Here is a 1015574-nt window from a genome sequence, read left to right on the forward strand (position 1 = left end):
CATTATGAATATAATTTTTTCTGTTATAATATATGCTTTTTTAAAAATGGAAATTATGTTATATATTTTTAATCCTCCCTGATGTTCTGCTTAACATATGACAACAATTTATTTTGATTTTTAAAAATTTTATTTTTCTCTTTTTTCTATTATTCTTTTCATATTTTGTATTTTATTCAATAATTTTTTTAAAGTTCATTTCTTATTCCTTCTAAGTATCAAAATGTTCAATTATAACAAAAGCAATATATTATCTCCTTTGACAGTTGCTAGAATCTTTTCTTTTGCCTCCCCAAAACTTTTCCTGCCTTTTCCATCTCTAAAATGTTCCAAATGAAAAGATCTTTAAAAGAATAGGAAACCTTTCCCCTCCCCCCCCAATGGGTGAAACATTATGAAACTATCAGTTACTGACTTAATTTCTCATAGGAATTATTATGGAGAATCAAATATTTATAGATTGCCCTTTGACAAAATTACAGCATGATATGTGTCTGGAGTCAGAGGACTTGGTTTCAAATATTTACTTTTTGCATGATCTTTGGTCTCAATTTTATCTTCCTCTTATGGATAAAATGAAGGGATTAGACTAGATGGTCTCTAAGGTTCTTCTGTACTCTAAATCTATGAAGCTATGAAGCTATGATCCTATGACTATGTGATGATGTGGATGGGAGAATTATAAGCATAAATTAATATTTATAGGCCAATTTTTTTAGTAGAAATATGTCTTTAGTATTATAAACAGATGGGAAAATATGATCCACAAATATTTGCTTTACAATACAATTGTAAAAAATGTATCATTTGTTTTTATTATGATTGCAATGGAATATTATTGTGCTGTAAGAAATAACAAGCAAAATAATTTCAAAAAAACTTAAAAGACTTGTATGAACTGAGACAAAGTGAAATGAGCAGAACCAGGAGAATACTGCACACAATAACAACAATATTGTATAGTGAAGAATTGTGAATGACTTAGTCTCAAAAATAAAATGATCCAAGACAAAACCAAAGGACTCATGATGAAAAATGTTATTTGCTTCCAGAGAAAGAACTAGTGTTGTCTAAATACAGACCAAAGGATACTATTTTTCACTTTATGTATTTATTTATTTTGCTGTTTGAGTTTTCTCACACAAAATCACTAACATAGAAATGTTTTATATGATTGCATGTTTATAACTTATATTGGATTACTTACTCTCAGGGAACAGGGGAGGGAAGAGTAGAACTTGGAATTCAAAACTTTTCTAAAAAATGAATGTCAATGAATGAATAAAATATTTAAAACTAAAAAAATTAGTTTTATTTCCTGTTCTTAATCTTTCAAATTCTTTTTAATATCTTCGTTATATCTAGCATTTTTAGTACACTATTGAATACTAATGGTAATGATGAATATACTTGCTTCACTTTTTTTAATACATATGTCCTCCCCCTCCCCACATACACACGTCTTTCCTATCCCTGCTGACTCTTTCATTAAATTCTGCTCCATCATTTGACTTAACTGTTACTTAACCTTCCCCCACCCATGATTCTTCCCTTGTCTTCTTCCCTCATCCTTTGCTTCCCTATCTGTTCATCCCTCCCCCCTTATTTCCTTATAGATTTTGGAGGGTGCTGTACCTCATTTGTATAACATGATTACTATTTTTACCTTTACTCTGCCAATCTTTCTTTTGAATTTACTCTATTATTGATATAAATCTTAAACATAAACTATACATTTCACATGTAGAAAAAACATAAACAATTAGTCCATGTTTAAATGGTTTGTCCATGTTAAGTTCTTTAAAATCTGTTTGATATTGGCTCTTATATGTTAAATCTGTTAAGTTTGGGTTTGGTTGATAGAAAGTCCTGAAAAGCTGCAGGTCCATTGAAAATCCATTTTTTCTCATTGAAAATTATAATTTTGCTGGATGTGATATTTTTAGCTATAGCCCTAGTTCTTTTGCTTGTCTATAGCTATGATTCCAAGATCTGCAATCTTTTATTGTAGCTGTTTTGTCTTGTACAATTCTAATTGCAGCTTCAGTGTATTTGAATTGTTTTTTTTCTTTTTTCTTGAAAAATTTTCTTTTTGATCTGGAGGTTTCAAAATTTGGCAAATATATTACTACGTATTTTCCACAAAGGATCTCTTTGAAGTGATAATTGGTAGACTTTTTTCTATTTCTACTTTTCCCTCGTGTTCTATCACTCCAGACAATTTTCCAGGATTATTTCCTGCATTATTATATCAAGTTCTCTTTTTGGTCACAACTTTCTGGCAGTCCAATTATTCTTATATTTTCTCTTCTTGATCTGTTCTCTAGATCTGTTATTTTTCTTATAAAATGATTCACATTCTGTTCTATTTTCTCATTCTTTATAATCTGTTTTGTTATTTCTTAGTCTCTTCACAGCTTTACTGGCTCCCCTTTGCCTGATTCTAATTTTCAAAGAATTATCTTCATCTTTGAGACTCTGTACCTCCTTTTCTAATTGGTTAACTTTTTTTCATAATCTTGTTTTTCTTGGATTGTTTAAATTTTTTTTCTTTAGTTTTTCTTCAATGTCTCTCATTTGATTTTTGAATTATTTATTTATTTATTTTTACTAAAGTATCCTCTTCTGAAGGTGAATCCCAGTCTTCCCTGTTCCCATTATATGTTTCAATAGTGGAGTTCTTTCTTCTTTGCCAGTTCATTATTTTTTTAAAATAAGAACTATTAATGTAAGCACCTCTGATTGCAGGGTGGGGGGAGGATGTTGCCTCTAGCTTCCCTTCAGCTCTCCCCTCTGACCAGGAATCCCAAACCAAGAGCTCTGTCTCCTGCCAGTGCCCACAGCCAGAAGTGTCCCAATCCAGCTGCTTCTGCACTCACCAGGTGATGGCTCCTTCTTGCCCAGGGCTACATCTCAGCAGCCCAGCTGGGGCCTGGCATTCACCATCAGCTGAGGCTCCCCCTGTCTTCCTGGACTTAAACCCCTACTGGACAAATAGGAAAAACAGTTTGGGAGATGCAAGTGTCTATGATTCCTGCTGAGGCTCCAGCCACATCCAAGCAACTTGAGGAATCCCCAATTGATATTTTTGTGGAGTTAGCCTGGAGGGGTTTGCACTTCAAACAGATTAATTCTGGCCTAGGGTCTTTCTTCAGATCTTGTTAAATTGTATCAGGAGGACCTTTCCTCTGCCCCAAGTCTTCTTGATTTTTTACCAGTCTATGTTCACCCCAGGTGCAATTTTGTTCTATTTGTGGGAGAAATTTGGAGAGCTTGAAATTTACCAACCTGGCATCTTCCCAGAATCCTCCTCCCTTCTTGTTTCACTCTTGACCTTACTGGAAAGACTTCTAGTTCATTCTCATCACAGATGAGACTTGCTCTTCATTTTAGATAGATACTATTTTTTTTTTTTAAGTTCCATTTATTTCTATGCTTTCTTGTGTTTTTAAGGAATGGGTTTTCTACATTTGTTGATATAATCGTACTACTTTCTTTTGATTATTGATATTTTCAATAATGCTTATAGTTTTCTTAATATTGAATTAGCCCTGCATTCCTAGCATAAATAGAGGCTGGTCATATTGTTGAGGTGTGGGAATAAAGGAGATTCCCTCTGCTCAGAGACATGGGTCCAAATGTGAAAGAATTCTTGAACCCCAAAATCTGTGGCAAAAGGGAGGTTTCATTGTTCACTAAGAAGCTCTCTTAGAGGGCAAATTCTTAATGAGGAATTTTGCAAAGAGTTTGTTAATAGACCCCTATTTTATAGGCAAATCTTGGCCTGGCGGCTGGGAGGCAGTTTGAACTGATTATCAGACCAAGATCACCAATTGAATGAAATCTTTTTGAAGGCTTTTTTCCCCAGAGTCTGGAAATTTCCTGAAGGGTATCCAGGCCACCCCTAAAAGATCAATAGAGGGTGATTTGACCAAAATCTCCAATTGAATGACACCGCTTAACTTGGGAAGGGTTTGTCTGGGAAAATATGCTTTTTTCCAGAATTTTCAGAGTCTGAGACCCTGAATTGTGTTTCAGGGTTTACCCTCATCAATATTGTATAATATTTGTGATATGTTAACAGTAATCTCTTTGCAAGTATTCCATCTAAATGCTTTGCATCAATATTTATTAGGAAAAGTGATCTATAGTTTTCTTTGCCTGTTTTTTTTTTTCCTGGTTTAAGTGTCAAAGCCATATATGTGCCATAAAAGGAACTTGGAAGATTGCCTTTACCAATTATTTCAAATAATTTTTAGAACATTGGAATTGATTGTTCTTTAAATGTTTAGGTAGAATCTGTTTCTAAACCTCTAACCCTGGGTTTCTTTTTTTAGGGAGCTAATTAAAGACTTATATTTTTTTTTTCCTAAAAGAGGTATATTTAAATATTCTATTTCTTTTTCTGTTAATCTGGGCAATTTGTATTTTTGTAAATATTCATCTAATTCATTTAAATTGTGGGGTTTGTTGGCATAAAGTTAAGGAAAAAAGCTCGTAACTGTTTTAATTTCATCTTCATTGGTTGTATATGCACCCTTTTCATTTTTGATATCGGTATTTAGACTTTCTTTTCTTAAATTAACCAGTAATTTATTTTGTTTGTTTTCATAAAATCTGTTCCCAGTTTCATATATTACTTCAATATTTAACTTATAAATTTATTAATTTCTCCTTTGATTTTTAAGTTTTTTAGTTTGGTGTTTACTTGGAGATTTAAATTTTATTGTTTTTCTAGGTTTTTAATTGCTCCAATTATTTAGAATCTCAATTTTTGGTCTGTTTTTTCTCTTTTTTATGTAAATTTTTAGAGATAAATTTTCCAATAAATACTACTTTGGATGCACATCACAAATTTGCTATATTGTCTCATTATTGGGATTATCTCTAATGAAATAGTTGATTGTTTCTAAAATTTGTTCTTTGATCCACTCATTCTTTACAATTAGTTTCTAATTAATTTTTCATCTATGTTTCAAAGTCAGTTTGTTGAAGATAATTTCTTATTGAATTATAGTCCAAAAAAGGTGCACTTAATATTTCTGATTTTCTGCATTTGTGAGGGTTTTATGCCCTAATACAGTCAGTTTTTATGAATGTGCCGTGTACAACATATAAATAGGTATGTTCTTTTCTATTCCTACTCAATATTCTCCAAGTCCTATCATATCGAGCTTTTCTGAAATTCTGTTAATTTTCTTCACTTCGTTCTTTTCTGTTTTATGGTTAGATTTATCAAGGTCTGAGGGAGAGGAAAATAGAAAACGCTACTAATATAGTTTTGTTATCTAATACTTCCTGTAATTCATTTAATATTTGCTTTAAAATTTGGATACTAAGACTTTTGGTGCATATATGTATTGGACACTAATGTTAATTTACTATTTATGGTATATTTAAGCCAAATATAGTTTCCTTGAGCATCACTTTTAATTAGATCTATTTTTGCTTTTGCTTTGTCTGACATCATGACTGTTATCCTGCCTTTTAAAATTTCAGGCAACGCATAAAAATTCTGCTTCAACCTCTTAATTTTGTGTTTCTGCTTCAAATGTTTCAAACAAAATAATTATTGGATTCTGGTTCCTAATTCATTCTGTTATCCTCTTCTGTTTTATGGCTGAGTTCACCTCATTCATTCAATTACGATTACTAATTGTGTATTTCCCTCTATCTCATTTTCTTATATTTACTCTTCTGTTTTTCATCCTATCTGCTTCTCAAAGTCTGTTTTCCTTCTGATCATTACCGTCTTTAATCAATGTTCCTGCTTATTACCTCTCTCTGCTTTCTCCTGGCCCCTTTTCTTCCTACTTCCCTGCTGGGTAAGATAAATTTCTATACCCAGCTGTGTCAGTATATATACTTTTCCCTCCTCGAATCAGTTCAGATGAGAGGTTCAAGTATTACCTGCTCCCCTCACCATTATCCTCTTCACTGTAAAAATTCTTCCTTGCTTCCCTTTTATGTGAGATAATTTTCTTCATTTATGTTCTCCCTTTCCTCTTCTCCAACTGAATCCATCTTTTCACCCCTTCATTTCTCTTAACATAATGAACTCAGACCCATTCTTTTTGTCAAAGTAGATTCCTTTTAATTGTCTTAATGCTGGTAATGTTGTTAAAGATTACATGTATCGTCTTCCCATATGGGAATATAAATAGTTTTACCTTATTAGATCCCTTAAGATTTCTCTCATGTTTATCTTTTAATGTTTCTCTCAAGTATTGTTTGAAAGTCAAATTTTCTATTTTTTTCATTAGAAATGCTTGAAGGTCCTTTATTTTATTAAATATCCCCCTTTCTCCTGTATGGAGCCGCATAGGTTATTCTTAAAGAAAAAAAAGTTTTGTTGCATAAAGAATATCATATTCTAAGCCCTCTACCACTTTATAGTGTTAGCTGCTGAATCTTGGATGATCCTAACTGCCTGCATGGCATTTTTATGTTTTCAGGGTTTTTTCCCTGGCTATTTGCAATATTTTCTCCTTGGCCTGAAAGCTCTGAAATTTGGCTATAGCTTTCTTGAGAGTTTTTGTTCTGGGATGTATTTCGGGAGGTCACTGGTGGGCTCTTTCAATTTCTACTTTGCCCTTTGGTTCTAAGATATCTGCACAATTTTCTTTTATAATTTCATGAAATGTGTTATCTGAACTTTTCTGATCAAGTCTTTCAAGTAGTCCAATAATTATTAAATTATTTTTTCTTAAATCGGTTGTCGTCAGTTGTTTTTTTTCCAATGAGATATTTAACACTTTCTTTTATTTGTTGTAATTTTCTTGTATAACATGCTACTTCCATAATCTGCTGTGCACCATTCTCCCAGTCACCCTCACTCTAAGGTTCAGATTTCTCTGTATTCTTGAGTTGTCCTGGGCTGTCCCAGATGGTCTTTCTCCTTGCCAAGTCAAACTCCCTTATATGCCAGTCCATTATCTTCAGCAGATTGTCTCCTCCATCATCCCAGCTCTCACTGATCTTCAACCTTTCCCTGTCCACTGGATGCCCCCACACATGCCTTGTCTTTCCTATCCTCTTCTCACTTAATCCATCTCTGCTGCCTATCATCTCACATTTGCAGCTACACTTCTTGAGAAGACCATCCAAAACAAGCATCTCCACTACTCCTCTCATTGTTCTTAACTTTACAGAAGTTGAATTCTGACTCATTATTTAACTTTAAAGTTAGCAATGATTTTTTAAATAGCCAAATCCTATGATTTTTCAACCTTCATCCTTTTTGACATTTCTGCACCCTATACTGTTGATCACCACCTTCTTGATATTCTTTTCCCTCTGCTCTCTCAGGATTCTTCTTTGTGATGGGTTTTTAGTCTCCTTTGGTAGGTCTTCATCTAGGTCCTGCCCATTGACCACGAGTGCCCCTTTTCTTTTCCCTCTAAACTAAATAGTTTGACTTGGTAATCTCATCAGCTCCCATGGAATTAATTATCATCTCTTTGCTAATGCTTTTCAAAACTACCTATTCAGCCCTACCCTCTCTACTGTCCTCTAGATTCCCATCTACACTGGTTTCAGGATATCTCAAACTGGATGTCCAACAGACATGTTAAACTCAACATGTCCAAAACTGAACTCATCATTCCTCCCAAACACTCCCCTTCCCAAACTCTCTCTCACCACCCTTAATCCAGACCTGTCAATAACACCTTTTTAACATCTCTCAAATATGTCCCTTTTCTCTTCTGATTCAGTGACCATCTTGGTTCAGAAGGTCTCATCTCTTCAGACCAGAGCTATTGCAATAGCCTGCTAGTAGGTCTGCCTGCCACAATTTTCTCCCCTTTCCAGTTCATCCTCCACTCAGCTACCAATGTGATTTTGCTAAAGTGCAGGTCTAATCGCGCCACTTACCCAATTCAACAAACTCCAAGCTTCTTCTCACATCTGGAATCAAATATAAAATCCTCTATTTGGCCTTCAAAATTGGTCTTACACCTTAGTCTCTTTCTCCTACTAGTAATACTGGTCTTACTGTTCTCTGGAAGATGCTTGGCCCCCCAATTCTAAGCATTCTCATCACCTATGCCTTATGCACAGGATGCTTTCCCTTTTCAGCTCTGCTTTCTGGATACACTGGCTTCCTTCAAGTCCCACCACTTAAAATTTTAGCTTCTATAGGCTTTCACAATCCCTCTCAGTACTATTGCCCGAGTTCATTATTTCCTAATCATTATGTATATAGTTCATCTGTAAATAATCATTTGCATATTGTCTCCTCTATTAGATAATGAGTTCCTCTATAGCAAGAACAGTCTTTTATCTTTCTTTCTATCCCTAATGCTTAGAACAGTAAATGGCACACAATAGGCACAATAAAAGTCTGCTGACTAATACCAACCTGGTACAATTTAATATTAACTTAAGATATTTATTATGAGAGAACAGAGCAAATTTCAATAGATTCTAAAATAGGAGCCAAAAAACACACATATACTTACATTACAAAAAAATATGTGCACATGTACACATATATCTCTTCCACTAAAAGAATAAAATGTCAAGATGTGTTTAGTTATTGCCTAGTTGATCCACTACTAGGGTTCTGCAAGGTTGAGATAAACTAAATTACATTTGCTAAATAATAAATTATAATTTTTATATCCAAGATTAATGAAGTAAATTTTTGTTTTACAGAACTTTGTAGAAATTGGGTTTTTTTGTTTTTTTATTTGTTTTGCTAAGACAATTGGAGTTAAGTGACTTGACTAGGATCACACAGCTAGGAAGTGTTAAGTGTCTGAGGTCATATTTGAATTCAGGTCCTCCTGACTTCAGGGCTGGTGCTCTATCCACACTACACCACCTAGCTGCCCCTCAGAAATTGTTTTCTTAAGAATTTTTTAAATAGTCAACTTAATTAGGGGAAAAGAAATTTTTTTCTTCACACTTTATTAATAACTACTTTTCAGCATACTTTTAATAACACCTGTATTTTAGGAAATATCTGAAGTTTCTGACATTGAACATGATAGAAACAAAAAATATTCTTTTTGTCCAAACTTAGCAATCTTTTTTTGTGATTCATACCATCCAATTTATCATCCAAACCTGATCCTGCTAGTTGTTATCATTATTTCCTATGACACTCTTCTTTCCTTGCCTTCCTATCACCTGTTCTCATGATAGAATTAACATACATATTGATGGTCTTTCACCTAACCTTCCAGTTTTTCAACCTACTTAATTTCCATAACTTACTTCTTCACTTTACCTCATAGATACATGCTAAAATAACTTGTTTACAAACTCTAAAATTCCTTTGTCTTATAATTTTATCACTTTTATCTTTTTTTATGCCTTCTGACCCCTTCCAACTCTGTTCTTTGTCCTCACCACAGAGAGGTCCTCCCATGCCCACAACCCTATGTTCTTTCTCAGATTATCACTCTATATTTGTTATATTCTCCTCTCTTATATCTTGATTTTTTTGATGAAACAACTCTACTCTATTTTTCATTCTTGAATCTCTTTCCTCATTGTCCTATCACCAATTATTCCTTGTTAAATACCATTATTCACTTTGCTCCTATTCACACAGTATTGAACAAAGATGGCAGAAACCACAGAATTTTTTTTAATTGGTTACAAATGTAATACAGCAAATATTTTATTTCTCCCTAATTGATTTTGGTACTCCAATCCTGGTAATGACTGTTCCAAATCTTGACACTCAAGCCTCCTATAGAACCACTGTTTATGAGGACTTGGTCTATTACTTCAACGGGGGGGAAAAAACGAGGCCATTTGCTAAGAACTGTATTCTTCTTGTTCTTATTTCACTTCATTCAGTCATTTTATTTTTTGCCATTTTTTCTGTCATTCAAGTCTTGGATGGAACGGTGGTCCTCTTGACAAAAGACAATCCCTCTGCATATACCACTGGTCCCATCTCCTAATTTCTTCAGCAAATTGCCTGTACTTTGTAATGACCGCACTAGTACCCAGGACACCCCAGAATCAGCAGGAGTCAGGATAAGCAAAAGTCCTGTCTTTATTCTTGGTCTTAGATGCAGGATTGAACAGGATGGGAGCAGATTCTCCACAACCGCTTTCTCCCTCATCCACCTCCCCACTCCCCAGAGTGTGTGTGGCTAGTCTTACTCCACCCCCTAGTCTCTCCTACAATCCTCTATACACCAATCATTGAGCCAGTACGGATAGTGGAAAGGACCATTTTCCAAGTATATGCCCATAGAGTACTGTTCATTCAGTAGTTAGCCTCAAGTGCTCAGCAGTTCCAACCTCAGTGCATCAACCCAATAGTTTCAGCCCTCTACAGTACTTAGCCCAATTCTCTGTCTTCAATCTTTCCTGTTTAGTGACTCCTTCCAACTTCCCTACAATCATGTCTGTCTCCCCTATCATTAAAAAAATAAAACAAAATCTTCATTTGATTTTATTATCCCTGATAACTCTTCTCAAACTTTTGAAACCTTGTGTTTTCCATGTCACCTGGTTTCCAATTTTTTCATTTAACTCAATTGCCCTATTCAAAGGTACCAGTAATCTCTTTACCAAATCTCAAGGAACACAAGTAGAGCAGCTTTGCTTGATCAGAGAGTGTGAAGAGACTGGAAGCACGAAAAGGGGCTAGATTATGGAGTTAAATAACATAGAACTTGATATATTTTCTCGATCATGCTTCCTGATCCCTTTAGAGAACTTGAGACTGTTGATCACACTCTCCTTTCTCTACCACATATTCTCTTGGTCATTCTGGTCTGACCACTCTTCAATCTGCAGGCTGTTCCTTTAGGACACAGCCATAATGGATGTACTCCACAGCTCTACCTTGATTCTATTTTCTTTTTTTCTATATTATCTCCTTTAATTTCACCAGTTCCCTTCGGTTCAATTATCATCTCTATGCAGGTGATTCTAAGATCTGTATGTCTAGTCTTAGTTTCTTTCCCAAGCTGCAGTCCTGTATCATCATTTGACTTTTAGACATTTCAAGTATCTTCTTACTTCAAGATAGCTTCCATTTGTTGCTATTAATTTTTCCTAAATGTGGCTCTAACCATGCTATCTTCTTTTTCAGTGAGCTCCAGGATCATTATCAAGATTAAACAAAAAGTTCTATGGCACTGAAAGCTACTCATAACCTAGTTCTCTTTCTATTCTCTTTATACTTGATCTCACTCCTCCTAGTCCATGATCCAGCAAAGTTGATCTATTCAAATAGGACATTATATCTCCTGTATTTGGTGTATCTTTGCATTGGTTATTCTCATTTGCTTATAATGTTCCTCCTTCTAATCTCTGTCTCATATTTTCCTTGACTTTCTTCACAAGATTCAGTTCAAATCCCACCCTTTTTCAGGAGGCTTTTTCTAGCTCTTGTTTCTCTCTGACCTTAGGTACTTTCTTTTCTCAGATTACCTTCCATTTATTCAGTACCTTGTATGGTGCAATACAACTTACCCTGAAAGTACTTGGCTATTTACTTATAGTCTCCTCCATTAGAATGTATGCTCAATGAGGTCAGGAATTATGTTTTTGCTTTTTTGTGTGTCTCCAGGGCTTAGCATACTACCTGCAACTTTATGGAGTTTGTTCTTTTCTTTTCTTTTGGTTGAGCCAAAAAGGCTTATACCAAAGGCAACATACTAATTTGCCATCAACTAGCATTAATACCAGTTGTTAGTTTAAACATTTAATAAATGCTTATTCACTGGTTCACTGACACCAGGGTGGGATTACAAATGGCTTCATGAAGAAAGAACCTAAAACTAGATTTTAAAGAATTGTTAAAAATTCAACAGGTCCAGAGAAGTGGTGAAAACATTCTAATATAGCGAGTAGTGAGAGCATAAGATTCAAAGTAAGAAAATGAGAGCATAATCAGAGCTGAAGCATAAGACAGGTGAGAGAAAAGATGTTTTAAAGCTACAAAGATAAGATGGTGCCAGATTCTAGAGGATTCTGAATGCCAGGCAACAGAATATAGATTTTAATCAGCAGATAATAAAGTATCAACTAAAATTTTTGAACACAAAAGTGATATGATCAAATCTATGTATAAAGAAGATGTCAAGCACAAGTATGAAAAATGAATTAGGAGGAAAAGAATACACATAGGTGATAAGAACCTGAACTATGATGGTAGCAAAAGGAATCAAAATTCCTTTTTGAGGATATTATATGGCTCCTACAAAAAAGCTGCTGTTTTATACCAACAAAATTATGTTCAGTTCAAAAGAATTATGATGTATCATGCTAGAAATGTATAGATCACTGTACATTTAAAATCTGGTCCATGTACCTCTTGTATTCAGAAAATCAGAATTTTAGGAAGAAGATGATTCTAATTTGAATTGTAATTTTGCTGGCATTAGAACACGACAAAAATTGTGCTAAATCAAATAAGTCAATAAACACTTATCAATCATCTTGTATATGTCAGGCATTGTGCTAACTGCTGGGGATACAAAAAGAGACAGAAGAGAAGTCTCTATCCTTGAGGAACTCACAATATGCAACTATAATAAACAAAATAAGCTATGAATATAATAAATTATTTTGAAGTAATCAACAGGGGAAGGCAGTAGAACTAAGAGGGATTGGAAAAGTTTCCTACAGAAGGTGGGAATTTAGTTGGAACTTCAGGAAACCCAGAAGGTGGAGATGAAGAGGGGAGCATTTCAGGGAAAAAGGACTGATAGTGAACACACCTGAAATTTCTTACTGGAATTACAGCAAGGAAGCCAATGTTACTGAATCACAGTGTGTATGTGTGTGTGTGTGGGGGGGGGATATAAGAAAACTAAGGAAGAGTAGATATCTAGGTTATAAAGGGCTTTCAATGCCAAAAAGGATTTGGCAGCCCAATGACTAGACTGAAGTGGAAAGACTCAAGGCAGCAGACCCACCAGCAGGCTATTGTAGAAATCCATGGGTGAACAGTTGAAAGCCTAAACCAGGGTGGTGTGAGTATCAGAGGAGTGAAGAGGGCATAACTGAGAGATATCGCAAAGGTGAAATCAATAGGCTTTGGCAAGAGATTAGATATGTGAGGGTGAGAGAAGTGGAAGCTGACACATAGACTGTGAGCCTACGGAACTTGAGGAAGGGTGGTGCCCTTGACAATAAAAAGGAAGTTTGGAAGGGAAAGGAAAATTTTGGAGGGAAGGATAACAAAATCAACTTGGGATAATTATTACACTATATTTAGAAATAATTTACTTAAATATAAAAAAAGGAAGACAAGTAACATCATTTTCAGATTTATGAAAAATAAATTTATTACATAACACCTTGTTTTTAACAATGTTCAATTTTTTCCTCAGAATACTTGCGTCATTCATGTAAAATAGTTTGATACAGTACGTTGTATGTTATAGTTTTTTTTTTTTTCCTCATAAATTCTAAGGCTCTCCTACTCCTTTCTCCTTTGCTGAAGTAAGGGCACCCTAAGTAACGTGCGAACAAGAAAGAAAAGTAAATGAACAAAATTTTAATTCCATTACACCAAGTCAGCTCTGAAAATCAGGACAAAATATCTGAATGGATGCCGCACCTTTTAAAAGGAAGTTATCACCTCATGCTTTTTCATCTCAAAGCATGCTCACAATCAGCAACACCAACAGAAAAAATAAAACACTGTCTATGACAATCTTTTTAGTTTGTTTGCTAAACCAAACAGATTTATATCAATGACAACATACTTATTTACTATCGAATAGCAGCTTTAATACCAGTCAAGTCATCGATTTAAAAAACAAAAAACAAATTCATAGGTTGGAAATTAATCTTTGGGAGTTCTGAAATCTGCTGGAAAAATTGCGTGGCTTTATGTACTTTGAAAAAAATGTACTAATTTTGTTGGTCAAAAACACTGATCATGTGGAAAATGAATCAACCCATTGAAAAGACTAAAAAGAAATATATATCAAAATAATCTCAATCTGAATCTTGATTATTTTGTTGGTTTTTGTTGTTGTTAACATATACTGTTTGTTTCAAGTACCAGTTAAAGGATTTTGCGTACTATTGGTCAGATAATGTTACATCGAGAGAATTCACCACATACAACAAGGAATGCCTGCCCCTAGCACATTTCACAGCTTCAACTGCTACAGACTGTCACTGAAAAAATGCATTGGTCAGTCTGAACCATGTCAAGTAAACTATGGAAGTAGCATATCCACAACACAAACTGTGCTAGCACTTTCTTTTCAAGTCTAACTCCAAAACAGGTAACATTTGCAAGCCACTACTCCAATCTGTGAAAAGTGGTAGAACTTGGCTATTGGACATTTTGAAGGTGTGGTTGTACAGTACATTCGCATGGCCCATACCAGGTTCCAGGCAGAGAGCTGCATGGTCAGTCCTGCAGCATTAGCAACAGTGCATTGACATTATTCAGATGCAGCTCAGTACCGGTGTGTCTGATGTGAGTACTGTGGAGGCTGCTGGGAGGTAGTTGAATATCCCATGCTGCTCTGTGGCTGTGATGTGCTTGGTCCAGGGTTGGGATAGGCAGCATGTGGATTGGAACGCTAGGAAAGAAGGCAAAAGGCAAAAGGAATGAGTAAAGTGGGTAAGCAATATGCAGTTGTCATACTCTAAAATGAGACTGCTCACAGATTTTCAATGAAATGGGTCACAAATCTCTGCTGAATCAAGGGTTTAGAAGTGACTTTTAATACTAGTATTAATATTTTGCAACTTATGCTTTAGATCTCCCTTTTGAATTCATTAAACACAGTTTGTCAGAGAGATTAAAAAAAGCCTCCATTACAAGGTAATGCATTAATGAACAATGACAATGGTCAAAGACAGGGCATCCCTGGTTACCCCGTCAACTCCTGGATGCTCCTTCTTTGGTGTGTTCCCAAAGCACTGGACCCCAAAAAGAAGTTTACTTATCATTACTCATAATTATCCTACCTCCATGGTCCAGAACTTTTAAGTTCCTCTTGCTGAATTCAATCTCACTCTCTGCTTCAGTACTTCTATACCTATTCTTTGTACATACATATTACTGTACCAGCCTGTCTCCCACTCTTCCATATTTTCCTAGTTCATCAATCTGTTCTGTCTCTTGTTCCTTTCCTTCAGAATCCTGACCTGATGGTCAGTACAAACACTATGCTCTGCCTACCCCTAATCCTGGGTTTCTATCAGCCCTACCATTATTTGCTCCTACTTACATGCTGCTAAACATTTGCTAAAAAAAAGTTACACCACACTGATGACTAACTTCACAAAATAATTATTACCTGTTTACCTTTAGAACTTATTATTGCATACTGGCCTGCCACATCTCCTTTATTTTTGCCCTCATGGACTTCAAGCTTCCTTCCAAGCACAGAACAATTGCTGCTTCCTACAAGAGGCTTGTCCTGGATCCCCAGCTGAAAATAATCTCTACATATTAAAATTATCTTGTATTTATATTTTATGTATTTCACTTTAATTTCTTTGTATATACACTGCTACTTCCTATACGATATAAGGGCTGGGACTATTTAGCTTGTACCTTATTTATTCTCTTAATACTCAAATGAATTATCATCTTGGTGACATAGATCAAAAACCATAAGGGGTTTAATAAATGTCTGTTGAATTGATTGGAACTAAATTCTTAATTTTTTATTTTAACTTAATACTTTGCAGATCAACCCAAGGTAATAAACAAAAGGAGAAAAATAAATCTGACACTAGGATGGAAGATACAATGATGAACAAAATCTCTCATTGTGGACAGGAACTATTTCATATTTGTCTTAGTATTGCCAAATCTAGCAAAGTTCATGACACACAAAAGATACTTAATGAACACTTGTTGAAACAATGATATATGCAGAATCAATTTATTTTGCTTTGATATACTTTTTTCATTTATGAATTTTATTTTCTTAAATTATTTATAAATGATATTTTCGAAAGATAAGGGGGGATGATAAGGCAGAATATGTTAGATTTAGTAACTACAAATAGAAAAACAGAAACAACAAAATTAGTATTTTTGACAGTGCACCTGAGTGATGGGATTTTATTTTCCTATTCTACTATAAAAAAAAGCTTAGCCATAAAATATTCTGCTTTAAAGAATATTTTACAATATCATTTTAAATTTTGTCAATAGTTCCCTAGATTTATAAAAAATTCAGATAATTTTTTCTCCCTCAAAATTAACTAACAGAGAAAAACACTGAAAGGTAAGATTGATAAAAGCTTTCTCTTCTAAACAATACTTTTTAGAGGTTGTAGCATTGCTTTGACTTCATTCCAAGATAATTAATTTAGTAAGGTATAAAGACATTTTTGAGCCAAATAAAGGTAAAAAATGTATCCATCTAGGCAGGGTGAAGGAGAAGAAGAATTAAGCTGTCTTTTGTTGTTAGACCATGTATAATCAAATTATTACCCTGAAGTATAATGGGAGTAGAGTTATACTTTCTGTCTTAACCCAGATAGTAGTTTTTTTCCAACAGCTCTCCTTTATTGCAGTTCTGATACCTCCAAGATCAACATCCTAATTCCTTAATAAAACAGTAGACATTTTCTTCCACAAGAAGATTGAGTTTCCAAGGACTAACAGATAGTGAACCCAATTTGCTAATTAGAATGAACAGGAAAGAAACTGATTCTGAAAACAAATCTTAAGAGAAAATAATATACAAGTTACCTGAATAGGAAACATGTCAATACCTAGGCAGGTAGGAGGTACAGGGGATAGAGTGTTAGGTTTAGAATTTGATATGTTCAAATTATGATCTTTCCCAGCTGTTTGACCTCGAGATAGGTCACTTAAATTCTGTCTGCCTCAAGGATAAAATAGTGATAATAATAGCATCTACCTAATAGTTTCTGTGAAGATCAAATGAAATAATATTTGTAAAGTGCTTATTAGTCCAGTGCCTGTCACACAGTAAGAACTTTAAAAATGTTTGTTCTCTGTCCCATATGGATAAGGAAAATGTTTAAATGACATGAATATATAGTATGGAAAATTTATAATGATTTAGTTGCTTCTGACTATCTCAAACAAAACAACCTTATTATTAACCTTGTAATTTTAATTTGAAATACCTGATAGTCTGAGGTCATGATCAGTCCACCTGAGGTAGTGGTAGGAGGAACAACTCTCACTTTTTTCAATGGGGGTCCCTGTGCATGACTGCTGTCTTGATTCCCTGGATGACCAGTTCCATTAGTATGGTTATTGCCCTGCTGCTGCTGCTGGTTCTTCTCAATTGGTTAAAAAAAAAAAAAAAAAATTTCAACTCAGAAGGAGAACAAAACTCAAGAAGTAAAAGGTTAGGGGGAAAAATACAATAAAATAAGGTATAAATTGTACTTCAATATTTACTTTGTCTCCCTTGTCATCAGGTTCTTCTTCTGTTAAAAATTCACGTTTAGGATAAGGGATCTGGCAACCTGCAAAAACACTAGCCATAAGAAAACAAACAGTTACTGTCTTTTTGTAGATGGGATCAAAAGTTCCTGTGCCCTATATAGGGAAAACTGGACTAAGCAGTTACTTTTGGATGCCTCATTTAATTATTTTCTTCCTTAACTATTTTTATAGAAAAGATTGTAACAGATATTCTCAATGAAACAGTGGCTAACAGTTTTTTCTTGTATTGGTATTGTTATCACCATAGCAGCTATGGCATCTGAGCAAGGAAAGACTGCTATTGAACTAGCCAAAAATATTTTATTGGCTCTTCTAATATTAAATTTCAATCATTTTGTATTTAAAAAAAACACTTTTTATTACTTAAGGAATAAAAGGAAAAAAAGTTTTATTTCACACTTTCAAGAAACTTTCAGGTAACTAAGAAACAATTTGAATCTTTATTTCCAAATAAAATTACTCTAAGTAGTTTGGAGAATCTAATAAAAATAAACCAGCAGTCTCAACAAAATTGGAAAATTTGAACCAATTTTCTCCCTGTCTTCATTAACTTCCTCTTCTCTAGATGATATTAGATTGCCACCCAAATATGGTTCAGGTGTATCATTATATAGATAAGATTATCTTTAAAATGTTTGTTGAACTGAATTGAACTCCACACTTTTTGGCCACTTTTAAAACAAAAGATGAGATAAGGGAAATGTGAACTAATTAGTAAATGGCACTTGGCATTCCAGAACAGAGAGCTATGACTTCAGGCCTTCAGCAGAAGTCTGGGAAGATCTATAGCATGAATAATCAATCTGTCAGTGAATAACAGGATTAGTGCTATGACTAATGGGATCAAAGTTTCATAAAGAAAGAGATTAACAAAAATGCCATTTAACTTTAAACCCTTCAAATGGCATCTTGGTCATTAGTGCTCATTTTTAACTTGTCAGAAATCAAGTCTTTACTTTCTAGCCATCCTGGGAGTGGCTACTGGAGAGGGGTGACTAGGAGAACACACAAGAAAACCTTTACTTATCATGCTGACAGGATAATAAGTAAATCACTTACTCTGATGTAGGAAGTGGATCTTCTAAGAAATAAGGATCCTGCATAGCCTGTTCTGAGGTAATTCGCTTTATTGGGTCCATAGTAAGCAACTTCTGAAGCTGAAACCAAAAGTCACAAAATAATTGAATATATTGCTCTGAACTTTATGAAGACTTATGTCTAGACAACCTGACTGTCTTTCAGTAAACAAAATCTGAATGAAAAAGGTGCCTATTCATTCAAAGTTAATATACCAAAATTCACAAGCTATCAATCCAGTACAATTTCAGATAATGACAAGTACACTCAACTGGGAGTCTGGAGACAAGAATCTAACATGAATTCTTCATACACACTAGCTGCTGCTGTGATTGTTCAGTCAAATCTGACTCTTCATGATCCCATGGACCATAGTATGTCAGGCTCTTCTATCTTCCACTCTCTTTCCAAATTCATTTTCATTGTTTTCATGACACTGTCCATTTCATCATCTGCTGTCTTCTTTTGTCTTCAATCTTTACCACATCATCATTTTCAATGAATCCTGTTTTATCATTATATGGCCAAAGCATTGAAGCTTCAAATTCAATATTTGATCCTTCATTGAATAGCCTGACATAATTTCTTGAGGTACTGATTGATTTGGTATCCATACCTGTCAAGGGACTCTCAAAAATCTTCTCTAGGACCACAATCCTAGAGCATCAGTGCTGTGGAGCTCAACATTCCTTAGAGTCCTACTGTAATTGCTATACATTACTACTGGAAAAACCACAATTTGGAGTGTATCACCTTATCAGCAAAGTGATATCTCTGCTTTTTATTATGCTGTACAAATTTGCCATAGCTTTCCTTCTAAAAAGCAAATGTCTTTTAATTTTATGGCTGCAGTCACCATCTACAGTGATCTGTGAGCCCAAGAATATAAAATCTGACACTGTTTCCATTTTTTCCTACTTATATTTGTCAGGAAATGATGAGACCAGTTGTCCAGATCTTAGTTTTTTTGATGTTAAGCTTCAAGCCAGCTTTTATTTACACTCTTTCCTCTTTCACTCTCATCTAAAAGGTTCTCAATTCTACTTCACTCTGCCCTCAGAGTGGTTTTGTCTATATATCCGAGATTGTTGATATTTTTCCTGGCAACCTTATTCTGACTTTTGAGTTATCAACTTCACATGTCACACATGTATGCATATATATGCACATAAGCTGATTAAATAAAATGAGAATAATAGTCTTGTTAAACTCCTTTTCCAATCTTAAATCAATTAGTTGTTCCATGTTTGGTTCTAACTACAGCTTCTTAACTCACATATAGTTTGCTCAGAAGAAAACTAGGATGGTCTAGTACTTCCATCTCTTTGAGGACTTGACACATTTTATTGTGATCTACACAAAGACTTAAGTCAGTAAAACAGAAGTAGATTTTTGTTTGTTTGTTTTTTGAATTCCTTTTCTTCCTTCATAATCCAGGGAGTAATGGCAATTTGATCTCTAGTTTGTCTGACTCTTGAAAAACTAGCAAGCACTTCTGGTAATTCTCAGTTCACATAGTACTGAAGCCAAGTTTGTAGAATCTTAACATAACCTTAATGGCTACATAAGCACAATTGTTCAATAATTTGAACATTTTTTGAAGTAGCCCTTCTTTAGAATTTCTCATCTGCAAAATGAATGGATTAGATTAGATGTTCTCTGTGCTCCCTAAAAGTTAGAAAATTCTTTGAAAATACATATACTCACATGACTACCATTTTCTCAAACATCCTAAAATTTTTTTAACTTCTGTATCCTTTTTTGGAAAGGAAAAATGATTAGATTTTGAAATAAATTTAGTGTAAATCACTGACATCTGAAGGTACAAACATACTGAAAGGTCACACATATATTAAATATTTAATAAACTTAAGTAAAAACTAAGTCCATTAGGAAATATGTAAATAGAATATTCCTTGTATACTCAGTGATCTGTTCTATTATAATTCTGACCAAATAAATCTCACTGGTCTTGAGGTTTAATATGAGAAGATAAAAACAACAACTTAGATTTATGTCGTACCTTGTAGTCACAAAGTAGTTCTAAAACACTATTATATTTCTTCTGTCATTTGATTTATGAGGTAGGTAATATTACCTTTGCAGATTAAGAAATGGAGGGCCAGAGAGAAGTGACTGACCCTAAGGTTATTGTCTAAGTAAGTAGCTCTGCACTAAGAATAAACCTAAATCTTTGGACTCCAGGGCCAATATTCTTTTATACAATGTTGCCCAGTGGATGGACCTAAAAGATATCTGGATAGAGAGTTCTGATGCTAAATGCTTGCTAAACTGCTACCATTTGACTGAATTTTTAAAAAGTTGCTATTTTAATGAATTTTATCTTCATCCTTAAGGCTGAAGAAGAAAGAAAGGTACAATAGATACAATATAACCTCTAGAGCTATTAACACAAACAGATATTAAATGCATATTTATCAAGTAATTATTAAGTGTAAGACACTGTGTTAGGCTTAAGGGACATGAAAAAAAAGTGTTGTCAAGCAACTACTTAAAAGATGCAATACACTAAATTAGGGTATCTTTCTTTTTTTCTTTCATTTGGGGGGGGGGAAGGAAGGGAGAAGGTGGGGTTTGGTTTAGATAGTCAGTTTCATTGAGTATCTGGGGCTCTAAGGCAATCTTTCTTTCACTTTCACATCTGCTTTACAACCAACAGTCTTAAGAGTTACTTGGGGCACTGAGGAATTGAATGACTTGTCAAGGATCACAAAGATATTATGAGTCAGAAGCAGAACTTGAACCCAGATTTTCTTGACCCTGAAGCTGGTATCCTTACAGCGTGCCACAATACAGAAGAGAGCACTAGCCACTTAGGTAAATCAGTTAAGGGCTTCTCATAGGAGGTGATCCAATAGCTGAGCCTTAAAAGAGGTAAAGGAATCTAAGAGTCAAAAATGCATTGGGGGCAGCAAAGTTGGAGATGAAATGACAGGAAACAGTAAGAAGGTCAATTTGGTTAAGAATGTTGACACATGAAGGAAGGAGAAAGGAAGGAGCAAAGGAAGGAAAGGAGGGGAAAGTGGGTCAAGGATGAAGCCTTGGAAGACATTTACACAAACTGGGTAGAAAGATTATCCAGCAAAGGAGCTTGAGGATTAAACAGGTATAAAGAGAACCAGTATTACTTAGCTAACTAAAACAGTTTAAGAACCCACAAAAATGTTTATAAAAGAACTACAAATTGGTATTATTTAGGATAAATGGAGTGAAAGGATCAGTTCAGGTTATCACTTAATACAAACATCTCATTTCTCTCCAAGTAAGTCTCAAAGAGGCACATTTTTAGGATTCTCCTAAATCACCTTTTCAAACTAACAAGTTTCTCTGAAAATTCATAAGCCTACCAAATACTTAAAGAACATATTCATGACCTTGCTAATTTTCTATTTTGTATAAATTCATTTAACATTTTGAATCTAACTCTAAACATGTCACAATAATCTATTGTTGAAATCAAAATATACTGGTCCTATGGAAAGTAAGAAAAGCAGCTGGAAATGTTGACAAGATATAATCATTATATTATTACTGTTGTTGTTAGAAATATTTACTAAATAAGCATGAAAAATGAAGCCACATTTAAAATTTTCAAGGAATTGCATGTAATACTTATTGAACTGTAAGGACCATGTGTTAGTAGAGCGTATAAAAATAAATTAGAAAATGAAAAAAAAAAAAAAAACCAAGCTGTCTTCTAAAGATTTCTTTTTGCATTTCAAAAAGCATACTTTTCAAATCCAGTTGTGCAACATTTCTGTATCAATGTGACAAAATTTCTATTGGTAACAAAATGCATTGTCAAATATGGAATCAGCAGAAAAAGTACATTATAACTTCATCATGAATAACTATTCTATTTCATAGATGTACTTTTGTTATAAGTCAAATTCTACATACAGAGTGAAACAATGTATCTTTCATTACAATACTGAAATTTCATAACACTGTCATTCTTATTTTCATATAGAATAATTATACTAGGGTTCAACTGCACTTTTAACATGCTTTAAACAATTCTTCAAAGTGTTTAACTGGAAAACAAAGAAAACAACAAAAACATTTGAGTTATTATTAATTGGAAATTTATATAAAATAGTCAATCTCTGATTTGTTAAACAGTCTGATAAGCCAGGAGTAAGTGCACTGAACGCGTGCTGCACTACAGTATACCTGTGTAGTACATACAGGTGAGCTCCTCTTCTTACAGACTAGCCCTAAACTGAACCAATCATTTATTGTGCACTAAATAAGTTTCATTATGATTGCCATTAATCAGGGCTTACCAAGTGGAATGCTTTACTGTCTGGTTTAACTTTATGTTTTTCCATATACTTGATAAGGCTGCAGTTGGTATATCTGAAAGAGAAACACTATAAGATGTAGAATCATATCAGACTTAAGTTGAGATTCATTTTACATAAAAACCCTAATTTATCCTTGATTACTGATTATGATATATATGTAAAAATAGTTACATACATGTAAAGATTAACATCATCCTCTCACAAGAGGAGATCCTTTTGGGTTGGATCTCCAACAGCCACTGTCAGGTGGCTCCCATGTAATCCAACAGCTTCCTATGTATTCCAACAAAATTCAAATTTAGATTTCGTCCAATATCTCTTTCAATCATCTTTTAATGAATGTGGCTGATTAGATATATTATTCTTTAATTGAGGTGAAAATATATTATATTGAATCACTATTTGAATACTTTATTTTAAACTAAAACCCTCAGGATTTTCAAACCTATTTTTAAAATTGTATCTGTTTGGTAACTAAGTTAAAAGGTAGTAGTATGCCACATAACATCACCCCTAATCAACATTATTAATATTTAATAGCTAGCATTTACATTTTGAAAGTTTGAAAATACTTTGCAAATACCATCTAATTTTATTTTCACAACATTTCAAAATAAATGCAGATGGGGAAACAGCCAGACAGAGATTAAGTAACTTGCCCAGGATCATACTAGTAAATGTCTGAGACCAGATTTGAATTTGAATCTTCCTGATTTCACATCTAACTCGTTATCCATTGAACCATCCATTTGCCAATAAAAAATATCAGAAACAAACTCTAATAAAAACTTAGCACTCTAACACTTTTGGACCAAGCAACCTTTTGTAACCCTGTTCTATGGCACAAATTGTCCTTTATAATATTGTCTTTATTTGTAATTATATTTGTATTTTACTGACTAATTATGTCAGTTAGAATATATATATATATAAATTATTAGAACACAATATTTTCCTTATATGAATAGTAAATGGGCAAGAACTATGCTGTTCATTATTCACTGAGCACAAATTATTATTTGTATGTGAATGAGTAGTTAATAAGTTTAGCTTTTTTTAGTTTAAAAAATTTTACATCCACCAAAGTAGCAGCTATATATATATATATATGTATGAGAGAAATCTTTTCCATCCTCATATATCAAGATTTTCTCATTGTAAAAGCCGTCATTAGAGAAACAAAGACAATAATCATTTGTCAAAAATCAAAAGGAAATTAATCTTGTGTTGGGTGATGTCAGGCCTCACACAGAAATTATAAAATGAATAGGATTTCATACAAAACAAAAAGCATGCAACAAAATGCATTTTCTTTGACTTACGTATTTCTTCGGAAATCTTTCATTAAGGTTGAATGTTCAGGCATCTTTTTTATATCTTCCCAATCTTTATCTGTGAAGTACATTCATTAATTTTATATTGCCCAACTTCCTATTATTAGTGCACAAAATATTGGTCAACCTATTTTAACATGTCACTCCAATATTGATTATGGCATAATTAGTCTAATTTAACTTTTTGAACTAAACTTTGCTGGTCCCATCTGTAATTTTCTCAAAGATAACTGAAAGTTACTCCTTCCTTTATATAGCTTTTAAAACTGATAACAGGCTTTTTCCATAATGCTCATGCTCAAAAATCTAGAGCTGGAAGGGACCCCATTTTACACATCAGGAAAGTGAGGCTAGAAAATTAGGTTATATGTATAATAAGTGACAGAGCCAGATCTTGAAACCAGAGTTTCTAATGATCTGTCCTTATTTCTTTTTTTAATTTTTTTATCACATATTTCTTCACAGCATTATAAGTAATTATTAAGAAGTGAATGTAATATAACTTACTCATATGAATTTTACTTTTAGAATCAATTAAAATTACTGAAAATTTCTTGGGTGAAGAAAATTTTATTACCTAGAATATGACTAATTATGTAGAGCAGAATTCCCAAGTAAGAAAGCATGCTTTTCTTCTAAGGTTTAAGTTACCTGTGACTATTCAAATTCTAGTTTTACTTCAAGGCCTAATTCATATTTTATCTGTAACTAATCCTGGACTATAGCATTTTCTGCCCTCTAAAAAATTATAATCTGTGCCACAAAACAATTTTGCACTTAACTATATAAATTACCTTGTGTTCATCATGCTGAAAGACTAAATGGTACCCATATTAAGTGACAAAAAGCCAGCCTCAAGAAGTGAATCCAAGTCTAGCCTGTGATATAGACTGGATGTATGATCCTGGACAATTTGTTCAATGTCTCAGTACTCCCAGGCCTCTCTAAGTCTACATGTTATGAAGCCTTTGTTGATCTGAATTGATAGAAGTTTCATTATTGGGAAGGTTTTAATACCAATTAAATAACCATAATGATCCCTTATATCAAAAAATAAACCCATTCCTTTGGGAGAAAAACTTTATAAATATTCTCTAGTTACTCCATATATAGGTCTTATTTTTTCAAATGGACCCTTTAAGGACCCTCATTTTTTTTTTTTAAATAAAAGCACCTTGGCAAATTTCTGAGCATTTATCATAGTTGTTTATATTTATTACTGCTCCCTTTCCCTCTGAAAAACTAGATAGGATAAACTTATAGCTACAGTAAAGAATTTAGAGACAGGAAACCTTAATCCTAGTCCCAACTCTGCTTAGGACTTTCTAAAGAATTCAAGAGTAAGTGCAAGTTCTCCTCTGAAAAGAAAAAATCATATGTCCATTATGTCTTATGTGAAGTGGGGAAAAAGACTACAGAAAATGGCATATTTCAAAGAAAGACAATATATAAATAGTTCCATGTTAGAAAATATGAAAGTACAACTCAATATCTCTCTTTGAGGTCATCTTGAAATACAATGAGTTTAATATATCCTTTTCCTAATGCAACCCCAAATTGCAACGATTCCCTTGTTACTTCATTAACAACAGGATCTTTAAACAAATAAAGATCTTAAAAGTATTTTGCTATTTTTCAAACATAAAACAATACCCTATTCTTTCTACAAATTCAGGAATTTGTAATGTAACCATTTATATGTAAAATAAATCACATTAATATGTAAAATAAATTCATATAATGGGTGTATTATCTGTGCAACCTTTTGAACAAAAGATTCTATACAAACAACTTTTGTGCTTTACTTAGTCTATCCTTTATTTTAAAAAATACGTCTTTTCAAATGCTGATATGTAAAATTAAATTAGAGTGATAAAAAGCAATATGTACCTGCAGGAAATCCCATTACATTGAATATTCTGTCCAGCTGGTCATGGTGATAAGGATTACTAGTTTTGATGTCCTCTTGTCGACAGTGAAATATTGGTTCTGAAGTTAGTAGCTCTGCAAATATACACCCTATAGCCCAAATATCTTTAAGGGAAAAAAAAAAAAAAGAAAGAGAAAAAGGAAAAAGAAAAAGAAAAGGAAAGGAGGAAAATAAAGTGGATCTTTCCAAAAGAAAATGCATTGTTGGGGGAGGGGGAGGGTTTGGAGGGGTGAATGGAGAAAGGGGGAGGATTTTTTTTTTTTTTTAAAGGAAAGCATATTCACTACTAAACAATCAGTTTATGGACCAAAAAATACCATGAAATTACATTAATTTTAAATTCCTCATTTTAAATACTGTTGCCCCACTTCCTTCCCACCTACTAGCTTTAGTCTAAGTTTCAGTCTAAATTTAGAATAGTTGAGTGAAGTTATTCATGCTCAAAACAAAATCATATGCATAAAACTGGATTCAAGGTCCCTTATATCAGAAGTGATAACTGAAAATAAAACAAAATTAAAATTAAGCAATACTTTTTTGAAACAGAGAGGTAAGGAATATGAATGAGTATGATGAAATAATCATGCTATTTTTGTCTCCTTGCTAATTTTAAAAATTCAGTAATTGCTCAGCCATTAATCCTAATTAGTAAACTTCTACTGCCAGTAAAAAAAAAAAAAAAAAAAAAAAAAAGAAAACTTCCAACTTCAAAAACTTATTGAAACAGCATTCCTGTTCTCAAAGAACAAGTAGCACTTCAAAGTGTTCCTTTCAAGTTACAGTTATATCTCAACCTGTAAGCTGCTTTTTAGTATCAGTGAAAATGGCAACATAATCACTATTTGAAAAGGTTGATCAAGGTAACTCATCTCTTTTTATACTGTAAACTCATTTTGCAAAATTCAAATTATATATTTATTTTCTTATTGCCTCATGTTTAAAATCTACTTACCAGAATTATTCATCATTGAAAAAATTTCTGAAACCCAAATAGGAAAAAAAGATGGACTGACTTAATCCTTTTAAAAAAATAATGAAAAGTGGCAGGTAATATATGATCCACTCTACACACAACAGATACACAACACATTCGGGAAAATTTTATTATTTTGGCCAACATATATGCAAAATTAAATATATATATATATATTCAGATGCAAATCAAAGAAGGGAGAAAAAATTTTTAAGTTTATTTTCAAGTAAATTAACTATATTAATTGTAGTTCAGTATAAAATTTGTAAAGACATTCAAAAGCAACTCTAAAATCATCAGAACCAAAAATTAATTGTATTGCCATCCTCAACAAGGCTGAATTTGGAAGGGAATGAATTATCATCTACCTGTTCTTGAAAGAAAACTATCACTGATGCAAATATGTTATATTTGATATGAACCCAGATTTATATTTCCCAGTGATAAATGAATTTTTTAGTTCTTGCATTTCACACCCCAAAACCACCAAGCTCAGTCAACATTTTAAAATAAAAACATCCTTGGTAAAGTTAAGTACTATGTTTTGGACATATATCTATGAAGAATTTTTTTCTAATAACATAAATTCAAAGATACTCTAAATTTTCCAATTATTTTTTTTACTAAGAAATTGTCAGATAACAGTTTATACGGCAATTCTACACCAAGACGACATGATAGTCTTAAAGAGTCAATTAAGAAATACAATATTGCCATAAAGTAAAGTTGCATAAAATAAAAGTAGATGGGACTCTTTTTTTTTTTTAACACAACACATTAGAATCTTGTTCCAAATTCTAGGAGACATAGAAGAGTCATCAGAATAAGTAGGATTACTTAAGTTAAGAATGTGGCTTGACAGATAAAAGCAAATATATAGGGGGATAATGGCAAATGGAAAGGGGAGAGGAGACTGATTTGTTCCAAGCTCCAGATCACCTATGTAGCTTTCTTCTCAACATATACCCCATTTTCAGTATCTTCTATCTTGTATACTAATATGAGATCATTTTTTTATCCACATTATTTTTCCCATTTCATTTTCCACTCAACATTTTTCAGGAATTTCCTATCAACATGCAAATCAAATTCAAAAGCTTCAACCATGGACTTAAAAATAATTTACTTAGTAGCTTACTGTACCCTACTTCCTCTCATCCCACAGACTCTTTGGTCTATGTTGTAAAACATGTATGGACAGTTCCTATTTATGACTTTCTATATGTTTTTCCTTGCATCAATGTGCCTTTTGTTAAGTCATACAATATTAATGGAACATCTTCTCTAATCTCATCTATCAAATCTCATCTATCACATCATGTCTACTTAGCCCTTCTAAAATGACATAGTTAAATAATTGAAAGATTAAACTTGTTCTGCTGTTTGGGTCTAGAAACTAGAACTAGGACCTATAAGTAAAAATTATAAGGAAGAACAATTTGGTTCAATGTAAGGAAAATTTTCCAAACAATCAACTGTCCAAAACGTGAAATGAAATGAATTCTCTATCAATGGTGGTCTTCAAATTGAGGCTAGCTTTAATGATCACTTGTTGGTAATGTTGTGGTCAGGATTCAAGCTTTGGATGAGATTAGACTATATGAACTCTGAGGTCCCTTCCAACTCTTAGATTTTAAAGATTATTTCACAAGAGTAACTGTTAAGAAGCAATTTAAAATTAGCTCTACTCACCAATAGCTTTGGTATAATGTCTTGCTCCAAGAAGGAGCTCTGGAGCTCGGTACCAGAATGTTACAACTACTGGATCCAAATCTGCTAAAGGCTTCAAAGGTGAATTAAATAATCGTGCAAAGCCCATGTCAGCTGTGAAATTCAAAGCAAAACAAAATACACTTTAATATTAAGAAAATAAAACTTTTACAAGTCTTATTGATTATATTCTAGTTCATTAATATTCTATAGTACTCATAAAAGAATAACAATTTGAAGTAATAAAACTTTTATTTCTTAATAAGATTCTTTATACAACCAACTTAGATTATCTCACCCAGATCTTTGATTAGATTAAGTCCATGGTCCTGCTCCCCTTGGTAAATATGATCCTATTCTCAGAAGTAGGTTTCCATCTGCTGTGCCAAAATAGGGGCAAAGAGCCATGAGCCTAAGTTGTCTGTGACAACCACGAGGAAATGGAATATAGTTCTGACAAAGATAGATGAATTATCTGCCACTTTAAATTATCTGGCCTATTTAACTGGCAAGAATTTTTTAATGTTATCACTGATGCTTTTTCAAAGACAGTATTAGATTTAAATGACTAAATCATAGAATTTTAAAGGTTGAAGGGATCATAACCCCATAATTTTACAGATGAAACTGAAGACTAGAGTTGTCACATGACTTCCAAAACTCATTAGTCATTTATGATAGATTTAAAATTCAGATCATGCATAACACTGAATAAATATATTTACGCACATACTTATTATATCTATATCTATTTAAACATATATACACATCTATCTAAAATAACATTTCTTTATAATCTATTCACTAGTTTCAAGCTTAACCCATTATTTCTTCTTTAAAATTGAAGATTAAGTAAGGTTAGCTTTTCTCCTAATGGAGCTTTTCAACAAAATAAGCATTGTTCTACTGTACTTAAATAATTTGAATAAAAGAATATAGTAATCACTAATCTGGCAAAGGATTATAATTCTATATAATCATATTTTTAAGATGATTACAATTAAAAGTAATAAGTTCTCTCAAATGTATCAATCTGCACACATTAGCTTCTCTACCCCAATTATGCCCCCTGAAGAATTTTTACCTTAATAAGAAGTTAATAACATACCACATTAGAAAATTTAAATATTTTATGTAAAATCTCCCCAAATCTCATGGAATACATGTACAAGTATTACTTGAAAGACTCTCTCCTATTTCTTAAGTTTTGCTAGAAAAACTACTGCTTGACAGTTTCTCTACTATTTTTTAAGCTTTGCTAGAAGCTTACATTCAAATTTTACCAAATTTAATAGCCTCTTCTCCTTTGATGCTTGGTTACCTATAAGGTCTAAAGAAAGTTACTATGAAGGATATTTAGTCAGAAATTTGCACAGTCTGATTCATAAAAATTTAGATTTATACTCCAGGGTTTATGTAGATGACATAAAACTACCACCTGAAAAGAAATGCCAAGGATTTATACAGGGGAAAGAGAAGGTAAAGAAAGATGAAAGGCATGAGAAGCTCACACTTTGACTGGTAAAGCAGAACCTGCCAGTTGATTACTTGATATATAACTCTGCAAACTAAAATAAATATTAAACTTGGTACACAGCTCTACTAGTCTTCCAATTTTAAATTAAAATGTAATTTTGTGAAAGGATTTCATCATTTCCTAGTACAAAAACACAAAATAGCTTAAAATATATATGTCTAACATGACTGGGGAAATGAAAGTGAAAAATGAGAGAAATGACACACTTGTTCTTTCCGTAGAAGCTCAGCTCATCAAGAAATATGTGGAATCATCATTTAATTTTTTAATTAAATAATGCTATTAAAGAACAGAGACCCCAAGGTATAGGGTGCTTGTATTATTTATTTGTTTTCAAAAAGACAAACACTCACAACCAGTGTGTGTTTGTTTGTTTTTTTTTTTTTTTTTGAATATATATTGTTTTAGAAGTGTATCAGGCATAAATGGCTGGTTACTAGACTTTTATCAAGAAACTGTAGGATTTAATTCAGCCTTAAATGTATTTATAATTCTATTGACCTAGATGAATAGAATAGGTCTTGGTACATATGTTTTGTTTCATCACAGAATAAGAGCTAACACCAACTAGTCATATGTGTAAAAGTGAATCTACTTTCTACATTTAATAATCTTTATAGGTTATATATAGTAAAGGTATAGATTTTGGGGGAATCATCTGTTGTCTGCTTCATGAAAAGAATGCTTCAAGTACTAAATGAAAAAATTCTTTAAAAAATAAACATTCTTTTAAAGTTATTTCCATTAAATGAACACATACATATAATTACAAAAAAAATTAAATTCATATAACTTTCTTTGAAAGCTCTAAAAATGTTCATCACTTAACAAAGATAGGACATACCAATTTTTACTCTTCCTCGCTCAGGACCTTCACCCATAACTAAAATATTAGCAGGTTTCTGTGGAAACAAAATATTTGTATGTTTTTAAGCAGACTATGCCAGTACAAATAAAAATCCATCTGAAATTTTTAAAAAATAGTGATATACAAAGTTGTCAAATAAAACGACTACCAAAGAATTGCATGTATATATGTATTGAGCAGATTATGATTATCCAAAAAGTCTTTCCTTTCCCGTAAGTAGAGCTAAGACATTTCTGAATTTCTTAAATAGCCATTACTTTCAGTATTCTCTGTGAACTATTTAATAGGAAGCTGATAATTAAATTCAGGAAGCATTTATTAAATGGCTTCCATATGACAAAGCCCTATGCTAGACAGCTGGAGATAACAAGGACAAAACCAAAATGGTCTCTGCCCTCAGGGGACTTATATATAAATGCATTTTTTCCTAAGCCCTTTAGTCAAATATCCTGTATGATTTACAGAAATTTTTCAATATGATTCACTATGAAAGAACAAATAAGTTTCATGCAAATCTCTCCTAAGTAAATGGCAGAAAATTTTGTGAAAATAATTTTTGTTTCTTTTTTAAAAAATTAAACTGGAATCTAAAAATACAAATTAAGAAAACCACTCAATTTTAAAATCCCACAATTCTGAGTGGTTTTAAAAATGCCAATAATTCTCCAAACCATAAGAAAGTAGACATGACATTAAAATATTTAATTTTCTCCCTACTCTACACTGATAAACTTATTTATTCAGTATGGCCATAATTTGCTAAATAGTACAACTGTACTAGAAAACAAAAAGGGGAGCAATCAATCCCAAAAATCACAATGAATATTTTTATTTTAATTGTGCTTACTGTAGATATTAGGATCTCCTCCTTATCCTCTACTGTAGTAGGAATGCCTCTATTTCACTGCAAAAGATTCAATACCATACAAGACAACTAAATGCCATTCCAACTACCAGTTAGCTACAGAAAATAAAGACCTGTTTTTGATATCAAAAAGAAAGTATATTTTCTAGTTATTATGTTTGCCATAAAACTCCATCAGCTAGAAATTCATAGAACCTTTAGTAATGGAAAGGACAAGAGAAAATTTATTCTGAATACCTAATTATATAAATGAACTAAGACCAAAGTGACTGCCCCCCAAAAAACAACAAATTAAAAACCTGATTCTGAGTCCAATGCCTTTTCTATGACATGCGTGAAAAAAAAAAAAAAAAAAAAAACACTGAGTGATAAAGATTTTTCCATTAGTGAATACTGATGTGCTCATTTCTAATTTGTTTTTCTGGAAAAAGATACCAGAACTTGAGTCAATTTCTCAAATACATTAAATTCATACAATTCTGTGATTGGGTTCAATAGCCACATCCTTTTAATTTTTAACAGACTTACCAAAATTCCTCCTAAGGTTCATTCCTTTCTGATCATAAACATCCTAAACTGGTTATATATACAATTTAGTTTGTCATAGACAGCTGGTTCCCGATGGAGCCAGCATCGTAGAAGGAGATAAGATCATGAAGTCATTGATGAAGAGGTAGAAGGTACCTCCCCTAAAAATATCTAAGTTTGTCTGATCACAGAAGCTAAGTAGATTTAAGCCCACAGGCCACCTGGATGATAGCTCACTTGGGAGTAGTGGTTAGTATAAACTTTGAGAAGAAGTGTAGCTTAATGGATAGAGTGTGCTAAATTGGGAGACACCATGATCTAAGTTCAAAACCAGCCTTTGACTTTTATTAATTGGGTCTCTCCATGAAAAGCATTTAAACTGAGCCTGAATTTCTTCATGTGGTTGGACTAAGTGGCTAAAATACCCTTTCAAAATCTTTGATCTGATGATCCTATAAATGACATACTACACATTACTACAGAGTAAAACCAATACCAGATAGTTTTGATGATTAATGCTTTATCATATCACATGGAATCTGGGCTTTCTAGGCTATCTTTCTTTGTATTTTTTCCCCCACTAATTCCTTTAATACTCAACCTATTATTCTTCCAGATGAATTTTATTTTTTTCTAGCTATCAAATAATTTTTTGGTAGTATGATTGGTATGGTAATGAATAAATAAATTATGCAAAAATGACATTTTTTATTATATTGGCTACTCATACGCAATTGATATTTTTCCAATTGTTTAGATCAGATCTTGCTTGTACAAAGTATTTTGTAATTGCATTCATACAGTTCCTGGACTTGTTTTGGTAGGTAGACTCCTAAGGATTTCACATTGTTTACAGTCATTTTAAATAGAATTTTTCTATTTCTTACTGCTGGGCTTCATTGGTCATAGCCATAACTATTCCTAATTTAGGTATCAGCATCATGTTTGTGTCACAAAAGGAGCTTGATAGAACTCCTTTGCTTATTTTTTCAGTTTATACAGTATTGGAATTAACTATTATTTAAATGTTTGGTAGAATTCATTTGTGAATCTACCTGGATCTAGGAAAATTTTCCTATGGAGTTCATTAATGGCTTGTTCAGTTTTTGTTTTTAAGATGGGGTTATTTAAACATTCTATTTCTTATTCTGTTAATCTGGGAAGGAACGAAGGGAGGGAGGGAGGGAATGAAGGGAAACCAAAAATTTTGGTATATTCTCTTTAATGAAACCTTGAATGAATAAACCATTTTTCCCCTTATGCTTAATTTTGCCAAGTGAATGATTCTTGGTTAAAGTCCTAGCTCCTTTGCCTTCTGGATAATGAAGTTCTTAGACTTTCCAATCCTTTCATGCTTTGATGTCAAGACCTGTGAAATACTGATTGTGACTCCCCAATATTTCAATTGTTTCTTTGTGGCCATTTGTATTTTTATCTTGACCTGATAATTCTGAAATTTGGCTAAAAAGTTCCTTGGAGTTTTTATTTTGAATTCTCTTTCCTGGTGTGATAGGAAGATTCTTTCAATGCCCAGTTTGCTCTCTGGTTCTAATATATCAAAAGAGTTTTCTTTGAAAGTTTCTTGAGGCTGTCCAGGTCCTTCTTCTGATTATGATTTTCAGGTAGTCCAATGATTCTGATATTGTCTTTCTTAGATCTTTTTTCCCAGGAGGTTTTATATATATATATTTCCCCATTCTTTTGAATTTGTTTGATTCCTGATGTATTATAAAGTCATTAACTTCCTCTTACCCAATTCTAACTTACAAGGTTTTGTTTTCCTCAATTGGCTTTTCTACTTTTCTTTTCCATTTGGCCAATTGCCAAAGAAATTGTTTTCCTCAGTGGATTTTTGTATCGCTTTTTCCATTTGGCCAATTCTACTTTTTAAGCAATTTTTGAAGTGGTTGACTTTTTTTTTTCATAATTCTATTGTGTCACTCTCATTTCTTTTCCCAATTTCTATTCTACTGCTCTCATTTGATTTTTTAAAAGCTCCTTTCTTGAGTTCTCCTCCCATGAATTTTCTGGGCTTGAGACCACTTCAAGTTTTTCTTTGGGGTTTTGTCCATAGGTGTTTTGATATATTGTTGCCCTCTTCTGAGTTTGTGTCTTGGTACTCCCTGCCATCATAATAACTTTCTATACTCAGATTTTCTTTTTAATGTTTTATTTTGCCTGTTTTTCCCCTTTCTTTAAATTTGAGCTCTATTCCTAGGGTGCCAGTGTCAGTGGCTACAGGCCCTGAGGAGTGACTGATACTGCTTGAGGATATAAGGGTCTGGCAGCTTACCTAGTACTGAGCTGGAGTCATAGTGGTGGTGTCAGACATTTGCAGAGAATTTTTAGAGGGTTTCTGCATTTCCTTGGGACTAAATGATGATCTGGCCTCTGGAGGCTGTCTGGGGCTATGCTGAAGGCTGGCAGGTTCATGTTGGCGGTTGCCTGATTTCTTAGGCAACTGTAGAATTGATTCCAATCTGTTTGCCCCAGACTGTGCAGAAGCGCAGGATGATCAGAAGCCATGATGACCCTTGTTTGTCCAAAGCTACATCAAAGCACATGCTGGTTCCTGGAACTGGAGTCCACTGGCTCCCTTGACTATGTTAAGGCACATGGAGAGTAGAGGTGGTCCTGGTATTGGCGTTCACCCATTCCATCACCCTGGGGCTCAAGATCTCAGCTGATTTGCTGAATAACCTGCTGCCAGGTCACTGGGAAGTTCTTATCTATTGTATCCCCCTTTATCCAAGTAGAAGGACCCTTCCTGCTGATCTTCCAAGTTTTTGGTTCTGTTGTTTCAGGACCTGTCTTAGGGTGCAACTTATTCATGTTGCCCAGAGGTGAACATGGAAAAGTTACAATGATTCACTGATTACTCTGCCATCTTGGCTCCTGGAAATAGTGTTTTTGTCCCTGTAGTTCCAGTGTCTAGCCTAGTTTGTACCTTGCACAAAGTAGAAAATTAATGTGTTTATTGAATTAAATATAGGAATCCATCCGGGGTTCCTATCCAGGGGATAGGGAACTCTATCCAGAAAATATATTAAGGTCTAAACTTAGTACCCCCAGAATCAATAGGAAGCATTTATTAGGCTGCTTGTCCCCTTCTCAGAATTATCACATACCTGTTTTTGTTTTGTATATACCTATATATGCATAAATTATTTCCCCTGAGTATAGCTTTCTGGAGTGCTGGGATTCTTTTCATTTGTCTTTATACTTCACCATATTAAATGTCTGTAACTAAGGCACAATGTTAGCTAGGTACTGGGAATACCTGCCCTCCCCCTTTCATCTTTTAGGAGCCAGGAAGTATAATCAGGAATTTGGCAGTCAACAGAGCTGATCTTTCCCTCCAATCTATTCATTAAATTGTTTAGTTTTGTTCAAACTTTCTAACTTGCTTTCTATAATATAACAAGCATATTTGTTGACTCTGAACTTGGTTATTCATTTTCATTATTGAAAATTAGAGGGACTATTGAGCCTAACATTCTATATTTTGGGTATAGGACAAAACTAAACACAAATTATTTCACTGATTTATAGGGTTTCAAAATTGAAACAGATTATCAATGATCATTTTGTCTTACCTATCCCTGAAAAACCCCACCATAACATAACTGACAAGTACTCATTCAGCCTCTGCACAAAGGTCTCCAATGAAAAGGAAAACATTTCTCTTGAGGCATTCCATTATACCTTTAATTATTAAGCTGTCTCATATATCAATAATAAATTTGTATCTTTGCAACTTCCACCTGAGTGGGCCAAAGTCTTTTCCCAAATTTTCTGAGTGATCTTCATAGGGCTTTTTTCTGGATATCATCTAGCTCACCAATATTATTTCTAATACGTAGTGCCCAGAAATGGACACACTATTTGAGATGTGATCTTACTAAAAAAATAACCTGACACCAGCATTATCATCACTTATTCATTGACTTTCAGTGTAATGCAGGATAGCATTAACTTATCTGGCTGTCACATGATGATTTAATATTGAACTTGTAATCCATTAATAATCTATCTCAATATATTTTACAAAGTATTGTCACATCAAGCCATGCTGGCCACATCTTGACTTTTGAAGTTGCTTTTCTGAAGTCAAATATAAGACTTTACCTTTAACATATTTCATCTCTTTCTCTCCCCCCTTCCCCCTTTCCAAGGTAATTAGGGATTTGCCCAAGATCACATAGCTAGGAAGTATTAACTATCAGAGACCAAGATTTGAACTCGGGTCCTTCTAACCTCAGGGTGGTGCTCTATCCACTATACCACTTAGCTGCCCCAACATACTTCATCTCTTAAAATTACTTGCAAAGTTTTAAATAAGGTCTTTTTAAATCCTGTTTCTCTAAATCAGTGTTAGTTATGTCACCCAATTTTGTGCTATCTACACATCTGATAAAGATCCAACATTTGCTTTTAACCAAGTCACTGATAAAAATATTAAATAGCATAGGGTCAAACACAGATTTCCAGAATATTCCCTTGGAGATGACCTTCTATGACTTTGGAGACCTTTGATGTCCATTAACAACTACTTTCAGTCAGACCATGCAACTAATTCCAAATCTTAGTTGTCAAAGCTAATGGCCTTTTCTCAATCCTTATTTTTCTTGAATTCTCTGAAACCTCTGAAATTGTTGATCATGTTCTTGATATTCTCTTCTCCCTAAGCTTTCAGCACACAACCCTCTCCTGGGTTTTCCTTCTACCTAACTGAGTTCTCTAAGTCTCTTTGCTAGATCTTCATCTAGGGCTTATCAGCGAATCAGTACGTGTCTCCCACAGAAGTGTCCCAGGCCATCTTCTTGTTTCCCTCCATATTATAATGCTTCATGATTCCATCAACTCCCAATGACTCAATTATCATTTCTATGCTAACGATTCTCAGTCTTCCTTATCCAGCCCTATCCTCTCTCTTGACTTCCAGTATCATATTTCCAAATGCCTATTAAACATCTCAAACTGGAAATCCCATAAATATTTTAAACAGCATTTCTAAAATTGAATTCTCTTTCTTTGCAAAATCTCTCTATTTTTTAACTTCCCTATTAATTTTGAGGGTATCACCCAGCCTCACAACCTGGATGTCATCCTTAACTCCTCACTCTCTCACCCCCACACTATCCAATCTATTGCCAAGGTCTGTAGATTTTATCTTTGCAACATCTCTCAAATACACCCCCTTATTCGACACTGAAAAAGACCAAGGTTTCATACTGCATCCAGAGCCATCTATAGCCATCTGATCTATATCTTGCCACTAGACCCAGATGGCTTTGAAGGAAAAAGTAAGGCTGGTGATTTTGCATAACTCTTCTTTACTTAAATTCAATTCATCTGCATGTCATGGCATCACCTCCCAGATGTCATGGTCATTTTTGAGAATGGAAGACAAATAACAACTGCCAATAGCCTGCTGACTGTTTACCCCATCATAAGTATGTCCCTATTATAATCATTCTCCAATTAGCTATTTAAAATGGTCTTTTTAAAAGGCAGGTCTGATCATGTCAACTCCTCCTTCCCAACTTCAATAAACTTCAGTGTTTTACTATCACCTCCAGGATCAAATATAAACACCTGTTTGACCTTCAAAGACCTTTATAAACCTACACCATCAACTATTCTGAACTTTTAACATTGTATCCACCCCATTTTATAAAAAAAACAAAAATATATAAAATAAATACAAGGTCTATTTTTTTTGGGGGGGGAAGGGGAAGGAGGAACATTAACTGCTTTGGGTTGGATCATAAAAAGCTTCATGTAGGAAGTTATACTTGCACTGATTTTTGAAAGAAGTTAATAATTATAAGATGGTGAAGACAGAAGTATATTCCAAGCCAAAGAGATAGTCCTTAGAAAAGCGTGGAGACAATAACATTATATATGAGGAACAGCCAATAGGACAGAGTGACTGGCTGTGGAGTATGTGAAAGAAAATGTTGTGTAATGACAACTACTTGTAAATGTCAACCAGAACAAATTTGAATTTGTTCCTAGAATAAGGAGCCAATGGTGCTTTTTGAGCAATGTAGTTATATTCAGGGTTATGTTTTTGGAGGATGGACTTTAGAAAGGAGAATTTTGAGACTGAAAGATCCATTACAAGGATATTCCAACAATCTAGATAAACGGTTCTCAAAGTGTGGCCTAGGGACTCTTTTATATAGCTTATTATCTTTTTAGGGATCCACATGGCTAAAATTACTTTAAGACCTTTAATTTCTAATATACTAAAAATTCTTTAGAGGATCTTAATAATTATCTAAATAAATCATCTAAAGGACATTTAGATCAAAAAGTTTGAGAACCACTGATCTAAGTGAAAACTGAATAAAAACAGGCATACGTTGGTGATACTGAAAGTTTGGTTCCAGACTACCATAATAAAGTGAATATTGAAATAAAGTGAGTCCTGCAATTTTTTTTGTTTTCCAATGCCTTTAAAAGTTTACACCATACTGTAGTTTATTAAATGTACAATAGTATTTGGAGGGAAATGTACAAATATTAATTAAAATACTTTACTGCTTAAAAATGCTAATCATCTGAGCCTTCAACAAATCATAAACTTTTTTGTTGGTGGAGGATATTGTCTCAATGTTGATAACTGGTGACTGATTAGAGCGGTGGTTACTAAAGGTTGGGATGGCTGTTCCAATTTCTTAAAATAAGCCAACAATGAAATTTGCCACACTCATTTTATAAAGTTATTAATTGGCCTAATTTCAATATTGTTGTGTCTCAGAAATAGGGAAGCCCAAGAAGAGAGAGAAAGAAATGAACAGTCAGTTAGTGGAGCAGTCAGAACACATATTACATTTATTGATTAAATTCGTCATCTTTTATGGGAGTGATTCATGGTACTCCAAAACAATTTAACATTAAAGATCACTACAAAAGATAAAATAATAATTAAAAAGTTTGAAGCTTTGTGAGAATTACCAAAATATGACAGTCACAATGTGAGCACATGTTGTTGGAAAAATGGCCCCAGTAGACTATTTATGGCACAGTGTTGCCATAAATCTTCCAAAAAACAATTATCTGAAAAGCGCAATAAACTGATACACAATACAATGTGGTAAGTTGGTATAAGGTGTGATGACCATGTATTTTAAAATCAGCCCCGAGTCAGGAATTCAGGTTAAAGAAAATCTTCAATCTTTATTCTTTGTGGAGATGAAGGGGGATGGCAATAGCAATGTGAGCAGCTGTGACACAAACCCAGCCAGCAGTCTCTCTCCGCCTCTTTTCCTACCCCTCTGCCTCCACCCACCAAAAACGTCCCTACGTCATTTCCTATACAACATGTCAGAACTTTCACAAAGAGTGGGCGGTGCCATTCTTTCTCCAAGCATATATATATTAATCGAGTATGGTCCAATTACTATTTAGCCTCACGTGCTTGGGACCTCAGTGCATCAACTCGAGCTTCAGCCCATTACAATAAGGGAAAACAAGGAGATAGATGACCTTAGAAATAGTGTCCTTCCAGTCATCAAAGTTTGTATTATTGGAGACATACTTAATTTTTATTTCTCCCTTGTCCCCTATATTTAATCATTTGCTAAGACTCTTCAATTCTGTAGAATCTCCTAAAATTATTATGAAATCTATAAAATTTATAACATAAATCATCAAAAATGAATTGAGAGTGAAAAAAAATGAAAGATTCTTTTAAATTCTTCCTAAATTAAAATAAGGCAATAATAAAGATCCTGTTTTCTCTAATAATATGTGTACTAGAATGAACTGCTTTCTTAGGTACTCTTATTTACTCTGTCTCTGGATTGTGTTTTGAAATCTAAAAACTTATAAGACTAAAGCAGTGAAGTATCTCTACTTTTAATGAATTTTCAGTATTGTCATTTCATATGTAGGACACAGGGCACAGGATCATATGATACATAGAAAAATGGTGATGAGAGAACAGAAGCAATGCTTCTGTCATTAATTCATCTCTAGTTCAAGGTTCATTTGAAGACCTACAAATATACAAATGGCAATTCAATTCTTAAGAACTGAGAAAGAACCATAGCAAGAAGAAAACACTGGTTATAAATTCAGATCACTTTTTCTATCATGAAGAATAAGGGGAAAGAAGCAGGTAAAGGTGATTAAAAATGCTTACTTAAATAACTATCTCTTATTATGATTCTATACCAACTTGGGAAAAGAATCCACAACACATAAGTTCTTAGGTATATAGATTTAGAACTGAAAAGGACTTTTTGAGGCCATCAAATTCAACACCCTTATTTTATAGAAAAGGAAAATGACAAAGAGGATAACTAATTTGACAAGCTCGTACAGCTAGAAATTGTCTGAGGTAGTATTTGAACAACAACAACAATAAAATAGTAGTGTCTCTTCATAACTGGATGATAAAACATTTTTAAAAATCATCATTACATAGTAATCAATGATTAAGCAATCTGCTGTTTGAAAAGCCCAAAGTCTCCAACTTTTGGAATAAGAACTCACTATTTGACAAAAACTACTAGGAAAATAGTATGGCAGAAACTAAGCACAGACCAACACCTCACACCATATATATACCAACATAAGGTCAAAATGAGTACATGATTTAGACATAAGGATAATACCAATAAACAAATTAGGAAAGCAAGAAATAGTTTATCTGTCAGATCTATGGAGAAGACTTTATGAGCAAATAGAAGATAAAGAACATTATGAAATGCCAAATGGATAATTTTGATTACATTAAATTAAAAAGGTTTTACACAAACAAAGCCAGTACAACTAAGATTAGAAGGAAAACAGAAAGCTGGAAAACAATTTTTACAGCTTGATGAAGGCACAATTTCTAAAATACATAGAGAGATGAATCAAATTTATAAAAACTGATAAATGCTCAAAGAATATGAACAGGCACTTAATTAAAACTATCTAGAATCATAGGGAAAATGCTCTAAATCACTATTGATTAGAGAAATACAAATTAAAACAATTCTGAGGTATCATCTCTCACCTATCAGATTGGCTAATATGACAGATCAATATGATAGACCATGACTTCAGAGGACCAATAATTATACATATGCTAAAAGAGTTCTAGAGAGAGAGAAAAAAAATAAATGCTTGTTAATTGAAAAAAATACAAAAAAATTTTTTTTTTAAAATTCAGAGGAAAAGGGGCAGCTAGATAGTGTAGTAGATATAGCACCAGCCCTGAAATCAGGAGGACCTGAGTTCAAATGTGACCTAACACTTCCTGTTGCATGACTCTGGGCAAGTCACTTCATCCCAATTGCCTCAGGGGGAAAAAAAATTTCAGAAGAAAAAAGAAAAAGCCTAACATTTCTCTCAGCTAGTAGTACCATGAGCTATAGAGATTTCTAATTCCTGAGCAAAATTAATGGTTCATTTTTTTTTTGCCTCATCAAACATGAAAAATTAAAAGACTAATGTAATTAAGTATGTTTTTCCAAAATAAGAATTTTCTTATCATTAGATCCATTTAACAAGTGACTCTGTGAACTTATCAGCTCTCCATCACAGATGTTGGATAAAGAGGGAAGCTGGGATAGATGACCCTTAAGGATCCCAACTCCAAGATTCAATAATTGTCTTGGTAAATTGTCTTTTTCTTGATCATAAGCATTGTCATTTATATGTTTTTTTAAAAAATTACTCAAGACTAAAACCTTTTGTGATAAGTTGCCTGTAAAAGATGACAGGCAAAAGCTTTCTAAAAGAAACAATTTCACCCTCTCATTTAATCACTTCTCATTTGCACACATCAGGAAGACAAATAAGGTTATCAAAATGACAAAGCCCAATGCAAAATTTATGCAGCTCTGACCACCAAAGACTTATAATTGGTTTATTTCAGAATTTTAGCTGTGATGAGTCCCTAATCTAATGTATTCCACCTTTAAAAATTAAATTACTTTTTACAAATCTTCTTAAGACTGGAAAATAAAATACTAGAAGGCTAGACTGCATGTCTTGAGAACAAGACCAAAATATAAATTTTTCATATACCTTATCATAGTATTAAAATCAGTTTCTAAATTTGGTACAAACAGGACATATGGGATCCTAAAAATCACCGGGCTGTGCAAAATGACACATTGTAAGTCATATGACTTATGAGGAAAGTGGGGTTAGGGACAAAATATATAAAACATTAATTATCAGTGACAAATTTTAAAAAATAGATAGGAATCTAATAAAAAGAGGCACAGTTTTGTGAATGTTGAAGGATTAAGAAATGCAAAAATACTACAATAAAGAATGGTGGCATCAAGATATATCCTAGTTCCCACTAGGCACAAATGGGCAAAGTTGAGGGCTACAGATAGTTGCTGAAACTCCAGGTAATGAAGGACCATGGAGACAACAGAAATTGGCATAGAGGGGGTTGAGGGTGTACTGCCTGTGTGTATATCAGACTTCCTCCATCCATATCTTTCCTATAGCAATAGATATATAATAAAATTGATATACTATCTTAAAAAAGAACTGAACTTTGTATGTTTTTAGCAGCTCTCTTTGTGGTGGCAAAGAACAAGAAATTGCAGGAAAGTTCTTCGACTGGGGAAGGGCTGAAGTTCTGATATGTGATTGTGATGAGTTAAGAAATGATGAGCCCAATGATTTTAGACAAACATTTCATTGCACGAAATAATGAGCAGGACCAAGAGAACATTATATATATATATTTGTAGACACATATTTGAGTCCCGTGTCATCTCTACAGCAAGGAGAAAGAAAAGAAAAAAAAAAAAGAAAAAAGAAATCTACAAAACTTTATTATATATTTCAAAAGAATTAGTAAGTGGTACATAATAGATTGGCAGTTTCATGTGCAATCATCTTTTGGTTAAAAATTTATGCTATATTAGGGAAATGCTTGTCTTATTCCACAAATTAAAAATGAAATAAAAACAAATTAGAACTCAACCTGATTTTATTTCTTTTCTAATCAATTGCTAGGTCTATTAACCTGTATCTTCAAGGCATATTATGGCTGGATGATGCTTTTTGGAGAGATCTTTTATTAATTCATCACTGTGTGACTTTTAGCAAGTTACTTCACCTCTAGATTTTTACTTTCCCAATTCTTTAAAGTACAGTAATAATACTCACAATAACTATTTGTGAGAATCAAATTAGATGACATAAAGAACTTTGTAATTCATAAAACAATATAAATATAAACTAATATTTCTGTTCTATTATCATAGTATACTGTAAAGGACATAATAGTATTTAGAATTAAAAGGTCTGGTTTGAATAGCAATACCACAAACCTATGTATTAATAATCAAATAATTTACCTTCTTTCTTCTTCATTTTTCTGTAACAATAAAGCAAGAAAGTCAGAAATCAAGTTTTTCAATGCCAAAACCCTTTCATTCTAATGAAATTATTATAGTCTCAAATTTTTCCATTTTTCTTAATCAGCTCCTTCATGATATTTTCCATTCTCCTTGCTCACATTCTAAGATACATAGAAACAATCCTCTTTTCCTCTTTTGAATATGCAATTCAAGAAGCCAGGAAATATGCTCCTGATAGGAAAATCTTCCTTATTAGCAAGATAATTTTTCAATTAAAAAAAAAAAAAAACAATTAGACTTGACGATTTAAGAAGCATTTTACTCTCATCAAATTCTTAATTTTTTGGAAATAAGTGGATAAGGTTATGTCAAATCACTGCAAATGAAGCACAGAGAAGGTAGTGAATAATAAGAAACACATAACTAGAACAAAACTAAGATTAGAAAGTAAATTTCTTAACTCCTGGATTTTTCTAATTATTGCTGTAGGTAATGCCTTCAATTCTATAAAAAGTTATCTTGGGATCCCTTTTGTTTGTTTTTTGGTTGAATAATTATGAATTAACTACTGATTTTCTTTGAACTTTAAGGAAAAGATTTTTAGAGACATATAGAGGAACACAGTATTTCCAATATAAGTCCAAAAACTGTCTTGATTAAGATGTTTCAAGTAAAATGAATATGAAATACATTTATGAAATTTTGGTTATATGTTTTCCTTTGTTATTATTCAATTCTGAAATTTCCTTAAGACTAACTCTGCTTGAAATTATTTCACTACTGTCAAGAAGCATATATATTTAACTTATTATAGTGTTAAGCTAGGACATCATAAAGAAAATTTCTATATGAAACAGCTTAAACTCCAAGATGCTTTAAAGATTTTTTTCTCTTGAAACTTCAATTATGTGCTCTTAATCATGCAAGAGTTACCAGATAGACATGTTCTTCATTCACCACTTTAATCTGCCATAACATTACATGATGTGAATAGTCAGTAAATCCCAGGATTGACAATCCTGTTATTTCTATTCCTTTTCACACAGCTAGACCCTCAGCTAATTCCAACAAATCTTCTGAACAACCACCTATATAGTCTTACACATAGTTATCTATCAGAGTTGTAAAAGGTTATTCCACATAATGGGAATATTACTAGTCTGGGAGTCAAGAAACAAAATTGAAATGTGGTTCCAGTTTCTGTCAAGAACTCCAAATGTAAAATTAGAAAAGTTACACAAATTCTCACTATTTCAGTTTTCTTATCTGTAAAATGAGGATGAAGCAAATTTTAATTTATAAGCTGTTGCTAAGATGAAACGAGACAAAAAAAATTTTTTGAAGCATATGTCAGACATTAACACTATTTACATTAAAATGTAGAACTTATTCTATTCCGACAAATTTTAGAACCAAGATGACACTAAAGTTGATTATACAGGCAATGACATGACACAAAATAGCTTTAAAATATCCTTGGAAAATCTCTGCTTAGTCATAAGGCCCCCCCCAGAGCCTAGATTCAATTCAGGGGCTCCTTTAACATTCACACCCACTCCCAGCACCCAATTAATTAGGGCAATGATTAGACCAAGATTCCTGATGACTCCCCCACAATACCATCATTAGTCTGGGAAATCAAGTATGTGTGTCAGGAAAAAAACACAAATTTGGGTATTTTATTAAGTTCAGGCAACTGACAAGTTTTAGATTAAGTACACACATAAAGATCCATCTATCCAAATCTCCCTGCTGGGGCCTTACCAATTACCCCTGAAGGTTCTTTCACGATAAGCACCTTGTTGGACTTCCTGGAAAGACCATTTTCTACTAAAAAGAACTGCACTGGATAAGACACCCACTCAACAGAACCATGGGAAGTTCCTTACTGAGAGATGAAGGGGCTGAATGGGGGAAGGAGGGATAGTGGAGGGGAAGTACCTCAGGACAATGACATTAATATTCTGGGTTCCAGATGAATGGTTAAGCACAATAATAAACAATAAATCATATTCTATAGCACTTGTTTCCCTGATTCAGGAAAGTATCAGCCTATTTCAGAAAACAAATAAGTATTCAAACACATATTTTGGAACTCAATTAATTTTTGATGTCTGATGATCTGCCTTGGCAATCTAAGTAGAGAACTGGGTTTTTGTTTCTTTTTTTAATGCTTGACCATACCTCTTATTTTAACTAGATCCCCAAATAAAGTTCTTTCTCCCAACAAAATCAAAAATTATGTCAACTAAAAGAAAAAGCAAAGTAGTTACTTCGAAAAGTAACAAGAAAATAAACTATTAAATTGGTTAGAAAAGAAATCTATCTTCAAAGAAAGTTGTTTTCTTCCTAGCTCTGTTCAAGTTTCACTTAGTGCCAGTACTAGTGAAAAGTACTAACTAAATGGACAGTTATGGAACCTAAACTTCTCTGGGTATTTCCAAATCAGCTTATTTCTCAACAATGTGCTGTGTGCTAAGGACCCTATGCTAAAGAACCGGCTTTCAAGGTGAGAGAGGAATTTAGAAAATGATGCAAATATAATCGTCACTTGCTTTTTTCAAAGTACCCACAAATACAAAATAGTTATTTCCATGAGAAGAGATTCTCATATTTGGAACAAAATTGACAAAAATCCTACCAAATGTATTTCTTCTACAACACTGAATTCCACACTCTTTATTGTAAGCTTCCTCACCAAATTTGAGACCACAATCACTGTTCCTTCCCCAGTTTCTATTTCTCCTCTCTCTTCAGGATGCTTTTCCACCAAAAAGGGTGGAGGTTCAGGGAAAAAAAAAAAAAAAAAAAAAAAAGGAAAATCCAAGATGGGAGGCAGGAATACCCCTTCTCATTAAGGATGTCTTCCCCCAAAAAAATTAGAATTAAAATTAACAAATTCATTTTTTATTCGAAAGTTTTGTTTTCCCATTCATTCTTTCACATCTCTAAATATAGCAAATATCATAATTGGATAATGCAGTTTTCTATTTTGAAACGAAGTAACTAGATCCTTCATTTTTCGGCATCTCCCATCCAAATCACTGCTTAAAATATTTCTACAAAGTTTAAATCTTTATTTCCCAGCATCCTATTTCTCTTCAAGAAGACACCATCACAAAGCAGGGTAAGAAATTTTTATCTCAGTTAAAAACTTGGCAACAGATAACAATGGTAACTTTGTTAGAAAAAGTATGATTACATTTGTAACTAAAAGTAAAAAGTTACAAGTCCTTCATAAATGTCAAATCAGTATAACTCCTAAATCTTCTATTTTCATACCAGTGTTTTCTTTTTAGTTCTTAAAAAAAATTAGTGTCCACACAAGTTGCTTCTTTTATCACAAGTTAACACTATAATGAAGCTTCACTGTAACATCATTTTTAGAGATCAGTGAGACCACCTTATAAGCCATTCCTTTTGACAAGTAAATAATCAAATTTCACTGATTAGAAACAAAGCTTTAATATGTTAAACCCCATATAACTAAACTATGTCCAACTTGCACAATGTATATTAAATTAATTAAAACAAAAGCACAGTGTTAAACTATGATGTTCATTTTTAATTTCTTGACAGAAATCATATGTTTCATGCGTATTATTTGCAAAGCAGAACAGTCAGGAATTGGGATAGATAGTGGATGAGTGAGCCAGAGCAAGGCAAGATGTTGTCTGTGCTGGTCCTAAAGTAGTAGAGTCTTGAAAGAATCATTGTTATGCATGCAATTACTATCTATAACTACACTTAAATATCCACATAAAATTTAAAGTGCAGGATTGGTGATTTGTATGTGCATAATAAAAAGTATTTCATACTAGACCTAGAGGTCCCATCTTTAAGAAAATATTAGTAGTACTTGCTTCCAAGGGCAAGGGGCAAAAATTGGCACATATTAAACATCCTAAGACAAAACAAAACAAACAAACAAACAAAAAAAAAAAAAACAAACAGTTCAATGGGTATTAGGTGTTTGTCTTTTTTAAATAGCTTTTTAGTAGAATCTCTGGGGTTCTCGAAGTATACCATCATATCATCTGCAAATAATAATTTAGTTTCCTCATTACCTAATTTCTTTAATCTCTTTTTCATCTCTTATTACAGAAGTTAGCATTTCTAATACAATATTGAATAGTAATGGTGATGGTGATAGTGGGCCTTGTTTCACTCCTAATTTGACTGGGAATGGTTCTAGTTTATCATCATTACGTATGATGCTTGCTGATAGTTTTAAATAGATGCTACTGACTTTTTAAGGAAAAGTCCATTTATTCCTATATTCTCTAGTGTTTTTAATAGGAATGGGTGTTGGATTTTATCAAATGCTTTTTCTGCATCTATTGAGATGATCATATGGTTTTCGTTAATTTGGTTATTGATATAATCAATTATGTTAATAGTTTTCCTAATATTGAACCAGTCTTGCATTCCTGGTATAAATCCTTGGTCATAGTGTACTATCCTGGGGATGATTTTCTGTAATCTTTTTGCTAATATTTTATTTAAGATTTTGGCATCAATGTTCATTAGGGAGATTGGTCTATAATTTTCTTTTTCTATTTTTAACCTACCTGGTTTAGGTATCAGTACCATGTCTGTGTCATAAAAGGAATTTGGTAGGACTCCTTCATTCCCTATTTTTTCAAATAGTTGGCATAGCATTGGAGTTAATTATTCTTTAAATGTTTGGTAGAATTCATATATAAATACACCTGGTCCTGGGTATTTTTTCTTATGGAGTTGGTTAATAGCTTGTTCTATTTCTTTTTCTAAAATGGAACTATTTACCCAATTTACTTCTTCCTCTGTTAATCTGGGCAACCTATATTTTTGAAGGTATTCATCCATTTCATTTAAGTTATCAAATGTATTGGCATAAAGTTGGGCAAAGTAACTCCTAATTATTGCTCTAATCTCTTCATTAGTGGAAAGTTCTCCCTTTCCATTTCTAAGACTCACAATTTGATTTTCCTCTTTCCTTTTTCTAATCAAATTTACCAAGGATTTATCTATTTTGTTGGTTTTTTCATAAAACCAACTCCTAGTTTTATTAATTCAATAGATTTTTTACTTTCAATTTTATTAATCTCTCCTTTTATTTTTAGAATTTCAAGTTTAGTGTTTGGGGGTTTTTAATTTGCTCGTTTTCCAGCTTTTTTTAGTTTCAAGCCTAATTCATTGATTTTCTCTTTCTCTATTTTAGCAAGTAGGCCTCTAGTGATATAAAATTTCTCCTTATTACCGCTTTGGCTGCATCCCTTACATTTTGGTATGTCATCTCATTATTGTCATTCTCTTGGGTGAAATTATTAATTGTGTCTATGATTTGCTGTATCACCCATTCATTCTTTAGGATGAGATTATTTTAGTTTTCAATTACTTTTTACTCTATTTTCCCCAGGTATTTATGTCTAAGACAGACAAGGAGGACATAAGAGCAACAATCGAGGTAAGACACATGGGATTTCATATGAAACAAATGAAATATATGATAGAGGCAATACTAGCCAAACTGTATATAATATCTAGTAAAGGAAAAATCTCTATTAAATATGTTGATAAATAAATGAGAAATGGGATAGTACACATTCTATAGTGTTTCTACTTCGTATTAGTGAAGATGCCTACCAAAAAATGAATAGCTTTGACATAAGAAATTGATTTTATTATCATAATTTAAATGGAATTATTCTACCTGTGCTGAATTCACTCTGTAGACAAATAGCATTTAGACTTAAGATTATGTATACTTTTATACATTAATCAAAATAACAAGGAGAAAAATTAGGTCCATGGTATACACTTGTTAAACAACTAAACACACACAAATAGAAAAAAAAAAGTTAAATATGAAAATGATCACAATGAAATGAAATATAATATAATGCCTTTGCATTTGTTTAAAATGTATTTGGACAGTGGGGTGGGGGTTGGAAGTGTTGGCAAGAAAGCATGTCTTCAGTATATATTTTTATATTTTGTTCTTTTGATGTCACAGAAATGAACAGGAATACAAAATTAATCATATCTTCTAATATATCACTCCTTCCTTAATTACTCACTGTCTTTCAACCTTTTACATTTTAAAATAAATTTAAAATTTAAATCTGTAATAAATTGTACAGTATAATTCTTTACTACCACAAAATCTTTCTAATCTGTAAAAAAAAATACTTTAAATATAGGATAAAGCACTTTCATTTTTCATAATCTATTTTATACATTTGCTGGGGAACAAGAACAGGAGGTAAAATAACCATCATTAAACATACTTTAAGGGGATTATTGAAGCAAGATAAAAGAGCTATAAGATAAGAAACTGAAATAGCTAATTTGAAGGCCAGAGTCTTAATGCAGTAAATATAGAGAAGTTTGGAATCAGATTCTATATGGGTTTTTCTAGCACATCTCTAAAATATCTATGATTAGGAAACCACAATTATAATTTACAGTACTATACTCAGAATTGTTTGAAACAAATGAATTATTAAAAACCTCACTTGCTTTTAAAGTAAGAATAAAAAAGCTCCACATAATTCTGAACAATGTTCAATAAGAAAGGATAACTTGGATTTAGATAATTTAACTCTACTAAGATTCAGGATGAAATAATATGGTAGGCAGAAAATAACAGGTGGAGATATATATATACATATACATACACATACACATACAACACACACACACATATAGTATTCCTATAGAAAAAAACTTAAAGAACTTATAGAAGACAATTTGTCAAATTTTTAAAAATACTTATTTTTGAAAATCAGGATATTTTGAAAAATCACTAAAAAAAAAAAAAAAAAAAAAGACAGAATTCTTTACAAATAATGAAAGTTTTCTAATCAAAAGACTTCTATATAACTTGGTAGGACAACAAAATGAAGAGCTACTTTTTTTTTCCTGAGGCAATTGGAGCTAAGTGACTTGCTCAGGGTCACATAGCAAAGAAGTGTTAAGTGTCTGAGGCCACATTTGAACTCAGGTCCTCCTGACTTCGGGGCTGGTGCTCTATCCACTACATTAACTAGCTGCCCCCAAAATGGTATACTCTTTTTCTATTTTTTATTATATCACAGTTGTTTTCCAGATTTGTGTAAAATTATTCATAAATCTATTTACTTTCCAGTGTTACTGGTATATAACAGGCATTTAATAAATGTTATTTGACTGACCTAACTAAAACAAACCAATGCTTTATTTCTGGACTTAAGAAGAAACACATATGCATGTGCATGCCCGCGCACGCATATGTATGTGTGTGTGTGTGTGTGTATGTGTGTGTGTGTGTGTGTGCATCAATCAAAGAGTAGGAAGCTCTATATAAATTTGGACAATGTTTTTTTAAGTTCCTACACATTCTTTATCCCTAAAAGTTAGCTAGCCTAGAGTCTTAGCTCATGAAAGTTTTTAAGCTCTAAAGGCAACTAAACTAGTAAAAGCAACCTATAAATGTGCTCCTTACCAGGTTCAAACTCCACTGAAGATCAACTTACCAAATCCCTGTGCAACACCCAGTTAGCATGCAGGTAGTGAATACCATCTAGGATCTGATATAATAGTGACTTGACCATTCCCCGAGGTAACTGAACTGGCTTCTTGTTTGCTTTAGAAGCTCTGTGAAACTTGATTATGTGCTAAAAGAAAGAAAAAAATATCAATAGATTCAGAAAAAGGAAAAAAAAGAACTTTGATGTGTAACAATTTACTGACAGAAAACCTTCCGATTCCTCATGATATCTGCCAATATCATCCCATATTCTTCTAAATAATTCAAATAACTTCAAAATTTCCAAACAACTGTGTTAAGGGTCCAAATAGTTTCCTATACACAATAAAACAATATAAATGATGGTCAGAAAATAAATGGAAATTTAGAGGAATTGTAGATTTTGTGATTTCATTTAAAAATATGACTAATATATAATCATTTTTTAGAGAACATTCCATTCTGATTTGTCTAATGAAATGCCAGAAAAATTTTACAAATAAAATTTACAAGGTACTCTGATAAACTACAATTATTTTTGGCTATTATAATAGTACTATATATGTATAACACATTGGTAACATTGAAGATAATTTAAGCCAGGAAAGACTCTTCTATTTTTGTAACAAACAAGTAAATACGAGCAACAAATGATCAGCAATAATGACTATGCTCACAAATAAATTTACAGAAAACAGTTGAAGAGTTGGGTTAATAATTCAAGGAAAAACAAAAAGGTTGTTTTTTTTTCTACACCTGATGGGAATTTTGAAGAGTGTCATATTCTTCTTGGGTCCTACTAAAAATTCAATTTCACAATAAAATCTTTTTTTTTTTTTTTTTTTAATTAAAGCTTTTCATTTACAAAACATATACATGGGCAATTTTTCAACACTGACCATTTCAAAGCTTTCTGTTCCAAATTATCCTCTCCTTCCTCCCACCCCCACCCCAGATGCCAGGCAGTCCAATACATACTAAATATGTTAAAATGTTAAATCCAATATATGTATACATATTTATACAGTTATCTTGCTACACTAGAAAAATTGGATGAAGAAGGGGGAAAAAGAAACTGGGAAAGAAAACACAATTCAAGTAAACAACAACAAAAAGAGTGAGAATGCTACGTTGTGGGCCACATTTAGTTCCCACAGTTCTCTCTCTGAATATAGCTGGCAATCTTTATCACTGAACAATTGGAACTGGTCTGAATCATCTCATTGTTGAAGAGAGCCAAGTCCATCAGAATTGATCATCATATAGTCTTGTTGTTGAAGTATATAATGATCTCCTGGTTCTGCTCATTTCACTCAGCATCAATTCATGTAAATCTCGCCAGGTCTCTCTGAAATCATCCTTCTGGTCATTTCTTATAGAACAATAATATTCCATAATATTCATATACCACAATTTATTCAGCCATTCTCCAACTGATGGGCATCCACTCAGTTTCCAGTTTCTGGCCACTACAAAGAGGGCTGCCACAAACATTCTTGCACATACAGATCCCTTTCCCTTCTTTATGATCTCTTTGGGGTATAAGCCCAGTAGAAACACTGCTGGGTCACAGGGTATGCACAGTTTGATAACTTTTTGAGCACAGTTCCAAATCACTCTCCAGAATAGCTGGATGTATTCACAATTCCACCAACAATTTATCAATGTTCCAGTTTTCCCACATCCCCTCCAACATTCCGTATTATCTTTCCCTGTCATTCTAACCAATCTGACAGGTGTGTAGTGGTATCTCAGAGTTGTCTTGATTTGCATTTCTCTGATCAATAGTGATTTGGAGCATCTTTTCATATGACTACAAATAGTTTGAATTTCTTCATCTGAAAATTGTCTCTTCATATCCTTTGACCATTTATCAACTGGAGAATGGCTTGAATTCTTATAAATTTGAGTCAATTCTCTATATATTTTAGAAATGAGGCCTTTATCAGAACCTTTGAGTGCAAAAATATTTTTTAGTTTATTGTTTCCCTTTTCTTGTCCTCATTACTTTTGTTTGTACAAAAACTTTTAAACTTAATATGATCAAAATTATCTATTTTATGATATTAATAATGTTCTCTAGTTCTTCTTTGTTCACAAATTCCTTCCTTCTCCACAGATTTGAGATAAACTATCCTATGTTCTTCTAATTTATTTATAATATCATTTTTTATGTCTAGATCATGAATCCATTTTGATCTTATCTTGGTATACGGTATTATGTGTAGGTCAATGACTAGTTTCTGCCATACTAGTTTCCAGTTTTCCCAGCAGTTTTTGTCAAATAGTGAATTCTTATCCGAAAAGCTGGGGTCTTTCGATTTGTCAAATACTAGTCAAATCTTATTTTAAAAACTATTATTTAAAAAGTTAACATAAAAATATGGACAGTAGATAAATAATGCTGTTGTCTTCTCTTCCTATCACCAGAAGACAATGAACTAGTGGAAGATAGACAGGGACTGCTTGATATTTATTAGGTGCTTGAAAAGAAGCTTGATATACAAACTGAACAGAAATGAATCGATATGCCTCAGACAAGTAGAAGTCAATAACTTAAATTTTAGAATTGGAAAGGCTTATATACTTAAGGCAACAAAAACAACATACATAATAAAGAAAGATATACAATAAAAGATGGTAGAAATGATCATGCAAGCTAACTGATTAAAATTGACATTATTCAAAGAAAAAGAAGAATCACTAAGTTGAGAACATACAAGTTTGGAATTTAAAGTTTAAAATGAGAATGACACAAATACTTGTAATTACAACACGAAATATTCCACAAAAGCATGAAAGAGGTGCAGAATAAACTGCTCACAAAGAAATAACATATGAGCTAATTCTCAAAAATGGCAAAGAGTTCAGTGGATTGAGGTGGGGTTGAGTTAGGGAGAAAAGACTGAAAAAGCAGGCATGCTGAAGGTTCAGAGAGAAGTCCAATTTGGATGGAACACAGATGGACAAAAGTAGAATGTTACCAGAATTTGTAAGGTCTCAATTATTAGGCAAAAATATCTAAGCTTGACTCAGTATTCATTCTATAGTGACTGCCTCAATTTGAAACTTCTTCCTAAAGGAAAAATGAATCTTCCCTTTTCCTAATCTTTCCTTTCTCTTTTACTGACCACTTCTATATGTTGGTCATATTCTAACTTCCATTTAGAATTATTTAAATATATCTTTTCTTACTAAAATGTGCCAAGGATTATATCATTTTCACAACCTTCTAGCTGAATGCCTTGAAAATAATAAGTACCAGTGAATTAAATTAAGCTCAAAATTCTAAGCTCTCTTAGTAGTTTACTGCTGCTTTGTCTTTAGAAAAATCTACATCAGGCATATATATGGGAGTTAGATTGAATAGGCTCTTATAGCTGGTAGGGGGAAAAAAAGAACATGAGAAAGAAATGTGCTATAAAAAATTAAAATCCTGGCATCTTACTCTTCTCAATCAGGTACTGAAAATTTATTGGGACCATGAGAATGAAATAAGGAATAGTGAAAAGACATGTCTACCAGAAGAAGCAATTTGGTCATAAAAGGTCTAACTATTTGTATAAAGTATGATTTTATTAATAAGGAAAATGGAAAAGGTAAGAATATCTAAGTGATGTGATTAGCTTATATGACAACATATTATTCCATTTTCCTCATTTTCTTTTTCTTCCCCCAAATTTATTTTATTTAAAGAAACAGAATAAGAAAAAAAAAAAAAAACAAACAAACAAAAAGGAAATACAAAACAAAATGAAGCATTGTCATGTGCCCAGGAGAACATCAGGGAGGATTCAAAATATATAACAACAAATACCAGTTCAAGAAAGTATATGTAGAGATATATAAAAGTTAGTAGAAGAAATTATATTCATGTGTATGCATCTTTTCTTTACTTCTTTTTTGTTCTCCATTGCATACCTTTTTTACTTTATTCTTTTTTTCCCCTTTCATTCCCCACTCCCCACCTCCAAGAAGGCTATAATTAAGAAAGGATACATTTATATATACATTTGTAGATATATACATACACATATATACTCACATATCTTTCCTATTCTTGCTAACTTTTTGCTTTAATTCTGCTCCTAATTTGCCCTGCTATTACTTAACTTTCCCCTGCCCAAGGATCCCTCTCTTGTCTTCTTCCCTCACCCTTTGCTGCCCTGTACACTCATTTCTCCCTTCTTATTTCTTTACAGATTTTGGAAAGTGCTATATCCTTCGTAGTATACATGTAGTATAGCCTATTGAAGCCATTCCCAATGCAAGTTTTTCAGAACTATGAGCCCTCATCCCTCTTCTAATATCTCTGTATCTATTCTTCTGCATCTCATTTGTATGAAAAAATTACTATTTTATCTTGACTCTACCCCAATCTTTCTCTTGAGCTACTGTATTGTTGATGTCAATCTTAAATATGGTTTTTCCAACATAAATTTCCAATTAAAAATAAATAAATAAACATTTTGTCCATGTTAAGTACTTTGAAACTGATTTTTGATAGCTCTTATATGTAAATTTTTCTATTAAGTTCTGGTTTGATTAATAGAAAGTTCTGAAAATCTGCAAGTTCACTGAATGACCATTTTTTCTCATTCAACATTATAGATAATTTTGCTGGATATTTTTGGCCACAGGCCTAGTTCTTTTGATTGTCTGTAGATATGAGTTCAGAACTGTGGTCTTTTTCCATAGCTGCTGATAAATCCTATACAATTCTAATGGTGGCTCCAGCATATTTGAACTGTTTTCTTCTTGTTTCTTAGAAATTTTTCTCTTTGGTTTGACAATTGTCAATGCTATAAAGTTACCCATACATATAACCTGTAAATAAAAGGCTATTAAAAATTTAAAAAAAAAAAAAAAAAGAAAGAAAGAAATTTTTCTCTTTTGTTCCTATGTATTTTCTACAAAGAATCTCCTTGAGGTGATGATCAGTGGATTTTTTCTATCTGTACTTTCCCCTAATGTTCTATCATTCCAGGTTAATCTTCTTGGATTATTTCTATTGTGTCATGATCCTTCTTCTTGGTCACAACTTTTTGGCAGTCCAATTATTCTTCTATTTTCTTTTCTTGATCTGTTCTCTAAATCTATTGTTTTTCTTATAAGATATTTCACATTCTGTTCTATTTTTTTCATTCTTTATAATCTGTTTTGTTATTTCTTGGTCCCTCATAGCTTCACTGGCTTTCTCTTGTCTATTCTAATTTTTGAAGAGTTATTTTCATCTTTGAAACTCTGTATCTCCTTTTCTAGGTGATTAACATTTTTTTCATAATCTTTTTGTTTTTCTTGGATGATTATTTTTATTGTTATTTTACTACTATTTTTAGTTTTTCCTCAGTGTCACTCATTTGATTTTTAAGTTCTTCTATAAATTCTCTCTGGGTAGGGAGCTATTTCACATTACTCTTTGGAGTATAAACTGTTTTCACTTCAGTATCTCCTCTGAAGATGAACCCTGGGACCCCAGTCTTCCATGTTTCTATGGTGGGATTTTTGTGGTTCATTTTTTTTTTTTTTTTTAAATAAGAGGTATTAGTGTACCTCTAATTTCACCTCTAATCCTCAGGTAGGGAAATAGTGTCTCTGGCTTCTCTTCAGCACTTCACTCTGACCCAGGCACTCTAAACCAAGAACTCCACCCTCCTTCAAGTAGCAGCAGCCAGCAACATCCCAGCCCCACTGCTTCTGCACAAATCAGATGCTGGTTCCTTCTCGCCCACGGCCACATGAAGCAGAATGTGTACATGCATATGCATCTGAGTCTGGCATTATAGTCAGTGGAGTCCCCCTCAGTCTTCCTGGCCTCAGACCTGGTTTCCACAAACAGCTCCCAAATTCATCTCTGTATTCCCTGCTGAGGCTCCAGACACATACAGCAGCTCATTCCAGGACTTCCCATTTGATGTTTCTGTGGAGTTATCCTGGAGATGTTTGCACTTCATATGAGTTAATCCCAAACCTATGTCTTTCTTCAGATCTTCTTGGGTTGTTAACAGGAAAATCCCTGTTCTACCCAACTTCCCCAAGTCATCTTGATTTTTCACAAGTCTATGTCTTTGTTTGCCTTGAGCCACAAATCTGTTCTATTTGTGGGAGAAATTGGGAGAGCTTGAAATTTACCAACCTAATCTGGGATTCCTCCCCCTCTCTCATTCTCCAAAGCATATAATAATGCAAAAAGTATATTAAACCTCATTAAGCTAGAATGCTTTGTTATTTACTCTAATGAACAATAATGCCATGGAGCTGGGTTTGAAATTTCAAACACATACACACACACACACACTCACACTCACACAAATACTTCTTAATTCATTCTATAACTATGCTATTTAGCTTTAATAAACTTTATAAAATTTGGATTTTTTTGTTTGTTTTTAAAGATGACAGAATGAAAAAAAACAAACAGAATGAAAGAAGTATTCAGGCAGAAAGGAATCAAATGAATCCTTCTAGCTTTTTCTTAATATCTACAAAATAAATTTATTTTTCTAGGATATCTAGAATATGTAGACATATAACTACATAATAAGCACAAAAGTTTGTAAAAGTAGTAACAAAAATAAAACTAAATCGGGGCAGCTAGATGGCATAGTGGATAGAGCACCAGCCCTGAAGTCAGGAGGACCTGAGTTTAAATTTGGCCTCAGATACTCGACACTTCCTAGCTGTGTGACCCTGGGCAAATTACTTAACCTCAACTGCCTGAGCTAAATAAAGAAAGCTAAATCAAAGATGAATTATGGAAAAGTTATCCCCTTTCTTTATATGGTCCACAGAAATATATTATTCACTTATTCCAGACATATCAATTGTTTTTGATCTCATATATATCTTTGACTCACAAATTTATTGATAAATTAGGGAGCTAATATCAAAGTAATGAATCATGAAATTAGAATTATAAAAATGTGGATATACTATTAATGTTTCCTTTATGTAAGCCACTTAAGGCTTCTCTAACTGCTATACTAGCCATGGCTGATTGGACAAAGGATTTGGGGGGGGGGTTCTCTTAAATTTTATCATCGTCTAAATGCTACTTGAAAAAGTTCTTCGGCTGCTTAGTTAAGAAGTCAACTATTTCTTAGATGTTAAATGATTCAAAGTTGGTTTTGTGAGCTAGTTAAATTAATTCAAAAACTTCGGTTGTACTATAATTGTTTGAAGGACTACTCCTTTTCTATTCTTCGTACATCCAGAATTCTCACTTTTTATTTTCATTTTACATTATTGACATTTACTGCATTTGTTCAACTGAAAATGCTAGTATGTCTCTTAAAACAAATCTGAAATATGAAGAATATTAGCTCTAAGACAAAAATAAAACTTGTAAAAACAATATAAAAAGGCATGCATTTACAGACGTAAACTTCTAATATTGTTCATTGATCAGAAAGTTGTATATCTATCTATATATTTTCAAAGAGATCTCATTTTGCAAAATAGAACTTTCTACAAGGATTTTTCCATGCAAAATATATGCATCATAATTCCAGAAAATATGTTAGATAACATTTTTTGATGAATGATATAATTACATAAGGAAAGTGAATTTCATTTATGTATAATTAATAACTAAATTACATAGTCAACCGAGGCATGATCATATGAACAAGATTTTAAAGTTTTTATGAAATGACCCTAATATAACCTTTCTTTTTCTCCAAATTGGATTAAAAAAATCACTTTGACTAGTTTTTCCCACTCTGCCTTTTGTATTAGGAGGCCAGGATTGAAAGAGGAATCTGGCATTGTCACCTATTATTTTGTTTTATACTTCCTCTGCCCAAATTAGAGTCCAAATCCACCTGAGTTGCTTGCTTATACAGCAGCACTGGACAAGGTATGAAATTTTTCCCCTCCTAATCTAACTCTCAAAATAAGTGTTTATGTGTGTGTCTGTTTATTCTAGAACACAATTTTATCATAAGCATATAGGATAATGAATATCCATAAAATAATTTATATATGCACAATTGGAAACATATTTGAATCCTTTTTCTAAAATATGCTATTCTAGTTCTCTTTATACAAAAGACAAAGATAGTGACACAGAGGAACTATGCAAAGCAAAAACACTATGAAAGAGAATATGCACATCCATACTCTATTTATTTAGATTTAATGAATGGACATCAATGCCTATATATGATTTGCAACTCCCTTACAGTTATTAAGTAAAATCTATTGCCAAATCAATATAAATGTAATATGCCTTACCCAGAGATCATGCTCAGCATAGTCAAACAGAAGCCACACTTTCCTATCAGCATGAGACAAAAACACCTTTTGAAGAGAGATGACATTTGGATGCTTAAGTTCTCGAAGTAGCTGCAAAGCAAAGGAAAATCATTAAAGAAGTTTTCACACATACACAAATGAATAGTAAAAATATATCCTTTTTGCTTTTAAATTAGAACAGGTCTTCTGTTTTCTATATTAAATATCTAATCCAATAAATAAAACCTTAAACTATTCATTTGAGTTTCAAAGTATGAGACAAAAGAATGATGATAAATAACCAATTTTTTTTACTTAAAATTTTGCATGTTTCTCAAGATTATAAAATATAAACATTTCCATATATAGATGAAGATGTATTTCACATTGTCAGAGATTATCTTACTTATGGCTTTTCATGTTTTTATTTTATCCCTATTTAATTTAAATCTGAGCCAGAACATTATTCCTCCTCCCCCAGCATACACCAATGTTAACAGTAAGCATCTTAAAACAGATTAAAGCAGACTAATATATTTTGTTTTTATATTACCTACATTCTCCAATCATATGTATCCCTTAATTCTGTCCTCAAAAAAGCAGTGGGGAAGATGTTTTCTTGTATCTCTATAATTTTACAAAATTGAATTATTATTATTTTGTGGCAATTCTATACATTGTTTTAGCCACTCTATATATTGTTTTTTGGCTGTTCCTTTACAATGGATCAGTTCTCTGTTTCTCTACATTTGATATATATATATATATCACTTTTTTTTTTTTTTAACAGTGTACTACATTCATGTACTATAATCTGTTTAGCCATTCACTAAGAGATGAGTATCTACATTTTTTTCCTGGTTCTTTACTATCACCAAAAAAAAAAAAAAAAAAAAAAAAAAAGCTACTATCACTATTTTGATGGTTTCAGTCAGTGACCTCCTTGGAGTGTAGTGAAATCTCTAAATCAAAGAGAGTATGGGCACAAAATTACCAATTTTGGTTAAATAAAAAGTTGTTTTGTTTTTTTTTTCTCACTAATGAAACCAATGCAGCTAAAATTAAAAGGAAAGTGAAGATTGGGAAATAGAAGCAAATCTTTGCAGCAAGTTTCTCCGATAAAATATATATTAAGTCAAAATTATAAGAAGAAGGGCTCCTTCCCAATTGATAAATGGTCAAAGATTAAGAACAGATGCTTTTCAAAGGAAGAAATCCAAGCAATCAAGTTGTATGAGGGGAAAAATATTCTGAATCGCAAATAAGAGAAATACAAATCAAAACAATTATGAGGTATTATGTCACACCCATCAGAGTGGCTAAGAAGACAGAAAAGGAAAATGATAAATTTGGGAGGAGATAGGAGAAAAATAGGTATTCTAATGCACTGTAAGTGAAAATGATTTCATCCAACTATTATGGATTATATTTTGGAACTATGTTGAAAGTGCTATACTATTGCACATATTATTTGACCCAGCAGTATTGTTACTAAGTCTATATCCCAATGAGAACAAAGAAAAAGACCCATTATGTAAAGAAATATTTACAGCAGGATTTTATTTTATGTTGACAAAAAAAAAAAAAAAAAAAAAAAAACCTGGAAATAGGGAATGTCTATTAATTGGGGAATGACTGAAAAAGTTGTAGTATATGATTATGATGGAATACTATTGTACTATAAAAAATTATAAAGGGGGGTGTTTTGAGAAAAACCTGGGAAGACTTATAAGACCTGATACAATGTAATGAACAGCACAAGTTATACAATAACAACATCGTAAAGATAAACTCTGAAACACTCAGAAATACTGATCAACAAAAAAACAAACACAATTCCAAAGAACTCATTATGACATATACCATCAACCTCCAGATGCAGAGTAAAAGAGAGTCCTTCCTCTTTCCTTTCCTTTTTTTTTTCTTTTCTTTCCCTTTTCCTTTCCCTTCCCTTTCCTTCTTCCTTCCCCATCCTTCCTTCTTTCATTTTTGGACATAGCTAATGCAGAATTTGTCTTGACACACACATACACACACATAATGTTTATAATAGATTGTTTTTCTTGTCTTCTCAATAGGTTTGAGAAAATTAAAAGGTAATTTGGTCTCAGGCCAAAAAAGAATTTCTGGAAGATCTTGAAAAGTATTTTTTAAAAGTAAATTATAGAAACGGAAGAAAAATTGGGGAAAGAAATGAGTAATGCAAGAGAATCATGAAAAAAAAAAAAAAGAATCAAGAGTATGGGGGAAAATACACAAAAATAATTCCCTAAAAAATAGAATTAGACAAATGAAAATGGAAAAGCTTATTGAAGAAAACAATTCCTTAAAAATTAGAATTGAAGGGGCAGCTAGATGGCACAGCGCATATAGCACCAACCCTGACATCAGGAAGACCCGAATCCAAATCCAGCCTCAGACACTTAATACTTCCTAGCTGTGTGACCCTAGGCAAGTCACTTAATCCCAAATGCCTCATCTCCCCCCCCAAAAAAAATTGAGCAAGTGGAAATTAATGGTTATTAGACATCAAGATAAAATAAAATCTACAAAATAGTAAAAAAAAAAAAAAAAAAAAAAAAAAAAAAGTTGAAGAAAATGTGAAAGTTCTCATTGGAAGAACAACTGACCTAGAAAATAGATCCAAGAAAAACCATGTAAAAATTATGGACTCCCTGAAAGTCATGATTCAAGTAAATTAAACAAAATTTTTTTTTAAAAAAGCTTAGACATCTTTCAAGAAATTATTAAAGAAAACTGTCCTGATATATGAGAACCAAAGGGCAAAATAGGAAGTGAAATAATTTACTGATCCATTAGCTGAAAAAGATCTCAAAATGAAAACTCCTAGGAATATCATAGTCAAACTCTAGAACCCACAGATCAAGGAGAAAATACTGCAAGCAGTCAAAAAGAAACAATTCAAATATTACAGAGCTACAGTCAAGATTATACAGGATTTGGCAGCTTCCACAAAACTTGGAATATGATATAAGAGAAGGCATAGGAGTTGGTATTATAACCAAAAATTACCAAGAATTTTTTCAGGGACAAAAAAACAGACATTTAATGAAATAGAATACTTTCAAGCATTCCTAATCAAAAGAGCAGACCTGAATTAAAAATCTGACTTCAAATATAAGATGCAAGGTAGACATAAAAAGGTAAAAAAAGAAACAAGAGAAAACAAGACATTCAAGGTTAAACTGTTTATATTTCTATATGGCAAGAAAATATTTGTAACTCTTTAGAATTCTACTCTATAAGAATAATTAGAAGGAGTATACATAGTCAGAGGGTATGATATATAAGGTAACTTTGAGGGGATGATACTTTAAAAAAATTTTTTTAAAGGGCTAAGAAAGAAAACTGCACTAGAGGAAAGAGGGCAGAGACTGAATGGGGGATATTATCCTACATAAAAGAGGCACAAAAGAGCTATTATAATGGATGGGAAAATGGAGGGTGGAATGGGGAAAGCTTAAACCTTATTCTCATCAAAACTGGTTGAAACACCTGTCAGATTGGCTAAGATGACAGGAAAAAATAATGATGATTGTTGGAGGGGATGCGGGAAAACTGGGACATTGATGTTTTGTTGGTGGAGTTGTGAACGAATCCAACCATTCTGGAGAGTAGTTTGGAACTATGCTCAAAAAGTTATCAGACTGTGCATACCCTTTGATCCAGCAGTGTTACTATTGGGCTTATATCCCAAAGAGATCATAAAGAAGGGAAAGGGACCTGTATGTGCACGAATGTTTGTGGCAGCCCTCTTTGTAGTGGCTAGAAACTGGAAACTGAGTGGATGCCCATCAGTTGAAGAATGGCTGAATAAATTGTGGTATATGAATATTATTGTTCTGTAAGAAATGACCAACAGGAGGATTTCAGAAAGGCCTGGAGAGACTTACACGAACTGATGCTGAGTGAAATGAGCAGGACCAGGAGATCATTATATACTTCAACAACAATACTACATGATGACCAGTTCTGATGGACCTGGCCATCCTCAGCAATGAGATCAACCAAATCATTTCCAATGGAGCAGTAATGAACTGAACCAGCTACCCCCAGAGAAAGAACTCTGGGAGATGACTAAAAACCATTACATTGAATTTCTAATCCCTATATTTATGCCCACCTGCATTTTTGATTTCCTTCACAAGCTAATTGTACAATATTTCAAAGTCTGATTCTTTTTGTACAGCAAAATAACGGTTTGGTCATGTATACTTATTGTGTATCTAATTTATATTTTAATATATTTAACATCTACTGGTCATCCTGCCATCTGGGGGAAGGGGTGGGGGGTAAGAGGTGAAAAATTGGAACAAGAGGTTTGGCAATTGTTAATGCTATAAAGTTACCCATGAATATAACCTGTAAATAAAAGGCTATTAAATTAAAAAAAAAAAAAAAAGAAAGAAATACATTTAGATGTTTCTTATAAGAAGATTAAAGACTTTTGCAAACTCTACAGGAACATTATTACGTTTCATAAAGGCAGATGCTCTTAATAAATGTCCACAATTTTTTTTGTAATGTCTAATGTTATTTTTGGCAGAAAACCTTGACTATTACCTGTAATAATGCTGAATTACCATGACTAAGGGTCTTTTCAGGGCTTTTATTCCCCTTTTTTTTTATTATTCTGAATTGACAAATATCATCTTACAAAAATATTTCCATAAATAAAAGAGGTATTGAATAGAATGCTTCAAATTTATATTATATGCAAACCTGTTTTTCATTTTATCATCTTAATTCCAAAGTAATTTCATATATCTGTATTGGTTTGTGAATCTCTTTCTTATTTCTTGTAGTAAGTATTGGATTTTCTGGCAAAGGCTGAATCAATATGAAAAATCAAAATAAACCAAAAGAACATTTCATTGACTGGATGTTTTTTGTTTTTTTTTAAGATCCTCTACTTTGAAGAAAATCAGTCAGTCAAACTAATAACTGAAAGGGGGCTGTTTCTTTGGAAAGTTAGATACTGCTGAAGAGAATGACAGATAAAAGATGGTCTGGTTAGGGTAAATTTTCCAAGTTGAGACTATTAGCATGAGTTTCCTCAAAATCTGTCTTTATACCCTCAATATAAAGTATAGAGGAATCCCACAAAAAAAAAAAACAAAACCAAAAAAAAAAAAACCAAAAAAAAAAAAAACCTGGTTGAAAAAGAAAATAACACACTCAGTTGGATAAAAAAGGAAAGTAACAGGATAACAGAAGAGGGAAGGGGAACTGATAAAAGGGAGGGTATATTCCAGAAGGTAGTAATTAGAAGTAAAATACTTGTGAAGAGAAAAAGGGTAGCAGGTAAGAAGGAGATATAAAGAAGGAAAAAAGCAGCATATGGAGGGAAATAATAGTTGATTATTATAACTATAAATGTGAATTGAATGGATTCACCCATTAAATGGAAGGGGATAGCAGAATGGATTAAAAAGAAGATTCCTAAAATATGTTGTTTACAAGAAACATACTTAAAGCAGAGAACTATGCACAACATAAATGTAAAGGGCTAGAGCAGAATTTATTATGCTCCAGCTGAAGTAAAGAAAGCAAGGGTAGCAATCATGATCTCAAAGCAGGAACAAAAAGAGATCTAATTAAGAAATAAGAAAGGAAACTATTTTGCTGAAAAGTAACATAGTTGATGAAGTTAAATTAATATTTTACATATATATATATATGTATGTATATATATGCCAAATGATATAGCATTTGAATTTCTGAAGAAGTTGAATGAAATACAGGAGGAAATAGATATTAAAACTATATACTAGTACAAGGACCTCAACTTTCCCCTCTCAGAACTAGATAAATGAAGAAAGACATTAAGGAGATGAATAAAATTCTGAAAAAGTTAGATATGACAGATCTCTAGAGAAAACTGTTAGGAAGAGAAAGGAATATACCTTTTTCCTTCTTAGCAGTATATGGCAATTAAATAAAAACTATGGATTAGGACATTAAAAATCTCAAAACCAAATTCAGAAAAGCAAAAATAATACATGCATCCTTTTCAGATCATAATGCAATAAAAGTTACATTCAACAATGGACAATGGAAAGAGATTAAAAATTAATTGGAAAAAAATTTAATCTTTTAAAAATGGTTCAAACAACAAATCAGAGAAACAATTGATAATTTCATTAAAGAAAATGACAATAATGACACATACCTAAAATTTTTGGGATGTTGTCAAAGCACTATTTAGAGGGAGATTTATATTTCTAATTGCTTACATCAATAAAACAGAGGAAAAACAGATATATAAGCTGGATGTATAACTACAAAAAACAAACAAACAAAAAACAACCCCTTGAAAAAGAACAAATTAAAAATCCCCAATTAAACACCAAATTGGAAATCCTGAAAATCAAAGGAGAAATTAATCAAACTGAATGTAAGGAAAGTCACTTAACTAATAAATAAATAAATCTAGAAGTTGCTTTTATGGAAAAACCAACAAAATAGATAAGTCATTATTAAATTTGATTTTAAAAGGGAAAGAAGAAAAACAAATTAACAATATCAAAAGTGAAAAGAATGAATTCAAGACCAATAAAGAGGAAATTAAGACAACTGTTAAGAGCTATTTTGGAATATAAATGAAATGGATGAATATCTACAAAAATATAAACCACTGAGATTAACAGAGGAAATTAGGTACTAAAATAACCCAGTATCAGTAAAAGAAATTGAACAGGCCATCAGTGAACTTCCTATGAAAAATTTCCAGGCCCAGGTACATTCACAAATGATTTCTACCAAACATTTAAAGAACAATTAATCTGAATACTATATAAACTATTTGGAAAAAATATCCAAAGGAATCATACCAAATTCCTTTCATGATACAAATATGATGCTGATATCTAAAATCAGGGAGAGCCAAAACAGTGAAAGAAAATTATGGATCAATTTCCCTAAAGAATATTAATGAAAAATTTTAAATAAAACACTAGATAAAAGATTAAAACAATATACCAAGAGGATCATATAATGAGGCCAGATGAAATTTATAACCAGAATACAGGGCTGGTTTAATATCAGGAAAAATATTAGGAATGATATCAGAAATCATATGATGATCTCAATTCATGCAATAAAGTCTTTGAAAAAATACAATACCCATTCCTATTAAAAATGCTAGAGAGCAATGGAGCTCACCTTACAATAAATAATAGTTATCTAAAACCATCAGCAAGCCTTATAGGGATAAACTAGAAACATTCCCAATACAATCAGGGGTGAAGTAAAGATGTCCATTATCCCTTCTATTGTTTAATATTGTACTACAAATATTAGTTATACCAATAAGAGAAGATAAAGAAATGAAAAGAGAACAGGCAACAAGGAAATAAAACTATCATTTCTCTGCAGATGATATGAGAAACTTAGAAAATCTTACAGATCAACTAAAAAACTATGTGGAATTATTAACAATTTTAGCAAAGTTGCAGATACAAAATAAAGTCACATAAATTAGCATTTTAAAATATTACCAGCAAAGTTGGGCAGCAAGAGAATGAAAGAGAAATTTCATTTAAAATAACTGTAGACAATACAAAATACTGGGAGTACCTGCCAAAACAAACCCAGGACCTATATGAACACAACTATAAAATACTTTTCAAAAAAAAAAAAAAGTCAGATCAAAATAATTGGAGAAATACTCATCTTTGCCAAGAAAACTCTATGGACAGTATGGTCCACAAGGTCACAAAGAATTGGACAAGACTGAATGAATGAACAACAACATGTACTGTGTTTCACAAAGAAAGGCTAAAGATAAAATTTCTGCCCTTGAGTTCACAATCAATGAGAAGTCAAAGGAGAAGTAAATGTGTACAGACTAGCTATAAACAGGATAAATAGGAAATAATAGGGGAAAGGATTAAACATTCTGGAATTAAAATTAAGTTAGAATTTAAAAATTAATTAAATTAGAATTAATCAAGAATTTTAAAAGTAGTCAACAGATCTCTAGATCCAGTGTGCTTAACTTTCTATTGACTACAATTGCATAAATTAAATTACAAAATGCTACTGAAAAAAAGAACAAAACAAAACAAAAAAACAATTTTAAATAGCTAGAGAAATACTCAGTGCTTATGACTAGGCCATGTTGCCCCTTCATCAGAAAAGTCTTCCTAAGCCCCAATTGTCTTCATATTAGACCCATGACAAAGTCTTATTGCCCAATATAATCACATACCTCTGTGTGATATTTTCCTAGCTATTTACACAATCCTATCAGGTCAGCTATAGCTTGTTCTTAATCTTGTGGCTGCCTAAATTTGCCACACAAAGCAAGTAGCAGGGATGGATCCCCATTTTTTTTTTTTTAAAGAAAAAACTTAATAAATACTATCCTACCTAAGTTATTGCTATCTAAACTGAATGAATCCCTATATATTACCTGCAGGGCCACAAAGCAATTCTACAATGTTCCTTACTCCATTAGATCTCCTCCTTTATTTAGAATTGCAACTTCCTTTGAAGTCACAATTAACCCTAATCTAGATCCAATGGGGCCAATTTTACTATCATAAAACTAACTGATAAACTGACATCAGGTAGGGGGTTAATTATTCTAAACTTACTTTTTCCACTGATATAAGAGTACCAGTCATTCCATTAAGATACCTTGGCCTCATTTTTCGCATCTTGCCTGAAGATGACCAATTTATGTATCTTCTTTATGTTTTGTTTGACTTTAAGATTCAAGTTCAAAGCTTGCATTATCTATTTCTTCTTGACACACATGAAAGAATTTTATACCTACTAAATCTAAAGGACATTCAGATACTATTGGAGAAAATTTCCATGTTACAAAATAGCTGTTTAGGAGGCTTTTACGTGACTCATTTTACTTTATATATGTAATAATCCATGCACACCAAATGTCTAATAGGATGTTTTGGTACTACTCCCTCTCTGACTTGGAAGTAAAAATGAGGGTGTAGGACTTGGAAAACTAATAAGGGAGTTAAATTAAACTTACTTCCTTGAAGATGCTATGCTTTATATTAAATACTCTTAACATTTTTGAGTTGGTAGGAGGCATTAAATAGTAAACAATTCTCCATGTGAATATCAAAACTTTAGATCTGTTTCATATATTTATAGCATATGAATAAGTATGAGTATGGAACAGTACCTTGTGAAAAAGACTTTGTGATAATCAACAGAAGACAATACTGTGTTTTCAAGCAATTTGTTAAATAATAAATTGACAATTGTTTGGAACAACCTTTTTGATCCATAAGTTTTTATAGATAGATTTTGTAATACAAGCTTATTAGTGCCTTATACAGTATAAAAACATGTCAATTAGCCTATGATTGGAGGGGTCACCAGTCATCTCATCTTTTGGTGTTTTTTTCCCCTCTAATAAATAGCTTTTTATTTTCAAAATATATGCGAAGATAGTTTTCAACATCTAACCTTGCAAAACTGTATGTGCCAAATTTTTCATCCTCCCTTTTCCCTCCCCTAGAAAGCAACTAATCCAATATGTTAAACATGTGCAATTCTTCTAACTATATTTCCACATTCATCATGATGTACAAGAAAAATCAGATCAAAAAAGGAAAAAAAAAATGAGGGAAAAAAAAGCAAGCAAATAAAAAGATAGAAATATTATGTTGCTATCCAGATTTGGTTCCCATAGTCCTCTTTCTGGATGCAGATGGCTCCCTCCATCACAAGTCTATTGAAATTGGCTTGAATGCGATGTCTTTTGCTTGTAGTATTCTGTTTGGTTTTCTGGAGATCTCTGGATCAGCCTTCATTTTAGCAGAGTAATCACCACAAGAATATCCAGGGATAAAGTCTAAATTCTTTATTGTCTCCTTGCCTGAGGTCCAGGCTAGTTTGGTTTCAGTGGAGGAAATGCAGGAGGACAGGCCAGTCACCACAGTGGTGTGAGATGGAGTGAATCTGTCTGGCTAAGTTTGTCCCCAGCTCCGAGTTTGTCTCCGAGTCCGAGGGCTCATCTTCCAGCTTCCAGCCACCACAAAAGTGGGAAATGGAACGAATGTGTCTCCGAGTGCCACCCTGGCTGAATTTGTCCCAGTTTATATGCTCTATTTTACAGTATACTGAGTATAAACCAATCATTATATCACTAGGAAACCATTATTTCTTGTAAGATTAAATCAATCATACTGAATTAGAGAACTATTAATCACCATGATAACTAGATAACCATTGTATTATCAATTCCACTTAGCACCTTGTAGGAATCCTTGTTTCAAGTACAGAGTTCTGACCCATAACATTTGCTAAGAAAGGTAGGGTGAGTTTTTAAAACTCAGAAAAAGCTAATAAAAATCTTAGTAATTTACATAGCAATATAAAACATCTGAACTAATAATTATGGATTTTACCTGGCCCCAGTGAATTCCAGTTTTGTTTTGTTTTTGCTGAGGTAGGTGGGGTCAAGTGACTAGCCCAGGGTCACACAGCTAGGAAGTGTTAAGTGTCTGAGACCACATTTGAACTCAAGCCCTTCTGACTACAGGGTTGTTGTTCTATCCACTACGCCACCTAGCTGCCTCTGGTTTTTCAGAGAAATTTGAGTTTCAGTCAGTTACCTTTATTGACTTAATTATGCTAATTGTTTATTATATCAATGTTATACAAATTTTCTGTTTCTTATTTCATCCCACATAAGTTTTTGTTGTGCTGGACTTCTTGAGATCAAATATCAGCATCCCCTACACCATATTTCACTCTTTTCATTTTTGACAAAGAGATTAAGATAGAAATGGTACTAAGAAAAGTTACTATCTTGCTACTATTCTATATTTTAGGGATTACAGACTATTGTACAAAAAAAATAAAAGAGCTGAGCATTTTTTTAATAGTTGAATAAAATCATTAGGATAGAATATCATGCTGTTTAAGTTCAATGAAAGGATCCTTAATATATTTATATAGTTATAGAGGTTACCAAGGATGATATTGCACTTCATCCTTTTCCTAAAGTATTTTGGCCTCTTCTACTACAGCATTATATTTTAATTTTTTTTTTTTTTTGTTCCACATAACTTGGACAGTATGAGGAGACAACATCTAATAAGGAAAATAAGTCATTCTTCTTAGAATTTTATGGATCAATGTAATAATGCCAGGTGCTTGCAAGATTATGATAATAGTCCAGTTAAAGTACAATTTCTTGTACAGATTCTCCAGAATATTTTAAAGTTGTTGATTCTAAGTACATAAAAGATAGTGACTTTCTCATGTATAAATTCTAACTTTCAGCTGCTGATTAAGAGAATATGGAATTTCTAATGTGCCACTGTTTCTGGATTCCTTTTCATTTTGTTGTTGTAGTGGTGGGTATTATGGGTAATATAGCATTCGAGTTTTCTATTGCATATACTAGCTAAAGACTTATGTAATCTTACATCTCTCAAATTATAATGATATTTGAATCCTTGGGGGTATTTATTGCTACATCTCTCTTCTTACAGTTCTTACTTTTGACAAGACCTAACATATAGTATTGTGTACAGATTCTGAAATATTTTTGACTTTCTGTCAAATTCAGGGGAATGGGTCTATTTTTTAAATTTCTTTGTTTTGATACAATTCTTCTCCTAGTTAAGTTCACAATTTCAGACTCAAAAAGACCTTTTTAGAATTCCAGTCTAAGTATTGTCTCTTTTTCAAAATAATTTCAGGCATCAGTATAGTTTTTCTCATGTGTTTCATAAAATCTAAATGATCAGTGCAGGATTTCTTCCAGGCCTTCACAGCTACAACAGCAATTTAAGGGCACATAGTCTGAACATCACTGGCTGCCATTTCTTTATTGTGCCATTGTCCCTTCCCTGATGGCATGGATGATGAATCATGCTTTGATTTACTATGAGTGTGATTATGATTTATAATAGGAGTAGTAGTTTTTGTTATTGTTGTAGTAGCAATAATAATTGTACTATTAGAAGTAATTGTCTCTACTTACTAGAAACTTCCCGTTACTGATAAATATACCTAATTTCTCTCATTTTCAAAAAGTCTGGATATTAGCCTGACATTTCTTTAAATTATTGTCCTATAGTTCTCATCCCTCCCTTTCACTGAAAAATTCCTGGTCAGTCATATTTATTATCTCCAGTTCCTCATCACTGATTCACTTCTAAACGCCTAATTGTTTCTGATCCTGACATGACAAACTTTTCTTCAATTTTACCATCTCTTTACTAAATTTCTTTCTTTCTTTCTTTGGTTGAGGCAATTAGGGCTAAGTGATTTGACCAGGGTCACACAGTTAGGAAATCTGGTCTGAGACCAGATTTGAACTCAGGTTCTCCTGACTTTAGGGCTGATGCTCTATCCACTGTGCCACCTAGCTGCCCCTTTAACTACTAAATTTCATGTATTTTTCTCCCTTCTCTTTTTCTTCCTTCTTCCTCACTAGTCTATTTCCTTTAGTCTTCATATGCAAAATTAATCAATACCAGCTTTGTAGAATTTGATTCCATATTTTAATTCATAAAAATAGAATCTACTTTCCTTCCACTACCTCATGTAATCCTCTTCCTTCACTCAAAAAACTCAATCCCTCCATAAATTTTTCACAGTAGGAAAAATTGATATTATAGTGTAAAAATGAAATTATAAATCTCTGCTGACCTTATTTCCTGTATGGATATACCACAAAATATTTACCATTTTTCTTGAATATAATTTTTAGATATTTATTCAATGAGTCCCACTCAATATCTCATAATAGCATGGTAATAAGCCTGGAGTTTGAAAGTTATATCAGTAGAACATACTGTCTCATCTCCCAGTGAAGTCTTTAAATACTGTTCCAAAACAAGAATATGGGATTGTGGATCCTCCCCCCACTGATGTAGAACGATGGTGTCAAAGTCAAAAATAAGCAAATACCTGAAATCACATTATCAACTTAGAAAACAGCAAAAGAATTTCATCTACATTGTACTGTATTTTTTATTCATTGTATTAAATATTTCTAAATTGCATCTTAATCTGGTTTGGGATTGTTCTTTCCTTGCCTTCAGCAACTCTTTCATGGCTGATGGCAAATGATTTCTTTCCACAATTGTCAGTGTTATGATGATGCTTCTACTTAAATCAAGGTTCTTCATACTGGGTTACAATGGTCCTCTCCTTGTAAAGATTTTAGGATTCCATGAACATGGATAAAAAAAAAAATTACATCTTCATTTTCATTAACTTATAACTGAAAAACTTAATATTTTCTTCAATTATGAATTGCAAAAAAAAAAAAAAAAAATTGAGGGATCTATAAGCTTCAATAGACTGCCAAACAAATCCATCATCCATACAGAGACAAAGCAAACACACATGCATGCACACACACATACACTAAACTAAAGACAAATGTCCTTCATTGGGAATTTTTTGGCCTTTGCATTTAGGAAGGACCTAATAATCTCTAATAAACAGAGGATTCAGAATCCCAGGATGGCCTCCATCCCACAATGAAGTATTAAATTATGGTTCTTAAACAACATTACTCCAAAATAGTCACTTTCTTAAATATTGCCTTTAGTTAATGTTATCAATTGAAAGTAGATTACATATATCTTCAATGAAATAGTCATAAATTATTTGTGTTGTTTTGGATATTAAATAAAACTGTTTTGTAGAAACTTCTCCACATCTAGGGTTTCAGTTAATTTGTCAACATAATGAATAACCTCTAGGGATGCATCATTTGATAGTATTTCCTTTGTGTTTTGAAGATTAAAATATTCTCTTTTCAGACAATCTTTATCTGATACTGATCTGATAATTTATTCATTATTTGTGGAAGGAACTTGTCTGGCTATTTGACACTATCATTTAATACAATTCAATAAGTAGTTATTGTTAGTCACATAGTAAGCATCTCTTCTATGCCAGACCCTGTGCTAAGAGCTGGATAGATCAAAAGAGGCAAAAAACCGTTCCTGCCCTAAAGGGGCTCACAATCTAATGAGGGAGAAATAAGCAAACAAATATGTACAAATAAACTATAGACAAGATAAATGGAAATAATCAACAGTAAGAAGGCAACAAGGAAGCCAGGTAAACTGGGAGGGAGATATGAGGAAGTAGAGTATTTCAACTCTACTTCTCTCTACAAAGCATGCAGAGGGCTGGAACTCTGAAAAGGTATATTTGAATCTAAAGAGAGCAGAGTGCTTAAGGCTAAGTACCTACTCAATGTGAGATAATGATTCTATATACATACACTTAGATGATATGGTGATGTGATGGCTGTCCCCACAGCTGGCACAGGCTCAATGTGGTATAACAAACATGAATTATACATGCAAGTAGTGATATAACAAAACAATATGAATCAACATGGTATTGTAAAAGATTTGCATAAATCCTAGAAGAAAGGTATGTAAACAACAATCACACATATGCCTCCTTCAGCAGCCAAAAGATAGTCCAAAACCAATCTGTTGTCCATTACTTCATGTGTCAGGGAATCCAATGATTCCTGAGGGTTTTGAAGTTCTGTAACAATCTTATCAACAATTTTTTGATGTTCACGAGTCAACTGCCATACACATTGTTAACAATCATGCTTTTTCAGTGGCACATGTAGTCAGAGATGGAAATACCCGATGTTTCTTGAGTTTTCTCCTTTGTTTCGAGGTTATTTCTCTTTTTCTGTCTCTCTCCAGGTACTCGTTGGCACCCATCTGATTCTTTCTCCATCTGTAGAGATACAAGCAAACCCTGTCCCACAAGCAATTAACCTATCTGATATCTTCCATTCACCACTTTCAGGATCTCTCCTCATCACCTGGCAATTATATTGGAGCTGCTCACACTGGACACTGCCCTTCTGTCCCATTATAAAACCTTTATTCTCCCAATTATAATCCCTTTTTTCCCATCTGACTGCTTCTTGGCTGATAGATCATGTAATCCCTTTCTCCCAACAGATTGCTACTCAGTTGATTGATCATATCAGAGTACTGAACTTCTAAAGACTCCCTGGGTGTTACTTCGGCTGTCATCATGCTCCAAGTGTTTTTTGCCTGGGGTCCAGGAGTTGGGCCCCATCTCTTGTTTCCTTGAGTCAGTACATTCTGATGCCCAGTGGAAGCCTCTGTTGCATTTTGGACATAGGATTTTGGGTCTTGTTCTCTCACCCTGTCTTCTCACTCTATCCCCTATGCCAAGATTGAGCTTTCAAATGCCCTACTTTACCACACTGAAAGCATTGACGAGTCTCTCTGTTAGTCCCTTGCCAAAAGGGACCCAGTCTTCCCATGTTCTGCATCATAGCCTGGGTATAAAAGGCATTTGTGCCCACTGTGGCACAGCATCTTATGATCTTCTATAGAGAAGCATCCTTGTATAATCTTAGTATAATTCTTCTACAAACTTCATTAGCATTTTCTCTAGAAAGTCGTTTTATCATAATTTCTGTTGCTGCATTTTCACCATTAGTTTGTATGACAACTGTCTGAAAACGTTCCATGAAACAGCAAAGGGTTCATTTGGACCTTGTGCTATTTTCATGAAGACTTCCCCTCTATCTTGTTTTCCTGGGAGGGAGCCCCACACTTTGATAACAGCAGCAGCAGCAATCTGCTCATATGCTGCTTTAATTTAAGCTAAAGTCTCTGCATAATGACCTATACATGCTAGTTGATCAAAGGTGACTAGTATATTAACTCTAGGTTGCCTATTTCATTGGGCTTGTATTCTACAGAGCTAACTATATTCAAAGTCACAAGTTTTGTCCAGGTTCTAAACATGTCCTTGCTATAGATTTCCAATCACTAGGTGTTAAAATTTCAAAAGCCAAATTCTCTAATAGTATCTTAACATAAGATAATGTAGCCCCATAAATAGTACAATCCTTTTTCAGATCTTTGATAATTTCCAGATCAAAAGGAGTGTTATCTTCTCCTGGCTTTACCTAAAGAATCAAATTCTTCAATTACACGGTATGCTTTTATTTTTAAATCAAATATATCCTGTCCTTTTTTAGCTTCAAATAGTGCCTTTTCTAATCATATCATAAGGAGTGGAACAAAGCTGCTTCATGGGTGGTGCTGATTGTGTCACTACCCCTCTCCCTCCCCTCCCCCCCTCCATCCAAGAAGGGGAAGTTGAGGACAAAGGGTGATGAGATGGGGAATGCCCTAATGGCTCCTATAGTAAAGCACTACACTCCTTAATTTCATCAACACTAATACTTAACTCATTTCTTGTCTAATTCTTCATGCTTTTCAGCTATTTTGTCAGTACCATCCCCTCCCTCCTATTTCTTCTTTTTCCTTATTCTAATACTTATGTAATCCCTTAAAGCTAATTGTATTGTGTTGTATGTACAGAATGTTTCTTCACGAATTTAGTCAAGACCATTATCATTGTAATATTCAATTAGTTACTCTCCCCACTAGTTTCCACTTATCTGCTCTAATATTTCTTTCTTACAGAACCAAGCAGACATGTACTATAATGTTTTGAAGAGTTCAATGATCTGCTTCCAAGTTACAATCAAACCTTGGTTTTTTATTAGCTTAACTATGCATTCTAAACACTTCCCTTGAGGTGGGGAAGGTTCTTTTCTAAGCATTTGTCCCAGTTCAGCTGAAACACTAGCCCTTACCAAAGTTTCCTGTTTGTCTATTTTTGTACTCACCCTATTATCCAGGTCACAAGGACCTCTCCACTGAACTCATGATCGTGTCAGTTGGACTGCTAAGTATAAATCCTTACATCCAGGTTTGGGCACCAAAGGAGGCAGGCAAGCCTCTGGGCTCTGGAGTCTGGAGCCTAAAGTCTCCTCTCCTGAGCATGCTGTGGCAGAGAGACTCTGACCCTCTCCTTCAGCCCTCCAATCCTTGCCTAAGATTACCTCACCACAACACATTCAGCAAGCTCCAATCGTGAGGAGAGTCATCACATCACTATATCATCTAAGTATATATTTATAGAATCATTATCTTACATTAAGTAGGTGATTAGCTTTAAGTGCTCTGCTGTCTTAAGATTCACATATTTTCAGAGTTCCAGCCCTCTGCACAGGCAGAAGAAAATGATCAGATATAAGAAATGGGGTGTCTTTTTCATAGAACACTGGACGACCAAAAGTACATACCAGATAGCAAAGTGTAAGAAGACTGAAAAGGTAGAAGGGGCTAGTTTATGAGGGCTTTGAATCCAGAGTATTTTGTGTTTGACTCTGGAGCAAATATGACTTAGTCACTGGAGTAATTAAGAAATGGGGGGAGGAACAGGGAAGAGAGCAAAGGCTAACATTGTTAGATCTGACTTTAGGAAAATCACTTTGGTGGTTTAAGGAAGGATGGACTGCAATGGATACAGACTTATGAAAGATCGACCCACCAGAAGGCTATTGCAATAATACTGGCATGAGTTAACACCAGAGTAGTATCAGTGTCAGAAGAGAGAAGGAAGAATATTCAAGAGATATTGCAAAGATGAAATGAGTAGACTTTGGCAACAGATTGATTCAGCAAAAGAGACAAAAGAGGAGTGGTCAGATAAGTAGGAAAAGAACAAGGGGAAGAGTTAGAAAAACATGGAGAAAAGAATGTATCAAGGAGAAGAGGGTGATCAACAGTGTCAAAAACTACAGAGAAGTCAAGGAGAGTCAGGATTGAGAAAAGGCATTTGGTTTAGCAAGTACAAAACGGGAAACTTTAGAGAGTAGTTTCGGTAGAATGGGTCAGAAACTAGATTATACGGTGTTAAAAAGAGAATGAGAAAAGAAAAAGTATAATAAAAGTGAGAAAGACCATTGGATTTGCCAGTTAAAAATCACTGTTATCTTTGGAGAGAAAAGTTTTATTTGAATGATGAGTTTTGGGTGAATAATGAGATAGATTGTAAAGTTTAGAAAAGAGTGAGAGGAAAGGAAGTAGAAGCACCTATTGCAAATGGTCTTTTCTATTTTATCTATAAAAAGCAGAAGAAATACAGAATGATAGCCAGGAAAGGAGGATCAACTATGTATAGCCACTGTGCTAGACCCAAGATGACATACAAAAAAGCTGACAATGTGATAAAGGATTTTACAACAAGTTGCAATTAGACAAAATATGAGAAACTGGCGTCAGAAATTGCTTGGTCAATCAGTTTTGATTTAAGTTTATTGAGTTTACATACTATTCCATTTAAAATCACATCTATTTGACTAAAGGATCTCTCAATACAATATTCAAGAAGCAAAAAGTAAATTAGGATGTAATTTGCTAATAGATCTCAACTTAAGGAACATGAAAAAAGTTGTCTAATAATTCCTATAACAAATACAAATTTAAAGCTGTCAACATCATAAGTACTATATAAATATGAGAAGGATCTGTGAGTTCTTCAGTATATGGAATTCCTTTCTTTAATTTATCAATGTACTCTCTTATGATTTAATAGGTAAGTTTTAAGGAGTTGCCTAAGGCACATAAAGGGTAAAAAACGTGTCCAATATCACACAGCTAGTATATAGTTTATGCAGGAATCAAACCTAAGTCTTCCTGACACTAAGCTCAATATCCTATTCATTATTTCATACCACCTCTTTAAATTTAGTTCTTAAAATTATGAATGTTATGTACACAGTACACTATGGTATATACCTGAGAAGGAACAGTTTTCCAGGCTTCTTTGAATTTAATACATAAAAAATTTTCAAACTCAAAATAATATCAAGTGACATCATTTGTTGGTGATTTCTGTATAAAAGTTCCTTGTACAGCAACACAAATTATAAAATATTTGAAGTCCCTTTTTAAACTGAGATTTTTTTCAACTGAATGACATAGATTGTTTATTAAGAAGTCTGTAAGAAGAGTATATAATTCCTAAAACTCATGCTATTTTTAACATAATTTTTTAAAAAAGATGTCAGTAGATAGGATAAAACAGTATAGATTCTAATTCAAATCCTTGAATCCTTCAATAATATAAATTAATAAATTTGGAAGAATATCTTTAAAATATGAACAAAAATAAAAACTGGCAATAAATGGATGAACAAGTTGCTATATAAAGTATTTATAAATATTCCATTACAAACAAAAATGCCATTCAAAACTGTGATCCAAAAAATATGTATTTTGCTTTGCACAAATGATTAAATAAGTAGCAGCTATGAAAACCAGCTATTGAAATATTTATTTTTAAGCTCATCTAATTTTAATAATCCATGAATCCTACCATCAAAAGGATTTTTCTATTACTTAAATAAATATTCTGGGGGCAGCTAAGAGGTGCAGTGGACAGAGTACCACCCCTGAATTCAGGAGGACCTGGGTTCAAATCTGGTCTCAGACACTTAACACTTCCTAGCTGTGTGACTCTGGAGCAAGTCACTTATTCCTAATTCCCTCAGCAAAAAAAATAAAAATAAATTAAAATTTAAAATTAAAAAAAATAAATAAACAAGTTCTGCTACTAATTCTGCTACTAATAGAAATGGCTGACAGAGTAAGCTCCAGGAATGCAAGGAGTGTTTTGTATCCCTAGCACTTAATACAATCTTGTACATAGTAAAGTGCTTAATAAATTCTTGTTAACTTGACATCACTTTTAATATTTTCAAGGCAATTTATAGATATATTACATTTATTGATCTTTGCAACATGACTATGAGATAGACACTACAAATATTCTTTTAATGCTATTTTACATATTAGGAAAATGAAGTTCAGAGAAGTCTGGTGAATGTGGGTCCACAGTCATACAACTATTCAGGACAGAAGATAGGAAACCCTTATTTTTCTCCTAACATCAAGTCTGATATTCTTTCCACTACCTTCAGCAATCTCATTTTCTTGTGCAATTAAATACATAGTTTAATTAAAATACAAGTATTTATGTAAGAAAATGCTGTTCCTAAATAAATGAAAAGTCAAAACCACATTTATATATGTGGTGAAAAATGCTTTAAGTTCAATTTTTAGTTTTAATAATTACAATATTCGCTACAAAAAATTTTAGTGCCAAGAAAATTGAATTGCAATACAAGTGACAGCAAATAATAGTCATTCAAAGTCATTGATGATAATAGTAATAAGAACAATAACAAGAATGAAAAGAGCTTTACTTACTGCTATTTCTCTGCATGCTGACATAGAAATCCCAGTTCCTTCTATTTGTTTTAAAGCATAATCTTTATCATCTTTCCTACAAAAACATAAAAAAAAAATTAAATGAACATTGAATCCAGAATTAGATTCACTATACAGAAAACAAATATATAAATAAATAGTATCTCCACATCATAAAAATCATTAGGCAAATACATTCTATTAGAAATGAAACTAGATGGTTTTGGAAGCTTCCAGATTTTTGTACAGATTGGCAAAACAATTCATCTGAAAACTATATGTTTACTGAGTTAAACAGAAAAAATTCACAAATGAACACATTCTTATTTATTAGATCTCATACTTATCCTCTAAGCATCTCAAACTCAAGTGCAAAGCAAAATTCATTACCTTTCCTCAAAAACTCATTCCTCTTCTGAACTTACATATCACTGTCAATTACTACCCCTTTGAAGCACCCAAGTACACATCTCAGATGGAATCAACTGTTCAATCTCACTCATGCCACATTATCCAATCAATTGCCAAATTTAGTTATTTCTATCTCCACAACCTCTTTTGTATATTTTTTTTCTCCTTTCTCACAACCACCCCCATAATCCAAATCTTCACTACCTCTCTCACTTGAAACTAGTATGACAACTTCTTCCAGATTCAATCCTAACAAAGTCCAAAGAGAAGAAATATTCTGGAAAAATGAGCAAACAACAACAAAAAAGAACCTGGTGGAGATGTTCAAGACACAAACCCAGAAGAAAACAATTTAAAAACATCCACAAGCAAAATCTCCAAGGAAAAATATGCAGGTACAATATGTTGGATCCAAGCACAAGAATTCCTAGAAAAACTAAAGAGGTTTGTTTTCTTTTTTTTTTTTTTTTAAAGAAAGCAAGAAAAATGGAATCAAATAAAAGCAATAGAGGGAAAGACATGAGAACAATGCAAAAAAATTATGAAAACAGATTTAACAGCTTTATTAAAGAGGCACAAAATATTGAAGAAAAAAAATTCCTTAAAAAGTAAAATTAAGCAAGTGAAAGCTAATGAATTCCATGAGACAATAAAGAGACAATAAAACAAAATCCAAAAACTGGAAAGAAAAAATTTTAAAAATGTGAAATATCTCATAGGAAAAACAACTGACCTAAAAAATAGATGAATGAGAGATCATTTAAGAATTATTGGTCTACCTGAAAACCATGAATAAAAAATGAACCTAGACATCACATTTCAAGAAATTACAAAGGAAAATTGCCCAGATATTTTAAAACCAGAGGACCAACTAGAAACTTAAAAAGAATTTATCACTCACCTCTTGAAAGAAATTCCAAAATGAAAACTCCCAGGAATATCCTAGCCTAATTCCAGATCTCCAAGTCAAGGAAAAATATACTACAAAAAGCAGCCAGAAATAATTCAAATATCCTAGAAATACTGCCACATCACATGCAATTTAGCAGCTACCACTATAAAGGAGTAGAAGGTTTGGTGATATTCCAGAAGGCAAAGGAGCTAGGATTACAATCAAGAACCTAAGTATAATCTTCCAAGGGGGAAAAAATGGACATTGAATTAAACAGAATTTTCAAACACTCTTGATGAAAAGATCAGAGCTGAATGGAAATTTTGATATTCAAACAAAAGAATTGAGGAGTACTAAAAAGTAAAGATGAATGTGAAATCATAAGGGATTAAACAAGGTTCAACTGTTTACATTCCTAAATACAAAAATTATATATGTAACCCCCTAAGAACAAGATTATCATTATCAGTAGTTAAAAAGGAAATCTACTTAGAAAGTATAAATCTATAATGTTGAAATGATCTCAAAAGAAGCTTGAAAAAGGGAGTAAAAAAAATGCAAAGAAAAAAGGAAAGGAGAGGAAGAGAGGGGGGAAAATATCTCCTACACAAAACATTTGTGTACAAAGAGAGCTTCCATGATGGAGAAGGAAATGAGAAAGAAAGAAGGTGACACCTGAACCTCACCCTCACCTGACATGTGTAAAGGAGAAAAGCATACAAACACACAATTGGGCAGAGAAATGCATCTTACTCAACAGGGAAATAGAAGAAAGGGCTAAGGGAAAATGGAGATAGGTTGATTAGGAGAAGGGTAAATTAAGAGAGGCAGAAGTTACAAGCAAAACAAACTCTTGAGGAGGGAACACAGAAAACAAGAAAGATAAATAAAAGAGAATAGAGGGGAGAAATCCACACTTAGAAATTACAATTGTGAATGAACTCATCCATAAAACAGAAGAGTGTAACAGAATGGCCTAGAAACCAGAATCTAAGAAACATGTTGTTTACAAGACTCACATCTGAAACAGAAAGATATAGAGAACAAAATAGAGGTTAGAGCACAAATAATTATGCTTCATATGAAGTTAAAAAAAAAAAAGTAGGAATAGCAATCATAAACTTAGATAACTAGACCTGATTAAAAGAGATAATCAGGACAACAACATTTTGCTACAAGATATAATAATGATATCAATACCAGATATATATGCACCAAATGGCATAGCATTCAAATTCTTGAAGGAAAATTTAAACAAGTTACAGGATAAAACTATAATTAGTAAGAGTATCTTCAACTTATCTCTCTCTTAGACCTACCTACATCTAACTATAAAATAAATAAGAAGGAAATTAGAAATGAATAGAATGTTAGAAAAGATAGCTATAATAGACTGATATTCCTAATGAATATTAGGAAAAATTTTAAATAAAATGTGGGAAAATAAGTGCACTAATATATTGCTGGTGGAGATGTGAACTAGTACAACCATTCTGGGAGACAAGAACTATATCCAAAGAGCAATAAAACTGTGCATACCCTCTGAATCAGGAGCACTGATACTTAAGTCTATCCCCAAAAGAGATTAAATAAAAAGGAAAAGGATTTTTTCTCCTCTATTTGCACAAAAATATTTATGGCAGCTCTTTTTTTGGTAGTATAGAAACTAAAGGGATGTCCATCAACTGGGGAATGGCTGAATAACTTTTAGTATATGATTATGATGGATTATCATTACACTATGAGAAATGATGGGAATGATTTCAGAAAACCTGGAAAGTTTTATATGAACTGATGCCAAGTAAAGTGAGTAGAACCAGGACAACAATGTATACAGTAATATTAATATTGTGAAGATAATCAATTGTGAAAGACAGCTAATCTCATCAACCAAAAGATCTGCAACAATTCTAGGGGATTCAAGATATCTAGATGAGAACTAAAGGACTCAAAATATAGAATGAAACATTTTTTCCCTTTATTTTCCTTGCTTTTTTCCTGCCTTCATCTTGGAATATAGCTAATGCTGAAATATGTTTTGCATGACTTTATTTCTAAAATTGGTATCACATTTCTCACCTTCTCTATTGGGTGGGGTGGGAGGTAAAGGGAGAGAGAAAATTTGAAACTGAATTTTTTTTTTAAAAAGAAAAAATAAAGCTCAAAGTGATGTGCAAAAAATAAAGAGACCAACTTACCAAAAAACAAAACAAAACAAAAACTACCTAGCAAAGAAAGAACAGCAATAAAATCAGAAACTAATTAACTATAACAAAAATAGATTCATACCAAAGATGTTAAGATGATTCAACATTGGAGAAACAATTAGCACATATAATATGAAAGACAATGGAATGTGGGCTGAACTTAAAAAGTTCCAGGATATGAAAATGAATCCTGTTTCTGCAACATACTACTTGTATAACCTCTTCCAAGTCACTTAATCTTTCAGAACTTCATTTGCAAAATTGGGGAGTCAGGCTATGTAACCTGAATGACCTTCCTACTTCAAATCTATGAGCATAAAAATAACAAAAGGGATATTATATCAATGGAAGTATAACCGTCTTAGACAAAATGAAGTATTCTCATGTTAAAAAACAAATATCTAAAAATAAGATCTAGCTTTATTTTCAATGGAATAACACGATAAGCTTCTCAGGACAAGTAGTTTTTAAACTACCTATCTGTCTATTAATATCTGACAATTCTTAAAATACTAGCTATACCCAAAAGCATGAAATTAAAGGAATAAACATAGGGAAAGAGGAAACAAAACTATCACTTTTTCAAGTGGCTTGCAGAAAACATGATTTACTTAGAAAAATCCCAAAGACTGATGAAGAAACTAAATGAAACAATAGGTTAGTGGAGATGGATGGGTCCCTCACTGATGACCCATATCAAAACTTTGTTTTACAACTGAAGAAAATGAAACTCAAAATGTGAAGTGACCTGCTCAAAGTTATTTTTTTTTAATTTCCAAAAATAAATAGTAATTCTGTACACTGCTAACTGAAAACTACATGGAAATAAGAGAAATTTCATTTTTAACAAAAAAAAGTTTTAATAGTTGGGACTGAAGAGAAACCAGGGCACTATGTATAGATTTAATACTCTATTAAATCTGGATACTTTATAGTACCCAGAATAAAAAAAATATATTTAGGAAAATAAAAGTGTATAAGTTCTCAGGGAAAATAATAGGGGAAGAAAAGTCCAAAGGCAAGGGTCATATAGCATAATCAGAAGTCAAACTAGCCATATAGAAGTTATAAACAAAACTATTTGGTATCAATTTTAAAACAACAGAAAGGTAAACTAGTGGGTAAGACTTGGTAAGCACAAATCAGAAGCAAGTATAAAGAATAGCTCAATGTTTGATTATCTCAAAAATTTAAGCTACAGGAAGAACTTTCTACTTTACTCAAACTGTTTGAAAAACTAGAAAGTGGTTTGGAAAAAATTAAGTTTAAACAAATAAGCTCCAAATAGATACATGTAAAAAAGGTCAAATCATAAGAAAATTAGAGAGCTTAAAGAGATCTAGAAAAGACACTGAGGAATGAATAAATAAAACAAGAACTCTAAGAAAAAACAAAACAAAACACTAAAACCTAAAGAAAGAGCATCCAGGATAATCAAACATATCAAATACAATAGAAAGATTAAGAAGGATGGAGATTGTTAAAATGTCATTATTTGGTGATTAAGATATCATTATCGATTATGAAAGGAACAGTTTCAGTTAAGTGGATGAGGTTGCCAAAGCAAACTACAAAGAATTTATCAGGGTGAAAGAAAATTAAATGGAGCCACAATTTTTTTTTAAAGTTTAGCTGAGAAGGGGAGAGTCATAGAATGACAGGATCTAGTGAGGATTTTTAAAAGTCTGGGCAGAGTTAGCATGTTTATATACTTCAGGAAAGAAGAGACTTAAGATCAGAGAGAAGGGAAATAATGATGGAGGAAATAAGCTGCAGAAAATCGCAAGGTGTAGAATCAAAAATTAGCCTTGGCAAAAAAGTCACATCTTCACCAGAGATTAGAGTAAAGGAGAAAATAATGAAGGATAATATCAAAGGAGGAAAAAAAAATCACAGTGAATATCTTCAAACTTTTTCACTGAAGAATGAGATAGCTAAATGTGGAAGGATGATTGTTGTGAAAGGTTTGAGGAAAGAAAAGAATATTTTTAAAAGTTGCTGTGGTAAATGACAAAGAATCCAACAGGAAAGCGCATAAGTATTGCCTCTCTGGAGTGATAACACAGTTGACAAAAGATAATAAATTTTAAATGGAGCTAGTCAGAATGGTTTCTTGACTTCTTCCACCTTAATGAGCAGGAACAAAGGAAGCCAATTATCTGTTTGGAATTTGGCAAAATTTGCCTTTAAAAAAAAAAATTTGAGCAAGGGTTTCAGGAAAAGAGGCTTTTACATAGATAGAGGTCAACATTGGGAGGGAAGAGATATATGGAGTCAGTAGAGAGATGATTCCCTGGTCATAGAAGGAGAGTCCAATATGCTCTCCTCTTATATCCAGACCCTCTTTACTAAGCAGGGTCCATTTGATGTCCAGGTTATCTAAACATATCATTCAATTCAGCTCCTGCTGACTATACAATGGTCCCTGAGACATTCTTCTTCATTCTACAATGATTCAGTGCCTGGCTCAGTCTTTCTCATTTTCTAAATCTTAAACTCATAGTAAGGGATTTCGATCTAATATTGATATCACCTAAAATATCCTATCCCCCAATCCCACAAAACTCACATTCTAATATCTATTTTTTTCAATTCTACCCTAGCTATACTCAGAGATGATCAAATCCCCCATATTGCCTTCACTACCTTCTACATTCACAGGTTCTTATATTTCTTTATCTGATCATAATTTTTTATCATTACACCTTCCTGGTCCCCCCCTACAACTCCTAATTCCCTCATTGGGACCTCCATCTATTCCATTCTCTATCACCTTCACCCAGGTTCCCCTCCCTAAGTGAACTCTCAGCTCTCTCCCACTATAATCATCTTGTTTCCTTGTCTCCTTGCACTGTTGTAGAGCACACTATTCAGCCAACTTGAAACGATTTCCACCTTCTAGCTCATTCACTCTCACTGACTACTGCTAAATATGAAACAATGCTAAAAACACCTACCACCAAGTCAGAAGCAGCTGGTGGCCCTGGGCCTGAGTCAAGAAGACCTGAGCTCAGACCTTCCTAGCTTGGTGAAGCTCTATGCTCAGTTTCTTCAACTCCCAGGACTGTTGGGAGAACTAAATGCCTGGCACATAGTAGGAGCTCTATAAACACTTATTCCATTGTATGTTATCTCATCTGAATTGTGCCAAAGCAAACATTCTACTTCCCAATAAAGGTTTCATATTCATAAAGCAGATTAGACTATTGGAGGGAACATCAAATGAAGAAGTAATGAGGCAGCTTCAATATATATGGAGGAGGGAGACAGGACAAGAAGGGAGCAAGCGGACCTAGACAAAGAGCATTCTATAACACGCTATATCTTCCTAGCTACATAACTGACTAAAAAGGACCCAGAATAAAAGATAATATTGCAAGCTCTGTGAGAATAGAAACCTTATTAGTTTTTGTAATATTATCCTCAGCATCTAGCACAGAGCCCGACATTTACAGAATCAGATTACCATTTGTTAACAATTTAAAAAGCACTTCATTCTGTAGAATAAAATTCATTTTTAAAGGCTTTCTTCCAACAAGCTATTTCTCAAGCATGTTAAATCATAGAAACTAATACTCTGAAAGATGCAACACAATTAACCTTGTTCAAAGAATGAAGCATTTATTAAGCTTACCATTCACAAGGTATGAAATTAATTGTACTAAATGCTGAGTATGCAAAAAAAAGTCAGACAGCTCCTGCTCTCCAGGAGCTTACATTCTATTGGAAAAGCAGATATAGCAGGCTTTAGCTGCAAGTCAAATGGAAAAGTCCCATGATCCTTAGGGTACAGCAAATGGTAATGCCTCTTTTTTATATTTTCATTGCTAAAAAAAAAAACACACCCGTTTTTTGGTGTTGGTGTTTGGTCTGACAGTTCCAAAGATTTTCATGACAAAAGAACTTTCCTGGAACTTGCAGGAACAGTTGCCAGGCTGCATCTCCAGAGATTGCTTCCCAAGATGATGACTACAGACACTAGATTCAAACATGTTATTACTAATTGTCTTGTGTTCTGGGTCCTGGGCTGTCTCCATCAGGGTCTGAGGGGAAATGGTAGCCAAGGGATATTGTTGATTTGACTTGCCTGGCACATGCTGCTCATCTCTCTCAGGATGCCTTGCTTCTTCAGCTAGGTTGGCTTACCTGTCCTGTTTGTATTGATGTGGATAACTAGACCTTCTCCAGATATCTCCCAGGGCTATACTGGAAGCAGGACTGGAAGTGGTTTGTCTGGTACATACCTTGTAGATGGTAGACATTTCTCTTTGTCCCTGTGGAAACTTTATTATCATGATGTACTGATGGCTTATATTCAGTAAATGTACCTATGATAAAGAAGCATTATGTTGTAGTGGAAAGAGCATGGCATTTCCTGTCACTTAATATCCTTTGTTTCAGTTTCCTTATCATTAAAGGAGGAAGCTGAACTAAAAGCTCTCCTAAATCTCTTTCAGCTCTGTAGCAGCCACTCAATAATCTATTAACTACATCTATAATCCTCTATATTGGAACATGATTAGTACAGAATCCAAATGGAAGTCCAGAAACTGAAATGTTCCTGTTTGCACATGATATGTACTGATTTCAGTTAGTTAATACATCTATTATGTATCAGGCATCCTTTTAAGCAATGGGGATAAAGTAAGGCAAAAACAAAACAAAACAAACTAAGCTCACAGTCCAACAAGGAAGACAACATACAAACAACTACATACCAAATAAAAAAAAAAAATAAAAAAGATAAATGGGAATAGTCTCATAGAGAAAGCATTGAGATTAAGGAGGACTGTAAAAATGTTGCAGAAGGTAGAACTTTAATCAAGATCTGGAAGGAAGACAGGTAAGTCAGGAGGAAGACATGAGGAGGGAGAAAATCCCAACATAGGGGAGACAGCTGGTAAAAATGCAAAGTAGGGAGATAAGAGTGTCTTATGCTAGAAATAGCAAGGCTGCCAATATCACTGAATTACAAATCATTTGTACCACTGGAAAGGCAGGAAGAAGTGGCTAAATTATGAAAGGTTTTAAAAGACAAAATGAGTTCATATTTGAACCTAGAGATAACCAATATGGAACCTGTGGAGTTTACTGAATAGGACCAGGGAGTAGACATGATATGATGTATGCTTTAGAAAGATCACTTTGAAAAGTGGAATATGAACCAGATGAAAAAGTGACAAAGCCAAGGAGACCAAACAACAAGTTATTGCAATAGTTTGGGCATGACTTGCAACAGAGTGGAGGAACTATCAAAGGAAAAAAGAGGACAGACATCAGAGAAAGCTGTTGAGAGGTAGAAAGAGAAGGATTTAAGAACTGATTGGATATGAGGATAGAGGAGGCTAACTGGGTGAGATGTCAAGAAAAACACCCAGATTTCAAGTATGAGTGACTGGGAGGATGATAGTGATACTCTAGTAAGTAATAGGAAATTAGGAGACAGAAAATTAGTGGAAAAAGATAAAGAGTTTGGTCTGAAGTATAACAAATTTAAGATGAAATTATATATATATATATGACATTGAGTGCAAGATATTCAAGAGGATGTTAGACTGGATGTCAAGAAAAAGGTTAGGGCTGAACATGTCATCTGCATGGAGATCAAATCCATGGAAGCAGAGGAGATCACCAAATATAACAATAGGGTTACTTAATGGAAAATTAGTGAGTAAAAACTCACTCGGATTAAAGGCATTATGTTGTTATATAATACATATTGTACAGCAATATGCATTATTATATAAACCTGAACAAGTCATTTAACTTTTCAGTGGCATTAGACAACTTTAACTCTTGTGATGACAATTCACTAGAATATCTTCATGAGAATTCCCTCCAGCAATAAAACCAGAGGCACGTATGAAGAAATGAGAAGTTAAAATTCAAACAGCTTACACTATGAAAATCAGGAGTTTGAAAACTGCCTATTGTACTATGATATGCAACTAGGTGGCCCAGTAGATAGATGATTGAGCCTTGAGTTAAGAAACGAGTTCAAATTCAGCTCAACATACTAGTTCTGTGAGACCCTAAGCAAGTTGCTTCTTGTCAAGTTGTCTCAAATTCCCCTGTAAGATGGGAAAATAGCAGTATTATCTCAAAAGATTATTGTGAGGCTCAAATAAGATAATAATTGTAAAGTGCTTAGCATAGTGCCTGGCACACAGTTCCCTAATAAATTCTTGTGATAGGCAGTTGGATTTATAACCCATAGAGCTTGTCCATTTGTTTCTGTGTGTGGTATATGTAAATGCATATATGTATGTGTATTCCACATATAAAATTGATAACACACACACACGACAAATAATGAACTGAGCCTAGAATTGAATAGAGGAGGGGAAACAAGCTGGATTACACGTAGAAATAGTACTAATATTCATAATAATTCAAATACTTCCAAATACAAAAACCCATCTTTTTAACACTATTATTCTCTTGGCAATTCCAAACAGCTGCAAAACAAAGATTACCAATCTCAAAAGAATTAATGTTGTCAGCCATTCAAAGGGCAATGGAAAAATGAATGGTATTGAGATTATCAACTAAGAGATATGTAGCAAAACTAACATGAAAGATATCATCAGGGAGATATGTGACTTGAAAAGGAGATGGCCAGTTATACAGTAAAAGCAAGGGATGAAAGATGGACAGCTTGTCTTCACAAGAACATATTTAATGTTAAGAAATAAAAAGAAAAGGGCAGCTAGGTGACACAGTGGATAGAGTACCAGCCCCAAATTCAGGAGGACTCAAGTTCAAATCTGACAGACACTTAACACTACCTAGTGTGTGACTCTGGGTAAGTCACTTAACCCCAATTGCCTCAGCAAGGGAGGAAGGGAGGGAGGAAGGAAGGGTAAAAATAAAAAAGAAATCCCTTGCTCTGTACTCATTAGGTAGACCTCTGGCAGAGCCTATATGAGAAGACAAAACTAAAGTTGCAAAGGATGAGAAGGCATGGATGGGCTTTGATTTGTAGTGCTAGAAACAGTACCCGCTTTAAAGAAATCAGAGATCTATTTAAGTAAAAATAAATCTTTTTTTCTCCTTTTTGGGCGGGGGTCAAGAGGCAATTGGGGTTAAGTGACCTGTCCAGGGTCACATAGCTAGGAAATGTTAAGTGTCTGAGGCCACATTTGAACCCAGGTTCTCCTGAGTCCAAGGCTCGTGTGCTCAATCCACTGTGCCAACTGGCTAGCCCTTAGAATAAATCCTAATGAATTTTTTCATTTTTAGTTTATATTGTACTTTTTCTTAAAATTTAACGTGTCCCTGGCAACCTTCACAACTATAATAATGGACATAGAGCTCTTTAAATTGTTTAAAATATTCAAGCCTATTCCTGAAAAAAGATAGAAGCCAATTCTTAGCAAATATATTTCTATGCAAGTTTTCTTAGAAAAATTAAAAAGTTTATAATTCTAGTTTTTGAGTGATTTCTTTTTCTAACTATCAAATAAAATACAAATTCTAAAATCATGTGGAATATAGTTTTTTTTTAAAAAGCAACCATGAAGTTGCATATAATTAACATTTTTCTTTCTAGTAGTTAAAATACTAAGGCATGCCTTCAGGTTCCTATTATTCCTTGATTCTCATCACAGGTATGCAAAAAATCTTACAAAGGAATTTTAGGCCATATCATCTTTGACAATATGAGTACAATGATCAGTAGTATTTCTCTCCTTACTTGTTGAAAGGTATGAAAGATTTAAAACCACAAGCAATCTCAGAAAATATTTTAAAGGAATTTATGTGACAAAACAGAGAAAGTCTGTTGTGAATGGTCTAAGGATGAGAAATCTTGGGAGGTTCTTTGTAACTAAAATTTTCCAATGCAATACAGTCCTAGGAATGAAGACCTCATCAAAAATCTCACTTGGAATTCAAACCTAATTCATGAATGGTTTTGCCAGATGGACAGCTTTATGGCTGAGCCTGTTAGCTTTTGTATTTCTGATTCATTTTTACCTTGCTATACAGAGAGCTGCAAGGCTGAAAAGACCATCAGCCTCGGAGGCCAGAAAATAGCTCTTGTTCTTTTCCTTTTTTGGCAGGGTTGCTAAACGGGCAGATCTGGGGAATGCCTGGATTCTAGCAAAGCACTTGAGAAAATCTCTTAAGATGTTCTTATGGAAAAGATGGAGACATGTGGGTAGTACAGTTAAATACAGCTGAAGAAAGCCAAAGATTAGTGATAAATGAATAAAGGTCTTCTAGGGGAGTTTGGATAAAACAGTGATAATACTAATGTTTACACAGCACAGATTTGCAAAGCAGAAACAGCATTGTGTTTTTATCAAATTTGCAGATTACAAAAATTACTTGGGGAAAACGACTAGATTTTCATAGGAGGATAATAGGCTGAACCTAACAATATTACAGTTTAGCTAAAAAAAAAAAAAATCCACAATAAAAGTATAGTATGAGGGAGGAATGACTAGAAAACAATTCATGTGATAAAGAACTGTGGACTTTAGCGAAATACATATTCAATGAGAGTATTGGCATGGCAAACAAAAGAGCCATGTCATCTCAGGATGCATTAACGGAGGCATAATATTCAAAATAAGAAAAGCTTGGAAATAATCTGTCCTAGTCAGAAATTATCTAGAACATAATGATCAGTTCTGTGCATGACATCTCCTATGGGACACAGGAAATGGAGTCAAGTAAACTTAGATTCACATCTGGTACGAGATACAGCTCTGTGACCCTGGACAGGTCATTTCTTTACCTCTAAAATAAGAGAGCTGAATTAAATGGTTTTTAAAGTTCTTTCCAGCTCTTAAGTTTCTAAATTTATGATTCTATGTTTAGAGGAGAACAAATCAGATTTAAGATGACTTGAAACTCTAAGTTACTATTGAAAGAACTAGGGGAGTTTAGCTCAGGACAAGAAAAAATTAAGAGTGATCTGATAGTTTTCTTCAAGAAATAAAACTGAAGAACTGTCATAGAGAAGAGTAATAAGACTAAAACTGGTCCAGCTTGGACCAAATTTCTTGATCAAAAAAATTTGAGAGCTTTCCTCCCAATTAAAATTTCAAAACACATCTGTTAAGTCCTAAATGGACTTGGTCTCTCCAACTCCAATTATTTACCCCAATGCCCATTTGATCATATCTCCTCACTTTCAAAAAGCCTAAAATACCTTCTAGTTACTGACTCATTGCTAATTGAGGGGCTTGTTCTCAATTATTTTAATACATCATCCATTTTTGGTGTCTACCTGTCCCCAATTCTTATCAGCAGCTCTGAGTAGTTCTAACATGCACAAGGGCCACACCCCAATAAAACTACCTAAACAGACCAGTTAACCCAGACTGAGGGTAAATGATAGACCTCCCATCTATCAATGAGTTAGGAGGATGTCTATCTCAGTCTTGTGAAGACTCTCCCAGTGGAAGGGACAGATGAAAACTTCCCCCTCCCCCAGCAATGGCCAAGCAGGCATTGTGGAGTGCTTAGAGCTTGGTCAGACATTGAAAAGACCAAAGTCATCCCCTGCATCCCAAGCCATTGCCATAATCCCTCTAAATCACAGTAAATAATTTTATTAATTTGTTATTGACAAATCAATTCTCAAGTGACCAACCTTTTGGTGGTATTCCTGCTTGATAAAACTTCCTACTGATCCACTATTATTGACACCATATTTAAAGCCTTCCCACCTTGGTAAAATCTGCTTGTGCTACTGCACTGACAAGTCTAGTGGGGAAGAAGGTGGAGCTTTAAATAAAAATTAATATGCATTAATAATTTTACTCAAATAAGTCTTTTATCCTAGAATGAAATCAGGAATTATTAAACTGCTTTCATATATAACTAATTTATCTTCTTTGATTGCAGACATTTTATTAAATTATACTATACTACATAAGTAATCACAGCTTATTAATTAAGCACATTCTTTACAAAATCCTCATTTCCCTCTCTCCCATTATTCCACATTTCTTTTTATTCTACCAATTTTTTAAAAAGCCATCAGCTTAAATTTATTTCTCATCCTATCAATATTATTAGTATTGGCTCTACTGTAAGTGGTTAAAAAAAAAAAACGAGTATTTACTGATGAAAGAAGAAAAAAAAATTGTTTTTCATAATTATTTAGCATTTCATGTGAAAATAAAGTTTTAGTATGCCACTAGCCTTACATTTTTAAAAATATTTTTTCCACAGGTTTCTAGTATATCTGAACTATAAATATGCAATAATACAGTTTCAAATTTTCCTGCTTAAAATAAGGTATATATAAAAAAATTAATAAGTCATATATCTCCTTCTTTAGTTTTTACATTCTATTGTTATCATTTCCAATGTCCTTTAAAACAAGTCAACCATACTCTATAATCCTTATGTATTTTATATTAAAAGTAAGACAATTCTAATATCTGACACATGGAAGATACCACAGAATCTGATCCAATCCTTCATTTCACTGAAAGCTGAATTAAATTAAGTATAATTACAAAACCCCCAATTCCCCACTGCACATACCCTACACAAAGAATCAGGATGTAGGAGCAAAAGGGAATTATTTTGAAAGAATGTTTTGCATAAAGAAAAAAAAATTTGATAAAAAAAAAAACCTCCAAGTGGATACAATAAATATTGGTGACAGTACAATCCTTTCCAAATGGTGCTCAAACAATATTTGTTGAGTTTGTTGACCAGGAAGGTGGCTTAGAAACCTACCCGGCTTCTGTGACGAGGTCAGAGAGTCTATTAAAGCAGCTCATTGAATTTTTAGAGTTCACAGGAACTTTAAAAAATAAGCAAACCTTCATTTTATAGATAAATTGAAGTCCAGAGGGGTGTCAAATGATTTGTCTAAATTCATGATATATTAAGGGGCAATTCTAAAACACTGGTCCTGGAGTCATGAAGAACTGAATTTTAATCCTGTCTCAGAAATTAACTGTGTGAGCTAGGAAATTTACATTTAATCTCAGTCTCAGTTTTCTCAATTGTAAAATGGGGATAATAAAAGTATCTATCTCTCAGGGTTGATATGAGAAACAAATGAGATGATATTTACAGTGTTTAACATAATACTGGACACAAAGTAGCTCCCGTTCTCTTCCTTTTCTCTCTTCATACTATTGGCAGCATTTGCTGAGGTATATTTTGTATTATTACTAAGAATAAGAACAAGAGATGAAAGTTTTATTTTTTTTCCAATAATACAATTCTATTCAAATTGCCCACTACTAACAAACTGGCTACAAGCCATAAGGAAATGTATGAGGAAAATGTATTCCCTGGAGAAAATATCACTTAATATCAGAACCAAAATAACCACAAAATGTAGCATTCAGTGGATGCAGTGTGGAGTTTATATCACAATTTTCTAATCCCTAAACAAAAATAAGGTACAGAAACAAAATAAGTTAGGTCTTTATTTGGTACTAACATTCTCCGATGTGTTTTAAAAATCAAATTTTAACTGACCTCAATCAGCTTTTTTAAATTAATCTCTTTCATCATTAAAAATCCCATCATCTCTAGCTAGCTGATCTCCCTTTTACTGTTATTACTACATTAGCCTTACAAAACTGTATTGTCATACAAGAAAAAAAATAGGAAATGTCTTACCATTGAAGTTGTGAATGTGATCTATATTGTCTATTATAGATCATGTAAATTCATGTAAATTGTTTCACCTTTAAAACAGTTCTTCTAGACTTAGGAATAAATTACAGTAAATGGGCAATGAGTAGCTTAACTAAAAACTTCAAAGACTGAGCTTGGATTCTAGTGCTGTCAAGTTTTCCCCCAAAGTGTAGCTCTACCTTGACTAGACAGTACTAGCTAGTACTACTAATCCTTATTCAATGCCTCAGAAGTAATCCAAAAGTTAACAACTCCACTACCACCAACAACCTGGTTTATAAGAACGAGGCAGCTTTTATAATGCTAACTATGGAAATTCATCTTTTCTGAATTTAAGCAGTGATCTAGGGGAAAAGACTCTGAAAAAACCATGTTCTATATTACAATTCATCTAGTTTTTCAAAATCTGCTCTTAGTCATTCCTGCAAAGCTAAACTATATTTTAAGTGTCCGATTCTTTTAGAATGTACAAATCCAACAAGAAAATGTTCAAAATGATAATTATTTATAAGAAATTTAATCTCTCTAGGATATTCCTTTTAAAGTAAAGGTATCCCTCATTTTACAGAATATACACATTCTATGTAAAGTTAATTACAGAGTGATTTTGTTACAATTAAACGGCTCCCTTTTAGATTTTTAGCTCAGGATGCAACAACAATGCTAGGAGGAGCCTTATTTTTGCCAGAACTCTCAGTCTCAGAATACTGTTTGGGTGAACTCATCTGGCCTGAAGAGTTCAACTATAATCTCTAGTAGAAGAAGACTATAGGGATCCAACTTTGGTCATTCAACTTCCAGTCCAGCATTACCAATTCCTTCTTAGATATCTTTATCAAGATATCCAACAGCAGCTCAAATTCAACCTGTTCAAAAGAGACCTTATTAATTTTTCCCTAATCACATCCTTTTCCTAACTTCCTTTTTTTCTGCCAGGTATACCATCCTTCCACCAGGCTAACAACCTATAGTCATCTTCAATTCTCCATTCTGCTTCATCCCTGAAATACAATCAGTTGACAAGTCTCATCAATTCTACCTCCAAAACATCTCAAATTCCACTCTCTTACCCCTATACTCACATGAGAGGATCAGAAGAGGTGATCATGTCCTTATTACCTCTTCCTTAGACAACTGTAATAGATCTTTAATTTTCAAGGCCTCACAATGCTTCCAATCTCCTCCCTCTAATCTGTTCTCCAAGTACCTATGAATGATTTTTCAAAAGCATAGGTATCAAGGCACTCCCCTGATGAATAAAACCCAAGAGTTCTTTTTTGGCTTTATGATTAAATAGAAACTTCTCTGCTTAGCATTTAAAGTCCTTCAAAAACTTACCCATTCTACCTTTTCAGACTTAATGCACATTACTCCAACACCTTAGTCAACTACACCATGCAAGTCAAATTGACCTATTCACTCTTCCTGACACCATATATTCCATCTTTTACCTTTTGTATAAGCTGTCTTCCAAGCCTATAATGCAGTAGAAGCCTTTCTTCAAAACTCAGATCAAATGTTACCTCCTATATGAGTCTTCTGACCCCCACAGATGTTAGTGCCTCCAACTCCACTACTCAGTATGAAGTATTTATTTTTCTATATACATGTTATTTCCCCTGTTAATATAAATTGATTTATATTTGTTAAACCATAGGGATACCAACTGGGGCTAAGATGAAAGAAAATATGGTTTCCTGACTTTGCTGAGATGAAAAATGATTCTTCTCTCCCAATTTCCTTTCCATTTTCCTTCCTTCCCCCTCGCCTCCATAGTGTTATTTCCTGTTCCAATGTTTTATGAGCTTTAAGATTATGTTTACAACTTCTGTTTTAATTAGTACAATTGGCATTCTTTAAATAAAGATAAGAATGATCTTAATTATATGTTAGGTGTGTGTATTCATAAATATATACACACACACATATGCATGTATATATTTAACGACATGCTAAGAGAGGAAATGAAAAGATAGCTGTTGCATATTTGAATACACAGAATTTAAATAGGCCAGAGACTAACCCTGTGAGAAGTCAGAATGATTCTAATCTGAGAGCTCTGAGCAGGGCACCATTCACTTAGAATACAAAAAAACAAAAACTGCCCTTTGACAGTTTGCATTTTACTGAGATGACATGCATATACACAGATAAGCAAATACAAAGCAATTTCAAAAGAGAAAAGAGCATTATTTTGGGTAGGGGAAAGGAAGAAAAGCCTTTTATAAGAAGTGTCCCCTGACCTGCACATTAAGGAAGCCAAGGATTCTATGAGGTAGTTCAGACAAAGGCAAAGAGACAGAAGGGCTATGTATGGGGATACAGCTAAAAATGAATGAAATGGAACAGAGAGTATATGATAGGGAGTACTATGAAATAAGATTAAAAAGATAAAGAGAACAAATGCTATTCTCTAACAAACAATATTCTATATAAAGGATATGAACAAACAGTTCTCAAAAGAAAAATGCAAATATCAATAACCATTTGAAAAAAAAAAATGCTCCAGGTCACTAATAATGAGTGGGGGAAAAGCTCATTACCTCCAAAGACTACAGCAGCATTACACTCACACCTCAATTTCCTGAGTAGCCTCTGTTCTTCTAATTGGAGAGCTGGGGGGCTTCTTTAAAAAGAATACTCAAAGGCCAGCAATTGCAAAAGACTGGGTATCTCCCTCTCTCTCTGTGCCAGATACCTTGCCTCACCCTTCCACCCTTCCTCTTCAATGCTCTCTCTATTAGACAGGAATTTTTTTTTTTCTTATTTATATCGTCAGCACTTAGCACGGTACTGGCACAAAGTAGGTATTTAATAACTTTATTTTTTTGGAAGGAAGGAAAGAAGAAAGGGAGGAAAGAAGGAAAGGAAGAAGGGAGGAAAGGTCAAAGTTTTACCTTATATCCAAGCAAATTGGCAAAGATGACAAGGGATCTTTAATAGTCAAGGTTAGTGATAAGAAGCTACACAAATATACTATTGGTATTGTTGGGAATTAGTCCAACCATTTTGGAAAATTACTTGGAATTATGCAAATAGCTAAAATACTTATGACCATTAATGCAAAGATACCACTACTATGCATATGAATAGTTACAGATAAAAAAGATGTATTCTATACACTAAAATATTTATAGTAGCACTTTTTGTCCTGATACTGATAGCAAAGAATTGTAAACAAAATGGAAGCCCATCAAATGGAAAATGGCTAAATAAGTTGTGGTGTATAAAAGTAATGAAATATTATGATGTTGTTAGAAATACCAAACATGATGAATATGTTTCTCTTTCTCTTTCTTCCTTTCTCTCTCTCTTTCTTTCTCTACGTTGAATATAAAGAAATATGAAGACTTATATAGAGTGATACAAAGTGAAATAAAGAGAGCCAGGAAAACAATATACACAATGACTACAACAACGCAAATAGAAAGCAACTAACCTCATTTTGAGGGATTTTGACAGACCATGACATCATATCTTGGCTGCCTCTTCATATCATTGATTTTTAAATCCTTCCCAGAGACTCAAATTTAAGAAAGGATTAAATCCGGATATTCTTCATTCTATGGATTCTACCACTATACCCTATCACAGATATAGCTATTCCCTCTAACACCTTTTCCAGCTAAGTATTGTCTTCCTTCATTAGAATGCAAGAGCTTTGAGGTGCAGTCTTTATTGTTGCTTACATTTGTATTTCTAGCATATGGCACATAGTAAGTGCTTAATAAATGTCTGTTGACTGCAAAACAACCAAAAAACAAATGTTGCAAAATTATTAATAGCTTGACTCCAAAGAAGAAATCATAAGACACTTGTCTCTACTCTTTTGCAGAGGAAAGGGATCGGGAAGTATGGAATACTTCATAGATTTTTTTTTTCTATGTATTAGGATAAGTCTTACTGAATTTTTTTTCTTCCTCTTTAAAGAAAAATGTTTTAAGTGACAGCTTTCTGAAAAGGAGCCAGAACAAGGAAATAAAGGTAAGTGACATGAAAAAAAAAATGTAACTAAAAAAATTAATTAAACATTCTATTTTTTTATAGGTTTGTGCGGGCCAAACTGCATGGGGAGAATTTTATATTTTATTCTTCAGGGAATAGAAAGCCATTTAAGATTAAAAGAAGTGATCATGACCTCCTAAGTTAAGATTTGGTTAGCTGTATTCTCCTGGTAATTTTCAATTCAACCTAGTTTATAGCACCATACAATAAAAGCAGAATTTTCCCCAAGAAAACCTTCATAGCAGTAATCAGTAACAAGTGACAGAAATGGAGAACATGTGCACATATATACATGCACACAAATATACTGTAGAAGCAATGCTGAATCATTCATGTGTACAAAGCACCAGCATGTATCGTTATATCACAGCACAGTACAATCAACAGCTTATCTTACAAAATATTGATCAAAAGTAATTAATAAAAGTTAATAAAAGTTTAGTTTGTGTTTTGTCTGCTCTCTTTACTAAGGCAAGTATATGTTCAGGGCTTTTTATAAAGATTCCTGTTCAAATGGGGGGGGGGGGAAGGGAAGAGAAACACTCACAATTATTTCTACAAACATTTCATTGAGAATCTACTAAAAAAGTATATTATAGGGGGAGAGATTAGGTTCTATTGGTCAGTTACAATTTTACTGTGAAAACATTATCAGAAAATAGCCAAAAAAATAAAAAAAATAAAAAATAAATCCATAATAGAATCAACTCACCATGAACTCAAGTATAAACTTACAATACAGATATCATTTAAACTTTCAATTTTAGCTACCAGAAAAGAAACAATTGTATTAAATTTTCCATCAGACAATAAAGACTGGGAAGAATTTGATGAAAGTATATATAGAGATCTATATAGATCAGGCAAACCCCTATCAACTGAAGAATGGTTGATCAAACAATGACATATAAATTTAAGTATTACTGCACCATAAAAACTATCTACAGATCTTCAGAGACACATGGGAAGACATATATGAAATGAAACAGAGTGAGGTTAACTAAGAAAACAATTAATGCAGTATTATTTTATTGTATTTTGTAAAGAAAATGAGTGAAACAGGAAACTGAGAACTTCTCAGAATAATAACTTTGAGTAATTCAAGACTTAGCACCAAGGATCTGTTCCTTGTGCTCTTGCTCTTCCAGCAGAAAACATGTAAGAGATAATTTGACTTTTACTCAACTGCTTAGAGAAGAACCTGACAAATAACTAATAATTTAATGGCCTAGACATATTCGAGAAGTCTCTAAACTTGCTATCTCTATTTGGTGAATGAGAAAGGTAAAACCTGAGGTAAAACCAAGTCTCCTTAGTTATTTTAGAAACCTTTAACCCCTCTAACTTAATCAATTACTTACCTCTAAATAAATCTCATTGTGAGGGATTATGTGGTTTCTCATAAAATCATTAATTAAGATAGACTGAACCTATAACCTAAATTTTAGTTTATGAACATCTGATGAGTTTGGGAAAAATGAAATTCTTTGTACAAACATTATAATAGAGTGCTCATATCAGCTCAAGCAAGCATTTGCAAACATTGTAACAAGCTGACCATAATAAACTTAGGCAAACACACTTGCAATAAGTCAAATAAATTGGCTTGACTAGTTAGCAAACCTGAGCAAGCAGTGAAAATCTACCAGATTTGGGGGAGGGGGGAGTGGTCATGGGTTCCTATGACTATTTAATTGCTTCTAACTCTGTAATCGGTGGCCTTCTTTCTCTGAGAACTAGTGAGCGGACTGTCCACTTCTCACGAGATTCTAATAAAACTTCTGATCTTCACTTTGAGAAATCTCTGAATAATCATTTTGAGTAAGGAATCGAGGTGCTGGTCCACACAGCTCAAGCAAGCATTTGCAAACATTGTAACAAGCTGACCATAATAAACTTAGGCAAACACACTTGCAATAAGTCAAATAAATTGGCTTGACTAGTTAGCAAACCTGAGCAAGCAGTGAAAATCTACCAGATTTGGGGGAGGGGGGAGTGGTCATGGGTTCCTATGACTATTTAATTGCTTCTAACTCTGTAATCGGTGGCCTTCTTTCTCTGAGAACTAGTGAGCGGACTGTCCACTTCTCACGAGATTCTAATAAAACTTCTGATCTTCACTTTGAGAAATCTCTGAATAATCATTTTGAGTAAGGAATCGAGGTGCTGGTCCACACAGTTTGGGGGCTCATCTGGGATGAATACTTGGTAAGGGAACAATTGTCCCTTGGTTTTGGAGACCAAAAAGGCATCTAGGGACTTTTTGTCCCCAAGTCTCCTGGATTTGACAGCCTTCTCCTCCCTGCTAGGCAGAGGCCTGAGGCAGAGACACTCAGTGAAGACAAAAGGAGAGTGAAACCTGGTGTTTTGTAGGTGTGTGCTCTCACAGTCTGGAAGACTTACACGTGTAATCCAAGGTAAGCCTTCAGGAGATTGGGGATTGACTGGCTGGGTCAAGGGAGACTCAAGAGATTAGCTCCCACTAAACTGAGATGTGTGTGTGTGTGTATGTGTGTGTGTGTGTGTTGTCAGGCTGCAAAGATCCCAAGAGAAAGGACTCACACCAAACCAGCTCTTGTTTGACCAATGGTAAAGAGTGATTTTTGCCAAAAGGATTGGGGGGCAGGAATTTTCTCCAATCATGGGGAAAGTGCAGTTGAAGTCCCCAAGCCAGGAACCAGGTCAGGGAGTACCAGAATGAATCACCAAAGTACAAAAAGAAAAAGAAAATGATAAAGTATTGCTGTTTTGTTTGGGGTGGACAAGATTTGGGCAGAAGAATAATTTGGCCAAAATATGGTTCCTCCAATAATTGGACAAATACCAAATTTGTATGTTAATGGGAAAAGTCCCTTCAATCCAGAAGAATCAGTATATGCAAGCCTCTGGCTTCCAGGGACAAAAGACAAACTGTGTATAACCCAGGCAAAAAAGGTGGAGAAAAAGGTGGAAAAAGAGCCTGAAACTGAGAAAATCCCATCTCACCTCTGGGATCCTTTAATTGCAGTCCCTCCACCTTATGTGCCCACACCCCAAGCTAAGGAGGAGGAACCAATAGGGCAGGCTCCCTTGATTGAATTGGAAAACTAAGGGGCAGCAGGAGTCCACAAGGAACTAGTATAGAGACATTTAGAAAGAGAATTAGAACTGAGGAGAGAATGAATGTATAGCTTAGTCACTCTCTTCACTCCAGAAGAAAAATCAGCTATTAGAAAGGCAGCTGTGGAAGTGTGGAAGAAACATCTCCTTGCAAAAGGAGAGAGGACTACAGAACAAAAATATCCGCTAGTAAATCCAGGATGGGATAATAATAATCAAGCATATAGGCAGAATATGCAAAATTTAAGGAACCTAATTATTATGGAAATAAAAAATTCCTTTCCCAAAAAACAGAATATTAATAAGGCTTTCGAGGTTAGACAGGAAAAGGATGAATCACCTTTCAGATTGCTAGAATATTCAAAAGAGGGGATTCAAAAATATTTGGGAATAAACTTAGAAATTCCAGCAATAGAAAGTATGCTAAAGCTGTATTTTGTCTCCAATTCATGGCCAGACATAAATAAAAAATTGTAAGGATGGAGTATTAAGTCGGTTGGAGAATTATTGAAAGAAGCAACAAAGATATATGTGAGGAGAGATGGGGAAAAAAAAGAAAGAAAATCAATGAATCAAAATACTAGTTCAGACTTTACAAGCCATCCAAGGATGGAAAAGAGTGGAATAAGAAATCTCAGAATAAAAAGGAGTGACAGGACCTTCAAGGAATAGAGGTGGGCAAGTAGGTGGCCAGTCATGGGACCCTCTGACCTGTTGGACTGCGGGAAGACTGGACCCATCTCTAGAAATTGTCCCCAAGGAAGGGAAGATTAGCAAGTTTGCTCTTTCATGGAATTAGAGGATTAGGATAGTCAGGGGTTCCTCAAAAAAAAAAAACCCACCACCCAGAGCCCTTTATAAATTTGAAGGTGGGACCACAATAGGAAATGATATTTCTGATAGAATCGGGAGCAGCTCACACCTCTGTGACTCACTTGCTAGGAGGAATGGGCCTCTCAAAGAATTTGACTTGCTGGGGTAAAAGGGGAGAATTTTAATGTTCCAGTAATTGAAGGTGTAGAATTAGAATACTTGGTTCAGTTTAAAAATAGTTTGTTAAAGCAACCTCTGATAACTTGTGTGAATTAGAGGTCACACGCCTCTAATTAGATAAAGTATGTATCTTCTGAAACATTTTTGGGTAATTTGTAAACATTATAAGTTATGCTTTAAATTCTGTCAACTCTGCTGAACATGTGTGTGAGTTTTATGGAATTATTTATTCACTGTATTGTGTATCTTAAAAGTTTTCAAAGGAAAGGAGGAAAGAAAGTGATTTTAAAGAACTGAGATAAGAAAGATTGATTTGCAGGAGCAACTGAAGGTTTAAATGATTTCAGGAAGGAGAGAGAGACAGGAAGAAAAAGAACAGGTGGAAAGAAGGAAAGAGAAAATTGGGGGCGGGATTTGGAAGTTGGGAGAAATGCCATGTGGAGTGGGGAGGAAGGGCGGCCATGGAAAGGATCTTGTCAATTCCCTTTTCCTAGTAACTGTGTTGCAGCCACTTGGCCCTCTGCTGTAGAAAGCAAACTATGATTTAAAGGGACAGCCTGCTCTTACAAGGAGTTAATTGACTGAATGTTTGTTTCTTTAGGTGCATAATGGTCTCCTTGTTTAAGGAATATAGTCATAAATATGATCTATAATTTGATAGGGTTATTTCCAAACGGTTAATTGATATATTTTCTTAAAAAAAACCTTTCAGATTCTTTTATGTGGAAATAGGATATTCTGTGGGAGTTTTAATTGATTGTATGGCATCATCTTAAAGTTATACCATTATTTAAAGGGACACTGAGAAAAATAGTTTTTGTTTTTGTTCCTTTGAGAATGTTTCTGTTATGGATAATATGCAGTTCAGAATTTTTCTATGTATTGGGTATTTTAAAAGCAAAATAATCTATGTAATGTTGGATTTAGAGCCATCTACTTAGATATGAAAGAAAAGCTGTATAAGCTGTGAACTTTCTAGGATGAATCTCTTACTGTGATCCTTGAAAGCTAGATTCATTTGAAGCTTTGATTAATGATAATTGCTGTGGGAGATAAATTTTTTGGAGTTTTAAATTCAGGTATGACTGACTGTATAGATCATAAAACCAGTGCTCCCATCATCTGAAAGGAATTTGCCATAAGCTACTCAGAAGAAGTTGTTACAGGTGAAGTTAGTATCTGGGATGAATTAGAAGGACGATCTTGGTTTCTGCTGAAGGGAGTATCCTTCAGATTCAATTTCCCAGTGGTGTTCTTTTGAATGAGAACCCACGTGATTATTCCTAAGTCTGGCTTAAGGTGGAATTTTTTTTTTATTATTATTATAGTAACTTTTTATTGACAGAATCCATGCCAGGGTAATTATTTTTTACAACATTATCCCTTGCACTCACTTCTGTTCCGATTTTCCCCTCCCACCCTCCACTCCCTCCCCTAGATGGCAAGCAGTCCTATATATGTTGAATATGTCCTAGTATATCCTAGATACAATGTATGTGTGCAGATCCAAACAGTTTTCTTGTTGCACAGGGAGAATTGGATTCAGAAGGTAAAAATAACCTGGGAAGAAAAACAAAAATGCAAACAGTTTACATTCATTTCCCAGTGTTTTTTCTTTGGGTGTAGCTGCTTCTGTCCATCATTGATCAATTGAAACTGAATTAGGTCTCTTTGTCAAAGAAATCCACTTCCATCAGATTACATCTTCATACAGTATCGTTGTTGACGTATATAATGATCTCTTGGTTTTGCTCATTTCACTTAGCATCAGTTCATGTAATTCTCTCCAAGCCTCTCTGTGTTCATCGTGTTGGTCATTTCTTACAGAACAATAATATTCCATAACATTCATATACCACAATTTACCCAACCATTCTCCAATTGATGGGCATCCACTCAGTTTCCAGCTTCTAGCCACTACAAACAGGGCTGCCACAAACATTTTGGCACATACTGGTCCCTTTCCCTTCTTTAGTATCTCCTTGGGGTATAAGCCCAGTAGAAACACTGCTGGATCAAAGGGTATGCACAGTTTGATAATTCTGGGGGCATAATTCCAGATTGCTCTCCAGAATGGTTGGATTCGTTCACAGCTCCACCAACAATGAATCAGTGTACCAGTTTTCCCGCATCCCCTTCAACAATCATCATTATTTTTTCCTGTCATCTTAGCCAATCTGACAGGTGTGTAGTGGTATCTCAGAGTTGCCTTAATTTACATTTCTCTGATTAATAATGATTTGGAACACTTTCATACGAGTGGTAATAATTTCAATTTCATCATCTGAAAATTGTCTGTTCATATCCTTTGACCATTTATCAATTGGAGAATGGCTTGGTTTCTTATAAATTAAGAGTCAGTTCTCTATATATTTTGGAAATGAGGCCTTTATCAGAACCTTTAACTGTGAAGATGTTTTTCTAGTTTGTTGCTTCCCTTCTAATCTTGTTTACATTAGTTTTGTTTGTACAGAAGCTTTTTAATTTGATGTAATCAAAATTTTCTATTTTGTGATCAATAATGGTCTCTAGTTCATCTTTAGTCACAAATTTCTTCCTCCTCCACAAGTCTGAGAGATAAACTATCCTATGTTCCTCCAATTTGTTTATAATCTCGTTCTTTATGTCTAAATCATAGACCCATTTTGATCTTATCTTGATTTTGATCTTATCTTGGTATACGGTGTTAAGTATGGGTCCATGCCTAATTTCTGCCATACTAATTTCCAGTTATCCCAGCAGTTTTTGTCAAATAATGAATTCTTATTCCAAAAGTTAGGATCTTTGGGTTTGTCAAACACTAAATTGCTATAGTTGACTATTCTGTCTTGTGAACCTAACCTGTTCCACTGATCAACTAATCTATTTCTTAGCCAATCAAATGGTTTTGGTGACTGATGCTTTATGATACAGTTTTAGATCAGGTACAGCTAGGCCACTTAAGGTGGAATTTTTAAAAAAATTGTACAGTTATCTGAAGTAAAACTGCTTTAAGTAAATCATGTCCCTGATTTTTCCTCTTATAGCAAATGTCTGTTGTAGAGAGCCAGAACTCTGGAGAAATTATGTTTGAACTTAGAGAACCATTACATCACCATGCTAAGTACTAAGTATATGTAAACTACATAACCATTGTTTCATCAATTCCTCTGGAGAAATATACCTGAAGCAAGGTGTTAACTCAGAGGAATTGATGAAACAATGGTTATGTAGTTTACATATACTTAGTACTTAGCATGGTGATGTAATGGTTCTCTAAGTTCACACATAATCAGTATGCTGTAATCATGTAATTACAAAAAAGGTATATAAGAGCTAACAATGACTGGAAGAAAGACATTCCATCTCCCACCATCCTGGTGGTTCTCCTGCCTCTTGCATTCCTCCACTAAGACCAAGGCCCATATGAAGGTCCCACAGAAAGCTAACCCAGCCCCAAGTGAAGGAGATAGGCTGTGAAGGAGACAATAAAGACTTTGGACTTTATTCCTGACTATTCTTGTGGTGATTATTGTCCTGAAACCAAGTTCCATTCGGAGGGCCTCCAGAAAGTTAGCCCAGTAATCAGTACAGGTGATCAGAAGAAGATATAAAAGAGATACAAACATATAAGTATTTTAATTTGCAGCCCAGCCCTGGATGACTTTCTGATTGCTGCAATAACATCTTTCATTTATTTATTTGTTTAGCTTTCTGGGGCTAGAGTTTCTTTATCTAAAGACCTACTTCATTGTCTTATTGTATACAGAACAAAAATTTGAGACCACTCCCATTTTCCCTTTGTTCATTGAAAGAGAAATAAATGGAAAGCAAGGGTAGAGCCTTGGGGTCTCTGGAACCCCAACCTTGGACCTCTTGCTTACTTATGAAGGAGCTATACTGACTTCAAAATGCGTTTCTTATATTTTGCATGATCATGGGGGGTTATATGGAAAAGAAAGGAATTTTTGACAAACAATTCCCCTTAAGTATGCAGAGAAACATTCTTTGTTATCTATCCTAGGGAAGCTTTTTGGACAAGAAGCATTTATAATAGCCTCACTTCCCCTCCCTCCCATCCCACCCAGCCTTCTTCTGGGAGGGGGGGGGGAGGGTGTTTCCTGGTTACTGTCCCTAGTAACCTCTATATTAACTTTACTTTTATTTATGCTTTCTCTTTTGCTCATATTTAATCCTTGTATTTTAAAATACTTGTGGAGTTGCTTCTTCCAGACTCTGAGCCATGAAGTTCCAACAACTTGGCCAACCTGAAATCACCTGAGACCTGATTCTGAAACTCGGCACCATATGTTGCTGCCCCTGCCTACAACTCACTCATCTCCCCTCTTCAGTCTGGACTCCACCGGATAAGGCCAACTACACGCCCCTTGTCAGCCTGAAGCAGCTCCAGAAAATGATGAAACTTTCGCCCCTTTTCCCCAAATGAGTCTGGGTCTGGACTGCTTGAGATGGGAGATGATGTGACAATGGACATGGGGCCCCAGGCCTCCACAGTGCTATAGTTCTATTGCTGCCAGATGATTCTGTTCTGTTCTGTGATGACTCTGTTTCCAAGACAGGTAGTGGAAGTTGGTGAAAACAGGGTTTGTTTTAAACTTCTGAGATTACGTTATAGGAATTCGAACAAAGATGAGAAGTTCTCATATGTTAATAAAAAGAGGAGGTATTTGAATGAAATGGGGAAACTGAGGACTTCTCAGAATAATAACTTTGAGTAATTCAAGACTCAGCACCAAGGATCTGTTAATTATTAAGGCTCTTGCTCTTCCAGCAGAAAATATCTAAGAGATAACCCTTGACCTTTACTCAACTGTTTAGAGAAAACCTGACTAATAATTTAATGGCCTATACATATTCCAGAAGTCTCTAAACTTGCTATCTCTATTTGTTGATTGAGAAAGCCTGAGGTAAAACCAAGTCTCCTTAGTTATTTTAGAAACCTTTAATCCCACTAACTTAATCAATTACTTACCTCTAAATAAATCTCTTTATTGTGAGGGATCATGTGGTTTCTACAAAATCATTAACTAAGGTAGATTGAACCCTATAACTTAAAGTTTGGGAAAAATGAAATTCTTTGTATAAACATTACAATAGAGTACTCATATCAGCTCAAGCAAGCATTTGCAAACATTGTAACAAGCTGACCACAACAAACTTAGGCAAACACACTTGCAATAAGTAACTAAATGGGCTTGACTAGAATTTGCTAAATTTAGCAAACCTGATCAAGCAGTGAAAATTAACCAGATTAAGAGGGGGTGAGGGTGGAGGGGGGGGGGAGGGTGTCATGGGCTCCTATGACTATTTAATGGCTTCTAAATTTGTAATCTATGGCCACTCTCTGAGAATTCATTGAGAGGACTGCCCATTTCTCATGAGATTCTAATAAAACTTCTGATCTTCACTTTGAGAAATCTCTGAATAATCATTTTGAGTAAGGAATTGCATTGCTGTTCCACACAAAAATAACTTTGAAAGATTAAATAACTCGATCATTTGCACTGAGTACAAAACTCTTCCAAAGACCAATGAAAAAGAATACTTTCCACTTCTTGACAGAGAGATGAGAGACTCAAGATGACTCTGTGAAAAGTGAAAGACACACATATTTAGGATGTGAATAGTTTTATTTTGTTAACTTGTTACAAGGATGAAAGGGACAAGGATGGAATAACTGAACTAGTGATAATGGTAAAAAAGAAAATAATATCAATGTAGCATTTTAAAAAAATGTATGTAAGAGATCTGAAGAAGGTTCACATATCAACACAAACAAGAGAACTTTGGAATTAAAGTATTGAACTATGTTCAGAAAAAGCAGAGATATATTTAACGAGAACTCAATAGAAAATTCAGAATAAAAGATCCAGAAGAAATATAAGGAAAACAATATAAATTAATTATAAGGTACTCATTACAGTCAATCTGTTTACTTATTTTATACATATATACATACATATATGTATATACATATACATATATATACACATATTTATATATATATAAAGAATATATGAAAAGTTAGGACTAAGTTGTATATGATGGGGTAATTCCAAAAAACAAGATTGAGTAGGTAAAAAGGAGCAATTCTGTCAGAAAAAGTGGGATGTGAAAGGAAGAATTAATACAGAAGAGTAGGGGGTGAAAGGCTGCTAATGTTGGAACTTTGCTTTCATCTGGGTTGAAGAATAAACAATTTCTACATCTGAAAAGATGCAGAATTATTCTGAATTTTTAGAGAGGTGAGAAAACTGGATGGCAGGGTTGAGGAAGGACTTTTAGAAGGATGTATGAAGATTTAGGAGAGTGGGGAAAAAATGAGGGACCCTTGAAAAGGTGTGTATATATGTGCAATCCTCTTTATAATACTGTTATGGAAATGATTTTTTTATTCCATAAATTAGAAAAAAAAAAGTTTATAAAACTATTCTAAGCTTGAAAATACCCTCTTTTTTTATATATATATATATATATATATATATATATATATATATATATATTCCTTCCCCACTTTTTTTAAACCATTGAATATGGAAATGTTCACATTTCAGCAACTGTTTGGCAACCACTTTAATACTTTATATTAACAGGGAACCATACACAAATCATCACAAAGTTCATTGAAACCATTTTCTGAGAAAGTTCTGTTGCTACAAGCTTTTCTATATCCTCCTTCTGCGTGTTTACCTGGAATTGCCTCCCTCCTCATCTCCATCTCTTAGAAAATCTCAGTTCAAGTGCCACTTCCCACAAAAAGATAATTATGATCCAATGCCTTTTCTCAATTCTTACTCCCTTATTTTCTCTGCAACCTCTAAAACTGTTGATCACTGTCTCCTCTGATATTTTCTTTAGGTAAAAGAGGCCATTCTTTGCCTCATTTCTTACCTAGCCTTAATTACTTTATAAGCATTACCTCAGACAAACTTGAGACCTGGAGAAGACCTTAAACTGAAAAGGCCAAGGTCTTTGACTGCATCTGGAGCCAACTCCAGTAGTCCTAATCTATAATCTTGTCATTGTACTCATTTGGCTCCAGAGGAGAGAGTGAGATTGTTGATTTTGCATAGTCTTCCCTCACTTAAATCCAAATAACTTGCAAGTCATGACATCACAGTCCTCTTCAAAAACAAAAGAACAAGGAACAAAGGAAATCGGCAAGACAAACCAGATCAGATGCCTATGAAAAGCCCTGCTTTCCTTTTCTCAAATAGGACATTTCTTTTTATCAACAATTTATGGAGAGATATGTGAACAACTAACAACTAGCACAATGTCTATCCTTATGGACAAAATAAACAAAAGCTGGAAATTTATTTGCCTTTTTTCTTTCAAGAGGCAACTGAGGTTAAGTGACTTGTCCAAGGTTACACAGCTTGTACATGTTAAATGTCTAAAGCCAGATTTGAACCTAGGTCCTTCTGACTCCTGGGCTGGTGCTCTATACACTGTGCCATCTAGCTGCCCCTGTATTTGGAAACCACAATATGGAACAGAAAACATCCATAAGGTCCTGTAATTCCAGTTACTTGGGAGGCTGTAGTTCTGAGCTACAGAAAGCTCAATTGATTGGGTCAAAATTCCTTCCACCATTAGAATGGGATCTCTCTGTTTCAGTCAATCAAAATAGGGAGACTCAGTCTTTTGAATTTTTGTTTTAAGTGTATAGAGGAATAACAAGGTATAGTCTGTGCTGGAAAGAGAACCAGAGAGGATTTATCATGTAAGGAAGCAAGGTCTTAGTGACAGTCAGAAGACAGAAGGAGTGGAAAGGAAAAAAAATTAAAGCAAGTTTCACTAATCTAATTTTCATGTGATTCCATCACAAAGCATATTTTAAAGAGCCCTGCTTTGTGCCAGGCTCTAGGGATACAAAAAAAAAAAAGCAAAAAAAAAAATACCATCTATGCCCTCAAGAAATTCACATTCTAGTTTGAGAGCTCAGATGCAAAAATATTATGGGCATACACGGCCTCCTTGATTACCCTTTCCAGAATTGGTAACAGTTTCATTCACTCCCATTGACTTCACTTATTAAAGTGGAGAAACTAGAAGACTCCTTGGGTCCCCACTGCCACTTCCAAGTTCTCCAAGTAAAAGTCACTCAGTAAACCCTTCTCCTTTGAAGTTCACTTAGTTTATATTTACCATGCAATCAAATTCTGGTAACTTACCTACCAATCTCCAGGACACTCTCTTTTCCTCAGGGCTTTGCGCACAATCTTTCCTTCCCAACTCCTAGCCTCATCCAAGGAGACTTCAACATAGATACAAACACTCTAATCTCACAATTCTTCAATTTATTCATTTCCCATAATCTATTCCTTCATATCACTTCTGTTAGATACAAAGATAGTCTTACCTTTATCTTGCCAGCAACTATAAATGTACCACACTTCCATGTTCATGAACTCTGAAATTTCCTTATTCAATCATGATCTCTCTTTCTCTGCCTTATAACCCCAAACTTTTTTCTTCACCTACACAATAACCCTTTCCACCCTTAAGATTTTTTGGTTAGGCTATCATCCCAATATTAGTTACACTTAATTTCTAACCCCAAGCATGACAATATTGAAAAAGCAATTGAAGTTAACACTGTCCTGTTGAGTTTTTTGCCTTTAAAGATTTTGCCCTGATAATAAGTCTTGGAGCACACACTTCCATCATCAACTGCCTTTACCCATGCACATGTATTTCTAAACAAAGGGTAGAGAAAATCATGAAACTATGGTAACAGGGTCCAATATAAATTTATGTTATATCAATTTGGTCCTCACTGCTAAAGGTAATCCTTTTATACTCCATAATTTACTTATTATCATACTCAGTAACAGGAGCTCTTCCAAATCTATACATGTGTATATGTATATTTATGATTAAATATATACAAATGTTTAAATTGAAGTTATTTAGCAAGAGCTTCCTCTTCTTCCTTCTTCCTCATCTCCCATTACCCAGATACTTTGTGCCAACTGCCTATTTCATACATGTCTCACATAAGGAATTTTGCCTAAATAAAACAAATCATTCTATGTACACAAGGGATCCCATTCCACCATAACTTCGCTTGCAAACTGCTCTCTCTGTTATACCCATGTTCTCACTTATCTCCAATGTATTCATGTCTATTCTCCATTGCCTACAAACATGCTCTTCTCCAACCTTAAAAAAAAAAAAAATCCTCATGTGACTTATTTATCCCTGCTGGCTATTACATTGTATTTTTTCTCACTTTTGCAGCTTACCTCTTCAAGATCATCTATAATGGATGCCTCCACTGCCTCTTCTCCCAATCTCTTTTTAAAACCTTTACATCTAGACTCCCATTTCCCACTGTTAGATCAAAATTGCTCTATCCAAAGTTATATATGATCTTTTTAATTGCCATATCTAACAACCTTTTTAAAATCTTATCCTTCTTGATTTCTCTGCAAGTCTTTGACACTGTCTATGACCCTCTTCTCTCTAGGTTTTCATGACACTTTACTATCCTAGCTCTATTCCCACCAGTCTAACTCCTTTGTTAGACCTTAGCCCAAGTCCCACCCACTAAAGGCCTTGGCCCTTTTCTCTTATCTAAAGATAATATTTATTTCATCAGCTCCCAAGGTTTCAATAGTTTATGCTCTATCTCAGATCTACTTATCTAGCCCTAACCACTTACTTCTAGACTACTATCTCTCATTACATGTCTCAACCTGAATATCTCTCAGACATGTTAATCACAGCATGTCCAAAACCAAAATTCTTTATATCTTTCTAAAACAAACAAACAAAAAAACCAAACCAAACCAAACCAAACCAAAACAAAAAAACACCTTCCCGCTTCCAATCTTCTCTTTTATTATCAAGGGTACCATCATACTCTCAGTCACCAGGTTCACAACTTAGCTTTCATCCTTGACTCTTCACTCTCTCTTCCCCAATATCCAAAATCTAAAGGCTTTCAATTTTACCTTCATAACATCTCTCAAATGTGTCCCTTTGGCACTATTACCATCCTGGTGTAGACTCTCATCACTTGCAATTTGCCATTGCAATAACCTGCAGATTAATCTCTCTGCTTCAAGTCTCTTCCCTATTCTAGTCCACCCTTCACTTAGCTGTCAAATTATCTTCCTAAAGGACAGATCTGATATGTTACCTCCAGCTCTACTGAATAAATCTCATTGTTCTCTTATTACCTCCAGGATCAAATATAAAATCCTGTTTTGCACTCAAAAACCTTCACAAACTGTCCACCTACTATCCTTCCCTTCCAGTTTTTTCATAATTTATTCCCCCACCCCCACATATTCTATATCCAAGTGCCATTGGCCACCTTGTTCTTGCTATTATTTCATAACCAAGACACTTCATCCCCTGACTCCATTTTCACTTGGCTGTCCCTCAATACCTGGAATATTTCCTTCATCTCCACTTCCTGGCTTCCTTGAGTTCTTTTATATTCCAACTAAATTCTTCCTAACCCTCCTGAATGCTAGTATCTTCCTTTTATTATCTCCAATCCTACACATATCTCATTTGTGCAAGAATGCTCTCACTTTTGTTTCCACTATTAAATGGTGAACTGTCTATTGTTTCCCCAGCATTTATCCCTGGAACATAATAAGGTACTTAATAAAAGCTTACTGACTCAAACAAGGATTCATTCAGAAACTGAAATTTTCTAAATGTAAGCAGTCATTCTCAATAAAAGGTTGCCATTGCATTTATTTAATTCCTCACTTACTTGCATTGTGGACAGTCCATACCTTGCCCCAAATTACTTACTTGTATTGCTTACAATCCAGACATTGCCCCAAATTCAACATAATCTCTTTGCTTAAAATTCTGCCAAAGTACCTGACTCAAAGATTGGCTTTAATCACATTGAGTCTTTTTTGTTTTTAAGAATAAAGACATTCAACAAATGGTCAAATTTTGTTTTGACTAGCATTCAATTCTCTTTCTAGTTCTTTATATGCATCATTCTATTTTGAGATTTAGAATACACAAATAATTCTCTAAGAAGTCAAAATTTCAAGGGTTTTTCTGAACACATATTGTTTATTCTACCCAATAATCAGTACACACAGACATCATAAAATAGATTTAGAAGTCTACATCTACACTTCAATGGGAAAAAAAAATAAACAAAACTATTAAGATTGGTCAAAATGTTATTATCGTGGGCATGGCTCCTAAGAGTCAATAAAAATCATTCATGCAAAACAGTATTATTTGTGCATAATACATAGAAAAATGAAACTTGAGTTTTTTTCCCTATTTCTGTGCCAAATGAGGTACTTTAAAAAACAGATGAAGAGAAAGAACATTCCATTTAAAAAAAGTACACAAAGTTAAGTGAACTTTGAAATAAAAAGAGTTCAATGAATAAAGCTTAATAAGAAATTATGTTGTATGTGAGGAACAGCAAGTAAGCTAGCCTGACTATAGGATAGACTGGCTTACAGGGTCAGTGAAAGTGAATGAGGGAGAATAATATGTGATCAACTTGAAAAGATAAGCCAGGACTGGTGTAGAGGGCCACAGACAGCAGGTTTCCTCTGAGCTGAAGGGTCTTACCTTACCCAGAATTCCCCACTATCTGTGGCCCTCTACAGACTAGACTACAAATGGTTTCTTTAAATGTTAAACAGAAGATTTCATGGTTTTCCAAGTGAAATGGGAAGTAGAGGGAAGGTAGGAAAAGGGATATTTTTTGAGAAGAATGGCAGCTTTGGACCTATGCTTTGGGAACATCAGCTTGGCAGCTATTATCTCCATTTGACAGCTGAGGAGACTGAGGCAGCAGAGGTTAAGTGATTTGCCCAATGTCATACAACTGGAAAGTATCTGAAGATTTGAACATGGTCTAGTGCATTTAATAAATGTGTGTTTAAGGGATATTTTCTCTCTCAGATCTGTGGAGAAGGGAGAAATATATGGCCAAAGAAGAATTAGAGAATATTATGAAATACAAAATGGATAATTTTTATTACATTAAATTAAAAAGCTTTTGCACAAACAAAACCAATGCAGCCAAGATTAAAAGGGAAGCAGAAAGCTCAGAAAAAATTTTTACAGCCAGTGTTTCTAATAAAGGCCTCATTTCTAAACTATATAGAGAAATCACTCAAATTTATGATACTACATGTTGTTCCCCAATTAATAAATGGTCAAAGGATATGAACAAAAAGTTTTCAGATGAAAAAATTAAAGGCATTTCTAGTCATATAAAAAAAAGCTCTAAATCATTATTGATGATTGAAATGAAAATTAAGAGAACTGAGTACCACTTTATCCTTCTAAGATTGGTTAAGATGATAGGAAAAGATAATGATAAATGTTGGAAGGGATGTGTGAAAACTGGGGCACTCATGCATTGTTGGTAGAGTTGTAAAATGATCCAATTATTCTGGAAAGTAACTTAGAACTATCCAAAGAACTATAAATTGTGCATTCCCTTTGATCCAGCAGTGTCTCTATTGGTGCTATAACCCAAAGAGATCATAAAATGTTTGTAGCAGCCCTTTTTGTAATGGCAAGGAACCAGAAACTGAGTGGATGTCCATCAATTGGAGAATGGCTGAATAAGTTATGGTATGTGAATGTCATGGAATATTATTGTTCTATAAGAAATGATCAGCAGGATGATTTCAAAAAGGCTGGAGAGACTTACATAAACTGATGTTGAGTGAAGTAAGCAGAACCAAAAGAACAATCTACACAATAACAAAAAGATTATGTGATGATCGACTCTGATGAACTTCTCTTTTCAACAATGAAGTGATACAAAGCAATTACAATAGACTTGTGATAGAAAGAGCCATCTTTAGCCAGAGAGAGAACTATGGAAACTGAATGTGGATCAAAAGATAGCATTTTCACTTTTGTTTGCTTGTGTTTTTTTTTCCTTTCTTGGTTTTTCCCCCTTTTTGATCTAATTATTATTTTTTTTTTGCACCACATGATGAATATAGATATGTTTATTTTTTATTTTTTTTATTGTTAAGGCTTTTTTATTTTTCAAAACATACGTATGGACAATTCTTCAACATTAGCCCTTACAAAACCTTATGTTCCAATATCTCCCCCTTTCTTCCACACCTTCCCCTGGTCCAAGATGTGTAGTAGTCTAATATGACAAGTACTCCAATATGTGCTAAATGTGGTAAAAATATACATTAAATCCAATATGTGCATAAATATTTATACAATTATCCTGCTGCACAAAAAAAATCAAATCAAACCAGTAAAAAAAAAAAAAGAGAGAGAGAGAGAGAGAGAGAGAAGCAAAATAAAATGCAGGCAAACAACAACAAAGAGTGAGAATGCTATGTTGTGAACCACATTCAGTTCCCACAGTCCTCTTTCTGGGTATAGATGGCTCTCTCTTCATCATAAAATCATTGTAACTGGTTTGAATCACCTCATTGTTGAAGAGAGCCAATTCCATCAAAAATGATCATCATATAATTTTATTGTTGCTGTGTATAATGATTTCCTGGTTATACTCATTTCACTTAGCATCAATTCATGTAAATTTCCCCAAACCTCTCTGAAATCATCCTGCTGATCATTTCTTTATTATTATTATTATTATTATAGTTTTTTTAATTTACAAACATGCATAGGTAATTTTTCAACATTGACCCTTGCAAAACGTTCTGTTTCAAACTTTTCCCTCCTTCCCCCAATACCCTCTCATAGATGTCAGGTAGTCCAAAACATGCTAAATATGTTAAAATACATGTTAAATCTAACATATGTATACATATTTATAGTTATCTTGCTGCACAAGAAAAATCGGATCTAGAAAGAAAAAAAACCTGAGAAGGAAAACAAAAATGCAAGCAAACAATAACAGAAAGAGTGAAAATGTTATGTTGTGGTCCACACTCATTTCCCATAGTTTTGTCTCTGGGTGTACATGGCTTTCTTCATCACTGAACAATTGGAACTGGTTTGAATCATTTCATTGTTGAAGAGACCCATGTCCATCAGAATTGATCATCGAATGGTCTTCTTGTTGCTGTGTATAATGATCTCCTGGTTCTGTTCATTTCACTTAGTATCAATTCATGTAAGTCTCTCCAGGTCTCTCTGAAATCATCCTGCTGGTTGTTTCTTACAGAACAATAATATTCCATAACATTCATATGCCATAATTTATTCAGCCATTCTCCAAATGATGAGCATCCATTCAGTTTCCAGTTTCTAGTCATTACAAAAAGGGTTGCCACAAACATTTTTGCACATGTGGGTCCCTTTCCCTCCTTTAATATCTCTTTGGGATATAAGCCCAGTAGTAATACTGCTGGGTCAAAGGTATGCACAGTTTGATAACTTTTTGAGCATAGTTCCAAATTGCTCTCCAGAATGGTTAGGTTCATTCACAGTTCCACCAACCACGTATCAGTGTCCCAGTTTTCCCACATCCCCTCCCACATTCGTCATTTAGATATATGTTTAGAAGAGTTGCACATATTTAATCTATAATATATGGTTTGCTATCTTGGGGAAGAGGGAAAGGGAGAAGAGGGAGAAAAATTTGGAACATAAGGTTTCACAAAAGTGAATGCTGAAAACTATCTGCAAAAAAAAAAAAAATTCAAAACAATCTGCATGTATTTGGAAAGATAAAATACTATCAAAATATACAAGATAATCTTTTTTGAAATAGTTTTTTTCCAATTTAAGTCATATTTTTTAAAATCTTGAAATTAAAAATCAAATACATGCTTGTTGATTATTAGCAAATGATGTAGTATTTTAAAATCCCCATTTGAGCATCATCTCATAAACAACATCCTTTACTAGTATTCATCAGGCTTCCACTTAAAGACCACCAGTAACAAGAAAATAACCATCACATAAGGCTGTCACTTCAGTTTCTGACTCTTCTTATATTAGGAAATTATTCCTTATGTTCAATCAATCAAACATTTACTAAATACTTACTATTTGCCAGGTACTATGCTAAATGCCGATTATACAAAATGAGGCAAAAATAAAACAAATTATATACAGAATAAATAGGAAATAATTAACAGAGAGAAGGCACTAAGAGGGGCTGGGTAAAGCTTCATATAAAAAGAGACTTTCATCTGGAACTTTAAGGAAGCCAGGGATGTCAATAGTTGGAGCAGAGAAGGAAATGTTCCAGGCTTGAACAATAACCAGACTGGCCTGAGCTGAGAGATGCTGAGCTCAAATAGTCTTTACTATAACTTTCATTCATAGTTCTTCCCTCTGACATCAAGCACAAGACAATTCATGACAATACTTCAAATAAGACAGAACTCATGTCCTACCCTAAACCCTAGAACGGTTTCTACAACTCTCAGTATCCAGGGGACAGAATAATCTTTGGATGACAGTATTATACCTTTATAAGTGTTATAGTGGACCTCTGAGATTCAATCTCCTCATTTTACAGATAAAGTCATGATTCGATTCACCTAAGGAATACAGGTCATTTGACTCGGTGTATTTTCTACTGCACCACACTGTCTTAATAACTAGGGGTGTGTGTGTGTGTGTGTGTGTGTGTGTGTGTGTATGTATGTGTGTGTTTGCATGTAATTTTAGGTGGGAATAATAGTAGTAGATGGCTTATTTGATTTGAAGTCTGAAAAACCTAGCTTTAAATTCTACCTCAAACATTTACTAGTTGTGTGTATAAACAATTTTAACTAATCTCTTTTGTCCTCAGGCTCATCAGCAATAAAAATGAAAATAACAAGGAATGTAATATATACTCTATACAGTTGTTATAATGATCAAATGAGAAATGTACCTTAAGCACTTTGCAAGTTTTAAAGTACTGTATAGATATCCATTGTTGTTACTTATATATCCCTAAAGAAAGGCAATTTATTAGACTATTGGAGCTTGATGGAAATATTCCTTCAACATTATCTCATTCCTTTTGCTTTATTATTTATTCAAAAAACTCCACTCTATTCTGGTCTCCTGACTCAACCAATGAAATGGACAAATTATCTTGTACAAATAAGCAATACCAATTACCTACCAAAAAAACTCCCACTATAAATTAACACATTACTTTGAATATAGTTAAAGTGACAATGCCCAAAAGGCACAAATCCCTAATTAAAGAAAGAAAATCAAATTTCTCAAATGTCTAAGATAAGAACCAAATCCTGGATCCAAGGTGACCTAATCAAGGTGTAGACACCTATAGAATTTCAGAGGTTAGGTAGTGTAATCCATGCCTAAATGTAATCCTTGACATTCCTAGATATTCAGTTTTCACATCAGGACCACTAGGGAAAAAAAAGTTACTACATGTTTTGAGACAACACATTCTACTTTTGGAGATAGCTAACTAACAGGAACAACCTTTATTGTTCCTGGATGTGCCTCTAGGATTGATCAGAAAGTTTAATTTCCATTCCATATTATAGAGCTTCAAATACCAGTCTACTGAAATCTTTAAAATTCTACTGTCCAATGTATTAGCTATTATTCCCAATTTTGTGTCATCATCAAATCTGAACATCTATAACTTTATCCAGGTCACTGATCAAGAGGCTTTCTATAAGTAGTTAGTCCTCTAGGCTGCAACAATTATTATTTTCATCTATTAGTAGACCACAAATAATAAAATTTTATAAAAATGTCACTGCCAAAAATGTATGAACAATGAAAAAGAGAAAAACAGAGACAGAGAGAGAACATATGTTAAATACTTAATATATGAAAAACTAATGCTTAAGGGGAGCTGGAAAGTACAGGGAGAAAAAAGCTGATGGAGGCATAATACAGAGATAGCTAAGAAGTGTCACAAAGACCTAGTTTCTGGTAAGATGAAGTAAAGGCTTCCTTTTTTGGAGCCCAGGATCCCAGAGGCAGAATCCAAGGTTTCTTATATAAATGTTTACTGACTGACTAAAGGAGAGTTATAAGCATGATGACAAAGACAGAAAGCTTGGGGTGAAATAGGCCAGGAAATAGCATGGAGACATAATTAAGGCAAGATAAGGAGACAAGTGACATAAAGACATTCAGGAATGTAAAGAGTAGACTACTAGTTTCTGTTGGGAAGGTGTAGTAGTCAAACCAATCCCCTAGACCTTAAAGTCCAAATATAATGAAATGAAAAAGTCTTTGGTTATTTAACATTTAACAAAAGGAAGTTTACTCAGCATGCTGAAAGGATCCTCAACAAAGATAAAACATCTGTGAGCCCCTTTCATCTCCTTATGAAAAAGAGTCCAGTTAGCAGGACAGGGTGCGGTGACTTATACAGACTAGCAAAGCCTTTCCAAGTCTAAAAGGCCCAGATTTGCAGTGAATGGGCCTTTTTATGACGTTGGGGAACCAGGAAGGATATTAAAGTGACTTAGGTAGAGCCTTATCCCCTTGAGCTAATCAAGGCGTAGGGAAAGCTTCCTTACCCTTTAGGGAAAGAACTAGCCTAACCTACAAGGTAAAGTTAGAAATAGGACTCCACTCAATATTAATCCTATTATACCCTATCTCTTCAAGGCAAAGTCCAAAAAGTCTTCCTGAAGATTTTACTGCATTTAAATAGCTTTAGGGTTGTTACTAGGCTACCCTTATCTCAGAAATGGGAAGCAATACTGGAAAAACAAAAAGGGAGTAGGAAGTGACAGGGAGGACTGGTCCTGGTCACTGGTCCTTCTGTGAGTTAAGAGAAGAACAAGTTCAGAAGCAAATAAGGAACTATGTGGCTCTAAACCAAGGAGCTGAGCAGGGATTCAGTTTTAACTTATAGCCCAGGATGAAATTTATAGTAGAATAAATAGGGAAGGAGTGCTAGACCAAAGGAAGACCTGCAATTCAATCACTCTGAGCTTGCCAAACTTCCCATCCTATTAATAGTGATTGAGTACAGTTGCTGACAGAAGTTCCAATCAGGGACAAGCCGACAGACCCAAATCTTGAGTCAGGAACTTACAGAGGTCAGAGTGAAGCAGTGAGCAGAGTCTGACCCAGATTGTGTCACTCTAATAGCATTGAAAACTTGTAAGTCCCCAGGATAAGTTATCCCTGAAAGTTTGGAAGAACACAACAGCCAATACCCCAAAATAAAGCAAAAGGACTAAAGAGGAAAAAATTCAACTATTTCATTTCCTTCCAAAAATGTATAGAACCTGACCCTACCATAAAATGTGCTGACAGAATAAATAAAAAATAAAAAAGAATCATTATAAAGAGCTAGTAGGAAGACAGAAAAACTCAAGACACAAAGCCAAAAGACAAGAACAATCCAATAAACCGCAAAGATATTCCTGGGAGGGGGAGGAGTAGAGGGAATAAAAGCAGGATATTTGGAGGGGAAAAGTTAACAATAATTTTATAAAAATTAAATGAAAGTGGGAAAGGGAAAAATAGGAAAAGAAACAAGAGCTAAGGGGGAAAAAATAGAAACAGAATGGCTTGGCACAAGAAGTACAAAACCTTTCTCAAGTAACAAATTCCCTGAAAATTAAGAATGGAACAAACAAAAGCTAATGATTCCATGAGCCATCACAAAACATTAAAATTAAGTCAAAATACTGAAGAAAAACAAAGAAAAAAAGAAAATTTAAGGTATCTCAAAGCAAAAGCAATTAACCTGGAAAAGATGATTTAAGAATAACTAGACTGCCTAAAAGTCATGAAAAAAAAAAAAAAAATCCCAGACATATTTCAAGAAATCATAAAAAAAAAAAAAAAACTGCCCATATCTTTCTGAACCATAGGGAAAAGTGGAAACAGAATCTATCAACTCTGAAAAGAAACTTTAAAATATCAACTCCCAGGAACACTGTAGTTAAAACTCAGAGCTCCCAGGTCAAAGAGAAAATACTGTGAGGAACTGCCAAGAAAGAATTCAAGTATCAAGAAACAACAATCAGTATTATACATGATTTAGCAATCAAATAAAGGAGAAGAGAGCTTAAAATATGACATTCCAGAAGACAAAACTTAACCACTATGAAAAACTGACCTAGCAAAAAATCCTACAGGGGACAAAAAAGTGGACTTTTAATCAAATAGGGGAATTCTCGGCATTTATTATGAAAATTCCAGAGCCTCATATAGTGCATTATAGTATATCAACAGTGACATATCAATGGAAAGAATTAAAAGAAGCAAAAAAAGTAAAAATGAACAAATGCTTACATTTTAACATGAGGAGAGATACACATTTCTCCTCTAAATTCAATCATTATTGGGACTCATTGAAGGAGTCTAATTAGTCAGAAGGCCTGGAGGGGAGGAATACACAAGAAAGAAAGGGGAAAGAACAGAAAAAGTTATTTCATATAATCAGGATATACATGTAGAAATCTATACAAAGAAGGAAGAAAGGGTTGGGGAAAGTAATGAAACCCTTGACCTCCACTTTCATCTGAACTGGTCAAAGATTAGAGGAAGAAACATACAGAAATATACACACAATTGTATACACAATAAGATAGAAATTGTAAAAAGGTATTATTTACCAGGCTACAGTGTTCATATTTTATCCTTTAGATGATGAGATGCCGCTGAAGGTTCTTGAGCAGAGACTCAAGCAGTCAAAAATGGACAGGAGAAAGATAACTTGGAGAATGATGGTAAGGATGACTAAGAGAATCAGGTCAATAAGTACAACTACTAAATTATTAACTATATAAGAGCTAATGTGGGCCTGAATAAGGATGGTTATAATACTGAATAATAAGAAAAGACAGATACAAAAAACAAAAGGGAAAGGAGATGCAGACTGACCTGGCAACTGACCAAAAATGAGGAATGAGGCAAATAAAGAAGTCAGATGATACTAAAATTTCAACCCTGGGTTTGCTAAAAAGATAGTACCATGAAAAGTAACAAGAAAGTTGAGAGTATGAAAGAAAACAGTAAAGATGAATTAAATATTAGAAATTTAAGTTTTGGAGAGAAGCAGGTTATCAAGGTAAAAATATCTTACAAGCAGTTGAAAATATATTTCATAAGAGAAAAATATAATATATAAGATCTTCATTTGAATACCACCATTACTTGTTTAAATGTGGATAAACCAAAGGGACATAGACTTTCCTAATTTTAACTAAGTTTTAAACAGAAAACAAAACTACAGAATCATTGAAGACAAGTAATCATTTGGATAATTAACCCTCAAAATAACTTTGTTGGATAAGAGAAGTGATATCAGTCCAGGAAGGATAGGTTGACTTGAAGAATGAAATTCTGAAGATACAAAGATAAACTATGTCAGTAAAAGAAAAGAATTTCTGAAGAAACCATTATAGATATGTAGAGGATTTACCATCTAATATAATTTTTTAAAGATTTGCATAAATTCAATTAATACACACTCTGACTAGATGTCTTGAATGTATAGGAAAGTAAAGGTCAAAGAAAATGAGAAAGAACAAAAACGTACAGATTATACAGAAGTCTCACTTTTATATCATGATCAATATCTTTGAGAAAAGAATTAGTAGAATTGGAAATAGTATGCCCCAAATAATAATGAAAAAAAAAAAGAAACATGTTTTAAAAGATTAAAAAACTTTGTTATTTATATTAGAGTTATCCTTGTTGTTACAGAGATATTGGATATCCCTGCAGAGGATAACAAAATTTATTGAGACAAAGATCAAAATTAGTTTTAAAAAATGTAAGAAAGAAAAAACTATGGCATGCAATGGAAAAAACTTAATCCTGAATTATTTAAACAATTAGCTAGCAATAAAAAATGGAAAATGGATATCAGATATTTTGTCAATATAAATATAGGCATAAGAAAACCCAAAGATCCCACAAAGTATCAACAAACATGCAATTTACTTGTCACCAAATATCTTCCATTACCTAAATGCTTAAATAAAACTTCATGTTTACACCCTGACAGCAAACTATATCATTTTAAGAAGAGACAGTTTGGCTATGAGAGTGACAAAGGTGACTATGGTGCAGAGTGCTCATGCATGGATTTACCCTCTACAAATCAACAAATGTGCCCCAAAACCAGATAACAGCCAGGAGATTTAATGTCAACAACTTACAGCACTTCTCCTCATGCCAACAGTTTGTTGTTAATAGCAAAGCTGATAGGGACAGCAATAGCAGAGCACAAAAAGAATAGACAGCTTTCAGGGATTTGTTGTATAGCACCACTTTTATTCATGTAGGCCAGAACATTTACAAACATCAAGATTAATATGATGAAAATGAAGAGGAAACACAGAAGCCAAAAAACAAAAAACAACTCCACAAGATTTACCCACAGAATAATGTGTTTCAAAAGGCACCATCCAAAGAAAAGTACAAGCAAAGCTTAGAGAGATGCAAGATTTTTTGGCTCAGTAAGAAGGCAGACAAAAACCAGTTTTATGCTGGCCTTAACAATCCAAAGTGCTTTTGTAATACCCTGGAGGCTATTTAAGGACTGATGGTGCATCTCAAGAACTCAATGCTGATCTAGCCATATTGATTAGTGGTGATAAAGACATAATCCTAGAGCAATGGGTTAAATAAACACTTCCATGGGGCAGAGCGCTTTCATAGTGTTCTCAAGAGACTATCATCAACTAATGATGAAGCCATTGACCACATAACTCAGGTTGAGTCAATTCCACTCTAACCAAACTTCCAATTAAAGAGGTTTTGAATGTCATTAGATTCTTCTCGTCCAGCACAGCACCTAGTGCTAATTCTTTTCCAGCTATGATTTACAAGGTGAAGAGTCGGGAACTTCTCATATAAAAGCTGACTGAAATTTTCCTGGTTATATTGCAAGAGGACTTATTCCCCAGGAGTTCAAGGACATCTCCACTGTCCATCTCTATTAAGGAAAAGATAATAAGTTGTCCTGTTACAATCACAAGAAGGTCTCAATGCTAGCAGGATTCTTGCCAGAGTCCTTGTTAATAAGCTTATCCCTCATCTGGAAGATGATCCTATGAGCTAGCATAGCTTCAGAAAGAGTGAGGGAATGGTTGATATTTGCTGCCTGCCACTCAAAGAGAACAGAGACCTTTATATAACATTCGTCATCAATTTGACCAAGGCCTTTGATACTGTCAGTCATAAGAACTTATGAGGAGAGGTCATGGCAAAATTTGGATGCTCAGAGAAGTTCATCAATACTAATCCCACAACATGCTTGCATGCTTCCAGATAACAGATGATGCTTTTGTGCTTCCCCAGTCACCAATGGAATGAAGTGGAGCTGTATTTTCAAAGTACATGCAAAGATAACTTTCAACATTCATCCTTGCAAAATCTTTTGTTCCAAATTTTTCTTGCTCCCTTCCTCACACTCCCCTCCCTTAGACACCAAATAATTCAATATAGGCGCAATTCTTATAAACATATTTCCACACTTATGCTGCACAAGAAAAATCAGATCAAAAAGGAAAAAAATGAGAAAAAAATCAGAAAGATGAAATTAATATGCTTTGATCTATATTCAGTCGACATAGGTTTTGCAAGGATGAATGTTGAAAATTATCTTTGCATGTACTTTGAAAAAAAAGCTATTATTTAAAAAAGTTTAAATAAAGTAAAAAATTAAATTAAAAGAAAAAACTGAAGCAATTGAAAACTATCTTTACATGTATTTGGAAAAATAAAATACCATTTTTAAAAAAGACTATAAACTGCAGAAGAGGTACCAATCTATATAGATGAGAAAGCTTCTTTAAGAGTTCCTCATACCATTGATTTCAAAGGACTGGTTTTTTAAAAATCTTAATTCACTTTTCAACTTGGATTCAAAATCAATTTCAAAAATATAAGATAGGAAGACATAGTCAGACAACAGTTTGTCCAAAAAAGATCTGGGAGACTGAGTGGCCTAGAAATTCAATATATAACCAGACAGACAACAACGTTAATAATGTCTTGTCCTACAATGAGAAAAGCATAAAATCCAGAAATAAAGAATAGGACAATATGATTATAATCTGACCTAATCAACCACATCACTGTTTAGAGAATTACATTATGTCACCTGCAAACAGAGATGGTTTTATTTTTGTCTATAATTTTCTCTTTATCTTTTTTTTGGTCTTATTTTGATAGCCAAAATTTCTAATGCACAGTAGAGACCATGAATAAATAGTCAAAGGATATTAACAAACAATTCTCAAAATAAGAAATTAAAACTATTAACAACGATATGAAAGATAAAGCCTTTCCTTACATCAAGCCTAAATTTGTCTGTTTCCAAGTCCCAACCAATGCCCTTAGTTCTTTCCTGTAGGGTCAAACAGAACAAATCTAATCCTTCTCCATAACATTTCCTTTTCATTGCCAGGCCAAACACCTCAAGTTTTAAGATCTCAGGCCCTTCCCCATTTTTGTAAAATGATCTTCACTTTGTCAGTAATTTTTCCTAGCTGTAAAATTTGATGAACATAGAGAAGCATGGAAAGATCTATAATAACTGATTCAAAACAAAGTAAAAAACAATACATTGCACACGACTACAACAGAAATGGAAAGAATTATACCAATGACCAAAAATAAGTAAATAAAGTGTGGATGTTGCAATATTACAAAGAAGCTTAACTCCAAAGAGAAATAAATATGAGAAGACATTCCATATTACTTCTTTGCAGAGGTAGGAGGTCCAAAAGTTAGTACACTGCACATACTTCCAGATTTTTTTCAATATATTGATCAATTACACTGATTTTTCCTCTCTTCTTTTTTCTTTTGATCTTTTTAAAAATATTGTTTGCTCTAAATCACTCAATCAGAGAAATGCAAATTAAGACAACTCTGAGATAACACTTCACATCTCTCAGATTGGCTAAAATAACAGGAAAAGATAATGATGAATGTTGAAGAGGATGTGGGAAAACTAGGATACTAATGCATTGTTGGTAGAGTTGTGAAATGATCCAACCATTCAGGAGAGCAATTTGAAACTATGCCCAAAGACCAAACTGTGCATATCCTTTGATTCAGCAGTGTTGCTACTGGGTCTGTATCCCAAAGAGATCATAAAAAAGGGGAAAGGACCTATATGTGCAAAAACGTTTGTAGCAGCCTTTTTGTAATAGTAAGGAATTGAAAACTGGGTAGAGATGTCCATCAGTTGGGGAATGGCTGAATAATTCATATATATTTATTGTAATATTCAGGTATATCAATGTAATGGAATATTATTGTTCTATAAGAAATTATGAACAAGCTGATTTCAGAAAAGTCTAGATTTACATGAATTGATTGATACAGATTAAAGTGAGCATGACCAAGAAAACATTGAACACAGTACCATGAAGATTATGTGATGATCAACTACGATAGACTCAGCTGTTCTCAGCAATCCGGTGATCCAAACAATTATAATAGACTTGTGATAAAAAATGTCAGAGAGAGAACTATAAAAACTGAATGTCTATAGTATTTCCACTTTTTTGTTTGTTTGCTTTTTCTTTCTTGTAGTTTTTTTTTTTCTCTTCTGGTCTGATTTTTCTTGAACAACATGACAAATATGGAAATCTGTTTAAAAGGATTGCATATGTTTAACCTATATCAAATTATTTGCTGTCTTGGGGAATAGGGAGGAAAAAGAAGGAAGGAGAAAAAATTTAGAATACAAAGTCTTGCACAGGAACAGAGCCCAACTTTAAAATAAAAGTAACAAGCAGCCTGGAAAAAAATAAGCAAAAAAACAAAAAAGAATTTGACCTGGTGACAGGGAAAATCAAAACAAAACCTCAGAAGAAGTCAATAATGTCAAAATGCCTTCAAAGGAATTTCAGGCTGAAAAAGAACTCCTGGAAGAGGTTTGTTTGTTGCTGTCTTTTAAAAAGGTCTTAAAAATCAACTAAGTAGGGGGAAAAAGTACGAAAGAAGAAATAAGAATAGTAAGAGATTTGTGAATTAACAGCTTGGCAAACGACACACCAAAAAATGGAAAAAAAAGATGTATAAAAACTTTACTGAAGAAAGCAATTCTTTAAAAAGTAGAATTGGCCAAATAGAAAAGAGTTATGAAATTCAATGAAGAAAAGAATTTTTAAAAACTAGAATTCACCAACAGAAAAAGCAGATACAAAAGTTTACTGAAGAAAAATAATACCTTAAAAATTAGACTTGGGAAAGTGTCAGCTAATGACTCCATAAAATATCAAGAAGTTATAAAACAAAATCAAAAGAATGAAAAAACAGAAGAAAATATGAAATGTCTCATTGGAAAAAGAACTGACCTGGAAAATAAATTAAAGGAAGATAATTTAAGGATGATTTAACTACCTTAAAACTAAAACAAAAAACAAAAACAAACAAAAAAGCCTAGACATCATTATTTCAAGAAATTACCAAGGAAAATTGTCCTTATATCCTAGAACTCAAGGGTGAAATAGATATTGTAAAGAATCTACTGATCACCTCCTGAATGAGAAAGCAAAATGTAAATTACAGAAATATCATATATAGCCAAATTCCAGAGCTCCCAGGTCAAGGAAAAAAAATACTGCAAGTAACCAGAAAGGAACAATTCAACTATGTTGGAACTACTAAATTGTAATTTAGTGCTTTTACATTAAAGGACTGGAGGGTTTGTAACAGAATATTCTAGAAGGCAAATAAGCTAGGATTACGTTCAAGAATCACCTACCCAGGGAAACTGATTATAATCTTACAAAGCAAAAAATGGACCTGCAATGAAATAGAGGTTTTTCAAGCATTCTTAATGAAAAGACCAAAGCTTAACAGAAAAATCTGATTTTCAAATACAAGACTCAAAAGAAACACAAAAAAGCAAACAGGAAAGAAAAAATATAAGGGATTCAAAAAGGTCAAATTATTTACATTTGTTTAATCTTTTACACCAGGCAAAAATTGGTCATGTATTAATTAGCATATAAAGGTAGAAAAGTAGAAATATTAAATACATCCTTTTCAGATCAAAATGCAAAAAAATAATAATAATAATAATAAATAACATTAAATAAAGAGCCATGGAAAGATAAGTTAAAAATTAGTTGGAAACTAAACTAATCTGAAAGAATGGATGGGTCAAAGAACAAATCATAGAAACAATCAATAATTTCATTAAGGAGAACAATAAATGAGATAATATACCAAAATTATGGGATGCAGTGGGAAGCAGTACTTAAGGGAAAATTTATCTCACTTAGGGGCACCTAGGTGGTGCAGTGGATAGAGTACCAGCCTTGAAGTCAGGAGGACCCAAGTTCAAGTCTGGTTTCAGACACTAAACAATTCCTGGCTGTGTAGCGCTAGGCAAGTCATTTAATCCTAACTGCCTCAGCCAAAAAAAAAAAAAAAAAATTAAATTATCTCTCTTCTACACTTATATCAAATAAAACTGATAATGAACAGATCAATAAATTGAGTGTACAACTAAAAAAAAAAGAAAATCAAAAAATCCCAATAAACACAAAATTGAAAATCATGAAAAATCAAAGCAAACATTTTAAAAATTGAACTAATAAATAAAACTAAGAGCTTTTTTTTTTTTGGAGAAAAACATCAATAAGTTAAATTATTGGTTAATTTGATTTAAAAAAAGAAAGGAAAATTAAATTACCAACAACAAAAATGAAAACATTAGATTCACCAATGAAGGAGTTAAAACAATTGTTAAGAGTATTTTGCCTAATTACATGCCTATAAATCCAACAATCTAAGTATTTGGATAAATAGAAAAATGCAAATTGTCTAAATTAGTGGAGGAGGAAATGGAATATTTTAATAATCCCATCTTGAACAAGTTATCAATGAACTTCCTAAGAAAAAATTCCCAGGACCAGATAGATTCACAATTCTATGAAACATTTAAGGAACAATTAATTCTAATAATATATATAAACTATTTGAAAAAATAGACAAAGGAATCTTATTCCTTTTATGATGCAAATATGGTGCTGATATCTAAACCAAGAAGAGCCAAAATAGAGAAAGAAAACTCTAAACCAATTTCCTTAATGAATATTGATGCAAATATACAAATACACTCCCCCCCCAACCACCACACACACACACACACACACACACACACACACACACACACTAGAGCAAGGAGATTATAGTAATATATCATAAGGCTCAAATACTATGATCAAATGGGATTTATAGCAGGAATGCAGAACTGGTTCAATAATAGAAAAAATATCACTAACTTAATATATCAATAACAAAAGCCACAGAAATCCTATAATTCTTTCAATAAATGCAGAAAAGGCTTTTAACAAAATACAACACCATTCCTATTTTAAAATACTAGAACATAGGAATACATACAGCTTTACTTAAAATAGTTAAGTATTATCTATGCAAAACCATCAGCAAGCATTATCTATAATGGAGATAAACTAGAAGACTTCCTAATGAGATCAGAGGTAAAGCAAAAATGACCATTATCACCACTATATTATTGTTGTAAATTGTTAGCTATAGCAATAAGAGCAGAGAATGAAATTGAAGGGATCAGAACAAACAATGAGGAAACAAAACTATCATTCTTTGCAGATGATAATGATGGTATACTTAGAGAATTCCAGAAAATGAACTGAAAAAACTAACTGAAATAATTAACAACTTTAGCAAAGTTGCAGCATATAAAATAAACGCACATGTCATCAGTGCTTCTGTATATATTCAATAAAATCCAGTAGCAAGAGATAGAAGGAGAAATTCCTATTAAAATAATTTCAGACCATATAAAATACTTGAGAATCTACTTGCCAAAACAAACCCAGGAACTACAGAACACAATTACAAAACATTTACCACACGAAATAAAGTCTGATTTAAACAACTGGAGAAATATCATTCCATTGGCAGTGTCAATATAATAACGGCAATTCTACCTACATTACTTATTTAAACTATCAAAAAATTATTTTATATAACAAGAAAAATAACTAAATTCATCTGGAAAAAGAAAAGATCAAGAATGTCAAGAGCATTAATGGAAAAAAAATGTACAGGAAAGTGGTTTGGTTTTACTACCTGTTCTATGGGATTAAAATTTTACAGGCACTATTTGGTTTCCTTAAAACAAAACATTTTAACACATAAGTTCATAAACATTATAATATCCTAATTTTGAATAGTAATATCAAAAACAATTTACAAGAGCAACAACAAAATCCAACTCTTCTTAATTCCATAAACAATGACTTCAGAGAAGATAAATGTATTTAAAAGCCTAAGCCAGAAAACAATTCTTACCTTAGATTATTCCTTTGTTAGAATTCAGACTCAAAGTCTGTGGCCTTAGATTCTGAGTTTAAAAGCCTTAAATGAATAGAAGATGAATAATTACAGATTGTTTTACAATCCCACACAGGAAAGTGAACTTCAAATTGTAATCAATTGTTGCTTTTCTATCCAATATTAAAAAGGAACTTGAATCAAATTAAATGTCATTTTGAGTCAAATTTGATTCAGAAATCATTTTGATTGTTATCAGTATTGTTTCTGCATGGGCAGGTAGGTGACACAGTGGATAAAGTACCCAATCCTGGACTCAGGAAGACGCCAGTTCAAATGTGATCTCAGATATTTATTTATGCAAAAGGAAAATTGTAGCTTAACAATTATAATATATATATACATATATACATATATATGTGTATAGTACATATATGTGTATATACATGGATTTATATTGATCTCAATTTAAATCATTTTCCAGGCACTAAGAAAATAAATTACTGATTTGTAAGTAATTCAACTACCTGGCATCAATGCAGCATATCAAACATTTTTCCTCTAGAAAGTATCAAAGTATTTAATCTTTTTTATTATCTTAGAGTACTTTCCTAGATTTTAATGAAGAAACTAAGGCCCAGAGCTAAGTGAGAAACCTAAGGTCACAAAGAGATTAAGTATGGGAATTAAACTCAGATGTGCACTATCAAAATTCATATACTCTTTCCACTACATTATGACAACTCCCAACTCACATAAAGTAGTTTTATAAGGTAATCATTGAAAAGGAAATGAAAATAGTTTTACTGGGGAGAAAGGGAGGCAAAGGCCTCTCTAAAATTTTTTCCCAAAGAGATAGAGAAGGCTTTGAAAAATTAATAAAATCACAATCTATTAGAATGATCCAGTTCATCAAACTTAAAGGTATTCTCCAAATAAGGTGTAGCCTAAAATACAGCTCAAAGAAAAAGATATAATAATCTGTCAAAGAAATTAATAAATTTGACAGACAAAACAAAATAAAACAAAAAAGGCCTCATGTATAGAGGACCCAAGAACAGGGCCATCAGATAAATCAACTTCAAACAGAGTAAAAAAATCTTGGCAAAAAGATATTCCAAAGACTGACATGGCATAAGTTCAAAACAACAGGGAACAAACTTCTCTAAAAAAGGTAGGAATTGAGAGAAGGAAAAAGTGGAATTTCAATATCGTAATATCAACAAAAAGCGGGGAGGGGAAGAAATCAAGAGAATCAATCAACAAGCATTTATTAAGCACCTACCAGGTGCTAGGTACCAGGTTAAGTTTTAAGGATACAAAGACAAAAATCTCATCAATGCCTTAACAGATGTCTCAGTGGAAACATTAGACCCACCTAAGTAATATAAAATATAGCCAAAGTAAAGTCAAAAGTTCCAAAGGGCTGGATTTGACAATAACACTAAATCTTAAAAAGGGAGGAGGGAAGAAGCAAAGATAGAAAGGGAAAAAAAAAAAAAAAAAAAAGAAAACAAGTAATCAAAAGTGCTTTAATGCAGGCACAATCCCCAATCTTAGAAATGTTACAAAAGTTTATTTGTAATTACTCCTTTGGAACTTATAGAAACAATGTTAATAAACACTGATCCAGTTCTCAGCCTTCAGTCTCTTATTTAACTCAGTTCAAGAACTCCAATAATGCAGTTTTTATTATTTCTAAGCAGAAAAATTTTAAGATTTTAATTTCAATTCCCAAAAGACACTGTTACAGCCCTACTCTCTAAAATGATGTCCTACCACAATTACTCAAATTCCATGGAAGAAAAGATTTCTCTTCCCCATCCCAGTATAGTCTCAATTCACCCTTCTTCTACTCCGGGAATATCAAAAAGAACTGCCTTGTATCTAAATTACTATTCTTAAATGGGATGCTTATAACTTGGAGACAGTGACCCTGTGATAGAAAACTATTAAACATCAGAGAGACCTTAATTGAATGTAAACAAAAAAGGGCTTGGCAGAAAATTAAGGCAAGAGGGCCTTACTTTTAATCTAAGGGACAAACTCCTGAGGATAAGAGGCAGGAATCAAGAACAGAGAATACCTTGCATGAACTAAACTTTTAGAGTTTATTCAAATGACTTTGAAACTTGTTGAATAAAATACCACAGTAAGAAATCACAAAAATGAAGCATACAAAGAGGCATGGGAAGACTGACACAAAGTAAAGAAAAAATAACTGGGAATATAAATATATCTCATGATTATGACAAAGTGAATGGAAACAAAATCAAAATGAATTTTGGGTAGTTTCCTCTAAAAGACGAGAATGTACCTCCTATCCATCCCTGTTTACCAAAACAGCAGAGAACATAACATACTGTTGTATATGCCTGATGGGTTTGTTTTGCTAAGCTGTTTGTTTTTATTACTCTCTTAGTTCTAATTATAATAGTTAATATTAATACCTATTTGTGCTAGGCACTGTTCTAAAAGCTTTAGAAATATTTTATTTTATTCTCACAACAATATTAGGTGGTAAATTCTTTATTATCCCCATTTCACAGTTGAGGAAACTGAGACAAATAAAGGATAATTAATTTGCTCAAGATGACACAACTAATACTTGTTTGAGGCCTGATTTGAACCTATGACTTCCATTCTCTATGCCCAGTAATCTATCCATTGTACCACCCATAGCACTCTTTCTTCTTTATGGTGATACTTAACCCTCTGGGTAGAGAAGTGAGAAATATACTGAAACACAATGATAAACAAAAGACATCAGTAAAAAAAAATTTTTTTAAAGCCAACTTTATGAAAAGCTAGTCTGCAATAATATATATAAAAAAAACATTATCTACCAGATAGCAATGCAAAAATCGCTCTGGGAAAAAAAAAATGACCCACATATCTAAAGGTTACTTTATTGTAATTTAGTTTGCTATTCTCCTCTGCTCCAAAAAAATAAATAAATAAAACAATAGCTACAAGATAGCACAAAAAGGTGCACAAAAAATATATCTTAACATAATTAACATAATAGGGAAGATAAATATTCTCAATTGTAAAAAGGTATAATGTGTTGAGGAAATCTTGGAATTAAAGAATCTCACTCTCAGAAATCTAGCATGAATTTATTCTAAAACATTCCCTACTGTTGGCAATTTTAACTTGTATATTTTTCTAGAGGTATTCATTACCTTCTGACCCAGCCTGTTGCATTTTTTTTTTTGATACCTCCAGTTGTTAAAAAGTTTTTCTTCATATTTTCTTCAACTTTCCCTGAAGCTTCCATCTATTATACTTAGTTCTACCCCCTAAAGCAAAGCAGAATAAATATAATCACATTTCTACTATATGATACTTCATATACTTGAAATAATAATTTTCATATATTCCTGATTCTTCTCTAGGTTAAACACCCCCAACTTCTCCAATCAATTTTTATAGCCCTGCTTCAATTCCTCTCACAATTCAGATTCACCAACAATGGATGAGGTCCAGTTTATTAATACAGCTGTCTTATAATACAATGTAATTGTAAGGATGACTTGATGACCTGGATGAGTTGACAACCTGGGTGATTAGAAGCATAGAGATTCACTTAACAGAAATAAAGTTAAAAAGAAGAGTGAGTTTAAGGGGAAAGATAATGGGCTCTGTTTTGATCTTGTTTAATTTGAGATGCCTATATACCAGTTAAGTGGAGATACTTAAAGGAATGGGGTTAAAAGTTAAAAAGTTTAGGGATGAATATATAGGTCTGGAGGCCATCTGCTTAGTGATTATTGATAAAAATGAAACCTAATTAAGATCACAGAGAGATAGGAGAAAAAAAATGAAATGAAAAAAAAAAGAGAGAGAGAAAGCAGAATGGGAGGAGAAAGAGAGCAAGAGTTTAGGACATGGAGATCAGGACGAGCATAAAAATACAAAAAAGAATTCTGGAAAAGTGTGGTCAGACTGGAAAGAACAGAATCAGGAGAAAGCAGGAAATCCAGGAAAAAGAGGCTATCTAAAAAGAGGAAATGCTCAACAGGATCCAAACACAGTAGGGAAGTAAAAACAAAACAAAACAAAAACACAAGAACTGAAAGAGAAAAGACCACTGGATTTAGCAATTAGGATTGTTGGTAATCTTAAGGAGAATTGTTTCAATCAAGTGGGAAAGTCAGAAACCAGAATTGAGTAGAAAATTAGTATGTATAGGATACAAATATCAAATGAATGAAGATTTTGTTGTTCAACTATTTTTCAGTCGAGTCCAATTTTTTATGATCCCATTTGGAAATTTCTTGGCAAAGATGTTGGAGTGATTTGTCATTTCCTTCTCCAGCTCATTTAACAGATGAGGAGAACTGAGGCAAATTGGGGGGTGGAGGGTGGGGGAGAAAGGTTGTTAAATGACTTACCCAGAATCACAAAGCTAAGTATCTGAGACCAAATTTGAATTGAAGAAGATAATAGCCTTTTCTATTAGATGGAAAAGGAAAAAGATAGAGGACAAAATCTGAAGAAGATATCAAGATAAAGTAAAGGTTCACTACAAATAGTTAAGGAACTATTTGGAACTAATCAAATAGTTAAGGAATGCATTGGTCACAGGAGAACAAAACTTTAAACAGAGATCACCTATTGATGATCAACAAGAAGTAGAATGGAAAGAGAATTCGAATGGGAATACTTCTGCTTCTGTCACTCGTTTTCTCTACATAATCCTAAACAAGCCACTTTCCCACATTTATAAAACGAGAGGGGCTAACAATGATATAATGACATGTAAGATCTTCAACTCCAACTCTACAAGATGCTTAAAGGTAACTTTTTAAGGTCCCCTCCAGCTCTTATGAATTATAAGTTTACTTCAATACTTCAAGAACCTATAATTTAATCATTTTAGGTGCTTCCTCCACTAATAAAAATCACAATCCTTCTGTACCTCCTCTCTGAATTCTGTGCCAGGTAATTCACCACTTTGTAGCCAATCCTTAAACAGATATAAAGTATGTCAATAGGTTCCTATCCAAAGCTCTTCCAGAATGGTACATCCTCTAAGAGACTGTATACTACTGTCAAAGCCTTGGTGAGCCATGGTTACATTTATAACATAGCAAATTTTTTTTAAAAATCCAACATATAAGGAAAAGTTGAAAATTAGGGGGAGGGATAATCTAAAAGACAGACTCCCTGAGAAGACAGGAAGAGAAAAGACCACAGAAACGTTGCCAAAAAATTCCCCAAAACTAGAGCAAAAGAGGAGAGGAAGCTCAGAACAAATGGCCTCGATTTTTTTCAGGAAAACAAAAAAATCATCTGATGAAAGGGAGGGGCTGTAGTAGCATAGAAGGCTTAAGAAAAGATGATATGGAATAGACACTGTGGCAAATGTGACAGAGTAAATCAAGAAGAGTAAAAATATTACAATGCAGCAGTTAGGGCACAGTTAAGATTGAAAAACATAAATATGTAATAGAGCCAATCTATTAAAGTTTTGATTTCCTCTAGTTACACTGAATAGGAAAAGAGATAGCTTGCAATCTAGTAATGAGTGAGTAGCAGTGCAATGGAAAATGCAATGACTCTGGAGTCATAAGCTGTGAGTTCAAATCCTATGTTGATACTTAGATAGCTTGTTCCACTTCTCTGAAGCAAGTATGTAAAACAAGGTTACTCGGAAGTGGCCAGGCCCTTGAGGTCCCTTCCAACTCTAGATCTATCAATCATTCAATTAGTAAACATTCGATTAAGTGCCTGCTATGTGCCAGAAACTGTGCTAAATGTTAGGAAAACAAAAAGAAACAAAAGATAGTCACAGTCCTCAAGAAATTCATAAGATCTGTGACCTATGACCTTACATTAAATTAATGGGGCAAGGGACTTAAGCGTCCAATGTAAAATCAAACTGCTTAACAATGGGGTAGAGATATGCAGACTTCTTAAAAAGGATATTTCTAAGTGCTGCCATGCTTCCATTTGATTGTCTCATGAAGCAAGAGTTAAGCAAATGAATCACTAAGTAACACATCAAAAAGCATTTAGTTACCAAGTCCTAAATTTAAAGGATCCCAGGGCAGCCTCTAAAAAACTCAATGGCAGCACCAAGCATGCATTTTTTTTTTTTCCGCCACCAGTGCCAAGAAATATCAATTCCAGATTTCAGAAATGCTATGAAACAGATTGCTAATAATTAGTAAACAGGTATCCACTTCTCTCTGGGAGTTAGCAATAATAGCCAATGTCCCAATATGAAACTAAAGTTATAATGGACATAAAATAGAAGATAGTTATGCAAGGCAATCTATAGTATGCCTCATAAAATCCCAAATTTAACAGCTGTTGAATTTTATGTCACCTTGCAAAAAAGTTTTACCTTGTATGCACTGAATTTTATACTTTTAAAAAAATCTTAAGTTTTCTTTTTCCACTAGAATTTAAAATTTTCCATCTTAAGCTAATTACTTTCATCAAAATGGTTTTTGATTTTAAAGAAATAAGTAATTAGCATAATGGTTCTAAGCATAAAAATTCCAAGAAGAGTTGAAGAGCACATAAGAATATATACCAGTTTACTAAATCTAATTACATAGGCTAAGAGAAAGCATATAATTAATTGTTTTAGGCAATATATATGTTTATGTACACATCCATACACATATATATATATACACACATGCACACATATTTTCCGTCAACACAAAGAATATTAAATCATCCAAGAACAATTTTAACTCTGAATATTTATATTAATGCTATTATATTAATTTATAAGTAGCTTTACTAATCTTCAAAAATACCATGAAGGAATTTTTTTTAACATATGCTCAACTTAAAAAAAAAAAAAAAAGGAAAAAGAAACAACACTGTGAATTATGTGATAGTTACTTTCTCAAGAAGTTTATGAGTTCATAAAAAATAAGACAATCTACTAAAAGAAATATGTTGGGAGATGAATCATAAAATTATTTTAAATCCTATAAAGGATTTAGTTCAGCCTTTTAAACTCACAAACTGTTCATGTCTTCCAAAGCACATATTCCCACGTTTTTCAAACAAAACGGATTTAGTTGCCTAAACTTTCTTCAAAGTGCATGCAACTGACTTCAGAAGAAGCCACTCCCAGAGTTGGTACCCAGACAGAAAGAACACTTTCTATCTTATTTATATTGACAATGGTCATTAATTTCAAGGTTTACTGTGCACTTGTATAACACAAACACTTGAACTCTTTTGGAGATTATCTAAATCTAAATTATCTCAATCATAAGTATTTCTTTACTCTAAACTATATATTAACACATTAAGGAATTTTTCATTTGCTTCACTATTAGTCCCCAAAATCCAAACTTAACAGATTATGTTTAATTTAAACAACTTGGTCACATGACAGAATGATGACACAAATTTAGAATATATTTCATTCCAAAAAAAATATGATTACTGGAAGAAATTCTTGCAGATTTGCTTTAGAGAAGATAGGCACACAATTATCTGTATTTCAAAGTTTACTTGGTCATAAGAATAATCTTATATAGTAGTTATTAGATTTAATTCTAATTACATTAACAGGTGTTAAAATATCTAAACAAAATTAGTTTCATTTTATTGTACCCAATAAAGATAAAATTTCACAACAAAATCCACTTTCTCAAATTTACTCCTATCATTAGCTGAATTCCAGGATCAGGATGAAATTTAAATTTTAAAATATACAAACGTGAATCAATATAAAAAAACAAAAATTACTTAATCATCTTTATTTTATTAGAAAATTTCATAACTGTAGAATCTGCATCTCCAAGATCAAAACGAAATTATATGCATTACATTAAACAAACATAAAATAAAAAAGATAATTTCAGAGACACAATATTATACTTTACCAGAAGCCAAAGAGGAAAAAAAAGACTTTTGGAAAACTGAAACAAGCAAAAACCTGAAATTCAATACATTTTTAAATGCTCATCATATACACAAAAGGAAGCTCAAAGAATTTCAAATAAAGATTTCCTTTAGAAAATACAAAATTCCTTTTGTTACAATAATTTAAAATAAAAAACAATTTAAGCATTCTTTTAAAACTTTTAAAAATGTGACAATGTTTCTATTTTTTAAACAATTTAAATTAAAACATGACAATGTGACAAAAACAAGTCGAAAAGTATCTTCTCCAAACAGAGTAATACATTTGATTTAATAAGATGTGTAATCATAATTAAAGCCACAAATTTGCATATATGAGTATACATAGGCAATGTCTGAAAATGTAACTGGTTCCCAGTTAATTTATACTCACTAAAATTTTATAAAATGAGCGACAATTTGATCAAAACAACCTCATTTTCTAATTTCCTGGAGTTCAAAATTTTATGAATTTCTGGAGAGAGGAGCTTTTGGAAAAATGTCTTTGAAAATGAATCAAGCATGATTTGTAAAATGAATATACTGTTTAATGAAAAATCTAATTAGACAATAGAGCAAACAACATTTCCAGAAACTGATTCCTCAAATGTCATTGGACTGACCATTCTTTTTTAAAAGGGTTGAGGGGGAATGGAAGAGAAAATATTAAATATATTCAATAAATAGCATCAAATTTTTAAATTCCTCCAGATTGATTGCAAATGGATAAAAAGCTTTACTGTTACAAAAAGCTGCTGAAGCAAATATATAAATCAGTAACTATGCCACTTTTTCTCACGGGCTTTCTATTTCACCTTTTTTTTTTTTTGAAAGAAATCTCAATAAAGGTAAGAAAAATGTTGAATTAGGAATTTTCTCTTCAATATCCAGAATACTCAAATTGTTTTGAATTGTTAAAAATACTCAAAGAGGACTTATTTAGCTTTGTTAAATGCTTCATATTTCTGTGCTGACATTTCTGATTGATCCATCACATCTTGCTTTCCAATTAAAAAAAAAAAGTTGGCTTAATTTTAATGTTAAGTAGTAAATAGCCAAAATGGTGGGAATATGCAAGTATTCCTATGTTGATTTTTAATAAAATTCTAAAGGTTATATAACAGGACTTGAATAGTCTCTTTCCAACAATTCTAAGTGGAACGCAGGCTAGGAGCATATTTATTTATGTAAAGAAAACAAGAAGCTTATCAAATATATTTTTCTTCCCAAATGACAATTGTTTTCTCTTTTGTCAATGTTATAAAATATTCTATCTACTGACAAAGGGTAAGGAGAGTATTTCACTTGTCACTATATTCAGAGGATTACCAGTCATAGATTTAATTAAGTTATGAAGAGGAAAGATTTTTTTCTCTCTCAAGTAAATGGACTATTTAAAGTTCACTTCTAGCTCTTAAATTTGGGAAGAGGGGAATAGCTAAGCATACAAGATAGTCCCTATCTGTCACTAGTCTTTTCCCCACCACCCACCCTGCACCAAACCCCCATTGTTCTACGTAAAAACTCACCGCTTCTCTATGGGCTAATGAAATCTAAATGGCAAGTGCCACATACACATAGGAGAGGATCATAGTAATCAACTCACGCTATCAACATTTATTTGCCACCTTCCTTCCAAAAAAATAATAAAATCCTTCTTTAAAGGTAAAAACCATTACAAACTGCTTAAAGGGAAGGCGAGAGGATCAGAGAGAAAGGATCCCAGCTGCCCTTAAACTGCACCACTCTCCAGACTGATGGATGTCACTCGGAGGGGGATGGTAAAGTCCCCAGAATGGTAACTACCAGCATAATGCAACTTATAAAATCCATTTCGCCGTCCTTAGACTAGAAGCTCTCGTGCTGCTGAAACCCTTTTTCAAAAAGCAAAGCATCCTAAGAGTAGCGTCCCTTCTCCCGGATTTGCCACCCCCACACCCCCACCCCCAGTGGAAATCCACACAAGCAGCACCTGGGATTTCTGGCTATTTCAGAATCCTCACTCAGCCCTTTTTCTCACAGAGCCGGCTAATCGGAACAAGGAAGGATGAGAAGAGAGGGAGAGAAGGGGAAGCCTGGAGAGGCCGGCGGGATGTCACTACCCCCCAACCCCCACCCCCGAGCCCCTGCCCCTGCCCGTCCCTCCCTCAGGCCTGCGGGAGCGCACCCGGGCGGGCACGCACCAGGGCACACGCACGGCCCACTCACCCATCTTTCCTCTTGGCTTTGTAGACGTGACCGTAAGTGCCTCGGCCAACTTTGCAGCCCTCGTATTCAAACAGGTCCTCGACCCGCTCCCGCTCGCTGCTGAGCTTCACTTTGAAGTCATAGTCCATTGTCACAGCCTCCAGGCGGGCGGGCGGGGGGGCGAGGCTCCGGGGCCGGGGTCAGGGCCGGGGCCGGGGTCCGGGGGGGGAGCAGAGGCAGCCGCGGCCCCCGGGATCCCGCCCGCTTCACGCCCGCCGGCGGCGGCACCACCCCGGCTGATGCAGGAAAAGGAGGAGGAGGCCCCACGCCGGAGCCGGGGACATCCAGCGGAGAGGAGAGAGACGGGGCGGGAGACCGAGCCGGGGACGCTCTCACCCGGGAAGTGGAGCGAAAGGGAAGGGGCCGGGGCCGGGGCCCGGAGCCGGAGCCGCTCTCGGTCCGCGTCCCGGGTTGGCTGGGGCGGCGGCGGCTGCAGCTGCTGCCGCTCTCTTCTCCCTCGCCTTCTTCCTCCTCCTCCTCTCCCTCACCCACTCACTCCCTCTCTCACCCACTCACACACACACACACTCACCCACTCACACACGCAAGCACACTCCCCCAGAGAGGCAGCGGCACCAACACAACAGCCGGCGTCTCCGCACACCCATACACACATACACACTCACACACACGCACACACACACACGCATACACACAAACACACACAGAGGGAGAGAGAGGGCGAGCGAGACCCGAGGGGAGGGGGAAATCACTGAACGCGGCCGCAGCTGTCGCAAAAAACGTCGCAAACCCTCAGGTTCCCTTCTCCTCCTCCTCCTCCTCCTTCTCCTCCTCCTCCTCCTCCTCCTCCCCCGCCTCGACAGCTCTAGACCTCAGAGCTCGCTGCCCCTCGCGGCGACACCCGAGCCTCACAGAGCCGGTGGGGTGAGGGGGTGAGGCAGCCGGCAAACCCCAGCTGCGGCCGGGCCGACCACGTGGACTACTTCCAGCCGCGGGGACTACGACTCCCAGGAAGCAGCAGGTTCCTCCCTCCTGTCCGGCTTCCACCCCCTTGCATGACTCCGCCTCAGAAAGGAAGTTTTTGTTGTATCCTGGGATTTGTAGTCTTCGAAAGCATTATGTGTCTGGACAGAGCTGGAAGAAACCCTAAAAGGAAGGAAGTCGGCATTTATTTAGTATTATGTGCCAATGCGCTTTGCAAATAAGTAGTATATTATTTAATTCTCACAACAAAATGGGGATCATAACAGCACCTACTTCTCAGATTCGTTGTGAGGAACAATTGAGATGATATTTGTAAAGGTTACATGGTGCTTTTGAGATATTCCCAAATCTTCCACAGAGTGTCTGGCACATAGGAAGCCATATAAATTACTGTTATTATTATCCCCACTTAACAATTGATGGAAACTGAGGCAGACCGAAGTTAAGGGATTTGCCCAGTCACAGAGCTAATAAAAGTCTGCAGCTGAATTTGCACTCAGGTCTTCCTGCCTCTAGACCAAGTGCTTTATCGACTGAACTAGTTTGCTGTCAGGACATCAGAGATCGCCTAGTTTAACCATCTCATTTCACAGATGATGAAAGTAAGGTCCACCGTAGAGTCAAACCCCTTCTCAGATATTTCCTAGCTATATGTGACCCTGGGTAAGTCACACTTTCTCTGTGCCTGTTTTCCGTTTAAAAAAAAAAAAAAAGGCTGAATTCAGTAGCTTCTGTGTTTTCTTTCAGCTCTAAATCTATATTCCTATGAATCAAAATAAAATGAAAGTTCATAGTCTGTTATTATCGTTATTATAGCTTACCAAGCTATTATCGTTATTATAGTTTACCAAAAGCATTCCTAAAAACCAGCCTGGCAAGGTTGATAGTGCAAATATTGTTTGCTTTTTTATACTTAAAGAATCTGAAGCTCCCTGGTGTCATTCTTGTGCCTTACTAATGTGATGTAATCCTGTCTTCATAAAGTCTGTGCCAGTGGAGCACAATATCTGGAAGTTTCCACCAGTAGGGAAAGGCTTCCGATATCGCGAGGACAACAGATTATTATTTCTCCTTTTTAGAAGACCATCATAGCTATTTATAGGGAGACTCAGTACCAATAAAAGGACTTGTTGATGAATTTTTCAGCCACAGCAACCCATCAACAATCCTTAGTCCTGTGCTGCCCCCTTCTGCTTTTACTGTGAAGGTGACAGAGTTGTGGGGAAAAGAATAAATGGTTTTATGAATCGCAAAACTATAAGTATTAGTACTTTTAATACACTGAATGTTAGATCCTTACCTGGTGGCCAATTACTAAAGGAGCTGAATCAGCAATTTTGACTTTTCCCTATTGAAAGAATCAGAAAACAAAGTTGTAGATTATAAATTCTTCAAGCAAAGGCACCTTAAAGTAGCTGGTCTAACTGGACTAGATTTTATTCTGCATCAAAAGGCAACAAGAAATATCATAGGACATTTGGTTATCTCATATGGAAGTGTTCAAGATAAATTTATGTGAAAATATCACCCTGAAATTATTGTAGTTTGGAGCATATTATTGGAGCAAATTGAGAAGTAAAGAAATTTTGCAAATTTGCAAGATCTTCCAAATTAAAAATTCATATATTTTGATACACAGTAATATAAACACAAACATGAACATGAAATAACTATGCAAAGACAGATAAAATATATTTCAAGAGTAAGGAATGAAGAAAGACAAAGAAGTCCCACTCCTATATACATCATGAATACTTTCTTAGAGAAAAGATTTGGAAAGCATTGGACATGGTGAGCATCAGATAATATCACCACAAAATTTAAATGATTATATTTTAACAAATAAGAAACAATTTGTAATTGAATGGGAGTCATTACTAAATCAGCACTCTGAGAACAGTCAACCACTAACTACTTAGATCAAAGATTAAAATTAATATGAAACTAGATGAAAGAATAAAAATTAGAAAAAAAAGTTCAATTTTAAAAGTGAGCTCCAAACTTATTTAAATAAGTTTTTGACACATAAAAATAGAAAATAGATACAAGAAAAGAAATAAAATGATCACAATTTCATACCAAAGCATAACTCAGTCAATTGTCAATTAAAACAAAGAAACTGAAAAATCACCTTATGTGTCAAATACTTAGACCTGTTTAACAAGCAAAGATGTCAGCCAATGGCAGAGCCAAACTAGTATATAAACTTCTTTATATGACTTTATAGAAAAGAACAGAGGGAGATTATGAATAGTATCACCTCATAAAATAGAAAGAATAAAAAAAATTAGTTTAAGTAAAAATGGGTGGAAAACCAAACTAAAATAAAGTCATTCCAAGTCTATTTAGCAATGAAACTAAAAGATGAACATCAAGTTGATGAAAGATGTCTAATGGGATGCTAGGCACATGTACCGATAACATCAATTTGCTAAGATAGCATCTCTCAGCATGGAGAGAGTCTAGGTTATGTTTCATGCAGATTGGGGTATGTCTATAGACATTCTGCACCAGACTAGCTGTAGTTTGGAAAAGCATTTTTTTCATTGACTGTATAATAAGAACTATTGGTGTTTTTTAAATGGCCAGAGTCAGCATCAACAGAGGATTCCAGCATTCATATCTGAGAGATCAAGGTGACTCCACTCATGGCTCCTTATGAGAGAACTCTTCTGTAAAGGGGAAGGGTCATAAGGGCCTTCCCTCATTTCTCCATATCCCAGGCCAATTAAAGATTCTGTTTTCTGTACCCAGAAAAGAAATGAACAAAAAGATAAAATTCTAGGCTGTTTCCTAGGATAATATAATAGATATTTATAGCTCTTTTTACATTCAGATGCAAACGTTACATGGATATGCTATTCCAGAAGTAGAAAAGATATAGAAAACAACAAACATGAGCAAGTATATACAGAGAGGACTATGCTAGAAGTAGGGCATTTTTAGTTCACTGAAATCAAAGGAAGGGAAAATGCCAAAGGAATAGAGAAAAAAAAAATCACAATGCCAAAAAAAAAAAAAAAACTAAGTGAACATAGAATCAAAAATATAGATTTAGAGATAAAAGAGATCTTCAATAACTATTCACCAATATGCCTAATTTCACATCTATATAAAATTTTTATGAAAATAATGCATTTACAAATGCTTAAGGGCCCTTTTGGTGAGGTTAGAAGGAAACCAGCAAATTCACAAGAAATATTTATAGTGGATTATAACTTTGCTATTATGTAATTTGCTGAGGGGGGTCTACAAAATCTTATTTATCGTAAATTTTAAAAAACATTTTTAAATAATGTAAGATACTTTCCTCCTCCTTAAGTGAATGTTTTAGTTGCTGAAAGGTTTTGTTGTTTTTTTTTAAGGAAATTGTCCAAGAAAGGTAGCTTAAGATAGTTATGAGGATTTGAAAACAAACAATCTTTCAGTTAAATGAACTATTTGAAATTAAAAAGATAATCTGAAGTCTGGTGGTGGTGGTTTTCAGTCCACCCTCCAAGAACCCCTTTGGGGTTTTCTTGGCAAAGTACTAGAGTGATTATTTCCTTCTCCTCATTTTTACAAATGAGGAAACTGAGGCAAAAGGGCTAAGTTTCTTGCCTAGGGTCACAAAGAGGGTTAAGTTATCTCAGGTTTGAATTCAGAAAGAAGAATTTTCCAGGCTTGGCACTCTATTCATTATAGCACCTAGCTTCCCTGATCTGAAGGTAGAGGTGCCTATATGGTATTGCTGTTCATTAATTTATTTACATATGATTTTTCAGAGGTTGTTTGTTTGGTTTGGTTTGGGTTTTTTGTTTTGGTGTGTGTGTGTGTGTGTGTGTGTGTGTGTGTGTGTGTGTGTGTGTGTGTGTGTGTGTTTGCTGAGGCAATTGGGGTTAAGTGACTTGCCTAGAATCATACAGCTAGGACTTTTCAAAGTTTTTAAGAATATATATGAGCAATCATAAATCAAAGAACTATTTGGGAAAACTACAAGGGAAATTTTTTATATTGTATGGTTGTGTCACTTGGAAAAGTTGTAAATTTGGGTTTTTCAACCTGAGATAGAAATAGGATAGACAGAGGTTAAATGCTTATTGAGGAAGCCCAGATTTGAGACATTAGATGTCATAAGTTGAATGTAGAATCAGAAGAAGATGGAAAATCAAAAACACAGAAGATAAGCTCAAAAAATAGCTACTTAGAGATGAGACAGCTAACAGGAGAAAGACATGATCTTCAGACATTTTTCTGGGAACTATGTTGATAGAATACAAAACTCAGCTTTTGAGAGCTGATTAGCAGGCAAACAATTGTTCTGTCCTTTATCACCATCTATAGCTCATCAAGGGGGAAATTTCTCAAAGATGCCTATACTGCCTTTTACTGTCCCCTACAATCTAAGAAGGACATAAATAAGCAGCTGAGTGGGACAGGAGATAGAGCTCCAGGCCTGGAATTTGGGAGACTCATCATCTTCCCAAGTTCAAATCTGGCCTCAGACACTTGCTAACTGTGTGACCCTGGGCAAGTCACTTAATCCTATTTCAATTCCTCATTCAATCCTAATTCAATTTCCTCATCTATAAAATAAGCTGGAGAAGGAAAGAGCAAATCAATCAGTACTTTGCCAAAAAACTCTGAAATGGGGTCACGGAAAGTAGGATAGGATTGAAAAATGACTGAGCAACAACAACAAACTGGGAGAAAACAGAAGAAAAAAAGAAGAAAGCAATCTTTACAGCTATTTTGCTAGGAGTTATGCTCCTTATAGGGGAGACGCTGTTGCTTGGAGCTGATTGAAAAAAGCAAATCCTGTTTCATGAAGAGCTGACAAGACTGGTTTATAAGTCATGCCCATCAATTTGGAAATGCTGAATAAGGTATATGAATGCAATATTATTGTTCTATAATGAGTATTATTGTTCTATAAGAAATGATGAACAGACTGATTTCAGAAAAAAACCTGGAAAGACTTACATGAACTGGTGTTAAGTGAAGTGAACAGAATCAGGAGAACATTATACACAGTAATAGCAAAATTCTGTGATCAACTATGATTAGCTCTTACCAGCATATGGTCATCCAAGACAATTTCAGTAGACTTGGAATGGAAAATGCCACCTGCATGCAGAAAGAATTATGAAAACTGAATGCTGATTGAAGGATACCACTTTCACCTTTTTTTGTTTCCTTTTTCTTTCTCATAGGTTTTCCCCTTTTGTTCTAATTTTTATTTCACAATATAACAAATATAGAAATATGTTTAAAATGATCATAGATGTATATCAGGTTGCTTGATGTCTTTGGGAGGGGAAAAGAGGGAGGATGGGAGAAAACATTTTGAAACACAAAGTCTTACAAAAATGAATGTTGAAAACTGTCTTTACGTGTAATTGGAAAAATAAAACATTATTGAGGGGAAAAAAATAAAAAAACAAACTATAAATAGCTAGTTCTTGGAGGGAAGCATTAAGTTAGGATGGGGGAAAAGGTGAGTGAGAACTCATTCCATTTCCTTTTTTTCCCATCTCTCTTAAGCCCTATATATTAAGGTTAATATTCAATAAAGAGCAGAATATTAGCCAAATGGTCTAAGATATAGTGAGAAATTCTGATCTTTAGAAAGCCAAAACAACATAAGCCACCCTTTGAATGATGCTTGATTAGCCACAGATGATCTTGCAAAGTAAAAAAAAATAATAATAACACTAGAACCAGAAAGATTCAGAAGTAAATTCTATCAGGCATTTGAAGGAAAATTGATTCAAATATTACATGAATTATTTGCAAAAATAACAAAAGGAGAAATTCTACCAAATACCTTTTATGGTACAGATGTGGACCTTTTACATAAACTAGGCAAAATCAAAAAAGAAAAAAACTATAGACTAATATTCATGATAAACAGATGCAAAAACCTTAAAATATTAGAAAGAGGCTAAAATAACATTATATACATTATACACTATGATTAGGTTGGATTTAAGACAAGAATTGCAGGATTGGTATAATATTAGAAAAACTTTCAACTCAAATAACCACATTAAGTCAATAAAATCATATTACTGAAGAAAAAAATTTTTGGCAAAATACAGCAGCCTCTTCTATTTTTTAATTAAAAAATAATAAAATGGACCTTTAAAATGATTATAAACAGAATATATCTAAAATTAAGTGATACTATTTTTATAACAGATAAACTAGGTTCCTTTCCAAAAAATTTAGAGGTGAAAAAAGGATGTACATTGTCGTCAATTCTATTTGACATAGTACTAGTATAATCTATGGCTCAAAATCCATTTATATAGGATTTTCTTCATTGGTAAAGATTGATTACTTAATGCTCCATATCTGCATCAGAGACAGTTGTCAAGTGCTTGAGAGAAAAGAAATCCTGGTTTTTGGGCTCCTATCTTCAAGAAACATGAATAATCAATTAAAACAAATTTCTAAGTTGTCCATATTTTTAAAATTGTCTCATTCTGCACTCTGAATCCCTCCTCCCTATGAGGAGGTGGGTAGCATGTTTTATCATTAGTCCTCAGAATTATGGTTAAGTCATATTGATCAGAATTCCTAAGTCTTTCAAAGTTCTTTTCCTTTACCATATTGTTTCCATTCTACAAATTGTTGTTCTAATTCTGTTCACTTCACTCTGCATCAGTTCATACAAGTCTTCCCAAATTTCTCTGATTTTTTTTTCACCATTTCTCACAGCATAATAATTGATCACATTTCCATACCATGGCTTACTCAACCATTCTTCATTTATGGGAAGCTTCTCAGTTTCTAGTTTTATATAGATAAGCTGTTAATTATATACACATATTTATATAGTATATATTATATATGTATAGGGGTATATATTATATATAAACTGTAAGTTTAAATATAATATGTAAGCTATTATTTCTCTTATAAGGAAAAGAAATTGAATCTGCTTGATCCAAGAATAAAGAAAGAACTAGGACCAATATGTGATGGTTACAGGAAGACAGATTTCAGATTTATACAATGAAAAACATCTTAAGAAAACTTTTTCTTTGACTTGAATCTTTGAATTTTGACTATGATACTCCTTGGGATTTTCATTTTTGGATTCTTTTAGGAGGTGAAAAGTGAAGATTCTTCTATTTGGTTCTAAGAGGAGTGAACAACTGTGGGTTTGTTTGTTTTTTTTAAGAATTCTTGAAAGAGGATGTAGTAAGCTCTTGTTTTGGTCATAGATTTCAAGTACTTTAATGAATCTTAAAAAAAAAATTTCTCTCTTTCTTTCCTAGGTAAACTGCTTTTTACCTTAAGAAATCTTACATTTTCTTCTACCTTTTTCAGTCTTTTAACTTTATTTTAATATTTCTTATTGTCTCACAAAGGTGGTGACATCTGTTTGGTCCATTCTAATTTCCTGAGTAAGGTTTTACATCTTATGTGCCAAGTTAATTCTCTCCAAGTCTTTCTTCCATAGATTTCCAGGTTTTTCTCAAATGTTCTTGTTTTGGGGCAGGTAGGTGGTGTAGTGGATTGAGCACCAGCCCTGAAGTCAGGAGGATCTGAGTTCAAATGTGATCTCAGACACTTAACATTTCCTAGTTGTGTGACCCTGGGCAAGTCACTTAACCCCAATAGCCTCCACAAAAAAAAAAAAAAATGCTCTTGTTTCATTTACAAAAATATTTTTAATCCTTGCTCAATCTCTTCCAGAAATTCTAGCTGAATTTTTATCCCATCTACATTTTTCTTTCAGACTTAGCTTTACAGATGGATGTTTCAGAGTCATTCTCTTCTGCTTTTGTGTCTTGAATATTCCTGTCACCATACTAATTTTTTATGGTGAGATTCTCCCCTCCTCCCTATTCTTCCAGCCTACTTTCTGACTTCAGACTTAATGTTGGGGCTGGGTTCTGGCATACTTCTACAGGTCTGGGCTGGACCTGTTGCTGCTTTCTTGGGGGTATTGAATGATATGTTATTTCAGGGTCTCAGAGACAGACTGGGTACTTGGAAACTTTCAATGCTCCTCATGTGTTCTGATCTATGAGTCTGATTACTGCACTCCTGGTCCGTAGAGAAATCTACTTTAAAACTTAAACGAGTAAAGCTCAAAAGATGAAAATTGATATGTTTATTTGGAGATTAATTTTTAAATGTCTATTAATTTCTCAGAAAATTTATTATTACCTTTTAATCGCAAACTGTCATTGAGTGCCAGGAAGCTCTATTTTAAACCACTGGAAAATATAGCATAGAGGAGGACTAGGTTGAAATTGAAACTACAAGGACTTTGCAAGTGAAGACTGAAGAAACAGTAGCAAGTTAAAAGAGTAGCGCTGTAAGAACTATGTGTAGAGAAATGGCAACTATGTATAAAGAAGGTGATAGAAGCCTTCAGATTCATGATTTCTGATTGCTTAGAAACTCAGCCTCACAAGGACTTCACTATATACTAAAGTTTAAGAGACATGAAGACTCTCAGTAGCATGTGCTACCCTTTTCTGCCACCTCTAATATGAGAGGGGAAACAAAGGTGAAAGACAATTCCTGATGCTGTTTTCCTGTATAACAAGACCTGGTACTCATAGGAGCTAAATGAATAATTATGATTATCATAAAATTTTCAAAGTTTTTATACAAACAGAACCAATGCAGCTAAAATTTGAAGAAATGCAGCAATGGGGGGGAAAATCTTTGCAGCAAGTTTCTCTCATAAAGAGCTCATTTCTCAAATGTTTAGGAAGCTAAAATTATAAAGCAAATTTATTAGAGTAAGAGCTGTTTCCCAATTCACAAATGGTGAAGGGATACGAACAAGTAGTTTTCAGAGGAAAAAAATCAAAGGTCTCAATAGTAAGAAAATATACTCTAAATCACTAATAATTTAAGAAATGCAAATAAAACCACTCAGTTTAATTAAAACACCCATCAGATTGACTAAATTAACAGAAAAGGAAAATGGCAAATGCTGGAAGGAATGGAAGAAACTATGCACTATTGGTAGATTTGTTAACTAGTCCAACCACTCTAGACAGCAGTTTAGCACTATGGCCAAAAAGTTGTTTGTATACATACGTTCTCTTTAACTCAGCAATACCACTACTAGATCTATACTCAAAAGGCACAAAAGTAAAAGGACCCATGTGTACCAAAATGTTTATAGCATCTTTTTGGTGGCAAAAAAATTAAAAACTGATGCCCATAACATAAGGGATGGCTAAGTAATTTATGGTATATAAATGTGATGAAATATTACTGTGCTATAAAAAATTTTGAAGGGGATGATTTCAGAAAAATTTAAGAAGATTTATATGACCTGACACAAAGAAAAGTAAAGGACCAGTAGAACAATTTATACAGTAATAGCACTATTATAAAGACAATCAAGTCTGAACAGTACATTTTGTCATTATGGCTCAGCTGACTCTTCATGACCACATTTGAGATTTTCTTGGCAAAGACATTGAAGTGTAAAATGCTCCAATGCATTTTACAGATGAGGAAATTAAGGCAGAGGGTTAAATGTCTTTCCCAAGCTCACACAACTAATATCTGAGGTTAGATTTTCAAGAAGATAAGTGTTCTTGACTCCAGACCTAGCACTCTATGCACTGCAACACCCACTAACTGAAGATATCAACCCATTGATCCACTGGAATTCCAAAGAACTTAAGTTTAAAAATTGGTATCTCCCATTAGGGTAGGAGGCAGGGGAGAGGGGAGAGAGATAGACAGACACACACAGAGACAAAGACAGAGAAATAGAGACAGGTAGAAAGACAGAGACAGAGGGGGTTGGGAGAGAGAAGAAAGAATTGATAGACTAAGAATAATATATATTAAAGCATATTTCTTTCTTTTTCTTTAAACATGACTAATATGGATATTTGTTTATATATAAATTTGCATTTGTAATAGATTTATATTTCTTGCCTTCTAGATAGATGGGGGAGAGAAAAGGAGAAAGAATTTGGTACTGAAAATAAAATGGAAGAGAAGAAGAAAAAGCTGGCTAGAATGATTTGCTCCACCAGAAGAGTCAGCCTGGATTGTTTTTTGGTAAGCAGTAACTTTATTAGGTGATAAAACATTCTGATAAGCAAACAGCTAGTTGTATTGATTTATTATGCCTAGACATAGCCAAACTGACAAATTTATTTTCTTTGACTTAAAGAGAGACTACCTAGAAGGTAATTCGATAGTGTTACACTTTTGTAAAGTACTTTAAGGATAATTGTAATTCTAAAGAATTATTAATTGCCATATTGGTTTAAAAAGAGGAGAGGATTTGCCCACTTGGAAAGTGGGAAGGATAAGTAAACAAATTAGCAGAAAGTCAATTTCTCATGTAGTACAAAGTAGATCAATTATATTATGTAAACCTTGCAGTCCAGTGTTGGAAGATACCACAAGCATATGGGTTTTCCTCTCATATATTTCTCTGACAAGTTTCTCTCTATACCCACTTTTTACTACAGTGACTGGGTGCATTGATGGGAGAGTATTATCCAAGTTTATGGATGGATTACAAAATATTTTATTATTGATATACATGCTTTAATATTTGAGTGCCTGTGATATTATTTTTGGCCTTATTACTAAATGGTTATATTTAATATCTACCCGTGAAATTACTGTGTTGGCTTTTTATGTAAAAAGAAATATATAATTAGGGACTTAGGAGCTAAAATGATGAGTAATGTGAGTGTATTCCCCTACAACAGACCTACCTCTAGGGTCCTGAAAAAAATTTAAGAGTAACTACATGATAATTGTCTTTCTCTGTCAGAGTAAGAGCAACTTGTACCAAGCAAGCCAGAGCATGGGCCACTAAGTGTTCATATATCTATATGAAAGTTGTGAAGCAGTACAGAGAAGATGGAGACATCCACCCCCATCTTCACTCCCCACCATATATCCATTACACTTGAATGTGACTGCTAGTTTAGCATTTTCTATGTATTTATTAACTTGTTATATTTGGGTTGGGTATCAGGTTGTTATATCTATTTGGGGAACCTTTTAAGAATCTGTGATTCTACAACTTATCATTTTTAAATTTCAGTTAATGGTGCCATTATTCTCCTTGTTTTATGGCTAGACAACTTGGAGTTATCTTTGAATTCATTATCTTTTTTGATTTTATTTACCAATACAGAGTAAAAAAGACTCAGTTTCCATTATATATAAAATTGAGGAAATTGAATTAGATGATCTTTAAGATTCCTTCCAGTCTTATCTATCCATGAATCCATTATTTCTTCATTTATAGATCCTCTTATTGATCTCTTTCCAATCTTACTTCTTTTAATTTAATTTAATTCTTTTTCACCTTACACATGAACTATCACAATAATCTTCCCAACTAGTATTTTTGGAACCTTTTTTTAAACATTATGGTTATTTCCAAATATACCCTCACTCTCTACCTTTCACTGAACCCTAATTTTTCAGAAAGAGTTTGTTTTGATTGGGCTTGTTTTTTCTTCTGTATAGGTATCTCTTAATGAAAAAATGGCAGCTACTGATACATGATGGTACTTGCTTTGCAATTTATAATCTTAGAAAGCTGCCTAGGGCACTGAGGGGTTAAGGTATTTGTCCAGAATTATACAGTATGTATCAGAAGTAATACTAAAATCTAAGAAAAAAAAAGAAAGAGAGGGGGAGGGAGGGAGGAAAAGAAAAAAGGAAGGAAGAAAAGAAGGGGAAGGAGGGAAGGAGGGAGGGAGAGAGGGAGAGAGAGAAAAAGAAAAGAAGGAAGAGAGAGAGGGAAAGAGGGAAAAGGAGAGAGAGAAAGGGAGAGGAAGGAAAGAAGGGTAAGGAGGAACAGAGGAAGCAAGGAGGAAGAGAGGAAGGAAGGAGAGAGGGATAAAGAAATAAAAAATAATTAAATAAAGTCTGTTTCAAAACAGAAACATTCCATGTTCACTCTACAACACAGCAGACAAAGATGTTTCACTTTTCGATAATTGTGACTAAAGTTGATCATTGCAATTAATTTTAACTTAGCTGCCTTTTAGTGTTGTTTCTATTTACATTACTTCAGTTATTGTGCATATAGTTCTGGTTCTTTCATCTTTTTATAATAATTCATATTAATCTTCCTGCGTCTGTTAGTTTCTCATATTCATTGTTTTATTCATCACAATAGTATTTCATCACTTTCACTTCCATTTCAAAAATAATAGTTACCTAGTTTGTTTCCAATATTGTATTTTCATAAAATGGTTGTTATTTTGTATATTCACTTTATATATATTTTGGTACCTTTCTTTTTACCTTTATCCTCTTTGGGTTATATGCCCAGTGGTGGGATTATTACAGCAAAGCATATGAATAGTTTAGTGACTTGTCTTGTGTCATTCTATTAAAAACTGCTTTTCAGAATGATTAAACTAATTCACAGATACAATAACAGTATATTGTTGTACCTAACTTCCTAAAATACCTCTAACATGGACTTTTATTACCTTTTGTCATCTAGAGATAGCTAGGAGTTATGGTAGATAGAGTGCTAAACATTGAGTCAGGAAGATTAACTCAGACATGTATTTGCTCTATAACATTAGATAAGTCATTTAAACTTAGTTTCTTCATTTGTCAATCAATTTGCATTTATTAAGCACCTATTATGTATCTGCCAATATTCTAAGCACTAGAGACACAAAGAAAAGCAAAAGACAGTCTCTCTCCTCAAGAAACTCACTAATCTAACTAGGGAAACTACATGCAAACAACTCTAGACAAACAAGCTGTACACAGAATAAATAGAAATAAGCAATATAGGAAAAGTGCTAGAAATTTTTAATTTTTTTTTAATTTAAAACTATAATAGAAAGTGGAGAAAAAGTAGAAAAAAGTAAACATTGTCTTGTGAACAGCAGAACATAAAAGAGGATTCAAAATATGTAACAATAAATTTCTACTTCAAGAAAGCATATATCATAATAGACCATGCTGTATTCAGAATTGTCCATCTTTTCTTTGCTTATAGGTTTCTTTTATTTTCTGCTATGTACTTTTTACTTTATTCTTTTTTCCCCTTTCTTCCTTCCTACCTCCACCTCTCCCAAGCAGGCTACAGTTAAATATGAATGAATATATTTATGTTTACATATATATACATATGTATGTATTACACACATACATATATATATATATATATATACACATATACACATTATTTCATTTCCTATCCCTGCTACTTCTACTTTACTTTTGCCCACTAGCTTGACTTGCTATTACATAATTTCCTTTCCCTGCCCCAGGATGCCTCCCCTATCCTTTCTCCTCGTATCCCTCCTTCTTTATCCCTTTCCCATTAATGTACATACCTTATGCCATTCTTATTAATATACATACCCTTCTATACCTGCCTTATCCTATTCCTTCCCCTTCTTATTTCTTTATAGATTTATATATATATATGTGTGTGTGTGTGTGTGTGTGTGTGTGTGTGTGTGTGTATAGTTACCTCTTTAACCCATTCCTAATGTGAATAGGATTTCAGAACTACTTAAGAACAAGAACTTCTTTCCTGTAGCATAATTACCATTTTTATCTTTTCCTACACAGTTTTGCTTTTTAGAATAGCACTATATTTCTACCTAATTATGGATGACAATCTTCAATATATGGTTTACATTTCCACATATAAAATATAAACAGTTTTCCTTATTGAGTTCCTTGAAATTAGTTTTTGATGTTGGCTCTTATATGTCAAATTTTCTATTGAGTTCAGATTTGTTTGCAACAAAATCCAGAAAATCTGACAGATGACTGAATGTCCTTTTTTTTCATTCAGTATTATACTTAATTTTTCTGGATATAATATTTTCAGCTACAACCCTAGTTATTTTATTGTCAATGGCATTCCAGGACCTGTAGTCACTAAGTCTTGTGTGATTCTTATTGTATCTTGAATTGCTTTTTTGTTGTGGTTTTGTTGTTGTTTAGTTTTTTGTTGCTTGAAATTTTTTCTCTTTGATCTGGGGAATTTGAAATTTAGCAATGATGTTCCTATATGTTTTCCTTATAGGATCTCTTTCAGGTCGTGATTGGAGGATTTTTTCTATTTCTTCTTTTTTCCTCTTGTTCTATCATTTCAGGACAATTTTCTTAAATTAATAATACAAAATACAAAACTGAGATCTTTTGGGGGGAAGCCTTGAATAGGCCCTGTTGTGAAGTGTGTCTCCTTTGGGGGGGAAGGGTGCTCCTGACTCTGAAAACCCTCCCTGGCATACCTTCCCAGACAACCTCTAAAATAAATAATCTCATTTAATTTTGAATTGAATTGAACTGAAAATCAGTCTCTCAGATTCATCCAGAGATTGGCCTCTAGCTCGGGGCCAAAGATCAAAAAAGCCCCAGACCTTAGAAGGCTAATAAAAGATGACTCTGAAACCCTGAAGCTTCTGGACTTAGCTCACTGATGAAGATCTTAATGTAAACCCATCTTTGCTAAATTCCTAATGAGGAGTTTGCTGCTAATAAAGCTATGTTTTTAGTGTTCTTTTTCCTCAGCATAAATAAACCCATTCTTTGCCACAAATCTCTTGCCTGTATTTTATTAATTTATTTTTTTTATTAATTTTATTATTTTATTAATTCTTTCACAAAACATGCCACCAGCCAAAGGGGATCCCATTGCTGTTAGGGGATCTCTTACCCTCAATTCTCACACCTTATCATCTAGTGACCCTGTACAGGAATCCCCAAGAGTCTGGCCAAGGTAAGCCTTTTTCTTGTTGGTTGTCTATTCTATAGCTAGGACACTCAAATTTCCGGGGAAAAAAATTGGTTTATTGGGAGCTTCACACTGGAGCAGAATTCCCTCAGGAATGCCTGAACTGGGAACTCCTGTGTTTTCTGACAAAAAGCCCCCTTATTCAGGGAATGTTTTGTCATATCTCCCTCTCTGGAGACGCCTAAGAGAAGGATGAGGCGCAGTAGAATCGGGAAAATCTAAGGCTTGTGGCAAAATGAGACAACCTACCTCTGTCTTTATCCTTAAGGAGTCTTCCTTAGGCAGTCTCTTAAAAAACAGAGATAAATTTGGCTTAAACGGTCTCAAAACTAAAAGCTTAAATTAAAACAGCACTTGCGGATGCTGCTTAAATTTGTTGGAGAGAAATAAAACTCCCTTTTTCCTGCTCCTCTAGGGACACAGGATCCCTCCTCTGCACCCCTATGCAGTCCTTATCAGGAGGTTTCTGAATCCCTTCCAGAACAGGACCTTATGTGCAACAATATTTCTTTAACTCTATCCCCCTCACCTGAACTAGATCCTGAGGATTCCCAGCACTTCTCAATTCCTCTGATACAAGGAGTGAGGCCCCTTTTTCTCCTCCTCAGGATACTCAGAATTCAGCCACTCCTTCTAACCTCTGCCCTCTCAGAGAAACAGCAAGCTCTCAGGGAGAGATACTCAGAGCAGAGATGCCTCTTTCAACATCAAATCTCTGCCAGACTAGGGAAAAACCTGGCCATTACTCTGAGGACCCCACCCAGTTTTGGGAGGGGTCTAAGGCCAAAGTCCTCCTTGATCTTTCCTGGGGAGATGTTAATATTAAACAATCTGCCCCAGAAATATGGAGGAAGCTGCAGAAGCCAACTTTGGGTCCTCAAATTTCTCTCACTCCGCTGTTAGAAACAGCTGTTGGAGTCTTTAATAATAGGGATCAAACAGCAGCAAAGGAAAAAGATCAGAGTTAAAGTGAGATTTGGAGAACAGTCCCTACTTTTGACTGCTGACATTTCTGGGAACCACAGAGGTTTATGCTTTAGGTGTCATGGAAACTGTCCAAGAAAACTCCCCAGTCCTTGCCCTGAGGAGCACAGGAGGAGAGACTGCCTACAGGGCACAAGCTGCCCCACCAATGTCCTGCCCTCTGGCAGGAGTTTAAGGCTTGGTCAAGATCCCCCTCACTCCACCATGACAGCCCAACACCCGGATATAGCCAGTAAGACCACTGAATTTCTTTTTACTATGGGGACTTCTTCTTTCTTGATCTGGCACTCTGGTCTCACTTGCCCCTCCCCTCATAGAATGAGGATGGCATGGGAGCTTAACAATTGTTTGGAGACTTTTCCAGTGCCTTGCCAGTTTGGTGATCTGTTATTTAAACACTCATTTCTTATTATCCCTTCCTATCCTGCTCCCTTATTGGGGAGTGATTTAATGGGGAAATTGGGGACCCAATTTTTTCTTCTCAGACCTCCAGATGGTCTTTTTTGTGATGCTCTCAAAGCCTTCCCACATTCTCTCTAAAATCTGGGAGAAAATAAATTCCTCTGTTTGGGTCATTCCAGCCTTAATCAGGATTGAGAAATTTCTTAAGCATAAACTTTTAGCCAAAGAGTTCTGAGATTTGGAGCCACTTAACTGCAGTCTTATCTTAATCTGCAGTCCCCAAAGGCAGGGCAAGGCCCTGAGACCTGACCACAGTCTGGTCACCTACTTCTGAAGGAAAGTGGACTCAGTTTCCCCAGGATGGCCCTCTCTTATAGCGGTGACTGCCACGATCCTTTTAATTGAAGAAGCCTCAAAATTAACTTTAGGACACCAGAGCATTTTAGAAGACAAAGGGCATCAGTGGCTTACTAGTGGGAAGTTTATCCTCAATATCACCCTGGAGGCTAAACCACTGGCCCCTAGGACTTCTGCTCAGAAAGCCAAACTCATTGCCCTAACCAGAGCTTTGGAACTGGGGAATGGAATGAGAGTGAACATCTATACAGACTCCAAATATGCTTTTTATATTTTGCATGTTCATGGGGCTATATGGAAAGAAAGGGGACTTTTCCCAGCAAAGTATTCTCCTATTAAATATGCAAGAGAAATTCTACAACTACTACAAGTTATAGAGAAGTTTCAGTTATTTTGAAAAGGACACCAGAAGGGAGATTCACTTCAAGTAAAGGAGAAAGGGTTTGCAACTAAAACTGCTGCTCATTCACCCCTGACTATGGCACCTTTAATCTCCCAGGTCCCTGATTCTTACACACCTTCTTATAGCCCACAGGAGCAAGCTCTTGCAGAAAAAAAGGGGATACACCCTTTCTCCTTCTGGCTGGTTTTAAACACCCTTAAACCAACTCTTAATTCCAGAGGCAAGGAAATTGAAACTTATCTTTGGTCTTCATCAGGCTATCCACCTGGAAAGAAATGCTCCCCAATCCCTTGTGAAATGCATTTTTACTGGTCACAAGCTGGGAGAAACAATCAGACAGGTCTGCTAGGCCTGTCCAATTTGTGCACAAGTAAATCCTGAAGGAGCTGTTAAACCTCCCCCTCTCCTGAAACCTGTTCAGAAAAAGGGCACATACCCAGAGAAGGTTGGTTTCAAGTTGCTTCTAGTTTTTTGTTGACACCTTTACTAACTGGGTAGAAGCAGAACTGAGAAGGCTCAGGAGGTATCAAGGAGCTTGCTAAAAGAGATCATACCCCGCCTAAGCCTGCCTAGTTCCTTGCACAGCAACAAATAGTCCTGCTTTTACTTCTCAGGTATTCCATAGTACTCCTGTGAGTACTCTGGAGAAAGAAGGGTGAAATTGTCCATCTCTCACTATAATCTCCTTCCTTCCTCTCACCATGAGAACTTTGTCCCTAGCATTTTTTCTCTGGCTTTTCTTGATGTCATTCTGTGGTCTCTGCCAGTAGGGTGTTAATTCCTTCTTAGCCTTTCAGTCTGGGGAATTCCATGGGTATAGTGGGGGCATTCAGAATTGTTGGGTGGGCCATCAGCATCCTCAAGGCAGCCCACAGATGGGACCCCATGCATTTTTTGCAAAGACCCCATTCCCAAACATCTCCATCTCTACCCTGGATGCCACCCCACTTTTAATATGCTCCTGAGATTTGTTTCCTCCAGGCTCCAAGTGAACTTCTAACTACTCCTTCAGCCTGAAGATCATGGGACACTCCACATCCCCTAGATGCCACTGGTATCTTCAGATCTCACATTTCCCCTCATGGCCTGAACCCCCATTGAACATAGGGACAACTCTATGACCCTTGTAGCAGCTCTAGAAAATGAGACCTTTGTCCCTTTGCCCCAAATGAATTTGGGGGACTGCTTGAGGAGAGAATGATATAAACTGAGATCTTGAGGGGGAGAGGTGGAAAGGCCCTGATGTGAAGTGTGTTCCCTTTGGGGGAAAGGGTGCTCCTGATTCTCAAACCCTCTCTTGCATATCCTTCCCAAGATAAGTAATCTCATGCAATTTTGAATTGAATTGAATTGAAAATTGGCCCCAGTTTGGGGCCAACGATCAAAAAACCCCCAGACCTCAGAAAGCTAATAAAAGATGACTCTAAAACCTGAAGCTTTGCTAATTACCCTTCTGGACTTAGCCCACTGATGTAGATATTTTCTTCTCAGTATAAACCCATCTTAGCTAAATTCCTAATCAGGAGTTTGCTGCTAAGAAAGCTGTCTTCTTGGTACAAATAAATCCCCTTTTGCCACAAACTGGGTTTGCAAATTTTTTCGCAAAGAATCTGTGACATTGAGGGGATTTCTTACCCTCAATTTTTGTACTTCATCAGTATTGTGGGGGATGAAAAGACCCTTCCCCAAAATGATTATTCAGAGATCACTCAAAATAGAAAGGAGAAGAATCCCTTGTAGAACAGGGATCCTCAAACTACGACCCGCGGGCCAGATGCGGTGGCCCACCAAGTTATGGCAAAATCAGACCAGAAGTGCTGTTAGACCTAAACTCGCGTTAGCAACTCACACTTCCGGCACTGGGCTGAGGCAATGGAGACAGAGTGTGAGGCAATACCAAGGTGAGGTGAGTTCCCAGGCTGGGCTGTGTGGTGTAGAGAAGGGAGAGGGATGCAAAAGACAGAGAACTGACAGCCCGCGGCCTTGTACAGTAACGGCAGCCACCACAACAGACAGGCGCGGGGGATGTACAGTGCATGCTGTGCATGTCACAGCCACTGCAGGGGGAATTCACTGCAGCAGTGAAGGTCGGAAGTGGGAGCGTGAAGAGCGGGAGAGAGTGTGGGAAATGGAGGCATCACAGTGCAGAGACAGCTTAGAGGACATTGGGCATTGCAGTCTGTATGTCTCTGTATGGGCAAAGTTATTGCTGGTATATTGTTTTTGTTGTGCTGTGTATATATATTGGTATTTTACTAATAGCAATTTGGAATCCCTAGGAAATAATGATGTCAAGAAAAAGAAAAATTGACTCGGAGTGTAGGATATTCAAAGAACAGTGGACTTATGATTACTTTTTCATGTAGTATAAGGAAAGAGCTGTATGTCTGATATGCCAGAATATAGTGTCTGTGTTCAAAGAATATAATTTGTGTCAACACTATGAAACTCAACATAAAGATAAATATGATTGTTTGGTTGGAGAAGTGAGAAAAAATAAAATATTAAAACTGAAAAATACATTGACAACTCAGCAAAATACTTTTGTGAAGCAGAAGCAGCTAAATATTTCATCACTGCGAGCAAGTTTTCAAGTTGCCAAGCTAATAGCACACACTGGCAGACCATTCATGGGGAGAATTTGTTAAAGAATGCCTTCTTTCTGTTGCCAAAGAGATGTGTCCAGAGAAGGCTGATTTATTTAGTACAGTGAGTCTTTCAGGACCTACAATTGCACAGAGGATTGAAGAAATAGGAGACAATCTGCATCAGCATTTGCAAAACTCCATAAAAAAATTACATATTTTTCCTTGGCACTCGACAAAAGCAATGATGTTTGTGATTCTGCACAACTTCTAATTTTTATTCATTGGATGAATGATTATTTTGAAGTCATAGAAGAGCTTGCTGCACTGCAAAGCATCAAAGGAACAATTACAGGAGAGGATATCTATGAAAAGGTTTGCAAACTATGAATAGTTTGGAGCTGGACTGGGCTAAACTAGCCAGCGTGACAACTGATGGTGTTCCTAGCATGGTGGGGTGTAAGAAAGGAGTAATTGCTCGCATTAACCAAGAGATGGACAAACATAACCATTCTCATCCAATAGCCATACACTGCCTCATCCACCAATAAGGGCTGTATAGTAAATCACTGAAGTGGGACTCTGTTATGAAAATTGTGGTATCTTGTGTTAACTTCATTAGAGCTAATGCACTAAATCACAGACAATTTCAGGAATTTTTATCTGAGCTAAATGTTGAATATGAAGACGTTCTATATCACACAGAAGTCTATTGGCTGAGTCAAGGGAGAGTTTTGAAACGTTTCTATGACTTACTTCCACAGATTACAACTTTTCTGCTTTCAAAAAACAAAGAAGTACCAGAGCTCAATGATGCAGAATGGAAATGGCACCTTGCCTTTCTGACAGATGTAATAGAGCAACTCAACAATTTCAATATGCAACTTCAAGGAAAGGGGAAGCTCACCTATGATATGCAATCACATGTCAAAGCATTTGAAGTAAAATTAGGCCTCCTCATCAAACAAGTGAAGGAGGAAAACTTCTGCCATCTCCCTACAATTCAAAATCTGTTAGTGGAAAAACCACTGATTGCATTCCCAAACAAAACATGTGTGGATTCACTGGAAAAATTGCAAAAGGAGTTTCAATTTAGATTTAAAGAGCGTCATCTCCATGAACAGGACATACAACTTTCCCATAACCCATTTTCTATTGATATTGAAAATGTGGATACAATTTACCAAATGGAACTGGCTGAACTGCAGAATTGTGACTCTCTGAAAGACGCATTCAAGTCAAGCAGCCTTCATAATTTCTATTCATCTCTCCCCTCTGAGACATATCCTCATCTCAGGAACCATGAACTCAAAATGGCAACCATCTTTGGCAGTACTTATGTCTGTGAACAGACTTTTTCTAGAATGAAACATTTGAAATCTCCAACCAGATCAAGACTAACGGATGCACACTTGCATCACTTGTTATGACTAGCAGTGACAAATATGGAACCAGACATTGACCATCTCATTAGCCAAAAGCAGGCCCGTAGTTCCCATTGAAATACTGGTAAGTTTGTTGATTTAACTTTACTTCATTTTAAATATTGTATTTGTTCCCGTTTTGTTTCTTCACTTCAAAATAAAATATATGCAGTGTGCATAGGAATTTGTTCATAGTTTTTGTTTTTACTATAGTCCAGCCCTCCAACAGTCTGAGGGACAGTGAACTGGCCCCCTATTTAAAAAGTTTGAGGACCCCTGTTGTAGAATCTCATGAGAAGCAGGCAGTCCAGCCATGAGTAAAAAAGGTAAGTGAAAGTATTCACAGCAGGAGAGCTGGAGAATGAATCACTGAATACATACAGCTTTTATAGATTTTATTACAAGAGATTACAAGTTAGACAGCATTGAGAAGCGTGGGGCCATTTAATTGGTTGTTGTTACGGAAAAGACTGGAATGGAAGGTTTATGTTTCCCCAAAATCACCTGATTTCTAGGAAACTGAAACTTAGGCCTTCAGACTTCAGATAATCGAGCCAACAGTGGTCAAATTAATAGACTAAATATCAATAAATGTCAAATACTGATGTCACTGACTACAGTTAAGTAAATATGTCTGCATATATTCTACTTATGCAAGACAAAAGGAGGGGAGGGGGGATTTGTACAATACTTATCTTGTAAGTCCTTCATCTTTCCCTCTCACACAATTCCCCCCTATAATTGTAAATGATGTTTATCATATCTCTATGAAGGGCTTACAGACCATTCAAAATCAGCCAACATATCTACACATTGTTTATCAAGCTTACCATCTGGATCATCTCTCTCTATTATATTCCAACCTTCTTTCTGAAGAATCATCACTTTGATAGCATCCTCTGTATGCAGTATCTTTGACAGGGACCGTTGAACTATTCTGGTTACTAATGTAATTATACAAAGCAGACATAGTGGCAAGAGGATAATACTACTGATTGCAATAAAGTTCATACCATAAAAGTTGCTTCTACCAACTGCCATCAAACTAAGACGACCACCAACCATTTTGTGAAGGTAGATTCCCAAACTTGTACAGGCACATGAGCTATCATCCAAATGTCTTTAGTAATTTCCTTCACTGCTTGCCCATTGTCATCAATTCGCATACAACAAATAGACAGGTTTAGTTTTTCACAGACTTCCCCTTCCTCTGCCAACAGATAGTATAAGACCAATCCATGTTGTAAAACAGCTTCCCTTGTCTGAGGGCTAATAGATTGAGAGTCTGAGCAGTCTGGTTGGTGGTTACTTCTAAGAGTGCTTGTAATCGAATAAGTCTATTCAAAATACATATTGGTGTTCTATGTCCCCAGTTACCATCTTGGGCCCATGTTGCTGGCCCATATTCCTTGATGATTCTTTCTGGAGCCCAGTTGTCTCCCCACCCATTAGCATCAACAGTTTGAGTCAAAGAAGTGTCAATAGAAGTATCAATACTAGTTAGGGAATGGTCTAGACTCCATTTTTCTTTTCTAAGATTGTCATAGAGTCGTATTCCTAATTGCCTATCACTATCCTCTAGGAGAAAGAAGAACTTAGGTCTTATTGTTCCTATATAGCAAATCCCAGTCCAATTTCTTGGCAGATTTGTGTATGCTGTTTGGCTACAAATCCAATAATGTCCTCTCAAAGTTGGGTTTTTCTCATACTAAAATATAAAGCCCCTGAGGGTAAAAAATATTTAACATCTTATGGGCCTAGTGAGCCCAATTTCATAGTTTTTGAATTATATTTCCAAAGCTGTTTTTCAGACACCCAAGTACAATTACAATTATTTTCCCCAGTGAAGTCTATACTGCTCCAGAAATTGCTAAACATCTTCCTAACAGTGCCATTTCTATTTTCCCATTTCCATTCCACTGTAGTGCTAATTGTGTCCAATGCTGTACTATTTAGCATTATGTATCTCCATAGATTAAAGGGGTGTAGCAATTGGGCTTCTTTCTCAATTCCTTCAAACATTCCTCTTTACCTTCAAAAGAGTGCATCGATCCATCATCACAAACAATATTTGACTTGTTCCACCTATCCTTATGCTCACTACAATCTATGATATCTACCCTCTCTGGTCAACGAGTAAAGGTCCATTCACACTTACTGTCTCCCATCCACAGCCCTGTACCTGTTTGATTCAGACAATACCCTTCCAGGACAGGGCTAGTTAATGTCCACTGATGCTCTTCCTGGGCTGACCAAAAACCAGTACCATTGTGTACGGTTGATTAATTGCTCAAGATCCAAACTGGAAATAGGGGAATGGGAACCCATGGCCATTGTGTGAGTTGTTCAGGCCCCCACATATCCAGCAATTTTTAAGATAAAATATATCTGCAATAGTTTGAATCAAGCCCTGAAAACTGTTTTCTTTCCTAAGCAAAGGGTTAGGAGTAGTGACATAGGGAAATAGCAGATATAAGAATATAAGGCATAGTCTCCAGTATTGTAAGTTTTATTCTATCCCCATTCTGTCAAATGATAGGTCAAATTTCTGAATTGAAACATTATCCAACAGAAAATCTTATCCAACACTACCAGAAAAAGCCCTAATAAGGTTCCCCAGATCAGGACCCCCATTAAGATTTTACATGCACAGTTCATCAGTTCATTTTAAAAGTCTGTCTCAGTTCGTTCTCTGGGTCCAGTTCTGCAGTCCACTCGCTCAGGGCATCCATTCACCAGTCCTTTGACTCTGGTATGATGAGTCCAACCTCTTTCTGTGGTATATACCACTGTGTCTGATGTTAAGAGGATCTGGAACAGCCCCTCCCAAATCTGGATCAGGTTGTCCTCCTTCCATGTCTGAATCAGGCCCCAGTCTCCAGGCTGGAACTTATGCAGAGAAAGAGTCTAAGCAATAAGCCCTTTTAATTGCAAAGTTTTCAGATGTTGTATTAAAGACATAACATACTTCCTTAAAAACAAGTCCTTGGTTTCCAGTATTGGATCTGAAGAGGAATTCTGAATCCCCTTCGGATATGGATGACCACACAACAACTCATAAGGTGACAATCCCATGTCCCTTGGGAGTTTTGTTGTAATTCGTAATAAGGCAAAGGGAAGGTACTTGGTCCAGGGCAGTTGTGTCTCCAAAGCTAATTTAGTCAATTGCTGTTTAATTTCTTGGTTCATACTCTGGTCTCATCGCCCTGATGAGGGTGGATGCCATGAGGTATATAAATCCCATGATATTTCTAGAGCTTCAGCCACAGACTAGAGGATCTTAGCTGTGAAATGGGTGCTTTGGTTGAACCTATCTGCTCCACCAGCCCATACCTTGGAATGATATGCTCAAAGAGCATTTTTGTGACTGTTGAAGCAGTTGCCTGGGTGAGGGGAAAGGCCTCTCTACCCATGAGGTCAGATGGTCCACTACGACCAACAAGTATTTGAGATGCCCAACAAATGGCAGTTTGGTAAGTCCATCTGTATGCTTTGAAAGGGCCTAATGCTGGAAGGCCTTCCTCCTCTCAGGACTCCTCATTGGGCTGTCCTATGTGTCCTTTGACAACAAGACAACCATCAACAAGTTGTCATGCTAAAATATAAAGGCCCGGTGTTATAAACTTTGTCAACACTGCATCACACAGTTCTGGACACCCCAGTGACTGCCCTGAGGTAAATGCTGGAATACATGTCTCATACCTGCTGTGGTCAGTACCTCTCTGCCATCAGGTAGGAACCAGACCCCTCCTTAGTCTCCTGAGCACCAAGGTCCTGGATTTTCTGCTTCTCTTCTGGGGTAAGGGAAGATGGAGGCATTTGAGGCAGATACTCCGGAATTAGCACCATCATTTCTTCAGTTCTTACAGATTCCTCTTCTCCAGCCTGCTTTGCCTCCTCATCTGTAAGGTGGTTTCCCCTTGTCTCAAACAAATTTCTTTTTTGGTGCCCCCTGTACATGAATCACTACAATGTTCTTAGGCAACATAAGATTAGTTAAAATCTTATGACCAATAAATGACCAATGCCCCATGTGCCAATCCCTTGCCTTTACTGTTTACCATCCCACATTCCTCCCATATTTTTCCAAATACATGGACTACCCTCCATGCATATTTTAAATCCATGTAAATAATCCCATTCTTCCCTCTGAGCAATTTCAATGCTTGATTCAATGCATATAACTCACTAGTTTGAGCTTATCATTCTTTTGGTAGAGACCCAGCTTGAACCAGAGACAAATTATCCCCATTGACTATAGCATATCCATTTTTCCTTTTTCCATTCACCACCCATGAAGATCTATCTACAAACCACAGGGCACCTTTCAACACAGGGATTTCTTGCAAATCTTGCAAAACCTTCATCTGATATCAATTACATTCAGACATTCATATTCAAGAGATACATGTTCCCCAGGGGAAGCAGACAGGAACAGAGCTCGGTTAAGATTATGGTCCTGTGAGAGCACCAGATCATCCTTTTCCAATAACATTGCCTTGTATTTCAAAATCCTGGAATCAGTCAACCACCTCCTGGATCTCTGATTCAGGATCAATTGGACCTGATGTGGAACACTTACTATTAGACTACCACCGAATGTTAATTTCCAGCTTTCTTCCACTAGGAATGCTGTAGCTGCAACTGCCTGAATACAAGTGGGCCATCTTTTTGCCACTAGATCTAAAATTTTTAACAGAATGGCCACTGGATGTCATTGCCCTCCCCTGACTTGTACCAGTCCCAAAAGCTACCCCATTTACAATATTTACATATAGATGAAAAGGCTTAGCCAATGATGGTAATAATAGCACAGAAGCCAACATTGAAGCCTGTCTGAGTTGTTCAAAATCCTTCTCCCCTTCTGGGTCCCACTGCACTTTATCAGATTTTTCCTCTAATAAATAAGTATACAATGGTTTAGTCAAAGGTGCATATTCATCAATCCAAGTTCTACAATACCCCACCAATCCTAAAAACTTCTGGAGGGCATTCTTAGTTCTAGACTTCGCAATCTGGAGAATTCCTTCCATACATACAGGATCTAATTTCTTTTTCCCTTCACTTATAAAGTGGCCTAAATATTTTACCTCACACTCCACAAGTTGCAATTTGTCTTGAGAGATTCTTAGCCCCTGTGCTCCTAAATAATTTAACAAGCTAATAGTGACCTAGGTAAGAGCATTCTTCTTCCATCCGGCTACAAGAAGATCATCCATATACTGTAAAACTCACACCCCTATAATTAGATTCTCAAAATTTTAATATTTGCCCAAATAAGTTGGGGGACTCTGTATACCCTTGGGGTAGCACACACCATCAATATTGTTGTTTCCTCCCTGTATCTGGATCTTTCCATTCAAAGGCAAAAAGATTTCCACTATTCTCTGATAAAGGATAACTTCAAAATACAGCCTTTAAATCTATTACACTAAACCATGTATTGCCTTCAGGAATTCTTCCCAAGATCATGTAAGGATCCAGAACCACTGGATGGAAGAGCAATACTATCTTATTTATTTCCTGCAAATCTTGAAACATTCTATATGTCCCATCCTTCTTTCACACAGGGAGAATGGAAGTATTGAATGGTGAAATACAAGGTTCAATTAGTCCCATCCTCAACAGCCTCTCAATTACCGGTTTCAGCCCCTTCCTTCCTTCACTTAGAATTGAATATTGTCAGACCTGAACTGTAGTATGTGGGTCTTTTAAGGTTATCTGTATCAGGACAATAGACAGCAATCTTGGATTCTCAGGGCTTGCCCAAACCTCAGGATTAATCTGCTGCTTGTCTATTTCCCTCATTACATAAGTTTGAAGTAGAACCAGCAGAGAGCCTCTGGGCACAAAACTAATTGAAAGTTTTGTTGTCAAATCCCTCCTTAGCAAATTCACCCCTGTCTCAGGGACTATTAAAAACTTTCCCAGAACCTCAAGTCCCTCATATTCTATAGGCAATACCTCAGACACGGGTACCAGGAAAGTTTCTTTCTTAACCCCTGAAATCATTATAGATTTTGATGACAATTTTGCTCCCATAAGTACCTGTGTCACTGAAGTTCAAGCTGCACTTGAGTGAATCAAAAAAATCATCTCCTCCTTTGCAGACCCCACCTTTAAACTTATCAAGGGTTCTAAGTGGGGTCCCCCATTGAGCCCCTGACATCCCTAATCTTCTAATTCCACCAGAGACAGCACCTGCTTCGCCTCCTTTTTCTGCAAGCATTCTTTGGAAAAGTGACCCGATTTCCCTCAGATCCAGGAGACCATATCGACCTTCTTCCTCCCCCCTTCTTCACTTTGTTCCTGATGGGGGCCTCCATCTACCTCGAGCCCCTTTCCTTCTACCATTATTCTGAGTTCCTTGAATCATCTGCAATAGCATCTTAGTCTTCTGATACTCCCATTTATCTCTCTGTTTCTCCTTTTCCTCATCTTTCTTCACATATACTTTTTATTGATGTCCGGCCAAGAATTGGACACAAACTGCACCTTCAATATCTGCTTGTTCTCCAGGTTATCAGGATCTGTTCCTGAGTATTTCCTCATCCCTTCCCTAAGTCTTTCTAAATACTGGGCTTTTGTCTCATACTTTTCCTGGGTAATGGCCAATGCTTTATATTTTGTCTCTTTGGGAAGTCATCCCTTATTCCTACAATTACCAATTCTCTCAAATCCTGCATATTTTGCTTGTGTGCCTGATTATTGCCATCCCACTCTGGATCATTCACTGGATACTTTTTAATCAACTGGGACCACACCCTCATTCAGGGGTGGGGTGTCTTTTTTCCCATTCCCTCATAGCTCCTGCCTGAATTGAACACCATTCTTCGGAGTGAACAGTATGGATAATATATGCATCAATTCTGACCAAGTATATAGGTTGAGGTCTAGGAATTGATCTAACTGCTTTGATGCCCCAACCAAATCTTCCATAATGGAAACCTATTCTTTCTTAAATGTCCTAACCTCACTTCCTGATACAGGCACATTTACAAACCCAATTCCTCCTTAAGCCCCACCTAGCGGGACCTTTCTGAGTGGGTACATACCCTCTGAATGACTCATTCACGAGGGCTTTATTCTTTTTCTCTTTGAAGGGGAGGTTTAGAATATCCTGCCATAACTGTTCCAATTCCTTACATAAGTACCCATATGAACTAATCTGAATTCTGTCTATATTCTCTTGGCTTAAATCTATTAAAGGGGCTTCTTCTCCGGGGGAGGAGAAGGATGCTGTGGTGCAGAGAGAGGTGCTGCATAGGGGGGGTGGAAGAGCAGCAAGAGGATCCCAATGGCTAGTTTTGGGGTCTTGAGGCTTACTTGGTTCTTCCCCTAGCCATATCCTGCTCATCACCCCCCCCCCCCCCCCCCCCCCTCAAAAAGATTTTCATGGCTCTAGCAATCCCTGGTAGCCAGAAACTAGTATAGGTTGATTCCTCTGGATTATATGGATCTTTATCATTTACATATATGTTCAATTGCTGACATACCCAATCCTCAGTAGAACCATACTTTGACCAAATTATTCCGCCACCAATATCCTGACCACTCTAAACAAAGAAGCAATATTTAATCATCATCTTTTTATCCTTCCCTTTATACCTGGGAAGTTCATCCCAGTCTTTAAGTCTATTCCCAAGAGGGCTGTCAACTGGAATTCCCTGGCTAAGGTTCTGACATCAATTCTTGGACTGCTTCTGTCCCATTTTTCAACTTGGCCCCAAACCAGATATTGGTAGAAGTCATCCTCACACCAGCAGTCACCTGAGAGCTTCCTTGGGAAAGTCCTTTATCACTGGAGTCGATTACAGTCCCCACCAAAAACAAATTTAGGAGGGTTAATCCCTTGGGTCTCCCTTGACCCATCCAATAGACCCCCAGACTCCCAAGAGCTTACCTCAAGTTACACATGTAAGTCTTTCAGACTAGACTGCTCTGGCCATCAGGACTTTACTTCCTTCCAATCTTCAATTTTACTTTACACTGAGTACCTCTGCCTCAGGTCATTGTCTAAGAGGGGAGGGAAGCTGCACACTCAGAGCCAGAGACCATGAAGAGAACCATGAAGCTGCCCCCAGCCTCTCTGGCTGCCAGAAGCCCTAGACACAGCCAGGTCTCTGGCTGCTTTCTCTCATTCATCAGCAGCCTCCTCTCTGCCTTCCTTGAGGTTGTGTGTGGGATTTTCCTTATTAGGCTTTCCCCTGCTTCCCCAGAGATCCTGCCTCTGGAAACCAGGCTCTGTGGGAGCACCTGTCCTCATTTGGGGTGCACAGCCATCTCCCCAATAAATCCCTGATCCTGGATGAGCCCCCAACTGTGTGGGACATAGATTTTGTTACAAGAGATTACATCACAAATTAGAGAGCATTGAGAAGCGTGGAGCCATCTAACTAGTTGTTGCTACCCAAAAAGATTGGAATGGAAGATTTACATTTCCCCAAAATCACCTGATTTCTAGGAAACTGAAACTTAAGCCTTCAGGCTTCAGATAATCAAGCCAATAGTGGTCAAGCTAATAGACTAAACATCAATAAATGTCAAATACTGATAAATGTCACTTTCTAATATTAAGTAAATATTCTACTTATACAGGACAAAAGGGTGAGTCATACAATACTTATCTTGTAAGTCCTTCATCTTTCCATCTCACACAGTATCAAGGTTCTTCTTTTGAAATATATAAATATTTCTTATCCAATTATTCTTATATTTTCTCTTCTTGATCTGTTCTCCAGAGCTGTTGTTTTTCTTACATGATATCTCATCTTCTTTTCTATTTTTCATTCTTTATATTTTGTTTTATTATCTCTTGGTCTTTTATAGTTTCACTGACTTCTCCTTGCCTAATTCTAATTTTCAAAGTAATTTTCTCCCTTAAGATTTTGAATCTCCTTTTCTAGTTGGTTGACTTTCTTTTCATAATCTTCATTTTTTTATTCTGTTTTTAAAAGTTTTTCCTCAATCTCTCTAATTTGATTTTTAAAGTATTTTAAAATCCTTTTATTAATTCATTTTACACAGGTACCATTTAATTTTACTCTTTGGGGTAGGAGAGGCTTTTCTTTACTTCAGTATCCTCCTCTGAAGATGAACCCTGATCTTTCCTATTCCTATAGTAAATTTCTATGGTTGGTTTCCTTCTCCTTTGCCTGCTTATTTAAACAAACAAACAAAAAGAGTTTGTTAGTATATTCACCTCTAGTCTTGGGGTGTGGGAAATGGTGCCTCTGGCTCCAGATCATTTCTTTAGTTTTCCCCTCTGGTGTGAACCCCAAAACCAAGAATTTCACCTTCCTGTAAGTGCCTGCAGCCATCAGCTTCCCTGTCCCACTGCTTCTGCACTCACTAGGCATGAGCTGGTTGCTTCTTGCCCAGGACTGCATCTCGGCAGCACAGCTAGACCTGGTATTTCTTTTTTTTTTTTTTTTTTTAATAGTCTTTAATTTACAGGATATATACATGGGTAACTTTACAGCATTAACAATTGCCAAACCTCTTGTTCCAATTTTTCACCTCTTACCCCCCCCACCCCCTCCCCTAAATGGCAGGATGACCAGTAGATGTTAAATATATTAAAATATAACTTAGATACACAATAAGTATACATGACCAAAACATTATTTTGCTGTACAAAAAGAATCAGACTCTGAATTATTGTACAATTAGCTTGTGAAGGAAATCAAAGATGCAGGTGTGCATAAATATAGGGACTGGGAATTCAATGTAATGGTTTTAGTCATCTCCCAGAGTTCTTTTCTGGGTATAGCTAGTTCAGTTCATTACTGCTCCATTAGAAATGATTTGGTTGATCTCGTTGCTGAGGGATGGCCTGATCCATCAGGACTGGTCATCATCTAGTATTGTTGTTGAAGTATATAATGATCTCCTGGTCCTGCTCATTTTCACTTAGCATCAGTTCGTGTAAGTCTCTCAGGCCTTTCTGAAATCATCCTGTTGGTCATTTCTTACAGAACAGTAATATTCCATAATTTTCATATACCACAATTTATTCAGCCATTCTCCAACTGATGGACATCCATTCAGTTTCAGTTTCTAGCCACTACAAAAGGGCTGCCACAAACATTCGTGCACATACAGGTCTCTTTCCTTCTTTATAATCTCTTTGGGATATAATCCCAGTAGTAACACTGCTGGATCAAAGGGTATGCACAGTTTGATAACTTTTGAGCATAGTTCCAAACTACTCTCCAAAATGGTTGGATTCGTTCACAACTCCACCAACAATGAATCAATGTCCCAGTTTTCCCATCCCCTCAAAAATCATCATTATTTTTCCTGTCATCTTAGCCAATCTGACAGGTGTGTAGTGAGTATCTTAGAGTTGTCTTAATTTGCATTTCTCTGATTAATAGTGACTTGGAGCATCTTTTCATATGACTAGAAATAGTTTCAATTTCTTCATCTGAGAATTGTCTGTTCATATCCTTTGACCATTTTTCAATTGGAGAATGGCTTGATTTTTTATAAATTTGAGTTAATTCTCTATATATTTTGGAAATGAGGCCTTTATCAGAACCTTTGACTGTAAAAATATTTTCCCAGTTTATTGCTTCCCTTCTAATCTTGTCTGCATTAGTTTTGTTTGTACAAAAGCTTTTCAGTTTGGTATAATCGAAATTTTCTATTTTGTGATCAGTAATGATCTCTAGTTCTGCTTTGGTCATAAAACCTTCCCTTCCACAGGTCTGAGGGTAAACTATCCTATGTTCCTCTAATTTATTAATAATTTCATTCTTTATGCCTAGGTCATGAACCCATTTTGACCTTATCTTGGTTACGGCTTAAGTATGGATCAATGCCTAGTTTCTGCCATATTAGTTTCCAATTTTCCCAGCAATTTTTATCAAACAGTAAGTTCTTATCCCAAAAGCTGGGATCTTTGGGTTTGTCAAAGACTAGGTTGCTATATTTGTTGACTGTTTTATCCCTTGAACCTAATCTATTCCACTGATCAACTAATCTATTCCTTAGCCAATACCAAATAGTTTTGGTAACTGCTGCTCTATAGTATAGTTTTAGATCTGGTACAGCTAAGCCACCATCATTTGATTTTTTTTATTAATTCCTTGAAATTCTTGACCTTTTGTTTTTCCATATGAACTTTGTTGTTATTTTTCTAGGTCATTAAAATAGTTTTTGGGAGTCTGATTGGTATAGCGCTAAATAAATAGATTAGTTTAGGTAATATTGTCATCTTTATTATATTTGCTCGCCCTATCCAAGAGCATTTAATATTTTCCAATTGGTTAGATCAGACTTAATTTGTGTGAAAAGTGGTCTGTAATTTTGCTCATAAAGTTTCTGATTTTCCCTTGGCAGATAGATTCCTAAATATTTTATATTATCAGTAGTTACTTTAAATGGAATTTCTCTTTGTAACTCTGACTGTTGGATTTTGTTAGTGATATATAAGAATGCTGATGACTTATGTGGGTTTATTTATAATCAGCAACTTTGCTAAAGTTGTGGATTATTTCATAACTTTTTAGCAGAATCTCTGGGGTTCTCTAAGTATACCATCATGTCATCGGCAAAGAGTGATAATTTGGCTTCCTCATTGCCTATTCTTATTCCTTTAATCTCTTTCTCAGCTCTTATTGCTATAGCTAGCGTTTCTAATACAATATTAAATAGTAACGTGATAGTGGGCAACCTTGTTTCCTCAGATCTTATTGGGAAGTGTTGCAGTTTGTCTCCATTACATATGATGCTTACTGATGGTTTTAAATAGATGCTGCTGATTATTTTAAGGAAAAGTCCATTTATTCCTATACTCTCAAGTGTTTTTAATAGGAATGGATGTTGGATTTTATCAAATGCTTTTCTGCATCTATTGAGATGATCATATGTTTTTTGTTAATTTGGTTATTGACATGGGCTAATTATATTGATAGTTTTCCTAATATTGAACCAGCCCTGCATTCCTGGTATAAATCCTACTTGATCATAGTGTATTATCTTGGAGATGATTTTCTGTAGTCTTTTGCTAAAATCTTAAATAAGATTTTAGCATCAATATTCATTAGGGAGATTGGTCTATAATTTTCTTTCTCTGTTTTCAGCCTACCTGGTTTAGGTATTAGTACCATGTCTGTGTCATAGAAGGAATTTGGTAGGACTCCTTCATTCCCTATTTTATCAAATAATTTATATAGCATTGGGCCAATTGTTCTTTAAATGTTTGGTAAAATTCACTGTAAATCCATCTGGTCCTGGGGATTTTTTCTTAGGGAGTTGTTTAATTGCCTGTTCTATTTCTTTTTCTGAAATGGGACTATTCAAGCAATTTACTTCTTCCTCTGTTAGTCTGGGAAGTCTGTATTTTTGGAGGTAGTCATCCATTTCACTTAGGTTATCAAATTTATTGGCATAAAGTTGAGCAAAATAACTCCTTATTATTTCTCTAATTTCCTCTTCATTGGTGGAAAGTTCTCCCTTTTCATTTTAAGACTACTAATTTCATTTTCCTCCCTCCTTTTCTAATCAGATTTACCAAAGGCTTATCTATTTTATTGGCTTTTCATAGAACCAACTCTTAGTTTTATTAATTAGTTCAATAGTTTTTTTACTTTCAATATTTTTAATTTCTCCTTTTAATTTTAGAATTTCCAATTTAGTATTTGATTGGGGGTTTTTAATTTGGTCTTTTTTTAGTTTTTTTAGTTGCAAGCCCAATTCATTAATCTTTTCTTTCTCTGTTTTATTCAAGTAAGCCTCTAAGGATATAAAATTCCCTCTTATTACCGCTTTGGCTGCATCCCACAAATTTTGGTATGATGTCTCATCATTGTCATTATCTTGAGTGAAATTATTAATTGTATCTATAATTTGCTGCTTCACCCAATCATTCTTTAAGATGAGATTGTTTAGTTTCCAATTACTTTTGGTCTATTTCCCCCTAACTTTTTGTTGAATGTAGTTTTTATTGCATCATGATCTGAAAAGAAAGCATTTACTATTTCTGCTTTCTTGCATTTAATTTTGAGGTCTTTATGTCCTAATATATGGTCAATTTTTGAATAGGTTCCATGAACTGCTGAGAAGAAAGTATATTCTCTTCTATCTCCATTCAATTTTCTCCAAAGATCCAACATACCTAATTTTTCTAATATTATATTTACTTCTTTAATTTCTTTCTTATTTGTTTTGTGGTTTGATTTTAGACCTGGTATTTCTTATCAGCAGAGCTTCCCTCAATCTTTCCAGATTTCAGACTCTGGATCCCCCACTCTGTCCAGGAAGTTAAAGTTCTGGTAGCTGGGGCTTAGGCTATCTCAGAATCCAGCTAGTTCTAGGATTCCCTATTTGCAGTTTCATTGGAGCTAACCTGAATGTGTTTACATTTCATACTCCTCAACCCTCTATCCTGAGGGTTACCCTAGGAAAACCTCTGTCCAGCCCCATCCTTATTTGTTTTTCACAGGTCTACATTCAGGCAGAGGCACAATTTTGTTTTGTTGATGGGGGAAATCTAGAGAGCTTGAAATTTTATGACTTCTTCCACTATCTTCCCAGAATCCTCTGGAAGGTGCTATAATTAAGATAAGTTTAGAAAAGTATCCTGTAGAAGATGAGATTTTAAGTGGGATTTAAAAGAAGTGAGGACATAAAAGTGAGGATTGAGAGCATTCTAGGCATGGAGGACAACCAGAGAAATGGCCTAAGCAAAGAAATGGCATGTCTTATTTGAGGAGCAGCAAGGAGACCAGTGTTAATGAATTGAAAACTTCATGGGGTGAGGGTGGAGGAACCATGAAAGATAAAAGAAGATTTAAAAAGATGGAGAAAGTAAGAGCTAGGTAACTGATGGTCTTGAATGCCAAACACAGGATTTTATGTTTGAGCCTGGTGGTGATAGGGAAATATTGGAATTCATTGAGTAGCTATGTGATATGGTCAGATCTATGATTTATGAAAATCCCTTTGATATCTGAATGGACTGGACTAAGAAGAGCCTAGTAACAGGCAGATTGACCACTATTTTTTAATAACCCCAAAATAAACAGGTAGCATTTGATCATTCATCTATTGGTTCTCTTCATACCTGACTTATGCTCTTTTCTAGGCTACATGATTTTGGTGATATTTTTCATACCACTTCCCAGGCTCATCATTATTGATGATGTGATGCAACCTACTTATGGATCAGCTTTGGATTACTCTCTATTTTTTAATTATAACTTTATACTTGTTCTCAAATCTGAGTGGCTTAGGGAACTGGGACATAGACCTGGGGAGAAAGGAAAAGCCAAGGGGTAAAAAGAAAAGGAGCCATGGGAAAAGGAAATGTATCAGGAGTCAATTCTTTAAACTGTGTTTTAAGAATAATTTTATAACAATTTAATATAACAGCAAGAATTCGCCATGAATTAGAAATTGGAAAGCACTAATCTGCAGAAACTCCCAACAATTTGGCCTTAACCTTTCTTTCCAAACTTACCTTTCATTATTCTCCCTACAAGAATCCTTTTATATCAAGGGAAGGAATGTCTTTGTGGGCAGCTTAGGTGGAATAAAGGTGCAGATCATGGAAAGTGAGAAGGTTGATGAACTGGGAGGCCAGAGTGTTTGAAAGGATGTCAAAATATATATCAAAATTTCTTCATATAAAAGCAGAGATTGGGGTAGCAAGGAAGGTATGTGTGCTCAATTCTTTTATAAAGGAAGGAGAAATAATTTTGGAGAGGGGACTAATGAATAAACATATTACCTATGTTTTGAGAAAGATGAGAGACTCAAGATGACTAAGAAATTTTCAGACACAGCTATTGTGGAAAGTGATTTTGCATGACTACATATATTTATATACATGGTTATTTTTCTTTCTTTGTAATGGCAGGTGAGAGTGGAAGGGAAAAAGGGACTAGGTAAAGTCTCCTACATTCCCCTCCCCTCCAAAAGAAAAGAAAAGAAAGAAAAGGTATTAAAGGATTGACGCATTTTTTAATGCACAAGAATATAGAAGGAAGGACAAAAACATGCAGAGAAGCAGGAGTCTTTTGAAAGTTTCATGATGAATTTATTATATATATATATATATTTTAAAGCAAGCTACTCATGATTGGAGATTCACAAGTACAATCCTTTTTCTGTTTTATTACATATATGAAAATATTCATCTTGGTGTTTATTAAGTTCAGAATTTTTTTTGTTTTTAATAAGGATCCTGGGGCAGCTATGTGGTGCAATGGATAGAGCACCAGCCCTGAAGTCAGGAGCATCTGAGTTTAAATATGACCTCAGACACTTAACGCTTTCTGGCTGTGGGACCCTGGGCAAATCAGTTAACCCTAATTGCCTCAGCAAATAAAAAAAAAAAAATGAGGATCCTCTGATGTATCCAAATCAGTCTACTCCCTAACCTCTGAACATGACTCATACTTTCCTTTTTCCATTTTTCTGCTTATATTATTTGATGTGTAGATAATATACTTAACTTCCCTCTCCATTGTCATCTATCAAAGTCCTACTCATCCTTCACAGCTGAAATAAAACTTTGCACAATGATCTTTACCTTCCCTGAAGTCCTTTATCATCTGTCATCCATACGATTCACATCTGTACTTGTATTTTAATTATTTCTGTGTACACATATCTCCAATGAGATTATTTACTCAAGCAGAGTAGAGCCCTTTCTCAGATTTCTTTGTAAGTCTCACAATAGTTATATTCTCTGCCATAGACACTCAAGATTAATTGTGGAATAAATACTGTACTTCAATATTTTATTGGATCTCTTATTTTATTGATGTAGGGTCTCCATTTAGGCAATCAAAAATACTTATTAAGCACTTAACATATTCTAAGCACTCTGCTAAGTACTGGGGATACACAGAAAGGTAAAAACCTAGTTTTGGTTCTTAGAGAGCTCACATTCTAATAGGGGAGACCACATGCAAACAACTATGTACATATAAGATAAAATATAAATAGTAGGTAATTTCTACTATTGGAAAGTACTAGCAGTAAGAGCATCTAATAGTCCCCTAGCAGAAGGTGGAAGTTGAGCTGAGTTTTGAAGGAAGTAAGAAAAGCCAGTAGACAAGCATGAGCAGAGACAGAATTTCAATTACTGGGTACAACTAGTAAAAAGGCACAGTCAGGACATTCATGTCCTGTTGCATTTGAATAAAAGAAGGCAGATGTTACAAAACAAAGTATGAGGAGAGGCATAAAAATGAAAGAAAAACTGGGAAAACAGGAAAGAATAAAAATTTTAAAGTCACTAAATATTAAACAGAGCATCTTATATTTGATCCTAGAGATGATAGCAGTCACTGCACTTTATTGAACAGTGTTTAGGGAGTTGACATAGACCTGCACTTAACCAAATAAATCATAATCCATCTATATTTTTTTCATCTTGTGTGGTTCTCATACATTTTCTTTCATAGATCCTAAACAAAATATCTTCCAACATGCTGGCAATTAACCTTTCTTTAAGGATTCTTGTATTTTATGGGCATCAGTGCTGTATTTGATTCTTTTGTCTATTATCCTAATACCAGCTGACTTCTTTTTCTGCTCATTGGTCATACATTTCTTCCTTCTTTTCCCACTTCTTTCTTTCCTTCCTCCCTTTCTTCTTCTTTTCTTTCTTCCTTCCCTCTCTTCTTCACATTTTTTGATTCATTAAACCCCATCCCAATGTGATCTAGCTAAAATTTATTATAAGCTTATATTTTGGCTTGTATCTAGGATCTCCTTACAGAGGAAAGTAGAAGAGTATTCAACGTATAATGTAAATCAGGAATGAAATAGAGTGATATATATAGAGAAATTTCCTATACACATGCAAATAGAGTGATATATAGAGAGACAGATATACATATGCATATTTAATACAAAAATTCTCACTAATTTATATTGATGGAAAAATAAAAATTAATATAAAAAATAATAAAAAAAACAAACAAGGAACATGATAATTAGTGTTATATTCTTCCAGGACTTTGAGATTTAACAGCATAATCCAAACTTAAAGCATTTGCCAGGGATGTTGAATAATAAGGATTTCACATCTTATTTTCCCTCATCACTGTTCTCCCTTGAGGTAGTTATTTTGTAACAAACCTCATGCTGGAGTACTTGCTAGAATCTCCTTTAAAGTGTAACTAGCTCAGGAGTATACTAGAGCCAGCTTGAACTGGTTAATGAAAATAGTCATTGTTAAATTTTTAGTGTGAACATTCTGTTGTTCAGCTATGTCCAACTCATCATGGTCCTATTTGGGGTTTTCTTGGCAGATACTGGAATGGGTTGTCATTTCCTTCTCAGCTCATTTTACTAACCCTGAGGCAAACAGGGTTAAGTGATTTGCCCAGGGTCACACAGCTAAGTGTTTCAGGCCAGGTTTGAATTTAGGAAGGTGAGTCTTCCTTATTCTAAGCCCAGTACTCTATTTTACCACCCAGCTTCCCAGTGGGAACATTTACAATTTTGAAAATCAACAAATGCTGATTGCTTTAAAATAGAAACTGGGGAAGAAAATGGTAATCATGAAGATTAAATTTAAAAGTGGTCCCACTCATCTAGACCTATTGTCAACTTTTACTAGCACTATCACCACTCTCTCCAACCCAGCCTCAATGGAGTACCCAAAATCCAAACAGCAATTCAGAAGGTCACTTTCTGATCTGAACATATTCACTTTAAGACTGATTCAGTCACCTATGATCAAGCAATTAAACATCAAGTAGAAAAGACAGCCAAAGGACCAGGCTCATTATTAGTTAAGTCCTCCTGCTCTTGCAGTTGCATGGGAGCAGCTGATAGGCTCCTGAGACAAAGTCACCCCTCTCACAGACTTTATGGGAAGTTTCTCAGTTACACAATGCTACCTGGTGGATAGAAGGAATAAAGTTCCTCTGGAGTTCTTTCCTTTAGCACTCACTGGAGTTCCAGTAAGTCAGCAGTTCATACTGCCTGGTGGCTAATTAAGGAAGATTCTTAAACCAGAACTGAGTCAAACCTGGCCACTGAGAAGTTATCTGGAAATTCTTCATACCCAAAGCCCCTAAGGCAGCTTTATGAATATCCTTTTACAATAGGAATGTTGCAGTGAGGATCCTTTTTCAGTAAAGCTTGAACCAAATGGCCTCTTAAATCCCTTCCAATTCTGAAATTCTGTCATTCTGTCAATCATTGAGAAGTTCTCATAATGCACCTCTGTCCCCTCAACTATAAAATGAATGGGTTGGAACAGAGGGCCTCTAAATTCTAGCTCTAAGTCTCTGATCTTACCATCCTATTTTTAAAGAAATTGTCCTCTGAAAGCCCAGGGAACCTATTCACAAAACATAAATTGTGATGTGTTAAACTGACTGTAAAAATGCAAGGACATTCAGTAATCCTTTTATGAAAGTGGAACAAGTCTCTTGAGTGGATTAGAAAGGGAGTAAACCCATTAGTCATGAAATGATTTACTCTACCTGGATCACCCTTAAAAGCCAGTTCCCATGAAGATAGGCTGGCCTCAGAATAAAGACTGAACCCTCCTACTGAGACATGGAAAAGACCACAGTGCTGGAGGAAAAGAACCATGGGCCAGAAACAATGAGAACAGGACTCAAAGAAAAAGGCAGAGTGGAATGACTGAACACTAGGAATGTCAGGATGAATGCTGGATTGATGAAATTCTCCAGACTATAGAGGTCAAAGGTGTAATTCTTTTTTCCTTTTTCTCCTTGTACTCCTTTATGTGAGCCTGTAAATCAGTCAACAAATATTTATTAAGTGCTTACTATGTGTCATAAATGCTTTGAATACTTGTTTTCTAGAACTATACCTTTTAATGGGAAAGACAATATATAAATATGTAGCCACATACAAGATATGCACAGAGAATATGAAGTTGATCTGAAAAGAGAGAATATGAAGGTGATCTGAAAAAAGAAGAGATGGGGGTGGGAAAAGACCTGGTGGCCTTTCTCTAACCTGGCAGTGCCAGATACTTCCATGTAGCCTGAAGCTTTTTGCTTTGGTCACTGCAAAGGTCAGTTTATCTTTTTTTTGTCTCAATGTTTTCTTTGTCTTTATAAACAATATTAATTATAGGTGTTTACAAATCTGGGTGTATAATTAGAATTACACTTGAGATAAGGCTGATGGTAATCATTCCAGGTAAAGAGGAAAGATAGAGAAATTTTAAACTGTGTTGTCTTTCTTGAGGGGGAGTCAGCTAGAAAGATTCCTTTTGTTAAAACTTTCCTGAGCAGAGGAAGGATGTTTATACTAGAACCTCCAAGTAGGCCTAAAAGGAGTGGCTGAATAACCGTATTCAACAAACTGGTCCCCCACTGATAGACTCTGTAAAATCTTAACTCATTAGTCTAGTATTCCAGGCCCACAGCACCCTTTCCAGCCTTATGTTCTATTCTTTCACTACAAACACTCTGTGCCCTAGCCAAATGGAAATACAGATACCCATTCTTCCTGGTATTACCAGCCTTTGTGATCTCATTCATGCTATTTTGTCCCATTCTTTTCTAAACACTCCAAACACTTTGTATCCCATTGTCCCTTTTTCCTATTCTATTTTACAGATATGTCTTCACCTCCTAAGAGAGTGTGAGAGACGGGATCTTTGACCACAGCCAAGACCATGCCTTGAGGAGAAAAAATGCCTCAGGTAATATCAAGGAAGAAGTTGAGCCTCAGGCTCAAACTATCAAACTATCCATTTCTCTCTTGACCTTCTAAGTACTGGAGAGACCTGAAGGCATTTCATCAGAGGAAAGGGGAATGCACCCAGAAGGACACACAAGGCCATCCCTGATTACCTCTACTCTTGGGATATAGCAGAAGAACACAAAAACGTGGACTAAAGGAAAGACACAAAGGGAAGAAGATAGATCATTATCCATAATACTCTTACTCTACAATGGCAGAATTATGAGGTCCAAATTTAGAGAAATACCATACAAATAGTATTGTTTGCCATGGGTCTGAGCAGCAGCTGGACATGGAGTGGATGCTATAGCAATTTGGGAAAATATCTTATGTACACAGACTGCAAGAGTGGTTGATATATGTGATCGACTGTGCTGGCATTTCCACAAAATTATTAGAAGTGCCAGTGAGTAGGAAGAGGGACTAGTATGCAAGTGTTGATAGATGCAGAACAAATCTTAATTTGGCAGTGAGGAAGAAGAGGGTGTCAAGATGCTAGATCAGAAGTGGAAGTCAGTGGATGTCACAGTGAAAACCAGAAGAGGATGTACCTTCTCAGGGAGAGACTAGGAGGTACAGAGCAGCAAATGTCCAGGGCAAACTGAAAAACAAATGCAAAATGCCTTCAGTCCCATGCAATCCTTTTTAGTTTCTGCAGTGAGTAACAGAAAAGGGGACAGGGAAAGGTAAGAAACACTTAATTTGAGGATTATTTATAAACAATAACCTAACAGTTTTCAAAATGAGAGATTCTCATCCAGGGAGGGAAGATATACTACCAGAGAAACTAAATCAAATACAACACTGATGTGTACTGCATACACATTTGTCCCATGTGACACGAGGTACTGCAGGAGCATTATTTCAAGCATTTACTATATGTCAGGCACTGTTGTATTGTGATAAATACAAAAAAGGGATGTCCTTGCCTTCAGGAAACTTGCAATTTAACAGGTAAAATACACAAAGAGATCCTAAAGAGGCATGAGGGAGAGGGGGTACTAGAAGTCCAAAGAAAGGTAGTCAGGTGGAAAATAGATAGCATCTTGGAAACCCTCTTTTTTTTTTTTTTTAATAATTATAACTTTTTATTGACAGAACCCATGCCTGGGTAAATTTTTTCAACATTATCCCTTGCTCTCACTTCTGTTCCGACTTTTCCCCTCCCTCCCTCCACCCCTCTCCCAGATGGCAAGAAGTCCTATACATGTTAAATATGGCACAGTAGATCCTAGATACAATATATGTGTGCAGAACCAACAGTTCTCTTGTTGCATAGGAAGAGTTGGATTCAGAAGGTAAAAATAACCCGGGAAGAAAAACAAAAATGCAAATAGTTTACATTCATTTCCCAGTGTTCTTTCTTTGAGTGTAGCTGCTTCTATCCATCATTGATCAATTGAAATTGAGTTAGATCTTCCCTTTGTCAAAGAAATCCACTTCCATCAGAATACATCCTCATACAGTAGCATTGTTGAAGTATATAATGATCTTCTGGTCCTGCTCATTTCACTCAGCATCAGTTCATGTAAGTCTCTCCAGGCCTTTTTGAAATCATTTTGCTGGTCATTTCTTACAGAACAATACTATTCCATAGCATTCATATGCCACAGTTTACCCAACCATTCTCCAATTGATGGGCATCCACTCAGTTTCCAGTTTCTGCCACTACAAAGAGGGCTGCCACAAACATTCTTGCACATACAGGTCTTTGGGAAACCCTCTTTAAATGGAAGATTTGGGAGAAGTTCTTTGCTTCATTCTTCATTCCTAAAATCCTAGGGGCACAGGTACTGAGGGTACTGAGATGTGACTGTTAAAGCTGATACAGCTGATGATCATTAATTTCCTGATGATAAAATTCCTGAGAATATGATTAAACCCAATTTAAAAGAGTAGAGATAGGTGAGAAATTTCAATAGCAGCAGAATTTCACAACAATTTATGTCCTACTACCTTTAATTGCATAGAAAGAAGAAAGATCACTTCACAATTAGAGGAATTGTAATATATAATTAGCCCAGCAGGTGGCTCTATAGTCAATACACCACATCAAAGAAAGATTCCCCTCAAGGTTTCTTTGATAGAAGACATTTTTAATTTGTACATGTATAAGTTACCTATCCCTCCAACATTAGTAGTTTCACAAGGTGTGAATAGTCAAAGAAAAAAAAAAAGAAAAGAGCATTCTGACTGTATTCTGAATTATAACTCTGGGAGTGATGCAAAATTGTTCACAATTATAAAAAATAATATAATATAGAGCTCTAGATCTCCCACTACACTTTTGAGAAATTTTCTAGTTGTTTCATCATTCTCTATATTACCTAGGCAATCAACTTTATATAGCCATATGATTTATTAAATAAAGTAATATTACAAAAAAATTATTAATCACTTGAAGTCAAGGTTTCAGAAGTGCAGTTCTGAATCTTACACTAAACATATCATGGGAAAAATTAAAGAAAAAGATTGCATGTCTAAGATCTGCCTGAGATCAATTTTTCAAATTAGGTAGAAACAGGGAAAAGACAAAGAACCAAACCCAAAGCAAACACAAAAGAAGAAATCTTGAAAACTAAAAGAGAAATAGAAAAATTAAAACCCCCAAAGACTATGGAACTCAAAAAAACTCTAAAAGCTGGCATTTTGAAAAGACTAACAAAATAGATAAACTTTTAGCCCACATAATTAAAAAGAATAGGTCAGGGTTGTTTTAAGTCTCTCCTCTCTTTAATCCATGTTTCCAAAATAATCTTCCTAAATCATAGGTCTTTCATAGAATCATGAACAATTCTCCAATGCCCATAGAATAAAAGCAAACTGCTTAATCAGACAGTAAAAGACCTCCACAATCTGACTTCTGCTTACCTTTACATCTTTATTACCTTCTATTACCTGTCATGAATTACATAGAGTCACGAGATGGAATGTTATGTGGAAGGAATAACAAATAAATCAATGTAGTCAGAAGGTTCATGAAGGTAGGAGGGGTTATGTTGGAAAAGTCTTAAATTACAAATGGATGACCAGATAATAGTGTATCCAAATGGACATTTGTTCTTCCTGTAAGGCAAGCTCCAACTTACAAACATATGTCATAAATTATAGTTCACATTTATAGTCTATATATAGTCACATATATAGTCTTATAGTCTACAAAACACTTTCTCCTCAGTTACTATTATCCTCCTTTAACAGAAGAAGAAAGTGAGACTGAGAAAAGTCAATGGCTTGTGGACAAACTATGAACTCAGTCCTCTAACTCAATGTCAAGTTCAGTTCTCTTTCCATTATTTCAAGATGCCTCCATATCCCCCTTCATCCTCACCCACCTTCCTTTTTTTAATCAATGACTGCTGTCCACCCTACCATCCTACTACAGCTGCTGTAGTAGGCAACTGCTATGGTTAAAAACACACACACAGCATTTTTGCAGAATCTGTGTATTCAGAAGTGGAGAAAGGAAAGAACTGTGAAAAGCAGGAATAGCTTGTGGAGCTAATCCTAGGAGCAGACTCCTCCCCAAGCAGGTGAGGTTACATAGTTCTTTGGCTATAAAACAATTTTCCTCACTCCATCTGGATTTTTTACATTCCAGTTTTGTAGCAGTTCCTGAAATTTTGATTAATTATAGATTTATTTTTTTTTAAAACCCACTAATACTTCTGGAATGGTCAAGGAGTTATTAGTCATTTACACCTTTGTGTATATTAGCTGGTTTCTTAATACTCAACTTAATTTTGCTTTGCTGAACAATGTAGATAGGGAGCAAAGGCTATTTTTTGTGACCATAGAGCACTCTGGAAGGCAGGCGTACATTTGATGCAGAGAAAGCACTGGGTGCCTAGGGAGTGAAGAAAGGGGGAACACAAAAGTAAAAGCATGTCAAAGATAAATTTAAGACTATTTAATAGTGTTCTCCTGGGCCCAGTCTAGTGCTCTGGAGAAGAAACTCTCTGCTTCTTATCCAAACCCTTCTTCACCCTATTGCAGTTAATGGTTCTGAGTCTCTAGAACCCCAGATTTAATCTAAAATAATTAGTATAAGTGTTACATTTTGTGTTCAATAGTGTTTTGCATCATCTTGGCACTTTACCTGCACCATTTACAGTCATTTTTTCTGTAGGTTAATGGGTATTTTTTTCTGAACAAATGACCTATAAATGAATTTATGGAACACAGATTCCTTGCTAAGTTAAAGAGTCTTTATTTTTTAAAAAAATTTAATTTAAAATCACAGATTCCCTACCCAAAGGGGCGGTCTCCAACTTAAAGCAAAGATAATATGTATATAGATATAAAAGGAGAGAAGTCTTTTAAAAATTCAGTTTTTGTATGCATAGGTATGAAAAAAGGGATATGTTGGCATCCATGTCATAGTTAAAGTCCAAATTCCTCTAATGTCAATATCAGCATAATCAAAAAATCTAGCAAATATTTGAACATTCTAAAACCAGAGAGTTAATTTATTAACAGATCTTAAAGAAATATTACCTACATGTTAAGTGGGTATTTGCTTTTCTAAATGATACTAATATTGAGTTAAAATATCACTTTATTTCTCCCAAAAAAATTAACAGTAGGGACACCTAGATGGTACAGTGGATAGATCACCATTGAAGCCCTGAAGTCAGGAGACCTGAGTCCAAATCTGGCCTCAGACACTTAATATTTTCGGTGTGGCTCTGGGCAAGTCATTTAACCCCAATTGCCTTGCCAAATAAATAAGTAAAATAAGAATAACAGTAGTTTGAGCATGTATCATAATCATATAAAATGTTCCCAAGGTCAGAGATTTACAGCTGGAATAATGAGCTCTTAAAAACCATCTAGTCTAACCCTTTGATGTTTATAGAGGTAGCTTTTAGTCCCAAGAAGTTTATCACTTTCCCAAGTAAGAGAACTGGGATTTGAACTGCAGTCCTCTGAATCAAAATCCAGCATTTGTTCCACTGAACCACACACCAGGTACATATATACACGTACACACACACACACACACACACACACACCCCTATGAGTCCAACAATGAATTACATGAGTACTGGTAAGGAAAAACTTAAAAGTTTGGAAAAACATCACCAATTTGCCCAAAGTATGGTACTTTTGCCATAGTAGTTTTTAATTATGTGAATGAATAGAAAGAGGACCCAGACCAATTTTTGAAATATGTATTTTCTGACCACAATACAATAAAAATATATTCAATAAGGGGCCTTTGAAGTATAAACTAGAAATTAATTGCCTTTAAAACAAAACAACACTAAAATAATTAGGCCATTGGCTAATTTAATTAAGAAAAAAGAAAGATAACCAAATTACCAGTATCAAAAGTGAAAAGGGTGCATTCACAACCAATGAAGATGAAATAAAATCAATTATTAGGAGTCATTTCTCCAACTATACGCCAATAAAACTAACAATTCAAATGAAATGGGTAAATATTTATAAAAACATCAAATGCTCATATCAATAGAATAGAACATAGAATAGGCTTATTTTAGAAAAAGAAATATAGAAAATCACAAATGAGTTCCCTAAGAAATATGTCTTGTGTATATCTACAATTGCTTCCTTTAAATCATCCTTTCCAGTTTGGGTCTCCTGGGGAAATAACTGCCTCAGGTTCAAGAGTCTTACTTTGTAGGTCCTCCCTAACTTATAAATCTATAAGTTCTTGAACTTCCTTCAAAAATGTTTTAACTTTTGGTATCAGCTTGGGGACATAGTTCAAAGCAAAGATAGGGAGTACAATGGCAATAAAAAAAACCAGCAACAAAATATCACCCCCATTAACTTGAGGCACTTACAAATATTTGGAGCATAAATGAAAAGAAAGGAAATGCATAGAGAGTACAAATGGAAAATCACATATGAAGGAGAGTATGTGGTTGAATATCTTACACTTTTGGTGCTGCTGGGCTTCCAATATCTTGAGGTCATGACATCTTTGAGTTGTTCCTTATGGGTTAAGGCATTTCTGAAGGATAAGTTGTTTCAATAGAAACCTTGGGCATGCTCCCAAGTGGGACCCATGACTCACTTTTTGGTCAGTTTCTCCACTGTTTCTGCTTCAGGCTTAGCTGAAATCCTGGGCTAACATACTGAAAGGAACTTTTAGAAGGAACAAGAACCCATATGCTAGGACCAGCAGGAGTCTTCACCCCAGCTTCAGGTACTGGACAGACTCTTGATCTCTTCCAACTAGACTTTATAGCTCAATTCTGTTCCACCCAGTGTTGCCATGTGCTCTTAATGGGAGAGAAAAGAAAAGAAAATCCCCTCCACTTGCCTACTATACTCTTTAGGAGGTGGAAGGGAACAAGATAAAGAACAAATTTTCTCTTCAGAGCAGACCCATGCTTTTTAAAGATCCTGGTGGAAGGGGATGTGGCACTGAGCCTTCAAACCAGTCAATTGATAGGTTTCCTGTATTGTCCGTTGCGTTCATCTGATAACCAATGCTCTATAATTCCATCATTTTGTTTGAGGAACTTCTTTGTTGGGTTGTTTAAATAGTTTTGATAGTTAAGTTATTTAGGAAAACTCCTAAATAACACACACACATATACACACACACACGTGTGTGTATCTCTGTCCAGAAAATCCCAGATGAGTCCATGAAGATTCAGACATGATTAAAGTGATAAAAAAAGTTTATATATGTATGCACATTTATATCATGCAAATATATTTATATTCATGTATTATATACATAATACATAGTTATATTATGTATATATTTAAATTTATGTATGTATATAGTATATTTATATTATTACATAATATGCCTTCTTTCTTATCTCTATAAAGTCTTCATGATAACTATATACATCAAAGTACCCTTTGAAAATATGAGAAGGGAATAGGCAATTTTTCCAAAATGATTCTCTATAGCAGAGAACATTTTTATGGTTACATATGACTGACTGAAAGGGACAGAATACAATACCTTACTAACTTTATTGTCTGTTTTATTTATTGTTTGCTGATTACCAAAAAAGCATTAGATTGGGTAGAACAAGATATAGTCTTAAAGGCATATGCATATTAGGATCATATACTAAACATTATTTCTTGACAAATGCAACTTTGTTCAACAATCTTCTGATTATTAATACCAAATGAGGCATAAAATAGGGAGATAAATCCAGAGGTGTTTCCACTTTTAAAGATGTTCATAAGACATTCTGGTAAGGGATTTCCTATAGATGGTGAGCTGTCTTCATCAAAACCTAAAACATTACATGTCTTCCACAATGTGATCTATGGTTGCTCAACCAAACAAGTTGTGCAGGAAAAACTAAATGGATAAAAAAGTGCATTGTCCAGACTATGGAATACAGTTGAATGGCCAGTCTGATGAATTACTATATCAGTACATGTATCTGGGACAAAGTAGACAATAAGTTCAGCTCAGAACTGGACAGGAAGAAGAGTTGTATTACATTTGGGAAACTGTCCTGAGTTTATAACAATCCTCAGCTGTTCTCAACATAAAAACCCATTTTTATAACAAAAATGTCCTCTCCAGTGATGCTATGAGGTTAAAAATCCAGGATTACCATAGTTTCCTAAGAACTGGAATGTAGATGATCTACTGATATATGTGTGCATGGAGCATGGGCCAGAGGTGTCAGCACATTCTGGGAGGAAGATGGACAACTCTTCATGACCCAGTGAACCAGAATATATTGGTGCTGTCTATGGGGTGTTCTTGGCAAGGATACTGTTATTTGCCATTTCCTTCTCCAGTAGATTAAGGTAAAGAGATTAAGTGACTTGCCCAGAGTCACATAGGTATTGTCTGAATTTGGATTTAAACTCAAGTCTTCCTGACTTCTGACCCAGTGCCATTTTTACTGTACTATGAAGTGCTTCTAACATGCTGTTTTACCATAAGCCCCTTGCAACTCTTTTTTTTTTTTTTTTTTTTTTTTTTTTTGTCAAGGACTGCTTTGGCAATTTGGTGACAATTACATACTCCTTCTCAGGATATGAATTGCTTTGTTGCTTTGATTCCTAACTGAATTTCTTTTGGAGGTTGGTGAGAATTAAAATATAATTTTTTTTCTCCTATGTAAGTTCATGGAATCAAGTAAAGAGTCTTGCTTAGCTGAAACTTTAAAGATGGGTGTTTGTATTGGAAGTAACATTGTGTGAAGGCAAACAGACTCTTAGGAGAATCCTATCCTGTTATTCCAAAGGATCATAGATTAGAAGGAATTTTTAGGGTATTCTTGTTCAATGCTTTTATTTGAATAATGAAACCTATAGAGGCCCAGAGAATTGACTTAATCTTAAGGTGGCAGATCCAGAATTGAACCCAGAATCTAGTCAGGATTCTATTTCACATACTGCCTTCCTCATGGTTTGGGTGCAATAATATGTGACTTCAGAGGGTTTTCAGAATTTAAAAATACTGGGACCTATTTGTTATTAAATGTATTCTATTGATTTTCACTTTTTATTTGATATACTATTTCTTTGCTATATTATGGCCAGTCTACTTGTGAGGCCAAGTACTTCTTGCACCATAGGTCAGACCAGTGTTCCCAAAATCAGTTCTAGTAGAGACAATTTCTCTAAGCCAGAATCATAGAATTTCAAAGTTGGAAGAGACCAAAAGACTTCATTTCAATTCAACCAACATTCATTACATAGCCCCAATGTTCTAGGCAATGTGCTAAAACAAAACAGGCAATGCTGTCAAGAAACTTCCTGGGGCTAAGATGAACTTGAGTGAAATACTAGGTAAGTGCTACAATTGCCAGCTGGTAGATATTTGATCTTCCTGGGCAATGGTTTATTATAGAAGGAAGCTTAGAGGTACTCTTACTGATTTTATGTCTTTAAAAATAAAATTTGTGTCCAGTTGGAAGTTAGTCTGAGGACTGATTTCATTGTAATAGTCAGGAGACTTGGGTTCTAGACTTAATTTAACCTTGGGCCTCACTTATACTATAATAGAGTTTCTTACTAACTCTGAAAGTTTGGACAAGATATTTTTTAAGGTATGTTTTAATTATAAAAGTCTATGATGCTATAATTTTAGTGAGGTTAAGCAGTTCATGAGCACAATAACATGGGTAGGGACTTTAGAGACTTCAAATAAAGAACTTTAACTGGACCTTAGCCCTTCAGAAAAGAAAGGCATGGTCAGGAATTAAATTTTATTCTGGAAGAACTAGCATGGGCTAGAAAGAACAGTATAAATAAGTACTAATAATTTAAAATGGAGTCTTAAAATATCTTTTAGAGACAGAGTCCCCACTTCACACAAAACCCCCACAAAACACACACATTTTTCTCCTGCCCCCATTCCCCCACCCCCCCACCAAACCAATACCAACGGCTAACCAACTGTCACTAATGGAGGTAAGCCTATGAGTGTCTGGAAGAGCAAAGTAACACTAGATTTGGAGACTTAAATTCAAATCTATTCTGTACCACCCCATGTGACCTAGGGCAAGCCATCTTTAGTTTCCTTATCCATTGAGTGACTGATAATAAAATCCTTACAACTCTAAATCTGGGATCCTCTGGATCTTGGTACTTAGCTGAAAGTAGGTGATAAATGAGCCTGTTGAGAACCTGTTATCCAAAGACTATGGAGAACTCATAGAACATGAAGCAGACTTCAGACTTTCTCATAGTGGTTCCAAAAGATCCTGATATTTAGGACTCTAATGATTTACATTTGTCTTTTCTCAAATACTATCCCTTGTTCAAGACCAACAAAGGCATTGTCTTCTATGAAATGCTCTTAGATCACTCCATTCCAGTGATCTTATCATATCTGTTTGTACCATTCATTCAACACTGTTAAAGTACTGCTTTCTGATATTTCTTTAAATTATTTTATTTCTTATTTTTTTTCTTCTGTCCCAATTTAACTGTCTATATCTTAATGCTGTGGATCATGTTAATATTTATTATCACTCTGATCAAAAAGATTTCCTTAATTTATTTTATTTAGTTTTATTCTAAGAGATTTGTAGCATGAATCAGGCAAAAAAAAAAAAAAAAGGCTTACAAAAGATCTAGATTTAAGTCTTCCTTTGACCCCAATTGGCTGTAAACCATTTAAGCTGGGACTACTGAGAACAACTCACATCTCCATAAGAATTTAACTTGTAAAAAGGATGGGCGTTGCTTTGATGACCTCAAAGAGAAGCCCATTTCCTCTTAAAAGTAGCCCATTCCATTTTTGGTCACAGAAAGATATCTACTTCTCTGTATCTTCTGTCCCTTGCTTCTAGCTGCTTTCTGGATCAAAGTAAGTCTAACTTGCTTTTGCAAAACAGCAATTTAATAGGCGCTATCAGAGAAGGAAAGGGAACATTATTATATAGTGCTTATGTACCAGATACTAAGCTAGTACAAATATCTCATTTGATCTCTACAAGGTTCCTTAAAACAGCCCTCTGAGATAGCTACTATTATCTCCAATTTACAAAGAGGAAACTGAACCAAACAAACCAAACAAAAACCTGGGTCACACAGCTAGCTAGGTATCTTATACTGAATTTGGACTAATGGGGGTGAACCCTGAAACTGTCCAAACGATCTTCTGGAAGAGGCCCAAAGGGGGATGACATAAAATGAGATCTTTTTTTGGGGGGGGGACAGAAACTGTACCCCCTTCCAGGAGTTCTCAGGACCTGGGAAAAGTCTTCAAATTCCCCTAATTGTGATTTTATTCAATTGGAGATCTCTCTCTGATGGTCCTCTATTGATTAGCCCAGACATCTCCTAGCCCCAGGCCAAGACATATCCCATATAATCCCAAATTGTCAGTTCATCTCTGCCAAATTCCTAATCAGGAGTTTTGCCTGCTAAGAAAACTTCCTTCTTAGCGAAAAATTCCCTTTTTGCCACACAGATTATGGGTTTGCGAATTCTTTTGCAGCAGAGGGGATCTCTCCCCCTTATTCCCACACCTCATCAGAACCAGTTCTTCCTGACTTTAAGTCCAGCCTTCTATCCACTGAGGCACCTCGCTATCTACAATAAGGACCTCTTATTTTTTTCCTAGTTGTCCCTCAATTCCTTCAACCTTGATTATATGGCATGTTCTTTTTCTGAGTCTCATGCTTCTTCATCATTACACTCCCCTTCTTGGGTTTTCCTTCCAGTTTAGTAGTCCTTCCTAAACTGGGGCAGTCGAGCCCAACTCCCTTTGAGCAGAGGGACTAAGTCTCCTGAGACTGGGCAAATCATTCTTCAATACTCTACTTAGGCAATTCTCTAAGACTGTAACTTGTAGAGAAAGTACTACCTTACATTGAGAAAGATAAACAAACTTGTACCTGGGGAGTTCCCTACAGTCATGAAATCCTAGGTTCCCGATTCCTACCCTCATCCCTTGCAGACTTTTTTGACCTGTGGTCCACTAAAACCATTTCTATCTATATCTACATACATACATATATATGTGTGTGTGTGTGTGTGTGTGTGTGTATATATGTGTGTATATACACATTTATTTTTATTAAATTTTACTATTTTAAACACTAATTAAATAATAATAAATATTAATACTACTAAAATAAACATTCATTTTAACCATGCCTATTTATCCCAGGGTGCCAGCATGGCCATTATCTGTTTTCTTATTCTGATACCAGTTCTTTAGAAGGTTTGATTCATTTTTGTCTTTGTATTCCTACAATCTAACTGAAAAGGAAGAGCTTAGTCAAAGTTTGCTAAATTGAACTGAATCACAGTAACAATGTGTTCCATTAGAGTTAATTTTCTTTTAGGTAAATCATGTTAGAGGGAAGGGCCGCCGGAACGGTGCCCAGCCTCAGCCCCACCACACCCTGGATTTTACATAATTAGGAGAGGAAGCCGGGACCCAAGTTCTCCCTCCAGTGCCCCCACACCAGCTGCGAGTGCGGCAGAGAAGGCAGCAGGAGGAGGAGCGCAGTGTCACGCCCAGAGGCGGCCATGTGATAACCAGCTGGGAGGGAGGGAGGGGGTGTGGAGCCTGGGAGTGGCCGAGTGGGCGGAACGCAGGACTCAGGAACCCTGGCTCCCCGCCGGACGGCGATTCCTGCTGCACCCGCGATGCTTTCAGCCCGCAGGAGAGCCGATCCCCGCGTTCGAGCGGCGGCTCGGCCTGGCAGGTGACGGGTGGACGGGCTCCGGGGGAGGGATCGGGGGTGGCAAGAAGCCGCAGCAGCCGTCCTCCGCCCTCTCTCCGCCCCGCGTCTCCCTTCCCCTCCGGCCGGTCGTTCCCTCAGCCGCGGTCTGGCCCGCCTCCAGATCAACGGCTCCGCGACGCAGCAGGCCCATCGGGCCCGGCCGTTCGGCTCCAGGAACCGCTTCGGGGGGAAGCAGCCGCCGCCCCCGCCACTTCCTCCAGGGCCCCGCGAGGAGAGCCGCCGTTTCCGCTGCGGCCGGACTCAGACCCCAGAACGAAGGGTGAGGTGAGCCGGGGGCACGGTGGCAACGGCTGCGGTGGGACCCAGCGACCGCCGCTGCCCTGGGAGGAGGAGGAGGTGGAGGAAGAGGAGGAGGAGGAGAAAAGCAGGCCATCCTCGCCCTCGCCGGCTCCACCCACCTCTCCTCTGATTGGTCGAGGTCCTCGCTAATGAGCGCCTCTCGTTTGGGATTGGCTAGAGAATGCTGTCTATCAAACTTGCCTCGGTGGGAGTTCGGGTTGCTGAGGGACGCTCCGCTGCGGGCTGTATTTGGGGAAGGGCTGGGACCCTGGGGCCGACTGACCCACCCCTGATTTTAGGCGGGTGCCCTTGCCCGGAAGGGGACCAGCAGACCTAGGTGGGCTTGGCAGGAAGTTTAAAAGAGAATCTGGAGCCCACGGGACGACACTACGGCCATAGTAATTGAGTGGGGTTAGTGAATAAGGAAGAAGATTTGGAGGCAAGTCCTATCCCGTGTGGGGAAAAAGCCTAGATTTCTTTTCACAACTTAGTTTGCGGGGGAATTTCATTTTCTAGGCCTGTCTGTCAAAATCCCACGTGGAGAATTGGTAGTCTGTTAGGGGCAGCTGTGTTAGAATACCAGGAAGTCTCAGGGCTTCAAAGAGCCCACCTCATCTGAATATTGTATCCCTTTCTCCTAGCTTTTGAAACCTATGGGGAGGAGGGGAGAGTATTTTCACAGATAATATAAGTTTGCCTTTTTTTTTTAATTGCAAGGAAGTTAAACTGTTTTAAGTTTTATGATTAAATGATAAATCATTCATGAAAATATCTTTGGAGTATTCAGCTTATCACCAATAATGGTAGAACAACATAAACTCAGAAATTATTTTGGTTTTTCCCAATTATTTAGAAGAAAATAATAACAAAGCTCTTAGTTCCTTGACTAATGGTAGTTCATGTCCTGATTTGAAAAGTTAAAAAATGGAAAGGTAGCTTATACATCTGTTTATTTCCATGTTAGTTAATTGTCGTTTGACGCATTTTTATATCTGAGTTCATTTTTATGCTCTTAAAGTTAATCAGAATGAGAATTTAAAGTACTCAGACATATACATATCATTTGAACGTTCCCTATCTGTTCTTTCAGGCACTGCCTTAAAATATGGATCTTCCTTACCTTTACTTAAAACATTACCACTCTATCATGTGGTGAGGAAACAACATTGGATTAGAAATCAGAAGACCTGAGTTCTAATTTGAATTTTGCCAGAAACTGTGGCTATGGCCAAACTATTTGATGTCTGCCCTCAGTTTTCTCTTCTCTAAAATGAGTAGGTGAGAAGTAAGGTTCCTTACAGCTGAACCAAATATTCAATGATGATTGGGAACTCTCAAGTTTAAGCTGGAAACTTAAGTAGTTGAGTTTTATATATGTAGTCCAAGAGTTACCTGTGCCTGAATTTACCAAGGAATGGAAGTTGTTTCATTTACAAAATATCCAGCTCTTGCATTTAAAATAGTTTCTCTGGGTGCAACTGTTAAGATTTGCTACACTGATCAGATATCTAGAACTGAGTGCTCTTTGTGAACCAGTGGAAGGAACTTGGTGCCAAAGGAATAGAGAAGTACAGCTAAGAATGCATATTTGTTACTTTTTGTGGAACTTCATTACCATGTTGGGAACTAGTAATAATATCTAACAGCATCTGGCTATAACGTTCTTAAAATCCAAGCCACATTGACAACTCTTATTTGTGGATGTAAGGGAATATTTAATTTTTTTAAAAAAATTAATATATTTTTTATAGGAGATGTAGATTAAATTACCAGAAATTTTGTATAATACTACATTTGAATCTTCTCTGCCTTCAGTCACTCCCCAGAAGTAAAGGAAATAGATTAATATTTTCAGATTATCCTGGAACTGTTAAAATTAATGCAGTCCTCTTCTCTTTCTCCTTTTTAAATCCATCCTTTACACTGCTGTTTATAGTTTTTCTAATGAATTCATCTGCCCCAACATTCTTAATGGCTCTTTATTGCCTACTAAATAAAATATGGATTTCATATCCTGGCATTCAAGGCCTTCCACTATTGGGAACTAACTTATTTTTCTTATTTTTCTACGCTTGTCTCACCTTCCAGTACTCTTTGTGTTTAATCAAACTGCAGTGCTATATTATTCATTCTTGACCTCTTTTTTTTTTTTTTTTTGGTCTTTTGCCTTTGCCTGCCCCTTTGCTTGGAATGAATCCACTTAAGTTTTCATTCTATTCCTGTTTTTTTCCTGTTGAAATTCTGTACTTCCTTCAAGATCCAACTTGGATGATACTCAGTATAGCCTTCTTTTGATACTCTTATCTCCCAGCTCCTAAGCTGAAAGTGATCTATTCCAAAATTCCTCATAGTATTTTGTTTGTATCTCTCTACACTTATCACATTATACTTTGTATCATAGTTATATTTGTATATACCTTATCACCTACATATGATTACAAACTCCTTGAGGCAAGGACTCTGTTTCATTTTATCTTTATATCACTAGCACGTTGTTTATTGGGTTTAATGAATGTAGCATTAACTGCAACATAATTACAGGTAGTTTCATTTAATGAAACAGATATTTTCCTTAAAATAAGATTTTTTTAAATGTAAAAAAAAAATTTAAAAAATTCCCATTGACTTGAATCATGACTTAAGTGATTGGCTTCAGGGGAGAAATAAATGCGGCAATAAGCCAGAAATTTTTCTTGTTGCCTAATCAAAATATCCTCTCATTGACAGGTTTCATTCAGCAAGACTCGCCACTAGTCAGACAATGTCCACTGGGTAGGGAAGGGTTGAGGTTTAAAATGAAGACCTATCAGATACTCTAATTTAATACCCTAGACTCCAGCCAGCTGTGTGGAAGTAGCAGTTTCCTATGAGATTTCTTATATTGTCCTTGGAAAAGTAACAGATATTTCTTTTTGATTTTGGGGAAATAACCTCTCTAGCAGAGTGGATAGAGTATAGTTGATGGGATTACAGCAAACTCTGGTACAGGGAATATTTTATACTTTTGGATTTTGTGAAATCTACTTGAATATACTGTTTTATTTTTATAATATTCAGGTGTTTCATTGTATAACATGGGAATTACCTGGGTAATTAAATTAAAATTCACTTTAAGTTAAATTATACTGAAAATTGAGTCACAAATTGGATGTTTTGACAGTTACCTAGATAACTCTGAGTTTGTCACTGTGATGAAACTTTGGTATGAGAAATATACAGTGTAAATAAATTGACTGACATTGAAAACAACTGTCTTTTAGCTATTCCTAATTTGGTATATTCATTTTTTTTAATCTCTTAGAGTATATTTTCATTTAAATTGCTTTTTAGTAATAACTCAGCTCTATCTAGTACTTTGAGGTTTACAAAGTACTTTCCTGATAACCCTGTGATGTAAATAATACAAGTATTATTAACTCCACTTACAGATGGGGAAACTAAAGCTGAGATTGTGATTTACTACTAGTAAATACCAGATCTAAGACAAATTCAGATTTGTTTAAACTTTCTTGCAATAGTTTTTGATATGTAAAGTCAGGAAAAACACATCAAAAGATCTACTTTTTGGTTCTTAACCTTTTATAACTTATACATCATTCAGCAAATGTATTAATTATTTTTTGTGGCAAAGACTCTGCTTGGTAAAGTATAAAGTTTACATGAGATGAGTCCCTGCTTTCAGAGAGCTTATAGTCTAATGGGAATAATGCATAATATTGCCATTTATGTAATAATGGTACAGCACCTAACACATCATACTTAATTTGCTCCATTCTTTTTATTTCTCTAACCATTTTGGAGAGTTGCAAAACAAAGCACTATATGAATTCATAGGTGAAAACTATGGGTGTGAATCAAGGAAGGCTTTGTAGAAAAGATGGTGTCTGAGATGGCTTGAAAGAATGAGTAGGTACTCAAAGTCTAGAGAATGAGGGAGAAGAAACTGCAGGTATAGAGAGCAGTCTGAGCAAAGGTATTATGGAAGCTTGAAGGCTCATGGAATAAAGGGCTTGGGAGCAGAAAATATTTTTGTTTGATTAGAGTATAGAGTAAATGAAAAGAAGTAATATGAGATAAGGTTGGGAAGGTTTTGTGGTATAATATTTAACACTTTGTATGTCAGGCAGAAGAGTATAAACTTTGGCTTGCTGTTGTCTACCATGTACTAAAGTTTTTGAGCCAAGGAGCGATATGCCCAAATTCATGTATGTAAAGAAAATTATTTTGTTATCATTATAAAGAATGAACTGAACAGAAAGAGAATAAAGATAGAAAACAGGTTGGAAAGCTAATAACCTAGGCAAGTAGTAATAAGGGCCTGTATTGGGGTCCTTGAATAATATAGAAGAGGGAATGAATAAAGGGCGATATTCTAGAGATAAAATTGACAGGATTAGTAATGAGAAAGAAAAATGAAATATATTATCAAAACAGTGACATGAGATGTATGTATATATGTATGTTATAATGTACCCTATGTCATCGTTTTGATTTTAGATAAATAGAATAGAGCAAAGTCAGAAGGACTTCAGACTTAGGAAAAAGTATAAGCTTAGATTAGATATTAACAAATTTTCCAAGAGTTTTTAGCAATAAAGGATAAGAAAGATGAGGTGATAAGTAATGGTTTCAAGGAGTATAGGGCTTTACATATTTTTTAAGAATTGGGAAGATCCGAGCATGTTTTGTTGTTTGTTTTTTAGGAGATGAGAAGAAGCCAATTTTGAAAGAAAGATTAAAGACTCATGAAGAAAGAGAGGGGGGAAATGGATACAGGAATAAGATCCTGGAGAGGTGGGGAGGGAATAGTATCAAAGGAGTTGGTAGGTTAATTTTAGGAAGGAAGAATAAGGATACCTTGTCTTCTGCTGCCAAAGAGAAGGAGGAAAGGGTACTGATGCCAAGGTATAGGAATGAAATGGGGGGAAGAAGTGAAGAATCTCTAGTCTTTTGACTTTAATCTTCCCAGGGAAGTAGCTGTGTCTTCTGTTACAAGGGGGGAGGCTGGAAGTCTGGTTGGGTACAAAGGAAAAGGAAAACAAGGTTTTCTAGTCCAACTTAAATGAAAAATGAAGCAACCTGTAACTTATGATTAACACATTGACTTTTTTTTGTGTATCGGTTGAACAGGAAGCCAGGATATCACAGCATGGATCAGTCTAGGTCTAGTTCAGGTGGAGGTAGTGAACAGGCCTCTTCTCAAGACCACCGTCACAGTGAAGATGAGCGAAGATGGCAGCAAGAGCGCCTCAGCAGGGAAGAGGCCTATTACCAGTTCATTAATGAACTCAATGATGAAGATTATAGGTTAATGAGAGACCACAATCTCCTAGGCACCCCTGGTAAGAGATGTATAGCAGGAGAGAAATACTTTGGCATTTAAGGAGGCAATTTAGAAGTGTAGCAAGTGAGGAGTTCTTTTCAGAGATTCATAGTACTAGTTTCTGCTTTAAAGTGACAAGGAAAAAAAAAACCTGGAATACTCCTTTATGTTGGTATAGGATAGAAAAGCAAGAAATAATTCTGCTTCACAAGCAACCTAATAACAAAACAGGATGGTGATACATAAGGACATCTGTCCCAAAAGATGTTCTAGAGAGAGGTAGAAACACACATTTAAATATGTGTGTGTGTATATATACATACGCATATACACATTTATTTTAAGCAAAATCTTCATGAATATAATTACAGACATTATTCAGAATAAGAGTTTACATATCTTTAGGTATAACTACTTATACAATCATATGACTTACTACCTCTCATAAAAAGCCAGTGTACTTTGCAGATCTAAAATTGATCATTGGATTATAAATGATAAGAATTATAAATGAACTTCAAGAAGATTTGAGGAATAAATAATAGTTGATTTCTACATCAAGTTGATGAAATCTGCAGAATTGTAGTCCAAAGATTATCAGCCTAATACAGCTTGCCAGGAGATTGAGATAAATTTAATTTGAATAAAAACATTTTTTTAAAAAAAGAAACAACTATTTGGATTTTCTGATGAATACATAGAATGTGTTAACTAGAAGTTAAAAATTCCTACTTATATATTCTTTGGGCCCAACGTTTACACTTTTTCCACTTTCCTTTAGCATCTCCAAAACAATGAATATTTAAATTCATTCTGTTGTAGTATGCTAAAGATTTGTTCTGCATCTCATATGTTCCCCTTATAAAACTGAGCAACTAAAAGTTTACCTTAAAGTTTACGTTTTCTAATTGCTTTCAGGAGAAATAACATCAGAAGAGTTACAACAACGATTGGATGGAGCCAAGGAACATCTGGCATCGCATCCTGACCTGGAGAATAGACAAACTGAGGGAGGAACTTTGGGAGGTACTTTGAGCAGTTTTTCTTTACTTCCACAAGAAACACACTTTATCTGAGCATATACAACTGTGAAATATATTGGTTGGACAGTCTAGTCTTACATATTTAATTTTTGATTTGATACAAAATTAGATTCATTATTAAATTTGGCTTTACCCTACAAATGTGCAACTTGCCTACCAAAAAGATATAACTAACCTTAACTTCGAATTGTTTATCAGTATAGAATGGAATTATTAAATGTCTAGATGCCTGATGACATTTCCATGCATGAACATACACATGGATATATTTTTCATTTCTGCCACTTAATAAGCTTTATTCTTAGACTTCTTGCTTTAATAATGAAATAGTAAAAGTATCCTAAAATTGTCATGAACTGAAAAGATTGGATGTGAAAAGAGGAATAGATATTAACTATATATAGGAAAGTTAATTTTTAAGTTTTAAAGTAAGGAAGCAATTTTAAATCATCAGTATTTGTTTTAAATGTCTTTTTATTGATGAATTTTCCAAAGCTTATTGGCCAAAAAATAAATAACCCATTTGCTTCTTCATACTCATATATATATATATATATATATATATAGTTTAATTATTTTTTTATAAATACAAAGTTTTTGAAAGGCCATGAAACCAGTGATTTGATTATATTTTAATGGAAAAAAGAATTTATTATAAAACAATATGTTTTGGACTCATAGAGATCTTCCTTGAAGGTAATCTAGTTCAAAAACTTTCATTTTAAATATGAAGAGCCTTAAGTTACTGATTATAAGGTATTTTCATTGTTTATCATTAATTCTTTAATTATGAGTAAATATACTAATACTAGGTAGTTATAATGAATATCTATATTCCTATCCATTTAAAATTTTCCCAAATTATCTAATTATCAGTTTTGCTCTGTAAAATAATTTTCTTTAACAAGACAAAACATAGTTATATTGTGAAACTATTGTTATCTCATCTATTTTTAATAGTTATTAGCAAATGGAAGAATTTTGTGGATAGAATGATATTTTGTAACTTAATTTGTTAATGCTATGGTTTTCTGAAAAACCCACTTCATGTGAATTTTTCTGTTAGAATTTGCTAATATAATAATAGTAGAAAACACTAATAACTGTGTACAGACAGGCAGTAGACAGCTCTCATATCATTCACTTATTCAATGAAATAATGTCAGATGATCAGTTCTTTACTGGCAGTTGTCTTCAGAAATCCTTTCTTGAGCTCTAAACTTGAGCAAGTTCCTGAATAATAAGGTATAGTTCTTGAAGCTCTAGATTTAGAGTGGATCTTTATTTGGCTTCATAGATTTATGGTTCTGATTTTTAGCTTTGACCAAAATAATTTTACATACATAATGTGAATTTTCTGTTGCCTTTTTACTTCTCCCTACAATGAGGTAAGATAATTTTAAAAGCCTTCTTTTTAAAATATAAAGAGTTCCTACTTAGAAAGTGCTTTATGGTTACAAAACATTAGTTCATAAGGTTTTAATAGATTGTGAGTACTAGGAGGGATCTCAGAGATTACCTTCCATTCTCCTCATTGAACAAATGAAGTAACTTGAGATTTAGAGATGAAATGACTTGCCTAAAGAGTCACACAAAATAGTAACTTGTGATAAGACTTGAATCCAGATCTTCCTACAGCAAGTCCAGAGTTCTTTCCAATGCATTATGGTGTCTTTTGTTAGTATTTCATACTTGTCTTGATGTTTGTTGTTCAAATGAGGATTCATTTGCTGTGGTCATATAAGTGATTTTAAGTTTTGTGATGTTATGGTAGTCCTGAAACTTTAAAATGTGGTCAGACTTATAAGCTTCCTATGAAAATAGTATGTATGTATAAATTCATTTTCCCCATTTTTCCTAGATGCAGAGATCCCTAGAGACAATTCAAATGGAGACTCCCTGTTAGAATGGCTGAACACTTTCCGTCGGACAGGCAATGCAACTCGAAGTGGGCAGAGTGGGAACCAAACTTGGAGAGCTGTGAGTCGAACGAATCCGAACAGTGGAGAATTTCGGTTTAGTCTGGAAATTAATATAAATCACGAAAACAATGGATTTGAAGCTCCTAGTGATGAATATGCAAGTGTTTCTCATTCTCATGCCACCAGAAATCATCCTGAAAATGGACACCAAAGAGCAGTTAGTCCTGTGGCCAGGAGAACAAGGAGCCAGACCTCAGTGACTCTGAATGGTGACAGTTTCAGTGTTCCAAGGACTAGAATGGCAAGAAGTTCAAGGAGGCGGAATTCAGTTGAAATGTCTTTTTCTATGTTGGGAAGGGTGAGGAGCAGAAATAGGGGGTCAGTAAGCGTTTCTAGAACAAATTCTGTTAATGATAATCTTCTGAGTGGTCATGTAAATCCCCAGGGCACTAGTGAATACAACTTGAGAGAAGGGCTAGGTGCATCTTCACAGCTCCAGGGAAACAGAGGTAGAACTCCTGTTCCCACAAGGAGTGCAAGCCAAAGACAAGAACCAGTAAATTTAGAGTCTGCTGTAAATAGTCGAAGCCGGTCACCAGTTCAAAGACAAGGTGATGCTATGGATTCTGAAGAACATAATTCACATAGGGAAAATAGACCTTTACAACAAACCTTTAGAAGGTCAGTTAGGAGGAGACATGTGGCTCGTGTCTATTTAGAGCCAGCTGGAGAACATAGAGGCACTACTCATACCCCGCTGTCCAATTCAGGACTGCTGTCAAGAATTACAGTGGAAGGGGAAGAATCCATTAGGCCTACAGCTGCTGTGAGGCGACATCCGACTATCACACTAGACCTTCAGGTTCGAAGGATTCGTCCTGGAGAAAATAGAGATCGGGATAGTATTGCAAATAGAACTCGCTCTAGAGTAGGATTGGCTGAAAACACAGTAACCTTTGAGAGCAATAGTGGAGGCTTTCGTCGAACCATTTCTCGTTCAGAACGTGCTGGCATTCGAACTTATGTCAGTACCATAAGGATTCCACTCCGTAGGATTTCAGAGAATGGACTTGGTGAGCCATCATCAGTTGCTTTACGGTCAATTTTAAGGCAGATCATGACTGGATTTGGGGAACTGAGTTCTCTAATGGAAACTGAATCTGAGTCTGAATTTCAGAGGAGTGGGCAACATTTAAGAGAGATGCATTCAGAGGTGAGTAATTCAAATGCAGTTGATGGCAATCAACAAAATGAAGTATCTTTTCAAGACAGGCAGGCCCAAGAAAGCAGCATTGAAATGAATAGTGAAAATGAGAGGACCCAATCTAATAACCGCAACAATGAAAATAGAGAGAACAGGCAATCTCAAGATGCAAACAATTTAGTTGAAAGTGGGACACTACCTATTCTTCGTCTTGCCCATTTCTTTTTATTAAATGAGGATGATGATGATGAGCACTTTAGGGGCTTAACCAAAGAGCAGATTGACAATCTTTCTACACGGAACTTTGGAGATATTGAAAGTGAACTAAGTAAAACCTGTAGTGTTTGTATCAATGAATATGTAACAGGAAACAAGCTCAGGCAGTTACCTTGCATGCATGAGTTTCATATTCATTGTATTGATCGCTGGCTATCTGAGAACTGTACTTGTCCTATTTGTCGGCAGCCTGTTTTAGGATCCAATATAGCAGACAATGGATAAAATAACGGAATTTGCTTTCATAATTATATTTTATCATAGCTTAGTATGTGTTTAAGCATTCATTTTTTTAGCCTATTTGTAATGAGCCAACTGGGATGAATAATAATTTAGATAATGGTTTGGGCTATTTTCTTTAAAAAAAACAAAAAAAAACAAAAAAAACTTGTTTCAAGAGGTAGGAAATTTGCATACATTTTAAAATGCAAATGATAAATTACTACAGTTTAGAACAATTAATATTGCTAGAACCAAATAATCTTTAATATGTTTTTATTTTGTTATGCTAAGCACTTTCATATATGTAGAATACAGTAGGATAAATCAATTTGCTTATTGTTAACAGTGCAACAGACTTTATTTAGAATTCAAATTTTCACAGACTCAGTACTGTGTCAAGAAATTGGTGTCTAAATAGTCACTCATTAGCTTTTTGTTCTAAGAACAATTTCTTTTCATAAAAGAATCTTTTGCTGGATGTTTGCTAAAAGTATTTAAGTTACTTGAAATGTTCAATTTAATATGCAGTATCCTATACTTACATATATATATATATGTCTGTATATATATATATATATATATATATATATATATATATATATATATATATATAAATTTTTTTAAAGATTGAAATGTCCAGTCTGAAAACTACCAGTTTGGTTCTATTTAAACTTTTTGGAAATTTTTGCATGTGGTTTTACACAATGCTTAATGCTGATAAGTTCATCTTGGAAAGTGGGTGGATTAAGGCGACATTTAAAAATATATACAGTTCAGTACAATGTTTCTGACAATCTGACTCTCAGTAGGCAGCAAGCAATCTATTATAGTAAACAAGTATTTCTTTATAGTATGTTTGAACTTGAAATAGATATGAATTCAAAGATGGAACATGAAAATTTTAGGATATCTAGATTCCTTTAACTTTGGTTCAATTTGTTTTTTACTTTATTATTTTGAAAATGCAAAGACTTCTCTTGGATTATAAAATAATGTATACAATATGCACGGTTTCTCAAACTTATATTAGAAAGTTTTTTGGAAAGGATACCATTTCTGTACTGAATAAAATGTATAAATAACATAGTGAGTTCTCTTTGAGACATAATAAAATAAAGAAAATGTAGACTTTATATGAACACCAAAAGTCATGTATTAAAAAAAAAAAAACCTTTCTATTTCTACAATAAACATTAATGCAAAGGCTGTGTGTAATATTTTTGTAATTATATAATCTAAATTGGAAGGAGTCTTGGGAACCCATATAACTCATAACTATACAAGAATTTTTTCTAGGATATCCCTAGAAAGCAGTTGTACAGCTTCTGAGGATCTCTGGTGATACTTATATCACTGTCTGAGGCAGTTCATTTTACTTTTTGAGACCTCTAAGTTTTCCTATAGGCTCAAGTAATTTAGAGCTAAAATGGGAACTTAAAAATCACCGATTCATGCTTTCTCAAAACATGAATTATACTTCCAAATTTCTTAGTAAACTAGTCACCCAGTCTGCAGTTGGTGATTCAGGACTGAAGCACAGGGGATTACTGGGGCTGAATATATAGATCTATGAGTCTTCTTAGATGAAAAATTTTACATGATGGTTATTAAAGCCATGGGAGCTTAAAAGGTCTCTTAAGAAAGACCATAAAGTTATGGGTGTGATGGATTATAATTAAGGTATAAAAAATGACAAGCAGAATGGTTTCAGAAAAAACAGTGAAGACTTACATGAACTGATGAAATGTGAACTAAGCAGAACCAGATCATTATATACAATAATAGCGACATTGTACAATGAGCAACTGTGAATGACTTGGCTATTCTGAGTAATATAATGATCCAAAATAATTCCAAAGATGTATGATGAAAAATGCTATCCACCTCCAGAGAAAAATTTGGATGGAGTCAGAATATAGATTGAAGAATGGTTTTTAAAACTTTCTTTTCTTTTCTTTTTGGTGTGTGCTCTCTTTTGCAACATGTCTAATATGAAATACGTTTTATATAACTGCACCTGTACAATCTATATCAAGTGCTTACCTTCTCAAGGAGGAGAGGGGAAGGAAAGAACTTGATTCAAAAATTATGAAAAAATGTTAAAAAATTGTTTTACATGTAATTGAGAGAAAAAATTTTAAAATTCTTAAAAAAAAAAAAAAAGTACATAGACAAGGACCCAGGACAGACTTCAGAATCATCCACAATTAGGGGATATGATACTATACAATGACCTAAGAAAGGAGACTAAGCAGTGGTCTAAAGGAGGAGAATCAGGAAAGAGCAATGGCGGGAAAAGAACAAAAGACTGAGAAGAGCTATGAGATTTAACAATTAAAAGAAATCACTGATAATTGGAAAGAACAATGTCAATTGAGATAGGAAGTCACACTGTAAAGAATTTAGGAATGAGGGAGGATAGGAAATGAAAACAAGGGTACATTTCTTAAACTTAAAGTGATGCTAGAGACTAATGAAAAGGGATTTCATAGGAAGAGGTTTTTTTTGTTTTTTAGGACATGGAAAATTTGGGCATCTTTTATACACAGTAAGGGGAAAATAATTTTAGTATTCATGAAGGGATTATTGAAGATGCAATCTAATGAAGACAGAAGGGCCTAGGATCAAGGGTACATGTAAGATGATTGGTTTTTGTAAGAAGAGGCTATCTCATCAGAAACTAGTGGAAAGGATTGGAGATGGTAGATGAGTTTTGAGGTTAAAAAAAAGGAGGAGAGCCCTGGGAGCTCACAGTTGAATGACCTCCATTTTTTAAGTAACATTCCTACTGAGGAAAAAATATAGATGCCTTGAGGAGAGAAAATTAGGATTAAAATCTGGGGTAGGGGGTGGGAAAAGTGAGGGAATCGGGGAAGAGTAAATGCTGTAGTAAGAGTCCACTTGAAATTGTATAACAAATGTATAGGGTTATCCAGTTTGCATGGTTATGTGCTTTCCTCCAGCTCTGTTTGGCAGCATGTGTGTAGGACTAGAAGAGGGTGGGTGTTGGGAATAGTCTAGGGTTGGTGTTTAGGTAGGAAATGAGCTCCAATGGATAGCAATGTGAGGGATTTGAGAGTTTACTATAGGACTGAGATTGGAAAGTAGAAGTAATGTCAGCAAATACTAAAGGACAGATGATGTTTCATCAGTGGCAAAGAAAAGGTTTAAGAAGGAGTAAGCCATTGGGAAATATGCAGTGATTGAGAAATGTTCCCATTTTTGACCAGGGAAATAGAATGCTTGTGTACGCTATATGGTTGAAGTAGAGTGCAAAAATAGGTAATGGGATTTAAGGAAATTGTAGAAATAGAAATTTAGGTAATTATAGGAAACATTACCTTAAATGTTGTTGTCTTCTAATAAGGCAGAAGTTTGTTTAAGAGGAAAGTGAAACAGATGCTAAGAAAGCAAGAAGTATCACCTATATGCCAGTATATAATAGCTACTATTATTTGAATAGTGTACAAAAATTTAATAGCATGAGTTCAAAGGTTAGGTTACTTAATGATGATAGCAGAAGTTTGGAAGTGATAGTTGAGAGCAAAGGACATTTCAACTCTCCTACAGTAGGACTAGTGTATTTGGGAGAAGAAGTGTGAGTTACATCCATTGCTGAAGGAGGTACAGTGTTGTCTTGGGAAAACTGGAAGGTCTTAGTAAGATCAGAAAGTTGAGGGATTATGAAAGGAATAGTTGCAGAATAAAGGGAAGTTTGTTCATTATGAAATTGGAATTCCAGAGGATACTGTGGGATTGAGTTAGCAGGATTGGAATGGAATTTGGAGAGAGCTTAGAAAAATGGAGATTAAAAAAAAAAAAGGTGGGGATTTTGTATAGTTTGTTCCTGGGTTTTGGGCAACAAAAAAATATAAGAATAGGGAGAGTAGCAGTTGGTGGGAATATGGTAGTTATAGAAGCAGAAGTAGGCAGCAGATGAATTAAAACAATCTTGAATTGTCATTGCTGGGCAACAGACAGCATACTGCTTCTCCAAACTGGATGGGTAGAGTTGGAACCTAGTGATTCATAATGAGATAAAAATGCTTGACCTTCAAATATATCTCCAATAATTATCTATTGACCCTGGACAAATCAACCTTTTTTGGGCCTAATTTTCTTAATTTGTAAAAAAAAAAAAAAAAAAAAATTGAACTAGATCAGCTCTCAAAGACAATCATGGGGGTCTCTGAAACTCAGAGGGTCTACAAAATCAGTTTTTATTTCTAATATAATAAATATCTATAACCCACATAAGCATAAACCCTTTGGATAGATTCTCAATTTTCAACAGTATAAAGAGAGAGAAAAAGAGAGCAAAAGTTTGAGAATTACCAAACTAGAGCATTTCTAAAGTTCCAACACTTAGTATGTCAGTTATTATTAAATTATAATATTATTATTAGACTCAAATGAGTTGAAGTATAAAGTACTCACCTTAAGGTGTTCCTCATCCTGATAGTATATTAAGAAAATAGAAGAAATAATGATATTAGCTCTGGAAGAGACCTTTAAGATTATTTACTCCTACTTACTCATTGTATAAATGAAGTAAATGAATTCTAGAAATAACTTAACCTAGAATTGCACCATCCAGTTTTCTTGACTTTTAGGTTTCACTGCTAAATACCTACTATGTGCAAGGTAATGTATTTATGTAAGGTAAATACAAAAAAGTAAAAAATGCAGTTCTTTCCTCCAGGTGCCTATTTATATATATAACTGACCTATAAGTGATATGGATATTAAATGCTATTGTTTAGTAGAGTGAGAGAAGAATTTTAGTTATTATTCTGAGAAAGCTTTGTGGAGGAGATAGGATTTAAATTGGGCCTTGACCCCCTTAAAATGGGTGAAATTTTGCTCTGATGAGACAAATTGGTAAAAGAGAACAGTGGAAGTTATGACAGAAGCAAATTTGTGGAGCTAGGAAAATGGAGGTGTGTTCAAAAGCAAGTAAACTACGTTGGCATAGGATTTGTATAGGGGAACATAGGAGATGAGATTGAAGAGATTGCCCCAGAATCTCTATTTGGTCCTATGAACAAGGGGAAGCTCCAACAGATTTTTTTTTGTGCAAATCTTCAAATTTAGCTTTAGTTATTTTAAGCATCATCATCACTATCATTTTTACCATTATAATTACATTTATTAAAGTTTCTATATCTTCTTAAGCCAAATTGCTATCGTTTTCTTTTCATCACTTTTTGCCAGGGAAGTTAATTTTTTGAAACCAGATATAAAACTTTACATCCCTCTGGATTATATTTCCTCTTATAAGATTTGACCCAACAATTTAGACCACTGTAGAACTACCATAAACCTCATCCTTACTTTATTGTTTTTAGCAAGCATTTTTTCTTGCTTGCTAAAGATGTTATATGTCTAAATTCGTTTAGGTACTCCAGCAGGACACACACAATGATTCATGGTAGAAGGGTCAACCTGAGCAAATGCAACTCACACTATTAAATGTAGCCCAAACTAGATTGAAATATAATTGGAAATATTTAACAAGATGAATAAAAATGAAATAAAACATAGTTAACACAACATTTTAAGAGCCAAGGTAATGTGCAGTCTTTCAGGATACTTATGTATGGTTTCGTGGCTCCCATCAGTATTTGAGCTTGACAATAATGAATAAGGGATGTTTGTCTGACATTCATCATTATCATTGCAGCATCCCATGTGCTACAAGAAACTGAAACATTTTCATAAATAGTTTTTTTTAATTAAAGCTTTTTTTTTTATTTACAAAGCATATGCATAGATAATTTTTCCAACACTGACCCTTGCATAATCTTTTGTTGCAAATTTTTTCCTCCTTCCCCCTACCCCTTCCCCTAGCTGGCGGGCAGTCCAATACATGTTAAACATGTTGAAATACATATTAGATCCAATATATGTATACATATTTATACAATTATCTTGTTGCACAAGAAAAATCAGATCAAGAAGGAAGAAAAAGAAAACACTATGCAAGCAAATAACAGAGAGAGTGAGAATGCTATGTTGTGTTCCACACTCTGTTCCCATGATTCTCACTCGGAGTGTAGATGGCTCTCTTCGTCACTGAAAAAGTGGAAGGGTTTGAATCATCTCAACATTGAAGAGAGCCACTTCTATCAGAACTAATTGTTGTATAGTCTTTTGTTGCCATATAAAATGATCTCCTAGTTCTGCTTATTTCACTTAGCATCAGCTCATATAGGTCTCTCCAAGCCTCTCTGAAATCACCTTGTTGGTTGTTTCTTTCAGAACAATAATATTCCATAACACTCATATGCCATAACTTATTCAACCATTCTCCAATTGAAGGATATCCACTCAGTTGTCAGTTTCTTGCCACTATAAAGAGGACTGCCAGAAAAAATTTTTCCACATTTGGGTCTCTATCCCTCTTTTAGGATCTCTTTGGGATACAAACCAGTAGAAACACTGCTGGATCAAAGGGTATGTACAGTTTGATAACTTTTTGAGCATAGTTCCAAACTGCTCTCCAGAACGGTTGGATCACTTCACAACTCCACTAACAATGTATTAATGTCCCAGTTTTCTCACATCCCCTCCAACATTCATCAGCTCCAATAGATTTTTAAATAAAACTGGCATGATAAAAAAAAAAGTATGTTTTAGGAAAATTAATATGCCTTCAATGTCAAAGGCATATTAATGGGAAGAAAAATTAGAGACAACAGTTAGGAAACTCTTGGAATTGTCCAGGCATGAGATAAAAAATGGAACTAAAATAGCAGCAGCAGGAACTAAACAAAGGGACAGGTATAAATGATTAGAAAAAATGAAGATTTGATAACTGGTTAGCAACTGCCTGGATATGGAGATCCAGAGAGATGGAAAATTTAAAAATAACTCCAAAATTTTGACCTGACTGACAAAATGGTGCCACCATTATCAGAAGTAGCTAAGTCTAGAGGAAGAATTGGTTTGGGACAAGAAATAAAATGCCTCCAGTCTTAGATATGCTGTATTTGAGATGCCAATCAGGGATAGATGTTGGGCTAGACTGGAGATAGAGGGAGAAACCAGAGCTGGAGATTTAAATAAGAGATAAGAGGTGATGGAGATTTTTTTTATATAAAGGCTATGTACAGGCAATATGAAGAAGGGTTGAGGACAAAACTTTAGAGGACAGGAGGAATGACCATCCATAAAAGAAGAAATGTATGAAATGAAAAAAAAATCTAAGAATAAAAAGCAATATCAACAGGTACAAAGTAAAAACAACATTCACTTTAACTCCAATTCAGAACTTATCCTAATTCAAAGAAGAAAGTGAAAGTTTTCTTTGCTTAGCAAACTAATTAGTACAAATTAATAGATTTCACATGTAATGTTTAAAATATTAAAGACATTAAACTATTTTCAAATTTTCCTGATGCACCATTTTTATATAACTAATTAATTGAAATGCAATCACAGAAATGTCATTTAAAAACAAATGGGGGCAGCTAGGTGGTGTAGTGGATAGAGCATTGGCCCTGAAGTTAGGAGGACCTGAGTTCAAATATAGCCTCAGACACTTAACACTTCCTGGCTGTGTGATCCTGGGCAAGTCACAACTCCAATTGCCTCAGAAAAAAAAAAAAAGGAACAAATCTTTACTTAAAATGGACTTTTCCAAAGACTTCATCAAGATCCATTGTGAATGAATGAATATTTTATTAACTTAGCATACAGGTTTTTGGGAGGTTTTAACAAATATTTTTTAAATAGGGACTGTGGTCAAAGCAGAAAGTAAAAAGCAATACACTCAAAACAGTGAAAAAAAAAAACGACAAAGATTATTGGAGTGACATTTGGGTGTTGATCCTGGTCTCAAGTGAACAGGGACATGACTGTTAAGGGGTCCCAGAGCCCAGCTGGAGGTATGTATATATGTAAATATGTAACTGCATGTCTGTCCAAGCCTGGGAAGTCTTGAATATCCTTGCAATGCTGAATGCTTCTCAATGACTGCTAACCCTTTGGCTAATGATACTTCATACCTGCATAAAAAGCAGACACTTCAGAAAAAGGGTTTGAGAGAGGCCATTGGGAAAAAAAAAGATGAACTTTTGACTGAAGGTCTGGAGAACTCTGAATTGTGAGTAAACCTCCTACCATGTCTCCTGATTCTCAGCACCTGCTGTAGAGGACTGGAACTTTGGAGAAGTATACTTGAAACAAGGTGTTAACTCTGGAATTGACAAGATGATTCTTCTCTAGTTCACATATATGCTTAGAACTTAGTGTGGTGATATAATGGTTCTTTAGTTCACACATACATAGTGTGCGTAATTGTAGTAAGGTATATAAGGGCTGAGAAGAGCTGGAAATGAGACATTCCATTTTTGACCAGCCTTGTGGTGGCTGTCCTGCCTTCATTACTTCTCTACTGAGACCAAGGGCTGATCCCAAGGACCTCCAGAAAACTAGCCCAAACAACCTACAACTCCAGGGGCTTTTAAAGCAGACTCCCCTCCAGAGAGATTGTCATCTTGTTATGGCCTCTGGAGTCAAAAAAACTCATTCTGGCATAATTACCTTAAATATATAACTTCTCTGATTTCTTTTTACTTTGATAAAGAGGTTTACTAACTATTCATTTCCTGTCATTTGTGTAATCAGAGTTGTTGGGAGGGAGTTCAGTTGGCAAGACAAATTTAATTGTTACTTTCCCCTTGAGAGTCATCAGGGAAAGAGGTTTTTATTCTGAACCTCTTATCTTTCTAGACACTGGATATTTGATGTATGGCAGATAAATTCTAGATGGATAACCCTCATGGAGATAGAGTAGAAGAGAGATCATTCAACCTTGGTAGTCCAAGTTCACATCTACCCTGTCCCCCATCCCTCCATAGCTACTGGAAGCTTGGCCCATTTTCTGTTCTCCACAGAGCAAAATTTTGACCTTCCTTGGAGATGGGAGTGGACTGGACACCCAATCTGAAATTTATCCATACTACTTATGGCCTACTACATAGAGTGTGTGTGTCTCTGTGTGATGTAGGATAGTCCAGAGAAGCTTGACTTATTAAATTATGTACAGGATTCTCTAGTAAGGAAATTCTACCAGTGAAGATTTGCACATTAGCATATTCTTTTCAGCTTTGAGTCTTAGGAGGTTAACTGCCTACAACACAAAGATAATTTATCCAGGTTCACACAACCAGTTTGATTCAGGAGTAGTACTAAAAAACTACATCTTCCTGTTTCTAAGGTCAGCTCCTTATCCACTGATACACTTCTTCTATGTGTGTGTAGGAAAAAAAAACTTATGCATACACACACACACACACACACACACACACATTGTTGAATCATGATATCATCATCTTTGAACTGAAAGGGACCTCAAAGACAAGTGTCCAACCTTTCATTTTATATATGTAAAAACAGACCAGAGAGATCAAGCTATTTCTTCAGGGATGACTAACATCAATAGAAATGCATTAACATTTATGTTTCATTGTTTTCCAACCTTTTTGTTGTTGTTGTTGAACTTTTCCCAATTTTAATCTGGATTAGACAGTTTTCAAGAATATTGGGGCTTGCTTAGTTCTTTTAGGCTATGAATTTGATACCTCTCCTCTAAAACCAGTATTCCCTGACTTCAGATTCAGCCCTCGGATACTTGTTAGTTGTATAAAGTCACTTGAACAAGTTAATTAATCCTGATTGTCTCCAAAAGATGAAGCCAGTGTTCTTTTAAAACAGCAACAAAAAAAAATCTTGTATTACAATGGAGATATGTGGATTTGCATATACCTTTTATATATACAAAACATATATATGTTGTCTATATGATTTTATTTACATACACTTCTATTGCAAGCCATTGCAGGCTTTTCTAAGATGATAAAATGTATATACATATAAAACATTAAAAAAAACTTTTTTACAAATTTTACTAAATTTTCTTTCTGTTTTTATAAATTTTATTTTTGATATCTATCTGTACTTTTATTTAGCTCATCCCTTTTGGACTTTGGGTCTCATAGTCATTTCATTTTCTTCTATTATGAGTAGCTTGTCTTTGGCTTCCTTTCTCACAAAATGTAGCCTCACACACTTCCCTTGCTAAGAAATACTTTCTCCCTCAGAGACCCAGAGGTTAGCCATCCTCAAGTTGAGGAGATTGAGGATCTGACTGTTTCGGGATGAAGACCATTTACAATTATCTTTCTGGTTCCTATGCTTTTAGGCATGGGAAAATCTTTTTTTTTTCCTAGCTGATTTTGTGCTAATAGCTTTATACGCTTTATCAAACAATCTTTTCCCTTTTCTTTCTTATGGTTGTTGTCATCCCAGTTATATCTGATTCTTTTGATCTCTTTTGGAGTTGTCTTGGCAAAGATACTGAAGAGGTTTTCCATTTCCTTCTGCAGCTCATTGTACAGATGAGGAAACTGAGGCATACAGGGTTGAGTGACTTGTCCAGAGTCACACAACTAATAAGTGTCTGGGGCCAGAGTGTAACTCAGAAAGATGCATCCATCTGACTAGTTCTGGTACTCTATCCACCATGCCACCTCCCTTCCCATTCTTATAGCTGGGTAGTCTCAAGGTCTTCTGCCTCTTAAGGAGAGCAAATGAGTCACTGTAATCTCAGAACCAGGCAGGATTCTTTCCCATCCCCACCTGATCCCTGTACCCTCTGTGGTCAGACTATAATGCTTAATCCTATGAAGTTGTTTCTGATGACTGATTGTTTCTGGATGTTGGGGGAATATATTTGAGGGTTTATATTTATAAACTTTAAATACATTCTTTACTATTATTTTTTATGAGGATTTTGCCTCCTTTGCTAACTATAACCCTTTATTATCTTTCACAAGTGGTTTCTGCTTTAATAACTCCATATTTTTTATATATTTCCTTCTGTGAAACTTTTAATTGGAAACCATCTTTCCCAACATTTTGCTGATCACTGATAAGCTAGTACTATTTGGTACTTGGGCAACAACCAATCAAAATGAAGAATAAATATACTAACTTTAATAAGATATACCAACATTGTCCATTGTATTTACCATTAAGTTTGTTGTTGCTTGGTGTTATTTTCAGTAAGTGGAGTCAGTGTATATGTTGCTTTTTTTCCACTCCATGTAACTCTTCCTATGTTCCCTTCAATACACCATTTCCATCTCCTTTTTCTGCCATAATTCTCCATCATTCCTTATAATACATTATTCCATTATATTTATTGTCAAAGTCACATTAGTCAGCCACTTCCCTTATTGGGGAGCACTTGGATTGTTTTCAAAATTGTTGGTAGTTTTTTTGTTGTTGTTTTTGTTTTGTTTTGCTATTACTAATAGTACTGCTATGAATATATATATTTTTTAATACAGATGATCCTTTCTTTCACTAGTATCCTTAGAGTAGAAATCAGAAAGTGGGATTTCTGGGATGAACATTTGAAGATAGAGATAGGATTTCTTCCCCCTTCCCAGGCCCTTTGAAATTTGTCTGGGCACCTCTTCAGGTAAGAACCCCTACTTGATATTGTCCTTCTAACTGGCCAAGAAAGCGCTAAGAACAGGTAGAACTAAGCTTTCAAAGATGCTCTTCCAGCAGAATCAATCAAAAATCAATAAACATTTATTAAGCATCTACTATGTGCCAGGCACTATGCTAAGTGCAGAAAGTTGGAAGAAATAACAAGAACTGAGAACAAGCCTAAAGCTATGTAGTTTTGAAAAGAGGGAAATTTAGATAATACCAAGTCATTAAGGATGATTATTTAAATTTAATTGTAGGAGGGATCTGAACATGTGTCTGGATGTTTAGTTCTCTCAGGCTTGCCATGAATTGTTTGCTCCCTAATCCTTCCTCATTGTGTCTTTCCTAGGTCAGGAATAATTTAGAAGAAACCTGAAATTGTCTAGGTACAGCTTTACTTAGCTGCTGTGGAATGTATATTCCCTGGGCGTGTGAGGTCTGAGTTTCTCCCTTTCCCCTTTTCCCTCAGTAATATAGGAATTAAATTCATGAGGCCATTAAACTCTTTCTTTCACCTCCCATCACATTACTAGACAAAACTATTCCCTTGTGGATTCCCAAATTTCAAACCCTAGTTTCTACTGTTGTTATTTATCCTAATTATCATATCATTGACATATATTGGCATAATCTTTTACATTTTCAGTCCAAACTCTGTAGAGACTATTCCTTTGTTACTTTATCATGTTTCCATATTGATACCTCAGGTTAGCCCAATACCTGTAAGTGCTTAATAAATGTTTATTACTTCAGTAAAACCTCTTGCTATCTTGTCCTAATTTCTATTGTTTCTGTGTTAATGTCTGGCTTATGCCAGGGTCCAGCCTCATCCATCCCATCTTGTCTCCCTTTTATTTTTGTGATAGGAGTGCATACTATTGTCAGGTGGAGCAAGAAGAAGTAGCCTGTGACTTCATTGATAAAAGGATCTCCCAATGAGCAAACTCCCTCTTATCAATTCAGATCATCATCTGTTTTGCCGTGTATACCCTTAGATAATTGCCTGGGGTCACTGAGACGTTGAATGATCTTGTCCAGGGTCACCCAGCCTGAAGGTATCAAATCTGAACCAAGTCCTGCTTTGTTTCAATTTATTTGTTGTTTGATCAACTGTCTGATTGTCCATGATACCATTTTGGTTTTTCTTGGCAGAGTTGCTGCAGTGATTTGCACTTTTCTTTTCCAGCTTTTTTTTACAGATGAAGAAACTGAGGTACACAGTTATTGATGGTCACATAAATAGTATCTGAAGCCAGATTTAAATTTTGGGTTTTCCTGACACTGGGGTTGACATTCTATCCAATGTATCACCTAGCTCCTCTTACATTACAATAGCTTTCTGAAAAGAAAGTTAGCGAGTTTACTTATAAACAGTACTAGAGTCATCCTTAGACCTGAACCACCCCCTGATTCTAACCTATTCAAGTCAATTACATCAAATCAATTTTAGACCCTTTTAATATCCTTTGCCACTGTAACAAATTGTATCTCTTCTTAGGAACTTTAAAGAAAGATAGTAATTACTAATAATGAGGCTGCACGTCCTTACCAGAAGTATCAAAGTCCAGCTAATCAGCGATTGCAACATGTAGCAAGTAGTCTATGTCCATGTGGTTGAAGTTCAAGGCAAAGGCAACAGATGAGAGACAAAAAATATTCTAGTCTCTTGGGCCAGAAGGGGCATCATTACCTGGAAGCAGCCCAGCAAACTACATAGATCCATGGAAGAAGTTACTCTATTACTCAGGATTTTATCCTAAAAGACCTATTTGAGAGGTTCTAGCCTCTCAAGGGAAAAAAAAAAAAACTATTCAATCATTCAATAAACATCTATTAAGAATTTATCATGTAATTGTTCTTAATAAATTATGTAAGAATACTCTACCACACCTGGAGGGTTACCGAGGCAGCTAGGTTGGATATAAGGACAAATTTCCTATTAATTAGAGCTGTCTAAAAGTGGAATGGGTTGCTTCTTGAGGCTCCCTTTCACTAGAGGCTTTCAAGCAAAGGACAGGTACCTGTTTTTGTTGAAATGTTGTTAAAGGAGATTCATGTTTACTTCCAAGTATGAGATTCTGTGAAAGTTGAGATAAGACATCTCATCCTTACCTTCATGCAGCTTACAGTCTAGTAAAGGAAAGACCCAAACACAGATAAACATAATAAACAAGCACCAAATAAGGACTAGATTACAGTGTTACAGAGCAAGGCACAAAGGGTGAGTGGACAGGGAAAGTCATCCTTAGCTGTTTGGGAGCAAGGCTTTTGGGACAAGCTTACAGAATGAGTTTATATCCACAAGTGAAGAGGATAGGTAATGGAGGAGATATTCCAAGCGTAGGAAACAACATGAACAAAAGCATGGAGGGTAAATAGATCAATGGAAGAACAGAGAATAGACCCATTTGGTTGGAGTAGTCAGTGAATTTAAATTGTCACAGAATTGCAAAGGTAAGGGTGCGGCCAGATTGTAGAGATTTTTAATTAGTGGCAGGAAATTTAATTGGAACTAGAGAGCCAATGAAGATTTTTTTTTTTTAATTAGAAGGAAAGTTTGGCCAGATCTATTTTAAGGGAACATCATGCATTCATATCAGATTTTGCCTACATGGGATCAGAATACTTTTCTCATTACTCCATGAGTGTTTTTATTTTCAGACAGCCTATATTGAAGCTAGCACAGTTGGGTAGTCCTGATCATATGGAATCTATGCTATATGCAAAAGATTCATTCAAGGACACAAAACTTAGGACGACCTCAAGAATGACATTGATATCTTAGGTTAGGGTGTGTTAGGAAAACAAAAGCCCAGAATGAGTTGAGGCTTGCAAAATATGCCAAGCATGACAAAGAGGGCATAGTAAGGGCATTTAAAAAAGAACAAGGAAAAGATAGACCTATTTTTGGAGTGGATAGAATAATATTTATAAATGACAGAAAGCATTATTTCTCTTCAATTTCATTGTCAAGAAGAATCACTTTCAGATTGAAGAGGATGGGAGTAGCAGGAAGGTTAAATTTGCCAAGATAAGTAGGAAGTTAGTAGAAATCAATCAACATTTGTTAAGCACTTAATATGTGACAGACATTGTGCTAAGCCCTGAGGATTCAAAGAAAAGCAAAAATACTATTTTTTCTCTCACATTGTAACATACCTACATACATATGTCATGGTGGGTTGGTTGGTTATTGTCCTTAATTCTTAATGAGGAAGGCTCTATCATGGGTCCAACACAAATAGTCCATATGAACATTTGGAGTGGAGATGTCTCTAAATTTGTACACATTTCTTTTGAGCCATTGCAATTCTGCTTTACTCATAGAGCACAATGCCTTCTTTGATGCGGGCATGCCATGCTGGGTAATCCTATGCCAGTGGTTCCCATGTCTCACAATTGAAGATGAGGCAGAATATTTCATTCATGTAAGAGAGATAATGTACTCCATGTTTTGTAAACATTACATGGATGAAGATCCAACAACAACAACAACAACAACAACAACAAATTAGAAGGAATGGTTGAATATGTAGGAAAAACAGGGAAGAAAAGCATCATAACAACTTAGAGAAGAGAAAATATTACAGAGAAAATCATGACCAGTAAAAAATCAAGAATACTGAGGATTGAAAAAAGACCACTAAATTTGGCAATTAATAAATCATTGGTAGCTTTGGTAATTTCAAGAAGAATGATGAGCTTAAAAGTCAGATAATAGAAGGCTTAAAAATTGGAGGAATCCCATGTAGAGGAGTTTAATTGGGGAGGGGAGAAACGAGGTTAGATGTTAGCAGGATTGAGGCAGCTAGATGGATCAATGGATAGAGCACTGAGCCTAGACTCAGGAAGGCCTGAGTTCAAATTTGGCCTCAGATACTTAGTAACTGGACAAATCACTTAACTTCTGTTTGTCTTCATCCACTGGAGAAAGAAATGACAAATCACTCTAGTATCTTTGCCAAGAAAAACTACGAATAGAATGGTCCATGGGGTCATGAAGAATTAGACACAACTGAGCAACAATAACAATGGTTGAATTAAGGAAGAATTTGGCGGGGGGAGGGAGAAAAATTGGGCACATTTGTAGAAATGAACCAGAACTTTAGGGGGAAATTACAGATAAGGTAGTGTAAATGATCATAGGGGTTATTTTCTGGAGAAGGGAGAAAATGGGATTAAGGGTACATTTAGAAGAGTTTGCCTTGGCAAGAAAGGCCACCTCTTCATTAGAGACATACAATGAAAGAGGAGATGTCTGAGTGATATGAGATGAGGAAGAGAGAAAAAAGCTCTTGGTTAATGGCCTCATTTGATGAAACATGAGGCAAAGCACTCACCTGAAAGGCAGGGAAAGGGGATGCTTCAAGAGGTTTAAGGGAAGAGGAAAATGTTTGGAATAGCCCCTTTGGCAAGTAACATATAGCAAATCAAACAGAAATAGTCTTCTTGCTGCAGTGAGGGGGGAGATTATGAATCAAAAATTTATAGTAATTAGTCATCACAATTTCTTGATTTTTCTCCAGATTCATTCAGTAACACAAGCATAGTCATGTGGAATAGTGAAAGGTGAGATAGTAGAAGAAATCAAGGCTAGAGGGCCAGCAATGCATGACAACCAATAGAATAAGGAGGCAAGTAATTCAAGAAGAAAAAATAGTGCAAAGACAGGAAAAGTTAGAAAGCAAACATAGCTAAAATAAGATTGATGATCTGGTTAAGAATTGAGGAATGAAGGAAAATAGGAAGAATCAGGAACAAGGTTGGACGTTATAAGGCATAAGAAAAGATGGAGCATTAAAAGATTTTGACTAGATAAAGGAATTTTGGATTTTGTGAACATAGAAAGTAGGAGGGTTGTGAGTGATGTCTAGAACAAGATAATGCCCATCTCTATGTGTGGCTAAGGAGGAAAAAAGGAGTAGGTCATAGGAATTAAGTACATTGAGACACCAGAAAGTTAGAGTACTTGAGAGAGCATCAATATGCATATTGAAGTTCCCTTGTATTAGAGCAGGAGATGACAGTAGAGATAGAAAATGAGCTGGGCAAAGAATTGGAAATGGAGGGAATACCCATCATAGGAATATAATGGAATATTACTGTGCTACAAGAAATAATGAGCAGAATGGTTTTAGAAGAACCTGGAAAGACTTGAACTGATGTAAAGTGAAGTGAGCAGAATCAGGAGACCACTGTAAACAATAAAGCAATATTGCATGATGCATCATGAATTGTGGATGACTTAGCTCTTCTCAGCAATATAATAATCCAAAACAATTCTTTTTTTTAATTTTTTTTTTCAAAACAATTCTAAAAGACTCAGTGGAAAATGCTATCCACATCCAAAGAAAGAACTGATGGACTCTTGAATACAGATCAAAGCATACTATTTTCATCTTATGTCATTTTTGTAGTTTTTTTTCCTTTTGTTCTATTTTTATTATACAACATGACTATTATGGAAATATGTTTTACATGATTGTACATATATAATTATATCATATTGCTTACCCCTTTTGATAGGAGGGAGATCAAGAAGGAAGAAAATTTGGAACTCAAAATTTTATTTTTAAAAATTGATATTAAAATTGTCTTTACATATAAAGATAATAAATACTATTTAAAATAGAAAAAAAATACTATTTAAAATTAGAGGCGGGGTAAAGAAATGGAGATAGAAATAGAACTCTTTGATAAAGGAGTAACAATTTCCCAGGGATTGATAGGTAATGCCCACCAGAGTGGAATGGATGATAAACTTGTCTCAAAGAAAGAAAGGTTGCTGGATTGATAGTGTTAGAGGTATAATCCAAATATAATAATAGGGAACAAGGAGTATTCCACCTTTTTCACTATGACCAGTGAATTGAAGGGATGAGTGAAAATGGAAAAGGCTGTTCAGCAAAACAATCTAAGGAGAAGAAGAAGGGAATTGCATCTCAGTGATGGCGGGGGGAAGGGGAAAGAGAGAGAGAGAGAGAGAGAGAGAGAGAGAGAGAGAGAGAGAGAGAGAGAGAGAGAGAGAGAGAGAGAAGATTATGAGGGGGGGGGAGGGGGGGAGGAGGAGGAGGAGGAGGAGGAGGAGAAGGAGGAGGAGGAGGAGGAGGAGGGAGGGAGGGAGGGAAGGAGGGAAAAAGAGGGGGAAAAAGACAGAGAGACAGAAACAGATACAGAGAGAATCATTGAGGTAAGATTAGCCTGCTCTAGGTCTTCTCTTAAAGTTCAACCTTATAGCCACTTGAAATGGATCCTTTGAGCTTCCCAAAATTCTGTGTCTCACAAGGTAGAGCAAGAGAAGGTGAGGCTCTGTGAGAGTCCAGTCAGTGGCAGGAGGTGGCATTGTAAACTAGGCTGACTAAAGAAGTCTTTCAGAGTGAAAGCAAGTGGTTGGTTCTGGTCTTAGGGATGCCTAAATGTTCTCAATGAGTTTAAGTCATTTGGCCTATACAAATTACCTTTTAGAATAATTTTCAGGGAGTGGAGCGGAGATGACAGAGACTAGACACATCTGTATCTAACCCTCTGACCTTCTCTCAAACCAACAGCAGATTAAGCCTCTGAACTGGTTTTGGAGTGACAGAATCCACAAATATTTGGAGTATAACACATCTCCAGAAGATACTTTGGAAGAATGTCAGAACAGATCTGTTTCAATCAGGCAGGGTGAGAGTCTGCCGAGTCCAGACTGCAGTATAGGGAACCAGGGGCAAGAAGCTGGGGTGGGGAGCCAGAGCATTGCAGCATCCATGCACCAGGACTATGAGACTCTTGGGCTACTTTGTACTGGTTGCAAGTAGGTAGTTTAGCAAATTTCCTGCAAGACACCCAAAAGCAAATCGTAAGCCACTGAGCTCTGGAACATGATTACTCAGCACAGGAAGTCAGCAGAACTACCCCAGGGCCAAGTAAATTGGCTGTTGCCCCTTTGCCTTAAGAGCAGACCTCAACCCTTTAAAAAGTGAGTTTAAAAAAGCAAAAAGAACTCTGACCATAGACAGCTTTTATGGAGAAAAAGAAGAACAGACCTCAAATCCTGAAGTTCCCAAAGGTAAATCAACTCCAGATGAAGCCCCAAAGGAAGACATAAGCTGGTCCCCATTTCATAAGACTTCCTTGGAAGATTTCAAAAAGGATCTTTAAAAAAAGTTAGAAGAAAAATGGGGAAAGGAAATAAGAACTTTTCAAGAGGGTATGGAAAAGAAAAAACAAATTATCTGACAAAAACTCCTTAAAAATAGATATTATGAAATGGGCAAGTATGTAACTGTCCACAAAATAGATTTGATGAAATGAAAAAAGGATATAACTCCTTACAAAATAGATATGAAAACAAAACCAATTCATTGAAAAACAGAATTTGTGAAATAGAAAAAAATGCAATGAACAAAACAACTCATTCAAAAATTCAATTGGCCAAATACAAAATGAGCTAAAAAAAAAAGGTAACTGGAGAAAATAATATACTAAAAATTAGAATTAAACAAAGGAAGCGAATGACTCAATAAGACTTCAAGAATCAAACAAAACTCAAAAAAAGTGGAAAAATTAGAAGAAAATGTGAACTACCTCTTTGTAAAAACAACTGACCTAGAAAATAGATCTAGGAGAAACAATCTAAGGATTATTGGATTTCCTGAAAACCATGATGAAAAAAAGAGCCTAGACATCATATTTTAGGAAATCATCAAAGAAAATTGACTTGATGTCCTAGAAGCAGAAGGTAAAGTAGCCATTGAAAGAATTCACTAATCACTTCCTGAAAGAGACCACAAAATGAAAACTCCAAAGAATATCGTAGCTAAATTTCAGAATTTTCCGATCAAGGAAAAAATAATGCAAGCAACCAGAAAGAAACAATTCAAATATCGAGGAACCACTATCAGGATTATCCAGGACCTAGTAGCTTCCACATTAAAGGATGGAAGGGCCTAGAATCTGATATTCCAAAAGGCAAAGGAACTTGGATTGTAGCCAAGAGTCAATGAATCAACTGTGAAGACCCAAGTTAGCACCCTGGATGCTAATCAGTGGGAGTCAGGATAAGCAAAAGTCCTTGGTCTTTATTCTTGGTCTTGGGAGGGGGGGAAGGGGAAGTGAAGGGAATGGACACGAGCTCTCCACTTCTCCTCATCCACCTCAAAAGTGACTTTGGCTTGTCTTACTCAACCCTCTAATCCCTCCTACAATTCTCTGTATACACCAAAAGATCGAACCAACACAGAATAGTGGGAAGGGCCATTTTCCAAGCATATGCTAATAGAGTATTTTCCAATAAGTAATTAGCCTTAAGTGCTCAGTTGTCTGATTCCAGTGCACCTACTCAGAGTTTCAGCCCTTTACAATCAATTTTCGAGTTAAATTGAGCATTATCTTTCAGGGTAGAATAATTTTCAGATTATTGCAAGAACTTTCAGTTATTACTGCTGAACTATTAGAAGTGACCTTTGAGGAAATATGGAGAACTTAAATAGGACTTGGGACAAACAAACAGAGTTTTGCAAAGGTATAGGACCTGTAAACTATAGAGTAGTGAGCTAGATGGCACAACAGATAGAGTGTTGGGCTTGGAGTCAGAAAAACTCATCTTTCTGAGTTCAAATCTGGCCCAGATATTTACTAGCTATGTGGCCCTGAGCAAAACACATAACTCTGCCTCAGTTCCCTAATCTATAAAATGAGCTAGAAAAGAAAATGGCAAACCATTCCAGTGCTTTGCCAAGAAACCACCATGAGGTCAAGAAAAGTCATATCTGACTGAAAAACAACTAAATGTGAACATAAAACCTTTTAGGGAACAGAATCTCAGAAGGGAGACATCCAAGTGCTTTTAAAACTTGTTACCATGGTTACTTGTTTCTTCTCTTTGCAGCCAGCCTTAGCAGCCATCATCAAAAAGAGCAATCCTTGTGAAGAAGGTGCCTCACTCACCAGCACCAACTCCAAGCACTAACCAAATGTCACCAATGAGAGGAAAAAGCCCTAGTGTCTCCTACACCATGGGTCTTGATAAGACATTATTTGGCCCACTCACATGATTTTATTTTTAAGCTTCCTTCCAGAGCTAAATATAAAGATCCTATAGCATTCCCTTATATCAGTGAACTTATTTTCAGGGAGTAGAATGTACTTGGTCTTTGTGTGTCATCATTGTGACCCCTCCCAGGGATGCAGGAATCCCAGCGACATGCCCCAAAATACAAAAAGCATTTTGTGCAATGGGAAGAACACTGGATTTGGAGTCAGAGACCCTGAGTTTGAATCCTACAATTATAGGATTTTTATATTTAGCTCTGGAAGGAACCTTTGAGATCCCAAGTAAACAGCTCTTTCAGGAATAAAGTATTCTGACCCAGCTAACAATGACCCTGAGAGATAGGTGGGTTGCATCTCTAAAGAACTGTTTGCTTTAACTCGTTTCATGGATGGAGACTTTGAAAAGAGACTTTGAAAAATGAATTCATTTGCCTATGGTCATATAGCAGGTTAGTGACACAGGACATGAAACTAGATCTTTTAATTCCTAGTTCATGATCTTTCATGATTAAAAAAAAATCATATAGAGTAGGAAGACCCCATGGTTGTCTAATTCATCCATAGAAGGTATGTATAGGATTACTATTGAGATTTCAGTTGAGTCCAATTCTTCATGATTCCATTTGAGATTTTCTTGGCAAAACTACCCATAATGATTTGTCATTTCCTTCTCCAGTTCATTTTATAAATAAGAAACTGAGGCAAGCAGGGTTTGAGATACTAGAATGACATTAACATTATAACTGATGAATCAATAGCCTGGCATATCTTTCATGGAATTTATTCAAGAACATCACAGAATCAAAGTATCTCAAAAATGGTTGGGGCTTCAAAGGCCATCTAAATCATTCTATACTTGAAGAAGGCCCTTTTACTAGATATACTTGAGAAGTAGTTTTTGTTTGACCTCAAGCAAGTGGCTCCCACTCCTGAGGCAGTCCATTCTGCTTTTGGACAACTTAATGTGCTTGGAAATTGTTCTTTACATCAAACCTAAATTTGTTCCATTTATATCACCATACACCTAGTATTGCTAGCTCTTCCTTCTGGGTCCAAGCCAAAAAAAAAAAAAGTCTACTACTTCTTAAGAAAGCATGGCTTTCAAGAATAAGGAAATGATGGCTCATTACACTCTTAGTCAAATTATTGTTGGTGAATTGTATTCAGTTCTGGGCACCATAGTTTAGGAAGCTCAGTAATAAACCAGAACATCCAGAAAATACTAATATAATAATAGTAATAACAATAACAATATTTAGCATTTATATAATATTTTAAGATTTATAAAGCATTTTATAAATATTATTCCATTTAGTTCTCAGAACAACTTGGTTTGTAGGTACTATTACTATCTTCATTTTACAGATGAGGAAATAGAGGCAAAAGTAATGACTTCCTTAAAGTTATACAGAGAGCAAATTTTGGAGACAGCATTTGAAATCAGGTGTTTATGATTACAGTTCAAGGCTCTATCCACTGTACCATCCAGAAGGACATCCAAAATAGTGAAGGTTCTCAAATACAGGAATCTAATTTACTCTTTGTTTTCTTATTCCTAAGCAAAACTATTTATAATCCCATCATTTCTTTTTAGAATTATTTTTATTTACTTTTAACATTCTTCTAAAAAATTTGAGTTCCAAATTCTCTCCTTCTCATTGAGAAGGCAAGCAATATGACATCAATTATACATGTGAAATCATGAAAAACATTTCTATAAAAGCTATGTTGCAAAAAAGGCAAGAAAAATACAGTGAAAAATTTATACTTCACTTGCATTCAGAGTTTATCAGTTCTCTCTGTAGCATTTTTTTTATCACAAGTTCTTTGAAATTGCCTTGGATCATCATATTGATTAGTGATTGATCACTAAGTCTTAGTGATTATTACAATATTGTTGTTACTGTGCACAATTATTTTCTGGTTTCTATTCACTTAATTCTTCATTAATTCATATACATTTTCCCAGGCTGTTTTTCTGAAATCATCCTGCTTGTTATTTCTTAGCAGAATACTATTCTTTCACAATTATATACCCCAACTCATTTAGTCACTCCCCAATTGATGAGGGGGATAAATTCTTATTATTTCTCACCCACAAAAAAGCTGCTATAAATAGTTTTGTGTACATAAGTCCTTTTCCTTTCCCTTTGATCTCTTTTAGCTGTAATAGTGGTTGCTGAGTAAAAAGATATGCAGTTTTCAAGCTCTTTGGCCATAATTCCAAACTGTCCTCCAGAATGGTTGGACCAGTTTAGAACTGCAGCAATGGTGCATCAGCACTCCTGCATTTCCACATCCTCTTTAGCATTTGTCATTTTTTTTCTGTCATGTTAGCTGACATCAATAGCTATACATCAAGGTGTTTTGATTTGTATTTCTCTAATCAATTGTGTTCTAGAGCATTTTTTTCAGTGACTATAGATGATAATGCTATCCTTTCAAGGATTGATCAGTCACTTGTATGACTAAAATCTGTTTCATGTCTATACTGAGATTTAACTCCGATTAGAATATCATATTTCCTTTGATTCTATGGATAATTAATTGTCTCATATAATTTACAACCAATTTTTTCCATGAAGGGATGCTCTTTTCCTAGACTATGCCCTAATGAGTATTTAGATCAGACAGATGCCTTACCAAGGATGATAGAAATCTTGAACCCAAACCATGACCTATATTTTTCCTGTCAAGATAATTCCCCCTTCTCATATTTCCCCTCAGCTCCAATCCCCACCTGCTCACTTCTGAGACTGTAATTAAACTGATATCATCTTCTTATGAGTGTTCAGGAAGCAGAGAAGAGGAAATGTACTTGGGGAATTTAGAGTAGAGGGTCACCCACAGAAGGAGGAAAGACTAAAAAATTGTATATGTGCTGCTTCCAGACCTTTGCTATGGTCATGGTGGTGATATACATTTAAAATTCACATTAAAATTATTTCTACAATGACAACATTCCTTCAGCTTTGCCCTTTATCCTGCTATTGAAGCAGAAATAATGATAGAATTTGAAATAATAATTAATAAATCCATCACTCTCAATAATTGAGAGGGTCACCAATTAACTCAAACAAACATCAGATGACTTTTCAACTTGATCATATTCAATGACAAGGTCTTGAGGAAGAGCTGAATTTCAATTGCGAGCTAGCCAAAGAGTAAACAATAGACCTTTCAAAGCTACCTACTGCAACAGGAAGCATAAATGTAAATCAATTTAGAGAAGCCAGATGAATTCATTGGAGCTTTCCTTAAAATGGCAGAGGCTATTTGCATCATTTCAGATGCCATTGCATTTCTGAAAACAGCTGCCCAGAATGCAAATGGAAGGACTCTTTAGCCTCCACTTTAAATGGAGAGTCTGAAATTAGATTTAAAAAAAATAAAAGAAATACAGATTTTGTGAATTAAAAACAGGAACCAAATAACTGAATGCATTGTAGCCAGATTAACAGGAAACTAAGTTGGAAGCTTATCACATATTATGCCTCTAAAATGGTGCACCAGATTCTTTAGATTTTCCTTACTCTCTGCCACGCAGCCAGTGAGTTTATTCTAAGCCTGGGGCTTTTGTGCAGTCCAAATATATTTATTTAGAGTTGGGGAAATAGAGATCACTTGATCCTATGAGAGATTTCATGAAGTCCTAAATAGATCACATTCCTAAACTAGCCTCACTTTTTAGGGTCTATAGGGAAGGAGACTGCTCATAGGACATTTCAAATTTTGTTCTTTTAGAAGAGTTTAGAAGATATATGTTAAGACTAATGCTTCCTACTACAACAACAGCAATCTTGAATCTAGATTATTGACTTTCTCAGTGTTTAATTTGTCCTCTACTTCTACCTAGTGGTTCCTTTTGGCTTTACAAGAATAGCGAAAATGGGATTTAGAATTCCAGTTAGTTGACAACAATAAGAAGAGCAGTGGTTTGAGAGACAGAGAACTTTTGTTTCATGTGAGCTCTCATTAAAATGAAGGCTTCTTGACTTCAAGGACATTTTTTTTTGTTTGTTTTGCTTTATTTTTGTTGTTGTTGTTGTTGCTGTTTTTGGTTTTTTGTGTTAGGATTCTTATAAGGTGCTAAGTAAGTGGAATTGAGGAGACAGTGGTTAAATCTAGTTTAGCACTGATTTAACCCTACAACAAATAATGGTTTCCTAGTGATATAATGATTGGTATATACTCAGTGTGGGATTTATAAGGAGGAGCTGTCAGGGCCAGAAAGGACAAGCCCATTAGAAGCTCTTGGAGCCCCAGCCATGATTCAGTCAAGGAGATTCACAAGCCAGAGAAGGCAGTTTAAACTCTTGGAACCAAAACTACAGAAGGCCTCTAAGAAAAACTAGCCAAGGCCCAAGTGAAGGAGATAAGACTTTGAATGAGACAATAAAGGATTTGGACTTTAATTCCTGGCTGCATTCAGGATGATTACACTGAACTGAAATGAAGGCTGCCTCCAAAAGTCCCCCCAGGAAACCTGCTTCCAGAGAACATTATATCTTAGAGAAGAATACTACATTTTTGTATTCTCAGTGCTTAACATTATGTCTGGCCCATAAGAAATACTATGTTTGTTAACTAACTGAATTCTGATCACCTGTGTGAACTCCAGCAAGTGACTTAAAATTCCTGGGCCTGGTTTCCTCATGTGTAAAACAAGGGGGTCAGGCTAAATGTCTACTAAGATCACTTTTAACTATAGTGTTATGATTCTGTATATGTAAAGATGACTCCAATTTCTCCTAAATAGAGAGAGGCAAGGTGAGATAATTTAAGGAGTACTCAACAACATTGGATTACTATACTAATATTCTACAGGATTATTCACTTTGCATTGTTACCTCAAACATCTCTAATCTTTACCTCTCTCCATATATATATTTGATACTTTTAAAGATGGTAGACAGGTAAGCCTTGGGTGATTATACATTGACCAATACAACTGTGTGCACTCATTCTGAAAACGGACATTAAATAAAAATTTTTATTTATTTTCTTATTGTCTCATAGAGAACATGAGGATCCAAAAATATCTTGACAGTCTAAAAAAATTGGATCAAATCATTTAAAAAATTACTAAGGATGAGGGGTGGAGCAAAGATGGTGGAGAGGACACACATCTTTTTCTGAGTTCTTCCCATGATCTTCAGGCTAAATAGCAAATCCAAACTCTGAATTAGTTCTGGACTGAAGAAACTGGAACAAAAAAACTTCCAGAAAAGGTTTGTTTCAATCAAGTATCGAGGGAGGTAGCCAAGCGCAAGCAAGCTGAACACTGATGCCAGGGCAAGCAGTGCACAGTCCTGGGGCAGCATGGGCTCCAAGACAGAGAATCTACAGGAAGGAATCTATAGCAATATTGACTACTCTGCCCTGGTTGCAAGCCAGTAGATCAGTAGAGAAGTTATAAAACATCCGACACAAAAGGTAAATAGTAAACCCTGAAAGGTCAGCATTTCATGGGATGTGGCCATACCCATTCAGCACCCAGTCAGCTGCCCCAGCACAGCTGCTACCATTTGTAGAGGAAGCTTGGACAACCTCTTTCTTGCCCTAAAACCAGACCTCAACTTTTAAAAAAATGAGCAAAAAAGCAAAAAGAACTCTGACCATAGACACTTTTTATAATGAAAGAAAAGAACAGATTTCAAACTCTGAGATCACTAAAAGCAGTTATTTTCCAGATGAAGCCCTAAAAGGTGATATAAATCAGTCCCCATATCACAAGGTTCTCTGGGAAGAAATTTAAAAGGATCTTAAAAGAGAGCTAGAAGAAAAATGGGGAAAAGAAATGAGAAGTTTGCAAAAGGGTTTGGGAAAGGAAACAGAAATTATCTGAATTAAACTCCTTACAAAATAGATTTAGTGAAATGGAAAAAAGTATATGATACCTTACAAAATAGATTTGACTATTGGAAAATGGAAATGGAAAAAGAAAAATAACTCCCTGAAAAACAGAATTTGTGAAATGTAAAAAGAAAACAAGTCCCTGAAAAGCAGAATTTGTGAAATGGGGAAAAAAATCATAGAACAAAACAACTCATCTAAAAATTCAATTGGGCAAATACAAAAAGAACTAAAAAAGATATATGAAGAAAATAATTCACTAAAAATCAGAACTGAACAAATGGAAATTAATGACTCAATGAGACATCAGAAATTAGTCAAGAAAAACAAAAAAAATAAATAAATAAATAGGAGAAAATGTAAAATACCTACTTGGGAAAACAACTGACCTGGAAAATAGATCTAGGAGAGACAATCTAAGAATTATTGGATTTCCTGAAAACCATGATTAAAAAAAAGAACCTAGACATTATCTTATAGGAAATCATCAAAGAGAACTGCCCCCAATGTCCTAGAATCAGAAGGTAAAATAGCCATTGAAAGAATTCACTGTTCACTTCCTGAAAGAGACCCCAAAATTAACATTTCAAGGAATATAGTGGCTAAATTTCAAAACTATCACACCGAGGAAAAAATACTATAAGTAGCTAGAAAGAAACAATTCAAATACCAAGGAGCCACACTAAGGATTACCCAGGACCTAGCAGTTTCCACCTTAAAGGATTAAAGGGCCTGGAATCTGATATTACAAAAGGCAAAGGAACTTGGAATGTGGCCAAGAATAAACTACCCCGCTAAACTGAGCATTTTATTTCAGGGAAGAAGATAGACATTCAATGAAACAGATGAATTCCATTTATTTCCAATGAAAAGACAAGAGCTGTACAAAAAATTTGACATCCAAATATAGAACATAAGAGAAGCATTAAAAGGCAAAAAGAAAAGAACTCCTGAGAACTATATCTCTATTATGAGTATACATAGAGTGCACGTATAATTTGATTTTACTGTTATAATATAAAAAAAAACTAGAGGTGGAAAGGGGATTGAACTGGAAAAAGGGGAAAGTGGAGATAAAATGAGGGAAATTACATCTCATGAAGAGGCAAAGAAAACCTATTATAATTGAGGGAAAGAAGGTAGGGGTATGAACATTCTGTGAATCTTACTCTTCTCAGATTTGGTTCAGAGAGAATATTAGATATATTTTGTTTCACAGAGAAACTTCTCTCACCTTATGGAAAGTTGGAGGAGAAAAGGAAAAGGAAAAGGTAAGGTTAATAGAAGGGAAAAGAAAAATAGTAGGGAAAAGGTATAAGAAAGGGGAAGGGGCTATAAATGGGGAGATTTCCTTGAGGCAAATGTAGCTAATAAGCAAAATACTGGAGTGGAGGAAAAGGGGAAAGGAAAGAAAAAAGCATAATTTGGGATAAATAAGATGTGGGAAATACAGAATTAGTCATTTTACTGTGAATATGAATAGGATGAACTCTCCAATAAAACAGAAGCAGATAGCAGACTTGGATTAAAAGCTAGAGTGATACATACAGAGTAAAGGTAAAAGACTGGAGCAGAAACTATAATGCTTTAGGTGAAGTAAAAAAAAGCAGGGTTAGCCATCATGATCTCAGATCAAGTAAAAGCAAAAATTGATCTAATTAAAAGAGATAAGGAAGGAAACTATATCTTGCTAAAGGGTACCATAGATAATAAAGCAGTATCAGTACTAAACATATATGTACCAAGTGCACAAATTCCTAAATGAGAAGTTAAGAGATCTGCAAACAGAAATAGACAGCAAATACTATTTTGGGGATTTCAACTTTTACCATTAGGGGATTTCAACCTTGCTCTCTCAGAACTAGATAAATCGAACAACAAAGTAAATAAGAAAGAAATTAAGGAGGTAAACAAAATGTTAGAAAACTTTGGTATGATAAATCTTTGGAGAAAATTGAAAGGAGACAGAAAGGAGTATATGTTTTTCTTGGCAGTTCATGGAACTTATACAAAAATTGACCATATATTAGAGCATAAAGACCTCAAAATCAAATGCATAAAGGCAGAAATAGTAAATGAATTTTTTTCAGATCATGATGCAATAAAAATCACATTCAATAAAAGGCCAAGGGAAAATAGACCAAAAATCAATTGGAAACTAAATAATATAATCTTAAAGAATGAATGAGTAAAACAGCAAACTATAGACACAATCAATAATTTCATCCAAGAGAATGACAATAATGAGAAAACACACCAGAATTTGTGGGATGCAGCCAAAGTGGTAAGAAGAGGAAATTTTATATCTACAGATGCATACTTGCATAAAATAGAGAAAGAGGAGCTCAATGAAGTGGGCTTGCAACTAAAAAATCTAGGAAAAAAACTAAAAACCCCCAATCAAATACCAAATTGAAATTCTAAAAATAAAAGGGGAGATTAATAAAACTGAAAATAAAAAAATATTGAATTAATAAATAAAACTAAAATAGATAAACCTTTAGTTAATTTGATTAGAAAAAGGAAAGAGGAAAATCAAATTGGTAGTCTCAAAAATGAAAAGGAAGAACTTTCCACAATAAAAGGAAATTAGAGCAATAATTAAGAGTTATTTTGCTCAACTTTATGCCAATAAATTTGATAAACTAAGTGAAATGGAGGGATACCTACAAAAATATAGCTTGCTCAGATTACAGAAGAGGAAATAAATTATTTAAATATTCCCATTTTAGAAAAAGAAATAGAACAAGCTATTAATCAATTCTCTAAGAAAATATCTCCTGGGCCAGATGGATTTACATGTGAATTCTACCAAACATTTAAAGAACAATTAACTCCAATGCTATACAAACTATTTGAAAAAATAGGGAAAGAAGGACTCCTGCCAAATTTTTTTTATGACACAGATATGATACTGATAGCTAAACCAGGTAGGATGAAAACAGAGAAAGAAAATTATAGAGCAATTTCCCTAATAAATATTGATGCAAAAATCTTAATTAAATATTAGCAACAAAATTACAGAAAGTCATCCCCAGGATAATACACTATGACCAATAGGATTTATACCAGGAATGCAGAGCTGATTCAATATTAGGAAAACTATTAACATAATTTACTATATCAATAACCAAACTAACAAAAATCATATGATTATTTCAATAGATGCATAAAAAGCATTTGATAAAATCCAACACCAATTCCTATTAAGAACACTAGGGAGTATAGAAATAAATGATACCCTTTGATCCACAGTGTTTCTACTGGGCCTGTATCCCAAAAAGATCTTAAAGGAGGGAAAGGGACCCACATGCGCAAAAATATTTGTGTCAGCCCTTTTTGTAGAGGCAAGGAACTGGAAACTGAGTGGATGCCCATCATTTGGAGAATGGCTGAATAAGTTATGGTATATGAATGCTATGGAATATTATTGTTCTATAAGAAATGATAAGAAGTATGATTTCCTGGAGAAACTTTCAGGAACTGATGCTAAGTGAAATGAGCAGAACCAGGAGATCATTGTAAATGACAATAGTAATATTATATGATGATCAATTCTGATGGACATGACTCTCTTTAAATGAGATGATTCAGATTATTTCCAATGATCTTGTGATGAAGAGAGCCATCTACACCCAGAGAAAGTGAGTGTGGTTCACAACATAGCATTCTCACTCTTTTTGTTGTTGATTGCTTGCATTTTATTTTCTTCATCATTTTTTTTTCTGGTTTGATTTGATTTTTCTTGTACAGAAAGATAATTGTATAAATATGTATGCATATATTGGATTTAACATATATTTCTACCATATTTAACATATTGTATTACTTGCCATTTAGGGGAGAGGGCTGGGAAGAGTGGGGAAACTGGAACAAAAGATTTTGCAAGGGCTAATGGTGCAAAATTATTCATGCATATATTTTGAAAATTAAAAAGCTTTAATAAAAATAAATAAATACAAAAAAAGATTTTAAAAATTACTAGGGATAAATGTGAAGTCCCACATTTGATTTCTAATATCAGCTTTACCAACTGAGAAGACATGGCTGTATAAATGTTTACTTGAAAAACATGTGTTTTATCAGGACTAGCTCTCTGGAGGATCTCAATATTAGCCTGAGTCCTTGGTCTTAGAAGAGGAGTGAAGAGGGGGGGACTCATGTGGATGGTCAGTCATGAAGTCTTTATTCCAAATTTGTTCCGCCTTATATATCCTAATAACCTTACATAACTATAGCATACTGCGCATGCGCTAACTATGTACTGCGCATGTGGGATCATATAAACAACTTGCTATTGTGTATAGATGACTTGATATCACTCTGCTTTACTTACAACACAGATTGTCACTGCCCCCTGACATCTCAGGAAGGCTGAGACTCTTTAGGGAAGACAGGGAGCTGAACCAGACATTGTTAGCAGATTCCTTCTGGGCTGAAGGGTCTTATACCTCACCCAGAGTTTCCCTACTATCTGTGGCCCTGTACAAAGATGTGAAAATTTTAATGAAATGAAAATTGAATATGAGTAAATCACTTTTTGGAAGAATCCTAGAAAACTGGCAAAGTAACAAAGGACTAGAGGCTGCTATCTTGATTTTCAAAAAAGAGAATGTTATATTTTTGAAACTATAGGCTGATGAGCTTGATTTCTATTTCTGGAAAAATTCCTAGAACCAATTAATAAAGGAATGATTTATGAATGAAGAATTTTTTTCAATAGTATTTTATTTTTCAAATACATATAAAAATAGTTTTAATATTCATCTTTATATCTTGTGTCCAGATTTTTCTCCCTCTCTCTTTTATTTCCCCCTTCCCAAGACACCAAGCAATCTGATTTAAGTTAAATATGTGCAATTCTTTTAAACGTATTTCCATATTTGTCATTTTGTACAAGAAAATCAGACCAAAAAAAGAAAAAGCAAAGAAACAAAAAATGCTGAAAATATTATGCTTAAATCTACATTCAGTATCCATAGTTCTCTCTCTGGATTCCTTCTCAAGTCTATTAGAATTGTCTTGGATCACTGAATTGCTTAGAACAGCTAAGTCTATCAATAGTTGATCATCATATAATCTTATTATTGTGTACAGTGTTCTCTTGTCTCTTCTCACTTCACTCGGCATCAGTTCACGTAACTCTTCCCAAGTTTTTCTGAAATTAGCCTGTTCATCACTTCTTGTAGAACAATAATATTCTATCACATTCATATACCACAACTTATTCAGCCAATCCCCAACTGATGGGTATCCACTAAATTTCCATTTGAAGGAAGAATTTATTAATAATTACTAAGTGCCAGGTACTTTACAAATATTATCACATTTGATTCCCACAACAGCCTTGGGAGATACTATTATCTTCATTTTGAAATTGGGTAATCAGAAATTAAATGACTTTCCCGGGAAAGTTAGTATTTGAAGAAGGATTATGTGTTCCTGACTCTAGTCCCAATGCTGTATCCATTGAGACACCCAGCTCCCTTCTGAATACTTGGAAAAGAAAGTAGTGATAATAAAGTAGTGTGGATTTTCAAAAATAAGTCATGCTAGATGAATATTTTTTATGACATAATAAAGTTACTGGATCAGCAAACTAGGGGACAACTGCGTTTTGGTAGATAATAAAGTATTCTTGTAAATTGGATGTGGATATGTGAGCTTGATAATAGTACACTTAAGTGAATTTGTTATACAGTTTTGCCTACCTACCGAACAGGTATTTTTGGCCTGCAGGAACATGGGTGAATGTGTCCATGGTGAAGACTAAATTCTTTCTGGTAATATACCTTGACAATATCAGGGAACAGGACAAGAAAGTAGGAAGTGGGAAGAGATCAAAAATGGGATGTAGTATCAGAGAAACAGTCTCGATAAGATTGTCAATAAGAACTACTGTGAAAGTTTGCAGAGTAAAAATCCAATTCTGAGTTACAAAAGTAGAGATCAAGTTGTTGTATTCAATAGCCTCATTGGTAACTGCAAGTAATAATCTAATATAATTTATTAGTTTCCACTACAGTTCTATTCTAGTGACTCATCTTGTGGTGGAGATAATACTGTGTTGTTAAAAAATTTCACAAAATCTCAGAATTCTTGGAGGAGATTCTCAACAAGGAGAATCTCAGAATTCTTGGAATCCTTCTCCTTGTTGCTCTATACAATGTTCTTTTGGTTTTGCTCACTTCACTTAGCATCCTTAGCATCAATTCATGTAAGTCTCTCCAATCCTTTCTGAAATCATCCTGCTGATTGTTTCTTATAGAACAATAATATTCTACTGCATTCATATAGCATAACTTATTCAGCCATTCCCCAACTGATGAATATCCACTCAATTTCCAGATCATTGCCCTACAAAAAGGGCTGCCACAAACATTTTTGCACATGTTGGTCCTATTCCCTTTTTAAAATCTCTTTGAGATGGACCCAGTAAAAACACTAATGGATCACTGGGTATGCACAGAGAAACATATTTTTAAAAAATATTCACTCCAGTCATGTTGTATTTGTTGTATTTGTTTTTTTTAATAGCCTTTTATTTACAGGTTATATGCATGGGTAACTTTACAGCATTAACAATTGTCAAACCTCTTGTTCCAATTTTTCACCTCTTACCCCCCCACCCCCTCCCCTAGATGGCAGGATGACCAGTAGATGTTAAATATATTAAAATATAAATTAGATACACAATAAGTATACATGACCAAAACATTATTTTGCTGTACAAAAAGAATCAGACTTTGAAATATTGTACAATTAGCTTGTGAAGGAAATCAAAAATGCAGGTGGGCATAGATATAGGGATTGGGAATTCAATGTAATGGTTTTTAGTCATCTCCCAGAGTTCTTTCTCTGGGTGTAGCTGGTTCAATTCATTACTGCTCCATTGGAAATGATTTGGTTGATCTCGTTGCTGAGGATGGCCTGATCCATCAGAACTGGTCATCATCTAGTATTGTTGTTGAAGTATATAATGATCTCCTGGTCCTGCTCATTTCACTCAGCATCAGTTCGTGTAAGTCTCTCCAGGCCTTTCTGAAATCATCCTGTTGGTCATTTCTTACAGAACAGTAATATTCCATAATATTCATATACCACAATTTATTCAGCCATTCTCCAACTGATGGACATCCATTCAGTTTCCAGTTTCTAGCCACTACAAAAAGGGCTGCCACAAACATTCGTGCACATACAGGTCCCTTTCCCTTCTTTATAATCTCTTTGGGATATAAGCCCAGTAGTAACACTGCTGGATCAAAGGGTATGCACAGTTTGATAACTTTTTGAGCATAGTTCCAAACTACTCTCCAAAATGGTTGGATTCGTTCACAACTCCACCAACGAGTCATGTTGTATTTGTATCAGACATACAAAGAAAGCAAAGCATTAGGAAGAGTAAAAGTATATTTAATTATATTAATTATAAAAAATAAAAGCTACATGATTCTATCAATATATATTCTCTTCCCCCTAAAATTCAACTTTGGAATATAAGCTCTTTGAGGACTAAGACTGCCCCACTATTTGTATTCATAGAGTAACTGCTTAATTGATGTTTGTTGAAATGAATTGAAGCCTAAATTCTTCTCTTTGTAACTTCTATCCATTGTTCCTAATTCTGTCCTCTGAGTCAAGCATAGTCTAATTCCTCTTTTACAAAACATCCTAGGACAGATACTATGTCCTCTCAATCATCTCTTCTCTAGAATAAATGTCTTCAGAAGCATATTTTTCAGTGCTCATGGTATTTTCTGAACATCTTTCACATCCCTCTACCTTGCTTTGGAGATGAGGAAAAGAAGAAAAAAATTTGGGTGGGTGAGAATTGGTTGACAAATGAATTAAGATTAAGAACCCAGCAGCTAATAGAAGACTTGGAAAGGGCAGATGTTGGAACTGATGTCTAAAGCTGAATTGGGATCTAAGCTAGGAAACATAGAGTTTAAAAAGTAAGACTATTAAGAGATAAGATTAAGGGTTCAAGAAGCAAATTCAGTTTAGTTCAACAGATTACACACTCTCTGCACAAGACAATATTGGAAGCATTGGTGACAAAATGACAAAAACAAAACAGTCCCTATTTTATATTCTTGGAGATGCAAAAAAAGGCTTGTATTCTTGGAGATGCAAAGTGCCCACAGAAAAGTGAACACCAAGTTTATAGAAAAAATACATAATAGTACTCTCTTGGAAGTAGTAGGCATTCTATACTACTATATGTCAAAGACCTATGGTATCTTACTTATGGCAACTTCCTGAACTAATATTAAATGATAGCCTAATATTGTTTTTATAGTTCAACTATCATACTTTTTAAAAGGGAGAGATAATTAACAACTGAAAGAATTAGGAAATGCCTTATAGAGAAGGTGGTACTTGAACTCAGTCTTAAAAAAGCTAAGGATTACAAGTACTGAGAATCAGGCATTACAAAGACTTCCCTAAGGTTCTATGGCTCTCCACTTTCTTGAGCCTACCGTTTGTCTGTTTTACCTCCTACTCCCCAAAAGAGTTACCTCTGTCAGTATGGGGAGTGATTTCAGGGAAGAACTAAGGATTAAAGTCATAGTTTAAGAGCATGTTCAGAGTGGAAAAGGAGATCAATTTCTTAGAATTCTTTCATAAACCAAAAGTTAATTTATCCAAAAAATGAAGGTATTGTAGTTTCTTGTTGGTTCTCTTTAATGAGTCATTGGATTGAAGGTGACAGATAAATAGAGAAGTGAAATTTAATCTGGAGAATAGTAAAGACAATAGAACAAAATTGTTAGGTGAAAGGGAGGTCATGCATGTTGAAGGCTTCCTTGAGAAATAACCAAACCAGCTTGGATATTGCAAGGAATATGGAACAGGGGTTCAAGCAATCAATCATTAAGTATTTATTAAATGCATACTATTTGTCAGGCATTGTGTTGATGATAGAAATACAAAGAATGAGTCAATACTTACTTTATGTACTCTCCAAGTACATAAAAATATATAGAGCATAAATATAAGATTAATAAATATGAAATATTTAAATAGATGATTGTCCGGAAAGCTGCTAAAAATTGGGTAAATCAGAAAGGCTTCATGCAGAAGATGATACTTAATCTATGTCAAAAAGAAAGTGAGGAATTCTAGGGCAGAGATGATGAGGAATTCCTCAGATTCATGGCTTGTGGGATTGGTAATGCAAAGGCATGAAGATGGAAGATAGCATATCAAGAGTAAGGAAAAGAGGGAAAAAACAGTCTTGCTAAATTGAAAAATGCAAGAGGGAAAGTAATGACAAATAAGACTAGAAAAATGGGCTGGAACCAGATTGTATAGATGAATTTATTTTCATACTAGAAGGAATAGGAAGTCATAAGAGTCAACTGAGGAGAGTTACATGGTCAAATGAAGGAAGCTTCTTTTTATGAAGTTGTCTACCATTGAAATGAAGCAGGTAGATAGCACAGTGAATAGAATGCAAATACTGAATTTAGATCCAGCCTCAGACACTTCCTAGCTGTGTGACCCTGGGCAAGTCATTTAACCCTATTTGCCCTAATCTACTAAAGAAGTAAATGACAAATCACTCTGGTATCTTTGCCCACAAAACCCCCTGTACAGTAATGGGGTAGTCTTCAATAGTCCATGAAGTCACAAAGGGTTGGATATGACTGAATGAGCAAGTTACTTTAGCATTTCTGAGTCACAAGAAATGCCCTAAGATTAGAAATTATAGTTGGGTTATCCTCTATATTGCTGCAGGGAATTCCCATACTTAAGAATTCATAGATCTGTCGGGGTAAGAAGTTATTGATCAAGTTTATCAGTATTGTTGCCCAGGTTTTCAGGAGAGTTGGAAGTGGTTATAATAGCCTATGTGGCAATTTGGCCATTGGTCCTTGTTTGGGCACATATTACACAGCCCACATGCACTGGCTAATATTACGCTGTAGATGGGACTAACAGAATTCTTGTTTTTTTTTTCCTTGCTGAGACAATTGGGGTTAAGTGACTTGCCCAGGGTTACACAGCTAGGAAGTGTTAAGTATTTGAAGCCAGATTTGAACTCAGGTTCTCCTGACTTCAGTCAGGGCCAGCACTCTATCCATTGAACCACCTAGTTGCCCCTGCATCATCTAGCTACACCGACTGACAGAATTCTTTTGTGACATCATAAAAGGCCTTGAATAGCAGCACTGAGCAGCCTGCCTCCAGTCTCTTATGGCAAAAATTCAGTATTACTCTCTGAGCCTACCCAATGGATAATGTATCCCCTTAATCAGAAATTCTGTTCCTTTTTCTGGAAAGATTTTTTTTTCCTGTTAGAGAGTAGACAGCTGGGCCTGAGAGTAGAAATTCTACACTTTTTCAGTAAACTTGATAAGATCTAGGCAAACTTTTGCTGATGCCAGATTCCCTAGATGTAATATCATATGCAGAGAAGGCTGACTTAAAATGGTTAGGGTCTATTTCTGTGGCAGGATGCCAGATTGCTGATTTGTGAGGCCTGAAACATAGTATGAAAAATAACCAATAAATCAGCAAACATTTATTAAGACCCTGTTGCCAGGCATTGTGCTAAGTGCTGGGGATACAAAAATAGTGCCATAGTCAGTCCCTGCCCTGAAGGTGTTTATAATCTACTGAGAGAGAAATGTGAAAAAAAAATCCATACAAGTTACATGCAACATAAGTAGGAAATAATTAACAGAGGAAAGATACTACAATTAAGAAGGATTGGGAAAAAATTTCCTGAAAAATAGAATTTTAGTTGGGATGTGAAGCCAGGGAAGTCAGTAGGTGGAGCTGAGAAGGAAAAGCATTTAGGCACAGGGAACAGAAGAAGAAAACTGCCCATTTTTATTTGTAAATGGCTGAAACTATTCATTAGGACCCCTGGACCAAAAGAAATATATATGATCGGGGAGACATCTAGAACAAGCTCTCCCTTTGTTTTTCCACAGAGGACCATGTAAACAAGAGGTTTTGAATCATTGATCTTGATTTAAAAGATAAAGGATGCTCTTTTTTGCCCCTGACTATATCTAAGGATGGAACAGCTCACCAAAACCCAGAGCTGGGGTCTATATTTAAGTTCAAAGACTGAAATAAGAAAGGCATTTTTCTGGATAGTTGGCAGGGATGGGATGGGCAGGGTGAGGTAGCAGATTTTATTCTGTCAACAGGCCCGTCATAGTAAAATTATGATATTCTTTGCTCCCTTAGACTCTTGTTGAGGGACATAATGAAAGTAGAAGTACACATAACTGGTCTTCTTTGCAGGTATCATTTTAGAATGCTTTGCAATGCAATGACCCCCTCCTGTATTCCCTACTCAAAACTTTATGGATTTGTGGGGGATAAGAGATAGGGCAGGGTTTGGAAAATAAAGTGAATGGCACCTGTATGAAGTCTGACATTGCCTAGCTCAGATGTAAAGTTGTCTCTCCAAGCATAAAGTTTATCTCGTGAGCCCAAGGTAGGTATCATCTTATTTTTATTTATTTATTTATTTTATTTTTTGCTGAGGTAATTGGGGTTAAGAGATTTGTCTAGGGTCACACAGTCAGGAAGTGTTAAGTGTTTGATGGCAAATTTAAACTAGGTCCTCCTGACTTCAGTTCTGGTGCTCTATCCACTGTGCTACCTAGCTGCCCCATCATTTTATTTCTTGATAACTTATCCCAAATCATGTCTGTCAGGCTCTCCATAAACAAATCCTTCGGTCATCTAGTTCCTCCTCCAGGAGATCCAGAGTCAGCATGCAAAAGCTCCTGATAAACTCCAGTGATTGAACCCTTCCCCTGCTGGAGATGACAGATCTTCAGCTAAATGGATTTGGAGTCATTTGGGTTATTGAAAGTCTCCTGTAGCTTTTGTACGAAGTCTCTGTATTTTGTTAGCTGGGGGGGGGGAATGGGTTGCCTATTAAGAAAGCTATTGAGGTATACTCAAAATACAGTAAAAGAAATAAAAAAAAACTCTGTATGAACTCAAGATAACTGACATACTGCTAATTTTTTTGGAGGTAGAGGAATTCATTAAGCACTTCACTTACATCACTGAAGCATCAGCTTAGCTCACAAACAGGCATCCTCCTCATGTGGGTCAACATTGATCCCAATGATTTTAGATTACAAAGTTAATGTTCTCCCCTCTTAGTTAGCCTTCCATCTATTCTTTATACCTCCCATATACATAGTTATTTACAAGTAGTCTTTCCCATTAGAATGTGAATTCCTTGAAGATGGACTACTTTTGGTCATCTTTGTATCCCCATTGTTTACTTAGCACAATACTTGGAATATAGGAGACATTTAATCAATTCTTGTGGCCGGAATCTTTTTAATAGTCAATTCAAGTCAACAATCATTGATTGAATACCTTCTATGAGCCAGGTACTGCGCTAAGTGCTGGACATACAACCAAAGAGAAAAAAAATTAGTTATTGCTCATAATCTAACGGGGGACCCAACATGCAAACAACTATGTACGAACAAAATATATACAGGATAAATTGGAGACAAGCACAGAGGGAAGGAGCTAGTATTAAGTAAGATTGAGAAAAGCTTCATGGAGAAGATAGGATTTTAGTTGAGACTTGAAGGAGCCGAGAGGCCTAGAGACACACATGGGAAACAGTCAATGAAGATGCAGTGTCTTGTTCAAGGAATAGCAAAGAGGCCACTGTCACTGTCACTGGTTCATAGAGTACAAAGGGGGTGGGAGAAAGGATTATCAGATATAAGAAAACTGGAAAGGTGCATACTAAATAGAGGAAGCTTCTAGAGATTATTGAGTAGCAGAGTAACAATAGACCGGGGAAGCCACTTGACAGAGATGAGGAGGGAGAGAATTCCAGACAAAGGGCATAGATAGTAAAAATGTATGAAGTTGAGAGATGGAATGTTTTGTGGGAGGAACAGCAAGGAAAAGAAAGATACAGAAAATGAAAACAAGATAAAGTAACAAAATGACTATCAAAGCATGGCCTATAAATATTGGGGCAACTAAAATCCAGAATGAACTCATGGAAAGGTTTTTGTTTCGTTTTGTTTTGTTTTTTAGTTATACAAGGAAAAATTGTGGATCAAAGAAAGTATAGGATCTCTGAGGTAGATGGTATGATAATAACTAGCATCAAAAAGAAAGTAAAGCTGCTAAAACTATTATTTTGTTTTTGGTCTCTCTGCAAAAGAGAATGGCTTTTACACTGGAGATTATGGAACAAAAATGATAATCAAGAAGAGTAAAAAGATAGTAGACTTAGCTTTTCTTGATGAATTCAAGTCACTAGGTGTAAATAAACTACACTCTCAGGTCCTGAAAGAATTGGCAAATATAAACACTGAGCCATTGTTAGTGATAGATAAAAAAAATCATAAAAAGTGGGAGAAATGCAATTAAAATTGGAGAACAAATGTTCCAATTTTCAAAATAAAACAAAACATGGGGAGATAGAGATTTATCTCAGTCAGAAAGATCTAGCTTCATCAGATACATAATGTCTCTGTAACTCAGGACAATTTGATTATTCCCAGACAAATCTTTGAAGATGATAAATCATAGATGTTCTAATCTATAGAGTGGTTTTCCTTATGGGGAATTCCCTACACCAATGAACTCAGAATTCTGAACTTTTAAAAATAATTTTCCAATACCATCTTAAGTATTTTTATTCAAAATATCAAATGACAGCTATTTAAATGGTAACATTTTTATTTGTCATAAAAAGTGACTTTTATGAGAATAAATATATACATTTTAATATTATATTACTGTGGATTTTATATGGAACTTTAGAAGTTTGTGTTTAAAATCCTTTTGAGAAATATTTCAGATTTTCAGTGAGTAGGCTCTCATAACAAAAAATACCTTGCTTATATTTGAAAGGTTTGTAAACTTTTGAGCCACATAATCATTTGAAGAAGGCTTGATCCACTCTCATACCAAAAAAAAAATATCATGTTTGTGTTTGAAAGGTTTTCAAAGAACCACATAATCATTTCAGGAAAGCTTGATCCACTATAGGAGACTATTCTTCTAGGACTTACTGTAAAGAAAGATGGGATACATGGCCAATCCCATTCAAAATGACCCAGTCTCTGCTTGTGTTTGACATGCTACTGATTTTTTAAAAGCCAAAAAAGTTACTTTATATGTTGATTAAAATATCTTACTTTTGATTTGGAAAGTAAATACATTTTTCCATTTGTTTTTAAGGCTATTTTCCTCTACCTAGAAAATCCCAAGAGATATGATTGATAAATTCATGTCAATCTGGAGGAAAATCTCTAGTAGCACTCATATAGCTATCTTTATCATCTAGTGGAGCACCCCAAATCTCTGTCTTTATCATTGACCAATGATTTGGATGAAGCCATAGATTATGTGTTTATCAAAATATCAACTGATATGAAATTGGTATGAATAGCTAATATGTTGGATGTCACAATAGGCACCTAAAAATCCTTGATATTGTTAGTGTGATTCCATAGCCAGCACCCTCAAAGCTCAGGTTCCATGTGGGAATGAAATGAGGCATTCATTCACAAGTTACTGAACTTTTAACAAAGGAAGATGTCCTAAAACAGCAAGAATATACAAGGGTACAATCATATTTAACTTTTTGGGAGATGACTCACTTTGTCTCCATCTGAAAATTGTCTCTGTTCAATACATCATCAGACATGGTGTCTTGTGTGGTCTCAGGTACCCACCGAGTCTGGGGGTTCCAGTCTATACCTAGTTAGAACTTTTTAGGTCTCCTCATCAGGAAGTTGTATCAGGGAAGCTGGATTCAATCAGATTGCATGGGGAGAGCATTTGAGGAGTTGGGAGACAGGAAACTGCATTAGGGAAACTGCTGGGAACCTAGGATGCCCAAATTGTGTGTGTGTTATATGTGGCAAGGAAGCTGTTACAGAATCTGGGGTTATAGGGAGAAAAATGCTGGTTTTATCACAATTGAATAGGTTGTTTGATCTTGCTACAATCAAGAAGAAATTTAAGTTATATCCTAATTTTTAGTATCAAAAAATCAACTGCACAAATATAGAATGAGATAGATGTATTTAGGGAGGTTGCAGAAAGAGCTGAGGATTTTAAAGGCCTGCCTTTAAATGGCAGTTGATTTGATTTGATGCTAATTGAAGTTAATTTGATGCTAAACTCCCATTCTGGAAACATTATATCTATAAGGAAGTTGACCTCCTTGTGCTCCTTCTCTTCCATTATTTTTGCAGACATCTTTGACATATACAGTATGAGGGTCTGATCCTCATCAGGTATGATTGCCCTTACCAGCTTCCAGCACTTCCACTCTGTCAACCATACTGTTTGGATTGTGATTCCAACTCATCTCCAGTTTCTGGAAAGGTTGGTAGGAAAAGAAAGTAACTCTCCTCTGAATTTGTTTTGACTGGGGAACTTCTTATTCTTGCCTTTATTGTTTTCAATAGTAATGGTTTTCTCTAAGCAATGGTGGACTAATAGTGTGGCAGTATGGAACAGGAGTCAATTAGCCTTCAATATTTGCCTTTATTTGGTAAATTATACTATCTATCTTAGTTGTATTAATTGTTTTTATGAACAGATTTCCCTATATCAAACCAAAATGGAGATCTCTGATTTTCAAGGTAAGCTTGTGCTAACTTGGATCAATAATTGTAGAGAGCTGAAATTCCAAAAAGGTACACTTGAATCAGACAACCAAGCACTTAAGGCTAATTACCCATTCTATATGAGACAATGACTCTACTAGCATTTATTTGGATAAATGGCTCTTCTCACTGTTGGTACTTGCTGAACTTTGGTGTTAAGATAATCATAGCCAAGGATTGGAGGATGGAGAGAGAGAGGCAGAGGCACTTGGCAGCAGGATGAGGAGAAGAGAGGCTGGTGACTCAGGACTCCAGGATCCAGGGTTTTTGCTTGGCTGCCTCCTTCACTTCTCCCCCTAAATACCATAGACTTTAATTCATCCTGATTCTGTCTGACCCTGAAGCCCTCCAGGGAGCTAGCCCATACTTTACAAAAAATGACTCAGACTCATCATCTCATGTATGGAAATCATTTATATCAGCTTTGGGATGATATGCTGCCCTAAATCTAAAGACAAGATTGTCTTGTGTCTGAGACTCTTAAAGGTGTCCTTATGTGGTTAGAACAGTCTTAGAGAGATGTCCCATCAGAAAAATGCCAACGCTGTTTGGTAAAGCCTTACCATCACAGACTCACCAAGAACAGAAAAGTAAAACCCAGATAATGCGGAGGTAATAAGCATATCCATTAGCACGGGATGTCTAGAAAGAAAGGGGCCCCAAAAGAGGGGAACATAGATACCATATGGGATTTTCTTGCATCCATCTGAAATGTTGACATTCTGTAAGAGACATCCAGGAATTCACTCATATTTAAGGAAGGTTCCCAGACCCTCTTAACAATGTGGCTCTACTCTTTTCAAGTCAGAGAAATGCCATAGGTCTCCAGGATAGAGGACAGCCTATCAATTTCCAGTAATAGTCTTCATCTTTCAGTAAATCTGTGACTAACAATATAGTGACTTGGTTGAATTTTCATTCATTCACATCAGGATAAAAAAATCAGGATACCTCAGCCTCAAAGCAAATCTGCAAAGCTGAATAGTAACTAATAATAACATCTATCTCACAGAGTTGTTGTGAGATTCAAATGAGAGAATATTTGTAAAATACTTAGCACAGTCCTTGGAACATAGGAGGTGTTATATAAATGTTTATTTCCTTTCTGTCCTTCATTTGTTAAAGTTTGTCTTCCTTAGGACTAACCCCTAGGCAAAGGTCCCCATCACAGTCTGAATCTGTGATTTGGAACTGAATAATGAGCGATGGAATTACCAAATAGCATCTACTCCTGTACACTGAACAAGGTTGGATCTTCTCTTTCCTGATTTTGTTCAGACACCTATTCTTGCTCAGGCATACAACCTTCTCAATCTGCTATAAGGCTCTGAGTGGCCATTACTGTCTAGACCCCTGTCTGCAGTGTCCACAGAACTGTCTGTTACCGTCATTATTAATCAGAGAAATGCAAATTAAGACAACTCTAAGATACCACTATACACCTGTCAGATTGGCTAAGATGACAGGAAAAAATAATGATGATTGTTGGAGGGGATGCGGGAAAACTGGGACATTGATGCATTGTTGGTGGAGTTGTGAACGAATCCAACCATTTTGGAGAGTAGTTTGGAACTATGCTCAAAAAGTTATCAAACTGTGCATACCCTTTGATCCAGCAGTGTTACTACTGGGATTATATCCCAAAGAGATTATAAAGAAGGGAAAGGGACCTGTATGTGCACGAATGTTTGTGGCAGCCCTTTTTGTAGTGGCTAGAAACTGGAAACTGAATGGATGTCCATCAGTTGGAGAATGGCTGAATAAATTGTGGTATATGAAAATTATGGAATATTACTGTTCTGTAAGAAATGACCAACAGGATGATTTCAGAAAGGCCTGGAGAGACTTACACGAACTGATGCTGAGTGAAATGAGCAGGACCAGGAGATCATTATATACTTCAACAACAATACTAGATGATGACCAGTTCTGATGGATCAGGCCATCCTCAGCAACGAGATCAACCAAATCATTTCTAATGGAGCAGTAATGAACTGAACTAGCTATGCCCAGAAAAAGAACTCTGGGAGATGACTAAAAACCATTACATTGAATTCCCAATCCCTATATTTATGCACACCTGCATTTTTGATTTCCTTCACAAGCTAATTGTACAATAATTCAGAGTCTGATTCTTTTTGTACAGCAAAATAATGTTTTGGTCATGTATACTTATTGTGTATCTAAGTTATATTTTAATATATTTAACATCTACTGGTCATCCTGCCATCTAGGGGAGGGGGGGGGGGGTAAGAGGTGAAAAATTGGAACAAGAGGTTTGGCAATTGTTAATGCTGTAAAGTTACCCATGTATATATCCTGTAAATAAAAGGCTATTAAAAAAAAAAAAAAAAAAAAAAAAAAGAACTGTCTGTTACCCTGTAGTGCCTTGGGCTATAAGTAAGATTTACTGTGATTTTTTCCTTTGATTTCTTGATCAGGAATAGTAACATTTGAAGGTGTTGTAGGAGGAAGGAGAAGATGCTCAGTGACTTGACTAAAGTTGGAAAGCCAGGAAGTATTAAATATCTGAAACCAGATTTGAACTCGGGTCCTCCTGACTTTAGGGCTGGTGCTCTATCTATTGTGCCACTTAGCTGCCCCTGGTAAATTGTTTTTAAGGACCAACTGAGTATTTATTGAACCATTACAAAGACAAAAAAACTTAAGTCCAAAACAGATCTGTGAAATCATTTAGTCAGAGGTCACTGGTCTGTATTGTGCCTAGCTTTGTAATTTTACTAATCCGAAGTAGATTGTGTTTGCAGGGTTGACCAGGGAGGATACAGAGGGATCTCAGGTGAGGTCATCATCTCAGATTCAAGGACTTTTCTCTCTTACTGTCTTACCTCCACTTCTCCAAAAAATCCAGAAAGCAATCTGATATAGTTTAAATATATGTAATTCTTTTAAACATATTTTTCTTTGTCATGTTGTATAAGAAAAATCAGACCAAAAGAGAAAAAACATGAGAAAGCAAAAAACAAACAGATAAAAAGTGAAAATACTATGTTTTTATCCAAATTCAGTCTTTATATGTGTGTATATATATATATATATATATATATATATATATATATACACACACACACACACACACACACACACACACACACACAAATGGCATTTTCCATGCCAAGTCTTAGAATTGCCTTGAATCACCACATTTTTGAGAAAAGTCAAGCACATCTCAGTTGATCATCATATAATCTTGTTAATGTGTACAATGTTCTCTTTCTTAATTCTATTCACTTCATTCAGCATCAGTTCAGTAAGTCTTTCCAGGCTTTTCTGAAATCAGCCTGCTCAACATTTCTTATAGAACAATAATATTCCATTACCTTTATAGACCATAACTTATTCAGCCATTTCCCAATTTATGGATATCCATTCAATTTCTAAAAAGAGCTGATACAAACATTGTTGCATATATGGATCATTTTCCCCTCTTTTATGATCTCTTTGGGATATAGACCCAGTGACATCACATACATCTTCTTTCCTTCTTTCTTTTTCTTTTCTTTCTTTCTTTTTTCTTTTTCTTTCTTTCTTTCTTTCTTTCTTTCTTTCTTTCTTTCTTTCTTTCTTTCTTTCTTTCTTTCTTTCTTTCTTTCTTTCTTTCTTTCTTTCTTTCTTTCTTTGCTGAGGCAATTGGGGTTAAGTGATTTGCTCAGGGTCACACAGCCAGGAAATGTTAAGTGTCTGAAGTCAGATTTGAATTCTTATCCTCCTGACTTCAGAGCTGGTGCTCTATCCACTACATCATCTAGCTGTCCCCACATAAATTTTAAATGACAAGGAGAGTATTATTACTTTACTAAAGTCTTTTGATCCATCTAATGTTTTTGTCTTTCAGAGGCTAATCCACTTCTTACTTTTGATATTACAAAACTTAAGAATTAATAAGTCAAGACACTGAATGTGCTAAAGTAACCACTATGTTATCTTATTCAGTTCACCTACTCAACCCATTAATATGAACAAGAAGTTATACCTTGTTAAAAGTTCAGTCTTATTATCGAAATCAAGCTGTTCAGTTGTCAGGAAGACCTGTTAGATGTATTTCAAAAACCTCAGTCATTGACAGATTATCTTTGATAATTCTAGTTCCTTCAGCTTTTTCTCATCTTTTGACCCTATGTTTAGACCCTTAGGTCTATTTTTATATTGTTCATATATTCTCATTCAAATTTTAAACTTTTCAAAAGTTTTCCACATGTCTCTTAAATGGTAGAGTGCCAAATTGTAACCATTATTTTAGGACAAGTTCAAGTAATGTTGAATCTGTGTGACAACCACTCCACAAATTATCTCAAATTCATATTAATAGTTTTAAATTATATATATATGCATATATATAAATTTAAATTAAAAATATAAATTATATATGTAAAGCTTCTCTACTTTCCTTCATACCTTCCATCTTCAAAAGGCTTTCCCATATTTCTCTTCTGCCAGTCTCCATGGCAGCCTTACCATATTTGTCTGGCTGCAGGTCCACTAACAACTGACACTTTGTTCCACTTCTGGAGATTTAACTAGAACTACTACTTGGTCCTTCACAAGCAGGGGAGAACATAAGGTAGAGAAGAGAGTAAAGCGGCTAGGGTTGAGAGGCTAAACAGTGGGGCTAGTAGATAAAACTAAGACTGGGAAAACAGAAGAATGAGAAGAAAAGAGACACTGAAGAAAAAGGAAGGGGAAAAAATACAGTTTCCAGCTAGACAGAATAAACAGCAGGGATTGTTTGAATTTTAGAGACCAACAGAGTCTGGAGTGAGTATCTGTGTGCCCTTTGGAAGATTTGAAATTTTTGTTGTCTGTGTGATGCTGAACTAGAGGTTGTAAGCATTCACTATAACATGTACTTGACAATACAAAAATGCCTACATGCTATGAATAGTTATTGTTTCTGGCATTAAAATACATATTAATACAAATTAATATTAAAAAGAACTTTTCATTTTGTTCCTTTAGTCTTCCATCATAAGTGGCTGTATCCTCAGAGCTTTGGCTTTGATGCCCAGGACTTAGATTAAAGTCTGTCTCTCCTCTCCTACATCATAATTACTTATATTTTATGAGACCTTTAAATATTTTTAGGATTACTTCAGTACAAAATTTCTGCATGTGGTGGTAGAAAATTAAGGTAAGAAAGTACTCCGTGTAGGTTTGTCTTTATATGTGAATTTTATACATATATTTGTAAACCTAAGTTATTATGTGAGTATTTCTATATGTGTATTGATATTTGGTGTGTGTCTAATAATAACTAATAATATCTGCATAGCACTTTCAGTTTTGGAAAGTACTTTACATATGTCATCTCATTTGAATCTCAAAAGAACCCTGTGAGTTAGATATTAATTTTATTTTTATTTTAAATATGAGAAAACTGAGGTTCAGAGCATTAATTATCACATAATACTTCTTCTAAGAATATACATGGAAGTTCCTAATGTGAGAAAGTGTGTGTGTGTGTGTGTGTGTGTGTGTGTGTGTGTGTGAAAGAGACACAAAGAGAGATGGAGACAGAGAGAGCACATGTGATTATATACATATATTTGGGTCTTTATTTCTTGGATTTGACAGAAACTGAGGCTTTTAGAACTATAGGAATTCTGGGAAAGAGGTGGCAATTCTACTCTTAGATAATCCTAATTGTTATGAAGTTTTTCTTTACATTAAAACAAAGCCTACTATTTGGCTAATGGTCTGGCATAAAAATAAAGGCTAGTTCACTGCTCTCTTTCCCACTTATTCTACTCTACTCTTTCCCCCTCTCTTAGTTTTCCTTTAGTCCATTTCTAGTCAATCAACAAGTTTCTAATAAATGCCTATGTTCTAGGTGGAGGGGGGGGGGAGGAAGGAGGGAGTTGCAAATACAAAAACATGAAAGGGAAGAGAAAGGCACAGAATATAACTAAATGTATGTATCAAACAAGGTTATTTAAGGGAAAAGTAAATACTAACAATTGGGATGGGGGTGTGAGAGTTGGCATTCTTTATGGAAGAGGTGGTTTCTTAACTGAGAACTATCCATGGTGCTACTTTGATGTTGGCACTGGATGGGTATTGCTATTCTTAGTTCAGGGAATTTAGCCACCCCCATATACTTAATGTTCCTTAACTGATTATGCTTCTACAATTACCACTTAATTGGGATATATAGGATCAAAGTCTTTCACCTATAAATATTATGATCTTCAAAGAATGATAAAGAAAGACAACATAGTAAATATATTAGCTACTCTACAAATTCATTTTAGAATTGAAAATCAATGTTTTGGTATTTAATTAATTCAACAAACATTTATGGTTAGAATTAGGCTGCTTTGATATATTCTGGAGACATATAGTCAAAATTGAAAGCAAGTCCATCCATGCTTACTTGGAACATTCTATATCATTCTAGTATTAGGGGTCCTCAAACTTTTTAAATAGGGGGCCAGTTCACTGTCCCTCAGATTGTTGGAGGGCCAGACTATAGTAAAAACAAAAACTTTGCTTTGTGGGCCTTTAAATAAAAAAACTTCATAGCCCTGGGTGAGAAGAACAATCGTCCTTAGCTGCTGCATCTGGCCCATGGGCCGTAGTTTGAGGACCCCTGTATAGTTGAATGTAAATTTCTTGAAGGCAGGGATACATTTTATTTTTTCATCATTATACACAACATTTAGTATATTATTTATCATATAGTATCACACTTAGCTACTAAGTATATGTTTAATTGTAATGGAAGGTTATTTTCGTCTTTATCAGAATAAAAACTGGGTTAAACTTAAGTAATATATGTATTGAAATCATATAACTAAATCTTCTTTGAAATTTCATTCTTTGAAAATCTGTGCAGAATAATATTGTCCAAAATAAAACTTACTTTAGAAAGAAAAAAAATTGAGATTTTGTGAGGTAGGATAGTTATCAGAATTATATTTTTGAAAACTATTCTTCTTAATATCTAGAATTTTGTAAATAAAATAAGGCATAGGGAAAATTTTCAACCTTTTAGGAGTTCTTTATGATCATGAAATTCAATTTGTCTTGATAGGATTCTTATAATAGAAATCATAACATGCAAATTCATATAATGTTCAAAAGTCACTATTAATATTATCCATGGATCAGAAAATATGACTGAAAAACAAGTGTTAGATCAAGATCTTGCTACCTTTTTCCTATGCAAATATTGCTCTTTGTTTTGTAGCCATTATAACCACTTGTAGGAATTGATTTCCCTTTGCTGTCAGACACCTTTGCTCAAAACAAGCCAGTCTATCTAATGCAATTTGATTTGTCAACTATCAGAATTCTCTTTTGGCAGATATATTTCCCAGAATTTTACAGCTGTGCTACATTTCCTGGAGTTCTTTTTCAGGACATTCTTAGATCATTCCTTTCTACTGTAGTCTGTCCAGCATCAGTTGATTTTTTGTTGCTGTTGTAAGAAACTGGTGTTTGTTTTCCTTCAGCATATTTTAACACTAGTCAAAAGCATATGGAATAAAGCTTACTTCTTACCAACTCAGTGACCTAAGAAGTAAGGAGCTGTAGACCAGCCTTCAGTAGCAGACTGAATGTTCCAGTCATTAGGAATTACTGAATAGGCACAGATGGCAATTCAATTCCTTCAGATTTCAAATGGAATAACAGTGAGTTCTGAAACTGAGGCAGTTCATTCACCTTGAAAGAACTCTTTTGTACTTTTTCTTTTTCAGCTGCTGATGTCTCTCTCTCTCTCTCTTTTTTTTTCATTTTCCTGTGGATTCCTGTAGAAATAGACATTAGGCATGACCTCCCATGACTGCTACCAGGAGATATCTATCACATTAGACCTACTAAGTAATTTTCTTTATTGTTGCAAACAATAGTAATATTCACATATCAAAGTGGGGATTCTGTATTACATAGTGCTTAGAATTGAGAGGCTGGAAGGTAAATATGAGGATTTCATAAAAAAACCAGTGGTAATCAGCTATAGGATCCATAACCACCAAGGGGCAAAGCTCCCAGAAAGCTTCCTGAATCTGATTAATGAAGGTGTCAGGTGATAAATGTCCAATGATAAATGTAATAAATTGTAAAATTATAAAATATAAAAAAATAAATTTGATGTACAATATTCCTGGATTAGGATATACTCATGTTAGTTAAATTTTCAAAAGCAACAACTGTGCAAGCTTCTATTAGAAATTCTCTTCATATTTATAATGTGCATAATTTTTAAATCTATTGCTCCATTTGAAACCAAGTTGGTTTCATCAGAATGTTTCTACTACAGTAAGTAATTCGAGAATATCTTCCTCCTTCATCTTCAAGACATTTTAGGATTAGGACACTGTGAGTTGCTTTTAAAAGTTACAATGGAAATAGAATATAATATTTGTCTAAAAACTTATTCTCTGTAGCACAAAACCCACAAAAAAGTTATTTTAGTAGCTTGTTTTTATTCATCCTTTTCACAAAGTCCCATTGAATTTAATTGCTTTTCAATTTACTTCTGTGCTCATGGACTTGCTGAAATTGCAGGCTTGATTTTAATGATCCTGCTTTGCCATATGGATTATGCCAACAGGTAAAAGATGCACAGAAATAAGTATTATTATTAATGTGCTAGTGTTGCATTTTCCAAAATAGTATTTTTTTATTAAAGTTTCCCCATCCTCTAATATCTCATCATGATGGGGAAGTAATCCTGAGTTCTAGAAGGCCATGACAAATGTTGACTTCTGCTTCAAGGAGGAAAGACTATGATAATATGTTTCTATGACTTGTAATTTCTGTTAGTAAAGGGAAACAGTGATGAGTTGCATGTCTGTTGTCTGAAGATCAGCTTGACTCACTTCAAATTTATCAACTGTCTGGCTATTGGGTGATGAAGTTTTTTTGACCAAAGCAATTTTATACCCTACAGTATAATGTAGTAGAAAGAACCATGGCTTTGGAGTCAAAAAAGTTCTGTACTTATGATGCTTTTTACCTATGTGACTTCAGGAAAATGAGGTCATTGGATGAGGATGAGGTGGATTCTGAGACTCCTTCCAGGTCCAGCTCTATAAGACTATATACTTAGGATTTATACTTTTTATCAGGGAATGAATAAAGTATTTCTTAAGTGTTTATTATGCACTGGGGGTACAGGTAAAAAGTAAGATAGTCTCTGATCTCAAGAAACTCACATTCTATTGGCAGAGATAACATTCATGGAAGGTTTCAGCTGTGAGTCAGATAGAAGAAAGATCCCATGAAGTCCCTGAGGGTGCTGTAGCAGAGCAGATACTAATGCCTATTCTATAATATCATTTATACTGATAAAATTGTATTCATTTCTAATGTTGAGCTATTTGACAGAGCTAAAGACTTTGGTGACATGAACTTTATTTTCTGGGAATACAACAGTTATGACTGTGGTAGCTCCTAAGAGTTTTTCGGACTTTCCAGAATTAATATTACAGATACTGCCATCCAGAGACTTCTAAAAACAACAAAAATTACAATAGCTGTCATTAATATAATGTGCTAGGAACTATGCTACATACTTTGCAAGCATTATCTCATTTGATCCTCACAATCTTGGGAGATAAGTGCTATTATTGTCCCCATTTTATACCTGAGGAAACCTGGGGAATGGAAGTTAAATGATGTATCCAAGATGGCATGATGAAACAATTCAGGACTCTAAACCTGTGTGAACTTGGGCACATCATTTAACTTCCATTTGCTTGTCATTTCAGTCATGTCTAACTCTTTGTGACCTCATTTGGGGTTTTCTTCACAAAGTGACTGGAGTAGTTTGTCATTTTCTTCTCCAACTCATTTGACAGATGAGGAAACTGAGTTAACAATATTAAATGTTTGCCCAAGATCATATACCTAGTAAGTGTCTGAGGCCAGATTTGACCACAAGAAGAGTTTTTCAGATTTCAGACCCTGTTCTCTGTCCACCACACTACCTAGCTTCCCTAAGCTCATAACGTGCCATAGAAATAGTATAGGCAACCTATTTCTTTTTTCAGATGTAAAAGTGGACAATATGCTTCTTTTGAATTACATAGGAATTATTTCCCTGCTAGGTACTGACCTCTGCTGGCAAATTTTTGAACATACATATGAGGCAGATTATTAGCACTAATGATTTCTCAGGTATGTGTGCATACCTTTGAAGATTATAATTACTGTTTACTGTAAATACCCTCCCACCCAACACTGACATAGTTTTGATTTAAACTTATGCATCTTTTTCACATGCAAAAATCCTCTCACCTGAATATCATCTAGATTATAAACTTTCCGCTTCCTTTTAGATTGAGGATGTTGATAACAAATCATTTAGAATTCCATTACAACAAAGAACACAAATCATTTACTTAAAATATAAAGTATTATAATACCAAGGAAAAAATTTCTCAAAATGCTCTTCCAATGCTTATGACACTACGAAAATGATTTTGACTCCTTTCAAATTCCCTGGGATGCAAAGTGGTGAGACTAAATTCTCCCCCTACTCCCTAAGCCTTTTCTGAAAAGGGAAGCAGGTCAACACTTTTTTCTCACAACATAGAAGACAGAAATATCTTGGCTATATAGGAGTGTGCCAGGACTGCTGTCTGTGCTTTTCTACCTGGTCCAGACTGTTGTGGGAATGTTAGTTGTTACACCTCCTAGCTCCCTGACCTGCACAAACTGCTCCATTAGACAGCACAAGAATGACCAACCATCTAGTTGCACCATTCACTACCTCACAAGAATGGGAGTACTACTTACCCAGCTAATCAGATCTCATTATGGATACAATCATGTTAGTCTATTGCTCCTATCCTTTTCCTTCCTGGAATTCCTTTTCAAAACCCCTACTACTATGTCTGTTGATTCAGACTGTTATTATTAGCCACAATTGGTGTCTGCTCTAAGTAGGATGGGTGAAACTGCATTGGAATTTCATGACCTTGGGGACGGAACCAATAAATGGTCTTTCCTACATAGATTTTGCATTGGAAGTTGTCATAAAATGATAAAGCAGAAATGTTCTTATGTGTCCCTTTTTTAAAGATATGTAATGAACTCCATCAAGTCACCTTAAGTTGTGATCCAGAGGAAATGCATCTGGTCCTGAAAGAACACAATTTCTTTGCAGATTTCTATTTGTCTCTGTGTCTGTTTTTTCCTGGAAGAGATTCAGAAACAGTTCTCAAAGTGGTCAGTTTAAAAAGGCCAGCTGATCAGAACTGATCATCTACTTTCTGAATGGATATTCTAAGACCTCCCTAACAGTAAAAGTATTGTCAAGGAAAGACATATTATATTCTGCAAGTCAAATAAATTCTTACTGAATCTAATTTAGTTCATAAAATATTCATTAAGTGTTTATTCTGTGCAAAGTATCTTGTTGGCTATATGAAAGATATAAAATTTAGATAATTTTATATCTAAAATTATCTCCTCTAGTCTATCAGATTGGCAAGGCATAAATATAAATGACTATAATACACATTCATATATAATAAATGCCTTAAAGAGAAGTAAAACAAAACTATAAGGTCTACAGAGGGAAGGTTTTTTTCTAAGGGGTGAGATTAGAAGAGGCTTTGAGGAAAATGTAGTATCTAAATTGCATTGTAAATTACAGATAATAATTCAAAAAACAGAGATGGGGAGAGATGGCATTCCAGATACAGGGAATCAAAAAGGAATAGCAAAGGGAAACATAGGGCATATTCAGGTGGAGGAAAATAATTGTCTAACTTGGCTGAAAGAGAGATTATATGTACTGTCTTTATACAGGATTAAACTAGAATGGAAAAGAAGGAACCAGATTATATATAACCTTGAATGCCAGGTAAAGAAATTTGAAACTTACTTGGCAGGCAAATAAGGAACTACTGAAGATTTTCAAGTAGTAAGAACAATATGATTAGATCTGTGTATAAAAAGATTATTCCGTCAGTGATATAAAGGATTAATTATATATATGATATAATATAATAATAATAAATCTAAACTTAAATACTAGTTGCATGTTCTTGGGCAAGTTACTTTAACCCTGTTAAGTTCTTCATCTATAAAATGAGCTAGAGAAGGAAATGGCATATCATTGTAATATTTTTTTTAACAAAAACTAAACAAAACAAAATCCTCAAATGGGGTCACAAAAAGTCAGGCATGACTGAAATGACTAAGCAACAACAATAACAATAACAACCTTATTAACTATGAATTAATATGCTTCTGTTCCATGGTCGATAACAATGAATTTTCCCATCCTTTTTACAACCATACTAATTCAATGTAAATTAAATGATGCCTTTGAGTTCTTTAATGTTCATTTCACTAATCATTAGTAATATCTATGTTGTTTAGGATTTGTATTTTTTTTTAACTGTGTTTCTATGTTTTAAAAACTTGTTTATTGGAGAATAACTGATTTCTATTTTTGTCAGTACTCTAAATGTTGTGTATCAGACTTTTATCAGAGATGTCAAATGCAAATGTGTTTTTCAGGTCAATATGTTTTCTTTGAATTGTCTCCTGTATTGATTTTATGTGTACAAGAGGTTTACAATTTTACATATGATGAGATATAATGAAGATCAGTTACAAAATGGAGTTGTTTAATATGGGAACCAAAGGAATCATTCAGATTCTATTTTATAAACTTTGTGCTGCAACATGTATTCTCTATCATCTTGTTGTCTTTCTGCTATTCAGCCATGGGAAGCAAGATTTTACAAACTATTTATTGTTTCATAAATGCAAATGAATGAAATTAATCAACATCCTTCTATTTTATGAATAGAGAATTTTGAAAGCTACTAATTCTTCTTACAACTTGACCCAAATTTATTCTTTCCCCCCGTCCAATTTGGAAAATTAATCTTTCTTTCAGTTAGAAATTAGATCACCTAATTTTGTATTCTGATTTGTTTCCTGATTGTTTTTATTATAATTAATTGTTCTTATTTGTGTGTGTGTGTGTATAAGAATTGGCTTCACTCTGTGATCAGGGTCTTTAGACCAACTGGGACATCCACTAGCCCATTTATTATTACTACCTAACTAACAAATTACTTTTGCTCAGATTGTTTCCTCAGTTATTATAAACTAACTGCCATACATAACTAAAAGATATTTATAGTATCTTCCAAATTGCTCTTTTAAGAGCAACAAAATGATGTCTGTATTTTCATTGGCATTTGGGATTTTGGTCTGCTTCAAGGTAACTGGGAGAATGGAGTTCTCATTAACAGAAACAGAAATTTCAGGACAAAGTTCAAGGAAATACTATGATTTATACTTTGGACCTGATGAATTTGAGGTATCTCATAAGTAGGTGGAGATGTCCAGTAGGTAATTAGAAATGCAAGATTTGAATTCATCAGAGAGGTAGGTTGATGTCATTGCTAAGGCATTATAATTGGAGTCAGAAAGATATGGATTCTTAATAGTGCCCCAGACACTTACTAGTTATGGAATCCTGGGCAAGTCACTTAACCTCTTTATTATGACTTAGTTTCCTTATCTGTTCAACAAAAGGTTTAGATTTGTTGGCCTTTCCAGCACTATGATCCTTTTATCCCATGATTGTCTATAGATATGGATGTCATCCACATAAAACTTGAATTGGAGATGTACCAGTGTATTAGATCATAAAGAGAAATAATGTAGAGAGAGAAGCAGGCTGAGGAAAGAGCCATGAGGGAGTGTCTACTTAAGAAAATAGAAGGAAGAAAAGTTAATATGGAAAAGGTCAGAGGAGGAGTGGCTAGAGAAATAAGAAGAGAATCAAAAGATTATAATGGCAAAGATGCCTGGGAAAGAATAAGAGAAAGGGATGGAGGAGTGGTCAATAGTTTTAATGTTGCTGAGAGATGAATATTGAGAGATGAAAATCTTTGGTCTTATCAATTAAGAAGTCATTAGGGACATTTCAGATAGAGATTTCAGTGAGATGATGACTGAGGTCAGATTAAAAGATTTGAGAAATAAATGTTTGAGGGAAAAGCAGAGGCATCAAGGAATTTTTTAAAATGCCTCAGAAGTTACAGATTTAGTCAAATATGTAGCGGAACTAGAATTTTCTTTCCAGAAATCTTGAACAGTTATGCACCCTTCTCTGTTTTAAATTTATTTTTCCCCACATTTACTTATTTTATTTTAATTTATGGAATAAAACAAGCATTTCTATAACACAGTATATTTTTTTTTTAAAAAAGATGGTTGCACATGAAGGCTTTTTAAAAAAGATTTTTAAAACTGATAAAGAATCAACTAATCACCCAATCAACCCATTCCAATTTGGGACAACTCTAATTGTTAGAAACATTTTCCTTATATTAAGAATTTAACTTCAGAAAAAAAAAAAAAAAACTATAACTTCTTTGCAATTTCTACCTAATTCTCCCAGATCTACTGGGATCAAGATGGAAAATCTAATCCACAAGATAACCCTTCAAATACTTTGACAGCTAATATGCCATCCCTAAATTGGTTGTTTTAATCGAGAGCAGAATAGAAGAAAGTTTTTGTTTACTTGCTTATAGGACAGGATAAACTTAAGTTTGTTTTTCCTAAGTGAAGGAAAAGGAGCCAGTGCATAAGGAAAAATTGAAAATGAATGAGTGACCTATATAGTCATTTTCTTTTTTTTGCATCCCTAACACAGTGCCTGGCATATAGTAGGTGATTAATAAATGCTTATTGATTAAGTCCCTTCTAGATGCCATAAGCAATGCAAAGCACTGAAAAAACAAAAAAAGGTAAAAAGCAGACCCTGCTCTTGAGATTAGGGAGACAACAAACAAACAAGTATATACTAGCAAAGTATTAGAAAAAAAATCATCAGAGGGAAGACATTGGAATTAAGAGGGAGTAGAAAAGATTTCCTTCAAAAGGTTGAATTTGACTTAGGACTTCAAGGAAACTAGAGAAACCAGGAGGCAGAAATGAAAAAGAACTTTCCAAATATAGGGTCAGTTAGTGAAAATGCTTTGGGAGAAGAAGGAATAGAGAGAAGGCCTATGTCACTTTATCAAAGAGTACATGGAGGTGAAGGTGTAAAGTGTAAGAAGAGTGGAAAGGTGAGAACGGGGCAGATTTTGAAAGGACTTTAAATGCCAGTTAGGGGCTTTTACAATTGATCCCAGAGGTTATAGGGGAGTTTATTGAGAGTGAGGGAGTGACAGATTTAACAGCTGGGTAGAGGATGGACTGAGAGGAAGGGCAAGATTTGAGGCAGGTACACCAACTAGCAAGCTACTACAATTTTCCAGGCAGGAAATGATAAGGATCTGTACCAGGTGGTTGCAATGTCAGAGGAGAAATGTTGCAAAGGCAAAATCAACAGGTCTTGGCAATGAGGAAGTCCACCTCCTCAAGAGAGAGGGGCGAAGGAGGAAATAGTGGCAAAAGACATCTGGCTGATCAGAAATGAGGAGAGGAAAAGAGGGAGCTCTTTGTGAATGTCCTCAAATATGAAGCAAGTTTCAGAGCTGAGATGGAATTATAGTTGAATGAAGAAAGATACTGGAAAAGGTAGAAAACTATGGGATCAATGGTACTTCCAAGAGATTTGTGCTTCCTAGGCAAAATTTGAACTTTATTTTTTTTCAATAAAAGCAGGAACATAATTTTACTTCTTAAAAGAATAATTTCTTTCTTTTTAGAGATGTTGCATTAGCCATATAAATAGAGACAGAGTTAAAAGTACCATATGGTTGTCACTTTAATAGTAATAATAATGCAATTTTTTGGAAAACTTTCATGGCTACAAAGATATTTATTATGTTATCAGAATTCATAGACCCTTATATCACATTGAATGGAAAAAAATACTTTAGGAAGCAGTGAGGTGTCATATATGGAATACATCATTGGTACCAAACTCAAATAGAAAGAGAGGCCAATAAGGATTCTTGCTGCTTTATGCTGAGAAAAACACATTAACGTTATCCATGTTTGTTGCATTTTACTTTATTTTGTTAAATATTTTCTAAATACATTTTAATCTGGCTCAGACATCTCTGTTTGAAACCTTTGGAATATAGGACCTCAAATCAGACAGTTCAAATGCCACTCCAGGCATTTATTAGATGAACAAATCAGTTAAAATTCTCTTAGCCTGTTTCCTTATCTTTAAGATGGGATATAAACAAAAGTTGTAGTATCACACTCAAAGGGCTGTTCATGTGATCAAATGTGATAGTCACAAATGTGATAGCTTGGCAAAGGAAATACTACTATGTAAATGTTTATTATTATTATCACTATATTTAATTTAAAGTATCTTTTATTGCACTCATCTATCATCTACCATGTTGTGCCTAAATCTTTGAAGGGCATATTATGTGCCAGGCACTGTGCTAAAAGCTGTAACTTTATGAAAGAATAAATGAATGAAACATTTATAAAGCACATACTATGTGAAAAGCACTGTATTTAGGATACAAATAGAAAAATAAGGCAATTCCTGATCTTAAGGAGCTCATATTCTAATGAGGGAGACAACATATATGGACACTTTTAGTTTCAAATCAAGAGTCCAAAAGCCCTGGCTGCTGATCCTTCCTCTCATATTTACTAGGTGTGTGGCCTGAGCAAGTATTTTTATTGCTACATGATTCAGACAATTCTCTAGGACTTATTTACTGAATCTTATGTGAGTTTTGTCTATTGGTGAAGACAGATCTCATTGATGATGAAAATACAGAGCTCTTTCATATTTGTTATTATGGGGATGAAGCTCTGCAGCCCTAAAAGACTGAACAATATTAAATAATAGAAGCAAGGTGGTATTAAGGGAAAATTTACTGCATTGGGAAGCCTAGGGTTCTAATTATGGTTCTGCCAGTGATTACATTCCTAATTGTGTAAGTCACTTCAAATTTTTGGCCTCAGTTTCCTCAAATATCAAAGGGATTGTACAAACAAGATGACCTTTAATTTCTTTCTAAATCCAACAGCTTATGGTTCTACATGCTTTAATTAAAATAGTAAATATTTTCACTGGATATCAAGAAAGAAAAAAAAATTCTTGCAGGGTGAATGATAATACAAAGAACAGTTACCAAACTCTATTGGGATCTATAATACTTAGGTTTTCATCTTTCATAGCAGCACAAGGGACTTCTTGTGGGAGCATAGTTTTGTTTTCTTTTTTCCTGTTTCTTGTTTGTCAGTCTAGATATGGGAAGAGGGGACTGATGAGAAGGCTTATCCTTTTATTTTTTCTTTTGTGCTTTGTTCTGAAGGTCACTGAGGCTTGATGGATGTAAATTAACAATATCATAATAGCATGAAACAATGTGGGTTTTACTTATTGACTTAAGACTTTTACTGGATAAGGTTCTAACACTCAGGCACAAGATATTAATTTGTCTTATTCTGAACATTCCTTTTGAAATTCAGCCTTTTCATTAATGCACGGAGGCCTATCTGTGGAGACAACCAACAATCCTTATACTTTAGACCATAAAGACAAAAAAACAAAACAGCTCCTGCAATAGGAGAAATGGAGTGCAATGAAGCTGAGCTTTCAGTGAGGAAAGCTGGAGAACCATGTGACTTCCAGGTTTACCAAGAACATAGGTATATTAGGAACACATACCAAAACTTCCAGAGTTCACACAAAGATTACTATCAGAAAATCCACCCAAATGACTCAGGCAAATTATACATGTGTATCGAAGAAAGGAATGAATAAAGAGTTGAGGGACATTCTGTCATACTGAATAAAGACAAAAATATACAAACAGGCGGATAACAAGGCAAGCAGGAAGACAACGGGTACGGGAGACAGCCTGACAAAAAGACCATAAATTAGACAGATAGAAAGATGGACAGATAGAAGAGAGACAGACAAGCAGAAAGGCATTGCCAGGTAGGCAGACAAAAGCCGGCAGAAAGATACTAAGACAGACAGGCAGACAATAAGATTGGCTGGCAGACAGGCAGGGAGACAGACAGACAGTATGACATATAGATGCTGGGGACGTGTGTATCTGGGGGTGTGAAACTAAGCTCTCCAAAGCTTTGGCAAAGTCCACACCCAAAGTCCATGTCCCCAGGCCCACCCATCCGGGCCCCCGAGACCGGCACCAAAGGAAACATTTGGCCCCTACAGCTTGCTCCGGCTCAGTTTCCCAGCCTCTTCTCATCGTCCTTCCTGCTTTCCTCCCCTCTTCTTTCCTTCCCCCCAGCTCTGGCGGAAGGTTGGGAGCTAAGCGCCGCCAGAGCCGCTCCCCGCTGCCAGAACCGCTCCCCACCCCCGCCCGCTGCGCAGAGGCCAGCCGAGTCCGCAGTAGCCGCAGCGGGGCGGGCGGCCGCAGGAGCTGCATTGGGAGCTGCAGCAGCCCAGCCAGTCCCGGCGCAAGCCCATGGCCAGGAGTCCGACCCTTCAGTCTCAGCCGCAGCCCCCGCAGCAGCAGCAGCAGCAGGCAGCGCGGCCGTTTTCCTCCTCCAGCCCCTGCATGCCATCCGGGCCGCCGGCCGATCCTGTCCCAGAGCAAGATGCCGAACACTTCGGGCCTGGACAAAGCTTTGAAGATGTCTCTGCGGAGGAAATCGAAGATCCATTCGTCAGCAGGTAGAGTAAGAAAATGATGGAGTCCAGGGTAGGGGACCGGGGGCGGGGGGCGGGGGGCGGGGAGGAGATTGCAGAGCCGGATTGGGAGAGGAGGGGAGGAGAAATGAGAAGGAAGGACCAGCCGGCAGAGCCGAGCCAGGGGAGGGGGCTGCACCGGAGGAGCGCACGCAGCCAGCCAGCCGGGATGGGTGGGCGGGACTGGGCCTCCAATTCCAGGCTGTAATCTGACACACCCTTGCCCCTCCCCTGGACATCTTGGTCCTGGGCGGTTGTTATTTGGTTAAGCAGACCAAAGGTCCGCCGTATGTTTAAAAGATATTCATGCCTTCCTTTACTCCGAAGGCTTAGGATAATCGCAGCTTCCTCATTAATGGTGGTGGAAGGAGGAGGGGGCAGTGACTGGGGGAAATGAGCCTGATTAAAACCAATCTTTTTTGCCTCTACTTCCCAAGCTGGGCAAAGACTGGTGGGGGAAAGAGGGAGCGGGGAATAACGGTGGGGTTCGTTGCCTGTATGTATTTGTACGCGCTCTTTAAAAGTCAGTGCGGTGTTTTGCCCTCAGAGAGCGAAGGATGTCCAGGCTCCTGAGGTCAGGGTGCTTGCAATCGGCAAGCCGAAACCGGTGCTGTCCGCAGGCTGCACGTGGAGCCTTTGGGTTCTCCCAGGGTTTTTGTTTGTTGTTTTTATTTGTACAGTGTCTTGGTGAGGGAGAGGTTAAGAGTTGAAGATGTTTATGGGTAGATCCAGTTCTCTCAGTCCGAAAACACACAAAAAACAGTTCCTCAAATAGAGCACAGATAGTTAACCCCTAAATCTGATAGGACAACTAAAACACACCCCAAACACCACGTCTTCATATTGTACACATTGTAAATACGTGCAACCTCCGGCGATTCAAGCTATTGTGATATTATGGAAAAAACAGTGGTCTTGAAGTGAAAACCTGAGGAGTTTGGGCTCAGATACAGTAGCAATGTGATCTTGGGCAAGTCAATTGATCTTTCCTAGTCTCGGTTTCTTCTCCTCTGATAATATATGTATGACCTACCTTGAAGTGAAATGTTTTGTGTATGATCAAGAACCGAATAAGTGACTTATTCTTATTGTTATGAATATTGTTTACAATCACAATCTAGAGATAAATGTTAGTGCTTTAAATTCATCATTCCTGATATTGTACACCTCTGAAAGCATATACTTTGCTTTTGTTTATTTTATTAGTTATTAAGAAGTTCTTTCTTTGGTGTCCTGTGTGGATAAGCATGATGGGTTACTCTGCTCCTTGTGATCTTGGGTAATCTCAATTTTAATGTGATGAAAATGGAAATGTGACCTTCACTCAGGGACTTAAACATTCATCTATTACTAAGAATTTCCTGAAGCCTAATGAAGAAGGAGGCCCCTTGTTTACATTTGGAAGCTGTTAGTCCTTTTGATTCCAGGCTTTTTATAGAGAAGAGGGACATCTAAATATAATTGACTTTCATACTTCAGATATTGAATATCATGAATGTGAACTGCCCTCTGCTAATACTACTACTAAAGATCTTTGTCTTAGGTATCAAAGCCTTCAAACTTAGAAGTTCCCTTAATATTTAATAAACTATTTGAGATTTAGACTTTTTCAGTGTTCATAATTTATTTTTTTTCCAATATGGTGGGAAAAGTAAAACAAGACTTTTTTATAAGAAAAAAACAGGTACATTTGAAAAGAATGGTGGTACTTGAGTTGTGGACTTCTCTCAAATAATGATAAACTGAGAAAATATTTAAACATTTACAAGGGAATATGGAACCATTAAAGCTGAGTATCTCTGACTCTTTATATTCAGTTTAAATGGGGTTAATTTTTATACTTCCAATAACTGAGGTTGTTATATATTTTTATGCTATTAGTATATCACTCTAGATATAATAAAAAGTCAAAACTCAGTTAACTTGTTTTCAGTTAACTAGCAATTTATTCTTGTTAAAGGCAATTGTAAGATTTTTATTAATAGATATTTAATAGTTATTTCTCTTACCAACAATTCTTTGCATTATAGTGGTGTAGATCAATAGCACAAATTGCTTTTTAAAAAGAGCAGGACTTCTATGATTTGGGAAGTTCATTGCTTGAGCAAATACTCTTATTTGGATTTATTTAGAGAAGCTGATAATACTATGAATTCAATGTATAAACTATTTGTCAGCTAAAACTCTTCTGAAACATGAGCGATGTTTCTATAGTTTAAAAAAAAAAAAGCATTCTTAGACTGGCGCTAGCTGCAAAATTATATACTGGGTTGCTTGATTACTTAGTTCTCTGATACATATGTATACATGTATATGTGTGTGTGTGTGTGGTGTGTGTGTGTGTGTGTGTATATATATATATATATATATATAACCAAAAGGGAATGATGTATTTGGGCCCTCCATCTCTCAATCAAGATCCTGAGGGCATTAATCCACTGCTTCATCCCCTAAATTGTGTCTCCAATGCTGAGTTCTGATGTTCATTTAGGGGTGTGTGTATTTGGGGGGGGAAGGGAGGGAGGGTGACCTCCAGTCAAATCAACTTGTAACTCTTACTTGCTTAGCCTTTCTCCATCACAGACATCCATCTGTGCAAAGAATCATTATTTTAGTACTTAGTTTAATTGGATTAAGTAAAATGGTAATAAAAGATAAATGCATTATTAGCATCAATATAATTCTGACATTCTATTCAATCCCTGGTTCATCCCTGTAAAGAGTTGGTGACTTTCTGTATCCCCAATTCCACCCCAGCCAGAGTCTTCTCAGCCAAGATTCAAGTCACAGGGGTCAACATCTCATCTTCCATTTACAGCCCAGGGTGTAAGAAAACAATAATTCATATTTAAAATAGGCATGGAGATGTGAAATCTGAAAAGTCCTTTACATTCTTTCTGTGGACAGAGTTTAGGCTATTAGCCTGAGAGACCATCCCCCTTCCCCCCATTAGAATATGAGCTTCTTGAGAACAGGGTCAATGGTGCCTTTCTTTGTAACCCCAGTACTTGGTACAATGGCTGGCATGAAGTAAGCATTTACTAAATACTTGTTTACTGACTGGCCAAAGGGCTAGTTACTCTCAGCCCTTCTCAAGTTCCATAAAGAGCTTCTATTGCATTGGATCTCTCCTATGTTTGTCTCTTTCACTTCTTGAAAGTTCATGGGGCTCACCAAGAATTTCAGTCAGGGCTAGAAAACTATGACTAGAATCAGAAAGATCTCAGTTTGAATTTTGCTTCCGACACCTAGGAAATATACGATTCTAGACAGGTATACTAACCTCAGTTTATTTGTAAAATGGGAATAATAATAATAGCACCTACTTCACAGGACTGTTCTGCATAATTCATGTAAAGTGCCTTGCTATGTACTTGTTAGCAAAATCATCATCATCATCATCATCATCATCATCATCATCATCATCATCTGTGAAGCCCCATCTTCACTGAGAAGGGTGAAATGATTAGGTCTTGCTGGCTCCTGAGCTCAATGGCAGAGAGCTTTACATATCTGTTGTCATTTCCCTTCTCTTTCTACATTCAAAGTCTGTGTGGGAGATTTGGAATCCAACAGTATATGCTAAGGACTCCACCAATTGCCTTGTCCTTCTGTGTTGTTTCAATTGTAGAATGTACCCTGCATACTTATTATATATGTGTGTGTGTGTGTGTGTGTGTGTGTGTGTGTGCGCTTCTCAGAAAACATTAAGAAATAAAGTTTAACTTGCAGATAGTTTTCCATCTAATTATAATGGGGAAAAGAGGGAAATAATAGAATCAAGGAGTCACAGAAGAATATTAATGATAGAATTGATAATCAGTGGCAAAAATGTGGGCCACTGTTGAATATTACTTTCAAAAGCCTACTTGTCTTTTATGGATTCCCTTACCCAGGATGACCTCAATTCACATAAAGATTATACTCATAAAGATTTCATATAAATGGGAGAATAGTCATACAAATCAGTAGATGTTTTCTTAGTCACCTTTTTGTGATATTAACAAAGTTCAAGAATTTTTGCACACCTTTTCTATCTTTCTCTCATTCAAATATCTTGTATCTTGGTTGAACAATATCTTCATAGATATTATCATTATAGAATGAAGGTTGGCAGATTTATTATAAAATAAATGCAAAATAGTTAAAAATAAGATAGAGGAAAAGTCTATCAGCATTTAGGGTGAAAAATCGTGCTTGATTTGTGTCTTGAAAGAAGTGGGAGTTTCAATGAAAAGAAAGTGTCTTCCAAAAATTAATGATAGCTGATGAAAAAAGGGAAACTGGGGATAGAATAGTATCTGTTAGGAATACAGAGAAGTTCAGTTTGGCTAGACAATAGACTACAGAGAAGGGGAGTAATGTATAATGAGAATGGAAAGTTTGGATCTCAATTGCTTTAATTGATTTAAATTGCTCTCAATTGCTCAAAATGCTTTAAAGCCAAAGGAGATTATATTCATCTTAGAGGCAAGATAAAACCACTGAAATTTATGGAGAATGGAATGATATTTTCAGGACTGTGCTGAAGAAAATTTATTTTGGTAGCTTTGTGAAGGATAGATTGGAGAGGAAAGTTTTAAAGCTGGGAATACTTTAATTGTCCTTGTAATTGTCCAAATGTGAGGTAGGTAATATGATGGCTATATGAGTAGTAGAGAGGGGTCTGATGCAAGAGATACAGAAATCAACTACTTTTCTACCCTACCTCAGCTACACAAAGAGATAATTGTATCCTTTGATCTTGTCATCAATCACAACTTCCACTTCCATGTTCATAAACTCTGAAATTCTTTTATCTGATTCCAATCTGTTATTCTGTCTTTTCCTTTGTTTTGCAACTCCACACTCTGCTCTTCATCTTCTTCCTGATATCCAATCCCTCTGCTCCTCAGTTCTTTCCCTATTCATCACTCCTGTGCATCTTCTCCCATCTTTTTTTTTTTTTTTGACTGGTTGTTGAATCAATTCAATTCTAAACTGTCTTATTCTCTTGAGGTCCTTGTCCCTTTTCCTATTGAAGATCTTGCCCTAGCAAGCCTCAAGCATAGACTGCCTTTACTTTTACTTAAATGGGGCTGAACAAAGCTGAAGAAAATCTTAAAACCAGTTGACTAGCTCCATTCCAAATGTATGTTATGTAATCTCAGCTGAGTCCTTGCTGCTTATAAGGCAATCCTCTTGCACCTCACTAACTCACTACCTATCACAGCAGCTTTTCAAAATCTTTTCCTCAGGTGAATTTCCAGATCATCCCTCAAGCCTCCTATGGCTATTCCTGTCCCTCTCTTATCAGTAAGAATCTTGCCTCATAATATACCCTAAAGTTAATGCCATTTGCTGAAACCATCCTGTCCTCATCTTTCATCACTCAGATGCCTTCTTTCACTATCAGCTCTTTTCTCCTTGTCGAGATGAAAACCATCCCCAACATATCAAAATGAACCCCTTCCATCTTATTTTTCTGTTGATTTTCCTATCATCCCCATTTTCTCACTTATTTTTCTATTTGTCTCCATCTAGTGGCTGCTTCTTCACTGCCTACAAACATGCCCCCATGTCTTCTCCATCCTTAAAAATCCCTCACTTGATTCATCTATTCCTGATAGTTATGGTTCCACATCTTTTCTTTCTTTTGTTACTAAACTCTTTAAGAAAGCCATTTGCCATAGGTAAATACAAGCAGAAATCAATTACTACCCTACCCCAGCTACACACAGAGATAATTATATCCTTTGATCTTGTCATCAATCACAAGTTCCACTTCCATGTTCGTAAATTCTTTCTTTCATCTTTCTTTTTTTTTTTAATCTCTCTACAGTCTGGCTTCCAAACTCATTCAATTGAAACTCCCCCCACCCCAAAGTTCTCAATGGTCTTTTAGTTGACAAATCTAATATTTTCTCAGTCCTCATTTGTAGTGTCCTTCTGGAGGTCCCTGTTCAGGTGCCAAAATGTAATGACCAGACTAACTATCTTATGTGCCAATTTATCTATCAATCATTTTATTCCATTGAGGAAAGAAAGAGTTGATAGCCTTCCTTACTAAGAAGTAGCAAAGATGGACTTTGGAAAGGAGTAGTTTAGAAGGCAAGTGGACCATACTACTTGTCATTTAGCCATCCTTTGGGGAGAAAGAAATATTTTCTGAGAAGCAACTATGTAAAGAGAATAAAGCATTGACTAACTTTCTGGAGGATCTCGGGACCAGCCTTGATCTTAGTGGAGTGAAATAGGCAGGAGAGCCACAAGGTTGGTCAAGGATGGAGTGTCTGTGTGTGTCATTTCAAGTCCTCTCAGCCTTTAAATACCTCAGTATGATTACATCATTATAGCACACTAAGTATGTGCAAACTAGAAAACCATTATCTCATCAATCACACTGAGTAAGTGCTAACTATGAGGACCCTGATGAAAGTATCCCTTGCTTCAAGTAGAACACAGGTGGTCACGCCCTCCCTGACTTCTCAGAAAGGGAGGTGGTCACTAAAGGGACATGGGGAGCCAAACCAGATATTGTCAGCAGGTTTCCTCTGGGCTGAAGGGTCTTATACCTTACCCAGAATTCCCCCACTATCTACAGCCCTCTGCACTCATTCTTCTTGATCTCTCCACAGCCTTTGACTGTGACAATCACTCCTTCTCCTTGATACTTTCTTTTTAGCATGTGACTATTCTTTCCAGGTTCTCCTCCTACTTCTCTAACTGCTCCATATCAGTTTCCTTTGCTGGATCTTCATCCTGATCATCACTGCTAACTGCTAACTTGGTGTCTCCAAAGCTTTATCCTTATCTTCTCTTCTTCTCATATACTATTTTGCAGGATGATCTTATCAGCTCTCATAGATTCAGTTATCATTCCTAAACAGATAACTGTTAGATTTGCCCAGCCTTAATCTCTGTCCTGATCATCAATATTTCAATTCCAATTACCTACTACACATCTTAAGCTAGATTTCTTATAGCTCTCTTAAGCTTAACATGTTTGAAATGGAATTCATTATCCACACTCTCCTCCTCCAGATTTCTCTATTTAAAGTCAAAGATATCATCATCCTTCTAGTCACTCAGGCATGTAACCTTAGTATCTTCTTGATTCCTCACCTTTTCCTTTTACTTTCTCTATGTCCAATCAGTTGCCAAGTCCTATGGTTTCTACCTTCAAACTTCTTTCTTTTGACCCTAACATAAGTTCAGATCACCTCAGACCTGAACTATTGCAATAGACTGCTGGTTGGTGCCCCTGCCTCATGTCTTTCCACACTATAATCCATTTTCAACTCAGCTGTTAAATCTTCCTAATGTACAAGTATGACCACATTACTGCTCCATTTATCTACTCCAGTGACTCCCTGCTACCTCTTAGATCAACTATAAAATCCAAATTTCTCTGTTCCACTTTTAAAGCTCTTCATAACTTGGATCTTTTCTACCCTTCCAGATTTCTTACACCATACTCTACTCCACTCCCTCCCCCACCATGTATTCAAAGATTGGGCAATATTAGCCACCTGTTACAGAACATATCATCTCCCAACTCTTAATGTTTTTACTGACTGTCCTCATATCTATAACTCTCTCCCTCTCCATCTCTGCCTTCTGGTCCCTGGATTCTTTCAAATAACTAAAGTCCCACCTTTTGTAAAAGGTCTTTTCCTGTATCCTTAGTGCCTTCTCTTTGAAATTATCTGCACTTTACCCTACATATATCTTATTTGTACAAAATCGCTCATATGCTGTCTTCCCCTTTATAATGCAAGCCTTGAGAGCAGGAATTCTTTTTTTAATTTTTATTTACATTTTCAGTAATTAGCACAATGCCTGGCAAATAGTCAGTACATAATAAATGCTTGATGTCTTGACAACTTTAAATGACAAGATTTGGCAACAGCTAAGATATACAGAGGGAAGGAGAGTAAAGAGTCAATAATATTAAGGTTATAAACTTGGAAGACTAGAAGAATGCTGGTACATTTGACAAAAATAGGGAAGCTTGGAAGAGGGGCGGATTTAGTGGGAAAGTTAATAAAGTCTTTCTTAAATATGTTGAGTTTTGAGAAGTCTCTATAATATCAGTTTTGAAATATCAATAGGTGGTTGGTGATATGTCACTGGGTCTCAGGAAAAAACTGACTCTGTAATAAAACCATGAATTATTTGCATCAAAATAAAAATTAACCCCCATTGGTGCTGATGAAGTCATCAAGAAAGTATATCTAGAGAAATGAGAGCCCAGGATAGAGTCTTAGGGAACCCACATTTAGGGAATGCAATAGCAAAGGAAATTAAGGATCAACTAAACAAGTAGTAGAAGAATCAGAGATATAATGAAAACCTAGAGAGGAAATGGTATCTAGGAGAAGAGGGTGATCAAAACATCAAATGTATCAGAAAGATTAAAAAAGATGAAGTCCAACAATCTTGGATATTCTGTCAAATTTGATAATTATATTATTGGCTATTTGAAGAAAGTAGTTTCATTGGAATGATGAGATTGGAAGCTAGATTGCAAAGGAAGAGTGCAAAGGAGATTAGAGGTAATAAGAGTAAAAGCTTTTGTCTGGGAGTTTGACTGAGGAAAGGAGGAGAGATATAGAACAATATGTTGAAGGAAAGATAGGGTCTAGTGAAGATTTTTTTAAGGATAAGAAAGACTTGGGCATAATTGAGAAACAGAAAGAACTAGTAGATGTAGGGGGAAAATACTTTAAAAGAGAGCGAGAAAGGGAAAGATTCTGAAGAAGAGATGAGAGGAAAGGATCAAGAGCACTTATAAAGGAATTCATCTTTGGTAAGGAGAAAAGTTCTTTTTATCAGGGACTAGAAAAAAGGAGGAAGCAGGGGGCAGTGATGATGTCAACGTATTTTGAGATGAGATAAGAAGTAAAGGGATCATAAAGGAAGTCATATTTGGTAGAAGAGTCAGAGCTAGAACCCAAGTTTTTGTTTGGACATTGTGTCTCTTCAAAGTTCACATATATTGACTAATCTATTTAATTTGTATTTATGCCCTTCCCTGGGAAGGGAGAAAGCAGATTTTATTCTTCATTCCTCCAGTTTTTATATCATCTTTCTTGAGGTACTAAGATATTAATTGACTAATTGATGATGACTTCTGTTAAATATTGACACTGAACAAGTTGATTTATGCATCTGTCACAGGCAATGGTGTAGAAGTATTTTCTGCATGGGGGTTAGATGAATAGCCTTAATTTCCTAATTTCCTCAGTGAAGTAAGAAATGAGGTCTTATTTGATAGGGTGAATGAGGTTTTTATTTATTTTGTTTGTTTGTTTATTGAAGAGAGAGAATGTTATGTTGTGATCCACATTCACTTCCCACAGTCCTCTCTCTGAGTGTAGATGGCTCTCTTCATCACAAGATCATTGGAACTGGCCTCAATCATCTCACTATTGGAAAAAGTCACATTCATCAGAATTGATCATTGTGTAATACTGTTACCGTGTACAATTATCTCCTGGTTTTGCTCATTTCACTTAGCTTAGTTACATGTTATTCTTTCCGGGCCTCCCTGAAATCCTCCTGCTGATTGTTTCTTATAGAACAATAATGTTCCATAACACTTATATACCATAACTTATTCAGCCATTCTCCAACTGATGGGCATCCACTCAGTTTCAAGTTTCTTGCCACTACACAGAGACCTGCCACAAATATTTTTGTACATATGGGTCCCTTTCCCTTCTTTAAGATCTTTTTGGGATATAAGCCCAATAGAAACACTCCTGGGTCAAAGGATTCACAGTTCGATAACTTTTTGAGCATAGTTCCAAACTGCTCTCCAGAATGGTTGGATACATATACAATTCCACCAGTAATGTACTAGTGATCTAGATTTCCCACATCCCCTCCAACATTTGTCATTGTCTTTTCCTGTCATCTTAGCCAATCTGAGAGGTGTGTGGTGGTATCTCAGAGTTATCTTAATTTGCATTTCTCTGATCAACAGTGATTTAGAACACCTTCTAATATGATTAGAAATGGTTTTGACTTCTTCATCTGAAAATTGTCTGTTCATATCCTTTGACCATTTATTAATTGGAGAATGGATTGAAGTCTTATAAATTTGAGTCAATTCTTCATATATTTTAGAAATGAGGTCTTTATCAGAACCCTTAAATGTAAAAATGATTTCCCAATTTATTTCTTCCCTTCTGATCTTGTCTGCATTAGTTTTGTTTGTACAAAACCTTTTTAACTTAATATAATCAAAATTCTCTATCTGGTATTCAATCATGATCTCTAGTTCTTTGGACACAAATTCCTTCCTTCTCCACAGATCTGAGAGGTAAACTATCCTATGTTCTTCTAATTTGCTTATAATATCATTTTGTCTAAATCATGAACCTATTTAGATCTTATCTTGGTATGTGATGTTAGGTGTGGATTGAGCCCTGATTTCTTCCACACTAGTTTCCAATTTTCCCAGCAGCTTTTGTCAAATAACTGGGGTCTTTGGGTTTGTCAAACACTAGAGTGCTATAGTTATTGACCATTTTGTCCTGTGATCCTAACCTATTCCACTGATCGACTACTCTGTTTCTTAACCAGTACCAAATGGTTTTGATGACTACTGCTTTATAATATAGTTTTAAGTCTGGCATAGCTAGGCCACCTTTATTAGCATTTTTTTTCATCAATCCCCTTGAATTCTTGACCTTTTGTTCTTTCATATGAACTTTGTTACTAATTTTTTCTAGAGCTGTAAAATAATTTCTTGGGAGTTTGATTAATATGGCACTAAATAAGTAGATTAATTTAGGTAGTATTGTCATTTTTATTATATTTACTTGGCCTACCCATGAACACTTGATATTTTTCCAATTGATTAGATCTGACTATATTTGTGTGGAAAGTGTTTTGTAGTTGTGTTCATATAGTTCCTGACTTTCCCTTAGCAGGCAGATTCCCAAATATTTTATTCTATCAACAGTTATTTTGAATGGAATTTCTTTTGCTGCTTCTTGCTGCTGGACTTTGCTGGTAATATATAAAAATGCTGATGATTTATGTGGATTTATTGTATATCCTGCAACTTTGCTAAAATTGTGAATTGTTTTTAATAGTTTTTTGGCTGATTCTCTAGGGTTATCTAAGTATACCATCATATCATCTGCAAAGAGTGATAATTTGGTTTCCTCATTACCTACTCTAATTCTTTTAATCTCTTTTTCTTCTTTTATTGCCAAAGCTAACATATCTAATATAATATTGGATAGTAATAGTGATAATGGGCAGCTTTGTTTCACTTCTGATCTTATTGAGAATGGTTTTAGTTTGTCCCCATTACATATGATGCTTGCTGATGGTTTTAAATACATGCTACTGATCATTTTAAGGAAAATTCCATTTATTCCTATACTCTCTAGGGTCTTTAATAGGAATGGGTGTTGGATTTTATCAAATGCTTTTTATGCATCTATTGAGATAATCATATTTTTTTTTTTTAGTTTTGGGCATTGATATAGTTGATTATGCTAATAGTTTTCCTAATAATTGTTCCAGCCCTGCATTCCTGATATCAACCCTATTTGGTCATAGTATATTATCCTGGGGATGACTTTCTATAATTTCATTGTTAATATTTCATCAATATTCATTAAGGAAATTGGTCTATAATTTTTTTTCTCTGTTTTCACCCTAACTGGTTTAGCTATCAAGAACATATCTGTATCATAAAAGGAATTTGGTAGGACTTCTTCTTTCCTTATTTTTTCAAATAATTTATATAGTACTGGAATTAATTGTTCTTTGAATGTTTGGTAGAATTCATATGTAAACCCATCTGGCCCTGGAGATTTTTTCTTAGGGAGTTCATTAATAGCTTGTTCTATTTTTTTTTTTAATGGGACTATTTAAATAATTTATTTCCTCTTCTGTTAACCTGGGTAATCTATATTTTGTAGCTATTCCTCCATTTTATTTAGATTATCAAATTTATTGACATATAGTTGGGCAAAATAACTCCTAATTATTGTTCTTATTTCCCTTTCATTGGTGGAAATTTGTCCCTTTTCATTTTGAGACTAACAGTTTGATTTTCTTATTTCCTTTTTCTAATCAAATTAACTAAAGTTTATTTTTTTTTGATATTTTCATAAAACCAACTCTTAGTTTTACTTATTAATTTAGTATTTTTCTTATTTTCAATTTTATTAATCTCCCCTTTTATTTTTAAAATTTCAAATTTGGTATTTAGTTGGGGGGTTTTAATTTGTTCTTTTTTTTAGCTTTTTTTAGTTGTAAGTCCAATTCATTAATCTTCTCTTTCTCTATTTTATGCAAGTAAGCATCTAGAGATTTAAAATTTCCCCTTATTACCACTTTGGCCGCATCCCACAAATTTTGGTATATTGTCTCATTATTGTCATTCTCTTGGATACAATTATTGATTGTGTCTATGATTTGCTGTTTTACCCATTCATTCTTTAGGGTTAGATTATTTAATTTTCAATTAATTTTTGGTCTCTTTCTTCCTGGCCTTATATTACATGTGATTTTTATTGCATCATGATCGGAAAAAAAATGAATTTACTATTTCTGCCTTTCTGCATTTGATTTTGAGAGCTTTATGTCCTAACATATAGTCAATTTTTGTATAAGTCCCATGAACTGCTGAGAAAAAAGTAAGCTCCTTTCTGTCTCCATTCAATTTTCTCCAAAGATCTATCATACCTAACTTTTCTAACATTTGTTTACCTCCTTAACTTTTTTCTTATTTATTTTATGCTTTGATTTATCTAGTTCTGAGAGAGCAAGGTTGAGATCCCCACTACTATAGTTTTGCTGTCTATTTCTTCTTGCATCTCTCTTAAGTCTCCTCTAGGAATTTGGATGCTATACCACTTGGTGCATATATGCTTAGTATTGATATTCTTTATTATCTATGGTACACTTTAGTAAAATATTGTTTCTTCCCTTATCTCTTTTAATTAGATCTCTCTTTGCTTTTACTTGATCTGAGATCAGGATTGCAACCCCTGATTTTTTTTACTTCACCTGAAGCATAGTAGATTCCGCTGCAGCCCTTTACCTTCACTCTGTATGTATCACTATGCTTTAAATGTGTTTCCTTTAAACAACATATTGTATGCTATAAAATTACCCATGCATATAACTTCTAAATAAAAAGGTATTAAAAGATAAAAATAAATAGCATATTGTAGAATACTGGCTTTTAATCCAATCTGCTATTTGCTTCTGTTTTATGGGAGAGTTCTTCCATTTTATGGGAGAGTTCATCCCATTCACATTCCCAGTTAAAAATAACTAATTCTATATTTCCTGGCATCTTATTTACCCTACATTATACTTTTCTCTTTCCTATCCTTCCTTTCCTCCTCCCCAGTATTTTGCTTTTGATGACTAGCTCCCTCAACCAGCCCTTCCCCTTTAGAGCCCCTCCCCCCTTTTTACACCTTTCCCCTAATACTTCTGTTTTCCCTTCTATTAGTCTTTCCCTTTCTTTTTCACTTCCCCCTCCTATATAGGGTGAGACAAGTTTCTTTGTGAAACCAAATATGTCTGATATTCTCTCTTTGAGCCAAATCTGATGAAAGTAAGATTTATACAATGTTTATCCTCCTACCTTCTTTCCCTCATTTATAATAGGTCTTCTTTTCCTCTTTGTGGCAAGGGATTTCCCTTTTAATTTATCTTCTTTTTCCTCTTTTTCCAGTATGATCCCCTTTATACCTCTAGTTTCTTTTTCACATTATCATAATAAAATCAAATTATACCCACACTCTCTAAGTATACCCATAACAGAAATATAGTTCTTGAGTTCTTTCCTTTTTACCTTTTTATCTTTCTTTTGAGCTCTATGTTTGGAGATCAAATTTTTTGTTCATTTCTGGTCTTTTCATTAGAAATAGGTGAAATTCACCTATATCATTGAATTTCCATCTTCTTCCCTGAAAGATAATGCTCATTTTAGCTGGATAGCTTATTCTTGGCCATAATCCAAGTTCCTTTGCCTTTCAAAACATTGAATTCTAGCCCCTTTGAGCCTTTAAGGTGGAAAGTGGGTAATCATAATTGTGGTTCCTTGGTATTTAAATTTTTTTCTTTCTGACTGCTTGCAATATCTTTTCCTTGGTATGATAGTTCTGAAATTTAGCCACAATATTTCTTGGGGATTTAATTTTGGGGTCTCAGGAAGTGGTCTGTGAATTCTTTCAATGGCTATTTTACCCCTGATACTAAGATGTTAGGGTAGTTTTCCTTTATGATTTCCTATAAGATAATGTCTGGGTTCTTTTTTCCCATGATGGCTTTCAGGAAGTCCAATAATCCTTAGATTTTCTCTCTTAGATCTATTTTCCAGGTCAGTTGTTTTTCCTAGGAGATATTTCATATTTTCTTCTATTTTTTCATTTTTTATTTTTGTTTGATTGATTCTTGAAGTCTTATTGAGTCATTTACTTCCATTTGTTCAATTCTAATTTTTAGTATATTATTTTCTTCAATTATCTTTTTTAGCTCCTTTTGTAATTGGCCAATTGAATTGTTTTGTCCATTGCATTTTTTCCATTTTGCAAATTTTGTTTTTCAGTGAATTGGTGTCTTTTTCTTATCTATTTTGGAGGGCATTATATGCTTTTTCCATTCCTTCTTGCAATGATTTCATTTCCTTTACCCATTTTTCTTATAACTCTTTTTTAAGATCCTTTATCCAATCTTCCAAGAAAGCCTTGTGAAATGGGGACCAGCTCATATCTCCCTTTGGGGTTTCATCTGGAGTAGCTTTCCCTTTAGGAATTTATTGCATCATGATTTGAGGTCTGTTCTCTCCAAAAAACTTGTCTATGGTGAGAGTTCTTTTTGGTTTTTTTTTTACTCATTTTTTAAAGGATTGAGATCTGTTCAATGCAAAGGAGTGACATCTGCTTTAATTTGCTCTGTGGCAGTTCTGCTGATTGAATCCCAGTGCTGGATAATTGTGGCTAGGTCTGGCATTCTTCTGGGCCTCAGTGGTTTACAATTTGCCTTTTGTAGCATATGTGCTAAACCACCTGCTTGTAACCAGGACAGAGTAGCCTAAGAGGCTCACAGAAGATTCTCAGGTGTGTGGAAGCTGCAACTCTCTGACTCCCTGCCCCAGGTCCTTGCCAGAGTCTCCCTATATTGCAGTCTGGGCCCAAAAGACAGTCTTGCTACCCAGTTGACCTGTTCCGAAATTCTTCTAAGGCATATTCTTCTGGGAATATCTTGTACTCCAAATATTTGTGAGTTCTTTGACTCCAAAGTCAGTTTAGAGGCTTAATCTGCTGTTGGTTTGAAAGAAGATTAGAGGTCACAGAAAGTCGTGTGTGCTCTTTGCTATCTTGGCTCCATCCCCATGAATGAAGGTTTTTAAAAATGCCAGGTGATATCAGATTAGCTAAAATTACAGGAAAAGATCATGATAAATGCCATACAAGATGTGAGGAAACTGGGACACATGCATTGTTGGTGGAGTTGTGAAATGATCCAACCATTCTGGAGAACAATTTAGAACTATGCCCAAAGGGCTGTAACATTGTATGTATACTTCAATGCAGCAGTGTCACTACTGGTCCTATATCTCAAAAGAGATCATACAAGAGGGGAAAAGACCACAAGTGCAAAAAAAATGTTTGTAGTTGCTCTTTCTATAGTGGCAAGAAATTGGAAATTGAATGCTTATCAATTGGGGAATGGTTGAAATGAAATATTATTGTTCTATAAGAAATGATGAGCAGGTGGATTTAGAAAAGCCAGGAAAGGCTTATATGAAGTGTTGCTGAGTGAAATGAGCAGACCCAGGAGAATATTATACACAGTCATAGTAAAATTATGTAATGATCAACTGTAATTAGCTCTTCTCAGCAGTACAATGATCCAAGACAATTCCAATAGATTTGAGAGGGAAAATGCCATCCACATCCAAAGAGAGAATTATGGAGACTGAATGCCAATCAAAGCATACTGTTTTAACCTTTTGTGGTTGTCATTGTTGTTGTTTGTTTTTTCTTTCTTGTGATTTATCCCTTTTGGTCTAACTCTTCTTGTACAACATAACAAATATGGAAGTTTGTTTAAAAGAACCACACATGTTTAAATCAGATAGTTTGCTGTCTTGAGGAGGGGTAAGGAAGAAAAGGAGAAAGAAAAAATTTGGAATTCAGAATCTTACAAAAATGAATGCTGAAAACTATCTTTACATGTAATTGGAAAAATAAATACTATTGAAAATGAAAAGAAACAAAAACAAATTATCATGTGATTTTTAGCATTATAGTTAGTTGGAAGAGCTTTAAAGACCAACCTTGTCATTATATGGATAAGGAAAATAAAGTCTAGAAAGTTCAATTTATTTGCTCAAGGTTACATTTGGTAGAAGAGTCAGAGCTAGAACCCAGGTTTTTGCTTCCTAGACAGTGTGTCTCTTCATAGTTCACATATATTGACTAACACATTTAATTTGTATTTATGCCCTTCCATGGGAAGGGAGAAAGTAAGTTTTATTCCTCATTTCTCCTATTTTTATGTCATCTTTCTTGAGATAATAAGATATTAACTGACTGACTGATGATGACCTCTGTCAAACATTGATACTGAACAAGTTGATTTATGCATATGTCACAGGCAATGGTTTAGAAGTATTTTCTGCATGAAGGTTAGATGACATGTGAAAGCATTAAATTATTGTTACCATCATTTTCAGAAATTTAAAAAGTCTTATGCTTTTCTACTATCATTCTAATGATTTTATCACTAAAGAAAGCCCTATTTATTTCAAAATTTCCCTTGTCTTGGTCTTTGTATAATGAGACCTTACTAGAGGCATAACTTGATGGAATTTACATTTATTTATTCATTAACAAATATGTATGAAGTACCTTCTACATGCAAGGAAGTATACTATGATAGATACTCTGTAAAGAACAAAGAAACATGTAATTCAGAATATCATTCACTCTCATTAAACAATTTTGGAAAATGACAAATGTAGACTTGTAAGCTCCATAAGGAAATGACTGTCTTATCTAAACTTTGTATCTCAGTAACTGGCATAGCCTTTTGTACACATTACATAGTTGATAAATATTTGTTTAATTGAACAAAAGAGCCAGCCAAAGAACATACTAACTATACATGGAGGTTTCAGAAGTTTATCAACTGATATTTTTTCTTTGCTTTTCCTTCCCTTCCCTTCCCTTTCTTTACCTTCTCCTCCTTCCTCCTTTCCTTCTTACATTCCCTTTCTTCCCTCCCTTCCTTCCTTCCTTCTTTTTTCTCCAATGTTGGAAGTGCAATGATCTCATTGCTATTTAGTATGGAAGCTTTGTGACCTACTCTATTTCTGACTTGATCCAGCTTGTCCCTCCTTAATCAGTTTGATAGTCCCCAAATTCTCAGGGTCTGCTAGACTTAGCTCAGTTACCTGACTGGCTTTAGCTCAATGCAGTTTAGAACTTCCAAGTTCAAACAATCCACCAGCCTCAGCCTCCCCATAGCAGGTATTATAAATGTGAGTCACCACTCCCCAGCTATCACTTTGTATTAAAGTACTTCCAGCCTTAGTGCTTACCACCTTCTATTATGAAGGTGGTTAATAATCATTCTGGCTAATGGCTTTGCTTATTTAATTATTGATTTATTGTGCTTTAGGGACATATCTTTTGTCTTAAACCTTCCCCTCACCAAGGTGCTTGTCCAGACAAATGCATTAGATTAAAATTATTCTTTAAAAAGCTTCCAATCATTTCTGGTAGGATGTGGAATCATCAAAGCTGGGTCTCTACCTTTCCTTCCTGAATCTTTATGTTCACTAAAAATAAACAATGTTCAATACCACACTAGGTACAAATTGTTATTTACATCCATTTAAGCCAGTGGAAGTACATAGAACAAATGTTAACAACCATTAAGATGGGTTAAAAATAAAAATGAGCTCACTGTTCTGCACTGTGGTTTTTCTCCATAAGCATCAGAAGTAACCGCAGAGATAGGGCAAATGGCACAATGTGCAAAAAATACTTCCCTTGTTGGTTTATATAGCAGTGGCAGCAGGATGGACCAAAATAATAGCCATACAGTCATTCTGACATCTAGTCTGGAAAAAGAGTATATCTGTTTTTCAACATTAAGGACTACTAAGCAGGACTGTCCACCCATATCTATCCCTGTCCCTGGTTTATAGTAATTTCTCTGCAAGTGTAGCAGTCTCCTCTTGGTGTTTTCTCTGGGTTTGTGTTTTTCTACATCAGTTTATAAATTTTCCCCTTGTTTCTTATCTCTTACTCCTAATCAGGAGTGACATTATATTGCTTCCTAGAATTTTGGATATTAAATAGAAGAATGAGACTTAGAGTGTTGATCAGAGCTATAGTGGTGGGAGACTTCTGCCAGAATGCCATGGGATCATGTCTTTGATGTTATTCTCTTATCTGACTTAGATAGAAGTAAACAAGACATATTTAGCAAATTGCAAATGATGAAAACTTTGGAGTGATAAATAACATATTGGATGGAAGAACTGGAAGGCTAGAACAATGGGCGAATTTAAGGTGAAATTCAATAGGGATAAGGGACAGCTTGGTAGTGGATTCAGAGCTGGCTTCAGAGTCAGAAAAGGTTGAGAATTTCTGCCTCAGTAGGTGTAACTAGTGCCAGTGATAAATGGTATTGATAATAGATTTCTGATTCCATATAATAAGAGATGAATTTTATATAGTGTTTTAAGAATATGAAACATTTTCAACATGCAATCTTATTTGATCACAAGGAGAAAAAACCTAACAAAACTCCTTACCAATTAGACTTGTCAAAATGCAGTGGCTTGATTGAAAGAGTAAGTAAGGCCAAATGATCTATTCTCAGGAATGTTGTAGACAAAATTCTTCATGATTGGGGTAAGAGATAGACTAGATGGCCTCTTGAGCTCCTTCCAATTTTAAGAGTATGTATCTTGATTACTGAATTTTGAGCCATTTGTCAACATATCTCACTGCCAAATTCTTATCATCTCCACTAATTGTTGTTGAAGAAAGAACATAATTGGTAGGGAAGAGGTACAAGAATTGGGGTAGGGAATCCCCTCTGGAAGGCGCAGGTCCAATAAGAAAGAATTCACAAACCCAAAAAGTCTGTATGGCAAAAGGGAAGTTTATTGTTCACTAAGAAGGAGACTCTCTTAGCAGGCAAAATTCCTAATTAGGAATTTGGCAAAGGTGTATTAACAGACCCCTGGTTATGTGGGTGAATATTGGCCTGGGGCTAGGAGCTGTCTGGGCTAATCAATAATGGATCATCAGGCAGAGATCTCCAATTGAATAAAATCACTCAACTTGGAGTTCCTTTGCTTTTTTCAAAATCTGGGAACCCTCTGAGGGGGATCTGGGCCACCCCCAAAAGATCTCATTTTCAATGAGAGTGATTTGACCAAGATCTCTGATTGAATAAAGCCACTTAACTTAGGAAGGGCTTGTCTGGGAAGGTATACTTTTCGCAGGGTTTGGGAGTATCTGGGGTCCCCCCAAGGTTCTATCATTTTTCCCCAAAAGATCTCAGTTTACATCATTTTCATTTCATAATATGACATATATTTCACATATGATATATTTAGAGGTAGACATTGTCTCCAATGAGATTGTGAAATTCTTAGAGGGAGAAGGAAAAAAGAACAAATATTTCTTAAGCATTTACTATGGGTCATGTAGTAGACTTGACAAATATTATCTCTGCTGGTCCTATACAAATTATCCAAAATACAAGTAATTAACATATTAACTTTTGAGTGAGATCTGACACTTTTTTCTCTCAAGTTCATTCTTTCTTTCTTTCTTTCTTTCTTTCTTTCTGTCTTTCTCTATTTTTCTTTCTCTTTCTCTATATTTCTTTCTCTTTCTATGTTTCTTTCTCTCTATTTCTTTCTTTTTTTTTTTAGATGCTGTCACATCAGTAACTTGTTCTGAGGATCCTAGAACAAAAGCCATAATGAGCCTTTTAAATGTTATTACTGAATCTAATTATATGGACAACTAGGGTGATCAAACCACTGTCCAGGGTGCTTTCTAGTAAGCTGCCTCTTCCTGGTGCTACATGAAATACTGATATTCTAAAAGAGTAAATTTACCTTGAAAGAGAAGAGCAGTGTAAAACTATTTGAGAGTGATCTTTAGCTCACCACAGGATCAACCATCTGCCCAAATCTTTTTAACCACATGATTATCCTCATTTAAAACTCTCCCTTGGTCTTCCTTTGAGTCTTCCTTACTCTTGCTTGTCAATGAATTTCACCTCAAACTTAAGCTAATGCCCTCCTATCAAATGTTAATAGTCCTAATGGCATTGGCATTCAACAATGCCTACTAACAACTTTAAACTTAATCCAGACCTTAGTTTCTTCATAAGTAAAAAGAAGAAGTTCATTCTTCTGGCTTCCCAATAAGCTTCCACACAGCCACTAGTGGTCTGTTAAATTAACCTGATTAAGCTTGAAAGTTTTTATTTCAGCTGCTTCTGTGGTGTCAGTTATCCCACTATTTGACTCCCCAACCTGAGGTCAACTCCAACATCTGTTTTATCTTTCCTCCTGACTCACCTACCACATATTGCTATGATCATTTGCTATGGTCATTTCAACTCAGTGTTTTTGGCCTTTACTGTAACTCACTATTTTTTCTTGATCTATTTACTTCCCATCATATTTTCTACTGACTTTATTTCAAATATTTCCTTTAATCCTCAATCATTAAGCCCCTAATCTAACTCACATATGACTTTGCCTTGCACTTCTGGCACACTGAACTGAGATCTACTTCAGGATCATCTACTTATTCTGTTTATTAACATTTTTCTTATTGTCTCAACACTTTTCTTCACCTTTCCTTCTCTTATGTCTCAAAAGAAAAGATGTCTTCTGTCCTTCTTAAGGCTAATTCTTTCATCTGAGGCAGTAAGGAATGAGATATGGAATCCATTTTTCTCCTTTCTTCTTCAAGACTTTTTCCTCATCAGTTGTCTCCTTTCTCTTATGCAACTCTTTTCCCCAACTGGTTTCTTCCTCTTTCCCTACAAATATGCTCAGGTCTATAATATCCCATGTATTTTTTTCTTATCATGATACACTTCAGGTTACTATTCTTTTTCTTTCAGTTCACTGCCAATTTTTCCAAAGGAATAATTATTCTATATTCAATATCTACTTCCTTACCATACAATTTCCTCCTGTATCTAGCTTCAGTCTGTACTTTTCTACAGAAAATATTGTATCAAACTACTGCTTCTTCTCAATCTTTTTTTCCTTTAGATCATCTTCCATTTCCTATATACTAAAAATGGGTATCCCCTAAAACACTCCTCAGTCCCCTTTTCTCTTTTTCTCCATCTCCTTTTCCTTGCCAACTTCAGCAATAGTTCCCAATTCTCCCCCCCCTTTCTTAATTTTTCATGACCCATTGAAGCTTTGTAATGATAACAATGATAAATGACATTTATATTAGTACATAATATAGGCTGTACTAAACACATTATGTATGGTATCTCTATTTTCTTTGCTATCTCCTTCTAAATTTAACAGTCCTTGAATACAGGTACTAAAATATAATTAATATTATAATAATATTCTGTAGTTGTTATATGAATGGTGAATAAACAATGGTCTTATAATCATAGCATATTAGCATTGAAACAATCAATAGAAAAATCTTTTTCCTTCATTTTACTGATGAGGAAACTAAGTCTGGAAATGAAGTGACTTGTTTAAAGTTGTTTTGTTCAATTGTTTCAGCCTTGTCTGTTTGTGAATCTGAGATTTTCTTAGCAAAGTTACTGAAATGGCTTACCATTTCCTTCTGTAGCACATTTTACAGATGAAGAAGCTGAGGCAAATGGTATTAAATGACTTGCCCAGGGTCATACAGCTACTACATGTCTGAGGCCAAATTAGAATTCAGGAAGATCAGTCCACACTTGGTAGTCTATCCTCTATAGTGCTATGTGTAAGGTCACTAAATGGGTGAATAGTTTAGAATTTAGGTAAATCTAGTAATAAATATTTATTAGAAAGGATGTTTTTGCCTTTCTTATTTCCAGCATTTAGCATAAAGCTTGTCATATAGTAATGATTAAGAAATGCTTGTTAATTGATCTAAGATCTAACATTGACTCTCTCTTACTGAATGTGAAAATTATAGTGAATCTCTAATTCATCTGTAGCACAATTAGCTCTTTAAGTCTTGAGTAAAACAACTGGCATCAATACCATAGAAGTTAAGGGGGTAGGCAGAGACACAGAGAATATCTACAGAATTCATTATACCAGCAAATTTTAAACAACTTAATGAGGGCATTGAGCATGTGAAGCAAAACTTAGGTACAACAGCTGGTAAAAACTGAGTGGCTCATATATTCTCAGCACTAAAAAGTGAATAGGACATTTTAGCAACAGCTTTTTTTCCCCCAGAGGCCAGTCAGTAATTAGCTTTGACCTATTCTTTTAAACAACATATTTCAGAAATTCTTCTAAGTCTATATTTATTCTATAATTTATAACTTTCTCAAATAGGCCTCCCAGTGGAAATAAAGGCAATAAAGAGCATATGTGTATGTAGAAAATGGCCAAATGGAATATTAATCTCTTGCTACTGAATTTTTCCAGCTCATCTTGTTTTTGGACAGGCTGAACTTCATTGCTGTTCTGTCTTTCATCGATTGTTATTTATCTTTTTAAGAACACAGAAGTTGTATAACAATATTCTAGCTTTTTGCTCAAAGATTATAGTGGACACAAGTCATTCTTTGGGCTGAAAAGGGAATGTTTATCCCTCTGAATCATAAATCCTTAGATCTCTTTCAGTTCTCAAACCCATATTACAGGAGGATAGATTGACCATAAAAGCTGCCTTCAATCATTTGAATCATTCAAATAGAAGAGGCATCAGATTTGCTCCACTTGGCTTTCAAGTCAGAGTTGTAGAGAGATACTAGTAAGGAGACAGATTTTTTGCATAACATAAGGAAGAATTTCTAAATGTTTAAAAATGAGGTGGACAGCCTTAAGAATAACCTCCATGTCACTGGAAGTCATCAAAATTGAATTACTAGTGTTCAAAGATGTAGAGGAGATGCTTCAGATAGTGATTACAGCAGATGATTTTTAAGAATTTCTAATTCTGTGACTAACCAAAATGTTTAATGCTCTCCATGTTGACCATTCAGCATGAGTGAATTCTTGATGGCACTAAGTTTTGCATATTAATGGATTACAATGTCCAGTACTTAAGAGCATGTATGTTTGTATCACTGAAACAAGATTTTCATAATTGCATTCAAAATTCAAAATATGAATCTTACTTGTAGCAGCTTTCTTAAAAGCTCAATCTTAGATGTGCTTTTAAAAATATATTGTAATAGTATTTTATTTTCTCCAAAACATGAAAAGATAGTTTTCAACAGTCATCTTTGCAAAATCTTTCCAAATTTTTCTCCCTCTCCTTGACCCCTCTCCCCGTCCAAGACAATAAACAATTTAATATAGGCTAAACATGTATAATTCTTCTAAATATATTTTCATATTTGTTATACAGCACAAAAGTAATCAGAGCAAAAGGAAAAAAACACAAGAAAGAAAAAACAAACAAACAACAACAACTGAAAAAGATGAAAATATTATGCTTTGATCCACATTCAGTCTCCACAGTTTTCCCTCTAGATGTGAACAGGACTTTCCATCACAAGTCTGTTGGACTTGCCTTGAATCACTTCAGTGTTGAAAAGAGCTAAGTTCATCATCACATAATCTTATAACTATTATGCTGTACAATGTTCTCTTGCTTCTGTTCACTTCACTTAATGTTAGTTCATGTTAGTTTTTTCAGGTTTTTTGGAAATCAGCCTGTTCATCATTTCTTAGAGAATAATAATATTTCATTGCATTCATATACCATAACTTATTCAGACATTCCCTAACTAATGGGAATCCACTCAATTTCCAGTTCCTTACACTACAAAAAGGACTACTACAAACATTTTTGCACATGTGGGTCCTTTCTTCTCTTTTATGATTAGATGTGCTTTTAAAATGAATATTTTAATCAATGTAGAGAAGGAAAGGAAGTTCGGTTACTTAGCTTCTTAAACTGTGGTTTGTGACTCCTTATGTAGTCTCATAACTGAATGTGGGGGGGGGTCACAAAATAATGATTTATTATCAGTAAATGTTTCATTTATATACCTACTTAAATAACTATATACCCAGGTCATATAAAAATTTCTTGGGTGAAAAGGGGTGGCAAATGAAAAAGGTTTAAGAAACTCTGGTTTAGAACAAGAGATTTGGAGTCAGAAAACAAATCCTTTCATAAATTACCTGCATAACTTTGGACAACTCACCTTAGCTGTTTCAGCCTTTTCTGCTTTATTTCTAAAATGTAAAGGTTACTAAAGTTAATACAAAATTAGTAATAGGTAATATCACTTCTGGCTTTACAATGCTTGTTTTGTGCCAGAATGAGACACAAATGAGGTAAAGAGGATGATAAATAATGCAATTTGTCAGGAATAGAGGTGGAACACCAAGAGCCGACTATACTTAAGTGGGAAAAGGATAATTGGTTATTTCTTAAAACAGAAAAGAGAACCAAAAGTGCACCACCACCACTATGTATTTATTAGGCATTTACTATATGTCAGACACTCAGAATATAGGCAGAAATGAATTACTACTTTCCCCCAGGGAACTTATAGAAAGAACAAATTCAATTCCTCTTTCACATGAAAGTCTTTCAGAAACATGAAGAAAATGATCGTGTCCCCTGGAAGTCCTTTTGTCTCCTTTATTATGTATAAAGAAAAATAGTAAGATTATGCAAAGAGAATGAGGGAGGAAACATGGCTAAAAGCCATAATGGAAGATAATCACACATTGAAAATACAGGTATATCAAAAAGGGGAAAACAATGAGAAAGGAAAAAAAATACACATATAGACCAAAACGAAAAAATATTAAGAGGACTTTTTTTTTTTTTTTTTTTTTTTTTTTTTTTTTTTTTTTTTTTTTTTTTGCTGAGGCAATTGGGGTTAAGTGACTTGCTCAGGGTCACATAGCTAAGAAGTGTTAAGTGTCTGAGGTCAGATTTGAACTCAGGTCCTCCTGACTTCAGAGCTGGTGCTCTATCCACTGCATTACCTAGCTGCTCTAAAGAGGACATTTTGAGTCTGACAGAAATAAAATATTGACTCAACCCAAAACTTAAGAATACAGATTTCAGGTAATATTTCTAATGAGGAAAAATATTGTAATTCATAGACACTAGGGGAACATGTTCTGGCTCCTATATTAAAGATTAGCCAGTAGTGAGAGGTGGGAAGGATTGATAGAGACATTGGAAGTAGAAAGGCTAAACTGGGAGCTGTTGGTTGTATGTCAGTGCAGACATGAAATAATTAAGACTGTGTTTGGAATATGGCAGATGCCAATGCTTGCTGAGATTGATTGAAGATTAGTACCTGGGACAAAGTAATACTATTGTTATAAAAAGGTAACCATCTAGGGCAGCTAGGTAGTCCATGGACCCAAAGTCAGGAATTCTCATCTTTGTCCTCCAATGCTTACCAGCTGTGTAACCCTGGGCAAGTAATTTAACCCTGTTTGCCTCAGTTTCCCCATCTATAAAATGAATTGGACTAAGAAATGGCAAAGCAGTCCAATATCCTTGCCAAGAAAACCCCAAATGGGGTCATGAAGGGTCAGATATAGTTGTAAAACACCTGAATAGCAACAATAATAGAGGCAGAGGGATCTAAGAAATAATGAGAAAGAAATTGTGAGACTTAGCATTAAATTATATTTGAGTACTAGAGGAGAGAAATAGAAAGTAATCTCAAAGAAATGACTTTGGGAGAATCATGGTGTATCAATACTAAGTGGAAAGTTGGTAATGAGTCAGTAAAGGTTTGTTGAAAAAGACAATGAGCTTTGATTTAGAGATATGATAAAACTTCATTCTTTTAGAAACTACTGATTGAAAATTTGTGATTGTTAGGACAGTAGTTGACCTAAAATTTAATTATGTTCTATGGCAAATGGAGGCATTTTAAGCCAGCAAATGAGAAGTACACTATTACTTTAAGAATATATAAAGCATTTAAAAGATTGTTTCCAAACACTTTGGGAATACAAATTTTTCTATATTCACAAATATACAAATATCCAAATACAGAGGATTCATAGTTATTTATTTATCTCCTCCTTTCTACCCCCAACTCTTTTAGCTTGATCATAGTTATAGCATATATTTGGTGAATAAATTCTACTTTTTGTTCATTCATTCAGATTAGTCTTATCCTAATTGGTTTAAACTTGTGAGACGTGATTCTTTATTCATTGTCTTCTGTTCTTCTATTTTGAAAGTTTAGGCATGTTGCTTATCCTTTTTAAGACTAAATTATCTTTCCCACTTTCATCAGCTCAAATCCCAAACAAGGCCAGAGAAAGGGGGAAGAAGGAGAAACAAACATCCCTTAATTTTGTGTCTTATTAATAAATCTGACAAAATGTTTTTTAGGAAAATCAGTTTAAGTTCCTAGTTTAAAAATGGTTTGGGGGTTATTTTCAAATTTTATTGATCTTCTTTTCACACTCTGCTCTCAATTATCCACATAAATTGTAGTGTCAGAGGCTCTTACTTCCTCTACTAGCTGAAGAGATTTTTCCCTTTGCCTCCTTTATTTCCCTCTAAAAGTTGAACAGATATATATAGTGATTAAATGCTACTTGTTCTAAGCCCTTAAAAGTTCTAAACAACTCTCAACATCAAGGGAAAACAAATGTAATACAAAAAGAATTAATATCCTTGACTTTTGAAATTTAGCCAAAAAGTTGATTGGTAGAGTTGTCTTAAATCATTTTCTGGAAGGCTGACCAAGAAAAGAATTAAAAATAAAAATAGAACTTTTATCATGGCAATAATCAGTCTAAAGATACAAAACCACAGATAAGCAAATTCCCTACAGGACAGCCTTAGAGATTTTTATTTCAGTATCTTTTAAACAAACCATATCTTGGAATTTTTAAAAAGTAATTTGATAATATAAAGCAGTTTACAGAGTATTACCAAAATCAGTAAGACTGAGTATGTGTTCATATAATAGGCATTAAACTAGGAATTCACCATTAGATAGCATTGGGCTAAATATTATTTGAGTACCCTTGCATTGTAGGAGACCCATAGAGGAGCCCATAGAAGGCCTATAGAAGACCAACTCTGAGGGAGTATTTATTTTACATTCATTAAGTATAACGAGCCTATTCAAATGTATTTGGTTAACTTGAGAACTTATAACTAAAATTTATGCCAGTAAGTAGAAATAAAGGAGAAAAGGTATTTTTAGACAAAATTGTAATGTACATTTTGATGATATGGTATAATGTGGATCATTAGCATACATTAAGTACTGTGTGTCAGGCATGGTGCTAATTAATGCCTAGGGGATTAAAAAAAAAAAGGCAAAAACAGGATCCTTGACTTCAAGGAGCTCATATTCTAATAGAATGAAATAATATGTAAATAAATATATTATATACACATTATATGTACACATTTGTATATGCACGTAGTTAGCTAAATGAGAGCTGGATTGATAGAAGGAGAATTTTTTGTTATTCATTTGTTTTAGTCTAACTCTTCATGACTCCATTTGAGATTTTCCTAGCAAAGAAACTGAAGTGTTTTACCATTTCCTTCTCCAGCTCATTTTACAGATAAGGAAACTGAGGCAAACAGGTTTCAGTGACCTGCCCAGGTTTTACCATTTCCTTCTCCAGCTCATTTTTCAGATGAGGAAACTGAGACAAACAGGTTTCAGTAACCTGCCCAGGGTCACACAGCTAGTAAGTGTCTGAAGTCAGATTTGAACTCAGGAAGATGAGTCCTTCCTTGGTTTATTCCCAACACTCTATCCAGTAAACCACCTAGATGTCCCCAGGTGAAAAATGAATGGAAGCTGTTATGGGAGAGAAAAGCACTGATAAGGTGAGGAGACTGGGAAAAGCTTCTTGTGGAAGGCAGGATTTTATATGAGTGATAAGGTAAATGGGAAGCTAAAATGTATAGGCAGGAGAGAGGGCAAAGCATCCCAGAGACAGTAAATGTAAAAGCACAGAGGTAAAATGTTGTGTGAAGGAAACAAGAAAGCCAATAAGCAGAATTGAGTGTGTAGAGTTTGTGGAGGGGGGTTATGTATAAGAAAACTGGAAGGGTAGAAAGGTGTCAAGTTTTGAGGAGCTTTACGACAAAGAGAGGACTTTATGTTTGATTCTGAAGGTAATAAGGAGTCACTGGAGGAGTGTGGAATCAGAGCTATACTTTAGAAAAAATCACTTTGGCAGATAAGTGAAAGATGGATTGGAGTGAAGAGTTGAAGATGGGAGATAATTTAGAAGGCTGTTGTGATCGTTCTGACAAGAGGTGATAAGGGCCTGAACTAGGCTTGTGATTGTGTGAACAAAGAAAAAGGGACATACATGTACAAGTCATGTTGCAGAGGTAGAAATGGCAAGAGTTGAGAATGAGGACTTGAAGCCTTTGCTGAATTTGTGATCCTGATTGCCTGGAAGGATGGTGGTACCTTAGGCAATAATAGGAAAATTTGGAAGAGGGAAGGCTTTGGAGGAAAATAATGACTTCAGTTTTGAACACATTGAGTGTGAGATACCTCTAAGACATCCAACTGGAGATATCCAAAAGACAGTTGATTATAGAAGAAAATAGCTTAGGATAGAAACTAGGGGGATAGATAGATCGATCGATCTGAGAAATCATCTGCATAGATGGTAATTGAACCTGTGGTAGTTAATGATATTTCAAAGTAAAATATCCTATAGAGGGAGATGAGAAGAAAGATAGGACAGAATCTTGGGCTATTTCTCTCTCCACTCCCATAGTTAATGGGGATAGAGTGTTTGAAAATACAGCAAAGGATACTGGGAAGGAGTGCTGAAACAAATAAGATTAGAATCAGGAGAGAACAGTGTCATAAAATCTTAGAGAGGAAAAATATCTTAGGAGGAGCTGGTGATCAAAAGTATCAAAGACTGCATGAGGTCAAGTAGAATGAGAGTTAAGAAAAGGCATTATATTTGGAAATTGGCAGTTCATTTGGTTGTTTTGGAGAGAGAAGTTTCAGTTGTATGGTAAAGTCAGAAACCATGTTTTAAGGGTCCTCAAACTTTTTAAATAGGGGGCCAGTTCACTGTCCCTCAGACTGTTGAAGGGCCGGACTATAGTAAAAACAAAAACTTTGTTTTGTGGGCCTTTAAATAAAGAAACTTCATAGCCCTGAGTGAGGGGGATAAACGTCCTCAGCTGCTGCATCTGGCCCGAGGGCCGTAGTTTGAGGACCCCTGTAAAAGGGTTTAGAAGTGAGTGACAGAAGAGCAAGTGAATGCACTGATTATAGGTGGCTTTCTTAGGGAGACTGGCTTTAAAGGGATTGAGATATGTAGGATGACAGCTAGCAGGGAGGTAGGTTTAGATGAGGATTTTAAAAAATATTTTTTCTTTTCCCCCAGTTACATTAAAACAAAATTTTAGATTTTTAAGTTTTGAATTTCAAATTCTGTTCCTACCTCCTTCCCTATCCTAAGTTGGCATGCAATATAATATGAGTTATGCATGTGCAATCATGCAAAGCATTTCCATATTAATAATTTTGTACAAGAAGACTTGAACAGAAAAATAAAAGAGAAAGAGAAGAGAGACACGCAGAATGCTTCAGTATATATTCAGACAACATTAGTTTTTCTCTGGAGGCAGATAGCATAAGTCCTTTGGGATTGTCATGGATGCTTGTATTGCTAAGAATAGCAAAGTCATTTACAATTCATCATAATTGCTGTTACTGTGTACAATGTTCTGATTCTGCTTATTTCACTTTTCGTTGATTCATTTAAGTTTTTCCAGGTTTTTCTAAAATCACCCTGCTTGTCTTTTCTTACAGCACATAATATTCCATCACAATCATATACCACAATTTGTTTAACCCAACTGGTGGGCATCCCCTCAATTTCCAATTCTTAGCTACCACAAAAAGAACTGCTATAAATATTTTTATACCAGTAGCTCCTTTCCCCTTTTTATGGATATCTTTAGAATACAGACTCAAATGAGGATTTTTAAAGAATAGAAGAGGCATGGACATATTTGTAGACAAGAAGGAAGGAGCTAATGGGGAAACATTGAAGATAAAAGAGAAAGTGGCAATGTTAGCGGCAACAATTTTCTGGAGAAGGAAGGAGAGGATGGGATCGGGGTAAATTTATAGTTTAGCTTTGGGAAGAAAAGGACCACCTTTTTTATAAAAGGAAAAAAAGAAGGAAACAATAGGGGAATTTGTAATGTATGATGAGGAGTGGGAAAGAAGAGGTTTATGATGTATTATTTTAATTGTCAGTGAAATTTGAGGGGAAATCCTCAATAGATGAGAGATGCCATGAGATGCTTAAAGAGAGACAAAAAGGTTTGGAATACTACTATTTAAAGCAGGATAGCAAAACTAATTGAGGAGGGGTATAAAATGATTATTTTGCTGTAAAGATGCAGTTGGAATTAAATCACATCAATTTTTTTGTAGATCCAGTTTGTAGTTTTATGATGATCTCCAGATCCAACATAAATAGGAACCAAGGAGGCGGAATAAAAGTAATCCAGGGCTGATGTTTAGCTAGACATGATCAGTGATATAAAAGGCAGTCAAGGATTTGAGAGTAGAGGAGGTGTAAAGTTGATTTCGTTTATCAAGGAATTAAGATAAAGAAGGCAAGAGAGAAACCAATGCAGTTCTGGAAAAGAACAGAAGGGTGGAAGGAATGGAAGTCATCTTGAATATGAAAAATAGGGTTTGGAATCAAAAAGAATAGAGAAAGATAAAATAATAAAATATTATGGAAGGAATTTTAGAGATTGTGAATATGGAAGTGGAACAGGAGATAAAGAGTTTTCCCCTTCAGACACTTATGTCCCTTTCCTTGCATTTTTTTTTTTGATTCCCTATACTATGACCTCTCCTATATAAGTCCCAATCAGCTTTTTTAGACTGAACAACTATTTTTTTTTATCACAAGAGGATCTTAGGCTATATACTATAAGCAAATTGTAGGTAAGTCATAGATCCTTTCTGGATCTCAAATTGAAATTTTTTTTTTTTGAAGTCACTTGAAACCTGGCTTTCCTGAACTAAGTTTTCTTTTCTTGGCACATAATCTCAAGGTTCTTCCCTACTTCATCACCCATTTTCTTGTTTTAAGCCTTTTTTTTTTCTGTGTACAATTCCTCTATAACCTTCAATTCCCTACAATTCCCACTAAACATAATAATTCTGCCCTTCTTGTTGCTCATACTACCAATTAAGTCATATTTCCCAGACATTCATTTCTGGGCTTATTGTTTCTTCTCAGTATCAATAATTACAGAAAAATTACCCTCTCTAAAAACAAATCACATCTCAATTATTCCAGCCTGAGATTTAGAGCTAGAAGGGATCTTAGTGATTATCTAGTCTAATCCCATCATTTTATTGATTACAGTTTATCTTTACTTCCAGAAGGATTTTATGTTTCATCTTGTTTTGCAGCAGTTGGTACTTACCAGATACCTATGTAATAGATTAGCCAGTCATGCAGTTTTAGTAGTTCAAAGGTAGAGAAAGACAAAAGAATGCCCTCTGAATGCCCTGGATTTGTACAGGGGTAGGGGAAAAGATGTTTCTCTTGGTACGAAAGCAGAATAGTTCTCCATGTGACTTCAGTGTTTCCTCAAACTGGGGAGAAAGGCATATCTAGTTTTGAGGAACAGAAATTTGTCGACCACCTGCCTTTGTGACTTACCTTTAAAGAGAATGTGAGATCACTAAAAGATCACTAAAAGGTAAATTAGGAAGGAGTGGAGCTAGCAGCCACTGAAAGTCCTGCACCCATTTGGCACACATCCTTTAAGCTGTACTGCATTATGCTAAACCTTGTAATGGCTTGGGTGGTAGAGAGATGTAAATGGAGTCAGATTCCCTTTTTTCCCCCCTTTGGGGATCAAAATCAGCAGTTTCCTCCAATCATCAAGATTCATGACCCAACTGAATGTCACTTTTCTGTTTGGAATTTCCCAGAACATTTCCTTCAGACATCCCAGCTGCTGATGTGATTGCTGCAAGCATAGAACTCATCTTTTTGGACTATTAGGTAGAGAGGATATATCCTCTTTCTTAATCCTCTATCCCTGGAAATAAAAGGAAGAAGATCTTTCACAGCTTGAGACTAAGGCAACTGGATATGATCAAACAACCAAAAAAAAAAAAAAAAAAAAAGCTCTTAATTAGCTTTGGTTCCAAAGCTCTTCCATGTCAGGAGTGTGTGACAATATTCCAGATTATTTTTTTGGTAGGGAATAAAATGGCACAGTTGTCTGTAGGTGAAAGTCTCCAAACTTTCCCCAAACTTTTAACCTTTATTTTCATATTTTTGTTTTATACATCTGTCTCTGCTACTGTCATAACCTATCTTGAGGGGAATTTTCCAGACAGATACATCTTGACTGATAGATCACATTTACATTCCACTTTATCTTTAGTGCCTGTCCAGTCACACTAAATAAGACATAAAACATAGAAGGAAGAGAAATGTTTCCCAGGTCATAGATTTACTTCATATAAAATTAGTCTTAACAATGATCTACTTCTTGGATAGGTATATATGAATTTCCAATTTTTTTTTACTCTCTAAAATGAATACAAATAAAAACCTTCATTATCAAATCTTTGTAATTACTCTAGGACAGAGTTAGGGGGACTTATTTTAGGAAAAAAATCAAAGTCCCTTAGAGATGATATTTATTGAAGTTCTACAGGAATGGTATTGGAGCCCTGATAACGATAATTATGGATTAGAAAATTCAATAGCTTTTATTTCATTTTTCTTTGCATTTGTTGTTTTTGTTCTCTAAGTTTTCTATAAATTTATTTTATTGTCCCTTTGGAGTCTCCTATTTTTGGAAATTCCTAATTTCATTATTATGGTAGATATATCATTGTTTTATTACATGTTCTTTTTAATGACATAGTCAGGAAAGGAGATTAGTCCTACACCAATGAACAGGATGCTGACAAGATGAAGAACTGCTATAGAAAACTGCTGGAGGAAGAATTCAAGGACATGACTGTCACAGCCAAGGAAGTCTTTCTTTAGTAGAAGAGAGCCCAGTACTTAGCCATAGATATCTAGACAGAGAAGAAGAGGAAATGGCATGAGGGCTAATGTGTAAAGAAAAAAATATATATAATTATCTATCTCCTAGAAAATTTCACAGAATGAAAGGCAAGAGGAGCCAAAGAGTATGAAAAAAATTATGTATATTTATATGTGTATATATATGTATATATGTATTTATTTATATGTATTTAATTGTATTAAATTAAATGTATTAAATATATATGTATTTAAAGATTAATAACTCTTGTACTAGTTCAATTTCTTCATTTTATAGATGAAGAAAGTAGAAAGAGGTAAACCTCCCCCCCCCAAAGTAGGAAGAATGAAAATGTAGTAGGAAAATAGTATTTGTGTAATATTTCAGAATCATAAAGTGTTAGAATTAAGAAAGACCTTAGAAATCATATAGTCCAAGAATCTCAGATTCTGGAATTAACACATCTTTAGTGAAAATAAGCAAAGAATTTGATAATTAGCATATAAATGAGTTTATAATGGTTCAAACCAAGAGATCTGATAATGAGTTTGAAGCAAAGTCATTCTAATCCAAACACTTTTCTTTTTACAGAGAATGGATTTTGGAGATTAAGTGATTTGTGGTAGGGCTAGAAACAGGAAATCATCCTGACAATTTAAATATTGTTCAGTCATTTCAGTCATGTCTGACTCTTTTGGGGTTTTCTTGGCAAAGATACTAGAATGTTTGCCATTTTCCTCTCCAAATGATTTTACTGATGAGGAAAATGAGGTCCAGAGAGGTAGTGATTTGCCTAAAATCAGACAGGCTATAAAGAGCAGAGAAAGAATTTTAATTGAGATCCCTTGACTCCAAATTTAGCAAGTTTTCTGCTGCACCAACCTGAGTACTGCACTTAACAATTAACTAGTTAGTTAGTTATGTGATTTATGGGCAAGTCCTGATTCCTCTGAGGCTTAAGTTAAGTATTAAGTAGCCCTCTAAATTGGTGAGACAGAAGAAATTATCTGTACTTCAGAAACTAAAGCTTCATTTATTCATACATTGCTGTGGCAATAGGGGAGTCATCAGGACAATTCTTAGGGAGCTGCAAGGTTAAAATATCTGAATTCCTTTGTCTTCCCTCAGCACCCCACTCCCCATGCCAATGAAATGCCCCCATTTTTAGATTTTAATTTTCTTTATTAGAGTAAACTATTACATTATAACTTATCCAATATATTTATATATGCATGTTGCATCTATAATTATCCTTCCACAACAGACACGGGAGTGATTGCTGAGAGAACAGTTCCTGTTTAGCAATACAAGGAAATTGTTCTCAAGGATTTATGGCGGCAATACTAGCTTGAGACTATGAGCACAAAAAAAAAAGTCTAAGAGCACCCTATTTGCCGCCCTAAGTGGAGGCATAAAAAAATACATACATTTCATGACCACTACCTTTATTAATTAACACCATCCTTGTTCATCAACCTTTATCTCAAGGCAGATTTCCTATTAATTTGCTGGAAATGTTCTCCATTTCCTTGACTTAAAGATAAAATCAAATATGAGCCACTAATGAGAATCCATTTGCAGGATCTATATGCACCCCTCCCCCTCCCCCCTTAGTACAGTAACATCAAAAAGCTCTCCATTCATAGAAAAGCTTCCTTCTGGCATTGTTGAAATTTCCCTTTTTATTCAGTAAAATATGTTGAAAAGAAAAAGTCAAAAAGTTATCACAAAATGATGTGGAGGCATGAAAAGTATATTGATTAGCTGAGAGGAGGATGTTATTATCAATTAGTTAAGGCAGTCCTGTCTATAGAGATGGATTTTATGAAGATAATAGATTTTATTGTATATGTATGGATACTTTAGGTCTCTTTTAGTACCAGCTGTGTCAGTCCCAACTACTTCCATACACCTTGGTGATAGCTTCTTTGATTTAATGCCTTCAATATTCTGTCCTGTTCCTGGGTCCCAAGGAAAATGCCCTAATTGGCCATACTCCATTTTTAAGGCCATCACAAAGCTGTTCTGAGGATAATCTATCAAAATGTTTTTGCTTAACATCTAAGGGGATTCAGGAATGGTCTGGGAGGCCGTCACCAATCAGGAAAGCAAGGCTTCATAGCAGAGGTTTCTCCAGGGAAAGAAAAAAAATTAAACCAAATAAAACAAAAATACCCAGTGACCAATAGTAGTAGCCCTTAGGGAAATAGAATACAGAATAGTATGCACATAATAATTTAAAAACAGAGTACTAATAATTGGTCAGGTAGGGATGGACAGGAAAATAGGGTTCTTTTTTCCTTTCCTTTTTTTTGAGCTGAACTTTAATTAAAGTTAGGAATTTTATGAAGTAGATGTACAGAGGAAGTTCATTCTGGGGTATAGGGATGACGCAAATATGAGCTTGCACACAAACACAGGGGACAGCCTTTGATGGTATGAAGACAGCATGGGTTTCTGAGTTGAAAAAATAACAAGTAGGCCATGATATATTTGCAGAATATATCGTGTGTGAAGTGGAGGGGGAAACAAATCTTTTCTCTCTTCCTTCCAACCCTTCTAGCCCTTCCTGGAACAATGGTATACTTGTATTAGAAACTAGAACTGGCCAATGAAAGTTCAGTCCTTATGAATCCATGAAACATGCTCTACTTGACTTAGACTTCATATGGATGTCAGAAAATGTTCACTGGTCTGCTTCTTGTTTCTAGTCTGCTAACTGTGGGAAGGGGAGCCTTTCAATTGTTAAACCAGAATTGAGAAGAGCTTACAAAAAGTTACTTAAAGGGTGAATCAGTCTTTCTGTTTCCTGGATGTGTGAGTAAGCTTTTAAGTCTCCAGAGAGAGGCCTTGGACCTTTATGTCTGCACCTGGACAATTAGTTTTTCCAGTATGTTTCCTTTAATTAAACCAATTCCTTTTGAGTTAAATTTTTGCATAGTTTTTGTTGTTGTTGTTGTTTTTGTTGTTTGGTTGGTTTTTTGGATTTTTTTTTGCATAGTTTTAATATTTCAGTATTGCTTCCTGCTGTGTTATTAATTTTTTATGGGTACTGATATTCTGGCTAATATGAAATGTATGAATTTTTGTTTCATTAAAATCTGTTGGTGTTTCTATTTGTATTCTGCTTTTTTGTATTTTATTTTTAAAATAAAATTTGCTTCCCTTACTTTGAGGGTAAACTTTGTCTGCTTGCCTAGAAACCCCAAATACTCAGAACAAAATGATCAAATTCCCTTTTTGGGGGAACTTCAGGCTTGTTATTCAGAGATGAAGAGTTTTTGTTTTCTTTTACATCTGAAAGATCCTACTTCTATTATTGGATAAGTTTGGAATTTCAATAGGATTTCCCTCGCAGTGAGAGAGAACCATTGGTGCACATTTCAAGTATCCTGGACCTCCAATGGAATTCCCAATGCATAGGATATCCTGGAGGAAAATGCTATATGTAAAAATGGCTATATAGAATTTTTTTCATTTAGCATTACCCTGTACACTGAGAGTATCATAAAAGGAGTTTTTTCCCAGTTCAATTTGCTCATCTGAAGATTTTTAACACCTGAAAAGAGTCCCATTTATTCTCAGAACACTGTAGGGATAAAGCTTCTCTTCCCAGATGGCAAACTTGATTGATCTTTGCTATTTAAAACTAGTGATTAAACCTGACCTGTGAATGTGTATTTCAAATAGGGGAAGGGAGCAGAAAATGGGCCACCTTATGTACGTGAGGAGGTAAGAGATATGAAGTTTCCTATCCCTTCCTAGAACCTAGAGCTAGTTCACTAGTTCTTCAGGTTCATATGACAGGAGACCTCTAAATATTTTCAAAAACATGATGTCTTCAGGATAAGGAAAAGGACTTGAACTAGGAAATAATGTTTGGCAAAGAAAAGAAACTAGGCTTATTCGATCAAGGATAAAAAATCTGGGCACTTGACTACTACTACACACGTATCAGATTGGCTAAGATGATAGGAAAAGATAATGACAAATGTTGGAGGGGATGTGGGAAAACTGGGACACTGATACATTGTTGGTGGAATTGTGAACTGATCCAATCATTCTGGAGAACATTTTGGAACTGTCCTCAAAAGGTTATCAAACTGCATCCAGCAGTGTTTCTACTGGGCTTATACCCCAAAGAGATCTTAAAGGAGGGAAAGGGACCTGTATGTGCATGAATATTTTTGGCAGCCCTTTTTCTAGTGGTCAGAAACTGGAAACTGAATGGATGTCCATCAGTTGGAGAATGGCTGAATAAGTTATAGTATATGAATGTTATGGAATATTATTGTTGTATAAGAAATTACCAGCAGGATGTTTTCAGAAAGACCTGGAGAGACCTATATGAACTGATGCTAAGTGAAGTGAGCAGAACCAGGAGAGCATTATACATGGCAACAAGATCATCATATGATGATCACTTCTGATGGATGTGGCTCTCTTCAACACTGAGATGATTCAAACCAGTTCCAGTTGTTCAGTGATGAAAAGGACCATCTAAATCCAGAGAGAGGACTGTGGGAACTTAGTGTGGACCACAACATAGCATTCTCACTCTTTCTGTTGTTGTTAGTTTGCCTTTTGTTTTCTTTCACAGTTTTTTTTTCTTTCTTAATCTTATTTTTCATGTGCAGGAAGACAACAGTATAAATATGTATATATATATTGAATTTAACATATATTTTAACATATATAATGTATTAGACTATCTGTCATCTAAGGGAGGGGGTGAGGAGAAGGAAGGGAAAATTTAGAACAGAAGGTTTTATAAGGGTCAGTGTTGAAAAGTTACCCATACATTTTTTCCTTCTTAATTTTATTTTTCATGTGCAGGAAGACAACTGTATAAATATATATATATGTACATATATATATATATATATGTTGGATTTAACATATATTTTAACGTATATAATGTATTGGATTATCTGTCATCTAAGGGAGGGGGTGAGGAGAAGGAGGGGAAAATTTGGAACAGAAGGTTTCACAAGAGTCAGTGTTGAAAAGTTACCCGTGCATATTTTTTTAAATAACTTTTTATTGACAGAACCCATGCCAGGGTAATTTTTTTACAACATTATCCTTTGCACTCACTTCTGTTCTGATTTTTCCCCTCCCTCCCTCCACCCCCTCCCCCAGATGGCAAGCAGTCCTATACATGTTAAATATGTCACAGTATATCCTAGATACAATATATGTGTGCAGAACTGAACAGTTCTCTTGTTGCACAGGGAGAATTGGATTCAGAAGCTAAAAATAACCTGGGAAGAAAAACAAAAATGCAAGCAGTTTACATTCATTTCCCAGTGTTCTTTCTTTGTGTGTAGCTGCTTCTGTCCATCCTTGATCAATTGAAACTGAGTTAGATCTCTTTTATACATATCTTTTGTAAATAAAAAGCTTTAATAAAAAAATAAAATTGGAGCACTTGAGAGAAATGTTGTAGTCTTCAGAAGGCTACCTGTATGTACATATTCAACCCCATGCCCGTATTCAGGCTACTGAATGTGACAATGAGCTTCTCTTTAAGTTGAAATTGTTGATATCTCCTGATTTTTGTCAACCTAACAAAGATGGCAAGGAGGAGGGATTCCACTCATGTACTTGAGGCAGAGCTGAATTATGTGATAGCTTTTCTAAGCAGGTAAAAACCTGCAATTTCTATCTAATAAATCTCCTTACAGTTATTCACACTCTGTCAGCCCTGGAAGGGGAATCTAAATAAATTAAATTCTGAATAAGAGGCATTTGGATTAGTAGTCACCTGTAGTAGATACAGAGAGTCAAAGTTATCTTCAGGGGACCCTCTAAAGGATATAGTTAATAAATATAGCCAAATCCGTATGTTTACAACAGTTTCTCAGGGGAATATATGTATACTTAGGAGCCCCCTACCCCCTTGGCAGTGGTCGCTTAGAGGATGATTTGTTTGAAAAAACTAACCTATCTGAAGAGATTTTTGGAATCAAGTAATTGGAAGCAAAAGGATTATTGGTACCTTTAGATTATTCAAGGCTATAAAAGGAAAAGGAGAAGAAATTTGGTAAAGACTTGGATAGAGAAATAAAATAGATAATGCTATCTGGAAAACATGAGAAAAATGGAAGAAAAGGCAAAAGTATTAAAGGAAAGTAATATGTCATCCCTTGTTCCCTCACCTTCTTGGAAGAGTGCTTCTTTATACCCTGTATTACCACTCCCTATTCCTTCCCAAGAAGAACGAGACTTCCTGACAGTTTCCTGGGAGTGGTGATGGGAGGATAACTGGGAACTGATAGATACCCTGAAGGAAAGGAGTTACCAATAATTGGGGAATACTTTATTGGGCAGCCAACTCTACCTTACACCTCTACTGATCTTTTGTCCCCTATATGTCATGTGAAATTCTCAAGGAGTAGGGACTAGGAAGAAAAAAGAATGTTTGAGATGGTTTAGCACTTATGCAAGCTCTTGGACTTGTAAAGGTCCCATCAACTAATAGTGTTAGAGCAATTTGGTAAACTAGGGATCCTAAAAAGAGACAGAAGTTTCATATATATTTTCCTGCTTCTCTCCTCTTATCTTGACTGGGGTCATGCCCTACTGAGGTGTCCAATATGTACATGTACCTTTTACAGAAATTGAAACATAAGAAAGACTTTAGCTTAAAAAGACTAAAGTCTCCCACTGCATCCAGGGTCATCTCTAGTCATCCTGATCTATATCTTGTCATTGCACCCAGATGGCTCTGTAGGAGAGAGTGAGGCTGGTGACTTTGCCACTTAAATTGAAATTACTTACATGTCAAGATATCACCTTCCGATGTCATTACTAATTATAGTAATAATTACTATTAAATTATATTAAGCAAAAAAATTTAAAAAGTTAATAATGAGAACGACTTTTGGCTACAACTGTTTTATCCTACTTTGCTGATGTAAAAAGTATACAATGAGATCATGACTATGAAATCTGGTTCAAGTGCCCATCCAGGCTACTGGTAAAAACCAACCAACTAGAACAGTAGTGTCTGCTTTATCTGCACCTAATAAAACTGAATATAGTGACTAATTACAAACTCTATGAGTCACTGATGGTGTTACTTAGTAATTGGTAAAGATGACTAAGTATTTAGCTGTCTGTCCATGGGGCTTACAAAACTGGCATAAGTAGTATTTTCCTTATATTATTCCAATTGGTCCTTACAACCTAGGGAAATAAGGTGCTTTTATTGCCGTCATTTTACAGATGAGAAAACAAGCACAAAGGAATTAAATGACTGGCCTAGGACCACCTTGCTATTAATATCTCAGGCAAATTCAAACTTGGGTTTTCCTGACTCCATGTTCCAAGATCTACCTTTAAAATTCCCTCGTGTAAATTGTTGTTATTCTATGTTCTTCATTTTCAAAAACACCTCCCATGGTATCAGGGAGGTGATGCCATGATATGCAAATGAATTTGATTTGAGTGAGTGAGGGCTGTGCAAAGTCACCTCTGGAGTCATTTGAGTCCAGTAGTTTTAAATCAGGATGACTGAAGATGGACCCAGATGCAGTGAGAGACTTTGGTCTTTTTAAGCTTGGCCTTTTTAACAGGTCTCAGTGTGTTTAAGTGAGGCAACAATTCATTCGGTGATTAAGGCCTTTTTTACGTAGACAAAAAATTTTTTTATCTTGCCCTGGGAGGGCAAGATCCTTCATGTTTCTGGTCAAAACCAAATAATTGCTATTTATATTCACTCTGAGGTAATCACATAGAAATCAGTGAATAAACAAAGAACACATGTGAGACTAATGATCTTATTATTGTCTCCTTTCCAGTATGTCCAAAGCAGACTCTGATCCCTCTTTTCCTATAGTATTTTTGTCTATTGCTTTAGTTCTGATTTATCTGTCTAACATTTGTAAAAATGGCTTCATCTTTGAGAAAATTATGACATAGCCTAATATGGCAACAAAAAGTAGCAAATCTGGCATCCCCAGAGTAACCCATTAGAAAGACTTTGTATAAGAATTCTTGGAAGTTGGAATTATCTGGATATAGTAAAACCTATTCATAAATGAGGCTCACACATACATATATAAGAGGAACCTTTTGGGATAACAATTTTCACACATGTTTTTTAAAATTCGTTCATCAGAGGTTATGGTATATGAATGTTATAGAATATTATTGTTCCATAAAAGACGATCAAAACAGAATGATTTCAGAGGGGCTTACATGAACTGATGCTATGTGAAGTGAGTAGAACCAAGAGAACATTGTATACAAGAAGAAGAAGATTATGTGATGATCAGTTCTGATGCAAGTGGCTCTTTTCAACAGATGAGGTGATTCAGGCCAATTCCAATGTGATGAAGAGAGCCATATGCATCCCAGAGAGAGGACTTTGGGGACTAAATGTTGATTACAACATATTATTTTTGTCTTTTTCGTTGCTTGCTTTTTATTTTCTTTTTCATTTTTTTTGTTTTTGACCTCATTTTTCTTGTGTAGCATGATAATTGTTGAAGCATGTATAGAATTGCACATATTTAACATATATTGGATTACTTGATCTAAGGGAGGGTTGGGAAAAAGGGAGGAAGAAAAAATTTGGAACACAAGATTTTACAAGGGTGAATACTGAAAAACTACTAATATATTTTGAAAATAAAAAGGAAAAAATGTGTTCATCCTTGCCAGAAGCATGTACTATATAGTAATACTTTATTTCTCTTACATTATCAGAGAATTAGCTGTTTCCCATAAGTTAATTTTATAAACAACTGAAACATACCTATGTGAACCAAACCTTTGTTTCCTTTAACCATTTTGATGAAAATCTTTCTAAAATGTATTATATACTTTGCCTGTTTTAGCAGAGACTAATGAATTTAATTTAAAATTTTATTGATGACTGAAGATTATTGTTATGAATATTCAGTACTATAGCTCATTACAATACATAGTACATCTTCAGGTCTTCCTTTTAGTTTTTCATACCCTCTACAGCTGTCAGACTGTCCCTTGCTAATTATTATGCCTTACTTGTGTCTGTCTCTCTCAGCCCACTGATCTCTTTATAATTGTTACTTCTAGTCTTTCATGAGCTAGGAAACCAGATAATCAAGTCTGTTAAAATTATATATTAAATAAGAGTAAATAGTTCCTTAGTGAAAGCCTGAGAATATATCCTACAGGACAAAATACATATCTTTGTGACATCTTTCTTTTTAGTTTCTTTGAACCCAGACTAACAATTGAAGTCCACAGAGATTATAAGATTTAGAATTGGAAGGGACTTTGGAAATCATATAATCTAAGCCTTTCATTTATGAAATTGAGGCCAAGTGAAGTTAATATTACTTTCTCAAGGAAGCAGAACCAGAATTTGAACTCAACTCTCTGACTACAAATCTCATATTCTTTCTATTACATCATGCTACGAAATCTCCAAATGAGTCAGATGTTACTATAATAGGAGAGATGTTAAGTATTTCCCTTTCTGGCTAATATCTATCAAATTAGATATAAACAAAAACCAAGAAGGTTTTTATATGCCACATTAGAGATTAAACCTGAAAGAGACAACAGCCCCAAAATGGCTAATTCAACATTTTCAATTAATATATTTGAAGTAAAAAAAGTCAGCAGAATAGGCAAGCTCTTTTTTCCTTTAAATATGACTTTTGAGTTTTTCTACCCCAGAACAACAATTTTCAGATTGTTTTTCTCTTGCTTTAAATTCTATTTCTTTGACAGTGAATATATTTTAGACCAGAGTTGGAATGGACAAATGCCAGTTTGTTTCAGAGGGGAAAAAATAAACAAGAAAAATAGATGATATATGCATGTTAGTAAGCAACAGCAAGTTGAATGGTCATTGCATCCCAGTATTTTTGTGTGAATGTGTTTTTCAGCATGAATAGAAATGATAACATTGAATAAGGACCTTTCAACATTTACTTTCTCTTTATCTACCATGTTTGTATGCCATGATATCCTGACTTTTTAGTCAACACTGGAAGACACAGATAACATTTCAGTTATATCCATTTCCTTCTTTGCCAATTCAGCAGTATCTAACTGTGTCCGTCTGGACATCAGCAAAATAGTGATAAGATGATTTTACTTCTCAATAAGAGCCTCTGAATCCTACCTCTTCTAAAACATAAGAAGATAACTCTCTTTCTTGTTTAGTAGGCTAGGATAACCTAGCTGGCATTGTGTTAAGAAATATTGAACCAGGAAGGAGAGAAGTATAAAGAGAGAATTGTTTTTGCGTGGGCAGGAAAGGCTTTATAAGGAAGAAAGAATGCTGGGCTGAGTCTGATGACTGAATTCAAATCCTGATTGCTAGCAGATCAGTGGATAGTCTTGGGCAGATATCCTTTTTTTTTTTTTTTTTTAATTTAATAGCCTTTTATTTACAGGATATATACATGGGTAACTTTACAGCATTAACAATTGCCAAACCTCTTGTTCCAATTTTTCACCTCTTACCCTCCCCACCCCCTCCCCTAAATGGCAGGATGACCAGTAGATGTTAAATATATTAAAATATAACTTAGATACACAATAAGTATACATGACTAAAACATTATTTTGCTGTACAAAAAGAATCAGACTCTGAATTATTGTACAATTAGCTTGTGAAGGAAATCAAAAATGCAGGTGTGCATAAATATAGGGATTGGGAATTCAATGTAATGGTTCTTAGTCATCTTGGGCAGATCTCCTAACATCAACTGTGAAAACAGACATTTAAACTAAATGATCTCTAAGTCCCTTACAAGTCTGAAATCCTAATTCTTAAGCCTAAAGATGGCCTTATGTTTGTTAATGGGATATATGGACACTAAGTATTGCGTTATACCCCCAGATTTGCTGCTAAACCACATAGAACAAGTTATTTAACCTTCCTATACTCCAGATTTCTCATTCAAGGCCAGCATTATGCATAGTCAGAGTGTGCAGTTACCTACTCTGTAGGGGAGGTATCTGAAGGATAATGGGAAGGTTATCCTTCTAAAAATATCTCCTCTGCTGAGAAATGGCAGTCCACTCATTAGAATTCATTCCTTCTTGTGAAACATTACCTTCCATCTACCAGTCATCTTCTCATATTCTATGGAGGGATATCACATAAATTTCCAACTCCAGAGTAGAAATAAATTTATCCACTTTCTACCCTATAGAAAAGTTAGAAGCATAAAATCACTGGAAGCAAGAGGGAAGGTATAGAGGTGGGAGGGTGTGAATGGGAATTGTTGACATCACATACCCCCTCAAGATCTGTACTGTGTGTTCCCCACAACAACCCTTGTGCAAATATAGTTATCTCCTTGAAGATTGGAAAACTGAGGTTTGGAGAAGTAAAATGATTTGCTGATGGTCACAGGGATAACAGATTTTAGAATCAGTATTTGAACCAAGGTCTGACTTGCAACAATCTCACTACTTATACCAATCTGCTCAGAAGAAACATGAGATGTATAACTTCTGAAACGTCTTCTTCCCAAATGTTCATAAGGGCTATTTGGTTCCAAGCTGTAATACAGCCTTCTGAGCTCCTGTGGGTTTGATCGGCCACATTGTACATTGACCCCAACATTATGATGTTATTTTGGTTTTCTTTTATTATGAAGGACAGCACCACAAACACCATACTGCAAAAAATGAACTTTATTTGATTCAGTGTTTTGCCTTGGGGCCAGCCCTGGTTGATTCTTTAAAGTAGAAATTAAAGGCAAAGCAGATTTTATCAACTATATGCTCATCTTTCCTCCATCTCTTTTTTTTTATACCCAGATCTTCATTTGCTCATGTCATCGAATACCCTCAAAAACAAAAAAAACAAACATGATCTTTGTAACTGTATGTATGTATGTATGTAACTGTATGTAACATATCTTTCTGTACCTTAGCAGCCTGTTCAAATGTCTTGGGTTCTTGTTCCCTGAAAGTGATCAATCTGGACTTAATCCAACACTATCATTCGTCCTACTGCCCATTAGCACTCTGTCTTCCCTAGAATATAAACATAGTCTCTGATCTTGCCTGCTAAATTCAGGGAGGGTGTCATAATAGTGCTATACCTTGTCTGATAACAGTTTATGAGAAATGTGAGATGATCACAAGAATAATCTCATAAGTAAATTATAAACAAGAACTAATTAGCCAATTGACTGTTGGGTTAGTTTTTTAATTTTTATTTTTGAACCTGATTCTCCATATATTACCCAATCTGAAAGTCTAGTGACCAGTCATAGAAGAAACCCACTGCTCACAGGCATGAAAACTTGACCTGCTCCATTTCTAAACTGGGACAATTTTCCCCTCTTTAGGCAGACTAATTTCTGCTCCTTAGGCTCACTATGTTGGTGTCAGTCATAGTGGGATACCCAATTAATTTTAATCCTACTGAAAATCAGAACTTCCTAACTCAAGCAATTCACCAGCCACAACCCAGTAGGAGGGAGGATAGGAGTCTACCACATCTAGCTTGCCCTGTAAGGGACCCTTTTTATGCCCTCTGGCACACTCTGTGACACTCCCTTCACTTCCCTGAGGTTTTGATTTTTATCTCTTCTCCATTATCAACTATACCTGTCTTGTGTTCTAACCCTTTGGGGCCTTTTCTTTGTCACAGAGTTGATGAAACTGGTGATGGTAACCATGCTTGCATTTTTAATAATGACATCCTGTAGATCACACTTTAAGGGCAGAGTAAGGAATGACACTTTTAGGCAATCAGGTCTTTTAGCCTTATTTTGTGAGCAACTTCTTTTATGACCTACCTATTCTTAGGGTAAATCCTGGTCCTAGATTCTTTGGCTTTGAGGACTTAATAGCAAGAGAAAATTTTTTGATTCTTACATTGCCTACAAACATGACACCTCTGCCCTTTATTAAACATTGAAAATTAGTGAATCAGTAAGGAAATGATAAGAACAATTTGAAAAAAATTCAGGGCTCCCCATTATATGTATTTTGACAAGTGTAATTTAAATTACTTATAATACTGTGTAAATATTCTGAAGTAGGATCTCATATAATTAACGGTGTAAGGAGGCTAATGAAGGATAAGGAGAGAGTTATCTGACTCCCATTCTTCCTGTGAATTGTAAGGAATTCATTTATTCATTCATTCAACAGACATGCCCTTCCTCTTCCATAGTTCAACACCTTCAAAGCCTTGCTTAGGGAACTGGCAGCGCAAAAATGAACCAATTCATTTTGGAGAGGCAGTCCTCTTGAGGTTCCTCTGAAAAAAGATCCTGTTTTCCCACCTGCCCCTCTACGGCATAGATTCTTTATTTTCTTTAAGATAGCTCAAGAACCACCTTCTATTGCTGGTCCCCTTCCTTTGTTTGTTTTCTTTTTCGGTATGCGTCCGAGTATAGCTCTACATTAGGGTACTCCCAGGGCTGTCCTGTCTGCTTCTGTCCAAGCTCACGCATGGCTCAGCAGTGAAGTACTCTGCAGGCGCTGGGTCCGCAAAGGTTAACAGACCCTGAGCAGGAAGAGCAGACTTCTCTGCAAGGGATTCCACCCCGGCTTTCCCTTTATTTCTCCCTCTAGATGGCGTCATGCATCTCTGGAGCTTGTCCTGGCCCTTTTCCACCCAAACAACCCATTGACAGACGACCTGTTTCTACGGGCTCCGTTAGGCAAGTGTGAGGCAGCCCTCTCAGCGCCTCTTTATCTTATCCCAGGTGAATAGACGTCACTCTAGAGATGGCTATGTGCGGGCTTGGCGGCGGCTTTGTGAGCTTGAGAGGCTCTCACCCGGGGCCGGTCACGCGGTCCAAACAGCTCTCTCTGGGTCCGTGCCTCCTGGAGCTGGGGCTTTGAGCTCCTCCGGCTTGAAAAAATACCAGACATTTCTTTTGGGATGCAAGCTGCACCAGTGAGACGCCCCACATCTCTGGATCTCCCGACCTTTCAGCCAGCTTAAGATGTATTTGGTAGTAGCTAGGATCAGGAAAATAGGCAAAGAAAATCAGAGCATCAGAGACTGCTAGAGGCCCAGGCTCAGTCTTGGCTGTCGTCCCCATGTGGGAGCAGTCCGGAGGCATCTGTGGCGGGGAAGGGCCACCCTCCACCACCCATTATGGGAAGTCCCAAAGCTGCACGATGGCACCTGTAAGAGACCTAAAGAGGGAAGAAAAAGCACTTTTCAAGGGGACATTTCTGAACATTCTTTTCTAAGGGTCCTTTGAAACATCCACTGAGTCATTGGATCTTCCTGCTCAGTGGCCAATAAGGAGATGACTTCATCATCCCCAAAGAACAAGCCTTTCATCATAGACATATGTGATCAGCTGGAAACAGGCAGAGCAACTCTGAGCATGTCTTGTCATTCACAAACATGGACAGGTTGTCTCCTCTATTAAAATGTAATTTCCTTGAGAACAGGAACTTTCACTTTTGTTTTTCTGTCCTAGCTTCATTTAGAATCTGTTTCCAGGAACTAAATAGTGGGCAATAAAGCTACAGTTTGCACCTGTTCCCATCCAAGTGCCCCAGTATGAATCCAAGACCTTCTCTTGTCTTGATACATAGAGCACTTCTTGGAGCATGAAATAGGCCTGATTTCATTCCCATTATCTACAGCTCTGTCTGTTTCTTTATGCTGATTTGGGCTGGAAAAATGACTTCCCTTGAACTTTTCCTGGATTTCCCCGTCAGGATTCAGTCTGATATAGTTTCTAGATGTATTTAAAATAGGTGGGGGGGGTTTTGGGGGGAAGGATGAAGTCATACTTCTTCCAGCTACTCTATCATGTTGGCAGATGCTACTATTTTCTCCATTTTACAGACGAATAAACTAAAATTGAGAGAAGGTAAGTGACTTGCCAGGGTCACATTGCTAGTAAGTGTCTGAAGCAGGATCTTCCTAATGTCACATCCAGTGCTCTGTCCACTGAACCACCTTGCTTCTACTAGATCTTGATTTTGTAGTTCCTCAGATTGGGTAATTCAGATAAAGTCCAGAATTACAATGCCATAATTGTTTAGGAATTCATCAAACAAAATATACACAAGCATATATACACTGAGCCATGGGAGTGTCACTATAACCTTATTTATAAGGTCTAGAATAAAAATAAAAATTTTGATGAGGTTTTATTTTTGATTCCTTCAGTCATATTTCTGAAATCCATATGCTCAATGTTGGTAGTGTTGTTTCTAACTTTACTTAGTATTTGTTTATTCCCTTCCCCTTTCTGTTTATATTCACCTATATTTATTTCCTCTTTCATGTTCCTTCCTGTAAAATCTCCTTCCTCCTTAAATGGCAATTTGTAGAAATCAGCACTTCTGGCTAGACCAGACTAGCAGACAATTCTTACCACTCTTTAGCCACTCAACTTCTCTGTCTGCTCAAATATTGACGTCAAGTCTGAATGATCAGAAATAAGGTCTGTTGTCCTGTCTGTTGCAGAAACTTGCCAAAGCTTTGTTTCCTTTTCATTCCCTTATTGCTTCTTGTTAGTGGCATGTTTCAAAGTGCCCAAAGCCCTGAAGTTGTGATTAATTACCTCATGATAGCATAAAAAAAATAAAACAAAACCAGAAAGACAAAGTTCTTGACATCCAGAGACCCAAAATCTGATTTTTAATTAGATGGAAGATTAGGGACTTTCCAAATTGGGAGTGGAAAAGTGAACAGGGGTACTTCCCTGAAATTAGAAAAAGAAGTATCCCACTTCCCATAAGTATCTGTGAACAATTAAAGCTTATTGATCAATACAGGATTAATTTTCAGGTAAGACATATAGGATTTTTGAAATACATAATTATGAGAAAATTCTTTGCATCAATCTTTAGATCTGACCAGGTTATTGGACAGCATAGCCCAGGCCCCTAGTTAAAGATCTTTAAATGACAGTTTTGGTTCAGTTTCCCAGCCATATATGGTTAAGTTCAAACAATTTAATAAGATTCTCTCCCAATTCCCACAACTGGATTAAGTTTTCTCACAAGACAGTTGTTGGGCTAGACACATAATTGAATAGAAAGGGAACTGAGCTAGCTCCAGAATTGGGTCACAAGATGGAATTAATGTAGTTCACTCAATTCTTGTTCCAGCAATTCCCTGAATTTCCTGAATAGTCTTTTGATTGGACTATTACAATTAACCTCTGTACTTTCAGTCTCTTTCCAATTCATTCTCCAAAGATATCAAATTGATATTCATTTTATTTCAATTTTTTATTTTCAGTTCCAAATTCTGTCCCTGCCACTACCTCTTCCTGTACCCATTGAGAAGGCAAGAAATGATATCCATTATACATATGAAGTAATGCAAAATATATTTACACGTTAGCCATGTTATGAGAAAAAAAGTGAAAAAAAATTACTTCAATCTGTATTCAGAATTCATTAGTTCTCTCTCTGGAAGTATATAGAAGTTTTCATATGAGTTCTTCAGAATTGTCATGTATCTTACAATGACCAGAGTAATTAAGACTTTCACAATTAATTATATTACAGTGTTGTTACTGTGTACAATGTTTTACTTATTCTGCTCACTTCACTTTCTATCAATTCACATAAGTCTTCCTAAGTTTTTCTGAAAGCATCCCCTTCATCATTTTTATAGCACAATAATATTCCATTACAATCATACACTTCAACCTATCCCAGCTTCCCCCCAATTTCGAATTCTTTGCCAGTACAGAAAGAATTGCTATAAATATTTTTGTATATATAGGTCCTTTTCTTTTTTTGATCTCTTTGGGATATAGACCTAGTAGCATTATTGCTGGATCCCCAGAATTTATGCAGTTTGATAGCTTTTTAGGGACAGTTCCTAAATGTTCTCCAAAATGTTTGGACAATTCATAGTTCTACCAACAGTGCATTAGGGCCCTTATTTTTCCACATCTTCTCCAGCATTTATTTTCCTTTTCTTTTGTCTATATAATCTGATTAAGTATGAAGTTTGATTAAGTATGAATTTCAGAATTGTTATAATTTGACATATAATTTGCTAAGTTGAAATTCCTATAACAGAAGTCAGACCATGATTTTCCCTGTCATAATCTGTTTCCTACCTACTACTGGTTGCAGTGCATTCCCCTTTTACATTCTGTGTTTCAGCCAATCTTGTCTTCTTGCTCTTACCTATACATGACATTCTATCTCCTACTTCCAGTTCTTTTCATACACTGCCTTTAATGGCTGGAGTGCACTCCTTCTTCATATTGGCTTTCTAAGATCCCAAGTTTACTTCCAGTTTAGCCCAAGTGTACTCCCTACTCAAAATCTAATCAGGTCCTTTCCTTGGTATACTCCCACCCAGTTATTTGTGTATATTTTGTCTTTCTGTCTTGGTGCACATATTGTTTTCTTCAGTAGAATGTAAAGTTCCTTAAGGTTGGGAATTGTTTTGTTTTTGTCTTTGTTTCCCCAATACCTAAATGATACTAAGCATTTAATAAATGCTTAACAAAGGATAACTGAAGGTGATCTCTCCCCTGAAAGAAATCACAGTTTTGGTTTGGGAGTGGCATAGAGAATAGAAAGAATAATAGATTTAGAGCTAGAAGATGATTTCATCTGACTCCTTAATTTTACAAGTATGAAAATGCAGCCCTAGGAGGGTAAAAGTGGCAGAAACTGGCTTTGAATCCCGTTCTTCTGATGCTAGACTTAGTGTTTTTCTGATGCTAGGCTCAGCTGCGTAAGCAATTAAGTAATATGCCACATTTACTGATTTACCATCAGTGGAGGAACATGGGATTTTTAAAAACTATTTTTCCAATAGTAGTGATGGGTTTGTATTGATTTGTCCAATTCTCACTTAGATACTCTGGTGTTCATTGGAGGTGGTTGGTAAGGATCAGAGGCATAATTTGTGACAACAGTGGAGATGACTCATCCTGCTTGGCCAGCTGACCCTTTAATATGACATAGTAATCAATTGAGTGAAATTCTACACTTAACATACCTTCGGTGTAACACACTACAGAAGATCAGAAGATCTAGGTGTGCTAAAGCTCTGGATAAAATCATGTCTTTCATATGCAGTATTTGCCTTCTTTGATTACTGAAAAGTGTAAAAACTTGATTACCATGCAGAAAGATCAAGTAAAACAATTAAATGTTTTGTTAAAAACTTAAAACTGAACTTAGGGACTATGTACATTGTTTAAAAATAAATTTTTATAGATATCTTCTATTTCTTACATTGCATTGTTATCCCTTGAGAAGAGTTATTCCATATAATAAATAGCATTTTTAGAGAGGGAAAAATAATCAGCACAACTGATCAATATGTTGAATAAGTCTTAAAATGTGTGCAATGTGTAATACCTGTGCATCTCCCACCTACATGAAGGAATGAGTTGAAAGTATCCTTTCATGTCTTTTCAATCAAGTCCTGCTTGATCTTTATAATTTTGTTGCCTTTACTCTTGGTTTGTTTTGTTTTTTGGTATATAATTGTTCTTCACATTTACTTTGTTGCAATTACTGTGTATATTGTTTTCTTGGCTCCTGCTTACTTCACTCTGTATCAGCTCATACAGATTTTTCCATTCTTTTCTCTATTGATCACACACCTTATTTCTTATAGCACAATAATATTTCTATTTTTTATTTCTTTTTGATTTTGCTTTATTGTATCTTGATTTCTCATAAAGTCATTAGTTTCCATTTGCTCAATTCTAATTTTTAAGGAATTCTTTTCTTCAGTGAGTCTTTGTACCTCCTTTCCCATTAGGCCAATTTTGCTTTTTAAGGCATTCATTCTTCTCCTCATTAGCTTTTTGTATTTCCTTTTGTACCACTCTCAATTCTTTTCCTAATTTTTCTTCTCTTTCTCTTACTTGATTTTCAAAATCTCAAAGGCTCTTCCATGACCTAAACCCAATTCTTATTTTTTCTTGGAGGCTTTGGATGTAGGGGCTTTGACTTTCTGAGTGTGTGTTTTGATTTACCTTGTCACCACAGTAACTTTCTATGGTCAGAAATGTTTTTGTTTTTTGCCTCTTTTCATAGTCTATTTGGCTTCTAACTCTTTGTTGAAGTAGGGTGCATTGTCCCAAGCTCCTGGGGTTTTGTGCAGCAGTTTTCAGAGATCTTTCTATGACTTGATCCTAAGCACTCTTTTCTGCCCTGGAGCTGGTTGGAGTGTCCCCGCCTCCACTGTAGCTGTAAGATCTAGTGTGTTAACCCAACAGAGTCCTGCTTTGCTGTGGGTAGGTCCCAGGTCTGGACTGGACCTGGGGCTGGGTCCCAGAATGCTCTCATGTACTTTGCACTCGGTACTACACGCTGGACTCTCCCCACATTGTCACCAAACTTTTCTAATGTTCTTCTAATTTGCCTTTAGCTGGAAAATGTTCTTCTCCATCTTTTTGGGTGCTCTGATGCTCTAAAATTTGTTTAGAGTCATTATTTAAAGGGATTTGGAGTGGTTTGGGGAGAGGATGGACAAGTTCCTACCTTTACTCCACCATCTTGGCTCCGCTGTTTAGCACAGTAATATTTCATTATATTTATGAATCAGAATTTGTTAAATCATCCTCCAACTGATGGACATCTACTTTGCTTGTAATTCTTGCTATCACAAAAGATTTTCTATAAATGTTTTGGTGTAAAGGAAGACTTCACATCAATGGTTTCCTTGGGGTATAAATCCAGTAATGGAGTCTTTGGTTCAAAGGGTAAGGACATTTTAGTCATTTTGCATGATTCCAATTTCCTTTCCAAAACAGTGGTAACATTTCAGACTTCCATAACATTTAATTAGTGTGTCTATCATTCCACAGCCCTCCAATATTGCCTATTGTCATTTTTGTCACTTTTACCAATATTTGTCACCATACTTGTAGCATGTGAAGGATATTTTGATTTACATTTTTTCTTATTATTAATGAATTGGAACATTCATTCTCTATTGTTGATTTTTGTCAAGTTATGATTTTCCCCTCTTATACTATAAACTTCAATTGCTTTACCTTAATCTCCCCCTTCCTCTTCTTTCCTTCAATTATCTTGTTTATTAGTTTTGTAAATTTTATTTTTATACACTTCTCCAAAAAGGATGTTGGTGTTGTGTTGGTGTTGTGTTGGTGTTGGTGTTGGTGTTGGTGTTGGTGTTAAGTGACTTGCCCAGGGTCACACAGCTGGGAAGTGTCTGAGGTCAAATTTGAACACAGGTCCTCCTGACTTCAGGGCTGGTGCTCTATCCACTGTGGCACCTAGCTGCTCCCCAAAATGATTTCTTTTAAATCTTCTCATTATCCATTCTCTTTCTGTCTGCTCTGAATTCTCACCCTCTGATTCGTGACTCCTATAATTAATTTTTTCTTTTCTCTACGTTATTCATGCAGTCAAAATCTCCAAGTTGTCCCTTAGGTTCTCCCTTCTATGTGGTTCCTGTCATTGCCTTGGACAGCTTACCTCGGATTCCTTTTTCACACTATCCTCACTTTCAGAATAAGGCCAATTATTGCAAGTGTCAAAGAAAACACTGCCCCTTTTTGAGGCCCCTCTCCTACTACATCACTGATTATGTAGTCAATATTATAAAGCCCATCGATTTATACTGTCCTTTGGTTGCCTTTTTTCACCATTTGCCTCAATATCTCCTCTCTGGGTTTATGATCTCCCACTTCCCCACTTGGCAATGCACCCCTCCAACCTTGGAAATTCCATCTCTCTACCTCTGGAGATAGTTTGAGTTAAGAATGATTTAAGGCATGAAATCCCCAAGTAAAGCAAAGCCTCCTTCTTTTTTCCTTTCTTCATCCTTCCTCCCCCCTCTCCACCTATTTTCTTGTAGACTGTGATCTGTGTGAGACCATAGGGTTAATATTTCCTTTGTTATTTGTCCTAGATTTGACTCTGGCATAGTACTTGTTCCTCTCCAGCCTCCTGATCCCCTTCACCCTTTTATGTATTCTTACATGTTGTAATGTAGTCCCACCAAAAAATATATTGATTCACCTGTAGATACCCTGTCTACATGTTCTGTCCATAATTCACAGATACTTATTTTCACTGTTTCTTCTGCAGGACTTCTGCCTTTATATCTGTCTCTTTGTGTACATTTAGAAAGAAACTCCTTCCTGGTTTTTCTGTTGTCACTCTTCCTGAATTTTTGTTGAATGGGGTATTTGAGAAACAAACAATCTCTTCAATTTTGGGTTTCTTAATAAAATTATTTCAAAGTCCTCTTTATTATTGAACATCCATTTATTTTTTTCTATGTATTTAAGCTTAGTTGCAGGGTATGTCACTGTGGGCTGTTCCTTGTGCTCGTTTTTTTGTTTTTTTGTTTTTTTCCTGGAACACACCATTTCAATCTCTTCTATATTTTATGGTGGATACAGAACAGTCTTGTTGTATTCAAATTTCATTTTCCATTGTATTTGAAGACTCTTATCCTGATTGTTTATAAAACTTATTTCTTAACTGAATTGTTAAATTAACTATTAAGTGTCTTGGAATTTATAGCCTTGGGTTTTTTTTCCTGTTTTTGAAGGTAATCTGTGAACTCTTTCAACTGCAATTTCATTTTCTAATTTCAGAAGTTCTTTTTCGTATTATTTCTTGCACTATATTGTTAAGGTTTTTTGTCCTGTTGTATTCTTCTGGGATATTTTTGATCACAGTGTCTTTGAGATCAGTATATTTTACTTGCACAGTGGACATATTTTCTTTTAGTTTTTTTTTTTTTTTTTTGGTTTTCCTTCTTTTAGACTGTTCTTCACTTTTGTGTATTTGCATTCCCAATCTATTGCTTTTTGTTTGTTTGTTTTATTGGTGATGCCAGATGCCAGTTTTTCTGCTCTGTCCATTATTTTTTCCTGTGCAGGCAATAAATTTTATTTTCATAATTCTAAATTCTCTTTTGTACCACCCAGGACTGATACAATTACATGTTCTCCTTGTATTCTACAAGGTCCTCTGTCTCATCAAATGTAGGATTATTTTCTTTTGTTTAACAATTTCACTTCATAGATAGCTGAACTCCTTTCTATATCTAGAAGCCACATTTCCTACTGTTGTTAATGTTTTCCTTGTTGATTTATTTGCTTATGTTCAAGTTCTTGTCTTCTTGACATCTTTGGTTTCTTCTTGAGTGACTTTGGATAGGTAGAATTGATTTCACCTGGATGATGTAATATACTGTTTCCCTCAGGTTTCAGAGAATGTCTCTTCCCCTCCCAAACACACATACACACAGTGTCTTATATTGGTATTCTGGTTCTCTGGGAAGGTCAGAGAGCTGTTGTACTGGTACCATAAAGTTATCTATCCTAATAGAACTGCAGCACTGATGCTACAAAGTTGTGCACACTCTGGCACTGGCAGTTTAGAGCTTTGCAGAGACAGGGCTGTGGTGTCCAGAAGAATTTTGTTCCTAAAACGTTGCTACCTGCTATGATGATGTCTGTCTGTCGCTGCTCAAGCAAACTCATGCAGCCTGGAGTTAGGGTCTCCACTGTAATGCAAAGAGGAAGGGGGTCCCCGGTATGGAGTTGGGTTTTATTGTAAGCTCTGATCCATCTGTCTAGTTCTTAGGTCTGCTAGCATGACCTTTCTGCTGGTAGTAAAAGAGGTAGGGAAGGAGAACTAACTGAATGAACTCAGGATCACTGAATCTCACTCCATGATTTTTTGTTTTTTGTTTAACTTTCCTTTGGATTCTGAGTATTCTAGATTATGGGGAAATCTGTGCTTTATCTTTAGCACATAATTTCAGTTTGAAAAGATTTGGGAGTTGAAGGGATCAGAGAAAATGTCTAGTCCTCCGTCTTGTTGTTCATGTGACCCATAAGTCAACATAAATATTTACATTTAAATTAATTTTAGTGAGTAGAGTATTATTACAATTTTTTAGTCAGTCCCTTCAAGTCCCCATCAATATTCCTTGTATATGCATTGCTGCTCAGTTTTTGTTATGTGATCATAGTTCAATATGTAATTCAGTATACTGTTTTTTCTTTTTTTCTTTGCATTATTTCATAAAGATCTTTCCAGATTTGTTTCCCTCATACTTGTCGATCTTAATGGCATTCCATTCCATTAATATACCACAATTTATTTAAATATTTCTCAGTTGTGGGGCATTGAGGTTGTTTTCAGCTTTCTGTAATTATGCAGAATGCTATTTTGAAGATCTCTGAACATATAAAACCTCATCACTTTTTACTTTGTGAGGATAAACAAAGTAAAGGAATTAATCTCTGGGTCACTTTCTTTACTTTCTCCAAACCACATCATGGTCCAAAGTTTATTTCTATCAATCCCCTTTGTCAACAATACATAATACTAGTTCATATTTATAAAGAGCTTTGCAGTTTACCAAGTGTTTGACTCAAAAACCCTTTTAGGTAGAGACACTCAGAGACCTTAAGTGATTTTGTCCTAGGTCTCAGAGCTGATAAAACTGTTCAATTGCATTCAAGATGACATTCAATAAGGTGTTAATGATATCAATTCAAAAAGGAAGCAGCAGTCCCTGCCCTCAAAAGTAATTAGGGATCCTAACTTCTAGGCTAGGTCTCTTTCTGCTATCTCACAATATTAATAAACATTTTTGAAAGCCTATTATGTATGAAGTATGTTGTATTTGAGTTTGCATTTTTTTGTCTGGATTCCAGATTTAGAAGAATATACTCCTCAACTCCAAAAAACTGCTTTCCAGGAAGCTAATAATAATAGCTAGCATTGAAGGTTTGCCAAGTACTTTATATTGTCTCATTTTATCCTCACAAAAACCCTGGCAGAAAGATACTATCATGATCTTCCTTTTAAAGATGAGGAAACTGAAGCACAAGCTAAATGACTTGCGAGTCACAGGATAAGTTTTTGAGGCAAGATCTGAACTCAGCTCTTCTTGACTCCTGGTCTAGAACTCTATCCATGGTAGCCTAATAACCCTAGTAGCCATGCAAGATATTATACACTGGGTTCCCTTTAGAAATTTCCTGAAGCAACTTTTCTTCTCGAGTAATACAACTAGATTGTTCATGTAATGGCCTCTCATCCTGGTGTATTGGGGGGGGGGGGGGGGGGGGGGGGGGGGGGGGGGGGGAGGGTCTCTGCCCTCAGGTCCTCCTTCTGGCCTGGAATCCAAAGCCAAGAACTGCACCCTTCTGTAAGGACTGGTTCTTCAGGAGCTCATTGTGCACGGCAACAACAAGACATTCGATGATCAATTCTGATGGATGTGGCTCTCTTCAACAATAAGATGATTCAAACCAGTTCCACTTGTTGAGTGATGAAAAGAGCCATCTACACCCAGACAGAGGACTGTGGGAACTGAGTGTTAACCACAACACAGCATTTTCACTCTTTCTGTTGTTGTTTGCTCACATTTTATTTTCTTTCTCAGTTATTTTCCCTTCTTGATCTGATTTTTCTTGTGCAGCAAGATAACTGTATAAGTATGTACACATATATTTGAGTTAACGTGTATTTTAACATATTTAACATGTATGGGACTATCTGCCATATAGAGGAAGGGGTGGGGAGAAGGAGGGGAAAATTTGGAACAGAAGGTTTTGCAAAGGTCAATATTGAAAACTTACCGGTGCATATCTTTTGTATATAAAAAGCTATGATAAAATAAAAAATTTTAAAAAGGACTGGTTCTTCTGGGCCAGAGCCACATCTCGGCAGCACAGCTAAACCTGGTGTTCCTTACCAGCCGGAGGTCCACCAAACTTCCCAGACTCAGACACCAGGCTTCCTACACTGTCTTGGAGGTAAAAATTCTTGGTTGGGACTAAGGCTACCTCCCAACACAGCTAGTCCAAAGGCCTGCTGCTTGCTGTTTCAGTATAAATAACCAAGGTGTTTCTAATTCCCAGGTACCAAACCTCTGTCCTGGGATCTTTTTTCAGCTCTCTGGTTGTTCCAGGAGGACCACTGTTCTGCCCCAACTCTTGGTTTCTTTGATTATTCTGCATTCACCCTGAGGTGTTATTTTGTCTTGTTTGTGGGAGAAATTGGGAGAGCCTGGAGTTTTCTGATCTACCCCTCCATCTTCCCAGAATCCTCTCAACTTCATTTTTTAAAAGAAAGATGCATTTATTTGATAGATTGTGTAGAGACCAACTGCATAACAACGTTCTGGGCTTATAAGATATGATTTAATCGTTAGAAGGTCGCCTTAGTAACCATTTAGACCAACACGCCACATTTTACAAATGTAGAAATTAAGGTCCAGATAAATTTATTTCCCTAAGGTCACTCAACTAGTTATTGGTAGATCAAGAGTATGGAATCCAAATCTCCTGACTTTTTAGCCAATCAGTGCTTTTCCTATCTATTTAAGAAAGGTTAGCTGTATTGCCAGGAAATAAGAACCTGGGCAGCCCCTGTAGTGTTTGTGGGACAGTAAAAGAAGGCTCTCCTAAATTAGAATATAAAACATTTGTAGGATTAATGAACTAGAGAAGATTCCTTCCCTTTAAAAATTTTTGTTTGGAGAGTTGTAATTAAAATATATTTCATTGATGGTACTTTTATAGGCGATAAGAGCCTTCCACAAAGAAGTATGACCCCTGAGACTTGTAAATTTAAATTCAGCACTGGCATCCAGTAGTCCATGCGCCCTTCAGAAAGGGAAAAAAAGAAGGTGATGAATAAAGGGGTTGGAAGGTCAAAAGGATAGGCTATTCTGTATTTCATTTCAGAGGTCCTTAAGGTAAGGACAAAATCATTTTTCCATAGAAATTCACAAAGTGGTAAATGCGATGCTCATTAAAATGGGGTCTGCACATAGGTTGTTGCTGAAGATGGTGATCCAGCTAGGAGAAGGCACATGGCCCAGACTTTGGCTGTCCCAATGGCTAAACCCGCAGCCTCCTGCTGCTATGACTAACCGCACCCTGCCATTCTCCTTTTGAGAGACGAGGTCACTCCACTTTTGCAGCTGCCTTAGAATCAGCATACTCCTCACCCTAATTTCCCAGCTCAGTTTTGAAAATTTGCTGATCTCTGATATAGAACTTTTCCTTCTTTTGAGAAGGGAAAATTTTACATTATTATTGTTGTAACACCTCTAGATAATAGGAAGGTTTTTATTATATTACATAAATTATAGATGTGAAACTGGAAACATTAGGAGATTAAACAACATAACCTGAGGTCATGCAGCTAGTCTGGGAGAAAAGATCAATTTAGCATTTACATCATCTGTTATCCAGGTTGGAAAGGCTACCCAACATAATAAGTAGAAGGTTGAACTTGGAGTTAAGAAGACCCAAGGAATCCTGAACAAGTAACTTAAACTTGTTATTACTCCTTTTTATCTGACTCCTCATGACTCCATTTGGAGTTTTCTTGACAAAAATACTAGAGCTATTCCTTCTCCAGCTCATTTAACAAATTAGGAAACAAACAAACAGGATTAAGGGACTTGCTGAGGGTCACATATCTAATAAGGGTCTGAGGCTGGATTTGAATTTATGAAGATCAAGCTTCCTGATTCCAAGCTCAGTGCTCTATCCATTATGCCACCTAGTATATCTTTAAATAGTCCATCAATCTCTTGGGGAAAAATTGATTAAAAAAAAATTACAATACACATTGAAAAGATCATAATGCAGATTCTCCTGAAAGGTAACCCTGCACTGAGACTTCTGCGACACTATATAATTGAACAGGAAACCAAATAATTTTTTTTTGTTTGAATCTAAAATATATGTCTCAATTTCTAGCTCTTCAGTTAATTCCTATGATCCTTTTCCCACTTTATTTGTGGGAGATACAAAAACACAGTATTCTAGGGAAAAGATGTACAGTGGCTATATGAGCTATAAGGCCTATCTGGAAAGTATTAAAAGCAATTTAATACTTTTAGTCTCTCATGAAGGTGACAAAGTGCAGCTATAAAAAATTTGAAAATTTTTTTAAAAAAGTGAATCCTGCACAGTGAATCTGTCAGATCAAATGAAAGAAACAACAACAAAAAAAACCCATCAGGCATATACTATGGACATAACATTATAAAATTTTAGATTTGTGCAAGCGAGAACAGGAGTTAATGAATTTAAAAGTAACATTTTTTTCCCAATATTGACCCTAACAGGATGCATTAGGTATCAGGAGAGATGTTGATGTCAAGAAGTAATTTCAGTAATCAATATTTCTTTAAAAAGATAACGTCCTTAACATGCTGACCTGTCAAGTTGGCTTGACAGGCTGGATGTACTAAGTGGAATAAACAAATAATCAAATTCTGACATGATATAAAGAAAACTTCTCTAATATTTAGAGATGCTCTATCATAAGAGGCAGAATCATAGACCTTGGAGTTACAAGCATCCTCAAGAAATCACTTGGTTAATCTTCTTACCTGTTACAAGTAAAATAATACTTCCCCCACCACCACCACTTTACAGCAAAAACTACTAAGTCATGGAGATATTAAGTAATTTATCCAATGTCTTTCCCTCCACCCCTATCATATGACTTCTAAAATTATATGATTCAGTGACTTCAAATACTTTTAAGTCTGTTACATTATCTATGAGGGACCTGAAATACTTTTTAGGTTGTGATTGTGGCATATTTACTATAATACCTATAGCTACTCATGGCTTTATGAACAGTCCAAGGGTTATTCTTTTAAAAACGTTTGAAAGTCACAGAATGGAAGTCATTTCTGTATCTTCTTAAAGTTCCTTTCATTATAGAACATACACACACTAGTTTTTGCCCTGCTATACAATACCAAAGGGAAAAAAATTCAAGCAGTTATCTGAAAGATTTAGGTCCTAACCTCTCTTTTAATTGAAATCTCTGAAAAAAGTTTTAGTTAAAGGAAAAAAAAACACAACACCTTTTCTAGACCAACTTCATTACATTGTCAGGATTTTTCTGGCTTTTTGCTTAGTGATTCTTTGGTGCATGGAATTCCTACTAGTTGATAAGAAAAAAAATTTATAGTAAAGCCTTAATTATTCAGAATCTAGAGTAAGTTTTTTAAAACTGTTTTATTTACGGATCAAGTAGAAAATTCTTTAGTTTCAGATCTTTTTGAAGTTTTAAATTTTTTTTTTAAAAAGGAGCATCAGTGCTAAGCAAGAACATTATCAGTGCCCAAATGGCATCCTCCCAGTCTTTCATCATATTTTTAATTTGACAATGCATCTATACTAGCATATATTTTCCATACATTTGTCTAAGGACTTGTCTAAGTAAAGAGTTCTTTACACTATACTTTCCACTATACTATGGCTTTTTGAGTAACTTCTTAAAATTAGAATCAGAGAATATAAGAATCTGCCATCTAGGTCACCCTCCTCATTTTTCAGATGAGGAAACTGAGACTCTATAATGGGGGAAGTGACTTGCCCAGTATCACACAGTGAATCGTATATCTAGAACTCAGGAGTCCTGATCTTCATTCCATTCTACTTTTTATTAACCTAGACAGCTCTAATTTACTTATTTGTCTTTTGCTACTGTCTCAAAAAAGTTGAATGCCTTCCAGGTTATTTTCACTATCTGAGTTGGAGTTAGTGGAGATTTTACTATAATTGTTACTGAATACTTGCAAAGCCATCAGGCTCCATAATATGCTGGATTTTTACCACCTTATCAGTCCCCAATCTAACTAGTACATTGTAGCCTGATTCCCTTTATAGCATTAGTTTGGAATTGCTCCCTTAAAGTCACTAAGGAAGTAGTACTATGGCCTAATGGTTAGTGTTTATGAATTATTTCTTCCTTCTTCCTTCTACTTCACACAAATCACTTTGTCTGTTCCTCAATTTTTATACCAGCTCCCAAAGGAGGAGGGTCATGGGAAACATATGTTGTGTAAATAATTTATTTACCAATAGGCCTCCCTTGCTTATTATATATACACAGCATAATAAAGAAAAACAACTTTTGAAGGCCTTTAGGACTCTGACTAATGCAACAATATGCTATAAGTCCAGTGGACTGAAGGTAAGACGCACTATTATCTTTTGCTAAAAAAGTGATGAACTGAAAATGAAAAGGCATACATTTGTGGGAATGGCCAATATGAGATTTTTTTTTTGCTGGACTATGCATGTTTATGTGTTTTATTTTTGTTATTTGATTATTGTTGTTTTAATGGAGAGGGTAGTGGGAAAGACAGATTACAAATTCATCTAAAAGTAAAAAAAATTTAGAGAAATAAAAGGCAAAACAGATTCCTCTGCAGAATAGTCACACCTGATCTCTGAGAAAGCTCAGAATGTACTAATGACAAAACAAAACCATGTCAACTGTGGCTTTTTTCCCCACCTAATCTTGATCCTTCCTTAAGAAAACAGTGTGATCATTTTTTAATTTATTTGTCTGTGTATGTGTTAGACTTGATTGGTATTTTCTGAAACCCATTGCTATAGTCAGTAGGAATTTCAGTGAAACACCAAATATCCATTATTGCATCAGTACCGAGCAAGAATATTGGCAATGCCCAAATGGCACCCTCCCAGTCCCTTGGTTCTGTTTTGCTTTTCAATTTCACCCATCTCATATGTACTAGCATTTACTTTCCATTTATTTGTTAAATCACAGAGAGAGAAAGACTTTTTTTGTGCAAGCCTCTTGGGAGATTCTAGTTTCAGTCTTGGCGCCAGGGTCAGGAAGTGGGTCCTTGCTTTTCTGTAGGATGCATCCATCAGACAGTAAGCATAGACAGTCCATTATTGATTCTGGACAGTCTTTGTTGTCTTAAGTGTTTATATTCTTTACAGAAATTTTAGAATTTACACCAAAAAAAAATCCCCAAACAAACCCAGGTTCTAAGTCAATGGAAACATTAGCTTTGTACTATTTTTGTATTATTTGGCTAGGATGATACATCAGGAGAAGCATAAAAAGCTCTGATGGCTACAGATCTCTTGAAGTAATCCAGCTAGAATGACATTACTGTTATTAATATTTATGACTGTTGCCCAAATGGTTCCTTTTATCATTTCCCCCCTCCCTTTTATCCCCTCAGAAAATAGAGGAAGTTCCTTTGTTATTAGTGATTTTGTGTTTTTGTGGATATTTACCTTTCCTTTTAGGTTGCCATTATTAATATCAGCATAAATTAAGCAACATAATAAACTACAAAAGAAAGAAAAGCATTTGTAATTATACCCTGTGCGCTACAGGCGTGATGGGGGAATCAAAAGACTGTTCGGGTTAGAAACTGGACTCCATGGTAACCCAAAGACTTGAATTTTGAAGTAAAAATTTAGGGTTAGGTGAGAGGAACTCTGTGAAGGGATAGATAACAAGTCTGTCCCATTCTTATCTTCATGAGAGTTCAGACTCACAAGTTATTATCTCATCTCACCACTCTGTGACTGAATGGCAAGACTTGAGAGTTCTTTCTTGGAGCTTCAATTCTAGGAACTCATTTCTCAGTATTATCATCATCATTAGTCTTTAATTCAACAGAAATGGTTTTTACTACCTGAATGAAGATTTACTTATTTTTATAGTATTTTATTTTTTCCAAATATACACAAAGACAGTTCTCAACATTTACCTTTGTAAAACTGTGTTCCAAATTTTTCTCCCTCTCTCCCCCTCCTCCTTCCTAAGATAGCAAGCAATCCAATAACATATTTTCATATTTGTGAAAGAAAAACCAGATCAAAAAGGTGAAAAAAAACACGAGAAAGCAAACAACAACCACACAAAAGGTAAAAATAGTATGCTTGGATCTGCATTCAATCTCTGTAGTTTTCTCTGGATATGAATGGCATTTTCCATCCCAAGTCTATAGGAATTGCTTTGTCTTTCTTGTGAAAACTGCTAATCTATCACAGTGGCTCATCACATAATCGTGTTGTTGCTGTGTACAATGTTCTCTTGGTTCTGCTCCTGAGTGAAGATTTATAAAGGTATTGATCATATGTAGGTATATAACATAAAGAATACTTTTTTTTTAAGATCGGTCCAAAAATCATACAGAGAGATGCAATGGGGTATGTTAAGAGCCCCATGCTTGCCTTCTGAATATCTGAATTTGAGTCCCAGCTTAGACATTTCCAGTCTGTGTGATTTTGAACAATTACTTGAGATCTCTGAGCATCAGTATCCTAATCTGTAAATTGAGAATAATAGCATACATACTATTTGTCTCTTAGGCTTCTTGTGTGACATAAAGCATGCAGAAGGGAAGGTATGGGACATGACTGTGAACAAATTATATCTTCTTCAAGGGTGTTGGTTTCCTTGTTTCTAAAATAATGTTAAGCTAAGTTCATTGGTTCTCAAAGTATAGTCTGGGAACCCTAGGGGATTCCCCTAGACCTTTTTAGGAGCTATATGAAATAAAAACAATTTTCATAATATTATTAAGATATTTTGATTTCTGTTAATTTCAAAATACCAATAAATATACTTATGATAAAAAACACTGGAGGGGGAATGAATTTATGGTAATGAATGGGAGAGGGGAGGGAAGAGACAGTGAGGTCCTCAATTATTTTTTTAAGTGTTGCAGATTCTTGAGTCCAAAAATGTTTGAGAACTACTGGGTTAGGTGATCTGAGATGTGTTCAAGGACGAAGTTTCTGTAATGCTCTGATAACAGTGAAGAACCATAGTGATTCTGTGGCTCCTCTTTTTTTTTGGGTTTTGATAGAAAATTGGACTAGAATTCTTGTGGCAAAATAGTAAATTCCAAAACTGAGGACCTATACATGGCATAATTAAAGCAAAGCAAATTTGAGATGCAATAAAAGTGTGTGGAAGGGAGAAAATGAGTTATCTAGAGAATTGCTGCAATTCTTTTTTATGTTGTATAGAAAAACAAAAGAATCTGTATTTATAGTCTTTATATTCAAAAGTATCTTTGTAGGCATCCATATGGTAGAAAAAATATTTGCCACTTGGTTATAATATAACATAATAAAATAATGTTTATGGCTTTTGGGGTTTTTTGCATCAAAAATATTTTTTTTGTTAACTACACTTTTCTATTATAATTTTCTTCCATTAAATTGATATAAAGTTTTGCTTCTATCTCCTAATGAAATGATGGACTTATTTTTCTTTACTATTTTCTAGGAAATGACAAATATTTAGGTGCTTATAAAATTAATTTTTTTAGTATAGCCTTCATTCAATGCCTTCTTTTGCTACTGAAATCCTTAGCAATAAAAAAATTCATATTTTCCTCTTTTAAGTTACAGTGGTATTATTTTTAAGGTTTTATTATTTTTCAGCTTTTTTACAGCAAATATTGGATTACTGTGACATTTTCACTTTAGGATTACATCTAAGCTTCTATTTTAATACCTGTATAACTTTTGGAAAAATTATTCTCTTAAATCTTTAAATTCCTAACAAGAAGGGGGATTTGGGTTTGGTTATTGAGCTTTTATACAAGACCGAATAAAATAAAACAAAATGAAGAAAATAACAACAAAACCTAACCTCAAATAGCATCTATTATGATGCATTAAGATAAGATGAGATATTGAAAAGTCTACACTTCTCATTGAGAGGAGATCCCTTTGCCAGTTTTGAAAATAAAAAAAAGATTTTAAGTAATTGAATTTTTAATTGAAATTTTAAGTAAGTAACATAAGAAATTGAAAATTGGGTCTGCATATAGTCATGTGTATTCATGACTAGTTTATCCCAAAGATCTATTAAATTAGGCTAGAATTTTTATTAATGACTACTAGTACTCCCATTAGCTGCCAGTTGCTAGTATAATTAGAAGGTAGACGTGAAAGTAGCTATTATGCTTCCTTGGAGGTGGGAGTGAGTTAATAGCATGGGTTTAAACTTATTTTGTGCTTTAAAAAAAATTCTTCTAGTCTCAAAATGAGTATGCTCTCCTGTAACTGTTTATGTAATAAAATGAAAATACAAAATCCAGCCATTTAATCACTGTTTTTCAGTCACTTAGAATTTTAAATTCTAAAAGGGAGGATCCAGGTGGATTACTATATTTTTTACCTTTCAGGCATACCCAATTACAGAATTCATTTTCTGTTGGGAGGGGATATTAGTAGAAAAAAAGTGAAAGGAGATAGAGAAAACAGTAAAACTGAGACCAAATGACAATCAGGTTGCCAAGATAAAGAGGAAAAGCTGTAGTACAAGAAATTGGGGGTAGAGAAGAGTTGGTGATAATGACCAGAGAAAAAGGTGAGCTTTTTGAAGAATTGTATCTTATGCAATTTCTTAATGGGACAAGTAAATGAATGTTTTCCATAGTACTGCAACTCTATAAAGTAGAAAGCTGTCTACATATATATCCACATCCTTTCTCTTCCTTTTAGTCCTTGTTAATACTAAATCCTTACACACTAAGTGGGAAGGTGCCAGTATAGCCCAGATAATGCTAGTATGAAATAAGACTTGCAAGCAATTAAAAGAACCTTTGAATTTTTGACTTGGGAAATTTAAACAGCCAAGTTTTCAATTTCTAAATTCAATTTCTAAATCTTTTGAACCTTTGGAAAAAAGATGGGTCTTTGAAAAACTCTCAAAAAAAGAAATTTATTAAACATTTTTCTACTTTAAAAAACTATATATTTACCTATATGTAATCATTTTTCTACTTTAAAACTATACATTTACTTATATACACGTATAAATATATATTACATATATTTTTCATACAAATATGTATATATAGACATATATACCAATAACTAGTATTTGTTGTGGTTTCTAAGTTTTATTAAAATATGCCATGGTTTTGGGATTGTTATTCAAATGTATTTTCTTTATATAAAATTGATCTATGCATAGCAATCAAGAATAATCAAGCAAAGCAGGGATGGCTTTTAAAAAAGGTTTTATTTCTATTTGGCCTCTGTTGTATATTTAAAGAGATTCAAATTACAGAAACGTTTTCACAATGTTTTATGAACACAGATATTAGAAAGCTATCATATCCCTGTATAGAGATGGCTGTAGTAATAGCCTTGGTTAATAGCCTTAAATCAAAGTGATTTAACATATGTTACTTATATCCAATAGAATGTAAGCTCTTCAAGGACAGGGACTATAATTTGTCTTTCTTTGCATTTTCCTCATGTCTTGTATGCCTTGGGCATAGAAGGCACTTACCAAGTGTGTGTTCATATAACAAAGGTATAAAAAGTATTTTCCTGCTGTTCAGTGTTGTCTGACTCTTTGTGACCCCTTGGGGGGGAGTTTTCTTGGCAAAGATACTGGAGGGTTTTCCATTTTCTTCTCCAACTTGTTTTATAGGTGAGAGAACTCATGCAAAAAGAGATAAGTGATTATACAGGGAACACAACTAGTAAGTATCTGAGGCTAGATTTGAACTCAGGTTTTCCTGACTGAAGACCTAATACTCTAGCCACTATACTACTTAGCTGCCTTATAAAAAAGCATAGCTTCAGCTATATGTTCAACTTACTTTTTATTTATAAATTTTGTTTTGATATTAGTTACTTTGAAACGCACAATCCTTTGTGTACTGCTTTTGCATGAAAAAAAAAGTTAAAAACTAGTTAATAGAGAATAAACCAAATTTAATGTTACTTTGCTAAATCTGATATTCTAACAAATTATTTTTCGATTTGGGGTTGTTTTTTATTTTTATCTAGAGCATTAACTAAATGTTAAGTATGAATGACAGTTGACTATTTTCTGCTTGTATTTCCTTTTGGTATTTGTATTAGAATCTTAAAATAACATTTAAAATCTGATATATTTTTTAATAGTAAATGTTCAGTTTAAAAGCCAGTTTCCTTTCCACAAAATACCAAGAAGCAGTAAACAAACCTTTTCTTAATGTCTCTGTGCCTCAAAATGTTAAGAGAAAACGAATGACTGAATGAAGTCCATGGAATTGGAAGGCAAAGCTTCTTTTCTTTCAGTGCTTTAAGCTCTTATACCAAATGCAAAAAAACCAAATTTGTACTATTTTTGTGATTGTTCTTAGGTATTATTTTACTTGAAACTTATCTATTATTTTGAGCTTTTCCATCATATTTTCCCCACCCCTTCTCTCTAGAGGCTCATATCTTCTGTTTATATCAGTGGAAAAAGTGCTTTCTAGACTCTGTTTTCAGCTATGAAGCGGATTGGTGATATATGAGTCCAAAGATTTGTCTTATAATTTTCCTCTATTCCACTGGTATGTTTCAATGTTCATTGATATTTTGGATTTTTAGTCTTAATCTAGCTGGTAATAATAAGACTGGATAAAAAACACAAAGGAGAGGAGAAAAAAGATTACAGGATTTTGTCATAGGAAGGAGCCATTTAATTTAACTGTATTTAAAGAGGAGTTCTTTCCACAGCCTTCTGGATAAATGAATGTCCAGTCCCTATCAGATCTCCCATGAATTGCATTTTTGATTATCTTTAATTGTTAGGCACCCCTTCCAATAAACCTCACTGCAAATTTCTTCAGTTATTTCTTGATTTTTTTTTCTTCTCTTTGGGGCTAAAAACACTTCTTATATTCCTGTTGAAATATTTGAAAATATAGTTATTGACAATACTATATGATGATCAATTCTGATGGACCTGGACATCTTCAGCAATGAAATGAACCTAATTAGTTCTAATGAAGCAGTAATGAATTGAACCAGCTATACCCAGCGAAAGAACTCTGGGAGAGGACTAAGAACCATTACATAGAATTCCCAATCCCTATATTTTTGCCTGCCTGCATTTTTGATTTCCTTCACAGGCTAACTGTACAATATTTCGGAGTCCGATTCTTTTTGTACAGCAAAATAATGGTTTGGACATGTATACTTATTTTGTATTTAATTTATACTCTTAATATATTTAACATGTATTGGTCATCCTGCCATCTAGGGGAGGGGGTGAGGGGAAGGAGGGGAAAAATTGGAACAAAAGATTTGGCAATTGTTAATGCTGTGAAATTACCCATGCATATAACTTGTAAATAAAAAGCTATTAAAATAAAAAAAATAAAATAAATTAAAAAAAAAAAGAAAATATAGTTGTTGTATTCCATGTCTTTCCCTACTCCTTAATGTGATCTGACCAGTATAGAGTCCAGAGTAGATAGGCACTTCCTCATTCTGGACACTATTAGTCTCTTAAATTTAAGATTGTTAGATTTTTTTTTGTTTGTTTTTATTTTTGTTCATCAAATCACATTGACATGGCTAACAAAGAATGATAAAAGATGAAGGGAAAGAGAAAGGAACTCCCTTTATAAAAGAGCTAATAAATCCCATTATATATTTTTGAAGTGGTTTATAATGTTATTGCTTGACCTTTGTACTTCTCACACTTTGTTCTTGATTCTAACACAAGTAAGCAGAAATAAAAATGTCTAACAGTTTTATTTCATCTACTAAATGAGAAACTTCATGACGGCAAACTGACTTATTGACTTATGCATTCTACATAGTGTTTTGTATCTAATTGTTTAATAAATATCTGTTGAATGAAAAATGAGAATATAAAATATATAATGATTGTGATGGATCTGATTTTATTTGTGAGGGCAGGGTAACTTTGGTACACAGTAGGAAGGCCCAGAATTTGTTAATTAGGTATGTTTTTCATGAACAGAATGCTTGTTTATTAATTATTTCTGAGTGAACTTTATCAAAGATCTAATTTCAGTAAAAAAAAAATTTTATTTCTACTAGGAATAATGTAAGTAGGCACTTAAAAAAACTATTCCAACCCAATTAATTTGTTCTTTGAAATGCAAATAGAAGCATGGATTTATTTTTTAATGTAATTATTCCTTGGTAGAATATGAACTGATTTTTTTTTTTAGTCTTCATTTCAGAATTTTAAACTAATGTAGTTTTTGTGCAAGCAGAACTTTAGTAGGAATCATAAGCTCAGCCCTGAAGTCAGGAGGACCCAAGTTCAAATCTGGCCTCAGACATTAATACTGCTTAGCTGTGTGACCCTGGGCAAGTCACTTAACCCCAATTGCCTCAGGAAAAAAAAAGAAAGAAAGGAAGGAAGGAAGGAAAGAAGGAAGGAAGGAAAGAAGGAAGGATGGAAGGAAGGAAGGAAGGAAGGAAAGAAGGAAGGAAGGAAGGAAGGAAGGAAGGAAGGAAGGAAGGATGGAAGGAAGGAAGGATGGAAGGAAAGAAGGATGGAAGGAAGAATGGATGGAAGGAAGGAAGGATGGAAGGAAAGAAGGATGGAAGGAAGAATGGATGGAAGGAAGGAAGGAAGGAAGGAAAGAAGGATGGAAGGAAGAATGGATGGAAGGAAGGATGGATGGAAGGAAGGAAGGATGGAAGGAAGGAAGGATGGAAGGAAGGAAGGAAGGAAAGAAGGAAGGAAGAAAGGAAAGAAAGAAGGAAGGAAAGAAGGAAGGAAGGAAAGAAGGAAAGAAGGAAGGAAGAAAAGAAGGAAGGAAGGAAAGAAAGAAAGAAGGAAGGAAGGAAAGAAAAGGAATCATAAGGAACGTGGTCTGCATTAGAACTTGGAAATCAGTAAGTAGTAGTAATGATGGATATATGACCATAACCATGCTGTCACTGCAAGGAAGCTAGCCGGTGTTAAAAAAAAAAAAAAAAAGAAAAAAGCAAAATACAAGCCATGTATTCAGAAAATAAATGTAAAATGTGGAGTTGGGAAGAATATTATTGGATATCTAATACAACATTCATTTAACATTTTGGAAAAGAAACTGGGGCTATGAGTGGGTAAATGGCATGCCTGGGATCACATAGATATTGGTATAATAAAGTGTAAGAGGCAGATTTTGAACTCTGATTCTCTGACTGGTTAATTTACCCTCTCTACTACACCATCCTGCCCTTAAAGGATTATTCATTCAGAATCTGAGTTCTGAGGCCTTTTTGCTTTTGGACCCTTGCCTTCTCTCCCCACAATAGTCTAAGAAAGTCTTTTCTGACTTTTAGACTAGACTTTTTAGGCTTTTAGACTTCTCCATAGAGAAGAGGCTATTTCCTGCACCATCTCAGCAACTCAAAAATCTCAAGGGATCTGTCTCTTGACCCTGCCCTGAGGTGTAGACTTAAAAGGGAAATTAGGGGTCGCTGATTGCGGCCTCCTGGGTTCCCAGAGGAAATTTGCTCAAGGTCACAGAGCAAAGGGCAGAACCAGGCCTCGAACTGATTCCGCGATCTGTCCTTCCTTCCCTGTGGCTTTCGGCCACATGGTCTTGGCCCGTGGCCAGGGCTGCCCTTAGGATCTCTGAGACCACTCCTGAATCCTCAGTGCTGCCTTGAGCCCTGAATGGAGCAGCCTGCTACCCAACGTTAACCTCTCTGAGGTCAGACCTGTCATGATGGCTTCTGGCCAGGGAGAGATGCTGCTTCAACCCAGGCTACTGAGGGTGGCCGCGCCGGCTCAATATGGCGGCATAATTCAGTCCGCTTTCTTTTATGAAAGGGAAAAAAAAAGTTACAACGGGTAAGAAGAAATGGCTTTAGCACAAAGGATGTCTAGTCTCTCCAGGAAAACCCCTCTGAAAAGTGTCTTTGTGAAATTGTCACTTGAGTAGGAGGTATGACCTTGTAGAGGAAAGGAAGCAGTGCTGGGGATGTGGCCTCTTGCCCCTCTCCCCACGTGCGGGGCCTGCGATCTGAGAAGCCTCAGCTATCAGAGCTAGCACCAGGAAATGCCATGTGCTCCATGAGGCGGCTCTGCCGGAAGTGCGGAGGTATTGGCCTTCCGACCCCTGACCCCTGACCCGACCCCTGACCCCTTCCCTGAGAGTGTCTTGGACGGGGAGAAGCACATCCTAGGGTCAGGGCATGGAGGCAGAGAAGACAGAGAATTCAGAGCAGCCAAGGGGGTCCCAAGTGGGGCGCGTGTGCAGCCTTTGCATGCAAAGGAGCTCGTTTTGGAAATGGGGCAAACGTAAAAGGTCCCAGAAGTACAAGTGCCACAGCTCCCACCATTCCTTCTGTGCCGGTGAGTATCCTTGGGAACTGCCCTGCAGTAGGGAGTACCCTCACCTGAGCCTCACATTCATGCAGCAGCTCCCTTCCCTCACCCATCTCCCTTTGTGGGTCACCTTCCACCACGCCCCTGGCTCCTGGGCCCCTCCCCCGCCACACCCCTGGCTCCTGTGCCCCTCCCCCACCACGCCCCTGGCTCCTGGGCCCCTCCCCCGCCACATCCCTGGCTCCTGGGTCCCTCCCCCACCACACCCCTGGCTCCTGGGCCCCTCCCCCGCCACACCCCTGGCTCCTGTGCCCCTCCCCCACCACGCCCCTGGCTCCTGGGCCCCTCCCCCGCCACATCCCTGGCTCCTAGGTCCCTCCCCCACCACGCCCCTGGCTCCTGGGCTCTTCTCCTGCCACGCCCTTGGCTCCCGGGCCCCTCTCCCACCACGCCCCTGGATCCTGGCCTCCCCCCCCCCCCCTCCGCCCGCCCATGGATGCTTTTGAGGAGTCTGGAAGCTGGCCTTGGGCCCAGGCCTCAGCCTGTCCCGAATTGCCAGAGGTGATTGTCATTATATGGATGAGAATGGAGTGCCTTGGTACCTCTTGGAATAGACTTGGGGAATATCAGTGTCAAAAAACTATTCTGAAGCGCAGAATCCTTCATCAGGTCTATTAAAACAGGAGATGGAACCTCCTTCTGACTATCAGAGAGTTTCCCCCTCCCCACAAAGTAAATCGAATATAACAAATCTCCTTTAAGAAGCACTTGCCTCATTTAAAGTGCTGTGTTCTGCTCAGGCTGCCTGCCATCTATCTCCCTGAAAAAGGATTACTGCTGGTCTTCGGTGGCTTTTTTCCTCATGGAAATGACTTGATAGAGTGCAGAGTTTTCCATTTGGAAGGGCCCTTGGAGGCTATCACAATGAGAATGTGCGCTGCCGCTTTTCCCGGGAATGGTCGCCTGGTCCTGCTTGTGGACTCTCCCAGCAGGAGGAGGGGCCAAAGGCATCCCATCCCGCTTGTGGGTAGGCCTGTTGCCTAACACTAGCAAAACTTATGTGGTTTTAATCATGTGTCCAGCACTGCTAACTGCTTTACTCTCGTTACCTCATTTGATTCTTATAACAACCTAGGAAGGTATTTTGTATCATTATCCTGTTTTAATATCTAATAGATAACCTTTCTATGGTAACTTACTATGTGCTGGATACTATGTAAAGCATTTTATAATTGTTATTTCATTTGCTCCTCCCAGTAACCCCAGGAGGTAACTATTATCATTCTCCATTTTACAGATAAGGAAATTGAGTCAAGCAGCGGTGAAATAATTCCTCCCAGTGACACAACTAGTAAGTGTCTGAGGCCAGGTTTGAATTGGTTCTAGCTGTAGCTAGTAAGGATCTGAAGCCTGGCACATAGTAAGAGCAATAATATAACAATGCTGTGGTTACTTTAAGTTGAAATAATATTTGTAAAGTGCTTAGCACAATGCCCCCCATGGAATAGTCATTATATAAGTGCTGGTTATTATTATACATTTAGAATTTTTGTAAAATACTTAGCGAAATGCCTGGCACATAGGTGTAATGCAAATACTAATTGTTATTACAAACTAAGATAATAATTGTAAAGTGCATAGCACAGTATCTAGCACATAGGAGGTGTAATATTCATTCATTAATTTCAGCTAGCCCAAAGGGGAAGAACTAGGAGTAGCGGGTAGCAGTTGGGGAAAAGGAGATTTAGGCTTGGTGTATAGAAATAATTTTTCTAACAATTCAGGTTTCAAATGATTATTAGCAGCTTTACAAATATCTCAAATTATAATAATCAGAATTTATATAGTTACCACTATGTGCCAGGCACTGTGCTAAGCATTTTATAACTATCTCAATTTACAATAACAAGTAGAATTTGTATAATAATTACTGTGCCAGACACTGTGCTTTAAATTATTATTTTGTTGGATCATCACACCAATCCTAAGATCATCCTTATTTTAAAGATGAGGAAACTGAGGCAAACAGAAATTAATTGTTTTGCTCAGGGTCACACAGGTACTAAGTATCTGAAGCTCTTTTTGACCCCAGACCCAAGGCTCTATCTACTGTTCCACCTAATTGCCTCAAATGGAACAACTCTGAGCCCTCTTCCTTAAGATAGCCTGACACATACTGAATCCTTAGTATTAAATGCTGATTATTAATTAATTTAATTGAAAAATAATGCTGATTAATCTCTAGGTCTTTCACTATCTTGTTTGCTGTCAATTCATTCTTGCACCTTTCACTGAAATTTATTCCTTAATACTTATGGTCTAAGTGCTTTTCTTCTTCTGTAATATATATATTAGTGCCTCCTTCTTATGTGTCCTGTTGTGTGACCCTTAGTTGAAGGATCTGGAGATGGCTAACTCAGAGGAGAGAAGTCTTAGGGGAGGGGGAAAATGCCTGGAACATGAACATTACCTTCTAATATTTGAAGGACTTATGTGAAGGAAACATTTTATTTGTGCTATACTGATGCGGTTGGTGGCAGTGCAAAGAGTTGAGGTGTGAGAATCCCCTTCTGGTCGGTGCAAGTTCAATGTGAAAGAATTCATGAACCCAAAAAATTTGAATGGACAAAGGGAGTTTTATTGGCACTGCAGAAGTCAGCTTTGCTAGAGGACTGACTTCCTCAGTGGCAAGGTCCTGGCAGGGAAGTAAACAGAGGTGTTAACACTGAGGAGAGAATGTCTTCACAGCAGGCAGGGGTCCTGACAGGCAGCTGTGCCAAGGAGCGGTTCCTTGACAAGGTGTGGTCCAGCTTTGGGCCTCTGCAAAGAAATGAGTTTAAATGCCCTTTAATAGGAAATCCCAGACTGAAGTTTCAATTGAATGAAATTACTGCCCCCAGGCCTAGATTTCCACTAGAATGAGACTATTTAAGTTCAAGCTAAGTAGGAATGGTCCTGGACTAATTTTCAACTCAATAGAGGGTATAGCCAGTCCCACCAAGATAATAGAATGAAGCCACTTTATCTTGATTCCCGAGGCGGGCCTCTCCCAGAGGAGAATTTCTCAAGAGTTCACCCATGGCTTCTCCCCCAAAGCCAGAGGACAGTTCAGGGTTCCCCCCAACAATACCTCTACAGAGAACAGAACTAGAACTAATAGGGAAAAATGAAAGGAAACACATTTAATCTTAACAAAAGGGACAATTTCTGGACACTTAAAGCAGACTGAAAGCAGTTTGAACTATAGTTTCTTGTCACTAGAGGTAAGCCAGACTTTATCAGGGATGGTGTGGAGAGAATTTGCCTTTAGGGCAGATAAGTTGGAGTAGATAATGTTTTTTTTAAATTATATTTTAAAAAATATGAACTTAAACTTCAAAAAAAATTGTGCTCCAATATATAGCAGAGCACAAGAGCTGATTATACATGCAGTTGTGAATCTCCATTTCAACACAGTACTTTCAAAACTACTTGTCTGTTTCCTTTTAACATTTTCTCTATGAAAGCAACTTTACTGAAGAATGGCAGTTAGTTGCATAGGAATAATGTTATAAATGCTGGAAGGCTACTGATTAAAGAAATACATTTGGATAAGACTGGTGGTATTTTATGCAAAGGCTTTTTGATTAAAGATCTGTTAAATTTAAAGCATAAGGAACTTGGTAGTCTTAAACTTGGCTTATAAAAGAACACGTACTTTGCTAACTTTTGTTGTGTGAGATTTTCATTGTGCGTTTTTTTTTTGCCAGTGTATACTGTATCTTTTCATCTCATGTGATTCTTGACCAAGTCTACTCATAAACCCCTCCAAGAGGATCTAACTACCATGTTAGAGACCTTCCTCTTAACATATAGGCACTTTTAACCTGGAGTATATTAATTTTTCTTTCTTTCTTTTAAATAATAACTTTTTGTTTTCAAAATATATGCAAAGATAGTTTTCAACGTTCACCCTTGTAAAACTTTGTGATCCAATTTTTTCTCTTCTTTCCCCTGCCTCCTCCCCTAGACAGCAAGTAATCCAGTATATGTTAAACATGTGCAATGTATTGTTCCAATTTTCCCACATCCCCTCCAACATTTATCATTATCTTTTCCTGTCATTTGAGAGGGTTGTAGCAGTGTCTCAGAGTTGTCTTAATTTGCATTTTTCTGATGAATAATGATTTAGAGAATTTTTTCATGTGACTAGAAATGGTTTTAATTTCATCTTAAAGTTGTCTGTTCATATCTTTTGACCATTTATCAACTGGAGAATAGTTTGTATTCTTATAAATTTGAGTCAGTTCTCTATATATTTTAGAAATGAGATCTTAATCAGAACCCTTGAATGTAAAAATTCTTTCCCAGTTTATTGTTTCCCTTCTAATTTTGTCTGCATTGGTTTTGTTTGTACAAAAACTTTTTAACTTAATATAATCAAAATTATCCATTTTACATTCCATACTGTATTTAGTTCTTTGGCCACACATTCCTTTCTCCTCCACAGATCTGAGAGGTAGATTATCCTTTCTTCTTCTAATTTGCTTATTACTAAAAGTTTATTAAACCATTACTCTTTATGCCTAAATTATGAACCCATTTTGACCTTATCTTGGTATAGGATGTTAAATGTTGGTCAATGCCTAGTTCCTGTCATATTATTTTCTAATTTTCTCAGCAATTTTTGTCAAATAGTGAGTTCTTATCCCAAAAGCTGGGGTCTTTGGGTTTAGTTATTGACAATTTTGTCCTGTGAACTTAATCTATTCCACTGATCGACTATTCTATTTCTTAGCCAGTGCCAAATGGTTTTCATGACCACTGCTTTATAATATAGTTTTAGGTCTGGTACAGCTAGGCCATCTTCATTTGCATTTTTCCCATTAATTCTCTTGAAATTCTTGACCTTTTGTTCTTCCAGTTGAACTTTGCATTTATTTTTTCTAGCTTTATGAAGTAATTTCTTGGCAATTAGATTGGTTTGACAGTTAAAAAGTAGATTAATTTAAGTAGAATTGTCATTTTTGTTATATTACCTTGGCCTATCCATGAGTACTTGATATTCTTCCAATTGTTTATATTATAATATAATAAATATACATATTTATCAATAATATATTAATTAAATAATATTCTATTAATATATCATAAATAAATAGATTTGTTTATTTATCCATATAATATGTGGGTATTAAATTTTTTTTGAAAATTTGGATAATTGTACTTCAATATAATTTTTTTCCTTTTTCATTCAATGTACTTCATTTTACATATTTAAAAAACATTCTCTGAGAAGGAATCTATAAGTTTCATCAGACTGCCAGAGGAATCTATGATGCACATAAAGTTAAAACTCCTTACATTAATGATTTGATTTTGAAATATGTATCCTGTGCATTTATATGCTTAGAAAACTAATATTCAGCTATAGGGTATAGCCTTTGTATCACAAACATTTTCATGTGTCCTAGAACCTGAAGACTCTTGAGTAATTTACACTCATTCCTGACTTTTAGTTCTCACCCAAGAAACAAATATATGGTATAATCTGACAATAGCTCCCTAAGTGTTTATGATGGACCCCCACTTGTAAACATAATTATTAATGAAGAAAGAATGTGAAGGTTTTCTGGAGGCAGCCTTAGTTTCAGTTACAATCAATAATTACTCCAAAATGCAGCCAGCTGGTAAAAATGCAAACATTTATTTCTCCTTCCAAATTAGCCTAGTTAGTTGAGGCCTAACTCTCTCAAGAGCTCTTGCAGCTTTGTCCTTGGCTTCTGCCTCTGCTTTCCACAGCCTCCAGCCAGCACCAAGGTAGAAGATACGATGAATCTCTCTTGCCTCGAAGATAGGGCTTGTAGGCTCCAAGAACTCTCTCTGACTCCAAGTAAAACTCTCTTGAGCTCCCAGAGTTTCAAGTAACTAACTCAAGTAAGTCCCACAAGAAGAACTAAGCTCAAGCTCCAAGAGCTCCCTATATATGTGATCTCCCAAAGGTTAACTCCGCCTTCTCGAGGGAGAGGGATTCTGGGTTATCTCCCAGAGTGCTCTCTGGCCCTAAGGAAGGTATGAATTCGGACTAAGCCATACTAAGCCCTGTATTCTCCCAAACGTGTGAACTCCATTGAGTACTTAGATACTTATGAGTTCTCTAAAGGTGTGAACACAAGCATTGTTCTATCAGTTCCATTTAGTACCTTGTTTCAAGTTCTGGCCCAAAATATCTCTTTCTAAGATCAAATCAATCACACTGAACCATGCTAAACCAGATAACTATTGTCTCTATCAACTCCAATGTCTTAACACTTTGTAAAGATTCCAACAAAAGAAGGAAGAGAAAACAAATCCTTGAATGAGCAATCATCGGCCTCCCAAATTTGTCAGAATCTCTAGTTTTTGGACAGTTTGGTCAGTTCCAACACCTGTCTTTACTGTCTTTTTGACAGAAGGTGTGCATAGGTATGTTGGGCCACTGGGTGATGCAGTGAACAGAGCACTGGGCTTGGAATAAGGAGATTTGTATTTGTGACTTTAAATGTGACATCAGAGAGCTGTGTGACCCTCAGCAAGTCATTTAACCCTTTTAGCCCTGTTTCCTCATCGTAAAATAAGCTAGAGAAGGAAACAATAAACCACTCCAGGATCACTGCTAAAGAAAACTCAAAGGGGTCACAGGGCTTTAGACATGGCTGAATGACAACATGTACTGGTATGGTGGGAAGACTATTTTTTTTTCTAAAATTTTACCTCTCTAAATTTTATCTATTTTTTATGGTTCATGACAGCCTGCTTGTACTCTCAGCCAGTCTACCAGTTTCTCAAGTCAGGTGAGTTCCATCATTCTGCACCAATAGCTTCCGTGCAAGATGAATTTGACACCATTTGGAGTCCTCTTCTCCATGGCGCTCACTTTCTTCTCCCCAAGGACCTTTCTCTTCTTTATTATAATAGTAAACTCTTATTCAGTGGAGCTGCTTGGCTTTGTGCATATTGTGTGGAGAAGATGAGCAGAATTCATCAGGAAGAGCCTTATCTGATGCTTAGCTAATATTTGGGTGAATTAGGGAATAACAGGAAAAATGCTGAGCTGGGAGTCCTTGCGGAGGGTTTGGGACCCTTGTCAGGGAGGCGCTGAAGAAACCTATGCCCTGGAGCTGGGGGCCTTGGGTTCTGGATGACCTTGGGCAGGGCCCTGATACCAGGGCCTCAGTTTTTTCATCCATAAATTGAGGGCCCTTCATTCTCTGGAGCTATGATTTTATGACTATAAGTTTTTTACTATCTATTTCGCAGGGCCATTGTGAGAATAAATGGGAGAATCCATGTTGAGTGCTTTATAATCATAAAATGCTCCATAAATATAGGGTGCTATTATTTATTTTTAGCAGCAGCTGCTATTATTTATTTTTAGCAGCAGCTGCTTTAAAACAAATGAGGCCTTTGTTGCACAATCAAATGTTGTATTTGACATTTTAGGAACATTCTTGAGTGTGGAACTTTATGTTATCAGATAGAATTTGATTATTAACTTTATCCCTTCTTAGATGCTGATTTCTAGCTGGATTGTAAATAAGCCATATTACATGGGAAATCATATTTAAGTCATGGTTACATTATAGGAAAACATTTGAATTCTAGGTAGACAGTAAAACCCAGCTAGTGACTTATTTCTTTCCACTTTGAGAAAGAGAGAAATGAAAAGTAAATAAGTTATTAATTAGGAATTTTAGATCAGAACTGTGATTATGTTGATTGAGGGAACCCTAGTGAGGAAAAGCCTTCTTTCAATTCATTATGTTGGCAACTTATATCTTCAGAAAGTTTTCTAGGGCAGGGCTTCTTAAATTTTTTCCACTCGTGACTTCTATTTGCCAAGAAATTTTTACTGATCCAGCGTATAGGTATATAAAACAAATACCTAGAAATCAAACATTTACTGATAATAGATCATAATTTCTCAAACCTTACATTCAGGTACATGACTCCATATGGGTTGAGACCCACAGTTTAAGAAGCTTAGTTCTAGAGCAGTGATGTCAAACTCAAATAGAAAAGGAAGCCATTAAACTCTACATATGAATCCCTGCAGATACATATTGACTTTACTAACAGATTTAACTTTGATTGTATTTTATTTTGTTTGGTGTTTCCCAACTACGTTTTAATCTGGTTCAGGCTGCTTTCCAGCTCGTAGGCCACTTAGTTAACACATCCAGGCTAAGGGATCACTTAGTATGTGTGAGAGGTGGGCTATGGATCTGGGTGTTTGTGCTTTGAGGGTGCCTCTCTGTTCAGTTCTGTGTCAGTGATATGTTCTACAAAGGCATTCAGCTGAATCATTGGTAGCCTCTTTTTTGTTTCTGCAGCATGACACAGAAGCATATTTGGAATGTTGACACATGCTGGACACTAAGATCCTTAAGTGTTTTCTGCATCATCAGAGAAAGATAAGCCATCCCATGTAGGTAGGGCTGGACCTGAAGCCTTACTCTAATGTCTTTTCATGGTGTGTGAAGGCGATTCTGGGCTCTGGGGGGCTATACCAGTGGAGTGTAATGAGTCCTGGTAGGTTCTGCTTAATTGGGATGGACTAGCTTTGGTCTGAAGGTGAGCCTAAGGGTGTTTAGAAGAAACTATTATGAGAATGTTTTCTACCAAGTAATGTGTACTTTTTTTTTGTCTCCAGTCACTTTTAAGTGCCCAGGTGGAAGAAATCATTGAAAATATTTGGGTTTCTAGAGCTTCTAATTGAAATAAATTGTGTGAATTGAAGTACTGAAAGAAATGTAGTTCCAGTGTTAAAAACATTGTATACTTAATCTTTGAAAACTATGGAGGGGCAGTGTAGTATAGTGACCAGAATGCTGGAATTAGAGTTAAAAGGTCTAGGTTCAAATCTCACCTGAATCTTACTGATTTTGTGACCCTGGGCAAGTCATCTAACCTCTTAGTGCTCAAGACCAGAGGGGTCAAGCATGTGGCATATTGCCAGAATGCAAATGGGATTGGGAATATTTAACAAAATAAATAAAAATCAAATCACTTAACTTATTTGGACCTTGGACCACTAAGTGAACAAGCCCAGTTGATTGGTATTAAGCACCTATTAAGGTATTAAGCCAGGCATTCAGCTAATGGGTACATCTAGGTGTACAAATAAAGGTAAAAACTGTGCCTCCCCTCATGGGATTCCCATTCTAATGGGGGGAAACAACATGCAAACAGTTAAATATAGACAAATTATGTACAGGATAAATTGTATAATCTCAAGGGCTCTAGCATTAAGGGAAATTAAGAAAAGCTTCTTGTAGAAAGTGTGATTTTTTTTTAGCTAGAACTTGAAGGAAGCTAAAGAAATTAGGAGGTAGAAAGAAAGGGGGGCTTTCTTTCATTTTGGGAAATAGTGAAACGCACAGAATTGGGTGATTAAGTGTTTTATGCAAGGAACAGCAAGGAGATCAGTGTTTTTGGGTCATGGAGAAGAGTAAGATGTGGGAATATTGCAAAAGTAAAAGGAGGGGGCTAGGTTATGAAGTGTTTTAAATGTCAAATTGTGTATTTGGTCCTGGAGAAGAGCCTGGGAGTCATGACATGATCAGACCTGTGCTAGAGGAAGATCAGTTTGGGAGCTGAGTGGAGGATGTTGGGAGATACTTGAGGTAGGATGACAGATCAAGGCTATTGGGGTAGTCCAGGGGTGAAGAGATGAGGTTGTGCATCAGAGTGGGGGCAACCAGAGAAAAGAAGGGAGTACATACAAAAAATGTAAGCAAGGCTTGGCAACAGATTATGTGGGGGAGGGGGGAATTTGAGGGTGGTGTCTAGACTATAAACTTGAGTGACTGAGAGGATGGTTGTCCTCTTAACAGCAAATAGAACATTTGAGTAGGGTAGGATTTATGGGAAACATATTCTATGTGATATTTTTGGGATATTCAATTCAAGATGTCCAGTGAACAGTTGGATACTATAATTTATAAATGGATAACTTCCCATACCAACAAAATCATAGATCCTTTGCTTTATAGTAAGGTAACAAATACTTATCAAGAACTTAGATACAAAGGAAGTTTAAAGAAAAACAAAACAATACTCTTTCAAAAAGCTAATATTCTAATTGAGGGGAAGGTGGGTGGAGACTTAGCAAGAAAACAAGTATGTACAAACAACTTAGATGAAGGATGAATTAGAAATCATCATTAGAGACGTATTGAGTGTGAAACTGGTAATACATATCAAGTGCTTCTGAATGAACCCCAATGTCACTTCTTTCATAAATGGTCTCTTTCCATGGTCTCTTCTGCTATTTCAGTGCACAAGGCAGCTTGAAATAAACTCCAGGTTGCTACTCAGTACTCTGTTAAAACAAACCAATAAGCCCACACAACTAGATATATGAATGGCCTCTTTGAGGGCTATTTTTAAGGGATGATTTGACCTACTAACCAAAATGAAAGGAAGTGACCTGAACTGGGGGGAACCCTCAAATTCTAAGTTCCTGAGGTTCAGAATTTGCTAGTCATAAATTCTTCCATTTATGACCAGATTGGAAAGTGGTGATAGAGAGATATTTTCAGCCTAAACTGAAGTTGGAAGCGTCCCATATTTGATGACAAAACTTGTTCTGCTGGGATTAGCTTCATCCAAATTTTGTAGGCAAAAGATTCAGACAGGGATCCAAAGTATAAGGATGTGATAGAAAATCCAAACATAACTACAGGATATGAGAGAAAATCCAGACATAATCCATACAGAGAGGTGGGATTGAGGGCAGAATTTAGAGATGAGATATCTTGGATTCAAATCCTGCCTCTGACTCAAACTGGCTGTATGACCCTGGGAAAGTCACTTAACCTTATATGGTTCCAGGTATCTCTCTGACTATAAATTGCAGAACAGGTGCCAATCTACATTGGTAGAAGGATTCCTCCCTGGGATTTGGTATATCTAATAGGATCTCAGCCCTCAAAAATGAGTCATAGCACTGTTCAAACTTATATAGTTCTCTTATCAAAGGCAGTGGGATGTTCTGGTTGGATTGGGACAGTCCTGGTTTTTGGCCACTTGACCGGCCAGGCAGAAGGCCTAAAAAAAAACTAACTTTGTTTTGCAACTATTTGTTCCATATGTATGAGTGAAATAAAATAGGTTCACTGACTATATTTCTCTCATCAATTAAACAACCATTTATTAAGCGCTTGCTGTGTGCAAAACACTGTGATTAGTATTGTGAAATTAAATTGAAGGTAGAGGAGTTGGCAAAATAATTTACACTGTTAAGCAAATCATCTGAAGACGAATACCAAAAAACCAGTGTCTTCTTAGACTAGTAGCCACTAGAACTATTGCTTTTTAGTTGAGAGGTATTAAATACTGAAAGATATTCCATTGGAGATGTTTATTATTCCTTTCTTATTTAATCAGTCAACAGGTATTTCTCAGTCACCTATTATGTGGTAGATGCTGTGCTGGAAATACAAATACAATGATTGAAACAATCCCTATTCACAAGGTTTCACTCTTCTCCTTAGCAGGGGTCTACAGTCAGAGCAAGGAATAGTTTTTTAGAGCTTTGTCAACAGAGCCACCAAAAATCTTAGGGGCTGTGGAGAAGAGTAAAAATTAGCTCTTCATCTTCCTGTGCCAGTTTGATGAACAGTTTCTGCTTGTTGGTTTGTTTCCACATCTTGAAATGACTTGTTGGAAGCATGGTTTCTGTTCCTATCTGAAAATATTGCTTCCTATGACATGGTGAGCTTTGCATGCCTTATGCACATGTATGTGGAGGACAAAGTAAGTACAAAGATCTTTTTTTCCCAATTGAATTCCATTAGAGATTCTTCTTTGCTCACATCTGTTGTCAATATTATAGGGAACCGAGCAGACTCATTCATAGCTGTGACATGATTTACAAAGTGGTACCAAAAAGAAAGAGCTAGAGGCTAAAAGCAGGGCAGCCTGGGTTCTAGTCCAACTCCTGTCATTCTTACCTTTAATAATCTTTCCTGGATGCTCCTTTTTTTTCCCTCTAGTGCTGGCCCTCTCTCATGCAGGCCCCCACCCCCTCACACTTGGATCATGCAATATCCTGCTGGTGGGTCGGCCAGCCTCAAGTCTCAAGACCTCACTTCAATCTGTCTTCCACTTAGTGGTCAGACTGATCTTCCTCCAGTGCAGGTCTGACCATCTCTTCTCAACCCCTCTTCCTCCCTTTTCACCTCTTATTACTTACCTCCTCTTTATACACTCCAGAAGCTCTTTATTATCCAAGATCAAATGTAAAATCCACTGTCTTGAAATTTTCATAACCTGCCCCCTTCCTATTTTTCCAGTCTTCTTGCATCTTACTCTGTGATTCAGGGACACTGGCTTCCTTTCTGTTCCTCATCTTGACATTCCACCTTCAATCTCTTCCTCCTCAGTTCTGCCTCTTGGCTTTCTTCAAGTTTCAGCTAAAGTCTCACCTTCTGCAAGAAACATCCTCTAGTCCTCCTTAATTTTAATACCTTCCCTCTGAAACTACCCCTGTCTATCCTGTATATATCTTATTTGTAGCTGTAGTTGTTTGCATTTTGTTTCATCCATTAGACTGGGTTCTTTTCTTTTCTTTTTGTCTTTATATCGCCAGCGCTTAGCACAGTGCCTAGAACTTAGAGAGTAGTTTTGTAATAAATGCTAATTGATCAATTAATTAGTGGTATTACCTTAGTCATTTTTGCATGTCTACTCTTCTGTTTTCTTTGGCTGCTACTCAAGCATAATGCATGTTTTCTTCATCTAATTGAGTATGATGAAATTCTAGGACACTCCTTAAACAGAAGACTCCTTGTTTTCTTTCTAGGGATCATCACCACTACCAGCAAAGGTATTTCCAAGGAGTTTTTAATTTTGTTTTGTATTTTGCTTTTTTGTTGTTTTTTTTTCCCTCACTGAGCCATGTCCAAGGGACAAAATTCTTTCTGGGCCCTTTCTTTAGTGGTATTTTGAACACAATTGTTTCAATAGAATTTTTTTTTACCATGTTCCATATTTAAGCCTTTTTTTTTTTTTAACAGATTGCTAACAATTTTGCATGAAGTACAGTTTCCTCTGTAGGATGAGATGAGAAAAGGATGCCATGGCTTAACAGAGGGAATAAAGGGTTGTTTTTATTTTGTTTTGCTTTTCCATCAGCTTAGAATAAAGAATCTGGAAAGAAAATGGAAAAACAAAAATAAACCAAAATGTAGGGAGCAAATCTGGACTTGTGTCAAAAAGTTAGAAGGTAGAAGACGCAGTAGAGAAAATGCTGAAGAAGGATTTGAGTTTTTGCACACACACACACACACACACACACACACACACACACACCCAGGTATAAATCTCTTACTGTAGAAGATGGGTCTAAACCAGGCATGATGGCAGATACCTTTAATTCCAGCTTCCAGGGATACTGAGTATTGTTGGAGTTTGAGAGTTCTGAATATGGTCCTAATAGTGCTATACACACATAACACATGTACACATTTGTGTAGTATATAGGTGTTTATGCTTAGATACATATATATATATATATATCTCTATATCTATATTTAATTTTATGTCCTTTTCAGAAATCAGTTTTTCACATGGTAGAAAGCTAAGGGGGAATCTAAAAATTTCACAAAGTACAAAACATTTGCTGTTAAGCCCAAGAAAAAGTGATTTCTTGGTAGCTGATGACTTTTCTAGCAGTATAGAAGCACTAGAAATGGATCCATTGTGATCAGTTAGGAACTGTACAAGCTTCCTTGGGCCAGGGTTTTATATTGTGAGATCTTTCCCCAGACATAGCACATCTGAAAATAACTATTTACTTCTGATGAGATGTCCCATGTATTTAACAAATATTTATTAGGTATTTACTATGTGCCTGGTGCTGCATTAGGTACTGGTGATACCCCCAAAAATCCTTTTTTCAAGGAACTTAATTTCTACTTGGGGGTTAAACATTACTTGCATAATTGAGGAATTAAGAGGATAAGAATTATACTTCATGTTGGAAGTAGTAATTTATCTGAACCTTGAAGGAAATTCAGGATTTCAAGAGGTAGCGGTGACTGTATTCCAACTATGCTATGATGGACAGTCTGTGGAAGGCACAGAAATGGGAGCTTATTCTTTTATAGGTAGCAGGAAACAAACCAATTTGACTAGAATATAAAGTTTGTGAAGGGGAATAATGTGCATTGTGCCTGAATAGGTAAGCTAGAGTCAAAATGTAAAGATTTTAAACACCAGAGGAGTTTCTATATTATATATTATAATTATTATATATATTATAATTATATATATATTATATTCTATATCAATTTTTTGAATTGGGGTATAATTTCGTTAGATATGAAAATAAATGGAATAAAACTTGGAAAAATAATCCAGAGATTTTAGAAAAATATACAGGAAGCTTAAGACTGAAGGTCAAAGGATTTTGTGGTTGCTGCCAGTTCTTGGTTGGGGCTTGAAAAAAGAAAGTGGTTTATGAAAAATAAGTAGTTGCTGAAGACTATCAAAGAATGATACTAAAATTACTAAATTATAAGAACTTTGGCCAAGCATAAAATGCCTTTAATGAATGATGGGATGAATGCTTGCCTGGATATGGTCTTAACTTGGGAAGAGAATAAAGTACCCAGTTACAGATTTTAAAGCAGATATCCTATAGATGCTCAGTGATTCATAGGAGAAAATAGCCAGGAAGAAGAGCAAAAATGTTGGTCATAGTTTTTGATGTCTGTGCTTCAATGAACTGTATGGAAAGAGTTATAACAGAATAAACTGGAGATTTTAAAGTGAGAAGATAAAGATGACCTCGTGGATGTAACCTAAATTAAGATGAATGTGATCCACTGCTGAAACATAGCAATGAAAAGATACTTCATTCAGAAGGGGAAAATGTATATAAAACAGATAGTAGAATAGCCTTACACATGAAGTAAATATATCTTGTTTGGAAGCTATGAACCTGAAGGGGTAAAACTGAATCAGTAGTATCATAAAAGTTTTAGATTACCAGAGCAGTTAGAGAATGAATGAGTTCTTCACATAAAGGACAGAGCTGACACAGGAACAGCATATACTTGTCCTAAGGGTACTTCATCCCTTTAGGAATCTGCTACAAATTTTTGATAAAGGAGAGCAGCCACTAAGTTCTTTCCTTATTTTCTACCTGATTTCATTCTTCAGGAGGAAGAAGAAATGATAAAGGGAATGGCTAGTCTGAACTGGTTGAAATAGAAATTTTGAGAATCTTGGAAGGCAGTGATCTTAAGGGGGAAGGGTAATGGTTTCAGTAAGTATGATTTACCAGATATCATCGTAATTGCTAAGGACACAAAGAAAAAAACAATTAGTTACCTAGCCTCAAGGAGCGTGCATTCTCTTGGGGGCCTGGTGAGGTATAAAATGTACACTGATAAGTAATATTAACTAATTCATTTTTTAAAATTATAACTTTTTATTGACAACCCATGCCTGGGTAATTTTTTACAACATTATCCCTTGCACTCACTTCTGTTCCGATTTTTCCCCTTCCTCTCTCCACTCCCTCCCCCAGATGGCAAGCAGTCCTATACATGTTAAATATGGCACAGTAGATCCTAGATACAATATATGTGTGCAGAACCAAACCGTTCTCTTGTTGCACAGGAAGAATTGAATTCAGAAGGTAAAAATAACCCGAGAAGAAAAACAAAAAGGCAAATAGTTTACATTCATTTCCCAGTGTTCTTTCTTTGGATGTAGCTGCTTCTTTCCATCATTGATCAATTGAAACTGAGTTAGATCTTCTCTTTGTCGAAGAAATCCACTTCTGTCAGAATACATCTTCATACAGTATCATTGTTGAAGTATATAATGATCTCCTGATTCTGCTCATTTCACTTAGCATCAGTTCATATAAGTCTCTCCAAGCCTCTCTGTATTCATCCTGCTGGTCGTTTCTTACAGAACAATAATATTCCATTACATTCATATACCACAATTTACCCAACCATTCTCCAATTGATAGGCATCCTACAAACAGGGCTGACACAAACATTTTGGCACATACAAGTCCCTTTCCCTTCTTTAGTATCTCTTTGGGGTATAAGCCCAATAGAAACATTCTGGATCAAAAGGTATGCACAGTTTGATAACTTTTTGAGCATAGTTCCAAATTACTCTCCAGAATGGCTGGATGTGTTCACAATTCCACCAACAATGTATCAGTGTCCCTGTTTTCCCACATCCCCTCCAACATTCTGCATGATCTTTCCCTGTCATTCTAGCCAATCTGACAGGTGTGTAGTGGTATCTCAGACTTGTCTTAATTTGCATTTCTCTGATTAATAATGACTTGGAACATCTTTTCACATGGCTAGAAATACTTTCAATTTCTTAATCTGAGAATTGTCTGTTCATGTCCTTTGACCATTTATCAGTTGGAGAATGGCTTAATTTCTTATAAATTAGAGTCAGTTCTCTATATATTTTGGAAATGAGGTCTTTATCAGAACCTTTAACTGTAAAAATGTTTTCCCAGTTTATTGCTTCCCTTCTAATCTTGTCTGCATTAGTTTTGTTTGTACAAAAAATTTTCAATTTGATATAACCAAAATTTTCTATTTTGTAATCAATAATGATCTTTAGTTCTTCTTTGGTCATAAATTCCTTCCTCTTCCACAGGTCTGAGAGGTAAACTATCCTATGCTCTTCCAATTTATTTATAATCTCATTCTTTATGCCTAGGTCATGAACCCATTTTGACCTTTTCTTGGTATATGGTGTTAAGTGTGGGTCAATGCCTAGTTTTTGCCATACTAATTTCCAATTTTCCCAGCAATTTTTGTCAAATAGTGAGTTCTTATCCCCAAAATTAGGGTCTTTGGGTTTGTCAAACACTAGATTATTAAAGTTAGTGGCTGTTTTGTCCTGTGAACCTAACCTATTCCATTGATCAACTAGTCTATTTCTTAGCCAATACCAAATGGTTTTGGTAACCACTGCTTTATAATATAATTTTAGATCTGATACAGCTAGGCTACCTTCATTTGATTTTTTTTTTTCATTAATTCCCTTGAAATTCTTGATCTTTTGTTTTTCCATATGAACTTTGTTGTTATTTTTTTCTAGGTCATTAAAATAGTTTTTTGGGAGTCTGATTGGTATTGCACTAAATAAATAGATTAGTTTAGGTAGTATTGTCATCTTTATTATATTTGCTCACCCAATCCAAGAGCATTTAATATTTTTCCAGTTGGTTAGATCAGACATAATTTGTGTGGAAAGTGTTTTGTATCAACTAATTCATTTTAAAGATTAGAAGGAGCCCTAACCAAGGAGTAAGGGTGAAGGGAGTCTTCCTGTAGAAGGTGGCATCTGAGCTGGGCTTTGAAATTACCTAGGAACTCTATAAGGTAAAGGGGAGGAGGAGAAACTTTTCAGGCCTGGGAACAAGTGAAACCTCTGTAAAGACCTTGAGATTGGAGATAGAATGGCCAGTACAGGAAACAAATAGGGCTGTTTGCCAAGAATATGAAATACATGGGAGGCAATAATCAGGCTAGACAAATATTTTGAAGCCAGATTATGAAATATTTCAAATGTTTAATAAGGAGTTTCTATCCTATCTTTGAGGTAATGGAGCTACAGAAGCTTTATGATCAGGAGAACCTCATGATCAGTTCTGTATTTGAGAAATCAGTATGATAGTTGTTTGGAGAATGATAGAGAAAGGAGAAACTAAATGCAGAGAGATCAGTTAGGATATTGAAATAGTTTAAGTGAGGGGTGATGGGGAGAAGAGAAATTGTATGAAAGAGTTTCTAAAGATAGAATCGGTGAGTGATTGGTTATGGGGGTGATGAGTAGAAGCAAACATTTATGAATCAATGAACAAATAACACAAAGAGAGTCCCAGTTCTGAAGCAACTTACATATGTATCAGATACATATGTATCTACATATATATATATATATATGTATATGAAGTAAAGATAAATACCAGATAGTTAGGAAACAATGTACTTTGTATAGAAGGTCATGCTTGAGCCGAATTTTGAAGGAAGTGCTGCATTCAGTAAATTGGGGGTGAGGATGGAATATAGGTAAGGTAGCTTGAGTAAAGGCACAGACTGAGAAGGAAGATGAAATTTTGAGAGTTAAAAAACAGTGATCTAGTTTGGCTGTACTGTAGTGTATGGGAAGGGGAAATAGTTGCATAACAAGACTGAAAAGATAGTTTGGGGCCATAGTTTGAAGGACTTTAAAAGTCAAAAGAATTTATATTTGACCCTAAAGGTAAGAAAGGGCAAGTCATTGGAGTTGATTGAATTAGGGGAGTCACATAATCAGATGACTCAAAGAAAAATGATCAAGAGTTGTAGGAAGAAACTTGAGGCAGAAAGACCAATTAGGAAGCCATTTCTATGAGCTGAGAGGTGGCAAGGGCTTATACTGAGATGTTGACTATATAAATATAAAGAAAGGGTGGGATGTGAGAGATTTTGTGGAGGTAGAATGGTAAGATTTGGCAATGGTATAGCTATGTAAGGTAGATTGAAATATCAAGGAATATATTCAGGTTATGAACTTAGGATACTGGAAAGAAGGGTGGTATTTTGGATAGAAATAAGGAAGTTTGTATGAGGGATAGGTTATGAATAAAGATAATGATATTTGTTTTGCATCAGTAGTTATTTTCTTAATTTTTAATGCTAGCTTTTTACTTTCAAAATACAAAGATAGTTTTCAACATTTATCCTTGCAAAACCTTGTCTTCCAAATTTTTCTCTTTCCCTTCCCACTATGGATCTCTTCTAGATAGCAGGTAATCGGATATAGGTTAAACATGTACAGTTTTTCTAAACTTATTTCCACATTTACCATGCTGCATAAGAAAAATCAGATCAAAAAGGGGGAAAAAAGAGAAAGAAAGGAAAAAGTGAGCAAACAACAAAAATGTGAAAATAATATGTTGTTATCCATATTCAGTCCCTATACTTCTCTCTTTGGATACAGATGGCTCTCTCCATCACAAGTCTATTGAAATTGGCCTGAATCACCTTATTATTGAAAAGAGCCACATCCATCAGAGTTGATCATCACATAATCTTCTTGTGTACAATGTTCTCTTGGTTCTGCTCCCTTCACTCAGCATCAATTCATGCAAGTCTCTTCAGGCCTCTCTGAAATCATCTTGCTGATTGTTTCTTATAGAATAATAATATTCCATAACATTCATATATCATGGCTTCTTCAGCCATTCTCCAACTGATGAGTGTTCATTCAGTTTCTGGTTCCCTGCCATTACAAGAAGGGCTGCTACATTTTTGCCCATGTGGGTCCTTTTCCCTTTTTATGATCTCTTTGAGATACAGGCCCAGTAGACACTGCTGGATCAAAGAGTATGCATACTTTAAAGCCCTTTGGAATGGTTGGATCAATGGTTGGATCATTTCACAATTCCACCTATATTGTATTGATGTCATAGTTTTCCTATACACCCTCCAACATTTATCATTTTCTTTCTCTGTCATCTTAGCCGATCTGAGAGGTGTGTAGTGGTATCTCAGAGTTGTTTTAATTTGTATTTCTCTAATTAATAGTGATTTAGAGCATTTTTTCATATGACTAAAAATGGTTTTAATTTCTTCATCTGAAAATTGTCTGTTGAAATCCTTTGACCATTTATCATTTGGAGAATTGCTTTAATTCTTATAAATTTGAGCAATTCTCTATATATTTTAGAAATGAGGCCTTTATCAGAATCCTTGGATATAAATTTTCTGCTTCCCTTTCAATCTTGGCTGCATTGATTTTATTTGTGCAATGTAATCAAAACCATCCATTTTGCATTTTATAATGTTCTCCAGTTATTCTTTGGCTATAAATTCCTTCCTTCTCCACAAATCTGAGAGGTAGACCATCCTTGGTTCTCCTAATATGCTTGTATTTTATGTCTAAATCATGAACCCATTTCGACCTCATCTTGGTATAGAGTATTAGATGCTAGTCAATACCTAGTTCCTGCCACATTATTTTCCAATTTTTCCAGCAAGTTTTGTCCAATAGTGAGTTCTTATCCTGGAAGGTAAAGTCCTTAGGTTCATCCACTACTAAATGACTATAGTCATTGACTATTGTGTCTTGTGGATCTAATCTATTCCACTGATCAACTACTCTATTTCTTAGTCAGTAGCTGTAGTTATTTTACATGTCATTTTTCTTTCTTTCTCTTCCTGATGAATTTTGTTGGTAATCTATAGAAATGTTGATGACTAATGTGGGTTTGTTTTGTGACCTGGAATTGCTAACTATTTAAATTAGTTTTTTTAGTTGACTTTGTGGAGTTTTCTAAGTAAACTATGCATTTCTTTACATGATGTAGGTCTTCAAGATGGGCAGTGTGTTGGAGTTAGTCTGTCACATGAGAGACATGAAAGCCATAGGAGCCTGATGGGGAGTGGGGACCGTAGGAGGCCTGGTCATAACTAGTATATTATAGAAGCCATATGTGGAAGAAGTATTCTTCCTAGATATGGGTTCCATGGAGAAAATCCCTAGCTTCTCTACAGCAAAATTAAAAGCATTATGTATGCTTGACTAAGCTTCTATAATTTTTTGATGTTTACTAAAATGATAACTTTTTAGAATGCTTTGGATATAGACTATTTAGATTTCATCAGGACATTGAAAATCTAATGATATACTTGTAAAGTAGATAGCAAAATATGAACTGTTTCATAGGATAAATTTGATTTAGACTCAGGAGTGGTACTTGTAAAACTAGTAGTACCCCAAAGGCTAGGCAGTCCAAACGAGTTTGTGTTACTTGCCTCAAACCTACAGAAAGGCATGTCACAGTTTTAGTTGTCCTGTGAGAGCATAGCATCTGGATTGCTTACTAAGTGGTGCTCTCATTGAGCCAACAGCCGCATTTATTAGGACAGCCTTTCAAACACCTGTAGTATCTTAACTGTCCTCCAGAGGGTACTCTAAAGATACCTGGAAGATTTCACCGTCATACCCCTCCTTCATGCCTCACCAACCTTGTCTTCAAGTGGCCCTGCTGGCTGGGGTTACAATCTATTCTCTAAGGATGCAATCAAATGCTAGTAAGTACATCAAAAAATTTAATCTATAGATTATAAGACGGTATCTGGGTGGCACAGTAGATTGAGCACTAGGCCTGGAGTCAGGAGGATTCATCTTCTTGAGTTCAAATCTGGCTCCAGACAACTTACTAGCTATGTGACTCTGGGCAAGTCACTTGACTCTGTTTGCCTCAGTTTCCTCATCTGTATTCTCCAGTATCTCTGCAAAGGGAAAAAAAACCCAAATGGAGTCACAAAGAGTTAGATAAATCTAAAAACTACTGAGTAACAACAGCAAATAGTCTGAGTAGTCTCGGAGCTAGATCATGCTGGAGTTTTCTTCTCGCTGTTTACAATTCCCCAGTTGAACTGAACATAGCAAAAATAGAAGGAAAAGTTAAGCACTCACAAATGGATCTATATACCTCTAGCCATCTCCCTAAATCTTCTCTTACTTGTCCTCCAAGTTCTTTAGGGGTATTAGGGGAATTGTCAAATCACATACCTACACAGATAATGAAAAAGGAATAAAGGGGAGGTATGTGTCCAGATGTTCCAGTTCTAGATTATGGATTATTTTAGGGGAGAGCATTAAGAGAAGCTGAATTTGATTCCAGCTTACCAGCTCCACGGGAATCAAAGTAAATGCTCTCATGACATGGGGTGGATATGGATTAATTCCTTACCTCAAATGTGGGGCTACTTATGTCTCTGAATGCAGCCATAGCAGTGGTCCTGGCTTTCTAGGTGGCTCGTGGATGCCTAGGAGTCTGTCTTGTGGCATGTTTTTCTCCCAGGGCCTGCAGGGCAGCCTGGAAACTCTGGTCCCACAGCCTACTGCCAGTGCCCTGCGAGTTACTAGCCAGTCCAGAAGTCAAGGTCAGTAGAAGGAAGAGAAAGTTAGCCCCTCCTGGTTGCTGGGGTCCATATCTCTTTCCCTTGATCTTCTCACCTGGCTTTGTTCCTGAGGCTGGCACCACTGCCTGACACCACTAGTGAAGGGATGGGAGTGAGGGACTGAGAGACTATTCATCAGTTGTTCTTATGTTCTCTCTCTCTAAACCCTGGACAGGGGTTATAATAACTAAATAGATGAGGGCACTCTGGACACAATCATCTGCCTTGGCTAGACCAGGTCAGTAGTCTCAGGCCCAGTTACTGTAAGAGTCACTTTTCCAAGAGGGTCTTTGCACTTTGGGGCATGGTTAGAGGGAGTGTGACCAGACTATCAAGGGAACAGGCAGCCATGACATAAAAAACTCAATTCAAGTTACTGGGTTTTTTAGCCTCTTTTGAAAGGATAGGAACACATCCAGGTGTTTGGAAAATCTCTCAAAGGAGAATTAAACTTAGTCTATTTTTCTTTGCACATGCAACTAGGATCAGTTGTTTGGCATTTTCATTCTTGAAATAGGGCGTTTTCCTAACAGTTAGAGGGACCTAAAAATGGAATGGGTTTCCATGGAAAGTGCCAAGTTTTCCATTACTAATGGTCTTCAAATGAAGACTGGATGAAACCTTTCTTGTTTTCTCCCACCTTTTAATTGATAGTGCCTTCCCCAAAATTATATTGCATTCATTTAGTTTTATTTTCTTATATTCAAATATATGTGGCTGTGTGTATCATGATATACATATAGACACATGTTATCTTTATACATACATGGAGACACTCACATGTTGTTTCCCTTAATAGCATGTGAGCTCCTGGAGGGCAGGCAGGGATTGTTTCTTTTTCGTCTTAGTATCCTCTATTTGGAATGGAAATACTTAAATGCTTGTTGAATTGGTTACTTTTAAGGACTTTTGTAGAGACCATTCATTCTTTGAGTCATGATTAATCTGATGACATTGAAGATAGCTCTGAATCCTAGAATTCTACTATAAGTTATTAATGTGTTGAGTTCTCTCCATAGTAAGAGTAAACTTTAGAGCAAAAGCTATGTAACAATAACAATAGCTGACATTTATATTGTTTTAAGGTTTGTAAAGTTCTTAACATTATTTCATTTGATTCTCACACAACCCTATGGATTTGGTAATTTTATTAGCTCTATTTTATAAATGAGGAAACTGAGGATGAAAGCCTACATGACTTACCCAGGGTCACACAGCTAAGTGCCTTTGGCAGAATTCAAATTCCAAGACCAGAACTCCACTTGATTGGACCATCTAGATGCGTACTATGATAGGTAAAGAGAAAGGTTCAGAGTCCCAGGATCCAGTCACAGGTGTTTAGTGAAACCTAAGGTTTCACTAAACAAGATAGCAATTGTTTGAGTAAAAACAAGTGATAGACCTATTTGGTCTGACTATTTAGTTGTCAGTTTACCTCTGTGGGCATTGCTTTCTCCTTTATAGACCAAGGGAATTGGACTAAGTGAGTTCTTAAAATCCTTTCCAACTATAATATTTCCTGATTTTCATTAGGCATAACTCCGTTCTGCCTCCTGAGCAATGTCAAGTCTAATTACAGACTTGTGTTCGTTCCTATAATGCATGCTTGAATTCTTTATCCCCTCTCTTTCATGTGATTCTTAGCAAAATGAGAGAAATTTTCTAGAGTTTTCCTAGTTTCCCATGTGTCATTATCAATGTGTGTATCGTCATAATTTATTTCCATCAATTTTTAATAATACACCCAAATCAAGGTGCTTTCTATTTTTAATTTAACTCTTTTTCAACTTGTGACTCCATTCCTTACCACTTCCTTATAGCAAAGAAAACAGTTAAGTGTAAATTCAGGGACATGACGATAGTGTCTGAAGCTGTATCTAGCATTCTTCACTCCTAGCACTGCAGCTCTACTCCAAAAAGAGAGAAGTGTTCTTTCCTCCCTTTTCTGAGGCCATGAAAAGTCATAGGAGCCTTTGGCTTCATTTGAGTGTTCTTCTTGTGTTCATCATCACACTGATTGTGTATTGTTCTGGTTCTGCTTATTTTTATTTACCAAATTATGTCTTCCCATGTTTCTGTAAATCCCTATTTGTTGTTTCTTATGGCTAAGTCATATACTATCCATCTATACATTTGGTTCAGCCAATTTATGGAAACTCATGTAATTTCAAATGTTTAACAAAGATTATGCCTGAATTATTACAACATAACTCAATTTTTTACTTCTGGTCCTTGTTCCTTCTAGTCTATCCTGATGGCATTACTAGTATACTGTTCTAAAAGCTTTTCACTGTTAACTCTCACCTCAAACTTTTAGTGGCTTCATGTCACTTTAAAAACTGGCCTTTGAGTCTATCTATAATCTAGTCTTAAGCTGCTTCCCTTCCGTTCCTTATCCTCCTGTAGACCAGGTGGCCAGATAGATCTGTTTGCTGTTCCTTAAATAGTCAAATTCAAAGAGCATTTATTAATCATCTAGATGGGGCAGTGTTGTCAAAAAGGCTTAAATTCAGATCCAGCTTCTGATACTTATGAACTGTGTGATCCTGGGCAACTCAACTTAATCATTGCCTGCCTCAGTTTCCTCATCCTTAAAATAGGATTAATAATAGTACCTATTTCACAGAATTCTCTTGAAGATTCAATAAGATATTTGTAAAATGCTTTGCAAACTTCAAAGCACAATTTAAATGCTATCTGTCTTGTAAGATTTAATATTTTACTGGAGATATATATTACCTTATCACAATCGTGCTAAATTTTCACAATGAAGAAGGAAGATTTAAGGAAAAACTTTAAAAGACATATGACTATTTATAGAGACTTCATTAGAGTTTCATTTATTTTCACTTGGGCACATTATAGTATATCCAACCACACATTCACATCTGGATAGTGGTGCATTTTGGGAGAGGATGATGAAAGAGAGGCGCTATCCATGAGTATTTGTGGCTTCAATCTTAGTTCATATGGGTTCTTTGAAAGGTTTTGCAAGGACCCTCCTATAGATTTTTTCTCATTACTATGCAGTAGCTGTTATATAATTAAGTGGTCTCTCTCACAGCTAGAGGGTTTCAGCACATTCAAGAGTGCATCCTGAGACCTGGGGTCATAATAGATGCTCTAATCATTACATGGTTAAAACCAGTCTAATATAACTTTTTTTTCCTTCTCATAATTTTTACCAGTTAACTTTGGTTAAGTTCTTGTACATTATTTTTCTTTTCCTTTTTTTTTTCTCTACAGATTCATAGTGACTCCTCTCTGATTTAAACCAAGACAAGAAATAGATTCTGTATGCAAAACATAGGGAGAAGGCTTATTTGACTTGTGTGTGAAAAGGGAGTAGTTGTGTAATGAGTTTGGAAAGATATATTGGAGTCAGGTTGTAAAAGGCTTTAAAACCAAATTGAGAAGTTTATATTTGATCCTAGAGATAATTAGGAGCTGTTGGATTTTATTGAGTACGTGAATGATGTGGTAAATGAAGTAAAATGACTTTGACAACTTAGTAGGGAGAGATTATAGACCTGGAGCCACAGTTGGAGTAGTACAAATGAGAAGTGATCAAGGTGTGAAACAAGATAGCATTTGTTTAAGTAAAAACAAGAGGTCTCATAGGACAGGTGTCATAGAGGTAGAAAGAGCAGTGCATGAAAATAAAGCAGGTTTGTTTAAGGCAGTAACAAAGACTTAAAGGACTTATAGCCAAGTCTTCAATAAGGCAGAGCACAGCCCTCTCCCTGTAGAGCAATTTTCTTTCCTAGATAGTTCATTCCCACTTACCATAAAGTTATAGACCCATTTGGTGAAGGCCTGGCATGACCAGGGGCCTTTGGGGTCCTGAAGCAAACACAGTTTCAGGGCCATTCTTCTCTCTGGTGGGTTAGCCTAGATCAAATGAGCCACAGAGACTCTCCCCTTCATCACCGTAGTGTTTTGGAAGTCCATAATAGATAATAGTAGGGCCCTTGTGCTATGAAGACAGGATCCATGCCTTACCTCAATTTCCTCTCTCTTGGTTTCTACTCATATGGCTTCTACCACACTAATGATCTGTGCAACTGGCACTTAAATGTTTATGAAATTCTTTCATGTGCCAGTAGAATGGAGTTTGGCAAAAAATCAAACATAATTCATTGTAGCTTCAGATTGAAATGAAGTAGATGGTTTTTCATGCTTTGTTAGTGACTTTTTATAAGGCTGTTATATAGTTTCTTTTTTGAAATAGTAATTTATTTTTTTCAATTACAGGTAAAGATAACCTTCAACATTCATTTTTGTAAGATTTTGAGTTTCCATTTTTTCTCCCTTGCTTCTTTTCCTCCCCTTCCCCAAGACAGCAAGCAATCTGACATAGGTCATATATAAAATCATCCTAAACATATTTCCATATTAGTCATGTGAAGGAAAACTTAGAACAAAAGAGAAAAACCACAAGAAAGAAAAATCAAACAAACAAAAAATGAAAATAATATGCTTTGATTTGTATTCAGTCTCCACTGTTCTCTCTCTGGATGCAGATGATGTTTTCCACCCCAAGTTTAGAATTCTTGGATCACTGTATTACTGAGAAGAGCCAAATCTATCATAGCTGATCATTACATAATCTTGCTATTGTTGTGTACAATGTTCTCCTGGCTCTGCTTACCTCACTCATAATCAGTTTGTGTAAATCTGTCCAGATTTTCTGAAATCAGCCTGCTTGATGTATACTTTCTATAATGCAACGGGGGAAATGTGTTAGATTTGTAGTGTGAAATTTCTGATTCAAATTCTGGCTCTGCTACTTTATGGCTATGAAACCTTGGCACAGTCACCTCATCTCTGAGCCCTAGTTCCCTTCTTAATATAATAATGCTAATATCTTGCATCATTTCTGACTTTAGAGGGTTGCTATGAAGATAATGTGTTAAGTGTCATAATCATAAATTAAATATTTTCTTAGGGAAAAAAACTTGGAGGTTAATACCTGGGGCCTAAACTTAATTTTTTTTTTTTGCTATTTCAGTATAATTGATTTTCTTTGCAATCTGATTTTATTTTATGTGTTTAAAAAACTTTATTTGAAGAAGAGATTCAGAGGATTTGCCAGACTCCCAAAGGGGTCTTTGACATTAAAAAGATTAAGAACTCCTACTTTAAGAGGATTTGGTTACTTAATTTTTTCTTCTATTTTTTTTAAATTGTGGTTTGAGGAACAGTCTATGGAGATTTGAAAAGTTATAGGTTTGTATTAGAGATCTGTTTGAGAATGTGCCTTGGTCTTTTCTTGATAAACTTGCTGCTTTATAAAACCCAAGTGAGAGCACTTGTGGTCTGTGAGGATTAGAAGGCCTATTTGCTTTAGTTTGTGGAATCTTGGACAATTACACTGGATATCTTAGACCCTTTCTTAAGGAGAAACTACATTTTTGTTAGACAACTAACAAATAGGATGCTACTGTCAGCATAGAATATAACTCTCCCAGATTACCATGAGGATCACCAGCCCTAATTATCTTTGTTAATCCTTTTGAGACTCCTGCTGCTCTCCTATGCATAGAGCTGGGTTAAAGCCCTAATACCATGCCTCAGATATCCCATAGATTGGGAAGATGCTGCTCTGTAGGTAAGAATGGGTCATTTTGTTGTCGTGGATATGGGATTTAAGGCTGATGTGAAGAATAAGGGTAGTTACAAGAGTAAGATTTTTTTCCCCAGCCACTGCTAAGTGTGTACCCAATAATTCTAATCCTTTATAATCTTCAATCTGGGACTATGGCTTTCTAAATTTAAAGTGGAGCAAGAATTGTGTGGATATTGGATTATAAATAGAGATTATATGTTGATTGGATATAAAATTGTGTGGATATATACTATTCTTCAAGTAAAAATATTAGTGTGTTGGAAACAATAGTGTCAGTGAGATCCCTTAAATGGTCTTCTACTAGTTGAATACTTAGATGGAGCCATAAAAATAAATTAGACAATATGCACACATATTATAGTTAGAAGACTAGCAGCTTTATGCCCAGAATGATATTAATTTTAAACCGTTGTCAATTTAAGATGATATTGTCAGTCCCAACTGTTCTCAAAAAGAAAAGCTGGAGAGGGTGAGAATAGGGAAACTTTAATTTTAGTTAGAACCATTTTACTAACCTAAAAATCTCAGAATTTCTCAGCTGCTTCTAGGAAATGTTTATTCACAGTACATTTGCAGGTTGCCATTAGTGATAGTGTACCACTGACAGTATAAAAATAGACATTGATTTTTTTTACAGGAGTTTGCATTTTTCATCAAATTGGAATGTCATGCTGAATCATGGATGAACATGTTTCTTTTTTCTTTTTTTTTTTTTTTTTTTTGTCCGCTCGGCTTAAAACTATTGAGAATAATGCCTCAGGTGACAAGGCCTTTATTAGCCCATAATCATTACTTAGAAACAAACTCTAATGATCCAAAAAACATGCATGGTCATGCATTTCTGATCAACTTTGGGGTAATGAGCTGTTGAAACTACAGTTTCTGAAAGATGTAGGGATAGGGGGAAATCTTTAAAGCCAGAAGCTGCCCAACCATATGACTGCTTCAAATTATGATTTTTTTTTATCTGTTCCTGGCATAAAAGCAGGGGTGTCAGATTAGCACCAAATAATCAACAATGATTTATGCCAAATCTAGTTGGGGAATGGTTTTAAGAAGTGTGCTATGAATAGGTTGTCGGATTTTTATAACCTGTTTGGTTGTCTTGGAGATGCTACAGTCACACTAAAGATCCCCATTTTTATTCTTAAAAAGAAATACAAACTCCCCATCTCATCTGTAAATATACATGGTCATTGTTAATACTTGGTGCCTTTTTTCCCCCTTTACTTATACTTGTTGCAGTGCAGGTTGATTGGGGAGCTAACTACTCCTAAGGATGAAATGATAAATACTTTATAGCTATGCAGATTTTCCTAAAAGTCTTTGTGCATTTTTAAGGTACTAAAGTTTAATATATAAAGTTTATACTAAGACTGTAAATATACCTTGTATAGTGGTGCATTTACTCCTTATAGGGCCTTTAAATAGTAAAGCAAATTTAGTGGTACTATCAGTAAGTTAGCCATCTTTCTCTCCTCTGGTACCCCTGCTCCCCAAGCTTACTGTATTACTAAATATATGGAAAGGAGATTAAGATACTTTGATCAGCAAAGATTGGTGTTGTTTAGTTGTTTCAGGATCCCATTTGGAGTTTTCTTGGCAAAGGTGAAGGAGTGATTTGCCATTTCCCTCTCCAGTGCATTTATAAATGAGGAAATTGAGGCAAACAGGGCGAAGGGACTTGCCCAGAGTCACACAGAGGCCAGATTAGAAATCAAAAAGATGAACCTTCCTGATTCCTGACACACTGTCCATTTTACCACCTATCTGCCTCACCAAAGAAATCTTTGGTCACTTGTGAGCATGAGCACAAATTTAAGTCTGCCTTAAGACCTTGACTTTGACCTCTTTTACTTGTATGGTCTGTCTGTCTTTGTGATTTATATAGAATCTTAAAAAGCTAAGGTTTCTTTTGGTGGTAGTGGGGTGGGTGAGAAGCTTGGGAGAATATGGGCTGAGGTACAGCATATGAAGTTAAAAAAATATTTAAATTAGGCCAAAAGAAGGATAAGAAATAGAATACAAGTAGAGATAATGATGAAGACAAATTGGCAGATACTATCTTAGAAGGCATGATTAAAATGTGAATGAAATGATTGTTTATGGGAGGAAATGATCGATATAAAGAACATGACTATTAATTTTTCTATAAAACCTTTTACCTAGCATAACTGGATTTGAAAAGTAAATTTATATGCCATATGCATATTTATTAGGATTAAATCAAACAACTACATATATCTATGAAGTAATCTCTTGATAAGCCAATGAATAATTCCTACTGTGAGGGCTGGTAATTGAGATTCAAGTCATTTAACCTATTTTAATTTTATCTATTTAAAATCTAGCCTGGTGGCAAAGAATAAGAATACTAGATTTAGAATATGGAAGATCTGAGTTCAGAGCCTGTCAGAGACACTTAGTAGTTGTGTGACCATGACCAAGTTACTTAACCTTTCTCAGCCTCAGTTTCCCTCATCTATAAAAGAAGATAATAATAGGACCTACTTCCCAGGGTTGCTCTGGGCTTCAGCTTCTTTATCTGTTAACAAGACAACAATAATCATTTGGACTAGATCTCTAAATTCTTCTCTGGCTTTAAATACCAAATGTTTCTTTAGTTTCTTTGGTTAGGTGCTTTTTTTTTTTTTAACAGAAATTGAACTTTTGGCATCTCTTATGTTTTTGAAATGTTGGTGGCTGGCTGAAAGCAAATTGTGTAGGCCTTTTTTCCAAAATGCTCTTTGGCAGTTCTAACCACACTCTTAGACTTGGGATGGCTGCTGTCTTGTCACTGGGATACTGTCTAAATTTTGTGCTTAAGGTACATTTTTGAAGGACAATTGTTTTTAACATTTAAAGAGATGCTTACCACTCATCTTGAGTGCTTTTATAGACTGTCCAGCATGTTATAAAAGCATCTCTTTATCAATACCATTAAATATTCATTGAATTACTAGTATTATACTCATCACGATAATAATTTAGCTTAGATCAGTAAAGGCCAAATTGAGAACAGAGATCTAGCCTTCAATTTGGTAGTATGTAGCCCTCCCAGCCATGTAACATGTTTTGTTTAGGTGCTCACTAGGCTTCCCCTAAAGTAACATTTCTTCTACTCAATGTATTTTATTTTTAAAAATATTGTATTTGTGTTTTGTCTTTATATCAGTCACTTAGCAAAAATCCTGTTACTTCTATAGACCCTTATAATAAACACACAATTACTGTATCTCACAGGATAGATAGCATTCTACACCTGTAGTCAAACACCTGTCTACTGAAAAGAAAGTGTTTCAACATCTGCAAGATTGGTCATTGTATTTAAAATCTAATTCTGATAGCTGTGTCTTCATTTATATTATCTGTGTAGTTACCTGTGTATTCTTTTGTTCTATAAAGCAACATTCTCATGGATAGCTGAAAGGCTATAGCCACTACCTTCCTACTGAGATATTCTTGTGATCTTCTTGTTTGTCCTTCATTTTTGAAGAAGATCATTGATATCAGGTATTTGTCTGTTGAGCTATATGCTAGGCAAAAACCCTGACATTGTTAAAGTGTTAAGGTGCAGACACATAGATCCTAGATGTGGGGAATCACTGATTTTGAAAGATAAATTAATTGTACCAAAACAACTTGGTTTGATTGATACAGTTAGTTGAAGAATAAAATGTTTTATTTAATTTGATTTTCTAGGAAATGAAAGTTTAACCAATTTCTATAATAAAGGTATTGTTTGGCATTGATGCTCTTTAGAATATTAGCAATTTTCTTTTGGAGAATTCTCCCTGTTTCCATCTTGCCTTTGTTTAAGTCTTCAATGAGAAGCTGCATGATGGTTTTGTGGATATTGTAGAAGGCTTCTTATGGAGACTATATGGTATTTGATGTCTCAATTAAATATTTAGAAATAAAGTAACAAGATTATCGATTATAATTTTGAGATTCCTTTCCAAGTTAATCACCTCTGACTTTATTGCAGCAAAATAAACTAGAGGCTAATGTTTTCCTTAAATCTCATGGAAAATGTAAGCAATGACATTTCAAGAGTGGCTTTGATGAAGGCAAGGGTACTGAAGAAGAGGTTTGGCAGGAATGGGTGAGGTTTCCTTGTTCTCCAAGGCACGAGTTAGCAGTGAAGGAAATTCGCTAGACTCAAAGGCTATGGTAAAAAGCTTTTATTGTTAAAGAGACACCAAGAGAAAGACTTCCTTGGCAGGCAATATCATTCTCAAGAGAGAGGTGATCTGCAAAGAAACATTTTCTGAAGATCCATTTTATACATGAGTCTAAGAATTGACATCCTGTATGCAAGACCATTTGGGTTTGGATATGAAAGGAGACATTTTTCTGAAGACTCATTTTATGCATGAGTCTAAGAGAATCCTGTCTCCAGAAGATGCAAGACCATTTGGGTTTGTATAACTTTTTGTTGGTGATTTTACATAACTTTACAAAACTTTACAGAGTTTTACTCTCATCAGCTTCATTGTTCATTTACAAACCACTCAAGTTCTCCCTGGGTGCAGAATCATGTTGGAAGGGAAACATGCCAGGCACTTTGTGGATATTATCTCTTGGTCCTCACCAACCACCTAGGAAGGAGGTACTGTCATCATCCCCATTTGGTAATTGAGGAAACCGAGGCAGCCAGGTTAAGTGACTCTTGTCTAAGGTCAAGCAGAAGGTATCTGAGACTGATTTGAAATAGGGGCTTTTGGACTCCAGGCTCAGCACACTTTATCCACTGACTGTATCTAGATAGAAAGATAGGGAAAAGCAAAGATAGGGAAAAGCAAACTACAATACGTGATGAGAGTTGCCACAATACTTTGTGAGATGCAAGGATATATAGGAAACTTAAAGGAAGTTCAAATAGCCTCTGAATCACATGGGCATCTGATAGTTGATACATAGCTCCGGAATCAAGGGAAGGATTTTAGTGTGGAATGAATTATTCCTGGTAAAATGATATATAAATGTGTGTGTCATTTTTGTAGACTCCGGTTCCTTGGATTTCAGCAGAGTGTTTGACATTATCACAAGACATCAAGAGATGGGTGCTAGGTGATAATATGTACTTGGATAGATTCAGGAGTGGTTGAATGAATGAAAACAAAGCACAGGCATGGATGATTTGCTGTAAATCTGAAAAGAAAATTCTAATAAAGTGCTCTAGGGCACTGTCCCTCTGTCTTGAGTCAAAATTCATCACTGACTTGTATGAAGTAATAGATGATATATTTAAAGAGTCTTAGGAATAGCAGTGTTTCCCATTCCATCAGTCCTGTTATGAAGCCAGGTCCTCTGCCCTTTATGGAGGGCAAGAATCTTTGTGCAACTGCAGTTTGGCAATTCCCTCTGCAGGTGGTCCAGACCCCAGTTTCCTCAAGAGCCCCAGTTACTTTAAAACTAGAAAATAAATTTCTTACCTCCAAGGTCATTATCATATCAAGTGGTTTAACCACAGAAATCTACTCAGTTTTATGAATAGAAATGACATTTTTTGCCATACCTCTTATAAAGGAGAAAATACACATCAGAATAAGAGCTTCCTTAGAGTCGGGATTACCTTATATTTTTATTTGTATCTTCAGCATTTAGTGCAGTGCTTCACATATAATAATCACTTAATACTTGCTTTTTAATTCATTATTCCTTTTGAGTGGTACACTATATATATATTTACCTTTTAGAATCTTTAAATAAAAAGTCTGCCTTTTAGAACTATAAACCTCATCTAATATAATGGGATTTAATAGGAATAAATGTAAAGACCTCTCAAAAATAAACCTCAAATACAAGGGGACAGAGAGAGACAGTTTTTTTGTACAGCAGAATAAAAGATCTAGGGGGTCTTAGTCTATTACATAGTCCTTAAAAGGCAATAATAGTATGGCCACCCTAGAAGTTAAAGTGAGCTGAAGTTGTATAAAGAGGCACATGTGTCTTCAAAAATGAGAGCTGGTATTTTTGTACTTGGTATTAGTTTAGGGGGTATCTAGTTCTTGGTGTCACATTGAAGAAGGAACTTGATAAAGTTCAGATATGTAGAGGAAGATAACCAAGCTGGCGAAAGGACTGCTGTAGGAGAAGTCAGTTTTCCTTCTGAGAACTAGATAGTTGTAAGATTTTCAGTGAAGCCTTCATGATGCAAGAAATAGTAAAAATAAAAACAAACAAACAAACAAAAAAAAAACACTGGAGCCATTTGGAATCCTTGGTAGGAGAATACCAGTCCAGATACCAAGGTTTTCTATACACCTTAATGTTTAATCTTTTAAGTGGTAAAACTTAAAACATTTTAGCTAGAAATATATTAGAGTAATAAACTGGGTATAATACTTAATGTACCTAATTTATTACAGAAATGATGAACATATTAATTTTATTGTCTCAAGGATACAATACCCATTATTAGATTGAGCTAAAAAAAAAAGTGCTACATCTGGAACCTATTAAGTATATATAACTCTACCTTCATGTTCCATATTACTCTGCTTTTTTTTTGGAGTTATTTTGCATATAATAGTTTTGCTTCCTCTCTTTCTTATAGCTTTAACTTTTTGATAGTGATAATCTTACTTCTATAATAGCCCTTTACTACTGTTTTTCTTTCATTTTTCTATTTCTTTCATTACTCTATTTCAGTAACTGAGTGAGCTTATTAGAATTCTGTTTAGAATAAGAGTGAAATAAGACTGAGTACATGCCAGGGGTTTTTCCTTTTAAAAAAAAAATAGAGCTTGAATTTCAATGTGTTAAATGGGACATTTTTTGATTGTTCAGAAACTTAAAAAAATAACCCCAAACTTAAAAAAAAACCCAAACTTGCTTATCAGTTCATTGCTACAATCTAGATAAGCAATTGAAGTGATTCATAAGCTCCAAAGCAGTTTATAATGGTGAGCTCCTTAGTAGCAGGTTTCAGTGGGGAAAGATGAATTGATGGTATATTGGCATTAATCGATGGTTCTTATTTTTTTGCCAGCAAATTTTTGAGGTTTCAGTTCAGTTGTCTGAAAAAGGACAAAAAAGTGCAATTTGACCAATAGTAGTAAATATAGGATATAATCTACTTAGTATCTTGGTGTGGGTGAGAAACAATTTTATTTTTTTTATGTTAAATGCAATATATTTATACAGTTATCTTGCTGCACAAGAAAAATTGGTTTTAGAAATGATGTAAAAATAACCCGAGAAGGAAAACAAAAATGAAAGCAAACAATAACATAAAGACTTCTCTTCATTACTGTTCTATTGGAACTGATTTGGTTTATCTCATTGTTGAAGACGGCCACGTTCATGAGAATTGATCATCATATACTATTGTTGTTGAAGTATATAATGATATGGTTCTGCTCGTTTCACTTAGCATCAGTTCATGTAAGTATCCCCAGGCCTTTCTGAAATAATCCTGCTGGTCATTTCTTACAGAACAATAATATTCCATAACATTCATATACCATAATTTATCCATTAATTCCCCAAGTGATAGGCATTCATTCAATTTCCAGTCTCTAGCCACTATAGAAAGGGCTGCCACAAACATTTTTGTTTATGTGGGTCCCTTTCCCTTCTTTAAGATCTTTTTTGGTATATAAGCCCAGTAGAATCACTGCTGGGTCAAAGAGTATGCACAGTTTGATAACTTTTTTAGCATAGTTCCAAATTGCTCTCCAGAATGGTTGGATCCATCCACAGTTCCATCAACAATGTATCAGTGTCCTAGTTTTCCCACATCCCCTCCCACATTCGTCATTATCTTTTCCTGTCATCTTAGCCAATCTGACAGGTGTATAGTGGTATCTCAGAGTTGTCTTAATTTGCATTTCTCTGATCAATAATGATTTGGAGCATCTTTTCATGTGGCTGGAAATAGTTTCAATTTCTTCATCTAAAAATCGTTCATATCTTTTGACCATCTATCAAATGGAGAATGGCTTGATTGTGAGAAACAATTTTAAATAGGCTTGATAAGGATAGAATCCAGGCAGGAAGATGCCTGAGAGAAATATTATTCTTCAGAAATCCTAAAACAGGATAGCTGATTAAAAAAAATTCAATGACCATTGAATTAGATCCACAAGCCCTTCTTGTACATTATATTACACATGTTATGCCAAATGTTTTTGTGCTACTTTAAAAAACTTGAAATAAATAATTTTATATTTTTCAGTGAATTTGATTGCTGACTGTTTGTAAAATCCTTCTGTAGTACCATAGAGTTCAGGGTCTGAGGCTGCATTATACAAAATTTATTAGAATACTTGAAATTAGAATTCTGGATTAGAACTGGAGTTCAGTGTATTATGTGATCAGTTAGGCCCTTGGTTTGGACTAAAAGCTAGTGAGATAAGGTTGTGTCTCAGGGTGAATAGTGTCATTTTGTTTTCTGTCCAGAGATTATACCTCCTCACCCTGGGTATTAGTCATCTAGTACAGATAGAAAAATGAGGCAAGTCCCTGCTCACAATGAGCTCACATTCTAAATAGTGGTCACAATACATGCAGAAGGGATCAACTACTGGGCAGATGGCAAGGCCTAAGTGTCCTTAGAGTATATTTGCAGGACAGGTGGTAAGGCCTGGGAGTCTTCTGTATTATAGGAAGGATTTCTAAGTAGTGTGAGCAACCATGTGTATCCAGCAAGAGAAGAGAGGTGTAAGGACCCTGCACCAATCTACCACTATTCAGAAGGGGATAGAGTGGGTTGGATAATTGGGATGGAGGGTTTCTTTCCTTCGGAAAGGGGGAATATATGTGTGCAGAATCAGTGTCTATCTGATCAGAAGGTAGAAGGAAAAGGAGGAATTGGCAGAAAGATTAGGGGTCAAGGTTTTTTTTGTACCTGCTTCTTGCTCATCTCAGATGGTATATAATGCTTTTAAAGTTTATAAAATGCTGGAGACATAGGAAACATCTTTAAATTTTAAAACCACAAGATGTTTTCCCCCCTTACTAAAGGTAATATTCATTTGAACAAAATAAGCATATGTATTTTTTGAATTAAAAATATTACAGAATATGAGCTTTTAAAATTTAAATAAAAAATTTTCCAGACACATGAAGTAATTTATATTACAGTCTTATCTTCTTCCTAGACATAAATTTCTGTAAAAAGTCTAGAATGGATTAATAAACAGTTCTGAGCTCTTTGGGAATCAGTGATCATTGTGAGCCAGCTTGGGTAATCAAGGACAAACAATTATCTTTTTTGATGGTTGATCAAAAGAATGCATGTGATATAGTATATCTGTATTTTAATAAGACATTTGAAAAGGTCTCTCATAATATGACTGTCAATTAGAGACATGTATAATAGGTGGTAGTACAGTTAGATAGATTCAGAATTCAGAACTTGTTTTGCTAGATTTCCAAATAGATTGCCAACTTAATTCATGCTGAAGATCTTTCATCTTTGGACCGTTTCATTTGCCTTGTTAAAAATGCCTTTTTTTTTTCAAATATATGCAAAGATAGTTTTCAGCATTTGCCTTTGCAAAATTTTGTGTTCCAAATTTTTATCCCTTCTTTTCCACTATCCTCTCCCATAGACAGCAAGCAATCCAAAATACATTAAACATGTGCAATTCTTCTAAACATTTCCATATTTGCTATGCAGCCCAAGAAAGCAAAACATGAGAAAAAACAAGCAAACAAACAAAAGTGAAAATACTACACTTTGATCCATGTTCAATTTCTATGATTCTCTTTCTGGATTCAGATGACTTCCCATCACAAGTCAATTGGAATTGCCTTGAATCATCTCATTGTTTAAAAGAGCCACATCCATAAGAATTGATTATTACATAACCTTGTTGGCATGTACAATGATCTTTTGGTTCTACTCAGTCATTTAGCATAAATTCTTGCAAGTCTTTTCAGGTCTTTGTGAAATCAACCTACTTGTCATTTCAAAATTACACTAATATTTTCATTACATTCATATACCATAGCTTGTTCAACCATTCTCTAATGGGCATGCACACGGTTATAAAGTGCTCTCCAGAATGGTTGGATCTCTTCACAACTCTACTAACAATGTATTAGTGAGCCTGTTTTCCCACATTCCAACATTTATCATTATCTTTTACTATCATCTTATATTTGCCTTATTTTCAAAAATCAGTTACTTGGATAAAGATAGACTTCTCAAATTTATAGGTGACACTAACAATGATAACCAATATATAAGGTCACAGAATTGGTGTCCAAAAATGTTGAAACTCTGGGTCATCTAATGAAATCAACTTATTTTATGAAAAAAAAATGAGCTATATAAGTTCAGTTTGAGGGAACTATGTTTAGAACACAAGAAAGTCCTGCAGATTTCAGTGGACTGAAATGAGATGATTCAGTATGGTGTTGTTTTCTTTTCTTTTTCTTTTTCCTTTTTTTAAAGCTAACACAGTTTTGGCTGTTGTATTAAAGAGGTCCAGTAGAATATAGGCAATGGTAGGGAAGGGTAGTTCTGCCTTTATTAGACAAGTAGAATGTTGTACTCAGTTCTTTCCCTTTATTATAGGCTGGAGTATGCTAAAAAGAGGATCCTGAGCAAAATGGAAACCATGTTATTGGAGCATAAGTTGAATGAGCTGAGGATGTTTAGTATGAAGGAAAGAAGACTTTGAAACATATTCACAACCTTCAGAGTGTGAGGTATCTTATAGAAAAAAATTCAAATTGCTCCCAAATACAGTCTGAACTTGAAACAGCCAGTTCCTGATGATGCTCTTTGACTGAATCTCAGAACAACAATAATTTCTGTAGTGTAAAAATTGTAGGTAAAAGGTAATAATGAGAAACACATTGGCTGGAAGGAGGCTGTCATTAATGGTCAGTTCACAATAAAGGTTGGAAAATAAATGGAAATATTTAACTAGAATTATGACTGGGTTGGTTATGTAACAAGAGCCAAGTAATAGATGAATAATTGGAATGGTATACATGTATTATGACAGTGCTATCCTATTAGAAAACTTAAAGAAATGCCTTTGGTCTGAACTGCACAGGATGAGAAAGTATCAAGGAGTGTTACCAGGCCCTATGAATTAGGGCTTTTGCAGTTTGCTTATACCTTCTAGATATGTGGTTGCTATAATGTGGTTTTCATGATATATATAAAGATATGTTTGCTTCTTAGAATTTTGTAACTGCAAGTGTTATCCTAATTTGTGCATGTCGTATTAATTAGCTATTGTCCTATATACTTATGTAATTTTAATTGCTTGTTTTTTTTTGTTTTTCACTCCAAATTAACTGAGGTCTACTGAATTATAACTTCATAATGGATGGGGGTGTGGTGTAGAACAGAATAAGTTGTTAGATCTAAATATATATTGGAGGAATTATCCCATTTGCACAAAAATTTGGAAGATTACATTATCCTGGAACCTCATTTCTCTATATCAAGTATCTTCTGTGTCAAATAAATCTTTTTTGGACACATACCGAGTTCTTTTCATTTCCCTATTTTAGATTATGAATTATCAAATGATTATTCAAATGGAGACCTCCTTGCTAATATATTTAGAAATGGATATATATGGGACAAATTGATAAAATCTTTTTATTTAAGAACTTCTCACTCTAATAGAAAACTCTCATTCACATTGCTACAGTTAGTGGCCCTACCCCAAAAAGATTATCCACACTGAAATCTCCTAATGTGTTTCTAGGTAGCAAGTAAATTAGGTAGATTAAAATCGGTTCTCTTCACCCCCCAAGAACAGAATTAGGATTAGGTGAAAATTATAGGCAAGTAGATTTAATTCATTTTAAGGAAGGACTTCCTCATCATAGAGACTGTCCAAAAAAAAAAAGATTAAATGACTTTGTGAAGTAGATGATTTCCCTATTCCTGGAGATGTTCAGAGATTGGATGACATACTTGCAGGAAATTTTAGAGAAGTAATTCATGTTTCAGGGAAAGGTTAGACTCTTGTTAACTCTATTTGTGATTTTCGTGGCAAAGATGCTGAAATAGTATGCTAGTTCCTCCTCTAGTTTATTTTACATGTGAGAAAACTGAGGCTAATAAGGTTAAGTGATTTGCTCAGGATCACAGCCAGATTTAAACACAGGAAGATGAGTTTTCCTGACTGCAGGTCCATCCACTGCACCACCTACCTTCCCAAGGGATGGATGAGAGAACCTCTAAATTTTCTTCCAATTCTATGAGTTTGATTCTGTAATACAAATCTGACTTGGTAAGACCAGGGATGATTATTTTAAAATAGGCATTATTTCCTTTAAACAACTTACATGGTGCAGTGGATAGAGCCCCAGCCCTGGAATGAGGAGGATCGGAGTTAAAATTTGACCTCAGACATGGACTAGCTGTGTGACCCTGGGCACCCCAACCCTCAATCCCCGCCCTAAAGTAGTAAAATACAAACAACATTGTGTTTTGGAAATGTTCAACATTAAAGTTTAAATGAATTCCCACTTTTTTTGAGCAATTATCATTCATTATTCTGTCTAATGTGAACCATCAAGGTTTTGCTGAAATAGATGGGATCTGAGAAGTTTGCTTGCAGTTCTTGCAGCCATCTTGACTGGATGATGACTGTTACTTCTTAAAGAATTCCCCTCCCTAACCCCTGCTTCTTTTGAAATAGTAGTTTCTACCTTTATATGTACTCATTACTCATTAAAAAATTTATTTTAAAATAAAATATTATTTTATTTTTGCCAACTACATCTAAAAACAATGTAAACATTAATTTTTTAAAAATTTTGATAGCAAATTAATTCTTTCCCTCTGTGCTTCCCCTATCCCTCACTGAGAAGGGATATATAGATAAATAGATATAGATATAGTCATGTAAAATATATTTCTATATATATCATGTTATGGAACTCTTCCTCCTAAAATACTCCTCAAGAAAAATAGTTTTAAAAAGTGTTCCTTGATCTGTATTTAGATTATAGTCTTTTCTCTGGAGATAACATTTTTCTTTATAAGTTCTTTGGAATTATTTTAGATCATCATTTTGCTGAGAAAAGCTAAGTCATTCACAGCTGATCATCATACATCATTATTGTTATAATGTATAATGTCCTCCTGGTTCTGCTTATTTCACTTTGCATCATTATAAGTCTTTCTAGATTTTTCTGAAAATATTCTGCTTGTCATTTCTTATAGTATATCCCCCCAATTTTCAATTCTGTCCCCCCACAAAAAGAATTACTATAAATATTTTTGTACATATGGGTCCTTTTCCTTTTTGTTTTTTAATTGCTTTGGGATACAGAACTAGTAGTGGTATTGCTGGGCCAACAGTATGTATGGTTTTATAGCTCTATGGACATAGTTCCAAATTGCTTTCCAAATGATTGAATCATTTGCAACTCTCAGTCTCTGTTTTTCCAATGCCCTCCGACATTTGGCATTTTTCTTTTCTGTCATATTAGGCAATTTGCTAGGTGTGAGGTGGTATCTCAGAGTTGTTTTAATTTGCGTTTCTCTAACAAGTTGAAAGTTAGAATATTTTTTCCTGTCATTTTATGTAGATTTCATTACATTATTGAAAAAAATGCCTGTTTATATCCTTTGACCATTTATCAGTTGGGATATGGCTCTAATTATTACAAATTTGACTCAGTTTTCTATATATTTGAGAAAAATTGCCTTAGAGAAACTTTCTGTAAAAATATTTTTAGTTATGATTACTAAATGTGTATTCCCCTATCCCCCATCCTATTTCCCTTCTATTTATCCTAGTTATTCTCACCTTTGACTCTGTTATTCTGCAGAAATGTTTTGATTACTGCCTTCCCCATTGGTCCTTCTTCTATCAGCATCACTTCCCTACTTTTATCCCTTTCCCTTCCTACTTTTCTGTAGATACATTTGTTTCCAATTGAGTATATATGTGATTCCCTCTTTGAGCCAGTTCCAATGAGAGTAAAGTTTAAGTGCTCTCCCCTCCCCTTGCCACTTCCCCTAACTTCTCCTTCACTATAAAAACTCTTTTAAACCTCTCTTTTGTGAGATATTTTATCCCACTCTACTTTTTCTTTTCATTTCCTCCCAGCATATTATTCTTTGCTAACCCCTTAATTTTATTTTTTAGATACTATCTTATCATACTCAGTTCACACCTGTCTTCTGTCTAATGCTATTTCTAACTGCCTTAATAATGAGAAAGTGTCATCTCACATAGAAATGTAAATAGTTTTGAATCCCTTATAATTTTCTTTCCTGTTTATCTTTCTTGAGTCTTAAATTTGAAAATCAGATTTCTATTCAGCTTTTGTCTTTCAAAAGTAATGCTTGGACATCCTCTGTTTCAATGAATACTCATTTTTTTCCCCTGAAGGATTATTCTCAATTTTTGTGGGGTAGGTGATTCTTGGTTATAATCTTAGTTCCTTTGCCCTTTGGAATATCATTTCTTTATTGTAAATATTACTAAATCTTATATGATTCTGTCTGTGGCTCCATGATACTTGAGTTATTTCTTTTTGGCTCCTTGTAGTATTTTGTCCTTGACGCTTTTGCGTGGCTCAGAAATGGTGAGCAATCACCACTAAAAAAAAAAAAAAGCTGGAGAGATATCTAGGAGCAAAACAAAAGTTTATTGTACGTTCTTGGGAGAATCGGGCATCCCACCCATAGAGCAGGTATTTGAAGGGAGGAGGCACTTTAGGGAGGGTTTACACTTAAATAGTCCCTAACGCAAACACCCCTCCCACCACAGATCCTCATCCTCATTAGATGAGGGTCTTACATTCTAAAAGCAGGAACTACCCAAGAAGTTGAACTTGACCAATAAGAACATAGTTGCCCATATTTGATTGAAATAGGGAGAAAATGATGTCATGGGACTATAGCAGGAAAGGGACTTAAGTATGCCCTTGAATCAATGTTCAAAGACCTTCAAGCCTACTCAAACTCTGAAATAGATGAAGCCTTACTAGATTTTCACAACTGTCTTGAAAGATCTCACCTCATCTTGTTTACTTTCATTTTGGGATCTTTTTGAGCAGGCAGTTGGTGGATTTCTTCAATTTCTATATTATGTCTGGTTCTAGTACATCAAAACAGTTTTTCTTGATAATTTCTTGAAAGATGATTTCTAGGTTCTTTTTTGTGATTATGGCATTTACATAATCCTGTAATTATTAAATTAAATTATCTCTCCTTAGCCTGTTTTCTAGGTTAGTTATTTTTCTAATGTGATTTCACATTTTATTGCATTTTTTTTTCAGTCTTGATTTTGTTTTACTATTTTGTGATGCGTCATAATGTCATTAGCTTCTGCTTTCCCAATTCTGATTTTTAAGGAATTATTTTCTTCAATGAAAGTTTGTACCATCTCTTTCATTTGGGTAATTCTATTTTTTTTTTAAGTTCATTTTATTCATTGAATTTTTGTGCCTTTTTCCCCAGGTGGCTAAGTCTACTTTTGAAGTTCTTTCATATGCATTTTTGTGTCTGTTATTATTAGATGAATTCTATTTTTAATGTATTATTTTCAGTATTTTTATGTTTACTTTACCAAGTTGTTGATGCTTTCATTATTATCATTTTCCAATTTTTCTTCTACCTCTTTCATTTTGAGTTTTAAAAATTCTTTTTGAGGCCTTCCAGAAATTCTTTACAATCCTGAAACCAACTTTTTTTTTTTTTTTTTTTTTTTTTTTTTTTTTTGAGGCTTTGGCTGTAGCTGTTTTGATTTTGTTGTCTTCTGAATCTTGTGTTTTGATTTTCTCTGTTACCAAAACAACTTTTTATAGTTAGGATTTTTTTTTGTTTGCTTATTTTTCTAGCCTCTTTCTTGACTTTTAATTTGATGTTAAAGTTGGGCTCTACTTTCAGCACGCTAAGGAATCTGTCTTAAAACTTCAGGGTTTTTTTGTGCAACTGTTCTGAGAGCTAGTTCTGAGGATCTGTAAATTTTCAGTTCTTCCAAGATGGTATGATCTGAAATGTTTACTTTTGGCCTGTGTTCTGGTCTGTGAGTGACCACAAGCACTCTTTTCTGCCCTGGAATTATGACCAGGGTCCTCACTCCCCTGTCATCAACAATTCTGGTGTGCTGGTGCTCTTCTTCTTCCTGGGACTGAGACTCAAATCTGTATATGGACAATGCAACAGCATCTTGTGCCTTGTGCCATAAAAGGAATCTCTGTAACCTTCTTCTGATGGGTTATTTTGTAGGCTGAGAGGTACAGATGCTGTGCTACTGATTCAGTTGCCCCAAAGGCCTACTGCTGCCTTGCCAGGGAATTGCCCGTGCAGAATTGTGCTCTACTTTCATCTTGGTACAACAGACTTTTACACCGATCTTTTCAGTTGTTTTAGGCTGGAGATTTTTTTACTCTATTTCTTTGTTGATTCTGCCATTTCAGAATTCATTTTGAGTTACTATTTTAAAATGTTTGAAGGGAAATTTGGGAGAGCAAAGTCCCTGCCTTTTTTCTGCCATCTTGGCTTTATTCCCTGAATCATCCTATTATTTTGACAATACTAGGAATTTTTTTTTTTTTTTAAAGTGAAAGAGCAAGCTGAAATTAGAAGGCTATGTCCAGGTGCATGTTTCTTGGGAGGGAATCTGATAGACAGCTGTAGGGATGAACAACATTTCCTTAGAAGAAAGAGATTTGTAAATTTGAAAACCAAACTAGTTTAGTTTGTGGCCATTTGATGATAATCATGGTAGTATGAGATAATAGTAATAATTGAAATTTACACAGTGCTTTAAGGGTTACAATTACAAAGTGTTTTATATATATTCTTATTTGAACTTTTCAAAAACCCTATCAAGAATTTTTAGAAAATGTTTTAATCCACATTTTACAAATAAAAAGTGTTTTACTGATTTACCGATTTTACCGATTTACTGATTTTACCTGGGATTAAATTAAGTGCTGAATGCAAAATTTATTTTTAGAAAGTTTTTGTGACATTTTCTTTACATTAAAAACACAGATTATTCCCACTTTGCAAGAAGTCTCTTATAACAAAATAAAATGGGAAATTTATAATTCAATGAACACATTTAAAAGTACGTATAACATTCCATGTCTATCTTTCTCCATACCTGATTTTTTTTCCTGAGGCAATTAGGGTTAATGACTTGCCCAGGGTCACACAGATAGGAAATATTAAGTGTCTTAGGCCAGATTTGAATTCAGGTTCTCCTGACTTCAGGGCTGGTACACTCTCCACTGAGCCACCTACCTTGCCCCTAAGTTTATATTTACATAAAATTATTTATTATATTTCTATTGTTCTCATGTGCTTTTTAAAAGATAGAGTTTCTAAGTATTTTATACTTTCTGTAGTACATTTAAGTGTATTTTTCTTTTTCTGTTTGTTTGACTAGTATTTTGTAGAAATGCTACAGATTTGTACTGATTTATTTTTATATCCTTCAAGTTTGAAGAAATTATTTCAATTAATTTTTAGTTGACTATTTGGACTAGTTTTTCTACATGCTCTAGAACTGAATTCAAAATCGAATGGAGGATTCAAACATAGATCTTTCTTGGCTCCAAGTTCAGTCTTTGTTCCACTATGTTACCTTCAAGTCCTCACATTGTCTACTGGAGGAAATCCAAAGGACTATCCTTTTAAATAGAATTGCATCTTGTCAGCATTGGAGAAATTGACCATAAATACTGTCAATTAAAGGCAGAATCTACAGCAAGAGAGGCCTGATAAGCTTCAGTTTTGACATAAGATAACTGATCTAAGATGTCAATATTTGTATTTTCAACTTTTCTTACATAATAAGGACAGTGTAGTTAAGGTGTATTTTTGTTTAGGACGGTAAATTTGTGTTAAGAGCCAGAACTTGAAGCAAGGTGTTAAGTCACTAGAATTGATAGAAACAATGCTTATGTTTACACCTTTGAGAGTTCACACATTAGCTCACACATTAGTTCACAAGTTCGGGAGATTCACAAGTCAGAAACCCACAATCCCACTCTCTCAGAGGAGGAGTCATATATAAGAAGCTCTTAGAGCTTCAATCAGTCAGTCAGTTGAGGGGATTGAGAAGCCAGGAGTCGGAGTTGAGGTAGAGGCAGAAGCTGGCAGAGGCAAAAGACTAGCAACTAGAGCTCTCGGAACCAAAGAAAGCTAACTGGGAAATTTTGGGAGAGACAATAAAAGATTGGATTTTACTCCTGGCTGTATTTGAGGTAATTATTACACTCAACTGAAACTAGGGCTGCCTCCAGAAGCTCCCTGAGAAACCTGCTCCCAGAGAACCATCATATTTTAGAAAAAGAACACTACAGATTTGAAAGCTGCACTGACCTTTATTTTCTCTTTTCTATCAGTATCAGTTGACTCATAGTATTTTGGGTGTATGTGAATGAGGAAGAAGCAACAGGGAGGATTTTCTCAAATGGCAATTAAAGATTTTCAGGGCCTTTTTGTAAAAGCTTCTCCACCTTCCCCACTTTTTTTTAACCATCTCTTTGACTAAAAGTCTATTTAAATAAATTTTTATGGCATAATCAGGATGCAAAATATCATTTAAAATTTTAGAATTATTAAGAGGGACAAGCAAAAGCATGATAGGAGATGGTGGCCGGCTCAGTCAGTGCTAAGTTTGGAGAAAAAGTAGAGGGTCATTATTTGCTTAGAAAATGGCACTCTGTACCTTTGTAGGGGTTAAATTAGCCAGGATATTTGAGGAGGGGAGTTCAAGCTAACTAAGCCTGGTGTCGATAAATGAATGTGACTTGGGAAGGGTACTTCTTCCTTGTCTGAATCTCCTGAGGAGGAATTGCCTGATGGAGGCAGGTCTGTGTTTGTTCCATGATTTATGTTGACCTTCAGAGAAGTGGATCATTAATTATGTTATTGCACCTTTTCCAGGATGTTTTGTGCTCCATGGCAAAGGCTAAGTTTTCTGATAAGGGCTGAAACTATGATGATACAGCCTTTAAGTGACAGCCCTGACTTAGCACTTTTGAGACTTTATCCCATCACCCTATGGACATAATTTGAAAGCCTAGTCATAGCAATAAGCTTGGCAGAAGTTGAGTAGTGATCACTAATGGATTGAGCATTAGCAGTAATACCATTAATAGAATATTTAAATAGATTCATCTTTTTTTTCCCCAAATAAGTATTGTATTTGTGCTTTTATTACTTGCATCTTGCTCTGCCATAGAAGCAACAGAATGATGGTTCTTGTGGAAAAAACACAGTGTAGTTTTTCTATACAATTCTTTCATGTGTAATTTATTTAGCTTTTTACTCTACGATCTGGTGAAAACTTTCAGAATATCTGAGATTATACTATTAAAATTTGGTTTTTGAATTTGAACTGGAAAGAAGTTGCTCCTATGAACGTGGATAGCAATGGGAAATTTAGCCTAGAAAAGAGAAGACTTGACTAGTGGTAGGAGTAGGGAACTGAGTATATGATTGCTGTTTTCAGGTTTTTCAAGGGCTTTTGAAATATGTGAGAATAGAGAATAAAGAGTTCATAGTTTGAAAGAATTTAGAGAGATTCTCTTAAAAGTCACAAAAAAGTTTATTTACACCATTGTTGATTGATGAACTACTCTGTAAAGAGAGTCTAGCAATTTGAAATAAGTTTGGGAAGATCTTTATATACTGAAAATTTGGGACTTAGCTAGCAGGTTAACAGTCTACAAGATTGTAAATTATAAGAGATAAGGAAGAAGCCGGGAAGTTTTTTCATCCAGATAAGGAAACCAAAGTCTTTGCAATGTATTGTGGATCAGACAGGAGTTTTTTCAGTTTGTTTGCTTTGTTTTGTTTGTTGCAGAGGACAAAAAGAAGCAATAGATAAGGGTCTTATTGCTCCACATTTCTTAGCTGGGTATGCAGTTTTGAGTAGACCTTTGGCTCTGACCCATCCCTATCATCTGGAAAAAGGAAGGAGATATGTTCTGCTTGACTAACAATAGCAGAAATTAGAGCAATAGATGGTTATTGAGGTAGTTTTTGACTGGAGATAATGGATAACTTTCTAACCACTAGAGTTCTCTCAAAGTGCAGTGCATTTTCTTGGCTAAGTGGAAGGCTTCTCTATTTTTGAAGGTCTCTGGGCAAATAATCATTTGTCAGGTGTGGGTATAAGGATTCCTTCTAGCTGGGATTAGAATGACTATTGAGTTATGGTTGTCTTTTCAAGTGTGTTTATTTTGTTCTATTACTATGTCATAACTTCCTTGAACATATATTTCCTCTGTCCTTTACTGGGAATATAAGTGGATAGGAAATCAGCCTAACAGTAGGTACTAAATAAGTGTATTCATTTATGCCTATCAGTGTTAAATATAAATATGGTTAAAAAGTTGACTTTATTCAAATGGTTCCCTTTGGACCTGTGTTTCAAGATTGAGCTTGCACTTAGCATAGTTCTTAGCAAGTAGTAAGGGCTATACAAGTGTTAGCTATTTTTATTATTATTATCATTACCTGCCTAACTAGTACCCTAGGAGCTCATAGTAAAAGTTCAGTAAGCAATCCCAGGATAACATACTAGGTTACTATCTTGGGAAATATATACTTGGTGCCTTGATTTACCTCTACATTTCTTTACTCCTTTATTAAATGTCAGAACTGACCTCTGAAGTTTTACCCCTTCCTCTTCCAGATGTAACCACCAAGGTATAGCATATTTATTCCTGTTCTGGTAGCAAAAGTACATATTACCATCTGACTGTTGCTAACTTTTTCTGATTTAATTTCTATCAATTTGAATTTGGAACTTTTTTTTTTTAACCCTGTCTTGCTTTTAATAACTATCTATGAAACTGAGACCTGTTTAGCTGAATTCCTGTCCTTCTGCCTAAACCTGACTTTGAGAAATTACATGTTAATTATTTCTTAGCTACCCATATACCTGACTTCATTTCTGTTCTGGTAACTGAGTGTTTCATGTAATTATTAGGTTCTAGCGATGGTAGACATTAACTGGTAACCCCAACACCACTGACATTCATGGAACCATGGAAACCTGTGAGTTTTGAAGCTTGAATCTGTAAGTATCAGGCTTCAGTGATGAAAATCCATTTTCGAAATTTAATTTTTAAAAAAGTAGGAGCCTGTCAACATATATTTGGATGCTTGCTATATGCAAGAACACAATATTCTGAATGTCCTGTCTCTGTTTCTTGTCTCTCCTTTCTTTCTCTCTCCCCATGGCCCTCAGAAAAGGACAGGAGACCAGCTTTGTCATTTCTGCAACAAAATGAAATCATGTTCCTTCAATAGCAACTTTTTGTTTTGCCAGTCATTATTTCCTTAGAATCCTGGGGTGAAAATGGCACAGTTGCAGTATCTGGAAATATGGAGTTAGGGGAAGTTGAAGTATGTGAGGGTTTTAAAGCTTGCTTTTCATACTAAAGCTAGAATTACTGTGATGTTTTACATTTGCACAACACTCGGCAGTTTAAAGCCTTTGGTAGGTTAAGGAAAAATAATCATCCTTGACACTCTTCTCCAAATGCTCTTTTGAGGCCAGAGGAATATCAGGTTCCATTGGTTGAGGATGTGGGATAAATCAGGATTGTTGTATCAAATGATACTTAACAGTGCTTAGCATATAGTAAACACTATACTAATGCTTGTTCCTTTTTTTCTCTCATCATACTCATTAGTATTTTGTTACGTTTACATGCTAGCTAAGCTTTCTTAATAAACAATCACTGAACTTTGAAAAAAATGTTGAGTTTTAATTTGCTTGTTTGTTTGCTTTTTTGTTTCTGAACTGTATTTTGAGATTTTTAACTGAGTTTTCTTAATCTGCTAAATTAACACTCATGTCAAATCATTTAGGTGTTGGTATATAAATGGGAAGATAGCAAGCCATCCTTTTGAGTCAAGAATTCATGAATTTCAATTTCCCTTGTAATCAAGGATATGCTAGAAAATGTTTGACGTTTGATTCTCCAAAGGGGGAAAAATTGAATGGAGGATATATTTTTAAGATCAGTCTGAATAATTTTTTTATCAGAGACGTTAACAATTTCTTCATTATTTATTAAATCTAGATGATCAATAAAACAATAAATTAAGCTCTGATTGGTAGTATTTTCTTGGTGTAAATTACATAATATGGAAAAATAATACTTCTGAACTGATTAGAACTGGTTCCAACATACTCATGCTTGTGACATATATTATTCATGTGACCCTGGCTATATTGCTTAAATCTCTCAGTCCAGATAACTCTGACTATAAATTTCAGATCAAATACCAATTTGAATTGATTAAAAGAGCTTACTCAAATGGAAATTCCCTTCACCAATGAAATCACAACTAGACCATAAGAATTTAGTAAGTATTCAAATCAAATACATATTTATTAAATACCTACCATGTGAGAGGCAGTTTACCAGCCCCTAGCAGCATAAATGTAAAAATTCAGTCCACTTCTTCAAGAAGCTTACAAGCTTTCCCTTACAAGAAGCTCTGTTGGAGAGGATAGCTCATTCAAAGGTAAATGTCATCCAAGGTAGAGTGTTATGGGGGCAGAAAAAGGACTTAGACATAGGGCTCTAGGAAAATTGGAGAAATAACAGTACTTTAATTTAGGGGAAGGTTTTGTGGAAGGGGAGTATCAATAGAGTATTAAAGAAAAATCTGAAAACCAGAGATCAGGAAGGAATACCTTCTTTATATGAGAAATAGCCTTTATGAATAAACAGAGGCAGGAAATGGAATGTAAGTTGAGGACAATTAGCAATTATCTATTTGGGGTAGAGTGTAGTATATGTAAAAGGGAATAATAGTATATACATTTTAAAAATGAAGTTGCATTCTGATTGTAAAAAGCCTGAAACACTAGTCTATGGAGTTGATTTTTTTTTCTTATTGGCAATAGGGAGAAACAGAAGACTTGGGCTCTGTAAAATAATATGCTAAGGCTTAAAGGTCATGAGGTATAGAAAAAGAATTCCAGATTTAGAGTAAATTTGGTTCTGCTTCCTACGAGTTGTGTGACCTTAGATCAATCTCCCAGTGCTTAAGTTTGATGTAAAATGAAGGCTTTGAAAAAGATGACTTTTTAGGGTTCTAAATCCCATTCTGTATTTGTTAGATTTCTTGAATAATTATGTGAAGGATGCTTGAGGAGAATAGAGACTTAGATGCAGGGAGACAAAACATTTAGGTAGCTATTGCAGTAGTCCAAGGAATGGATAATAAAGGCCCGATCTAGATTTGTGGCAGTATTATTAGTTAAAGAGAAGGGAATAGATGCAAAGGATGTTGTGGGTGTAGAATAGCTAGAACTTGAAGACTGGTTGTTGGAATTATCATGGAGCTATAGTCAGAATCACAGAAGATTTAGCTGCTTCCACATTAAAGGAGCGAAGGGCTTAGAAATATGATATTCCAGAAGGCAAAGGAGCTAGGATAACAACCAAGAATCCCCTATCCATCAAAACTGGGTATAATTCCTCATGAAAATACCAGATAGAAAATTTGATTTTCAAATATGAGAGTAGAGAGAGAAGCATAAAAAAAATAAACAGGAAAGAGAAATTATAAGGGATTCCATAAAGTTAAACTATTTGCATTCCTACATAAGAATATACTTCTAAAGCTTAAGAACTTTATCATTCTTGGGACAGTTAAGACTATATAGAGAGAGGATATGGGTGTGGGTTGAATATGATGGGATGATATCTTTAAAAAAAAAAAAAGAAAAATTAAAGGGTGAGGAAAGAGGAGTACGTGGTGAGAAGATAAAAGGGAGAAGTAGAATAAGGTAAATTATCTCACAGGAAAGAAGTACAGAAGATCTTTTTTTAGTGAAGAGGAAGATGGGGAAAGTAGAAGGGGGAGTATTAGTGAAATGTGCATATATTTTATACTCCTGAATATAATATATACTGGCAGTTCATTTGCTCTCTCATAGTTCTTTTTCTGTGACTATTCTTCTTTCTTCCTTCTTACTATGTTTTTTTTTTAAATTTTCCAGATGCCAATAAATACATTTATCAAGCTCCTACTCTATTGATTTTCCAAATTTTATATAGTAATAATCCTTATCCTCTTCCCTTTTTAACAATAACGACAAATGCCACTCACTTTTCAATTTTTAATATTGTGAGTTATAAAAACTGTAATAAGCTGTCAGTTTCATTCACATATAACCCACCCAAATAATTTTCTTTCATAATATCTAAGTAAAATTAATTATTTATTACAGTTTTCATAACTCACTATCTTAAACATGAAAGAACATAAATTATTACTGTATTCCATTCACTTTCATAAAATCCTAGATTGCTAAAGAACCTTTTGAGGTTATGTAGTACAATCCTTTCATTTTATAATTGAGGAACTTGAGACATAAAAAAATTAAGTGACCCTAGATCCAGCAGTCTTTCTTTGGCACTATACTGGTTCCCAAAGGCAAGGAAGATGATAGACTTTGTACCCCTTCTTAGTCAACCCAAATGGGGATACCTACTTTCCTCCCAAGAGGTCTGGGACATAATGGGTCAGCGCTGCAGAAATCACGGAGCAGTAGCCTGATCACTGACAAATTTCACTCAGGGATGCTAGCCTCATTCACTGTGGGGCATTGTAGGTTAATGGGGTATTAAGCCCCTGTTTCTTCCTCCAGATGATCTTGGATCTTTCTTCTTACAGCTTACTTTGTAAAATCTGATTTGTGCTTTCATGGAGTTTATAATTAAAAGATAAAGTGGGGCAGTTAATTACTAACAGTTTGATGCTGTTTTTAGAAAAACTGGAGTTAAGGACTAAAGTAGTCAGGGAAAGCTTCAGTAGAAATTTCCCAGTCTATTGATTATTTCACCAGTACTTGGAAACATATTCATGTCTTCTCCATATTAAAAAAAACAAAAAACAAAAACAAACAACCAAAACACCTTACTTCATCCATCCATTCCGGATAGGTTTTATCCTGTAGCTTTTCTCTTTTCTAGCTAGACTCCTAAAGAAGGTCTTCTATAATTGGTGCTTCCATTTCATTGTCTCTCACTCTTAACTTATTGTAGTTTAGTTTACAAACTCATGATTCAGTTGAAATTACTATCTCCAAAGTCATTGATGTTGTTTTAATTACCAGTATATGGCCTTTTTTCAATTTTCATCTTCCTGCTTTCTCTCTCCATCCTTTGACACTGTTGATTAGCCTCTTCTCTCTAACTTTTTGTGACACTGCTTTCTCCTAGTTCTCCACATACTTGAGTGACTACTCCTCAGTCTCCATTACCAGATCTTCTTCCAGTTCTCACTAATTATGGGTTATCTTATGGGACCGACTGCTTTGTCATGGGGTAGGGGACCGGAAGAGAGGGAGAGAATGAAGAAAAGTAAATTTAATGTTCATGTGAGAGAAGGGAAAGAATTTATTAACAAATCCAGACTTTGCCCTCCCTCTATATCATTTCGCTAGATGATCCTCAGATCCATTTGTGTGTAGCTCTGAATTTCTAGTCTTGTATCCCCAACTACCTCTTGTAAGCATCTCAAATTGTAGAAGACTTAAACAGAACATGCCCAAAACTAAACTAATTTTCTCTTCCCTCAATCCCTTCCCTTCCTCCAAACTTCCCTCTTACAGTTAAGGATCATACCATCTCAATTATTTATTTTTTTCTTTCTTTTACCCATATCTAATTAGTGGCTGAGAACTGTGGTTTTTGCCTTCAGACCTCTCATACACTTCCCTCTCTACTTTAATGCTGAAGGTACAGTACTTTGGTGCAGGCCCTCATCACCTCACACCCCGACTATTGCATTAGACCCTCCTGCCTCGAATCTTCCTAATCTGGTACATCCTCCATTCACTTGTCAACTTGGTTTTCTGTAATGCCAGTTTGATCATATCACATGTTTCCCCCCTTCATTCAATTTAAGTGACTCCCTCCCAGATCAAATATAAAATACTCTGGCTTTCATGGACTTTCATGGTCTGGACCTTCTTACTTCTTACCCCCTTGTATCCTTTAATCTAAAGATATTGTCTTCCTTGCTGTTTCTTACACATGACACTCCATCTTGCAACATAGGCATTTTCACTGATTGCTTGTCATTTCTAGAACTGTCTAGCTCCTCATCTTCACATCCTGGCTTCCTTGGCTTCCTTGAAATGTCAACTCAGGTTCCATCTTCGGTAAGAATCCTTTCCCGATCTTTTCTCTGATAGTAAATCCAAGTTACCTTATATTTATTTTGTTTTTACATAGTTGTTTCCATATCTTTCCCTTTAGACTGGGAAGTAAGAAGTAAGGAGAAAGGATTATTTTTTTTTCTTCTCTTTGTATTCTAGAATTTAGCATAGTGCCTGTTATATAATAGGGCCTTAAATTCTAGTTGATTGACTAGAAAAGATTGGGGCTTGGAAAATAAAACCTTTCTAAGTAGGAAATAGAGAAGAAAAGGGATTTAGGTGTTGGGATTACAAGCACAGCAGGTAAAATAACAGTGAAATTATGTTAATTGTGAATGAGTATGATGTGTACAGAATATTCAGTCTATCTGAACTTGAGAAGATACAATATATGGAAATAAGAGTGAGATGATAGGGTTGAGTTGTGGAAGGATTCAAAAGCCAGGCAGAATAGTTTAAGTTTAAGGTAGTTTGAGCTGGGTCTGGCAGTGGTGTGCATAATAGTGGAACACTGAACCTGGATGAGCAAGGTCAACCAGGAGGCTTAAGAGTATAATTAAGAGATAATGTGCATCTAGATTAGGATGGTATAGCAGGAGAAATTAATAAAAGTTCAGAGAAAAAATATTCTAGATTTCAGTTAAGCAACAAGCATTTATTAAGTGTCTTACATGAGATAGGCATTATGTTAGGAGCTGGAGATATACAGAAATAATAATTTCTGCTTTCCAATTTATATTCTACAGAGGTAAACAGTCCCTGATGGGAAATTTTTCAGCCCAGAGATCATAAAAACCTTCTGAAGAGTAATTTCCTCCTCCCTTGGTCTATTGACTAGAGGGCAGTAAATCAAGATGGGCAGTTGTGAAGTAGTTATACACACACACACAATTATACACAGTTATAGGGCAAAGTTGAGCCTGTTCCTTTACTTTGCTTTTTCATTGAATTGTGTCAGGTGATTTGGGGGAGGGAAGTGTTTTAATTTTGGATTTGCCTTTTGGTCACCCTAGATGAGGTGACTAAAGTAGAGACTTCCATTTGAAATAGGTCCAGCACAACCTTGCAGGTTCCATTTCTTTGACCTTTAAGATTACTTTCCTTCTTGGAGTGACAGAGAAGATGGTTTCCCTAAACTCACATAGGGTTTTTCCATTTTCTTTACATCCTCATATATGTATGATGTCCCCTCAGAGTTTATGTGACCAGTTCACATTTTTGCTAGCCAGTTGGGCCCCCAGAGGGATAGCTGATACCACTTCAAAGATTTTATGGGCAACTTGGGTGACTATCCTGTTAAACCCTAATTTTTAAGCCCAGGCTGGTATGCTTTCCCTTAACAGTCCTCAGTAGGTTCAGTTTGGTGGCACCCACCCAAATCCTTGTCCCCTCAGAAGTTTTGAACTGCAGTGGGGCTAAGATATTGAGTGTCTACCCTATGAATGAAAGAATATGAATGAGCCTCTGGAGAGGGGCTTTTGCCAGTCTCTCTGAGGGGACATTATACACAGATGAGGATGTAAAGAAAATGGAAAAACCTGTCTAAAGACAGGTGAACAGTCCTTGTTTGGAAACGGAGCTAGACAAAGCTTCTTTGTAGATCTGTAATGGGTTTACTACTCCACCTCATCACTGCCTTTCTGAGACAAGGGTGGCATAAACCTCATTTCTCAGGGGACTACACTATATTAGAACTTATGAACCTTCTCCTTCTCACACACTTCATCTCCTTCCCTCACTTGCTTTTTAGCTTTTGTTTATTGTTTTCTCTCATTCATTTGTAAATTCTTCTAGGGCAGAGATTATCTTTGTTTTTTCAGACTTAGATTCCCAGTGCTTAGCACTGTGCCTATCAGCCACATAATAAGTGCCCTGTAAGGGCAGCAAGGGGGCACAGTAGATAGAGTTCAGGGCCTGGAATCAGTAAGATCTGGGTTCAAAACCAGCCTGAGATACTTAGTAGCTTATGACCCTGGGCAAATCATTTCACACTGTTTGCCTCAGTTTCCTCATCTGTAAAATGAGTTGGAGAAGGAAGTGGCTAACCATTCCAGTATCTTTGGCAGAAAATCCCAAGTGGGATGACGAAGACTCAGACATGACTGAACATTAACAGAATAATTTTTTATTGATTGATTGAACAGATTGTCAGTAGCCACTATACTTCTAGCATGGGTGTGAGAGAATGTCCCAGTCTCTAAATAAATACAAAACAAAAAAGCCAGTAGACTTAGAGCTCTGATAAAGATATTTACTCAAATGGTTAGCAACTAGTCTAATTCCAAATTATTTTCTCCTAATCCCAGGGGCACACTTTCCTACAAATATACCCAGAATACTGAAGAGGGAAGAATGGGCAAGAACTTGGAGTACAACAATTAGGCGCGAGTGTTAAGGGATACAGTCATTTTCTCCAGAAAGTACTTTGTCCAGAAGATTCTCATGAAATTTTCTGTGAGTCACTCCCTGCTGTTCTGATGATTCTGGGCTCCATCCTAGGAGTTGATATCAAGTCTCATCTGGATGGGCTGGTCTGCTAAGCTAGGCCTGGTAGGATCCTTGGTGGTTATATTAACTTCTCGCTATAGCCTCCTGATCGTAAGCCTGGAGAGGAAAGGATGTTTTATTTCTGAGAAGCTACTGGTGAATTGGTGGAGCCATGCAGATAGGTGTCTCTTTAGGATGAGTAGCTCTGCTAATCTCCTGTAATCACCTTATTTATGAAGCTATTATGAAACTATTGAGAAAGAAGAAGTGTTTGCTCTCCCTTTCTCCAAATTCTTCTTTACTTAGAAGCTTCTTCCTTCAGTCAGTCATTCCATGTTTCTTTAGGGATTTCAGGTTTTCATTTTTTTCCTTCCCAAATTTCTCTGAGGATTTTATATAGGTAGGAAAGTGGCTGGGGACTAAGGTATAAATGTAGTCTTTGCCTAAAGAGGTGCCTTCTTTGTCTTGCTGGCCACTTCATGTATAATTATAGCATTTAAACCCACTCCACTTTCTAGGGTAGAAAATGTCTATTTTGGGAAAGATTTTTCTTTTCTGTTCATTATCATTTAGTCTCACCAGATTTTTGATTCTTTCCAAAAGCTCACTAAAGCATCTTACTATAAGGCACCTTTTTTACTAACCATCCTGTCTATGTATCCTTTGTACCATAATAGTTTTGTGTTGTTTTCCCTCTTTGAAAACATGGACTGAATTTTTCTTTTCTTTGTATTTTTAGTTTTTTAGAATATTGTAGCATAATAAATAAATGCCAATTGACTAGAGAACATCAACAAGCCCCATGGTTTAACTGAACCATAAGGAGAGAAAAATATAATAAGCATGGGAAGGAAGATTGGAAATAGGTTGGAGTTAGATTGTGAATGGCTTTACAGAGCAGATTTGATGCCTGATTTTATAGGATGAAAGAAGAATATGACTACAAAGTTGATTGGACAGTTTCCCATTTGTAATTGGGAGAATGTTAATTTTAATCAAGTGTGGGGTGGAAATATGAAAGTAAAGTGTGGCATATTCTATAGAAAGAGATATCTATCTCCCCAAGGACTTGTCAGTTTCCTAAATGAGGTGAGACAGGATAAGGTGAGAAGAATTTGCTTTATATTATCACAAAAATGTTGAATAGACATTCATCTTCCGTCAGCTTTCATGTGTAAATTATCATTTTTAAATGGCAAAGGAAGCTAAAAAGAGAGTTTCTGTGCAAGATGTCTGTAATTCTTTTGGTCTATGGTTTAGTTATCACAAAAATATTTCATTCCAAGTAGATGAGATGAATTCTTAAGGAACTTATTGAAAGACCCTTCTATGTGCTGGGGACTAGGACAAGGGAAAAATGAAAGTAAATTGAAGAATTTTTTGTATCACGTGTCAGAATGTTTAGAGCTTGTGTTTAGAGATTGTATCTGATTAGAGATCAATAAGACCTAATATTGACCTGCTTTCTTACCTAAGTGGGGGTTGAGTTTATTCTCACACAAATGTTCATTCTGAAACAAAAATAATTATGTTATATAGGGATGAAGAAAGAATCATAAAGGGAGGGTCAGATTTGTATTGTATCCAGAGAAGCATATGAAATATCCCGAATCCGATCATGGGCTGGATTGTTTCAGGTAGCCAAGCAAACTCACAAAGAGGCTGTCCTTAGGACCTTGGGATGGGGAATCCTCCCCAGCGTGGGGGATGTGGCAGCCGCAGCACACTTGTCAGAGATCCTCTTTGCTTTAGAACTCCTTCCATCATCCAGTGGAGCTTATTTGCAAGGCTGCTGAAGATTGATTTGTGGCATCCTTCGGTTGCAAGTAAAAATCATTTTGCATCTCTCCATCAAAATCAAACCCCATTCTCCTCCCCTCCCCTGCGTTTGCCTCTCAGAGACAAGCGGCTGCATCCCCCATCCTCCCTAAATCCCGAAGGGTGAGAATCGGTCTTTTTCCTCCTTATTACCAAAGAGGATTCTTTGCTACTGCTGTGACTTGGGGCTGCCAGAGAACAATACCCTCCGTGCTCAGCTGACTTCCCTTCCCTCAGTCCCGGCCTGGCCTTGGACTTGGCACCTTCCCTGCAGCAGACAGACGCTGCCCGAAGCTCCCGCGGGCTGCGGGGCCTGCTGCCTGGCCCGCGGGCTGCGGGGCCTGCTGCCTGGCCCTCGGCTCCTACTCGGTGCGCTCTGCTCCAGCGCCCAAGCGCAGTGCTGCTGGGGATCGGGGGAGGTGGGAGCTGGTGGAGCTAGCGCCTGCGCCAGTCCTAGCTCGGGCGGGAGGCGGGGACGGCCACCTCTGCTACCCTGCTGCTCTGCTGTCAGGCTGGAGTCTCAGCTTGGGGAGGGGGAGGAGGGAGAGACAGAAGGGGAGGAGTTGGGAGCAGCGGCGGCAGCAGCAATCTCCAGGGAGGGGATAGGTACATGGGCGGGACCTGGGCATCGTGCTGAGAGCATCCTTCCCCCAGCTCCGTCCTCAGCAGCTGCCAGTGTTTGCTCGTCTCTTGCCTGGTTCCTGACTTCTTTTGTTTTCTCTTTCCTGCCTTGTCTCCGTGGCTTGCTGCAGGACCTGTTTATACCACCTCGGGCTACAAGAAAGCGGATGATGAGATGTCCGGGACCACGTCCACTGTGGACCCTGAGGAAGCACCAGTTCGCACCATTTACTTCAACCAGCCCCAGCAAACCAAGTTCCACGACAACCGGGTCAGGTAAGAAAATCACGGGAGGAGGAGCAAGGAGAAACCGAAGGTGCATGCAGTTAGAATGCTGGTGCCGTTTTCTTTCTAGTGACTCAACTCGCCCAAACAGCAATAGTTGTAGTCAATGGACCCCTCCGGTTTGAAGTACTTGCCTAAAGCCCTTATGCCTTTTCTCTTTTGCTCAGGGGATCCTTTGCCTCCAGCCCACAGAGTTCCTGGAACCCCGAGCAAAGGCTCCCCCTCCCTTCTAAGAGAAGGCTCTTTTCTCATCCCAAGGCCCGTAGCCAACCACTAGATGACATTTCTTGTTTACAGATCATACAGGCATCCTTTAACAAAAAAGAAAGAAATGACACATAAAACTTTGTTACCCAAGCATTGTATCTGGCAGTTATTTAGTCCAACAGCTGGTGTCATAAGAAACAACTACTCTTCATTTGTTTGAGCTTAGAGTTTGGAGAACTAACTTTGCCCAGATGTTACTCTCAGCTTCTCTGACATTAGAATTTGTAGATTTGCAGAATGTTAGCACTAGGAGGTGCCTTAGAGGTACTTTCCAGTCCTCTCCTTTTACAGATAAGGAAACTGAGACTAGAAGGGAAGAAGTGATTTGTCTGAGCTCATATTACAAGTTAGTAGGGACCTACCAGTCCTAGAACCTTGCTCTCTTTGATTTTTAGTTAAACATTCTCTCTTCAAGGGTATGTTTAAAATATTCTTCATTTTTTATTAAAAGAAGAAAATATTTTGACACTTCTGTTAAAGGAAGATTATGTCAGCAACTATTATAAGTGACTATAATTTAGAATGAACAGTGGTATTAACATATGGAATGACTTCTTTCTTGATGAAGAGCATTATGGGTATCATGGATTTTCTCTTTGAGCCTCTGATCAGTTCAATAGAATGACTAATGCCTTATGCCCAAGGATAGTTTTAATATTATTGTTAGAAAATGCACATGCTTTTCTTACTAGGCTTTCAGACTTGGTCTCTGACCTTTGATAGATTGAGATATTGGAGAGATTTGTTTTATTCATTCAGTAGTTTCCAAGCTATTCATATTCCCAGCTTCCATTTTAGAAGAAAGGCTTTCTTTCTGGGTTATTCTGGGTCCAGCCTGTGCTGATATACCTATGTACCTGTATTAATTCATAGTTTTTATTGTAACTTGTATGTATAAAGTAAAAAAAAAATCATAAAACTATTTTACATTAAGACAGGAATTGAACAGTTAGGATATTTTTCTTTCAAGAGTTTGATATGCTGACAAGTGTTCTTGATATTTGACTTCCATAGTTTAGACTTTATTTGTGTTTATATTTATCTTTGTCTTTAAATTCTACAGAGGAAAATGTGATAGGAGAAAGGCATCTTTTGTCACCTTGACTTTGTGAAAAAAGCTTCTAGTTCTTTTCTTAACTTGTATATAAGGACTGTAATAAAGGAAGGTTAATTCCTGCAATTTATACTGGACAAAATTGATTCTTTTTTGGGAGGAGGGGGAGTCTCATTGCAGTTTAATAGCATAAAATTTGAAGGCAGTGTGTTGCATTGTTTAAAGTCTAATATGATGTACATGTAAACTATAGAGTACTAGCAGCAAGAAAAAAATTATAGAACAGGAATTCCCTCCTTCTCTCTTCTCTTATGCCTCAGGATTAAAACCCAGTATAAGTGATCTAAATTAGAATTGAATTAGCTGAACCTTGTAGTTATTAATTATTAAAATATTGCTTTTAAATTTCATAGCATGTACTGTCAGCATAAAATTGATTCAAAGTTGAATACTTAGATCTTGAACATCTAAATGTAATTTGTTTTATGATCCTGAAGCTCATGCATTCTTGATATACAACATATCTGTCAGTAGGAATGATATGCAGAACAATCATGTAACATTGACTCTAGGAGGCTTATCAAAAATAGCATATAGTTTCATCAAGAATTACTGGCAAAACTTGCTTGAACTCTTAATGGTTATCACAGGGTAAGTTATGGCATCGTTTATTACCATAGTGACTTTGAAGTTTACCTTTATTTAACTATTTCAGTCAATTATTAATAATTGTGAAGGCCCTTCTATTTGGCCACAAAGGTTTGTTAAAAACCTTTCTAAAACAGAAAAAAATTGAACATCATGATTTTAGTACTTTGTTTCCTTCTTCTAAGGCATTAGGAAAATCACATCACTCTGAGGAAGAACAGTTTACTAAAAAAAGAATTCTACAATCTCAGATTCTAGACCTCTGATATTTTTCCCTTTAAATATGAAGAATAAATATTATATTGGTTTTTTCCCTCTAGAGACTAATACCAAATAAATTATATGGGGTGGATCACAGTTATATAAAGAGATCTGCAATTTGTTGGGACCTTCCTTAAGTATGGTTCTTGGTTTCTCACTCCTAACTTTTTACTGACTTGGCACATTATTGCCAGGAAGCTAATCTTTTTTTTCCCCACCAAGGATGGGCAGCCAAAGACTTGACTCAGAAAAGGATCAGAATTGGGAATCTTTACTCTGGTGACTATGAAGTTGGCACCTAAAATATGAGATGGAGAACAGGCTAAGCTTTCAGAAAGCAGAGGTAAGGGAATGAGCGTTAATTCTGAGCTTATCTTAGGTATAAAGAATAATATCTTAACTTTAGGAATCTTAGAAAGCAGGAAGAAGAAGATTGCTCTGAAATTCTTTTTGAACTAGTCATGCTGTATGTGCTGTCTTTAATAGCACTGAAATGTAGTACTTTTCCCTGAGCATTTGTCTTTCTAATAGTCCTCTTATCATTTTAAAATCTGTAGCCAAGTCCCCTAGGGACATTTAGGTGGTTCAGTGAGTAGAGTGCTGGGCCTGGAGTTAGAAAGACATCTTTCTGACTTCAAATTTGACCTCAGAAAATATTTGCTCTGGCTATGTGATCCAGGGTTTGCCTGTTTGCCTCAGTTTACTTATCTGTAAAATGAGCTGGAGAAGCAAATGGCAAACCACTCTAGCATCTTTGCCAAGAAAACCTCAAATGGGTTAATGAATTTTTGGAAACAATTGAACAAGAAAAAAATAAGTCCACAAATATTTAAGCTAGAAATAACGTTGCTGGGACTTTAGGAAGCTATGAAAAACTATGTGATAGATAGTATCTGTAAAAGGAGTTCCTTCCATTGACGATATGACCAAATCATAGAATCACCTTGACCTATGTCACTTGGAAATGGGATTTGAAGTAGTTGAAAAAAAATATGACATCGCTCAACATGTGATAATGTAGCAAGTGCCTTTCTATTAACTCGAATGGAAGTCAGATGTTTGTAGCTTGAATTGTGCTTTCAACCCCCTATGAGAGCTAGCTATTTGAAAAAAAAAGCCAGTGAACATTTTTTGTTATATGAATAATCATTTCCCAATTTGATTTATAAAGCTAGTTTTCTCAGAGGTAGATATATCTGTGTTCAAAATAAAATTTAAACACACATACACACAGGCAAAACTCATACATTGAGAAATCAGTATTCATATACTCAGGAACTGGGCCTTGTGCCTAGATGTGGCCTTTCTATGTGGTTGTAAACATCTAATTCTTGAAATGGGACTTCAAAGCTATAAGTCATTTTCACAGATCTTTTGAGATTGAATTCTTAAAAGCAAGATAGGAATGTAACCATATGCCCAGGTATTTAATGCATCATCCCTTTCAAGTGGGAGTTTTCTCTAGCAAAAATAACTCAAGAGTTCAAGCAACCAGTTACTAGAACAGCAGCCAAATAGCATTGGTAGGATTTTAATTCGAAAGGATACATAAGCTTACTTCCTCAGGTAGTCATATGTGTAGCTGAAGTAAAATTGTGATTGTCAATAAAAGGTTTCCTTGAATTCACCGACTTTAAATTATATAGTTGTCTTCCTTTACAAAGTAATGCCAATTTATTGGCTTTGTTTATACAGGGTTATAGTTTTATTTTAGTGTCCATGTAAGTTGTTTATGTGCTAAAAGCCTGGTTTTTGAGAACCTCTTTTTGATATTGATAAGATGAGGTTTTTGCCCCTAAAGAATGAAAGAGAGCAAAACCCTTCTTGGATAAGAATAACATCAACTTATTTTACACTTGAAGCACCTGTGGCCTTATCCTTGTGGCTGTTCCTTCCAACCATATAGATTACACTCCTTCCATGCCTTAAAGGATGATTTTTGACTTACCATGCACTCCCATCTGCAAATTATCACTTGATAGTTAACTGCTGTCAAGGAATCTCTTTAGATCTAGTTTAGTTGGGTATCAGATGAGATGTACACACAGTTCATTTTCAGTATCTTTACTGAAATCCTTTCCAACTTGATAGGACTGACAGCCTGTATTTCATTGGAAAACTTGTGAAATTCGTGGCTACTTCTATGTCACCCTGATGCACTAGAGACGAGCCCGTGGCGAAGAAAGATTTTAGCAAAAAGGGCTATTGTGATATATGATTTAATGCTTTGACCAGTGCAAGTCAAGCAGTGTTTGGTGATCATTACCTACCCTTGTGACAACAGAATATAAGTATTTTGTAAGCAACCCCAAGGTGTTGGGAAGCAGGTAAGGAGTGGAATTGGAAGAAGAATTATAATGTAATTATGATAAGACAGATATTCTACCATGATCTATATTGCAAGTAAAAGTTTTGGAGACCAAGAAGTATATTGTTTTGGATAAAATGTGGAAGTCTTACATGTCCCTGAGTGTAAAACAGATATTCCCATGATACAAAGCAAGATAAATACAGACTTTACCTTGTGTAAGAATTGCCTCTTTTAAAGGTCTTCATATTCCTAGTGACTATTATTGTGCATATAAGTGCTTAAAGATTTGTGGAATTGATATGTTTTTTAAATTTTAATTTAAAACATTTATATACTATTTTTAAAAATATTATTTATAATAATCTCTAACTGTTTTATGAAACAGCCCACACATTTTTACTCTCTTTCAGACAATTTGGCTTCTGAGGCAATCATGTTCATTATGTCTACAGCTCAAGCACTGAGCACTCTTTGAAAATGAATGCAATAAGATTATTGTCATGATCCTTTTTATATAAACAACAACAAATGCCAGAGAATAAATACAAACCCTCCATGGAATTGTGTTAATAACATTTTTTAACTAATGCAGAGAGATTACAGGGCTATGAAGACACCTGCTGATTTACTAGGCTACTCAGATAAATCAACCTCCAAGATGAAATTTTGTCACATGGATTTTCCACTTCAGTAATCTACTCTGCACTCGTGCTTATTGAGTTTTATTCTTCAAAACTGAAAAGCCAGCCAGCCAATGTTTTATATCAGGCATTAGTCATTTTTGTCGTCTTACTAATTTCAAGGAAAGGATAAATCTCTTAAGAAATTAGAAGGACTGCTTAAATGTCTTATTTGCTTATCTTTAATTGCCCTCAGAGAACATAGTAAATATATATTGAAATTATCCAAACGTAGGACTTATTTTACTTACATTGGGGGAAGGTTTAAATTTTGAAAAAAATTATAAGCATTTATTTCCCCTCCTTCCACTAAACCTCACACCTTTTGCTGCCTTAAATCTAAACAAAAACATATTAAAAATGTGTAGCCAGGCAAAACAAATTTCTACATTGGCCATATCCAAAAATATGTCTCACACTGCATCTTGAATGTATTGCTTATGCCAAGAGGCATCATTCTTCTGGGATCATGGTTGATCATTGCTTTGGTCTGTGTTCTTTTTTCTTTATTGTTATTGTATAATATTGTTTTTCTAGTTGTGTTCACTTCATATAAATTAATAATTTTTTTAAACAATCTCTTTCTCCATTTCTTAAAACACAGTTATCTATTCCATTCCTTAATTTAATTCCTCAAAATAATGGGTACTACTTTGCTTTCCACGTCTTGGCCACCACAAAAAGAGGTGTTATAAATATTTTTTGTGCACATGGATCTTTTTCCTTATTCTTTTGTGTAAGTAATAAATTAGGAGCTAGTTGGCACAGTGGATAGATCACTGGGCCTGCAATCAGGAAAACCTGAGTTCAAATTCTGACACTATTGGCTATATGACTCTGGGCAAGTCACTTAACCCTTCAGCTTCAGTTTCCTTTACTGTAAAATGAAGAAATACTTCCATGGGTTGTGACAATTATGTGAAAACATTTATAAATCACTTAGCATAGTTCCTGGTACACTACTAGGTAATTCATAGGAACTTCGTAAATCTCTTAACCCTTCCCTTAGTTAAAAGACTCAACTAGTTAGACTCCCCTGTTGCTCTGTCTGTCTTGTCTCCTGTCCCGAGACAGCCTCAATCAGCATTTAGAAGGTCCTCTGCAGCAGACCAGGGTAATCCTAGGGCATTTTGGATCTCCCAGAGATGGTGCCTTCAGCAACAGCAGCAGTTGTGTGGGCTGCGACTGCTGTGGATTTTACTCAGTCGTGCTACCTTGCGACTAGAGCAGCAAAGGACAACAGTCCCATAGGATACTTGTTGACCCTTTTCTTAAAAGGGCAGCTTTTTAGCAATGGAAGAATTAAAGAAGGGTATGAGGATTCTAAAGGCGTGGGGTTTTGTTCTGAAGAAGAGAGCCAGAGCTAAGGAAACATTGCAGAAGTTATTTAGGAACATAGGAGTTGCAGTTGCTTGGATGATGGTAGAGTAATAAGATGAGGGTGGAATGTGTACAGTCCGGAGATATCCTAAAAAAGGGTTATATTTTCAGCCCCCAATTGTAGAGTGTACTCTGTGTCTTTGCTTTATTCTGGTCACCTCAAATGGTAGTATTCCCCCCCTAGCAACAGATGCTGCAAGGTACTAGGTAATTCTGATGAGGAATGATGTGTCAACCAATGCTTTCTTTGTGTTCTCAAACTCTGTCAAGAGCAAGTAAGAGGAAAATAGAGCTATCTTCAGAGCCAGTATTATGTAGCCTTGGAAGAGATATGACTTCTTTAGCTCAATCTTTTGCCAAGGTTTTATTTCTAGATGTGGTCTAGAAATTCAAAGAAGTCTCCCATGTGGTCTCTGATGACCAATTCTAATATTAGGAAACATTTGTATAGGACATTGTGGTAGGATAATATTTTTGGACTGAAAAAAGGCCTTTGGTTAGAATCTGGGGTTAAACTAGGAATTTTTAATATATGCTTGATCATTCACAGATCTTCTAGGGGCCATCTACTACAACCTTTCTACTTTGTGCATAGAGAAATTAAGACCTGTGAGGTTCTGTTGATCCTGAAACAATTCTTTGCTGAATAATAATTAACAATAGTGAGCTGGTATAATACTCCTAATACTGTGAAACAGTAAATACAAGGATTATCCCCATTTTACAGATGAAAAAAGTGAAGCTTTGAGAGGTGCAGTGACTTGCTTATACTTACTTGCCTTCTCAATCCTGTTTGCTATTATTCGTGAGATTTTGCTACCTGAATTCTAGGTTTATTTATTCTAGATTGCTCTTTTTTCAGAATACCCTCTGAAATAGTTGCTTCAAGTCAACCTGAGACATTCTAGAAAAGCAAATATCTCATAATCAATGTCTTAAATAAAACACCTTTGACATCTAGGACATCTATACTTTCATCTTCAGTTTTTGTGTTGATATGTTGTACTTCAGGTTCAGAAAAGCAATCAGTGGAAGAGTGAAAACTTCAGTGTTATTACTATCAAAAACACTAGTGATTAGATCTAGTTAGCTTAAAAGCAAAAAAGATTATCTTTCAATTTCCCAACATTTTGGCAAAGACATAACTGACTTACAGACAGCTCTGATGGTGGGGCTGAGGGCAGAGGGAACTGTTCAGCAGTCCTGCATGGTAAAGAAGTGGAAATAGAATGGTACAGTAGCTGCTACATTTGGAGTTAGAGAATCTGGGTTCATATCTCAGCTCTGCTACTTACTACTGTGTGATGCTGGGCAGGTCATTTCCTTTCTTCAGGATCACTTTCCTCACCTGTCCTATCTGACTCTTTCTCTACAGCCATACAACTGTCACCTTAATTCAAGCCCTCAATACCTCTTGCCCTAGTTATTGCAATTGGTTTTCTTTCCTCAAGTTTCTTAACTACTACATCCATCCTACAAATTACTGCCAAAGAAATTTTCTTTAAATGTAGACCTGACCATGTGATGCCTCTACGATGGGTTTCTATTGCTTCTAGGATAAAATATGAACTCCTCTGTTTAGCTTTTAAAGCTTTATACAGTTTGACACCAGCCATTTTCCAACCTCATTGGACATTATCCTTTTGGCCCTCTGTGATCCGGCCCAGTGGGCTTTCTCTCTGTTTTTCCCATACCTCACTTCAGTCCCTGTCTTCATTCCTTTGTATTAGCCATCCTTCTTACTTGTAATGCGCCCCCTCCTTGTCTTTGTCTCATAGACTATCCCTCTTCTTTTAAGATGCAGCCCTCATCTGCTAGCACCATCAACTCAAAATATATTGTTTGACTAATTTATATATTTTTGTATTTAACTTTATTTTTATGCCATATATATATATTTATATGTATATTTCATATGTATACAAGTTTATTGTGAGTATGGAGTTTCTGAATGCCGTTTCTTGTATCTAGGGCCTAGTGCAGTGCTTGACACATAGTAGGTTTTTAAAAATGCTTTCCGACAGATGAATTCTACTTGGCACATTTGGGGAAGTTAAGATTAGGTGGAAAAAAGTGTTAGAATGTGAATCCTAAATGATCTGTTTTCAGAGGAGTTTATAATGATTTTTGGTTTCAATGAGAGGTAAGAAACTTGACGATGAATAACTTCATGTCTGAAAACTTGATTTTGATGGTCACAGGACATTGCTGTCTGTGATTTTTACACAGGAGAGTGAATATAGTTTGTTCATGTTATTCATGGTTACTCTTATTTGTGAACCACTTTAGCCAACAACTAATTCATTATTAAAAACACTAATCAGCAGCCTGTCTCTTTCAAGAGGGATTATGTGAATAAAGAGAACAAAAGAAGCATCAGCTCTTTCATTGTTGGGATGGTAGAATGTATGCAAAGTAATTTCCAGAACATGCAAGGTTAGACCTGGCATTAAATGCTGATTAATCCTTTTCTATTTCCTGTTTTTAAATGATAGCTAATTCTACAAACTACTGTTTTTAAAGCAATACACACTAATTTTTATAAAGGCTCATGGATTTCTTTTTTTATCTGGGCCCACAATTGAGGTTAGATCATAAAAGCTAAGTAATGTAACTGATACCTTGTGATGGTATCACGTGTCATCTCTAATGGCAGCGGTATAATTTCTTGTTTACATGTTCCACATCTCTAAGAGCTATAAGATATAGATTTGACAAATCCTCTCATGCCATTCTTATGAAGAAGATCAGATTTGGAAAAGTTAATAGATCAGTTTGGTGGGTTCAGAACTGGTTAAATGATTAGACCTAAAGAGTAGTCATTAATGATCTCATGTCCTCTTGGACAGAAGTCTATAATGGGATGCCCCTGGGATCTGTGCTTGCTTCTGTGATCTATGAGATAATATTTGTAAAGCACTTTGCAAATCTTAAAACATGACATCAATGTTAGTTATCATTATTATTATAATTATCACTGTCAGTAACTTAGATAGATAACATGCTTATCACACTTGCAGACAACATAAATCTAGGAGGAATAGCTAATACATTAGATGATAGGATTTTTAAAAAAAGATCTTGATAAGATGAAATGCTTCATTAATTCTACTAAAGTGAAATTTAATGAGGATTAATATAAAAATCTTAAATAGGGATAGTCTTGATCTGCCCCAGTATCTTGAACAGTACTTTGTATATGGTGCTTAATAGATTTTTATTTTTTAATTTGGTCAAGCTTGGATATATGTGCATGATAGCTTTAATATGGATTCAGAGAGTTTGGAAGTTCACCATTGATTGACAGTAAACCATAGCTGATATTTTAAATAACTTAATTAAAATTAACACTTTTAGGGTAAAATGTCACTTTTTTTAATACCTGTTTTTTCTTACCTTATTTTCCTAGTCTTTGAAATTCGTAGGGTAAGGAACTGTGCTTTTATAACATAATCTATAATATTTAGCATTGTAGCTGTCTAATATTAAATATGAATACTTAATGACTGGTCCCTGTGTTATAGAGTAGCAGTCAACTTTAAATTACATAATGAAAAATGTTTTTCTTATCTAATAATCCTGATGTGCAATAAAGATATTAAGATAAATATTTTTGTCTGGTCTGTGAAATGAAACTTACTTTGCCTTATTTGACAGTCCTTAAAAATAGAACTCTTTCCTTTGAAAAAAAAACAACTATTGATGAATAATACCATAATTACTTTCATGGTGTTCAGTCTTATTTTGTTTAATGCCACTTTATATTAATATTTAATCTGTTACCTTTACAAAATTAGAGTTCTTTAATCATTCCAGTCTTGATATAGCAGGGTAAATCTAATTACTTTATATGAATGGCTTTGCCAAAAGGGGGTAGAAACATTAACTTTTGTATTGCAGTGGTGCCTGCCAGCTGTCCTGAAGAGTTGGTAAGCACATCTGTCTTACATGAAGTTGATATTTCACTTTATGTTCTCATTAAAAGGGAAAATAATTTCTAAATTCCGGAAAAATCCATTTATTAGATAAAAACAGCAACCAGAGACACTAAACCAGAGGTTTTATATTGGTTTTTAAAATATGAACAGGTGTTAAAGGTAACATTCTTAAGGCCTAGGGATAAATTTTATTGTTTCCAGATTAAGTAAATATTAGATTGGATGATTATTTCTTTCTTGTGCCCTCACCAAATTCTTTTCTATTTCTTAGGGATTGGGAAGAAAATAAAATGAAATTTCTTTCCAACCACCATGAACGTCTACTGTTTTTCATAAAATGACAAACATTTAATTTGTATACTATGTACCAGACAGGTGTTAGGAATATCAAGACAAAAAAAAATCCCTGACCAGATAGAGCTTATATTCGAGTGGGGAAAATAATATGTATACATATAAATAATTAAAAATATATACAAAGCAATTATCAAGTAATTGGGGGGTAAGAGTACTGGGTAAGGGTTGTTGTTAGGTAAGGCTTTGGGTAGAAGGCAGTACTTGAGCTGAGCTTTGAAGGGAATAAGGGAAATACTAAGAGGCATAAGTAAAGAGGTAGAACATTGCAGGTATGGGGAACCCTTTGAAAAAGCATGGAGGCTGGAGAAAGAACATCATCTAACTGGGACCATCAAGTTAACAGTTTGTCTGGAACAAGGTCTCTCTGGGGAAAGCTATGTAACCAGTTGGATCAGGGAAGGGCAAGATCTGAGTTTGTTCCTATGCTTCTGGCTTTGCTTGCTACCCTTCTCTTGGTCGAGGAGCTCCGAGCTCTGCCTTGTCTTTTCCTGTGGTTCCAGGAAGCTTGGCCACAGAACTCTGCTATCGTTGCAGGCCACTAGGTGATGCAAGGGATAGTCTTAGGTCTGGAGTCAGGAAGCCCTGAGTTAAACCTGGTCTCAGACACTAACTGTGTGACCCTGGCCAAGTCACTTACACTCTACTTTTCTTTCCTCAACCTGTACTAAAGTTAATAATAGGCTCTACCTCATAGGGTTGTTGTCAGGATCAGATGAAGTCATCTTTGTAAAAATTGCTTAGCACAAGTGCCTGGCACATAGGAGACACTTAATAAATGCTTATTCCCTTCTCCCTTTTCTACCACTGCCATCTGCTGGTGCAAAAAATAAACAAATGATGATAGAGATAAGAGTGGTTGAAGTTGTAGCCATTGTTTTAAATGAAATAAATAGATAGCACATTAATATAATGGATATAAAGACACATAGATGAATCAGGGTTTTTGATTTGTTTCAGCTTTTTTTTTTCCTTTTTTCTTTTTGGCCTTTAGTTTCTTGAGAAGACTTGTAAGAGAAAGTTCTTATAGGCAGCTTGATATAATTGATAGAGCTCTGGACTTGGAGTCAGGAAGAACTGAGTTTGAATCCTGTGTCAAACATTTACCTGTTGCATGACCACACAGCTAGTCACTCTGGCAAGTCATATGGTATCTGTCTCTGTCTACCTCAATTTCATCTGGAAAATGGGAGTAATAGTAACACCTACCTCACAGGTAAGTGAGGATTAAATGAGATAGTATATGTAAAGCGCTTTGCAGACCATTAAATATGTCTATCTACATAGTAGCTGTTCACTTATTAGACTTCAAAGGTGAGGGTGAGAAGCTATATTTCTTATTCAGTGAAAGTGTTTAAGGAAGGCGGTGCTGTGCTTTTTGTAAACACAGGAGTAAGTGACTTCGTAGTGTTGGTATATCTTGCTTTACTACACCAAGAATTAACAATTTCAATGATGTAAATCCTCTGCAGTGATACACACTGCAGTCCCTCTTTGCCTTACTCAAGGCCCTGGCCCAAATATAACATCTCCCTTCTCCCCTTGTCAGTAGGTCGCCAATGTTTGATGCCCACTTCCAAACCTTTATGGCTGATGCAGGCTGTTGTTGGGCTTGTACCTTCAGCCTTTCTCCCTTAGTGTTTTGTAAAACCTATCCCTTTTTGCACCTTGCTGGCATAGCCTTGTGCCCTGGAAAGAGCTCATCTCTGGAGTCAGAGGGCCTAGGTCTTCCTTTGACATAACCACTTTTTACCTGGGTCATAATTAAACTCTGTGGGCTTCAGTTTTCTAAAATACTAGTGGTGGTAGAAGAAATGTGATTTGGATTAGATAACCCGTAAGGATTCTCTGAATTCTGAATCTTTTATCCTATGATCTTTCAAGAGCCTAGCTGTCTATATGTCATAATAAATGAGGAATGGAAATATTGGAAATTTTTTGCTAAGTTACTTGCAAGATATGGGTTGACAAAGATGACTGAACATTCTAGTTTGGCTCAAGTTATGATATTGCAGGGATCTGTCATTCCTCTTTATACCTGTCCTTTGTACTTCAGATTTGGCAGAGGACCATGAGAATAGATAGGAGAGAATATCACACAGGACTGGAAGTAGTCAAAATAGGAGCTGACTCGTCTTCTCAATACTGGCTGTGCCATTTCAGAAGGCTATCCCAAGGTTTCCCCTCCACAAGTTCTGCATGTTTTTGTTGATATATCCCATGTAGTTTCCTGATTTTCTTTGATAATATCCCTATAGATCGGGTCACATTTAAATCTTCATTTGGTGATATTCAAACCTGTAGTGTTACTGCTCAGGTACTTTGGCATCTTAGACATGTTGATAGCTATTCCCACAATGATCCTATATTCATACTGGCATTTGGAGCTTTGGCATCTGTGATAAAGTTGCTAGATGTCCCATTCTCAGCCTTTGGACTCTTTTTTTTCTGTCCATGTAAACCTAAAATGGGTGTTTTGGACCACGAGCAATATCCGGAGTACACTCCTCCTTCATAAAAATACTGCCTTCCTTTAAAATACAGCTTTTGTGCTTCTGGTAGGATTCCTTTCCTAATCACCTTAGTTGTTCTTTCTTGCTGTTCCTGAAATGAAGTGGAAGTGTGATTTGTAAAAACATTATTTTATTCTCTCTCAAGTGTATAGCTGCTCTCATTGTTTTAGGGGTAGCCAGTCCTTGATAGGATAGAAGTGGTGAGGAGGGCCGTGGCTTCAGTCTTAACTTTAATTATCATAGAGCTAAAGACCCAAAGAGGCTATTTCTTGATCTGCCTAGCAGCAGTCTGTTAATTAGCCAATTCACTTAATGTAATGATCAATTCACTTAAACACTTTTGGTTTTGTATCCTGTAAACTTTTGTAGCTCTCTACAATTTCACAGACATTCACTATTGGTGGAGTTGTGAACTGATCCGACAGTTTTAAAGATTAATTTGGAACTGGGCCCAAAAGGCTAAAAAAAAAACCCAGCAATAGTACATCTAAGTTTGTGTTTCAAAGAGATTAAAAAAAGGAAAATGACCCATATTGACCCATATGTACAAAAAATATTTATAACAGTTCTTTTTTGTGATAGCACAAAATTGGAAATAAAGGGAATGCTCATCAATTGGGGAATGGATGAACAAGTTGTGGTATATGATTGTAGTAAAATACTATTTAGCTATAAGAAATGATGAGAAAGTAGAGTTTGAGAAAAACTTGGAAAGACTTACATGAACTGATGCAAAGTGAAGTGAAAAAGAATCAAGAGAATTGTGCACAGTAACATCATTGTACGACGAACAATTTTGAATGATTTGACTGTTCTCAGCAATGCAATGATCTGACAATTCCAAAGAATTTTTAATAAAAGTGCCTGACAAAGTCTGAACGCAGATCAAAGCATACTATTTTCCACTTCCTTTTTTTCTTGTTTTGTTTCACAACATGATAAAAATGGAAATATGTTTTGCATGATTCTGCATATATAACCTATACCAAATTTCTTGCCTTCTCAAAGAGGGTGAGGGAATGAATGAAAGTTTAAAAAATTACATGTAATTGGGGAAAAAATCAGAAAAAAATTTCAAAGATATGGTCATTTCCTGTGCTTTTAGTCATTTTATCCATTCCCATATTCTTCCAATTTTAACCCTTTAGTAATACTAAGTATCCCATGGTCCATAAAAGGAATTGTGTATGACAGCAGATTATTATAATAATCCCTATTAAAACAGGCAGCAACTTTATAGTACTTCATAGCTCTGAGAACTGAATCCTCAAAATGACCATGTCTCCATGTCTGTGATCAGTAGCTATTAAAAATACAGGAGACCAAGACTGAGCAATGCTGAAGAATTGGAGGAAAAAACAGATATTCTTAAATTCTGTTGTTGAGTCTTTTACATCAGCTCCAGTAAGATGCTTCCAGGTCCAGCCCTTGAGTCTCTTTTTTCCCAGAATAAAGTAATTGCCACCATGCTCCTTTTCAAGCCTTGAAGGACACCACCTCCCTCAGCCTCTTGTTGCCTCTGATTGAGGTTGGAGTACCAGCTCCTCTCATTGCCTTCCTCTGTGGAGGGCAGAAATTGAACTTTTGAACTTTTCCCTCTGAATCTTCTGCTCTGCCTGGGTTCAGAAGAACCCAGGAACCACAGAAGAAGATGCCCTGGTGGGTATCCCTTGGTGTCCCCCTCTCCCCACTGCTTCCTTTTGTTATCCCACTTCTCCCCACTTCCATTAAGTTTAAGTTATTTAAAGGCAGGAATTGTCTTTCTTTTTTATTAATTGTATCCCAAGCATTTAGCATTGTAGCTGGCACTGGCACATGACAGACACTTAATACATTTTGAATGTTTAATTGGATTGGATTGGTTTCTTTTATTGTACAAGTCACTTTGATATCTATTAACAAAGTTGACCTTAGATAGTTGTTTGAGCAAAAACAAGTAAAAACCCCACTAATATACTAACATATTTTGTTACTATTAACTGTATGCCCCACTGAAGATGTTCTGGTACTTTAGAAAATAAGTATTCTTTAAAACAAATTTTAACTGTAATTCATGACTATTCCCTACTAAGGTATTGAAGTGTTGTAATCTTGGTTTATGGAAAGTTAAATAAAACAATATGGTATTTAAAGTATTTATAAATTCAGTGGAGTGGGTCACCAAGAGTTTATTTTGGTTTTTGCCAATTGAATTTTCAAAATGGTTAACCATTTTCCATTTTAACCATGATGCTCATTAAACATTCTGTATCAATATACCTTTCTTTAAAAAAAAAACTTAATAGCAACACATATTTCATGACATTGAGCTCTAAATTACATGATTTTTTACAATGTAAAAATTATCCTTGTCAGGAAACCTCATAGTCTCATAGATTCAAAGTTAGAAGGTATCTCAGAGGGTCTTTAGTTCAAACCTTTCATTTTACACCAGAGGAAAACATGACAGGCAGAGAAGTTAGGGACCTGTCCCAAGTTCACACAGGCAATGAGACAGAGCTGGGATTTTGCAAATTATGTAAATTAATGTAATTTTATGTATTGCTTTTATGTAATCTAAGACAATTCCAAATTTATGTGAATGTAAATTATTTTTACATTATGTGAATGCTTCTTCTAAGGGATAGTATGGAATGTAATTCTATGATATGTACTCTTATAGAAGTAAACAATGTGTGAATTCATATGTGATTTAGAACATTTTTATTATTGAATTTTTTTTGAAGTTTATTAAGGTTGCTATATAATAAATTTCACCCAGAACATTGTTTCTGTAAGAATCCAGAAAAAAGAGCTTTCATTTTCATACCCCCACTGGCTACTTCTAATCCTATGAAATGTTAGGTTTGGAAAGTGTGAAGGAATTCGGTAAGGAAGAGAAATGAACTAAAAGTATGTATATTTACTCTTTAATATTATCACAAATGTCAGTCATTAAGTATTAAGGTCTTTCTGTATGTCAAACTCTTTGCTTGGTGGTAGGAATATAAATCCCCATATAAAACAATCTCTGCTCTTAATTAGGTTATACTTTAATGAGGGGTGAAAAGCATGAATATACATGAATATTTACATATGTATATGCCATAAATACAAGATAATTTGAAAAGAAGAGCACTACTATTTTTGGGGGGGAGGAATGAGGATCAGGGAAAATTTGATGCTGAAGATAGTGTTTGAGTTATGTCTTAAAGAATTTTAGGTTCTATGAGGTTGAGAAAGGAAGGGAGCGCATTCTAGGTTTGGGAATGGTCATTGCAAAGGCATTAGAATGTGTTATATGAAGAACAGAAAGAAGGCCAATTTGAGTTGCAGAGTGTGAGGGGAAAAGTAATAACCAGTGAGTCTGGAAAGATAAATTTGGGGCAGGTTGAATCGGGCTTTAAAAGCTAAACAAAAGAATTTCTGTTGCATCCTAGATTCAGAGAGCCACTGGTGTTGACTGAATTAAGTTGTAAGATTCAATCTGCACTTAATGAAAAGTACTACTGTAACAGTGGGCAGTTTAGACTGGGGTGGGGAGAGACTTGAAACCAACTGAGAAGCTGTTGTTGAGGGTCTGAACTAAGGTGATAGCTGTATGTGGGTGGAAAAGGGGGCCTGTTGTGGGAAATGGCAAGATTTGGCAACTGATTGGATACATTGGCTGAGGGAGAGTAAGGAATCCTAGACAACATGAAGTGGCAGACATGAGGAACTGGAATGATGGCAGTGACCTGACACAAAAGGGAAAAGCTGGCATATGTCAGTGGGAAGTAATATGGCTTAGGACCAGCATTTAAATCACAGTTCTCTTTCATTGCCTGTGTGACCTTGGACAGGTCCCTGTCTCTCATATTTTCGGTGGTATAAAATAAAAGGGTTGAATCAACTAAAGACCTTCTGAGGTTCTAGCTCTAAATCTGGGAGCGTATAACAGATCTCCTGACAAGGATAATAAAAATACTGACTAGAACTGGTTGCAGCAATTAACCCCAAAATGGTTGAGCCATTTGCTTTCCTTGACATTATTTATTTTCTTTTTGTTAACCAATACAGCTATCTTACATTGCATAACACAACTGGGCACAGCAATTAGTTATGGATCTGGGTGAATTGATAAAATATATAGAGATTTATTTTTAATGAAAAACTTTTGGGGTTTCTTCTCTTTGGTTCCTTTTTCCTCTTAGGGAAATTCAAATTGAGCATAGTTAAAATGTAGACAAGCTCCTTTTTGAGTTTGTGATGTTGGATTTTTTTTTTTATGAGACAGGAAAAATTGTTTTTAAAAGTTTATTGTGGGTTTCTTTTCTCTTAGGTTATTTTTAGTAAACTGCAGTAAGAAGTGTTTGTAATTCTTGATTTATCTGATGTTAACATCTTTTCTCCTTTTCTCTAAAGATGAATGATTTGGTATTTACGTTGGAGAAGTTTGTCTCCGAGCCTATAGTATATTTTTAATAGAAATTTCAAAAATAAAGAACAGATTCTATAATTCAGTATAAAATATAAAATATAGTGTGTTTGCTTCAGGTACATACTTGAAGACAACATTGCCAACCCAAAGAATAGATACTTACTTTGAACAGTTTTATTAGAATAGTTAAATCTTGAATGAAGGTAGCAGAAATTTTGATTGCTTTCTTTCTGTACATATTGTTGTATCTAAGTCATTTTTAATTGTGTCCAACTCTGTTACCCCATTTTATTTTTTTTTATTTTTATTTTTTTTAATAATTTAATAGCCTTTTATTTACAGGATATATACATGGGTAACTTTACAGCATTAAAAATTGCCAAACCTCTTGTTCCAATTTTTCACCTCTTACCCCCCCACCCCCTCCCCTAAATGGCAGGATGACCAGTAGATGTTAAATATATTAAAATATAACTTAGATACACAATAAGTATACATGACCAACACATTATTTTGCTGTACAAAAAGAATCAGACTCTGAATTATTGTACAATTAGCTTGTGAAGGAAATCAAAAATGCATGTGTGCATAAATATAGGGATTGGGAATTCAATGTAATGGTTTTTAGTCATCTCCCAGAGTTCTTTTTCTGGGCATAGCTAGTTCCGTTCATTACTGCTCCATTAGAAATGATTTGGTTGATCTCGTTGCTGAGGATGGCCTGATCCATCAGAACTGGTCATCATCTAGTATTGTTGTTGAAGTATATAATGATCTCCTGGTCCTGCTCATTTCACTCAGCATCAGTTCGTGTAAGTCTCTCCAGGCCTTTCTGAAATCATCCTGTTGGTCATTTCTTACAGAACAGTAATATTCCATAATTTTCATATACCACAATTTATTCAGCCATTCTCCAACTGATGGACATCCATTCAGTTTCCAGTTTCTAGCCACTACAAAAAGGGCTGCCACAAACATTCGTGCACATACAGGTCCCTTTCCCTTCTTTATAATCTCTTTGGGATATAATCCCAGTAGTAACACTGCTGGATCAAAGGGTATGCACAGTTTGATAACTTTTTGAGCATAGTTCCAAACTACTCTCCAAAATGGTTGGATTCGTTCACAACTCCACCATCTGTTACCCCGTTTTAGGTTTTCTTGGTGAAGATCCTGGAATAGTTTGCCATTTCCCTCTTCAGCTTATTTTGATGAGGAACTAAAATGACTTGTCTAGGGTCACACAGCTAGGAAGTGTCTGAGGCTGGATTTGAATTTATGAAGATGAATCGTTTTGATTCCAAGTTCAGTGCTATATTTACTATACCACCTAGCTATCACAGAATGCTCAGAAACCTATGAAAATCTAATGTGTATTTGAAAGATGAGAAATGTTGAAGTCCTCCTCTGTATGAAGAAGGATTGTTAGGGTTAAAAGTTTCAACATAGAATCAGTGGCAAGACTCAAACTCTTGGAATAGAGAAGTGGTTAATACTAATATAGGAAATGTCACATTCTAATACGTGCTTCTCTTAGAATTCCCTCATGTTTCAAATTTATATTTTGCTTTTATGATAAATTGAGTTCAGTCCAGCAAAATTCCTTAAATGCCCACTGTGTGGGCACTGTGCTAAGTCCTCCAGGTATCAAGATAAAACAAAAACTGGTTCCTGCCCTTAAGGATCTTACAGTCTACTGAATGTGCTGAAAGAAAGGAGCATTAAGGAAATTATCCATGCCTTGAATGTCCTATAAAAGCTAATATGGCCAAGAAGCTTTTGTAAGTCTTAACTTGTGCTTGGCTTAGGATGCTGTGAAGCTGAAGCCTTCCCCACATGATTGCTAGGTAAATGATAGGATTACAAGCACTAAAAGGGCGAGAGATTGAGCACAGCACTAAGCACAAGGAGGTTTTGATGGGTGTGCCCCTCCATCCTGTTTCAGGGATGATTCTCTAGCTCAGTGTTGTGAGCATAGTTGATGTTGAAATATTAATGATTAAGTTTAAAATCTAGAATTAGGCATATGTTATTGAAGACTTATTGAAGGTTGTGCCTCATAGACAAGTACAGCATACATAGGAATATTTAAGAGTTCAGTTACCTAAGAAATAAACTAGTTGATCAGTAGAATAGATTAGGTTCACAGAACAAAATAGTCAATAACTATAGCAATCTAGTATTTGACAAACCCAAAGACTTTTGGGATAACAATTCACTATTTGACAAAAACTGCTGTGAAAATTGGAAATTAGTATGGCAGAAACTAAGTATGGACCCACACTTAACATCATATATCAAGATAAGATCAAAATGGTTTCATGATGTAGATTTAATGAATGACATTATAAACAAATTAGAAGAACATAGGTTAGTTTACCTTTCAAACCTGTGGAGGAGGAAGGAATTTGTGACCACAGAAGAACTAGAGATCATTATTGATCACAAAATAGAAAATTTTGATCATATTAAGTTAAAAAGTTTTTGTACAAACAAAACTAATGCCGACAAGATTAGAAGGGAAGCAGTAAACTGGGAAAACATTTTTATAGTCAAAGGTTCTGATAAAGGCCTCATTTCCAAAATATATTAGAGAACTGACTCATATTTATAAGAAATCAAAACATTCTCCAATTGATAAATGGTCAAAGGATATGAAGACAATTTTCAGATGAAGAAATTGAAACTATTTTTAGTCATATGAAAAGGTGCTCCAAATCACTATTGATGAGAGAAATGCAAATTAAGACAACTCTGAGATACCACTACACACCTCTCAGATTTGCTAAGGTGACAGGAAAAGATAATGAGGAGTGTTGGAGGGGATGCAGGAAAACTGCATTGTTTGGTGGAATGTGAATGGAGAGCAATTTGGAACTATGCTCAAAAAGTTATCAAACTGTGCATACCCTATGATCCAGTCGTGTTACTACTGGGCTTATATCACAAAAAATTTTTTAAGAAGGGAAAGGGACTTGTATGTGCAAGAATGTTTGTGGTAACCCTTTTTGTAGTGGCTAGAAACTGGAAACTAAATGGATGGTATATGAATATTATGGAATATTATTGTTCTGTAAGAAATGAGCAGCAGGATGATTTACAGAGAGGCTTGGAGAGACTTACATGAACTGATGCTAAGTGAAGTGAGCAGAAGCAGGAGATAGTTGTACACGGCAACAAGAAGACTATATGATGATCAATTCTAATGCACGTTGCTCTCTTCAACAATGAGATTTTTCAAACCAGTTCTACTTGTTTAGTGATGAAGAGAACCATCTACATCCAGAGGGAGGACCGTGGGGACTGAGTGTGGATGACAACATAGCATTTTCATTCTTTCTGTTATTGTTTGCTTGCATTTATGTTTTTCTTCTCAGACTTTTTTTCTTTCTATCTAGATCTGATTTTTCTTGTGCAGCAAGATAACTATATAAATATGTATACATATATTGGATTTAACATATACTTAACATATTTAACATGTATTGAACTACCTGCCATCTAGGAGAGGGGGTAGAGGGAAGGAGGGGGAAAGTTGGAACAGAAGGTTTTTCAAGGATCATTGTTGAAAAAATTATCCATGTATATGTTTTATAAATAAAAAGCTATAATTAAAAAAAAAGAATTCAGCTAGCTTCTGTAGTAACTTTTCATAATTATGAATCAACATATTGTGAGATATTTTTTATGAGTACACACTTATTCTTTCTGCCCTTTGAGATTATTCATTTTGAATTGACAGATACTCAGACTTCATAATTCCTTTTTTCTTTATTCCTTTTTCCAATAAAATCTATAACTCTTGGTTACCTCATTGACTTTTTTCCTTGGAGAATCCTTACATAACCTGAACTGGATAAATAAATATTTTTCAAGGTGTATTTTAAGTAATTCTAAAACTTTTTGGAATGCTATAATGACACTTTCTTGAGGAAACCACCTCCCTTGTTAAAGTAAATAACCTCAAATGCCTTCTTTACTTGCAGTATAGACTGTTACATTCTCTGTAACTTTTCAAAAGCCATATTCCTGTGGGGCTAGGCCAACAAGTAGCTTCTGAAATATTTGACTGTGGCTAGGAATGCTGAACTTGCAGCTAATAATTCGAGCAGATGTTGCTTTTCTCCTCTTTTCCTCAGGCTTTCTTTTTCACCAATTGTTATCAAATCAGTAGGATAAATAACAGTGTAGGAACTGTGAGAGATTACCATAGTTCAGAGCAGGATTCTAAGTAGTCAAGAGTTGTGTCTGTAATCTGAGAGTGATTTTGTGCCTGCAAATAGCCCATTTTTCAGGCACAGCTACCAGTATTTTCTTACATACTATTGCTTTGCTAGAGTTCAAAAGAGGGCAAAATTGTGTATGGGATTTGAGGTTAGAATTAATATTTTTCTTTCTGATAATTGTCAGCTTTTGGTGATCTGCATATGTTAAAGTTTTTTTTTGTTTGTTTTTTTTAAGTACAGAAAAATATTCTAATTCAAGTAGAACAAGGGTTCTTAACTTTATTTTGTGTCATGGACACCTTTGACAGTATGCTGAAGTCCTCAGAATAATGTTTTTAAATGTATAACAAAAATATTTAGAATTACAAGGAAAATAAATCATTAAAAATAGTTATCAAAATATTTTTAAAAATACAGATTCCCTCCTCCAAAATCCATTCCTAGATTCCCTTTGTCCATAAATCCCAGGTTAAGAGCCCCCAAATTAGTTATTCTTAAAGTTTTTTAAGCTGGATTTTAATATGAAATAAAATTCATAAAATCATTGAATTTGAGAGTTAAAAAATTTCTTGCCCATATAGTCCAACCCATATATGAAAGAAATTTCTACTATCACTTAACCAACAAAATGGTTGCCAGCATCTGTTGGAAGCTGCCTAAGGAGGAGATCCCTCCACTTCTTCAGGCAGTCCAGTTCTCTTTGGAACAACTCTTATTGTTGGGAAATTTTTTCTTAATTGTTTTTATTGCAGCTTCTACTTAGTTCTGTCCTCTGAGGCCAAAATGAACAAGTATAAACTATCTTCCACATGATTGACCTTAGGTACTTGAAAATAGGGATCTTGTTCTTCTTCCTCCCTCCCAAAGCTTCTCTTCTCCAGGCTAACCATTGCCTATTTCAATCAGTATTTAAATGATATGGGTCCAAGACTTTACCATCCTAATTTCTCTCATGCTTGGGGAGCATTGAGAAACTAAATGTCTTAGTCATATAGCCTATGTGTGTCATAAATGGGACCTCAGCTTAGGTCTTCCTTATTCTGAAATCTAGTCTCTATCCCCTATGTTGTGTTGCCCTTCATAAAAAATCTTTATATATAACAATGGTTGCTTTCCTCCATTTTAAACAAAGTACCTCTTTTTTGAAAGGACAACAGTAACTGAATGGAAAAGTTTTTCTTTAGTAGCCCAGTTAACCAAACCAGTCTGGTGAAAAGGAAACATCAGCAGTGGAAACTGTGAAGCTAGAACCCAGATACCACCATTCACTTTGTGAGTTTATATTATTTGCAGACCCAGTGCTCCAAAAGAAGTAACTTATAGGATGAATACAGATACTTATTTCTGTTAGTATCCTATTGAGGTTTTCTTTTTTACTATTTGTAATCAAATTTACTTCATAGTATGTGAGTTTCCATTCCATTAAATAAAAGAAAGGATATAAAAGAGCTTATGCAATAGGTGTTCAAATAGCTTTCAGATGTACTGTTAATAAGGGACATAATTTTAATTCATGTTAATGAATTTGAACCTGGGTGCACTCCTGGAAAATGAATTATCTTGGTTTGTTTTTAAAGGGATTTAATTCAGATAATGATCACTTCTTGAGGTCCTTTTTATTTCAGGCCTTCTGTGATATCATGGTATAGCTAACGTGAATTTGTATATATTAACCTCCCCCACTTAGCATAAGGCATAAATAGAGCTGTCATTTTAAGACTCCTTGGACCATTGGGAGTTAAGGATTAATGGTTTGGAAATGCTAATGCAACCAGGAACCCAGAGTTATTTCTCTTTTATAATAGGAAGATAACCTTATGGGACCCAGTGATTAGAATGACTGAAATGATCTTGGCCTAGAACTGCCATATACACTTTCCTGTAGTAACATATTCTCTTAATCTCCATGTGGAATTTGGAGAATCAGGCCTGACCTCTCTACCGCTGTAGAGAACTTTCTGCTAATATTAAAACACTCATAAATATTTATGTAAAGCTTTTCTAAAAGCAAAACCACACTGCAAAGGACTCTGAATATTTGTTCATTTTGTAAGGTTGGGGAAGAACAAAAATAGTGAAAAGCAGAGAGTGATTAGAAACTATGTGTATGCGTGTGTGTGTGTGTGTGTGTGTGTGTGAAAGAGACAGAGACACAGAGAGACAGATACAGAGAGAGACACACAGAGAGACAGAGGGAAGGAAGGGAGAGGAAGAGGGAAGAGGAAGGGGAGAGGGAGGGGGAGAAAAAAGGAGAAGGGAAGTGGGAAGGAGAGGGAGAAAGAGACAGAGAGAGCTCTTTATATTTTCAGGATAATAACCTTGGTTTCCTACCTGTATCAAGGTTTTGTTTGATAAAATATGAAAAGTTCAAGATAAAATCAGATATTGATTTGTATCTTGATATCTCAATAAAATTTAACTCATACACTAGTTTCTTCATTTATTTCTGTCTTAAATATTATTTTGGAGAAGGTTTTATTTTATCCCTTAATTGTTATGGTCACATTGATATTTTTTTAATGGCAAATGTAATTGTCTTTCCTTCCTTCATTCCCCATTTACTCCTCCTTCCCCCCCAAAAAACCCAACCTTGAGTTATTAGGGGCTGACCTTCAAAAGGGTAGAACCAAAAGAATGAAAAGTCTATGCTCCAGGTGTCTTGAATTTAGTTATGGAATATGAACGCTTTAAAACAGTTATATCTAGCTCCATTTTAAAAATTATATATATTGTTGAATAGAATAGCTAGCTTCCAGGGAACGTTTATGTAAGACTTAATCCCTGCCCTAAAGAAGTTTTCAGTGTTGTTGGGAGATAGGATACCAAGCTGGTAGTAATACCATTTTTTATGTTCTCAATATATTCCATAAGTAGAAATCTAAATGTTCCATGAGGGAGAAAGTCAGTACCAATGCTGGGGGGGCAGAGGGGTAAGGAGCAGGAGGAGGGAAGAAGGAGAGTTTTCACAGAGGAAGTAGTATAAAAGCACTTGATAGAGAGGAGCATGTTCCAAGCATAAGGAACAATGTACGAAAATGTGAACTGTTGGGAAAGAAAAGGTGTCAGAGTAGTATTGGAGTATGGAGTATATGGTAGGAAATACTATGAAAAATCTGGGAAGGTAAATTAAGTTCAGATTGTAGTACAGAATGATGGACTAGTGTGGTAAAAATGGGAATAGAGGTGGAAGAGAATTCTAGAGATGTTAGAGGGGAAGTTGATAAGTCATGGTGAGTGCTTAGGTATAAGAAGAGGAGAAAGAAAAATTGGGCACCCTCAACATTCTGTTCTTAGTTGTACAAATATTAATACTACAAGGAGATTTAGGGGTAAAATAATTTGGTGGAGAGAGGGCTAAAGATAATCCTGGGAACCCATGATCAGCTAACTGATGAAGAACCAAAGGCATGAGAGCCTGCTGCTTCTAAAGCAGGTAGACCAAAAGAAATCTAGTAGGAATAGTATTCAATAGTGTCAAACTACAGAGAACCTCTATGGATAATGAAAAAAACAGTCAAATTTTGGATAAGGGTGTTATTGCTAACTTTAGAACATTTTCTGTATGTAGGTGAGTGGGCAGAAAGCTTAGAAGGAAAGATGACAAAGTGTTCAGGAAAGGATTAAAAGAAAGTGCTCCTTAAAAAAAAAAAAAAAGGGATTAGGGGAACATTCTTGTAGGTAACTAAACAGTCTTTGGAGAAGTAGAGACTGAATATGTTTCTGGTGAAATAATGACCAAAAGATTTAGGACTTTGGAAAGAGTGAAAAAATATATATTGAAGTATGTAAGTAGAGGATTAGCTTTTGTGAGTTGTGTGGTTATATCTCCTGTAAACAAGGAGAAAATGGAAGGGAAAAGTAGAGAGAAAATGAATGATTTTGAGATTGTGAAGAATATAGGTAGAAAATTAAGATAATTAATGTTAAATTTTTTCAATCTTTTTAGTTGAGTAGGAGAACGTGTCATCTGTAAGGGATAGGGATGCTTTTGGAGTGGGTGAAGAGGAGAGAATCGAAGACTCTGAAATGGATCTGTACTGAATGCCAACCCCAAAATATGACTATTCAGAAAGGAAAACTCTGATTTGTCTGAATTAGCAAGACTCACAAGAAGTTAAAAGATTGCATTGCTGAAGGAAAATCAGAGCTGGACACTGATTGAAATTGGTTGAATGGTTTTGATATAAATGAGTCACAAAATTAAGTTGGGTTAAGTATTGAAAATAATGCTTGATTTGATTCTGAATTCTGATACCCTTTATTATTTATATTAAACACATTTGGATAAAGTCAGTCTTATAAAAGTAAACCTGACCAAAACAATAACTACACATATTTTGAAATATGAAAGAATTTAAACTGGGGCTGCAATTCTCATCCTTTTCCACACATTTTATTTTTCTATGAAATAAGCATAGAGTATTAAAGAACAAATGAATATTCAAAAGGCAGGAATGAACACTATTATAAAAGAGAGGTTTAGGGAACAAAGAAAAAAGAATAAATTTAGACACTATCAATCATATCTCTTCTTGGATACTCTTTTCTCTTTAGGTTTTTGAAACATTGATCCTGCCTGGTTTTCCTTCTGCCTATTTAATTGTTCCATCTTGGTAGTTTTTTTGATTGTTGATCCCTGTTACTTATGCTTGTTGATTCTAAATATGCCCCAAGGCCTCCATCATTGGTATTTCTTTTCTTTTTCTTCTATATAGTCTCATTTGGTGATCTCATCAGTTATCATAGATTCCAGTTTCATCTCTTTGCAAATAATTTGAAATCTATATATCCAGTTCTAACCTCTCTCCTAGGCAACATTTCTCCATGATAAACCTCCTTTTAGACATCTTTCCCTCGTTCTTCCACAGTTTAAACTCAGCTTGTCCAGAATTGTAACCATCTTTCTCGCCAATCTTTGGCCTCTTTCTCAGAGCTCCTACTCCTGTCAGGGGTAGCAGCATTCGTGCAGCCGCTCAGGTCTGTAGCTTTGACACCAGCCTCGACTGCTCACCACACTCGCCTGACTATCCAACCTATTGTTCCTCCTGTCTCCTGGGTGCTCCCTTCTCTCCATCTGTTTAACCAGGGCCCTAACATCTGAGCACTTCTGCCCCTCTCCACCGGGTAGCCACGGGAACTTGGCTTAAGTGCAGGTTTGACTGTTACTTGTAAAACTCCAGAGGCTGCTTAATGATCAGATAGAAAATACCCTGTTTTTCGCTGAAGGCATTCACTAGCTAGTACCTTTCTGCTGTCCCAGTCTTCTTCCATTTTCAGCCCTTCCTCCTACTCCATGATCTAGTTACACTGCCCTGCTCACTGTTTATGACAGAGGACACGCTCCTTCCTGCATCTCTTGTCACTGGCCAGATTTGGGATGGTCAACTTCCTTCTTATCTGTACTTCTTAGCTTCCCTGATTGCTTTCAAGACTCAAATCGAATAGCTTTTCTTGCTTTCCCTTTGAGATTGTTGTTTATATTTTACATATAAAGTGTAACCTCCAAGAGGGAGGGTCTCTGTTTTTGTCTGTTTCTCAAGTGCTCAGCACAATGAAGGCACTTAATAAATGCTTCTTGTCCTGACTCACCTGGAACACCATCTAATCCTACCCATACTTTAAGAAAAATCCTTTCTTGGTATCTCCAACAAAAATTCAGCAAGCCTTTTCTACTTTTGAACAGCTCTAATTGTTAGAAAGCTTTTTCTTAAATTATGCTCAAATTTGATTCTCCATAATTAATAGTTTTTAGTCTTGGTTCTTTCTTCCAGCTCTTCCTTTTGGAGGAGTATAATCTAGGAGTTAAAAATAACTACTTGTGGCAATTAATTAGCAATACAAAGTTTGTAAATGATTAAATGTCAAAGTAAATGAGAATTTATATAGTAAATATTCTAAGAAGTAACTTCATCCCTCTGCTTCTCCGTTTTTTCTTCTGTAAAATGAAAAGTTTGATTCAGATTGTCTAGATAGTCCTCTTAAGAGGTCAGATAATATTGTGGGTGAAAAATGTGGCCTTTGAACTGAACTTTTAAGGTTGGGTAAGAATTAGGCAAAGTGAAAGGGTGGGGAAATTTCATTTCAGGGTTCAAAAAGAACATGAATAGATGAAGGTGACTTTGGAGCACAGTGAAGCTAGGAGATTCAGGATGGGGCCCAGAACATGTTATGCTTTAAATGTTAGTTTAGAGATTGGGGGAGGGGGAGAGAGGATTGAGGTGGTCAGAGATGAAGGTATCCAGAAAAGAGACATGATTAGGTCTGGAAGCCAGGAACAGAGCTGGGAGGGAGAATGAAGGCTGATCTGGGATCCTCTTCAAAATGAAAGCCCCAGAAGGAATTCAATCAAAAGAAGGAGGGCAGTTCTTATGGAGAGATATTCCCAAGTTGAGAAAGGCCCAAAGGTGATTAGATATTCCAGAATTAAGAGGCCCCAGGTTCTGAGGTAAATTCTAGGATGAGACAATGGTAAAGGCATGATTTTGAAATCTGGAAGCAAGGAATAAGGTTGGGAGGGGAATGAAAACTGCTCTGGGCCTCTCCATAAAATGAAGGCTTTAGGAGGAATTTGAAAATGGGAGAAAGGGGCTCCTCTGCCTAAAAGTCTCCATCTTTAGACAAAGAGTATTGGTTTAATAAGGTAGTTAAGAAAAGGTTCAGTTCCATCATAGAAAACAAAATAAATTACTTTCTGTTGTAGAAAAGAGGACAAATTTAAAAAAAAAAAAAAAGCTGAGAAAAGAAGAAAATATACCCAAGTTGTTTTGTTTTGTTTTTCTGGGCCTTTAAAAATCTGAATAGTTGCCACCCACCACATAATGTTGAAAAGGATGGTACTTTTGTAATTTCTAAAGACTGTGAACATTTTGGGGCAAAACATACTTCAGGAATATAAAAGGATGAACAATTACTGTACAACTCAGGATTTCATGCATCTCTGAGCATACTGCCAGCATTTTGTAAAGATTGTATTTAGGAATAAAGATATTCAGAGCACACATGTAAGGCATGTTCTAACATATGTTGGTTTGTGAGTGAAAGGAAAGTTTTTCAGATGCCTTAAAAAAGACAGATGAAAACTATTGAGACTATCTGATTGTTGTTATTCAGTCATTTCAGTCATGTCCAAGGCTTCATGACCGCTTTTGGGGTTTTCTTGGCAGAAATATAGGAGTGGTTCACCATTTCCTTCTCTAGCTCATTTTACACATAAAGAAACTGAGGCAAACAGAGTTAAGTGACTTGCCCAAGGTCACACAGCTAGTAAGTGTCTGAGGTCAAACTTGAACTCAGGTCTTGCTGACTTCAGGGCTGGTGCTCCATTCATTGCACAAGCTAACTGCCCCTTTATCATTTCATATAGAACAACAGTATTCCATTACATTCATACCACAACTTATTTAGTCATTCCCCAGTTTATTGGCATTTCTTCCATTTCTAATCCTTTGCCACCAGAAAAGAGCTGATATATATATATATATATATATATATATATATATATATATATATATATATTTTTTGGTACATGTTGGTCCTTTCCCCTTTCTCTTTGGGATACAAGCCCAGTGGAAACACTACTGAATCAAAGGGTATGCACAGTTCTGTAGACCTTTGAATATAGTTCCAAATTGTTCTCTTAGAACTATTGTGATTGGTTCACAACTCTATCAGCAATGCATTTAGTGTTCCAGTTTTCCCACATAAGTTCAGCATATATTTCTTTTCTGTCATATTAACCAATCTGATAGGTGTGAGAAATAGTACCTCAGAGTTATATAATATATTTTAATGTTGTTCAGCTTTTTTAAGGAGTGTTGCCAGACTATATTTGATTCTTCTGCTTGCCATCATTTATTTGTAAATATAAAATATATTTATAATAATAGAAATATATTTTTATTTAATTTCTAAATTTCCCTTTGTAACTTCATATCCTCACTCCCAAAAGCCACCATTTCTCAAAACAATTTTTTAAATAAGCAAAATTGATTAGCATACAAAAAATTTGGCAACAGATTGTTAGATTGAGATATTCCTGTTCTCAATAGAGCAATGACTGTCTTCTCATAGCTTTTCTTTGATAAGCAAAAGCTTGTTGCTTGTAATTTTATATAAGTCATTTTTGATAATATATTGCTGCCATATTTTATCTACCTCATGCGCTGCTGTTGGATTTTGGATAGTCTGTACTCTTAATTCTTCCAAGATCATGGTATTTGCGACTCTCAGCCTTATAGCATCACTGTGTAAATATTGCTGTTAAAAAAGCTTCTGCAACAGGAAGAAATGTGGATCACTGAAAACACTGTATTTGCCTAAATTTCATGTTTCAGTACTAAATTTAAGGCTCAACTCATTGTCCATCTGCATTTAGTTTTAAATAATGGTATATTAACTCATTGTGGAGGATTTAATCCTATCCTCTATATTGGTGTGCATTGCCATCCTCAAAAAAAAGCATCTTAGAAACTTGATAGAAAAGCCACTTTTTATTTGGAATTTATGTATTTTCTCTTCTGGGACATTAGAAATCTTAGGTGAAGATCTTTGCCTTTTCAATGCGTGGCTTGATATTGATACTTAGTCATTATGCCACAAGTTTGTCTATATATGAAAGAAACTATGTAGAGAGCATCTAATACTACAATTCAGTCTACTTAGTCAAATGGATTTTTTTTTGCAATCAACCAAAATTATTAATGGTAATAACTTATTTTTTACACTCGGTCATTTATGGAACTGAGAAGATGTAGCTTGTTATAGGAAAAAGTTCTGCAAAAGCCATCCTTTTATGTTTTCATTTTTTAAAAATCAAGAATACCTTCAATTCATGTAAAGACTCTTCAAGATTTTTAAAAAGGAAAAAAAATAGCTATGTGAGGTTGGTCGTTGCTAATGTCTTCTTGATTATCTTTGAAAAGTAATAGTGATCATCCATGATATTTCCCATTCTCTTGGAATCTGTACTTCTTTGAGGTATTTCATACTGATTATTAATATTTTAACTCTTTCATGTACAAGTTGAATTTCTTCTGTCTTTGATCAGATCTAACTTTATTTACCAATTTCATAAGTGTCACTACTGCTTTCTCATATAGTATTTTGGCTTCTCACAAATCAATAAATGTTAAATGTCTACTATGTGCTGAGAATCATTTATAAATATAGATAAATATCCATGTGTGTGTGTGTGTGTGTATAAAGTAAAAGAAGATAGCACACCAAAGGGAAGATTGAAAGTGAGGAGGGGCATATTCGGGTGGGAAGTGAAAAGATGTCCGAGGTTTGGAGCTCATGGCCCCTCCCTTTAGAGAGGCAGAGGTTGGTGACTGGTGGAATCCCCCAGCTAATGAAATCTTACACAATGAGGAGAATGTCCCAGTAAGGAGTTTGCTGTGGCCATAGTGTTGGAAACTCAGTGCAGCCAGGTGAAAGGTGAGGATAGATAATGGAATCTAAATGCAGTGGTTCTACTGTCAGTGTTGATAAGAGCAGCACAGAAACTTTGACAGTTCTATTTCACATCACTTCTCTTTGTTGCCCTTTTCTAGTTGCAGCTGAAAATGGTTCCAGTGTGATCTGGTATAATTGTATCACGGGTCAATCTCTCTGCAGGCTCATTTTAGCTTTTGCAGGGTTTGTGAAGTGATTGCTTACAGTCTTCAGCCTTCTTTGTTGTTACTTGGGTAAACTTAGAATTTTAAATCAGTGTGGTCATTTGTTACTTGTTTTTCTATTTGTCAAGAAAATAAAGTTTGTCAAAAGCAGTTCCTGGGTTCCTTATGTCTCCTCTTTGTAGAGACTGTTTGGTGTATGGACAGCCAGCCTTGGATTCACTAAGGCCTGATTTCAGGTTGTACTTGTGACACAGATTGGCTCTGTGACTTGAACAGGTCACCTAACTTTAAGAATGTAAGCTTCAGAATAATTGCTAGTTTATATTAATTGAGAGAATTCTCTCACCAGGAGTCATCTGCATAAGTGAGAGTAGGAGCATGGAACAGTGGAAAGAGCCTTGGTCCTGGATTCAGAGCATGTTCTAGATCTGATGCTGTTTGTTTAAATTGGGCATTAATGCTTCTGGATCTCAGTTTCCTGTGAAGTGATTCAGTTGGATTAGATGGCTTTTGAGATCCTTGGCGATGCTAGTGCTATGATCCTATGATATCCCATGTCTGGGAGAAAATGATAAAAATTAAAACTGTGAGCTATTTTTGAGAGTGGAAGTAGAGGATATCACCAAATGACAGAAACAGCGGTAATAGCTACCATTTACATATCATGTAAGGTTTGAATTCTTTACATATTGGTGTTTCATTTATGATCCTCACAGCAACTCTTTGAAGTAGGTGTTGTTATTATCTCCATTCCATAGCTGGGGAAACTGAGGTAGAAAAAAAAGTGTAATTAGTCCATGGCTGTACAGTACCTAAGGGTAGCATTTACATGCCATGCCAGTCTTGTTGATTCCATGTTTAACACTCAACACATAATGCCACCTAGTGGCCATTAGCAAAATATCAAATTAGCAAAATGACTGGATTTAGGGACAATAGCACCAAAATAGATTAATTTTAATGTACGTTACTTCTTTCAGACTAATATGGTGACTTTAAGTGTTATATGAAAAGTAATTTTCTGCATTTAAACAGGTATGATTGCTTAAAGTATGTCCATAAAGTAAGCAATTGAGTCCTTGCCATAGAGTCAGAGCTGTTCTGAAACTCTTAGGCAGCATCATTTAAACAAATGATTATTTTTTTTCTCTTCCTCTTTTTTAATCTAGAAAAGACTTTCTCACATACGGACACAAACCAGCATGATTTGACAAAAAACAACTACATATGGTACAAATAATATCTCTGTACCTTAGTAGCTACATGATGCCCCAGGACCCTTCTTTTCTTCAGCCATAAAATGAAGCAATGGGACAAGATATTTCAGGGTCTCTTCCTGTCCTAATACCCATGATAAATGAAATAACAGTCTTGTGTTCTAAAGCATCTGTTTTCTTTTTTATAGTCATACAACCTCTACTGAGGTGCTTTTCATCTCTGACGTTGAATATCACAATAGCTTTCCCATTAAGTCCTGTTGATTCCTTGTCCTAAGTATCTTCCACATAGATGCTACAATAATATTCCTGAAATCTAAATTTAAGTATTCCGCTCTTTTTCTTTCTCTGTCCCCCTTACTCCTTTCTCCTCCTCTCTATGTGTGTCTCTCTTTGTCTCTCTTGGTCTCTGTCTTTGTGTCTGACTTGCTCTGTCTCATTTGGTCTCTATGTCTCTCAGTGTTATGGGCCAGAACTGGGTACTTGAAACAAGGATTCTTACAAGGTGTAAATTAAGTGGAATTGGTGAGACAGTGATTATCTAGTTTAGCATGGTGATTAATAGTTCTCTAGTTCAGTATGATTGATTTAATCTTGCAACAAATAATGGTTCCCTAGTGATATAATGATTGTCTTACACTCAGTATGATGAATGGATTTAACTGTAATAGAGCATATTAGCTGGGGACAAACTTAGCCAGACAGATTCACTCCATCTCACACCACCATGGTGGCTGGTCTGTCCTCCTGCGTTTCCTCCATTGAAACCAAGCTATCCTGGACCTTAGGCAAGGAGACAATAAAGAATTTGGACTTTATCCCTGGCTATTCTCGTGGTAATTAAATCTACTGAAACAAAGGCTGGTCCAGAGACCTCCAGAAAACCAACCAGAACACTACATCCCAACTCAAAAAACCAACACAAAAAATCTTCAATGAACACTTTTTACTTTTAAAACAAATACAAAGAAAAAAACCAAATACAAAATCCTTAGGTACATAGGTCTTCCCTTCTCCCTCCCCCCCAATCTAGATGTCACTTGGCTTTCCAGATTTATTGCTTCTTACCCCTCTTGCTGTATTCTCCATAGTCAAACTGACCTGCTAGCCTGGATATGACCTACTAGCCTGTTCTCTCCTGTGACTTCATGTCAAGACTGAACTGCTATCAGCTCCCTGGTGGGAAACCTTAGCTTTCTTCAAAGAGCAGTTTAAGGGGTAGCTCTTTTTTAACCCTGTAGGTGGCACAGTGGATAAAGCTGTAGGCCTGGGGTAAGGCTGACCTGAAGTCAGATACAGCCTCAGATACTAGTTGACCTCTGGCAAGTCACCTAACCTGTGTTTACTTCTATCTGCTACAGCAAGGAATGGTAAACCACTATATGAAGAAAATAAAGGGATCATGGAGAATCGAACACAGCTGGGGAAAATCGGGTCGCTAGGTGGTGCAGTGGAGTCAAGATGATGTGTTTTTCTGAGTTCAAATTTGACCTCAGACACCTTCTACCTCTGTCTTTGAGCAAATCATTTAAGCCCTATTTGCCTAAGTTACCTATCTGTAAATGAAAACAATAAGAGTTGTTGAGAAGATAAAATGAGATAATATTCATAAAGTCCTTTGCAAATTGCACTACATAAATTCTTTCTACTATTATTGTTCTTGCAAGAAAACTTTTCCGATTATTTCCACTTCTTACTCCTTGTCAGTATTCTCTCCTTGAAATCCTTTTGTATTACTTAGTATTTACCCTGTATAGCAGGCACAAGTCTCCCAGAAACAATTTTATTTCATTACTAATCTATTATTTAAGCATTTTTAGTCTAAAGTGCTGTCCAAACTGTCCATATGTCGTCCAGACCCACTATATGCTCAGATAAGATTCTTTAACTTGAAACAATTTGAGGAAACATTTGTAGAAATCTTGAAAAAGAAAGAAATCACAATATATTGAATCTAATTTGGGGCTAATGTCACCATTAGTCACCATTGAGTTTCTTTCTGGATTTCCTTTTTAGGACTGAAAAATGCTTTTTTCTCCTTTGATCAGTATCTTAATTTTGAATGCTAAAGAGGACATTGCCTCTAAATGTCTCATAGTGCCAATTTGTTCAGGGGTTTAGGAAGGAAGCATCCTAACTAATCTTAATTTCCTTATGAAAAGGTCTGTTTTTATCAAATTTTTCTGTTAAAAAAATAGAATAAAAGTAGAAAAGGAAAATAAAACAAAACAATACAAAGCAAAATATTGTGATGTGCCCAGCAGAATATCATGGGGGATTCAAAATTTAAACCAGTGAATTTCCAGTTCAAGAAATGCTGTGTATTAGGAGAAATTATATTCATGAATGCCCATCTTTTCTTTGCTTCCTTGTGGGTTGTTTTTTGTTTTCTACTGCATACTTTAAATTTCCCCCCCTTTCATCCCTTCTGCCTCCACCAAGCAGGGGTGTATATACATATATACATACACACATGTATACACACACACACACATACACACATATACATATACATTCATACCTATCCACAGACCCACCCAGATACATATATCTCTATATTCATTCCTGTTTCTTATTGTGGTGTTTGTGTATATCTCTTCTTTCCTATCCCTGGTAATTCTTCTATTTTAATTCTATTCCTTAACTTTCCTTGTTATTACTTTACATGGATACCCATGGATCCTTCCCTTGTCTTCTTTTCCTTTACTTCAATCTCTGTCCATCCCTTCCCCCTTATTGGTATATACAAGTCTTGCCAGTTTAACCCATTTCCTATATGAGTAGGTTTTCAGAACTACCAGCCCTCCCACCCCCCAAAAAAATCTCTGTGGGTATCTCTGTGGGTACTCTTCCTCTGTACCTCATTTGTATAAGTCTTTCTTTTGAGCTACCCAATTACTCATGTCAGTCTTATGGTATATATGGTATATAATTTCTATGTAAAAAACATAAATTTTCTGTCCATGTTAAGTTTCTTGAAATTAATCTTGAATGTTGGCCCTTATATGTTTAATTTTCTGTTGAGTTCAGATGTAGTTGAAAGTCCTGAAAATCTGCAAGTTTAGTGATTGTACATTTTTATTAATTTTGCTGGATGTGATATTTTTAGCCATAGGCTTAATTGTTTTGATTGGTTGTATATATGGTCCCAGGATCTGCAGGCTTTTATTATGACTGCTGATAAGTCCTGTACAATTCTCATTGTAGCTCCAGGATATTTGGATTGTTTTTTTGTTTTTTCTTGTTTCTTTTAAAATTTTCTCTTTGATCTGGTGATCTCTTTGAAATGATGATTGGTGGATTTTTTTTCTATTTCTACTTTCTCCTCCTGTTCTGTCACTTAAGGGCAATTTTTTTGGATTATTTCTTGCATTGTTGTGTCAAAGTTTTGGGTTTTTTTTTTTTTTTTTTGGTCACAGTTTTCAGGTAGTCCAATTATTCTTATATTCACTTTTCTTGATCTGTTCTACACATCTGTTGTTCTTTTAAGATATTTCACATTATATTCTATTTTTTTAATTTTATTCTATTTTGTTATTTCTTGGTCTCTTATAGCCTCACTGGCTTCCCCTTAAAGTAATTCTAATTTTTAAGGAGTTATTTTCATCTAAGAGACTCTATAGCTCCTTTTCTAGTTAAATAACTTTTAAAAATAATTTTCTTGTTTTCTTGGATGGTTTTTATTTTTTAATTTTAGTTTTTCCTCAGTGTCTCTGATTTGATTTTTAAATCCTTTTGAGTTCTGTAAATTCTCCTGTCAGGGAGCCATTTAACATTACTCTTTGGGGTACCTTTTTTAATCCTCTGAAAATGAACCTCAATCTTCCCTATTTCCATAGTAAACTGGTTTCTTCCTTCTTTGCCAGTTCATTTTTATTTTTTTTAAATGAGAAATATTAGTGTAAATACCATTAATCATGGTACCATCAGAGGTACAGAGGATGGTGCCTCTGGCTTCACTTCAGCTCTGTCCTCTGACCAAGAGCCCCAAACCAAAAGCTCCACTCTCCTGCAAGTGCCCACAGCCAGTAGTATCCCTTCCCTGCTGCCTCTGCAATCACCTGCTGTGCTGGTTCCTTCTCTCCCAGGACCCTGTTTCTGCAGCAAAGCTGGACCTGGCATGCTGAATCAGCCCAGGTTCACTTGGGCTTCTCTGACTCAAACTTCCAACTTGCCACATCATTCCAGAAATGACTGTTTCTGTGGTTCTTGCTGAGGCTTCAGCCTATCCCAGCTAGGCCCAGGGGTCCCCACATGGTGCTTCTACAGAAGGTATGTGCCTTCACATTGATTATTCCTGGGTTTGGGGGCTTTTTTCAGATCTCCTTGGTGGCACCAGGGGAACTCCTCTTCTGACTAAGTTTTCTTGATTTTTCACCAGTCTGTGTTCATCCTGAGGTATAAATTTGTTCTGTTTGTGGGGAAATCTGAAGATCTTGAATTTTACAGACCTATTTCACCATCACCTAAAATCCTCTCCCAGTTTATTTTTTTTTCTACTCACTTTCCTAATAAGAGATTTCTAGGAAAGGTTTTTAGATTAGAAAAAATCATACTTCTTGATATATTCATAAATATATCAAGGTTTTGTTTTGTTTTCATTCTTAAAAGACCCTTCCATGCTAGATCTATGTTTTATATCCCAGGAGAATATAACAACTGCTTGAGGAAGGACATTATTCAGTTTTGGTTGTGTCCCAGAACCTTGCTGTTTGGCTTTCCTTCCCCAGAGAGGGGATGCCACATGCCAGTGAATTGCATTAAAGGGAGGGAGGACAAAGTTACTAGTTTCACTTTCTCCACTGGAGCTCCACTTGGTGACTTTGGGGCTCTTATTATCTGAGTGAATGGTCAGAAACTCTAAGGGTATTCCCTTTCTAAATTTTTTCTGACTGTTGTAAAAGAGGCATTTTCTTCCCCCTTATTTCCTACCTACTCTTAATCACTGAATGGGTGTTGCTTCAGACAAATTGAAACCTGGTAAAGACCTTAGCCTTAAAAAAGGCCACAGTGTCCCACTTTATCCATCCCCAGTCCTCCTTGGCACCTAGCACTTCATAAATGTTTGTTGAATTGAATAGTAAACTTCTTGTTATCAGGTTTGTAATCCTAGTTTCTTGGTAAGGATATGCTTGACTGAAATTAATATTGATTCCAGACATTAATATTTAGGCTTTTCTTTGTATTGTTTGTGATTTGAATATGTGCAGTTGTCTTGGAATAAGGTAGGCATTGATACTGTAACAAATCACCTTTAAGTCTCCCTTCCTGTGTGTCATTCCAGTGTCCCTATTTCCTCAGTTTTCTCTTTACTATCCTATGTAAGTCTATTTTTCCAGTTACTTACATACTTGTACATGTATTTCATTACATCCTGTACTGAGGGATGTAACCTAATAGGTTAGAGGCTTCCATCTGATTCTTTGAACATCCAAAGGATATCGATATATCACCTGAGATATTCATAGAGAGCCTCTCTTTGATCTATGATTGGCCTTCATCTGTTTCTTGCGGTGTTCTTTTTCCAAAACACAGCCGGGTAATAAAAGAGTTCAGATCTTTTATTGTGTCCTTCAGTATAACCCGGTTAGCTCAGGCCTATCTCTCTGCTTGGTTCCAAGAGATCTTGCAGCTTTGTCCTGGGATTCTGCCTCTGCTTTCTTCAGCCTCCAGCCAGCACCAAGTTGGAAGATGCAATGAATCTCTTTTGCCTCAAAGATAGGGCTTGTAGGCTTTCTTGCAGAGTGCTCCAAAGAAACTCTCTCGAGTGGCTTACTGGAGCTGTATTTATGCTACTTCTCCGAGAGTGGGATTGTGGGATATCTCCCAGCATGCTCTCTGGCCCTAAGGGAGGTGTGAATTCAGATATCTCTTTCTAAACCCTGAATTCTCCCAAACGTGTGAACTCCATTGAGTACTTAGATACTTATGAGCTCTCTAAAGGTATGAACACGAGCATTGTTTTCCATCAGTTGTACTTAGTACCTTGTTTCAAGTTCTGGCCCAAAATATCTCCTTCTAAGATCAAATCAATCATATTGAACCATGCCAAATTAGATAATTATTGTCTCTATCAACTCTAATGGCTTAACACTTTGTAAAGATCCCAACAGTTTCTGATCATGTTCCATTTGAATTTTAACAAAAAGGCAAACTGAGGCAGATCTTCATTGCAAGGTAACATTTATTAGCAGGGTTACACTCCCTATCAATAAATAGTTCCATGGTTCATCTCCATTAATGCCAAAGATCCCAAGCACAAGGACAGTTCCCTAACACAGATTTTGGGTTGTACAGAACAAAGAATTAAACAAGTTAGATAATATCATGGGATTTAAGGGCAAAATGATTGGTTACAGAGCTGAGGTGCAGGGAACAACATGATTGGTTGAAAATTTGATAATAGAGGCTAGCAATGCATCAGACGTTTATGCTGCTGTAGTCTTGCCATAGCGGATAGTCAAGCAATGGACCAGACTGATGATTTGTCAAGATGTACCATTGAGGTAACAAAGAAGGGAAGATGTCCAGGCAAGTGGCATGGAACTGGTTATTGTCCTTTGTAGTCAGCAAAAGCCCTCCAAAATCCCACTCTTTGGTGCACTGTGCCACCCCTGCCCTCCTGCTCCCTACCTCAATTCTACTTTCATGAAACCGAGAAGTCTTCTTTATTTGATGTGAGATAATGATCCAGACTTTTGGACAACAAACCTGACATCCTTGAGAGAAAACTTGGTGGAATAAAGATATCAGGCCTAAACTCCTTTGCTTTCTCACATATTCCCCAAGCTTAGCAAAAATTCTTTGATCAGGAAAGCTGGATTTTAAAATTTAACCCATTACAACTCCATTGAACTCTAAGCTAAGTTCAGGGACAAAGAACCATGACTTAAATAGTTACAGGACAAAATCAGTTACTTGTAAAAATGATCAATGAGAAAATGATAGAAATCAATTTTAATTTTCTCATATCCTTGTTGACATCCAGACTTTGATCTAGAATAAAAGTTGGTTGCTGTTGTTATCATCATCAGCATCATGATTCATTCATTTTGGTCATGTCCAACTCTTTATGACCCCATTCAATGTTTTCTTGACAAAGACACTCCTCCAACTCATTTTACAGGTGAGGAACCTGAGGCAAAAAGGGTTAAGGGACTTGTCCAAGGTCGCACAGTGAGTGTCAGAAGTCATATTTGCAGTCAGGAAAGTGAACCTTTCTGACTTTAATCCCAGCACTCTGTCCCCCATGCCACCCATGTCCTTGGAGTGGGGACCGAACTCTACCAGTGTCATCTTGGCAAAGCTACCTCTGGGTCTCATCTCATAAAAGTGAGGAGAAAGGACTAGATGGATTCTAAGGTCACAGGTCTAAATCAATGATCTTCTAAAATGTGACTTAGGTTTTTGTCACCTGTTTTGTCTGAACTTGCAAGTTCATTGATATGGACAACAATGGTGAAAAAGCTGCTAATACAGATGAGGAACTGCTGTACACTTCACTACTCTATCAGTACTGTGCTGCCTTGGAGAATTGCCTGGGGGTGGAGTTTGCTCCAAGAAGTTGGTGCTTACCTGGGGTGACACCTAGCATTTATTAGAGCTAGAACTTGATTTCTTGATTTCTCGATTGTGAGATAAGCTCCCTATCTGTATATCATATACTGCTTCTCTACACACTACATTTAAACTTTCACAGTCTTGCCACCAAGGTGCGCATCCTCAGTGTGGTGGGCTCTAACCTGACACTGTGTACTGACAACTTTTGCTGGGTAGGAGCTGCTCATAGTCAAGGCAATAGAAGTGCACAGTAGTGGGTTAAGCAGCACACCTGGTCAACCTCACAACCCTACAAGACTAGTGTAACAAGTGCCAAGCAAGCTGCAAGTGCTGAAAATTTATTTTATTTTTTTATTATAGCTTTTTATATACAAAACATATCCATAGGTAATTTTTCAACACTGACCCTTGCAAAACCTTAGGTTCCAACTTTTCCCCTTCTTCCTCTAGATGTAGTCCCCTACATGTTAAAGATATTAAAGTATATGTTAAATACAATATATGTATACATATTTATACAGTTATCTTGCTGCACAAGAAAAATCGGATCTAGAAAAAAAGAAAAAATCTGAGAAGGAAAACAAAAATGCAAGCAAACAATAACAGAAAGTATAAATTCTATGTTGTAGTCCACACTCAGCTCCTAATGTTCTTTCGCTGGGTATAGCTGGTTCTCTTCATCATTGAACAAATGGAACTGATTTGATTCATCTCATTGTTGAAGAGAGCCATGTCCATCAGAATTGATCATCATATAGTATTGTTATTGAAGTATATAATGATCTCCTGGTTCTGCTCATTTCACTTCGCATCAGTTCATGTAAGTCTCCCCAAGCCTCTCTGTATTCATCCTGCTGGTCATTTCTTTCTTTTTTTTATTTTTTATTATAGCCTTTTATTTACAAGTTATATGCATGGGTAATTTTACAGCATTGACAATTGCCAAACCTTTTGTTCCAATTTTTCCCCTCCTTCCCTCCACCCCCTCCCCCAGATGGCAGGTTGACCAATACATGTTAAATATGTTAAAGTATAAGTTAAATACAATATAAGTATATATACCCAAACAGTTATTTTGCTGTACAAAAAGAGTCGGGACATTGAAATAGTGTACAATTAGCCTGTGAAGGAAATCAAAAATGCAGGTAGACAAAGATAGAGGGATTGGGAATTCTATGTAGTGGTTCATAGTCATCTCCCAGATCTAATCTAACTCATCTCCCAGAGTTCTTTCGCTGGGTGTAGCTGGTTCAATTCATTACTGCTCTATTGGAACTGATTTGGTTCATCTCACTGTTGAAGAGGGCCACGCCCATCAGAATTGATGGTCATATATAGTATTGTTGTTGAAGTATATAATGATCTTCTGATTCTGCTCATTTCACTCAGCGTAAGTTCATGTAAATCTCTCCAGGCCTTTATGAAATCATCCTGCTGGTCATTTCTTACAGAACAATAATATTCCATAACATTCATATACCACAATTTATTCAGCCATTCTCCAACTGATGGGCATCCACTCAGTTTCCAGTTTCTGGCCACTGCAAATAGGGCTGCCACAAACATTCGTGCACATACAGGTCCCTTTACCTTCTTTAAGATTTCTTTGGGATATAAGCCCAGTAGAAACATGCTGGATCAAAGGACATGCACGGTTTGATAACTTTTCCAGCATAGTTCCAAACTGCTCTCCAGAATGGTTAGATTTGTTCACAATTCCACCAACAATGCATCAGTGTCCCAGTTTTCCCACATTCCCTTCAGCACTCGGCATTATCTTTTCCTGTCATTTTAGCCAATCTGAGAGGTGTGAAGTGGTATCTCAGAGTTATCTTAATTTGCATTTCTTTGATCAATAGTGATTTGGAACATCTTTTCATATGAGTAGAAATAGTGAAACTTTTTTCTTGTTGAAATGAGTCAATACCAAATTCAAACAAATTCCAAAGTACCACTGTATTTACATGTGAAATATAAATATCTTTTATATACATTTATTATTTCTTCTACCCCTCTTCCCTGATTGAACAATTGAAAAAAGAAAAAGAAAATCCTCACAAAATATGCAAGGTCCAGCAAAATAAAATCTTAAATTGGTGTCATCTAGAAATGTATGTCTTATTCTTCTTTGTCAGCCCATCATCTTTCTCGTTGAAGGTGAGTGATGTGTTTCATTTTCATTGTTCTGGACTTGTGAATTATTATGGCTATGTGCTTTGTTCCAAAGTTTTTCAAAGTTGTTTTTCTTTATAATGTTATTGTTGAATAAATTATTTTCATAGTTCTGCTTTCCTAGCCTCTGCATCAATTTAAAGAGTTCTCAGTTTCTACTGAAATTGTTTGATTTATAATTTATGATATGACAATGTTATATTTTACTGTAATTTGGTCATTTACTAATACATGTGCACCTTCGTTACTACTAAAAGAACTGCTATAAATATTTTTATGCATGTAGATCCATTTCCTTTTTTTGATCTCTTTGGAGTATAGTTCTAATAAAGATATTACTTGATGCAAGGATTTGAACATACCATTTGTGCATAATTCTAAATGATTTTCTAGAATGGCAAGACCAATTTAAAGTCTGCCTTTAGTCCATGAATATGTCTGTTTTACTGTAGCCCTCCTCCCCCAATACTTTCTCCCTCCCCCCTTTTTGGGGTATGTGATGAAACCTTAGTTACTTTAATTTGCATTTCTCAAATTATTTAGTGATTGGCAGCATTTTTTTTTTCATTTGGTTGTTGAAAGCTTGGGTTTTTTTTCCTTTTAAAATTATACATCCATTGGCCATTTATTTATAACTTTCTTTTACTCTTAATCTAATTTTGAATCAATGTTTTCCCCATGTTTTCCATAACCTTTGTGACTTTGGTTCAAATATCTTGCTGCAAATTAATAAATATCAGATTTTATTGCCTTTTCCTCACAAGTGATCTTACACTAACTTCATCCTCTTAACTTTATTGTGTATTGAGTGAATTAACATTTTTATAAATATATGGAAAATATATATGTATAAATGTATGGAAACAGCATTAAATTTAGAATAAAAGGACATGGGTTTGAATCCTATCTCTTCTACTTAACACTTTGTGATCTTGAGTAAGTCACTTTATTTGTCTCTTTTTAAGATTTGTAAAATGAACTAATTGGTTTATATAATGCTGCTAAGATTCCTTCAAGCTTGATTCTTGTGAGCTTCAGCTAGATGTACTTAAGTTCATGAAGCAGATTGGTGGCAGAGCTGGGATTGTTGAACCTTTGGGCTTCCAGTCGTTTGCTTTTTCTTCTCTAAAATTCTGAACATGATTCAGCAATAAATAAATGAGCATGCAGAATGGAGAGAGAGCATTATTTATTCTAACATAATTTTATTTTAATCTTTGCTCATTACAGAAAACACTAACGGTGATTTCTAGATATTTGTCTGTCTTTGCTGAAGAAAATAAGTCATATTCTTATTCAAGTGAAAGGGTTATATAGATTAGGACTCCTTACTAATTTTTACTTCAGATCATACACTATCAATGATAGAAATTCTCATTTTTTAATAGGAGAAACAAAATGTTTAAAAGTAGATTTGGAAGAAAAACTGAGAGTTTGTTTTCTCTTGAGCACATGAGCTTTTATTGCCCTGTCACAGTCTTGCTAACATCTTTCTCAGTAGGTTATGTTGAATAGTAGATGTTTGTTCTCATGGATATCATTAATGGAAAATGCCACAGGCTACAAATAGCTTTGTGCCAGGTACAATACAGAAACCATGTGTTTCTTTCCTGCTGGTGTATATTGTTGATGCTGCTCTTCCACTGAGTCATCAAAGGGTCCGTATACCTGTCAGAGTGCAGGGGGCAGCTTGGTGGCCCAGAGGAGTGAGGAGGGCCTGAGTTCAAATGTGGCCTCAAACACTTGACATTAAGTATATGACTATGTGCAAGGCATTTCGCCTTACCTTAACACCAATCCCCCTCTAGTCAGAAACTCAGAGCCAGAAGGAACCTCAGGGGCAATCCTGTCCAACAAGTGGTCATCTAGGCTTTGCCTGAGGGAGTCTTCTCCCAGGGCAGCTTCTTCTGCAAGCATGCTCTCAAACATCCACGAAAAATGGTGAGGAAAAAGAAGACCATATAGAAGAACATAAAGAAGAAAAACTTCGAGACTGATTTTGAAAATGAGGTTGGTTTTTATTTTTTGTTTTTTAGGGACCTGGGCACTTGTGTTTATACCTCACACTTAGCTTTGGGATACATATACATGAACATGTACACACTTAACACTCTGAGGATCAGAGGCCCTAGACTGAAATAAATCCCATTTGTGTTTCTGTTGCCATGAAAGTGGTCCGTGATTCTGGGTTTTATACTAAGGTTCTTTGGGTTGACTTTCATTAGACATGTCATTACTTTGTTAAGAGTGAAGAGGCCCAGTGTGTGTGTGTGTAATATAAAATATATGTACAATATATATTTATATAAATGAATGCATATCCATATGCACATTGGGGTAACTAATAGAGAGTACTAGGCCTGGAGTCAGGAAGATCTAAGTTCAAATCCAGCCTCAGAAATTTACTAGCTGTGTGACTCCAGGCAAGTCACTTCATCCTATTTGCTTCAGTTTTCTCATCTGTAAAATGAGCTAGGGAAGGAAATGGTAAACCATGTGATAATTTTGCCAGGAAAGCTCTGAAATGGCCAAACAGCATCCACCAATGCACTTAGATTATACATACAAATATATATATATGGAGTTAAAGAAAAAACCTTAACACTATTTAGCATTTACCTTTTGTGTTATATTTTTTATCTTTGTACCTTGACTATCTTGTATGCTTTTATATGTGGTCTCCCCAAGTAGGAAAAAAAACCTCTTGGAGGGAAGAGATATGTTCACTTGTGTTATATCCCCAGCATCTTGCACAGTGTATTGTGTTACATTTATTGTAACTGTTTAATGTCTAATGGTTGATATATTCCTGCTTTATACAAGTTTGGAAGTAACTTTGCTTCCAGTGTATAATGACTGGAGTACTAGACTTAGAAGCAGGAAACTATAAGTTCAAATTTCTTTAATAATTACTAGTTGAGGGGCAACTAGATGGTGCAGTGGATAGAGTACCAACCCTCAAGTCAGGAGGACCTGAATTAAAATTTAGCCTCAGACACTTAACACTTCCCAGCTGTATGAGCCTGGGCAAGTCACTTAACCCCAACTGCCTCAGCAAAACAAAACAAAAACATAAATATTTACTAGTAAATAAAAATTTACTAGTTTAGTTGAACTAATAATTGTTCAAGTTACTTAACCTTTATCAGCCCGTTTCTTCATCTCTAACTGCAGGGCAATAATAACACCTATTTCACTCACATTATGAGGACCAAATGAGACAATGTATATAAACTTTCAAGTGTTATATAAACAAAAACTTAGGTTATATTAGAAAATTGAAAGAGGTAATCAAAAATTGTTTCCAAATTATGCCTTGCTCCTTGCACTGCCCCCTACTGCCACAATGCAGTTTTTATCTCTGTTTCCAAAAAAAAAAAAGTGCCCTGATGTTGTTTTATCCCTAAGGAACTTGGCTGTTCTCTTTTAGCTAGATTAGGTAAAACAATATGGCTGGGGGAAAGAGCTTTGTCTTGTGAGTCAGCAGAACTGGGTTAAAATCTCAGGTCATCATGTGACTGCTGGTAAGTCATTTAGTTTAGACCTCATTTTCTTTATCTTCAGAATGAAAGGAGTTAGGTTAAATAATACTGAAAGTCTTCTCTTATTCTAATTCTGTGAACTTATGATGTGGCTGATGTAATTCTGAAGAGAAGACTTGAAGTTCATTTAGCTTATGGAGAGAATGGGATGATCTAATAGCTAGCCACTAGAGGGTACTGTAGAGTTAACACAAAAAGGCTTGATACATTTTTAGAGGCAGTGGAGCAATGACTTACTGTTTAGTGATAACAAAAACTAACACCAAAGTGGCAGTATATTTTTCTCTGTTTAAGGGTGAAGGCTTCAGGCAGTATCCCTGCCCTGAAGGCTGAGTTCAGGAGTGTCTGATAATAATATTATAGAAAGGATCTTGGAGACCATCTGTTCTACCCCCTTTGCTTTATATATGAGGAAATGAAGGAAGAGAAGGTCACACAAGTAATATGTAACAGAGGTGACATTTGAACACAGGTCTTCTAACTTTAGAGCCAGTGTACTTTCTATTACATCATATAAATTCTCAAACCCTTACTTAGGTCCTTCTGTTTGTTACATCAGAGAGTGATCTAAGTTTTTTCTTCTTTGAAATGAGAAGTGGCTTTGAGGAGTTGGTTGTATTCCTATGACTAACTTCAGGAAGGAAGTTTTTTTTCTTCTTTTATAATTCCAAATTGGGATCTAAACTGTTTCAATAAATTTGAATAAAATCTAATGATAAATTATGGCAGAAATTCAAAAGAACAGATTTCTTAAGTCAAAGTAGCTCATTTTTCTGAGTTTAAAAAAATTTAATTTTCTAATTCAGAGGATTTTTAACATCTTTGAAAGTAAAGCATGGTTCTCTTTGTGTGTCTATATGTGTATGTAAATGACTTTTTAAAACTTTAGATTCAGATGCTGTTTTCTCATGAATTTTATATGGAGATAATCCCATTCCTGAAAAATCTGTTAAATTTTCCTCTTTTCTGGCTTAATCTTCCATCAATTCAAGCTTCTATTGATAGACTAATTACTCGTCTGCTTCTTTTCTTTTTTTTTTTTCTGCTGGAGTATTGTCTTAGTGACTTGTTCCCTACAACTAATGATACTATCAGTCTTTTTCATTTATAGCATAGGTATGTTTATGATAGTTGCAGGGTATGTTGTACTGCTAATGTTTGATAGGGCAATTCTTATGTTTCTTAAATTGGCTAGTATAAAGTTCAACAAGTTAATAGGTTTCTAAATATTTTGTAAATCTTAGCTTTGAATGAACAAAAAGTACCCAACACATATGTCTTCATTTTAAGATATTTAATAGTCCACTAAAAATGTCACATATATACTGTGTTTTTTATTTGCTTTTAAGCATCTGAGTTCTATTACATCTTAAAAATTCATTATGATAGGACCATGGACAACTCCTATACCCTACTGTACTATTTATTTATATATGCTTATTCAATCTTCCACTCAGTTTCCACTTCCTTGCCACTACAAAAAGGAGCTGCTACAAACATTTTTTACTGGGTTAAAGGGTATACAGTTTGATAGCACTTTGGGCTTAGTTCTAACTGCTCTCCAGAATGGTCAAATCAGTTCACCACTCCACCAACAGTGTATAGGTGTCCCAGTTTTCCTATATTTCCTTCAACATTTATTATTATCCTTTTCTGTCAGCTTAGCTAATCTGAGAGGGTGGTATCTCAGAGTTGTATGAGCAGTGATTTAGAACATTTTTTCATATGACTAGAAATGGCTTTAATGTCTTCATCTGAAAATTGTCTGTTAATAGCCTTTGACTATTAATTGGAGAATGGCTTATATTCTTACAAATCTGAGTCAATTTTCCATATATTATAGAAATGAGGCATTTATTAGAAAGCTTGGCCGTAAAAAAATTTCCCCCAGTTTTCTGCTTCTTTTCTGTTCTTGGCTGCATTGGTTTTGTTTCTACAAAACTTTTAAATTTAATACAACCTAAATTATCCATTTTACGTTCCATAATGTTGTATAGTTATTCTTTGGCCATAAATTTCTTCCTCCTTCACAGATTCTTGTTCTCTTAATTTGTTTACAGTATTACCTTTTATGACTAAATCATAAACCCATTTTGATTTTATCTTGATATAGGGTGTTAGGTGTTGGTTAGTACCTAGTTTCTGCCATAATGTTTTCCAATTTTCCTAGCAATTTTTGTGAAATAGTGAGTTCTTATTCCAGAAGCTGGGGTCTTTGGGTTTATCAAACACTTGATTGCTATAGTCATTACCTATTGTCTTATAAACCTATTCTATTCCATTGATGTACTACTCTATTTCTTAGCCAGGACCATATGGTTTTGATGACTGCCAGCACTGTCAGTTTTATCTGCTAGTGTGCTATGTGGTCAAAATTTTTTCTTTTCCTTTCTTATTTCCCTAGGTTCATCCTAAAACACATTGAGATATTTCTGCTGACAACTACTTCATGTCAAAAAGCAATGTGTTCTGCTAAAACACTGAGTTAACACCTTGTTGTAAGAATTTCTCCAGATTCTGGCCCATTACAGTTTTTTTTTTTTTTAATGCATTTCTTAGTTAATATTTAGGCCTCATTTTTACTCAAGTGCTATTCAATGGTTTAAAAAGAGTTTTGTGAGCAATGTGGATTATGGATTACCTTCTAAATTTGTGCCATTGTTTTTATGGGGTAATGCATTTCTAAATATCATTGTGTTCTTGGGTCCCCCAAATAGAGGGCAATAAGTGATATAACAGGGAGAGAGGTTTTTTTTTTTTTTTTCTGGCTTAATTAGTGTAGAGTTGGCTTCTGGCTAAAATTTTTAAAAAGACTAAGTTTGGCTTTGTGATCCTTGTTTTCTCTTGCCCTTCCGTCCTGTCTCTTGATTACTTCTGTCTTAGGCTTTATGCTCTCAAGCTGTTGAGCCCTTTGCTATAGCTGCCCTTTACTCTGAGTAATAAGACACTAGTAGATCCTATCCATTTTTTCTAATGTAATTCAGACTGCTACATGACTCTTTTTTTTCCTTTCTCACATACTCAGGATATCAAAAACTTCTTTCAACTATTGATTTTTAAGCAGTAGAAAAATTTAGATAATTCACAATAAAGTAAATTTGATTTACAGCTCCCTTAACCCTCCTGGAGGAGTTAAATTTTTAAAAAAATTATAAAAGAGGCCATTTCTCAAAGTTTTTTGGTGGAATTTCAGGTCAGACCAAAAAAATGTGAAATGACATTTCAGGAATAATAGGAAAGATGATAATTATTTAGGAGAAATTACCATATAGGTAGGCTATCCCCAGTCAGATTACCTACCCAGAAGTCACTTTGTTTAAGTTGTTTTTGCCTTTCATACTTTCTTTACTTTGTCTGCTTGTGAACCCAGACTTCAAGTAAAACTTACAAGCTTCAAATCTTTTTGTTTGGTTTTATTTTAGTTCACCTGGCAGTAGTTAGCAAGGGGATATGAGAGATTCCTAAAGTAGGAATGAGGTAGAAAAAGCTATATTGGTAAGCATAGGTCATTGGGAAATTAGAAAATGCCTATAAAAATAAAACAAAACCTGATGTAGATAATGCCAAATTCTTGATCAAAACATACTTTCTAACAATGTTTGAACAAAGCTTTTGAAGAGCAGTTAACAGGGGAAGAGCTAAGATGGCAGAATATAGGCAGCCAGCTGGACTTTTTCAACATTCCTTTTCAGCTTTAAAATAACTCAAGTCAAACTTGGAGGCAGTAGAGCTAAAAAAGTTAAGAGAGAGAGATTTTTCCAAATTAAAACATCTTAGGAGGTTGGCAAGAGAGGTTTGTTACACTGACATGGGAGTCACTTCAGAAATGGTTTGGAGCAGGCCAGAGCACTGGAGGTAGGTATTGGAGGTGACTGTTATAGCATCAGCATCAGCAGCTTTTGAAGCTCTCAGCCCAGAGATGTCAAGAGGATCAGATAACTAGTGAGAGAGAGATTACAGGAACCCTTTGCTGACACTGGGTACAGCTGGTGTTGGTTGGAAAATCTATGGAAATCCAGGACATAGAGGACAGTCAAAAAGGAGCAGGAGACCTGATCACAGTCCTATAAGAAGAATGCTAGCTTTTGTGGCTGCAGATCAGGGGAGTTGGTCATTTTTCTAGGGCCAAGAGAAGTGTTAATATTTGCAGCTGCAGGGGACCAGGGGTCATTCCTGGGTACAGATCAGAACACAGATCAGGAGGTTAGTGACCACGCTTCTTCTCAACTGGCAGATATCCAAAACTAGCTCTGAAGGCAAGCAAAAAAAAGCCTGAAGCTTAGAATAGTGCCTTCTTATCCCCAAGTGAGTAGAACCTAACTTTAACATAAAGTTCAAAGTCAAGAAATAGGCTGGGAAAATGAGTAAATGAAGAAAAAAAAATTACCAGAGCCAGAATTCAATAATGGGGAGCCATAGTCAGGATCATGCAAGATGCAGTAGTTTTCATGTTAAAAAAGTGGAGGCTTAGAATATGATATTTTGGAAAGCAAAAACAATCAGGAATAAGCTACCCAGAAAAACTGAATATAATATATCAGGGGAAATGGATATTTGATGAAATCTTTCCTGATGAAAAGATGAGCAGAATAAAAAAATTGACATTTTAAACAGAGGACTTAAGAGAATCACTAAAAAGGTGAACATCAGGTATTCACTAAAGTTAAACTGTTTACATTCCTATTTAAGAAGATTGAACCAGCTACGCCCAGAGAAAGAACTCTGGGTGATGACTAAAAACCATTACATTGAACTCCCAATCCCTATATTTATGCCCACCTGCATTTTTTATTTCCTTCACAAGCTAATTGTACAATATTTCAGAGTCTGATTCTTTTTGTACAGCAAAATAACAGTTTGGTCATGTATACTTATTGTCTATCTAATTTATATTTTAATGTACTTAACATCTACTGGTCATCCTGCCATCTAGGGGAGGGGGTGGGGGGGTAAGAGATGAAAAATTGGAACAAGAGGTTTGGCAGTTGTTAATGCTGTAAAGTTACCCATGCATATAACCTGTAAATAAAAGGCTCTTAAATTAAAAAAAAAAAAAAGATGATGCTTAGAACTGATCCAACCATTCTGGAGAGCAATTTGGAACTATGCCCAAAGGGCTTTTAAACTGTGCATACCCTTTGATCCATCAGTGTTTCTACTGGGCTACTGTAGTGGCTAGATGCAAATTATTTGTGGCAGCCCTCTTTGTAATGGCAAGAAATTGGAAACTAAGTGGATGTCCGTCAGTTAGAGAATGGCTGAATAAATTGTGGTATATGAATGTTATGGAATATTATTGTTCTAGAAGAAATGATCAGCAGGATGATTTCAGAAAGGCCTGGAGAGACTTACATGAACTGATGCTGAGTGAAGTGAGCAGAACCAGGACATCATTATATATAACAACAAGAAGATTATACAGTGATCAATTCTGACAGACTTGGCTCTCTTCAACAATGAGATGATTCAAACCAGTTCCACTTGTTCAGTGATGAGGAGAACCATCTACCCCTAGAGAGAGGCCTGTGGAAACTTGAGTGTGGACCACAACATAGCATTTCATTCTTTCTGCTGATATTTGCTTGCTTTTTATTTTCTTTCTCATTTTTTTTCCTGTTTGATTTGGTTTTTCTTGCTGCAAGATAGTTGTATAAATATGTATGTGCATATTGGATTTAACCTATATTTTTACCATGTTTAACATATATTGGACTACTTCCCATATAAGGTAGGGGGTGAGGGGAAAGATGGGAAATTTGGATCACAGGGTTTTGCAAGGCTAATGTTGAAAAATTATCCAAGCAGATGTTTTGAAAATAAAAAGCTTTAATTAAAAAAAAAAAAAGATGACCCTTATGGCTCCTTAGTACCTTAGCATTATTAGGGCAACCTGTTAGAAGTTTGCATAGATAGCGGCATAGGTGTGTTGATTATGCTGGGACAATCTCCAAAAAGAGAATGTAGGGTTGAGAAAAAGGAATACAGTAGGAGAAGGGAGAAGGAAGAGATAGGACACATTTTCTCACATTCTTGCACAGAAAGAAGGTGTACAAGGAAGAGCTTTTATAGTGGAGGGGAAAATGGAATAGTAGGCAATGCTTGAGCTTTATTGTCATCAGAATTGGTTCAAAGAGGGAAGAACATTCTCAATTGTGTATGTAACTCTCTTATAACTAGAAAACAAGGGTGAAAGATAACTATGGGGGAAGGGGATGATAAAAAGGAGGACAGACTAAGGATGCAGTGATCATAAAGAAAGCAGACTTTTGGGGAGGGATAGGATTAACAAACGAGAGAATGATAAACAGGAGAAAATAGGATGGATAGAAATACACAGTAATTCTTACTATGAATGTGAATAGGATGAGCTCACTTATAAAATGGAAATGGATAGTAGAGTGGACTAGAAATCAGAATCCAATAAGTTGTTTGTAAGAGAACACACTTGAAACCTAAAAGCACACAGAGTGAAAATAATAGGCTGGAGAAGAAATAGCAGGAATAGCAATTATGATCTCATGATCAGCAAAAGCAGAATCCAATTTAACTGACCCTCCAATTTTTGTATGTATGAAGAAATTGGGTCAGGTGTCTTGCCCATGGTCACACAGCTAGTAAGTGTTAAGTATCTGAAACCAGTTCTGAACTCAGGACCTCATTGTATGACTAATGCTATATCCCACTGTGCTATCTAGCTGCCCCCAAAATTGATTTAATTGAAAGAAATAATCAGGAAAATTACATTTTGCTAACAGTTACCATAGAGAATAAAGTAATATTAAAAAAAATTTATAGCAAGTTTCTCCAGTAAATGCCTAATTCTCAAATATATAGGAAACTGAGTCACATTTATGAAAAATAAACTGTTCATCCTTTGATGAATTATCAAAAGATAAGAACAGGCAGTTTTCAAAACAATCAGAACTCTTTATAGTCATATATAAAATGCTCATCACTATTGATTAAAGAAATGCAAATTAAACAACTTGAAGATACTATCTCACACTTAGCAAAATTGACAAAAACTGGAAGGTATGAGGGAAAATAGGTTATAGAAATGATCTTTTAGTAGAGTTGTTAACTAATCCCACCATCCTGTAAAACAATTTCAAACTGTTTAATGGGTTAAAAAATGGTACATACATGTTGATCCAGCTATTATATCTGTATCCCCACTACTAGCCACTACTAAATCTGTACCCCACAGAGATCAAAGAAAAAGATTTATATACACAAAAATATTTATAGCAGCTTTTTCTGTGATGAAAAACTTGGCTATTCTGATGAATATAATGAGCAGAGAACTCATGATGAAACTAATCCTATGTACATTGAGACAACTAATAAACTTTGAGTGTAATTTGAAGTATAACTTTCTCATTTATTTATTTATTGCTTTTTAAAAATTATATGGCTAATATGGAAATATTTTACATGACTTCACATGTATAATTAATTGATATATTGTTTGCCTTCTCAGTGGGTGACAGAACAGTGGAACTGAAGGAGAAAATTTGGAACTCACAATTTAAAAAGAAAAGAATGTTAAAGTAAATAAATGATAAGTTAAAAATGAATTTTAAAAAGTAGTTAATATTTTAAACTGGTCACTTTTCCTGTGATCATCTTCTGGTAGAGATATATTGGCAGAGTGATGAGATAAGCCAATCATTTTGGATTCTAATAGTCCTAGCTTTGCCAGCAAATTATTTTTGTGATCTTAAGACAAATTTTTTATCCTGTCTGAGCTTCTTGATTTGTAAAATGGAAGGACTGGATTTAATGATCCCTAAGATAAATTATGTCTAAAATTCTATGACTGTGAATGGAGAAAACTGATCAAAAGGCCTGAATAGTTGAGAGTAGTAGTACTCATTTTCTGAGATGAGCATTTCATAATATAATTTGAGAAGACCTATTAGCAAAACATTGGTAAAATCATTATCAAGTATTAGGGGATAATCTGATTTCCCTTAAAGTAAAGGCTCTGACTGCTATTAGTGAAGTTGGGGTGTGTGTGTGTATATATACACAAGCATGTGCACACGCATGTGTGCGTTGCTATCCATTTGGTAGTAGCAGCAGAAGACCAGTAGGAGATTGGCTTTTGGAGGTAATTTAGAGGAATGCTGGGGATAGATTAATTTGGTTGATATAAAGACATCAATGGTTGCTTAGGGCATTAGTACTATTTTCTTGTTCACAACTTGCAGAAGCTCAGTTTACCTGTCTGTATTGATTATTGATAGTTGAATATGAAGGAAGGGAATGTTTTCAGTCCTTAGGTAGAAGGTAATTACAAAACATGATATAAGAATGTGGACAGATTTTATTTTTTTAGGAGAAGAGAACCTAGACAAGTGAATCAAGAAATACATATTTAGTGCCTACATTGTATTAGGACTTAAAGATAAAAGTGAAAGTCTTTTCACTTTCACTTTCACAATCTTTTGTTATTGTTAGGGAAGACATAGAGGTCATTAAATTCAACTCCTTCATTTTACATAGGAAGCCCTGAGGTCCTGAGAAGTTCAGACTTAGAGTCACAAGTAGTAGAGTAATAGCAAGTAGCTAGCAAGTAGCAGAGATGGAATTCAAGATGTTCTTCATACTGTATATTCCTATGGACCAGCTAGGTGGCACAGCAATAGAACATCAGGTTTGGACTCAGGACATTTCATTTTCCTAAGTTCACACCTGGCCTCAGTCACTAGCTGGGACTCTATACAAGTCCCTTCATCCTGTTTGCTTCAGTTTCAAGTCTATAAAATGAGCTGGAAAAGAAAATGGCAAACCACTCCAGTATCTCTGCCAAGAAAACTCCAAATGAGGTCACAAAGTATCTGACATGACTGAAATGACTTGAACAACAAAAACACTACCGTGGGTTTCCAACAGACAGGAGTGGCAGGAGTATTGCACTCAATAAGGACATATTAGATAGTTCCCATCTTCTCCCCTCATCTCAACTTTTCAAGTATAATTGTGAAGCCCATGTATATAAAAAATCCAAGGCAGGGCCCAGAAAATTATGGAAGGAAGTAATTCCGAGTTCATATCCTGCCTTAGATACCTATTAGCTATGTCACTTTCTGATACTCAGTTCCTTCATATGTAAAGCAGGGATGACAGCAGTACTTCTCTTACTGGGTGCTCATGAAGATCAAATGGAATAACATGCATAAAGCTCTTTGTACCCTTAAATTGCTATATACATTAGTGTTTATCTAGTATTTATCTTTATAATTATTTTGAATCAATGACTCTTCTTAGATTAAAATGACAGAAGAAAAAGTATTTCTGAAAATCGCTTTGTATTGTCATTTATCTTTTCTGTTTTGAGTTTGCTTTTTAAACTGATTTTTAAAAAAATGACCAGCACCACAAATATCATACAGTCCCCAAAGGAATGAATGATGTGTTATCTGACCTTCTTTTATCATTAGTTTCTTTATCCTCCAAGTTCTAGTGAAGGATGTTCTTTATCTGTTTGTGATGTTATAGAAATAAAAGTCTTGACTTGGATCCCTGAGTCCTTAATGAATTATCAACGTGGGGAAATTAATATAGTATAAGATATTTTCTAAGTGCTTCAAGCAAAAATATCTCATTTATCCATTATGTTTGGGGAATAAAGTTTAAAAAAATGAATTTTCCAAATAACTGAAGCTTAGTAGTTTGTGACAAAATAATTTCTTTTTAACCATTTATTTTGTTGTCAAAATTGTTTTTCAAATTTTTTGTGTCTTCTTAAACAGAACTTTTTGACTATGATTTGACTTGTTCTTATTTTATTGTCATTAGGAAGCAATTGTTTTATTAGACATAGTGTTGCCCCATTGTCCCTTTTGAGATATGTGAAATTGCTAGCTTCTTCATTAATATCTCTAGATAGCTGTGTAAGTTCAGTCTGCTCTCCTCCCCCTCATTTATCACCTCATGTTGCTATTAGTGTCTGGTTTTTAGCAAACCCTCTCCTTGACATGTCTCTTCCCAACTCTTTTTCTCCACCCTCTCCTAACCAACCTCAATCCCAGTTTTTGAGTTTGATGCTTCCAGTTGCTTATGAAGCAAAAACTGAACTTCTAGAATCACCCTTAAAATAAAAGCAGAATGGCTCTAAACTGGGATATATATTTCAGGATGTTAAGAAAATGTTTTTGCACATTATCTGATTTTGGACTGTGTTCTGGAGAGTTGTTACAAGTCAAGAATTTATTAATCACTTGATATGTTTGACCCTTTGCTGAGCTCCAAGAATACAGAAAAGAAAAAGTCCCTGATTTCAAGGAGCAGACATTCTTATGGATGAATGCTTTTTCAAACAAGTGATGTATTAGTATTTTAGAGAAATCACTGGCATGAGCTAAAAGAGAACTCTGGGGAACTCAAAAGAAGTTGTACCAAACCAACAAGTTAAATGAACAGTCATAAATGAACCAGTAATTATGTTTTGATCTACAAGGGGTTTTCCCCCTACTCATAAAAATATCATACAACCTCATTTCGGCTCACTGCCCAACATGCAGTTAGATATTTGATGATGGATGTGAGGTACTACTTGAGCCCTGCCTTTTAGTCTATTTTCCAGAGCCCTGTTGCTTACTGAATAGGTGAAGTATGGTCTCTATGACATTCATTGCCTCTTTAATGCTGACATGTTTTCTAGGTACCATGTAATAATGTAATAGGGTATGGCTATAATTGTGTGGTTCAAATTACTAATGAGGAATAATTGTTCTGATGAGGTCAACTTCTACAGAACAGCTTGGAATGAGATGTTTTGTATCATATTATATTTTACCTTATGTTAATGCACTCCATGTAAAAGTGGCAGAATTTATATGTAGGCGTATTTTCTTGCTCATATTTTCCTTTGGCAGGACTTGTTAGTCTTTTTGAATGAAAAGAAATTATTTTCTTTTGAGAGAGTCTTTTGACAGACTCTACTGTCAGAAATATTTTGCTTTTGAACTAGAATACTAAATATTTGTGGGGAAAGTAAAGGATATAAATGTGTATATGTACATATGCTCACATTTATAGATAATATATACACACAATATGCACATATGAAATGTAAAATAATGATGTGTATGTATTCCATAATATGTTTTCCAGAATTGTGGAGAAAAGAAAATGTGATTTTAAAAGATCATTCATATTTATTGAAGAATAAAGCTCATGTGTATATCTCTTAGTTTCTGATAAAAGTTTTATAATAATTATTAAGCTTATATTATCTTACTTTTTATCCAGAGCATGATTTTTAGACTATAGCTTTGCAGTAAAAAGTAAGATCCTGCCAAGTTTTTGAATATGATGTCTGCCTTGTTTGTATTTCATGTTAATGATAAATACTGTGCTTTTTGCTGCTTGGTTTCAATTTCATAAAATCAAATTTCAAATTTGGAAAGAACCTCAGATTAACTTACTAAGCCTCTACATTTTTAGGTGATGATTTTTGGGGGGAAAACCATATATTCAGGTATTTGTTGTGTACCAACTAGAGTCATAATTTAGGTTCCTTAAATGCAAAGTCAGAATAGAAATTCTGAATAGAATATATTCTTTTTCTAGACAAATGATCTGTGGAAGATTACGTCCCCATAAATTGCCTGATATTAGTTGCTGTTATTTGTCCTTCATTTTTGAACAGGACTAATAACTTGACAATGTTGGGATAAAATAGTAGGTGATGAGGAAGCCTCAACTTGCGTGAAAATTGGATATGAGTGAGGCAGAGTTAGGCAAAGTTGCCAGCCTCACTCTCTCTTCCAGAGTCAGCCCAGTCCAATGGTAAGACAAAAGGCAGGATGACTGATGATGGTCTGGGATGTATTGAGTAACCTTGGAGTCTTCCATGTCTGACCAGTCTGTAAGCACTCCACAGTGCCTACTTCAGCCACTTTATTCAGTAATCATTTTGACCTTTTTTAAAGATATCTTTGGATTTTTAACAAAGTTTTATTTTTAAAAGGTTTTTCTTTTCCTTCCCCACCCCAACCTCAGTAGTACAGTCTGTTAACTGAAAATGTTTTGTTTTGTTTATCCGTAGCACTGCAAAATACAGTGTGGTGACATTTCTACCTCGATTCTTGTATGAGCAGATTAGAAGAGCTGCTAATGCCTTCTTCCTCTTCATTGCCTTATTGCAGGTAATGTTTTTCTGTTTGTTTGTTTGTTTGTTTGGGTTTTTTGCTATTTTTGGTGCAAATATAAGTGTGTCCTTGCAAACAATAATAAATAGCTAAAACTTCAATTTTATAATGTATTAATTTGTAAAACTTTTATTTCAAATTGAGTTTTTATGGCCCCTGTGTAAGGAAAGTTGGTTTGTAAGAAAAATTCTAATTGCTAAAACATTCACACTGAGATTGTGCATATGTTTAGTGGAGACCAGTAGGCTGAATTTTTTAATCTATTCTCTGCAAAACCAGAAGTGCATTAAAATTTACAAGTTAGGTTACAGATATTCTAATGATAAATAACCATTTTTTAATTCACTGAGATCTTGGTTGAAAGGAAGGCTTTCACCTTGTATTAATACACTTATATGTAAAGTAGAAATGACAGAATTTAGATATACACGTATTTTCCATTGGTGATCTGGGATATATTTTCTATTGGCTTGATTTAGCCATTTTTGACTCTTCTCCAGGCAACTCCTTTTTTTATGCTAGATCTTTTAAGTGAGCTCCATTATTAAAAAAAATTATGTCTTCATGTCCTCTAAAATATTACTTTTTAATGGATAATACATTAGCATTCAATTTCATTAAAAGTGTTAAAAATAATAGCTTTTTACTTTTAAAATATATGGAAAAATAGTTTTCAACATTTATACTTGCAAAACCCCGTGTTCCAATTTTTTCTGGCTCCCTTCTCTCTTCTCTTAGACAGCAAGTAATCCAGTATATGTTAAATATGTACACATATTTCCTCAATTATGCTGCACAAAAAAATCAGATCAAAAAAGGAAAAAAAAATGAAAAGAAAAAAAAAGGGCAAAATACTATACTGTGATCCACATTCAGTCTCCATAGTCCTCTTTCGATGCAGATGGCTCTTTCCATCACAAATCTATTGGAACTGGTCTGAATCACCTTATTATTGAAAAAGAGCCACATCCATCACAGTTGATCATTGTGTAGTCTTCTTGTTACTGTTTATAATGATGTAAACCATTCTGCCCATTTCACTTAGCATCAGTTCATGTAAGTCTCTCCAAGCCTCTCTGAAATCATCCTCCTGATCATTTCTATAGAACAATATTCCATAACATTCATAAACCACAATTTACCCAACCATTATCCAATTCATGGGCATCCATTCAGCTTTAGCCACTACAAACAGGGCTGCCACAAACATTTTTGCACATGTGGGTCCCTTTCCCTTCTTTAGTATCTCCTTGGGGTATAAGCCCACTTGTAGCACTGCTGGATCAAAGGGTATGCACAGTTTGATAACTTTCTGAGCATAGTTCCAAACTGCTCTCCAGAATGCTTGGATCCATTCACAATTCCACTAACAATGTAGCAGTGTCCCAGTTTTCCCACATCCCCTCCCACATTCGTCATTATCTTTTCCTGTCATCTTAGCCAATCTAAGAGGTGTGTAGTGGTATCTCAGAGTTGTCTTAATTTGCATTTCTCTGATCAGTAGTGATTTAGAGCATTTTTTCATGTAACTAGAAATGGTTTTAATTTTTTTCTTCTGAAAAATTGTCTGTTCATATCCTTTGTCCATTTATCAATTAGAGAATGGCTTGTATTCTTATAAATTTGAGTTAGTTCTCTACATAGTTTAGAAATGAGGCCTTTACCAGAACCCTTTGGATATAAAATCTTTTCCCCCAGTTTTCTGCTTCCTTTCTAATCTTGTCTGTATTGTTCTGTTTGTACAAAACCTTTTAAATTTAATATAATCAACATTATCTATTTTGTATTCCATAATTTACTCTAGTTCTTCCTTGACCATAAATTCCTTCCTTCTCTATACATCTGAGAGGTAGACTATCCCTTTTTCTCCTAATTTGCTTATAGTATCACCTTTTATGATAAATCATGAACCCATTTCTACCTTATCTCCATATTGGGTGTTAGGTGTTGGTCAGTGCCTAGTTTCTGCCATGATGTTTTCTAATTTTCCTAGTAATGTTTTGCCAAATAGTGAGTTCTTATTCCAGAAGCTATATTCTTTGGTTTATCAAACACTTGATTGCTATAGTCATTAACTATTGTGTCTTGTGAACCTAACTTATTCCACTGATGCACCATTCTACTTCTTAATATCAAATGGCTTTGATGATCACTGCTTTATAATATACAAAGGTCTGGTACCACCTTCCTTTGCATTTTTTTATTAATTACCTTAAAATTCTTTACCTTTTGTTCTTCCAGATGAACTTTATTATTTTTTCTAGTGCTATAATTTCTTGGCAGTATGATTGGTATGGCACATTAAATTTCATTTTTCAAAGCTGTAGGACTGGGAAAGTAGAATTAAGAGTTTAACTTTCTTGCAGACTCAAGGTAGAGCAGAACCTTTGAATATTAACTACCCTTTTGGCTTCCTGCTGTTAGCAAATAAACTTTTCAGGACTTCTAGGTCCAAGTTCTATTCTATTCCAAACACTGAAGTATTCTTTCCCTTTTTTCTATAGCACAGCACAGTTCAGTAATACAATATATTAAAGAAATGTCAGGAAGCACTATATTACTTTCTGCTATATTACATTCTGGAGTTGTTTCACATAGACTTGAAATAACAGTGAAATAGGAAAAATGGAATTCCATTTATAGTAAAAATATTTTGAGTTGCCTATTAAATGCCCATTTATTTTGTGAGATAACTGCAATCCTTGCCCATCCTTTGTGCGTATTACCATATGAGGCATTCAGATGAGCCTTTAATGAACTTTCATTGATTGACCATGGAGAGCAGATTTAAAACTGAACACACTGCAGCAGTTCAAAGCAGTATATGATTTCATATCAGAAGGATGAGTATTTAAGTGCTATTGAGCAGTAACAAATAGTGTGGATCAAGTTCCTGGGTAGGCCTTAGAGTTGGATCTCAAAGGATAGACAGGTTTTGGAGATGTTAAATAGTACCCTAAGTATGAGAAGCATGAACTAAAAAAAGGAAGCATAGCGAATGGGAAGAGTCTGATTGGTTAGAGCAGAAGGTCCAAATAATAGTTCATTCAGGTAGAGTTGGCTGAAAATGTAGATGGCTCTAAACTTGTCTGTTTTAGAGAATAAACATTTTAAACCATTTTTGAAGGAGGGGAGAGTTTCTGTAAACTTAATTATTTGATATGAAATTTTTGAAGTTGAAAGTGAAATAAAAGCTCTCAATATGAAGCCTTTGAAAGGTGGTGGATTTGGTGATTTTCTCCCTTTCCAACTCTACAGTGGTTTTTGGAGTATTCCAGAGACGGATTTGATCCACTAACAATAAAACCCTTCCATAAATTGTAATTTCCTGGACATGCTATATGCTCAGTTAAGTGATTTAAACCATTGTCTTATTTTGGCATCTGTGTTAATCTTGCATTTTTAATTATTTTGCAGCAAATTCCAGATGTGTCTCCAACAGGAAGATATACTACCTTGGTGCCATTGATATTTATTCTAACAGTTGCAGGCATCAAAGAGATTATAGAAGATTATGTAAGTTTACTTTTGATCATAGAAAAAACATGTTTTCAGAGTACTGAATTGGATGTAATAAGACCTTTAGAATAATTCATGCATTTTAATGACTATATGAAATTGTTTGGAATTAGTATACTTATGTTTTTAGTTGACATAAATTAAATATCTGATTTCTAAAGAAATTAGAATATATAACTTTTTTGTTTATATAATAAAGCATTTGAACAAGATCCCTTTTACTACCACATAAATTATGATAATATGTTTGGAGAGATAATAAATACATGTGAGAACCCTAAAGCCCATGGGAAGGAACAGATAAATGAATACCAGTTATTACAGTATATGAAAGTGGAAGTTACAACTGTTTTAGTCTTATTTAGGTTGTGTCTTACTTTCAGCCTTGTGAATAGGAAATGCCCAATAGGATTCTGATTTTATATTTTACTTGATTTCCTTTGTGCCAGATGTCACTTTATAAGTCCCCATTTTCCTTCTTTTCCCTTGTTTTTTACAATCTTTATCCTGTGAACCTGACTCTTGCTATTCACATACCTTTATTTTAAACAGGTATGTTATCAGATGTTATTGACATTTCTTTCCTGGTAGAAAAATTTTATATAACAGGATCATGTTTTTAACTAAGCTCACAAAAATTGGAAAAGGAAGCCTATGTCATTTATAATGTTGACTACCTACTCTATCCCATAGTTCTCACATTAAATATTTAGGTCAATACTTCAAGAATTCATGATTTATCCATGCAGATACTCTTCTACAGAGTGCTTTAATAAATAATGTCAATGCTTTAATAGTTTAATGAGATCATGTGGGTAAAAAATAATCACTTGGTAGCAAATAGGTCTAATCTTTCAGTTAAAAGAGAAGAATGTGCTGGATTTGGGATTTGACGATCTAAATTTGAATCCTGACTCTGATATTTATTACCTCTGTCCACAGCAAATCATTTTAATGTCTCTGGGTCTCCGTTTCCTCATCTGTGATGTGGAGGGAAAGGAGTGATTTGGACTAAATCTCTAAAATCCATTGTGACTTTATATCTAAGGTCTTGTAAACCCTCTAATGAGCTTCTTAGAACTTAGGCAAAACTGGCCTTTGGCAGATACAGATCCCTCTTGGGCCTGTATTCTAAGCTTTTTCAATTTGTTAAAATATTCCAGAACTAGAACTCTGCTGGAGTATAGTGCAAGAGCCCAGAATTACTTTTATACTATAAAATAAGATATTGAAAAAAGACACAGGGGGTAGAGTGTTGAAAACCATAATAGAACAGGGAATGCTTGAATTAAGTTCCTTAATTGTAAAACTGAGCTTTTTATAGTTTATCATGTTTATTAGATAGATTATTGATATGGAATTCTTGAATTTAATGTTTATTTAATATTTAACAATAATTTCTTTAATATTAACATATCAATGCTAATATAATTTCTTTAACATATATATTTTAAAATTCAAAATTTTTAAATGTTTTTCTTTGGTTTATTCTACAATAGAAACGTCACAAAGCTGACAATACAGTTAATCGAAAGAAAACAGTAGGTAAGGTTACTTTTCTGTCCCAAAATTCACAGTAGGAATGTTTATGTACTAAATTACCAGAAGGATTTAAGAAATTAATTAATAGCTAAATATTTTGGTATTTTTAGTAGGAAAAACCCCTAGCATATGTTTGATAAAATAACAGAATGTAATTAAAAACAAAACATAATTAGGTAATACAGTGGATAGAGTGCTAGGTCTTGATTCAGGAAGACTCGTCTTGCTGAATTTAAATCTGGCCTCAGACATTTACTATGTATGTGACTTGACAATTTGCTTAACCCTGTTTATCTCAGTTTCCTCATCTGTAAAATGAGCTGAAGAAGGAAATGGCAAACCATTCCAGTATCTTTGCCAAGAAAACCCCAAATGGGGTCATGAAGAGTTGAACACAAGTGAACACAAAAAGAAAATAAAAACATAATTATATTAATTATTCTATTTTTCTAGTATTTGATTTATTCTACTTAGAATAATACAATATTGAAGAAGAGGGGAAGAGTACAATTTTCAGGAAATAGTTTTTGAAAAGCAAAAATACCAGAAGCCTGATATCTCTTTTTTGTCTTAACAAAAATGTCCTCATCTATCCTGTAGTTTAAAATGTGTTTCTTATAGGATTTTAGACTGGTTTTCCACCTTATATTGTTTTCTTGACTAGGCTTTTTTTTCTTTTTAAGGCTAAAAGTGAAGATTATAGGTTTTTCATCCCCTCTGTAGGAGGACTATTACCTTTTTTTTAAGTTTGGATATTTTGTTTTTATCTTGATTCATATATAATCTGATATATATATATATATATATATATATAATTTGATCTATGCTATGATACAGAAAGAATTTAAAATGTCCAAAGATAATTAACTAATCATGAATTTAGTTAGTTTTTATAGAAATATTCTTTAGTTATTTGGCGTGTATCATCTATGTTATGTAAAAGTAATATAGAATTATTTTCTTTTTCAGTGTTAAGAAATGGAATGTGGCAGAACATCATTTGGAAAGAGGTAAACATGAAATCAAAGATAATTTAGCAATTGTTGTTTGGGGAGTGTTCTTTTTTGGTGAGAATTGTTCATTGCAAAACAGAAGTTTATTGTCTTAAATATGGATAATATTTGATTATTAGTTGTACTTAAGTTTTGATTTGCCCATGAAAATGGGAAGAAATAAGTATATTGAATGTTTTGCTGTTTTCTAGAATATTCTAAAATATATGAAATAATGTAGTTGAATGCAAGTCAGGACAGCAGTTTTAAGAACTTACTTGTGTACTTAGTTTTGTGATGATCTCTGAGATATGTAAACGACTTTATAATTGGATGGCAAGTAAAATGATTCTTTGTCCTCTCCCTTTTCTCTCAGCAAATAAACTCACAGAAAATGAATTTTAACTTTTCCAAATGTATACAAAGTTCTCTTAATTCTTTTATTTCCTAAACGACTTTTCAAATCTCATCTTTTTGGGTGTGATGTAAATACTAGACATTAGAAATCATAGAATTTATCTGCTTTCTGACTCAAGGTAGGACTAAGTTTGAAAAAATTGCTATCCATTTTCTTAAGAGATCTAGCGAGAGTCTCTTGGCAACTAGATTGAAGATTCATCTAGAAAAATGTTGTTTTTGGAGTTGGAGTTGTTGTTGTTGTTGTTGTAATTATTATTATTATTATTATTTTACTGAGGCATTTGGGGTTAAGTGACTTGCCCAGGGTCACACAGCTAGGAAGTGTTAAGTATCTGAGACCAGATTTGAACTCAGTTCCTGCTGACTTCAAGGCTGGTGCTCTATTCATTATGCCACCTAGCTGCCCTGTTGTTGTAATTATTACTAAGAATGAACAATACAGTATCTAGAAATCTACTTTGTGACCTGTTTGTCTGCCTGTAGAATTTGTTCATTAGCTGGACCTCCAGGCAAATGAGCTGCATCATCTGTGAATCATTTTCCTTCTACCAAAAAATTTAAAGTGTGATGCTTAGCTTTCTTTCATAAGGAAAAAAAAATTATCAAGGATAATTAAAATAATTGTATAGCTTTTAAATAAATATACCTTCTAAACATATTTCTTACATGAATTTTATAACAACTACATTTTCTCATCAAGTTGTAGCATATGCAAAATATTAAAAAATATTCATTCCTTCCTCCTCGATTTGTATCTCTAATAAGAATAACTTGGAATTTTAGGGAATGTCTACCTCTTCTCACAAATTTAAAAAAAAGTCTCATGTGGAAGACTGAAACATTCTAAGCAGAACATGATGTTAGATAGAACAGAGCTTTTGGTTACTCAGTTGTAACAGATTTGCTTTTTGGCAATGTACAAATATAGTCAAAGTTGGCTATCATTTTGTGGGATTATTAATATAATATAATAGAGCCTCATTGTGGCATCACTTGGGCAGGTTCCCATTTATAGTTTTCTCTGTGCAGCTGGTTGGCCTATCATATTGTAATGCCTTTCTAATCCATTTTTACAAAACGACTGTAAGTAGTATTTGCCTTGATTTGGCTGAGCATCCATTAAAGCTTACTTTTGCCAGAGAAGGGACCTGCTTAGAAACATCGAAATGCCTCTAATCTAAAAGTCTTATCTTTGGCATCTCTTCAGAAGCTTTTTGGAGGTAACCTTGTGTCATCAGTTGGTATAATTGACTTTTTTTTTTCTTTGTTCGTGCTTCGCATCCCTGCTCTTCCTTAAACAGGTAGCTGTTGGAGATGTTGTTAAAGTCACCAATGAGCAATATCTTCCAGCAGACTTAATCCTTATCTCTTCCAGGTCAGTATGAAATGACATTTTTATGCTGAATTAAAATTTCAGAACTTAAAAGTTAAATATAAATGTATCATGCCATTCACTACTTTCTTCTGTCCTCATATTGTGACTCTTCTTTCACTCCCTTTATACTCAAGTCTCATAGCTCTACCATCTGTTTTTGTTCTTTCCTTATCTTTGCTTTTAGTTCACCTCTATTGGGTTATCTTATTACCTTAATTTGCACAGCACACTTTAACTGTGTATGAACATATTTTGGATAAAATGCAAGTGAACATTTTTATTTTTATAGATGAAGAAACTGAGTCATGGAAAGAGGTGAAATTGACTTGCTTAGGATTATACAGCAATTAGTGATAAAGCATTACTGATTGTCAGGGTGTAGGTCTTTTCCTATCCCTATGTGGGAATTGGAGCTAACTTTATTGCATTTGGGGGATTTTGATTTCATTCTGTTCCAAGCAAAATGATCTCTCCCTATGTTTTCAGATAATTGGAGGTGCCAAAAATTCTGGCTGTATGCTGCCTCATATCTCTTTCCAGGCCCATGTCTTTACCAGCAGGAGAACAGCTCTGACTATTCACCCCTTTGTTCCTCTGTAACTTCTAGTCAACCTTGCCTTAAGCAAGAGATTATCTATCTATAAATGATAAGATTTAAATATGTCTTTAGGAAAAATAATCACTCAGAGTGCTCAAAACTTTACTCACCAAGAGAACTAAGACCTAACCACTGGGTCCAATGAGTAGAATCGTATAGTTAAATGCTCTAATCCAAGTTAGTTTCATCCTGAGTCCTGTCTGGGAGTTAGACTTAGCTATATGGAGATAGAATTCCTTCATTAATCAGGAGAAAAGCACCATATGCTTTTTACCCTCCTAAAGCATCTTTGCTTTGTCTTAAGGTCTACCCTTCTTGTTGAGGAAGATTCAGCAACTGTTCATTCCCCATGAGTCAGTAATCAATAAGTATTTGTCGAATTGTGTTGACCCAATTTAAGATCTTCCAACAATCTATGGAAGGATCAGGAAAAATGTGTCCCTCAGCCTCTTGAAATGGGGATGACTCTAGAATAGTTTCAAGATTAAATCCCTTTCTCAACCAATTATAGCAGCAGTATGACAGGGTGAGGGTAAGGGCATCTCTTACTGGTGATAATTTTGAAGTAGAAACTTCCTAGTTTGGGGAAAATATAAGAGAATTCTTGGGACATATGACCTAGGAATTTCTCTGAGTATAGCCTGATGGTTAGGAGAGCTATTTTTGTATTTTGTTAACAAAATTCATATAAGAATGCTTATATAGGATAATAGTAGATACCATCCATATTCCCTTTTAGGTAGAAAATCTTTATCCTGTCCAATTCAGAGATATAGCAAAGAAAGATCAAGAGCCATTAATTAGTCTTATTGGAAAGGATGTCTGAGACCTTAAGAAATGTGGTTTTAATTAGAACACTTTCATCTTTTTGTACCTCAGTTTCCTCATTTTCTAAATAACAACAAAATTGGCCTTCTATATAATTCACAACTGGTTTTTAGAACAAAATTAGGGAATATATATAAAAACACTTTTTGAAAGTAAAATTGGCACTAATAGATAGTACAGATATGGGGATTTGGGTTCATGCAGTACCATTGCAGAATGATTATTATTACTGTGTTGAATGACTTAAGTTCTAGAACATTTTTTTTTGTTATTTGAACATGGAGAGCTCTTAAACACTAAGTCTAACAAGTGCCCATATAAGTACCTTTTTTGTGGTTCTCTTTGAAGTTTTTGGGAGCCAATGCTTGCATCCTGTAAGTGACTTCTCAAGCATCTTTATCAGAGTAAAAGATTTAAGTTTATAAGTGAGTTTAGTGACTTCAGAAAACAAATTATATGGTTCCTGTCTATAGAAAAGAAAATCTTAATTTTGTAAAATGGTCTTTAACAAATAAAAAAGAGGAACTTAGGAAGAACTTTTTCTTTTAAAGTAAACATGACTGGGTTGTGAAGGATGAAAAGAATGGTATTTGTATTCTCTTGAGAGATTTTGGAATAAGAAAGCATCAAGAATGAATTTTTTTTTAAAAAAATGGGGAAAGATAAGACTTTTATTCAGTGCTAAGAAGTCTATGATTTTTGTCTGGTCTTTCTTTCCGGATTGTGAATAATGACAACTTGGTTTCTTTGGGGTTTTCTTAGTTTATTTCTTAGGATTAAGTCTTTCTTACCTCTCCCCCAAAATTAATTCTTTCTTGGAGATGGATTATTCAAAAAGGAACCCACAACATCAGCATTGCTCTCCCATTGTCTCTGTAGAGAAGATCTCTATAGTAGCATAGACTAGCATTTACAAATGCCCCTAGTAATGTAGACCATAAGTCTAATAAAGACTATTACTACTACTAATAAAGATTTATTCTTTCTTGAATACAAATCACTTAGTGTTTTTATGCTTTAGTGTCTTAGGAGGAATAAAGGGGAAAAGTAGGATTTTAAGATCTTATAGATTGAAATGGGGAAAGAAGTATCCTTGTAGAAAAATGTTAAAAGTATTGCATGTATTGGTGGGATGATCTAATTTTGAGTAGCTTTTTGGCTCTTTGCCTGTAAAGCTATGAAGTAGAGACTCACTACTCTGAGAGATATTGTTCTGAGTTTCTTAAAATAAATATACATATAAAATCTTTTTGTGGGTTGCTTGCTAAGATAGGGGGGGTTATAGAAGAAGAAGTTGTTTTATAGGGGCAAGACTGATGAGATAAACAGTTCACATTCCACTCTAAATTCGTCTTGAACTATTTCCATGCTTGATTTAATCTTGGATTGATGTGGAAATAATAATAATAATAATAGCTAGCATTTATATAGTACTTAATATATTCTAGGGAAGGTAGGTGCTATAATTATCCCCATTTTCCAGATGAGGAAACTGAGGCAGGCAATGGTGAAGTGACTTGCTCAGAGTCACACAGCTACCAAATGTCTGAGGCTAGATTTGAATTCTATCTGAATTTCTATCCACTGAGTCACCTAGCTGCTCCTAAATAGTCTGGGATAGTCTGGTACTAGGCTCTCTCCAGATGTTAGTTCCACTTTCTCCCGAGTTCTGGGAACTAATGAGAGAAGATTGTAAGGGAGGAGAACTGAACATTGAACTTTTTTTCCTTGCTACATTTATATCATTTTGCAAATTAAAATTGTTTGGCAGGAGATAGTTCATAATATGATTATAACTCTTGAATGTTGGTAAAAATATTGAGGGTGAAGAAAATTTACACATGGATACTTCCATATAGATGTGCTGGTACTTATTCTTGGAAATGTATGTAGATTATATGAACAAATTTATTTAATTTTGATTTTCTTTGCTTTTTTAGTGAACCTCAGGCAATGTGCTATGTTGAAACATCTAGTCTGGATGGAGAGACCAATCTCAAAATTCGGCAGGTAAAAGTTGCCTTTTTAGTTTTAGCATTCTCTTTGAGTCCACATGTTCAGGTCCAATCTGCAGATGAACCACTTACCTTTGAAAACTGAGAAACTCTTCCAGACTGACCCTACTAAGACACTTTGGAAAAATATATACTTTAGATAATGTAGGTAATTAGGTGAGTGAGTAGTTGGGGTGAGACAATCACCCATTGCTAAAGGGGAAAAGATAAATAATTGTCCTATTAAGTGTAAACCAGAAATTCTCTCTGGTTTTTTTTTTAAACCAAGGATAATACATATACATAGGATAATACAATACATATACATAAGTGATTTCCTGGGTCCTTGTCTGGAAGCTATGGAAATATGGAAGATCAGTGAACAGATCCAAAAGATGGAGATGATGACCTTAGGAGGCCTCATCTTCTCTGTTGTGCTAGTCTGTGGTTCTAAAGTAAGGATTGGTGTTATGAAATAGAAAGGGCTTTTCTCTAGCTCTTTTTCCAAAGGTATTCCTAGTTACACTCTTAACCATGCAAAGAACAGGAAAAAGGATTGTAGATAAAATTTTTAATTTCTGTATTTTCATCTTTAAAAATGAGATATACAAATTAGGGTAAAAAGTAACAAATTTACATATTTAGTAACAAAAATATGTATGTACATGTATGTATACTTATCTGTATATATAAAAAGGTGCTAAAATCATATGTTTATGATTTTGCTTGTTGAACTTTTTAGAAGTAGAGATATTCTGCCTTGCTAGATTCATTGACTTTTGTGCTCTCTCTGATTTTTGGTTTTGATTTCCAGAGTTTGGCTCAGACAGCTAACCTAAATTCAAGGGAGCAGTTGATAAAAGTATCTGGAAGAATAGAATGTGAAGGTCCCAACCGCCATCTTTATGACTTCTCTGGAAACTTGTATTTAGACGGTAACAGGTATCACTTTTCTTCCTCAACAGCTTTTCCCTTGATGCATGATAGTAATCCTGAGTCTTTAGAGGAAATGGCAAAAAAAGTTTTGGTTAGTGTAGTGGTTACAGATGATTTTTACCTACAAACCTCATTAAAAAAAACCCTTTAAAATATAGTAATTATTCAATATGATGTTAATTGAGAAATTACTTGTGTAGTATGATTCTAAATAGGACAGAATTACTATCACTTTTAATACATGTATTTAGAGGAAATTCTTGACAGGGAATATGCTAATGTTTTTATGTGTGGGCTTAAAATTCTGGCTGGTTTTCAATAAAATAATTTGTACCCTTCCTCCTCAAAATAATAGGGTCAGGAAAAACAAGCCCAAGCCTTTGTCATTTTGCTTGGTTGGTGAACAAGCATTTATTAAATGCCTACTATTTTTCAGGCATAGTGATAAGCACTGGTTATACAAGGGCAGGCCAAAAAACCAAACCAAACACAAAAGTCTCTTTCCTCAGGAGCTTACATTCAAATGGAGGAGATAACATGCAAAACAATTGCACATTGAAAATATGTACAGTATCAGTGGAAGGTAATCTTATAGACAAGGTAGGAACCATGAGAGGAGGATCCTGGAAACCATTTTATTTAACTGAGTCTTTACGAAAGCCACAGCAACCAGGAACTGGAGAAGAAGGAAAGCATTCCAGATGGGGGGAAGCTGGGGAAAGCAAGGCTTCAGCAAAGGGAGATGACTGTGTGAGAGCAGTGAGGAGACCAGCGGATCAGACTGGAGAATGTGTAGAGGGGGCACAGTCTAAGGAGACTGGAAAGGGCCAGGTCAGGAACGGCTCCAAAAGCTGAAAAGCATTTTATATCTGATCTCTTGGGGGAAGTCACTACTGTTTGCTGAATAGAGGGGGTGAGGGAAGCGATGTATCAAACCTTTGCTTTAAAAGTTACAGAAGAAACCTTGAAAGCTGAATAGGGCATGGCCTGAAGCAGTGAGAAATTTGGTACAGGGAGACAGAGCAGAAGGCTTTTGGAGTACCAGGTGTTAGGGGATAAGAACTTATGCCAAGATGGTGGCCATATTAAGTGAAGGGCATATATATATACATATAGATATATAGATGCAAAATAGAATGATTACTTTAAAAATAACAGTAGAGATGGTATAAAGGTAGAAAGGATGAAAGTTGGCACATTGCATTGTGGGATGATGACAAGTGAAAAGATGAGATGAAGATGAAGATGAAGATGTGAGCTTAAGTGATGGGGAGTTTTTAGATGACCAAGATAAATAAATCTTTGAAAATTAAGTAAAATGCTAGTTTTAATACCAAGGGAGTAATGGAACAGTTAATGCGGATATGTTGTATAATGGGAGAAGTTAATTAGGAACCACTGATCATAGGAACCTTAGTAAAGAAAATAACTGGGGCAGAGAAATGATTATAAACATTTCTTGGTACTCTTGGAAAATTAAAGTTTTGAAGGCATATAGGAACAGATGAAGTGGTTAGTGAAATGGCTACTTGGTATTGACAGAATTTCTTTTTCAAAGCAGTGATTTGTTGACAGTAAAATTTTAGATTTAGGAATGGGAAACATTTTTTAATTTCCATTTAGTACCCCTTGTCTGCATTGTGTTTTCATTTTTGTGTTTTGGTGGCATTTCCATCATTTGTTTCAGGATGGTGTTTGGTGTCTGGTGCTCTTGTTTCTCTTTTCTGCCTTGCCTGTTCATGTTCCTGCTGCTTATGCTTTCTATGGGACCACCTTTTAGATTGTTCAGATGAGCAAGGGCTGGAAAGGAGCCAGTCAGGAGAAGGAATACCGATGTTAACTTGAGTGGCTGAAATTGTCTTTTCTTGGGTGCCCTAACTAGCTTTACACTATGGTTCTTTTAAATAGATAAATTAGGAATGGAATTGTCATGTGGCTCCAAGGTTACCCTTGCAATGTTATTATACATTTTCTGAAATGCAAAGTGATTATCAAATAAAGAGGAAAGGCCTTATTTATTAACTTCACTAAGACACTTTTAATATGGATCCTAGCCCAGGAACTAAAGAAGCATCTTCCTTCCCAGTCTCATAGATTCAGAGGAATTCACCATTGCTCTAGTGAAAGTTGATGATTTTTTAAAAATTAATCTTATTTTTATAATGTCTTAAGATTAAGCATTCTTGGCAAAAGGCCATCTTAAAATGTACTTTGTTTTTTTCCCTACAAAATGGTTAAACTTGACTGAAAAATTATTGCTGTGTATTTGTTCAAGGAGAAAGCTTATGCCATTCTATTATAAAAATGGTAGAAACATCTTTGCCAATATATCATTAAATATAAATTTTATTTTTTTCTTATTTTTAGTTCAGTTTCAATTGGGCCTGACCAGATCTTACTAAGAGGTGCCCAGCTTAGAAATACTCAGTGGGTCTTTGGCATAGTTGTATACACTGGACACGACACCAAGCTCATGCAGGTAAAGCCTTTCTGTGCCAACATGATACTATTCTTTGTCACTGTTTCCTTTTTCTCTCTGTTTATCCATGAGGGGAAGAGGCAAATCTAGAATCAAGATGATGCCTGAGACTCAGCTCTGTTTAGCAACCTCAGGTTAACCTTTCCATCCTTCTTTTTGTGGGTAGGTAAAATTCATTCTCTTTGATCTTTTTCTTTTCTTTTCTTTTTTAAAGAATCTCACATGAAATATAATTGTCCTCCATGTTCTGAACTTTAGTACAGAGATAGTGATTTCTTATCTCTTCCCACTCTCACCCATTTGTTGGAGTTTTAGAACAAATTCACATTTTGAAGGACATTTTAATTATTATTTAGTGAGCTGCTTTCATTACATATGTCAAAAAGAAAACATCAGGAGCCTTCCCTCAACAGACTCTTTAGTCTGTCGAAATTAAATCGGCCTTAGTTTTTTTAGTGTGTCTAGACATTTATGGTTTACCTTTACCAGGGGACTTTCCAGATTTTTGTTGAATCAGTGCCTTGTGCTGTTCTTCAGAGCTGTTCCCTTTTGAGAGTACTTGAAGGCCCTCTTGCTTTAGAGAGAGACTCTTCCTGTTAAAGGGAATACCTTTGAAGATATTTCTGCCTTTCTTTCTGATACAATATTTTTTTACACTTGAGGGATTCATAGCAACTTTAAAATAAAGATACATTTTGCTCAATAGCCTTTTTATAGAATTGAGGTGTGGCGTACCAGGATCAAAATAGGTTGTCTACACGTAAAGAATGATAGATTGAGAGTTAGAAGAGACTTTGATTATCACCTTGACCAGTTGTTACATTTTATAGATATGGAAACTGATGCCCAAAGAGGTTGACTGGATTGTCTTAAGATCACACAGGTAGTACTAAATGTCTCGACCAGAAAGTCCCTTTGACTTCAAGTCAAGACTTGTTTCACAATGTCACAACACTTCCTTAGGTCCTGAAGGATCACTTTGTATTTTCCAGGTAATTAATATCTGGGCTTAACTTTTGTTGAGTGCTCATTGTTAATCCTGAAGTACTCAACCAGATGAATGGAGGGGTGATGAACTATTAACTTGGTCTCATGCTGCCTTCACTAGGATCGATGTTGATTGATGACTTATTGGATGGACTTTGGATGGGACAGCCACGTTTAAAGTTCCATATTCAAATGATTATGGCGTGATTATTCTTTTGAATTGAAACTGAACCACTGTCAAACTAGGTAGCAACAGCTTATATTTATAGAATCCTCTAAACATTTTCATTTTTGAGTTTTCATAGAGTATTGTAGAACTCTTAGTTGTGCTCTAGAGGATTCTAACCTTCCCTCTAGAGGATCCAGCACCTCCAGCAAACCTTAGTCTTGTGAGGTTTCCTCACTGTTGAGATGTGCATTCCATCATATTTTATGGGATTTGGCCACCATCATTTTCTTTGCATTTCCTGGGTTATCTGTCAGAGCAGTCTTGTGAAGGAAGGCAGTAGTTTTCCTTTTCCTTTTCTTCCCTTTTTTCTATACTAAGAGGCCACCAATTTCTTAGATGTTATGAAAGATTTACTACAAGGCATTAAGAATAAACATGTACCTATTCTGCCTACACTGATAAGTTCTATTTCTATGAACTACAAAGGTTCTTAGGGTAGAATCTTAGTCCATTGTGCCAGGTATGACATTTAGCCTGATTCTAGTTCCTTCTTGTTAAACTTTTTACCTGGTCTTTGCCTTTATATTAATTTCAATTAGTCAATCAAAAAGTATTTAGTCAGTGTTTACTAGTGTGTTGTGCTTTTTATTGGGAAAATAAATATAATGAATGAAAGAAACCCTGATCACAAGGAATGTAGATTCTATCAGGGGAGACAAGAACACTTTGGAATATATAACTTAAGTGATAAAGGGAATAAAATAAATACAAAGTAGATATGTACAAGGTAGTTTGGGAGGGTAGTGAAATAGCAGTTGGAAAAATCAGGAAAACTTTCATATAGGAGGTAGTAATTGAACTGCTTTTGATGGTGAGGTGGGGAGTACATTCCAGGCATGAGGTTGGGGAGAAAGCCAGTGCAAAAGCATTGAGTTTTCTTTCTAAATTTGGGTTCCCATGCTGCTACATGTCTGGCCTTAACTATGCTCCTGGTAGTCTAGAGTTTAAGCAGCTCCTTTCTTCCTAATTGTTACATTTGTTGGTATCCTTTGACTTTTCCTTTCCCCAACCACACTGTACAGCTTAGTCATTTTCCATATTCCTCACCCTGATATATTTGTCTACCATGCTTTGGGAAAATCTCCATCCATTGATTAGTGAAAGGGCCCCCTGAACCCATCTACCCTTAGGTTCTTCCCCCATCCTCTACATTCTGGTTCCCAGAAAGTTGCTCATTCTCTTTTTGCAGTATTGTTGCCAGTCACCTTGAAGCACCATTCTGATTTGACCTTTTCTGGCTGGCTTGGACAGTAGCATTGCTTTTCCTACCTATAAGACACAAGAACTTTGGATTCTGTGACCTAGACCCACAGATCTCTTTGAGCCTGCAGCCCAGTGCCAGCTTACCTCCTTGACTTTCTAACTCCTGAACAAAATTGATTTCTAGTTTTAAACAAGTACCTTCTTATGATAATGCTCTAGTTTAGTAGTGTCAAACTCACATAGAAATGGAAACCATACATAAGGATCCCAATGGGCCACATATTGACTTAAAAAAAATCATTTATTAATATCATCTATGTATTATTGTGTTTTTGTTAAATTTTTCCCAATTGCATTTTAATCTGATTCAGGCCACATTGAAAAGTGTTATGGGCAACATGCATTATCAAAGCCTACGTACTTGACATCTCTACTCTGATTCATCCCTTGTTGATCCCCCTGAAGTTTAAGGTGCAGTCTAGTATGTGAATGTGAGCATATATTGGATACCTTTGCTTGCTCCTAGGTAGGAGAATCAATCATCTCTTACTTCAGATTGTAGCTCACTAGCTCAGATTTGGCCCTCTCCTCTCTTGGCATAGATTTTAGAAAATTTGTGTTAGCCACTAAAAACTGCATGGGTCAGAACAACATTTGCCATATTCTCCATATTCCTTTCCCTCTAATAATTGGGCAAGTTTTGAAGTTGTTTTAAAAAAACTACCAAAAAGTTATTGATTACCGCAATATGTAGGTAATTTTTTTAGGAAATAGCTTTATATTTCTATAGCAACAGATAAAAAATATACCAACCTAAGTGTTTCATGTTTAATCTAGAGTTAATCTGGTTCTCTGCCCCATTGTACATAGTTTAATTCACTAATAAATGATATATGCTTTGTTGTTATGCACTATTTTGAGGTCTATTTGTATAGCTCTTTGCAAGGCTATTTCTAGTTTTCATGGTTTCAAACCATAATAATGGAAAATCCTAAAACATCTGTTCATAGAAATTTTCTGTCTTAAAGGCAAAAAGGATAAAAAAGAGCACTTTAAAGAAAGATAAAGCATCATGTTACCTAAAGGCCATCCTGTTTGTGAAATAATATTTGTGGTAAGTGCTTGTGCTTCTTGACCACAGAGAGGAAATGTGACTGCTTTAGGGTGCTTATTTTATATTCCTTTTGCCTTTATATTGCTGGCTTACTACCCTCCTAGAACTTCTCTTGTGGCATGTTAAACCAAGAATTTCCTTTGGACTGAACTTTCTTTTAATTCAGTCAGTAGATAGTTAATGAGATTATTTTTTTTAAAAGCAATCCCCTAAATTCTTTATAATGTCCTAGAGACCTTCATTCTTATAATTATACAGATTCTGCAAATTTCATCCAATTCTGTGCATATAGACTGTCTTTCTTTGGAAGAAATTTTCCTAAAATTAGAACTGAATTACATTAAAAACTATAGTTTTTTCTCTTTCTGTAAAGAGCTTTACAGCAGTTTCTGTAATGCTGATGGGAATTTCACATTAAAAGTTCATTCCTTGACATTGCTGATATACCCCAGAGTTTTTGTTTCCATGAAATGCAGATGTTATTAAAGCCAGAGGTTTTTTGGAGGGTAATTATTACAGTATTGTTAGGTGGATTTTTTCCAGCAGCCCAGGTGAAAGATAGCTTTGCATAACCCTGTTAACTGGAAAGAATCCAACCACTGGAAAAGATCAAAAGTCAATAAATTAATGGGATCATGGAAATGAGCTCATTGCCAAAGTATATTTATTTTCCCTGCCTATCCATTCACTGAGTGTTTATTAAAATTTTGATAAGGCAGTCATGGACTGTCAAATTTACAGCAATTTTTAAAAATGGAGCCCTTGTGTGAGGGATACTGCTGTGAGACCAGATGTGGATGTGCAGTACTATAAAGTAGGGATGGGAAGGGGGTAGCATGGATTAATCACAGATCTACTTCTTCTAATGAATTTCCTTTTCTTGCCTCTGGGGTCTTATTAAAAAAAATAAATATAAAGTAAATGCCAGAGTTTGAGGTACTACACTTTTAGGGAAGTTAAATGTGGAAAGAGTGTAAAGACAAAGGAAATGTGGCTACAGGGTATGTTCCTTGTAAGGACTTTTAATTACAGAGAATATTGTCATCCTGGCACTTGAGAAAACCAAATACAGCAAAAAGAGCAGTATTTATGACTCCACCAGAACTCAGATACATATCTTGTGGCTGTAGGGTATAAGCAGATCTCATGCTTTTTGCACATGAATTTCCCTTCATTCTCATCCTGGCCAATTTTCATTTTGATGACTTGATCTTTTTTATTTTTTCAAGGCTTTTAGATCCATCTCTTCCAAAGGCAAATTAGAGTATAGTAACAGAAGAAGAATTGATATTCACCCACCCACTTCAAACCATCTTTGTAAGAATTTGAAGCTCCAGAATGCTTTTGATCAAGCCTTACAAAAATTATGCATACACACACACACACACGCACACACACACACACACACACACACATGTAAAGATATATGATATGTCTTCCTCTCTGTATGTTAACTTGTAACTGGCACTCAGGACTTTTCTAATCTATCTTCATCAAATTACTTGAAAGTCTACCTTCTAATACAAATCAGTGATTAAGACTTTTTTCAACAAGTTTGTTATCTCAGTGTTCACAAACCTTTTTTGTGCTTTTTTAAAATAAATTCTAATCCTTTCCTCATACTGTTATAGTTGTCTCTTTTTTATTAAGTTTTATGTTCATCATGTTTGCTCCAGCCCAAGCACTGCCTCTTGTATAAGAGCATCTTCCTCCCTACCCATGTTGCGCTCCTTAGTACCTACTGTCTCATTCATTTTGTCATGTAATCACATGCAGCCTCACATCTGTTGACTGTCATATTATGTCTTTTCTTCCACTTAAATTAGCAGTTCAGGTTAGAGGGGTAATGGGAAGGGAAGAAGCAAGAGACATAGTTATTGTCCCCCCCCCAGAACTAGTAGAGGACAATATAATTATATATAGTATTTTCTTGAAGTACTTGTAGAGAGGGAAATGAAGCCTCTGATATTCTTTTGCACATAGTCAGCCTGTGATATTTTTTAGATTTCAATCAGGAACTGTCTGAGTTACTTTCAGGTCTGAGTTACTAGTGGGAAGACAGCATTAGATTGAGGATCAGTGGAACAGATTACTGAGCCAAAAAATGCCACAATACCCAGTTCAATTCCTTAACATTTATTAAGCACCATTTATGTACTAGTCACCATGCTAAGTGCTGAGAATACAAAAAGAGGCAAAAGATATTTCAGTCCTCAAGGAGTTTACAGTTCAATGATAGCCCTCTATTAGGGAATTATTCCCCTCTCCCATTCTATCTATATGCTGTGTGAACATAGACTTTTTGTGCTATTATCCAGAATTCAACTAAAGCACCTCTCAAGAGATCCAATGTTGAGAAAGTGACCAATGTGCAAATTCTGGTTTTGTTCTGCATCCTACTGGTCATGGCCCTGGTGAGTTCTGTGGGTTCATTGCTATGGCACCGAACCCATGAAAGTGTGAGCTGGTACTTCAGCGAAATAGGTAAGTTTCAGTGAATGGGGCACAAAAGCACTGTTTTTCTAAACTCAACCATTTTCAATGAGTTGAAGGCTTTATTTTCACTATTAACTTTCTTTGATTAAATAAGGGAAATATCTTTAACCAGTATATATTTGAAAATAGGAATTCAGCACTTTTAGGAATAGGATACTCAAGTTTTGGGTCTTTTCCTGGGAATTAATGTTCTTCTGGGCATTCTCCCATTGGCAGTAACATAGCCTGCTTACATTTCAGGGAAGAATGAAAGAGTAAGATCAAAAGGTGATGAAAATAGGGTTGTTCAATAGTCAGATTAATGTCTTGTCAATAAAAAATTTAAGAATAAACTCTTGAATTAAAAATTGATTTTTCTTTTTATGGTCCTTCCATTGTTTGCAGGGTGAACTGTTAAAATGTCCTTTATGCTTGTCTCTATCCTTTCACCTGAGAAACTCAAAGTAATCCAAGAGCCCTCAAGGTTTCACTTGTTCATGTTGTCATTTCCAAGGAAAGGGCCCAAGTTTCAGGACTATGTTAGTTGAAATTTGAATCAGAATCCAGTATTTCAGAAACTGTCATAGTCTGGTTTCTTACTCCATTTCTTCTCTAGTCTTGATTTCAGGTTATCAATATTTATATTTAAAATTTCAAAACCCTGCTGTAAAACAAAACCAAAAATAAAATGGTATACTATTTATATAGTTTAATGTGGCCAAAACAAAAGAGACCATTCTAGTTTGAAATAGGAGTAAATATATAGGAAAGTCACTATAGATTCTTTTGATGATTCTGTTTATATATATATATATATACATACTTAACTGAAATGTGTTAGGTTCTGGGTAATGTATAACACTGACACAATCTTGGGATTATAGGCCTTGGGAAAATAAATAAACGGCAATGAAATTGTTTGGATAATCTCTTTCTAGTAGCTACATGATTTAGTGTGGAAGAACTGTCCTCTGCTCTCCCACTTAATGTACTCTGTCTTATTAACAGAGATGTTATCTTTATGGTGAGGATTGCAATTGCTCTGATAGAAAACAGTAAAGCTCCAAATTCCCATTTTTCACCAATTTGCCTTTAACTTAAGTTCTTGGTATTTTATCCTTTCAAATTACTATTCTTTCTCTTTTGTCAGTAGAATTTTTGTAAATTAAATGAATGGGGTAGGGAATGCAGGAAAGGATGCAGAAAATTATAGGCTGGAGAATAAGGTACATGCTCATTTGTTTCTCCCTCCTCTCCTTTCCTTCTCCAACACTGGTTTCCTCCACTAAATTCTGATGGAGTAGTTAGGTAGCACAGAGATTAGAGCTGTGGAACTAGAGATGAGGGAATCTGAGTTCAAATCCAATCTTAGACATTTATAAGCTATGTGAGCTAGACAAGTTATCCTCTGCCTTAGTTTTCTTGTGAGGTTAAAAATGAGATATCTTTAAAATGTTTTTCTAATCTATAATCTAATCTATATAAATGCTTAGTATTATTGTTGTTACTATTATTATTACAATTGTAATAGAAAGATTGGCCTTGTTAATGTTTAAGAGATCCAGCATCAAGTTGGCTCTAAAATAGTGAGTTTTTCAAGCCTGGCAACTTGGAGAGAGGCCCACTGAAGTGCAGAGGCTTACATTAATGTGATTTTTCCCCCTGACCTTTAAGCTAGTGAGTTGACTCACTTAACATCTTGATTTTGGGTTTTTGGAAAGAAAACTGAGTTGCAATGTCATTATTAAATCAATTACCTATGCTTCATATTTTGCTCACTTTAACCTCACACCAGTTCTCCAATTCTCCCTCCCTCCTTTCTTTGCTTGTCTGCTAACCTCACAGAACCAATAGTCCTGATCCAAGTATATAAAATGGATCATGTGCAGTACTGCTTGACAGCAAAAAAGGCTGCTGGTGTTTGAAATTAGAAAAAGGAATGTAAGCCTTGGTAGTGTTCTTCACTAAGCATATGATATTCTCCAAGCCTTTGTTTCCCTGCTTCCCTACTTGTAAATTGAGGGCAATACCTGCTCTGCTTACTTTACAGGATTGTACAGGATTGTTCCAAGGCAGGAACCTTTTTTTTTTTTTTTTTTTTTTTTTTAGGCTTGGACTCCTTGAGCAGTCTTGTGAAACCAATGGACACATCTCAGAAAAGCGTTTTTAAATGCATAATATAAAATACATAGGATTATGTAGGAAATCAATTATATTAAAATACAATTAACAAATAAGATTTTCATAGATCCCAATTTAAGAAACATTGTTCTAAGGAGATAATGTAGTTTATAGTGTTATAAATCACCATCTATAAATGTAAAGTTCTCTTTTATTCTTTCATTTATTTTTGTATTTTTATGGGGGAGTGAACACTTTTTTTAGTTTTTTATATATACTTTTTTCTCAATGTTATTTTATTATTTACTAATATATGTAAAGATCTCTTTTGTTTTTGATAGAATCATAGATCCAGAATGAAAAGGTGATAGTTCTTTTACATAGTCTGTTTGGAATATTGCATTAAGCCTGAGAGTTGCAGTTTAGGAAAGATAAGATAAAATTGACAAAATATGTGGTTGGGATGTTAAGGAGACTCAAAACCATTTCTTGTGGGAGTTGAATAATGAAAATGGGAGTTACTAAGTCTGGACAAAAGAAGATTTAGCCAGATTACCATATTGGTCTCCAAGTAATTGAAGAGTTATTATTTAGAAGAGGGATTAGGATTATGTTTAGGTTGTTTGAAAACAGTGTTTGAACAAGTGGATCAGTGGATGAAAGCCATAGAGAGATTACAGCATGATTCCAGGAAAAACTTCTCCAAAATTATAGTGATCCAAAGTGGAATGGGTTTCCTAGGAGATAAGAAATAACCTGTCCATAAAGGGCTTTAAATAGAGGCAAATGATTGTTTTTCAGAGATGCTATAGAAAGGATGTGGGCTTACATTTGACTTCAACTGGATGGCCTCTAAGGTCTTTCCAACTCTTGAGCATCTATGATTGGTCTACATATCAAAATCTAGAATTGAATAGCAAATAAAAAGCTCATTTTGGAATCGGGATGACTTGGAATGTCATATTAGTTGGGTTTTTTTTTTAACTCCTATAATCCTATAATAATGTTTTGAAATACATTTTTAGTGAGAGTGGGTTGCATTCTTATTGTTTCAGAATGTTTTTGTCAATAAAGATCATACTTCATACAAAAAATTTCAGATCTTTTAGTCTAGCTTTCAAATTTTTTAACTTACTCAGCAATTGGATAGGCTTAATTTTGCATTTTTTTCATAAATATTTATTAATCATTATAACAAATGCAGAATGATATAGTGGATAAAGCAGTAACCTTGGAATTAGGAAGGCCTGAGTTTAAATCCTGCCTCTAATGTTACTAGCTGTATGACCGTGGGTGAGTTGCTGTATATCATATAATTCTATAAAATTGTAGATGGTTGTGACTTGCCATTGAAGATGTTTTCTATGCTGAAAAAATCAAATGTCCTTAATATGCTGGTGCATAAAAGTTCCACAATTGTATGTTTTATGAAGGAGATGCAAGACTGACTCTTTAATATTAATGTTAATGTTTTCATATTTTTTAAAATTAGAACTTGAGTTTTAATTTTTTCCTCTTAGCACAAAGTCCATGAATAATGCATTTAGATAATGTGACAGTATGTGAAACTATATAGAAACTTTAACTCAAACTATATGGTTTTCTCTTATCGACTTTCTTTCACAGAGGGAATTTCCAACAATTTTGGATATAATTTGTTGACATTTATCATCTTGTATAACAATCTCATTCCAATTAGTCTTCTGGTCACTCTTGAAGTTGTAAAATTTATTCAGGCCCTTTTTATAAACTGGGTGAGTATTCAAAGCAGAAATAATTAAGATAAGTTTTTTCAGCTACAGGACAGGGTCAGCCTGATTTTCACTTTCATATTAAGAATTTTGGAAATTAATTGTAGCCGCCTTAGCAAATAAAATGTCTTGGATTGTAAGTTCTAAACAGTTTTGGTTTTTTAGTAATTATGAAGTATTTATATTAATCATATATTGTTCTGTAGAGAGGTTCCTCTGGCAAAGTGAGGAATATCTCTGTGTGTGTGTGTGTGTGTGTGTGTGTAAGAGAGAGAGAGAGAGAAAAATGCCAAAGCATTACTAAGAGACTTAGAAATCAGTATATATTGAAGAGGAAAGTGTCTACTGGAGTTGCAGAAGAGACTTAAATATTTGAAAAGATGATTTAAAAAATAAATTTAATTTCCATCTTTTTTTTCTTTTTATTGCTTAAATTTCCCCCAGCATCCCTCTTAGAAAGCCATCACATATAACAAAAACATCTTTTTAAAGAAAAAGGGGAATAAATGAAAAAATCCACCAAACCTTATTCATATGTTAAAGAAATTTAGTAATATATGCAATTTTGAAATCCAAAGACCTACCTCTGCAAAGGAGTGGGTAGATGCATTTCAGAAGGGAATTTTAAGTAGAAATGATGGAATTGATTTAGAGCTTCAGGAATGTTTTCTCAGATGATTGCTTTGGTGGTAATTTTACATACATACACACATAAGTGTGTGTATGTATGTGTGTATATATATGTATGTATGTATGTATGTATGTATATTTCTCTATGACCCCTTCCTCTGTGGCAGTCACCCCAGTGAGTCAGCCACGATGTGTAGGCTTTCTAAAGGAATTGTCAGCTCTTCCCTACCATGGCACTTCTTGACTTGCTCCGTGTCCTCCTATTTCTTTCAGGACCTGGATATGTATTATATGGAAAATGACACCCCTGCAATGGCCCGGACATCAAACCTGAATGAAGAGCTTGGACAGGTAAGAACCTTTTTTTTTAGAATTAGAGAAAGAGGGCAGGGAGTAGGAAGGAGCATTTGAGGAAGACAAAAGGGAAAACTTAAGCAAAGGAGAAGAAACAGATTTAACTACAGATTATTCCCCTCAAAGTCAGCAAGAGCTAGGATGTGGCCATCTGAAAAGAGGAAGAGATGGACTTTTACTCTGTCTAGCCATGTTAAGGCAAAGACCCTGCTATCTATGAGTTTGAGCATTGGGATGTGGTGAGGTTTTCTAACCTGCCTCTCTTATTGAGATACACTGTGGAATGTCCATTTTCCCATCTATAAAATGGGGATGGTATAATGTTTGCTCTGCTCACTCCACAGAGTGGTTCCCTAAAGAAATCTCATTGGTAACCTTCAAACTGCTATATAAATTTGAGTAGCTTTTGCTGCCATCATTATTAATTGTTAACAAGCATAAATTATTGGAAACTACATCAGGACCATTTCCTATATCTATCTCCTCATCTCTATCATATCATCTTTTTCTGTAATATTATAATAGTCTAGACTATTGTCATCTCTTAATTTTTTTGTGGATGGGTCTATTTTTATCCCATTCCCATTCCAGAATGTTCAGTTTTCCCCATTGCTGATAAGATACAATGCAACCTCCTTGGCCTGATGTTTAAAATATTCTAGCTGCTTGCCAGATTCTGTTTCCAGCTGTACCTTATCCAAATCTTCACTGTCTCCACATTCAAGCCAAATCAGACTTAGCCCATCTTCTTCTGGCCCAGTATATTTGTTCAGGCTGTCTCAGTCTTTATGTCTGTGTTTGGTGAGAGTTCAGTTTAAATTACTTTCTCCTTGAAATCGTTGCTTTCCCCTGCAGCAAGCTAAAAGTGATCTCTTATAGTATCTTTTCTTCTTCCTTTCTGACTCTGTCATGTTTGTTATATGTTATATGTATATGTATATTTGTGTATGTGTGTGTGTATTATATATATATATATTTCTCCTCATATCACTCCCTTCTCTCCTCCCCAAGTTACATCACCTGTAACAATATATTTTAAAGAGGAAAAAGAAAAGAAAAAGTCAACCGAATTGATTAATAAATGCCACAATGTACCCACATCCATAGATCTCCCACATTTTCAAAAGACTAGATTGGGGGGCAGCTAGGTGGCACAGTGGATAGAGTACCAGCCCTGAAGTCAGGAGGACCTGAGTTCAAATCTGGCCTTAGATACTTAACACTTCCTAGCTGTGTGACCCTGGGCAAGTCACTTAACTGCAATTGCCTCAGTAAAAACAAAAAAAACCCCAAAAAACTAGGTTGGGGGTGTTTTTTCATGTATCTCTTAGAGTTATGTTTATTCTTTGTAATTCTGCAATAATCAAGGGTTAGATTTGGAAGGACTCAATCTAATCCTTTCATCTTAGAGGTGAATAAATTGATGGTGGGAAGGCTGAATAACTTGCTCAAAGTCACACAGATAGTAAGATCAAGGTGGAATCAGAATCAAACTCCTCTGACTGTGGAGCCAGTCAGGAAACCTGCTAATTTTTACTTTTCCAGTGTATTTCCAGAAACTGCCTAGCACAATACTTTACAGGGGTCCTCAAACTTTTTAAATAGGGGGCCAGTTCACTGTGCCTCAGACTGTTGGAGGGCCCAACTACAGTAAAAACAAAAACTTTGTTTTGTGGGCCTTTAAATAAAGAAACTTCATAGCCCTGGGTGAGGGGGATAATTGTCCTCTACTGCCGCATCTGGCCCGCGGCCCGTAGTTTGAGGACCCCTGATCTATACATTATAGGTCCTTAATACATGCTTAATAAATTGCTTGATTGTAATGTGTGAGAGAGTTCAAAGGGGTAACACTATCAAAAGGCCCTCATTTAACAGCAACACTAAAGCAAAACCTGATTTTTTTCATCTTTGGAAATGTCACTTCTTTGTTCTCCCTCTCTAACCTGAGTGTGCTTACTGATGAACATAACTACATATTTTTATATCATTGGATCTTCAGATTAAATAGCCTTCCAGTACATCTGGCCTATCTGAATGCTATTCCAAAAAATTATTAATTGTCAAACACATTATACATGCCTTCAGTACCCACAAGACAGAATAGGGTGCACAGGGGATAGAGTAGTAGGCATGAAGTCAGGAAGACCTCAGTTCAAAATTATCTTCAGACACTTAATTAGATACATGAACTTGGACAAATGACATCTCTATTGGTCTCAGTTTCCTCATCTGTAAAATAAGAATCATAACAGTACCTACCTCCCTGGAATTATAGTAAAAATCAAATGAAATAATATTTGCAGAGAGCTTACCACAGTTCCTGTAACATAAGTGTTATATAAATGCTAGCCATTATTATCATTATCTTTTCCTATGTGGGGGAAACATTCCCCAGCTTGGAAACTTTTATAGCATTGTCATTTTTCTCACCTTATTTAATTAGACTGAACACTGATGAAAGAGCATCTGATTTCCTTGTCCTATGTCCCAGACCAGGTTACAGGGTTTCTAGGTTTTTAAAATTGAGTATTGGAGGAGGACCCATGCTTGAAATGGCTATGGAAATGTTTATGTTTGACACATGATTGAAAAAAATGGAAATTTTTAGGGTTTTAAGAGTATCCATTCCATGTACAATTTTATTGCAGAACATTTTAGAGACTTGGGGTTGGGGATAAGGAGTGAGACTTGGAGGAAGCTATAGAATCTGTACATTTGAAAATATAGAATGACATGTTTCCATTAAGTCATTTAGAAGCAAGGAAATGATGAACAGAGTTGTCTGCTAATCTTATGCTTTTGTAATAGTTTTAGGATTGATGTTCATTTCCTTCTTGGCACATTACTGTATGAATCAGTCTTATATTAGAGAAAGTTATGATTATGTATAAAAGATTGAGAGCATTTGACCTGTCTAGACTCCATGGCAAGTTACAGATTTTGAATTTAGATAGCCTTTATTTTAGAAGAAATAGCTTTTACTAATTATGATTTTTGAATAATAATGACCATTCTGCTATTCTCTTTCCTTATAGGTTAAATATCTATTTTCTGATAAAACAGGAACCCTTACATGCAATATTATGACCTTCAAGAAATGTAGCATTGCTGGAGTAACCTATGGGTTAGTATCATTTCTCTGTACCTCACTGCAAATTTCCATTGGGTTTACTTTGCTTCATCTTTAGTTGCTTTGACAGATATCTGGAAATTCTACTTTTTTTTGTGAAAAAAGAAAAGTTATTCATGAAGTATATTTATCCTTGATATGGTAGTAATTTGGGGGATAGTGGATAAAGTAGGCTAGAGTCAGAATGACCTGGAATCAGATGCTATTGCTCTCATTTTATGTAGTGTATGGTTTTTGATTGGTTATTTAGCTTCCCTGTACCTGAGGCAACTCCCCAGGTCTTATCTATTCTCATAGATGGGTTGTAATCAGGACTGCTAGAAAGGGTTGCCTAAACTAACAAAATCACAGATTCTTTGCGTAGTAGCATGGGAAGAAGTATACGTATTTATATGAAGACATTCTTGGAGATGTTCAACTAATACTTAATGGAATTTTAATAGAAACCATTGGTGACAAAAAACCCTGGTTTATTTAATATGTGTGTGTATTATGTATACATGTATTGTGTGTGTGTGTGTGTGTGTGTGTGTAAGTGTAAGTAAGAATTTGTAGTGAGGAGCCTAAAGGATTTTGTAGGCTTCCTAGTGGCAGGAAAACCAGAGTTCAAATTCTACTTAGACACTTGCTAATTATGTGACCTTGGGCAAGTCTTAACCCCTATCGCCTCAGTTTACTCATCTGTAAAGTGGATAATAGCGTTCACCTCCCAGGTTTGTTATGATTATCAAATGAGATAATCCTTGTAAAGCATTTTGCAAATTTTAAAGTGATATGTGTGTGTATGCTATTATTAGAATTATTACATGTTTAATACAATAAATAACAAATTTATAAACCATTTGTTGACTCAACCTTTGTTATAAAATGTTGTTGTGCTCACACTGTTCTATAATGAATGCATTTTTCTCCCACATTAATGGACAGCCATTTTCCAGAGCTGGAAAGAGAACGCTCCTCAGAAGACTTCAGGTGATTATCTGTTAGAACTAATGTAAAGTTACCATGCATGTGGCTCTATCTATCTATCTACCTATCTATCTATCTATCTATCTGTTTATTTATTAATCATAGCTTCTGTTCGTACATATCATTTGCATGTCTGTGAACATAATTATAAGATTTATTTATATTGTATTTTAAGAATACTGTATAATCATAATACTTAATGAACTGTGGCTTAAATAATGGTGGAGGGAGGTATAAAAGAATGCCTGCTGTGGGCTGAGAAATATTCATGGAGTGATACTTTTTTCTTAGATTAAGATGGAGACATTAAATGAAAAATAGAATATCATTTCAGGTTTTGTTAGTACTATTCTGTATGCTTGCTTTTATTTCCTTTTTTAGCCTTTACTTTCTCATAATCTCTGTGATTTCTTTGCCCTGCTATTCATCTTTCGCCATAGCTGATTTGAATGCATGCAATAAACATTCTCCTTTTGCTCCTACAGTTCCCTTTCCTGTCTACTGACTCCAAGTCTTTTTTCTTTGATATATATTTATACAAATTATTTGAGATCAGGTTTGCCCTGCCTTGTTAGCACCTTGAGAGCTATAATAATGTTTTGTATGGTTGTCTACACCCTTATAGTACCTAGTGTACTTAAATTTTAGTTTTTTTGGGTAGCAGAAGGATGGACAGATGTTGCCTTCAGGTCCTTTCTAGTTATGAACTCTGATTTAACATAAATATGCATATGCTAATAAGAATATATTTCTATCACATGAAATTTTTTTTTCTGTTCTTCCTTGTAGTCAGTTGCCTCCTCCCACTAGTGATTCATGTATATTCGATGACCCAAGATTGTTACAGAACATTGAAAATGAACATGTAAGTTTTTGGTTTGGTACCAAGCTAATTGCTGATGCTGTATATCTCTAAAGCAATGTACTTAAAAAATTTTGTGAATCCTAAACATAGGGATGGCCTGGAATCTTGAAATTTTAAAATGTATCAGCACCTCGGGCAAGAGACTTTATGTTAATAATATTCAGTTTAGAACATTGAATATGGTAGTATGCCCTTGAATGTAAATGTTACACAATGAAGTAATTGGTTTAGGGGTAGGAATATGTCAGTTATGTTCTATTTTTATCACTTATAGAGGTCCTGAAGAATTCTTATTTAAGAGGCATCTTAAACTAGGTTTGTAAAAAAAATGTTTAAGGAAAATGGGGTATAGAAAAAATAATATATTCAGTCAATCAAGTAGCATCTATTACGTCCTTGCTATATGCGAGGCATGGGTGTTAAGTCCTGGGGATATAAAGATAATTTAAAAAATTTTAAAGGCTTGCTAAAGTTATCTTCCAGATACACAAATCTGATCACATTCGTTCTCCTCAAAAAATTTTAATGCTTTTCTGTTGCTTTGGGGATAAAATGCTTAACCCTTATGCTGTATAAAAGGCCTTTCACATTCTAGTTGCACACTTATCTTTACAGTCTTATTCTGATATTGCTTCCTGAAAGTATGCAAATATTTACTAAGTGTTTACTGTATTCTAGGAATTGGGGGTATTTGTAGGCACAAAAACAATATAAGCTCTAACCTTCAAAAGTTTATATTCTATTGAGAGGGCAGAGGAACATGGAGGCAGATAAGCAAATTAAAAGTTTATTCAGAATAAATACAGAATATTTTTTTGAAGAAGTGATAAAAAGAAAAACAACAGAATCAAGAAAAGCTTTTTGTTGGAGGTGATGATGTTTTATTTGAGGCTTAAATACTGCTTGGGGCTTCAAAAAGAAAAAGTTTGAAGGAGTGACTATTTTAATTTTGGAAGATAAACTCATGCAAAGGAAGAGACATGGGGATTTATGGAAAAAATTGCAAGCATTCCAATTTGGCTAGAATATAGAGTGCGTGAGGATGAGAAACATGTAGTTAGCCTGGAAGGATAGGTTAGAGCCAGCTTCTGAAAGATTCTAAATGTTAGAGGAATATTTTATTGTTGAGAAAATGGAGCCACTGAGACTTCTTGCAGAGGATAGTAATGTGGTGCTTCAGAAATATTGGTGAGAAATATGGGATGAAGTGGACAGTGGCAGGATGCAGGAAAACCAGTTAAAAGGCTGTTGCAATTGTCTAAGTCAACAGGACTGGCACAGCATTACCTTTGGGGAGGGAGCTAGGCAGGAATTATTAAGGGTCACTGCTTGTTAACAAGCTTGACTAAAAGAGTGGTGATGTCCTCAAGAGGAATGGTTAGGTGTAATTGAAAACACAATTCCATTTTTGATACGATGAGTTTGAGATGTTTGTGGGAAGACTAGGGAGATATCCAGCAGATTCTTAGAAATATGGTACTGAAGTTCAGGAGATATATAATGTAGGAGAAGGTAAACAGATTTAGGAGTCATTTACACAGAGATAATTGAACCAATGGAATCTGATGATATTAATGAGAAGAAAGAATCATGAGTAAAATTAAACAAAAAGTGAACTAAGGCATGTTCTCTCTCTGAGCAAGATCATTATTTATTAGCAGAGTTTGAATTTGGTAATAAAGCAGATGATGGCTGTATCAATTTAGGCAAAGATTCTGAGGCACAGATCTCTTTTATAAGCATAAAACAAAGATCAGAATGGGATAGGTGAGGAAATAATACACTTGGTTATATGGTTGGCAGCATCACGAGGTGCATGAATTACAATAGCTGAGACATGGGAAATAGTGTGATACTTTGAAAATTGGGAATGAGAGGCTAGCAACCATTCCCTCCTTCCTGCCTATGACTAAGAAAGTTCATTCTTTGAGTCCACTTGCAAAATTAGGGCTACAAGGCCAAACTTCTTGGGTTAGCAAATCAAACACTCTTGAAGGATACTCACAATGGTGTTAAGATAACAGACCAGACTTTCTGGTGGCCACCCTTATCTCTCAGGGATAGCAGATTTCCTCGAGACAAGAATATATTAGAGGTTAGCAGAATTGGATTTCTAAACTTTAATCATTACAGGCCAGTTGAATTTCTAAACTAAATTCAAAGACAAAGAACCACAGCTTAGTTACTGGATAAAATTAAGTAATTTTACATAGGATCAAAAAAATGTACATGTAGAGGGCCACAGATAGTGGGGGAATTCTGAGAGAGGTATAAGACCCTTTAGCCCAGAGGAAACCTGCTAAAAATATCTGGTTTGGCTCCCCATTTCCCTTTGGAATTTTTCACCTCCCTTCCTGAGAAGTCAGGGCCTGTGTTCTACTTGAAGCAAGGATACTTACAGCAGGGTGCTTACTCAGTGTAATTGATGAGATAATGGTTCTCTAGTTCACACATACTCAGTATGATATAATGATGTAATCACTCTAGTTGGCATGTATTTAGTGTGGTAATGATGTAATCATACTGAGGTATTTAAGGGCTGAGAGGACTGGAGACTTGGAGATCTCAAACTTGCACACACAGAGGAGAGACTCAGACACAGATGCAGAGGAGACACAGAAGATGGAGACAGAAACAGAGATCCTCCTGGTGGCTCTCCTACCTTCATCACTCTTCTACCTAAGACCAAGGCTTGTCCAGAGATCCTCTAGAGGGCTAGTCCAGGCATTACTTGTTTCAATCGGAAAAATAGGGATTATGAACCTACTAAGGAGCATGAGGAGGAGTGGTGAGACATAAAGGAGAACCAGAAAAGTCCTCATTGGAAAATTTAGGGAAGAATATCCAGGAGAAAAAAGAGAATAGATCAACACTATCAAATATTGCAGAGAGAATAAGGTCAAAATAGGAATGTGATTTAGACTTAAAAGATGATACGATAAGCAAATTATGGGAGAATGGAATAGTGTCAGATCTTTGGAAAAGGAAATAACTTATTACAGAGAGACAGAGATAGAGAGAGACACACACAGAGACAGACAGACAGAGATAGAGACAGAGAGAGTTAGACACACATAGAGAGAAACAGACAGACATAGATACACACAGAAAATGAACACGAATGTATTATAGAATAAAAAATGGATAATCTTAGTTACATTAAAGTAAAAAAAAATTGCACAAACAAAACCAATACAGCTAAGATTAGAAAGAAAGCAGAAACTATGGGGAAATCTTCCCCCCTTCCCCTGTTTTTTCTGATAAAGGCCTCATTTCTTGAATATATAGGGAACTGAGCCAAATTTATAAAAATAAGTCATTCCTTAATTGATGAATTGAAGAATATGAACAGGCAGTTTTCACAAGAAGAAATCAAAGCTATGCATCATCACATGAAAATACATTCTATTAAGCTGAATTCAGAAAAGTCTGAAAAGACTTATATGAACTGATGCTGAGTGAAGTTAGCAGAATTGAGAGCATTATACACAGTAATTATGTGATTATGTGATCAATAATGATAGATTTAGCTCTTCTCAGCAATGCAGTGATCCAAGACAATTCCCATAGATTTGAGATAGAAAATGCCATCTGCATCCAGAGAGAGTACTATGGAGATTAAAAGTAGATTGAAACATATTATTTTCACTTCTTTTGTTGTTTGCTTTTTTTCTCATGGTTTTCTCTTGTTTTGATTTTTCTTTCACAATATAAATAATATGGAAATATTTATACATATATAACCATATATAGCCTGTATTAGATTGCTGTCTTAGGGAGAAGGGTGAAAGGGAGAACATATTTTGCAACTCAAATTTGGAAAGAATAAAATACAATTGGCATTTAAAAGAATAAATAAATACTCTATAAGAATAACTCTAGAGTATATATACATGCATGTATGACATATGCCTTCATGTCACAAAAGATTTATAGATATGTAATTGGGCACATATCAATAAAAAGAAATCAACTGCTTAAAAAGAGAAAATATGCTCTAAATCACTATTGATTAGAGAAATTAAAATTAAAGCAACTTTGAAATATCACCTATTAATTATCATGATAGAAAAGGGAAATGACAAATGCTTGAGGGGATGTAGAACAATTGAGATAATAATGCCCAGTTGATGGAGTTATGAACTTGTCCAACCATTCTAGAAAATAATTTGGAACTATGCTCCAAGGGCTATACAATAGTGTACACCTTGTGATTCAGCGATACGTCTATAAGTTTGAATTCCAGATAGATCAAACAAAAGGGGAAAGTCTACACAATGACAGCAATATACTAAGAAGGATCAGCTGTGAAAGACTCAGATACTCTGATAAAGACAATGATTCTAAGACAATTCCAAAGATCTCTTGATGAAAAAAAAGCGGTATCCACTCCCCAGAGAGAGAACTGATAAGCTCTGAATAGAATTGAAGAATATTTTTAAACAATTCTTTATTTTCCGTGTTTATTTTCTTTTGCAACATGGCTAACGTGGAAATACGTTTTACATGATCTCACATGTAAAAGTGAAATCAAATGGTTCTCTTTTCAAGGAGCAAGGAAGAATATAGGGAGAGCTAGAATTTGGAAATCAAAAATTTTAAAAATGATTGTTAAAATATATTTTACATGTAATTTGGAAATAACTAAATAAAACAATTTTAAAAAAGATTTGAAGTTGAGAGATGGAGTATCTTGCCAATATGGGGATGATAGCCTGAGAACAAGAGAGGTTGAGAGTAGGAGTACTACTTCCATGGAAGACCTGAGAGACAACTTGGTCCAATAGAAAGAGTACTACATGGCAGGTTTTCAAACATTGGTTCTGTGTGATTTTCATCAACAATGAGATGATTCAGGCCAGGTCCAAAGATCTTGTGATGAAGAGAGCCATCTGCAACCAGAGAGAGGACTGTGGGAACTGAAGGTGGATCACAACATAGTATTTTCACTCTTTTTGTTGTTGTTCACTTTCATTTTGTTTTCTTACTCATTTACTTTATTTTTTTATCTTATTTTTCTTGTGCAGCAAGAGAATTGTATAAATATGTTTATACATATTGGATTTAACATATTTTAACATGTCTAACAAAAAAAGAGAGAAAAAAACGAAACAAATATCGGTTCTGCTTCCTTCTTATGATCTCTGTGACTTGATAAATGACTTTGTTTTTTTGGCCTTTAGTTTCATTCTTGGTAAGATGACTAGCTGATGAGGGAAAACTATTACCAATATTCTCAAATATGTGATACCTGATTGTACAAATCAGTCTAGGATTGCATAAGTTAATTAAACAATTTTCTTTTAGATATATGTAAAACAAGAGAGAAACATTTCACAGTTCATTTTTAAGATTCATATCTTTTCACTTTACAGTGTAAAGGCTAGATTCATAGTCAAAGAACCTTAGTTAGAACCATGTGCCTTCTGTTTATTATCTGTGTGATCTCTCTGAATCTGTTTCCTTATCCATAAAATGAGGGAGTTGGAGTCAGTGGATCCCTACAGTGCTTTTAGCTCTCTGTGCTGATAACATTTTATGACAGTATTTCTTATCAAAGAGTCATGAGATTCTGAAGAGGATCATCACAGCAGCCCACCAAGGGAGAAATTTCTTGGGTTATAGCTATGTACTTAAGATAGAAGTTTTATCCCTGAAATTTTTATATCCTGATATGAATGTACTGTGCTAAGACCTAATATATTTTTTTAAAATTCCTTAAAAATTAAAATACTTAATACCTAATGTCATTATATCAATGGAATCTTTCTCAAGACAACTTAGATGTTTCTCTTGGGTGTTCTTCCTGGGCATTCTAAGAACATACATTTTTTCCTTTTCCTCTCCCTTTCCCAGAATAGTAAGAAGGGAGAATATAATTTCACTTCCAAAATATGTACCGGAATTTGCTTCTGTTTAGCTTGTGTAACCTAGGGGAAAAAAGAAAAAAAGGCAGTTTCTACACTTATTTTTGGGTGGTATAAATACTCATTGATGTTCATTCTGAGTCTAGAATGTTACATTTATTTATAATCAAGAAATGTTTAGAGCTGGGAAAGACTTAAGATAGCATATACAATTCATATTTTCCCTAGCCCAGTTTACAGATTCAGATACTGTGGACTGAGGCCCAGAAGAATCAAGCAGTTCAGCAAATTAAGTTACAAAGTCTAGACTAGAAATGGGGAAAAGAGGAGCAGTATTTTCAGACTTTCCATTTAGTATTTTTCTATCATTTATAACCTAGAGTCTTTATTTTTGCATAGGGTTTTTAAAACCACAGGTATAAATGAAGTCAGTTTTTGATCCTTAGGGGCAGGGATAGATGAAATTAAGATAAAGAGTTTTGCCCTGTGTTCAAGGGAATTGAAACTCAACCTGATTCAGTAAGCTATCAACTTTGAAGATAGAGCATGAGCAAAAGTAAAGATGTTGGCTCTTGTCATTTTTAAAATCACTTTAATCAACGTAGAATAGTTACCATAATGAGGAAGCTTAAAGAAAAAAAATAAGTCTTGGTGAAAAAGAACAAGTTGAGGGACTTTGAGACAAGGTGCTCCTGGGATGTGAGGAGTTTGTGCCCTGATGTCTCCCAAGTATGAGAGCAGGGTTTGTGGCAGGGAAGGCCACGATAAAACCAGCTGGGACCTCCTTAAGAAACAGAGAGTTCAGTAGGACCCAGCAATGAAGTGCTCTTGGAATGAGCTGCCAAGAAAAAATTGTGTGTTGCCTAGGCTGCTGTGTCTGGGGACACGAGAGGGAAAGCACCCAGCATTGCTAAAGGATGGCTAGCATGCAGTATCTTCTCAAGAAAATGGCAGGCATGAGGTACTCAGGCATGAGATAGAAATAGGTGGGTTCTCATTGTTTCCAACAGTGGGTCACAGTCCTAATTGTCACACAACTGACTGAGGTATGTAGAGAAGATAACATCCCCTGGTGTCTGATTTTTTCTAATATGAAGTATCAAAGATGTCTGTTCACTTGTGTCAAAGATATACAAAGCTTTTCCAGAAAGGTCTGTTTATGGTGAAGTTCATTTTATTTGTATTTGTAGATGAAATTGTACTAATTAATTACATTGTGATCCAGAACACTACAAAGCATCTTTAGAGAAATCTATGCAAAAGAAATTGGTCTAAATAAGAGGTGTTAAATTCAAGTAGAAAGGAGGGGAACTAAACTGTATATAAGGATCCCTGCAGGTGCACATTGACTTGCAAAACTATCTATTAACATTATCTTTGTTATATTTTTATTTTATTTTAAATATTTCCTAATTATATTTTAATCTGGTTCTGGATACACTTAGGAGTCTTGGTCACTTTGGCCCATAGGTTTGATACTTTGCCTTTAAACATTCACATTGGAAAGTTAAGATAAAAAAGAAACACCATTACCCAGTAATTTCAATGTTTCATTGCCTTAGGCAACTCACTAAGAGGCTAAGTTGTAAAGTTGGCTCTGATTTGTTTTGATAGAAGGGATTTCTTCAAGCAAAGTTTCATGTACCAATACATCAGAATTCAGGTCCAAAGATCCCACTCCCCAAAAAAATTTTATAAGCATTTACATATGTAAACACAATCTTGGGCTCTATAATTGAGTAAGACCCTAAAATTGAGAAGAAAGTTGACTGAATTACATTTGGAAAAGTTTTCATTGTATTCAATAATACCAAATTCCTTGGATTTTAAAAGAATTGATCATAAGGTCTTTGAGGGCAAAGACTCTCTTTTATTTCTCTATTGGCTGTCCTCTTGAAGCATCATAAATCCTCAATGGAAGATTCATGAAAAGACATGAGCAAGAATCCCAAGCAAAAGACCTTGCAGTGATCAGATTCTGTAAATTAGAGAACCTTAATTCCATTAAGGTATTAGTAGAAATTATTTTAGGGTAAAGGATTACCCAATCATGGACAAAATTTAAAATATTTAAACTAAGAAAAGCTATTCCCTCCCAATGAAACATTTCCCATCTTCTGAAGGGTCATCATCATAGGTCTCTTTAGGTTTATATTTAAACTTTTAAATGTGGACTGCTGGCTAAGGCCGTGTCTGGCTTTCAGTCACTCCATAGAAAGTGTCCATGGAAAATAACTCCCTTGTCCTTTGATAACATTCCTAAGCAGCGACTTTCTATATGTGGATGAAACAAAGAGCAGAATTTGCATTTGTAAAGTTACTGTTTCTGTTGTAGTCCCTGGAGAACTGTCTGTCAAGCCAGAAACCTTCTGAAAAGATCATGTATTCACACTACATTTTCACCCTTATATTATTTGTCAAAGCCTGTTTTATAGAAATCATTTGACTTTACAAGAAAACTCCAGACGCTTGCATTTCTCTGGTCATTATGGAAGCTATCAAATAAATTGAAAATGACTCATTGGGTAAACAGGCTCACACAGCAGATGAAAACTCAGATCTTCCCAGAGGATTCTTAGTTGTTAACAGGAAATGTCTATCTGCTAAAAGATTTTCAAACTCCAAAGAAGCCATGTAAGACTCTGCACTGTGCCCACCTAGAATTAAATAGGTTTTGACCTTTTTGAATTGCTATGGCTTAAATTTAGGCAATTTTTCAATTCTTCTGAGTGAATTTTTTGGACATTTATTAAATGGGAAGGTTAATATGTTTACACATATGTCATCTGGTGCCCCTGTGTAATTTTCAAAGGGTATTTTTTTTTCATTTTTTAACAGTAGTATTATTCAATCTTAAATTGCTAAGGGACCAGTGTCCCTCTTGGGAAATTGAGAGGAAAAGAAGGAGAAAAGGGCATCTTAACCCCAAGTACAATCAAATGTTAAAATCCTCTGATCTTATGGGAAAAGCATGGGATTTGGCATTAAAGGAAATGGCTGTGAGTCCTGGATCTACCATTTACTACTTAGTAATATTGGGAAATGTACTTTTGTTCCCCAAATCTCAGTTCCTTCATTTCTAAAATGTGGATGAAAGATTAGATCTCCAAGGTCTTCTCCACTTCTTTATCTATGATGTTTTTACTCTGGGTTCAAATATTGGCTTTATTGGTAGCTTCCTTGGTGACCTTGAGCAACTTGTTTCTCCTTATATATAAAAAGTAATGATCACTTAAATCTCTTTTGTTCCTAAATAATAATCCAGTAAAGCTATTTTACCTACATTATATATAAATTCAAGGACATTCCTTTTTTGATACTTGAATAGATTTGTGATCTCATTGATGTGGCAGAGTTCATATAGTTCACTGATGAATTTCAGTTCTTTGTGACATCTATCCACACAATCCCATAAGTCACTTAGACAATTTACCTATGATGCCAAGAGTTTTGCTCTGGCTACCTTGACAACATTGCTTGAGTAATGCTGTCCATGTGTTGCTTTTTGTTCTTGTGACGTGACCAGCTTACCTGTTTTTAGGAATGCATTTATTTTAATATTTCTCAGTTTCCCATTATAGTGTTTCCCAGGACTGGTGGTCTTTTATTTTTCACTCTTGGTGTACTTACATGTGATCCAGAAGTAAACATGCCTTCTCACTGTGCCCTGCTTCTTAGTCCTGTTGGCTTTGAGAGGAAGAGAAGAGGAAGGAAGGAAACAAGTGTTCATTACATCCCCACTATATGCCAGTTGCTATACTAAGTACTTTACAAATATCATCTCATTTGATTCTTTTAGGAAATCAGGGAAGTGGGAGTTATATTATTATTCCCCCTTTAGAGTTGAGCAGATTGAAGCAGATAAAAATTACTAATGGTCTGAAGTCAGATTTGAACTTGGACCTTCTAGACCCAGTGTTCTGTGAACTCTGCGGCCTTGTCATTGACTTCCCAGTCATGGGTTAGCCTGGCTTCCTACCTCTCCAGCTTTGCTGTGGGTTAGACTTTTCTACTTTGAGAGCCAACCACGTTGATCTCTACATGTAGCATGTGGTCTCCTGACACTGAGCTTTGTCCGTTGCTCTCATCCACGCCTAGAATGCATTGCTTTGTACCTTTCACTTCCTAGAAGCCAACTTTTCCTGCAGCACTCTGCTTAAGCTATACCTTCATGTGAAGCTGTCCTGACTCCTCTCCCAGATGCTAGGGGTCACACTCTGATCAACTTTTACCAAGAATTATATTGTATGTGCTTTATGTATAGCTTAATTTAGTGAAGTCACTTAGAGAATGCTTAAAAAAACCCAATTTGTTGCCTTTCTGAATTATTTATGTATGTGTTGTCTACCCCAGTAAAATGAAGCTTTCTGAGGGCAAGGATTATTTAAATTTTGTCTTTATATTCTTAGAGCCTGAAATATAATAGATGCTAAATCAATGCTTGTTGATAGATTAGACCCCTGTATATGCTTTGGCCAAGCCTCCCTCCTCCCAGTCTTTATCCATACAACTTTGATGTAGAGTAAAGCCTCCTAATTTTTTCTCCAGACATTGACCATTTATCATCTTCTCCCTTTGTGTTCAGTAAGGTAGTGGGTGTTTTGTGTTAGAAGAATAAAAACAGACAAATGACAGCTTGGAGAGAGAATGGCAGTGATAAGCAAGATCTGGTGTTCAGTGATCTGTAGTTGAATAACTGTCAAGTAATCTATCAAACTGAAAAGAACAGCAGCAAATTCAGCTGAAGGCTCTCTTGATCTCCCTTTGAAAGGTTGAAGAGAGAATATGAAATGTAGGAGACTAAAGTAGTTATCCAAGAATGGTTGTATTGCCCCAGTTTGAAGGCCAATGTACAAGTGGTAAGATGATATCAGAATCTTAACTCCAAAGTCTTCCAGGAGCAGATGCTGAAATATGAATCTCATGTACTATGTTTGTGTGTGGAAATCAAATAGTTTTTCTATCAGCATCTAAAGCAGGAAGGAAAAAATACGGAAGGTGGAAGCAGCATCCTGGCAAAAATCTAATTGTCCAACACTTTTGCCAGCCAAAATAGATTTTTATAGATTCTGATTTCCTTCACTGTGGCTTTCCTTTCAAATTTGCTGAATCTCTCCTCAATTCTCTAACAGCAGTGTGTTTTTGATGTGCAGATATATTAAAACAATTGTTCCAGATTTTTATTTGAAGGTGAAGGTAAGAACAAGAACAATCACACCCTTGGGGCAGCTTCATAGATATTTATAGCTGGTTCATAATTTAGGGATCTTTAGAATTTAGGAGATGGGTTTACTTACAACCTACACCTATATATATGATAGCTTTTATGATTTATAAGTATCTTATAATCTCCTATATGTTATTACAACTTACTTGTTGGTGGTTCAGTGGATAGAATGCTGGGCCTGGATTCAGGGAAGCCTAAGTTCAATTATGGCTTCAGATACTTACGCTTCAGATACTTACTATATATAAGATATGGGCAAATGACTTTACTACTGTTTGCCTCAGTTTCCTCAATTGTAAAAGTGGGAATAATAATAATAATAATAGTACTTGCCTCCCAGGGTTGTTGTATGGATCAGATGAGATAATATGTTTAAAAAAGAACCGCTAAGCACAGTTTCTGGCATATAGTAGGCACTATTTAATGTTATATAAATAAAAATACTCCTATCCCTCTCTCTGCCACCAGACGCTTTCTTTGAATTTCTTACATAGAATCTCTTACTTCAGTGAAATCATATGTGGTGAAATTATGATTTGGAAAGTAGAATTTAATTTTTGCCCAGAAATACAATTAATCAACTACTGCCTGACATAGTTATGCACTTTGGTGAGGAAGAAGGTATAAGAAGAATTTGAGCAAGAGTTATTAATATTTGTTGAAATGTTGGGTTTTGATACTAATCTTTTCATTAAGCAAAGCATGTTAGAGCTAGAAAGAACCTTAGTTTAGCCTTTAAAGACAAAACAGAAGCCCTGAGAGTTTAAATAATTGTCCTGGAATCACACAGATAGTAAGTGGTCAATAGAATTCAGACCCAGGTTTTGAGCCCAAATCCAGAGTTCTTTCCATTATGCCAGACTGCTCTTTTGTCATGATGTTGTTTCTGGTGAGTTCTCATCATAAGTCTTAAAAGAATTATCCACTTTTATTACATTTACAAATTTTATTTGCCCCTTCCTTTTTTTTCCTTTCCCTGAATATTACTATGGTGGTTAGGCACCTTGTTAAGCCCTGGGGACATAGAAAAGGACAAAAATGTGGTCTCTGTCCCCAAAGGGATCACGGTCTAATGGAGAAGATGTCATGTAAAGAACCATGTACGTTCTAGGTGCACGCAGTGTAAATGAAACGTCATCTCCAAAGAGAATGTCACTAGAGGCTTGGGGGAAAGAGGAGGGGAGAATCTGAAGGGCCTGTAGCAGAAGCTGGGGTCTGAAGGAAGCAGGGAGCCATCTAGGCCCAAGACACAACCTGTGTAAAAGCATGGAAGTGGGCCTGGGGGGAAATAGGAAATAGGAGCTGGAAAAGTAAGAAGGCCTGGGTAAGGGAGAAGGGCTTATATCTGCTGCTAGAAGTCAGAGGATGCTGGGGGTGAGCTGGTGCTTGTGTTGTCCTAGAGCAAGGTGAAGCGGCTGTGAGATCAGGTTCCAAGAAAGGAGGCAACCAGGACAGGGGTGGGGCAGCAGGATAGCGGTCAGAGATGGAGCCTAACCTTAGTAGAAGGCCACTCACATATTTAAAACCTGAAAATAGTGACAATTTGGTGATCCGACTTTAATACATAAAATACTTTGTAGCCCACTGCTGGATGTATACAAGAGTTCCTCACGTTGCTGGCTGTTTGTCATACTGTTATTCCAGAGAAAGCTGGAGATACTATCAACTACCAGGCCTCTTCTCCAGGTGAGTGTGTTCCACTTGATATTCTGCCTTTACCTTTTAGACCACGTGATTATTCTGTCTTTGAGGCTCCTGGCGGTTCTGTTGATTGAGTGTGTGGTGTAGGCTGTATCTGAAAAAAAATTGTTTATTTCTTTATTTGGCTTTGCTTAGGGCCAGAAACATTTTCTGTTTTTTAAAGGCAGTTGTGTGAGAAAGGTGTCAGTGCCACAGAATGATGGCATTGCCTAATTCCCAGCTTTACAACACCTTAGCTGCAGAAACATGACCCTCAGAATACCCAAAAAGTTCTCTCTTCATCCTGGCTTCCCAGCAGCAATTAAGTCCTCTTATGTCCTGCGAGGGAAAAAGTGAACCACAATGGGAGAGAATGATATTATTTCTGGTTTTGCTAGTAGATTTTAAGTGTGAGAGAGCTTCTTCCTATTATTAGGTAATGATCTCTTATTGCCTTGTTTTTTCCTGGTACAGTGCATTTGAGATATATATATATATATAAAGCTGAAAAAAGATCCCTTCTATATCATACCTGATAACTGGGCTTTATTTGAATATCCTCTTCCCAACCTTCACCAGTCATGCCCTCCTGGGGCAGCCTATACATTTTGGGATGACTCTTAGTAGAATGAATTTGCCTTACTAGAATGAATTCAAACAAATTGCCTCTTGGCAACTCCCATGCCTTTTTTCTTTGTTAAGTCCTCTGAGGTCAAAGTGAATAAGCATATGCCCATTTCCACATTACAGAATTTCCCTCAAATACATGAAGACAGTTATTATGTTCCCCTGAGCCTTTGTTTTCTAGACAAGATAGTCAAATAATCAAAACAGTAATATGATTTAAACCTTTGGGTCCACTTCACTGAATGTTTAATAGGAATATGAGAAATGTGTCAGGTCATAAAATCACCGATTTTCAACTCTTAGAAGAATTGTTTAACATATCACTGTTTACATTATACAAAATGTTATCCAATGGTTGAAAAAGTCCTTAGATCCTTTATAGTTCCTCGTTTGTTTTCCACTAATCAAATAAGACCAATTATCTTACAGTAGTGTGAGTCTTATTGAAATGCATCAATATAGTTCCATCATAATGATAAATATTATCTCGTTAACCCTTATTAATATGGATGATTTCTTATCAACAGATGAAGGGGCTTTAGTGAAAGGAGCAAAAAAACTTGGCTTTGTCTTTACCGGAAGAACTCCTAACTCAGTTATCATAGAAGCTGTAAGTAGGATGCTTGTGAACTTGGCATTGTATCAAACAAATCTCTCTTAAATTCTTACTATGCTTTCAAGAAAGCTTTCCCCTAATAACAGACATATAGTATTGATGTATAGCAAGGTGCAATAATCTTCCTTGAATTTTGCTGTATACTCCTATGATTTGGGTTTTAAGGCTTGGTTCTTGAGAAAGAAATTTGGTCCATAAACCAAGATATCTAGTGGAGTTTCAGCAATCAAAATTTACATTCCTTTGGGCAGAGCACCTGCAGGTAAGAGTATGATATATGGACAGAAGAAAAGGAAAGGAGAGGAGAAGCTGTGTGGCCCCATTGATCAGTCTCTGTACCACTCCCAGAAGAGGTTATTTGTCTATCCTTAGAGAGGACTGGACATCAGGGAGATGATGCCAAGAGACAGAAGTGAATTGGATTTAAGTGAGGGAGAGTTGGGGAATCATCAGCCCCACTTTCTCCTCTAGAACAGATTCAGAATTCAGATTCAGATCCAGAACAACTGGAGATGATTCTAGAAGCAGTGGGAGACCTGAGCCTTTTGTAGCCTATAGTCCTTAAGGACCATGACTTAAATCCAAATCACTATCATCATTGGACAACAATAGGTCGCAGGCCAAGTCCCACTTGGTCATTATTTGGGCCCCGGTTGACTTAGAATGAATGTAAATAGCAGTTGTTTCTGTTTTGGCCAGAAACCCTGAAAGTTTTCCCTTCTCAGATTGTTTTTGTGTGTTTTTTATTTTTTTTAACTAGGTAAAAGAGGCCATTCTCTACCTCATTTCTTAATTTAGTCTTACTCACTATTGAGTGTTGCCTCAGTCAAACAAAATCAGTTAAAGACCTTATCTTAAAAAGGTCAAAGTTTCCCATTGCATCTTTTGATAGACAATGGATAGGAAGAGTGAACTAGACACAGAATGAAATGAGAGAAACACCTGACTTACATTTTTAAAAAATATTCAGAGATTCTCCCTGAAATAAAAAATCTATCACTTTAATATCAAATTCTTCTGTAATACTTCATATGATTATGTAGATATAGATAGGATATCAAAAATTCTAGAGAATAAAGTTGCAGGCCACTCAAAGAGTAAAGGAGAGACAGACACTTGATAGAAGTGAGCTAAGGTAGAATCATGAATGCTCTGAAAAGGGAGTGTCTTGTCAGATAGTCGGGATAACAATGGAAAACTGGAAAGACTATGCATTTGGTACTCATGCAATCTTAAAAGAACTCAAGAAAGGCACCCAGCAATCTGATCCATTTAACACTTCAATTTCAAAGAATGTTTAAAGATGCTGTAATAAAGCATTTTAGAGATGATCAGATTCAACCCCTTCATTTTAAAGATGAGAAAACAGTTTTTGAAAGTATAAAAGGCTTTCCAAAGCTCACACAGATAATTGATCTCTTAAGTCAGAGGTAAAATCTAGGGTTCCTGATACTGTCCAATGTTTTCTGCCACCCTATGTATATGTTTTTTATTTTTTGTAGTAACTAAAATCAAGTAAAAAAGTTTAGCTAATATAAAAACTGAAAACCTTTCTTCTAACCCATCCACTCACTCAAGAGTCTGATTTATTTGTTTGCTTATCCTTGTATATTGTAATGGTTCCTTGATTTCTATTTCTATTTGGATGTGTCATTTCTGTTTCTAGATGTTCTACCATACCTACAACTTTTTCTTTTCTTTCATTTTTGAGCAGCACTTTTAGTTGTCTAGTTTTCAGTTGTCTCTCCTTAGCCCTAAAATGCTGTTAGCCAGGAATATATAATGAGTTTAATGACTCTTTTCAGAAAGACTGCTCAGCTGGCAAATTAAGACTCTTTTTGAACAGAAGAGGGAGCTGTCATAACACAAATTCTGTATAATAATTTCTTGAAAATAAAGGTGGAGTATGCACATGGTTTAGAGGAGTATGGAGATTTGGATATTATGGAGGGAAATAGATTTTTGATTATTGGTAAAAGTAGATTGTTTTTTCTTCTTGCAGTTGGGTCAAGAGGAAATATTTGAAGTTCTTAATGTCCTGGAGTTTTCAAGGTATGTTAACTTTTCCATGCACTTAAATCTGTAATATAAATAGTAAAGGGATACATTCTGCCTCCTTCATATAATGATATGAATGTGTGGGATTTTTTTTTTTTTGGTAATATTTGACTGTTGCTTTTAGTAACAGACCTTTGTTTTACTCAAGATGTCATTTCCAGTCCTTCTCTTCCCTCTCCCCACTACCATTATGCCTACATGCTTTATGTAGAATAAAAATTAGGGTGAGCACCTTTTAGGCCCTCAGAAAGAAAACAAAAAAAGTTGCTCTAAGGCAGGAGTTCAGAACATTAGTTTTGTTTTTGGTTTTTTGATCCTTTTTTGTTTGTTTGTTTATTTGAGGCATTGACATCTTTGGTAATCTGATGAACCCATGATCTTAGAATGATATTTTTAAATAACTTAAGTAAACTTTGAATTTTAGTTAGAGAAAGATGAAAGCAAAGATGCGTTATTTTTCTTATCCAAGTTTATGGACTTTCAGAAATCTATCCACAAATCCTTTGGTTATCTGTGGACTCACTGGGTAAGAACCCCTACTTTAGTGTGTGTGTGTTGGTGTGTATGTGTGTGTGTGTGTGTGTGTGTGTGTATGTGTGTGTATCTTAAGGATTTTAGAGGTGGGAGTTATTTATATTGTCATATATAGGAGTTAATATATTGTCATCCTAGTAAATGTGATGAAGATGGCTAATGTTCAGAAGTCCGGTTGAACATGAAGTATGAACTTTTTTTTCCTTTAGCAGTGGACAATGAAATCATCTGTTTTCCTTCCTAAATGTCTTTTTCTAAAGAAACTCAATACATCTCCATATCATATTCTCCTTTTCCATTTCAAAGGCCTCAGTGCTCTAGCAGCTGGGGCAGAATTCCCATCAGGGCAGCAGCAGACATGTCTGAATAGCTGAAGGTATGTCGATGATGGTATTATTTTCATTGGAGTTTCCCCAGGTCTCGTGAAGTCATACCTCTTGCGCCATCTGAGCACTGTTAATGTGGGAGCTAAAAAATTGGAAACAGAAAAGACTGACTCATGAGATCATCAGTTCATCCAACTGTAGGGTCAATGTAGGATGGTTTCTTTGGACATGTTCTGAAGCACTCTCCCTTAAATCCATTTTAAAATGTTTCAAGGCCTGGGGATGTTTGTTCTTCTCCCTAGAAAGTTTTTTTGTTCCAATAAGACTGTCATAAGAAAATATTTCCTAATATCTAGTATAATTTTCTCTCTTCTTAACTCTGGTTATTGCTTCTAGCAGATATTCTATCCTGCTCATCTTCTCCATTATCAGAATGGCCATTTCAATGATATATTCAATCATCAATCAATAAAAGTTGCATAATGACATTGCTTTATTTACTTAACCATTATTCAAGCAAGCTGTCTAAACTGGTTTTAAAAAGATATTTTAAAATCATATCTAATCTTTAGGACCTTTTAGTCTTAATCATTGCCTCTTAGCATTCAGCATGTATACAAAGGATTTCCTGAATAGCTCAAGATGCTAGTGATAGAGGGAATTGAGAAAGTAAGAAAGGTGAAAAGGATGAAGATGGGAGCAGTCCTAAGGTAGGAGAAGCTTGAAAGCTTCTTCTGTCTCGTCTTTCTCCCATTACGGGGCTCTACCACCTAATATCTGATGTTCTGGAAGAATTACTTAGCTAGTTGTCCATGTGCTTCTCCACTGAACTCAGCCTGTCTGTGGAGTAAAGAGCAATGCAAAGTGAAGAAGCTTGAATAGAAAGAAGGGACAAAGATCTGTCTGTCTGACAATGCTGTAGCACTACTTCTGAAGCCCTCTAAAAGCTGACTTGGTTGATGGGGACGCAAATCCAGTACCTTTGAGGAGCAGTTAAGGAAATATGACTGATCACTGTCTTCAACTATACCAGGAGTTGTCATGTTAAAGGAGGACTTGTTCTTTGTGATTCTGAATTTAGGAGTGAAAGGAGGGAGATTGAGACTCAGCATAAGGTAAAATTTACTAATAGAGCTTTTCAGGAATAACAACTCTGTGGCTCCCCATCCCATCCTCATTATGGACAGGCATTCAAGAAGAGAGAAGAAACAAGTGCTGGAGATTATTCATTCAGAAGTCTTTTTAAGTTCCTCAATATGGACATGCATCTAAAGAAGGGGGAAAGATGAACTATAAGGAAGATCTCTAAGGTCTCTTCCAGCTCTGAGTCAGTGAAATTAGAGAACATAGAAAAGAGGAAGTATCAAAAGTAGGGAGATAAAACATATTTGGGCATACTTAGCTTACATCTTCTGTCTAATGCCATCTAAAAGATTCTCCTCCATTCCTTTCCAGGATATTTTCTGCCTCCTCTGCTTCCATTTTACACTTTTGCCAGCTACTTCTATGTCAATATTTACATCTCTCAAACCGAGAAGTCTAGTTCTTCTTGTAGTCTCTGTTCTTCAATTAGAATAAACATGGTAGAACTGAAGAAATACTTTCTTGTTTTATTCCATAAATTAAACATAAAATGAAATTTAAAAAAAAAGAAATACCTTCTTTCTAATGGGAACAATAATTATGTTATTATTTATTTATTATATTTTATATTTCTTTTCTGATGGCTTTAGTAACTAAAAGTGTGGGAAGCACTGTTCCCAGACACAGTTTTGTCTCTTGGTGATGCTGATCTGACTATAGAACAGGGCTTTTTTACTTCAAAAGATACTGTTCAGGTTTTACTCAGCTGATTGTTGTTATTCTTTCACAGGTCTTAGAGAGTGACTAGAGAAAGAGGAGAATTGTGAAACTCATCAATCAATCATAGTTTTGATTTTTTAAAAATTAGTCAGAATTTTTAAATGGGGGTGGTTAGGAGTGGGAAAGGCAGAGAGAGGGCCAAATCCAGTTCATACATGTGATTTCCTTATTGTAAGGAACTCCTGGTGTGGAGATTGTCTTCTATAATACAAAGCAACAAATCCTCTGTAACTTAAAAATCTTAGAAAATAACCTGAGACATTGATTAATTGACTTGTCTACAGTCACAAAGTTAGGGTATGTCGAAATGAGACTTGAACCAGGTTATCCTGATTCTAAGGCTCCATCTATCCATCAGCTATGTTGTGCAAGTAAAATTAGAGATTAATTTAGATTTTTTTAAGCCAAATCTGACCCCCCCCCCAATGTGGGGGACCCCTGGCTTAGTCATTTGGTAGTTTGACCAGGAAAAGAGACTAATGATAATTTCTTTTTTGTTATAGTGACAGAAAAAGAATGTCGGTAATTGTTCGAACACCAGCAGGACAAATTCGCCTTTATTGCAAAGGAGCTGTAAGTACAAGAATGGTTGCTTGCATTGAGATTTGAATTTGCTGTCCTTTGCCATCCAGAAAATGCTACAAATATTATGGCACTAATAGCTTTTTATAGTATTCCTTTTCATGTTCCCAGTCTCATATATGGGTGACTAATTTTATATTGATTCCATGGGGGGGAAATGCTGATCATGATTGATGATTCTTGTATTGATGATACAGAGGTCATACCAAATTAGCAAATGACACAAAGTGGGAAAGGAGAAGTAACTAACACACTGGTTGACAAAGACCAGATCCAAAAAGAACTTGACAGGTTAGAGTAATGGGCCACATCTAATAAGATAAAATGATAAATATAAATGTAAGGTTGTATATTTTGGAGAAAAAAAAGAATCAACTTTAGAGACACCAGATGGGAAGATATGGCCGGAGAAAAGCTTTTTTAAGTAAAAGTCTTGGAGTTTAAGTAAACATTGAGTTCAGTATGAATTGTTTCTGAAATATGGTCGTCACAAAAGCTAATGTAATAATTAAATTGTATTAAAAGAAGCCTGGGTTCCAGAACTAGGGGGGTAATATATTCTCTCTTTTCTCTTCTGTTAGACCCTATCTAGAGAACTCTCTGGGAGTCATAACTTCAGAATGATATGTATAAAATGGAATGAGGTGGCCTTTAGTTTTTGCCATGTGAGATTTAATTGTAGGAACTGGGAATGTTTAGCTTGTTTAACAGAAGCCCCCTTCTGGCTGTCTGCTATTAGGGTCCCTCCTCTTTTCCAAATTAACCTTTCTAGTGAGATGGGGAAAAATGTCTTAAGTCTTCTAATGACTTTGGATGTTTAGTGTGTGCAATAGAAGGTTTAAAAGAAGGCAATTTCATAACTTTTTGCAAGTATTTAAGGACTATCACATAGAGAATGAATCAGACTTATTTTGCTGAGTTCATAGGGTGGGACTAGGAGTCACAGGTAAAAATAACAAGGAGGCAGATTTAGATTTGATTTTAGGGGGAAAAAATATTTCTATTCAGAGCTGTTCCACAAGGGATCTCTCACAAGTGGGTCTCTCACTTTCCATTGGTTCTCAGAAAATCTTGAGATGATCATTTTTTGGATATGTAGTAAAAAAAGGTCTATTTCTTTGGCACAGCTTCTGTTCCTTTCAAGCTGAGGTCCTGTGATGTTATGATATGGGAGCCACCTGTCAGTGGCTGCTGGAGGTCTCACTCAGACCTGTAGAATGGATCTCTTCATGTGAGAGGATGATGATAATGATACAAGGAGACTGAGAGGCAGCTGCGTTGTCTGACCTCTCTCTTTTCTTTCCTCTGCCTCCAGTTTATCTCATTCCCAGTCCACAAGCAACACCTGTGTCAGCAAAGGCTGCTCCACAACCCCTTCAAAGGTTATGATTCACATCTGTGGAGGCTCTCAGAGAATTGACCTGTCCCTTCACCTAGACATGGTCCTTAATACTGTGATCCTATGAAAGTGCTATTTCAGTGCTCATCTGGGAAATGGCATACAAGCACAGGCTTGGGTAGATGGGCTACTCGTCAATTTATGTCAGAATGACAGGTGTTTTAGTAGATGACAAGCTCAAGATAAGCTATTAGATAGGAAGATTGCTATAAAGAAAATGTGTAAAAGGTAAAAAGCCCTTTGGTCTTCAGCTTTAGTCAGACCACATGAATAAAAAGAATAATAGTTGATATTTATATATCTTATTAAGGTTCACAGAGCACTCTATACATATTTTCTCTTTGATCCACACAATCACCTGGTGTGAGATAAGTGGTAATATTGTTGTTCTTATTTTGAAAAGGAGGAAACAGGCTGAGAGAAGTGAAATGATTTTCCCAGGGTCATGCTGCTAGTAAGTTTGTAAGACAGGATTTGGAGCCTCAGGTTTTCCTGAGGTCAGGTCTTGTGCTCTCCCACCTGTACCCCTTAGTTGTTTGGAGAAATGTGGAATCCCCAAGTTTAGGAAGCAAGTGGATGAACTAGGATACAGCTCAAGGAGGACAGCCAGTGGTGTTAAGACTCGAGGGCTGAAAAACGTGGTGTTGATTAGCCTTTATTAAGGAAGGCTTAGTGAGTTAGTGGGGAAGACAGGACTCCTGTCATCTGGAAGAGTGATGGGCCTTGTTTAACCTAGGGGATACAGTGGGTATAATTGGAGAAAGGCAAATTTCAGTTTGATAGAAGCACAAGAAACTTGTCATTTCTTTGGGAGCTCAACGGCTCCTGGGCACTGGAAATCTTCCAGGGGAACCTTGAAGGTCCCTTTTCAGGGGTAGTACAGTCAGGCACTGTGTCAGACTGGGTTTGACTAGATAAATTTGGAGACTCCTTCCAGGTCAGAGATGCTGTCCCTTATCCAGTAGCTAAGATTTAGTGAGTGTTGTGGGTCATAATTCTCTCTTGTTTGACTTGGAAAGTGATCCTAAATTAGTCTTCTGGTTACTATTTAGTGGTAATGTGCAATAAGTACAGATCCTCTGAGTAAAAATTAGGAGCTGTGCCTGCCTGCTACTTTCAGTATCTAGTCTGAAAAAAGTCAGTTCTGCTTGGGGAAAACTGGCATGTGGTCTTATCTGAATGGTGCCTCTGCCTGGAGGAAAAAACGATAAAACGTCACATATCTGCATGTATTCATATCTAGGCATGCATTTAGTATATCTGTGCTCTTAAGAATCGCATTTTAAGTGTTGACATTTAAAATGCTAACATAACATTTTGTTGTTCATGCTATTTTTTAAAACATTCTTACTAGATTTATAAATGTGTGTGTTAGAGTATTGCAACCATCACAACAAGAGAAATTGAGACGGTTAAGAAAAGTTGAACTTAATATAAAACCTTTGATTGTCACAGTGGGAAAAGCCATTAAAAATAATCTAGGGGCAGGTAGATAGTGCAGTGACACTACACCTTTGACACCACTGAAGTATAGAGTGAAGAATATATTAGACTTTCTAATGTTATTAAATATACAAAACAAAATATATAAAGTTACAAATGAAACCAATCATATTCAAATTCAATTAATAATATAATAGATATGTGGGGGTGGGTGTATATATCTCTCTCTTTATACATATACATATATATCTTGTGACTGTACACACACACACACACACACACACACACACCTTTTAAAAACAAATTTGTGGATCCTGGGTTAAGAACACTTGATTTTGTTATTCTACATGTGAAGACTAATTTTGAAAGAGTGAATCTCACATCTTAGACAATTTAGACCTCTTTATCCTTATTCACATAGAAATCAGAAAACCTAAATGGGTCTTTGTTCTAATGCCACAGAACAGTCAGAAAAAGGTGCTTTGCAATGTTAAACCAGATATTGGTCTGTAGTTTATTAGAAAATGTACATTTTGGTTTGTTTCATAATTACCAGATTTGGTGAGGGAAAAGTCCTAGATGTGGAATCAATAGGAACTAGGTTTGAATATAAGTTTTACTTCTTTCTGCCCAGGTGACTAGAAACAAGTCATTGAAGCTGTTTGGGCCTTGATTTCCTCATGTGTAAAATGAAAACGGGTTGCTCTCTGAGGTGCTTCCTAAATAATTCAACCCACTGTGAAGTTCAAAGCTCTTCATTACTTGTGGATTGGAATTCAGCTATTCTTATCAGGGCTTCTTAAAATACTTTTTAATCCATTAGGTAGAAAACATAAAGCTCTAAGATAGTATTTAGAAGACTGAAAGATCGAATTATAATTTTTTATGTGATGATTTCCTCTTTGATAGGATAATGTGATTTTTGAGAGACTGTCAGAGAATTCTGAGTTCACAGAACAAACTTTGTGTCATCTTGAATATTTTGCAACAGAAGGTAAGTTATGTTAAACCATTTTTGTTATTATAATTAATAATAAAGTGAATATCAACAATAATACTTTATACTTGAATAGCACTTCTATTATTTAGCCAATAATCACACTTTCAGATGGGGTCAAAAGTTGAAATGTTTGTAATTCTGAATGCATATATCTCATTACAGCTTTTAAAACTCCATCATGTTCTGTGTTCATGTCAGTAGGAAAACATATTTATGCTTATGCTATACTTCCTTCACTCCTGTAGAGAATCTACAATCCATTATGGTCTATTCAATGTGTCTGGGTCTGGTGTCCAAGGCTCATTCGTGATAATAGGAACTTGAGAATAAAAAATGGTCTATTTTGTCTGAGATCTTCATAGCACCATTTTCTCACTCAGAGAAGCTTTCATTAAGTATATAGCTGAACTAGCCCCTAAGTTAGTGGGCTTAACCTTTTGTTAATTATATACTGCTAACTTTTCATTCCTCCATTATGGATACTGGTCCAATAGTGACTATCCCCAAACATTCTCTGAGACACTTTAAATCAAGGTGCAGATTATGATCTTCCTTATTTGTGAAGGTGACAAAAGTCATAGACTCTCTTGCCCAAGATCATATCTGAGCTTTGGAGCTCCTGTTTCTGACATGCTTATGTCTATGGCATAAAAGCAAAGATCTCTTTACTGAGGTACCTGGTACCTTTGACTACTGTCTTAATAAACATAAGTGTACCCCGGATAACAGAAAGGAGTTGCCAGTAAGAACTTTAGAATGAAATAGAAGGCAACTCTTCTAAAGTAGAGATTTGACTTTAAAAGTTCTGGGCTTTGTTAACAATAAATAGCTGCAATTCTTAAGTGACAATTTATTCTTCTCCTCTTCATTCCCACCAAAGGTTCTCCAAAATGTCAAACAAGTCTCCTAGTGCTGTGCTGCTGGATTATTACTTGGTTGAGTTATAGGTAAACTACTTATTGGCAGAAGTAGAGGGAGTTTCTGTACTAGGAATTCTTTATGTCTATAAATCCTAAGCACTGAAAAAAATAGCAGGAACCATTGGAAGACTTCATAAAGCTTGGGATGTGAGAGAAGACTTTTGGTTTTTGTTTTCAAGTGATAAGTTCATCTGAACTGACAAGGGCATGCATGATCTTTCCATATTATTTGCTGTTCTTCAGGCTTGAGAACACTCTGTGTTGCCTATGCGGATCTATCTGAGGATGTCTACAAAGAATGGTTGAGTGTTTATCAGACAGCATGTAGAAATTTGAAAGATAGACATCGAAAGCTGGAAGAGTGCTATGAAATCATTGAAAAGGTAACCAGAACAAATGGATTCTCTTTTACCAAATTGGCTTCCCTTTGAGTAGCTTATTTTCATATGTACAAAAGTACCCAAAACAAAAATCATTCATGATAATAGGAACTTGAGAATAAAAAATGGCCTGCTTTGTCTGAGATCTTCATAGCATCATTTTGTGTTAAATTGGCATTTATCTTTTTTAAAAATTTTTCCATGATCTTTAATATTTGAAGAATTGGGTTTTGTGTCTTAGGAAAAGAAATGTCTTTTAGAATAATTTAAGGAAAAAAAGGCTTAAGCTATAACATTTCATTCCTTTTACTACCTTCTGTTTATTTCATTCTTAGACATCTTTTCCTGAAAAAGAAACATTGAGCTAAACTAGAGTTTAAAACAGTTTTGTGAGAAATCTAAGTTCCAAATTGCAGTTCTGCAACCTTTCAAGACTCATGGGACGCTTTGTTAGATAGTTTCATTTTGCTATGTCTCACGTTAGTCTTATTATGCATTCTCTATGAATGTATGACACCAATTAATGATTGAATTTTTCAGATTTTCCTTTGATATTAAAATTCAGTGGAGTTTGAAGTTATGTTTGTTAGTATTATTTGTGTTGAGTCTTGATTGAGTTTGGTGAGCTCAAAGGTATAAAAAATAATTGCAAATCAAGTCTATTCATACAATGTAGCCCTTTATGAAAAAAGGAACCTGGAGTCGGCAAATCATTTCATGGATCTAAATAAGAAAATTGGGCCATAGGATGTCCAACTTCCCCTTTAGCTATAAAGTCCTATGCTCCTGTGATTTTGAGTATTTTGAATACTAGAGCAATAAATCAATTGTACTATAGTGTGAGAAAAGTGGAATTTCTCCAGGTGAATATTAGGCACAAATTATATTACTTGGCACATCTGATTCAATGTATCTTAAAATTGGTTTTATACCATATGACTCTGATAGTAGGGGAAAACCTCAGGAGGTACTTATGAAATAAATATTTTAAAAAAAGAAAACCACCCAAAACAACAATCCCCATAAAACGAAAAAGGATACTTTCTTGTTCAATGTTTGATTTTTTTCCCTCCTGAATAAGCTCTTTTTTCATTTAATGCTACTAGGGGGCATTGTTTCTGAAAAACTTTTTAATGTTATTAAAATGAGACTTTCATTGGTAGAGGGATGTTCTAAAAAGTCCTACTACCAAAGCAGGTCAGCACCTTCTCTGTAATCTTGAACAATAAGGAGACAACAAAACAAAAACAAAACAGACAAACAAATAAACAAACAAAAAAAACATGATTGAAACTGTGGATCTTAAGGCCATAAAAGTTTTTGAAACATAGCTGCTAAGACACTATGAGCTGGTGATTCCTTTATTTGTTTTATTTCTCTGAGGAAAATCATTTCTTCATTCCTCATTCCCTGAAACCATTTCTTAGTTGATTTTTCTAGGGCACATTAAAAGGGTGATAAGAGAATTCTAGTTGGCATCTGCCAGAATGATCAGCTATAAATAAAAAATATAGTTTTCTTGTGGTTTTATAGTGCTGGGAAGCTCGTGGAAGGTCCAGAATATCTTTCTCAGGTATAAGATTGTTTTTGTAGCAATTATTGTTGGATCCCATATTAGCAAAGTAGATCAGACTAGTGTTTTATCATTGTTATTCCTTCTATCTGTTTTCCAGTTCTGTTGGATATATTCTCCAAAAGTGAGGGAATCAAGACCTATTGGACTACTGAAATATAGAAATAATGTTTCAGAGGAAAGGAACTTCCAGGAAGGGCTTACCTTGTGTCCTTGTTAAATCTTGAGAGCCATTAACAATCCATTCTGATAAAGCTAGTTTACTTATTGTCTATCTCAAAATTGTCTGGAACAACACTTTTCCAATACTTACAGAAAGTTTACTTTTCAACTGTCATAGCTAAATATCTAAACATTGGTTAAAGGTGATTTGGAATGGTCACAGTTAGCATGCATCAGAAAAGTTGGGCTAATTTGGAGAAGAACAAGAGTGAAAGATTCTTCTAATCACAAGATTATTACAGGTCGACCAGTTGTGACGAAATCTAGACTCCTTGCTTTAATGTGACAAGCAAGCATGCTCTAGGTATCTGAGGCTATCCTTTCCTCCTTTTCCTTTTGTCTAATCTGGCCTGTGCAGGTTCCAGAATGATCAAGATCTCACTCTCCCCTGTTGTATCCCCACACCTACCTCCTTGACTTATATAATCTATGGGGAAGAATTTGGGGGCAAAATTTTTTTTATGTGTATGTGTATACATATATTTATGTATGTGTATATATATATATATACACATATATTTTACATGTATGAGTATATATGCATACACATAAAACATTAGCTGGCTTTTGTATAGCTTGCTAAAGTTTCTTAAATTTTTTTTTACAAAATTATTTAAAATAAATACAAAATAGGAAAAGAAACTTGTTCTGCTGTGCAGCAGAATATAAAAAAGAATTCAAAATGTGAGACACTAAATTTCCATTTCAAGAAAGCCTACTATACATAAATACTACACAATGTGTTCAGAGCTGTCCATCTTTTCTTTGCTTCCTTGTAAGTTTTCTTTTTTCTCAGCTATGCACTTTTAACTTTATTCTTTTTTTCCCCTTTCCTCTCCCCACCTTCCCCAAGAAGGCTACAATTAAGAGTGTGTGTGTGTGTCTGTGTCTGTAGTACATATCTATATGTATACACATATATCTCTATGTAAGGTCATACTGTTTGTCGTCTGTTTTTCTGAAGGTGGATAACAGCTTCCTCTAAGGCCAAGCCTTTCCATATTTTTCTAAATCTACCAACTCATCATTTCCTATTCCTCAGCAATATTCCAACTTTAAACTATTTAGTTACTTTAATCTAAAATAATATTGATCAATATGACTGACATACAGTGTAGTTTCCCCATTTTTCTCTTTTAATCAAATATATTTTCCTATGTCTGCCTACTCCTTTGCTTTACTTCTACCTCCTATCTTGCCTTCCAATTACTTAACTTACCCCCTCCCCAAAAGGATTCCTCTCTTATCCTTTCTCCTTTCTTCCCTCTCTCTTTATCTTATTCCTGTTAATCTATATTCTTTATTCCATTCCTGTTAATCTACACATCTTTCTATGCCCACTGTTGCTTATCCTATCCTTCCCCCCCTTTATTGCTTTACAAATTTAGATTTCTAGATATATATGTATTGTTTTCTCTTTAACTTATTCTCAATGAGAGTAGAATTCCAAAACTACCAGCCCTCCTCCACCACCTAATTCCTCTGTGTCAGTTACATTTTCATGTATATAACATAGTTTTCACTTATTAAATTCTTTGAAATTAATCTTTGATGTTTACTTTTTATTTCTCTTGGATCTTATATGTCAGATTTTCTCTTAAATTCAGGTCTTTTTGCAATAAAACTCTACAAGTCTAAAATGGCAGTTAATTGAATGTCCATTTTCCCCTCATACAGAATTATACTTTGCTGGGTATATTTTTGGTTGCAACTCAAATACTTTTGGTTGCCCTTTGTTATATAGTGTTCTAAGACCCATGGTCTTTTAAGGTAGCTGCTGCTAGGTCTTCTGTGATTCTAATTGTGGCTTTGCCATATCTGAATTTTTTTTTCTTGTTGATCTAGAGGCTTCAAAATTTGGCTATGATGTTTTTGTACGTCTTCTTTATAACATCTTTTTCAGGTGGAAATTTTACCCTTTTATTCTAATACTTCAGGAGAGTTTTCTTTAATTATTTCTTGTATTATTTCATCAAGATTCTTTTCCTAATTGTAATGTTTAGGTAGTCTAATTTTTCTTGATCTGTTTTCCAGACCTGTTGTTTTTCATATGAGATGTCACCTTTTATTTTTTAATTCTTTCTACTTTGTTTTATTATTTTTTGGTCTCATAAGTTCACTGGTTTCCCCTTACCCAGTTCTATTTTTCAAAGAGTCATTTTCTTCCTTAAGACTTTGGATCTTCTTTTCTAGTTAATTGACTTTTTTTCATTATCATCTTGTTTTTCTTGGATTGTTTTTATTTTTTAATTTTTTCTCAATTTCTCTCATTTGATTTTTAAAGTCTTTTGAGTTCTATGAATTCTTTTTGGATAGGTGACCAATTAATGTTACTTTTTGGGATAGAAGAGGCCTTTTTTATTTCAGCACCCTCCTCTGAAGATGAATCCCAGTCTTCCCTATTCCTATAGTAACTTGCTGTGGTTGGTTTCTTTCTCCTTTGCTTGCTCATTTTTAAAAAAAATTCTAGCAGATTGTTGATGTAATAACTTCTAGTCCTGGTGTATGGGGATGGTGCCTCTGACCTCAGGTTCTCTTTTGGTTCTCCCTTGTGTTCTGGAACCCCAAACCAAGAACTCTGGCCTCTTGTAGGTGTCAGTAACTAGCAGCAGCCTTGTCTTACTTGTGGGAAAAATCTGGAGAGCTTGGAATTTTCTGTCCTACTCTGCCATCTTCCCAGAATCCTCTCCCCTACTAAAATTTCTAAAAATTTTTTTACAGATTTTTCATTTGAGCTGCACAGTCTTGTAAGATAGGTGCCAAAGGTATTTATTATCCCCATTTGACAGATGACAGAATTAAGGCTGAGAGAAGTTGTGAGTATCTACATTTTTGCAGTTAGTAAGCATCAGAGACTATTTTAAGGAAGGCTATCAAGCAGTAAATTGCTAATGTCAGTATTTATTTGTATTCCACGGTGTGTGTGTGTGTGTGTGTGTTGGCATTTGAAATTATTAAACTCACCCTTTCTGTTGTTCTGGGACATTGATGTAGCCAATTTCAAGTGTTCTCCACTATATGTGAATGTTCCCATTTTTAAATGTTTTTTACCACAAATAGAGATCTCTGTTTCATTATAGAAAGTAGGGTTTGAAGCTGATGACTTGGGAAACCTTGTGAGCTTTGAATTTGAAAGGATAGAAGTCGAGGAGAGCAGAGGTGCCATTTATTCTCTAAGGACAGAACTCCACTATTAAGTCTGTGAATGACTGAATGAAGACAAATAAATATTCCACTCCAAGTAATGCTCTAATCATGTATTTGGGATGGGGAAAAGGGCATCACAGAAAATGCCCTCTTTACAAAATGTCCACCTTCTCATCTCCATACTTGGCTTCTTTTATCTTACCAGAATTCTTATGCCCCAGGAACCTATAGACTTCTTGACTGCATCTAGTGAGCAAAAAAACATAATTATTATTAGCATGACAAGAAGCCCCAGGGGATCTGAAGGGCAGGCAGGTTTAGATGCCTTTAAAGAGCATTGAGTGATATGTTCATTGACTTAAAAGTAAGAAGCTCATCACTGTAGGCAATGGAATTGTTGGTGATTGTTTTTTCTTAGTTGGGTTTAGTAGAAAGCAGTAAAGGAACTTAACCTGAATTGTTTGGATTGACTATCTCTTGACCAGAATGAGCTAGACTGATAGATTTAGGAAAATAAGATAAGGGCATGCATGAACCAGTTACAGTCAGTGCTGTATGCAAGAAAGATTTTAGTTCATCTGAAAAGGCCAAATCAGGTCACTGAGAAACATTGAATATATAATCAGAAAATGTCTATGTTCTTTTTTAAAGCAATTCTCCCAACTTGAATTTATACTGGTAGGTTGAGTTCCCACAGGACCACTGACTATCTTGGGTTGCATGATAAATTGAAATGGTAAATGATACATTTAATTCCTCAGAACTGTATTATTATTAGGACAATTAAAAGGTATCTACTTAAAGAGCATAAATGTGAATCTATTATGTTGGGTTGACCTCAAAAGAAGAATGAAAGGTTGAGAAAAAGTAATGCATTTGGAGAAGGGAAAAGGGAGAGGGAGAATGGAGACAATTATCTTACATAAAAGAAGAAATCTATAAAGAAGAATTTATACTATGAAAGGGAAAATGTGGGGCAAGTGGGTAATGTTTGAACTTCGCTATCAGCTCTTCTAGTTCAAGAAGGAAAGAATGTATATACATAACTCATTCATGTATGGAAACCTATTTTACAAAACAGGGATGTGGGAGGAAAAAGGAGTGGGAGAAGGTAGGGAATAGAATAAGAAGAAGGGTAAAATAAAGGAGGCAATGGTCAGAAGCAAAGCAGACTCTTGAGGAGGGGACAGTGGAAAAAAAGAGAAGGCTAAATATGAGAGAATAGGATGGAGAGAAATACACAATTAACCATCATAACTGTAAATGTAAACAGTTGAATGAATTTGAAACTAGAATCTTACAATATGTTATTTAAAAGAGACACTTCAAACAGAAAGAAACACATGAAGAAATAAGAGATTGGTGTAGAATCTATTATACTTTAGCTGGAATAAAAATAGTAGGATAGCCATTGTGATCTTAGTCAAAGCAAAAGCAAAGATAGATCTGGTTAAAAGAGGTAGTCAGGGAAACCACATATTGCTAACTAAAGACATAGACAATGAATTAATGTCAGTACTGAACATATATGTACTATATATGGCATAACATCTAAATTATTGTTTAAAAACTCAAATATTATAAGAGGAAATGAACAGTAAAACTATGCTACTGGGAGAACTCAACTGACCTCTCTCAAACCTAGATCTAACAAGAAAGAAGTTGAAATAAATAGAATTTTAGGAAAGTTAAATACATAGGTACTCTGGAGAATATTGATTGGAAATAGAAAATGTATACCTATGTCTTATCTATGCATGGAATTTTCACAAAAATTAACTGTTTTTTGGGTCGCAAACCTTCAAAAACACAAGTACAGAGAAGCAGAAATATTAAGTAATCCTTTTTGATCCATGATACAATAAAAATTACCTTCAGCAAATGACTTTTAAAGTATAAAATAAAAATAACTGGAAACTAATTCTAGAGAATTGGTGGGTCAAAAAACAAATCATGGTCAAAGGATATGGACAGATAATTTTTAGATGAAGAAATTAAAATCATTTCTAGTCATATGAAAAGGTGATCTAAATCATTATTGATCAGAGAAATGCAAATTAAGACAAATCTGAGGTACCCCTATACACCTCTCAGATTGGCTAAGATGACAGAAAAAGATAATGACAAATGCTGGAGAGGATGTGGGAAAACTGGGACACTAATACATTATTGGTGGAGTTGTGAACTGATCCCACCATTTTTGGAGAACAATTTGGAGCTATGCCCAAACTGCTATCAAACCATGCATATCCTTTGACTCAGCAGTGTTTCTACTGGGCCTGTATCCCAAAGAGATCTTAAAAGAGGGAAAGGGACCCACAAGTTCAAAAATGTTTGTGGCAATCCTTTTTGGGGTGGCGAGGAAATGGAAACTGGGTTGGATGCCCATCAGCTGGAGAATGGTTGAATAAGTTATGGTATATGAATGTTACGGAATATTATTGTTCTATAAGAAATGACCAGCAGGATCTTTTCAGAGAGGCCTGGGGATACTTATGATGCTGAGTGAAATGATCAGAACCAGGAGATCATTATACCATGGCAACAAGATCATCATATGATAATCAATTCTGGTGGACATGGCCCTCTTCAACAAGGAGATGATTCAGGCCAGTTCCAATGGACTTGTAATGAAGAGAACTGTGGGAACTGAGTGTAGATCACAATATATTTTCTCTTTTTTGTTGTTTGCTTGCATTTTGTTTTCTTTCTCATTTTTTTTTCCTTTTTGATTTGATTTTTCTTGTGCAGCATAATGTTGTGGAAATATATATATAAGAATTGCACATGTTTTACATATATATTGGATTACTTGTCTAAGAGAGGGAAAGGGGGAAGAGAGGGAAAAAAATTTTGGAACACTAGGTTTTGCAAGGGTGAATTTTGAAAATGCATATATTTTGAAAATAAAAAGCTTTAATAAAAGAAAATTATAGACCAATATCAATAATGAATGTTGACCCAAAATATAAAAGAAACAAAAAACAAATCACAGTAACAATCAATTTCATTTAAGATAATGATAATAAAAAAAAATACTGAAATCTGTGGGATGCAGCCAAAGTAGTACTCAAATAAAAATTTGTATCTCTAGACATTTGCATTAATAAAAATGAGAGCTAATCAATTAATTGGGCATTCAATTGGGAAAAAAAACCCTAAGAAAAAGAACATATTAAAAATTTCAATTAAACACCAAAGTAGAGATCCCAAAAGTCCAAGAAAAGTTTGATAAAATTGAAAGTTGAAAAAATTGACCTAATTAAAATAGGAGGGTTTTTTTTGGAAAAAAATTAAATAACCAAATATTGGCTAATTTGATTAAAAAAGGAAAGAAAAATTCTAGCATCAAAAATGAAAAAGCATGAATGAACAGTGATGCTGAAATTAAGGCAATTATTGGAAAGTGCTTTACTTAACTAAATGCCAATAAATTGGCAATGTAAATGAAATAGATGGATATTTTTTAAAAATATAATTACTTGGGTTAACAGAAGAGGAAATAGAATATTTATGTAATCTTATCTTAGAAAAAGAAATTGAGCAAAATATAATGAGCTCCCTAAGCTAAGAGGGAAAAATATCTCCAGGACCAAATAGATTTGCAAGTGAATTCTACAAAACATTTAACAAACAATTAACTCCCAATATTATAAATTGTTTGAAAAAGTAAAGAATTCTACTAAATTTTTCTTATGAGACAAATATGAGTTTGATATATAAACCAGTCAAAATAAAAACAGAAATAGAACTATCAACTTATTTCTCTAATGAACATTGATATAAAAAATTTAAATAAAATATCAGCAAGGAGATTATAGCACCATATCATATATGTTATAATTAGGTTGGAATTCAGGGATAGTTCAATATTAGCAACACTATAAGCAAAATTGACCTTATCAATAATGAAAACAGCAAAAAATTCATGATTGTGTCACCAGATGTAGAAAAAGCTTTTTGACAACATAATACTTATTTCTGTTACAAAACACTAGAAAGTACAAGAATAAATGGAGCTTTTCTTAAAATAAGTAGTAACTATATAAAACCAAAAGCAAATATTATTTATAATGATAATAAATACTTCTGTGATTAGATTAGGGGTGGAAACAAAAATGTTCATTATTACTATTATCATTCAATATTGTATTAGAAATGCCAACCATAGCAACGACAAGAAAGAAAGCAAAAGAATATAGACATTGAGGAAACTATCACATTCTGCAGTTAGTATGATGATATATTTAGAGAAATTAGAAAATTAACTTATTAACTTGAGAAAGTTTGAAAAAATAAACTCACATAAATCATGAACATATCTATGTATTATTAGAAAAATTCAGCAGGGAGTAATAGAGAAATTCCTTTAAAACAATTACAGAAAATAGCTAGTACTTGGAAATCTACCTGTTAAGATATGTACAAGAATTATATGACTACAGTAACAAAACACTTTTCACACAAAGAAGAAATTTAAAAAATTGGAGACGTTAATTGCTCATAGGTAGGCTAAAACAAAATAACAAAAAAAAAAAAAGAATGTTTAATTTAATTTTATTATTCAGTGCCCTACTAATCTGAATAGCAAAGAATTGTTTTATAGAGCTAGAATAATAACAGTGCCGACTGAAGCACATTTTTAATTGATTTTTCTTGCTCCTCCCCCTTTTTGTTTTACAAGAAAATGCCAAAATATGTTTTGCATGGCTTTATATCTATAATGGTTATATTTCCTACTTCTCAATGGTGGGAAAAGGTACAGTAAAGGATAGAATTTTGAACTGAAAATAAAAATTTTTTTAAAGTTAAAGTTTTTTAAAAAGTCATTAGACCTAGCCTTTTCTTTATTTTAAAAGGCATATATTGAGAATATATTATAAAAAGTAGCACTTGTATTAGAAATGCCAGCTATAGCAGTGACAAGAAAGGAAACTAAAGTATAAATATAGATAATGGAGAAATAAAACTATTACTTTCTGCAGGTAATATGATGATATATTTAGAGAAATTAGAAATTATAACATTAACTTGAGAAAATAACCTCAAATAAATCCCTCATCTCTCCAGCCAAAATTTGGGATACATTTTCCAACAAATTGATAGCCCATGGAAAGAGTGGGCTCAAACTTAGTGTATACTGGTAGTGAAGCTCATGTAAACAGAAAAGCAATGGAACAATAATGCACAGTTTTTGGTTCTGTAAACTTTTTTCCTTGATGAAAAAGCTGATTTTAGAAAGGCCTGGAAAGATTTACATGAACTGGTGCTGAGCAAAACAAACAAAACCAGGAATGTATTATACACAATAATAGCAAGAATGTGATGAGCAGCTATGAAAAACTTGGTTCTTCTCAGTGGTTCAGTGATCCAAAGCAATCCCAACAGACTTTGGACAGAAAATGCCATCTGCATTCAGAAAAAGAACTGAGGAGACTGAATATAAATCAACACATGCTATGTTCATTCCTTTCTTCAGTTTTTTTTTTAATGTCTTCCATAGGTTTTCCCTTTTGCTCTAATTTTTCTCTTCTGACATGATTCATAAAGCAATGTATATTACAAAATAAATAAAGTTACTAGGGGAGGAGGAAATAAAAGCTTTTTTTCCCTAGGTATAACTCTGTTGGATGAACCACTCAGTTGGATTCCTATTATCTCTCATTTTTTGAATTCATATCTAGTACCTCATTTCAGACTGAGAAGTTGTTATTTAATGTCTTATTTAATTCTATAGCTTGTATTTTTACAGTTGTAAACGTATTAAGAAAATTTTTTCCCTGATTCTTGCTTATGTCTTCTGTTTGAGTGATTTAATCCATTTATTTTTATTAAAATTAATACCAGATAGGTTTGATACTTTTAGTTCCAGGTTCATATTTGAACATAGTCCAGCTTGAATATAGTTTAAGGTCTGGATAAAGTCTGATTGAAATAAGATTACATAGCTGTGTAATAAACCTCTTCTGTCGATGCATGATAAACACACAACAGTGTTTAAATAGAAATGGAAAAGGTGAGGAGAAAGGTAACCTAAGAGGCAGAGATAGAGTTTGACAGGGTATGAACAGTGATAGGATAATGTGTGACTTCAGCTGCTGTCTCAGTACAACAAGCCTTGACTTGCAAGACTTTTGCCTAATTGATCCTATGGGGCAGCTAAGTGGCATTGTGGATAGAGAATACTGGAATACATTTGTCTAAAATTAACTAGAAAAGGAAATGGCAAAACACTCCAGTATCTTTGCCAAGAAGTCCCTAAATGAGTTCATAAAAAGTCAGGCACAACTGAAAATTATGGATCAACAAAATTGAGTTTCTTACTTTCTACAGAAACTGATGCAAATTTCTTTCTTCTTCACCTCATATTTAACTTAAAAATAGAGATGACATTTTGCCAACTACTTTTTACCTACCCTTCATCTCATAGCCCCTAGTTACCATATATCTGCTCCCCTACCTGACCACTTCCACCATCTTTATTCCAATCTCTGTGTGATCTTTTCCCCCAAGGTCAAACCTGCATTTATCCTTGAGCCTATCATCTCTCATTTTCTCCAGCAGGTTTCCCCCATAATCATTCCTTCTTTGCATCTAATCTTCATTGTCTCCTTAGGTACCAGTTTCTTTCTTACTGCCTACAAGCATGCTTAAGTCTTCTCTATTCTTTAAAAAAGAAACCTCACTAGATCCTTCCATCCCTGCAAGTAATTAGTCTTTGTCTTTTCACTTTCCCAGTCCAACTCTTGAAGAAGCCACCTACATTCATAACTTCCCTGTTTTCTGCTCTTATTCTCTTTTAAAACCTTTTCATGAATGACCAGCAGGATGATTTCAGAGAGGCCTGGAGAGACTTACATGGAATTGATGCTAAGTGAAATGAGCAGAACCAGGAGAACATTATACATGGCAACAAGAGTATACGATGATCAATTCTAATGAATGTGGCTCTTTTCAACAATGAGATGATTCAAACCAGTTCTGATTGTTCAGTGATGAAGAGAGCCTTCGACACCTAGAGAAAGAACCGTGGGAACTGAGTGTGGATCATAATATAGCATTTTTACTCTTTTTGTTGTTGTTTGCTTGCATTTTTGTTTTCCTTCTCAGGTTTTTTCTTTCATTCAAGATCTGTTTTTTCTTGTGCAGCAAGATAACTGTAAAAATTTCTACACATATATTGGATTTAACATATACTTTAACATATTTAACATGTATTAGACTACATGCCAGCTAGGGGAAGGGGTGGGGGGAAGGAGGGGAAAATTTGGAACAAAAGGTTTTGCAAGGGTCAATGCTGAAAAATTACTCATGCATATGTTTTGTAAATAAAAAGCTATTTTAAAAAACACCCAAAAAACAAAAAAACCTTTACATGTAGGTTGGTAATACCACTGAAATATCTCTCTTCAAAGTTATTCATGATCTTTTAATTCACATGTCAAATGACACTGTCTCACCTTTCCTATTTCTGGATCTCTACTGAAGTAGATGCTGCCAGTCACCGTGCTGAATTCTGTTCTCTTTGGGGTTTTGTGACGCTGCTCTGTTTTGGTTCTTTGCTTACCCAGATAACCTCTTTCTTTCATTCTTATTTACTAGATTATTGTACATGCTATGCCCCTCTAGCTGGGCACATATCTCAAAATGCTGTCCTGATGCTTCTTTTATCACTTTGTGTTCTTGTAAGTTCCTATGGATTGGGGTCCTTGCACTACTAACTAATCCCAGCTAATTGATTTCTGCCAAGGATACTGCATCTTCCTTTCAGTCATCCAGATTTGTAACTGTAGAGCTCTTGTCTTTGCATTCAGTGGGAAGGGAGAATGAAATGATATGCCAAATCTTGTTGTTCTTCATCTTACGATATCTCTGTACCCAAACAACCATTCTTCAAGTTTAGTTCCTAATCACCTGTTGACTGAATCTCCTTATTGGCCTCCCTGAAAAGTCTTCTCTGATTCTAATCCATCTTCCACATAGTTGCTAAAGTGATTTTCCTCCAAAGCAGCTCTGATTCTTCTTCATTTCATCTTCCACATTCAAGTAAGCATAATGGTTTTTTGTTCCTCCAGGATTGTCACTTCTCTGGGCACTTAGAACTCTTCAAAATCTGACTTCATCATGCCTTTCTGGTCTTAGTTTTTCCTTGTATTTTTGGCTCTTTGTGTCTCTCATCTCCTAAATGAAACTATCTCTCATTGCTATGTTCTTGTTCCCTTTCTCGTTTTATATTTTCTCCCTTGGTGGTGGTATGCTTTTCCAGCTCATGTTGTCATCTATGTGGGCAATTCCAAATTTCTACTTCCATACTTGACTGTCTCCTTCATGTCTGCTGCTCTAAACTTCAGTCTGGAATTTGTCGATATATCTGATATTTACTTATTTCTACTTAGAGATCCTATTGACACTTCAAAGTCTCCATTGCCAAAAACTAGACTTATCTTCCTGAAAAATCTAATCTCTTTATCTTTTGCTGATGGTACAACTAATATTCTCAAGACTCATCTTCTCCCTTACCTTCATATCTAACCAGTTGCTAAGCCCTATTGATTTTCTTTCTATCATGTTCTTTCATTTCCCTGCGTTCTTTTGCGTTTTCATTCTCATCATAGTCATGCTAGTTTGATTCTTGCCTTTCCTTATTCCTAATATTCCTTATTAGGAATTATCTCCTAATTAGACCTTTCTAAGCCCAGCAGTCTATCCACATTACCGCCTCACTGCCCTGTTACATGACTAGAATTTGTCCTTTTCCAGTCATGCATCTCTTTCATATATTTTATGCTGCTTTCTGCCTATGCTGTTTATTGTTGGCTATATGCTACTGCTTATTCACACCCACCATGGGTTTCTACATTGTTCTTAGGTCATCTGTTTCTATTTCATGATTAGAAACCATATAGTATCATTGAAAGGACAATGGAATTACAAAGAAGCTTGGTTTTTGTTTCATAGAGAAGTTTGGAGTTGTTAAAAACACCATCCACCCTTCCAATCGCACATTCTCTCACTCTATTTATTTTGTTCACTTCTGGGCCCACCTTCTTGTCTAGCAATAGTCCCTGTGTATGATAGTTTATAGTTTTGCTTACACTAGGGAAATCTCACTTTCAAACTTCATTTTTACATTCTATTAGATGAAGGCATGCAAGGCAATTTTTATTCTTTAGTCCATAATTTTGATATATGTAAGTGAAATATGGTGCTTAGTAGTTTAAGTTAACATGAGCTTCCATTTACCATATGTCATCTTTTGTGTTTTCTTCATATAAAATATTTTGTTAGAAGTTCATGTATTTTGTAGCACTGAAATAAAATAGCCTTTGCAGTCATTTTTCTTATGTCTTTTTTCCCTAAAAGGAATAGAATTTTCCTAAGATAAACATACAGATGGCAAAAGGATATGTTGTATATGATTTCAGTGAAAGCGTGCTTGTCAAAACTCTGTGGTATCTTTTTAAAGTTATAAAGTGTAACACAGGAAACTGGATAAAGCACTAACCATCCAATCTAGGGTGTATAACATCAGAGACCACAGCCCACTTGAGAATCATTTTCCTGACTACTCCATTACCAGGATCTTCATATTTCTGATTGGCTGTAAATTTCAATTGCTTCTACAGATAATATAAAGTTGTGCAAGCCCTAGCTTTATAGTGCAATTAGGATGCTTTTATCTAAGTACTATCTTGGAACAACTGGTGGGTGACTAGGAATGCTTTTTATTAATACTATCCCCATACCTCTCAAATAGGATTTTATTATTACTAATCTGAAAACTGATTTCTCCTCTTACTCTATTAGTTCCAGTGTTGTAATGAAATTGTGATCTTTTTCAAGCGAGGGCACTCATTCCAGTTGGGTCCATCTAATATGTTGGAAATCATTCTCTTAATATTACATACTTATCCATAGCACACATCAGGAGGAGTAAAGGGAATTAAATAAGCTTATATGTAGTGCCTCTGTTAATTATTGCCTATTTGTCCCGTATATATAGCATGCTTTGTATACATTTGTTTGCATTTTGTCTGCCCCTTAGATCGTAAGCTCCTTAAGGACAGGAATTGCCTATTGCTTCTTTTTGTATCCCTAAGGACTTTGCACAGGGCTCAACACATAATAAGTACTTAATAAATGTTTGCCAGCCACTGTTAAATATATTTTACAAATATCTCTTTTGACATCTATGACAATCTTTGAAGATAGATACTATTATTATCCTCATTTTATAATTGAGGAAACTGAAGCAATGCTAGATTTGAAGCCAGACAAACTAGGTTCCAATCTCACCTCTGCCATTTATTACCTTGTGATGATCACTGGGCAAAGATCCTTATGTGTAAAATGCAGGCATTCTGACTCTGTATCCATTGTTTGACTTTATCTAAAGAGATATAGTGATGTTATAAAGCAGCAAAACCCTTAGATTTATGTAAGCATCAATTCACTTGTGAGGGGGAAACCTGGGCTAATTTATGAACAAATTGCAACAGGGGGTGAGTCTTAGATAACAAAGGGAAACCATGGTGTTTGAAAGTCAATTAAGGGAAAGGGGGGTGTTTTAGCTTTCAGGGAAGATAGTAGTTTTTTTTCAAGTATTTCCATATGTTTTAGAGTGATTAGACTTTTGTGTGTTTCCAGATGATCACATTAAACTAGCAAATGGAAATGATAGAAATGTAGATTCTTACTCAGTAAAAGGAATTTATTAACAATTACAACTGTCCAAAAATGAACCAATGGTCTAATGGTATGAGCTTCCTATCCTTGGAAGTGTTTACATATAGACCAGATGACACTTACAGGAGAGATGATGTTGAGGGGCTCTGCTAGGGGGATGAGAGGGGTATACTAAATAACCTAGAAAGTTCCTGTCTCCTTCAAGAATTTTCAGATTCTCTGCTGGTCCATCAAGCTATAGTGAATACGATAGGCTGAGATCTCTTCAGTCTCTTTTGCTAGCTCATCATGCATCCAGCTTGTGCAAGTTTCTCATTGTTCTGCCCTAAGATCTCTTTTCCTGCCACTTTCTCACTTGGTAATCTCATCAACGCCTGGAGGTTTGACAATCATCTCTATGCAGAAGATTTCCAGGTTTATATATCTAACTCTTCTGCCTTGACTATTAATCTTACATCACTAGTCTCCTAGTGCATATTTCAAACTGAATTACCAAGTTCATCTTGAACTTAACATATCTAAAATTGAATTTTAGATCATCTTTCTCCTTAAACCCTCTATGAAAATCTTCCTATTTTTCTTGGAGGAATCACCATCTTTTCATTCTCTCAAGTTTGCATTCATGGACTCCTTTCACTCCAGCTCCTCCTCTACAGCATCTATTTCATATGATTTCAAACTCACATCACTATTAGCCAGGTTGAGTCTCTCTCATCTTGCCTAGATCATTGTAACAGCCTCTTAACTGGTCTTTTAGCAAAATGATTTTCCTTAACTGTAGACATGACTATGTACCTCCCCTACTCAAGGAATTGCAGTGACTTCCTACTGATTTGATGATGAAATATAAATTTCTCTGTTTAGCTTTTTAAAATCTTACACAGTGTCCCCTCTTTAAGATATAGGTTTATTCTATTATTAATAAATAATCAAAAGAAATGAACTATGCCCAAGTCTATAAAATCGTGCATGTCCTTTAACCTGACAATACCACTACTAGACCTGAATCGCAAAAAAGATTTAAAAAAAGGAAAAGAATATATATATATATGTATTTATATACATATATATGTATATATATAAAAATACAAAAATATTTATTAGTAGCTCTTTTCTTGGGGCGAGAATTAGAAATTTAGGGAATGCCCATAAATTGGGGAATAGCTGAATAAATTGTGGTATATGATTATGATGGAATACTGTTATAAGAAATGATTAGCAGGATGCTGTCAGAAATACTTGGAAAGTCCTCCATTAGCTCATACAAAATGAAATGTACCATGTACAAAGTAATAGCAAGGATCATCTGCTATTCTTTGCTATTTTGCTATTCTCATTAGTACAATAATTCAAGATTACTTTGAAGGACTTATGATGAAAAATGCTATCCAAACCCAGAGAAGGAATTGATTGTGTCTGAATACAGATTGAAGTATATTTTTAAAAAAGAAATAGGCTTATTGTGAGTAGCAATTGTTTCATTTTTTTGTACTTGAATATCCCTACTACCTGGTACATAGTAGGCACTTATCAAATAAATACTTGTTAATTGAATGAGATACAAAGATTGAGGCCTTCTATTCAGAGGCATCATTTCGTGAACTATATTAATTGGTCAGAAGGTAGGCTTTCTATTAATTACATTTTATGATCTATGATTTCATTGGGTTTGGGTACTCTCAGTGAGGAATTCTTACCAATTTTGGTAAACTACTATTTAGCATCTTATAGAATCAAAGTTTCTTGGAGTCATGAGAGTTTAAAATGCATGCCTAAGGACACACACACACAGACACACACACTCTCTCTCTCTCTCTCACTCTCTCTGTATCAGAGGCTGCATTTTATCCCTCCTAACACTGAGACCATTTCCCTTTCCACTTTTCTAGAAACCTTTCAATAATAATGATGTCTCACATTTCCATGTCACTTTCTTTGCAAGATTGTATAGGCATTCATTATCTTATATAGCCCTGCCTCAATTGAGAAAAACCTGTAGTTGGGTCCTCACGGAGACATGAATGATTATATTGGGCAGTATCTTACTGAATTGGAGATTTGTTATGTTTTTCTTAGTTCTATGATCTTGGAACATCAGTGCCGGTAGATCTTTTTTTGAGTACTTGTGTGGCCAAAAATGTGTCCTGAAATATTTGAAAATTTGGTTTCATCTCACAGTTGATCACAATGAATGTGCATAATGGAATAATAGATTGGATTCCCCTCCATTATTTAAGTCCTTAGTATAAAAAGGACTTAAAAAGACATAGGTTTTTGCCCATCAGTTACAATGATATCTATTCTATCTGATGTGACTATTGTGCTTTGGATAATCCTGATGTTACTTAATGGATTTTGAAATAATGACACCCATGAGTTCCAAATCATTTTGTATTATTAATCAGTGGAGTAAATAAATTAGTAATATTTGTGTATTTCATCAGTATTTTCTATTGTTGATGCTACATTTGAATATATTCAGACCTGTAACTGATTAAAAACTTTTTTTGTTTTTTTTTAAAAATTAGGATCTTTTACTTCTTGGAGCTACAGCCATTGAGGATCGTCTTCAGGCCGGTGTTCCGGAAACTATATCAACACTAATTAAAGCAGAAATTAAAATATGGATCCTAACTGGAGATAAGCAGGAAACCGCAATCAATATAGGTAATAGATTTTTAAAAAGATAATATGTTGAAATTGGTGATAATGATGAAAAATACATTCTAGAGTCAAAGACAGGTAACTGATCTACAGTTGTTTCAACTTTAATTGAAAAGTGGAGCCCACTAAGATTTTCTTATCATGAGGCAAGAGAAAAGCCGCTTGTAGAGATTCTGAATAGTTTTTTGTGTGCCATGGAACCCTTTGGTGATTTGGTGAAGCTTGTGGATGCCTCCTCACATTATTGAAGGAAATGCTAAATTTCAGTCAGAGGTTAGTGAAAGTAAAGATATAATTTTGTTCCCATTCAAGTTAATGGACTCCTGAAAATCAATCCACAGATTCCTTGAACACTCTTTGTCTATAACAGGATATCCAAGTCGAAAGATAAAATAAAAATTTATGTTGTTATTCTGATTTTCTAAGGTAATGTTCTCTTCTGTATTGTGGTCTACATCTTCCTTTACTTTCTTTACTTTCTGTTTGAACTCTGAGTTATGTGAGTTTTTATTTAATCCCTGTGCTCTTTGTAAACTCAAACTTAGCTACTATAAGTGAAGACCTATAACTTTCCCAGCAAGGTATCATAAAATGCAAGATACTGACAGAAATGTGTGCTTTTATATAAAAGTGCCTTTTTTCCCCCTCTTAAAACTTTCTTTTATTATATGCCACTTTCTCACCAGTTTTGATTTAGGGACACATCCAGTTGGTGCATTTTCCGGATTTTGTGCTTCCTTCATTCTGTACCTTAGACTTATTTAGCACTAGTCAGCCCGAGAAAGAGAAATCAAAAAGGAAGATGAACTAGAAATCAGTCTAATTGCTTTTGTTAGTAACACAAATGGAAGGTTTAAGTATGTGCTAACCAAAATTAAGTTTGAGAATTAGCTTTCAAATATAATACATGTAATTTTCCTAAAACCAATACTAAGGAATATGAAAATGTGGTTACATATAATGGTGTACAGGAATAGCCTACCTGAGGTCCTGTCTGTTTTCCTGTAACTTTTATATTAAACAAAAAACAACATGGGGAAGAGTTAGCTCTATAGAAACAATGATATCAATGGGCAAATAGCCTAACATTTTAAGGTAGTTTTACAACTTTACAATTGGATTTTATTATTTGATAATGATGTTGCAAAACATTATTGGTCAGGGCAGATTTTTGCATGATATTGTTTGTATGTAGGTCACTTAAAAAGTAATGTACTAGTACTTATGTATACATAATTGACTCTTAAACTTTTCAGAGTAATCCTTTTCTAACATGTTACTTGGTCTCTCTTTAACTTGCTCTTTTGAATATTCTCAATGTAGAAGAAGTATTTGGCTTTTGGAAACAAATTATTCATAGTCTAGGATGGAAAATAAGGTGGCAAAATAGGTTATTACTACTTGAAATCTTTTTAAAAAATAAAGCATAAGTATAAAGTGAAAAATGTGTGTGATTGCACATGCACATGTATCTATGTGAAGGGGAGATGTACATTGAGCACTACAATACACCTTGAATCCAAGAATTCTTGCTGAACATTTTGCCATTAAATATCTTTTGTTTATGCTGAGGATTAAGAAAGACTGTAAAACTGATTTTGTACAATCATATCCCTGTTTTTGGAAAAAACACTGAAAACTCATACTCTACTGATCTCATGACATCAGAATTGTAAAGAAAGGACAGTCTTATTACAGGGTGATATTATATGGTGTTTGGAAAAGATGTGCATGATCAATTTCTGAGAATAATTTTCTAGTGCATCATTGTGGTAGAAGTAAGCTTAGATTCTTGGTGGCTGAACCTCAGGCTCTAGAAATCTCTAATGTACCAGCTGGGTGATAGATTGTAGATCTGTCAGATTGGGTTTTTCCCCTGCTTGGATTTAAGATTATGTTTGTTGCAATCATGGCATCCTCTGTTATATCCAGGGGGGTCTCAGTTTGTATTTGTGGAGGCCTTAGGCCTACCCATGAAAGTACAGATCTTTGACTCCAAAGCCTAGATGGAGCTTTTAGTTCCTGGTTCCCATTATTTGGAATAACAAGCCACTGAAGTATGGGTTTGGTTAAAATGACCAGTTTATACCATCCAGCTACCTTCTATGGAGGAATGTTTTGTAGGCTTTTTGGGTAGCTTTGAAAAGGAACTATTCTTTGTGAATTTTTAAATGTATTAAAAGCAAAAAAAAAAAAAAATCTGAATTTTCTTTTTTGTGATACACATTAAAATGCGTAGCTTCCCTTTGTTTCAAATCTTCTTTACTTTTCTACTTGAAATGTTACTCATACAAGTTTTTTTTTTTTTTTTTTTAATTCCCGTGCTCTTTGTAAACTCAAATTTAGTCACTGTGAATTGTCTTGTGGAAATGGTGAAAAAAAATGGGTTGGATGGTGCTGGTGAGGGGAGGAAGGGTAGGGAAATAATTGCCTTCTTTCTAAACTGCTCTAAATCCCATCCAAGTAAACTTTGCTATGGGTATAGTACTTGAGTGTGTGAGTATGATTTGTTTTTTTTTTTGGCCTGAGCCAACCAAAGTCTGGCCAAGTTAGGAACATACATGAGAACATGAAATGAAGCTCAATCTAGATAAGATAGATGTGTTGCTGCTAGGTAAAGGAATTTTTACCAGCTTACTGAATAAGGCTTTCTTTATCCTTTACCCTCAAAGACTTCCAAAATAAGCCAGTGATATTTCTTGATTCACAGACAGTGGCTTCTCAGATTGTGTCTGAATTATACTGATTCCTTGTCAAAGAATACTTAGTAGTAAAGTCTTAATTCATGCTGCTTACACCTCTCAGATTATATTTAATTGACTAATAAAGGCTATCTGAAAAGTATGACTGATTCTGAATGCTTCCTCCTCAAAAATTGAAAGCTTTGCCAAAATAATATTGCCTTATTGTAAAGGGTCCCCTCCCCCATTTTTCTCCATCTCCACCTCTTCCCATACCCCTAGCGTACTAGTATAGTTCTGCCAAACAACTCCTGTGTTCCTTGGTCTGAAGAGCTAGAGAATTTATATTTTTGAGAAATAGTAATAGTTTATCTTTATGTAGAACTTTATATGCTTTATAAAAATTCTCATTTAAGCCTTAAGAAGTATGAAGTACTGAATACAGATATTATACCCATTTTATATGGAAGAAAACTGAAGCTCATGAAGTAAATTGATTTATATTTGACTGGTTATAGCTAGAGTTGGGAAAGCCTTTTGCTTCATCATGCCTCAGAATGTTTCTTAAGATCAGCCTTATTTTGGGCCACCACACAATATTAAACCTGGAAAAGGCCCCTAGAAGTCAGCTAGTTAGCCTCCTCATTTTATAGATATAAAAACTGAGGCCTATAGAGGCGAAGGAGGGAGCTAGGGTACAGTAAATGGAATATCGGGCCTGAAGTCAGAAAGACTCATCTTACCCAGCCTCAGACACTTAATAACTGTATGATCCTAGGCAAGTCATTTAAGCCTGTTTTCCTTAGTTACTAATCTATAGAATGAGCTGGAGAAGGCAAGAGACAGCAATGCCAGCATCTTTTCCAAGAAAGTCCTAAATAGAGTCCCTAAATGAAGTCACAGAGTCAGTAGAGTGCAGTGGACAGAGCACTCTGATTAATTAATCAATCTTTTCTGTGCCTTTCCAGAGCCTGTTCTCCCTAATGTCTGTAATTGAATCACTATTTGCCTTTCCCTCAATTCTCATCCATATCCACTCCTCCATAGTCCCTTTTCTCCTTTGTTTTCTATTTCCATTCTCTCTCTGAATCTCTTTCTCTGTTATTAACTTTTTCTCACCTTAGACCCCCCTAGGGAGGGACCTAAATGTCATTTAGTCCATTATTTTTTATTTACCTCATTTTACAGTTAAAAGAAACCAAGGAAACTGGCTTCTCTGTTCTCCCTTGTACCGTCAGTGCTAAATGTAGGTTAGTGACTCAGTATTTTTCTGAATTCTTGAAATGATTTTGCCTTCCCCAACAGGTAGGCTTTTCAGCCTTCATCTAGGATTTAGAAGATCCTATTGATTTTCTTTGAAAAAGGTATGGAAAGGAGAAGGAGGGCACATATTTTGAATGTACAATTTGGGAAAGTTTGACAGTGTAATTTATAAAAGGCTGTATCTTTCTGAGTTTTTGAACCCAATTTCTAAGTATTGTGATCACTTTTATGATTTAGTAAGTGTTTGTGGTAGGTGGCTGGTATGTATTTGGGAGGAAATCAAGTAGTTGTTAAATTTATGGATATAGATGTGATTTATGAAACTACTTGACATTTTTCATATGAAACTATCATATTTCAGAATTCAGAGGGACCTCAGAGATCATTTAATCCATCTTCTCATTTTACAGATGAGAAGACAGAAATCGTAGTGAGTTAGTAGCAGAATTGATATTAGAGTTCCAACCTCCTGACTTCCAGAGCACAACTGTTTGTGTCATTCTCCTGTTGCCTTTTGAAACTAACAACAATTTCTGTAAAATGAGTTAGGTTTGTATCTGACAATTTGCTAATCTTTTTAATGAAAGACTTGCTAGCTTAGGACTTAGTGATTTTTTTTTAAAAAAAATCATCTCTGCCACTTTAAAAATTATTTTAATGGAAATAACCATTTTCTTCTTTCAGTTTATTTGCTGAAATAAAAATGCTGATTTAAATTTAACCCAATTTCAAGGTAATTTGTGGTTTTTGTGAATCAAACTGACCCATTGAGCCTTACCTAGCAAAATTTATATAGGTCCTATGGTTTTGGGGAAGCATGGTCTTGGCATAAAGCCAGAATTTTGGTTTTCTGTGCTTAAACTTATGCTAAGTAGCCATGTTCCAGGAGTTGGCAGTTTTATTTAGCTTAAAAATATGGTTTTGGTTTGACTAAAGTGAAATTTCATATGTGACCAGTATTGAGATTCACGTACTCATGGATTCTTTTATTGCTGACAATAATTTCTATGGTTGGTGTAGCTAGTGATACAAATGGATTGGACAAATAATTTTCTGAGCCCATTTTTTTTTTTTTTAAATGGAAGTAGTTCAGGAACAAAAGTTTTTGAGTGAATATATGACCTTTTTTTTTAAAAAAAAATTACGTTGTGAATTAGCTTTTAGCCTAAAATTAATAGATACTTTGCAAATTTCTCATCAGTAGGGAAATTTGTTTACCTTCATTTAATGCTTTTTTCACCACTTATGAGAGGAATGTTGAAAATTTGACAAAAGGGACAAATTAATCAGTGATGGACTTGCCAAACAGTATACTCATTGGGCTGGTCTTTTAAAAAATCCTGTTGTCATTCTTGATTCATTCTGGGCCATAAAGTTTATAATATTTGGAGTGAGTTCTAAATCTGTTAATTTTCTCTCTTCCCTCTTCCCCAATAAATTAATCACCAACTGTGGTCCACCTTTTACCACCAGGGTGACCTTGGATAAATCATTTAAAATTCTTTGGCCTTAGCTTCCTCATGTGGAAGGAAGAAGTTCCTTAGAAAGCCTTTTCAATTCTAAATCTTTGTTCTTATGCATTGAGCTTCAGATAGATGCCTATCACTTGAAGGGAATGTAGGGGGTTTAAAAGGAGGTAGAATGGGGAAGAATGGGAATTGATCTCTCAAGGAATTTGTGCAATAGCTGGAGAGATGAAACCTAAACTGGAAACAAAGTGGAGAACAAAATATAATTGTTTATTAAAGATAGATACAAAAGAAGTTCATAGATGGACAATCTTATCTCCTTGTGAACTAGACAGGTTAGGAAAGACACCATCTCAGAGGTGGGATGGAAATTTGGGACTTAAAATGGCTGATTCTGTGAAGAAGCATGGAGGGGAAAACTGGGACATTATGGACAAAAAAAAAAATGAGAAATGTAGATTGATCTATTGAGGTCACTGAGCGTTAGATTTCTTGTCTCTGAACTTCTTTTGCAAATGTCCCTAGCACCCAGTTATATTTTTTCTCATTTTCTGTGTAACAGGGATTATCATATAGGGACATAAAAATCAGATATTTCCAGTCCTGAAGGACCTCATTTTCCCTTGGAAAAAACAAAGTATATATAGATAAGTAAATACATAATATTTAATAGTTAATCAATGAACTATATGTATGTGTGTGTGTGGGTGTGGGTGTTTTATATGTATGTGTGAGAGTGTGTGTATGTTTGTGTATCAGACATTGTGCTCTTTGAATACAAATAAAAAATGAGGCAATCTTGACTTTGAGTTGTTTACATGCTATTGGAGATATATAATGTATTCATAATGAGGAAATAAGAGCCTTGGGTGAATTGGAAAAGTCCTTTTGAGTGGGAGGGGACCCATGGACTAAGACTTGCAAGGAATCAAGGGTAAGCATGCCATTGATAGTGATAAGGTTTATATTTAGGCAACCAAAATGAAATTAGGGTTTCTGACTGACTGGGATTAAATGATAAGGTCTAGTGGCAGGTTCAGGGTTCAGGGAACCAATTGGAGAGATTTGGCTACCCTGCAACCCCTTGGAATTTGGCACAAGGGTAGAGAGTTTTGGGGACTCCCTTCTGGCAGCACAGAGGTTCTCTGTAAAGGAATTTACCTGAAAACCTAGATTGAGAAAAGAGGTTTATTATGGGGATTGGAAGTAAGGTTAGAAATCCTAACAGAAAGGCATTAAAGTCTGGTTAGGAAATAGGTGAGGGTAAAGAGAGGGTAGCACTGGAAAAGAATATTCCAGTAGACAGAGGCTCTTGGCATAGCATGGCATGTTTGGAACCTCTGCAAAAAGAGGATTTTAGTTTGGCTTTTTTATAATAGGGGGCTTTGGCTATAAGCTGAAGGGGGCTCATGGGTAGAGTCCCAAGTTGGTTCCTTGCTGGGTTTCAGCTTGAGTTGGAATTTGAATTGAATTCAGTGAGTTTCAGAACTGAGCCAACCCCACCCAGATAACAAGGATGAAACTATTTGTCCCTTGGAGCGGGGTCCGTCACTGAGCCAGAGTTGAAGGAGATTTTCTCCTTTAAGGATTTTTAGAGTTTCGGGCTCCCCTCTTCATTCCCCCCTCAAGCAGTCACTTCCAAATGCATTTGGGATAAAGGGGCAAAGATCTCTTCTTCATGTAACTGCTTTAAGCTGGCAAGGGTTGTAGAAATTTTGGGGGGTTCATGCCAGTAGATGAGGCGTGAAGTGTGGGGTTTGGGGATGGCAGCAAGGCATCTAAGGGGTGTTTGTCCCAGTCAGTTATCCCTAGTCAGTTGTTCCATGTTCTTTTGGCTGAAGGGCAGTTGAGAATCCAAAGTTTGAAGCCTAGAGAAAGTAGATCTTGGAAGCAGATTAAAAGTGGGGTGTCATTCAGGGTAGAGATGGCAACATTTGGGAATGGGGCTTTTAGCAGGAAATGCATCAGTGGGTTGCCTGTAAGAATGCTGATGGTCCATGTAACAATATCGAATGCCAAAGAAAAGTATAAGAGAAAATGCTAGGAGCAAAAAGTTTAGCCCTTTCCCTCCAATTTCCAGGAAAGCTAGTTTGTCCTTGGGTTGAGTCAGGATGGCAGAGATTAAGGGTGTGGACTCAGAGAGTCAGGCTAGGCAGGAGGCCTTGATACCTATTAGGTTTAATAAGCCACTGATGTCCATAGGCTTTTTTTTAATGCTCTGAATCCCTGGGGTTAATATGTAGACCTCTTTGATTATGAGGTTTTTAATTAAAAACAGCCACTTTTTTTTTTTTTTTTTTTTTTGTGAGGCAGGGTCTAGGGATGGAAGTGTCCCTGCTTGTCAGGGCTGCAGAGCAAGATAAGAATGCAGTTTAAACTTTTAGAAATGTCTTAACTGTCTGTGCTGTTTTTTTGTTTTTGTTTTTGTTTTTTTAAAGAGAGAATTGTTTCCTCAATCTCACCATAAATGACCAAGATAGTTTGCGCAAAGATCCTGAGCCTTCCCCCTACTATCCCCACTCCTTATGGGAGAGGGGTGGAAGGGACCAGAGGGAATGCAAAGTAGCAGCATTGCCTACCGAGCTTACCAGCCCCTGAGGTGTTCCAACTATCTTGGGATAAAAGGGGAAACAAGACCAGACCTCAAATTCCTACCAGAGAGCAGGATGCTGGGGGGGGGGGGGGCAGTTCAATCCCTGTGGTGTTCGCTGTCATGGTGAAAAGGCAGTTCATTCAGTACTGCTCCTGCTTGAACTCAGGACAGGACTGGGTTCTCCTTGGACAATTCCCGTGGTACCTACAGCATGAACCTCTCGGGTTCCCAGCCTAAATTTGGGAGGGATTTGCTAATTTAACAAGGCGTCTCCGCTTTCAGTTCCTTTCAGGAGGCAGAAGTTGCCCTGAGAAGAAAAGAGCTGGGAATCTCAGGTTTTTTAGTTCAGGTGAGAGAGTTAAAAGAAAACCAACAGCTGTTTGTAGCAGCAGAGTGGGAGAAACATCAAGGGCTCAGAATGGGCTCCTCGAGTTTTGGCCTTAGTATATTGGCCTTGGATCCCTGAAAAAGTTGGGGCGGGGTAGATCCCAGGTCTCTCATTAGGCTGGGAGTTTTTTCAACTTCGAAAGAGACAATTCTGCTGGGCATGTCAGCTAGCCACAGAAGTGTCTCTATCAGTCCCAGAATTTGAAATGAAAAACAAAAGTACTTTTAAGATGCAAAGAAGGCTCCTTTCAAGGACTCCAGAGAATTGGTGGGTGGAAAGAGATTGGATCCCTTTCAGCTAATCTAATCAGTGTTCAAATTTTAAGGTTGAGGTATTTTTTCCAAGCCAAGTGTGTCTCTGCATTAAGAGACAGCCTAAATGTGAGTCTTTAGAGATAGGGGAACAGGTCCCAAGCCCCGCCAATTCTATAGCTTTTCCGTTCTCTATAGGAATCCCTAAGAGAGAGAAAAATATGACAAAAACCTAAATTTTTGTCAATTCTCAGGAGTTTTCTACATAAGCATCCTTATGGAAAGACTCTGCTGAGCATTAGAAGCTCCAGACAGCGTCAACCACTCCCCGGGATGTCCCCACCTTGCTGTAGAAAGTGTGAGGTGGTGGCTTGCTGGAAAAAAAAAAAAAACACTTCGTGATCAGTCACCAAAATGGGAAATCAAAAAGACTTTGAAATCCTTGAATTAATAGGAAAAAAACTTTAGTGTTCTCCATTCAATCACTCCTCACCTGACTCTAAGACAGTATCCAGATTCTATAGCCCCTCATTCTTCTCTAGAGAAGCAGAGCAACAAAATGTTCCTTGAGCTGTAATACCAGAGAAACTGAGGCAGATCTGTGGCACAACAGAGCAAGGGAGAATTTGTCCGGGACCAGCTATAGAATAGAGAACAAGTCTAGAGAGAAACCACAGGAATCCCCACAAGGGAATTCTGCAAGCTAGAGAAAAGGCCAACAGGAAAGGCCTTTTTTTTTCCTTTAAAGGTGTTCACCAAATTGAAAATAGTTAAGGGGTTTTCATAGATGGTTAATTACTTTTATTTGGAACTGCACCAAAATTTTTGGTTCCTAAGACCCATGGATGACTATTATCCTTTAAAAGTAAGAAAGCCATGGGTTTTAGGTATGGGTTCAAGAGTTAGCAGTTCTTGTAATTTTCTCGGGCATAGTTTCAGTCTCTCCCTCTAACTTCTCATTTCCAGCTGCAGTCAGGGAATGAGAAGAGAAAAGAAAGAAAGAAGCTATCTTCACTTTCTTAACAATTTAATTAAATTTGTTTTGGAATTTTATTCCCCAACTATCATTCCAAAGGTCTTTCTTGAAGCAGCAACCTGGCCAGGGTTGAAGCTTAGAAAAGAAACCTTTAATTGTTGGGAGGGGCATAGAATGCCAATCCAGAAAAATAGGAGAGAATATGTTAAGAGCAAAAGTTACTGCTCTAAGGCAGGATAGATAGAAATCAGAGAAACCAAGACCCATTTTAAAACGTATGGGACAAGCTTGCTTCCTGAGAGGGCTGGAAGCTGTGGCTCCTTTAAGAGCCAGACAAAGGTTCTGGGAGGGCGTGGCCCGCTTGTCCAGGTTAGTTCATTCTTTAAAAGTTGGTGGAAAACTTTCCAGAGATTTGAGAAGATAAGATTGAGTTCCCAATCTCCCCACTGAATAGTACCTCAATAAGGGGACAGGATGGGAGCATTTAAATGGCAGGTTACCAAGCCATATGGGAGAGTCTGAAACAGACCTTGAGGTCCTTTGCGATCCCCACTCTATGGGGGAGGGGAAGGAAAGACCAGAGGTGCTGAGCGAGAGTGGGGGAGAAAGAAATGCAATATTCTTACCTCAAATAGCGAGGGCTCCTCTGTTGATTCCACGCTGGAACCTGAGGGAGGGGGAGCTGAGCAAACCCCCAAATTTTGCTGGGAAAGCAAGACTTGAAGGAGGGACCCCCCCACCCCACCCCACCTTCCCCCTGTCAGGGAGTAGCAGCCAAGGGTAGAGAGATGTTCTCCAAGCTTGCCCCAATTCAGTGACCTTTCTCCTCATGGCTACAGCCTGATTATTAGAGACCCCAGTGTATTTAACAGAGGCTTTTCTTAAGTTTCTCCATTTATCTCCCCAGAACAGATCAAAGAGAGTGCTGGCCTGGGACCCCCAAAAGGGGTCCCCAAAACAGCCATGTGTCTCCTTGGTCTGGGGGGGAGTGTTAAAGAGAAACTTCCTCTAGTGTCTCCTGCCTGAGGGCAGGGCTTTCTGGTGAGAGAAAAAGGAATTTAGGAGTGCCTTAAGACGCAAAGGCAGGGCCTTTGTGTCTGGAGGGGCTGGACAAAGGGAGTTTCCTCAAGCCAAGAATCTCTGCCCAAGGAAAGATTTTAGAGGCAGAGGTATTTCTAGATTGTGGACAGGTAAAAGCTTTTAGTTTTCCCAAATTCTTGCAGCATCTCTGTCTAGATTTGCTATAGAATAGGGAAAGAAAAAAAAAAGGTCTTTTACCTTGTCCAGAGTTCTCTATTTCCTGGTCCCATTATCTCTAAAAATAGAGTGTGACAAAAAGAGGCCCTTTTGCCTGAAAATGCAAGTACTCTCCCCTGGAGAATATTGCCCACAGCCCAGACCCGGTCTGCATGCCCACTACCTTTAAAGATAGAGTGAGACAAAAGAAGGTCTTTTGTCAGAGAATGCAGGTATTCTCCTTAGGAGAATACACACCAACAGCTCAAAACCCAAATTGATTCTGAGTGTCCAGAGTTTTAGGGTTCTGTTCAGTCACCAAATGATGTCTAGTTTTTTGAGGTTCCATTCGGTCAGGGAACCAAAATGACAAGGTCTAGATTTAGGGAACCAAAATGAAATTAGGGTTTCTGGTGGACAGGGAGTTAAATAAGGTTTAGTGGCAGGATCAGGGTTCAGGGAAGCAAATGGAGAGGTTTGGCTCCCCTGCAACCCCTTGGGATTCTGTGCAAGGGAGTTTTGGGGACTCCCTTCTGGTGGCACGGAGGTTCTCTATAAAGGAATTTACGGACCCCAAAACCTAGATTGAGAAAATAGGTTTATTATGGGGATTGGAAGTAAGGTTAGAATCCTGACAGAGGTATTAAATCTGCTTAGGAAAAAGGTGAGGATAAAGAGAGGATGGCACTGGAAAGAGTATTCCAGTGGACAGAGGCTCCTTGGCATAGCATGGCATAGCCTAGCCTAGCATAGGATGGTATATTTGGAACCTCTGCAAAGAGAGGGTTTTTGTTTGGCTCCTTTATAATGGGAACTTAGCTGAAGGGAACTTGGGGTGGAGTCCCAGGTTGGCTCCTTGCTGGGTTTCAGATTGAGTTGGAATTTGAATTGAATTCAATGAGTTTCAGTTCTGAGCTGACCACACCAAGATAACAAGGATGAAATTGTTTGTCCCTCAGGATGGGGTCCCTCACTGAGGCAGAATTGAAGGAGATTTTCTCCTTTAAGGATTTTTAGAGTTTTGGGATCCCCTTTTCAACAAGACTTGAACAGTCATGAGCAAGGAGTACAGAAAGGAAGGTGGAGTTTAAGAAAACTATGGAAAACAGTGAAGTTGCTTACTTAATCTCAGTTTCCCACCAGTACATCTTTTGTGGGCCTGGTCTAAATTCAGAATCATCCTAAACTCCAATTCATGGGAGAACTTGACATTTCTTGGTATAAGTGAGAGATACTTTTTGAGTTGTTGTTTTAAAGAAACTGGCATAGAAGACTTGCCTATAATTATTTTATCTTAACAAATAATATAATTAAAATAAAAGCAGAGCATTTCAAAGGGTTAATAGATTTGATTTGTGTTGAATGATTTCCAGTGTATTTTTTTTTAACTTTAAAATAAAAAAGCTCTATTTCTGAGAACAAGAATAAAATAAACCGCATGTTACATTTTGATTTCTTTGAACTTTGATTACCCTGAAATAATATGAAAAACAAACAGTTTTGCAGTGCTGTTAATTTCAGAGGCAGAAAACACAAGCTCCCGAAGGTCTTCTCCCCAGCCACTTTATGATCCTCTTGTTAGATGGTTAGATTAAAGATCTAGACCTCACTTCACAAGTGTGGATTGACATTTCATACCTGGCTTTGACCCAGGAGCTGATCTCATTTTATCCACAAACATCAGAAATCAACTGCACCAGAATTGGAGCAGACTTAATTTAATTTGCCACATTAGCTAAACCCAAATTTATTCCACAAAACAGCCGTGGCTTTTATAATTACATCTGTGCTATGTGGTGACTTTCTAAGGAAATTAGCTTCATCCTACACATTTTGGAAAATGCTTTTACTTGGTTTTAGAGCTTTGACTCACTGCATATTTGAATATGCTGCAATTTCCTTGGGGGTGCCCTCCCTCTGACTCTTTGACCAGGAAATACTTGAAACATTTTCTCCAGAATATCTTTGTCCAGGTTCACTTGTCAAATGGCATCTTGCTTGAGTGGGAAGATGTGAAATAAAGCAGTGAGCTGGTATTTAAAAATTACTGCTCACTGACTGCTGCAGCTGTTGTTCCAATCAAAAACTACTAGAAAATCCTTTGGAATTAGTTATACTGAATTTGTAACAGTCTGCTGCTTAAAGCTGCTGGTATCCTCTAGGGGAAGAGTACTCAACAGAGAGGAAATGATTAAAGTTGCAATATCTCTTCCCCTTTTAAATGAAAATAAAATGTAGCACCTTCCTTCTGGACTTAATCTGAGGGTTCAGACTTTGGAAGAGAGAAATCAACTTCTTGAACTTGGAAATGAAAAATAAAGAGGATACAAATCCTTGAGCATACAAAAAAGGGTACAGATAATTTGAACTATCTCTCTAGTAATCATATGCTATATAACCAGCTTCTTGCTTGTTGCTGTTTGCTCTAAGTCTTAATTATTCTTTATTGGAAGCCACTTTTTGACAAAATATAAGATTTTTTTTTTTGATCAAACATCAGACTTTTTGAGCATATGATTTGTTCTTTACAAAAACCTCAATGTATATTTGTGACCTATCTATATCATTGGTTTTCTTTGAGAATTACATGATTATATCGGCATCCTAGAACAATAATTGTATGCTTTAAAATATTATTAATGAAATGTTAACTATGCTATAAGAAATGATGGCTATGATGAACAGAGGAGCATAAAATAAATTAAAGGAACTGATTCAAAGGGAAGGAAATAGAATCAAGAAAACGTCATAACACATATATTGTATCTAGGATATACTGTGACATATTCAACATGTATAGGACTGCTTGCCATCTGGGGGAGGGGGTGGAGGGAGGGAGGGGAAAAATCGGAACAGAAGTGAGTGCAAGGGATAATGTTGTAAAAAATTACCCTGGCATGGGTTCTGTCAATAAAAAGTTATTTAAAAAATAAAAATAAAAAAAAAAGAAAAAAGAAAACAGCATACATAGTGATTATGCCAGGATAAATAAGAAAAACAACCTCAACCCCAAGCAATTGAAACCAAATTTTATAAAGTTATAAAGACCAAGTTTGTCTCAATTGAAGATATTGTAATGCCAAAGAAACTGAGCAAGACAGAGATTAGAGACCAATTCAATAATTTATTAAATGGAGAGAAATACTGGGACCACTGGAACCCAGGGCTAGATGAGACTATCATCTCAAAGAGTCTAGCCTCCAGTATTGGGGCTAGGAGCCTTTTATGGAATAACAAGAACAATGACAGAATGGAGGGACCTAGGTGGGGATAACCTGATAGAAAGAGGTTACTGATAATCTAATGACATTAAGGAATGTCTATAAAACCTTTATCTCAACCATTAAGAGGGGAAGGTCATAACCTTAAGGCAGAATACAAAATAGGACAAATGGAGGAACTGGTCACCCCATTAAAAGTGAACTTTGGCATTACAATATGAAAGGATAATTCTTCCTACTCCTTTGTATGTTTGTCTTCACTGAAGCTATTGGAAGATAAGGATAGTAAGGATAAAGAAAAATCCATAGAAATTTTGAAAGTACTTGTTTAATGACTTTTTCCTTGGGCACTTCTTCTCAAAAAGCTAACTATATTGAGTTGAGCTTTTTTCATCCTAACATATATAGATAAGCTGATGAGCCATGAAATGTTTTAAAGGTACAAGAAAGTTAAAGAAAGGATAATTCATAAAATAGCCAATAGACTTTTAAAAATCAAGAACTCATCGAAGGGATTGGAAATGTGTAATTTTTAAATTTCATTTTCTTAATAGGTTATGCCTGCAAACTGGTGTCACAAAACATGTCTCTTATTTTGGTGAATGAACATTCTTTGGACGTAAGTAAATTTTCCTCATAATTACATATAATTGAATATACCAAAATTTATAACTTTGGGGTTTATTTCCATCTTCTTATGATAACTCAAAGGAATGCATGGGGAAAATAAAAATTAAACATTAATATTTTCCTGTTTATTCATACTAACTTAGATTTATTTTAAGGGCACCTTACAAACACAAACCTTGAAGATGAAAATAAGTCTGAAGGTTGTCTCTTCTTGACAAAGCTTTGTTTTAATTATTTAAGTAGTTAGAGAAATCTAGCCTTAAATCTACTAGTTGGAACATGTGATTTACATTAACAAATAAGAAAAAGATTAAGGTAACATGTTCTTAAGAAGTTTCTTATACTGAAGGATTGTTTTTGTTATTTCTGAATCCTATCTAGTCTTGCTTATTGGGACTTTACTAAAATACCACAAAGGTCTTCCTTCTAAATAGCATCATGTCCCTGTAATCACTTCTTAATAGTGGTAATTAAAATTTAGGTTATAGGGAATTATTAGTAATCTAATTCTAATTCTAAGATAGTTTAGTCCTACTTTGCAAAAAATTTAGTAAAAATAACACTTGAATGTATAAATCATATACATTTATGAAATACTTTCCAATTTACAAAGTGTTTTCACATGTAGAATATGGCTTGTTTCTCACAGTAATCCTATGAAGGAGATTAGGGTAAGAATTATTTCCCTTTTACAGATAATGAAAATTGAGGATTAGAAAGGTATTTTTGCTTGCTGTTATAGTACTTGTTGAGAACAGAATTTGCCTCAGTTTGATTATACCATGCTGCCTCTTGAATAGGATTTTTACATATACTAAAGATTCCTTGCAGATTAAGAATTATCTGTAATCTTCACATCAGAACATGAGGTGCATGTATAAATTTCACATCCCTTCCTTCTTCTGTTGATCAAATATACTGTTATTTCCCTTAACAATCGATTACAGATCATGAATTTATTTAATTTTTTATGAACCCAACATTAAAATCACATATTTATATAAATTTATATATATATATATATATTAGCTTGTACCATATCCTTTATCATTTCCTGGAAGTGCTGGACAGGTGCAAATTAGTAATAAGTTCACACTTGAAGTTTTACCTGTTACTACATATTTAAACATGGGAATCAAAAAAAAAAAAATCTTTTTCCCTACTCATCTCCCTTGGCTGTAAAAGTAATTTGAAAGTGCTAAAAATAATTTTGTTTTAAACTTGTTAACTAATTTTCATTGGTATATTTGTTTTGGAGGGATGGGCAGGGAAACACCCAGCCAGGAGTTTTCTTAAACCCCACAAACCTTGAATTTCAAAAAAGAAAGCCATAATTGCTTTCTGAATGATTGGAGATAGGATGGGTGACAGATGTTGTTATAAGAAGTAGTCATAAGCAATAAAGAATAAGACTTCTTGACTTTTTAATTTATAGCTTTTGACAATGGCTTCCATTTTACATTTTTTTAATTTGTTTTCCTTATAAGTAATAATAAAGCAGATAAGGAGCAGAATGTTTAAAAAAAAAAAATACAGGCCCAAGCACTGAAAATAAATTCAATATCCACCTTTATTGTAACTAGCGCTTCTACTTAAATGAGCATGTCTTAAATTAATAGTTGACTCAATGTGTTACGCTTAATACCTTAGACTACGATTGTTCATGACCTAATCTATTGTTATTTCCTTGTGCAAATACATGATTGTACTGCAGAGTCTATACTGGTCAAATTTTCTACCATTGTTCTTAAGAATGGGTATAAAAGTAACTGGCTACCATCTGGGGGTCTAAGTGGTATAGCTCTGGGATGATGGTAGTAATCACCTGTGGGCAGTGAGATAGGGGCGAAGAAGTCCACAACATCAGTTGTCTTTGGCCAACCTCCAAATAAATGGAAGGCCTGAAAGTGTTAAAAGCATAGAGGGAGTGAACTGGGAGCACCATAACCTGTCAGCTGTTCCCAGAGCTTCTTGATGTATGACCCCTGGCCTCCTCACTGAAGAAAATTGGTGATTACATGGTATGTCCTCAATCTATGTCATGAGATATGAGGAATATTATCAGTGATGGTGATGCTTGAGCTCAGATAACAGGTTTTTGGGCTACCACAAGATAGCCTTTATTATTACAGAGGCAGTAAATCAAGTATATTACCATTTCTTCAGAGGTTTATGTCTATCAAATGGCTTCATTGATGAAGTTCATCTTACTCTCAGGTTTCCAAGTGCTATTGTCTCTGGTAAGGACTGAAGATAAGATCTTCCTGTAAACCTGGATGTGTTTTCTTTGGAAGAACTTCTAAGCTGGATCTCACATGTAACCTATGATATAGCTTACTTGGTTCATATGACAATTATTATGCTTGACTTTTAAAGTAAACTAGATACTTTCTTTCTTTCTTTTTTCTTTTTTCTTTTTTTTTGCTGAGGCCCAGGGTCACACAGCCAGGAAGTGTTAAGTGTCTTGGGCCACACTTGAACTAGGATCCTCCTGACTTCAGGGTTGGTGCTCTATCCACTGTGCCACCCAGCTGCCCCATTTCTTTCTTTTCTTGCAGTATGGAATCCTGTCTGTCTAAAAGGTTTCATCTTATTATTTTTACATTTAGCAGAAAGCTGACACTAGTTCTTTTCCAGCTCAAAATCTATGATCATGTGATAATTATGTTTTTGCATGAATTGGTTGGATGATAGCAACTATTAGGTGAAGAGATGTTTTCTTAGTTTACCTCCTTAAATTTGATTCATGCTTTCATGTTTTACCTTGTGTAAAACCTTGTAAGTTGAAATAACTTCATATATTTCATAATTGAAGTCATAGTAGCAAAGAATGAATTTTTCAGCATTTTGGTCAGGGTTTCAGAAATGGATGCAGTTCTCTCTCATGGGAAGTTTTTCTGTTTCTCATCTTGGTATGCAACAGGTGATAGAAAATCATTATTACTATTTTGGCTCATTTTTGAGTGGTTAGCATTCCTCCTACTCCATTAAGGTAATAGAAACATCGCCCAATTATTTTTCACTTAAATCCACAATAGCTTTTTGAAGCTAATACCATTCCTGATTCAACCCTACACTTACTGTATCTTTTTGCAGATGTTACATATTCCTTGAGCCTTTTATATTTTGCAGTCCTATAGAATTTCTTTGATAGAAATGCTGAAGACATTCCAATCTCAGGTGCTTTGACAATCAAATTCCTCTTAAAAATTAAGTTAAAATCTTCTAAAAATAGTCTTGTGTTACTCTGAACATATGTTTATGATATTTCATTCAAGCATTTGGCATAAAAGAAAAAAATCATATATTCAGGCTTGGTCTTAGAGCTTAAGGACAAAAATTAAAAATCCAATCCTGATGTCATCATTTAACAAAAAATTTTGGAAATTGTAAGTTGATGAGGTGAAAATCACAGGCATCTTTGTTTAGGAATAGCCAATAGTTTTCCCTGATTATATTAGTTAGCATTAGATTAAAATATCACAAGACTAATGATATTATTTGGAGTCATGTAAAGGAAGACCCAGGAGTCTTAAGGGAAAGGGACTGAAGTAATTAAATGTCTAAATGTCAAAGTTTTTAAAGAAATGATTTTAGCCCTTACTTTCAAAAGAGAGTTGTTTTTCTTGAAGCTGAGATTGGCTAGTTCTGAAATGGGAACTTTTGCATTGCTCCTTATAGTAATATTTAACCTTAATTGATTTGAAATATGTCTTTCATTTTCATAATGACAAATGTTAGTATCAATGAGCAGGTGGGAATGGGAATGTAGAGAGGGTAAGTCTTGGTGACTGGAAAGTGTCTTTCAAGTAGAATTACCTTAAATAGATGAGTACCTTTATTTCTTCTACATGGGGTCAAACCCAGATAAATATTAAAAGAATATTGTCAAGTAATAAAAATGTAACAAATTGGCTATTTTATTAGGGTAACCTTACACTCTTGACTTGCAAGGGCAAGACTGTTTTCCCAAATAGATACTTTTCTTGGCTATTTTTGAATTCCATTCGATTCCCAACTTTTTAGATGTAAAGAAAAAATTAGTTTTTTTTTTTTTTAATTAGATGAATGCCTAGGCTGTTCTACATTTTAATAAATCAGTGGTGATTTATTAATAGGACAAGTATGTTACTGGGTAATATTGACATTACTCAGGTGTATTTTATATACCAAAAACCCCCCAACCATACAAGAATCCAATCATAGTTTAACCCCGAATTAAGTTTTTAAAAAATTCTTACGTGGTTCCTGAACCCATTTTCTACTTCTTCACTAATGTCCTTATGAAAACTAAACTTCCTTAAGGAAAAAAGTTTGGGGAATAACAACAACAACAATAATAACAAAAATAATAGCATCTAGTATTTATATGACACTTTAAGGTTGGTAAAGCACCTTAAATAGATGTTATCTCATTTGATCCTCACAACAGCCCTGGGAGATAGAGGCCATTATTATTCCCATTTTATGGATGTACATACCTAGGCAGACAGAAGCTAACTGATTTGCCCACCATCCCAGATTTGAATGCAGATCTCCTTACTCCAAGTCCAGCTTTCTATAAATTGTATCTGATAATTTCCTCTGAGGAGTTGGCACACATATTCAAACCAGTTTATATATGTTTTTCCAACAATGTGAAAACCCTTTCTGACACAGATATGTACATTTCAAGAAATTTTTCTCAATCCTTTCCGTAATCTGTAGGACTCACTAGGATCTATCATTGTAGCTTTGGAAAAAGATTTAAAAATGTCAACTGTCACCCCTCCATTAAAAAGAATATTTCCATAAACTTAGTGGAAGAGAAAAAATAGAATTCTATGTGAAATTATGAATCTGAGCTCCATCATTGGCAATAATGGATTTTTGATTATTACCCTATGCTTTGCTTTGGTATTTTCTGGACAGGGATGTCCTGTTGTATGTCTAGTCTGCCTCAGAATCCATCAGGAGAGCCTGATTCTCTTTGGGGAATGGGGCTGTTCATAGGCCTGAAAACTTCACACTTGGAGCGTCTTGGAAACTGCACCCCCAGGGTTTCTCTTCCAAACCAATTTTTCTCTGTTGTCTCTTCTCTATTCCTATGTGTGCCCAATGAAGGAGAGATGAGTAATCAAGAAGGACTTTTTGTAGGACCATAGCTCATTCTCTTGCCTGGGGGTAAGTTCTGCTTTCAGCCTAGTCCTTCGCGCCATCTTTCAGGGGAACACTCCCTGTGGAGAAAGAATATATCATCCACATTACTGCCCCCATCCGCTGCCAAACAACAGCCATCAGAGTGGCAGAAGAACAGGGCAGCTGCAGCAACAAAGCATCCCAAAGGAGCAGCTAAATCACGCTCTGGGCCCATATCTCCTCATATTCAAGGAGAGAGAAAAGAATATTCTCTGACTGCCGGCTCTTCTTCTGTCCTGCTGCCCAGCAGGTATAGCCTTCAGTACAGCCCTTGTGTAGGAGGACAGGGACATCTCAGCTGCAAGATCTTGTTGAATAGCAGCCCTCCCCAGAAAGCAGCCCTGCATTAAGCCTGCACCCTTATTCCCAGCAGCCATTATCCAGGGGTAACACCCCTTGTAGAAATGCACCCTGATAGCTTCCCTTGCAGGTGTTCTAAGTCCTGGCTCCTCTGCAGCTATAAAGATGCGGAAAAGAGAACTTTCACAGCCCAAGTCTTTAGCCCTATTAAATGGTTCAACAGATGTGATTTTATGGATGGAAATGGCGATGAAGGTGCATTACTTGAATACACCTTGTGGAACATTGAGACTTCTCATCTGACTTTGATCTGAAAATTCCCATTAGAATGTGTGAGCTCTGGGGGAGTAGGGACACATAGTAATTAAGTGCCTTTGTCTTTTTTCCCCACTTATTGTTCCTTTGTTCATTCTTCAGGAGCGAGGGACCGTTTAATGTAGAGGCCAGTTTCATCACTATAATTATAGGAGCTTGGACATAGAAACAGAAATCAGCTGTTACTTTTTACAAATGAAGAAACTTTGGCCTATGAATGTTAATTGATTTGGCCAAGGTAACAAAGATGCAAGATTAGAATTACTGTGTCTTGAGTCAAGCCTATCTATTTTCCATGGCTCTCTGTACCTGATCTCTATTATTTATACTCATTGTTAAAATTTTAGGGACAGCTACGTGGCACAGGGGATAGAGCACTAGCCCTGAAGTCAGGAGAACCTGAGTTCAAATTTGGCCTCAGACACTTAACACTTTCTATCTATGTGACTCTGGGCAAGTAACTTAACCCCAATTGCCTCAGCAAAAAAAGAAAAGAAAAAAAGAAAATTTTATTGATATCTTTTATTTCATATCATTTAACATCTTTCACTGTATTCTCTCCACCTTCATTCTTTCACAGAGTTCCATCCCTTATAAAAAATTTTAAACCTAACATCAAAAAGTCTTAAGGTTGCCTACAATGTTCTGTAGTCATGTAGTTCAGTTCTGTAGAGCTGGAAGGAACCTTAGATGTCATCAAAACCACTCCTCCTTTCACAGATAAATAAATAGAGATACAGAAAATAATTTTCAGAATAACACAAATAGTGAATGTCTAGGGTGATATTTGAATTTATTACTACTACTATTCCAGTTCCTGAATTCCGTCTACTATTTATTCTATGCTGCCTCTAGTTTTAAAAAATAATTTCATTAATATCTTTTTTTTTCTTTTTTTTCTTTTTATTTTATTTTATTTTATTTTATTTTTTATTTAATAGCCTTTTATTTACAGGATATATACATGGGTAACTTTACAGCATTAACAATTGCCAAACCTCTTGTTCCAATTTTTCACCTCTTACCGCCCCCCACCCCCTCCCCTAGATGGCAGGATGACCAGTAGATGTTAAATATATTAAAATATAAATTAGATACACAATAAGTATACATGACCAAAACGTTATTTTGCTGTAGAAAAAGAATCAGACTCTGAAATATTGTACAATTAGCTTGTGAAGGAAATCAAAAATGCAGGTGTGCATAAATATAGGGATTGGGAATTCAATGTAATGGTTTTTAGTCATCTCCCAGAGTTCTTTTTCTGGGCATAGCTAGTTCAGTTCATTACTGCTCCATTAGAAATGATTTGGTTGATCTCGTTGCTGAGGATGGCCTGATCCATCAGAACTGGTCATCATCTAGTATTGTTGTTGAAGTATATAATGATCTCCTGGTCCTGCTCATTTCACTCAGCATCAGTTCGTGTAAGTCTCTCCAGGCCTTTCTGAAATCATCCTGTTGGTCATTTCTTACAGAACAGTAATATTCCATAATTTTCATATACCACAATTTATTCAACCATTCTCCAACTGATGGACATCCATTCAGTTTCCAGTTTTTAGCCACTACAAAAAGGGCTGCCACAAACATTCGTGCACATACAGGTCCCTTTCCCTTCTTTATAATCTCTTTGGGATATAATCCCAATAGTAACACTGCTGGATCAAAGGGTATGCACAGTTTGATAACTTTTTGAGCATAGTTCCAAACTACTCTCCAAAATGGTTGGATTCGTTCACAACTCCACCAACAATGCATCAATGTCAATATCTTTTTTTTAATCACTAAAATTTCTCTTAGCATTTTTTCCCTTCCCTCATCCCAGGAAACTATCCCATGGAACAAATGATATTTTAAAAAGAAAAGAGGAAGAGAATAAATAAGCAAAACCAGTCAATATATTGAAAATAGTCTGCAAATGTATACAATGCACAGTCTTGTGGACCTCCCATCAGGAGTGGGGTGAAGGGATATTCTCAGATCTCTTCATTAGAGCCAGGCTTATTCTTTGTTAATGTGTAGCTTTTACTTTTCATTGCTTTGTGGTGGTTTTTCTTTCTATTTACATTGTTGAAGAGATCGTATATATTGTTTTCTTAGTTCTGCTTACTTCAGTTTGCAGTAGAACCTATAAAAATTTTAATGATTCTTTATATGCATCATATTTTTATTTCTTATGGCACTGTAATATTCTATTACATTCATGTTCCACATTTGTTTAGGCATTCTCTGATCAATGGGCATATATTTTTTTTTAATCCTTTGCTGCTCTAAAAAAATGCTTTTTGAAATACTTTATCATATGTAGGAATTTTCTTCTGGCAACTTTAGAATATAAGCCTAGTAGTGTAATGTCTAAGTTGAATGGAGGCATTTTAGTTCCTTTATTTGCATAATTCCAAATTGCTTTTTACAATGCTAGAGATTATTTAAAATATGAATGTAGGGTTTCTTCAGTGTATAAAACTCCCCATGAGGAAACTCCCATTGATCAGCTCTAGTTCTGGTATCACTTTTTTATGAGTTGCATGGGGCGATAAGGCAAAATGACTTGCTCAGCATTACACATTCAGTATATATTAGGTACATAACTTGAGCTAGACTTTTCGATCCACATGCTAACTTTTTTTCCATTATGTCACACTATCCTTGCCACCATCTCCATCCTTGCACATACAGCATAGCTCAAGAGACTGCTCAAATAACTGTTTGCCACAATCTGAGTAATATGTACTTACTTCTATTTGGGACAAAAAGACCAACCCAAATTGACTACTACAGAGATCATTCATAGAAAGCAGAATTATTTATTAGAATCTCAAGAAGCGGACCCCATCCTGGTCCGTGAGTCAAATTTCACATCAGGATAGGTCCAGAGCCTTGAAAATGATTACAGCTTTTATACATTTCAGACAAAGAACCTCCAAAATTCCGCCCTCTATATGTTGTGATTGGTCACATAAATCTACTGTTCCCCTAGTTGGTTAGTGGAATGCAGTAGATGAGGTGATATACAGCTTCTTTGGCCACATTGGACAATGGAATGAAGTCCAGGCCTTATCTAAAATCACGTGACTCCGGAGAAGCCAAAACTGAGGCCTATAGGCTTGATCTACTTTAGCTAACGGTCTCTAATCAATATGTGCTGTTAAGTTCTTCACCTTTTCCCACACACTTCTCATGCATTTAGTTCCCTGAAGATGCATTTTGGTGTTCTGGATCTCAGTGTACTTAGTAGTTTCATTTATAAATACAGGAAATTGAATTTAACCATCAGTAAAGCAACCTTTTTAAAAAAAGATTATTTTTCCCTGACAGGAGAATACGTGTATCACTTTGACATGAATACATGTATCAATCACTGTTTGACATTACTTAAACAAGTTGTTTAATTACAAGTTGTGTAATGTTTTTAATCAATCACAGTTGCATATTCCTCATTCAATTGTGACAATGAAGAATATGATTTGCAGTAATGGGGAATTAGACATTGCTTCAGTTATCCTGAACTCCTTAATTTTCTAATAGAAGAATTATATGCAAGAAGTAGATTAATTACAACTGTCTTGAGATCTATGCAAAGACACACCAAGAACTTTGAGGAGACCACAATTTAGTGAGGTAATCCAGAGGACTACTCTGTAGTGTACGAAGGCACTGGCTCCTCCCCAGGGCAGAATGATATTCCACAACAGAGTCATCTGCCTGTGTTCTGGTATCTGGGCAGTGATCCCCTGGCTGCTGCTGTCCCCAGCCCTTACCCCGTCATGCTGTGGAACAAGGAGCCAGCTGTAACTTCTTGCCCCACTTCTCATTCCCATTCCAGAAGGGGTATGGGAAGGGTGTTGTGTGGCTAGGGGGGATCCCCACTGAGACCCGGACCCAGCCTCCCCTGGATGTCAGCCTCCCATATTGTTGCACTGCCCTCAGCTCCCTAATTAACAGCTGTGATGCTCACTCTTTTCTGCTACCTCCACCTTGCTGCACTGGGATTTGTGAGGCTTAGTGGCATTGTTGCTTGTTGCAGAATGGTGGGAGAATGGGGAGGAGGGTTAATTGGCAAAGAAGGGGGCAGCAGCAAAGGAATTCCTGAGCAGCTTGCAGGGAGAGTACAAGTATGCGTGTTAGGTTGTGTCTTTGTGCCAGAGTCTGATGGAGTAAAGGATGCTGAGGGAACATTAAGCCACTAGCCTTCTCTGTCATTGGTTACCTCCTTAGGGTTAATAGTGTCCTGGATTGTGGAGACAGTTGCATAATTTTTCATTTGTAGAAGTTCATTGAATTTCTAAGGAACCAAGAAAATGTCCAGTTTTCTATCTGATTGTTTATATGGAATACTTTTATAAAAACAAAGAAACAGGGAGAGGTGTCTTCTCATAGCTCTTTTTAGGGACCATTCTTGATCATTATAATTTCCCAGAATTTAATTTTAAGTTAGACAGTTACTGACTTTTTTTTAATAAAAAAATTTTTTAGAAACCTTTTTCCAACTAACTTTATATAAAGAGCCTCTTTTGTGTGCTTATGGACTGATTGATTGTTTTGTCATTCTTTCCATTTATGTTTTTCAAGTTATTATTCTTCTGACTTTACTTTGCTTTTTTGAATTCATCCTGTTGATTGTTTCTTATAGCATAGCAATATTTCTTTTACATTTATGTACCACAGCTTCCTTAACCATTCCCTAATTAATGGGGGTGATCCAATTAATGATCATCTATCTTGTTTCTAGTCTTTGACTATTGCAAAAATTGTTGCAACAAATATTTTGGTGCATAGGCAGGCTTTCTTTTTCATAGTCTGCTTTGCACTATTTGCCTAATACTAGAATTTCTGGGTCAAAGATATGGGCATTTTAGTCACTTTGTTTGCTTAATTCCAAATTCCTTTCCTGAACATGTATTAAATATTACTTTATCCATGTATTAGGAGTTGGAGTATTTTTTTCTGAGTAAGGTTCTTGGTCCAGTAATGTTCTTTTATGAACACCATAAAATATATACCTTTATGATGTCCCATCATCTGTGCTCCAAGAATAGATACTATATTGAATCATATAAAGAGTCCCTTTTTTTTTTTTTAGCAGTCTTGGTGGGGAATGCTTCCCTAGACTTGGGAGAATTGGGTTTAAGTTTGACAATTAAAATGTGATTTAGAATAATTTGGTAAGCTCTCTAGATCTCTGAGAGAGTTATTAGTCTTTGAAAAGCAAAAAACATAATGATGCTGGGAACACTTTTCAGCATGGAAAGAGATCTTTTTCTGCAGACTTACATGAATCATGAGTATCATATGAACTTTGCATATTATCTTTTTTTAAAAATCCCATAGAACTTTAAAAAAGAAAGTGGTTTGTTGAAATTGGGCCACCCTGGTGGCAGATTGGCACATGTGTCTTCTATTGAAGCTGTTCATCTTTTTAAGGCAATGGCAGCCACATGCCTTGTTTTGTAGATCCAGTGCAGAGTGTGTTATGGCTATAATTTAAGCTATAAAATAAAGATTAAATATATAATTGAAAATGATTTTGCAGAATGATGTTGAAGGCTAGAATATCATGAAAAGGAAATTATAGCAGGCATAAAAATGGCTTACTGTAGAATTGAATCATGGTTTGGGTAGTAGATAAAACTCCATTTATACAAACTAGATGAGATAAAGTCCTAAAATGATATTTAGAATATGACTGAAAAACTTTCTGTATTTGTATGGAAACAATGAAGGCCTTGTTGCCAAACTGAATGTAAAATGAAGTTATTTTTCTTGAAGTTGATTTTATTTGAATTTAGTTTGTTACAAGATCTTATTATTTAATGGCTCCATACTATTCCTTTGCAATTGCTTAATGAATTCATTTTGGGAGTATTTTTGTTAAGTTATCAAACAGCCTTGATTGAAACAGGATATTAGGTTTGTTGTTTTTGGCTGCTGAACATTTTCATATTTCAGCTGATTTAAATTTCTGGGTGGTTCATTTGTGTTATTGACTGAAATCTTTTAATCAGGTTTCACTGTGTGATTTCTGTCTCCAGTAGCTGACTGACTTAATGAGACATACTTAATTAAATGTATTTTGTTGAACAAATGGGCTTATTGACTATGAACCATCTTCCTTTCTAACTATCATGATAGGAGTAAAAGAGAGAATCAGTGCCAAGATACCTAGATCTGTGCTTTGTTTTCTGTGACCTTGGTGCTTTGATTTCATTTAGGGTAATATTTTTTCATGAGTCTTTTATTAATATTGTACAGTACTCCTTAATGAAAGATAATGAACTCTTAATTTCACCTCATAAGCAACAAATTAGGAAATATGACAAAATGTAGAAATCTTCAATGTTGGAAGGACTCCAAGAAGTATTGGATGATGACTTCAGGAGAAGAGAGATTCCTTACAAATACTGAGGCTTTTTAAATGCAAATTAATTTGCAAAAGGCATTGTGTTAATTTAATAAATTCTGGGACATTGTGAAATATGTGAATCAATCAATTGGTTTATTAAACTAAAAATGGAAAACAAAAGAAAAATTAAATAAACAAGAAAATGTAGGAGAGGTGACATGAAAGACATTATCCATGACATATATTACTCAGAAAAACTGGGCTAGTCATGTGACAGTAGCAATTAATAAATAGCCTGAGTGCTACCCCGGCACTCATCCATGAGAACCAAGAAATTTAAAAGAAAGCTTCTAGTCTGATATGTGGAATTTGTCTGAAGGGAGGTATTCTGGAAGGGTATGAAAGGAATTACCCTGAATGATAAAATATGAATGGATTGTGATCACTATTAGAATGAATAGCAATACCAATAAATTATTGCTCATTGGTGAGTGTGGTTCATCATAAACTAATCAGCATTTATTAAGCAATCATTATGTAGCAGACATGGTGCTAAGTGCCATGGATATACAAGTCTGATAATCATAGAACTTATATTCTAATAGAGAGAGACAATGGTACATAAGGGGATGGTGGCCAGAAAGAAATGTTCTGGTTTGGGAAGTTTGGGGCAATGTATGGAGCCTTTGATCAATGACCAATGAGCCCTTGCCAATGGCAGTGCCAACTAAGTTATGGTTACAGATCCATAAAGTGAAGAGGAAGACTGTTGACTTGATGGTGATTGAACTGGAATGTGAAGCAGGCTAGTTCTGCCTAAATAGAGTAAATCATATGAATATTCACCAGCCTGGACAGGCTGGGCTCCAAGATGGTGTTCCAGAACACCATTCCTCAGAGCATGGGCAGAGCAAATAATAAGGTCCAGCAGTTTAAAGAGTGCAATTGGAAATGGGGTGAAAGTCAAGGGAGAAAAAAGGGGGGAGAGACAGAGAGACAGAGAGAGAGAATGTGTCAAGTCGATTATATATAATCTTCATTACAAGGCTCCTTGCCTTACCTAATCTTTGCATTTTCCCCTCCAAAACCTAACACAATATACTCTAGCTAAGTGTTTAATAAATCTTGTTGTTAAATTGGTTGCACAAAGTAGATTAAATAACACACAGTATTTGCTTCTTCGAACTTTAAAGTCTAATGTTCTATTTCTACATTCATTTAGCCTGTGACCACATCCTAAGGAGGAAAGGATATTCTCTTATTTGGTGGTTTTAAATTATTCAGAGCTTGCTTTGAAATTCTAAGGTTTTTTTCTCTCTTTACTCTTCTCCCTTTTATGAAATTAAGTTGTAAAGTAATTGAATCATTTACCAAGAGGGAGGAAGTCTGACTTAGCAATGAATTGTGGCAGTAGAAACTCCTACATAACTTTTGAAAGGGTAATTTAGAGCCATAAGTTAGAGTCAGCAAGAATAATTAGCACTAATAATAAATAGCACAAGTGTTAATCACCATAATTTCTTTCCTCTGAAACATGTTTAAAAAGGTGCTGAGTTGTCTTGGGGGGAAAGATTGATAATGGTCTTTTTATTTAAACATTTGTTTTCTCTAGTGCCTAAGTGAAACATCTGACAGTTAAGAAGTAAGGAATTATTTATTTTGAACTTAGAAGTTTTCTTTTAAATTTAGCTTTGAGATATCCTATCAGTTACAGGAAGAAAATAAAAGTGAATCTATATATTAATGTTCTATTCTGAATGACATGTTAAATTTTTGTGGGAAAAAGTGCAAGTAAAAGTATCAATATTCTGTTATATTCGTACTTCTTTATTTTTCAACCCTTGAAGATAATTAAAGCTCTGAGAGTAAGCTTATTTTAAACAGGCACTTCTGTTTACTTATAAATACCTATCCAAGGTACAGCTTAATGACTATACGGAGGTGTCGATTTATCTGCATAGTGTTAGCTTGGTACTTTTTAATTTACTATAGTGACAGAAGTGACATATTTCCTAAATTTGAAATTATTTAATTCTATTCCTTTCTTGTAACTTTATTCTTCTCTAGTGCCTATATATAAATTGTCAGCCCCTAGCATTTTATATCCAAGGGAAAGGAAAGATGAATATTTTATGTTCTCTATATTATATATTTATAGTACATATTTAATTTGCTATTTTATAATACATTTTAATATGTTATATTCATTATTCTTCAAATCCCATATTGGGAATCCTTTACAGAATGGTAGTACCATTCTTAGAATCGAGGTATTGTGGTAATGGGAGTGATGTCTCCCCTTAATGCTAAGAACTCTAATTATATACATGAAACCATGGATCCATGCTGCTGCTCCTAAGCTGTCTTCATCCTACATTTTGTTCTTCTCACCCAGCCTCTTCTTTAACATTTTACTCTCATTGGATACCACAATGGAATTGGCCCACTATCACTCTGAAAAAGGAAGTGTTCACCATCTCTTTAGATTCCCTCACCAAAATACTTTTCCCTGACCACTAACCCATTATATATGTTCACTTTGTGAACACTAAAAGGAGAATAACAGTCTCAATGGAAAACATCATTTCCTCATGGAGGTTGATGTGACTTACATTTAATGTGTTTCTAGAAGGCATACAATAAAGCATCTATGAAATGCATGAACTGTCCCAAAATACTCAAAAAGAGAAAAAAACAGTTCTAACATTATATAGAGTTCAACTGATCTTGTACTATGTTGATTTTTTTTTTAATAAATAGATTTTCCTCAATATGAATTCCTCTTTCAAGATCTTGTTTATAACTAAGTTCCCAAGTTACCATAGCCTTGACCTTATATATAAAATTAGAGTTCTTAGCAATAAGGGGCAATCACCAGTTATCCTGATTTCTATCTGGTCTCTGCACCCAGATGGCTCTGGAGGGGAAAGTGAGGCAGATGACCTTGCCCAGCCCTACTTCACTGAAATTCAATTCACTGGCATGTCATGGCATCCCCTCCCTGATATTATAGTCCTCTTCAAAAACGAAGGAGAAACAACCACAGCAACTGAATGTCAGACAAGTGGAATATCATTCTATTTTTACTCATCTCTATCTGGTAATTCAGTACTTGATCAACAGACATCTATGCTTTAAAATTCTGCTATTGAAAATGAAACCCTTAGCTTAGGGACCATCATCTTGTATAAAAGAACAAGCCTTGGACTTATTTTTGTATTCTACCTGTGTGACTTTGGACAAGTCCCTTCACTGGTCTGGCTTCAGTTTTCCTATTGGTGAAATTAAGATCAAAGGTTCATTCTTTTCAGATTTATATTTCGTTAATCCAGGCCCTAATTATTTTATTCCTGATAACTTAGAGCTACTTGGGTAGACAGGATTGAAAGCACAGGTAGACAGCACAACAATAATAATCAAAATCTCAGCACCACAAGAGATTATTAAAGGAAAGGGGGCAAATGAAATTCTTTGCTGAAAGATAAGGGCTGGAAAATGGGAACATTCAAGGGCAAAATAAATTGCTCTGGGGAAAATAAATTGCGTCTTGTAAGTAAGTAAAACTATTTGCTCAGTAGAGAATGGTGATTTATTTTGTTGTTTGTTTTTCTACCCAGGAACTCATGGAGTAGAAAGGATGGGAACCATGGTAGGAAACTAATTATTTACTCCGAGATTTTGGAAAGAGAAAAGTAGAATCTGATCTTAGTTTGATATATACCCTTGGGTTGGGGAAATCAGATTTCAGAGGAATCAGATTTCAGAGGAAATCAGATTTCAGAGGAAAAACAGGTGAGATTCTGTGGTCTAAAATATAGTATGGGAGTTGGGTCAGAAGGAATGAAAAATGCTCAAGAATAAAATTCTAAGTCCAAGTGAAAAGAAAAAATGGGATTTGTCGGGAGACATGGATATAAATACACAGGGAATTTGACAGATTACCTCAAATTTGAAAAAAAGATGGAAGTAAGACCAAGTAATAGGATGGAGCATGTCACAATGTTATAAAAACAGAATCAAGAAGGCTAAAATTTAGAATAAAATGAGACTAGCAAGTGAAATGAGAGACAAGGGAGATATTCTTTTCTTTCATTTTTCTGCCTTTATATTGGGAGAGGGAAAAGATTAAAGAAGAAATCTCTTCTTGGAGTAAATAGGATACTGAAACAGAAGGAAGGCAGATTTGCTTGGTTCTATTTTGCTTCTTTTTCTCCACCAAGAGGAATGATCCTTCATGCCTGTAATGGGAATGTGATACCCAAGATAAACAGGGAAGGTAGTAAGAGAGCACCTTGCAGCCCTTATTGAATTCAGGTCCCTGGTAATCCTTCCTTGCTGAAGACAGGCAGGTGGGCTTCCTGAGCTGCTGTCCATGATAAACGAAAAGATTGTGGTAAAGGGAAGAGGTACCACTAGAGATAGAGGCAAATAGATGTCCTGATTTTTTTTCCAAAAAAAAAATATAGAAGAAAATGGAGTCTGAAAATGATTTACCTTAACTCTTGGGAAATCCCAGAAGGGATCCTCAAAGAAATACTTGGCTAATACATGGAAATGGATGCTTCATCCAAGACAGTTATGCCATACATAGCTCATCCTTTTTTTTTTTTTTTTTTTTTTTTCCAGGTAAGATGACTAAACAAACTATTAGATGAAGGAAATGCAATGGCTATAGTTTTCCTAGATGTTAGCAGTGCCTCTGATAAAGTATTTCATACTATTCTTAGGGAGAAGATGGAAAGACAGACTGCTGGTTGACCTGCCTGTCACAAGTCTCTCCCTGTCCCAGTATATCTTCCACTCAGTTATAAAATTCATCTGCCTTTTGCACATGTTTTACCATGTCATTCTCCTACTCAGTAAACTCTAAGATCAAATATAAAATTATCTGGCATTTAAAATTCTTCATAACTAACCCCCCTTCTAGGTATATCACCCCCTTGTAGTCTTTAATCCAGTGAACAACAGCTTCCTTGCTGTTCCTATAACTAAGACATGTCTAATATATTTTTTTTTCCAACATTTGATGATAAATTTAATTGTCATGGCGACTTTCATTGAGTTCCTTCATTAGTACATGTTTCAGACAGATGCCAATAAACTGGAATCCGAATTTAATGGGAAGAACTAAGCTAACTAAAAGACCTTCAGAAAATTGTGTAGTGCTTTCTGTGATTCCAGATCACTGGAAAATACATCTTGTTAACAGATACCAATATTAGGGCTTTAGGGAATTATAAAATACTTTGATTTCAGAAAAATCAGTTGCAAGTGACACAAAAGCCAGTAAGTGATCAGCTTATTGTTTCGGCCCTTTTCATATTTGCACAGGTCTAAAGAGAAGGAAATATTTTCTCATACTGAATTGACACCTTTTTGGTTTTCTCTGCCTTGATCAGTGTTTCTACTTTTCTTGTTGACTTAGTATCTTAGATCTAAATCATTTTTTCACCTAATGGCCAAGTATCTGAAAGTATTTTTTTCTCTAGGTTAAATATACTTAGTTTGGCAGAGCTAAAAAGGGACCTGAGAATATATTCATTAGAAAACTTTTTTCTTTCATATTGCATGATGTCTTTATTTAAACTATCATTAATTATCTAAGAGTAAATTCAATTCTATTAAGAAATTTTATATTTTAACATTATTTTTTAAAAATTGAGTTCCAAATTATCTCTCCCTCCAACACCTTTCTTATCTATTGAGAAGACAAGCAATTTATAAACTACACATATAAAAATATGCAAAACATTCCATACCTAGCTAGTTATAAAAAAAAAAAGCAAGAAAAATAAAGTGAAAAAGATTCAATTTGCAATCAGAGTTCATCAGTTCTCTCTCTGAAGGTAGATAGCATTTTTCATCATGCTTTAGAATTGTCATGGATCATTGTTTTGAAACTGAGCATTTTGATTGTCTCTCATTCTTGGAATGCTCTTCTTCCTTATTTTTCCCACCTGACTTTGAGTCCCAGCTAAAATCTTACTTTTTACCCAAGGAAGCCTTTCCCAATATAAATGCTTCTCCTCTTGCTATTCAAATTCTTTGATTCTGCTGGAGAAAAATAACAGCAGAGAATACTCATCACTTGGGTGGCCAGTGCAAGAGAAAAGCAAGGAAGATGTCAATCTTTCTCAGGATTGGAGGTGTCATATTAACTACCCCAGTTTTAGCTGAATGAGAGCTAGAAAAGAGCCTCCACTTCCTAGTATGTGTGAGTCAACAGCTTCCAAGAAGGTCAGCAGTTTTTCCAAGGTCACACAGCCTGGCAGGAACTTGGAGAGCCTGAGTCTGTTGCTTTGTTGCACTTTGGCTTGGCTTGGCTTTGATCAGTAGCCCAGCTCCTCATTTTCCTTTCCTTAGCCTTCTTTCACCCAGTGCTGGCAACATCAGGGAGTTTATGAAGGTGCCTGAGTGTTTTGCATCTCAGGACCTTGATTCCAGCACCCCAAAGGTCAGGCATATGAATGAGCACACCAGTGAATCACATGGAGTTATGGGGAGCGGGGGGGGGGGGGGGGGGGGGGGGGGGAATGGAAGGTGGGCTGGTGAGAGCTCAGGAGAAAGGACAGAGGCAGACGGGGGCAGAAGGGGGCTCTCTCTGCCTCCTGTCCATTGGTGTTGTTTGTCCTTCCTGCTTTGAGAAAACCACAACATCATGGAGTGAGCCTATGACAGGCAAGTGAACTGGACTTCACTGAGGGAGGCTGGGCAAGGATACCTGGCTCACTATCCCCTCCAGAGCTTCTGGGTCCAGTGGCCAGAGAGAGATCAGGAGGACTGGGGGTGGCCCTGGATGGCGGAGGGAGACTTTGGCTCTTCACTTTGAGGCAAGAAAAGAGGCAGAAAATGACCTTTTTTACCTAGTAAATCTGGGAGGCAAAGGCCAAAACAGAAACAGTTGTTCTTTCCTTTTTCTCTAAAGCCATCCAGGCCCAAACAATGACTTAGTGGGGCTTGTCTTGGGACCTATCTTTGGTCAGTTAATGAGAGCCTGAATGATTTGGGTTTAAGGCATGGTCTAGTCTATAAACCCCAAGATATCCAGGGAGGTTTCAGTGACCAACATTTCCATTCCTTTGGCATAGCAGCCACAGGTAAAGGTATGATAGGTAAGCAAGAAAAGAGCTGTTACCCTACAGGTCAATTCCACTTGGGTCCCAGCTGGGACAGCTCCTACTCCTATTCACTGAGCTTGTAGCTTGTCATTTGTTCTCTTCCTCATCTTTATTCTTAATTTTGCTAGATAGTTTCATTTTCATTTTGAGGGCAATGCATAAATGTCTTTTCAATAGAGTTAGAAGGAGCTGGGGGTTCAGGAAGAAGAGAGCCCAAGAAAAATAAATTGAAGTGTGAATATTTCAGGAGCTATAATATAGGCTGTTATTGCAATGTTCATAGCTGTGTGTTTTTTTCCTAGTTCCTGTGATTTTTATTACAAAAATACATTTTAGTCCTAATGACAGCTTAGTGGAATAGTGCATAGAATTTGGGAATTGGAGTTCTGGAAAACAGAATTCAAATCTATCATTAGACACTTAGCAGTGTGATCTTGGGTAAATTATGAAATTAGGTGTTAGAAAGTATCTGAAAAGAAAGTACTTAACATTTTCTAAGTTGTTGAAGTAATCAGCATCACCATCGGATACTCTTTTAGGTTCATTTAATTAATTAATTAATTAGTTTATTTGTTTATTTAACCAAGGTTTACAACTAGTAATAAGACTATATGCTGATAGCTTCAACAAGAGAAAAAACAAAATTATTTAGAGAACTGAATTTATTTTTATAGGGATTCCAAAGTAGAACAGAAATCCATTTATCCTTTCAGTCTCCCTCACCCTTTCCAGTTTTCTCAGTTCTTTCCAGGCAATCTTTTCCTGTGATTTTGATTTAAGCCTATTTGGCATTCATGGTCCCTCCCTTATACTCTTCAAAGAATTTCTCAGCAATGGAAAGATAACAGTCTTACCCCTTAAAATGAGTTTATTGTTCTTTACTCTGGCATATGTTGATATTTGCCATGTTCTGTTTTCTGTCCTGACAAAGAGATAAGATTTCAGCTCCTAGGAAAATGGAAGTTAAAAATTGGATGGTCCAGATGTTACCTGGGGATGGGTAAAAGATTTTACTCTTCTATCACGGAATAATCTACAATAAATAAACAGACATGGGAAGTGGCAGAAGATAGATAGCTATCTCATATCTTCCAAACTGGCATTACAACTCACTGTGTAACTGAAGGTCTGTCTATTGTATGTATCCTCAGCTTTACATTGTAAAAAGAAAAATTGTGACCTTCTTTCAAGGCATTTGAGTATTAAGATAAGATACAGATAAAAAAAAAAAGTCTCAACAGATCTTAATGAGATTTCTTATTCTATTCACTTCCCCCTTTATTTTATATTTCATGATTGTGGAAAATAAGTGAAAATGGGGGAAAGAAGAGTCTGTTATAATAGAAAAGAGAAGAGTAGAAATATCAAATAGGAAGAATCTATCACTTTCCCCTTTAATCAATTCTTTGCCTTCCATAGGCAAAAACATTTTTTAATGGAGAAGAAAATTAATAATATAAAAATATTTGCTTATATTAGCACTTATGGCTTAAAAAGTACTTTCCTCAAAACAATCTTATGAGGAAGATAAAATAAACACTATTATTCCCAGATTACAGATAAAAAAAGTAAAGTACAGAAAGGTTAAGGTGACTTGTATATGGTCATACAGGTAAGATTTTCCCTCTTCTACCCTCCCCTTCCCACTCCCATTTTGTCTTAACACACTTTTGAGTATAAATGTTTCAGATTTCCAGAAATTGTTGTCATGGCCTGAGTGGTATCTGTCTATTTATCTCTCAAAACTAAAAAGTATATGTGATCTTTTTTTTGACATTATACATTGAAAGTTGCTTATACTGATATATAGTTATATTAATCTTCTATACTTCTATACTATATTCTTCAATTAATAGATCATGTGTGAGATATTAACTTGAGAAGTATGATTTAATGGGGTAATGCATTTCCTAATTTAGATACAAAAATTTAGATTATAGATATGAGGCAAAATATTATAAATTTTAATAGCCCTGAATTATTTTAATTTTGTGAATCAATCAGAAAATTGAACAGTATTGATATAGTGAAAAGAACATTGTATTTGATATGTGATTAGATTTGGGTTCAAATATAGGCTCTGCCATTAAGCACTTGTGTGACTTTGGGCAGATAATTTAATTTCCCTGGAATTGAGTTTCCTCATGAAAAGTGAGGGAGTTGCTTGGATTGATTGTTCGCAAGGATTCTTTCCAACTTTATATGTATGTTCCTATGAAAATTACAGACAAAAGCTATGATTCCTGTTATCTTCAGGTTCAAGCAGATACAGAAAGTATTTATTTTTAAAAATGAGTTTGAGAACAGAAGATAAATTCACCTACCCTTGCAGAACTCATTGAATTCATTTATCCTCATGAAGTATCCCCAAATGTAAAAAATAACTCCACTGGCCTTGGAAGGAAGAGGGAAATTAAAAGTCTTTAATTATGCAAATGCACAAATGGGTGTCCCATAGAATAAGAACACTTAGAACCAGTACTTATCCTTTTTTATACCTGAAAGGCAAGTACCTCCTTGATGCCCCTTGGCTGAGTACCAGAGGTTTCAACCTATCAGGAGTGCATAATACCCCCAACTGCGTATGAATCTCCATTCCCTTTCATCATCACTCCTCCCTTGGTGTTCATCTTATTTGAATTAGTTCAGTCCCTCCCCTGATTCCCTATTGACAGAGTACTAACCTATCTGAAGAATCTTAATTCCCCTACTTGTGTCTGTCTCCTCTTCTGATCCCATTACATTTGTCATGTTTAAGTGATTCTAATTACATTTTACAACAATGTTTCTTATTGTAAATCTCTACCTCTGATTACATTCTTCTTTGCTTTTCACATCTAAATCTTCCACCCTGATTATGTTTTCCTTTTTAAATTTTTATTTCCTTGTTGTATGTCTTAGTCCTAACCTCTATTTCTTAGGTGGCTTTTCTCTGTATTTCTCTTATTTAATTTTCATAACTCTGTAGATATTAAACCTATGTCCAATTCTCACATCATGCTAACTATGTGAAGTTTTTAGCATGAGTTTTATTTGTATTCAAGAATTTCTGAAAACTGAAGTTTTGCTTAGATTGAACCAAATTTCCACATTCTTTAATGTCTTTGTATGTTTACTGATTAAAAGTAGATTTTGAAATGTAAAACTTTTTCCTTGACACACTGCGCAAAAAAAAAAAAAAAAAAAAAAAAAAAAAAAAAAAAAAAAAAAAAAAAAAAGTAATTTGAAGTAGGAGAAATGCAAGAGTTAAAAAGGTCTTTTAAAGATAGCCAGGTCTAGAGTCAGGAACACCCAAGTTCACATCTGCTCTTGGCTTCTCAAAAATTAAAATAACTTGGAGGTATTAGAATTTTTAACATCCTGCATTTTGGATCTCTATTTGTAATTTAAAATTTAAACATAATTTTAAGTAAAATTTAGATTTTAAATCTTAATCACTTAACCTTTGGCTTAATTTTTTCATCTGTTAAACAAAGATAATAATGGCACTCACCTCTAAGTATTGTTGTGAAGATCAAATGAGATAAATGTAAAGTGTTTTGAAAATCTTAAAATGTTTATATAAATGCAAGCTATTATCATTACAAGACACCATCACTACTTAAATAGATGCTCAACAGAATCCCAGGCTGCATTCTTGGGCCCAGTTGTATCATTATTCCTGTTACAACCACCATCCCCACATCTTACTTTATGAAGTTAAGAGTGCTGATCTTTGCTAGGAATGAGTATCCGTTTTGGTTTGGTTGTTTTTTGCTTGTATAGCTATGGTTGTGTGACCAGAAACATTTTATCAGGAGTCATGTTTATATTTGGTTAAAGTTCGATATAAATATGAGCAAGATAAAATTAGGCAAAGCACTTAGGTGTTTCTGTGATTCAGGGCATGGACAATACATGATCAGGAAAACAAGATGGTCTCTGCTCTCTAGGAATTTATATTCAATTAGTGGAAGACATGATGTAATGAGAAAATGGAAAGTTAGGATGCGTATGATGTGGAAGATTACCATTATAAAGATGAAGCAAATTGGATAGTGTTTTGGAGGAAAATGAGAAACATGGCTGAAACTCCTGATCCAATCCTGTTAGGAAACATCCATATCTGGTGAATGAGCACAAGGACTCACCTATCATTAAGTCAGCCTCAAGCTGTTCTGTTCCTCCTCTTCCTCCTTCTCTTCTAGCTCCATCCCTTATCCTACCCCAGTGTTTTTGTGTTTTAGGATTGTATTGTCATAGCTTTAGAGCTAGAAAGGATTAACAAGTCCTCTAGTCCCACTGTCATTTTATGCCTGAAATAATTGAGGTTTGTGGAATCTATGTAACATATCCAAGGTCATATCAATAGTAAGTGACAGACGGATCAAGGAATCAAACCAGATGGGTGTGTATATGCCCTACCTAGTCAAATAGACCATAAGCTCTTTGAGGAATCAGAACATTAGCTCTTTATGTTTTTGCAGTCCTCCAAAACACTTATTACATAATTGAGTGACTATAACTTCTATGAAAGTCTCTTGGGATTGCCTCCTAACAGCTTAAATTAGCTTTAGTTCTGAAATAACACACCAGCAGGTTTATTATTTATTTATTATTTATATTGGGCCCATATATATACATATACTGATATATTTTTATGTATATATGTATGTGTGTATATGTGTGAAAGTAATGGATAGTTTACTATCCATTTACTATGGATACTAAGTTTACTATGTAGGGTGTTTGGAAACAAAAAAAAAAAAAAAACAAGAGTGAAGGCTTGATTTATAGGTTTTATTTCTAACTTTAGCTGATTCTGGGCAAGTCTTTTACCACCTTCTACCCTTCAATTGAGTTGATATTTTATTGGCAGTGTAGAAATACAATAATAAGTCACTTAGGAGTTAAAAGTCAAGTGCAGTCTTCTTGAATATTTATAAAACGCTTGGGACATTGTTATGTGTTATATGTATGCTGAAAAATGTGATCCCAAAGTGCATATTGTTGGGGAGCTTTTATTTCACAAAACACTGTTATAGAAGGCTTTTTGAGGAACATGTCCAATTATATATTTATAAAGTTAGTAAGTAGTTGGTTAATAGTTGTGTGAATTAGACTTTGCTAATGACTAGTAGTATCTATGAAGTCTGTTTTTCAGGGGGGGAAAGCAAGCAAACCAAAACAAACAATTGCTGCCTTGTGCCAATATAGTATGATCTATATAGTTACTCTAAATCTCATCTACCAAGTTTTTCAGTTCTATTTTTAGCTCTTGTAAATTTTTTGTTTGTATCATTAAAAAAAAAAAACCCACCTTAAGTAGCATATCAATACTGATCCGTGTTTTGTTTTGTTTTTTTTGACTGAAGCATATGATTTCACTTTCCCATGTAAAGTGCCTCAACTCAGCAAAGGACAGTCATTTGATTTTCTATTTTTCCTTTAGAGCTTTCAGAAGAAAAACTTTACAAGGGGAGTGAATTTTGGGAAATCAGTTTTATAAAAGCTACTCAGAAAGTCATTCTGCATAGAGTAGTTTGAGTCAGGGGAGTCATATTTAAAGTTGGTAATAACAGGTTGATGGTTAGGTAATTGAAGAAAAAATTGAGAGTAGAAGAAAGAAAATCAAAATTTAGAACAATCAGTTTTAATTTTAAGACTTTAGGTTTCATTTCATAAAGATATAGAAAATTATGTATAAGAGGTTATTTGGGATTTCCACAAAGGTCTGTGTCCTTAAGTGAAATCTTAGAAATGTTGTTAACTGAGAGGAAAACTTTATTTTACTACAACTTTTTATTGGAATAGAATAAATGCTGCCTTTTAGAGTATTAATTGGGTCTTCAGCAAAGTGTATATAAAAGCAGTAGTGCTAATGTCATATAAAATATGTAGTGTTCTACATGAAAAGTCTCTTATCCAGTGTGGTCATTGTCTATAATTATAAATGCTAGTACAGAAATGGAATTTCAGCTGCTAATTAGACCTCCAGGTTTAAATATATTAAATAATATACTTCCAATTCCAATAATAATCAAGGATTATTAACTTAACTTTTCAGGAAATAATATATATAATTTTGAGCTATGAGTTGCAAAGATGCTTTAAGGAATACAGGGACTATAAAGTATAGGCTAGCTCCCTGGAGGGCTTCAGAATCAGCCAGAGACAGGATAAATTAAAATCCTTGGTCTTTAGAGAGAGAAGTGAAGGAGGCAGGCAAGCTGCCACGAGGCTTGCCAAAGATGTACCCTGGATTCTGGAGTCAGGACTCACCAGCCTCTCTCCTCCTCATCTTGCCGCCAAGTCACTCTCCCTTCTCTCACCCTGTCCCCCAATCCTTGAATTGCCCCTATTAGTTGCCCCAATTAGTTGCCCCTAATCTTAGGCAACTAAGATTATTTTATTACCAAACATTCAGCAAGCACCAGTGGTGAGGAGAGCCATGATCCAAATATATGCTAATAAAGCCATTGTCTGACATTGAATAGGTAATTAGCCTTAAGTGCTCCTTGTTCAGGAGCTATTATTTTAGGAAAGAGAAAGTAAAGAGAAGGGCTTAACTAAATTTATTTAATATGATCTTATGTTTAAGGCTGAACAGACCTGAAGGATCAAGTCTAATTGTCATTTCACAGAAAAAGAACTTGAGGTTCAAAGAAGCTAAAATATTCGCTGGAGACTTGCCATATTTGTGGTAAATAAAGTGAGGGTTTGAATCTTTGTCTTCTGCTTCTAGACATAGGACTATTTTTATGACCACATTGCCTTTTCTATAACTTCATATGAATGAGCAACCCTCCTGCCTTTACTTGTATGTATCTATGTCTACAAATATGTATGCTAGTGGTACAGATATCCTGTAGAAAAACAGAACACTCATGAGCTTTATTGCTGGATTTGATTATAATTTCCAAGTTCTAAGCTAATGAGGGCCTTGATTTTTCACTAGTAGGTTGAATCAGAGAAATATGTAATAAATCTGGTCAGACTTTATGTAATGTTCTTCTCTAAAATGTAATCTTCTCTGGAAGCAGGTTTCTTGGGGGGCTTCTGGAGGCAGCCTTGGTTTCAGTTCAGTGTAATCACCCCAAATGCAGCCAGGTATTAAAAGTCCAAATCCTTTATTGTCTCCTTCAAAGTCTTATCTCCTTCACTTGGGGCTTGGCTAGTTTTTCTTAGAGGCCTTCTATAGTTTTGATTCCGAGAGCTTAAGCTGCCTTCTCTGGTTTGTGAATCTCCTCAAATGAATCCTGGCTGAAACTAGAGCTTCTGGTGGGCTTCTGTTCTTTGGCCCTGAGAGCTCCTCCTTACATATGCTCTTAAAGGTGTGAATCTTGTGGAATTATAGTAAGTACTAAGTACATATAAATTAGAGAATCATTATCTCATCAATTCCACTGACTTGGCACCTTTTAAGAATCCTAACAACTTTATCAAATTTGAATTTTTTATACTTTTTAAAAATCTTTTCCCCATCTGGATTTTCAAAGAAAACCAAACATCTTACCTGAATAATTGTCTAACTGCAAGCAACCTCTCAAACTCAGTTGTAATTCTGTTGTGGGTAGTTTACCTTTTGGGCATTTTCTTCCTCTCTGAAAGGACTTACTCTGATTTCATTTTTTTAACTGTTGGCTATCCTCTGATAATGGCATGATAAACTCTTCAGTTTTCCTTTATTTATTTGTTTGTTGGTTGGTTGGTTGGTTGGTCATGTTCCAACAGATTGACTTTTTTTGGTCCCTCAAAACCCAAATGTAAGCACAGTTTTCCTTCTGTGAATACCTAGCTTATCTTGTTAAATGCTGTTACCTTTTACATAATTCTTCAAAGATAAATGGGTTTGTAGAAATGACCTGCAGACTAGAATAATTTCAACATAATTAAACACTGTTGTTGTGGGAAGCAAGGGACATACTATATTTAATTCTATTCTGTATTATATGTAATATGATGTTAAAAATGTAGATCCCTACATTTGATTTACTGTTCATATATATTTACATAATTTTTATAGTTAATAAAATATTCTTACATATATTATCATTTGATCCTAAGAGTTCCCATGAAGTGTAGTACTTTTCCCCCAATTACACGTAAAGAGTTATCAACATTTTTTTCTCCTTCCCTTCCTTCCCTGAGACAGCAAGCAATTTGATATAGGTTAGTTATAATGGACAATCTCATGTTAAACATATTTTCCACATAAATTTTTTTGCAAAAAAGAGTCAGAATAAAAGGGAAAAACCATGAGAAAGGAAAAAAAAAAAGTTAAGATGGTGTGTTTCGATCTGCTTTCAGACTCATAGTTCTTTCTCTGGATATGGTTGGCATTTTCCATCATCACAAGTCCCTTGGAATTGTCTTGGGTCATTGCATTGCTGCCAAGAGCGAGCTTTCATAGTTGATCACTGTACAATGTTGTTACTATGTACAATATTCTCTTGGTTGTGTTCTCTTTACTCAACATCAATTATGTGAAGTCTTTCCAAATTTTTCTAAAATCCACCTGCTCATCCTTTCTTATAAAATAATAGTACTCCATATTCATATCCCTGAACAACTCATTCAGCCATTGCCAAATTTGATGGGCAGCCCTCAGTTTCCAGTTCTTTGCCAAGTGATGCAGGATTAATTTTCATTTGAAAATTAGAGGTTTAGAGTATTTAAGCAATTTCTCTAAGGTCTACGCAAAGTTCTGTTGCAATACTTCATGATGGTATGGAGTTCTCCAATACTTTGCCAATAGAAGACAAACTCCAGTAGGTTCTACTATACTGAAACAAGCTTCAACTTACAATCCTAGGAAATACCATCTCCTTTCCAAGGAACAGCTTAGTTCATTATGCAGAAGCTCTGAATCTGAAAGTTTTCACATTTGATGATGAACTATTTGGCTCTGGCAAACCAGGAAACAGAAGAAAAGGAAAGTCAGCTTTCATTCTCTTGTGACCTTCTTTCATTTCTGCATTAACAATGAAAGAAAAACAAGGGAGACAAATGTGTTTTAGAAAGTCTTTTTTTTTTTTTTTCCCTTTCTATAAGCATTATCTTATTACCTATTTGTATTCTAAATTTCAGAACTTAATTAACTGAGGAAATGGGTAAATTTATTGGGGAAACAATATCCTGTCTATTTGAAATTCATGCTACAATTAAAATAAGAATAAAATAGAAAGTTACAGCTAAATGGAAGAACAATCCATGAATTTTCCTTTAAATTGTTTTTGTTTTCCTAAAGACCACAAAAAAAAAAATCTCATTTCATGGGATATTTGGTTACTTCATATTGCATTGTTCAAATGTTTTGAATTGCCAAAAGCAGGTAAATTATAAAGAAGGATTTTACCTACATTTTACTTCACCAGAGTTTAAAGGCTAAACCAAATCACTCTCCCCCAAAAATTCAAACAGACATACTTGTTGATTACTGATATGGAAGTCATTTCGAAGTCATTTGTCTGGTATTAAGTCACTAACTAATTTATATCAAAGATCAAAATAATTACAGAATTAGAAGACTGAATAAAAATGAAAAGAGTTGACATATAATTACAAGCTGGCCTTTTTAAACAACCTTGCAACCTGGCAGGTGTATTTCAGGAAAACCTGGAAAAACTTGTAAGAACTGAAGCTGAATGAATTGAACAGAACTAGGAGAACATTGTACAACAGCGACAGCTTGATTGTGTGTTGATCAAGTTTGATGGACTTGGTTCTTCTCAGCAATGTGATGACTCAAGACAATTCCAATAGATTTGGAATGGAAAATGCTAATCACATCCAGAAAAATGTGGAGACTGCTGATAGAGGCATAAAATTTTTGCTTTTTTTTTTTTTCCCTCTTGTGGTTTTTCCCTTTTGTTCTGATTTTTCTTTCACAATATGACTAATATGGAAATATATTTAAAATGATTGTACATATATAACCTACATCAGATTGCTTGATGTTTTAGAAAGGGGGTAATAAGGGTGTAAGGGAGAAAAAAATTGGAATTCAAAATCTTACAAAAAAGGAATGCTAAAAACTGTCTTTATATGTAATTGAAAAAATAAAACAGTATTGAAATTTTGAAGGAAAAAAACTAATTTAGAGATTCACTTAAATGAAATCATTCTAAGGACATGAAGGCTGAAAAATATAAGAGGAAAATCATAGGCAAAAAAGCAGAAAAAAAAATCTTCAAAAAAATTTTTTTTTAATTTTGTTACAAACTCAATGGAATTCCCATAGTTGGACTTTTACAATCACAGTTTTTAGAGTTTGTAAGAAATGAAAATGAGGATAAGGAATCAAAGATAAGAAGCTATACACATACAGGGGAAATCTATGCTGAAGACACCAGAATTTTGAAAACTGAGATATTGATTTTCAAGATATTTAAAAGTGATTGCTTAGAAATACAAAATATTTGCAAAGTTCAGGAAATTTATTCCCTCACAACTCTCCAAGGCAATTGGAAGACTACTAGTAATTCTGTATCCATATGTTTAGTTTCGCATCTTTACAAAATTTTCTGAAAACAATATATGCATGTGTTAAAGAAATCTGTAATGAAAGAATGAGGAAAAATTGGTCTTTTGCAAACAACATTTTAAAGCAGACTGTATTTTTATAGTCATATGATTGGCAAGATGCTTATTTATTTGACCATTTAAAAAATTGATTTAATAGAGGAAAATTCTGCTTAAAGAACCTTATTTGTCAAGGCTTCTCCCATGAATATATTACAACATCATAAAATATTTCTTAGATATAACAGAAAAAACTTTTTTCAAAATAATACTTAAGACTTATCAGTCAACTGATTAGAAGACAGCTAGGTGGCTCAACAGATAATAGCCTCAATAGCCTACAGTCAAGAAGACAGGAGTGTAAATCTGCCCTCAGACACTGTGTCTGTTTACCTCAGTTTCCCCATCTGTAAAATGAGCTGGAAAAGGAAATGACAAATCACCCCAGTATCTTTTCCAAGAAAACTCCTTGGATGGTATGGTCCACAAGGTCATGAAAAGTCAGACACTAGTGAATGAATGAACAATAGATATATTAAGCAGCAAACACTATACTGGGTGATATAAAGACAATAATCAAACAACCCCTGCCGTCAGGAGACATATTCTATCAGGAGAGATAATGTATATCTATAAATGCATTCCAAAACAAAAACAGACAAGCAAATAAGTCATTTGGCAGCACAAACAACTAGGGAAATGAGGAAAGGCTGTGCTTGGCATATACAGGCCCTTAAAGAAAGGCTTAATATATTCAACATTTATTGCATATAGGACATAATTTAGCTAGGCTTTGAAGAAAACTAGAACCCCTTAGAAACAGAGCTAAGGAGCAAACCCATGTCCAACATGGGGAACAGATCATGCAAGAAGACTGACATGGACACAGCATAACTGGCATCATATACATACATTATGGAGAGGAATAATAACTCTCCAAGTGTTTTCTTTTCTATATAGGATATAATATCAACTCCTCTGCTGACCTTTTGAAGCCAAGTACAGTCTTTCCCTAACATAACTTTTGAGATTCATTGGACATAAACTCCCATCCTGTACTCTGCAGGCTAACCAAGGCAGCCTTCTCTTCCTTCTAGTCCATTTTCCATTTCTGTGCCGTTATTTTGGTTGGTTCTCAGAAATGAAATGTACTTCTCTTACCTTAAAATGCAATTCAGAACTGTGTGGGTCAGACAGCATTTAATAAAAAAAGCTGGAGAGACGTCTAGAAGCCAAGCAAAGTTTATCATATGTTCTCGAGAATCGGGCGTCCCACCCATTGAGCAGACCATAGAAGGGAGGAAGCACCATAGGCAGCAGGGTCAACACTTTTTATCCCTAACGCAAATACCCCCTCCCACCACTGACCCTCATCCTTATTGGCTGAGGATCTTACATTCTAAACGCGGGAACTACCCAAGAAATTGAACTTGACCAATAAGTACATAGTTGCCCTTATTTGACCTAAACAGAAAGACACTGATGTCATAGGAGGATTACAAGGGGACTTAAGTATGCCCTTAGGAGGTAGCAGGGAGGGAACTTAAGTATGCCCTTGACTTGATGCTTAAAGTCCTTCAGGCCTACTCAAACTCCAAAGGAGATGAAGCCTTACTCAATTTTCACAACTATCTTGAAAGATCTCACCTCATCTTGTTCAGTTCCCATCTTCTACGTGGCCCCTTTTCTGACCTCTCAGTCTCCCATGACTGCTAGTATGCTTCCTCCCAAATTACCTTTATGATAATGACGCGTGTTTGCATTTATTTATTTCATATTATGCTACATGAAATTATATATATATTTGTTGCTACTCTCATTAGAATATAAGTTCTTTGGGACTAGTGTTCATGGAACAGGGACTTGGGCACAATATAATCAAGGGCTGTTTTATGTGTATGTGTGTGTGTGTGTGTGTGTGTGCACATGTCTGCCTCAGTTTCCTCATCTGTAAAATGAGCTAGAAAAGGAAATGGCAAACCACTCCAGTATCTTTGCTAAAAACCTCAAAAGGGGTCACAAAGAGTGAAACACAACTGAAATTACTGAAATGCAACAACTACAAATGGTTTCAGGGAGAAAATTATGAGTTCTCTTTTGGACACATTGACCTTAAGTTGCTTATAGGACAGCCACTTGGAAACATTTCATAAGGCAGTTGATAGAATTGGGTATGTGTGTCTAGGATTTATCCACATAGAAATAAAACTATAGGAGATGGTCACGTCACCAAGAAAACATAGAAAGAAGGTCTAGAACAGAGACCTGGAGTACCTGATTAATTGGGGATAGGCTCCTGGTGATCATCTTAACAGAATGTTGTCAGACAAGTAGGAAGAGACACATCAAGAGAGGGCAGTGTCATGAAAACCTACAGAACAGAAAGTACTTCGGAGGAGGGTGTGAGACAATTTTTGTGCTCTCCTGGTATTCATGGAAAACTAAGACAGTGATGGGCAGGCTGCCATCCTGTTCAGTGTACCCTTTGTGGAGGTTTTGTAGGATGCCATGGGCAAAAGTTATACGAGATAAGAAGGTATGGATGGATTGTCCACCTGACCTTTGGAGGGAGTGTCCAACATCATTAACTTCACAGATTCATTAAGTGTATTGTCCCCTAAAGTGAAGGACAAATGGATTTTTACATAAACTGATTTCTCAAATATGTTTAAAACTACAAATATTGATTATAATGTATTTAGACTAGTTATTCTACAAATGATGCGATTTTTTTAAAAAACAATGATAATAAGACACCAGAAAAGCAAACTGCTGGAAAAATGTGGAATTTATTTTTAATATAAAACTTAATTTGCTACTAGTAGGATTGAATCTAGGAGAGAATAAAGCATAGATTAATATATAAACTTAAGAGCTTAATTACTTTCAGTGTTTGAAAATGAGAAACAATCTTAAGGGGAATTTTCTTCAGAAAGTTAATTAAAAAGTCATTTAATCTTTGAGAGTATGTAGTGCTGATAATTTCATTCCTGACATTCTTCTTTGGGAATTGTGTATCTTTCAGCTCTGAAATTATTTCCCCGAGTTTTAAAAAGTTGCTTAAAGAATGAACTCTAATATTTAGCTTTCCAGAAACGGCTCTACAAATACTTTCTCAGTGATAATGCAACTCGTGCATATATCTGATAAACCTCAGTAGTTTAGAGAGCCTAAAATAGTAATAGAAATAATGACTAAAAAGCTCTTTCAAGCATTTCCTTGAGGAGAAAGTTCTATAGAACAGCCTTAGAAAACTCTTATGTCAATACATGAAAAATATGTTCTCTAATAATACAATATGTTGAAATCTAGGAATAACAAATGCAGGTGAGGTGAGTGTGTTTGCGTTTATTTTACCTTCTTGTTAATTTCCTTCTCCTCTTTTTTTTCATAATCCATTCTCATTTAACACAAACACATGAGCTGCTAAGACAGCAATCTGAGTTTTATATGTAAACTGTTTTGTTCTGCTGTTCCTAATGTTCTGTCTGACAAATTTATTCTAATGTGTCCATGAGTACCTTTTGATAGTTGTGAGAGAGAACTTCAGATCTGTGAGAAGATAGTTTATTAGTCCTGGTCATTTGGTGGTTGAGATAATTCTATTTCAAATTTCAGAAGAGCTAAATATTATATTGTTTCAGGTTTTGTTTTGACAAAATTTCTCAGAAAGAAAAGAATATTTTCTGGTATACTTTAGAAAAGAACAATATTAGGGTCTCTGATTTGATCTCCACTTTCCTTTGGTTGGCCTTATTTAAGGACCAAAGGGAGAGAAAAGGAGAGCAGGGGGCAGCTTTAGGTAGGATGAACTGTTGCTAAAATTTTGTTCTCTGTAAGTAATAAGCATGAGAATAAGGGGTAGGCAGGTCTTTGGGGAACTTAATTGCCTGGCCTTGAGGAAGATGTGGTTTTCTTTTCAGTGAGGGCAAATAATGTATTCAAAGGACAATTAAGGGACTTTATAAATGTGCTCTTGGACAGGCAGTCTAGACTTGCTATTTCATTATGCCCAAAGAGAAGTAGCTGTATGAGCTCCACGGAGATAATGAATGAGTGAAACTGAACTCCTTCCCTTTCAATATGACATTATCTCGTCACGCAGGTTTTTTCCCCCTTTTGGTGTTAGGCAATTTCCCCTGCAAATCTGTTCCTACCTTGATCCTCATTTCACATGCATCTGTATTTATCCCATCATTTATAAACTGGCTTCGGGCTAACTCTCTTCTAAATAATGGAAGCTTGGATTGATATATATAACTAGCTACTGGATGCAGGCAACTCTTAGGGACTGTTAGGAATAAAAAAATCTTCCAAACATTTCCTTGAGGTCAATGATTTACAGGAAATTTTTAGAAAGCTTTTTGGTTACATACATACACACACACATATATTCCTTAATAATACATGTCTATGTTTATCAGATGAATGGAGTGTTGGAAGATAATTTGAGTAATCTGATTGGTTAACGAACAGGATGTTTATTCCCAATGAATATTTTGGCCATACTGAAGGCAACTGCATGATCTGTTGAGAAATGGTTATTGCTGGTTGTGGTGATGGGCATGTGTATGAGGGGTGCTATGAAAGGGTGTGTGGGGGTGGTGCTTAGCTGTTTCTGTGACTTGTATAGAGTATTTCCTGGGGATTAAGGAAGAACCCGCTCAATTTAATGGCCTTTGGCTGTGCCCCAGGCCATCAGCTTCTCCCTGGAAATGCCTGAGCACAGGGATTGTCAATGCTTAATTATAATATTTGCATCTGTCTGTTGACTGTAGTTTCCAGAGATTTTCATTGTATCTTAACTAATAATTTGTATATTTGGGTGCACATATATAGGTATCAGTATCCATGCATACATATGCGTACATACTCATAAATTCACCAATGAAGTAGATAGACTTTCCCACATGAATCATTACATGAGAAAAGGCTAAATCTGTCTTTGGTTTCGCATATGAATTATGGAAGCTAGGCTTTAGGATTTGGATTCTTTTAATAACTGATAAACACATACTTGTACCTGATAGTGTAACATAATTTAGGATCATAGGTCACTCCATAACTTTTTCACAACCCCTAGCTTAATAATAGTTTAAATATGTTTCAAAAGTTTTTAGGAGAGAAAAAGTGACTTTTTGTTGTTGTTGTTGTTCAACAAACATTTTTAAGCTCTATATTTTGTGAGGTATGCTATAGGAGACACTGGCAATGCAAATGTAAACAAGAACAATAAAAGACTTTTATAAAACACTTAAAGATTTACAAAGCATTTTCCTCTCAATAAACTAAAGCAGGTAATATCATTACTTCTATTTTACAGATAGGGCAACCGGGGCTTGAGAGATTAGTTAATACACTAAAGGAGAAATTGGAATACAGCAGAGGCATCATATACAGATAAATATAATGAACAAAGAAGATAAATGTCAAAAAGGAATATAAAGTGTGTTGTTGTTCAGTTATGTTTGATTCTTTGTAATCCCAGTGAGAATGTTCTTGGCAAAGTTATTCGAGTGGTTCCTCATTTCCTTTTCCCACTCATTTTACAGATGAAGAAACTTTTTTTTTTAATTTAATAACCTTTTATTTACAAGTTATATGTATGGGTAACTTTACAGCATTGACAATTGCCAAACCTCTTGTTCCAATTTTTCCTCTGTTACCCCCCACCCCCTCCCCCAGATGGCAGGATGACCACTAGATGTTAAATATATTAAAATATAAATTAGATACACAATAAGTATACATGACCAAACCGTTATTTTGCTGTACAAATAGAATCAGACTCTGAAATATTGTACAATTAGCTTGTGAAGGAAATCAAAAATGCAGGTGGACAAAAATAATAGGGATTGGGAATTCAATGTAATGTTTTTTTGTCATCTCCCAGAGTTCTTTCTCTGGGCGTAGCTGGTTCAGTTCATTACTGCTCCATTGGAAATGATTTGGTTGATCTCATTGCTGAGGGTGGCCAGGTTCAGCAGAACTGGTCATCATCTAGTATTGATGTTGAAGTATATAATGATCTTGGCCCTGCTCGTTTCCCAGCTAATTCGGTGAAGTCTCTCCAGGCCTTTCTGAAATCATCCTGTTGGTCTTTCTAACAGAACAATAATATTCCAAATATTCATAACAATTTATTCAGCCATTCTCAACGTGGGCATCCCTCAGTTTTATTTCTAAACCACTACAAAGGGCTCCACAAACATTCTGCACATGGTCCTTTCCCTTCTTTCGTCTCTTTGGGATATAAGCCCAGTAGTAACCTCTAGATCAAAGGGTTGCAAGTTTGATAACTTTTGACATGTTAAATTTCTCCAGAATGGTTGGTTCACAGTTCCCCAAACAATGTTTGTGTCCTGTTTTTCCCACATCCTCCAACATTCCATTTATCTTTCCTATCATTCTAGCCGTCTGACAGGTGTGTAGTGGTATTTCAAGTTTCTTAATTTGCATTTCTCTAATTAATAATGACTTGGGCATCTTTTCATATGGTTGAAATGTTTCAATTTCTTTATCTGAAATTGTCTGCTCATCCGACCATTTATCAATTGAGAATGGCTTGATTTCTTATAAATTAAGTCAATTCTCTTATATTTTAAATGGGCCTTTATCAGAACCTTTGACTTAAAAATGTTTTCCCAGTTTATTGCTTACCTTCTAATCTTGTCTGCATTAGTTTTTGTTTGTACAAAAACTTTTCAGTTTGATATAGTCAAATTTTCTATTTTGTGATCAGTAATGATCTTAGTTCTTCTTTGGTCATAAATTCCTTCCCCTTCCAAGGTCTGAGGGGTAAACTTCCTGTGTTCCTCTAATTTATATAAATTCATTCTTTATCCTAGGTCATGAACCCATTTGACCTTATCTTGGTTCGATTGTTAAATGGGATCAATGCCTTTTCTGCCATAAAGTTTCCAATTTTCCCAGCAATTTTTTTTTTTGTCAAACAGTAGTTCTTATCCCAAAACTGGGGTCTTTGGGTTTTAAAATTAGGTTTATAGTTTTGACTGTTTTGTCCCTTGAACCTAACCTATTCACTGGTCAACTAATCTTTCCTTAGCTAATACCAAATGGTTTTGGTAACTGCTGCTCTATAATATAATTTTAGATCTGGTACAGCTAAGCCACTTTCATTTGATTTTTTTTTCATTAATTCCCTTGAAATTCTTGACCTTTTTTTCCATATGAATTTTGTTATTATTTTTTCTAGGTCATTAAAATAGTTTTTTGGGACTCTGATTGGTATAGAGCTAAATAAATGATTAGTTTAGGTAATATTGTCATCTTTATTATATTTGCTCGCCCTATCCAAGAGCATTTAATAATTCCAGTTGGTTAGATCAGACATAATTTTGTGAAAAGTGGTATTAAATTTTGCTCATAAAAAGTTTCTGGTTTTCCCCAGATGGATTCCTAAATATTTTATACTATCATAGTTACTTTAAATGGAATTTCTCTTTGTAACTTTGTTATTTTTTAGTGATATATAAGAATGCAATTATGTGGGTTTTTTTATAACCACAACTTTGCTAAAGTTGTGGATTATTTCTAATAACTTTTAGTAGAATCTCTGGGGTTTCTAAATTACCATCATATCATCACAAAGAGTGATAATTTGGTTTCCTCTTGCCTATTCTTTTCCTTTTCTCTTTCTCAGTTCTTATTCCAATAGCATTTCTAATACAATATTAAATATTAACGGTGATATGGCAACCTTTTTCCTCCTGATCTTATTGGGAATGGTTAATTTGTCCTTTACATATAATGCTTACTAAAAGGTTTTAAATAGTGCTGATTATTTTAAAAAAGTTCATTTATTCCTTACTCTCAAGTGTTTTAATAGGAATGGATGTTGGATTTTATAAATGCTTTTTCTGCATCTATTGAATATCATATGGTTTTGTTAATTTGGTTATTAATATGGAATTTATTTGATAGTTTTTCTAATATTGAAAGCCCTGCATTCTGGTATAAATCCTATTGATCATATTTTATCTGGGGGTTTTCTGATCTTTTGCTAATATCTTATTTAAGTTTTAAATCAATTTCATTAGGGAGATTGGTCTATAATTTTCTTTCTCTGTTTTCAACCTACCTGGTTTGGTATATACCATGTCTGTGTCATAAAAGGAATTTGGTGGACTCCTTCATTCCCTATTTTTCAAATAATTTTATAGCATTGGGACCAATTGTTCTTTAAATGTTTGTGAATTCCTGTAAATCCATCTGGTCCTTGGGGATTTTTTCTTAAGAGTTGATTAATAGCCTGTTCTATTTTTTTTCTGAAATGGGACTATTCAAACAATTACTTCCTCCTCTGTTAGTCTGGGAAGTCTATATTTTTGGGTAGTCATCCATTTCATTAGGTTATCAAATTTATTGGCATAAAGTTGGCAAAATAACTCCTTTATTATTTCTTTAATTTCCTCTTCATTGGTGGAAATTTCTCCCTTTTCATTTAAGACTACTAATTTTTTTCCTCCCTCCTTTTTAATCAGATTTCCAAAGGCTTATCTATTTTATTTTTTCATAAACCAACTCTTAGTTTTTTAATTAGTTCAATAGTTTTTTTTTTACTTTCAAATTATTAATTTCTCCTTTTTTTTAAATTTCAAGTTTAGTATTTATGGGGGTTTTTAATTTGGTCTTTTTTTAGTTTTTTTTTTAGTTGCAAGCCCAATTCATTAATCTTTTCTTTCTCTGTTTTATTCAAGTAAGCCTCTAAGGATATAAAATTTCCTTTTTTACCTTGGCTGCATCCCCAAAATTTGGTATACGTCTCATCGTTGTCATTATCTTGAGTAAATTATTAATTGTATCTATAGTTTGTTTTCACCCAATCATTCTTTAAAGAGATTGTTTAGTTTCAATTACTTTTTGGTCTATTTTATTGCATTGTGATCGAAAAGAAAGCATTTACTTTTCTGCCTTCTTGCATTTAATTTTGAGGTCTTTATGCCCCTAATATATGGTCAATTTTGAATAGGTTCCATGAACTGCTGAAGAAATATATTCCTTTCTGTCTCCTTCAGTTTTCTCCAAGATCTAACATCCTAATTTTCTAATATTTTTTCCTCTTTAATTTCTTTCTTATTGTTTTTGGTTTGGTTTGTCTAATTCGGTGTAAGGTTGGATCTCCCACTATTTTTGTTGTTAATTCTTCTTCAACCTCTTAACTTCTCCTTTAGGAGTTGGATCTTCCCTTTGAATTATATGTTTAGTATTGATTTGCTTCGTTGTCTATGTTCCTTTAGCAAGTTGTTTCCTTCTTTTCTCTTTTAATTAGATCAATTTTGCTTTTGCATCTGCGATAAGGATGCTACCCCTCTTTTTTGACTTCACCGAAGCAGATAGATTTTGCTCAGCCTTTTCCTTTACTCTGTATGTATCTCCCTGCTTTAAATTTTTCCTGTAGACAACATATTGTGGGTTCTGACTTTGATCCAGTCTGCTATCACCCCTCCTCTTTTGGGAGGTTCATCCATTCATTTACAGTTGAATGACTAATTCTGTATTTCCTGCCATCCTCATATCCCCAGATTATGCTTTTACTTTTTCTTGCCCCCAACCCTCTTTCCCTTTTTAAATTTATGTACCCCCATTGTATCCCCTCCTCTTTAGAATCCTCCCCCCTTTGAATCTTTTCCCCTTTCTTCCCTTCTTGCTCTTTTCTTTCCTTTTCCTCTCCCCCCTTTTTAATGAGGTGAGAAAATTTTCTCTAAAACAGATATGTCAATTATTTTTCTCTTTGGCCAACTCTGATAGGTAAGATTCACACAATTTTCTTCCCCCTCTAAATTCCCTCAGCTATGATAAGTTTCCTTTGCCTCTTGTGGGATGGGCCCCCTTTTTATCCCCCTTCCCACCTTATTCTGATATCCCCATATCTACTTCCCTTTTTAATGTTATATCAATAAAATCAAATTACACATGTAATATTTTTGTATATCCACAACAGAAATACAGTTCTCAAGAGTTCTTTTTAACTTTTCTGCATCTCTTGAGTCCTATGGTTAGAGATCAAATTTTTTGTTTAGTTCTGGTTTTTTCCTTAGAAACAAATGGAATTCATTTGTTTCATTAAATTCCATCTTTTCCCTGGAAGAAAATTAGCTTAGCTGGGGTTTATTCTTGGCTGCTAAAGTTCTTTTGCCTTGAATATCAATTCCAGGCCCTTGATCCTTCATTGGCACCACATTTTAAATTGTTTTTTCTGGCTGCTTGTAAATTTTTCCTTAATCTGATAGTTCTGGAATTTGGACAATATTCCTTGGCGTTTATTTTGGAGCCTCTTTCAGAAGGTGTTGATAATTCTTTCTCCTATTTTCCTTCTGATTCAACATCTAAGTTCTCTTTATGATTTCTTGTAAAATAGTATCTAGCTTTTTTTCATCATAATTTTTGGAAAGTCAAATAATCCTCAGATTATCTCCTAGATCTATTTTCAAGTCTTCATTTTGCAAGTAGATAATTCATGGTTTTTCAGTTTGTCATTTTTTGGTTCTGCTTGACTATTCTTGCTTCTCAATGAATATTAGTTTCTATTTTTCAATCTAATTTTAAATTATTTTCTTCATTAGCTTTTTTATTTCTTTCTGTATATGTCCAATTGGTTTTTAAATTAATTGTTTCTCTATAAATTTTTTTCCATTTCATAATTTTTTAGTGAATTATTCTCTTTCAATTCACAGATCCTACTTTCTTGGGTTTTGTCTTTTCCAGTTCACAAATCCTACTTTCTAGTGAATTCTTTATTTTTTCCAATTCACAAATCTTACTTTCCTGAGATTTTTTTACTTTTTCCAATTCACAAATTTTGTTTCCCTGCAAAAAGTGACATATTTTAAAGGTGAAAAAGCAAAGCTAAATCTTCATTTGAATTGGTATATACCAATTCAATCTTTGTGCCATCTGATTCAAACTGATAAATATATTATAAAAGCAGCATCTTTAAAATTAGAAATGTAATACTGGAGAAACTGAGGCAGGAGAGAGATTAGAGAGTTTTCAATATTTTATTAATTGGAGAGTATAATTGACTGGACAGGACTCTCATCTTAAATTATCCAGTCAGATAGGGATAAAGATATACTGGGACCAAGGAAACCATATTGGTCCCAGGGCTGAGGAGACTGTCATCTCAAAGAATCCAGCAAAGAATAGGAGCTGCCCCATTCTTTAAATAACCCTAGAAACAAAGACCCCAAAAAGGCAGGAAGGCTTCTGTCAGGTTGGGGGGAGACCATAAGTCCTAAAAGCCCAGAGACAGGATGTCTGAATACCCAGAGATAAAGATGTCAGTGAGGTATCTTGGAATATTTTAGAGGGATATTGTAAATTCTTAAGGACAAGGAAGCATTAGGAGTTCTGCTCTCTTGTTTTTCTTGCTAGCAATTTATAACCTTAGAGTAAACGGTTCCTAATCTTAATGGACCAGAGTGGGTTTTTACGACTAAGAGGATTTGACAACAGTTAAGGAAACTGAGACAAAGGACACTAGTTCAGGGAAACCAAGTCAGAACAGTTAAAGAGAACTGTGGCATAACAGAAACAGAATGGAACTTTGTAATGACCTATCCATTCTATTTAAATGAGAGAAATTACTAAATGCATATTTAGAAGAACTAAAATGGTTTCTACACTAACTCTCTCATTGATGGTAATAGAAAATTGTAGAAATGTATTCTATAACAATGCTATAAATTTTAGGCATCTTTGAAACATCAACATTCAAATAGAGAAATCTACCATAAAATGATGCTGACTTTTACTCCTTTGTTGAAGAGAAGACCTTAAGTGCCTCCTCTTGGTATCTGTGAGTAGTTAAGAGAACAACATGACTTGATTCTCCTCAGACTACATTTCTTTGCCAGGTATACTGACTCTGGCATCTCATGAAGTGCTGGTTTGATCTTTGGAGTGCATCATCTTTCGAACTGACCCCTCTTCCTGACAGACATATTAATTGTCTCAGTATGCAAAATGAGGAAGTTCAGACAGTCCCTACTTTTCAGAGAGTAAAAGACACCACTTGTCATCAAATAAAGTAACCAAAATAGGAATGTTACTAATTAGGCATAAATGAAAATCTCTGAAAAGTAGGCCATTGGAAGTGAAAGCAGTGGCGACACAAATCCGGCCAGCAGTGCCTCTGGCTCTTACATTCCATCCACCAAATCCTCTATCTCCTATACAACACATCAAACTTGCACAGAGAGTGGGCAGGGCCATTCTTTCTCTAAGCATATATTAATAGAGTATTGTCCAATTGCTAATCAGCCTCAAATGCTTGGGACCTCAGTGCAATGAGAACTTCAAGAGCTTCAGCCCATTACATGTTTGGGGGAAAATGAGTCTCAAAAAGAGTTGGGGGTAAGGAACTGTGAAGTGGAGAAGGCCTTCTGCCTATTTGCATATTTCTCAGCAATGGATAATTAGGCCTTCCTCTGTTTGTGTACATGAGTACACGTGCATGTGTCTCTGCACACATGCATGTGCAGGCATCCACATATGTGCCTCCTGTGGAGTTTGGCCCACCAGTTTCCTTTTTTCCAATCCCACCACCTGTTGTATCTGATCAAGTTTCTCCCCTTCCTTTGCCCATTGCCCAACAAAATATGATCTGTTGGTTTTAACCCTTTCCTGTTTCTGAAATAGACATGTATCCCTTGGGAAATCGTTTTGGGGCTTTTTGCTGGGACCATAATGTCATAGAAATCATATCCTATTTAGCTGTGATTTTAAGCAATTTACCTAATTTCTGAGGCTTAGCTAATTAATCTGTAAAACTTGTATAGTATTATATAATTATCTCATGGGGAAGAGGATTATATGTTGTGAACTAAAGTATGAATTGCTCCTGCTATTATTATTCCCATTAAATGAGAAACAGACTTAAAAAGGCTCTCCTTTGTGATCCTCATCTATTTTTCCCCTTTTCCCCCTATAATAAAAAAAAGTTCAGTGTATATGCCACAGGACTTAGAAGTTCCCAACAATTAAAAAGAAAACCAAAGGTCTTCTGCCCTGGAAATAGTATTATCAAAACTTAAGTTCGGATTTCTTTGAGGTGGGGCTAGAGGGAAACATAAAGGTGGGGCTGGGAGTGCTACAGACCAAATTATAAAAAAAAGTAGCCAGAGGTATGATTATAAGGGTAGCAGCCAGTAAGAGCTGCTAAGTAAGAGTTAGTAAGAATCTAAATGATTCAAGTGAAATGCTTGGTATTCAGGGATGATGAGGACCCTTAGAGATGATTATATCTAACCTGCTCATTTTCTAAGTAAGAAGCCTGATGCTTAGGGAGATGAATTGACCATTAGCACAATTAAAATCTCATTTTTTAACAAGGAAATCTCCCCAACCTCAGTGCCTTTGTTCTTATTTCCTATCTCATCTGGACTTAGCTTGTTTTGGTTATATTTGTTTGTATATGGTCTCTTCCATTAGATTGTGAACGCCTTGAGGGAAGGAGCTGTTAATATTTTTTTTGACTTTTGACAATTGAAATGGAGGGAAGACTCATTGTAAGATTGAGGGATCAGACATGGTTTTACTAAGTAAGAAGTGAGTAGAAGTTGGATAGGCATCTTTTTGCCCAATATAAGGAAAAACTGCAGGAGTAGAACTAGCTAAAAATGGAATGGTCCCACTTAGAAAGATGTGAGTTTACATTGTTTTCCATAGGCTGAAGGATAGCTAAGAGAGGAAATTTAGTTGATCTCATCTAAAGTATTCTGCAGAAGAGATTTTTGTATTTTTATTCAGGGGAGGGAGAAAAAAAAATTTATATTGTCCACTATGTGGCAAGCACAGTGCTAACCACTTTACAAATATTATCTAATTTGTTGATTTGGACAACATGCATTATAAAAGGTAGTGGGGATGTATAGTTAGCCAGCAATTCAAAAGAGATCTGGGGACTGTCATAGACTGTAAGTTCAATATGAATTAATAGTGTGATATGGCAGGAAAAAAGTTAATGTAATTTCAGGCTTGGAGCAGTGTATCATTTTGAAATAAAGGAGTAGCAGTTCCCTTGAACTCTCTCCAGATAAATCCATATCTGGCATATTTGAGTTAATTCCTAGGTGCCATATTTTAGGAAATAGTTTGACAAATTGGAGACAGTGTAATGGAGGTCAACAAGGTTGGTGAAAGCTCTGAAAGTTCATGGTACATAAAGATTAAATGAAGGAGTTGGAGGAAAAGACTAAAAAGCTATTTTCAAATATTTGAATGGTCTTCATGTGGAAGAGAAGTTAGGCATTCTTTCCTTGGCTATAGAGAGAAGTAGAAATGAACATTGCAAAGTGGTAAATTGGAGCTTGATTTTAAAAAACAAACAAAAAACAACTTGCTAACAATCAAAGCTAAAAATGGAATGGGCAGTTTTGAAAGATAATGAATTTTTCCTCTTTGAAGATATTTGAGCAAACATTGGGTTATCATAGTCAGGCATATTGAAGGTAGAATATTTCCTTAAATGTGGGTAGAGATACGTGACTGATGATGTCTCTTGAATTGATCCTTTATCTCAGGGAAAGAACTACTAGGAAAGTAAAAAATTTCTTCCTTTAGGTTATTCACTTCTGTATAATAGATTTGGCCCAGTGGCCTCCCAAGAGTGACTGGGAACATTGGTAAGAGGCTAGGCTACTGAGCCCCTGTCTTTCTTTTAGCCTCTCAGACACTAGGAGACATCCATGTGCTTTGGGGGTTTTGGGGGGAGGAGTTTAGGGAGTGAGATGTGATGGGATGATGAGAAAGCTAGGTGAAGCTCCTAGCTCTTTTCTGAGTTAGTAGATCATTCCTTTGAAGGAACTTCATCCTTTGATTTCCTCCCCATACCCCTTGTTATATCAAGGATGCAGCTGTTTTTAACCTCATGACATTCATATTATAGGGTCCCTTATTAGGTATCTGTCCCTTGGCATGGAATTCAGAAGTTCTCCCAAAACTATAAAAGAGAGCTTTCCTGGTGGGTGTGCCATGGTTTGTATGGTGAGGTGGGATTTGAGGTTGTTAGGATGCAGTGGCTTAATGAATAGCCTGCCAAGAGGAATAATTGCATCTAAATATGAAGTGTGAGGGAGGAGTAAAATTAGGCAGATGAATGTGTACAAGTAGAACCTTGCGAGTTTGGGGCTGCACAATTCCTAAGATCTCCTATATAGAAGGAATTGATCCTGGGGTCTAGGAATTGCTGGACTAACCTCTGAGTGAACCTGGAGTTTTTGGAACTGGTCTCCAGGGCAGGAAATGGAATGCCTCTAATTCCACATGGATGATGTCGGAGATCACTTCATCCCCTGTGGGTGGTACAGTTTCCCAGTTTCCTCCATGGAGTCCTCCAGCTTCATCCTGAAGAACATTATTACTGTTGCGATTTAATGCAGTCTGGAGACGGAAGCAGATACAGAATGACATGGTGCAGCTGTTGGCCATGGGATTTCCCACCCTCACCCCCAAACTGTGATTAGCCGTACAGCTGTGGTATAAAGGAAGCCCATGTAGTTTATGTGGGTGAGCAGCTGCAAAGGTTTCTTTCTGGAACCAAGTCCTCTTTGACCCTTAGGGCTGACCTCCAGCATGCTCAGGCTGCTTTCTTGCTAATTGTGCCAGACTAACCCTGTGTAGAAATCCAATGATACATTAATTTGTTCTCTACAAAATTTAGAAAAGTTGTTTGTCCTACTGCAGGCATACCTCTCATTTTTCTTTATTTTAAAAGAATCACTATAAAAACTTTGATAGATAATGAGAGATATGCACTATACGGTATAAATTTACATGTTTATGACTTTTAAAATGTTTTGCTTGTTACATTTCAGTGAGTGAAAACATCATTTGAAGGAAAGATCTAAATAAACACACACATCAACAATAGTTTGGCAAAATTTAGAAGCACTTTATTTTCAGCATTGTATTCCCTAAGTAGTTTTTAAAATACTGCTTTATTTTAAGCACCTAAATGCTTACAGCATCAAACTGCTCTCTGATGAATTCTGCTGTTACTTATTTAGAGTTTTGGTATTTTTTAATAAAAGACCCAGTGGAATCAGATCAATGAGATTCATAATCCCTATTTAAAGTATAATTTTCTTCATTAATTCAGCATATAAACTTCCCAATTGGGATTGAACTGGGTTCAGGGATTGAAGCTGCTTTTTGGAAAGCTGAGTAAAATAAGTTGGAGATTCCTCTTTGGAGTTGAGGATCAAGAAGTGAAAATGTGTGAAGACATAAGCAGGAAATAATTGTTTAATCTAAATTACATGATTACAGAAGTGTGGCATACCAAATTTATTCTGGGCTGCATGACAGCATGTTTCAGAGAGCACTTTATAATAAGTTAAGGAATCTCTCCTCTCCAGTTCCAGGGGTAGATTTGTTATGTGACCCTTACACCTTAATATCCCTGACCATAGAGACAAAATATTATCTGCTACCTTAATACTGCGTGAGAATGTTGACAAGGTCCAACAGGCCAATTTACCAAAATCCCTTTAAATAAAAGCAGAGAATAGTAATAATTATTATAATGCATCCATGCCCCCAGCTATGACCCAGAGTCCTCTTGCTGTATAAAGCTAATAGAGAATTTGGATAGCATTTTCCAGTATGAATCATAGCAAGGAGAGATGGCTTCAAACAACAGTTAGGTCCAAAGGCAATGAATTGCCTTTTTAAAAAAAGTAATCTTTGTTGCAAATACAGAATTGAAGCTATTTTTTTGGGGGGAAGTATTGTTTAGTAGGCTAATAAAGCTGCCTGGCCAGAGTTGGGATTTCCATTAAGTCATTTATCAATTACTTGTATATCTATGTGATTTCAAGTTATCATTTCAATTAATATTTTAGGAACTATTTCAAGTTCTTAGGAGTGTTGAATGACTTAGCTTGTAGCACAGTGTTGCATGTTCTAGGCTTGTAAGTATTTATTGACTTACACTGGATGGCATCTCAGTAGCTTGCTTGATCTAATCTGTATTAATAGGAAATTAAGGTAGAACTTGTGAACTTTATTTTTGATATGTCTAATAAATAACAGGAGGTGTCAAGGGAATTTTAAATTATAGGGAGATTGGGGTACCTGGTTTTTGAAAATTGATTATCAGATTCTCTGTTTACAGGTCAATTTATATGTAGCCATTTTCTGCTGCTGGGAATTCTCATAAATCAGCATAAACAGTTTTTAAAATGTTTTTTGATTGTCTTAAAGATAATAGGAAGTGATGACCCCTTAACAACTGTAGCAGCTCGGTGTAAAAGCTGTAGATTATGGCTGCTGAATTATTGACATAGCAGGTTTCAACCTGCTTTCCAAGTCTGGAAATTTAGACATGTTGCCATCAACAAGCTGTTGTACTCAAGTTTCACTTAATGAGAGTTTACTGCCAAGTCATGGTTTGGAGGCAGACTTCCATGTAATGGAACCTTTCAGCAATTGCCAATCTGAATGTATGGAATAGCATGCAAGGATGCTATTCCTGTTTTCCAGTCCATCTTAATGTTACTAGACCAAATCCCAGGGGCCTGTCTCTAGATAAGCTGTCCATGTGCTACTGGATATGGAATACTTCCCTGCTGATGCATGAAAGCAAAGCAGGATCACATTGGATTGTGCAAGGGTGAACTCAATTTACGTGGGCTTTTCAGCATGCAAGAAAAGATGGGTGTTCTAATCCTTTGTTAGGTTATTGTAAGAACAGTAAGATTGTTATTTTCCCAAATGTGCAATCATGTGTTGAATCATTTTATAAGAAATATTTAAGTCCTACCTTGTAAGACAGCCATCTCCTTTTTAAAAGTGGCACTGCAAAAGCTTTCCCTTGTTAGCCTTCAGCATGACACTGAATAAATGATAGGTTTTAAAGAATAGATCACCAGTCAATTTGGCAGTTCTGCCTTTGGGGAAGACATTTGGAAAAGTGACCTTCTTTTTAACAAGCATGTCATTGCATGTAAAATTAGCTTATTGTGAGCAAAGTCAGCCTCTTGAAATTGTAACTAGGGTTTTGCTCACTTTTTTTGTGAACTAGTTAAAAATAGTTACCTAGAACTCTGGGTTTGAACATTTTGTTGTAAAAAGGAAGCTGAATGGATGCTTTTTTATATTAATTTGTTAGAAAAGTGAAGTAGTTCAGTTTAGGCCTTCTAAATATATCAAAACATTTATCTTCTACATCATAACTTTTTCCCCACAAAATTGAGCATACAACTTGAGTTAAAAAATATGGATATATAGTATAGCTGCTTCCTGCAGATGCAAGAATTCTTTTTAAAACATATTTTTAAAGTGATTATTCAGTCTCTGCATCTAATAATAAGGAGATTATTGCTTTGCAAGGCAGCCTCATTCTACATTTGGACAAATATAATTGCTTTTGATCCAAAATTTATTGCCCACTAATGTTTGCTATTAGTGCTACTTGTTTTCTGTGATACTACATAGAATAAATCTAGTTCTTCCTTGTAATTTTTTCAATACATGAACAATACAATAATTATTGTTTCCCTACTAAATCCTCTTTCCCCAAACAAAACACATAAAATTTCTCATATTCTATACTATGTTTCCATACTCATTACCATGTGACACAAAGAATTAAACATAGTTCTCAGAGCAAATCTGCTAGGTAGAAATTGTTTTTAGGAATTTATCAGTTGACTAAGATCAGAAATATTTGTTTCATGAAAGTAAAATTTCATTTTGACAAAATATCTGTATCACAACATTGTTGATGTTTTCTGGAGGACTGGTGACCCTAAAAACAATGTATTTTATTTCCCTCTCTGCTTTTTGTGTCTCTGGTTAGAGATACTTTTCTTTCTCTATAATTTTTTCCAATTCTTAAAAAATATTTAGGATTGACAGAAGAAATTAGACTAGAAAATCATTAAGCAAGTCATTTTTTAACTGAAAATTGGAGGTTTAAAGTCTTAAAATGTTCAGGGAAAGGAACATAGGGACCTGGAAAAAGAAGAGAAGAACACTTAAAGGAAAGAATGCAATATGGTCTTAGTTGCTGGAACCTTGGGTTGAATAGTCTTTAGATAATAGCAGGAAGGGGAAGGATGTCAGTATTATTCTCTAAGATGGCACAACTAGCTCCTTCAGCTTCTCTTCTCCTTCCTAGGTGATCCATAGTGTGCCTGGGTCATAATGGTCTTCATACCCTATTAGCTTAATAAGGACCTTGTGATCTTGGATTTCATAGAGTGGGGGCAGTGTTCTCTTAGGTGCCTTTGCAAGGAGGATACTAGGCACTGATGAAGAGGGCTGAGTGCAATGAAGAATGTATGGGTTATGAAGGCTGCCGGCTAAGACAGAACTCCTGTGCAAGATGCAAAAACTCATGGACTGTATTACTTAAAGATCTCATTCAACCCCAGGCTTCCCAGCTAAGGCAATGTGTCTATACAGGAAGCCTAAGCAAGCTTTCAGGCTGGAAGCCAGTTGTAGGACCTTTCCATGGCATATTCTCTCCCCCAACAGAGCTGGAGCATTCTGTTTTATGACAAGGGGGCAGAGAGAAGCCCCTGGGAAGGATGGAAGGTTCACAGTGTGGTAGATCAGATCGGACTTCAGGGCCTCTGTATTATCTTGGGCAAGTCCCTTAGAGAGGGATAGAGGGCCAGGCCTGCAGTCAGGAAGACTCTTCTGACTTAACAACCGTGGGACCTGGCTGAGTCACTTATCCCGTCTGCCTCAGTTCCTCACCTGTACCATGAGCTGGAGAAGGAAAAGGCCCTTCAGCATCATTGCCAGGCATTCCCACATGGGATCATGGAAAGTCAAATGTGACTAAAAACATCTGAAACAAATGGTTTAACCTTTGTGGTCCCTAGCTTCCTCACACGCTACACTTAGAGCCATAGGCTAAAAGGGAGCTGAGCACTGAACCAAAGCAGAGTACTGCAAAACCTGTGAAGCCTCTGCCTTGAAAGAGTAGCCAGAGATTAGCCAGTCCCAGACCTCCTCACATCAATCTTCTGAGGATGCTCACAGTCCGTTCTTAGGTGTTTGTGCATTAGTGGAAGGACTAGATAGTGAAAATTGTTTTCAAAGGCAAGGGAGAGGGAAGAGAGGAAAAGGAGAGAAATACAGGATAAACACTAGCACAGTCTGGGATCAAGAAAGCCTGAGTAAAAACCTAGCCCATCACAGATGAAACAACACAGAATCAGGATCATAAAAGAATGAGGGAAGAATGAGTAAAAACAAGAAACTAAAGTGTATTGAACAAATATTATAACATGAAAGACATTGAACCAATATTACTGATTTAAAAGAAGATCTTTTAAACTCCATTGAGACAGGATGGAAGCAATAAACTACAGGGCAGTTGTAAAGAGAAATAAAACTTGCAAAGGAAGAAATTTAGAATTAGGATTAAAAATAAAAAGTTTCAGAGAAGGATCAATGTGGGAGTTGGGAGGAGGGATATTGAATAAATTATGGAGAGTTTCCAAAGAAGTAGATGCTCTGAATGAAGTAATATATTTGGAATACACACAAAAAAATATTGAAATTGGGGATTTGGCAGAGTAGAGCAAAAGGGAGTGTTACTTTATAAACACAGGAACTCTATACTAGCCAAAGAAATTGATCTTAAATGAAGATGTACAGAAATAAACTAAGAATCCTGGCACTCACAGAAAAACTCACCAAATCAAAAATCTTAAATACTGTAACACAGTAAATAATGCAAGATAATTGTCCAAATCTTTTGCATATAGATTAAAAATAATCAATTAAGAGAATCTATAAATAGCTATTACAAAAGGAAAAAAAAAACAACCCTGTGCTTCAAACTGTATCTTACATAGTAGTTAAATTTTCAAATTTCAATAAAAAACAATACATTTTGCAAGTAGTTATGAGAAAAACCACAACACTTAAGTGGCACAGTGGATAGAGTCAGGTCTGGAGTCAGGAAGATGTCTTCCTGAATTAAAATATGCCCCCAGAAACTAACTAGCTGTGTGACCCAGGGTAAATCACTTAACCCTTGCCTCATTTTCCTCATCTGTAAAATGAGCAGGAGACGGAAATGGCAAACCACTTCAGTATCTCTGCCAAAAACACCCTAGCATGTCATGAAAAGTAAGATATGACTAAAATGAATCAACAAGGAGGAAAAACCTTCAAAATATGAAAGAATGGCTATTTGAGTGTATTCTATATTCAGAAAAAATTTCAGGAGAATAGAATATTATATTCCAAAGAAGAATTGGGTTCAAAGTGCAACTCAGATAGGTCACATAATCTGCAAAGGGGAGCTTAATCACAAATGAAAAAAAAAATAGATAAGACATTCAGTTGAAGAGACAACAAGAAAAGAAAGGTGAGTGTTTTTTTTTTTCAGTGAATAAGCTTACTAAACAACAGAAGCATAACGTGAATGAACACAATTATCAAGAAATGACAAAAGTAATAAAATTCTCTCAGGTCTAAAAACCAATTTTTTGTTTTAGTTTTTTTTTTTTTTTTTTTTTTTTTTTTTTTTTTTTTTTTTTTTTTTTTTTTTTTAGTGAAGAATAGGTGTTTATAGCCTAATCAGACAAAAAGAAAAAGGTTGTGACAAGTGCAACTATTGAAATATATTTCTTGTTGCAGGAATGGATTAAAAACTCTCTTTTAACAAGTGATAATATAAATAGGATAAAGCCAATTTGCATAGTTTTCCAGGGGGCTCTGAAATATATCCAACTGTCAAAATACCACCTACGTAAAATAAAAGTGGAAACATGTAGGATGTAAATTCTGAAGCACCAATATAATATAACCAGTATCTCTATTTAAATGACTGGCAGGCATTGCTTTCTAAAGTTTCTTATTCTTAATCTTATTGAGTCACAGCTAAGTCTGCCATCAAAACTAAGACATTTTAAAGATAAAAAAACAGAGATTTAAAAATGAGAATCATGGCAAAAATGCTTCAGCACCATACAGTCTGAAAAATAAAAAGCAATATAATTATATGAGGCTCTTTCTAAGGGATTGGGGGCACTAAGTGATGACTGTGGCAAGTCCATTCCATTAACCATCTCTGTCATAGGCTGTTTCATGGGCAAAGGTTAACTAAGGCCTGAAGGAAGCTTGGGGCATAGGCAAGAAAGTTGCTACTAGTATTAGGATGGTTGGGTCTATGACTGCACACTGTTGTGGATATTATTCAAGGCTAGTGTGATTACTTCCCTTCCAAAAATGTCTGTACTCTGTGTTTGGTCATAATTAATTTATATCTTCAATATGGGATTTAATCCCAAATTCTTAAGCTATAAAATTGTGACTCCCAGTGTAAGCGTTACTATACTTTGAATAATCCTTTCTTAACTTTGTAGCATTTGCAGAAGGAGGGAAGGATCATATTTGTCTGCAGGGTCTTCAGTGTGAAAATGAATACCCTTAATATTTTCTGTGTGACTGACAAAGCTTCACAGCAGTCACATGACCTGAGGTTAACATAAAACACTGCAGATTTAAGTAGCCATGCTGGATAAGGATAAGCCTACAAGCCCCAAACCTAAAAGGAATTAAACCGGACCTGAAATAAATTGGGCCCTCAGCAGCTCTGAGTCTTTAATTTAACATGCACTTGACAGTCCTAATGTAGTGCTTCTTCTGATGCTGATGTTTCCACCAAAATCCTGTTGGAAAGCAGACACAGGATGGAGACAGACTTGTCAGAGTATTGACAAGCTTAAATCAAGAAGAGCTATCTGTTAAGTTCATATTAGAGGTGTTGGTTACCTTTTCTGTGCCATACTTTTATATGCCATCAATATCGCCCTTCTTTAAAGAAGAAACAAAATATGTTTAGGACAACAATTAGAAATTTATCCATTTACAAGAACACAGCCCATTGACTAATGGGTAGATGGAACTTGTATAAAGTGAAAAATACTATGAAAGTTTGTTTTTCTTAAGTTAATTTAATGAAATAAATGTTTATTTTATGTAAATATTATAATATCAGTATTTAATATATCTACAACTTGATTGTTTCAGTACTTAAAAAATAAGCCTATTAATAGATCCAGAATAGTTGTTGATGGATAATATTTGCAAGTAGACCTTAATACATATGTTGAAATTAAATTATACTTGATTCCATATCACATCCTAATTTAAGCTCTCCTGCATCCCTGGATTCCAATTTGTGTTTTATTTTCCTAGAATTGTCTCAGGATATTGATATTATTCCCTGACTCAGAGAATAAACATTCAAATATCTCCATCTTAAGGCTTATCAACTATTTACTTTTGCAAAAATATGTAATAAATATATAATAAATAAAGAATCATAAAATATATAACATCAGCACATCCTCCTATTTTTGAAGCCATTAGCCAAAAACTCTGAGATTTTTTCTTTTTTTTTAAGAGTAGCTGAAGAGAATACTGATGAAAATAAAATAATTCCATTCTCTTCTATACTGTCAGTAATTTAAACATTTTGAATGTATTAAACTCTACAAGGGATAAAATTTGTTATGATCTTTGAAGAAATTCTTTTAAAATTACAAACTGGGGAAAAATTAAGGTGATGAATTCAAATTTTATAGAAGCAAGCAGACTCTGAGCCTAGGTGAATGAAAATTCACTGATATATAAAGATGGAGACATACTAAAGCAGAAATTTTATGTAGAAATAATAGAGCCAGAATAGATAAGATATAGAATTTTAGCTTAGTTGTACAATTACTTATTTAAATATTGGAACTTGAATGAGTAGTCATCTGAACAAATAAGTACAAATTGTAAAGATCTGAAATAAGAACATGATGTCAGAAAAAAAAAATGTATTCTGGAATCTTCAAAATCCTTAGATTGTGAAACTTTGTGTTGCAATTAGATACAGGAGTAGATTAGTTGTAAAATTAAACAAATAAATAAACTAATATGGATCTTGAGGGAAAAAAATAGTGTTTTGTTTTTTATATTTTTGATTGCATACAAAAACAAATTTTAGAAATCCCTCCTCCCCTTACTGAGAAGACAAGCAGTCATATTCAATCATGAAAAACATATTTCTACATTAATTGTGTTGTGAAAGAAAACACAATGTGTCCTACTTCCCCCAAAAAACGGCTTAAGAAAATAAAGTTTAAAAAAAGTATGCTTCAATATGCATTCATATGCATCAGTTTTTTCTCTGGAGATTTTTTTTTTAATTATAAGATTTTCAGAATTGTCTTGGATCATTGTATTATTGAGAATAACTAAATCATTCACAGTTGAATGTCATACAATATTGCTGTTACTATGTAAGCTGTTCTCCTGGTTCTGTGCAATTTGCATCAATTTGGGTAAGTCTTTCCAGGATTTTCTGAAAGCATCCTGCTCATTTTTTCTTATAATATAATAGTGTTCCACTTCAATCATACACCACAACTTATCCAGCCTTTATGCAGTTGATGAACATCTGTTCAATTTTCAATTCTTTGCGACCACAAATGTTTATTTAAGTATTTTTCTACATAAAGATCCTTTTCCTTTTTTCCCCCTTTGCTCTTTTGGGGATTTGTTGTTGTTTAGGTCATGACTCATTCTTTGTTGCCTCACAGGACCATACTAAGCTATCCTTCACTGTTTTCCAAAGTCAGTCCAAGATGATGTTTACTGTTTCTCTATCTATTCATCACTCCTTTGCCATATTCTTCTCCTTTTGCCTTTAATTTTTCCAAATATTGGCATCTTTTCCAATGAGTCCTGTCTTCTCTTTATGTGACTAGAGTATTTGAACTTCACCTTCAGTACTTGTTCTTCCAGTGAATAGTGTGAATTAACTTCTTTAAGTATTGACTTATTTGATCTCTTTGCTGTTCAAGGTACTCTCAAAAGTCTTTTCCACTTCAATTCAAAAGCATTGATTCTGTGATACTCAGCTTTTTTTATAGCTCAGCTCTGATAGCCATACTTTGTTTTCTTTTTAATTAATTAAAGCTTTTTATTTTCAAAACATATGCATGGATAATTTTTCAACATTAACCCTTGCAAAACCTTGTGTTACAATTTCCCTCCCCCTTCCCCCACTCTCTCCTCTAGATTAGTCATACATTGTTACTGAAAAACAAACAAACATAACTTTCACTATATGGACCTTTGTTAACAAGGTAGTGTTTTAGTATGCTGTCCAGATTTGCCATAACTTTTAATTTCATGGCTGCAGTTACTGTCTGCAGTGATCTTTGAGCCCTAACATATAAAATCCACACTGCTTCTACCTTCTATTTTTTTTTCAATTCTAATAGTAATGAACGAATGTACCTCTCTCTTCACAACTTTATCATTATAGAATTGTTCAATTTCTAATAATTTTGGCTTGTTTTATGCATATGATGCATAATTTTTCAGTTAACTATAATTATATTCCTACATTCTCCTTTTTCTCACCTAATTCTGAGCTTTTAGAGTTTGAAGGGAGTATATAAATTATTTAATAAAATCTTCTCATTTTATATTTGAGAAAACTGAAGCTCAGAAAAAATAATTAATTTGTTTAGAATCACAAAGGTAGTAAGTAAAAGAGAAAGGATTTTTGGTAAATATAGTATTGATTTCCCATCACTATTGTCTTTGTCAAATATTCTCACTATCTCCCAGGTGTTTCATACTTGGATTTTTAGTAAAGACTATTAGTTTTATTGGACTGAGTGTTGAATTTAGAGGCTAGCTGTATAATCTTTATCATATGATTGAAACTCTATCTGGCTTAATTTGATTATCTCTAAAATGAATAATTTCAATCAAATTAATCAAATTTTTAAAAACTTTAAATTTTTAATTAATTAATTAAAATTTTAAAAAATTAATCAAATTAGTAATAACAACCACTTTCCAGAGTTATTATGAACATAAAATGTGCTAACATAAATAAAATATCTTACTTATAAATCTTAAAGTGCCAAGTAAATGCTATTATTATTGTTATCATTATTTATATAATATAATCTATTCTTTTTCATAAAAGGAATCATCCATAACAGTTTCAGATCATTCTATCTCATGCCTCCCTTAACTATTGTATCTGCTGATAATATAGAATTAAACAAAGTATTTCTGTGTGACTTCCCCAGTCCCCTCTCTTTTTAAGACCTTTCAAGTCCTTTTACATTTAATTAAATATGCATACACACACACACACACACACACACACACACACACACACCTGAAATTGTTATTTAAAGTATATTGGGAAATGGAAATCTTTGTTAGAATAATTTCTTCTGAGTTTCTTATGGAACAGGTGTTCTTTTGACACATTCTCTTCCAAGTATTTTGGATTAAACATTAGTTGGTATTCCTTTTGTTATTCTCATTATCCTTTCTCCACTAGAAGTGCCCTTGTCCCAGGTACCTTTACTGATCCTAAGAGCATAGGAACTAGACAGCTTCAAACATGTTGCTCTTCCCCTAGCAGATGGTTATTCCTTTGGTTCACCATCAAGATAGCAGTGGGAAGTTTTTTTCCTCCAAACTTGGCTGAAAAGTGTCAGCCCTGGTGTATTTATGCCTTTATGTTCTCTTTGAAATGAGTCCAAGGAAGATTTTTTTTAAATAGTAAATTTGAGAAATAATCTCACAAGCTGAAAATTAGATATAATTCATACTACCTAGATGAAGGAAAGAAATGAGAAAAGCATAAGCTCTATCTGGATGTCTGCAAGTGAGAGACAATGAATCTATATCCACTGAGAAAGCAATTTCCAATCGATATATGATGTGTAGGAGAGACTGTGGAATAGTGTAAAATATATTGGACAAGGAGCCAAGGTGTTTGAGGTCCTAAACCTGTCAGTAATTGGTGATGTTTCTTTGGGCCTTTAGTTTCTCATCTGTAAAAAGAAGAGGGTCAGACAGATCTCCCTAGCGTTTTTGCTGCTCTAGCATTCTATAATAGGCTAACATCCATGGCTCATTCCATGCTAAATGCTCTCTCTCTAGTAATAGGCCCTTTAAGCCCCAAGATTCCATTAGTGAAACTTCATCTTGACCACAATTTATTAAGTGTCTGCTATGAGCAGGGCACTGTGGTATACCAGCAAGAGAAAGAAAACAAATAGCCTACAAGGCATTTACATTGTTTAATTCTGATTTTATGTGATTTGTATGCTTATAAATAATCTCCTAGATACTTCTACCATTTAGAAATTTGCCTGCAGTAACTAGTTCCTTTAAAAATGCAGTTGTTCTGACAGTTAATTTGATCATAGTTCATGTTTGATCATGTAATGCTGAACTCAGTGACAAGCTGATGACAGTCCCCTGGGACTAGGAGGAGGGCGTGATCTTTGGAGGGACCTGGGTGAATCACAGAGATTTTGGAAAACAGACTTAGAGAAGAGACTGAAGGAGAGAGGGGAAGACTTAGAGAAATGGGAGTGCCATCAGAAAACATCGATTTACCTACTTTGCCACATGCCTTGGTCTTAGAACAGCTGCTCTGTATCCTGCCAGTCTCCGGTATCTAGGTTAACACATCACGACTAGTTTGGAAAGCTTCAGATCTCAGACTCTCCCAGGTGAACTTGGGCTTCACTAGTCCCCAATCTCCAGTCTAACTTATTTACTCTATTCAATGCCTCTCCTTCTCCTTAGGAGAAAAGAAAAAAACAAAAGGATTAACTGCCTCCTTCCACTTTATTAAACCCATGTATCTCACTATGATTGCTACAGTATTGATAGGTTTTCATGAGAACTTCTTGAACTCCTCCTTGATGTTTCAGATTTACTGTTAAGAAACAGCAGGCTAGTTTTTTCCCAGTGATATTCCTGGTTTCCTATTTATTCTGAGTTCTTGGAACTGAAGTACTCACTCTAGTATTATTATAGTTTATCAGAATGCCAGTTGGAAAACAGTTTCACATGTTAATAGATGAGAGTCTTTTCTAGCTCTGAGTCTGTAGCATACGCATAGTGTAAAATCTGATAGACTAGTTGTGGATCAGGGCATGTTAAATAGAAAAGGATAATGAACCCAGGAGTACTTTTGAAACTTCCATCTGCCATACAATAGATCTCATTAATTTACTTTAATTGTTGGACATAAAATCTTATTACAGCAAGAAGGGGTATGTATTGAAATTCTCCACATGATACAAATTTCCAAGTCCCAGCTGATAGTTCAATGTGTTTTACATAATACTTTCAATATAATTAAATTGTAATAAAACCAAGTTTCACTGGTCCCTTAAAATGAGTTGTAACAAGATTCAACTCAATTCAAGAAATGTATTAAATGCTTCTCAATCTATAAACATTGGTTAAGTGCCTACTGTATACCAGGCATTCTGTGCAAAACAAAGACTGAACAAATGGTCCCTACCCTCCAGGAGCTTATATTCTACTGGATTTGATTTGTGATGGCTTTTGTATTAATTTGTTTCTAAAAATCTTCTGACCTACTTTTGCTGCTTTATAGAGATGTGTAGCACTCTAGTGAATATATCCAATGAATAGGTATTTAATTCCCATGCCTGATAGGTGGTTAAGTAGTTTTGAAGGTGAGAACTGACATAAGTTAATTAGCATTTATGAAGCACCCATTTTGTCCTGGGCACTATGCTAAATGCTGGGGATACAAAGAAAGGCAAAACACAGTGCCTTTCCTCAAAAAGCACAGTATCTAAGAGGAAAAATTATATGTAAACAACTATGTACAAATGAGCCATATAAAGGATAACTTAGAAATAATCAAGACAAGATAAGTGCTAGAATTAAGAGGGACTAGGAAAAGCTTCCTGTAGCAGGTGAGATTTTAGGTAAAACTTGAAGGCCAGGGAAATAAGAAGGTGGAGATGAGGAGGGGAGAGCATTGTAGAAAAAGGGGACAGTCAAAGGAAATTACCAGAGTCTAGAGATGGAATGTCTTATTAAAATAGCACAGACTACATTTATAAGTGTTTAATTGGAACTTTAAGTATAATGGTAGCTATAAATATAGTAGCTTTTCAAATAATTGGAGTAGGAATAAAGGAATAAAGATGCTGTAAATAGCATCTTTAATCATAGTGAGTATTTATCTAACATTTATCATATGCATACAAAAAGAAGCAAAAACCATAAAAACCATAATGCTGTCTTCAAGGAGCTCCCATTCAAAAGGAGAAAACAGTATATCAGAATAATAATACAAATACATATATATTTTATCCTTATGTATATTATGTTCATATATTACATGTATGTTATATTTTATTTATATATGTATATATGTATGATGTGCACATATATATTAAATGTAATCTCAGGGAAGTCAGTCATAGTGGAAGAGGCAGACTACCAGTAAAGGCCTCTTGCAAGAAGTAGAATGTGAAATGTCTTAACAGAGGCCTGGAAAACAAAGGAAGAACAATCAGGAGATGTTGGGATTGCAGGGAGACAACCATTTGAAAAAGCTCAAGCTCTGGAGATGATACTGTATGTAAGGATCAGTAAATAAGTTGGTGAACCTGAATTATTAGAAAGGAAGAATCTTCTCATTCACAATTCACCAGAATGAGGCTAGACCTTACAGCTTTGTCATTTCTTGTTGACCTTTAATTCTATTCATAATATTTTAAAAATCATCATTAATAAGCCAGTTTCACAAACTTCCCTCCTTCCCCCAACCCTACTCCTGTCCCTCCTTAGCAAAATAACAAGAAGTCCCTAGAAGAGAAGTCTTCTGTGATGACCTGATCCTACATGGCTGCAGTACTAGAGACACAAGTAGAAAGAATGAAATGATCCCTGCTCATAGTTATCATGTTTTTGGGGGAGGAGGGAGATAAATATATCGAAAATAGAAACAGCACAAGCAAAGTGAATAAACACAATATATACAAAAATATAAGCAAAGTATACAAAGTAGTTTAGGAAAGAGTAGTTTGGCAAAATATACAAAGTAGTTTGGGAAAGCTTCGTACCAAGGCTGATTCTTGGACTGCATCTTAATGGAAGAGAGAGACTTTCTGAAGTAATGGCAAAGAGGGTATGCATACTAAGCATTACTTAGGGCCACTACAAAGCTAGACATTGCCATGTGTGAAATAGAGAGAGGGAGCCAGTTTAGGGTAGGAGATATCCAGGAAGGCTGGAAAGTTAGGTCAAGGCCAAGTTAGGTTGGGGCTTTTATAATTTAAGTTAACTCTGCCAAAGGAAGTTAAAAAAGTTTAAAAAAAGGGGGGGGTTACCAAAATGTGCACACCCTTTGACCCAGCAGTGTTACTACTGGGCTTATATCCCAAAGAAAACATTAAAAAAGGGAAAAGAATCCACATGTGCAAAAATGTTTGTGGCAGCCCTTTTTGTAGTGGCCAGAAACTGGAAACTGAGTGGCTGCCCATCAGTTGGAGGAGAATGGCTGAATAAGTTATGGTATATGAATGTTATGAAATATTATTGTTCCATAAGAAACGACCAACAGGATGATTTCAGGAAGGCCAGGAAAGACTTACATGAACTGATGCTGAGTGAAATGAGCAGAACCAGGAGATCATTGACTATGCAACAATCAATTCTGATGGACATGGCTCTTTTCAACAATGAGATGTGATTTAGGCCAATTCTAATAGATTTGTGATAGAAAGAGCTGTCCACATGCAGAGAGAACTATGGGGACTGAATGTGGATCACAACATGGCATTTTTACCTTTTTATGTTCTCTCCCTCCGCCCCATCCCAACCTGGTTTTATGGTTTCCAAGTAATTCCATTCATCAGTTAGTTGCTGAATTCTGTTTTTTCTCCTTCCCTGTTCTGTCTGAACCTGCCATGTGTCCATTCCATTCCCTCTGTTCCTGTGTAAATCACAGGATCATCTTGGCCAAACCATACATGAAAGGTTTTTTTTTTTTATTATAACATCAGATACCACAAGTACTTGGTCATCTTACCTCTGTTTTAATACCTCCAAGAAAGGGGAACTTATTACGTCTCAAGGCAGGCAACTCATTCGTCCTTTGGAGTGCCTCACTCTCAGGAATTTTTTATTGACACCACGTCTAAACTGACTTTGAATAACTTTCCTCCTGATTCTTCCATTTGGGACCAAAAAGAACACATCTCTTCCACAAGACAGGCATTCAAATATATAATGGTAGCTTTCATGCCCCCTCTGAATTTTCTATTATTTTCTATTCTTCCCAGCCACACAGGCTCTTATGTCACAGACCCAAGACTCTCTTCATCCTCCTTTTTGCTTTCTTCCAGACACTCTCCTGGGTAATAGTGACTTTCTTAACAATAGTGACCCTCTTAACTACATATAGATAGATAGATAGATAGATAGATAGATAGATAGATAGATATAGATAATCTACATATATGTAGATTAAACCCAAAGTTTTATGAAATATAAAGTTTTAGTATAAGATAATAAATTTTGTTTCTTTTTTGCTATTTAATAATCTAACAATGTCATGATTATGTAGGAGTTCAGTAGCAATACTTTTTTTACATGAAGTTACAGTTAGAAAACACTTGGTCCTTATAACAAATAGCTCAAATGCTAATACAAGAATTATCCATTTTACAAATGAGCCAAATTCTTAAATTAAATGAGTCCCTCAAGATTGCAGAGTAAACAGTTGAACTGGGGCTTGAATTTAGAAGATCTGGAATAAAATCTAATATTCTCTCTACTGTGGATAGTCCTTAACTACATGAAGTTTGCCCCTAACTAACATGATTTTATAATGATGTCATTATTGTTATTTTAACCAAGCTTTATCATAAAGTTGATTATTCTAGGATCCTAACTATGGAATTAGAAATTAGGTAGAAGGCCACAAAGTCTAAACATTATATGCTATTATAGATTAATATGTTTTACAGCTTGAATGCACTCCAGTTTACATAGTTCCTCCCAGTCCTTCCTCAGGGCCCTTAGCATTTTACATTTACACAATTTTTACATTCTAGTCTTCTTTTGCCAATATTGGGGTGTTAATCAGTATGGGACTATGTAGGTCTGGAAGGTAGTAAGTAAAACAGATTGAAGACTTAAAATCTAAGTATGCTTCTATCTATACTAAACTCAAATTTCACTGCTTCACAGAATGGAAGGCATATCTTTACTGATTTTCTTTTTCAACATCCACTTCAGAAAAATGTTTTTACAAGTGTTACAATGAACAGCATTTTCCATAAGCTAGTGAGTTGTACCAGTGTAGCATAATTCTTTCTGTGAGGCAATAGGTAGAGAGACTACAAACAAGTCAGTTCAAGACTTAGCAGAAATGTAAGATAAGATCTAGGAGAGACCACACAAGAATTTATTTGCTTCAAGTTATTCTAATTATTTGCCAATCAACAAATTATACCCTTATGCCCTCCATTTACCTTTATCTAAGTCAAAACAAAGGAAATTTTAACTTTGTAAAAACAAAATAGATTTTGAGATAGCAAGTTAAGTGATTTAAGATAGGTGTAACATTTTGCAAAGTTTAAAAGAAAGAAAATTGGGGTCTGCTTGATTGCCTATTAGCAGCCAGACTCTGTAGGAAATTCTTAGCAATTTCAAAAGTTTTCTACTTTGTTCAAAACAGTGTTGTCTTTGGAATGGTGCATAGGGTCCAAATAGTCCTATCTTTTATTTTTTTGGTGAATTGGAATATGTCACCTTGCCTTGACTTGGGGACACATCATAAAATTGCCACAGCATTTTATTGCATTTTACCTTCTGTCATGTTATTGTCTCCCTAACTACTTTTGAAACTTTTTGAAGGTAGGGATGCTAGGATTGGCATTATCTACAGTGCCAAAGTTCTGAGTATATAGTAGACATTTCATAAATATTTGCTCGTTGATTTGACAAGTTATTCAGTGAATTAGTATGGTATGTAATGGAAAGAGCTTAAAATTTGGAATTGGGAGGCCTACAAATAAATACCAACTCTGTCATTATATGACCTTTTATGCATCAGATATATCATTTTGATTCTTTTATGTCAGCTTGGAATTTTAAAAGATTTCTTTTTTTCTGATTTTTTGAATATTGCCAAATTGTTGGCAGACTCTTCCCTGGTATTGAGGACCTGGTGATTGTCTGTCAATTTTGACAAAGAGCCATCTTAATGTTCTGTATCTAAGTGGAACCTCTAAGGTCCACAGGCCTTCTTGAGGAATTATTTCTAATAATCCCGCCAGTGTGTTGTGGTTTTTTTCAACAGCTAAACGAGGAAAAGGGAGAAGACTAGTCAAACTGAATAACTTGAATATATTACCGTAAGGAGGTTGTAACAGATTTTAGCTCGAATTAACTCATCTCTTTAAAGGGAAAAAGGCCTTCTAGAGTTGATTTGAATCAAAGTTAAACTTGAGTTACCAAGTTGCCTTCTGGAGGATGGCCAGAGTGGTCTTGAATGCTAGTAGCAATATAGGATCTGCCAGTGGGTAAATTGTAGGCTGGCAGTGATCATTAGTGTTTGTGCCAGGCTTAAGGGAGTGGCAAATTACCCTATGTGATTGCCTGAACCTTTGTCCAAGACTGCTTGGCTATAGTGAAAACAAATAGCCTCACATAAACTAGAAATCCTGTGCTCTCTCTAATTTAGGAATATGTGAGTACTATTAAAATAACGCATATTTTAAAATGAATTTGGAATTCATGCCAATATTTTTGCATGATTTTTCACATGTTGAGGCCACTAGTAAGTGTTTGCATATCCTTTTGGGAGGTTCATTTTAATTTGCTGTCATATTAATTCTTTTAGGACATTGAGACTTTATATAATGATTTTCCTTGTTGTGTTAGAATTATCTGAATTGTTATCACTGTAAGAGCTGGAATATTTCTTATTCTTCCAGAGACTTTTAAAATTCTTTTTAAATGGATTGGGTTTAAGGAAGCACAGGACTATAATTTCATGACAACTTGGAGCAAGAATAACAGTTTTCTTCCTAAAGTAGCAAGAACATTAAAGCCAATATAAATATGCTGTCGGAGAGCCCAAAATTTTAATTTTTTTTCTTCGGTAAAATGAGTGTTTTTTCAAACTGTTTTCATCCTCTTCCTCCCCACCTCACCCTCACTGCACCTTCAATTTAATCCTTGGAAAATTCTTTCAAAATTGTATTTATCTTTTAGGGAATTGAGAATTGAAAATATCTCATAGGTCATCTATAGTCCTTTGAATTTTTTTAAATATAGGCTTCAATAAAGATTATTATCTGCCATACTCTAGACTATAATATCAATCAGAGAATTCCATATCAGCTCTCCTCAGTGTTACCTATATATTTATTTCTTGTATACTAAGTCAGTTCTCCCTCCTTCTTTGCCTCTTTTCTCTTCTCTTCCCAAATTCCTCTTGGTTTGGGGGGATTCTGGAAGAATATCTTTTCTTGGAACTCTACTAAGAGACCCCAGTCCAACCTTAGATTGAAAGATTACAGTGACCTGGCATTCCTTTTGGCTTTGGTAAATTTTTTTAGTTGTGTTTTTACCTTAATTGGCCACAGTTTTCTTCATCTGTCATCAAAAATCTTTAAAACATATTCCAGAATTTTGTTTTTTCTGCCTCATTTTCTTATTCCATATTCCATATTTTCCTCCTACTGTCTGTGCTGCCAGTCGTCAGGCCTCCATTCCCTCTATGATTTTGCTTCTCATTTTCTCTGGGAGCAGAGTGTAGCTGAGTTTTCTCAGGCTGATTGATTGTGTTAGACTGTGGGATCTAGTTATTGACTGCTGGCTGTCTTTCCCAAAAATATTTTTGGATTTCTTTCCAAGGATCCAGTTCTGCTGAGCATGGTATCAGTTTTCATTAGTGTTGACTCTTTTCTCTTAAAGTAGATAGACAAGATCAGACATACTTGTCATCTTCCAATAAATTCACATCTATAGTTCAAACTCAGCTATTATACTGATTGCTAGCATTTAAGTGCAACAGTCCCTCAAATAGCTAGATTTTTGGTTTATTATTGTTCATTGTATTGTTTATTATTGTTTATATTTTTCAGTCAGTCTGAAAGCCCCACTTTTCCATTCCCTTGCTTTTCCTTTCTTCCTCCCTCTCTTCCTTCCTCTTTTCCTCTCTTCCTTCCTCTTTTCCTCCCTTCCTTCCTCCTTTCCTTCCTTCTCTTCCTTCTTCCCTCTCTTCCTTCCTTCTTTCCTCCCTTCCTCCTTCCTCTCTTCCTTCTTTCCTTCCTCTCTTCTATTCTCCTTCCCTCCCTCCCTTCTTTTCTCTCTTCCCACCATTCCTTCCTTCTTTGCTTCTTCCTTTCCTTCCCCATCCATACACATACACATACACATATAGTCTATATTTGGCATTATGCTAGGCATATAGTAGCATTCAAGAAATATTAATTGGTTAGCAGAATTGTATGGATGCAGGATACACTGATTTCCACTAAAAAGGTAGTTGAACTTCTTAGATTTATGAAGTCTTGAATTGTTGTTTATAAATGTGCATCTCAAATGGTCAAAGGATATGAACAGATAGTTTTCAGATGAAGAAATTAAAACCATTTCTAGTCACATGAAAAAATGCTTTAAATTACTATTGATCAGAGAAGTGCAAATTAAGACAACTCTGAGATATCACTACACACCTCTTCAGATTGGCTAACATGACAGGAAAAGAAAATGATGAATGTTAGAGGAGATGTGGGAAAACTGGACACTGATACATTAATGGTGGAACTGTGAATGGATCCAGCCATTCTGGAGAGCGATTTGGAACTATGCTCAAAAAGTTATCAAACTCTGCATACCCTTTTTGACCCAACAGTGTCTCTATTGGGCTTGTGTCCCAAAGAGATCTTAAAGGAGGGAAAGGGACCCATATGTGCAAAATTGTTTGTGGCAGCCCTCTTTGTAGTGGCAAAAAAACTGGAAACTGAGTGGATGCCCATCAGTTGGAGAATGGTTGAATAAATTGTGGTATATGAATGTTATGGAATATTATTGTTCTGTAAGAAATGACCAACAGGATGATTTCAGAAAGGCCTGGAGAGACATGAACTGATGATAAGTGAAATGAGCAGAACCAGGAGATCATTATATACAGCAACAACAAGAACTATACAATGATCAATTCTGACAGATGTGTCTCTCTTCAACAATGAGATGATTCAAACCAGTTCCATTTGTTCAGTGATGAAGAGGACCATCTACACCCAGAGAGAGGCCTGTGGAAACTGAGTGTGGAACACAACACAGCATTTTCACTCTTTTTGTTGTTTGCTTGCATTTTGTTTTCTTTCTCATTTTTTTCCCTTTTTGATCTGATTTTTCTTGTGCAGTAAGATAATTGTATAAATATGTATTCATATATTGGATTTAATATATATTGTTCCTCTGTTTAACAAATATTGGACTACTTGCTATCTAGGTGAGGGAGTAGGGGAATAGAGGGAGGGATTGGAACACAAGGTTTTACCAGGGTTAATATTGAAAAATTATCCATGCATATTTTTTGAAAATTGAAAAGTTTAATAAAATAAACAAACATGCATCTCATTTTTAGTTGTGCTTATCTTTACTATGTCTAGCCCTACCTCTGTTTTAACATCTTTATACTTGGTCTAATAGCTACTTTTTAATAGAATATAAATTCTTCGATGACCAAACTTACTTCATTTTTGTTTTGAAATTGCAAGTAACTAAAGCAGTGCACAACAATAAAATGCTTGTTGAACGAATGAATTCCTATCTGTGATTCATGTTAGAGCATCCTAAACCATTTTTAATATTTTGACTAAGAAGTTCTTAAGGTGCTATATTTTAGGTATTCTTTTTTTCCTATTTGTATTTTTTCTTCTATTATCATCCATGATCATAGTAAAAAAAAATAAATAAGTTAGAAAACTCAGTGTGGTTCTCAAGCCCCATTTTAACTATCAGTTAAATTTTTTTCTTATATGAAGCTTGCAGTGAATGACAACATACAGTAATTGAGGTTTCATTTCCTTTTACTGTTCTCACCTATTTTCTTGGTCACAGTCAGCCAAATAGTTAATAATAGGCAGCAAATATCTATCTATCTATCTATCTATACACACACACACACACACACACACACACACACACACACATAAATTAAGGTTAATGAAAAAACCTAGGACTTGGATTACTTTGTTTTCTTTTTTTTAAATTAAAGCTTTTCATTTTCAAAACACATGCATGGATAATTTTTCAACATTAACCCTTTCAAAACTTTGTGTTCCAAATTCACTCCCTCCCCTAGATGGCAAGAAATCCAATATATGTTAAACATCCTAAAATATATGTTAAATCCAATATATCTCTATACATATTTATACAATTATCTTGCTGCCCAAGAAAAATCAGATCAAAAAGGAAAAAAACGAGAAAGAAAACAAAATGCAAGCAAACAACAACAAAAAGAGTAAGAATGTTATGTTGTGATCCATGCTCAGTTCCCACAGGCCTCTCTCTGATGTAGATGGCTCTCTTCATTGGATTACCTTTAAATAAAAATTTGCTATAATCAAAATCTTTGCTTTATGGAGTGGACATGTGTTTTTATTTGTGTAGGGAAACTCTCCCTACAGATAGAGATTAGTGCCTTTTTTTTCCCAACTAATGATCTTTAAAAATTGCCCAGAGTACTGATTCCTAAATTTCCCAAGATCACACAGAAAAGTGCATTTAGGACTTGATTCCAGATCTTCCTGGCTTTGAGCCAAACTCTTTTTGTGCTATACTAAATGACTATAATAATCAGAACTTAGATTTATACCTCACAGTATGCAAAGTACCACAGTTGATTTCATTTTATTTTCATTTAGCTCTGTCAGATAGTGTAAGTATTATCCCCATTTCACAAGTAAGGAGAATAAGGCTCAGTATTTATTTGCCCCAGGTCATCAGCTAGTCAGTAGCATCACTAAACTTGAGTTCTGAACCATTTGGCCCCAATCCAACATTGCTCCCCTTATGCTGCAGTGATATTAATGATTACTGGATCTAAAGCAGAAGGAAGCTTATGTGCATTGTGCTGCCTGGGAGAATAATTCTGGTATTGAGCTGCTTCTGGCTCAACATCCTACCCAAATTCTGCCAGTATTTATTTTTTCAGGCTCATGGTCCCAGAAAAACAATGTTACTGAATTGACACTGGCCATGAAAGCCTCTAAGAAGTGATCTCTATTTCACATCACTTATCTTTTATTAGTTTTATTCTAAGTGTTTATCACGAGACAAGGTGAAGTTCAAGACAGCATGGACCTGATTGCTTCTGCTCTGTGCACTGTGGTTTTGGGCTTTCCTCTGGACCAACTATATCAAGTTCACCTACTGTTATGAATGAAAATAATCAGTTGGTGAATGCATCCGAATTAGAAACCTCTTGGTCTATTTATTTCTGTGTCTCAAGAATTCTGATTTAAAGCAGACTTTATTTCAACTAATGTGAACAGTATGATTGTTCAGGAGTCTTAAGTGAATTGATCAATATTTTCTCTCTCGTCGGTGAGAAAACTTATTTTAAAAAAAACATCAAAGTATCATTTATGGTACTATATACCAATATATTACATTTAATTTAAGAAAGTGGGGGCTACATTTTTACTACCCACAACATATTGTCATACTCAATAACCAACATACTCTTCTGTGAATTATTATTGCTGCCATCTAAATATTTCTGAAATTTTCAATGTTTTCATCTATAATGGATTGTGACTTACAAGATCTATGGCATAGGATCTACTTGACTTAGAGGTTCTTCTGGGTTCATTAAACCTAGACAGGAGCAGTTTTGATCATTTAATAGCTGTCCTTGAGCTCTTTGTGGAGAAAGATTCATCTCTTAAGTCACTCTGAAAGACTCATCCTATTTTAAATTGCCTTTTTCAGGAAACATTTCTTCTGTTCCTTTAAGCATCCCAGAATTGAGGAGGCCTAGAAATAAATGAATCCTAATCCATAAAGAGAAGAAATCCATCACAGTCTCCACTAGAAGCTTTCACTCAGGAGTTCTCTTTTTACTCAAAATGTTTATATTGCTAAGCATATATTTCTTGTTCTCTGTGGAATTTTACCACTATCTTTACAGATGTATGATATGTGTGCAGGTATTTTGCAAAGCTAAATCTTTGCAGAATGAAATCTGGAATTCTTCAGGAAATCCATATTACTAAAACATACGTGTTTGTAAGCATACAAAAATGACCACATCTGTGTAATGATATATTTTCATGTAGGAATGTTCATGATTTCATCAACTAAGTAGTATAAGTTTAGTGGAAAATCTATGTTATCTAAATAGATTTAATAAAGATTATAATACAATGCCTGCATCAAATGTCCCAAGACCTTTCAGAGAGAGACTGGCTAGATATCTTTTGTGAGCAGATTGCCTTTTTATTCAGATGGGAGATGCTGTGTCCAGTGGTTTAGGTCATGTAACCTAAGTACAAGTCAAGTTCCCTGACTATTTACTAGCTATGTGACCCTGAGTAAGATATTTTTGTCCTCAGGTATAAAATGGAAATGACAATAGTATCTATTACAGAGTTGTTGTGAGGAATAAATGAGATAATTTCAAAGCACAATGGCTGACACAGAAATTATGTAATTATTATTATTTTTACTTCAGAGATATCCTATGTTAATCTTTTCACTTAGACTGCAGATTTTCTTTCTCTTACATATCATTTTTTAGTTTTTAACACTGACAGTTATTTTGACACAACTAATAGATGTCACATATTGATATAATTCCCCTGCCCGTCAAGTGTGTTACCACAAATAGTAAATCTAATCCCACAAGAACCTATTAAATTCTTACCTTGTATATACCTAGATGCTAGATAAAGCAAAACAAAACAAAAGACAGATCCCATTCTCAGTGAGCCTCCATTCTGCTGCTGGGACTATAACATAAGAATGTACATGACAATTTGATAAAGCAAGGAAATACTACCCACTAAGGGGACCAGGAAAAAAATTTCTTTTAGAGATGGCACATGAGCTAAGCTAGAAGGAACTAGAAATTCCAAGAGTCCCAGGTGAGAAGGAATAGAATATAATCTCCTTGAAGGCACATAAATACTGTTTTATTTTCAGCTCTTTTATTCCCAATGTCTGAGTCTGTGCCTGACACATGGTAGGTTCTTGAGTATTAATTTGAAGTATGAAAAGGCCTGGAGCAGTAGATAGAATTCCAACTGAGGAACACTAAGCCAGTACAGCTTGATTCATGCAGAGGAAAAATATATAATAAGCCTGAAAGTGTAGGCTGGAACCACATTGTAATGCCACGATGACTAATTTGTATTTTATCCCAGAGGCAATAAGAGGTCCCTGAAGATTTGTGAGTATGGAACTTGTACTCTAGGAAGATTGTTTTGACAGGCTCAAAGGAAGATGGATTGGCAAGGGAAGGGACTAAAAGTCAACAGTCCAATGAGGAGGCTTTTGCAGTGGTGCAGGAGTTGAGTGATAGATAAATGTTTGAACCAGAGTAGTATCTGTGTGAGTGGAGAGAAAGAAAGAAATGTAGGAGAGGACAAGATTTGACAATTGATTGGCTATGGTAAATGAGGAAGAGTCATGAATGACTCAGATTGTAAATTAAGGAATTAAAAAACAAACAAACATTGGTTCAGCATTAATAGCACAAAGTGCAAGGGATAAAAATAGAAAATCATGACAGACCCTTCTTTCATGGGTCTAAGTTTCTTCATTAAAATTTTTTAGTTAAGTTTCTTTTCCTTCCCCTCTTCCTTTTCTGAGACTGAAAAGAAAAACAGGACTCTTGAAACAAATATATACCATATAGTCAAGTAGAACAAATGCCTATAATGGCCATATCCAAAAACCATTTGTCTCATTATGCACATTTAGTCCATCACTTCCATATCAGGAATTGAGTAGCATGCTTTCTCATCTGACTTCAGAAATCCTGATTGGTCATAGCATCTATCAATTTCAATTCCCATAGTCTTTCAAACATGTTTGTTTTGAGTGTTGTTGTAGTATAAATTGTTCTTCTGGTTCTCACTTGGCTTTATTTCAGTTTGGAAAAGACTTCACAGGTTTCTCTAAAGCCACCCTTTTCATCATTTCTTATGATCCATAGTATTCTATTAGATTTGTACACCATAATTTGTCCAACTGTTCTTCAGTTGATAGATATTCCCTTAGTTTCTAGTTCTTTGCTACCACAAGAAAAGCTACTATAAATATTCTCACCTCTTTCTTTGGTTCCTGAAGGTACAAGATTAGTAGTTGTATTATTGGTCAAAAGGTTATACACATTTTAGTAACTTTGAACACAGTTCCAATTTGTTTTCCTGTGCTGTTTCATTCTGTAGGTGCGGTAATTGATTTATTCAATTGAATGACTTCTGTGTTTCTTAACAAATCAAAGCATTTTGTTGATTATTGCATTGTGGTACAGTTCGAAATTTATTTGGTAGTTAGGTCCCTTTCCTTCCTGCTTCTGTTATTATTCTCCTTGAAATTTTTGACCTCTTATTCCTCCAGATGAATTTTGTTATTATTCTTTTTCGATCTATAATCCTTTGGTCGTTGGAATCGTACGGCACTGAATAAAGTAATTTAGAGGAGGATTGTAATTTTTATAAAATTGGCTCTGATTACTTATGAATATATTTTATTTCTTCAATTATTTGAATCTATCTTTATGTAAAGTTTGTTTTTTGATTGTATATATGATTCCTGTGCCTATTTTAATAGGTAGATTCCAAAACCTTTTATATATATATTAAAGCTATTTTAAATGGAATTTTCTTAATGGCTTTACTATTGGGGATTTGTTAGTAATATACAGAAATACTGGTGATTTACATGGCTAAATTTTATGTCTTGCAATTTGAAATTAAGTTATTTCTGTTAATTTTAGTTGATACCATGGGAATATCTAAGTATATGTGTGTGTATATAGAGGGGGTCTGTGTGTCTGTGTGTGTCTGTGTGTGTCTGTGTGTGTGTGTGTATTACAGGCAAAGAGTGATTTTTTTTCCTTTATGCTTGTTTATTCTTAACATTTCTGTTTCTTCACTTATTACTATAGTTAACCTTTCTAGCACTATTTTCAAATAGTAATAGTAGATATCACTGTTTTATCCATGTCCCTATAGGAAAAGCCTCTAATTTCTCTTCATTGGCTCTTGGTTTTAGATGAATAATAATTAGCACGTTAAGGAAAAGTTTATTTATTAGTGTGTTCTCTAGTTTGTTATTTTTTAACTGAAGTAAGGTTATATTTTATCAAAAGCTTTATTTCCTTTATGTATTGATAAATGATATGGCTAGTTTTATTGGCTAACATTGAACTAATCTTACTTCTGATATAAATCCAACTTGATAATAATATATTATCTTTTTAATAAGTGGTTGAAACTTCTTAGTAATATTTTATTTAAAATGTTTGTGTAAATGTATTTTTTTGTTTTTCTTTTTGGAAATAATTGTTCTGTAGTTTCACTGTCTTGACTCTCTGTGGTTTAGGTATTAGGATCATATTTTTATCAATGAGGAAATTTAATAGATGCATTTTTTGTTGATTTTCAAATTGTTTATATAATATTGAAATTAATTTTATTTAAATATTTGATACAATTTACTTGTAAAATCGACTGGTCCTGGGTTTATTTATGGGGGAAACTACTTAATGGCTTGATCAAGTTTGTTTGTTTTTTTAAAGATTAGGTTATTTAAATTCTTTCTTTCTTATCATGTTAAACTGAATGTCCTGTATTCTCTTTTAAGATATTCATCCATTTCATTTAAATTTCAGTTTTTGCAAAATAGTTTCTAATAATTCTTTTTTCTTCATATGTTGTAAATTACTTTTCATTTTTGATAATCATAATTTTCCCTTTCCCTTTAAAAAATAGAATTGTTTTCTTTAAAATGGTTAAATTAGTTTTCTATTGTACTTTAAAAGAAAATAATTAAGGTTTAAAAACTTACATCATTGATGAATTTTGCTTTCAATTTTCAAATTTTATTTTATTTTCAATTTTATTTTCTTTATTGGATTTAATTTTTTTCTTTGTCTTTCTGGTCCTTTTAGTTGCATGTCTGAATCATTAATATGTTCATTTTCTCTTCTGTTACTGAATGTGTTTAGAAATATAAATGTTATTTATACCGAGAACTGTTTTGGCTGCATCCCACAGTTTTGGTATATTGTATCATTGTTATCATAGTTCTTAGGACCTCCAATTCTGGGTTACCTTTTTAAATCTCTAATTTTTTATTGAAAGCGTATTTTTGCATTATGATCAGTAATCTTTTATTGAAAGCATATTTTTGCATTATGATCAGTAAAATGTGCTATTTCTGCTTTTCTGAATTTTTTTGGTGAGGTTTTTATGTCCTAATATATGGTATATATATAAGATACATATATGTACATGTATATATATATATATATATATATATATATATATATATATATATATGTTACATTATCTGTCTCTGAAAGGGGATATATTAAGGTTTTATAAGTTAGAGTTTCATTATTTTCCCCTTTAAATCATTTATTTATCTTATCTTTTAAATAGATGCTGAGCCATTTGTTAGTCATTAATTATTTATTAAATATCTATTGTGTTCAGTCACTGTATCAAGCTTTGGGTATACAGAGAAAAGTAAAATGCAGCCTCTGATCTCATAGTCTAATGAGGAAGAAGGCTTATAAACAATTATGTGCAAACAAAATCTATATCTATATCTATATATATATATATATATATATATGATAATTTGGAGATAGTCAATAAGCTTCAGTAATTTAAAAATCTCTATCAAGTAACCTAAAAAATTTTGGAACTCAGTGTGTGTAAGATTGTATGTGCCTATGTGAGATTTTTATGTCCATATAAGTCTAAATGCAACTCAGTTCTAATAGTTAAAAGCAATAACTCATAGTTTATTTACCAAGATGCACTCAAAAAAATATGAATCTCATTATAAAACATATTTCCTGAAATAAAAACAGACCTACTCCATCTATATAATTGCCAGAACATCAGATGCTCAAGGTTGATCAAGCCAACATAGTAAATCTAACAATATTACTTAATTTACTTATCAGTATTATACTAATAAAAACTATGTAAGGACTGTTTTACAGAATTAGTAAAAATAATGGAATCCATGTGAAGAATAAAAGGTCAAGAAGCTCAAGGATAATTTATAAATTGAGGAAGAAAGAGTATATCAATATCACACCTTAAACTGTTCTACAAAAAACTCATCATTAAAATGATTTGGTACTAGTTAAACAATAGAGAAGTGAATCAGGGAAACTGAATCATGGTACATCAATGCAATAGAGTATTATTTCATCATAAGAGATGACGAAATGGACAATTTTAAAGGAAACGGTAGAAAAGCCTCTTTGAAATGATGCAGACTAAAGTGAGCAGAACCAGGAAATCATTTTGTACAATGACATCTACAAATAGAGAAAAACAATTTTGAAAAACTAGATTCAAACCAATGCAATGATTAACCTGAATTCAAAAGACTGAAGATGAAACATGCTATTTACCACCTGCCAACGAAGTCATGAATTTAAAATGTAAAGACAGACCCATTTTCAGGCTTGGTCAAGGAATTTGTTTTGCTAGATAGACTATGTGCTTTTTTGATTAGCGTTTTATTTTGCATTCTCTTTAAAATTTTATTTTCTTCTTGGGGAGCAGGGAATGAAAAGAACAGATAAGTGGTCATATGAACATAAATTTGTTAAAATAATATCAACTATCAATAAAAATTTCTTGAATTCCTTTGAAATAGAAATGCGATTAAATTTTTACAGAAAGTTTAAATTTCAAGTAGATTGGGTTTAGAGGTTTAAATATTCTTTTGTAATTAAGATACACATACTTATTTGTAATATATACATATATGTATATTATAAACACACACCCATCTGCACAAATAATTTCTGTATGTGGGTGTGGATATGTATATTTATAACTTTACCTAATTTTCATAGAAACAAAAGAATTAGTTGAAAGAGCTGGGGGGACAGGAGGAATCCAAAGGAAAACATAGAATAGCTCTTCAAGTATTTTAGGGGCCATCAAGTGGAAGAGAGATATTGTCCCCATAGAATAGAGCTGGAAATATAGGGACAAAGTTATGGAGAAAGATTTTTACTCTACTTGTGGAAAATAATATTGTTGTCTGAGAAAGAAAAGTGCTCGGGAGACCCAGAGATTTCCATTACTAGTGATCTTCTACCACAGGCTGTGACCATTTGTAACATATTTCAAGCATGGATTGTACTAGATGACCTCTGAAATTCAGTGATCATTTGGTAAACAACATTTGCTACATACAGTGAAGGGAAATAAGAATATAATTTTGTGATTTGACTTATGTAAGCTCAGGTTTTTTTTTTCCCCTGAATTTATTGTAACCATGTTATGGACTTAAATTCTTCAAAGAAATTATGCTTTACTAAAATTTTCACAAATAACTATTATATGAAATTCTGGTGGGTTTTTTTTTTTTAAGTTAACTAGGGAATAGTGAGCTGTTTTATGAAAACATTCACCGTAGTATTCTTTTACATGGAAGTTCCCTTTTAGAACATATAAACTAGTTATAAAACAATTTTTTTTACAAAATACAATCCAGCTGTTCACGAATATTGCAAAAATCAAGGTACATATTTATAGTTAATCACAACCAGGAAGAGAATACATGCATATGTAAATATAAGTTACAGGGATCCACTGATGGGAGGTCCATCTGGTTAAGAACTACATTTCCTGTGAGGACCCAAATTCCAAGAAATGGACCAGATGCCAAGAGTCTAAGACTGAATCCCCATGGATCACTGTACTGACAGCAAAGAGATAACAGTAAGGGAATGAGATGGAAGGCAGGACATTCAGTAAATGAAAAGAAAGTGAATTCACATGCAATGGTGCCGGAGAAAGTAGGAGGCAGCCAGGAACCAGACTTGATAGAGTTGACATGAATCAGACTAATAATTCAGGGCTTCTTATTTAAAGAAAGGACCTGTGTATTTTTGGTTTTGTTCTTGTGAGGCAATTGGGAGTAAATGACTTGCCCAGGGTCACACAGCTAGGAAGTGTTAAGTGTCTGAGGTCAGATTTGATCTCAGGCCTCCTTGACTTCAGGGGCTGCTGCTCTATCCACTGTGCCATCTAGCTACTTCCTGGTATTTTATTTTAAATATACTGGTGTGTTTAAATTGATTTCCTTTGTTATACTGTGTATTTTATTTTATGCAGTATATCATTCTTAAATGATAGAATAGTGCCATTAGACTGCCCAGTGGATCCAAGACAAAAAAACCCCAAAAAAACATGATTAACCTTAGTACTAAATTGTCAACACAGTGGGCTGTTTGCAGGTAGGAATCTGTTAGATGCCTTCCTTTCCACACTCTTTTGAAGAATATTATGAAGGAGAGATTTCTGCTGAAGTGCAGATAGGTTGGGATCTACAATCACTGACTAAGGGAGTATTGGGACAGAGAGAATAATGAATCCATTGAAATTTTATGTAATTTTTTATCTGGGAAATGGACTTTAGAGATTCAACACCTTTATTTTATAGTCAAGGAAATTCAGGAGTAAGGAAAGGAAGTTTCTTGCTAAAGTCACCTGAGTAGCAGGAACAGAACTATCTATCTAGTCCTTCTGACTCTAAATTCAAGGCTTTTTAAAGTTCTAGATAAATTCTAAGGTCTCTTCCAGCTTTGATACACTATAGTTCTACAATGTCTCAGGAACATAGGTTCTGAGTTTTTGTTGGCTGATTCCATAATTGGGTACCTTCTTTAAAAATAATGTTATACATTATATTTATGGATAGCATTTTTAGGATCAAAACAGTCATTCAATATTCCCATTAAGCATATGGGGCAGGTGGCTTTAACTCTACAAAGGAAAGTGCACCCTATTTGTTAAATGACTGGCCTAATACTATACAGCAAGCTAGAGGCCAAAATTGAGATCTTATGATTTTCAGGATGAGCCTGACAGCAATGGACTCATCCTAGGGAATAATAAATAATATAGGGAAACCTTCTATCCATCTCCCCTTTTAATAAAAAATTAGTTTAACGGATCAGTTACCTTTCTTCCTGAACATATCTTCATCTCTTAACAATGCATTCCTTTAATGCTACTTTATTATTCTTTTTGGTAGTAGAAATATCAAATGTTATTTTTGGTTAAGGGAAGTTCTAAATATATCCCCTTCTAATATGGCTCAATGTCTCTTGTTGAAAATGAAAAATGATTCAGTAAGATGAGAGGTTCTAATTTTATAGTGATAGCTGAGCCTAAAATTAAACTCTACAGGGGGAAGAGAATCTATTTTGGTTCTATGCACTTAATTAAATATACAGATTATTTGTGGCATATGCACTATATTCAGTATTACACACAAAGAATGACTGAATTACTCTTTATAGTATCCTAATTAGCTTAATAGTGCCTTTTAAAATTGAGCCCCATATCTACTCTCAAGTTGACCGTATATGGCACTCTATTGTTGTTACCACTCCTATTCTGACCTTGTATTTCTTTTCTAGAGTTTAAATTTAGAGTTACAGCCTTCACTGATTTGAGTATAACTGTCCATGAATCAAAATTTACTATCTTGATATAATCCCATATTTTAATTCCAATTGGAAATGGACATCAAATCCCTATAATATCTGGTTGGTGTTTCATGAATGTTTCCTGTTGTGAGAAGTCAATTTCTTAAGGATACATTAAAAATATTTCTTCTAAAGGCCTCTAGAAAGTCTCAGAATAAAGAGTTATGAATATTATTTTTCCACTTTACTACTTGCAGGGAATCTGACAACAATTTCATAACACATTTAAAACATTTCTACTATCTTATTGAGGAAGTTAATTATTTACCAAATTATCTGATTATGAAGATGGCATTACTAGCTTTAAAAGTGTATGTTAGGAGTAAATATTCATATGGAATTTCTCTTTCCATTAGTAATTAGAGGCTAAGGGCCACAGAAAGACATAAGAGAAGGCACAAAAAATACATAATGATCTCTTTTAATGAAACCTATTTAGTCAAAGCAAAATTTGAATAGTTGAGATCCAGTACTACCTCAAAATAAGTTTATTCACTGAAGTACCAAAAAGACCTCAATATAAGTCATGCTGATTAAGACAGCAGACTCTTGATGACATTTAGGCGAAGTGTTAGTGTATAAAGTTGATGTGAACAGTGATAATGCATTTTGTGAAAGGTCATACAGAAATTTCAAGACTTTTTGATGGAAGAATTTAGATTTACTCTTTATCTCTCTCATTATTTCTTATTTCAGGCAACAAGAGATGCTCTTACTCAGCATTGCACTTGCCTTGGAAGTTCTCTGGGCAAAGAAAATGACATTGCCTTGATCATTGATGGCCACACACTGAAGTATGCCCTTTCGTTCGAAGTCAGGCAGATCTTCCTGGATTTGGCCCTTTCATGTAAAGCAGTCATCTGTTGCAGGTAGGAGAGTGTTCAATATTCACCCAATTTTATGTTGCTGTTGTATCAAAATGTATTTTTGTTCATATGAAGATGACAGAAATAAAGTTTCTCCTCTAAATGCAAAGTAATCCTATACAATCCACAAGGTTCAAATTTATCTTTTTAATTATGAAGTTACACAATTTTTAGGAGCCAGTATATCATTGTTAAGTGGTAGATTTGTGTCTACTAGAATGATGAAATTTAAATTAAAATCCTCCATATAGTATGACATTGTAGCTCCAATCATGTGCTGATAGTGAAGAACAAAACAGAGAAGGGTCTGATTACCATTAGGGTGGGAGCTTCCCATATGTTCTGCCTATTAGGCCCTCTAATTCTGAATGTCTGGGCAAGCGCCCAACTCCCAGAAGTGTGGTGTGTGTTTATTTATGTGTCTCTTGTCATAGGTCAGCTTCTCTCTCAAGCTCCGTAGTTGAGTATTCCTTTCAGACAATAAGGAGTTCGGGTCTGGTTTTTATTATGTGTATTTTCCTGTTGGGATCTAATCAGTAGAGGTATAGACAGTCTGTGTATATTTTTTCATGTTAATCTTTCAGGGTTAATAAAGGTGGGTGGCATCTCATTCTGTTGATAACTGTGTTATGATGAGAAGAAAGCAAAGCTGTTTGCAAAGAAGGGCAAATGAGATGAGAGGAAATGAGTTCTTAATAAGCCAGCAAAGGGGACTTCTCCATGAATAAAATAACTATACACACAAAAAGTTTTGTCTCTCAAGATGAAGATCTAAGTGCACCAGTCCTCAAACCATCCTGACAATATAGATTCATAAAAATATTATGACCATGTTTGGAACTCATCTGATGATGACTCTGAGAGTGTGCACAGTTACTTTGTCTGCTCTGACCCCAAACTCTGCTTCATCTATTCTGAGCTGGCCAAACCTGGCATTTACTTGATGTTACCACTGTCCACTGGCCCTGTGATGTTTTTAGCAATGAATCTTATTCATGCCTATATCAGACCATTGCATAACTCTTAACTACTTCTTCTTGTTCCCCCTGTCATTTTACCAGAATTTTGGGTCATCCGTATCTTCCTAAAACCCCTTAAAGATACCTTATCACTGACTAAATGTGTTCAGAATAACTCACCAGACACCAACTGTAATATTCTTCTCGAAAATATAAAGTTCTCTGGGAACAGGTTTCTTGGAGGGCTTCTGGAGGCAGCCTTCCTTTCAGTTCAGAATAATCACCCTAAAAGCAGCCAGGTATTAGAATCCAAATCCTTTATTATATCTTTCCAAGTCTTATCTCTTTTCCTGTGGGCCGGGTTAGCTTTCTGGAGGCCTCTCTCTCTCCTTGGTTCTGAGAGGCCTCTGCCTTCTCTGGCTTATGAATCTCCTCAATTTAATCCTGGTTGAGGCTCAGAGCTTCTAGTGGACTTGTGTCTCTTTGGCCCTGAGAGTTCCTTCTTATATATGCTGTTAAAGGTGTGAATCTTGTGTAATTATAGTTAAATACTAAGTACATGTAAATTAGAGAATCATTATCTCATCAATTCCTCTTAGTACCTTGTTTCAAGCTCTGCCCCATAACCTCTCCTTGTAGGATCAGATCAATCATACTGAACCCTGCTAAATTAGATAATTATTGTCTCTATCAATTCCACTGTCTTAGTACCTTGTAAAAATCCTAACACATAACTTCGTTTAAAAAAAAAAAAAGTACAAGGGAAGGGGGAACAACAATTCAGCAAAACTAATCAGTACATCAATCATTTCTAATTATTATATGAACTATGTAATGTTCTATGCTTGTAGCATCCCACCAAATGTCTCTACAAGACACTGAGAGACCATGCTTATTTTAGACCACATTTAGTCATTATAATTATAACATTTAATTTTATCATTTTTTCTTTCTATTGATAATATTGTTATTTTGCTGGAGGTTTTTTTTTTTTTTTTTGGTTCTGCTTACTTTACTTTGCGTCAATTGATATATCTTCTACTTTTCTGAAGTCTAATGTTGTTGTATACTTTGTTTATGGTGCAGCAATGAACTATTATATTTATTGCTCATTTTGTTTAGCTATTCCACATTCCGTGGTCCATCTGCTATGTTTTCTTTTGCATGCTATCATGAAAGGTTTTGCCACAAATGAAAATGTTACTGTATCTGGGAACTTTTCTTTCTCTCTTTAATTTCCTTAGTCAATTTGCCTACTCTTTGAGGGATCTTCCAACTTTACCTATTTCTAACTTTTGTCATTTTGATTTCTTTGCTGCTGTGGAGACAAATTCTTAGACCTGGTCATTTTTGCATTTTTCTCAGTGATTTGGATTTAGTTGTGAGGGAATTCCAGTATATACACACATACATTATACTATATACATGTAATTAAAATGTAATATACAATATATAGTATATATAATACAATATACACATATAACAAGCACACCTAAATTGTTAGGGCAATGGAAAGGGCTAGAATAGGGGCGATAATAAATATTGAAATGGAAGAAGTTAGTGGACGAAGGGGTTCTTTTGTAAATAGTTTTACTGCATCAGCGAATGGTTGTAGGAGGCCATAGGGACCTACAATGTTTGGTTCTTTTCGGAATTGTATGTAGCCTAACACTTTGCATTCAATAAGTGTCAGGAAGGCTACTGCTAGGAGGATGGGGACAATATAGAGTAGAAGATTTATTGTGAACATTTATTAAGAAGAGGGTTTGAACCTCTGGGAGTAAAGGCTTAAACTTTATGCAGTTGCCAACTCTGCCATCTTAACAGCCCTATTCTTGGGGAGAAGTATAAATTGAGTTAGTATATTTAGATTGATTCATGTGTTAGTTTTAGGGCTTATTGGGGACGTTGGCCCTATTTCTCTTGTCCTTTCATACTGGGAGAAATGAATTTACAGATAGAAGCCAACCTGGATTTCTCCAGTCTGAACTCAGATCATGTAGGATTTTAATCGTTGAACAAACGAATTGGAGTATATACTATATTATACTTAAATTATAAATATCACAGTATATAAGATCTAATACATACATGCAACTTCCACATTTATTCATATATGTATACATATGTTTGTATATGTGTGTACATAGTATACCAAGTAGTCAGAAATTCTTTATACAGGTATATACACACATGTGGTAGAAAGTATACATGTATGTATACATGTCAACATCACCATATATGCACAAACACTTGCATGTTTATGTGTGCATAGATACATATGTGAGCATGTATTCATGATACCACTTATGTGTATGCATATGTATATACACATACAATCTCATTACTGAGTTTAAACCACTTGAAGGTAGATGCAATATAATTTTTCATCTTCTGTTGCTAGTGCTTCATGTGGTCTCATGTTTCATAGGAACCCTGCGTATATGTTTAGCTTATTTTTAAGGGAGATTAGTTAAATGATGTGTTTGAGAAAGGAAGAGAATATGTCAGGAAATGGGCAGGAATTTTTAGTCATTTTTAGGATGTGTTGGGATGATAAGAAATCTGGCTTTTCAGTTTATTGTGGATGAATGAATTTTTTGAAGTATTTTTACCACTTTTGTTTTTTTAATTGTGGGTTGACTTTTTTTTTGCTTCCTTGTTTTGAATAAGGATGGAATTATTTGTACTGAACTCTTTATAAGGCTTGTATTTGTATTGTGGTTGGAACACGGGAAATTGTAGAGGGCTTGGGTGGTAGAAACCAACTGGTAGACTATTTAATTGTAAGATGAAGATTTGATTCAAGACTTGAAGGACAGCAGCAAGTTGTGATTGGGAAGGAGCTGGTAAGACAGCCAGAGAGGCTCCTGAGAGGAAGTGCTGGTGCACAGAGGAGAGAGGGAACCCGCATGGTCTCGCTCCCTTGCTGTTTAAGAGCCATCATGTCCATTTTGTTCATCGGTGTCATTTATAGGATCTGCTTTCCTGGACAACTAGCCCTTCAATCCTAGCCCCACATTAACACATCTTAACAAATGGAGACCCAGCAATGATTGAGGGAAAGGGGTGCACCTCCCATATAATCATAGAGTATTTGACAGGGAATCCCAGAAGAACACAGAAGGCTGACAGGGATGCTTCACAGTCTGGAGCACAGATTGAGTTGTAAAGTCTTCTTTCTCTTGAGTTAATTTTTTAGAAAGATCTCTGCCTCCTCCAACATGAGATATGGTCACTTGGTCAAGCATGCCCTATTAATCTAAATCCATAACATTCTGTTAGGAGTGGTGCTGACACCTACCTACACCCTGTTATTTAAGGGTCAGTATTGAGGCATTCACAAAATACTGAACAGTTAACCAAAGGAGGTTTTCTTTGTTTGCAAAGTTTTTTTTTTTAAAATAAAACTGCAGGGATACAGTGATAATTGATAGCCCTGCTCAACCCTGATATAACTCTACAATAATAAGAAGGAACATTTATAAAGTTCTGGGTACTAAGTGTTGTATTAAGTAATAGTTCACAGTTATTACAACAACCCTGGAAGGTAGATGCTATTATAATCTCCATTTTAAATATGAAAAATCTGAGGCAAAGAGACGTTAAGTCACACAGCTAGTAATTATTTGAGAATGAATTGGATCTTGGGTCTTCCTGACCATTCTGTCCACCCTGCCATCCAAAGAACTGCCTAACAGGAACTGTGACTTAAGCAGAATAAGGTACGGAAATCTAGTGGACTTTGGAGGGGCCAGACTCCATGTGGCTGGTACTTTTTTATGGGCTCAAGTTCTAGCCCTTTATTCTGTGGCAAGATAGTTACTTTAAGATAGTACTTAAAACAAGTGACTTAGAACAGGGATTCTGATTGTTTTGTTCAGCACTCTGAGGCAAAGACCAAGGGCAAGGGTGAAAGTGGCTTAGAGGTGAATTTAGATTTGACTCCTGAAAAGACCTTACTAACAGTTCTGTTTAAAAGTGAAGTGTTCTAAGTGGGGTGGTAGAACTCCCAGTGGAAGAGTTCTAACAAAAGCCACCTAGCCACTTGTCAGCAGCTATCTCATAGGTTCCGGTATCTCTAGGTCCTTCCTGGGATGAACCGAGTGGCTCAGATGGTGCCTTCCAACTCTGAAAGAATATCCTTACAGATCCTGTCCCAGGCAGGCATTCTGGTTCTCTGTTTAAGTTGGTGACCTTAGCTCTGTTTGGTCTGAGTCAGTCATGGGAGTGGGAGTCCTAGGAAGTGTGGAAGGAGTTTGGGGGAGTACTTCTCCCTTACAGCCTTCTCTTTGTGTTTATGTTGTAAAGTAACTGAGTAAGCATATGCCTGATTGTATGACTGGCTCATTTATTTCGAACTAAATAAATATGACACTACAAACTGTTGGTGCTTCTCCCTGAGGCCAGAACGAATCGGAAGTGAGCCAGTTCCTTTCCAGATGCCCCTCATGGTCAAGTAACCATCACTTTTAATTATTGGGGGAGGAGGGGAGGCAAAGAGGAAAGGAACAAGGAACAATGTACATGGAAAAGTACTGAAAATTGCAAAGCCAAGCCAAAAAAAAAAGTGATGTAACTTCATAGGTTTACAAAGGGAAATAAAAATAAGTAGGTTTGAATCTCAGGAGAGAATACGGAATGCCTTTAAGGCTTTACAAGAACGGTCCCTTTTCTTGCCAGGTGCATGATACTGAAGAAAGAAAAACATTTTTAAAAAATTCCTTCCTACTCTCGACTGTTTTAACAGTATTTTGTGTGTCACGTAAGACTGTACACTTCAAAACTTCACAGGAAGGAGCTCAATCTCTAATTTGGCACAGCTGAAGGAAATTTCAAATTAAATATGTTGCAGTCTTCAAACAGAAACATTAATTGAGGAGGGGAATCTGGTTCTTTGGGGTTTTTTTTTGTTTTCTTTCATTTCTTTAAACATGATGGTACATTGATTTACTCTCAAGGAATGTGTTTTTTTAAAAGTATTTTAAGAGTCCTAGAATTCAGCATGAATATAGGATGAACCTTTTAAACATATGTATTTACCACTCAGTCACACTTTTAAAAATATTTAAGTTCTGTTTATTTCCTTGGCCTCAGATAGAAACTGCAGCCAAAATGGATTCTCACCTTTCAAAAGGTAGTTGTCATAAATTGTATGTGTTTCTGAAGCAAGAGAGGAAGCTGATTCCTTCTGGGGGAAAATTAAAAACAACAACAACAAAACTTTTATAGTCCTACAAAAGCATAATTCATTGTTTCTGATAGATATAATGCAAAGTCTGGTTAATTTCATGTAAAGCTAAGACTTAGCACTTCTGAACTCCAGACTGCATGGTATGTGATAGGGAAGCTGCATTTGCCTTTGAAGTCCATCTCTGAAACTAATTTTCACTTATTCTCTCTGAACTCTCCTCTTTTCCACCTCCTGACTTTGTTGGCCTCTTTCAAGTCTTGGTAAAAATCCTACCCTCTGTAAGAAGCATTTCCTTATCATTGGTAATCCTCATGCCTCCTTTCTATTGATTACCTCCCATTTCATATGGTTCATGATAGTTCTTTGACTAGGCTATTAACCCAATCTTTACCCAACCCATATCCTATCTTCCTTTTTTTCCACAGTATACTAGTAAATGTATATGTGTGTTTTTAACAATAGGCTCTTAAAAAGAGTACACACTTTTAAGCTTAATCTGCATTATTAACACTTTCCTGGTCACATTCTTAAATTTCGAGACAATTCACATAACAAAAATTCTTGATTTGTAGTACTTAGGGATTTTTTAAAATTGTTTTATTTTTCTGGTTATGCATGCATATTAACTTTTTAAATACACATTTCTTCATGAATAATGTTGGGAAAGAAAAAGCAAAACAAAAGGGAAAAACCACAAGAGAGGAAAAAGGAAAAAAATAGCATGTGTTGATTTACATTCAATCTCTATAATTCTCTTTCTGGATGCAGATGGTGTATTCTGTCCAAAGTTTATAGGAATTGCCTTGGATCACTGAATCACTGAGAAGAACCAACTCTTTCACACTTGATTATCACACATTCTTGCTGTTGTTGTGTACAATGTATTCCTGGTTCTACTTGTTTCTCTCAGGATCAGTTCATGTAAATCTTTCCAGGCCTTTCTAAAATCAGCTTGTTCCTCATTTTTTATAGAACAATAATATTCCATCACTTCCACATGCCATAATTTATTTAGCTATTCTACAATTAAGGGGAATCTACTCATTTTCCAATTCTTTACTACCACAAAAAGAGCTGCTACAAACATTTTTGGACATGTGGGTCCTTTTCCTTCCTTTATGATTTTTTTGGGATACAGACCCAGTAGTTGGGTCAAAGGGTATGCACAGTTTGATAGCCCTTTGCACATACGTACTGCCAAATTGCTTCCAGAATAGTTGGATCAGTTCACAACTCCACCAACAGTGCATTAGTATCTATCATCTAAGCCCATTTGAGAGGTGTGAGGTGGTACCTCAGAGTTGTTGCATTTCTCTAATCAATAGTGATTTAGAGCATTTTTATATGACTAAAAATGGCTTTAATTTCTTTGTTTGAAAATTGTCTGTTTATATCATTTGACCATTTGTCAATTGTAGAATGGCTTAATTTAGAAATGACAAACCTAAAGCTTACAGGGAGAAAATGAGCCATGGTCTTTAGATTCCCATTTATATTCTTTCTTCAACTACAAAAGTCAGGGCATGATTTCTTTTTATTAAATAATGCTTCACTTTATTAAAAAATTACATTCTGCTATGCCTTTAAACAGTAATCTCCCCCTGATATTTATAAAATTATTTAGCTCACATACATTTTTTAAAAAAGCATGTCTGTTGTTTAAATTCAGATACACAGATACACATTAGAGATTAGCTATAAAATATATTCTGACCAATATTACCATGATTTGAAATTTAGGGAAAATTAATGAGAATCAGAGAAACTGAGAAATTTAATATTTCAACTGTCAATGTTTAAATAAAGTTAAACTTCTAACATTCTTTTGATTTTCTTTTTCTGATTTTTTTTTGTTGTTGTTGGGAGAGAATAGCTCATTTCTTGAAGGCAGGTGAGTATATTTTTAAAAAATCAGATACTTAGTGATATTTGTATGTGCAGAGTTCATTGTATATAGTAGTTTTAAATTGCATATAAAATAATAAATATAAATAAAAATATAAATAAAGTATATAGTAGTTTTAAATTGAACTGTTGCGAGCAATCAGATTATAAATGAATGGAAATGCTAAATAAGTCTAAAACTAAAGCAAAATTCATTTCAGAGAAACAGGAGGGACAAATAGTCTAAAATAAAAGGAAAGTATAAACTAAGCAGATTACTTTTAGTTGTTAATATTCACAGTATTGATTATAAATAAAGTAAACTAGCAAATAGTCTGAACTTTAGATTTCAAGCAATTATTAATCTCTCTAAGGCAGAATTTTCTAGCTCCCTTCTCAGTGTTAACTTCCTCATCAGCTATGGAGACCTTATCTAAGTTATTAAAAATTTATTAAGATCTTTGTCATAATTCCTGTCTGTGGAATTGTAAGAGATGACCATTTTTAAACAAAACATATAATCTCTTTATTCTCTAGCAGTTGAATCTCGGCCTGTAGGGTGGCTTAAATTAAATGAAACACTGATGGTATTTACATAATGTTGAAGCCATGCACATATATTGCACAAAAAACCTCCTACAAGATGAGAACTTATTATATTAGCAGCATTAATGACTTTTATACTTTTTTGAAAATGATGTGGTAGTTGCTAGTAGCACAGTGATTAGACTACTGGGCCTAGACTTAGGAATTCTTGAATTCAAAGTTCAGCCTGAGACACTTTAACACTTATTAGCAATCGTAGGCAAATCACTTAACCTCTATTTTCTTGCCTCCTCCTCCTGCCCCCCCCCAAAAAAAGAAGAAGAAGAAGCAAAAGAAATATTAGCCATTGTCTTTATATGTAACTGGGTAAAAGATAAAATATTATTTTAAAAAATAAATTCCCTTTAGGATCAGCATGTTGGTAATTGGTACGGTTTTTTTTTTTTGTTTTGTTTTGTTTTGTTTTGTTCTGTTCTGCTATATACCATGGTGTATTTTTCATAGAAAAGCTTTTCATCATTCTTCTCTTTTCTTTTGCTGGGCCTTACTTTTGCAACTCCTAGGCTTCTTCTTCTTCCATGTTTTTTCTTCTATAAAGTCTTTTTTAACCTTTTATTGTAATTGATCCATTTGGGGAATGGAAGGTGTTGGATTCAGAAATAATTGTTAGGAGGAGCAGGAGTTCAGGATTGGGAGAAAGAAGCAAATGAAGGAATGATCACTTTCTTTGCTAACAAGTTTAACTAACCTCAAGTTCAATATACAGATTATTGGGTTGAGAACAGAAGTATCAGCAAGAATAAAACCTATTTACTTACTGACAGTACACAGATATTTTTCTTGAATATTGTAGAATATGTGAGATTTCAGGATATTGCATTACCCTCTCATTCTGCAAGTCTTCTGGGTTTTCCTGTTTCTCTCATAGACTATCTATTCAACATGTTTATATCCTTTGTCTTGTTATTTTGTTTTCCATGAGTTTCCCATCTGTTACCTCTCATTCCTGTTACAGGCCTGTCTGGATCTCTTTTTCTAATCATTTTAACAAGCATGTTTGCTACATCTACTATTTTGAATAGGCCTTATTGTGTTTTGGATTAAGAAATAAATACTGTATTTTAAATGATTTTTGTCACCCAGCTAATGTTTAATAAAATTATTATTTGCTGAAAAGAGCAATGGCCCTTAGTAAGTATATAAACTATCACTGGTATATTCAGTAAACAGCTCTCTATTCTCATTGCTCTGTTTTGTATAGTTGTAAGTACTAGTCTTCTCCTTACTCTGAATTTTTTCTCAACAGTAGCCTTCCCTTTTTATGAAAGTGTACTGATTTTAGAATCATAGGCTACTATTGGAAGGCATGATTTTGACCCTTAATTTTGGTCTTTGCTTTTGAAAAATGATTGTATATTTTTTATAAAATATGTGATAAACTCTAAAGAATTATCAGTTTTTCACAACACATTATTTATGGCCCCACAATAAGTCCAAAGCAAATAAAGGTTATATTTTCTCAGAGGTGATGTTATGGGACTCAAGGGATTGGCCTCAGTTAATAATCATGATTTATGGTTTTTGATGTCCATGGGTTTGGAGATGGAAGGGAAGGAGAGCTAGACATTTCAACTTGGCATACCAATTAAGAGTTTGAAAAGTGATCATTTATTTCCTAGCTTGTGTTTAGACTTCTGCCTTTCAGGGTGGATACAAAGATAAACACTTATAAAACTACACTCAGATAACTCAAAATCAAGCAGTATGGAGAAGGAGATATGGGAAACATGAAATTTTTTTTAAAAAAAAGGAATCTAAAGAATGCATGTTGGCAATTAGAGAAGCACAAATTAAACAACTTTCAGGTACCATCACAAACCAATTAGCCATGTTAAAACAAATGAAAATGACACTAAAAACACCATTTTGCGTGGGATGTGAAAAAACTGATAGTTATATGTTACTGCTGGTGCAAAAAATTGTTCTTTTTGCAGCACAATCTAACAATAATGTAACAAGAGCCATAAAACTGTTCATATATTTTGACCCCATAATTTCTCTTTGGGGAATATACTTCAAGGCAGTAATCTCCCTCTAAAAAACTATTTTTTTTACAAGATGTTTATGGTTACCTTATTTTATTAGTATGAAATCAGAAATAAAAGCTTATTTTAAAAATAACTGCCTGTGCTCTACAAAGATCTTTTCTCACAAAAATCTTTTTGTTACTGCCTTTCAGTTACTCAGTTGTCTCTGGCTCTTCATGATCTCATGGAACATGGCATGCCAGGCCCTTCTATTCTCCATTATGTCTCAGAGTCTGTCAAATTTTATTGTTTCCATAATACTATCTTTCCATCTCATCCTCTGCCATCCCCCTTTCCTTCTGCCTTCAGTCTTACCCAAGATCATGATCTTTTCCATTGGTTCCATTGATTGAAACTTCAGCTGCAGTATTTGACCTTCCAGTGGAATAGAATGAATTAATTTTTTTAAAATATTGACTGCTTTGATCTCCTTGCTGTCCCCAAGGAACTCTTAAAAATCTTCTCTAGTACCACTATTTAAAAGCATCAATTCTGCAACTCTCAACTTATCTTATAGTCTTTTACAACTTTAAACTGCTTCTAGAAAAACCGTAGCTAACACTTAAATGGTGCTTTGCTATGTGAGACACAGTGTTAAGCACTTTGTAATTTTTATCTGCTTTTGTCCTCACAAGAACCCTGAAAGGTAGGTGCTATTATTATCTTTATTTTACAGGTGGGAAAACTGAGGTAGACATTGATTTTTAAGTAGCTTGCTTAAGATCATATAGTTAGTAAAAGTCTTAGATTAGATTTGAATTTGGGTCTTTCTGACTCTAGTCCTGGTGTTCTATCAATAGCATCACCCAACTGTAGAATCAGATTAGCTAAAAATTTATAAATTTTATTGGTCATTTAAAAGAATCAACTTTTTGTTTTATTTATCATTTCTCTGGGGTTTTCTCAATTTATTTTTCCTTTAATTTTTAGCATCTCTTCTTTTGTACTTATTTTTTTTAATTCATATTCATATCATTAATAATTTGTTTTTATTTTCTTAAGGTGTCTTTTTAAGGATATGATTTCTCACTGAAGACTGCCTTATCTGCAACTCAGAAATTTTGATATGTTGCATAAACATGATCATTTTCTTTTTGCATAGTTATTGTGAGCTATTCTCTGATTCATTAATCATTTAGAATTTCATTGTCTTCATTTGTGTCTTTATCTTTTGTCTGTGATTCCCATATTGTAGCAGCCAGAATTCTGAAAGGGTGTACTTAAATCTAGGACAACAGGGTGCTTGTAGTTAAGTACCTACTCAGTGTGAGATGGTGGTTCTCTAAGCACATATTTGATGTCATGTAATGATGCGGTCAATCTAATTGGCGTATACTTAGGGTAATGTGGTGATGTGATATTCTACATCTGCGCATGCCCAGTGTGGTGTGATGATGTAGTCATGCTGGGGGATTTCAGGGAGTCCCAGAGACAGAGGGCACTCTTCGCTGAAGCTCTTAGTAGCAGCTCTCAGCCACAGAAGACTTCAGGCTCTAGACTCCAGACTCCAGACTCCATCTTGGACCAGCCGCCTGGCAACTCTCCTACCTCCTTCACTTCACTCCCCCACTAAGCCCAAGACCCACTAGAGAGCTAGCCGGATCATTACGTATATTCAAGTATACCCTTTCAGAGTTCTAGCCTACTATACCAAATTATGTGAGGGTATAGGTGTGGTAGCATGGTCTACAAAGGATTATTAATAATTTTTGCCTTTTGTCATTTGTTAGCAATATGTCCATCATAACATATAATCAGTTTCTGATAGTTCTATTCAGCTAAGAAATATATTCTTTTGCTTTCCCATTTAAAAGATGTCATATGTTTTTAAAATGTAGTTTCTTTAGAAACATGTACATTTCAACAGTTTTTTTTTGTTTGTTTGTTTCTGTTTCTGTTAGACTTGTGCAAAACTGAGAGACAGCTATTGAAGTCTCCTGTAACTATTGTGTTACTCTCTGTTTTCTTGTAGCTCAGATAATTTTTATGAATTTGGATGCTAAGATTTTTGAAGCATCTAAATTTATTATTGATGTTAGTTTGTTTTCTATGATTCCTTTCCAGCATGATATGGTTTCCTTGTTGGTCTCTTTATTTATAAATTTGAATTTTGCTTTTGTTTTATCAGGATGATTTCAACTCCTGCTTTTTTGGATTCAGTTGAAATAGATAATTTAATTCTCAGTACCCTGTTTTATGTATATGTTTTAAGGAACAAACTGTAGGGTCTTGTTTTCTTATCCAATCTGTACTCTTTTTCATTTTATTGGATTGTTTAATCCATTCACTTTTAAAGTTATGAGATTCAGGTTTGTGATTTCCTCCATCTGTCTCTGATTATAAGTTTCTTTTCAAGCTATAAACACAGCACTGTGTCCCTTTAGTTACTTTATCTCAATTTTTATTTTAAAGTTGCCCTCTTCCTACTGACTGTCTTTTCATCACTTGTGATTATCTCCTCTTATTTGTTACTCCCTTTCCCTTTGAAAAATTTTGCCTAATTCCTTTTTATCTCTTTTATCTTGTGATAAAATTTTTTCTCCCCCTTTTTTCCTCTCAGTTAGACAAGTAGATTGTCTTTTTCTTTCTTCTCCTTCATTTCCTTTGCTCTTCAGAACATATTATTTTCTTCTTTCCTATATTATTCAAATGTCCATTCTTTTGTTAAAGATGTTTCTGAATTTGTTGTTTCTGAATTGAATTGCTAAATTTAGTTACTAAATGTCTTGGAGTTTGCAAACTTTTTTTTTTCTGTTCAGAAGTTCAAAGAGGTTGTCTTTTCTTTCCTCCATTATATTTAAGGAGTTTTGTTCTACAGGGAGAAATACAATCTTTAGATTGTCTCTATGCACTCTATCTTTAGAATCAGTGTATTTTGCTTGCATAATAAGCATATTTTCTTTTAATGTTTTTGTTGTTTCTTCTGCTAGGTTATCATTTAATTCTTGGTATTTGCATTCCCCATTGATTGTTCTCTGGTGAGGCTAGCCATTGCAGATTCCAGTTTTTCTATTTTGCCCGGTATTTTTTATTTAGTATTCTTATTTTTTCCTTTTTTACATGTAAAAACATTTTTAACATTTGTTTTTAAAACTTTGAGTTCCAGATTTTGTCCCTTCCTCTTGCTTCTCCCCTTCCTGCCCCCCCCACTAACAATGCAAGCAATTATATATAGATTATATGTGTAATCATATAAAACATTTCCATAATAGTCATGTTGTGAAAGAAAACACAGAACAAAGACCCTCAAGAAAAATAAAGTGAAAATATGCTTCAATTTGCATTCAGTCACTATCAGTTCTTTCCCTGGGGATGGATAGCATTTATTATCATAACTCCTTCAGAATTGTCTTGAATCATTGTATTGCTGAGACTAGTTTTGTCATTCTCAGTTGACCATCTTAAGATATTGCTATCACTTTGTATCAATCAGCTCATGAAAGTCTTTCCAGGTTTTTCTAAAAGCATCCTACTCATTTCTAATAACATAATAGTACTCTGTCATAATCACATACCAAAATTTATTCAGCCATTTCCCATGATGAGGATCCCCTCAATTTCTAGTTCTTTGCCCCCAGAAAAGAGCTGCTATAAATCTTTTTTGTAGATTGAAGTACTCTTCCTTTTTATTTTATTTTATTTTTTATCTCTTTTGGATACAGATTTAGTAGTGGCATTCTAGGTCAAAAAACCTATGGTATGGTTATATAGTCTTTTGTGGCCCATTATTTTTGCTGTATAAGACATACATTCTGCTCTCATAATTCTCATTTCTCTTTTGAGAAATGTGAACTCAGGAACTGTATTAAGGTTCCATCTTCTCCCTAAATTTCACAGGATTCTCTGTCTCATCATGGTAGAACTTTTTCTTTTGTTTTACAGTTTTTTTTCAAAGGTGCCTGATCTCATTTGCTACATCTGGAAGTCATATTTCCTTCTCTTGTTACTGTTTTCATTGATTTCTTTATTTACATTCAAGGTCTTTAAATTTTCTTCTTTCTGAAATCTTTGGTAACATCAGCCTTTGCCCCATCCCTTTTTTCACCTATCACTTACTTTTTCACTTTGTTTATTCTTTCCTCAGGGGCCATATCTTAGAGCATTTTAAGCCTCCTCTCACACTGGGCCTTCGAGGCTCATCTGTCTAGATTTCTCCTTCAGCTGATTTCTGGTTAGTCAGAATTGGGCCCAGCTGGACACAGGCTCTCTTCCTCAGGTGTGATGGAGTACTGCACAACTCCTCTCATGAGCAGTCCCCAGTTCTGAGGTCCTGCCGCACTCCCTCTGGCACCTGCAGTTAAGTTGTGTTCAATGTCGGTGCTTTGGGCTTTTGTTCCTGGAGATTGCTTTGCTGACCATCATGGACCAAGCAGCTTCTTCAGCCTGGAGCTGCATCACTAGAGGAGCTTCCCCATCAGTAACATGGAAGGTCCAGAAAAGGGGCTGAGGGATGTCAGAGCCAATGGACGTCAATTCGTGGGCTTGTTTGTTTGATTTTAACCTTTTCAATTCTAAGTGTCCTGAACCATGACAGACAACTATTGTTGTTTTACCTTTGTTCCATAATTTCTGTTATGAAGAAGAGGTAATAGAGATCAGAGAAGATGTCCAGTCTCTACTATATTGTTGCTTCCTCTACTCATTTTGCTATGTTACACTGCCTCCCAAATGCCCACCCATAGGGAATGACAAAGTCAAATGTGTTTAATTAAAATAATAGAGATTTAGAATCAGAAGAGACCTTAGAAATGCTCTATTCCCCTGCTCTTCCCCACCCTCCTGTCCTCCACTTATTTTACAGAAGGAGCAAGACAGACTCTGAAAAAGGAAGGCACCTAGCCATAGTCATATAACTCAGAGATGATAAAGCCAGAACCCCATCTCAGCTCTCCTGTAGAGTAACTGCCAAAAGTTACATATATATAGACGACACTGTTATGAAAATAATTAGTATCTTCTTAAAAGAACATGAATCTTTATTCACTAATTCTTATATAAAAATTTATAGGCAGACCTTAATCCATCAGAACCTCAGGTGGTATGAGGAAGTTCTTTTTTCCTGATAAATTGTTCAAGTTGCTAATAAAACACGTTTAAAAATAAGGGAGTCTACTCTTCAAGTATGGAATTTAAAACAATTGGATTGGTGAGTTGGTCAGAGTATGAAACACTGGTCATGAGCCCATGTTACAAAATGGGTCAGTTAATTCAGATTTTTTCACTAGATGCATACTATTATATTCCTGTCTCTAGATAAAACAGGCCAGGAAAGATAATACTACAAATACATAAAACTCCATTGGCTGTCCATTGCCTCTAGGATTAAATATAAACTTTTGTTTAGTTTTTAAAGCAATTTACAATCCAGCCCTCACTCAACCTCCTGCACTTTATAATCCATCTAAATTGATCTTTTCTTTGTTCCTCACATACAACTCTACATCATTTCTTATCTTCTTGTCTTTGTACTGACCATCCCTCATTCTTTGAATGCCCTTCCTCCTGACCTGCTCCCCTAAGATCATTTTTTGCTTTAAGACCATTTAAGACATGAAGCCTTTCTTGATTCCTTTTCTTCCTCCCAAATTGCCTTCAGTGTGACCATTGGAATATAATTGTATCTGTTTTTCATATATTTACTTCAATTAGATTGGAAGATCTTTGCAAGTTAGAATTGTTTCATTAATTGTACTCCTATTCTTAGAATCTAGTACAGTGTTTGGAATCTAGATGTTCTTCATAAATAAATATTAATTGATTGAAAATGGGTGAAATGAGTCTGCTATGCAATTTGATCTGTTAGGTTGTGTTTAACTCTTTCTCATATGTAAAGGGCTTTGTTGTTTCTAGAAAAAAACTAGATTGAGTATCCTCTGTGGTTATATATTTAGGCATATGAGCTATACTTGTTATTCAGTTTGTCAAAACTTAATCAAAACATAGTAATTGGAATTATACTACCAGTTACATTTGTGTTGGCCTCCATATTGGTAAGGATCCAATATGTCTACTTGATGTAAATAAGATCATTCTTTAAAGTTTCTTTCAAAATTGTGAATACTCAATATTAGATGTGTTTACTTCTTACTGATTCTTCTACCTTGGCATTTTGCTCCAAGAGTACGTTCTTAAGTCGTCTGGTTACTAAACGTTTCCTTGGATTATTTGTGCTGTGGCTTAGCATATACTTGAGGATGTCAATCATATTAATTGAATGCAGTTCATATAGAATTAATTACTTTTTCTTTGGCTTCCAGTAGAAATATTATTTCTTGGTTAATTTTGTTTGGGTACAACCAGTTTATGGTTGTTTTTCACTGTCAACTTGTTAAAGACATACAGCTGAATGATTGAGTATAGCAAGAATTTGAAGAGCTTTGTGAACAGAGAGCATTTCTAAAGACTCCTGAATTTTCACTAAAACCTCCAGAATGACTGAAAACCATGGCTATTCACTCTAAATGATGTACTATAATTTGAAATGAATGCTGTTCTAATCTAGAAGTAGAGAAATGAAAACAAATGTGAAGTAATTAATTTTCACAAATGGAGCCCTTAATTTACTACATAGAATCACATGTCAATTATTCAGGGACTAATCTTGTTAACCTTGAGGAAAATCTCACTGTTCTTGTGCAACTCTATTAGTTTAAATAGGTACACAAAAAGTTAAATTCATATCTCTTTGTTAGGTTGCTTGCATAACTTTAATTCTTAGGAAATTTTCCCTAACATCCCTAAGCCTAAAATTTTTTCATTATAACTTCTACCTTTTGTTCTTAGTTCTACCCAATGGCACTAAGAACCATTTTTAATTGTTCTTCCACATGGCAACCATTCCAGCTCTTGAAAACACAGGCACTAATGGTACCTTTCTTCCTCTTTAGGCTAAACACACAGTTCTTTTTGGTCCTCATAACATGACATTGAAGCCCTTTCTCATCTTTATTTGCTCATGTCTACTGTCTAGTTTTTCAATACTTTACTACCGTCATTTTGCTAGATACCCCAAGTTGACCAATTCCTTCTTGAAGTATCGAGCCAATTTTCAGATGAAGAAATTAAAACCATTTCTAATCATATGAAAAGGTGCATTAAATCACTGTTGATCAGAGAAATACAAGTTAACACAACTTTAACACAACTCTGAGGTATCACTGCATACCTGTCAGATTTGCTAAGATGACAGGAAAAGATAATGAAGAACATTGGAGGAGATGTGGGAAAACTAGGACACTGATGCATTGTTGGTGGAGTTGGGAACGCATCCAAGCATTCTAGAGAGCCATTTGGAAGTAGGCCCAAAGGGCTATCAAACTGTGCTTACCCTTTGACCCAGCAGTGTTACTACTGAGCTCATATCCCAAAGAGAACTTAAAGGAGAGAAAGAGACCTGTATGTGCCAAAATGTTTGTGGCAGCCCTTTTTGTAGTGGCCAGAAACTGGAAGCTGAATGGATGCCCATCAGTTGGAGAATGGCTGAATAAATTGTGGTATATGAATGTTATGGAATATTATTGTTTTATAAGAAATGACCAGCAGGATGAATAGAGGCCTGGAGAGACTTAACATGAATTGATGCTGAGTGAAATGGACAGAACCAGATCATTGGACACGGCAACAACAAGATTATATGATGATCAGTTCTGATGGAAGTGGCTCTTTTCAACAATGAGAGGATTCAAACCAGTTCCAATTGTTCACCCAGAGAGAAAACTGTAGGAACAGAGTGTAAACCGCAACGTAACATTCTCACTCTTTTTGCTACTGTTTGCTTGCTATTTTTTTTTCTTTTTTTATCTGATTTTTCTTGTGCAACATGATATTTGTGGAAATATGTATAGAAGTAGTACACATGTTTAACATACATTGGATTACTTGCCGTCTAGGGAGGGGATGGGGGGAAGAGAGGGAAAAAAAATTTAGAATACAAGATTTTGTAAGGGTGAATGTTGAAAATTATCCATGTATGTATTTCGAAAATAAAAAGCTTTAATTAATTTTAAAAAATAAACAAAGTGTCAGGAACCAGAATGGAACCCAGAGAACTCTGGAGCAGTGCTAAGAAGCTGGTTATCTCTCTCGCCTGGAATGTAGTGCATTTCTTAGTGTAGCCTATGATCTTTGCTATTTTGCAACATAAAATACTGATTCCTTGAAGCTTGTAATCCACTAAAACTTCCAATTTTTTTTCCAGGTAAACTACTATGTAGCCTTACCCAATCTCATACTTATGTAGTTGACTTTTAATCTAATCACTCAGACAGTAATTATTATTCACCTGGTATGTCTAAGCTATTTTGTAAGGTCCTGGGGATAAACATATCAAACTTGAAGTCCGCCATTAAAATGAAATTTAATATAAATTTCATCTTATGACTCAGTTCTGTAACTTGTCAAGATCTTTTTGAATCCACTCTGTCTTCCAATATGTTGGTAATCCTTCACTTGCCAATTTGATAAACATGAAATCTCTGCCTTATCTTTATCAAAGTCATTGATAAAAATTTTGATCAGCACAAACCAAGCATAGATCCTTTCCTCATTGTGCTGGAGACCTTCCAAATAATCCCTAAGTCAGTAATGACTACTCTTTGGGTCTGACTATAAAACCAGCTCTCTGAATTCAACTAATTGTACTATCCTTATAGTCCATAAAAGAATGTTGTTGATTCCTAGCACGATGCTTAGCATACATTAAGCATTTTTAAAAGTTCTCTTTGTGTTGAATTCAACTAGTAAACTACTTCTTTAGCAGTTGCCTGGTTTACCAGTTCATTTGAGCATGGCCTTTGTTTACTTGTCTGTCACCTTATTTCATCCAGGCTGGAAAGGTAGTGGCTAGTTATGGTTACAGTTCTGCATCTGATAAGCACAAAAAAAAATGATCCCTTCTTAAGCAAGCCGGTAGCTCATTGTTCTTGGGTGCTGGACTTGGTATTGATACCCAATTGGCTTCACCCACCGCAACTCAGAATTCCTAAGCTTGAGAAACTTTCTAGCTGACCCAACCTTTCTGTCAGCAGGGATTACAGAAATGCACACCATGGCTGACATCCCATGACCTATTCTTGATACAGAGATGTTGATTCTCTGTCTCCCTCTCCCTCTCCTTCTCACTTCTCCCCCCCCCCTCCCCAATCTGTCTCTTATCTCTCTCTCTGTCTCTGTCTCTCTCTGTCTCTCTGTCTCTCTCTCTCTCTCTCTCTCTCTCTCTCTCTCTCTTCCTCCTTTCCTTCTTCTCCCTCTCCCTCTCCTTCTCCTTTTCTCTCTCCCTCTCCCTCTTTCTCTCTCTCCTCTCACTCCCTTTCTCCCCCCTCCCTCCTTCTTTCTCCCCCCTCCCTCCTTCTTTCTCCTCTCCCTCTCGGTCGGTCAGTTTGTCTTATCACTATTTACTTTTCAGTAGATTTTCGAAATATTCCTGAAATTATAGTATAGTTTAGAATTCTAACCATAAATATGTATTGAGGAAAGCATGGCTAGAATCCAAAGTCAGGCTTTATGTGTCTAGAGTTTCTGTATTCTATTCACTTTCTTCTTTTCAAATGTAGATATTTTTATCCTATAATCCTATTTTATCTCAAAGTTTCTATAATCTTTCAAAGATCTCTGAGAGTGGCTCAGTAATATTGTCCAGTTCTTTTAAGTGCCTACAAATGAAGTGACTTGTATAAACAAATGACAGCTCAATACTTTATTTTCCTCTTACTTACCTTGATTAACATCTTTATATTAGCCATTTTTTCTGTCATTTTTAATATAAAGGTACTGTTCCTGGCAGAGAAAATAAAAGCAGAGTAAGAATTAAATAATTCTATCTCCTTTTCCCAAAAAGCAATCTTAGCTGTTTTAAGGTTAAGAGAGTAGACAGTTTTTCATTCATTTTAAAAAGAACCCATTTCATTGGTCCTATAGGGTCACAGAATTTGAACTGAAAAGAACTTTAAAGTAAATAAATTTCTACCTTTCATTATTACAAATAATGACCTTAAGGCTCAGAGAGATTGTATGTATTAATTACCTATCTGTTATATTATTTATATTTATCTATAATATGTTTCATATTACAACATGGAGAGGTTAATATAACAAGTAGTAGAGTGGGGCTTTGAATCTAAGACCCCTGATTTCACATGCAGTACTTTGTTATTTTTCTGCCCTGTGGCATTTTAAAAGGATTCATCACAGAGTTTCTTAAAGTTAGAAACTCCCACAGGATATTGGAAATGAAAATAGATTTGGAAAAATTCTATTTTTATACCTTTTAAAGAATATGTTTATTTGTGAGATGCACCTTTCCCATGAATAGTTGTTTTATTTGTAGGTAAAACTGAAGTCTTGTCATTCTTGTCCTTAAAGCCCTGTTAACATTATTAAAATTTTGACAACTGCTTTACTTGATGGTAATCTTCACCTAACCTATTTTGTCAGTTTATTGCAGGGGTTGTCGTCACCTTAATGCTTGTATTTATGATCCCTTATTCACAATGATCAAATGAAGCCTGACTTTTCCTTTAACAGTGACATGATTACTGTGGTAACAGAGGTTATATCATGTCAAACCTATTTGCTATATTTTTTTTAAGTAGATGGAAATCTATAGGAAATGTTGTAGCCTTGAGTTACTTCCATTCCTTCACTTCTGTTACTGATTAATTCAAGGCAGTATGACACTTTGACAAGTCACTGATTGCAGAATTTATGGAAGAGTGATGAGGCAGCAGAAAGTGGACCAAAATCCTGGAGAAAAACTCCTAATTGGTGATGTCTTTCCCATCAATAAAACAACAACAAAACAACAACAAAAACATGAAAAATATGGTACACAAAAGCATACGCATCTGGATTATATCTTGCATATTTATGCATTTAAGGCTCACATTGTTGATGATGTTCACACTTGGCAAAGTGAATTTTTTCTTCTGTGGGATAGTTCAGCATATATTTTATCAAAACAAAAAAATGTCATGTTAACTTTCCTTTAAAAACGGCCTACTTCTACTAAGAAAATCGCAACGCATTTAAGACTGAGAATATGTCAAGTAATTCTTATATTAATTGGTCCCAAAGAAAATTATATATGTATGCCACTTATCTGTACATGCGGCTGACATTTTCCATCATCTATCAGCTCCTGAATTATCAATGTTAACTCTCCTTTTTCTGATTTTGACAACTCGTGCCAGTACTCCTTCCATAAGCATGTGATTTCTCACTTCACTAGTAGGCTGTGTTGGGAGTTCAGTTGGGCTTAGCAGGACCACACCTGCCCACACTAGGGACTTAGCAGGGCTGTCTGGGCCTCTCTCTGTCTTCTAGTGTGGCTGAGGGAGGAAGGGCACAAGAGAAGGGCATTCATTCTAGCATTTGGCTTGTCACAGTTCAGGGGTTTTCTTTTCTTTTGAGTTTTCTTCAAGGCCAAGTAAATCTGTGAATTAAAGATTGGGCCAGTTTACATGGTAAACCCAGATGGACTAAGCTTTGGAGAGCTATATGTTTTGTTTGAATTTCATGACTGGTGATTTTAAAGCCTTATCAGCCTTGTCATCTGCAAAGGTTTGCTAGCTCAGCAGAGTCAGGCTTCTGCTGAATGATTTGGCTTCTGTTCATTCTTGTTAATCAGTTTTCTGAGCTATGTCAAGGTTCCTGAACCTCTTGGACTCCAGGGGTTTAGTTCATTCTGATAATAGTTGGTATTTTTAAAAAGAGCGTGGATAGGAAAGTGGGAATTGTGGAAGGCAGCAAATATCATAAATTTCTGTTGCCCAAGTCAATTAAAGAGTAGAAAGTAAGCATGTACTCTTTTATTAAATGACAGCTCAAAGGTGTTTTGCATTCTTTAGAGAAACTAATTACTCAAAGATAAAAAAAATATCCTGGCTTAAGGATAATACTTATTAGAAACACATGATTAAGAAGGTCTTTAAAAAAATTCTATTATTCTTTTATATACTTTTTAAAATTTTGCTTTAGTGTTTAATGCTTGAAAATACCAGAATAATACAATTTGAAGTACTTATGATGTCTGTATTATATGCAAAACTTAAGATGATCTGATCTACCTATATGTTTAAAAATGTGATTTTGTTTTTTTAATTCAGTCATTTCTGAGTCATAAATCAGATATCAAAGATAAATGTGTAGTATTTCTAATGAGGGTGTTCATTCTGAATTAGAATAAGGCTCTTAAAATTTGATGGCAAAAATAATCTTATTCATGTAAAATATGACACATAAGTTATGGGAAAGGGCCCATTTATGAAGATAGGAAAAGATATCAAGCCGCTTCAAAAAAAAAAAAAAAAGAAAAATACATAGAATGGTGTAAATTCAGACACTGAATTTGGGAAATTAAATCTGGATTCTTAAGGAAGGGCAGTTGTACTACATTACAGATCTGTTAGTATGCCATAAAGCTAGAGGACTAATAACTGGCTAAGAAGTGTAAATTAACTGCAAAATGAAAACAAACAAACAAAAAACAGAAATGAAAGATAGAGCTGATTAGCAATGATTTAGTGGTCCTGCTCCCCTTTTTCCCCCCAGAAGCAGTTAAGGTTAAGTGACTTGTCCAGGGTCACATGCTAGGAAGTATTAAGTATCTTGAGATCTCATTTGAACTCAGGTCCTCCTGACTTCAGGGCTGGTGCTCTATCCACTGCACCACCCAGCTGCCTCAAGTAGTTCTGCTTTTTACAGCTTTTTTTAGGATTCTTATAAGCATACTATTCAGCAGTAACAAAATAGAAAGCACTTACAAGTGAGGAGGCCTCCTTTCTAATCTTGACTCTGCTACAAATTACCTCTGGCTTTTGTTAAGTCACTTTAGTTCTCTAGACTGTACAATTTGCCTCACCTTTAAAACTGCATTATGTGATCTCCAAGGTGTCTTATAGACTGAAAATTCTGCAAAATTCTTGAATTTCTACTTATAGTATACTTTGTAAGAACTTGTATTGTGCTTAAGGATTAGATGGACTTCTTTGGCAATGAATAGGATTTAGGGAGGTCATTAAAAAAAAATCTAAAGCCCTTGTGTCATATATATAGAAGAAGGGTTGTGAACATGTATTCTAGTCTATCTTTCTGCTTGATTTAGCAAAATATTTACAGTTGTAGATTTAAGACTAGATGGGATCTCAGAAATCATCTAGTCCTAGCTTCTCATTATATATCTAGGAAACAGAACTGAAAGAAGAGAATGGTCTGATTTGGTTCTGGGGACATGTCAGAGCTGGGATCCATACTCCAGCTCTTGAACTCCAAAAAGGACTCTCTTTCTGGGTTACCATGGCACCTGTCACTGTGATGCCTTTTCTGCTAGTTTCCAAAAGAACAAAACCTGAGGTGCTGTTTTCCTCATTCCTGACTTTGGGCTTCAAAACCATGCTCTCTGCACAACCTGTTGATACTGAACTTCTCTTAGCCTGTGGGCCTCCTTGGGGCCTCCTTCTCCCATGGGGGGCTCCTCCTGGAGGGGGCTGGGCCAGCCTGCCCAGAGGCTTCTCTTACTCCTGTTTCCCAATTTCCTCCCAACTTCACAACTACCCCACCTCACCTCTCTGCATACTTTGATTTTCATCTCCCTTAATGAGTAGTCAGGGACTGTCAGTATTTTTGCTTGTGTTTGCACCCCCAGCATTTAGTACAGGGATTAGCACTTAGTAAATGCTTAAAGAATGCCTGACTTTCCTCCTCATCCTTTGCTTCCCTATCAGCCTATCCCTCCCCCCTTATTTCTTTATAAGTTCTAATCCTGGGGTGGGGAGTTAGTGCCTCTAGCTTCACTTGGACTCTCCCTTCTGTTCTGGAACCCCAAATTAAGAGCTCCCCTCTCCTCTAAGTGCCCACAGCCAGCAGCAGAGTCCCTGTCCTACTGTTTCTACACTCAGTGGGCTATGTCTCTGTAGGACAGTTGGGTCTGACATTCCTAATGAGCCAAGGTTCCCTCAGTCTTCCAGGACTCAGACTTTGACAGCACAAAACACTCCAGAAGGTGCAAGTCTCTGTGGTTCCTGCTGAAGTTTCAGCCAAACCAGCGCACCCCAGGGATCCCTACTTGGTGTTTCTACACAGCTAGCCTGGAGGTGCTCCCACTTCACAGGGGTTAATCCCTAGCCCAAGGTCTTTCTTCAGATCTTTTCAGATTGTACCAAGAGGACCCCTCTTCTGCCCCAAGTCTTCCTGATTTTTCACCAGTCTATGTTCGCCCTAAGACGCAAATGTGTTCTATTTGCGGGGGAAATCGGGAAAACTTGAAATTCACAACCTACTCTGCCATCTTCCCAGAATCCTCTCTGTATGTAACCTTTCCAATGTAAACCACGTAATTTAACATGGGGGAGGTAGGGAGAATTCACAAAATCTCATTTGATTTTCACTACAAAAAAAAACTAACTCTTATTTTCCAAAGTCTACTTTCCTTCCTATAATTCTGTTCAAGTTATTGATTAGAATTCAATGTAAACAAGATTTGTCCCTCTCCTTCCCTCCTTCTCTCCTTCCTCCCTCTCTATTTCTCTTTCTCCCTCCCTCTTTCTTTCTCTCTCTCTCTGTCTCTGTCTCTCTCTTCTTCTCTCTCTGTCCTTCCTCTCTCTTCTTCCTTCTCTCTCTGTCTCTCTCTCTCTCTGTGTCTCTGTCTCTTGTCCCTGTCTGTCTCTGTCTCTTTCATTAACTTAACAAAATCCTTTGTGAAAAACACATAAAAACGGTATTGACAAATTTCAAAAAAAAACATTTATTAGGGGCCCTGTAATCTTCTCTCTAAAATGTAATGTTCTCTGTTGAGGTTTTCTTGGGGTCTCTGGGAGCAGCCTTCCTTTCAGTTCAGTAATCACCACATGAGCAGCCAGGGGTTAAAGTCCAAATCCTTTATTGTCTCCTTCAGAGTCTTGTCTCCTTCACTTGGGGCTCGGCTAGTTTTTCTAGGGGGTCTATCTCTCTCCTTGGTTTCGAGAGCTTGAGCTCCTGCCTGCCTTCTCTGGCTTCTGAATCTCCCTGACATCAAAGGTTTGTGCTTCAGCCTGCAGCCAGCACAAAGGTGGACAATGGAATGAATCTGTCTCAGCCTCTGAGAGCTTCTAGTGCACCTGTCCTTTCTGATCCTGAGAGCTTCTAGTTTATATGCCCCACACTGAGTATACACCAATCATTATATCACTAGGAAACCATTCTTTGTTGTAGGATTAAATTGGTGCTAAACTAGATTTAACCACTGTCTCTTCAATTCCACTTAGTACCTTGTTCTAAGTTCTGGCCCATAACATCTTGTAGGATTAAATCAAGCATACTGAACCATGCTAAATCAGATAACTATTGTCTCTATCAATCCCACTGACTTAGTTAGTGCCTTGTAAGAATCCTTTGTTTCAAGTTCAGAGTTCTGGCCCATAACAGAGCCCAAATAAAAAGATCACAAATCCTAAAATCATATCTACTGACAATCAAAAGAACTAGGCCTGTAGCCAAAAATATCAAATTCAGCAAAATAATCCATAATTGAATAACAAAAAATGGATATTTAGTAACTTGCAGATTTTCAGAACTTTCTATCAACCAAACCTGAACTTAATAGAAAAATAAACATATAAGAACCAATACCAAAGACCAGTTTTAAGGACTCAACATGGACAAATTATTTATGGTTTCTTTACATGGGAAATGTATAGTATATGTTTAAGATTCACATCAACGTCTAGGTGGCGCAGTGGATAGAGCACCAGCCCTGAAGTCACGAGGACCTGAGTTCAAATGTGGCTTCAGACACTTAACACTTCCTAGCTGTGTGACCCTGGGCAAGTCACTTAACCCCAATTTCCTCAGCAAAAAAAAAAAAGGGGGGGGAAGATTCATATCAACAATAAGGTAGCTCAAAAGAAAGACTGGGGCAGAGTTAAAGTAAAAACAAGAATTATGTTATACAAATGAGGTGCAGAGAGGGGAGGAGGACTTGTAGTTCTGAAAACCTACTCACATCAGGAATCGATTAAATAAGCTGTACTACAGATATACTATATATGTAGTTTATGAAGAAACAAGGGGGGGGGCGGGATGGATAGACAGGAAAGCAAAGGATGAGAAGAAAGAAGGAAGTGGGTGGGGGGGAGGTTAAGTAATAACAAGGCAAATATGCATAGAGTGTGTGTGTATGTGTGTATATATACATAAATATATTCTTTCTTAACTATAGCCTGCTGGGAGGGAATGGATTAAAAGGTGGGAAAAGTAAAAAAAAAAAAAAAAAAGGTGCACAACAAGAACAAAAGAACAATTTAAAAGGAAGCAAAGAAAAAATGGGCACTCATGAATATAATTTCCTTGACTAATAAACATGCTTTCTTTTTTTTATTATAGCTTTTTATTTACAAGATATATGCATGGGTAATTTTTCAGCATTGACAATTGCAAAACCTTTCTTTACAATTTTTCCCCTCCTTCCCCCCACCCCCTGCCCCAGATGACTGGTATTGGTCTACCAGCCATATGTTAAATATGTTAAAGTATATGTTAAATACAATATATGTATACACGTCCATACAGTTGGACTTTTGTTGAGCAAGAAGAATTGGACTTTGAAATAGTGTACAATTAACCTGTGAAGGAAATCAAAAATGCAGGTGGACAAAAATAAGAGGGATTGGAAATGCTATGTAGTGGTTCACACTCATTTCCCACACTCTTTTTCTGGGTGTAGCTGGTTCTATTCATTATTGAATGGGGCTGATTTGGTTCATCTAATTGTTGAAGAGGGCCACGTCCATCAGAATTGATCATTATATACTATTGTTGTTGAAGTATATAACTCAGCATCAGTTCATGTAAATCTCTCCAAGCCTCTCTGTTTTCATCCTGTTGGTCATTTCTTACAAAACAATAATATTCCATAACATTCATATACCACAATTTATTCAACCATTCTCCAATTGATGGGCATCCACTCAGTTTTCTGGAACTCATTTAAAGAAAAAAGAGGAAGGAAGAAGGGAAAATAGGAAGAAAAGTTTTCCTTCATTGGGCCCCTTCTGAAAGCTTTTCTAACTTAATAGGACCTGCTAAGACTTGTATTTCATTGTCATAATTTCTGAGAGGCCAGGATCACCTTGATGTGAAACAGCCATAGAATTGAGCTGAGATCATGCTGTTTGGTAGTACAACCTTAGTTGTCCAGAATGCCTGAGAAATTTTTCATTCCAGAGTTCACTCCCATAGCACTCTCTGACCTTTTCTGTAGCTTCTAAATTGTTACAGGTTTAGCTCTCTAGCTTGTTTTAATTCTGTATAAAATATGCATTGTGTGCAGCATATGGGTAGTCATGTATTTTTCCTCAGAGGAGTATTTCACAAGTTCTTATGTAGAACTTGATCAATAGTATTTAGATTATGTAGCACTACCTGTTGGTGTTTCAAAGACCCCATTTCCTTGCTTCCCAGTTCTCAATTATGTTAATGTAAGATAACTAGATCCCTTCTGGATAAATAAGACATTCTAAATACATAATGTCTTGAGTAGTTCATTGTGCCATATAACATCTACAAGAACCTCAGCTAGAAAAATGAACATTATTATCCTGAGTCAAATTCTCTATATAACCATTAGCAGGGTGTTGCCACATAACTAAGACTATATATTATAGACATATTGCTATCTGCTTCTGTGAAAGGATTTTACACAACACAATTTACTTTAGTGAATGATATCACAGGTCTGGGGTAAGGGGAGAATACAATCAAGATTATGGGCTTTTGTTTTTCAGAGAATTTTAAATACCTTAGAATGATATTGAGTGATGATTTAGAGACAGCAAGAGTAGTGGATAAGCAGCTCATAGGTTGTGGACCTCAAATTTTTTATCCTAAAGGAGAGGGCTTGAGGACCTTTACCTACTTTTCTACTTTTAATTTGCATGCCCTGATATGTAATACATTTTTGAGTCTTTAATTTTTTCACTAGTGTTCTGATATTCTAGCAATGTCAGAATAAAATTTGTATTTTTTTAAAGTAATTTGATTAGATGCTTCCTTAGGGAGTCACCATCTGTGCCTTCTTTCCTTCCCCCTTTCTCCCTTTAGGAGGAGGTATACTTGGCTTCATTTTGCAGGTAACAAATTTATATTAACAGATGTTTTTCTCCAAGTTCCACCCTTTACTTTCCTGATTTCTATATCTATGAGTCAGTTTTATATGCTGAGTGAGGAAATTTAAAATGAAAACTATACTTTTCCAACTCATCTTAGACATATAGCATATGTGCAGCTTTGCAATCACCTACTGTGTGACAAGTCCCTAATGGATCCAGCTTGGATTTAAGACCTAAGGTTAAGCCTTCCGTCTTTGGCATTTTAATTTCCTTCCCATTGCCCTGTTTTTTTTTTAATGGCTGCATTGAAAATCAAGATTAAAAAGGAAAAGGAAACAAGGTCTAATGGTCCTAGTATTGATGGACCAGATGGCAACAAGTCCCTCAGGTTTGCTGCATAAATGTGTTCTTAAATTGTGTAACAAGCCTCAGAGCTTTCTTCCTTTGATACAGGTAAGGTCCTGCTGAGGACCTTGTTATGATGCAGCGTGGCACTTTTCTGTATTAAGATCTGCTTGTTTTGGATGACTTAAATCCATTCCTATTTATTCAGAGAACATCTGGTACAGTGGAAAGACCAGTGGACTTACACACAAAGAACCTTAGTTCCAGAATCTGCTTTGTATCTATATCTCAAAAGTGGAGATAATACTTTCACTCCCTATTTCATGGGATTGTAATGAGGAACGTACTATGGAGATGGGAGCTGCTGGCGTCATGGTTGTCATTAAAAAAAATTGATTTGTGCACCACCAACCCAGTCCTACAGAAATATGATCTGTTATTAATACACATGATCAAAAAGGATCCATTGCTGGAGATGAGGTTTCCATCTGGAGTTTGGGGTCCAGGAGAACATACCCAGACATTAAGTGTTTTTAAGCATTTGGAGTTTATGTTTGTAATTTGTTTCGATAATTCCTGATAAGGATCATTTTCCAGTATAATTAGAATTGCATAAAAATATTGAAAACCCAGTAGCTTTTGCTAAATAAACACAAAGGAGAATTTTTTCTTTAACATAAAAGCTAATTTCTATATATAGATTTCAAAGCAGAATTTTGGGACCCATAACCTAGAGCTGCAAAAATGTTTAATTATCTATCTGGTCCAACTTCTCTTTTAGCATGTGAGGAAACCAAAAGGTTAAGTGGCCTTTAAAGTCTTTTAAATAACTTTTAAAATTAACTATATATTTTCTCCTTCTACATACTTCCTGCAAAAAACAAAAACCTTGAAATATTCACAGTTAAGCAAAAATAAATTTTTATATTAGCCTTGTTCAAAAATTTGTTTTATTACATATGAAATCAGTCACTTCTGTCTCTCAGAAAGTGAGTAGTATTCTTTATAACTAATCCTCTGAAATCATGGTCAATCAATACATTGAGTCAGTTTTAAATTTTTTTCGAAGTTCCTTTTTAAGTTAAGATATAAATTATTCTACTAGTTCTGCTCACTTTACTCTACCAATTTCTGCAAGTGTTCTAGGCTTCTACAAATTGTCCATTTCATCCTTTCTTACAGTACAGTAAGTGTTTCATTTCATTTATGTACTATTCTTTGTTGAACCATTCCACAATTGATGGGTACCTCTTTAGTTTTAGTTTGTTTACAGTAGGTCTTTTTGTTGTGGCAATTTTGTATTAATCCATTCTCTCTTTCTTTGATTTCTTTGTAGTATCAGCCTGGTAGTAGTATCCTTGGATCAGAAGATATGTGTGCACAGTATAATAACTTTTAGGGCATTTCCAAATTGCTTTCCAGAATGGCTAGCTCTGTTTATGTTTCCATCAACTGTGAATCAGTGTGTCTGATTTCCTACAACCTCATCAATGTTTGACTTTTGCCTTTATGGTCAACTTTGCTAATCTGATGGTTTTGAATTGGAACTTTGGGACAGGTTTTTTAAAAATATATATGCTTGTTGAGTTTGCAAGGGGGAGAATGTTGAAAACTATCTTTGCATGTATTTTGAAAATAAAAAGCTATTATTAAAAAATAAAATTAAATAATACAATGTAATATAAAATATTATAATATAATATATTATATATATAAATATACACATACATATACACGCATACTAGTTGTTAGCTTTAATTTCTTCCCCTGAGAACAACTTCATATCCTTTAACTATTGATCAAGTTGAAGAATGGATCTTCTTGCTTAAGTGGCTTGTCCAAAGTCATTCAGCTATTTTTCACCAGAACCTACCATTTGCACTTGGGTCTTGAAACTCCAAGTTGAGTACTCTTTTCCCTTTGTCATACATAGTAATCCAAAATATAAAACTTTGAAGAAAACAGTACAAATTAGGTGCTATGTCACCAAAATCTATTTATTTTTCAGAATCCTTTTCCACTTTTTGAAATCCTTCCTTTCTTAGCTTCCATATTGGACTATCTTGGTTCATTCATATTTAGAGCTAGAAGAGTGCTGGAGATGATCATGGTGAAACTCCTCATTTTATAGATGAAGAAAAGTCAAGCTTTTGACTTGGTATTCAAACCAAGGTCCTAAAACATCCAAGTCTAGGGTTCTTTTTATTTTAGTCCACTGACTCAGTCCTTATTCTTTGCTTTCTATGCTTTCTTTTGGCTTCTGATCTAATTCTGAATTCTTTTCTGAGATTCTGTCATTATGTTGTTAGTATCTGAAGTGCCACATGTTTAATCATTCTTTTTTCTCACTTGAAACTCTCAGGCACTCTCGTGTGATTTTTTTTTCTTCTTGAATCAATAGGTCATTCATTCAGTCAACACTTTTAAGTGCTTTGCTAAGGATTTGGGATACAAAAAGAGGAAAAATACTGTTCTTGCCTCAAGGAACACACAATCTATGGGATGAAGCAACTGAAGGCCAGAGAAGAATTTAAACTACTTGTCAGAATAATTATAAACTCAGACTTTTAAAAAGTCATTTAAAGATTCAGTGATGCTAATGTATAAAATTGAGGATGTTGGGCTTGATGTCTTGATCTTAGAAACAGAAGAAACAAATTAAAGCTACTGAAAATGCATCAAGTACAATATTGTCCATATGTCACATCTCTCTAAGTTATGGTTTGTATTGTCAGAGTTCAGATAGAAAATAGGCTATTTCAAATAAGCTAAGCTCTTATAAACTCTGCAATTCTGGATTGATGAAGGCAATCTCTAAAAATTTAGAGCAATAATGGAGCATCTTCATATAAAATATAGCTTTTCCTTAGTTTGCTATGTTTTGTTTGCCAACATCTGTGCTGTTTTCATTTTTTAAAAAAGCAACAACAGTATCCTACCTTCTCTTGGTCCTTTCAGACTTCATTCTGCCTCTTCCCCATAGTCTTAGTTGCTAGTTTTACATACAAGGTTGTCAGATCGATCTGTTATTTTTATACCAATCTGCTGTGTCTAGGGGATATTGATTTTTCCCCCTTCCTACAATGTATGTTGTAAAAATCAATATTTTACTAGACAGTAGAGAACTAAAGAATCACCATCAATTCAGGGAAGGCCAGCCAACTAGACCAGCATGTAGGCTCAGCCTTAAGAGACTAAATCTGGAAAACAGTAAAATGGAAATAATTTTTCAGCCCAAGAATAACAATGAAATATTTAAACTCTACTAAATAATTTTAAAATTATTTGTTTAAAATGGTTAGAAGCAAAATCCTGCTTCTATATGACAATATATAGTATTTTATATAGTGATAAATGAAGTTGATGTCTTTTTTCTGTTCTAATTGATTCTTGACACTGATTAGACATGGAAATGGGTTTATGTTAAAAGAGTGAGGGGAAATGGGCTCCCCTTCAACAAACTTGTCCAGGAATTTAAAGTGGAGGGAGGGAAAGAGAGTGGGGGGGAGAGGGAGATGGAGATGCTCTTCCTGTATGTTTTGTTGTTGATTTTTTTTTAAAAGGGGGCATTTTCTGACATGCTCAGTCTCATTGAATTAGACCTTGGATTTGGATCACATATATGCCCCTGAGTTGTTTTCCTCTTGAGTTTTCTCAGTCAGGTATTTGGATCCAGCTTCATTTGTTCAGCCTTTTTATCGAGTGCCTATTTCTTTTCAAAGCACTATGTTAGAGTATAATGAATATACTCTATGGAAAAGCATCTACTTTAATCTTTCATTGTTTGGTTTCCTATTTTCTATGGACATATATCCAAAATTCATCCTGTATATCTATATATTTGAGGTAAAGGACAGCAGAAGTTTTTCTGCTTAATTGCTAACTTGTTAATTAACTGCTAAATTGTTAATTTAGAAGACCTCGGAGATTGGAGCGAGAGTTGAAGATTGTGATATAGCTCCCAGTCTCTAAGAATTAGTCATTTTATTCTGGTAATTGTTTAAAACTTTTTAGAATCTGACTTGACTTCGTCATGTTGCTAGATGTGACTAACAAGGACAGAATAACCAGCTATCTAAATCTGTGCTGTCCTTTCTTCATAAAAAGACCATGAAGAGGTATTATAGTCTAATACAAGTGTTTTTATGTGGAAACCATGGACATTTTTCTTTCTATAATTATTTTTCAACATAATTGATTTTTTTGCCAACCTCTGTGTTATATTTTTGTATTTTTTTATAATAAGGAGAACATTAGACTTCACAGGACCAGCAAAGGGGGTCTATACATTTAAAAGAAGGTGTAGAATCCTTAGCTAATAGAAAGAGTAGGACATCTGAGATTACCAGGCCTGGATTTAAGTGAGCAGTGCTCTCATTTATTGTCAGTGTCACCTTGAGCAATTTGCTTGAGTTTGAGCTCTCTTAAAATGAGGTGATTGAATTAGATAGTAAGGAAGATGATTTTCAGATCTAAATTCTATGAATTTATGATCCAAGATTCCTACTTGCCTTGGTTGTTATGGCATTTTAACATAGGCATTCTACTTTTCCAAACTTTACACTTTTTTCTGGATTATTACTCTGACTTTACTTGATTAGTGTGTCTGTAGATTCTCTAAATACACTCTGTATTGTTCATATATTTCCTTTGTCTTGAGATTTCTTTTCCACTGTTGCCTCTAAGAGTTGCCATGATAGATTGCTGTTACTGGTGCTCATCTGTAGTCCTGAACAGTGACTGATTTCTGTAAGAAAATGACTGCTTGATACAAGAAATAGGCAGGAGGACAACAGGTGTGACTCTAAGGTCACATTTCTAAGACCAATTTCCATAAGTCAAATGGGGCATCTGTATCTAGACCAACACACAGAGAGCCACCTATGGCAAAATAAGATATCTCTGTACTCGGCACATTCACTGAAAAATCTTGAACAGTTCCATGTGAATCTGTTTTTCCTAATCTTATTTCCACAAACTTCTTCATTTTTTAAAGTGTCTCAGGGTAGCTTAATATTTAAAGGAGCCATATGGTGAATCTAAGTTATTTATATAAATCACATATTGAGGTTTCCTTAAAACAAGATGCACCTGTAATTAGGAAAGAATGGCCTGGATGATTCCTAGTGCAGACAACTGAGCCACAGATTTTGTATGCATACTTGTACATTTGAGTATATTTTTAGGATAGGGAGGAGACATAGGAATTGATTCAGAAAGTTTACAGGCTTTTAAAAGATGCATTATTTTTTTCTTGAACCTTCAATTGCTTTACTGAAAGTGATTTATATATTTCTTTGTTTATTTGACTGAATCATGAGCAAGAATAAGCACCCACCATGCACTGTGAATCAAGGAATTAGTTCTGCATCAGGTTTTGTGATGATGCAGGCACATCTATGGGTAGAGTACATGCACAACCTTTTTTCTAAATCACGATGATCTGCTTTTACCCACCTTGGGGTTTTTAAATGTCTCGCCATATTAGAATATTAATTTACTAATTCTCCTACAATATTTTATGAATCATTAATAGGTATCTTAGACAGTTGTGAAGTTCATTGTCATAAAGCCTAACCTGGCATTATTGTTGTTCATTTTTCTATTGTTATTATAATGAAAGAGACAAACATATGGACTGAGTAAAGCTTATACTGTTAAATCCTAGAAGTACCAAAAATGAACCAGCCTATTCTCACTGGCCGCAAGCAATCATATTCTAAATTAATTAGAAGTATTCATGCTTAAGTAAGCCATCATCTGGAGTAAGCTTCCCAAAGGGAAAATTTTTCAGGTTAACACAAGGGACCCATAATAAGTAAAAAGTATTAAGTCTCCTCAAGTAACAAAAACATGTGGGATATTTTTCTGTATAATATTTCACATTAAATGTAATTGTAGATTAACTTTTATAAAGAAAACATTTATCCAAGCTAGATAGACTCAAATCCTTTCATTTCCTCAAGTATGACAAAAACAGTGAAAATATGCTCTTATTTAATTTCCTACCAAGCTGCCTCAGTTATGGGTAAAATATTAAGTGTAGCAGGGTCCCTATATTGAAAATTGCCCACAGTAAGAATATCTAAAGTTTATCATTTAAGTCTGGGATTCTTAACCTCTTGTGTCATGTACCCCTTTGGCAGTCTGAAGCCTATGTTTGTATCCCTTCACATAAAAAATGTTTTAAATGCGTAAAATAAAGTAGAAATATAAAGGAAACCAAATATTTTGAAATATGATTATCAAAATATATTTTTGAAAATTTATAGATCCATGTTTATGAATCATTATTTCAAAGTATAGCTAAGCTATCAAAGAATTATGTACTAGCTTAAATTTAGATTTATATGTATCATATCTCTCTAATGTTTGGAATATCAAATATATTTCAGAGAGACTGAATCTGAAAGTAACAAGGTGAAAAAATATTAGAATTTGGCCATTTAAACCCACTATTCATCTGTACATACCCCTTACATCATTAGCATATGTTCTTAACAATTGTCTTAAATTTAGAGAAAACCTAGAAAATTCAAATCATATTACAATAAAAAGCTGAACTCCTCATCAAAGAATTTGTTTTTTAAATTTTTTTCTACACAAGTACTTTCTAATGATGGCACTGCAATTTTTTTGAAATAGAAAATTAGTAAATTAGAGAATTTGTACTGAGAAGGGTCTTAGAGATAATCTAGTCCATACTCTTCCTTTACGAGTGAGGAAACAGTCACAGAAAAGCTGACTAACCTCATATCACATAGCATTTTCTTGGCAGAGCTGAAACTAGAACCCAGGTGACTTCACTCATTTCCCAATATTTTGCTGCTATACCACTCTGAATATTTGAAAAATAATTAAAAACACTCCTTAGGATAATCCTATTGTTTATTCGATTATTTTGGACTAGTCAGTTCCCTCATAGTGTACTTGTACTCAAAAGATATGAGACTCTTTTCAAAGAAGAGGTAGATAGGTGTTCTGAAAAGGAAACAGCTGCTTTAATATATGATTTAAAAAAAATCAAAATGGGTAATCAAAAGCAGCTAATTTCAGTGGATATGATATGCTAGCTACCTAAGAGGCCAGAAAAGTCATTTTGCTGGCCTCAAAAACTTACTAGCTGGGTAAACACTTAGTCCTATTTGCCTGTTCCTCATCTATAAAAGGAGCTGAAGAAGGAAATGGCAAGCCACTCCAGTATCTCTGGAAGAAAACCCAAAATGAGAGTACAAAAATATAATTGAACAATAAGAACAAAAATGTAACTAAAGTTCACAGTTCCTCATACAACTATTTTTGTTCTTTATATACTGAAATATTAATGTTAACTGATGATAAACTTCTTAATAAAATGAATTTTTAAAAAAATGAATGAATTTATTTATAGCGCCACATGAAGAACTGAAAATATAAGTAGAAAAACAAAAGTTCTTATGCCCAAAGGGCTATCAAACTGTGCATATCCTTTGACCCAGCAGTGTTACTATTGGTTTATATCCCAAAGAGATTTTAAAGGATTATGTGCAAACATGTGCAAAAATGTTTATGGCAGCCCTCTTTGTAGTGGCTAGAAACTGGAAACTGGGTGCATGCCCATCATTTGGGGAATAGTTGGGTAAATTGTGGTATATGAATGTTATGGAATATTATGGTTCTATAAGAAACGACCAGCAGGATGATTTCAGAGAGGCCTGGAGAGACTTACATGTACTGATGCTAAGTGAAATGAGTCGAACTGAGAAAACATTGTACACAGCAGCAAGATTATGTGATGATCAACTCTGATGGACGTAGCTCTTTTCTTTCAATGAGATGATTAGAGGCAATTCCACAAGACTTGGGATGGCATCTGCATCCAGAGAGAGACCTAAGGAGACTAAATATGGATTGAAGCATAATATTTTCACCTGTTTTGTACAAGTTTGTTTTCTTTCTTGTGTTTTTCCCCCTTTTGGTCTTATTCTTTTCTTGTACCATATGATAAATATGGAAATATGTTTTTAAAAATTGCACATATTTGGCTTATATCAGATTGTTTGCTATGTTGGAGAGCAGGAAGGTAAGGAATGAAAGAAGAAAATTTAGAACACAAAGTCTTATAAAAAGGAATGTTGAAAATTATGTGTATTTGAAAAAATAAAGTACTATTGATAAGAAAAGCAATGAATGAATAAAAATGAGATAATTGGGTAAAAATATTATTAAAATCATATCTGAGGGGCAGCTAGATGGCACAGTGGATAGAGTATTGACCTTGGAGTCATTCAAATCTAGCCTCAACACTTAACACTTACTAGCTGTGTGACCCTCACCAAGTCACTTAGCCCCAATTGCCTCTCAAAAAAGCAAAAGAAATCATATCTGTTTCTGCTGTTGAACCATTTGACAAGGCTAATGATTTTGGCAAGAATTTTCTTTCTTGTATCTTCAGTAGCTGTAACTGCCAAGGGAGAAAGGTTTACCACGTGTGAGGAGGTAGTTTCCAGGTAGCATCTCCATAAGACTTGATACCATACTAGCTGGGGATTTCCTGGATTTCTCTGGTTTTCCTGGATTTATCACTCTATTGATGAAAGTTGATATACCTTTTGTGATGTAATGGTAGGGATAGTAGATCATTCTCCAAAAGGAAGTCTCTGAGGGAAGTAGAGCCAGTCACCAGGGGAAGAAAAAGCCCAGTTATTCCTGGGACTTGAGCAGATTTCTGGGCCCTCTTAGTCAAGAATAAACAGTGATCATACAAGTGATGATTTAGCATGCCTGATACACACCGCCTGCTCTCTCTTCCCCAAAGGTATTTTGGTTCTTCCCTTCTCCAGGGTCCCATCTGGTGACAGGTGATGTGTATTGTGGAAGGGATTGCACGTCTTCTCCCTCGCTGAGAAGTGGAAGGAAGTGCAATGCAATTCTTGAGATTCTTGTCCTTAGTCACCCCCAGATGGCAGTTGAAATAAGTAAGGAAACCTAGGTCTGGAAAAGGCAGTAGAGAAGTAGAAAAAATGCAAAAGAACAGAAATAATAGTGTTTTTTGTAATAGTGCCTGTCATTAAAGGATAAAGTAAATAAGTTATTCTTGTGTGTTAGCTACAGAGAGTTGACAGTATTGGTTAGTAACCATCTATATAAATCTATATATTCATTTAATATATTTACATAAATGTTGTTTTTACCAAGCATTCCATTTTCTGTCTCAATCACTCAGGTTTACCCCCTACAACTATCCTTGGGCACTTCCCTCACCATTCCATTTCTCGTGTCAGCTACTTTTGCTCTAAAGTGATGACATGGATCCCCCTATTCAAAGACTATCCAATAAAGGTCAGATGGAGAAGACAAGAGTAGAATGTTCTGGTGATTCCCCACTTAGTAGTGCTGAGGCAGTGGTTTGTTTAACTCGATAACCACATGGAAAAGTCCACTGATATATGAGAGAATTTGTCAAACCAGATGACTACTCTCAACTCCTAGATACAGAAACTGTGTGATATAGCAGACTCCAAGCTAGACTTAGAATGAGGAAGAGTTACATACCAATTCAAATTGAGTATGTGATGTGTGCCAAATACTGTGCAAGCATTTTACAAGTATCATCTTACTTGATGCTCATAGCAACCCTGTAAGGTATTATTATCCCATTTTACACATGAAACTAAGACAGACAGAAGTTCAGTAACTTGACCCAGGATCACATAGTTATTAAATGTCTCAAACTGGATTTGAACTCAGATCTTCCTGATTTCAGGCCCAGGATTCTATCCACTGTGCCAACAAGCTACCTAATGGAAATAATAGTAGTACCTATCTCATAGGATTGTTGTGAAGATAAAGTTAGATAATGTTTGCTAACCTCTTTGCAAACTATAAAACACTAGATAAATGCATTATTCTTATTTTTATGGTGATTTACATGGACACAAATGATATTACTGATTGTGATTGCTACTGACAATGTTTGAATGATGGTGGAGAGTGTGACTAGTAATGCAGGATTGAAGTAGACCAACTTTCCCAGTTTTCAAGAAGCAATTTATCAAACAAATAAATAAATAAATACAAAGAGCCCTTCACCAATTCAGTCATGTCTGACAGAATAATTACAACATCAGCTTTTAGAGGGTAGGAATTATTTCACTTTTGTCTTTGCTTTTCAAGACTTAGGTGTTTATTGATTGACCATATAGACACAGTAACATACCTTTTCCAAAAAGGAAAAGCTAAATGCTTTTTGTGTGTGTGTGTGATCAAGCTTATTCATTATAATTAAGTGATACTCAGTTTGATATTGTTATTCTTTCAAAAGGATCTTTTCCAGATTTTTATTCCTTCTTTCTTTTAAAGGTAAATGAAAAATAGTAGAGATAGCAATCTGAAGCAAATGCTGTTTTGGTTCTAAATGTTTATCTTGAAGGAAAAAATGTTTCCATTCCTTATTTATCTATACTTAATATCACTGGCTATCAATTATCATCCAGGTTTACAAACACTATTTTTGGATGAGTCATCTTTGTATTTTTAGTTTGTCATTATAGTTGAGGCAAAGGTTGTTGGTTTTAACACTCATTTATTTTCTTTCTTGAAAAGACAGACTGAATAAAAGCTGAAAAAAGACTATTTAATATTTTTCCAGTGCTGACAAAAAAGGATCAGAACTTAATCTGCATATTTGTAAAGAAATTTGAATGATATTTACAAAGTAGGTGCTTTTGAATATTTTAAACCAACACTCTCATTTGGACCTTTAATATTGGACCTAGTATAGAAAGCTCTTTTTTGAATAATAATTTTTGTTCTCCTTTATATTATTTCCTGGTTTTCTACTGCCCTTCATTGAAATTCAGTTTCTTCATTTGTAAAATTATACAATATTTGATAATGGTAAAGATAGACATCTTTGCTTCCTCCTGATCTTATTGGGAAGGACTCTGTTTTTTACTTATGGGTAATGCTTGCTTTTTATTTTAGATAGGTTCTACTTATTTTAATAAAGGCTTTATTTATCACTATGCTTTCTAGTGTTTTTAATAGGAATGTGTTGTATCTTATCAAAAACCTTTCTGTAACTGTATAACGTGATTTTGCTGTTATTGTTAATTGATATAACCAATTATGCTTAAAGTTTTCCTGATATTGAATTAGCCCTACATTCCTGGTATATTCCTAGTTATAAAGTATTATCCTTGTGATATGTTACTGTAATCTTGTTAGCATTGTTTATGTCATATTCATTAGGGAAATTAGCCTGGTTTAAGTATCAAAATCACATTTGTATCATGAAAGAAATTTGATAAGATTCCTTCGTAAGCTGTTTTTTTCCCCAAAATAGTTTATATAGTATTGGGATTAATTGTTAGGTGCTTGGAAGAATTCACTTGTAAATCTATTTGGTCTTAGAGATCTTTTCTTAGGTACCTCATTTATGCCTTATTTAATTTCTTTTTCTAAGATAGCTTTATTTAAATATTTTATTTTCTCTTCTGTTAATCTGAGCAATATAGATTTTGTAAATATTTATCCAATTCACTTAGATTATTAATTTTACTGGTGTATAATTGGAAAAATAACTTGGAATAATTGCCTTAATTTCACCTTCATTGGTGGTACATGCACTCCTTTTGTTTTTGATATTGGTAATTTGTTCTTCTTTCAAAAAAATATCTAATTAATCAATGGTTTATCTGTTTTGTTTTTTTTAAAAAAGTTCCTACTTTTTACTTTCATTTTTATTAATCTACTTTGATTTTAATGATTTTCATTTTGGTCTTTAATTGGGGATTTTTAATTTGTTCATTTTCTAGTTTCAGTTTTATTTACATTTTATTTTATTTGGAATTCATTGATATGATCCTTCTCTTTTATATTTATATAAGCATTTAAAAATAAATGCTTATATAAGTATAAATTATTTATTTAGAAATAAATCCTCCCTTTTCTCATCCTGCAAATTTTATTATGTTGTCCCATTTTTGTCATTATCTTTAATGAAGTTATTGGTTGTTTCTATGATTTATTCTTTGATCCATTCACTCTTCAGGATTAGATAATTTAGTTTTCAACTAATTTTTAATTATTGCTTCCAAAGCTCTTTATTGATTGTAATTTTTGTTGCATTGTGGTCTGAAACACTACATTTAATATTTCTGCTTTTCTGAATTTGTGAGGTTTTATGCTCTAATATGTAGTCCATTTTTGTGAAAATTCCATCTATAACTAAGAAAAAATTTGACTCTTTCTATTCTTATTCAGTTTTCTTCAGAAATCTATCATATGTAACTTCTCTAAAATCCTATTTGTCTCTCTGACTTCATTCCTTTTTATTGTTAGATTTATCTAGCTCTGAGAGCGAAAAGATGGCCTACTAGTATAATTTTACTATTGAATTGAATGTTATGTTTTGGTGTTTATGTTTTTAATATTAGTATTGCTTTATTGTTTATGGTACCTTTTAGCAAGATTTAATTTTCCTGTTTGTCACTTTGAAATATGTCTATTTTTGCTTTTGTTTGTCTGAGGTCATGATTGCTACCTTTTTTTTTACTTCAGCTGAAGCATAAAAGATTCTTATTCATCTCTTCATTTTAACTTGTCTCTCTCTGTGTGTTTCAAGTGTCTTTCTTGTAAGCAACATATTGTTGGATTCCAGTTTCTAATTAATTCTACTGTCCTCTTCCATTTTATGAGTAAATTATATCATTCACATTCACAGTGATGATTTAGTAACTCTGTATTTCTCTCCATCCTATTTTTTTCTGTTTATCCTTTTCTCTCCCTTTCTTTTTACCATGCCCCCCCCCCTCCTTTTGCTTCTGACTACTGCCTCCTTGATTTGCCTGTCCTTTGGTAACCCCCAATTTCTCATATTTCCTTGCCCTCTTTTTTCCTTGTTGGATAGGACATGGATATCTATCTACAATTGAGTTTGTGTATGTTCTTCTTTCTTTAAACTAACACAAAGGAGAGTCAGCTTCAAAAGTTGCCCTCATGCAAATTAAGACATCTCTGAAATACCACTTTATCTCAGTCAGATTGGCTAATGTGACAGGAAAAAATAATGTTGGTGGGGATATGGGAAAAGTTGAACACTAATTCATGGTTAGTGGAGTTGTGACCTGATCCAACTATTCTGGAGAATAATTTGGAACTATGCCCAAAGTGCTATCAAAATGTGCATAACTATTTGATCCAACTGTGTCTACGGGGCTGTATCTCAAGGAGATCATAAAGGAGGGAAAAGGAACCCACATGTGCAAAAATGTTTGTAGCAGCCCTTTTTGTGGTGGCAGGGAACTGGAAACTGAGTGGATGAATGGCTGAATAAATTGTGGTATATGAATGTTAAGGAATATTATTGTTCTATAAGAAATGACCAGCAGGATGATTTCAGAGAGGCCTGGAGAGACTTACATGAACTGATGCTAAGTGAAATGAGCAGAACCAGGAGAGCATTATATATTTCAACAACAATACTAAACGATGATCATTTCTGATGGACGTGGCTCTTTTCAACTGCGAGGTGATTCAGGCCAGTTCCAGTGATCTTGTGATGAAGAGAGCCACCTACACCCAGAGAGAGGACCATGGGAACAGAGTTTGGATCATAACATAGTATTTTCACCTTTTTTTGTTGTTATTTGTTTGTTTGCTTGGTTTTTTCTTTTTTGTAATTTTCCCTTTTGATCTAATTTTTCTTGCATAACTTATGGAAATGTATATAAAAGGATTGCCCATGTTTAGCCTGTGTTGGATTACTTGTTGCCTTGAGGAGGCGGAAGGAGGGAGGGGGAAAAAAGTTGAAACACAGGATTTTGCAAAATTGAATGTTGAAAACTATCTTTGCATGTATTTAGAAAAATAAAATACTATTGAAAGTACTGTTTAAAAAAAAAGAGTTGCCCTTTCCCCTCCCATTTTCCCTTTCATTGTTAAAGCTCTTCTATGTGTTCTTTCATGTGAGATAATTTTCTCCATTCTTGCTTTTCCTTCTCTCAGGGAATTTCTCTTTATCACTCATCCATTATTTTTTGAGATCATCCTAACATAATTAACTTACTTCCATGCCTTCTGTATGAAATCCTTTTAACTACTCTAGTAATGATAATGTTTTTAAAAGTTATATGTGTCATCTTCTGATATAGGAATGTAAACAGTTTGAGTTTGAGATCTTTATGATTTCTTTTTCATGTTTAGCTCTTTATGCTTCTTCTGAGATTTGTATTTCAAAGTCTATTCATCTCTAGTCTTTTCCTCAGGGATGCTTGAAAGTCTTTTAATTCATTAAATATCCAATTTTCCCTCCTAGGTAGGTAAATTTTAGTTGTAATTCTAACTCCTTTGCATTCCAGAATATCATATTCTAAACCCTCTGCTTCTTTAACATGGTAGCTGCTAAATCTTATGTGATCCTGACTATGACACCATGGAGTTTGATTTTTTTTCTGGCTTTAAGTATTTTCGCTTTGACTTAGGAGCTCTGGAATTTTCATTTGAGAATTCTTTCAGAAGATAATCAGTTGATTCGTTATATTTTTATTTTACCCTCTAGTTCTAGGATTCCAGGGCATTTTTCTTTTATAATTTCCTGAAATAAAATGTCTAAGCTTTTGTTTTAATGATGGCTTTCAGGTATTTCAGTAATTCTCAAATTATTTCCACTTGAACTATTTTCCAGGTCAATTGTTTTTCTGGTGAGATTATTTCAACTTTTCTTTTCATTTTTTCATTCTTTTGACTTTGGTTTTGGTTTGTTTCTTGTGTCTTGTGGGAATCATTGGCTATCCCTTGCCAAATTTTAATTTTAAGGGATTATTTTCTTCAGTGAGCTTTTGTACTACTTTTTTTTTTTTCATTTGACCAATTCTTTTTTTTTTTAAAGTCCTTTTCATTAATAAAGTTTTGTATATCTTTTACTGTTTGGCCAATTCTGTTTTTTTAAAGCATTAAATTTCCTTTGTTGTTATTCTTTTTGTACCTCTTTTACCAAGGTGTTGTCATCATATAATTTTCTTGTATAGCTCTCATTTCTTTTGCTCAACTTTTCCTTTACTATTTTTATTCTTTTTAAAAAAAATCATTGTTAGTTCTTTCCATAATTCTTGTTGAACTTGTGTCCACTTCACACATTTTTCTTTGAGACTTTGTCGGTGTCTGTTATGACACTTTATTGTCAGAAGTTCTTCTGAATTTGTGTCTTGACCTTCCTAGCCACCATAATAGTTTTTTATGATCAAATTTTTTTTTGTCATTTGCTCATTTTTTCAGTCCATTTGACAATTTATTTTCACAAATTAAAAAATGAAAAAATACTTATTGGGGTCAAACTCCATTTTCCATTCCTCTTGACTCTTAAGTTCCAGACTTCTTAGAGGAACTCACAGTTAAAGGGGACTAATCAGAGGAGTTCTATTAGTCCTTTCAGATAAGAGTATGTCCTTCAGACCATGTAATCTCATTAGGTTTGTTGGCAGAGGAGCATAAAATTGATCAGGATTCCCTACTCACTCTCTTTCAACTAGAGATGAATTGTAGTATAAGGAGTAGTTTGGAAAAATGGAAAGAATGATAGATTGAGTCAGATAGCCAGTTTGGGGTTCTAGATATTCCACCTCCTATTTGTACAACCTTGGGCAAAGCACTCTCACTATCTCTAAAATGAAGGCCTTAGATTAGATGATTTAAGGTTCCTTTCAGATAAAATACTGGGATTTTATGAGTATATTGAGCTTGAAGACAGAAGAGTAGATTTTAATCCTAAATCTCCTACTGACTTACTACTGATAATTTTTTAGGTTTGTCACATGTTTGTGAAAATGAGAAAAGATCACAGTATTAGACTATATAATCTGCAATGACTTCTGGCTCTCAAATGATAGCATTCTAAAAAGCCTATAAAATTATAAATTTGAATTAAGCTTCTATCAGCAGAAATCAAACATAGTATTCTGATTTTTTTTCAAATAGCTTATGTTCATAATTAAGCTTATATAAGAATTATTTAAAAATTAACTTTTCCAGCATTCCTGTGGAATTACAGCTTATTTTAAAAGTGCATTGTACCGAAAGAAAAGCAAAAACCCCAAACCTAAATGTGAATATCTTTACCAGTGAACAAGTTTTTTTTTTTAATGTATTCAGCATGGTTTTAGGTTATGTTTATCCAATGTTGATTAAGTGATAATAGAGCAGACACAGTGTTTTATGAAGTAATAATTCAAGTCCCATGTGGATAAAAAAAAATGACAAAGTGTAAGTAGTTTATCCTAGTAAAGGAACTAGATTATTGCTGAGAAAATCCATCACACCCATCCTATTGCTGTTATTATTCAGCAGGTGTGAATAAAAGCAGGAAAGCAGAAACATTTGGAAGTTATTGGAAAATTTATTGAAAATTTAGTAAGAAACTTCCTTCTGTGCCCTCCCTCCATATGTGTATAATAGTCAGGGTTTTTCTTGGGTCTCAGTGGTGCAATTTTTAAACAAGTAACAAAATTGAATGTAGTCTTTAAAAAATATATGCATATGTTAAATACAGTAATTTTATTTTTTTGTTGAAATTTAGGAGATGATAAAATGAGTTGTTATATAAGCCTTCAATAGCTAATCAGGAAGTAATCTGATTGGCTGCAGATATTTTGATTAACAGAGACGTTAGCTCATGTTATGATTAAAAGGACTGGCAGTGGAGTAGCATATTTTCCCAAAATGTATGGGCCTCTGCCTGTAGGTAGTTGTTTTAATGAAACAAAATGTTAAAAGGAAGTCCAGGTGTTTATTTTTATGAAGGAAGTTGTGAGTAGTTTGTACCATTATTGAGATCTAGTGTTATTTCTTAAATTTAATTTAAAATAATAAGTTTAGTATGCACTAATTGTATACAGCTAATTGGCCTGTTGATTGTGAAGGTATGCCTAAGAATATAATAATATAATATAACCTGAGGAATATAATATGAGAAATAATTGGAATAGGTGAGAATTTTGAGAATTCTTTTGTTCCATCTCTTTTATTCAAACAGAACTATGTTTAAAATCATCCAGACCTGATGAAATTCATATCTACCTGCAAAGAATTTTTGAGAAGGTTTCTTTCAACAATTTTCCCTTGTATTTAACAACTTTTCTATCTGAAATTCTTTTGTTTTATCTGATTTTTTTTGCTTTAATTTAAATTTATTTTCCTTTTGTTCTTTGCTTAGTGGAATTGTTACAATTCTCTGTGTGTTAGACTTCCAAACACTTAAAAGCTGTGAAATCCTGCTTAAACTTCTCTAGAGTAGTACCAGTTCATTTAATATTTTCCCAAAGGCCTTACTTTTCAACCTTTTAATTACTTGTTTCAACTTGAGTGTTCTTTAGATTTTCTATGTGCTTTTTTAATTGCTTAGGATAAAGCAACTTTAAAATTGAGTCAGTCAGGACTAATGCTGTGCAAAGGGAGAATCATTTCAAAAAGTCCTTAATTTGGAGTCCAGAAGACTTGAGTTCAGATTCTTACTCCAGTATTGTGTAACACTTAGCAAATCCCTTAATCTTAAACTCACCAACTTTCAGAGATGAGAGGGATTTCAATGACTATTTCATCCAACTCATAACAAAAAAAAAATTTTTTTTTCTTCTACAAGAGCAAACAAGTAGTTATCTTACCTTTGTCTGAAAACCTGGAGGGAGAGGAATTTTTTCATCTTATTTCTTTCTCTCTTGGTAATCTAGAATTGTGAAGAAGCATTTCCTGTCTTCGAGCCTGAATTTACCTTTTCAAACCATTCACCTAATATTCCCCTCCCTGCCCCATAGAGGCAAACAGAATTTGATCCTTTTTCCTTGTGAGAGCCTTACAAATATTTGAAGACAATTATCATTCTGTCCCAAGTTTTTCTTTTCCAGACTAAATGTTCCCAGTGCCTTCACCTAATCTTGACAGGGCATAGAATTGAGGGCCTTTGCCAGTCTGACTACCAACTTTTTAATGATATTCAGTGGATTGATGCCCATCCTAAACTTGGTGCCTGGAAGGAAACATAATTCTCCACATGTGTGGGCCAGGCACAAACAGAGTATTTGATGAAAATCACCTCAATATCATACCTGCTTTGGGGACTGGGAGAGATAGGCAGCTCAAAATCTTGACCTCTTATTGATTTGAAGGACCTTGAAAATTCAGCTTGCTGATTTCTACTTCTCCAGGATTTTTTTGAATTGACAGCCCTTCCACACTTACCTCTCTCCCATCTAAGTAGCATTATCATTTCCTAATTCCAGTAAAAGTCATTTGAAAAGGATCTGCTGTTGGGATGAAAAGGTCTAAGAGAGTCTTGGGTAATGTTTGGCAACTCTTGGTGATTCTAAACAATCATTTTACAACTGTGGGACTCAGTATCTTCTAGTATAAAATGGAGTCAGTTGGATCAAATTATCTGAGTCCCATTTTAGTGCTTACAATCTGTGAAAAGACACTCTATGTCTTTGGTTGTAGAAGCCTATCATCATTCACTGTTTCAACTGTGAATTTTAATGCCAGTCACAGCATTATGAAACTGGACAGCAGCAAGTAAGAAAGTTTGATTGGGCAATTTATTTGGGGGAGTCAGAATTTAGAATAGAATATGAAAGAGAAAGAATTGGAGGGTCTCCTAAAAATAGCTTGTTATTATTGCTGTTTTGTTTCTGCTAACAGATTCTCATTTTACATTTCCAGGAACTATAGGTAAAGGGACTTTGAAGCACGGTCACATGCCTTTTGGAGCTTTGCCAACCAATATTCCAAACCAACTTCTTGAATTTAGTACATTTTTTCCCCCAAAGCTGCTTTCCTCTGAGAAGACAGCAAGGTTTTTTCTTTCTTTCTTTTTTTTAACAAATAAGAAAAAAATTAAATAAGAGGAGGAAAAAATTGCTCTCTACACAGCAGAACATAAAAGAGGATTCAGTATAAAACAGCAACTTTCCATTTCAAAAAAACTTATATAATAAATACTATACATTGTTTTCAAAACTGCCCAGCTTTTCTTTGTTTCCTTGTAAGTTTTCTTTTGTTCTCTATATACTTTTTATTTTATTTTTTCCCTTCTCTTCTCTCCCTCCCAAAGAAGACTACAATTAAGTGTGGCTACACATATGCACACACATATTCATTCAAATATACACAAATATCATACATAGATACACATGTATATACACTCACACATATATGTAAGACCATACTATACTTAGATACATGTGTCATCTGTTTCTTTGAAGGTGGATAGCATTTTCCTTCCTAAGTCCAAGTCTTTCCATGTTTTTCTAAATTAACCAGGTCATCATTTCCTACACCACAGCAATATTCTAACTTAGTCACATTCTACCTAAAAGTATATATGAAAGCTCTCTGCCCTGCCCTCAATTTTCTATGTTCTTGTTAACCACATAGGTTTTATTTGTATAGGAAAATGTTAATTTATAACCATCAAAATTATCCATTTAACACTTCAACAATGCTCTCATCTCATAATATAGTTTCAAGTCTGATACTACTGAATCTGCTTCCTTTACATCTCCCCTCCCTCCCCCCCATTTCTTTGGAGTTTCTAATCTTTTGTTCTTCCACATGAACTTTGTTGTTATTTTTTCTGTTATATTTTTTAGTATTTAATAGTAACTCAGTAATTTTTGTGATTTAATTGTGATTACATAAATAGATTGTTTAGGTAAAATTGCCATTTTAAAATTATATTGGCCCTATCCATGAACAATAAATATTACTTTAGTTATCTAGATCTGACTTTATTTGTATAAAAAATTTTTTTGTTTATGTTCATGTAACTCCTATGTTTGTTTTGTCAGATATACTCTCAAGTATTTTATACTGTCTAGTTATTTTAAATGGTCTAAAACAATCTTGAATAGTATTCCTGACACAGTGTAGTTTCCCTATTTTCCTCTTTTGAGTAAATCTATTTTAATTTTAACTTTGTCTGAGATCATGATTATTATCCGTTTTTTTATTTAATAAGTTCTACTCCTGACCTTTATTTTATCTTTCTGTGAATCCCTTATTTTTATTGTATTTCCTGAAAGCAATATATTGTTGAATTCAAAATTTTAATCTGCTATCAATTTTTTATGAGTAAATTCATCCCACATTCTAACCTATAATTGTTATATGTTTTCTTCCTTCCTCTTTTTCCTCTCTCCTTCTTATCTTATTTCTGTCCCTCCTTAAACCTGTTTTACTTCTTGCCTTCCTATTCCTTAATCTAGCCACCACTCCGAGTCCCTTCTCTGTCTTCTCCCCATTTCCTTTCCCTTTTTCTGAGTTTTGAAAACTTTTATGCCCTTCTAAATACTTATGTTGTTCCCTCTTTAACCCAATGAGAGTTCAGTTTCAACATTACCCTTACTCCCCCTACAAGTTTCTTCTGTATCAGTGTTTTCTTTTATGCCTCATTTGTTTGAGGTAATTGCTTCTTTTTCTCTCTCCCTATACAGTTTTACTTTTTTAGAATCATCTCATCATACTCAGCTTAACCCAAGCCTTTCTTTCAAACTACCCAAATGAAAATTACAGTCATAAAAGAACTAAATATATTTTCACATATAAGAATTAAACAATTTGACCTTCAGTACCTTATCATTTATGCTTATATTTCACATATTTCTCTTGAGTGTTACATGTTAACATTTCCCTTAAGTTCTGCTGTTTTTAATCACAAATACTTGAAAGTCTATCAGTTTGGTAAATGTCTTTTTTCTCCTATTCAGGATTATACTTAACTTTGCAAGTTATCTTTGGTTGTAATCCCAGCTCTTTTGCTCTACAAAATACAGTATTCTAAGTCCTACAGTTCTCTAGTGTAGTAGCTGTTATGTCTTTTATATAATTCTTATTATTGTTCCATGATATTTAAATTGATTTTTTTTCTTCTTCTAATATTTTCTCCTTGTAAATCTGTAATTTTTTTTCCCTTAGGATCTTTTTCAGGTTGTGATCAGTGGATTTTTTCTATTTCTGCTTTGCATTCTTGTTTTTGAATTTCAGGAAAATTTTCCTTGAGAATTTCTTGTAATAATTAACAGTCCCTTTTTATCTTAATTTTCAAGTAGTCTGACTATGCAAATGTCTAAAAAACAAGGATAATATTATTTTCTGATTAGATGTTTCACATACTGCTATTTTTTCATTCTTTTGATTTTGTTTTATTATTTCTTGGTGTCTTGGAATGTCATTAGCTTTCCCTTGCCCAATTCTGTTTTTCTTTCCAATTATATGTAAAGATAGTTTTTAATATTCATTTTTGTAAAATTTTGAGTTCCAATTTTTTCTCTTCCTGCCTTTACCCCCCCCCCCCAAGACAGTAAGCAATCTGATAAAGGTTATATATGTAGAATCATTTTAAACATATTTCCATATTAGTCGTGTTGTAAAAGAAAGAAACATAAGAACAAAAAAAAAAAAAATAACAAAAAAGGTGAACCTAATGGTTAGCATTCAGTTTCCATAGTTCTTTCTCTGGATTTAGATGGCATTTTCTTTCCCAAGTCTATTGAAATTGTTTTGTGTCACCACGTTGCTGAAAAAAGCTATATCATAGTGAATCATTACATAATCTCATTATTACTATGTACAGTATTCTGATTCTTCTCACTTCACTCAGCATCAATTTATGTAAGTCTTTCTAGGCTTTTCTGAAATTCAACATAGTTATCATTTCTTATAGAGCAATAACATTCCAATACTTTCATTTACCATAACTTATTCAGTCATTCCCCAACTGATGTTCATCCATTTAATTTCCAGGTCCTTTGCCACTACAAAAAGAGGTGCTACAAATATTTTTGTATATTCGGGTCCTTTCCTCTCTTTTATGATCTCTTTAGGATGGACCTAGTAGCGACACTGATGAATCAAAAGTTATGCGTTTGATAGTCCTTCGGGCACAGTTCCAAATTGCTCTCCAGAATGGTTGGGTTAGTTCACAACTCCACCAACAATGTATTAATGTCCCTATTTTCCCACAACCTCTCCAACATTTATCATTATCTTTTCCTGTCATCTTAAGCAATCTGAGAGGTGAGGTAACTTCAGAGTTGTTTTAATTTTTATTTCTCTAATCAATCGTGATTTAAAATATTTTTTTCATATGACTAGAAATAGCTTTAATTTCTTCATCTGAAAATTGTCTATTCATATTCTTTGACAATTCATCACCCAATTCTAATTTTCTTTTTTCTTTTCTTTTTTTTAATTAAAGCTTTTTATTTACAAAGCATATGCATGGGTAATTTTGAAACCTTTTGGTGCAGATTTTCCCCTTTCCCCCACTTCTCCCCTAACTGGCAGGTAGTACATGTTAAATATGTTGAAATACATGTTAGATCCAATATGTGTATACATATTTATATAATTTTCTTGTTGTACAAGAAAAATCAGATCAAGAAGGAAGAAAATGAAGAACTGATGGGGAAAAAACCAAAATGCAAGCAAATGACAACCACATTCTGTTCCACATGGTTCTCTCTCTGGGTACAGATGGCTCTCTTCATCACTGCACAAGTGGAACTGGTTTGAATCATCTCATTGTTGAAGATATCCACTTCCATCAGAATTGAGCATCATATAGTATTGTTGTTGAAGTATATAATGATCTCCTGGTTCTGCTCATTTAACTCAGTTCATGTAAGTCTCTTCAAGCCTCTCCAAGGTCATTTCTTACAGAACAATAATATTCCATATAACATTCATATACCATAATTTATTCAACCATTCTCCAACTGATGGGCATCCACTCAGTTTCCAGTTTCTTGCCACCACAAACATTTTTACACATGTGGGTCCCTTTTGCTCCTTTAAGATCTCTTTGGGATATAAGCCCAGTAATAACACTGTTGGGTCAAAGGGTATGCACAGTTTGATAACTTTTTGAGCATTTCCAAATTGCTCTCCAGAATGATTGGATTCGTTTACAGTTCCACCAACAATGTATCAGTGTCCCTGTTTTCCACATAGCCTCCAACATTCATTATCATCATTTCCTGCCAATCTGACATGTGTGTAGTGGTGTCTCAGAGTTGTCTTAATTTGCATTTCTCTGATTAATAGTGATTTGCCAATTCTAATTTTCAAGGAATTATTTTCTTCATTAACTTTCTGATTCTCTATTTCAAATTGGTTAATGTTCTCTTTATAATTTTCTCTCTTATCAAAAAAATTTTTTCCCTCAGTCTCTCTTATTTGATCTTTAAAGTCCTTTTAAGTTCTTCCAAGAACTTTTTTTGTGCTTGGGACCATTTGATGTTTCTCATAAAAAATGGAGTGACTTTTTAAACTCCATTATTTTCCTCTGGATATGAAGCCAGCTCTTCTCTGTCCCCATAATATCTATGTATGGTTGGATTCTTTCTCCTTTGCTTAATCATGTTTATTTATTTATTTTTGTTTCATTTTATTTTTAGAAGCTATCAGTGTAATCATATGGGGAATGATGCCCCAAACCTCAGGTCCTTCTGTTGTATTCTAAAGTCTTCCCCAGGGCCCAGTCTTGGGTTCTCCTTTCCTTTCCTACCCCATGGCTAAAGTCTGGACTCATGCTGTCCCAGAGATGATCTTGTTCTCTTCAGTCCTTCTGGTGGCTGCAAAGTACAGCAGTTCTCTGCCCTGCAGCTTAACCAGGGACTCTGCTGTCTTCCAAGTGCTGATAGCCAGTAAGGTCTCAGTGCTCTCCCCCTCTCCCTCTCCCAGCAACAAGGGCACTGGAGCACACAGCTAGGCTGGACTCCCTGGAAGTGGGAGGTCCTTCAGTTTTCTCCTACTTGGCCATTAGACACCCCACACACACACTGTCCATGACATGAAAGTCTATAAGTTTGAGGCTGCCTCCCAATCCCAGCTGCCTCAAGGCCTGTTGTTTGTCCATTCCACAGAGTCGGCCTATAGGTGTTTGCACTTCTGCCATTGGAGATTGGTCTTTGGGGTCTTCTTAGGTTGTCTTAGGAGGACAGCTGCTTTACCCTGACTTTGGTTTATTTCTGCTGCTCTATATTCCCTGTATTTTTCTGTGGAGGAAATTTGGAGAGCTGTAAGTGTTCTGATGACTCTGTTACCTTCCCATAGTCCTCTCTGTTACCATTGTCTTCAACATTTTAGTCAATTTCAGATATCTGAAATGTTTTTAAAATGAAAGCATAATTCTTCTAAAGATCTTGAGTTAATTATTTACCATATAAGTTATATATAAGCTTTTAAGTAAGAAATGTCTTCTAAAATGAGAGGATAAAATATTTGCATATAGTTGATAAATGGTGACATAAATTCACTCCCTAATTTGTCCCTTCCATCTCCAGAGTTAAGAACATAGAATCATAAAATCTTAGATTTGAAAAAGATTTTAGAGTCATATAATACAACCTTTCACCAAAACTTATATTCTAAATAACAATGAGAAAAGTCTCTTCTTCCATGAACAGTTCTAGTATTAAGAAACTCACTAACTCATGAAACAGCCCATCCAATTTTTTAACACTTAATTGTTCTAAAGCTCTCCCAGATCTACCCTACTACCCTATAGGTTAAAACTATAGGTACCCATTCTTCCCCCAAAGACATAAATAATGAGGGTAATACTCCTTCTTGTATGAAAACAATAATCACCCTGAAGATTTTCTGTTAGCCAGATGAAACATCTCTCTTCCTTCAGCCATTCCTGATAGGATATGATTTCTAGTCTCCTTGTCTCAACATACTTTTTTGGACACATGCCATTTTGTCAAAGTCCCTCTTAAAATGTGGTATCCAGAACTAAATACCAAAGTGTGGTCTGACCACAGAGTTCCATGGAACTATGGTCTTCCTTGTTCTGGATGTTATAATCTTAGAATCAAGACCATCTAGTCTACCCCTCATTTTATTTCTATTAATGGAGCCTAAGATTGCATCAGCTTTCTTGGCAAACATATCACATTAACTCATAATGAGTTTTATATATACTAAAACCACAAATCTTTCTCACTTGAACAACTGCTTAGGCAGGTCTCCCCTGTACTCATGGAGTAGATTTTTTTTAAAAAGTAAAAACAAAAAATCTAACTTTAAAAATAGGACATTATTTTTATCCCGATTAAATTTGATCTTTAAGTTGGCCTTTTTTAAATTCAATTATCTAATATTTCTAAAATCAAATTCTGCCACCTCAACTATAAAGCTATCCCTTCTAGCTTCATGGCAGCCAGGAATTCAATAATTATAGTCATTCATTTAATAAGTAACTCCTAGCTACTGTGCTAATAACTGAAAATAAAAAGGTAAGAAAGAAAACTCTTGCTCTCAAGGAGCTTACATTCTATTGGGAGAAAATAATGGGAACATAAAGACAAGGATTAGATTTCCAGTATTATTGATAGGGGGGTCTCCCTGGTGAGGAAACCCTTCCTGCCAGTAGAAGTCAGCAGGTGTGTAGATGACTCTTTTTAATTGATACAGAATGTAAATAAAAATGGAGGGTAAACAGTAACAGAGAGATCTGGATAGACCTTGAATAAACTGAACTGAGCCTTGAAGGAAGCTGGTATTGTAGGAATTGTAGGAGACATGAAGGAAGAGAAAGTAAAGCATTTCAGTCATGGGAGGAATCACATTTGTACAGTCACTAAGATGAAAACAAAAGTAGATACAGCATGTGAAGGCAAGTGAACTGTTTTCAAAAGTAGTCTGGAGTTATAATGTGAAAGACTTTAAATGGCAAATTGAGGAAGTCATGTTTTATTCTGTAGACACTTAGGAGACCTGTTTTTACACAAGAGAGCAGGGCTGCTCAGATGTGTGCCTTAAGAATATCAATTTTGCAGTTTTGTGAAGGACAGATTGGAGATAGGGAAAGATCAATTAGGAGGTACTATAAATAGTTATATAGGTAAGAGATAATGAGGACCTCCATAAAGGTAACAGTTGTTTGAGTAGAGGGAAGGGAGAATATTTGAGAGATATGAAGGATTTTAAAAGACTTAAAAAGTATTTAGATATGTTTGAGGAAAGTGATTAAATGGTAAAAGAGAGAGTTGAAGATGACCACTGAGTTATCAGTCTCAGTAACAGGAAAATGGTGTTGACATTAATAGAAAAAGGGAAAATAGAAATCCAGGAGTATTTACATTGTCAGATGAAAGATAGTTCTGTTTTAGACATGTTGAGAGTGTCTTAATTTAAATTTGAGGGGAAATATTGGATAATTCAGAGAAGAAAGGCCTGAAACACATCACTGGACACTTCCCACCAAGTTGCCATTGATCCATTACTCAACACATTTTATGTACGGTTGTTGACTTAGTTCTAGTCTCACATAATGTTCATATCATTTAACCCTCAAGTCCTTGTCTTTCCTATGGGATGTCTGTGAGATTTTGACACCTTGCTGAAATTGAATAAATTCAGTTCAATGAATTTCATTAATGCTTAAGTTTGCTAAAACTCTGAGAAAAAGGAGTGGTCTGGCATACCTAACGAACCAATTTTGATCCTAATGATCACTTCGAGTTCTAATTATTTACAAATCTTCTATTTAATTATCCCAAATTTTGCCTGAGATCTAAGTAGCAAGCTTATCAGTTTATTCGTTGCAGTATATACTACCTTCTTTTTGAACACTGGGATATTTGTATGTCTCTAGATTCTGTCACCTCCTCTGTCTTTTGTAATTCCTCCAAGGTCAGGCCATTAGGCAAATTATTAGATCTTTTGAAGTTTCAGTGCCCTCAGATATAATTTGGTAGCCCTGAACATTTGAATTCATGTAGTAGTCCCTAGATGCCACATTAGTATCTCCTCAACTATCTCTGGTTACATCCTCATTTAACTATTTGTTTTGTCCTTTGCTATCTAAAAGAGGGGAAGAAAATCCTCCGTACATCTTTAGATCTCTTCATAAAAAAAACCTTATAGAATTATTGAATGCAAGCTGGAAGCTTCAATGGTCATCACTAATATACATTCCTGATAAACTTCCAATCACTTAGGCAGCTAATAGGGAAGCAAGGGGAGAAAGATAACTACATGGATAGGCCTTCTGGCTTGTACCACTCACTAAATAAGATTCTAAATCTGTCCATGTCTTTGGTAGAGACAGATCATCTTACATCCATCAGAAAAAATCATCCTCAGGAAGATCTTGTTTCAAGTTCTAGAAAAACACTATAAGCAAGATAGGAGATTTGGGGGGTGGGGTGGGGAATGCCATGTTCTTTATGTTCAGTTTTTTGCTTTTTAACAATTTTCTTTTATTTAGCAAAAATTTGCTTTCTGTACCTCTTAACTCCTCTTCACAGCCTGCTGAGAACAACAACAAATAAAAACACCTGTTATAAAGCATAAGTAAATCAACCAAAAAAAATTTCCCCATTGTCCATGTGCAAAAGAAATTTGTGTTTATCTGTATCTGGGCGTATATATGTGAATTTGATGTATGTGAGTCTTTTACCTGCTTGCCAGGAAGGGATTAGAATATTTCATCATTAACCCTCTAGAATCTTAGTTGATCATTACACTGATGAGCATTATTTAGTAATTTTGTTTTTACTATAGTTGTTTGTGCCAGTGTTTTCCTTTACCATAATGTTGTCATTGTGTAAAAACATTGTCTTCTTTCTGCTTACTTCACTCTCCATTCATACAAGTCTCCTTAGGTTTTTTCTAAAACCATTCCTTTTTTCATTTCTTATAGAACAATAGTATTACATCACATTTATATACCATAACATCAGCCATTTCTCACTTTATGATCTTCACCTTCAGATCCCCTTTTTTTTGCCATCTCAGAGAGTTATAAGAATTTTCATATATCTTTAGAATTTGCTTTACTTGTGACAAATCCCTTGTTAACTTACTTTCTTCAAATTCTCCCTTCTCCTCTTTTCCTCCTATTTCCCTGTGTTTTTCTGTGTTATTCTCTCCTTTGATCAATTAGGATGAATAAAGTTCAAGTCAGCTGTTCTCCTTCCTGCTTTTTTTATAGACTTTTATTTGTGCACCCAGATTATATAAAATAATTCTCCCTAAACGTCCTTCCTTTCTCCTTCCCCACCTACATCTTTACATTCTTTTAATAGTATGAAAATGTGACAAAACTACTCTCAAGACTTCTAATTAGAGTATGCAACCCCTCATGATGGGTACAATGCAAAGGAGACATGTATTATCTCCCCATATTAGAATGTAAACAGTTTGTCCTTGTTTAGTACCTTGTAATCATTTGTGTTTACTTTTTATGTTTCTCTTAATTTTTGTTTTGAAATTCAAAGTTTCTATGCTTTTCTATTTTTTTTAAAATAGGAATATTTGGAATCCTTTATTTTATGTTCTATGTAGGGTTATGCTCAATTTTTCTGGTATATCTTGGCTTAAATGTATATCCTTTGCCTTCTGAAATAATCATGTTCCTGACTCTTCATTCTTTCATTGTGATGATTTTTTAATTCCCAACTGTGGCTCCTTGATATTTTAATTCTTTATTTTTGGCTACACAAGGTATTTTTTTGTTTTGTTTTTTGTTTTGAAGCTCTCAATTTTGGCTATGATGTCCCTGGGAGTTTTTGGTTTAGGTTTCAAGAAGTTGATTCTGTTTCTAATTTACCCCCTGATTCTAAGAAAACTGGGAAGTTTTCTTTAACTATGTCTAAGATTTTTTTCTTTTTTCTTTTTTTTTCAGTCAGGGTGTTCGGATAGTCAAAATATTTTTAATTTTGTTGTCTTTGTTCCATTTTTCAGGTCAGGGTTTTTGCTTTGTTTTGATTTAGTGACTTTGAAAAACCTTACATTTCCTTCTCTTTTTTTCCTTCTGTTTTAATATATTTCTTGTCTCATGAAATCATTAGCTTCTACTAAATTCATTCAAATTTTCAAGGAGTCTGTTGTTTGGGGAACATTATATACCTCTTGGGTCAAATTGTTAAATGGTTCTCATTTCTTTTTTCCTCGAGTGCTCTCATTTCATTTATTGACAAAAAAAAGAAAAACATTTAAAACAAGAGTTTTATATCTTCTAGGAATTCTTATTGAATTTGTCTCAAACTGTATTTTTCTTTGTGGCTTTGTAAATGTTTTGGAGTCATTCTCTTCTGGGTTTGTGTCTTGAGTGTCGAGTCACCATAATAGCTTTTTATGGTGGGATTCCTTTTTTGTTTGTTCATTCCATCAGCCTCCTTGCTGACTTTGGAATTAATATTAGGGCCAGATTCTGTAGATTTCTGTAGGAAAGGTCTGGGTTGGCCTGGCTGCTACTTTCTTTGAAATATTGAGTCTTGTACTATTCCAGTATCACTGGGACAACTCAGACTGAGAGCCTGCAGGCATTCAGTATTCTCAAAGTGTTCTTATCCAGGGCATCTCTAATCACTGCCTCCATGATTTAAATTTTGCAGGTTCCTAACTTGATCACTTATAGACCACTGTGATTCAGCTACTGTCCATCAGATGACTATCTCTTTGGGCTGCCCTTTTGGAGGTGGGATGAGGGAGGCTGCAGGAGGGGGAGAGATACTCTACCTGTCTATTCCTTGCATGCTTCACACTAAACTCGATGCTGGCGCTTAAACCTGCTCTGATCCTGGACTCTGAGCCACACTGTTGTTACTGGCTTCTGAACATGCTCCTTCCTTCGCATAACACTGTGGGCCAGTGCCTAGGCCTTTTACCATTCCTAGACATAGGTTCCCTCCTGTATTTTCCTGAATCTATGACTCAAAACATAGCTGTTGACCAGGGGTCCTCAAACTACGGCCCATGGGCCAGATGCAGCAGCTGAGGATGTTTATCCCCCTCACCCAGGGCTATGAAGTTTCTTTATTTAAAGGCCCTTCTTTTATATAAAGTTTTTGTTTTTACTATAGTCCGGCCCTCCAACAGTCTGAGGGACGGTGAACTCTGGCCCCTTATTTAAAAAGTTTGAGGACCCCTACTGTAGACCAACAAGCTGCCAGTTTCTACCATAGTCTGAATAAAAGGTGATATCTCCAGTGTGGATCTGGAGCCTCCTCTTGTCCAGGTGCACAGCTTCTGCCTGCATGGGAGGGCTCTGTGGGATCTTCTGCCCAGACCCTGATGTCAGCATCCACTTTCCGTGATCCACAGACCACTTTTTCTTTGTATGCTGACTTGGACTGGAATAGGGATCCAATGTTACTTTTTCTTGGATTTCCAGATCAGGATGTGGCATATTTTCTAAATTTCTTTAGAGTAATTTGGGAAGTGGGGAGCCTCTATACTTCTTCCTGATATTAAACTATCTTCACTTTACTCCCTTTTTTTGATTGTGTTTAATTATGTAAATTATTTACCCAGAATAATAAAGCATTTGGCTTTTTAAAAAGATTTTTCTCTTCCTATTTTATTTTATTTTTATAACATTATTATTTTTAATATTTTATTTTCCCCAATTACATGTAAAAATAATTTAATTTTTTTTTAATTTTGAGTATCAAATTCTATCCCTTCCTTTCTTCTCTCCTCCCCTCCCTCCCTGCATAATCATGTGAAACATTTCTATATTAGTTATATTGGAAGAAAATGAAAGAAACAGAGACAGACAAGCAGACAGACAGCATCACAGAGAGAGGGAAATAGTATGCTTCAGATTGTATTCAAATAACTCAGTTCTCTCTGTACAGGAAGATAGCCTTTTTTCCTTATGAGTATTTGGGCTTGTCTTAAATCATTGTATTTCTAATATCTAAGGCTTCAAAGTTCTTCATTATACAATATTGCTATTACTGTGAATAATATTCTCCTTGTTCTGCTCACTTCATTTTATGTCAGTTCATGTAAATCTTTCCAAGTTTTTCTGTAATCATCTTGCTTGTCATTTCTTATAGCACAATTACATTCCAATACTCAATAATATTCCATTACAATTATATACCATAGCTTGTTTAGCTATTCTCTAATTGATGAACAACCCCTCAATTTTCAGTTATTGGCCACTGAAAAAAACTGCTATGAATATTTTTGTACAAATAGATTCTTTTCCTGTTTCTTTTTTTAAAATATCTTTGGGATACCGACGGGCATAATTCCAAATTGCTCTATAGAACGGTTGGTCAATTTACAACTCTACCAATAGTGCATTGGTGTCCCAGTTTTCCTAGATCCCTTCCAACATTTATCATTTTTCCTTTTCTAATAGATAAAAGGTAATACCTTAGAATTTGCATTTCTCTAATCAGAAGTAATCTAGAGCATTTTTTTTCATGTTTATAACTGATTCCTTTGTCTGAAAACTACCTGTTTATAAATTTTTTGACCATTTATCAATTGGGGAATGACTTGTATTATTATGAATTTGAAAAATGAGCTTTATCAGAGATAGTCATTATAAAATTCCCCCCTCCAGTTTTTTGCTTTCCTTATAATTTTGGTTTGCATTGGGTTTGTTTTTGGAAGAACTTTCCAATTTTATGTGATCAAAATTATTCATTTTATATCTTGTAATGCTCTCTATGTCTTCTTTGATCCTAAATTTTCCCCTTATTCATAAATGTGACAGGTAAACTATTCTATGTTCTCCTAATTGCTTGTGATATCACCTTTTTCCTGTAAATCATATACTTATTTTGACTTTATCTTGGTATATGATGTGAGATGTTAATCTATACTTAGTTTCTACGATAGTTTTCTAGTTTTTCCAACAGTTTTTGTCTAATAATGAATTTTTGTCTCAAAAGTCTGGATCTTTAGGTTTATCAAACACCAGATTACTATGGTCATTTACTATATTGTATTATCTACTCAATCTATCCCACTGATCATCACTCTTTTTCTTAGCCAGTACCAGATTATTTTTTGTAATTACTGCTTCATAATATAGTTTGAGATTTTGTATGTCTAGATTACTTCCCTTAATTATTTTTTCATTGATTCCCTTGATATTCTTGATGTTTTTTCCAGATGTAGCATATTTTTTCTAGTTCCATAAAATAATTTTTTTGGTAATTAGGTATACCACTGACTAAGTGGATTATTTCAGAAAAAAAATGTGTCATTTTTAATCTCAGCCAAGAGCAGTTACTATTTTTCTAATTGTTTAGACCTAACTTTATTTGTATGAAAAGAGTTTTGTAATTATGTTTGTGTATTTTCTGGCTTTGTCTTGCTAGCTAAACTACTAAATATTTTATATTGTCTATGTTTATTTTAAATACAATTTCTTTTTCTATTTCTTGCTACTGGACTTTGTTGGTAATATATAGAAATGCCAGTGATTTGTGTGTGTTTATTTTATATCCTGTAACTTTACTAAATTTGTTAATTATTTCAACTAATGGTTTAGTTGATTTTCTAGGATTCTTTCATATTATCATATAATAGAATTTCTTTTTCTTTACTTATTGCTTTAGCTAGCATTTCTAGTACAGTGTTGAATAATAGTAGTGACAATGGACATCTTTTAAAAGATTTTTTGACAATAGTCTTTAACTTCTTAATTCCATTAATAAATTCTTGACATGGATAAGAGTAATACAGATATTAATTAGCTAAAAGATAATAAATAAAGACTAATCATGAATGACAGTATAATAACCTGCAAGTAGGTACCTTAGGGTTGTGATGAACCAGAAACATTTAACATCCACTATAGTAATCTGGAAGGGGAAGTCAGCAGTATTTATTGAAATTTGCGGATAATTCTAAATCAAAGAGTGTTTTAAAAAACCTGGAAAGACAGAGGAAATTCTATAAATAGATGTAACAGGATTAAAGATATAGGTAGGAAATAATTTGTAATACAGCTTACACTAGAGCATCTGAGACAAAATAATGCAAAATACAGACCTGAGTGGAAGAAACTTTGGCAAGCCAAAATGCCAGCACAGACCCTGTTTAGGAAATAGATATCCTGCTTTGCTATAGGATTGCAAACAGGATTTAATAGATGATTAAAGACTATCTACAGAGATAATTCTGTCTAGGAGATTCTAGTCTTCTTGGCAGGAGCATACTCCAAGCATTTGGGTTAGTCTATATTTCCCTACTTAATGACACTGACAAAGTACTATAGACCAAAAGATCACCAAAGTGATAATTGAGTCATTTGAGAAAGTAGTCAGCATTTAGCTAACATTTATGATGAAAAATGAAGCTGGTCACAAGAACTCAAATTTGGAAGAGAACTTCATGGTCATCTGAACAGACTAATACTTGAAGGATTTCCTTCTATATAATCCTGTGAAGTGATCATTTAGCCTATGTTCCACTTCCAGCTAAAGGGTTCTCAGTACTTACTAAGGAACAGTAAGAATGGTATCAATTATAACAAACAAAAGCCACCATGCTGCCCTCCTACAGCTTTTGCTTTATACCTCTTCCCTTCATGAATTCTAATATCTGAGTCAAATGTAATTCTGAGCCTTCTCTGGTTCTGCCCTCAATTTTATCCTGTTTGCATAGAATGTTCCTCATGGCCAGAATAACCTGGCTCTTTATTTTGGCCTAGTCAAAATCTTTCACATTATCTCTTCACATCCCTCAAACCCTCAAAAAGTGTTCCCCAGCCTTCTTCATGCTATGCTCTTATACTTCAGCTTTTACCTTCATCAGGGTACCTCAGCTCAGGGCTGAGGAACTTCTGATTTTAAGACTTGATAATTTTTAGCCCATCCTTGACATTAGTATTCATATCATGCTTATGACCAAGCTTCCGTGTTTCCCAGATCGCATTAGTTCATCCTCATGTGCAATTTCAATGAAATTGAAAAAATGAATGCAATTTTTTCTTTCCCAATAGTATCATAGATTTAAAGCTAGATGGGACCTGAAGGACACCCAGTGTAATCCTTTCATTTTACAAATGAAAAAGTGAGATCCAGAGAGGTGATTAGAAGCAATTCCTTTAAGCATATTTCTACTTTTGTCATGTTGTGCAAGAAAAATCAGACCAAAAGGGGGGAACCATGAGAAAGAAAGAAAAACAGGTAGAAAAAAGGGTGAAAATACTATGTATCAAGATACATTCAGTCTCCATAGTACTCTCTTGATGTAGATGGCTAAGAGGGGAAAGTTTTTATATAACAATTTAAAACAGTGGTTTGTCAATCAGTAAATCAATAAGTATTTGTTAAGTGTTTACCATGTACCAGGCACTCTGGCTAAGCACTGGGGATACAAGAAAAGGTAAAATTCTGGTCCCTGCCCTGAAAAAGCTTATATTTTAATGAAGAATACAATCTGTAAACAACTATGTACATGCAAGATATGTATAGAGTAAATGGAAGGGGATCTTAGAAGAAAGGCAGTCGTTTTAGGGGATGGGGAAAAGACTGGAAAGGTCTCTTACAGAAAATAAGATTTGAGTTAATTCCTGAAGGATTCTTAGATGAAATAGATAATAGCTACCATACCAAGTATACCTCAGCTCCAACCTTATGGCTATCCAAAAAATTGGTTAGTTAGACTCCCTCTGAACTAGAGGTTAGCATTCACTCTTTTGATTAACAGTTGTCATTCATAAATCAGTACTTGGCATATGTTTGGCTAAGTAGGCTTGAGGAGAAAAGTGTTGGACAGATGTGATTTGAAGCAACAAGTGGAACCATTGAGAAAGATTTGCACAAGTGACTTGTTGTGAAGCTTTCAACAAATTGATCAGTTTCAGTCATTTCACCTTTTAGTGAATCTTTTTTAACCTTTGCAACAAAATTAATGTGTTATGAAAAACTATATTGATGAATGAACTTAAATGCCCTACGAAGAAGGGCCATAACATGAGGTAACTATTGACTTATTCATTGTTAGGCTTGATCCAGGTCACAATATTTCAAGTTTTAAGAAAAATCCTTTGACATTCTGTGGGATATGAATTAATCCTGTCTGGAGACTGTAGCTATTACTTAAGGCACATCAAATATAAGCTGTCATCTCTTACCAACTATAAAAGATTAAAACCATTTATTATCTTGTTATGGATCTGTTTTAGTAATCTTTGGGTAATATCTATCCTCACCATATGTTTCGATCCTTCGGAAAGGATTACTTACCTAATTTTATTTTTCTTAACTGCTTCCTAATTTCTTTTATTTCTTGAGTTTATGATATCTTTTACATTTATAGGGTTGTACCACTGCCCCACTTGTGTGTGTGTGTGTGTGTGTGTGTGTACAGTTCAAAACTTAGTATTGATGAAACTACCATTAACGTTTCGAAATTCTCACTTTCTTCTCTTAGGTCATCTCCACACTGTGCATGTTTTATTTCATTTTGAGTAAAGACCGATGCTGTGACATTTGCTGGATAAATGATTGTTCCAGGGAATCATGTTTAACAGGATATATTGAGTCTAATCCTGCTGTCTAAACATGTAGACTTGGTGCCCAAAGTTTTTCTTAGGAAATGAAAAACCATAGGTGTCTTTCAAAAGACTTTAAAAGTCATTAATTCACACAGTTTAAGTCAATTCCAAAAAGAAATGGGAAGGGAGTCTCTAGTTTTAAAGATACTCAATATCATATTTAGGAATGCTGATAAATTTTTTGCACAGTTTTAAAAATCAAGAAACTATCTAGTTCAATGGACTAAGAAATAAATGAGAAACTAAGTTGTTAAAACTCTTATTTCTGTTCTGCCATCAATTCAGTGTGTGTCCTTGGGTAAAGTTGAAAGGAACTGGAAATAGTAACATAATACCACAGAATAGTAACAACACAACAGGAAGCTCATAAAAAAGTTGTTGCTCCAAATTAAGACAACTCTGAGATACCACATCCCCTCCAACATTCATCATTATCTTTTCCTGACTTAGGTGGGTCTTGAGAAAGAGAAGAGAATATGTACCTTCCTACATTGTTTATGGTGATGATGTGCATGTATACATTGGTTGATGTTTCTATAAAATGAAAGTTTGGGGAGGAACTAGTCAGTTAAAGGAAGGGGCTTTTAGGAAACCCCTATTTAGGATAGATGATATATTCAGTGTGAGGAATGCAGGGGTAAAATGATAAAGAGGGTTTGTTTGTTTGTTTGTTTGTTTGTTTGCATTAGCTACTTTCTCTAAAAAGCCTGCAGCCTGGAGGAGAATGAAGCTTGAGTACAGCATCAAAACTAATGGAATTCAGAAGGCAGGGAGAAATTGACATTTAAATCAGAGGGGTATTCAATGAAGATTTAATCATAGATCCTTAAAACGGTAAAATAAGCTTACCCTAGAAAATTCTCACAAGAATTGCTTTTTGAAAAATATAGCATGGTGATGTCATGTATGAATAATCACCTCCTTATTGGTTTTATAATTTCTGGTTCCAGCACATTAGATTTTGTACAAGTGGATTTGTGTGGTTTGCTCCCTCCTGCTGTCATTCTCACTTTCTGAAAGTATTCTGAGAGCAATATCAGTGCATTAGCTTCTTTCTAGGATGGTTGTTTTTTCTTGATAGTTAACAAGTACCTTTCTATGCTTTTTGTTAGTCTGTCATTAGGCTCATGATACTAGCTTTACTAAGCTTTTCCTCTGATTTGTTTTACTCCCTATCAAGGAGGTAACTTCTTATTGCTTATTGTCATGATTGATCAGGTAAGCCTCCATTAACCCTCTTCCTTAAAAGAAACTTAATGAATTCCATATAGCAGCAATCAGTAGCACTTTTCAAGCCCATGGGACATGCATTTCTTCCATCTTTAACTTCTTGTTCTTATTTAAAATACTTTGGTATTTTCCAACCATGATATTGAGGAGTAGGGGTGGGGGATACAGAATAACTTTTTGAAAATTTGAAAAAGAAACTAATCTGTTACTAAGTAGCAAAAATTAAGTCCTAAAAGTCTTATCTATTCTCCAGATTCTTTCTTAACACCCAAAGTAGTACCAAAACAAATCCTTTCAAAATTATTCGGCATATACCTTATAGTAACACTTTTCAATGTATAAAATTAGGAAGGGGATGAAAAAATTTTACTTAAAACAAGTTGAGAGAAGCAAATGGGAAATTGTAAATAAAAATAATTATATTGAATTTATATTGTAAAATTGGAAACAGCAGCTCAAAATAATATAGTTATATATATTTGAATAAAATTCATTTTGTGCCCACTTCCCAACCTTCCACAAATATGTACCTTATAGAATCAAGCAACAGCAAAGCCAATTGGCACTCTCCCACTCCCTGTGAAAAGCAGTGATAAATACTTGATAACCTGACTATAATTGCTCTACATCCACCAAAGTTTAAAAGGCAGAATAATATGTTGGGAAAAGTTCCTGCACCTGAAATCAGAATAAATCTGAGTTGAACTCTGCCTTTAAAGCCTTCTAGTTGTTCATTATAGGCAATTCATTAAATGTCTGAGAGCTTTGGTTTCCTTATACATATATGTGTGTAATCTTTGCAAAACTATAAAGGGCTATATTAACAAAAGCTATCCTTTGTATTCTTATTCTCCATATGATTCCTGATTGAAGGCTCTAGTTCTGATATTTTCTTTCATTCTTCATGTTTTTCTGACTGCTCACTTGTTCAGCCTGAACCTTCTCACCCTGGACTTAACATATTCTCTGATATGTCTCAAAATGTAAGGTTAATCATTAACCTTAACCATTACCTTGCACTTCTCCATTGTTAAATATTGAATTTGGAGAAATTTTTCATCTGATTTTTGTTCTGCTTGAATTTTTTTTAAAATTCAGATATTTTGTCTGACTTCAGTGATATGGTATTTAAAAACAATGATGACAATTTTGATTGCATTCACAAAATATAGGGTGTCCTAAAGGTCGTTGTGCAGTTTTACTCAAAATTAGACCAAGACTTTGGGATAATAACAGGGGTTTAAGGTTCAGCAAATTATTATAGCTGATATTGGCTTGTGAGTCATAGTCAGTTCAAGTCCCTAATTTTAAAGTAAGCATTGTTCTCATAGAGAACTTTATATAAATTTATTCTTTTCAACTTTCTATGTTGAAAAATAATGAGAATTGTTGAGAGACTAAATGACTTAAACAAAGCTGATCCATGAAATGAACGTGGGAGGGACATATTTATAATGGTGGGAAAAAGCATTTCCCAGTATTGGGGGGCAATGAGGAGAGCATTTTCACTGAATGTTTTTCTTCTCCTTAATGATAAAGAAATTATTGTTTGTCATGAGACTATCTACCATACTCTATTGATCTGCCCTGAAGTTCTGTCTACTTCACAGCCGTTTTTTCCTCCCTCAATTGTTAGAAAGTTTTTCTATTATGAAAATTGTAGCATTTTACTTTGACCATAGAAGGAAATGTAAAGCTTAGGGGGAGGGAGGGAGCTTAGAGAAGGTTGAGGGAAATGTTACTTTTAAGCATTGATCAGGGCCAGTTATTTGTTGCTCTTTCATTCAACCTCATCTAGCTTTCATCTTAATGGTAGGGAACTGAAGCAATACACTGGTTATTTGTTTAATACAGTGCTTGGTTTTGATCTTTCTCCCTTCCCTGCACTTTCAGAACTGTTGAATCAATCAAAAAGAGTTATTGCTCTGCTGGGCATTAGCATAGGTTTAGATGTTTCTGCTTTAGGGTCTGCTCTCTAACCAAAATGCTTTTAAGTCTAAAATGGAGAGTAAACAGTATTATTGCTGCTGCTTTGAGGTGGGCAGTTCCTTATGACCCATATACATTGGGAAATGAGCATGTTTGTGTTAGCAATTATTCTGGTTTAGTTTACATGACTTGGGAAATCTTTTTTCTCACCTAAATTCCAACTCCTTAATTTTATTCTACTGTGCTGAGTAATTTTAACTTAAAAGCTAAAAATTATTGGATTTTAGAACTTCTGACTTTGTTAGACTAAGTGGAGACTAAAATTCAAAAAAGTTTACACTAGTGCGAAATTCTTGTTTATGTAATTTTAAGACTGAAACATTTTCATAATTGGAGGTAACAATTTAAAAGGATAGTTTAGATTGTTTGAAATATAGATTGAATTATAAGAAGTTCTACTACTTCTAACTAAGTAGTAGAACAGTTAACAATATAACAATGTTAGATCTAGGAGATCTAGAGATCATCTGATTCAACTTCCTAATTTAAGAGATGAAGCACCTGAGGTATGTGGAATTGAAAGAACCTGCCTATTTGCTAAGTGCCAGAGCTAGATCATCTAAAACCAAATTCAGCCCTTTCCCCAACATTTGTATAATTGTGTGTGTGTGATGTGAGCATCATATTTTAAAAATAAAAAATAATACAAATGTTGTAATCCTTTAGATGCTTTGAAAAATATTATGAAAATAACTTTAAATCTTAAGTTATTATTGAGTATCAAAAGTTATATGCCAGAAATCCTACAAAAATGATCACATTAACTCCTAGCTTCTGTTTTGCCAATATACTTACAATTTAAAAATAATATGTTGTGACAGTAGGGAAACTTTGGGGTCTGAATTGAACTAGATGACCTCTTAAGATCCCTTCCCACTTTCATATTCTTGATAAGGAACTAATGGAATTTAACGAATGGGGAGTGATGGATTCACCAAAGATGTTTGCCACAATCATGGTTGATGAAAACATGGAATCTAAACATGATTTCCTGTAGATGTTAAAGTCCTCTACACCTTCCTATTTGCTCGTGATAGTGTCCTGATGGCATCAAGCAGCTGAACATTGCAGCTGTTCCCAAACTCTGTAAGGAAGGAAAAAAGCATTTATTATTGTTGTTGTTCAGTTGTTTGCGACTTTTCGTGATTCCATTTGGGATTTTCTTGGTAAAAAAAATACTGGAGTGGTTTGCCATTTATTTCCTTCTTCAGCTTATTTTCAGATGAGGAAGCTAAAGCAAACAAGATGAAAGGATTTTCCCAGGGTCACACAGCTAGTAAGTGTCTGAGGCCAGATTTAAATTCAGCAAAATGAATCTTTGAATCTTCCTTACCCCAGCCCCAGCCTGCTGTCCATCCTGCCACTTCGTTGTCCTTTATTAAGTACCTCCTTTATATCATGTCCTATATGCTCTGCAAAAATCTCATGTGGTTGTCACAACACTGGAAGATAAATGCTATGACTATCCCTGTTCTACAATAAAAGACACATAGAGTTTAAGTGATAAGTCCAAAGTCACAATACTAAAAAGTATCTAAAGCCAGAATTGAAATCATATTCTTCTGATTCTAGGAGGACTGCGCACTGTCCCCTGCCTGCTTCTGTGACAAGGGATGGACTTACCCACAAACAGAGGGTGAAAACTTTGTAATGTCCTGAATACTAATGTTTTTTTGTTTTCTATAAACAAATGTTCATAAGTATACTGATACCACACATTAACTGTGTAATTAGACCTACCATAAATTAGAGCATTGTTTTTCAAACTTTTAGTTTGAGGATCCTTTTAAAGTCTTAAAAACTATTGAGAATCTAAAAGAGTTTTTGTTTATATGGGTTGTAGCTACTATACTAATCATATTAGCATCAAAATATTTATAAATTCATTTAAAAAATAATAGCTAGGGGCAGCTAGGTGATATAGAGGGAGCACCAGTCCTGAAATCAGGAGGACCTGAGTTCAAATCTGGCCTCAGACACTTAACTACCTGTGTGACTCTGGGCAAGTCACTTAACCCCAATTGCCTTAGCAAAAAAAAAAAAAAAAAAAGCTAGCATTTATATTGCATTTTAGGTTTGCAAAGCATTTTACAACCATTATCTCAGTTATCCTCACAGTTTATCATTTTACAGATCAAGAAAGTTAGTCAAGCCTGAGGATTGCTCAGGGTTACCTAGTTAGTATCTGAGGCTGGTTACGTATTTAGTAGATTTTCCTGATTCCAGATCTAGCATTCTATACATTGTATCACTGTAATTGCCTCTACAATCATGATAAATCCAGTGCATCTTAACATAATATATATAATGAAAGCCAACTATATTTTTTTAACACAAATTACTTTATGAATCATGTTGGGAAGGAAAAATCATCAGAGAGATTTAAAAAACAGAAAAAAGAAGTGAAATTGTATGTATTTATTTATATTTAGTCTCCATAGTTCTTTTTCTGGATGCAATGGAATTTTCTTTCTAAAGTCTATTGGGATTACTTTGAATCACTGATCTGCTGATAAGAACCAAGTCTTTCATAGTTGATCATCACACAATCTTGCTGTTACTGTGTACATTGTATTCCTAATTCTGCTTGTTTAGCTCGGCATCAGTTCACGTACATCTTTCCAGACCTTTCTAAAATCAGCTTGTTCATCATTTTTATAGAACAGTAATATTCCATTATCTTCATACACCATTGTTCAGCCATTCCCTAACTTATGGGCACCTAACTCATTTTCCATTTCTTTGCTACCTCAGAAAGGGCTGCTACAAATATTTTGCGTGTGTGGGTCCTTTTCCCTCTTTTATGATTTCCTTGGGATACAGACCCAGTGATAGCACTGCTGGGTCAAAGGGTATGGACAGTTTTATGGCTCTTTGCCGTTGTTCCAGATTGCTCTTCAGGGTAGTTGGATCATTTCACAACTCCACCAACAATGAATTAGTGTACCAGTTTTCCCACATCCCCTCCAACATTTATCATTATCTTTTTGACTTGTTTTAATTTGCATTTCTCTAATCAATTGTGAGTTAGAGCATTTTTTCATATGACTATAGATGGCTTTAATTTCATCATCTGAAAATTATTCATATCCTTGCTTTTTTTATTTCAGTTGAAGTATAATAAATTCTGTTATAGCCTTTTACCTGCATTCTGCATGTGTTTCTCTGTGTCAGATGTGCTTCTTGTAAACAACATATTGTAAGATTCTGTTTTTTAAGCCACTCTACTATTCACTTCCATTTAATGGGAGAGTTCATCCCATTCACATTCAATTATGATTACCAGCTCTGTATTTCCCTCCATCCTATTTTCTCCCCTGTATATATTTTGTTCTCTTTTCCCACTCTACCCTTAGTCCTGTTTTCTTTTTTTTTAACCTACCCCATCCACTACCTTATCTCTTATCATTTCTTCCCCTGTCTCTTAATAATATTTTTTTACCCACCCCATCCATTACTTTATCTTCTATCATCCCTTCCCCCCTTCTCTTACCTTTTTTCCTAGTGTTTCTTCCCTCCCTTCTATGGTCCCCTTCCCTTTTCTTTTCTTTTCTTTTTTTTTTTTTTTTTTTGACTATACACTTTTTTTAAAAACTTTTTATTGACAGAACCCATGCCAGGGTAATTTTTTACAGCATTATCCCTTGCACTCACTTCTGTTCCGATTTTTCCCCTCCCTTCCTCCATCCCCTCCCCCAGATGACAAGCAGTCCTATACATGTTAAATAGGTTACAGTAGATCTTAGATACAATATATGTGTGCAGAACCAAACAGTTCTTGTGTTGCTCAGAGAATTGGATTTAGAAGGTATAAATAACCCGGGAAGAAAAACAAAAATGCAAACAGTTTACATTCATTTCCTAGTGTTCTTTCTTTGTGTGTAGCTGCTTCTGTCCATCCTTGATCAATTGAAACTGAGTTAGATCTTCTCTTTGTTGAAGAAATCCACTTCCATCAGAATACACCCTCATACAGTATCGTTGTTGAGGTATATAATGATTTCCTGGTTCTGCTCATTTCACTCAGCATCAGTTCATGTAAGTCTCTCCAAGCTTCTCTATATTCATCCTGCTGGTCATTTCTTACAGAACAATAATATTCCATAACATTCATATACCACAATTTACTCAACCATTCTCCAGTTGATGGGCATCCATTCATTTTCCAGTTTCTAGCTACTACAAATAGGGCTGCCACAAACATTTTGGAACATACGGGTCCCTTTCCCTTCTTTAGTATTTCTTTGGGATATAAGCCCAGTAGTAACACTGCTGGATCAAAGGGTATGCACAGTTTGATAACTTTTGGGGCATAATTCCAGATTGCTCTCCAGAATGGTTGGATTCATTCACAATTCCACCAACAATGCATCAGTTTTCTTGCATCCCCTCCAACATTCTTTGTTATCTTTCCTTGTCATTCTAGCCAATCTGACAGGTGTAGTGGTATCTCAGTTGTCTTAATTTGCATTTCTCTGATTAATAGTGATTTGAAACACTTTCATATGAGTGGTAATAGTTTCAATTTCATCATCTGAAAATTGTCTGTTCATATCCTTTGACCATTTATCAATTGGAGAATAGTCCTCCTACTTCTTTATAGGGTTAGAAAATACCTAAATGAATGATTGTTTACCTCTTTGAGCCAAAATGGATGAGATCAAGCTTCGAACAATGCTCATCCTCCTCCCTTCTTCCCCTCCATTGTAATAGATCTTTTGCGCTTCCTTATTTGATCTAATTGTCCCATTATACTTCCCCTTTCCTCTTTTTCCAGTGAAGATTTTTTTCCCATCTTTTAAATGTCTTTTTTTTTATGTCATTACATCAGTCTATTCACAATCACATTATAAGTCCATTTGATGCTCTCCCCATCTGTCCCAGTAATAGATACAGTTCTCAAGAGTTACAGATACTGTTCTCCCATGTAGAGATGTAAACAATTTCACACACACACACAATTTCCCCTGTTTTCCTTATCTATGCTTCTCTTGAGACCTATATTTGTATATAAAATTTCCCATTTAGTTCTGGGTTTTGTTTTGTTTTCTTTTCTTTTTCAGTAGAAATGCTTGAAAGTCTTTTAGTTCATTGAAGCTCTCTCTCTTTCCCTGTAAGATGATTCTGAGTCTCACCAGTAGTTAATTCTTGGTTGTAACCTTAGGTCCTCTGCCATCCAGAATATGGTATTCCAAATCCTCTGATCTCTTGCCGTAGAAGCTGCCAGATCCTAGATAATCCTGACTATTGCTCCTTGGTATTTGAAGTAGTTTTGTCGGGCAACACGCGGTATTTTTTCCTTGAATTGTAGTTGGGGAGTTTTGCCACGAGGTTCCTTGGAGTTTTCCTTGCTGGATCTCTTTCCAAAGGTGATTGATGGGTTTTTTCAATGACTGTTCCCTCTCTGTTTCTAGAATGCTGTGGCAGTTTACTTTAATGACCTCTTGAGGAACGCTATACGTTTTTGATCCCGGCCTTCACATAGGCCGGCAATGTTTAGATTGTTTCTTCTGGCTCTATTTCCCTTCTCTGCTGTTTTTCCAATGAGGCATTTCACATTTTCTTCCAGTTTTTCATTCTTTTCGTTTTATTTCACTGATTCTTGCTGTCTCACGGCCATTAGCTTCCATTTGTCCTGTTCCAGTTTTTAATGTGTGACTGTCTTCAGTTAGCTTTTTATCTCTTCTTCCACATGGCTAATTCTACTTTTCCCTTCCTTTGGCGGGCTGTTGACTCCGTTGCATACCACTCGTTTCCGTCCTCATTTTCCTTCCGCCTCTCTTATTTGCCTTTTAAAGTTTTTTTTATGAGCGCTTCCAAGAAACCTCCTTGGGCTTGAGACCAATTTATCTCACCCTCCGAGGTTTCTTCTGTGGCCATTCTGTCCCAGACGCTGCCCCTCTCCCGGGCCGGGACGCAGGGTCCCAGGCGCTGCCCCTCTCCCGGGCCGGGACGCAGGGTCCCAGGCGCTGCCCCTCTCCCGGGCCGGGACGCAGGGTCCCAGGCGCTGCCCCGCTGTGCTAAGACTCTTTCCCAGAGCCCATCTGACCTGGGCCGGGCATCCTTTTCACCCGAGTAAGGCCGATCTCTCTTCGAGTTTTGCCGGCCACCCGAGCTGAGAGGGTTTCGTTCTGTCAGACTCTGCTCCGAGGCTTGTCTCCATGTGATTTTTGAGGGAAACTGGGAAAGCGCGAGCAGCAGCTTCCTGGCTGATCTCCGCCATCTTGGCGCCACTCTCAGAAGTCCTGTTTTCTAAAATAGAGCATTTGGTTAGAAGGGTGGCACCGTTCTGCGTAGTTCTTACCGCCCGGCATCCCTGACGGCGGTTGGTACCTCGCTTGCGCTTCTGCAGTGAGTCTGCTCTGATATTTTTTGGCTGAAGTACACGTTAGCTCAAACAGCGATGTAGCTGTAAGAGGGATGAGCCTTTTACACGTACACTTCTTTGTGTTTTTTGGTAAGCTGCATGCCTCTGGGTCCTCGGGGTCGTGTTCTCTAAGGAACCTTTTGTCAGTGGCCCAGAATAAAGGAGAAATGCTTAAGGAGTATGGATTGACTGTAGCTTTTAATAAGTAACAAATTAGGCAAGAAAGGAAAGAGATACTGTCGAAGAGCTGTGGCCAAGGAGGAGATGGGCTAATCCTGTGACCAGAGCCAAAGAAAATAATCGGTCATCCCCCGTGCCCCGTTGTTAAGAAGTTTTGAGGAGAACCTTTGGCGTGATGCGTAGTAGATACTTTGTCAAGGATTTATGGGAGGAACTGGATAAGAATTATACAGGATATATACTCATGGATGGTTCATGATCTGCACCATTGAGGGCCACATTTATGAGTTCACATATGATCACCGAATCACAAATCCAAAGCTGGAAGGGACAGTTGAGATCATCTTGTCCAAATCTCTTACTTTACAGATGAGGAAACTGAGGTCCAGTGAAGTGTACAATGTCATGCCCAACATCATAGAAGCAGGAACCTGCATTCTCCAGCTTTCCATTATTTTGCTCATTTGTTGATATTGAGCTAAAAGAATTCCACTTTTTTCAGTTGCATCATTACAGAGTCAGTTGCTTATATTCCTTTTAGGTTATATTTAATTTAAAATTTGAAGAAGCATTTTTTAAAGCACAATACTTGCATTAACAAAAGATGAGTAATGTTTTTTCATTGTCTAAGTTTTAGTAATCTGACAAATTGTGACAGAGAAAACTACATTTTTAAAGAGTCTTCTTTTGAGGTGATCACCAGATTTTATGTAATCTGGTCAGAATGTGAAGGCCTGGATCTATACCAATTATTTTGTTTTAATTGATAAATGGGTGAAATTTGCCATTAATAGTCTTTCTTCTTCTTTTGATCCTTTCTCTGTGCATATGTATTACTCATGGTAATTGTACAATTTCCCATAATTTTATATCAAATCCAATACTCTTGTTCCAAATAACATAATTTCAGGTTTGTCAAAATGCCCCATGTTCTTCATTGTGTTTATTTTCTTCCAATGAAGATTTGAATTCCTTCAGTAACTATGAGATTAATATCAGTTAGTTATATAGAAAAAAGTCTGATTTATTTAAACTTGCAGTAATTTCTGATAACTTTTCCAAAGATACTTTCATTTTAAACAGACTGCATAGACATGTTTCTATACAATAACATACAAGAGCATATCTATGTATGTTTTCTAAAAAATTTGCCCATGTCTTTGTCCATTGCCTTTAATTGACTCCTTTCTTGAAATATACATTGTGCATAGGGAATAATAACAAAAGAAGAAACTTCTGTAGCACTAATCACAATTGTGACAAAAGCTACTTAAGATTTGCCTCTAAAGCAACCAGACCTATTAGTAGCATCAGTTGTACTTGTCCATGTTAACATTATAAGAAATGAAGTTAATAGTATAATGTCATTATTATTTAGTCTTCTGTTTCTGGTGAGCATTTATCCACTTAAAACAGTGGTAAGTTTATCACTATGGGATATTTATTGATAACTTTAAAGTGTTTTTCTGCAAAATAGTCCATAGTGAAATAAGCAGCAGCAGCAAATGTTAAACATTTATTGTAAATTAAACAGTCTGTATTCCTAGAGTTTACAATCTAGTCAGGGAAATAAAATCAGAAGGGATCAAAATAGAGCATCATAGTATACATGCCAAAATAAGTGATAAATGATAATTACTTATACTCCATTACACTTTTAGTCTTGGGAATGAGAATTTGTTTAGAAATTGTCCTTTGTATCCCAGCTGCTTAGCACAGTGCCTATTTTATAGTAGGCACTTACTAAGTGCCTGTTGATTTCCCTTGTTTATACGATTTCAATAATAGACTACGCATTTCAGTAGGTCAAGTTTGGAGGAGGTTTACTAAAGAGATGTTATTTGGGTTGAGCCTTGAAGAATAGGTAAGAGTTTTTGGTAAGGGAGGACATCCCAGATAATCTCTGCTTTTATAAAATTTGTCAAATCACATTTATTTTTGTGTTGTACTCCCTCATTGTCCCCTACAATGTCCTGCACATATTAAGTGCTTAACTGATAGTACATCAAAGACTCCTTTCCCCATGTCTCCAGTGAATCCTTCTATATCTAAAAGAATTACCATTTGACCCTAAATCAGATTTCCAAAGTGAACATGCAGTCCCAAACCTTCATCTAACAACCTAAATTAGTTGTCTCAGCCATATAGCTCAAATTAATTAAAATATTTTCTGGTATCTCTCCTGGGAGCATGAGAACACTTTATCCAACATTTCTGTACATTTCTTATCTTAATTTTATTTAACTTGAAAATAGCATTGAGATGAGAATAATCAGCTTACATTATTTGATAATTGCTGGTATGCATAATTAAATGTACTTATAAGATATTTATTAGGGTACTACTCAACTAAGCTTTGCTATTTTTGTAATAGCATATTAAAAGTTTAGAGAAGTGTAGAGAAATCTTTTAAATTTCTTTGTACCACTTATTTACATTGATTGGTTTATGGCATTTCAATCTAGAAAATTTGGGTTTTCTATCATTTTCAGATCCTGTAGCACTAATGGTCTGAACTGCCTCATTTAAAAAAAAAAAAACTATCAGACATTGAAAAATCATGTTTTAAATCAGGCTAATACTAGAACTTTAAGATGGACAAGGAAAAAGGACAAGAAATACTTTTTTTTTTTTTTTTTTTTTTTTTTTTTAAGTAACAGGCTGGTGCTGTCTACAACTTTTCTGTTGCCCAAGAGTTCATTTTTGAAGATAACAAGTCAATAGAAATGGACTCATTACCATACTGGTTCCCAAAACTTTTCAAAGTCAGTTTCTATCTAAGAAACAGCATCCTTCAGGCAGTGTCCTTCTGCCTGCCTACTAGGGAAGAGGGGAAAGTTAGCTTTAAAAAAAATTATGAATAAAAAAAATGCCTATATATAAACTGAGTTTTTACTGATATGGCTTAATTGGCTGCAGCTAGTTTCTTGGAAACCAGCCAGGACCCATTTTTTCTTAATGTTGAAACATTTTCCTTCATGACAGTGGAAATTAATGTCTCCAATTTAAGAAGGGCATTGATTGGAGGTTTGGAGATCAAATAAAACTCCAAGCAAATAAGAGAACTCTGGAAAATTGTCAAATGTCAAAAATTGGCAAGGTGATTTGGTTTTTCTAATTATCCAAATCAAATTTGAAAAACAAATCCAGGGTTGTTGTTTTTTTTTTTTTTTTATTTAATTCCCCAACCCCTATAATATCTAATTTGAATTGTGTAATTGCAATAGATTTCAGCTTTAATTCTATTTTAACAAAGCAACAGGCAGCCCATTCACTTTAGGTGACAAATTTCCTAGTTTTTTGGTAATTAGGATGTTTGGTAATTTAAAATTATATTCTTTCTAATCTCAAAGTGAATAGTTCTATTTATCATTTTGCCTTGTCTAGTGCCATTTTCCATTATAGCCCCTTGCTGGAATTTTGTTTTGAATTAATGAAGCCTTTTCCATTGTCAAAGAAACTGATTATCTACCCCCATTATTTTCACATAGATAGGATTTTTTTTTCTTTTTTTTTGGTTGGAGAATTAAGCAAGTGTAGAAAAACAATTTCTAGCTTATATTAAAAGAGAATGCCTTCTATTTAAAGTTGGGAGTTTTGTGTACAGGCTGATTCTTGTAATGTCAGTAACTGATTCATGTGTTTGTAATTTGTTTTCAGGCACAGCTGACAGAATTTTCTTTGGTGGGGATGGCATAGAGTGTGCAGTACACTCATTACACAGTTCTAATTATTTAGTAGAAACTGTGATGATGATATATGGACAGACTCCAGGAATAGGGCATTCATCATAGTTGTTCCATTTTAGTCTCTAGCTTTATCCAAAGACAGAGCTACTTTAAATGAATAAGAATGCAATCTAAAGCCCAATATCTCCCTTATGAAATTTCACTATATTCTTCAGGGTAATGTTAGAAAAATATACTACTACACATGCACAGAATTAGAGTTTGTGCCTTTCAGTTAAACCTAATGCTCTTTTCCCCCTTTCTATATAAAATTTCTAATTACTTAGAATTATATGTGCTTGTGCTAATATATATACTTGACTAAAGTCAGGTTTGAAAGAGAAAGTTTTGTTTGGGTTTTTTCCTTTGGAGAGAGGTTGTTGTTTTTTCTTGTTTTTAACCAAAAAAGGATTTTAGAACTTTAAAATGGAAAAACTGGAGAGACCATTTCTCCCTTCTCTGGAGAGGACTTTGTATTTTTTTTTTTTTTTTGCATAGATACTTAATTCATTCAGTTTTTATGTTTAATTGTTTCCACTTGGGTCTATATCTTCCTTTTTTAATTTTAATTTTTCAAATTAATAATAGTTGCTAACATTTGTGTGAAGATTCACCAAGCACTTTATGTATGATGTTGCATTTGAGAACTCTCTTATCTTTCCTTTGTGTTTTTTCAGTGTTCATTGACATTCTTTGTTTCTTGACCTTTTTTTTTCATTATCTCTGCCCTTCTATGCCACCACTTTCCCCATTCCAACCAAAAAGTCCCTCCCTTACAACAAATATTTATATATTCAAATAAACAAATGCATGTGTTGGACATGTCTGAAAATATGTCTCATTCTGGTCTTCTATTTGATCTTTCTTTGTCAGAAGGTTTCATCATCAATCTTAAGATTCATGATTGAATATTGCATTGATAAGAGTTCTTTAGTCTAAAATTATTTTCCTTTATATTATTGTGGTCATGGTACAAATTTCTTTCTTGGATCTGCTTATTTTACTCTGTATAAATTCATATAAGTCTTAGAAATTTTCTTTCTATCCATCCATTCCTCTCATTATTTCTCATGGTACATTAATATACCATTATAACTATAAACCATAATGTGTTCTACCATTCCTCTACTGATAAGTACCAACTTTGTTCTCACTCCTTTGTTACTACAGAAAATGCAGCCATGAATATTTGTGTTTGTAGAGTATTTTTCCTCTTTCTTTGTTATTTTTGGGGTAGATGCCTGCTAAATCAAAAACTATCTAGAGTTGAGTGATTTTTTTTTTTTTTTAGGTATATTCAGATTGTTTTCCAGAATAGTTAGGCCAGTTTGGAATTCAGCAAAGACTACACTGACATACTTAATGCATGCCAACAATTGTCATTTAATTTTTTTTGACTATCTGATATGTATATTTCCTTTGTATTACATGGTAGAAATAGGAATTAAACCTGGGATTTTATTGACATAGGGTACACTAGGTGAGGAACTCCCTCTTACAATGAAAATTAAAATAGGGAAAGGACCCACATGTACAGCAATGTTTGTAGCAACTCCTCTTGTTGTGTCAGGGACTTTGAAACTGAATAGATGCCTATTAATTGGGGAATGGTTGAATAAGTTATGGTATATGAATATAATGGAATAATGATAATTTTGGAAAAGGAGAAATTTATAGTTAAATGCGTGCTTCCTAGTAGTATATAGGTGATCTGTTTCTTCTCCATTGCTTCTCTTCTTCTTGGTTCTGCTTCTCATCATAGATTTTTACTCTTTGATTCTTTCCTTTTAATTCCCCTTCAAGATCCATCTCCTGACAACACAATTTATTTTCTGTACGACTGCTTACTTATTCTGGCCTCTTTGTTTCCTCCCTTTTTCCTATTAACAATAATATATTTCTACATGAAACTCTGTGTGTTTGTATGTGTGTATGCATTTTCCACCATTTTTATTCAGCATGTAGGGATGCCTCTCCACTCCCAAACCTCCTTCCTTGTGTGTTTCCTTTTATCTCATGCACTTCTTTACGTAACCTGGTAAGTTCTCCCTCCATCTTTTCTTCCTTCTCCATATATTCCCTTTTCTGCTTTAAAGCAGAAGAAAAATACTCCTAACCTCTGTCGGCCTTTCTTTATGAAGTTTGTAGATTTTAGAGAAAGAACACTTTCTTCTGCTTCTATTAGAATGTAAGTATTAATGAATATAACTTCTCCCAATCAGTCAAATGTATTTGCCTTTTTTTGTTTCATTTTACTCCTGAATTTTCATTTCAAAGTGTTTTATTTGGTTGGGATCTTTTTCCTCAAGAACATTTAAAAGTCCTAACCTCTGTCGGCCTGCCTTCTTTATGAAGTTTGTAGATTTTAGAGAAAGAACACTTTCTTCTGCTTCTATTAGAATGTAAGTATTAATGAATATAACTTCTCCCAATCAGTCAAATGTATTTGCCTTTCTTTGTTTCATTTTACTCCTGAATTTTCATTTCAAAGTGTTTTATTTGGTTGGGATCTTTTTCCTCAAGAACATTTAAAAGGCCTTTATTTCATTACAAAACCATTTTCTCCTCTAGGATTATACTCCCTTTTACTGGGAAGGATAGTCTTAGTTCAGTGTCTTTTGGTATATCATTTTACAAGTTTTCCTCTGCATAATTTCAGTAGCCAAGTCTTGTGTGATCCTGACCGTGTCTCCTCAGTATCTAAACTCTTTTGTTATGATTACTTGCAGTTTTCTCTGACTTGGAACCTTTGATTTTTGGCTATGATATTCCTGAGAGTTTTTTATATTCTGAGGTTTCTTTTAGGAGAACAGTAGATTCTTTCCTAATTTAACTTTGTTCTTTGGTTCTAATAGGCCTAGGCAGTTTTCATTTATGTTTTCTCCAATTATGGAGACCTTATTTTGTTGGGATTGGGGGGAAAGTTGTTTTTAGTTTTTTTGGCTAATGATTTTTAGATTGTTCTCTTTGATTTGTTTTCTAGGTTCCCTGTTTTGACAGGAGATACCTTTCATTTTCTTTTTTTCTTTCAGTCTTTTCGCTTGTTTTAATATTTCTTGTTTTGTTGTGGAATCACTACTTTTTGTCTAGTACACTTTAATTTTCAGGGAGTTCAGTCTTTGGAAAACATTTACCATTGTTATAAATTCTCCAGGCTCTTCTTTCTTCCTTAGCTATTGTTTCCTTTAGTATTATATTTTTGTTATTTTATGTGATTTTTTTACTCTTTTCTAAGACATTTTTTTCTCTGAGGGTCTACTTACACTTGTAGATTTCCCTTGTGGACCTCTCTCAGTCTATGACATTTCTTTATTTTCTTCCATTTACTCCTATTTGCAGCTTCAGTTTCTGGATTGGGATTTTATGCCTGGGTCAGACACTGCTCTTTCTGTACTCTTAAGCTGTATGTAGAGATTCTGTTTGGTGCTAGATGTGGTGACTAAACTGAGGTCTCATCTTTGTCAGGAATTGCTGAGTTTGAGAGCTTAAATATGGTCTTGTCCCTTAACTAGTTCTGTTTCCTTCCTTGCATGGATCCAAACCCTAAATTTTGTAATCTGGGGGTAATCTTGGCAGAGTGAGGTCAGATGTTGCTGATGATGCTAGTAGTAGGTCTCCTGTCAGGCTTAGATCCTTTCCTCTCCAGGTGTGTCCCCTGGCCCTTTTTCCTGCTGTGGCTAGAGCAGGGGCATTGGGCAGAAGTCTGCCCCTTTCTCCTGAGATGGTCCCTGCTGAAGCAGGGTCTGGTCTCATTTTTCCTGCTTTTGGACTGGGGCTTACTTTTTTTTTTGTATCTTGTCTTCTACTTTGCCTTTTCTCAAATCTTCTGCAAGATTCTGATAGTCTCTTCGTGAAGTCTTGAATTTATACTTGTTTTTCTTTGAGTTTCTTATCATGAGAGCTTAAGTGGGGTGTTTCAGAAAGATGAATTCTAATTCTGGGTTCTAATACATCACCATTGTCCCACATTTTTTCTCTGTGTGGTTGTAGCAGATGCTTCCCTTGAGAAGCTTAAACCTGTCAGGGTGGGTTCAGTTTAAGGGGGAAATGAGCCCAGAGAGATAGTAAGAAGATAGATAAAGAGGAACTGGAAGATGCACTCCTATGTTATTACAGATACATCATATGTGGGGAGAGCAGAGGAAAATGAAAAACAAAAGCCTATCATCCTGTTTTCTGCAACGTCTGATTAATTGATGACTGGTTCATAGGAATCTATTATTATTATTATCATTATCTTTGGAAGTTGTGTCAGACAGGCTTATACTTTTTTAAACCAATTTCTTCTTATAAATGTCTTAACCACAATTTATTTCTCAGATGAAATAATAAAGATACATTAGATCCTGAACTAAGTAAACAGGGTGTGAAGCATTTTGCCATGCTGGCATCTGTCATCTGTTTCAATACGATTCTCATATTTTGAGAATCTGGAAACTTACAAGGAGTCAGAGGGTTGACAGGCTCTGGTACTTTGGGTACAATAGGGTTTAAGGTACAATGCTAGCCATGCAGGCAATTCCTACTCAGATGGCCTTTTGTTCATTTTGTTTTGTTAACAGGTAAAGTACAGGTCTAATTAAAACCATATTACTAAATCCTAGTGGTCATTTGCAGAGACAGATGAACTTAGTGGACCTGGTCCTTTAGATTCTAAAAGACTGTTCTGAAATCTGACTTTTCTCAGCTTCTTTCTTTTTGCTTTATTTCTGATAATTCACCTTCTTTGCAGAAGAGGTCAGGCATGAGATGTTGAAATGCTAGTGAAGCTTGTGGTAGAAGTGGGGACAGGTACATAAACTTCCAGAAAGGCAAACTCCTAGGAGTGCCTAGTGTGCATTAATAAAGCATTTCAAGGAAATAGGGTATGAAATGAATGTATTTTGTGTTAAAGACATTAAGGTATTTAAATGTGCTATTTTATTCTCCATTGCAGCCTGGGTACAGAAGGATCTAATGTCTCTTATTTAAATCCCAGCCTTCCTAGTCTGTTCTCCCATTCTTCTCACCCCAGTCCAAATGGAAACACACTGTAGCAAGTCAGTTCCAATGAATAGAAAACTGTATATAATTCATAACAATGAACCCATTAAGTTTTTATGCAATGAGTGGTTCAACTTTTAAAACATTTTAGAGGAGGTACAATTTGCCAAAGTATTTTTCTTTTGGAATTTAGTACTATTTCTTGAATATAACCTTAATTATTCTACTCCCTAAAAGCACAGTAAATTTGTCTTTTATAAAATAGCATCAATTTTATATCCCTATCTTCTTCAAAAGAGAATATTGGATAAGGCAATATTTTTTTGTAGTCGATCCTTGATTACAAAATCCTTCGCCTTCTGCTAACAAAGGCCATTTTTCAGAAAATACACTCCAAGTGTCAACAACTTTGGCAGTGTGTATCAGTATGTCCCTGTCCCATAGGATCGTGGCTGTAATTAGATCTAGAAGGAAGAGACTACCTTGTATTTACTTCATGAAAGAAGTTTCCACATATTCTTTTGCCATACAATTGTTAGTTCTGTTTTATGGACAATCCAAGGTTAGGACATGTTGCTTGGCTAGTTAAGGAGTAAAGAATATAAAAATAATGTTACAGTAATTGATGACTTTATAGCATCATGTATACATATAATAATATAGATAAAATTTATATAGCATTTACTATAAGCCAAACATTTTGCTAAATAATATGTAATTGTTATCTCACTTGTTGTCACATCCACCCTGAGAAGTAAGTACTAATATTATCCCCATTTTACATGTGAGGAAACTGAGAACTGAGGCAAACAAAAGTTAAATGACTTGCCTAGGGTCACATGGCTTATTAATGAGACAGGATTTAAAGTCAGGTTTTCTTGACCCTAGGCCTAGTACTCTATCCATTTTGCTATGTAGCTGCCTGCTGATAAGCTATGTCCCTTAAAAAAAAAAAAAAAAAAAAAAAAAAAAAACACTTGGGTTACATAAATGTAAGGAATGCAGTAACAGATTGGCAAATAATAAATATTTAATAAATGTTTTTGACTATTTATTAGCTGATAAAGAATAATTCTGAGTCTTGTTTCTGTTACTTTGTTACTTTGACTCTTTATAGCATGGCATTTCGTAAGAAACCCCCAGTTTCCTGAAGCTGTTCCATAATACTGTTCTTTTGAATGACAAGGCAGTACTGAACTAAAAACTTCAGGAGGGGGATTGGCAACATAAGAATAGGGTGATTCTCAGACACCAAACATACAAAGTTCAGAAAAACTCATCACCAGGTTATTGAATGATGAATGGCTGCTCATTGAACTATTTAATAAGGTAGGAGAAAGACTATGATCATTGTCAGTAGAAGGAATAACTACACAGATGATTCATGAGCTAAGCGATTATATATAAAGTTCAGACTAGTTCCCTGGAGGTCTCAGGATCAGCCAGAATCAGGGTAAATAAAGTCCTTGGTCTTTAGGGGGAGAAGTGAAGGAGACAAACTGCCAAGAGGCTCGCCACCAACTTCTCTCTTCCTTGTCCTGCTGCAAAGTGAAATCTCTGGCCTCTATCACCCCACCCTCTAATCCTTGCCTACAGTTCTCTTAACCCCAAACATTGAGCCAGCACCAATGGTGAGAAGGGCCATTTTTCCAAACATATGCTGATAGAGTCATTGTGGTATAGGTAATTAGCCTCCAGTGCTCCCTTGTCTGATTCAAATGCACCTATTCAAAGTTTCAGCTCTTTACAATTATATACACCATTGAATGTTTTGGTTTTTTTTTTTCTTCTGTAAATATGTCAGTACTTCAGAAATGTGTGATTTCATTAGCATTCAAATTCCTTTCATCAAAACAGATTGCAGTTCTTTTATGTCTTAATGGATGGCCTTTCAAAGTTGTTTTGAGTAAAAAATCAATCTGTTCAATAAGCATTTATTAAATGCTTACTGAAAATTCTTCATCCTTTTGCCAACCATATTATGTCTTTCAAAACCTAGTGAGGCAGTAAACACATAGAATCATTCATTACTGGTTCTTACTCTGCCACTAAGCAGTTTTGTGATCTTGGCCAAGTTTCTTAATCTTTTCTCCTTAAGTCTCTTGGTTAAATCCATTTTCTTTGTATTATGAAATAATAGTTAAAATAATGGCTCTCTAATGGGAGCTAATGTGATACCCCATGAAAAGAGCTTCTTGATTTGGAATCAGAAAGTGTTTAGGTGACCAAGAGAACATTGTATACAGTAATATAAAGGTTAAGAGATGATCAGCTGTGATGGACTTAGCTCCTTTCAACAGTGAGTGATTCAAGACAATTCCAGTAGATTTGTGATGGAAAATGCCATCCATATCCAGAGAGTGGGCTATGGAGACTGAATATAGATTGAAGCATAGTATTTTCACTTTGTTGTTGTTTGTTCTGTCCTTTCTCGTGTCTTTTTCCCTTTTGATCTGATGTTTTAGGGCAACATAATGAGTTTGGGAATATGTTTTTAAAAAATTGTACCTACTTATCTATAATCTATTGTTTGTTGTCTTGAGGAGGGAGGAGGAAGGAAGGGGAAAAAAATTGAAACACAAGGTTTTGCAAAGATGAATGTTGTTTGAAAACTTTCTTTGCATGTATTTGAAAACATAAAATACTATTAAAATAAAAAAAGAAAGTGTTTAGGTGATTACTCCTCTTTATTTTCTCTGGACTTTGAAGTAGAAATCACTTGGTCTCTCTGAAGCTCAGTTTCAACATCTATTATATGAAAGAGTTGACAAAATGATTTCTGAGGTCTCTTTCAGCTTTAAATCTGATTTTATAATCCTAGTATCACTGACCATATTCTAGTCCTAGTACATCATTATTATGTAGTACCACTGGTATTTTTGCCTTATTTCTCAAATATATTCTTATTTATATTGACATTTTTCCTTTACATGTAAAATTTAATGTAGTAATTTTCTGCTTGTGGGAGTGAAATTCACTTATTTATTATTTCAAGGTCTCGTTGGCAACCAAGTTATCTTTCCAGCATTTTAATTCTTTCATTTTTCCCATGTGATATCTACCACTTTAACCCATAAGATATCTTATGGTGTTAAAATATATATAACTTCCCATATCTATGTCCTTGATTGCTTCTGTGTGGTTCAGAAATGATGAGGGGTAACCATTTAATAAAATAAAATAAAAAAAAAAAAAGCTGGAGAGATCTCTAGAAGCAAAGCAAAGTTTATTATACATTCTCTGGAGAAGGGTGTCCCACCCATCCAAGCAGACAATCAAAGGGAGCAAGCCCCGTTGGGGGCAGGGTCAACACATTTAATCCCTAACACAAATACCCCCTCCCACCACTGACCCTCATCTTTATTGGCTGAGGATCTTACATTCTAAATGAGGGAACTACCCAAGAAATTGAACTTGACCAATAAGTACATATTGCCCATATTTGACTGAAATAGGGAGACGCTGATGTCATGGGAGGATAGCAGGAAGGGGACTTAAGTATGCCCTTGACTGAATGCTTAAAGTCCTTTAGGCCTACTCAAACTCTGAAATAGCTGAAGCTTTACTTGATTTTTACAACTGTCTTGAAAGATCTCATCTCATCTCGTTCACTTCTAAATCTCCTCTGAATTGCTCCTGAAATACAGTCATCTGTAAAGTCTTCTTTTGCAAGACTTCTCAGTATTGTAGATTCCTCCAAATAATAAATGTTCATCTCAAGGATCAACCCAGTTTTTGTGTTTATTCTACTTATTCTTCATTGTGAAAGAGTAGCCTAAGAGCAGTCTCCTAATACTGACCTAGAACTACTAATTGGTCTTTTCCACTTTTCTGAAAATCTGAAACTGATTCAGAGTAAGAACTAAATTTCCATGTTTTAGACCACAAAAATGCCTTTAATTATGTTTGTGTAAATATGGCCTAGTAGAAGTAATAGGTTTTAGATTCATGACATAGCTATATATTTGTTGATTTAAGATATGAATGATTTTACAAGATTTTTATAGTTTCTAAAAAAGAAACCGAAAGCCACTATCCATGCAAAAATAAAAATAATGAATTTGATGTGGCAAGGATAGTTTCCAAAGGAAAGCTATTGAGTTGCTTGAAATCTGTTTTTAAGTGAACAGGACAGCCCATTATAAAATCTTGTAGTTGCCAATGGTTATTTTCTTTTATAGAACTGCCTGTGTGGTTTGGGATTTGAGTAAGTGGATTTATTTTGAATAACTAAAATAGATACTTACTTTGATTATGTCACTTAAAAAGAGGTAGGATTGGCAAATGAAACTAGATGATATGATTTGTAGAATATTGGAAATAGAATTCTAGCCAAGAAATTGTTTCTGTGGTATGAGTTCAGAAGTGAATCTGAAATGTTTGAGTAGCTTCAAAGGATGGGTGGCTTAGGGTAGAATCAACTAGTTGAACCTAATATCTGATATATGAAATCCATCTTCCGAGAAAGGACAGGAGCTATATTGTCCCCATCTTAAAGAAGAGAAAACTAGTACATTCAAAGCTGTGTACCATAGCCAGGCATGCACCTGGATTTTTTGATTATACATTCTGTTTCTACTACACTAAGACTGCCTCTGAAATTCTAAGACTATTCCATTACAGTTAACTAAATATTAGCCTTAAAAAGAATGGCCTTTTTTTTGAATAATAATATTTCACTCTTAGCTTAGAGCTAGGTGACATACCTGTGAAGTAGCTACTGCTATTATCCCCATTTTACAGGTGTGATATACTTGGTCAGAAATGAATAGTTAGTGTCTGAGATAAATCTAAATCCAGGTCTTCCTGACTCTAAGTCCACTGCACCATCTGACTCCCTCAATGGAGCAAATAGTACTTGAACTACCTATCTACACACATAATGAGAATAAAAGCATGCCTTGCTTTGAGGATATGTCATCCAAAAAAGGTTGGTTGAACTTAAGTTGCTTTAAATACAGTGATTCAATTTATAAAAATCAGTATAATATTTGATTGTAGAAAGGTATCTATAATATAGATACACCCATATTATTATTTATTATAATTGTTTTTAAAATAGAGTGAAAATTTACTATGTCATTTCATAAGTCACGAAGAAAGTTTACAGGATATTTACTTGAAGAAATACATATATGAGCGCTCTTCATTTTGCATCTTTATTCGTTATCAACCAAAATAGTTGAGGCAAAGAAATATCTAGTTTGTGCCCTCAAGTTTATCATAATAGATTGAATGCTAGCATCTAGATATTGTCTGATAGGGATATGTATTAAATATGTCATTTGAATACAGCTCACAATTTTAAGATTTAAAAAAAAGAGTTTATAATTTAACTTGTTCAATACTTAAGTATAGATGGTTGAAGAGCAATGATATTTATCCTGTTCTTTAGAAATTAGCTGCTTGAAGTCTGTTTTGAACCTCTAGCACATATATGAATTACGTTGTTCCAGTGCATTATAGCTGAGGGTATCATAAATCCTTGATGTGAATTTCATGCTTAAAAACACTGGGAATCAGTTTTATAGCTCAGTTAGATTCTTCCCCCTTTACTTTTGACCTTTGGGAACAAACATCTGTTGTCTCTTCTGCTTGGGTCAACAGATAGATCTTCCAAGAGTAACTTTTTACTGAGTAACTCACTTCTCAGATAAATATGGTAAGAGAATTAAATGCTAGAAATTAGGCAGTTTTCTTAACTTATTGCTTTAACTTGCCCAAAGGCTGGAACAGGTCTAATAGAATCCTTTTATCTGGGGATCTGAGCTTTTTTTTTTTTTTTTTTTTTCTGTTGATACAGGTCTTTGATTTGTTTCAAGTAACAGTCAGTGGCAGAATAGGCCTAGGGCTGCTTGGGTTCTTGACTCTAGATTTCAAGGTAGGAGGAGATTCCTTTTCCTATTTTGCTATGGAGCTAAAGATTCCCAGTGTAGTATAGACTTCAGTGAACCTCCCCAGTCCTGTTAAATAGCTACTCATAGCCCCCTACCCATTCAACCCTTTTTAAATTTAGCAAAAAGTATTTCCAGATCCTGTTGTTCCCCTTCTCCAGTTATGCTATCCCAAGAGCTCTAATGAAAGTAAACCCTTAAAAATAGTCCCTTATACCTTTCCAGTTGTTACTTAGACTTCCTTGCTTATTTCCTAGCCATGGTGAGGTAGACAGTGAAGTTCACTTTACTAAGTTCTAATTTGTTTAAAATCAATTTTCTGCCCATTCTTTGAAATTCAAAATTTGTCAATTATTATTTATTAGAGTTAGTAATGAAGAGGTTGTAGCAGATCAGCATCTAAAGTCCCTTTCATGTCTCAAAGTCCTAAGGTTTTGTATCTTTTAATCTTGCTAGGTGATTAATTTGCTGGGAAAAGTGCTCTTATGAATAGAGAATGGTGCCTGATAATATTCATGGAAAGATATTGTATAACTTCTCTAAAAATTTATTGGACATTTTAGTAAAGGTTAATTTTTTTTTGCTTGTGTTTGTGCCAGATCTGGTGGAGTAGAGTAGAGTCTGCCTGAATACACACACACACACACACACACACACACAGGCATATACATGTTTTAAGTAAACAAGATTCCAACATGTTTGTGGAACTCAAAGGGTAATAAGATGCCATTTATTTGCCAGCACTGCCAGGATACCCTCTGAGTATTTCAGAAAGCTACCCACTCGGGTTTCCTTCTTTTGAAGAATGATTCAGGTATTTGATCTATCCATTTCTACCTCCCATATCCGAGTACAGACAAATGCACTGTTGAAAACTAGTTGGAGGCAAAGATGCTAGTAACTTGACCAAAATGTGCTATCAGCCTCTTGGGTTCTGTGGAAATGTTTTGCACTCCAATAAACCAAGTGGAAAACTTGGATTCATGAAGGCTGTTATAATATTCTCTCCTCTTCCCCCCTCCCCATCCTTTAAGGCTGAATTTCTTCAGGAGTAGATCTAATACTCTCTCATCTTTCCTCCTTAAATCTATTCTGGCTCCTATTAAACTTAATCTCCTTTTAAAAACAAGGTGAAGAGGCTTCCCTCTTCCCTTTTGCCTTTCCCTTTTCTCAGGGCCTCTCTCACTTCCCCTTACTCTGCCAGCTCTGTCTTCCTTCTGTAATAGAGAGCAGATTGCTGCATATACTTCTTTCTCTTGCATAGGAATGTGTCTTTAACCCACAACTTTCAAAAGTACTGTCAGGACAGGTCTTCTGATCAATTGGAAAGACATTCTCTTAAGATCTTTGCACCTGGAATATCCTAACTACCTTCATAACCTAGGACAGGCATCTGGGAAGTGTGATCACAAGTCAGGCTCGTATGGGCGCTTCCTCTGGGAAGTCAGAGAATACTTGAAAGCCACAAGCTTCCAGTGTTTTTTTAAAAACCTCTTTTGGCATAGACCCTAAAGCTTGAGTATCAAATCAGAAAACTTTCCAATGGCTGCCCTCTTCTGCAAGCTAAATGTAGATTACAGCTGTCTCCCTTGGAAAGATGCATGCGGTCATGGCTAGGTTCTGATGGAGTTTTCTTTCTGTCCTCCTTTCCAGAGTGTCTCCCTTGCAGAAGTCTGAAATTGTCGACATGGTGAAGAAGCACGTGAAAGCCATCACCCTGGCCATAGGGGATGGCGCCAACGACGTGGGGATGATCCAGACTGCTCACGTTGGTGTGGGGATCAGTGGGAACGAGGGCATGCAGGCCACAAACTCCTCCGATTACGCCATCGCACAGGTCAGAAGCGTGAAGGAGCAGCTGCTGGGGCCTGCTGACAGAGACGTCAGCTGGGCAGACGCCCAGGGTTCTGTCCTGTAGAATTTCTGCTGCCTTTGTGAGGCTGGCCATCTAAAAATGATACTGCCAGCCTATCTGGGTTTCCCTTTGGTTTTGATCTTAACATAGTTCGAAGCACCCTTTCCTACAGCTTAAGTTTCTCTGGGCCAGCTGTGGGACTTGCCACATTGTTCTGTCATTGGAGAGAGGCGCCATTCATGACAGCTACGTCTGCAGTTCTGCTAATAATAATCCTCCTCCCACCCACGTTTGCAGCTTACTTTAGTGTCTCTTGGTAAAGAATTTTGTGTCCCCACATTCTCCCAGTTAACTGTGGAGTAGTTCTTGGTTTGTTTGTTCCACACCTCCCCAGGCCTCTACCTTCTGTTCTAACGGTTTCTTCTCAGTCACTCCAGTTTAATATGCTCATCTCATTGTTTTCGGTATAAGTAGCTGAGGGTAGCTTTTGGTTTAGCCATTGCTTCATGTGTTATTTTCCCTGGGAACATCTATTTCATTTGGATTTTAATGACTGTGTTCAGCAGCAGCATTTATAACCATACACACAAACCTAGTCTATCCTATGTATTCCTCTCTAAACCAAAAGCTCCATTTTGAAGACATCCAAAATGTTTAATGTGGTCACTATCAATTGAACTAGAAAGAAATGCTTTGATCTCTTACTTAGTGGTATCCAAGAGACAAAAAGAATAAATCATTACTCCTAATGGCTTGAACCATATTTTAATTCATCCACCATCAACAAGTATTTTGTTAAGTGCCTATAATGTGCTAGATTGTAATATTAAGACAATCATCCTTGCTTTCAAGGAACTTATAGGGAGATAAACAACGTGTGTGTGTGTGTGTGTGTGTGTGTGTGTGTGTGTGTATTTGGAAAACATCCCCAAAGTACCTGAGGGGGTGGCCCTCACACCTGGGGGGAGGAGGGGGTTATCAGGAAAGGCCTCAAGCAAAAGACTGCATTGGAGATGAGTTCAAAAGATATCTAAAGATTCTAAGAGGCAGAGAAAAGAACAGGATATATGCTCTATAGACATGGGAATATTCTGAGATAAAGGGGTGAAGATAGAAAATAGGGGCTCATGCAGAAGGGACATGAAGAAGGCCAAATTGGCTGGGCCATAAATTGAGTGAGAATAAGTAAGATGTAATTAAGTTGGAAAAGTAATTTGGAATTTCTGTCTTATCCTAGCAGTATTGTAATGTAATATATTGCTATCAAGAAATGTCTTTTCTTCTATTGTTAGTTGCTTAGGCAGCTAGGTGGCCCCACAGTGCAGAGAGAGCCAGGCTTGACATCTAGAAGAGCTGACTTCTTTACTGGCTGAGGATCCTATTCATTTACTTAGCTTCTGTTTGCCTCAATTTCCTCAGCTGTGAAACAGAAATAATAATACTTGCTTCCCAAGGTGGTTGTGCAAATCAAATGAGATAATAATTGTAAAGAGCTTAGTGTGGTTCCTGGCACATAATAAGCTCTAGGGAAACATTAGAGATAATAACAATGATAAGAATTATAGTACCCTCATTTTATAATGATGAAGGTATTTTGAAAGACCTAATATTTTTAATCCGTATCAGTGTCTCCCCTTTCATTTTAAAAGGGGCACACATGATGCAACAAAGAGTCAGAAGCAGTCCTATAGCACCTCTGGTTTAGACAATCTTCTGCCTCAAGATCCTGAAATTAATTAGGTGATGTCTAAAGGTCCCACATAATTTTGTGCTTTTTTTTTTTTTTTTTTTTTTTTTTTTTTACTGTGCCTAAAGAAATTCTTGTGATTTTGAGCAACATAGGAAAAGTATTCCCCTTTAAGGAAGATCATATCTTTAAGTTCTTCTATGAATTAATGCATGATTGTGCAGACTTGAAACTTGGTCTCTGAAACATTAGCTGGTCTGCTAGAGAGCCGAGGGTAGGAAGTGTCCTAGAAAATAAGTTATGTGAATGAACAGTGACATTCATATTACAAATACTCTCTTACATGTGACCTTTCCTAGGATAACAACAACAATAAGAAAAACAACCCTTTGAGGATCTTGCTTTCCTAGAATATAAGAGAGACTAAATGTTATGGACCCTGGAGTTATAAAATATTTGACTTAAAGAATTGTAGAACTGAAAGAGAATCTCATAAGATTTTCTGAGCATTCTAGGTAATTATCTTCCCAACTTAAGAATATCTAGGAAAGTAGATTTTCTTTCAGAAAAAAAAAAGAATGCTAATGAGAAAAGAACTGGACTTTTGAGCATTTCTTGTTTCAGATCAAAACACTGAATGGAAAGCAGAGGGATGTTCTCAAACAGGGCCTTTTGATTTTCTTGCTCTAGTTGCAGCCAGCTGCTTCTAATTGGAAAGGGTTGTGGAAAAAACAAGTGGCCTCTTCTGTAGACCCTCCCTTTCTCAATCTCTTCCTAGTCAGCACCAGCCTTAAATGTAGGCTTATTCTTTCTGTCTTCCTCCTCCTCCTCTGTCTTCCAGGTCTTGGGTCTCCCCCTACTCTTTCACCTTGCCTAATAGAGTAGAAAAACAAACTCTGAACCAGGAGTCACGACTTTATTTTATATTGTGGCTCTGTGACTTCTCTCTGTTACCTTGGCCAAACCATCTTGTTACTTGGGGCCTCAAGTGTCCTCAGTAGTCTAATGAAGTAGTCCAATGAGGACTAGATGACCTAAGATCACTTTTATGATCTTCTTAAATTCTACTATCCTCTTTTGAAGATCAAGTTTTTTGGTCATCTTTTAAAATATAAAAGTTCCAAGCAAAAGGTAACACTTTTAGCCTTATTGGTCATTAATAACTTATTGTGAATACATTTTTAATGTTTTTCCTAAGAACAACCGTAGGTAATGGGAATTTAAGAAGAACATGCACTGTTTCAATACAGTAAAGGAAGGGATGGAAAGACCTGGAAGACCTTTGTCTACTTTACAATTTTGCTAAGGACTGACTTTGTCTTTATCCCCCAATATAACTGTGTTTTTTCATAGGTAGAGATATACAATGCTTCTAATCTTTCTGAATCTACACTCTGACCACTGCCATCCCTTAAGTGACAGCTCCTTTTTCTTTTCCCATCTCCCTTCCAGAAACATACAACTTTGCTTACTATCTTTATTATTAAATAAATGAAGGTAAAATTACATCTCCAGCCTATGTCTTCATGCTTTCCTCTAGAGAGAGACATCCCCGCCTAGAGTCATCCGTCCCCCTACTTTTTTTTAAGTCATACAAAACATATTTTCATATTAGCCATGTTGCAAAAGCAGAAAGGAAAACAATAAAACAATAAAAATAATGTTTTATTTTTTTAAGTATGTTTCAATCTACATTCAGAGTTCATCCCCTCTTTCTTTGGAGGTGGATAACAGTTTTCATATAGGTTCTTTGGAATTGTCTCAAATCATTGTCTTTATTAGAGTGGCTAAGTCTTTCATAGTTTATCCTTATTACAATATTACTGTTGCTATATATGATGTTCTCCTGGTTTTGCTTACTTCTCTTTTCTTGAGTTCATATAAGTCTTCCTAGGTTGTAATAAATGTGTTCTTCTCATCATTTTTACAGCATAATAGTATTTCATAACAATCATGTATCATGATTTGTTCATTCAGTTCCCCAGTTGATGGTCATCCCCTCAATTTTCAATTCTTAGCCCTGAGAAAAGAACTGCTATAAATATTTTTGTACAAATAAGAACTTTCTTCTTTTCTTTGATCTTTTTTGACTCCCTACTTTCTTAATATTTTTAAAGCACCCCAAGAAAAGTAGAATTTTGATTTAGGATTTTTTTCCTGAAGGTAAATCATTCCAAAGCTAAAAATTGTGACATTAGAGATGACTCAAGCAGATGTTCTCTATGCTCATTGATGTTTAATGTTGGGGGTCTAGGTCAAATGCAAACTTCCTTTATATTTGTTTTATTTAGTTATTTTATGATTCCCTATTCTCCTTTGGAATCCTTAATGAGCCTTTATGAAGAGTTTTATTTTTCCATATGTGCCTTATTCATGGCGGTTCTGCATCAAGACTTTCGTTTTGGAGTATGATACTAGGTACTATGATACTAAGGTACTATGCAGCAGATATTTGGCAATAACACATAAGAATATGGTCTCACACTAGACAGAAGTACTTCTTATTGCATGTTATCCTTAGGGAACTTAAACTATATACTTCCTCCTCTTATTTGTATTGTTTTGAATTCATAATTTTTCAGTTAAAAAAATCAGTTGCACTTTAGCAGTAAGCTGAAACTAATAAAAGGTTCACAATATTCATTGAATTTTTTTTAATATTCATAGACTGTCAAATAGTCTTGACTGCGACTTCTAGGTACCCAATGGGAATTTGAATTGTATTGTCCTTTTGTACTGACAACAGCAGTTGGTTGGGACAGAGTCCTCTTGACCCTCAGACTAGAAGTAGGAGAGTAAGGTTTTAGTTCAAGGAAACTCTAAGGGGAGCTGGAGGACCCTAAGTAGTGTATATTTAATATTCCAAAACTGTGATGGGGGAATGAAATTAGTTTTAATGTATTCATGCTAAGAGCCTAAGAATGTTAGAGTGATATTTCTGCCCTCATACCAAGACTCACCCTTAAGGTTTTTCAATGCAATCGAAAGAAAATAACAGTCTTGGAAATAATTTGTATATGTGGGAGCAGTCAAGAAAAGCCAAGAAAGACCCTTGTGCCAAGGTGAGATTTTATTCTTTTGCCTACAGGTCTCTATCAAAATGCTAGTCCCTCTGATAAAGATAATTGAATTGTTGCTATCTTCCTGTCACCTTATTGTAAATTAGTTAATCCAAATCACTTTCCTAATTGGCTAGACCTCTGCTTCTTGTTAACTCTCAGAAAGTGGATATCAGGGAATAATCATTTATTTATTTATTTTTAATTTATTCATTCATCCATTTGTTTGTTTATTTATTGGCATTTGGCCTTTTGGGTATGTTTTTCCTGAAGGCTTAGTCCTAGGAGAGGGAGGGATCTCTATTTCTCTGAGTAGGAAAACTAAGGTAGAGTTGTTTTCATTTGTCCCTGGTTGTGCAGAAAATTAGTGGTTTAACTGAAACTTTCCATTCCCTCTAAAATCCTTTTCTCTTTAAAGGTTAAGGACTTAATCCCTCTTCCAAAGATGAAGGTCCCCAAACTCTGTCACTTAAACTATGCAAATGATAGGCCTAACAGCCTGTAGTAGCTTTAAGGCAAAGATGTTAAGTGCTTAAGTGCTCTCATAAAATGGAGATTAAGCAATGGTTTTAGTTTAACAGGACAAATTATTGTCCCTAGGGCTGGACACTTTACCTCCCTCCCCCATCCCAGTCTTGTAGACTCTGTCCCAATACCTCGACCTTTGAGACTTCTGCACAAAAGGAAAACTTCAGACCTAGCAGTGAGAGGCCTGAGATCTTTCAAAATGCCATTGAATGATTTATATTAAGAAGTGGTGAAAAAAAAAAAAAAAAGAAAAAGAAGTGGTGAGCTCTTAGCTTCTTGAATTGACTGTTACTTCTCTCTCTCAGTTTGCCTACTTGGAGAAGCTTCTGTTGGTGCATGGAGCCTGGAGTTATAATCGAGTGACCAAATGCATCTTATATTGCTTCTACAAGAACGTGGTGCTTTATATTATTGAGGTAAGGATGGAAACATAATTGTCCATGAAAGAGATGAGCCTTTGGTAGAGATTTAAGTAGCTGAGTGGTTTAAAGCCTGGGGAAATGGAGATGTTTCTGGATTTTAATTAATATCAGTAAAAATAATTTGTTGATATGAAAATATTTGTTAAAAAGATGTCATTCTAATATGTTGAAATGTGAGACATGAATAACTTGTGGAGTCATGATGTACCTCTGTGCCAAATCAGATGCCTCTGGGAATCAACAATCTGCACATCAATATCCTTTTTTGAGAAAAGGAAAAATAGCCAACACTGCTATTAGGGACCATTCTAAGCATTCCAGTAACAGATTGGGGAACAGAACTTTTTCCCCGCTACTTTTGCGATTCTCACTTCATCACCTGCATAGAGAGGAGGAAAAAAGAATTCATCCCCCTCTATTTCCAGACTAATATATATAGGGACATCTAATCTAGCTCCCAAAGGTGGCTGAAGCCAAGTGGATCACAAACACTAAGTGGCAAAGTCTCCCACCTGCATGGGCCACCCCCTTGTGGCCACAACAAAGCCTGTGTCAGTCTAGGTCTTTTTTTCCATGGACACAGTCTGATGTCTGTACCCATTTTTGACATTAGGCTTGCCATTTTTCTGTGCTCTCAGTGTTTCTGGTTACTTTACTTAAAAATATCAAGTTTGCTTCAATATATCAAATGAGTTCGAGCTTTGTTGTCAAACTGATTCCAGGATGCTGATAGACAGGAAAGCTCATTGAAGATCAAAGGTTGTAAAAGTATCAGGCCTGGGGTCCATTTATGGGTCAATTTCTGTGCCAAAGTAAATCTTGCCTCTTAGCTACTAAATACTATCGAAGATAAACTCTACCATTGCTGAAATCATTGACAGTTTCTAATAACTCCCTGAAGCCAATGTTTTTTGAAGCTAAGCAAAGTGACAATTCTCCCAATCACATGAAGTCAAATTGAAATTCCTGTTCCTGTGAAGGTCACTTATTTGTGAGTACCAATGTCATATGCAAAGAAATGCAGCTTTGTGGCAGTAGTAGCATATGTGTATTCTTGTCCAGAAACACTTATTTAGAAAAAGGGAATCTCTTTCCAATTTAGAACGAATGAATCTTGAAAATATCTGTCATCATTTCTGAGAAAACTAACAGAAAACAATCCAAGAATCCCTTCTCCTGGAATAAAGAATGAAGAGGAAAACAAGCAATTCATTTTAGGGAGGTGGTAGCAGTGGGCATAAAGTTGACCTTGAATATTATAGTTTTTAATAATAATGATGATAATAAAAATAATAGCTAACATTTCTATAATTCTTGCTATATGCTAGGCACTGTACTAAGTGCTTTATAATTAATATCTCATTTAATCCTCAAAACAGTGCTTGAAAGTAGGGTATTATTGTTATTATATGTCATTTACGTATTTGGAAACTGAGGCACATAGAGATTAAATGATTTACCCAGACTCATATAGCTATTAAGTACTTGAGTCTTAATTTGATCTGTGGCCTACCTGATTCTGTGCTGGGCAGTCAACATTAGTAATGACTTAGACTTTGTGTTTGCTTTAAGATTCCCAAATCAATCAGTTCTTTTTCAGTTGTGTTTGACTCTTCATGACCCCATTTGAGGTTTTCTTGGCCAAAAACAAACAAACAAAAAAAAAGGAGTGGTTTGCCATTTCCTTCTCCAGCTCATTTTACATATGAGAAAACCAAGGAAAACAAAAATTGAGTAATTTTCCCAGTGTCCCACTACTAGTAAGTGAGGTTTGATTTGAACTCAGGTCTTCTTAAGTCCAGTCCCATTCATTACTCTATATACTGTGCCACCTACCTGCCCTATGGTTCACATACACTCTACAAATGTTATTTGCAAATGGAAAACTGAGAAGTGCAGAAAGGTTCATTATTTGCCTAAGTCACAGAACTATTAAACACGAGAGATCACATTTGAGCACAGGTCTCCCTGAGTCCAAGTGTGATGTTCTATAAGTTTATATGACCCTGGAATAGAAGGTTTGCTTTTCTTTTTTGACAACCAACTAATAATCTTTTTAGACTTAATAATAATTAGGGCAGCTATTTTTTTATGTCCTTGAATAGTTTTCCCTGAAAATGGTAGATGCAGATATTATGGGATATAGCCTAACTGTTCTCACTATCTCCTGATAAGATTGTATAAAAGCAAGTGTTAGAATGTTGGCTAATGTTTCCCCTATCTGAACTGAAGTATTTCAGCTTGATGATTCTCTAGTGAGGTGATTGTTAGGATATGGCAATTCTGTATAAACAGAAATTTCTCTATAAATCAAAAAATAGGGTTTATTTTTATTAAAGAATACCACATTTTACTTTAAAAATAAATGATTAAAGCCCTACAAATTAAGTTGGTTTTACTTCTTTAAGAGAAATCCTTTTGTTAAAGTTTTTGCTTTTCTGTATTAGGCAAATATATGGTAAATACTCCATGGGAAAACATCTTAAATGAAGTTTGGGATGAGAAGTTTTAGTCAATGTAAAAGCCTCAAGTTTAAAATGAAAGATTAAAGAAATCTCTTACTGATTTGTCCATATTTCGCACATCCATTCTTGTTTGAAACAATAAATTCTTATAGGGACATGAATTAAAGAATCATAGATTTAAAGCTGGTAGGAACCTTAGAGGTCACTTAATCTAGCTCTCACAGTTTGATCTTTTTATTTCTTCCTTTCTATGTGTAGCCTCCTTTGAACACCTAGAAAATGTTTTCTTCTCTGCTTTTCCAGCTGTGATAGGAGTGACTGACTCCCCATATGTCACTTAGGGTAGTACATAATTAGATTGAAGTAATTTAAGAGACTTCCAGTATCCACCCCCACACTTCATCCCAAATTTTGTGTGTATATTAAACTTACAAAGCCTTTGGCTTTGGGAAGATCCTTATTTATCTGGCGTTTCCCATTATCAACCAATTACAGATAGTCTAGACTTCTTATCTAGACATTCCCCATTAAGCCTCCTACTCTCCAGGGGTTCCTTCCTACTTATTTACACCTACTATCACCCATGCTTTGTGGCTTTTAGCTGTGTCAGGGAGATGAGACTGTAAGGGTTAAGAACAAAAGTCTGCTCTGACTTAAAATGCAAAAGGAATTTAAGATTTAAAGAGTAAGCACTTTCAGTCCTGAAATTTGTTGCCAAATAACATTTGTTTAAAACCTACTTTGAAAAAATACTTTAGAGCACATTAAAAATTTAAGAAAAAAAGCTATTTAGATTTCACTGTCACTTTCATATTTAGCTTCATATTGGTGTTTCCAAAAGATATTGCTTTGAAAGCCAAAAGAAAAAAAACCTGTGACTGGTTTTAGATTAGTTTAGGATAAAATGTTTCCTTCCATAATATTTTTAAAATAAATTTTTATTCATGTTATTTTTTATATCACCAATGTTTCCCAAAACACCTGTACTCCTATTCTCCCAGAGAACAAACCTTTATAACAAAAAAAAAAAAGAAAAAATAGTTTAGGGAAACTAAATCCTCTATCAAGAAAGTTTGTCATATACAGTGTTCTACACCCATGATTTTCTATTTCTGCAAAGAAGGAGAGAAGGGTGTGCTAACCTTATTTTTTTTTTTTTGAGGGCCAAGCTTGATCATTATAATTTCTCAGTATTAAATTTTAATTATATTTTTACAGTTAGAGTCATTGTATATTAGTGTATTCCTTCTTACTTCACATAAAAGTCTTCTCAATACTTCTCCACATTCATTTTTCATTGTATTTTACAACAAAGTAATATTTTCTTAAATGCACATATCACAACTTATTTATCTATTTTGCAGTCGGACAGGCATTTACTTTATTTCCAGTTCTTTGCTACTACAGAAAATGCTAATACAGAAAATACATCCAAAAATGTGGATGACTGTGGGGCTTTTCTTTTTGTCATTTATCTCCTTGGGGTATATATGCCTAGCAATAGAATCTATGTCAGAGGGTATAAACATTTTGGTCAAATTCTTTATGTATGTAACTGGAGTCAGATACGTGGCGCAATGGATAAGTTTAAATAAACCCCCCAAAATTATTATCTGTGTTATACTGGGTAAGTCTCTAAACTCCGTCTGCCTCAGTTTCCTTAATTGTAAAATGAGGATAATAATAGCCCTTATCTCTAAGGATTATTGTTTATTTGTTTTGCCAAAGTTATCATAAGAATGAAATGAAATAACTATGAATAGTACTTTGCAAACCTTAAAGTAGTATATAAATACTAACTCTGATAATGCCCATCATAATGATGTATTCTGAATTATCTTTCCATAATTATTAACCCAATTCACAATTAATTCCATCAATAAGTTAAGGTATCTCTTTTCCCCAGCACTTTTACTTTATAGATCATTCTCTCATAGAATTTTCATTTCTCATCTTTGTCAATTTACTAAGAGGTGAAAATCAGAGATCGAAGTTGTTTTGATTCATATGTCTCTCATTAGTAACTAGAGATGTTATTTCATAAAATGATATTGTTAACAATAATAGATCGGTTTTATATAGTAACTTTAAGTTTATTCTTCACCCATATCCCTTAACAGATTGGATGAAACAGATTTCTGTGGTGATTTGCTCTTAGCCAGATGTGATCTTGTCTCTAAAACAAGTCTTTTCTCTCCTTATCCTCCAGGGGGGAAAATCTCCTTACCACTGTTTAGTTAGTAAATATAAATATTGGGGGAGGGGGGAAAGGGGAGAAGTTCTCAAAGACATCTGTTTAAAAAATGTTTTAAAAAGTGTTTAAAAAATTTCTATAAGAAAACTTTGTAAAAATTGTGCAGAAAAGGCCTATGGTACTGCCACTAAAATAGGAGTTAATTATTTAGTATATTCTAACTAGTTTCTGTGGTATACACACACACACACACACACACACACACACACACACACACACACACATAACATAATTATACTTCATTAAGGATTAACTAGACTTTTATGGTCTCTGCTAGGAACTTAACCATTATTATAATGTTTCTTTGGAAAAAATACATTCTAAGTCCCAAAATTAGAAACAAACTTTTGGAATTTTTGTAAATTGAGGATTTCCTATAGTCCATGGGGGAAGTAGTAAAGGTCTAAACTATGATGGAGATATTAGAGATGAATAGGAAGTGATAAAACAATAACAATATCAAGCTTTTTGTTTCAAGTCAAGAATAAGAAAGGAAAAAAAAGAGCTATTAATCTTTTTTTTAAATTATAATAACTTTTTATTGACAGAACCCATGCCAGGGTAATTTTTTACAACATTGTCCCTTGCACTCACTTCTGTTCCAGTTTTTCCCCTTTCTCCCTCCACCTCCTCCCCTAGATGGCAAGCAGTCCTATATATGTTAAATATGTCACAGTGTATCCTAGATACAATATATGTGTGCAGAACCGAACAATTCTCTTGTTGCACAGGGAGAATTGGATTCAGAATGTAGAAATAACCCAGGAAGAAAAACAAGAATGCAAACAGTTTATATTCATTTCCCATTGTTCTTCCTTTGGGTGTAGCTGCTTCTGTCCATCACTGATAAAATGAAACTGAGTTAGGTCTCTTTGTCAAAGAAATCCACTTCCATCAGAATACATCTTCATATAATATCGTTGTTGAAGTATATAATGATCTCCTCGTTCTGCTCATTTCACTTAGCATCAGTTCATGTAAGTCTCTCCAAGCCTCTCTGTATTCATCCTGCTGGTCATTTCTTACAGAACAATAATATTCCATAACATTCATATACCACAATTTACCCAACCATTCTCCAATTGATGGGCATCCATTCATTTTCCAGTTTCTAGCCACTGCAAACAGGGCTGCCACAAACATTTTGACACATACAGGGCCCTTTCCCTTCTTTAGTATCTCCTTGGGGTATAAGCCCAGTATTAGCACTGCTGGATCAAAGGGTATGCACAGTTTGATAACTTTTTGGGCATAATTCCAGATTGCTCTCCAGAATGGTTGGATTCATTCACAATTCCACCAACAATGCATCAGTGTCCCAGTTTTCCCTCATCCCCTCCAACATTCATCATTATTTTTTGCTGTCAACTTAGCCAATCTGATAGGTGTGTAGTGGTATCTCAGAGTTGTCTTAATTTGCATTTCTCTGATCAATAGTTATTTGGAACATTCTTTCAAATGAGTGGTAATAGTTTCAATTTAATCATCTGAAAATTGTCTGTTCATATCCTTTGACCATTTATCAATTGGGGAATGTCTTGATTTCTTATAAATTAGAGTCAATTCTCTATATATTTTGGAAATGAAGCCTTTATCAGAACCTTTAACTGTGAAGATGTTTTCCCAGTTTGTTGCTTCCTTTCTAATCTTGTTTGCATTAGTTTTGTTTGTACAAAGGCTTTTTAATTTGATATAATCAAAATTTTCTATTTTGTGATCAGTCATGGTCTCTAGTTCATCTTTGGTCACAAATTTCTTCCTCCTCCACAAGTTTGAGAGATAAACTATTCTATGTTCCTCTAATTTATTTATAATCTTGTTCTTTATGCCTAAATTATGGACCCATTTTAATCTTATCTTGGTATATGGTGTTAAGTGTGGGTCCATGCCTAATTTCTGCCATACTAATTTCCAGTTATCACAGCAGTTTTTGTCAAATAATTCATTATTGTCCCAAAAACTGGGATCTTTGGCTTTGTCAAACACTAGATTGCTATAGTTGACTATTCTATTTTGTGAACCTAACCTATTCCACTAATCAACTAATCTATTTCTTAGTCAATACCAAATGGTTTTGGTGACTGCTGCTTTATAATATAGTTTTAGATCAGGTACAGCTAGGCCACCTTCATTTGATTTTTTTTTTCATTAATCCCCTTGAGATTCTTGACCTTTTGTTCTTCCATATGAATTTTGTTGTTATTTTTTCTAGATCATTAAAATATTTTCTTGGAAGTCTGATTGGTATAGCACTAAATAAATAGATTAGTTTAGGGAGTATTGTCAACTTTATTATATTCGCTCAGCAATATAAGAGAACTTAATATTTTTCCAATTATTTAAGTCTGACTTTATTTGTGTGGAAAGTTTTTTTGTAATTTTGCTCATATAATTCCTGACTTTCCTTTGGTAGATAGATTCCCAAATATTTTATGCTGTCAACAGTTATTTTGAATGGAATTTCTCTTTGTATCTCTTGCTGTTGGATTTTATTGGTGATGTATAAAAATGCTGAGAATTTATGGGGATTTATTTTGTATCCTGCAACTTTGCTAAAGTTATGAATTATTTCTAATAGCTTTTTAGTAGAATCTCTGGGGTTCCCTAGGTATACCATCATATCATCTGCAAAGAGTGATAGTTTGGTTTCCTCATTGCCTACTCTAATTCCTTTAATCTCTTTCTCGACTCTTATTGCCAAGGCTAGTGTTTCTAATACAATATTGAATAATAATGGTGATAGTGGGCAACCTTGCTTCACTCCAGATCTTACTGGGAAAGGTTCCAGTTTTTCATCCAGTTGATGCTTACTGACAGTTTTAAATATATGCCTCTGACTATTTTAAGGAAAAGTCCATTTATTCCTATACTCTCAAGTGTTTTTATTAGGAATGGACATTGGATTTTATCAAATGCTTTTTCTGCATCTATTGAGATGATCATATGGTTTTTATTAGTTTGGTTATTGATATAGTTGATTATGCTAATAGTTTTCCTAATATTGAACCAGCCCTGCATTCCTGGTATAAATCCTACTCAGTCATAGTGTATTATCCTGGGGGATTGATTTTCTGTAATCTTTTTGCTAATTTTATTTAAAATTTTAGCATCAATATTCATTAGGGAAATTGGTCTATAATTTTCTTTCTCTGTTTTCAGCCTACCTGGTTTAAGTATCAGTACCATGTCTGTGTTGTAAAAGGAGATTGGTAGGATTCCTTCAGTCCCTAATTTTTTAAATAGTTTATTTAGCATTGAAGTTAATTGTTCTTTAAATGTTTGGTAGAATAAATGTTTGGTAGAATTCACATGTGAATCCATCTGGTCCTGGGGATTTTTTCTTAGGGAGTTGGTTAATAGCTTGTTCTATTTCTTTTTCTAAGATGGGACTGTTTAGGATATTTACATCTTCCTCTGTTAATCTGGGCAAGCTATATTTTTGAAATATTCTTCTATTTCATTTAAGTTGTCGAATTTATTGGCATATAAAGTTGGGCAAAGTAACTCCTAATTATTGCTCTGATTTCCTCTTTGTTAGTGGCGAGTTCTCCTTTTTCATTTTTATGATTAACAATTTGATTTTTCTCTTTCCTTTTTTTAATCAGATTTACTAAGGGTTTGTCTATTTTGTTGGTTTTTTCATAGAACCAACTCTTAGTTTTATTAATTGATTCAATAGTTTTTTTTACTTTCAATTTTATTGATCTCTCCTTTAATTTTTAGAATTTCAAGTTTAGTGTTTGACTAGGGATTTTTAATTTGTTCCTTTTCTAGCATTTTTAGTTGCAAGCCCAATTCATTGACCTTCTCTTTCTCTATTTTATGCAACTAGGCCTCTAGAGATATGAAATTTCCCCTTATTACTGCTTTGGCTTCATCCCACACATTTTGGTATGATGTCTCACTATTGTCCTTTTTTGGGTGAAGTTATTAATTATGTCTATGATTTGCTGTTTCACCCAATCATTCTTTAGTATGAGATTATTTAGTTTCCAATTATTTTTTGGTCTACTTTCCCCTGGCTTTTTGTTAAATGTAATTTTCATTGCATCATGGTCTGAAAAGGATGCATTTACTATTTCTGCCTTACTGCATTTGAGTTTGAGGTTTTTATGTCCTAATATATGGTCAATTTTTGTATAGGTTCCATGAACTGCTGAAAAGAAAGTGTACTCCTTTCTGTCTCCATTTTGTTTTCTCCAGAGATCTATCATATCTAACTTTTCTAGTATTCTGTTTACCTCTTTGACTTCTTTCTTATTTATTTTGTGGTTTGATTTATCTAATTCTGAGAGTGCAAGGTTGAGATCTCCCACTATTATAGTTTTGCTGTCTATTTCTTCTTGCAGCTCTCTTAATTTCTCTTTTAAGAATTTAGATGCTACACCACTTGGTGCATATATGTTTAATATTGATATTGCTTCATTATCTATGCTACCCTTTAGCAAGATATAGTGCCCTTCCTTATCTCTTTTAATTAGATCAATTTTTGCTTTTGCTTGATCTGAGATCAGGATGGCTACCCCTGCTTTTTTGACTTCACCTGAAGCATAGTAGATTTTGCTCCAACCTTTTACCTTTACTCTGCATGTATCTCCCTGCTTCAGGTGTGTTTCCTGTAAACAACATATTGTAGGATTCTGGCTTTTAATCCATTCTGCTAACCGCTTCCTCTTTATGGGGGAGTTTACCCCATTCACATTTATGGTTAAAATTACCAATTCTGTATTACTTGCCATCTTGTTAACCTCTGTTTATGCTTTTCTCCCTTCTTTCCTCCTCACCCCCCTTCCCAGTATTAAACTTGTGAGTACCACTTGCTTCTCACAGCCCTCCCTTTTTAGTATCCCTCCCCCCCACCTTAGAATTCCTCCCCCTACCTTACTCCTTTCCCTCACAGTATTCCCTTCCCCTTAGCTTATTCCTTCCCTTTTCACTTTTCCCTTCTCACTTTTCGCTGAGGTGGGAGAAGTTTCACCATAAATTGAATATGTCCAAATTTTAAAGCCAATTCTGATGGCAGTAAGATACACACTATATTCACCCCCCCCCCTCCATTTTTTCTCTCAGTTTCCTTTGCCTCCTCATGAGATGTAGTACTCCCACTTTACCTTTTTCCTGGTACAGTGTCCTTTCCACCTCTAGTTTCTAGAAAAGGTATACATGTATTCTTTATACATCTTTATAGCAGAAATATAGTTCCCAAGGTTTCTTTTTACCTTTTTAGGTTTTTCTTGAGTTCTATATTTGTAGATCAAACTTTTTGTTAAGTTCTGGTTTTTTCATCAGAAATAGATGAAATTCACTTATTTCGATGAATGGCCATCTTCTTCCCTGGCAAAAGATGCTCATTCTGGCTGGGTAAGTTATTTTTGGTTGCATACCAAGTTCCTTAGCCTTTTCGGAATATCATATTCAGGCCCTTTGATCTTTTAACGTGGATGCTGCTAGATCCTGGGTAATCCTTATTGTGGCTCCTATATATTTGAATTGGGTTTTTCTAGTAGCTTGCAGTATTTTTTCCTTCATCTGAGGGTTCTGACATTTGGCCACTATATTTCTTGGTGTTTTGATTTTAGGATCCCTTTCAGTAGGTGATTGATGAATCCTTTCAATGTCTATTTTACCCTCTGTTTCTATGACATCTGGGCAGTTTCTTTGATAATTTCCTGGAAAATAGTGTCCAGGCTCTTTTTTTCATCATATTTTTCTGGGAGTCCAATAATTCTCAGATTGTCTCTCCTAGACCTATTTTCCAGGTCTGTTGTTTTCCCAAGAAGGTATTTCACATTTTTTTCCATTGTTTGATGCTTTTTGGTTTTGCTTGACCGATTCTTGCTGTCTCCTCAAGTCATTCAATTCCATTTGTTCGATTCTGATTTTCAATGAAGTAATTTTCTTCACTCACTTTTTTTATATCTTTTTCTTATTGTTCAATTGAGTTATTTTGTACTATGGAATTTTTTTCTTAATATCTTCAGCATTTCCCTTGACTTTTATAGTATATACAAAGAAAAATTAGTAACAGATAAAGTTTCATTTTTCAAGGGAAACTATAACATATATATTGCCATACACTCTAGTTATTATGTTAATCTGTATATTAAATGATTTTCCTTCTCTTTAGATCCTATAAGCTCCTGATTAAACTGCTTGATATCTCAAATGAATCTACAATTTCATTCATTGAGGATTCTTACAGTGATACAGACTAACCCATCTGTGCCTTTCCAGTCAAGTTCCCCTCTTATCTATATCCACCTAAGAATTTACTATAAATGGGCTCCCTAATTTGCTCGAGGCCTTCCTCATTCTTTCTTGAGGGTTCCAGTGAAAGCAGTCAGGTTGGAGGCTACTTGACCTAGATTTCCTCATTTTTGCCCTACTTGAATCTAGCCTATCTCGGCTGTGCCATTCTTTGAAGATCCCCTTCATTCCTCTTATTTGGGGTTCTTTTTTGGTTATACTGCAGCTTGTTCTCACCTACAAAACCTTTCCATTGTCCTCTGTGTAGTGCCCACATTTTGACTTCCATAGACAGTAGCCTGACAGTGATGAATAGCCACACCAGTAAAAATGTTTGTGCTCAAAAAATCTCCTCTGGGGTAGCAAGGTGGCTCAGAGGATGGAATCTGGGTTGTGTGTGTGTGTGTGTGTGTGTGTGTGTGTGTGTGTATGTGTAATTTGTTCCAGATAGATGTCCTATTGAATCAGCTCTGTCAGGTGTTCCTTCAGATACATGTTGAAATACTGAATCCATTTGTTTGTTTTTCCTGTTTAAATAGATAAGCCAAACTGTTTTAAAAGACTACAGCAAAAGACTATGTCAGTCAACACAAGGTCATCCCCAAACTGTTATCTGACCATAAATAAGAAATCCCTTCTCAACTTAGACTTTACACTGGGTCATCATAGTGGCTTATATTTTTGGCTTTTGTCATAACCATATAATAGTGACCTGGACCACATCACAATAATAAAGCTTTGTTCTTTAAAAATATGTAGCCCCTTCAGTCTAACTCAGCCCATTTTATTAATTGATTCAATTCTCTACGGCTTTGTTTCCCCAGAGTTGAATGTTCATCACCCAAATGAGTTAAAGCTTAGGAGGAAGTATAGCTCTTTGAACTTGACATTCTTTATGGGATTCAGTGCAATTTGCTCTTGTCGCTAATTTGAGCTCATAAAGAGCTATGCTATTTAATGCAACATTCTTGTAAGAAATTTCATTTGGTTTCTCTGCTTTTTCCTCTGTGCCTGACTGACTCAGCCTTAAATTTGAACCCTGTGTTTGTTATCAGCGCACAATAATCTGCATATATATTTATAGGTTCTGCAATATAATATCAACAACATTTTTTGTTTTTACTCCTGAAATAAATTCAGTTCAATTCAACATATGCTTATTTTATTAACTCCCTACTTTATAAAAAGCATCATACTAAACAATTAGGAATTCAAAGACAAAAATGAAACTGTCCCTTCTTTAAGGACTTCACAGTTTTAAAAGTGAAAATTTTAAAATTCATCTTAACTATTTTCTCTTCCTCATACATTATTATGCAGTTCAGAATAGGTAGGGTAAATAGGCAAACATAACCAAAACACTTCACTCTGTGTTACTGCTCTTTGAATCTACTATATGCTAACACTTTTTTTTTGTAGTATAATTTCTTATTAAAGCGTTTTATTTACAAAACAGATGCATGAGTAATTTTTCAACATTGAACCTTGCAAAACTTTCTGTTGCAGATTTTTCCCTCCTTCCCCCTATCCTCTCCCCTAGATGGCAGATACATGTTAAATATGTTAAAATATATGTTAAATCCAATATATGTATACAAATTTATATAGTTATCTTGCTGAACAAGAAAAATCAGAAAGAAAAAATTAAATAAAAACTGACCATGTGTTAGGGCATAAACCCCTCAAAATCAAATGCAGAAAGGCAGAAATAGTAAATGCATTTTTTTCAGATTATGATTCAATAAAAATCACATGCAATATAAGGCAAGGAGAAAATAGACCAAAAAGTAATTGGAAACTAAATAATCTCATTCTAAAGAATGAATGGGTGAAATAGCAAATCATAGACACAGTTGATGTCTAGAAAAGAAAAAAAAGAAAGAAAAAAAGAAACCTGAAAAGGAAAACAATTATAGAAAGAGTGAAAGTGATATGTTATGGTCCACATTTAGTTCCCACAGTCTTCTCTCTCGGTGTCGATGCCTCTCATCATCACTGAACAATTGGGACTGATTTGGATCCTCTCATTGTGAAGAGAGCCATGCCCATCAGAATTGATCATCATATAGTATTGTTGTTAAAGTGTATAATGATCTTCTGGTTATGCTCATTTCACTTAGCAACAGTTGACGTAACTCTCTCCAGGCCTTTCTGAAATCCTCCTGTTGGTCTTTACTTACAGAACAATAATATTCCATAACATTCATATACCACAACTTATTCAGTCGTTCTCCAATTGATGGGCATCCATTCAGTTTCCAGTTTCTTGCCACTACAAAAAAGAGCTGCCACAAACATTTTTGCACATATGGGTCCATTTCCCTTCTTTAAGATCTCTTTGGGATATAAGTCCAGTAGTGACACTGCTGGATTAAAGGGTATGCACAGTTTCATGACTTTCTGAGCATAGTTCCAAATTGTTCTCCAAAACTGGATGTATTCACAGTTACACTAACAATGTATCAGTGTCCCAGTGTTCCCACATTCCCTCCAACATTCATCATTATCTTTTCCTATCATCTCAGCCAATCTGAGAAGTGTGTAGTAGTATTCAGAGTTGTCTTAATTTGCATTTCTCTGATCAATAGTGATTTAGAACATCTTTTCATATAACTAGAAATAGTTTCAGTTTCTTTATCTAAAATTGTCTGTTCACATCCTTTAATCATTTATCAATTGGAAAATGGCTTGAATTCTTAGAAATTTGAGTTAATTCTCTATATATTTTAGAAATGAGGTGTTTATCAGAATTTTTTCATGTAAAATTGATTTCTCAGTTTATTGAATCCCTTTTAATCTTGTCTGCGTTAGTTTTGTTCGTACAAAATTTTTTTAACTTAATATAATCAAAATTAAATTTTTTTTGTGATCAATATGATCTCTAGTTCTTCTTTGGTTACAAATTCCTTCCTCCTTCACAGGTCTGAGAGGTAAACTATCCTTTGTTCTTCTAATTTGTTTATAATATGATTCTTTATATCTAGATCATGAACCCGTTTCAACCTTATAGGTGTTAGGTGTGGGTCAATACCTCGTTTCTGCCATATTAGTTTCCAATTTTCCCAACAGTTTTTGTCAAATAGTGAATTCTTATTCCAAAAGCTGGGGTCTTTCAGTTTGTTAAATACTAGATTGCTATAGTTATTGACTGTTTTGTCCTGTGAACCTAGCCTGTTCCACTGATCAACTAATCTGTTTCTTAGCCAATACCAAATGGTTTTGATGACCACTAGTTTATAGTATAGTTCTAGATCAGGTACAACTAGGCCACCTTTATTTGATTTTTTTTTCATTAATTCCCTTAAAATTCTTGACCTCTTGTTCTTTTTTTGTTGTTATTTTTTCTAGGTCAGTAAAATAGTTTTCTTGGGAGTTTGATTGGTATAGAACTAAATAAATAGATTAGTTTAAGTAGTATTGCCATCTTTATTATATTCCTGATCTTATTGGGAATGGTTCCAATTTATCCCCATTACATATGATACTTACTGATGGTTTTAAATAGACGCTACTGACTATTTTAAGGAAAAATCCATTTATTCCTATGCTCTCTAGTGTTTTTAATAGGAATGGGTGTTGGATTTTATCAAATGCTTTTTCTGTGTTTATTGAAATAATTATGTTTTTTTGTTAATTTGGTTATTGGTATAATAAATTATGCTAATAATTTCCTAATATTGAATCAGCTCTGCATTCTTGATATGAATCCTACTTGATCATAGGGATGATTTTCTGTAATCCCTTTGCTAATATTTTATTTGAGATTTTTGCATCAATATTCATTAGGGAGATTGGTCTATAATTTTCTTTCTTTTGTTTTTGTCCTACCTGGTTTAGGATATCAGTAGCATGTTTGTGTCATAAAAGGAATTCGGTAGGAGTCCTTCATTCCCTATCTTTTCAAATAGTTTATATAGTATTGGAGTTAATTATTCTTTAAATATTTGTTAGAATTCACATGTAAATCCATCTGGTCCTGAGGATTTTTTTAGGGAGTTGATTAATAGCTTGTTCTATTTCTTTTTCTAACATGGGGCTATTTAAGTAATTTACTTCCTCCTCTGTTAATCTGGGCAACCTATATTTTTGTAGGTATTCTTCTATTTCATTTAGGTTATCAAATTTATTAGCATAAAGTTAGGCAACGTAATTCCTAATTATTGCTCTGATTTCCTCTTCATTAGTGGAAAATTCTCCCTTTTCATTTTTGAGACTAAAAACTTTTCTTTTTCTAATCAAATTAATTAAAGGTTTATCTATTTTGTTGGTCTTTTCATAAAACCAACTTTTAGTTTTATTTATTAATTCAATAGTTTTTTTTTTATTTTCAATTTTATTAATCACTTTTATTTTTAGAATTTCAAGTTTGGTATTTGATTGGGGTTTTTTAATTTGTTCTTTTTTTCGAGCTTTTTTTAGTTGCAATTTCCCCTTATTACCGCTTTAACTGCATTCCACAAATTTTTTGGCATGTTATCTCATTATTGTCATTCTCTTGGATGAAATTATCAACTGTGTCTATGATTTGTTATTTCACCCATTCATTCTTTAGAATGAGATTATTTAGTTTCCAATTACTTTTTGGTCTATTTTCTCCTTGCCTTATATTGCATGTGATTTTTATTGAATCATAATCTGAAAAAAATGCATTTACTATTTCTGCCTTTCTGCATTTGATTTTGAGGGGTTTATGCCCTAACACATGGTCAGTTTTTATTTAAGTTCCATGAACTAGTGAGAAAAGAGTAAACTCCTTTCTGTCTCCATTTAATCTTCTCCAAAGATCTATCATACCTAACTTTTCTAACATTTTGTTTACCTCTTTAACTTCTTATTTTGTGCTTTTATAGATATCTAGTTCTGAGAGAGCAAGGTTGAGATTCCCCACTATTATAATTTTGCTATTTATTTCTTCTTGCATCTCTCTTAACTTCTCTAGGAATTTCCATGCTATACCATTCAGTGCATACATGTTTAGTATTGATATTACTTCATTATCTATGGTACCCTTTAGTAAGATATAGTTCCTTCCTTATCTCTTTTAATTAGATATATATCCTTGTCTTCACTCAATCTGAGATCAGGATGGCTATCCCTGCTTTTTTTACTTCACCTGAAGTATAATAGATTCTGCTCCAGCCTTGTACCTTTACTCTGTATGTATCCTCTACTTTAAATGTGTTTCTTATAAACAATATATTGTGGGGTTCTGGCTTTTAATTCAGTCTGCTATCCACTTCTGCTTTATGGAAGACTTCATCCCCCATTCACATTCACAGTTAAAATAACTAATTCTGTATTTCCTGCCATTTTATTTACCCTAAATTATGCTTTTCTCTTTCCTTTCCCCCTTCCCTCCTCTCCAGTATTTTGCTTTTGATGACCACTTCCCTCAAACAGTCCTCCCCCTTTAGAGCCCTTCCCCTTTTTTACACCTTTCCCATAATACTTCTGTTTTCCTCTATTAGTCTTTTCCTTGCTTTTCCCCTTTCCCTTCTACTTTCCTATACGGTGAGACAAGTTTCTTTGTGATACCAAATATGTCTGATATTTTCTCTTAGAGCCATATCTGATGAGAGTAAGATTCACACAATGCTCATCCCCCCTCCCTTCTTTCCCTCAATTATAATAGGGTTTTTTTGCCTCTTCATGGCATGGAATTTCCTTATTTTAACTCCTTTTTCCTCTTCTTCCAGTATGATCTCCTTTCTACCTCTACTTTCTTTTTCATATTATCATAATAAAATTAAATTATATCCGCATTATCTAAGTATACCCCCAACAAAATTATAGTTCTCAAGAGTTCTTTCCTTTTTACCTTTTTATGTTCTCTTGAGTTCTGTGTTTGGGGATCAAATTTTTTTTATTCAGTTCTGGTCTTTCCATTAGAAATTAATAAAATTCACCTATATCATTGAATGTCCATCTTCTTCCCTGAAAGATAATGCTCATTTTAGTTAGATAGCTTATTCTTGGCTGTAATCCCAGTTCCTTTGCTTTCCAGAATATCAGATTCCAGGCCTTTCGATTCTTTAAGGTGGAAGCTGCTAGGTCCTAGGTAATCCTAATTGTGGCCCCTCGGTATTTAAATTGTTTCTTTCTGGCTGCTTGCAATATCTTTTCCTTGATACAATAGTTCTGAAATTTAACCATGATATTCCTTGGGGATTTAATTTTGGGGCCTCTTTGAGGAGGTGATTGGTGGATTCTTTCAATTGCTATTTTACCTTCTGATTCTAAAATATCAGGGCAGTTTTCTTTTATGATTTCCTGTAAGATAATGTCTAGCTTCTTTTTTTCATCATGGCTTTCAGGAAGTCCAATAATCCTTAGATTGTCTCTCCTAAATCTATTTTCCAGGTCAGTTCTTTTTCCTAAGAGATATTTCATATTTTCTTCTATTTTTTTCATTTTTTTTGTTTTTGTTTTACTGACTGATTCTTGAAGTCTTATTGAGTCTTTCACTTCCATTTGTTCAATTCTAATTTTTAGAGTTATTTTCTTTAGTTACCTTTTTTAGCTCCTTTTGTAATTGGCCAATTAAATTTTTTTGTTCATTGCATTCTTTTCCCATTTTTTCCATTCCTTCTCACAATGATCTCATTTCATTTCCTTATTTTTCTTCCAATTCTCTTTTAAGATCCTTTGTACAATTTTTGAAGAAAGCCTTGTGAAATGGAGACCAGCTCCTGTCTCCCTTTGGGGCTTCTTCTGGAGTTGCTCTGCCTTTAGGAACCTCAGGATTTGCAATCTGTTCTCTCTCTCCATAAAAGCTATCTAGGGTGAGAATTCTTTTTTGCTTTTCATTCACTTTCTTAAGGCTTGAGGTCTGTTCCGTGCAAAAGATTGGGTGACAGCTGCTTTAATTTGCCCTGCGCAGTTCTGCTCATTGATTTCCAATGCTGGGTAATGGCAGCTAGGCCCCTACCCCATTGAAACAGACCTGTTCTGATGTTCTTCCAAGGTATCTGCTTCTGGAAATGTTTGGCACTCCAAAGTGAACCAGTTTAGAGGCTTAACCTGCTGTTGGTTTGAGAAAAAGTCAGACGAGTTTACAGAAAGTCTTGTCTGCTCTCCACCATCTTGGCTTTGCCCCCGGAAGTCTATGCTAACACTTGTATCACCTCTAGAACAGATCTTCCATTATATCTAAGAAGTAAATGGCTAATTAGCAGCGTTCCCTAGAATCATAGATCTTAGAAGGTCAAAGGACTTTAGAATTCTGTTCTGTTCCTTTCATTTTATACTTGAGGAACCAAAAGCTCAGGAGCAGAGGTGTTTAGCCTATGGGAAGTATGAATCATTGTTTGTAAAAATCATTACTTCATAGATAGTGATAATACAGATCACAATCCCACTCTAACTTGGTGGATATTTTGTTCTGGATTCCTGAGACTAAAAAATTGATCACACACTGTGTGAACCTGATGATAAGCTTTAGAACAATCTGTATAGGCAACCCATTGCTGAATCCATCCCCAAATCCTTTTCAGCTTGGAATAAGGCCTCTTAGAGCCTATATTTTACTCAGGTAGCCTTCCAGAATCCAGTGTTACCTCTCATGTTCCATTAAAGTGTGAACTCTTTAAGGGCAGAGACTAAACTTCTACCTTTTTTGTGCTCTGGTGCTTAGTACAACATGTTAAGCACTTCATAAATATTTGCTGATTGATACCATAGTAAGGTATTGGAGAGAAACTTTAGTAAATGGCTTATAAAAATATGTTGACAAAATGACAGTTGTATACCAGACTATACCTTGTTAGGCGATTTTAGGTATACGTGGCAAAAGGAGCTGTATAGCAGGAAATAACCTGAGGAGGGGGAACAAAGTGTGCAGAGAAGGAAAACAGGAAGGCAGTTGTGAAAGGTTGTTTAGACCAAGATTAATGATTTTGTTATTGAGTAGCCTGTACTGTGACAGGGTAAAGACAAAGAAAGCTGGGTATGAGATGATATAATGAGATGGTATATATGAAGGAATGTAACTGTGAGAGCTGCAGACATCATTAGAGAAGATGTAGAGTGCTTAATAAACGCTTGCAGTATTTAATAACATCTAGTGTCCCGGGTGTTCTGTGGGGAGGAGAGCAGCTGGAGGGAGCTGCTTCAGAGACATCCCAAGTACCTGGAAGATGGAAAGGAAACCAGTTATAGTTCCCCTTGGTGAGTAGAGGAGCTCAACAATACCTTTTTATGCAAAGGTGATAATTTTGTAGAAGGGATAAACATATTTTAGAGAAAAAAGGAAAATAATGTTTGCTGCTAGTTGGGTTTTGATTCTTTCAATTCAAGCAACATTTTAAAGCATCCCCTATGTACAAGACACTGCTTGTAAGAGAGATATGAAGGCAAAGACAAGATGTTTTGTTTTATCACCAAGTTTATGATCTGAGAGGTTGGAGAAGGTGGCAGAGTGCAGTAGCAGATAAGTAAATACAAAGGAATTTGAGGAATTGGAAGAAAACCCTAGGGAATAAGGAAAGGCCTTGTATAGGAGACAGCATGTGAGCTAAACCCTGAAGAGAATGAGGGATTCCAGTGGGCAGTGAGAGGAAAGAAAGGGTGGACTATTCTTTGCATGAGGATACAGGAATGATAGTGTCATGTATAGAATTGCAAGTTCAGTAGAAGTCTTTAAATAGGCAGGAGTCAGATTTTAAAAGGCTTCATGTGCCAAATCAAAGAGACGTCATCAGACCTATGCTTTAATACTATCAGTTTGATAGCCTTGTAGAGAATGGATTGAAGAAGGAAGAGCTTAGAAGATGGAAGACCACTTAGGAAGCTACTGCAGTCATTTAGTCAAGAAATGATGAATGTCTGAACTAGGGGGGTGGCCTTAGAAGTAGAGAGAAGAAATTCCACAGTTGTTATGGCAATCAAGACTTGGCAACTAGGTTGATTGGACATGGTGGGTAAGGAGGAAGGCTGAGTTGAGCATAATTTCCCTTTCAGAAAACTGGATTGCCAATTAAACAAATTGACACTTGTATACCAGACTATGAACCTGTTTATTCAAAGGTGACAGTGACAAATGGCTGTTGGGACTAAACCTGTCCTTTAGTTCACTAAACTAGTACCTGGAGAGTAGTGTGTTTCTGTGTGGGCATGCTACTTGCTCTCTACTCTAAAAACAAACATTCACTGCCCACATTCTTTGCTTAGCAAGCCTTTATAAGCCTAGAAACATGCATTGTCTGGAATCTAACTCAGGTTGATAAAAGTAGAAATTCATTTGTTTGAAAAAAAAATTAAAAATTTTTTTTTAAACCACATGAAAATCAAGTCGAAATGGAGCCGTACTGTTTTGTGGTTTTTAATGTGGAGAACCACCTAAGATTACTCATGAAAATCTAGACCAGCATAAAACAGCTAAAAAAACAAAAGAAACCTGAGAAAATATAACATTTCAAGAAATAGATTAAATATTGGGCAATACTTTCCATTTTTTTATTATCTATATATATATCTAAAAAAGTATGATGAAGTATTCTTCATTCATATCTTGTCAGTTTGATCCAAAGAAGTTTCAAAGGTGTCTGAACTTTGATTTTTTTTTTCTGAAAACATATTCACATTCCCTTTACCTGTTTTATAACTCCATTTTTTCTGTAGCAACTCTGATGGTTTTTTCTTTGCATTAAAAAATAAAATAATTCTCAGGAAATGGCTTATAGGCTTGCCCCTTCCTCAGCTTTATAATCCATGATTGACTTCTTGTTTGGGGAGTGTACATTTAGTATGTTAATCCCCAGAGTTGCTGAGAGTCAGTTAGAGAGAGAAATCCAAAATCCAAAATTTCTATTTCCCTAAAGTAGTGCAGATTGAACAGTGATTTGGTTAAAATGACCCCATCCTTCTTAAAGAATTGTACCTTAAATCCTGCTAGAGACACAGGATGTAAGGAGGGTAGTCAGCATGGGTTCATCAAAATATCATCTTTTGCTTCTCAATTTAATGTTTGGCATAAGTATAACAGAGAATGAGTTTTGCATTAGATATATCACTCAGACAGAAAAGCATTTATTAAGTTCCTGCCTTATATCATGTACTGTGCTAAGAGGGGATGGAGGGGGGAGGCACAAAGAGATGAAAAAAGTTTCTACCCAAAGTTCTTACAGACTAGAGAGAAATCATAAAAACCACTATTACAAATAAGATATATACAATGACAAATTTCTTTAGTTAAATAAACTTTTATTAAGGGCATTCTTTTTTTATTAATTGTTTTATTTTATTCTAGTTATACATGTTTATTAACTTTTTAAATACACATTTATGATTCATATTGGGAGAGAAAAATCAGAACAAAGGGAAAAACTATGAGAGAGAAAAAAAACAAAAATAATTGAACATAACATATGGTGATTTAAATTCAATTTCCATAGTTCTCTTTCTGGATGCAGATGACATTTTCTAGCCAAAGTTTATTGGGATTGCCTTGGATCACTGAACCACTGAGAAGAACCAAGTCTTTCAAAGCAGATCATCACACAATCTCACTCAGTATCAATCAGTTCCTATAAATCTTTCCGGCCTTTCTAAAATTGGCTTGTTTATCATTTTTCATAGGACAATAATATTACATTTCTTTCATATATCATAATTTAGTCTTCCATTCCCCAATTGATGGGCATCTATTCATTTTCTAATTCTTTGTCACCACAAAAATAGCTGCTACAAACATAATGATGATAAATTAAGATAATCAGTGTAGAAGATTGAGGAAAGGTTCCCTGTTGAAGGTGGGAAAAACCAAGGAGCTCAGAGACTGGAGGTTGACAGGCAAATAGTAATATTGTTATAATAAATGGCAAATTATATTCATGGCTGAATCTCATACTCTTAATCTGGCAGTTTTACAGTGCCATTCAGATTATTTCACTGTTCAGGGAAATACTCTCTTTTTCATTTTCAATAAGCAGGTTGGAAGGACTAGACATGCTCATGTTTTAGGGTATTCCTGGGATATGGAACAGATCATAGAATGAAAAAAGACAAAGCCTTTGAAATTCTTTTATCCATTCCATTCATTTTACAAACAAAAAGCCTAAGATCCATAAAATCAAATAACTTTAAGTAGTATCGCATATTTAATGATTGTTCATTCAGATAAGAACCCTAGAATCTCAAGCTCTGATGAGATTTCAGAGTTCATCAGATCCAGCCCTATTGCCCTGACATCTTGTCTAATATTTCATGCTGATTCCAAGTATGCGATATACTCATTGATTTGAATTTTTTAAAGAGGGAATTTTTTAAGATGTGGTGATTTTCTGTCCTGTTGATATTTCTGTGGCCCATTTAGTAATCTTTTTAGTAATGAATGTTTTCAATGTAAAATATATACAAAAAACATCTATCACTTTAGCATTTTCATAATTCTCATCAATACACATTCATTTTAATACTGAAGAGAAAATATGTTATAGCTCTCAAATAATCTCTGAGAAATCTTTATAGGACCTAGTATTAGAAGAGTAGAACATTATTTTTTATTTTTACCAACAGTCTAATTTTTGAGTATAATTCATTATATATAATTCCAGGATTCTTGATTACATAGCAGACTTGACCAGGCAGCAGAATCCTGGGTTTGTAGTTTCCAAACATTATACATTGCATTGCCTCTACCATTTTTTTAACCAAAAACATTGTCATACTTTTTCCCCCCACAGGATAACTTATACTAATAATCGTAATGCTTCATTTTATTCAAAATTCGACAAAATATTAAACATACAGCAAAACAAAATAATAAAAATAATCACTTCATTGCATTTATTGTTATACGATTGTAGAAGCATAGACTTATGGTGGACAACACCTTTGCAGTCTCTCTCATCTGGTGGTTTTCAAGGTGGAACTTTGGAGCACTACCCTAATAAATATAAACATTGAATCAAAAAATTGGAAGAAGAATCATATCCTATCTTCCCCATATTAGCCAGTTGAGGAGTTAGATCTCTAACACAATCATATCTATCTTTATTCCCTAACATTTCCCAATTCTATACCCTCCTCCTGTTCAATAGTCTTTTCAGGGTAGTTTATAACCTAAAAGCAACCAAGACACTTACAACAGCAACTGAATTCGTATCATTGGAAAAGTCTGCATCAGCCAATACCAAGCCTCTAGATCACCTAATAACAATAGCAGGCATCCCTCTATTGGTGGTTTCTAAGCTTGAGGGCAGTGGCTAGTGAATTTTGACTCCTCACCATCTCTCCTTCTTTCCTCCCCATAAAGAGTCAATGGACAATATCTCACATCTAGCTCCTTCTCTCTACTTACACAGAAACTACCCAAGTTCAGGTCCTCATGACCACTTGTCTGGACTGTTGAAATAGATTCCTAGTTGGTCTTCCTGCTTCAAGTCTCTCCCCATTCCAAGAAAAGCCAATGATTTTTCTAAATACAACTCTATTCTATTTCATATACTCCAGTAGCTACCTCTTAATTCCAGGATAAAATATTATTTCCATCTTTTATGTAATTTTATTTTATATAAGTTTTATATGTAAATAATCATCAGCAACTATATCTAGCTCATAAATAGTAGAATAAAAAAACAATACTTCTTCCTCCATCACTGCCTAATTGGAACAAGTTCACTACATAAGTATTGATTTTTGATGGCTTTGACATGAACGTTATTATGGAAAAAAGTAAATATTTCTAACAGTTTTGTTTGCAAACATGCAATAATTTTGGCCATTAGTTCATTCCTATTCTTCCTTGAATGAGTCTTACAGTTAGAGAACACTAGAAAACTCTGTCCTAAACTATGGTGTGGAAGATGACCCTAAAACAGGAGCCCACAGCAACTGGCCTAGTAGCCTTGGGCAAGTGGGACCAACCCAATGGGAAATACGAGTCTTTCTGAAATGTTGCATAATAGCAGTAATTCTAAATCTAAAATTGATTTACTTTATCATAAAGTATTTTCATATATTGGAAACTAGAAAAAATTAACTTGTAAAAGTTATTTAGTTTATAATTCTTACTATTATTAAATTCTCCTAAATTTCAAATGTGTAAGCCCATTTGAACTGACTTTTTGCAGTTTATCTAATAAAATAAAGATCTCTTTATCAGGAGTCACAGATGGTTATTTTGATTTTATAAAAGCATAAAGTAGGGTAAGTTTTACCAGTCTTTTACTTGAGAGCTGATGATTAGAAAATAATAGATCAATTTCTCATCTATTATATAAGATCAAAATTCCTTTATGTGCCTAACTCTTAGAATTTATTTTGGGAGGCTTTAATGATTCAGTTGCCATTCAAAAACTGAGGGTTGGAAAGAACCAGAGGGGCCATCAATCCAGTTCATGGTCTTTCTCTATCCCACAGGCATCTTTGAGAGGAACCATTTCTGGTGACCTCAGCTCTTTCTATATTAATATTAGTGTCGTTCTTAAAGGACTAGACCAATTCAACAGACCAGTGGTTCATAGTATTTTGGAGTATCTCTCAAACTGCCATAGGAATTAGTTGTACTCTTATTTATATCTGTGGTTTAGGAAAATGCATAATGGTGGAAAGCTATTCTAAGTTCAGTCGTGCATTTAAATGAATGTGTTTTATGTATAACAATAGTAGCCACACTATTAAAACATATTTGAGAGGAACAATATTTGGTCTCCAGAATTTTTTGCTAATTTGTAGATTTATGGACCCCTTGCATTAATTGTGCACCTCCACAAAAGTCTGTGTAGTCCATTGGTCAAGGACCATTACAGAGGTATTTATTGACTATCTACTCTGTACATCAACAGCTGCTGACAAGGAACCAGTTCCATTATCTCCATTTCCTTTCTAGCCTATAGTAACTTTCTCTACCATTTGACCAAAAGTCCCATAGCCAAATAAGACTATGGGCTTGTGCCTGGACTAAGCTTCATATCTTAGAGTAAGGGTTCCCTAGCTGCTTTGATAAGTCTAGAATCCCTGAAATCTGTCACCTCTTTTAAAGTGAGAATCAGTAGATAACAAAATATTTTAAAACATATAATCAGTTTGGCAGAAATGAATCTATCCTACATGTTAAAACATAGAAGAAATATAAACACATTTTGAAGAGGTGCGTGTTATGTCTACTTTTGTATCCCAAAATTCCTAACAAGATCAGACACCTATAGTTAGCTCTCATTAAGTACTTTTAAATGATTTAAAGTGAGCTTTTAAATAAAGGTTGTTTAGATTTAATCACATTTTAAAATTCAGTAAATGAGTAGAAGTTGAATACATAGATATGCATGTGGTAATATTTGTTCAGAACACTCTTATATTAATAACTTCATCTCCAAAACCCTGAATATACCAGTAAAAGTCATATTTCCCATCCTACATCCTCATTAGTAACTTTGCACCTACTTTTTAGGGGCACACAGTAAACCAGCAAAGCTGTCATTGATATTATTTGAATAGTTTGACATAATCCTTGCAAATGAAATTTTCCTTTTTACTTGCAATGAAGAAGTGATGTTTTCCATACTTCAGTCTGAGATGTGCAACATAATTGAAGGTGGAGAGAACATATATACAAGACTTTCAATTCCATGTCAAATGACATCCTTACCAATAAACAGAGGAAAACATGGTCTGGAACCCCAAACACCTGTTAGAATGCTTTCCTCAGAGTTGCTATCTAGTTGAATGTCAACTTGAGGCAACAAAACATTGTTATGCAAGGGAAAAAACAAAGTCATGAATCCCAGTATGTTTATCAAGAATTCTAATAGGGGAATCAAATAGATGCTCAATCAAGCTCAGGGGACCACCAAGTCCAATTTGTTATCTTTTGCTCTGCCCCTTGCAAAACTCTTTTTTCCCCACTTCCTCTCTTTTCACTTCTGGAACTGCAATTGCCAGTCATTTCAATGTTCCTAGAAAGGGCATGTTAATGCTTCCATGGCACCTGTTAGCATTCTGATAACTTGCCAGACCAAAACACCTCTTCTTTATATGTATTGTCTCCCCCTAGTAGAATGTATATTCTTTGATGACAGATTTTGGCTTCCTTTTTTAATTGTATCCACAGTGTTTAACACATAGTACTAACTCTTAATAAAGTCTGTTTTTCTTTTATTCAAGGGATAGTTAGTTGATAGAGGCAATGTCTGCCAGACATTTATTAAATGCCTATTGTGTGCTAAGTATCGTGCTAAGTGCTGGTTATATAAATTTGGAAAGGCAGAAAGTAGTCCCTGCCCAGAAGGAGCTCGATCTGAAAGACAGCATGCAAGCAGCTGTATTCCAATAAGACCTAAATTGGATAAATTGGAGATAGTCCACAGAAGGAATGTGACCGATACTATTGGCAACTTTTCTCACATCTCCAGATATATCAGAATACTTCTTCCTCCAAATGTATGAAAGTAGATTAGGGAATAGATAAATTGGCTATGAGAAGACTGGCGAGGAAGTTATTAGATTAGAACAGGCAAGAAGTAATAAGGGCCTCAACCAGAAAGATTGCAATAAGATTAGAAAGGAAGGGATGATATAGGGAATTTACAGGACTTTTCAGTCAATTTGATGGGGACAGAGATGGTGAAATATGCTGGGGAAGGATAATCAAAGATGACTAATTGAATGGAAGAATGATTGTACTATTAACATAAACAACGAAGCTAGAAGTAGTGAACAGTTTGGGAATAAAAACTACATTACAATAGTTGTCCTCCACAGCACCTAACATAGTAACATAGTGTCAGACACACAGTACACTCTCAATAAATCAATCATTGATCAGTTTAGAGTATTTCAATAGATAACAATTGATTTTTTTTAATATTTAAGAAAAGACTTTTTGAATATGTAGTTATATTACCAAATTTTCCTTGTCTAAAGTGAAGGTTTTTAATCTGTTTTCTGTAATTGAACTCCTTTGGCAATCTAATAAAGCCTATTATCAACTCTTATGGATAGCATATGGATACAATGGGATAATGTTGGTAACTCCTATTATGGTGGTTAGCACATAGTAGGCACTAAATATATGTTTTTTTTCCCCCACCAAACTCAGAATAATGTTTTCCAGTGAATAAGGGAAATGCTATGGTTCAGTTAAAGGTTTGTGAAGCTAAAGATGTATACTTTTTTTCTCTAAAACAAAAAAATATAATTAATGTTACCATGAGAAATATAACATGTAAATTTATTAGACTTTAACAATAGACCATAACTGAAGAAAATCTATTATTGATAGCTTATTTAAAAGTTATCTGTAAAATCCCATTCAAGTGAGATACAACAGCTTATAGAGCTAGACTTGGCAAAATGTAAATTTCAAACGCTACCAAAGTACCTAATTCAATTAACTCCTTTCTTTTTTGACAAGTATCAAATCAAGACAAAGGTGTTCTGTAGCCCATTTCTTTTCCTTCTTCAATTGTAAATTATTTTCAGCCCAGCCTAACAACAAATTTGACTGTCTACATCTTTTTCCTGATAGTGTCCAAGAGTATCCTCCTATCAGATTTATATATTGTTCATTGGAAAAACTGGTAAACTTTTTAGAAGGCCCCAAAATAGAACTAATGCAAAATATTTCCTTACAGGTACTGGAATAAGTTAAATCGTTTTTCCTTAAGCCTATAAGTGCATATCCCAGTTCATGCCAGAAGGGCAAAGGATCTATGGAGTAATGATCAACATTTTCTTTCAAGGTTGCTGTCTTTATAGGATCATGCCTTCTTTTGAAACTAATTCCTTAAATTAGTATTACAATCAGTTATACAAACTGTTTTTCATTTCTGACTATAGTACAGTACAGTATTGTGTGAAACATTTGTTAAATATCAGATTCATGATTTGTCAGAGTCTGCAGCAAATTGATAGCATAGTAGAACCATTCCTTTCCCACAAAAATTCTCCAAAAAGTGTTTGTTGGAGGTGGTGGTGGTGGTGATGATGATGATGATAGTGATGGTGATGGTGATGGTAATCCAGTTACCATCATCACCATCATCATGTTTAGTACAACAGTTACTAAAACCTAATGAACTCATGGATTATTAGATTTGGAAGGAACAATAGTAGAGCGCACCAGTGCTGAGCTTCTTATTTGATATTTGAGGAAACGAAGACCCAGATTTTATATTGACCTACTCAAAATCACAGAGCCAGTGAAAATATGGCAGTATTATCCACACTCTTATATTAAAGCTGGACTATGAATCATAGGATCATAGATTCAGAACTAAAAGGAGTCTCAGAGGCCAGTTAGTTTAATTCTCTAATTTTATAGACGAAAAAAAGATGAGGGCCAGAAAGGTGAAATAATTTGGCCAAGATCACACAGGTAATAAGTATCAGAAGTAGAATTTGAACTCAGGCCCTCTAATTCCAAAATTAGTCTTCTTTCAAAGTAACTGATACATTTTCCCAGATCTCTAGTGAGCTGGTGACTTAACCACACAGCCTCTAGCACTTGCAGCTGAGATAACTTTTCCTGAATTACATCAATAACAGTGAAATTCAACATTAAACATTTAAACTGAAGTGCTGGTCCCTTAAATCCCCAGACTTTAAACCATCAGTATAGGCTCTGAGTAAAATAGACCTGGCAGGAATCCATGTAAAAGAGGTTGCCTTCTTGTGTCCCTGACACATGAAGATTCTTGGTTTCTTTCCAAGCTAAACCATTTCACATTGATTGATACCAGTTCATCAGTATGTACTGGAGCAAGACATCTGCTTCTTTCTGTAAGCCAAGTAGGGCATTGCCTTAAGATACCTGCTAATTGACTGAAAACACTACTTCACTGCCTGAAATTGAAAGCTTTAGGCCACTGTGATGTAGATAATGAGGATGTCATGGCCTTCAGGTGAATAGAATCCTGTGATGATCGCAGGGATTTCCCACCAGACCTAACTGTAGACTTAAAAGTATGTGTTTTCAGTCATCACTTATCCTTGGGGTTCTAGGATCATACTTGTTGAGCAGGTTCTCTACAGGCACAGGGCAGCAATGGACTGTATACCTCAGTAAGTGTAATCCGGAAATGGAAAAATATACTATAACTGACTGGCTGAACTTATCAAGGAAAGTTTAAATCAATGCACCTAAATGACAGATTGCTGTGTGAGCTGCTCTAATTTGTGTGTGTGTGGGAGGACCCTGGCAAGAAGTTAACCCAGACATCACTTATTTATTGAAACAAATTGCCAGTCTTTGTTAGCTAGTGTACCCAGTTTCTACAAACTGATGGATCCATAGCACCTTCTAGTATTCTAACCATTTGTATTTCTGACCAAAGCTGATAAGGTCCATCATCAAGAACCAGGAAAAGTAACAAGGCAGCTTTTATTCTCTAGTTCTAAAAGATGCAAATCAAAAAACACACAAAACCATAACACTATAATTATGCTGTGGTTACGATCCAGGAACAGCTTTCATACCCTAAGGTCATTCTTTAGCTCAAATTATGAAATAACGGAATGATGTGGCTGCTTCACAGTACTCTCTGCCAACCATCTGCACATGGCATTTACAAAAAAACACATTGAGAGCTGGATATGTGATGCTGGCAGCCATCTCATATAACCCCTTCACATTACAGATGAGGAACCAGACAGTTGAAATAAATTGCCCAAAGTCACATAGATGGGAAATGAAGAGAATTCTGGGTCCAGGGCTTTGTCCACTATACCATGCTGCTCCCAGTCATCTACGTATCATAGAGATAGATAATCTGTTTTAGTCATTTCATTGTTGTAGACCACATTTTCATTTCAGAACTTAAGGTAGTTTTCATTTGTGAAGTTTTCTCGTTTTCTTTTATTGACTTAAAAAGTCTAGCAAAAACATATCCCTTTCATGAAAACTTCATTTCTGATCACATCATGTATTTATAGCAACTACCATAATTACTTACATGTTCTTGTAATTAACAAAAATATTTTCTCTTTCACTTCCATTCTATTGGGAAAAATTTTTTTCTTATAACAAATATATATAGTCAAACAAAACAAATTCCCTCATTGGCTCTGATTTAAAAAAATAAAATCATGTTTTATTCTGAAGCCTGAATTTTAATCACTTCTCTGTCAACAGATTTTATCAATGGCCTTCTGAAAGCATAAATGATGATTGATCATAGATTTTACAGCTTTCAAAACTGTCTTTTTTATCACTGTTCTATAAATTACTCTCCTGGTTCTTGTTTTTTCATTCATCATCAGTTCATAAAAATCTTCAAATTCATTCATTTTATAATAGTATTATCATAATACAGTTTGTTCTGTTTCTCCTTATTTCATTCAGTATCAGATCACATAATCTTTCCATGAATCTTAGAAATCCTTTTTCCCTCATTTCTTACAGCACAGTAGCATCTCATTCCATTCATATGCCACACAATTCATTCAGCCATTCCCCAAATGATGGATATCCTTCAGTCTTCTTTATACCCATCAGATTGGCAAAGATGACCAAAAATAAAAGGAAAATGATAAATGTTGAAGGGACTGTGAAAAACTAGGCACACTAAATGCACTATTAGTGAACCTATGAATTTACCCAGTCATTCTGGAAAACTGTAGTACATGCCTTTTGGCCCATTGATAGCATTGATAAAGGCTTGTTCCCAAAAGAGACCAAACAAAGTAAAAAGTCATATAGTTACAAGACTTTTTCATGGTGGCAAAAAAAACTAGCAGATGTTTAGCATTTAAATGGTTTCTAGTAGGTCACGTGTGCCTTGAGGACAAAGGTGGTGTACATTCTTTCCTTTATGTGACCCACCTTACTTAAGATTGAGAATACAGTGAGTACCTGTTGATTGATTGTTTTAAATACTTAACAAAAACCATTGAATGAATTGCTTTTTGAGACTACATGTATTGTCTATTATCATCTTTTCTTTTCTTTTTTTTATTAAACTTGTTATTTTTCAGACATATACCTGGACAATTCTTTAACATTAGCCCTTGAAAAACCTTGTGTTCCCAGGATAGTTTACCTCTCAGACCTGTGGAAGGGGAAGGTCTTTATGACCAAAGCAGAACTAGAGATCATTACTGATCACAAAATACAAAATTTCGATTATACCAAACTGAAAAGTTTTTGTACAAACAAAACTAATGCAGACAAGATTAGAAGGGAAGCAATAAATTGGGAAAATATTTTTACAGTCAAAGGTTCTGATAAAGGCCTTATTTCCAAAATATATAGAGAATTAACTCTAATTTATAAAAAATCAAGCCATTCTCCAATTGAAAAATGGTCAAAGGATATGAACAGACAATTCTCAGATGAAGAAATTGAAACTATTTCTAGTCATATGAAAAGATGCTCCAAGTCATTATTAATCAGAGAAATGCAAATTAAGACAACTCTAAGATACCACTACACACCTGTCAGATTGGCTAAGATGACAGGAAAAAATAATGATGATTGTTGGAGGGGATGTGGGAAAACTGGGACATTGATTCATTGTTGGTGGAGTTGTGAACGAATCCAACCATTTTGGAGAGTAGTTTGGAACTATGCTCAAAAAGTTATCAAACTGTGCATACCCTTTGATCCAGCAGTGTTACTACTGGGATTATATCCCAAAGAGATTATAAAGAAGGGAAAGGGACCTGTATGTGCACGAATGTTTGTGGCAGCCCTTTTTGTAGTGGCTAGAAACTGGAAACTGAATGGATGTCCATCAGTTGGAGAATGGCTGAATAAATTGTGGTATATGAAAATTATGGAATATTACTGTTCTGTAAGAAATGACCAACAGGATGATTTCAGAAAGGCCTGGAGAGACTTACACGAACTGATGCTGAGTGAAATGAGCAGGACCAGGAGATCATTATATACTTCAACAACAATACTAGATGATGACCAGTTCTGATGGACCAGGCCATCCTCAGCAACGAGATCAACCAAATCATTTCTAATGGAGCAGTAATGAACTGAACTAGCTATGCCCAGAAAAAGAACTCTGGGAGATGACTAAAAACCATTACATTGAATTCCCAATCCCTATATTTATGCACACCTGCATTTTTGATTTCCTTCACAAGCTAATTGTACAATATTTCAGAGTCTGATTCTTTTTGTACAGCAAAATAACGTTTTGGTCATGTATACTTATTGTGTATCTAAGTTATATTTTAATATATTTTACATCTACTGGTCATCCTGCCATCTAGGGGAGGGGGTGGGGGGGTAAGAGGTGAAAAATTGGAACAAGAGCTTTGGCAATTGTTAATGCGGTAAAGCTACCCATGTATATATCCTGTAAATAAAAGACTATTAAATAAAAAAAAAAACTTTGTGTTCCAATTTTCCCTCCCTTCACCCAAGCCCTCCCCTAGATGGCAAGTAATCCAACATATATTAAACATGGTAGAAATACATTTTACTATCATCTTTATCCTTGTTTTAAGCAATTGCATACAGTGATCAAAAGAAGTTGTTGGCGGGGAGGGGGGTTGTTGTTTTTTTTAAGGTTAGGCTTTCAGATAAGCCTTTATTTTTAGTCCCACCTCAAGAAAACTTCCTTTGCCAGTGGGAAGATATTTATCTGCCAATTATTTGGTTTAATCAGTTTCTTCTCTTTGAGAATAGAGAGATGTGAAAATACCCAGCTTTAGCCTTTTAAAAATTAGTTTGCTCAGGGGGCAGCTAGATGGTGCAGTAGATAGAACACCAGATCTGAAATCAAGAGGACCTGAGTTCAAATGTGGACTCACACATTTAATATTTACCTAGTTGTGTGACCCTGGGCAAGTCATTTAACTCCAGTTGCCTCAGCCAAAAAAAAAAGTTTGCTCTGAGTTATTAAAAATATCTGAAACTTAACTGGACTTCAAAGGGATAAAGAAATGTATATCACATACATGTAGTAGCTTTGTGATTCTGTATAAGTTACTCAACTCTTCTGAGCCTCATCTGTAAAATTAGGGGGCCAGTAAGATTCCTTCCAGCTCTAAATATATAATTCTATGCCTTTGATCCCACGAAGTCCACCTTCTTTTCTATCATCTTTTTGATATTCTTTATGCCCCTATTCTTAAGCTATCATCTTTTTTTATAATTTTTTATTATAAACTTAAGTTCAGACATAAACATTTTAGTATACAAAACAGAAAGTTTCTGTAATTTGAGTCCAAAATCTAAGTTTCTATCTCATATTTTTATTACATTTAACATACAATAGCAAAATAATTCAGTTTGGTTTTGTCTTCTTTTGAACTATTTTTCTCTTCTGTGCATTTTAATGTTTCTTTTATGCTTTTTTCTTCATTTTTTTGCATCACTATTACTTCTAACCAACTCTCCCAGTCTCTGCCCCACATACATACACTTTTCACAAATAGAAATCTTTTCCCTTGTTACCAATAAGTATAGTAAGCAAAACAAGCCAGCACATTGGCCATGTCTGTAAATGTTTAGGCTTTTGTTCATTGGTGATATATCGGGGGCTAGTCACACCCATCATGCACTTCTCTATTGCCCTTTGGGTGACCTACAGCTTGAATTATTCAGAAACTGTTGTATTCCATGACTCACAGTCATCCAATATCACTGGAAGAATATTTGTGATAAAAAGATGAGTCTTTGTTTCTGAGAGAAGCTTGGGGATTATTAAAGCATTACACAATTTCCCCAAGGAAATCCACCCCATCTTTCTTCTTCTTTTCAGTTCTAGACTCAGTTTCTTGTCCATACTCAGTGTCTGTCTAGGATATAAGATATTTAAATACAAATATCCTAAAGGAACAGCTCTGGGATTGTCCATCGAGCTGCATATCATGCACTGATTAAAAGGTATTTGTTAACCACTCAATTTTTCCTGTGTGGACAGTTTAGCCAATTTGTGGACAGTTTAGGAAAGTTTTTTTTTTTTTTTTTTTTTTTTTTTTTTAGTGGATTTCATTTAGATCTTTATGATGTCAGCACTACATGATATGCAAAGCAAAATTGGGAAGCACCTCACTTTTTTTAAGGGATCCCTTTTACATTTGGATTCTGCATTAAATATCTTTTATGACAGTAACAAACAACTTTAAGCAAGTTATATATATTTTAAGCTTCACTTATCGTGAATGGATAGACAAACAAGTAGATGGATACTGCATTTAGTAAGTGCTTACTGTCAGACCAACAGTGTGCTAAATACTGGGGATACAAAGGCAAACAAGCAAAAGAGTCTGTGCCTTCAAATGGATTTCATTCTAAGAGAGAGATGACACAGGATGAAGAAAGGAGATAATGGTGCAGAGGTGGTCAGGAAGTTGAAAAAACAAAATGAACACTCACCTGTTATCAGAGCCCAAGTTTAAAGCTCTGTCTGATAAGAAAGCAGAGGAGAATTATGGCCTGAGCATAGGCAGAATCATGTGAAGATAACCAGGAAGAGTGGGGAACCTATGGTGAAGAGGATAAAGCAAAAACTCACCTATCAGAGTCAGGTGTCACGGGGTGGAATCTGAGTTTCTAGTTGGGGAAAATAGGGATGATGGCCAGAAAGAAGGAAGACTGGTGTCATTGGGAAGAATCAGAATTCCTCCTTGTTCCATCTTTCATAGAATCACATATAACTTTGCTGAATGAGTGCAAGATAACATAGCAAAAAAGATTATTTAAGCCAACATTTTGTCATAGTCAATAAATTTTTTAAATAATCAACAAACACAGTGGGATCTAGTATTATACCATTCAATATATTGTGTGATATTGAAGATGTGGTCTGATATAAAATATACTTTTTGTTTCCTCATACCTTTGTTATAAATAACCCAGATCTGTGTTGGTTATTCTCATTAAGATTTTTGTAACAGTAGAACAGAGGGAATATTGGTTAGTAGGTACTTGTTTTGTTGGCCACCAAGCATATGGTATTTGTCCTTCCCTTCAGATAATTTGAGAATCAGTTTCTTAATATCCTTAGTTTAAGTCTAGTTCTGATTCTCTAGTTCTCTAGACCAAGGCCTAGACAAGTAAAGCATGGGGGTAGAGCAGGGGTGGGGAACCTTTTTTTTTTTTTCTGTCAAGGACCATTTGGATATTTATAACATCATTCATAGGACATATAAAATTATCAACTTATAGAACTCAAGCAGTGGGAGATTCTTGTATCTAGCTCAATGTTTCTGCTATTGCCTTAGCAACCTTAGGGACCTTTCATGGACCTTAAACAACACAGGCCAGATGTTCCCTATCCCTGGAGTAAAGGAAAGAGCTATACTTTAATTCAGGAGAGATTTGGATTCTCTTCCCATCTCTGAGTCAGGGCAGGAAAAATAGCTTGAGCCTCAGCTTCTTTCCCTAAGAGAAGTAATGACACTTTTGGTACACATCTCATTGGGTAGTTGTATAAGGCATCAAGGAGATAGATAACATCCTACAGAAAGGACTGTGGAAATAACAACTGCTCTCATTGTAAAATTCCTTTCTCAAGCTCATGCAAATTAGTAACTAGACTCTTTTGATTCCAGTGTGTTACACTGACTCAATATGATGAGCCAAAAATACTTTGAAACCCACCTGGAAAAAAAGGGAGATATGATCTATAATCCACTTCCACTTTCTTCTTTTAAATTCCTTGATCTTTTTACTTACTTAGGTCTTTATGACATGTCTGGGAGTTAAGGCAGGTGTTCTGTTATGGATGTTCGAATATTTGAAGTGGGAAAGATAGTCAAGGTTGACTGCTGTTTAACAGAACCCAAATGCTGTGAAGATTTCAGTTTTCTTCTCTCTTTACCCACCTGTAGTACAATGAACATGGACTTCAGTATTTTTATTGAAGACAGTGCTGAGTATATGTATGGAGATCAGAGAGGGAATTTAAATGGGAAAATTAATAATGTAATCATATCAACAAAATACTAATTCTGTGGGCCATCCAAAAGAACATGGAAAGAACTTGTATATAAAGCTGTTCTTTGTCATAGGATTTGCTTTTAATAAATTTTTAATTCAAGCCTAAATAAAAATACCTCTCTGAGACTCCTTAAGAATTAAGACAAAAGAGAGACACTGAACCCTCTCTCAAGCAAGGGAACTCCCAAAAAGGGGAGGATTTTGAGGAAATTTAATTATACGGCATCTCTAGCTTCAAATTGTGTATTCATGGAGGCTTCCATTTTGTATCTTCTGGAAGCCCAGTGAATCTCCAAAGCAAAAGAATTAGAGTAGAAATTTCTCCAGATATGACACAGACTCATCAAAATTTCATACTTCTCCTTTATTAGCTCAAAATTATGGAGATGAGATTAGATTAGAAGGAAAAATAAAATATTTATCTAGTTCTATGCTATCTTTTATTTTAGACCTTTAAGTAAACTTTTTTATGGTAACAATTATAAATCCTAATTTACTTAAATAGGAAAAGCCTTTGCTCAGAAGGTATTTAGTCAACTTTGTAATACCACTCTTAAACTGACAGTTTAGGTTGACAGATTGTCAGCACACTGTCAGAGAATATACTGGATATGTATTTTTAGTTGAAATGAGTGCCTTTTGAGCTGAGAATTCTTAAGAAATGCAAAGGAAATGAAAAGAAGTTATCATTGTGGCTTAAAAACTAGAATAATGTTATATATTTTCTCACTTTGGGGATGGTCAGCTTAGTTTCTAATTACTAAGCATGTATTTAATAATCTGGAGAATATGGCTGTGTTGACAGAAAATAGGTTTCTTGGGAACATATAGCAGTCAACCCAAAGTAATTAAAGATTGATGCTGGGAAGAAATGCAAATTTCATCATTTGTAATTCACAGTATTATAGTAATTTGTAGGAAGGGCAGTAATGAAAAGAGCCCCTGAACTATACCCGTGGGATAAAAGGTCTATAGTTTCTCAAATATGTGATGTCAAAACTCCTTGAGCATCAGCTTCCTTGTTTGTAAAATGGGCATAATGATCATTATACTATTCACCTCACAGGGCTGTTAAGAGAATAAATGATGAAATTTATGCTAACTGCTTTATAATTGAAGTTGTAATATAATTGTATAATTGGAATTGTTATACAAATATTAGTCATTAATGTTAGCTTTCAAATGCCTTACATTTATTTATAAGGTTGAATTATGTTCTGGAAAACTGTTCAAGCAAAAATAGTATTCTTCCCCTATGAGTTTTTATTCACTATATAATAAAAGTTTCTTCCCCAAGGTATCCCTGGATAAATTTCAGGAGTCTGTAAATCTGAATGGAAAAAAAAATTACATTTCTTTTTCCTAATCTCTTAACTGACATTTAGCATTTATTTCAGTTATGAATATAGACAACAAACTTATTCCGAAAAGCAGTCCATAGAATTCACCATATTGCCAAAGTGTTTAAAAGGGACATAAGGTCCTCTTCTGAAAGATCCTTCTTAGACAATAGTTTATCAGAATTAGAAGTGAATCTGAAGAGGTAGAGTCAAAAGGTTAATAACAAAAATATTCTTGATGTCCTGGGGTGACAAAAAAACAACAACTCACATGCAATGTTGATTATTTCCTTTTGCCCCTTCTTAACTACCTTCCCACTGAGAATTATCTCAGCCTATCAAAGGATAAGATTGGGATGAAGCCAGAAGTATCTCCCAAATATACTCATCTCTTAAATCTCTCAGAGATGAACAAAACTGGCTTCCTAGAGGATAAAATTAGTGATAGAGCCAATAAGTTAAAGTTCATACTTGATAGGACTATCATGTAATTATTCCAGTATCACCAATAGGTCCACATTTAAGTCCCACCAATCTATAGAACTAGCCTTTGTGGAAGAGGAAGATAGCACAGACTTTACCAAGATGAGCTCTAGTAGGAATGTCTAGCTGTATAGAGGATGGGTATGGAAGAACAGAATTGATGAAATAGTGGCTCAGAAGTTTGGTGGGAGTTTGTTTTGTTTTAAATGTTTAATGTTACACGTCAATGTGATTTTGAGGCAATGGGTATGCTTTAGGGAATTCTAAAGTACAACATACTTTTGCATATTTGCTTACATAGAATGATCTGAAGACCAGCACACTTTTTAATGGGATTTTTCAAATCTTATTTCTAAAGAACTCTATTTTATGTAATTCATCCAATAAAAGAAAGTGTGGCCCAGTAGGCATATTAAGTTTACCCTTATTACCTTCAGCTCCTATACCAGATCTTCAGAGAGAGAGAGTGCTGAAGAGCATAAATAACAAGGATGAAAGAATCCCACCTAAAAGAACAAAGAATGATTCTTCTCTTACAGTGTCTAACGTTAGATGTCTTTTATTTTATTTTTCAGTTTCCTTCTCAAACTCACTGAAAACATTTTTTTAATATAACTTGGCAACCATAGGAATTGTCTGCATATTGTGTTATTGAATTATTATATAGCTACTTTCTGTTTGTTTTAATCATGTGGTTGTTTGGCTATGTTAAAGATTGATATAGCAAGTTGTAATTAGACACAGTGAGTGACATACATTTAAATCAATTTTAATCCAAATTAAGTTTTTTTGTAGCTGGTAATTTGATTTGAAGAGAGTTAATTTATTTGAACCTGAGTAAAATTAACATCCAACAGACATGCACATTTTTTAAGGATTTGATTTATAGGTTCTCTTGTTTAACAAAATCAATAAATATATATTAAGTGACAATTATGTTCAGGGCAGAGAATTAGTGTAGAGAAGACAATAGGGAGGCAGCTGAAGTGGTTTAAATACTACCTCTCATAGGTACAGATGTGAATTAAGGCAAGTCATTTAACTTCTTAATACTCTCGTGCAATTCTTTACAACTATTTATTGTAGAGCAATTGTTTTCTGTTGATAAAGGGAATTTTCCATTTTTAAGATTTAATTTTTGTATTTTTTTATTTTTTAGTAACAAGTATTTTATTAATATGTTCATCCTAACCACCTCCCATTAAGAAAAGTATAAGAGACTGTACTAAGGTCCAAAGACTATAGAAATAAAAAACAAAACCTGGGCCTCAAAGACCTGGAAAACTAATATGTGACATATGACAGATATATACAAATACATATTCTACCATACAGAATGTGATGATCAAGAGAGAAATTCAAAGTGCTTATAAGAAAATTTGAGTAGAGCATGATATCTTTCATTTGCAAGATTAGAGAAGGCTTCACAGAAGAGCTAGTACCAAAGTGAAGCCTTCAATAGGTAGGGATGTAGATGGATTATGTTTTAGGAATGTAGAAATGTCTGTGAGAATAAATGGAAGAATACAGAATGAGACCACAGAGTTGCTAGAAATCCATTTTGTCTAGAGTATAGACTATATGAAGGAAAATAGTGAAGATGAAAAAATGAGTAAGTCATGTGGAAATAAGGAAAAGAAAAGGAGCTGCATTGGGAAGATCTGCAAATGCCAGGCTAAGGAGCCAACATTTTACTTAGAGTAACAGAGAATCTCTGAAGGCTTTGACAAGGAGAAAAATATAGTCAGATCTCTATATACTCATCATTTCACTGAGCAGCTGTTTGAAACAAGGATTGAAAAGAGAATACTGTTGAAGCAGGGAACTAATCTAGAAGGCCTTGTTACAATAGTCTAGAGGAGCCACTGTGGGGGCAATGTAAGGGAGGAAAGGATTCAAGAAGAGTGGGAAGGTAAAATTGAAAGAAATTAGAAATTATTAAATGACGGAATAATCAAAAGAATCCCAAGTATTATATCTGAATGAGGAAGGCGGGTGAATTAGCAACAGAAAGAAGGGAATTATATGGAGACCTAGGTTTCAGAGGAAGATAACAGACTTCAACACTTTTTTTGTGGTATTAATATGATACCTAAGTGGGAATATTCATCTGGGCAGTTGGAGATGCAATACTGGAGCTCAAAGGAGAGGTTCTAGCTGGGTCTATAGATTGGAAATCCTTACAACAGAAAAGATCATTGGACATAGGCAATCCCATGAGACAGAGAAAGCAGCTAAGAGAGTCGAGGATGGCACCTTGGGGGAACACAGATGGAGATAAATGAGGCTAAGCAACAGAAAAACAGGAGAATCACCAGAAATCAGTGCCATGGAAGTTACTAAAAGACATGGCGGGCATGCCTGGGAGAAATGGTAACCAGCAGTATCTGTTGTCAGATGTCAGAAACATCTGGAAGAATGGAGACTGAAAATAATCTAGGGAGTTTAAAGAACTAGGAAGAAAGCAGCCCCAGTAAAGACAAGGACAGAAGCCAGATTAAAAGGGATTTCAGAGTGGTGGTAAGGAAGTGAAATCAGGGGAACAGTACTAGAGACAAGCTCTTTGTAGTGGAAACGAGCTAAAAGGAAGGTGGACCCATTGTGAACGATCATAGCTGTTGTTCAGTCCTCTTGGTACTGGATGGCCATTGGCCATTTCTGACTCCATGTGGGCATAATAGGGAATGCAAGTGAATAAGTAATCTTAGCAACAAAAGGACCCCTTCACCCTTGAATATTAGAGAAAGGAATTGGGAGGGGGTGTATGTGGGTGTGGGAAGTGTTGTGTGTATGTGTATGGGTGTTTTGGGATGTGTTTATGTGTGTTTGGGGGGAAGGGTGTGAGGGTGTTAGGGGTGGGGAGGGGTGTGTGTGTGGGGGGGGTGTTCTCTCTGGGACATACCTGTGCTTTGGGGCTTTTGCTTCCCTGCAGAACTCTCCTTCTCTGCCCTGTATTTTGCCTTAATCTTGTCAATAGGATTTTATATAATTATGCCCAAGGATTGCCTAATTACCTAATGTCTTTGGCAAACACTGGACATTTAATATAAGAATCATGAAGAAACATTGAACTATCAGGAAAGTTTGCTAAGATTCTTGATTTTTCTTTTAAAATTCCAGTGTTGTATTTTCTAAAGGCATTTTCTCTATGGACATGCCAGGATCATACGTGTTGAAGAAGCCACAGTTGTGTTCCAGTGCAATAAAGGTGAAAGTTAACTCCCCAGAGTTTAATACAATTTTTCCTGAGCTATGAACTTTCTCTGTCATCAGCAATGGTGCCTTATCAATCAGTTAAGCTGAATTGTTAAAGAAAGTCTCTTGAAGGAAATCTTTGAAAAACACATAGAAGAAAAAGAGAATGAGCTCTTTGTTTCACATGTCTTATTTCTTCCTCTTTGAGATTAGCTTGGTTCCACAATGTTTTCTGACTGGAGGCTGAATTGCCATTCATGATCACTTTGTAAATAGATATAAGTAGCCCTTGGCATGGGCTGCCTTTGTAGGCACATCTTTCAAGAAGGAGACTTTATTCTAACATGTTTTTACTAAGTATCAACTATTTCTTAGACTTCAAATTTTGAGACAGAGAAACATAGAGGATAGGAATCTTGTAAGGAAAACAGGGTTCAAGTCCAATCTCTAACACATCCTAGCTATATGAACCCAAGAAAGTTACTTAACTTTTCAGAGCCCTAGGCAACTCTCTTAAAATTATAAATTGCAAGGCAGAAGGTAATCTTTTTTTTTTTTTTGACTGTGAATTCTTTTATTTTATTTTTTTTAATAGCCTTTTATTTACAGGATATATACATGGGTAACTTTACAGCATTAACAATTGCCAAACCTCTTGTTCCAATTTTTCACCTCTTACCCCCCCCACCCCCTCCCCTAAATGGCAGGATGACCAGTAGATGTTAAATATATTAAAATATAACTTAGATACACAATAAGTATACATGACCAAAACATTATTTTGCTGTACAAAAAGAATCAGACTCTGAATTATTGTACAATTAGCTTGTGAAGGAAATCAAAGATGCAGGTGGGCATAAATATAGGGATTGGGAATTCAATGTAATGGTTTTTTTAGTCATCTCCCAGAGTTCTTTTTCTGGGCATAGCTAGTTCAGTTCATTACTGCTCCATTAGAAATGATTTGGTTGATCTCGTTGCTGAGGATGGCCTGGTCCATCAGAACTGGTCATCATATAGTATTGTTGTTGAAGTATATAATGATCTCCTGGTCCTGCTCATTTCACTCAGCATCAGTTCGTGTAAGTCTCTCCAGGCCTTTCTGAAATCATCCTGTTGGTCATTTCTTACAGAACAGCAATATTCCATAATATTCATATACCACAATTTATTCAGCCATTCTCTAATTGATGGACATCCATTCAGTTTTCAGTTTTTAGCCACTACAAAAAGGGCTGCCACAAACATTTTGGCACATACAGGTCCCTTTCCCTTCTTTATAATCTCTTTGGGATATAATCCCAGTAGTAACACTGTTGGATCAAAGGGTATTCACAGTTTGATAACTTTTTGAGCATAGTTCCAAACTACTCTCCAAAATGGTTGGATTCGTTCACAACTCCACCAACAATGAATCAATGTCCCAGTTTTCCCACATCCCCTCCAACTATCATCATTATTTTTTCCTGTCATCTTAGCCAATCTGACAGGTGTGTAGTGGTATCTTAGAGTTGTCTTAATTTGCATTTCTCTGATTAATAATGACTTGGAGCATCTTTTCATATGACTAGAAATAGTTTCAATTTCTTCATCTGAGAATTGTCTGTTCATATCCTTTGACCATTTTTCAATTGGAGAATGGCTTGATTTTTTATAAATTAGAGTTAATTCTCTATATATTTTGGAAATGAGGCCTTTATCAGAACCTTTGACTGTAAAAATATTTTCCCAGTTTATTGCTTCCCTTCTAATCTTGTCTGCATTAGTTTTGTTTGTACAAAAGCTTTTCAGTTTGGTATAATCGAAATTTTCTATTTTGTGATCAGTAATGATCTCTAGTTCTAAGGCAGAAGGTAATCTGAATGGTACAGGAAGTTTCTTTATCTGTAGTTCCCAGTGCCAATGAAATTACGGGTCTGTAAATCTTGAGAGTAACTTGAAAGTTCTGTGGGCATTAAATAGGTAGCATAGTGGAAAGGTAAGTTAACCTTGAATTGCTGGAGTTGAATAAAGTTTTATCTAGAGGATCAGGGTCAGCTTGTTTTAGTCCTATGATGGATGCTTTGCAATGTTTCTAGTATGGAACATGTTAATGTATGAGTGGTGAACAAATAATTACTGGGAAAGAGCTCCCATTTCGAAGAGATTAGGACCTTTCCATAACCCCTAGTTCTGCCCAGACAAAAAAGTAATGCTTATTTTTGAATAGTTAGGCACACATGTTAGCATCAGGGATTGAAATGTTTTATTATTGTAGGCATTAATTTGAAAATATTGAGAAGGAAAGAAGGAATAGAATAGGCAGCCCAGTGCCTAGCACATATTAGGCACGTAATAAATGCTTGTGACTTGACTTTAGGCATTATTTTTTTTTTTTTGAAAAGAATGAATGACGGGCATCAGAAGAGTATGAATTGGAAAGAACATTGACTAGGTTAAATGTGGCATTTTCAAAAATAAATTAGTGTCAGCTTTCTACATATGTGCTATGACTTGGATTTGTAACCACTGATAAAATAATTCTCTTCTTATTTTATTGTATTAATTTGATTTTAGGATAGAAACTGCATTTTTAAATAACTAGGCAATTTTCCTGATTTTATTTTGCCTAGTCTTTGACTCCTATAACATATGAGGGATTTTGTCTCTGAGATTATTCACTGGTTCATTTAAGGATTACTTGATGACCATCATATGTCCTATAATGAGCTTCTTGACCGAAAACATCCTAGGTCTGTTTCATTTGCTATGCAAGAAACAGTAGTTTTTCTATTCTGAAGGTACTGTAGAAATGAGCAGGCACCACATAATTCAGAAATCCCTCAGGGAAACATCCATTATTTGTGAAAAAATGTCACCCAGCACTCTTAGAAATACCTCAGCTTTGTCTTGTGGAGCTACATTTAATATAGACGACCTTCAGTATTAGCTGAGGAAATTATATATTTTATCTCTGTTTAGTCCACCTGGCCTATAGAGTGTAAAAAAAGATGTTTTTTTTTTTTTAGGGTTGCTTCCACTGCTGAAGTTGCCATCCTTTGTGTAGAATGACAAGTTGAAACAGTTATAACACTTTAGAGAGAAAATAATTGCAAAGAACTTTAGTTTTTAAATGGCCATTATACCATAGCTTTGTGATATTTTTTTCTTCTCTTCAAGCACCATTCTCTTTGCAGCTCCTAATCATTACCGTAGAATTATAAATACCTCTTCTGTCTTTTTGCCTCATCCCTGGCCTATGTGTTTCCCAGACCATCTTTAGTTTAGGAAAGAGGATACTAAAAGGCAAGATCCCAGATGGAAAGAACTGGAATAATTTGTATTCCTTAGACTTTCTAAAGGAACAAAAGCACATTTTGTGTGGAACTGTTATCAGGCCTGTCACTAGCAGTTCTTGGGAAAAGAAAAATAATGAATGTGGGCTAAGGGAGGCTCTGACCCAGACAGAGTATGTTCAGTTTGGATCCCAGCCATACAGTTTATAGACTGTGTACCTTTTCTTTCACCTTGACCCTCACAATGCTGTCCCCATTAGATTCCCTAGGCTTTATTTTTTGTTCTTCAGGATAGTCAGAAACATCACCTAGTATCATTTCCTTCCCTATGTTCTATTAGATCTACTTTTGCCTAGCCAGGCACTTTTCTTTTCTATAGTTTTCTATAGTTTCTATAGTTTCTATAATTTTAAGAGAGTTGCCTAGGGCTCTGAAAAGTTAAGTAACTTTCTTGGGTTCATATAGCTAGGATGTGTTAGAGATTGGACTTGAACCCTGGTTTTCCTTACAAGTTTCCTATCCTCTATATTTCTCTGTCTCAAAATTTGAAGTCTAAGAAACTTTTGCTGCTTTCCTTTGGGTACTCACTTCTTTCAAGTGAAGAGAATAGACCAGGATAAGCATTGTGGTCTAGTGCAAAGAAGAAAGCTGGAGAGCTGTATTTGAATCCTGGCTTTTCACAAAATGTCTGCTTGATCCTTGGCAAGTTACCAATCAACATTTATTAAGGACCTACTGTTTAAGCCGAGCGCTATGCTGAGTGCTAAGAATTTTTTAAAAAGACAAGAGAGAGACCGCTCCTGCCTCCCCCTGATCTAATGGGAAGAACCAACACAAATAGGAACTTAAAGAGTAAGTAAGGGCAATAAGGGAGGAGGTATAATGGTGAATTTTAGAGAAGTAGACCTAGGTGGAAAATGTCGTTGGTCTGGGTGCCCTCCTTAAATAGAAATCTTAGGAGGAACTCTTCACTATCTAACCTTTCCAATCAGAGGGAGGTGACACAGGGACAGAGAGTACTGATTGCTTAAGCTTTGGACTCTAGTTTTCTTATCTATAAAAAGGATATAATAATTCTCACAATGCTTAATTTACAATTATCTTGAAAAATATGCTTTGCAAACAATACATTGTAAATGTGAATTAAGTTCATTTCAAGAAATATTTATTATTAAGTATTTGGTATTCATAAGGAAGAGTGGAGTGGGAAGGAAAGATAAGTGCAATCAATTATTTAAAACAGCAAAAAGTCATTAAAGAGATCAGGGAAAACTTGCCTAGGATGTGGCACAAGAGCCAGATTTTGAAGAAAACCAGGAATTTTAATAGGCAGAGGTAAGAAAGGAGTCACATGGGAGTTTACCACTGTCAAGGCAAAAGGATATAGTGCAGCAATTCTAATGAATATTACTAAACTAACACATAAAATAGTCATAGTGTAAAGAATCAAGAATGACTATCCAATCTTAGAACTTCTTCTCAAAAGCCTCCTTCTGGACTTCTCCTAACTTCCTTAATTCTGAGTGAGAAACCACCAAAGAATCCTGCTTTAGTAAAGATGGTTTGATTTTTCTTGGAGCTCATGCTTCTTCTGGAGTTTAAAAGTATCTTCCCTATCTATGTTTTTTTGAACTTCTGAATTTTGATCAGGTTTTCTTTAAAGTTGTGCTTCTCAGTCTGTGATTACTTTGGAGATGAAGTAGAATTTGAAGTGATAATCCTAGAGAGGCAGTAGATGAAAAGCTAGATTTGGAGCCAAGAAATCGTGGGTTCAAGTACCATGTCTGACTCACACTGGCTGTGTGACCCTAAAAATGACATTTAAACCTCTCAGCATATCAGGTGTCTCTGACTAGCTATCATTTGCAGATCAGTGAGTTTCCTTAAATGAGAGTTTGCTACATTAATTAAATCATACATTTGGTCCCTTTCCCTTTCATAATAGTTTACCAAATTCTTCTTTGCCTTGTGTTTATTTTTTATAAACTTAAATGTTTTTGTTTCCCTGAGAGTATATAAACTTGGTGACGGCAAGAACTGTCTCATATGTACCTATGGACCACAGGACTCAGCACATGGTAATATAACAGATTCTCATTGCTTGGTAGGGTGATTCTCACCATACCTTTCAGGTATTTGTACAGGAATTATCTCTGTTTTTAGGGATTCGAAAACCACAGAGTTCCTGCATATCTGGCATTTAGTAGAGTATGTGTAATTGAAACAAGCTTGTGACAAAAAGTATTATACTTCTCTCTTAGGGTTTGATTCTGTGTTTCCCCAACAATTCAGTCTTATATTATTTTGATTTCAGTTCTGACTAACTTAATTGTTCCACTTGAACCTTCAACAACTACCTCCCATAACTGCTACTACTTTCGGGACCTACCTACTCCTCAGGTTCAAGTTTTAAGGAGATTCAAATGGACCAAAGAGGAACTTCTTTGTATCTTCTTGCCATCTTATCAGAATCTTTTAATTTGGGATCTAAAAAAAAAAACATTGGGATGAAACTTAAATCCTGAGAAGGATCTGAAGGTTAAAAAACTTGGCAAGAAAGTATTAATGTAATATTTAAAAATTAAACAGTAAGGAGATAGAGTTTCCATTAATTGGAGAGTGATTCTTTGAATACTAGCCAATTACTATTATGTTCATTATAAACATTCATTTTATAATATGTCCTTAAAAGAACATTCAGGATGAATAATAACTAAAATGGAATAAGTAGAGAAAGTAGTCATATTTTAACAATCCAAGAGCAACTTGTGGGGCAGCAAAGATGTAAACAACAACAACAAGGAGGACTAGATATTTTCTCTGATTTCCATGACCTCTTCTTGAAAAAAGAAATTATGCACCAAAAATAAAGCAACTAAGCTGTCTCCATGGTCTAGAATATACAGATTCCAAATAAGAGTAATTTCTTCCCCCACAAAAAAAGAATTCACACAAATTTGCTTGAAACAAAGGATCAACAGTGATATTTATACAAAAACCAAAACTTGGCAGAAAAAATTTTATGACAAAATGCCACATATTTTTATTAGCATTAATCAGTTCTTTAAAATTGCCCAAGAATAGATTTCAGTCCCTCAAATTATTTGGGTGATCTCTTGGGTTAACTATTTATATTGAATAACATTTTTTTCTTTCTTATTTACCTTTTTATACTTCTCTTGAATACTATGTTTGAAGAGTAAATTTTCTGTTCAGCTCTGGTCTTATCATCAGGAAAGATTGAAAATCCTCTATTTCATTGAATGTCTATCTTTTATCCTGAAAGATTTTATTCAACTTTGCTGTGTAGCTGATTCTTGGTTATAATCCTAGCCGTTTACCCTGAAAGATTTTACACTTTTGCTGTGTAGCTGATTCTTGGTTATAATCCTAGCTGTTTTTCCTTCCAAAATATCATATTCCAAGTCCTCCAGCCCTTTAATTTAAATCTGCTAAATCTGTAATCCTAACTGACTTCTTGATATTGAATTGTCTCTCTCTTCCTGTTTGCAATATTTTCTCCTTGAACTAATAATTTTAGAATGTGATTACAATATTTCTTGGAATTTCATCTTGGAATCCCAGAAAGTGATTGTTGGATTCTTTCAGTGATCCTCTTTCCCTCTGCTTCTAGGATATCAGGGCAGTTTGCCTTGATAATTTTTTGAAAAATGATGTGTGCAGGCTCCTTTTTTGATCATGATTTTCAGATAGTCCAATGATTTCTAAATAATCTTTCCTGGATCTATTTTTCAGGTAAATTGTTTTTTCAGGTTACATTTTCTTTTTTTCTTTTTTCATTCTTTTGATTTGGTGAATTCTTGATATCTTCCACTTGCCCAACTAAAGGCACTAAAATTAAGGAACTAAAATTTCTTTAGTTAGCTTGTGTGTCTCCATTTACATTTGGCCAACTGTATTTTTATTTTATAGTATTTTATTTTCCTAAATGCATGCAAAGATAGTTTTCAACATTTACCTTTGCAAAACATTGTATACCAATTTTTTCTTCCTCTTTCCCTCCCCCTAAGACAGCAAGCAATCTGATATAAGTTAAACATATTAAGTTCTTCTAAACATACCTCCATATTCATCATGCTGCAGAAAAAAAACCCAAAAAATAAAACTCAAGAAAAATCAGATCAAAAGAAAAAAAAAAAAAAACATGCTAACAAACAAGAAGTGAAAATACTGCTTTGATCCACATTCAATCTCCATAGTTCTCTCTCTGGATGCAGATGGTACTTCCATCACAAGTGTTATTGAAATTGCCTTGAATTACCTCATTAATTTTGTTGTTACTATATACAATGTTCTTCTGGCTCTGCTCACTTCACTCAGCATCAGTTCATGTAAGTCTCTCTCTCTAGGCCGCTCTGAGATCAGCTTGTTGGTCATTTCTTTTTTTTTTTTAACTTTATTTTGTTTTATTTTAGTGTGTGTGTGTGTGTGTGTGTGTGTGTGTGTGTGTGTGTGTGTGTTTTTAATAACTTTTTATTGACAGAACCCATGCCAGGGTAATTTTTTACAACCTTATCCCTTGCTCTCACTTCTGGTCGGATTTTTCCCCTCCCTCCTTCCCTCCACTTCCTCCCCAAGATGGCAAGCAGTCCTATACATGTTAAATAGGTTACAATAGATCTTAGATACAATATATGTGTGCAGAACTGAACAGTTCTCTTGTTGCTCAGGGAGAATTGGATTCAGAAGGTAAAAATAACCCGGGAGGAAAAACAAAAAATGAAAGTTTACATTCATTTCCTAGTGTTCTTTCTTTGGGTGTAGCTGCTTCTGTTCATTCTTGATCAATTGAAACTGAGCTAGATCTTCTCTTTGTCAAAGAAATCCACTTCCATCAGAATACATCTTCATACAGTATCGTTGTTGGGGTATATAATGATCTCCTGGTTCTGCTCATTTCACTCAGCATCAGTTCATGTAAGTCTCGCCAATCCTTTCTGTATTCATCCTGCTGGTCATTTCTTACAGAATAATAATTCCATATTCCATAACATTTATATACCACAATTTACTCAACCATTCTCCAATTGATGGGCATCCATTCATTTTCCAGCTTCTAGCCACTACAAACAGGACTGCCACAAACATTTTGGCACATACAGGTCCTTTCCTTCTTTAGTATCTCTTTGGGTATAACCAGTAGAAACACTGCTGGACCAAGGGTAGGCACAGTTTGATAATTTTTTGAACATGTTCAAATTGCTCTCCAGAATGGCTGGATGTATTCACAATTCCACCAACAATGTATCAGTGTCCCTGTTTTCCCACATCCCCTCCAATATTCCGCGTTATCTTTCCCTGTCATTTTAGCCAATCTGACAGATGTGTAGTGGTATCTCAGAGTTGTCTTAATTTGCATTTCTCTGATCAGTAAGTGATTTGGAACACTCTTTCATATGAGTGATAATAGTTTCAATTTCATCATCTGAAATTGTCTGTTCATATCCTTTGACCATTTATCAATTGGAGAATGGCTTGATTTCTTATAAATTAGAGTCAATTCTCTATATATTTTGAAAATGAGTCTTTTATCAGAACCTTTGGCTGTAAACATGTTTTCCCAATTTATTGTTTCCCTTCTAATCTTGCCTGCATTAGTTTTGTTTGTACAAAAACTTTTCAATTTGATATAATTAAAATTTTCTATTTTGTAGTCAATAATGATCTCTAGTTCTTCTTTGGTCATAAATTCCTTCCTCTCCCACAGGTCTGAGAGGTAAACTATCCTATGCTCTTCCAATTTATTTATAATCTCATTCTTTATTCCTAGATCATGAACTCATTTTGACTTTATCTTGGTGCACGGTATAAAGTGTGGGTCAATGCCTAGTTTCTGCCATACTAATTTCTAATTTTCCCAGCAATTTTTGTCAAATAATGCATTCTTATCCCCAAAACTGGGTCTTTGGGTTTGTCAAACACTAGATAATTAAAGTTATTGTTTTGTCCTTTGAACCTAACCTTATTCCATTGATCAATTAGTCTATTTCTTAGCCAATACTAGATGGTTTTAAAACTCTGCTTTATAATATAATTTTGATCTTACAGCTAGGCCACCTTCATTTGATTTTTTTTTCATTAATTCCCTTGAAATTCTTGACCTTTTGTTTTCCCATATGAACTTTGTTATTTTTTCTAGGTCATCAAATTAGTTTTTGGGAAGTCTGATTGGTATAGCACTAAATAAATAGATTAGCTTAGGTAGTATTGTCATCTTTATTATATTTTCTCGCCCAATCCAAGAGCATTTAATATTTTTCAGTTGTTGATCAGACTTAATTTTGTGGAAAGTGTTTTGTAGTTTTGCTCCATAAAGTTCTGATTTTCCTTGGCAGATAGATTCCTAAATTTTATACTATCAGTAGTTACTTTAAATGGAATTTCTCTTTTAACTCTGACTGTTGGATTTTGTTAATGATATATAAGAATGCTGATGACTTATGTGGGTTTATTTATAACCAGCAACTTTGCTAAAGTTTGGTTATTTCTAATAACTTTTAGTTGGATCTCTGGGTTCTCTAAGTATACCATCATATCATCAGCAAAATGCTAATTTGGTTTCCTCATTGCCTATTCTTTTCCTTTAATCTCTTTCTCAGCTCTTATTGCCAAAGCTAGCGTTTCTAATATAATATTAAATATAACGGTGATAGTGGGCAACCTTGTTTCCTCTGATCTTATTGAATGGTTGCAGTTTGTCCCCATTACATATGATGCACTGCTGGTTTAAATAGATACTATGATTATTTTAAGGAAAGGTCCATTTATTCCTATACTCTCAAGTGTTTTAATAGGAATGGATGTTGGATTTATCAAATGCTTTCTGCATCTATTGAGATGATCATATGGTTTTTTAATTTGGTTTAATATGGCCAATTATACTGATAGTTTTCCTAATATTGAACCACCCTTCATTCCTGGTATAAATCTCTTGATGGTTGTATTATCCTGGGATGATTTCTGTAGTCTTTTGCTAATATTTTTTAAGATTTTAGCATCAATATTCATTAGGAGATTGGTCTATAATTTTCTTTCTCTGTTTTCAACCTACCTGGTTTAGGTATCAGTACCATGTCTGTGTCATAAAAGGAATTTGGTAGGACTCCTTCATTCCCTATTTTTTCAAATAGTTTACAAAGCATTGGGACTAATTGTTCTTTGAATGTTTGGTAGAATTCACATGTAAATCCATCTGGTCCTGGGAATTTTTTTTTTTTTAGGGAATTGATTAATAGCTTGTTCTGTTTCTTTTTCTGAAATGGGACTATTTAAGCAATTTACTTCCTCCTCTGATAATTGGGAAGCCTATATTTTTGGAGGGTAAATCCATTTCTTAGGTTATCAAATTTCTTGGCGTAAAGTTGGGCAAAGTAACCCCTTATTATTTCTTTAATTTCCTCTTCATTGGTGGAAAGTTCTCCCTTTTCATTTTTAAGACTACTGATTTGATTTTCCTCTCTCCTTTTTCTAATCAGATTTACTAAAAGTTTATCAATTTTATTGGTTTTTTCACAAAACCAACTTTTAGTTTTATTAGTTCAATAGGTTTTTTTACTTTCAATATTATTAATTTCTCCTTTTAATTTTAGAATTTCGAGTTTAGTAATTGATTGGGGATTTTTAATTTGGTCTTTTTCTAGCTTTTTAAGTTGCAAGCCCAATTCATTGACCTTCTCTTTCTCTATTTTGTTCAAGTAAGCCTCTAAGGATATAAAATTTCCCCTTATTACCGCTTTGGCTGCATCCCACAAATTTTGGTATGATGTCTCACCATTGTCATTATCTTGAGTGAAATTATTAATTGTGTCTATAATTTGCTGTTTCGCCCAATCATTCTTTAAAGTGAGATTATTTAGTTTCCAATTACTTTTTGATCTATTTACACCTAACTTTTTGTTGAATGTAGTTTTATTGCATTGTGATCTGAAAGCATTTACTATTTCTGCCTTCCTGCATTTAATTTTAGTCTTTATGTCTAATATATGGTCAATTTTGTGTAGGTTCCATGAACTGTTAGGAAAAGTATATCTTTCTGTCACCATTCAGTTTTCTCCAGAGATCTATCATACCTAATTTTTCTAATATTCTATTTACTTCTTTAATTTCTTTCTTATTTGTTTTGTGATTTGATTTATCTAAATCTGAGAGTGCAAGATTGATATCTCCCGCTATTATAGTTTTGCTGTCTATTTCTTCTTGCAGCTCTCTTAACTTCTCCTGTAGGAAGTTAGATGCTATACCACTTGGGGCATATATGTTTAATACTGATATTGCTTCATTGTCTATGGTACATTTTAGCAAGATATAGTTTCCTTCCTTATCTCTTTTAATTAGATCAATTTTTGCTTTTACTTGATCTGAGATAAGGATGGCTACCCCTGCTTTTTTGACTTCACCTGAAGCATAATAAATTCTGCTCCAGCCTTTACCTTTACTCTGTATGTATCTCCCTGTTTTAAATGTGTTTCCTGTAAACAGCATATTGTAGGGTTCTGACTTTTGATCCATTCTGCTATCCACCTCCTCTTTATGGGGGAGTTCATCCCATTCACATTTACGGTTAAAATTACTAATTCTATATTTCCTGCCATCCTAATATCCCCAGATTGTGCTTTCCTTTTTCTTGCCCTCCTTCCCTCCCTCCTTAGTATTAAACTTATTGGTCCCACTTGCATCACCCAGCTCTCCCTCTTTAGTATCCCTCCCTCTTCCCTTTGAATCCCTTCCCCTTTCTTGTACCCTTCCTTATTACTCTTTTTCCTTTTCCCTTTTCCTCTCCCACTTTTTAATGAGGTGAGGAAAGATCTCTGTAAAACAAATGTGTCAATTATTTCCTCTTTAAGCCAACTCTGATGAGAGTAAGATTTGCACAATGTTCCTCCCCCTCTCTAAGTTCCCTCAGATATGATAGGTTTCCTTTGCCTCATCGTCGCATGTAGTTTCCCTCTTTTTATCTCCCCTTTTCCCTTTTTCTGACATTATCCCCTTTCCATTTCTACTTCCCCTTTTTATGCTAGATAAGTAAAATCAAATTATACATGTGGTTTTTGTTGAACAGGATTTTTTTAAGTAATAGAATTGATCTATATGTTGAAAATTGCATGTAATTCCTTGTAACTATGTTTTTTTTTAAATCATCTTACTTCTATTTAATTTTTTTTGAAGTTCACATTCATTCTTTCTTAGGAATTCCCAAAATATCTATGGCTCATGGAAAGGCACCTAACTTGCTGTCAGTTTGCTGACATCATTTAAGTTGCAACATCATTTAATGTGCAACATTTATTAAATCCCAATATGTGCAATATACTATAATAGACTGAATGTTCAAAAACAAAATAAAATATAGACTCTTCCCTCTAAAGAGGGATTTAGTGTAGACAAAGGAGACACTTTACAAGAGTAAATGATAAAGATTTTAAAGGATTCTAGGAAATATTAAATTAATGCACTACTTAGTTTTTTGTGGTTTATGTGTGTATGTGTGTTTTGACTCATGAAACTTACCAATTGATAAGATAATATTTGTAAAAGACTTTCTATAATATTAGGCACATAGTAGGTGCTAAGTAGTAGGTGAACATTCCCTTCTCTTCCTTGATAGCCATTTTTACTGTTTAGAATTGTTCTTAATCACAGTCATTCTTATAGTCATGGTAGCATATAAGATGTGTGTGTGAGTATATATATGATATATATATATATATGTATATATATATGAATGTGCATATCAGAAAGCTTTTTTTCTACTTATCTCAGATCACTGTCTCTTCATATTCTATTCATTTTTTTCAGTTATGCAGACAGTAAGCTTTCTTGTTTATATTCAAATAAAGAACAAATAATTATTCCAAAGCAGTTCAAACAGGATAACATTTATGGTGAAAAGTACATTAATAAATATTTTTCACTGCAACATAATTGAATGTGCTTTTGTTTGCTGTATATTTTTACAAAATTTTTGTTTGAATTTAGTAAATCTAGCTTTTTTCAGCTAATATAGAGAATATATTTTTATTGCTATCATTTTTCTGGGGGTTAGATGAAGATAGTCAGATCTTAATATAGCAATGTACCATCAGTTTATAGATGGGATAAAATGTCAGTGAAAATTGCTACTAATGTGAAAAATTTATAGAGAGCAAGAATGGACACTTAAAAAGCTATGATCTCTAACTTCCACTAGAAGAAGACAAAGAAGAAGAGGAAGAGGAGGATGGACTGAACAAATTTAAACTCTGGAATATGATGTAATGATTAAATGTTATTTCTAATAAATAAACTCCGCTTTTTTAGACATTTCTAGCTTTAATATATTTAACTGAAAGTATTTGGCTGTGAAACCCAGAGAATAATAATAAATAGTATAAATTAATAGTAATAATAAATAAAAGTAGTAAATTAATTCATTTAAACTGGCAGCCCATTTGGTTGACTAAATAGAGAATACTAAGGAGACAGATGTTGTGGGCCTAAAATGACTTTACTATAGATCTAATTCACTAGAACTGCTGAATAATTCCTATATTTGATGGCAAAGAAAGAAAAAAAAAAACAGAAGGGAGGGAGGAAAGAGAAGGAAAAAGGATTCTTTTAACTTGAAGACAAAGAAAGTCTTAAAGATATAGTCTCTGCAAGAGGTTCACAATGTATTGGAAGAGACTACATATAAAAAAAACTATCTTCAAATAAGCTATAGAAAGATGAATTTGTGATAATTAACAGAGGAAAGACTCGTACATTAAGGAGGATCAGGAAAGACTTCCTGCAGAAGATGGGATTTTAGTTGGCACTTGAAGGAAGCCAGGACATGGAGAAAGTGTTTCAAACCTGGGAGACAAGCAGTGAAAATGCCCAGAGTTGAGCAGTAGATTGTCCCATGCAAGGGAGGCCATTGTCACTAATCACAAAATATGTGGTAGTAAGGAGGCACAAACAGATGGCAGAGAGGCTCTGAATGCCAACACAACCCTTCCCTTTGTTCTTTCAGGCGATGTGGTGCCACTGGAACTTAGGGAGTAGCAGGATAATATGGAACCACTTGCATCTTAGGAATAGTGATTGGTAGCTGAATGGAGGGGGCGGAGGAGACAGAGGAGAGAGAGAATGCCATAATTGAATATTGTAAGAAAACCGTATAATCTCTAGCAGTAATGGTCGACTTGTCAAATCTGCTGACATGAGAGGCTGTTGACAAGCATCAGATATGATCCTCACAAGGCATAATGGATCGAATATTGATATGGTGCTCAGAAAGACCTAAGCTCGAATCCACTCTGCCTGAATGTGGGCAAGTCCACTTGGTCTCTCTGATCCTCAAGTTCTCCATGTGAGAAATGGGGTTCATCACTGTAGCATTAACCTCACAGCATTGCTCTATGGCTGAAATGAGATTATTAGTATGACAAGGGACCAGTCGGTCTGTGGGGCTCAGTTCTCAGAGCACATGCAGTGTATCCTTTGCCCACTCTCTGTTTCTTACATAGTAGGAAGGAAAAACAAACAAGCAGTGTTTAATAGACCATTCAATTTGAACAGAAGTCCAAACACATTGATTGCTCCCCTCTCCTCAAGCCAGGGCCCATTTCCCTCTACTACCTCATTCAGGATTGGTCCCTGGCATACAGTTCTTGAATTTCTGTTGGCACTTCAACCTTTGCACACTCACCTTACTCATGGACTAAGGCAGTTGGTCTTCTCCACTGATTCCCCAAGAATGAAACAACACAGTAAACTAGTCACCCCCTTTATTCAGGTGATATATTGGCCTGGGTAAGAGGGATTCCCTCCCCCCCTCCTCACAAACCATCCGAGAAGAAAGTGAATTTCTCCACTGAATCGTTTTTATTCACTTCAGTTTTTTATTCAGCAGCTAATTTAAAGGCTTCTCTTTACTCAGGAGTGGGTGGAAATGGACTGGCAACAGTGACGGTATATACCTTTGTGTGCTCTCTCCCATTTAACTATCATCATCTTCTGGAATCAGACTTGTCAGATCTCCCCACTACAGGCATTGGTTGGCAGCAAGCAGAGGACATCTTGAGTGCTTTGAGATCTCTAACCATTCTCTTTTGTTGCTCCTTTATTATTATTATTTTTATGAAAATAATAGTCAGAAGAGGCCGTTTTTTTCCTCAGCATTCATTTTAATAAAATGTAGCCTCTTTGGAAATTCTTAATGGATCTGTGATTTCTTTATCTCATATCAAATATTCTATCTGATCCTTGTTAAAAGACTTGCAACATAATTATATGAAAAGGTAAATAGATTGAAATACTGAATTAACTCAAGAAAATGTTAGTTGCTGACAAGACTTGGTTGGAAACTGATAGTAAAACAGGCAAAGCTGTCAGTTATTACTACAAATTAAAGAAAAACTGCTTGACTTTGCTTTAATGATGCTTTAAAAAATTAGTGTGCTCTGGCTCACTCTCTCAGAAGCAGACTTCAACTTCCTCTTGGTATTCCAGGGACAACCTTGAGTGGTTAAGGTATCTCCTACTGCCATTGCTTTGAACCCTCAAATTCCCCTATATATACTCTGGGGAACAATGATCAGCATCCCAATTCTATTTAACCACATTTATTAGTTTTCATAAAGAGATAGTGACTTTGAAAATATAGCTATGAAAAAGGTACAAATATTTCCTCAATATCTCAAGAGCACCCTTTCCTATGTCCCTTCAGTCTCTGAGGAAAGTGGTTCTCCATTAGCACAGTTTCTACACAACACTGTTGAGATATAGATGTGCTACAGCTGCTAGAGAAGTGCTTGTCTCAGCTACCCTACCCTGGCTCCCAAAGGCCACTCTATGCTCTTCGAGGACATTAAAATTTGGCTGGCTGCAAAACTCAGCCTGGATGCTAGTTCCAAGATTCTTCTGTCTTCCTCTTTTAACCTCTAAATGAATATTCTTAACTTAGGGAAAAAAATAAATGCAGAAATTAATGGTGCCCACTTCTCAGGGTCATACAACTTCAGAGGAGAGAGGACCCCAAGATCTCCCACTTTACTCTATAGACTTTTATCTGACACTGAGCAAAGGGAAGTCCAACAGTGAACAGAGCAATCCAAAAGACTGGGACAAGAGAGACGGTGGAAGGCCTTTTCAATGCAGACCCTCCCATTCACTAACATCATTAGTAGACCAGAACTACTAACTGAATGTCAGTCTCTCCATTTCCGTGACATCACAATTGTCTCAAAAGCAAACTATTCAGCTTCTATACATATGGACATTGCATCAGTCAAGGAAGCTGATGGCCATTCCCCCATCACAAAAGCAATATAACAAATTAGTGCCTTGATAAATCTAGATAAAATGTGTTGCAGAATTAACATTTATGTGCATATTCTATTACTGCACTGAAGGTTACTGTATCAGGACCTTCATGGAGTGATTTCTATGAGAAATGTAATCAGGACATTCCTGACTTGTCACACTGGATATGTAAGTCTTATTTTGTAGTTAAACTATAAATTAACCTTTTTAGTGAAGGGATAAAATAAAAATGTATGTAGTAAGACAGGACATTGTAAGAATTTAACTTCTTTATATTATAAAGAACATCTACTGTGGCTATAATTGATGCCTGTGACAATTGTTGATACCCTGACTTTATTAGCTTTCTATGTCCTTTAGCAGATTGAAAAATATTTCTGTTCCTTGTTAGCTGTCTATTATCATGACATCATAAATATACTCATTTAGAATGGATGATTTGCTATTCCATTGCCTTCAAGCTCTTTTAAATAAATTATTTCCTACTACTCCAAGAATTAATATTGTCATAATTATGCATAAAGCAATAAAATGCAATTAAAGTGGCCTTCACAGTTGTTTGAGAGAGAAGAATGTATTAAGAAAATATTATTTTCTCTTTCTGAAAATACAAGTAAGGAGAATGAAAGAAGGGAGCTGGGAAAACAATATTCAGTGGCTAGGGAATGTAGGAGTGCTACAGAATACTAAACTCTCCATTTCTAGGTCACCAGTATAAATCTATCCCAGGTCAATACAAATATGAGTTATTTCTTGCTATTTGAGTTGAGATGATATCCCAAATGTGACACACAGAATAGTTGTCTCTATGGACATTGCTACTAATTGGCACCTTTATTGGCAGTCATAGTGGATAAGTCTATGCTTGAAAATTAAGAAAGCAAATACTTTGCTGTTTCCTACCCCAGAAGAAATCCCTACAAGTTACTGTTACAGATGATATGAGGAAGAATTAAAATAAAGCTTCACAATGCTGGGCCAGAGGAAAATGGTGGCAGATTCATTAAGTAACTTTACACAGTCTAGAATCAGCCAGGACAAAGAAAAAGGACATCAGAAATGTTTGTGATTTTTCACTCATTTTCTTCCTATATGTTTGTGATCAAATTACTTGGCACAACAACCCTCATCTTGCCAGAAGCTGATTACAAACTTTTAAATGAGCAGCCCCCTCACCTGGCTTCTCCACCTCCTGGTGATTGTAGTCATGACAATGATCATAGTGGACCCCTATCTCTCAATTCCTCATCTCTCATTATAGGCCCTTTCAAACTCAGGAGAAGAACATGAAAGAAGGCCAAGGAAAAAGAAAATGGATCAGTAGCTTCCTTCACAAAGCCTTGATTCCTCCTGCTCCACAAAGAAAAGCAAAACCTAAGAAAAATAGTCTGCTGTGAGGATCAAACGAGATGATAAATTACAAATTAACTTAATAGTAGATCCTTGATAAATGCTTGTTCCCTTCTCCCTTAATAAATTCTTTTTAATTCATTCATTCACACTCATATTAAGTTTTCAGTTCACTAGGATCCCCTACATCTTTTTTTTTTTTACATGAATTGCTTTCTAACAACATTTCTCCCTTTCTGTACTTATGCAATTAATTTTTTAATCCAGGTATAAAGCTTTATATTTATGTAAAATCATGCCATGAGTTCATGCAGATAGGTAGATTGATGAGCAAGTAAGTTGGGAAGTATTAAAATGTATAGATTGATTTAACCTATCTTCATCTACTTTGGTACTGGGTGTGAATGAAATGCTTTGTATGGTGTGGGTTTGTGTGCATGGAGGAGGGGAGGAGTGTAGTTTGTGTGACACGTGTGTATATCTTTACATTATATAAAATTTCATCATGAAGATAGCATTTGAGATGTTTTCTACTGAGCTCCTTTAGATTCTGTCTGTTTTCTTAGGATCTGACAATCCCAATCTGTTGAACTTCATTTAGCCTTAAACAAAGTTTAAATGAAATTAATCACCATGTTACCAAAGAACTTCTCATTTCTTCCTTGAATATCCTTAAAAAAATCCTACTTCTTTTTAATGGATTTTCCAGAATAGATTATTCTTTTACCACCTTATTTTATTTCTCTAACTGAAAAGTTCTACAAATTATTTCTATTTATTTCTTTGTTACAAGTATCCTTACGGGCTTCAGGAAAGTGATTCTCAAAGTGCAGTCCAGAGATCCCTGTGAGTCCTTAGACCTGTTCAGGAGGTCCACAAGTTTGAAACTATTTTCATAATAATTCTTAGACATTATCTGCCTATTAAAATATTCCTCCATTTTCCAACTAAATAGCTTTTGGACACTGAATTTGCTTCACATATTCTCACCAACACAACATCTCAACAGGTTATTGTTGAGCAAATATGAGAATCCAGTTATCTTCTATTAAGTGATATCATAGATTTGCTCAAATATGCAAAACTACTACTATTCTCATCAAAATTTTTTCTCATTAAAATTTTTAAATAAGTTATTTTTAAAATATTATTTATATTAACAAATAATGGGTTTATTTGTGTTTTAGTATATTAATAAATATTTAAATGATTAATTTTAATTTCTAAGGTGGGAAATATTGATAGATATAACCCATATGCATTACAAGCTCTTTGGAATCCTCAGTGATTTTTAAATATTAAAAAAAAACTTTCCTGAGACCAAAATATTTGAAATCCACTGCTTTAGAGAAGTTTTCAGATTTCTCCTTGCCAACGTTCTTGTAAGAAAAAGGTATACAAAGTGATAATATGGCTCCATCAGATTACAGGAAGTCATCTTTATAGGGATCAGACTTCCTGTGCATCACTTATTGACTGCTGTTCATTTTTCTTACCCTAACTTAACAATTAGTTGAAAATTTTGTTTTATAAGTAATAGAATTTGTAGTCTCATTTACTTTCATAAATTAAATCATGTCATACATATTGCTGCCATTCCTTTAAAAAAAAAATTCCCTTACCGCAATTTGGCCATCAAAAAGTTGGTAATAACGATGCCATTAATAAATGAAAAAATTCTAACTAGTGACCTCTAAATAAAAGGCTTATTATTCCATTATTAGTCTCTTGAGCTGTTTGGTCCACTGATACCATATTTGGTCTGAAGAGTCTAATTCTTTAACTATAAAAATCTTTAGTAGTCCTTGACACAATTTAGAGCTATTAAAATCTATTGCGCCAAGAATCTTTTATTAAAAAAGCAATTTAATTGTGCATGCTCCATCTGGTCAAAATTAAACTCTTTTTTAAAAATTTTAATTTTGTATTTACCTGATATCCCTTTATTGTGAACACAAATTTTTTAAATAATAGAAACATTCTGTTGTACTGAGAAAGTAAATGTTTGAAGGAAATTTCTTAACATTTACAAGGCTTCTCTTTCCTATTTCATATTCATAAAATTAAACTTTATACAGTATTTATCATTTGAATGAACTAAGAGAAGTTTACATATAAATGTAAACGTTTATGTTTTTCAAGAAACATAAATGTAGTGTTAAATTTATTTGCATATAATCATTTAAATTTTTCTTTTCCTGCTTTTTTTAATTGAAATGGAAACCATTTTAAAGATACAACTGGATTTCCACGTTGATATTTTTGGTTTGCATTAAAAAATAATAATTCAGAAAGCTCAAGAACTGAACATTGTTATATTTTCATTACATTTTGCTTTTTGGTTTCATCTCCATTAGCAAAAGTGAACCATCTGTTGACAATGCTGAAAAAAAATATGTTTTAAATCATAGGACCTTATTCTTAATTAAACTAGCATTTTGTTGTATTCTTTCTTAGCTGTTTTGTAACCACTGAAATAAAAGAGTCCTTGCTAGGTGGTAATCTCTGTCAAGGTCTATATTTGTTAAAGACTGAAAATATGAAGTCATTCTTTGTTTGATAATAAAATAATAGCTAACATTTATATAGAGTTTACTATATCCTAGGCATTGTGCTAAGAGTTTTGCAAATATTGTCTCATTTGATCCTCACAACACTCCTGGGAGGTAGGGATTAGTATTATCCCCATTTTACAGTTGAGGAAAAGCTAAGTGACTTGCCCATGGTCACACAGCTGGTGATAAGAGTGTGTGAGGCCATATTCGAACTCATGTTCCTGATTGTAGATACAGCACTCTCCATAGTCCCACAACTCAGGTGCAGCCTGAGATAATGCCTACTTTTTGAGGTTGGGAACTATTTAGCATTGTCTATGTATTCCATATGCCATACCTGTGCCTACTATGTGGTAGATGCTTAATAAATTCTTGTTAGTTAAATAAGTAATTGTTAATAATCGTGGATGACCCAGACTTTCAGACACATGGATGGTCACTATCATGATGCTGTTTTAAAATTCAGGATCCTAATTTTAAAAATATTTATTATATCCCTCAGACCAGTTCATGTATAAGCTACAAAATCATTACTTGTAACTCTTCTCATTAGGACATCAGAGAAATGAATTTGTTTGTGCTTTGAACAAATGTGTAAGAAAACTACCACCACACTTAAAAAAAAAAAAAAAGTATGAAGACAAGTACACCTTATCATTTTGCCAAATTTAACACCATTTTCATTTACAAACAGCCTAGGATGATGGCAATCACTACCCTTTTAATAACCCATTGAATTAAGTGAGAATCCAGATGTCAGTAGATGGCTGATGGACATTCTCTCTTTTTAAAAGATTATTTACTCTTTTCCCCCAATTACTGAATGTAACAATTTTTTTTTACATTTGATTTTAAGATTTTTAAGATTAAGGTTCTCTCCCTTATCCCCACCAATAATTAAGAAACCACATGTGAAATTATACAAAACATTTCCATAAAAGTCAAATTGTGAAAGAAAACATAGATCTCCCATCCTAATGAAAATAAAATTAAGTAAAAACAGAGTGAGATAGAGAGAGAAATAGAAAATGCTTCGATCTATATTCAGACTCAAATCAGTTCCTTCTCTGGGTATTTTTCATCATGGGACTTTTCATCCTAAATCCTTCAGAGTAGTTGTGGATGAATATACTCCTGAAAATAACAAAGTCATTTACAGCTAAGATGGACATTCTCTGAGACATAAGTATATTCTATTAGGTAATATTGTTATAGTATTTTTGACAGTCAGGCAATAGTTAAGTGAAAAGGAATCTTTTTTTTTTTTTTCCAAGAAGGAAAAACCATTTAATAACTTTGGGCCAGTTTGCTTTTAGCAGTACCGTGCTTGAGATCTGAAAACCCCAGGAGCTTGGCAAGTTAGTAAGACTTGGCAGATTTTCCTACCAACGTATTAAGTCTGAGTCAAACTGAGCCAGACTCTGGCTCACTCAGCTTTATATGTATTTAATATTCCTTGTTAACAAGAAAATTATGGTACAGGACTTTTTTTCCATTAGCCTTAGACAATAAAATATAGCCTCTACAAACAAGCACAATTTTAAAAACTACAGACAATCACTTGGGGATTTTTGACCTTCCGTTCTGATAATATGATGTGTGCAGTTGTAGGCACGTAAGTATACTGCTTTGTAGCTTGGAGTTCCATTAAAAATGACACGTGTGTGTTTACAAACTGGACTGTGCTCATACTTTCTGTGTAGATTGGCTTTTGCTAGTGTGAAAGACTGATTTTATGGCACCGAGTGTCATACAACTTGAACAAGCATCTCACACAAATAAAAGGGAAGGCAATTCAGTTTGTAAAGATGCTAAAAATACAGTGTGTTCTCATTCTCCTCAAATTTCACCTGGCAGGATCATCCCAAAATGAAGGAATCAAGTTTTTAGTTTTCAAACATTTTGTCAAAACAAGGCAAATACCAAACCCAGCCCCTGTTTTTGTTGTATCTTTTCCCTACTAAAACTCTTGGTTCTGATTATCCCCTGCTCTGTTGTGCGTTCTGGGGGTAGGAACCCCTCACACTGTGTGGGGACTTGAAGAAAGCTGCACGTGATTTCTGTCACCTGAAGTTGATAATTGAGTATAAACGCCAAAACTCTTCAGAAAGTACTCTGATAAGAACCAGATGGAATTATTCCTTACGGTGTTGGTCTCCAAAGGGGATACATGGTCCCAAAGTAGAGTGCAGTGACCTAATCAGAGAGCAGGGGTGGTGGGTGGTGGGTGGTCCATGGGCAGCCCTCCCCAGGCTTCGGCCTTGTTGCTAGCATGGGTGCATTGTCCACTCACCCACTGTTGCTCTTCAGTTGTGTCTGACTCCAAACCCAGGGACTTTTTTCATGGGGTTTTCCTGACGAAGATACTAAAGTGGTTTGCCATTTCTTTCTCCAGGGTTGCCTTTTCTGAGGGTAAGTGACTTGCTCAGGGTTACCCAGCTAGGAAGTGTCTGAGGCTTGATCTGACCTCGGGGCTTCCTGACTGCAGGCCTAGTATTCTATCTATCCACCACAGCATTGAGTGCCCCATTTCAGTCGTCATCACCTAACAATTCTCTGGACAATTGCCTCGAATGGCTAAGTGGGCATACTGACTACCATAGCTTCTTCACTTCACATCCCAACAGTTGTCAAATCTGATTGTTTCTTCCTTCATCTTATTTCATCTGCCATCTTCACTCCACTCAGACGTCAACCTTCTTGTCAGGATTATTTCAATAATCTCCTAATTGTTTTTAGACTGTCATAAGTCTCTCTCTCTCTCATCCGTCTTCCACACAACTACCATAGTGATCTTTCTAAAGCATGTATTTGATCATGTCACTCCCCTACTCAACAAATGTCAGTCGTTTCTTATATAATGTTACCAATATTATATCATCTTTTAATTCTTATTCTAAGTTGAATAAGAGTATAAGACATAATTTTAAAATAAGTTTATATATCTATAAACATATGATATCCATATACATATTGGGGTTACATATCCCTTCAATTTTTGCCTATGAGGTAGTTAATCCAGAAAGTTTCTAGACCAAAGAATTAGAGGAATTTATCCAGGATTTCAGCTTTATTGATTAGAATTAGAATTTATTGAAATCCTAGCATGAGTGAAGAGTTGGAGAAATTGTTTCATGTTTATTTGATAGTAAGTTATTAGTGGTTATGAGAGGTACCAGAAATAGAGTCTATGTATTTTTATAAGGTCTTTCAGTTCATTGGATCATAGAGTGTTTAGTGGTCATATTTAATTTAATTTACATCTTAGTAATAATAAGATCAAATATTTATATAATACTTTAAACCTTGCAAAGCTCTTTACATATATTAGCTCATGATCCTCACAGGAACCTTATGAGATAGATGGTATAATTATCTTTATTTTAGAGATGAGAAATCTGAGGCTGAAAGTCCATGTGACTTATCCAAGGTCACATACCTGTGTATCTGAATTTGAATCCTTTGAATTCTTCAAACTCTAAATCCCACATTGTGTCTACTGAGTCACCCAACTGCTAAGTTAGAGTGAAGGGATGTTATGAAAATCTGTTTTCTCTCTTTGTTTTTTAATCATCTCTGTTGTTTCATCTAATAAATTCTATTTAAAATAACTATAATGTTCATTTCTTTTTGCTAGTACCTGAAAGAGAGCAAACCAATAAGAATTCATTGAATGTCTAGCATTTGTGAAGTATTATGCGAGAGCTGGCAATACAAAGGTAGAAATAAAATGGCCCCTAGCCCTCAAGGAGTCTCTACTTCACTAGAGGCAACATTTACATATATAACTAAAAATATGTACCAAGGAAATACATGGCAACGTTGGTGGGGAAATGTGCTCGTTGCTGGGAACAGGAGAAAGATCAGGAGTTATGACAAGGGTTGATAATCCATTAAAGATGAATTTTTAAAAAACAAGTTTGAGGATGTCCCACAGAGTTGTCATGATTAAAGGAATTATTTAATAATATCACTAATATATATTATCTCTACAGCATGTACAGAGTCAAGGATATCATTTTAAAAGTCCTTGAACCATTTCCAGAAACAGGTCAGCTTCAGCCTAAGTCTTCAGTTTATCTGTTTTTCATTTGAATAGAACTATCTTGAAAAGATGCTAAATACATTATCATGTCAGTTCTCATAGGCATCAAATTTAAATTATTCCATCTAGCTGCTTTTGTAACACAAAGTAAAAGAAAACAGAAAAAAATTAATTTACATTATTACTTTTTAAAATAAAACCTTTTATCTTACATTTTTGAAAGTTCAAGGCCACTTCCTCATATTTTGCCCTATTCCTCCTTTCTGTTGTTGGATGGTCAAAAAGATTTGACTATAATACTCCCAGGCTTCAGATCTGAATCATTACCCATTGCCTCCTATGTGTAGCACTTATCCTTAAAAAGATGGATTGTACTTTCTCCCAATGCTAAAAACACATAACTTTTGTGAATTCCCTTAAGAAAATAGTGTTTCAATGTGTTTGGAATCTCTTGTCTAGCTAGATCTGTAACTATCAAGGAAGTAGGATGGAATTGAATTCTCTGCTGCTTATGTCACCACCTGTCCTTTCTTCTCCTTTTTGCTTCTAACGAGCTGGCCACATTTCCACTGGGTACCTACCAGTAGATAACCTGATGAGATAAAGGTCCACTCCTCTGGCTGCAGAATAAGCCAGCAGCCTGGCCCTGCTCAGTTCAGCATTCTCACAGTCCCAGTAGGCTTGTGCCAAACCCTGTCTCTTACTAGGTACAGCTATTGCCATGAAGAATCTTTGTCCCCGGCACCTTTCATACTGCAGACTCCACCTCCTGTGGCACACTTCCCTTTCTTGTCTCTTCCATTGCTCTTTTAACCCTTCTACCTACCTGACCCAACTTTCTCAGTCTCCCTTGCTGGATTGCCCTCTTCCCCTCATCCACTAAATGTGGGTGTCTCCTCTGCAGCTTTCCTAAGTCCTTTTCTCTTTTCTGTTTGCTTCCTCTTTTGGTGATCTCATCAGCTTCTAATATCATAATATCATAAATCCTAATATCTTATATCACAAATAAGTAGAAGACTTCCAAATCTATTTCCAGCATTATCTTCTGAATTCCAGTTTCATACTGCCAACTACTTGCTAAATATCTCCACCTGGATGATTTTTATAGATCTTTGAATCAAATATATGATCCTTTATTTGGTTTTAAAAGGCTTCCATAACTTATTTCTCCTTGGAATAGATGCTGTATCTCCCAACTTAGCATTTTCATTTGCTGTTCCACGCCCCTGGACTCTGTCCATCCTCACTTCCTCAATACCCTCCCAATTATTCTGTTTTATCTTTCTCATTTCTAGTACATATTCCATCTAGCTGGTAAATTGATAGTCCTGGAACAGATCTCACCATATTGATCACCTACTCAGTTCTATGACCACTGTGATAAAATGCAAGTTCCTCTATTCAGTTTTTAAAGTCCTCACATTGAATGTCATTTCTCTTTATGTACTCCATTGTAGACATATTGGCCTGCTAGCTGTTTTTAGTATATGGCTGACTACCACTATACTTTTGCATATGCTTCTGTGGCCTAGAGCACTGAGAGATCTCCCATGTCTATAATGTTTTCCTTGACCTTATGGTACATAATAAATGATTAGGGGATAGCTGTGTGGCTTAGTGGATAGAGTGCTAGGCCTGGAGTCATTTAGACCCGATTTCAAATCTAGCCTCAAGATACATGGTAATGTCTCTAGATAAACCACTTAACCTTGTTTATCTTAATATACTGGAGAAGAAAATGGTCTTTTGCCAAGAAAACTTCATGGATCACAGACAGGGTCGAAGAGTCCAATGTGACCAAATGACTGAATAACAACAAAGGCTTTAAGGAGTGTCTGTAGATTTTTTATCCATTCCTCATTGCTTATTTTGAACATTGTCTCATAGATTATGTCTTCAGACAATGAAATTAAAATCATTTCTGGTCATATGAAAAAATGTTCTAAATCACTATCGACTAGAGAAATGCAAAGAAACACAACCCTGAGGTTCCATTTCACACTTCCCAGATTGGCTAAAATGATGGGAAAAGATAAAGATAAATGTTGGAGGGCTTATGGAAAAACTGGAACACCAATGCATTGTTGGTGGAGTTGTGAAATGATCCAACCATTCTGGAGAGCAATTTGTAACTCTGCCCACAGGACTATAAAACTGTACTTACCCATACCCTTTGACCCAGCAGTGCCATTACTGGGTTTGTATTCCAAGGAAATCATAAAGTAGGGAAAAGGACCCACATGTGCAAAAATGTTGTTTGTTTGTTTGTTTTTCTCATGTTTTTTTTCCTTTCACCTTTTGATCTAATTTTTCTTGTGTAGTGCAAAGAATATGGAAATTTGTTTAGAAGAATTGCTCAAGTTTAAGCTATATTGGATTGCTTGTTGTCTATGAGAGGGGATGGGAAGAAGGAGAAAAATTTGAAACACAAAGTTTTACAGAGGTGAATGTTGAAAACTTTTTGCATGTATTAAAAAAATAACAAGCTATTTAAAAAAAGAAAAAGTAAATGTCTGTTAGTTTCACCCAATCAACCAATAAAGAAATATATTGCATTACATTTTAGTAATGTTTGTTTTAAATAGGCAGCTTTGATGGTGCAGTGGAAAGAGCACTGAACCTGTAGTCAACCCAAAGAAGAGTAAGTGAAGCAAATTAGTGAAACTGATTTTTACTTTCCACCTATTTCCACCTCTGTATCCCAGAAAATGCTGCCTTCAAGGCACATTTTAGTGATCAAGCCTTTTCTAGCCCCTCCCCCCAACTGTTAGTATTCTTCCTTTCTTTGGTTTATATAATGCCTGGGCTGGCTCTCTGGAGGGCCTCAGGATCAGTTAAAGTCAGGATCAGTCAAAGTCCTTGGTCTTTAGGAGGAAAAGTGAAGGAGGCAGGCAAGCTGCCACATGGCTCATCAAAGATGGATCCTGGACTCTGGAACTGTGGCAGAAAGAATCTTCCCTACGATTACCTCACCACAACACATTCAGCAGGTGCCAATCTTGAGGAGAGCCATCACATCACCATATCATCTAAGTATATGTTTATAGAATCATTATCTCACATTGAATAGGTACTTAGCCTTAAGTATTCTGCTGTCTTAGATTCAAGTACACCTTTTCAGAGTACACCTTCTAGCCCTCTACAAGTTTAACTTGTAACATACCTATTTGTGTTAAACAACATATCTTCCCTCCCCAGCAGAATGTAATTTTCTTCCATTTTTATCCTTGTATTCTTAGCACACAGGACCTGGTTCACAGTAGACATATAATATATGTTTGTAAAGGTGCTAAATGTAGTCAGTCAATAAGTTTGGTTCACTAACTCTCCACCCTACTAGGAATTGTACATGCAAGGTTATGATAGTTTATGATTGCTTTACTTGTTGATCAGATTATCTTTTAGCTACTTTGTCCTCTCTTTTTTCCAAAAGGTCAAAAACCTACTTTTCTTTTGAAGCCTAATTTAGAATCTCATCTAAATGAAGCTTGTTAAAGTTATTCTGATATTGCAATGAACTCTTGATTCTTTGAACTCCTATTACATTTTATAGTTTGTATGTCACTATTTAATCAAAGACATGCTTTATATTCTTTATTTTGTGTTCCTACTATTAATTCTATTTTTAACCTCTTGATTTATATGAGGCACTATATTTGGAATTGAGAAGAATATACAGATAAAAAAGACGAGAAACCTTAAGGAGCTTACAATCAAATGGCACATAAGACATATATAAACATACATACACACATGCACATATATGTATTTAAAAGACTATGTGGGAATGGGTTGATGATTTCAACATAAAGTATGATTCAATAAGCAAATTAGGAGAGCAAAGGATAGTTTGACTGTCAGATCTTTGGAGAAAGTATCTATATAACTCAATATACTTTGTTGCAACAGGCTTCCATGGCCTCCACATAATCATGAGATCACTATTCTTAATTGTATGCTTAATCCGACAGTTCCACTATTACTTCACATCTGCCTGTCACTTGGGGTTTGAAGCTGCTGCCTGATAACTGACATTTTTAGATGGAGAAGGGAGGAATTTATGACCAAAAAAAGAACTAAAAAACATTATAAAATGCAAAATAATTATGTTATTAAACAAAAATTACTTAAATAAAACCAGTGCAGTCAAGATTAGAATGGAAGCAGAAAGCTAAGGAAAAAAATTTTATAGCCAATGTTTCTGATAAAGGCTTTATTTCTAAAATATATGGAGAACTGAGTCAAATTTATAAGAATACAAGTCATTCCCCAACTGATAAATGGTCAAAGGATATGGACAGTTTTCAGATGAAGAAACTGAAAGACATTGATAGTCATATGAAAAAATGACTATATATTAGAGAGATAAAATAAGACAGTTCTGAGTTACTACCTCATACCTCTCAGATTGGCTAAGATGATAGGAAAAGATAATAATAAATGTTGGAGGAGATGTGGGAAAACTGAGAAATTACTGCATTGTTGGTGAATTTGTGAATTGATCTAGACATTCTGGAAAGCAATTTGGAACTATGACCAAAGAGCAAGCTAACTGTGCATTTTCTTGTATCCAGGAATATCACACCTGGGTCTGTATCCCAAATACATCATAAAAAAGGGAAAGGGCCTCAATGCAAAAATGTTTGTAACAGCTCTTTTTAGAGTGGCGAGGAATTGGAAATTGAGTAGATGCCTATCAGTTGGGGAATGGCTGAATAAGTTACGGCATATGAATATAATGGAATATTATTGTTTTATAAGAAATGATGAGCAGGCTGATTTTAGAAAAGCCTGGAAAGACTTACATGAACCGATGCTGAATGAAGTGAACAGGGAGAGGAGAACATTATATCCAATAACAAGATAATATAATGCTCAACTAGGATAGACTTACCTCTACTGAGCCATGAAGTGATCTAAGAGAATTCCCAATAGACTTCGAATGGAAAATTCCATCTACATCTAGAGAGAGAACTGTGGAGACTGAATGTGAATCAAAAATTAGTATTTTCACCTTTTTTTAATTTGCTTTTTTCTTTCTTGTGTTTTTTTTCCTTTTGTTGCAACTTGCACAACATGTCAAATATGTTTAAAAGGACTGTACATGTATAAACCATATTAGATTGCTGTTTTGGGGGTGGGGGGAGATAAGAGAAGGAAGGAGAAAAAAATTGGAACTCAAAATTTTATAAAAATAAATGTTGAAAACTATCTTTATATGTATTTGGAAAAATAAAATACTAATAAAGAAAAAAGAAAAAAATATGAGGTAGTATAGGAAAGGTAGAAACAAAGGATAGCATAAATGTCTTAATTTTATCTGCTTACTTATTTATAAACTTATGGATATGCCATATATGTGTGTAATAATACTTAATTTGTTTTTATTTGAATGTGATCATGTGCAGTTCTATTTTTATCATTTTCTATCAAAATATACAATGAAGTATTAGAAGATCTCAGACATTTTATTCAAAATATTGATAATATGATCTATTGAAAAAATGCATTTTATGAAAGAACAACTGCTGTGGTTCTATGGCTAATTATTCCTTAGCAGCTGTGTCCAGCTGGTGGTCCGCATTCCATACCACTTCTCTTCAGTGTATGGAAACATTTAGGTCAATATTGATATAAAGCTTCATACAACGTTTTTTCTCTTTCAGCTTTGGTTCGCCTTTGTTAATGGATTTTCTGGACAGATTTTATTTGAACGCTGGTGCATCGGCTTGTACAATGTGGTAAGCATTCTCTATTTCCATTTGATAGCCTGCAGAACTTCAGTAACATTCCATTGTTGTTTATGTCTGGGAAGTGTATCTAAGTCAATCATCTGTATACATATCATGCACTACAAATACATCTTTAGGGCCTTTGTGGCCGCGACACATCCTGCAGGAGTACTAACTCTACACATGTGTTTTCAATCATGGCAGATCATTCTGGAATCACCCCATGAAGTTATTACTCCATATATCTTGATAAAATACTATTGCAATCTCTTTAGCAATTGGATCTGTGACATTTTAATATTTCTTTAGGCCAAATGAAAATTTCTAAAATTTACCTAAACATATTCCATTGCAAAAGAAAATTATTTCTGAATTTACAAACATAGGGATTCACATAAAATACATAATATTGTTTTTCTTTTTGTACTATATTGCTTTGTGAAAGACTATTTCCTACTTAAGTCAGACTAATGAATGAATTCATATTTCTGAATCCTATCAAGAAAAAAATTGGTAGTGTAATATTTTTTACTGTTGTAATGATTTTAAACTTATTCAATTATTGGACTGCTTCTGAACTCAGGAACAACAATATTGACTTTGCGGTAAATACAAGGAGGAATTGTTAACAGAAATCTAGCTTATATTGTAGCATTTCAGAGACACTAAACAGATAGCATGCTACCATTATGAAAAGAGTAATTGACCTTGAGCCAGAGAACCTGGGTTCAAGCCCAGCTCTACTACACACTATCCTCTCTGTGGACTTCAGCTTCTCCTTTATAAATGAGGGCATGAAATTAGATAACTTTTTTAATTAGCAATTTTTAAAATTTTAAATTTATATGCAAAATGAGAAAAGGAAAAAAATTGCTGTTTCACAGCAGATCGTGAAAGGATTCAATATAAAATAATCATCAACTTCCATTTCAAGAAAACCTATATAATAAATACTTCATACTGTTTTCAGAGTTACCTAGCCCTTGCTTATTTCCTTTTGTTCTCTGCTGGGCACTTTTTATTTTATTTCCTCTTCCCAAACAAGGCTTCAATTAAGCATGGATATATCTTCATGTACATAGATATGTATAAACATACACATATATACATATGTACTCCAACACATATGTAAGGCCATACTATGTTTATTTCACATAGTTCCAAGTCTTTCCATGTTTTTCAAAATCAACAAGCTCATCATTTTCTTCTAACACCACAGCAATATTCCAACCACATCCTATTTGAGAGATTGTCTATACAAGTTTTTTCCCAATTTTCTGCATTCCTTCTATTCTCGGATACATGGGTTTTATTTTTACAAGAAGATTTTAATTTAAAATAATTAAATATCCTTTTTACACTTTAACAATGCTGTCCTTCATAATAGAGTTTAAGGTCTGATACTGCCGAATTAAACTTCCTTTACTTCTTTTTTCTTCCTTTCTTTGAATTTCCTGACCTTTTGCTCCTCCAAATAAACTTTGTTATTACTTTTTCTAACTCAAATAATTTTTAGTAATTTAATTGGGATGACACTGAATAAATAGATTAGGTAAAATGTCTATTTAAAAATTATATTGGTTTTACCTACCCAGAAACTGTGTGTGTATGGGTGGGTATATTTCAGTTATTTGGATCTGAGTTTATTTGTATAAAAAAAAGAGTTTTCTGTTTGTGTTCATATAGTTCCTGTGTTTGTTTTGACAAACATGTGTTCAGGTATTTTATATTGTCTAGATGTTTTAAATGGCCTAAAACAATATTGGATAAAATGGCTAACATATAATGTTATTTTTCAATTTTGGTTAAGTCTATTTTAACTTTAACTTTGTGTGAAATAACAATTACTATCCCTGCTTCTTTTACACAATAAATTCTATTCCTGCCCTTTATTTTACCTTTGTGTATATTTTTCTAATGTTTACTAAAAGCAACATATTGTTGAATTCAGATTTTTAAGCAGCTATCCATTTCTGTTTCATGGGTAAATTTGTCTCACAAGAGACTAGATGACTTTTTAGATTAGATGCCTTTTCCAATTCTCAGATATTATGATTTTTTTCTACAAAAGCATCATTGACACAAATACCTCCTGTACCTACAACCTTGTTTAAGTTGCTTTTATGCCTTTTGAGAATTTGTTTTCCGCATGCATTTATGTAGTTAGCTTTAGAAGTCTTTGGACATACAGAAATATCACTAGATAGAGTGTTAGAAATACTTCTATGAATCTATAGTTGGTGAATACAATTGGTTAGAGAATTGTACCCATGAGGTTTATTGTACATCACAGGTTCAAACTTTGCATCAGCTATGTTCCATAAATCCTAATCAACTACATATATATATATATATATATATATATATATATATATATATATATATATCACCAATATTTAGATACATGCAACTGGAAGTAAGATTTGGAAGGCAGGTGGACTGAATCAGTGTGAATTAAGTCTCTACCAGAAATTAGTCTGGAATCTATTCCCTTATGGTACTAGGTCAATAATATCTTCCTATGTTAAGGACAACTTGAAACGATTTACATAAGCAATAAATGAATTTGTTGGGATTAGCTTAAGGTGATATAATAGCTTAGGGGAAATCTTTCAACTTAATAATTCTCTGGTAATTCTTCTATAATTGAATTTTTACTTAATTTTCATAGTTTGCAAAGATAACATGATAGATGGAAAAAAATCCAAACTTGATTTCTGGACCTAATATGGACATTTATTAGTCATATGTGACCTTGCACAATAGCAATCCCTCAATCACCAAGTATTTTATTAAATGCCTACTATGTTTCAGACACTGTGGCTTCAGGCTTATAGGTTGGTAATCTCTGAGTTCCTTTTCCAACACTAAGATTCTGTGATTTCTTTTGAATTTAGAAAAGGAATTTACAACACAAAATTTCAGGAGTCACAAATGGAATCAAAGGAGCCATTCATGCAAAATGCTGGTGATTGTTCAGTAAATTCAGAATTTTCCTTAAATAGTCCAAATTAGTCAACACAGATTTTTTTTTCTTCTTTACCTTCAAATCAGACTATCTCAGAGTTCAAAGTAGAATAAACCTGAGAGATTACTGTAGTCCATTTCTCCATTCTACAGATGAAAGAAATCGAAGCCAGTATATAGGTAAAATGACCTATCTGTGAACACAAAGCTAATGAATAACAAAAGCAGTACTGGAATCCAGGTCCACTGACTTCTGGCCCAATGCCTTCCTACTATACTATGGCTGCTCTCTGAATTCTTTGGCTTGATGTTTTAGCTTAATTTTTGCAACTTCTCATTATGCTCTGGCTCTTTCATCTCAGCATTAAATCTTAATGAACTATAGCCATTTTCACATTTCCAAATACCTTTCTTAGTCTAATTGACTATAATGGCAACTTAATAGGACTGTTCACCTCATTATGCCAGCCTCTCTGGCAAGATTATTTGCCAGGATTTATTTCAGGCTATCTGCTACTTAACAGAAAAAAAGAGCTAGCATAATTCAGCTAGAACTGAGCTGGCATATCTGCCCCCCTCCTCCTGATTTTTGAGTTATTAATAGCAATAACTATTGTCATTCTTACAATTTTAACCATTCATACTTTAACGTAGAATCGTTCTGCTCATTCCTTTTTTCCCTACAGAAGTAGTTCAGGTAGGTGTATGTTTTCAAACGTAAGAAGCCTCACTTTACTGGTTTTTTTGAAAATCTTTATTATAGCAATGTGCCCCACCTGCAAACGAGTTAAAGTATATGAAGTCAAGCACATTTCTTCTCACAGTATACCTTGCTAGGTATACTTGGAAAACTCAGTGAAGTTTAAAATGTTGCCTAGAATAGAGGTAAACACTTTAAATATAAATGTAATAACAACTGTAGATAATATTTGCTCCCATAGGCATTTAAACAATGGCTTTTCCAAAATGGCCAGAGAAATTGCTTATGAGTCTTCCAGGTAATCTACAGGCTAATGTCTTACATTAATGTTTATACTGTAACATATCCCTTCATGGATTCCTCTGATAAATAAATAAATTTTTATATTATCATTCCGTGGCTTGGCATTAAAAATGGTACCATCCTAATTACTATTCTACCAAGGTGATCTTTTTGGCATGTACACAGATATGACATGTAATAAGTTGGTCCACAGCTTTCTTTTGATTCAACCAAAGGTTCTATAAAATCTCAAAATGTGAAGACCACTGTACTCCAAGATTATCTTCTTTAATATGAGAATCCCCATCTAGCTCTATGCCTCCCATTTTATAGATGAGGAAATCGAGGTCAGAGCCATGAAATGGTTTGTTTGTGGTCAAATAGCTAGTTTGTTGCACCAGCTGAGACTTAAACCCAGATCATCTGACTGTCTTTGGATATTTCCCTATGTGGCATATTTTTTTAAATGGGGCTCAAATTTGTGATTGTAGAGTGTCCTTCAGATTGACATTTTATAACTATTAAAATATAATAGCTGATGTTTATATAATACTTCAAGGTTTAGAGAGAGTCTACATAACTTTAAATCTTCATAATCCTCTGAAGTAGGTACTAAAAGTATCTTATTATTATTAAGCTATATTTGAAGATTTTAAGTTATTTGGCCTAGATGATTCTATGATCTGCATTTTACTATTTAGGATAGTATTTAGATACTATTTAGTCTCTAAGAGCTTAAATGACTTAACCTGTGGTTACAAATAATAAATGTTAGGACAGTCATTGTCTTTCTGACTCCTGTGCCAACACTATCCATTATATTTTGTGTATTGGACACAGGTCTTATAGACAGATTGTATAAATCATTTCCCCTTTGGATAATGATTATTCTTGAAGACATACCTTTTTAGGGGTCTTCTCTATTGGACTTGACAGTTTCTTGCTTCCTGTTTAAACCTTTCTGCTCTCATTAGGACATGGGGAAAGTATCCAGGAGTACTGTGTAGTTCATTATGCTGAAGTTAGGGGAACCTCCTAACAAAATCATTCAAGGGTACCTGTAAAACAAACTAGGGAAACCATGTTGGACCCTATTCCAGGATTGGGTCCTATGATGAAGCTGAGGTTTTCATTAATCTTAATCACTTCATCTCTAATTGTCTTAAAATTATGTTTTTTTTAACCAAATAAATTTTTCTTTCCCTGGCATAGATACTCAATCTCCTTCTAACTTGTGTAGGCTAAAGATTTCCTTGGAATCTTTTGCCTGTCTCTAATGTCACTGTGAACATGAATTGAGAATCAGGGGTATCTCTGCTGATGTGTAAATGGAGGGAGGAAGGTCCTATAGTGACCAAATACCAAAACCAAATGCATATGGATATGATGATAGATAGATAGATAGATAGATAGATAGAGAGAGAGAGAGAGAGAGAGAGAGAGAGAAATAGATACATAATATCTTAAAAGTATATTTGATAACAGTGAGGCAGGAAATTGGGATTAAAATGTAAATGTTTACATGCTAATAATTTTCAAATAGCCTTTTTAGGTTTTTGCTCTTTGTAAATAAATCTAATTTATTTTCTGACATTTGAGGTACAGAATTTCCTAGACTGGAATTTACAATTTGAGTTGTAAATTTTGTCTAGGAAATCACATTCATACCTTGAGTTCCTTTGGAATTGAATGTAGTTGCATGATATTGACTGGGATTTATTGCACAGTCATTAGCCTATATTGAAGAAGAAAATGGATACTAATCTATCTGGACTTGTTTGCTAATTGTTATTATATATCCTGTAATTGCAAGGGACTCAAATTATTCATTTTTAGACCAAGGAAGGAACAATAAGATTAAGAAATTATCCTTTGATTCTCTTCCTTTGTGCTGAAGGTGCTTAGAGAATTATGAATCAGGGATTCTCAGGTTGGGACTTGACAGGAAAATTAAGTCATCGTTTTGTAAACCTGAAATACTTTGAAAGTGCACAAAACAAACAGACCATTTTAATGATCATTGTTCTCTTTGTATAGATTTTCACTGCGTTACCACCCTTCACTCTGGGAATCTTTGAGCGGGCTTGTACTCAGGAGAGCATGCTCAGGTTTCCACAGCTCTACAGGATTACCCAGAATGCTGAGGGATTTAACACAAAGGTAAGTAAAAAATGCTATTGAAGGTACTTCTTTCTAAACTGCCATCGTGATCCCATCTCTCTCTCTCTCCTGCCTTTCTAGCTGTCTACATTCTTGTTCCCTTTGATTTTGAATTGTACCTAACGGTTTGTCTTAAGAAATTGAACCACAGGAGATTAGAACACTAGGCTCATTTCCTCTCCATATAGTTTAACCAATAAAATATTAAGGAATGGCTGGAATTGAGGGGTAATAGGAAGTATGGGGAGAAAGAGACTTAATTTGGAGGACAATGGGAAAAGTTTGATCCCTTCAGTTGGTAATCTTTGTTCATCTTTTCCTTCATTTACCAATTTAGAGTAGAAAGTAGAAAGCTTTAGGGTCAACTAATATGATCCTTGCATTACAAAACCCTTTATCTGGATGCCTAGATCCTGCCCATTCATTGGGTGGCCTCTTGTTTCTTGGTATGATTCAGGGGCCCCATAGCAGCTGGTAAATAATGAGTACAAAGATAGAATCAATCACAGGTGTATTCCAAAATTGGACTATCCAATGTGTAGGAAAACATCCAAAAACAAAATAGGGGTTCCTTGAGCTACACATAAGGATGGTGTCTGTGGGCTCCTACAACAAAGAATCTGTCATATTCCTTGCCAGTTGTGAGTAAAGCTGGAAATATCAAGATTAACAGAGGCTGACAATCAAAAGAGACAAAGATGTAAGCTAAATTTGTGTTGTGAAAGTTTGCCTACAAGGGAATTAGAAGAGTGTATATAAATTTAGCTGACCAAATTATATGTTTAAAATGATGCTTGATTTTTGGATTCATGGAATCCTTTCTTGTTTATACATTGTATAGGAGTGAAATCAAGGTTCTCAATTACTTAGTACTATTTTTAGTCTAATTATTATTTGTATCCTGAGAGTTCCCCTGCACCATTAAAATTCAGGTAGCAATCCCCTGTTCTAACAAATACCTCCCTTAGCTCCCTTCTCCAAGGGGGCTTTCTTCATGACAGGCATGGTACAAATTCTAGCATATTGGGGATTGGAAATAATGGAAATTGCCATTTTGGTTCTATTATCTCTGTTGCAGAATAGGTCTTCAGTTCCTGATTGTATCTGTCCTAATTTATGATGATTTCTATGAGCAATAAAACATCCCATTTGTGTCTCTATTGCTAGCATAAATTTTATGCCTTTATCGGTAGCATTATTTTTGAATAAGAATTAGTGAACTTCCAAAGTCTTGAACGCTGGATAGTAAGCCAGGATAATTTATTTTTATGATTTTTTTCTTTGTTGGTTTTTTCCTTCAGTTATCTTATACTTTGGTTATTCCAGCTTCTGTAGAACTAGCTTTATATACAAGTATTTTAAGTTGTTTATTTTTCTTTCTATTCTGCAATCTTCTTCTGCCTACTCTATTCTCACATTGTTTCAAATGGTCAAGTTTCTCAGTGATCCTGGAGCTCAAAGCCGAATATTTAAAAGGAACGAGAGGCCCCAAAAGTAAATTGGAGTATCATTTCAAAAGTTAGGCAACAACAATAACTAAAAAAAAAAAAAAACCAAGCATCCTGGGACTTATTTCTGTATACAGGGTGGTAACCTTAGTTATACACAGAAATTAAGGAGAAAGAGAAACTTTTAAAACCAGAAAATGTCATCTTCTTGTGACAGAGCAAAAATTCTCTATTCTGGGACTATTCTCTGCAATCATCAACAATCTTTACTTCAATCACCAAAAGAACTTTTGGCGTTGCCTTTCAACTTTGCCATTTCCTTTTTTCCCCTTAATAATACTGTAAGATTTTTTTTTTTTTTTTTGGTATTGAGTGGAATAAATGTTTGCCTTATCACTCACATCTGACTGTATTTCACATTGCAAGGAAAATCTCAGGAAGATAATAAAGACCTTATATTTGTGGCTTTTGATATCAAAGAAAAGAAAGTTGTTATGGGTTAACATAACTTAAAGTTGTTAAGTAAAGATACTTCTGTCTTGATAGGTTTAAGATATAATCTAGAACTGATAATCCACTTTTCTTTTTTAGAATACTCAGACATTGCAAAGTTTGAAAAACTGCGTGATTTTTCTAGCTCACCAAAATCTACCATTACACTAAGAACGGAATAATGTATTAAGTAACTTTAAACCAACTATTTGATTAGTATTGTTTTCTGATGGGGAAACTGCTAATCCCACCTTTCCTAGTGTATATCACTGAGTAGACACTCTCATGAAAGGAATATTCAGTCTCAAACGACAGTCCAAATGTATATCGATCTCATTACTTGGGGAAACAGAACTATAGGCAAGATTTCTAAAAATTGTCTGAATTTTGTTTGAATTATTTGTTTGAATTTTTAACTATGAATGCTTCATTTTAAAAAATTTAGATCTCAAATGTTGATATTTATGCTTAAGTATCAATAGTAATTACACTCATAATTTTCTCCTAAGAATCAGTCCTATAATGTAATAATGAAAATGGGAAGAAGTATTTATTACACATGGGAAATAATATTGGTAAATAGATAAACTTTTATTTGTAATTATATAAATGGAACAGTTTGTTGGTTTCACCATTTGTTGATTATTTAGGGTCTTTTCCCCTCCATATTACCTCTTAGAAACTTGAGCCTTGTTTTATTGCAGATCTCCTCTGTGACTTCATTTGTGTAATGAATTCCTAGTGTAAAAAGTCCTTCCTACCCCTCCCCCCAGTGCAGATCAGCAACTTATCTGTAACCTAAAGAGTTGCCTGATGAACTGACATATTAAGCAATTGGTCCTTGGTCACACAGCAGAAATAGGATCTCAGGTTATCAAAATCAATGAAACATCTATTAAGCACTTACTGTGTGTTCAAATTTTAGGGATACAAAGAAAAAGCAAAAATAAAGTCCTTGTGGGAGACAGCATATATATACAAAACAAATAATTTACTACTCCAGAGCAGATGGAGATGCCCTCAGAGGGCATGAAACTAAGAGCTGAGACTGGAAGGACTAGATCTTTCTGGATGCAAGGCCTGCTGCCTCTCCTGAGTCCTTGCATATTCCCAAAGGATTATTATAATCATGTGGTAAGGAAAAATATTTTCTTTGCCACCCCAGAGACCTATACATGCAAGTGATATTACCATACTCTGGCATATTGCTGTTAGTTTTTCCCCTCACAAACATTAGAAAGTATAGAAGTTCTCTTCAGGATTCTTAGTTTCCAAATACCAGCCTTTAAAAAAACAAAGCCAAGAAGAGAATATATAAGATGTGTATCTGTAAGACTCACTTTGCTCAGTACAGTTGACTAAATCATTTAAACTTGCCTATTTTAAACATGTCTCTGTGGTGGATTTTTAAAATAACACTAATACACTCTAGTTTTTCTGTCATCTCTGTGGTTAGAAAAAATGATTGAGATACATTAATGAAGTTATAATGTATTTTCTTTCTATGTTTTGGAAAATAATCTGACTTTCCAGTTCCATTGTTTGACTAATCTCTGAAGTCATAAATATTGAAATTCATTTTCAAAGATGTATGCATTTATTGTTGAAAATAAGAAATGTTCTAATTATTTTTAGCTGAGCAGTTCTCAAATTTTAAGAAATAAAAAGAAGGATATGCTTTATAAAGTTGTAAGAAAATGCAAAATAGAGCATTTAAAGAAATAACTTAGTAGGGAGATGAGTTTTTTTCTTTTTAAAAGAGGTTTAAAAAACCAAACTTTTACTGTCACTGAGTAATTGAAGTAAGTCTGAGCACAGCAAACTAGTAAGAATTGGACTGGCTATTAACGCTTCAAGCTTATGTGTATATTTTTAAAGTAAAATCGTGTTATCCTGCAGTAGCAGTTATTTGATTTTTAAAGGTAAATGAGCAAATGTAGAAAACTTTGAAGTATAATATTCTGGCTTTGGAAAATTGTGACATGCTGCCAGTAAACTTCACAATGAGGCATTTGTTGAGAGTTAGACAGAGGTCAAGAGTTTGGGGCAGCCTCCTGACACCGTTGGTTTGTTTTCCCTTAGGTTTTCTGGGGTCACTGCATCAACGCCTTGATCCACTCCATCATTCTCTTCTGGGGTCCAATGAAAGTACTGGAGCATGGTAATGGCTTCATTATTTCAAATGTCAGCAAGTAGCATTTCAGTCTTACTGGTGCCAATGTGTTTGCCATTTTTTTCCTTTTTCTACAGAAACGGAAGGTGCAACAAATTCGGGGGGAGATGGGGTGGGGAATACTTCCCTTAAATCTAATGATGATAGGCAGTCCTCTGGCTTATAACTTCCAGGCTCAGACATTTATCAGCTCTGACCTTCAAAAGTAGCTCTCGTTATGTCTGATATGGATTTGAAGTACAAAGTGTGAAAGACACCTAATCTTTAATAAATACTTGACTCACAAAGCTGGATGGAAGGCACAGTTCTATTATGAAATGAGTTTAAAGATTTTTCCCTTTCCCAAACAAGGCATATATTCCAATTCCCATAGTAGCTCTCAAGTCCTAGTGTACTCTCTGACCAAGCACTTCTCCACCCCCAGCAAATAACATTTCAAATTGAATTCTGGATGAAGATCAATTCACCACGTTGACTTTAGTCTGTTCTCACTGGAGCTAAAAGGTGGGAGTTGAGGAAGTGTATTATTTGTATGTTTTTTGAACTTCTTGACCTGTCCAAAATGTAGCCCAAAATAATGCCCTCTTAAAAAAAAAGACAGAGGTCTTTAGTCTCAACAGATGAAAGAGTATACTAGAGTATACTATTCACCCCCCTCAAATAGTATTAATCCCCCTGGGAAAAATTATTCCAAGTCTTGACTAGACAAGGCCTTTTATTGTCCAAGGAACCAAAGAATATAAAGTTTCCATCCTTCATTGTGTTTCTGTGTAAAAGCTTTTTCAGCTTCAAACAGAAATGATTAATTCTTCCTGAGATATTTTTTAACCCATTAAGTACTTAAGGATGTTGAATTTGCATGCCTTGCCAAGTCACTGTGCAAGCTGACTATCCCTGTGTATAACATTAGGCCCACTTTCCCTTTCAGATGATTAAATAGCATAACAATGGATCTGAACATCCTTAAGCCATGAAGCAATGTAGAGTTTTAGGAGTCATTTTCTGCCAATAAATAATTAAATAAATAAAGGTCAAAGACTTTATTAAAGTCAACCAATGAATTCTTAAATCAAGTTAAAATTATTTTTGATTTTTGAGGACTTAAAGTGTAATTTTTATTTCAAAAGAATTGACATCTTTAGTGACAAAAAGAATCACAAAACAGTAGCGAATAGAACCTGAAAAAGTATTAAATTGTCCTTCTTGTTTCTGAACCCAGACTAAAAATTTTATAGACTAATAGGAAAACTATAGTAGTTACATGCTGAATTCGTTTGCAGGACCCTTTTAGTTACATTGCATGATGTGTTCCTACCTCCTTCAAAGTCCTGCCACTTAGAAACTCTAACTATAGGTAACTAACAAAAAGATCAGTTGTCTGGGCTTGCTTGGAGGGACAGATCCAACCCTGTGTTAACATTTGATTGTTGAAGCTCTCTCCCTTTAGTCATAACAGATTGGATGACTTTTGGTAAATCACTTAACTTCATGTTTTCAAGTTCTCCATGTAAGTCATCTAAACGGAAAATTTTCAGAAACCAACATAATGTTGGCAGCAATGACATTCTGCCTAGAGATGGAGCCCATCTGCATCTCTCCATTTGAACCTTAGTTATGCTACTGGCGTGAAAGGGAACATACTGGAACTGGAACTTAACCAGAGCAGCCTTTATCTCTCCCTCTCCCCAAAGACTTGAAAATGGCAACCAGCCATATGAATGATTTTTCCAAGTTTTTGTCACCTTCCTCCTCATCTAACCATATTTATTAATACATCAGTGTATCTTTGCCAAATGGGGAAGAGGAGAACAATTTTCCTTTTTAAGGAAATGTGAAGAATAATCAGTGATGCAAATGTAGAAACTGAGGCTGAAAGAGTTTAAGTGGCTTGTCTGCTTGCCCAGCTAGTATGTATGTGAGGTAGCATTCAGACTCAGGTCTCCCTGACTACTAACTAGCTACCCCATTATCTTTTTCCCACCCAGGAAGCATGGGTCTTGAAGAAAAGAAGGCACACCTTTGCCTTCATTCATTGATACTTCTATTTCCCAGAATCCTTAGATTTCTTCAAAGCACAACTGGGGAGCTGTCTCCTATATTTTATCTCCTTCATCATCTACCTCACCACCACCTCTAAGTGCCAGTGCTCTCTCATCTTGAAATTACTTTGCATATTTTAATTATTTGGGCTTTTTTTCCTGTATTCTCTTCAAGTTAATGTAAATTTCTTGAGAGAAAGAACTGTTGTATTTTTTATCATTTATCTTTATGTGGCTTACCCAGAGCTGGGACTCAAATGCAAGTCCTTTCATTCTAAACTCAGTACTTTCAGTAAAATATTATTGATAACTGATTTGAAGTCCACATAGAAAATTGTTCTCCACTTCAATAATACCACTATGACTACTATCATTATGATCCTTATAATTATCAATTTTGGGTCATTTCTGTGGTCCCAGTAAAAACATGCTGATAAAGATGACAGAAAGCTTGCAAGATGATTAATAATACATAGGTAAAAATAAATAGGCAGCTAGGTGACACAGTGGATAAGACTGCTGGGTCTAGAGGACCTAAGTTTAAATCTGGACTTAGATATTTGCTATGTAACCCTGAGCAAGTCATTTAATTCTGCCTCAGTTTCTCCATCTGTAAAATGAGCTGGAGAGAGAAATTGCAAACCACTTCAGTGTTTTTGCCAAGAAAATATTAAATGGGAATCACAAACTTGGACATGATTAAAAAACTCAAAATAACAACAAAAAAAATTACCTCAAAGATGATAACTGAAACTCTAGAGCAGGGGTCCTCAAACTTTTTAAATAGGGGGCCAGTTCACTATCCCTCAGACTGTTGGAGGGCCGGACTGTAGTAAAAACTAAAACTTTTATTTTTGTGGGCCTTTAAATAAAGAAACTTCATAGCCTTGGGTGAGGCGGATAAACGTCCTCAGCTGTTGCATCTGGCCCACGGGCCATAGTTTGAGGACCCCTGCTCTAGAGTCTCTGCCAAACTAGAAAGTAGTGAGATCAGATACATTATTATTAGCTTAAATGCTTCTGAGTTATATGTAAATTCCCAGAAAAACAATTTTCCATTTTCCTCTTACCCTTCCTTAACAGAAGACATCGAACTACCAAAAATTAATTCCAGGGTCCATGTAGGTATGATCCAATTACAGATTCATGTACTTTTTAAAAAGTGTTCATAGCTTTTACTACTAAAGAAAATAAGAAAATGTTATATTGGCTAAAAAATTAAAAAGATATACCAAAAAGCCCCAAGTGTGATAAAGTATAATTTGTCATTTCAATAATTATTAAACACTCCAGAGTAACATAACACTTATACCATAATTTAATGGCTATTTTTTTCACTTTTTACATTTTCTTTTTCTTTTTAAAAATTTTTTTATATTTATTTGTTTGTTTTTTCAAAACTAAATACAAAATAAATCAAGACAGAAAAAGGGAAATTACAAAAATTGTCTGTCATGTGCTTAGCAGAACATCAGGGAGAATTCAAAATATGTAACAATAAATTTCCATTTCAAGAAATATAATAATAGAAGACATTATATTTATGAATGTCCATCTTTTCTTTTTTTTTTAGATGATCAATAAACCCATTTATTGTTTGGAAACTATTAATACATAAACTTTTTTCCCTAGGGCTGACAAGGTAGATCCAGGAAACATTCAAATAGGACAATCAACAAGGGTCCCATGGGAAGGATGATCTTTTTTTTTTTTTTTATAGTAACTTTTTATTGTTATTGTTATTGCCAGGGTAATTTTTTTTACAACATTATCCCTTGCACTCACTTCTGTTCCAATTTTTCCCTCCTACCCTCCACCCCCTCCCCTAGATGGCAAGCAGTCCTATATATGTTGAATATGTCCTAGTATATCCTAGATACAATGTTTGTGTGCAGATCCAAACAGTTTTCTTGTTGCACAGGGAGAATTGTATTCAGAAAGTAGAAATAACCCGGGAAGAAAAACAAAAATGCAAACAGTTACTTCATTTCCCAGTGTTTTTTCTTTGGGTGTAACTGCTTCTGTCCATCATTGATCAATTGAAACTGAATTAGGTCTCTTTGTCAAAAATCCACTTCCATCAGATTACATCTTCATTTACAGTATCGTTGCTGGCGGTATATAATGATCTCTTGGTTCTGCTCATTTCATAGCATCAGTTCATGTAATTCTCTCAAGCTTCTCTGTATTCATCTTGCTGGTTATTTCTTACACAACAATAATATTCCATAACATTCATATACCACAATTTACCCAACCATTCTCCAATTGTTGGGCATCCACTCAGTTTCCAGCTTCTAGCCACTACAAACAGGGCTGCCACAAACATTTTGGCACATACTGGTCCCTTTCCCTTCTTTAGTATCTCCTTGGGGTATAAGGCCAGTAGAAACACTGCTGGATCAAAGGGTATGCACAGTTTGATAACTTTTGGGCATAATTCCAGATTGCTCTCCAGAATGGTTGGATTCGTTCACAGCTCCACCAACAATGTATCCAGTGTCCCAGTTTTCCCATCCCTCAACACTCATCATTATTTTTCCTATCATCTTAGCCAATCTGACAGGGTGTGTGGTGTATCTCAGAGTTGTCTTAATTTGCATTTCTCTGGATTAATAATGATTTTGGAACACTCTTTCATATAAGTGGTAATGATTTCAATTTCATCATCTGAAAATTGTCTGTTCATATCCTTTGACCATTTATCAATTGGAGAATGGCTTGGTTTCTTATAAATTAAGTCAGCTCTCTATATATTTTGGAAATGGGCCTTTATCAGAACCTTTAACTGTGAAGATGTTTTCCCAGTTGTTGCTTCCCTTAATCTTGTTTACATTAGTTTTGTTTTGTACAGAAGCTTTTAATTTGATGTAATCAAAATTTTTCTATTTTGTGATCAATATGGTCTCTAGTTCGTCTTTAGTCACAAATTTCTTCCTCTTCCACAAGTCTGAGATAAACTATCCTATGTTCCTCAATTTGTTTATAATCTCGTTCTTTATGTCTAAATCATGGACCCATTTGATTTCTTATCTTGGAATACGGTGTTACGTGTGGGTCCATGCCTAATTTCTGCCTTACTAATTTCCAGTTATCCCAGCAGTTTTTGTCAAATAATGAATTCTTATCCCAAAGTTAGAATATTTGGGTTTATCAAACACTAGATTGCTATAGTTGACTATTCTGTCTTGTGAACCTAACCTGTTCCACTGATCCACTAATCTATTTCTTAGCCAATACCAAATGGTTTTGGTGACTGCTGCTTTATAATATAGTTTTAGATCAGGAAGCTAGGCCACCTTCATTTGATTTTTTTTTCATTAATTCTTTTGAGATTCTTTGACCTTTTATTATTCCATATGAATTTTGTTGTTATTTTTTCTAGATCATTAAAATATTTTCTTGGAAGTCTGATTGGTATAGCACTAAATAAATAGATTAGTTTAGGGAGTATTGTCAACTTTATTATATTCGCTCAGCAATATAAGAGAACTTAATATTTTTCCAATTATTTAAGTCTGACTTTATTTGTGTGGAAAGTTTTTTGTAATTTTGCTCATATAATTCCTGACTTTCCTTTGGTAGATAGATTCCCAAATATTTTATGCCCAAAGTTATTTTGAATGGAATTTCTCTTTGTATCTCTTGCTGTTGGATTTTATTGGTGATGTATAAAAATTCTGAGAATTTATGGGGATTTATTTTGTATCCTGCAACTTTGCTAAAGTTATGAATTATTTCTAATAGCTTTTTAGTAGAATCTCTAGGGTTCCCTAGGTATACCATCATATCATCTGCAAAGAGTGATAGTTTGGTTTCCTCACTGCCTATTCTGATTCCTTTAATCTCTTTCTCGATTCTTATTGCCGAGGCTAGTGTTTCTAATACTATATTGAATAATAATGGTGACAGTGGGCAACCTTGCTTCACTCCAGATCTTACTGGGAAAGATTCCAGTTTTTCCCATTGCATATGATGTACTGATGGTTTAAATATATGCTCCTGACTATTTTAAGAAAAAGTCCATTTATTCCTATACTCCAAGTGTTTTTTATTAGGAATGGATGTTGGTTTTATCAAATGCTTTTTCTGCATCTATTGGAGATGATCATATGGTTTTGTTAGTTTGTTATTATATGTCAATTATGCTAATAGTTTTCTAATATTGAACCAGCCCTGCATTTAAGGTATAATCCTACTTGATCATAGTGTATTATCCTTGGATGATTTTCGTAATCTTTTTTGCTAATATTTTATTTAAGATTTTACTCGATTTCATTAGAGAGATTGGTCTATAATTTTCTTTCTCTGTTTCAGATACCTGGTTTAGGTATCATTACCATGTCTGTGTAAGTAAGGGTTTGTAGGACTCCTTCAGTTCCTATTTTCCAAATGGTTTATATAGCATTGGGTTAATTGTTCTTTAAATGTTTGGTAATTCACATTAAATCCATCTGGTCCTGGGTTTTTCTTGGGAGTTGTTATAACTTCTATTTTCTTTTTCTAAGTGGGACTGTTTTAGGATATTTACTTCTTCTCTATTAATCTGGCAAGCTATTTTTTGAAGGTATTCTTCCATTTCTTAAGTCGTCGTTTGCCATAAAGTTGGGCAAATAATTCCTATTATTGCTCTAATTTTCCTCTTCATCAGTGGCGAGTTCTCCCTTTTCATTTTAAGACTAACAATTTTGATTTTCCTCTTTCCTTTTTTTCGATTTACTAGGGTTTTCTATTTTGTTGGTTTTTCATAGAACCAACTCTTAGTTTTATTAATTAATTCAATAGTTTTTTACTTTCAATTTTATTGATCTCTCCTTTATTTTAGAATTTCAAGTTTAGTGTTTGACTGGGGTTTTAATTTGTTCCTTTTCTTAGCATTTTTTAGTTGTAAGCCCAATTCTTTGACCTTTCGTTCTCTACTTTATGCAAGTAAGCCTCTGAGATATGAATTTCCCCTTATTACCTTGCTCATCCACACATTTTGATATGATGTCTCATTATTGTCATTTTCTTGGGTGAAGTTATTAATTATGTCTATGATTTGCTGTTTCACCCAATCATTCTTTAGTATATTTATTTAGTTTATTTATTCAAAACTAAATACAAAATAAATCAAGACAGAAAAAGGGAAATTACAAAAATTGTCTGTCATGTGCCTAGCAGAACATCAGGGAGAATTCAAAATATGTAACAATAAATTTCCATTTCAAGAAATATAATAATAGAAGACATCATATTTATGAATGTCCATCTTTTCTTTGGTTCCTTGTAGATTATTCTTTTGTTCTCTGCTGTATACTTTTTATTTTATTCTCTTTTTCCCCTTCCATCTCTTCCACCTCCCACAAGCAAGCATGGACATATATATTATTCACTGAATATATTATTCCATATCACTGTAGAAGTAGCCCCTCCCACATTCATATACACACACACATCTACATGAATACATACAAACACACACATACATATGCATTTACACATACATAGGCATGCATCTAAAATATTAATATAGCTGACATATGAGGTTGATTTCTCTCTTAATGGAATCTTTAAGTCTGACTTATGTCTGAGACCAGTGATTACTAGCCCTGCTTGTTTTATTCTAATAACTTTTACTACTGATCCTTGTGTTGTGTTTGTATATATAACTCTTATTTCCTATCTCTGCTAACTTTTCTATTTTAGTTCTGTTCCTTGATTTGCCTTGCCATTACTTAACTTCTCCTACCGATGGATCCTTCTCTTTCCCTCTTTCTTTATCCCATGGCCATTAATCTACCCACCTTATACCACTCCCATTAATCTAAACATCCTTCTTTTACCTCACTTATTCTATGCCACCCTTTTCCTCCCTCTTTATTCCTTTCCCACCAATCTACACAACTTGTCCCACTACTGTGTGTGTGGGGGTGGTATTCTCTATTTAATGCCCTAATGTGAGTAGGTTTTTAGAACTACCACCACTTTCCCTATCTAATGCTTCTGTCTTCGTACTTTCTCTGCACCTCATTTGTACAGCATAATTTCTATTTTTACCTTTTCACAGACAGCTTTATGTTTTAGAGGCATATCATATTCAGCTCTGCCCATATCTTTCTTTTGGACTATCCAATTACTAATATCAATTTTAAACATATGGTTTATAATTTCACATCTAAAATATAAACAGTTTATCCCTGTCCTTTGAAATTAGTCTTTGCTGTTGACTCTTATATGTTAAATTTTCTGTTGAGTTCAAGTTTGGTTGAGACAAAATCCTGAAAATCTGAGAGTACATTGAATATCCATTTTTTTTTTGTTCAGGATTATGCTTAATTTTGCTGATATGATACTTCTGGATACAGGCCTAGTTCTTTTGGTTGTCAATATATGTTATTTCCAGGACCTGCGGTCTTTTATTATAGCTGCTGATAAATCCTATACAATTCTAATTGTACTCCAGCATATTTGAATTGGTTTTTTGTTTGTTTCTTGTAAAGTTTTCTCTTCGATCTGGGGGGGTGTGGGAGTGTTAAAATTTATCAATAATGTTTCTATGTATTTTCCTTGTAGGATCTCTTTGAGGTGGTGATTGGTGGATTTGTTCTATTTCTACTTTCCTCTCATGTTCTATCACTTCAGGACATTTAATTTGATTATTTCTCATATTATTGAGTCATAGTTCTTTTTTTTTTTGGTCACAGCTTTTAGGTAGTCTAATTATTCTTATGTTTTCTCTTCTTGATCTATTCCCCAGATCCATTATTTTTCTTATAAGACATTTTAGATTTTCATCTATGTTTTCATTCTTTATATTTTGTTTGTTATTTCTTGGTGGTCTCTTATAGTTTCACTGGATTTCCCTTGCCTAATTCTAATTTTCAAAGAATTATTTTTTTCTTTAAGACTCTGAATCTCTTTTTCTAGTTGGTTAACTTTTTTTTCATAATCTTATTTTTCTTGGATGCTTCTTTTTTTTTTTTTCAATTTTTCCTCAGAGTTTCTCATTTGATTTGTAAAGTCTTTTCTGAGTTCTTCTATAAATTCTCTCTGGGCAGGGAGCCATCTAACATTATTCTTTGGGGTAGAAACTTTTTTCTACTTCAATGTCCTTTTCTGAAGATGAACCCCAGTCTTCCCCATTCCCGTAGTAAGTTTCTGTGCTTGTATTCTTTCTCCTTTGCCTGCTCATTTTTAAAAAATGAGAACTTGTTAGTGTAGCCACCTCTGATTGTGGGGTGGGGGGACGATGCTTCTAGTTTCCCTTCAGCTCTCCTTTCTGACCAGGAGCCCCAACCAAGAGCTCCCCTTCCTGCAGGTGCCCACAGCCAGCAACATCCCTGCCCCACTGCTTTTGCACTCACTGGTGCTGGCTCCTTGTCCCCCAGGGCCACTTCTCTGCAGGCCAGCTGAGCCTGGGCAGCCCAGACTCTTCACACTGTTCAAGAGGTGAAAGCTGCTGTGGTCCCCACTAAGGCTCCAGCCAAACCTGGCTGGCCCCAGGGGACCCCACTTGGTGTTTCTGTGGAGCTAGTCTGGAAGCACTTGTATCTCACACTGGTTACATGCAATTTTGGAGTCTTTCTTCAGGGCTTCCCTGTTGTGCCCTAGTCTTATTTATTTTTCACTAGTGTGTGCTTTTATTTTGTTTGTGAGGGAAATTTGGAGAGCTTGGAATTTTCTGACCTATTCCAGCATCTGTCCAGAATACTCTCCCGGAAGGGCTTTTATTGATGTCCCAAAGCCCCTCTGTGTGCTCTTGTGGCTTGGTCATGTCATTTTTCAAGGACCCAGTTGGAAGCTGAGCCTGTGATGCTATACTAGGCTATGCCTAGCCCTAAGTCAAATTATCATCTGTACCCAATAGAATCATGTATGGCTTCCAAAGTAAGGAGAGAAGTAGTCCATAATATCTTTTTTAAACCCTCGATGTATATGAATATCAAGCTCTATAGCTATACACATACACATACAAAATAGCTTTTCCACCTCATAGATTTTTTTCTTAATTATATGTCATTTAGACTTTTGTTTACAAGTTTTAATTAATGACTAATAAAGATAAAGACTGGAAGCTTTAAAACTTGAGTTTAGAGGTAAAATTGAGCCAATAGAGAAGACTGATATTTTAAAATATCTTGATCTACATCAGGCAAGACAAAATAAATGTAAAGCTATTAAGGAGGGTAACTTTGTGGATAAAAGACCAGGCCTGAAGTCAGGGAGACCTGAGTTCAAATATAGCCCCAGATACTAGTTCTGTGACTCTAGAATGACATTTAACCTGTTTGTCTCAGCTTCCTCATAAGTAAAATGGGGATAATAATAACTAATGTTTATATAGTATCTGCTATGTGGTAGTAACTGTTCTAAGTGCTTTACAAATACTCTTAAATTGGTGGTATTATTATTATTTCCATTATGCAGATGAAGAAACAGAGAAAATCATATTAAATTATTTGTTCAATATCACCCACCTCCTGAGGGTGTTATAAGAGATAAAAAGAAATAATAATTGTAAAGAACATAGCAGCCTGGCACAAAGTAAGAACTATGTAAATGTTAGATACTATTAGTTATTATTGTTAAGGAGAAAGTTGTGCCTGAATTATTAATATGTGGAATTCTAAAATACAAGCTCATTGAATTCAAACTCTCAAAGTTAAAGCAATTAGCTCCATTCAGGAGCCATCAATGTAAACCTTCTCAACTTTAACATTAACCATAAATTTGACAACAGTAATCTTCCAACTAGTCTATTTTCAATGGCTCCTATGAACCAGGTATCACAATGGATGGAAGGTATAAATACAATGAGTAAAACAATCCCTACTTGCAAATATTCCAATAGAGGAGACAAGTACATATGTAAATATATGCAGAATAATGATCAAGACAAAGAATTTAAATAAAAGATAATTTTGAAAGGAGGACATTACTATTCACAGGAAACAAGAAGAGCTTCTTGGAGAAAGCAATGTTTGAGGTATGTCTGGAAGGAAGAGGAGGATTTATACTACACAAGTGAAAAGGAAATTTATTTCCTGGGATAGGGGATGGCCCAAAGAAAAGAATGGAAAAGTCCTCCAGGAAGGAACTCCATCAATAATAAATCAGCAAAGGAGAGTTCAATAAATGCAAGGGCAACTGCTAGGATAAGGATAATGATAGCGGCAGTAGCAATAACATTTTTATGGTGCTTACTGGGTGCCAATCACTAGACTATGTGCTTTATCATTACTATCTCATTTTATCCTCACAGTAACCCTGGAGGTAAACTGCAGCAGAAGAGGGCAAAGTGACTTGTGCCGGGCCACATCCCTAATGTTTGAGGTCACATTTGAATTAGGAGCTCTGGCTCCAGACCTGGTGCTCCATGCATCGTGGCACCTGCTAACAGCTGTAGGGGCAATCCAAGAACCCCTCATTAGCCCCAGAAATTACAGAAAGACTCCCTTAAGAAACTCTGGCTAGGTGATCAAAGCAGATTATGCAAGGAAGTAATAAAAAATGAACACCATACTACTTTTGATTCTTAAAACTGGCACCTACTCAACATCTAGAAATATTCAATCAAATGGCTTGAGTTATATTTCAGAAGCCTGATATCCTTCATAAACAGATGACAGACCTCCATCATAAACAGTTGACAAACCCCCTACTAGAGATACAGATATTCAGTACTCTTAGAAATTCAGCAAATAAACTGTACTGAAACTAGACCATTATAATTACTGTCACTTACAGGACATAATCTTGATCCACAAAAATTTAAGAATAATTTTTAAAATAAATATTAGTATTTATAGCCCCATCATGTAGCACAGTGTCCGATAGTAGATACTTAATACATGCTTCTAATTTGATGATCTCCTATCTACATGGAATGAAAAGCTTTCAGAATAGAGACCTAGCAGAAGAATCCAAAACCATGTTGGAAAACGATAACCACCTAAAAATGCTTTCAGTGAGCTTATACTCCAATGGTAAGCTTATGCTTTGTTACTTTTATTCAATCATAAAAATAAACCATTTTATATGACTGCAAAATAACCCATAAATATTAAATATAAAAGATTACGGGCATATGTTTAACATATATTGGATTACTTGCAGTCTAGAAGAGGAAGTGAAGAGAAGGGAGGGAGAAAAATTTGGAACACAAGATTTTGCAAGGGTGAATGTTGAAAACTATCTTTACATATATTTTGAAAATAAAAAGCTATTTTTAAAAATACAGAATAACAGGATTATTTCTCTCATCTCCATTGAACAAGACAAGAATAAGATAACACTATAATTATAATAATGTTAGAATTTTGAGTTACACAGCACTTTAAGTATATTTTTAATTGACCTCGAAACGATTCCATGAGGTAGATAATCAAAAATTTTGAGTAATCATTTCTTTTTTAAAGATGAGGTACAAAAAAAATTCTAAGTACCTTATCCCCAAATCCCACAGCTATTTAATAGTATATAGCCAGGATATGAATTCTGGTCTCCTCATTACATATCTCATGCTTTTTACATCACATTTTAATCTTTAAAAGCCTTCTTCAGGCAATCAACATTACTGATCAAATATATGTTGTTGTTCAGTCATTTCAATTCTGTCTAGTTCTTTCTGACTCTATTTGGGATTTTCTTGGTAAAAATGACTGGGATTATTTGCTGTTTCCTCCTTCAGTTCATTTTACAGATGGGGAAACTGAAGCCAACAGGGTTAACTGACTTGCCCTGGTCACACAGCTAGTAAGTGTTTGTGGCCAGATTTGATCTCATAAGGATGAGTCTTCCTGACTAGACTAACCATCCTATCCACTGTACCACCTATGTGCCCCCAAATGGATTTTATTTGTAAATATAATAATATATATGTATGCTTACAAATAAAATCCATTTGATTTGATAATAACTATTGCAAATTAAGATTATGCCAAAAGTAAGGTGCATTGAAACAACACAAATTGGGGAACTAGAAGTTCCCAGACAGGAATAGGGACAAGCTGCTAAGTTATCTGGCTAGAAAGAACACAGCAGTGACGAGACTTCATATTACACTGCGGCTCAGCATTTCCTGTGAGAATCCATAGTCTCAGCAGGGTGGCCTCTGACTCCCCCAGGATCATACAAGCAGTCAGCACGGCTCAGGGGTAGACCTGGGACCCAGACCTTCCTCCTCTTATTCCAGCGCTCTGGCCCACCACTATTCCTTTTTGTTCTTGCTTGCCTTGCCCTGTCACCCCCTATCCAAACACAGCTAAATCTAGAACTCTGGAGTCAAAGTGGAGAAAGCGCCTAAACCCTGGGCAAACCCAAAGCTTTTTATGCTGATGCGGGTTGTGTCATTACCAGAGAAATATATCAGCAATCTTGGGAAGTAAGAATCTTCAGGACCCCCTACAACTGCTTACTATATTCTACTTGTTAGAAGTACTGGGGTTAACAAATAACGCACATGTTGCCTTTTAGAACACTTCCTCCTCTCTGCTTTGTTAATATTGGGAGCTGCTTGATCTCCTTGAAAACTTCAAAATGTGTTTTTCATTCAGACAGTTCATTTACATCAGGCCCTCCACACAACCTCTCATCTACCCTTCCAGTGTGCACAGCCCACTCACATAATCTGTCAGCCATCCTTTGATTTGGAAAGTAAATTTGGTTTTAAATGCAAACCTCGGATGTAGCTTATCAACTTAGTTTTATCCATGGACTAACAATATTCATGTTTTCTACTTTGAGTCTAAATGAATTAACTGTTCCTTCTAGAATTGCAAAGTGGTTACTCACAAAAGAATACTAAATCAGCTTATATACCTATACATGCATGCACACATACATTAATATTTCTCTTGAAGTTTCCAAAAGAATCACTTTAAGCAGGAAAAAAATTTTTACCTGTAGAAATAGAGTTTTGACTTTAAATTTTTTCATTCATTCTTATAGGCCCATTATTTTAATAGAGAAAAGATAGCAGATAATACTCCATGAAATAATCCTACTGAAGATTTAGTGGGTTCCAGTAATATTGAGCTGCTGTTTGGCTTAGAAATATGCTACTTTACCTCAGTCCATAAGTTTTATCTTAAAATTTTGATGCATTGCTCTCTGGGTATATGTGTCATTGTGCAGATGGACTTTTCTTGTTGAAAGAGAATTGGACCATTCACTGTCTATAGTGTTACTTGAGCCCCTGTTTCTTGTCAAAATGAAATTGATGAAGTGTTCTACATTTGAATCCCAAAGGTCTCCATTATTTCATGTTAAGCTGAATCTGGATAGCAAAGAGCAGTCTGAAAAGTGTGGCTGCCAGAATCTGATTGATTAGTGCCACAATAATTTGCTGTATTTGCTTGGTATAAATAAATAAATAGCATGCAGTCAAAGGAAACCCAGTGGTCATGATTCACTTATTAAAAAACCCTTGCTCAAATTTCACACCTAAGGCTTTTTTCTAAACAAAAACAAAACAACAACAACTAAAAAAGATATTTTCTGTTGTACTAGAGGAAATGTTTTTTCAGGGATGCAAAACTGGCTTAAACAAAGAAAGAGTAGAAAGAAGAATAATCACGCATTTCTCTGGATGAAGAGAGAACAAAGCATTTGATAATTGTTGGCAAATATATTTTTGTTCTAGAAAAATCCAGACAGACACATGTAGCAAGATTTTTGTAAGGCCGAATTTGAATTAGGATAGCTGTTTTGCTAAGTAAATTAATTACCTCAGCAATTCCATACTTTCATTATTTAAAAAAAAAAAAAAAAGCTTCACACTTCCTGTCAAATGTAATGACTAACTAAGGCAACTTATTAGTACAGCAGATAGAGTGGTTGGCCTGGAGTCAGGAAGACCTGAGTTCAAATGTGACCTCAGACATATAACTGCTGTGAAGAAGTCATTTAACTTCTGTCTTCCTCAGTTTCTTCAACTGAAAATGGGGATAATGATGACATCTATTTCCCAGGGTTGGTATGAGAATTAAATAAGATACTGTGAAAGATTTTAACATAGTGCCTGACATACAATAGGGACTTAATAAATGCTTGTTGCCTTCCCTTTAAATATATTAATTTGGAGCACAAATTACTTGAACAAATTGGTCCTATGAAAAGAACCCTAAAACTTCACTTTAATTTTTAAGACAATGCTCACTGTCAAGGGTAAGTAGGACTTCTAGCTTCTATAAATGAAGAAAAGACTGAACTTCTTGAACTTCTTTATTTTGCGGTCTTAATCTAAATTGTTCACCTCAATTTTAACTTCTACCCTACCCTCCTATTACTAAAATTGCTATTAAGGAGAACAGTTGAGAATTTAATTTCATCTCTAAGATCTTTTCCAGCTCTAAATCCTTTTTTAAAACGATCTCTGGCCAGGTTTGCTAATAATAGGAAGATAGGAGTCAGGAGCCTGGATAATTCACAGACTTGGGCTCTTGGCTTCAGAAGAATTGAGAAGTAACTTTAAGAAGACGTGTAATGATTACAAAGTAAAAGAAAAAAAACCAGCCTTTTCCTGTCAATCTAGCATGCAATTATATTCCCAGGCACCCCCCTCAGATGCCTATGTGGTAGTCAGTCAGTAGAACATAAGAATCTTTGATCACTTTTAGCTTTCTCTGAGCCATGAAGAGGCATACAGGCCTGAAGCCAAGGGAGGAAGGGAATGTTGGAAGAAGAGGGAAGTATAGGCAGAATCTCCAGCAGCTGGGACACTTCCACAGCAGCTTCTCAAAAAAAAAAAAAAAAAAAAGGCTCTGGCAGCAGGGGAGTATTACAGAGGTCAAAACTATGGGAATTGAGAGTTGGTGAGACTTTAAATGACTCCCAGAGAAATGATCCCAGCAAATTGGATATCCTTGGCAATGTAGACACAGTCATTTACATATATAGACTGTCATTTTGATTCTGTTTTGCTATTTTTTTTACTAAAATGAATATAAACAATTTTACCTAAAATCAGCTGTCTTAATTATATTTATTGTATTAATATCATCTTATCATGTTAATATGATCATATTCCTCCTTTTTAAAAGACATCTCAGAAAAGTTATAGTTGTCCACAATAACTTTGTCTTTAAAAACAGAAATTTTCTCCAGGCAGATTAATAGTTTTAGGGAGTTTTTACTATTTAGTAGTAAAATACAGAAATAATTTGTTTTTAATTAACATTTACTAACAATTATGTGTTATAAAACTGGCACTTCTGGGTAGGCTGAAATATACTACTCATATAGTGGTATTGAAACACCACTAACTGCCTATGTACAGTTTTTTTCCTCCACAAATATTTTCAAAAGACCTTCAGTACACATCTGTCTGAGGACACACACCGGTTGTGCTCCATACTTTAGAGCATGGTGTGTCTCCTCTGAGTAGCCCTATTCACAAACCTGGGTGAGAGCCCTGACCTGGGTCATGCTCCGCTCCCCAGAGGTTGGACTCCATTTAGATCGTTTTTATCCTTAACTTCACATTGGCATTGTCTACCTTATCAACTAATCATCCTGGACTGTGTCTGTCATCTTTTTTCACTTTATTCTTTTCTTTTTTTTTTTTTCCTGAGGCAGTTGGGGTTAAGTGACTTGCCCAGAGTCACATCACTTTAAACAATTTTATTGAGATTCTGTAATGTGTATAAAGCATTTGCAGTCTATAGCATACTTTTATGAGTGCTAATTTCATTTCAGCTTCGCAATGATGCTTGTGCCATCTGGCTCTCAGGGTGATTGTGATATGAAATATCTTATAAAGGTTAAAGCACTAAATAAATGTGAGCTCTTATTATTCTGAGTCCTCTTATTGTGCTTCTTCATCCATATCAGGTTGACCTATCAAAGATAGATATAAATATTAAAACTATATATTGCAGAGGGCTGAAACTGTTGAGTTGCTGCACTGAGGTCAGGAGCTGAGCACTTGAGATTAACTACTGATTGGACAATACTCTATGGGCATATGCTTGGAAAATGACCCTTCCCACTATCCTGTGCTGGCTCGATGATTGGTGTAAACAGAGGATTGTAGGAGAGACTAGGGGGTGGAGTAAGACTAGTCAGGGTCACTTTTTGCAATGGTGGAGGAAGAAGGAGGTTGTGGAGATCCTACTTCCATCCCCTTCACTTCTACCCCTAAAGACCAAGAATAAAGACTAAGGACTTTTGCTTATCATGACTCTGGCTGATTCTAAGGTATCCTGGATGCTAGTGCAGTCATCACAATATATAACTTATACATGTTCTATTTTTAATTATATATGATAACAATATATACATATATTTTGCCTGGTAAGGCAAAACTGAGCCCAAAGTAAATAAGCATGATCTAAATGAGAATACATTTTCTTGTTGTAATGCTTAAACTTGAACAAAAGGGAGAATTTTTCTTAGTTAAGAACCCTAAGCTGAGACATATCAGTTTTAATATTTGTATCTTCTAGTCTGACACCATAGCATTTAGGAAGAAATACATACCATCTCGCATCCAAGATATCCACAAATGATGATAACTATAACACTGAATTATAAAATCTTGCTTATCTAGCCAACACTTTCATCATTCCCATAGTACAAGAAGGATAAAGAGCTCACCTGATCTTTTGGTTTATAAAACTTTATTTTTATAATATAATAAAATAATAAAATTAATTATTATATATTTATTAAAATATAATAAAATAATTAAATAAAGTTATTTATTTATTGGTAGTGGGTACATTAGAAATGTTAAATCTATTTCTTTAATATAGGAAGACAAGGACTGAAAAAAAACTTTTAATATTGATATTAAATAGCATTTAAAACTTTATACATCTCTTTTACTTTAAAATAAATTAATGTGTCTATGTGTATATACAGTATATACTGCACTAAGATATGCAGTTTTGAGCTATTTAAATTTAAGAGCTGAACTAAGACTTTTGTGATACCCTAAGTTTCATTATTGTTATTATTTTTATTTTAAGTTGTATTATTATTGTATTAAATATGTATTTATGTAATACATATTATATAAAATACATATGTATTATGTATGTAATACATATTATGTATTGTTACGTATGTATTGTGTATGTAATACGTAATATATATTACATATTAAAGCTATACTAAGATTTTTGAGACAACCTGTAGAGATACATATATACATATGTACTTACACACGCACACGCACACACACACACACACACACACACACACATATATGGTTTTTATTGGGCCTGTTTTGCCCATATGAGAATCTCCCAGGAAAGAGCTCCCTCTATAACTCACTTTTTAAAAATATATATAAATTCAATTCTATTTTAATTTCCAAATTTTCTGTCATCTCCCACCCATTGAGAAAATTAGAAGAATAAAACCTTTTGCAAATATATAGAGTCAAGCATAAAAGATTCCCACAATGACCACATCCCAAAACAATAAAAGAAAGAAAATAGGTTTTAATGTACATTCTGAGTTTATTATTTTTCTATCTGAAGGTGACTAGCATATTTCATTATTAGGTCTCTGGAATTGTAGAAAGGAGACCTTTGGGCACTGACAAGATAAAATGGCCTGTCCCAGGTCACACTGCCCATATCTTTCAGAGAAGGACTTGAGCTGTGGTCTTTCTGTCTCTTCAGGTAGTTCTTTAGCTATGATAATACTCTACCTCTCCAAGTGTATGTTGAAAATTTAATATTTGAAAGAAATACATGTTATCAATAGAATCTTCAACAGTGAAATAAATGTCCCCATCTTCAACCTTATTTCCTTTTCTTGTGCAGATTATGCTATTTTCCAGCTATTTAACTATGATTTATTTATATCATATGGTGCCAGGGTGAAAACAAAAGACTATTTGAACCAGGTTTTATACTACCATTTGACATTAGAATTTAAGGTTTAGCTATTAATGAAAACTAAATGGTTTGGGGAATTTTTTAAGTGATACAAAAAAGATAACTAAGCCTTGCAGTTCTACAACCATCCTAAATGTGGATTTCATAGCTTCTGAGTAGTAACAAGATCAACAAGAGGAAGTGGGCTGAAGTTTCAATGGGAGACTTAGGTCAGACATAAGAAAACTCCCTGATAGTTAATGTTAAACACTGAAGCTGATCACTGAGAGAAGTCATTGTCTCTCTTTGACTGATGAACCCTGAGATTAGGGGAGGCCACCATAGGTCTTGATTGATGAAGATGTGATTCTGGTAAGGAAGAGGGAAAGCCGGGAAATGGATGACTGTTTAAGATCTTTCCCAGCTTTAAATTTGTTTTAGTGTTGAGTAAAATGTTTTCTCTATGGGGTAGCAAAAGGAATTTCTGTTTGTTTTTAGAGGTGGAACTTTGTTTTAGAAAAGAGCAGAAGTGTTTTTAAAATGTTGGACTGATAAAACGAGCTCTCACTTGTCATTGATGGTAAGGGGCAGGGATAGTGTGGAAAATTACGTTCACCACATAGTCTCAGAACTCATTTTTTTCCTTTACCCAGAGTTTGCCATCATGCATCCCATATATTTAACAAAATTGACTAATGTGAGTTTTTTGTCTTGCTCCTGCTTTCCCATTGGCCTGTAATAATAATCAGTATTCTTATATTCACATTTATAAAGTGTTTTATGGTTTTTACTTGTTATCCTCACTTGATCTTTACAACAGCCCTGTGAGTTAAGTTTATTATTCCTGTTTTATAGATTAATTCAGACTTAGTGATGTTAAGTGACTTGTTAGTATCTGAGCAAAGATTCAAACTCAAGGCTTCTTGAGTTCCTTACATCACCGAGTGGAGTGTATGATTTATAGACTGCATAATCAGGGAAGATAGGTTAAAAAAAAAAAAGCAAAGCCAGTGAACTAAAGAAGAATCCAGAAAAGGACAGAAAACTACAGGGAAAAAATAATTCATATACTATTAAGACTAGGAATTATAAATGTTTTGGGGGGATTATATTGCCACAGTATAACATATTTTAAAATTAGTTTTCAATGACCCGTACGTTGAAAACTTCCTAGAAGTGTTGCTTGTTTGGTACACTCAGATAATTTATAAATTAATTAAGAGAGAAGCAAAAGAGAACATTTGGAAATACTTGAAGGATGTTTTTAAATGAAAAAATTGGCAGGAATAATCAAAGAAGAAGGAGGGTAAATGTGAACCTTAGAAAATGACTTGTAATTGGGGACTACTGACTAATAATGACATCAGCTATACTACAGGAAAGAAATTTCCCTGAGGGAAATGGTGGAATCCCAACACTAGACTTAAACCAGACAAAGAAATTAGAAATGTATGGTAGGCAATCTACATCAAGAACAAATAGAATAACCTAATTGGTGTTGTATAACCTTGAATTCTCAGTGGATTCTGGCTTATGATGATTTTTATCCACAAGAAATTCCTTAGAACTTGTGTTCTGCAAGGCTAACTTTTTGGCAGTTTATAACTAGGGAACAGAGTCCAAAATTACTTGCCATTAAAATGGTTCATTTGCAGTCAGTGAAAAAGCATATTCTGGGTAGATTTCCCACTTGAAAGTTGATGTTTTTGAATCAGCTTTATTTTCTAAGTTACTCGGCAAATCTTGTTCTATATAGAAAGTCTTGGTCTTAGAAAGGACCTTCATTCCTGTGTCCACAGTCCCACAGCTGATATGCGTCAGAGGGAGGCCTTGATCCCAGGTTTTCCTGACTCCTAAATTATGTATCTATCCATGATCTTATTCTACCTCCCCTTTCCTGTGAATAAGACAATATTATTTCAAGATAGCGTTAGACCGGATTTGTGAGGAAGTTCTACCTCTCTGGATTTAAATTCTTTGTATGGCACTTGACTTTAATGTCAGAAGAGTGATTTGGAGAGCTGGAAGAGACAAACTCATCATACTCTGATCCCCTTATTTAAAGTTGAGGAAACTGAGTCACAGGAGAACCCAATGACCCATCAAGAATTACACAGTAAATAATAATTCCAAGGTTTGAGCCCTGGTTCTCTTATCCAGAACCAACATACTTTTAATCACAACACAGAATTATACTATCTTAATTTAATTTTATATGAAGGAAAAGAAATGTAGTAGTATCTGCAGAATGAAGCCAATGGCATTCATTATTATCATAGATAGAAGGAATGCATTTGGTAAAACATCAGAAATTAAAGATGAAACAGAGTTACTTTTTCCCTTTCCTTTTTTTTTTTTTTTGACCTTAATGAAATTCTTATTTATTCATTCAATTATTTATTTTTAAATAGTAGTTTTTTTTTATTTTCAAAATATATGCAAAGATAATTTTCAACATTCAACTTTGCATTCTATATTTTTTCTCCCTCATTCCCTCTATACACTACCCTAGACAGCAAGTAATCCAATATATATTAAATATGTGTAATTCTAATATACATATTTCCACAATTATAATGTTGCATAAAAAAGATCAGAACAAAAACAGGAAAAATGAGAAAGAAAACAACAACAAAAAATACTGTGTTGTGATCCATTCAGTCCCCATAGTCCTCTCTCTGAATGCAGATGGCTCTCTCCATCACAAGTCTATTGGAATTGGCCTGAATCAGCTCATTGGTGAAAAGAGCCATGCCCATCACAATTGAATTTTGCATAATCTTGTTGTTACTTTGTACAATGATCTCCTGGTTCTGCTTCCTTCACTTAGCATCAGTTCATGTAAATCTCTCCAGACCTCTCTAAAATCATCCTGCTGATCATTTCTTATAGAACAATAATATTCCATTACCTTTATAAACTATAACTTATTCAGCCATTCTCTGATGTCCATCCACTCAATTTCTAGTTTCTTGCCACTACAAAATAGGATGTTACATAAATTTTTGCATATGTGGGTCCTTTTCCCTTTTTATGATCTCTTTGGGATACAGACCCAGTAGAAACACTGCTGGATCAGAGTATGCACAATTAATAGCCCTTTGGGGATAGTTACAAATTTCTCTCCAGAATGGCTGGATCCATTCACAACTCCACCAATAATGTATGTGTCCCAGTTTTCCCACATCCCTTCCAACATTCGTCATTATCTTTTCCTGTCATTTTAGCTAATCTCAGAAGTGTGTAGTGGTACCTCAGAGTAATCTTAATTTGCATTTCTCTAATCATTAGTGATTTAGAGCATTTTTTTTATATGACTAGAAATAGTTTTAATTACTTTATCTGACAATTGTTTGTTCATATCCTTTAACCCTTTATCCATTGGAGAATGGCCCATATTCTTATAAATTTGAGTCAATTCTCTATATTTTTAGAAATAAGGCCTTTATCAGAACCCTTGGATGTAAAAATTTTTCTCAGTTTTCCACTTCCCTTCTAATCTTACCTATGTTGGCTTTGTTTATACGAAAACTTTTTAATTTAATATAATCAGAATTAGCTATTTTGTATTTTATAATGTATTCTATTTCCTCTTTGGCTACAAATTCCTTCCTTTTCCACAGATCTGAGAGATAGACTATCATCTTTTGTCCTTCTAATCAGCTTATATTATCCCTCTTTATGTTTAAATCATGAATCCATTTCAAACTTATCTTGATATAGGGTGTTAAGTGTACATCAGTGCCTAGTTTCTGTCATATTAATTTCCAGTTTTCCTATAATTTTTGTGAAATAGTGAGTCCTTATTCCAAAAGCTGGGGTCTTTGCATTTGTCAAACACTAGATTACTATAGTCATTTTCATAGCAGCATTATTTGTAATAGCAAAAAAAAGCGAAAATAAGCCTAAATATCCAGCAAGAGGAGAATTTAACCTATTCCACTGATCGACCACTCTATTTCTTAGTCAGTACAAATGGTTTTGATGACCACTGCTTTATAATGTAGTTTTAAGTCTGGTACAGCTTCCCTTTCCTTTTTTGATGCCAAATTATCTCATAAATATTTTACATCTTTGGTCGGCCTATTATTAAATGCCCCCCAGAAAGAGTTTCTTTTCTTTTTCTTAATGGATTTAATCTATTCCAAGAGATCTCACAAAAGAGAAATTTTTCTGGATATCAAGGCCTCTAAATTTTGATTCCATCAAGTTACTTTTATTTTCAGAACCCTTTTTCTTCAAACAAAAGCTACATATTTCTTTTCTCCTATGTATATATAAGCCCCAGCCATTTGTAAACAGTTATGTGTCCTCATACACTCAGTTTTACCTCAGCAAAACAGTACATTATTCTACTTCTTTCTACATGTTTGCCCCTTTTCTTCATAATTATCTATGTTCTATTTCTCTGAACTCCTCACTCTTATTTTTATCTTTCTAATAATGAGGTGCTCTAAAGTAAATATAGTATAAAAAACGTAGCCTCTACAGAATTCTCCCCACATCCCTGATTTTTGTGATTTATTTTTTTCTTCAAAGCACAGGGATCTTAAATTTTTTTGACCATAGTATACCTAATTTGCTGTTTATTCTTTTCTGGAAATATCCCCATTAAATTACTGCATTCTGCATCCTTTATTTCCCCCCTTTCTCCTTAAGTCGCTTGGTTTTATTGTTTAGAACTAATTTTTCTACCTCTGTTGATGAAAGTGTACTTTTCTATTTACAAATTCTTTTCATTTCTTATATACACAAAATTTCCTAGCTCTGGTATCTATTTTTTCTTATATTGCATAGGCATAAAACATATTCTAAAATCTTCTCAAATCAGCTTCTCTATGCCATTAACTCCTTGAATTGATTCATAACTGATAGGATTTTTATTTCTGTGAGTCTTCTATAACATTTCAAATAATTGTCTAAGTATGGCCTTCCATTTTATAGTTTGGTTCTATTGTGTTTGTTTAGAAATATGTGGTTACTACTATAAACTTCAAATTATTGTTCTTTTAACTATTATAATAAAAATAACTGGGTCCTTTATACTTATCAAATTAGCAAAAAAAAATACTAAAAAGAAATGCAATTTTGGAGAGAAAGAGATGTACTCCTGCATCACTGGTAGAATTTCAACCTTGTAGAATTTTCTTGAGGAATAGTCTGGTACAGTACATAATAAAAATTAGAAAACAATCCTTACCCTTTACCTAATAATTCCTGGCTAATAATATAACTTAAATGTATTTTCAGAAGTAACAAATATCTCCCTCTTTAAAAAATTTTCATAGCAGCATTATTTGTAATAGCAAAAAAGCAAAAATAAGCCTAAATATCCAGCAAGAGGAGAATAGTTAAATGTGTTTAATTTGTGACGATAAGATAATTGCAACCTGTCAAGAAACAGGAAAATGGCTAAATGAATTTTATATCTCATAATTTTCTCCAATTCTTGTGTTTTTTTGGAAGGTGAAAGAGATAGAGAATGAAAATATGACCCCCATGAATCCTCATCCTTGTTTCTGAACCAGGTCAACAGAAAATTCCAACAACTAGTTATCCTAGGTTGCCTCCTTGGGTTTAACTACAAAGAAATGTAGACTCTACTATTCAACTGTGAAACTGGAGTTTGGCTGGCCCTCAATTTTATTACAAACAGAGGAATTTGTGAGAGTAGCTATTGAGATTCCTAATGTTAAAATGAAGTTGTGTCTATAAACTTAAACCAGAGCTATAGGCCACAGATCTGGTTTTGAAGATGAAGGCAGAATTCATCTGAAGAAACCCTTCATGATCTAAAGAATAAGCAATTTACCAATAGAAATACAAGTTGGATTTTTTAATATAGAAAATAATTATTTAACTATTAGAATTACAGTTTTGTTATTGTTGTATGCTGTACTTACTATTCTGGAAAAGACCAAAAAAAAAAAAAGAACAAAATTAAATCTGATCTATAAAACTCTACCCAAGAGTATTAAAATGGAGTATTGAATCAATATAAGTACTTCTAATTTAGTTGCATGTAAAATGGGACTAATGATCATGTTTGAGAATTCTCTAAATCATAATTTCACTTGGCATATATGTAGTTGTCATCTTCTTATACAGAGCTTCTATTCTGGCCCAGCAAGAATTAGAATGGACATTTGAAAAACTTCCAAGATTCATACCCTCTAAAGATACTTAATTTTCTGCTTATTTTTTACCACAGGTTTTAGAATGAAATTAGTAGTCAAGGTTCCTATGAAAAAATGCTAATAAAGGCTGAGATGTTCCATTTTTATCTTAACTCTTGTTTTAAAAAGAAAAATAAATTATACATATATATTGAACAGTAGCTTTTTGGAAGGAGTTTGAAATGGAAAAAGCTAGAAGCATTGAGAAGAGAAAGAAATATTAGGGTATCACAGAAAATACAACTTTAAAATATAAATATCATATCATCTGCTCAATATTTGTTCCCTGGAGAAAATCAGATTCTGATACCTACTCGACATATTGGAATGTGTAATCTCTGTTACTATATATATGAGAATATGTGTTCCCAACTTTAACAATCCTGAATTTTTTTAAAGATGATTTTTTTCCTTGAAAAATTATATTTATATCATTGGACTTACTAATGACTTTTTCATTTTTCAGATGCAGTATTTGCAAGTGGTCGTGTTATAGACTATTTATTTGTTGGAAACATTGTTTATACAGTAAGTCTTTCAATATACTTCCTTTTATGTAGTATTTGACATGTGCTGTTCTTAATGGTGTGTGGCCTTACTCTTTTTAAAAGCCATATTGATTAATTTCTATCCATTGGGCTTTTAATTATTTGATGTGTATTCCTGAAGGACAAAAGTTACTAGAGAGTGATTTTTGACCATTTATTTGTAAAAGATTTAAGGTCTGAGGACAAATATATATATGTGTGTGTGTGTGTATATGTATACATATACAAATGTATATATATATATATATATGTATACATACATGTTTCCAAAGAAATAAAAATCTTGGGTGTTTATTCACAACCCCTCCAAATGGTCTGTTTTGTTTAACTAAAGTGGATGAAAATAAAATAAGCAGGTTTGATATGACCTCAAGTTACCTAAGCCTTGAGACCTGGTCAGAAGAGAAGGGGACCACTCAAGGTGAGAATCTTTGTTGGGTGGGCTAGAGTGAAGAAAATAAGTTCCTGTGTTCCTCAGCAGCCAGATTTTTTTGAAATAGCTATATATCATCAAGACTGCTAGGAAGGAATACTGGGGCAAGATGATTTCTACCAGGGAAATTTGACAGTACAAGAGCACATTTTGATTCCATTCTTCTTTCCACAGTATGTTGTTGTTACTGTTTGTCTGAAAGCTGGCTTGGAGACAAGAGCATGGACCAAGGTAAGTATTCTTTTTGTATTGCCTTTCTTAGTGCCAGCACTATCCATTGTCATTATCACTGTATATGCTGTGATTTCTCATTGAAAATCAGGGGAGTTTGGGTGACAGATAAAACTTATGTTTTGCATTTTCATGTTGTGGGTTGATCCTAGATCACAGCTAATTTCCCATCTGAAGTTTTTTTAACTGTTGGATTTGCATGCCTGGCATTTGAAATAGACTTCATTTAGCTTTCCATTAACTGAGACCTGTGTTAAATGATCCACATGTTTATAATGAAATTTAACATGGCATCATTCTGTGCCAAGGTATACTCTAAATATTGTGAGGGAAGAAAATCAGGTTTTACAAGCTTGTCATCTATGAACAGTTAGATTATATTGCTTACCACATATTCTTTCCCTGAGGCAACTAATAATATAGCAAGAGTCCTGACTGATCTGTAGCCTCTCTGCTTGGGGAATAATATGGGTACAGGTATTCTGAAAGTAACTAATAAGGTTGGTATCTTCACACCTTCACATTTATTTGACTGTTTGCCCATGTTTCTCTTATTTTCCTCTCTTTTAAAATTCCCATTTCTACTTCATTTCCCGAAGTTTGACATAGTCTTGATCATTTTTTCTTTTTATATATCCCTGTGAAATAATATAGTATGCTCAATATTTCAACATGAATATTAACTTAGTAAAGAGAATGGGTAGGAAATTTTGTAACTGCAAATTTCCAGATACTCTCTAGGCCTTCAGAAATGAGCTTCTTAGAGTACTATATATACTGTAGTAGGAAATTGTTGAATATAAGGACCTTCTACAATATAGGATTCCTAAAAAAGATGAATTCACAGATCCAAGAACCCTACTCCCAAAGCTGGCAAAAAAGACTAGCAAAGAAAGAAATATTTTCACTTTGTAATTTCTTTGCTTCCCAGTTATTTGGGAGCAGATCTTGTGATTTCATCGGTATAGGGAAAGTTGGGCTAAGCCCTGGGGGTTTAAATAGCTTGCCCAGGAACTCACATCTCATAGTGTCAAGGTTGTCAGTAAAGCCTAGGCCTTTCTAATTGGAAGACTCTTTGTCCACAGTGTCACACTGCCTTATACTTCTTAAATTATCAGTATATAATTACCATGTTGTTTTACCAAAGGAATTTTTAAGTAAGCCCAAGCTGGAAACATTGCCTAACACACTGGATGATAGAGACAATACACAAAGATTATGAACAGGCCAGAGCATTGGACTGAATATAAAATTAAATATGATATGGATAAAGGTAAAAGTCTTATACAAGGATCACAAGACATCAACTTCTTGAGTATATAAAAGATGAATCATGACTAAAGACAAGTTACCTAAAGGAAATAAAAATCTGGAAGCTAGTAATCCAACTACTTGGTTCACCTGGTCAGGTATTGGTAACATCTTCAAGCCACCAAATTTTAAGGACATTGATATCCTGGAGATAAGCTATTGGTAAACTAGATAAGTTAGATAAGCTATTGATTGATAAATTATGTTAGATACTATGTAGTAGTAATAATAATAATAATAAATCTAACAAAAACAAACAAAAGTAGGATAAGGTCCAGGTACTAAATTTTTTAAAAAAAATTTTGACAACTTGGGGAAGAAGGCATCCAGGATTGTGAAGGGCCTCAAATTGATGCTGTATATAGGGGTCCTCAAACTTTTTAAATAGGGGTCCAGTTCACTGTCCCTCAGACTGTTGGAGAGCCGAACTATAGTAAAAACAAAAACTTTGTTTTGTGGGCCATTAAATAAAGAAACTTCATAGCACTGGGTAAGGGGGATAAACGTCCTCATCAGTTGCATCTGGCCCGTGGACAGTAGTTTGAGGACCCCTGCAGTATGAGATTGAATTGAAGAAACTAAGGCTATTTATTGAAAAAAGCCCTGTAGAGCCATCATGATGGCTTCTCTGAAGGCTACTGTGTGGAAGAAGAATTAGATTTGTTGTTCTTGACTTCAAGGACCAAACTTAGGAGCAAAAGGTGGAAATTAAAGAGGCGAACTCAGGCTTCTTGTGAGAAGAAAGTACCAAACAATTAAAATCATCCAACAGTAGAAGGAACTACCTTAAAAGGCCACACAGTAGCCTTCAGAGAAGCCATCATGTTCCACCCCCACTCTACAGAGTTTTTTTCAATAAATAGCCTTAGTTTCTTCAATTCAGTCTCATACTGCAGGGGTCCTCAAACTACTGCCCGTGGGCCAGATGCAGCAGCTGAGGACGTTTATCCCCCTCACCCAGTAGCATCTCTATTTATTGAGATCCTCAAGCAAAGATTTGATGATCACCTTTGGGGCACATCTCAGCAGGGATTCTTATTTGGAACTGGTTGGACTAGTCCAATCACTGGGATTCTGGGAATCATTTGGGAGCATTCACCTGTGGACTATGTTCTGAAAGATACCTAATTTACTCTCATCAGCTCCCCCTCCAAAACAGGGGCCAGATGCAGGGATTAACACAGGACTAAGCCAACAGAGAGAGAAAATATAGATTCTAGCCCTTCCTATTATTACCTTCTCCAGCCCTGTCAATGTCCGTATCCACCTTGTAGGGTCCCAATGCTTCTTTTATCTGGGGTAGTAAGAAAGTCACAGTCATTAGGGGAGCCAGAAGATCTCATTACTGACAGTGAAACCTACCCTGGAGACTTGCTGCATTCTTTATTATTGGATAGTTTTAAATTCTCTCCCAGGATTATGACTATATGATAGTAACTATTATTATCTCTCTTTGGTCTAAAACATTATTCACTGATCCAAGTAAAAATCAGTTTTAGTTTCACCCGTTTGTAAGTCACCCCTGTGTTTCTAGTTGTGAGGTACTTCCTATTTATGAAAAAGATTTCTGTGCATGAGAAAGTATGTGTATGAAGGTGTGTTTTCATGGGAATGGCAGCTGAGTTGTCCGTAGGGCAGATCTCCCCCACCTCCCTTGCAGACAGTCTTCACCTAAGGTACAGTGCCAGGGTCTGACCTGCTGGCCTAGAACTGCAAAGCAGTTATTATTTCAGCTGCAAGAGAGTCTGTAAGTGAAGACTCTCACATTATTTAAAAAGTATTAAGTTCACAGCTTTGCGTTGATGCTCATCTCCATCATCAGGTAGATTGCTTTCATGGAGCACATCCCAAGAGACCAAGACTCTAGGCTCAGCAGATCTAGAAATGGAAAGTCAGCATGAGAAGGAATAGGGAATTTTTTCTTTTTTTTTCTTTTTTTTTTTTTTTTCTTTTTTTTTTTTTTTGTCAAAGTGCTCTGTTTAAAACTGCCTCACATGTCTCACATTGAAACACCCATAAGTGGTTTCAGCTAGTGTTGCAGCTGCAGACTGCCTTCTCTCTCCTGTTTTTATTTTTTAGAGAAATTCTTTGCATTTTTATAAACATCATTCTGTCTCTTCCCTGTCACTTATCCTGTCTGATCCATCCTTCACACAGCTATAAAAGTACGGGATTCTAAAGCACATGTTTGACCACGTTCCTCCCCTGCTCAGGAAACTCCACTGGCTCCCTGTTACTTGTAGAATCAAATACAAACCTCTCTTTGGTATTTAGAGTCCTTCACAATTTAATATCAGTCTGTTGTTGTACCCTTATTATACATTACCCCCCTCCATATGCTCTTATACCTAACCAATCAACAAACATTTAATACCTCCCATGTGCTGGGTGCTTTTCTAAGTACTGGGGGTACAAACAAAGGCACGTGTGCACACACACACACACCAGTCTCTACCCTCAAGAAGCTTACAGAGTAGTGCAAGAGACTGCATATCAATAAATAAGTACATACAAGATGTATGCAGTGTACAAGGAAGGGAGCCTTAAAGTAAAGGCTCAGCTAGCTGGGAAGAGCATGAGGGCCTTCTAGCTTTCTTGTGGCTCGTCCTGGGTGATGCTCCATCCCTAGTCCCCAGCTTTGTTCGGGCTGTATCCTTCTCTTCTACTCCTTCCAAGGCGTTGCTCCTTTCATAGCTCAGCCTGAGTGCCCTCTTGTACAGACCTTTCATGAGCTGATCATGATCAGTTCTCAGGGTAGCTCCCCCACATTACCTTGCATTTCTTTTGCATATATGTTGTATATACTAACATACATCAATATTATCTCCTCTGATAAAATGCAAGCTTCTTGAGGGCAAGGACTTTATCATCTCTGTATTCCCAGAACTGAATACAGATGCCCACAGTACATTGTGGGCACTTAACAAGTCCTTGTTGATGAAGTGCTTCATTTTAGGGTAGACCTGATGCAGTCAAGTACAACTCTTAAAATCATGGGGCAGCAGTCAGGTGGTACAGAAAATTAAATGCCAGCCCTGAAGTCAAGGTGACTGGAGTTAAAATCTGCCCTCAGTCCTTGCTAGCTATATGACCCTGGACAAGTCATTTAATCTAGTTTCCTCATCTGTAAAATTAACTGAAGGAGGAAATGGCAAACTCTACCAGTATCTCTACCAAGAAAATCCCAAATGGGGTCACAAAAGTTTGGGCACAACTGAAACAACTAACAACAAAATTAAAATCATATTCTTAGAGAACTTGAAAGTTTTTTAAAGTATTTTACTCATAACAACTCATAAAAACTGCATAGTTTCTATTTTTACAAATAAGGAGACTGAGGCTCGTGGCAAGGACTAACATGGCTATGGTTACCCACTTAATAAATGTCACAGCTATGATTCCAAATCCTATCTCTGGCTCTGAGTCTAATACTTTTTCCATGGATAACTCTACTTTCTCTAACTATAATCCACTTTTAAATGCATGTACTTTGCTAATGTTTAGCTAATTGAATTTTATATATGGATCTTTTAAACTTTTCTTTGTGGTGTTATAAAAAAAGCTTTAGTACCCTGTCTCCAACTCAGAAGAGATTCTAGCTCAAATCTCAGCTTTGATTTGTACTATGTAACCTGGGGCAAGTTATTAAAAACCTGAGCCTTAGTTTTCTAATCTGTAAAATGAAGATTATAATAGTTGTACTGCCTCATTCACAGGCTTATGACCAGCTCCATCACCGTGAGTATCATACATAAAAACAAAAATTACATTTCCCACTGAGAAATATAGAAAAGTATCTTTCAGGGAAAAGTCTATTCCTTAATCTAATACTAATCTAATGTTCATTTCTGCCACATTTTTTTTCCTTATCTTGCTAGTTTCTGATGCATACTGTATTATTCAAAGTAAAGCCTAAAGATGCATGCTCCTCCATTTAGCACTTAATAAGAGATTGCACTAATCTTATCAAACTTATTTCCAAAGGGAAAAATTTGTGAAGTTGAATTTCATGTCTGGTTATAGAACCTAGAGGGCTGTTTTCTATAAGATATATAGTATTCTCGAGCATGCAAGAAGTGTTGTTGTTTAGTCATATTGTGTCTGACTCTTCATGTCCTCATTTGTGTTTCTCTTGGCAAATTTACTGTAATGGTTTGCTACTCATTTTACAGATGGGGAAAACTAAGGCAAACAGGGTGTAAGTGACTTGCCCAGGGTCATACAGCTAGTAAATGTCTGGAGTCAGTCTTTTTGACTATAGACCTGGCTCTCTATCCACTACTAGCTGCCTAGGAAAGAGCACAAAAGCATAGATAAGCTCCAAATTGAATAATCAACCCCTGAATTGGTATGTTAAGCTGAAGGAGTAGAGGCTTAGTGTAAGCCTATGTTCAGTTTCCTGGCCTTCTTAAAGATAGAATGCAACAGTGGAGAGAGTGAAGAAATTGGAATCAGACCAATATTCATGTCCCTACTTTGACATTTCCTAGATGACTAGGAATAAGTCAATTCATGTCACTGTGTCTCAATCTCCCCATCTATAAAATGGGGATGATATAGTGACCTTAAAAGATGGTTGGGAGGAAAGGGTTATCTGTACAAGATTAGTACTACTTTTGTCTGCTATCACTTGAATCCATAGCTAAAATCGTAGTCTGAGCAAAGAATGGAAAGCTGGGTGGCAGCAGGACTTACCCTCAAGATCCTCACTTGAAGGAAAGGGAAATCTGTAATAAGCCAAACCTTTCAGAATAGCAAGAACTGACCTTTTTTTCTACTGCTTTTTCTTCCGTAGTTCAGTCACCTGGCTGTTTGGGGAAGCATAGCACTCTGGCTGGCATTTTTTGGAGTCTACTCGACCTTCTGGCCCGTCATCCCCCTCGCCCCAGACATGGTTGGACAGGTTAGTGCTTCCTCCTGGGGGGGTGAACTTACTACCCAGAGGGTGCTCTTTGTTCCTTACTATCTTTGACAGCAATCATAGCTATAGTTACCTGCCTACATCAAGAGAGACGAAGAAAAGCAAAGGCCAGGAATCAAAAGAACCCTCCAAGTTTGTCTGAACCAGATGAATGTTATGTGAAGTGTTTGATATTTATAATAAAAATACATCTATCCAACTGAAATTGAAACTGTTCCTCAGCTAGCACTGCCACATAGTAGCTAAGGTTCTGAACCATGGGAGCTGAGGTTCATCATGATTACAGCAAAGCACTCTGAAGTCTGCAGTGGTTTTCTGACTCATGAAGAAGAGAGTAAATATAAGCTACTAACTGGATTTACTTGTTTGAAATTTGACAATCTGTATACAGCATATATGGCAGGGTTAAAAACCAGAATATTAACCAGAATTCTTATCCCAATCATTGTGGAATGGGGCATTTGCTATATAAAATTTGTGACTAGTTTAAAAATTATATAAGTTTGTACTTGAGACTAGATGTTTAAGACCTTCTTTTTGCAAACATATTTGAGATTTTTGATCTCTTCCCTGCCTGCCTGAGCATCTTTGGCACTGAAGTCCAGAATGGTGATAACTAGAAGCAGCCCCTGAGACTGCCCTGGTCCAAACTCACATTTCTGGAGCTGCTCCAAGGGCTGTCGGCCAAGGATCAATCATGACCTGGCAAAGCTGAGGAACAGGACTGCTGTATTTACCCCTTGTGAATGGCTGCTTTTTTTTTCAGCATATAGCAATCAGTTTTATACTTTAGGATTTTCTGACATCCTCTGGATAATGGGATATTATATCTTTCTGGGTACAGAAATGAAGCTAAGATTTGTCTGTAGTACTAGGGTTCCCACTTTTGGAACATATTGTACTGTAAAATTAAATGAGAAAACAAAAGACCAGAATGTATTCCAGGTTTTTACCAACTCCTACAGATCAAAGAAATAGCTTAAAATTTTAAAATATCTCACTAATAAAGACATTGGGCTAAGCAGTGAAAGAGTTTTCTTAGCAGATATATTTTGTGAAATGAAATACATCAAATGTATTTAATGTATTACATGCTATTTTGATCAAAAAAGGGGGAGAGGAGAACATATATTACAATAATACCTACTCTAGAAAATATTGGTGTTTACTGTATTTCTTTTCTATGTTCATCCCATTGATTTTTAATGCTAAGTCTACTCATATATGTGTGTGTATTTATATATGTGTATATATGTTAGATATACGTGTGTGTGTGTGTGCATCTGTCTGTGTAGACAGTTTTCTAACCTAGATAGAGAGTAACAATCGACAAGGAGAAAACGGCATGTTGACCAAGACAAAAACCAGTTCCTTTGATAATTTAAATTTGATTGACTCTTGTCTACCTTGAAAAAAAATTTCAGTGGAGCATAGCAAGCTCATGATGCAATAATAAGTGAGATTTTCATTGTTTAAATAGAGGGTAAACATATATTAAAAAGTTAAATGGGATAAATTTCTATTAATTAAAATGAGGTTAGGACATAAGCTAGTGTATTATTTTGTGACTTAACATCTGCAATGATGTCAGGCCCCAAAGCAAAGAAAATTAAGCATTAATTAGCATTTCACTTTTGTTTGAAAATTGTCTCCAAAATGTTTTTTTTTCCTACTTAGCTCATATTACTTTGCCATTTTCTGTTTTGTTTACCTGCCCTGATTGATGTCTTCAGATGTGACATTAATATCTAGCTGTGAGTAAAACAATACAGTGGAGTTAGGCTCATGGAGTGCACAGGCTTTATTCTGAGTGATTGAATGAGATCATTAATGGAGTCAAATGCTCATGTAGTCATGTTCCTGTGTTGGAATTCTCCTGTCTAAGGCATTAAAGAGCTGTTCATCATTTTCATTCTTTCACCAGAGGAGAGCTCTTGGGAAAGGGGTGTCATAATACAGTGTCTCTTTCCAGTTTGAGAGTTATTTTGAATAATGCCCTCCTATCCTGATGCCATCCAGATTTATTTGGACTCATTGTATTGCCATTTTGGAGTGTGTAAGAAGGTGGTGATCTTTTTTAAAGTCATTTTAGTCACCTTTTGAAAATGCTGAAAGACCACTTAGATGGAGGGTATGTACATTGAAACTGGCATTAGGTTTCAGGAAGGTTTTCTGTAGACACAAGAAGAATTAAATGCTGTCATAACACTGGCCAATGATCAAGTAAACTGCAGCTGGGTTTGGCACTAGTTAATAAAATGAATTACCTCTCTTTTTTTCCTAAAACAAGCCTTAGGATTGTCTAGGCCATTTTTTGTCTGCATGGTTGTAGACAACTGAAAAATACCTAAGAGGATGTTGGTATATAAAGGGTTTCTTTTTAAAAAATTTTTGTTTTCATTTTTAACTATGTTTTCAGGCATTTTTGTGAATGAATTCTTTTAAGTCTTCTAAGTACAATGTGGCAAAATGATTCCATTCTTTAGAGCTATAGAAGTAAGCCATTGTTTTACACTAGTCAAAACTTCTTGCTAGGGTTGGCAGTATTTTAGGATACTCAGAAAATAAGATTTTCTCTAGCCATCAAATGTCTTCATTTAACCTTTCAGATGAAAATTCTTTGAAAAGGATTTATGGAAAGGATTATGTTGCTTCTAATGGAGTTTAAGAAACCATTTTTACTGTACCTTGTCCCTTATATTTGAAGGTTTTCTTGCGGGGTGGGGGCGGGGGGAGGGGGGAAGGAGATACAGATTTGTCCGGGAGGGCAAAGGAAAGAACAATTGAATCAAGTGTTTCTCAGTTGTCAAAAAGTTTTTCTCTTTCCTAAAGCACCTTCTATTACAGAACATGAAAATATATTAAGTCAAATCAACCAGCAAATTCCAAGAGAATTTTTTTAAATCAAAAATGTTATCTGTCCTCTTTCTCTGCCTGAAATTTAAACCATTTATTCATTTATTCAGTAAACATTGCTGATAACTGTAGTATAGGCATTGAAGAAAATATGAAAATATCAGACCTCAAGAATGTTTCCATTTAGTAGAGAGAATAAGAATTACATAATAATTATAATGTAAAATAGGTTATAAGGAGCATGGAAGAGAAGTAAAACAAATAATTTAGCAGGATTTAGAAGGGAAAAATCAATTTTGTCCTCTTATGAGTCAAAAGGGATGAAAAGGGAAAGATCAGACAGTGAATCAGGAAAGACTTCATAGAGAAGGAAACATTTGATCTGAAACATAAGGATGGGTTGAGTTTTTTTCAGCAACTAAAAATGACATGGGAGAGTGTGGGGCAAGCCTCCTGCTCTTCCATGTTCCTGAGTCTAAATAGGTATGAAAATAATGAGAGGCCCAGGACTACCGAGAACCTTTAACAATAATCAAAGATAGAACTCACTGCACAAATCTGAAATTGTATAGGAAAAAAGGGGTAAATTTTTCCACAAAGAATCATACTTTTCCTATCAATTATATGACTGTTGGACTTATCAGTCAACAAACATGTACTCTTTTAGAAATCCTCCTCCGACTTTAGGAAAAATAAAGATTTTCTCTAATAATTATTATTTTATAAATTAAAAGGCATTAATAACAAAGTTCAAAGATGGGATTTTGGTATGGCTACATATAAAGGAGATGTGATTTTTAAAAAGTATTGGCTCTAAAATCAGGGGATTTGTATTTACATCTCACCAATGACAATTACTATCTTGTGTGATCTTGAGCATATCACTTAACTTTAATCATCTGCAAAAATGAGTGTGTTGAACAAATGGCCTCTGAGGTCCTTTTCAGCTCTAACCTAGTTGATCCTTTGATCATAAATCCAGATCAAAAAACTGCCTTATAGTTACTTTTAGTGCCTGAGACTTTCTTAACAGTTTTGTTCAAGTCTGAAGGGCCATGTCCCTTTCTTGGTTTGCAGTGTAGAAGATTAATTGGATTGGATTGGGGAATGGCTGCATAAGTTAGGGTATATGAATGTAATGGAATATTATTGTTCCCTCATAGTAAGTACTTAATAAATGCTTTATTTATTCATTCTTGAGAGCAAATGTAGTTTGGCATAAAACTCACTATTGTCTGCAGAATATCTTTGCCTTTTCGTAGTTTTCATAATAATGTCAAAACTTTTCTGCCATTCTATTATATGTGAACCATTTACCTTCTGCCACTCTGTCCACCTCAGTTAGGGTTTGGTGTTATTATAGCAGAGGATAGTATAGTTAAATTCTTCACAATGGTCTTATATATCCAATCAGCCAGAGAAAATAAGATGCATTCAGGCAATGGCAGTAATCCCCTGAAGGGAGCTAAACTTTCCATATAGGTAGTTTTTACCAAACAGCATCACATCATGGACTGTGGAAAAATTTTTCTCACCAACTTTCTTGTTTCTTTTTGAAAGTCCTCTTCATTGCTAGTGAAAGAAGAGAAGGAGGCTTAAAAGAAAACACTTTAACTTCAAAGGCTAAAAATTACTAACTTCATCTTTGGAGCCAAGTTTCCCTCTCAGCCAGTCCCTGGTCCATGACAGTCATTTGTCTGTACAAAATACAGAATAAAAGGAACTTAGAATATACGTCTAAACATATGCGCACACAGTGTAAGTCTCTGATCTCATGAGCAAAGAAACATGTTGGCCATGTTACCCTTATTGGTCTGTTCTGTTGACATAGAATTCTCAACATTTTCCCTTACTGGCAGAAAGAGAAAACTCTCAGCACTGTCTTGAACCCATTCATGGATGACTTTCACTTTTAGTCTAATTGAAACTCCAGTATTATTCTAACTCCAGTTGGAACTTTTAACTTTCATCAGATAGCAAACTTAATTGATTTTAACAGAGACATAGAGATAATTTAGGCTCCTATTTCTCATACTGAGAGATCTGAACTCTGAAATATATATTTTATTTGCATTGTTAATTCTCTCCTAGTTTCATGTAAAAACATTTTTAAAAATAATGTTTTTTCAATTATATTTACAATTTTTAGCATTTTTTTTAAATTTTGAGCTCTAGATTATTTCCCTTCTGTCCTCTTTTCTTCCCCTCCTCCTTGAAAAGGCAAACAATTTGATATAGATTATACATGTGCAGGGATACAAAACATATTTTCATTTTAGCCACATTGCAAAAGAATCTTAAATAAAAACAAAAAAATCAAGAGAAGAAAATCAACAAAATGTGCTTCAATTTGCATTGTCTCTATGAGTTTTTTCTCTGTAAGCATATAGTATTTTTTAAAGGTGAAAATACTGTATTGTGATCTATATTCAGCCCCCATAGTCCTCTCTCTGCAACCAATCCATCTGGTTGCAGATGGCTTTCTCGAACACAATTGGCTTGAATCCTCATTGCTGAAAAGAGCCAAGTCCATCATATTGACCATCACATAGTCTTGTTGTTGCTGTGTACAGTGTTCTCTTGGTTGTACTCATTTCACATAGCATCATAGCATCAGTTCATGTAAGTCTCTCCAGACCTCTCTGAAATCCTCTTGCTGATCATTTCTTATAGAACACTCATATTCCATATTATTCATATACCATAACTTATTCAGTCATTCCCAACTGATGATCATCCACCCAATTTCCAATTCCTTGCCACTACAAAAAAAGGCTGCTACAAATATTTTTGCACAAATGGCTCCTTTTCCCTTTTTATGATCTTTGGGATAAAGACCCAGTAGAGACACTGCTGGATCAGTTTGATAGCCCTTTGGGCATAGTTCCAAATTGATCTCCAGAATGATTGGATCAGTTTACAACTCCACCAACAATGCATTAATGTCCCAGTTTTCCCACATTTCCTCCAATATTTATCTTTATCTTTAGCCAGTAAAACAAATTTTTAACATTCATTTTTTTAAGATTTTGAGTTGCATATTCTTTTCCTCTTTTCTATGCCTCTTTATCCTTTGAGAAGGTAAGCTATATGATTTAAATTATACATGTGCAATAATGCAAAATATATTTCTGTATTAGACATGTTGCAAAAGAAGATGCAAAAAAAGACAAAGTTTTAAAAGTATGCTTCAGTCTGCCCTCAAAGTTTGTTGGTTCTTTCCCTGGAGGTGGACAGCATTTTTCATCATAGGTTCTTTGGAATTGTCTTGGGTCATTGTCTTGACCAAAGTAGCTGTGGTTTTCACAACTGACCATCCATATAAAATTGCTGTTGCTGTGTGTATAGCTTTCCTGTTCTGCTCACTTTACTTTTACTTTTACTAATATACATTTTTCCAGGTTTCTCTGAAACCATCCTCATTGACATTTCTATTACAATTATAATACCACATGTTCAGCCTCATTTGATAAACATCCTTCTGATTTCCAATTCATTACCACCACCTAAAAAGAAGAAAAAAGCTGCTACAAATATTTTTGTAGAAATATGTCCTTTTTTCCTTTTCATTGAGCTTTTTAGAATAGAGACCTAGTAATAGTACTGCTGGGTCAGAGTTTTATAACCCTTAGGGTATAGTTCCAAATTGTTCTCCAGAATAGTTGGACTAGTTAATAACTCTACTAACTGTGCATTAGTGTCCTAATTTTTCCACATTCATCTCTAGCATTTGTCATTTTCCTTTTCTATCATGTTAGCTAATCTTATGGGTGTGAGATGATATCTTAAAATTATTTTAATTTGCATTTTCTCTAATTAATAGAACATTTTTATTTGATTATTGATGGCTTTGATTTTTTCTTCTGAAAACTACCTATTTGTATCATTTGACCATTTATCAACTGAGTAATGGGCAGGTTTTTACAAATTTGACTCAGTTCCCTATATATTTGAAAAACGAGACCTTTATCAGGGAAATTGGCATAATTTTTCCAGTTGTACTGTTTTCCTTCTAATTTTGACTACATTATAGGTTTGTATAAAATCTTTTTAATTTCATGTAATCAAAATTATTCACTTTAATTACCATGATTCTCTCTATCTCTTGTTTGGTCACAAAATCTTCCCTTAAGATGATAATATTATTAACAGATTTTAAATTACTACTGGCTTTTAACTGTTGGTAAATATTCCACAGTTTTAAGTGAAATTAATAACATTTTCTTCAAGGGTTAAGTTGTAAAACAGGCAGAGTTTGGGGTCCTTATAAGTTTCTGCAAGCCCTTTTTGTATATAGTCTGAGTTGCTATAAGCTTGGAATAGAATGTATAAATACAAGTCCATATTAACTGAAATATCAGCATTTAGACAAAGGAGATAACTTCCTTGGCTAGGTCATATTTATAATATGTAACTAGAATAGTAAACATTAACATGTATATGGCATGCTAAGATCTGCAAAGTACAAATACAAAAATGATTCATGCTTTAGGTATAAGGATTGAAGTAGATAACCTCTGAGATCTCGTCCATCTCTGGATCTATGAATCTGAACTCCTAAGTCTGAAAGAAAACTAATGAATTCTTTACTACAAATTCCTAGGGGAAGACACATTTTCATGTGCTTTCTTTCCAGTGTTATCAAAAAGAAGATATTAGTGAAATCCATCCTCTGCTTGAGTATCCAAATTGTGTGCATTTTTCCAAAACTGGAAAACAGAAGTTGACTTCTGTTTTTGACAAACCTGACAGATGCTGGGATAGGCCAGAGGGGTATTCAGTGAAAGATGATCTGTAATATTAATTATGCACTTAGATTCGGGACTTTTTTTTCCTATTTGCAACAAATAAACATATTTGTCATATTTCTTGGCAATTATTTACCTATATTTTTATTGTTTAAGGTGACACTGTTGTTTTAAACCCCCATTGTCTTGTGCGCATGTGCAGAGACACAGAGTCTGCTGTACCATTTTCTGTGGAGATTGCTACCAGCTCAAAAGGATCAGAGTTTGCCGTGGTCCAGGGACTGCAGCCAAGTCTCTTGCATGATGATACAGTGGTACTTTCTGCCAAACAATCAGAGTGTATTACAACCCCGCCCCCCCCCCCCCCATTATTGCCTTTAGGTACAAAATGAATTGACTTTAAATAACTTTCTTCCCACATTTTGTTTAGCATACTTTCTTCCCCTCATTTGATTAACTTGATTTCAGCAAGGGGAAGGCTCTGACTAATATAGGATACTTGGCTGCAGAAATCTTTCTCTTACCGGGGCTATTTCCTATTGGTGTAACTTCTGTACTAGAGCATAAATACCCATATACATATACACAAAAACATATATGTATGTGTGTGTGTGTATGTTCATGCCATAGCAATGGAATATATACAGCTAAGTGTGGATATGTTGCATTACTATAATATTGGAATTATATTGCTATAACAGATTAATTGCTGGAATTGGAAAGACCTGAGTTCAAGTTCAGTTTCAGACACTTACTATCCTTGTAACTAGAATAGTCATTTAATCTCTGTTTGCCACAGTTTCTTCAACTGTAAAATAGATTATAATATTACCTACTTTCCAAGGTTGTTATGAGGATCAAATGAAATTGTAAAGCACTAAGTATTGTTCCTGGCATATAGTAAACATTTAGTAAGTGCTTGTTTCCTTTTTTCCTTATTTTGAGTAGATAAAATGTATAGAGAATATAAAGAGATGGTACAAATATACATTCTAGACATGAGGATCAGCTTGCACAAAAAGTATTGAGGTGGGAGATAGAATGTCTGTCTGGCAACATCTGATGAGAAAGTTTACTTTCAGTGTTAAATTTTAGCTGCTTACAAAACTTTAATATGGATACACACCTTCCATGGTGTTCATAAGACCATAGGAGCAAGACCATTTGGAGTTGGAAGGGACTTCAGAGGTCATCTAGTTCAATCCCCTGTCCCCATCCTCTTTTGACAGGTGAGGAAATTGAGACTGGAGAAGTTAAGGTGATCTATTCAAGATTACATGGGTCATAAAATGACAAAGCAAAAATACTCATCCAATGCCTTTCTTAATATAGTGTTCTTTCAGCTGCATTATGTTACCTCTCTTCCATTTCTCCCCACACCTCCTCTTCTTCAGACAGAAAGCTCTCACGACCCTTAGGTGTCCTTATCCTATATGTGTCTTCCCACATGCATTTCCCTGAGAAGGAGTGGAGGAACCCAAGCATACTTGTGAGTGATTGCAGGGCCCAGCATCCTCTCCTGAAAAGAACAGGCAACATTCTATTGGCATGGTTGCAATCCTGTCCTGTTAAGGGGCTACAATGTAATGAAAAGGATATTTTCTCTCCAGGTTCAAACCCTGGCTCTTCTACTTAGTCTAAATTTATATCTAAATGTCAATTATATTTTAAATAAGGAAAGGACTAAAAGACCAGTACTGAAAAGGATTTACTTAAAAACTCCTCAACCCAAAAGACCAGTCCAATTCCAGTTTTTAGAGAAATCTGATATGATCGGGTTTGAAAGACACTTAAGAGATAGAGATAGTGTCAGTCCAAGGATTTAGGTCTATCACTGAATGAACTTTGTCCCTAGCTGCAATATAGGCTCCAGAACCTGAGGTCAGTTAGCATCACATGAATTCTGCTAAGCATTGCCTATACTCCATTCATATGGGGGAAAAAATAGTTCTTATCTTTGAGCACACAGCCCAAATGAGGGGATACCATTTGAAATCAATCAGTGTTTTTATTTAAAAAAAAAAAAAAGCTTATCAAGAAATACAAATCCGTATGTTAAAAGCCAGGGTCACAATCTCTGATTTACTCTTAGTCTCTTGGGACTACATTGAATTGAATCAACCCTTATTAGATAAATTCCTCTTCCAGAAATTTTCATTTTAAATTCTCACTAGCAGTCCTCCTGGGCCTTAACCACACTGGCCATCAGCATGGGAAAGGCAAAATTAACCCAGTTGAGTTTTTCTCAGTGTCATGCACATCTGCCAGCCTTAATTGTGTCCTTCTCAGTCTTTCTCTGTTTCTGACTGGTCTTAATTAAATTAATGTCCCTGAACTGTAGCAAAGTGACTGATGGGAAAGGATCTAAGAAATACAGTCAAACTTTGTTTTAAAAGCAGAATTTTTAAGAGGTCTTTGCCACCTTTCTGTCAAATTTTTTCTCTTATTTAGTATGTTGCACAGTCTTAGCACTTTTTGAGGGCACCGGCTCTGCTTTCCATTAGCTTAGATCTTGGACCCCATAGTTCAGCCATCAATTTCATTTTAGGAATAATGGGTTTGTTTTTAAATTAGTATTGTTTGACTTCTCATCATACTGATTAACCAGATTGGCTACTTTCATCCTGGGTTATATCCCGATTGCTTATATACTAGGTTGTAAGGCTTGTAGGTTCTTTCTGAAGTTAGTCAGAGAAATCTGTCTACAAATTGATGTTCACAGGACCTGCTGATTTTGTTTGTTCTTATTTATGCCCACTAAGTGCAGAGTACTTGATGTGGCCTCGGAACCTTTCCATTCTCAGTGTGAAAATGTATGCATATGGAGTACTCATGTTCAAATAGTGCTATACACGTTATTCTCAGACATCATGGCATCAAAGCCTGTCCTTCATACCCTCATAACAGTGATCACAGTAGGTATTCATGGAGCTCTTTTATGTTTTACAGAGCATTTAGTCGTCACAACAACTCTGTGAGGTAGATGCTGTAGATGTTCTTGTCCCCATTTTATAATGTGGAAAGGCTCAGAACAGGGAATTACACACCCATGATTCAGACAGCTAGTAAGTGTCAAAGATGAGATTTGAACCAAGAGTTATCCCAATGTGACATCTATCCTCTTTCCACAGTATTGCTCTGTCTCTAAATTAAACCAATTCCTTCCATCCTAGACAAAAATATTGTCCAGTATTAGTTCTTCTGTCTTCAAAGGAATGTGAGATTGGAGATGCTCCAGGGAAGAGCTACAAAAATAATCAAGTCACCATGATGGTGACCTTAGACAATTTGCCCTTCTTCTTGAGGCACAAAACTTCTGTACTGAATACTAGGCTCCTTCCCTCAGGCATGGTGTGGTACTACAGAGCCCCCTACACACATACACACACATGTTCTGACTCAGTTCCTTCTGTTCCTCAGTTTTGAGCTCAGGTGACATAGAACCTATTTTTTCCTTGCTGTTATAATACTCTTTAATTGCTTTCATATCCTGAAGAAATTTCTGCCATTTGGATCTCTGCTCCAAATCCTTAGGTCCACATCACTAGGAAGAGGGTGGTAGGGTGGAATATAGAATTGAGTTCTGTTGCAAACTCATGGGTGGACTGTACAACCCTTCTGCCGAAAATAGGGCAGTAATAGAGGTAATGAGTGAACATGTGAAAGATTGGGATTAGCCTTCTTTGCTATTTGTTCCTTAAATCTTTTCTATTTTCTGAGGTTAATTCATTGAATTTTTACCTTGTTTGGGTTCCTGGAATCCTAAACTATGGAAGTAGCTTAAATTGCTTTATCTCTATTACATAATTCATATTTTGGAGAGATTTGAAAAAGCATGAGTATCAGGAAGGGGAAAAAGTCTAGCTCTCCATCTTGTTGGTCACATGATATCTTAAAGTTTAGAAGGAAAAGAATCTAATGTTGTTAGCATATTCTAACCAGTTAGCCTAAGTCAAAAGTAATGTTAGTGAACTGATGCTAAGTGAAATGAACAAAAGGAGATCATTGTACATGGCAACAAGATTTATACCATGATCGATTCTGATGGATGTGTCTCTTTCCAACAGTGAAAGGATTCAGACCAATTCCAGTGATCTTTGAGAGCCATCTATACCCAGAGAGGAAAAGAGGGTGGATCACAATATAACATTTTCAACTCTTTTTGTTGTGATTTGCTTGGATTTTATTTTCTTTTTCTTTTTTTTATTATTTGATCTGACTTTTCTTGTGCCGCAAGATAATTGTATAAATATGTATACCCATATTGGATTTAACATATTTTACCATGTTTAACATATATTGGATTACATGCCATCTAGGGGAGGAAGTGGGGGAAAGGAGGGAAATTGGAACACAAGGTTTTTCAAGGGTCAATGTTGAAAAATTATTCTTGCATATGTTTTGAAAATTTAAAAAACTTCAATAAAAAGTAATATTAGGAGTAAGATTAAAGCATGCACTTCTACATGAAAGCTATTACTTATGATTAATAATTATTTTTTCCTAAACTGTCAGTCTTTTAGTATGTGCCTCCTACTTAATATCTGCATGTGTGTATGTATATATTCATATATGTATATGTATACATACACACATATGCTGCTACATATTCACATAGCTATGCTAATAGGAAGAAGTAACAGAGCAAAGAAAATCTAAGCATAGTATGGAATACACTCTAGATTTTGATTGCACAAATTCCAAGAGTTTGGAGAAAAGATGGATAGTACCTATCAACTAAAATTGTTCAGGAAAATCAGCCCAGGAAGGCTTATAAAGATATTTACAAATAAAATTCTAAAAAGCAACAGGAAATAATTTAAATGAAAAGGAAAAGCAGGATTTGTCTAAAGATGCCAATTTAAATGGCCAGGGAACTCATCTACCAACTTAGATTTTTAAAAGAAATGTGCATAAGATAGAAACAAGGTCAGCTCATAGAATATGAATTTGAGTGTGTCATGATCCTAGAAGTAAAGGAGTTGTGGCTAGTAAGGACAACAGTTAAGGGGTTTTTAAAACTATATTAAGTTAAAAGAAAGCTTAAATATGTTAGAGGAACTTTACTTGGGGTCAATAGGATGATAACTGAAACAGAGAGAAGACAAAATTTTTCAATTCTAATTTTGTTTTTCTTTTCTCTGCAAAGGAGAGTAATGTTTACATTCTAAATGATAGAACAACAAAAAAACTAATGGGAATTTCATGCCCAAGATAAGTGAGGCGATAGTAAGAGCACATGGTTCCCTTTGTTGAATTCAACTTATTTGGCTACATCCTCAGGACCTGCTTAAGCTGCTGTCAATGATATTTGAAAAATATTTTTAAACACTTTTAGAATATAGACCCAGAAGTTTAACTTCAATTTCTGGCAAAGTTCTATAAGGAGCTTTGCAGGGAAGGTTGGTAAATTTCTAGAGGGGAAAATGGAAATTACAAAAAGTTAGAATTACTTCAATAAGAACATGTAATGCCAGACTAACCCCATTTCCTTTCTTGATAGTATTACTACACTAATAGATGAGAAAAATGTGGATACAGATTTACCTAGATTTTAGCAACACTTTCTATAAGATGTTTCATACTGTTCACATGTAGAAGATGGAAAGATAGAGATAGAACAAAAATATAATCATGGATTCATTAGTGGTTTGATGGTTGAGCTCCAAAGAGTAGTTGCTAAAGCTTTGACAACAATATAGCGAGGTTTCTAGAGTAGTAGCCCAAGTTTCTGTGCTTGAACTTGCTTTGTTTAACATTTTAATCAATAATTTAGATAAAGTCGTTTGGGTCAGCATTGGGATGTCCCAGACAAAAAAAGGCTAATTCCAGGAATATAGAAGGGATGGTCCCAATGTAGTCTGCCTTCATAAGATCTCATCAGAAGTATTGTATTAACTTCTGGACACCACCATGTAAGAAGGATATTGATAAATAGAAGAATGACCAATGGATGGCAACAAAGGTGGTAAAGAACCCTGATTCCACAACACCAAAGGATTAGTTAAAGGAATCAGGCATATTTAGATTGGACAAGATTCAGGAAGAGTGTTCAAATATTTGAAGGACTGTCAATTGAGGAGAGACTAGATTTTATTTTTCTTTTGATTCAAAAGGACAAAACCAGGAACCAGCAGGTAGAAATTACAAGAAAGCTAATTTAGGCTTAATATCATTAAAAACAAAAATAAGCCAAGAATCAAACTTCCTCACAAAGAAAGCTGTCTAAAAAGAGATGCTGCTTTCTTTCCCACCCCTACCTTGGAAGTCTCAAAGCAGAAGCAGGGTGTGATGACTTGTTGTATGTGTTATAGCGAGGATGCCTTTCATGTATAAATCAAACCAGATGACTGCTAAGAGTCATCCCACCTCAAATTCTGTGATTCTGTTACAACTAGTAAGGGTCAGAGAGGGAAAAGGAGTTTTGTTTTAGATGCTGTTGTTGTCATTTTTTAAAAGTCATGTCCAACACTCATGACCATTGGAGTTTTCTGGACAGTGGCTTGCCATTTCCTTCTCCAGCTAATTTTACAGATGCAGAAACTAAGGCAAAGAGGGTTACGTGACTTGCCCAGGATCACCTAGCTAGTATGTGTGTACAGCCACATTTGAACTCGGGTCTTCAAGACTCCAGGCCCAGCACTTAGCTACTATGCCATTTTGTTTTGTAGAACTTTGGAATCTGAAAGGATGAAGTAGTATTTGTAGTGGGCCCAGTCATCAAGATGATGAGACATTCTCCAGTAATTCAGGAATAAAAACGATCCAAGATTGATGATGATTGTCAGGGAGATTGGGGGGGGGGAGAGAAAAAGGGAGGGGGAAGGAGGGAGGAAAAGAAAGATAGGGGAAGGGAGAGAAGAAGGGAGGGAGAAAGAAAGGAAGAAACAGAGAAGGAGAGAGGGAGGGAAGGAGAGGAGGAAGAGAGGGAAGGAGAAAGACAGACAGAGAGTATATGTGTGAGAATAAGAGAGGTTAGATAAAATGAGGGATAATGATCAAAGAGGGAGGATTCAGAGTTCAAGATCATGGAGGTGACATAAATTTTTTAAAGGCAATAAGATAGGATTACTGTGAAGTTCAGTATGTGACTACCGTTGCAGATATCTGAAGTAGAGTGGAGATGAGTTCTTTGGAATTAAAAAGGTGTTTAAAAGTCCCAAGGGATGTCAATAAAAATGAGGGTGAGGTCCAAGCCTTCCTGAACAGTAAGTCTGTAAACTATATATATCCTGAACTCCTTGAGAAAGAGAGGGCATGGTTCAGAAAGAGTAGATACATATGACAAGGCAGAGTGCACTTTAAAGTAGGAAGCTACAATGTATAATTGGGGTAGCCAGAGTTAGCTGTGAAAATTTCAGATCTAGCTAGAAATGGAGGCTGGTGGAAAATGAGTGGGCACCTGGCCTATAATTACTCAGGGCAATGAGGAACTTCTGAAATAGTTTAGAAAAAAGCTACTTTATGGACTAGATTGGGAAGGGGGATTATTCCCTATCGCTATAGAAATAGCCCAGAAGCCAAGCTAGACAAGTGGCCTAAGAATGCTAAGGCAGTCAGAAGATGTAGGGAGGAACACAAGACTAAATAAATGAAAGAAAACAATAGCCTAATGTAATGCAAAGTTTGGGAAGTTTAAAAGACTATGAGTGTGTGCGAGTGTGGACACAGACATACACATACACACACACACAAAGCTGCCAAACAAACTAATGCATCTAAGTTAGATAAACTAATCACAGGGCCATGAAGGGTACTATAGAAAGAGGTGTGGATGGGAGTAGTAATACAGGGAAGATCAGACAGTCTTTTAATTTGATAGAGAAGGCCAGCTGGAACCATTAAATCTAAAAGGAAGGAATTTAACAATTTAATAGTCGAAAGAGTATACAGTTAATGGGAAACATTGGTTATAACATTAAGAATGTTTCATTTTGCTTCTTAAGATTGACCACAGGCATTTCCCTTCTATCATAACAGCTCTGAATTCTTGAATTTTCTGCCAGCAACATGGAAATTTAATAAAAAAAAATTTTTAAACTTGAAGGAAAAAATTAGTACTCTTTCATACCATCTCTTAAACCATGTAACTATTTTAAATGAATCCTTCTCCCAGCTAAAGAAAAGTAAATGTCAAACTTGAATACTTCATCTGGGGATCATAATTGAATTTTAGAAAAATAAACTTGTTAATCCTGAAGAAGAAATCTCTAAAAAGAATAATTTGAACAAAGACCTAGTCAAGCTAGCATTGATAAAATGAGTCTGATAATTCATAATGTACAATAATCATTAATGTTGAACATAACATTATATAATTAGAAAAGTATCTTGATTTGTTAAAATTAAGGTTTTATTCCAAGAAGAATTTGTATGAACCTTAACATTTGCAAAGCAGTCTCTACCACAGTCTCATAAAATCAGTAGGTCAAGTATTATGCCCATTTTAGTTTAAAAAACTGAGATACTTGAATTGTTAGTTTTTTCTAGAAAAATAATGCCTGCATTTGTATTTAAAAATTTGTCTCTAAACTTACTGCAGGAAACTTCAGAAAATGGTGCTGTTGATTTGGGTACAGAATGTCTTGTGATACAGAAGGGCTTTTTGTTGAGGTCTTGTTGGACTAGACTCCTGGTTCTTGTCATCTCCCAGATTCTGTTATCTCCCCACTTGCTCACATGCCTAAAACAAAGGGTACTGCTACCTTTCATTCCATGGTTAAGAAATGAGACCTAATTAGCTCTTTAGAAAATTCTTTCAACAAGAGCAAGCACCTAGAAGCTTTAGTTTCAGGGCCATGGACTCCACCATAAAATATCAGGAATTAACGTTAAGTCCTGGTTCATAAAATGAAATTCACCAGTACAAGGTGGGGGAAGTTTGGCTCATCTTTAAAAGACTGGGGTTTTGAAAGGACTGAAAGCTCATTATGAGTCAATCCTGTAATGTGGCAGCCAAGAAGAGTTTTTTCAGAGAGACTTTGTGTCCAGGCTAGAGAAGTGATGGTACTGCTGTGGTACTGCTGTACTTTGCCTGGGTCAGATCTCATCTAGAATACTGTGTCAGATAGGGGGTGACATTTTCCAGAGGACTTTGGTAATCGCCATGATGTTTTAAAGTTTCATATCAGATGAAAATTGGGAATGTTTAACCTTGGCTGGATGGGGGAGAAGAGGAGAGAAATAGCAACAGCAACTAGATTTGCAGGGAATGTGGTGGGGATTTTCAGATATTCAAAGAGGTACAGTGAATTGGGCTTATTCTGTTTAGCCTCAGAGGATAGAATTAGAAGCAATGAATTGGAATTGGGGGAAAGGCTTGAGTTGAGGGGAAAGTTGCTTTACAGAAGTAATTATTTGCACCAAAAGTAGCAGGCTTCCCCTCACTGGAAGTCTTCAGGCAGATGCTGGATGATTACTCATTGGATGAGTTGCAGAAAGGTTTCTTCTTAAGGTATGGGCCAGACTTGGTAGTCCCTGAGGTCACTTTCAACAAGATGTTGTGATGTGGGACTACTCCCACTTGCTACTCTTCAGAATTTTTTTTTAACAAGAAACAAATCCTTTCATTCTGCAAGACTTAAGAGGTGTGTATATATCTCTAAAGGTTAACCCTAACAATTCACAGTGAAGCATAAATTATTAGTGTTAGGTCCTTTGTCTTTCATTAGATTTTAATAACAGAGAGTGGGTATCCTGAGGAAAACTGATAGGCACTGAAGACCCACTTTGTTTACTGTGATTGTGTTATTTCTCCCTTCAGAACATAAACAGACACTTACCTTTTAAAGTGTTTTCTTTATCGGAAATCAGATTGTAATGTGTTCCTTTGCAGAGTTAGAGGCACCATATTGCTGACTACTCTAGGTAAAAAGCTGATAATGGGTTTTTTCTTGTTTCTGCATTGGCCAATAGAATTAGTTCTACCTTTAAACTTGACTCAAATGTCATCTTCTGTGTGGGATCTTTCCTGAAATACCCAGTTGCTAGTGATACCTCTTCTTTAATTTACCCTTTACTTATTTGTATAGATTTTTATATTTGCACATGTTGTCTTTTCCAATCAAATGTAAACTCTTTAAGGGCAGGGATCATAGCATTTTTGCCTTTGCACCCTCCCCCCAGACTGGCATTGGTCATGGCACCCAGAAGGAATTTAATAATTATTTACTGATGAGGAGTTTAAAAAAAAAAAAAAAGGCAACTTGGTTGTCTGAAAGGGGAAGAAATAAGCAGCTGAGTGGATTAAAGAGATAGGATGGGGGAGAAAAGGGAGGGGAGGCAGACCTCTTGAAAAGGTAGCATTTAAGCTGAACCTTAAGGGACACCAGGGAAACTGGAGGTGAGGTTAAGTATTAAAAGTCTACTGAATGTGATAAGGCCTGGGGGAGGAGGTGTTGAGAGGCCAAAAATGAAAAGTTTGTCATCCAGATTTATAGGTTTTTTTCCTCATATAAGAAACTGTTAATATAGAAATATCTTCCTCCAGTGCAGATTTTCAAATCATCTGTATTCATAATCTTAAATCCATCTTGTGAACTGAACAGTGAAGTGATTTGCCCATAGCCATTCAGCTAATTTGTGAGAGACTTAGAGCCTAAACCCAAGTCCTCCTCACTCCAAGTCTAGTCCTTGTGTCAGTGCAAATTATTATTATTGATTTTATTTTTATCATTATCATTATATAGGAAAGGCAGAGGCCATAAAAGCTTCAGCAAAAAATATTGGTATATTATTCATATTATTAGTCTTATTTAAATTTTCTATACAACTTTCATCCTTCAGAAAGATATTCTATAATTTCACTCCCTCATTCTCTTAATGCTTTCCTAAGGGACACCAGTAATTTAATAGAAGAAATTGCTCTCTGACTATGACTCTAGGTGACAGCTCAACCTCATGCCATTTTGAAGATGGCATGTTGCTTTGAATATGCAAGTTTCCTGTTAGTAGCCTATTTTAGCTTCACTATTCAAAACTGTGTCTGAGCCCCTCCTGAACTTGTTATCTTTATATTTTCATCACTTAAAATCTTTCAAGGTTAAAGTGCCACAATTTAGGACCTACAGCAATAAACTAATTTTTCTTTTTATTTTCTTTTAAAACTCCTTTCTTCGGATTTCAAAGGGGATCCAGTATTTTCTTATTCCTGGATTGAGGAGTCCATTTTGACCATTAATATTTAAGGGAGGCAACAAGAATAAGAGAAGTTTCCTATAAGAACTCTGGAAATGTTTCTTTTTTTTAGTTACTGAAAAATAGAAAGACGTTGAATAACCCAATTGATTAGTACTTTCAAGAAAATCAAATCTTCCAAATCACTTGTTGACATTTCTTATTTTAAATATATTTCACTTTATACATACTGTTCTTCAGTAAACAAATATGGTGTATTTTCAGTAATATGTACCTCTTTCATAACTTTTAAGTGACTTCTCTTAAGAGGGAATAGATGAGTTCATTAGGCAGGCCTTTATTAAGGACCTACTACATTTACCACAGCAGGCTAGACTGATTTAGTCCCAGTGATGTCTTCCATAGCTCTTATTTCTCTGTCCAACCTGATATTTTTTCCTCTTCATAATTTCTCTCAAATCCTTCATTGAATTAATCATTTAAATTTCATAATACTCATTTTCTATTGTTTTATCCTTGTTCAGTTTTTATTTTGTTCATTCCTCAGTTTCTATTGATGGTTATTCTTTCCATTTGCAATATTAATAGTCATGTATATTATTTTCCTGTCTCTGTTTATTTCAGTTTCCATCAGTTGACATAAATTTTTTCATGATTTTCTGTATTCATCATGTTTGCTATTTTGTAGAGAATAGAAATATCCCATTATATTCATGTGCAATGATTACTTAGCCATATTCCAGTAGATGTGTATCTACTTTGTTTACAATTCTTTGCTGCAACAAAAAAGTGTTGTTATAAATATTTTGGTGTATATGGAACTTTTTTTTTTTTTTTGGTCAATGACCTTGGAGATATGTGACGGTACATAGTTCTTAAAGAAAACATTTAGTAGAGAAAAGATGAGAGGGCAATGTAGGCAGGATTCATAGCATGAATAGATTTATAGATGTGGAAACAAACAACATGTGGACAGGAAGTCAGGTAGTATGATAGAATTACAGGCCTAGAACTGGTCAGATCCTTAAAATCAGTAGTTTAAAAAGCATTTATTGAGCACATAACTAGATACTAGGCACTGTGCAAAGCAATGAGTACACAAAAAAAGGCAAAAACAGTCTCTACCCTTGAGCTCACAGTCTAATGAGGAGACATGTAAACAATTATGGATGTGGAAGATACACAAATATAAAATACACATAAAGTATAAATGGAAAGTAATCTCCAATAGATGATTCAGGTTGGGGAGATTTGAGGGTAGGATGGGGGTTGAGGCAGAATGTGAGTCTGAACTGAGTCTTGAAGGAATCCAGGCTTCAGAAATTAAAAGGGTGAGTATTCCATCTCTCAAGGTCCACCAGAGCCAGGGCAAAGACCGAAAACCAGGAAATAAAATGTCCTGTGTGAGAGCACCCAGTGTCCCAGATAGCTGGATAGTGAGAGTCCTTCAAGTAGAAGAAGGCAGAAAAAAAACAAGACAAAATTGAGAAGAATTAGAAATATCAAGCACAGTATTTTATACTTGATTTTGGAAGTAACAGGGGAACCTCTAGAATCTATTTAGTGAGAGAGGTAACACGATTGAGGGGAAAAACTGTCTCTAGAATGGAGGAAGCTAAATTAGAGTAGGGACACCAGTCATCTAGAGGTAGTGAAGTAGATGTAGAGTGAGCCATCTCACTTTATGATAAGGAAACTAAATCCCAGAGAGATTCACCAACTTTACCAGTGTCACACAAGGAAGAAGTAGATCTTCTGATCAAATCTCATGTATTGTGCACTTTACCAAGCTACATAGAATGAACTTGCTGGTATACGGGAGTTAAAATGAGGAGTACGAGGGAATGAAGTTGATTAGATGTCAGGGGACTAGTTGATTGATCTTGAATTTAATGTCAGTAATTATCCAAAATTTTGTGCTTCAAGGAAATTCAGTCACTGATCCATAGGGTAATAACCTACAAATAATGTTCAATGAGAAGTAGTCTGATGTTCTAAAAACACATTCGGATATTTTTCTGAAAGAATAATTGTCTTGGCAATCTATCAGTTTTGATCAAGCAAAAAACAAACAATAAAAGACAAAGACTAATTAGCATTCTTATATGCTAGATAGTACATCACATGAGTGAAGTGACAGATGGATTACAATTCAAATTGAATAGATCATTTACTGCAATCAAAACAAGTTGTCCTTCTCAACAAGAAATTATTTCTCAGAGTAAGGATGTGGAGGACAACTGCTTAAAGACAATCTTATTCCTAAGAGGACAGATATTTTCATTGTCTCTGCTACCTATTTAGTTCAAATTCAACTATTTCCAATGTGGGGGGGGGGGGGGAGCCTGAACTTTAAAAATGTGATGAAATAACCAGTACAATACAGGCATCCTGGCAGTGAGTTGCTTTTTCTCCACCCAAAAGGAGAGTATTTATTGTTATAAATTCTGTACCCAGAAATGGGAAATGTGATCGTATCCACCCTCAGTGCCCCAGAAGTTTTTGAGCTGAAGAGGATTCCTTCCAGCAGCAGGAGTCAAAACTTTTCAAAAGGAATTTGCCGTCTTTGTGGTTTGGGTATTAAATTAAATGTTGTTCTTTTTTGCTGGATCCTTGGTGAAATGGGCTTAAAAGATAAATGAAAGTTACGCTTTAAAGTCTCACCCCAATCCCACCTTCACATATAATTCAACATGAAAGGCATTCTCTATAGAAGCAGCCAAATATTAAGTTAATAGGGACTTGAGCAAACAGTTTTTAGGTCCAAGGTTAAGGGTATTTATTGCTGGAGGCTTTACATGTATTGAAATCCAGGAAGAATGAAATCTAGTATAATGACACTTGTTTGCAAAGTGATAATAATTTACCTTCTTCCTTCCTTCTATTTGTTTTTTCATTCTCTAATTTTTTCCCTTCCTCTATTCTTCCCATAGTTGAAAGGTTTTTGCCACGGATTGCAAGCAAAGCTATATAATGTGTTAATACACAGAAGATCTGTTGATTCCATTGTACAGACTTCAGAGAAATTTTCTTGTGCTCTACCTTTGGCATAACATGCAGGAAATTCCTCATTGGTATGTCCAGTGCAATAAACAGACCTCCTGCAAATAGCCATACCTTGCTGAAGCCATTTATGGAGGTTATTTTTACTTTTTGTGTAAAAATTAAAGGTTCCAGAATGATTTCAGATTCTGGTTTATAGACGAGACTTGGATTGTGTTGGGAAGTAAAAGGAATTGTAACTTGGTTTAGCTCTGCCCTGGAGTTTTATAAGTTATGCTGAGTACATAGAATCAAACTGATATAGGTTTCCCCCAGAAGGCAGTGGGATCCGATATCTTCGAGCTGATAGAGCAACCTAATAAATTTGAATTGCTTCAGAAGCTAATGGGTTCTCCTCCCCTGAAGGTCTCAAGCATTGGTTGGGATTTCCTACTCAATTACAGGCCTTTGAGGTTCCATTGAACTCTAAGATGGTTCTGTGAATGATCCAAAGAAGCTTGGACCAGAATTCCACCTCTGGTTACTCAGTTAGAGATGTATTTATTTACCAGTCTCCACTGCATTGGACCTTCCTAGCCTTGACTTTTTCTACCAGAGCTATACAAGCCTGCTCCTGGAAGGACTTCAGGAGTAGTTACAGGGAGGGAAGAAGAAAGAACTATCGAATAGGGCAAAGAGAAACAAGAGCTGTGGAGGACATCGCCTGAGTTAAATTATGCTCATTAATTCAATTTGTGGGAGGAATGTGTGTAAATAAACCCCGGCAGCTGCAGCAGCTCTCATTTCTGCAGGGCTTTGGCAGGAATGCAGAGGCCAATGGACAAGAAAACCTGGCTCTCTTTGAGAAATATCAGGCAAGACAGTTCTGCAGCCAGGAGAGGAAACAATAATGAACATATTTACTGAAAAGATGTAGTTATCATTTTAAGAAGACTGAAAAAGAGCTGCTAAGTGCCAAACCAAGGGAAACTGGAGGCTCCTTTTCATAGACGAGATCTTAATCATTGGAAAGCATTGGGCTTACCTGATTTCCTTGGGTGTTTTTACAAATACAGCTCAAGTTCGGGAAGGGGATGGGATGGGGGAGTTGCCGGAGGCTTAAAATGAATATGTCAGCACCTTTGTAGCCCACAGACCGTCAGCATTTCCATAATAAACTTCAGCTCACTGGGTTCATAACTTGATTGTATTCATTTATCATCCTTGGAATTTGGACTTTTGGAAAGGTTGAGTTATATAAGTTCAGGGCAACTCATTTCATTCCAAGTCTGAGAGTCTCATGTCTAGTTAAGAGCACATTTACCTGTTTATTGTTAGCCTGCAGTCTTATGTAGTAATTATTCAGGAGCAAGGACATGATTTTGCCTAATTTCAGGAGGACTTCTGTTGGAAAAAAGTGATAGTTCTGTTTAGGTTGAGAGGCAATTATGACCTGACATAAAACAATAAAGACAATGATGCATTGATTTGTAAAGAGCACTAATCTGAGGACCTGATGACCTGATCTCTGGTCATCTTTGTTGTAGACTTGCTGATGGCCACGGCAAGCCATTCCCATTTCTGGCCTTCAGCTTTTTTTCATAAAATCATAGGATGAGAGAATCTCTGATGTCCAATGTAGTTGTGTAAGTAAGTCTCTGAGAAGGTAGTCTGGTTTATTTTTAAAAATCAACTTTTCCTTATCTGTTAAGTGAATGTAATAAAAATTTTAAGAACTGAGAAACTTAATTTAACTTTAAAAAGGGCCATTAGATCAACATTAAAATTCATAACAAACTTGAAGTTTTACAAGAGCAATTTGAGATCTTCCATACCAGGGTGGAAAGAAAACAACTTTTGAAGTCAGAAAGTCTGTATTTGAGTCCTAGCCTTGCCTCTTATTATATGACCTCGGGCAAATCACTTAACCTCCAAAGGCCTCAGTTTCCTTTTCAGTAAATTGAGAGAGTTGGCCTAGGTGGTCTTTGAAGATTTTTTTTCTAGTTCTAAAATTCTGTTACTGTGGGAAAATAAAATTTGATCCTCAAATATAATGTTTATAGTATATTTTTTAAAACCAAAGTATTATTGTTTGAAAATATAATAGGGATGTATGATGCTTTTATTCATCTATGAACAAAAAATCACTATAGTTTTCAAATGCTATTATTAGTTCACAATAGGTAATACACATATTTTAATATTGGCAGGAAAATTTTTTTAAAAACCTTTTAATTGGTATATTCTTATTATGTTGAATCTGAATGAGTCACATATTGGAGAGTTCTACAGACATCCATTTTTATTATCATCAACTAATCTTAATGCGTTTGTGCTGTAAATCAGTCAATGAGGAAAATATTTGGAGATGCAAGAAGGGATAAAGCATGATTCCTGACCTGAAGGGGCTTACAGTCTTTGCCACACCTAATTGACTAGTATGGAGAAGAATATGGCCCACCACCTTGGAATCAAGAGGAACAGGTTTAGTCAGAGGATCTGCTTGGCCCAAAGAGAGTTTTGATGTTGGCTTATTGGTATTGCTTGTGTTGCTATGGTTTCACTAGCAAAGTCAAATAGTCAGCTCCCAAAGACAGCTGTTAGTACAGTGCAGAATATTATGAAACCATTTCAGATAGAACCAACAGTGATATTTTAACAGACTGTATTTCATGTCAAATAAGTTTGGTTTCGTTCTTTATTAGTGCATTTTTGTGCACTATTTACCAAGGAGAGCTATCTCAGAGAATTCTGGTAAAGCCTTAGAGAACACTTGATAGGAAGAACAACCTAGAGAAATTGTTAAAACCTAAAGGAAACCCTCAAACTTCTTGGGTTAAATCAACAGTATTAGGGTTTAACTACATGACCTCACAGATTATTTTATACTCTAAGATTCTATGACATTATTCAAAAATTGAGAGACAACCCTGTTCTACCAATTTTAAGGAATTATGTTAGAGAACTAGAAACCAGGTGGTTTTAACCTAAGTAATATTGGATTTTTTTTTGACAGAAAAAAGTTTTGCTAGGAAAAAAATTGGCTGCTAAGACTGCAGGGGATGATACATAGGTAATGATAGCTATAATTTAGTCAGGACAGAGGGTCCTTTTTTTATATAACTCTTTCACTTTTAGATTGTCATTCTACAACTGATACTGACATGAAGTCATTTGCCTATATTTAAAAACTTTTTAAAAAAGACATGAATCAAAAGTTCTTTTGCTAATGAAATAAAATGCTCAGAAATTAATTTTTTTTTCTGCTATTAAACTATAAGCTACTTGAGGCCAAAAATTGTTTCTTCCATCTTTGTTTCCTTGGAGGTTAGAAAAGTGTATGGTATTATGGATAGCCAGAAAGGAAGGCAGCTGCATCCTCATCACCATAACTAGCAATTACATAATGCCTTAAGGTTTACAGAGCTCTTCAGCTCACTTGATCCTCACAACCACCATGTAAGATGGCTGCTCTTATTTTCCAGATTAGGAAAGTGAGATTTCAAAAGGTCAAGGTCTCACAGCTATTAAGGGTCTGAGGCAAGATTTGAACTCCCGTGTTCCTGACTCCAAGTCCCACATTTTATCCATTATACTAGCTATCCTCCTCTAGAGAGCATTTAATAAAGGTTTAAACTGAACTGAATTTCTCAATAAAGGATTGAAGCACAGATCAGTTAGTGGCCCAAGAAAGGATGCTTATTTAGCATAATAACGATGCCATTGGCATTAGATAAAGAAATCAGAGTCAGAAAGGCCTGGGCTGAAGGCCAGCACTTGACCCTATTGCACAATGACCCTGAGCAAGTCCCTTGTCACCTGTCACCTGGACTATTGCGATGACTTCCTCCTCTTCCACCCTGCTTCTATTCTTTCCCCTATCCAATCTGCCTTCCATGCAACTGCCAGCACGCTCTTCCTGAAGTTCAGATCTGACCACGTCACTCCCTTATTCAATAAAATCCAAAAGGCCTCCTCTTCTCTGCAGGATCAAATATACATTCTGGCTTGTCATTTAAAGAGCTGAAAGATCTGACCCTAACCTGCTTTATTTCACATTACTCCCCTGCATGGATGCCATAATCCAACCAAATAGGCCTTCTTACTGTTCCACATACAAGACAGTTGCCTCTCCTCCCCTTGCCTTTGTGCCTGCTGGCTTCTGCCCTGGCAGAACCCTAAGTGCCCCCAGGCTCAGAAAGAACCACTTCTACCTGGAGTTCTTAGTGCTCCCAGTACCCTTCCCCCAGTTATCTTGTATCCGTTTGCATGTGTGTGCCTAGGTGCATACCCATCTCTCACTAGATTACCAGCTCCTCGGGGGTAGCAAGCTGCCAAGTGTATAAGAAGTGTATTTGATTGAGTGATGGAAATAAGTCCGACAATGAAAAAGGCCTGTCCTGCTTTACTTGAGAGCCATGAGGGGTCTTGTGCATCCTTGCAACCTCACATCTTAGCTGCCATTTTCCCCTGGGGCTACTTGATGAAGAAGCAGGTCATGTAAGAATGCCAAGCAGATGTTCAATGGAAGCTCTGCCAGGCTGGTAGCTGTCCTGTAGAACCCAGATCCAGGTCTGCTGACCTTGCTCTGCCTTTCTAAACCACTAGAGAACAATGCTTCCACATAGATTCCTCAAAAAAACAGGTTCACCGAGCTGTGGCTGTATGGAAGTCCCATTAACCCTGGTGGGACCTGCAGGTGTGTATACAGAGAGCACACCAGATAACATTTACAGGCCATTGAGGGGTTTGATTGACTACTTGGGCACCTGCATTGCTTTTAACTTTGGAGGAGCTGAGAGGGACAGAATGCAGAGGCTGCTTCCATTTCTAGCTAGCTCGTTCCCCTTTTGCTCCCTTTCCATTTTTCAGATTGGGGGGAGGGGGGTAGGAAAGGTACATCTCTTCTTTTGTCTTTCCTACCCAGCATGTGCCATCAATATTACTAACTTGTAGCATCTAATGGGAGATTTTAGCAGTAGAACAACTGTGAGGTTTGCTCACCTCTGCTGCCTTTCAATATCTGCCTCTAGGTCAGTAGCCTCTGGCTGGCTTTAGCAATCTAGGGCAACTTGAATTTTAATCATTCTTTACCCACTTCTTCCTCCGGGCAGTACTGCAATGAGATTCTGCACATTCATACAAATCCCTGGGATTGATAGGATCTGTTATACGATAGTTGGAGAAGGGAGGCAGCTTCAGAATTTCATTCTCTCCTGTCAGTCATCCACTCCAGCAGCCAATTCCCAAATATTTAGAGACTGATTCATTTGAGGATTATCCAGGTCCCTTGCTTCTTCTCTTACTCCCCTTTCCTAACTGCCTCTTGGGAATTTCACTGTTCATTAGCAGTCTAGCAAAAGATGGATTGTGGAAGGGAGAGAGGGGAATAGTTTTACCCCTGTACTTATTTGGATAAAAGATTTAGTGAAAAAAGACTAGAGCTACTACCTTTAGAATATTCCTTAGCATCCACAGAATATCACTGTGAGAAAGACTAGATAGATATTTGCCTCCTCAAAATTATATGTTTAATTTCTTTTTTTTCTTCCTTATGACTTTCCCTCAAAGCTAATGGAAGGTCACTCCTACCCCTGGACTGTGAGATACCCATTGCTTTCTTTGAAAATTCTAAGAGCAAAATGAAGAAACAAGCCTTAATGAGGTCAAAGTGTTCCCCCAAGGTTAACCTTCCACTTCTGTGTAAAAAGTGTTGCCCTCTAGAGTCAGAAGGCCTGACATGGGAGGGTAGTTACTAGAGCTGTAGATACTTGTCCTGCCCGGGAGCCCAGGAGCCACAGATGGGTAGCAGCTTGGGAAAGATCAAGAGGTGATCACTGGAAGATCACTGGGGTAGAAGGAGGTTTCAAATCCTTCTGAAGAAGTAAGTGACCAAAATGGATGTCATTTCCTCATCCCTCATTAGACTCTCTAATAGTTTTCTAAGTACAAGAAAGAGTTGATCATTTTTCTGGTCCTGCCAGCTAGCTCAATGGCAGGAAGAGGGTGGGAAGGGAAAGGATGCTGAAAAGGGCAGGAAATGTGAATGCCTTGGGACACAGGGCTAAAAATCTTAGAAGTCAAAAGCAAAACCAGAAGGAAATGAAGGGTTGTCAGCTAGGATCCCTCCCCAAAATGGAGATCCCAAAAGGAACTCATCAGCGGGTGAAGGAAGCTAGATGAGGAAGATGTTCTAAGACAGAAAGGCCCCTTGTACTGTGGGGAGTTTAAGCAGATGACAAGACAGCTGAGGAATGATGGTGAAGAGATTCAGAAGCTGTTGGAAGGCGGATGGAAGAAGGTCTAAGGAAATGAGACTATAGTTACTGCTCCTGACTATAGTTACTGCTCCTTTTAAGCGCATTGCTAAATTCTTGGTTTTCTTAGATTCCTAATTTTTTATTAGCCTAGTGGATCTTTCCTTGTGCTTGTCTATTCTCCCCGTGGATAAAGTTTTGGCTTTCCTTCAGGGACCCTCCTGTTGCCATGGTGCTCTGGCTGCTCTGCCTGTCTATCTTGATTATCATTCTGACTCTTCTTTCCTTGCCCTGCCATTTAATTTTTCTTTCTATTGCAATAGCAGCAAACACAACAGATGCATGGGCCTAAGCTGCATGTGCATTTCCTTGGGCCTATAATCAAGAATTTTGAAATTCTTTTATCTAGCCATAAGCATTTCTCCTGATGCTTCTCCTAAAATCAGTTCTCATATCCTTGACTTCTGGTCTCTCCTTTACTCATCTCTACTGGTCTCTCCAGGCTATCACTCTTGCACTGATTTTACTTTCTTCCATTTCCAATAGTGACTCTATAGTTAGCTATCTAATTCCTCTACTGTTGATTCCCTATCCCCTTTCCTGTCATTGCTGTTTACACTTTTGTTGATTGTTGATGAGTTGATCAGCTGAACAAAATACAAATTAGCAGATGCTTTATTTCTACTATTGTTTCTCCCTTTCCTATTTCCTTAAAATAAAATCTCCTCAGTATTTCAAATGGATAGCAAGTTTAAGGTGAATATAAAAGCTAAAAAATTGGTTTGAGAATTAATTATCTGAGCTGCTTTTGTTATCCTTGAACCTCACTGACAGAGATTGGGTGTGTCTGGTTTTAGACTCAAGTTTTTCTCTCCCATTTCAGAGGGAAATTTGGATCCCTTCTATTCTAGATTTCTTCTTTGACAAATTAAGTCACAGAAAAGTAAAGTAACTTATCTAAGGTGATACTATGAATTGGTGTTAGATCTGGGAACAGAACCAGCTCTTCCAACTCCTCATTTAGCATTTTTTCCACTATTCTATGATCACAAGAACAAAAAAGTAATTTCCCAACAGTCAAATAAAGATAATTTAAACAAGAAGAAACCTCAAGGTCTGCCCATCACTAAGTGCACATTCCTTCCAACTCCCTTTTTTTTTTTTTTTTTTTTTAAATATTTGTATCTTTTTTCCCCTCCTCTTCACAGGTTCTACTGCTTTGTATCCCATTAGAATTAGAAATCACAATCAGATGCTGGGAGCAGTTTGATCAAGACAGGCCTTTTATGGATACATGAATCACCTCTTTTTCCCCCTGGCCTCTATGCAGTCTACAAAATTATGTTAAACATCATTTTACCATAATGATTTTGGAATTTTATGTGTCTGTGAATTGGCTTTATCTGGGTTATGTGTTGCTCCAGATAATTAATTATTCACATATAAAAGCCTGGATTCTTGATTGTCTGTTCAGGGACAGCGTTTAAATAATTTATTGTAAAGAGGAGATAACCCAATGGAATTGCTTTTTTGGAATCCCAAGGAGAAATTCTGAATCAAATACCTACAAAAGAAATAGAGGACAAATAAAGATTGGATTAAGAGTGTGATCCCTTGGACTAGGATGCTGTCAAAAGCTGCCTGTTATCTCTTGGTTTAAGAGTTGTACAAATGGTTTTGAGGCTGTCTTTGCTTCAGATGCAGGCCCATATTCTATTTGGGAAACTGGCACATAGGCCTGTCAGTCTCTTGATGAAGTGGTCTGTGCCGCACGTCTTTACACATCTGCAACTACTCATGAATGGCCAGAAAGTTTTCCAAATTATCATTAACCGCAACAACAAAAAAGGGGTAGGATTGTGGAGGCAAAATAAGGAGATTTGTTGTGGGTTTACATAATGAATCCAAATTGCCTTTTTTTAATTCATTCTAGAAGGTAGTAAATGTCAACATGGTGGCATTTGGGGAAACTTTTAGTTCAACTGAACCCTGCTTTGTGGTTTTTCCCTTTTGTATCTGTTCTCTTCCTTCCTTCTCCTGCCCCTCTTTCCATTTTTGTGTGTCACATCTGCAGGCTGGTCTGCCTTTTGAAGGCAGGTCACTAAATTTAACCCAATGGCATGAAATGCCTCCAACGCCTTGCAGAGCCACAAGAAATTGTTTTCAGGCCTGTACGTTGGACACTGACTACTGGTAAACGAAGAGCTCTGGGGATCAGACCTCCTGGAGTCTCCTCACCCCTGGGTCACTCACTTGGAACCAGCCCAGATTACTCTGGTGCCATCTGGTAGCTGTTCAGTAGTCTATGAGAAAAACATTTCTAGGCTTAGTGACTGCATCACAAAAGGCAGCATAGTTCAAATTTAAGTGAGTGTGGAAAGCATTCTATTTATTCCTGTAAGCTGGCCCTGGCTGATTAGAATTTAGGAACCATTGGTGGAGAAATCTGGGCAGATTGGAATAATACTGCCGTTCTAACCCTTTTTCTAAGCACTAACCTAACTTGCCAAGAGGAAAGGCCAGGAAATTCCTGTGTTCAACAAGAAGATGTTCTATATACATAGACTTGGTGGTTATACTTTATAAAGTTGAGTTTTCCAAGGGAAAAAAAAAAACTAATAAAGCAACTTGGGTAAGTTTAATAATATCTGTCCAACTGGCAAACCCAGAGCCTCTTTTCATATACTAGTTGACTGTATAATACATTTATATGGTCTACATAAAAGCAATATTAAAAGTATGACCTAAGACCTATAATGGAAAGGCTTTTTAAAAGTTAAGGAAAACTTCTGTCCTCAATTCACCCTGATGCCATTGAAAAGCATTCAGCCATGGTTCCTGTTTGACTTGAATAGGAACTGGTTTTTTTTTTTTCATTTAGTATTTTAATTTCTTTTGTTTAAAGTTTCTCTGCTTTTAACTAAACAATCATTCTTTTAAAATTAATTTAAAGATATAATCCAATACTTGTGGATAGCCCTTATATCAGTTTCTTATTTAATCACCATGCATTCAATCTTCAAATTCAATCCAAATAATTTTATTTTGCATTGTTAGAGGGAGCAGCAAAACCAACAGTCTGCTTACAAGTCTAGAATCTGAATGTTGATATTGAATTATTCTACTTCAACCAATTTAGTCTGTTCATACTTTGTAATCACTTAAGATTCATCAAAAACAATGTTTCAGTTTCAAGTGTTTACCAAGTTCATATTACCATGGCTGTGGTCAGAGGGATGCTAGTCTAAATGAGATGGTGTTTGCTCCCAAAAAACTCAAGTCCTCCACAGCTTAAAACAGTAAATTAAAAGTGCCAGTTGATTGTCCCTAAAGTAAGGAACAATTTTAATTTTTGTCTTTGTATCCCTAGTATTTGCCGTAGTGCCTGGCATATAGGATAGAAACAATAAATGGATGTTGACTGGAGCAATTGGATAAGACTGGTATTCAAGTTTTGCTTTGAAGGATGAAATAGGACTTTACACTTCCTTTTACTGTCAAATTTACCATTATCCTCTTAGTCACTCACATTTACAACCTTAGCTCATCTTTTACTTATTTGCCTCAAAATGAATAGAACGGAGGAGGTCAGATCTATAAAATTAATGCCAGCAGTGGTAAAATATAAAACAAGTTAAAACCTGTTTTAGACATATTAGGGGAAAAGAAGATTAAAGTAGCAACAGGGCTATTTATTATGTGGGGTATAGAATAATCCCCGTGCAAAGAAGGAAGAGAGACAGAGAGAGAAAGAGACAGCGGGAGGGACGAAGGGAGGAAGAGAGAGAGAGAGAGAGAGAGAGAGAGAGAGAGAGAGAGAGAGAGAGAGAGAGAGAGAGAGAGAGAGCGCGAGCGCAAGAGCGTGCGTACCTGTTTTTCTCTTATGAAGAATTATCTTCATTCTGGATAATATACAACAAAAGTAGTTAATAGAAAATTAAGTGCCAAAATATTTGTGAAGATAAGAAAGTGGCTAGTTGGCTGAGGCATAAGACCAGCCCATGAAGTTGAAGCCCCAGATCTCAGGTTACCAAAAGTAGATTTGATTGTTGCTTGATGATCCTCTGTCTTAGGATGACAGCATCATAGATTTGGTATTTTGAGGTCCCTTAGAAGCCATTGAGTCCAGTCCCGTCATTATACAAATTAAAATGAGACTTTAAAAAGCAGAAGTGCCTTACCCTGGATGGCATTGCTGATAAGTGTCAGAGGAGAAATTTAAACACAGATTTTCCTTAGTGCAGTGCCTGGCATATAGTAAGTGCTTAATAAATGTTTATTTATTGATGATTCATTCTAAATCCAGCCTTCCATCCACGGTGCTACCCACATCTGTGTTTTTAAAAAAATTATGGAGAGTAGGAAATAGATCATGTGTTATTTCATCAATTAGATCATGAGCTTCTTGAGAATAGAACTCCTATTTTTACTCATTTTTGTAACCCTAGAACATAAAACAATTCCTAGCACAAAGTATTTAATAAATGCTTATTGACTGACTGACTTGAGGACTGAAAATGGGAGAAAGTCTTAATTTTCCAAAAAAGGAAAAAAGTAGATTCTTCAAACTATGGGATGGATAATAATTAAGGAAATTGGTGTGTTAATCAAAAACAAATCACAAAATTAGCCTTTTAAAAAAAAAAAAAAACAAATGACAAGATTAATGAACAGGAGAACCCATTTTACCTGGATTTCACCAGGATATTTAGCAAAATCTCATGATCTCTTTGAACAAAATGGAGAAATACAGATTATATATAAATATAGTTAAGTGGCTTCAAATTGGTTAAAAAACCAGAACCAAAGAGGAATGATCAATAGACAGAGATTAGCCTGAAGGGAAATCTATATAGTAAAATGGCACTGGGTATAATCTTTGTCCCAGTTTCGTTCAGTTCTTTATCTTTGCCTTGGATGAAGACACAAATGGCATGCTTATCAGATATAAAGATAATCTGTGTTAAGTGTGTTAAGAGGTACATGTAAAGTCTAATATGAGAAAGGTCAAGATCAACTGGGAGGAGATTTTCTTGGAAAAGTGACCTTGGAGTAAGTAAGGTAAAATGTAGGATGGTGCATTCTGAACACAGGGAAGAAGTCATAAAGAAGGGAAAGCATGGAATAGGTGAGGATAATGAATAGTTCAGTGTAACCATAATATAAACTATGTCAAAGGGATGAATGTGGAAAGATACTTTTGTATCACATTGTGGAGATATTTCAATACCATGATGAAAAGTTTGAAATTCATTGGGTTCAGAAAGAGGAGCCATCCAGGGGCTTAGTAGAAAGCCAGAATGGAAGGATTAGCTGAGATAAAATTTGAGAAAAAGAATAAATGTATTCTCATAAAATGAGAAGGATGTGCCTGAGGAACCTCATGAACTATTGTTTAATAATTTCTCATCAACTTGAAAATAGTTTAGAAGAATTTTTTATATATGAAAGAAGATCTCAGAAATCATCTTAAAGAATTACTGGTTGATGACATCCTAAAGGAATACAGTAGTCCAGGGGAAAAAAAAAAGATGGTGGATACAAATATATGTGAACTCTGAACAAAACAATTTAAGTGGACCAGTACACAATAGCAAGATTTCAATATGCTCTTAGTTGTATCGATTTTAGAAGATACCTATTGCAGGTATTGGAGAGACAGGGGAAAAAACCCAACAAACTTTGATAACTCCGTGGATGTGAGATATGAGGGCCTCAAGATAACACTAGTCTCAAACATGATAAAGGAGATGAAAAAAAAATGTTGCTATTGTAACAAGTATTGTAACGAAGGGAGGAAGAAGTCTCAGTGAAAAAAAAATAGGCTTGATTTAAAACATTTTGTTGAGATAAGAATGGTATCTCTTCAAAGGAGAGATGCCCTATTAGCAGTAAGAAATGTAGAGTTGGAGCTTGGAAGAGAGGTATTTGATATTTGATAATCATCTGTAGAGAGGCATTAGTTGAAATTGTAGAAGTAAATGAAATTTCAAAGAACGATGGCCTAAGGAATGAACAAAAAGCCAAAGATAGTTCCTCGTGAAATCCCTTTTTTAAATGGTTCCTCGTGAAACCCCCCCTTTGAAATGATTAGAAAAAAATAAGGAAATAATAAGACAGAGAAAAATAGTTGTTGAAGAGAGAGGTGGAAAACCAAAAGGTAAAGGGTACGGTGTCTATGAAAGCAAAGGGAAAAGACTCTACAGAAGAAAGGCAAGATAAAATGATGTTAATTGCTACAGACAGATCAAGGAAAATAAGGATTGAAAAGGGTATTATCAACTTTGGTGTGTATGAGATTACAGACTACCTTTCATTGAACAGTCTATAGATTGAGTACAGAAGCAAGTCAGATTGTAAAAAATTGATGAGAGAAAAAGCCAAAAGTGGGTGTATAAAATGGAGTCATGACTATAAACAACTTAAAAAAAAAACTCATGCCCCCTATTAGTCTAGATTATTTATGTTATTAAATTATCATTTGTCTTCTATGTTATTAAGATGAAAATTGTGTGACTTTAAAACACATGAATATCCCTAGGTTAGCTAAAGCATGATAGTAGTAAGAAGAGAATTAAAAATGCTTTGTCTTCATTCTACTCAATGATCAAGGACCCCACACCTAACATTGGCTAATTATCTTTCAAGAAAGTGCCATTACTCAAAAGGGCCATTTTGGGGAGAGAATAAGTATGGAGCAGTACAAATATATCACTAGAAATAGAAAAATATCTTAAGGTGTCTATGGTAAATCATTAAAGTGTTCTTCACTTACATACAACTATAAATTATTATTATTTTAGAGTGTGTTCAGGAATGTATATGAAACATTCTTTCCAATAAGCTACTATCAAAATTTCTGCATTTCTTTTTAACTAAGATTTTATGCTAGTGAAAAACATGAACAGCAGAGACATTTTGGCAAACCACCTTCCCCTCTTTAGCTAAACATTTCTGCTATAACTATCTGTAACTCTCATTCATGCTGGGCTTTTCCTGATGAGGAACTTTCCTTATTTATAACACTTTGTGGGAAACCCATTATGGGGAGTGAAATTATACTTTTCAGAATTCATTTTGTCTTTATGGAATAGACTGGAACTGAACATAGATCTGTGAGGTAGGAATACTTAGACATTTGGATCCATTGTCCCTACTGGGAGCCTTTTTTATTGCCAAAAATGAATATCCCATACAATTGGAAGGGAAGCCTAAGAAATTTCACTTTCAAAAACAAAGCTATGTTTGAATTCTATGGCAACAGAAGGTATCACTTAAAAATGACACAACAGATGTTATGAAAATTTGTTTTAAAGTATTGCTCCCAGGTTAAGATTTAGTTTGCCAAGTTGCAACCTGGAATGAATTTTTACAACTCAACAGAGCTTTGGAAAAATAAAGGTCTGCAAGGATAAAGAACTCCTTCCATTGTGTGATATGCCACGTGTTCTCTGTCAGGTGGTGGATTATGAAATATCTCATGTCTTTTTCATTTTAATCTCTTCACATTAGACTTAGATTTCCACCTGAAAATGGGTCATGTTTTTATTGTGAGACTTTCTTTTCCTTAGTTAATATTGCTTTTAATGGTACTTAATTTTAAAAACTGGTTTAAACAAGCTTGCAGTGCTATCATTGAGCTTAGGAATCAGTCCTAATAATTCCCTGGATCTGTGATTTCATCAAGGTGATATTCCTATGCCAGATCACAAGTCACCCATGACTGTTTTTCCTGTGCAATTTTCATCTCTCTAGAAGCCATCAAACATACTAGGAAACCTGCCTTATATTCTCTTACCATTAAAAAGATAGCAGTACAGCATTCAGTCCATCTGTTGGTCATCTCTTGCCAAATGGTATTTGTCTGATACAACCAGTGAAAATGGGAATTTGATCATAAGATTTAGAGCTAAGACTTCAAAGATTACTTAACTCTAGTGATTCCTTGTCAAACAAAAATCTCAGTGGAATTGCAGGGAGGACATAAACTTATTTCAATGAGTTTCCAAATCTACACATACCAAGAATCATCATTTTGTCATTATGTATTTTTCTCAATCAACAGGTATTAATAGCATAACAGATTTTTTTTTAAACTTAAAAAAGAGAACTCCTCATACTCAAAGAGATTGGGGCCACTGATGTATATTTCCATTTTATGAGTGAGAAACCTGGAAACCTGAAAAGTGACATGATTTATCTAAAATCACCCACATATTAAGGAATAACTTCCTAACAATAAAAAATAATGAGATATATATAACATTTAAATAGCAGTATGTGCCAGGCACTACACAAAGCACTTTACAATTATTATCGAATTTCCTCACATACACAGTGCAGTGTCATAGCTTCAAATAAAGACCTAATTCCACAAAGGGCTTTGTCCTAATAGTATGTGACATGGTGAAGCGCTGAGCTCAGAGAGATCAGTATTTGCATTATGGCACTAACATTTTTAGCACTCTGCCCTTTGGCTTCCTTTCCAAATCTTTAGGCCTTCAGTTTCCTAATCTATAAAGTGGATCATGGGATGTAAAGCTAGAAAGGGATCTTAGAGATTTAAGTGAAATCCTTCATTTTCATGAATTAGGAAACAGAGAGATTATTGCTCAGGGTCATATTGGTAGTAAGTGGCAAGAGCTGAAATCCACAGTTCTTTCAATTTTGAGTCCAAATCCAGGGTTCCTCCCTTCCCCCCACCCCATATAGTGCCATTGCATGTTTTTTTTTTCAATGTATATAGTATTTGGGGGTTTATGATTGTGGGCAAAGTTCCTGTGTGATAAAAATGTGAAGTACTGATGGCATCATCTTTACATTCATTAGCAATTGAAAGGTTGCTGCTGTCTAGTAGATACTTGAATTCTGGAAATGGATTCTACTTCTCATTTGAAGGCTGACCCACAGCTGCCTAAGACTACCTTGCTAAGTCTGTTTCAGTACTTAAATTTTTAGCCAGACTACAACATACCATACTGCCCATATAGCAGAAAGGGCAACAGGAAACTGAATGACCAAAGTTATTTTGCTACTATATCAGAAATGTAAATAAAATTAAATCCTGGAGTAAAGTCAATAGTAAATATTAAATTTATATTAAATTTATCAAACAGAGTTCTAAGCTAAATAATAAAATTAAAATAGAAATTTTATTTTATTTTTTAAAAACATCCAAAAAGCATATTTTATATAGCAAAATCAACCTTCACCTTTCCTGAAATTCAAATCATTTGCACAACTGCAAATAAAATGAGAAATTTGAAGACTTCGCCATAGATCATAGAGATCAAATACAAGTTCAGGAACTCGATAATGGAAATATTCAGCTTATTGTCCAAAGAATTGGCCTTGTTGATAACTAGAGAACAATCCTTTCAACTTCATACAACCAAAAAGAGCCTGTTAACTGATTTGAATGTGATTTTTTTTTACCACTTCTGCTTCTTTACCAGAGAAGAGGGGGTAGCATAAAGAAAAAGTAAAGGAGGGCAGAGGAATTCACATCATAATCCAGTGAGTTCAAAGCATGCACAGCTCCATGCATTAGACAAAGAAAGACAACTTGTTGATATGCCTATGGTAAAAGACAGAGAGTAAAATATTTATCAGGAAATCAAGACATTTAGTGAAATACAGTGAATGAATCTAGCTTAGAATGAAAATTTACAAGTTGAATATGAAGGTAAAGAATTACATAGATGTATATGGATACATTTAAATGAATAGTGAAGATCACATTTAAGATTGTTAAAATTGCAATTCAGGGGCAAATAGATGAAGCAATAGAGAAGAGTACTAGCACTGAAATTAGGAGGACCTGAGTTCAAATCTGGTCTGAGACACTTAACATTTCCTAGCTGTGTAGCTCTGGGCAAGTCATTTAACCCCAATTACCTCAGCAAAAATAAAATAAAATAAAATAAAAATTGCAATTAAGTTAGGAAATAGCTTCTTAATGAGTGACAACTATTGGAAGCTTCATATCTCCTTATAAATTACTTTAAAGCCTATCATCCCTGTTGGATTTTGAATCTTTTTTTTTTGTATTCCAAGAGTTTATCATGACTCTTGACACTTAAGAGGATCTTAATAAATGCTTCCTAATTTGATGTGACTTTAATAGCCTTTATTCATCTATCTTTTCCCACTCTTTCTCTTTTCACATTTCCTATCATTCCTTTCTTTTCTCCCCTTCTTCTGACAACTGTGCCTTTTGGGCTGTACTGGAGTCACAGCTCCATTTTTTCTCTGGAGTTTTCATCCCCTGCAAAGTTTCGGGGTAGTACGTAAGTGGGGTCTCCATCTCTTCCTGGCTTAGGCACAAGGCATTAGATGGTGGTGGTTTTAATAGCATAAAGTGCTGGATTGAACTCTAAAGGGAGTTATGGTCGAGCTGATACCTTGAACCTTACCTGTCCAGTTACTAAAGAAACCTGGAGATTGGCCTGCCTTCCCAAATCAGGGACTAGGCAGAGGCCGGACTCCAGAGGGTCGCCTTCTCACGGGAGCCGTCAGTGCTCTCGGTGTGCCTTGGGACTCTGCCTAGAGATTGGGGCGGCCCTGAAAAAGCCAGTCAGATTCCACTATAACCACCCTGGAGCATTAGGAGGAGAGAAGAAGCTCCCTGATTGTAGGAATCTGGGTTGGTTTGTGTGGCTGCTGCTGTTTTTCATAACTAGTATGGTCTGCAGTTAAGTGAACACCAGGAGAAGGATGTCAGATTCATATTCGGACGTCCTAGGTCAGCCCAGACAGCCAATGACCATTGTTAGAGAGTTGGAAGATTGTTACTGGGCTGCTGGTGCCGAGTGGGAGGGGAACAAGAGGATTTGAAAATTGAGTCACAAAGAGGACGGAAAAGAGTAGGGAAAGAAAATAACAAGACAAGGAAGGCCTGAGGCTTTTGTTAAGTTGAAGGACTTTTTTAGAAAAGGGAATTCAAGTAACATTCCCCCTCTCAAAAAAAATGCAACAGGGAAAAAAAAAACATTTCATTTAAAATATAGTTTTTAAAATATGCATACATACATACTCACACAAATGATTGACTTTGAAAGTATGATAGCATCCTGGATCTGTTCTCAGGAAGAGCTCAGTTCAAGTCCAGCTTCAGACATGTACTTGATTATTTGTGACTCTGGGCAAGTCACTTAACCTCTGCCTGCCTCAGTTTTCCCAGCTATAAAATGGGGGTAGCAATAGCAGCTAGATTTCAAGATTATTTAAAGGATAAAAGAATATGTCAAGTTCTTTGCAAATCTTGAAACTTCAACATACAGAAGTGCTGGCTGTTATATAGTTAATCTCTACCATTTATTGCCTATGTGATTTGGGATGAGCTATTTAATCTCTGTAGGCCTCAGTTGTTTCATTTGTCAAATGTAGATGACTTCTCAGATCTCTGGCAGCTCAAAAATACTTTTTCAGATTCTCTATTCCTTCCTTCCAATAAATGAAATATTAACTACAAATAAAAAGTGTCCTTTATATTCCAGCTAATATTAGAAGAGAACCAAGCCAGAAATGGGAAGGACAAAAATAATTTTTAATAGAAATACAGAAATGTTCACAAGTTTTCACAAGTTTTTCTCCCCACGTTCAAACCTTTAAGATTGAAGGTTACTAGTTTCAAAGGCAGTGTTGTCTGTGTCATCGTTCTTTAATATGGCACAAATAACATGAAAATTGCTCTAGATTACTTATAAAGTTAGATTACATTTCACTCGAGCTCATTAACCAAACTACCATCATTTTGTGGAGAATGCTTTTGGATTGTTGGCTAAGAAATTATTTTAAAATAAGATATGGTGATTATTTGTAAATGATCATTTGGGGGGTAAAAAATAGATCACTGCTGAGCCTCTTGAGGGAATTTTTTCTATTTAATAATGCACATACAGATGATTCAGATGAAAATATCAGCTGTATGGTATTAGCTAATGTATCAAAATTGGAGATTCAGAAGTACATATAATTCACAATAATTTTAGTATATTAAGATGGATTGAGGACTCTCTGGACCCAAGCTAACAGAAGAAGTTAAGATAAATAAGCAAATACTTGCCAATCAAGAGTATATGATTTTAATGGGCCAGTTATAAAGTTCACTGAGCAAGAAAAAATGATGATTACTGAATGAATCTCCAGGAAACTATTCTAATCTCTAACTCTCATCTCTACATTTGAGAAAGCAAATAGAACCCCATCATATATCTACAATTGCAAGAAATAGAAGAAATAATTCTACTGATATGTAATATATTTATGCTGTCTCTTTTTCCACACTGGTATGAGAGAACTTAACATTTGTAGAAATTGTAGAGATTGTGATTCAGCCTGTTCAGGCCAACTATATTATTTGCCCAAATAAAAGACATTTTTCAGATAGTACCCTCTTCCTATTCATATAGAAAGCACTCTGTTCTGGGGGGGAAGGGAAGCAATTGAATATCAACACCTTGTGCATTTTAGATCACAAGTGTTTGGAGAAATTGTGTTAATTCTTTTAAACTCATGATCACAACCACAGCAGAGATCAATCAAGAAAAGTAACTATTCTTGAAAAGTTTGTTATTGATTGCTATCTGAAAACTGCTTTAAAAAGAGAAGAATTGCACTCAAATGATTGCTGTGCACAGTAAGATTTTACTTAGGGGATTATAAATTGAGATACAATTTAAGGATCGAAAAATCCTCTGAGAGAGACAAGATGACTCTAATTAAGCTATAATTATACTCTTAAGTCATTGAAAATGAGCTCATTCCAAAGAAACTAGTGCAAGGAAAAGACTCAAGGGATTTTCTCCATTTGATCATACAAGGCCAAATGATTTCTATGTATGTAGCACTTTAAAATTTAAAATTGAATACCAGATACCAAAATCGGACTGTTGGATTGCTTATTTAGTTGAATAGAGGAAAGTGATGCTCCCTTAGATATCAAGCAGCTTGAACCATCTTTTCATGCTCTTCCTTTTGTGCCTGGGAATAAGAGGTGTCTTGAAGTAGTCTCCTAGTTCTACCCAAACTTTGAGTTTTTTCAGTTGTTTTATTTATCTTCTGTGCATCCTCAAGTTTACTTACTCCTCACAAAACCTGTTCCAGATGTTTTCTGCCCTCAAGCTTTCAAACCACTTGCCCCACTCCTGAAATCCTTACAGTAGTAATAGTACTTTATAATCTACTGCTTTAATGAAATTAGGATCTCACCGAAATGCATCTTACCACTATCAGTGAGTTTCATACCTTTCCATCCTGGGAATACTGGGATAGTATTTGCAAAAAGCACTTAGCACAATACCTGGTACATAGTAGGTATCATATAAATGCTATTCCCTTCCCCTTGTCCCACTTATTTCTATAGATCTACCCAGTATGCTGAGAATCATCTAAAGATCATTTAAAATGATAAATAAGTTTATATGTATCCTCCCAGCTGCCCAGGTCAGCACTTTGAAAAGAGCTTAACTTTTCCTTCTGTCATCCTATATAGATCCATAGAGTTGCCACATCCTGCCATTTCTAACTCCACAGTCTTCATCTCTGGCCCTTTTCTATTTTTGCTACAACTATAGTTCAGACCCTCCCCTTTTCTGGCCCAGGCAACTTTATATTGTCCTACCTGGTCTTCCTGCTTTCAATCTTATTTCCTTTTCAATCTGTCCTCTTCACTACCAGCCTATGGTATCTTGTCATCAGTATAATGGGCTAATCTATATTTTGCCTATCAGAATCTTGCCATTACTTACTTAACAAAACTTAAATGCCTGTTTCTAGTCTCTTCAGTCTAACTTCAGCCTACCTGTGCAACCCCCTTCATACATTCTCCATCATCACCTGCGTGTGCCCATGCTTGCTCGCTCTCTCGCGTGCGCTCTCGCTCTCTCTCTCTCTCTCCCCCCCTCCCTTCCTTTTCCTCCCTCTCCCCCCCCATTGAAGTTATTTCCTTTAATCAAGGTTCAAATCAAATGTCCCGAGTTACCTGAAACTTTCCCAAATGCTCAACAATGTAATCGATCTCTACCTCAGTTTTATTGTAACACAACACCAGCAGGTGTCACTATGAAAGATGGATCTGGCCAATTCCTTTCTAGAAAGGGATAGAGCTACATCCTCCCAGGCCCTACCTAAGTCCTTGCCTGAGACCATTTTCTAGTGTGACCTTTTCATTCGTCCTAGCTTGCTCTTCCTGGCTGCAGACTTAATCTAATCATCCATATCCCTTTACAAAAATTAAACACACTTCTAGCCTAGGGAAAAATAATGCTCACAAAGATCACAAGATTGCTTTCCCTATTCTTTCATAGTTTATAGAAAAGTTTTTATTAAAATCATAATAGGTTAGAGTCACCATTTAAGAAAAATCTTAATATTTGGAAAGAGGCTTCACTCTCTGCCCTAATTTAAATTTTGTGCATTCCTACCTAAACCCACTAGTTTTTTTCTATTTCCCTTTCTTGGTATAGATTAAGTATAGATGTAAGATTTCATGAGTGACCATCAGTCTTATATGAAGCCAAATCAGGATAAAGGAAGTAACTTAGTGAAAGAAAACAACAGCAAAAGACTATGCAAGGTCCATCATCAGACAGGAATGGGAAGGGAAAAGTAGGGAAAGAATAGCCTTTTTGAAAATGTCCTCAGCCCTTGAAAAGGCAAGGTGCAGCTTCACTCCAGGTTCTTTGTTCCACTATTCTTGTGCCTCCCCTACCCCCATGGTCTCTAGCCTTTCTATCACAGCTCAGCTCCCTTCTCTCTTCCCTTGTGGCAGAAGTAGTTGCACTTTCTCTCTCCAGTTCCACTAATTAATCCCAAGCAGGTTGAGTTGCTGCCACCCCCATTCCATGGCTGTTCAGTTCATCCAGTCCCAGTTGGAGACTGAGGATTCTACCTCCCTGCCCCCCACCTTTACCTTGGCTACTTATCTCATGCAGATTCAGCTTCTTCCTCTTGCTCCATCCCTTACAAACTGCCTTTCCATGATTCTGAGGCAGAACTCCTTTGTCTTCTGGCTCAAATATTAATTGGGATAGTCCACATTTCTTCTTGAAATTGAATGCCCTTTTGCCCTGCAAATCCTAATACACTAATAAATTCTAAACTTCTGTAATAATAGCTCTTGGGTTTGTTTTTTGGGGGTTTTTTGGTTTAATTTTTCCTCTGTCACAGTTTATCTTACATGGTACTTCACTGTACACATCATATATATCTTCTCCCACTGGACTATGAACTCTCTTGAGAATGGAACCATAATCTTTCATGATTCCCCAGCATGTAGCATTGGGCCTTAAACATTGTAAGCACTTAATAAATGTTTATTATCCTTTTTGGAATAAACTCTGAGCAATAGGTCGTATCTGTTGGCCAAGGACAAACCTTATTGTTAAGTTTTCCAGTAAGTCATGAATTTTTTGGCCATCTTGCCGAAAGACAAATAACAGTAACAAAATGGGCCTCTGTATGCAGAAAAATTCCGCTCCTTTTTCTCTATCCTTCACAACACAATCAAGAAAAAGGTAAAAGTTGCCCCTACTGAGGTTACCCAAGATCGAATACCTCATTCCCCTTCTAATGGTAACTTTTCTGGCCATCATTACCATCAATGCCTTTTATCACTCGATCTTTCTAGCCACCAATTGCTGTTTGTCCTCTCATTTCTCTCACTTGTCTTAGTGTGGGCACATTTCTACCTTCTGCTCTTCTGGTTCCCTGCAGTTGACACTTTCTACAGATATAAAAATCTTTCTGTACTCTAATCCCTATATACCTCAGCTCTACCCTTTCCCAGTCTTTCTCTGCTCTCCTTATGTTTCACTCTCTGTGATCCTTGATTTATTTATTAACTTTGCTTTATCTTAAATATCTTTCTTGTACATTCTTTCTTCCTGCTGATGCTCAGGAAAACCTGGCTTCCTCCTGAATACATTTCATCCCTTGTCACATCCACTGCAGTGTTGGTACAGTTTTAAACTGTAATAGTTCAGTTTAAGCTGTGATAAGAAACTATAGAGGCAGCTAGATGGCAGAGTGAATAGAGTGTTGGGCCTAGAGTCAGGAAGAGTTAAGGTCAACTCTGGCCTCCAATACTTAGTAGGTGTGTGATCCTGGTCAAGTTGCTTAACCCTGTTTGCCTTAGTTTCCTCCTCTGTAAAAGGAGCTCAATAAGGAGATGGCAAATCACTCCAATATCTCTGCCGAGAAAACACCACATGGGGTCATGAAGACTGAACATGACTGAACAAAAAGATACCGTATACTGAAAACTTAATAAATGCTTACAAAATTAAATACCTAATTTTAAGACTTAGACCTTCTACCTCTAAAATTCAAAATTTTGCCCCAATATCACCTCATCCTCTGTTGCTAAATATGTGTAATCATATTATTTGAAGAAAGATAGGGTTGCAAAAAAAGATAGAGCTTTGAATTTAAGATTTCAAAAGTTCAGGGTACTAGTCTTGGCTTTGCTTACTATGTGATCTAGGCAAGTTACTAATTGTTCTTAAATTAGTGACTCTGAAGTCTCTCCCAGCTTTTAAAAATTCTATGTCTTGGGCATATTTTTTACCAAAATACCTATTTTTCCTAGATAGGCTTTAAGAGCCTTTATTAAAAGACCCTCTTCATTTGTTTCTTGGGCTTAAGAAGTTTTCCCTCCCTTCCCACCCCATGGGTTTTTGAACATGGGTACTTCTAAATTTCCATTCCTTCTAATCCTAGGCTTTGCATTTGCCTTTTTTTTTTCTTCTTGAGATCTTCATTAGAGTGAAAATTGGGTCAGTAATTTCCTGATTCTAATTTATCTCATTGAATTAATTTAGGCACTCTAACTCTGTCTTATTTGATTAAGGTTGGTTTTGATTGGTTGGTTGGTTTGGTTTTTAAGAATCTGGTTTATTTCTGTGTTCTAGAAATATGTCTGAGAGAAAGTTGTCTGATAAAACAATGGGACCTAAAGAATTGTCCCTCTCCAGCAAGGCCCTAGTCCTTACTATAATTCACAAGACCCACCAGTGGTCTTCGAACTTCTGCCATTTCAGAGCTCTGCCATTTTAGCTCTTATCCCCACTTTTTAGAGTATTATCAGAAATCTCTCTTGCATTTACCTTAATTTACAAGAAGCAAATAGACACATCACCTAAGAAAAACAACTTTTTGAGAAATATGAGTGTCTGTCACACTTAACATTAGTAACTTCTGCACATGGTTTTAGCCATTCAGAAGTTTTTACACAGCTAATGAGACAGAAAGAAGTCTCATTGTCATCCACATTTGCTTTTAGGTTCTTCTTGGGTTCATCTGTCTTTGTAACTTCTTGTTTGGCAAGGATGCAGTGAGGCCATAATTACCCCTCCTATTCAGGGTAGATAAGGCTGTCCATGAAGCCTTATGTCCCCGTAGGTGTCTTGTAACAGCCTTTCACAACAGCTGTTCCATTTTAAGGCTCAGCGCACACAACAAATTCCAGACATCTCATGGCTGCTGCTGCTGTTGCTACTGCTGAATGGTAACTTCAGGCTTCACTTGTTTCAGGCCTCAAGGGGGCTGAGCCAGAGCTGTCATGACTTATTGTTCAAGCAACAAGCTCTAAATAAAGAAAACATTTCAAATACCAATTGACCACTGTTTTACTCAAGAGAAATAAACATTTGGAGAGCGATTCTTCCATGACAGACATCATCCTTGTCCCATTTGCCTCTGCAGCATTTTAAAGCTTCCTGGACTTTTCTGAGAGTTTGTTTGACCAACAGAGTTTGAATAATATTGATATGTGTTCCGTAACTTGTAAAGGCTAAATCAATGAAGATGAAAAGAGCTTTTGAAGCCAAAATGAGCTTGTGTTCTTCATTGACAATTTATCATTCTGAAAAATATCTTATTTAATTTATATATGTGTGTGTGTCTTCAAGTTATTTTTAGTACTGTAATTTTAGATTTGATATACTAAGGTAGCCATACACCAACAAATGCCTTATCTTGTTTGCAACCACCTCAAATATGTTTGGGGGAGAAATGGAATGAAGGCAAGGATTTAGTAATCCCTATTTTCCTTAAAAGCCACTCATTAAACTTGATAAATTTTTTATGTGAATAAATTTCAGAACAAAATAGACTTTGCCTTTTCAAAGTAGAATCTCTTTCCCTGTGGCCCAAAAGGTTTTTGATCAGAGAGTCATGTTTACATTTGCAAAAACTAATCCAAGATGGAACTTTTTGCTCGTTTAAGGATGAAATAATTCTTTAGTGGGTACTCAATCCCCATCTGACTGTTTTTCAAGTAAACAGCTCTGAACTGTGAAGGTCCAGCCAGAATGACCACTTAATAACATGAGGCTTCCCTCCCTGAAAGCAAAATAACAGAACATTTTGAAGCATTGAAATATAAGTGACTAAATGTTAAGTAACAACAAATTTTGCTGCTCTTCCCAGAGCTGAGAGATTTGGGTTCAGGAAGCTGGGGAAGACTTATGTGTATGTTTGTTTTGTGCCTTTGAACAAAGATTTAAAATGTTTTCCAGGAAGTTGTGTTGCCAGTCCCCTGCCAATCATAAATCTTCATGATGCTTGAAGCATCTTGAGCAACTGCATCCAAAACTGTGTTTCTGTTGGACCAAATGGTAGCTTAAAACCCCCAGAAGGAACACACATTGTTTTTGTGGTTTCCCATGGAGCTCAAGGCTGAGTTGAAACCAACCTAGCTGTTGAATTACTTTCCTCACATGTGTTAGCAGATTTGGGGAGTAGGCGAGGAACAGTGTGAGGGAGACATGGGACAGAAGTTTGAGTTAAAATATAGGCTATTACCAAGAGAACTTAAAACCAGAAGAATGTCAACTCCCTTTTGTCTGTACTTAAGATCACTGGGGGGAGAACAACAGATGCAGGTGGCCTGTTCCTGAGTTTGGAAAGCTTTGAAGGCTTAGTCACTCAAAATGAATTAAGACAACATTCTTTGCTCAAAAGTTGATACCCCAAAATATTAATACATGAACAGTAACTGAGCTTGCAATTTTAAAAAATGAATAGTGACCTTTGGAATTATGGGAAGCCTCTGATTTATGTCACATTTTACCTTTTTAGAAAAGTGCTAATTTGTGTTAAGTCCGCATGAGAGACTTGTTTAATGAGCAGATTAAATGGATGATTATATCTCTTAAAAAGGTTGTGGGTTTTGTTGTGTTTTGCTTTTTTTTTTTTTTTTCTTTCTTTAATGGACAGGCTTATGATGCCACTGGCAGGGGAACACAGAGCAGCCCTTTTTTTAATTACCCCTGCAGGGTCACAGGGACCCAAGCTGTTTGCTTCATTAAACCCCGGTGGCTTCTTTGGAGCAACTCCCCCCCAAACTGTGCTGTCACAATTGTATCTAAATTAGCATCTGACTGACCCTCTTTTCACTCTTTTCCAAGTCCCAGCTGACAGGGATTGGCAAAAGATGTTAATTGGTTAGGCCTGGCTCAGGACAATAGACTTGCCAAGAGAACAAAAGAACTAATGTTTCTTTCAATATGCATCCAGATTCACATAAGTACCTCTTTTAATTACCAAGAATTATTGTAATGCCTGGTCAATGGAATAATTGACCCTCAACAGCAAGAGCTTATTATGTAATAAATAATGGCACAGGCCTAGTCAGAGTAGCAGGTACTGTGGTGATTTGCAGAGACTAAAAAAAGAGATTTTCTCAGTTAGAATTCTGTGATGTACCAAGGCATCTTAGTAGGGGTCCAGTAGAGGGGACTAATTTGAGCTTAACTGGGAGGAAATGCACTGAGAGCTTTTAGACTTATCCACAGGATGACAAAGAAGTACATAAAAAGGATTCAGTTAGTAGTTTGGCAGCTTAAGAACAAATAGTGAGCTATCTACTGCTTATATGGTAGATGATGGAGTATGACTTAAGTCATAACTGAAAAGAGGGAAGCAGATTCAAAAGGCTTCACTTATATAAGTGGAAGTTGAATTTGGATTTCTGGCATCTCTTTCAGCTGTTAGTTTTACAGGGGATAACTTTATTTTAGATTCAGGTTTGACCGGATCTTTAAGTATTGTTTCATTTTTCTTTATTGCAAATACACACACATATATGCATATATATATAAAACTTTGAAACAATTAATTCCAACTTGACAATTTTAGTTAAAAAAAAGTCCTCCAAACCTTACGCTTTGCAAAAAGGATCAAAATTACTCCATGAATGTGCATGTATTTGTGTGTGCATATATCCATGATGAAAAGATAACAATTGATGACTTCAGAGAATTAAATTGGAAAAAAAATCCTGTTGATTGTGAATAATGATACTAAATAAAATATCAGTATTCAACCTTTTTTAACCTCTGTAAATAAACTGTGATTAAAGATGTCTTTAATAATAGTTTTCATTTATGCTAGGTATTCGGGATACAAAGAAAGTTTAATCTGAAAGGGAACCCAAAATCTCATAGTTAAAAGAGAATTCAGATGATCAAACTTCTAATTGAACAAGAATCTTTTTTTACTCCATCCTGGACAAGTAGTCATCTTGAGATTTCCAGTGAAGGAGAGATCTGGCCAACAGCCCAGACAGCCCCTGCCAGTTGTAGAAAGTTTTTTCCTTACAGTAAACTAACCTTTGCTTCTCTGCAATTCCCATTGTTTCTTGTTCCTTTAGGGCAAGCAGAACACACCCCCCATGACAGCTTTTCACATAATTGAAGATGGTTTTCACATCCCTGCTAAATCTCCTACAGGCCAAATATCCAAGTTCCTCTAACTAATCTTTACATGATATGATTTCCTGTCCTTTCACTGTCTTGGTCACCCTCCTTCTGATAGATTTCAGCTTGATTGTTTTTCCCAAAATATTTCCAGAAGTGAACACAAAACTCAAAATATGGTCCAAGCTAACTGCAGAGGAATTAAGACTTCTTTTCTGGATGTTATGCTTCTGTGAATGAAACCTAATTAAGATCATGTTGGGGAGGGGAGGGGGGGTTAGCTTCAGTTTTATCCTGTTGATTTAAATTGAGCATGCCATCTACTACAAGTCCCCAGGTCTTTTCTATATAAACTACTGGACTTCCCAGGAATGTTTCAGTCTCCCAGCCCATGGCTGTTGCCCTCACTTCCAGGAATTTCCTAAAAGTTCTGAGTCACCCGGATCCAACCCTGTGACCTCCACCTTTGTTCCTAATATTTTTCAAGGAACACTGCATTGCCCTAGATCCATTCTACCTGCTTATCCCCACCGCCTTCATCTGTGGGATTTTCCTTGGAGCCCTAAGCCAGCTCTAGACCGGACCTGTCGGCCTTTTCAGGATGCCTCTGGTCAGCCCTGGGTTCAACTGTCTGGCCTCAGTTGGTCTCGGGGATTTTTCTTATGCTCCAAAAGTTGTGCTTAGATTACACACCCGCCTCAGATGGCCAGCTCAATGATAACATTACCACTTACCGTGGTATTAACATTTGCGTAAGGGCTCTGGGCAATCCCAGTCACCTCCCTCCCTGGATGTACTATCAGCCTCAACTCAGTCCTCAAGGCTTAGCCTCCTCCAGCCCAGAGATGGGAAATTTGGTGGGAGTGCCTGTGTAAAATGCCCTCACCTGAACCAGATTAAAAGGTAAATTGGGGGGCAACTAGGTGGTACATGGATAGAGCACCAGCCCTGAAGGCAGAAGGACCCAAGTTCAAATGTGGTGTCAGACCCTTAGCACTTCCTAGCTGTGTGACCCTGGGTAAGTTATTGGCTCAGCAAAAAAAAAAAAAAAAAGTCATTGGGGAATTAACAAATTCTGAAGTAATTCAGAATTAACAAAATTCTGAGAGTTTTGTCCCATGGTAAACCTTCTGATAGCTGTTGTCAGTACATTTCTGCCTTCCTCAATGAGTGCAGTATCTAGTGCCATACTCACAGCCTTTCTCTTTACCCTAATTCCTTCCCTCATACCAAGGTTGTGTATATATATATATATATATATATATATATATATATATATGTATATATATATATATACACATACATATATACACATATATATATATATACACATAGAGAGATATATGTATACAAATAAATATATATGTATTCTCTCAAATACACACACACATACACCCTCACCCTCAAACACCCTAATTTTCTGGTTCCTCAGTTTCCTCCTCTACTTGTCTTGCACTTCACCTCAGCAACACAGAGAGGTAATCATTCTCTTGACTTGCTTGTGCCTGCTGCCTGTGGAATACCTGTACATTCTACCTCCAGCTCATCAAGTCTGAAATTCTTTTAAATGGTCCTAGTCTGCTTTCATTCTCCCTCTCCCTTACAATCCCAAGGCTAATCTTCTTCACCACAAACTCCAGCCACCCTCTCGGTTCTTTCCTGAGTCACCTCCTCGGCCCTTCCCTATCTCAACCTCGTGGTGAGTCAGTCAACCCCACAGCAACCTCTAACCTTGAGTTCCTTGTCCTCTTATCATTTTATTGTGCCCTGACAAGCCCAAAACTTGGAATGCTCCTGTCCCCTACTATGTCTATTCACCCGTAAACGCAAGCTACTGCAAAGAGCTAGAGAAAATCAAAAGCTCTGCTACCTGGGTCCACTACAGATTTGTTGCTTAATTACAATCAGGACCTCACCGCAGCAAGGCAAACTTAACCACCTTCACCATCCCATGTTATCTACTTCCCCAGCCCTCTCAGCTGAGAACCTTGCCTCATACTCACTGAAAAAAGGGGGGGGGGGATTTGCCAAGACCTCTTTCTTATCCCCTTCTTTTCATCTCCTTTCACTTGCCTTCTCCTGTTGTTACCTTCTTTCCTTTTGCCTCACATGGAGAGATAGCCCTTCTTCTTGACAAGGCAAATCCTTCTTCAGGTCCTTTTCTATCCCATTCCAATCCCAATCTTCACCATCAAATTATCCCCTTCTGTCAGCCCTATAAGTAATCTGCAGTCCCTCCACTCAGCTCCCAGAGTTATCTTCCTAATATATAGATCTGACCATATCTATCTCACACACACACACACACACACACACACACACACATACACTTTTATTCAGTAAACTCCAGTGTTTCCTTAGTATCTACAGAACCTAATATAAATCCCCTCTGGATGCTGTTCCATCCCTTTATAACCTGGCCCTTTCTTATCTTTCCATCTTCCTTCCCTCTGTATATCCAACTGTTCGGGAATAATGACCTTGCAGCTCCTTACCCAACATACTCCGTTCTAATCTTGTTCTTTATTTCTCTGCTTTTATTTCATGCCTAGAATGTTCTGGCATGAACAATTCTCTCTCCCTACTTCAGTTTTAGGGGTATTAATGAGATCTTTGTATTGTAATTCATTATTACTGCAAGTCTTAGTGCAACAGTCATGGAGTAGTACATCAATAATTGGAACTTGAGGATAAACCCAGACAACCTTTATTTCCATGAGTATGTAAGGTTCAAATCCACCATATCAAAAAAAAAAAAAAAAGTATTTTAGAGTGTTTGAGCTACATCTCACTTTTAACTCAGTCTGAGACCCTCATTCTTATTTGGAAAGTAGTATGGAGTACAGACAAAGTCAGGGACCAGAGTTCTTTTTCCAGCTCTGCCAATGATTAACGGACCTTGGGCTATATTACATGACCTCTCTGGTCCTCAGTTTCCTCAGTTGGAAAATGTGAGTTATATGTGGGAACTTGCCTGTGTTCTCTTTCATTTCTAAAATCCTAGCTCAATGGCTTCCCGCATCACTAGAATGAGAACATGAGTTATTTCCCACTAATAAATAGAATGTGTTAGGGCATGTTAATACATTTTTCATTGAGTTCACGTATCTGTTTACATTAATGTTTAGTTTGGTTTCCTTGAGATCCTGAGATATATGGTAATTTCGAGCTGATATTTTTCAGCCCTCTTATTATTTTTTAAAAATGTGTTTGGCCAGCTTTAAGTCAAATTAAATGCAGGAAGGAAAGAAGGAAGCATTTGAGTTACTAAATGCTAATAATGTGGGGAAGGAAGAATAAAAAATGTTAGGGATGAATTCTCCATAACTCATTAGAAATGTTCCATTTGAACTTGTTCTCTTTACCATTCTTCAGCCACTCAAAAAAAAACATCATTTGGTTAGGTCTTCTCCAGGGCAGAGCACAGCATGTCTGAGACTGAAGTCTGCATAACCAACCCCAGCCTTTTCCTTTGTAAATTTCCTGATGTTCCCTCTGAGGAAACATTTATAAGAAGAAACATTTTTACCCCTCCAGAACATATGAGGTCAACAGCCGTACCCAGGCTTTCTCACAGGATCTCTGGCAGGAATGTTTTCATACCTATGAATCACATGTCAGCATTTCTTTTCTGATGTCACCTGGCCCATTAGAAACATTCTATGGATTTCCTACTTTGGATCAAAGCCACTGACATGATCGCATTTGACACGGATGAATTCTTGTAGAATAAGCATGGCACCTGGGAGCTGTCCACTAGCTGAGAATTTAGTGCTAGTTTCCAAAAGTTCTTCCAACTTAGCTTTGAATAATCTTGGGAAAAGGGGAGGGGATTTGGGAGAAGGGGTTGTATCTATGTATATTCACAAATATTCATAGCAATACACACATATATTTTTATATGTATATTTGCATAAATGTGAATGTGGATATTTGTATAAGTGCATGTGAATTTATTTTTCACTTTGTCTTACTTCTCCATGCCCATTCCTCTTAAAAGAAGTCCTTTTATTCTGTTTTCCAATAGCCATTATTGGAATATTTTTTCATTTCCTTATCTTTTTCAGTATATAGCTTCTCCCAAACTTCCAGATCTTAGCTTTAACCTAAATTGAATAGCATAAGCTCATCTACTTTTTCAGCCACAATATCCCCCATCATTTATCAGTCTTTTTACTTTTATTTCTTTCTTTTCTTCTTTGCCGGTGAATAGCATATATCCAACTCAGAACATTCACTTTTGGGCACCAATCCTAGCTAAGAACAAGGGCTCAGAATAATGACAATAATGATACCTGACACAAAAGGTACTTTAAACTTTACAATATACTTTACTAACATTTTCTTGCTTAGCCTCATAAAACTATGTGAAGGAGATATTACAGATCTTATTATACTGTTTTTATAGGAAAAACTAAGACTCATGGAGGCAAACTAGCTTGTTTGTGGCTATATAGATAGTAAGGATCACAAAAGGGATTTGAATTTGGGTCTGCCTGACTTTAATCCAACTCTCTATGAATCTTCAAATCAGGGAACCTGAGAGAACATTTATCTCAACCTCACAAGTAATGGAACCCATGGCCCTGCCTTCTAGTCAAACTGTCCCATCAGAAATCTTGCAGCATCATGAGATTTCCCATTGATAAATTTCCTAAGGAAGGAAGACATGATGGAGAATTCTAAAGAAGTCCCAAAACAGTGGAGTAGATGATGACAATGATCAATTCACAACTTTCATAAGTTTCAGTTTCTTCTTCTATAAAATGGGAATTGTATCTGTAATGTCATCACAGTGTTTTTTGTAAGACTCAAATTACAAATGTAGAATGTTTTTCAAGTTAGCTATGTTCATTGACATATCCCTGATGGAACCTGTGCTGCACATGGATGCTTATGTTGCTGGACAATTCTACATCAATTTGACTTGAAATTTGAGTACCTAAAATTATTTCTAATATTTTAAAATATAATAAAACATTATTTTAAAATGTAAAAATTGTTCTTAGTTTACTGGTCTTACAACAAAGAAAACTAGCCACAGTTTACTGAGCTAGTATACTATATAGAAATATAGCCTTTCACTTAGAAAGATCTTACAGATTTTGACAATATTGATTTTTTTCATTGCCTGATCTAAGACTTTAGTTGCAGAGCATGTACCATATATATTAGTAGAAGGTTTTTCCTAATTGGTATTTCCCAATACCAATAAAATTGCAGGTCTTATCCAAAAAAAGATAACAAGTCAATCTTGGTGAAATTAATTGAGAACTGATTTTCACCCTACTGTCATACATTAAATGAGAGAAATAGTTCTGGGTAGGAACTCAAGTGGATATGCAAGTGACAAATTCAAATGTAGCTTGATATCATAATCATATTACTAGACATGTCACCATAATCATATCTTTTTTTTTTACTGAGCAGATTCTTGAGAATCAGTTTTCCAACTCTGAATATTAGAAAACACTAAAACTGCATACAATAAGAAGAGGTAAAATGAGAGAAAAAAATGACATGAGACGGGATGTTTGGGGGAGGAGAATGATTATGTGTAGAAGGGCATGTGTTTTTAGATTCAATGAATTCATCTTTTATGAAGTGGAAATCCTAGCCAAACCACATAAATAGATTGAACTAACTGCCAGATAAGGAGCATTTTAGAAATAAAAGGGCGCCAGGGCAACATGAAGGATAGTTTTCCTGAAACATTCAGATTAAAATAAAATACTTCAAGATGCTAGAGGTATAGAGATGATTAGAGGCCTCTTAACTAGGACATCAGAAAGATAAAAAAAATAAAAATAAAAAAGAATGGTGAGAGAAATTTAAAATAGGAAGTAAGGTAGCCAAAAAACCTTTATTTGTTGCTTTGGCGAGTAAATGTAAGCTTGCATAATTTTGTCAAATTCCTATTCAGAACTCACATTTTTTTTTTTTTTTTGCTGCAAACTAAAGGATTGTATAAGATACCAGATCTCAAATCAAATCGCAACAAGTTTGGACCCCTTTGTAGTGTTTACTGTTAGAAATTGTGTCTGGCATCCATTGGACCAAAAGGAATCACCAAAAAGGGAAATTAAATTCTTGAGCCAGAGAAATTGAGGCTTATAGTTCTGAAGGAACAGAGAGAAAGGACAAATGTCAGAAACAAGGGTCATATGGTGCTATGTGTATTATTATATTATTGAATTTTATATGTACTATTATTGTATTATATTACTCTCTGGACTTTTCATATTAAATCAAAACTTAGCAATTTACAGTTGGAAGAAACAGTAGAAATCTAGAACATATCTTTCATTTTTCAGATGAAAAGACTTCCTAAGTTATCACACACAGGTGGTATGATTTGTGTAATTTCTATGGATATGTGATCCATATCTGTGTATTTCTCTCCTAGATTCACTCAGGAAAACAAAAGCTCCTTTCCCATTAGTTTAACTTGAGAGGAGAAGTAATCCAACAGAGAATAAGAACATAAATGTTGTTACAGAGTTAAGAAAAATTTATACATGGTGCTTTCTATGGGCCAATATTAGAAAATGTTACTTAAGACTATATAGCTAATGAATTGAAAGAGGAAATAAGCCACAATTCTGAAAATTTTTAGAGTATAACACAGGATAAATCTCTACACTTTGGGGACTTACTCATGTAAGATGAAGTGAAAAGGAAAAAAAAATTAAGATCTATCTAACAGATGAAAATGATCAGGTGATTGTGTGTTCTGGACTCATGTGCATGAAAGAAATTACCCAGTTGTTTAGCTTGGAAAAAAAAAAAAAACGCTGAAATGACTTGAATAAAGCATTCATGGTTATGAAAGCTGATCTACTATTTTTTATGCTGATTTCATGACACATGAGCTCAGAGTTAGTTAAAAAGAAAAATCCAAAATTCTACTTGAATATTTTTATAATATTAAAAATATAATAATAAACCTGAGTGATTCAATTTTATAAGTGGTTGAGAGTTCCAAACTTGACTGGATTATTTTTTAAAAGGGTCAAGTAACATTTGAGTGGCTGATGCTCTTTTTTGCTCTAGAGTAAGACAGTATGGCAGTAACTTTAAGAGAGTGTGCTGAGCGACAAAGAGGGTCATTTATATTGCTCCTGCTGAAGAATATTCCCCCCACCTTCTTGGATGAGGCTTGAAATTCAGCTGATAAAGGACAAAGCCTTTCACCCTTAAAAACCTAAAAAAGCAAACGTCCACAAGGAACCATTGATTTAAATCTATAGTAAAAAATAACTGACAGGTTAAGGTAAGAGAAAAAATACAGGAGGAAGGGGATGCATGGGGACATGAAGGCATAATTTATTGCTGTGTCTAGGGCCTCTCCTATTTTAAATAGACATGTCTTAACAAAGCAGTCATTGCTTATAGACTATATCTCCATAACATCCCTCATATACACACTTCCTTCTCTCCTCCAACACTTGCCACCACCTGGGAACAGACCTTTATCACTCATTCCCAGACTACAACCATATCTGCTTGCTAGTCTCTGTGCACTAGGTCTGTTCCTATTCTACTCCATCTTCCACCCACCTATCAAATTGGTCTTCCCCAAGAGCTCTGACTGTAGCATTTATTGAATGAGAAGTCAGTAAAATCCAGTGGTTCCCTGTCACCTCCAGGATCGAATATAAAATACTGCAACATCCAGAGTCCTTCCTAACCTGCTCTTCCCTCCCTTTCCAGCCTTCTTACACCTTATACCTTCTCTCAAACCCTCTGTCCTCCATACATGCTATCCAGTGACAGTGGCCTTCTTGTTCTAACTAGATCCTTCACCTCCTGACTCTGACTCCCAGGTCTGAATTGCTCTAACTCTTCATCTCTACCTCCCTGGCTTCCTTCAAGTCTCAGCTAAAATCCCACCTTCTACAGGAAGTCTTTCCTGATCCCTCTTACTTCTATGTCTTTCTGATGTCAGTTATCTCCAATTCATCCTATATACAACTTATTTGTTCATAGTTGTGTCCATGTTGTCAACGTTCTTCGGCTGTGATCTCCTTTGAGAACAGAATCTATCTTTTCCCTTTTGTGGTATCTTTGCACATTATAGGTGCTTATATTAATGACTAGCTGGCTAGGTGTAATAAGACCATTGTGGTTCTTATTGACAATCATTTATTGAAGAAACTGGTTCTATTTCACCTAGACCAGAGAATAAAGGGAAAGAAGAGAGATGATATGGTAACTATCTTCACAATTGAAGGGAAATCATATAGAATTGAGGTTAGACTCTTTCTGCGTGGCTCCAAAGTAAGGAATGACTAATAAAAATTAACAGGACAATGAATTTCAGCTCCATATGAGGAAGATCTCCTAATAATTACATCTGTCCAAAATTAGAATTTGGCTGCCTCAGGAAGTAATAGATAAACTAACATTGCAGACTAAGATGAGCACTCATCAAGAATATTGTAGAATGGACCCACCCCTGTGCTCTCCTGATGCTTCAGGCTTCTCCTCCCTGCCCATGGTAGCTTCCTTCTCCTACCATCTTCCCTCATGCTTGCTTTTTAGCTCCCTTTTATGTATTGATTTCTCCCATTAAAAGCTCCTAGAGAGCAAGTACTATCTTTTTGCTTGTTTATGTACCCTAGTGGATGGCATATAGTAAGTGCTTAATAAAATCTTGTTGGCTTTATTTCATTTGACTATAAGCAAGAGATTAGACTAGTTTGCCTCTAAAAATCTTTTTGTACCCAAAGATCTCATGATATAGAGTGTACTGGGAGGTAGAATGGAATGTTAAATAAAAACAGGATTTAGAATGAAGTCCAGTAGTGCTAATGAATAACTGTGTGACCCTAGGGAGGTCACCTAACCTCTCTGGATGGGGATATTTGTACAGTTTATCCCACAAGACTGCCGCAAGAAGATTGCTTTGTAAGTCTTAAAATGACCCAGAATTGTAAATTGTGATTCCTTATTATTATTATCACTAGTGTGCATGTTGTTATCCCCCTTCTATATTACAGATTTTTAGAAATATTTTTGGTTCTCTGACTCTTTAAACTAGACACACCCAAAAAGTAACTTTGGGATGATTGTCCATGTGACTGATTGACCTATGAAGAAAGCAAAATCCTGGCAATCAGGTTCAGAGATGACTAGTAGAGGCCATTTCCATGCCAAGTAAGTGTTTCCAAACTAAAAAGGGAAGAATGTTGAGAAAATGGTGTTTTTCCTATTATATAAAATTCTGTGCCAATATTATTGTTGTTCTGTTGTATCTGACTGTTCATGATCCCATTTGGGACTTTCTTAGTAAGGATATTGGAGTGGTTTTCTATCGCTGATGAGGAGCAGGTGGAGTTAAATGAGTTGCCCAGGCTCACATAGCTAGTATATATTTAAAGTTGTATTTTAAACCCAAATGAAGATGAGGCTTCCTGATTCCGGCTGCAACATTCTATCCACTGCACCACCTAGCCATCTTCCTATGCTATTACCTAATTTCTTTTTTTTAGAATTCAAAAGAATCCAAGTGATAGGTTTTCAACATTTAACCTTTCCACTTGTCAGGCAAAAAAATGTTTTTAAATTTTTAATAGCTTTTCATTTGCAAGTTATCTGCATAGGTAATTTTACAGCATTGACAATTGCCAAACCTTTTGTTCCAATTTCTCCCCTCCCTCTCCCCACCCTCTCCCCCAGATGGCAGGGTGATCAATACATGTTAACTATATTATAGTATAAATTAAATACAAAATAAGTATACATGTCCAAACCGTTGTTTTGCTGTACAAAAAGAATCAGGCTCTTGAATATTGTACAATTAGCCTGTGAAGGAAATCAAAAATACAGGCGGACAAAAATATAGGGATTGGGAATTCTATGTAATGGTTCTTAATGAACTCCCAGAGTTGTTTCGCTGGGTGAAGCTGGTTCAGTTCATTACTGCTCCATTGCAACTGATTTGGTTCATCTCATTGCTGAAGATGGCCAGGTCCATCAGAATTGATAATCATATTAATGCTTTGGACATGTATACTTATTTTGTATTTAATTTATACTCTAATATATTTCACATGTATTGGTCATCCTGCCATCTAGGGGAGGGGGTGGGGGGAAGGAGGGGAAAAATTGGAACAAAAGATTTGGCAATTGTCAATGTTGTAAAATTACCCATGCATATAACCTGTAAATAAAAAGCTATTAAAATAAAAAAAAAAAAAGAATTGCTCATCATATAGTATTGTTGTTAAAGTATATAATGATCTCCTGGTCCTGCTAAAAATAGAGCCGTTATTAAAGCATTTGGACAGGACAAGATTCCCTAATTTCTTCTAACATAGAAAGGTAAACTACAACAAAGTAGTAATTGTTAAGTAAGACTTATATTCCTTTTTTTAAAATTACATTTTTTTCTTATTTTTTAGTGATTATTATTTCTTATGTATTATTTTTTAGTGATAATTCTTTTCTTTAAATACATACAAAACCACCTTAATCTTTTTTCTTATATAAAATTTTCCTCTAGCTCATAGAGTTCTGTAGGAGAATTCTGGGGGGAAAATTTACAACAAAATTTGAGAACAATTTTTTAAATTAATTTCTTTTTTTAATGATCACCTAAATTTCTCCTACTATTCAAAACCCTAGAAGGGAAAAATTAATACAATCAATCAGGACACTGAAAAAAAATCTAAAAATGTAGGTACCCTCTCCTCTTGTGGGGGGGAGGTGTTTTCTCATACTTCATTCTTGGAACTATGCTTATTCTTTATAATTCTTCAAACATTCATTTTGGGGGATTAAGGTGAGAACGCCTCAATCTTTCAATCGTCACCACTAATCAACACAAGAGGTTTGACCTACTCTCTTTCAGGCCTGGGCTGATTCTTCTCCTGGGACAGTGAAATTCCCACTCCCACCCCCAGAGGTTCACCATATTGGTGCTAGCCCTAGTGGCACCCACTTAGCTTAACCCACTGCGACTCCTGAGCTCAGGATATCCACTGGCCCAGCTTCTCCAATAGTAGATATTACAGACTTGTGCTATGTCACACCCAGCGACATTCACTTCATCATTTTAAAAGAAATTTTTATTAATATCTTTTGGGTTTTATTACAAAATTCCTCTCAGGATTCATCTCCCTCTCTCCTCCAAGACAAAAAAAGTCCCCAAAACCAATCAATACTTCAAAAGTCTGATACAGTACATCAAAAGTGTGATAAGATGCAATGTCTCACACCTATGGACATCTTCAACAAACAAGTGAGAGTATCTTCTCATGTCTCTTCCTTGAGACCAGGCTTGTTATTAATTTTTCAATATTCTATTTTGATTACTTTATGGTTGTTCATTCCACTTACATTGTTATAATTACTGCATACGTTGTTTTCTTTTATCTCCTTACTTCATTTTGAATCATTTCAAGTGTTTCCATGCTTACATGTTTATCATATTCATCATTTCTTAAGGCACAGTAATATATTCCATTACAATCATGTACACAATTGTTTAACCATTATTCAGTCAATGGGCATCTACTCTGTGATGACATTTCTCAAGAATATTTTAGTTCTAGCTATTTTTAAAGATAGCATATAATTGAAACTTTGATCTCTTTAAAAAAAAAAAAAAAAAAAAAAAAGCCTAGTCAGAAAAACTGAACTAAAAGCAAACTAGCCATTCAAAGATCTAATTTTATTTGTTTATCTATAAAATATTGTGTTAACATAAAAGGCTTATTCCCAGAAGCTGGCCTGTAATGGTTTTGATTGATTATGTGGTATGTTGAGCAGCAAGAATATGTGCTATATTTATACTGTGGAAAATATTTTGTCATTTATTTGATCAGAGGTGTGCAAGAGTGGGGAGTATGCTAAAATCTAGGACAGCAATGTTTAAGTTTGCTATTCCCATGCTACTAGCTTAAATTAAGTTTACCACGAATATAGTAGAGCTCTTTTTTCTTAATTATCTCTCCTAATCTCATATAAAAATTGAAAAATGACAAGTATTCCAGGGCCTGGAGCAAAATAGGAAAAATTCAGGCTCCCATTGGTAACCATCTCTCTCTTATATACATTCTATCTTATAAAATATTGAGATAAAGTACAGCAAAAAGATCCTATGTGGTCAGTTGGTGATGCTTATTAGAAGCTTTGGCTTCTAAGTCAGTCAAAATGCAAATACAATCACCTCCTTGGAATCGTGTGCATCGTTATGAGAGCTCAAATGAGGAATAGTTGGTTTTTCCCATGATTTTCTGTTTCACTGTTTTATGTGCTAGTTATAACTGGTGACAGGATGATGAAATCTTCAGATATCTGGGTTTCAAGGAACCAAGTAAAAGTAGAAGTAAGCTGACAGCTATCACATTATGGAATTGCAACTATTTTAAATGACAAAAGATGATATATTTTTCTAGTCAAGGGGGAGAGTAGTTAGGTTTCCTATAAACCAACTGCCTCCATACAGGGCCACAAAGTATTTGTAATTTACAAATAAGTGATGACTGGGGCTTATTCAGAAAGTACAGTATTAAACAAAAACATTAGCAACTTTAAAGTGTTATTTTTTGGCTTGTTGTTAGAAATACTGTGCCATGTCGCATATGCTTGGATGATTCCAAATATCCCTCCTGGGTATAGTTTCCCAAGAAATGGGAGGCTTAGTCTGTTACACACATTTGTTGTTCATCTGTACCCATCACAAGCAATGTGACCTAGCCACATTTTCTGACAATAAGACAAAATTATGCTATAATTCCCAGTGCAGAGCTGGCTCAAAGGAAATGCCTGGAGAAAACATTTTATAAGGAACTCGTCTTGGTTTCTTTCCTGTTGGTCCTGAATCTGAGGCAGGGTGCATTTTTTAGTATGGGATAAGGTAAAATTAAGGAAAGCCAGAATCTACCACCTCATTTATATTGCCATGAAATAGCATGGAAAGTTGGCCCTGAAGGAAATGGTAATAGATCAGAGCTATAAAAATAAAGTTCCATGGATCACACTGGGAAAGTCCAAGTAGTAATCATATTTGGTGGTATATGGCTATATAAAGATCCTCCACTGTGGATCCACCCCAGCTAGCATTGTGCAAGTTAATGCAGAATCCCTAGAAAAAATTTGTTCCAATCACCTAGTAACAATCACCAGCCAACACATATCTCATCTAAGCAAAACACAGTATCCACAATGGTTGGATTTGTTCCTACTGAATTCCTCTTTCTAATTAACAGTAAAAGGAACCTCAAAAGCGTGCTGAAGTGGGGATCCAGAGGACTTAGCTTCAGATCCTACCTCCAACATATACTGGATGACCATAGATGAGTCAGTGCACCTCATTGAGCTATATATAGCCCATATATAAAATGGGAATAATAGTATCTGTAGTACTTACCTTACTGGATCATTGTAGTCCTCAAATGAAATAAAAAGTATTTTGCAAACCTTAAAGAGCTATATAAATATGTTATGTTGTAATGATTAATATTACTGATTTTCATTTTTCAGAATTTAGAGATTTCTAGGGTCAGAAAACTTGGATTTGAGCTCCATTTGGATGTTGACTTGTTTGGAAATGCTGCAATGAGTCATTTGGCCTCTCTGTGTTTCAGTTTCTGTAGCTGAAGTTATATTCCCTCCTGTTTTCCCAGGGAAACCAACGACTTAAGCAAAGTACAAGATAGGGAATTATTTTAATTCTCCTTAACAAGAGTGTAAAATAAATCCAAGGTAGATATTCCACCTTATTGATTAGTCAATCAGTGAATAAATATTTGGTACACAGAAAATTGTGTACCAAGCACTGGGGATACAAAAAGAGGCAAAAGATGGAACCTGGTGTCAAGGAGAGTGAAGGAGACAGTGTGTATGTAGATAAGTCATATCTAAGACATACATACTTACAAACAAGTTATGTACGAGATAGGAAAAAAATCCAGAGAAGATTCGAATTAAGAGGTGTCACGAAGGGCTTCCTGTAGAAAATGAGATTCAGCTGGGAATTGAAGGAAGCTAGGAGATAGCGATGAGGAGCTAGAGAACACTAAATATACAGGACCGGACAGCCAGTGAAAATGCTCAGACTAAGAAACAGCCAGGAAGCTGAATCAGAGAATTTGGGGTTGAGGAGAAAAAGAGAAGTTGTAAGGTGTAAGAAACTCAGTAAAGTGGAGGGCAGGGGACAGCTGCTGAACGACTTTGGGCCTGGTCCTACATGTGCCAGAGAGCCACTGGTACTTATTGAGTAGTGGGAATGTGGTTAGACTCCTGCTTTTACAGTATATTAGGGACATGTATGACTGGGGGAAAAAAGGTGAGCTAGTTACATAGCGAGAGGGAGGGATAGTGAAGGACAACTTACGTGTGTCATTGGAAATATCAGGAGAATCAGAGGAACGTCAAAGCATGTGGAGTGAGATCCTCTATAGTAGGTACTTGGATCCCAAAGACAAAGGTCCCATGGGAAGGGCAGGAGGGGCGGAGTTGTAATCTGAATTATTGGAAGGCATACTCAAGCTAAGGAAGTCTCAGAGGGGCTAAAGTATTAGAGGATTCCAGTTTCTTTACTGCAGATTATAACCTGGATAAGAATATGTCCACCATAAACCACAAAATTACTTTCTATTTGGACAAGCACAAAGTGAAATGACTGCATAGATACCCTCTAACAATGAGATTGAAATTCAGACCAAAGAGAATTACTTTTCAAATAGCTACCCAAGGATGAACAACCGCTAGCCAGCCAGATTTGATCCTCTGCTTAAATTTTACTTGCCACTTGGAAATCAATGTCGGAATTAGTTTTTTCTGGTCTTAGCAAAGCAACTCACAAAATAATTTCTCTCTCTAGTTCCCAAATGTCTCCTATTAACTCTCTCATCCAGAGCAGAAGCTCTAAAGATTTGATTAAATTTGGTCAATAAGGTATAAACAATAATTTACTCCATTTTTCCTGAAGTGTTTTCCCCCTGACCATGCTATTCAGTTTGTGTTTTGTTCTTATTATATGTTGATTCTATTAGGGCTCAAATAGCCAAACAAGAATAGCTTCAAAATAAAGATAACTGCAAATATTGTCTTCAGACATCATGAAATTAAACAACCGTATTTTTTCAAAGAAAAAATATGATGAATTTTGAATGTCAAAGCACTTTTCAGGTGATAGCTAAAGGATTTTTCAATTTACTTTTCAGGTGAACTAACTTTTCTTTTAATACTCTGAAGTCCTAAAGGAATTTTTAAAACCTAACTCATTCTTTTTTTTTATACCGGTAAAACTTTATTTTATCATTTTCTACATTGAAAAAAATAAACATTTATTTCAAAAGTAAATCTGGAACCTGAAAATAGACAAGCAGTCTGCAGGTACAGAAGGCAGCCTTCTAAATTATATAGAAAGTTTTACAACCTTGTAACTTATAGATACTCAATGTCTGGTGAGAGAATTGTTGAAAACTCACTCATGATAACCACAACCCACTTAGATTATAAAAGTGTGACAAAATCCTGTTTATTGCCATAATTATTTGTTTTGACCCTCTCTCTCCTTCCAGTTTTCTCTTTCTGAATGTCTGTCTGTCCACCTATATCCTTTCTCTCTATAGTCTTTCCTTTTTTCCTTCCCCATCTTTGTTTCTCCCACCTTTTGCTTTTTTTGTATCCCTTCCTCTTTCTCATTTAATTGGCTAAACTTAAAATAATTTTTGTCACTGCTGCCTGTTACTGGTTTCAAAAGTAAGTATGCTCAGTATCTAGTTTTTCTTCCTACCCACCCTCTAAAATCTTACATTCCTAAATTGTATTTGAATTTTTTTATTTTTGTATGGTTTTCTACTGACTCTTTTCCTATTTATCTATATGTGGCCTTTTTTATGCTCTTTTTCCCTCACTCACACTATAGTCAGCTACAAAATCAAAAACTACAAAAATTCTCCTTTGAGAAGTCAGGATGGGGAAGAAACAAAAAAATTTTGTCTAAAGATCAACAAATTTCAAAGAAGGGAAAAAATATTCAAGGTCACTAAAAATATTTTTCTACTTTTTTGGTCACTACTTTCTTTCTTCTGAGAAGCAGTGCAGGCACCAGAAAAAGAATACTAAATTGATTAAGTCATAAGACTTGGGTTCTAGTCTCGGTTCTACTCTTTACTAATAGTATGATCCTGAAAGTCTCTATCCTCTTCTCTTCTATAAAAAATGTTTCACAGAGTTGTGAAAATCAAAGAAGTTAATGAAAATGATTAGAAAATTATATGTTATCCCTACAAATATGAGGTGGTATTATTTAACTTCACTGTATTTGGAATTCTGGTATTAGTTCTTTTACAGTGCAAATTTGCATGCTGACCACCTGTCAGATTGGCTAGGATGACAGGGAAAGATAATGCTGAATGTTGGAAGGGATGTGGGGAAAACTGGGACACCGATACATTGTTGGTGGCATTGTGAATACACCCAGACATTCTGGAGAGCAATTTGGAACTATGCTCAAAAAGTCATCAAACATACCCTTTGATCCAGCAGTGTTACTACTGGGATTATATACCAAAGAGATCTTAAAGGAGGGAAAGGGACCTGTATGTGCAAGAATGTTTGTGGCAGCCCTCTTTGTAGTGGCCAGAAACTAGAAACTGAGTGGATGCCCATCAGTTGGAGAATGGCTGAATAAATTGTGGTATATGAATATTATGGAATATTATTGTTCTGTAAGAAATGACCAGCAGGAGGATTTCAAAAAGGTCTGGAGAAACTTACATGAACTGATGCTGAGTGAAATGAGCAGGACCAGGAGATCTTTATGTACTTCAACAACAATACTATATGATGATCAATTCTGATGGACGTGGCCCTCTTCAACAATGAGATGAACCAAATCAGTTCCAATAGAGTGGTAATGAACTGAATCAGCTACACCCAGCAAAAGAACTCTGGGAGATAACTATGAACCACTACATAGAATTTCCAATTCCTATATTTTTGTGCGCCTGCATTTTTTATTTCCTTCACAGGTTAATTGTACAGTATTTCAAAGTCCGATTCTTTTTGTGCAGCAAAATAATTGTATGGACATGTATACATATATTGTATTTAACATATACTTTAACATATTTAACATGTATTGGTCTACCTGCCATCTGGGAGAGGGGGTGCAGGAAAGGAGGGGAAATGTTGGAACAAAAGGTTTTGCAATTGTCAATACTGTAAAATTACCCATGCATATATCTTGTAAATAAAAAGCTATAATTTTAAAAAAGATAAAAAAAAATAAAAATAGCCCCCCCAAATCAATTCACAAAAAAATAAGATAATAAAATCTATAATTAGAAGCAAAAAATAAAAAAATAAATTTGTATGCTAGAGCTACATTTCTCCCCATTAAAATATTCACATGCTTATCAATAGGAAAATTAATTAATTAGATGTATTTTTCATCTATCTCAAATGATTACTACTTATCTAACCACATACTTTTACTGGTGCCAGCAGAATTTGATGAGAAATACCATCATGGTGGTTGCAGGGAAGACGAGAACATGTTAAGAAATGTAATTCTTGGCTCTCAACAGATGAAAATTTTTAAATATTTATAAGGCCTTATCTAGAACACTCTTTGGTTATTAGCTGTTCAATTGAGGTAGGGAAATAAAAAACCCTAGAGGTCCAGGCCCGATTCAGTCTGAATGAATCTGAAGCTTAATAGAGAATTGGCACTTGAAATCTTTCTATTTATGTCCTACCCTTCTCCCATGAAGTTTCCCTGTATAATAATGTTTTTCTTTCCCATGTCTTCTCTTCTATTATAGAGTGTGGCTTTAGCCCAGATCTAGTTTGGAGTCACTTGCATTTGAATTGTATGTTTGATTCAGTGTCATGTTTATATTATTTGCCTTCCTTGGCTTCAAACATTTCACAGAGAGACAGATTGCCTTGCAAGCAGAACACCCACATTTGGAATTGCTGTATTCATTTTTCCTATGTTTTGGCTTCTATTATATCATTTTTAATATTCATGAAGTTGAAAAAAATAAACCCTCAACTGTTTCCTCTGCATGGAAATGTTATGTTTTCAAACCCTAGAGAAAACAATCGGTAAGTTCTACAAACCCACATTCCTTGCTGGCAATTCTAAAGTAGTTCCATGTTAGCTGTGGAAGCCACCTTTGACACTGCTTGGCTTCCTGTAGCAGATGGTTTGGGAGAGCCAACAGTTCACCCATAAGGCTGGGAATTCTAAGGAAGTAACAGGAGTGTAGATGACGTACTTTTTAAGGCCTAGCTTTGGAATTGTCTGTGTTAGGAAATGTTTAGAATGATTCAGAGTTCCATGATTTTATTATGCAATTTGCCATATAGGCATGTTATGTGTTTTGAGGCACATGGGAAAATCATTTTATTAGATGTAAATGTGAGGGTTTGGTTAGAAATTTTCAACTACAAAATGGTTTAAACCCACACATATATTTTAGTACACCAATGAAATAAACATGAAATTGAATCAAACACAGAGTCCACTATGGTTTGAACCACTTTGTAGTTGAAATTTTCCAGTTTGCTCTCATTGGTTTACCTTAGCAACATAAAATCCTGTCATAAATTATTGATTTGTTTTACGATTGTATAGTGTGTGTGTGCACGCACACATACACTCGAAACCACCAAATTGTGGACTCTTAAATATTTTTTTTAAAAATAAAGATGAAAGCATGCTTGCAAGTCTGAAGAAAGAAATCTCTATAGGAGAAATGTCCATGTTACTCAAGATTTTTAGAATTAATTTGTTTCAGATTTTTTTTTCCATTGAATCATATAAGCCCCAAGATGTAAGCACAATAAATAAAAATAAACAGTGAGTGCAGAATAATTTTCATCATTTTCTGCTCATTCACTTTTTAGAAAGTCAATTCTTAAACCTAATCTTTTTTATTAATTCCCTACTGTAGTTTTCATATGAATCGTCTCAAATCTCATTGACACTCCTTAGTTCTTCAACTCTTTCACTGATATAATCTCCTGCTTTATCAAGATTGCAATCATCCAACATAAGCTCTCTAGCTGTTTAGTTTTCTGCTTCAGAATTTCTCTGTGTATTCACCAGTTCTTTCCTCATTCACAAATGTAATTTCATGAAGGAGAATTAAGTATAGTAATTTGGAAAGGAGGCTAACAGCCTTAATTGTAAATCCAAGAAATTTGGGTTTTGTCCTATAAGCCACAAAGTAGGGAGCCACTGAAAGTCTTTGAAGAGGGGAATAATCTTTCCAGATTTATTTTGGTACCTGTGTGAAGAATGGAGTGGAGAAGGGAAAGTCTGGGAAACTTTACACTAATCCAAATTAGAGGTGAGGGGCCTGAAATAAGATGATAGCTGTGCAAGTGGAGAGAAGGAACAGATTCAAGAGATTGATGAAGGTAAAATCAACAGGACTTGAAAATGGATTGGATGGCTGGGATGATTAGAAGGAGGATATTATTAATGGAAATAGAAAAATTGGGAGGGGGAATATGAGTTGAATTTTCAGTAGGTTGAATTTGAGAAGACAGTGGGATGTTCAGGGAAAATAAGAGGCTAGATTAGAGGAGATATTCATGCTCGATATAGAAATTTGGAAATTATCTTTATAAATATGATAATTAAGTCCTTAATAGATGACATCAACAAGGAAATGGTAAGGGGTGTGTGTGTGTGTGTGTGTGTGTGTGTGTGTGTGTTAGAGAGGGACAGCCAGAGAGGAGTGGAGTGGGGAAAAGAGATGGAGAAAGAGGGGGAGACAGAGAGAGAAGATAGTCTAATGTAGAATCTTAAAAGACAAATATACTAATAGAAGGGATAATGAGCTTTTGGAGGAGCCAAACATGATTAGGCAAAAAATAGGAGAATTAGGAAAAACTAGTGACACAGATGTGATTAAAAGAAAGCAAAACTGAAAATGACAGATGGAAGGTATAGAAAGTTATAGATTAGATTTTATGTGTGGAAAATTTTCCTAACAATTCATGCTATTGAAAATAGAATCAAGAAAAGAAAAAACAAACAAACAAAAACAAAAGTAGAATGGTCTGTCTTGGAGATAGTGAGTTTCCTTTTATCTAAGGTCCATAAGTGGAAACAAGCCTGAAAAGTTATCAAAGGTATTTTCTAGTAGAGATTTTTGATCAGTTATGGGATAGGCTTGATGAGTTTGGGAGTTCAGTTCTTTCCAACTCTTAGACTTGATGAGCTTGGAATTCTTTCCAATTCTTAGATTTTGTGATTCTGGAATAGTAAGAAAAAAAGAGTGGGAAATTATTGTTACTAGAGAAAAATTAAGAAAAGTGAGAAATTCAAAAGAGCAATTAGATTTACTAATTGAGTGATTTACAATCTCTGTTTTTTAGGTTTTTTAGGTGATTCAAAAATCTCAGGTTTTTGAATAAAACAGAATATAGAGTTGAAATGTGAAGGGGAGCAAAATACAGAGGGAGGATTATGGAGATAGAATGCAGATCGAAACATACTATTTTCACCTTTTTTTGTTTGCTTTTTCTTTCTCATGCTTTGTTTTGATTTTTCTTTTACAATATGACTAATATCGAAATATGTTAAAAATGAATGTACATCAGCTTGTTGTCTTGGGGAGGAAAGGTAAAGGAGGAAGGGAGAAAAATTTGGAACTCAAAATCTTACAAAAATGAATGTTGAAAACTATTTTACATATAATTGGAAAAATAAAATACTATTGAAACTTAAAGTGTTGGAAACAAAGTAGATGTAAATACCTAAATAAACTGTAACAAGGAGGGGAGCAAAGAGGAGTAGATTAATTTGTCCTAGGAGTTAAAGAGAGGAGATGGAGCAGATAGCAGATTCAATGAAAAATATGTGTATGTGTTTTAAGAATAAGGAAGCACATTTAGAAGCTGTAGGTAAGGCTCCAAGAAATAGAGAAAAATTGAAAATAAGAGAAAGAGTATGATTAGAGATAGCTCAGAAAGGAAACACAATGGGATAGAGTGGATAAGAGGAAGAATTAACTGGTAAGACGTGCCTCAGCCTCTAAGATTGGGGGAAAGAGGAAAAGGGTAAGTGAAACTTTAGAGAAATTTTAAGGTGTAAAAGAGTATAAATGAAAAGACTCATGGTATCAGTCATCTCTGTAAAGTAGGAGGTGAGTTCATTGGCTGTGAGAGTCCTCTCCAATCTCTGTTCAAAGACACCCCAGTTATAGGCAGCAATATTCTGGTTGTCCTTCCAGAGAGGGCACTACAAAATAATAAAGAAGGGGAAAATGAGAAGACAGAGTAATGAGATGGCCATCAAAGCAGATGACAAGGTAGATATTTGGATGAAATTTGAATCTCTGAATTTCTGTCCAGTCTAAAATTCTGGGACCACTCAGATATATATATAGATGAAGTCTAGTTTGAATTTGCCATCAAGAAAACCAGATCCAGATTCAAAACTAAGTAGATTAATTTCCCAAGTACAATAAGAAGCTTCCTTAGCCATCTCTCTATTTCTAGCTTCATTCCTTTAGGTCTTGGTTATGGAAAAATCACATAATTTTGAAGCTCTAGGAAAGCTTTTGTTTAAAGATCACCTTGAACCATCTTGGACACAGCACTCCTCAAGAAAAAAACATTGTTCAATATCACTAATCATTTGCCCTCCAAAAACAAACAAACAAAAGAAAAATTCAAAACATCTTTTAGGTTAGCTCTTAGAATCAATAGTGGCCTTTGCAGTTAGAGATTCCAAACATATTAAAACAATACTTTGCAGTCAGTGATATCAAAAGCTGCTAATTTTTTCCCTCAGGTTTAACATGCTAGTGAGCCTTAGGGAGCTCCAGTTAAAACTCTGAGCAAGCCAAAGCAAGCATTTGGAGGAACTGTTTTGATACTCCTAAAATCTGAATAAATAGAATGGTTCCATTATGTATGGTTGGTTGTAGGATTTGTTCTGGGTATTTTGACTGTTCAAGGCAAAAGCATACTTCTCATCCTTCTCTGCCCATCTGGCCATTCCCTAAAAAGTGACTATGAAGTAACATACAAGCATTCCCAAAAGGAGAAAACCCTTTTTTATAGCTACACCAGAGTTTAATATGTACATGGGTATTCAACAAAAAGCCAGCTGTCAGGATCAGTGCCTTGACACATAGCCCCGACCTTTTGAAGTCACCTCCTAAAGATTGAGCCAATTCTGCCTTAGCTATAGAATCATTGGTGTGAACCAGGGCAGGTACAAATAATGGGACCTATCTTTCTCTCAGTCTTGTTGATACCAGAATATTCCTCAACTATCAAAGACCTGTCGTAGGAAGTAGTTGTTGAGATGATCACATTTATAAGGTTCTTTAAGGTTTACAAAGTACTCTTCCCCCACAACAACCCTGTGTAGTCAATAGTGAAAATATTATTATTCCCATTTTATAGATTCAGAAACTGAGCCTCAGAGAATTTAAAACATGTTCATGGTCATACAGAATAGAAATACCTAAAATTGTTCCCCAGACCGTTCTTAAGAGTTAGAAAATCAAGGGAACTGAAGTAATAGACCCAGAATAGTAATTTGTTTGGGGGGGGGGGGCGGTGCTTGGGATGGTCTGTATTTTTTGGTCACTGCCTCTTTTTTATACATACATTCAAAAGCAAATCTCTAAAGGTCTTGCTGGTGTCTCTGTAGCTACTCTGGCATTTATTTAATTTAACTTCTGGAAAATGAAATTGCTGTATTTAGGGGTGTGGGAAAATGACCTCTCATGGTGATGGAAATTATCTGTTATTACTGTATGTTAAAATAATTTTGACCTTCTGGACCTGAATTCTAGAAAAGATTATACCCAGTGACGTGAGGCTAGAAAGGAGAGGAAACATTGGAGAGTGAGACATGAAAAATTGTTTGGGAAGTTGGTCAAGATTGTCCTCTGAGTTGTGTTCATCCATTGGACACAGCTTCTCCAGTATCTTAACTCTACAAACTCTGGAAGGTGGAGAAGTTCCTGATTCCAGAGACATCCCCTGAAGCTACAATCATTAGCAAAGTTTAAACAAGAAGGGAAGTTTAGTTCTGCTAGAGATATTTGCAGAGAGACACAAAAGAAAAGGTTTGTGATGGCAGTGGCCCACATTTTCCACTGACCAGAGGCAGAAGTTTTAGGGGAAGAATTATTTCTAGGTGCTTATCTAGAGCAATTAGCAGAGAAACTAAGCTCCACCTAAGAAGTAGGACCGGCCTTAACAATCCACTACTTAATTGAGTCACAGGATCCAACCAAGATAGAAAGGTTCAAGCAGCTCAAGGACAACAGAAGATTTCCCAAAATGGTAAATCTAAAATTTCTTTGCACGTGAATTCGTTCATTGCAGAATCTGGGCAAAAAGCCTTAAACCCTCAAAAAGTAGTCTTGGTAAGCTAAGTAGAGAAGGATCTTTCCAGCTGGAGCAGGGAAAAGGGGGAAATGTGGAACACTACAGAAAACATTGCCCAGACCATGAAGCTAGATCTGGAATCTGTAAATGAGACTAGAAAACTAAAGATATTATTTATTTAGATTTGAGAATTAGAGATCAAAAACATTTTTATCCTCTTAATTGAGAGGTGAAACCATCAACTTAGTGTATTTGTTATGTTTAGCTTTAACAAAAATGTGTCCTTTTGGTTTCATTGGGACTTTTGTGAAATGGCTGAAAGGGTACAAATCCTTTCCGATTTTAGTAAGTTATCTCAGCGTTATCATAAACAATGCTTAAGAATAAGAATAATTGCCTACTTTATCAAGATTGATAAATTGAATTTTGAGGAGGGGGAGAAATGGGCTTGTCTGCTGTTTGAGGACCAGCTTAGGTAAATTCAGAGAGTCTCATTACCAGGTTGGCTAGAGTGTGGTTAAAAAAACTTGGGCCACAAATTGTCAAAAATCATTAAGTTATTGTGGAGGGAGTAGGTATCAATAAATACTCCTTTAATAAACACTAATTAAAACTCAATAAATATGTATTAAGTGCCTTCTGTGTGCCAGATATTATAGCTTATTGTGAATACAAATGTGAAAAAAGAAAGAGACAGTCTTACTTTCAAGGATTTTACAGTCTATTGAGTGAAGGCAATACACAGAAGGGAACTGAAGGCTGGGGGGGGAGGGAAGGGGAGTACGCAAGAAAGATAACCAGCATGTGGACTTGATGGAGTCCTATCCAAACCATGCAAGCTGGTGGGAAATGCCTCAGCTGATATGGGAACCTTCTTTAAATGAAGTTCCTTGCTTATGATCTGAGAAGAGTAAAAAAGTTGTAGCCTATCAAGAGGATATACCTATGCATGATAATTTGTTAGCTTTGGAGCAGAAGTATGATACAGAAAGCCTTCCAAGCTGCTAGTAAAATGATAGAAAAGTAGAAATTATATCGTTATAATGCTACAATACAGGCCATCTGACCAAATGGAAAATACGGATGATGTATCGTTGTTGGGAGCATCTACTCATACCAATGAGATTATAATAAATATAGAGATAGAGTGAATAAGTGCCCTTTAAAACTATAAAACTTCTATTGTGGAGGGCACAGGGTATATTACAAGAGGATGCATTGAGAGAGGGAGACAGAGAAACAGAAATTGTATTCCGAATAAGCTAACAGAAAAGGTGAATAATAATAATATATGCAGAAGAAAAAATAGTTTATGCCAACACAGGAAAGTTAGTTATATGAGAATCTGTTTTTCTCTTCTTTTTTTCTAACCTATAGGAATGCTTTCTACCCCTTATAATCACTTTCATGCTCACAGGCTTTAGTGCATAAACATATCTTCTTATTATATTATAGTCCATAGTAGACCACCTGGCCAAGTGGAGGATATGCATAATACTTTAATGTTAAACTGGCACAAAAGTCATCTGTGTGGATGTTTCATTCCCCTAAAAGTAGAGAATCTGATAAATTATCAACTTGATAATTCCATCTGCAATAAGATCATAACAATGATGAGGGTAATTTCTACTTTGACTAACAAGGGACAATTGGTTGGTGAACTGGAAATAGAAAACTTGTGATAAAAATTACTATGGATTCATAATTCAAATAAAAGAAATGCTGACTATAGCCATATACACTTTAAACAAATTCCAAAGAGATAATGGAATATGTGTGGCTTTGAAAATATGAACCCATGGCTGAAGGCTCTAAAAACTAAAAGGCATTACAAGAGATAAGAGAAATTAAATGAATACATAAATAAGCTTTCAGGAAGAGAGAGAGGATATGAGGTGATATCTCCAAATGCAATAAAAGAAATGAGATAGAGAAGGGACCTCAAATTTACTATTAGAGAAACTCTACCTCTTATGAAGAATGAAGAGGACATAAAGAGGAAATTAATGAAGGTGTACCTTCATATAGATGGGAGAAAACTCAAAATAGCTTTAAAAAGGTTAGAAATAAGGAGGAGGACAAAGTAAATGAAAAGTCTTTGGAGGCTGTTGAAACAAAAGAAGGTAAGACTTATGTGTTAGGTATAGGAGAATAATGTTGAATTATGTACTGCATGCTTATCTGGCAAGAGAAGAGTCAAAAGAGGGAGGGGAAAATAAACACAGAAATTAACATTTTAAATTTATTCAAGAAACTTGGGATGTCAGGTAAATGAAAAGTGGGCTCCTATAGAAGTATGGAGTAGAACAGTAAAAGAATAGTATAAGCAAAACCAATAACAAGGACAAAGTGCTAACTGAAAACTGAAAAGAATAAAAATCAAAAAGGAAATAAAGAAAAGCAATTGATCAAGGATGGACAGAAGCAGCTACACCCAAAGAAAGAACGAAATGAATGTAAACTGCTTGCATTTTTGTTCTTCTTCCCAGGTTATTTATACCTTCTAAATCCAATTCTCCCTGAGCAACAAGAAAACTGTTCGGTTCTGCACACATATATTGTATCCAAGATCTACTGTAATCTATTTAACATGTATAGGACTGCTTGCCATCTTTGGGGAGAGGGTGGAGGGAGGGAGGGGAAAAATCGGAACAGAAGTGAATGCAAGGGATAATGTTGTAAAAAATTACCCTGGCATGGGTTCTGTCAATAAAAAGTTATTTAATTAAAAAAAAAAAAAAAAGGAAATAAAGAAAAGATAAGTCTGGTGATCATAACCTTAAATGGGAATCATTTAGAGAATCCAATAAAATATAAAGAATAGAATAAGTAATAACTTGTTGCCCATGAGTTAACATTAAAAAATCTAAAATATAATGATAAATACAGAATATAAGTGAGTCTCAAGCAAAATTTATTACACAGTAGATGATTTTTTAAAAAGTAAGAGTTGCAGTCATACTATTTATTAGACAAAGCAGTTCTGTTGTACACTATGTTGTTCAGGTCACACAGACAGTATCATGTTCATGTCTGGAGGCCAAATTTTAAAGAGATATTGACATTGGAATATAAACTATATCTTATGAGAAATGACTGAAGGATCTAGAGGTATTTTACCTGGAAAAGAAAAAATTTAAGGGATTTATAATTATCTTCAAATATTTGAAAAATTGAAAGATACTCTGTCTGCCTAATGAGAGCAAAAGAAGGAACAATAGGTAGAAATATATTTCAGCTTAATATAAGGAGGAATATTCTAACTATCATCAGGTCTGTCCAACAGTGGAAATTAAATATATATATATATATATATATATATATATATATATATATATATATATGAGAGAGAGAGACAGAGACAGAGAGAGTGCAAGACCTGCCTTGTTCTCTTCAATGATGTCAGGAAAACCAAATCCCAGTCCCTGAAAGGTGCATCTTTTTTTCTTCATTACAAAGGCAATGAAGAATGTCTTGCTTGTTATTCATCTTTCTAAATCCAAACATTTTCCTTCATTCAGCAAACATTTCTTTTTTATTTTTTTTAATTATAGCGTTTTATTTACAAGTTATATGCATGGGTAATTTTACAGTATTGACAGTTGCAAAACCTTTTGTTCCAATTTTTCTCCTCCTTCCTCCCCATCCTCTCCCCCTGATGACAGGTAGACTAATACATGTTAAATATGTTAAAGTATAAGTTAAATACAATATATGTATATGTCCATACAATTATTTTGCTGCACAAAAAGAATCGGACTTAAATAATGTACAATTAACCTTGAAAAATAAAAAATGCAGGGACAAAAAGAGGGATTAATTCTATGTAGTGGTTCACACTCATTTCCCAGAGTTCTTTCAGTGGGTGTAGCTGGTTCTATTCATTACTGCTCTATTGGAACTGATTTGTTTCATCTCAGTGTTGAAGAGGGCCACGTCCATCAGAATTGATCATCATATAGTATTGTTGTTGAAGTACAAAATGATCTCCTGGTCCTGATTTACTCAGCATCAGTTCATGAAGTTCTCCAGGCCTTTCTGAAATCCTCCTCTGGTCATTTCTTACAGAAAATAATTCAAAATTTCAAAACATAACTTATCCAGCCTTTTCCAATTGATGGGATTCATTCATTTTCCAGGTTTAAACTTTACAAAAGGGCTCCCAAAATTTTCATACATCTTTCTTTAGATCTCCTTGGGTATAAGCCTAGTTAACACCTTAAAGGGTACACAGTTTGATAACCCGACATAATTCCAGATTGCTCTCCAGAATGGTTGGATATATTCACAATTCCACCAATAATGTATCAGTGTCCCAGTTTTCCCACTTCCCCTCCAATAATTCAGCATTATCTTTCCCTGTCATTCTAGCCAATCTGACAGGTATGTAGTGGTATCTCAGAGTTAACTTAATTTCAGCAAACACTTTTTAAGCCTATTGCATGAAGAGCACTGTATTCATGTGACTCAAAATTTCAAAAGTAGTAACTTCTAGTAGAACAGGTAGTTAGTGATTGGATGTTTCCTCCTTTAGAGGAAATGGGATGTTTTATTTTTGTTGATTTGTTTAAGCCATGTTTGACTCTTTATGATACAATTTGAGAGACAGGTTATAAAGATATTTCCCTATTATACTTTTGATTACATTTTGTAAAAAATATCTACAGATTATGGCTAGTTATCAAACTGTGACTTCAATCAGAAGTATAGAATTAAAACCCTCAGTGGGATTTCCCAGTAAAGTCTTTTAAAGTATTCATCTTTGTTCCTTCTAGTTATCATTAAACCTGAAAAACATATCAGTTATCTTCTTTTTTGTTCAGATTATTAAATTTGTATGTTATAGAAGAATTAAGAATGCCATCCTAATAGAGTAACACCACGTTATTACAAGGTTGAAATCTCACAGGATTATTGCAACAAAAAAAATGTAAATTTTAAATTGCTATACAAATGTATGGGTATGATTCTTACTATTACATGGGTTCAGATGGGCACCAATTTGTATCATTTTCCCTTAAATATATGAACAATAGTTCATATAGTTTGAGACACAGTACAGTGTAGCAAAAGTCTTTTTTCTCTAACTCACAACTACTGGATTCATGTGCTACCTGGGGGATTGCCAACTGTGTGATTCTAGACAAGTTCCATGATTTTAACTTTACTACTAGAACACAACAGTTGGTGATCTGCAATAAGGGCATTTCGTCACTAAGGATTTCCCTATCCCAAAGAAATCATAAATTTGGGCCCAAAAAGAAAAGAAATTGTGGTTAAAACCTGATAAATTACATTGTTGGTGTATAATTCAAGTATTATTCCTCTTCTTCAGAATAAATGGTATAAGGGATTCCAAAAGAGTTTTCTTTTCATTACTGGAGAAGGTTAGAGACTTAGGGGTGAAAATGAATACTTTATGAACATTTGCACATCTTCTCCAAAAAAGACTAAGATTTAAGTCAACTTAAAATCTAACTACTTGAAATGAAATATTGGAAAAGAGTTTACTCATGTAGACTATTAATAGGAAAGGAATTTGGGGCACATTGTATGCATGGACTAAACTGCACATAAAAAAGAGTGCCATAAATTGAACTATCACTGTCAGTCCTGACCCATTTAAAAGACTTGGAGCACATTTATTTTGGATGGGTCCTAAACAGGTGTTTCCTTTATGTTGCAAATGGTTTAAATGAGAAGCCCACTTTATGTCCGGCATTTTCAGCTGAAATCACATGGCAAGCTGACACGGGCACTCGTGTGTTTACTCATCTGTGCTAACGCTGACAGCAGATACTTGCTGATTCCCACAGTTGGCCTGAATTGGACATAGAACAGATGTTGGGGATTATGGGGAAGGATTCAAGGAGGCTTTAGGCTTGTGTGTCTGCGGAAGTAATTCATTGTGGAGATGCAGACAGGGCCTCCTGAACCTTCACTGTGAGCCATTCTACAAAATAAGCCTCGGTGGGACTGCATCTCTGGACCCAAAACAAATGTTTTCCTGGTGGCCTTTAATTAAAAGAAAAACAGTAAATCATCATGTTAAAAGAAAACTGAGTGGAACAGGAAGGTATCGTATTCCCACAAAGTTTAGTTTAGCCCAAGGTCTAAAAATGATCATTCATTGGAGACATTGTGGCACCCAAGCTTCAAAGTGTAGTCTTTCTGCCTGTTCAAGTACATAGGTGAGCCCTTGGGAAGGGAGAGTTCTGCAGAGTGTCTGAATGTTTGCTGGAAAGTTGATGGCCCACGTGGGAAAGCCCTGCAAGGCAAACCTGATTCTCCCCTCCTTTTTATTCCCCACATGAAGCAGGGGAATACCTTCCTAGCCGTTGCTGTTTTCCCTTGGCAGTCCTTGCCCAGCTGCCCCATTGATCATATAGACTTCCCCCCCTCTGGTAGGTGGATTCAAGACATCATAAGATGGAGAAGTACAGAATCCAGCAAGCTTCAGGTTAGTTGACAGCAGGGCATTCTGTAGTTTCTTAGAGAGGTTTCATGTTTTGCCTTTGTATGAGGTGAACCCCATAAAGCCTCATAGGTCTATGAAATCTAACTATGTATTCAATGAAAAGTAAACTTGAGGATGCTCTGGGTTTGTTCTCGGGTCCTTGAGGGAAAATCTCATCAGATTTAGTTTCATATCTCCCAGTACCTTTTAATTTATTGTTCTACAACCTGGAACAAATGTTGTTCTCTCTTAAAACCTGAGGATGTTCAATAATCACAAGAAGAAAGGGAAATTGTGTACAATATATTCCCTGCCAGTACTGGCGATACAAGAAAATCACAAAAGACAAAGTGATTTGTATATGAGGTGATCATTGTAAACAGAAAAATATTCAGGAAAGCCTATTTCTCAGGTAGCCTCTTCCTGACACTTCCCCCTATTCCATTCTTGACATAGTCGGTGAAGGATTTCATAGAAAATAAGAGATTAAGATGTAAACTCAGCTGTTGCTACCTTAGAAACTTGGAGAGAAAATAATTTGTATGCAAACTTTAAGAGGATAGGGTATGTGCTTTTTTCTTCCTAAGGAGAAAATAAGTCCATTAATAAATATGGATAAGCTGAAAATGTGGACTTGGTTTATTAATGAATTTTGAGCAGGAAAAAAATAAGATTCAAAAAAGAAAAGTCCATGTGAGAACATTAAATTCAATAAATGTTTGACAAGTAGGTACTACCATAAGTATGTCAAACCATAAGTATGAATAAGATATAACTTACAATCTCTGTAATAATAATCACCAGCAATGAGATAGTGCCTTAAAATTTGCAAATCACTTTACATGCAAATCTCTGAACCTGTGGGTTAAGTTCTGCAGTTATTATCCTCATTTTAAAGATAATGAATCTGAGGTAAAGAGAGGTGAAATGTTTTGTCTGGTGTCTCATGACTTATGATTATGACACAGAATTTGAACCTAGGTTTTTCTGACTTTGAGCCCTGTACTTTATTTCTGCTACCTCAGTTTTAAAAGGAAGGGATAAAGAAGGGATTAATGTAATTATTCATTGAGTAAAAAAAGAAAACAGCCACGAGTATGATGTAGAAATTCAATTCAACAAATTTTTTTTTTCAACCAGAGACCTTGCATTCTATTAGAAAATACAACCTTTACACAAATCAATTTAATGCAACTGTAAATGTAATGAGGGAAACAACATTAACTGGGAATTAAAGAAGAGTACAGGAGATCTACAATGAATCCTGAAAGTAGTCAAAGATTCTGAGAGACAGAAATGAGGAGGGATTGTATTCATATCAATCAGGGGACAGTTGTGTGAATTTGTAGAAGTGGAAGATATAATGTTTTCAGAAAAACAACTAGTCATCCAGTCTGGCTAAAAGGAAGAGTTTCTAAAGAAGAGAAGGGATGGATGGTAACATCTAACCTGTAACCAGTAGAATGTCCATGCTGTGGAGACCAAGAACCATTTCATTTTTGTCTTTGTATCTCTAACACCAAGCACAGTGTCTCATGGTCACAATAATAGGCTTTCCTGAATGATTATTAAATTGGTCCTAATAATATCAAGGCTGAAAAAGGAGCCAAGTTGGTGAGGACCTTAAATGACAGAAACATTTATATGTTAAATTTTATAAGAAGTAGAGAACCTTTGGAAATTTAGAATCCAAGAAATCTCAAGCTCAGATGTGTTCCTTAGAGAAACTATTTTGATAACTGTATGGAAGATGGAGGGAAGAGATTGGAAGCAGAGATGTGAACTATGAGGCTATTGGAGTTGTCTTGGTGAGAGGTTCTCAGAGGAGAAGAAAGTTCTACAGATCCAGGATAGTAGCCACTTTTGTAGAGAAAAGACATATGTAAAAAATTAATTATGTTATAAAGGTAAAATTAAAGCAGCAAGATACAGTGTGAAGAATGTAGAATTGGGAATCTGAGTTCAAATTCCAAGTCAGCTTGTTACTTTTTGAATGACTTTGGGCAAGTGAACTCAAGGGAACTCAAATTTTCCCTTCTGTATATGGCTTCTACAATGATTTCTAGCTTTAAATCTATGATCCTATGTAAAGACATGACAGTTATTTGGATTTGGGAGATGGAGGAAAGAAAATAATCAGGGATGTCTTCTGGGTTGTTAACTTGAATGACTGAAAGGGTAGGGTTACCCTTGGCGAAAATAATGAAATTTGGAAAAGGTTGTTTTAGGGGGTAAGATGATTGGTTCTATTTTGAACATGTTGAGTTTTAAACACTGATGGAGATATCTAGTGTATATCTAATGTACTAGACTTTGGGAAAGAGCTTCCTATTGGATGAATAGATTTGGGGGAAATTTGCATGGAAATGATCATTTCATCCTTAGGAGCGGATGAAATCAAAAGAAAGTCTACAAAGAGAGAAAAGTAGGGGACCCAGGGAAGAATCTTGGAGAGATACTCATTGTTAGGGACCAAGGCTTAAAGTAAAGAAAGCTAAAAAGAAGCAGTCTGGCAGGAGGAGAAGCAAAAATGAGCAGAATCATAGAAGCTAAAAGAAAAATATAAAAGAAGGAGATGGGATATTGTGTTAAAATGTCAAATGCTGAAAAGAGTCACAGATGATGAAAAGAAAAAAACTTTATAATTCTAGTTTTTGAAAAAAGAAAAGAAGTGATCTGATCTTTATAAAACCTCCAATTAGCTTTAATTAAAACAATGAAGTAAATATCAGAAGAAAAGACCATTAATATCTAAAAATGGACACATAAGGAAGTGCCTCTAAGAGGGAATAACCATTGGATGAAAGAAGACAGGATGGTTTTATTAAGAACATATTGCATAAATCTTTGTTTACACATTTAATCTTATTTCAAGACAAGTAGATTCAGGGACTGCCAGAAATGTGAACATGTGGTCAGCTACCAGATGGCAGAAAGCTTAATCAAGCATGTGAATGTTGGACTACATTGAGAAGAACTGAAAATTAGAGAAGAAAAACTGTATTGAATAGGTACATTGAAATATCTTGAAAAGGGAAACATATCCAAAGAAATTCCATTAGGGTACAATGAAAGAATTTGGTTTTTTTTTTTTCTGCTTACATTTTTAACAGTGACCTGAAAGAGAAAGTTAAAAGGGCTTTAATTTACAGAGCAAAAAGTAGGTACAGACCCAGGAGGGTAGATATAAAAACTATAGATGAACCAAGAGAAATGAAAGGAAGTAGATGGACTTTTACAATGTGATATTCAGCCTAGAAATATGCAAACTAATACATTGGGGAAAACTAATCAAAAGTTCAGATAGTCAATGGAAAAAAATGATGCTAATGAAATGTTGAGTCTGAAATACTACCCAGACCAAAGCCAGGAAATTGCAAAGTTATGGATCCCATGACAACTGTAAATTAACCTTGTTGTACATACATAGTATTTCATTTTCCTGTATAAGGTGTTAACTTTCACGCCTAAATGTAGATATGTGTATTGTGTCTGAGTTATGGTTGCAATGGGAACAAAAGTGCAAACAGAGTGAGTGAGTTATATCTACTTTTTTCATAAGCCTTTGGGTCATCTTTTAGAGAACAAGGGATCCCGGCAAAATGGGAAATATACAGAGCAAGGTGACAAGTGGTCGTTGACAAAGAAGGGGTATGTGAGGATTCACCTTCTGCCAGGTGGGAGGGGAGAGAGCCCCTCTCATCTGAAGGCTTCCTGAGATTCCTTTTCTTCTTTCCTTTGTCTCGCTCCTTCATTTCTAGTCCTCGGGCTCCTTCTCATTCCCCAACACCTTTGACATGAACTTTTCTTCTCTCTCATCTGACTCGCCTCTTGCTTCTGCTGGCTAGCCGGATAGATTCATACCTAGAGGAAGCATAGGCTTTTTTAAAGATTCTTCTGTCTGGGAACATTGTGCATCCTTTTATTTCTCTGAAATACACTGGATGTTGCAGCCCAAACACTCTCTGGGTTCTTTGTGAAAGTGTAGCAAAGGTGATTCCCTTTCCTCCTATTTTACTACGAAAACAAAGCTTTCTCAGCTCCATCATTTTGCCTCGGTCTCACTCTTTCATTACTCTAGCCTTTGCCCATACAAAGCCTTTTCTTAGGGTCTTGATTTCACTTCCCTCCTGACTTCTAGGACTCTGTTCTCTTCACTATCTCTTCCCTTCTCTTCCCCCCCCCATCTCCCCATCTTCAGTCCACACCTCTAACTTCTTCCTTTACACGTATTAACATGTTTGGTCTCAATAAAGCCAAAAAGGAAAAAAAAAAAAATCCTGTAACTTCAAGCAATTGTTCTCTGTGATAACAATAATTCCTGTTTATATAAATGGTGTTTAAAGGTCAGTGAAGTATTTTATATATATCATTTCACTGAATTCTATCTCCTTATCTACTTTTTTAAAATTTCAGGAAGAATAGCCTGCCCTCGTTTTCTTCATTTCCTCACCACCTCATTCAGTGTCATGTAATGTGATTTTTTCCCCCACTACTTAGCAAAAAACTGCTCTCTCTCAGAGGCTACCCATGATTTCTGAATTGTCAAGTCCAATGGCTTTTCAAACATTCCATCCTCCTTGATATTTTTGTAGAATTTGACATTAATTACTTTCTCCTTCCTTGACTTTTGTGACATTTCTCTCTTCTGGTTCTCCACCTACCTGTGGGACCACTTATTCCCAATCTCCTTATTCATCTTCCTCTTCCCTAAATGTGACTGTCCACTAAGATGTTGTGCTCTCTCTGTGTACCCTCCCCCTTGGCAATTTCATCCAGTTCCATGCCTTCAATTATGACCTATACAGATGACTAATTTCTTAGATCATATGCTCAAAAGACCCCAGAAATCCAGCCCTAAACTGGAAAAGTCTTTCCCCTGAAACCCAGATCTGAATCTCCTAGTGTTCTATTAGACACATCAAATCATTTATACCACCTGTTTCTCACATTCTGTATATTCAAAACATACATTTCTATCAAAAGCTTCTCTCTTATTATCTCCCATATTCAATCAATTGCCAAGAAAGCCAAGTTCTGAATCAATCTCTCTCTCTCTCTCTCTCTCTCTCTCTCTCTCTCTCTCTCTCTCTTTTTCACACACACACACACACACACACACACAAAAGTTCAAAACCTTTCAATGCCTTCCATCAGCCATAAGATGAAACTATTAACCCAGCATTCATGCCCATCCAAAATCAGACTCCATCCCACCGTCACAGCTCTGTTTCAATGTACTTGTCTTCATTTATTCTATATTCTTTCCAAGTGTGACTATTTCCTGATGTTGTTAGTACATTCCCTCCCCCCACAATTTCCATGAATTTTTGCCAGCTGTCCTTGTGCCTCTGAATGTGTCATCTCCTCAACACCAGATATGAAAACTACCTTTTACTTTGGGGTCAAGTTCAGGTGCCCCCAGTCCCATGAAGCAATCTTTGAGCTTTCCCTTCCAAAATGTAATGTTAGTATTCATTCTGACTGCATCTCTCACATTGCACTTTGTATCACAAAGTTCGGATAGATTCCTTTTCTCCACTAAGTTTCAGGTTCAGTGAGGGCAGGGGCTGTTACTATTCACCTTGATAACCCAAGTGCCTAACACATAGTGGGCATTTGTACTAAAGATTTTGGCTATGAGTCTTTTGAGAATCTTAGTATGTGACTGATTATTTTTGCATTAGATTGGAGCAGTAAGAATGTCAGTCATTACCATCTCAAGTGAAGAGCCTGAACAGAATGTAGCCTTTACTCTAGTTATTAACCATCAAGGCATGAAATGTTCACCTTCCAAGTGAACATATTAGTTTTTCCACACAGCCCGCTGTAATGGGCTGAAACTGAGCAGATGCACTGAGGTCCAAGCACTTAAGGCTAATTACCAATTGGACAATACTCTATTAGCATTTGCTTGGAAAATGGCCCACCCCACCATTCGATGCTGGCTCGATCTGTTGGTCTATAGAGAGATTTTGGGAGGAGGGAAAAAGGGTGGAGTAAGAAAGCAGAGTGACTCCTGCCCGGATTCACAATTCCTCTCACTTTGGATCGCCATTCCATTCACGTCCACAAAGAATGAAGATTGAGGACTTTTGCTGATCCTGACTCGGGTGGCCTTCACAGGCACAAAGGGAGATTCAAACCATTCTACAAGAGTGGGATACAGTCAGCATCATTATGTTTCACTCAAGCCACGAGCTTGAAATCCCTCAAGAGCTGCTGCCATCATTTCATATACAAGTTCTTCTCCCCTCTCTCACACATACATACAATTTACATGGCATACACAGAAATAATTGTTTCATAACCTATTGGTACCCTCTGGGATCACTTGAAAAGTGAAATGTTATTTTTGTTTAATAGGCTCAATATTAATGACAATTGGTTTCCTATGTATAATAGTTGCTCTGCACCACCGAGGAAGCATGAAATCAAACAAAGTTTTCCAGTTTGTTTACATTCTTTACTTTCTAATAACAGAACAGTGTCATGTTGTTTATTAATTGTGCAGTAAGACATAGTAACATTTGTTTTATTGGGTAATGATGCATGACAGCTTTCTTAGCACAGCATGGTGAAACCCCTGCACCATGTCAAAGGATACACACATTCCCTAAAGTTTATTTTGTTGCATTTATGAAATTAATATTTTAACATGACTTTCAGAAAGAAATGGGAAAGAGCCTGAGTCAGAAGTTTCTCAAAAGTAAGTGGATAAGCAATAGATTCATCCTAATGAATCAGGAAAGAAAAAATAAGGATATGCTGACAAGAATGAAAAGAATTTCATCATTAGTAATTTACTCAAACTTAATGAGATATTTATTAATACATTCAGCAAACATTTATAAGGATCTTATGTATTTGAGGCACTGTGTTGGGAATTGGATTTTCTGAAAATAGAGGTCAAGATATTTTCTGGATTTTGGTCTTTTTCTACCTGATCTTCTCTCTCACTTGGCACTGTGGAAGGGTGCAGATTTCACACCTTTTCCTGATCAGGGTCTACTTTTTGCTTTTTGCAGAATCAGAGTCTGCACTGGTTGTGGAGAGGAGAGAGAAGGGAGGCATAAAATGAGAGAATGGCCTTCAAAGGCAAGATCAATAATTAAAAGGAAGAAATTCTAACAGTTTCATTCCATGTTGAGTTTATCATGTGCTAAACACTGTGGTAGGGTCTGAGGAGAATACCAAAATAATACACAGTTCTTGGCTTTACCAAACAGTAGAATGAATATTGAGCAATTCAGTGGCTGGGCGGAGACTAAAGAAGACTTGAGTTCAAATGTGACCACAGACATGTAGTAGCTGTGTGACTGAGCAAGTCATTTAACCCTGTTCGCACTGATTTCCTCATCTGGAAATGAGCTGGAGAAGGAAATGGTGAGCCACTTACTCCAAAAGTAAATGGTGAGCCACTCCGGGAGGAAATGGCGAGCTGCTCACTCCAGGAGGAAATGGTAAGCCACTCCAGGAGGAAATGGTAAGCTACTCTGGGAGGAAATGGCGAGCCATTCCGGTTTCTGTTAAGAGTTGGATGCAATTGAACAACAGGATAAATACAAAATAAATGTAAAATGTGAACTGCTGTAAAGTATGTGGAACCACAAAATAGTCATTGCAATAATATAAATTGACTGCTAATGACCAAACTTGGCCTCAAAGAGCAGACATAAGAAGGTGCTCCCTCCCTCCACCCATCCATAGATGGATGACTATGAAAGTGAATCAAAGTATATGCTGTCAGATTTGATTAATATATTGGTTAGGTTAAATGAATTTTTTGTCTCTTTGTTTATTAAAAGGAATGGCTCTTATGAGTCTCAAAAAGGAGCGCGTTATATTAGAAAATGAAGGGGATGTAAAAATAAAGGATGTCCATAAACATACTTAGTAACTTGACATGGCCCGTGCATGAAGAGGCAGCGTAGAATGCTGGCGGGGCAGATGTGGGCTCAGGACTCCTACACTTGGAAAGTGCTCTTACAGTGGAAAGGAATGAGCTCCCCAGACTCAGTGGGAAATGAGAGTGCTCTGTGAAAGCATGTAAAATGGCCCTGAAGGATAGAGGGTTGCAGCTACTCGTTTCTTGGGTTTTGGTGCTTGGTTTGCCAGCTACTCTGAAGTATTTTTTCAAACTAAAGATAATAAATAGCTAATAACTGAGACTAGGGACCTAATGCCTGACTGCTATCCCATGAAGGTTTTATAAGGCAACTTCTCCTTCCTCCAGTGATGGACCAGTGGATCTTAAAAACTATTGGTATAACTTTGGCACTTTGCTGGGAGCTATACCAGTAGTTTATATGACCTATTGATTAGTCTCCATTGGGGAGGCCGTCTTATAAGATATTTTGATTTGTTCTTGTCCTATGGGATAGTAGCCAGAAATGATAAGTTCTAGTACTAGTTTCTCTAACAAATTATTTGAATAAGCTAATTAATACCCTAGAATGCTCATATTTTTGTTTTACCAGCACTCTGGAATCACAGATATTAATCAGAGCATTTCTGTCAAGCTTCCTTAACCTGGTGAAAGGAGTAAAAAATTATTAGTTAAATTTCTCACATTTGGGACCTAGAAATGGATCATTTACATATTTCACTTTGATATTATGAAACCTCTGTCTGGCACAGGTCATTTCCCAAGCAGAAAGACAGTGAAGAGGACAGAAGGAATGAATTTCAGATAGAGAAGGTTAGTAGTAAAAATAAAAGGACCAAGTCAGGAGGAAAGAATCCCTGCGGGTTCCTGGCTCCTGCTCAGTTGTGACTGTCAGAGTTGAAGAGAAAAATAGCAGGGAAAAAACACTTGTAGACACTTCCCCTTAAGTTTTCCTACTCTAACAAGCTTAAACTAAGGAAAATTGTCTGACCAGATGTAATGACTGGTACAAAGTATATAAACTAGGACATTCATCTTTAGAAGCTGAAACTGAAAAGTATCTATTAATTGCTGAGCTATATACCTCCTCCTAACTTCAACCATTTGGAACACATATCCTTTCAGGAAAAGGAAAATATATTTATTTTGATGATGGGAGGACGATAAGATTCTCTCATTAAAATATTGCATTTTCCAAAAAATGGATTTTATAGTCAAGAAAGCAATTTTAGTAACCCATCTGATTTCTCTGTTCCTTAATGGAGAGGTAGGTAGCTCCCACCCCCTTCTCAAGTGTTTGAGTTCTTGGAGACTATAAATATTTGAAGCACTGATCACAGTAGTCACTTTGCCAATGGTTCAGAAAGTAGTTACTTAAATCAGGATCCCTTCCCATAGCTTGAGGTGTTGAAGTTTTGAAGTATGTGTGAGAGTATATGTACTTAAGGCTCTTGCTAAGCATCCTTCATAATATGCATGTTGCACCATCCTCCACAAATATTTATTGAGCATTCACAAGGGATACAACAATAGCCTAAATCCTGGGGATTTGTTTAAAGGAAAAAGACATGGTCTCCATTTTCAGAGAGCTTATTGTCTAGTTAAGAAAATAGCACAGTTATAAAATTTAACTAATGCCAGACAGTAAGAAGTAAATGAATGTAAGGGATGATAGTATAGGAAGCCATGGGATAAAATTATCACCAAAGGTTAGAGTTGTCAGGGACAGTTTCATGGGCGTCTATGATCCTATGATAGGATTATAGATGGAGGACTAGAGGAGGCCTTAGAGGTCAAACCACCCAACCCCTTAATTTTATAGATGAAGAAACTGAGGCAGAATTAATGGTTTATTGAAAAGTCTGAAAGGGAATAAATGGCAGGAGCAGAAGGTAGGACTTGAGCTGCATTTTTAATGGAGGTATGGAGGTAGAAATCCTGACATATTCAGAGTAGATCATGAATGAGCAAAGATCATTATAAATGGAGCTCATGGAGGACTGTGATCGGAGAAGGCCAGAGAGGTAGGGTGAAGGTCCTAAGTGGCAGGCTAGGGAATTTGGACTGCTCCCACAGATGTCTTGGGAAGGGAACATACGAAGTCCTATTTTAAGGTGGCTGTCCCAGTGGCAGTGTGGATGGAGGATGGATTGAAGATGGGGTCAGGGATGCCCTTTAAAAGAGCATAACAATGCTCTTAGCATGCAGCAGAAAGACTTTAATCAAAATGAGAGTTAGAGTAGAAAATCAAGTGGAAGAGCCATTCATCAGATACTCCATCTCCCAGCTCCAAGAATTTCCACTGGCTGTCCCCCATGACTGGAAAGCTCTCCTTCTTATCTTTTCCTTCTGTTTTTTCTGGCTTCCTTCAAGTCCCAACTAAATCCACTTCTACAGAAAAGATTAGGGCCAAATTGTGAAGGACTGAAACAGAGATATATGTTACCCTAGAGGTAACTGGGAGTTATTGAAGTTTGTTTAGGAGGGGAGTGATATGGTCAGACTTGCCCTAAGGAAAATCTCTTTGACAGCAGTTGAAAGGATGAACTGGAATGGGAAGGAACTACAAAGAGAGGAAAGTTAGAAGACCATTGCAACAATCTAAGTAAGAAATTATAAGGTTCCTAAGGTGAGGGGGTAGCTATATGAGTAGTGAGAAGAGGCCAGTGTTAGAAAAACTATGGAGGTAGGAGCAACAAGATTTGTCAGCTGATTGGATAATAACATTTGTACTATATATCTCATAGAGCAATTATATTAATTAGAGAAAATGGAGGGTTCACAGCTGAGCCTTGAGATAAAGCCATTTTTTATCTTCCTTAGTAGAGTCTAAAAGCTAGCTTCTTAGGTTAAAACATCACAATTTCTTATTAGGTTCATCAGCCACAGGAACCCTATCATAAATCCTCCTGGGGAGTTTGGCATTGGGCAGGCCACTTTGGAGTCCTATTGTTTGAAATGTGTAAGACTGGAAAAATTGAAGCAGCAGCTTAGTCTCATGGAGAGTGCTAGGCTTGAGTTTAAATTTTGCCTCTGAACTTACAAGCTGAGCGACCCTAAGGTTCATTTAACTTCTGCAGTACCTCAGGCAATTCCCTAAGATTGATGAGCTGGACCACAGATGGATTGGGAGCTGCTGATGGAGCTCCCCCAAACACGTTCATACACCTGCCCACAGTCCATATCCTAAGAACAGCAGGGAGCTACTTTTGATGGATAGGAGAATTTAACTTTGTGTCAATAGGATCAGAACAGTAGCCTAAGAAAAACCCTTGGGAGACACATCATTCTTCAGAACCTCATATATTCTTCTCCCTGGAATCTTTGTTTGCTGTAGCAGACAGATCTCTGCTGTGAGCTTATCCTAAGCAGTCACAAAAGCAAGACCGGGTATTATTATTTGTCACCTCATAATTGTACAGCCCATCCTAGAAATTCTGACATAGAACCTGCAGAAAGCCCATATATTCACATGGTCTAAACCATTCTTCCAGGAAAAGCTTCTTTTCCTTAAAGTTCCTCTCATTTGTAAATCCAATCCTACGAATACAAATATGAGCAAATAGGATTCCATGAATAGGATTTGAGCAGATTCTAACCAGCTCACAGAGAGGCAGAAAAGCTGAAAAACTTCTAAGAAGGGTGTTTGCATTCCATACACACATCAACAGTTCTAGGTTCTAGGTATTCTAAGTCAATTGTTAAATTCCCAACTCTGACAGAATTAGTCACCTTTTAACTTCAGCATGGATAATACATTCCCATAGCTGATAATCAAAATAAAAGTTCTCTGTAAACTAAAATGAATGTGAATTAAAAAAGCAATCTTAGAATAATTAAAACAACTTTGGTTGTTTTAGTTAAATATAATTATTATTAGTTAGAATAGTTAAAACAACAGCTATCTGCTACAACTAAAATAATTAGTGATTATTTTAATTCAACAAGTATTTATTTGTTCAAGACCCTATAGGGTACCATCAGTGTATAATTGTAGCATAATGTGTAGCTTTACAATGAACACAGCTTTGTAGTCATTCTAGTCAATTTGGACAGATCAAGCTATGACCCATCATACTTATATACTACAGTTTTCCAAATGAAAAAAATTAGCATTTTTATCATTACTACCATTATTTTAGAAATGTTAAAAATGAACATTATTTTCTGTCTCTTTGTAAAATCGTTACTTATGACTTCATTGATGTGGGGACTTCTCAGGATGGAAAGTCTCTCCCCTGGTATAGATCAGTGACTTCTTTTCAACGTGTAGCTTTAAAGAGCTGTCTGAAGCACTGAGAAGTCTAGGCTATTTCTTCATGGTTAAAAACTAGCATTGCCACAATGAGGATTTGAACTCAGGTTATTATGATTCCAAGATTCAACTCTAATTCTGTGATGAAAAGGATCAGAAAGATCTTCCTTAAGATTAATGTCATTAAAATATAGTATCATAGAAAGATTTTTGCATCCAAAAGGAATATATGTCCAAAATATTAATGGTCACATCATTTTGTTTTTTGTTTTTTCTCAATAGTATTTTATTTTTCCAATTACATGTAAAGATAGTTTTCAACATTCATTTTTGTAAGATTTTGAGTTCTAGTTTTTTTCTCACTCTCCCTCTCCAAAACAGCAAACAATCCAATATAGATTATACATGTACAATCATGTTAAACATATTTACATATTTAAAAATCAAAACAAAAGAGAAAAAAACAAACCAAAAACGTGAAAGTAGTATGTCTATCATATTCAGTCTCTCCATAGTTCTTTCTCTGGATGAGGATGACATTTTCCATCCCAAGTCTGTTGAAATTGTCTTGGATCACTATATTGCTAAAAAGAGTTAAGTCCATCACAATTGATCATCACATCACATTCATACAATGTTCTCCTAGTTCTGCTCATGTCACTCAACATCAGTTCATGTAAGTCTTACCAGAATTTTCTATAATCAGTATCCTCATCATTTCTTATAGAGCAACACTATTCCATTACATTCATATACCACAACTTATTCAGTAATTCCTCAATTGATGGGTATCCCCTTAATTTCCAGTCCCTTGCCACCACAAAAAGAGGTGCTATATTTTTACACATATGGCTCTTTTTCCCCTCTTTTATGATTCCTTTGGTATATAGACCCAGGAAATAAAACAGAAGAGGTTGTATTCATAGCTCTGGCTGGTGAGAGAGTTTTTAATGAAATAAGAAATAGATGAAATCATCAGAAAATCATAGGCTTATAGTTCACAAGCTAAAAATGGCCATTTAGTCCTTTGCTTCATAGGTAAAGCAGCTGAGATTCTACAAGTATCTCTATATAAGACTACATAAGAGGTAGAATTTGAACCCTGGTTCTCTGGTTCCAGACTCGGAGTCTTTTCTACTCTACCACCCTGATGAAATAGATCTTTTCAGTAGCATGAAATTGGAAAGCCTTTGCTTTCAAAAACAAAGCAGTTAGACTAAGAAAGGAAGCTGTTGATTGGAGGTGGGGGGAATCTTTTGTATTGCATATCTCTGATGAAGCTTTGATAATGCTAATTAATACTTATATAACACTTTAAGGATTGCAAAGCATATGACACATAGTATTTCATTTGATTGATCATCATAACGACCGTATGAGGAAGTTACTATTAGAATTCACAGCTTATAAATAAAAAAACTGGAACTGGAACTGAGAGACGTTCAGTGATTTGCCCAGTATCACACATAATAATATCTGAAGCATCACTGGAGCTCAGGTCTTCCCGCTTCCAGCTCCAGTTCTCAGTCTGCTATACTACCTATACCCAAGATGGATAGAAAATTAACATAAATGTATGTGCCTATAACAAGAGGTATATATTATGTATTAAGTGTATATGTATACATAAATATATATGTATGTATATATTATATATAGTTGTTAATAGTCTTTTTGAGAACTGTTTCTTCATATTCTTTGATAGTTTTTTAATTTTCCCTGTGGAGAAATGGTCAAAGAAACAGTTCTCAAAAGAATATTTATGAATTATTAATAGTTATACAAAAGATGGTTCTAAACAAACCAATAATAAAAGAAACACAAGTCACACAACTCACATCCCAGCAAATTGACAGTGGTGACAAGAGTTGGAACAATCACTGTTGGAGGGACAGACATACTGATACATAGTTGCTAGAGCTGTGAACTGATTGTTCTGAAAGGTAATTTGAAATTATGCTAATAAAATAACTAAAATGTCCACACTCTTTGACCAACTAATCTGCTGCTATACTAGACCTTAAAGACATCAGAAGAAAAGGTTCTTTATACACTAAAATATTCTTAGCACTTTTAATAGAAGCAAAGAGCTGAAAACAAAGCATATACTGACTGATTGGTGATTTGTGCATATAATTCAATATTACTGTATTGCAAGAAATTATGAATATGGGGCAGCTAGATGGTACAATGGATAGAGCAGTGGCCTTGGAATCAGGGAGATCTAGGTTCAAATCTGGCCTCAGACATTTAACACATATTATGTGATCCAGGACAAGTCACTTAACTCAAATTGCCTCGCCAAAAAAAAAAAAAAAATTATAAATATGAAGAAAACAGAGAAATTTAGCAAGACATTTTAAATGATTCAGAATGAAGTAAGCAGAATTACAACCACAGTGTAAATTATTATAATAATCTGAATGAGAAAACTAAAAATATGAAACTGAATGCTTTATAATTATAATTACTAAAGTACTACTTGAAGTACTTTAAGGGAAGTATGAAAGAGATGAAGGGAAGGGATGAAAAAAAATTTGCCTCCCCCCTTCTTGGCACAAAATGAGAGGCTTTAGGTGTAGAATGTTGTATTATTCTGTCAAGACTCAATCATTGTATTGGTAAGGGGTTTTAAAGATCTTTTTTTTTGTTGTTGTTGTTGTTACAAGGCATGGCTCATTCTGGGAGGGCAAGGGGCAATGTATTCAGAAATGAAGGGAACATTAAAACCAAAAAACATCTATCAAAATTTTTAAGGGAAAAAAAAAACAAACAAACTGAGGCAACTCTTGTAGGTAAGAAGATGTCAGAAGTATCCATTAGGCAAGTGTAGATTGCACAATTAAGATTAAGTCTCCACACAGTACACTTGATTTATTTAGCCCTAGCTCTCAGACACATTTACATTTTTCACTCACAAAGTGAAAATATAGTAATGAAGTACCAGCTCTGCCATTGAATTCTATATCCCATGCCACTGTGCTGACTTTCTTATGAACACTAATGGGATCAATAGACATAAGAATAAAGAGAAATGAAGATTATGCCCTATTAGTATCATGCCTGGAAGAACTCAAAGGATGGTGCCTTCCTTGTGTGCTACTGGACCTGGTTTCCATTTTCACCCTCTGGGAATTGGCAGTTTCCTAAAAGTAGTATACAAGGACTCATTCAGGAACCACATATTTAAGTTAGAGGAAGAGTGGTTTTCTAGTACAAACTGTTTAATTGCCACCTTGCTAGGATTCTTAAATAGGTCAGTAGCAGAATACTCTTGAACACATTTTCTAAAGTATGACTTTGATGTTCCTTTATCCCTGTTTAGAAAATTTAGATTTACATTTGGCAACACTGTAGGAAACTTGAATGGTAAAGAGAGTGCATGAGTGATTATAGGAAACTAGAAACTTAATATCTCCCTGCATTTTTGTATCTTGAAATACTTTAACATGCCCTGTATTTGGTTGTACTACAGAAGAAAAAAAAACCACATTATCTGTCATTCTACAAACACTACAGAGGTTTGAACTCTCTAAATGATAGCAACATCTGGGAACACCTGCTGCTTAACCAAGCCCTACCAAAGTTTATTATTACTAAATATATCTGAACTCTGACGCAGCTATCCTAAATTACTCACCATGTCCCTTTTCCTAAAATAAAGTGAGAAAGTGATAAGCAAAAGGAACTTTATTGAGACAGAAAATATTCAGGATGCGAGAATTCAGGAATAACTCTTGAGCTTCAGTAATTCCAAGTAAGGCTCCAGCACATTCATAGAAGGGAGAAGAGGAGAGTTTATAATTGCTTATCACTGTCATTTTTTGACTAAATACATGTGGTAAAACCAAATGTTCCCAAAAGTATTTTCCCCTTCTAATAACCCAGAATTAAGTTCATAATATTACTTCTATATATAATGATAGAGTGTTGCATCCCTAAAATTAGTCTTGTCCTTTTTTTATTCACAAATAACCTAGCCAAAAGCCACAAAGGACAGAAGGATGATAAGAAGAGAAACAGTCCTTCACAACAATCCTTCACACATAATTTTCTGTACCCAGAAAATCTGGTTCCAACCTTCTGGTCAAAACAAGACTTCTTAAACTTGTTCCACTCGCAAACCCTTTTTGCCCAATAAATTTTTCTGCAACTGCAAGTATATATAATATATATTTATAATATTATATTGTTATTATTATAATATAATACATAAAATAGGCATACAAATCAAACATTTATGGATAATTTATCATAATTTCACAATCCTTTCCATTCTATCACATGACCCCATATGTGGTCCTGACTACAGTTTAAGAAGCTTTGCCATCATTTAAAATTCCCCCTTAGCAAGATTCATAAATTAGCCTCACCCTCACACTGTTCATCCCAACAGCTTCCTTCAAATTCCTTCCATTCTGCTACTGCTTTTATGCGGTCTCCAAGTCAGCCCACCACGCTTAGGTCAGTGTTAGGCCTTAAGTGCCAAGTGTTTTCAAATCCTAAATGGCTGTATCCATATTAGCTATTATTATCTCTGTTGTCATTAATTATCACTGATGAACAATTTAGAATATATTTCCTGGGATGGCAATTGTCTTATCCACTTTATATTATTGTCTAACATCTTCTAGAATGTCTGTTGACCTTCCTTTATAACTTAAACTTCACACACTGGCTATCCACTACTTTATTGTGCTTAGAATATGAATTATTTTCTGACACGTGTGCCTCAGGATTGTATTTACTAACAATCACAAATGTGAAGACCTCTATCTCTGTTCTGTTTCTGTGGCCCACAGGTGCCACCATTTAGAATCCTTCCTCTGTGATCACCAAGAAATTTCCCTCCCTGCTTCTTTACCAAGCCTATGGTCAACCATATTCTGTCTTACACTATTAATGTCACATAACAGGATATGGATTTTGGTTAAAAAAAATCCATATGAATATATCGATCTTGGGGACTACGTTTGCTTCCCTTGGAATTGGACATTACACTATTCTTTCTAGTTGTGAAAACAATCTCCGTTGACTGATCTAGGTAAAAGTATTGATACTAAGAATTGATTTCTTTTTCTTTGCAGGCAGGAATGGTATTAAAATGTGGATACTTCTGGCTGGGTTTGCTTCTGGTGCCCGGGGCCTGCTTACTTAAAGATTTGGCATGGACAGCGTAAGTTGAAAAGTGAAATAATATTGTAAATGTATTAATAATGATCATAATCTCTCTCTTAGTATCAGCATCATCATTCAGATTAAGCTAATAGTCTCATAAGAATGTTAAATGCACTGGAAATTCTTAGGAAACTTTCCATTTGAGGTTAGTTGATCTGTCTTGCCTGAATATATCTCAATAAGAATATATAGTGTTGTTATGAAAATCTCATTCTAAAAAAGAAACATAGCATCTGCAGACTTTTACTCCTTCACTTTCTTCATTCTCATTCTTTATCCTCAGGCCTCCAATTCCTTTCTCTTTTTACCTCACTCTCTACCCAGCTAAATTTGCAGTTACCAATACTCACAAGTCATTATTTTCTTTCTTAAGATGATAGCAAATAATGGTAGGTTTTGGGAGCTCAAATCTTTTATTTCTGCTTTCCAGGAGTCCTAACTAGGTAAGCAGTTATTCTAGGCATGGTTGGTTGTAAAACTCACTGAAAAATAAAAACAGAAAGCCCAAAACGGCAAAACTTGCCCAAATTTGCTTCTTTGGCCCAAGAGTAATATGATGCAGTCATTGTCTCCTGGAGAATAAAATAAAAGCCACCTCCTCCCAGGTGTGCTCTCAGATTTGCCTGCAAGGGTTGGCTAACTCCTAGTTCCCGGTATTGAATGAATAGCACTGGTTCCTTTGTTTGGGTTTTCTTTTTTAATGGTCTCAGTCAAGTAAGATTCGTCATCTTAAATCAGTCTCTTAAGACTCCCATTACAGACCCTGAATGTGGGGATTTCAACAGCAAAACATTTCCGCCATTTTAGAGAAAGAATGAGCGTTGATTACAGAGCTCACTAAACCAAAAGCCTCACTGTCTAATTTTCTGGATGTTTTCCTAATGGGCTTTAAACAAAAGTACCTCTATCACTAGTAAGCAAATAATATGTTCTCAAATTTTAAAAGGATTCTTCACTTTATCAAAAGGATTCATAGCAGGACTCCTTCAAATAACAATTCCCTGGATTCATTTAAGTATTGACTTACAGATACTCAAACACATGACCAAGGGTCAGGGGGAGGCGAAGAAACACAATGAAAAGTGTTTGGAACCCATCACAACTTATGATTAAAAGAAATAAAGACAAAGCATTTCCAAGATGATGATATGTGAGAGTGAGATAAATTATCCTATTTTTAAATTTTTGATTTGCACAGTGTCAGGAACACTTATCACATATTATGAAACAATGAAATTAGTTACAAAACATTGTAAATTATAGCCTTAATATATAAGCAAAAGAGTCAGAGAGAACAATTTTTGCTTTTTATATTATGGGTACCCAAGCTTCCCACAAATGCTTGGAAGTTTTCCTGAAGATAAAGATTTCCTAACCTGGCTACATTTAGGACAAAGCATAATTATGGGTGGGAGACCCAGAGGTAGAGTATTATGGCTTTAATCTGAGGCTTCCAAGAAAAGACATTGAGCTTCATTTTTGTCATTCCCTTCCTCCCACCTTCAATGGAATTTTTCTTGCCTGACAGTTAAGGATATATCTTTTGAAGAAGTTTTCATTTTGGCATTATCTTGACAACTGATGATACCTAATATGAAAAATATATAAAAAACCAAAATATTCTGTGTAAAATTGTCAGCAAGTCACTAATTTTTTTTTTTTTTTTTTAACTATTGAGGTGAATTAAGTACTTCTTTTCTTCTTGGGCTCTTAGTCTGAGTCCAGTTTTATAGAGACAATATATGGAGAGACAATGATTTAATGACCACTGCCACTGCCATATTCTCACTATGTTAAGTGCCAAAATATTTTCCATTGAATGGCACTCTGAATCCTCTGACATTTTAAGGGTAGTCAGAAAAGGCATAAAATGAATCTAACTGAGAGTTGAAGGGATTGCTATGTCCCTGTTTGCTCTTTTAGGAAATGGCCCCAGACTAGCACAATGTAATCACTGTCCACCAGGTTTTCCGTATGAAGCAAGAAAATCAAGTACAAGTTGCCTCCTTAACAGTATGCCCTCAGACTTTCCTGCATGCATGACTTCTTCCTGTTAATGAATGAGAGACTTTGGTTTTGGTGTAAAGTGGTCTCGATTGATTAAGATTTAATCATCTAGAATTAGTTTCCTAAAATTCTGTTGCTAAACCTCAGTTTTTGCCTAATGGGATTTCAACAAGAGTATTTCTACTTCCCCTTTCATTCTCCTCACCCCGCCACAACCTCCATGTTTAAGACAGAATGTGCAGAGATGAGAACGTTCACTAGACCAAAACCCTATACCCCACTGTCTGATTTTCTGGATTTTTTCCCCAATGTAAGTTTTAAACAGAAGGTCTTTATCACCATTGAGAAGCAAAGCAGGATTTTTTTTTTTTTTTTTTTGCCTCTGTCATTGTAAAATTAACACCATTTATATTTTAACTAGGAAATGACACAGCTTCCAACCTCACATATGGAAGAAGGAAAAGTACTTTTCCTTAGCAGGGACTTTGCCAGACAAAACTTGAGCTAGGACCAAGGACCTTGGAAAAAAGACACTTTAAGGGAACATGAAAAGGTCACTTTTGTGTTTGCACATGGCCTGTCTGTTTTTCAGCCAGACCTGTGCATCCACAGATGAACAATACAGAGGATATCACCTAATGCAGACGGTGCTGCCAGCAGTGGAGGAAGTTTGGCAGAGATTCTGCAAGTATTCTAGCACCCCTGGGGATGTAGATATCCAGTTTGGGATTGGCATCTTAGTCCCAAACTAAAATGTTTTGGCAAATTGAGTTCTACAGTTTTCTTTTGTTTGAAGAATCCACTATCATACAGACCACTTAGCTCATACCATGCTCCAGAGCTTCAACCCTGGGCTTTTGAAACATTTGCTGCTGAGTCAAGTAAATCTGGAATGTCTTCCCTCCTCTTCTGAGAAGAGGAAACATTATTAAATACTTGGCTCTGTTAGTGCCACATTGTTTAACTTTACTCTCAATTCCTAAATTTCTGTTTTGGAAACCATGCAGTATTTTTTCTTCTTGCTTACCATATTATTATGAATAGACAGTCACCCTGATGACTGAAAGTCCACCACCTTCCCAATTTTTGAACTTCATCATTTAGGAAAAATAATTATAAATTTACAGTTGAGATAAATCTTTTGTGACAAAGTATGTAATATGCCATTAGAGCAATACTTGTAAGATTTTGTTGGAAGGATTATTCCTTGCTTCCTAGATTGGACCAAGAACAGAGCAATTTCATTTTTGATAATGCCCCTTCATCCTAAAAAAGCTGGAAAATTCTGTCCTGTTTCAAAGATGAGTTTTTCTCAGCTGTTGCCAAGGGGCTTTGAGGTGGTTCTTTTACCCCAACTTCCTGGGTTCCTGCTGATTTTCTATCCAAATTATCTCCCCTTACCTGTGGCTAACCTAGCTTCTAAGGGTAAAAAGAGGCCACTAGAAGTAGGTGATACAGTGGCTAGAGTGCTTGACGTGCACTTAAAATACCAAATTCAAATCCAACTTTAGACACTTACTAGCTCTATGACCACTGTCTGCCAGTTTTCCCCAACTGTAAAGTATGAATAACAATACCAAATCCCAGAGTTATTGCGAGGAAAAAATAAGATATTTGTAAAGTGCTTTGTAAAGCATAAAGAGTTATATATAATGCTAGCTCTCATCATTATTACTATTATTATTATTATTACTTTTAATTTAAATTGCTTTGTCAGATAAATATGATCCCTAACTAAAAAAATATATATATATATATATATATATATTTGATTACAGAAGTATAAATCTTCAGTTTACATTCTTCCAAATTATTTGCCAATGATGGCTTTTTTATATAATCTCCCAAACTATCTACTTCTCAACATTGGAAAATTCATTATTTGTCTTAAAATCATCTATTGGAGCTTTTAAGGACAATGAACTCATTTGAAAGGATTTCTTTTTATTTTATTATATCTCCTTTGGGAATTTAGTTCTCATTTCCTAAATTTGCATTACATCCAACCGTTTTTGCTCTTGCCATAATCCCCTATAGATATAATTTTAAAATTAAAGCAACAGTTTAACCATAGAAATGACAAGTAAATTCTGAACCATATAATTAAGTTCTTCCTTTTAACTAGCATCTTTGTGCATGTGAGAGCACTTAGAAGATTTAACATTTCCTTTTGATCTGTACATCTGTACATCTCAAGAAAAAGAAACAGTTATTTGTGTGAAAGCAAGAAAAGAAACTAAGATAATGGAAAAACCATGGAAAATACAAAATTTCTAATATTTACATTTCTAAGGCAATTGAAAACTTAAAAAATTTAAAACCTGCCCACTGGTTAGAGGTGTTTCTAATACCTATTACAAATACAGAGGTTTGTACCAGAGTTCAATCCACTGCTGCTTAATCTATGTAATCTAGTTAGGGTCAAAGTAGCCCTAGTAAATCTTACTCCATTTAAAGCTTGTCTCAGACTGAGTCCTGATTCGTACTAATTCCTCAGTATGATACAGTGATAAATTTGCAAGTGCCTTTTGACATCTTAGTATGAGGTCTAATCTAGTTCACAAATATATATTACTAGACAAAGATTTTGTCCAATTTTAGAACATTTTTAAGAGGGTTGAGGAGTGAGATTTGAACAGGACTTTAAGTTAGGAGACTTAGAGTGATTTCATCTTGATTTTCACACTTATTAGGTATGTTACATTGAGCATGTCATTTAAAGTTGACTCGTGCATCAAATGAGCCTAATTAGATCCGTCTGCCTATTTTACAGCATTCTATATGATCAAAGAAGACATTAAAAATATGCAAATGAGTACTATACAAATAAACAGTTATTATCAATAATATGTCATCATGACTAATTCCACTCCATACTGAAGATAGTATTAATCTAGAGTCAATAATTCCCTACCACTAATGCTGATGTATTCTAAAATTTTTTCTCTAAGTCATTGTGGAATTCTGAACACATTCTGCCTTAGGAGCAATATTAATCTACAGTTACTAAGAAAAATAAAGGCAAAAGATATTTCTGTAGATTTGTAGTATTCTAGTCACCTTATAGGTTGGTTATAAGTGGCTTTTATGAACTAGTCTGAAAATCTAAACATCATTTATAACATCATTTCTTCAGGAAGAAATATACTCCGCAAAGTACACTGAATTAAGAGAGCACAGGCCTGGTGTGAAGAGGTGTCAGAAACACATTCAGGATGTGTGTAATTTAGAAATTGAGACTAGAGATGGACAATGGAGAATTTCCTCTTCTTAGAAAATCCCAGATTTACTTGATACAATAGCAAATGTGTAGTAATAGGGAAGCTAGAGAGGACAAGGAAGGCTCCATAACCCAGGAGACTGCTATGATCCAAACCTTGAACAACCCCCAAGACTTCGGTCATAGTGCCTTTGAACCCCCATTCTCAAAGGGGTGATGGAGACCAAAAAATACCTCCTTGCCAGTGCTTCAGCTCCCACCATCTCCCATGTGGTCAATAGGGATTATGGCTCAGAACCTCCAATTCTCAGTATCTGGGAAGAACCTGCCAGAAACAGTACAGGACAGCCAGTATTTGGGTGTACGAGATAGCTTGTGAGACTAATGTCCGTAAACTGGGGAAATAGTACCTGTACTTACCCTTTGAGTTAAGTGCAACTGGCCTGACTTGCAAATAATATCTTTCAAAAATGGGCATAATGAAAAGGAAATGCTCAAAATGATCGATGATATTAAGCCCTATTAAGTGGCCGTGTCACTCGGTGTTCTTCTGATTATCCCACTACCACACACATACTATTTAGTTTCCATAAATTTGCCATAGTTTTGCCTTTTAAGTCACAGTATTTTATGTGTAATGATAGTCTCACTGATATGATGGTATTTCCTTTATTTAAATATTACATGATAATCTTTTTATTGATATGTTAGTTACTCTGTGAATGGAAGAATAAACTATACAAACACACATCCGGTGCTTTTGGAGTACTCATTAGGTATAGATTAATATAGAGTATAAGAAGTTTGTGTTTTATCTTTCATTTAAATATTGGTATGTATACATATGCAATTAAGATTTGAAAAATCTTGGACACTTCATGACATTAAAAATAATGGGATCTGTATAGCTAAATTATGTCCCCATTAAAATTATATCTTATGGGGTTAGTTTTTAAATGTGTATATTAATGTATAGATAATTATATATATATCAATGCAGCAATTTATACATCAAGAAGATAAAAATTTCTTTTTATTTTCAAAGTATTAATAATTAAATTTGTGAATATTTTGTTATCACCTAAAAACTATAAACCATAGCTTTAGAAATGAAGACTGAAAGCCTTCTGCTCACTTTTGTTTGAATATAAAGATTTTACCATTGGTGAGTTAGATGAAACTGCTTACTTGTCTTCATTCTTTGGCCAGATATGCTAAGTCTTCTCTCTCCTACCTTTGAGTCCTATTCACTAGGCTCAGTTCCTATTCATGGGTTCAGATGAATCTATTTTGTGGTACAGCAAATGCACAAGTTTTTTTTTGGTTTTGTTTTTTTAATAAATAAAGGGTTTACCAAATTAGGAAACCTACGACATGTTGATAATATCTGAATTCTTTGCCATCTTACAGCTTTATTTTGCCTAGATCTTCCCAGAATGCTTCTGACTGTCTTCTTTTCCGTTTTCTTTGACTTGTTGTTTGCCAAGTGGTAATTTTCTAGGCCCAGAATGATTTGTCTCTCCACTTTGAAGAGATCCTGTGGTCAACAAATTGTGTGAAAATATTGACAAAGATTTTAGGATTTTTTTAAGTATATGGAAGTTATTATAAGAACAGTAATATGATTTGTCTTAAATCAAAACTATGGTGTTATAATATCTTCAAGGAGAAGAGGTAAGCCTGTTTCTTGAGAGAACAGCTCAGAAAATGTCTAGAATTCAAATGCAATATATATGTGTACATATATACATATATATGGTATTGTGGGGAAGGGGAGAAATTCTTAGGTGTATATTTATAAGAGAAGAAAGCCTGTGTATAAACTTTATTTTTGTGAGCACTATTAACATTCAACTCATTTCACAGGAGATAAGTCCATCATATAAGATAATGGTTAGCTAGAAAAAAAAATGGTGCGTGGGTATTTTGATACTGTCATTGCCTTCCAGGTTTGGGGTTAGTCTTCACTCCCTCAGCATGAGCTCTGCCAGGATAAACCTCCCTACCATGTTACAATTTGTGTAATAGCTGCCAGTGTAAAAGGCAGGAGAGCAATTCCTGGCACAGTTAAGCCCCCGGCACACACACGTTTCTTTCACAGCTTAGGTTCAGGGAAGGAAGCATTATCCACGAGTGACCGTTGGGATGAGGTTTGTAAGGACCAGGATGATACGCTCCTGGAATCAGGCTTCTAATCCTCTTCAATGAAAAGATCTTCCAGGACAGATTGGAAACTTGTCTTGCTTGACTTGCTGAGTATTCAGGGAATCATCAGGCCTTTGCTTGGAATGCCTGAGGGCTGGGCCAGTCCCATGATTTCCATGTTGAGTCTCCACAGCTCAACCCTAGATCATTAGGGTGTTCATACAAGAGTAAGTGCTGTGTGAAGTAGGTCAATAGTCATATTCTTCGTAGACCAGAAGCTAGCTCTGATCAGCAGAGTCCTGGTAAGGCTTCCCACTTTATATACCCTATATCTTGCATGGAGGCTTTGAGCACCTCGTTACATCCCAGGCCTTCCTGTGGCCACGGACGACTGTCTCTGTTCTGAGAGGGGACTAGGGGGCCTTTCTGTAGCTGTGTAAACCTCATGTGTTGTCTTCTCTTTTTGTCTTTCCCTTATGATACAGGGCCAAGCATACCTACAATAAAACTTTGCTGGAGCAGGTTCAGGAGTTGGAAACTAAGTCCAGAGAGCTGGGGAAAACTATGCTTCGTGATAGTAATGGAAAGAGGTGGGGCAATTCCATCCTAATTTTAAAAAAAAAGTATCAGTTCTCCCTACCCCTTTCCCCATCTCTCTCTCCCATGTCTCTCTCCATCTTCCCAGTTTTGAAAATAATCATGGTTTCCCCTCCCCTCCAGAAAAGCCTTTGCACCTCTGGGAATAAGCAGGTGTGAGGCTCTAGCCCCTGTCTCTGTGTGGCAGTGTGGAGCCCAGGCTCTCCTCACCACCAGGCCGGTCCTGGGGCAGGCTCTTTCTCCACGTCCTGGATTCGGTCTTGGGGCCTGTCAGCACCAGACTGAGCCCAGGGCGGACCTGGGAGAGGGTCCTTGTGACTTAGGCAGATGAGATCAGGCTCAGCTGCATCCCCCAGAGGACTGGAGAGCAGAAGCAGTCTATTTGGGTGTCTGGCCCAGGCGCCTCTGCTTGGGATTTATGCGCTATTTGGTTTCTTGCTAATGTACAGGGCTGCCAGTGCGGATTCCTCAGCGTGCTGATCTTCAAGGGCCATGCGCCTCCCTTGTTACCATGCCACTTGGAGTGGGCCTGAGCAGCTTATTAATTCTTTTTTTCCCGGTGGCAGCATGGTTGTCGCATGAGCTAGAGCTCCTCTCTGTGTGTACGTTTAAATGATTGCCCCTCCTCACCTCCTCTGCCTTCTGCACACCAGCAGGCCAGACATCTCCAAGAGTAGGGCATGCAAATGAGTCCTTGTTTACAGCATGGAATCATTCTGTGGCATGTGCAGTTGTGGTGATTAAATTAGATTTGACAAAAACGACAGATTAGCAAAGAGAAGAAAGCCTGGTGCCTGAGAAAAGTTTGCATCCTAATAGACAAGATCAACATTCTTTCAGTTTGGGATGTCTTTTTGGAAATAAAGGAATTATGCACATCCCTCGGTGAAAAGAGTTCTTTAATAATCGGACAAGCATTATTATTAAATACCTACTATGTGCTGGGTACTCTATTAAGCTCTGAGGTTAAAAAGACAAAAACCAAAGTAGTCTCTGCCCTCAGGGATCTTATAATCTAGTATCATAACTGATTCTTATGTCATCTCTTCTGATTGCAACAAAGTGCCCAAAAGCAAAAGTTCCACTGTTTCTTGATTTATTACCACAAAAGCAAAATAATAAACTGAATTTTAAGAAACCTTCTTTGTAACCTAAAAATAAGCTATTAATAAAGAATTGTTAATAAATTATATTTGTAATAAATTGCCCTTCCCACTCAAAAAAAGATCCCACAAAGAGATATAGGTTTTAGTGTTTGTTTGAGTGGATCATTTTGGAATTGTTTCAAGAACTTTATATATAAAAAACAACTGAGAACTATAAGAACATGTCATTGGATGATAAGATGGAAACCTACAAGGTACTTGTATTCTGTATTCATTGAGGTGTGAAATAAGAAATTTGAGAAGTTTGAATCACTCCCCAAAGTAAAGATTTTATCATTATAATGAAAAATTTCTTCACAAATCAGGGCAACATAATATACTGAGTTGATTAGAGAGAAAAATTCACATCTCAGTGTTTCACAAATGGAAGGACAAATGTTTGTAGCCATGCATAAGTTAAGATTAACAATAAATTATCAGTTGATCATTCATTAAATGGTCCACAGCAGAACACTAGCTATTGGAGAATGAGTTCTTCCTTTGCAGTTACAGATGTTGACATTTCTAGAGACTTTCTGGGCAGGGCTTTTCATTAGTTGCTATTTAAATTTTTGCCATTATCCTTCTTATGTATTAGGAATAGGGCCAGAGAAAAAGTGGTTTTTGAAAAGATAGAAAGAAAGTTAAATATCTTATAAGAATACAATAAAACGAGAAATATTTCAACTCTTTTCAGAGATGTTATTTTGGGAAATTTGAAGAGATTTCCATATTTATTTAGGACTTTTTTATGATAATGTTAGCAATACCTATCTGCTACTTGCAGTTTTGAAAAGAGATTTTTTTTTATTGCTGATAATTCCTTATTTAAAATTTTGAGGCAGATTGAAATACTGTTTGACTCTATCAGGAGGAAGTTGGAGGCTGCCTTGTATGCGCATCTGTCTAGACTTTGCTCACCTTCCTCATTCGTGTTTATATATTGTCTAGTCATAAAAACTTAACAACGTTGTCGCTCCTGATTTTTTTTTTCCTGGTATGTATTCAGTATTTTCACAGACTCCTATTTTCCTAAGTTCGGACTACAAGCTCTTTTATCTCTCTTTATCCAAACAGATCCCCCGCTCCCATAACTTGCATGAAGATGATGTAAGGAATCCCTCCCCCAACTCCACCTCCCAATGAGCTTGTTTTTCCCTCTCCTAATTGTTCCCAGATTTTCTGTGTGGTCCATCTGCAAATGAGAGCAACGGGGAAGTTCTGGAGTCTGGAGAGGTGCTGGCTTTACACATGTCGGAGCCTCCTGATTTGGGCCTCAGGATTGTTCCTTTTTTTTCCTTTGTGTGGAGGCCTGCTCCCTCACACCTGCCTCCATTGGTGCGCTTGGCCTGGCTGGGGGAAACAATATGGGGTGGGGGAGATGGCTTCTGCAACCATGACCATACACTAAGTTTAAAAATGGTCAGAAGCTGCATTCTGGTGCTGTAGCTCCCCTGCTGTCTCTCCTCAGACCTGCTGAGGGCCCCTGCTGGCCCCTCGGATACTCGTGTTTACCTAAATACTTTCTAAGAGAAAAGCCAGTAACCAGAGTCCGTTTGTATCTGATGAAAGGGTGGTGGAGGGGAGAAGGACGGTCTGTGGTGACCTTAGGCTTCCCAGGGCCTTCTCCCCGTTTGTGCAAAGCTGCGGCCAAGAGACATCATTAGAATTCTGGGGCTGCTGCTCACAGCTCTTAGATGGGGAAAGTGGAGGAAACCACTAGCCTAGAAGTAAAAAAGAAGAGCCTGGGCAATGAACACTTTCATTTTGCACAAGAATGGATGTCTTGGAGGCCAGTCCTTCTAAAAGGCCCAAGGTGGCCCTTGGGAGCAGGCACCCTGTCCTGGATGCTCAGAAAAGATCTCCCAAGGCACCTGAAAGTTCTTCTCTAAGAATTTCTCAGGAAATTCTGCCTCAAATAGGAAGGAAGGACATAAGGAGAAAGGAAGGAAGGAGGGAGGAAGAGGTAGGGAAGGGAAGGACAAGGGGAGGAAGGGAGGGAGGAAGGGATACAGAAAGGAAGGGAGGAAGAGAAGGAGGAAGATCTAGAAACCTCATGCTCTGTTTCCATTAATACATTTAAACAATAAGATTATCAAATTAACTATCATATTGAAATGTCACTATTGTTTAGCCTTAAGGGGTTGAAGAATGGGACTGAAAAAAGCAAAAGCAGAAGTAAATTAAAGTAAGGCAACTAACAGTAACTGCTAGCTGTCAAGGCCTGAATGGGATAAGTTTCAATTCCACACTTCTGAAAAATGGGAGATATAGCTCCTGCCCTCAAGAAACTTACATTCTATAGAGTAATATATGTACCCTGGGACAGAAGAAAGGAGTCCCATGAGAGCTCTGTGTTTTAGGTAGTTTGGAAGTACACAGAAAAGGAAAAGCAATTAGATCCATAGGCTTGAGTTCTGCTTGTCAAGATCAATGGTTTATTCATCCTAGTACCTAAGAATGTTTAGTTTGCTTATTAATGAGGTACTAGAAGTTTTAAAATAAGGGATAAGGAAGAAAAGCAGTGCTCATTTATTAAGCAAGATGATTTTTCCTTGCTTAAATATTTTCATTTAATTACATCCTTTTTTATTGGCAAACTGTGTTTTTCACAAACTGTCATATCCAGCAATTATCTTTTAAACAACAATGAAGCAGTAAGGCCTTCGTCTTATGTTGCACAGTAAGCATATGAATAACGTATAAAGTACGTTTTGTACAAAATCAAAAATAGGTTTCCTCTCTAACTTTTTTTGGGGGGGGACTAAATTTTTTATTTCCCTTTACTACAGAAGCATCTCATAGAGATTTCCCATTAAGGCTGGGGAGGAGGAGAAACGAATTCAGTTTAAAAATGATAACTTAAGTTTTAAAATTTTCTTTAAAGAGTGTGGCTTAATTAAGACACTTCATAAAATGATATTTTGGTCATTTTCAATAGTATTGAAATTTCAGGGTTGTGTCCGCAACCCTGAAGAGAGGGACAGGGAGATGGATTTTACAAACAAACAAAAATAAATAGTTTTAGCAGATGAAAATGTTATCTTGTTTTACCCCTCATTTAAACCTAATTCAGCACTGCAGACTAAACCTTGTGCTAATCTAGGTCATTTTCCCCTCCCTTCTAATCTTCATTGGGGAGAGAGGAGGCAGTGAAAGCCCAATTTTCTGAAGTTTGCTTCAGTCTGGTTTAAATATCAAATGTTCCTGTCCCTGCTCTTGCCTTTCACCAGTGAGGCCGGGGGATTTTCTTTCACTTAAGTGCTTTTCACCCAATATAACTTACTCTGGTGCTTTGGTAAAGGTTGGCAAGGCTAGCTTTACCCTCTCAGAGATAGTTATCTTCTTTGCCCCTCCAACAGTACTTCTTCAGAGGTGAAAACAGATGAGCCGTTGTCCCCTTAACACCCTTCTTCTCCCCCAGTCCCAGCCTGTGCAGTGAGGGTCTGCTTGCTTAGTAGAACCCTTGAGAAAGGGAGGTCTGAGCCAGCTTTTGTTTGGTCCTCTGGCCTAGAGCTACAAACTCCTCACCTTTGGTGGGATCTAAAAGCCAGGACCTGGGGCTAGGTCTCTACCTGGTCCTTGTGAGATGTAATGTGGGACAGAATATGAAATCCATCAGCAAGCTTTTCAGATAAATAAAAGACATTTCTCCCCATGCCAGGCTTAGTCTGATACAAAGATTAAAAATATATGTATGTGTGTTTGTGTGTGTGTATATATATGTGTGTGTGTATGTATATATTATATATGTAATAAAATATATATTATATATCATATAATATGATATATAATATATATTCAAAAACACACAGTTTTGAGTGAGGACTTGACTTAAAAAAATATATCCCTTAAGACATTTTGTATGAACAAAGAATAATCTTGATCTCCAAAAACAAAAACCAAATTGATACTGTTTTGCTTCTGAGACAGAATGTGACTCTTTTAAACAGACTAGCAATCAAAATATTGGGAGGGGGACATTTTCTTTTGAAGATATTTGTTTTGGCTTCTTAAATTTTAAATCCGTTTTTTCCGATGTTCTTGTCATTTCAGTAAAGAAGTCTGTCTCAAACCAGGCACACTTCTGCGAGGCTTCCAATCATAGATTCCCTCCACATTTAAGTTTGATGGTGTGTCAGAACCAGAAGGAACCTAGTCGAACCACCCCCATTATAGTCATGAATTATTGGCAGAATTAGACCTTGAAGCCAGGTCTCCTATCTGCTGTATAGGACTCCTCCTTCCCTCTTACTGTGTGATCTGGCCAAATCACTTAACTTCTCTAGGACAACCACAATGTATAGGAGGAAGTGCTGATTTGGGAGTCAGGGAATCTGGGTTCAGATCCTGCCTCTCATCCTATCAATATGACATTAGAACAAATTGTTTCAACTGCCTGAACCTCAGTTTTCTCCTTTGTAAAATGAGGGGTTGGATCTCAGAGGCCAGTTGGTACCTTTCAATTTCAGAACTATGATCTTATGAATTTAAAGAGGGGGGAAAAAGGAGAAAAATTGACTAAAACATGTTCAAGTTAATTAAAATTCTAGTATGAGCCCAAGAAACTCAAGAAGTCAGTTTTTTTAAAAAGCAGTATGCCATGAATGATGCAGTATTAGAAGTTACCTGAATGCCACAAATCATTATTTCATATTTAGAAGAGCACGATTAAAGAAGTGGAGGGAAGGGAAAGGGAACAAGGAAAGAAACAGAGATGGCTATTTAGAAATCGTAAGTCTGAGAATAGCATTCTTAAAATAATTTATGTATATATCCTGTGAGAAATATTGAAGCTGTTTTCAACAAGAATAGAGTTAAGAGAGAAAATGTACAAGAGTTAGAAGTCTTGTTACTTTATGAATCCCTGAAGTTTAGAAGGGATGTGAGCAGTCAGGAGCTAAGTAATATGATATTAGGGGCAAAAGAGAGTTTATATTGGTATAGTCCAGAAAAAAAAGTGCCTTACTGGGAAATATAAATGAAATAATTCCCATGGAATATTTGAAAGGAATAAGATACATTTCCAGTATAGACCTTCATGTGAAATTGAATTGGGTCAAGGGAATAAGAGGAAAAGTTTTAATTATTAAGGAAAAGCTCCTAGTTAAATGAACAATTAGTGAACTTGACCAGCAGAGGAGGCTGATTTAAATCCCCATCCTAACTGAGGAAAACTCTGGAATAGGTAAAGGAAAGCATTAGTGAAACAAAAGGAATTGAATGGTCCAGGAAATGACACTGGATTATCCAAATGGGATTTCCTGATGACCATATTTGCATTAGAGGTACAGGAGTAAGAGAGATGAAAAAAGTCAATCTTAAGAAAGTAAAACCTGCCTAAGCTATCACATGCAACTAAAGATATCAGGTCTTTGGACCCATGGGTACATTTTTTAAAATGAATAAAATAGTTTTAAACTACCACTCACAAGAAATGCAGCAAAATATGATTCAATTCACTTTAACACAAATGCCTTTGTAGTTGGTTTAAGTGGGGAAAGTAATTTTGTTAAAGCCCAGTGCTATGGTAGGGTTTTAATTATAGCCTTCTCACAAAGTACTTGAGAGGTAAGGTTTTCATGTGGTTCCCCCTCCCCCTGCCCCTTTCTACAGAGAGGGGAAGCTAGTGCACTGAGGTAAATCCAGTGACCTAAAGTTCACTCGTGGCTGAGATGAGAAGGGCACTCTGGACCCCACCTCTTAATACATTTGTTTTTGCCCGTTGTCTTAAAAGCAATAATCACATGTGAACTACACATCTTTCCTGATTACTATGTACTTCTTTGAGATCAATTCCACTCCCATAGCAGACTTCAGCTGCAGATTAATTAGTGCTGATGATTAGTGCATCCTTTCAGCAAACACCCAGGAACCATTTGGCTCCTTTTGTAAAACATCGATTTCATTTGCCCCTCAAGGCCAGCAAATAGAAGCAGTGGAAGGCAGATTTACAGAGGCAGAGATTATTTCATTATGCTGTTTACATAGCGAAGATATCGGCATTAAACATTCCAGTTAGAGATGGGCTCTTTAAGAGGTTCTCAGAAGATCTTGGTTGATTACATTTCTGCTTCATTATCAGTAGGTTGTTTGCTTTTCAATTTAAAGACCCTCCTCTGGGTCTCCTTCTCCTCCAGGTCTGATTGATCTCAGAAAGTAAGACATTCCAGTTAGCTGGTAACTGATAACCAGAAACCCCTGCTAAAATTGAGTTACAACTTGGACATAATCCTACAGAAACCCGACTCTGCTCATTGTTGTGTGGGCAATCCCAAAGTAATTGAGATAAAATGGACTTATTTGGTGTTCTTCTTGTGCAAGCTGGGTGATGATTAGACTTTCCCGCCTGTAATCACTGAATATAATGGACTAACCAAATTTAAAGAGAGAACATGATTTTAAGGGAAATTCCTAGGGTAATTTGGAATTCACATTTGAATTTTTGAACGTCCACAGCAGCCTGAGCAGATTTTTGGTTCCCCACTCACTCTTTTTTTGTTCTCCATAACCTAGAAAGCTATAATCTTCTCTTTGGTGAGTATGAGTTGGGCACTTTGATAAATCCATTGTTCCATTCTTGCCCAGAGTAGGATAAGGATAGGACTGGAGATATGAGTTCACTGGTATAGAGAACTCCCAGAAAAGGACATTCCCTTTACCCAGTGGACCAGTTTATGGGCTTAGAGAGCTGCCTCCATAATTGATACGGTTATGGTCACTCAGGGTCACATGGCCAGTAGATGTCAAGGCCAAAATGTGGGCCCTGGTCTACTTGATTTTGACTTCAGTTCTTTATCTACTAAACCAGACTACCCGTTTTCTCCTTTTTTGTTATTTGTAGCAGCTTGGGGACTCTGCTCAGAGAGCTCCAGGCCCGGAATCAGGAAGACCTAAGTAAGAATCCAACCTTAAACACTAGCTGTGTGGCCCTTGGGCCAGTCACTTAACAACTGTTTGCCTCAGTTTCCTCATTTGTAAAATGGAATAAGAGTAGCACCTGGAATGAGAGGATCATTGTGAAGTACCAAGCATGTACCTGGAGTATAGCAGGCCTTAGAAAATGCTTGTTTCCTTCCTTGTTGAGTTCCTATTATGTGCCAGGCACTTTGCTGAGCCCCAGAGACCTAATGAAAGGCAAAAAATAGTCCCTGCTTTCTTGGAGCTCCTGGGTCTGGGAAAGGATAGGAGTGAGAGCTTAATGGAAGGACCTTGAGTTTTAGATGGCCTGTGGAGCCAGCTAATTTTGTATTGTGCTCATAATGCTAGTGTTTATTCAAGTAATAGCTCTTCCTTTGTCCACCTTAACACCCCTGAGGTGGTGCTACTGGGGTAATATTCACACTTACTAATGAGTAACTCCTTGGGTTCTTTCTTAGCCTGGAAAATGAAAGAGTTTATTCTCTAGCCCCATAGTGATTAAACCTTGGTCTGGGGTCAGTAATGCCAGTTTTATGAATGACCAGCAAAGGGGCCTTCCTGAGTCCCACCCATAGACTTTTACACATGTGCTGAGCCCCGAGTTTTGGCACCTTCACCAAAAATACAGACATGGTGGTTGCCTTGGGCTATTGGAATCACCAGAGCAGAATAAAGTGACATGAAAGCTCAAATAAAATGCAGAGCTAAACTTCAGCCCTCCTGGCAGATTTCTTTTAGGAAAGGGCCTGCTGAGAAAAGGTATATTCAGAAGCTAATTTGAACAACCGAGTCAAAGCCTTTGTCTTCTTTACTAATGAGATAAAAGACACAAATAAGCCATACCACCAAGGTAAAATCTTACATTTGGTTTCAAAAAAGTCAGCCCCACAAATATGAGACAGGGAATACGTGGCTGTACAACAACTCAGCTGGAAAAGAATCTCAATATGAATTACCATATGATACAGCAGCAACAACAAAAATCACCCTCATATATTAAGTTGTATTCAAAGAGACAGAATCCCCAAAACAAGAGAGGAAAATGCTCCTGTAGGCCTCTGTCAGAGCCAGACCAATCTGGAGGATCTCATTGAGTTCTGCCCACCGAAATTATGGTCCCTAGGAAAGCAGCCCTAAAGGCAAAGGTCTTAATCAAAGGGACAAAAAGAAAAGATATCTTCTTTAGACATAGGGGTGACTTGCTAGCTGTCTTCATAACCACGTGGAACATGGAGAGAAGGCAAGCCTGGGAGCCAGGAAGACCTGAGATCAAATTCCATCTCAGACACTTACCGGCTATTTGATACTAAGCAAGTCACTGAACTTGTGTGTGCCCCAGTTTTTCCAAGAAAAATGAGGATAATCGTAGTGTCTTACCTCCCAGGGCTGTCCTGAGTATTGCCCCAAACACTTTGCAAACTCGAAAATGCTTCAAAGATGCTAACTGTTGTTGTGATACAAGTAGTTGAAGATGGCTACTATGCATTAAATTAGATTGGCCAGAATTAAAACTAGAGGCAACAGATTAAAGAGGCAGGGGCAAGTTGAAGCTGGACGTAGGGACAACTTTCCTTGCTTCTGAAACTATACAGAAGTGGAATGGGCCCCCATGGGCCACAGGTAGCTCCTGCTTCCTGGATACTTCCAGCCAAGACTGGACCAATAACCTGTTTGAGATGCCAAATGGGATTCTTGTTCAGAGGACTAAGCAGATGGTAAGATCCCTCATCATTTGTGGGTTATGTGATCGTCTGCTCCTTTGTCCCTTGGTAAGCATTGCAAGACACATGCCTTTATTTCTTGGCATTTCTATAGTCTCTAGTATTTTGGAGTGAAATAAAAAAAATCTTACCCAGGGAATATCTGCTGGGCAAAAGTGTCAGAATAATTTTGGACACAAAATGCTGCCTTCGAGTTGGTACATTCAGCTTTTGATGATGGTGTTCCAAAAGAGGAAATTGGATTTTTAGGAGTTTGGTCATTTACTGCAGCCCCTGCCCCTGTATTCAAGGATCATGCTGATTTCAAATGAAAGTTTTGCATATGCTCACTAGCTGTAGTTGGTTATGCAGAGGTGTTCCCTGATCAAGCCTCTGGTGTTGATATTTCTGAAGCACAGACTGAAGGAAGACCCTCTTCTGAATAGAGAAGGCATGAGAAAGATGTTTTGTTAAATATTCTTCATGCTCTCCCAAACATATGTGATGAAGGATGTTCTTAACGTCTCTAGGGTACTTTGTATATTTAATCTAGTGATATTTGGAAGCATACATTTCATTTGGTAGTATTTGTGAGCCATACTATAGTTGTTTTGCATCAGCAGAATACCATTTGCAGTGTGGAAAGATGTCCACATGCTAGAAATTGGCCTCCATGCTTTCTTTTCTGAGGAGAAAAGTGGAATTTTGTAGCAGTGGTGGCTGCTGCTGCTGCTGCTGCCTTTTCAGCTCTGACTCTCCCTTCCGACCCCATTTGATATTTTCCTGGCAAAGAAACGAGAGCAGTTTCCCTTTTCTCCTCCAACTCATTTTACAGATGAGGAAACTGAGGCAACAGGGTGAAGAGATTCAACCAGGGTCACATAGCTAATGAGTATCTGAGGGTTGATTTGAACCCAGGACCATGAGTCTTCCTGTAGTCCAGGCCCAGTACTCTCTGGAGTGCCATGGAAGTCACATACAGCAGATGCATGTAATATTTACAATGCTGTCCCCTCATAATTAACTTCAAGCCTTACCAGGCCAGTAGGATATTTTACTGCAACATACAGAATTAACATTATGGGAATTGGATTATGATGTCTATTAGTTACAAAAATGGGCTGGTTCAGATAAAATGTAGTTGAATATTGTGAAAATCACTTTCTGCTTCCTGTGGATTTCAGAGTCACAGAGCCAGGTTCTGACTTCCTTTCAACTTGAAAACTTTACTACTGACTCACTCAGAGCAAGCAGGGTAATAAGCCTCTTGTTTCTAATCTTTACAATAATAAATGGATGCTACTGGCAGCGTTCATTCTACTCTCAGTCCTTTGAGGCTTGGGAAAGAAAGACAAGAAACATATTTGGGCTTTAAAATTCTGTGAAATTTGAGGTATTCATCAGCCTTGAGATCAAAAGTCATCTAGAAGAAGCCCCATAAGCAAAGAAGCTGTCCTTTTTACTTTTATTAAAAAAAAAAAAAAATACAGCAGTTCCCTACCTCCAGCCCAGTTTAGGAACACAAATATACTGTCTTTCTGCATCTAACAACTGGACTAATCTATTTCTCAGTGCACAGAATAGGTACTATAGCCTGAATTTAGTTTTATGTTACATTTTCACATTTCATAACTTGTTTTTTTTTAATCACTTGTGAGGAACAAAGACTAGAGTAAGAACTTGGATGTTAGCTTACTCTAGAAAAAAGTCACAATATAAATAATTCTAGTTGAGAGAAAGAGACTTTCTCTTCATATTCTTCTATTTCCCCACCTCCTTTCCTTTCTGTGTGGTAGACTCTACAACAATAAGCCTTTCTACCTTCTGCTTCTTGGAGGGGGAGGAGAGGATAATTCAGCAGAGCCTACCAGGGTAAACTTAGAGAATGGAGGAGATGCTTCTTTGGGAGCAGTGAACATGACTCCTATGAAAATTTTTAAGAAAATAATTGCCAGAAATTGTGTAAGTGCTGTTTAGAGCAAGGGAAATGGACCAGATGACCTGTCAGAACCTCTCATTTTTCTGTTTATGACTTATGAATGAGTCCAAAGCTTTACAACTGTGGATTTATTTCATATATGCATAACTTCCCCCTTGGAGATTCTAAGGATCAAAGGATTTTGAGCTGGAGGGGAAGTGAGAGTTAGTTCTCCTAGTCCAGGGCTTCTTAAACTTTTTTCTACTCACAACTCTTTTTCACCCGAGAAATTTTATGTGACCTCAGGTATATAAAGTAAGTATCCCAATCAAACATTTACTGATTAAAAAAAAAAAGAAATCATGATTTCACAACTCCCACATTCATGTATGAGACCCTCTATGGGGTCACAAGCCACAAATTAAGACACTGGAAGCTAGTCATACCATCTAATTTTGCAGATAGGTAAACAAAGTTTTAGAAAGATTGTAAGTTTTCCAAAGTTAAAAGTAGCAACGCTGAAATTTGAATCCAGTTCTTGTAACTCCAAATTCATTGCTCTTTCCATCATGCCATGAAAAGATTAATGACTCTGCCTGAGTCCACCCACGGTTCTTAGCCAGCTATTGAGTGAGACACCACATTAGTCTCCCATAGGTTACAGATGTAGTTCTGGAATGGCTATTAAATTAGAATCACCACAGAATGACTGAGATTACTCAATTTTGAAGGGTGCATTATATGTACCCTACAGTGAAGAAATCCCCTCTACTCACCCAGATTAGCAACTTATTCTGCAATTTATAGACTTAGAGGGTTACTATCATAGCCTTTGAGTCTGAAAAATTAAATGATAAGCCAGTATGTCAGAGATAGGTTTGGAACTCAAGTTTTTCGGACTCTTAAGATGGATCTCCTGTCCACTATGCTGGGTGGCCTTTCCTTGTAGACAGTAGAATTATTTAAAAGATAGCATGGTATATAAAGGCGGGGAAGGGGGGTATGTTACTGAGACCCTGGTTCCAATAACCCATCTCCTTTTATATTCCTGCCTAATCATGTCCTCTCAGGTCCTCTTCCAAAACTGATTCTGTGAATGCCTTTAGTCCATTTACAAGCTCAGAGGGGAATACATTTCTAAGTTTAAAAGCCAGTGCTATCGACTCTCTAAAACTCTCCAGAGTTTTTTATTGCCAACACTGACATTACTAACCTACAAATAATCACCTTATAGGCCCTTTTCTCATATAGAAATTTTGAGAATCCACTGATTAAAATCACTTTCTTTTGAAGGACTATAACTTTCTCAAAAAGGATGATGCAAGCATATTTGCAAGAGAAGCTTTTGGAGCTTGAACCATGGTGGCTGACAGTTAGAAACAAAGGAGTTAGTCAAAAAAAAAAAAAAAAAAAAAAAAAAAAAGCTGGGTGCAGGAGTATGGATAGTGAAATTGTAGCACTGCCTACAAAGTTAACGGGAATCCATCACAAGTTAATGACCCAGAAAGCAAAGCCAAAATGCTTAAGTGTCCAGCCTGTGACAGTCACTTCAGCGCTGGGGAAGGTGTCAGCCTGGACTCCTGTTCCTCAGCTATTGCTATCACCTAAAAGTGACTTTTGTGGCAGCTCTGCAGGGAAAGACTTTTAAGACACAGCGATTCAGCACCTGTGAGTGGGAGAAAGCTAAGGTGTCAGTGTGCTGGAAAAGAGTCCTGCAGGCCATGAGAAAAGCAGTTATACATTTATTTTCCTCAGCTCTTGGCTCAGCCCAAATTCTGTGATAGTGGGACCTTTTATGACAACTCCAAGTCGTTGAGACCCGTGTCTATTTTATGTTTGCTGTACATTCAGTCGCAGGAAGGTATGGGCTGGCAGGCCTGGCGCCCACAAATCATCCTGCCAGAGGGCTTTTTTTTTGTTTTTTTTTAAATAACTCTGAGTAGGATTTGACTGCCCATATTGCATTACTTCACATGAGATGATGGGAAAACAAATAATTTCAAATATTTGCGGTGCTGTTACTGGACTCTGGAATTTTTCAGGAACATAAATAGGGTCGTCTGCTTTAGGGGGGAGAAAATTATGGGAACGGCAAAAGGCATCATCTGTTCTACTCCAGGGCCCAAGGTGGGTGTTAGATCTGGGACATCTGCTGCTTGCAGAAAGGGGCTGAAACAACAGCAATTTCATAAGTAGCCTTATCTGTGCGTATGTAGGACAACAAGCAGACACATCGAGGGTGTCCAGGTGAGACTGTATCCGTGTCTCGGGGCCCTCTCGTGACCAGGGAGCCAGTGCCTGGAGCTCCCACCTGCACCCACCTTATGCTGCTCCTCTGGGGGAACTTGCCCTTGCCATCCGCCCAGCTGTGAGCTCCGCCCAGACACAGGGGTCAGGCTCGCCAGCCACCTCCAATGCTCATTAACGTTAATTAGTGCTCAGTAGGTTAATTGGTGGTGAAGCTCATCTTTTTTTAATTACTTGAGCAAATGAGCCCGAGGGACTCTGTGGCCAGCTTTGAATTATTCTCTTTGTTTGGATGGTTCTCATTTGAATTTGTAAAGACAGATGTTTGTTGTCCAGACCTAAGGCCTGTTTGTTTTGGTGGGGGAGGGGAGAAAGGGAGACTTAAGGGAATGAGGAGGAAAGAAGGACCTTATTGAACCTAGGAAAAAAAATGAATTATTTTCCCACCTTTAAGTTCATGGAAAAATAAAAGTTCACCTTTAATTTGAATTTTCTTAAGTTTCACTAGGAAACATACAAGTAATTTGCCACTGGGACAGGTAGCATTCAAAAATCATAGTGGTTTGTGTTATTTTGTTTTATTTTTTCTTAGCAAAAAAATATACAAATCTATTAAGTCATTTAGCTCGTTTTTTGCTTATGCATATTCAGTGCACTGTCTAATTTAATTTTCAATGCCGCCTGTGATGAAACTTCTGCTACTTCCCTTGGGAGTTTCCCCCATGGCTCAGACATATGCCCCTATGTTTGACTTAACTTTTCCTTTGCTCAATTCTACAATAGTAATTGGTTATAATAATCACATTTCTAACAATAACAATAATTGCTAGTATGCAATTACTGTGTGCCAGACATTGTCCTAAGCCCTTTTACCAATATTTTCTCATTTGATCCTCACAATAACTACGGTGCATAAGAAATGTGCATGGGTCCAAGTTAAAAAATAGATTCTATTCATTCTTAGTTGTTTCTGCAATCCTTCATCTGTAAAATGGTCATGATGTTAATCCCCTCACAAAGTTATAGGGATCAAATAAGATAATGTTCTGCAAGCGTAAAAGCAGCATATGTACGTAGGAGCATTTATTACTTCAAAGCTGGGACTCTTGTTCTAGTGTTGTTTGCCCTTCATTCTTGATAAGGACCATCATATCTAGGAGGTGATGCTGAGATATACAACTGAATTGGATTTAAATGAGGGGAGGGCTGTGCAAGGTCATCTGCCTCTTTCATGTAGATTGGATGAGAAGACCTCAGAGATCCCTCTGAACTTTGACATTTTGTGACATTCATTCATGTAATGGAAACCAGAAATAATAGGAGGTAGCCTAAGTGTTCCACTGGTACCCACAAAATGCAACAAGATCTTGACGAGGAAAACCTCCACTATATTGGGCAGATCCTTGGTGGAAGATCCTTGGAAGATCTTTGATTGGAATTTCACAGGATGAGGAGACACAAATGGATTGGGTCCAACACTGATTTAAGTCTCAGATCCAAGGAAGTTTAGATTAAAACCCTAAATTTCCTTAGAAGTGTGGATTTAAGCATTCTAAGTCCCTTGTCTCCTTTCTGCTATTTCTTCAGCATCTTTTGCCCCCAACTCAATCTAATAAGGTTAAAACCCTCATATATCAAAGGTACTTGCTCAATTGTGTGTAAAACTGCATTTTAGCTGGAATAGCCTTTTTTATAGACATCTTAAGTCCCAGCAGTCCTCCTAAGGCTAGGACTTCTTTCCCTTCACCAAAAGCAACTTTCCCCCAACAATAGCTGATGCTACAGTCTCCTGTTCCTACCTCCAGAATAAGATGTAGTGTACTCTTTTTCCCAAGTATAGGAAGAGAAGCTGCGACTCCGAGAAAAAGGTAAGGAATAACACCATGCTTATGTTCTCTCAACTCATAGACTCATTGATTTAGACCTGGAAGGGCCTTAAGAGTGTAGACTCCAACCCCCTCATTTTAAAGATGAGGAAACTGAGGCATGAGAAGTTCTTTGACCACAGAGCCCCAAAGCTCATAAAGGTTAAATAAAATCATTTCATTATAGATATTTACCATGTTTGAAATAAAATTAGAATAAAATTTTAAAATAGAAATAAAAAATAAATTTTAATTTATAGACCCTCTGAAACCCCAGGAGTCTCTGAACCATACTTTGAGAACCACTGTTCTATGTGACTATCAGGATCCTTCTGAAACTCAGAAGTTTTCAAATTCGGGTCCTCCTGACTCCCAAGTCCAGCCCCTTCTTCCTTTTTCCTGCATTTTCATCATTTGCTACAGATAATGTTCCACTGGTCCAACCACTCTTTTTTTTTATAGCAGTCTAACAGAGGTTGTCTCTGGACCATCACCTTTGTGTTTTTTAAATGTCTTCTTCCCTTGAGATTCTGGTTTCCCACTTTATTCCTTTTTTACTGTCCCCGTGCCCACCGCCACACTATTGCATGTCCGGGTCACTTGCTCCTTATTCTGATGTCATCTTCTTTTCTTGATAATCTTAGGACTGGGCCTGACCTTTTCACAACCATCAGGCTTTCAGTCCCATGGCTTCCCTCCTTTGAGAGGAACTTCACTACCTAGGAGGCTGTGGTTTCCATATGCACTGGGGCTGTCATTCAAATTCTACCTTGCCTGCTCAGCTAATGAGGTCAGAAACAGAGCTGCCTGTAATAGACTGATTTTCCCTTGGGTAATGTGCCTCCAGGAGAGATGTATTTGAGTTTCTTCCCACCCACCCCTCTTAAATGCAATAGTTAGATCGCATTTATTAGCACCATTTCGAAAGGGAAAAATAGTACAGAAACATAACTAGAAAAAGAATTCATAGAAACCAACTAGGTTAGATTATTGGTTTTTCTTTAACCCAGAAAGAGACAGTATGGTACTACTTTTCAGCAGCAACCATCTGTAGAAATCTCTGCTAGATTGCTATCTCTGGGGAAGTAAGTGACAGGGTAGCATGGTCCCTTGAGGTTAACCTTACATTCCTTTATGATCTACCTTCCTACCAGGTACTCCCACACATACTTACCTATACCCATGATTGATTTAAGTTGCAAGCTATTAGGTCAAATGGATATCTCATTGCATTAGTGGGTATATCGACTTCATTCTTCAAATTCATCCAAAGCAAGAACCTGCCTTGTGTGGCTCTCCCTAGAGAGTTGTTCTCAACCCTCTGCAGCACATTACTTCTTCTACCAACCTTTCTTAATTTGAGGATACAAAAATTTACCGCTTTTTTTTAAGGTGGAAATTTTTCTTGCATCCTTGGATATATTCTTAAGAATTCCTAACTTTCCCTCTCATCTACTTTGCCTAAAAATATTAAGGTAACATCTTGAAAAATACATTCTTTCTTAAACTTCCCTCTTGCTTCTTAGAGAAGGCTATAATAAACAGAGGGTAACTATGATCAAAATGTGGAGAGGAAAATTTTGTTTCCTTAACTCCTAAAGGTGACATATAGACTTAATACATATTCTGGGTCTCATGGTATAGTGGGGAAAGAGTAATGACTCTGGAACCAGAGGGCTTGAGTTCAAATTCCACCATTAATATTTATTACTTGTGTGACTTTGAGCAAGATTTTTAGCTTCCCTGGACCTTAGCATCCTCTCTTGTAAACAGAAGGAATTGAACTAGATTATTCCTTTCCAGCTCTATATCTATAATTCTATGGTCCCATGACTTTTTAAAAACAATGGATTTCAAAGAGAATAACTTAAGCTCTTTCTAAAAAATAGTATGACCATAGTGTTGTGGAAAGAGATGGATTAAGTGATATTAGATCTAGTCTGAAGGGAGATCTCTAGATCAAATGTCAAAGAGTTCTATTAGTCCATCAATAACTTGAGTAAAGGTGTAGATAACAAATCTATCACAATTGCAGAGTTGAGAGAGAGTTAATACACGGGATCTGTAGATAATGTTAATAGCACTGAGTTTCTAATGAGGTATCAGAAGGCTAGAACAATGGACCATATCTAATTAGAAAAAAATTCAATAGCAGGAAGCTTAAAGTAAAACTCAGTTAAAAAATTAATTGCCTAAGCATAGAATTGGAAAAGAAGTGGCTAGACAATGGCATGACAAAGACTTGTAAATTTTTATGTCATGTAAGTTCCACTAAAGTTAGATAATTAAATAAGATAATATAGCAGATAAGAAGCTAATGAAAAATATCTTGGGCTATAAAGGACTGAAGGATCACATACAGAAAAGGGATGTGATAGTCCCCCTGTAACCCTATGAGACCATATCTAGAACATTATAGTCTCTCCTAGACACCCAATGTTAAGGACATTAAACTGACATTCCTGGTTTAGGCCACTCCTTTTTCCCTAGCTACTAAAGGATACAATGAAGTGCCTCTGTGGAGTATCACTTTCCAGAAGCCTTGAAAAACAGAATCAGTTTTATTTTTTTTTACACTAGGGGTTCCTTAGAACCAGAAGGTCCTGCTTGAAATGAAGGACATGTCAGGCTAAATGACTTCTTGGGGAATTCTTTCCAAGCCATCTGATTCCCAGTCTCCATCAGTTAATTGAGAAATGCAAGTGGCGATGTGAGAGAGAGAGAGAAAGAAAGAGAGAGAAGGAGGGAGAGAGAAAGAGAAAGAAAGAGGGAGACAGACAGGAGAAAAGAGAAAAAGACAGAGGAGAAAAGAGAGAGAGAGGAGGAAAGAGAGAGAATGTGTGTGTGTGTGTGTGTGTTTGCATTCCCGTTGATGCTTCAGCTGTGATTTCTGACAGAGAAGAATGGCTACTGAACAAAAGTCCTAAAGTACAGTTGTAATTATTCCATCATCCTCAGCAGATTTGCTCACTGTAAATTATGCTTTGGTGACTTCCTAAAGGCAGCTTGCTAACAGAAGTCATTCTGTTTCCTCTTCTGTAAAAGGAGGTTTTTGGTAAATTGGATTAGAATTATCCCTTAGGTCCCTCCAAGTTAAAAAAATATATATATATGATGTCACCACAGCACTCCTGTCACCTTCCTTCTATAAAAGGAATTTTTGAGAATGAAAGCACATTGCTACCCCTAGGCCGGAACTTCTTTAACTTTTTCTACTCATGATCCCTTTTCATCTGAAAAATGTTTACGTGACCCATATATAGGTATATAAAACAGATATACAAATCACCCATTTACTAATGATAAATCATAATTTCACGACCCCACATTCAATTTTGTATGAGGTTGAAAATCACAGTTTAGGAAGCTTTGCCCTATACTATCTCAGATGAACTAGAAATGGAAAAAGCTTAGCATCTAATTAGCAAGAATACTTTAGTTTAAAACTATACACAGAAACCACTTACCTACCCTCTTAAAAGGCAAATCAGAGGCAAACCACATGAATCCATGGCCACTAAGGTACATTGACACAAATGTCCTTCAGATATGGAATTCTTATTTGAACAAAATCAATTTCTACCTTTGGAGCATAGGAGAAATTCCCAATTGCTTCAGTGGGTGATGCTTAAGTACCCACAGACAGATTATGCCTATTGAAGACAGTGAAAATGGGGAAAGTCTGTGCCTCGGACATAGCATGGTCTTGGTTACATACTTTGAGAGCCTTCCCCTATATTCTATAGAGCATAAGCTCCTTGAGATAAGAGATTGTTTCATTTTGCCTTTCTCTTGCCAGCATGCAGCACATAGTAGGAAGTCACTGAATGCTTTAATGTTTTATGTTTCTGAATGTTTTAATGATGCTCTCCATCTTTATAAATCATATTTCTAAACCCCTATTCCTTCAGATTGAATGGGGAAAAAAATGAAGCAAAAATATACAATTTAGTAATCAAATGTGACAGTATATTCTGTCCTGGAAGTCCCTCACATCTCTGCCAGGAAGGGGATTTATTCCTTGCCTAGTCTTCAGGGCCACCATTGAATTTTTCAATCACTTATAATGATCTTCTCCTTTATGTTGCTGTAGTCATATGTATTATTCTCTTAGCTCTGCTTATACACTATTGATGTGTTTTTCTGAATAACAATTAATATTCATTTCTTGCTGCACAATAGCATTCCACTATATATCATCTTTTTTTGTTTTGTTTTGTTTTGTTTTTTGCTGAGGCATTTGGGGTTAAGTGACTTGCCCAGAGTCACACAGCTAGGAAGTGTTGAATGCCTGAGATTTGAACTCAGGTCCTCCTGAGGTGCTATTGCACCACCTAAATGCCCCCATACCATCATTTCTGCAGCCATTTCACAATCAATAGCATTTTGGTGACTCAGTGGATTGAGTCAAAAAAGTTCTGAGTTCAAATCCAGCCTGTAATACTCACTAGCTGTGATCTTTGGCAAGTCATTTAATATGTTTCCCTTAATTTCTTCACTTATAAAATAGGGATGATAAAGGCCTCGATCCCTTAGTTGTGAGAATCAAATATTTGTAAACATTACTTGTATTTTTTTGGTAATATTTGTAAAAAGCACTTAGCCTGGTGCCTGGTACACGTTAGATGCCGTGTAAATGCTATCATGACAGACATTTTGTTCCCAGTTCTGTGTTTGCTCTGTCCTGGCATCTCTTGAGCCTTTGTTCCTGTATTTGACTTGCTTGGGACATATGCTTGGGATCTCTGGTTAAAAGGTACAGATGGTTTACTCACTTTTCTTCTGTTACTTCAAAGTGAAATATTTAACAATTTTTCCAAAACCTAAAACCAAAAGCTTCCCTCCCCAAAAAATCCACAGTTACTTAAAAAGTCTTAGAAAAAGGTGTTTGTGAGAGATGTTGAGCCTTGGAAAAAAACTCCAACTTTGTGCAATTTCATTCTGATGTTTGATCTCCAAGCCCGTGGCATTTTCCAAGCATGGCATGGGGGAGAAAGAAAAATGCGACTGTTCAGAGAAACTAAGTTAAGAGGCATTTGTATGAAGAAAAACAGGGCTAAAGCGTCTGTCAGATGATTTGCTACCTGGAAGTAAATGAAATTTTCATGATGCCATAGTACTGGGAGAAGCTTCTGCATGTGAGGGCTCTGCGGATTTGAGCTGTCAGTGTTGGGGGAATAGAGAGGGGTGCCTGAGAAGCCCCTCTTCCTCTCCTCTCCTTCCTCTCCTACAAAAATAGAAGTTAGCCTTTTATCATGGCCTGGTGGGGTGGTGGAGTAGGAAGTGGGATGGTCCAGCACGGCCTTGCATTTAGGCAGGCTCCAACTGTCTCTTGTGAACCCTGGACCTTAGAATATGGACAAGAATATGGATCCGTTCTGTATTCTGCGAACGGATCTGAGACATTTTGATGCTGGATCAGGCAAGGAGGGCAATGGGCATTTCACAAAACTTTGCATTTCCTGAAAGCTGTGGAAGCTGCTGGTGACTGCACGGGGACAGGCAAGCTTGAACACGATAGCTCCTCATTTATCTAAGGGTCACTGTGGTCAAGGGCAGTTGCTCAGAGGGGTCTGCTGAGATTAATTTGGCCAGTGGAAAAAGGAGGGGAGGAAGCATTTGAGAGAAAAGGCAAAACCAGTATGATGGCATAGAGAAAGCATTTTGCCTCATCAGCCCTCAGACATTTTGCCTGGCTGTACTAAGCCCAGGTTTCTTTTTAATTGGTGTTGAATTAAACATTGTGATCTTATCGAAGATTACAACTACAAAATAGTCTGTTTTGGATCCTAAGTGCGGAGCATACCTCATTTCCTGATCATGGGAGGCAAGGTAAAATCCCAAAGCCAGACAGAATCTGAGGCATTCTTTAAAAGAAAGAAAGGAAGGGAAGGAAGAAAACAAAAAAAGACCCTGACCCAGGAACCACAGCCCAGCTCTTGCAGGCCCTACTCATTGGGATTTCTAGCTTTAAGAGAAGGGCTAAGGCAGTTCAGAATCCCCAGAGACTGAATGAAGATATTCTCTACACAGGGCTAGAGAGAATATAGCCTTTTTGTGTATGATCTATGAGACTCTCTGCCCCTCGAGGCCTGAAAATGTGGTCTGGGGCCCTTTTTAAAATTATTATTATTGAGAACTATGCTGAGAACCTTAATAATCTGTATGAGATGGTTTCTGCCTTAAAGGAATTAAAACTTTCTTGGGATGAATCAGTTTCCAGTGATTTTAGAAAAAAACAAAAACAAAAATAAAACAAAGCAAATAAAAAGCAGTAATCACCAAACTCCCTCTAGAGCCTTTTCCCCCATGTGGCTGCTTCCTTATCCTCCTCCTCCTCCTCATGCCTTGACTTTTTGCAATCTGGCTTCTGTTCTCATATCCACTGATATTGACCTCTGTAGTGTCTTCAGTAATCTTTCTTTCTTCCTTCCTTCCTTCCTTCCTTCCTTCATTTCTTTCTTTTTTCTTCCTTCCTTCCTTCCTTCCTTTCTTTTTCTTTTTTCTTCCTTCCTTCCTTCCTTTCTTTCTTTCTTTCTTTCTTTCTTTTTCTTTTTTCTTCCTTCCTTCCTTCCTTCCTTTCTTTCTTTCTCTCTTCCTTCCTTCCTTTCTTTCTTTTTCTTCTTCCTTCCTTCCTTCCTTCCTTCCTTTCTTTCTCTCTTCCTTCCTTCCTTCCTTTCTTTCTCTCTTCCTTCCTTCCTTCCTTCCTTCCTTTCTCTCTCTCTCTCTCTCTCTCTCTTTCTTTTTTGTCTGGGGTCCTTTTGACTCACAAGTGAATGACTCTGCCAAGACTCCCAGAAATTAAGGAATGGGGGGTGTGCTTAGCCCATTTATGAGAAGGTTTGATTAGGTATTGAGACAGGAAGAGCTGGATTTGAATCCTGTCTCTTATATGCCAATATCAGAACCTCCCCAGAACTCAGTTTATTCATCTTAAAAATCAAAACAATAGCATCTGCCTCAACAGGGCTGTTGTGAGACCCAAACGAGATTATGAACCACAAATCAACTTAAAAGCACCATATAAATGTTAGTTATTGTTGTTAATAACATCCTAAAACCTCATTTAGCTATGAGGCTATTTTACAGCCTTTTTGGTGCTTTAATAGCTTAGTAACAGGAGCCATCATGGCACCCAAAGTCAGGACAACCCCTGGAACAGTTATTTTCGAAATAAGGATGGTACTCTGGTTTCTCTTCAGATAGTATAAAACTTTCGCCTTTTACAAAAATGATGATAATGATGATGACTTATCTTTGTGAATTAGACAGAAACTCACTTTGATTTTAGATGTTGCAGATCTGAACACAAGAAGTGAGTTCTTTAAGAAAGAAATTTTTCTTAATTAGGCCTTTCAAAAGGCAAGCAATGAGGAGGTTTGAACTGGTGCTATTTATGACTTTGGTGTTCATAAAAACAAACTCCCAAGTGGGAATAGTAACTTTAAAGATGGGGAGCAAAAAAACACATCCTCCTTCCTCTCAAAGGTGTCCTGAGAAGTGGGCAGAAAAGGGCACTTGCAGGACCCATCAATGAAGTGGAAGAGGAAGACCAGAGCTGTGTGAGCTTTTTAAAGAAAAACACCCAATGTAGTAACAGATTTTACCGATGGATTGCATCTCTTGTAAATAGGGGGACAACTTTTGAAAGGCATTTTTCTTGAGGTGCAGAAACTTGCTTTCCCACCCTCCCCTGTTTTATTTTACAACCTGAAGTTATTCAGCGAGTACCTCTGAGACCTACTTAAAGGAGATGGAGAGTGACCCTTGTTTGATTTCCTTACAGCTTGAATGAGCGAGATCACTTGTTAAAGAGACTGGGCAGAAAAACGCCTCCGACTCTCTTCCGTTCAAATTCTATCCAGCAAGGTGTATCACGTAAGTAACTGGCTGAAACCCAAACAGGTAAAGAGAAAAGGGGGAGGCTTAATTAAGAGAGTAGGGGAAAGGACTGAGCTGCCAACCCAGAGACATAAATTTGGAAGTGGAATTAGTCTATATGGCTCCAGGCAAGTATAACTTGAATGTAGGTAATTCCCTGGGACCCAATCAAATGCCTGAATGACAAAATCCTTATATTTAAAATCCTGATGTTTTCAAGATCCCTCCATAAGAGACCCAAAAAGATTTTTTTTAAGCTAAAATACTTTGTTTGGAATTCTGTTTTTTTTTTTTCTTAAAGAAAATTTATAAACTCTGGTTTATATAAATAGAACAATACTTTTGTGATGGTCCAAACTTAAAGTTGTTTAATCCGAGTCCCATTCTTTTTCCTCCGCTTTCCCTTACACTTTCACACCTTTTTGTTGCTGGGTCTCCTGGCAATGACACCTAAGCTTGGCAGGGGCCCACCAGAATTGGCCACATCCTTTGAAGAAGGCCCTTCTGCCAGCACAGCCCCTGGGCCTTGAGGCAGACCTCCCTAGGCCAGGGGGCACAGATAATTCTTCTAGGAGAGAATGTTCAGAGAACTGAAGGTTTATCAGAGTCTGAGGTGTGGACTACCTCCAACTTTTAGAGAGAGGCCTGGAAACCCACAGGAATGTGCCCAAAGAACCAATCTGGAGGCTTCGGTAATCTTGGCAAAGGAGAACAAACCAAGTAGCTTATTGTATAGACCATTTGTAATGGAAGGACTTTCAAAGTTGCACCATCAGCACTTCCTGTTTGGTCCATTTAAAGTCAAATGACCTTTGCTATTTGCCTGCCTGGACTCTGCTCTCTCTGGCTCTCCCACTCCTACCTCCCCCCTGGATGTCCCGATCCTCTCTCCCAACTCCCCTGCCCTCGCGGCTCCCTCCTTGTCCCTCTTTCCTCCCTGCCTTCCGCTCTCCCCTCTTCCTGCTTCCCTCCCTCCATCTTTTGACTTTCCCCCTCCCTAGGGAGGCTGAGGAGGAAATAGCTGGCAGAACAAGAAGGTGAAAATGAATCGGTAAATGGTTGTAAAAATACATCATTGTGTACATAGCACAGACATTGAAAGGATTTGTGTTAACAATCTGAGCTGAATTATATGTGCTAAGATTCCAAAATACCTTTCAAACCAAAAAAAAAAAAGACTTTTTTTTTTTTTTTGAAACCTTCTCTTCCCCCCTTCATAAATGAATAAAGGCTCAAATGGTCATCCGGAACATACACAAGATCATACATAACTTAGGATATGTATTTCATGGGAGTAACTAAGTCCGTGCTCTTGGGGAAGAAACCTCATTTCCTAAACATTAATTACTACAGCACATCTTCTGACTCCAGGGAATGTGAAGGAATATACAACAGGCAATCCAGGAAGCATAGTGAATAGACCTCCAGATGTAAAAATGACTTAATTTTAATAATATTGTTAATGGTAATAATAGCATTTATAAAATACTTTAAGATTTTAAAAGTGCTTTACATGTTATCTCATTTGATCCTCACAACAACCCTGGGAAGTAGGTGCTATTATTATCCCCGTTTTACAGATGAGGAAATTAAGGCAAAGAAAGGTTCTGACTTGCCCAGAGTCCCACAGCTGAGAAATATCTAAGATGAGATTAGAACTCCATGCACTGGGAGACAGAGCTGCCTCTGCAAAATCTTATTTTAAAAAAATTGTCCTACCTTCAGCAAACATCACCCTGATCAGTCAGTAGTCATCAGTACTGAGATAACATGTAAAGCACTTTTAAAACTTAAACTATTATATAAATGCTATTATTACTATTAACAATATTATTTAATAAAAAAAGACTCAGGTGAGGGTGATTTTTTAAGTAATAAAATATTTTTAAGTTTTTTTAATCTTATTTTACTTCAGTAATTCACCACTCGAAGAACCAGCTATTTTTTTTTTTTTTTTTTTGGAAACAGAAATGGTTATCTAGTGATTAATTTTTTCTGGAAATGAAGAGCTTTAAGCAGCTTCTCTTCCTTGTTACTGACATCAATAGTATAATATAATAAAAATTCACTGGCCTGGGATTCAGGAAATCTTGAATTCTATTCCTGCCTCTAAGTCTTATTCTTCTCTGTGTGAATTGGGGAAAGTTGTTTACAACATTTCTGGGTCTTTGTTTCCACATCTGCAAGAAGTAGGGGATCAGTAAGGTCCCTTTCTCATCTCTAACATTCTGTGATTATGTGTGACTTTCTCCATCCTGTCCATTGATAATCCCCTCAGCTTCTTTGTGCCTCAGTTTACCCTGTAGTATTAAGATAAACCATCACTGGATTCGTAGAGCAAGAGCCACAGAAAAACTGCCGATGCAATTTGATCATTAGGACCACCTCCTCTCTTCAGTGATAGGAATCTGTGTCTTCAATAAGATTTCACCAAAACCTTATTGGATTTAAAAAGTCCACTAGAGAATAGCATTTAAACTTAAATTAATGGGGGGGGGGGGAGGAGGGGGGAAATGATATGATTGATTTCTGGGTCTTATCTTATATCCTGACTAGAGAGAGGTGAAAATAGCTCGGAAATTCTCCCTCTTTCCCTTCCCTATTCCCCTGTTTCTGGTCGTGGTAGATCTTTAGGAAGCACATGCATGAGGAAAGAAAAAGAAAGCTCCAAGCTGGCTCCACTGAGCATATATCTGGGTCCACATCATTACTTTCAAGGCTGTCGTGGCTTCCTGAAAGATTTATGAAAGTGGGAAATTAAAAAAAAAAAAAAGTTTCCGGTGAGCTGAAGCATTTGGATGCAAACAGCAATTAAAAGTTCATTAGCCCGTGTCCCCAATGGAAGCGTCATGCATCTTTGTCATGCTGATGTTGTGGGGGCTGGGCAGGCAGGCTTTTTAGGTGGCTTTGTCTACCTGTTCTCCCACAACTGGTCTGGTTCCTACCTGGGCTTCTTGGAGGAAATCAGGCCTTCTGTTCCTAACAGTTTCTTGGGAAGACACTGCTTCCCTTTCCTCCAGAGAGGCGAGCAGCCAGCCCGTGGGAGCTGGCTGGCTCCCGGCCCTTTGGAAACGCCAGCGGGTGTTTTACATCATGAGAAGCTGGAGGTTGGCTGGCTGCGCCTTGCTTTTCCAAGGCTGTGACCTCTGCAGCCTTTGTCTGCCCGATGGCCTGGTGGTAGTGTTTGGTAGGAAGAAAAATCCTCCTCGTTGTGGCCACACACCTTCCCAGGGCTGCAGGACTGAGCAACCCCCTTGGAATGCCTGTGGGAAGCGCCGGCCCTCGAGGGAAGGGCCCACAATCCTCAGGCCCTCAGGCCCTGCGCACTCAGCTCCTCCAAGCGCCACACACCCAGTGGGGATCCTGGGCCTGGACCCGGGCAGGAAGACAGTCCGGCCTTTCATCAGACTAGGCAACATAATGCGCTAACACGAAAAGCACAGGTTTGGAGCTGGAAAGGACCCCAGAGATCAAGTCGTCTGATTGCCTTCTTCCACAGAGTAGGCCCGGAGAGGCAAAATCACTTGTCCCCAGTCAACAGCTAGGATCTCGAACGAGAAGGGGCCTTCCATGTCCTACAAACCAACCCCGCACTTAACAGATGAGGAAACCAAGGTCACACAGGTAGCAATTAGCAGATTGAAGGTCCGGTGACTCCAACTCCAGAGCTTTTTCCTCCGCCCCCCATATTGCTTCTTCACAAAAACCATTGATTCTTTCAAGTAAGTGTTCATTTTTATGCCCATCCAAGTTCTTCTGATGAAAACACTGCTTTCTTTTCTTTAAAAAAGAAAACAAATAAATAAAAAGGGCAGCTGTGTTTCCATGGTTGGCTGGTGGTTTGCACAGCCACCTTTCTTTGGCCACTGACAGTGATGGATCCTGGCTGGGAGAACTGAGGCTTGGGAAATCTGCCACTAGTTGACCATTGGTTCTAGTCATCCATTTCTCTCTCCTTGCACTGACAGATATATAGGATTTACTCGCTCATACACATATACCTCCTTCAAAATTCTGCAAGGGAAATGTACAGTTTATTTCCCCAGCATAGGCCCTTCCTTTTCTCTTTCCCACTTCCTACTGGCCACTCCTCCATAAACACACACACACACACACACACACACACACACACATACACACCCCTCCACAGTAGATGGATTTGTCTACAATGAAATGCATACAACTAATTTCCCAATAAATAACTACTACTACTACTGAGTGATAGGAACAAGTAGCTCTTAAGATACTGCCTTCTTTGCCCAATATTTCCCAGTTCAAATAATCAATAAAACAAAACCTTGCATTTATTCTGAATAAACAAGGGTTTGAGGAAGGGGGTCTGCTGGCTAAGCACCGGGGGCATTATCAAAGACCTGCAGTGACCCTTCCAGGAGTGTACAGTCTAATTGGAGATGTGAGACCGGAGCCCACCTGAGAATAAGGATGATGAGAGCTCACATTTACCCAAGGCTTCCTAGCTTCACAAGCACAACAAAGCTGGAGAAGAAGAGTCATTCTCTAGTCATACTAAAAGCTGAACTGAGTACTGAGGGGGACAAAAAGAGTTTGATCAGTGGGAAGTGTGATAAGTTTGCCCATTGAAGGAAAGCTCAGAACAGCCCCAAAAGGCTGGACTGCTTCCTTCCAAAGAGCCCGTGCTGTGGAACTCATGTTCGATTTGCTTTTTTGGCCAAGTCACATCCTTTCTGGTTCTTGACTTCCTCATGTATGAAACGAATGGGTCAACCCAGTGATCTTCATGGTCCCTCCCAGAAGTAACATCCTATAACTCTGCTTCACAAGAGCTAGTTTTTTATGTCCCTTTTCTTAGAGAAGAAAAAAAGGTACACAAAGAAGGGAAGTATTTACCAGAAGACCCCCAGCGAATGTTAACCTTCATTATGTCTCAGAATTGCTGACTCTCGAACATTGCAAGAAACCATCAGATGTTTACTAGAAATGCTGTTTTAAAAAAAATGCCCAAGAAGTCCAACCGTAAAGGATTGCTTTCTGATTACCTGCCTTGGGAAGTGGTATTACTCATTAGTTTTAGCTTTGAAAACTGCAGAGGAAAGGCTTCTTACTTGGACTGAAGTAAGGACTCTATACAAAGAGCACCTTGTTCTGAGCAGGGAACCTGAGGTGTGGTTTGAAAGGTTAGCCTGGAGGGGAAAAGGAGGTTTGGAGCAGCCCAGCTCTAGCTGGGAGAGGGAAGTTTTCATTGTCCAGGTTGTTGATTGAAAATGTAGATGATGTCCATCCCGTAGGCAACACCAAGACAATATAAAAGCTTCCGGGAAAACTGAGAAGAGGGAAAGTAGTTTCTGGGCCCAAGGTCCAGCAGCTAGCACAAAAGGCTTAAAGCAATCAGAATCAAAGCTAAGGCTTATAAAACCACCTTTTCTGGAAGCTAATTGTAAAAGATTTCAGATAAACTTTTTCCCCCCAGTGTGAGCTAAGGGGAGAAACAGACACACGATCATCCCATAAACTGGACTCATTTTTACAGAGGAGGTCAGTGGCATTTCCAGGCACAGATCAAGGGAAGAACAAAAGGCTCACATATCCAATTACTGAGGAGTTCCCTACTTATTAAAAAAGTTTCCAAAAACTATTCCTTACCTCATTCTCTCACTGTTTTTTTTCTTTAGTCACTCAATCAGCAAACATTTATTAAGAACCTACTCTGTGCCAAGTGCCGGGGATCCAAAGAAAGGAAAAAGGCAGTTGCTGTTTGTGGTCTAATGGAGGGGGCAGCCAGGTCTATACAAACTATATTCAGCTAAATTGGAACTAATCCACAGAAGCAAGGTGGTAGCCTTAAGAGGGATCAGGAAGGGCTTCTGGAAGGACCCCAGGAAAGGAGAGGTGAGAAGGGAGAATCTTCTAGAAATGGGGGAATAGCCAGAGAAAATGTGTAGAGTTCAGAGATGGAATTTCTTGTGTGAGGAATAATAGCAAGAAGACCAGTGGATTGTGTGTGTGTGTGAGTGGACCATGGGGAGAGGCTGAAGAAAAATGTAAAAAGACTGGGAAGGCTAAGCTTTGAACACCAGCTTTGAAAACCAGAGGAGTTTTATATTTGATCCTGGAAGTGATAGGGAGTTACACGAGAGTTTATTGAGAATTTGAGGTGGGAAAAGTTATAATTTGCCTTTAATTCTTTCCTCCATTTTTCCTCTCCCATTTTTTCCTCCAAGTTTCAATTACATGAACTCTTCCCCTTAAACTCATTTCCCTTCTCTCTCTTTCCACTTATTCATGACTTCTCCCACTGCATAGGCTCTTGATGTCGCTCCGTTACATTTCCCTAGTTCCCACCCAGCATTGCTATCAGCTCAACCCTACCTACAAAGCCAGCCACATGTCTCTTCAGACCGAGGCCGATGGACACAACAGCTCCAACCTTGCTAATTCTTGGTTCTTTCCTTGTGCTCTGCTGCTTGGGAGCCAGAATAGAAACTGTTCCTCATCCTTTGTAGGAGAGCCAAGAGGCTGGCTGAGAACTTGACACACAGAGCTTTGGGATACAAGAGGCTTGAGGATGGCTCAGAATGGATGATCTCAGTGTGTCCTGAAGATGGTCGGTCTTTCACTCTCCTGTCTTAAAGGAGGAAGTTTCCCTTCCTTCTTTGTTTATGCTTCTTCTCACAATCGCCAAGCTACTCACACATGTGATTTGCCACACATCTAAAGAGCAAGTCAATTCATTCACCCACTCAAATTTGCTTTATTTTAGAATCCAGTAGACATTGCCTGATCCCAACTTTGCATGTCTGATATTTTTTTTTCTCCTTTTAAAGGATGATTGCTGATTAAGGGTCCCATTGTCAGTGATGAGTCAGGTAATCATAGACTAGCTTAAACTGATAAACCTGGATGAGAGTATCCACCTCTTTGTTGTTATTATTATCATGCTTCCGTTCAGTTGTAGTGTTTACCATTTGGATGTGATAACTTTCTAACCCCTTGATTTACAAAGTCCAGCCAACAATGCATTGTTGTTGATCCTTTCGTTGCCTTCTTGGTATATTAAAAACTTGATATGTTAAAACAGAGGAAAGAGGAATCCAAAGTTTCCCTCAAACCTGGATTATGAATGCCATCCTTCCTTTGAACCACATGCAAGAACTGAGCCTGCTGTGGCCTGAACTGCTAATCAATAAATTCCTCTTAAGAAGTTCAGCATGTTACCTTATTTATACAAACTGGAAGGAACCCACTTTAAATATTTGATTGCCAGTCCAAATCAATCTGATTTTGTAAAAAACCGAGGAATGCTTCAGGCATCGTGAAATTGCTTTGCCAACTTTCAGTATTAATATTTTTTCTTTCCTCCAGCATGTTTATAACTTTGTAAATTACTCTGTAAGGCTTCAGTTACAGGCAGAATCTGGCATTTCCGGTGCAGAAATCTCTTGATTGGTGTTGGGAAAACCTAGATACGGACCAGTGCATCCCCTGTTAACACATCTTAGTCTGAGGTTGGCAGCAGCAGGGTCCTGACTGGGAAACCTGTCTATCTCAGGGTTATTGCGTCTCCCTTCAGCAAAGGAAAGGGAAACAGCTTAGGAAGATGGAGCAAGAGACTGCTCTGATAGACACAGTCTCTGCGGCAAGGTTCTAAAGCTTTTTTTGTGTCTGAAACTCCTTTGACTATTTGTCTGATGAAGTCCCTGGATCCTTCTCAGAATTATGTTTTGTAAATTATAAAAATAAAATACCAGGGGTTAGTATATAGATGGAATATTTTACTCCTCCATTTTACAGAGCCCTTCAAATCCATCTTTGGTCAGGGTAAGAACCCTTACTCTGGGGGGAAATGGCCCACCAGGGGTCAAAGTCAGACTCTTCCGTGACCAGTGAGAACCTTCCGGGCCTCCCCTCCGGGCCTCCCCTCCGGACCGGCTACGTTGGGTCCAGGGTTCTCTGGCCAGTGTTGCAGTGGCACAGTGACAGCTTTTTCCCCCCGGGGTGCCGAATTGTGTTCTTGAGCTGATTTCCCTATGCTCCCCTCTTGCAGACGGGTACGCCTTTTCCCAGGAAGAGCACGGCGTGGTCTCCCAGTCCGAAGTGGTCCGCTCCTATGACACCACCAAACAGAGAGCCAACGTGCAGTAGGACGCTGCCCTCCCCGAGGATACCGCGAATTGATGGCGTCCAGCATCCTCAACCGAGGCCGGCAGCAACCGCGGCCGAAACACGAGAAAGAGAATTCATTTCTGTGGCCTTAGCCAACAAGTTTGCTCATTATGTCTCCCCTCTGCAAGCCCTGAGTACATGTGGTGGGGAAATTATTGTTTCAATTTGTCCGCAATGCTCGGCCTAACTTTTGTTGATGTTGTTATGAAGCATTCGACTGTGCTCTGTGAGGTGTGAAATTAAAAACATTATGTTTCACCAATATTTAAACATCGGTACAAGTTGTTCTGGGAGAAAGGTAAAAGAATTTTATGTTCCGTGAGAAACCTATCTTGCTTTAATTGGAATGGGGGTATGGAAACTTCCTGTTTTGTTAACTCGCAGACGAAGTGCGCCGGCAGCATGTAAACCTTACGCCAGGCTGGTTGTTCCCCTCGCTTTGATTTAAATTTTGTTTGTATGAAGTTGACATAAACTTCTTGATTGCAACAAAATCACAAATATGTAACGGGATGACAAGTCTGAGAATATTTATCTTACCCGTCTTAGCCTCCTCCCCCACAGTGCAACACACGGGGGTCCCGATTCGGCAGCCATGCTGCGCCCCTTCTGCAAGATTTTCCTCCCCGCCTGCCCAGATAGTATTTCTGTCCTTCTGATCCCCTGCATGGCGGGCCAGGTGTGCCAGGGGCACGGTAACCCAGCGCTGCAGCCCTCCCGGCCTTGGGACCCTCCGGCTTCTGGCCCGCAAACTCAACGGGACCCTGACCCGGATGTGAGAAATACCCTCCTCACCCCCACTGCCCCCACCCTCCCATCATAGAAGGGAACCGAACCGTCCCCATTTACTCTACGCATTAATCCTGTCCTAAAAAGGCAGTCTCCCCTGGCTGGCAGCTGAGCCCATGGGAGAAGCGCCCTTCCTACCTGTCCAGCGGACGGCATCACAGTCCCAGCCAGCAGGCGGGGGCTCTTGCAGCCCCTGCCGCCGGAGTCCACCCCAGGCAGCCGGGATCTCAGAATCCATCTTGTAATATTCACCTGCCACACTCACGATGCCTTGTTTATTTTTCCCTGCAAAGGACAAAGGATTAGCAATCCCAGCCTGAACTTTTGCAGTGGAGGGGCTCATGGAATGCCCTTCTCGCAGAAGAGGAAGGGGTAAAAGGAGCAAAAGGGGAGGATTGGAAACAGAAAGATGGCAAGGGATGGAATGGTGGAACGGAGAGGTCAGGGATCGAGGGGGTGAGGGGGAGGGAGCCATGAAGAGCTCGTGCTAATCTCCTTCAGAAAAACAAACTATAAAAATCCAGTCCAGAAGAATCTTTCCCCACACGCCAAGGAGACTGATTTGCTCTTTCAGTCCATAGCATAATGCAAGACAGTTATTTGGAGCTGACCACTTTGTACTCATGGTTACTAAGACAATGACAACAAAAAGATGCTGTTGTTTCATGTACCTGTAGCCAACTGTATTTAGCCAACCACTGTAGCCAGTGTATTTGTGTGTTGGTGGAAGACAGGGCATGGGGAAGAAAAGAAAACCAGGGGCAAGTTTGCATAGTTCTAGAATCTTAAGTATTCTTTCATTGAGGAATTAATCCTGCTTGGAAAGGATAGAATAAGAAATAGTTCTCTCTTTCTTGCTTTTTTTCAATCTTACCAAATTAAATCCATTAATCTCTCTTTTTTTTTTTAACCCAACAACTACACATTACTTGCACTGATATTTAAATATATTTTCCATTTTAAAAAAATGAACCATTCTCAATAAAAACTAAGGAAATCTATACAACAGGAAAGAATGGAGGGAGAAAATACCTTCTGTTCCCTCAGCCTAATGACCCAAATGAATGATCCAAGTTTCTAGGAGAAGCAGATGTCATCTGATGTGATTTACTTAGTCAGTGCAGACTTAGAGGCTGTGTCATTTTTCCCTATCTCTAAATTGAGGTCAGAGTGTCATGAACAAAACCTCCCCAGAGGGAAGCAGTAGATTGTGCTGAGAGGCCTGTGCTGGATGTTATCTCCGTAGAAATCCCACATGGGAGCTGTCTCTGGGCCATCCAGTGTGTGACATAGGGGCTGGCAGGTCAAACTTTATCCAGACTGTAGGGTTCTAATCTGGATCAGGTTTAATCCTACAAAACCCACTCCGGGTCAAGACCCAGCATTCTTGTTCTCTGGAACCATTACAAGCCTTAATCTATGGGGGTACACAATTGACTTGAGAGTTGTTGGGCGTGAATAATGAGTTAGTATGTTCTGGACCTTCTGGGCAAAAAGAAAGCACAGATCACTCTGTGTAAACTGAATTCTGGGTTCATTTGCAGAGATGCTCATGCTAGCAAAGACAGCCTTTGAAAGTAGCCACGAAAAGGTGATTGACTGGGCAGGGTGGTGGAGCAGAACAAACTGAAGCTTTCTGCTTGGCAGTCTGGATTAACACTTCAGTTCTGATCAAAAAGGACTTTCTCTTTTCAGCCCCAAATCCTGGCCAATAGGCTGGAACTAAGTCCTGGGGAGCCATTGAGGCACCCACCCCATTCTCTTCAGTTTAAGATACTTGGGGTTTCCTTCCCGTTTTCCCCTTCACTCTCATCCCTCTCAGTAAAGAAAACACACAAAATTTTTGGTTAGAAATCAAGGTACCATGCCATATCTGCACGTTGTGGATAGAAGATACTGTTTCTTTAGCACCTTTAGAGTAATATTTTTAAAAGTGAACCAAGGCTTTAGCAGAGCACTGCTGAGAAGTCTGTTGACGTTTTCTTTTCCTTGACAAGGCTTCAGGTCTTGCTGTAGGGAGCTGGCAGTGGAAATCGGTAATAACTTGTCAAGGAGAAATAGTGGGGGAAAATCAGAGTGTTAGTTGCTAATGTTGAGAAATGTGTTGGATATATCTGTTATGGACACAAACTTGACTTTTTCAGGCAGCTAAAATCTCCATTTATTACAACAATCACCTCTTAATTTGCTTTTGAAACCATGACGAAAAAAGAGTCTTCATCCAATTTTCCTGAATCTGAAGTTTTTAGATCTTAGCCCCTAAGTCTGCCTGGAATCCCTCACACAGTCTTGTTCCATGGGATCTATTCCTTGTTTTGAAAACAACTGCAGACATTTCAGCTAAGGTTTGAATTATGGTTCACGGTCAGAGTCCTCAAGTAATTCAAAGAGTGATTTAACCTCAGCATTTGTTAGGAATCCTTCATCTCTTTCCTGAGATCCATAGAAAAATACAAAAAGAGAATTTGGTAACTGGGTGAAGTCTGACCTGCTAACATATCAGAGAAATGAGTTAATCAGGTCTCCCATCATAATCATTAAGGGGCAGAGAATACTTCATGCAAATGAACAGAGGAGAGGTGGGAATAGGAGACATACAGAGCTCCTAAACCAGGGACTAAAAGAGAGTGAAAATCTGGGAATTTTCCAATGGAATTTTAGTGCTTGGCCAACAGTGGCCTAAGGCAGACATTCATCTAAATGATGTAGCCTTGGGGAAGAGGATTTAATCTCATTCCATCCAAAATAACTGGTTATTTTTCTGTCCTAAAGGGATAGGAGGAAGACATCTATGAAGTAGGAGCCTGAGGACAATCCTAAGGGTTCCCCATGTTGCCAAAGATTTAAGTTTTATGAAAGAGGAGAGGGAGAGGCTCTATAGGACTTGTCCAGGTTCAAGACCAAAACTTTAATGGTCCCATCCCTCTATGTATTTCCCTATTCCTCTACTAAAAATCCAAGGTTTACAAAAGCAACATGGCCCTTCAACAATGGTTTCCCTTCAGAGATTTGAACAGGCTCAAATTGGGTTCTCTGGCTCTGCTTCTTCTATATTGGAGGAAGCTTTGGGGCTTTGCAAACATGACTGATGATTTATCCTCTTTGCATGTTTTCCCTGGGGCCCAGAATGAGCCAACTTCACACACACACACATTTTTTTTTCTCCTCATCTTATATGAACTCACTTCAAATCAGCAACTTAAAGTATAGGATGCTTAATTAGCATTTGATTTGGGAATCGAAGAGGCAATCTGAGAGACAAGAAGAGCTACTGGAAAAAGCAAGAACTAGCCAGAACATTAAGTCCTAACCAAGACTGGAGAAGAGGAGATCTAGTAATTATACTTAATAATTAGAATTAAATAATTATAATTACAATACCCATGGAAGTGGTATGTCCCCTTTAAGCACTATCAGAAAGGAAGGAGGCTAAATACAAGTCACCAAAGTACCGTATTCTCACAAGTAGACTCCTTGCCCTAGGTACCTGTGAGATATCTACTCCTGTTCTACCATAAACTTCAAACTAAGATCACATGTATTCCAAACAATTACTGGAAGGCATTTCTTCTGGGCCAGTGAAGGAAGGGGTGTGAGCTTACTAAAAAGGTTAACAAATAAATAATTCAGGCATTCACACCATGTAGTTAGTGTAGAGTTACTGTGACTGAAGGAAAAGAAAAAAGAAATTTGAACTTGGGGTTAATCTCCAACTAGTCATTCCCAGAAAAACATGAGAGTCCAGCCAAGATCACTTTGATTAGTGACCCTTTGAGGTAATTTTCCCAAAGTGGAAGAGAGGAAAAGGAAACTGGAAAGAAACCTCAGGAATAGAATAAGGTAAACCCATTTAGAAGGTGAGCTGGTCAAGTTGGAGAGAGATGGAATGTCTTACTGTGCAATTCCATTGTCATTGGGCAGAAACAGAAAAAATATATATATATACATATATATGTATGCATATATATATATATATATATATATATATATATATATATATATCCCACTTCACAAAAGCAATCCAAGCTGTGTAAGCCGTAACTGTTGGGAATAAGCAGATTTTCCCTTATCAGGAAGTTAGTGCAAATACTAAACCTCATTCTCTCCTTTTCATACTTTGTCGGCAATGGATGTTTCATCAAAAAAAAAAAAAAAAATCCCATCAAATCCACAATGCCCAGAGTTCATGCCGGCTGGCCCCTTTCTAAACATGGCAGCCGAGCAAATAAAAAAGCGAGTGTGGAGACACAAAGATGGTCTTCATACTCGGTGCTGGCAGACACAGGGGAGCAGTCCGGTTAGTGGGCTGATTAGCCTGTCCCGGTCCGGGGCATTTCACCAGAGTGTGGCCCATTGTTGCTGGAGGTCGAATATTCTGCCGTCTGAATGACAGAATCATCATTGTGTCTCTTTCATCAGCAAGTTAAGTCACGTGCTCGCTTGTCTGTCATATCTGTGCTTGGATTGCTTAAATATTGTTTTAGATGGGGAGGTTTTAATCTGGTTATGCAGAGTGAAGCAGTGCTGTAGGGGAATGTTTAATTGGCTCCCAGCAGAGCGGCGGGAGCTTCGGTGGTGGATGAGGTTTTCTCCCTTTCCCTCCCCCTAGAAGTGTTGCCATTTTCACGTCCTATTAATGTACTCTGGTAGTTAAATTACAGGAGCACATTACAGTGGAGTTGGGTTCCTTCCCGGAGTGAATACAAATGAAGGTCATTTACTTGCGGTTTTTTGTTTTTTTTTTTTTTTTTTTTTTCCCGTTTTGTTTTGTTTTCTTTTTTAGAGGGTTCGGAGAATTTAGTGATTTGTAGCTTTGATCAATCCTGTTGACTGGTGTATGTCTGCACAAACCTGTTTCAAATAAACCTTTTGTTAAAGTAAATGATTGGACTCTGTTTTCTTTTGGAATTCTCCTCCATTAATAAGCAGTTGCTGCCATCAAGGACCCCAGATTGAAATGCGGAATGGTTTTGTCAGCAGGTGCAGCCTCTCCTGGATTTCATGAACTGGTGGCTTAGGGAAAATATGATTAAGATGGCAGGAGTGTAGGGGAGTCATGAGCTACAGATTAGGGTAGCTTCAGAGCATTCAGAGGTAAACTTTAAAAAGCAAAAAAAAAAAAAAGGATGGATGTGGTGAGGAGACCCTCCACTTGGATTTGCTAACAACAATAAAAACGGAGCTTGAGAATGAGACTAATTCTCTGCCTTGGTCACTTAACCTCTGCTTTTCCTAGGATTCTTTGCAAGGGGAGATGTGAGATAAGCACTCCCTTGTCCTATTATCACCTAGCCTCTTTTTTTAAACTGTGCAACATGATTGATCATCCCAATCTGAGCAGTGGAAATTCCATTCTCAAAAAAACTTCCCATGCCATTCCCTGGGAAAACAAACATTATAAGCCCCTTAGCTCCATTCCACAGTCTTATAAGTTGCATTTCTACCATCTAATTTTTTTTGATTGGATAAAAGGGGGTCTGGGTGCCCAGGAACCTGTTCCTCCTCCTGCCGCAATCAAACATTTTCACATGTACAAGAGCTGCTATGAGAAGACGTGTGATCTTGGACAAACTTCAGTTGCCTCAGTCATAAAATCAAGAGGTTAGACTAGACTGTCACTAAGATGCTTCCTAGGCCCACATCCTCCATTGCAACTTAGGCTGGCATTGAACTTGTTCCCGTAGCCTGAGACATGGACCAGCAGACAAACAGAGACAAAGACAGAAATAGAAACACAAAAGGAGAGACAGAGAGAAAAGAAAGACTAGAACCCATTAAGGAAATACAAAGTTGTACAGGGATAGACTCCGGGCTTGTCCCTCTCAGCTCCACAATGGCTCCATTTTCTTTCCCAATCATAAGAGATCTCTTTTTCTAGTGGTACATATGGGATGAACTTGGGGACCACAGTTCGGGCCTTTCAGCTGTGGCCATAGTGCAGAGGCACAGGTGCAGAGAACTTCTGATGCTTCTCAACACCCAAAGCTACAGATGAAGCCCTTATGTTGGACACATAAGGGGACATAAGCCCCCACGTAGGTGGGGAGATCTGTGTCTCCTGCCCCTCTCCTAGACAGGGGAGAAAATGTTCGCCCTTCTGCATCCATCAGCAACTTCATAGGTTGCATCACCTTTATGGACATGAAAATTAGCTCCCAAAGGCTTAACTAAGCGTCATTGAAAGCCACAAAACTTCTTTTCCTGATTCTGCCTTTGCAGAACTTGTCTCTGCTTCTGTAGCTTGCTGGAACCCTCGGCCTCCATTTGTGCTTGTAGAATGAAGGTTTGTTGCACTTGGGAAGAGGTCAATGAATACTAGGTTTCTGTCTAAGGCGATGTCTTCATTAGCATGTTCTTCCTGGAAAAGACTCATAGGAGTTTGGAAAATTATTCACACCCAAGATATTTATTTTAAAATGTTATTACATATGTGCATGTGCTTGGAGGGGGAGAGGGATCAACACAGAGGTGGTAATAAACTGGTAGACTTCTTCAAGAGGGAGGAAGGTCTGGAGACCTTCCTTCAGAAAGAACCTCTCTTCTTTTTGAAATTTTCCCTCTACCTCCTGTTATACATGTGATCCTTTTAAGAGAATTTTCCAATGTTTTCATTTTGAAGGCAAGTGTTTGCTCCAGGGACTGCTTAGTCTGTAGCTGGGGTTCCCAACTTCTCAGAATAAAAAAATGACTAGAATCAAACCTCCTTGTCCTCCAGTTCAGGCCAGAAGTGTTAAAGCACAGCAGCCTTTAAAACAGGTTACTCAGAAGATTCCAGCTTCTAATAGGTCCTTAGAACCATTCCAGGCACATAATAGGCAATTAAATGTTTGCTGCCTGAATGAAAGAAGTCCGTATATCATTTATGTGTATTCTAATCCTCAAGAGAAGTCATCCCAAAGGCTTCAACTCCAGTAATTTATCTCTAGTTCCATATTAAGCACATTATACATGCCAGATACTTCAGTAAATGCTGGGGATGTAAAGAAAGGCAAAAACATAATCTCCACCCTCAAGGAACTCTCAATCTAATGGAGAAAATATGCAAACAACTCTGTACCAGCAAGATATGTACAGGTAAATGGAAGAGACTCTCAGGGGGAAAGTAGTAGCATTAAAAGGTTGGTCATCCCTGAGATCAGGATGCAGCTAGAATGGACTACAAGGCACAAAGGAAGACCTAAGGCAATTATATCGGCCCATATTGAAACAATGAGTCCCAGAAGCTTTCCACCTAGCATTTGTTAAGAGAGTTATGGGTAGACTGACTATTGCTCCTTTTTCAAAGAAGAGGTGATGAGATTTGAGGTACCATAAAATAATTGTATAAATAGGCAGACAGGAAACCTTGAATCATCCCTGACATGAGGTGAATTTCCCCCGTGTTTCAAAATAGTACTTCTGCATAAATTAAACTTTGATTAAAAATTCTTTTGCAGACCTAACACATTTTGCAATTGGTGCCTGTCGGCTCAAAGGCTATAGTTAGTTATTGGAGCTGTTCTCGGAATGGACCTTGAATAGAGGGGTGAGGTGTTCCTGTCAGTTGAATGAGAGCAGTTCATTAGCCCTGAACAAAGCAGTTAAACTCCCCATTCTCTCCCAGAGTGGGTAACAGAAGCCGCTTGCAAATCACTTAGAGGAAGACAACTGTAGGAAAGGCACTTGAATTTTTTTTTTCATATTGGATTTATAATTGGGCCAGATTGGGGGTGGGAGCCCTCACTCATCTTGAAAGGAAACCACCTTCGAGCAAATTAATTTAATACTTTAGCTGGAAAAAATTTTAATGTGATCCCATTTTTCAATTAATTTGGGGAGAGAGACCCAATATCAACATGCTGCTGATAGAAGAGGCCATAGGACTATGTTGATAAGTCTTCAGCAGAAGTGCTTCTCTTTATGAATGATTTAAAGCCATTCAAATCCACAATGTATTTTGTGTTTAAATATACATGTGTGTGTGTATAAATATATAACAATCCTGCAGGAAAAAATGAAGTAGACAAAAATGCACATTACTCCAGAGCAGGGAAAAAAAGCCCTTCTTAACCTTGAGGATCTGGCTTAGCAGCTCATGGATGCAGGAGAAGGTATGCAAAGACTTAACCCATTTCTTATTTTTGGAGACAAGAGTAAACCCACTTTCTGGCAGCTGTGAGCACCCAAGGGAAACTGTTCCAGGGCTCTCCCAGCTCCAGTCCACCAGGCTGACCAAGGAAAGCTAGAGCCTCAGTCTCACGATTCTCATTGCCAAGAGCCAGCTCTCTCACTCTCTACCCAGCAGGGCCTACACCAGGAGTCGAAGGATTAACAGAACTGCGCTCAAGCTTTAAAGTTAAAGCTTGTGCCCGTGGTTATGTCTGAAGCAAATCCTGCTAAGAATCCTCAGAGCTAAAACTTAATGCACAACAAGCCTAGCCAGCTTGGGTTTCACTAAAATACTCCTCCTCCTTCTCCTCCTCCTCTTCCTTCTCTTCACTGCTTTCCAGAACTTAAATCTGTCCTCCGGCCCAAATCAGCATTTTTGCAAAACTGTGGGAACAGCAGATCTCTTTCACCAGAAGCAAAAAAAAAGAAAAGAAAAGAAAAAATAAGAAAGAAAAAACTTGTCACCAATAACTCACCAGGATCCTCAAGGAAGTGAAAAATAAAGATAAAGAACAAGACTGTTTTACAATGCCAAAAACTATTTGTTCTAAGGTGATCCCATAGGACAGACCCTCCTACCAACAGGCAGGGTTCTATTAAGGCTCTTCTGTGATGCTTTAATTGGCAGATATTATTGAATTTCCCCTTTTATTATTATTATTTTTTAAAAGAACATCTTAAAACTTCCTGGTGTTTTTCTTTTGACTATGGCAACAAATAAGTAGGAAAACCACAAACCCCACTTGCTTCTCCCTTTTCATCTTCCATGACACCCCAATATCATGACTACTTTTATAATCAGGAATCCCTACCCCCCAAATCCACAGCCCACTTTCTCTGTCCAGTCTCAGTCCCTTCCTTGTTAAAGCTTCCCCATCCTTTAAGGCAATCCAAGTTCGATACTTGGACCACACTGCTCCTGACATGTCAGCATCCCTACCTCCTATTTATGGCATGTAACCAATCATGCATCTTTTCCTGTTTCAAGTGTGTAAACTCCAATTGGACTGTAAGTCTTACGAGGACAGGGGCAAAGGCAAATGGTCCTATAAGAACTATTTCACACACACACACACATACACACACACACACACACACACACACACACACACACACAGCATGATGCTAAGCCCCTGCTATTGGATAAAGATTTCCTGAAATGAACTGAAGCTTTCTATTTCCCAGTATTTTTTCCCTTGAACAATGCTATTAAAAGAAAGACAACAAAAACCTTTTGACAAAAAAGTCAAATGAGAATTGACTCACATGTAATTAAGTGCCCTGGAGTTTCACTGTTCTTGGATTCCATAGCAATGTTTTATAAAGAGTTATGAGGTTCTTTATTAATTAAGCCCCTTAGAGTGTTGCCCAAAGTACACCCAGCTTAAACCGAACTGTTCTGTGACAAGGTTTGAAATAGGGAATTATTATGAATAGATCAGTGGACTTGGAAGTTAGAAAGTCACAATTCTAATCTGGCCTTTGATACTAGTTGTGGGCAAGTGACTCAACCTTTCTGAGACTCAATTTCCTCATCTGTAAAATGGGAACACTAATATCTATAATGATACCTGCCTGACAGGGTTTTGGTTTAAATGAGGTAATAATACATAAAAAATTTTGTAAAATGTAAAATACAATTTGTGTCAATGATTATTCTCACTATTATCATTGGAGATTCAAAATAGTCATTTCAATTAATACAAATTGCATAATACACCTGGTCTTCCATTGCCATTACACCTAATAATTCTTCCAGGGCCAGAAAAAGAATTAGAAGTCAGGTCAGGCCCACCTATATTACCTTGGCTACAAGAACTGGATTAGAACAACAGATGGATAGCTTTCCAATATTTCATGAATATATTCTCCACTCAAAATGTTTAAGTGAATAATTTAACTTTTTCTTTACCAGGCACTACAGCAGGCTACCCCTCCCCACCAAACCCCTTCACCTATAAAAAAAAATTACTATACTTAGAGTGATTCCCTTCATGTTTCAGGACTCCTACCATAAATTAGTGCTGCCTAAAACTGAAATGTATAGGTCAGTGATGCATTTTTAAAGTTCTTCTCTTAGCAAAACTGTCCAAATAAATGCCCACAAAATACCAACCTAGGCTAGTATGTCTACTCTATCTTGTTCCCCTCCTTGCAATTTAAGATTTCAGAAGATGTTGCTAAAATGACTGGCGTGTTTTCAAGCTTTCTGAGATTCTCACATAAAATGCATTGTGTCCTGCCAGCACCCAGCATTCCAAATCAAATCATGATCAAAGAGAGCCTAGAAAGAAGTAGCAAATGTTAGCCCTGCTCATAAAGGTCACCATAAAAAATGTTCTCATAAAAACAAAGCAAAGAGAACTTGCTTTCTTCTACACAATTGGCCCTCCTAGAAATCTGTGAAAGGCAGGCCGTTGTTAACCCTTTAGTTAGCTGACAGAGGTGGATAAAAAGAAAAATAGATGTGAAATCTGAAATGAGAAGATGAAATAGTGTCCCACTAAAAAGGGAGGGAGATGTCGGGGTGGATGAGTTTAGGTTCCACTGTCAAGTCAAATCAATGTCGGGGTATTTGCGATCTGATGTGGCCTTTTACAAAATTACCTTTAAACCTTCTGGCTCAGAAATTCACATTTATCTGGCAGCTCCTCCCAAAGATGCCTCTGTCCCTGCTCTGCCCTGCAAGCCCCTGACCAGAACCTTCAAATGTGCTAACCTGGTTCCAGGGAATGTCTTTTCCCTCCTCTTTTTTTTTTCTCCATCTTCGTTCTTTGGCTTCCTAAAAGAGTCCCTGTTCCAATCATTCTAGTACATGCTCTTCCCCAGCTGCCAAGATTTTCCTGATGAGCTAACCCCATCTCTCCCCTACTCAATAAAATGCAGTAATTCCCCTATTCTCTTTAGCTTTCCTCCCTCCAACCTACCTTCCTGGCCTTGTAGAGCCATTTCTCCCCCTAGTCAAAGGGCACTGCACTCAATACTCTATCTCCCACCTCTTTGTTTTTGTATTGACCTGGGTGTGAAATGTACTCTCTTGACCTCCAGCTCACAGAATTCCTCTCTTCTTTCAAATGCAGCAAAAGCCCTCCCTGATTGCCCCCAACTTCAAGTATCTCCCTCCTTCTAATTAACTTCTTTGCATTTATTCTATGTTAATTCTGTATATGATTGCATAGTTACACGTGGTCTCCTTACCCCACCCTACTCCAACATTGTATAAAATCCTGAAGTACTAAATATATTTCTTTTTTCCCCCTTTTTATTTTCAGAATCTAATAGAGTTCCTGCCACAAAGGGAGAGGACCTGGACCTTTGATTTCATTGATATAAGGAAATTTCAATTAAGAAAACATAGTGAGCACTTCAGACAGAGTCAAACATGCTGGTGCCCAGCCCAAACCAGATGAAAAAATAAATGGAAAATATTTAACAAAATAAATGAAAATACAATAAAATCAATAGCATTGCATTTTTAAAAAAACTAAGTCAATAGTCAGCTTGCAGGGATTCTTATAGATTAATGGTCCCTGATTCTATCTGAGTTTGACAAACCTCTGGCCTCCAGCACTGAGGAATCCAAGATCACATAGCCAGGATTTGATCAAGTTCAGATTTGCACCCAAGAGCTGAGAACAGCTCTCTCTGTCCACTACCTCATCTTAGTAGGTACTTAATAAATGTTGAATTGATTTGACTGTAGTGCTGGAGAAGCTAATAAATGATGGTCACAATTGCATCATCTCATCAGCAAAAGGCAGATAATAATAGCTTGCATTTACATAGGTAGGACATTCTAGTTTACACTGTGCTTTTCTCACAACAGCCTTCTAAGAGAGCCAGTGCTAATGCTATTATCCCTGGTTTAACAGATGAAAGAACTAAAAAGAGGTCAGAGAATTTGTGATTTGCCCAGGACTACATAATAATTAATAATAGCAGCAGCATTTATAGAGCACTTAAAAGTTGGTAAGCATTTTACAAATATCTCATTTTATCTTCACAACAAACCTGGGAGGTAGATGCTGTTATTGTCTTTGCCTTACAGATGGGGAAACTGAGGCAGACAGAAGTTAAATGTCTTGTCCAGAGTCATGCAGCTAAAAAGTACCTAAAACCGGACCTGAACTCAAGTCCTCCTGTATCCAGGAACAATAGTCTATCTATTGTGCCACTGAGCTCCAAAAATTAAGCCAAAAAGACTGAATGGTTTAGTTTAAAATAATCACAAAACCACAGGAAGAATACCTAGATCCTAGCAATCTTTGTTGACTTGGCAAGACACATGAGCAGATAAAACACTGGACACTAAGGTCACTGCAGAATGGAATAAAATTCTAAGGGTTGAAGGTCCCGTGGCATTTAGGGCTGGGCAGTTAGGTTAGTCTGCTGAGTGAACTGACATGGAAGATAATACATTAGAACTGGCATAAAACAGGCTCTCTTTTCCACCCCAAAAGTGTTGCTTCAGAGAGGCAAATGAGATTCACGCTGGTTAAAAGTCCTACAGATGGAAACTAAGCCCCTCAGTTTTAAAATTGCAACCTAGAATGATTGACAAATCAGTTTCAAATGCAATGTCTAAAAAGACCCTACATGCAAGAGTGAATAGGAGACAGCATTTGTGCCTACAAAGAAATGGCACAGAGGTATGAGATAAGACAACTCAAGACTTTGGAAAATGGAATAGTGCTTTAGAAGCTGAGGAACATCTTACTGAGAAATCTTCAATTCTCAAGAGAGGAAAGTCCCATTTAAACACAAGATTGGACACTTGGATTTAACACATCTGATCTGTGATCTTTACCGATCTGAAGGAATTCTAAATAACTCAGGAAAGGGTCTTATAGCAATGGATTCATGGGAGAAAAATCTGAAGAAGAAAAGAACTTCCTAAGATAGAGCATAAATAAAGAATGTGTATATCATATTGAAAGAAAGAAAGAACTTAAGGGGTTTGACCCAACTTAATAAAACAATAATGGGACAAGAATGAACTATGAGATTTGTGTGGAAAGGGAAGGGGCGGGGGACCTAATTACAAATGTTTTTAAATCACTGAAGATTCTAGAGAAGAGAGACTTAAATGAGATGTCCTCTTACTGTTTTTAATTTTTCGGTGATCATTATGTCCACACATGTATACATATATGTGGTAATTATGTATACATGGTACAGATGGTAATCAGTCTCCTTACGCTGTTTTGTCTGCAGAATAAATAACATACCGTGGAACCTATGATTTTTCTAAATGAAAAAACCCACACTTCCAAGGCAGTTCAAATTAAGATTCCTTTACTTTTTTTTTTAAATCCTGCATTAATCCTGTGTAAAATCCTGATGGCTTTATGCATGTTGTGGTATCTTTATTCTGGAACTAAAAGTGAAAGCTCTAATTTTACATTTCTCTTTTTCTTGATATAAGCCCAGGTTTTGTTCATCTTGGATCTACATTTCCAGAGGTGCTGAAGTTTTAACTGAAAAGTACACTGACTCCCACAGCCACAGCCCTACACAAAGCTTTGTAATTGTATCTCCCAGTTATTCAGACCTGGCAGAGTAGAGTTAAATTTAATATACACAAATGCCTAAAATTTTTTAACAGAACAACTGAGAGCAGCTAGTTGGATTTTTAACGCTCCTTAAACATAACTGAGGGCAGCTTGCTGGAAATATGCCCAAGGAAATCAACTGAAATATGTATACCTACCTCACTACCTAATTTTCCTGAAAAACATCATTTGACAATTTCTGCCTCTGTCATCATCTAGAATCACTCAATTTGGTATATAAACTAAAATCACAGTAGTGTTTATATTCTCAGTTGACTGAAAGGAGAGGGAAAGAGAATATCAAGAATAAGAAAAAATTTTAAGCTAATGATCATTCTGAATTCCCTAAATTTCATCCAATCTAGTTCCAACTCAATGCCAGGTTTTAGTGTTGGTTTCTGCTTCGGCTGAGAGGACAAATTGAGAGAGGGAGCAATCTGGATTTTGGAAGGCTGGTGAAACTCAGAATTTAATAACAGTTACCTAAGTCTCTCCCAGCCCTCATCTCCAAAGCCTATGAAATTGGGCATCTGCCGTAAAGTTAAAAAGAAACTAGAAAAAGCCACTGGCAGCCCAGGAGAGGGAAGACCCTTGCAGGAAATCTGGTATGCCAGCAAAGTATGTGGGCAGCCCAACAGACTCACTACCCTGTGGTACAGCTGGCAGGAGCTCTGGGCATTCCTGGCGTGCCATACTGTGAGATTGCTGACTTCCTCTCTACCCCAGTAGCCTCTACTTTCTTTGAAAATCCATGTTACTTTTCACAGGACTGCCTGACAGAAATGTATCCTCAAGTCCTGACAGATAAACAATAATACTTTGTTGCTGGTCTGGCCAGAAAAATGTATTCCCAAATCCTTTCATAAGACAGAACTAGGAAGGGGGGAAAAAAACCCCAGAGCTCTTCCTTCCTTTTGTCTCCCCTGAAGAACCCTATTTAAAAGAGTTTGTATTTGTTTATCCATTCAAGGCAGGATTCTTAACCCAGGAACTCATGGATCCATTTTAGGGGGTCTGTGAACTAGGATGGAAAAAATTTACATTTATGTTTTCACTAATTCATGAGTGAAATTGAGCATTTCCTTCAATTACTGGGGGAGCTGGGGTTGGGGGGAGAGGGGAGGATTATTCTGAGAAGTCTTTAATCCATACCAAAGGAGGCTATAACACCAAAAAGATTTAGAACTGCTTTTACAAAGCCCTTTGTGTACATCCTTGGTCCTTACAATAACCTTGCAAGAAGAGAGGGTGAGTTACTTCTGGAGTATGTGTGATCCTTTACTTACTAGCTGTGTGATTTTGGGCAAGTCACTTACCCCTGTCTGCCTCAGTTTCCTCATCTGTAAAATGAACTGGAGAAGGAAATAGCAGACTATTCCAGTATCTTTGCCAAGAAAACCCCAAATGGGGTCACAAAGGAGCAGATATGACTAAACAGCAACAAGCAATATTTTGCGGGGAGCTTCTAATTTTATTAGAGACCATCAGGAACAAAAAAGAAATAGACAAAGTGAACCCTAACAAGCTCATTGTCCATAACTGAAGGGTTCAGAGGAAGGGGATAATAGAGAAAATATGACCTTTTGCCCTTTAAAATTCTTCTCTTTAGAACATCCAAGAGAATAAATATGTAAGAATGAATACACTTCCCATCCCAACATTACTGAACTTAACCACTCCATATGTCTTTGACTTTTTTTTTTGCCCATTATAGAACCTCCCCTCCTCACCGTGTCCATCCCTAATCTTTTTTTTCCCTCCCTGTCTTTAAAAAGCTGGAGACCAGAGAGACATTCATCTAGAATTGAACATAAGCAAGAATGCTACTTATATGGAACAGCAGAAAGAGTTTTGGACTTGGAGTTAAGAAAGATAAGAGTTCAAATAATGCCTCTGATACTTATTAAAAGGTTAAGCTTGGCTATAGAAGAGATTCCTCCTCAACAAAATGAAAATAATAATAATGCTTATGCTGTTTACCACACAGAATTACTGGATGGAGATAAAAGTATGTAAAATGCTTTATAAACCCCTAAAGTATTAAGTCTGTAAAAGACAGTTAATACTATCCTTACAGAAACTAAAGTCAATTCTGATTCAGCCTAGTCTGGGAGAGAGGTCCAGTATAAATGAATGAAGAACTTAAAATACAGACCATCCTAATAATAATAACTAGCATTATTTATTTCATCTGATCCTTATAAAAATCCTATGTAGGCAGATACTATTATTATCCTTATTTCACAGATGAGGAAACTGAGGCAGAGTGATTAAATGATTTGCCCAGAATCATAAAACTATTAAATTTCTGACACAATCTGAATTTAAAATCCTTTTCCTATAGCCACAGTAACACAAACAAATAGCAAACAAAGCATCAAGTCACAGCATTTATTTTTAGTCATTGGTATTTTACACATGAATTCTATGTTGTTGCTGCCAAATGCTTGAAGCTGACATATATTAATTGAGAAACACAGGAAAAAGGGAACTAGTTTAAGAGCTAATAAGAACTAAGGGAATTTGACATCCTCTTCTCCTTCAGCTCCCTGGCTCCCAAGATCACTTTCACCTTTTCTATCCTATCTGCTTTGGTCCTCATTTTGTGGGCAAACACTCTGCCTCTTCTCTCAAATATTAGCAATTTTTTTCCCTGCTTTTTGGGGAGCTAAGTGGTGCAGTGGATGAAGTGCTAGACCTGGAGTCAGGAAGAGTCATCTTCCCGAGTTCAATTCTGGCCTCCAACACTTACTAGTTGTGTGATGCTGGACAAGTCACTTGACCCTGTTTACCTCAGTTTCCTTATCTGTAAAATGAATTAGAGAAGGAAATGGAAAACTGTCCTAGTATCTTTACCAAGAAAACCCCAAATGGGGTCACAAAAAGTCAGGCATGGATGAAAAGCAACTAAACAACAAACACCAGGCTTTTCATGTTATCTTGAGACAGTAATTCTGAAAAAGACCCAGGTGCTAAGCCCTTACCCTAAGGCAAAAGACTTCCTGAATAGTAAGACACAAACGTCTGGATCCTGGAAATCATCCAACCAAATGTGTCCAATTTTAAATAGATGAGTTCAAGTTAACCTTGTAGGGAAATGTTGCATTTGGCAAGGTTCTGCAAAAACCCAGACTACTAGAAGGCTAGCTTAGCTAAAGAGAAGGGGAGAACAGCTTTAAATTTTTTTAAAAAAAATTGAAATGTATTCATCCCATGTGTTTGGAATCTGGAATCCTTATTAAACTCTTATTTTTTCCAATAACAAAAATCAGAAAACTAATGGGTCAGTTTTCTCATTTAACTACAAACAACTAATTGTTTCCTCAGCATCAAAAGATTCAAGATATCTTGCCTTTGAGCGGAATATCATCTAGAGATAAGCAAGAGCAGAGGAAGTCCTAAACATTGTATTCTTCCAACAGGAATGGCCAGGAGATCAGAAGACACTAATTTGAATCTTTATTCTGACATTTATTAGCAGGTTGAACTAGGCAAGAAAATTCATTCCTATGGGACTCAGTTTCCTATTCTGAAAATGGACTGAAAGATTTTAAGCAGAAAGGATCTTAGACTTAATCTAATTCCTTCTTTTAGCTGATGTGAAAACTGAGTTCCAGAGAGATGACAAGGTCCCATGCAGGGATGGGATCAACTCTCCCTTCCATAACAGGCTATGGGATCAATTCTTCCCTACTATCTCAGGCTATGCTAATCACTAGTCAGGGTATAAGAAGAGCTACAAGATTCAAAATGCAGCCCAAAAATTTGGGGGAAAGTTAAAAAAAATTCATCTTCTGCAATTAAAACCTGGTTTAAACTTCCCCTAAACATGTTTCCTAATGTTTTGTCAGTGAGACTAGTCTCCTGTGTTTAAAATCTCTGACTTTTCTTCTTACATTTCCTTTTTTTTAATAGTATTTTATTTTCCCAAATAAATGTAAAGATAGTTTTCAACACACATTCTGTAAAACTTTGTGTTCTGTATTTTTCTCCCTTCCTTCCTTACCTCTTCTTTCCCCAAGACAGCTAGCAATCTGATATAGGTTAAATACGTGCAATCCTTTTAAACATATTTCCATATTTTAAATGTGCACATTTTATTTCCAATTATTCTTTAAGTCATAAATATAATAGAAAGATCAATGACTTTGGAAGCAGAAGTTTTCAGAATGCATTTCATGAAGTTAGAGACCATTTCTTTCCTAGATTTCTATCTCAACCAGCACCAAAGCAGTAGGTGTTGACAAATGTTTGCTAAAATAAATTGAAACTAACTATAGACACTGGGATTAATAATCATGTAAAAGTAGCTAATGAGACTAGGAGAGTATCCATCTCTCAACCAAAATTTTAGCTAACATAAAATAAATTATAATCTAATTAGAAGCTGTGTGAGATGTTTCAACAGAAGCTTTGGGGAAATGGAAAGAAATATTAGGAAAGTTGTATAAGAAAGTAGTAGTGAATTGGTCCAAAAGCATCCACGAGTGGGGTAGTGGATGGAACACCAGCCCTGGAGTCAGAAGGACCTTGGGAATATTGCATGACCTATATGACCTCGGCAGCATCAACCTGACACTCTTAATTGGACTTTAAAATGGACCTCAGTTGCCTCATTTGTAAGGTGAGAGCATGGGACTAGATGGGATCTGAAGTTATTTCTAGCTCCAGATATATGATTTTCTATTTCTGTGAGTACTAGCATTAGAATTTGAGGACCTGGTCCAAATTTCAGGTTTTCATTTATGTTTATGTGACCTTGGGCAGTGATTTAACCCTCAAAGGACCAGAAATCAAAATTATCTCAAAGGATATTTGTATCCTTTGTATCAGGATGGCTAGGTGGTAGAGTGGATAGCATTCCAAGCATTAAGTCCAGCATCAGACACTTAAAAACAAGTCATTTAATCTTGCTTGCCTCCCTTTCCTCATCTGTAAAAAGAGTTGGAGAATGAAATGGCAAACCACCCCAGTATCTTTGCCAAAAAAAAACCCAGATGGGGATCACAAGGAGTCAAACATGACTGAAATGACTGAACAATAAGAATAAAGGTTGAAATGGACAGCCTAAAACAAAACTGCAAATCACAAAATAACCTTTTGATTTTCACCAAATAATCTTCTGATTTTATTTTGGTTTCCTAAAGAGACTTCCCTACTAAAAAAAAAGAATTCGTAGAGCAGATTTTGTTCATACAATAAATATTTATTAAATTTTATATATATATTTATATAATGAAAAGATTCTTTGTAGAGAGCCTGCCTCCAAGCCAGAAAGATCAGGATTTAAGTCCTCCATATAATGCATGAAATGCATTATTAAATTAAATTTAAATTAAAATTTAATTGGGAAATATTTAACTCTTAGGGTATCTGGCAGTCACAATTTGCACATTTAGGTCACTTAACATCAAGATAAATGTAGAGGGCCAGAGCTCTGGAAAAGTATACTTGAAATAAGGATACTTACAATAAGGTGTTAATTCAGTGGAATTGATGAGATGATGATTCTTTAGTATACATATACTTAGTACTTAGCATGGTGGTGTAATGGTTCTCTACTTCACATATATTCAGTATGCTGAATGATGTAATTGTAATAGGGTATTTAAGGGCTGAGAGGACTGGAAATTCCATCTATGATCATCTTCCTGGTGGCTCTCCTGCCTCCTGCACTCCTACACTAAGATCAAGACTGGGTCAGACTGTGACAGACACAGACTATGAAGGAGACAGACTTGACAAAGACAATAAAGACTTTAGACTCTATTCCTGACTATCCTGCTGAGATCAACGCTGTCCAGAGGTCTTCCAAGAAAGCTAGCCTGGACATTACAGGTAAATAGGTCAGAAGTGCGAGTTGTGTAATTAGCCCCACAATTGTGTTATTTTCCCCATTTATCAGGTGAGGAAGTTTAGATAGCTCAGAAAGGTTGTAATTTGCTCCAGGTAACAAAACTGAAGCTTTGAACTTAAGACCCTCTTGGAGGCCAAATCCAGTTTTCTACTACAATGAAATGGAAATGGGCTAATACCAGGGAAAAGGAGACCCTTGACTCTGTGATGAGTTACCAGGAGATACCGTGCACATTTGAACAACAGATCCTGAATTTGTAAATTGGAAAGGGTCAGGGAGGAGGAAGTCTCCTATATTTCACAATAGAGAGATGCAAAAATCCCTGCTCCATCCACCTCCCAAAATTATGTACCTTTTTATACTCTGTCCATCGAATTTATTTCATTTAAACGGTCAAATTTGTTCTCACCAAGCAGGGTTGCTCCTGACCTTATTGCACAGTAGAGGACCAGCAGCCCCAAAGCACCAGGAGACTTTCTTTTTAGACGCACACCCTGACACAAATAATATTAAGTTCAGAACTAGAATGGAATTGCTTTAGTATTTGCTTAGATGAGATACCAAAATTACTTTCTTTCTCCCCTTTCCCTCTGTGCTCCTTTCCTAGGGAAAAAAAAAAAAAACAATGAACTGAAAGAAAATTGGCAGCTTTTTTTTAAGAGACTGAACTCTCCATCATTACAAGAATTCAAGCATAGGCTAGGTTTATAGTTTATAGAGGACATCCCCAAACTGGCTAAGAGACTGAATTAGATCATCTCTAACAAGAGTCTCTTCCAATTGTAATGCTGTGATTTCCATGTAGGTGCAGTAGAAGAAATTCACTATCCAAAATGATCTACTAAGACCATTTGACAATACTTAAACAATTTTGGATCAGTGTGATCTACAGAATATGGAAAAGAAAGTTTCTTTCCTCTGATAGTTTAGATTGAAAATTTTACTGTGGCCAATTACATTTAAGAGTAGATTCTTATCAAGAGGACAGGAATATATACCACAAATGTTTATTCAGCAATCTTTCCCAGATTGTTTGACAGATGTATCCCAAAAAACAAATCAGAGAACTGTTTAAAAAATGAGTAAATGAGATTTAAAAAACCCAAACATCCCCATAAATTCACACCATAAAATATTTATTAAGAAACAATATTTTTTTTCTTCAATTGTAAAAACATCTTAGTTAGGAATCCTTTTTTGAAATTTTAAAATCATACCAGATACTGACATAGTCTTGCATTATCCATGACATATATAAAACATGTAAAATACCACACTTCACAAAATTTTAATTAACAATCAGAATCTTATGTCTCCACCAGCTAATAAAATAATTTCCACATACTTAACTTACTTTTTTTTTTTATTACGTAAACAATATACAATGAGATTCACCTGAATTTCATAAATCAGAGCAAGGGTCCTTATCTGGGTATGTGCAATGACTGGGGTGCTTCTTGCAGAGAGACTGAAAGAGAGAAGAAAACAAGAAATGCCTAACTTCCTTACTGAATAAAGTTAGCATATTTGTAAACTTTTGTCTTGATATGAGTCCTTGATGGGACTCATGATGGGAAATAGTAAGCCATGTCAGAAAAGTTTCATTGAAGGGTATATAATATATCTGCCTATTCTCCAATAGCTGTTAGATATCCTAATTTTGGCCAAAGGTCCTAAGTCTATAGTATATATTTTCCCCTCAACATCTGGATTATGGCAAAAAAAAAAAAAAAAAAAAAAAAAAAAAAAGTCCTATTAAGTAAATTTTTATTTTATTTTATCTGTGTTGATCATATGTAAACAGTAAGTCATTCTCACCAGGTCTAGGCAGAAATAGTGACCCTCCTTTTCATCTATAGCTGAAATGCACTTACTACTGTCCAGGAATTCAGCCTCTGAAAACCCAAGCAGAACAAAATACCAAGATGGACAACTTTCCATTGCAAAAAGTAACTCGGAATGGCAGTAACTGATTTTTTTAATTGAAAGCATAAAATATCATTAAGGTGAATAATCAAGTCTTGCACCTTATTAGATGCTATGATAAAGTCAGATTAAAATACAATCAGGAAGAGAGTTCATGGTTTTATTGCTACTCCACCCTTCTTTAAGATTAAAAATAACCCCAGAGTCTTCCTTGGTAAAGCCTCTATACCATATTTCAATGAATGGCGACTTTTTTTTTTGTACATAAAAAACCATTTTGTCATAAGATTATTACATAAATAAAGGAGCTTTTCACAATCACAAAACTAGACAAAATACATAATTTTACATTGAAACTAAGATGTGCCTGGGAAATGCTGAGATCCAATGGACAGTTTCATTTATAATTGCATTATTTTGTCTTCCACTGCCAAATTGATTGTCTAAAAATAGTCAAAAAGAAAAAGAGGTAACAAATATCATGATCTTGTACAAGTGAACGGGCAGGAGTGGGGGAGAAAAAGAAGCCACCTTACTCTAGCAACTTACAAAATTCTTTTGACTACTGTACCTAAAGGGCACTTGTTGGCTCAAGCATTTCTCTTCATACACACACACACACACACACACACACACACACACACACACACACAGTTATCAAAAACACATGTACATCTTCAACATAATCTTTTTTTTCCCCAATAAAAATCATGCACTGGAATGAAACATATCTGGACATGTTAATTGAGAGCTACTGTCATAGTGTTTGGAGCAAATGAACCCCTCAAAAAGAAATGCTTTCCGAAAAAAAAAATGCCATCCCACATTCAAAGACTTCCATTTAGTGACTTTTTCCCCATATGTGGATTCATTCCCAAAGTATTTCTTGCCTGTTCATCTTAGGTACTGAAAGCCAGTTTTATGGTCCGTGAGTTTACACAGTCACTGCTGGGTACATCTTCTGTTCACTACTGCCATGGGGATAAGGGGACTGAATTTGCCTGTATCCAGTCTGCAGCCCGTCCAGGAAGGGCGGCACAGGTGTCATGGGCATGGAGTCATGTTGTACCGTGTAGCCCACATACTGGGGGTGCAGGTACTGCCCTTGGTGGGGCACAATCTGGGTAGCCTGCTGACAGTTCAAGACTGAGAAATTAGTTGGCATGTTGACATATACATTATTCATGGTCCCTTCTGGCAAACAGCAGTTGGTCTGTGACCTTGTTGGGGGAGCTCTGGCACCCGAATTGGCACTGGAACTTGAGCTGGCAGCGGTGCTTGACTGACGGGAGGAGGATCCACGAGAAGTGCTGGCACTTGGAATCATGGGGATGGTCTCCATCAGTCGGTTCCCTCCAGGGGCTCTGCTCTGCTGGGGTTCCTGCTTGGGCCGCAAACATCTGCAGCAGCAAGCGGCCACTAAAGACCCCAGGATGATAAAGGCAACGAACACGGACCCCACGATGAGGAAGGGCACATAGATGGGCACTAAAGAAAGGATACAGACAGAAAACTGTGACTCCTCTTAAACAATGTTTATCCAGCTCTAACACTTAAAGTTCTGGTACGATTTGGTCATCCCTTGATAGCTTAAGAGTTCTCCACTCTTTCTGACTTTCATTCCCTTCCTGACCCCTAAAATGACTAAGCCTCAGCTAGGGGCTATGGAATTGAGATTTATTACAAACACAGATTAATAAACAAATAAACATCAAAATAGTTCAGAAAGACATCATATAGTCCCTAAAACATGAGCAATGTGGGTGCAAAATTTGTTTAGATTAATAGAAAATATGAAGAGGATAATTCTAAAGGAAACATAATTTTATTATTTTCAACTATACAAAATGAACAAATCCTCATGACTAATCAAACTTAAAGGATATATATAGTCCTGAAGGATATTTATATTTGAGGGAGGCTAGGTAGCACAGTAGATAGAATGCCAAGTCTGGGTTGAGGAAGACCTGAGTTCAAATCCAAATTCAAACACTAGCTATGTGACCCTGAGCAAGTCACTTAACCCTTTTTTGCCTCAGTTTTCCTCATCTGTAAAATGAGCTCAAGAAGGAAATGGAAGACTAGTCTAGTTTTTAAGAAAATTCCAAATGAGGTCACAGAGAGTTGGACAAGGCTGAAAACAATAACAACAGTAGTTTTGAGAATGTAAATCTTTAGTAGATTAAGTATGTCCCCTGCAATCTTCTTTTTTTGATATTATCTGGATAGCAAACTTTCTTCACTGACTGTACAAAGTCAACTTCAGCGCAAAATCAACCATTATAACTTCTGAATGAGTACAGTGAAATTCAGGCATCTTTATCACAACAGAGAAAGGAAGAAATAAAAAGTCCCAAATCATGATCAGATGTCTTAGAAAATTTCCTTGATAAAATAAACTTAGTTATGGGGGAGGGATATAGCCTGGTATGTGGACTAGGGAGAAAGGCTATTTCAGGCAAAAGGCAAAAGCCTGGGGAGGGGGGGAGGGGAGACTACATGGGTGAAAAGCAGATAATTTTGGAGGAATGGAAAGAGAATTTATGGAGATATGAGCAGGCCAAGAAAATATAAAAAGTGAACTGATACCAGGGGATCATAGGGAGCTCCCAGAAAATGGAAGAAACTATCATAAAATAAAACAAACAGTATGAATTCTGACAAGTTAGATTCATCCTCCAATATAAAATAACTTCTGAAAATCAAGATTTTGATTTAAAACTAACATTCAGGATCAGGGTTTTTTCTTTTTAAAAATTATTTTCACAAGCAGTGAATCTTTTGGAAATCTTGAAATACTGGAACTATTTATCAATTGTTTTTCATGTGGAAAACATAAAGGGAAGAGGAAAAAAACTCTTGATGAGTCCACTGAGTTCCTCCTCATCTGAGTCACTCATAACACTTATCCCATACTGTAGTGATTATAGACATCTTTCTATTAGATTACACACTCTTAGAGGCCAAGGACTGTCTTTCATACTTATCTATATTCCTCTACAACACCATGCATCTAGTAAGAGCTAAATAAACAATAAACATTCATTGAATGAATGAGCCAAATTCCTTGGCACTGAGGGAACAGACTAAATTCACTCAAATTAAACAACGCTTCTAAATATTGTTCTTAATGACTTCTGAAATACCTAGAGTCAAAGATACTAAAATATAACACCTTATAGAATCACCTAGACCTAAGTTTGTTTTTCATGATGAAAATTTAGCCCAAAGGGATGATTTATTTTTTGAGTCCTAAAAGGTGCTATAGAATTGGCTACACCAAAGTTATCCAAAAATAAATCTGTTCTAACTGTTGGAATTAGTCAGAATGTTTTGTAGCAAGATGCTGGATTTTTTATTAACCTTTCTTAAATTTTTGCATTCCTCTAAAGAAATCTAGCCTTATATATTATCAAATGGTTAAATATCTAGTATACTTTAAATCTACAAACACACACACACATTATCCTAAGACCTTGTCAGAAGTAATGAAGTGTTACTCACTTTAAAAAAAAATAATAATTGTTCACTTTCAAGGAATTTTAATTGGACTTGCATACCAGCATGTAGGGATAATTAATACAGTGCTCCCAAGAGTCCTGGTACCATTTAATTAGACAAGATAGGACAGTATTGGTGCGAAATAAATTTAGTGAAGCATAATTTTTTTTTTAGAACAAAGCTTTGTAAAGTGCAGTGAAGTCCCCAAAATGCACATGTCAGCATCTTTATAATTTTGACAAGCTTTCCTGCAGAGTTGGGAAGCAACTCTGTTGTGAAGGGATTTGTCCCAAGAGATCTCCTTTTATTTATTGTGTGTGTGTGTGTGTGTGTGTGTGCGTGCGCGCGCGCGCAAAGCTGAGTTGGCATTTTAAATTGAGACATTTTCCAACAGTATATTCTCCTCTCCTCCCTTCAGACAGGAGGCAGAACAATGGTTAGTAGCATGAGTAATAAAATGCTTGACTGAAAAGCAGTGGAGTTTACAGCTCTTTTCTTACAGTCACAGGAAACAGCTCTTTGCCCCTCATAATGCATCTCAGGCAATTTATAGTCTCCTGTGAGTTCAAGATACAGAGAAATAGAATGGAGCAGAATGAAATGAAGGGTGCTCTAAGTTCCCTTGTTAAAATAAACTACTCAGCTTCATAGGAGAGTTGACCTTGATGAAATGTTTGCCATCTGCCCCTATGCCTAGAATACTCAGTCTCTAGTATCCTACTCCTTCCAGGACACACTCTCAAGAAGGTGAACCTGGGATAAATAGGGAGGGGGGGAGAGGGGGAAGGAGAGAATGTCTCAGAAGAACAGAGCTTTTAAAAGGAAAATTTTTTTTAAAGCCATAAAGACAAAAAGTTAAACATTTTCTGCAGGGGCTCAGGCAATTTGGCCAGGCATCTGATGCAACACAATTCAGTTTCAGGTGCAGGTGCCAGCTATCCTTGCCAGCATACAAGGAGGAAGGGAAATGGGTGTTGCAGAACATTGGAGCCCTGGGGCCAGGGCAGGGGAGAAGTGAAGGCCATTCAATTCATATTCAAGAAACTTCCACTTAGTTGTCTCCGGTCCGATTACAGCACTAGAGAAAGTCCTAAGAGGTGGAAGTTTAAATTTTGTTTACCTAATCCAAACCCCTCATTGTGTGGAGGAGGAACAGCCTGACCCACTGGAAAGTCCAGCAGGGCCCCCTTCCTGCAGAGGGGAGAGCTAACAGGTTTCTCACCAAAGGGTGGGGGTGGAGCAGTACCTGACATTGTCAGGCACATGGCCCAGCCTGGGAAAGGAGTTAAGTTACTGTTTAGATTCACTGCTATTTACTCCACCTTTCCTATTTTCCCTCACAATTTAATTCACTTAATTGGAGAGGAAGACGGGAGAAGTCTCTGTGTAGGGGGAGGGGGAATAGCTGGCCTGGAATAGAAAATGGTGCAAAAACTTGGATGGGTTCTTCTGCAAGAAATACTTTAATCAACTCTTTAGCCTCAAATAGGGTGAAACTGATCCCGTGTCAGGAAGCATCTTCTGGGGACCTTCCAAGAAGATGGGGGGGGGGGGGAAAGATAGAAGTATGTCAGTGTCAGGGAGAGAGGAAAAGGAGGAGGATGGAGGAGATAAGGAAGGTAAAGGAAAGATTTCTTCAAGGAAGCTCCACAGTGATAGGGGTTCAGGTTTCTCTTTAAAATCGAGGGCCAAGTCACAACATCCTTAGCAGCAGGAATGATTTACTGCAACTCACTACTTTTACACGGATGACGCAACTAGGGGCCGAAAAGGCGGGGTGCCTCGCCAGACTTCAGCTAGCTCCTGCCGGCTGCAGGACTAGAACCAACTGTCGGGTCCGGAGGTCCATCCCTCCAGCTCTGCCCCCACCCGGGTCAGCCAGCTAGGTCTTTCTGCCCAAGTCCCATCTAGTCCAGGGCCCTAGTGCGGCTCTCAGGGGACCAAATTTAGCCAGGTCCTCACCCAACCAACCCGCTAGCCCCCCGCCCCGCCCAGGGCCCGTCCCCGCGGCTTACCTGCGGCGCCGTCGGGGCTGTCTTTGTCCGAGCGGCCCGGCTCGCTACCCCCCTGCTGGCGGTCGTTGTCGCAGCCGCCCTGGTCCAGCCGCGCGTCGGCGCTGGAGCAGCAGTAGCGCAAGGCGCAGCTGCCGCAGCAGATGGTAGCATCGCCGCCGTCGAAGCGCTCGGGACACTGGAAGCCGATCCGCCAGACGCCCTGCGCGTCCAGCCAGCCGTGGCAGTACTCCCCGCTGGCCCGCGCCCCTGCCGCCAGCAGCGCCGCCAGCAGCAGCTGCAGGAGGGTGGGGGGCGAGGAGGAGGACGAGCAGCACCACAGACGGCCGCCCCACATGGCACCACCCGGAGCTTGGGCTCCAGTGGGCGGAGGGACCCCGTGGGGACACTTATGCCGGTTAGCGCCCGGACCCGGGGCTCTGACAAAGATCCCGGGCCTGAGTAGAAGGGACAGTCACAAAGCGGGTTCAGAAGAAGTCCTGGCGGAGCTTGCCCCTTTCCATGCGGTCAGCACCCTTCTTTCCCCTCCAGTCCAGAGGAAATGGAACGAGGGTGATCGAAGATTTGATGGAGAAGGCGGCTCCTAAGCCATCATCCCCACATTCTCCAGCGTCCTAACGGTACAGTCGCGGTGGAGAGTAGTTGGGCAGGAGCTTTCAGGGGTCTGAGAGAATGGAAGCCTGGTGGCTCCCAGGCTGTAGTAGTTCCTGTGGCAAGTCAGAGGAACTGCGGGGACGACCCCACTATGGTGGCGGGGAGTGATGGCTCTTAGAGGTGTTCCCAAGCAAGCGTCAACTCCACGGACATCCCACCGAGTATACGCCCCCCAAAAGCCAACAGAAGCACCCAGGGAGTTCCTTTCCCGGGGCCCACGCCCTTTCCACTGGGCCAATTAATTACACTCCCGAGGGACACCAGCAGTCAGATTCCAGGGTGACAGGCGAGGCGGGACCCGCTTTATACCCCTCGGCAACAGAGATCAGGGGATAGAAAGGAGAGGAGAGCGCGCAAGGGAGGTGGGCTAGGGGGTGTTGAGGGCGCTTGTTACAAGCAAGTGCAACAGCAAGTGCGGCGGCTCCTCAATTTCTCCCTCCCCATTTCCAAACTTTGTCCGCGTGGTTCACGTTGAAAAACTCGCGCTGTGCAAGGAAACCCTTCCTGCGGTGCAGCCCAGTGTACCATGGAGGGCAGATATGAAATGCCTGGAGACTCAGTCCGAAGACCCCGCTGAAAAAAAGCACCTCCCCCACCAATACCAACAAGCCCTCTGCCGAAAGAAGCCGGAGACCCCCAGACCAGCTTCAGGAACAGCTCGTGTCTGGCTCCGGGAGCAGAGGAGAGTGGCGGCTGCCTCCTGTCGTCCTAGTCTCGGCTAATTTGGCCGGCTGAGCCTCTTCGCCTCGTGAGCTGCTGGTGCTGGTGCCGGTGCCGGTGCCGGTGCCGGTGCCGGTGCCGCTGGCTGGGATGGGGGTACTCCTGCCGCCGCTGGGAGCAGCTCCAGGGCTTGCTCCCTTCTCCCAATTGCAGGCCGATGGGAGCTCCCACCAGGCTGCACAGCGCTGCAATCTCTCCACTAGAACCACTCCTTCTTCTTGCGGCTTCCCGGATCCCCAACACTGCCCCTTTTATTTTCCTGTCCTTTTTCCGGACACTAGGAGAAGCCACGCACTGGAGAGAGGTAGTGGACGGTGGCAGCGGAGGCTGGGGAGACGTCTGGCAGCTGCTCGCACATTCCCCTCGGCTTCTTTCCACTGCACAACTCCGGCTCGCGCTCACTGCCCCTTTCGCTTGCTCTCTTATTATAGGCACTTGGCTCTCACAAGCGCGCATGCGTTTCAGTCTCCTTCCCTTCCTCTCTCCCTCCTTCCTCCAAGAAATCCCCACACACGTAGAGAAAGAGTGAGACTCTTTCTTCGACTTCAGCTCTTAGAAGAATCTTGAAGTTGAGGAAAATGAGCTGGAACTTCTAGGAGAGAGACGGTAGAAAAAGACTTGTATTCCCCCACTTAGCCTCTTAAACACAATGGCTTTGTTTTCACGGACCAGGGAAGAATTAAGACAAAAGCATATGAACTTAAATGAACTTTACCAATCTGTACTGCCTTTCTTCAGCCATTGGTTCTTTTATTTTTTTAAAAAATAAAACTGTAGGAACAGGTGTTGGTGATTTAAAAACTTATTGTTTTGTTATTGGGTTTGTGTTTTTTTTTTTTTTTAAGTTAAGTCTAGTGGAAAGAATATCAGACAGATTGTAGATCTCTCTGAGGGTCCTCATTTTCCTCATCTGTAAAATAAGGAGGCTGTATTAAATAATCTTTAAGGTAAACTTTAAATGCCCCCATTAGCTCTCTGATTTTATGGTACTTAGAAAGCAAAGCTATTTTATTTGTAGGTAAAAGGCATTCTTTTATGAGACGGTTCAGATACTCCATTATCACAGCCACAATAGATAACTCAACAGTAAATTTTTCCAGAACTGGCAAGTCCAGTCTGCTTTCTAGAATTTGAAATTGAGTCTAGTCACCATAAATAATAATAGTAGGCCATATTGGTGTTGTAGGGGATTTTGATAGAATATTTTATTTTTTCCTCAATATATGCTAAAACATTTTAAAAAAAGTTTTGAGTTCCAAATCCTATCTCTGCCTCTCTCCCTTCCAAATGGTAAAAATCCAATATAATTTATATATGTGCAATCATGTAAAACATTCCATACTAGTCATTTTGTATAAGAAGACTTGAATTAAAAAAAGAATGAAAGTGAGGGGAGAAGCATGCTTCAGTCTGCATTCAGTTTTAAAGTTTGCAAAGCATTATATATATATACATATATATATATATACACACACACACAAACATATGTAATTTTATATTCAAACAACCCTGTGAGGTAGATGCTATTATCAAGCTAGCCAAATCAAGAAGCACTTAAATATCCACTTTATGTCAGGCTATGTTCTAAATACTATCCACACAAAGAGGGGTAAAAACAGTTTCTCAAGGAACTCACAGTATAATAATAGAAACAATATGCAAGTAACTATGTTCATATAAGATATGAACATATAGACATGTATACAGACATACATGATAAATTGGTGATAATCTCAGAGAGAAGGCACTAGAATTAAAAATGAAGCTAATCGCTAAAAGGTGGGATTTTTATCTGGAACTTGAAGGAAGCCAGGAAGAAAGATGAGGCAGAAATAGAGAGAAGGAGACCTTCAGAGGAAATCAGTCATTCCTTTTTTGATATAACCTTACATAATTCTAGCAATTAAAGATTGTACCAGTTTTTAAGTCATCTATCTCATACTTAAAATCTAACAATCTTATGAAAAATTTGAGATATATTGACTATTCACATGCTTTGTGAGTATTAGAATTGGAATTACTTCTGATTTAATAGAAATGGCACTACTGGATGTATTGAACAATGAACTAAATTCACCATGTACTGACACATTTATTATAATCAAAACTGAATTCTTGTTTTTAAAACTGATATTTAAATGTTTTTAAAAGCCATGGCTCCCCATTGCCTACTGAATAAAATATTAATGCTAATTCTGGGCATGCAATGCCTTGTTCAGTATTATTAATCTACCTTTTCAGTCAGTCTTAAATTGTTTCCCTTCATGTACTTTCTGTTCTTATCAAACTAGACTTAATCCATTTCCTCCTCTTACTTCCATATTCACAATTTGGAGCCTAACATAGAAGGTCCCATTTACATGAACTTTAGGCCACTTCTTCCTTGAAGCCCTCTCTGACACCCCCAGCTGACACTGATCATAATCTGTTCAGATTTTTTCATAGGACTTTATCTAGAATTCCATTTGCATTTACTGCATTCAATCTCATTTTTGTGTCTTCTTATTCCTTTAGAGTGTAAGTTCCCTGAGGACTCCCTCAGTATCTAGTAATAGTGCTTTGCACATACTTAATAACTGCATCTTGAATTGAATACACGATATGAACAGTTGTGTTTTTTTTTAATTTGAAGTGAAAGTCAACCATAACTAAATATTATGAGGATGTGTTAAAGAAATTGTGAATGCAGCAGAGAGAATGCTTGATTTGAGTCATGAATACTTCTCTTCCTGAGTTCAAATCCAGCCTCAGACACTTACTGAGTATAGGCAAGTTAAGTGACTGTTTGCCTCAGTTACTGGTCTGTAAAATAAGTTGGAGAAGGAAATGACAAACTATCCCAGTATCTTTGACCAAAAAAACTCAAATGAGGCTAGAGAAGAAAAGACTGAGGGCTTTGAGGAGAGAAAACTAGGAGATGATTTAATAAGCACTTAGCATTTAGATATGATGGTTATCTTCAAATATTTTCTGGCCATTATGTAGACAGAAATTAGCCTTGAGGAAGGAAGAGGTAGGAGGTAAAGAAAGAAGTTGACAAGAGGCAGATTTAGATGTGTTCTAATTGCTGGAAAGGTCAATCCAAAGGTCAATGGAATAGCTCAAGTCCTAATGGATTTCCCCTCACTGGATGTCTTCAAGCCAAGTTGGAATGACCACTTTTTAATTGTGAAGGTGAATTCCTGTTAAAATTTGGGGAGGACTAGATAGTCTCCAAGATCAATTAATCAATTAATAGGTGTTTATTAAATCTGTACTATGTGCCAGTAGCTTTTTAAGAGGTAGGGATTTAAATGAAAGAATGAAATAATCCCTCCTCTCAAGGAACATCCTAATGGGAGAATACAAGAAGGAAGGAAAAAAAAATATTATATGCTATATATATATATATATATATATATATGTATATATATAAGCACTTTGCAACTATTTTTTGTTTTTATTTTTCATAATACCTTTTTATTTTTCAAAATACATGCAAAGATAGTTTGTGTTCCATATTTTTCTCCTTCCCTTCTTTTCCTCCTCCCCCAGTCAGCAAGTAATCCAATATAGGTTAACCATGTGCAATTCTTCTAAATATATTTCTATTTTTATCATGCTGCACAAGAAAAATCAGATCAAAAAGGAAAAAAAATTAGAGAAAAAAAACAAGTAAACAAACAACAATAAAGGTGAAAAATACCATGTTGTGATCCACACTTAGTCCCCACAGTTCTCCCTCTGGATGCAGGTGGATTTCTCCATCACAAGTCTGTTGGAACTGGCCTGGATCACCTCATTGTTGAAAAGAGTCAACACTTTGCTATTATCTCATTTGATCCTCACAACAATGCTGGGAGTTAGATGTTTTTTACTATTATTATTATTATTATTTTTAGTTAAGGAAACTGAGGCAGGCAGAGGCTAAGGGACTGACTCAGGGTTATAGGGTTAGGATGTATCTGAGACATAATTTGAACTCAGATCTTCTTGATTCCAGGTCTAACATTCTGTATTTGTAGCTGTTTTTAGAAGAAGGACATATATGAATATATGCAGAATAAATAAAAGGAGAATAAATACAAAATAGATAAATGAAAGGTAGTCAGAGGAAACTGATATTAGTTACTGTAGGGGGGAAAAGATTAGGAAAGATTTCTCAGAGAAGGTGGTACTTGAAAATTGAGTCTTGAAGGAAGAGAAGGATTCTATAAGGCAGAGGTGAGAAGCAAATGCATTCTAGGAATGGCGGGAGAGCCAGTACAAAGGGATGGAAACCAGAGATAGGATGCCACACAAGTGCTTAAGTGAGGAGACTGATTTGAATGAGTCAAAGAGGGCAGAAGGAATTAATGCACAATGAGATTGAAAAGATTGGTTGGAGCCAGATTGTGAAGAATTTTAAAAGCTTATTCTATAGGTAATAGGGGCTACGGAAGTTTATTAAAGTAAAGAAGTGACATGCTCAGATCTGTGATTTCCTTAAGGAAAATTACTTTGACAGTCTATAGGACAGACTGGAGTGGGAAGAGGAGACTCCTTGGGAAATCATTGCAGTAATGTGGGCAACACAGTGGGTGCTTGTACTAAGATCCCTGCATAGGTAGAAAGAAGTCAAATATGATAAATCTAATACAAATGGCAACTGGTTAGATAAGTGAGGGAGGCAGAGGAGTAAGTGATAATATGTACAAAAATTACATAGGAACCTGGAAGAATAGAGGTATCTTCAGCAGAAACAGGGAAGTCTTGAAGAGGGAAAGGTTTGAGGAGGAAGAGTATTACGTTCTGTTTTGGGCATGGTGAGTTTGAGATATCTCTACATCTAGTCTTACATGTCTAAAACTCAGTTGATGATGTGAGTCTGTAACTCAAGAGGGAGACTGGAGTTAGATATATAGACCTGGGACTCATCTGCTAAGAGCTGACCAGGCACTGGGATCTTTTCTTGAACTGAACTGCCAAGGATTCAAATTCTACTGCAGAGAGCACAACAGATAATGTGGCTGGCCACATTTTTGAATGCCCAATATACACTTGGCAAAAATATGATTTTGTGGAGAACTCACATATCACAAGATGGTCAGAAAAGGCAATACAAGGACACTCTCAAAGTCTCTTTTAAGAACTTTAGAATTGATTGTGGAAGACATGGAAGACATGTCTTGGGACATGGAAGACACTAGCACAGGATGGACCAACATGGCATGCCCTCATCCAAGAAGGTGCAGTATTCTATAAGCAAAGCAGAATTGAAGAATGCTCAAATTTAGAAAATCCACCCCAAATAGTCACATGGTTTATTTGTATCTAACCTGTGGTAGAGCATTCTGAGCTTGTATTTTTTTTTAAATTTTTTTATTTAATAGCCTTTTATTTACAGGATTTATACATGGGTAACTTTACAGCATTAACAATTGCCAAACCTCTTGTTCCAATTTTTCACCTCACCCCCCCCACCCCCTCCCCTAAATGGCAGGATGACCAGTAGATGTTAAATATATTAAAATATTAACTTAGATACACAATAAGTATACATGACCAAAACATTATTTTGCTGTACAAAAAGAATCAGACTCTGAATTATTGTACAATTAGCTTGTGAAGGAAATCAAAAATGCATGTGTGCATAAATATAGGGATTGGGAATTTAATGTAATGGTTTTTAGTCCTCTCCCAGAGTTATTTTTCTGGGCATAGCTAGCTCAGTTCATTGCTGCTCCATTAGAAATGATTTGGTTGATCTCGTTGCTGAGGATGGCCTGATCCATCAGAACTGGTCATCATCTAGTATTGTTGTTGAAGTATATAATGATCTCTTGGTCCTGCTCATTTCACTCAGCATCAGTTCGTGTAAGTCTCTCCAGGCCTTTCTGAAATCATCCTGTTGGTCATTTCTTACAGAACAGTAATATTCTGAGCTTGTATTGATCTGATCAGCCACAATTAGACACACTGTAACTCAACTCTAACATAGTGAAGTCATTTTGGTCTTCTTCGAAAATTAAGGACAACAACCAATTAATTAAAGCCACACAACTGATGGGGTCACCCAAAGAGAGACTAGAAAGAGAGATAAGTGAAGAACATACAGGACTGAACCTAGCACATTTTCAGTGAGGGGATATGAGGTCAAAGATTAGCCAGCAAGAAAGATTGAGAAGGAGTGGGCAGGGGATAGCTCAGATGGAGTTAGGAGGTTCTGAGTTCAAATCTGATTTCAGACACTTAACAGTTACTAGCTGTGTGACCCCAGTTGCCTGAAGAAAAAAGAAAGAAAGAAAGAAAGAACAGATAAGGTAAGAGGAAAACCAGATCATAATAATATCACAAAACCCAGAGAGATTATTTGGAGGAAAATTCAAAGATTCTAGTATCATTTTATCTTTTATTATTTTGTTCATTGTGTATGTCAGGGAGGAGAGAAGGGGTGGGAGGTAGCAAAGTATGAAGGAATTAGGTGTATGATTTAGGAAAATCACAGAATTTAAAGCTAGAAGAGCATTTCATTTGACAGAGATGAACACTGAGGACTCATGAGATTAAATAATATATCAGATCATATGGGTAATGAATGAACAACAAGTTCAGATCTGAACCCAGTATCACTCATTTCAAATCCATTAAAATTTCCACTACAACACTCTGTCTTTATCTATGTAGGCTATTTCTGGTGTGGAAATCCCTTCTTTTAACTGGAGAAATGCCTGGTAGCTCTAAGATGTTAAAGGACTTGCCCCAGGTCCCATAGTCTATGTGAAAGGGAGGACCTAAATCTAGTTCTTCCTGTCTCAAATGCCTCTGGTCTTCTGTCCACATTGCCAACTGGTCTCTGGGGCCTGAAGATAATTTTAAAAGTACCAGCAAAATTAAAATAAAAATGCCTAACAGATCCTCAGTAGTATGAGAGAAACATACATAAATAATTCAACAATTATTCTTGCTAAATGGTTGTTCTTCCAGATCAGATGGCGGTAATCCTATTTTATCCGGTTTTCAGAAAGTTTTCAGGGACTGTGGTACGTCTGCACATTTCAGATGGTACTTGTCATCTTCAAACCAGACATTAGTGTGTTAGAGAGCAGATTTCCTTACTGTTCATTCATTTTTCCCCTCTCCTTTAAAAATAAGCTGGTTATTGCAAATTTACATTTTGTTTACCAGGAAGACTTCTTTTAAGTTAAAATGTTTTCAGTGCCAAATGAAACTTCAAACCCAAACAAATGTGTTAATTTACATTTCTTTTGATTTTGTCTTGCAGTTCTCAAACCTCATCTGAATAAAACTGGTTATAAAAATTCAAAAAAATCTTTCTAGTTTCTTTTGAGTTTTTCAATTTTCTCCCTCATTTCTTATTCCTGTAATGAAGTTATGCTCTAAGTTCCAGGAAAGTAATTTACTCCTACATTCTCTATTTTCAAATTCAGTTCTTTGATCTAACCCTTGACTTTATGGGATTTGTGTGTATTTTTTCAAACACATATCCACACATACATATATACACATACATATACATACACACACTCCAATTTCTTACTGAAGCTTTTTGTTTACTTGTTTGGATAGGACATTCCTCCTACCTAAGCAGAGAGGCAATAACAGTTTTACAATTTGCTGTCTTAGGGAGTTGTCTGCAGACACAGAAATTGAATGATTTGCCCAAGGAATGTGACTTCACATTCCTTGTAAATGTGTCACAGATAGAATTTGAACCCAACTCTCTACCCACTGCATCAAACTGCCTCTCTTACTAAAGTATGACTATGTTGGTTTTGATCTCTGTTGATTATATATTTGCTTACTGGAGATGCAGAGCTAAAAATTGGTGCTGCTTGCCATTAAAAAGTCATTAGAAGATCTCAGAGATAAAAGAACTCATATACCATTTTGTGCAACTCACAACTGAACAAAAATTCCCTCGGCAATATAACTGCCAAGGGACTGGACTACATCCACTTGAGAATGTTCAGCAAAAGAGAAACTATTACCTGCCAAGGAAGCACATTATACTTTGACATAATTTTAATTTGTTGGGAGATTTTTTTTCCCTTATAATAAGGCAAAATCTCTAATATTGACCCAATGCTCCTAATTCCATCCTCCTGGATTTAAGCAAAACAAGCCTGATCTCTCTTTTCCACTTGAAGCCAGCTTACCATGTTCTCCCCAGTCTTCTCTTCTCCAGGCTAAATATTCTCATTTTTTTTTGTCATAGTCTCCAATCATCTTACCACCCTAGATATCCTCTTTATTCTCTGTCATTATCAATATCCTTCCAAAACTGTGACATTTCTGGAATTTTTCACTGCTTGTCTCCCAAATCTGCAAAGTTCTTCTCCTCTTCTCCACTTCCTAGCTAAGTTCCACTTTTTTTGAGAAGGTTTTCCCAATCCCCTTTAATGCTATTACCTCCCCTCTGATGATTCCTTCCAATTTATCCTATCTTTATCTTATTTGTATACAGTTGATTGCATGCTGTTTCCCTTCACTAGACAGTGAGTGAACTCTTTGAGAACAGGGACTGATTTTAATTTACTCTGATTCCCTGGAACTTAACACATTACCTGGCGTCTAGCACATAATTAATAAGTGTTATCTGACTCAGTCAATCCCAAACTGAACATAATACTCCAGATGTAGTCTGACCAGTTGTGTCAGCTTTGTCTGTCCAACAAGATTATAAAGCCCTCAGAGGCAGGGACCACCACTTATATTTTTGTTTTTCATTTGTATCCAACTATTCCTGACCAAATTTGGAGTTTTCTTGGAGTTCTTTGCCATTTCCTTCTCCAACTCATCTTATAGATGAGGAAACTGAGGCAAATAGGGTTAAGTGACTTGTCCATGCTCACACAGCTAATAAGTGTCTGAGGCTGAATTTGAACTCAGTTCTTCCTCCTGTGAGATCCAGTATTCTATCCACAAAGCCACCTAGCTGCCTAAGGAAACAAAGGTTACCTCAATTTCCTCACAGTTGAGACAAAGCAGGACTGCAGAGCCAAAGGGCACTAGATAACTTCTAAAGTTCATTCCAATTCTAAATATATGATTCCCCCAAAACTCAATAAATATTTGTTGCTTGATTTTGTGAAGTGATTTAGATTTAGATTATAAAATTTAAGACCTCTGAACATTTCCCCATCCATCCATCGGCCCATTACTTTTCCATTTTTATCTCCAGCATTTTGCATTGTGCTTTGCCCATAGTAAGTGCTTAGTAAAGGTTTTATTCCTATCCTTACACAATTTGTTTTCTTTCCTTTCACCTACCACATAGGATGAAAAAATTTAAAAAACAACTTAGTTTCTCTAAAGATCAAACTTTTAAAAAATTCTGAGTAGCCTCAACAAGGCCTAATGCTTGAAGTTAACCGATATTTTATGAAATGGAGACCATATATATGACCATGATATTTGTATCTGCTGCTGATATACCCTTCTTGTTATGTAGACTCAATAAGGTCAGGATATCTCCATATCTGGTATCAAATGGTCAATGTCTATTGGACTTTGGGAGGGCAAGGACCAAAGCATATGATCTTCTCCTGAAGGTAGATATTCTCAGAAAGGTCCAATCTATCACTATTGATCACTATTGATCTTGTAATTCTTGGCTTTATTGATATCACTTCTTTCTTCTTCTAAAGAAGAGGATCTAGAAGGCCCCTTCAGAGCAACAATCTTGTCAAGGAAAAGCTTGAACATTAACAGTTTTTGATTCCTCTCCAGGCTTTTGGAATTTCTTGAAAAGTGGAAATTCATATGGAAAAACACACTTCAAACAATAGTGGTGACCATTTCCCTCTACCTATTATGGAACTTGCATCTTCATCTCTAAACACGAGCCTGGAGTACATGGTGTTATTTGGTACCCTTATGAGAATGCTCTGGAAAGAACAATACATACCTGCTACTTGTATGTAACGTTTCAAGATTCTATGATATTTAATCATTGTGTGCTACTAGGTTGGAATTGTTAGTCGGTCTTTATGAGTTGGTTTGATTGAAAAATTGAACGCCACCATGTGGCCAATATAAGCTTAGCAGAAAGCAGAGAGTCCATCACCACAACAACCAAACGACCCATCAGATAGTGACAGATAGCCCATATATCTCTGCTTTTCAGGACTACCCTAGTTTTTCATGAGTCTCCCCTTTTAAATTCCATAATTACGACATGAACCTAAGCACTATGCAATTTCTGAGTGGATAACAGTATTTCTGAGTGGATGAAATAGAAGGAATGAGAGCCTTAGGTCAACCATGTCTTTTCTTCCATTTGTGTGACCTTCCTGTACCTCATTTTTCTTATCTGTACAAAGAAGGAAGTGGGAGCATTCTATGACTCTGGAAACTAATAGCAATGATAATATGACCCTTTTTTCCTCTGATTCAATACAACACAAACTGTGGACTAGATAAAGGATATTTTAAGTGGCCAGGAAGTGTAAAGCAGAATAACTTGTTTCTGAAACTCCAAATTTGAGAATGTAAATCATAGTTTTCAAGTTTAAAGAGACCCCACAATCATGTAGTTCCTCCTCCCCCTCCCCATCAAAAGCAAGAATTCATAGGACCATAGCTCTATAGATGAAAGGGATCTCAGAGACCATTTAGTCCACAACCATCCCCCATTTTACAGATAAGCAGAATAAGTAGCTTGCCTGAAGTTACACAGTTCCTGTCATTTCCAGGATCAAAAATAAAACTGCCTGGTGTTTAAAGCACTTTGTTATCACTCTCTCCTCTCCTTTTCAGTCTTTTTACACCTTCCTCTCCCCCATCCTCCATATGTTTTATGATCCAGTGACTCTGGTCTCTTGGTTATACATCAGAAGTAAGATCTGACTCTAGGTCCTTTGACTCCAGTCAGTACTTGTCTAACATTTGAATAAAAAGCCCTAATAAGAGAGAGCTCTTGATCTCCTGAAATAACCTTTTCAATTTTAGATATCCTTTAATAGTAATACATTTTTTTCTCTTTTCTTTTGTTCTAAAGATGCCTCCCTACATCTTCTCTCCATTGATTATATGCCCTCTGAACTCAAATATAATAGGTATAATTCCTCTTTCACTTAACAGACCTCCAACTATTTATCCTTATTAAACCTTCTCTCCTCTAAATATGTCCAGGAACTTCAACTAGTCCTCATTTAGCATGGTGGATATTTGGAGATGCAGAGACTGGAGAACTCAAGATTTTTCATCAAATTCATTGCCACTCTCCTAATATTCTCCAGAATGTCATTATATATTCTGTAGCTTCTGAAAATTTGATGACCAGAAGTGTATATAATACTCTCAAAGTGTTCTCACCATAGCAGACAATAACAAAACTACTCAAGACAATCAAGGCTTGTCTGGATGGATAACGTTTTTTGGTTGCCATTTCTTTCTTTTCCCTTTTTGCAAAATGAATGTCCTTTTTTCACCCATGCCGTAGGTGCCAAATTGTAAAGAAGAAAACAAACTTCTCCTATGTACTAAGCTCTTTACTTGTATTATCTCATTTGATGCTCACAAGTATCATGAGAGATGCTATTATTATAATGTCCATTTTATGGTTCAGGAAACAGGCAGATGGGGGTTAAGTAAATTGCCCAGGATCACACACTAAGTATGAGGTTAATTTTGACCTTGGATCTTCCTAACTCCAAACCCAGATATTTAGCCACTAAGTCATTGACCAGTGGGTCTGACTCCATTTCTGATCAAAAGAGAAGCTTTGATCTGCTTCATTTCTGACCTGGACTTGTTTGTCCATCCTTAAAAAACCTCCTTCTCCTGGAAACTTTACCCTAATGATGTCACTTAGTGTGAACACCAGATTGGCTTTATTCTACTTTACTTCAGAAATCCTGATCTCAAGTAATCTTGAGACCATTTTGGGATTTCACAGTGTTGGCTTGTATCAAGTTTCCACTCACTAAAAACCCCAAATCTTTTAAAGATGAATTGTAATCAAATAGTGATTGATTCATTATGCAACCTGATGGAGATACAGTTTTATAGCTATAGAGTTAGATAATAGAGCATATGTTCATAATAGAAAAACAGAATGGTAAATCCAGTTAATAAACATTTATTAACCACCTACCATATGGTAGGCAATAAGGATCCAAATTAAAACAAAAGGGAATTGCTTCTTTCAAGGAGCTCATAATATAACAGAGGAGATAAGATAGAAACAACTGTGGCCAAACAAAATACAAACTGCATGAATCAGGGAATCCACAGAGGGAAGGCACTAGAATAAAGGGGAAGACTTTCTGGAGAGGGTGGAATTTTAGCTGAAACTTAAAGGAAGTCAGGAAAGCCAGGCTGCAGGGATGAGGAGGAAGAGCATTCTAGGCTTAGTGGGCTGCCGAGAAAACTTCACTGGCTCTGAAGTACGAGTTTATTGTGTGAAGAACAGCAACGAGGCCAGTTACTGGTTCACAGAGTACATGGGGAAAAGGGAAGAGTAGGTGTAAAAAGACTGAAGAGGAAAGGAGAGAGTAAACTGCTTTTAATATCAACCAGAGGCTCTTAGATTTGATCCTGGAGACAATAGGAAGTCACTAGAGTTTATTCTAGTAAAAGGTGACATGATCAGACATGCATCATTTTTTTTACATTTCTTTTTTAGAAATAGTAGTATTTTATTTTTCCAGTTACATGTAAAGGTAATTTTCAACATTCATTGTTGTAAGATTTTGAGTTCCATTTTATTCTCCCCCTCTCCCTCACCTTCTCCCTCCCAAAGATAACCTGGCAGCAATCTGATATAGGTTATATACATGTACAATCTTTATAAACATATTTCCATATTAGTCATTTTGCTAAAGAAAAATCAGAAAAAGGAAAAATCATGAGAAAGAAAAAGCTTACAAACAACAACAACAAAAAATTAAAATAGTATGCTTTGATCTGTATTCAGTCCTCTCTGGATACAGATGGCATTTTCCATCCCATATCTATTGGAATTGTATTGGATCACTATATTGCCGATAAGAGACAAATCTATCATAGTCAATCATAGGAAGGTCCCTTTGACAGCTGAGTACCAGGTAAACTGGAGTGGGAAGAGACTTAGGGCAAAAAAACTCTCCAGCAGGTTATTAGAATAATCCATACTTGAGGTAATAAGGGCTTGCAGCAGGATAGTGGTAGTGTCAGAGTGGAGAAAGGGCTATATTCAAGAGATGTTAGCAAAGGAAAAATCAACAGGCCTTCACAATAGATTTTATATGGGGAGTGATAGGGAGAGAGGGAGAGTGGATGTCTAGGCTGCAAACCTGGGTGAATAGGAACATGGTATAGTCAACAATAGGAAAATTAGGAAGAGGGGTAGATGGGGTCCAGCTTGGGGTGATGGTAAAGATAATGAGCTTGATTTTGGACATATTGTGTTTAATCTTTCTAAGGGATTTTCCAGTTTAAGATGTATAATGGGTGGTAGGAGATGCAGAGATGAGATCAGAAGGAGAGGGTAAGGCTGGCCAAGTAAATCTGAAAGTGATCTGCATAGTGATGATAATTGAAATTGAAAGATAATGAGATAAAATAGTATAAAGAGAAAAGAGAAGATGGCCCAGGACAAAGCCCTGAGGAAAAACCCAAGATTATCAGGAGAGAGGTGGATGTAGATGTTGCAGAGGAGACAGAGAAGGAGCTGTCAGAGAAGGAGGAGAAAAGCCAGGAGGGAATAGTGTCACAAAGCCTCAAAGATGAGATTATCAAAGAGATGAGGGTGATGGACTGTGTCAGAGACTACAGAGAGATGAAGGATGAGAACTGAGAAAAGGCCATTAGATTTGTTATTTAAGAGATCAATGTTAATTTTGGAGAAGGCAGTTTTGGTTGAATAATAAAGTTGGGAACCTGACTACAGACTTCAGAAGAGTGATAGAAAAAGGATTCTAGAAGCAATTCCTTCTCAAGGAATCTAGCCATCAAAGGTAGGAGAAAGATGGAATTCTAGCAGGATGGATGGTCAGGATTTTTTTTTTCACAATGGGGAAGAGATAGGCATTTTTGTAGGGATGAGAGAAGTAAACAGATATTAAAAATAAGTCAGAGAACAGGGATGACAGAGGAGACAAGTGAATAAAAAGTCAGCTTCAGGATTAGGAAATCCTGGGTTCAAGTCCTGCCTATTTAAATTGTATGACCCTGGGCAAAATCACCCAATATCTCAGTGTTTTAGGTAACTTTCTAAGAATAAAAATTTCAGAGCAGATGCATATCTGTAGAGGCAGTTTTCTCATCTGAGAATTTGTAGTACTAACAAAATTCCTGTCTCAGAAAGAAGTTCAGCTATTTTTCAACTTTAGAGTAAATTTTTGCTCTTTACAACATAACTATTTTTAGAGTTTTAGTACATGTTGCCTTTATAATTTGATGAGGAAAAAAAAACTTTTTCTTTTACTTTCAAAAAGACTTGAAGGGTTATGAAATTGAAAGAAATACAATTTAAATCTAAGTGATGACTTGTTACATTAATGTGTTTTTTTCCCACCCATTTCTTAATAAAGTAAGAAAAACTTCTAGCAGTATGTTGTCAGATCTCTCTGTTATCAAAGGAAGTCAATTAATATTGTTTTCCTATTTTCTTCTTCTAGGTTAATGATTATCCTGGTTCATAATTCCGGCAGACAACTTCAGGCATCTTGCCAAAACAAATTATATAAATAACTCATTGGCATGTTGAATGCCAGCTTGTCTCTCAATGACTTTCATGGATAAAGGAGTTTAATTTTGTAAGATGGTGATACTTTGTAATACTTTAAAAAAATTCTGATTTCAAACACAGAATCATCTCATTCCTGTAACATGCGACTAGGCAGGGGGGAGGGGAGGGACAACCAAAAACAATAACAATAACAGGAATAGAAAAGAGAGCCATTGAAGAAACAATTAAGGTGTTACAATATTTAGTTTGCAGAGCTAAGTATCATAGACTCTCTAATAATTGGCTTCCACTCTTTAAAGGGTTATTTTGTGAAGAACACTAGACAGTTGCTGTCCAGCTCCACAGAGAACAGATCTGGAGGAAATGGGTTTAAATTGTAGCCAGAGAGACTTAAACTCAACATGAGGAAGAATTTCTGAATGGTGTGGATGACTAAGCATTACTACAGGTTACTGAGAGGGGTCATGAAATCCCCATCCCCAGAGTCCTTAAAAACCAGTCCAGGTAATCTCCAATTCTGGGTAGTTTAAATGTATTAATGCCTGGAGGCAGAGATCTGGACTAGTTGACCCTGAAGATTCCTTTCTAATACTCTTTCAATCTTCTTATCCATAGACAAACAAAATAAACATTTTAATATTCTTGAATAGATACTGAGAATAGATTTAATGTTGGTTCTGTATATATTGGCCAAGCTTCCTAAAGGATTTTGGTTGTTTTTTTTTTTTTAAACTGAATAGCATTGTTACTTTTTTTTCTTTTTACTTTGTCAGGACTTGTGATTTCTTGTTATTGGGAAACTTTTAATAAGGAATCTCCCTTTGCCAATATAGGTGAGCATCTGCTCTAGAAATTAAATCGCAGAGAGTTGCCTGGGATACTGAAAGGTTAAGGGTCACACAATCAGTATGTATCAAGTACTTAAATCCAGGTTGTATAAATTACAAAGTTTTCTATCCACCCTATAACATTGCCTCTCTTATTGTCAATTATTATGTAACAGATACACCAATACTCTAATGGATTCATACCATATTCATATTCACATCAATGTGGATATTCTCCCCACAATGCAAACCATAACTCATCCATTTCTGAACAAGTCTCATCCACAATTTCTCATAATTCACCTAAGGGAATTTATTCAATGGATTTTCAAGGGTCTTTCTCCTTGACTGCTTACGGATACCATTGGAATATTTTGGGGGTCTACCAGGTCTTTGTTTCAGGGGGACCTCACAACTTCCCAAAGATATCCCAGCCCACCCTTTTTTCCACCACATAAATGATTCCAAACCATTCCAGCCAATACCAGTATGTGTGCTCATATAAGATATATATTCCAAATGGTTTATCTTAATGAGTAGATGCAGCTATTGAGGGGCTTGGACTAGTGTTATCTCAGGTGTCATCTGTCTTTAAGGAAAAGAAAAATGCCTGGGAAAAAACTTGCACCTAATGGTGGAACCTATGGCAGAATAGAGGTTGTGATGGGGAAAAAGAAGAAAGTCACTTCTCAGGAGGACCAAGAACTGAGCATGCTTTTCTCCAGACTTCAAGGGAAATACTGGACTAGAATTATATGTATTTTCTTCCCTTATATATTGATGGCCTTGAGGTATAAGTTTGGCCCATAAGAGATGCTGACCTGATCATCAGCTCTTACTTTATACTAGTCAGATTAACTATTTCCCAACAAATGCTAGTTATATAAGACCATCATAAATAGTGAATAACTAGTTGAATCATTTATCCAAGCAAAAGTACAAAAAGACATTGGAGTTTACAGATTAGAATAAAGCAAAAAATACACAAGAATGAATGATCTCTTTGCTGAGAGTGAGATGAGATCTCAACTCAAATTAAGGAAGAAGCAATCATCTCCACAAGAAGAAAGTTTCTGGAGACAAGCTAGACATCTTCAGGAGCCAGCTTCCCCTATACATCTGTAACTTCTAATTTTTCTACGTGTCTGCTCCATCACTTAAAGTCTTAGAGATATGTGGAGGGGGGGGAGTCTTTGAGTTGGCCAAGAAGGAGAGATAAACATGATTATCCTTGAGTCTTTCAGATTGTGTCTTTTGAACCCAGAGAAAAGGAATCAGAGTTCCTCCCACCTGCTCTCTCCCCTTTCTAGGGAGCCCAGGTCATATATTCTACAGGAATTCTGGGTCCAGCTAGTGTGGGATGGGGATAGGAGTACATGATAGCACATTTCCTATTGTTTACACTTATAGTTTACTTCAAGATAAAGTTTTTTCTCACTCCCCATCCCCCTCCACTCCTTCCTAAATGAGGAAGAGGGAAGATAGAGAGCAGCAATTGACCTATGCCACCTGGGAATCCTTCTTACACACCTGGCATTCTTTGTAAAAGTGTTCTGACCTTGATTCTACATCCAAAACCTATGGGCCCCATCAGTTTCAGATTTAGACAATTTACATTTATGGTCTTAGTCGAGCCAAATGGATAGTTTAAGCACAATCTGAATAAATGGTTACATCGATATGCTGGGGCCAATGAGTGATTATATTTATGAGGTGTAATGAAGCCAATATTTCTCACTCCACTTGGAAAGGTCTGGCCAGAGAGACTGAGTGCAGTGGTCACACTACTGAGTGTTGAAACCACAGGAAAAAGAGAGCTGAATATGTTTTAAAAGAACTCCCAGCCTCTGTAATACTATTTCATATGTGCTTAAATATTCAATATTCCCTCAGTAGAGGATGGATAATAGGTGCTGAGAAACAAACTACTTCCTTTTGAACTCCTTCAGGCATTTTCCAAAAGTCTAACTTGAGCTGCTGAAGCTAGACTCATTTCTGAGAAAATATAATCCAGATGTTGTCTAATGGGAAGAGAAGGATTAAGCCAGATTCCAAGTTATGCATGATGATCAGGCAGCTCCAAGGTACTGCTAACTGCTGTTTTCATCATCATTTGAGAGACTGATTTTGGTAATCTGGGGAAATGAACTGGAGAGCAAGGATCTGGCTTAATTTAAAGTCAACGTGTTGGAGATTTATCTTACCAAATTTAGAAAAGGCACTCTTCCAATTGCTCAGCATTCAGAAAAAGAGTTGCATGCTTTGATAAGGTATAATATTCTATCCTGGCACAGGGAAGCTGGAGCAAGAAGATTCATTCCTTCCCAGAGAGAAAAGAAGTCTAGAAAGGTCTTCCCTCGAGGCCCTCTGGATTAGTGTTGCTGTGTTCAGTTGTTTTTTTTAGTCAGGAAGATTCATCTTTGTGGGTTCAAAAATGGTCTCAGACATTTACTAACTAGGTGACCCTGGGTACTGTTTGCCTTGGTTTCCTCATCTGTAAAATGAGTTAGAAAAGGAAATGGCAAACTACTCCAATATCTTTGCCAAGAAAACCCCAAATGGGATCACTTAGAGTTGGGCATGAATGGATTAGTGAGACAGTACTATATGCCAATGAAAAGGTTTTCCTTGCAAATTCTTCTAGCAACAGCTCACTTTCTAGAATCACTACTAACTCTCTTAAGGTTTTGGAAATGTGGTTTATATTTCTACCAAATCAAAAAAGTTAATGTTTTGTCCTGTTTTCTTGTAGATCTCAAAGCACTTTATGAAATTCAATTCATTGATCTCTAAGAAAGCTGAAGATATTAGTACTTCAGACTGGCAATGAGTAATCTTTTTTAATGGGACAAAATGGGACAAAAATCTTACAGAATTAAATGATAGTTGATTGCCATGAAATAGATTTTAAAATTGGATTGACCCCAAATTAACTATGTGTTCTGACCCTAGTTAAGATTTTGTTCTAAAAAATTACAAAAACAATAGAACATGGCTTTAGAAAGATATTCATAGCTCTGTTAAAAAATATATATTCTTTTGTTTGCATTAGCAAGAAACTAGGAATGAACAAAAATTAGAAAGTGTCTAACTAAATAATTGCTCAAAATGAGAAATAAAGAGTACAAAGAAACATGAAAAGCATGACAATGTAAAGTAACTAGAATAATGTAGAATAACTAGAGTAGAGGTAATTTGTAGAGGACCACAGACAGTGGGGGAACTCTGGGTGAGGGATAAGACCCTTCAGCCCAGAGGGAACCTGCTGACAATGTCTGGTTCCCCAGTTCCCCTGGGGGCTCTCTGCCTTCCTGAGAAGTCAGGGGGCAGTGACAACCTGTGTTGATTGAAGCAGAGTGACACCAGGTGGAAGAGTGATACCAGGTGGCAAACTACATACAATAGCAAGTTGTTTATGTGGTCCCACGTGCACAGTGTATACTTAGCGCATTCCCAGTGTTGTTTTGGTTACATACAGGTATGAGGGTATAGAAGGGTGAAAGACCTTGGAACAGAGGGACTCCATATTTTAACCATCCTCAGGAATCCCACCTCATCACTCCTCCACTAAGATGGTATATTCTAATCACACTGGTGTGGGGGCTCTAGAAAGCAGGACACAATATTTTACTAACCCCAACTTGGAGGCTCTAGAAAGCAGGTAACAAGATTTGGTGCCTAAACATGGGACTCTAGGTGAGGTCCTATACACATCAGTTCTGACACATTGGGTGGAGTTCAGTGGAGAAGTCCCTGTGACCTGGGAACAGGGTAAATATAAAAATAGGCAAGTGGAAAGAATTGCTAAGGGCTAAACTAGTCACTTTCATTTTTCAGCTGAAATGAGGCAAATACTAAGAAAAGAGCCTCCCCCACCCCCAAGGGAATATAAAGCCTGCTTAGTTAGGTTAACAGAGAAGCAAGATTTGTTGGT

General features: G+C 35.6%; 4 protein-coding genes across 18 annotated transcripts; 2 read left to right on the forward strand and 2 right to left on the reverse strand.

The window, feature by feature from the left end:
• Nucleotides 1-13242: 13242 nt before the first annotated feature.
• Nucleotides 13243-141338, reverse strand: CDK8 (cyclin dependent kinase 8). 6 transcript variants are annotated; one of them, XM_031960765.1, is made up of 14 exons: nucleotides 141193-141290; nucleotides 87471-87554; nucleotides 79717-79792; nucleotides 59603-59713; nucleotides 51375-51515; nucleotides 31126-31183; nucleotides 28727-28858; nucleotides 26022-26165; nucleotides 24120-24189; nucleotides 22777-22849; nucleotides 18452-18549; nucleotides 17345-17423; nucleotides 17065-17223; nucleotides 13243-14525 (listed from the first exon to the last, which is right to left on the reverse strand). In XM_031960765.1, the coding sequence occupies exons 3-14, from the start codon at nucleotides 79738-79740 to the stop codon at nucleotides 14400-14402; spliced, it is 1215 nt and encodes a 404-aa protein (XP_031816625.1). In that variant the 5' UTR covers nucleotides 79741-79792; nucleotides 87471-87554; nucleotides 141193-141290; the 3' UTR covers nucleotides 13243-14399. The 6 variants fall into 6 exon arrangements, with proteins under 6 accessions (XP_031816625.1, XP_012400652.2, XP_023355353.1 ...); XM_012545198.3 differs by lacking the exon at nucleotides 87471-87554 and having other exon boundaries at nucleotides 17065-17220; nucleotides 141193-141338; XM_023499585.2 differs by lacking the exon at nucleotides 87471-87554 and having other exon boundaries at nucleotides 141193-141338.
• Nucleotides 141339-194832: 53494 nt separating this feature from the next.
• RNF6 (ring finger protein 6) lies at nucleotides 194833-205377 on the forward strand. Of its 2 annotated transcripts, none has more exons than XM_031960768.1 (4): nucleotides 194833-195189; nucleotides 200340-200551; nucleotides 201451-201558; nucleotides 203437-205377. In XM_031960768.1, the coding sequence occupies exons 2-4, from the start codon at nucleotides 200359-200361 to the stop codon at nucleotides 205200-205202; spliced, it is 2067 nt and encodes a 688-aa protein (XP_031816628.1). In that variant the 5' UTR covers nucleotides 194833-195189; nucleotides 200340-200358; the 3' UTR covers nucleotides 205203-205377. The 2 variants fall into 2 exon arrangements, with proteins under 2 accessions (XP_031816628.1, XP_031816629.1); XM_031960769.1 differs by having other exon boundaries at nucleotides 194901-195194.
• Nucleotides 205378-265215: 59838 nt separating this feature from the next.
• On the forward strand, nucleotides 265216-967262 carry ATP8A2 (ATPase phospholipid transporting 8A2). 8 transcript variants are annotated; one of them, XM_031960778.1, is made up of 38 exons: nucleotides 331974-332146; nucleotides 375987-376120; nucleotides 396615-396759; nucleotides 454966-455065; nucleotides 458486-458584; nucleotides 460087-460132; nucleotides 461099-461139; nucleotides 462843-462916; nucleotides 466283-466352; nucleotides 467151-467278; nucleotides 469640-469751; nucleotides 475603-475768; nucleotides 479507-479634; nucleotides 480535-480612; nucleotides 483651-483739; nucleotides 484673-484717; nucleotides 485504-485579; nucleotides 498254-498359; nucleotides 499508-499590; nucleotides 501599-501648; nucleotides 504881-504950; nucleotides 508711-508795; nucleotides 509965-510104; nucleotides 528258-528396; nucleotides 543026-543090; nucleotides 621160-621332; nucleotides 711742-711925; nucleotides 717523-717633; nucleotides 788660-788734; nucleotides 794712-794834; nucleotides 798857-798935; nucleotides 824440-824501; nucleotides 825129-825185; nucleotides 831292-831399; nucleotides 927120-927208; nucleotides 935068-935172; nucleotides 958762-958853; nucleotides 966880-967262. In XM_031960778.1, the coding sequence occupies exons 3-38, from the start codon at nucleotides 396659-396661 to the stop codon at nucleotides 966975-966977; spliced, it is 3447 nt and encodes a 1148-aa protein (XP_031816638.1). In that variant the 5' UTR covers nucleotides 331974-332146; nucleotides 375987-376120; nucleotides 396615-396658; the 3' UTR covers nucleotides 966978-967262. The 8 variants fall into 8 exon arrangements, with proteins under 8 accessions (XP_031816636.1, XP_031816635.1, XP_031816638.1 ...); XM_031960777.1 differs by lacking the exon at nucleotides 375987-376120 and adding an exon at nucleotides 386356-386445; XM_031960770.1 differs by lacking the exons at nucleotides 331974-332146; nucleotides 375987-376120 and adding exons at nucleotides 337459-337876; nucleotides 339147-339200.
• A 21227-nt stretch (nucleotides 967263-988489) lies between these two features.
• SHISA2 (shisa family member 2) lies at nucleotides 988490-996575 on the reverse strand. Of its 2 annotated transcripts, XM_031960780.1 has the most exons (3): nucleotides 994787-996575; nucleotides 990161-990758; nucleotides 988490-988812 (listed from the first exon to the last, which is right to left on the reverse strand). In XM_031960780.1, exons 1-2 carry the CDS (start codon nucleotides 995118-995120, stop codon nucleotides 990205-990207), a joined length of 888 nt encoding a protein of 295 aa, XP_031816640.1. In that variant the 5' UTR covers nucleotides 995121-996575; the 3' UTR covers nucleotides 988490-988812; nucleotides 990161-990204. The 2 variants fall into 2 exon arrangements, with proteins under 2 accessions (XP_031816640.1, XP_031816639.1); XM_031960779.1 differs by having other exon boundaries at nucleotides 988490-990758.
• Nucleotides 996576-1015574: the final 18999 nt, after the last annotated feature.

The sequence above is a fragment of the Sarcophilus harrisii genome, chromosome 3 (genome assembly GCF_902635505.1).
Source record: "Sarcophilus harrisii chromosome 3, mSarHar1.11, whole genome shotgun sequence".
NCBI lineage: Eukaryota > Metazoa > Chordata > Mammalia > Dasyuromorphia > Dasyuridae > Sarcophilus > Sarcophilus harrisii.

Coding starts and splice junctions, on each gene's coding strand:
- CDK8 (XM_023499585.2), bottom strand. CDS start 141,320: ATGGACTATGACTTCAAAGTGAAGCTCAGCAGCGAGCGGGAGCGGGTC. Junction 31,184..51,374: donor GGGTGTTGCACAGGGATTTG/GTAAGTTGATCT, acceptor TTGTTTCCACAG/AAACCTGCTAATATTTTAGT. Junction 24,190..26,021: donor TGTAATGGGATTTCCTGCAG/GTACATATTGCT, acceptor TGTACTTCACAG/ATAAAGATTGGGAAGATATA.
- RNF6 (XM_031960768.1), top strand. CDS start 200,359: ATGGATCAGTCTAGGTCTAGTTCAGGTGGAGGTAGTGAACAGGCCTCT. Junction 200,552..201,450: donor CAATCTCCTAGGCACCCCTG/GTAAGAGATGTA, acceptor AATTGCTTTCAG/GAGAAATAACATCAGAAGAG. Junction 201,559..203,436: donor TGAGGGAGGAACTTTGGGAG/GTACTTTGAGCA, acceptor CATTTTTCCTAG/ATGCAGAGATCCCTAGAGAC.
- ATP8A2 (XM_031960770.1), top strand. CDS start 337,717: ATGGAGGCAGAGAAGACAGAGAATTCAGAGCAGCCAAGGGGGTCCCAA. Junction 480,613..483,650: donor TGAATGAAGAGCTTGGACAG/GTAAGAACCTTT, acceptor CTTTCCTTATAG/GTTAAATATCTATTTTCTGA. Junction 824,502..825,128: donor TTGGAAACATTGTTTATACA/GTAAGTCTTTCA, acceptor TTCTTTCCACAG/TATGTTGTTGTTACTGTTTG.
- SHISA2 (XM_031960780.1), bottom strand. CDS start 995,120: ATGTGGGGCGGCCGTCTGTGGTGCTGCTCGTCCTCCTCCTCGCCCCCC. Junction 990,759..994,786: donor CAGCCCCGACGGCGCCGCAG/GTAAGCCGCGGG, acceptor TCCTTTCTTTAG/TGCCCATCTATGTGCCCTTC.